Raw genomic sequence first — 1,153,433 nt, forward strand, 5'->3', positions numbered from 1 at the left:
GCAGTTTTGAAACACTGTTTTTGTAAAATCTGCAAGTGAATATTTGGAGTGATTGAGACCTCTGCTGGAAAATCATATAACTTCAAATAAGAACGGGACAGAAGTATTCTCAGAAACATCTCTGTGATGTCTGCATTCAACTCGCGGAGTTGAAACTTCCTTTTGGTAGAGCAGTTTTGAAACTGTCTTTTTGTGGAAGCTACAAGTGGATATTTGGAAGGCTTTGAGGCTTATGCTGGAAAAGCTAATAACTTCACATAAAAAGTAGAGAGAAGCATTCTCAGAAACTTCTTTGTGATGAGTGCATTCAAGTGTACATTTGGAGTGCTTTGAGGCCTTTGCTGGAAAAGGAAATCACTTCACATAAAAATTAGACAGAAGCATTCTCAGAAACTTCTTTGTGATGTGTGCATTCAACTCACAGAGTTGGATCTTCCTTTTCTTAGAGCGGTTTTGAAACAATATTTTTGTAGAATATTCAAGTGGACATTTGGAGGGCTTTGAGGCCTATGCTGGAAAAGGAAATAACTTCACATAAAAACTAGACAGAAGCATTCTCAGAAACGTATTTGTTATGAGTCCATTCAACTCACAGAGTTGAACCTTCGTTTTGATAGGGCAGTTTTGAAACACTCTTTTTGTAGAATCTTCAAGTGGACATTTTTAGTGCTTTGACGATATGCTGGAAAAGGAAATATCTTCACATAAAAACTACACAGAAGCATTCTCAGAAACTTCTTTGTGATGTGTGCTTTCAACTCACAGATGTAAACATTTCTTTTGATAGAGTAGTTTTGAAACACTCTTTTTGTAGAATCTGCAAGTGGATATATGGAGCGCTTTGAAGCCTATGCTGGAAAAGGAAATATCTTCACATAAAAACTATACAGAAGCATTCTCAGCAACTTCCTTGCGATTTGTGCATTCAACTCGGAGAGTTGAACCGTCCTTTTGTGAGAGCAGTTTGGGAACACTCTTTTTGTAGAATCTGCAAGTGGATATTTGGAGCACTTTGAAGCCTAAGCTGGAAAAGGAAACAACTTCACATAAAAACTAGAAGGAAGCATTCTCACAAACTTTTTTGTGATGTGTGCATTCAACTCAGCGAGTTTAACCTTACTTTTGATAGAGCAGTTTTGAAACACTCTTTTTGTAGAATGTGCAAGTAGACATTTGGAGCTCTTTCAGGCCTGTGCTGGAATAGAAAAGATCTTCACACGAAAACTAGACAGAAGCATTCTCGGAAACTTCTTTGTGATGTGTGCATTCCACTCACAGAGTTGAACCTTCCTTTTGATAGAGCAATTCTGAAACACTCTTTTTGTAGAATCCGCAAGTGGATATTTGGAGCGCTTTGAGGCCTATGCTGGAAAAGGAAATATTTTCACGTAAAAACAAGACCGAAGCACTCTATCAAACTTCTTTGTGATGTTTACATTCAACTCACAGAGTTGAACCTTCCCTTGAATAGAGCGGTTTTGAAAGAATCTTTTTGTAGTATATGCAACTAGATATTTGGAGCGCTTTGAGTCCTATGAGGGAAATGGAAATATTTTTAGATGAAAAGTAGACACAGGCATTCTCAGAAACATATTTGTTACGAGTGAATTCAAGTCACAGAGTTGAACCTTCCTTTTGGCAGAGCGGTTTTGAAACCCTCTTTTTATTGAATCTTCCATTGGAGATTTAGAGCGCTTTGACGCAATGCTGGAAAAGGAAATATCTTCACATAAAAACTAGACAGATGCATTCCCAGAAACTTCTTTTTGATGTGTGCTTTCAACTCACAGAGTTGAACCTTTCTGTTGATAGAGCAGTTTTGAAACCCTCTCTTTGAAGAATCTTCATGTGGACATTTGGATATCTTTGAGGCCTATGCTGGAAAAGGAAATATCTTCACATAAAAACAAGACAGAAGCATTCTCAGAAACTACTTGGCAATGTGTGCGTTCAACACACAGACTTTAAACTTACTTTTGGCGAAGCAGTTCTGAAACAGTCTTTTTGTACAGTCTGCAAGTGGATATTTGGAGCGCTTTAAGGCCTACGCTGAAAAAAGAAATAACTTCAATCAAAAAGTAGAAAGAAGCATTCTCAGAAACCTCTTTGTGATGTGTGTATTGAACTCACAGAGTTGAACCTTCCTTTTGATAGAGGAGTTTTGAAATACTTTTTTTGTAGGATCTGCAAGTGAATAGTTGGAATGAATTGAGGCCTATGATGGTAAAGGAAATATCTTCACATAAAAACGATAGAGAAGCATTCTCGGAAACTTCCTCGTGATGTGTGCATTCAACTCACAGAGTTGAACCTTCCTTCTGATAGTGCAGTTTTGAAACACTCGTTTTGTATCATCTGCAAGTGGATACTTGGAGCGCTTTGAAGCCTATACTGGAAAAGTAAATGTCTTCTCATAAAAACTATACAGAAGCAATCTCCGAAACCACCTTGTGATGTGTGTATTCAACTCAGAGAGTTGAACCTTCCTTTTTTTAGAGCAGTTTTGAAACACTCTTTTAGCAAAATCTGCAAGTGAATACTTGGATCGCTTTGAAGCCTCTGCAGGGTAAAGGAAATATCTTCACATAAAAACAAAACAGAAGCATCGTCAGAAACTTCTTTATGATGTGTGCATTCAATTCACAGTGTTGAACCTTCCTTTTGATAGAGCAGTTTTGAAACACTCCTTTTGTAGTGTGTGCAAGTAGACATTTGGAGCTCTTTCAGGCCTGTGCTGGAAAAGGAAATATCTTCACACAAAAACTAGACAGAAGTATTCTCAGAAACGTCTTTGTGATGCATGCATTCAAAACACGGAGTTGAACCTTCCTTTTGATAGAACAGTTTTGAAACACTCTTATTGTAGAATCTGCATGTGGATATTTGGAGCGCTTTGAGGCCTATGCTAGAAAAGAAAATATCTTCGCATAAAAATGAGACAGAAGCATTCTCAGAAACTTTTCTGTGATGTGTGCATTAAACTCACAGTGTTGAACCTGCCTTTTGACAGAGCGGTTTTGAAACACTCTTTTTGTAGAATCTGCAGGTGGATATTTGGAGTGCTTTGAGGACAATGCTATATAAGGAAATGTCTTCACATAAAACCTAGACAGAAACATTATCAGAAACTTCTTTGTGATGTGTGCTTCCAAATCACAGAGTTGAACCTTCCTTTTGATATAGCAGGTTTGGAACACACTTTTTGTGGAATCTGCAAGTGAATTTTGGGAGCGCTTTGAGGACTCTGCTGGAAAAGGAAATATATTCACATAAAAACTAGAAAGAGGCATTCTCAAAAACTTCTCTGTGATGTGTGCGCTAAACTCACAAAGTTGAACATCCCTTTTGCTAGAGCAGTTTTGAAACACTGTTTTTGTAAAATCTGCAAGTGAATATTTGGAGTGATTGAGACCTCTGCTGGAAAATCATATAACTTCAAATAAGAACGGGACAGAAGTATTCTCAGAAACATCGTTGTGATGTCTGCATTCAACTCGCGGAGTTGAAACTTCCTTTTGGTAGAGCAGTTTTGAAACTGTCTTTTTGTGGAAGCTACAAGTGGATATTTGGAACGCTTTGAGGCTTATGCTGGAAAAGCTAATAACTTCACATAAAAAGTAGAGAGAAGCATTCTCAGAAACTTCTTTGTGATGAGTGCATTCAAGTGTACATTTGGAGTGCTTTGAGGCCTTTGCTGGAAAAGGAAATAACTTCACATAAAAATTAGACAGAAGCATGCTCAGAAACTTCTTTGTGATGTGTGCATTCAACTCACAGAGTTGGATCTTCCTTTTCTTAGAGCGGTTTTGAAACAAGATTTTTGTAGAATATTCAAGTGGACATTTGGAGGGCTTTGAGGCCTATGCTGGAAAAGGAAATAACTTCACATAAAAACTAGACAGAAGCATTCTCAGAAACGTATTTGTTATGAGTCCATTCAACTCACAGAGTTGAACCTTCGTTTTGATAGGGCAGTTTTGAAACACTCTTTTTGTAAAATCTTCAAGTGGACATTTTTAGTGCTTTGACGATATGCTGGAAAAGGAAATATCTTCACATAAAAACTACACAGAAGCATTCTCAGAAACTTCTTTGTGATGTGTGCTTTCAACTCACAGATGTAAACATTTCTTTTGATCGAGTAGTTTTGAAACACTCTTTTTGTAGAATCTGCAAGTGGATATATGGAGCGCTTTGAAGCCTATGCTGGAAAAGGAAATATCTTCACATAAAAACTATACAGAAGCATTCTCAGCAACTTCCTTGTGATTTGTGCATTCAACTCGGAGAGTTGAACCGTCCTTTTGTGAGAGCAGTTTGGGAACACTCTTTTTGTAGAATCTGCAAGTGGATATTTGGAGCACTTTGAAGCCTAAGCTGGAAAAGGAAACAACTTCACATAAAAACTAGAAGGAAGCATTCTCACAAACTTTTTTGTGATGTGTGCATTCAACTCAGCGAGTTTAACCTTACTTTTGATAGAGCAGTTTTGAAACACTCTTTTTGTAGAATGTGCAAGTAGACATTTGGAGCTCTTTCAGGCCTGTGCTGGAATAGAAAAGATCTTCACACGAAAACTAGACAGAAGCATTCTCAGAAACTTCTTTGTGATGTGTGCATTCCACTCACAGAGTTGAACCTTCCTTTTGATAGAGCAATTCTGAAACACTCTTTTTGTAGAATCCGCAAGTGGATATTTGGAGCGCTTTGAGGCCTATGCTGGAAAAGGAAATATTTTCACGTAAAAACAAGACGGAAGCACTCTATCAAACTTCTTTGTGATGTTTACATTCAACTCACAGAGTTGAACCTTCCCTTGAATAGAGCGGTTTTGAAAGAATCTTTTTGTAGTATATGCAACTAGATATTTGGAGCGCTTTGAGTCCTATGAGGGAAATGGAAATATTTTTAGATGAAAACTAGACAGAGGCATTCTCAGAAACATATTTGTTACGAGTGAATTCAAGTCACAGAGTTGAACCTTCCTTTTGGCAGAGCGGTTTTGAAACCCTCTTTTTATTGAATCTTCCATTGGAGATTTAGAGCGCTTTGACGCAATGCTGGAAAAGGAAATATCTTCACATAAAAACTAGACAGATGCATTCCCAGAAACTTCTTTTTGATGTGTGCTTTCAACTCACAGAGTTGAACCTTTCTTTTGATAGAGCAGTTTTGAAACCCTCTCTTTGAAGAATCTTCATGTGGACATTTGGATATCTTTGAGGCCTATGCTGGAAAAGGAAATATCTTCACATAAAAACAAGACAGAAGCATTCTCAGAAACTACTTGGCAATGTGTGCGTTCAACACACAGACTTTAAACTTACTTTTGGCGGAGCAGTTCTGAAACAGTCTTTTTGTACAGTCTGCAAGTGGATATTTGGAGCGCTTTAAGGCCTACGCTGAAAAAAGAAATAACTTCAATCAAAAAGTAGAAAGAAGCATTCTCAGAAACCTCTTTGTGATGTGTGTATTGAACTCACAGAGTTGAACCTTCCTTTTGATAGAGGAGTTTTGAAATACTCTTTTTGGAGGATCTGCAAGTGAATAGTTGGAATGATTTGAGGCCTATGATGGTAAAGGAAATATCTTCACATAAAAACGATAGAGAAGCATTCTCGGAAACTTCCTCGTGATGTGTGCATTCAACTCACAGAGTTGAACCTTCCTTCTGATAGTGCAGTTTTGAAACACTCGTTTTGTATCATCTGCAAGTGGATACTTGGAGCGCTTTGAAGCCTATACTGGAAAAGTAAATGTCTTCTCATAAAAACTATACAGAAGCAATCTCCGAAACCACCTTGTGATGTGTGTATTCAACTCAGAGAGTTGAACCTTCCTTTTTTTAGAGCAGTTTTGAAACACTCTTTTTGCAAAATCTGCAAGTGAATACTTGGATCGCTTTGAAGCCTCTGCAGGGTAAAGGAAACATCTTCACATAAAAACAAAACAGAAGCATCGTCAGAAACTTCTTTATGATGTGTGCATTCAATTCACAGAGTTGAACCTTCCTTTTGATAGAGCAGTTTTGAAACACTCCTTTTGTAGTGTGTGCAAGTAGACATTTGGAGCTCTTTCAGGCCTGTGCTGGAAAAGGAAATATCTTCACACAAAAACTAGACAGAAGTATTCTCAGAAACGTCTTTGTGATGCATGCATTCAAAACACGGAGTTGAACCTTCCTTTTGATAGAACAGTTTTGAAACACTCTTATTGTAGAATCTGCATGTGGATATTTGGAGCGCTTTGAGGCCTATGCTAGAAAAGAAAATATCTTCGCATAAAAATGAGACAGAAGCATTCTCAGAAACTTTTCTGTGATGTGTGCATTAAACTCACAGTGTTGAACCTGCCTTTTGACAGAGCGGTTTTGAAACACTCTTTTTGTAGAATCTGCAGGTGGATATTTGGAGTGCTTTGAGGACAATGCTATATAAGGAAATGTCTTCACATCAAACCTAGACAGAAACATTATCAGAAACTTCTTTGTGATGTGTGCTTCCAAATCACAGAGTTGAACCTTCCTTTTGATATAGCAGGTTTGGAACACACTTTTTGTGGAATCTGCAAGTGAATTTTGGGAGCGCTTTGAGGACTCTGCTGGAAAAGGAAATATATTCACATAAAAACTAGAAAGAGGCATTCTCAAAAACTTCTCTGTGATGTGTGCGCTAAACTCACAAAGTTGAACATCCCTTTTGCTAGAGCAGTTTTGAAACACTGTTTTTGTAAAATCTGCAAGTGAATATTTGGAGTGATTGAGACCTCTGCTGGAAAATCATATAACTTCAAATAAGAACGGGACAGAAGTATTCTCAGAAACATCTCTGTGATGTCTGCATTCAACTCGCGGAGTTGAAACTTCCTTTTGGTAGAGCAGTTTTGAAACTGTCTTTTTGTGGAAGCTACAAGTGGATATTTGGAAGGCTTTGAGGCTTATGCTGGAAAAGCTAATAACTTCACATAAAAAGTAGAGAGAAGCATTCTCAGAAACTTCTTTGTGATGAGTGCATTCAAGTGTACATTTGGAGTGCTTTGAGGCCTTTGCTGGAAAAGGAAATCACTTCACATAAAAATTAGACAGAAGCATTCTCAGAAACTTCTTTGTGATGTGTGCATTCAACTCACAGAGTTGGATCTTCCTTTTCTTAGAGCGGTTTTGAAACAATATTTTTGTAGAATATTCAAGTGGACATTTGGAGGGCTTTGAGGCCTATGCTGGAAAAGGAAATAACTTCACATAAAAACTAGACAGAAGCATTCTCAGAAACGTATTTGTTATGAGTCCATTCAACTCACAGAGTTGAACCTTCGTTTTGATAGGGCAGTTTTGAAACACTCTTTTTGTAGAATCTTCAAGTGGACATTTTTAGTGCTTTGACGATATGCTGGAAAAGGAAATATCTTCACATAAAAACTACACAGAAGCATTCTCAGAAACTTCTTTGTGATGTGTGCTTTCAACTCACAGATGTAAACATTTCTTTTGATAGAGTAGTTTTGAAACACTCTTTTTGTAGAATCTGCAAGTGGATATATGGAGCGCTTTGAAGCCTATGCTGGAAAAGGAAATATCTTCACATAAAAACTATACAGAAGCATTCTCAGCAACTTCCTTGCGATTTGTGCATTCAACTCGGAGAGTTGAACCGTCCTTTTGTGAGAGCAGTTTGGGAACACTCTTTTTGTAGAATCTGCAAGTGGATATTTGGAGCACTTTGAAGCCTAAGCTGGAAAAGGAAACAACTTCACATAAAAACTAGAAGGAAGCATTCTCACAAACTTTTTTGTGATGTGTGCATTCAACTCAGCGAGTTTAACCTTACTTTTGATAGAGCAGTTTTGAAACACTCTTTTTGTAGAATGTGCAAGTAGACATTTGGAGCTCTTTCAGGCCTGTGCTGGAATAGAAAAGATCTTCACACGAAAACTAGACAGAAGCATTCTCGGAAACTTCTTTGTGATGTGTGCATTCCACTCACAGAGTTGAACCTTCCTTTTGATAGAGCAATTCTGAAACACTCTTTTTGTAGAATCCGCAAGTGGATATTTGGAGCGCTTTGAGGCCTATGCTGGAAAAGGAAATATTTTCACGTAAAAACAAGACCGAAGCACTCTATCAAACTTCTTTGTGATGTTTACATTCAACTCACAGAGTTGAACCTTCCCTTGAATAGAGCGGTTTTGAAAGAATCTTTTTGTAGTATATGCAACTAGATATTTGGAGCGCTTTGAGTCCTATGAGGGAAATGGAAATATTTTTAGATGAAAAGTAGACACAGGCATTCTCAGAAACATATTTGTTACGAGTGAATTCAAGTCACAGAGTTGAACCTTCCTTTTGGCAGAGCGGTTTTGAAACCCTCTTTTTATTGAATCTTCCATTGGAGATTTAGAGCGCTTTGACGCAATGCTGGAAAAGGAAATATCTTCACATAAAAACTAGACAGATGCATTCCCAGAAACTTCTTTTTGATGTGTGCTTTCAACTCACAGAGTTGAACCTTTCTTTTGATAGAGCAGTTTTGAAACCCTCTCTTTGAAGAATCTTCATGTGGACATTTGGATATCTTTGAGGCCTATGCTGGAAAAGGAAATATCTTCACATAAAAACAAGACAGAAGCATTCTCAGAAACTACTTGGCAATGTGTGCGTTCAACACACAGACTTTAAACTTACTTTTGGCGGAGCAGTTCTGAAACAGTCTTTTTGTACAGTCTGCAAGTGGATATTTGGAGCGCTTTAAGGCCTACGCTGAAAAAAGAAATAACTTCAATCAAAAAGTAGAAAGAAGCATTCTCAGAAACCTCTTTGTGATGTGTGTATTGAACTCACAGAGTTGAACCTTCCTTTTGATAGAGGAGTTTTGAAATACTCTTTTTGGAGGATCTGCAAGTGAATAGTTGGAATGATTTGAGGCCTATGATGGTAAAGGAAATATCTTCACATAAAAACGATAGAGAAGCATTCTCGGAAACTTCCTCGTGATGTGTGCATTCAACTCACAGAGTTGAACCTTCCTTCTGATAGTGCAGTTTTGAAACACTCGTTTTGTATCATCTGCAAGTGGATACTTGGAGCGCTTTGAAGCCTATACTGGAAAAGTAAATGTCTTCTCATAAAAACTATACAGAAGCAATCTCCGAAACCACCTTGTGATGTGTGTATTCAACTCAGAGAGTTGAACCTTCCTTTTTTTAGAGCAGTTTTGAAACACTCTTTTTGCAAAATCTGCAAGTGAATACTTGGATCGCTTTGAAGCCTCTGCAGGGTAAAGGAAACATCTTCACATAAAAACAAAACAGAAGCATCGTCAGAAACTTCTTTATGATGTGTGCATTCAATTCACAGAGTTGAACCTTCCTTTTGATAGAGCAGTTTTGAAACACTCCTTTTGTAGTGTGTGCAAGTAGACATTTGGAGCTCTTTCAGGCCTGTGCTGGAAAAGGAAATATCTTCACACAAAAACTAGACAGAAGTATTCTCAGAAACGTCTTTGTGATGCATGCATTCAAAACACGGAGTTGAACCTTCCTTTTGATAGAACAGTTTTGAAACACTCTTATTGTAGAATCTGCATGTGGATATTTGGAGCGCTTTGAGGCCTATGCTAGAAAAGAAAATATCTTCGCATAAAAATGAGACAGAAGCATTCTCAGAAACTTTTCTGTGATGTGTGCATTAAACTCACAGTGTTGAACCTGCCTTTTGACAGAGCGGTTTTGAAACACTCTTTTTGTAGAATCTGCAGGTGGATATTTGGAGTGCTTTGAGGACAATGCTATATAAGGAAATGTCTTCACATAAAACCTAGACAGAAACATTATCAGAAACTTCTTTGTGATGTGTGCTTCCAAATCACAGAGTTGAACCTTCCTTTTGATATAGCAGGTTTGGAACACACTTTTTGTGGAATCTGCAAGTGAATTTTGGGAGCGCTTTGAGGACTCTGCTGGAAAAGGAAATATATTCACATAAAAACTAGAAAGAGGCATTCTCAAAAACTTCTCTGTGATGTGTGCGCTAAACTCACAAAGTTGAACATCCCTTTTGCTAGAGCAGTTTTGAAACACTGTTTTTGTAAAATCTGCAAGTGAATATTTGGAGTGATTGAGACCTCTGCTGGAAAATCATATAACTTCAAATAAGAACGGGACAGAAGTATTCTCAGAAACATCTCTGTGATGTCTGCATTCAACTCGCGGAGTTGAAACTTCCTTTTGGTAGAGCAGTTTTGAAACTGTCTTTTTGTGGAAGCTACAAGTGGATATTTGGAAGGCTTTGAGGCTTATGCTGGAAAAGCTAATAACTTCACATAAAAAGTAGAGAGAAGCATTCTCAGAAACTTCTTTGTGATGAGTGCATTCAAGTGTACATTTGGAGTGCTTTGAGGCCTTTGCTGGAAAAGGAAATCACTTCACATAAAAATTAGACAGAAGCATTCTCAGAAACTTCTTTGTGATGTGTGCATTCAACTCACAGAGTTGGATCTTCCTTTTCTTAGAGCGGTTTTGAAACAATATTTTTGTAGAATATTCAAGTGGACATTTGGAGGGCTTTGAGGCCTATGCTGGAAAAGGAAATAACTTCACATAAAAACTAGACAGAAGCATTCTCAGAAACGTATTTGTTATGAGTCCATTCAACTCACAGAGTTGAACCTTCGTTTTGATAGGGCAGTTTTGAAACACTCTTTTTGTAGAATCTTCAAGTGGACATTTTTAGTGCTTTGACGATATGCTGGAAAAGGAAATATCTTCACATAAAAACTACACAGAAGCATTCTCAGAAACTTCTTTGTGATGTGTGCTTTCAACTCACAGATGTAAACATTTCTTTTGATAGAGTAGTTTTGAAACACTCTTTTTGTAGAATCTGCAAGTGGATATATGGAGCGCTTTGAAGCCTATGCTGGAAAAGGAAATATCTTCACATAAAAACTATACAGAAGCATTCTCAGCAACTTCCTTGCGATTTGTGCATTCAACTCGGAGAGTTGAACCGTCCTTTTGTGAGAGCAGTTTGGGAACACTCTTTTTGTAGAATCTGCAAGTGGATATTTGGAGCACTTTGAAGCCTAAGCTGGAAAAGGAAACAACTTCACATAAAAACTAGAAGGAAGCATTCTCACAAACTTTTTTGTGATGTGTGCATTCAACTCAGCGAGTTTAACCTTACTTTTGATAGAGCAGTTTTGAAACACTCTTTTTGTAGAATGTGCAAGTAGACATTTGGAGCTCTTTCAGGCCTGTGCTGGAATAGAAAAGATCTTCACACGAAAACTAGACAGAAGCATTCTCGGAAACTTCTTTGTGATGTGTGCATTCCACTCACAGAGTTGAACCTTCCTTTTGATAGAGCAATTCTGAAACACTCTTTTTGTAGAATCCGCAAGTGGATATTTGGAGCGCTTTGAGGCCTATGCTGGAAAAGGAAATATTTTCACGTAAAAACAAGACCGAAGCACTCTATCAAACTTCTTTGTGATGTTTACATTCAACTCACAGAGTTGAACCTTCCCTTGAATAGAGCGGTTTTGAAAGAATCTTTTTGTAGTATATGCAACTAGATATTTGGAGCGCTTTGAGTCCTATGAGGGAAATGGAAATATTTTTAGATGAAAAGTAGACACAGGCATTCTCAGAAACATATTTGTTACGAGTGAATTCAAGTCACAGAGTTGAACCTTCCTTTTGGCAGAGCGGTTTTGAAACCCTCTTTTTATTGAATCTTCCATTGGAGATTTAGAGCGCTTTGACGCAATGCTGGAAAAGGAAATATCTTCACATAAAAACTAGACAGATGCATTCCCAGAAACTTCTTTTTGATGTGTGCTTTCAACTCACAGAGTTGAACCTTTCTGTTGATAGAGCAGTTTTGAAACCCTCTCTTTGAAGAATCTTCATGTGGACATTTGGATATCTTTGAGGCCTATGCTGGAAAAGGAAATATCTTCACATAAAAACAAGACAGAAGCATTCTCAGAAACTACTTGGCAATGTGTGCGTTCAACACACAGACTTTAAACTTACTTTTGGCGGAGCAGTTCTGAAACAGTCTTTTTGTACAGTCTGCAAGTGGATATTTGGAGCGCTTTAAGGCCTACGCTGAAAAAAGAAATAACTTCAATCAAAAAGTAGAAAGAAGCATTCTCAGAAACCTCTTTGTGATGTGTGTATTGAACTCACAGAGTTGAACCTTCCTTTTGATAGAGGAGTTTTGAAATACTCTTTTTGGAGGATCTGCAAGTGAATAGTTGGAATGATTTGAGGCCTATGATGGTAAAGGAAATATCTTCACATAAAAACGATAGAGAAGCATTCTCGGAAACTTCCTCGTGATGTGTGCATTCAACTCACAGAGTTGAACCTTCCTTCTGATAGTGCAGTTTTGAAACACTCGTTTTGTATCATCTGCAAGTGGATACTTGGAGCGCTTTGAAGCCTATACTGGAAAAGTAAATGTCTTCTCATAAAAACTATACAGAAGCAATCTCCGAAACCACCTTGTGATGTGTGTATTCAACTCAGAGAGTTGAACCTTCCTTTTTTTAGAGCAGTTTTGAAACACTCTTTTAGCAAAATCTGCAAGTGAATACTTGGATCGCTTTGAAGCCTCTGCAGGGTAAAGGAAATATCTTCACATAAAAACAAAACAGAAGCATCGTCAGAAACTTCTTTATGATGTGTGCATTCAATTCACAGTGTTGAACCTTCCTTTTGATAGAGCAGTTTTGAAACACTCCTTTTGTAGTGTGTGCAAGTAGACATTTGGAGCTCTTTCAGGCCTGTGCTGGAAAAGGAAATATCTTCACACAAAAACTAGACAGAAGTATTCTCAGAAACGTCTTTGTGATGCATGCATTCAAAACACGGAGTTGAACCTTCCTTTTGATAGAACAGTTTTGAAACACTCTTATTGTAGAATCTGCATGTGGATATTTGGAGCGCTTTGAGGCCTATGCTAGAAAAGAAAATATCTTCGCATAAAAATGAGACAGAAGCATTCTCAGAAACTTTTCTGTGATGTGTGCATTAAACTCACAGTGTTGAACCTGCCTTTTGACAGAGCGGTTTTGAAACACTCTTTTTGTAGAATCTGCAGGTGGATATTTGGAGTGCTTTGAGGACAATGCTATATAAGGAAATGTCTTCACATAAAACCTAGACAGAAACATTATCAGAAACTTCTTTGTGATGTGTGCTTCCAAATCACAGAGTTGAACCTTCCTTTTGATATAGCAGGTTTGGAACACACTTTTTGTGGAATCTGCAAGTGAATTTTGGGAGCGCTTTGAGGACTCTGCTGGAAAAGGAAATATATTCACATAAAAACTAGAAAGAGGCATTCTCAAAAACTTCTCTGTGATGTGTGCGCTAAACTCACAAAGTTGAACATCCCTTTTGCTAGAGCAGTTTTGAAACACTGTTTTTGTAAAATCTGCAAGTGAATATTTGGAGTGATTGAGACCTCTGCTGGAAAATCATATAACTTCAAATAAGAACGGGACAGAAGTATTCTCAGAAACATCGTTGTGATGTCTGCATTCAACTCGCGGAGTTGAAACTTCCTTTTGGTAGAGCAGTTTTGAAACTGTCTTTTTGTGGAAGCTACAAGTGGATATTTGGAACGCTTTGAGGCTTATGCTGGAAAAGCTAATAACTTCACATAAAAAGTAGAGAGAAGCATTCTCAGAAACTTCTTTGTGATGAGTGCATTCAAGTGTACATTTGGAGTGCTTTGAGGCCTTTGCTGGAAAAGGAAATAACTTCACATAAAAATTAGACAGAAGCATGCTCAGAAACTTCTTTGTGATGTGTGCATTCAACTCACAGAGTTGGATCTTCCTTTTCTTAGAGCGGTTTTGAAACAAGATTTTTGTAGAATATTCAAGTGGACATTTGGAGGGCTTTGAGGCCTATGCTGGAAAAGGAAATAACTTCACATAAAAACTAGACAGAAGCATTCTCAGAAACGTATTTGTTATGAGTCCATTCAACTCACAGAGTTGAACCTTCGTTTTGATAGGGCAGTTTTGAAACACTCTTTTTGTAGAATCTTCAAGTGGACATTTTTAGTGCTTTGACGATATGCTGGAAAAGGAAATATCTTCACATAAAAACTACACAGAAGCATTCTCAGAAACTTCTTTGTGATGTGTGCTTTCAACTCACAGATGTAAACATTTCTTTTGATCGAGTAGTTTTGAAACACTCTTTTTGTAGAATCTGCAAGTGGATATATGGAGCGCTTTGAAGCCTATGCTGGAAAAGGAAATATCTTCACATAAAAACTATACAGAAGCATTCTCAGCAACTTCCTTGTGATTTGTGCATTCAACTCGGAGAGTTGAACCGTCCTTTTGTGAGAGCAGTTTGGGAACACTCTTTTTGTAGAATCTGCAAGTGGATATTTGGAGCACTTTGAAGCCTAAGCTGGAAAAGGAAACAACTTCACATAAAAACTAGAAGGAAGCATTCTCACAAACTTTTTTGTGATGTGTGCATTCAACTCAGCGAGTTTAACCTTACTTTTGATAGAGCAGTTTTGAAACACTCTTTTTGTAGAATGTGCAAGTAGACATTTGGAGCTCTTTCAGGCCTGTGCTGGAATAGAAAAGATCTTCACACGAAAACTAGACAGAAGCATTCTCAGAAACTTCTTTGTGATGTGTGCATTCCACTCACAGAGTTGAACCTTCCTTTTGATAGAGCAATTCTGAAACACTCTTTTTGTAGAATCCGCAAGTGGATATTTGGAGCGCTTTGAGGCCTATGCTGGAAAAGGAAATATTTTCACGTAAAAACAAGACGGAAGCACTCTATCAAACTTCTTTGTGATGTTTACATTCAACTCACAGAGTTGAACCTTCCCTTGAATAGAGCGGTTTTGAAAGAATCTTTTTGTAGTATATGCAACTAGATATTTGGAGCGCTTTGAGTCCTATGAGGGAAATGGAAATATTTTTAGATGAAAACTAGACAGAGGCATTCTCAGAAACATATTTGTTACGAGTGAATTCAAGTCACAGAGTTGAACCTTCCTTTTGGCAGAGCGGTTTTGAAACCCTCTTTTTATTGAATCTTCCATTGGAGATTTAGAGCGCTTTGACGCAATGCTGGAAAAGGAAATATCTTCACATAAAAACTAGACAGATGCATTCCCAGAAACTTCTTTTTGATGTGTGCTTTCAACTCACAGAGTTGAACCTTTCTTTTGATAGAGCAGTTTTGAAACCCTCTCTTTGAAGAATCTTCATGTGGACATTTGGATATCTTTGAGGCCTATGCTGGAAAAGGAAATATCTTCACATAAAAACAAGACAGAAGCATTCTCAGAAACTACTTGGCAATGTGTGCGTTCAACACACAGACTTTAAACTTACTTTTGGCGGAGCAGTTCTGAAACAGTCTTTTTGTACAGTCTGCAAGTGGATATTTGGAGCGCTTTAAGGCCTACGCTGAAAAAAGAAATAACTTCAATCAAAAAGTAGAAAGAAGCATTCTCAGAAACCTCTTTGTGATGTGTGTATTGAACTCACAGAGTTGAACCTTCCTTTTGATAGAGGAGTTTTGAAATACTCTTTTTGGAGGATCTGCAAGTGAATAGTTGGAATGATTTGAGGCCTATGATGGTAAAGGAAATATCTTCACATAAAAACGATAGAGAAGCATTCTCGGAAACTTCCTCGTGATGTGTGCATTCAACTCACAGAGTTGAACCTTCCTTCTGATAGTGCAGTTTTGAAACACTCGTTTTGTATCATCTGCAAGTGGATACTTGGAGCGCTTTGAAGCCTATACTGGAAAAGTAAATGTCTTCTCATAAAAACTATACAGAAGCAATCTCCGAAACCACCTTGTGATGTGTGTATTCAACTCAGAGAGTTGAACCTTCCTTTTTTTAGAGCAGTTTTGAAACACTCTTTTTGCAAAATCTGCAAGTGAATACTTGGATCGCTTTGAAGCCTCTGCAGGGTAAAGGAAACATCTTCACATAAAAACAAAACAGAAGCATCGTCAGAAACTTCTTTATGATGTGTGCATTCAATTCACAGAGTTGAACCTTCCTTTTGATAGAGCAGTTTTGAAACACTCCTTTTGTAGTGTGTGCAAGTAGACATTTGGAGCTCTTTCAGGCCTGTGCTGGAAAAGGAAATATCTTCACACAAAAACTAGACAGAAGTATTCTCAGAAACGTCTTTGTGATGCATGCATTCAAAACACGGAGTTGAACCTTCCTTTTGATAGAACAGTTTTGAAACACTCTTATTGTAGAATCTGCATGTGGATATTTGGAGCGCTTTGAGGCCTATGCTAGAAAAGAAAATATCTTCGCATAAAAATGAGACAGAAGCATTCTCAGAAACTTTTCTGTGATGTGTGCATTAAACTCACAGTGTTGAACCTGCCTTTTGACAGAGCGGTTTTGAAACACTCTTTTTGTAGAATCTGCAGGTGGATATTTGGAGTGCTTTGAGGACAATGCTATATAAGGAAATGTCTTCACATAAAACCTAGACAGAAACATTATCAGAAACTTCTTTGTGATGTGTGCTTCCAAATCACAGAGTTGAACCTTCCTTTTGATATAGCAGGTTTGGAACACACTTTTTGTGGAATCTGCAAGTGAATTTTGGGAGCGCTTTGAGGACTCTGCTGGAAAAGGAAATATATTCACATAAAAACTAGAAAGAGGCATTCTCAAAAACTTCTCTGTGATGTGTGCGCTAAACTCACAAAGTTGAACATCCCTTTTGCTAGAGCAGTTTTGAAACACTGTTTTTGTAAAATCTGCAAGTGAATATTTGGAGTGATTGAGACCTCTGCTGGAAAATCATATAACTTCAAATAAGAACGGGACAGAAGTATTCTCAGAAACATCGTTGTGATGTCTGCATTCAACTCGCGGAGTTGAAACTTCCTTTTGGTAGAGCAGTTTTGAAACTGTCTTTTTGTGGAAGCTACAAGTGGATATTTGGAACGCTTTGAGGCTTATGCTGGAAAAGCTAATAACTTCACATAAAAAGTAGAGAGAAGCATTCTCAGAAACTTCTTTGTGATGAGTGCATTCAAGTGTACATTTGGAGTGCTTTGAGGCCTTTGCTGGAAAAGGAAATAACTTCACATAAAAATTAGACAGAAGCATGCTCAGAAACTTCTTTGTGATGTGTGCATTCAACTCACAGAGTTGGATCTTCCTTTTCTTAGAGCGGTTTTGAAACAAGATTTTTGTAGAATATTCAAGTGGACATTTGGAGGGCTTTGAGGCCTATGCTGGAAAAGGAAATAACTTCACATAAAAACTAGACAGAAGCATTCTCAGAAACGTATTTGTTATGAGTCCATTCAACTCACAGAGTTGAACCTTCGTTTTGATAGGGCAGTTTTGAAACACTCTTTTTGTAGAATCTTCAAGTGGACATTTTTAGTGCTTTGACGATATGCTGGAAAAGGAAATATCTTCACATAAAAACTACACAGAAGCATTCTCAGAAACTTCTTTGTGATGTGTGCTTTCAACTCACAGATGTAAACATTTCTTTTGATCGAGTAGTTTTGAAACACTCTTTTTGTAGAATCTGCAAGTGGATATATGGAGCGCTTTGAAGCCTATGCTGGAAAAGGAAATATCTTCACATAAAAACTATACAGAAGCATTCTCAGCAACTTCCTTGTGATTTGTGCATTCAACTCGGAGAGTTGAACCGTCCTTTTGTGAGAGCAGTTTGGGAACACTCTTTTTGTAGAATCTGCAAGTGGATATTTGGAGCACTTTGAAGCCTAAGCTGGAAAAGGAAACAACTTCACATAAAAACTAGAAGGAAGCATTCTCACAAACTTTTTTGTGATGTGTGCATTCAACTCAGCGAGTTTAACCTTACTTTTGATAGAGCAGTTTTGAAACACTCTTTTTGTAGAATGTGCAAGTAGACATTTGGAGCTCTTTCAGGCCTGTGCTGGAATAGAAAAGATCTTCACACGAAAACTAGACAGAAGCATTCTCAGAAACTTCTTTGTGATGTGTGCATTCCACTCACAGAGTTGAACCTTCCTTTTGATAGAGCAATTCTGAAACACTCTTTTTGTAGAATCCGCAAGTGGATATTTGGAGCGCTTTGAGGCCTATGCTGGAAAAGGAAATATTTTCACGTAAAAACAAGACGGAAGCACTCTATCAAACTTCTTTGTGATGTTTACATTCAACTCACAGAGTTGAACCTTCCCTTGAATAGAGCGGTTTTGAAAGAATCTTTTTGTAGTATATGCAACTAGATATTTGGAGCGCTTTGAGTCCTATGAGGGAAATGGAAATATTTTTAGATGAAAACTAGACAGAGGCATTCTCAGAAACATATTTGTTACGAGTGAATTCAAGTCACAGAGTTGAACCTTCCTTTTGGCAGAGCGGTTTTGAAACCCTCTTTTTATTGAATCTTCCATTGGAGATTTAGAGCGCTTTGACGCAATGCTGGAAAAGGAAATATCTTCACATAAAAACTAGACAGATGCATTCCCAGAAACTTCTTTTTGATGTGTGCTTTCAACTCACAGAGTTGAACCTTTCTTTTGATAGAGCAGTTTTGAAACCCTCTCTTTGAAGAATCTTCATGTGGACATTTGGATATCTTTGAGGCCTATGCTGGAAAAGGAAATATCTTCACATAAAAACAAGACAGAAGCATTCTCAGAAACTACTTGGCAATGTGTGCGTTCAACACACAGACTTTAAACTTACTTTTGGCGGAGCAGTTCTGAAACAGTCTTTTTGTACAGTCTGCAAGTGGATATTTGGAGCGCTTTAAGGCCTACGCTGAAAAAAGAAATAACTTCAATCAAAAAGTAGAAAGAAGCATTCTCAGAAACCTCTTTGTGATGTGTGTATTGAACTCACAGAGTTGAACCTTCCTTTTGATAGAGGAGTTTTGAAATACTCTTTTTGGAGGATCTGCAAGTGAATAGTTGGAATGATTTGAGGCCTATGATGGTAAAGGAAATATCTTCACATAAAAACGATAGAGAAGCATTCTCGGAAACTTCCTCGTGATGTGTGCATTCAACTCACAGAGTTGAACCTTCCTTCTGATAGTGCAGTTTTGAAACACTCGTTTTGTATCATCTGCAAGTGGATACTTGGAGCGCTTTGAAGCCTATACTGGAAAAGTAAATGTCTTCTCATAAAAACTATACAGAAGCAATCTCCGAAACCACCTTGTGATGTGTGTATTCAACTCAGAGAGTTGAACCTTCCTTTTTTTAGAGCAGTTTTGAAACACTCTTTTTGCAAAATCTGCAAGTGAATACTTGGATCGCTTTGAAGCCTCTGCAGGGTAAAGGAAACATCTTCACATAAAAACAAAACAGAAGCATCGTCAGAAACTTCTTTATGATGTGTGCATTCAATTCACAGAGTTGAACCTTCCTTTTGATAGAGCAGTTTTGAAACACTCCTTTTGTAGTGTGTGCAAGTAGACATTTGGAGCTCTTTCAGGCCTGTGCTGGAAAAGGAAATATCTTCACACAAAAACTAGACAGAAGTATTCTCAGAAACGTCTTTGTGATGCATGCATTCAAAACACGGAGTTGAACCTTCCTTTTGATAGAACAGTTTTGAAACACTCTTATTGTAGAATCTGCATGTGGATATTTGGAGCGCTTTGAGGCCTATGCTAGAAAAGAAAATATCTTCGCATAAAAATGAGACAGAAGCATTCTCAGAAACTTTTCTGTGATGTGTGCATTAAACTCACAGTGTTGAACCTGCCTTTTGACAGAGCGGTTTTGAAACACTCTTTTTGTAGAATCTGCAGGTGGATATTTGGAGTGCTTTGAGGACAATGCTATATAAGGAAATGTCTTCACATCAAACCTAGACAGAAACATTATCAGAAACTTCTTTGTGATGTGTGCTTCCAAATCACAGAGTTGAACCTTCCTTTTGATATAGCAGGTTTGGAACACACTTTTTGTGGAATCTGCAAGTGAATTTTGGGAGCGCTTTGAGGACTCTGCTGGAGAAGGAAATATATTCACATAAAAACTAGAAAGAGGCATTCTCAAAAACTTCTCTGTGATGTGTGCGCTAAACTCACAAAGTTGAACATCCCTTTTGCTAGAGCAGTTTTGAAACACTGTTTTTGTAAAATCTGCAAGTGAATATTTGGAGTGATTGAGACCTCTGCTGGAAAATCATATAACTTCAAATAAGAACGGGACAGAAGTATTCTCAGAAACATCTCTGTGATGTCTGCATTCAACTCGCGGAGTTGAAACTTCCTTTTGGTAGAGCAGTTTTGAAACTGTCTTTTTGTGGAAGCTACAAGTGGATATTTGGAAGGCTTTGAGGCTTATGCTGGAAAAGCTAATAACTTCACATAAAAAGTAGAGAGAAGCATTCTCAGAAACTTCTTTGTGATGAGTGCATTCAAGTGTACATTTGGAGTGCTTTGAGGCCTTTGCTGGAAAAGGAAATCACTTCACATAAAAATTAGACAGAAGCATTCTCAGAAACTTCTTTGTGATGTGTGCATTCAACTCACAGAGTTGGATCTTCCTTTTCTTAGAGCGGTTTTGAAACAATATTTTTGTAGAATATTCAAGTGGACATTTGGAGGGCTTTGAGGCCTATGCTGGAAAAGGAAATAACTTCACATAAAAACTAGACAGAAGCATTCTCAGAAACGTATTTGTTATGAGTCCATTCAACTCACAGAGTTGAACCTTCGTTTTGATAGGGCAGTTTTGAAACACTCTTTTTGTAGAATCTTCAAGTGGACATTTTTAGTGCTTTGACGATATGCTGGAAAAGGAAATATCTTCACATAAAAACTACACAGAAGCATTCTCAGAAACTTCTTTGTGATGTGTGCTTTCAACTCACAGATGTAAACATTTCTTTTGATAGAGTAGTTTTGAAACACTCTTTTTGTAGAATCTGCAAGTGGATATATGGAGCGCTTTGAAGCCTATGCTGGAAAAGGAAATATCTTCACATAAAAACTATACAGAAGCATTCTCAGCAACTTCCTTGCGATTTGTGCATTCAACTCGGAGAGTTGAACCGTCCTTTTGTGAGAGCAGTTTGGGAACACTCTTTTTGTAGAATCTGCAAGTGGATATTTGGAGCACTTTGAAGCCTAAGCTGGAAAAGGAAACAACTTCACATAAAAACTAGAAGGAAGCATTCTCACAAACTTTTTTGTGATGTGTGCATTCAACTCAGCGAGTTTAACCTTACTTTTGATAGAGCAGTTTTGAAACACTCTTTTTGTAGAATGTGCAAGTAGACATTTGGAGCTCTTTCAGGCCTGTGCTGGAATAGAAAAGATCTTCACACGAAAACTAGACAGAAGCATTCTCGGAAACTTCTTTGTGATGTGTGCATTCCACTCACAGAGTTGAACCTTCCTTTTGATAGAGCAATTCTGAAACACTCTTTTTGTAGAATCCGCAAGTGGATATTTGGAGCGCTTTGAGGCCTATGCTGGAAAAGGAAATATTTTCACGTAAAAACAAGACCGAAGCACTCTATCAAACTTCTTTGTGATGTTTACATTCAACTCACAGAGTTGAACCTTCCCTTGAATAGAGCGGTTTTGAAAGAATCTTTTTGTAGTATATGCAACTAGATATTTGGAGCGCTTTGAGTCCTATGAGGGAAATGGAAATATTTTTAGATGAAAAGTAGACACAGGCATTCTCAGAAACATATTTGTTACGAGTGAATTCAAGTCACAGAGTTGAACCTTCCTTTTGGCAGAGCGGTTTTGAAACCCTCTTTTTATTGAATCTTCCATTGGAGATTTAGAGCGCTTTGACGCAATGCTGGAAAAGGAAATATCTTCACATAAAAACTAGACAGATGCATTCCCAGAAACTTCTTTTTGATGTGTGCTTTCAACTCACAGAGTTGAACCTTTCTGTTGATAGAGCAGTTTTGAAACCCTCTCTTTGAAGAATCTTCATGTGGACATTTGGATATCTTTGAGGCCTATGCTGGAAAAGGAAATATCTTCACATAAAAACAAGACAGAAGCATTCTCAGAAACTACTTGGCAATGTGTGCGTTCAACACACAGACTTTAAACTTACTTTTGGCGAAGCAGTTCTGAAACAGTCTTTTTGTACAGTCTGCAAGTGGATATTTGGAGCGCTTTAAGGCCTACGCTGAAAAAAGAAATAACTTCAATCAAAAAGTAGAAAGAAGCATTCTCAGAAACCTCTTTGTGATGTGTGTATTGAACTCACAGAGTTGAACCTTCCTTTTGACAGAGGAGTTTTGAAATACTTTTTTTGTAGGATCTGCAAGTGAATAGTTGGAATGATTTGAGGCCTATGATGGTAAAGGAAATATCTTCACATAAAAACGATAGAGAAGCATTCTCGGAAACTTCCTCGTGATGTGTGCATTCAACTCACAGAGTTGAACCTTCCTTCTGATAGTGCAGTTTTGAAACACTCGTTTTGTATCATCTGCAAGTGGATACTTGGAGCGCTTTGAAGCCTATACTGGAAAAGTAAATGTCTTCTCATAAAAACTATACAGAAGCAATCTCCGAAACCACCTTGTGATGTGTGTATTCAACTCAGAGAGTTGAACCTTCCTTTTTTTAGAGCAGTTTTGAAACACTCTTTTTGCAAAATCTGCAAGTGAATACTTGGATCGCTTTGAAGCCTCTGCAGGGTAAAGGAAATATCTTCACATAAAAACAAAACAGAAGCATCGTCAGAAACTTCTTTATGATGTGTGCATTCAATTCACAGTGTTGAACCTTCCTTTTGATAGAGCAGTTTTGAAACACTCCTTTTGTAGTGTGTGCAAGTAGACATTTGGAGCTCTTTCAGGCCTGTGCTGGAAAAGGAAATATCTTCACACAAAAACTAGACAGAAGTATTCTCAGAAACGTCTTTGTGATGCATGCATTCAAAACACGGAGTTGAACCTTCCTTTTGATAGAACAGTTTTGAAACACTCTTATTGTAGAATCTGCATGTGGATATTTGGAGCGCTTTGAGGCCTATGCTAGAAAAGAAAATATCTTCGCATAAAAATGAGACAGAAGCATTCTCAGAAACTTTTCTGTGATGTGTGCATTAAACTCACAGTGTTGAACCTGCCTTTTGACAGAGCGGTTTTGAAACACTCTTTTTGTAGAATCTGCAGGTGGATATTTGGAGTGCTTTGAGGACAATGCTATATAAGGAAATGTCTTCACATAAAACCTAGACAGAAACATTATCAGAAACTTCTTTGTGATGTGTGCTTCCAAATCACAGAGTTGAACCTTCCTTTTGATATAGCAGGTTTGGAACACACTTTTTGTGGAATCTGCAAGTGAATTTTGGGAGCGCTTTGAGGACTCTGCTGGAAAAGGAAATATATTCACATAAAAACTAGAAAGAGGCATTCTCAAAAACTTCTCTGTGATGTGTGCGCTAAACTCACAAAGTTGAACATCCCTTTTGCTAGAGCAGTTTTGAAACACTGTTTTTGTAAAATCTGCAAGTGAATATTTGGAGTGATTGAGACCTCTGCTGGAAAATCATATAACTTCAAATAAGAACGGGACAGAAGTATTCTCAGAAACATCGTTGTGATGTCTGCATTCAACTCGCGGAGTTGAAACTTCCTTTTGGTAGAGCAGTTTTGAAACTGTCTTTTTGTGGAAGCTACAAGTGGATATTTGGAACGCTTTGAGGCTTATGCTGGAAAAGCTAATAACTTCACATAAAAAGTAGAGAGAAGCATTCTCAGAAACTTCTTTGTGATGAGTGCATTCAAGTGTACATTTGGAGTGCTTTGAGGCCTTTGCTGGAAAAGGAAATCACTTCACATAAAAATTAGACAGAAGCATGCTCAGAAACTTCTTTGTGATGTGTGCATTCAACTCACAGAGTTGGATCTTCCTTTTCTTAGAGCGGTTTTGAAACAAGATTTTTGTAGAATATTCAAGTGGACATTTGGAGGGCTTTGAGGCCTATGCTGGAAAAGGAAATAACTTCACATAAAAACTAGACAGAAGCATTCTCAGAAACGTATTTGTTATGAGTCCATTCAACTCACAGAGTTGAACCTTCGTTTTGATAGGGCAGTTTTGAAACACTCTTTTTGTAGAATCTTCAAGTGGACATTTTTAGTGCTTTGACGATATGCTGGAAAAGGAAATATCTTCACATAAAAACTACACAGAAGCATTCTCAGAAACTTCTTTGTGATGTGTGCTTTCAACTCACAGATGTAAACATTTCTTTTGATAGAGTAGTTTTGAAACACTCTTTTTGTAGAATCTGCAAGTGGATATATGGAGCGCTTTGAAGCCTATGCTGGAAAAGGAAATATCTTCACATAAAAACTATACAGAAGCATTCTCAGCAACTTCCTTGTGATTTGTGCATTCAACTCGGAGAGTTGAACCGTCCTTTTGTGAGAGCAGTTTGGGAACACTCTTTTTGTAGAATCTGCAAGTGGATATTTGGAGCACTTTGAAGCCTAAGCTGGAAAAGGAAACAACTTCACATAAAAACTAGAAGGAAGCATTCTCACAAACTTTTTTGTGATGTGTGCATTCAACTCAGCGAGTTTAACCTTACTTTTGATAGAGCAGTTTTGAAACACTCTTTTTGTAGAATGTGCAAGTAGACATTTGGAGCTCTTTCAGGCCTGTGCTGGAATAGAAAAGATCTTCACACGAAAACTAGACAGAAGCATTCTCAGAAACTTCTTTGTGATGTGTGCATTCCACTCACAGAGTTGAACCTTCCTTTTGATAGAGCAATTCTGAAACACTCTTTTTGTAGAATCCGCAAGTGGATATTTGGAGCGCTTTGAGGCCTATGCTGGAAAAGGAAATATTTTCACGTAAAAACAAGACGGAAGCACTCTATCAAACTTCTTTGTGATGTTTACATTCAACTCACAGAGTTGAACCTTCCCTTGAATAGAGCGGTTTTGAAAGAATCTTTTTGTAGTATACGCAACTAGATATTTGGAGCGCTTTGAGTCCTATGAGGGAAATGGAAATATTTTTAGATGAAAACTAGACAGAGGCATTCTCAGAAACATATTTGTTACGAGTGAATTCAAGTCACAGAGTTGAACCTTCCTTTTGGCAGAGCGGTTTTGAAACCCTCTTTTTATTGAATCTTCCATTGGAGATTTAGAGCGCTTTGACGCAATGCTGGAAAAGGAAATATCTTCACATAAAAACTAGACAGATGCATTCCCAGAAACTTCTTTTTGATGTGTGCTTTCAACTCACAGAGTTGAACCTTTCTTTTGATAGAGCAGTTTTGAAACCCTCTCTTTGAAGAATCTTCATGTGGACATTTGGATATCTTTGAGGCCTATGCTGGAAAAGGAAATATCTTCACATAAAAACAAGACAGAAGCATTCTCAGAAACTACTTGGCAATGTGTGCGTTCAACACACAGACTTTAAACTTACTTTTGGCGGAGCAGTTCTGAAACAGTCTTTTTGTACAGTCTGCAAGTGGATATTTGGAGCGCTTTAAGGCCTACGCTGAAAAAAGAAATAACTTCAATCAAAAAGTAGAAAGAAGCATTCTCAGAAACCTCTTTGTGATGTGTGTATTGAACTCACAGAGTTGAACCTTCCTTTTGATAGAGGAGTTTTGAAATACTCTTTTTGGAGGATCTGCAAGTGAATAGTTGGAATGATTTGAGGCCTATGATGGTAAAGGAAATATCTTCACATAAAAACGATAGAGAAGCATTCTCGGAAACTTCCTCGTGATGTGTGCATTCAACTCACAGAGTTGAACCTTCCTTCTGATAGTGCAGTTTTGAAACACTCGTTTTGTATCATCTGCAAGTGGATACTTGGAGCGCTTTGAAGCCTATACTGGAAAAGTAAATGTCTTCTCATAAAAACTATACAGAAGCAATCTCCGAAACCACCTTGTGATGTGTGTATTCAACTCAGAGAGTTGAACCTTCCTTTTTTTAGAGCAGTTTTGAAACACTCTTTTTGCAAAATCTGCAAGTGAATACTTGGATCGCTTTGAAGCCTCTGCAGGGTAAAGGAAACATCTTCACATAAAAACAAAACAGAAGCATCGTCAGAAACTTCTTTATGATGTGTGCATTCAATTCACAGAGTTGAACCTTCCTTTTGATAGAGCAGTTTTGAAACACTCCTTTTGTAGTGTGTGCAAGTAGACATTTGGAGCTCTTTCAGGCCTGTGCTGGAAAAGGAAATATCTTCACACAAAAACTAGACAGAAGTATTCTCAGAAACGTCTTTGTGATGCATGCATTCAAAACACGGAGTTGAACCTTCCTTTTGATAGAACAGTTTTGAAACACTCTTATTGTAGAATCTGCATGTGGATATTTGGAGCGCTTTGAGGCCTATGCTAGAAAAGAAAATATCTTCGCATAAAAATGAGACAGAAGCATTCTCAGAAACTTTTCTGTGATGTGTGCATTAAACTCACAGTGTTGAACCTGCCTTTTGACAGAGCGGTTTTGAAACACTCTTTTTGTAGAATCTGCAGGTGGATATTTGGAGTGCTTTGAGGACAATGCTATATAAGGAAATGTCTTCACATAAAACCTAGACAGAAACATTATCAGAAACTTCTTTGTGATGTGTGCTTCCAAATCACAGAGTTGAACCTTCCTTTTGATATAGCAGGTTTGGAACACACTTTTTGTGGAATCTGCAAGTGAATTTTGGGAGCGCTTTGAGGACTCTGCTGGAAAAGGAAATATATTCACATAAAAACTAGAAAGAGGCATTCTCAAAAACTTCTCTGTGATGTGTGCGCTAAACTCACAAAGTTGAACATCCCTTTTGCTAGAGCAGTTTTGAAACACTGTTTTTGTAAAATCTGCAAGTGAATATTTGGAGTGATTGAGACCTCTGCTGGAAAATCATATAACTTCAAATAAGAACGGGACAGAAGTATTCTCAGAAACATCTCTGTGATGTCTGCATTCAACTCGCGGAGTTGAAACTTCCTTTTGGTAGAGCAGTTTTGAAACTGTCTTTTTGTGGAAGCTACAAGTGGATATTTGGAAGGCTTTGAGGCTTATGCTGGAAAAGCTAATAACTTCACATAAAAAGTAGAGAGAAGCATTCTCAGAAACTTCTTTGTGATGAGTGCATTCAAGTGTACATTTGGAGTGCTTTGAGGCCTTTGCTGGAAAAGGAAATCACTTCACATAAAAATTAGACAGAAGCATTCTCAGAAACTTCTTTGTGATGTGTGCATTCAACTCACAGAGTTGGATCTTCCTTTTCTTAGAGCGGTTTTGAAACAATATTTTTGTAGAATATTCAAGTGGACATTTGGAGGGCTTTGAGGCCTATGCTGGAAAAGGAAATAACTTCACATAAAAACTAGACAGAAGCATTCTCAGAAACGTATTTGTTATGAGTCCATTCAACTCACAGAGTTGAACCTTCGTTTTGATAGGGCAGTTTTGAAACACTCTTTTTGTAGAATCTTCAAGTGGACATTTTTAGTGCTTTGACGATATGCTGGAAAAGGAAATATCTTCACATAAAAACTACACAGAAGCATTCTCAGAAACTTCTTTGTGATGTGTGCTTTCAACTCACAGATGTAAACATTTCTTTTGATAGAGTAGTTTTGAAACACTCTTTTTGTAGAATCTGCAAGTGGATATATGGAGCGCTTTGAAGCCTATGCTGGAAAAGGAAATATCTTCACATAAAAACTATACAGAAGCATTCTCAGCAACTTCCTTGCGATTTGTGCATTCAACTCGGAGAGTTGAACCGTCCTTTTGTGAGAGCAGTTTGGGAACACTCTTTTTGTAGAATCTGCAAGTGGATATTTGGAGCACTTTGAAGCCTAAGCTGGAAAAGGAAACAACTTCACATAAAAACTAGAAGGAAGCATTCTCACAAACTTTTTTGTGATGTGTGCATTCAACTCAGCGAGTTTAACCTTACTTTTGATAGAGCAGTTTTGAAACACTCTTTTTGTAGAATGTGCAAGTAGACATTTGGAGCTCTTTCAGGCCTGTGCTGGAATAGAAAAGATCTTCACACGAAAACTAGACAGAAGCATTCTCGGAAACTTCTTTGTGATGTGTGCATTCCACTCACAGAGTTGAACCTTCCTTTTGATAGAGCAATTCTGAAACACTCTTTTTGTAGAATCCGCAAGTGGATATTTGGAGCGCTTTGAGGCCTATGCTGGAAAAGGAAATATTTTCACGTAAAAACAAGACCGAAGCACTCTATCAAACTTCTTTGTGATGTTTACATTCAACTCACAGAGTTGAACCTTCCCTTGAATAGAGCGGTTTTGAAAGAATCTTTTTGTAGTATATGCAACTAGATATTTGGAGCGCTTTGAGTCCTATGAGGGAAATGGAAATATTTTTAGATGAAAAGTAGACACAGGCATTCTCAGAAACATATTTGTTACGAGTGAATTCAAGTCACAGAGTTGAACCTTCCTTTTGGCAGAGCGGTTTTGAAACCCTCTTTTTATTGAATCTTCCATTGGAGATTTAGAGCGCTTTGACGCAATGCTGGAAAAGGAAATATCTTCACATAAAAACTAGACAGATGCATTCCCAGAAACTTCTTTTTGATGTGTGCTTTCAACTCACAGAGTTGAACCTTTCTGTTGATAGAGCAGTTTTGAAACCCTCTCTTTGAAGAATCTTCATGTGGACATTTGGATATCTTTGAGGCCTATGCTGGAAAAGGAAATATCTTCACATAAAAACAAGACAGAAGCATTCTCAGAAACTACTTGGCAATGTGTGCGTTCAACACACAGACTTTAAACTTACTTTTGGCGAAGCAGTTCTGAAACAGTCTTTTTGTACAGTCTGCAAGTGGATATTTGGAGCGCTTTAAGGCCTACGCTGAAAAAAGAAATAACTTCAATCAAAAAGTAGAAAGAAGCATTCTCAGAAACCTCTTTGTGATGTGTGTATTGAACTCACAGAGTTGAACCTTCCTTTTGATAGAGGAGTTTTGAAATACTTTTTTTGTAGGATCTGCAAGTGAATAGTTGGAATGATTTGAGGCCTATGATGGTAAAGGAAATATCTTCACATAAAAACGATAGAGAAGCATTCTCGGAAACTTCCTCGTGATGTGTGCATTCAACTCACAGAGTTGAACCTTCCTTCTGATAGTGCAGTTTTGAAACACTCGTTTTGTATCATCTGCAAGTGGATACTTGGAGCGCTTTGAAGCCTATACTGGAAAAGTAAATGTCTTCTCATAAAAACTATACAGAAGCAATCTCCGAAACCACCTTGTGATGTGTGTATTCAACTCAGAGAGTTGAACCTTCCTTTTTTTAGAGCAGTTTTGAAACACTCTTTTTGCAAAATCTGCAAGTGAATACTTGGATCGCTTTGAAGCCTCTGCAGGGTAAAGGAAATATCTTCACATAAAAACAAAACAGAAGCATCGTCAGAAACTTCTTTATGATGTGTGCATTCAATTCACAGTGTTGAACCTTCCTTTTGATAGAGCAGTTTTGAAACACTCCTTTTGTAGTGTGTGCAAGTAGACATTTGGAGCTCTTTCAGGCCTGTGCTGGAAAAGGAAATATCTTCACACAAAAACTAGACAGAAGTATTCTCAGAAACGTCTTTGTGATGCATGCATTCAAAACACGGAGTTGAACCTTCCTTTTGATAGAACAGTTTTGAAACACTCTTATTGTAGAATCTGCATGTGGATATTTGGAGCGCTTTGAGGCCTATGCTAGAAAAGAAAATATCTTCGCATAAAAATGAGACAGAAGCATTCTCAGAAACTTTTCTGTGATGTGTGCATTAAACTCACAGTGTTGAACCTGCCTTTTGACAGAGCGGTTTTGAAACACTCTTTTTGTAGAATCTGCAGGTGGATATTTGGAGTGCTTTGAGGACAATGCTATATAAGGAAATGTCTTCACATAAAACCTAGACAGAAACATTATCAGAAACTTCTTTGTGATGTGTGCTTCCAAATCACAGAGTTGAACCTTCCTTTTGATATAGCAGGTTTGGAACACACTTTTTGTGGAATCTGCAAGTGAATTTTGGGAGCGCTTTGAGGACTCTGCTGGAAAAGGAAATATATTCACATAAAAACTAGAAAGAGGCATTCTCAAAAACTTTTCTGTGATGTGTGCGCTAAACTCACAAAGTTGAACATCCCTTTTGCTAGAGCAGTTTTGAAACACTGTTTTTGTAAAATCTGCAAGTGAATATTTGGAGTGATTGAGACCTCTGCTGGAAAATCATATAACTTCAAATAAGAACGGGACAGAAGTATTCTCAGAAACATCGTTGTGATGTCTGCATTCAACTCGCGGAGTTGAAACTTCCTTTTGGTAGAGCAGTTTTGAAACTGTCTTTTTGTGGAAGCTACAAGTGGATATTTGGAACGCTTTGAGGCTTATGCTGGAAAAGCTAATAACTTCACATAAAAAGTAGAGAGAAGCATTCTCAGAAACTTCTTTGTGATGAGTGCATTCAAGTGTACATTTGGAGTGCTTTGAGGCCTTTGCTGGAAAAGGAAATAACTTCACATAAAAATTAGACAGAAGCATGCTCAGAAACTTCTTTGTGATGTGTGCATTCAACTCACAGAGTTGGATCTTCCTTTTCTTAGAGCGGTTTTGAAACAAGATTTTTGTAGAATATTCAAGTGGACATTTGGAGGGCTTTGAGGCCTATGCTGGAAAAGGAAATAACTTCACATAAAAACTAGACAGAAGCATTCTCAGAAACGTATTTGTTATGAGTCCATTCAACTCACAGAGTTGAACCTTCGTTTTGATAGGGCAGTTTTGAAACACTCTTTTTGTAGAATCTTCAAGTGGACATTTTTAGTGCTTTGACGATATGCTGGAAAAGGAAATATCTTCACATAAAAACTACACAGAAGCATTCTCAGAAACTTCTTTGTGATGTGTGCTTTCAACTCACAGATGTAAACATTTCTTTTGATCGAGTAGTTTTGAAACACTCTTTTTGTAGAATCTGCAAGTGGATATATGGAGCGCTTTGAAGCCTATGCTGGAAAAGGAAATATCTTCACATAAAAACTATACAGAAGCATTCTCAGCAACTTCCTTGTGATTTGTGCATTCAACTCGGAGAGTTGAACCGTCCTTTTGTGAGAGCAGTTTGGGAACACTCTTTTTGTAGAATCTGCAAGTGGATATTTGGAGCACTTTGAAGCCTAAGCTGGAAAAGGAAACAACTTCACATAAAAACTAGAAGGAAGCATTCTCACAAACTTTTTTGTGATGTGTGCATTCAACTCAGCGAGTTTAACCTTACTTTTGATAGAGCAGTTTTGAAACACTCTTTTTGTAGAATGTGCAAGTAGACATTTGGAGCTCTTTCAGGCCTGTGCTGGAATAGAAAAGATCTTCACACGAAAACTAGACAGAAGCATTCTCAGAAACTTCTTTGTGATGTGTGCATTCCACTCACAGAGTTGAACCTTCCTTTTGATAGAGCAATTCTGAAACACTCTTTTTGTAGAATCCGCAAGTGGATATTTGGAGCGCTTTGAGGCCTATGCTGGAAAAGGAAATATTTTCACGTAAAAACAAGACGGAAGCACTCTATCAAACTTCTTTGTGATGTTTACATTCAACTCACAGAGTTGAACCTTCCCTTGAATAGAGCGGTTTTGAAAGAATCTTTTTGTAGTATATGCAACTAGATATTTGGAGCGCTTTGAGTCCTATGAGGGAAATGGAAATATTTTTAGATGAAAACTAGACAGAGGCATTCTCAGAAACATATTTGTTACGAGTGAATTCAAGTCACAGAGTTGAACCTTCCTTTTGGCAGAGCGGTTTTGAAACCCTCTTTTTATTGAATCTTCCATTGGAGATTTAGAGCGCTTTGACGCAATGCTGGAAAAGGAAATATCTTCACATAAAAACTAGACAGATGCATTCCCAGAAACTTCTTTTTGATGTGTGCTTTCAACTCACAGAGTTGAACCTTTCTTTTGATAGAGCAGTTTTGAAACCCTCTCTTTGAAGAATCTTCATGTGGACATTTGGATATCTTTGAGGCCTATGCTGGAAAAGGAAATATCTTCACATAAAAACAAGACAGAAGCATTCTCAGAAACTACTTGGCAATGTGTGCGTTCAACACACAGACTTTAAACTTACTTTTGGCGGAGCAGTTCTGAAACAGTCTTTTTGTACAGTCTGCAAGTGGATATTTGGAGCGCTTTAAGGCCTACGCTGAAAAAAGAAATAACTTCAATCAAAAAGTAGAAAGAAGCATTCTCAGAAACCTCTTTGTGATGTGTGTATTGAACTCACAGAGTTGAACCTTCCTTTTGATAGAGGAGTTTTGAAATACTCTTTTTGTAGGATCTGCAAGTGAATAGTTGGAATGATTTGAGGCCTATGATGGTAAAGGAAATATCTTCACATAAAAACGATAGAGAAGCATTCTCGGAAACTTCCTCGTGATGTGTGCATTCAACTCACAGAGTTGAACCTTCCTTCTGATAGTGCAGTTTTGAAACACTCGTTTTGTATCATCTGCAAGTGGATACTTGGAGCGCTTTGAAGCCTATACTGGAAAAGTAAATGTCTTCTCATAAAAACTATACAGAAGCAATCTCCGAAACCACCTTGTGATGTGTGTATTCAACTCAGAGAGTTGAACCTTCCTTTTTTTAGAGCAGTTTTGAAACACTCTTTTTGCAAAATCTGCAAGTGAATACTTGGATCGCTTTGAAGCCTCTGCAGGGTAAAGGAAATATCTTCACATAAAAACAAAACAGAAGCATCGTCAGAAACTTCTTTATGATGTGTGCATTCAATTCACAGAGTTGAACCTTCCTTTTGATAGAGCAGTTTTGAAACACTCCTTTTGTAGTGTGTGCAAGTAGACATTTGGAGCTCTTTCAGGCCTGTGCTGGAAAAGGAAATATCTTCACACAAAAACTAGACAGAAGTATTCTCAGAAACGTCTTTGTGATGCATGCATTCAAAACACGGAGTTGAACCTTCCTTTTGATAGAACAGTTTTGAAACACTCTTATTGTAGAATCTGCATGTGGATATTTGGAGCGCTTTGAGGCCTATGCTAGAAAAGAAAATATCTTCGCATAAAAATGAGACAGAAGCATTCTCAGAAACTTTTTTGTGATGTGTGCATTAAACTCACAGTGTTGAACCTGCCTTTTGACAGAGCGGTTTTGAAACACTCTTTTTGTAGAATCTGCAGGTGGATATTTGGAGTGCTTTGAGGACAATGCTATATAAGGAAATGTCTTCACATAAAACCTAGACAGAAACATTATCAGAAACTTCTTTGTGATGTGTGCTTCCAAATCACAGAGTTGAACCTTCCTTTTGATATAGCAGGTTTGGAACACACTTTTTGTGGAATCTGCAAGTGAATTTTGGGAGCGCTTTGAGGACTCTGCTGGAAAAGGAAATATATTCACATAAAAACTAGAAAGAGGCATTCTCAAAAACTTCTCTGTGATGTGTGCGCTAAACTCACAAAGTTGAACATCCCTTTTGCTAGAGCAGTTTTGAAACACTGTTTTTGTAAAATCTGCAAGTGAATATTTGGAGTGATTGAGACCTCTGCTGGAAAATCATATAACTTCAAATAAGAACGGGACAGAAGTATTCTCAGAAACATCTCTGTGATGTCTGCATTCAACTCGCGGAGTTGAAACTTCCTTTTGGTAGAGCAGTTTTGAAACTGTCTTTTTGTGGAAGCTACAAGTGGATATTTGGAAGGCTTTGAGGCTTATGCTGGAAAAGCTAATAACTTCACATAAAAAGTAGAGAGAAGCATTCTCAGAAACTTCTTTGTGATGAGTGCATTCAAGTGTACATTTGGAGTGCTTTGAGGCCTTTGCTGGAAAAGGAAATCACTTCACATAAAAATTAGACAGAAGCATTCTCAGAAACTTCTTTGTGATGTGTGCATTCAACTCACAGAGTTGGATCTTCCTTTTCTTAGAGCGGTTTTGAAACAATATTTTTGTAGAATATTCAAGTGGACATTTGGAGGGCTTTGAGGCCTATGCTGGAAAAGGAAATAACTTCACATAAAAACTAGACAGAAGCATTCTCAGAAACGTATTTGTTATGAGTCCATTCAACTCACAGAGTTGAACCTTCGTTTTGATAGGGCAGTTTTGAAACACTCTTTTTGTAGAATCTTCAAGTGGACATTTTTAGTGCTTTGACGATATGCTGGAAAAGGAAATATCTTCACATAAAAACTACACAGAAGCATTCTCAGAAACTTCTTTGTGATGTGTGCTTTCAACTCACAGATGTAAACATTTCTTTTGATAGAGTAGTTTTGAAACACTCTTTTTGTAGAATCTGCAAGTGGATATATGGAGCGCTTTGAAGCCTATGCTGGAAAAGGAAATATCTTCACATAAAAACTATACAGAAGCATTCTCAGCAACTTCCTTGCGATTTGTGCATTCAACTCGGAGAGTTGAACCGTCCTTTTGTGAGAGCAGTTTGGGAACACTCTTTTTGTAGAATCTGCAAGTGGATATTTGGAGCACTTTGAAGCCTAAGCTGGAAAAGGAAACAACTTCACATAAAAACTAGAAGGAAGCATTCTCACAAACTTTTTTGTGATGTGTGCATTCAACTCAGCGAGTTTAACCTTACTTTTGATAGAGCAGTTTTGAAACACTCTTTTTGTAGAATGTGCAAGTAGACATTTGGAGCTCTTTCAGGCCTGTGCTGGAATAGAAAAGATCTTCACACGAAAACTAGACAGAAGCATTCTCGGAAACTTCTTTGTGATGTGTGCATTCCACTCACAGAGTTGAACCTTCCTTTTGATAGAGCAATTCTGAAACACTCTTTTTGTAGAATCCGCAAGTGGATATTTGGAGCGCTTTGAGGCCTATGCTGGAAAAGGAAATATTTTCACGTAAAAACAAGACCGAAGCACTCTATCAAACTTCTTTGTGATGTTTACATTCAACTCACAGAGTTGAACCTTCCCTTGAATAGAGCGGTTTTGAAAGAATCTTTTTGTAGTATATGCAACTAGATATTTGGAGCGCTTTGAGTCCTATGAGGGAAATGGAAATATTTTTAGATGAAAAGTAGACACAGGCATTCTCAGAAACATATTTGTTACGAGTGAATTCAAGTCACAGAGTTGAACCTTCCTTTTGGCAGAGCGGTTTTGAAACCCTCTTTTTATTGAATCTTCCATTGGAGATTTAGAGCGCTTTGACGCAATGCTGGAAAAGGAAATATCTTCACATAAAAACTAGACAGATGCATTCCCAGAAACTTCTTTTTGATGTGTGCTTTCAACTCACAGAGTTGAACCTTTCTGTTGATAGAGCAGTTTTGAAACCCTCTCTTTGAAGAATCTTCATGTGGACATTTGGATATCTTTGAGGCCTATGCTGGAAAAGGAAATATCTTCACATAAAAACAAGACAGAAGCATTCTCAGAAACTACTTGGCAATGTGTGCGTTCAACACACAGACTTTAAACTTACTTTTGGCGAAGCAGTTCTGAAACAGTCTTTTTGTACAGTCTGCAAGTGGATATTTGGAGCGCTTTAAGGCCTACGCTGAAAAAAGAAATAACTTCAATCAAAAAGTAGAAAGAAGCATTCTCAGAAACCTCTTTGTGATGTGTGTATTGAACTCACAGAGTTGAACCTTCCTTTTGATAGAGGAGTTTTGAAATACTTTTTTTGTAGGATCTGCAAGTGAATAGTTGGAATGATTTGAGGCCTATGATGGTAAAGGAAATATCTTCACATAAAAACGATAGAGAAGCATTCTCGGAAACTTCCTCGTGATGTGTGCATTCAACTCACAGAGTTGAACCTTCCTTCTGATAGTGCAGTTTTGAAACACTCGTTTTGTATCATCTGCAAGTGGATACTTGGAGCGCTTTGAAGCCTATACTGGAAAAGTAAATGTCTTCTCATAAAAACTATACAGAAGCAATCTCCGAAACCACCTTGTGATGTGTGTATTCAACTCAGAGAGTTGAACCTTCCTTTTTTTAGAGCAGTTTTGAAACACTCTTTTTGCAAAATCTGCAAGTGAATACTTGGATCGCTTTGAAGCCTCTGCAGGGTAAAGGAAATATCTTCACATAAAAACAAAACAGAAGCATCGTCAGAAACTTCTTTATGATGTGTGCATTCAATTCACAGTGTTGAACCTTCCTTTTGATAGAGCAGTTTTGAAACACTCCTTTTGTAGTGTGTGCAAGTAGACATTTGGAGCTCTTTCAGGCCTGTGCTGGAAAAGGAAATATCTTCACACAAAAACTAGACAGAAGTATTCTCAGAAACGTCTTTGTGATGCATGCATTCAAAACACGGAGTTGAACCTTCCTTTTGATAGAACAGTTTTGAAACACTCTTATTGTAGAATCTGCATGTGGATATTTGGAGCGCTTTGAGGCCTATGCTAGAAAAGAAAATATCTTCGCATAAAAATGAGACAGAAGCATTCTCAGAAACTTTTCTGTGATGTGTGCATTAAACTCACAGTGTTGAACCTGCCTTTTGACAGAGCGGTTTTGAAACACTCTTTTTGTAGAATCTGCAGGTGGATATTTGGAGTGCTTTGAGGACAATGCTATATAAGGAAATGTCTTCACATAAAACCTAGACAGAAACATTATCAGAAACTTCTTTGTGATGTGTGCTTCCAAATCACAGAGTTGAACCTTCCTTTTGATATAGCAGGTTTGGAACACACTTTTTGTGGAATCTGCAAGTGAATTTTGGGAGCGCTTTGAGGACTCTGCTGGAAAAGGAAATATATTCACATAAAAACTAGAAAGAGGCATTCTCAAAAACTTCTCTGTGATGTGTGCGCTAAACTCACAAAGTTGAACATCCCTTTTGCTAGAGCAGTTTTGAAACACTGTTTTTGTAAAATCTGCAAGTGAATATTTGGAGTGATTGAGACCTCTGCTGGAAAATCATATAACTTCAAATAAGAACGGGACAGAAGTATTCTCAGAAACATCGTTGTGATGTCTGCATTCAACTCGCGGAGTTGAAACTTCCTTTTGGTAGAGCAGTTTTGAAACTGTCTTTTTGTGGAAGCTACAAGTGGATATTTGGAACGCTTTGAGGCTTATGCTGGAAAAGCTAATAACTTCACATAAAAAGTAGAGAGAAGCATTCTCAGAAACTTCTTTGTGATGAGTGCATTCAAGTGTACATTTGGAGTGCTTTGAGGCCTTTGCTGGAAAAGGAAATAACTTCACATAAAAATTAGACAGAAGCATGCTCAGAAACTTCTTTGTGATGTGTGCATTCAACTCACAGAGTTGGATCTTCCTTTTCTTAGAGCGGTTTTGAAACAAGATTTTTGTAGAATATTCAAGTGGACATTTGGAGGGCTTTGAGGCCTATGCTGGAAAAGGAAATAACTTCACATAAAAACTAGACAGAAGCATTCTCAGAAACGTATTTGTTATGAGTCCATTCAACTCACAGAGTTGAACCTTCGTTTTGATAGGGCAGTTTTGAAACACTCTTTTTGTAGAATCTTCAAGTGGACATTTTTAGTGCTTTGACGATATGCTGGAAAAGGAAATATCTTCACATAAAAACTACACAGAAGCATTCTCAGAAACTTCTTTGTGATGTGTGCTTTCAACTCACAGATGTAAACATTTCTTTTGATCGAGTAGTTTTGAAACACTCTTTTTGTAGAATCTGCAAGTGGATATATGGAGCGCTTTGAAGCCTATGCTGGAAAAGGAAATATCTTCACATAAAAACTATACAGAAGCATTCTCAGCAACTTCCTTGTGATTTGTGCATTCAACTCGGAGAGTTGAACCGTCCTTTTGTGAGAGCAGTTTGGGAACACTCTTTTTGTAGAATCTGCAAGTGGATATTTGGAGCACTTTGAAGCCTAAGCTGGAAAAGGAAACAACTTCACATAAAAACTAGAAGGAAGCATTCTCACAAACTTTTTTGTGATGTGTGCATTCAACTCAGCGAGTTTAACCTTACTTTTGATAGAGCAGTTTTGAAACACTCTTTTTGTAGAATGTGCAAGTAGACATTTGGAGCTCTTTCAGGCCTGTGCTGGAATAGAAAAGATCTTCACACGAAAACTAGACAGAAGCATTCTCAGAAACTTCTTTGTGATGTGTGCATTCCACTCACAGAGTTGAACCTTCCTTTTGATAGAGCAATTCTGAAACACTCTTTTTGTAGAATCCGCAAGTGGATATTTGGAGCGCTTTGAGGCCTATGCTGGAAAAGGAAATATTTTCACGTAAAAACAAGACGGAAGCACTCTATCAAACTTCTTTGTGATGTTTACATTCAACTCACAGAGTTGAACCTTCCCTTGAATAGAGCGGTTTTGAAAGAATCTTTTTGTAGTATATGCAACTAGATATTTGGAGCGCTTTGAGTCCTATGAGGGAAATGGAAATATTTTTAGATGAAAACTAGACAGAGGCATTCTCAGAAACATATTTGTTACGAGTGAATTCAAGTCACAGAGTTGAACCTTCCTTTTGGCAGAGCGGTTTTGAAACCCTCTTTTTATTGAATCTTCCATTGGAGATTTAGAGCGCTTTGACGCAATGCTGGAAAAGGAAATATCTTCACATAAAAACTAGACAGATGCATTCCCAGAAACTTCTTTTTGATGTGTGCTTTCAACTCACAGAGTTGAACCTTTCTTTTGATAGAGCAGTTTTGAAACCCTCTCTTTGAAGAATCTTCATGTGGACATTTGGATATCTTTGAGGCCTATGCTGGAAAAGGAAATATCTTCACATAAAAACAAGACAGAAGCATTCTCAGAAACTACTTGGCAATGTGTGCGTTCAACACACAGACTTTAAACTTACTTTTGGCGGAGCAGTTCTGAAACAGTCTTTTTGTACAGTCTGCAAGTGGATATTTGGAGCGCTTTAAGGCCTACGCTGAAAAAAGAAATAACTTCAATCAAAAAGTAGAAAGAAGCATTCTCAGAAACCTCTTTGTGATGTGTGTATTGAACTCACAGAGTTGAACCTTCCTTTTGATAGAGGAGTTTTGAAATACTCTTTTTGGAGGATCTGCAAGTGAATAGTTGGAATGATTTGAGGCCTATGATGGTAAAGGAAATATCTTCACATAAAAACGATAGAGAAGCATTCTCGGAAACTTCCTCGTGATGTGTGCATTCAACTCACAGAGTTGAACCTTCCTTCTGATAGTGCAGTTTTGAAACACTCGTTTTGTATCATCTGCAAGTGGATACTTGGAGCGCTTTGAAGCCTATACTGGAAAAGTAAATGTCTTCTCATAAAAACTATACAGAAGCAATCTCCGAAACCACCTTGTGATGTGTGTATTCAACTCAGAGAGTTGAACCTTCCTTTTTTTAGAGCAGTTTTGAAACACTCTTTTTGCAAAATCTGCAAGTGAATACTTGGATCGCTTTGAAGCCTCTGCAGGGTAAAGGAAACATCTTCACATAAAAACAAAACAGAAGCATCGTCAGAAACTTCTTTATGATGTGTGCATTCAATTCACAGAGTTGAACCTTCCTTTTGATAGAGCAGTTTTGAAACACTCCTTTTGTAGTGTGTGCAAGTAGACATTTGGAGCTCTTTCAGGCCTGTGCTGGAAAAGGAAATATCTTCACACAAAAACTAGACAGAAGTATTCTCAGAAACGTCTTTGTGATGCATGCATTCAAAACACGGAGTTGAACCTTCCTTTTGATAGAACAGTTTTGAAACACTCTTATTGTAGAATCTGCATGTGGATATTTGGAGCGCTTTGAGGCCTATGCTAGAAAAGAAAATATCTTCGCATAAAAATGAGACAGAAGCATTCTCAGAAACTTTTCTGTGATGTGTGCATTAAACTCACAGTGTTGAACCTGCCTTTTGACAGAGCGGTTTTGAAACACTCTTTTTGTAGAATCTGCAGGTGGATATTTGGAGTGCTTTGAGGACAATGCTATATAAGGAAATGTCTTCACATAAAACCTAGACAGAAACATTATCAGAAACTTCTTTGTGATGTGTGCTTCCAAATCACAGAGTTGAACCTTCCTTTTGATATAGCAGGTTTGGAACACACTTTTTGTGGAATCTGCAAGTGAATTTTGGGAGCGCTTTGAGGACTCTGCTGGAAAAGGAAATATATTCACATAAAAACTAGAAAGAGGCATTCTCAAAAACTTCTCTGTGATGTGTGCGCTAAACTCACAAAGTTGAACATCCCTTTTGCTAGAGCAGTTTTGAAACACTGTTTTTGCAAAATCTGCAAGTGAATATTTGGAGTGATTGAGACCTCTGCTGGAAAATCATATAACTTCAAATAAGAACGGGACAGAAGTATTCTCAGAAACATCTCTGTGATGTCTGCATTCAACTCGCGGAGTTGAAACTTCCTTTTGGTAGAGCAGTTTTGAAACTGTCTTTTTGTGGAAGCTACAAGTGGATATTTGGAAGGCTTTGAGGCTTATGCTGGAAAAGCTAATAACTTCACATAAAAAGTAGAGAGAAGCATTCTCAGAAACTTCTTTGTGATGAGTGCATTCAAGTGTACATTTGGAGTGCTTTGAGGCCTTTGCTGGAAAAGGAAATCACTTCACATAAAAATTAGACAGAAGCATTCTCAGAAACTTCTTTGTGATGTGTGCATTCAACTCACAGAGTTGGATCTTCCTTTTCTTAGAGCGGTTTTGAAACAATATTTTTGTAGAATATTCAAGTGGACATTTGGAGGGCTTTGAGGCCTATGCTGGAAAAGGAAATAACTTCACATAAAAACTAGACAGAAGCATTCTCAGAAACGTATTTGTTATGAGTCCATTCAACTCACAGAGTTGAACCTTCGTTTTGATAGGGCAGTTTTGAAACACTCTTTTTGTAGAATCTTCAAGTGGACATTTTTAGTGCTTTGACGATATGCTGGAAAAGGAAATATCTTCACATAAAAACTACACAGAAGCATTCTCAGAAACTTCTTTGTGATGTGTGCTTTCAACTCACAGATGTAAACATTTCTTTTGATCGAGTAGTTTTGAAACACTCTTTTTGTAGAATCTGCAAGTGGATATATGGAGCGCTTTGAAGCCTATGCTGGAAAAGGAAATATCTTCACATAAAAACTATACAGAAGCATTCTCAGCAACTTCCTTGCGATTTGTGCATTCAACTCGGAGAGTTGAACCGTCCTTTTGTGAGAGCAGTTTGGGAACACTCTTTTTGTAGAATCTGCAAGTGGATATTTGGAGCACTTTGAAGCCTAAGCTGGAAAAGGAAACAACTTCACATAAAAACTAGAAGGAAGCATTCTCACAAACTTTTTTGTGATGTGTGCATTCAACTCAGCGAGTTTAACCTTACTTTTGATAGAGCAGTTTTGAAACACTCTTTTTGTAGAATGTGCAAGTAGACATTTGGAGCTCTTTCAGGCCTGTGCTGGAATAGAAAAGATCTTCACACGAAAACTAGACAGAAGCATTCTCGGAAACTTCTTTGTGATGTGTGCATTCCACTCACAGAGTTGAACCTTCCTTTTGATAGAGCAATTCTGAAACACTCTTTTTGTAGAATCCGCAAGTGGATATTTGGAGCGCTTTGAGGCCTATGCTGGAAAAGGAAATATTTTCACGTAAAAACAAGACCGAAGCACTCTATCAAACTTCTTTGTGATGTTTACATTCAACTCACAGAGTTGAACCTTCCCTTGAATAGAGCGGTTTTGAAAGAATCTTTTTGTAGTATATGCAACTAGATATTTGGAGCGCTTTGAGTCCTATGAGGGAAATGGAAATATTTTTAGATGAAAAGTAGACACAGGCATTCTCAGAAACATATTTGTTACGAGTGAATTCAAGTCACAGAGTTGAACCTTCCTTTTGGCAGAGCGGTTTTGAAACCCTCTTTTTATTGAATCTTCCATTGGAGATTTAGAGCGCTTTGACGCAATGCTGGAAAAGGAAATATCTTCACATAAAAACTAGACAGATGCATTCCCAGAAACTTCTTTTTGATGTGTGCTTTCAACTCACAGAGTTGAACCTTTCTGTTGATAGAGCAGTTTTGAAACCCTCTCTTTGAAGAATCTTCATGTGGACATTTGGATATCTTTGAGGCCTATGCTGGAAAAGGAAATATCTTCACATAAAAACAAGACAGAAGCATTCTCAGAAACTACTTGGCAATGTGTGCGTTCAACACACAGACTTTAAACTTACTTTTGGCGAAGCAGTTCTGAAACAGTCTTTTTGTACAGTCTGCAAGTGGATATTTGGAGCGCTTTAAGGCCTACGCTGAAAAAAGAAATAACTTCAATCAAAAAGTAGAAAGAAGCATTCTCAGAAACCTCTTTGTGATGTGTGTATTGAACTCACAGAGTTGAACCTTCCTTTTGATAGAGGAGTTTTGAAATACTTTTTTTGTAGGATCTGCAAGTGAATAGTTGGAATGATTTGAGGCCTATGATGGTAAAGGAAATATCTTCACATAAAAACGATAGAGAAGCATTCTCGGAAACTTCCTCGTGATGTGTGCATTCAACTCACAGAGTTGAACCTTCCTTCTGATAGTGCAGTTTTGAAACACTCGTTTTGTATCATCTGCAAGTGGATACTTGGAGCGCTTTGAAGCCTATACTGGAAAAGTAAATGTCTTCTCATAAAAACTATACAGAAGCAATCTCCGAAACCACCTTGTGATGTGTGTATTCAACTCAGAGAGTTGAACCTTCCTTTTTTTAGAGCAGTTTTGAAACACTCTTTTTGCAAAATCTGCAAGTGAATACTTGGATCGCTTTGAAGCCTCTGCAGGGTAAAGGAAATATCTTCACATAAAAACAAAACAGAAGCATCGTCAGAAACTTCTTTATGATGTGTGCATTCAATTCACAGTGTTGAACCTTCCTTTTGATAGAGCAGTTTTGAAACACTCCTTTTGTAGTGTGTGCAAGTAGACATTTGGAGCTCTTTCAGGCCTGTGCTGGAAAAGGAAATATCTTCACACAAAAACTAGACAGAAGTATTCTCAGAAACGTCTTTGTGATGCATGCATTCAAAACACGGAGTTGAACCTTCCCTTTGATAGAACAGTTTTGAAACACTCTTATTGTAGAATCTGCATGTGGATATTTGGAGCGCTTTGAGGCCTATGCTAGAAAAGAAAATATCTTCGCATAAAAATGAGACAGAAGCATTCTCAGAAACTTTTCTGTGATGTGTGCATTAAACTCACAGTGTTGAACCTGCCTTTTGACAGAGCGGTTTTGAAACACTCTTTTTGTAGAATCTGCAGGTGGATATTTGGAGTGCTTTGAGGACAATGCTATATAAGGAAATGTCTTCACATAAAACCTAGACAGAAACATTATCAGAAACTTCTTTGTGATGTGTGCTTCCAAATCACAGAGTTGAACCTTCCTTTTGATATAGCAGGTTTGGAACACACTTTTTGTGGAATCTGCAAGTGAATTTTGGGAGCGCTTTGAGGACTCTGCTGGAAAAGGAAATATATTCACATAAAAACTAGAAAGAGGCATTCTCAAAAACTTTTCTGTGATGTGTGCGCTAAACTCACAAAGTTGAACATCCCTTTTGCTAGAGCAGTTTTGAAACACTGTTTTTGTAAAATCTGCAAGTGAATATTTGGAGTGATTGAGACCTCTGCTGGAAAATCATATAACTTCAAATAAGAACGGGACAGAAGTATTCTCAGAAACATCGTTGTGATGTCTGCATTCAACTCGCGGAGTTGAAACTTCCTTTTGGTAGAGCAGTTTTGAAACTGTCTTTTTGTGGAAGCTACAAGTGGATATTTGGAACGCTTTGAGGCTTATGCTGGAAAAGCTAATAACTTCACATAAAAAGTAGAGAGAAGCATTCTCAGAAACTTCTTTGTGATGAGTGCATTCAAGTGTACATTTGGAGTGCTTTGAGGCCTTTGCTGGAAAAGGAAATAACTTCACATAAAAATTAGACAGAAGCATGCTCAGAAACTTCTTTGTGATGTGTGCATTCAACTCACAGAGTTGGATCTTCCTTTTCTTAGAGCGGTTTTGAAACAAGATTTTTGTAGAATATTCAAGTGGACATTTGGAGGGCTTTGAGGCCTATGCTGGAAAAGGAAATAACTTCACATAAAAACTAGACAGAAGCATTCTCAGAAACGTATTTGTTATGAGTCCATTCAACTCACAGAGTTGAACCTTCGTTTTGATAGGGCAGTTTTGAAACACTCTTTTTGTAGAATCTTCAAGTGGACATTTTTAGTGCTTTGACGATATGCTGGAAAAGGAAATATCTTCACATAAAAACTACACAGAAGCATTCTCAGAAACTTCTTTGTGATGTGTGCTTTCAACTCACAGATGTAAACATTTCTTTTGATCGAGTAGTTTTGAAACACTCTTTTTGTAGAATCTGCAAGTGGATATATGGAGCGCTTTGAAGCCTATGCTGGAAAAGGAAATATCTTCACATAAAAACTATACAGAAGCATTCTCAGCAACTTCCTTGTGATTTGTGCATTCAACTCGGAGAGTTGAACCGTCCTTTTGTGAGAGCAGTTTGGGAACACTCTTTTTGTAGAATCTGCAAGTGGATATTTGGAGCACTTTGAAGCCTAAGCTGGAAAAGGAAACAACTTCACATAAAAACTAGAAGGAAGCATTCTCACAAACTTTTTTGTGATGTGTGCATTCAACTCAGCGAGTTTAACCTTACTTTTGATAGAGCAGTTTTGAAACACTCTTTTTGTAGAATGTGCAAGTAGACATTTGGAGCTCTTTCAGGCCTGTGCTGGAATAGAAAAGATCTTCACACGAAAACTAGACAGAAGCATTCTCAGAAACTTCTTTGTGATGTGTGCATTCCACTCACAGAGTTGAACCTTCCTTTTGATAGAGCAATTCTGAAACACTCTTTTTGTAGAATCCGCAAGTGGATATTTGGAGCGCTTTGAGGCCTATGCTGGAAAAGGAAATATTTTCACGTAAAAACAAGACGGAAGCACTCTATCAAACTTCTTTGTGATGTTTACATTCAACTCACAGAGTTGAACCTTCCCTTGAATAGAGCGGTTTTGAAAGAATCTTTTTGTAGTATATGCAACTAGATATTTGGAGCGCTTTGAGTCCTATGAGGGAAATGGAAATATTTTTAGATGAAAACTAGACAGAGGCATTCTCAGAAACATATTTGTTACGAGTGAATTCAAGTCACAGAGTTGAACCTTCCTTTTGGCAGAGCGGTTTTGAAACCCTCTTTTTATTGAATCTTCCATTGGAGATTTAGAGCGCTTTGACGCAATGCTGGAAAAGGAAATATCTTCACATAAAAACTAGACAGATGCATTCCCAGAAACTTCTTTTTGATGTGTGCTTTCAACTCACAGAGTTGAACCTTTCTTTTGATAGAGCAGTTTTGAAACCCTCTCTTTGAAGAATCTTCATGTGGACATTTGGATATCTTTGAGGCCTATGCTGGAAAAGGAAATATCTTCACATAAAAACAAGACAGAAGCATTCTCAGAAACTACTTGGCAATGTGTGCGTTCAACACACAGACTTTAAACTTACTTTTGGCGGAGCAGTTCTGAAACAGTCTTTTTGTACAGTCTGCAAGTGGATATTTGGAGCGCTTTAAGGCCTACGCTGAAAAAAGAAATAACTTCAATCAAAAAGTAGAAAGAAGCATTCTCAGAAACCTCTTTGTGATGTGTGTATTGAACTCACAGAGTTGAACCTTCCTTTTGATAGAGGAGTTTTGAAATACTCTTTTTGGAGGATCTGCAAGTGAATAGTTGGAATGATTTGAGGCCTATGATGGTAAAGGAAATATCTTCACATAAAAACGATAGAGAAGCATTCTCGGAAACTTCCTCGTGATGTGTGCATTCAACTCACAGAGTTGAACCTTCCTTCTGATAGTGCAGTTTTGAAACACTCGTTTTGTATCATCTGCAAGTGGATACTTGGAGCGCTTTGAAGCCTATACTGGAAAAGTAAATGTCTTCTCATAAAAACTATACAGAAGCAATCTCCGAAACCACCTTGTGATGTGTGTATTCAACTCAGAGAGTTGAACCTTCCTTTTTTTAGAGCAGTTTAGAAACACTCTTTTTGCAAAATCTGCAAGTGAATACTTGGATCGCTTTGAAGCCTCTGCAGGGTAAAGGAAATATCTTCACATAAAAACAAAACAGAAGCATCGTCAGAAACTTCTTTATGATGTGTGCATTCAATTCACAGAGTTGAACCTTCCTTTTGATAGAGCAGTTTTGAAACACTCCTTTTGTAGTGTGTGCAAGTAGACATTTGGAGCTCTTTCAGGCCTGTGCTGGAAAAGGAAATATCTTCACACAAAAACTAGACAGAAGTATTCTCAGAAACGTCTTTGTGATGCATGCATTCAAAACACGGAGTTGAACCTTCCTTTTGATAGAACAGTTTTGAAACACTCTTATTGTAGAATCTGCATGTGGATATTTGGAGCGCTTTGAGGCCTATGCTAGAAAAGAAAATATCTTCGCATAAAAATGAGACAGAAGCATTCTCAGAAACTTTTTTGTGATGTGTGCATTAAACTCACAGTGTTGAACCTGCCTTTTGACAGAGCGGTTTTGAAACACACTTTTTGTAGAATCTGCAGGTGGATATTTGGAGTGCTTTGAGGACAATGCTATATAAGGAAATGTCTTCACATAAAACCTAGACAGAAACATTATCAGAAACCTCTTTGTGATGTGTGCTTCCAAATCACAGAGTTGAACCTTCCTTTTGATATAGCAGGTTTGGAACACACTTTTTGTGGAATCTGCAAGTGAATTTTGGGAGCGCTTTGAGGACTCTGCTGGAAAAGGAAATATATTCACATAAAAACTAGAAAGAGGCATTCTCAAAAACTTCTCTGTGATGTGTGCGCTAAACTCACAAAGTTGAACATCCCTTTTGCTAGAGCAGTTTTGAAACACTGTTTTTGTAAAATCTGCAAGTGAATATTTGGAGTGATTGAGACCTCTGCTGGAAAATCATATAACTTCAAATAAGAACGGGACAGAAGTATTCTCAGAAACATCTCTGTGATGTCTGCATTCAACTCGCGGAGTTGAAACTTCCTTTTGGTAGAGCAGTTTTGAAACTGTCTTTTTGTGGAAGCTACAAGTGGATATTTGGAAGGCTTTGAGGCTTATGCTGGAAAAGCTAATAACTTCACATATAAAGTAGAGAGAAGCATTCTCAGAAACTTCTTTGTGATGAGTGCATTCAAGTGTACATTTGGAGTGCTTTGAGGCCTTTGCTGGAAAAGGAAATAACTTCACATAAAAATTAGACAGAAGCATTCTCAGAAACTTCTTTGTGATGTGTGCATTCAACTCACAGAGTTGGATCTTCCTTTTCTTAGAGCGGTTTTGAAACAATATTTTTGTAGAATATTCAAGTGGACATTTGGAGGGCTTTGAGGCCTATGCTGGAAAAGGAAATAACTTCACATAAAAACTAGACAGAAGCATTCTCAGAAACGTATTTGTTATGAGTCCATTCAACTCACAGAGTTGAACCTTCGTTTTGATAGGGCAGTTTTGAAACACTCTTTTTGTAGAATCTTCAAGTGGACATTTTTAGTGCTTTGACGATATGCTGGAAAAGGAAATATCTTCACATAAAAACTACACAGAAGCATTCTCAGAAACTTCTTTGTGATGTGTGCTTTCAACTCACAGATGTAAACATTTCTTTTGATAGAGTAGTTTTGAAACACTCTTTTTGTAGAATCTGCAAGTGGATATATGGAGCGCTTTGAAGCCTATGCTGGAAAAGGAAATATCTTCACATAAAAACTATACAGAAGCATTCTCAGCAACTTCCTTGTGATTTGTGCATTCAACTCGGAGAGTTGAACCGTCCTTTTGTGAGAGCAGTTTGGGAACACTCTTTTTGTAGAATCTGCAAGTGGATATTTGGAGCATTTTGAAGCCTAAGCTGGAAAAGGAAACAACTTCACATAAAAACTAGAAGGAAGCATTCTCACAAACTTTTTTGTGATGTGTGCATTCAACTCAGCGAGTTTAACCTTACTTTTGATAGAGCAGTTTTGAAACACTCTTTTTGTAGAATGTGCAAGTAGACATTTGGAGCTCTTTCAGGCCTGTGCTGGAATAGAAAAGATCTTCACACGAAAACTAGACAGAAGCATTCTCAGAAACTTCTTTGTGATGTGTGCATTCCACTCACAGAGTTGAACCTTCCTTTTGATAGAGCAATTCTGAAACACTCTTTTTGTAGAATCCGCAAGTGGATATTTGGAGCGCTTTGAGGCCTATGCTGGAAAAGGAAATATTTTCACGTAAAAACAAGACGGAAGCACTCTATCAAACTTCTTTGTGATGTTTACATTCAACTCACAGAGTTGAACCTTCCCTTGAATAGAGCGGTTTTGAAAGAATCTTTTTGTAGTATATGCAACTAGATATTTGGAGCGCTTTGAGTCCTATGATGGAAATGGAAATATTTTTAGATGAAAACTAGACAGAGGCATTCTCAGAAACATATTTGTTACGAGTGAATTCAAGTCACAGAGTTGAACCTTCCTTTTGGCAGAGCGGTTTTGAAACCCTCTTTTTATTGAATCTTCCATTGGAGATTTAGAGCGCTTTGACGCAATGCTGGAAAAGGAAATATCTTCACATAAAAACTAGACAGATGCATTCCCAGAAACTTCTTTTTGATGTGTGCTTTCAACTCACAGAGTTGAACCTTTCTTTTGATAGAGCAGTTTTGAAACCCTCTCTTTGAAGAATCTTCATGTGGACATTTGGATATCTTTGAGGCCTATGCTGGAAAAGGAAATATCTTCACATAAAAACAAGACAGAAGCATTCTCAGAAACTACTTGGCAATGTGTGCGTTCAACACACAGACTTTAAACTTACTTTTGGCGGAGCAGTTCTGAAACAGTCTTTTTGTACAGTCTGCAAGTGGATATTTGGAGCGCTTTAAGGCCTACGCTGAAAAAAGAAATAACTTCAATCAAAAAGTAGAAAGAAGCATTCTCAGAAACCTCTTTGTGATGTGTGTATTGAACTCACAGAGTTGAACCTTCCTTTTGATAGAGGAGTTTTGAAATACTCTTTTTGTAGGATCTGCAAGTGAATAGTTGGAATGATTTGAGGCCTATGATGGTAAAGGAAATATCTTCACATAAAAACGATAGAGAAGCATTCTCGGAAACTTCCTCGTGATGTGTGCATTCAACTCACAGAGTTGAACCTTCCTTCTGATAGTGCAGTTTTGAAACACTCGTTTTGTATCATCTGCAAGTGGATACTTGGAGCGCTTTGAAGCCTATACTGGAAAAGTAAATGTCTTCTCATAAAAACTATACAGAAGCAATCTCCGAAACCACCTTGTGATGTGTGTATTCAACTCAGAGAGTTGAACCTTCCTTTTTTTAGAGCAGTTTTGAAACACTCTTTTTGCAAAATCTGCAAGTGAATACTTGGATCGCTTTGAAGCCTCTGCAGGGTAAAGGAAATATCTTCACATAAAAACAAAACAGAAGCATCGTCAGAAACTTCTTTATGATGTGTGCATTCAATTCACAGAGTTGAACCTTCCTTTTGATAGAGCAGTTTTGAAACACTCCTTTTGTAGTGTGTGCAAGTAGACATTTGGAGCTCTTTCAGGCCTGTGCTGGAAAAGGAAATATCTTCACACAAAAACTAGACAGAAGTATTCTCAGAAACGTCTTTGTGATGCATGCATTCAAAACACGGAGTTGAACCTTCCTTTTGATAGAACAGTTTTGAAACACTCTTATTGTAGAATCTGCATGTGGATATTTGGAGCGCTTTGAGGCCTATGCTAGAAAAGAAAATATCTTCGCATAAAAATGAGACAGAAGCATTCTCAGAAACTTTTTTGTGATGTGTGCATTAAACTCACAGTGTTGAACCTGCCTTTTGACAGAGCGGTTTTGAAACACTCTTTTTGTAGAATCTGCAGGTGGATATTTGGAGTGCTTTGAGGACAATGCTATATAAGGAAATGTCTTCACATAAAACCTAGACAGAAACATTATCAGAAACTTCTTTGTGATGTGTGCTTCCAAATCACAGAGTTGAACCTTCCTTTTGATATAGCAGGTTTGGAACACACTTTTTGTGGAATCTGCAAGTGAATTTTGGGAGCGCTTTGAGGACTCTGCTGGAAAAGGAAATATATTCACATAAAAACTAGAAAGAGGCATTCTCAAAAACTTCTCTGTGATGTGTGCGCTAAACTCACAAAGTTGAACATCCCTTTTGCTAGAGCAGTTTTGAAACACTGTTTTTGTAAAATCTGCAAGTGAATATTTGGAGTGATTGAGACCTCTGCTGGAAAATCATATAACTTCAAATAAGAACGGGACAGAAGTATTCTCAGAAACATCTCTGTGATGTCTGCATTCAACTCGCGGAGTTGAAACTTCCTTTTGGTAGAGCAGTTTTGAAACTGTCTTTTTGTGGAAGCTACAAGTGGATATTTAGAAGGCTTTGAGGCTTATGCTGGAAAAGCTAATAACTTCACATATAAAGTAGAGAGAAGCATTCTCAGAAACTTCTTTGTGATGAGTGCATTCAAGTGTACATTTGGAGTGCTTTGAGGCCTTTGCTGGAAAAGGAAATCACTTCACATAAAAATTAGACAGAAGCATTCTCAGAAACTTCTTTGTGATGTGTGCATTCAACTCACAGAGTTGGATCTTCCTTTTCTTAGAGCGGTTTTGAAACAATATTTTTGTAGAATATTCAAGTGGACATTTGGAGGGCTTTGAGGCCTATGCTGGAAAAGGAAATAACTTCACATAAAAACTAGACAGAAGCATTCTCAGAAACGTATTTGTTATGAGTCCATTCAACTCACAGAGTTGAACCTTCGTTTTGATAGGGCAGTTTTGAAACACTCTTTTTGTAGAATCTTCAAGTGGACATTTTTAGTGCTTTGACGATATGCTGGAAAAGGAAATATCTTCACATAAAAACTACACAGAAGCATTCTCAGAAACTTCTTTGTGATGTGTGCTTTCAACTCACAGATGTAAACATTTCTTTTGATAGAGTAGTTTTGAAACACTCTTTTTGTAGAATCTGCAAGTGGATATATGGAGCGCTTTGAAGCCTATGCTGGAAAAGGAAATATCTTCACATAAAAACTATACAGAAGCATTCTCAGCAACTTCCTTGTGATTTGTGCATTCAACTCGGAGAGTTGAACCGTCCTTTTGTGAGAGTAGTTTGGGAACACTCTTTTTGTAGAATCTGCAAGTGGATATTTGGAGCACTTTGAAGCCTAAGCTGGAAAAGGAAACAACTTCACATAAAAACTAGAAGGAAGCATTCTCACAAACTTTTTTGTGATGTGTGCATTCAACTCAGCGAGTTTAACCTTACTTTTGATAGAGCAGTTTTGAAACACTCTTTTTGTAGAATGTGCAAGTAGACATTTGGAGCTCTTTCAGGCCTGTGCTGGAATAGAAAAGATCTTCACACGAAAACTAGACAGAAGCATTCTCAGAAACTTCTTTGTGATGTGTGCATTCCACTCACAGAGTTGAACCTTCCTTTTGATAGAGCAATTCTGAAACACTCTTTTTGTAGAATCCGCAAGTGGATATTTGGAGCGCTTTGAGGCCTATGCTGGAAAAGGAAATATTTTCACGTAAAAACAAGACGGAAGCACTCTATCAAACTTCTTTGTGATGTTTACATTCAACTCACAGAGTTGAACCTTCCCTTGAATAGAGCGGTTTTGAAAGAATCTTTTTGTAGTATATGCAACTAGATATTTGGAGCGCTTTGAGTCCTATGATGGAAATGGAAATATTTTTAGATGAAAACTAGACAGAGGCATTCTCAGAAACATATTTGTTACGAGTGAATTCAAGTCACAGAGTTGAACCTTCCTTTTGGCAGAGCGGTTTTGAAACCCTCTTTTTATTGAATCTTCCATTGGAGATTTAGAGCGCTTTGACGCAATGCTGGAAAAGGAAATATCTTCACATAAAAACTAGACAGATGCATTCCCAGAAACTTCTTTTTGATGTGTGCTTTCAACTCACAGAGTTGAACCTTTCTTTTGATAGAGCAGTTTTGAAACCCTCTCTTTGAAGAATCTTCATGTGGACATTTGGATATCTTTGAGGCCTATGCTGGAAAAGGAAATATCTTCACATAAAAACAAGACAGAAGCATTCTCAGAAACTACTTTGCAATGTGTGCGTTCAACACACAGACTTTAAACTTACTTTTGGCGGAGCAGTTCTGAAACAGTCTTTTTGTACAGTCTGCAAGTGCATATTTGGAGCGCTTTAAGGCCTACGCTGAAAAAAGAAATAACTTCAATCAAAAAGTAGAAAGAAGCATTCTCAGAAACCTCTTTGTGATGTGTGTATTGAACTCACAGAGTTGAACCTTCCTTTTGATAGAGGAGTTTTGAAATACTCTTTTTGTAGGATCTGCAAGTGAATAGTTGGAATGATTTGAGGCCTATGATGGTAAAGGAAATATCTTCACATAAAAACGATAGAGAAGCATTCTCGGAAACTTCCTCGTGATGTGTGCATTCAACTCACAGAGTTGAACCTTCCTTCTGATAGTGCAGTTTTGAAACACTCGTTTTGTGTCATCTGCAAGTGGATACTTGGAGCGCTTTGAAGCCTATACTGGAAAAGTAAATGTCTTCTCATAAAAACTATACAGAAGCAATCTCCGAAACCACCTTGTGATGTGTGTATTCAACTCAGAGAGTTGAACCTTCCTTTTTTTAGAGCAGTTTTGAAACACTCTTTTTGCAAAATCTGCAAGTGAATACTTGGATCGCTTTGAAGCCTCTGCAGGGTAAAGGGAATATCTTCACATAAAAACAAAACAGAAGCATCGTCAGAAACTTCTTTATGATGTGTGCATTCAATTCACAGAGTTGAACCTTCCTTTTGATAGAGCAGTTTTGAAACACTCCTTTTGTAGTGTGTGCAAGTAGACATTTGGAGCTCTTTCAGGCCTGTGCTGGAAAAGGAAATATCTTCACACAAAAACTAGACAGAAGTATTCTCAGAAACGTCTTTGTGATGCATGCATTCAAAACACGGAGTTGAACCTTCCTTTTGATAGAACAGTTTTGAAACACTCTTATTGTAGAATCTGCATGTGGATATTTGGAGCGCTTTGAGGCCTATGCTAGAAAAGAAAATATCTTCGCATAAAAATGAGACAGAAGCATTCTCAGAAGCTTTTTGGTGATGTGTGCATTAAACTCACAGTGTTGAACCGGCCTTTTGACAGAGCGGTTTTGAAACACTCTTTTTGTAGGATCTGCAGGTGGATATTTGGAGTGCTTTGAGGACAATGCTATATAAGGAAATGTCTTCACATAAAACCTAGACAGAAACATTATCAGAAACTTCTTTGTGATGTGTGCTTCCAAATCACAGAGTTGAACCTTCCTTTTGATATAGCAGGTTTGGAACACACTTTTTGTGGAATCTGCAAGTGAATTTTGGGAGCGCTTTGAGGACTCTGCTGGAAAAGGAAATATATTCACATAAAAACTAGAAAGAGGCATTCTCAAAAACTTCTCTGTGATGTGTGCGCTAAACTCACAAAGTTGAACATCCCTTTTGCTAGAGCAGTTTTGAAACACTGTTTTTGTAAAATCTGCAAGTGAATATTTGGAGTGATTGAGACCTCTGCTGGAAAATCATATAACTTCAAATAAGAACGGGACAGAAGTATTCTCAGAAACATCGTTGTGATGTCTGCATTCAACTCGCGGAGTTGAAACTTCCTTTTGGTAGAGCAGTTTTGAAACTGTCTTTTTGTGGAAGCTACAAGTGGATATTTGGAAGGCTTTGAGGCTTATGCTGGAAAAGCTAATAACTTCACATAAAAAGTAGAGAGAAGCATTCTCAGAAACTTCTTTGTGATGAGTGCATTCAAGTGTACATTTGGAGTGCTTTGAGGCCTTTGCTGGAAAAGGAAATAACTTCACATAAAAATTAGACAGAAGCATGCTCAGAACCTTCTTTGTGATGTGTGCATTCAACTCACAGAGTTGGATCTTCCTTTTCTTAGAGCGGTTTTGAAACAAGATTTTTGTAGAATATTCAAGTGGACATTTGGAGGGCTTTGAGGCCTATGCTGGAAAAGGAAATAACTTCACATAAAAACTAGACAGAAGCATTCTCAGAAACGTATTTGTTATGAGTCCATTCAACTCACAGAGTTGAACCTTCGTTTTGATAGGGCAGTTTTGAAACACTCTTTTTGTAGAATCTTCAAGTGGACATTTTTAGTGCTTTGACGATATGCTGGAAAAGGAAATATCTTCACATAAAAACTACACAGAAGCATTCTCAGAAACTTCTTTGTGATGTGTGCTTTCAACTCACAGATGTAAACATTTCTTTTGATAGAGTAGTTTTGAAACACTCTTTTTGTAGAATCTGCAAGTGGATATATGGAGCGCTTTGAAGCCTATGCTGGAAAAGGAAATATCTTCACATAAAAACTATACAGAAGCATTCTCAGCAACTTCCTTGGGATTTGTGCATTCAACTCGGAGAGTTGAACCGTCCTTTTGTGAGAGCAGTTTGGGAACACTCTTTTTGTAGAATCTGCAAGTGGATATTTGGAGCACTTTGAAGCCTAAGCTGGAAAAGGAAACAACTTCACATAAAAACTAGAAGGAAGCATTCTCACAAACTTTTTTGTGATGTGTGCATTCAACTCAGCGAGTTTAACCTTACTTTTGATAGAGCAGTTTTGAAACACTCTTTTTGTAGAATGTGCAAGTAGACATTTGGAGCTCTTTCAGGCCTGTGCTGGAATAGAAAAGATCTTCACACGAAAACTAGACAGAAGCATTCTCAGAAACTTCTTTGTGATGTGTGCATTCCACTCACAGAGTTGAACCTTCCTTTTGATAGAGCAATTCTGAAACACTCTTTTTGTAGAATCCGCAAGTGGATATTTGGAGCGCTTTGAGGCCTATGCTGGAAAAGGAAATATTTTCACGTAAAAACAAGGCGGAAGCACTCTATCAAACTTCTTTGTGATGTTTACATTCAACTCACAGAGTTGAACCTTCCCTTGAATAGAGCGGTTTTGAAAGAATCTTTTTGTAGTATATGCAACTAGATATTTGGAGCGCTTTGAGTCCTATGAGGGAAATGGAAATATTTTTAGATGAAAACTAGACAGAGGCATTCTCAGAAACATATTTGTTACGAGTGAATTCAAGTCACAGAGTTGAACCTTCCTTTTGGCAGAGCGGTTTTGAAACCCTCTTTTTATTGAATCTTCCATTGGAGATTTAGAGCGCTTTGACGCAATGCTGGAAAAGGAAATATCTTCACATAAAAACTAGACAGATGCATTCCCAGAAACTTCTTTTTGATGTGTGCTTTCAACTCACAGAGTTGAACCTTTCTTTTGATAGAGCAGTTTTGAAACCCTCTCTTTGAAGAATCTTCATGTGGACATTTGGATATCTTTGAGGCCTATGCTGGAAAAGGAAATATCTTCACATAAAAACAAGACAGAAGCATTCTCAGAAACTACTTGGCAATGTGTGCGTTCAACACACAGACTTTAAACTTACTTTTGGCGGAGCAGTTCTGAAACAGTCTTTTTGTACAGTCTGCAAGTGGATATTTGGAGCGCTTTAAGGCCTACGCTGAAAAAAGAAATAACTTCAATCAAAAAGTAGAAAGAAGCATTCTCAGAAACCTCTTTGTGACGTGTGTATTGAACTCACAGAGTTGAACCTTCCTTTTGATAGAGGAGTTTTGAAATACTCTTTTTGGAGGATCTGCAAGTGAATAGTTGGAATGATTTGAGGCCTATGATGGTAAAGGAAATATCTTCACATAAAAACGATAGAGAAGCATTCTCGGAAACTTCCTCGTGATGTGTGCATTCAACTCACAGAGTTGAACCTTCCTTCTGATAGTGCAGTTTTGAAACACTCGTTTTGCGTCATCTGCAAGTGGATACTTGGAGCGCTTTGAAGCCTATACTGGAAAAGTAAATGTCTTCTCATAAAAACTATACAGAAGCAATCTCCGAAACCACCTTGTGATGTGTGTATTCAACTCAGAGAGTTGAACCTTCCTTTTTTTAGAGCAGTTTTGAAACACTCTTTTTGCAAAATCTGCAAGTGAATACTTGGATCGCTTTGAAGCCTCTGCAGGGTAAAGGAAATATCTTCACATAAAAACAAAACAGAAGCATCGTCAGAAACTTCTTTATGATGTGTGCATTCAATTCACAGAGTTGAACCTTCCTTTTGATAGAGCAGTTTTGAAACACTCCTTTTGTAGTGTGTGCAAGTAGACATTTGGAGCTCTTTCAGGCCTGTGCTGGAAAAGGAAATATCTTCACACAAAAACTAGACAGAAGTATTCTCAGAAACTTCTTTGTGATGCATGCATTCAAAACACGGAGTTGAACCTTCCTTTTGATAGAACAGTTTTGAAACACTCTTATTGTAGAATCTGCATGTGGATATTTGGAGCGCTTTGAGGCCTATGCTAGAAAAGAAAATATCTTCGCATAAAAATGAGACAGAAGCATTCTCAGAAGCTTTTTGGTGATGTGTGCATTAAACTCACAGTGTTGAACCGGCCTTTTGACAGAGCGGTTTTGAAACACTCTTTTTGTAGGATCTGCAGGTGGATATTTGGAGTGATTTGAGGACAATGCTATATAAGGAAATGTCTTCACATAAAACCTAGACAGAAACATTATCAGAAACTTCTTTGTGATGTGTGCTTCCAAATCACAGAGTTGAACCTTCCTTTTGATATAGCAGGTTTGGAACACACTTTTTGTGGAATCTGCAAGTGAATTTTGGGAGCGCTTTGAGGACTCTGCTGGAAAAGGAAATATATTCACATAAAAACTAGAAAGAGGCATTCTCAAAAACTTCTCTGTGATGTGTGCGCTAAACTCACAAAGTTGAACATCCCTTTTGCTAGAGCAGTTTTGAAACACTGTTTTTGTAAAATCTGCAAGTGAATATTTGGAGTGATTGAGACCTCTGCTGGAAAATCATATAACTTCAAATAAGAACGGGACAGAAGTATTCTCAGAAACATCGTTGTGATGTCTGCATTCAACTCGCGGAGTTGAAACTTCCTTTTGGTAGAGCAGTTTTGAAACTGTCTTTTTGTGGAAGCTACAAGTGGATATTTGGAAGGCTTTGAGGCTTATGCTGGAAAAGCTAATAACTTCACATAAAAAGTAGAGAGAAGCATTCTCAGAAACTTCTTTGTGATGAGTGCATTCAAGTGTACATTTGGAGTGCTTTGAGGCCTTTGCTGGAAAAGGAAATAACTTCACATAAAAATTAGACAGAAGCATGCTCAGAACCTTCTTTGTGATGTGTGCATTCAACTCACAGAGTTGGATCTTCCTTTTCTTAGAGCGGTTTTGAAACAAGATTTTTGTAGAATATTCAAGTGGACATTTGGAGGGCTTTGAGGCCTATGCTGGAAAAGGAAATAACTTCACATAAAAACTAGACAGAAGCATTCTCAGAAACGTATTTGTTATGAGTCCATTCAACTCACAGAGTTGAACCTTCGTTTTGATAGGGCAGTTTTGAAACACTCTTTTTGTAGAATCTTCAAGTGGACATTTTTAGTGCTTTGACGATATGCTGGAAAAGGAAATATCTTCACATAAAAACTACACAGAAGCATTCTCAGAAACTTCTTTGTGATGTGTGCTTTCAACTCACAGATGTAAACATTTCTTTTGATAGAGTAGTTTTGAAACACTCTTTTTGTAGAATCTGCAAGTGGATATATGGAGCGCTTTGAAGCCTATGCTGGAAAAGGAAATATCTTCACATAAAAACTATACAGAAGCATTCTCAGCAACTTCCTTGGGATTTGTGCATTCAACTCGGAGAGTTGAACCGTCCTTTTGTGAGAGCAGTTTGGGAACACTCTTTTTGTAGAATCTGCAAGTGGATATTTGGAGCACTTTGAAGCCTAAGCTGGAAAAGGAAACAACTTCACATAAAAACTAGAAGGAAGCATTCTCACAAACTTTTTTGTGATGTGTGCATTCAACTCAGCGAGTTTAACCTTACTTTTGATAGAGCAGTTTTGAAACACTCTTTTTGTAGAATGTGCAAGTAGACATTTGGAGCTCTTTCAGGCCTGTGCTGGAATAGAAAATATCTTCACACGAAAACTAGACAGAAGCATTCTCAGAAACTTCTTTGTGATGTGTGCATTCCACTCACAGAGTTGAACCTTCCTTTTGATAGAGCAATTCTGAAACACTCTTTTTGTAGAATCCGCAAGTGGATATTTGGAGCGCTTTGAGGCCTATGCTGGAAAAGGAAATATTTTCACGTAAAAACAAGGCGGAAGCACTCTATCAAACTTCTTTGTGATGTTTACATTCAACTCACAGAGTTGAACCTTCCCTTGAATAGAGCGGTTTTGAAAGAATCTTTTTGTAGTATATGCAACTAGATATTTGGAGCGCTTTGAGTCCTATGAGGGAAATGGAAATATTTTTAGATGAAAACTAGACAGAGGCATTCTCAGAAACATATTTGTTACGAGTGAATTCAAGTCACAGAGTTGAACCTTCCTTTTGGCAGAGCGGTTTTGAAACCCTCTTTTTATTGAATCTTCCATTGGAGATTTAGAGCGCTTTGACGCAATGCTGGAAAAGGAAATATCTTCACATAAAAACTAGACAGATGCATTCCCAGAAACTTCTTTTTGATGTGTGCTTTCAACTCACAGAGTTGAACCTTTCTTTTGATAGAGCAGTTTTGAAACCCTCTCTTTGAAGAATCTTCATGTGGACATTTGGATATCTTTGAGGCCTATGCTGGAAAAGGAAATATCTTCACATAAAAACAAGACAGAAGCATTCTCAGAAACTACTTGGCAATGTGTGCGTTCAACACACAGACTTTAAACTTACTTTTGGCGGAGCAGTTCTGAAACAGTCTTTTTGTACAGTCTGCAAGTGGATATTTGGAGCGCTTTAAGGCCTACGCTGAAAAAAGAAATAACTTCAATCAAAAAGTAGAAAGAAGCATTCTCAGAAACCTCTTTGTGACGTGTGTATTGAACTCACAGTGTTGAACCTTCCTTTTGATAGAGGAGTTTTGAAATACTCTTTTTGTAGGATCTGCAAGTGAATAGTTGCAATGATTTGAGGCCTATGATGGTAAAGGAAATATCTTCACATAAAAACGATAGAGAAGCATTCTCGGAAACTTCCTCGTGATGTGTGCATTCAACTCACAGAGTTGAACCTTCCTTCTGATAGTGCAGTTTTGAAACACTCGTTTTGCATCATCTGCAAGTGGATACTTGGAGCGCTTTGAAGCCTATACTGGAAAAGTAAATGTCTTCTCATAAAAACTATACAGAAGCAATCTCCGAAACCACCTTGTGATGTGTGTATTCAACTCAGAGAGTTGAACCTTCCTTTTTTTAGAGCAGTTTTGAAACACTCTTTTTGCAAAATCTGCAAGTGAATACTTGGATCGCTTTGAAGCCTCTGCTGGGTAAAGGAAACATCTTCACATAAAAACAAAACAGAAGCATCGTCAGAAACTTCTTTATGATGTGTGCATTCAATTCACAGAGTTGAACCTTCCTTTTGATAGAGCAGTTTTGAAACACTCCTTTTGTAGTGTGTGCAAGTAGACATTTGGAGCTCTTTCAGGCCTGTGCTGGAAAAGGAAATATCTTCACACAAAAACTAGACAGAAGTATTCTCAGAAACGTCTTTGTGATGCATGCATTCAAAACACGGAGTTGAACCTTCCTTTTGATAGAACAGTTTTGAAACACTCTTATTGTAGAATCTGCATGTGGATATTTGGAGCGCTTTGAGGCCTATGCTAGAAAAGAAAATATCTTCGCATAAAAATGAGACAGAAGCATTCTCAGAAACTTTTTTGTGATGTGTGCATTAAACTCACAGTGTTGAACCTGCCTTTTGACAGAGCGGTTTTGAAACACTCTTTTTGTAGAATCTGCAGGTGGATATTTGGAGTGCTTTGAGGACAATGCTATATAAGGAAATGTCTTCATATAAAACCTATACAGAAACATTATCAGAAACTTCTTTGTGATGTGTGCTTCCAAATCACAGAGTTGAACCTTCCTTTTGATATAGCAGGTTTGGAACACACTTTTTGTGGAATCTGCAAGTGAATTTTGGGAGCGCTTTGAGGACTCTGCTGGAAAAGGAAATATATTCACATAAAAACTAGAAAGAGGCATTCTCAAAAACTTCTCTGTGATGTGTGCGCTAAACTCACAAAGTTGAACATCCCTTTTGCTAGAGCAGTTTTGAAACACTGTTTTTGTAAAATCTGCAAGTGAATATTTGGAGTGATTGAGACCTCTGCTGGAAAATCATATAACTTCAAATAAGAACGGGACAGAAGTATTCTCAGAAACATCTCTGTGATGTCTGCATTCAACTCGCGGAGTTGAAACTTCCTTTTGGTAGAGCAGTTTTGAAACTGTCTTTTTGTGGAAGCTACAAGTGGATATTTGGAAGGCTTTGAGGCTTATGCTGGAAAAGCTAATAACTTCACGTATAAAGTAGAGAGAAGCATTCTCAGAAACTTCTTTGTGATGAGTGCATTCAAGTGTACATTTGGAGTGCTTTGAGGCCTTTGCTGGAAAAGGAAATCACTTCACATAAAAATTAGACAGAAGCATGCTCAGAAACTTCTTTGTGATGTGTGCATTCAACTCACAGAGTTGGATCTTCCTTTTCTTAGAGCGGTTTTGAAACAATATTTTTGTAGAATATTCAAGTGGACATTTGGAGGGCTTTGAGGCCTATGCTGGAAAAGGAAATAACTTCACATAAAAACTAGACAGAAGCATTCTCAGAAACGTATTTGTTATGAGTCCATTCAACTCACAGAGTTGAACCTTCGTTTTGATAGGGCAGTTTTGAAACACTCTTTTTGTAGAATCTTCAAGTGGACATTTTTAGTGCTTTGACGATATGCTGGAAAAGGAAATATCTTCACATAAAAACTACACAGAAGCATTCTCAGAAACTTCTTTGTGATGTGTGCTTTCAACTCACAGATGTAAACATTTCTTTTGATAGAGTAGTTTTGAAACACTCTTTTTGTAGAATCTGCAAGTGGATATATGGAGCGCTTTGAAGCCTATGCTGGAAAAGGAAATATCTTCACATAAAAACTATACAGAAGCATTCTCAGCAACTTCCTTGGGATTTGTGCATTCAACTCGGAGAGTTGAACCGTCCTTTTGTGAGAGCAGTTTGGGAACACTCTTTTTGTAGAATCTGCAAGTGGATATTTGGAGCACTTTGAAGCCTAAGCTGGAAAAGGAAACAACTTCACATAAAAACTAGAAGGAAGCATTCTCACAAACTTTTTTGTGATGTGTGCATTCAACTCAGCGAGTTTAACCTTACTTTTGATAGAGCAGTTTTGAAACACTCTTTTTGTAGAATGTGCAAGTAGACATTTGGAGCTCTTTCAGGCCTGTGCTGGAATAGAAAAGATCTTCACACGAAAACTAGACAGAAGCATTCTCGGAAACTTCTTTGTGATGTGTGCATTCCACTCACAGAGTTGAACCTTCCTTTTGATAGAGCAATTCTGAAACACTCTTTTTGTAGAATCCGCAAGTGGATATTTGGAGCGCTTTGAGGCCTATGCTGGAAAAGGAAATATTTTCACGTAAAAACAAGACGGAAGCACTCTATCAAACTTCTTTGTGATGTTTACATTCAACTCACAGAGTTGAACCTTCCCTTGAATAGAGCGGTTTTGAAAGAATCTTTTTGTAGTATATGCAACTAGATATTTGGAGCGCTTTGAGTCCTATGAGGGAAATGGAAATATTTTTAGATGAAAACTAGACAGAGGCATTCTCAGAAACATATTTGTTACGAGTGAATTCAAGTCACAGAGTTGAACCTTCCTTTTGGCAGAGCGGTTTTGAAACCCTCTTTTTATTGAATCTTCCATTGGAGATTTAGAGCGCTTTGACGCAATGCTGGAAAAGGAAATATCTTCACATAAAAACTAGACAGATGCATTCCCAGAAACTTCTTTTTGATGTGTGCTTTCAACTCACAGAGTTGAACCTTTCTTTTGATAGAGCAGTTTTGAAACCCTCTCTTTGAAGAATCTTCATGTGGACATTTGGATATCTTTGAGGCCTATGCTGGAAAAGGAAATATCTTCACATAAAAACAAGACAGAAGCATTCTCAGAAACTACTTGGCAATGTGTGCGTTCAACACACAGACTTTAAACTTACTTTTGGCGGAGCAGTTCTGAAACAGTCTTTTTGTACAGTCTGCAAGTGGATATTTGGAGCGCTTTAAGGCCTACGCTGAAAAAAGAAATAACTTCAATCAAAAAGTAGAAAGAAGCATTCTCAGAAACCTCTTTGTGACGTGTGTATTGAACTCACAGAGTTGAACCTTCCTTTTGATAGAGGAGTTTTGAAATACTCTTTTTGGAGGATCTGCAAGTGAATAGTTGGAATGATTTGAGGCCTATGATGGTAAAGGAAATATCTTCACATAAAAACGATAGAGAAGCATTCTCGGAAACTTCCTCGTGATGTGTGCATTCAACTCACAGAGTTGAACCTTCCTTCTGATAGTGCAGTTTTGAAACACTCGTTTTGCATCATCTGCAAGTGGATACTTGGAGCGCTTTGAAGCCTATACTGGAAAAGTAAATGTCTTCTCATAAAAACTATACAGAAGCAATCTCCGAAACCACCTTGTGATGTGTGTATTCAACTCAGAGAGTTGAACCTTCCTTTTTTTAGAGCAGTTTTGAAACACTCTTTTTGCAAAATCTGCAAGTGAATACTTGGATCGCTTTGAAGCCTCTGCTGGGTAAAGGAAATATCTTCACATAAAAACAAAACAGAAGCATCGTCAGAAACTTCTTTATGATGTGTGCATTCAATTCACAGAGTTGAACCTTCCTTTTGATAGAGCAGTTTTGAAACACTCCTTTTGTAGTGTGTGCAAGTAGACATTTGGAGCTCTTTCAGGCCTGTGCTGGAAAAGGAAATATCTTCACACAAAAACTAGACAGAAGTATTCTCAGAAACGTCTTTGTGATGCATGCATTCAAAACACGGAGTTGAACCTTCCTTTTGATAGAACAGTTTTGAAACACTCTTATTGTAGAATCTGCATGTGGATATTTGGAGCGCTTTGAGGCCTATGCTAGAAAAGAAAATATCTTCGCATAAAAATGAGACAGAAGCATTCTCAGAAACTTTTTCGTGATGTGTGCATTAAACTCACAGTGTTGAACCTGCCTTTTGACAGAGCGGTTTTGAAACACTCTTTTTGTAGGATCTGCAGGTGGATATTTGGAGTGCTTTGAGGACAATGCTATATAAGGAAATGTCTTCACATAAAACCTAGACAGAAACATTATCAGAAACTTCTTTGTGATGTGTGCTTCCAAATCACAGAGTTGAACCTTCCTTTTGATATAGCAGGTTTGGAACACACTTTTTGTGGAATCTGCAAGTGAATTTTGGGAGCGCTTTGAGGACTCTGCTGGAAAAGGAAATATATTCACATAAAAACTAGAAAGAGGCATTCTCAAAAACTTCTCTGTGATGTGTGCGCTAAACTCACAAAGTTGAACATCCCTTTTGCTAGAGCAGTTTTGAAACACTGTTTTTGTAAAATCTGCAAGTGAATATTTGGAGTGATTGAGACCTCTGCTGGAAAATCATATAACTTCAAATAAGAACGGGACAGAAGTATTCTCAGAAACATCTCTGTGATGTCTGCATTCAACTCGCGGAGTTGAAACTTCCTTTTGGTAGAGCAGTTTTGAAACTGTCTTTTTGTGGAAGCTACAAGTGGATATTTGGAAGGCTTTGAGGCTTATGCTGGAAAAGCTAATAACTTCACATATAAAGTAGAGAGAAGCATTCTCAGAAACTTCTTTGTGATGAGTGCATTCAAGTGTACATTTGGAGTGCTTTGAGGCCTTTGCTGGAAAAGGAAATCACTTCACATAAAAATTAGACAGAAGCATGCTCAGAAACTTCTTTGTGATGTGTGCATTCAACTCACAGAGTTGGATCTTCCTTTTCTTAGAGCGGTTTTGAAACAATATTTTTGTAGAATATTCAAGTGGACATTTGGAGGGCTTTGAGGCCTATGCTGGAAAAGGAAATAACTTCACATAAAAACTAGACAGAAGCATTCTCAGAAACGTATTTGTTATGAGTCCATTCAACTCACAGAGTTGAACCTTCGTTTTGATAGGGCAGTTTTGAAACACTCTTTTTGTAGAATCTTCAAGTGGACATTTTTAGTGCTTTGACGATATGCTGGAAAAGGAAATATCTTCACATAAAAACTACACAGAAGCATTCTCAGAAACTTCTTTGTGATGTGTGCTTTCAACTCACAGATGTAAACATTTCTTTTGATAGAGTAGTTTTGAAACACTCTTTTTGTAGAATCTGCAAGTGGATATATGGAGCGCTTTGAAGCCTATGCTGGAAAAGGAAATATCTTCACATAAAAACTATACAGAAGCATTCTCAGCAACTTCCTTGTGATTTGTGCATTCAACTCGGAGAGTTGAACCGTCCTTTTGTGAGAGCAGTTTGGGAACACTCTTTTTGTAGAATCTGCAAGTGGATATTTGGAGCACTTTGAAGCCTAAGCTGGAAAAGGAAACAACTTCACATAAAAACTAGAAGGAAGCATTCTCACAAACTTTTTTGTGATGTGTGCATTCAACTCAGCGAGTTTAACCTTACTTTTGATAGAGCAGTTTTGAAACACTCTTTTTGTAGAATGTGCAAGTAGACATTTGGAGCTCTTTCAGGCCTGTGCTGGAATAGAAAAGATCTTCACACGAAAACTAGACAGAAGCATTCTCAGAAACTTCTTTGTGATGTGTGCATTCCACTCACAGAGTTGAACCTTCCTTTTGATAGAGCAATTCTGAAACACTCTTTTTGTAGAATCCGCAAGTGGATATTTGGAGCGCTTTGAGGCCTATGCTGGAAAAGGAAATATTTTCACGTAAAAACAAGACGGAAGCACTCTATCAAACTTCTTTGTGATGTTTACATTCAACTCACAGAGTTGAACCTTCCCTTGAATAGAGCGGTTTTGAAAGAATCTTTTTGTAGTATATGCAACTAGATATTTGGAGCGCTTTGAGTCCTATGAGGGAAATGGAAATATTTTTAGATGAAAACTAGACAGAGGCATTCTCAGAAACATATTTGTTACGAGTGAATTCAAGTCACAGAGTTGAACCTTCCTTTTGGCAGAGCGGTTTTGAAACCCTCTTTTTATTGAATCTTCCATTGGAGATTTAGAGCGCTTTGACGCAATGCTGGAAAAGGAAATATCTTCACATAAAAACTAGACAGATGCATTCCCAGAAACTTCTTTTTGATGTGTGCTTTCAACTCACAGAGTTGAACCTTTCTTTTGATAGAGCAGTTTTGAAACCCTCTCTTTGAAGAATCTTCATGTGGACATTTGGATATCTTTGAGGCCTATGCTGGAAAAGGAAATATCTTCACATAAAAACAAGACAGAAGCATTCTCAGAAACTACTTGGCAATGTGTGCGTTCAACACACAGACTTTAAACTTACTTTTGGCGGAGCAGTTCTGAAACAGTCTTTTTGTACAGTCTGCAAGTGGATATTTGGAGCGCTTTAAGGCCTACGCTGAAAAAAGAAATAACTTCAATCAAAAAGTAGAAAGAAGCATTCTCAGAAACCTCTTTGTGATGTGTGTATTGAACTCACAGAGTTGAACCTTCCTTTTGATAGAGGAGTTTTGAAATACTCTTTTTGTAGGATCTGCAAGTGAATAGTTGGAATGATTTGAGGCCTATGATGGTAAAGGAAATATCTTCACATAAAAACGATAGAGAAGCATTCTCGGAAACTTCCTCGTGATGTGTGCATTCAACTCACAGAGTTGAACCTTCCTTCTGATAGTGCAGTTTTGAAACACTCGTTTTGTGTCATCTGCAAGTGGATACTTGGAGCGCTTTGAAGCCTATACTGGAAAAGTAAATGTCTTCTCATAAAAACTATACAGAAGCAATCTCCGAAACCACCTTGTGATGTGTGTATTCAACTCAGAGAGTTGAACCTTCCTTTTTTTAGAGCAGTTTTGAAACACTCTTTTTGCAAAATCTGCAAGTGAATACTTGGATCGCTTTGAAGCCTCTGCAGGGTAAAGGAAATATCTTCACATAAAAACAAAACAGAAGCATCGTCAGAAACTTCTTTATGATGTGTGCATTCAATTCACAGAGTTGAACCTTCCTTTTGATAGAGCAGTTTTGAAACACTCCTTTTGTAGTGTGTGCAAGTAGACATTTGGAGCTCTTTCAGGCCTGTGCTGGAAAAGGAAATATCTTCACACAAAAACTCGACAGAAGTATTCTCAGAAACGTCTTTGTGATGCATGCATTCAAAACACGGAGTTGAACCTTCCTTTTGATAGAACAGTTTTGAAACACTCTTATTGTAGAATCTGCATGTGGATATTTGGAGCGCTTTGAGGCCTATGCTAGAAAAGAAAATATCTTCGCATAAAAATGAGACAGAAGCATTCTCAGAAACTTTTTTGTGATGTGTGCATTAAACTCACAGTGTTGAACCTGCCTTTTGACAGAGCGGTTTTGAAACACTCTTTTTGTAGAATCTGCAGGTGGATATTTGGAGTGCTTTGAGGACAATGCTATATAAGGAAATGTCTTCACATAAAACCTAGACAGAAACATTATCAGAAACTTCTTTGTGATGTGTGCTTCCAAATCACAGAGTTGAACCTTCCTTTTGATATAGCAGGTTTGGAACACACTTTTTGTGGAATCTGCAAGTGAATTTTGGGAGCGCTTTGAGGACTCTGCTGGAAAAGGAAATATATTCACATAAAAACTAGAAAGAGGCATTCTCAAAAACTTCTCTGTGATGTGTGCGCTAAACTCACAAAGTTGAACATCCCTTTTGCTAGAGCAGTTTTGAAACACTGTTTTTGTAAAATCTGCAAGTGAATATTTGGAGTGATTGAGACCTCTGCTGGAAAATCATATAACTTCAAATAAGAACGGGACAGAAGTATTCTCAGAAACATCTCTGTGATGTCTGCATTCAACTCGCGGAGTTGAAACTTCCTTTTGGTAGAGCAGTTTTGAAACTGTCTTTTTGTGGAAGCTACAAGTGGATATTTGGAAGGCTTTGAGGCTTATGCTGGAAAAGCTAATAACTTCACATATAAAGTAGAGAGAAGCATTCTCAGAAACTTCTTTGTGATGAGTGCATTCAAGTGTACATTTGGAGTGCTTTGAGGCCTTTGCTGGAAAAGGAAATCACTTCACATAAAAATTAGACAGAAGCATGCTCAGAAACTTCTTTGTGATGTGTGCATTCAACTCACAGAGTTGGATCTTCCTTTTCTTAGAGCGGTTTTGAAACAAGATTTTTGTAGAATATTCAAGTGGACATTTGGAGGGCTTTGAGGCCTATGCTGGAAAAGGAAATAACTTCACATAAAAACTAGACAGAAGCATTCTCAGAAACGTATTTGTTATGAGTCCATTCAACTCACAGAGTTGAACCTTCGTTTTGATAGGGCAGTTTTGAAACACTCTTTTTGTAGAATCTTCAAGTGGACATTTTTAGTGCTTTGACGATATGCTGGAAAAGGAAATATCTTCACATAAAAACTACACAGAAGCATTCTCAGAAACTTCTTTGTGATGTGTGCTTTCAACTCACAGATGTAAACATTTCTTTTGATAGAGTAGTTTTGAAACACTCTTTTTGTAGAATCTGCAAGTGGATATATGGAGCGCTTTGAAGCCTATGCTGGAAAAGGAAATATCTTCACATAAAAACTATACAGAAGCATTCTCAGCAACTTCCTTGTGATTTGTGCATTCAACTCGGAGAGTTGAACCGTCCTTTTGTGAGAGCAGTTTGGGAACACTCTTTTTGTAGAATCTGCAAGTGGATATTTGGAGCACTTTGAAGCCTAAGCTGGAAAAGGAAACAACTTCACATAAAAACTAGAAGGAAGCATTCTCACAAACTTTTTTGTGATGTGTGCATTCAACTCAGCGAGTTTAACCTTACTTTTGATAGAGCAGTTTTGAAACACTCTTTTTGTAGAATGTGCAAGTAGACATTTGGAGCTCTTTCAGGCCTGTGCTGGAATAGAAAAGATCTTCACACGAAAACTAGACAGAAGCATTCTCGGAAACTTCTTTGTGATGTGTGCATTCCACTCACAGAGTTGAACCTTCCTTTTGATAGAGCAATTCTGAAACACTCTTTTTGTAGAATCCGCAAGTGGATATTTGGAGCGCTTTGAGGCCTATGCTGGAAAAGGAAATATTTTCACGTAAAAACAAGACGGAAGCACTCTATCAAACTTCTTTGTGATGTTTACATTCAACTCACAGAGTTGAACCTTCCCTTGAATAGAGCGGTTTTGAAAGAATCTTTTTGTAGTATATGCAACTAGATATTTGGAGCGCTTTGAGTCCTATGAGGGAAATGGAAATATTTTTAGATGAAAACTAGACAGAGGCATTCTCAGAAACATATTTGTTACGAGTGAATTCAAGTCACAGAGTTGAACCTTCCTTTTGGCAGAGCGGTTTTGAAACCCTCTTTTTATTGAATCTTCCATTGGAGATTTAGAGCGCTTTGACGCAATGCTGGAAAAGGAAATATCTTCACATAAAAACTAGACAGATGCATTCCCAGAAACTTCTTTTTGATGTGTGCTTTCAACTCACAGAGTTGAACCTTTCTTTTGATAGAGCAGTTTTGAAACCCTCTCTTTGAAGAATCTTCATGTGGACATTTGGATATCTTTGAGGCCTATGCTGGAAAAGGAAATATCTTCACATAAAAACAAGACAGAAGCATTCTCAGAAACTACTTTGCAATGTGTGCGTTCAACACACAGACTTTAAACTTACTTTTGGCGGAGCAGTTCTGAAACAGTCTTTTTGTACAGTCTGCAAGTGGATATTTGGAGCGCTTTAAGGCCTACGCTGAAAAAAGAAATAACTTCAATCAAAAAGTAGAAAGAAGCATTCTCAGAAACCTCTTTGTGATGTGTGTATTGAACTCACAGAGTTGAACCTTCCTTTTGATAGAGGAGTTTTGAAATACTCTTTTTGTAGGATCTGCAAGTGAATAGTTGGAATGATTTGAGGCCTATGATGGTAAAGGAAATATCTTCACATAAAAACGATAGAGAAGCATTCTCGGAAACTTCCTCGTGATGTGTGCATTCAACTCACAGAGTTGAACCTTCCTTCTGATAGTGCAGTTTTGAAACACTCGTTTTGTGTCATCTGCAAGTGGATACTTGGAGCGCTTTGAAGCCTATACTGGAAAAGTAAATGTCTTCTCATAAAAACTATACAGAAGCAATCTCCGAAACCACCTTGTGATGTGTGTATTCAACTCAGAGAGTTGAACCTTCCTTTTTTTAGAGCAGTTTTGAAACACTCTTTTTGCAAAATCTGCAAGTGAATACTTGGATCGCTTTGAAGCCTCTGCAGGGTAAAGGAAATATCTTCACATAAAAACAAAACAGAAGCATCGTCAGAAACTTCTTTATGATGTGTGCATTCAATTCACAGAGTTGAACCTTCCTTTTGATAGAGCAGTTTTGAAACACTCCTTTTGTAGTGTGTGCAAGTAGACATTTGGAGCTCTTTCAGGCCTGTGCTGGAAAAGGAAATATCTTCACACAAAAACTAGACAGAAGTATTCTCAGAAACGTCTTTGTGATGCATGCATTCAAAACACGGAGTTGAACCTTCCTTTTGATAGAACAGTTTTGAAACACTCTTATTGTAGAATCTGCATGTGGATATTTGGAGCGCTTTGAGGCCTATGCTAGAAAAGAAAATATCTTCGCATAAAAATGAGACAGAAGCATTCTCAGAAACTTTTTCGTGATGTGTGCATTAAACTCACAGTGTTGAACCTGCCTTTTGACAGAGCGGTTTTGAAACACTCTTTTTGTAGAATCTGCAGGTGGATATTTGGAGTGCTTTGAGGACAATGCTATATAAGGAAATGTCTTCACATAAAACCTAGACAGAAACATTATCAGAAACTTCTTTGTGATGTGTGCTTCCAAATCACAGAGTTGAACCTTCCTTTTGATATAGCAGGTTTGGAACACACTTTTTGTGGAATCTGCAAGTGAATTTTGGGAGCGCTTTGAGGACTCTGCTGGAAAAGGAAATATATTCACATAAAAACTAGAAAGAGGCATTCTCAAAAACTTCTCTGTGATGTGTGCGCTAAACTCACAAAGTTGAACATCCCTTTTGCTAGAGCAGTTTTGAAACACTGTTTTTGTAAAATCTGCAAGTGAATATTTGGAGTGATTGAGACCTCTGCTGGAAAATCATATAACTTCAAATAAGAACGGGACAGAAGTATTCTCAGAAACATCTCTGTGATGTCTGCATTCAACTCGCGGAGTTGAAACTTCCTTTTGGTAGAGCAGTTTTGAAACTGTCTTTTTGTGGAAGCTACAAGTGGATATTTGGAAGGCTTTGAGGCTTATGCTGGAAAAGCTAATAACTTCACATATAAAGTAGAGAGAAGCATTCTCAGAAACTTCTTTGTGATGAGTGCATTCAAGTGTACATTTGGAGTGCTTTGAGGCCTTTGCTGGAAAAGGAAATCACTTCACATAAAAATTAGACAGAAGCATGCTCAGAAACTTCTTTGTGATGTGTGCATTCAACTCACAGAGTTGGATCTTCCTTTTCTTAGAGCGGTTTTGAAACAATATTTTTGTAGAATATTCAAGTGGACATTTGGAGGGCTTTGAGGCCTATGCTGGAAAAGGAAATAACTTCACATAAAAACTAGACAGAAGCATTCTCAGAGACGTATTTGTTATGAGTCCATTCAACTCACAGAGTTGAACCTTCGTTTTGATAGGGCAGTTTTGAAACACTCTTTTTGTAGAATCTTCAAGTGGACATTTTTAGTGCTTTGACGATATGCTGGAAAAGGAAATATCTTCACATAAAAACTACACAGAAGCATTCTCAGAAACTTCTTTGTGATGTGTGCTTTCAACTCACAGATGTAAACATTTCTTTTGATAGAGTAGTTTTGAAACACTCTTTTTGTAGAATCTGCAAGTGGATATATGGAGCGCTTTGAAGCCTATGCTGGAAAAGGAAATATCTTCACATAAAAACTATACAGAAGCATTCTCAGCAACTTCCTTGTGATTTGTGCATTCAACTCGGAGAGTTGAACCGTCCTTTTGTGAGAGCAGTTTGGGAACACTCTTTTTGTAGAATCTGCAAGTGGATATTTGGAGCACTTTGAAGCCTAAGCTGGAAAAGGAAACAACTTCACATAAAAACTAGAAGGAAGCATTCTCACAAACTTTTTTGTGATGTGTGCATTCAACTCAGCGAGTTTAACCTTACTTTTGATAGAGCAGTTTTGAAACACTCTTTTTGTAGAATGTGCAAGTAGACATTTGGAGCTCTTTCAGGCCTGTGCTGGAATAGAAAAGATCTTCACACGAAAACTAGACAGAAGCATTCTCGGAAACTTCTTTGTGATGTGTGCATTCCACTCACAGAGTTGAACCTTCCTTTTGATAGAGCAATTCTGAAACACTCTTTTTGTAGAATCCGCAAGTGGATATTTGGAGCGCTTTGAGGCCTATGCTGGAAAAGGAAATATTTTCACGTAAAAACAAGACGGAAGCACTCTATCAAACTTCTTTGTGATGTTTACATTCAACTCACAGAGTTGAACCTTCCCTTGAATAGAGCGGTTTTGAAAGAATCTTTTTGTAGTATATGCAACTAGATATTTGGAGCGCTTTGAGTCCTATGAGGGAAATGGAAATATTTTTAGATGAAAACTAGACAGAGGCATTCTCAGAAACATATTTGTTACGAGTGAATTCAAGTCACAGAGTTGAACCTTCCTTTTGGCAGAGCGGTTTTGAAACCCTCTTTTTATTGAATCTTCCATTGGAGATTTAGAGCGCTTTGACGCAATGCTGGAAAAGGAAATATCTTCACATAAAAACTAGACAGATGCATTCCCAGAAACTTCTTTTTGATGTGTGCTTTCAACTCACAGAGTTGAACCTTTCTTTTGATAGAGCAGTTTTGAAACCCTCTCTTTGAAGAATCTTCATGTGGACATTTGGATATCTTTGAGGCCTATGCTGGAAAAGGAAATATCTTCACATAAAAACAAGACAGAAGCATTCTCAGAAACTACTTTGCAATGTGTGCGTTCAACACACAGACTTTAAACTTACTTTTGGCGGAGCAGTTCTGAAACAGTCTTTTTGTACAGTCTGCAAGTGGATATTTGGAGCGCTTTAAGGCCTACGCTGAAAAAAGAAATAACTTCAATCAAAAAGTAGAAAGAAGCATTCTCAGAAACCTCTTTGTGATGTGTGTATTGAACTCACAGAGTTGAACCTTCCTTTTGATAGAGGAGTTTTGAAATACTCTTTTTGGAGGATCTGCAAGTGAATAGTTGGAATGATTTGAGGCCTATGATGGTAAAGGAAATATCTTCACATAAAAACGATAGAGAAGCATTCTCGGAAACTTCCTCGTGATGTGTGCATTCAACTCACAGAGTTGAACCTTCCTTCTGATAGTGCAGTTTTGAAACACTCGTTTTGTGTCATCTGCAAGTGGATACTTGGAGCGCTTTGAAGCCTATACTGGAAAAGTAAATGTCTTCTCATAAAAACTATACAGAAGCAATCTCCGAAACCACCTTGTGATGTGTGTATTCAACTCAGAGAGTTGAACCTTCCTTTTTTTAGAGCAGTTTTGAAACACTCTTTTTGCAAAATCTGCAAGTGAATACTTGGATCGCTTTGAAGCCTCTGCAGGGTAAAGGAAATATCTTCACATAAAAACAAAACAGAAGCATCGTCAGAAACTTCTTTATGATGTGTGCATTCAATTCACAGAGTTGAACCTTCCTTTTGATAGAGCAGTTTTGAAACACTCCTTTTGTAGTGTGTGCAAGTAGACATTTGGAGCTCTTTCAGGCCTGTGCTGGAAAAGGAAATATCTTCACACAAAAACTAGACAGAAGTATTCTCAGAAACGTCTTTGTGATGCATGCATTCAAAACACGGAGTTGAACCTTCCTTTTGATAGAACAGTTTTGAAACACTCTTATTGTAGAATCTGCATGTGGATATTTGGAGCGCTTTGAGGCCTATGCTAGAAAAGAAAATATCTTCGCATAAAAATGAGACAGAAGCATTCTCAGAAACTTTTTCGTGATGTGTGCATTAAACTCACAGTGTTGAACCTGCCTTTTGACAGAGCGGTTTTGAAACACTCTTTTTGTAGAATCTGCAGGTGGATATTTGGAGTGCTTTGAGGACAATGCTATATAAGGAAATGTCTTCACATAAAACCTAGACAGAAACATTATCAGAAACTTCTTTGTGATGTGTGCTTCCAAATCACAGAGTTGAACCTTCCTTTTGATATAGCAGGTTTGGAACACACTTTTTGTGGAATCTGCAAGTGAATTTTGGGAGCGCTTTGAGGACTCTGCTGGAAAAGGAAATATATTCACATAAAAACTAGAAAGAGGCATTCTCAAAAACTTCTCTGTGATGTGTGCGCTAAACTCACAAAGTTGAACATCCCTTTTGCTAGAGCAGTTTTGAAACACTGTTTTTGTAAAATCTGCAAGTGAATATTTGGAGTGATTGAGACCTCTGCTGGAAAATCATATAACTTCAAATAAGAACGGGACAGAAGTATTCTCAGAAACATCTCTGTGATGTCTGCATTCAACTCGCGGAGTTGAAACTTCCTTTTGGTAGAGCAGTTTTGAAACTGTCTTTTTGTGGAAGCTACAAGTGGATATTTGGAAGGCTTTGAGGCTTATGCTGGAAAAGCTAATAACTTCACATATAAAGTAGAGAGAAGCATTCTCAGAAACTTCTTTGTGATGAGTGCATTCAAGTGTACATTTGGAGTGCTTTGAGGCCTTTGCTGGAAAAGGAAATCACTTCACATAAAAATTAGACAGAAGCATGCTCAGAAACTTCTTTGTGATGTGTGCATTCAACTCACAGAGTTGGATCTTCCTTTTCTTAGAGCGGTTTTGAAACAATATTTTTGTAGAATATTCAAGTGGACATTTGGAGGGCTTTGAGGCCTATGCTGGAAAAGGAAATAACTTCACATAAAAACTAGACAGAAGCATTCTCAGAGACGTATTTGTTATGAGTCCATTCAACTCACAGAGTTGAACCTTCGTTTTGATAGGGCAGTTTTGAAACACTCTTTTTGTAGAATCTTCAAGTGGACATTTTTAGTGCTTTGACGATATGCTGGAAAAGGAAATATCTTCACATAAAAACTACACAGAAGCATTCTCAGAAACTTCTTTGTGATGTGTGCTTTCAACTCACAGATGTAAACATTTCTTTTGATAGAGTAGTTTTGAAACACTCTTTTTGTAGAATCTGCAAGTGGATATATGGAGCGCTTTGAAGCCTATGCTGGAAAAGGAAATATCTTCACATAAAAACTATACAGAAGCATTCTCAGCAACTTCCTTGTGATTTGTGCATTCAACTCGGAGAGTTGAACCGTCCTTTTGTGAGAGCAGTTTGGGAACACTCTTTTTGTAGAATCTGCAAGTGGATATTTGGAGCACTTTGAAGCCTAAGCTGGAAAAGGAAACAACTTCACATAAAAACTAGAAGGAAGCATTCTCACAAACTTTTTTGTGATGTGTGCATTCAACTCAGCGAGTTTAACCTTACTTTTGATAGAGCAGTTTTGAAACACTCTTTTTGTAGAATGTGCAAGTAGACATTTGGAGCTCTTTCAGGCCTGTGCTGGAATAGAAAAGATCTTCACACGAAAACTAGACAGAAGCATTCTCGGAAACTTCTTTGTGATGTGTGCATTCCACTCACAGAGTTGAACCTTCCTTTTGATAGAGCAATTCTGAAACACTCTTTTTGTAGAATCCGCAAGTGGATATTTGGAGCGCTTTGAGGCCTATGCTGGAAAAGGAAATATTTTCACGTAAAAACAAGACGGAAGCACTCTATCAAACTTCTTTGTGATGTTTACATTCAACTCACAGAGTTGAACCTTCCCTTGAATAGAGCGGTTTTGAAAGAATCTTTTTGTAGTATATGCAACTAGATATTTGGAGCGCTTTGAGTCCTATGAGGGAAATGGAAATATTTTTAGATGAAAACTAGACAGAGGCATTCTCAGAAACATATTTGTTACGAGTGAATTCAAGTCACAGAGTTGAACCTTCCTTTTGGCAGAGCGGTTTTGAAACCCTCTTTTTATTGAATCTTCCATTGGAGATTTAGAGCGCTTTGACGCAATGCTGGAAAAGGAAATATCTTCACATAAAAACTAGACAGATGCATTCCCAGAAACTTCTTTTTGATGTGTGCTTTCAACTCACAGAGTTGAACCTTTCTTTTGATAGAGCAGTTTTGAAACCCTCTCTTTGAAGAATCTTCATGTGGACATTTGGATATCTTTGAGGCCTATGCTGGAAAAGGAAATATCTTCACATAAAAACAAGACAGAAGCATTCTCAGAAACTACTTTGCAATGTGTGCGTTCAACACACAGACTTTAAACTTACTTTTGGCGGAGCAGTTCTGAAACAGTCTTTTTGTACAGTCTGCAAGTGGATATTTGGAGCGCTTTAAGGCCTACGCTGAAAAAAGAAATAACTTCAATCAAAAAGTAGAAAGAAGCATTCTCAGAAACCTCTTTGTGATGTGTGTATTGAACTCACAGAGTTGAACCTTCCTTTTGATAGAGGAGTTTTGAAATACTCTTTTTGGAGGATCTGCAAGTGAATAGTTGGAATGATTTGAGGCCTATGATGGTAAAGGAAATATCTTCACATAAAAACGATAGAGAAGCATTCTCGGAAACTTCCTCGTGATGTGTGCATTCAACTCACAGAGTTGAACCTTCCTTCTGATAGTGCAGTTTTGAAACACTCGTTTTGTGTCATCTGCAAGTGGATACTTGGAGCGCTTTGAAGCCTATACTGGAAAAGTAAATGTCTTCTCATAAAAACTATACAGAAGCAATCTCCGAAACCACCTTGTGATGTGTGTATTCAACTCAGAGAGTTGAACCTTCCTTTTTTTAGAGCAGTTTTGAAACACTCTTTTTGCAAAATCTGCAAGTGAATACTTGGATCGCTTTGAAGCCTCTGCAGGGTAAAGGAAATATCTTCACATAAAAACAAAACAGAAGCATCGTCAGAAACTTCTTTATGATGTGTGCATTCAATTCACAGAGTTGAACCTTCCTTTTGATAGAGCAGTTTTGAAACACTCCTTTTGTAGTGTGTGCAAGTAGACATTTGGAGCTCTTTCAGGCCTGTGCTGGAAAAGGAAATATCTTCACACAAAAACTAGACAGAAGTATTCTCAGAAACGTCTTTGTGATGCATGCATTCAAAACACGGAGTTGAACCTTCCTTTTGATAGAACAGTTTTGAAACACTCTTATTGTAGAATCTGCATGTGGATATTTGGAGCGCTTTGAGGCCTATGCTAGAAAAGAAAATATCTTCGCATAAAAATGAGACAGAAGCATTCTCAGAAACTTTTTCGTGATGTGTGCATTAAACTCACAGTGTTGAACCTGCCTTTTGACAGAGCGGTTTTGAAACACTCTTTTTGTAGGATCTGCAGGTGGATATTTGGAGTGCTTTGAGGACAATGCTATATAAGGAAATGTCTTCACATAAAACCTAGACAGAAACATTATCAGAAACTTCTTTGTGATGTGTGCTTCCAAATCACAGAGTTGAATCTTCCTTTTGATATAGCAGGTTTGGAACACACTTTTTGTGGAATCTGCAAGTGAATTTTGGGAGCGCTTTGAGGACTATGCTGGAAAAGGGAATATATTCACATAAAAACTAGAAAGAGGCATTCTCAAAAACTTCTCTGTGATGTGTGCGCTAAACTCACAAAGTTGAACATCCCTTTTTCTAGAGCAGTTTTGAAACACTGTTTTTGTAAAATCTGCAAGTGAATATTTGGAGTGATTGAGACCTCTGCTGGAAAATCATATAACTTCAAATAAGAACGGGACAGAAGTATTCTCAGAAACATCTTTGTGATGTCTGCATTCAACTCGCGGAGTTGAAACTTCCTTTTGGTAGAGCAGTTTTGAAACTGTCTTTTTGTGGAAGCTACAAGTGGATATTTGGAACGCTTTGAGGCTTATGCTGGAAAAGCTAATAACTTCACATAAAAAGTAGAGAGAAGCATTCTCAGAAACTTCTTTGTGATGAGTGCATTCAAGTGTACATTTGGAGTGCTTTGAGGCCTTTGCTGGAAAAGGAAATAACTTCACATAAAAATTAGACAGAAGCATGCTCAGAAACTTCTTTGTGATGTGTGCATTCAACTCACAGAGTTGGATTTTCCTTTTCTTAGAGCGGTTTTGAAACAAAATTTTTGTAGAATATTCAAGTGGACATTTGGAGGGCTTTGAGGCCTATGCTGGAAAAGGAAATAACTTCACATAAAAACTAGACAGAAGCATTCTCAGAAACGTATTTGTTATGAGTCCATTCAACTCACAGAGTTGAACCTTCGTTTTGATAGGGCAGTTTTGAAACACTCTTTTTGTAGAATCTTCAAGTGGACATTTTTAGTGCTTTGACGATATGCTGGAAAAGGAAATATCTTCACATAAAAACTACACAGAAGCATTCTCAGAAACTTCTTTGTGATGTGTGCTTTCAACTCACAAATGTAAACATTTCTTTTGATAGAGCAGTTTTGAAACACTCTTTTTGTAGAATCTGCAAGTGGATATATGGAGCGCTTTGAAGCCTATGCTGGAAAAGGAAATATCTTCACATAAAAACTATACAGAAGCATTCTCAGCAACTTCCTTGTGATTTGTGCATTCAACTCGGAGAGTTGAACCGTCCTTTTGTGAGAGCAGTTTGGGAACACTCTTTTTGTAGAATCTGCAAGTGGATATTTGGAGCACTTTGAAGCCTAAGCTGGAAAAGGAAACAACTTCACATAAAAACTAGAAGGAAGCATTCTCACAAACTTTTTTGTGATGTGTGCATTCAACTCAGCGAGTTTAACCTTACTTTTGATAGAGCAGTTTTGAAACACTCTTTTTGTAGAATGTGCAAGTAGACATTTGGAGCTCTTTCAGGCCTGTGCTGGAATAGAAAAGATCTTCACACGAAAACTAGACAGAAGCATTCTCGGAAACTTCTTTGTGATGTGTGCATTCCACTCACAGAGTTGAACCTTCCTTTTGATAGAGTAATTCTGAAACACTCTTTTTGTAGAATCCGCAAGTGGATATTTGGAGCGCTTTGAGGCCTATGCTGGAAAAGGAAATATTTTCACGTAAAAACAAGACGGAAGCACTCTATCAAACTTCTTTGTGATGTTTACATTCAACTCACAGAGTTGAACCTTCCCTTGAATAGAGCGGTTTTGAAAGAATCTTTTTGTAGTATATGCAACTAGATATTTGGAGCGCTTTGAGTCCTATGAGGGAAATGGAAATATTTTTAGATGAAAACTAGACAGAGGCATTCTCAGAAACATATTTGTTACGAGTGAATTCAAGTCACAGAGTTGAACCTTCCTTTTGGCAGAGCGGTTTTGAAACCCTCTTTTTATTGAATCTTCCATTGGAGATTTAGAGCGCTTTGACGCAATGCTGGAAAAGGAAATATCTTCACATAAAAACTAGACAGATGCATTCCCAGAAACTTCTTTTTGATGTGTGCTTTCAACTCACAGAGTTGAACCTTTCTTTTGATAGAGCAGTTTTGAAACCCTCTCTTTGAAGAATCTTCATGTGGACATTTGGATATCTTTGAGGCCTATGCTGGAAAAGGAAATATCTTCACATAAAAACAAGACAGAAGCATTCTCAGAAACTACTTTGCAATGTGTGCGTTCAACACACAGACTTTAAACTTACTTTTGGCGGAGCAGTTCTGAAACAGTCTTTTTGTACAGTCTGCAAGTGGATATTTGGAGCGCTTTAAGGCCTACGCTGAAAAAAGAAATAACTTCAATCAAAAAGTAGAAAGAAGCATTCTCAGAAACCTCTTTGTGATGTGTGTATTGAACTCACAGAGTTGAACCTTCCTTTTGATAGAGGAGTTTTGAAATACTCTTTTTGTAGGATCTGCAAGTGAATAGTTGGAATGATTTGAGGCCTATGATGGTAAAGGAAATATCTTCACATAAAAACGATAGAGAAGCATTCTCGGAAACTTCCTCGTGATGTGTGCATTCAACTCACAGAGTTGAACCTTCCTTCTGATAGTGCAGTTTTGAAACACTCGTTTTGTGTCATCTGCAAGTGGATACTTGGAGCGCTTTGAAGCCTATACTGGAAAAGTAAATGTCTTCTCATAAAAACTATACAGAAGCAATCTCCGAAACCACCTTGTGATGTGTGTATTCAACTCAGAGAGTTGAACCTTCCTTTTTTTAGAGCAGTTTTGAAACACTCTTTTTGCAAAATCTGCAAGTGAATACTTGGATCGCTTTGAAGCCTCTGCAGGGTAAAGGAAATATCTTCACATAAAAACAAAACAGAAGCATCGTCAGAAACTTCTTTATGATGTGTGCATTCAATTCACAGAGTTGAACCTTCCTTTTGATAGAGCAGTTTTGAAACACTCCTTTTGTAGTGTGTGCAAGTAGACATTTGGAGCTCTTTCAGGCCTGTGCTGGAAAAGGAAATATCTTCACACAAAAACTAGACAGAAGTATTCTCAGAAACGTCTTTGTGATGCATGCATTCAAAACACGGAGTTGAACCTTCCTTTTGATAGAACAGTTTTGAAACACTCTTATTGTAGAATCTGCATGTGGATATTTGGAGCGCTTTGAGGCCTATGCTAGAAAAGAAAATATCTTCGCATAAAAATGAGACAGAAGCATTCTCAGAAACTATTTCGTGATGTGTGCATTAAACTCACAGTGTTGAACCTGCCTTTTGACAGAGCGGTTTTGAAACACTCTTTTTGTAGGATCTGCAGGTGGATATTTGGAGTGCTTTGAGGACAATGCTATATAAGGAAATGTCTTCACATAAAACCTAGACAGAAACATTATCAGAAACTTCTTTGTGATGTGTGCTTCCAAATCACAGAGTTGAATCTTCCTTTTGATATAGCAGGTTTGGAACACACTTTTTGTGGAATCTGCAAGTGAATTTTGGGAGCGCTTTGAGGACTATGCTGGAAAAGGGAATATATTCACATAAAAACTAGAAAGAGGCATTCTCAAAAACTTCTCTGTGATGTGTGCGCTAAACTCACAAAGTTGAACATCCCTTTTTCTAGAGCAGTTTTGAAACACTGTTTTTGTAAAATCTGCAAGTGAATATTTGGAGTGATTGAGACCTCTGCTGGAAAATCATATAACTTCAAATAAGAACGGGACAGAAGTATTCTCAGAAACATCTTTGTGATGTCTGCATTCAACTCGCGGAGTTGAAACTTCCTTTTGGTAGAGCAGTTTTGAAACTGTCTTTTTGTGGAAGCTACAAGTGGATATTTGGAACGCTTTGAGGCTTATGCTGGAAAAGCTAATAACTTCACATAAAAAGTAGAGAGAAGCATTCTCAGAAACTTCTTTGTGATGAGTGCATTCAAGTGTACATTTGGAGTGCTTTGAGGCCTTTGCTGGAAAAGGAAATAACTTCACATAAAAATTAGACAGAAGCATGCTCAGAAACTTCTTTGTGATGTGTGCATTCAACTCACAGAGTTGGATTTTCCTTTTCTTAGAGCGGTTTTGAAACAAAATTTTTGTAGAATATTCAAGTGGACATTTGGAGGGCTTTGAGGCCTATGCTGGAAAAGGAAATAACTTCACATAAAAACTAGACAGAAGCATTCTCAGAAACGTATTTGTTATGAGTCCATTCAACTCACAGAGTTGAACCTTCGTTTTGATAGGGCAGTTTTGAAACACTCTTTTTGTAGAATCTTCAAGTGGACATTTTTAGTGCTTTGACGATATGCTGGAAAAGGAAATATCTTCACATAAAAACTACACAGAAGCATTCTCAGAAACTTCTTTGTGATGTGTGCTTTCAACTCACAAATGTAAACATTTCTTTTGATAGAGCAGTTTTGAAACACTCTTTTTGTAGAATCTGCAAGTGGATATATGGAGCGCTTTGAAGCCTATGCTGGAAAAGGAAATATCTTCACATAAAAACTATACAGAAGCATTCTCAGCAACTTCCTTGGGATTTGTGCATTCAACTCGGAGAGTTGAACCGTCCTTTTGTGAGAGCAGTTTGGGAACACTCTTTTTGTAGGATCTGCAAGTGGATATTTGGAGCACTTTGAAGCCTAAGCTGGAAAAGGAAACAACTTCACATAAAAACTAGAAGGAAGCATTCTCACAAACTATTTTGTGATGTGTGCATTCAACTCAGCGAGTTTAACCTTACTTTTGATAGAGCAGTTTTGAAACACTCTTTTTGTAGAATGTGCAAGTAGACATTTGGAGCTCTTTCAGGCCTGTGCTGGAATAGAAAAGATCTTCACACGAAAACTAGACGGAAGCATTCTCGGAAACTTCTTTGTGATGTGTGCATTCCACTCACAGAGTTGAACCTTCCTTTTGAGAGAGCAATTCTGAAACACTCTTTTTGTAGAATCCGCAAGTGGATATTTGGAGCGCTTTGAGGCCTATGCTGGAAAAGGAAATATTTTCACGTAAAAACAAGACGGAAGCACTCTATCAAACTTCTTTGTGATGTTTACATTCAACTCACAGAGTTGAACCTTCCCTTGAATAGAGCGGTTTTGAAAGAATCTTTTTGTAGTATATGCAACTAGATATTTGGAGCGCTTTGAGTCCTATGAGGGAAATGGAAATATTTTTAGATGAAAACTAGACAGAGGCATTCTCAGAAACATATTTGTTACGAGTGAATTCAAGTCACAGAGTTGAACCTTCCTTTTGGCAGAGCGGTTTTGAAACCCTCTTTTTATTGAATCTTCCATTGGAGATTTAGAGCGCTTTGACGCAATGCTGGAAAAGGAAATATCTTCACATAAAAACTAGACAGATGCATTCCCAGAAACTTCTTTTTGATGTGTGCTTTCAACTCACAGAGTTGAACCTTTCTTTTGATAGAGCAGTTTTGAAACCCTCTCTTTGAAGAATCTTCATGTGGACATTTGGATATCTTTGAGGCCTATGCTGGAAAAGGAAATATCTTCGCATAAAAACAAGACAGAAGCATTCTCAGAAACTACTTAGCAATGTGTGCGTTCAACACACAGACTTTAAACTTACTTTTGGCGGAGCAGTTCTGAAACAGTCTTTTTGTACAGTCTGCAAGTGGATATTTGGAGCGCTTTAAGGCCTACGCTGAAAAAAGAAATAACTTCAATCAAAAAGTAGAAAGAAGCATTCTCAGAAACCTCTTTGTGATGTGTGTATTGAACTCACAGAGTTGAACCTTCCTTTTGATAGAGGAGTTTTGAAATACTCTTTTTGGAGGATCTGCAAGTGAATAGTTGGAATGATTTGAGGCCTATGATGGTAAAGGAAATATCTTCACATAAAAACGATAGAGAAGCATTCTCGGAAACTTCCTCGTGATGTGTGCATTCAACTCACAGAGTTGAACCTTCCTTCTGATAGTGCAGTTTTGAAACACTCGTTTTGTGTCATCTGCAAGTGGATACTTGGAGCGGTTTGAAGCCTATACTGGAAAAGTAAATGTCTTCTCATAAAAACTATACAGAAGCAATCTCCGAAACCACCTTGTGATGTGTGTATTCAACTCAGAGAGTTGAACCTTCCTTTTTTTAGAGCAGTTTTGAAACACTCTTTCTGCAAAATCTGCAAGTGAATACTTGGATCGCTTTGAAGCCTCTGCAGGGTAAAGGAAATATCTTCACATAAAAACAAAACAGAAGCATCGTCAGAAACTTCTTTATGATGTGTGCATTCAATTCACAGAGTTGAACCTTCCTTTTGATAGAGCAGTTTTGAAACACTCCTTTTGTAGTGTGTTCAAGTAGACATTTGGAGCTCTTTCAGGCCTGTGCTGGAAAAGGAAATATCTTCACACAAAAACTAGACAGAAGTATTCTCAGAGACTTCTTTGTGATGCATGCATTCAAAACACGGAGTTGAACCTTCCTTTTGATAGAACAGTTTTTAAACACTCTTATTGTAGAATCTGCATGTGGATATTTGGAGCGCTTTGAGGCCTATGCTAGAAAAGAAAATATCTTCGCATAAAACTGAGACAGAAGCATTCTCAGAAACATTTTTGTGATGTGTGCATTAAACTCACAGTGTTGAACCTGCCTTTTGACAGAGCAGTTTTGAAACACTCTTTTTGTAGAATCTGCAGGTGGATATTTGGAGTGCTTTGAGGACAATGCTATATAAGGAAATGTCTTCACATAAAACCTAGACAGAAACATTATCAGAAACTTCTTTGTGATGTGTGCTTCCAAATCACAGAGTTGAACTTTCCTTTTGATATAGCAGGTTTGGAACACACTTTTTGTGGAATCTGCAAGTGAATTTTGGGAGCGCTTTGAGGAATCTGCTGGAAAAGGAAATATATTCACATAAAAACCAGAAAGAGGCATTCTCAAAAACTTCTCTGTGATGTGTGCGCTAAACTCACAAAGTTGAACATCCCTTTTGCTAGAGCAGTTTTGAAACACTGTTTTTGTAAAATCTGCAAGTGAATATTTGGAGTGATTGAGACCTCTGCTGGAAAATCATATAACTTCAAATAAGAACGGGACAGAAGTATTCTCAGAAACTTCTTTATGATGTGTGCATTCAATTCACAGAGTTGAACCTTCCTTTTGATAGAGCAGTTTTGAAACACTCCTTTTGTAGTGTGTGCAAGTAGACATTTGGAGCTCTTTCAGGCCTGTGCTGGAAAAGGAAATATCTTCACACAAAAACTAGACAGAAGTATTCTCAGAGACTTCTTTGTGATGCATGCATTCAAAACACGGAGTTGAACCTTCCTTTTGATAGAACAGTTTTGAAACACTCTTATTGTAGAATCTGCATGTGGATATTTGGAGCGCTTTGAGGCCTATGCTAGAAAAGAAAATATCTTCGCATAAAACTGAGACAGAAGCATTCTCAGAAACTTTTTTGTGATGTGTGCATTAAACTCACAGTGTTGAACCTGCCTTTTGACAGAGCAGTTTTGAAACACTCTTTTTGTAGAATCTGCAGGTGGATATTTGGAGTGCTTTGAGGACAATGCTATATAAGGAAATGTCTTCACATAAAACCTAGACAGAAACATTATCAGAAACTTCTTTGTGATGTGTGCTTCCAAATCACGGAGTTGAACCTTCCTTTTGATATAGCAGGTTTGGAACACACTTTTTGTGGAATCTGCAAGTGAATTTTGGGAGCGCTTTGAGGACTCTGCTGGAAAAGGAAATATATTCACATAAAAACTAGAAAGAGGCATTCTCAAAAATTTCTCTGTGATGTGTGCGCTAAACTCACAAAGTTGAACATCCCTTTTGCTAGAGCAGTTTTGAAACACTGTTTTTGTAAAATCTGCAAGTGAATATTTGGAGTGATTGAGACCTCTGCTGGAAAATCATATAACTTCAAATAAGAACGGGACAGAAGTATTCTCAGAAACATCTTTGTGATGTCTGCATTCAACTCGCGGAGTTGAAACTTCCTTTTGGTAGAGCAGTTTTGAAACTGTCTTTTTGTGGAAGCTACAAGTGGATATTTGGAAGGCTTTGAGGCTTATGCTGGAAAAGCTAATAACTTCACATAAAAAGTAGAGAGAAGCATTCTCAGAAACTTCTTTGTGATGAGTGCATTCAAGTGTACATTTGGAGTGCTTTGAGGCCTTTGCTGGAAAAGGAAATAACTTCACATAAAAATTAGACAGAAGCATGCTCAGAAACTTCTTTGTGATGTGTGCATTCAACTCACAGAGTTGGATCTTCCTTTTCTTAGAGCGGTTTTGAAACAAGATTTTTGTAGAATATTCAAGTGGACATTTGGAGGGCTTTGAGGCCTATGTTGGAAAAGGAAATAACTTCATATCAAAACTAGACAGAAGCATTCTCAGAAACGTATTTGTTATGAGTCCATTCAACTCACAGAGTTGAACCTTCGTTTTGATAGGGCAGTTTTGAAACACTCTTTTTGTAGAATCTTCAAGTGGACATTTTTAGTGCTATGACGATATGCTGGAAAAGGAAATATCTTCACATAAAAACTACACAGAAGCATTCTCAGAAACTTCTTTGTGATGTGTGCTTTCAACTCACAGATGTAAACATTTCTATTGATAGAGCAGTTTTGAAACACTCTTTTTGTAGAATCTGCAAGTGGATATATGGAGCGCTTTGAAGCCTATGCTGGAAAAGGAAATATCTTCACATAAAAATTATACAGAAGCATTCTCAGCAACTTCCTTGTGATTTGTGCATTCAACTCGGAGAGTTGAACCGTCCTTTTGTGAGAGCAGTTTGGGAACACTCTTTTTGTAGGATCTGCAAGTGAATATTTGGAGCACTTTGAAGCCTAAGCTGGAAAAGGAAACAACTTCACATAAAAACTAGAAGGAAGCATTCTCACAAACTTTTTTGTGATGTGTGCATTCAACTCAGCGAGTTTAACCTTACTTTTGATAGAGCAGTTTTGAAACACTCTTTTTGTAGAATGTGCAAGTAGACATTTGGAGCTCTTTCAGGCCTGTGCTGGAATAGAAAAGATCTTCACACGAAAACTAGACGGAAGCATTCTCGGAAACTTCTTTGTGATGTGTGCATTCCACTCACAGAGTTGAACCTTCCTTTTGATAGAGCAATTCTGAAACACTCTTTTTGTAGAATCCGCAAGTGGATATTTGGAGCGCTTTGAGGCCTATGCTGGAAAAGGAAATATTTTCACGTAAAAACAAGACGGAAGCACTCTATCAAACTTCTTTGTGATGTTTACATTCAACTCACAGAGTTGAACCTTCCCTTGAATAGAGCGGTTTTGAAAGAATCTTTTTGTAGTATATGCAACTAGATATTTGGAGCGCTTTGAGTCCTATGAGGGAAATGGAAATATTTTTAGATGAAAACTAGACAGAGGCATTCTCAGAAACATATTTGTTCCGAGTGAATTCAAGTCACAGAGCTGAACCTTCCTTTTGGCAGAGCGGTTTTGAAACCCTCTTTTTATTGAATCTTCCATTGGAGATTAAGAGCGCTTTGACGCAATGCTGGAAAAGGAAATATCTTCACATAAAAACTAGACAGATGCATTCCCAGAAACTTCTTTTTGATGTATGCTTTCAACTCACAGAGTTGAACCTTTCTTTTGATAGAGCAGTTTTGAAACCCTCTCTTTGAAGAATCTTCATGTGGACATTTGGATATCTTTGAGGCCTATGCTGGAAAAGGAAATATCTTCACATAAAAACAAGACAGAAGCATTCTCAGAAACTACTTAGCAATGTGTGCGTTCAACACACAGACTTTAAACTTACTTTTGGCGGAGCAGTTCTGAAACAGTCTTTTTGTACAGTCTGCAAGTGGATATTTGGAGCGCTTTAAGGCCTACGCTGAAAAAAGAAATAACTTCAATCAAAAAGTAGAAAGAAGCATTCTCAGAAACCTCTTTGTGATGTGTGTATTGAACTCACAGAGTTGAACCTTCCTTTTGATAGAGGAGTTTTGAAATACTCTTTTTGTAGGATCTGCAAGTGAATAGTTGCAATGATTTGAGGCCTATGATGGTAAAGGAAATATCTTCACATAAAAACGATAGAGAAGCATTCTCGGAAACTTCCTCGTGATGTGTGCATTCAACTCACAGAGTTGAACCTTCCTTCTGATAGTGCAGTTTTGAAACACTCGTTTTGTGTCATCTGCAAGTGGATACTTGGAGCGCTTTGAAGGCTATACTGGAAAAGTAAATGTCTTCTCTTAAAAACTATACAGAAGCAATCTCCGAAACCACCTTGTGATGTGTGTATTCAACTCAGAGAGTTGAACCTTCCTTTTTTTAGAGCAGTTTTGAAACACTCTTTTTGCAAAATCTGCAAGTGAATACTTGGATCGCTTTGAAGCCTCTGCAGGGTAAAGGAAATATCTTCACATAAAAACAAAACAGAAGCATCGTCAGAAACTTCTTTATGATGTGTGCATTCAATTCACAGAGTTGAACCTTCCTTTTGATAGAGCAGTTTTGGAACACTCCTTTTGCAGTGTGTGCAAGTAGACATTTGGAGCTCTTTCAGGCCTGTGCTGGAAAAGGAAATATCTTCACACAAAAACTAGACAGAAGTATTCTCAGAAACTTCTTTGTGATGCATGCATTCAAAACACGGAGTTGAACCTTCCCTTTGATAGAACAGTTTTGAAACACTCTTATTGTAGAATCTGCATGTGGATATTTGGAGCGCTTTGAGGCCTATGCTAGAAAAGAAAATATCTTCGCATAAAAATGAGACAGAAGCATTCTCAGAAACTATTTTGTGATGTGTGCATTAAACTCACAGTGTTGAACCTGCCTTTTGACAGAGCAGTTTTGAAACACTCTTTTTGTAGAATCTGCAGGTGGATATTTGCAGTGCTTTGAGGACAATGCTATATAAGGAAATGTCTTCACATAAAACCTAGACAGAAACATTATCAGAAACTTCTTTGTGATGTGTGCTTCCAAATCACAGAGTTGAACCTTCCTTTTGATATAGCAGGTTTGGAACACACTTTTTGTGGAATCTGCAAGTGAATTTTGGGAGCGCTTTGAGGACTATGCTGGAAAAGGAAATATATTCACATAAAAACTGGAAAGAGGCATTCTCGAAAACTTCTCTGTGATGTGTGCGCTGAACTCACAAAGTTGAACATCCCTTTTGCTAGAGCAGTTTTGAAACACTGTTTTTGTAAAATCTGCAAGTGAATATTTGGAGTGATTGAGACCTCTGCTGGAAAATCATATAACTTCAAATAAGAACGGGACAGAAGCATTCTCAGAAACATCTTTGTGATGTCTGCATTCAACTCGCGGAGTTGAAACTTCCTTTTGGTAGAGCAGTTTTGAAACTGTCTTTTTGTGGAAGCTACAAGTGGATATTTGGAACGCTTTGAGGCTTATGCTGGAAAAGCTAATAACTTCACATAAAAAGTAGAGAGAAGCATTCTCAGAAACTTCTTTGTGATGAGTGCATTCAAGTGTACATTTGGAGTGCTTTGAGGCCTTTGCTGCAAAAGGAAATAACTTCACATAAAAATTAGACAGAAGCATGCTCAGAAACTTCTTTGTGATGTGTGCATTCAACTCACAGAGTTGGATCTTCCTTTTCTTAGAGCGGTTTTGAAACAAGATTTTTGTAGAATATTCAAGTGGACATTTGGAGGGCTTTGAGGCCTACGCTGGAAAAGGAAATAACTTCACATAAAAACTAGACAGAAGCATTCTCAGAAACGTATTTGTTATGAGTCCATTCAACTCACAGAGTTGAACCTTCGTTTTGATAGGGCAGTTTTGAAACACTCTTTTTGTAGAATCTTCAAGTGGACATTTTTAGTGCTTTGACGATATGCTGGAAAAGGAAATATCTTCACATAAAAACTACACAGAAGCATTCTCAGAAACTTCTTTGTGATGTGTGCTTTCAACTCACAGATGTAAACATTTCTTTTGATCGAGTAGTTTTGAAACACTCTTTTTGTAGAATCTGCAAGTGGATATATGGAGCGCTTTGAAGCCTATGCTGGAAAAGGAAATATCTTCACATAAAAACTATACAGAAGCATTCTCAGCAACTTCCTTGGGATTTGTGCATTCAACTCGGAGAGTTGAACCGTCCTTTTGTGAGAGCAGTTTGGGAACACTCTTTTTGTAGAATCTGCAAGTGGATATTTGGAGCACTTTGAAGCCTAAGCTGGAAAAGGAAACAACTTCACATAAAAACTAGAAGGAAGCATTCTCACAAACTTTTTTGTGATGTGTGCATTCAACTCAGCGAGTTTAACCTTACTTTTGATAGAGCAGTTTTGAAACACTCTTTTTGTAGAATGTGCAAGTAGACATTTGGAGCTCTTTCAGGCCTGTGCTGGAATAGAAAAGATCTTCACACGAAAACTAGACAGAAGCATTCTCAGAAACTTCTTTGTGATGTGTGCATTCCACTCACAGAGTTGAACCTTCCTTTTGATAGAGCAATTCTGAAACACTCTTTTTGTAGAATCCGCAAGTGGATATTCGGAGCGCTTTGAGGCCTATGCTGGAAAAGCAAATATTTTCACGTAAAAACAAGGCGGAAGCACTCTATCAAACTTCTTTGTGATGTTTACATTCAACTCACAGAGTTGAACCTTCCCTTGAATAGAGCGGTTTTGAAAGAATCTTTTTGTAGTATATGCAACTAGACATTTGGAGCGCTTTGAGTCCTATGAGGGAAATGGAATTATTTTTAGATGAAAACTAGACAGAGGCATTCTCAGAAACATATTTGTTACGAGTGAATTCAAGTCACAGAGTTGAACCTTCCTTTTGGCAGAGCGGTTTTGAAACCCTCTTTTTATTGACTCTTCCATTGGAGATTTAGGGCGCTTTGACGCGATGCTGGAAAAGGAAATATCTTCACATAAAAACTAGACAGATGCATTCCCAGAAACTTCTTTTTGATGTGTGCTTTCAACTCACAGAGTTGAACCTTTCTCTTGATAGAGCAGTTTTGAAACCCTCTCTTTGAAGAATCTTCATGTGGACATTTGGATATCTTTGAGGCCTATGCTGGAAAAGGAAATATCTTCACATAAAAACAAGACAGAAGCATTCTCAGAAACTACTTTGCAATGTGTGCGTTCAACACACAGACTTTAAACTTACTTTTGGCGGAGCAGTTCTGAAACAGTCTTTTTGTACAGTCTGCAAGTGGATATTTGGAGCGCTTTAAGGCCTACGCTGAAAAAAGAAATAACTTCAATCAAAAAGTAGAAAGAAGCATTCTCAGAAACCTCTTTGTGATGTGTGTATTGAACTCACAGAGTTGAACCTTCCTTTTGATAGAGGAGTTTTGAAATACTCTTTTTGTAGGATCTGCAAGTGAATAGTTGGAATGATTTGAGGCCTATGATGGTAAAGGAAATATCTTCACATAAAAACGATAGAGAAGCATTCTCGGAAACTTCCTTGTGATGTGTGCATTCAACTCACAGAGTTGAACCTTCCTTCTGATAGTGCAGTTTTGAAACACTCGTTTTGTATCATCTGCAAGTGGATACTTGGAGCGCTTTGAAGCCTATACTGGAAAAGTAAATGTCTTCTCATAAAAACTATACAGAAGCAATCTCCGAAACCACCTTGTGATGTGTGTATTCAACTCAGAGAGTTGAACCTTCCTTTTTTTAGAGCAGTTTTGAAACACTCTTTTTGCAAAATCTGCAAGTGAATACTTGGATCGCTTTGAAGCCTCTGCAGGGTAAAGGAAATATCTTCACATAAAAACAAAACAGAAGCATCGTCAGAAACTTCTTTATGATGTGTGCATTCAATTCACAGAGTTGAACCTTCCTTTTGATAGAGCAGTTTTGGAACACTCCTTTTGCAGTGTGTGCAAGTAGACATTTGGAGCTCTTTCAGGCCTGTGCTGGAAAAGGAAATATCTTCACACAAAAACTAGACAGAAGTATTCTCAGAAACTTCTTTGTGATGCATGCATTCAAAACACGGAGTTGAACCTTCCCTTTGATAGAACAGTTTTGAAACACTCTTATTGTAGAATCTGCATGTGGATATTTGGAGCGCTTTGAGGCCTATGCTAGAAAAGAAAATATCTTCGCATAAAAATGAGACAGAAGCATTCTCAGAAACTATTTTGTGATGTGTGCATTAAACTCACAGTGTTGAACCTGCCTTTTGACAGAGCAGTTTTGAAACACTCTTTTTGTAGAATCTGCAGGTGGATATTTGCAGTGCTTTGAGGACAATGCTATATAAGGAAATGTCTTCACATAAAACCTAGACAGAAACATTATCAGAAACTTCTTTGTGATGTGTGCTTCCAAATCACAGAGTTGAACTTTCCTTTTGATATAGCAGGTTTGGAACACACTTTTTGTGGAATCTGCAAGTGAATTTTGGGAGCGCTTTGAGGACTATGCTGGAAAAGGAAATATATTCACATAAAAACTGGAAAGAGGCATTCTCGAAAACTTCTCTGTGATGTGTGCGCTGAACTCACAAAGTTGAACATCCCTTTTGCTAGAGCAGTTTTGAAACACTGTTTTTGTAAAATCTGCAAGTGAATATTTGGAGTGATTGAGACCTCTGCTGGAAAATCATATAACTTCAAATAAGAACGGGACAGAAGCATTCTCAGAAACATCTTTGTGATGTCTGCATTCAACTCGCGGAGTTGAAACTTCCTTTTGGTAGAGCAGTTTTGAAACTGTCTTTTTGTGGAAGCTACAAGTGGATATTTGGAACGCTTTGAGGCTTATGCTGGAAAAGCTAATAACTTCACATAAAAAGTAGAGAGAAGCATTCTCAGAAACTTCTTTGTGATGAGTGCATTCAAGTGTACATTTGGAGTGCTTTGAGGCCTTTGCTGGAAAAGGAAATAACTTCACATAAAAATTAGACAGAAGCATGCTCAGAAACTTCTTTGTGATGTGTGCATTCAACTCACAGAGTTGGATCTTCCTTTTCTTAGAGCGGTTTTGAAACAAGATTTTTGTAGAATATTCAAGTGGACATTTGGAGGGCTTTGAGGCCTACGCTGGAAAAGGAAATAACTTCACATAAAAACTAGACAGAAGCATTCTCAGAAACGTATTTGTTATGAGTCCATTCAACTCACAGAGTTGAACCTTCGTTTTGATAGGGCAGTTTTGAAACACTCTTTTTGTAGAATCTTCAAGTGGACATTTTTAGTGCTTTGACGATATGCTGGAAAAGGAAATATCTTCACATAAAAACTACACAGAAGCATTCTCAGAAACTTCTTTGTGATGTGTGCTTTCAACTCACAGATGTAAACATTTCTTTTGATCGAGTAGTTTTGAAACACTCTTTTTGTAGAATCTGCAAGTGGATATATGGAGCGCTTTGAAGCCTATGCTGGAAAAGGAAATATCTTCACATAAAAACTATACAGAAGCATTCTCAGCAACTTCCTTGGGATTTGTGCATTCAACTCGGAGAGTTGAACCGTCCTTTTGTGAGAGCAGTTTGGGAACACTCTTTTTGTAGAATCTGCAAGTGGATATTTGGAGCACTTTGAAGCCTAAGCTGGAAAAGGAAACAACTTCACATAAAAACTAGAAGGAAGCATTCTCACAAACTTTTTTGTGATGTGTGCATTCAACTCAGCGAGTTTAACCTTACTTTTGATAGAGCAGTTTTGAAACACTCTTTTTGTAGAATGTGCAAGTAGACATTTGGAGCTCTTTCAGGCCTGTGCTGGAATAGAAAAGATCTTCACACGAAAACTAGACAGAAGCATTCTCAGAAACTTCTTTGTGATGTGTGCATTCCACTCACAGAGTTGAACCTTCCTTTTGATAGAGCAATTCTGAAACACTCTTTTTGTAGAATCCGCAAGTGGATATTCGGAGCGCTTTGAGGCCTATGCTGGAAAAGCAAATATTTTCACGTAAAAACAAGGCGGAAGCACTCTATCAAACTTCTTTGTGATGTTTACATTCAACTCACAGAGTTGAACCTTCCCTTGAATAGAGCGGTTTTGAAAGAATCTTTTTGTAGTATATGCAACTAGACATTTGGAGCGCTTTGAGTCCTATGAGGGAAATGGAATTATTTTTAGATGAAAACTAGACAGAGGCATTCTCAGAAACATATTTGTTACGAGCGAATTCAAGTCACAGAGTTGAACCTTCCTTTTGGCAGAGCGGTTTTGAAACCCTCTTTTTATTGACTCTTCCATTGGAGATTTAGGGCGCTTTGACGCGATGCTGGAAAAGGAAATATCTTCACATAAAAACTAGACAGATGCATTCCCAGAAACTTCTTTTTGATGTGTGCTTTCAACTCACAGAGTTGAACCTTTCTCTTGATAGAGCAGTTTTGAAACCCTCTCTTTGAAGAATCTTCATGTGGACATTTGGATATCTTTGAGGCCTATGCTGGAAAAGGAAATATCTTCACATAAAAACAAGACAGAAGCATTCTCAGAAACTACTTTGCAATGTGTGCGTTCAACACACAGACTTTAAACTTACTTTTGGCGGAGCAGTTCTGAAACAGTCTTTTTGTACAGTCTGCAAGTGGATATTTGGAGCGCTTTAAGGCCTACGCTGAAAAAAGAAATAACTTCAATCAAAAAGTAGAAAGAAGCATTCTCAGAAACCTCTTTGTGATGTGTGTATTGAACTCACAGAGTTGAACCTTCCTTTTGATAGAGGAGTTTTGAAATACTCTTTTTGTAGGATCTGCAAGTGAATAGTTGGAATGATTTGAGGCCTATGATGGTAAAGGAAATATCTTCACATAAAAACGATAGAGAAGCATTCTCGGAAACTTCCTTGTGATGTGTGCATTCAACTCACAGAGTTGAACCTTCCTTCTGATAGTGCAGTTTTGAAACACTCGTTTTGTATCATCTGCAAGTGGATACTTGGAGCGCTTTGAAGCCTATACTGGAAAAGTAAATGTCTTCTCATAAAAACTATACAGAAGCAATCTCCGAAACCACCTTGTGATGTGTGTATTCAACTCAGAGAGTTGAACCTTCCTTTTTTTAGAGCAGTTTTGAAACACTCTTTTTGCAAAATCTGCAAGTGAATACTTGGATCGCTTTGAAGCCTCTGCAGGGTAAAGGAAATATCTTCACATAAAAACAAAACAGAAGCATCGTCAGAAACTTCTTTATGATGTGTGCATTCAATTCACAGAGTTGAACCTTCCTTTTGATAGAGCAGTATTGAAACACTCCTTTTGCAGTGTGTGCAAGTAGACATTTGGAGCTCTTTCAGGCCTGTGCTGGAAAAGGAAATATCTTCACACAAAAACTAGACAGAAGTATTCTCAGAAACTTCTTTGTGATGCATGCATTCAAAACACGGAGTTGAACCTTCCCTTTGATAGAACAGTTTTGAAACACTCTTATTGTAGAATCTGCATGTGGATATTTGGAGCGCTTTGAGGCCTATGCTAGAAAAGAAAATATCTTCGCATAAAAATGAGACAGAAGCATTCTCAGAAACTTTTTTGTGATGTGTGCATTAAACTCACAGTGTTGAACCTGCCTCTTGACAGAGCAGTTTTGAAACACTCTTTTTGTAGAATCTGCAGGTGGATATTTGGAGTGCTTTGAGGACAATGCTATATAAGGAAATGTCTTCACATAAAACCTAGACAGAAACATTATCAGAAACTTCTTTGTGATGTGTGCTTCCAAATCACAGAGTTGAACCTTCCTTTTGATATAGCAGGTTTGGAACACACTTTTTGTGGAATCTGCAAGTGAATTTTGGGAGCGCTTTGAGGACTATGCTGGAAAAGGAAATATATTCACATAAAAACTGGAAAGAGGCATTCTCAAAAACTTCTCTGTGATGTGTGCGCTGAACTCACAAAGTTGAACATCCCTTTTGCTAGAGCAGTTTTGAAACACTGTTTTTGTAAAATCTGCAAGTGAATATTTGGAGTGATTGAGACCTCTGCTGGAAAATCATATAACTTCAAATAAGAACGGGACAGAAGCATTCTCAGAAACATCTTTGTGATGTCTGCATTCAACTCGCGGAGTTGAAACTTCCTTTTGGTAGAGCAGTTTTGAAACTGTCTTTTTGTGGAAGCTAGAAGTGGATATTTGGAACGCTTTGAGGCTTATGCTGGAAAAGCTAATAACTTCACATAAAAAGTAGAGAGAAGCATTCTCAGAAACTTCTTTGTGATGAGTGCATTCAAGTGTACATTTGGAGTGCTTTGAGGCCTTTGCTGGAAAAGGAAATAACTTCACATAAAAATTAGACAGAAGCATGCTCAGAAACTTCTTTGTGATGTGTGCATTCAACTCACAGAGTTGGATCTTCCTTTTCTTAGAGCGGTTTTGAAACAAGATTTTTGTAGAATATTCAAGTGGACATTTGGAGGGCTTTGAGGCCTACGCTGGAAAAGGAAATAACTTCACATAAAAACTAGACAGAAGCATTCTCAGAAACGTATTTGTTATGAGTCCATTCAACTCACAGAGTTGAACCTTCGTTTTGATAGGGCAGTTTTGAAACACTCTTTTTGTAGAATCTTCAAGTGGACATTTTTAGTGCTTTGACGATATGCTGGAAAAGGAAATATCTTCACATAAAAACTACACAGAAGCATTCTCAGAAACTTCTTTGTGATGTGTGCTTTCAACTCACAGATGTAAACATTTCTTTTGATCGAGTAGTTTTGAAACACTCTTTTTGTAGAATCTGCAAGTGGATATATGGAGCGCTTTGAAGCCTATGCTGGAAAAGGAAATATCTTCACATAAAAACTATACAGAAGCATTCTCAGCAACTTCCTTGGGATTTGTGCATTCAACTCGGAGAGTTGAACCGTCCTTTTGTGAGAGCAGTTTGGGAACACTCTTTTTGTAGAATCTGCAAGTGGATATTTGGAGCACTTTGAAGCCTAAGCTGGAAAAGGAAACAACTTCACATAAAAACTAGAAGGAAGCATTCTCACAAACATTTTTGTGATGTGTGCATTCAACTCAGCGAGTTTAACCTTACTTTTGATAGAGCAGTTTTGAAACACTCTTTTTGTAGAATGTGCAAGTAGACATTTGGAGCTCTTTCAGGCCTGTGCTGGAATAGAAAAGATCTTCACACGAAAACTAGACAGAAGCATTCTCAGAAACTTCTTTGTGATGTGTGCATTCCACTCACAGAGTTGAACCTTCCTTTTGATAGAGCAATTCTGAAACACTCTTTTTGTAGAATCCGCAAGTGGATATTCGGAGCGCTTTGAGGCCTATGCTGGAAAAGCAAATATTTTCACGTAAAAACAAGGCGGAAGCACTCTATCAAACTTCTTTGTGATGTTTACATTCAACTCACAGAGTTGAACCTTCCCTTGAATAGAGCGGTTTTGAAAGAATCTTTTTGTAGTATATGCAACTAGACATTTGGAGCGCTTTGAGTCCTATGAGGGAAATGGAATTATTTTTAGATGAAAACTAGACAGAGGCATTCTCAGAAACATATTTGTTACGAGCGAATTCAAGTCACAGAGTTGAACCTTCCTTTTGGCAGAGCGGTTTTGAAACCCTCTTTTTATTGACTCTTCCATTGGAGATTTAGGGCGCTTTGACGCGATGCTGGAAAAGGAAATATCTTCACATAAAAACTAGACAGATGCATTCCCAGAAACTTCTTTTTGATGTGTGCTTTCAACTCACAGAGTTGAACCTTTCTCTTGATAGAGCAGTTTTGAAACCCTCTCTTTGAAGAATCTTCATGTGGACATTTGGATATCTTTGAGGCCTATGCTGGAAAAGGAAATATCTTCACATAAAAACAAGACAGAAGCATTCTCAGAAACTACTTTGCAATGTGTGCGTTCAACACACAGACTTTAAACTTACTTTTGGCGGAGCAGTTCTGAAACAGTCTTTTTGTACAGTCTGCAAGTGGATATTTGGAGCGCTTTAAGGCCTACGCTGAAAAAAGAAATAACTTCAATCAAAAAGTAGAAAGAAGCATTCTCAGAAACCTCTTTGTGATGTGTGTATTGAACTCACAGAGTTGAACCTTCCTTTTGATAGAGGAGTTTTGAAATACTCTTTTTGTAGGATCTGCAAGTGAATAGTTGGAATGATTTGAGGCCTATGATGGTAAAGGAAATATCTTCACATAAAAACGATAGAGAAGCATTCTCGGAAACTTCCTTGTGATGTGTGCATTCAACTCACAGAGTTGAACCTTCCTTCTGATAGTGCAGTTTTGAAACACTCGTTTTGTATCATCTGCAAGTGGATACTTGGAGCGCTTTGAAGCCTATACTGGAAAAGTAAATGTCTTCTCATAAAAACTATACAGAAGCAATCTCCGAAACCACCTTGTGATGTGTGTATTCAACTCAGAGAGTTGAACCTTCCTTTTTTTAGAGCAGTTTTGAAACACTCTTTTTGCAAAATCTGCAAGTGAATACTTGGATCGCTTTGAAGCCTCTGCAGGGTAAAGGAAATATCTTCACATAAAAACAAAACAGAAGCATCGTCAGAAACTTCTTTATGATGTGTGCATTCAATTCACAGAGTTGAACCTTCCTTTTGATAGAGCAGTATTGAAACACTCCTTTTGCAGTGTGTGCAAGTAGACATTTGGAGCTCTTTCAGGCCTGTGCTGGAAAAGGAAATATCTTCACACAAAAACTAGACAGAAGTATTCTCAGAAACTTCTTTGTGATGCATGCATTCAAAACACGGAGTTGAACCTTCCCTTTGATAGAACAGTTTTGAAACACTCTTATTGTAGAATCTGCATGTGGATATTTGGAGCGCTTTGAGGCCTATGCTAGAAAAGAAAATATCTTCGCATAAAAATGAGACAGAAGCATTCTCAGAAACTTTTTTGTGATGTGTGCATTAAACTCACAGTGTTGAACCTGCCTCTTGACAGAGCAGTTTTGAAACACTCTTTTTGTAGAATCTGCAGGTGGATATTTGGAGTGCTTTGAGGACAATGCTATATAAGGAAATGTCTTCACATAAAACCTAGACAGAAACATTATCAGAAACTTCTTTGTGATGTGTGCTTCCAAATCACAGAGTTGAACCTTCCTTTTGATATAGCAGGTTTGGAACACACTTTTTGTGGAATCTGCAAGTGAATTTTGGGAGCGCTTTGAGGACTATGCTGGAAAAGGAAATATATTCACATAAAAACTGGAAAGAGGCATTCTCAAAAACTTCTCTGTGATGTGTGCGCTGAACTCACAAAGTTGAACATCCCTTTTGCTAGAGCAGTTTTGAAACACTGTTTTTGTAAAATCTGCAAGTGAATATTTGGAGTGATTGAGACCTCTGCTGGAAAATCATATAACTTCAAATAAGAACGGGACAGAAGCATTCTCAGAAACATCTTTGTGATGTCTGCATTCAACTCGCGGAGTTGAAACTTCCTTTTGGTAGAGCAGTTTTGAAACTGTCTTTTTGTGGAAGCTAGAAGTGGATATTTGGAACGCTTTGAGGCTTATGCTGGAAAAGCTAATAACTTCACATAAAAAGTAGAGAGAAGCATTCTCAGAAACTTCTTTGTGATGAGTGCATTCAAGTGTACATTTGGAGTGCTTTGAGGCCTTTGCTGGAAAAGGAAATAACTTCACATAAAAATTAGACAGAAGCATGCTCAGAAACTTCTTTGTGATGTGTGCATTCAACTCACAGAGTTGGATCTTCCTTTTCTTAGAGCGGTTTTGAAACAAGATTTTTGTAGAATATTCAAGTGGACATTTGGAGGGCTTTGAGGCCTATGCTGGAAAAGGAAATAACTTCACATAAAAACTAGACAGAAGCATTCTCAGAAACGTATTTGTTATGAGTCCATTCAACTCACAGAGTTGAACCTTCGTTTTGATAGGGCAGTTTTGAAACACTCTTTTTGTAGAATCTTCAAGTGGACATTTTTAGTGCTTTGACGATATGCTGGAAAAGGAAATATCTTCACATAAAAACTACACAGAAGCATTCTCAGAAACTTCTTTGTGATGTGTGCTTTCAACTCACAGATGTAAACATTTCTTTTGATCGAGTAGTTTTGAAACACTCTTTTTGTAGAATCTGCAAGTGGATATATGGAGCGCTTTGAAGCCTATGCTGGAAAAGGAAATATCTTCACATAAAAACTATACAGAAGCATTCTCAGCAACTTCCTTGGGATTTGTGCATTCAACTCGGAGAGTTGAACCGTCCTTTTGTGAGAGCAGTTTGGGAACACTCTTTTTGTAGAATCTGCAAGTGGATATTTGGAGCACTTTGAAGCCTAAGCTGGAAAAGGAAACAACTTCACATAAAAACTAGAAGGAAGCATTCTCACAAACTTTTTTGTGATGTGTGCATTCAACTCAGCGAGTTTAACCTTACTTTTGATAGAGCAGTTTTGAAACACTCTTTTTGTAGAATGTGCAAGTAGACATTTGGAGCTCTTTCAGGCCTGTGCTGGAATAGAAAAGATCTTCACACGAAAACTAGACAGAAGCATTCTCAGAAACTTCTTTGTGATGTGTGCATTCCACTCACAGAGTTGAACCTTCCTTTTGATAGAGCAATTCTGAAACACTCTTTTTGTAGAATCCGCAAGTGGATATTCGGAGCGCTTTGAGGCCTATGCTGGAAAAGCAAATATTTTCACGTAAAAACAAGGCGGAAGCACTCTATCAAACTTCTTTGTGATGTTTACATTCAACTCACAGAGTTGAACCTTCCCTTGAATAGAGCGGTTTTGAAAGAATCTTTTTGTAGTATATGCAACTAGACATTTGGAGCGCTTTGAGTCCTATGAGGGAAATGGAATTATTTTTAGATGAAAACTAGACAGAGGCATTCTCAGAAACATATTTGTTACGAGCGAATTCAAGTCACAGAGTTGAACCTTCCTTTTGGCAGAGCGGTTTTGAAACCCTCTTTTTATTGACTCTTCCATTGGAGATTTAGGGCGCTTTGACGCGATGCTGGAAAAGGAAATATCTTCACATAAAAACTAGACAGATGCATTCCCAGAAACTTCTTTTTGATGTGTGCTTTCAACTCACAGAGTTGAACCTTTCTCTTGATAGAGCAGTTTTGAAACCCTCTCTTTGAAGAATCTTCATGTGGACATTTGGATATCTTTGAGGCCTATGCTGGAAAAGGAAATATCTTCACATAAAAACAAGACAGAAGCATTCTCAGAAACTACTTTGCAATGTGTGCGTTCAACACACAGACTTTAAACTTACTTTTGGCGGAGCAGTTCTGAAACAGTCTTTTTGTACAGTCTGCAAGTGGATATTTGGAGCGCTTTAAGGCCTACGCTGAAAAAAGAAATAACTTCAATCAAAAAGTAGAAAGAAGCATTCTCAGAAACCTCTTTGTGATGTGTGTATTGAACTCACAGAGTTGAACCTTCCTTTTGATAGAGGAGTTTTGAAATACTCTTTTTGTAGGATCTGCAAGTGAATAGTTGGAATGATTTGAGGCCTATGATGGTAAAGGAAATATCTTCACATAAAAACGATAGAGAAGCATTCTCGGAAACTTCCTTGTGATGTGTGCATTCAACTCACAGAGTTGAACCTTCCTTCTGATAGTGCAGTTTTGAAACACTCGTTTTGTATCATCTGCAAGTGGATACTTGGAGCGCTTTGAAGCCTATACTGGAAAAGTAAATGTCTTCTCATAAAAACTATACAGAAGCAATCTCCGAAACCACCTTGTGATGTGTGTATTCAACTCAGAGAGTTGAACCTTCCTTTTTTTAGAGCAGTTTTGAAACACTCTTTTTGCAAAATCTGCAAGTGAATACTTGGATCGCTTTGAAGCCTCTGCAGGGTAAAGGAAATATCTTCACATAAAAACAAAACAGAAGCATCGTCAGAAACTTCTTTATGATGTGTGCATTCAATTCACAGAGTTGAACCTTCCTTTTGATAGAGCAGTTTTGGAACACTCCTTTTGCAGTGTGTGCAAGTAGACATTTGGAGCTCTTTCAGGCCTGTGCTGGAAAAGGAAATATCTTCACACAAAAACTAGACAGAAGTATTCTCAGAAACTTCTTTGTGATGCATGCATTCAAAACACGGAGTTGAACCTTCCCTTTGATAGAACAGTTTTGAAACACTCTTATTGTAGAATCTGCATGTGGATATTTGGAGCGCTTTGAGGCCTATGCTAGAAAAGAAAATATCTTCGCATAAAAATGAGACAGAAGCATTCTCAGAAACTTTTTTGTGATGTGTGCATTAAACTCACAGTGTTGAACCTGCCTTTTGACAGAGCAGTTTTGAAACACTCTTTTTGTAGAATCTGCAGGTGCATATTTGGAGTGCTTTGAGGACAATGCTATATAAGGAAATGTCTTCACATAAAACCTAGACAGAAACATTATCAGAAACTTCTCTGTGATGTGTGCTTCCAAATCACAGAGTTGAACCTTCCTTTTGATATAGCAGGTTTGGAACACACTTTTTGTGGAATCTGCAAGTGAATTTTGGGAGCGCTTTGAGGACTATGCTGGAAAAGGAAATATACTCACATAAAAACTGGAAAGAGGCATTCTCAAAAACTTCTCTGTGATGTGTGCGCTGAACTCACAAAGTTGAACATCCCTTTTGCTAGAGCGGTTTTGAAACACGGTTTTTGTAAAATCTGCAAGTGAATATTTGGAGTGATTGAGACCTCTGCTGGAAAATCATATAACTTCAAATAAGAACGGGACAGAAGCATTCTCAGAAACATCTTTGTGATGTCTGCATTCAACTCGCGGAGTTGAAACTTCCTTTTGGTAGAGCAGTTTTGAAACTGTCTTTTTGTGGAAGCTACAAGTGGATATTTGGAAGGCTTTGAGGCTTATGCTGGAAAAGCTAATAACTTCACATAAAAAGTAGAGAGAAGCATTCTCAGAAACTTCTTTGTGATGAGTGCATTCAAGTGTACATTTGGAGTGCTTTGAGGCCTTTGCTGGAAAAGGAAATAACTTCACATAAAAATTAGACAGAAGCATGCTCAGAAACTTCTTTGTGATGTGTGCATTCAACTCACAGAGTTGGATCTTCCGTTTCTGAGAGCGGTTTTGAAACAAGATTTTTGTAGAATATTCAAGTGGACATTTGGAGGGCTTTGAGGCCTATGCTGGAAAAGGAAATAACTTCACATAAAAACTTGACAGAAGCATTCTCAGAAACGTATTTGTTATGAGTCCATTCAACTCACAGAGTTGAACCTTCGTTTTGATAGGGCAGTTTTGAAACACTCTTTTTGTAGAATCTTCAAGTGGACATTTTTAGTGCTTTGACGATATGCTGGAAAAGGAAATATCTTCACATAAAAACTACACAGAAGCATTCTCAGAAACTTCTTTGTGATGTGTGCTTTCAACTCACAGATGTAAACATTTCTTTTGATCGAGTAGTTTTGAAACACTCTTTTTGTAGAATCTGCAAGTGGATATATGGAGCGCTTTGAAGCCTATGCTGGAAAAGGAAATATCTTCACATAAAAACTATACAGAAGCATTCTCAGCAACTTCCTTGGGATTTGTGCATTCAACTCGGAGAGTTGAACCGTCCTTTTGTGAGAGCAGTTTGGGAACACTCTTTTTGTAGAATCTGCAAGTGGATATTTGGAGCACTTTGAAGCCTAAGCTGGAAAAGGAAACAACTTCACATAAAAACTAGAAGGAAGCATTCTCACAAACTTTTTTGTGATGTGTGCATTCAACTCAGCGAGTTTAACCTTACTTTTGATAGAGCAGTTTTGAAACACTCTTTTTGTAGAATGTGCAAGTAGACATTTGGAGCTCTTTCAGGCCTGTGCTGGAATAGAAAAGATCTTCACACGAAAACTAGACAGAAGCATTCTCAGAAACTTCTTTGTGATGTGTGCATTCCACTCACAGAGTTGAACCTTCCTTTTGATAGAGCAATTCTGAAACACTCTTTTTGTAGAATCCGCAAGTGGATATTTGGAGCGCTTTGAGGCCTATGCTGGAAAAGCAAATATTTTCACGTAAAAACAAGGCGGAAGCACTCTATCAAACTTCTTTGTGATGTTTACATTCAACTCACAGAGTTGAACCTTCCCTTGAATAGAGCGGTTTTGAAAGAATCTTTTTGTAGTATATGCAACTAGACATTTGGAGCGCTTTGAGTCCTATGAGGGAAATGGAATTATTTTTAGATGAAAACTAGACAGAGGCATTCTCAGAAACATATTTGTTACGAGTGAATTCAAGTCACAGAGTTGAACCTTCCTTTTGGCAGAGCGGTTTTGAAACCCTCTTTTTATTGACTCTTCCATTGGAGATTTAGGGCGCTTTGACGCGATGCTGGAAAAGGAAATATCTTCACATAAAAACTAGACAGATGCATTCCCAGAAACTTCTTTTTGATGTGTGCTTTCAACTCACAGAGTTGAACCTTTCTCTTGATAGAGCAGTTTTGAAACCCTCTCTTTGAAGAATCTTCATGTGGACATTTGGATATCTTTGAGGCCTATGCTGGAAAAGGAAATATCTTCACATAAAACCAAGACAGAAGCATTCTCAGAAACTACTTTGCAATGTGTGCGTTCAACACACAGACTTTAAACTTACTTTTGGCGGAGCAGTTCTGAAACAGTCTTTTTGTACAGTCTGCAAGTGGATATTTGGAGCGCTTTAAGGCCTACGCTGAAAAAAGAAATAACTTCAATCAAAAAGTAGAAAGAAGCATTCTCAGAAACCTCTTTGTGATGTGTGTATTGAACTCACAGAGTTGAACCTTCCTTTTGATAGAGGAGTTTTGAAATACTCTTTTTGTAGGATCTGCAAGTGAATAGTTGGAATGATTTGAGGCCTATGATGGTAAAGGAAATATCTTCACATAAAAACGATAGAGAAGCATTCTCGGAAACTTCCTTGTGATGTGTGCATTCAACTCACAGAGTTGAACCTTCCTTCTGATAGTGCAGTTTTGAAACACTCGTTTTGTATCATCTGCAAGTGGATACTTGGAGCGCTTTGAAGCCTATACTGGAAAAGTAAATGTCTTCTCATAAAAACTATACAGAAGCAATCTCCGAAACCACCTTGTGATGTGTGTATTCAACTCAGAGAGTTGAACCTTCCTTTTTTTAGAGCAGTTTTGAAACACTCTTTTTGCAAAATCTGCAAGTGAATACTTGGATCGCTTTGAAGCCTCTGCAGGGTAAAGGAAATATCTTCACATAAAAACAAAACAGAAGCATCGTCAGAAACTTCTTTATGATGTGTGCATTCAATTCACAGAGTTGAACCTTCCTTTTGATAGAGCAGTTTTGAAACACTCTTATTGTAGAATCTGCATGTGGATATTTGGAGCGCTTTGAGGCCTATGCTAGAAAAGAAAATATCTTCGCATAAAAATGAGACAGAAGCATTCTCAGAAACTATTTTGTGATGTGTGCATTAAACTCACAGTGTTGAACCTGCCTTTTGACAGAGCAGTTTTGAAACACTCTTTTTGTAGAATCTGCAGGTGGATATTTGGAGTGCTTTGAGGACAATGCTATATAAGGAAATGTCTTCACATAAAACCTAGACAGAAACATTATCAGAAACTTCTTTGTGATGTGTGCTTCCAAATCACAGAGTTGAACCTTCCTTTTGATATAGCAGGTTTGAAAGACACTTTTTGTGGAATCTGCAAGTGAATTTTAGGAGCGCTTTGAGGACTATGCTGGAAAAGGAAATATATTCACATAAAAACTAGAAAGAGGCATTCTCAAAAACTTCTCTGTGATGTGTGCGCTAAACTCACAAAGTTGAACATCCCTTTTGCTAGAGCAGTTTTGAAACACTGTTTTTGTAAAATCTGCAAGTGAATATTTGGAGTGATTGAGACCTCTGCTGGAAAATCATATAACTTCAAATAAGAACGGGACAGAAGTATTCTCAGAAACATCTTTGTGATGTCTGCATTCAACTCGCGGAGTTGAAACTTCCTTTTGGTAGAGCAGTTTTGAAACTGTCTTTTTGTGGAAGCTACAAGTGGATATTTGGAACGCTTTGAGGCTTATGCTGGAAAAGCTAATAACTTCACATAAAAAGTAGAGAGAAGCATTCTCAGAAACTTCTTTGTGATGAGTGCATTCAAGTGTACATTTGGAGTGCTTTGAGGCCTTTGCTGGAAAAGGAAATAACTTCACATAAAAATTAGACAGAAGCATGCTCAGAAACTTCTTTGTGATGTGTGCATTCAACTCACAGAGTTGGATCTTCCTTTTCTTAGAGCGGTTTTGAAACAAGATTTTTGTAGAATATTCAAGTGGACATTTGGAGGGCTTTGAGGCCTATGCTGGAAAAGGAAATAACTTCACATAAAAACTAGACAGAAGCATTCTCAGAAACGTATTTGTTATGAGTCCATTCAACTCACAGAGTTGAACCTTCGTTTTGATAGGGCAGTTTTGAAACACTCTTTTTGTAGAATCTTCAAGTGGACATTTTTAGTGCTTTGACGATATGCTGGAAAAGGAAATATCTTCACATAAAAACTACACAGAAGCATTCTCAGAAACTTCTTTGTGATGTGTGCTTTCAACTCACAGATGTAAACATTTCTTTTGATAGAGTAGTTTTGAAACACTCTTTTTGTAGAATCTGCAAGTGGATATATGGAGCGCTTTGAAGCCTATGCTGGAAAAGGAAATATCTTCACATAAAAACTATACAGAAGCATTCTCAGCAACTTCCTTGGGATTTGTGCATTCAACTCGGAGAGTTGAACCGTCCTTTTGTGAGAGCAGTTTGGGAACACTCTTTTTGTAGAATCTGCAAGTGGATATTTGGAGCACTTTGAAGCCTAAGCTGGAAAAGGAAACAACTTCACATAAAAACTAGAAGGAAGCATTCTCACAAACTTTTTTGTGATGTGTGCATTCAACTCAGCGAGTTTAACCTTACTTTTGATAGAGCAGTTTTGAAACACTCTTTTTGTAGAATGTGCAAGTAGACATTTGGAGCTCTTTCAGGCCTGTGCTGGAATAGAAAAGATCTTCACACGAAAACTAGACAGAAGCATTCTCAGAAACTTCTTTGTGATGTGTGCATTCCACTCACAGAGTTGAACCTTCCTTTTGATAGAGTAATTCTGAACACTCTTTTTGTAGAATCCGCAAGTGGATATTCGGAGCGCTTTGAGGCCTATGCTGGAAAAGCAAATATTTTCACGTAAAAACAAGGCGGAAGCACTCTATCAAACTTCTTTGTGATGTTTACATTCAACTCACAGAGTTGAACCTTCCCTTGAATAGAGCGGTTTTGAAAGAATCTTTTTGTAGTATATGCAACTAGATATTTGGAGCGCTTTGAGTCCTATGATTGAAATGGAATTATTTTTAGATGAAAACTAGACAGAGGCATTCTCAGAAACATATTTGTTACGAGTGAATTCAAGTCACAGAGTTGAACCTTCCTTTTGGCAGAGCGGTTTTGAAACCCTCTTTTTATTGACTCTTCCATTGGAGATTTAGGGCGCTTTGACGCGATGCTGGAAAAGGAAATATCTTCACATAAAAACTAGACAGATGCATTCCCAGAAACTTCTTTTTGATGTGTGCTTTCAACTCACAGAGTTGAACCTTTCTCTTGATAGAGCAGTTTTGAAACCCTCTCTTTGAAGAATCTTCATGTGGACATTTGGATATCTTTGAGGCCTATGCTGGAAAAGGAAATATCTTCACATAAAAACAAGACAGAAGCATTCTCAGAAACTACTTTGCAATGTGTGCGTTCAACACACAGACTTTAAACTTACTTTTGGCGGAGCAGTTCTGAAACAGTCTTTTTGTACAGTCTGCAAGTGGATATTTGGAGCGCTTTAAGGCCTACGCTGAAAAAAGAAATAACTTCAATCAAAAAGTAGAAAGAAGCATTCTCAGAAACCTCTTTGTGATGTGTGTATTGAACTCACAGAGTTGAACCTTCCTTTTGATAGAGGAGTTTTGAAATACTCTTTTTGTAGGATCTGCAAGTGAATAGTTGGAATGATTTGAGGCCTATGATGGTAAAGGAAATATCTTCACATAAAAACGATAGAGAAGCATTCTCGGAAACTTCCTTGTGATGTGTGCATTCAACTCACAGAGTTGAACCTTCCTTCTGATAGTGCAGTTTTGAAACACTCGTTTTGTATCATCTGCAAGTGGATACTTGGAGCGCTTTGAAGCCTATACTGGAAAAGTAAATGTCTTCTCATAAAAACTATACAGAAGCAATCTCCGAAACCACCTTGTGATGTGTGTATTCAACTCAGAGAGTTGAACCTTCCTTTTTTTAGAGCAGTTTTGAAACACTCTTTTTGCAAAATCTGCAAGTGAATACTTGGATCGCTTTGAAGCCTCTGCAGGGTAAAGGAAATATCTTCACATAAAAACAAAACAGAAGCATCGTCAGAAACTTCTTTATGATGTGTGCATTCAATTCACAGAGTTGAACCTTCCTTTTGATAGAGCAGTATTGAAACACTCCTTTTGCAGTGTGTGCAAGTAGACATTTGGAGCTCTTTCAGGCCTGTGCTGGAAAAGGAAATATCTTCACACAAAAACTAGACAGAAGTATTCTCAGAAACTTCTTTGTGATGCATGCATTCAAAACACGGAGTTGAACCTTCCCTTTGATAGAACAGTTTTGAAACACTCTTATTGTAGAATCTGCATGTGGATATTTGGAGCGCTTTGAGGCCTATGCTAGAAAAGAAAATATCTTCGCATAAAAATGAGACAGAAGCATTCTCAGAAACTTTTTTGTGATGTGTGCATTAAACTCACAGTGTTGAACCTGCCTTTTGACAGAGCAGTTTTGAAACACTCTTTTTGTAGAATCTGCAGGTGGATATTTGGTGTGCTTTGAGGACAATGCTATATAAGGAAATGTCTTCACATAAAACCTAGACAGAAACATTATCAGAAACTTCTCTGTGATGTGTGCTTCCAAATCACAGAGTTGAACCTTCCTTTTGATATAGCAGGTTTGGAACACACTTTTTGTGGAATCTGCAAGTGAATTTTGGGAGCGCTTTGAGGACTATGCTGGAAAAGGAAATATATTCACATAAAAACTGGAAAGAGGCATTCTCAAAAACTTCTCTGTGATGTGTGCGCTGAACTCACAAAGTTGAACATCCCTTTTGCTAGAGCAGTTTTGAAACACTGTTTTTGTAAAATCTGCAAGTGAATATTTGGAGTGATTGAGACCTCTGCTGGAAAATCATATAACTTCAAATAAGAACGGGACAGAAGCATTCTCAGAAACATCTTTGTGATGTCTGCATTCAACTCGCGGAGTTGAAACTTCCTTTTGGTAGAGCAGTTTTGAAACTGTCTTTTTGTGGAAGCTACAAGTGGATATTTGGAACGCTTTGAGGCTTATGCTGGAAAAGCTAATAACTTCACATAAAAAGTAGAGAGAAGCATTCTCAGAAACTTCTTTGTGATGAGTGCATTCAAGTGTACATTTGGAGTGCTTTGAGGCCTTTGCTGGAAAAGGAAATAACTTCACATAAAAATTAGACAGAAGCATGCTCAGAAACTTCTTTGTGATGTGTGCATTCAACTCACAGAGTTGGATCTTCCTTTTCTTAGAGCGGTTTTGAAACAAGATTTTTGTAGAATATTCAAGTGGACATTTGGAGGGCTTTGAGGCCTATGCTGGAAAAGGAAATAACTTCACATAAAAACTTGACAGAAGCATTCTCAGAAACGTATTTGTTATGAGTCCATTCAACTCACAGAGTTGAACCTTCGTTTTGATAGGGCAGTTTTGAAACACTCTTTTTGTAGAATCTTCAAGTGGACATTTTTAGTGCTTTGACGATATGCTGGAAAAGGAAATATCTTCACATAAAAACTACACAGAAGCATTCTCAGAAACTTCTTTGTGATGTGTGCTTTCAACTCACAGATGTAAACATTTCTTTTGATCGAGTAGTTTTGAAACACTCTTTTTGTAGAATCTGCAAGTGGATATATGGAGCGCTTTGAAGCCTATGCTGGAAAAGGAAATATCTTCACATAAAAACTATACAGAAGCATTCTCAGCAACTTCCTTGGGATTTGTGCATTCAACTCGGAGAGTTGAACCGTCCTTTTGTGAGAGCAGTTTGGGAACACTCTTTTTGTAGAATCTGCAAGTGGATATTTGGAGCACTTTGAAGCCTAAGCTGGAAAAGGAAACAACTTCACATAAAAACTAGAAGGAAGCATTCTCACAAACTTTTTTGTGATGTGTGCATTCAACTCAGCGAGTTTAACCTTACTTTTGATAGAGCAGTTTTGAAACACTCTTTTTGTAGAATGTGCAAGTAGACATTTGGAGCTCTTTCAGGCCTGTGCTGGAATAGAAAAGATCTTCACACGAAAACTAGACAGAAGCATTCTCAGAAACTTCTTTGTGATGTGTGCATTCCACTCACAGAGTTGAACCTTCCTTTTGATAGAGTAATTCTGAAACACTCTTTTTGTAGAATCCGCAAGTGGATATTCGGAGCGCTTTGAGGCCTATGCTGGAAAAGCAAATATTTTCACGTAAAAACAAGGCGGAAGCACTCTATCAAACTTCTTTGTGATGTTTACATTCAACTCACAGAGTTGAACCTTCCCTTGAATAGAGCGGTTTTGAAAGAATCTTTTTGTAGTATATGCAACTAGACATTTGGAGCGCTTTGAGTCCTATGAGGGAAATGGAATTATTTTTAGATGAAAACTAGACAGAGGCATTCTCAGAAACATATTTGTTACGAGTGAATTCAAGTCACAGAGTTGAACCTTCCTTTTGGCAGAGCGGTTTTGAAACCCTCTTTTTATTGACTCTTCCATTGGAGATTTAGGGCGCTTTGACGCGATGCTGGAAAAGGAAATATCTTCACATAAAAACTAGACAGATGCATTCCCAGAAACTTCTTTTTGATGTGTGCTTTCAACTCACAGAGTTGAACCTTTCTCTTGATAGAGCAGTTTTGAAACCCTCTCTTTGAAGAATCTTCATGTGGACATTTGGATATCTTTGAGGCCTATGCTGGAAAAGGAAATATCTTCACATAAAAACAAGACAGAAGCATTCTCAGAAACTACTTTGCAATGTGTGCGTTCAACACACAGACTTTAAACTTACTTTTGGCGGAGCAGTTCTGAAACAGTCTTTTTGTACAGTCTGCAAGTGGATATTTGGAGCGCTTTAAGGCCTACGCTGAAAAAAGAAATAACTTCAATCAAAAAGTAGAAAGAAGCATTCTCAGAAACCTCTTTGTGATGTGTGTATTGAACTCACAGAGTTGAACCTTCCTTTTGATAGAGGAGTTTTGAAATACTCTTTTTGTAGGATCTGCAAGTGAATAGTTGGAATGATTTGAGGCCTATGATGGTAAAGGAAATATCTTCACATAAAAACGATAGAGAAGCATTCTCGGAAACTTCCTTGTGATGTGTGCATTCAACTCACAGAGTTGAACCTTCCTTCTGATAGTGCAGTTTTGAAACACTCGTTTTGTATCATCTGCAAGTGGATACTTGGAGCGCTTTGAAGCCTATACTGGAAAAGTAAATGTCTTCTCATAAAAACTATACAGAAGCAATCTCCGAAACCACCTTGTGATGTGTGTATTCAACTCAGAGAGTTGAACCTTCCTTTTTTTAGAGCAGTTTTGAAACACTCTTTTTGCAAAATCTGCAAGTGAATACTTGGATCGCTTTGAAGCCTCTGCAGGGTAAAGGAAACATCTTCACATAAAAACAAAACAGAGGCATCGTCAGAAACTTCTCTATGATGTGTGCATTCAATTCACAGAGTTGAACCTTCCTTTTGATAGAGCAGTTTTGAAACACTCCTTTTGCAGTGTGTGCAAGTAGACATTTGGAGCTCTTTCAGGCCTGTGCTGGAAAAGGAAATATCTTCACACAAAAACTAGACAGAAGTATTCTCAGAAACTTCTTTGTGATGCATGCATTCAAAACACGGAGTTGAACCTTCCCTTTGATAGAACAGTTTTGAAACACTCTTATTGTAGAATCTGCATGTGGATATTTGGAGCGCTTTGAGGCCTATGCTAGAAAAGAAAATATCTTCGCATAAAAATGAGACAGAAGCATTCTCAGAAACTTTTTTGTGATGTGTGCATTAAACTCACAGTGTTGAACCTGCCTTTTGACAGAGCAGTTTTGAAACACTCTTTTTGTAGAATCTGCAGGTGGATATTTGGAGTGCTTTGAGGACAATGCTATATAAGGAAATGTCTTCACATAAAACCTAGACAGAAACATTATCAGAAACTTCTTTGTGATGTGTGCTTCCAAATCACAGAGTTGAACCTTCCTTTTGATATAGCAGGTTTGGAACACACTTTTTGTGGAATCTGCAAGTGAATTTTGGGAGCGCTTTGAGGACTATGCTGGAAAAGGAAATATATTCACATAAAAACTGGAAAGAGGCATTCTCAAAAACTTCTCTGTGATGTGTGCGCTGAACTCACAAAGTTGAACATCCCTTTTGCTAGAGCAGTTTTGAAACACTGTTTTTGTAAAATCTGCAAGTGAATATTTGGAGTGATTGAGACCTCTGCTGGAAAATCATATAACTTCAAATAAGAACGGGACAGAAGCATTCTCAGAAACATCTTTGTGATGTCTGCATTCAACTCGCGGAGTTGAAACTTCCTTTTGGTAGAGCAGTTTTGAAACTGTCTTTTTGTGGAAGCTACAAGTGGATATTTGGAACGCTTTGAGGCTTATGCTGGAAAAGCTAATAACTTCACATAAAAAGTAGAGAGAAGCATTCTCAGAAACTTCTTTGTGATGAGTGCATTCAAGTGTACATTTGGAGTGCTTTGAGGCCTTTGCTGGAAAAGGAAATAACTTCACATAAAAATTAGACAGAAGCATGCTCAGAAACTTCTTTGTGATGTGTGCATTCAACTCACAGAGTTGGATCTTCCTTTTCTTAGAGCGGTTTTGAAACAAGATTTTTGTAGAATATTCAAGTGGACATTTGGAGGGCTTTGAGGCCTACGCTGGAAAAGGAAATAACTTCACATAAAAACTAGACAGAAGCATTCTCAGAAACGTATTTGTTATGAGTCCATTCAACTCACAGAGTTGAACCTTCGTTTTGATAGGGCAGTTTTGAAACACTCTTTTTGTAGAATCTTCAAGTGGACATTTTTAGTGCTTTGACGATATGCTGGAAAAGGAAATATCTTCACATAAAAACTACACAGAAGCATTCTCAGAAACTTCTTTGTGATGTGTGCTTTCAACTCACAGATGTAAACATTTCTTTTGATAGAGTAGTTTTGAAACACTCTTTTTGTAGAATCTGCAAGTGGATATATGGAGCGCTTTGAAGCCTATGCTGGAAAAGGAAATATCTTCACATAAAAACTATACAGAAGCATTCTCAGCAACTTCCTTGGGATTTGTGCATTCAACTCGGAGAGTTGAACCGTCCTTTTGTGAGAGCAGTTTGGGAACACTCTTTTTGTAGAATCTGCAAGTGGATATTTGGAGCACTTTGAAGCCTAAGCTGGAAAAGGAAACAACTTCACATAAAAACTAGAAGGAAGCATTCTCACAAACTTTTTTGTGATGTGTGCATTCAACTCAGCGAGTTTAACCTTACTTTTGATAGAGCAGTTTTGAAACACTCTTTTTGTAGAATGTGCAAGTAGACATTTGGAGCTCTTTCAGGCCTGTGCTGGAATAGAAAAGATCTTCACACGAAAACTAGACAGAAGCATTCTCAGAAACTTCTTTGTGATGTGTGCATTCCACTCACAGAGTTGAACCTTCCTTTTGATAGAGTAATTCTGAAACACTCTTTTTGTAGAATCCGCAAGTGGATATTCGGAGCGCTTTGAGGCCTATGCTGGAAAAGCAAATATTTTCACGTAAAAACAAGGCGGAAGCACTCTATCAAACTTCTTTGTGATGTTTACATTCAACTCACAGAGTTGAACCTTCCCTTGAATAGAGCGGTTTTGAAAGAATCTTTTTGTAGTATATGCAACTAGACATTTGGAGCGCTTTGAGTCCTATGAGGGAAATGGAATTATTTTTAGATGAAAACTAGACAGAGGCATTCTCAGAAACATATTTGTTACGAGTGAATTCAAGTCACAGAGTTGAACCTTCCTTTTGGCAGAGCGGTTTTGAAACCCTCTTTTTATTGACTCTTCCATTGGAGATTTAGGGCGCTTTGACGCGATGCTGGAAAAGGAAATATCTTCACATAAAAACTAGACAGATGCATTCCCAGAAACTTCTTTTTGATGTGTGCTTTCAACTCACAGAGTTGAACCTTTCTCTTGATAGAGCAGTTTTGAAACCCTCTCTTTGAAGAATCTTCATGTGGACATTTGGATATCTTTGAGGCCTATGCTGGAAAAGGAAATATCTTCACATAAAAACAAGACAGAAGCATTCTCAGAAACTACTTTGCAATGTGTGCGTTCAACACACAGACTTTAAACTTACTTTTGGCGGAGCAGTTCTGAAACAGTCTTTTTGTACAGTCTGCAAGTGGATATTTGGAGCGCTTTAAGGCCTACGCTGAAAAAAGAAATAACTTCAATCAAAAAGTAGAAAGAAGCATTCTCAGAAACCTCTTTGTGATGTGTGTATTGAACTCACAGAGTTGAACCTTCCTTTTGATAGAGGAGTTTTGAAATACTCTTTTTGTAGGATCTGCAAGTGAATAGTTGGAATGATTTGAGGCCTATGATGGTAAAGGAAATATCTTCACATAAAAACGATAGAGAAGCATTCTCGGAAACTTCCTTGTGATGTGTGCATTCAACTCACAGAGTTGAACCTTCCTTCTGATAGTGCAGTTTTGAAACACTCGTTTTGTATCATCTGCAAGTGGATACTTGGAGCGCTTTGAAGCCTATACTGGAAAAGTAAATGTCTTCTCATAAAAACTATACAGAAGCAATCTCCGAAACCACCTTGTGATGTGTGTATTCAACTCAGAGAGTTGAACCTTCCTTTTTTTAGAGCAGTTTTGAAACACTCTTTTTGCAAAATCTGCAAGTGAATACTTGGATCGCTTTGAAGCCTCTGCAGGGTAAAGGAAACATCTTCACATAAAAACAAAACAGAGGCATCGTCAGAAACTTCTCTATGATGTGTGCATTCAATTCACAGAGTTGAACCTTCCTTTTGATAGAGCAGTTTTGAAACACTCCTTTTGCAGTGTGTGCAAGTAGACATTTGGAGCTCTTTCAGGCCTGTGCTGGAAAAGGAAATATCTTCACACAAAAACTAGACAGAAGTATTCTCAGAAACTTCTTTGTGATGCATGCATTCAAAACACGGAGTTGAACCTTCCCTTTGATAGAACAGTTTTGAAACACTCTTATTGTAGAATCTGCATGTGGATATTTGGAGCGCTTTGAGGCCTATGCTAGAAAAGAAAATATCTTCGCATAAAAATGAGACAGAAGCATTCTCAGAAACTTTTTTGTGATGTGTGCATTAAACTCACAGTGTTGAACCTGCCTTTTGACAGAGCAGTTTTGAAACACTCTTTTTGTAGAATCTGCAGGTGGATATTTGGAGTGCTTTGAGGACAATGCTATATAAGGAAATGTCTTCACATAAAACCTAGACAGAAACATTATCAGAAACTTCTTTGTGATGTGTGCTTCCAAATCACAGAGTTGAACCTTCCTTTTGATATAGCAGGTTTGGAACACACTTTTTGTGGAATCTGCAAGTGAATTTTGGGAGCGCTTTGAGGACTATGCTGGAAAAGGAAATATATTCACATAAAAACTGGAAAGAGGCATTCTCAAAAACTTCTCTGTGATGTGTGCGCTGAACTCACAAAGTTGAACATCCCTTTTGCTAGAGCAGTTTTGAAACACTGTTTTTGTAAAATCTGCAAGTGAATATTTGGAGTGATTGAGACCTCTGCTGGAAAATCATATAACTTCAAATAACAACGGGACAGAAGCATTCTCAGAAACATCTTTGTGATGTCTGCATTCAACTCGCGGAGTTGAAACTTCCTTTTGGTAGAGCAGTTTTGAAACTGTCTTTTTGTGGAAGCTACAAGTGGATATTTGGAACGCTTTGAGGCTTATGCTGGAAAAGCTAATAACTTCACATAAAAAGTAGAGAGAAGCATTCTCAGAAACTTCTTTGTGATGAGTGCATTCAAGTGTACATTTGGAGTGCTTTGAGGCCTTTGCTGGAAAAGGAAATAACTTCACATAAAAATTAGACAGAAGCATGCTCAGAAACTTCTTTGTGATGTGTGCATTCAACTCACAGAGTTGGATCTTCCTTTTCTTAGAGCGGTTTTGAAACAAGATTTTTGTAGAATATTCAAGTGGACATTTGGAGGGCTTTGAGGCCTACGCTGGAAAAGAAAATAACTTCACATAAAAACTAGACAGAAGCATTCTCAGAAACGTATTTGTTATGAGTCCATTCAACTCACAGAGTTGAACCTTCGTTTTGATAGGGCAGTTTTGAAACACTCTTTTTGTAGAATCTTCAAGTGGACATTTTTAGTGCTTTGACGATATGCTGGAAAAGGAAATATCTTCACATAAAAACTACACAGAAGCATTCTCAGAAACTTCTTTGTGATGTGTGCTTTCAACTGACAGATGTAAACATTTCTTTTGATCGAGTAGTTTTGAAACACTCTTTTTGTAGAATCTGCAAGTGGATATATGGAGCGCTTTGAAGCCTATGCTGGAAAAGGAAATATCTTCACATAAAAACTATACAGAAGCATTCTCAGCAACTTCCTTGGGATTTGTGCATTCAACTCGGAGAGTTGAACCGTCCTTTTGTGAGAGCAGTTTGGGAACACTCTTTTTGTAGAATCTGCAAGTGGATATTTGGAGCACTTTGAAGCCTAAGCTGGAAAAGGAAACAACTTCACATAAAAACTAGAAGGAAGCATTCTCACAAACTTTTTTGTGATGTGTGCATTCAACTCAGCGAGTTTAACCTTACTTTTGATAGAGCAGTTTTGAAACACTCTTTTTGTAGAATGTGCAAGTAGACATTTGGAGCTCTTTCAGGCCTGTGCTGGAATAGAAAAGATCTTCACACGAAAACTAGACAGAAGCATTCTCAGAAACTTCTTTGTGATGTGTGCATTCCACTCACAGAGTTGAACCTTCCTTTTGATAGAGCAATTCTGAAACACTCTTTTTGTAGAATCCGCAAGTGGATATTCGGAGCGCTTTGAGGCCTATGCTGGAAAAGCAAATATTTTCACGTAAAAACAAGGCGGAAGCACTCTATCAAACTTCTTTGTGATGTTTACATTCAACTCACAGAGTTGAACCTTCCCTTGAATAGAGCGGTTTTGAAAGAATCTTTTTGTAGTATATGCAACTAGACATTTGGAGCGCTTTGAGTCCTATGAGGGAAATGGAATTATTTTTAGATGAAAACTAGACAGAGGCATTCTCAGAAACATATTTGTTACGAGTGAATTCAAGTCACAGAGTTGAACCTTCCTTTTGGCAGAGCGGTTTTGAAACCCTCTTTTTATTGACTCTTCCATTGGAGATTTAGGGCGCTTTGACGCGATGCTGGAAAAGGAAATATCTTCACATAAAAACTAGACAGATGCATTCCCAGAAACTTCTTTTTGATGTGTGCTTTCAACTCACAGAGTTGAACCTTTCTCTTGATAGAGCAGTTTTGAAACCCTCTCTTTGAAGAATCTTCATGTGGACATTTGGATATCTTTGAGGCCTATGCTGGAAAAGGAAATATCTTCACATAAAAACAAGACAGAAGCATTCTCAGAAACTACTTTGCAATGTGTGCGTTCAACACACAGACTTTAAACTTACTTTTGGCGGAGCAGTTCTGAAACAGTCTTTTTGTACAGTCTGCAAGTGGATATTTGGAGCGCTTTAAGGCCTACGCTGAAAAAAGAAATAACTTCAATCAAAAAGTAGAAAGAAGCATTCTCAGAAACCTCTTTGTGATGTGTGTATTGAACTCACAGAGTTGAACCTTCCTTTTGATAGAGGAGTTTTGAAATACTCTTTTTGTAGGATCTGCAAGTGAATAGTTGGAATGATTTGAGGCCTATGATGGTAAAGGAAATATCTTCACATAAAAACGATAGAGAAGCATTCTCGGAAACTTCCTTGTGATGTGTGCATTCAACTCACAGAGTTGAACCTTCCTTCTGATAGTGCAGTTTTGAAACACTCGTTTTGTATCATCTGCAAGTGGATACTTGGAGCGCTTTGAAGCCTATACTGGAAAAGTAAATGTCTTCTCATAAAAACTATACAGAAGCAATCTCCGAAACCACCTTGTGATGTGTGTATTCAACTCAGAGAGTTGAACCTTCCTTTTTTTAGAGCAGTTTTGAAACACTCTTTTTGCAAAATCTGCAAGTGAATACTTGGATCGCTTTGAAGCCTCTGCAGGGTAAAGGAAATATCTTCACATAAAAACAAAACAGAAGCATCGTCAGAAACTTCTTTATGATGTGTGCATTCAATTCACAGAGTTGAACCTTCCTTTTGATAGAGCAGTTTTGAAACACTCCTTTTGCAGTGTGTGCAAGTAGACATTTGGAGCTCTTTCACGCCTGTGCTGGAAAAGGAAATATCTTCACACAAAAACTAGACAGAAGTATTCTCAGAAACTTCTTTGTGATGCATGCATTCAAAACACGGAGTTGAACCTTCCCTTTGATAGAACAGTTTTGAAACACTCTTATTGTAGAATCTGCATGTGGATATTTGGAGCGCTTTGAGGCCTATGCTAGAAAAGAAAATATCTTCGCATAAAAATGAGACAGAAGCATTCTCAGAAACTATTTTGTGATGTGTGCATTAAACTCACAGTGTTGAACCTGCCTTTTGACAGAGCAGTTTTGAAACACTCTTTTTGTAGAATCTGCAGGTGGATATTTGGAGTGCTTTGAGGACAATGCTATATAAGGAAATGTCTTCACATAAAACCTAGACAGAAACATTATCAGAAACTTCTTTGTGATGTGTGCTTCCAAATCACAGAGTTGAACCTTCCTTTTGATATAGCAGGTTTGGAACACACTTTTTGTGGAATCTGCAAGTGAATTTTGGGAGCGCTTTGAGGACTATGCTGGAAAAGGAAATATATTCACATAAAAACTGGAAAGAGGCATTCTCAAAAACTTCTCTGTGATGTGTGCGCTGAACTCACAAAGTTGAACATCCCTTTTGCTAGAGCAGTTTTGAAACACTGTTTTTGTAAAATCTGCAAGTGAATATTTGGAGTGATTGAGACCTCTGCTGGAAAATCATATAACTTCAAATAAGAACGGGACAGAAGCATTCTCAGAAACATCTTTGTGATGTCTGCATTCAACTCGCGGAGTTGAAACTTCCTTTTGGTAGAGCAGTTTTGAAACTGTCTTTTTGTGGAAGCTACAAGTGGATATTTGGAACGCTTTGAGGCTTATGCTGGAAAAGCTAATAACTTCACATAAAAAGTAGAGAGAAGCATTCTCAGAAACTTCTTTGTGATGAGTGCATTCAAGTGTACATTTGGAGTGCTTTGAGGCCTTTGCTGGAAAAGGAAATAACTTCACATAAAAATTAGACAGAAGCATGCTCAGAAACTTCTTTGTGATGTGTGCATTCAACTCACAGAGTTGGATCTTCCTTTTCTTAGAGCGGTTTTGAAACAAGATTTTTGTAGAATATTCAAGTGGACATTTGGAGGGCTTTGAGGCCTATGCTGGAAAAGGAAATAACTTCACATAAAAACTAGACAGAAGCATTCTCAGAAACGTATTTGTTATGAGTCCATTCAACTCACAGAGTTGAACCTTCGTTTTGATAGGGCAGTTTTGAAACACTCTTTTTGTAGAATCTTCAAGTGGACATTTTTAGTGCTTTGACGATATGCTGGAAAAGGAAATATCTTCACATAAAAACTACACAGAAGCATTCTCAGAAACTTCTTTGTGATGTGTGCTTTCAACTCACAGATGTAAACATTTCTTTTGATCGAGTAGTTTTGAAACACTCTTTTTGTAGAATCTGCAAGTGGATATATGGAGCGCTTTGAAGCCTATGCTGGAAAAGGAAATATCTTCACATAAAAACTATACAGAAGCATTCTCAGCAACTTCCTTGGGATTTGTGCATTCAACTCGGAGAGTTGAACCGTCCTTTTGTGAGAGCAGTTTGGGAACACTCTTTTTGTAGAATCTGCAAGTGGATATTTGGAGCACTTTGAAGCCTAAGCTGGAAAAGGAAACAACTTCACATAAAAACTAGAAGGAAGCATTCTCACAAACTTTTTTGTGATGTGTGCATTCAACTCAGCGAGTTTAACCTTACTTTTGATAGAGCAGTTTTGAAACACTCTTTTTGTAGAATGTGCAAGTAGACATTTGGAGCTCTTTCAGGCCTGTGCTGGAATAGAAAAGATCTTCACACGAAAACTAGACAGAAGCATTCTCAGAAACTTCTTTGTGATGTGTGCATTCCACTCACAGAGTTGAACCTTCCTTTTGATAGAGCAATTCTGAAACACTCTTTTTGTAGAATCCGCAAGTGGATATTCGGAGCGCTTTGAGGCCTATGCTGGAAAAGCAAATATTTTCACGTAAAAACAAGGCGGAAGCACTCTATCAAACTTCTTTGTGATGTTTACATTCAACTCACAGAGTTGAACCTTCCCTTGAATAGAGCGGTTTTGAAAGAATCTTTTTGTAGTATATGCAACTAGACATTTGGAGCGCTTTGAGTCCTATGAGGGAAATGGAATTATTTTTAGATGAAAACTAGACAGAGGCATTCTCAGAAACATATTTGTTACGAGTGAATTCAAGTCACAGAGTTGAACCTTCCTTTTGGCAGAGCGGTTTTGAAACCCTCTTTTTATTGACTCTTCCATTGGAGATTTAGGGCGCTTTGACGCGATGCTGGAAAAGGAAATATCTTCACATAAAAACTAGACAGATGCATTCCCAGAAACTTCTTTTTGATGTGTGCTTTCAACTCACAGAGTTGAACCTTTCTCTTGATAGAGCAGTTTTGAAACCCTCTCTTTGAAGAATCTTCATGTGGACATTTGGATATCTTTGAGGCCTATGCTGGAAAAGGAAATATCTTCACATAAAAACAAGACAGAAGCATTCTCAGAAACTACTTTGCAATGTGTGCGTTCAACACACAGACTTTAAACTTACTTTTGGCGGAGCAGTTCTGAAACAGTCTTTTTGTACAGTCTGCAAGTGGATATTTGGAGCGCTTTAAGGCCTACGCTGAAAAAAGAAATAACTTCAATCAAAAAGTAGAAAGAAGCATTCTCAGAAACCTCTTTGTGATGTGTGTATTGAACTCACAGAGTTGAACCTTCCTTTTGATAGAGGAGTTTTGAAATACTCTTTTTGTAGGATCTGCAAGTGAATAGTTGGAATGATTTGAGGCCTATGATGGTAAAGGAAATATCTTCACATAAAAACGATAGAGAAGCATTCTCGGAAACTTCCTTGTGATGTGTGCATTCAACTCACAGAGTTGAACCTTCCTTCTGATAGTGCAGTTTTGAAACACTCGTTTTGTATCATCTGCAAGTGGATACTTGGAGCGCTTTGAAGCCTATACTGGAAAAGTAAATGTCTTCTCATAAAAACTATACAGAAGCAATCTCCGAAACCACCTTGTGATATGTGTATTCAACTCAGAGAGTTGAACCTTCCTTTTTTTAGAGCAGTTTTGAAACACTCTTTTTGCAAAATCTGCAAGTGAATACTTGGATCGCTTTGAAGCCTCTGCAGGGTAAAGGAAATATCTTCACATAAAAACAAAACAGAAGCATCGTCAGAAACTTCTTTATGATGTGTGCATTCAATTCACAGAGTTGAACCTTCCTTTTGATAGAGCAGTTTTGAAACACTCCTTTTGCAGTGTGTGCAAGTAGACATTTGGAGCTCTTTCAGGCCTGTGCTGGAAAAGGAAATATCTTCACACAAAAACTAGACAGAAGTATTCTCAGAAACTTCTTTGTGATGCATGCATTCAAAACACGGAGTTGAACCTTCCCTTTGATAGAACAGTTTTGAAACACTCTTATTGTAGAATCTGCATGTGGATATTTGGAGCGCTTTGAGGCCTATGCTAGAAAAGAAAATATCTTCGCATAAAAATGAGACAGAAGCATTCTCAGAAACTATTTTGTGATGTGTGCATTAAACTCACAGTGTTGAACCTGCCTCTTGACAGAGCAGTTTTGAAACACTCTTTTTGTAGAATCTGCAGGTGGATATTTGGAGTGCTTTGAGGACAATGCTATATAAGGAAATGTCTTCACATAAAACCTAGACAGAAACATTATCAGAAACTTCTTTGTGATGTGTGCTTCCAAATCACAGAGTTGAACCTTCCTTTTGATATAGCAGGTTTGGAACACACTTTTTGTGGAATCTGCAAGTGAATTTTGGGAGCGCTTTGAGGACTATGCTGGAAAAGGAAATATATTCACATAAAAACTGGAAAGAGGCATTCTCAAAAACTTCTCTGTGATGTGTGCGCTGAACTCACAAAGTTGAACATCCCTTTTGCTAGAGCAGTTTTGAAACACTGTTTTTGTAAAATCTGCAAGTGAATATTTGGAGTGATTGAGACCTCTGCTGGAAAATCATATAACTTCAAATAAGAACGGGACAGAAGCATTCTCAGAAACATCTTTGTGATGTCTGCATTCAACTCGCGGAGTTGAAACTTCCTTTTGGTAGAGCAGTTTTGAAACTGTCTTTTTGTGGAAGCTACAAGTGGATATTTGGAACGCTTTGAGGCTTATGCTGGAAAAGCTAATAACTTCACATAAAAAGTAGAGAGAAGCATTCTCAGAAACTTCTTTGTGATGAGTGCATTCAAGTGTACATTTGGAGTGCTTTGAGGCCTTTGCTGGAAAAGGAAATAACTTCACATAAAAATTAGACAGAAGCATGCTCAGAAACTTCTTTGTGATGTGTGCATTCAACTCACATAGTTGGATCTTCCTTTTCTTAGAGCGGTTTTGAAACAAGATTTTTGTAGAATATTCAAGTGGACATTTGGAGGGCTTTGAGGCCTACGCTGGAAAAGGAAATAACTTCACATAAAAACTAGACAGAAGCATTCTCAGAAACGTATTTGTTATGAGTCCATTCAACTCACAGAGTTGAACCTTCGTTTTGATAGGGCAGTTTTGAAACACTCTTTTTGTAGAATCTTCAAGTGGACATTTTTAGTGCTTTGACGATATGCTGGAAAAGGAAATGTCTTCACATAAAAACTACACAGAAGCATTCTCAGAAACTTCTTTGTGATGTGTGCTTTCAACTCACAGATGTAAACATTTCTTTTGATCGAGTAGTTTTGAAACACTCTTTTTGTAGAATCTGCAAGTGGATATATGGAGCGCTTTGAAGCCTATGCTGGAAAAGGAAATATCTTCACATAAAACTATACAGAAGCATTCTCAGCAACTTCCTTGGGATTTGTGCATTCAACTCGGAGAGTTGAACCGTCCTTTTGTGAGAGCAGTTTGGGAACACTCTTTTTGTAGAATCTGCAAGTGGATATTTGGAGCACTTTGAAGCCTAAGCTGGAAAAGGAAACAACTTCACATAAAAACTAGAAGGAAGCATTCTCACAAACTTTTTTGTGATGTGTGCATTCAACTCAGCGAGTTTAACCTTACTTTTGATAGAGCAGTTTTGAAACACTCTTTTTGTAGAATGTGCAAGTAGACATTTGGAGCTCTTTCAGGCCTGTGCTGGAATAGAAAAGATCTTCACACGAAAACTAGACAGAAGCATTCTCAGAAACTTCTTTGTGATGTGTGCATTCCACTCACAGAGTTGAACCTTCCTTTTGATAGAGCAATTCTGAAACACTCTTTTTGTAGAATCCGCAAGTGGATATTCGGAGCGCTTTGAGGCCTATGCTGGAAAAGCAAATATTTTCACGTAAAAACAAGGCGGAAGCACTCTATCAAACTTCTTTGTGATGTTTACATTCAACTCACAGAGTTGAACCTTCCCTTGAATAGAGCGGTTTTGAAAGAATCTTTTTGTAGTATATGCAACTAGACATTTGGAGCGCTTTGAGTCCTATGAGGGAAATGGAATTATTTTTAGATGAAAACTAGACAGAGGCATTCTCAGAAACATATTTGTTACGAGTGAATTCAAGTCACAGAGTTGAACCTTCCTTTTGGCAGAGCGGTTTTGAAACCCTCTTTTTATTGACTCTTCCATTGGAGATTTAGGGCGCTTTGACGCGATGCTGGAAAAGGAAATATCTTCACATAAAAACTAGACAGATGCATTCCCAGAAACTTCTTTTTGATGTGTGCTTTCAACTCACAGAGTTGAACCTTTCTCTTGATAGAGCAGTTTTGAAACCCTCTCTTTGAAGAATCTTCATGTGGACATTTGGATATCTTTGAGGCCTATGCTGGAAAAGGAAATATCTTCACATAAAAACAAGACAGAAGCATTCTCAGAAACTACTTTGCAATGTGTGCGTTCAACACACAGACTTTAAACTTACTTTTGGCGGAGCAGTTCTGAAACAGTCTTTTTGTACAGTCTGCAAGTGGATATTTGGAGCGCTTTAAGGCCTACGCTGAAAAAAGAAATAACTTCAATCAAAAAGTAGAAAGAAGCATTCTCAGAAACCTCTTTGTGATGTGTGTATTGAACTCACAGAGTTGAACCTTCCTTTTGATAGAGGAGTTTTGAAATACTCTTTTTGTAGGATCTGCAAGTGAATAGTTGGAATGATTTGAGGCCTATGATGGTAAAGGAAATATCTTCACATAAAAACGATAGAGAAGCATTCTCGGAAACTTCCTTGTGATGTGTGCATTCAACTCACAGAGTTGAACCTTCCTTCTGATAGTGCAGTTTTGAAACACTCGTTTTGTATCATCTGCAAGTGGATACTTGGAGCGCTTTGAAGCCTATACTGGAAAAGTAAATGTCTTCTCATAAAAACTATACAGAAGCAATCTCCGAAACCACCTTGTGATGTGTGTATTCAACTCAGAGAGTTGAACCTTCCTTTTTTTAGAGCAGTTTTGAAACACTCTTTTTGCAAAATCTGCAAGTGAATACTTGGATCGCTTTGAAGCCTCTGCAGGGTAAAGGAAATATCTTCACATAAAAACAAAACAGAAGCATCGTCAGAAACTTCTTTATGATGTGTGCATTCAATTCACAGAGTTGAACCTTCCTTTTGATAGAGCAGTTTTGGAACACTCCTTTTGCAGTGTGTGCAAGTAGACATTTGGAGCTCTTTCAGGCCTGTGCTGGAAAAGGAAATATCTTCACACAAAAACTAGACAGAAGTATTCTCAGAAACTTCTTTGTGATGCATGCATTCAAAACACGGAGTTGAACCTTCCCTTTGATAGAACAGTTTTGAAACACTCTTATTGTAGAATCTGCATGTGGATATTTGGAGCGCTTTGAGGCCTATGCTAGAAAAGAAAATATCTTCGCATAAAAATGAGACAGAAGCATTCTCAGAAACTATTTTGTGATGTGTGCATTAAACTCACAGTGTTGAACCTGCCTTTTGACAGAGCAGTTTTGAAACACTCTTTTTGTAGAATCTGCAGGTGGATATTTGGAGTGCTTTGAGGACAATGCTATATAAGGAAATGTCTTCACATAAAACCTAGACAGAAACATTATCAGAAACTTCTTTGTGATGTGTGCTTCCAAATCACAGAGTTGAACCTTCCTTTTGATATAGCAGGTTTGGAACACACTTTTTGTGGAATCTGCAAGTGAATTTTGGGAGCGCTTTGAGGACTATGCTGGAAAAGGAAATATATTCACATAAAAACTGGAAAGAGGCATTCTCAAAAACTTCTCTGTGATGTGTGCGCTGAACTCACAAAGTTGAACATCCCTTTTGCTAGAGCAGTTTTGAAACACTGTTTTTGTAAAATCTGCAAGTGAATATTTGGAGTGATTGAGACCTCTGCTGGAAAATCATATAACTTCAAATAAGAACGGGACAGAAGCATTCTCAGAAACATCTTTGTGATGTCTGCATTCAACTCGCGGAGTTGAAACTTCCTTTTGGTAGAGCAGTTTTGAAACTGTCTTTTTGTGGAAGCTACAAGTGGATATTTGGAACGCTTTGAGGCTTATGCTGGAAAAGCTAATAACTTCACATAAAAAGTAGAGAGAAGCATTCTCAGAAACTTCTTTGTGATGAGTGCATTCAAGTGTACATTTGGAGTGCTTTGAGGCCTTTGCTGGAAAAGGAAATAACTTCACATAAAAATTAGACAGAAGCATGCTCAGAAACTTCTTTGTGATGTGTGCATTCAACTCACAGAGTTGGATCTTCCTTTTCTTAGAGCGGTTTTGAAACAAGATTTTTGTAGAATATTCAAGTGGACATTTGGAGGGCTTTGAGGCCTACGCTGGAAAAGGAAATAACTTCACATAAAAACTAGACAGAAGCATTCTCAGAAACGTATTTGTTATGAGTCCATTCAACTCACAGAGTTGAACCTTCGTTTTGATAGGGCAGTTTTGAAACACTCTTTTTGTAGAATCTTCAAGTGGACATTTTTAGTGCTTTGACGATATGCTGGAAAAGGAAATATCTTCACATAAAAACTACACAGAAGCATTCTCAGAAACTTCTTTGTGATGTGTGCTTTCAACTCACAGATGTAAACATTTCTTTTGATCGAGTAGTTTTGAAACACTCTTTTTGTAGAATCTGCAAGTGGATATATGGAGCGCTATGAAGCCTATGCTGGAAAAGGAAATATCTTCACATAAAAACTATACAGAAGCATTCTCAGCAACTTCCTTGGGATTTGTGCATTCAACTCGGAGAGTTGAACCGTCCTTTTGTGAGAGCAGTTTGGGAACACTCTTTTTGTAGAATCTGCAAGTGGATATTTGGAGCACTTTGAAGCCTAAGCTGGAAAAGGAAACAACTTCACATAAAAACTAGAAGGAAGCATTCTCACAAACTTTTTTGTGATGTGTGCATTCAACTCAGCGAGTTTAACCTTACTTTTGATAGAGCAGTTTTGAAACACTCTTTTTGTAGAATGTGCAAGTAGACATTTGGAGCTCTTTCAGGCCTGTGCTGGAATAGAAAAGATCTTCACACGAAAACTAGACAGAAGCATTCTCAGAAACTTCTTTGTGATGTGTGCATTCCACTCACAGAGTTGAACCTTCCTTTTGATAGAGCAATTCTGAAACACTCTTTTTGTAGAATCCGCAAGTGGATATTCGGAGCACTTTGAGGCCTATGCTGGAAAAGCAAATATTTTCACGTAAAAACAAGGCGGAAGCACTCTATCAAACTTCTTTGTGATGTTTACATTCAACTCACAGAGTTGAACCTTCCCTTGAATAGAGCGGTTTTGAAAGAATCTTTTTGTAGTATATGCAACTAGACATTTGGAGCGCTTTGAGTCCTATGAGGGAAATGGAATTATTTTTAGATGAAAACTAGACAGAGGCATTCTCAGAAACATATTTGTTACGAGTGAATTCAAGTCACAGAGTTGAACCTTCCTTTTGGCAGAGCGGTTTTGAAACCCTCTTTTTATTGACTCTTCCATTGGAGATTTAGGGCGCTTTGACGCGATGCTGGAAAAGGAAATATCTTCACATAAAAACTAGACAGATGCATTCCCAGAAACTTCTTTTTGATGTGTGCTTTCAACTCACAGAGTTGAACCTTTCTCTTGATAGAGCAGTTTTGAAACCCTCTCTTTGAAGAATCTTCATGTGGACATTTGGATATCTTTGAGGCCTATGCTGGAAAAGGAAATATCTTCACATAAAAACAAGACAGAAGCATTCTCAGAAACTACTTTGCAATGTGTGCGTTCAACACACAGACTTTAAACTTACTTTTGGCGGAGCAGTTCTGAAACAGTCTTTTTGTACAGTCTGCAAGTGGATATTTGGAGCGCTTTAAGGCCTACGCTGAAAAAAGAAATAACTTCAATCAAAAAGTAGAAAGAAGCATTCTCAGAAACCTCTTTGTGATGTGTGTATTGAACTCACAGAGTTGAACCTTCCTTTTGATAGAGGAGTTTTGAAATACTCTTTTTGTAGGATCTGCAAGTGAATAGTTGGAATGATTTGAGGCCTATGATGGTAAAGGAAATATCTTCACATAAAAACGATAGAGAAGCATTCTCGGAAACTTCCTTGTGATGTGTGCATTCAACTCACAGAGTTGAACCTTCCTTCTGATAGTGCAGTTTTGAAACACTCGTTTTGTATCATCTGCAAGTGGATACTTGGAGCGCTTTGAAGCCTATACTGGAAAAGTAAATGTCTTCTCATAAAAACTATACAGAAGCAATCTCCGAAACCACCTTGTGATGTGTGTATTCAACTCAGAGAGTTGAACCTTCCTTTTTTTAGAGCAGTTTTGAAACACTCTTTTTGCAAAATCTGCAAGTGAATACTTGGATCGCTTTGAAGCCTCTGCAGGGTAAAGGAAATATCTTCACATAAAAACAAAACAGAAGCATCGTCAGAAACTTCTTTATGATGTGTGCATTCAATTCACAGAGTTGAACCTTCCTTTTGATAGAGCAGTTTTGAAACACTCCTTTTGCAGTGTGTGCAAGTAGACATTTGGAGCTCTTTCAGGCCTGTGCTGGAAAAGGAAATATCTTCACACAAAAACTAGACAGAAGTATTCTCAGAAACTTCTTTGTGATGCATGCATTCAAAACACGGAGTTGAACCTTCCCTTTGATAGAACAGTTTTGAAACACTCTTATTGTAGAATCTGCATGTGGATATTTGGAGCGCTTTGAGGCCTATGCTAGAAAAGAAAATATCTTCGCATAAAAATGAGACAGAAGCATTCTCAGAAACTATTTTGTGATGTGTGCATTAAACTCACAGTGTTGAACCTGCCTCTTGACAGAGCAGTTTTGAAACACTCTTTTTGTAGAATCTGCAGGTGGATATTTGGAGTGCTTTGAGGACAATGCTATATAAGGAAATGTCTTCACATAAAACCTAGACAGAAACATTATCAGAAACTTCTTTGTGATGTGTGCTTCCAAATCACAGAGTTGAACCTTCCTTTTGATATAGCAGGTTTGGAACACACTTTTTGTGGAATCTGCAAGTGAATTTTGGGAGCGCTTTGAGGACTATGCTGGAAAAGGAAATATATTCACATAAAAACTGGAAAGAGGCATTCTCAAAAACTTCTCTGTGATGTGTGCGCTGAACTCACAAAGTTGAACATCCCTTTTGCTAGAGCAGTTTTGAAACACTGTTTTTGTAAAATCTGCAAGTGAATATTTGGAGTGATTGAGACCTCTGCTGGAAAATCATATAACTTCAAATAAGAACGGGACAGAAGCATTCTCAGAAACATCTTTGTGATGTCTGCATTCAACTCGCGGAGTTGAAACTTCCTTTTGGTAGAGCAGTTTTGAAACTGTCTTTTTGTGGAAGCTACAAGTGGATATTTGGAACGCTTTGAGGCTTATGCTGGAAAAGCTAATAACTTCACATAAAAAGTAGAGAGAAGCATTCTCAGAAACTTCTTTGTGATGAGTGCATTCAAGTGTACATTTGGAGTGCTTTGAGGCCTTTGCTGGAAAAGGAAATAACTTCACATAAAAATTAGACAGAAGCATGCTCAGAAACTTCTTTGTGATGTGTGCATTCAACTCACAGAGTTGGATCTTCCTTTTCTTAGAGCGGTTTTGAAACAAGATTTTTGTAGAATATTCAAGTGGACATTTGGAGGGCTTTGAGGCCTATGCTGGAAAAGGAAATAACTTCACATAAAAACTTGACAGAAGCATTCTCAGAAACGTATTTGTTATGAGTCCATTCAACTCACAGAGTTGAACCTTCGTTTTGATAGGGCAGTTTTGAAACACTCTTTTTGTAGAATCTTCAAGTGGACATTTTTAGTGCTTTGACGATATGCTGGAAAAGGAAATATCTTCACATAAAAACTACACAGAAGCATTCTCAGAAACTTCTTTGTGATGTGTGCTTTCAACTCACAGATGTAAACATTTCTTTTGATCGAGTAGTTTTGAAACACTCTTTTTGTAGAATCTGCAAGTGGATATATGGAGCGCTTTGAAGCCTATGCTGGAAAAGGAAATATCTTCACATAAAAACTATACAGAAGCATTCTCAGCAACTTCCTTGGGATTTGTGCATTCAACTCGGAGAGTTGAACCGTCCTTTTGTGAGAGCAGTTTGGGAACACTCTTTTTGTAGAATCTGCAAGTGGATATTTGGAGCACTTTGAAGCCTAAGCTGGAAAAGGAAACAACTTCACATAAAAACTAGAAGGAAGCATTCTCACAAACTTTTTTGTGATGTGTGCATTCAACTCAGCGAGTTTAACCTTACTTTTGATAGAGCAGTTTTGAAACACTCTTTTTGTAGAATGTGCAAGTAGACATTTGGAGCTCTTTCAGGCCTGTGCTGGAATAGAAAAGATCTTCACACGAAAACTAGACAGAAGCATTCTCAGAAACTTCTTTGTGATGTGTGCATTCCACTCACAGAGTTGAACCTTCCTTTTGATAGAGCAATTCTGAAACACTCTTTTTGTAGAATCCGCAAGTGGATATTCGGAGCGCTTTGAGGCCTATGCTGGAAAAGCAAATATTTTCACGTAAAAACAAGGCGGAAGCACTCTATCAAACTTCTTTGTGATGTTTACATTCAACTCACAGAGTTGAACCTTCCCTTGAATAGAGCGGTTTTGAAAGAATCTTTTTGTAGTATATGCAACTAGACATTTGGAGCGCTTTGAGTCCTATGAGGGAAATGGAATTATTTTTAGATGAAAACTAGACAGAGGCATTCTCAGAAACATATTTGTTACGAGCGAATTCAAGTCACAGAGTTGAACCTTCCTTTTGGCAGAGCGGTTTTGAAACCCTCTTTTTATTGACTCTTCCATTGGAGATTTAGGGCGCTTTGACGCGATGCTGGAAAAGGAAATATCTTCACATAAAAACTAGACAGATGCATTCCCAGAAACTTCTTTTTGATGTGTGCTTTCAACTCACAGAGTTGAACCTTTCTCTTGATAGAGCAGTTTTGAAACCCTCTCTTTGAAGAATCTTCATGTGGACATTTGGATATCTTTGAGGCCTATGCTGGAAAAGGAAATATCTTCACATAAAAACAAGACAGAAGCATTCTCAGAAACTACTTTGCAATGTGTGCGTTCAACACACAGACTTTAAACTTACTTTTGGCGGAGCAGTTCTGAAACAGTCTTTTTGTACAGTCTGCAAGTGGATATTTGGAGCGCTTTAAGGCCTACGCTGAAAAAAGAAATAACTTCAATCAAAAAGTAGAAAGAAGCATTCTCAGAAACCTCTTTGTGATGTGTGTATTGAACTCACAGAGTTGAACCTTCCTTTTGATAGAGGAGTTTTGAAATACTCTTTTTGTAGGATCTGCAAGTGAATAGTTGGAATGATTTGAGGCCTATGATGGTAAAGGAAATATCTTCACATAAAAACGATAGAGAAGCATTCTCGGAAACTTCCTTGTGATGTGTGCATTCAACTCACAGAGTTGAACCTTCCTTCTGATAGTGCAGTTTTGAAACACTCGTTTTGTATCATCTGCAAGTGGATACTTGGAGCGCTTTGAAGCCTATACTGGAAAAGTAAATGTCTTCTCATAAAAACTATACAGAAGCAATCTCCGAAACCACCTTGTGATGTGTGTATTCAACTCAGAGAGTTGAACCTTCCTTTTTTTAGAGCAGTTTTGAAACACTCTTTTTGCAAAATCTGCAAGTGAATACTTGGATCGCTTTGAAGCCTCTGCAGGGTAAAGGAAATATCTTCACATAAAAACAAAACAGAAGCATCGTCAGAAACTTCTTTATGATGTGTGCATTCAATTCACAGAGTTGAACCTTCCTTTTGATAGAGCAGTTTTGGAACACTCCTTTTGCAGTGTGTGCAAGTAGACATTTGGAGCTCTTTCAGGCCTGTGCTGGAAAAGGAAATATCTTCACACAAAAACTAGACAGAAGTATTCTCAGAAACTTCTTTGTGATGCATGCATTCAAAACACGGAGTTGAACCTTCCCTTTCATAGAACAGTTTTGAAACACTCTTATTGTAGAATCTGCATGTGGATATTTGGAGCGCTTTGAGGCCTATGCTAGAAAAGAAAATATCTTCGCATAAAAATGAGACAGAAGCATTCTCAGAAACTTTTTTGTGATGTGTGCATTAAACTCACAGTGTTGAACCTGCCTTTTGACAGAGCAGTTTTGAAACACTCTTTTCGTAGAATCTGCAGGTGGATATTTGGAGTGCTTTGAGGACAATGCTATATAAGGAAATGTCTTCACATAAAACCTAGACAGAAACATTATCAGAAACTTCTCTGTGATGTGTGCTTCCAAATCACAGAGTTGAACCTTCCTTTTGATATAGCAGGTTTGGAACACACTTTTTGTGGAATCTGCAAGTGAATTTTGGGAGCGCTTTGAGGACTATGCTGGAAAAGGAAATATATTCACATAAAAACTGGAAAGAGGCATTCTCAAAAACTTCTCTGTGATGTGTGCGCTGAACTCACAAAGTTGAACATCCCTTTTGCTAGAGCAGTTTTGAAACACTGTTTTTGTAAAATCTGCAAGTGAATATTTGGAGTGATTGAGACCTCTGCTGGAAAATCATATAACTTCAAATAAGAACGGGACAGAAGCATTCTCAGAAACATCTTTGTGATGTCTGCATTCAACTCGCGGAGTTGAAACTTCCTTTTGGTAGAGCAGTTTTGAAACTGTCTTTTTGTGGAAGCTACAAGTGCATATTTGGAACGCTTTGAGGCTTATGCTGGAAAAGCTAATAACTTCACATAAAAAGTAGAGAGAAGCATTCTCAGAAACTTCTTTGTGATGAGTGCATTCAAGTGTACATTTGGAGTGCTTTGAGGCCTTTGCTGGAAAAGGAAATAACTTCACATAAAAATTAGACAGAAGCATGCTCAGAAACTTCTTTGTGATGTGTGCATTCAACTCACAGAGTTGGATCTTCCGTTTCTTAGAGCGGTTTTGAAACAAGATTTTTGTAGAATATTCAAGTGGACATTTGGAGGGCTTTGAGGCCTATGCTGGAAAAGGAAATAACTTCACATAAAAACTTGACAGAAGCATTCTCAGAAACGTATTTGTTATGAGTCCATTCAACTCACAGAGTTGAACCTTCGTTTTGATAGGGCAGTTTTGAAACACTCTTTTTGTAGAATCTTCAAGTGGACATTTTTAGTGCTTTGACGATATGCTGGAAAAGGAAATATCTTCACATAAAAACTACACAGAAGCATTCTCAGAAACTTCTTTGTGATGTGTGCTTTCAACTCACAGATGTAAACATTTCTTTTGATCGAGTAGTTTTGAAACACTCTTTTTGTAGAATCTGCAAGTGGATATATGGAGCGCTTTGAAGCCTATGCTGGAAAAGGAAATATCTTCACATAAAAACTATACAGAAGCATTCTCAGCAACTTCCTTGGGATTTGTGCATTCAACTCGGAGAGTTGAACCGTCCTTTTGTGAGAGCAGTTTGGGAACACTCTTTTTGTAGAATCTGCAAGTGGATATTTGGAGCACTTTGAAGCCTAAGCTGGAAAAGGAAACAACTTCACATAAAAACTAGAAGGAAGCATTCTCACCAACTTTTTTGTGATGTGTGCATTCAACTCAGCGAGTTTAACCTTACTTTTGATAGAGCAGTTTTGAAACACTCTTTTTGTAGAATGTGCAAGTAGACATTTGGAGCTCTTTCAGGCCTGTGCTGGAATAGAAAAGATCTTCACACGAAAACTAGACAGAAGCATTCTCAGAAACTTCTTTGTGATGTGTGCATTCCACTCACAGAGTTGAACCTTCCTTTTGATAGAGCAATTCTGAAACACTCTTTTTGTAGAATCCGCAAGTGGATATTCGGAGCGCTTTGAGGCCTATGCTGGAAAAGCAAATATTTTCACGTAAAAACAAGGCGGAAGCACTCTATCAAACTTCTTTGTGATGTTTACATTCAACTCACAGAGTTGAACCTTCCCTTGAATAGAGCGGTTTTGAAAGAATCTTTTTGTAGTATATGCAACTAGACATTTGGAGCGCTTTGAGTCCTATGAGGGAAATGGAATTATTTTTAGATGAAAACTAGACAGAGGCATTCTCAGAAACATATTTGTTACGAGTGAATTCAAGTCACAGAGTTGAACCTTCCTTTTGGCAGAGCGGTTTTGAAACCCTCTTTTTATTGACTCTTCCATTGGAGATTTAGGGCGCTTTGACGCGATGCTGGAAAAGGAAATATCTTCACATAAAAACTAGACAGATGCATTCCCAGAAACTTCTTTTTGATGTGTGCTTTCAACTCACAGAGTTGAACCTTTCTCTTGATAGAGCAGTTTTGAAACCCTCTCTTTGAAGAATCTTCATGTGGACATTTGGATATCTTTGAGGCCTATGCTGGAAAAGGAAATATCTTCACATAAAAACAAGACAGAAGCATTCTCAGAAACTACTTTGCAATGTGTGCGTTCAACACACAGACTTTAAACTTACTTTTGGCGGAGCAGTTCTGAAACAGTCTTTTTGTACAGTCTGCAAGTGGATATTTGGAGCGCTTTAAGGCCTACGCTGAAAAAAGAAATAACTTCAATCAAAAAGTAGAAAGAAGCATTCTCAGAAACCTCTTTGTGATGTGTGTATTGAACTCACAGAGTTGAACCTTCCTTTTGATAGAGGAGTTTTGAAATACTCTTTTTGTAGGATCTGCAAGTGAATAGTTGGAATGATTTGAGGCCTATGATGGTAAAGGAAATATCTTCACATAAAAACGATAGAGAAGCATTCTCGGAAACTTCCTTGTGATGTGTGCATTCAACTCACAGAGTTGAACCTTCCTTCTGATAGTGCAGTTTTGAAACACTCGTTTTGTATCATCTGCAAGTGGATACTTGGAGCGCTTTGAAGCCTATACTGGAAAAGTAAATGTCTTCTCATAAAAACTATACAGAAGCAATCTCCGAAACCACCTTGTGATGTGTGTATTCAACTCAGAGAGTTGAACCTTCCTTTTTTTAGAGCAGTTTTGAAACACTCTTTTTGCAAAATCTGCAAGTGAATACTTGGATCGCTTTGAAGCCTCTGCAGGGTAAAGGAAATATCTTCACATAAAAACAAAACAGAAGCATCGTCAGAAACTTCTTTATGATGTGTGCATTCAATTCACAGAGTTGAACCTTCCTTTTGATAGAGCAGTTTTGGAACACTCCTTTTGCAGTGTGTGCAAGTAGACATTTGGAGCTCTTTCAGGCCTGTGCTGGAAAAGGAAATATCTTCACACAAAAACTAGACAGAAGTATTCTCAGAAACTTCTTTGTGATGCATGCATTCAAAACACGGAGTTGAACCTTCCCTTTGATAGAACAGTTTTGAAACACTCTTATTGTAGAATCTGCATGTGGATATTTGGAGCGCTTTGAGGCCTATGCTAGAAAAGAAAATATCTTCGCATAAAAATGAGACAGAAGCATTCTCAGAAACTATTTTGTGATGTGTGCATTAAACTCACAGTGTTGAACCTGCCTTTTGACAGAGCAGTTTTGAAACACTCTTTTTGTAGAATCTGCAGGTGGATATTTGGAGTGCTTTGAGGACAATGCTATATAAGGAAATGTCTTCACATAAAACCTAGACAGAAACATTATCAGAAACTTCTTTGTGATGTGTGCTTCCAAATCACAGAGTTGAACCTTCCTTTTGATATAGCAGGTTTGGAACACACTTTTTGTGGAATCTGCAAGTGAATTTTGGGAGCGCTTTGAGGACTATGCTGGAAAAGGAAATATATTCACATAAAAACTGGAAAGAGGCATTCTCAAAAACTTCTCTGTGATGTGTGCGCTGAACTCACAAAGTTGAACATCCCTTTTGCTAGAGCAGTTTTGAAACACTGTTTTTGTAAAATCTGCAAGTGAATATTTGGAGTGATTGAGACCTCTGCTGGAAAATCATATAACTTCAAATAAGAACGGGACAGAAGCATTCTCAGAAACATCTTTGTGATGTCTGCATTCAACTCGCGGAGTTGAAACTTCCTTTTGGTAGAGCAGTTTTGAAACTGTCTTTTTGTGGAAGCTACAAGTGCATATTTGGAACGCTTTGAGGCTTATGCTGGAAAAGCTAATAACTTCACATAAAAAGTAGAGAGAAGCATTCTCAGAAACTTCTTTGTGATGAGTGCATTCAAGTGTACATTTGGAGTGCTTTGAGGCCTTTGCTGGAAAAGGAAATAACTTCACATAAAAATTAGACAGAAGCATGCTCAGAAACTTCTTTGTGATGTGTGCATTCAACTCACAGAGTTGGATCTTCCTTTTCTTAGAGCGGTTTTGAAACAAGATTTTTGTAGAATATTCAAGTGGACATTTGGAGGGCTTTGAGGCCTATGCTGGAAAAGGAAATAACTTCACATAAAAACTAGACAGAAGCATTCTCAGAAACGTATTTGTTATGAGTCCATTCAACTCACAGAGTTGAACCTTCGTTTTGATAGGGCAGTTTTGAAACACTCTTTTTGTAGAATCTTCAAGTGGACATTTTTAGTGCTTTGACGATATGCTGGAAAAGGAAATATCTTCACATAAAAACTACACAGAAGCATTCTCAGAAACTTCTTTGTGATGTGTGCTTTCAACTCACAGATGTAAACATTTCTTTTGATCGAGTAGTTTTGAAACACTCTTTTTGTAGAATCTGCAAGTGGATATATGGAGCGCTTTGAAGCCTATGCTGGAAAAGGAAATATCTTCACATAAAAACTATACAGAAGCATTCTCAGCAACTTCCTTGGGATTTGTGCATTCAACTCGGAGAGTTGAACCGTCCTTTTGTGAGAGCAGTTTGGGAACACTCTTTTTGTAGAATCTGCAAGTGGATATTTGGAGCACTTTGAAGCCTAAGCTGGAAAAGGAAACAACTTCACATAAAAACTAGAAGGAAGCATTCTCACAAACTTTTTTGTGATGTGTGCATTCAACTCAGCGAGTTTAACCTTACTTTTGATAGAGCAGTTTTGAAACACTCTTTTTGTAGAATGTGCAAGTAGACATTTGGAGCTCTTTCAGGCCTGTGCTGGAATAGAAAAGATCTTCACACGAAAACTAGACAGAAGCATTCTCAGAAACTTCTTTGTGATGTGTGCATTCCACTCACAGAGTTGAACCTTCCTTTTGATAGAGCAATTCTGAAACACTCTTTTTGTAGAATCCGCAAGTGGATATTCGGAGCGCTTTGAGGCCTATGCTGGAAAAGCAAATATTTTCACGTAAAAACAAGGCGGAAGCACTCTATCAAACTTCTTTGTGATGTTTACATTCAACTCACAGAGTTGAACCTTCCCTTGAATAGAGCGGTTTTGAAAGAATCTTTTTGTAGTATATGCAACTAGACATTTGGAGCGCTTTGAGTCCTATGAGGGAAATGGAATTATTTTTAGATGAAAACTAGACAGAGGCATTCTCAGAAACATATTTGTTACGAGTGAATTCAAGTCACAGAGTTGAACCTTCCTTTTGGCAGAGCGGTTTTGAAACCCTCTTTTTATTGACTCTTCCATTGGAGATTTAGGGCGCTTTGACGCGATGCTGGAAAAGGAAATATCTTCACATAAAAACTAGACAGATGCATTCCCAGAAACTTCTTTTTGATGTGTGCTTTCAACTCACAGAGTTGAACCTTTCTCTTGATAGAGCAGTTTTGAAACCCTCTCTTTGAAGAATCTTCATGTGGACATTTGGATATCTTTGAGGCCTATGCTGGAAAAGGAAATATCTTCACATAAAAACAAGACAGAAGCATTCTCAGAAACTACTTTGCAATGTGTGCGTTCAACACACAGACTTTAAACTTACTTTTGGCGGAGCAGTTCTGAAACAGTCTTTTTGTACAGTCTGCAAGTGGATATTTGGAGCGCTTTAAGGCCTACGCTGAAAAAAGAAATAACTTCAATCAAAAAGTAGAAAGAAGCATTCTCAGAAACCTCTTTGTGATGTGTGTATTGAACTCACAGAGTTGAACCTTCCTTTTGATAGAGGAGTTTTGAAATACTCTTTTTGTAGGATCTGCAAGTGAATAGTTGGAATGATTTGAGGCCTATGATGGTAAAGGAAATATCTTCACATAAAAACGATAGAGAAGCATTCTCGGAAACTTCCTTGTGATGTGTGCATTCAACTCACAGAGTTGAACCTTCCTTCTGATAGTGCAGTTTTGAAACACTCGTTTTGTATCATCTGCAAGTGGATACTTGGAGCGCTTTGAAGCCTATACTGGAAAAGTAAATGTCTTCTCATAAAAACTATACAGAAGCAATCTCCGAAACCACCTTGTGATGTGTGTATTCAACTCAGAGAGTTGAACCTTCCTTTTTTTAGAGCAGTTTTGAAACACTCTTTTTGCAAAATCTGCAAGTGAATACTTGGATCGCTTTGAAGCCTCTGCAGGGTAAAGGAAACATCTTCACATAAAAACAAAACAGAGGCATCGTCAGAAACTTCTCTATGATGTGTGCATTCAATTCACAGAGTTGAACCTTCCTTTTGATAGAGCAGTTTTGAAACACTCCTTTTGCAGTGTGTGCAAGTAGACATTTGGAGCTCTTTCAGGCCTGTGCTGGAAAAGGAAATATCTTCACACAAAAACTAGACAGAAGTATTCTCAGAAACTTCTTTGTGATGCATGCATTCAAAACACGGAGTTGAACCTTCCCTTTGATAGAACAGTTTTGAAACACTCTTATTGTAGAATCTGCATGTGGATATTTGGAGCGCTTTGAGGCCTATGCTAGAAAAGAAAATATCTTCGCATAAAAATGAGACAGAAGCATTCTCAGAAACTTTTTTGTGATGTGTGCATTAAACTCACAGTGTTGAACCTGCCTTTTGACAGAGCAGTTTTGAAACACTCTTTTTGTAGAATCTGCAGGTGGATATTTGGAGTGCTTTGAGGACAATGCTATATAAGGAAATGTCTTCACATAAAACCTAGACAGAAACATTATCAGAAACTTCTTTGTGATGTGTGCTTCCAAATCACAGAGTTGAACCTTCCTTTTGATATAGCAGGTTTGGAACACACTTTTTGTGGAATCTGCAAGTGAATTTTGGGAGCGCTTTGAGGACTATGCTGGAAAAGGAAATATATTCACATAAAAACTGGAAAGAGGCATTCTCAAAAACTTCTCTGTGATGTGTGCGCTGAACTCACAAAGTTGAACATCCCTTTTGCTAGAGCAGTTTTGAAACACTGTTTTTGTAAAATCTGCAAGTGAATATTTGGAGTGATTGAGACCTCTGCTGGAAAATCATATAACTTCAAATAAGAACGGGACAGAAGCATTCTCAGAAACATCTTTGTGATGTCTGCATTCAACTCGCGGAGTTGAAACTTCCTTTTGGTAGAGCAGTTTTGAAACTGTCTTTTTGTGGAAGCTACAAGTGGATATTTGGAACGCTTTGAGGCTTATGCTGGAAAAGCTAATAACTTCACATAAAAAGTAGAGAGAAGCATTCTCAGAAACTTCTTTGTGATGAGTGCATTCAAGTGTACATTTGGAGTGCTTTGAGGCCTTTGCTGGAAAAGGAAATAACTTCACATAAAAATTAGACAGAAGCATGCTCAGAAACTTCTTTGTGATGTGTGCATTCAACTCACAGAGTTGGATCTTCCTTTTCTTAGAGCGGTTTTGAAACAAGATTTTTGTAGAATATTCAAGTGGACATTTGGAGGGCTTTGAGGCCTACGCTGGAAAAGGAAATAACTTCACATAAAAACTAGACAGAAGCATTCTCAGAAACGTATTTGTTATGAGTCCATTCAACTCACAGAGTTGAACCTTCGTTTTGATAGGGCAGTTTTGAAACACTCTTTTTGTAGAATCTTCAAGTGGACATTTTTAGTGCTTTGACGATATGCTGGAAAAGGAAATATCTTCACATAAAAACTACACAGAAGCATTCTCAGAAACTTCTTTGTGATGTGTGCTTTCAACTCACAGATGTAAACATTTCTTTTGATAGAGTAGTTTTGAAACACTCTTTTTGTAGAATCTGCAAGTGGATATATGGAGCGCTTTGAAGCCTATGCTGGAAAAGGAAATATCTTCACATAAAAACTATACAGAAGCATTCTCAGCAACTTCCTTGGGATTTGTGCATTCAACTCGGAGAGTTGAACCGTCCTTTTGTGAGAGCAGTTTGGGAACACTCTTTTTGTAGAATCTGCAAGTGGATATTTGGAGCACTTTGAAGCCTAAGCTGGAAAAGGAAACAACTTCACATAAAAACTAGAAGGAAGCATTCTCACAAACTTTTTTGTGATGTGTGCATTCAACTCAGCGAGTTTAACCTTACTTTTGATAGAGCAGTTTTGAAACACTCTTTTTGTAGAATGTGCAAGTAGACATTTGGAGCTCTTTCAGGCCTGTGCTGGAATAGAAAAGATCTTCACACGAAAACTAGACAGAAGCATTCTCAGAAACTTCTTTGTGATGTGTGCATTCCACTCACAGAGTTGAACCTTCCTTTTGATAGAGTAATTCTGAAACACTCTTTTTGTAGAATCCGCAAGTGGATATTCGGAGCGCTTTGAGGCCTATGCTGGAAAAGCAAATATTTTCACGTAAAAACAAGGCGGAAGCACTCTATCAAACTTCTTTGTGATGTTTAAATTCAACTCACAGAGTTGAACCTTCCCTTGAATAGAGCGGTTTTGAAAGAATCTTTTTGTAGTATATGCAACTAGATATTTTGAGCGCTTTGAGTCCTATGAGGGAAATGGAATTATTTTTAGATGAAAACTAGACAGAGGCATTCTCAGAAACATATTTGTTACGAGTGAATTCAAGTCACAGAGTTGAACCTTCCTTTTGGCAGAGCGGTTTTGAAACCCTCTTTTTATTGACTCTTCCATTGGAGATTTAGGGCGCTTTGACGCGATGCTGGAAAAGGAAATATCTTCACATAAAAACTAGACAGATGCATTCCCAGAAACTTCTTTTTGATGTGTGCTTTCAACTCACAGAGTTGAACCTTTCTCTTGATAGAGCAGTTTTGAAACCCTCTCTTTGAAGAATCTTCATGTGGACATTTGGATATCTTTGAGGCCTATGCTGGAAAAGGAAATATCTTCACATAAAAACAAGACAGAAGCATTCTCAGAAACTACTTTGCAATGTGTGCGTTCAACACACAGACTTTAAACTTACTTTTGGCGGAGCAGTTCTGAAACAGTCTTTTTGTACAGTCTGCAAGTGGATATTTGGAGCGCTTTAAGGCCTACGCTGAAAAAAGAAATAACTTCAATCAAAAAGTAGAAAGAAGCATTCTCAGAAACCTCTTTGTGATGTGTGTATTGAACTCACAGAGTTGAACCTTCCTTTTGATAGAGGAGTTTTGAAATACTCTTTTTGTAGGATCTGCAAGTGAATAGTTGGAATGATTTGAGGCCTATGATGGTAAAGGAAATATCTTCACATAAAAACGATAGAGAAGCATTCTCGGAAACTTCCTTGTGATGTGTGCATTCAACTCACAGAGTTGAACCTTCCTTCTGATAGTGCAGTTTTGAAACACTCGTTTTGTATCATCTGCAAGTGGATACTTGGAGCGCTTTGAAGCCTATACTGGAAAAGTAAATGTCTTCTCATAAAAACTATACAGAAGCAATCTCCGAAACCACCTTGTGATGTGTGTATTCAACTCAGAGAGTTGAACCTTCCTTTTTTTAGAGCAGTTTTGAAACACTCTTTTTGCAAAATCTGCAAGTGAATACTTGGATCGCTTTGAAGCCTCTGCAGGGTAAAGGAAATATCTTCACATAAAAACAAAACAGAAGCATCGTCAGAAACTTCTTTATGATGTGTGCATTCAATTCACAGAGTTGAACCTTCCTTTTGATAGAGCAGTTTTGAAACACTCCTTTTGCAGTGTGTGCAAGTAGACATTTGGAGCTCTTTCACGCCTGTGCTGGAAAAGGAAATATCTTCACACAAAAACTAGACAGAAGTACTCTCAGAAACTTCTTTGTGATGCCTGCATTCTAAACACGGAGTTGAACCTTCCCTTTCATAGAACAGTTTTGAAACACTCTTATTGTAGAATCTGCATGTGGATATTTGGAGCGCTTTGAGGCCTATGCTAGAAAAGAAAATATCTTCGCATAAAAATGAGACAGAAGCATTCTCAGAAACTATTTTGTGATGTGTGCATTAAACTCACAGTGTTGAACCTGCCTTTTGACAGAGCAGTTTTGAAACACTCTTTTCGTAGAATCTGCAGGTGGATATTTGGAGTGCTTTGAGGACAATGCTATATAAGGAAATGTCTTCACATAAAACCTAGACAGAAACATTATCAGAAACTTCTCTGTGATGTGTGCTTCCAAATCACAGAGTTGAACCTTCCTTTTGATATAGCAGGTTTGGAACACACTTTTTGTGGAATCTGCAAGTGAATTTTGGGAGCGCTTTGAGGACTATGCTGGAAAAGGAAATATATTCACATAAAAACTGGAAAGAGGCATTCTCAAAAACTTCTCTGTGATGTGTGCGCTGAACTCACAAAGTTGAACATCCCTTTTGCTAGAGCAGTTTTGAAACACTGTTTTTGTAAAATCTGCAAGTGAATATTTGGAGTGATTGAGACCTCTGCTGGAAAATCATATAACTTCAAATAAGAACGGGACAGAAGCATTCTCAGAAACATCTTTGTGATGTCTGCATTCAACTCGCGGAGTTGAAACTTCCTTTTGGTAGAGCAGTTTTGAAACTGTCTTTTTGTGGAAGCTACAAGTGCATATTTGGAACGCTTTGAGGCTTATGCTGGAAAAGCTAATAACTTCACATAAAAAGTAGAGAGAAGCATTCTCAGAAACTTCTTTGTGATGAGTGCATTCAAGTGTACATTTGGAGTGCTTTGAGGCCTTTGCTGGAAAAGGAAATAACTTCACATAAAAATTAGACAGAAGCATGCTCAGAAACTTCTTTGTGATGTGTGCATTCAACTCACAGAGTTGGATCTTCCGTTTCTTAGAGCGGTTTTGAAACAAGATTTTTGTAGAATATTCAAGTGGACATTTGGAGGGCTTTGAGGCCTATGCTGGAAAAGGAAATAACTTCACATAAAAACTTGACAGAAGCATTCTCAGAAACGTATTTGTTATGAGTCCATTCAACTCACAGAGTTGAACCTTCGTTTTGATAGGGCAGTTTTGAAACACTCTTTTTGTAGAATCTTCAAGTGGACATTTTTAGTGCTTTGACGATATGCTGGAAAAGGAAATATCTTCACATAAAAACTACACAGAAGCATTCTCAGAAACTTCTTTGTGATGTGTGCTTTCAACTCACAGATGTAAACATTTCTTTTGATCGAGTAGTTTTGAAACACTCTTTTTGTAGAATCTGCAAGTGGATATATGGAGCGCTTTGAAGCCTATGCTGGAAAAGGAAATATCTTCACATAAAAACTATACAGAAGCATTCTCAGCAACTTCCTTGGGATTTGTGCATTCAACTCGGAGAGTTGAACCGTCCTTTTGTGAGAGCAGTTTGGGAACACTCTTTTTGTAGAATCTGCAAGTGGATATTTGGAGCACTTTGAAGCCTAAGCTGGAAAAGGAAACAACTTCACATAAAAACTAGAAGGAAGCATTCTCACCAACTTTTTTGTGATGTGTGCATTCAACTCAGCGAGTTTAACCTTACTTTTGATAGAGCAGTTTTGAAACACTCTTTTTGTAGAATGTGCAAGTAGACATTTGGAGCTCTTTCAGGCCTGTGCTGGAATAGAAAAGATCTTCACACGAAAACTAGACAGAAGCATTCTCAGAAACTTCTTTGTGATGTGTGCATTCCACTCACAGAGTTGAACCTTCCTTTTGATAGAGCAATTCTGAAACACTCTTTTTGTAGAATCCGCAAGTGGATATTCGGAGCGCTTTGAGGCCTATGCTGGAAAAGCAAATATTTTCACGTAAAAACAAGGCGGAAGCACTCTATCAAACTTCTTTGTGATGTTTACATTCAACTCACAGAGTTGAACCTTCCCTTGAATAGAGCGGTTTTGAAAGAATCTTTTTGTAGTATATGCAACTAGACATTTGGAGCGCTTTGAGTCCTATGAGGGAAATGGAATTATTTTTAGATGAAAACTAGACAGAGGCATTCTCAGAAACATATTTGTTACGAGTGAATTCAAGTCACAGAGTTGAACCTTCCTTTTGGCAGAGCGGTTTTGAAACCCTCTTTTTATTGACTCTTCCATTGGAGATTTAGGGCGCTTTGACGCGATGCTGGAAAAGGAAATATCTTCACATAAAAACTAGACAGATGCATTCCCAGAAACTTCTTTTTGATGTGTGCTTTCAACTCACAGAGTTGAACCTTTCTCTTGATAGAGCAGTTTTGAAACCCTCTCTTTGAAGAATCTTCATGTGGACATTTGGATATCTTTGAGGCCTATGCTGGAAAAGGAAATATCTTCACATAAAAACAAGACAGAAGCATTCTCAGAAACTACTTTGCAATGTGTGCGTTCAACACACAGACTTTAAACTTACTTTTGGCGGAGCAGTTCTGAAACAGTCTTTTTGTACAGTCTGCAAGTGGATATTTGGAGCGCTTTAAGGCCTACGCTGAAAAAAGAAATAACTTCAATCAAAAAGTAGAAAGAAGCATTCTCAGAAACCTCTTTGTGATGTGTGTATTGAACTCACAGAGTTGAACCTTCCTTTTGATAGAGGAGTTTTGAAATACTCTTTTTGTAGGATCTGCAAGTGAATAGTTGGAATGATTTGAGGCCTATGATGGTAAAGGAAATATCTTCACATAAAAACGATAGAGAAGCATTCTCGGAAACTTCCTTGTGATGTGTGCATTCAACTCACAGAGTTGAACCTTCCTTCTGATAGTGCAGTTTTGAAACACTCGTTTTGTATCATCTGCAAGTGGATACTTGGAGCGCTTTGAAGCCTATACTGGAAAAGTAAATGTCTTCTCATAAAAACTATACAGAAGCAATCTCCGAAACCACCTTGTGATGTGTGTATTCAACTCAGAGAGTTGAACCTTCCTTTTTTTAGAGCAGTTTTGAAACACTCTTTTTGCAAAATCTGCAAGTGAATACTTGGATCGCTTTGAAGCCTCTGCAGGGTAAAGGAAATATCTTCACATAAAAACAAAACAGAAGCATCGTCAGAAACTTCTTTATGATGTGTGCATTCAATTCACAGAGTTGAACCTTCCTTTTGATAGAGCAGTTTTGGAACACTCCTTTTGCAGTGTGTGCAAGTAGACATTTGGAGCTCTTTCAGGCCTGTGCTGGAAAAGGAAATATCTTCACACAAAAACTAGACAGAAGTATTCTCAGAAACTTCTTTGTGATGCATGCATTCAAAACACGGAGTTGAACCTTCCCTTTGATAGAACAGTTTTGAAACACTCTTATTGTAGAATCTGCATGTGGCTATTTGGAGCGCTTTGAGGCCTATGCTAGAAAAGAAAATATCTTCGCATAAAAATGAGACAGAAGCATTCTCAGAAACTATTTTGTGATGTGTGCATTAAACTCACAGTGTTGAACCTGCCTTTTGACAGAGCAGTTTTGAAACACTCTTTTTGTAGAATCTGCAGGTGGATATTTGGAGTGCTTTGAGGACAATGCTATATAAGGAAATGTCTTCACATAAAACCTAGACAGAAACATTATCAGAAACTTCTCTGTGATGTGTGCTTCCAAATCACAGAGTTGAACCTTCCTTTTGATATAGCAGGTTTGGAACACACTTTTTGTGGAATCTGCAAGTGAATTTTGGGAGCGCTTTGAGGACTATGCTGGAAAAGGAAATATATTCACATAAAAACTGGAAAGAGGCATTCTCAAAAACTTCTCTGTGATGTGTGCGCTGAACTCACAAAGTTGAACATCCCTTTTGCTAGAGCAGTTTTGAAACACTGTTTTTGTAAAATCTGCAAGTGAATATTTGGAGTGATTGAGACCTCTGCTGGAAAATCATATAACTTCAAATAAGAACGGGACAGAAGCATTCTCAGAAACATCTTTGTGATGTCTGCATTCAACTCGCGGAGTTGAAACTTCCTTTTGGTAGAGCAGTTTTGAAACTGTCTTTTTGTGGAAGCTACAAGTGGATATTTGGAACGCTTTGAGGCTTATGCTGGAAAAGCTAATAACTTCACATAAAAAGTAGAGAGAAGCATTCTCAGAAACTTCTTTGTGATGAGTGCATTCAAGTGTACATTTGGAGTGCTTTGAGGCCTTTGCTGGAAAAGGAAATAACTTCACATAAAAATTAGACAGAAGCATGCTCAGAAACTTCTTTGTGATGTGTGCATTCAACTCACAGAGTTGGATCTTCCTTTTCTTAGAGCGGTTTTGAAACAAGATTTTTGTAGAATATTCAAGTGGACATTTGGAGGGCTTTGAGGCCTATGCTGGAAAAGGAAATAACTTCACATAAAAACTAGACAGAAGCATTCTCAGAAACGTATTTGTTATGAGTCCATTCAACTCACAGAGTTGAACCTTCGTTTTGATAGGGCAGTTTTGAAACACTCTTTTTGTAGAATCTTCAAGTGGACATTTTTAGTGCTTTGACGATATGCTGGAAAAGGAAATATCTTCACATAAAAACTACACAGAAGCATTCTCAGAAACTTCTTTGTGATGTGTGCTTTCAACTCACAGATGTAAACATTTCTTTTGATCGAGTAGTTTTGAAACACTCTTTTTGTAGAATCTGCAAGTGGATATATGGAGCGCTTTGAAGCCTATGCTGGAAAAGGAAATATCTTCACATAAAAACTATACAGAAGCATTCTCAGCAACTTCCTTGGGATTTGTGCATTCAACTCGGAGAGTTGAACCGTCCTTTTGTGAGAGCAGTTTGGGAACACTCTTTTTGTAGAATCTGCAAGTGGATATTTGGAGCACTTTGAAGCCTAAGCTGGAAAAGGAAACAACTTCACATAAAAACTAGAAGGAAGCATTCTCACAAACATTTTTGTGATGTGTGCATTCAACTCAGCGAGTTTAACCTTACTTTTGATAGAGCAGTTTTGAAACACTCTTTTTGTAGAATGTGCAAGTAGACATTTGGAGCTCTTTCAGGCCTGTGCTGGAATAGAAAAGATCTTCACACGAAAACTAGACAGAAGCATTCTCAGAAACTTCTTTGTGATGTGTGCATTCCACTCACAGAGTTGAACCTTCCTTTTGATAGAGCAATTCTGAAACACTCTTTTTGTAGAATCCGCAAGTGGATATTCGGAGCGCTTTGAGGCCTATGCTGGAAAAGCAAATATTTTCACGTAAAAACAAGGCGGAAGCACTCTATCAAACTTCTTTGTGATGTTTACATTCAACTCACAGAGTTGAACCTTCCCTTGAATAGAGCGGTTTTGAAAGAATCTTTTTGTAGTATATGCAACTAGACATTTGGAGCGCTTTGAGTCCTATGAGGGAAATGGAATTATTTTTAGATGAAAACTAGACAGAGGCATTCTCAGAAACATATTTGTTACGAGCGAATTCAAGTCACAGAGTTGAACCTTCCTTTTGGCAGAGCGGTTTTGAAACCCTCTTTTTATTGACTCTTCCATTGGAGATTTAGTGCGCTTTGACGCGATGCTGGAAAAGGAAATATCTTCACATAAAAACTAGACAGATGCATTCCCAGAAACTTCTTTTTGATGTGTGCTTTCAACTCACAGAGTTGAACCTTTCTCTTGATAGAGCAGTTTTGAAACCCTCTCTTTGAAGAATCTTCATGTGGACATTTGGATATCTTTGAGGCCTATGCTGGAAAAGGAAATATCTTCACATAAAAACAAGACAGAAGCATTCTCAGAAACTACTTTGCAATGTGTGCGTTCAACACACAGACTTTAAACTTACTTTTGGCGGAGCAGTTCTGAAACAGTCTTTTTGTACAGTCTGCAAGTGGATATTTGGAGCGCTTTAAGGCCTACGCTGAAAAAAGAAATAACTTCAAGCAAAAAGTAGAAAGAAGCATTCTCAGAAACCTCTTTGTGATGTGTGTATTGAACTCACAGAGTTGAACCTTCCTTTTGATAGAGGAGTTTTGAAATACTCTTTTTGTAGGATCTGCAAGTGAATAGTTGGAATGATTTGAGGCCTATGATGGTAAAGGAAATATCTTCACATAAAAACGATAGAGAAGCATTCTCGGAAACTTCCTTGTGATGTGTGCATTCAACTCACAGAGTTGAACCTTCCTTCTGATAGTGCAGTTTTGAAACACTCGTTTTGTATCATCTGCAAGTGGATACTTGGAGCGCTTTGAAGCCTATACTGGAAAAGTAAATGTCTTCTCATAAAAACTATACAGAAGCAATCTCCGAAACCACCTTGTGATGTGTGTATTCAACTCAGAGAGTTGAACCTTCCTTTTTTTAGAGCAGTTTTGAAACACTCTTTTTGCAAAATCTGCAAGTGAATACTTGGATCGCTTTGAAGCCTCTGCAGGGTAAAGGAAATATCTTCACATAAAAACAAAACAGAAGCATCGTCAGAAACTTCTTTATGATGTGTGCATTCAATTCACAGAGTTGAACCTTCCTTTTGATAGAGCAGTTTTGGAACACTCCTTTTGCAGTGTGTGCAAGTAGACATTTGGAGCTCTTTCAGGCCTGTGCTGGAAAAGGAAATATCTTCACACAAAAACTAGACAGAAGTATTCTCAGAAACTTCTTTGTGATGCATGCATTCAAAACACGGAGTTGAACCTTCCCTTTGATAGAACAGTTTTGAAACACTCTTATTGTAGAATCTGCATGTGGATATTTGGAGCGCTTTGAGGCCTATGCTAGAAAAGAAAATATCTTCGCATAAAAATGAGACAGAAGCATTCTCAGAAACTTTTTTGTGATGTGTGCATTAAACTCACAGTGTTGAACCTGCCTTTTGACAGAGCAGTTTTGAAACACTCTTTTTGTAGAATCTGCAGGTGGATATTTGGAGTGCTTTGAGGACAATGCTATATAAGGAAATGTCTTCACATAAAACCTAGACAGAAACATTATCAGAAACTTCTCTGTGATGTGTGCTCCCAAATCACAGAGTTGAACCTTCCTTTTGATATAGCAGGTTTGGAACACACTTTTTGTGGAATCTGCAAGTGAATTTTGGGAGCGCTTTGAGGACTATGCTGGAAAAGGAAATATATTCACATAAAAACTGGAAAGAGGCATTCTCAAAAACTTCTCTGTGATGTGTGCGCTGAACTCACAAAGTTGAACATCCCTTTTGCTAGAGCAGTTTTGAAACACGGTTTTTGTAAAATCTGCAAGTGAATATTTGGAGTGATTGAGACCTCTGCTGGAAAATCATATAACTTCAAATAAGAACGGGACAGAAGCATTCTCAGAAACATCTTTGTGATGTCTGCATTCAACTCGCGGAGTTGAAACTTCCTTTTGGTAGAGCAGTTTTGAAACTGTCTTTTTGTGGAAGCTACAAGTGGATATTTGGAACGCTTTGAGGCTTATGCTGGAAAAGCTAATAACTTCACATAAAAAGTAGAGAGAAGCATTCTCAGAAACTTCTTTGTGATGAGTGCATTCAAGTGTACATTTGGAGTGCTTTGAGGCCTTTGCTGGAAAAGGAAATAACTTCACATAAAAATTAGACAGAAGCATGCTCAGAAACTTCTTTGTGATGTGTGCATTCAACTCACAGAGTTGGATCTTCCGTTTCTTAGAGCGGTTTTGAAACAAGATTTTTGTAGAATATTCAAGTGGACATTTGGAGGGCTTTGAGGCCTATGCTGGAAAAGGAAATAACTTCACATAAAAACTTGACAGAAGCATTCTCAGAAACGTATTTGTTATGAGTCCATTCAACTCACAGAGTTGAACCTTCGTTTTGATAGGGCAGTTTTGAAACACTCTTTTTGTAGAATCTTCAAGTGGACATTTTTAGTGCTTTGACGATATGCTGGAAAAGGAAATATCTTCACATAAAAACTACACAGAAGCATTCTCAGAAACTTCTTTGTGATGTGTGCTTTCAACTCACAGATGTAAACATTTCTTTTGATCGAGTAGTTTTGAAACACTCTTTTTGTAGAATCTGCAAGTGGATATATGGAGCGCTTTGAAGCCTATGCTGGAAAAGGAAATATCTTCACATAAAAACTATACAGAAGCATTCTCAGCAACTTCCTTGGGATTTGTGCATTCAACTCGGAGAGTTGAACCGTCCTTTTGTGAGAGCAGTTTGGGAACACTCTTTTTGTAGAATCTGCAAGTGGATATTTGGAGCACTTTGAAGCCTAAGCTGGAAAAGGAAACAACTTCACATAAAAACTAGAAGGAAGCATTCTCACAAACTTTTTTGTGATGTGTGCATTCAACTCAGCGAGTTTAACCTTACTTTTGATAGAGCAGTTTTGAAACACTCTTTTTGTAGAATGTGCAAGTAGACATTTGGAGCTCTTTCAGGCCTGTGCTGGAATAGAAAAGATCTTCACACGAAAACTAGACAGAAGCATTCTCAGAAACTTCTTTGTGATGTGTGCATTCCACTCACAGAGTTGAACCTTCCTTTTGATAGAGCAATTCTGAAACACTCTTTTTGTAGAATCCGCAAGTGGATATTCGGAGCGCTTTGAGGCCTATGCTGGAAAAGCAAATATTTTCACGTAAAAACAAGGCGGAAGCACTCTATCAAACTTCTTTGTGATGTTTACATTCAACTCACAGAGTTGAACCTTCCCTTGAATAGAGCGGTTTTGAAAGAATCTTTTTGTAGTATATGCAACTAGACATTTGGAGCGCTTTGAGTCCTATGAGGGAAATGGAATTATTTTTAGATGAAAACTAGACAGAGGCATTCTCAGAAACATATTTGTTACGAGTGAATTCAAGTCACAGAGTTGAACCTTCCTTTTGGCAGAGCGGTTTTGAAACCCTCTTTTTATTGACTCTTCCATTGGAGATTTAGGGCGCTTTGACGCGATGCTGGAAAAGGAAATATCTTCACATAAAAACTAGACAGATGCATTCCCAGAAACTTCTTTTTGATGTGTGCTTTCAACTCACAGAGTTGAACCTTTCTCTTGATAGAGCAGTTTTGAAACCCTCTCTTTGAAGAATCTTCATGTGGACATTTGGATATCTTTGAGGCCTATGCTGGAAAAGGAAATATCTTCACATAAAACCAAGACAGAAGCATTCTCAGAAACTACTTTGCAATGTGTGCGTTCAACACACAGACTTTAAACTTACTTTTGGCGGAGCAGTTCTGAAACAGTCTTTTTGTACAGTCTGCAAGTGGATATTTGGAGCGCTTTAAGGCCTACGCTGAAAAAAGAAATAACTTCAATCAAAAAGTAGAAAGAAGCATTCTCAGAAACCTCTTTGTGATGTGTGTATTGAACTCACAGAGTTGAACCTTCCTTTTGATAGAGGAGTTTTGAAATACTCTTTTTGTAGGATCTGCAAGTGAATAGTTGGAATGATTTGAGGCCTATGATGGTAAAGGAAATATCTTCACATAAAAACGATAGAGAAGCATTCTCGGAAACTTCCTTGTGATGTGTGCATTCAACTCACAGAGTTGAACCTTCCTTCTGATAGTGCAGTTTTGAAACACTCGTTTTGTATCATCTGCAAGTGGATACTTGGAGCGCTTTGAAGCCTATACTGGAAAAGTAAATGTCTTCTCATAAAAACTATACAGAAGCAATCTCCGAAACCACCTTGTGATGTGTGTATTCAACTCAGAGAGTTGAACCTTCCTTTTTTTAGAGCAGTTTTGAAACACTCTTTTTGCAAAATCTGCAAGTGAATACTTGGATCGCTTTGAAGCCTCTGCAGGGTAAAGGAAATATCTTCACATAAAAACAAAACAGAAGCATCGTCAGAAACTTCTTTATGATGTGTGCATTCAATTCACAGAGTTGAACCTTCCTTTTGATAGAGCAGTTTTGGAACACTCCTTTTGCAGTGTGTGCAAGTAGACATTTGGAGCTCTTTCAGGCCTGTGCTGGAAAAGGAAATATCTTCACACAAAAACTAGACAGAAGTATTCTCAGAAACTTCTTTGTGATGCATGCATTCAAAACACGGAGTTGAACCTTCCCTTTGATAGAACAGTTTTGAAACACTCTTATTGTAGAATCTGCATGTGGATATTTGGAGCGCTTTGAGGCCTATGCTAGAAAAGAAAATATCTTCGCATAAAAATGAGACAGAAGCATTCTCAGAAACTATTTTGTGATGTGTGCATTAAACTCACAGTGTTGAACCTGCCTTTTGACAGAGCAGTTTTGAAACACTCTTTTTGTAGAATCTGCAGGTGGATATTTGGAGTGCTTTGAGGACAATGCTATATAAGGAAATGTCTTCACATAAAACCTAGACAGAAACATTATCAGAAACTTCTTTGTGATGTGTGCTTCCAAATCACAGAGTTGAACCTTCCTTTTGATATAGCAGGTTTGGAACACACTTTTTGTGGAATCTGCAAGTGAATTTTGGGAGCGCTTTGAGGACTATGCTGGAAAAGGAAATATATTCACATAAAAACTGGAAAGAGGCATTCTCAAAAACTTCTCTGTGATGTGTGCGCTGAACTCACAAAGTTGAACATCCCTTTTGCTAGAGCAGTTTTGAAACACTGTTTTTGTAAAATCTGCAAGTGAATATTTGGAGTGATTGAGACCTCTGCTGGAAAATCATATAACTTCAAATAAGAACGGGACAGAAGCATTCTCAGAAACATCTTTGTGATGTCTGCATTCAACTCGCGGAGTTGAAACTTCCTTTTGGTAGAGCAGTTTTGAAACTGTCTTTTTGTGGAAGCTACAAGTGGATATTTGGAACGCTTTGAGGCTTATGCTGGAAAAGCTAATAACTTCACATAAAAAGTAGAGAGAAGCATTCTCAGAAACTTCTTTGTGATGAGTGCATTCAAGTGTACATTTGGAGTGCTTTGAGGCCTTTGCTGGAAAAGGAAATAACTTCACATAAAAATTAGACAGAAGCATGCTCAGAAACTTCTTTGTGATGTGTGCATTCAACTCACAGAGTTGGATCTTCCTTTTCTTAGAGCGGTTTTGAAACAAGATTTTTGTAGAATATTCAAGTGGACATTTGGAGGGCTTTGAGGCCTATGCTGGAAAAGGAAATAACTTCACATAAAAACTAGACAGAAGCATTCTCAGAAACGTATTTGTTATGAGTCCATTCAACTCACAGAGTTGAACCTTCGTTTTGATAGGGCAGTTTTGAAACACTCTTTTTGTAGAATCTTCAAGTGGACATTTTTAGTGCTTTGACGATATGCTGGAAAAGGAAATATCTTCACATAAAAACTACACAGAAGCATTCTCAGAAACTTCTTTGTGATGTGTGCTTTCAACTCACAGATGTAAACATTTCTTTTGATCGAGTAGTTTTGAAACACTCTTTTTGTAGAATCTGCAAGTGGATATATGGAGCGCTTTGAAGCCTATGCTGGAAAAGGAAATATCTTCACATAAAAACTATACAGAAGCATTCTCAGCAACTTCCTTGGGATTTGTGCATTCAACTCGGAGAGTTGAACCGTCCTTTTGTGAGAGCAGTTTGGGAACACTCTTTTTGTAGAATCTGCAAGTGGATATTTGGAGCACTTTGAAGCCTAAGCTGGAAAAGGAAACAACTTCACATAAAAACTAGAAGGAAGCATTCTCACAAACTTTTTTGTGATGTGTGCATTCAACTCAGCGAGTTTAACCTTACTTTTGATAGAGCAGTTTTGAAACACTCTTTTTGTAGAATGTGCAAGTAGACATTTGGAGCTCTTTCAGGCCTGTGCTGGAATAGAAAAGATCTTCACACGAAAACTAGACAGAAGCATTCTCAGAAACTTCTTTGTGATGTGTGCATTCCACTCACAGAGTTGAACCTTCCTTTTGATAGAGCAATTCTGAAACACTCTTTTTGTAGAATCCGCAAGTGGATATTCGGAGCGCTTTGAGGCCTATGCTGGAAAAGCAAATATTTTCACGTAAAAACAAGGCGGAAGCACTCTATCAAACTTCTTTGTGATGTTTACATTCAACTCACAGAGTTGAACCTTCCCTTGAATAGAGCGGTTTTGAAAGAATCTTTTTGTAGTATATGCAACTAGACATTTGGAGCGCTTTGAGTCCTATGAGGGAAATGGAATTATTTTTAGATGAAAACTAGACAGAGGCATTCTCAGAAACATATTTGTTACGAGTGAATTCAAGTCACAGAGTTGAACCTTCCTTTTGGCAGAGCGGTTTTGAAACCCTCTTTTTATTGACTCTTCCATTGGAGATTTAGGGCGCTTTGACGCGATGCTGGAAAAGGAAATATCTTCACATAAAAACTAGACAGATGCATTCCCAGAAACTTCTTTTTGATGTGTGCTTTCAACTCACAGAGTTGAACCTTTCTCTTGATAGAGCAGTTTTGAAACCCTCTCTTTGAAGAATCTTCATGTGGACATTTGGATATCTTTGAGGCCTATGCTGGAAAAGGAAATATCTTCACATAAAAACAAGACAGAAGCATTCTCAGAAACTACTTTGCAATGTGTGCGTTCAACACACAGACTTTAAACTTACTTTTGGCGGAGCAGTTCTGAAACAGTCTTTTTGTACAGTCTGCAAGTGGATATTTGGAGCGCTTTAAGGCCTACGCTGAAAAAAGAAATAACTTCAATCAAAAAGTAGAAAGAAGCATTCTCAGAAACCTCTTTGTGATGTGTGTATTGAACTCACAGAGTTGAACCTTCCTTTTGATAGAGGAGTTTTGAAATACTCTTTTTGTAGGATCTGCAAGTGAATAGTTGGAATGATTTGAGGCCTATGATGGTAAAGGAAATATCTTCACATAAAAACGATAGAGAAGCATTCTCGGAAACTTCCTTGTGATGTGTGCATTCAACTCACAGAGTTGAACCTTCCTTCTGATAGTGCAGTTTTGAAACACTCGTTTTGTATCATCTGCAAGTGGATACTTGGAGCGCTTTGAAGCCTATACTGGAAAAGTAAATGTCTTCTCATAAAAACTATACAGAAGCAATCTCCGAAACCACCTTGTGATGTGTGTATTCAACTCAGAGAGTTGAACCTTCCTTTTTTTAGAGCAGTTTTGAAACACTCTTTTTGCAAAATCTGCAAGTGAATACTTGGATCGCTTTGAAGCCTCTGCAGGGTAAAGGAAATATCTTCACATAAAAACAAAACAGAAGCATCGTCAGAAACTTCTTTATGATGTGTGCATTCAATTCACAGAGTTGAACCTTCCTTTTGATAGAGCAGTTTTGGAACACTCCTTTTGCAGTGTGTGCAAGTAGACATTTGGAGCTCTTTCAGGCCTGTGCTGGAAAAGGAAATATCTTCACACAAAAACTAGACAGAAGTATTCTCAGAAACTTCTTTGTGATGCATGCATTCAAAACACGGAGTTGAACCTTCCCTTTGATAGAACAGTTTTGAAACACTCTTATTGTAGAATCTGCATGTGGATATTTGGAGCGCTTTGAGGCCTATGCTAGAAAAGAAAATATCTTCGCATAAAAATGAGACAGAAGCATTCTCAGAAACTATTTTGTGATGTGTGCATTAAACTCACAGTGTTGAACCTGCCTTTTGACAGAGCAGTTTTGAAACACTCTTTTTGTAGAATCTGCAGGTGGATATTTGGAGTGCTTTGAGGACAATGCTATATAAGGAAATGTCTTCACATAAAACCTAGACAGAAACATTATCAGAAACTTCTTTGTGATGTGTGCTTCCAAATCACAGAGTTGAACCTTCCTTTTGATATAGCAGGTTTGGAACACACTTTTTGTGGAATCTGCAAGTGAATTTTGGGAGCGCTTTGAGGACTATGCTGGAAAAGGAAATATATTCACATAAAAACTGGAAAGAGGCATTCTCAAAAACTTCTCTGTGATGTGTGGGCTGAACTCACAAAGTTGAACATCCCTTTTGCTAGAGCAGTTTTGAAACACTGTTTTTGTAAAATCTGCAAGTGAATATTTGGAGTGATTGAGACCTCTGCTGGAAAATCATATAACTTCAAATAAGAACGGGACAGAAGCATTCTCAGAAACATCTTTGTGATGTCTGCATTCAACTCGCGGAGTTGAAACTTCCTTTTGGTAGAGCAGTTTTGAAACTGTCTTTTTGTGGAAGCTACAAGTGGATATTTGGAACGCTTTGAGGCTTATGCTGGAAAAGCTAATAACTTCACATAAAAAGTAGAGAGAAGCATTCTCAGAAACTTCTTTGTGATGAGTGCATTCAAGTGTACATTTGGAGTGCTTTGAGGCCTTTGCTGGAAAAGGAAATAACTTCACATAAAAATTAGACAGAAGCATGCTCAGAAACTTCTTTGTGATGTGTGCATTCAACTCACAGAGTTGGATCTTCCGTTTCTTAGAGCGGTTTTGAAACAAGATTTTTGTAGAATATTCAAGTGGACATTTGGAGGGCTTTGAGGCCTATGCTGGAAAAGGAAATAACTTCACATAAAAACTTGACAGAAGCATTCTCAGAAACGTATTTGTTATGAGTCCATTCAACTCACAGAGTTGAACCTTCGTTTTGATAGGGCAGTTTTGAAACACTCTTTTTGTAGAATCTTCAAGTGGACATTTTTAGTGCTTTGACGATATGCTGGAAAAGGAAATATCTTCACATAAAAACTACACAGAAGCATTCTCAGAAACTTCTTTGTGATGTGTGCTTTCAACTCACAGATGTAAACATTTCTTTTGATCGAGTAGTTTTGAAACACTCTTTTTGTAGAATCTGCAAGTGGATATATGGAGCGCTTTGAAGCCTATGCTGGAAAAGGAAATATCTTCACATAAAAACTATACAGAAGCATTCTCAGCAACTTCCTTGGGATTTGTGCATTCAACTCGGAGAGTTGAACCGTCCTTTTGTGAGAGCAGTTTGGGAACACTCTTTTTGTAGAATCTGCAAGTGGATATTTGGAGCACTTTGAAGCCTAAGCTGGAAAAGGAAACAACTTCACATAAAAACTAGAAGGAAGCATTCTCACAAACTTTTTTGTGATGTGTGCATTCAACTCAGCGAGTTTAACCTTACTTTTGATAGAGCAGTTTTGAAACACTCTTTTTGTAGAATGTGCAAGTAGACATTTGGAGCTCTTTCAGGCCTGTGCTGGAATAGAAAAGATCTTCACACGAAAACTAGACAGAAGCATTCTCAGAAACTTCTTTGTGATGTGTGCATTCCACTCACAGAGTTGAACCTTCCTTTTGATAGAGCAATTCTGAAACACTCTTTTTGTAGAATCCGCAAGTGGATATTCGGAGCGCTTTGAGGCCTATGCTGGAAAAGCAAATATTTTCACGTAAAAACAAGGCGGAAGCACTCTATCAAACTTCTTTGTGATGTTTACATTCAGCTCACAGAGTTGAACCTTCCCTTGAATAGAGCGGTTTTGAAAGAATCTTTTTGTAGTATATGCAACTAGACATTTGGAGCGCTTTGAGTCCTATGAGGGAAATGGAATTATTTTTAGATGAAAACTAGACAGAGGCATTCTCAGAAACATATTTGTTACGAGTGAATTCAAGTCACAGAGTTGAACCTTCCTTTTGGCAGAGCGGTTTTGAAACCCTCTTTTTATTGACTCTTCCATTGGAGATTTAGGGCGCTTTGACGCGATGCTGGAAAAGGAAATATCTTCACATAAAAACTAGACAGATGCATTCCCAGAAACTTCTTTTTGATGTGTGCTTTCAACTCACAGAGTTGAACCTTTCTCTTGATAGAGCAGTTTTGAAACCCTCTCTTTGAAGAATCTTCATGTGGACATTTGGATATCTTTGAGGCCTATGCTGGAAAAGGAAATATCTTCACATAAAACCAAGACAGAAGCATTCTCAGAAACTACTTTGCAATGTGTGCGTTCAACACACAGACTTTAAACTTACTTTTGGCGGAGCAGTTCTGAAACAGTCTTTTTGTACAGTCTGCAAGTGGATATTTGGAGCGCTTTAAGGCCTACGCTGAAAAAAGAAATAACTTCAATCAAAAAGTAGAAAGAAGCATTCTCAGAAACCTCTTTGTGATGTGTGTATTGAACTCACAGAGTTGAACCTTCCTTTTGATAGAGGAGTTTTGAAATACTCTTTTTGTAGGATCTGCAAGTGAATAGTTGGAATGATTTGAGGCCTATGATGGTAAAGGAAATATCTTCACATAAAAACGATAGAGAAGCATTCTCGGAAACTTCCTTGTGATGTGTGCATTCAACTCACAGAGTTGAACCTTCCTTCTGATAGTGCAGTTTTGAAACACTCGTTTTGTATCATCTGCAAGTGGATACTTGGAGCGCTTTGAAGCCTATACTGGAAAAGTAAATGTCTTCTCATAAAAACTATACAGAAGCAATCTCCGAAACCACCTTGTGATGTGTGTATTCAACTCAGAGAGTTGAACCTTCCTTTTTTTAGAGCAGTTTTGAAACACTCTTTTTGCAAAATCTGCAAGTGAATACTTGGATCGCTTTGAAGCCTCTGCAGGGTAAAGGAAATATCTTCACATAAAAACAAAACAGAAGCATCGTCAGAAACTTCTTTATGATGTGTGCATTCAATTCACAGAGTTGAACCTTCCTTTTGATAGAGCAGTATTGAAACACTCCTTTTGCAGTGTGTGCAAGTAGACATTTGGAGCTCTTTCAGGCCTGTGCTGGAAAAGGAAATATCTTCACACAAAAACTAGACAGAAGTATTCTCAGAAACTTCTTTGTGATGCATGCATTCAAAACACGGAGTTGAACCTTCCCTTTGATAGAACAGTTTTGAAACACTCTTATTGTAGAATCTGCATGTGGATATTTGGAGCGCTTTGAGGCCTATGCTAGAAAAGAAAATATCTTCGCATAAAAATGAGACAGAAGCATTCTCAGAAACTTTTTTGTGATGTGTGCATTAAACTCACAGTGTTGAACCTGCCTTTTGACAGAGCAGTTTTGAAACACTCTTTTTGTAGAATCTGCAGGTGGATATTTGGAGTGCTTTGAGGACAATGCTATATAAGGAAATGTCTTCACATAAAACCTAGACAGAAACATTATCAGAAACTTCTTTGTGATGTGTGCTTCCAAATCACAGAGTTGAACCTTCCTTTTGATATAGCAGGTTTGGAACACACTTTTTGTGGAATCTGCAAGTGAATTTTGGGAGCGCTTTGAGGACTATGCTGGAAAAGGAAATATATTCACATAAAAACTGGAAAGAGGCATTCTCAAAAACTTCTCTGTGATGTGTGCGCTGAACTCACAAAGTTGAACATCCCTTTTGCTAGAGCAGTTTTGAAACACTGTTTTTGTAAAATCTGCAAGTGAATATTTGGAGTGATTGAGACCTCTGCTGGAAAATCATATAACTTCAAATAAGAACGGGACAGAAGCATTCTCAGAAACATCTTTGTGATGTCTGCATTCAACTCGCGGAGTTGAAACTTCCTTTTGGTAGAGCAGTTTTGAAACTGTCTTTTTGTGGAAGCTACAAGTGGATATTTGGAACGCTTTGAGGCTTATGCTGGAAAAGCTAATAACTTCACATAAAAAGTAGAGAGAAGCATTCTCAGAAACTTCTTTGTGATGAGTGTATTCAAGTGTACATTTGGAGTGCTTTGAGGCCTTTGCTGGAAAAGGAAATAACTTCACATAAAAATTAGACAGAAGCATGCTTAGAAACTACTTTGTGATGTGTGCATTCAACTCACAGAGTTGGATCTTCCTTTTCTTAGAGCGGTTTTGAAACAATATTTTTGTAGAATATTCAAGTGGACATTTGGAGGGCTTTGAGGCCTATGCTGGAAAAGGAAATAACTTCACATAAAAACTAGACAGAAGCATTCTCAGAAACGTATTTGTTATGAGTCCATTCAACTCACAGAGTTGAACCTTCGTTTTGATAGGGCAGTTTTGAAACACTCTTTTTGTAGAATCTTCAAGTGGACATTTTTAGTGCTTTGACGATATGCTGGAAAAGGAAATATCTTCACATAAAAACTACACAGAAGCATTCTCAGAAACTTCTTTGTGATGTGTGCTTTCAACTCACAGATGTAAACATTTCTTTTGATCGAGTAGTTTTGAAACACTCTTTTTGTAGAATCTGCAAGTGGATATATGGAGCGCTTTGAAGCCTATGCTGGAAAAGGAAATATCTTCACATAAAAACTATACAGAAGCATTCTCAGCAACTTCCTTGGGATTTGTGCATTCAACTCGGAGAGTTGAACCGTCCTTTTGTGAGAGCAGTTTGGGAACACTCTTTTTGTAGAATCTGCAAGTGGATATTTGGAGCACTTTGAAGCCTAAGCTGGAAAAGGAAACAACTTCACATAAAAACTAGAAGGAAGCATTCTCACAAACTTTTTTGTGATGTGTGCATTCAACTCAGCGAGTTTAACCTTACTTTTGATAGAGCAGTTTTGAAACACTCTTTTTGTAGAATGTGCAAGTAGACATTTGGAGCTCTTTCAGGCCTGTGCTGGAATAGAAAAGATCTTCACACGAAAACTAGACAGAAGCATTCTCAGAAACTTCTTTGTGATGTGTGCATTCCACTCACAGAGTTAAACCTTCCTTTTGATAGAGCAATTCTGAAACACTCTTTTTGTAGAATCCGCAAGTGGATATTCGGAGCGCTTTGAGGCCTATGCTGGAAAAGCAAATATTTTCACGTAAAAACAAGGCGGAAGCACTCTATCAAACTTCTTTGTGATGTTTACATTCAACTCACAGAGTTGAACCTTCCCTTGAATAGAGCGGTTTTGAAAGAATCTTTTTGTAGTATATGCAACTAGACATTTGGAGCGCTTTGAGTCCTATGAGGGAAATGGAATTATTTTTAGATGAAAACTAGACAGAGGCATTCTCAGAAACATATTTGTTACGAGCGAATTCAAGTCACAGAGTTGAACCTTCCTTTTGGCAGAGCGGTTTTGAAACCCTCTTTTTATTGACTCTTCCATTGGAGATTTAGTGCGCTTTGACGCGATGCTGGAAAAGGAAATATCTTCACATAAAAACTAGACAGATGCATTCCCAGAAACTTCTTTTTGATGTGTGCTTTCAACTCACAGAGTTGAACCTTTCTCTTGATAGAGCAGTTTTGAAACCCTCTCTTTGAAGAATCTTCATGTGGACATTTGGATATCTTTGAGGCCTATGCTGGAAAAGGAAATATCTTCACATAAAAACAAGACAGAAGCATTCTCAGAAACTACTTTGCAATGTGTGCGTTCAACACACAGACTTTAAACTTACTTTTGGCGGAGCAGTTCTGAAACAGTCTTTTTGTACAGTCTGCAAGTGGATATTTGGAGCGCTTTAAGGCCTACGCTGAAAAAAGAAATAACTTCAAGCAAAAAGTAGAAAGAAGCATTCTCAGAAACCTCTTTGTGATGTGTGTATTGAACTCACAGAGTTGAACCTTCCTTTTGATAGAGGAGTTTTGAAATACTCTTTTTGTAGGATCTGCAAGTGAATAGTTGGAATGATTTGAGGCCTATGATGGTAAAGGAAATATCTTCACATAAAAACGATAGAGAAGCATTCTCGGAAACTTCCTTGTGATGTGTGCATTCAACTCACAGAGTTGAACCTTCCTTCTGATAGTGCAGTTTTGAAACACTCGTTTTGTATCATCTGCAAGTGGATACTTGGAGCGCTTTGAAGCCTATACTGGAAAAGTAAATGTCTTCTCATAAAAACTATACAGAAGCAATCTCCGAAACCACCTTGTGATGTGTGTATTCAACTCAGAGAGTTGAACCTTCCTTTTTTTAGAGCAGTTTTGAAACACTCTTTTTGCAAAATCTGCAAGTGAATACTTGGATCGCTTTGAAGCCTCTGCAGGGTAAAGGAAATATCTTCACATAAAAACAAAACAGAAGCATCGTCAGAAACTTCTTTATGATGTGTGCATTCAATTCACAGAGTTGAACCTTCCTTTTGATAGAGCAGTATTGAAACACTCCTTTTGCAGTGTGTGCAAGTAGACATTTGGAGCTCTTTCAGGCCTGTGCTGGAAAAGGAAATATCTTCACACAAAAACTAGACAGAAGTATTCTCAGAAACTTCTTTGTGATGCATGCATTCAAAACACGGAGTTGAACCTTCCCTTTGATAGAACAGTTTTGAAACACTCTTATTGTAGAATCTGCATGTGGATATTTGGAGCGCTTTGAGGCCTATGCTAGAAAAGAAAATATCTTCGCATAAAAATGAGACAGAAGCATTCTCAGAAACTTTTTTGTGATGTGTGCATTAAACTCACAGTGTTGAACCTGCCTTTTGACAGAGCAGTTTTGAAACACTCTTTTTGTAGAATCTGCAGGTGGATATTTGGAGTGCTTTGAGGACAATGCTATATAAGGAAATGTCTTCACATAAAACCTAGACAGAAACATTATCAGAAACTTCTTTGTGATGTGTGCTTCCAAATCACAGAGTTGAACCTTCCTTTTGATATAGCAGGTTTGGAACACACTTTTTGTGGAATCTGCAAGTGAATTTTGGGAGCGCTTTGAGGACTATGCTGGAAAAGGAAATATATTCACATAAAAACTGGAAAGAGGCATTCTCAAAAACTTCTCTGTGATGTGTGCGCTGAACTCACAAAGTTGAACATCCCTTTTGCTAGAGCAGTTTTGAAACACTGTTTTTGTAAAATCTGCAAGTGAATATTTGGAGTGATTGAGACCTCTGCTGGAAAATCATATAACTTCAAATAAGAACGGGACAGAAGCATTCTCAGAAACATCTTTGTGATGTCTGCATTCAACTCGCGGAGTTGAAACTTCCTTTTGGTAGAGCAGTTTTGAAACTGTCTTTTTGTGGAAGCTACAAGTGGATATTTGGAACGCTTTGAGGCTTATGCTGGAAAAGCTAATAACTTCACATAAAAAGTAGAGAGAAGCATTCTCAGAAACTTCTTTGTGATGAGTGTATTCAAGTGTACATTTGGAGTGCTTTGAGGCCTTTGCTGGAAAAGGAAATAACTTCACATAAAAATTAGACAGAAGCATGCTTAGAAACTACTTTGTGATGTGTGCATTCAACTCACAGAGTTGGATCTTCCTTTTCTTAGAGCGGTTTTGAAACAATATTTTTGTAGAATATTCAAGTGGACATTTGGAGGGCTTTGAGGCCTATGCTGGAAAAGGAAATAACTTCACATAAAAACTAGACAGAAGCATTCTCAGAAACGTATTTGTTATGAGTCCATTCAACTCACAGAGTTGAACCTTCGTTTTGATAGGGCAGTTTTGAAACACTCTTTTTGTAGAATCTTCAAGTGGACATTTTTAGTGCTTTGACGATATGCTGGAAAAGGAAATATCTTCACATAAAAACTACACAGAAGCATTCTCAGAAACTTCTTTGTGATGTGTGCTTTCAACTCACAGATGTAAACATTTCTTTTGATCGAGTAGTTTTGAAACACTCTTTTTGTAGAATCTGCAAGTGGATATATGGAGCGCTTTGAAGCCTATGCTGGAAAAGGAAATATCTTCACATAAAAACTATACAGAAGCATTCTCAGCAACTTCCTTGGGATTTGTGCATTCAACTCGGAGAGTTGAACCGTCCTTTTGTGAGAGCAGTTTGGGAACACTCTTTTTGTAGAATCTGCAAGTGGATATTTGGAGCACTTTGAAGCCTAAGCTGGAAAAGGAAACAACTTCACATAAAAACTAGAAGGAAGCATTCTCACAAACTTTTTTGTGATGTGTGCATTCAACTCAGCGAGTTTAACCTTACTTTTGATAGAGCAGTTTTGAAACACTCTTTTTGTAGAATGTGCAAGTAGACATTTGGAGCTCTTTCAGGCCTGTGCTGGAATAGAAAAGATCTTCACACGAAAACTAGACAGAAGCATTCTCAGAAACTTCTTTGTGATGTGTGCATTCCACTCACAGAGTTAAACCTTCCTTTTGATAGAGCAATTCTGAAACACTCTTTTTGTAGAATCCGCAAGTGGATATTCGGAGCGCTTTGAGGCCTATGCTGGAAAAGCAAATATTTTCACGTAAAAACAAGGCGGAAGCACTCTATCAAACTTCTTTGTGATGTTTACATTCAACTCACAGAGTTGAACCTTCCCTTGAATAGAGCGGTTTTGAAAGAATCTTTTTGTAGTATATGCAACTAGACATTTGGAGCGCTTTGAGTCCTATGAGGGAAATGGAATTATTTTTAGATGAAAACTAGACAGAGGCATTCTCAGAAACATATTTGTTACGAGCGAATTCAAGTCACAGAGTTGAACCTTCCTTTTGGCAGAGCGGTTTTGAAACCCTCTTTTTATTGACTCTTCCATTGGAGATTTAGTGCGCTTTGACGCGATGCTGGAAAAGGAAATATCTTCACATAAAAACTAGACAGATGCATTCCCAGAAACTTCTTTTTGATGTGTGCTTTCAACTCACAGAGTTGAACCTTTCTCTTGATAGAGCAGTTTTGAAACCCTCTCTTTGAAGAATCTTCATGTGGACATTTGGATATCTTTGAGGCCTATGCTGGAAAAGGAAATATCTTCACATAAAAACAAGACAGAAGCATTCTCAGAAACTACTTTGCAATGTGTGCGTTCAACACACAGACTTTAAACTTACTTTTGGCGGAGCAGTTCTGAAACAGTCTTTTTGTACAGTCTGCAAGTGGATATTTGGAGCGCTTTAAGGCCTACGCTGAAAAAAGAAATAACTTCAAGCAAAAAGTAGAAAGAAGCATTCTCAGAAACCTCTTTGTGATGTGTGTATTGAACTCACAGAGTTGAACCTTCCTTTTGATAGAGGAGTTTTGAAATACTCTTTTTGTAGGATCTGCAAGTGAATAGTTGGAATGATTTGAGGCCTATGATGGTAAAGGAAATATCTTCACATAAAAACGATAGAGAAGCATTCTCGGAAACTTCCTTGTGATGTGTGCATTCAACTCACAGAGTTGAACCTTCCTTCTGATAGTGCAGTTTTGAAACACTCGTTTTGTATCATCTGCAAGTGGATACTTGGAGCGCTTTGAAGCCTATACTGGAAAAGTAAATGTCTTCTCATAAAAACTATACAGAAGCAATCTCCGAAACCACCTTGTGATGTGTGTATTCAACTCAGAGAGTTGAACCTTCCTTTTTTTAGAGCAGTTTTGAAACACTCTTTTTGCAAAATCTGCAAGTGAATACTTGGATCGCTTTGAAGCCTCTGCAGGGTAAAGGAAATATCTTCACATAAAAACAAAACAGAAGCATCGCCAGAAACTTCTTTATGATGTGTGCATTCAATTCACAGAGTTGAACCTTCCTTTTGATAGAGCAGTTTTGGAACACTCCTTTTGCAGTGTGTGCAAGTAGACATTTGGAGCTCTTTCAGGCCTGTGCTGGAAAAGGAAATATCTTCACACAAAAACTAGACAGAAGTATTCTCAGAAACTTCTTTGTGATGCATGCATTCAAAACACGGAGTTGAACCTTCCCTTTGATAGAACAGTTTTGAAACACTCTTATTGTAGAATCTGCATGTGGATATTTGGAGCGCTTTGAGGCCTATGCTAGAAAAGAAAATATCTTCGCATAAAAATGAGACAGAAGCATTCTCAGAAACTTTTTTGTGATGTGTGCATTAAACTCACAGTGTTGAACCTGCCTTTTGACAGAGCAGTTTTGAAACACTCTTTTTGTAGAATCTGCAGGTGGATATTTGGAGTGCTTTGAGGACAATGCTATATAAGGAAATGTCTTCACATAAAACCTAGACAGAAACATTATCAGAAACTTCTCTGTGATGTGTGCTTCCAAATCACAGAGTTGAACCTTCCTTTTGATATAGCAGGTTTGGAACACACTTTTTGTGGAATCTGCAAGTGAATTTTGGGAGCGCTTTGAGGACTATGCTGGAAAAGGAAATATATTCACATAAAAACTGGAAAGAGGCATTCTCAAAAACTTCTCTGTGATGTGTGCGCTGAACTCACAAAGTTGAACATCCCTTTTGCTAGAGCAGTTTTGAAACACGGTTTTTGTAAAATCTGCAAGTGAATATTTGGAGTGATTGAGACCTCTGCTGGAAAATCATATAACTTCAAATAAGAACGGGACAGAAGCATTCTCAGAAACATCTTTGTGATGTCTGCATTCAACTCGCGGAGTTGAAACTTCCTTTTGGTAGAGCAGTTTTGAAACTGTCTTTTTGTGGAAGCTACAAGTGGATATTTGGAACGCTTTGAGGCTTATGCTGGAAAAGCTAATAACTTCACATAAAAAGTAGAGAGAAGCATTCTCAGAAACTTCTTTGTGATGAGTGCATTCAAGTGTACATTTGGAGTGCTTTGAGGCCTTTGCTGGAAAAGGAAATAACTTCACATAAAAATTAGACAGAAGCATGCTCAGAAACTTCTTTGTGATGTGTGCATTCAACTCACAGAGTTGGATCTTCCTTTTCTTAGAGCGGTTTTGAAACAAGATTTTTGTAGAATATTCAAGTGGACATTTGGAGGGCTTTGAGGCCTATGCTGGAAAAGGAAATAACTTCACATAAAAACTTGACAGAAGCATTCTCAGAAACGTATTTGTTATGAGTCCATTCAACTCACAGAGTTGAACCTTCGTTTTGATAGGGCAGTTTTGAAACACTCTTTTTGTAGAATCTTCAAGTGGACATTTTTAGTGCTTTGACGATATGCTGGAAAAGGAAATATCTTCACATAAAAACTACACAGAAGCATTCTCAGAAACTTCTTTGTGATGTGTGCTTTCAACTCACAGATGTAAACATTTCTTTTGATCGAGTAGTTTTGAAACACTCTTTTTGTAGAATCTGCAAGTGGATATATGGAGCGCTTTGAAGCCTATGCTGGAAAAGGAAATATCTTCACATAAAAACTATACAGAAGCATTCTCAGCAACTTCCTTGGGATTTGTGCATTCAACTCGGAGAGTTGAACCGTCCTTTTGTGAGAGCAGTTTGGGAACACTCTTTTTGTAGAATCTGCAAGTGGATATTTGGAGCACTTTGAAGCCTAAGCTGGAAAAGGAAACAACTTCACATAAAAACTAGAAGGAAGCATTCTCACAAACTTTTTTGTGATGTGTGCATTCAACTCAGCGAGTTTAACCTTACTTTTGATAGAGCAGTTTTGAAACACTCTTTTTGTAGAATGTGCAAGTAGACATTTGGAGCTCTTTCAGGCCTGTGCTGGAATAGAAAAGATCTTCACACGAAAACTAGACAGAAGCATTCTCAGAAACTTCTTTGTGATGTGTGCATTCCACTCACAGAGTTGAACCTTCCTTTTGATAGAGCAATTCTGAAACACTCTTTTTGTAGAATCCGCAAGTGGATATTCGGAGCGCTTTGAGGCCTATGCTGGAAAAGCAAATATTTTCACGTAAAAACAAGGCGGAAGCACTCTATCAAACTTCTTTGTGATGTTTACATTCAGCTCACAGAGTTGAACCTTCCCTTGAATAGAGCGGTTTTGAAAGAATCTTTTTGTAGTATATGCAACTAGACATTTGGAGCGCTTTGAGTCCTATGAGGGAAATGGAATTATTTTTAGATGAAAACTAGACAGAGGCATTCTCAGAAACATATTTGTTACGAGTGAATTCAAGTCACAGAGTTGAACCTTCCTTTTGGCAGAGCGGTTTTGAAACCCTCTTTTTATTGACTCTTCCATTGGAGATTTAGGGCGCTTTGACGCGATGCTGGAAAAGGAAATATCTTCACATAAAAACTAGACAGATGCATTCCCAGAAACTTCTTTTTGATGTGTGCTTTCAACTCACAGAGTTGAACCTTTCTCTTGATAGAGCAGTTTTGAAACCCTCTCTTTGAAGAATCTTCATGTGGACATTTGGATATCTTTGAGGCCTATGCTGGAAAAGGAAATATCTTCACATAAAACCAAGACAGAAGCATTCTCAGAAACTACTTTGCAATGTGTGCGTTCAACACACAGACTTTAAACTTACTTTTGGCGGAGCAGTTCTGAAACAGTCTTTTTGTACAGTCTGCAAGTGGATATTTGGAGCGCTTTAAGGCCTACGCTGAAAAAAGAAATAACTTCAATCAAAAAGTAGAAAGAAGCATTCTCAGAAACCTCTTTGTGATGTGTGTATTGAACTCACAGAGTTGAACCTTCCTTTTGATAGAGGAGTTTTGAAATACTCTTTTTGTAGGATCTGCAAGTGAATAGTTGGAATGATTTGAGGCCTATGATGGTAAAGGAAATATCTTCACATAAAAACGATAGAGAAGCATTCTCGGAAACTTCCTTGTGATGTGTGCATTCAACTCACAGAGTTGAACCTTCCTTCTGATAGTGCAGTTTTGAAACACTCGTTTTGTATCATCTGCAAGTGGATACTTGGAGCGCTTTGAAGCCTATACTGGAAAAGTAAATGTCTTCTCATAAAAACTATACAGAAGCAATCTCCGAAACCACCTTGTGATGTGTGTATTCAACTCAGAGAGTTGAACCTTCCTTTTTTTAGAGCAGTTTTGAAACACTCTTTTTGCAAAATCTGCAAGTGAATACTTGGATCGCTTTGAAGCCTCTGCAGGGTAAAGGAAATATCTTCACATAAAAACAAAACAGAAGCATCGTCAGAAACTTCTTTATGATGTGTGCATTCAATTCACAGAGTTGAACCTTCCTTTTGATAGAGCAGTTTTGAAACACTCCTTTTGCAGTGTGTGCAAGTAGACATTTGGAGCTCTTTCAGGCCTGTGCTGGAAAAGGAAATATCTTCACACAAAAACTAGACAGAAGTATTCTCAGAAACTTCTTTGTGATGCATGCATTCAAAACACGGAGTTGAACCTTCCCTTTGATAGAACAGTTTTGAAACACTCTTATTGTAGAATCTGCATGTGGATATTTGGAGCGCTTTGAGGCCTATGCTAGAAAAGAAAATATCTTCGCATAAAAATGAGACAGAAGCATTCTCAGAAACTTTTTTGTGATGTGTGCATTAAACTCACAGTGTTGAACCTGCCTTTTGACAGAGCAGTTTTGAAACACTCTTTTTGTAGAATCTGCAGGTGGATATTTGGAGTGCTTTGAGGACAATGCTATATAAGGAAATGTCTTCACATAAAACCTAGACAGAAACATTATCAGAAACTTCTTTGTGATGTGTGCTTCCAAATCACAGAGTTGAACCTTCCTTTTGATATAGCAGGTTTGGAACACACTTTTTGTGGAATCTGCAAGTGAATTTTGGGAGCGCTTTGAGGACTATGCTGGAAAAGGAAATATATTCACATAAAAACTGGAAAGAGGCATTCTCAAAAACTTCTCTGTGATGTGTGCGCTGAACTCACAAAGTTGAACATCCCTTTTGCTAGAGCAGTTTTGAAACACTGTTTTTGTAAAATCTGCAAGTGAATATTTGGAGTGATTGAGACCTCTGCTGGAAAATCATATAACTTCAAATAAGAACGGGACAGAAGCATTCTCAGAAACATCTTTGTGATGTCTGCATTCAACTCGCGGAGTTGAAACTTCCTTTTGGTAGAGCAGTTTTGAAACTGTCTTTTTGTGGAAGCTACAAGTGGATATTTGGAACGCTTTGAGGCTTATGCTGGAAAAGCTAATAACTTCACATAAAAAGTAGAGAGAAGCATTCTCAGAAACTTCTTTGTGATGAGTGCATTCAAGTGTACATTTGGAGTGCTTTGAGGCCTTTGCTGGAAAAGGAAATAACTTCACATAAAAATTAGACAGAAGCATGCTCAGAAACTTCTTTGTGATGTGTGCATTCAACTCACAGAGTTGGATCTTCCTTTTCTTAGAGCGGTTTTGAAACAAGATTTTTGTAGAATATTCAAGTGGACATTTGGAGGGCTTTGAGGCCTATGCTGGAAAAGGAAATAACTTCACATAAAAACTAGACAGAAGCATTCTCAGAAACGTATTTGTTATGAGTCCATTCAACTCACAGAGTTGAACCTTCGTTTTGATAGGGCAGTTTTGAAACACTCTTTTTGTAGAATCTTCAAGTGGACATTTTTAGTGCTTTGACGATATGCTGGAAAAGGAAATATCTTCACATAAAAACTACACAGAAGCATTCTCAGAAACTTCTTTGTGATGTGTGCTTTCAACTCACAGATGTAAACATTTCTTTTGATCGAGTAGTTTTGAAACACTCTTTTTGTAGAATCTGCAAGTGGATATATGGAGCGCTTTGAAGCCTATGCTGGAAAAGGAAATATCTTCACATAAAAACTATACAGAAGCATTCTCAGCAACTTCCTTGGGATTTGTGCATTCAACTCGGAGAGTTGAACCGTCCTTTTGTGAGAGCAGTTTGGGAACACTCTTTTTGTAGAATCTGCAAGTGGATATTTGGAGCACTTTGAAGCCTAAGCTGGAAAAGGAAACAACTTCACATAAAAACTAGAAGGAAGCATTCTCACAAACTTTTTTGTGATGTGTGCATTCAACTCAGCGAGTTCAACCTTACTTTTGATAGAGCAGTTTTGAAACACTCTTTTTGTAGAATGTACAAGTAGACATTTGGAGCTCTTTCAGGCCTGTGCTGGAATAGAAAAGATCTTCACACGAAAACTAGACAGAAGCATTCTCAGAAACTTCTTTGTGATGTGTGCATTCCACTCACAGAGTTGAACCTTCCTTTTGATAGAGCAATTCTGAAACACTCTTTTTGTAGAATCCGCAAGTGGATATTTGGAGCGCTTTGAGGCCTATGCTGGAAAAGCAAATATTTTCACGTAAAAACAAGGCGGAAGCACTCTATCAAACTTCTTTGTGATGTTTACATTCAACTCACAGAGTTGAACCTTCCCTTGAATAGAGCGGTTTTGAAAGAATCTTTTTGTAGTATATGCAACTAGATATTTGGAGCGCTTTGAGTCCTATGAGGGAAATGGAATTATTTTTAGATGAAAACTAGACAGAGGCATTCTCAGAAACATATTTGATACGAGTGAATTCAAGTCACAGAGTTGAACCTTCCTTTTGGCAGAGCGGTTTTGAAACCCTCTTTTTATTGAATCTTCCATTGGAGATTTAGAGCGCTTTGACGCAATGCTGGAAAAGGAAATATCTTCACATAAAAACTAGACAGATGCATTCCCAGAAACTTCTTTTTGATGTGTGCTTTCAACTCACAGAGTTGAACCTTTCTTTTGATAGAGCAGTTTTGAAACCCTCTCTTTGAAGAATCTTCATGTGGACATTTGGATATCTTTGAGGCCTATGCTGGAAAAGGAAATATCTTCACATAAAAACAAGACAGAAGCATTCTCAGAAACTACTTTGCAATGTGTGCGTTCAACACACAGACTTTAAACTTACTTTTGGCGGAGCAGTTCTGAAACAGTCTTTTTGTACAGTCTGCAAGTGGATATTTGGAGCGCTTTAAGGCCTACGCTGAAAAAAGAAATAACTTCAATCAAAAAGTAGAAAGAAGCATTCTCAGAAACCTCTTTGTGATGTGTGTATTGAACTCACAGAGTTGAACCTTCCTTTTGATAGAGGAGTTTTGAAATACTCTTTTTGTAGGATCTGCAAGTGAATAGTTGGAATGATTTGAGGCCTATGATGGTAAAGGAAATATCTTCACATAAAAACGATAGAGAAGCATTCTCGGAAACTTCCTTGTGATGTGTGCATTCAACTCACAGAGTTGAACCTTCCTTCTGATAGTGCAGTTTTGAAACACTCGTTTTGTATCATCTGCAAGTGGATACTTGGAGCGCTTTGAAGCCTATACTGGAAAAGTAAATGTCTTCTCATAAAAACTATACAGAAGCAATCTCCGAAACCACCTTGTGATGTGTGTATTCAACTCAGAGAGTTGAACCTTCCTTTTTTTAGAGCAGTTTTGAAACACTCTTTTTGCAAAATCTGCAAGTGAATACTTGGATCGCTTTGAAGCCTCTGCAGGGTAAAGGAAACATCTTCACATAAAAACAAAACAGAAGCATCGTCAGAAACTTCTTTATGATGTGTGCATTCAATTCACAGAGTTGAACCTTCCTTTTGATAGAGCAGTTTTGAAACACTCCTTTTGCAGTGTGTGCAAGTAGACATTTGGAGCTCTTTCAGGCCTGTGCTGGAAAAGGAAATATCTTCACACAAAAACTAGACAGAAGTATTCTCAGAAACTTCTTTGTGATGCATGCATTCAAAACACGGAGTTGAACCTTCCCTTTGATAGAACAGTTTTGAAACACTCTTATTGTAGAATCTGCATGTGGATATTTGGAGCGCTTTGAGGCCTATGCTAGAAAAGAAAATATCTTCGCATAAAAATGAGACAGAAGCATTCTCAGAAACTTTTTTGTGATGTGTGCATTAAACTCACAGTGTTGAACCTGCCTTTTGACAGAGCAGTTTTGAAACACTCTTTTTGTAGAATCTGCAGGTGGATATTTGGAGTGCTTTGAGGACAATGCTATATAAGGAAATGTCTTCACATAAAACCTAGACAGAAACATTATCAGAAACTTCTTTGTGATGTGTGCTTCCAAATCACAGAGTTGAACCTTCCTTTTGATATAGCAGGTTTGGAACACACTTTTTGTGGAATCTGCAAGTGAATTTTGGGAGCGCTTTGAGGACTATGCTGGAAAAGGAAATATATTCACATAAAAACTGGAAAGAGGCATTCTCAAAAACTTCTCTGTGATGTGTGCGCTGAACTCACAAAGTTGAACATCCCTTTTGCTAGAGCAGTTTTGAAACACTGTTTTTGTAAAATCTGCAAGTGAATATTTGGAGTGATTGAGACCTCTGCTGGAAAATCATATAACTTCAAATAAGAACGGGACAGAAGCATTCTCAGAAACATCTTTGTGATGTCTGCATTCAACTCGCGGAGTTGAAACTTCCTTTTGGTAGAGCAGTTTTGAAACTGTCTTTTTGTGGAAGCTACAAGTGGATATTTGGAACGCTTTGAGGCTTATGCTGGAAAAGCTAATAACTTCACATAAAAAGTAGAGAGAAGCATTCTCAGAAACTTCTTTGTGATGAGTGCATTCAAGTGTACATTTGGAGTGCTTTGAGGCCTTTGCTGGAAAAGGAAATAACTTCACATAAAAATTAGACAGAAGCATGCTCAGAAACTTCTTTGTGATGTGTGCATTCAACTCACAGAGTTGGATCTTCCTTTTCTTAGAGCGGTTTTGAAACAATATTTTTGTAGAATATTCAAGTGGACATTTGGAGGGCTTTGAGGCCTATGCTGGAAAAGGAAATAACTTCACATAAAAACTAGACAGAAGCATTCTCAGAAACGTATTTGTTATGAGTCCATTCAACTCACAGAGTTGAACCTTCGTTTTGATAGGGCAGTTTTGAAACACTCTTTTTGTAGAATCTTCAAGTGGACATTTTTAGTGCTTTGACGATATGCTGGAAAAGGAAATATCTTCACATAAAAACTACACAGAAGCATTCTCAGAAACTTCTTTGTGATGTGTGCTTTCAACTCACAGATGTAAACATTTCTTTTGATCGAGTAGTTTTGAAACACTCTTTTTGTAGAATCTGCAAGTGGATATATGGAGCGCTTTGAAGCCTATGCTGGAAAAGGAAATATCTTCACATAAAAACTATACAGAAGCATTCTCAGCAACTTCCTTGTGATTTGTGCATTCAACTCGGAGAGTTGAACCGTCCTTTTGTGAGAGCAGTTTGGGAACACTCTTTTTGTAGAATCTGCAAGTGGATATTTGGAGCACTTTGAAGCCTAAGCTGGAAAAGGAAACAACTTCACATAAAAACTAGAAGGAAGCATTCACACAGACTTTTTTGTGATGTGTGCATTCAACTCAGCGAGTTTAACCTTACTTTTGATAGAGCAGTTTTGAAACACTCTTTTTGTAGAATGTGCAAGTAGACATTTGGAGCTCTTTCAGGCCTGTGCTGGAATAGAAAAGATCTTCACACGAAAACTAGACAGAAGCATTCTCAGAAACTTCTTTGTGATGTGTGCATTCCACTCACAGAGTTGAACCTTCCTTTTGATAGAGCAATTCTGAAACACCCTTTTTGTAGAATCCGCAAGTGGATATTTGGAGCGCTTTGAGGCCTATGCTGGAAAAGCAAATATTTTCACGTAAAAACAAGGCGGAAGCACTCTATCAAACTTCTTTGTGATGTTTACATTCAACTCACAGAGTTGAACCTTCCCTTGAATAGAGCGGTTTTGAAAGAATCTTTTTGTAGTATATGCAACTAGATATTTGGAGCGCTTTGAGTCCTATGAGGGAAATGGAATTATTTTTAGATGAAAACTAGACAGAGGCATTCTCAGAAACATATTTGTTACGAGTGAATTCAAGTCACAGAGTTGAGCCTTCCTTTTGGCAGAGCGGTTTTGAAACCCTCTTTTTATTGACTCTTCCATTGGAGATTTAGTGCGCTTTGACGCAATGCTGGAAAAGGAAATATCTTCACATAAAAACTAGACAGATGCATTCCCAGAAACTTCTTTTTGATGTGTGCTTTCAACTCACAGAGTTGAACCTTTCTCTTGATAGAGCAGTTTTGAAACCCTCTCTTTGAAGAATCTTCATGTGGACATTTGGATATCTTTGAGGCCTATGCTGGAAAAGGAAATATCTTCACATAAAAACAAGACAGAAGCATTCTCAGAAACTACTTTGCAATGTGTGCGTTCAACACACAGACTTTAAACTTACTTTTGGCGGAGCAGTTCTGAAACAGTCTTTTTGTACAGTCTGCAAGTGGATATTTGGAGCGCTTTAAGGCCTACGCTGAAAAAAGAAATAACTTCAATCAAAAAGTAGAAAGAAGCATTCTCAGAAACCTCTTTGTGATGTGTGTATTGAACTCACAGAGTTGAACCTTCCTTTTGATAGAGGAGTTTTGAAATACTCTTTTTGTAGGATCTGCAAGTGAATAGTTGGAATGATTTGAGGCCTATGATGGTAAAGGAAATATCTTCACATAAAAACGATAGAGAAGCATTCTCGGAAACTTCCTTGTGATGTGTGCATTCAACTCACAGAGTTGAACCTTCCTTCTGATAGTGCAGTTTTGAAACACTCGTTTTGTATCATCTGCAAGTGGATACTTGGAGCGCTTTGAAGCCTATACTGGAAAAGTAAATGTCTTCTCATAAAAACTATACAGAAGCAATCTCCGAAACCACCTTGTGATGTGTGTATTCAACTCAGAGAGTTGAACCTTCCTTTTTTTAGAGCAGTTTTGAAACACTCTTTTTGCAAAATCTGCAAGTGAACACTTGGATCGCTTTGAAGCCTCTGCAGGGTAAAGGAAATATCTTCACATAAAAACAAAACAGAAGCATCGTCAGAAACTTCTTTATGATGTGTGCATTCAATTCACAGAGTTGAACCTTCCTTTTGATAGAGCAGTTTTGAAACACTCCTTTTGCAGTGTGTGCAAGTAGACATTTGGAGCTCTTTCAGGCCTGTGCTGGAAAAGGAAATATCTTCACACAAAAACTAGACAGAAGTATTCTCAGAAACTTCTTTGTGATGCATGCATTCAAAACACGGAGTTGAACCTTCCCTTTGATAGAACAGTTTTGAAACACTCTTATTGTAGAATCTGCATGTGGATATTTGGAGTGCTTTGAGGCCTATGCTAGAAAAGAAAATATCTTCGCATAAAAATGAGACAGAAGCATTCTCAGAAACTATTTTGTGATGTGTGCATTAAACTCACAGTGTTGAACCTGCCTTTTGACAGAGCAGTTTTGAAACACTCTTTTTGTAGAATCTGCAGGTGGATATTTGGAGTGCTTTGAGGACAATGCTATATAAGGAAATGTCTTCACATAAAACCTAGACAGAAACATTATCAGAAACTTCTTTGTGATGTGTGCTTCCAAATCACAGAGTTGAACCTTCCTTTTGATATAGCAGGTTTGGAACACACTTTTTGTGGAATCTGCAAGTGAATTTTGGGAGCGCTTTGAGGACTATGCTGGAAAAGGAAATATATTCACATAAAAACTAGAAAGAGGCATTCTCAAAAACTTCTCTGTGATGTGTGCGCTAAACTCACAAAGTTGAACATCCCTTTTGCTAGAGCAGTTTTGAAACACTGTTTTTGTAAAATCTGCAAGTGAATATTTGGAGTGATTGAGACCTCTGCTGGAAAATCATATAACTTCAAATAAGAACGGGACAGAAGCATTCTCAGAAACATCTTTGTGATGTCTGCATTCAACTCGCGGAGTTGAAACTTCCTTTTGGTAGAGCAGTTTTGAAACTGTCTTTTTGTGGAAGCTACAAGTGGATATTTGGAACGCTTTGAGGCTTATGCTGGAAAAGCTAATAACTTCACATAAAAAGTAGAGAGAAGCATTCTCAGAAACTTCTTTGTGATGAGTGCATTCAAGTGTACATTTGGAGTGCTTTGAGGCCTTTGCTGGAAAAGGAAATAACTTCACATAAAAATTAGACAGAAGCATGCTCAGAAACTTCTTTGTGATGTGTGCATTCAACTCACAGAGTTGGATCTTCCTTTTCTTAGAGCGGTTTTGAAACAATATTTTTGTAGAATATTCAAGTGGACATTTGGAGGGCTTTGAGGCCTATGCTGGAAAAGGAAATAACTTCACATAAAAACTAGACAGAAGCATTCTCAGAAACGTATTTGTTATGAGTCCATTCAACTCACAGAGTTGAACCTTCGTTTTGATAGGGCAGTTTTGAAACACTCTTTTTGTAGAATCTTCAAGTGGACATTTTTAGTGCTTTGACGATATGCTGGAAAAGGAAATATCTTCACATAAAAACTACACAGAAGCATTCTCAGAAACTTCTTTGTGATGTGTGCTTTCAACTCACAGATGTAAACATTTCTTTTGATCGAGTAGTTTTGAAACACTCTTTTTGTAGAATCTGCAAGTGGATATATGGAGCGCTTTGAAGCCTATGCTGGAAAAGGAAATATCTTCACATAAAAACTATACAGAAGCATTCTCAGCAACTTCCTTGTGATTTGTGCATTCAACTCGGAGAGTTGAACCGTCCTTTTGTGAGAGCAGTTTGGGAACACTCTTTTTGTAGAATCTGCAAGTGGATATTTGGAGCACTTTGAAGCCTAAGCTGGAAAAGGAAACAACTTCACATAAAAACTAGAAGGAAGCATTCTCACAGACTTTTTTGTGATGTGTGCATTCAACTCAGCGAGTTTAACCTTACTTTTGATAGAGCAGTTTTGAAACACTCTTTTTGTAGAATGTGCAAGTAGACATTTGGAGCTCTTTCAGGCCTGTGCTGGAATAGAAAAGATCTTCACACGAAAACTAGACAGAAGCATTCTCAGAAACTTCTTTGTGATGTGTGCATTCCACTCACAGAGTTGAACCTTCCTTTTGATAGAGCAATTCTGAAACACTCTTTTTGTAGAATCCGCAAGTGGATATTTGGAGCGCTTTGAGGCCTATGCTGGAAAAGCAAATATTTTCACGTAAAAACAAGGCGGAAGCACTCTATCAAACTTCTTTGTGATGTTTACATTCAACTCACAGAGTTGAACCTTCCCTTGAATAGAGCGGTTTTGAAAGAATCTTTTTGTAGTATATGCAACTAGATATTTGGAGCGCTTTGAGTCCTATGAGGGAAATGGAAATATTTTTAGATGAAAACTAGACAGAGGCATTCTCAGAAACACATTTGTTACGAGTGAATTCAAGTCACAGAGTTGAACCTTCCTTTTGGCAGAGCGGTTTTGAAACCCTCTATTTATTGACTCTTCCATTGGAGATTTAGAGCGCTTTGACGCAATGCTGGAAAAGGAAATATCTTCACATAAAAACTAGACAGATGCATTCCCAGAAACTTCTTTTTGATGTGTGCTTTCAACTCACAGAGTTGAACCTTTCTCTTGATAGAGCAGTTTTGAAACCCTCTCTTTGAAGAATCTTCATGTGGACATTTGGATATCTTTGAGGCCTATGCTGGAAAAGGAAATATCTTCACATAAAAACAAGACAGAAGCATTCTCAGAAACTACTTTGCAATGTGTGCGTTCAACACACAGACTTTAAACTTACTTTTGGCGGAGCAGTTCTGAAACAGTCTTTTTGTACAGTCTGCAAGTGGATATTTGGAGCGCTTTAAGGCCTACGCTGAAAAAAGAAATAACTTCAATCAAAAAGTAGAAAGAAGCATTCTCAGAAACCTCTTTGTGATGTGTGTATTGAACTCACAGAGTTGAACCTTCCTTTTGATAGAGGAGTTTTGAAATACTCTTTTTGTAGGATCTGCAAGTGAATAGTTGCAATGATTTGAGGCCTATGATGGTAAAGGAAATATCTTCACATAAAAACGATAGAGAAGCACTCTCGGAAACTTCCTTGTGATGTGTGCATTCAACTCACAGAGTTGAACCTTCCTTCTGATAGTGCAGTTTTGAAACACTCGTTTTGTATCATCTGCAAGTGGATACTTGGAGCGCTTTGAAGCCTATACTGGAAAAGTAAATGTCTTCTCATAAAAACTATACAGAAGCAATCTCCGAAACCACCTTGTGATGTGTGTATTCAACTCAGAGAGTTGAACCTTCCTTTTTTTAGAGCAGTTTTGAAACACTCTTTTTGCAAATTCTGCAAGTGAATACTTGGATCGCTTTGAAGCCTCTGCAGGGTAAAGGAAATATCTTCACATAAAAACAAAACAGAAGCATCGTCAGAAACTTCTTTATGATGTGTGCATTCAATTCACAGAGTTGAACCTTCCTTTTGATAGAGCAGTTTTGAAACACTCCTTTTGCAGTGTGTGCAAGTAGACATTTGCAGCTCTTTCAGGCCTGTGCTGGAAAAGGAAATATCTTCACACAAAAACTAGACAGAAGTATTCTCAGAAACTTCTTTGTGATGCATGCATTCAAAACACGGAGTTGAACCTTCCTTTTGATAGAACAGTTTTGAAACACTCTTATTGTAGAATCTGCATGTGGATATTTGGAGCGCTTTGAGGCCTATGCTAGAAAAGAAAATATCTTCGCATAAAAATGAGACAGAAGCATTCTCAGAAACTTTTCTGTGATGTGTGCATTAAACTCACAGTGTTGAACCTGCCTTTTGACAGAGCAGTTTTGAAACACTCTTTTTGTAGAATCTGCAGGTGGATATTTGGAGTGCTTTGAGGACAATGCTATATAAGGAAATGTCTTCACATAAAACCTAGACAGAAACATTATCAGAAACTTCTTTGTGATGTGTGCTTCCAAATCACAGAGTTGAACCTTCCTTTTGATATAGCAGGTTTGGAACACACTTTTTGTGGAATCTGCAAGTGAATTTTGGGAGCGCTTTGAGGACTATGCTGGAAAAGGAAATATATTCACATAAAAACTAGAAAGAGGCATTCTCAAAAACTTCTCTGTGATGTGAGCGCTAAACTCACAAAGTTGAACATCCCTTTTGCTAGAGCAGTTTTGAAACACTGTTTTTGTAAAATCTGCAAGTGAATATTTGGAGTGATTGAGACCTCTGCTGGAAAATCATATAACTTCAAATAAGAACGGGACAGAAGTATGCTCAGAAACATCTTTGTGATGTCTGCATTCAACTCGCGGAGTTGAAACTTCCTTTTGGTAGAGCAGTTTTGAAACTGTCTTTTTGTGGAAGCTACAAGTGGATATTTGGAACGCTTTGAGGCTTATGTTGGAAAAGCTAATAACTTCACATAAAAAGTAGAGAGAAGCATTCTCAGAAACTTCTTTGTGATGAGTGCATTCAAGTTTACATTTGGAGTGCTTTGAGGCCTTTGCTGGAAAAGGAAATAACTTCACATAAAAATTAGACAGAAGCATGCTCAGAAACTTCTTTGTGATGTGTGCATTCAACTCACACAGTTGGATCTTCCTTTTCTTAGAGCGGTTTTGAAACAGTATTTTTGTAGAATATTCAAGTGGACATTTGGAGGGCTTTGAGGCCTATGCTGGAAAAGGAAATAACTTCACATAAAAACTAGACAGAAGCATTCTCAGAAACGTATTTGTTATGAGTCCATTCAACTCACAGAGTTGAACCTTCGTTTTGATAGGGCAGTTTTGAAACACTCTTTTTGTAGAATCTTCAAGTGGACATTTTTAGTGCTTTGACGATATGCTGGAAAAGGAAATATCTTCACATAAAAACTACACAGAAGCATTCTCAGAAACTTCTTTGTGATGTGTGCTTTCAACTCACAGATGTAAACATTTCTTTTGATCGAGTAGTTTTGAAACACTCTTTTTGTAGAATCTGCAAGTGGATATATGGAGCGCTTTGAAGCCTATGCTGGAAAAGGAAATATCTTCACATAAAAACTATACAGAAGCATTCTCAGCAACTTCCTTGTGATTTGTGCATTCAACTCGGAGAGTTGAACCGTCCTTTTGTGAGAGCAGTTTGGGAACACTCTTTTTGTAGAATCTGCAAGTGGATATTTGGAGCACTTTGAAGCCTAAGCTGGAAAAGGAAACAACTTCACATAAAAACTAGAAGGAAGAATTCTCACAGACTTTTTTGTGATGTGTGCATTCAACTCAGCGAGTTTAACCTTACTTTTGATAGAGCAGTTTTGAAACACTCTTTTTGTAGAATGTGCAAGTAGACATTTGGAACTCTTTTAGGCCTGTGCTGGAATAGAAAAGATCTTCACACGAAAACTAGACAGAAGCATTCTCAGAAACTTCTTTGTGATGTGTGCATTCCACTCACAGAGTTGAACCTTCCTTTTGATAGAGCAATTCTGAAACACTCTTTTTGTAGAATCCGCAAGTGGATATTTGGAGCGCTTTGAGGCCTATGCTGGAAAAGCAAATATTTTCACGTAAAAACAAGGCGGAAGCACTCTATCAAACTTCTTTGTGATGTTTACATTCAACTCACAGAGTTGAACCTTCCCTTGAATAGAGCAGTTTTGAAAGAATCTTTTTGTAGTATATGCAACTAGATATTTGGAGCGCTTTGAGTCCTATGAGGGAAATGGAAATATTTTTAGATGAAAGCTAGACAGAGGCATTCTCAGAAACACATTTGTTACGAGTGAATTCAAGTCACAGAGTTGAACCTTCCTTTTGGCAGAGCGGTTTTGAAACCCTCTTTTTATTGACTCTTCCATTGGAGATTTAGAGCGCTTTGACGCAATGCTGGAAAAGGAAATATCTTCACATAAAAACTAGACAGATGCATTCCCAGAAACTTCTTTTTGATGTGTGCTTTCAACTCACAGAGTTGAACCTTTCTCTTGATAGAGCAGTTTTGAAACCCTCTCTTTGAAGAATCTTCATGTGGACATTTGGATATCTTTGAGGCCTATGCTGGAAAAGGAAATATCTTCACATAAAAACAAGACAGAAGCATTCTCAGAAACTACTTTGCAATGTGTGCGTTCAACACACAGACTTTAAACTTACTTTTGGCGGAGCAGTTCTGAAACAGTCTTTTTGTACAGTCTGCAAGTGGATATTTGGAGCGCTTTAAGACCTACGCTGAATAAAGAAATAACTTCAATCAAAAAGTAGAAACAAGCATTCTCAGAAACCTCTTTGTGATGTGTGTATTGAACTCACAGAGTTGAACCTTCCTTTTGATAGAGGAGTTTTGAAATACTCTTTTTGTAGGATCTGCAAGTGAATAGTTGCAATGATTTGAGGCCTATGATGGTAAAGGAAATATCTTCACATAAAAACGATAGAGAAGCACTCTCGGAAACTTCCTTGTGATGTGTGCATTCAACTCACAGAGTTGAACCTTCCTTCTGATAGTGCAGTTTTGAAACACTCGTTTTGTATCATCTGCAAGTGGATACTTGGAGCGCTTTGAAGCCTATACTGGAAAAGTAAATGTCTTCTCATAAAAACTATACAGAAGCAATCTCCGAAACCACCTTGTGATGTGTGTATTCAACTCAGAGAGTTGAACCTTCCTTTTTTTAGAGCAGTTTTGAAACACTCTTTTTGCAAAATCTGCAAGTGAATACTTGGATCGCTTTGAAGCCTCTGCAGGGTAAAGGAAATATCTTCACATAAAAACAAAACAGAAGCATTGTCAGAAACTTCTTTATGATGTGTGCATTCAATTCACAGAGTTGAACCTTCCTTTTGATAGAGCAGTTTTGAAACACTCCTTTTGCAGTGTGTGCAAGTAGACATTTGGAGCTCTTTCAGGCCTGTGCTGGAAAAGGAAATATCTTCACACAAAAACTAGACAGAAGTATTCTCAGAAACTTCTTTGTGATGCATGCATTCAAAACACGGAGTTGAACCTTCCCTTTGATAGAACAGTTTTGAAACACTCTTATTGTAGAATCTGCATGTGGATATTTGGAGCGCTTTGAGGCCTATGCTAGAAAAGAAAATATCTTCGCATAAAAATGAGACAGAAGCATTCTCAGAAACTTTTTTGTGATGTGTGCATTAAACTCACAGTGTTGAACCTGCCTTTTGACAGAGCAGTTTTGAAACACTCTTTTTGTAGAATCTGCAGGTGGATATTTGGAGTGCTTTGAGGACAATGCTATATAAGGAAATGTCTTCACATAAAACCTAGACAGAAACATTATCAGAAACTTCTTTGTGATGTGTGCTTCCAAATCACAGAGTTGAACCTTCCTTTTGATATAGCAGGTTTGGAACACACTTTTTGTGGAATCTGCAAGTGAATTTTGGGAGCGCTTTGAGGACTATGCTGGAAAAGGAAATATATTCACATAAAAACTGGAAAGAGGCATTCTCAAAAACTTCTCTGTGATGTGTGCGCTGAACTCACAAAGTTGAACATCCCTTTTGCTAGAGCAGTTTTGAAACACTGTTTTTGTAAAATCTGCAAGTGAATATTTGGAGTGATTGAGACCTCTGCTGGAAAATCATATAACTTCAAATAAGAACGGGACAGAAGCATTCTCAGAAACATCTTTGTGATGTCTGCATTCAACTCGCGGAGTTGAAACTTCCTTTTGGTAGAGCAGTTTTGAAACTGTCTTTTTGTGGAAGCTACAAGTGGATATTTGGAACGCTTTGAGGCTTATGCTGGAAAAGCTAATAACTTCACATAAAAAGTAGAGAGAAGCATTCTCAGAAACTTCTTTGTGATGAGTGCATTCAAGTGTACATTTGGAGTGCTTTGAGGCCTTTGCTGGAAAAGGAAATAACTTCACATAAAAATTAGACAGAAGCATGCTCAGAAACTTCTTTGTGATGTGTGCATTCAACTCACAGAGTTGGATCTTCCTTTTCTTAGAGCGGTTTTGAAACAAGATTTTTGTAGAATATTCAAGTGGACATTTGGAGGGCTTTGAGGCCTATGCTGGAAAAGGAAATAACTTCACATAAAAACTAGACAGAAGCATTCTCAGAAACGTATTTGTTATGAGTCCATTCAACTCACAGAGTTGAACCTTCGTTTTGATAGGGCAGTTTTGAAACACTCTTTTTGTAGAATCTTCAAGTGGACATTTTTAGTGCTTTGACGATATGCTGGAAAAGGAAATATCTTCACATAAAAACTACACAGAAGCATTCTCAGAAACTTCTTTGTGATGTGTGCTTTCAACTCACAGATGTAAACATTTCTTTTGATCGAGTAGTTTTGAAACAGTCTTTTTGTAGAATCTGCAAGTGGATATATGGAGCGCTTTGAAGCCTATGCTGGAAAAGGAAATATCTTCACATAAAAACTATACAGAAGCATTCTCAGCAACTTCCTTGGGATTTGTGCATTCAACTCGGAGAGTTGAACCGTCCTTTTGTGAGAGCAGTTTGGGAACACTCTTTTTGTAGAATCTGCAAGTGGATATTTGGAGCACTTTGAAGCCTAAGCTGGAAAAGGAAACAACTTCACATAAAAACTAGAAGGAAGCATTCTCACAGACTTTTTTGTGATGTGTGCATTCAACTCAGCGAGTTTAACCTTACTTTTGATAGAGCAGTTTTGAAACACTCTTTTTGTAGAATGTGCAAGTAGACATTTGGAGCTCTTTCAGGCCTGTGCTGGAATAGAAAAGATCTTCACACGAAAACTAGACAGAAGCATTCTCAGAAACTTCTTTGTGATGTGTGCATTCCACTCACAGAGTTGAACCTTCCTTTTGATAGAGCAATTCTGAAACACAATTTTTGTAGAATCCGCAAGTGGATATTTGGAGCGCTTTGAGGCCTATGCTGGAAAAGCAAATATTTTCACGTAAAAACAAGGCGGAAGCACTCTATCAAACTTCTTTGTGATGTTTACATTCAACTCACAGAGTTGAACCTTCCCTTGAATAGAGCGGTTTTGAAAGAATCTTTTTGTAGTATATGCAACTAGATATTTGGAGTGCTTTGAGTCCTATGAGGGAAATGGAAATATTTTTAGATGAAAACTAGACAGAGGCATTCTCAGAAACATATTTGTTACGAGTGAATTCAAGTCACAGAGTTGAACCTTCCTTTTGGCAGAGCGGTTTTGAAACCGTCTTTTTATTGACTCTTCCATTGGAGATTTAGAGCGCTTTGACGCAATGCTGGAAAAGGAAATATCTTCACATAAAAACTAGACAGATGCATTCCCAGAAACTTCTTTTTGATGTGTGCTTTCAACTCACAGAGTTGAACCTTTCTTTTGATAGAGCAGTTTTGAAACCCTCTCTTTGAAGAATCTTCATGTGGACATTTGGATATCTTTGAGGCCTATGCTGGAAAAGGAAATATCTTCACATAAAAACAAGACAGAAGCATTCTCAGAAACTACTTTGCAATGTGTGCGTTCAACACACAGACTTTAAACTTACTTTTGGCGGAGCAGTTCTGAAACAGTCTTTTTGTACAGTCTGCAAGTGGATATTTGGAGCGCTTTAAGGCCTACGCTGAAAAAAGAAATAACTTCAATCAAAAAGTACAAAGAAGCATTCTCAGAAACCTCTTTGTGATGTGTGTATTGAACTCACAGAGTTGAACCTTCCTTTTGATAGAGGAGTTTTGAAATACTCTTTTTGTAGGATCTGCAAGTGAATAGTTGGAATGATTTGAGGCCTATGATGGTAAAGGAAATATCTTCACATAAAAACGATAGAGAAGCATTCTCGGAAACTTCCTTGTGATGTGTGCATTCAACTCACAGAGTTGAACCTTCCTTCTGATAGTGCAGTTTTGAAACACTCGTTTTGTGTCATCTGCAAGGGGATACTTGGAGCGCTTTGAAGCCTATACTGGAAAAGTAAATGTCTTCTCATAAAAACTATACAGAAGCAATCTCCGAAACCACCTTGTGATGTGTGTATTCAACTCAGAGAGTTGAACCTTCCTTTTTTTAGAGCAGTTTTGAAACACTCTTTTTGCAAAATCTGCAAGTGAATACTTGGAACGCTTTGAAGCCTCTGCAGGGTAAAGGAAATATCTTCACATAAAAACAAAACAGAAGCATTGTCAGAAACTTCTTTATGATGTGTGCATTCAATTCACAGAGTTGAACCTTCCTTTTGATAGAGCAGTTTTGAAACACTCCTTTTGCAGTGTGTGCAAGTAGACATTTGGAGCTCTTTCAGGCCTGTGCTGGAAAAGGAAATATCTTCACACAAAAACTAGACAGAAGTATTCTCAGAAACTTCTTTGTGATGCATGCATTCAAAACACGGAGTTGAACCTTCCTTTTGATAGAACAGTTTTGAAACACTCTTATTGTAGAATCTGCATGTGGATATTTGGAGCGCTTTGAGGCCTATGCTAGAAAAGAAAATATCTTCGCATAAAAATCAGACAGAAGCATTCTCAGAAACTTTTTTGTGATGTGTGCATTAAACTCACAGTGTTGAACCTGCCTTTTGACAGAGCAGTTTTGAAACACTCTTTTTGTAGAATCTGCAGGTGGATATTTGGAGTGCTTTGAGGACAATGCTATATAAGGAAATGTCTTCACATAAAACCTAGACAGAAACATTATGAGAAACTTCTTTGTGATGTGTGCTTCCAAATCACAGAGTTGAACCTTCCTTTTGATATAGCAGGTTTGGAACACACTTTTTGTGGAATCTGCAAGTGAATTTTGGGAGCGCTTTGAGGACTATGCTGGAAAAGGAAATATATTCACATAAAAACTAGAAAGAGGCATTCTCAAAAACTTCTCTGTGATGTGTGCGCTAAACTCACAAAGTTGAACACCCCTTTTGCTAGAGCAGTTTTGAAACACTGTTTTTGTAAAATCTGCAAGTGAATATTTGGAGTGATTGAGACCTCTGCTGGAAAATCATATAACTTCAAATAAGAACGGGACAGAAGTATTCTCAGAAACATCTTTGTGATGTCTGCATTCAACTCGCGGAGTTGAAACTTCCTTTTGGTAGAGCAGTTTTGAAACTGTCTTTTTGTGGAAGCTACAAGTGGATATTTGGAACGCTTTGAGGCTTATGCTGGAAAAGCTAATAACTTCACATAAAAAGTAGAGAGAAGCATTCTCAGAAACTTCTTTGTGATGAGTGCATTCAAGTGTACATGTGGAGTGCTTTGAGGCCTTTGCTGGAAAAGGAAATAACTTCACATAAAAATTAGACAGAAGCATGCTCAGAAACTTCTTTGTGATGTGTGCATTCAACTCACAGAGTTGGATCTTCCTTTTCTTAGAGCGGTTTTGAAACAATATTTTTGTAGAATATTCAAGTGGACATTTGGAGGGCTTTGAGGCCTATGCTGGAAAAGGAAATAACTTCACATAAAAACTAGACCGAAGCATTCTCAGAAACGTATTTGTTATGAGTCCATTCAACTCACAGAGTTGAACCTTCGTTTTGATAGGGCAGTTTTGAAACACTCTTTTTGTAGAATCTTCAAGTGGACATTTTTAGTGCTTTGACGATATGCTGGAAAAGGAAATATCTTCACATAAAAACTACACAGAAGCATTCTCAGAAACTTCTTTGTGATGTGTGCTTTCAACTCACAGATGTAAACATTTCTTTTGATAGAGTAGTTTTGAAACACTCTTCTTGTAGAATCTGCAAGTGGATATATGGAGCGCTTTGAAGCCTATGCTGGAAAAGGAAATATCTTCACATAAAAAGTATACAGAAGCATTCTCAGCAACTTCCTTGTGATTTGTGCATTCAACTCGGAGAGTTGAACCGTCCTTTTGTGAGAGCAGTTTGGGAACACTCTTTTTGTAGAATCTGCAAGTGGATATTTGGAGCACTTTGAAGCCTAAGCTGGAAAAGGAAACAACTTCACATAAAAACTAGAAGGAAGCATTCCCACAAACTTTTTTGTGATGTGTGCATTCAACTCAGCGAGTTTATCCTTACTTTTGATAGAGCAGTTTTGAAACACTCTTTTTGTAGAATGTGCAAGTAGACTTTTGGAGCTCTTTCAGGCCTGTGCTGGAATAGAAAAGATCTTCACACGAAAACTAGACAGAAGCATTCTCAGAAACTTCTTTGTGATGTGTGCATTCCACTCACAGAGTTGAACCTTCCTTTTGATAGAGCAATTCTGAAACACTCTTTTTGTAGAATCCGCAAGTGGATATTTGGAGCGCTTTGAGGCCTATGCTGGAAAAGGAAATATTTTCACGTAAAAACAAGACCGAAGCACTCTATCAAACTTCTTTGTGATCTTTACATTCAACTCACAGAGTTGAACCTTCCCTTGAATAGAGCGGTTTTGAAAGAATCTTTTTGTAGTATATGCAACTAGATATTTGGAGCGCTTTGAGTCCTATGATGGAAATGGAAATATTTTTAGATGAAAACTAGACAGAGGCATTCTCAGAAACATATTTGTTACGAGTGAATTCAAGTCACAGAGTTGAACCTTCCTTTTGGCAGAGCGGTTTTGAAACCCTCTTTTTATTGACTCTTCCATTGGAGATTTAGAGCGCTTTGACGCAATGCTGGAAAAGGAAATATCTTCACATAAAAACTAGACAGATGCATTCCCAGAAACTTCTTTTTGATGTGTGCTTTCAACTCACAGAGTTGAACCTTTCTTTTGATAGAGCAGTTTTGAAACCCTCTCTTTGAAGAATCTTCATGTGGACATTTGGATATCTTTGAGGCCTATGCTGGAAAAGGAAATATCTTCACATAAAAACAAGACAGAAGCATTCTCAGAAACTACTTTGCAATGTGTGCGTTCAACACACAGACTTTAAACTTACTTTTGGCGGAGCAGTTCTGAAACAGTCTTTTTGTACAGTCTGCGAGTGGATATTTGGAGCGCTTTAAGGCCTACGCTGAAAAAAGAAATAACTTCAATCAAAAAGTAGAAAGAAGCATTCTCAGAAACCTCTTTGTGATGTGTGTATTGAACTCACAGAGTTGAACCTTCCTTTTGATAGAGGAGTTTTGAAATACTCTTTTTGTAGGATCTGCAAGTGAATAGTTGCAATGATTTGAGGCCTATGATGGTAAAGGAAATATCTTCACATAAAAACGATAGAGAAGCATTCTCGGAAACTTATTTGTGATGTGTGCATTCAACTCACAGAGTTGAACCTTCCTTCTGATAGTGCAGTTTTGAAACACTCGTTTTGTATCATCTGCAAGTGGATACTTGGAGCGCTTTGAAGCCTATACTGGAAAAGTAAATGTCTTCTCATAAAAACTATACAGAAGCAATCTCCGAAACCACCTTGTGATGTGTGTATTCAACTCAGAGAGTTGAACCTTCCTTTTTTTAGAGCAGTTTTGAAACACACTTTTTGCAAAATCTGCAAGTCAATACTTGGATCGCTTTGAAGCCTCTGCAGGGTAAAGGAAATATCTTCACATAAAAACAAAACAGAAGCATTGTCAGAAACTTCTTTATGATGTGTGCATTCAATTCACAGAGTTGAACCTTCCTTTTGATAGAGCGGTTTTGAAACACTCCTTTTGCAGTGTGTGCAAGTAGACATTTGGAGCTCTTTCAGGCCTGTGCTGGAAAAGGAAATATCTTCACACAAAAACTAGACAGAAGTATTCTCAGAAACGTCTTTGTGATGCATGCATTCAAAACACGGAGTTGAACCTTCCTTTTGATGGAACAGTTTTGAAACACTCTTATTGTAGAATCTGCATGTGGATATTTGGAGCGCTTTGAGGCCTATGCTAGAAAAGAAAATATCTTCGCATAAAAATCAGACAGAAGCATTCTCAGAAACTTTTTTGTGATGTGTGCATTAAACTCACAGTGTTGAACCTGCCTTTTGACAGAGCAGTTTTGAAACACTCTTTTTGTAGAATCTGCAGGTGGATATTTGGAGTGCTTTGAGGACAATGCTATATAAGGAAATGTCTTCACATAAAACCTAGACAGAAACATTATGAGAAACTTCTTTGTGATGTGTGCTTCCAAATCAGAGAGTTGAACCTTCCTTTTGATATAGCAGGTTTGGAACACACTTTTTGTGGAATCTGCAAGTGAATTTTGGGAGCGCTTTGAGGACTATGCTGGAAAAGGAAATATATTCACATAAAAACTAGAAAGAGGCATTCTCAAAAACTTCTCTGTGATGTGTGCGCTAAACTCACAAAGTTGAACATCCCTTTTGCTAGAGCAGTTTTGAAACACTGTTTTTGTAAAATCTGCAAGTGAATATTTGGAGTGATTGAGACCTCTGCTGGAAAATCATATAACTTCAAAGAAGAACGGGACAGAAGTATTCTCAGAAACATCTTTGTGATGTCTGCATTCAACTCGCGGAGTTGAAACTTCCTTTTGGTAGAGCAGTTTTGAAACTGTCTTTTTGTGGAAGCTACAAGTGGATATTTGGAACGCTTTGAGGCTTATGCTGGAAAAGCTAATAACTTCACATAAAAAGTAGAGAGAAGCATTCTCAGAAACTTCTTTGTGATGAGTGCATTCAAGTGTACATTTGGAGTGCTTTGAGGCCTTTGCTGGAAAAGGAAATAACTTCACATAAAAATTAGACAGAAGCATGCTCAGAAACTTCTTTGTGATGTGTGCATTCAACTCACAGAGTTGGATCTTCCTTTTCTTAGAGCGGTTTTGAAACAGTATTTTTGTAGAATATTCAAGTGGACATTTGGAGGGCTTTGAGGCCTATGCTGGAAAAGGAAATAACTTCACATAAAAACTAGACAGAAGCATTCTCAGAAACGTATTTGTTATGAGTCCATTCAACTCACAGAGTTGAACCTTCGTTTTGATAGGGCAGTTTTGAAACACTCTTTTTGTAGAATCTTCAAGTGGACATTTTTAGTGCTTTGACGATATGCTGGAAAAGGAAATATCTTCACATAAAAACTACACAGAAGCATTCTCAGAAACTTCTTTGTGATGTGTGCTTTCAACTCACAGATGTAAACATTTCTTTTGATCGAGTAGTTTTGAAACAGTCTTTTTGTAGAATCTGCAAGTGGATATATGGAGCGCTTTGAAGCCTATGCTGGAAAAGGAAATATCTTCACATAAAAACTATACAGAAGCATTCTCAGCAACTTCCTTGGGATTTGTGCATTCAACTCGGAGAGTTGAACCGTCCTTTTGTGAGAGCAGTTTGGGAACACTCTTTTTGTAGAATCTGCAAGTGGATATTTGGAGCACTTTGAAGCCTAAGCTGGAAAAGGAAACAACTTCACATAAAAACTAGAAGGAAGCATTCTCACAAACTTTTTGTGATGTGTGCATTCAACTCAGCGAGTTTAACCTTACTTTTGATAGAGCAGTTTTGAAACACTCTTTTTGTAGAATGTGCAAGTAGACATTTGGAGCTCTTTCAGGCCTGTGCTGGAATAGAAAAGATCTTCACACGAAAACTAGACAGAAGCATTCTCAGAAACTTCTTTGTGATGTGTGCATTCCACTCACAGAGTTGAACCTTCCTTTTGATAGAGCAATTCTGAAACACTCTTTTTGTAGAATCCGCAAGTGGATATTTGGAGCGCTTTGAGGCCTATGCTGGAAAAGCAAATATTTTCACGTAAAAACAAGGCGGAAGCACTCTATCAAACTTCTTTGTGATGTTTACATTCAACTCACAGAGTTGAACCTTCCCTTGAATAGAGCGGTTTTGAAAGAATCTTTTTGTAGTATATGCAACTAGATATTTGGAGCGCTTTGAGTCCTATGAGGGAAATGGAAATATTTTTAGATGAAAACTAGACAGAGGCATTCTCAGAAACATATTTGTTACGAGTGAATTCAAGTCACAGAGTTGAACCTTCCTTTTGGCAGAGCGGTTTTGAAACCCTCTTTTTATTGACTCTTCCATTGGAGATTTAGAGCGCTTTGACGCAATGCTGGAAAAGGAAATATCTTCACATAAAAACTAGACAGATGCATTCCCAGAAACTTCTTTTTGATGTGTGCTTTCAACTCACAGAGTTGAACCTTTCTTTTGATAGAGCAGTTTTGAAACCCTCTCTTTGAAGAATCTTCATGTGGACATTTGGATATCTTTGAGGCCTATGCTGGAAAAGGAAATATCTTCACATAAAAACAAGACAGAAGCATTCTCAGAAACTACTTTGCAATGTGTGCGTTCAACACACAGACTTTAAACTTACTTTTGGCGGAGCAGTTCTGAAACAGTCTTTTTGTACAGTCTGCAAGTGGATATTTGGAGCGCTTTAAGGCCTACGCTGAAAAAAGAAATAACTTCAATCAAAAAGTAGAAACAAGCATTCTCAGAAACCTCTTTGTGATGTGTGTATTGAACTCACAGAGTTGAACCTTCCTTTTGATAGAGGAGTTTTGAAATACTCTTTTTGTAGGATCTGCAAGTGAATAGTTGCAATGATTTGAGGCCTATGATGGTAAAGGAAATATCTTCACATAAAAACGATAGAGAAGCATTCTCGGAAACTTCCTTGTGATGTGTGCATTCAACTCACAGAGTTGAACCTTCCTTCTGATAGTGCAGTTTTGAAACACTCGTTTTGTATCATCTGCAAGTGGATACTTGGAGCGCTTTGAAGCCTATACTGGAAAAGTAAATGTCTTCTCATAAAAACTATACAGAAGCAATCTCCGAAACCACCTTGTGATGTGTGTATTCAACTCAGAGAGTTGAACCTTCCTTTTTTTAGAGCAGTTTTGAAACACACTTTTTGCAAAATCTGCAAGTCAATACTTGGATCGCTTTGAAGCCTCTGCAGGGTAAAGGAAATATCTTCACATAAAAACAAAACAGAAGCATTGTCAGAAACTTCTTTATGATGTGTGCATTCAATTCACAGAGTTGAACCTTCCTTTTAATAGAGCAGTTTTGAAACACTCCTTTTGCAGTGTGTGCAAGTAGACATTTGGAGCTCTTTCAGGCCTGTGCTGGAAAAGGAAATATCTTCACACAAAAACTAGACAGAAGTATTCTCAGAAACTTCTTTGTGATGCATGCATTCAAAACACGGAGTTGAACCTTCCTTTTGATAGAACAGTTTTGAAACACTCTTATTGTAGAATCTGCATGTGGATATTTGGAGCGCTTTGAGGCCTATGCTAGAAAAGAAAATATCTTCGCATAAAAATCAGACAGAAGCATTCTCAGAAACTTTTTTGTGATGTGTGCATTAAACTCACAGTGTTGAACCTGCCTTTTGACAGAGCAGTTTTGAAACACTCTTTTTGTAGAATCTGCAGGTGGATATTTGGAGTGCTTTGAGGACAATGCTATATAAGGAAATGTCTTCACATAAAACCTAGACAGAAACATTATGAGAAACTTCTTTGTGATGTGTGCTTCCAAATCACAGAGTTGAACCTTCCTTTTGATATAGCAGGTTTGGAACACACTTTTTGTGGAATCTGCAAGTGAATTTTGGGAGCGCTTTGAGGACTATGCTGGAAAAGGAAATATATTCACATAAAAACTAGAAAGAGGCATTCTCAAAAACTTCTCTGTGATGTGTGCGCTAAACTCACAAAGTTGAACATCCCTTTTGCTAGAGCAGTTTTGAAACACTGTTTTTGTAAAATCTGCAAGTGAATATTTGGAGTGATTGAGACCTCTGCTGGAAAATCATATAACTTCAAATAAGAACGGGACAGAAGTATTCTCAGAAACATCTTTGTGATGTCTGCATTCAACTCGCGGAGTTGAAACTTCCTTTTGGTAGAGCAGTTTTGAAACTGTCTTTTTGTGGAAGCTACAAGTGGATATTTGGAACGCTTTGAGGCTTATGCTGGAAAAGCTAATAACTTCACATAAAAAGTAGAGAGAAGCATTCTCAGAAACTTCTTTGTGATGAGTGCATTCAAGTGTACATTTGGAGTGCTTTGAGGCCTTTGCTGGAAAAGGAAATAACTTCACATAAAAATTAGACAGAAGCATGCTCAGAAACTTCTTTGTGATGTGTGCATTCAACTCACAGAGTTGGATCTTCCTTTTCTTAGAGCGGTTTTGAAACAGTATTTTTGTAGAATATTCAAGTGGACATTTGGAGGGCTTTGAGGCCTATGCTGGAAAAGGAAATAACTTCACATAAAAACTAGACAGAAGCATTCTCAGAAACGTATTTGTTATGAGTCCATTCAACTCACAGAGTTGAACCTTCGTTTTGATAGGGCAGTTTTGAAACACTCTTTTTGTAGAATCTTCAAGTGGACATTTTTAGTGCTTTGACGATATGCTGGAAAAGGAAATATCTTCACATAAAAACTACACAGAAGCATTCTCAGAAACTTCTTTGTGATGTGTGCTTTCAACTCACAGATGTAAACATTTCTTTTGATCGAGTAGTTTTGAAACACTCTTCTTGTAGAATCTGCAAGTGGATATATGGAGCGCTTTGAAGCCTATGCTGGAAAAGGAAATATCTTCACATAAAAACTATACAGAAGCATTCTCAGCAACTTCCTTGGGATTTGTGCATTCAACTCGGAGAGTTGAACCGTCCTTTTGTGAGAGCAGTTTGGGAACACTCTTTTTGTAGAATCTGCAAGTGGATATTTGGAGCACTTTGAAGCCTAAGCTGGAAAAGGAAACAACTTCACATAAAAACTAGAAGGAAGCATTCTCACAAACTTTTTGTGATGTGTGCATTCAACTCAGCGAGTTTAACCTTACTTTTGATAGAGCAGTTTTGAAACACTCTTTTTGTAGAATGTGCAAGTAGACATTTGGAGCTCTTTCAGGCCTGTGCTGGAATAGAAAAGATCTTCACACGAAAACTAGACAGAAGCATTCTCAGAAACTTCTTTGTGATGTGTGCATTCCACTCACAGAGTTGAACCTTCCTTTTGATAGAGCAATTCTGAAACACTCTTTTTGTAGAATCCGCAAGTGGATATTTGGAGCGCTTTGAGGCCTATGCTGGAAAAGCAAATATTTTCACGTAAAAACAAGGCGGAAGCACTCTATCAAACTTCTTTGTGATGTTTACATTCAACTCACAGAGTTGAACCTTCCCTTGAATAGAGCGGTTTTGAAAGAATCTTTTTGTAGTATATGCAACTAGATATTTGGAGCGCTTTGAGTCCTATGAGGGAAATGGAAATATTTTTAGATGAAAACTAGACAGAGGCATTCTCAGAAACATATTTGTTACGAGTGAATTCAAGTCACAGAGTTGAACCTTCCTTTTGGCAGAGCGGTTTTGAAACCCTCTTTTTATTGACTCTTCCATTGGAGATTTAGAGCGCTTTGACGCAATGCTGGAAAAGGAAATATCTTCACATAAAAACTAGACAGATGCATTCCCAGAAACTTCTTTTTGATGTGTGCTTTCAACTCACAGAGTTGAACCTTTCTTTTGATAGAGCAGTTTTGAAACCCTCTCTTTGAAGAATCTTCATGTGGACATTTGGATATCTTTGAGGCCTATGCTGGAAAAGGAAATATCTTCAAATAAAAACAAGACAGAAGCATTCTCAGAAACTACTTTGCAATGTGTGCGTTCAACACACAGACTTTAAACTTACTTTTGGCGGAGCAGTTCTGAAACAGTCTTTTTGTACAGTCTGCAAGTGGATATTTGGAGCGCTTTAAGGCCTACGCTGAAAAAAGAAATAACTTCAATCAAAAAGTAGAAAGAAGCATTCTCAGAAACCTCTTTGTGATGTGTGTATTGAACTCACAGAGTTGAACCTTCCTTTTGATAGAGGAGTTTTGAAATACTCTTTTTGTAGGATCTGCAAGTGAATAGTTGGAATGATTTGAGGCCTATGATGGTAAAGGAAATATCTTCACATAAAAACGATAGAGAAGCATTCTCGGAAACTTCCTTGTGATGTGTGCATTCAACTCACAGAGTTGAACCTTCCTTCTGATAGTGCAGTTTTGAAACACTCGTTTTGTATCATCTGCAAGTGGATACTTGGAGCGCTTTGAAGCCTATACTGGAAAAGTAAATGTCTTCTCATAAAAACTATACAGAAGCAATCTCCGAAACCACCTTGTGATGTGTGTATTCAACTCAGAGAGTTGAACCTTCCTTTTTTTAGAGCAGTTTTGAAACACACTTTTTGCAAAATCTGCAAGTCAATACTTGGATCGCTTTGAAGCCTCTGCAGGGTAAAGGAAATATCTTCACATAAAAACAAAACAGAAGCATTGTCAGAAACTTCTTTATGATGTGTGCATTCAATTCACAGAGTTGAACCTTCCTTTTGATAGAGCAGTTTTGAAACACTCCTTTTGCAGTGTGTGCAAGTAGACATTTGGAGCTCTTTCAGGCCTGTGCTGGAAAAGGAAATATCTTCACACAAAAACTAGACAGAAGTATTCTCAGAAACTTCTTTGTGATGCATGCATTCAAAACACGGAGTTGAACCTTCCTTTTGATAGAACAGTTTTGAAACACTCTTATTGTAGAATCTGCATGTGGATATTTGGAGCGCTTTGAGGCCTATGCTAGAAAAGAAAATATCTTCGCATAAAAATCAGACAGAAGCATTCTCAGAAACTTTTTTGTGATGTGTGCATTAAACTCACAGTGTTGAACCTGCCTTTTGACAGAGCAGTTTTGAAACACTCTTTTTGTAGAATCTGCAGGTGGATATTTGGAGTGCTTTGAGGACAATGCTATATAAGGAAATGTCTTCACATAAAACCTAGACAGAAACATTATGAGAAACTTCTTTGTGATGTGTGCTTCCAAATCACAGAGTTGAACCTTCCTTTTGATATAGCAGGTTTGGAACACACTTTTTGTGGAATCTGCAAGTGAATTTTGGGAGCGCTTTGAGGACTATGCTGGAAAAGGAAATATATTCACATAAAAACTAGAAAGAGGCATTCTCAAAAACTTCTCTGTGATGTGTGCGCTAAACTCACAAAGTTGAACATCCCTTTTGCTAGAGCAGTTTTGAAACACTGTTTTTGTAAAATCTGCAAGTGAATATTTGGAGTGATTGAGACCTCTGCTGGAAAATCATATAACTTCAAATAAGAACGGGACAGAAGTATTCTCAGAAACATCTTTGTGATGTCTGCATTCAACTCGCGGATTTGAAACTTCCTTTTGGTAGAGCAGTTTTGAAACTGTCTTTTTGTGGAAGCTACAAGTGGATATTTGGAACGCTTTGAGGCTTATGCTGGAAAAGCTAATAACTTCACATAAAAAGTAGAGAGAAGCATTCTCAGAAACTTCTTTGTGATGAGTGCATTCAAGTGTACATTTGGAGTGCTTTGAGGCCTTTGCTGGAAAAGGAAATAACTTCACATAAAAATTAGACAGAAGCATGCTCAGAAACTTCTTTGTGATGTGTGCATTCAACTCACAGAGTTGGATCTTCCTTTTCTTAGAGCGGTTTTGAAACAGTATTTTTGCAGAATATTCAAGTGGACATTTGGAGGGCTTTGAGGCCTATGCTGGAAAAGGAAATAACTTCACATAAAAACTAGACAGAAGCATTCTCAGAAACGTATTTGTTATGAGTCCATTCAACACACAGAGTTGAACCTTCGTTTTGATAGGGCAGTTTTGAAACACTCTTTTTGTAGAATCTTCAAGTGGACATTTTTAGTGCTTTGACGATATGCTGGAAAAGGAAATATCTTCACATAAAAACTACACAGAAGCATTCTCAGAAACTTCTTTGTGATGTGTGCTTTCAACTCACAGATGTAAACATTTCTTTTGATAGGGTAGTTTTGAAACACTCTTCTTGTAGAATCTGCAAGTGGATATATGGAGCGCTTTGAAGCCTATGCTGGAAAAGGAAATATCTTCACATAAAAACTATACAGAAGCATTCTCAGCAACTTCCTTGGGATTTGTGCATTCAACTCGGAGAGTTGAACCGTCCTTTTGTGAGAGCAGTTTGGGAACACTCTTTTTGTAGAATCTGCAAGTGGATATTTGGAGCACTTTGAAGCCTAAGCTGGAAAAGGAAACAACTTCACATAAAAACTAGAAGGAAGCATTCTCACAAACTTTTTGTGATGTGTGCATTCAACTCAGCGAGTTTAACCTTACTTTTGATAGAGCAGTTTTGAAACACTCTTTTTGTAGAATGTGCAAGTAGACATTTGGAGCTCTTTCAGGCCTGTGCTGGAATAGAAAAGATCTTCACACGAAAACTAGACAGAAGCATTCTCAGAAACTTCTTTGTGATGTGTGCATTCCACTCACAGAGTTGAACCTTCCTTTTGATAGAGCAATTCTGAAACACTCTTTTTGTAGAATCCGCAAGTGGATATTTGGAGCGCTTTGAGGCCTATGCTGGAAAAGCAAATATTTTCACGTAAAAACAAGGCGGAAGCACTCTATCAAACTTCTTTGTGATGTTTACATTCAACTCACAGAGTTGAACCTTCCCTTGAATAGAGCGGTTTTGAAAGAATCTTTTTGTAGTATATGCAACTAGATATTTGGAGCGCTTTGAGTCCTATGAGGGAAATGGAAATATTTTTAGATGAAAACTAGACAGAGGCATTCTCAGAAACATATTTGTTACGAGTGAATTCAAGTCACAGAGTTGAACCTTCCTTTTGGCAGAGCGGTTTTGAAACCCTCTTTTTATTGACTCTTCCATTGGAGATTTAGAGCGCTTTGACGCAATGCTGGAAAAGGAAATATCTTCACATAAAAACTAGACAGATGCATTCCCAGAAACTTCTTTTTGATGTGTGCTTTCAACTCACAGAGTTGAACCTTTCTTTTGATAGAGCAGTTTTGAAACCCTCTCTTTGAAGAATCTTCATGTGGACATTTGGATATCTTTGAGGCCTATGCTGGAAAAGGAAATATCTTCACATAAAAACAAGACAGAAGCATTCTCAGAAACTACTTTGCAATGTGTGCGTTCAACACACAGACTTTAAACTTACTTTTGGCGGAGCAGTTCTGAAACAGTCTTTTTGTACAGTCTGCAAGTGGATATTTGGAGCGCTTTAAGGCCTACGCTGAAAAAAGAAATAACTTCAATCAAAAAGTAGAAAGAAGCATTCTCAGAAACCTCTTTGTGATGTGTGTATTGAACTCACAGAGTTGAACCTTCCTTTTGATAGAGGAGTTTTGAAATACTCTTTTTGTAGGATCTGCAAGTGAATAGTTGCAATGATTTGAGGCCTATGATGGTAAAGGAAATATCTTCACATAAAAACGATAGAGAAGCATTCTCGGAAACTTCCTCGTGATGTGTGCATTCAACTCACAGAGTTGAACCTTCCTTCTGATAGTGCAGTTTTGAAACACTCGTTTTGTATCATCTGCAAGTGGATACTTGGAGCGCTTTGAAGCCTATACTGGAAAAGTAAATGTCTTCTCATAAAAACTATACAGAAGCAATCTCCGAAACCACCTTGTGATGTGTGTATTCAACTCAGAGAGTTGAACCTTCCTTTTTTTAGAGCAGTTTTGAAACACACTTTTTGCAAAATCTGCAAGTCAATACTTGGATCGCTTTGAAGCCTCTGCAGGGTAAAGGAAATATCTTCACATAAAAACAAAACAGAAGCATTGTCAGAAACTTCTTTATGATGTGTGCATTCAATTCACAGAGTTGAACCTTCCTTTTGATAGAGCAGTTTTGAAACACTCCTTTTGCAGTGTGTGCAAGTAGACATTTGGAGCTCTTTCAGGCCTGTGCTGGAAAAGGAAATATCTTCACACAAAAACTAGACAGAAGTATTCTCAGAAACTTCTTTGTGATGCATGCATTCAAAACACGGAGTTGAACCTTCCTTTTGATAGAACAGTTTTGAAACACTCTTATTGTAGAATCTGCATGTGGATATTTGGAGCGCTTTGAGGCCTATGCTAGAAAAGAAAATATCTTCGCATAAAAATCAGACAGAAGCATTCTCAGAAACTTTTTTGTGATGTGTGCATTAAACTCACAGTGTTGAACCTGCCTTTTGACAGAGCAGTTTTGAAACACTCTTTTTGTAGAATCTGCAGGTGGGTATTTGGAGTGCTTTGAGGACAATGCTATATAAGGAAATGTCTTCACATAAAACCTAGACAGAAACATTATGAGAAACTTCTTTGTGATGTGTGCTTCCAAATCACAGAGTTGAACCTTCCTTTTGATATAGCAGGTTTGGAACACACTTTTTGTGGAATCTGCAAGTGAATTTTGGGAGCGCTTTGAGGACTATGCTGGAAAAGGAAATATATTCACATAAAAACTAGAAAGAGGCATTCTCAAAAACTTCTCTGTGATGTGTGCGCTAAACTCACAAAGTTGAACATCCCTTTTGCTAGAGCAGTTTTGAAACACTGTTTTTGTAAAATCTGCAAGTGAATATTTGGAGTGATTGAGACCTCTGCTGGAAAATCATATAACTTCAAATAAGAACGGGACAGAAGTATTCTCAGAAACATCTTTGTGATGTCTGCATTCAACTCGCGGAGTTGAAACTTCCTTTTGGTAGAGCAGTTTTGAAACTGTCTTTTTGTGGAAGCTACAAGTGGATATTTGGAACGCTTTGAGGCTTATGCTGGAAAAGCTAATAACTTCACATAAAAAGTAGAGAGAAGCATTCTCAGAAACTTCTTTGTGATGAGTGCATTCAAGTGTACATTTGGAGTGCTTTGAGGCCTTTGCTGGAAAAGGAAATAACTTCACATAAAAATTAGACAGAAGCATGCTCAGAAACTTCTTTGTGATGTGTGCATTCAACTCACAGAGTTGGATCTTCCTTTTCTTAGAGCGGTTTTGAAACAGTATTTTTGTAGAATATTCAAGTGGACATTTGGAGGGCTTTGAGGCCTATGCTGGAAAAGGAAATAACTTCACATAAAAACTAGACAGAAGCATTCTCAGAAACGTATTTGTTATGAGTCCATTCAACTCACAGAGTTGAACCTTCGTTTTGATAGGGCAGTTTTGAAACACTCTTTTTGTAGAATCTTCAAGTGGACATTTTTAGTGCTTTGACGATATGCTGGAAAAGGAAATATCTTCACATAAAAACTACACAGAAGCATTCTCAGAAACTTCTTTGTGATGTGTGCTTTCAACTCACAGATGTAAACATTTCTTTTGATCGAGTAGTTTTGAAACAGTCTTTTTGTAGAATCTGCAAGTGGATATATGGAGCGCTTTGAAGCCTATGCTGGAAAAGGAAATATCTTCACATAAAAACTATACAGAAGCATTCTCAGCAACTTCCTTGGGATCTGTGCATTCAACTCGGAGAGTTGAACCGTCCTTTTGTGAGAGCAGTTTGGGAACACTCTTTTTGTAGAATCTGCAAGTGGATATTTGGAGCACTTTGAAGCCTAAGCTGGAAAAGGAAACAACTTCACATAAAAACTAGAAGGAAGCATTCTCACAAACTTTTTGTGATGTGTGCATTCAACTCAGCGAGTTTAACCTTACTTTTGATAGAGCAGTTTTGAAACACTCTTTTTGTAGAATGTGCAAGTAGACATTTGGAGCTCTTTCAGGCCTGTGCTGGAATAGAAAAGATCTTCACACGAAAACTAGACAGAAGCATTCTCAGAAACTTCTTTGTGATGTGTGCATTCCACTCACAGAGTTGAACCTTCCTTTTGATAGAGCAATTCTGAAACACTCTTTTTGTAGAATCCGCAAGTGGATATTTGGAGCGCTTTGAGGCCTATGCTGGAAAAGCAAATATTTTCACGTAAAAACAAGGCGGAAGCACTCTATCAAACTTCTTTGTGATGTTTACATTCAACTCACAGAGTTGAACCTTCCCTTGAATAGAGCGGTTTTGAAAGAATCTTTTTGTAGTATATGCAACTAGATATTTGGAGCGCTTTGAGTCCTATGAGGGAAATGGAAATATTTTTAGATGAAAACTAGACAGAGGCATTCTCAGAAACATATTTGTTACGAGTGAATTCAAGTCACAGAGTTGAACCTTCCTTTTGGCAGAGCGGTTTTGAAACCCTCTTTTTATTGACTCTTCCATTGGAGATTTAGAGCGCTTTGACGCAATGCTGGAAAAGGAAATATCTTCACATAAAAACTAGACAGATGCATTCCCAGAAACTTCTTTTTGATGTGTGCTTTCAACTCACAGAGTTGAACCTTTCTTTTGATAGAGCAGTTTTGAAACCCTCTCTTTGAAGAATCTTCATGTGGACATTTGGATATCTTTGAGGCCTATGCTGGAAAAGGAAATATCTTCAAATAAAAACAAGACAGAAGCATTCTCAGAAACTACTTTGCAATGTGTGCGTTCAACACACAGACTTTAAACTTACTTTTGGCGGAGCAGTTCTGAAACAGTCTTTTTGTACAGTCTGCAAGTGGATATTTGGAGCGCTTTAAGGCCTACGCTGAAAAAAGAAATAACTTCAATCAAAAAGTAGAAAGAAGCATTCTCAGAAACCTCTTTGTGATGTGTGTATTGAACTCACAGAGTTGAACCTTCCTTTTGATAGAGGAGTTTTGAAATACTCTTTTTGTAGGATCTGCAAGTGAATAGTTGCAATGATTTGAGGCCTATGATGGTAAAGGAAATATCTTCACATAAAAACGATAGAGAAGCATTCTCGGAAACTTCCTTGTGATGTGTGCATTCAACTCACAGAGTTGAACCTTCCTTCTGATAGTGCAGTTTTGAAACACTCGTTTTGTATCATCTGCAAGTGGATACTTGGAGCGCTTTGAAGCCTATACTGGAAAAGTAAATGTCTTCTCATAAAAACTATACAGAAGCAATCTCCGAAACCACCTTGTGATGTGTGTATTCAACTCAGAGAGTTGAACCTTCCTTTTTTTAGAGCAGTTTTGAAACACACTTTTTGCAAAATCTGCAAGTCAATACTTGGATCGCTTTGAAGCCTCTGCAGGGTAAAGGAAATATCTTCACATAAAAACAAAACAGAAGCATTGTCAGAAACTTCTTTATGATGTGTGCATTCAATTCACAGAGTTGAACCTTCCTTTTGATAGAGCAGTTTTGAAACACTCCTTTTGCAGTGTGTGCAAGTAGACATTTGGAGCTCTTTCAGGCCTGTGCTGGAAAAGGAAATATCTTCACACAAAAACTAGACAGAAGTATTCTCAGAAACTTCTTTGTGATGCATGCATTCAAAACACGGAGTTGAACCTTCCTTTTGATAGAACAGTTTTGAAACACTCTTATTGTAGAATCTGCATGTGGATATTTGGAGCGCTTTGAGGCCTATGCTAGAAAAGAAAATATCTTCGCATAAAAATCAGACAGAAGCATTCTCAGAAACTTTTTTGTGATGTGTGCATTAAACTCACAGTGTTGAACCTGCCTTTTGACAGAGCAGTTTTGAAACACTCTTTTTGTAGAATCTGCAGGTGGATATTTGGAGTGCTTTGAGGACAATGCTATATAAGGAAATGTCTTCACATAAAACCTAGACAGAAACATTATGAGAAACTTCTTTGTGATGTGTGCTTCCAAATCACAGAGTTGAACCTTCCTTTTGATATAGCAGGTTTGGAACACACTTTTTGTGGAATCTGCAAGTGAATTTTGGGAGCGCTTTGAGGACTATGCTGGAAAAGGAAATATATTCACATAAAAACTAGAAAGAGGCATTCTCAAAAACTTCTCTGTGATGTGTGCGCTAAACTCACAAAGTTGAACATCCCTTTTGCTAGAGCAGTTTTGAAACACTGTTTTTGTAAAATCTGCAAGTGAATATTTGGAGTGATTGAGACCTCTGCTGGAAAATCATATAACTTCAAATAAGAACGGGACAGAAGTATTCTCAGAAACATCTTTGTGATGTCTGCATTCAACTCGCGGAGTTGAAACTTCCTTTTGGTAGAGCAGTTTTGAAACTGTCTTTTTGTGGAAGCTACAAGTGGATATTTGGAACGCTTTGAGGCTTATGCTGGAAAAGCTAATAACTTCACATAAAAAGTAGAGAGAAGCATTCTCAGAAACTTCTTTGTGATGAGTGCATTCAAGTGTACATTTGGAGTGCTTTGAGGCCTTTGCTGGAAAAGGAAATAACTTCACATAAAAATTAGACAGAAGCATGCTCAGAAACTTCTTTGTGATGTGTGCATTCAACTCACAGAGTTGGATCTTCCTTTTCTTAGAGCGGTTTTGAAACAGTATTTTTGTAGAATATTCAAGTGGACATTTGGAGGGCTTTGAGGCCTATGCTGGAAAAGGAAATAACTTCACATAAAAACTAGACAGAAGCATTCTCAGAAACGTATTTGTTATGAGTCCATTCAACTCACAGAGTTGAACCTTCGTTTTGATAGGGCAGTTTTGAAACACTCTTTTTGTAGAATCTTCAAGTGGACATTTTTAGTGCTTTGACGATATGCTGGAAAAGGAAATATCTTCACATAAAAACTACACAGAAGCATTCTCAGAAACTTCTTTGTGATGTGTGCTTTCAACTCACAGATGTAAACATTTCTTTTGATCGAGTAGTTTTGAAACAGTCTTTTTGTAGAATCTGCAAGTGGATATATGGAGCGCTTTGAAGCCTATGCTGGAAAAGGAAATATCTTCACATAAAAACTATACAGAAGCATTCTCAGCAACTTCCTTGGGATTTGTGCATTCAACTCGGAGAGTTGAACCGTCCTTTTGTGAGAGCAGTTTGGGAACACTCTTTTTGTAGAATCTGCAAGTGGATATTTGGAGCACTTTGAAGCCTAAGCTGGAAAAGGAAACAACTTCACATAAAAACTAGAAGGAAGCATTCTCACAAACTTTTTGTGATGTGTGCATTCAACTCAGCGAGTTTAACCTTACTTTTGATAGAGCAGTTTTGAAACACTCTTTTTGTAGAATGTGCAAGTAGACATTTGGAGCTCTTTCAGGCCTGTGCTGGAATAGAAAAGATCTTCACACGAAAACTAGACAGAAGCATTCTCAGAAACTTCTTTGTGATGTGTGCATTCCACTCACAGAGTTGAACCTTCCTTTTGATAGAGCAATTCTGAAACACTCTTTTTGTAGAATCCGCAAGTGGATATTTGGAGCGCTTTGAGGCCTATGCTGGAAAAGCAAATATTTTCACGTAAAAACAAGGCGGAAGCACTCTATCAAACTTCTTTGTGATGTTTACATTCAACTCACAGAGTTGAACCTTCCCTTGAATAGAGCGGTTTTGAAAGAATCTTTTTGTAGTATATGCAACTAGATATTTGGAGCGCTTTGAGTCCTATGAGGGAAATGGAAATATTTTTAGATGAAAACTAGACAGAGGCATTCTCAGAAACATATTTGCTACGAGTGAATTCAAGTCACAGAGTTGAACCTTCCTTTTGGCAGAGCGGTTTTGAAACCCTCTTTTTATTGACTCTTCCATTGGAGATTTAGAGCGCTTTGACGCAATGCTGGAAAAGGAAATATCTTCACATAAAAACTAGACAGATGCATTCCCAGAAACTTCTTTTTGATGTGTGCTTTCAACTCCCAGAGTTGAACCTTTCTTTTGATAGAGCAGTTTTGAAACCCTCTCTTTGAAGAATCTTCATGTGGACATTTGGATATCTTTGAGGCCTATGCTGGAAAAGGAAATATCTTCAAATAAAAACAAGACAGAAGCATTCTCAGAAACTACTTTGCAATGTGTGCGTTCAACACACAGACTTTAAACTTACTTTTGGCGGAGCAGTTCTGAAACAGTCTTTTTGTACAGTCTGCAAGTGGATATTTGGAGCGCTTTAAGGCCTACGCTGAAAAAAGAAATAACTTCAATCAAAAAGTAGAAAGAAGCATTCTCAGAAACCTCTTTGTGATGTGTGTATTGAACTCACAGAGTTGAACCTTCCTTTTGATAGAGGAGTTTTGAAATACTCTTTTTGTAGGATCTGCAAGTGAATAGTTGGAATGATTTGAGGCCTATGATGGTAAAGGAAATATCTTCACATAAAAACGATAGAGAAGCATTCTCGGAAACTTCCTTGTGATGTGTGCATTCAACTCACAGAGTTGAACCTTCCTTCTGATAGTGCAGTTTTGAAACACTCGTTTTGTATCATCTGCAAGTGGATACTTGGAGCGCTTTGAAGCCTATACTGGAAAAGTAAATGTCTTCTCATAAAAACTATACAGAAGCAATCTCCGAAACCACGTTGTGATGTGTGTATTCAACTCAGAGAGTTGAACCTTCCTTTTTTTAGAGCAGTTTTGAAACACACTTTTTGCAAAATCTGCAAGTCAATACTTGGATCGCTTTGAAGCCTCTGCAGGGTAAAGGAAATATCTTCACATAAAAACAAAACAGAAGCATTGTCAGAAACTTCTTTATGATGTGTGCATTCAATTCACAGAGTTGAACCTTCCTTTTGATAGAGCAGTTTTGAAACACTCCTTTTGCAGTGTGTGCAAGTAGACATTTGGAGCTCTTTCAGGCCTGTGCTGGAAAAGGAAATATCTTCACACAAAAACTAGACAGAAGTATTCTCAGAAACTTCTTTGTGATGCATGCATTCAAAACACGGAGTTGAACCTTCCTTTTGATAGAACAGTTTTGAAACACTCTTATTGTAGAATCTGCATGTGGATATTTGGAGGGCTTTGAGGCCTATGCTAGAAAAGAAAATATCTTCGCATAAAAATCAGACAGAAGCATTCTCAGAAACTTTTTTGTGATGTGTGCATTAAACTCACAGTGTTGAACCTGCCTTTTGACAGAGCAGTTTTGAAACACTCTTTTTGTAGAATCTGCAGGTGGGTATTTGGAGTGCTTTGAGGACAATGCTATATAAGGAAATGTCTTCACATAAAACCTAGACAGAAACATTATGAGAAACTTCTTTGTGATGTGTGCTTCCAAATCACAGAGTTGAACCTTCCTTTTGATATAGCAGGTTTGGAACACACTTTTTGTGGAATCTGCAAGTGAATTTTGGGAGCGCTTTGAGGACTATGCTGGAAAAGGAAATATATTCACATAAAAACTAGAAAGAGGCATTCTCAAAAACTTCTCTGTGATGTGTGCGCTAAACTCACAAAGTTGAACATCCCTTTTGCTAGAGCAGTTTTGAAACACTGTTTTTGTAAAATCTGCAAGTGAATATTTGGAGTGATTGAGACCTCTGCTGGAAAATCATATAACTTCAAATAAGAACGGGACAGAAGTATTCTCAGAAACATCTTTGTGATGTCTGCATTCAACTCGCGGAGTTGAAACTTCCTTTTGGTAGAGCAGTTTTGAAACTGTCTTTTTGTGGAAGCTACAAGTAGATATTTGGAACGCTTTGAGGCTTATGCTGGAAAAGCTAATAACTTCACATAAAAAGTAGAGAGAAGCATTCTCAGAAACTTCTTTGTGATGAGTGCATTCAAGTGTACATTTGGAGTGCTTTGAGGCCTTTGCTGGAAAAGGAAATAACTTCACATAAAAATTAGACAGAAGCATGCTCAGAAACTTCTTTGTGATGTGTGCATTCAACTCACAGAGTTGGATCTTCCTTTTCTTAGAGCGGTTTTGAAACAGTATTTTTGTAGAATATTCAAGTGGACATTTGGAGGGCTTTGAGGCCTATGCTGGAAAAGGAAATAACTTCACATAAAAACTAGACAGAAGCATTCTCAGAAACGTATTTGTTATGAGTCCATTCAACTCACAGAGTTGAACCTTCGTTTTGATAGGGCAGTTTTGAAACACTCTTTTTGTAGAATCTTCAAGTGGACATTTTTAGTGCTTTGACGATATGCTGGAAAAGGAAATATCTTCACATAAAAACTACACAGAAGCATTCTCAGAAACTTCTTTGTGATGTGTGCTTTCAACTCACAGATGTAAACATTTCTTTTGATCGAGTAGTTTTGAAACAGTCTTTTTGTAGAATCTGCAAGTGGATATATGGAGCGCTTTGAAGCCTATGCTGGAAAAGGAAATATCTTCACATAAAAACTATACAGAAGCATTCTCAGCAACTTCCTTGGGATTTGTGCATTCAACTCGGAGAGTTGAACCGTCCTTTTGTGAGAGTAGTTTGGGAACACTCTTTTTGTAGAATCTGCAAGTGGATATTTGGAGCACTTTGAAGCCTAAGCTGGAAAAGGAAACAACTTCACATAAAAACTAGAAGGAAGCATTCTCACAAACTTTTTGTGATGTGTGCATTCAACTCAGCGAGTTTAACCTTACTTTTGATAGAGCAGTTTTGAAACACTCTTTTTGTAGAATGTGCAAGTAGACATTTGGAGCTCTTTCAGGCCTGTGCTGGAATAGAAAAGATCTTCACACGAAAACTAGACAGAAGCATTCTCAGAAACTTCTTTGTGATGTGTGCATTCCACTCACAGAGTTGAACCTTCCTTTTGATAGAGCAATTCTGAAACACTCTTTTTGTAGAATCCGCAAGTGGATATTTGGAGCGCTTTGAGGCCTATGCTGGAAAAGCAAATATTTTCACGTAAAAACAAGGCGGAAGCACTCTATCAAACTTCTTTGTGATCTTTACATTCAACTCACAGAGTTGAACCTTCCCTTGAATAGAGCGGTTTTGAAAGAATCTTTTTGTAGTATATGCAACTAGATATTTGGAGCGCTTTGAGTCCTATGAGGGAAATGGAAATATTTTTAGATGAAAACTAGACAGAGGCATTCTCAGAAACATATTTGTTACGAGTGAATTCAAGTCACAGAGTTGAACCTTCCTTTTGGCAGAGCGGTTTTGAAACCCTCTTTTTATTGACTCTTCCATTGGAGATTTAGAGCGCTTTGACGCAATGCTGGAAAAGGAAATATCTTCACATAAAAACTAGACAGATGCATTCCCAGAAACTTCTTTTTGATGTGTGCTTTCAACTCACAGAGTTGAACCTTTCTTTTGATAGAGCAGTTTTGAAACCCTCTCTTTGAAGAATCTTCATGTGGACATTTGGATATCTTTGAGGCCTATGCTGGAAAAGGAAATATCTTCAAATAAAAACAAGACAGAAGCATTCTCAGAAACTACTTTGCAATGTGTGCGTTCAACACACAGACTTTAAACTTACTTTTGGCGGAGCAGTTCTGAAACAGTCTTTTTGTACAGTCTGCAAGTGGATATTTGGAGCGCTTTAAGGCCTACGCTGAAAAAAGAAATAACTTCAATCAAAAAGTACAAAGAAGCATTCTCAGAAACCTCTTTGTGATGTGTGTATTGAACTCACAGAGTTGAACCTTCCTTTTGATAGAGGAGTTTTGAAATACTCTTTTTGTAGGATCTGCAAGTGAATAGTTGGAATGATTTGAGGCCTATGATGGTAAAGGAAATATCTTCACATAAAAACGATAGAGAAGCATTCTCGGAAACTTCCTTGTGATGTGTGCATTCAACTCACAGAGTTGAACCTTCCTTCTGATAGTGCAGTTTTGAAACACTCGTTTTGTGTCATCTGCAAGGGGATACTTGGAGCGCTTTGAAGCCTATACTGGAAAAGTAAACGTCTTCTCATAAAAACTATACAGAAGCAATCTCCGAAACCACCTTGTGATGTGTGTATTCAACTCAGAGAGTTGAACCTTCCTTTTTTTAGAGCAGTTTTGAAACACTCTTTTTGCAAAATCTGCAAGTGAATACTTGGAACGCTTTGAAGCCTCTGCAGGGTAAAGGAAATATCTTCACATAAAAACAAAACAGAAGCATTGTCAGAAACTTCTTTATGATGTGTGCATTCAATTCACAGAGTTGAACCTTCCTTTTGATAGAGCAGTTTTGAAACACTCCTTTTGCAGTGTGTGCAAGTAGACATTTGGAGCTCTTTCAGGCCTGTGCTGGAAAAGGAAATATCTTCACACAAAAACTAGACAGAAGTATTCTCAGAAACTTCTTTGTGATGCATGCATTCAAAACACGGAGTTGAACCTTCCTTTTGATAGAACAGTTTTGAAACACTCTTATTGTAGAATCTGCATGTGGATATTTGGAGCGCTTTGAGGCCTATGCTAGAAAAGAAAATATCTTCGCATAAAAATCAGACAGAAGCATTCTCAGAAACTTTTTTGTGATGTGTGCATTAAACTCACAGTGTTGAACCTGCCTTTTGACAGAGCAGTTTCGAAACACTCTTTTTGTAGAATCTGCAGGTGGATATTTGGAGTGCTTTGAGGACAATGCTATATAAGGAAATGTCTTCACATAAAACCTAGACAGAAACATTATGAGAAACTTCTTTGTGATGTGTGCTTCCAAATCACAGAGTTGAACCTTCCTTTTGATATAGCAGGTTTGGAACACACTTTTTGTGGAATCTGCAAGTGAATTTTGGGAGCGCTTTGAGGACTATGCTGGAAAAGGAAATATATTCACATAAAAACTGGAAAGAGGCATTCTCGAAAACTTCTCTGTGATGTGTGCGCTGAACTCACAAAGTTGAACATCCCTTTTGCTAGAGCAGTTTTGAAACACTGTTTTTGTAAAATCTGCAAGTGAATATTTGGAGTGATTGAGACCTCTGCTGGAAAATCATATAACTTCAAATAAGAACGGGACAGAAGTATTCTCAGAAACATCTTTGTGATGTCTGCATTCAACTCGCGGAGTTGAAACTTCCTTTTGGTAGAGCAGTTTTGAAACTGTCTGTTTGTGGAAGCTACAAGTGGATATTTGGAACGCTTTGAGGCTTATGCTGGAAAAGCTAATAACTTCACATAAAAAGTAGAGAGAAGCATTCTCAGAAACTTCTTTGTGATGAGTGCATTCAAGTGTACATTTGGAGTGCTTTGAGGCCTTTGCTGGAAAAGGAAATCACTTCACATAAAAATTAGACAGAAGCATGCTCAGAAACTTCTTTGTGATGTGTGCATTCAACTCACAGAGTTGGATCTTCCTTTTCTTAGAGCGGTTTTGAAACAGTATTTTTGTAGAATATTCAAGTGGACATTTGGAGGGCTTTGAGGCCTATGCTGGAAAAGGAAATAACTTCACATAAAAACTAGACAGAAGCATTCTCAGAAACGTATTTGTTATGAGTCCATTCAACTCACAGAGTTGAACCTTCGTTTTGATAGGGCAGTTTTGAAACACTCTTTTTGTAGAATCTTCAAGTGGACATTTTTAGTGCTTTGACGATATGCTGGAAAAGGAAATATCTTCACATAAAAACTACACAGAAGCATTCTCAGAAACTTCTTTGTGATGTGTGCTTTCAACTCACAGATGTAAACATTTCTTTTGATCGAGTAGTTTTGAAACACTCTGTTTGTAGAATCTGCAAGTGGATATATGGAGCGCTTTGAAGCCTATGCTGGAAAAGGAAATATCTTCACATAAAAACTATACAGAAGCATTCTCAGCAACTTCCTTGGGATTTGTGCATTCAACTCGGAGAGTTGAACCGTCCTTTTGTGAGAGTAGTTTGGGAACACTCTTTTTGTAGAATCTGCAAGTGGATATTTGGAGCACTTTGAAGCCTAAGCTGGAAAAGGAAACAACTTCACATAAAAACTAGAAGGAAGCATTCTCACAAACTTTTTGTGATGTGTGCATTCAACTCAGCGAGTTTAACCTTACTTTTGATAGAGCAGTTTTGAAACACTCTTTTTGTAGAATGTGCAAGTAGACATTTGGAGCTCTTTCAGGCCTGTGCTGGAATAGAAAAGATCTTCACACGAAAACTAGACAGAAGCATTCTCAGAAACTTCTTTGTGATGTGTGCATTCCACTCACAGAGTTGAACCTTCCTTTTGATAGAGCAATTCTGAAACACTCTTTTTGTAGAATCCGCAAGTGGATATTTGGAGCGCTTTGAGGCCTATGCTGGAAAAGCAAATATTTTCACGTAAAAACAAGGCGGAAGCACTCTATCAAACTTCTTTGTGATCTTTACATTCAACTCACAGAGTTGAACCTTCCCTTGAATAGAGCGGTTTTGAAAGAATCTTTTTGTAGTATATGCAACTAGATATTTGGAGCGCTTTGAGTCCTATGAGGGAAATGGAAATATTTTTAGATGAAAACTAGACAGAGGCATTCTCAGAAACATATTTGTTACGAGTGAATTCAAGTCACAGAGTTGAACCTTCCTTTTGGCAGAGCGGTTTTGAAACCCTCTTTTTATTGACTCTTCCATTGGAGATTTAGAGCGCTTTGACGCAATGCTGGAAAAGGAAATATCTTCACATAAAAACTAGACAGATGCATTCCCAGAAACTTCTTTTTGATGTGTGCTTTCAACTCACAGAGTTGAACCTTTCTTTTGATAGAGCAGTTTTGAAACCCTCTCTTTGAAGAATCTTCATGTGGACATTTGGATATCTTTGAGGCCTATGCTGGAAAAGGAAATATCTTCAAATAAAAACAAGACAGAAGCATTCTCAGAAACTACTTTGCAATGTGTGCGTTCAACACACAGACTTTAAACTTACTTTTGGCGGAGCAGTTCTGAAACAGTCTTTTTGTACAGTCTGCAAGTGGATATTTGGAGCGCTTTAAGGCCTACGCTGAAAAAAGAAATAACTTCAATCAAAAAGTACAAAGAAGCATTCTCAGAAACCTCTTTGTGATGTGTGTATTGAACTCACAGAGTTGAACCTTCCTTTTGATAGAGGAGTTTTGAAATACTCTTTTTGTAGGATCTGCAAGTGAATAGTTGGAATGATTTGAGGCCTATGATGGTAAAGGAAATATCTTCACATAAAAACGATAGAGAAGCATTCTCGGAAACTTCCTTGTGATGTGTGCATTCAACTCACAGAGTTGAACCTTCCTTCTGATAGTGCAGTTTTGAAACACTCGTTTTGTGTCATCTGCAAGGGGATACTTGGAGCGCTTTGAAGCCTATACTGGAAAAGTAAACGTCTTCTCATAAAAACTATACAGAAGCAATCTCCGAAACCACCTTGTGATGTGTGTATTCAACTCAGAGAGTTGAACCTTCCTTTTTTTAGAGCAGTTTTGAAACACTCTTTTTGCAAAATCTGCAAGTGAATACTTGGAACGCTTTGAAGCCTCTGCAGGGTAAAGGAAATATCTTCACATAAAAACAAAACAGAAGCATTGTCAGAAACTTCTTTATGATGTGTGCATTCAATTCACAGAGTTGAACCTTCCTTTTGATAGAGCAGTTTTGAAACACTCCTTTTGCAGTGTGTGCAAGTAGACATTTGGAGCTCTTTCAGGCCTGTGCTGGAAAAGGAAATATCTTCACACAAAAACTAGACAGAAGTATTCTCAGAAACTTCTTTGTGATGCATGCATTCAAAACACGGAGTTGAACCTTCCTTTTGATAGAACAGTTTTGAAACACTCTTATTGTAGAATCTGCATGTGGATATTTGGAGCGCTTTGAGGCCTATGCTAGAAAAGAAAATATCTTCGCATAAAAATCAGACAGAAGCATTCTCAGAAACTTTTTTGTGATGTGTGCATTAAACTCACAGTGTTGAACCTGCCTTTTGACAGAGCAGTTTCGAAACACTCTTTTTGTAGAATCTGCAGGTGGATATTTGGAGTGCTTTGAGGACAATGCTATATAAGGAAATGTCTTCACATAAAACCTAGACAGAAACATTATCAGAAACTTCTTTGTGATGTGTGCTTCCAAATCACAGAGTTGAACCTTCCTTTTGATATAGCAGGTTTGGAACACACTTTTTGTGGAATCTGCAAGTGAATTTTGGGAGCGCTTTGAGGACTATGCTGGAAAAGGAAACATATTCACATAAAAACTAGAAAGAGGCATTCTCAAAAACTTCTCTGTGATGTGTGCGCTAAACTCACAAAGTTGAACATCCCTTTTGCTAGAGCAGTTTTGAAACACTGTTTTTGTAAAATCTGCAAGTGAATATTTGGAGTGATTGAGACCTCTGCTGGAAAATCATATAACTTCAAATAAGAACGGGACAGAAGTATTCTCAGAAACATCTTTGTGATGTCTGCATTCAACTCGCGGAGTTGAAACTTCCTTTTGGTAGAGCAGTTTTGAAACTGTCTGTTTGTGGAAGCTACAAGTGGATATTTGGAACGCTTTGAGGCTTATGCTGGAAAAGCTAATAACTTCACATAAAAAGTAGAGAGAAGCATTCTCAGAAACTTCTTTGTGATGAGTGCATTCAAGTGTACATTTGGAGTGCTTTGAGGCCTTTGCTGGAAAAGGAAATCACTTCACATAAAAATTAGACAGAAGCATGCTCAGAAACTTCTTTGTGATGTGTGCATTCAACTCACAGAGTTGGATCTTCCTTTTCTTAGAGCGGTTTTGAAACAAGATTTTTGTAGAATATTCAAGTGGACATTTGGAGGGCTTTGAGGCCTATGCTGGAAAAGGAAATAACTTCACATAAAAACTAGACAGAAGCATTCTCAGAAACGTATTTGTTATGAGTCCATTCAACTCACAGAGTTGAACCTTCGTTTTGATAGGGCAGTTTTGAAACACTCTTTTTGTAGAATCTTCAAGTGGACATTTTTAGTGCTTTGACGATATGCTGGAAAAGGAAATATCTTCACATAAAAACTACACAGAAGCATTCTCAGAAACTTCTTTGTGATGTGTGCTTTCAACTCACAGATGTAAACATTTCTTTTGATAGAGTAGTTTTGAAACACTCTGTTTGTAGAATCTGCAAGTGGATATATGGAGCGCTTTGAAGCCTATGCTGGAAAAGGAAATATCTTCACATAAAAAGTATACAGAAGCATTCTCAGCAACTTCCTTGGGATTTGTGCATTCAACTCGGAGAGTTGAACCGTCCTTTTGTGAGAGCAGTTTGGGAACACTCTTTTTGTAGAATCTGCAAGTGGATATTTGGAGCACTTTGAAGCCTAAGCTGGAAAAGGAAACAACTTCACATAAAAACTAGAAGGAAGCATTCTCACAAACTTTTTTGTGATGTGTGCATTCAACTCAGCGAGTTTAACCTTACTTTTGATAGAGCAGTTTTGAAACACTCTTTTTGTAGAATGTGCAAGTAGACTTTTGGAGCTCTTTCAGGCCTGTGCTGGAATAGAAAAGATCTTCACACGAAAACTAGACAGAAGCATTCTCAGAAACTTCTTTGTGATGTGTGCATTCCACTGACAGAGTTGAACCTTCCTTTTGATAGAGCAATTCTGAAACACTCTTTTTGTAGAATCCGCAAGTGGATATTTGGAGCGCTTTGAGGCCTATGCTGGAAAAGCAAATATTTTCACGTAAAAACAAGGCGGAAGCACTCTATCAAACTTCTTTGTGATGTTTACATTCAACTCACAGAGTTGAACCTTCCCTTGAATAGAGCGGTTTTGAAAGAATCTTTTTGTAGTATATGCAACTAGATATTTGGAGCGCTTTGAGTCCTATGAGGGAAATGGAAATATTTTTAGATAAAAACTTGACAGAGGCATTCTCAGAAACATATTTGTTACGAGTGAATTCAAGTCACAGAGTTGAACCTTCCTTTTGGCAGAGCGGTTTTGAAACCCTCTTTTTATTGACTCTTCCATTGGAGATTTAGAGCGCTTTGACGCAATGCTGGAAAAGGAAATATCTTCACATAAAAACTAGACAGATGCATTCCCAGAAACTTCTTTTTGATGTGTGCTTTCAACTCACAGAGTTGAACCTTTCTTTTGATAGAGCAGTTTTGAAACCCTCTCTTTGAAGAATCTTCATGTGGACATTTGGATATCTTTGAGGCCTATGCTGGAAAAGGAAATATCTTCACATAAAAACAAGACAGAAGCATTCTCAGAAACTACTTTGCAATGTGTGCGTTCAACACACAGACTTTAAACTTAATTTGGCGGAGCAGTTCTGAAACAGTCTTTTTGTACAGTCTGCAAGTGGATATTTGGAGCGCTTTAAGGCCTACGCTGAAAAAAGAAATAACTTCAATCAAAAAGTAGAAAGAAGCATTCTCAGAAACCTCTTTGTGATGTGTGTATTGATCTCACAGAGTTGAACCTTCCTTTTGATAGAGGAGTTTTGAAATACTCTTTTTGTAGGATCTGCAAGTGAATAGTTGGAATGATTTGAGGCCTATGATGGTAAAGGAAATATCTTCACATAAAAACGATAGAGAAGCATTTTCGGAAACTTATTTGTGATGTGTGCATTCAACTCACAGAGTTGAACCTTCCTTCTGATAGTGCAGTTTTGAAACACTCGTTTTGTATCATCTGCAAGTGGATACTTGGAGCGCTTTGAAGCCTATACTGGAAAAGTAAATGTCTTCTCATAAAAACTATACAGAAGCAATCTCCGAAACCACCTTGTGATGTGTGTATTCAACTCAGAGAGTTGAACCTTCCTTTTTTTAGAGCAGTTTTGAAACACACTTTTTGCAAAATCTGCAAGTCAATACTTGGATCGCTTTGAAGCCTCTGCAGGGTAAAGGAAATATCTTCACATAAAAACAAAACAGAAGCATTGTCAGAAACTTCTTTATAATGTGTGCATTCAATTCACAGAGTTGAACCTTCCTTTTGATAGAGCAGTTTTGAAACACTCCTTTTGTAGTGTGTGCAAGTAGACATTTGGAGCTCTTTCAGGCCTGTGCTGGAAAAGGAAATATCTTCACACAAAAACTAGACAGAAGTATTCTCAGAAACGTCTTTGTGATGCATGCATTCAAAACACGGAGTTGAACCTTCCCTTTGATAGAACAGTTTTGAAACACTCTTATTGTAGAATCTGCATGTGGATATTTGGAGCGCTTTGAGGCCTATGCTAGAAAAGAAAATATCTTCGCATAAAAATCAGACAGAAGCATTCTCAGAAACTTTTTTGTGATGTGTGCATTAAACTCACAGTGTTGAACCTGCCTTTTGACAGAGCAGTTTTGAAACACTCTTTTTGTAGAATCTGCAGGTGGATATTTGGAGTGCTTTGAGGACAATGCTATATAAGGAAATGTCTTCACATCAAACCTAGACAGAAACATTATGAGAAACTTCTTTGTGATGTGTGCTTCCAAATCACAGAGTTGAACCTTCCTTTTGATATAGCAGGTTTGGAACACACTTTTTGTGGAATCTGCAAGTGAATTTTGGGAGCGCTTTGAGGACTATGCTGGAAAAGGAAATATATTCACATAAAAACTGGAAAGAGGCATTCTCAAAAACTTCTCTGTGATGTGTGCGCTGAACTCACAAAGTTGAACATCCCTTTTGCTAGAGCAGTTTTGAAACACTGTTTTTGTAAAATCTGCAAGTGAATATTTGGAGTGATTGAGACCTCTGCTGGAAAATCATATAACTTCAAATAAGAACGGGACAGAAGCATTCTCAGAAACATCTTTGTGATGTCTGCATTCAACTCGCGGAGTTGAAACTTCCTTTTGGTAGAGCAGTTTTGAAACTGTCTTTTTGTGGAAGCTACAAGTGGATATTTGGAACGCTTTGAGTCTTATGCTGGAAAAGCTTATAACTTCACATAAAAAGTAGAGAGAAGCATTCTCAGAAACTTCTTTGTGATGAGTGCATTCAAGTGTACATTTGGAGTGCTTTGAGGCCTTTGCTGGAAAAGGAAATAACTTCACATAAAAATTAGACAGAAGCATGCTCAGAAACTTCTTTGTGATGTGTGCATTCAACTCACAGAGTTGGATCTTCCTTTTCTTAGAGCGGTTTTGAAACAAGATTTTTGTAGAATATTCAAGTGGACATTTGGAGGGCTTTGAGGCCTATGCTGGAAAAGGAAATAACTTCACATAAAAACTAGACAGAAGCATTCTCAGAAACGTATTTGTTATGAGTCCATTCAACTCACAGAGTTGAACCTTCGTTTTGATAGGGCAGTTTTGAAACACTCTTTTTGTAGAATCTTCAAGTGGACATTTTTAGTGCTTTGACGATATGCTGGAAAAGGAAATATCTTCACATAAAAACTACACAGAAGCATTCTCAGAAACTTCTTTGTGATGTGTGCTTTCAACTCACAGATGTAAACATTTCTTTTGATCGAGTAGTTTTGAAACACTCTTTTTGTAGAATCTGCAAGTGGATATATGGAGCGCTTTGAAGCCTATGCTGGAAAAGGAAATATCTTCACATAAAAACTATACAGAAGCATTCTCAGCAACTTCCTTGGGATTTGTGCATTCAACTCGGAGAGTTGAACCGTCCTTTTGTGAGAGCAGTTTGGGAACACTCTTTTTGTAGAATCTGCAAGTGGATATTTGGAGCACTTTGAAGCCTAAGCTGGAAAAGGAAACAACTTCACATAAAAACTAGAAGGAAGCATTCTCACAAACTTTTTTGTGATGTGTGCATTCAACTCAGCGAGTTTAACCTTACTTTTGATAGAGCAGTTTTGAAACACTCTTTTTGTAGAATGTACAAGTAGACATTTGGAGCTCTTTCAGGCCTGTGCTGGAATAGAAAAGATCTTCACACGAAAACTAGACAGAAGCATTCTCAGAAACTTCTTTGTGATGTGTGCATTCCACTCACAGAGTTGAACCTTCCTTTTGATAGAGCAATTCTGAAACACTCTTTTTGTAGAATCCGCAAGTGGATATTTGGAGCGCTTTGAGGCCTATGCTGGAAAAGGAAATATTTTCACGTAAAAACAAGACCGAAGAACTCTATCAAACTTCTTTGTGATCTTTACATTCAACTCACAGAGTTGAACCTTCCCTTGAATAGAGCGGTTTTGAAAGAATCTTTTTGTAGTATATGCAACTAGATATTTGGAGCGCTTTGAGTCCTATGATGGAAATGGAAATATTTTTAGATGAAAACTAGACAGAGGCATTCTCAGAAACATATTTGTTAGGAGTGAATTCAAGTCACAGAGTTGAACCTTCCTTTTGGCAGAGCGGTTTTGAAACCCTCTTTTTATTGACTCTTCCATTGGAGATTTAGAGCGCTTTGACGCAATGCTGGAAAAGGAAATATCTTCACATAAAAACTAGACAGATGCATTCCCAGAAACTTCTTTTTGATGTGTGCTTTCAACTCACAGAGTTGAACCTTTCTTTTGATAGAGCAGTTTTGAAACCCTCTCTTTGAAGAATCTTCATGTGGACATTTGGATATCTTTGAGGCCTATGCTGGAAAAGGAAATATCTTCACATAAAAACAAGACAGAAGCATTCTCAGAAACTACTTTGCAATGTGTGCGTTCAACACACAGACTTTAAACTTAATTTGGCGGAGCAGTTCTGAAACAGTCTTTTTGTACAGTCTCCAAGTGGATATTTGGAGCGCTTTAAGGCCTACGCTGAAAAAAGAAATAACTTCAATCAAAAAGTAGAAAGAAGCATTCTCAGAAACCTCTTTGTGATGTGTGTATTGAACTCACAGAGTTGAACCTTCCTTTTGATAGAGGAGTTTTGAAATACTCTTTTTGTAGGATCTGCAAGTGAATAGTTGAAATGATTTGAGGCCTATGATGGTAAAGGAAATATCTTCACATAAAAACGATAGAGAAGCATTTTCGGAAACTTATTTGTGATGTGTGCATTCAACTCACAGAGTTGAACCTTCCTTCTGATAGTGCAGTTTTGAAACACTCGTTTTGTATCATCTGCAAGTGGATACTTGGAGCGCTTTGAAGCCTATCCTGGAAAAATAAATGTCTTCTCATAAAAACTATACAGAAGCAATCTCCGAAACCACCTTGTGATGTGTGTATTCAACTCAGAGAGTTGAACCTTCCTTTTTTTAGAGCAGTTTTGAAACACAATTTTTGCAAAATCTGCAAGTCAATACTTGGATCGCTTTGAAGCCTCTGCAGGGTAAAGGAAATATCTTCACATAAAAACAAAACAGAAGCATTGTCAGAAACTTCTTTATGATGTGTGCATTCAATTCACAGAGTTGAACCTTCCTTTTGATAGAGCAGTTTTGAAACACTCCTTTTGTAGTGTGTGCAAGTAGACATTTGGAGCTCTTTCAGGCCTGTGCTGGAAAAGGAAATATCTTCACACAAAAACTAGACAGAAGTATTCTCAGAAACGTCTTTGTGATGCATGCATTCAAAACACGGAGTTGAACCTTCCCTTTGATAGAACAGTTTTGAAACACTCTTATTGTAGAATCTGCATGTGGATATTTGGAGCGCTTTGAGGCCTATGCTAGAAAAGAAAATATCTTCGCATAAAAATCAGACAGAAGCATTCTCAGAAACTTTTTTGTGATGTGTGCATTAAACTCACAGTGTTGAACCTGCCTTTTGACAGAGCAGTTTTGAAACACTCTTTTTGTAGAATCTGCAGGTGGATATTTGGAGTGCTTTGAGGACAATGCTATATAAGGAAATGTCTTCACATCAAACCTAGACAGAAACATTATCAGAAACTTCTTTGTGATGTTTGCTTCCAAATCACAGAGTTGAACCTTCCTTTTGATATAGCAGGTTTGGAACACACTTTTTGTGGAATCTGCAAGTGAATTTTGGGAGCGCTTTGAGGACTATGCTGGAAAAGGAAATATATTCACATAAAAACTAGAAAGAGGCATTCTCAAAAACTTCTCTGTGATGTGTGCGCTAAACTCACAAAGTTGAACATCCCTTTTGCTAGAGCAGTTTTGAAACACTGTTTTTGTAAAATCTGCAAGTGAATATTTGGAGGGATTGAGACCTCTGCTGGAAAATCATATAACTTCAAAGAAGAACGGGACAGAAGTATTCTCAGAAACATCTTTGTGATGTCTGCATTCAACTCGTGGAGTTGAAACTTCCTTTTGGTAGAGCAGTTTTGAAACTGTCTTTTTGTGGAAGCTACAAGTGGATATTTGGAACGCTTTGAGGCTTATGCTGGAAAAGCTAATAACTTCACATAAAAAGTAGAGAGAAGCATTCTCAGAAACTTCTTTGTGATGAGTGCATTCAAGTGTACATTTGGAGTGCTTTGAGGCCTTTGCTGGAAAAGGAAATTACTTCACATAAAAATTAGACAGAAGCATGCTCAGAAACTTCTTTGTGATGTGTGCATTCAACTCACAGAGTTGGATCTTCCTTTTCTTAGAGCGGTTTTGAAACAATATTTTTGTAGAATATTCAAGTGGACATTTGGAGGGCTTTGAGGCCTATGCTGGAAAAGGAAATAACTTCACATAAAAACTAGACAGAAGCATTCTCAGAAACGTATTTGTTATGAGTCCATTCAACTCACAGAGTTGAACCTTCGTTTTGATAGGGCAGTTTTGAAACACTCTTTTTGTAGAATCTTCAAGTGGACATTTTTAGTGCTTTGACGATATGCTGGAAAAGGAAATATCTTCACATAAAAACTACACAGAAGCATTCTCAGAAACTTCTTTGTGATGTGTGCTTTCAACTCACAGATGTAAACATTTCTTTTGATAGAGTAGTTTTGAAACACTCTTTTTGTAGAATCTGCAAGTGGATATATGGAGCGCTTTGAAGCCTATGCTGGAAAAGGAAATATCTTCACATAAAAAGTATACAGAAGCATTCTCAGCAACTTCCTTGTGATTTGTGCATTCAACTCGGAGAGTTGAACCGTCCTTTTGTGAGAGCAGTTTGGGAACACTCTTTTTGTAGAATCTGCAAGTGGATATTTGGAGCACTTTGAAGCCTAAGCTGGAAAAGGAAACAAATTCACATAAAAACTAGAAGGAAGCATTCTCACAAACTTTTTTGTGATGTGTGCATTCAACTCAGCGAGTTTAACCTTACTTTTGATAGAGCAGTTTTGAAACACTCTTTTTGTAGAATGTGCAAGTAGACTTTTGGAGCTCTTTCAGGCCTGTGCTGGAATAGAAAAGATCTTCACACGAAAACTAGACAGAAGCATTCTCAGAAACTTCTTTGTGATGTGTGCATTCCACTCACAGAGTTGAACCTTCCTTTTGATAGAGCAATTCTGAAACACTCTTTTTGTAGAATCCGCAAGTGGATATTTGGAGCGCTTTGAGGCCTATGCTGGAAAAGCAAATATTTTCACGTAAAAACAAGGCGGAAGCACTCTATCAAACTTCTTTGTGATGTTTACATTCAACTCACAGAGTTGAACCTTCCCTTGAATAGAGCGGTTTTGAAAGAATCTTTTTGTAGTATATGCAACTAGATATTTGGAGCGCTTTGAGTCCTATGAGGGAAATGGAAATATTTTTAGATGAAAACTAGACAGAGGCATTCTCAGAAACATATTTGTTACGAGTGAATTCAAGTCACAGAGTTGAACCTTCCTTTTGGCAGAGCGGTTTTGAAACCCTCTTTTTATTGACTCTTCCATTGGAGATTTAGAGCGCTTTGACGCAATGCTGGAAAAGGAAATATCTTCACATAAAAACTAGACAGATGCATTCCCAGAAACTTCTTTTTGATGTGTGCTTTCAACTCACAGAGTTGAACCTTTCTTTTGATAGAGCAGTTTTGAAACCCTCTCTTTGAAGAATCTTCATGTGGACATTTGGATATCTTTGAGGCCTATGCTGGAAAAGGAAATATCTTCAAATAAAAACAAGACAGAAGCATTCTCAGAAACTACTTTGCAATGTGTGCGTTCAACACACAGACTTTAAACTTACTTTTGGCGGAGCAGTTCTGAAACAGTCTTTTTGTACAGTCTGCAAGTGGATATTTGGAGCGCTTTAAGGCCTACGCTGAAAAAAGAAATAACTTCAATCAAAAAGTAGAAAGAAGCATTCTCAGAAACCTCTTTGTGATGTGTGTATTGAACTCACAGAGTTGAACCTTCCTTTTGATAGAGGAGTTTTGAAATACTCTTTTTGTAGGATCTGCAAGTGAATAGTTGGAATGATTTGAGGCCTATGATGGTAAAGGAAATATCTTCACATAAAAACGATAGAGAAGCATTCTCGGAAACTTCCTTGTGATGTGTGCATTCAACTCACAGAGTTGAACCTTCCTTCTGATAGTGCAGTTTTGAAACACTCGTTTTGTATCATCTGCAAGTGGATACTTGGAGCGCTTTGAAGCCTATACTGGAAAAGTAAATGTCTTCTCATAAAAACTATACAGAAGCAATCTCCGAAACCACCTTGTGATGTGTGTATTCAACTCAGAGAGTTGAACCTTCCTTTTTTTAGAGCAGTTTTGAAACACTCTTTTTGCAAAATCTGCAAGTGAATACTTGGATCGCTTTGAAGCCTCTGCAGGGTAAAGGAAATATCTTCACATAAAAACAAAACAGAAGCATTGTCAGAAACTTCTTTATGATGTGTGCATTCAATTCACAGAGTTGAACCTTCCTTTTGATAGAGCAGTTTTGAAACACTCCTTTTGCAGTGTGTGCAAGTAGACATTTGGAGCTCTTTCAGGCCTGTGCTGGAAAAGGAAATATCTTCACACAAAAACTAGACAGAAGTATTCTCAGAAACTTCTTTGTGATGCATGCATTCAAAACACGGAGTTGAACCTTCCTTTTGATAGAACAGTTTTGAAACACTCTTATTGTAGAATCTGCATGTGGATATTTGGAGCGCTTTGAGGCCTATGCTAGAAAAGAAAATATCTTCGCATAAAAATCAGACAGAAGCATTCTCAGAAACTTTTTTGTGATGTGTGCATTAAACTCACAGTGTTGAACCTGCCTTTTGACAGAGCAGTTTTGAAACACTCTTTTTGTAGAATCTGCAGGTGGATATTTGGAGTGCTTTGAGGACAATGCTATATAAGGAAATGTCTTCACATAAAACCTAGACAGAAACATTATCAGAAACTTCTTTGTGATGTGTGCTTCCAAATCACAGAGTTGAACCTTCCTTTTGATATAGCAGGTTTGGAACACACTTTTTGTGGAATCTGCAAGTGAATTTTGGGAGCGCTTTGAGGACTATGCTGGAAAAGGAAATATATTCACATAAAAACTAGAAAGAGGCATTCTCAAAAACTTCTCTGTGATGTGTGCGCTAAACTCACAAAGTTGAACATCCCTTTTGCTAGAGCAGTTTTGAAACACTGTTTTTGTAAAATCTGCAAGTGAATATTTGGAGTGATTGAGACCTCTGCTGGAAAATCATATAACTTCAAATAAGAACGGGACAGAAGTATTCTCAGAAACATCTTTGTGATGTCTGCATTCAACTCGCGGAGTTGAAACTTCCTTTTGGTAGAGCAGTTTTGAAACTGTCTTTTTGTGGAAGCTACAAGTGGATATTTGGAACGCTTTGAGGCTTATGCTGGAAAAGCTAATAACTTCACATAAAAAGTAGAGAGAAGCATTCTCAGAAACTTCTTTGTGATGAGTGCATTCAAGTGTACATTTGGAGTGCTTTGAGGCCTTTGCTGGAAAAGGAAATAACTTCACATAAAAATTAGACAGAAGCATGCTCAGAAACTTCTTTGTGATGTGTGCATTCAACTCACAGAGTTGGATCTTCCTTTTCTTAGAGCGGTTTTGAAACAGTATTTTTGTAGAATATTCAAGTGGACATTTGGAGGGCTTTGAGGCCTATGCTGGAAAAGGAAATAACTTCACATAAAAACTAGACAGAAGCATTCTCAGAAACGTATTTGTTATGAGTCCATTCAACTCACAGAGTTGAACCTTCGTTTTGATAGGGCAGTTTTGAAACACTCTTTTTGTAGAATCTTCAAGTGGACATTTTTAGTGCTTTGACGATATGCTGGAAAAGGAAATATCTTCACATAAAAACTACACAGAAGCATTCTCAGAAACTTCTTTGTGATGTGTGCTTTCAACTCACAGATGTAAACATTTCTTTTGATCGAGTAGTTTTGAAACAGTCTTTTTGTAGAATCTGCAAGTGGATATATGGAGCGCTTTGAAGCCTATGCTGGAAAAGGAAATATCTTCACATAAAAACTATACAGAAGCATTCTCAGCAACTTCCTTGGGATTTGTGCATTCAACTCGGAGAGTTGAACCGTCCTTTTGTGAGAGCAGTTTGGGAACACTCTTTTTGTAGAATCTGCAAGTGGATATTTGGAGCACTTTGAAGCCTAAGCTGGAAAAGGAAACAACTTCACATAAAAACTAGAAGGAAGCATTCTCACAAACTTTTTGTGATGTGTGCATTCAACTCAGCGAGTTTAACCTTACTTTTGATAGAGCAGTTTTGAAACACTCTTTTTGTAGAATGTGCAAGTAGACATTTGGAGCTCTTTCAGGCCTGTGCTGGAATAGAAAAGATCTTCACACGAAAACTAGACAGAAGCATTCTCAGAAACTTCTTTGTGATGTGTGCATTCCACTCACAGAGTTGAACCTTCCTTTTGATAGAGCAATTCTGAAACACTCTTTTTGTAGAATCCGCAAGTGGATATTTGGAGCGCTTTGAGGCCTATGCTGGAAAAGCAAATATTTTCACGTAAAAACAAGGCGGAAGCACTCTATCAAACTTCTTTGTGATCTTTACATTCAACTCACAGAGTTGAACCTTCCCTTGAATAGAGCGGTTTTGAAAGAATCTTTTTGTAGTATATGCAACTAGATATTTGGAGCGCTTTGAGTCCTATGAGGGAAATGGAAATATTTTTAGATGAAAACTAGACAGAGGCATTCTCAGAAACATATTTGTTACGAGTGAATTCAAGTCACAGAGTTGAACCTTCCTTTTGGCAGAGCGGTTTTGAAACCCTCTTTTTATTGACTCTTCCATTGGAGATTTAGAGCGCTTTGACGCAATGCTGGAAAAGGAAATATCTTCACATAAAAACTAGACAGATGCATTCCCAGAAACTTCTTTTTGATGTGTGCTTTCAACTCACAGAGTTGAACCTTTCTTTTGATAGAGCAGTTTTGAAACCCTCTCTTTGAAGAATCTTCATGTGGACATTTGGATATCTTTGAGGCCTATGCTGGAAAAGGAAATATCTTCAAATAAAAACAAGACAGAAGCATTCTCAGAAACTACTTTGCAATGTGTGCGTTCAACACACAGACTTTAAACTTACTTTTGGCGGAGCAGTTCTGAAACAGTCTTTTTGTACAGTCTGCAAGTGGATATTTGGAGCGCTTTAAGGCCTACGCTGAAAAAAGAAATAACTTCAATCAAAAAGTAGAAAGAAGCATTCTCAGAAACCTCTTTGTGATGTGTGTATTGAACTCACAGAGTTGAACCTTCCTTTTGATAGAGGAGTTTTGAAATACTCTTTTTGTAGGATCTGCAAGTGAATAGTTGCAATGATTTGAGGCCTATGATGGTAAAGGAAATATCTTCACATAAAAACGATAGAGAAGCATTCTCGGAAACTTCCTTGTGATGTGTGCATTCAACTCACAGAGTTGAACCTTCCTTCTGATAGTGCAGTTTTGAAACACTCGTTTTGTATCATCTGCAAGTGGATACTTGGAGCGCTTTGAAGCCTATACTGGAAAAGTAAATGTCTTCTCATAAAAACTATACAGAAGCAATCTCCGAAACCACCTTGTGATGTGTGTATTCAACTCAGAGAGTTGAACCTTCCTTTTTTTAGAGCAGTTTTGAAACACACTTTTTGCAAAATCTGCAAGTCAATACTTGGATCGCTTTGAAGCCTCTGCAGGGTAAAGGAAATATCTTCACATAAAAACAAAACAGAAGCATTGTCAGAAACTTCTTTATGATGTGTGCATTCAATTCACAGAGTTGAACCTTCCTTTTGATAGAGCAGTTTTGAAACACTCCTTTTGCAGTGTGTGCAAGTAGACATTTGGAGCTCTTTCAGGCCTGTGCTGGAAAAGGAAATATCTTCACACAAAAACTAGACAGAAGTATTCTCAGAAACTTCTTTGTGATGCATGCATTCAAAACACGGAGTTGAACCTTCCTTTTGATAGAACAGTTTTGAAACACTCTTATTGTAGAATCTGCATGTGGATATTTGGAGCGCTTTGAGGCCTATGCTAGAAAAGAAAATATCTTCGCATAAAAATCAGACAGAAGCATTCTCAGAAACTTTTTTGTGATGTGTGCATTAAACTCACAGTGTTGAACCTGCCTTTTGACAGAGCAGTTTTGAAACACTCTTTTTGTAGAATCTGCAGGTGGATATTTGGAGTGCTTTGAGGACAATGCTATATAAGGAAATGTCTTCACATAAAACCTAGACAGAAACATTATGAGAAACTTCTTTGTGATGTGTGCTTCCAAATCACAGAGTTGAACCTTCCTTTTGATATAGCAGGTTTGGAACACACTTTTTGTGGAATCTGCAAGTGAATTTTGGGAGCGCTTTGAGGACTATGCTGGAAAAGGAAATATATTCACATAAAAACTAGAAAGAGGCATTCTCAAAAACTTCTCTGTGATGTGTGCGCTAAACTCACAAAGTTGAACATCCCTTTTGCTAGAGCAGTTTTGAAACACTGTTTTTGTAAAATCTGCAAGTGAATATTTGGAGTGATTGAGACCTCTGCTGGAAAATCATATAACTTCAAATAAGAACGGGACAGAAGTATTCTCAGAAACATCTTTGTGATGTCTGCATTCAACTCGCGGAGTTGAAACTTCCTTTTGGTAGAGCAGTTTTGAAACTGTCTTTTTGTGGAAGCTACAAGTGGATATTTGGAACGCTTTGAGGCTTATGCTGGAAAAGCTAATAACTTCACATAAAAAGTAGAGAGAAGCATTCTCAGAAACTTCTTTGTGATGAGTGCATTCAAGTGTACATTTGGAGTGCTTTGAGGCCTTTGCTGGAAAAGGAAATAACTTCACATAAAAATTAGACAGAAGCATGCTCAGAAACTTCTTTGTGATGTGTGCATTCAACTCACAGAGTTGGATCTTCCTTTTCTTAGAGCGGTTTTGAAACAGTATTTTTGTAGAATATTCAAGTGGACATTTGGAGGGCTTTGAGGCCTATGCTGGAAAAGGAAATAACTTCACATAAAAACTAGACAGAAGCATTCTCAGAAACGTATTTGTTATGAGTCCATTTAACTCACAGAGTTGAACCTTCGTTTTGATAGGGCAGTTTTGAAACACTCTTTTTGTAGAATCTTCAAGTGGACATTTTTAGTGCTTTGACGATATGCTGGAAAAGGAAATATCTTCACATAAAAACTACACAGAAGCATTCTCAGAAACTTCTTTGTGATGTGTGCTTTCAACTCACAGATGTAAACATTTCTTTTGATCGAGTAGTTTTGAAACAGTCTTTTTGTAGAATCTGCAAGTGGATATATGGAGCGCTTTGAAGCCTATGCTGGAAAAGGAAATATCTTCACATAAAAACTATACAGAAGCATTCTCAGCAACTTCCTTGGGATCTGTGCATTCAACTCGGAGAGTTGAACCGTCCTTTTGTGAGAGCAGTTTGGGAACACTCTTTTTGTAGAATCTGCAAGTGGATATTTGGAGCACTTTGAAGCCTAAGCTGGAAAAGGAAACAACTTCACATAAAAACTAGAAGGAAGCATTCTCACAAACTTTTTGTGATGTGTGCATTCAACTCAGCGAGTTTAACCTTACTTTTGATAGAGCAGTTTTGAAACACTCTTTTTGTAGAATGTGCAAGTAGACATTTGGAGCTCTTTCAGGCCTGTGCTGGAATAGAAAAGATCTTCACACGAAAACTAGACAGAAGCATTCTCAGAAACTTCTTTGTGATGTGTGCATTCCACTCACAGAGTTGAACCTTCCTTTTGATAGAGCAATTCTGAAACACTCTTTTTGTAGAATCCGCAAGTGGATATTTGGAGCGCTTTGAGGCCTATGCTGGAAAAGCAAATATTTTCACGTAAAAACAAGGCGGAAGCACTCTATCAAACTTCTTTGTGATCTTTACATTCAACTCACAGAGTTGAACCTTCCCTTGAATAGAGCGGTTTTGAAAGAATCTTTTTGTAGTATATGCAACTAGATATTTGGAGCGCTTTGAGTCCTATGAGGGAAATGGAAATATTTTTAGATGAAAACTAGACAGAGGCATTCTCAGAAACATATTTGTTACGAGTGAATTCAAGTCACAGAGTTGAACCTTCCTTTTGGCAGAGCGGTTTTGAAACCCTCTTTTTATTGACTCTTCCATTGGAGATTTAGAGCGCTTTGACGCAATGCTGGAAAAGGAAATATCTTCACATAAAAACTAGACAGATGCATTCCCAGAAACTTCTTTTTGATGTGTGCTTTCAACTCACAGAGTTGAACCTTTCTTTTGATAGAGCAGTTTTGAAACCCTCTCTTTGAAGAATCTTCATGTGGACATTTGGATATCTTTGAGGCCTATGCTGGAAAAGGAAATATCTTCAAATAAAAACAAGACAGAAGCATTCTCAGAAACTACTTTGCAATGTGTGCGTTCAACACACAGACTTTAAACTTACTTTTGGCGGAGCAGTTCTGAAACAGTCTTTTTGTACAGTCTGCAAGTGGATATTTGGAGCGCTTTAAGGCCTACGCTGAAAAAAGAAATAACTTCAATCAAAAAGTAGAAAGAAGCATTCTCAGAAACCTCTTTGTGATGTGTGTATTGAACTCACAGAGTTGAACCTTCCTTTTGATAGAGGAGTTTTGAAATACTCTTTTTGTAGGATCTGCAAGTGAATAGTTGCAATGATTTGAGGCCTATGATGGTAAAGGAAATATCTTCACATAAAAACGATAGAGAAGCATTCTCGGAAACTTCCTTGTGATGTGTGCATTCAACTCACAGAGTTGAACCTTCCTTCTGATAGTGCAGTTTTGAAACACTCGTTTTGTATCATCTGCAAGTGGATACTTGGAGCGCTTTGAAGCCTATACTGGAAAAGTAAATGTCTTCTCATAAAAACTATACAGAAGCAATCTCCGAAACCACCTTGTGATGTGTGTATTCAACTCAGAGAGTTGAACCTTCCTTTTTTTAGAGCAGTTTTGAAACACACTTTTTGCAAAATCTGCAAGTCAATACTTGGATCGCTTTGAAGCCTCTGCAGGGTAAAGGAAATATCTTCACATAAAAACAAAACAGAAGCATTGTCAGAAACTTCTTTATGATGTGTGCATTCAATTCACAGAGTTGAACCTTCCTTTTGATAGAGCAGTTTTGAAACACTCCTTTTGCAGTGTGTGCAAGTAGACATTTGGAGCTCTTTCAGGCCTGTGCTGGAAAAGGAAATATCTTCACACAAAAACTAGACAGAAGTATTCTCAGAAACTTCTTTGTGATGCATGCATTCAAAACACGGAGTTGAACCTTCCTTTTGATAGAACAGTTTTGAAACACTCTTATTGTAGAATCTGCATGTGGATATTTGGAGCGCTTTGAGGCCTATGCTAGAAAAGAAAATATCTTCGCATAAAAATCAGACAGAAGCATTCTCAGAAACTTTTTTGTGATGTGTGCATTAAACTCACAGTGTTGAACCTGCCTTTTGACAGAGCAGTTTTGAAACACTCTTTTTGTAGAATCTGCAGGTGGATATTTGGAGTGCTTTGAGGACAATGCTATATAAGGAAATGTCTTCACATAAAACCTAGACAGAAACATTATGAGAAACTTCTTTGTGATGTGTGCTTCCAAATCACAGAGTTGAACCTTCCTTTTGATATAGCAGGTTTGGAACACACTTTTTGTGGAATCTGCAAGTGAATTTTGGGAGCGCTTTGAGGACTATGCTGGAAAAGGAAATATATTCACATAAAAACTAGAAAGAGGCATTCTCAAAAACTTCTCTGTGATGTGTGCGCTAAACTCACAAAGTTGAACATCCCTTTTGCTAGAGCAGTTTTGAAACACTGTTTTTGTAAAATCTGCAAGTGAATATTTGGAGTGATTGAGACCTCTGCTGGAAAATCATATAACTTCAAATAAGAACGGGACAGAAGTATTCTCAGAAACATCTTTGTGATGTCTGCATTCAACTCGCGGAGTTGAAACTTCCTTTTGGTAGAGCAGTTTTGAAACTGTCTTTTTGTGGAAGCTACAAGTGGATATTTGGAACGCTTTGAGGCTTATGCTGGAAAAGCTAATAACTTCACATAAAAAGTAGAGAGAAGCATTCTCAGAAACTTCTTTGTGATGAGTGCATTCAAGTGTACATTTGGAGTGCTTTGAGGCCTTTGCTGGAAAAGGAAATAACTTCACATAAAAATTAGACAGAAGCATGCTCAGAAACTTCTTTGTGATGTGTGCATTCAACTCACAGAGTTGGATCTTCCTTTTCTTAGAGCGGTTTTGAAACAGTATTTTTGTAGAATATTCAAGTGGACATTTGGAGGGCTTTGAGGCCTATGCTGGAAAAGGAAATAACTTCACATAAAAACTAGACAGAAGCATTCTCAGAAACGTATTTGTTATGAGTCCATTCAACTCACAGAGTTGAACCTTCGTTTTGATAGGGCAGTTTTGAAACACTCTTTTTGTAGAATCTTCAAGTGGACATTTTTAGTGCTTTGACGATATGCTGGAAAAGGAAATATCTTCACATAAAAACTACACAGAAGCATTCTCAGAAACTTCTTTGTGATGTGTGCTTTCAACTCACAGATGTAAACATTTCTTTTGATCGAGTAGTTTTGAAACAGTCTTTTTGTAGAATCTGCAAGTGGATATATGGAGCGCTTTGAAGCCTATGCTGGAAAAGGAAATATCTTCACATAAAAACTATACAGAAGCATTCTCAGCAACTTCCTTGGGATTTGTGCATTCAACTCGGAGAGTTGAACCGTCCTTTTGTGAGAGCAGTTTGGGAACACTCTTTTTGTAGAATCTGCAAGTGGATATTTGGAGCACTTTGAAGCCTAAGCTGGAAAAGGAAACAACTTCACATAAAAACTAGAAGGAAGCATTCTCACAAACTTTTTGTGATGTGTGCATTCAACTCAGCGAGTTTAACCTTACTTTTGATAGAGCAGTTTTGAAACACTCTTTTTGTAGAATGTGCAAGTAGACATTTGGAGCTCTTTCAGGCCTGTGCTGGAATAGAAAAGATCTTCACACGAAAACTAGACAGAAGCATTCTCAGAAACTTCTTTGTGATGTGTGCATTCCACTCACAGAGTTGAACCTTCCTTTTGATAGAGCAATTCTGAAACACTCTTTTTGTAGAATCCGCAAGTGGATATTTGGAGCGCTTTGAGGCCTATGCTGGAAAAGCAAATATTTTCACGTAAAAACAAGGCGGAAGCACTCTATCAAACTTCTTTGTGATGTTTACATTCAACTCACAGAGTTGAACCTTCCCTTGAATAGAGCGGTTTTGAAAGAATCTTTTTGTAGTATATGCAACTAGATATTTGGAGCGCTTTGAGTCCTATGAGGGAAATGGAAATATTTTTAGATGAAAACTAGACAGAGGCATTCTCAGAAACATATTTGCTACGAGTGAATTCAAGTCACAGAGTTGAACCTTCCTTTTGGCAGAGCGGTTTTGAAACCCTCTTTTTATTGACTCTTCCATTGGAGATTTAGAGCGCTTTGACGCAATGCTGGAAAAGGAAATATCTTCACATAAAAACTAGACAGATGCATTCCCAGAAACTTCTTTTTGATGTGTGCTTTCAACTCCCAGAGTTGAACCTTTCTTTTGATAGAGCAGTTTTGAAACCCTCTCTTTGAAGAATCTTCATGTGGACATTTGGATATCTTTGAGGCCTATGCTGGAAAAGGAAATATCTTCAAATAAAAACAAGACAGAAGCATTCTCAGAAACTACTTTGCAATGTGTGCGTTCAACACACAGACTTTAAACTTACTTTTGGCGGAGCAGTTCTGAAACAGTCTTTTTGTACAGTCTGCAAGTGGATATTTGGAGCGCTTTAAGGCCTACGCTGAAAAAAGAAATAACTTCAATCAAAAAGTAGAAAGAAGCATTCTCAGAAACCTCTTTGTGATGTGTGTATTGAACTCACAGAGTTGAACCTTCCTTTTGATAGAGGAGTTTTGAAATACTCTTTTTGTAGGATCTGCAAGTGAATAGTTGGAATGATTTGAGGCCTATGATGGTAAAGGAAATATCTTCACATAAAAACGATAGAGAAGCATTCTCGGAAACTTCCTTGTGATGTGTGCATTCAACTCACAGAGTTGAACCTTCCTTCTGATAGTGCAGTTTTGAAACACTCGTTTTGTATCATCTGCAAGTGGATACTTGGAGCGCTTTGAAGCCTATACTGGAAAAGTAAATGTCTTCTCATAAAAACTATACAGAAGCAATCTCCGAAACCACGTTGTGATGTGTGTATTCAACTCAGAGAGTTGAACCTTCCTTTTTTTAGAGCAGTTTTGAAACACACTTTTTGCAAAATCTGCAAGTCAATACTTGGATCGCTTTGAAGCCTCTGCAGGGTAAAGGAAATATCTTCACATAAAAACAAAACAGAAGCATTGTCAGAAACTTCTTTATGATGTGTGCATTCAATTCACAGAGTTGAACCTTCCTTTTGATAGAGCAGTTTTGAAACACTCCTTTTGCAGTGTGTGCAAGTAGACATTTGGAGCTCTTTCAGGCCTGTGCTGGAAAAGGAAATATCTTCACACAAAAACTAGACAGAAGTATTCTCAGAAACTTCTTTGTGATGCATGCATTCAAAACACGGAGTTGAACCTTCCTTTTGATAGAACAGTTTTGAAACACTCTTATTGTAGAATCTGCATGTGGATATTTGGAGGGCTTTGAGGCCTATGCTAGAAAAGAAAATATCTTCGCATAAAAATCAGACAGAAGCATTCTCAGAAACTTTTTTGTGATGTGTGCATTAAACTCACAGTGTTGAACCTGCCTTTTGACAGAGCAGTTTTGAAACACTCTTTTTGTAGAATCTGCAGGTGGGTATTTGGAGTGCTTTGAGGACAATGCTATATAAGGAAATGTCTTCACATAAAACCTAGACAGAAACATTATGAGAAACTTCTTTGTGATGTGTGCTTCCAAATCACAGAGTTGAACCTTCCTTTTGATATAGCAGGTTTGGAACACACTTTTTGTGGAATCTGCAAGTGAATTTTGGGAGCGCTTTGAGGACTATGCTGGAAAAGGAAATATATTCACATAAAAACTAGAAAGAGGCATTCTCAAAAACTTCTCTGTGATGTGTGCGCTAAACTCACAAAGTTGAACATCCCTTTTGCTAGAGCAGTTTTGAAACACTGTTTTTGTAAAATCTGCAAGTGAATATTTGGAGTGATTGAGACCTCTGCTGGAAAATCATATAACTTCAAATAAGAACGGGACAGAAGTATTCTCAGAAACATCTTTGTGATGTCTGCATTCAACTCGCGGAGTTGAAACTTCCTTTTGGTAGAGCAGTTTTGAAACTGTCTTTTTGTGGAAGCTACAAGTAGATATTTGGAACGCTTTGAGGCTTATGCTGGAAAAGCTAATAACTTCACATAAAAAGTAGAGAGAAGCATTCTCAGAAACTTCTTTGTGATGAGTGCATTCAAGTGTACATTTGGAGTGCTTTGAGGCCTTTGCTGGAAAAGGAAATAACTTCACATAAAAATTAGACAGAAGCATGCTCAGAAACTTCTTTGTGATGTGTGCATTCAACTCACAGAGTTGGATCTTCCTTTTCTTAGAGCGGTTTTGAAACAGTATTTTTGTAGAATATTCAAGTGGACATTTGGAGGGCTTTGAGGCCTATGCTGGAAAAGGAAATAACTTCACATAAAAACTAGACAGAAGCATTCTCAGAAACGTATTTGTTATGAGTCCATTCAACTCACAGAGTTGAACCTTCGTTTTGATAGGGCAGTTTTGAAACACTCTTTTTGTAGAATCTTCAAGTGGACATTTTTAGTGCTTTGACGATATGCTGGAAAAGGAAATATCTTCACATAAAAACTACACAGAAGCATTCTCAGAAACTTCTTTGTGATGTGTGCTTTCAACTCACAGATGTAAACATTTCTTTTGATCGAGTAGTTTTGAAACAGTCTTTTTGTAGAATCTGCAAGTGGATATATGGAGCGCTTTGAAGCCTATGCTGGAAAAGGAAATATCTTCACATAAAAACTATACAGAAGCATTCTCAGCAACTTCCTTGGGATTTGTGCATTCAACTCGGAGAGTTGAACCGTCCTTTTGTGAGAGTAGTTTGGGAACACTCTTTTTGTAGAATCTGCAAGTGGATATTTGGAGCACTTTGAAGCCTAAGCTGGAAAAGGAAACAACTTCACATAAAAACTAGAAGGAAGCATTCTCACAAACTTTTTGTGATGTGTGCATTCAACTCAGCGAGTTTAACCTTACTTTTGATAGAGCAGTTTTGAAACACTCTTTTTGTAGAATGTGCAAGTAGACATTTGGAGCTCTTTCAGGCCTGTGCTGGAATAGAAAAGATCTTCACACGAAAACTAGACAGAAGCATTCTCAGAAACTTCTTTGTGATGTGTGCATTCCACTCACAGAGTTGAACCTTCCTTTTGATAGAGCAATTCTGAAACACTCTTTTTGTAGAATCCGCAAGTGGATATTTGGAGCGCTTTGAGGCCTATGCTGGAAAAGCAAATATTTTCACGTAAAAACAAGGCGGAAGCACTCTATCAAACTTCTTTGTGATCTTTACATTCAACTCACAGAGTTGAACCTTCCCTTGAATAGAGCGGTTTTGAAAGAATCTTTTTGTAGTATATGCAACTAGATATTTGGAGCGCTTTGAGTCCTATGAGGGAAATGGAAATATTTTTAGATGAAAACTAGACAGAGGCATTCTCAGAAACATATTTGTTACGAGTGAATTCAAGTCACAGAGTTGAACCTTCCTTTTGGCAGAGCGGTTTTGAAACCCTCTTTTTATTGACTCTTCCATTGGAGATTTAGAGCGCTTTGACGCAATGCTGGAAAAGGAAATATCTTCACATAAAAACTAGACAGATGCATTCCCAGAAACTTCTTTTTGATGTGTGCTTTCAACTCACAGAGTTGAACCTTTCTTTTGATAGAGCAGTTTTGAAACCCTCTCTTTGAAGAATCTTCATGTGGACATTTGGATATCTTTGAGGCCTATGCTGGAAAAGGAAATATCTTCAAATAAAAACAAGACAGAAGCATTCTCAGAAACTACTTTGCAATGTGTGCGTTCAACACACAGACTTTAAACTTACTTTTGGCGGAGCAGTTCTGAAACAGTCTTTTTGTACAGTCTGCAAGTGGATATTTGGAGCGCTTTAAGGCCTACGCTGAAAAAAGAAATAACTTCAATCAAAAAGTACAAAGAAGCATTCTCAGAAACCTCTTTGTGATGTGTGTATTGAACTCACAGAGTTGAACCTTCCTTTTGATAGAGGAGTTTTGAAATACTCTTTTTGTAGGATCTGCAAGTGAATAGTTGGAATGATTTGAGGCCTATGATGGTAAAGGAAATATCTTCACATAAAAACGATAGAGAAGCATTCTCGGAAACTTCCTTGTGATGTGTGCATTCAACTCACAGAGTTGAACCTTCCTTCTGATAGTGCAGTTTTGAAACACTCGTTTTGTGTCATCTGCAAGGGGATACTTGGAGCGCTTTGAAGCCTATACTGGAAAAGTAAACGTCTTCTCATAAAAACTATACAGAAGCAATCTCCGAAACCACCTTGTGATGTGTGTATTCAACTCAGAGAGTTGAACCTTCCTTTTTTTAGAGCAGTTTTGAAACACTCTTTTTGCAAAATCTGCAAGTGAATACTTGGAACGCTTTGAAGCCTCTGCAGGGTAAAGGAAATATCTTCACATAAAAACAAAACAGAAGCATTGTCAGAAACTTCTTTATGATGTGTGCATTCAATTCACAGAGTTGAACCTTCCTTTTGATAGAGCAGTTTTGAAACACTCCTTTTGCAGTGTGTGCAAGTAGACATTTGGAGCTCTTTCAGGCCTGTGCTGGAAAAGGAAATATCTTCACACAAAAACTAGACAGAAGTATTCTCAGAAACTTCTTTGTGATGCATGCATTCAAAACACGGAGTTGAACCTTCCTTTTGATAGAACAGTTTTGAAACACTCTTATTGTAGAATCTGCATGTGGATATTTGGAGCGCTTTGAGGCCTATGCTAGAAAAGAAAATATCTTCGCATAAAAATCAGACAGAAGCATTCTCAGAAACTTTTTTGTGATGTGTGCATTAAACTCACAGTGTTGAACCTGCCTTTTGACAGAGCAGTTTCGAAACACTCTTTTTGTAGAATCTGCAGGTGGATATTTGGAGTGCTTTGAGGACAATGCTATATAAGGAAATGTCTTCACATAAAACCTAGACAGAAACATTATGAGAAACTTCTTTGTGATGTGTGCTTCCAAATCACAGAGTTGAACCTTCCTTTTGATATAGCAGGTTTGGAACACACTTTTTGTGGAATCTGCAAGTGAATTTTGGGAGCGCTTTGAGGACTATGCTGGAAAAGGAAATATATTCACATAAAAACTGGAAAGAGGCATTCTCGAAAACTTCTCTGTGATGTGTGCGCTGAACTCACAAAGTTGAACATCCCTTTTGCTAGAGCAGTTTTGAAACACTGTTTTTGTAAAATCTGCAAGTGAATATTTGGAGTGATTGAGACCTCTGCTGGAAAATCATATAACTTCAAATAAGAACGGGACAGAAGTATTCTCAGAAACATCTTTGTGATGTCTGCATTCAACTCGCGGAGTTGAAACTTCCTTTTGGTAGAGCAGTTTTGAAACTGTCTGTTTGTGGAAGCTACAAGTGGATATTTGGAACGCTTTGAGGCTTATGCTGGAAAAGCTAATAACTTCACATAAAAAGTAGAGAGAAGCATTCTCAGAAACTTCTTTGTGATGAGTGCATTCAAGTGTACATTTGGAGTGCTTTGAGGCCTTTGCTGGAAAAGGAAATAACTTCACATAAAAATTAGACAGAAGCATGCTCAGAAACTTCTTTGTGATGTGTGCATTCAACTCACAGAGTTGGATCTTCCTTTTCTTAGAGCGGTTTTGAAACAGTATTTTTGCAGAATATTCAAGTGGACATTTGGAGGGCTTTGAGGCCTATGCTGGAAAAGGAAATAACTTCACATAAAAACTAGACAGAAGCATTCTCAGAAACGTATTTGTTATGAGTCCATTCAACACACAGAGTTGAACCTTCGTTTTGATAGGGCAGTTTTGAAACACTCTTTTTGTAGAATCTTCAAGTGGACATTTTTAGTGCTTTGACGATATGCTGGAAAAGGAAATATCTTCACATAAAAACTACACAGAAGCATTCTCAGAAACTTCTTTGTGATGTGTGCTTTCAACTCACAGATGTAAACATTTCTTTTGATAGGGTAGTTTTGAAACACTCTTCTTGTAGAATCTGCAAGTGGATATATGGAGCGCTTTGAAGCCTATGCTGGAAAAGGAAATATCTTCACATAAAAACTATACAGAAGCATTCTCAGCAACTTCCTTGGGATTTGTGCATTCAACTCGGAGAGTTGAACCGTCCTTTTGTGAGAGCAGTTTGGGAACACTCTTTTTGTAGAATCTGCAAGTGGATATTTGGAGCACTTTGAAGCCTAAGCTGGAAAAGGAAACAACTTCACATAAAAACTAGAAGGAAGCATTCTCACAAACTTTTTGTGATGTGTGCATTCAACTCAGCGAGTTTAACCTTACTTTTGATAGAGCAGTTTTGAAACACTCTTTTTGTAGAATGTGCAAGTAGACATTTGGAGCTCTTTCAGGCCTGTGCTGGAATAGAAAAGATCTTCACACGAAAACTAGACAGAAGCATTCTCAGAAACTTCTTTGTGATGTGTGCATTCCACTCACAGAGTTGAACCTTCCTTTTGATAGAGCAATTCTGAAACACTCTTTTTGTAGAATCCGCAAGTGGATATTTGGAGCGCTTTGAGGCCTATGCTGGAAAAGCAAATATTTTCACGTAAAAACAAGGCGGAAGCACTCTATCAAACTTCTTTGTGATGTTTACATTCAACTCACAGAGTTGAACCTTCCCTTGAATAGAGCGGTTTTGAAAGAATCTTTTTGTAGTATATGCAACTAGATATTTGGAGCGCTTTGAGTCCTATGAGGGAAATGGAAATATTTTTAGATGAAAACTAGACAGAGGCATTCTCAGAAACATATTTGTTACGAGTGAATTCAAGTCACAGAGTTGAACCTTCCTTTTGGCAGAGCGGTTTTGAAACCCTCTTTTTATTGACTCTTCCATTGGAGATTTAGAGCGCTTTGACGCAATGCTGGAAAAGGAAATATCTTCACATAAAAACTAGACAGATGCATTCCCAGAAACTTCTTTTTGATGTGTGCTTTCAACTCACAGAGTTGAACCTTTCTTTTGATAGAGCAGTTTTGAAACCCTCTCTTTGAAGAATCTTCATGTGGACATTTGGATATCTTTGAGGCCTATGCTGGAAAAGGAAATATCTTCACATAAAAACAAGACAGAAGCATTCTCAGAAACTACTTTGCAATGTGTGCGTTCAACACACAGACTTTAAACTTACTTTTGGCGGAGCAGTTCTGAAACAGTCTTTTTGTACAGTCTGCAAGTGGATATTTGGAGCGCTTTAAGGCCTACGCTGAAAAAAGAAATAACTTCAATCAAAAAGTAGAAAGAAGCATTCTCAGAAACCTCTTTGTGATGTGTGTATTGAACTCACAGAGTTGAACCTTCCTTTTGATAGAGGAGTTTTGAAATACTCTTTTTGTAGGATCTGCAAGTGAATAGTTGCAATGATTTGAGGCCTATGATGGTAAAGGAAATATCTTCACATAAAAACGATAGAGAAGCATTCTCGGAAACTTCCTCGTGATGTGTGCATTCAACTCACAGAGTTGAACCTTCCTTCTGATAGTGCAGTTTTGAAACACTCGTTTTGTATCATCTGCAAGTGGATACTTGGAGCGCTTTGAAGCCTATACTGGAAAAGTAAATGTCTTCTCATAAAAACTATACAGAAGCAATCTCCGAAACCACCTTGTGATGTGTGTATTCAACTCAGAGAGTTGAACCTTCCTTTTTTTAGAGCAGTTTTGAAACACACTTTTTGCAAAATCTGCAAGTCAATACTTGGATCGCTTTGAAGCCTCTGCAGGGTAAAGGAAATATCTTCACATAAAAACAAAACAGAAGCATTGTCAGAAACTTCTTTATGATGTGTGCATTCAATTCACAGAGTTGAACCTTCCTTTTGATAGAGCAGTTTTGAAACACTCCTTTTGCAGTGTGTGCAAGTAGACATTTGGAGCTCTTTCAGGCCTGTGCTGGAAAAGGAAATATCTTCACACAAAAACTAGACAGAAGTATTCTCAGAAACTTCTTTGTGATGCATGCATTCAAAACACGGAGTTGAACCTTCCTTTTGATAGAACAGTTTTGAAACACTCTTATTGTAGAATCTGCATGTGGATATTTGGAGCGCTTTGAGGCCTATGCTAGAAAAGAAAATATCTTCGCATAAAAATCAGACAGAAGCATTCTCAGAAACTTTTTTGTGATGTGTGCATTAAACTCACAGTGTTGAACCTGCCTTTTGACAGAGCAGTTTTGAAACACTCTTTTTGTAGAATCTGCAGGTGGGTATTTGGAGTGCTTTGAGGACAATGCTATATAAGGAAATGTCTTCACATAAAACCTAGACAGAAACATTATGAGAAACTTCTTTGTGATGTGTGCTTCCAAATCACAGAGTTGAACCTTCCTTTTGATATAGCAGGTTTGGAACACACTTTTTGTGGAATCTGCAAGTGAATTTTGGGAGCGCTTTGAGGACTATGCTGGAAAAGGAAATATATTCACATAAAAACTAGAAAGAGGCATTCTCAAAAACTTCTCTGTGATGTGTGCGCTAAACTCACAAAGTTGAACATCCCTTTTGCTAGAGCAGTTTTGAAACACTGTTTTTGTAAAATCTGCAAGTGAATATTTGGAGTGATTGAGACCTCTGCTGGAAAATCATATAACTTCAAAGAAGAACGGGACAGAAGTATTCTCAGAAACATCTTTGTGATGTCTGCATTCAACTCGCGGAGTTGAAACTTCCTTTTGGTAGAGCAGTTTTGAAACTGTCTTTTTGTGGAAGCTACAAGTGGATATTTGGAACGCTTTGAGGCTTATGCTGGAAAAGCTAATAACTTCACATAAAAAGTAGAGAGAAGCATTCTCAGAAACTTCTTTGTGATGAGTGCATTCAAGTGTACATTTGGAGTGCTTTGAGGCCTTTGCTGGAAAAGGAAATAACTTCACATAAAAATTAGACAGAAGCATGCTCAGAAACTTCTTTGTGATGTGTGCATTCAACTCACAGAGTTGGATCTTCCTTTTCTTAGAGCGGTTTTGAAACAGTATTTTTGTAGAATATTCAAGTGGACATTTGGAGGGCTTTGAGGCCTATGCTGGAAAAGGAAATAACTTCACATAAAAACTAGACAGAAGCATTCTCAGAAACGTATTTGTTATGAGTCCATTCAACTCACAGAGTTGAACCTTCGTTTTGATAGGGCAGTTTTGAAACACTCTTTTTGTAGAATCTTCAAGTGGACATTTTTAGTGCTTTGACGATATGCTGGAAAAGGAAATATCTTCACATAAAAACTACACAGAAGCATTCTCAGAAACTTCTTTGTGATGTGTGCTTTCAACTCACAGATGTAAACATTTCTTTTGATCGAGTAGTTTTGAAACAGTCTTTTTGTAGAATCTGCAAGTGGATATATGGAGCGCTTTGAAGCCTATGCTGGAAAAGGAAATATCTTCACATAAAAACTATACAGAAGCATTCTCAGCAACTTCCTTGGGATCTGTGCATTCAACTCGGAGAGTTGAACCGTCCTTTTGTGAGAGCAGTTTGGGAACACTCTTTTTGTAGAATCTGCAAGTGGATATTTGGAGCACTTTGAAGCCTAAGCTGGAAAAGGAAACAACTTCACATAAAAACTAGAAGGAAGCATTCTCACAAACTTTTTGTGATGTGTGCATTCAACTCAGCGAGTTTAACCTTACTTTTGATAGAGCAGTTTTGAAACACTCTTTTTGTAGAATGTGCAAGTAGACATTTGGAGCTCTTTCAGGCCTGTGCTGGAATAGAAAAGATCTTCACACGAAAACTAGACAGAAGCATTCTCAGAAACTTCTTTGTGATGTGTGCATTCCACTCACAGAGTTGAACCTTCCTTTTGATAGAGCAATTCTGAAACACTCTTTTTGTAGAATCCGCAAGTGGATATTTGGAGCGCTTTGAGGCCTATGCTGGAAAAGCAAATATTTTCACGTAAAAACAAGGCGGAAGCACTCTATCAAACTTCTTTGTGATGTTTACATTCAACTCACAGAGTTGAACCTTCCCTTGAATAGAGCGGTTTTGAAAGAATCTTTTTGTAGTATATGCAACTAGATATTTGGAGCGCTTTGAGTCCTATGAGGGAAATGGAAATATTTTTAGATGAAAACTAGACAGAGGCATTCTCAGAAACATATTTGTTACGAGTGAATTCAAGTCACAGAGTTGAACCTTCCTTTTGGCAGAGCGGTTTTGAAACCCTCTTTTTATTGACTCTTCCATTGGAGATTTAGAGCGCTTTGACGCAATGCTGGAAAAGGAAATATCTTCACATAAAAACTAGACAGATGCATTCCCAGAAACTTCTTTTTGATGTGTGCTTTCAACTCACAGAGTTGAACCTTTCTTTTGATAGAGCAGTTTTGAAACCCTCTCTTTGAAGAATCTTCATGTGGACATTTGGATATCTTTGAGGCCTATGCTGGAAAAGGAAATATCTTCAAATAAAAACAAGACAGAAGCATTCTCAGAAACTACTTTGCAATGTGTGCGTTCAACACACAGACTTTAAACTTACTTTTGGCGGAGCAGTTCTGAAACAGTCTTTTTGTACAGTCTGCAAGTGGATATTTGGAGCGCTTTAAGGCCTACGCTGAAAAAAGAAATAACTTCAATCAAAAAGTAGAAAGAAGCATTCTCAGAAACCTCTTTGTGATGTGTGTATTGAACTCACAGAGTTGAACCTTCCTTTTGATAGAGGAGTTTTGAAATACTCTTTTTGTAGGATCTGCAAGTGAATAGTTGCAATGATTTGAGGCCTATGATGGTAAAGGAAATATCTTCACATAAAAACGATAGAGAAGCATTCTCGGAAACTTCCTTGTGATGTGTGCATTCAACTCACAGAGTTGAACCTTCCTTCTGATAGTGCAGTTTTGAAACACTCGTTTTGTATCATCTGCAAGTGGATACTTGGAGCGCTTTGAAGCCTATACTGGAAAAGTAAATGTCTTCTCATAAAAACTATACAGAAGCAATCTCCGAAACCACCTTGTGATGTGTGTATTCAACTCAGAGAGTTGAACCTTCCTTTTTTTAGAGCAGTTTTGAAACACACTTTTTGCAAAATCTGCAAGTCAATACTTGGATCGCTTTGAAGCCTCTGCAGGGTAAAGGAAATATCTTCACATAAAAACAAAACAGAAGCATTGTCAGAAACTTCTTTATGATGTGTGCATTCAATTCACAGAGTTGAACCTTCCTTTTGATAGAGCAGTTTTGAAACACTCCTTTTGCAGTGTGTGCAAGTAGACATTTGGAGCTCTTTCAGGCCTGTGCTGGAAAAGGAAATATCTTCACACAAAAACTAGACAGAAGTATTCTCAGAAACTTCTTTGTGATGCATGCATTCAAAACACGGAGTTGAACCTTCCTTTTGATAGAACAGTTTTGAAACACTCTTATTGTAGAATCTGCATGTGGATATTTGGAGCGCTTTGAGGCCTATGCTAGAAAAGAAAATATCTTCGCATAAAAATCAGACAGAAGCATTCTCAGAAACTTTTTTGTGATGTGTGCATTAAACTCACAGTGTTGAACCTGCCTTTTGACAGAGCAGTTTTGAAACACTCTTTTTGTAGAATCTGCAGGTGGATATTTGGAGTGCTTTGAGGACAATGCTATATAAGGAAATGTCTTCACATAAAACCTAGACAGAAACATTATGAGAAACTTCTTTGTGATGTGTGCTTCCAAATCACAGAGTTGAACCTTCCTTTTGATATAGCAGGTTTGGAACACACTTTTTGTGGAATCTGCAAGTGAATTTTGGGAGCGCTTTGAGGACTATGCTGGAAAAGGAAATATATTCACATAAAAACTAGAAAGAGGCATTCTCAAAAACTTCTCTGTGATGTGTGCGCTAAACTCACAAAGTTGAACATCCCTTTTGCTAGAGCAGTTTTGAAACACTGTTTTTGTAAAATCTGCAAGTGAATATTTGGAGTGATTGAGACCTCTGCTGGAAAATCATATAACTTCAAATAAGAACGGGACAGAAGTATTCTCAGAAACATCTTTGTGATGTCTGCATTCAACTCGCGGAGTTGAAACTTCCTTTTGGTAGAGCAGTTTTGAAACTGTCTTTTTGTGGAAGCTACAAGTGGATATTTGGAACGCTTTGAGGCTTATGCTGGAAAAGCTAATAACTTCACATAAAAAGTAGAGAGAAGCATTCTCAGAAACTTCTTTGTGATGAGTGCATTCAAGTGTACATTTGGAGTGCTTTGAGGCCTTTGCTGGAAAAGGAAATAACTTCACATAAAAATTAGACAGAAGCATGCTCAGAAACTTCTTTGTGATGTGTGCATTCAACTCACAGAGTTGGATCTTCCTTTTCTTAGAGCGGTTTTGAAACAGTATTTTTGTAGAATATTCAAGTGGACATTTGGAGGGCTTTGAGGCCTATGCTGGAAAAGGAAATAACTTCACATAAAAACTAGACAGAAGCATTCTCAGAAACGTATTTGTTATGAGTCCATTCAACTCACAGAGTTGAACCTTCGTTTTGATAGGGCAGTTTTGAAACACTCTTTTTGTAGAATCTTCAAGTGGACATTTTTAGTGCTTTGACGATATGCTGGAAAAGGAAATATCTTCACATAAAAACTACACAGAAGCATTCTCAGAAACTTCTTTGTGATGTGTGCTTTCAACTCACAGATGTAAACATTTCTTTTGATCGAGTAGTTTTGAAACAGTCTTTTTGTAGAATCTGCAAGTGGATATATGGAGCGCTTTGAAGCCTATGCTGGAAAAGGAAATATCTTCACATAAAAACTATACAGAAGCATTCTCAGCAACTTCCTTGGGATTTGTGCATTCAACTCGGAGAGTTGAACCGTCCTTTTGTGAGAGCAGTTTGGGAACACTCTTTTTGTAGAATCTGCAAGTGGATATTTGGAGCACTTTGAAGCCTAAGCTGGAAAAGGAAACAACTTCACATAAAAACTAGAAGGAAGCATTCTCACAAACTTTTTGTGATGTGTGCATTCAACTCAGCGAGTTTAACCTTACTTTTGATAGAGCAGTTTTGAAACACTCTTTTTGTAGAATGTGCAAGTAGACATTTGGAGCTCTTTCAGGCCTGTGCTGGAATAGAAAAGATCTTCACACGAAAACTAGACAGAAGCATTCTCAGAAACTTCTTTGTGATGTGTGCATTCCACTCACAGAGTTGAACCTTCCTTTTGATAGAGCAATTCTGAAACACTCTTTTTGTAGAATCCGCAAGTGGATATTTGGAGCGCTTTGAGGCCTATGCTGGAAAAGCAAATATTTTCACGTAAAAACAAGGCGGAAGCACTCTATCAAACTTCTTTGTGATGTTTACATTCAACTCACAGAGTTGAACCTTCCCTTGAATAGAGCGGTTTTGAAAGAATCTTTTTGTAGTATATGCAACTAGATATTTGGAGCGCTTTGAGTCCTATGAGGGAAATGGAAATATTTTTAGATGAAAACTAGACAGAGGCATTCTCAGAAACATATTTGCTACGAGTGAATTCAAGTCACAGAGTTGAACCTTCCTTTTGGCAGAGCGGTTTTGAAACCCTCTTTTTATTGACTCTTCCATTGGAGATTTAGAGCGCTTTGACGCAATGCTGGAAAAGGAAATATCTTCACATAAAAACTAGACAGATGCATTCCCAGAAACTTCTTTTTGATGTGTGCTTTCAACTCCCAGAGTTGAACCTTTCTTTTGATAGAGCAGTTTTGAAACCCTCTCTTTGAAGAATCTTCATGTGGACATTTGGATATCTTTGAGGCCTATGCTGGAAAAGGAAATATCTTCAAATAAAAACAAGACAGAAGCATTCTCAGAAACTACTTTGCAATGTGTGCGTTCAACACACAGACTTTAAACTTACTTTTGGCGGAGCAGTTCTGAAACAGTCTTTTTGTACAGTCTGCAAGTGGATATTTGGAGCGCTTTAAGGCCTACGCTGAAAAAAGAAATAACTTCAATCAAAAAGTAGAAAGAAGCATTCTCAGAAACCTCTTTGTGATGTGTGTATTGAACTCACAGAGTTGAACCTTCCTTTTGATAGAGGAGTTTTGAAATACTCTTTTTGTAGGATCTGCAAGTGAATAGTTGGAATGATTTGAGGCCTATGATGGTAAAGGAAATATCTTCACATAAAAACGATAGAGAAGCATTCTCGGAAACTTCCTTGTGATGTGTGCATTCAACTCACAGAGTTGAACCTTCCTTCTGATAGTGCAGTTTTGAAACACTCGTTTTGTATCATCTGCAAGTGGATACTTGGAGCGCTTTGAAGCCTATACTGGAAAAGTAAATGTCTTCTCATAAAAACTATACAGAAGCAATCTCCGAAACCACGTTGTGATGTGTGTATTCAACTCAGAGAGTTGAACCTTCCTTTTTTTAGAGCAGTTTTGAAACACACTTTTTGCAAAATCTGCAAGTCAATACTTGGATCGCTTTGAAGCCTCTGCAGGGTAAAGGAAATATCTTCACATAAAAACAAAACAGAAGCATTGTCAGAAACTTCTTTATGATGTGTGCATTCAATTCACAGAGTTGAACCTTCCTTTTGATAGAGCAGTTTTGAAACACTCCTTTTGCAGTGTGTGCAAGTAGACATTTGGAGCTCTTTCAGGCCTGTGCTGGAAAAGGAAATATCTTCACACAAAAACTAGACAGAAGTATTCTCAGAAACTTCTTTGTGATGCATGCATTCAAAACACGGAGTTGAACCTTCCTTTTGATAGAACAGTTTTGAAACACTCTTATTGTAGAATCTGCATGTGGATATTTGGAGGGCTTTGAGGCCTATGCTAGAAAAGAAAATATCTTCGCATAAAAATCAGACAGAAGCATTCTCAGAAACTTTTTTGTGATGTGTGCATTAAACTCACAGTGTTGAACCTGCCTTTTGACAGAGCAGTTTTGAAACACTCTTTTTGTAGAATCTGCAGGTGGGTATTTGGAGTGCTTTGAGGACAATGCTATATAAGGAAATGTCTTCACATAAAACCTAGACAGAAACATTATGAGAAACTTCTTTGTGATGTGTGCTTCCAAATCACAGAGTTGAACCTTCCTTTTGATATAGCAGGTTTGGAACACACTTTTTGTGGAATCTGCAAGTGAATTTTGGGAGCGCTTTGAGGACTATGCTGGAAAAGGAAATATATTCACATAAAAACTAGAAAGAGGCATTCTCAAAAACTTCTCTGTGATGTGTGCGCTAAACTCACAAAGTTGAACATCCCTTTTGCTAGAGCAGTTTTGAAACACTGTTTTTGTAAAATCTGCAAGTGAATATTTGGAGTGATTGAGACCTCTGCTGGAAAATCATATAACTTCAAATAAGAACGGGACAGAAGTATTCTCAGAAACATCTTTGTGATGTCTGCATTCAACTCGCGGAGTTGAAACTTCCTTTTGGTAGAGCAGTTTTGAAACTGTCTTTTTGTGGAAGCTACAAGTAGATATTTGGAACGCTTTGAGGCTTATGCTGGAAAAGCTAATAACTTCACATAAAAAGTAGAGAGAAGCATTCTCAGAAACTTCTTTGTGATGAGTGCATTCAAGTGTACATTTGGAGTGCTTTGAGGCCTTTGCTGGAAAAGGAAATAACTTCACATAAAAATTAGACAGAAGCATGCTCAGAAACTTCTTTGTGATGTGTGCATTCAACTCACAGAGTTGGATCTTCCTTTTCTTAGAGCGGTTTTGAAACAGTATTTTTGTAGAATATTCAAGTGGACATTTGGAGGGCTTTGAGGCCTATGCTGGAAAAGGAAATAACTTCACATAAAAACTAGACAGAAGCATTCTCAGAAACGTATTTGTTATGAGTCCATTCAACTCACAGAGTTGAACCTTCGTTTTGATAGGGCAGTTTTGAAACACTCTTTTTGTAGAATCTTCAAGTGGACATTTTTAGTGCTTTGACGATATGCTGGAAAAGGAAATATCTTCACATAAAAACTACACAGAAGCATTCTCAGAAACTTCTTTGTGATGTGTGCTTTCAACTCACAGATGTAAACATTTCTTTTGATCGAGTAGTTTTGAAACAGTCTTTTTGTAGAATCTGCAAGTGGATATATGGAGCGCTTTGAAGCCTATGCTGGAAAAGGAAATATCTTCACATAAAAACTATACAGAAGCATTCTCAGCAACTTCCTTGGGATTTGTGCATTCAACTCGGAGAGTTGAACCGTCCTTTTGTGAGAGTAGTTTGGGAACACTCTTTTTGTAGAATCTGCAAGTGGATATTTGGAGCACTTTGAAGCCTAAGCTGGAAAAGGAAACAACTTCACATAAAAACTAGAAGGAAGCATTCTCACAAACTTTTTGTGATGTGTGCATTCAACTCAGCGAGTTTAACCTTACTTTTGATAGAGCAGTTTTGAAACACTCTTTTTGTAGAATGTGCAAGTAGACATTTGGAGCTCTTTCAGGCCTGTGCTGGAATAGAAAAGATCTTCACACGAAAACTAGACAGAAGCATTCTCAGAAACTTCTTTGTGATGTGTGCATTCCACTCACAGAGTTGAACCTTCCTTTTGATAGAGCAATTCTGAAACACTCTTTTTGTAGAATCCGCAAGTGGATATTTGGAGCGCTTTGAGGCCTATGCTGGAAAAGCAAATATTTTCACGTAAAAACAAGGCGGAAGCACTCTATCAAACTTCTTTGTGATCTTTACATTCAACTCACAGAGTTGAACCTTCCCTTGAATAGAGCGGTTTTGAAAGAATCTTTTTGTAGTATATGCAACTAGATATTTGGAGCGCTTTGAGTCCTATGAGGGAAATGGAAATATTTTTAGATGAAAACTAGACAGAGGCATTCTCAGAAACATATTTGTTACGAGTGAATTCAAGTCACAGAGTTGAACCTTCCTTTTGGCAGAGCGGTTTTGAAACCCTCTTTTTATTGACTCTTCCATTGGAGATTTAGAGCGCTTTGACGCAATGCTGGAAAAGGAAATATCTTCACATAAAAACTAGACAGATGCATTCCCAGAAACTTCTTTTTGATGTGTGCTTTCAACTCACAGAGTTGAACCTTTCTTTTGATAGAGCAGTTTTGAAACCCTCTCTTTGAAGAATCTTCATGTGGACATTTGGATATCTTTGAGGCCTATGCTGGAAAAGGAAATATCTTCAAATAAAAACAAGACAGAAGCATTCTCAGAAACTACTTTGCAATGTGTGCGTTCAACACACAGACTTTAAACTTACTTTTGGCGGAGCAGTTCTGAAACAGTCTTTTTGTACAGTCTGCAAGTGGATATTTGGAGCGCTTTAAGGCCTACGCTGAAAAAAGAAATAACTTCAATCAAAAAGTACAAAGAAGCATTCTCAGAAACCTCTTTGTGATGTGTGTATTGAACTCACAGAGTTGAACCTTCCTTTTGATAGAGGAGTTTTGAAATACTCTTTTTGTAGGATCTGCAAGTGAATAGTTGGAATGATTTGAGGCCTATGATGGTAAAGGAAATATCTTCACATAAAAACGATAGAGAAGCATTCTCGGAAACTTCCTTGTGATGTGTGCATTCAACTCACAGAGTTGAACCTTCCTTCTGATAGTGCAGTTTTGAAACACTCGTTTTGTGTCATCTGCAAGGGGATACTTGGAGCGCTTTGAAGCCTATACTGGAAAAGTAAACGTCTTCTCATAAAAACTATACAGAAGCAATCTCCGAAACCACCTTGTGATGTGTGTATTCAACTCAGAGAGTTGAACCTTCCTTTTTTTAGAGCAGTTTTGAAACACTCTTTTTGCAAAATCTGCAAGTGAATACTTGGAACGCTTTGAAGCCTCTGCAGGGTAAAGGAAATATCTTCACATAAAAACAAAACAGAAGCATTGTCAGAAACTTCTTTATGATGTGTGCATTCAATTCACAGAGTTGAACCTTCCTTTTGATAGAGCAGTTTTGAAACACTCCTTTTGCAGTGTGTGCAAGTAGACATTTGGAGCTCTTTCAGGCCTGTGCTGGAAAAGGAAATATCTTCACACAAAAACTAGACAGAAGTATTCTCAGAAACTTCTTTGTGATGCATGCATTCAAAACACGGAGTTGAACCTTCCTTTTGATAGAACAGTTTTGAAACACTCTTATTGTAGAATCTGCATGTGGATATTTGGAGCGCTTTGAGGCCTATGCTAGAAAAGAAAATATCTTCGCATAAAAATCAGACAGAAGCATTCTCAGAAACTTTTTTGTGATGTGTGCATTAAACTCACAGTGTTGAACCTGCCTTTTGACAGAGCAGTTTCGAAACACTCTTTTTGTAGAATCTGCAGGTGGATATTTGGAGTGCTTTGAGGACAATGCTATATAAGGAAATGTCTTCACATAAAACCTAGACAGAAACATTATGAGAAACTTCTTTGTGATGTGTGCTTCCAAATCACAGAGTTGAACCTTCCTTTTGATATAGCAGGTTTGGAACACACTTTTTGTGGAATCTGCAAGTGAATTTTGGGAGCGCTTTGAGGACTATGCTGGAAAAGGAAATATATTCACATAAAAACTGGAAAGAGGCATTCTCGAAAACTTCTCTGTGATGTGTGCGCTGAACTCACAAAGTTGAACATCCCTTTTGCTAGAGCAGTTTTGAAACACTGTTTTTGTAAAATCTGCAAGTGAATATTTGGAGTGATTGAGACCTCTGCTGGAAAATCATATAACTTCAAATAAGAACGGGACAGAAGTATTCTCAGAAACATCTTTGTGATGTCTGCATTCAACTCGCGGAGTTGAAACTTCCTTTTGGTAGAGCAGTTTTGAAACTGTCTGTTTGTGGAAGCTACAAGTGGATATTTGGAACGCTTTGAGGCTTATGCTGGAAAAGCTAATAACTTCACATAAAAAGTAGAGAGAAGCATTCTCAGAAACTTCTTTGTGATGAGTGCATTCAAGTGTACATTTGGAGTGCTTTGAGGCCTTTGCTGGAAAAGGAAATCACTTCACATAAAAATTAGACAGAAGCATGCTCAGAAACTTCTTTGTGATGTGTGCATTCAACTCACAGAGTTGGATCTTCCTTTTCTTAGAGCGGTTTTGAAACAGTATTTTTGTAGAATATTCAAGTGGACATTTGGAGGGCTTTGAGGCCTATGCTGGAAAAGGAAATAACTTCACATAAAAACTAGACAGAAGCATTCTCAGAAACGTATTTGTTATGAGTCCATTCAACTCACAGAGTTGAACCTTCGTTTTGATAGGGCAGTTTTGAAACACTCTTTTTGTAGAATCTTCAAGTGGACATTTTTAGTGCTTTGACGATATGCTGGAAAAGGAAATATCTTCACATAAAAACTACACAGAAGCATTCTCAGAAACTTCTTTGTGATGTGTGCTTTCAACTCACAGATGTAAACATTTCTTTTGATCGAGTAGTTTTGAAACACTCTGTTTGTAGAATCTGCAAGTGGATATATGGAGCGCTTTGAAGCCTATGCTGGAAAAGGAAATATCTTCACATAAAAACTATACAGAAGCATTCTCAGCAACTTCCTTGGGATTTGTGCATTCAACTCGGAGAGTTGAACCGTCCTTTTGTGAGAGTAGTTTGGGAACACTCTTTTTGTAGAATCTGCAAGTGGATATTTGGAGCACTTTGAAGCCTAAGCTGGAAAAGGAAACAACTTCACATAAAAACTAGAAGGAAGCATTCTCACAAACTTTTTGTGATGTGTGCATTCAACTCAGCGAGTTTAACCTTACTTTTGATAGAGCAGTTTTGAAACACTCTTTTTGTAGAATGTGCAAGTAGACATTTGGAGCTCTTTCAGGCCTGTGCTGGAATAGAAAAGATCTTCACACGAAAACTAGACAGAAGCATTCTCAGAAACTTCTTTGTGATGTGTGCATTCCACTCACAGAGTTGAACCTTCCTTTTGATAGAGCAATTCTGAAACACTCTTTTTGTAGAATCCGCAAGTGGATATTTGGAGCGCTTTGAGGCCTATGCTGGAAAAGCAAATATTTTCACGTAAAAACAAGGCGGAAGCACTCTATCAAACTTCTTTGTGATCTTTACATTCAACTCACAGAGTTGAACCTTCCCTTGAATAGAGCGGTTTTGAAAGAATCTTTTTGTAGTATATGCAACTAGATATTTGGAGCGCTTTGAGTCCTATGAGGGAAATGGAAATATTTTTAGATGAAAACTAGACAGAGGCATTCTCAGAAACATATTTGTTACGAGTGAATTCAAGTCACAGAGTTGAACCTTCCTTTTGGCAGAGCGGTTTTGAAACCCTCTTTTTATTGACTCTTCCATTGGAGATTTAGAGCGCTTTGACGCAATGCTGGAAAAGGAAATATCTTCACATAAAAACTAGACAGATGCATTCCCAGAAACTTCTTTTTGATGTGTGCTTTCAACTCACAGAGTTGAACCTTTCTTTTGATAGAGCAGTTTTGAAACCCTCTCTTTGAAGAATCTTCATGTGGACATTTGGATATCTTTGAGGCCTATGCTGGAAAAGGAAATATCTTCAAATAAAAACAAGACAGAAGCATTCTCAGAAACTACTTTGCAATGTGTGCGTTCAACACACAGACTTTAAACTTACTTTTGGCGGAGCAGTTCTGAAACAGTCTTTTTGTACAGTCTGCAAGTGGATATTTGGAGCGCTTTAAGGCCTACGCTGAAAAAAGAAATAACTTCAATCAAAAAGTACAAAGAAGCATTCTCAGAAACCTCTTTGTGATGTGTGTATTGAACTCACAGAGTTGAACCTTCCTTTTGATAGAGGAGTTTTGAAATACTCTTTTTGTAGGATCTGCAAGTGAATAGTTGGAATGATTTGAGGCCTATGATGGTAAAGGAAATATCTTCACATAAAAACGATAGAGAAGCATTCTCGGAAACTTCCTTGTGATGTGTGCATTCAACTCACAGAGTTGAACCTTCCTTCTGATAGTGCAGTTTTGAAACACTCGTTTTGTGTCATCTGCAAGGGGATACTTGGAGCGCTTTGAAGCCTATACTGGAAAAGTAAACGTCTTCTCATAAAAACTATACAGAAGCAATCTCCGAAACCACCTTGTGATGTGTGTATTCAACTCAGAGAGTTGAACCTTCCTTTTTTTAGAGCAGTTTTGAAACACTCTTTTTGCAAAATCTGCAAGTGAATACTTGGAACGCTTTGAAGCCTCTGCAGGGTAAAGGAAATATCTTCACATAAAAACAAAACAGAAGCATTGTCAGAAACTTCTTTATGATGTGTGCATTCAATTCACAGAGTTGAACCTTCCTTTTGATAGAGCAGTTTTGAAACACTCCTTTTGCAGTGTGTGCAAGTAGACATTTGGAGCTCTTTCAGGCCTGTGCTGGAAAAGGAAATATCTTCACACAAAAACTAGACAGAAGTATTCTCAGAAACTTCTTTGTGATGCATGCATTCAAAACACGGAGTTGAACCTTCCTTTTGATAGAACAGTTTTGAAACACTCTTATTGTAGAATCTGCATGTGGATATTTGGAGCGCTTTGAGGCCTATGCTAGAAAAGAAAATATCTTCGCATAAAAATCAGACAGAAGCATTCTCAGAAACTTTTTTGTGATGTGTGCATTAAACTCACAGTGTTGAACCTGCCTTTTGACAGAGCAGTTTCGAAACACTCTTTTTGTAGAATCTGCAGGTGGATATTTGGAGTGCTTTGAGGACAATGCTATATAAGGAAATGTCTTCACATAAAACCTAGACAGAAACATTATCAGAAACTTCTTTGTGATGTGTGCTTCCAAATCACAGAGTTGAACCTTCCTTTTGATATAGCAGGTTTGGAACACACTTTTTGTGGAATCTGCAAGTGAATTTTGGGAGCGCTTTGAGGACTATGCTGGAAAAGGAAACATATTCACATAAAAACTAGAAAGAGGCATTCTCAAAAACTTCTCTGTGATGTGTGCGCTAAACTCACAAAGTTGAACATCCCTTTTGCTAGAGCAGTTTTGAAACACTGTTTTTGTAAAATCTGCAAGTGAATATTTGGAGTGATTGAGACCTCTGCTGGAAAATCATATAACTTCAAATAAGAACGGGACAGAAGTATTCTCAGAAACATCTTTGTGATGTCTGCATTCAACTCGCGGAGTTGAAACTTCCTTTTGGTAGAGCAGTTTTGAAACTGTCTGTTTGTGGAAGCTACAAGTGGATATTTGGAACGCTTTGAGGCTTATGCTGGAAAAGCTAATAACTTCACATAAAAAGTAGAGAGAAGCATTCTCAGAAACTTCTTTGTGATGAGTGCATTCAAGTGTACATTTGGAGTGCTTTGAGGCCTTTGCTGGAAAAGGAAATCACTTCACATAAAAATTAGACAGAAGCATGCTCAGAAACTTCTTTGTGATGTGTGCATTCAACTCACAGAGTTGGATCTTCCTTTTCTTAGAGCGGTTTTGAAACAAGATTTTTGTAGAATATTCAAGTGGACATTTGGAGGGCTTTGAGGCCTATGCTGGAAAAGGAAATAACTTCACATAAAAACTAGACAGAAGCATTCTCAGAAACGTATTTGTTATGAGTCCATTCAACTCACAGAGTTGAACCTTCGTTTTGATAGGGCAGTTTTGAAACACTCTTTTTGTAGAATCTTCAAGTGGACATTTTTAGTGCTTTGACGATATGCTGGAAAAGGAAATATCTTCACATAAAAACTACACAGAAGCATTCTCAGAAACTTCTTTGTGATGTGTGCTTTCAACTCACAGATGTAAACATTTCTTTTGATAGAGTAGTTTTGAAACACTCTGTTTGTAGAATCTGCAAGTGGATATATGGAGCGCTTTGAAGCCTATGCTGGAAAAGGAAATATCTTCACATAAAAAGTATACAGAAGCATTCTCAGCAACTTCCTTGGGATTTGTGCATTCAACTCGGAGAGTTGAACCGTCCTTTTGTGAGAGCAGTTTGGGAACACTCTTTTTGTAGAATCTGCAAGTGGATATTTGGAGCACTTTGAAGCCTAAGCTGGAAAAGGAAACAACTTCACATAAAAACTAGAAGGAAGCATTCTCACAAACTTTTTTGTGATGTGTGCATTCAACTCAGCGAGTTTAACCTTACTTTTGATAGAGCAGTTTTGAAACACTCTTTTTGTAGAATGTGCAAGTAGACTTTTGGAGCTCTTTCAGGCCTGTGCTGGAATAGAAAAGATCTTCACACGAAAACTAGACAGAAGCATTCTCAGAAACTTCTTTGTGATGTGTGCATTCCACTGACAGAGTTGAACCTTCCTTTTGATAGAGCAATTCTGAAACACTCTTTTTGTAGAATCCGCAAGTGGATATTTGGAGCGCTTTGAGGCCTATGCTGGAAAAGCAAATATTTTCACGTAAAAACAAGGCGGAAGCACTCTATCAAACTTCTTTGTGATGTTTACATTCAACTCACAGAGTTGAACCTTCCCTTGAATAGAGCGGTTTTGAAAGAATCTTTTTGTAGTATATGCAACTAGATATTTGGAGCGCTTTGAGTCCTATGAGGGAAATGGAAATATTTTTAGATAAAAACTTGACAGAGGCATTCTCAGAAACATATTTGTTACGAGTGAATTCAAGTCACAGAGTTGAACCTTCCTTTTGGCAGAGCGGTTTTGAAACCCTCTTTTTATTGACTCTTCCATTGGAGATTTAGAGCGCTTTGACGCAATGCTGGAAAAGGAAATATCTTCACATAAAAACTAGACAGATGCATTCCCAGAAACTTCTTTTTGATGTGTGCTTTCAACTCACAGAGTTGAACCTTTCTTTTGATAGAGCAGTTTTGAAACCCTCTCTTTGAAGAATCTTCATGTGGACATTTGGATATCTTTGAGGCCTATGCTGGAAAAGGAAATATCTTCACATAAAAACAAGACAGAAGCATTCTCAGAAACTACTTTGCAATGTGTGCGTTCAACACACAGACTTTAAACTTAATTTGGCGGAGCAGTTCTGAAACAGTCTTTTTGTACAGTCTGCAAGTGGATATTTGGAGCGCTTTAAGGCCTACGCTGAAAAAAGAAATAACTTCAATCAAAAAGTAGAAAGAAGCATTCTCAGAAACCTCTTTGTGATGTGTGTATTGATCTCACAGAGTTGAACCTTCCTTTTGATAGAGGAGTTTTGAAATACTCTTTTTGTAGGATCTGCAAGTGAATAGTTGGAATGATTTGAGGCCTATGATGGTAAAGGAAATATCTTCACATAAAAACGATAGAGAAGCATTTTCGGAAACTTATTTGTGATGTGTGCATTCAACTCACAGAGTTGAACCTTCCTTCTGATAGTGCAGTTTTGAAACACTCGTTTTGTATCATCTGCAAGTGGATACTTGGAGCGCTTTGAAGCCTATACTGGAAAAGTAAATGTCTTCTCATAAAAACTATACAGAAGCAATCTCCGAAACCACCTTGTGATGTGTGTATTCAACTCAGAGAGTTGAACCTTCCTTTTTTTAGAGCAGTTTTGAAACACACTTTTTGCAAAATCTGCAAGTCAATACTTGGATCGCTTTGAAGCCTCTGCAGGGTAAAGGAAATATCTTCACATAAAAACAAAACAGAAGCATTGTCAGAAACTTCTTTATAATGTGTGCATTCAATTCACAGAGTTGAACCTTCCTTTTGATAGAGCAGTTTTGAAACACTCCTTTTGTAGTGTGTGCAAGTAGACATTTGGAGCTCTTTCAGGCCTGTGCTGGAAAAGGAAATATCTTCACACAAAAACTAGACAGAAGTATTCTCAGAAACGTCTTTGTGATGCATGCATTCAAAACACGGAGTTGAACCTTCCCTTTGATAGAACAGTTTTGAAACACTCTTATTGTAGAATCTGCATGTGGATATTTGGAGCGCTTTGAGGCCTATGCTAGAAAAGAAAATATCTTCGCATAAAAATCAGACAGAAGCATTCTCAGAAACTTTTTTGTGATGTGTGCATTAAACTCACAGTGTTGAACCTGCCTTTTGACAGAGCAGTTTTGAAACACTCTTTTTGTAGAATCTGCAGGTGGATATTTGGAGTGCTTTGAGGACAATGCTATATAAGGAAATGTCTTCACATCAAACCTAGACAGAAACATTATGAGAAACTTCTTTGTGATGTGTGCTTCCAAATCACAGAGTTGAACCTTCCTTTTGATATAGCAGGTTTGGAACACACTTTTTGTGGAATCTGCAAGTGAATTTTGGGAGCGCTTTGAGGACTATGCTGGAAAAGGAAATATATTCACATAAAAACTGGAAAGAGGCATTCTCAAAAACTTCTCTGTGATGTGTGCGCTGAACTCACAAAGTTGAACATCCCTTTTGCTAGAGCAGTTTTGAAACACTGTTTTTGTAAAATCTGCAAGTGAATATTTGGAGTGATTGAGACCTCTGCTGGAAAATCATATAACTTCAAATAAGAACGGGACAGAAGCATTCTCAGAAACATCTTTGTGATGTCTGCATTCAACTCGCGGAGTTGAAACTTCCTTTTGGTAGAGCAGTTTTGAAACTGTCTTTTTGTGGAAGCTACAAGTGGATATTTGGAACGCTTTGAGTCTTATGCTGGAAAAGCTTATAACTTCACATAAAAAGTAGAGAGAAGCATTCTCAGAAACTTCTTTGTGATGAGTGCATTCAAGTGTACATTTGGAGTGCTTTGAGGCCTTTGCTGGAAAAGGAAATAACTTCACATAAAAATTAGACAGAAGCATGCTCAGAAACTTCTTTGTGATGTGTGCATTCAACTCACAGAGTTGGATCTTCCTTTTCTTAGAGCGGTTTTGAAACAAGATTTTTGTAGAATATTCAAGTGGACATTTGGAGGGCTTTGAGGCCTATGCTGGAAAAGGAAATAACTTCACATAAAAACTAGACAGAAGCATTCTCAGAAACGTATTTGTTATGAGTCCATTCAACTCACAGAGTTGAACCTTCGTTTTGATAGGGCAGTTTTGAAACACTCTTTTTGTAGAATCTTCAAGTGGACATTTTTAGTGCTTTGACGATATGCTGGAAAAGGAAATATCTTCACATAAAAACTACACAGAAGCATTCTCAGAAACTTCTTTGTGATGTGTGCTTTCAACTCACAGATGTAAACATTTCTTTTGATCGAGTAGTTTTGAAACACTCTTTTTGTAGAATCTGCAAGTGGATATATGGAGCGCTTTGAAGCCTATGCTGGAAAAGGAAATATCTTCACATAAAAACTATACAGAAGCATTCTCAGCAACTTCCTTGGGATTTGTGCATTCAACTCGGAGAGTTGAACCGTCCTTTTGTGAGAGCAGTTTGGGAACACTCTTTTTGTAGAATCTGCAAGTGGATATTTGGAGCACTTTGAAGCCTAAGCTGGAAAAGGAAACAACTTCACATAAAAACTAGAAGGAAGCATTCTCACAAACTTTTTTGTGATGTGTGCATTCAACTCAGCGAGTTTAACCTTACTTTTGATAGAGCAGTTTTGAAACACTCTTTTTGTAGAATGTACAAGTAGACATTTGGAGCTCTTTCAGGCCTGTGCTGGAATAGAAAAGATCTTCACACGAAAACTAGACAGAAGCATTCTCAGAAACTTCTTTGTGATGTGTGCATTCCACTCACAGAGTTGAACCTTCCTTTTGATAGAGCAATTCTGAAACACTCTTTTTGTAGAATCCGCAAGTGGATATTTGGAGCGCTTTGAGGCCTATGCTGGAAAAGGAAATATTTTCACGTAAAAACAAGACCGAAGAACTCTATCAAACTTCTTTGTGATCTTTACATTCAACTCACAGAGTTGAACCTTCCCTTGAATAGAGCGGTTTTGAAAGAATCTTTTTGTAGTATATGCAACTAGATATTTGGAGCGCTTTGAGTCCTATGATGGAAATGGAAATATTTTTAGATGAAAACTAGACAGAGGCATTCTCAGAAACATATTTGTTAGGAGTGAATTCAAGTCACAGAGTTGAACCTTCCTTTTGGCAGAGCGGTTTTGAAACCCTCTTTTTATTGACTCTTCCATTGGAGATTTAGAGCGCTTTGACGCAATGCTGGAAAAGGAAATATCTTCACATAAAAACTAGACAGATGCATTCCCAGAAACTTCTTTTTGATGTGTGCTTTCAACTCACAGAGTTGAACCTTTCTTTTGATAGAGCAGTTTTGAAACCCTCTCTTTGAAGAATCTTCATGTGGACATTTGGATATCTTTGAGGCCTATGCTGGAAAAGGAAATATCTTCACATAAAAACAAGACAGAAGCATTCTCAGAAACTACTTTGCAATGTGTGCGTTCAACACACAGACTTTAAACTTAATTTGGCGGAGCAGTTCTGAAACAGTCTTTTTGTACAGTCTCCAAGTGGATATTTGGAGCGCTTTAAGGCCTACGCTGAAAAAAGAAATAACTTCAATCAAAAAGTAGAAAGAAGCATTCTCAGAAACCTCTTTGTGATGTGTGTATTGAACTCACAGAGTTGAACCTTCCTTTTGATAGAGGAGTTTTGAAATACTCTTTTTGTAGGATCTGCAAGTGAATAGTTGAAATGATTTGAGGCCTATGATGGTAAAGGAAATATCTTCACATAAAAACGATAGAGAAGCATTTTCGGAAACTTATTTGTGATGTGTGCATTCAACTCACAGAGTTGAACCTTCCTTCTGATAGTGCAGTTTTGAAACACTCGTTTTGTATCATCTGCAAGTGGATACTTGGAGCGCTTTGAAGCCTATCCTGGAAAAATAAATGTCTTCTCATAAAAACTATACAGAAGCAATCTCCGAAACCACCTTGTGATGTGTGTATTCAACTCAGAGAGTTGAACCTTCCTTTTTTTAGAGCAGTTTTGAAACACAATTTTTGCAAAATCTGCAAGTCAATACTTGGATCGCTTTGAAGCCTCTGCAGGGTAAAGGAAATATCTTCACATAAAAACAAAACAGAAGCATTGTCAGAAACTTCTTTATGATGTGTGCATTCAATTCACAGAGTTGAACCTTCCTTTTGATAGAGCAGTTTTGAAACACTCCTTTTGTAGTGTGTGCAAGTAGACATTTGGAGCTCTTTCAGGCCTGTGCTGGAAAAGGAAATATCTTCACACAAAAACTAGACAGAAGTATTCTCAGAAACGTCTTTGTGATGCATGCATTCAAAACACGGAGTTGAACCTTCCCTTTGATAGAACAGTTTTGAAACACTCTTATTGTAGAATCTGCATGTGGATATTTGGAGCGCTTTGAGGCCTATGCTAGAAAAGAAAATATCTTCGCATAAAAATCAGACAGAAGCATTCTCAGAAACTTTTTTGTGATGTGTGCATTAAACTCACAGTGTTGAACCTGCCTTTTGACAGAGCAGTTTTGAAACACTCTTTTTGTAGAATCTGCAGGTGGATATTTGGAGTGCTTTGAGGACAATGCTATATAAGGAAATGTCTTCACATCAAACCTAGACAGAAACATTATCAGAAACTTCTTTGTGATGTTTGCTTCCAAATCACAGAGTTGAACCTTCCTTTTGATATAGCAGGTTTGGAACACACTTTTTGTGGAATCTGCAAGTGAATTTTGGGAGCGCTTTGAGGACTATGCTGGAAAAGGAAATATATTCACATAAAAACTAGAAAGAGGCATTCTCAAAAACTTCTCTGTGATGTGTGCGCTAAACTCACAAAGTTGAACATCCCTTTTGCTAGAGCAGTTTTGAAACACTGTTTTTGTAAAATCTGCAAGTGAATATTTGGAGGGATTGAGACCTCTGCTGGAAAATCATATAACTTCAAAGAAGAACGGGACAGAAGTATTCTCAGAAACATCTTTGTGATGTCTGCATTCAACTCGTGGAGTTGAAACTTCCTTTTGGTAGAGCAGTTTTGAAACTGTCTTTTTGTGGAAGCTACAAGTGGATATTTGGAACGCTTTGAGGCTTATGCTGGAAAAGCTAATAACTTCACATAAAAAGTAGAGAGAAGCATTCTCAGAAACTTCTTTGTGATGAGTGCATTCAAGTGTACATTTGGAGTGCTTTGAGGCCTTTGCTGGAAAAGGAAATTACTTCACATAAAAATTAGACAGAAGCATGCTCAGAAACTTCTTTGTGATGTGTGCATTCAACTCACAGAGTTGGATCTTCCTTTTCTTAGAGCGGTTTTGAAACAATATTTTTGTAGAATATTCAAGTGGACATTTGGAGGGCTTTGAGGCCTATGCTGGAAAAGGAAATAACTTCACATAAAAACTAGACAGAAGCATTCTCAGAAACGTATTTGTTATGAGTCCATTCAACTCACAGAGTTGAACCTTCGTTTTGATAGGGCAGTTTTGAAACACTCTTTTTGTAGAATCTTCAAGTGGACATTTTTAGTGCTTTGACGATATGCTGGAAAAGGAAATATCTTCACATAAAAACTACACAGAAGCATTCTCAGAAACTTCTTTGTGATGTGTGCTTTCAACTCACAGATGTAAACATTTCTTTTGATAGAGTAGTTTTGAAACACTCTTTTTGTAGAATCTGCAAGTGGATATATGGAGCGCTTTGAAGCCTATGCTGGAAAAGGAAATATCTTCACATAAAAAGTATACAGAAGCATTCTCAGCAACTTCCTTGTGATTTGTGCATTCAACTCGGAGAGTTGAACCGTCCTTTTGTGAGAGCAGTTTGGGAACACTCTTTTTGTAGAATCTGCAAGTGGATATTTGGAGCACTTTGAAGCCTAAGCTGGAAAAGGAAACAAATTCACATAAAAACTAGAAGGAAGCATTCTCACAAACTTTTTTGTGATGTGTGCATTCAACTCAGCGAGTTTAACCTTACTTTTGATAGAGCAGTTTTGAAACACTCTTTTTGTAGAATGTGCAAGTAGACTTTTGGAGCTCTTTCAGGCCTGTGCTGGAATAGAAAAGATCTTCACACGAAAACTAGACAGAAGCATTCTCAGAAACTTCTTTGTGATGTGTGCATTCCACTCACAGAGTTGAACCTTCCTTTTGATAGAGCAATTCTGAAACACTCTTTTTGTAGAATCCGCAAGTGGATATTTGGAGCGCTTTGAGGCCTATGCTGGAAAAGCAAATATTTTCACGTAAAAACAAGGCGGAAGCACTCTATCAAACTTCTTTGTGATGTTTACATTCAACTCACAGAGTTGAACCTTCCCTTGAATAGAGCGGTTTTGAAAGAATCTTTTTGTAGTATATGCAACTAGATATTTGGAGCGCTTTGAGTCCTATGAGGGAAATGGAAATATTTTTAGATGAAAACTAGACAGAGGCATTCTCAGAAACATATTTGTTACGAGTGAATTCAAGTCACAGAGTTGAACCTTCCTTTTGGCAGAGCGGTTTTGAAACCCTCTTTTTATTGACTCTTCCATTGGAGATTTAGAGCGCTTTGACGCAATGCTGGAAAAGGAAATATCTTCACATAAAAACTAGACAGATGCATTCCCAGAAACTTCTTTTTGATGTGTGCTTTCAACTCACAGAGTTGAACCTTTCTTTTGATAGAGCAGTTTTGAAACCCTCTCTTTGAAGAATCTTCATGTGGACATTTGGATATCTTTGAGGCCTATGCTGGAAAAGGAAATATCTTCAAATAAAAACAAGACAGAAGCATTCTCAGAAACTACTTTGCAATGTGTGCGTTCAACACACAGACTTTAAACTTACTTTTGGCGGAGCAGTTCTGAAACAGTCTTTTTGTACAGTCTGCAAGTGGATATTTGGAGCGCTTTAAGGCCTACGCTGAAAAAAGAAATAACTTCAATCAAAAAGTAGAAAGAAGCATTCTCAGAAACCTCTTTGTGATGTGTGTATTGAACTCACAGAGTTGAACCTTCCTTTTGATAGAGGAGTTTTGAAATACTCTTTTTGTAGGATCTGCAAGTGAATAGTTGGAATGATTTGAGGCCTATGATGGTAAAGGAAATATCTTCACATAAAAACGATAGAGAAGCATTCTCGGAAACTTCCTTGTGATGTGTGCATTCAACTCACAGAGTTGAACCTTCCTTCTGATAGTGCAGTTTTGAAACACTCGTTTTGTATCATCTGCAAGTGGATACTTGGAGCGCTTTGAAGCCTATACTGGAAAAGTAAATGTCTTCTCATAAAAACTATACAGAAGCAATCTCCGAAACCACCTTGTGATGTGTGTATTCAACTCAGAGAGTTGAACCTTCCTTTTTTTAGAGCAGTTTTGAAACACTCTTTTTGCAAAATCTGCAAGTGAATACTTGGATCGCTTTGAAGCCTCTGCAGGGTAAAGGAAATATCTTCACATAAAAACAAAACAGAAGCATTGTCAGAAACTTCTTTATGATGTGTGCATTCAATTCACAGAGTTGAACCTTCCTTTTGATAGAGCAGTTTTGAAACACTCCTTTTGCAGTGTGTGCAAGTAGACATTTGGAGCTCTTTCAGGCCTGTGCTGGAAAAGGAAATATCTTCACACAAAAACTAGACAGAAGTATTCTCAGAAACTTCTTTGTGATGCATGCATTCAAAACACGGAGTTGAACCTTCCTTTTGATAGAACAGTTTTGAAACACTCTTATTGTAGAATCTGCATGTGGATATTTGGAGCGCTTTGAGGCCTATGCTAGAAAAGAAAATATCTTCGCATAAAAATCAGACAGAAGCATTCTCAGAAACTTTTTTGTGATGTGTGCATTAAACTCACAGTGTTGAACCTGCCTTTTGACAGAGCAGTTTTGAAACACTCTTTTTGTAGAATCTGCAGGTGGATATTTGGAGTGCTTTGAGGACAATGCTATATAAGGAAATGTCTTCACATAAAACCTAGACAGAAACATTATCAGAAACTTCTTTGTGATGTGTGCTTCCAAATCACAGAGTTGAACCTTCCTTTTGATATAGCAGGTTTGGAACACACTTTTTGTGGAATCTGCAAGTGAATTTTGGGAGCGCTTTGAGGACTATGCTGGAAAAGGAAATATATTCACATAAAAACTAGAAAGAGGCATTCTCAAAAACTTCTCTGTGATGTGTGCGCTAAACTCACAAAGTTGAACATCCCTTTTGCTAGAGCAGTTTTGAAACACTGTTTTTGTAAAATCTGCAAGTGAATATTTGGAGTGATTGAGACCTCTGCTGGAAAATCATATAACTTCAAATAAGAACGGGACAGAAGTATTCTCAGAAACATCTTTGTGATGTCTGCATTCAACTCGCGGAGTTGAAACTTCCTTTTGGTAGAGCAGTTTTGAAACTGTCTTTTTGTGGAAGCTACAAGTGGATATTTGGAACGCTTTGAGGCTTATGCTGGAAAAGCTAATAACTTCACATAAAAAGTAGAGAGAAGCATTCTCAGAAACTTCTTTGTGATGAGTGCATTCAAGTGTACATTTGGAGTGCTTTGAGGCCTTTGCTGGAAAAGGAAATAACTTCACATAAAAATTAGACAGAAGCATGCTCAGAAACTTCTTTGTGATGTGTGCATTCAACTCACAGAGTTGGATCTTCCTTTTCTTAGAGCGGTTTTGAAACAGTATTTTTGTAGAATATTCAAGTGGACATTTGGAGGGCTTTGAGGCCTATGCTGGAAAAGGAAATAACTTCACATAAAAACTAGACAGAAGCATTCTCAGAAACGTATTTGTTATGAGTCCATTCAACTCACAGAGTTGAACCTTCGTTTTGATAGGGCAGTTTTGAAACACTCTTTTTGTAGAATCTTCAAGTGGACATTTTTAGTGCTTTGACGATATGCTGGAAAAGGAAATATCTTCACATAAAAACTACACAGAAGCATTCTCAGAAACTTCTTTGTGATGTGTGCTTTCAACTCACAGATGTAAACATTTCTTTTGATCGAGTAGTTTTGAAACAGTCTTTTTGTAGAATCTGCAAGTGGATATATGGAGCGCTTTGAAGCCTATGCTGGAAAAGGAAATATCTTCACATAAAAACTATACAGAAGCATTCTCAGCAACTTCCTTGGGATTTGTGCATTCAACTCGGAGAGTTGAACCGTCCTTTTGTGAGAGCAGTTTGGGAACACTCTTTTTGTAGAATCTGCAAGTGGATATTTGGAGCACTTTGAAGCCTAAGCTGGAAAAGGAAACAACTTCACATAAAAACTAGAAGGAAGCATTCTCACAAACTTTTTGTGATGTGTGCATTCAACTCAGCGAGTTTAACCTTACTTTTGATAGAGCAGTTTTGAAACACTCTTTTTGTAGAATGTGCAAGTAGACATTTGGAGCTCTTTCAGGCCTGTGCTGGAATAGAAAAGATCTTCACACGAAAACTAGACAGAAGCATTCTCAGAAACTTCTTTGTGATGTGTGCATTCCACTCACAGAGTTGAACCTTCCTTTTGATAGAGCAATTCTGAAACACTCTTTTTGTAGAATCCGCAAGTGGATATTTGGAGCGCTTTGAGGCCTATGCTGGAAAAGCAAATATTTTCACGTAAAAACAAGGCGGAAGCACTCTATCAAACTTCTTTGTGATCTTTACATTCAACTCACAGAGTTGAACCTTCCCTTGAATAGAGCGGTTTTGAAAGAATCTTTTTGTAGTATATGCAACTAGATATTTGGAGCGCTTTGAGTCCTATGAGGGAAATGGAAATATTTTTAGATGAAAACTAGACAGAGGCATTCTCAGAAACATATTTGTTACGAGTGAATTCAAGTCACAGAGTTGAACCTTCCTTTTGGCAGAGCGGTTTTGAAACCCTCTTTTTATTGACTCTTCCATTGGAGATTTAGAGCGCTTTGACGCAATGCTGGAAAAGGAAATATCTTCACATAAAAACTAGACAGATGCATTCCCAGAAACTTCTTTTTGATGTGTGCTTTCAACTCACAGAGTTGAACCTTTCTTTTGATAGAGCAGTTTTGAAACCCTCTCTTTGAAGAATCTTCATGTGGACATTTGGATATCTTTGAGGCCTATGCTGGAAAAGGAAATATCTTCAAATAAAAACAAGACAGAAGCATTCTCAGAAACTACTTTGCAATGTGTGCGTTCAACACACAGACTTTAAACTTACTTTTGGCGGAGCAGTTCTGAAACAGTCTTTTTGTACAGTCTGCAAGTGGATATTTGGAGCGCTTTAAGGCCTACGCTGAAAAAAGAAATAACTTCAATCAAAAAGTAGAAAGAAGCATTCTCAGAAACCTCTTTGTGATGTGTGTATTGAACTCACAGAGTTGAACCTTCCTTTTGATAGAGGAGTTTTGAAATACTCTTTTTGTAGGATCTGCAAGTGAATAGTTGCAATGATTTGAGGCCTATGATGGTAAAGGAAATATCTTCACATAAAAACGATAGAGAAGCATTCTCGGAAACTTCCTTGTGATGTGTGCATTCAACTCACAGAGTTGAACCTTCCTTCTGATAGTGCAGTTTTGAAACACTCGTTTTGTATCATCTGCAAGTGGATACTTGGAGCGCTTTGAAGCCTATACTGGAAAAGTAAATGTCTTCTCATAAAAACTATACAGAAGCAATCTCCGAAACCACCTTGTGATGTGTGTATTCAACTCAGAGAGTTGAACCTTCCTTTTTTTAGAGCAGTTTTGAAACACACTTTTTGCAAAATCTGCAAGTCAATACTTGGATCGCTTTGAAGCCTCTGCAGGGTAAAGGAAATATCTTCACATAAAAACAAAACAGAAGCATTGTCAGAAACTTCTTTATGATGTGTGCATTCAATTCACAGAGTTGAACCTTCCTTTTGATAGAGCAGTTTTGAAACACTCCTTTTGCAGTGTGTGCAAGTAGACATTTGGAGCTCTTTCAGGCCTGTGCTGGAAAAGGAAATATCTTCACACAAAAACTAGACAGAAGTATTCTCAGAAACTTCTTTGTGATGCATGCATTCAAAACACGGAGTTGAACCTTCCTTTTGATAGAACAGTTTTGAAACACTCTTATTGTAGAATCTGCATGTGGATATTTGGAGCGCTTTGAGGCCTATGCTAGAAAAGAAAATATCTTCGCATAAAAATCAGACAGAAGCATTCTCAGAAACTTTTTTGTGATGTGTGCATTAAACTCACAGTGTTGAACCTGCCTTTTGACAGAGCAGTTTTGAAACACTCTTTTTGTAGAATCTGCAGGTGGATATTTGGAGTGCTTTGAGGACAATGCTATATAAGGAAATGTCTTCACATAAAACCTAGACAGAAACATTATGAGAAACTTCTTTGTGATGTGTGCTTCCAAATCACAGAGTTGAACCTTCCTTTTGATATAGCAGGTTTGGAACACACTTTTTGTGGAATCTGCAAGTGAATTTTGGGAGCGCTTTGAGGACTATGCTGGAAAAGGAAATATATTCACATAAAAACTAGAAAGAGGCATTCTCAAAAACTTCTCTGTGATGTGTGCGCTAAACTCACAAAGTTGAACATCCCTTTTGCTAGAGCAGTTTTGAAACACTGTTTTTGTAAAATCTGCAAGTGAATATTTGGAGTGATTGAGACCTCTGCTGGAAAATCATATAACTTCAAATAAGAACGGGACAGAAGTATTCTCAGAAACATCTTTGTGATGTCTGCATTCAACTCGCGGAGTTGAAACTTCCTTTTGGTAGAGCAGTTTTGAAACTGTCTTTTTGTGGAAGCTACAAGTGGATATTTGGAACGCTTTGAGGCTTATGCTGGAAAAGCTAATAACTTCACATAAAAAGTAGAGAGAAGCATTCTCAGAAACTTCTTTGTGATGAGTGCATTCAAGTGTACATTTGGAGTGCTTTGAGGCCTTTGCTGGAAAAGGAAATAACTTCACATAAAAATTAGACAGAAGCATGCTCAGAAACTTCTTTGTGATGTGTGCATTCAACTCACAGAGTTGGATCTTCCTTTTCTTAGAGCGGTTTTGAAACAGTATTTTTGTAGAATATTCAAGTGGACATTTGGAGGGCTTTGAGGCCTATGCTGGAAAAGGAAATAACTTCACATAAAAACTAGACAGAAGCATTCTCAGAAACGTATTTGTTATGAGTCCATTTAACTCACAGAGTTGAACCTTCGTTTTGATAGGGCAGTTTTGAAACACTCTTTTTGTAGAATCTTCAAGTGGACATTTTTAGTGCTTTGACGATATGCTGGAAAAGGAAATATCTTCACATAAAAACTACACAGAAGCATTCTCAGAAACTTCTTTGTGATGTGTGCTTTCAACTCACAGATGTAAACATTTCTTTTGATCGAGTAGTTTTGAAACAGTCTTTTTGTAGAATCTGCAAGTGGATATATGGAGCGCTTTGAAGCCTATGCTGGAAAAGGAAATATCTTCACATAAAAACTATACAGAAGCATTCTCAGCAACTTCCTTGGGATCTGTGCATTCAACTCGGAGAGTTGAACCGTCCTTTTGTGAGAGCAGTTTGGGAACACTCTTTTTGTAGAATCTGCAAGTGGATATTTGGAGCACTTTGAAGCCTAAGCTGGAAAAGGAAACAACTTCACATAAAAACTAGAAGGAAGCATTCTCACAAACTTTTTGTGATGTGTGCATTCAACTCAGCGAGTTTAACCTTACTTTTGATAGAGCAGTTTTGAAACACTCTTTTTGTAGAATGTGCAAGTAGACATTTGGAGCTCTTTCAGGCCTGTGCTGGAATAGAAAAGATCTTCACACGAAAACTAGACAGAAGCATTCTCAGAAACTTCTTTGTGATGTGTGCATTCCACTCACAGAGTTGAACCTTCCTTTTGATAGAGCAATTCTGAAACACTCTTTTTGTAGAATCCGCAAGTGGATATTTGGAGCGCTTTGAGGCCTATGCTGGAAAAGCAAATATTTTCACGTAAAAACAAGGCGGAAGCACTCTATCAAACTTCTTTGTGATCTTTACATTCAACTCACAGAGTTGAACCTTCCCTTGAATAGAGCGGTTTTGAAAGAATCTTTTTGTAGTATATGCAACTAGATATTTGGAGCGCTTTGAGTCCTATGAGGGAAATGGAAATATTTTTAGATGAAAACTAGACAGAGGCATTCTCAGAAACATATTTGTTACGAGTGAATTCAAGTCACAGAGTTGAACCTTCCTTTTGGCAGAGCGGTTTTGAAACCCTCTTTTTATTGACTCTTCCATTGGAGATTTAGAGCGCTTTGACGCAATGCTGGAAAAGGAAATATCTTCACATAAAAACTAGACAGATGCATTCCCAGAAACTTCTTTTTGATGTGTGCTTTCAACTCACAGAGTTGAACCTTTCTTTTGATAGAGCAGTTTTGAAACCCTCTCTTTGAAGAATCTTCATGTGGACATTTGGATATCTTTGAGGCCTATGCTGGAAAAGGAAATATCTTCAAATAAAAACAAGACAGAAGCATTCTCAGAAACTACTTTGCAATGTGTGCGTTCAACACACAGACTTTAAACTTACTTTTGGCGGAGCAGTTCTGAAACAGTCTTTTTGTACAGTCTGCAAGTGGATATTTGGAGCGCTTTAAGGCCTACGCTGAAAAAAGAAATAACTTCAATCAAAAAGTAGAAAGAAGCATTCTCAGAAACCTCTTTGTGATGTGTGTATTGAACTCACAGAGTTGAACCTTCCTTTTGATAGAGGAGTTTTGAAATACTCTTTTTGTAGGATCTGCAAGTGAATAGTTGCAATGATTTGAGGCCTATGATGGTAAAGGAAATATCTTCACATAAAAACGATAGAGAAGCATTCTCGGAAACTTCCTTGTGATGTGTGCATTCAACTCACAGAGTTGAACCTTCCTTCTGATAGTGCAGTTTTGAAACACTCGTTTTGTATCATCTGCAAGTGGATACTTGGAGCGCTTTGAAGCCTATACTGGAAAAGTAAATGTCTTCTCATAAAAACTATACAGAAGCAATCTCCGAAACCACCTTGTGATGTGTGTATTCAACTCAGAGAGTTGAACCTTCCTTTTTTTAGAGCAGTTTTGAAACACACTTTTTGCAAAATCTGCAAGTCAATACTTGGATCGCTTTGAAGCCTCTGCAGGGTAAAGGAAATATCTTCACATAAAAACAAAACAGAAGCATTGTCAGAAACTTCTTTATGATGTGTGCATTCAATTCACAGAGTTGAACCTTCCTTTTGATAGAGCAGTTTTGAAACACTCCTTTTGCAGTGTGTGCAAGTAGACATTTGGAGCTCTTTCAGGCCTGTGCTGGAAAAGGAAATATCTTCACACAAAAACTAGACAGAAGTATTCTCAGAAACTTCTTTGTGATGCATGCATTCAAAACACGGAGTTGAACCTTCCTTTTGATAGAACAGTTTTGAAACACTCTTATTGTAGAATCTGCATGTGGATATTTGGAGCGCTTTGAGGCCTATGCTAGAAAAGAAAATATCTTCGCATAAAAATCAGACAGAAGCATTCTCAGAAACTTTTTTGTGATGTGTGCATTAAACTCACAGTGTTGAACCTGCCTTTTGACAGAGCAGTTTTGAAACACTCTTTTTGTAGAATCTGCAGGTGGATATTTGGAGTGCTTTGAGGACAATGCTATATAAGGAAATGTCTTCACATAAAACCTAGACAGAAACATTATGAGAAACTTCTTTGTGATGTGTGCTTCCAAATCACAGAGTTGAACCTTCCTTTTGATATAGCAGGTTTGGAACACACTTTTTGTGGAATCTGCAAGTGAATTTTGGGAGCGCTTTGAGGACTATGCTGGAAAAGGAAATATATTCACATAAAAACTAGAAAGAGGCATTCTCAAAAACTTCTCTGTGATGTGTGCGCTAAACTCACAAAGTTGAACATCCCTTTTGCTAGAGCAGTTTTGAAACACTGTTTTTGTAAAATCTGCAAGTGAATATTTGGAGTGATTGAGACCTCTGCTGGAAAATCATATAACTTCAAATAAGAACGGGACAGAAGTATTCTCAGAAACATCTTTGTGATGTCTGCATTCAACTCGCGGAGTTGAAACTTCCTTTTGGTAGAGCAGTTTTGAAACTGTCTTTTTGTGGAAGCTACAAGTGGATATTTGGAACGCTTTGAGGCTTATGCTGGAAAAGCTAATAACTTCACATAAAAAGTAGAGAGAAGCATTCTCAGAAACTTCTTTGTGATGAGTGCATTCAAGTGTACATTTGGAGTGCTTTGAGGCCTTTGCTGGAAAAGGAAATAACTTCACATAAAAATTAGACAGAAGCATGCTCAGAAACTTCTTTGTGATGTGTGCATTCAACTCACAGAGTTGGATCTTCCTTTTCTTAGAGCGGTTTTGAAACAGTATTTTTGTAGAATATTCAAGTGGACATTTGGAGGGCTTTGAGGCCTATGCTGGAAAAGGAAATAACTTCACATAAAAACTAGACAGAAGCATTCTCAGAAACGTATTTGTTATGAGTCCATTCAACTCACAGAGTTGAACCTTCGTTTTGATAGGGCAGTTTTGAAACACTCTTTTTGTAGAATCTTCAAGTGGACATTTTTAGTGCTTTGACGATATGCTGGAAAAGGAAATATCTTCACATAAAAACTACACAGAAGCATTCTCAGAAACTTCTTTGTGATGTGTGCTTTCAACTCACAGATGTAAACATTTCTTTTGATCGAGTAGTTTTGAAACAGTCTTTTTGTAGAATCTGCAAGTGGATATATGGAGCGCTTTGAAGCCTATGCTGGAAAAGGAAATATCTTCACATAAAAACTATACAGAAGCATTCTCAGCAACTTCCTTGGGATTTGTGCATTCAACTCGGAGAGTCGAACCGTCCTTTTGTGAGAGCAGTTTGGGAACACTCTTTTTGTAGAATCTGCAAGTGGATATTTGGAGCACTTTGAAGCCTAAGCTGGAAAAGGAAACAACTTCACATAAAAACTAGAAGGAAGCATTCTCACAAACTTTTTGTGATGTGTGCATTCAACTCAGCGAGTTTAACCTTACTTTTGATAGAGCAGTTTTGAAACACTCTTTTTGTAGAATGTGCAAGTAGACTTTTGGAGCTCTTTCAGGCCTGTGCTGGAATAGAAAAGATCTTCACACGAAAACTAGACAGAAGCATTCTCAGAAACTTCTTTGTGATGTGTGCATTCCACTCACAGAGTTGAACCTTCCTTTTGATAGAGCAATTCTGAAACACTCTTTTTGTAGAATCCGCAAGTGGATATTTGGAGCGCTTTGAGGCCTATGCTGGAAAAGCAAATATTTTCACGTAAAAACAAGGCGGAAGCACTCTATCAAACTTCTTTGTGATGTTTACATTCAACTCACAGAGTTGAACCTTCCCTTGAATAGAGCGGTTTTGAAAGAATCTTTTTGTAGTATATGCAACTAGATATTTGGAGCGCTTTGAGTCCTATGAGGGAAATGGAAATATTTTTAGATGAAAACTAGACAGAGGCATTCTCAGAAACATATTTGCTACGAGTGAATTCAAGTCACAGAGTTGAACCTTCCTTTTGGCAGAGCGGTTTTGAAACCCTCTTTTTATTGACTCTTCCATTGGAGATTTAGAGCGCTTTGACGCAATGCTGGAAAAGGAAATATCTTCACATAAAAACTAGACAGATGCATTCCCAGAAACTTCTTTTTGATGTGTGCTTTCAACTCCCAGAGTTGAACCTTTCTTTTGATAGAGCAGTTTTGAAACCCTCTCTTTGAAGAATCTTCATGTGGACATTTGGATATCTTTGAGGCCTATGCTGGAAAAGGAAATATCTTCAAATAAAAACAAGACAGAAGCATTCTCAGAAACTACTTTGCAATGTGTGCGTTCAACACACAGACTTTAAACTTACTTTTGGCGGAGCAGTTCTGAAACAGTCTTTTTGTACAGTCTGCAAGTGGATATTTGGAGCGCTTTAAGGCCTACGCTGAAAAAAGAAATAACTTCAATCAAAAAGTAGAAAGAAGCATTCTCAGAAACCTCTTTGTGATGTGTGTATTGAACTCACAGAGTTGAACCTTCCTTTTGATAGAGGAGTTTTGAAATACTCTTTTTGTAGGATCTGCAAGTGAATAGTTGGAATGATTTGAGGCCTATGATGGTAAAGGAAATATCTTCACATAAAAACGATAGAGAAGCATTCTCGGAAACTTCCTTGTGATGTGTGCATTCAACTCACAGAGTTGAACCTTCCTTCTGATAGTGCAGTTTTGAAACACTCGTTTTGTATCATCTGCAAGTGGATACTTGGAGCGCTTTGAAGCCTATACTGGAAAAGTAAATGTCTTCTCATAAAAACTATACAGAAGCAATCTCCGAAACCACGTTGTGATGTGTGTATTCAACTCAGAGAGTTGAACCTTCCTTTTTTTAGAGCAGTTTTGAAACACACTTTTTGCAAAATCTGCAAGTCAATACTTGGATCGCTTTGAAGCCTCTGCAGGGTAAAGGAAATATCTTCACATAAAAACAAAACAGAAGCATTGTCAGAAACTTCTTTATGATGTGTGCATTCAATTCACAGAGTTGAACCTTCCTTTTGATAGAGCAGTTTTGAAACACTCCTTTTGCAGTGTGTGCAAGTAGACATTTGGAGCTCTTTCAGGCCTGTGCTGGAAAAGGAAATATCTTCACACAAAAACTAGACAGAAGTATTCTCAGAAACTTCTTTGTGATGCATGCATTCAAAACACGGAGTTGAACCTTCCTTTTGATAGAACAGTTTTGAAACACTCTTATTGTAGAATCTGCATGTGGATATTTGGAGGGCTTTGAGGCCTATGCTAGAAAAGAAAATATCTTCGCATAAAAATCAGACAGAAGCATTCTCAGAAACTTTTTTGTGATGTGTGCATTAAACTCACAGTGTTGAACCTGCCTTTTGACAGAGCAGTTTTGAAACACTCTTTTTGTAGAATCTGCAGGTGGGTATTTGGAGTGCTTTGAGGACAATGCTATATAAGGAAATGTCTTCACATAAAACCTAGACAGAAACATTATGAGAAACTTCTTTGTGATGTGTGCTTCCAAATCACAGAGTTGAACCTTCCTTTTGATATAGCAGGTTTGGAACACACTTTTTGTGGAATCTGCAAGTGAATTTTGGGAGCGCTTTGAGGACTATGCTGGAAAAGGAAATATATTCACATAAAAACTAGAAAGAGGCATTCTCAAAAACTTCTCTGTGATGTGTGCGCTAAACTCACAAAGTTGAACATCCCTTTTGCTAGAGCAGTTTTGAAACACTGTTTTTGTAAAATCTGCAAGTGAATATTTGGAGTGATTGAGACCTCTGCTGGAAAATCATATAACTTCAAATAAGAACGGGACAGAAGTATTCTCAGAAACATCTTTGTGATGTCTGCATTCAACTCGCGGAGTTGAAACTTCCTTTTGGTAGAGCAGTTTTGAAACTGTCTTTTTGTGGAAGCTACAAGTAGATATTTGGAACGCTTTGAGGCTTATGCTGGAAAAGCTAATAACTTCACATAAAAAGTAGAGAGAAGCATTCTCAGAAACTTCTTTGTGATGAGTGCATTCAAGTGTACATTTGGAGTGCTTTGAGGCCTTTGCTGGAAAAGGAAATAACTTCACATAAAAATTAGACAGAAGCATGCTCAGAAACTTCTTTGTGATGTGTGCATTCAACTCACAGAGTTGGATCTTCCTTTTCTTAGAGCGGTTTTGAAACAGTATTTTTGTAGAATATTCAAGTGGACATTTGGAGGGCTTTGAGGCCTATGCTGGAAAAGGAAATAACTTCACATAAAAACTAGACAGAAGCATTCTCAGAAACGTATTTGTTATGAGTCCATTCAACTCACAGAGTTGAACCTTCGTTTTGATAGGGCAGTTTTGAAACACTCTTTTTGTAGAATCTTCAAGTGGACATTTTTAGTGCTTTGACGATATGCTGGAAAAGGAAATATCTTCACATAAAAACTACACAGAAGCATTCTCAGAAACTTCTTTGTGATGTGTGCTTTCAACTCACAGATGTAAACATTTCTTTTGATCGAGTAGTTTTGAAACAGTCTTTTTGTAGAATCTGCAAGTGGATATATGGAGCGCTTTGAAGCCTATGCTGGAAAAGGAAATATCTTCACATAAAAACTATACAGAAGCATTCTCAGCAACTTCCTTGGGATTTGTGCATTCAACTCGGAGAGTTGAACCGTCCTTTTGTGAGAGTAGTTTGGGAACACTCTTTTTGTAGAATCTGCAAGTGGATATTTGGAGCACTTTGAAGCCTAAGCTGGAAAAGGAAACAACTTCACATAAAAACTAGAAGGAAGCATTCTCACAAACTTTTTGTGATGTGTGCATTCAACTCAGCGAGTTTAACCTTACTTTTGATAGAGCAGTTTTGAAACACTCTTTTTGTAGAATGTGCAAGTAGACATTTGGAGCTCTTTCAGGCCTGTGCTGGAATAGAAAAGATCTTCACACGAAAACTAGACAGAAGCATTCTCAGAAACTTCTTTGTGATGTGTGCATTCCACTCACAGAGTTGAACCTTCCTTTTGATAGAGCAATTCTGAAACACTCTTTTTGTAGAATCCGCAAGTGGATATTTGGAGCGCTTTGAGGCCTATGCTGGAAAAGCAAATATTTTCACGTAAAAACAAGGCGGAAGCACTCTATCAAACTTCTTTGTGATCTTTACATTCAACTCACAGAGTTGAACCTTCCCTTGAATAGAGCGGTTTTGAAAGAATCTTTTTGTAGTATATGCAACTAGATATTTGGAGCGCTTTGAGTCCTATGAGGGAAATGGAAATATTTTTAGATGAAAACTAGACAGAGGCATTCTCAGAAACATATTTGTTACGAGTGAATTCAAGTCACAGAGTTGAACCTTCCTTTTGGCAGAGCGGTTTTGAAACCCTCTTTTTATTGACTCTTCCATTGGAGATTTAGAGCGCTTTGACGCAATGCTGGAAAAGGAAATATCTTCACATAAAAACTAGACAGATGCATTCCCAGAAACTTCTTTTTGATGTGTGCTTTCAACTCACAGAGTTGAACCTTTCTTTTGATAGAGCAGTTTTGAAACCCTCTCTTTGAAGAATCTTCATGTGGACATTTGGATATCTTTGAGGCCTATGCTGGAAAAGGAAATATCTTCAAATAAAAACAAGACAGAAGCATTCTCAGAAACTACTTTGCAATGTGTGCGTTCAACACACAGACTTTAAACTTACTTTTGGCGGAGCAGTTCTGAAACAGTCTTTTTGTACAGTCTGCAAGTGGATATTTGGAGCGCTTTAAGGCCTACGCTGAAAAAAGAAATAACTTCAATCAAAAAGTACAAAGAAGCATTCTCAGAAACCTCTTTGTGATGTGTGTATTGAACTCACAGAGTTGAACCTTCCTTTTGATAGAGGAGTTTTGAAATACTCTTTTTGTAGGATCTGCAAGTGAATAGTTGGAATGATTTGAGGCCTATGATGGTAAAGGAAATATCTTCACATAAAAACGATAGAGAAGCATTCTCGGAAACTTCCTTGTGATGTGTGCATTCAACTCACAGAGTTGAACCTTCCTTCTGATAGTGCAGTTTTGAAACACTCGTTTTGTGTCATCTGCAAGGGGATACTTGGAGCGCTTTGAAGCCTATACTGGAAAAGTAAACGTCTTCTCATAAAAACTATACAGAAGCAATCTCCGAAACCACCTTGTGATGTGTGTATTCAACTCAGAGAGTTGAACCTTCCTTTTTTTAGAGCAGTTTTGAAACACTCTTTTTGCAAAATCTGCAAGTGAATACTTGGAACGCTTTGAAGCCTCTGCAGGGTAAAGGAAATATCTTCACATAAAAACAAAACAGAAGCATTGTCAGAAACTTCTTTATGATGTGTGCATTCAATTCACAGAGTTGAACCTTCCTTTTGATAGAGCAGTTTTGAAACACTCCTTTTGCAGTGTGTGCAAGTAGACATTTGGAGCTCTTTCAGGCCTGTGCTGGAAAAGGAAATATCTTCACACAAAAACTAGACAGAAGTATTCTCAGAAACTTCTTTGTGATGCATGCATTCAAAACACGGAGTTGAACCTTCCTTTTGATAGAACAGTTTTGAAACACTCTTATTGTAGAATCTGCATGTGGATATTTGGAGCGCTTTGAGGCCTATGCTAGAAAAGAAAATATCTTCGCATAAAAATCAGACAGAAGCATTCTCAGAAACTTTTTTGTGATGTGTGCATTAAACTCACAGTGTTGAACCTGCCTTTTGACAGAGCAGTTTCGAAACACTCTTTTTGTAGAATCTGCAGGTGGATATTTGGAGTGCTTTGAGGACAATGCTATATAAGGAAATGTCTTCACATAAAACCTAGACAGAAACATTATGAGAAACTTCTTTGTGATGTGTGCTTCCAAATCACAGAGTTGAACCTTCCTTTTGATATAGCAGGTTTGGAACACACTTTTTGTGGAATCTGCAAGTGAATTTTGGGAGCGCTTTGAGGACTATGCTGGAAAAGGAAATATATTCACATAAAAACTGGAAAGAGGCATTCTCGAAAACTTCTCTGTGATGTGTGCGCTGAACTCACAAAGTTGAACATCCCTTTTGCTAGAGCAGTTTTGAAACACTGTTTTTGTAAAATCTGCAAGTGAATATTTGGAGTGATTGAGACCTCTGCTGGAAAATCATATAACTTCAAATAAGAACGGGACAGAAGTATTCTCAGAAACATCTTTGTGATGTCTGCATTCAACTCGCGGAGTTGAAACTTCCTTTTGGTAGAGCAGTTTTGAAACTGTCTGTTTGTGGAAGCTACAAGTGGATATTTGGAACGCTTTGAGGCTTATGCTGGAAAAGCTAATAACTTCACATAAAAAGTAGAGAGAAGCATTCTCAGAAACTTCTTTGTGATGAGTGCATTCAAGTGTACATTTGGAGTGCTTTGAGGCCTTTGCTGGAAAAGGAAATCACTTCACATAAAAATTAGACAGAAGCATGCTCAGAAACTTCTTTGTGATGTGTGCATTCAACTCACAGAGTTGGATCTTCCTTTTCTTAGAGCGGTTTTGAAACAGTATTTTTGTAGAATATTCAAGTGGACATTTGGAGGGCTTTGAGGCCTATGCTGGAAAAGGAAATAACTTCACATAAAAACTAGACAGAAGCATTCTCAGAAACGTATTTGTTATGAGTCCATTCAACTCACAGAGTTGAACCTTCGTTTTGATAGGGCAGTTTTGAAACACTCTTTTTGTAGAATCTTCAAGTGGACATTTTTAGTGCTTTGACGATATGCTGGAAAAGGAAATATCTTCACATAAAAACTACACAGAAGCATTCTCAGAAACTTCTTTGTGATGTGTGCTTTCAACTCACAGATGTAAACATTTCTTTTGATCGAGTAGTTTTGAAACACTCTGTTTGTAGAATCTGCAAGTGGATATATGGAGCGCTTTGAAGCCTATGCTGGAAAAGGAAATATCTTCACATAAAAACTATACAGAAGCATTCTCAGCAACTTCCTTGGGATTTGTGCATTCAACTCGGAGAGTTGAACCGTCCTTTTGTGAGAGTAGTTTGGGAACACTCTTTTTGTAGAATCTGCAAGTGGATATTTGGAGCACTTTGAAGCCTAAGCTGGAAAAGGAAACAACTTCACATAAAAACTAGAAGGAAGCATTCTCACAAACTTTTTGTGATGTGTGCATTCAACTCAGCGAGTTTAACCTTACTTTTGATAGAGCAGTTTTGAAACACTCTTTTTGTAGAATGTGCAAGTAGACATTTGGAGCTCTTTCAGGCCTGTGCTGGAATAGAAAAGATCTTCACACGAAAACTAGACAGAAGCATTCTCAGAAACTTCTTTGTGATGTGTGCATTCCACTCACAGAGTTGAACCTTCCTTTTGATAGAGCAATTCTGAAACACTCTTTTTGTAGAATCCGCAAGTGGATATTTGGAGCGCTTTGAGGCCTATGCTGGAAAAGCAAATATTTTCACGTAAAAACAAGGCGGAAGCACTCTATCAAACTTCTTTGTGATCTTTACATTCAACTCACAGAGTTGAACCTTCCCTTGAATAGAGCGGTTTTGAAAGAATCTTTTTGTAGTATATGCAACTAGATATTTGGAGCGCTTTGAGTCCTATGAGGGAAATGGAAATATTTTTAGATGAAAACTAGACAGAGGCATTCTCAGAAACATATTTGTTACGAGTGAATTCAAGTCACAGAGTTGAACCTTCCTTTTGGCAGAGCGGTTTTGAAACCCTCTTTTTATTGACTCTTCCATTGGAGATTTAGAGCGCTTTGACGCAATGCTGGAAAAGGAAATATCTTCACATAAAAACTAGACAGATGCATTCCCAGAAACTTCTTTTTGATGTGTGCTTTCAACTCACAGAGTTGAACCTTTCTTTTGATAGAGCAGTTTTGAAACCCTCTCTTTGAAGAATCTTCATGTGGACATTTGGATATCTTTGAGGCCTATGCTGGAAAAGGAAATATCTTCAAATAAAAACAAGACAGAAGCATTCTCAGAAACTACTTTGCAATGTGTGCGTTCAACACACAGACTTTAAACTTACTTTTGGCGGAGCAGTTCTGAAACAGTCTTTTTGTACAGTCTGCAAGTGGATATTTGGAGCGCTTTAAGGCCTACGCTGAAAAAAGAAATAACTTCAATCAAAAAGTACAAAGAAGCATTCTCAGAAACCTCTTTGTGATGTGTGTATTGAACTCACAGAGTTGAACCTTCCTTTTGATAGAGGAGTTTTGAAATACTCTTTTTGTAGGATCTGCAAGTGAATAGTTGGAATGATTTGAGGCCTATGATGGTAAAGGAAATATCTTCACATAAAAACGATAGAGAAGCATTCTCGGAAACTTCCTTGTGATGTGTGCATTCAACTCACAGAGTTGAACCTTCCTTCTGATAGTGCAGTTTTGAAACACTCGTTTTGTGTCATCTGCAAGGGGATACTTGGAGCGCTTTGAAGCCTATACTGGAAAAGTAAACGTCTTCTCATAAAAACTATACAGAAGCAATCTCCGAAACCACCTTGTGATGTGTGTATTCAACTCAGAGAGTTGAACCTTCCTTTTTTTAGAGCAGTTTTGAAACACTCTTTTTGCAAAATCTGCAAGTGAATACTTGGAACGCTTTGAAGCCTCTGCAGGGTAAAGGAAATATCTTCACATAAAAACAAAACAGAAGCATTGTCAGAAACTTCTTTATGATGTGTGCATTCAATTCACAGAGTTGAACCTTCCTTTTGATAGAGCAGTTTTGAAACACTCCTTTTGCAGTGTGTGCAAGTAGACATTTGGAGCTCTTTCAGGCCTGTGCTGGAAAAGGAAATATCTTCACACAAAAACTAGACAGAAGTATTCTCAGAAACTTCTTTGTGATGCATGCATTCAAAACACGGAGTTGAACCTTCCTTTTGATAGAACAGTTTTGAAACACTCTTATTGTAGAATCTGCATGTGGATATTTGGAGCGCTTTGAGGCCTATGCTAGAAAAGAAAATATCTTCGCATAAAAATCAGACAGAAGCATTCTCAGAAACTTTTTTGTGATGTGTGCATTAAACTCACAGTGTTGAACCTGCCTTTTGACAGAGCAGTTTCGAAACACTCTTTTTGTAGAATCTGCAGGTGGATATTTGGAGTGCTTTGAGGACAATGCTATATAAGGAAATGTCTTCACATAAAACCTAGACAGAAACATTATCAGAAACTTCTTTGTGATGTGTGCTTCCAAATCACAGAGTTGAACCTTCCTTTTGATATAGCAGGTTTGGAACACACTTTTTGTGGAATCTGCAAGTGAATTTTGGGAGCGCTTTGAGGACTATGCTGGAAAAGGAAACATATTCACATAAAAACTAGAAAGAGGCATTCTCAAAAACTTCTCTGTGATGTGTGCGCTAAACTCACAAAGTTGAACATCCCTTTTGCTAGAGCAGTTTTGAAACACTGTTTTTGTAAAATCTGCAAGTGAATATTTGGAGTGATTGAGACCTCTGCTGGAAAATCATATAACTTCAAATAAGAACGGGACAGAAGTATTCTCAGAAACATCTTTGTGATGTCTGCATTCAACTCGCGGAGTTGAAACTTCCTTTTGGTAGAGCAGTTTTGAAACTGTCTGTTTGTGGAAGCTACAAGTGGATATTTGGAACGCTTTGAGGCTTATGCTGGAAAAGCTAATAACTTCACATAAAAAGTAGAGAGAAGCATTCTCAGAAACTTCTTTGTGATGAGTGCATTCAAGTGTACATTTGGAGTGCTTTGAGGCCTTTGCTGGAAAAGGAAATCACTTCACATAAAAATTAGACAGAAGCATGCTCAGAAACTTCTTTGTGATGTGTGCATTCAACTCACAGAGTTGGATCTTCCTTTTCTTAGAGCGGTTTTGAAACAAGATTTTTGTAGAATATTCAAGTGGACATTTGGAGGGCTTTGAGGCCTATGCTGGAAAAGGAAATAACTTCACATAAAAACTAGACAGAAGCATTCTCAGAAACGTATTTGTTATGAGTCCATTCAACTCACAGAGTTGAACCTTCGTTTTGATAGGGCAGTTTTGAAACACTCTTTTTGTAGAATCTTCAAGTGGACATTTTTAGTGCTTTGACGATATGCTGGAAAAGGAAATATCTTCACATAAAAACTACACAGAAGCATTCTCAGAAACTTCTTTGTGATGTGTGCTTTCAACTCACAGATGTAAACATTTCTTTTGATAGAGTAGTTTTGAAACACTCTGTTTGTAGAATCTGCAAGTGGATATATGGAGCGCTTTGAAGCCTATGCTGGAAAAGGAAATATCTTCACATAAAAAGTATACAGAAGCATTCTCAGCAACTTCCTTGGGATTTGTGCATTCAACTCGGAGAGTTGAACCGTCCTTTTGTGAGAGCAGTTTGGGAACACTCTTTTTGTAGAATCTGCAAGTGGATATTTGGAGCACTTTGAAGCCTAAGCTGGAAAAGGAAACAACTTCACATAAAAACTAGAAGGAAGCATTCTCACAAACTTTTTTGTGATGTGTGCATTCAACTCAGCGAGTTTAACCTTACTTTTGATAGAGCAGTTTTGAAACACTCTTTTTGTAGAATGTGCAAGTAGACTTTTGGAGCTCTTTCAGGCCTGTGCTGGAATAGAAAAGATCTTCACACGAAAACTAGACAGAAGCATTCTCAGAAACTTCTTTGTGATGTGTGCATTCCACTGACAGAGTTGAACCTTCCTTTTGATAGAGCAATTCTGAAACACTCTTTTTGTAGAATCCGCAAGTGGATATTTGGAGCGCTTTGAGGCCTATGCTGGAAAAGCAAATATTTTCACGTAAAAACAAGGCGGAAGCACTCTATCAAACTTCTTTGTGATGTTTACATTCAACTCACAGAGTTGAACCTTCCCTTGAATAGAGCGGTTTTGAAAGAATCTTTTTGTAGTATATGCAACTAGATATTTGGAGCGCTTTGAGTCCTATGAGGGAAATGGAAATATTTTTAGATAAAAACTTGACAGAGGCATTCTCAGAAACATATTTGTTACGAGTGAATTCAAGTCACAGAGTTGAACCTTCCTTTTGGCAGAGCGGTTTTGAAACCCTCTTTTTATTGACTCTTCCATTGGAGATTTAGAGCGCTTTGACGCAATGCTGGAAAAGGAAATATCTTCACATAAAAACTAGACAGATGCATTCCCAGAAACTTCTTTTTGATGTGTGCTTTCAACTCACAGAGTTGAACCTTTCTTTTGATAGAGCAGTTTTGAAACCCTCTCTTTGAAGAATCTTCATGTGGACATTTGGATATCTTTGAGGCCTATGCTGGAAAAGGAAATATCTTCACATAAAAACAAGACAGAAGCATTCTCAGAAACTACTTTGCAATGTGTGCGTTCAACACACAGACTTTAAACTTAATTTGGCGGAGCAGTTCTGAAACAGTCTTTTTGTACAGTCTGCAAGTGGATATTTGGAGCGCTTTAAGGCCTACGCTGAAAAAAGAAATAACTTCAATCAAAAAGTAGAAAGAAGCATTCTCAGAAACCTCTTTGTGATGTGTGTATTGATCTCACAGAGTTGAACCTTCCTTTTGATAGAGGAGTTTTGAAATACTCTTTTTGTAGGATCTGCAAGTGAATAGTTGGAATGATTTGAGGCCTATGATGGTAAAGGAAATATCTTCACATAAAAACGATAGAGAAGCATTTTCGGAAACTTATTTGTGATGTGTGCATTCAACTCACAGAGTTGAACCTTCCTTCTGATAGTGCAGTTTTGAAACACTCGTTTTGTATCATCTGCAAGTGGATACTTGGAGCGCTTTGAAGCCTATACTGGAAAAGTAAATGTCTTCTCATAAAAACTATACAGAAGCAATCTCCGAAACCACCTTGTGATGTGTGTATTCAACTCAGAGAGTTGAACCTTCCTTTTTTTAGAGCAGTTTTGAAACACACTTTTTGCAAAATCTGCAAGTCAATACTTGGATCGCTTTGAAGCCTCTGCAGGGTAAAGGAAATATCTTCACATAAAAACAAAACAGAAGCATTGTCAGAAACTTCTTTATAATGTGTGCATTCAATTCACAGAGTTGAACCTTCCTTTTGATAGAGCAGTTTTGAAACACTCCTTTTGTAGTGTGTGCAAGTAGACATTTGGAGCTCTTTCAGGCCTGTGCTGGAAAAGGAAATATCTTCACACAAAAACTAGACAGAAGTATTCTCAGAAACGTCTTTGTGATGCATGCATTCAAAACACGGAGTTGAACCTTCCCTTTGATAGAACAGTTTTGAAACACTCTTATTGTAGAATCTGCATGTGGATATTTGGAGCGCTTTGAGGCCTATGCTAGAAAAGAAAATATCTTCGCATAAAAATCAGACAGAAGCATTCTCAGAAACTTTTTTGTGATGTGTGCATTAAACTCACAGTGTTGAACCTGCCTTTTGACAGAGCAGTTTTGAAACACTCTTTTTGTAGAATCTGCAGGTGGATATTTGGAGTGCTTTGAGGACAATGCTATATAAGGAAATGTCTTCACATCAAACCTAGACAGAAACATTATGAGAAACTTCTTTGTGATGTGTGCTTCCAAATCACAGAGTTGAACCTTCCTTTTGATATAGCAGGTTTGGAACACACTTTTTGTGGAATCTGCAAGTGAATTTTGGGAGCGCTTTGAGGACTATGCTGGAAAAGGAAATATATTCACATAAAAACTGGAAAGAGGCATTCTCAAAAACTTCTCTGTGATGTGTGCGCTGAACTCACAAAGTTGAACATCCCTTTTGCTAGAGCAGTTTTGAAACACTGTTTTTGTAAAATCTGCAAGTGAATATTTGGAGTGATTGAGACCTCTGCTGGAAAATCATATAACTTCAAATAAGAACGGGACAGAAGCATTCTCAGAAACATCTTTGTGATGTCTGCATTCAACTCGCGGAGTTGAAACTTCCTTTTGGTAGAGCAGTTTTGAAACTGTCTTTTTGTGGAAGCTACAAGTGGATATTTGGAACGCTTTGAGTCTTATGCTGGAAAAGCTTATAACTTCACATAAAAAGTAGAGAGAAGCATTCTCAGAAACTTCTTTGTGATGAGTGCATTCAAGTGTACATTTGGAGTGCTTTGAGGCCTTTGCTGGAAAAGGAAATAACTTCACATAAAAATTAGACAGAAGCATGCTCAGAAACTTCTTTGTGATGTGTGCATTCAACTCACAGAGTTGGATCTTCCTTTTCTTAGAGCGGTTTTGAAACAAGATTTTTGTAGAATATTCAAGTGGACATTTGGAGGGCTTTGAGGCCTATGCTGGAAAAGGAAATAACTTCACATAAAAACTAGACAGAAGCATTCTCAGAAACGTATTTGTTATGAGTCCATTCAACTCACAGAGTTGAACCTTCGTTTTGATAGGGCAGTTTTGAAACACTCTTTTTGTAGAATCTTCAAGTGGACATTTTTAGTGCTTTGACGATATGCTGGAAAAGGAAATATCTTCACATAAAAACTACACAGAAGCATTCTCAGAAACTTCTTTGTGATGTGTGCTTTCAACTCACAGATGTAAACATTTCTTTTGATCGAGTAGTTTTGAAACACTCTTTTTGTAGAATCTGCAAGTGGATATATGGAGCGCTTTGAAGCCTATGCTGGAAAAGGAAATATCTTCACATAAAAACTATACAGAAGCATTCTCAGCAACTTCCTTGGGATTTGTGCATTCAACTCGGAGAGTTGAACCGTCCTTTTGTGAGAGCAGTTTGGGAACACTCTTTTTGTAGAATCTGCAAGTGGATATTTGGAGCACTTTGAAGCCTAAGCTGGAAAAGGAAACAACTTCACATAAAAACTAGAAGGAAGCATTCTCACAAACTTTTTTGTGATGTGTGCATTCAACTCAGCGAGTTTAACCTTACTTTTGATAGAGCAGTTTTGAAACACTCTTTTTGTAGAATGTACAAGTAGACATTTGGAGCTCTTTCAGGCCTGTGCTGGAATAGAAAAGATCTTCACACGAAAACTAGACAGAAGCATTCTCAGAAACTTCTTTGTGATGTGTGCATTCCACTCACAGAGTTGAACCTTCCTTTTGATAGAGCAATTCTGAAACACTCTTTTTGTAGAATCCGCAAGTGGATATTTGGAGCGCTTTGAGGCCTATGCTGGAAAAGGAAATATTTTCACGTAAAAACAAGACCGAAGAACTCTATCAAACTTCTTTGTGATCTTTACATTCAACTCACAGAGTTGAACCTTCCCTTGAATAGAGCGGTTTTGAAAGAATCTTTTTGTAGTATATGCAACTAGATATTTGGAGCGCTTTGAGTCCTATGATGGAAATGGAAATATTTTTAGATGAAAACTAGACAGAGGCATTCTCAGAAACATATTTGTTAGGAGTGAATTCAAGTCACAGAGTTGAACCTTCCTTTTGGCAGAGCGGTTTTGAAACCCTCTTTTTATTGACTCTTCCATTGGAGATTTAGAGCGCTTTGACGCAATGCTGGAAAAGGAAATATCTTCACATAAAAACTAGACAGATGCATTCCCAGAAACTTCTTTTTGATGTGTGCTTTCAACTCACAGAGTTGAACCTTTCTTTTGATAGAGCAGTTTTGAAACCCTCTCTTTGAAGAATCTTCATGTGGACATTTGGATATCTTTGAGGCCTATGCTGGAAAAGGAAATATCTTCACATAAAAACAAGACAGAAGCATTCTCAGAAACTACTTTGCAATGTGTGCGTTCAACACACAGACTTTAAACTTAATTTGGCGGAGCAGTTCTGAAACAGTCTTTTTGTACAGTCTCCAAGTGGATATTTGGAGCGCTTTAAGGCCTACGCTGAAAAAAGAAATAACTTCAATCAAAAAGTAGAAAGAAGCATTCTCAGAAACCTCTTTGTGATGTGTGTATTGAACTCACAGAGTTGAACCTTCCTTTTGATAGAGGAGTTTTGAAATACTCTTTTTGTAGGATCTGCAAGTGAATAGTTGAAATGATTTGAGGCCTATGATGGTAAAGGAAATATCTTCACATAAAAACGATAGAGAAGCATTTTCGGAAACTTATTTGTGATGTGTGCATTCAACTCACAGAGTTGAACCTTCCTTCTGATAGTGCAGTTTTGAAACACTCGTTTTGTATCATCTGCAAGTGGATACTTGGAGCGCTTTGAAGCCTATCCTGGAAAAATAAATGTCTTCTCATAAAAACTATACAGAAGCAATCTCCGAAACCACCTTGTGATGTGTGTATTCAACTCAGAGAGTTGAACCTTCCTTTTTTTAGAGCAGTTTTGAAACACAATTTTTGCAAAATCTGCAAGTCAATACTTGGATCGCTTTGAAGCCTCTGCAGGGTAAAGGAAATATCTTCACATAAAAACAAAACAGAAGCATTGTCAGAAACTTCTTTATGATGTGTGCATTCAATTCACAGAGTTGAACCTTCCTTTTGATAGAGCAGTTTTGAAACACTCCTTTTGTAGTGTGTGCAAGTAGACATTTGGAGCTCTTTCAGGCCTGTGCTGGAAAAGGAAATATCTTCACACAAAAACTAGACAGAAGTATTCTCAGAAACGTCTTTGTGATGCATGCATTCAAAACACGGAGTTGAACCTTCCCTTTGATAGAACAGTTTTGAAACACTCTTATTGTAGAATCTGCATGTGGATATTTGGAGCGCTTTGAGGCCTATGCTAGAAAAGAAAATATCTTCGCATAAAAATCAGACAGAAGCATTCTCAGAAACTTTTTTGTGATGTGTGCATTAAACTCACAGTGTTGAACCTGCCTTTTGACAGAGCAGTTTTGAAACACTCTTTTTGTAGAATCTGCAGGTGGATATTTGGAGTGCTTTGAGGACAATGCTATATAAGGAAATGTCTTCACATCAAACCTAGACAGAAACATTATCAGAAACTTCTTTGTGATGTTTGCTTCCAAATCACAGAGTTGAACCTTCCTTTTGATATAGCAGGTTTGGAACACACTTTTTGTGGAATCTGCAAGTGAATTTTGGGAGCGCTTTGAGGACTATGCTGGAAAAGGAAATATATTCACATAAAAACTAGAAAGAGGCATTCTCAAAAACTTCTCTGTGATGTGTGCGCTAAACTCACAAAGTTGAACATCCCTTTTGCTAGAGCAGTTTTGAAACACTGTTTTTGTAAAATCTGCAAGTGAATATTTGGAGGGATTGAGACCTCTGCTGGAAAATCATATAACTTCAAAGAAGAACGGGACAGAAGTATTCTCAGAAACATCTTTGTGATGTCTGCATTCAACTCGTGGAGTTGAAACTTCCTTTTGGTAGAGCAGTTTTGAAACTGTCTTTTTGTGGAAGCTACAAGTGGATATTTGGAACGCTTTGAGGCTTATGCTGGAAAAGCTAATAACTTCACATAAAAAGTAGAGAGAAGCATTCTCAGAAACTTCTTTGTGATGAGTGCATTCAAGTGTACATTTGGAGTGCTTTGAGGCCTTTGCTGGAAAAGGAAATTACTTCACATAAAAATTAGACAGAAGCATGCTCAGAAACTTCTTTGTGATGTGTGCATTCAACTCACAGAGTTGGATCTTCCTTTTCTTAGAGCGGTTTTGAAACAATATTTTTGTAGAATATTCAAGTGGACATTTGGAGGGCTTTGAGGCCTATGCTGGAAAAGGAAATAACTTCACATAAAAACTAGACAGAAGCATTCTCAGAAACGTATTTGTTATGAGTCCATTCAACTCACAGAGTTGAACCTTCGTTTTGATAGGGCAGTTTTGAAACACTCTTTTTGTAGAATCTTCAAGTGGACATTTTTAGTGCTTTGACGATATGCTGGAAAAGGAAATATCTTCACATAAAAACTACACAGAAGCATTCTCAGAAACTTCTTTGTGATGTGTGCTTTCAACTCACAGATGTAAACATTTCTTTTGATAGAGTAGTTTTGAAACACTCTTTTTGTAGAATCTGCAAGTGGATATATGGAGCGCTTTGAAGCCTATGCTGGAAAAGGAAATATCTTCACATAAAAAGTATACAGAAGCATTCTCAGCAACTTCCTTGTGATTTGTGCATTCAACTCGGAGAGTTGAACCGTCCTTTTGTGAGAGCAGTTTGGGAACACTCTTTTTGTAGAATCTGCAAGTGGATATTTGGAGCACTTTGAAGCCTAAGCTGGAAAAGGAAACAAATTCACATAAAAACTAGAAGGAAGCATTCTCACAAACTTTTTTGTGATGTGTGCATTCAACTCAGCGAGTTTAACCTTACTTTTGATAGAGCAGTTTTGAAACACTCTTTTTGTAGAATGTGCAAGTAGACTTTTGGAGCTCTTTCAGGCCTGTGCTGGAATAGAAAAGATCTTCACACGAAAACTAGACAGAAGCATTCTCAGAAACTTCTTTGTGATGTGTGCATTCCACTCACAGAGTTGAACCTTCCTTTTGATAGAGCAATTCTGAAACACTCTTTTTGTAGAATCCGCAAGTGGATATTTGGAGCGCTTTGAGGCCTATGCTGGAAAAGCAAATATTTTCACGTAAAAACAAGGCGGAAGCACTCTATCAAACTTCTTTGTGATGTTTACATTCAACTCACAGAGTTGAACCTTCCCTTGAATAGAGCGGTTTTGAAAGAATCTTTTTGTAGTATATGCAACTAGATATTTGGAGCGCTTTGAGTCCTATGAGGGAAATGGAAATATTTTTAGATGAAAACTAGACAGAGGCATTCTCAGAAACATATTTGTTACGAGTGAATTCAAGTCACAGAGTTGAACCTTCCTTTTGGCAGAGTGGTTTTGAAACCCTCTTTTTATTGACTCTTCCATTGGAGATTTAGAGCGCTTTGACGCAATGCTGGAAAAGGAAATATCTTCACATAAAAACTAGACAGATGCATTCCCAGAAACTTCTTTTTGATGTGTGCTTTCAACTCACAGAGTTGAACCTTTCTTTTGATAGAGCAGTTTTGAAACCCTCTCTTTGAAGAATCTTCATGTGGACATTTGGATATCTTTGAGGCCTATGCTGGAAAAGGAAATATCTTCAAATAAAAACAAGACAGAAGCATTCTCAGAAACTACTTTGCAATGTGTGCGTTCAACACACAGACTTTAAACTTACTTTTGGCGGAGCAGTTCTGAAACAGTCTTTTTGTACAGTCTGCAAGTGGATATTTGGAGCGCTTTAAGGCCTACGCTGAAAAAAGAAATAACTTCAATCAAAAAGTAGAAAGAAGCATTCTCAGAAACCTCTTTGTGATGTGTGTATTGAACTCACAGAGTTGAACCTTCCTTTTGATAGAGGAGTTTTGAAATACTCTTTTTGTAGGATCTGCAAGTGAATAGTTGGAATGATTTGAGGCCTATGATGGTAAAGGAAATATCTTCACATAAAAACGATAGAGAAGCATTCTCGGAAACTTCCTTGTGATGTGTGCATTCAACTCACAGAGTTGAACCTTCCTTCTGATAGTGCAGTTTTGAAACACTCGTTTTGTATCATCTGCAAGTGGATACTTGGAGCGCTTTGAAGCCTATACTGGAAAAGTAAATGTCTTCTCATAAAAACTATACAGAAGCAATCTCCGAAACCACCTTGTGATGTGTGTATTCAACTCAGAGAGTTGAACCTTCCTTTTTTTAGAGCAGTTTTGAAACACTCTTTTTGCAAAATCTGCAAGTGAATACTTGGATCGCTTTGAAGCCTCTGCAGGGTAAAGGAAATATCTTCACATAAAAACAAAACAGAAGCATTGTCAGAAACTTCTTTATGATGTGTGCATTCAATTCACAGAGTTGAACCTTCCTTTTGATAGAGCAGTTTTGAAACACTCCTTTTGCAGTGTGTGCAAGTAGACATTTGGAGCTCTTTCAGGCCTGTGCTGGAAAAGGAAATATCTTCACACAAAAACTAGACAGAAGTATTCTCAGAAACTTCTTTGTGATGCATGCATTCAAAACACGGAGTTGAACCTTCCTTTTGATAGAACAGTTTTGAAACACTCTTATTGTAGAATCTGCATGTGGATATTTGGAGCGCTTTGAGGCCTATGCTAGAAAAGAAAATATCTTCGCATAAAAATCAGACAGAAGCATTCTCAGAAACTTTTTTGTGATGTGTGCATTAAACTCACAGTGTTGAACCTGCCTTTTGACAGAGCAGTTTTGAAACACTCTTTTTGTAGAATCTGCAGGTGGATATTTGGAGTGCTTTGAGGACAATGCTATATAAGGAAATGTCTTCACATAAAACCTAGACAGAAACATTATCAGAAACTTCTTTGTGATGTGTGCTTCCAAATCACAGAGTTGAACCTTCCTTTTGATATAGCAGGTTTGGAACACACTTTTTGTGGAATCTGCAAGTGAATTTTGGGAGCGCTTTGAGGACTATGCTGGAAAAGGAAATATATTCACATAAAAACTAGAAAGAGGCATTCTCAAAAACTTCTCTGTGATGTGTGCGCTAAACTCACAAAGTTGAACATCCCTTTTGCTAGAGCAGTTTTGAAACACTGTTTTTGTAAAATCTGCAAGTGAATATTTGGAGTGATTGAGACCTCTGCTGGAAAATCATATAACTTCAAATAAGAACGGGACAGAAGTATTCTCAGAAACATCTTTGTGATGTCTGCATTCAACTCGCGGAGTTGAAACTTCCTTTTGGTAGAGCAGTTTTGAAACTGTCTTTTTGTGGAAGCTACAAGTGGATATTTGGAACGCTTTGAGGCTTATGCTGGAAAAGCTAATAACTTCACATAAAAAGTAGAGAGACGCATTCTCAGAAACTTCTTTGTGATGAGTGCATTCAAGTGTACATTTGGAGTGCTTTGAGGCCTTTGCTGGAAAAGGAAATAACTTCACATAAAAATTAGACAGAAGCATGCTCAGAAACTTCTTTGTGATGTGTGCATTCAACTCACAGAGTTGGATCTTCCTTTTCTTAGAGCGGTTTTGAAACAGTATTTTTGTAGAATATTCAAGTGGACATTTGGAGGGCTTTGAGGCCTATGCTGGAAAAGGAAATAACTTCACATAAAAACTAGACAGAAGCATTCTCAGAAACGTATTTGTTATGAGTCCATTCAACTCACAGAGTTGAACCTTCGTTTTGATAGGGCAGTTTTGAAACACTCTTTTTGTAGAATCTTCAAGTGGACATTTTTAGTGCTTTGACGATATGCTGGAAAAGGAAATATCTTCACATAAAAACTACACAGAAGCATTCTCAGAAACTTCTTTGTGATGTGTGCTTTCAACTCACAGATGTAAACATTTCTTTTGATCGAGTAGTTTTGAAACAGTCTTTTTGTAGAATCTGCAAGTGGATATATGGAGCGCTTTGAAGCCTATGCTGGAAAAGGAAATATCTTCACATAAAAACTATACAGAAGCATTCTCAGCAACTTCCTTGGGATTTGTGCATTCAACTCGGAGAGTTGAACCGTCCTTTTGTGAGAGCAGTTTGGGAACACTCTTTTTGTAGAATCTGCAAGTGGATATTTGGAGCACTTTGAAGCCTAAGCTGGAAAAGGAAACAACTTCACATAAAAACTAGAAGGAAGCATTCTCACAAACTTTTTGTGATGTGTGCATTCAACTCAGCGAGTTTAACCTTACTTTTGATAGAGCAGTTTTGAAACACTCTTTTTGTAGAATGTGCAAGTAGACATTTGGAGCTCTTTCAGGCCTGTGCTGGAATAGAAAAGATCTTCACACGAAAACTAGACAGAAGCATTCTCAGAAACTTCTTTGTGATGTGTGCATTCCACTCACAGAGTTGAACCTTCCTTTTGATAGAGCAATTCTGAAACACTCTTTTTGTAGAATCCGCAAGTGGATATTTGGAGCGCTTTGAGGCCTATGCTGGAAAAGCAAATATTTTCACGTAAAAACAAGGCGGAAGCACTCTATCAAACTTCTTTGTGATCTTTACATTCAACTCACAGAGTTGAACCTTCCCTTGAATAGAGCGGTTTTGAAAGAATCTTTTTGTAGTATATGCAACTAGATATTTGGAGCGCTTTGAGTCCTATGAGGGAAATGGAAATATTTTTAGATGAAAACTAGACAGAGGCATTCTCAGAAACATATTTGTTACGAGTGAATTCAAGTCACAGAGTTGAACCTTCCTTTTGGCAGAGCGGTTTTGAAACCCTCTTTTTATTGACTCTTCCATTGGAGATTTAGAGCGCTTTGACGCAATGCTGGAAAAGGAAATATCTTCACATAAAAACTAGACAGATGCATTCCCAGAAACTTCTTTTTGATGTGTGCTTTCAACTCACAGAGTTGAACCTTTCTTTTGATAGAGCAGTTTTGAAACCCTCTCTTTGAAGAATCTTCATGTGGACATTTGGATATCTTTGAGGCCTATGCTGGAAAAGGAAATATCTTCAAATAAAAACAAGACAGAAGCATTCTCAGAAACTACTTTGCAATGTGTGCGTTCAACACACAGACTTTAAACTTACTTTTGGCGGAGCAGTTCTGAAACAGTCTTTTTGTACAGTCTGCAAGTGGATATTTGGAGCGCTTTAAGGCCTACGCTGAAAAAAGAAATAACTTCAATCAAAAAGTAGAAAGAAGCATTCTCAGAAACCTCTTTGTGATGTGTGTATTGAACTCACAGAGTTGAACCTTCCTTTTGATAGAGGAGTTTTGAAATACTCTTTTTGTAGGATCTGCAAGTGAATAGTTGCAATGATTTGAGGCCTATGATGGTAAAGGAAATATCTTCACATAAAAACGATAGAGAAGCATTCTCGGAAACTTCCTTGTGATGTGTGCATTCAACTCACAGAGTTGAACCTTCCTTCTGATAGTGCAGTTTTGAAACACTCGTTTTGTATCATCTGCAAGTGGATACTTGGAGCGCTTTGAAGCCTATACTGGAAAAGTAAATGTCTTCTCATAAAAACTATACAGAAGCAATCTCCGAAACCACCTTGTGATGTGTGTATTCAACTCAGAGAGTTGAACCTTCCTTTTTTTAGAGCAGTTTTGAAACACACTTTTTGCAAAATCTGCAAGTCAATACTTGGATCGCTTTGAAGCCTCTGCAGGGTAAAGGAAATATCTTCACATAAAAACAAAACAGAAGCATTGTCAGAAACTTCTTTATGATGTGTGCATTCAATTCACAGAGTTGAACCTTCCTTTTGATAGAGCAGTTTTGAAACACTCCTTTTGCAGTGTGTGCAAGTAGACATTTGGAGCTCTTTCAGGCCTGTGCTGGAAAAGGAAATATCTTCACACAAAAACTAGACAGAAGTATTCTCAGAAACTTCTTTGTGATGCATGCATTCAAAACACGGAGTTGAACCTTCCTTTTGATAGAACAGTTTTGAAACACTCTTATTGTAGAATCTGCATGTGGATATTTGGAGCGCTTTGAGGCCTATGCTAGAAAAGAAAATATCTTCGCATAAAAATCAGACAGAAGCATTCTCAGAAACTTTTTTGTGATGTGTGCATTAAACTCACAGTGTTGAACCTGCCTTTTGACAGAGCAGTTTTGAAACACTCTTTTTGTAGAATCTGCAGGTGGATATTTGGAGTGCTTTGAGGACAATGCTATATAAGGAAATGTCTTCACATAAAACCTAGACAGAAACATTATGAGAAACTTCTTTGTGATGTGTGCTTCCAAATCACAGAGTTGAACCTTCCTTTTGATATAGCAGGTTTGGAACACACTTTTTGTGGAATCTGCAAGTGAATTTTGGGAGCGCTTTGAGGACTATGCTGGAAAAGGAAATATATTCACATAAAAACTAGAAAGAGGCATTCTCAAAAACTTCTCTGTGATGTGTGCGCTAAACTCACAAAGTTGAACATCCCTTTTGCTAGAGCAGTTTTGAAACACTGTTTTTGTAAAATCTGCAAGTGAATATTTGGAGTGATTGAGACCTCTGCTGGAAAATCATATAACTTCAAATAAGAACGGGACAGAAGTATTCTCAGAAACATCTTTGTGATGTCTGCATTCAACTCGCGGAGTTGAAACTTCCTTTTGGTAGAGCAGTTTTGAAACTGTCTTTTTGTGGAAGCTACAAGTGGATATTTGGAACGCTTTGAGGCTTATGCTGGAAAAGCTAATAACTTCACATAAAAAGTAGAGAGAAGCATTCTCAGAAACTTCTTTGTGATGAGTGCATTCAAGTGTACATTTGGAGTGCTTTGAGGCCTTTGCTGGAAAAGGAAATAACTTCACATAAAAATTAGACAGAAGCATGCTCAGAAACTTCTTTGTGATGTGTGCATTCAACTCACAGAGTTGGATCTTCCTTTTCTTAGAGCGGTTTTGAAACAGTATTTTTGTAGAATATTCAAGTGGACATTTGGAGGGCTTTGAGGCCTATGCTGGAAAAGGAAATAACTTCACATAAAAACTAGACAGAAGCATTCTCAGAAACGTATTTGTTATGAGTCCATTTAACTCACAGAGTTGAACCTTCGTTTTGATAGGGCAGTTTTGAAACACTCTTTTTGTAGAATCTTCAAGTGGACATTTTTAGTGCTTTGACGATATGCTGGAAAAGGAAATATCTTCACATAAAAACTACACAGAAGCATTCTCAGAAACTTCTTTGTGATGTGTGCTTTCAACTCACAGATGTAAACATTTCTTTTGATCGAGTAGTTTTGAAACAGTCTTTTTGTAGAATCTGCAAGTGGATATATGGAGCGCTTTGAAGCCTATGCTGGAAAAGGAAATATCTTCACATAAAAACTATACAGAAGCATTCTCAGCAACTTCCTTGGGATCTGTGCATTCAACTCGGAGAGTTGAACCGTCCTTTTGTGAGAGCAGTTTGGGAACACTCTTTTTGTAGAATCTGCAAGTGGATATTTGGAGCACTTTGAAGCCTAAGCTGGAAAAGGAAACAACTTCACATAAAAACTAGAAGGAAGCATTCTCACAAACTTTTTGTGATGTGTGCATTCAACTCAGCGAGTTTAACCTTACTTTTGATAGAGCAGTTTTGAAACACTCTTTTTGTAGAATGTGCAAGTAGACATTTGGAGCTCTTTCAGGCCTGTGCTGGAATAGAAAAGATCTTCACACGAAAACTAGACAGAAGCATTCTCAGAAACTTCTTTGTGATGTGTGCATTCCACTCACAGAGTTGAACCTTCCTTTTGATAGAGCAATTCTGAAACACTCTTTTTGTAGAATCCGCAAGTGGATATTTGGAGCGCTTTGAGGCCTATGCTGGAAAAGCAAATATTTTCACGTAAAAACAAGGCGGAAGCACTCTATCAAACTTCTTTGTGATCTTTACATTCAACTCACAGAGTTGAACCTTCCCTTGAATAGAGCGGTTTTGAAAGAATCTTTTTGTAGTATATGCAACTAGATATTTGGAGCGCTTTGAGTCCTATGAGGGAAATGGAAATATTTTTAGATGAAAACTAGACAGAGGCATTCTCAGAAACATATTTGTTACGAGTGAATTCAAGTCACAGAGTTGAACCTTCCTTTTGGCAGAGCGGTTTTGAAACCCTCTTTTTATTGACTCTTCCATTGGAGATTTAGAGCGCTTTGACGCAATGCTGGAAAAGGAAATATCTTCACATAAAAACTAGACAGATGCATTCCCAGAAACTTCTTTTTGATGTGTGCTTTCAACTCACAGAGTTGAACCTTTCTTTTGATAGAGCAGTTTTGAAACCCTCTCTTTGAAGAATCTTCATGTGGACATTTGGATATCTTTGAGGCCTATGCTGGAAAAGGAAATATCTTCAAATAAAAACAAGACAGAAGCATTCTCAGAAACTACTTTGCAATGTGTGCGTTCAACACACAGACTTTAAACTTACTTTTGGCGGAGCAGTTCTGAAACAGTCTTTTTGTACAGTCTGCAAGTGGATATTTGGAGCGCTTTAAGGCCTACGCTGAAAAAAGAAATAACTTCAATCAAAAAGTAGAAAGAAGCATTCTCAGAAACCTCTTTGTGATGTGTGTATTGAACTCACAGAGTTGAACCTTCCTTTTGATAGAGGAGTTTTGAAATACTCTTTTTGTAGGATCTGCAAGTGAATAGTTGCAATGATTTGAGGCCTATGATGGTAAAGGAAATATCTTCACATAAAAACGATAGAGAAGCATTCTCGGAAACTTCCTTGTGATGTGTGCATTCAACTCACAGAGTTGAACCTTCCTTCTGATAGTGCAGTTTTGAAACACTCGTTTTGTATCATCTGCAAGTGGATACTTGGAGCGCTTTGAAGCCTATACTGGAAAAGTAAATGTCTTCTCATAAAAACTATACAGAAGCAATCTCCGAAACCACCTTGTGATGTGTGTATTCAACTCAGAGAGTTGAACCTTCCTTTTTTTAGAGCAGTTTTGAAACACACTTTTTGCAAAATCTGCAAGTCAATACTTGGATCGCTTTGAAGCCTCTGCAGGGTAAAGGAAATATCTTCACATAAAAACAAAACAGAAGCATTGTCAGAAACTTCTTTATGATGTGTGCATTCAATTCACAGAGTTGAACCTTCCTTTTGATAGAGCAGTTTTGAAACACTCCTTTTGCAGTGTGTGCAAGTAGACATTTGGAGCTCTTTCAGGCCTGTGCTGGAAAAGGAAATATCTTCACACAAAAACTAGACAGAAGTATTCTCAGAAACTTCTTTGTGATGCATGCATTCAAAACACGGAGTTGAACCTTCCTTTTGATAGAACAGTTTTGAAACACTCTTATTGTAGAATCTGCATGTGGATATTTGGAGCGCTTTGAGGCCTATGCTAGAAAAGAAAATATCTTCGCATAAAAATCAGACAGAAGCATTCTCAGAAACTTTTTTGTGATGTGTGCATTAAACTCACAGTGTTGAACCTGCCTTTTGACAGAGCAGTTTTGAAACACTCTTTTTGTAGAATCTGCAGGTGGATATTTGGAGTGCTTTGAGGACAATGCTATATAAGGAAATGTCTTCACATAAAACCTAGACAGAAACATTATGAGAAACTTCTTTGTGATGTGTGCTTCCAAATCACAGAGTTGAACCTTCCTTTTGATATAGCAGGTTTGGAACACACTTTTTGTGGAATCTGCAAGTGAATTTTGGGAGCGCTTTGAGGACTATGCTGGAAAAGGAAATATATTCACATAAAAACTAGAAAGAGGCATTCTCAAAAACTTCTCTGTGATGTGTGCGCTAAACTCACAAAGTTGAACATCCCTTTTGCTAGAGCAGTTTTGAAACACTGTTTTTGTAAAATCTGCAAGTGAATATTTGGAGTGATTGAGACCTCTGCTGGAAAATCATATAACTTCAAATAAGAACGGGACAGAAGTATTCTCAGAAACATCTTTGTGATGTCTGCATTCAACTCGCGGAGTTGAAACTTCCTTTTGGTAGAGCAGTTTTGAAACTGTCTTTTTGTGGAAGCTACAAGTGGATATTTGGAACGCTTTGAGGCTTATGCTGGAAAAGCTAATAACTTCACATAAAAAGTAGAGAGAAGCATTCTCAGAAACTTCTTTGTGATGAGTGCATTCAAGTGTACATTTGGAGTGCTTTGAGGCCTTTGCTGGAAAAGGAAATAACTTCACATAAAAATTAGACAGAAGCATGCTCAGAAACTTCTTTGTGATGTGTGCATTCAACTCACAGAGTTGGATCTTCCTTTTCTTAGAGCGGTTTTGAAACAGTATTTTTGTAGAATATTCAAGTGGACATTTGGAGGGCTTTGAGGCCTATGCTGGAAAAGGAAATAACTTCACATAAAAACTAGACAGAAGCATTCTCAGAAACGTATTTGTTATGAGTCCATTCAACTCACAGAGTTGAACCTTCGTTTTGATAGGGCAGTTTTGAAACACTCTTTTTGTAGAATCTTCAAGTGGACATTTTTAGTGCTTTGACGATATGCTGGAAAAGGAAATATCTTCACATAAAAACTACACAGAAGCATTCTCAGAAACTTCTTTGTGATGTGTGCTTTCAACTCACAGATGTAAACATTTCTTTTGATCGAGTAGTTTTGAAACAGTCTTTTTGTAGAATCTGCAAGTGGATATATGGAGCGCTTTGAAGCCTATGCTGGAAAAGGAAATATCTTCACATAAAAACTATACAGAAGCATTCTCAGCAACTTCCTTGGGATTTGTGCATTCAACTCGGAGAGTTGAACCGTCCTTTTGTGAGAGCAGTTTGGGAACACTCTTTTTGTAGAATCTGCAAGTGGATATTTGGAGCACTTTGAAGCCTAAGCTGGAAAAGGAAACAACTTCACATAAAAACTAGAAGGAAGCATTCTCACAAACTTTTTGTGATGTGTGCATTCAACTCAGCGAGTTTAACCTTACTTTTGATAGAGCAGTTTTGAAACACTCTTTTTGTAGAATGTGCAAGTAGACATTTGGAGCTCTTTCAGGCCTGTGCTGGAATAGAAAAGATCTTCACACGAAAACTAGACAGAAGCATTCTCAGAAACTTCTTTGTGATGTGTGCATTCCACTCACAGAGTTGAACCTTCCTTTTGATAGAGCAATTCTGAAACACTCTTTTTGTAGAATCCGCAAGTGGATATTTGGAGCGCTTTGAGGCCTATGCTGGAAAAGCAAATATTTTCACGTAAAAACAAGGCGGAAGCACTCTATCAAACTTCTTTGTGATCTTTACATTCAACTCACAGAGTTGAACCTTCCCTTGAATAGAGCGGTTTTGAAAGAATCTTTTTGTAGTATATGCAACTAGATATTTGGAGCGCTTTGAGTCCTATGAGGGAAATGGAAATATTTTTAGATGAAAACTAGACAGAGGCATTCTCAGAAACATATTTGTTACGAGTGAATTCAAGTCACAGAGTTGAACCTTCCTTTTGGCAGAGCGGTTTTGAAACCCTCTTTTTATTGACTCTTCCATTGGAGATTTAGAGCGCTTTGACGCAATGCTGGAAAAGGAAATATCTTCACATAAAAACTAGACAGATGCATTCCCAGAAACTTCTTTTTGATGTGTGCTTTCAACTCACAGAGTTGAACCTTTCTTTTGATAGAGCAGTTTTGAAACCCTCTCTTTGAAGAATCTTCATGTGGACATTTGGATATCTTTGAGGCCTATGCTGGAAAAGGAAATATCTTCAAATAAAAACAAGACAGAAGCATTCTCAGAAACTACTTTGCAATGTGTGCGTTCAACACACAGACTTTAAACTTACTTTTGGCGGAGCAGTTCTGAAACAGTCTTTTTGTACAGTCTGCAAGTGGATATTTGGAGCGCTTTAAGGCCTACGCTGAAAAAAGAAATAACTTCAATCAAAAAGTAGAAAGAAGCATTCTCAGAAACCTCTTTGTGATGTGTGTATTGAACTCACAGAGTTGAACCTTCCTTTTGATAGAGGAGTTTTGAAATACTCTTTTTGTAGGATCTGCAAGTGAATAGTTGCAATGATTTGAGGCCTATGATGGTAAAGGAAATATCTTCACATAAAAACGATAGAGAAGCATTCTCGGAAACTTCCTTGTGATGTGTGCATTCAACTCACAGAGTTGAACCTTCCTTCTGATAGTGCAGTTTTGAAACACTCGTTTTGTATCATCTGCAAGTGGATACTTGGAGCGCTTTGAAGCCTATACTGGAAAAGTAAATGTCTTCTCATAAAAACTATACAGAAGCAATCTCCGAAACCACCTTGTGATGTGTGTATTCAACTCAGAGAGTTGAACCTTCCTTTTTTTAGAGCAGTTTTGAAACACACTTTTTGCAAAATCTGCAAGTCAATACTTGGATCGCTTTGAAGCCTCTGCAGGGTAAAGGAAATATCTTCACATAAAAACAAAACAGAAGCATTGTCAGAAACTTCTTTATGATGTGTGCATTCAATTCACAGAGTTGAACCTTCCTTTTGATAGAGCAGTTTTGAAACACTCCTTTTGCAGTGTGTGCAAGTAGACATTTGGAGCTCTTTCAGGCCTGTGCTGGAAAAGGAAATATCTTCACACAAAAACTAGACAGAAGTATTCTCAGAAACTTCTTTGTGATGCATGCATTCAAAACACGGAGTTGAACCTTCCTTTTGATAGAACAGTTTTGAAACACTCTTATTGTAGAATCTGCATGTGGATATTTGGAGCGCTTTGAGGCCTATGCTAGAAAAGAAAATATCTTCGCATAAAAATCAGACAGAAGCATTCTCAGAAACTTTTTTGTGATGTGTGCATTAAACTCACAGTGTTGAACCTGCCTTTTGACAGAGCAGTTTTGAAACACTCTTTTTGTAGAATCTGCAGGTGGATATTTGGAGTGCTTTGAGGACAATGCTATATAAGGAAATGTCTTCACATAAAACCTAGACAGAAACATTATGAGAAACTTCTTTGTGATGTGTGCTTCCAAATCACAGAGTTGAACCTTCCTTTTGATATAGCAGGTTTGGAACACACTTTTTGTGGAATCTGCAAGTGAATTTTGGGAGCGCTTTGAGGACTATGCTGGAAAAGGAAATATATTCACATAAAAACTAGAAAGAGGCATTCTCAAAAACTTCTCTGTGATGTGTGCGCTAAACTCACAAAGTTGAACATCCCTTTTGCTAGAGCAGTTTTGAAACACTGTTTTTGTAAAATCTGCAAGTGAATATTTGGAGTGATTGAGACCTCTGCTGGAAAATCATATAACTTCAAATAAGAACGGGACAGAAGTATTCTCAGAAACATCTTTGTGATGTCTGCATTCAACTCGCGGAGTTGAAACTTCCTTTTGGTAGAGCAGTTTTGAAACTGTCTTTTTGTGGAAGCTACAAGTGGATATTTGGAACGCTTTGAGGCTTATGCTGGAAAAGCTAATAACTTCACATAAAAAGTAGAGAGAAGCATTCTCAGAAACTTCTTTGTGATGAGTGCATTCAAGTGTACATTTGGAGTGCTTTGAGGCCTTTGCTGGAAAAGGAAATAACTTCACATAAAAATTAGACAGAAGCATGCTCAGAAACTTCTTTGTGATGTGTGCATTCAACTCACAGAGTTGGATCTTCCTTTTCTTAGAGCGGTTTTGAAACAGTATTTTTGTAGAATATTCAAGTGGACATTTGGAGGGCTTTGAGGCCTATGCTGGAAAAGGAAATAACTTCACATAAAAACTAGACAGAAGCATTCTCAGAAACGTATTTGTTATGAGTCCATTTAACTCACAGAGTTGAACCTTCGTTTTGATAGGGCAGTTTTGAAACACTCTTTTTGTAGAATCTTCAAGTGGACATTTTTAGTGCTTTGACGATATGCTGGAAAAGGAAATATCTTCACATAAAAACTACACAGAAGCATTCTCAGAAACTTCTTTGTGATGTGTGCTTTCAACTCACAGATGTAAACATTTCTTTTGATCGAGTAGTTTTGAAACAGTCTTTTTGTAGAATCTGCAAGTGGATATATGGAGCGCTTTGAAGCCTATGCTGGAAAAGGAAATATCTTCACATAAAAACTATACAGAAGCATTCTCAGCAACTTCCTTGGGATCTGTGCATTCAACTCGGAGAGTTGAACCGTCCTTTTGTGAGAGCAGTTTGGGAACACTCTTTTTGTAGAATCTGCAAGTGGATATTTGGAGCACTTTGAAGCCTAAGCTGGAAAAGGAAACAACTTCACATAAAAACTAGAAGGAAGCATTCTCACAAACTTTTTGTGATGTGTGCATTCAACTCAGCGAGTTTAACCTTACTTTTGATAGAGCAGTTTTGAAACACTCTTTTTGTAGAATGTGCAAGTAGACATTTGGAGCTCTTTCAGGCCTGTGCTGGAATAGAAAAGATCTTCACACGAAAACTAGACAGAAGCATTCTCAGAAACTTCTTTGTGATGTGTGCATTCCACTCACAGAGTTGAACCTTCCTTTTGATAGAGCAATTCTGAAACACTCTTTTTGTAGAATCCGCAAGTGGATATTTGGAGCGCTTTGAGGCCTATGCTGGAAAAGCAAATATTTTCACGTAAAAACAAGGCGGAAGCACTCTATCAAACTTCTTTGTGATCTTTACATTCAACTCACAGAGTTGAACCTTCCCTTGAATAGAGCGGTTTTGAAAGAATCTTTTTGTAGTATATGCAACTAGATATTTGGAGCGCTTTGAGTCCTATGAGGGAAATGGAAATATTTTTAGATGAAAACTAGACAGAGGCATTCTCAGAAACATATTTGTTACGAGTGAATTCAAGTCACAGAGTTGAACCTTCCTTTTGGCAGAGCGGTTTTGAAACCCTCTTTTTATTGACTCTTCCATTGGAGATTTAGAGCGCTTTGACGCAATGCTGGAAAAGGAAATATCTTCACATAAAAACTAGACAGATGCATTCCCAGAAACTTCTTTTTGATGTGTGCTTTCAACTCACAGAGTTGAACCTTTCTTTTGATAGAGCAGTTTTGAAACCCTCTCTTTGAAGAATCTTCATGTGGACATTTGGATATCTTTGAGGCCTATGCTGGAAAAGGAAATATCTTCAAATAAAAACAAGACAGAAGCATTCTCAGAAACTACTTTGCAATGTGTGCGTTCAACACACAGACTTTAAACTTACTTTTGGCGGAGCAGTTCTGAAACAGTCTTTTTGTACAGTCTGCAAGTGGATATTTGGAGCGCTTTAAGGCCTACGCTGAAAAAAGAAATAACTTCAATCAAAAAGTAGAAAGAAGCATTCTCAGAAACCTCTTTGTGATGTGTGTATTGAACTCACAGAGTTGAACCTTCCTTTTGATAGAGGAGTTTTGAAATACTCTTTTTGTAGGATCTGCAAGTGAATAGTTGCAATGATTTGAGGCCTATGATGGTAAAGGAAATATCTTCACATAAAAACGATAGAGAAGCATTCTCGGAAACTTCCTTGTGATGTGTGCATTCAACTCACAGAGTTGAACCTTCCTTCTGATAGTGCAGTTTTGAAACACTCGTTTTGTATCATCTGCAAGTGGATACTTGGAGCGCTTTGAAGCCTATACTGGAAAAGTAAATGTCTTCTCATAAAAACTATACAGAAGCAATCTCCGAAACCACCTTGTGATGTGTGTATTCAACTCAGAGAGTTGAACCTTCCTTTTTTTAGAGCAGTTTTGAAACACACTTTTTGCAAAATCTGCAAGTCAATACTTGGATCGCTTTGAAGCCTCTGCAGGGTAAAGGAAATATCTTCACATAAAAACAAAACAGAAGCATTGTCAGAAACTTCTTTATGATGTGTGCATTCAATTCACAGAGTTGAACCTTCCTTTTGATAGAGCAGTTTTGAAACACTCCTTTTGCAGTGTGTGCAAGTAGACATTTGGAGCTCTTTCAGGCCTGTGCTGGAAAAGGAAATATCTTCACACAAAAACTAGACAGAAGTATTCTCAGAAACTTCTTTGTGATGCATGCATTCAAAACACGGAGTTGAACCTTCCTTTTGATAGAACAGTTTTGAAACACTCTTATTGTAGAATCTGCATGTGGATATTTGGAGCGCTTTGAGGCCTATGCTAGAAAAGAAAATATCTTCGCATAAAAATCAGACAGAAGCATTCTCAGAAACTTTTTTGTGATGTGTGCATTAAACTCACAGTGTTGAACCTGCCTTTTGACAGAGCAGTTTTGAAACACTCTTTTTGTAGAATCTGCAGGTGGATATTTGGAGTGCTTTGAGGACAATGCTATATAAGGAAATGTCTTCACATAAAACCTAGACAGAAACATTATGAGAAACTTCTTTGTGATGTGTGCTTCCAAATCACAGAGTTGAACCTTCCTTTTGATATAGCAGGTTTGGAACACACTTTTTGTGGAATCTGCAAGTGAATTTTGGGAGCGCTTTGAGGACTATGCTGGAAAAGGAAATATATTCACATAAAAACTAGAAAGAGGCATTCTCAAAAACTTCTCTGTGATGTGTGCGCTAAACTCACAAAGTTGAACATCCCTTTTGCTAGAGCAGTTTTGAAACACTGTTTTTGTAAAATCTGCAAGTGAATATTTGGAGTGATTGAGACCTCTGCTGGAAAATCATATAACTTCAAATAAGAACGGGACAGAAGTATTCTCAGAAACATCTTTGTGATGTCTGCATTCAACTCGCGGAGTTGAAACTTCCTTTTGGTAGAGCAGTTTTGAAACTGTCTTTTTGTGGAAGCTACAAGTGGATATTTGGAACGCTTTGAGGCTTATGCTGGAAAAGCTAATAACTTCACATAAAAAGTAGAGAGAAGCATTCTCAGAAACTTCTTTGTGATGAGTGCATTCAAGTGTACATTTGGAGTGCTTTGAGGCCTTTGCTGGAAAAGGAAATAACTTCACATAAAAATTAGACAGAAGCATGCTCAGAAACTTCTTTGTGATGTGTGCATTCAACTCACAGAGTTGGATCTTCCTTTTCTTAGAGCGGTTTTGAAACAGTATTTTTGTAGAATATTCAAGTGGACATTTGGAGGGCTTTGAGGCCTATGCTGGAAAAGGAAATAACTTCACATAAAAACTAGACAGAAGCATTCTCAGAAACGTATTTGTTATGAGTCCATTCAACTCACAGAGTTGAACCTTCGTTTTGATAGGGCAGTTTTGAAACACTCTTTTTGTAGAATCTTCAAGTGGACATTTTTAGTGCTTTGACGATATGCTGGAAAAGGAAATATCTTCACATAAAAACTACACAGAAGCATTCTCAGAAACTTCTTTGTGATGTGTGCTTTCAACTCACAGATGTAAACATTTCTTTTGATCGAGTAGTTTTGAAACAGTCTTTTTGTAGAATCTGCAAGTGGATATATGGAGCGCTTTGAAGCCTATGCTGGAAAAGGAAATATCTTCACATAAAAACTATACAGAAGCATTCTCAGCAACTTCCTTGGGATTTGTGCATTCAACTCGGAGAGTTGAACCGTCCTTTTGTGAGAGCAGTTTGGGAACACTCTTTTTGTAGAATCTGCAAGTGGATATTTGGAGCACTTTGAAGCCTAAGCTGGAAAAGGAAACAACTTCACATAAAAACTAGAAGGAAGCATTCTCACAAACTTTTTGTGATGTGTGCATTCAACTCAGCGAGTTTAACCTTACTTTTGATAGAGCAGTTTTGAAACACTCTTTTTGTAGAATGTGCAAGTAGACATTTGGAGCTCTTTCAGGCCTGTGCTGGAATAGAAAAGATCTTCACACGAAAACTAGACAGAAGCATTCTCAGAAACTTCTTTGTGATGTGTGCATTCCACTCACAGAGTTGAACCTTCCTTTTGATAGAGCAATTCTGAAACACTCTTTTTGTAGAATCCGCAAGTGGATATTTGGAGCGCTTTGAGGCCTATGCTGGAAAAGCAAATATTTTCACGTAAAAACAAGGCGGAAGCACTCTATCAAACTTCTTTGTGATGTTTACATTCAACTCACAGAGTTGAACCTTCCCTTGAATAGAGCGGTTTTGAAAGAATCTTTTTGTAGTATATGCAACTAGATATTTGGAGCGCTTTGAGTCCTATGAGGGAAATGGAAATATTTTTAGATGAAAACTAGACAGAGGCATTCTCAGAAACATATTTGTTACGAGTGAATTCAAGTCACAGAGTTGAACCTTCCTTTTGGCAGAGCGGTTTTGAAACCCTCTTTTTATTGACTCTTCCATTGGAGATTTAGAGCGCTTTGACGCAATGCTGGAAAAGGAAATATCTTCACATAAAAACTAGACAGATGCATTCCCAGAAACTTCTTTTTGATGTGTGCTTTCAACTCACAGAGTTGAACCTTTCTTTTGATAGAGCAGTTTTGAAACCCTCTCTTTGAAGAATCTTCATGTGGACATTTGGATATCTTTGAGGCCTATGCTGGAAAAGGAAATATCTTCAAATAAAAACAAGACAGAAGCATTCTCAGAAACTACTTTGCAATGTGTGCGTTCAACACACAGACTTTAAACTTACTTTTGGCGGAGCAGTTCTGAAACAGTCTTTTTGTACAGTCTGCAAGTGGATATTTGGAGCGCTTTAAGGCCTACGCTGAAAAAAGAAATAACTTCAATCAAAAAGTAGAAAGAAGCATTCTCAGAAACCTCTTTGTGATGTGTGTATTGAACTCACAGAGTTGAACCTTCCTTTTGATAGAGGAGTTTTGAAATACTCTTTTTGTAGGATCTGCAAGTGAATAGTTGCAATGATTTGAGGCCTATGATGGTAAAGGAAATATCTTCACATAAAAACGATAGAGAAGCATTCTCGGAAACTTCCTTGTGATGTGTGCATTCAACTCACAGAGTTGAACCTTCCTTCTGATAGTGCAGTTTTGAAACACTCGTTTTGTATCATCTGCAAGTGGATACTTGGAGCGCTTTGAAGCCTATACTGGAAAAGTAAATGTCTTCTCATAAAAACTATACAGAAGCAATCTCCGAAACCACCTTGTGATGTGTGTATTCAACTCAGAGAGTTGAACCTTCCTTTTTTTAGAGCAGTTTTGAAACACACTTTTTGCAAAATCTGCAAGTCAATACTTGGATCGCTTTGAAGCCTCTGCAGGGTAAAGGAAATATCTTCACATAAAAACAAAACAGAAGCATTGTCAGAAACTTCTTTATGATGTGTGCATTCAATTCACAGAGTTGAACCTTCCTTTTGATAGAGCAGTTTTGAAACACTCCTTTTGCAGTGTGTGCAAGTAGACATTTGGAGCTCTTTCAGGCCTGTGCTGGAAAAGGAAATATCTTCACACAAAAACTAGACAGAAGTATTCTCAGAAACTTCTTTGTGATGCATGCATTCAAAACACGGAGTTGAACCTTCCTTTTGATAGAACAGTTTTGAAACACTCTTATTGTAGAATCTGCATGTGGATATTTGGAGCGCTTTGAGGCCTATGCTAGAAAAGAAAATATCTTCGCATAAAAATCAGACAGAAGCATTCTCAGAAACTTTTTTGTGATGTGTGCATTAAACTCACAGTGTTGAACCTGCCTTTTGACAGAGCAGTTTTGAAACACTCTTTTTGTAGAATCTGCAGGTGGATATTTGGAGTGCTTTGAGGACAATGCTATATAAGGAAATGTCTTCACATAAAACCTAGACAGAAACATTATGAGAAACTTCTTTGTGATGTGTGCTTCCAAATCACAGAGTTGAACCTTCCTTTTGATATAGCAGGTTTGGAACACACTTTTTGTGGAATCTGCAAGTGAATTTTGGGAGCGCTTTGAGGACTATGCTGGAAAAGGAAATATATTCACATAAAAACTAGAAAGAGGCATTCTCAAAAACTTCTCTGTGATGTGTGCGCTAAACTCACAAAGTTGAACATCCCTTTTGCTAGAGCAGTTTTGAAACACTGTTTTTGTAAAATCTGCAAGTGAATATTTGGAGTGATTGAGACCTCTGCTGGAAAATCATATAACTTCAAATAAGAACGGGACAGAAGTATTCTCAGAAACATCTTTGTGATGTCTGCATTCAACTCGCGGAGTTGAAACTTCCTTTTGGTAGAGCAGTTTTGAAACTGTCTTTTTGTGGAAGCTACAAGTGGATATTTGGAACGCTTTGAGGCTTATGCTGGAAAAGCTAATAACTTCACATAAAAAGTAGAGAGAAGCATTCTCAGAAACTTCTTTGTGATGAGTGCATTCAAGTGTACATTTGGAGTGCTTTGAGGCCTTTGCTGGAAAAGGAAATAACTTCACATAAAAATTAGACAGAAGCATGCTCAGAAACTTCTTTGTGATGTGTGCATTCAACTCACAGAGTTGGATCTTCCTTTTCTTAGAGCGGTTTTGAAACAGTATTTTTGTAGAATATTCAAGTGGACATTTGGAGGGCTTTGAGGCCTATGCTGGAAAAGGAAATAACTTCACATAAAAACTAGACAGAAGCATTCTCAGAAACGTATTTGTTATGAGTCCATTCAACTCACAGAGTTGAACCTTCGTTTTGATAGGGCAGTTTTGAAACACTCTTTTTGTAGAATCTTCAAGTGGACATTTTTAGTGCTTTGACGATATGCTGGAAAAGGAAATATCTTCACATAAAAACTACACAGAAGCATTCTCAGAAACTTCTTTGTGATGTGTGCTTTCAACTCACAGATGTAAACATTTCTTTTGATCGAGTAGTTTTGAAACAGTCTTTTTGTAGAATCTGCAAGTGGATATATGGAGCGCTTTGAAGCCTATGCTGGAAAAGGAAATATCTTCACATAAAAACTATACAGAAGCATTCTCAGCAACTTCCTTGGGATTTGTGCATTCAACTCGGAGAGTTGAACCGTCCTTTTGTGAGAGCAGTTTGGGAACACTCTTTTTGTAGAATCTGCAAGTGGATATTTGGAGCACTTTGAAGCCTAAGCTGGAAAAGGAAACAACTTCACATAAAAACTAGAAGGAAGCATTCTCACAAACTTTTTGTGATGTGTGCATTCAACTCAGCGAGTTTAACCTTACTTTTGATAGAGCAGTTTTGAAACACTCTTTTTGTAGAATGTGCAAGTAGACATTTGGAGCTCTTTCAGGCCTGTGCTGGAATAGAAAAGATCTTCACACGAAAACTAGACAGAAGCATTCTCAGAAACTTCTTTGTGATGTGTGCATTCCACTCACAGAGTTGAACCTTCCTTTTGATAGAGCAATTCTGAAACACTCTTTTTGTAGAATCCGCAAGTGGATATTTGGAGCGCTTTGAGGCCTATGCTGGAAAAGCAAATATTTTCACGTAAAAACAAGGCGGAAGCACTCTATCAAACTTCTTTGTGATCTTTACATTCAACTCACAGAGTTGAACCTTCCCTTGAATAGAGCGGTTTTGAAAGAATCTTTTTGTAGTATATGCAACTAGATATTTGGAGCGCTTTGAGTCCTATGAGGGAAATGGAAATATTTTTAGATGAAAACTAGACAGAGGCATTCTCAGAAACATATTTGTTACGAGTGAATTCAAGTCACAGAGTTGAACCTTCCTTTTGGCAGAGCGGTTTTGAAACCCTCTTTTTATTGACTCTTCCATTGGAGATTTAGAGCGCTTTGACGCAATGCTGGAAAAGGAAATATCTTCACATAAAAACTAGACAGATGCATTCCCAGAAACTTCTTTTTGATGTGTGCTTTCAACTCACAGAGTTGAACCTTTCTTTTGATAGAGCAGTTTTGAAACCCTCTCTTTGAAGAATCTTCATGTGGACATTTGGATATCTTTGAGGCCTATGCTGGAAAAGGAAATATCTTCAAATAAAAACAAGACAGAAGCAGTCTCAGAAACTACTTTGCAATGTGTGCGTTCAACACACAGACTTTAAACTTACTTTTGGCGGAGCAGTTCTGAAACAGTCTTTTTGTACAGTCTGCAAGTGGATATTTGGAGCGCTTTAAGGCCTACGCTGAAAAAAGAAATAACTTCAATCAAAAAGTAGAAAGAAGCATTCTCAGAAACCTCTTTGTGATGTGTGTATTGAACTCACAGAGTTGAACCTTCCTTTTGATAGAGGAGTTTTGAAATACTCTTTTTGTAGGATCTGCAAGTGAATAGTTGCAATGATTTGAGGCCTATGATGGTAAAGGAAATATCTTCACATAAAAACGATAGAGAAGCATTCTCGGAAACTTCCTTGTGATGTGTGCATTCAACTCACAGAGTTGAACCTTCCTTCTGATAGTGCAGTTTTGAAACACTCGTTTTGTATCATCTGCAAGTGGATACTTGGAGCGCTTTGAAGCCTATACTGGAAAAGTAAATGTCTTCTCATAAAAACTATACAGAAGCAATCTCCGAAACCACCTTGTGATGTGTGTATTCAACTCAGAGAGTTGAACCTTCCTTTTTTTAGAGCAGTTTTGAAACACACTTTTTGCAAAATCTGCAAGTCAATACTTGGATCGCTTTGAAGCCTCTGCAGGGTAAAGGAAATATCTTCACATAAAAACAAAACAGAAGCATTGTCAGAAACTTCTTTATGATGTGTGCATTCAATTCACAGAGTTGAACCTTCCTTTTGATAGAGCAGTTTTGAAACACTCCTTTTGCAGTGTGTGCAAGTAGACATTTGGAGCTCTTTCAGGCCTGTGCTGGAAAAGGAAATATCTTCACACAAAAACTAGACAGAAGTATTCTCAGAAACTTCTTTGTGATGCATGCATTCAAAACACGGAGTTGAACCTTCCTTTTGATAGAACAGTTTTGAAACACTCTTATTGTAGAATCTGCATGTGGATATTTGGAGCGCTTTGAGGCCTATGCTAGAAAAGAAAATATCTTCGCATAAAAATCAGACAGAAGCATTCTCAGAAACTTTTTTGTGATGTGTGCATTAAACTCACAGTGTTGAACCTGCCTTTTGACAGAGCAGTTTTGAAACACTCTTTTTGTAGAATCTGCAGGTGGATATTTGGAGTGCTTTGAGGACAATGCTATATAAGGAAATGTCTTCACATAAAACCTAGACAGAAACATTATGAGAAACTTCTTTGTGATGTGTGCTTCCAAATCACAGAGTTGAACCTTCCTTTTGATATAGCAGGTTTGGAACACACTTTTTGTGGAATCTGCAAGTGAATTTTGGGAGCGCTTTGAGGACTATGCTGGAAAAGGAAATATATTCACATAAAAATTAGAAAGAGGCATTCTCAAAAACTTCTCTGTGATGTGTGCGCTAAACTCACAAAGTTGAACATCCCTTTTGCTAGAGCAGTTTTGAAACACTGTTTTTCTAAAATCTGCAAGTGAATATTTGGAGTGATTGAGACCTCTGCTGGAAAATCATATAACTTCAAATAAGAACGGGACAGAAGTATTCTCAGAAACATCTTTGTGATGTCTGCATTCAACTCGCGGAGTTGAAACTTCCTTTTGGTAGAGCAGTTTTGAAACTGTCTGTTTGTGGAAGCTACAAGTGGATATTTGGAACGCTTTGAGGCTTATGCTGGAAAAGCTAATAACTTCACATAAAAAGTAGAGAGAAGCATTCTCAGAAACTTCTTTGTGATGAGTGCATTCAAGTGTACATTTGGAGTGCTTTGAGGCCTTTGCTGGAAAAGGAAATCACTTCACATAAAAATTAGACAGAAGCATGCTCAGAAACTTCTTTGTGATGTGTGCATTCAACTCACAGAGTTGGATCTTCCTTTTCTTAGAGCGGTTTTGAAACAGTATTTTTGTAGAATATTCAAGTGGACATTTGGAGGGCTTTGAGGCCTATGCTGGAAAAGGAAATAACTTCACATAAAAACTAGACAGAAGCATTCTCAGAAACGTATTTGTTATGAGTCCATTCAACTCACAGAGTTGAACCTTCGTTTTGATAGGGCAGTTTTGAAACACTCTTTTTGTAGAATCTTCAAGTGGACATTTTTAGTGCTTTGACGATATGCTGGAAAAGGAAATATCTTCACATAAAAACTACACAGAAGCATTCTCAGAAACTTCTTTGTGATGTGTGCTTTCAACTCACAGATGTAAACATTTCTTTTGATCGAGTAGTTTTGAAACACTCTGTTTGTAGAATCTGCAAGTGGATATATGGAGCGCTTTGAAGCCTATGCTGGAAAAGGAAATATCTTCACATAAAAACTATACAGAAGCATTCTCAGCAACTTCCTTGGGATTTGTGCATTCAACTCGGAGAGTTGAACCGTCCTTTTGTGAGAGTAGTTTGGGAACACTCTTTTTGTAGAATCTGCAAGTGGATATTTGGAGCACTTTGAAGCCTAAGCTGGAAAAGGAAACAACTTCACATAAAAACTAGAAGGAAGCATTCTCACAAACTTTTTGTGATGTGTGCATTCAACTCAGCGAGTTTAACCTTACTTTTGATAGAGCAGTTTTGAAACACTCTTTTTGTAGAATGTGCAAGTAGACATTTGGAGCTCTTTCAGGCCTGTGCTGGAATAGAAAAGATCTTCACACGAAAACTAGACAGAAGCATTCTCAGAAACTTCTTTGTGATGTGTGCATTCCACTCACAGAGTTGAACCTTCCTTTTGATAGAGCAATTCTGAAACACTCTTTTTGTAGAATCCGCAAGTGGATATTTGGAGCGCTTTGAGGCCTATGCTGGAAAAGCAAATATTTTCACGTAAAAACAAGGCGGAAGCACTCTATCAAACTTCTTTGTGATCTTTACATTCAACTCACAGAGTTGAACCTTCCCTTGAATAGAGCGGTTTTGAAAGAATCTTTTTGTAGTATATGCAACTAGATATTTGGAGCGCTTTGAGTCCTATGAGGGAAATGGAAATATTTTTAGATGAAAACTAGACAGAGGCATTCTCAGAAACATATTTGTTACGAGTGAATTCAAGTCACAGAGTTGAACCTTCCTTTTGGCAGAGCGGTTTTGAAACCCTCTTTTTATTGACTCTTCCATTGGAGATTTAGAGCGCTTTGACGCAATGCTGGAAAAGGAAATATCTTCACATAAAAACTAGACAGATGCATTCCCAGAAACTTCTTTTTGATGTGTGCTTTCAACTCACAGAGTTGAACCTTTCTTTTGATAGAGCAGTTTTGAAACCCTCTCTTTGAAGAATCTTCATGTGGACATTTGGATATCTTTGAGGCCTATGCTGGAAAAGGAAATATCTTCAAATAAAAACAAGACAGAAGCATTCTCAGAAACTAATTTGCAATGTGTGCGTTCAACACACAGACTTTAAACTTACTTTTGGCGGAGCAGTTCTGAAACAGTCTTTTTGTACAGTCTGCGAGTGGATATTTGGAGCGCTTTAAGGCCTACGCTGAAAAAAGAAATAACTTCAATCAAAAAGTACAAAGAAGCATTCTCAGAAACCTCTTTGTGATGTGTGTATTGAACTCACAGAGTTGAACCTTCCTTTTGATAGAGGAGTTTTGAAATACTCTTTTTGTAGGATCTGCAAGTGAATAGTTGGAATGATTTGAGGCCTATGATGGTAAAGGAAATATCTTCACATAAAAACGATAGAGAAGCATTCTCGGAAACTTCCTTGTGATGTGTGCATTCAACTCACAGAGTTGAACCTTCCTTCTGATAGTGCAGTTTTGAAACACTCGTTTTGTGTCATCTGCAAGGGGATACTTGGAGCGCTTTGAAGCCTATACTGGAAAAGTAAACGTCTTCTCATAAAAACTATACAGAAGCAATCTCCGAAACCACCTTGTGATGTGTGTATTCAACTCAGAGAGTTGAACCTTCCTTTTTTTAGAGCAGTTTTGAAACACTCTTTTTGCAAAATCTGCAAGTGAATACTTGGAACGCTTTGAAGCCTCTGCAGGGTAAAGGAAATATCTTCACATAAAAACAAAACAGAAGCATTGTCAGAAACTTCTTTATGATGTGTGCATTCAATTCACAGAGTTGAACCTTCCTTTTGATAGAGCAGTTTTGAAACACTCCTTTTGCAGTGTGTGCAAGTAGACATTTGGAGCTCTTTCAGGCCTGTGCTGGAAAAGGAAATATCTTCACACAAAAACTAGACAGAAGTATTCTCAGAAACTTCTTTGTGATGCATGCATTCAAAACACGGAGTTGAACCTTCCTTTTGATAGAACAGTTTTGAAACACTCTTATTGTAGAATCTGCATGTGGATATTTGGAGCGCTTTGAGGCCTATGCTAGAAAAGAAAATATCTTCGCATAAAAATCAGACAGAAGCATTCTCAGAAACTTTTTTGTGATGTGTGCATTAAACTCACAGTGTTGAACCTGCCTTTTGACAGAGCAGTTTCGAAACACTCTTTTTGTAGAATCTGCAGGTGGATATTTGGAGTGCTTTGAGGACAATGCTATATAAGGAAATGTCTTCACATAAAACCTAGACAGAAACATTATCAGAAACTTCTTTGTGATGTGTGCTTCCAAATCACAGAGTTGAACCTTCCTTTTGATATAGCAGGTTTGGAACACACTTTTTGTGGAATCTGCAAGTGAATTTTGGGAGCGCTTTGAGGACTATGCTGGAAAAGGAAACATATTCACATAAAAACTAGAAAGAGGCATTCTCAAAAACTTCTCTGTGATGTGTGCGCTAAACTCACAAAGTTGAACATCCCCTTTGCTAGAGCAGTTTTGAAACACTGTTTTTGTAAAATCTGCAAGTGAATATTTGGAGTGATTGAGACCTCTGCTGGAAAATCATATAACTTCAAATAAGAACGGGACAGAAGTATTCTCAGAAACATCTTTGTGATGTCTGCATTCAACTCGCGGAGTTGAAACTTCCTTTTGGTAGAGCAGTTTTGAAACTGTCTGTTTGTGGAAGCTACAAGTGGATATTTGGAACGCTTTGAGGCTTATGCTGGAAAAGCTAATAACTTCACATAAAAAGTAGAGAGAAGCATTCTCAGAAACTTCTTTGTGATGAGTGCATTCAAGTGTACATTTGGAGTGCTTTGAGGCCTTTGCTGGAAAAGGAAATCACTTCACATAAAAATTAGACAGAAGCATGCTCAGAAACTTCTTTGTGATGTGTGCATTCAACTCACAGAGTTGGATCTTCCTTTTCTTAGAGCGGTTTTGAAACAGTATTTTTGTAGAATATTCAAGTGGACATTTGGAGGGCTTTGAGGCCTATGCTGGAAAAGGAAATAACTTCACATAAAAACTAGACAGAAGCATTCTCAGAAACGTATTTGTTATGAGTCCATTCAACTCACAGAGTTGAACCTTCGTTTTGATAGGGCAGTTTTGAAACACTCTTTTTGTAGAATCTTCAAGTGGACATTTTTAGTGCTTTGACGATATGCTGGAAAAGGAAATATCTTCACATAAAAACTACACAGAAGCATTCTCAGAAACTTCTTTGTGATGTGTGCTTTCAACTCACAGATGTAAACATTTCTTTTGATGGAGTAGTTTTGAAACACTCTGTTTGTAGAATCTGCAAGTGGATATATGGAGCGCTTTGAAGCCTATGCTGGAAAAGGAAATATCTTCACATAAAAACTATACAGAAGCATTCTCAGCAACTTCCTTGGGATTTGTGCATTCAACTCGGAGAGTTGAACCGTCCTTTTGTGAGAGTAGTTTGGGAACACTCTTTTTGTAGAATCTGCAAGTGGATATTTGGAGCACTTTGAAGCCTAAGCTGGAAAAGGAAACAACTTCACATAAAAACTAGAAGGAAGCATTCTCACAAACTTTTTGTGATGTGTGCATTCAACTCAGCGAGTTTAACCTTACTTTTGATAGAGCAGTTTTGAAACACTCTTTTTGTAGAATGTGCAAGTAGACATTTGGAGCTCTTTCAGGCCTGTGCTGGAATAGAAAAGATCTTCACACGAAAACTAGACAGAAGCATTCTCAGAAACTTCTTTGTGATGTGTGCATTCCACTCACAGAGTTGAACCTTCCTTTTGATAGAGCAATTCTGAAACACTCTTTTTGTAGAATCCGCAAGTGGATATTTGGAGCGCTTTGAGGCCTATGCTGGAAAAGCAAATATTTTCACGTAAAAACAAGGCGGAAGCACTCTATCAAACTTCTTTGTGATCTTTACATTCAACTCACAGAGTTGAACCTTCCCTTGAATAGAGCGGTTTTGAAAGAATCTTTTTGTAGTATATGCAACTAGATATTTGGAGCGCTTTGAGTCCTATGAGGGAAATGGAAATATTTTTAGATGAAAACTAGACAGAGGCATTCTCAGAAACATATTTGTTACGAGTGAATTCAAGTCACAGAGTTGAACCTTCCTTTTGGCAGAGCGGTTTTGAAACCCTCTTTTTATTGACTCTTCCATTGGAGATTTAGAGCGCTTTGACGCAATGCTGGAAAAGGAAATATCTTCACATAAAAACTAGACAGATGCATTCCCAGAAACTTCTTTTTGATGTGTGCTTTCAACTCACAGAGTTGAACCTTTCTTTTGATAGAGCAGTTTTGAAACCCTCTCTTTGAAGAATCTTCATGTGGACATTTGGATATCTTTGAGGCCTATGCTGGAAAAGGAAATATCTTCAAATAAAAACAAGACAGAAGCATTCTCAGAAACTACTTTGCAATGTGTGCGTTCAACACACAGACTTTAAACTTACTTTTGGCGGAGCAGTTCTGAAACAGTCTTTTTGTACAGTCTGCAAGTGGATATTTGGAGCGCTTTAAGGCCTACGCTGAAAAAAGAAATAACTTCAATCAAAAAGTACAAAGAAGCATTCTCAGAAACCTCTTTGTGATGTGTGTATTGAACTCACAGAGTTGAACCTTCCTTTTGATAGAGGAGTTTTGAAATACTCTTTTTGTAGGATCTGCAAGTGAATAGTTGGAATGATTTGAGGCCTATGATGGTAAAGGAAATATCTTCACATAAAAACGATAGAGAAGCATTCTCGGAAACTTCCTTGTGATGTGTGCATTCAACTCACAGAGTTGAACCTTCCTTCTGATAGTGCAGTTTTGAAACACTCGTTTTGTGTCATCTGCAAGGGGATACTTGGAGCGCTTTGAAGCCTATACTGGAAAAGTAAACGTCTTCTCATAAAAACTATACAGAAGCAATCTCCGAAACCACCTTGTGATGTGTGTATTCAACTCAGAGAGTTGAACCTTCCTTTTTTTAGAGCAGTTTTGAAACACTCTTTTTGCAAAATCTGCAAGTGAATACTTGGAACGCTTTGAAGCCTCTGCAGGGTAAAGGAAATATCTTCACATAAAAACAAAACAGAAGCATTGTCAGAAACTTCTTTATGATGTGTGCATTCAATTCACAGAGTTGAACCTTCCTTTTGATAGAGCAGTTTTGAAACACTCCTTTTGCAGTGTGTGCAAGTAGACATTTGGAGCTCTTTCAGGCCTGTGCTGGAAAAGGAAATATCTTCACACAAAAACTAGACAGAAGTATTCTCAGAAACTTCTTTGTGATGCATGCATTCAAAACACGGAGTTGAACCTTCCTTTTGATAGAACAGTTTTGAAACACTCTTATTGTAGAATCTGCATGTGGATATTTGGAGCGCTTTGAGGCCTATGCTAGAAAAGAAAATATCTTCGCATAAAAATCAGACAGAAGCATTCTCAGAAACTTTTTTGTGATGTGTGCATTAAACTCACAGTGTTGAACCTGCCTTTTGACAGAGCAGTTTCGAAACACTCTTTTTGTAGAATCTGCAGGTGGATATTTGGAGTGCTTTGAGGACAATGCTATATAAGGAAATGTCTTCACATAAAACCTAGACAGAAACATTATCAGAAACTTCTTTGTGATGTGTGCTTCCAAATCACAGAGTTGAACCTTCCTTTTGATATAGCAGGTTTGGAACACACTTTTTGTGGAATCTGCAAGTGAATTTTGGGAGCGCTTTGAGGACTATGCTGGAAAAGGAAACATATTCACATAAAAACTAGAAAGAGGCATTCTCAAAAACTTCTCTGTGATGTGTGCGCTAAACTCACAAAGTTGAACATCCCCTTTGCTAGAGCAGTTTTGAAACACTGTTTTTGTAAAATCTGCAAGTGAATATTTGGAGTGATTGAGACCTCTGCTGGAAAATCATATAACTTCAAATAAGAACGGGACAGAAGTATTCTCAGAAACATCTTTGTGATGTCTGCATTCAACTCGCGGAGTTGAAACTTCCTTTTGGTAGAGCAGTTTTGAAACTGTCTGTTTGTGGAAGCTACAAGTGGATATTTGGAACGCTTTGAGGCTTATGCTGGAAAAGCTAATAACTTCACATAAAAAGTAGAGAGAAGCATTCTCAGAAACTTCTTTGTGATGAGTGCATTCAAGTGTACATTTGGAGTGCTTTGAGGCCTTTGCTGGAAAAGGAAATCACTTCACATAAAAATTAGACAGAAGCATGCTCAGAAACTTCTTTGTGATGTGTGCATTCAACTCACAGAGTTGGATCTTCCTTTTCTTAGAGCGGTTTTGAAACAGTATTTTTGTAGAATATTCAAGTGGACATTTGGAGGGCTTTGAGGCCTATGCTGGAAAAGGAAATAACTTCACATAAAAACTAGACAGAAGCATTCTCAGAAACGTATTTGTTATGAGTCCATTCAACTCACAGAGTTGAACCTTCGTTTTGATAGGGCAGTTTTGAAACACTCTTTTTGTAGAATCTTCAAGTGGACATTTTTAGTGCTTTGACGATATGCTGGAAAAGGAAATATCTTCACATAAAAACTACACAGAAGCATTCTCAGAAACTTCTTTGTGATGTGTGCTTTCAACTCACAGATGTAAACATTTCTTTTGATCGAGTAGTTTTGAAACACTCTGTTTGTAGAATCTGCAAGTGGATATATGGAGCGCTTTGAAGCCTATGCTGGAAAAGGAAATATCTTCACATAAAAACTATACAGAAGCATTCTCAGCAACTTCCTTGGGATTTGTGCATTCAACTCGGAGAGTTGAACCGTCCTTTTGTGAGAGTAGTTTGGGAACACTCTTTTTGTAGAATCTGCAAGTGGATATTTGGAGCACTTTGAAGCCTAAGCTGGAAAAGGAAACAACTTCACATAAAAACTAGAAGGAAGCATTCTCACAAACTTTTTGTGATGTGTGCATTCAACTCAGCGAGTTTAACCTTACTTTTGATAGAGCAGTTTTGAAACACTCTTTTTGTAGAATGTGCAAGTAGACATTTGGAGCTCTTTCAGGCCTGTGCTGGAATAGAAAAGATCTTCACACGAAAACTAGACAGAAGCATTCTCAGAAACTTCTTTGTGATGTGTGCATTCCACTCACAGAGTTGAACCTTCCTTTTGATAGAGCAATTCTGAAACACTCTTTTTGTAGAATCCGCAAGTGGATATTTGGAGCGCTTTGAGGCCTATGCTGGAAAAGCAAATATTTTCACGTAAAAACAAGGCGGAAGCACTCTATCAAACTTCTTTGTGATCTTTACATTCAACTCACAGAGTTGAACCTTCCCTTGAATAGAGCGGTTTTGAAAGAATCTTTTTGTAGTATATGCAACTAGATATTTGGAGCGCTTTGAGTCCTATGAGGGAAATGGAAATATTTTTAGATGAAAACTAGACAGAGGCATTCTCAGAAACATATTTGTTACGAGTGAATTCAAGTCACAGAGTTGAACCTTCCTTTTGGCAGAGCGGTTTTGAAACCCTCTTTTTATTGACTCTTCCATTGGAGATTTAGAGCGCTTTGACGCAATGCTGGAAAAGGAAATATCTTCACATAAAAACTAGACAGATGCATTCCCAGAAACTTCTTTTTGATGTGTGCTTTCAACTCACAGAGTTGAACCTTTCTTTTGATAGAGCAGTTTTGAAACCCTCTCTTTGAAGAATCTTCATGTGGACATTTGGATATCTTTGAGGCCTATGCTGGAAAAGGAAATATCTTCAAATAAAAACAAGACAGAAGCATTCTCAGAAACTACTTTGCAATGTGTGCGTTCAACACACAGACTTTAAACTTACTTTTGGCGGAGCAGTTCTGAAACAGTCTTTTTGTACAGTCTGCAAGTGGATATTTGGAGCGCTTTAAGGCCTACGCTGAAAAAAGAAATAACTTCAATCAAAAAGTACAAAGAAGCATTCTCAGAAACCTCTTTGTGATGTGTGTATTGAACTCACAGAGTTGAACCTTCCTTTTGATAGAGGAGTTTTGAAATACTCTTTTTGTAGGATCTGCAAGTGAATAGTTGGAATGATTTGAGGCCTATGATGGTAAAGGAAATATCTTCACATAAAAACGATAGAGAAGCATTCTCGGAAACTTCCTTGTGATGTGTGCATTCAACTCACAGAGTTGAACCTTCCTTCTGATAGTGCAGTTTTGAAACACTCGTTTTGTGTCATCTGCAAGGGGATACTTGGAGCGCTTTGAAGCCTATACTGGAAAAGTAAACGTCTTCTCATAAAAACTATACAGAAGCAATCTCCGAAACCACCTTGTGATGTGTGTATTCAACTCAGAGAGTTGAACCTTCCTTTTTTTAGAGCAGTTTTGAAACACTCTTTTTGCAAAATCTGCAAGTGAATACTTGGAACGCTTTGAAGCCTCTGCAGGGTAAAGGAAATATCTTCACATAAAAACAAAACAGAAGCATTGTCAGAAACTTCTTTATGATGTGTGCATTCAATTCACAGAGTTGAACCTTCCTTTTGATAGAGCAGTTTTGAAACACTCCTTTTGCAGTGTGTGCAAGTAGACATTTGGAGCTCTTTCAGGCCTGTGCTGGAAAAGGAAATATCTTCACACAAAAACTAGACAGAAGTATTCTCAGAAACTTCTTTGTGATGCATGCATTCAAAACACGGAGTTGAACCTTCCTTTTGATAGAACAGTTTTGAAACACTCTTATTGTAGAATCTGCATGTGGATATTTGGAGCGCTTTGAGGCCTATGCTAGAAAAGAAAATATCTTCGCATAAAAATCAGACAGAAGCATTCTCAGAAACTTTTTTGTGATGTGTGCATTAAACTCACAGTGTTGAACCTGCCTTTTGACAGAGCAGTTTCGAAACACTCTTTTTGTAGAATCTGCAGGTGGATATTTGGAGTGCTTTGAGGACAATGCTATATAAGGAAATGTCTTCACATAAAACCTAGACAGAAACATTATCAGAAACTTCTTTGTGATGTGTGCTTCCAAATCACAGAGTTGAACCTTCCTTTTGATATAGCAGGTTTGGAACACACTTTTTGTGGAATCTGCAAGTGAATTTTGGGAGCGCTTTGAGGACTATGCTGGAAAAGGAAACATATTCACATAAAAACTAGAAAGAGGCATTCTCAAAAACTTCTCTGTGATGTGTGCGCTAAACTCACAAAGTTGAACATCCCTTTTGCTAGAGCAGTTTTGAAACACTGTTTTTGTAAAATCTGCAAGTGAATATTTGGAGTGATTGAGACCTCTGCTGGAAAATCATATAACTTCAAATAAGAACGGGACAGAAGTATTCTCAGAAACATCTTTGTGATGTCTGCATTCAACTCGCGGAGTTGAAACTTCCTTTTGGTAGAGCAGTTTTGAAACTGTCTGTTTGTGGAAGCTACAAGTGGATATTTGGAACGCTTTGAGGCTTATGCTGGAAAAGCTAATAACTTCACATAAAAAGTAGAGAGAAGCATTCTCAGAAACTTCTTTGTGATGAGTGCATTCAAGTGTACATTTGGAGTGCTTTGAGGCCTTTGCTGGAAAAGGAAATCACTTCACATAAAAATTAGACAGAAGCATGCTCAGAAACTTCTTTGTGATGTGTGCATTCAACTCACAGAGTTGGATCTTCCTTTTCTTAGAGCGGTTTTGAAACAAGATTTTTGTAGAATATTCAAGTGGACATTTGGAGGGCTTTGAGGCCTATGCTGGAAAAGGAAATAACTTCACATAAAAACTAGACAGAAGCATTCTCAGAAACGTATTTGTTATGAGTCCATTCAACTCACAGAGTTGAACCTTCGTTTTGATAGGGCAGTTTTGAAACACTCTTTTTGTAGAATCTTCAAGTGGACATTTTTAGTGCTTTGACGATATGCTGGAAAAGGAAATATCTTCACATAAAAACTACACAGAAGCATTCTCAGAAACTTCTTTGTGATGTGTGCTTTCAACTCACAGATGTAAACATTTCTTTTGATAGAGTAGTTTTGAAACACTCTGTTTGTAGAATCTGCAAGTGGATATATGGAGCGCTTTGAAGCCTATGCTGGAAAAGGAAATATCTTCACATAAAAAGTATACAGAAGCATTCTCAGCAACTTCCTTGGGATTTGTGCATTCAACTCGGAGAGTTGAACCCTCCTTTTGTGAGAGCAGTTTGGGAACACTCTTTTTGTAGAATCTGCAAGTGGATATTTGGAGCACTTTGAAGCCTAAGCTGGAAAAGGAAACAACTTCACATAAAAACTAGAAGGAAGCATTCTCACAAACTTTTTTGTGATGTGTGCATTCAACTCAGCGAGTTTAACCTTACTTTTGATAGAGCAGTTTTGAAACACTCTTTTTGTAGAATGTGCAAGTAGACTTTTGGAGCTCTTTCAGGCCTGTGCTGGAATAGAAAAGATCTTCACACGAAAACTAGACAGAAGCATTCTCAGAAACTTCTTTGTGATGTGTGCATTCCACTCACAGAGTTGAACCTTCCTTTTGATAGAGCAATTCTGAAACACTCTTTTTGTAGAATCCGCAAGTGGATATTTGGAGCGCTTTGAGGCCTATGCTGGAAAAGCAAATATTTTCACGTAAAAACAAGGCGGAAGCACTCTATCAAACTTCTTTGTGATGTTTACATTCAACTCACAGAGTTGAACCTTCCCTTGAATAGAGCGGTTTTGAAAGAATCTTTTTGTAGTATATGCAACTAGATATTTGGAGCGCTTTGAGTCCTATGAGGGAAATGGAAATATTTTTAGATGAAAACTAGACAGAGGCATTCTCAGAAACATATTTGTTACGAGTGAATTCAAGTCACAGAGTTGAACCTTCCTTTTGGCAGAGCGGTTTTGAAACCCTCTTTTTATTGACTCTTCCATTGGAGATTTAGAGCGCTTTGACGCAATGCTGGAAAAGGAAATATCTTCACATAAAAACTAGACAGATGCATTCCCAGAAACTTCTTTTTGATGTGTGCTTTCAACTCACAGAGTTGAACCTTTCTTTTGATAGAGCAGTTTTGAAACCCTCTCTTTGAAGAATCTTCATGTGGACATTTGGATATCTTTGAGGCCTATGCTGGAAAAGGAAATATCTTCAAATAAAAACAAGACAGAAGCATTCTCAGAAACTACTTTGCAATGTGTGCGTTCAACACACAGACTTTAAACTTACTTTTGGCGGAGCAGTTCTGAAACAGTCTTTTTGTACAGTCTGCAAGTGGATATTTGGAGCGCTTTAAGGCCTACGCTGAAAAAAGAAATAACTTCAATCAAAAAGTAGAAAGAAGCATTCTCAGAAACCTCTTTGTGATGTGTGTATTGAACTCACAGAGTTGAACCTTCCTTTTGATAGAGGAGTTTTGAAATACTCTTTTTGTAGGATCTGCAAGTGAATAGTTGGAATGATTTGAGGCCTATGATGGTAAAGGAAATATCTTCACATAAAAACGATAGAGAAGCATTCTCGGAAACTTCCTTGTGATGTGTGCATTCAACTCACAGAGTTGAACCTTCCTTCTGATAGTGCAGTTTTGAAACACTCGTTTTGTGTCATCTGCAAGGGGATACTTGGAGCGCTTTGAAGCCTATACTGGAAAAGTAAACGTCTTCTCATAAAAACTATACAGAAGCAATCTCCGAAACCACCTTGTGATGTGTGTATTCAACTCAGAGAGTTGAACCTTCCTTTTTTTAGAGCAGTTTTGAAACACTCTTTTTGCAAAATCTGCAAGTGAATACTTGGAACGCTTTGAAGCCTCTGCAGGGTAAAGGAAATATCTTCACATAAAAACAAAACAGAAGCATTGTCAGAAACTTCTTTATGATGTGTGCATTCAATTCACAGAGTTGAACCTTCCTTTTGATAGAGCAGTTTTGAAACACTCCTTTTGCAGTGTGTGCAAGTAGACATTTGGAGCTCTTTCAGGCCTGTGCTGGAAAAGGAAATATCTTCACACAAAAACTAGACAGAAGTATTCTCAGAAACTTCTTTGTGATGCATGCATTCAAAACACGGAGTTGAACCTTCCTTTTGATAGAACAGTTTTGAAACACTCTTATTGTAGAATCTGCATGTGGATATTTGGAGCGCTTTGAGGCCTATGCTAGAAAAGAAAATATCTTCGCATAAAAATCAGACAGAAGCATTCTCAGAAACTTTTTTGTGATGTGTGCATTAAACTCACAGTGTTGAACCTGCCTTTTGACAGAGCAGTTTCGAAACACTCTTTTTGTAGAATCTGCAGGTGGATATTTGGAGTGCTTTGAGGACAATGCTATATAAGGAAATGTCTTCACATAAAACCTAGACAGAAACATTATCAGAAACTTCTTTGTGATGTGTGCTTCCAAATCACAGAGTTGAACCTTCCTTTTGATATAGCAGGTTTGGAACACACTTTTTGTGGAATCTGCAAGTGAATTTTGGGAGCGCTTTGAGGACTATGCTGGAAAAGGAAACATATTCACATAAAAACTAGAAAGAGGCATTCTCAAAAACTTCTCTGTGATGTGTGCGCTAAACTCACAAAGTTGAACATCCCCTTTGCTAGAGCAGTTTTGAAACACAGTTTTTGTAAAATCTGCAAGTGAATATTTGGAGTGATTGAGACCTCTGCTGGAAAATCATATAACTTCAAATAAGAACGGGACAGAAGTATTCTCAGAAACATCTTTGTGATGTCTGCATTCAACTCGCGGAGTTGAAACTTCCTTTTGGTAGAGCAGTTTTGAAACTGTCTGTTTGTGGAAGCTACAAGTGGATATTTGGAACGCTTTGAGGCTTATGCTGGAAAAGCTAATAACTTCACATAAAAAGTAGAGAGAAGCATTCTCAGAAACTTCTTTGTGATGAGTGCATTCAAGTGTACATTTGGAGTGCTTTGAGGCCTTTGCTGGAAAAGGAAATCACTTCACATAAAAATTAGACAGAAGCATGCTCAGAAACTTCTTTGTGATGTGTGCATTCAACTCACAGAGTTGGATCTTCCTTTTCTTAGAGCGGTTTTGAAACAGTATTTTTGTAGAATATTCAAGTGGACATTTGGAGGGCTTTGAGGCCTATGCTGGAAAAGGAAATAACTTCACATAAAAACTAGACAGAAGCATTCTCAGAAACGTATTTGTTATGAGTCCATTCAACTCACAGAGTTGAACCTTCGTTTTGATAGGGCAGTTTTGAAACACTCTTTTTGTAGAATCTTCAAGTGGACATTTTTAGTGCTTTGACGATATGCTGGAAAAGGAAATATCTTCACATAAAAACTACACAGAAGCATTCTCAGAAACTTCTTTGTGATGTGTGCTTTCAACTCACAGATGTAAACATTTCTTTTGATCGAGTAGTTTTGAAACACTCTGTTTGTAGAATCTGCAAGTGGATATATGGAGCGCTTTGAAGCCTATGCTGGAAAAGGAAATATCTTCACATAAAAACTATACAGAAGCATTCTCAGCAACTTCCTTGGGATTTGTGCATTCAACTCGGAGAGTTGAACCGTCCTTTTGTGAGAGTAGTTTGGGAACACTCTTTTTGTAGAATCTGCAAGTGGATATTTGGAGCACTTTGAAGCCTAAGCTGGAAAAGGAAACAACTTCACATAAAAACTAGAAGGAAGCATTCTCACAAACTTTTTGTGATGTGTGCATTCAACTCAGCGAGTTTAACCTTACTTTTGATAGAGCAGTTTTGAAACACTCTTTTTGTAGAATGTGCAAGTAGACATTTGGAGCTCTTTCAGGCCTGTGCTGGAATAGAAAAGATCTTCACACGAAAACTAGACAGAAGCATTCTCAGAAACTTCTTTGTGATGTGTGCATTCCACTCACAGAGTTGAACCTTCCTTTTGATAGAGCAATTCTGAAACACTCTTTTTGTAGAATCCGCAAGTGGATATTTGGAGCGCTTTGAGGCCTATGCTGGAAAAGCAAATATTTTCACGTAAAAACAAGGCGGAAGCACTCTATCAAACTTCTTTGTGATCTTTACATTCAACTCACAGAGTTGAACCTTCCCTTGAATAGAGCGGTTTTGAAAGAATCTTTTTGTAGTATATGCAACTAGATATTTGGAGCGCTTTGAGTCCTATGAGGGAAATGGAAATATTTTTAGATGAAAACTAGACAGAGGCATTCTCAGAAACATATTTGTTACGAGTGAATTCAAGTCACAGAGTTGAACCTTCCTTTTGGCAGAGCGGTTTTGAAACCCTCTTTTTATTGACTCTTCCATTGGAGATTTAGAGCGCTTTGACGCAATGCTGGAAAAGGAAATATCTTCACATAAAAACTAGACAGATGCATTCCCAGAAACTTCTTTTTGATGTGTGCTTTCAACTCACAGAGTTGAACCTTTCTTTTGATAGAGCAGTTTTGAAACCCTCTCTTTGAAGAATCTTCATGTGGACATTTGGATATCTTTGAGGCCTATGCTGGAAAAGGAAATATCTTCAAATAAAAACAAGACAGAAGCATTCTCAGAAACTACTTTGCAATGTGTGCGTTCAACACACAGACTTTAAACTTACTTTTGGCGGAGCAGTTCTGAAACAGTCTTTTTGTACAGTCTGCAAGTGGATATTTGGAGCGCTTTAAGGCCTACGCTGAAAAAAGAAATAACTTCAATCAAAAAGTAGAAAGAAGCATTCTCAGAAACCTCTTTGTGATGTGTGTATTGAACTCACAGAGTTGAACCTTCCTTTTGATAGAGGAGTTTTGAAATACTCTTTTTGTAGGATCTGCAAGTGAATAGTTGGAATGATTTGAGGCCTATGATGGTAAAGGAAATATCTTCACATAAAAACGATAGAGAAGCATTCTCGGAAACTTCCTTGTGATGTGTGCATTCAACTCACAGAGTTGAACCTTCCTTCTGATAGTGCAGTTTTGAAACACTCGTTTTGTGTCATCTGCAAGGGGATACTTGGAGCGCTTTGAAGCCTATACTGGAAAAGTAAACGTCTTCTCATAAAAACTATACAGAAGCAATCTCCGAAACCACCTTGTGATGTGTGTATTCAACTCAGAGAGTTGAACCTTCCTTTTTTTAGAGCAGTTTTGAAACACTCTTTTTGCAAAATCTGCAAGTGAATACTTGGAACGCTTTGAAGCCTCTGCAGGGTAAAGGAAATATCTTCACATAAAAACAAAACAGAAGCATTGTCAGAAACTTCTTTATGATGTGTGCATTCAATTCACAGAGTTGAACCTTCCTTTTGATAGAGCAGTTTTGAAACACTCCTTTTGCAGTGTGTGCAAGTAGACATTTGGAGCTCTTTCAGGCCTGTGCTGGAAAAGGAAATATCTTCACACAAAAACTAGACAGAAGTATTCTCAGAAACTTCTTTGTGATGCATGCATTCAAAACACGGAGTTGAACCTTCCTTTTGATAGAACAGTTTTGAAACACTCTTATTGTAGAATCTGCATGTGGATATTTGGAGCGCTTTGAGGCCTATGCTAGAAAAGAAAATATCTTCGCATAAAAATCAGACAGAAGCATTCTCAGAAACTTTTTTGTGATGTGTGCATTAAACTCACAGTGTTGAACCTGCCTTTTGACAGAGCAGTTTCGAAACACTCTTTTTGTAGAATCTGCAGGTGGATATTTGGAGTGCTTTGAGGACAATGCTATATAAGGAAATGTCTTCACATAAAACCTAGACAGAAACATTATCAGAAACTTCTTTGTGATGTGTGCTTCCAAATCACAGAGTTGAACCTTCCTTTTGATATAGCAGGTTTGGAACACACTTTTTGTGGAATCTGCAAGTGAATTTTGGGAGCGCTTTGAGGACTATGCTGGAAAAGGAAACATATTCACATAAAAACTAGAAAGAGGCATTCTCAAAAACTTCTCTGTGATGTGTGCGCTAAACTCACAAAGTTGAACATCCCTTTTGCTAGAGCAGTTTTGAAACACTGTTTTTGTAAAATCTGCAAGTGAATATTTGGAGTGATTGAGACCTCTGCTGGAAAATCATATAACTTCAAATAAGAACGGGACAGAAGTATTCTCAGAAACATCTTTGTGATGTCTGCATTCAACTCGCGGAGTTGAAACTTCCTTTTGGTAGAGCAGTTTTGAAACTGTCTGTTTGTGGAAGCTACAAGTGGATATTTGGAACGCTTTGAGGCTTATGCTGGAAAAGCTAATAACTTCACATAAAAAGTAGAGAGAAGCATTCTCAGAAACTTCTTTGTGATGAGTGCATTCAAGTGTACATTTGGAGTGCTTTGAGGCCTTTGCTGGAAAAGGAAATCACTTCACATAAAAATTAGACAGAAGCATGCTCAGAAACTTCTTTGTGATGTGTGCATTCAACTCACAGAGTTGGATCTTCCTTTTCTTAGAGCGGTTTTGAAACAGTATTTTTGTAGAATATTCAAGTGGACATTTGGAGGGCTTTGAGGCCTATGCTGGAAAAGGAAATAACTTCACATAAAAACTAGACAGAAGCATTCTCAGAAACGTATTTGTTATGAGTCCATTCAACTCACAGAGTTGAACCTTCGTTTTGATAGGGCAGTTTTGAAACACTCTTTTTGTAGAATCTTCAAGTGGACATTTTTAGTGCTTTGACGATATGCTGGAAAAGGAAATATCTTCACATAAAAACTACACAGAAGCATTCTCAGAAACTTCTTTGTGATGTGTGCTTTCAACTCACAGATGTAAACATTTCTTTTGATCGAGTAGTTTTGAAACAGTCTTTTTGTAGAATCTGCAAGTGGATATATGGAGCGCTTTGAAGCCTATGCTGGAAAAGGAAATATCTTCACATAAAAACTATACAGAAGCATTCTCAGCAACTTCCTTGGGATTTGTGCATTCAACTCGGAGAGTTGAACCGTCCTTTTGTGAGAGTAGTTTGGGAACACTCTTTTTGTAGAATCTGCAAGTGGATATTTGGAGCACTTTGAAGCCTAAGCTGGAAAAGGAAACAACTTCACATAAAAACTAGAAGGAAGCATTCTCACAAACTTTTTGTGATGTGTGCATTCAACTCAGCGAGTTTAACCTTACTTTTGATAGAGCAGTTTTGAAACACTCTTTTTGTAGAATGTGCAAGTAGACATTTGGAGCTCTTTCAGGCCTGTGCTGGAATAGAAAAGATCTTCACACGAAAACTAGACAGAAGCATTCTCAGAAACTTCTTTGTGATGTGTGCATTCCACTCACAGAGTTGAACCTTCCTTTTGATAGAGCAATTCTGAAACACTCTTTTTGTAGAATCCGCAAGTGGATATTTGGAGCGCTTTGAGGCCTATGCTGGAAAAGCAAATATTTTCACGTAAAAACAAGGCGGAAGCACTCTATCAAACTTCTTTGTGATGTTTACATTCAACTCACAGAGTTGAACCTTCCCTTGAATAGAGCGGTTTTGAAAGAATCTTTTTGTAGTATATGCAACTAGATATTTGGAGCGCTTTGAGTCCTATGAGGGAAATGGAAATATTTTTAGATGAAAACTAGACAGAGGCATTCTCAGAAACATATTTGTTACGAGTGAATTCAAGTCACAGAGTTGAACCTTCCTTTTGGCAGAGCGGTTTTGAAACCCTCTTTTTATTGACTCTTCCATTGGAGATTTAGAGCGCTTTGACGCAATGCTGGAAAAGGAAATATCTTCACATAAAAACTAGACAGATGCATTCCCAGAAACTTCTTTTTGATGTGTGCTTTCAACTCACAGAGTTGAACCTTTCTTTTGATAGAGCAGTTTTGAAACCCTCTCTTTGAAGAATCTTCATGTGGACATTTGGATATCTTTGAGGCCTATGCTGGAAAAGGAAATATCTTCAAATAAAAACAAGACAGAAGCATTCTCAGAAACTACTTTGCAATGTGTGCGTTCAACACACAGACTTTAAACTTACTTTTGGCGGAGCAGTTCTGAAACAGTCTTTTTGTACAGTCTGCAAGTGGATATTTGGAGCGCTTTAAGGCCTACGCTGAAAAAAGAAATAACTTCAATCAAAAAGTAGAAAGAAGCATTCTCAGAAACCTCTTTGTGATGTGTGTATTGAACTCACAGAGTTGAACCTTCCTTTTGATAGAGGAGTTTTGAAATACTCTTTTTGTAGGATCTGCAAGTGAATAGTTGGAATGATTTGAGGCCTATGATGGTAAAGGAAATATCTTCACATAAAAACGATAGAGAAGCATTCTCGGAAACTTCCTTGTGATGTGTGCATTCAACTCACAGAGTTGAACCTTCCTTCTGATAGTGCAGTTTTGAAACACTCGTTTTGTATCATCTGCAAGTGGATACTTGGAGCGCTTTGAAGCCTATACTGGAAAAGTAAATGTCTTCTCATAAAAACTATACAGAAGCAATCTCCGAAACCACCTTGTGATGTGTGTATTCAACTCAGAGAGTTGAACCTTCCTTTTTTTAGAGCAGTTTTGAAACACACTTTTTGCAAAATCTGCAAGTCAATACTTGGATCGCTTTGAAGCCTCTGCAGGGTAAAGGAAATATCTTCACATAAAAACAAAACAGAAGCATTGTCAGAAACTTCTTTATGATGTGTGCATTCAATTCACAGAGTTGAACCTTCCTTTTGATAGAGCAGTTTTGAAACACTCCTTTTGCAGTGTGTGCAAGTAGACATTTGGAGCTCTTTCAGGCCTGTGCTGGAAAAGGAAATATCTTCACACAAAAACTAGACAGAAGTATTCTCAGAAACTTCTTTGTGATGCATGCATTCAAAACACGGAGTTGAACCTTCCTTTTGATAGAACAGTTTTGAAACACTCTTATTGTAGAATCTGCATGTGGATATTTGGAGCGCTTTGAGGCCTATGCTAGAAAAGAAAATATCTTCGCATAAAAATCAGACAGAAGCATTCTCAGAAACTTTTTTGTGATGTGTGCATTAAACTCACAGTGTTGAACCTGCCTTTTGACAGAGCAGTTTTGAAACACTCTTTTTGTAGAATCTGCAGGTGGATATTTGGAGTGCTTTGAGGACAATGCTATATAAGGAAATGTCTTCACATAAAACCTAGACAGAAACATTATGAGAAACTTCTTTGTGATGTGTGCTTCCAAATCACAGAGTTGAACCTTCCTTTTGATATAGCAGGTTTGGAACACACTTTTTGTGGAATCTGCAAGTGAATTTTGGGAGCGCTTTGAGGACTATGCTGGAAAAGGAAATATATTCACATAAAAACTAGAAAGAGGCATTCTCAAAAACTTCTCTGTGATGTGTGCGCTAAACTCACAAAGTTGAACATCCCTTTTGCTAGAGCAGTTTTGAAACACTGTTTTTGTAAAATCTGCAAGTGAATATTTGGAGTGATTGAGACCTCTGCTGGAAAATCATATAACTTCAAATAAGAACGGGACAGAAGTATTCTCAGAAACATCTTTGTGATGTCTGCATTCAACTCGCGGAGTTGAAACTTCCTTTTGGTAGAGCAGTTTTGAAACTGTCTTTTTGTGGAAGCTACAAGTGGATATTTGGAACGCTTTGAGGCTTATGCTGGAAAAGCTAATAACTTCACATAAAAAGTAGAGAGAAGCATTCTCAGAAACTTCTTTGTGATGAGTGCATTCAAGTGTACATTTGGAGTGCTTTGAGGCCTTTGCTGGAAAAGGAAATAACTTCACATAAAAATTAGACAGAAGCATGCTCAGAAACTTCTTTGTGATGTGTGCATTCAACTCACAGAGTTGGATCTTCCTTTTCTTAGAGCGGTTTTGAAACAGTATTTTTGTAGAATATTCAAGTGGACATTTGGAGGGCTTTGAGGCCTATGCTGGAAAAGGAAATAACTTCACATAAAAACTAGACAGAAGCATTCTCAGAAACGTATTTGTTATGAGTCCATTCAACTCACAGAGTTGAACCTTCGTTTTGATAGGGCAGTTTTGAAACACTCTTTTTGTAGAATCTTCAAGTGGACATTTTTAGTGCTTTGACGATATGCTGGAAAAGGAAATATCTTCACATAAAAACTACACAGAAGCATTCTCAGAAACTTCTTTGTGATGTGTGCTTTCAACTCACAGATGTAAACATTTCTTTTGATCGAGTAGTTTTGAAACAGTCTTTTTGTAGAATCTGCAAGTGGATATATGGAGCGCTTTGAAGCCTATGCTGGAAAAGGAAATATCTTCACATAAAAACTATACAGAAGCATTCTCAGCAACTTCCTTGGGATCTGTGCATTCAACTCGGAGAGTTGAACCGTCCTTTTGTGAGAGCAGTTTGGGAACACTCTTTTTGTAGAATCTGCAAGTGGATATTTGGAGCACTTTGAAGCCTAAGCTGGAAAAGGAAACAACTTCACATAAAAACTAGAAGGAAGCATTCTCACAAACTTTTTGTGATGTGTGCATTCAACTCAGCGAGTTTAACCTTACTTTTGATAGAGCAGTTTTGAAACACTCTTTTTGTAGAATGTGCAAGTAGACATTTGGAGCTCTTTCAGGCCTGTGCTGGAATAGAAAAGATCTTCACACGAAAACTAGACAGAAGCATTCTCAGAAACTTCTTTGTGATGTGTGCATTCCACTCACAGAGTTGAACCTTCCTTTTGATAGAGCAATTCTGAAACACTCTTTTTGTAGAATCCGCAAGTGGATATTTGGAGCGCTTTGAGGCCTATGCTGGAAAAGCAAATATTTTCACGTAAAAACAAGGCGGAAGCACTCTATCAAACTTCTTTGTGATCTTTACATTCAACTCACAGAGTTGAATCTTCCCTTGAATAGAGCGGTTTTGAAAGAATCTTTTTGTAGTATATGCAACTAGATATTTGGAGCGCTTTGAGTCCTATGAGGGAAATGGAAATATTTTTAGATGAAAACTAGACAGAGGCATTCTCAGAAACATATTTGTTACGAGTGAATTCAAGTCACAGAGTTGAACCTTCCTTTTGGCAGAGCGGTTTTGAAACCCTCTTTTTATTGACTCTTCCATTGGAGATTTAGAGCGCTTTGACGCAATGCTGGAAAAGGAAATATCTTCACATAAAAACTAGACAGATGCATTCCCAGAAACTTCTTTTTGATGTGTGCTTTCAACTCACAGAGTTGAACCTTTCTTTTGATAGAGCAGTTTTGAAACCCTCTCTTTGAAGAATCTTCATGTGGACATTTGGATATCTTTGAGGCCTATGCTGGAAAAGGAAATATCTTCAAATAAAAACAAGACAGAAGCATTCTCAGAAACTACTTTGCAATGTGTGCGTTCAACACACAGACTTTAAACTTACTTTTGGCGGAGCAGTTCTGAAACAGTCTTTTTGTACAGTCTGCAAGTGGATATTTGGAGCGCTTTAAGGCCTACGCTGAAAAAAGAAATAACTTCAATCAAAAAGTAGAAAGAAGCATTCTCAGAAACCTCTTTGTGATGTGTGTATTGAACTCACAGAGTTGAACCTTCCTTTTGATAGAGGAGTTTTCAAATACTCTTTTTGTAGGATCTGCAAGTGAATAGTTGGAATGATTTGAGGCCTATGATGGTAAAGGAAATATCTTCACATAAAAACGATAGAGAAGCATTCTCGGAAACTTCCTTGTGATGTGTGCATTCAACTCACAGAGTTGAACCTTCCTTCTGATAGTGCAGTTTTGAAACACTCGTTTTGTATCATCTGCAAGTGGATACTTGGAGCGCTTTGAAGCCTATACTGGAAAAGTAAATGTCTTCTCATAAAAACTATACAGAAGCAATCTCCGAAACCACCTTGTGATGTGTGTATTCAACTCAGAGAGTTGAACCTTCCTTTTTTTAGAGCAGTTTTGAAACACACTTTTTGCAAAATCTGCAAGTCAATACTTGGATCGCTTTGAAGCCTCTGCAGGGTAAAGGAAATATCTTCACATAAAAACAAAACAGAAGCATTGTCAGAAACTTCTTTATGATGTGTGCATTCAATTCACAGAGTTGAACCTTCCTTTTGATAGAGCAGTTTTGAAACACTCCTTTTGCAGTGTGTGCAAGTAGACATTTGGAGCTCTTTCAGGCCTGTGCTGGAAAAGGAAATATCTTCACACAAAAACTAGACAGAAGTATTCTCAGAAACTTCTTTGTGATGCATGCATTCAAAACACGGAGTTGAACCTTCCTTTTGATAGAACAGTTTTGAAACACTCTTATTGTAGAATCTGCATGTGGATATTTGGAGGGCTTTGAGGCCTATGCTAGAAAAGAAAATATCTTCGCATAAAAATCAGACAGAAGCATTCTCAGAAACTTTTTTGTGATGTGTGCATTAAACTCACAGTGTTGAACCTGCCTTTTGACAGAGCAGTTTTGAAACACTCTTTTTGTAGAATCTGCAGGTGGGTATTTGGAGTGCTTTGAGGACAATGCTATATAAGGAAATGTCTTCACATAAAACCTAGACAGAAACATTATGAGAAACTTCTTTGTGATGTGTGCTTCCAAATCACAGAGTTGAACCTTCCTTTTGATATAGCAGGTTTGGAACACACTTTTTGTGGAATCTGCAAGTGAATTTTGGGAGCGCTTTGAGGACTATGCTGGAAAAGGAAATATATTCACATAAAAACTAGAAAGAGGCATTCTCAAAATCTTCTCTGTGATGTGTGCGCTAAACTCACAAAGTTGAACATCCCTTTTGCTAGAGCAGTTTTGAAACACTGTTTTTCTAAAATCTGCAAGTGAATATTTGGAGTGATTGAGACCTCTGCTGGAAAATCATATAACTTCAAATAAGAACGGGACAGAAGTATTCTCAGAAACATCTTTGTGATGTCTGCATTCAACTCGCGGAGTTGAAACTTCCTTTTGGTAGAGCAGTTTTGAAACTGTCTTTTTGTGGAAGCTACAAGTGGATATTTGGAACGCTTTGAGGCTTATGCTGGAAAAGCTAATAACTTCACATAAAAAGTAGAGAGAAGCATTCTCAGAAACTTCTTTGTGATGAGTGCATTCAAGTGTACATTTGGAGTGCTTTGAGGCCTTTGCTGGAAAAGGAAATCACTTCACATAAAAATTAGACAGAAGCATGCTCAGAAACTTCTTTGTGATGTGTGCATTCAACTCACAGAGTTGGATCTTCCTTTTCTTAGAGCGGTTTTGAAACAGTATTTTTGTAGAATATTCAAGTGGACATTTGGAGGGCTTTGAGGCCTATGCTGGAAAAGGAAATAACTTCACATAAAAACTAGACAGAAGCATTCTCAGAAACGTATTTGTTATGAGTCCATTCAACTCACAGAGTTGAACCTTCGTTTTGATAGGGCAGTTTTGAAACACTCTTTTTGTAGAATCTTCAAGTGGACATTTTTAGTGCTTTGACGATATGCTGGAAAAGGAAATATCTTCACATAAAAACTACACAGAAGCATTCTCAGAAACTTCTTTGTGATGTGTGCTTTCAACTCACAGATGTAAACATTTCTTTTGATCGAGTAGTTTTGAAACACTCTGTTTGTAGAATCTGCAAGTGGATATATGGAGCGCTTTGAAGCCTATGCTGGAAAAGGAAATATCTTCACATAAAAACTATACAGAAGCATTCTCAGCAACTTCCTTGGGATTTGTGCATTCAACTCGGAGAGTTGAACCGTCCTTTTGTGAGAGTAGTTTGGGAACACTCTTTTTGTAGAATCTGCAAGTGGATATTTGGAGCACTTTGAAGCCTAAGCTGGAAAAGGAAACAACTTCACATAAAAACTAGAAGGAAGCATTCTCACAAACTTTTTGTGATGTGTGCATTCAACTCAGCGAGTTTAACCTTACTTTTGATAGAGCAGTTTTGAAACACTCTTTTTGTAGAATGTGCAAGTAGACATTTGGAGCTCTTTCAGGCCTGTGCTGGAATAGAAAAGATCTTCACACGAAAACTAGACAGAAGCATTCTCAGAAACTTCTTTGTGATGTGTGCATTCCACTCACAGAGTTGAACCTTCCTTTTGATAGAGCAATTCTGAAACACTCTTTTTGTAGAATCCGCAAGTGGATATTTGGAGCGCTTTGAGGCCTATGCTGGAAAAGCAAATATTTTCACGTAAAAACAAGGCGGAAGCACTCTATCAAACTTCTTTGTGATCTTTACATTCAACTCACAGAGTTGAACCTTCCCTTGAATAGAGCGGTTTTGAAAGAATCTTTTTGTAGTATATGCAACTAGATATTTGGAGCACTTTGAGTCCTATGAGGGAAATGGAAATATTTTTAGATGAAAACTAGACAGAGGCATTCTCAGAAACATATTTGTTACGAGTGAATTCAAGTCACAGAGTTGAACCTTCCTTTTGGCAGAGCGGTTTTGAAACCCTCTTTTTATTGACTCTTCCATTGGAGATTTAGAGCGCTTTGACGCAATGCTGGAAAAGGAAATATCTTCACATAAAAACTAGACAGATGCATTCCCAGAAACTTCTTTTTGATGTGTGCTTTCAACTCACAGAGTTGAACCTTTCTTTTGATAGAGCAGTTTTGAAACCCTCTCTTTGAAGAATCTTCATGTGGACATTTGGATATCTTTGAGGCCTATGCTGGAAAAGGAAATATCTTCAAATAAAAACAAGACAGAAGCATTCTCAGAAACTACTTTGCAATGTGTGCGTTCAACACACAGACTTTAAACTTACTTTTGGCGGAGCAGTTCTGAAACAGTCTTTTTGTACAGTCTGCAAGTGGATATTTGGAGCGCTTTAAGGCCTACGCTGAAAAAAGAAATAACTTCAATCAAAAAGTACAAAGAAGCATTCTCAGAAACCTCTTTGTGATGTGTGTATTGAACTCACAGAGTTGAACCTTCCTTTTGATAGAGGAGTTTTGAAATACTCTTTTTGTAGGATCTGCAAGTGAATAGTTGGAATGATTTGAGGCCTATGATGGTAAAGGAAATATCTTCACATAAAAACGATAGAGAAGCATTCTCGGAAACTTCCTTGTGATGTGTGCATTCAACTCACAGAGTTGAACCTTCCTTCTGATAGTGCAGTTTTGAAACACTCGTTTTGTGTCATCTGCAAGGGGATACTTGGAGCGCTTTGAAGCCTATACTGGAAAAGTAAACGTCTTCTCATAAAAACTATACAGAAGCAATCTCCGAAACCACCTTGTGATGTGTGTATTCAACTCAGAGAGTTGAACCTTCCTTTTTTTAGAGCAGTTTTGAAACACTCTTTTTGCAAAATCTGCAAGTGAATACTTGGAACGCTTTGAAGCCTCTGCAGGGTAAAGGAAATATCTTCACATAAAAACAAAACAGAAGCATTGTCAGAAACTTCTTTATGATGTGTGCATTCAATTCACAGAGTTGAACCTTCCTTTTGATAGAGCAGTTTTGAAACACTCCTTTTGCAGTGTGTGCAAGTAGACATTTGGAGCTCTTTCAGGCCTGTGCTGGAAAAGGAAATATCTTCACACAAAAACTAGACAGAAGTATTCTCAGAAACTTCTTTGTGATGCATGCATTCAAAACACGGAGTTGAACCTTCCTTTTGATAGAACAGTTTTGAAACACTCTTATTGTAGAATCTGCATGTGGATATTTGGAGCGCTTTGAGGCCTATGCTAGAAAAGAAAATATCTTCGCATAAAAATCAGACAGAAGCATTCTCAGAAACTTTTTTGTGATGTGTGCATTAAACTCACAGTGTTGAACCTGCCTTTTGACAGAGCAGTTTCGAAACACTCTTTTTGTAGAATCTGCAGGTGGATATTTGGAGTGCTTTGAGGACAATGCTATATAAGGAAATGTCTTCACATAAAACCTAGACAGAAACATTATCAGAAACTTCTTTGTGATGTGTGCTTCCAAATCACAGAGTTGAACCTTCCTTTTGATATAGCAGGTTTGGAACACACTTTTTGTGGAATCTGCAAGTGAATTTTGGGAGCGCTTTGAGGACTATGCTGGAAAAGGAAACATATTCACATAAAAACTAGAAAGAGGCATTCTCAAAAACTTCTCTGTGATGTGTGCGCTAAACTCACAAAGTTGAACATCCCCTTTGCTAGAGCAGTTTTGAAACACTGTTTTTGTAAAATCTGCAAGTGAATATTTGGAGTGATTGAGACCTCTGCTGGAAAATCATATAACTTCAAATAAGAACGGGACAGAAGTATTCTCAGAAACATCTTTGTGATGTCTGCATTCAACTCGCGGAGTTGAAACTTCCTTTTGGTAGAGCAGTTTTGAAACTGTCTGTTTGTGGAAGCTACAAGTGGATATTTGGAACGCTTTGAGGCTTATGCTGGAAAAGCTAATAACTTCACATAAAAAGTAGAGAGAAGCATTCTCAGAAACTTCTTTGTGATGAGTGCATTCAAGTGTACATTTGGAGTGCTTTGAGGCCTTTGCTGGAAAAGGAAATCACTTCACATAAAAATTAGACAGAAGCATGCTCAGAAACTTCTTTGTGATGTGTGCATTCAACTCACAGAGTTGGATCTTCCTTTTCTTAGAGCGGTTTTGAAACAGTATTTTTGTAGAATATTCAAGTGGACATTTGGAGGGCTTTGAGGCCTATGCTGGAAAAGGAAATAACTTCACATAAAAACTAGACAGAAGCATTCTCAGAAACGTATTTGTTATGAGTCCATTCAACTCACAGAGTTGAACCTTCGTTTTGATAGGGCAGTTTTGAAACACTCTTTTTGTAGAATCTTCAAGTGGACATTTTTAGTGCTTTGACGATATGCTGGAAAAGGAAATATCTTCACATAAAAACTACACAGAAGCATTCTCAGAAACTTCTTTGTGATGTGTGCTTTCAACTCACAGATGTAAACATTTCTTTTGATCGAGTAGTTTTGAAACACTCTGTTTGTAGAATCTGCAAGTGGATATATGGAGCGCTTTGAAGCCTATGCTGGAAAAGGAAATATCTTCACATAAAAACTATACAGAAGCATTCTCAGCAACTTCCTTGGGATTTGTGCATTCAACTCGGAGAGTTGAACCGTCCTTTTGTGAGAGTAGTTTGGGAACACTCTTTTTGTAGAATCTGCAAGTGGATATTTGGAGCACTTTGAAGCCTAAGCTGGAAAAGGAAACAACTTCACATAAAAACTAGAAGGAAGCATTCTCACAAACTTTTTGTGATGTGTGCATTCAACTCAGCGAGTTTAACCTTACTTTTGATAGAGCAGTTTTGAAACACTCTTTTTGTAGAATGTGCAAGTAGACATTTGGAGCTCTTTCAGGCCTGTGCTGGAATAGAAAAGATCTTCACACGAAAACTAGACAGAAGCATTCTCAGAAACTTCTTTGTGATGTGTGCATTCCACTCACAGAGTTGAACCTTCCTTTTGATAGAGCAATTCTGAAACACTCTTTTTGTAGAATCCGCAAGTGGATATTTGGAGCGCTTTGAGGCCTATGCTGGAAAAGCAAATATTTTCACGTAAAAACAAGGCGGAAGCACTCTATCAAACTTCTTTGTGATCTTTACATTCAACTCACAGAGTTGAACCTTCCCTTGAATAGAGCGGTTTTGAAAGAATCTTTTTGTAGTATATGCAACTAGATATTTGGAGCGCTTTGAGTCCTATGAGGGAAATGGAAATATTTTTAGATGAAAACTAGACAGAGGCATTCTCAGAAACATATTTGTTACGAGTGAATTCAAGTCACAGAGTTGAACCTTCCTTTTGGCAGAGCGGTTTTGAAACCCTCTTTTTATTGACTCTTCCATTGGAGATTTAGAGCGCTTTGACGCAATGCTGGAAAAGGAAATATCTTCACATAAAAACTAGACAGATGCATTCCCAGAAACTTCTTTTTGATGTGTGCTTTCAACTCACAGAGTTGAACCTTTCTTTTGATAGAGCAGTTTTGAAACCCTCTCTTTGAAGAATCTTCATGTGGACATTTGGATATCTTTGAGGCCTATGCTGGAAAAGGAAATATCTTCAAATAAAAACAAGACAGAAGCATTCTCAGAAACTACTTTGCAATGTGTGCGTTCAACACACAGACTTTAAACTTACTTTTGGCGGAGCAGTTCTGAAACAGTCTTTTTGTACAGTCTGCAAGTGGATATTTGGAGCGCTTTAAGGCCTACGCTGAAAAAAGAAATAACTTCAATCAAAAAGTACAAAGAAGCATTCTCAGAAACCTCTTTGTGATGTGTGTATTGAACTCACAGAGTTGAACCTTCCTTTTGATAGAGGAGTTTTGAAATACTCTTTTTGTAGGATCTGCAAGTGAATAGTTGGAATGATTTGAGGCCTATGATGGTAAAGGAAATATCTTCACATAAAAACGATAGAGAAGCATTCTCGGAAACTTCCTTGTGATGTGTGCATTCAACTCACAGAGTTGAACCTTCCTTCTGATAGTGCAGTTTTGAAACACTCGTTTTGTGTCATCTGCAAGGGGATACTTGGAGCGCTTTGAAGCCTATACTGGAAAAGTAAACGTCTTCTCATAAAAACTATACAGAAGCAATCTCCGAAACCACCTTGTGATGTGTGTATTCAACTCAGAGAGTTGAACCTTCCTTTTTTTAGAGCAGTTTTGAAACACTCTTTTTGCAAAATCTGCAAGTGAATACTTGGAACGCTTTGAAGCCTCTGCAGGGTAAAGGAAATATCTTCACATAAAAACAAAACAGAAGCATTGTCAGAAACTTCTTTATGATGTGTGCATTCAATTCACAGAGTTGAACCTTCCTTTTGATAGAGCAGTTTTGAAACACTCCTTTTGCAGTGTGTGCAAGTAGACATTTGGAGCTCTTTCAGGCCTGTGCTGGAAAAGGAAATATCTTCACACAAAAACTAGACAGAAGTATTCTCAGAAACTTCTTTGTGATGCATGCATTCAAAACACGGAGTTGAACCTTCCTTTTGATAGAACAGTTTTGAAACACTCTTATTGTAGAATCTGCATGTGGATATTTGGAGCGCTTTGAGGCCTATGCTAGAAAAGAAAATATCTTCGCATAAAAATCAGACAGAAGCATTCTCAGAAACTTTTTTGTGATGTGTGCATTAAACTCACAGTGTTGAACCTGCCTTTTGACAGAGCAGTTTCGAAACACTCTTTTTGTAGAATCTGCAGGTGGATATTTGGAGTGCTTTGAGGACAATGCTATATAAGGAAATGTCTTCACATAAAACCTAGACAGAAACATTATCAGAAACTTCTTTGTGATGTGTGCTTCCAAATCACAGAGTTGAACCTTCCTTTTGATATAGCAGGTTTGGAACACACTTTTTGTGGAATCTGCAAGTGAATTTTGGGAGCGCTTTGAGGACTATGCTGGAAAAGGAAACATATTCACATAAAAACTAGAAAGAGGCATTCTCAAAAACTTCTCTGTGATGTGTGCGCTAAACTCACAAAGTTGAACATCCCCTTTGCTAGAGCAGTTTTGAAACACTGTTTTTGTAAAATCTGCAAGTGAATATTTGGAGTGATTGAGACCTCTGCTGGAAAATCATATAACTTCAAATAAGAACGGGACAGAAGTATTCTCAGAAACATCTTTGTGATGTCTGCATTCAACTCGCGGAGTTGAAACTTCCTTTTGGTAGAGCAGTTTTGAAACTGTCTGTTTGTGGAAGCTACAAGTGGATATTTGGAACGCTTTGAGGCTTATGCTGGAAAAGCTAATAACTTCACATAAAAAGTAGAGAGAAGCATTCTCAGAAACTTCTTTGTGATGAGTGCATTCAAGTGTACATTTGGAGTGCTTTGAGGCCTTTGCTGGAAAAGGAAATCACTTCACATAAAAATTAGACAGAAGCATGCTCAGAAACTTCTTTGTGATGTGTGCATTCAACTCACAGAGTTGGATCTTCCTTTTCTTAGAGCGGTTTTGAAACAGTATTTTTGTAGAATATTCAAGTGGACATTTGGAGGGCTTTGAGGCCTATGCTGGAAAAGGAAATAACTTCACATAAAAACTAGACAGAAGCATTCTCAGAAACGTATTTGTTATGAGTCCATTCAACTCACAGAGTTGAACCTTCGTTTTGATAGGGCAGTTTTGAAACACTCTTTTTGTAGAATCTTCAAGTGGACATTTTTAGTGCTTTGACGATATGCTGGAAAAGGAAATATCTTCACATAAAAACTACACAGAAGCATTCTCAGAAACTTCTTTGTGATGTGTGCTTTCAACTCACAGATGTAAACATTTCTTTTGATCGAGTAGTTTTGAAACACTCTGTTTGTAGAATCTGCAAGTGGATATATGGAGCGCTTTGAAGCCTATGCTGGAAAAGGAAATATCTTCACATAAAAACTATACAGAAGCATTCTCAGCAACTTCCTTGGGATTTGTGCATTCAACTCGGAGAGTTGAACCGTCCTTTTGTGAGAGTAGTTTGGGAACACTCTTTTTGTAGAATCTGCAAGTGGATATTTGGAGCACTTTGAAGCCTAAGCTGGAAAAGGAAACAACTTCACATAAAAACTAGAAGGAAGCATTCTCACAAACTTTTTGTGATGTGTGCATTCAACTCAGCGAGTTTAACCTTACTTTTGATAGAGCAGTTTTGGAACACTCTTTTTGTAGAATGTGCAAGTAGACATTTGGAGCTCTTTCAGGCCTGTGCTGGAATAGAAAAGATCTTCACACGAAAACTAGACAGAAGCATTCTCAGAAACTTCTTTGTGATGTGTGCATTCCACTCACAGAGTTGAACCTTCCTTTTGATAGAGCAATTCTGAAACACTCTTTTTGTAGAATCCGCAAGTGGATATTTGGAGCGCTTTGAGGCCTATGCTGGAAAAGCAAATATTTTCACGTAAAAACAAGGCGGAAGCACTCTATCAAACTTCTTTGTGATCTTTACATTCAACTCACAGAGTTGAACCTTCCCTTGAATAGAGCGGTTTTGAAAGAATCTTTTTGTAGTATATGCAACTAGATATTTGGAGCGCTTTGAGTCCTATGAGGGAAATGGAAATATTTTTAGATGAAAACTAGACAGAGGCATTCTCAGAAACATATTTGTTACGAGTGAATTCAAGTCACAGAGTTGAACCTTCCTTTTGGCAGAGCGGTTTTGAAACCCTCTTTTTATTGACTCTTCCATTGGAGATTTAGAGCGCTTTGACGCAATGCTGGAAAAGGAAATATCTTCACATAAAAACTAGACAGATGCATTCCCAGAAACTTCTTTTTGATGTGTGCTTTCAACTCACAGAGTTGAACCTTTCTTTTGATAGAGCAGTTTTGAAACCCTCTCTTTGAAGAATCTTCATGTGGACATTTGGATATCTTTGAGGCCTATGCTGGAAAAGGAAATATCTTCACATAAAAACAAGACAGAAGCATTCTCAGAAACTACTTTGCAATGTGTGCGTTCAACACACAGACTTTAAACTTACTTTTGGCGGAGCAGTTCTGAAACAGTCTTTTTGTACAGTCTGCAAGTGGATATTTGGAGCGCTTTAAGGCCTACGCTGAAAAAAGAAATAACTTCAATCAAAAAGTACAAAGAAGCATTCTCAGAAACCTCTTTGTGATGTGTGTATTGAACTCACAGAGTTGAACCTTCCTTTTGATAGAGGAGTTTTGAAATACTCTTTTTGTAGGATCTGCAAGTGAATAGTTGGAATGATTTGAGGCCTATGATGGTAAAGGAAATATCTTCACATAAAAACGATAGAGAAGCATTCTCGGAAACTTCCTTGTGATGTGTGCATTCAACTCACAGAGTTGAACCTTCCTTCTGATAGTGCAGTTTTGAAACACTCGTTTTGTGTCATCTGCAAGGGGATACTTGGAGCGCTTTGAAGCCTATACTGGAAAAGTAAACGTCTTCTCATAAAAACTATACAGAAGCAATCTCCGAAACCACCTTGTGATGTGTGTATTCAACTCAGAGAGTTGAACCTTCCTTTTTTTAGAGCAGTTTTGAAACACTCTTTTTGCAAAATCTGCAAGTGAATACTTGGAACGCTTTGAAGCCTCTGCAGGGTAAAGGAAATATCTTCACATAAAAACAAAACAGAAGCATTGTCAGAAACTTCTTTATGATGTGTGCATTCAATTCACAGAGTTGAACCTTCCTTTTGATAGAGCAGTTTTGAAACACTCCTTTTGCAGTGTGTGCAAGTAGACATTTGGAGCTCTTTCAGGCCTGTGCTGGAAAAGGAAATATCTTCACACAAAAACTAGACAGAAGTATTCTCAGAAACTTCTTTGTGATGCATGCATTCAAAACACGGAGTTGAACCTTCCTTTTGATAGAACAGTTTTGAAACACTCTTATTGTAGAATCTGCATGTGGATATTTGGAGCGCTTTGAGGCCTATGCTAGAAAAGAAAATATCTTCGCATAAAAATCAGACAGAAGCATTCTCAGAAACTTTTTTGTGATGTGTGCATTAAACTCACAGTGTTGAACCTGCCTTTTGACAGAGCAGTTTCGAAACACTCTTTTTGTAGAATCTGCAGGTGGATATTTGGAGTGCTTTGAGGACAATGCTATATAAGGAAATGTCTTCACATAAAACCTAGACAGAAACATTATCAGAAACTTCTTTGTGATGTGTGCTTCCAAATCACAGAGTTGAACCTTCCTTTTGATATAGCAGGTTTGGAACACACTTTTTGTGGAATCTGCAAGTGAATTTTGGGAGCGCTTTGAGGACTATGCTGGAAAAGGAAACATATTCACATAAAAACTAGAAAGAGGCATTCTCAAAAACTTCTCTGTGATGTGTGCGCTAAACTCACAAAGTTGAACATCCCTTTTGCTAGAGCAGTTTTGAAACACTGTTTTTGTAAAATCTGCAAGTGAATATTTGGAGTGATTGAGACCTCTGCTGGAAAATCATATAACTTCAAATAAGAACGGGACAGAAGTATTCTCAGAAACATCTTTGTGATGTCTGCATTCAACTCGCGGAGTTGAAACTTCCTTTTGGTAGAGCAGTTTTGAAACTGTCTGTTTGTGGAAGCTACAAGTGGATATTTGGAACGCTTTGAGGCTTATGCTGGAAAAGCTAATAACTTCACATAAAAAGTAGAGAGAAGCATTCTCAGAAACTTCTTTGTGATGAGTGCATTCAAGTGTACATTTGGAGTGCTTTGAGGCCTTTGCTGGAAAAGGAAATCACTTCACATAAAAATTAGACAGAAGCATGCTCAGAAACTTCTTTGTGATGTGTGCATTCAACTCACAGAGTTGGATCTTCCTTTTCTTAGAGCGGTTTTGAAACAAGATTTTTGTAGAATATTCAAGTGGACATTTGGAGGGCTTTGAGGCCTATGCTGGAAAAGGAAATAACTTCACATAAAAACTAGACAGAAGCATTCTCAGAAACGTATTTGTTATGAGTCCATTCAACTCACAGAGTTGAACCTTCGTTTTGATAGGGCAGTTTTGAAACACTCTTTTTGTAGAATCTTCAAGTGGACATTTTTAGTGCTTTGACGATATGCTGGAAAAGGAAATATCTTCACATAAAAACTACACAGAAGCATTCTCAGAAACTTCTTTGTGATGTGTGCTTTCAACTCACAGATGTAAACATTTCTTTTGATAGAGTAGTTTTGAAACACTCTGTTTGTAGAATCTGCAAGTGGATATATGGAGCGCTTTGAAGCCTATGCTGGAAAAGGAAATATCTTCACATAAAAAGTATACAGAAGCATTCTCAGCAACTTCCTTGGGATTTGTGCATTCAACTCGGAGAGTTGAACCCTCCTTTTGTGAGAGCAGTTTGGGAACACTCTTTTTGTAGAATCTGCAAGTGGATATTTGGAGCACTTTGAAGCCTAAGCTGGAAAAGGAAACAACTTCACATAAAAACTAGAAGGAAGCATTCTCACAAACTTTTTTGTGATGTGTGCATTCAACTCAGCGAGTTTAACCTTACTTTTGATAGAGCAGTTTTGAAACACTCTTTTTGTAGAATGTGCAAGTAGACTTTTGGAGCTCTTTCAGGCCTGTGCTGGAATAGAAAAGATCTTCACACGAAAACTAGACAGAAGCATTCTCAGAAACTTCTTTGTGATGTGTGCATTCCACTGACAGAGTTGAACCTTCCTTTTGATAGAGCAATTCTGAAACACTCTTTTTGTAGAATCCGCAAGTGGATATTTGGAGCGCTTTGAGGCCTATGCTGGAAAAGCAAATATTTTCACGTAAAAACAAGGCGGAAGCACTCTATCAAACTTCTTTGTGATGTTTACATTCAACTCACAGAGTTGAACCTTCCCTTGAATAGAGCGGTTTTGAAAGAATCTTTTTGTAGTATATGCAACTAGATATTTGGAGCGCTTTGAGTCCTATGAGGGAAATGGAAATATTTTTAGATAAAAACTTGACAGAGGCATTCTCAGAAACATATTTGTTACGAGTGAATTCAAGTCACAGAGTTGAACCTTCCTTTTGGCAGAGCGGTTTTGAAACCCTCTTTTTATTGACTCTTCCATTGGAGATTTAGAGCGCTTTGACGCAATGCTGGAAAAGGAAATATCTTCACATAAAAACTAGACAGATGCATTCCCAGAAACTTCTTTTTGATGTGTGCTTTCAACTCACAGAGTTGAACCTTTCTTTTGATAGAGCAGTTTTGAAACCCTCTCTTTGAAGAATCTTCATGTGGACATTTGGATATCTTTGAGGCCTATGCTGGAAAAGGAAATATCTTCAAATAAAAACAAGACAGAAGCATTCTCAGAAACTACTTTGCAATGTGTGCGTTCAACACACAGACTTTAAACTTACTTTTGGCGGAGCAGTTCTGAAACAGTCTTTTTGTACAGTCTGCAAGTGGATATTTGGAGCGCTTTAAGGCCTACGCTGAAAAAAGAAATAACTTCAATCAAAAAGTACAAAGAAGCATTCTCAGAAACCTCTTTGTGATGTGTGTATTGAACTCACAGAGTTGAACCTTCCTTTTGATAGAGGAGTTTTGAAATACTCTTTTTGTAGGATCTGCAAGTGAATAGTTGGAATGATTTGAGGCCTATGATGGTAAAGGAAATATCTTCACATAAAAACGATAGAGAAGCATTCTCGGAAACTTCCTTGTGATGTGTGCATTCAACTCACAGAGTTGAACCTTCCTTCTGATAGTGCAGTTTTGAAACACTCGTTTTGTGTCATCTGCAAGGGGATACTTGGAGCGCTTTGAAGCCTATACTGGAAAAGTAAACGTCTTCTCATAAAAACTATACAGAAGCAATCTCCGAAACCACCTTGTGATGTGTGTATTCAACTCAGAGAGTTGAACCTTCCTTTTTTTAGAGCAGTTTTGAAACACTCTTTTTGCAAAATCTGCAAGTGAATACTTGGAACGCTTTGAAGCCTCTGCAGGGTAAAGGAAATATCTTCACATAAAAACAAAACAGAAGCATTGTCAGAAACTTCTTTATGATGTGTGCATTCAATTCACAGAGTTGAACCTTCCTTTTGATAGAGCAGTTTTGAAACACTCCTTTTGCAGTGTGTGCAAGTAGACATTTGGAGCTCTTTCAGGCCTGTGCTGGAAAAGGAAATATCTTCACACAAAAACTAGACAGAAGTATTCTCAGAAACTTCTTTGTGATGCATGCATTCAAAACACGGAGTTGAACCTTCCTTTTGATAGAACAGTTTTGAAACACTCTTATTGTAGAATCTGCATGTGGATATTTGGAGCGCTTTGAGGCCTATGCTAGAAAAGAAAATATCTTCGCATAAAAATCAGACAGAAGCATTCTCAGAAACTTTTTTGTGATGTGTGCATTAAACTCACAGTGTTGAACCTGCCTTTTGACAGAGCAGTTTCGAAACACTCTTTTTGTAGAATCTGCAGGTGGATATTTGGAGTGCTTTGAGGACAATGCTATATAAGGAAATGTCTTCACATAAAACCTAGACAGAAACATTATCAGAAACTTCTTTGTGATGTGTGCTTCCAAATCACAGAGTTGAACCTTCCTTTTGATATAGCAGGTTTGGAACACACTTTTTGTGGAATCTGCAAGTGAATTTTGGGAGCGCTTTGAGGACTATGCTGGAAAAGGAAACATATTCACATAAAAACTAGAAAGAGGCATTCTCAAAAACTTCTCTGTGATGTGTGCGCTAAACTCACAAAGTTGAACATCCCTTTTGCTAGAGCAGTTTTGAAACACTGTTTTTGTAAAATCTGCAAGTGAATATTTGGAGTGATTGAGACCTCTGCTGGAAAATCATATAACTTCAAATAAGAACGGGACAGAAGTATTCTCAGAAACATCTTTGTGATGTCTGCATTCAACTCGCGGAGTTGAAACTTCCTTTTGGTAGAGCAGTTTTGAAACTGTCTGTTTGTGGAAGCTACAAGTGGATATTTGGAACGCTTTGAGGCTTATGCTGGAAAAGCTAATAACTTCACATAAAAAGTAGAGAGAAGCATTCTCAGAAACTTCTTTGTGATGAGTGCATTCAAGTGTACATTTGGAGTGCTTTGAGGCCTTTGCTGGAAAAGGAAATCACTTCACATAAAAATTAGACAGAAGCATGCTCAGAAACTTCTTTGTGATGTGTGCATTCAACTCACAGAGTTGGATCTTCCTTTTCTTAGAGCGGTTTTGAAACAGTATTTTTGTAGAATATTCAAGTGGACATTTGGAGGGCTTTGAGGCCTATGCTGGAAAAGGAAATAACTTCACATAAAAACTAGACAGAAGCATTCTCAGAAACGTATTTGTTATGAGTCCATTCAACTCACAGAGTTGAACCTTCGTTTTGATAGGGCAGTTTTGAAACACTCTTTTTGTAGAATCTTCAAGTGGACATTTTTAGTGCTTTGACGATATGCTGGAAAAGGAAATATCTTCACATAAAAACTACACAGAAGCATTCTCAGAAACTTCTTTGTGATGTGTGCTTTCAACTCACAGATGTAAACATTTCTTTTGATCGAGTAGTTTTGAAACACTCTGTTTGTAGAATCTGCAAGTGGATATATGGAGCGCTTTGAAGCCTATGCTGGAAAAGGAAATATCTTCACATAAAAACTATACAGAAGCATTCTCAGCAACTTCCTTGGGATTTGTGCATTCAACTCGGAGAGTTGAACCGTCCTTTTGTGAGAGTAGTTTGGGAACACTCTTTTTGTAGAATCTGCAAGTGGATATTTGGAGCACTTTGAAGCCTAAGCTGGAAAAGGAAACAACTTCACATAAAAACTAGAAGGAAGCATTCTCACAAACTTTTTGTGATGTGTGCATTCAACTCAGCGAGTTTAACCTTACTTTTGATAGAGCAGTTTTGAAACACTCTTTTTGTAGAATGTGCAAGTAGACATTTGGAGCTCTTTCAGGCCTGTGCTGGAATAGAAAAGATCTTCACACGAAAACTAGACAGAAGCATTCTCAGAAACTTCTTTGTGATGTGTGCATTCCACTCACAGAGTTGAACCTTCCTTTTGATAGAGCAATTCTGAAACACTCTTTTTGTAGAATCCGCAAGTGGATATTTGGAGCGCTTTGAGGCCTATGCTGGAAAAGCAAATATTTTCACGTAAAAACAAGGCGGAAGCACTCTATCAAACTTCTTTGTGATCTTTACATTCAACTCACAGAGTTGAACCTTCCCTTGAATAGAGCGGTTTTGAAAGAATCTTTTTGTAGTATATGCAACTAGATATTTGGAGCGCTTTGAGTCCTATGAGGGAAATGGAAATATTTTTAGATGAAAACTAGACAGAGGCATTCTCAGAAACATATTTGTTACGAGTGAATTCAAGTCACAGAGTTGAACCTTCCTTTTGGCAGAGCGGTTTTGAAACCCTCTTTTTATTGACTCTTCCATTGGAGATTTAGAGCGCTTTGACGCAATGCTGGAAAAGGAAATATCTTCACATAAAAACTAGACAGATGCATTCCCAGAAACTTCTTTTTGATGTGTGCTTTCAACTCACAGAGTTGAACCTTTCTTTTGATAGAGCAGTTTTGAAACCCTCTCTTTGAAGAATCTTCATGTGGACATTTGGATATCTTTGAGGCCTATGCTGGAAAAGGAAATATCTTCAAATAAAAACAAGACAGAAGCATTCTCAGAAACTACTTTGCAATGTGTGCGTTCAACACACAGACTTTAAACTTACTTTTGGCGGAGCAGTTCTGAAACAGTCTTTTTGTACAGTCTGCAAGTGGATATTTGGAGCGCTTTAAGGCCTACGCTGAAAAAAGAAATAACTTCAATCAAAAAGTACAAAGAAGCATTCTCAGAAACCTCTTTGTGATGTGTGTATTGAACTCACAGAGTTGAACCTTCCTTTTGATAGAGGAGTTTTGAAATACTCTTTTTGTAGGATCTGCAAGTGAATAGTTGGAATGATTTGAGGCCTATGATGGTAAAGGAAATATCTTCACATAAAAACGATAGAGAAGCATTCTCGGAAACTTCCTTGTGATGTGTGCATTCAACTCACAGAGTTGAACCTTCCTTCTGATAGTGCAGTTTTGAAACACTCGTTTTGTGTCATCTGCAAGGGGATACTTGGAGCGCTTTGAAGCCTATACTGGAAAAGTAAACGTCTTCTCATAAAAACTATACAGAAGCAATCTCCGAAACCACCTTGTGATGTGTGTATTCAACTCAGAGAGTTGAACCTTCCTTTTTTTAGAGCAGTTTTGAAACACTCTTTTTGCAAAATCTGCAAGTGAATACTTGGAACGCTTTGAAGCCTCTGCAGGGTAAAGGAAATATCTTCACATAAAAACAAAACAGAAGCATTGTCAGAAACTTCTTTATGATGTGTGCATTCAATTCACAGAGTTGAACCTTCCTTTTGATAGAGCAGTTTTGAAACACTCCTTTTGCAGTGTGTGCAAGTAGACATTTGGAGCTCTTTCAGGCCTGTGCTGGAAAAGGAAATATCTTCACACAAAAACTAGACAGAAGTATTCTCAGAAACTTCTTTGTGATGCATGCATTCAAAACACGGAGTTGAACCTTCCTTTTGATAGAACAGTTTTGAAACACTCTTATTGTAGAATCTGCATGTGGATATTTGGAGCGCTTTGAGGCCTATGCTAGAAAAGAAAATATCTTCGCATAAAAATCAGACAGAAGCATTCTCAGAAACTTTTTTGTGATGTGTGCATTAAACTCACAGTGTTGAACCTGCCTTTTGACAGAGCAGTTTCGAAACACTCTTTTTGTAGAATCTGCAGGTGGATATTTGGAGTGCTTTGAGGACAATGCTATATAAGGAAATGTCTTCACATAAAACCTAGACAGAAACATTATCAGAAACTTCTTTGTGATGTGTGCTTCCAAATCACAGAGTTGAACCTTCCTTTTGATATAGCAGGTTTGGAACACACTTTTTGTGGAATCTGCAAGTGAATTTTGGGAGCGCTTTGAGGACTATGCTGGAAAAGGAAACATATTCACATAAAAACTAGAAAGAGGCATTCTCAAAAACTTCTCTGTGATGTGTGCGCTAAACTCACAAAGTTGAACATCCCTTTTGCTAGAGCAGTTTTGAAACACTGTTTTTGTAAAATCTGCAAGTGAATATTTGGAGTGATTGAGACCTCTGCTGGAAAATCATATAACTTCAAATAAGAACGGGACAGAAGTATTCTCAGAAACATCTTTGTGATGTCTGCATTCAACTCGCGGAGTTGAAACTTCCTTTTGGTAGAGCAGTTTTGAAACTGTCTGTTTGTGGAAGCTACAAGTGGATATTTGGAACGCTTTGAGGCTTATGCTGGAAAAGCTAATAACTTCACATAAAAAGTAGAGAGAAGCATTCTCAGAAACTTCTTTGTGATGAGTGCATTCAAGTGTACATTTGGAGTGCTTTGAGGCCTTTGCTGGAAAAGGAAATCACTTCACATAAAAATTAGACAGAAGCATGCTCAGAAACTTCTTTGTGATGTGTGCATTCAACTCACAGAGTTGGATCTTCCTTTTCTTAGAGCGGTTTTGAAACAGTATTTTTGTAGAATATTCAAGTGGACATTTGGAGGGCTTTGAGGCCTATGCTGGAAAAGGAAATAACTTCACATAAAAACTAGACAGAAGCATTCTCAGAAACGTATTTGTTATGAGTCCATTCAACTCACAGAGTTGAACCTTCGTTTTGATAGGGCAGTTTTGAAACACTCTTTTTGTAGAATCTTCAAGTGGACATTTTTAGTGCTTTGACGATATGCTGGAAAAGGAAATATCTTCACATAAAAACTACACAGAAGCATTCTCAGAAACTTCTTTGTGATGTGTGCTTTCAACTCACAGATGTAAACATTTCTTTTGATCGAGTAGTTTTGAAACACTCTGTTTGTAGAATCTGCAAGTGGATATATGGAGCGCTTTGAAGCCTATGCTGGAAAAGGAAATATCTTCACATAAAAACTATACAGAAGCATTCTCAGCAACTTCCTTGGGATTTGTGCATTCAACTCGGAGAGTTGAACCGTCCTTTTGTGAGAGTAGTTTGGGAACACTCTTTTTGTAGAATCTGCAAGTGGATATTTGGAGCACTTTGAAGCCTAAGCTGGAAAAGGAAACAACTTCACATAAAAACTAGAAGGAAGCATTCTCACAAACTTTTTGTGATGTGTGCATTCAACTCAGCGAGTTTAACCTTACTTTTGATAGAGCAGTTTTGAAACACTCTTTTTGTAGAATGTGCAAGTAGACATTTGGAGCTCTTTCAGGCCTGTGCTGGAATAGAAAAGATCTTCACACGAAAACTAGACAGAAGCATTCTCAGAAACTTCTTTGTGATGTGTGCATTCCACTCACAGAGTTGAACCTTCCTTTTGATAGAGCAATTCTGAAACACTCTTTTTGTAGAATCCGCAAGTGGATATTTGGAGCGCTTTGAGGCCTATGCTGGAAAAGCAAATATTTTCACGTAAAAACAAGGCGGAAGCACTCTATCAAACTTCTTTGTGATCTTTACATTCAACTCACAGAGTTGAACCTTCCCTTGAATAGAGCGGTTTTGAAAGAATCTTTTTGTAGTATATGCAACTAGATATTTGGAGCGCTTTGAGTCCTATGAGGGAAATGGAAATATTTTTAGATAAAAACTTGACAGAGGCATTCTCAGAAACATATTTGTTACGAGTGAATTCAAGTCACAGAGTTGAACCTTCCTTTTGGCAGAGCGGTTTTGAAACCCTCTTTTTATTGACTCTTCCATTGGAGATTTAGAGCGCTTTGACGCAATGCTGGAAAAGGAAATATCTTCACATAAAAACTAGACAGATGCATTCCCAGAAACTTCTTTTTGATGTGTGCTTTCAACTCACAGAGTTGAACCTTTCTTTTGATAGAGCAGTTTTGAAACCCTCTCTTTGAAGAATCTTCATGTGGACATTTGGATATCTTTGAGGCCTATGCTGGAAAAGGAAATATCTTCACATAAAAACAAGACAGAAGCATTCTCAGAAACTACTTTGCAATGTGTGCGTTCAACACACAGACTTTAAACTTACTTTTGGCGGAGCAGTTCTGAAACAGTCTTTTTGTACAGTCTGCGAGTGGATATTTGGAGCGCTTTAAGGCCTACGCTGAAAAAAGAAATAACTTCAATCAAAAAGTAGAAAGAAGCATTCTCAGAAACCTCTTTGTGATGTGTGTATTGAACTCACAGAGTTGAACCTTCCTTTTGATAGAGGAGTTTTGAAATACTCTTTTTGTAGGATCTGCAAGTGAATAGTTGCAATGATTTGAGGCCTATGATGGTAAAGGAAATATCTTCACATAAAAACGATAGAGAAGCATTCTCGGAAACTTATTTGTGATGTGTGCATTCAACTCACAGAGTTGAACCTTCCTTCTGATAGTGCAGTTTTGAAACACTCGTTTTGTATCATCTGCAAGTGGATACTTGGAGCGCTTTGAAGCCTATACTGGAAAAGTAAATGTCTTCTCATAAAAACTATACAGAAGCAATCTCCGAAACCACCTTGTGATGTGTGTATTCAACTCAGAGAGTTGAACCTTCCTTTTTTTAGAGCAGTTTTGAAACACACTTTTTGCAAAATCTGCAAGTCAATACTTGGATCGCTTTGAAGCCTCTGCAGGGTAAAGGAAATATCTTCACATAAAAACAAAACAGAAGCATTGTCAGAAACTTCTTTATGATGTGTGCATTCAATTCAGAGAGTTGAACCTTCCTTTTGATAGAGCAGTTTTGAAACACTCCTTTTGCAGTGTGTGCAAGTAGACATTTGGAGCTCTTTCAGGCCTGTGCTGGAAAAGGAAATATCTTCACACAAAAACTAGACAGAAGTATTCTCAGAAACGTCTTTGTGATGCATGCATTCAAAACACGGAGTTGAACCTTCCCTTTGATAGAACAGTTTTGAAACACTCTTATTGTAGAATCTGCATGTGGATATTTGGAGCGCTTTGAGGCCTATGCTAGAAAAGAAAATATCTTCGCATAAAAATCAGACAGAAGCATTCTCAGAAACTTTTTTGTGATGTGTGCATTAAACTCACAGTGTTGAACCTGCCTTTTGACAGAGCAGTTTTGAAACACTCTTTTTGTAGAATCTGCAGGTGGATATTTGGAGTGCTTTGAGGACAATGCTATATAAGGAAATGTCTTCACATAAAACCTAGACAGAAACATTATGAGAAACTTCTTTGTGATGTGTGCTTCCAAATCACAGAGTTGAACCTTCCTTTTGATATAGCAGGTTTGGAACACACTTTTTGTGGAATCTGCAAGTGAATTTTGGGAGCGCTTTGAGGACTATGCTGGAAAAGGAAATATATTCACATAAAAACTAGAAAGAGGCATTCTCAAAAACTTCTCTGTGATGTGTGCGCTAAACTCACAAAGTTGAACATCCCTTTTGCTAGAGCAGTTTTGAAACACTGTTTTTGTAAAATCTGCAAGTGAATATTTGGAGGGATTGAGACCTCTGCTGGAAAATCATATAACTTCAAAGAAGAACGGGACAGAAGTATTCTCAGAAACATCTTTGTGATGTCTGCATTCAACTCGCGGAGTTGAAACTTCCTTTTGGTAGAGCAGTTTTGAAACTGTCTTTTTGTGGAAGCTACAAGTGGATATTTGGAACGCTTTGAGGCTTATGCTGGAAAAGCTAATAACTTCACATAAAAAGTAGAGAGAAGCATTCTCAGAAACTTCTTTGTGATGAGTGCATTCAAGTGTACATTTGGAGTGCTTTGAGGCCTTTGCTGGAAAAGGAAATAACTTCACATAAAAATTAGACAGAAGCATGCTCAGAAACTTCTTTGTGATGTGTGCATTCAACTCACAGAGTTGGATCTTCCTTTTCTTAGAGCGGTTTTGAAACAATATTTTTGTAGAATATTCAAGTGGACATTTGGAGGGCTTTGAGGCCTATGCTGCAAAAGGAAATAACTTCACATAAAAACTAGACAGAAGCATTCTCAGAAACGTATTTGTTATGAGTCCATTCAACTCACAGAGTTGAACCTTCGTTTTGATAGGGCAGTTTTGAAACACTCTTTTTGTAGAATCTTCAAGTGGACATTTTTAGTGCTTTGACGATATGCTGGAAAAGGAAATATCTTCACATAAAAACTACACAGAAGCATTCTCAGAAACTTCTTTGTGATGTGTGCTTTCAACTCACAGATGTAAACATTTCTTTTGATAGAGTAGTTTTGAAACACTCTTTTTGTAGAATCTGCAAGTGGATATATGGAGCGCTTTGAAGCCTATGCTGGAAAAGGAAATATCTTCACATAAAAAGTATACAGAAGCATTCTCAGCAACTTCCTTGTGATTTGTGCATTCAACTCGGAGAGTTGAACCGTCCTTTTGTGAGAGCAGTTTGGGAACACTCTTTTTGTAGAATCTGCAAGTGGATATTTGGAGCACTTTGAAGCCTAAGCTGGAAAAGGAAACAACTTCACATAAAAACTAGAAGGAAGCATTCTCACAAACTTTTTTGTGATGTGTGCATTCAACTCAGCGAGTTTAACCTTACTTTTGATAGAGCAGTTTTGAAACACTCTTTTTGTAGAATGTGCAAGTAGACTTTTGGAGCTCTTTCAGGCCTGTGCTGGAATAGAAAAGATCTTCACACGAAAACTAGACAGAAGCATTCTCAGAAACTTCTTTGTGATGTGTGCATTCCACTCACAGAGTTGAACCTTCCTTTTGATAGAGCAATTCTGAAACACTCTTTTTGTAGAATCCGCAAGTGGATATTTGGAGCGCTTTGAGGCCTATGCTGGAAAAGCAAATATTTTCACGTAAAAACAAGGCGGAAGCACTCTATCAAACTTCTTTGTGATCTTTACATTCAACTCACAGAGTTGAACCTTCCCTTGAATAGAGCGGTTTTGAAAGAATCTTTTTGTAGTATATGCAACTAGATATTTGGAGCGCTTTGAGTCCTATGATGGAAATGGAAATATTTTTAGATGAAAACTAGACAGAGGCATTCTCAGAAACATATTTGTTACGAGTGAATTCAAGTCACAGAGTTGAACCTTCCTTTTGGCAGAGCGGTTTTGAAACCCTCTTTTTATTGACTCTTCCATTGGAGATTTAGAGCGCTTTGACACAATGCTGGAAAAGGAAATATCTTCACATAAAAACTAGACAGATGCATTCCCAGAAACTTCTTTTTGATGTGTGCTTTCAACTCACAGAGTTGAACCTTTCTTTTGATAGAGCAGTTTTGAAACCCTCTCTTTGAAGAATCTTCATGTGAACATTTGGATATCTTTGAGGCCTATGCTGGAAAAGGAAATATCTTCACATAAAAACAAGACAGAAGCATTCTCAGAAACTACTTTGCAATGTGTGCGTTCAACACACAGACTTTAAACTTAATTTGGCGGAGCAGTTCTGAAACAGTCTTTTTGTACAGTCTGCAAGTGGATATTTGGAGCGCTTTAAGGCCTACGCTGAAAAAAGAAATAACTTCAATCAAAAAGTAGAAAGAAGCATTCTCAGAAACCTCTTTGTGATGTGTGTATTGAACTCACAGAGTTGAACCTTCCTTTTGATAGAGGAGTTTTGAAATACTCTTTTTGTAGGATCTGCAAGTGAATAGTTGCAATGATTTGAGGCCTATGATGGTAAAGGAAATATCTTCACATAAAAACGATAGAGAAGCATTCTCGGAAACTTATTTGTGATGTGTGCATTCAACTCACAGAGTTGAACCTTCCTTCTGATAGTGCAGTTTTGAAACACTCGTTTTGTATCATCTGCAAGTGGATACTTGGAGCGCTTTGAAGCCTATACTGGAAAAGTAAATGTCTTCTCATAAAAACTATACAGAAGCAATCTCCGAAACCACCTTGTGATGTGTGTATTCAACTCAGAGAGTTGAACCTTCCTTTTTTTAGAGCAGTTTTGAAACACACTTTTTGCAAAATCTGCAAGTCAATACTTGGATCGCTTTGAAGCCTCTGCAGGGTAAAGGAAATATCTTCACATAAAAACAAAACAGAAGCATTGTCAGAAACTTCTTTATGATGTGTGCATTCAATTCACAGAGTTGAACCTTCCTTTTGATAGAGCAGTTTTGAAACACTCCTTTTGTAGTGTGTGCAAGTAGACATTTGGAGCTCTTTCAGGCCTGTGCTGGAAAAGGAAATATCTTCACACAAAAACTAGACAGAAGTATTCTCAGAAACGTCTTTGTGATGCATGCATTCAAAACACGGAGTTGAACCTTCCCTTTGATAGAACAGTTTTGAAACACTCTTATTGTAGAATCTGCATGTGGATATTTGGAGCGCTTTGAGGCCTATGCTAGAAAAGAAAATATCTTCGCATAAAAATCAGACAGAAGCATTCTCAGAAACTTTTTTGTGATGTGTGCATTAAACTCACAGTGTTGAACCTGCCTTTTGACAGAGCAGTTTTGAAACACTCTTTTTGTAGAATCTGCAGGTGGATATTTGGAGTGCTTTGAGGACAATGCTATATAAGGAAATGTCTTCACATAAAACCCAGACAGAAACATTATCAGAAACTTCTTTGTGATGTGTGCTTCCAAATCACAGAGTTGAACCTTCCTTTTGATATAGCAGGTTTGGAACACACTTTTTGTGGAATCTGCAAGTGAATTTTGGGAGCGCTTTGAGGACTATGCTGGAAAAGGAAATATATTCACATAAAAACTAGAAAGAGGCATTCTCAAAAACTTCTCTGTGATGTGTGCGCTAAACTCACAAAGTTGAACATCCCTTTTGCTAGAGCAGTTTTGAAACACTGTTTTCGTAAAATCTGCAAGTGAATATTTGGAGTGATTGAGACCTCTGCTGGAAAATCATATAACTTCAAAGAAGAACGGGACAGAAGTATTCTCAGAAACATCTTTGTGATGTCTGCATTCAACTCGCGGAGTTGAAACTTCCTTTTGGTAGAGCAGTTTTGAAACTGTCTTTTTGTGGAAGCTACAAGTGGATATTTGGAACGCTTTGAGGCTTATGCTGGAAAAGCTAATAACTTCACATAAAAAGTAGAGAGAAGCATTCTCAGAAACTTCTTTGTGATGAGTGCATTCAAGTGTACATTTGGAGTGCTTTGAGGCCTTTGCTGGAAAAGGAAATAACTTCACATAAAAATTAGACAGAAGCATGCTCAGAAACTTCTTTGTGATGTGTGCATTCAACTCACAGAGTTGGATCTTCCTTTTCTTAGAGCGGTTTTGAAACAATATTTTTGTAGAATATTCAAGTGGACATTTGGAGGGCTTTGAGGCCTATGCTGGAAAAGGAAATAACTTCACATAAAAACTAGACAGAAGCATTCTCAGAAACGTATTTGTTATGAGTCCATTCAACTCACAGAGTTGAACCTTCGTTTTGATAGGGCAGTTTTGAAACACTCTTTTTGTAGAATCTTCAAGTGGACATTTTTAGTGCTTTGACGATATGCTGGAAAAGGAAATATCTTCACATAAAAACTACACAGAAGCATTCTCAGAAACTTCTTTGTGATGTGTGCTTTCAACTCACAGATGTAAACATTTCTTTTGATAGAGTAGTTTTGAAACACTCTTTTTGTAGAATCTGCAAGTGGATATATGGAGCGCTTTGAAGCCTATGCTGGAAAAGGAAATATCTTCACATAAAAACTATACAGAAGCATTCTCAGCAACTTCCTTGTGATTTGTGCATTCAACTCGGAGAGTTGAACCGTCCTTTTGTGAGAGCAGTTTGGGAACACTCTTTTTGTAGAATCTGCAAGTGGATATTTGGAGCACTTTGAAGCCTAAGCTGGAAAAGGAAACAACTTCACATAAAAACTAGAAGGAAGCATTCTCACAAACTTTTTTGTGATGTGTGCATTCAACTCAGCGAGTTTAACCTTACTTTTGATAGAGCAGTTTTGAAACACTCTTTTTGTAGAATGTGCAAGTAGACTTTTGGAGCTCTTTCAGGCCTGTGCTGGAATAGAAAAGATCTTCACACGAAAACTAGACAGAAGCATTCTCAGAAACTTCTTTGTGATGTGTGCATTCCACTCACAGAGTTGAACCTTCCTTTTGATAGAGCAATTCTGAAACACTCTTTTTGTAGAATCCGCAAGTGGATATTTGGAGCGCTTTGAGGTCTATGCTGGAAAAGGAAATATTTTCACGTAAAAACAAGACCGAAGCACTCTATCAAACTTCTTTGTGATCTTTACATTCAACTCACAGAGTTGAACCTTCCCTTGAATAGAGCGGTTTTGAAAGAATCTTTTTGTAGTATATGCAACTAGATATTTGGAGCGCTTTGAGTCCTATGATGGAAATGGAAATATTTTTAGATGAAAACTAGACAGAGGCATTCTCAGAAACATATTTGTTGCGAGTGAATTCAAGTCACAGAGTTGAACCTTCCTTTTGGCAGAGCGGTTTTGAAACCCTCTTTTTATTGACTCTTCCATTGGAGATTTAGAGCGCTTTGACGCAATGCTGGAAAAGGAAATATCTTCACATAAAAACTAGACAGATGCATTCCCAGAAACTTCTTTTTGATGTGTGCTTTCAACTCACAGAGTTGAACCTTTCTTTTGATAGAGCAGTTTTGAAACCCTCTCTTTGAAGAATCTTCATGTGGACATTTGGATATCTTTGAGGCCTATGCTGGAAAAGGAAATATCTTCACATAAAAACAAGACAGAAGCATTCTCAGAAACTACTTTGCAATGTGTGCGTTCAACACACAGACTTTAAACTTACTTTTGGCGGAGCAGTTCTGAAACAGTCTTTTTGTACAGTCTGCGAGTGGATATTTGGAGCGCTTTAATGCCTACGCTGAAAAAAGAAATAACTTCAATCAAAAAGTAGAAAGAAGCATTCTCAGAAACCTCTTTGTGATGTGTGTATTGAACTCACAGAGGTGAACCTTCCTTTTGATAGAGGAGTTTTGAAATACTCTTTTTGTAGGATCTGCAAGTGAATAGTTGCAATGATTTGAGGCCTATGATGGTAAAGGAAATATCTTCACATAAAAACGATAGAGAAGCATTCTCGGAAACTTATTTGTGATGTGTGCATTCAACTCACAGAGTTGAACCTTCCTTCTGATAGTGCAGTTTTGAAACACTCGTTTTGTATCATCTGCAAGTGGATACTTGGAGCGCTTTGAAGCCTATACTGGAAAAGTAAATGTCTTCTCATAAAAACTATACAGAAGCAATCTCCGAAACCACCTTGTGATGTGTGTATTCAACTCAGAGAGTTGAACCTTCCTTTTTTTAGAGCAGTTTTGAAACACACTTTTTGCAAATCTGCAAGTCAATACTTGGATCGCTTTGAAGCCTCTGCAGGGTAAAGGAAATATCTTCACATAAAAACAAAACAGAAGCATTGTCAGAAACTTCTTTATGATGTGTGCATTCAATTCACAGAGTTGAACCTTCCTTTTGATAGAGCGGTTTTGAAACACTCCTTTTGCAGTGTGTGCAAGTAGACATTTGGAGCTCTTTCAGGCCTGTGCTGGAAAAGGAAATATCTTCACACAAAAACTAGACAGAAGTATTCTCAGAAACGTCTTTGTGATGCATGCATTCAAAACACGGAGTTGAACCTTCCTTTTGATAGAACAGTTTTGAAACACTCTTATTGTAGAATCTGCATGTGGATATTTGGAGCGCTTTGAGGCCTATGCTAGAAAAGAAAATATCTTCGCATAAAAATCAGACAGAAGCATTCTCAGAAACTTTTTTGTGATGTGTGCATTAAACTCACAGTGTTGAACCTGCCTTTTGACAGAGCAGTTTTGAAACACTCTTTTTGTAGAATCTGCAGGTGGATATTTGGAGTGCTTTGAGGACAATGCTATATAAGGAAATGTCTTCACATCAAACCTAGACAGAAACATTATGAGAAACTTCTTTGTGATGTGTGCTTCCAAATCACAGAGTTGAACCTTCCTTTTGATATAGCAGGTTTGGAACACACTTTTTGTGGAATCTGCAAGTGAATTTTGGGAGCGCTTTGAGGACTATGCTGGAAAAGGAAATATATTCACATAAAAACTAGAAAGAGGCATTCTCAAAAACTTCTCTGTGATGTGTGCGCTAAACTCACAAAGTTGAACATCCCTTTTGCTAGAGCAGTTTTGAAACACTGTTTTTGTAAAATCTGCAAGTGAATATTTGGAGTGATTGAGACCTCTGCTGGAAAATCATATAACTTCAAAGAAGAACGGGACAGAAGTATTCTCAGAAACATTTTTGTGATGTCTGCATTCAACTCGCGGAGTTGAAACTTCCTTTTGGTAGAGCAGTTTTGAAACTGTCTTTTTGTGGAAGCTACAAGTGGATATTTGGAACGCTTTGAGGCTTATGCTGGAAAATCTAATAACTTCACATAAAAAGTAGAGAGAAGCATTCTCAGAAACTTCTTTGTGATGAGTGCATTCAAGTGTACATTTGGAGTGCTTTGAGGCCTTTGCTGGAAAAGGAAATAACTTCACATAAAAATTAGACAGAAGCATGCTCAGAAACTTCTTTGTGATGTGTGCATTCAACTCACAGAGTTGGATCTTCCTTTTCTTAGAGCGGTTTTGAAACAAGATTTTTGTAGAATATTCAAGTGGACATTTGGAGGGCTTTGAGGCCTATGCTGGAAAAGGAAATAACTTCACATAAAAACTAGACAGAAGCATTCTCAGAAACGTATTTGTTATGAGTCCATTCAACTCACAGAGTTGAACCTTCGTTTTGATAGGGCAGTTTTGAAACACTCTTTTTGTAGAATCTTCAAGTGGACATTTTTAGTGCTTTGACGATATGCTGGAAAAGGAAATATCTTCACATAAAAACTACACAGAAGCATTCTCAGAAACTTCTTTGTGATGTGTGCTTTCAACTCACAGATGTAAACATTTCTTTTGATAGAGTAGTTTTGAAACACTCTTTTTGTAGAATCTGCAAGTGGATATATGGAGCGCTTTGAAGCCTATGCTGGAAAAGGAAATATCTTCACATAAAAAGTATACAGAAGCATTCTCAGCAACTTCCTTGTGATTTGTGCATTCAACTCGGAGAGTTGAACCGTCCTTTTGTGAGAGCAGTTTGCGAACACTCTTTTTGTAGAATCTGCAAGTGGATATTTGGAGCACTTTGAAGCCTAAGCTGGAAAAGGAAACAACTTCACATAAAAACTAGAAGGAAGCATTCTCACAAACTTTTTGTGATGTGTGCATTCAACTCAGCGAGTTTAACCTTACTTTTGATAGAGCAGTTTTGAAACACTCTTTTTGTAGAATGTGCAAGTAGACTTTTGGAGCTCTTTCAGGCCTGTGCTGGAATAGAAAAGATCTTCACACGAAAACTAGACAGAAGCATTCTCAGAAACTTCTTTGTGATGTGTGCATTCCACTCACAGAGTTGAACCTTCCTTTTGATAGAGCAATTCTGAAACACTCTTTTTGTAGAATCCGCAAGTGGATATTTGGAGCGCTTTGAGGCCTATGCTGGAAAAGCAAATATTTTCACGTAAAAACAAGGCGGAAGCACTCTATCAAACTTCTTTGTGATCTTTACATTCAACTCACAGAGTTGAACCTTCCCTTGAATAGAGCGGTTTTGAAAGAATCTTTTTGTAGTATATGCAACTAGATATTTGGAGCGCTTTGAGTCCTATGAGGGAAATGGAAATATTTTTAGATAAAAACTTGACAGAGGCATTCTCAGAAACATATTTGTTACGAGTGAATTCAAGTCACAGAGTTGAACCTTCCTTTTGGCAGAGCGGTTTTGAAACCCTCTTTTTATTGACTCTTCCATTGGAGATTTAGAGCGCTTTGACGCAATGCTGGAAAAGGAAATATCTTCACATAAAAACTAGACAGATGCATTCCCAGAAACTTCTTTTTGATGTGTGCTTTCAACTCACAGAGTTGAACCTTTCTTTTGATAGAGCAGTTTTGAAACCCTCTCTTTGAAGAATCTTCATGTGGACATTTGGATATCTTTGAGGCCTATGCTGGAAAAGGAAATATCTTCACATAAAAACAAGACAGAAGCATTCTCAGAAACTACTTTGCAATGTGTGCGTTCAACACACAGACTTTAAACTTACTTTTGGCGGAGCAGTTCTGAAACAGTATTTTTGTACAGTCTGCGAGTGGATATTTGGAGCGCTTTAATGCCTACGCTGAAAAAAGAAATAACTTCAATCAAAAAGTAGAAAGAAGCATTCTCAGAAACCTCTTTGTGATGTGTGTATTGAACTCACAGAGGTGAACCTTCCTTTTGATAGAGGAGTTTTGAAATACTCTTTTTGTAGGATCTGCAAGTGAATAGTTGCAATGATTTGAGGCCTATGATGGTAAAGGAAATATCTTCACATAAAAACGATAGAGAAGCATTCTCGGAAACTTATTTGTGATGTGTGCATTCAACTCACAGAGTTGAACCTTCCTTCTGATAGTGCAGTTTTGAAACACTCGTTTTGTATCATCTGCAAGTGGATACTTGGAGCGCTTTGAAGCCTATACTGGAAAAGTAAATGTCTTCTCATAAAAACTATACAGAAGCAATCTCCGAAACCACCTTGTGATGTGTGTATTCAACTCAGAGAGTTGAACCTTCCTTTTTTTAGAGCAGTTTTGAAACACACTTTTTGCAAATCTGCAAGTCAATACTTGGATCGCTTTGAAGCCTCTGCAGGGTAAAGGAAATATCTTCACATAAAAACAAAACAGAAGCATTGTCAGAAACTTCTTTATGATGTGTGCATTCAATTCACAGAGTTGAACCTTCCTTTTGATAGAGCGGTTTTGAAACACTCCTTTTGCAGTGTGTGCAAGTAGACATTTGGAGCTCTTTCAGGCCTGTGCTGGAAAAGGAAATATCTTCACACAAAAACTAGACAGAAGTATTCTCAGAAACGTCTTTGTGATGCATGCATTCAAAACACGGAGTTGAACCTTCCTTTTGATAGAACAGTTTTGAAACACTCTTATTGTAGAATCTGCATGTGGATATTTGGAGCGCTTTGAGGCCTATGCTAGAAAAGAAAATATCTTCGCATAAAAATCAGACAGAAGCATTCTCAGAAACTTTTTTGTGATGTGTGCATTAAACTCACAGTGTTGAACCTGCCTTTTGACAGAGCAGTTTTGAAACACTCTTTTTGTAGAATCTGCAGGTGGATATTTGGAGTGCTTTGAGGACAATGCTATATAAGGAAATGTCTTCACATAAAACCTAGACAGAAACATTATGAGAAACTTCTTTGTGATGTGTGCTTCCAAATCACAGAGTTGAACCTTCCTTTTGATATAGCAGGTTTGGAACACACTTTTTGTGGAATCTGCAAGTGAATTTTGGGAGCGCTTTGAGGACTATGCTGGAAAAGGAAATATATTCACATAAAAACTAGAAAGAGGCATTCTCAAAAACTTCTCTGTGATGTGTGCGCTAAACTCACAAAGTTGAACATCCCTTTTGCTAGAGCAGTTTTGAAACACTGTTTTTCTAAAATCTGCAAGTGAATATTTGGAGTGATTGAGACCTCTGCTGGAAAATCATATAACTTCAAAGAAGAACGGGACAGAAGTATTCTCAGAAACATCTTTGTGATGTCTGCATTCAACTCGCGGAGTTGAAACTTCCTTTTGGTAGAGCAGTTTTGAAACTGTCTTTTTGTGGAAGCTACAAGTGGATATTTGGAACGCTTTGAGGCTTATGCTGGAAAAGCTAATAACTTCACATAAAAAGTAGAGAGAAGCATTCTCAGAAACTTCTTTGTGATGAGTGCATTCAAGTGTACATTTGGAGTGCTTTGAGGCCTTTGCTGGAAAAGGAAATAACTTCACATAAAAATTAGACAGAAGCATGCTCAGAAACTTCTTTGTGATGTGTGCATTCAACTCACAGAGTTGGATCTTCCTTTTCTTAGAGCGGTTTTGAAACAATATTTTTGTAGAATATTCAAGTGGACATTTGGAGGGCTTTGAGGCCTATGCTGGAAAAGGAAATAACTTCACATAAAAACTAGACAGAAGCATTCTCAGAAACGTATTTGTTATGAGTCCATTCAACTCACAGAGTTGAACCTTCGTTTTGATAGGGCAGTTTTGAAACACTCTTTTTGTAGAATCTTCAAGTGGACATTTTTAGTGCTTTGACGATATGCTGGAAAAGGAAATATCTTCACATAAAAACTACACAGAAGCATTCTCAGAAACTTCTTTGTGATGTGTGCTTTCAACTCACAGATGTAAACATTTCTTTTGATAGAGTAGTTTTGAAACACTCTTTTTGTAGAATCTGCAAGTGGATATATGGAGCGCTTTGAAGCCTATGCTGGAAAAGGAAATATCTTCACATAAAAAGTATACAGAAGCATTCTCAGCAACTTCCTTGTGATTTGTGCATTCAACTCGGAGAGTTGAACCGTCCTTTTGTGAGAGCAGTTTGCGAACACTCTTTTTGTAGAATCTGCAAGTGGATATTTGGAGCACTTTGAAGCCTAAGCTGGAAAAGGAAACAACTTCACATAAAAACTAGAAGGAAGCATTCTCACAAACTTTTTTGTGATGTGTGCATTCAACTCAGCGAGTTTAACCTTACTTTTGATAGAGCAGTTTTGAAACACTCTTTTTGTAGAATGTGCAAGTAGACTTTTGGAGCTCTTTCAGGCCTGTGCTGGAATAGAAAAGATCTTCACACGAAAACTAGACAGAAGCATTCTCAGAAACTTCTTTGTGATGTGTGCATTCCACTCACAGAGTTGAACCTTCCTTTTGATAGAGCAATTCTGAAACACTCTTTTTGTAGAATCCGCAAGTGGATATTTGGAGCGCTTTGAGGCCTATGCTGGAAAAGCAAATATTTTCACGTAAAAACAAGGCGGAAGCACTCTATCAAACTTCTTTGTGATCTTTACATTCAACTCACAGAGTTGAACCTTCCCTTGAATAGAGCGGTTTTGAAAGAATCTTTTTGTAGTATATGCAACTAGATATTTGGAGCGCTTTGAGTCCTATGAGGGAAATGGAAATATTTTTAGATAAAAACTTGACAGAGGCATTCTCAGAAACATATTTGTTACGAGTGAATTCAAGTCACAGAGTTGAACCTTCCTTTTGGCAGAGCGGTTTTGAAACCCTCTTTTTATTGACTCTTCCATTGGAGATTTAGAGCGCTTTGACGCAATGCTGGAAAAGGAAATATCTTCACATAAAAACTAGACAGATGCATTCCCAGAAACTTCTTTTTGATGTGTGCTTTCAACTCACAGAGTTGAACCTTTCTTTTGATAGAGCAGTTTTGAAACCCTCTCTTTGAAGAATCTTCATGTGGACATTTGGATATCTTTGAGGCCTATGCTGGAAAAGGAAATATCTTCACATAAAAACAAGACAGAAGCATTCTCAGAAACTACTTTGCAATGTGTGCGTTCAACCCACAGACTTTAAACTTACTTTTGGCGGAGCAGTTCTGAAACAGTCTTTTTGTACAGTCTGCGAGTGGATATTTGGAGCGCTTTAAGGCCTACGCTGAAAAAAGAAATAACTTCAATCAAAAAGTAGAAAGAAGCATTCTCAGAAACCTCTTTGTGATGTGTGTATTGAACTCACAGAGGTGAACCTTCCTTTTGATAGAGGAGTTTTGAAATACTCTTTTTGTAGGATCTGCAAGTGAATAGTTGCAATGATTTGAGGCCTATGATGGTAAAGGAAATATCTTCACATAAAAACGATAGAGAAGCATTCTCGGAAACTTATTTGTGATGTGTGCATTCAACTCACAGAGTTGAACCTTCCTTCTGATAGTGCAGTTTTGAAACACTCGTTTTGTATCATCTGCAAGTGGATACTTGGAGCGCTTTGAAGCCTATACTGGAAAAGTAAATGTCTTCTCATAAAAACTATACAGAAGCAATCTCCGAAACCACCTTGTGATGTGTGTATTCAACTCAGAGAGTTGAACCTTCCTTTTTTTAGAGCAGTTTTGAAACACACTTTTTGCAAAATCTGCAAGTCAATACTTGGATCGCTTTGAAGCCTCTGCAGGGTAAAGGAAATATCTTCACATAAAAACAAAACAGAAGCATTGTCAGAAACTTCTTTATGATGTGTGCATTCAATTCAGAGAGTTGAACCTTCCTTTTGATAGAGCAGTTTTGAAACACTCCTTTTGCAGTGTGTGCAAGTAGACATTTGGAGCTCTTTCAGGCCTGTGCTGGAAAAGGAAATATCTTCACACAAAAACTAGACAGAAGTATTCTCAGAAACGTCTTTGTGATGCATGCATTCAAAACACGGAGTTGAACCTTCCCTTTGATAGAACAGTTTTGAAACACTCTTATTGTAGAATCTGCATGTGGATATTTGGAGCGCTTTGAGGCCTATGCTAGAAAAGAAAATATCTTCGCATAAAAATCAGACAGAAGCATTCTCAGAAACTTTTTTGTGATGTGTGCATTAAACTCACAGTGTTGAACCTGCCTTTTGACAGAGCAGTTTTGAAACACTCTTTTTGTAGAATCTGCAGGTGGATATTTGGAGTGCTTTGAGGACAATGCTATATAAGGAAATGTCTTCACATAAAACCTAGACAGAAACATTATGAGAAACTTCTTTGTGATGTGTGCTTCCAAATCACAGAGTTGAACCTTCCTTTTGATATAGCAGGTTTGGAACACACTTTTTGTGGAATCTGCAAGTGAATTTTGGGAGCGCTTTGAGGACTATGCTGGAAAAGGAAATATATTCACATAAAAACTAGAAAGAGGCATTCTCAAAAACTTCTCTGTGATGTGTGCGCTAAACTCACAAAGTTGAACATCCCTTTTGCTAGAGCAGTTTTGAAACACTGTTTTTGTAAAATCTGCAAGTGAATATTTGGAGGGATTGAGACCTCTGCTGGAAAATCATATAACTTCAAATAAGAACGGGACAGAAGTATTCTCAGAAACATCTTTGTGATGTCTGCATTCAACTCGCGGAGTTGAAACTTCCTTTTGGTAGAGCAGTTTTGAAACTGTCTTTTTGTGGAAGCTACAAGTGGATATTTGGAACGCTTTGAGGCTTATGCTGGAAAAGCTAATAACTTCACATAAAAAGTAGAGAGAAGCATTCTCAGAAACTTCTTTGTGATGAGTGCATTCAAGTGTACATTTGGAGTGCTTTGAGGCCTTTGCTGGAAAAGGAAATAACTTCACATAAAAATTAGACAGAAGCATGCTCAGAAACTTCTTTGTGATGTGTGCATTCAACTCACAGAGTTGGATCTTCCTTTTCTTAGAGCGGTTTTGAAACAATATTTTTGTAGAATATTCAAGTGGACATTTGGAGGGCTTTGAGGCCTATGCTGCAAAAGGAAATAACTTCACATAAAAACTAGACAGAAGCATTCTCAGAAACGTATTTGTTATGAGTCCATTCAACTCACAGAGTTGAACCTTCGTTTTGATAGGGCAGTTTTGAAACACTCTTTTTGTAGAATCTTCAAGTGGACATTTTTAGTGCTTTGACGATATGCTGGAAAAGGAAATATCTTCACATAAAAACTACACAGAAGCATTCTCAGAAACTTCTTTGTGATGTGTGCTTTCAACTCACAGATGTAAACATTTCTTTTGATCGAGTAGTTTTGAAACACTCTTTTTGTAGAATCTGCAAGTGGATATATGGAGCGCTTTGAAGCCTATGCTGGAAAAGGAAATATCTTCACATAAAAAGTATACAGAAGCATTCTCAGCAACTTCCTTGTGATTTGTGCATTCAACTCGGAGAGTTGAACCGTCCTTTTGTGAGAGCAGTTTGGGAACACTCTTTTTGTAGAATCTGCAAGTGGATATTTGGAGCACTTTGAAGCCTAAGCTGGAAAAGGAAACAACTTCACATAAAAACTAGAAGGAAGCATTCTCACAAACTTTTTTGTGATGTGTGCATTCAACTCAGCGAGTTTAACCTTACTTTTGATAGAGCAGTTTTGAAACACTCTTTTTGTAGAATGTGCAAGTAGACTTTTGGAGCTCTTTCAGGCCTGTGCTGGAATAGAAAAGATCTTCACACGAAAACTAGACAGAAGCATTCTCAGAAACTTCTTTGTGATGTGTGCATTCCACTCACAGAGTTGAACCTTCCTTTTGATAGAGCAATTCTGAAACACTCTTTTTGTAGAATCCGCAAGTGGATATTTGGAGCGCTTTGAGGCCTATGCTGGAAAAGCAAATATTTTCACGTAAAAACAAGGCGGAAGCACTCTATCAAACTTCTTTGTGATCTTTACATTCAACTCACAGAGTTGAACCTTCCCTTGAATAGAGCGGTTTTGAAAGAATCTTTTTGTAGTATATGCAACTAGATATTTGGAGCGCTTTGAGTCCTATGATGGAAATGGAAATATTTTTAGATGAAAACTAGACAGAGGCATTCTCAGAAACATATTTGTTACGAGTGAATTCAAGTCACAGAGTTGAACCTTCCTTTTGGCAGAGCGGTTTTGAAACCCTCTTTTTATTGACTCTTCCATTGGAGATTTAGAGCGCTTTGACACAATGCTGGAAAAGGAAATATCTTCACATAAAAACTAGACAGATGCATTCCCAGAAACTTCTTTTTGATGTGTGCTTTCAACTCACAGAGTTGAACCTTTCTTTTGATAGAGCAGTTTTGAAACCCTCTCTTTGAAGAATCTTCATGTGAACATTTGGATATCTTTGAGGCCTATGCTGGAAAAGGAAATATCTTCACATAAAAACAAGACAGAAGCATTCTCAGAAACTACTTTGCAATGTGTGCGTTCAACACACAGACTTTAAACTTAATTTGGCGGAGCAGTTCTGAAACAGTCTTTTTGTACAGTCTGCAAGTGGATATTTGGAGCGCTTTAAGGCCTACGCTGAAAAAAGAAATAACTTCAATCAAAAAGTAGAAAGAAGCATTCTCAGAAACCTCTTTGTGATGTGTGTATTGAACTCACAGAGTTGAACCTTCCTTTTGATAGAGGAGTTTTGAAATACTCTTTTTGTAGGATCTGCAAGTGAATAGTTGCAATGATTTGAGGCCTATGATGGTAAAGGAAATATCTTCACATAAAAACGATAGAGAAGCATTCTCGGAAACTTATTTGTGATGTGTGCATTCAACTCACAGAGTTGAACCTTCCTTCTGATAGTGCAGTTTTGAAACACTCGTTTTGTATCATCTGCAAGTGGATACTTGGAGCGCTTTGAAGCCTATACTGGAAAAGTAAATGTCTTCTCATAAAAACTATACAGAAGCAATCTCCGAAACCACCTTGTGATGTGTGTATTCAACTCAGAGAGTTGAACCTTCCTTTTTTTAGAGCAGTTTTGAAACACACTTTTTGCAAAATCTGCAAGTCAATACTTGGATCGCTTTGAAGCCTCTGCAGGGTAAAGGAAATATCTTCACATAAAAACAAAACAGAAGCATTGTCAGAAACTTCTTTATGATGTGTGCATTCAATTCACAGAGTTGAACCTTCCTTTTGATAGAGCAGTTTTGAAACACTCCTTTTGTAGTGTGTGCAAGTAGACATTTGGAGCTCTTTCAGGCCTGTGCTGGAAAAGGAAATATCTTCACACAAAAACTAGACAGAAGTATTCTCAGAAACGTCTTTGTGATGCATGCATTCAAAACACGGAGTTGAACCTTCCCTTTGATAGAACAGTTTTGAAACACTCTTATTGTAGAATCTGCATGTGGATATTTGGAGCGCTTTGAGGCCTATGCTAGAAAAGAAAATATCTTCGCATAAAAATCAGACAGAAGCATTCTCAGAAACTTTTTTGTGATGTGTGCATTAAACTCACAGTGTTGAACCTGCCTTTTGACAGAGCAGTTTTGAAACACTCTTTTTGTAGAATCTGCAGGTGGATATTTGGAGTGCTTTGAGGACAATGCTATATAAGGAAATGTCTTCACATAAAACCCAGACAGAAACATTATCAGAAACTTCTTTGTGATGTGTGCTTCCAAATCACAGAGTTGAACCTTCCTTTTGATATAGCAGGTTTGGAACACACTTTTTGTGGAATCTGCAAGTGAATTTTGGGAGCGCTTTGAGGACTATGCTGGAAAAGGAAATATATTCACATAAAAACTAGAAAGAGGCATTCTCAAAAACTTCTCTGTGATGTGTGCGCTAAACTCACAAAGTTGAACATCCCTTTTGCTAGAGCAGTTTTGAAACACTGTTTTCGTAAAATCTGCAAGTGAATATTTGGAGTGATTGAGACCTCTGCTGGAAAATCATATAACTTCAAAGAAGAACGGGACAGAAGTATTCTCAGAAACATCTTTGTGATGTCTGCATTCAACTCGCGGAGTTGAAACTTCCTTTTGGTAGAGCAGTTTTGAAACTGTCTTTTTGTGGAAGCTACAAGTGGATATTTGGAACGCTTTGAGGCTTATGCTGGAAAAGCTAATAACTTCACATAAAAAGTAGAGAGAAGCATTCTCAGAAACTTCTTTGTGATGAGTGCATTCAAGTGTACATTTGGAGTGCTTTGAGGCCTTTGCTGGAAAAGGAAATAACTTCACATAAAAATTAGACAGAAGCATGCTCAGAAACTTCTTTGTGATGTGTGCATTCAACTCACAGAGTTGGATCTTCCTTTTCTTAGAGCGGTTTTGAAACAATATTTTTGTAGAATATTCAAGTGGACATTTGGAGGGCTTTGAGGCCTATGCTGGAAAAGGAAATAACTTCACATAAAAACTAGACAGAAGCATTCTCAGAAACGTATTTGTTATGAGTCCATTCAACTCACAGAGTTGAACCTTCGTTTTGATAGGGCAGTTTTGAAACACTCTTTTTGTAGAATCTTCAAGTGGACATTTTTAGTGCTTTGACGATATGCTGGAAAAGGAAATATCTTCACATAAAAACTACACAGAAGCATTCTCAGAAACTTCTTTGTGATGTGTGCTTTCAACTCACAGATGTAAACATTTCTTTTGATAGAGTAGTTTTGAAACACTCTTTTTGTAGAATCTGCAAGTGGATATATGGAGCGCTTTGAAGCCTATGCTGGAAAAGGAAATATCTTCACATAAAAACTATACAGAAGCATTCTCAGCAACTTCCTTGTGATTTGTGCATTCAACTCGGAGAGTTGAACCGTCCTTTTGTGAGAGCAGTTTGGGAACACTCTTTTTGTAGAATCTGCAAGTGGATATTTGGAGCACTTTGAAGCCTAAGCTGGAAAAGGAAACAACTTCACATAAAAACTAGAAGGAAGCATTCTCACAAACTTTTTTGTGATGTGTGCATTCAACTCAGCGAGTTTAACCTTACTTTTGATAGAGCAGTTTTGAAACACTCTTTTTGTAGAATGTGCAAGTAGACTTTTGGAGCTCTTTCAGGCCTGTGCTGGAATAGAAAAGATCTTCACACGAAAACTAGACAGAAGCATTCTCAGAAACTTCTTTGTGATGTGTGCATTCCACTCACAGAGTTGAACCTTCCTTTTGATAGAGCAATTCTGAAACACTCTTTTTGTAGAATCCGCAAGTGGATATTTGGAGCGCTTTGAGGTCTATGCTGGAAAAGGAAATATTTTCACGTAAAAACAAGACCGAAGCACTCTATCAAACTTCTTTGTGATCTTTACATTCAACTCACAGAGTTGAACCTTCCCTTGAATAGAGCGGTTTTGAAAGAATCTTTTTGTAGTATATGCAACTAGATATTTGGAGCGCTTTGAGTCCTATGATGGAAATGGAAATATTTTTAGATGAAAACTAGACAGAGGCATTCTCAGAAACATATTTGTTGCGAGTGAATTCAAGTCACAGAGTTGAACCTTCCTTTTGGCAGAGCGGTTTTGAAACCCTCTTTTTATTGACTCTTCCATTGGAGATTTAGAGCGCTTTGACGCAATGCTGGAAAAGGAAATATCTTCACATAAAAACTAGACAGATGCATTCCCAGAAACTTCTTTTTGATGTGTGCTTTCAACTCACAGAGTTGAACCTTTCTTTTGATAGAGCAGTTTTGAAACCCTCTCTTTGAAGAATCTTCATGTGGACATTTGGATATCTTTGAGGCCTATGCTGGAAAAGGAAATATCTTCACATAAAAACAAGACAGAAGCATTCTCAGAAACTACTTTGCAATGTGTGCGTTCAACACACAGACTTTAAACTTACTTTTGGCGGAGCAGTTCTGAAACAGTCTTTTTGTACAGTCTGCGAGTGGATATTTGGAGCGCTTTAATGCCTACGCTGAAAAAAGAAATAACTTCAATCAAAAAGTAGAAAGAAGCATTCTCAGAAACCTCTTTGTGATGTGTGTATTGAACTCACAGAGGTGAACCTTCCTTTTGATAGAGGAGTTTTGAAATACTCTTTTTGTAGGATCTGCAAGTGAATAGTTGCAATGATTTGAGGCCTATGATGGTAAAGGAAATATCTTCACATAAAAACGATAGAGAAGCATTCTCGGAAACTTATTTGTGATGTGTGCATTCAACTCACAGAGTTGAACCTTCCTTCTGATAGTGCAGTTTTGAAACACTCGTTTTGTATCATCTGCAAGTGGATACTTGGAGCGCTTTGAAGCCTATACTGGAAAAGTAAATGTCTTCTCATAAAAACTATACAGAAGCAATCTCCGAAACCACCTTGTGATGTGTGTATTCAACTCAGAGAGTTGAACCTTCCTTTTTTTAGAGCAGTTTTGAAACACACTTTTTGCAAATCTGCAAGTCAATACTTGGATCGCTTTGAAGCCTCTGCAGGGTAAAGGAAATATCTTCACATAAAAACAAAACAGAAGCATTGTCAGAAACTTCTTTATGATGTGTGCATTCAATTCACAGAGTTGAACCTTCCTTTTGATAGAGCGGTTTTGAAACACTCCTTTTGCAGTGTGTGCAAGTAGACATTTGGAGCTCTTTCAGGCCTGTGCTGGAAAAGGAAATATCTTCACACAAAAACTAGACAGAAGTATTCTCAGAAACGTCTTTGTGATGCATGCATTCAAAACACGGAGTTGAACCTTCCTTTTGATAGAACAGTTTTGAAACACTCTTATTGTAGAATCTGCATGTGGATATTTGGAGCGCTTTGAGGCCTATGCTAGAAAAGAAAATATCTTCGCATAAAAATCAGACAGAAGCATTCTCAGAAACTTTTTTGTGATGTGTGCATTAAACTCACAGTGTTGAACCTGCCTTTTGACAGAGCAGTTTTGAAACACTCTTTTTGTAGAATCTGCAGGTGGATATTTGGAGTGCTTTGAGGACAATGCTATATAAGGAAATGTCTTCACATCAAACCTAGACAGAAACATTATGAGAAACTTCTTTGTGATGTGTGCTTCCAAATCACAGAGTTGAACCTTCCTTTTGATATAGCAGGTTTGGAACACACTTTTTGTGGAATCTGCAAGTGAATTTTGGGAGCGCTTTGAGGACTATGCTGGAAAAGGAAATATATTCACATAAAAACTAGAAAGAGGCATTCTCAAAAACTTCTCTGTGATGTGTGCGCTAAACTCACAAAGTTGAACATCCCTTTTGCTAGAGCAGTTTTGAAACACTGTTTTTGTAAAATCTGCAAGTGAATATTTGGAGTGATTGAGACCTCTGCTGGAAAATCATATAACTTCAAAGAAGAACGGGACAGAAGTATTCTCAGAAACATTTTTGTGATGTCTGCATTCAACTCGCGGAGTTGAAACTTCCTTTTGGTAGAGCAGTTTTGAAACTGTCTTTTTGTGGAAGCTACAAGTGGATATTTGGAACGCTTTGAGGCTTATGCTGGAAAATCTAATAACTTCACATAAAAAGTAGAGAGAAGCATTCTCAGAAACTTCTTTGTGATGAGTGCATTCAAGTGTACATTTGGAGTGCTTTGAGGCCTTTGCTGGAAAAGGAAATAACTTCACATAAAAATTAGACAGAAGCATGCTCAGAAACTTCTTTGTGATGTGTGCATTCAACTCACAGAGTTGGATCTTCCTTTTCTTAGAGCGGTTTTGAAACAAGATTTTTGTAGAATATTCAAGTGGACATTTGGAGGGCTTTGAGGCCTATGCTGGAAAAGGAAATAACTTCACATAAAAACTAGACAGAAGCATTCTCAGAAACGTATTTGTTATGAGTCCATTCAACTCACAGAGTTGAACCTTCGTTTTGATAGGGCAGTTTTGAAACACTCTTTTTGTAGAATCTTCAAGTGGACATTTTTAGTGCTTTGACGATATGCTGGAAAAGGAAATATCTTCACATAAAAACTACACAGAAGCATTCTCAGAAACTTCTTTGTGATGTGTGCTTTCAACTCACAGATGTAAACATTTCTTTTGATAGAGTAGTTTTGAAACACTCTTTTTGTAGAATCTGCAAGTGGATATATGGAGCGCTTTGAAGCCTATGCTGGAAAAGGAAATATCTTCACATAAAAAGTATACAGAAGCATTCTCAGCAACTTCCTTGTGATTTGTGCATTCAACTCGGAGAGTTGAACCGTCCTTTTGTGAGAGCAGTTTGCGAACACTCTTTTTGTAGAATCTGCAAGTGGATATTTGGAGCACTTTGAAGCCTAAGCTGGAAAAGGAAACAACTTCACATAAAAACTAGAAGGAAGCATTCTCACAAACTTTTTGTGATGTGTGCATTCAACTCAGCGAGTTTAACCTTACTTTTGATAGAGCAGTTTTGAAACACTCTTTTTGTAGAATGTGCAAGTAGACTTTTGGAGCTCTTTCAGGCCTGTGCTGGAATAGAAAAGATCTTCACACGAAAACTAGACAGAAGCATTCTCAGAAACTTCTTTGTGATGTGTGCATTCCACTCACAGAGTTGAACCTTCCTTTTGATAGAGCAATTCTGAAACACTCTTTTTGTAGAATCCGCAAGTGGATATTTGGAGCGCTTTGAGGCCTATGCTGGAAAAGCAAATATTTTCACGTAAAAACAAGGCGGAAGCACTCTATCAAACTTCTTTGTGATCTTTACATTCAACTCACAGAGTTGAACCTTCCCTTGAATAGAGCGGTTTTGAAAGAATCTTTTTGTAGTATATGCAACTAGATATTTGGAGCGCTTTGAGTCCTATGAGGGAAATGGAAATATTTTTAGATAAAAACTTGACAGAGGCATTCTCAGAAACATATTTGTTACGAGTGAATTCAAGTCACAGAGTTGAACCTTCCTTTTGGCAGAGCGGTTTTGAAACCCTCTTTTTATTGACTCTTCCATTGGAGATTTAGAGCGCTTTGACGCAATGCTGGAAAAGGAAATATCTTCACATAAAAACTAGACAGATGCATTCCCAGAAACTTCTTTTTGATGTGTGCTTTCAACTCACAGAGTTGAACCTTTCTTTTGATAGAGCAGTTTTGAAACCCTCTCTTTGAAGAATCTTCATGTGGACATTTGGATATCTTTGAGGCCTATGCTGGAAAAGGAAATATCTTCACATAAAAACAAGACAGAAGCATTCTCAGAAACTACTTTGCAATGTGTGCGTTCAACACACAGACTTTAAACTTACTTTTGGCGGAGCAGTTCTGAAACAGTATTTTTGTACAGTCTGCGAGTGGATATTTGGAGCGCTTTAATGCCTACGCTGAAAAAAGAAATAACTTCAATCAAAAAGTAGAAAGAAGCATTCTCAGAAACCTCTTTGTGATGTGTGTATTGAACTCACAGAGGTGAACCTTCCTTTTGATAGAGGAGTTTTGAAATACTCTTTTTGTAGGATCTGCAAGTGAATAGTTGCAATGATTTGAGGCCTATGATGGTAAAGGAAATATCTTCACATAAAAACGATAGAGAAGCATTCTCGGAAACTTATTTGTGATGTGTGCATTCAACTCACAGAGTTGAACCTTCCTTCTGATAGTGCAGTTTTGAAACACTCGTTTTGTATCATCTGCAAGTGGATACTTGGAGCGCTTTGAAGCCTATACTGGAAAAGTAAATGTCTTCTCATAAAAACTATACAGAAGCAATCTCCGAAACCACCTTGTGATGTGTGTATTCAACTCAGAGAGTTGAACCTTCCTTTTTTTAGAGCAGTTTTGAAACACACTTTTTGCAAATCTGCAAGTCAATACTTGGATCGCTTTGAAGCCTCTGCAGGGTAAAGGAAATATCTTCACATAAAAACAAAACAGAAGCATTGTCAGAAACTTCTTTATGATGTGTGCATTCAATTCACAGAGTTGAACCTTCCTTTTGATAGAGCGGTTTTGAAACACTCCTTTTGCAGTGTGTGCAAGTAGACATTTGGAGCTCTTTCAGGCCTGTGCTGGAAAAGGAAATATCTTCACACAAAAACTAGACAGAAGTATTCTCAGAAACGTCTTTGTGATGCATGCATTCAAAACACGGAGTTGAACCTTCCTTTTGATAGAACAGTTTTGAAACACTCTTATTGTAGAATCTGCATGTGGATATTTGGAGCGCTTTGAGGCCTATGCTAGAAAAGAAAATATCTTCGCATAAAAATCAGACAGAAGCATTCTCAGAAACTTTTTTGTGATGTGTGCATTAAACTCACAGTGTTGAACCTGCCTTTTGACAGAGCAGTTTTGAAACACTCTTTTTGTAGAATCTGCAGGTGGATATTTGGAGTGCTTTGAGGACAATGCTATATAAGGAAATGTCTTCACATCAAACCTAGACAGAAACATTATGAGAAACTTCTTTGTGATGTGTGCTTCCAAATCACAGAGTTGAACCTTCCTTTTGATATAGCAGGTTTGGAACACACTTTTTGTGGAATCTGCAAGTGAATTTTGGGAGCGCTTTGAGGACTATGCTGGAAAAGGAAATATATTCACATAAAAACTAGAAAGAGGCATTCTCAAAAACTTCTCTGTGATGTGTGCGCTAAACTCACAAAGTTGAACATCCCTTTTGCTAGAGCAGTTTTGAAACACTGTTTTTCTAAAATCTGCAAGTGAATATTTGGAGTGATTGAGACCTCTGCTGGAAAATCATATAACTTCAAAGAAGAACGGGACAGAAGTATTCTCAGAAACATCTTTGTGATGTCTGCATTCAACTCGCGGAGTTGAAACTTCCTTTTGGTAGAGCAGTTTTGAAACTGTCTTTTTGTGGAAGCTACAAGTGGATATTTGGAACGCTTTGAGGCTTATGCTGGAAAAGCTAATAACTTCACATAAAAAGTAGAGAGAAGCATTCTCAGAAACTTCTTTGTGATGAGTGCATTCAAGTGTACATTTGGAGTGCTTTGAGGCCTTTGCTGGAAAAGGAAATAACTTCACATAAAAATTAGACAGAAGCATGCTCAGAAACTTCTTTGTGATGTGTGCATTCAACTCACAGAGTTGGATCTTCCTTTTCTTAGAGCGGTTTTGAAACAAGATTTTTGTAGAATATTCAAGTGGACATTTGGAGGGCTTTGAGGCCTATGCTGGAAAAGGAAATAACTTCACATAAAAACTAGACAGAAGCATTCTCAGAAACGTATTTGTTATGAGTCCATTCAACTCACAGAGTTGAACCTTCGTTTTGATAGGGCAGTTTTGAAACACTCTTTTTGTAGAATCTTCAAGTGGACATTTTTAGTGCTTTGACGATATGCTGGAAAAGGAAATATCTTCACATAAAAACTACACAGAAGCATTCTCAGAAACTTCTTTGTGATGTGTGCTTTCAACTCACAGATGTAAACATTTCTTTTGATAGAGTAGTTTTGAAACACTCTTTTTGTAGAATCTGCAAGTGGATATATGGAGCGCTTTGAAGCCTATGCTGGAAAAGGAAATATCTTCACATAAAAAGTATACAGAAGCATTCTCAGCAACTTCCTTGTGATTTGTGCATTCAACTCGGAGAGTTGAACCGTCCTTTTGTGAGAGCAGTTTGCGAACACTCTTTTTGTAGAATCTGCAAGTGGATATTTGGAGCACTTTGAAGCCTAAGCTGGAAAAGGAAACAACTTCACATAAAAACTAGAAGGAAGCATTCTCACAAACTTTTTTGTGATGTGTGCATTCAACTCAGCGAGTTTAACCTTACTTTTGATAGAGCAGTTTTGAAACACTCTTTTTGTAGAATGTGCAAGTAGACTTTTGGAGCTCTTTCAGGCCTGTGCTGGAATAGAAAAGATCTTCACACGAAAACTAGACAGAAGCATTCTCAGAAACTTCTTTGTGATGTGTGCATTCCACTCACAGAGTTGAACCTTCCTTTTGATAGAGCAATTCTGAAACACTCTTTTTGTAGAATCCGCAAGTGGATATTTGGAGCGCTTTGAGGCCTATGCTGGAAAAGCAAATATTTTCACGTAAAAACAAGGCGGAAGCACTCTATCAAACTTCTTTGTGATCTTTACATTCAACTCACAGAGTTGAACCTTCCCTTGAATAGAGCGGTTTTGAAAGAATCTTTTTGTAGTATATGCAACTAGATATTTGGAGCGCTTTGAGTCCTATGAGGGAAATGGAAATATTTTTAGATAAAAACTTGACAGAGGCATTCTCAGAAACATATTTGTTACGAGTGAATTCAAGTCACAGAGTTGAACCTTCCTTTTGGCAGAGCGGTTTTGAAACCCTCTTTTTATTGACTCTTCCATTGGAGATTTAGAGCGCTTTGACGCAATGCTGGAAAAGGAAATATCTTCACATAAAAACTAGACAGATGCATTCCCAGAAACTTCTTTTTGATGTGTGCTTTCAACTCACAGAGTTGAACCTTTCTTTTGATAGAGCAGTTTTGAAACCCTCTCTTTGAAGAATCTTCATGTGGACATTTGGATATCTTTGAGGCCTATGCTGGAAAAGGAAATATCTTCACATAAAAACAAGACAGAAGCATTCTCAGAAACTACTTTGCAATGTGTGCGTTCAACACACAGACTTTAAACTTACTTTTGGCGGAGCAGTTCTGAAACAGTATTTTTGTACAGTCTGCGAGTGGATATTTGGAGCGCTTTAATGCCTACGCTGAAAAAAGAAATAACTTCAATCAAAAAGTAGAAAGAAGCATTCTCAGAAACCTCTTTGTGATGTGTGTATTGAACTCACAGAGGTGAACCTTCCTTTTGATAGAGGAGTTTTGAAATACTCTTTTTGTAGGATCTGCAAGTGAATAGTTGCAATGATTTGAGGCCTATGATGGTAAAGGAAATATCTTCACATAAAAACGATAGAGAAGCATTCTCGGAAACTTATTTGTGATGTGTGCATTCAACTCACAGAGTTGAACCTTCCTTCTGATAGTGCAGTTTTGAAACACTCGTTTTGTATCATCTGCAAGTGGATACTTGGAGCGCTTTGAAGCCTATACTGGAAAAGTAAATGTCTTCTCATAAAAACTATACAGAAGCAATCTCCGAAACCACCTTGTGATGTGTGTATTCAACTCAGAGAGTTGAACCTTCCTTTTTTTAGAGCAGTTTTGAAACACACTTTTTGCAAATCTGCAAGTCAATACTTGGATCGCTTTGAAGCCTCTGCAGGGTAAAGGAAATATCTTCACATAAAAACAAAACAGAAGCATTGTCAGAAACTTCTTTATGATGTGTGCATTCAATTCACAGAGTTGAACCTTCCTTTTGATAGAGCGGTTTTGAAACACTCCTTTTGCAGTGTGTGCAAGTAGACATTTGGAGCTCTTTCAGGCCTGTGCTGGAAAAGGAAATATCTTCACACAAAAACTAGACAGAAGTATTCTCAGAAACGTCTTTGTGATGCATGCATTCAAAACACGGAGTTGAACCTTCCTTTTGATAGAACAGTTTTGAAACACTCTTATTGTAGAATCTGCATGTGGATATTTGGAGCGCTTTGAGGCCTATGCTAGAAAAGAAAATATCTTCGCATAAAAATCAGACAGAAGCATTCTCAGAAACTTTTTTGTGATGTGTGCATTAAACTCACAGTGTTGAACCTGCCTTTTGACAGAGCAGTTTTGAAACACTCTTTTTGTAGAATCTGCAGGTGGATATTTGGAGTGCTTTGAGGACAATGCTATATAAGGAAATGTCTTCACATCAAACCTAGACAGAAACATTATGAGAAACTTCTTTGTGATGTGTGCTTCCAAATCACAGAGTTGAACCTTCCTTTTGATATAGCAGGTTTGGAACACACTTTTTGTGGAATCTGCAAGTGAATTTTGGGAGCGCTTTGAGGACTATGCTGGAAAAGGAAATATATTCACATAAAAACTAGAAAGAGGCATTCTCAAAAACTTCTCTGTGATGTGTGCGCTAAACTCACAAAGTTGAACATCCCTTTTGCTAGAGCAGTTTTGAAACACTGTTTTTCTAAAATCTGCAAGTGAATATTTGGAGTGATTGAGACCTCTGCTGGAAAATCATATAACTTCAAAGAAGAACGGGACAGAAGTATTCTCAGAAACATCTTTGTGATGTCTGCATTCAACTCGCGGAGTTGAAACTTCCTTTTGGTAGAGCAGTTTTGAAACTGTCTTTTTGTGGAAGCTACAAGTGGATATTTGGAACGCTTTGAGGCTTATGCTGGAAAAGCTAATAACTTCACATAAAAAGTAGAGAGAAGCATTCTCAGAAACTTCTTTGTGATGAGTGCATTCAAGTGTACATTTGGAGTGCTTTGAGGCCTTTGCTGGAAAAGGAAATAACTTCACATAAAAATTAGACAGAAGCATGCTCAGAAACTTCTTTGTGATGTGTGCATTCAACTCACAGAGTTGGATCTTCCTTTTCTTAGAGCGGTTTTGAAACAGTATTTTTGTAGAATATTCAAGTGGACATTTGGAGGGCTTTGAGGCCTATGCTGGAAAAGGAAATAACTTCACATAAAAACTAGACAGAAGCATTCTCAGAAACGTATTTGTTATGAGTCCATTCAACTCACAGAGTTGAACCTTCGTTTTGATAGGGCAGTTTTGAAACACTCTTTTTGTAGAATCTTCAAGTGGACATTTTTAGTGCTTTGACGATATGCTGGAAAAGGAAATATCTTCACATAAAAACTACACAGAAGCATTCTCAGAAACTTCTTTGTGATGTGTGCTTTCAACTCACAGATGTAAACATTTCTTTTGATAGAGTAGTTTTGAAACACTCTTTTTGTAGAATCTGCAAGTGGATATATGGAGCGCTTTGAAGCCTATGCTGGAAAAGGAAATATCTTCACATAAAAAGTATACAGAAGCATTCTCAGCAACTTCCTTGTGATTTGTGCATTCAACTCGGAGAGTTGAACCGTCCTTTTGTGAGAGCAGTTTGCGAACACTCTTTTTGTAGAATCTGCAAGTGGATATTTGGAGCACTTTGAAGCCTAAGCTGGAAAAGGAAACAACTTCACATAAAAACTAGAAGGAAGCATTCTCACAAACTTTTTTGTGATGTGTGCATTCAACTCAGCGAGTTTAACCTTACTTTTGATAGAGCAGTTTTGAAACACTCTTTTTGTAGAATGTGCAAGTAGACTTTTGGAGCTCTTTCAGGCCTGTGCTGGAATAGAAAAGATCTTCACACGAAAACTAGACAGAAGCATTCTCAGAAACTTCTTTGTGATGTGTGCATTCCACTCACAGAGTTGAACCTTCCTTTTGATAGAGCAATTCTGAAACACTCTTTTTGTAGAATCCGCAAGTGGATATTTGGAGCGCTTTGAGGCCTATGCTGGAAAAGCAAATATTTTCACGTAAAAACAAGGCGGAAGCACTCTATCAAACTTCTTTGTGATCTTTACATTCAACTCACAGAGTTGAACCTTCCCTTGAATAGAGCGGTTTTGAAAGAATCTTTTTGTAGTATATGCAACTAGATATTTGGAGCGCTTTGAGTCCTATGAGGGAAATGGAAATATTTTTAGATAAAAACTTGACAGAGGCATTCTCAGAAACATATTTGTTACGAGTGAATTCAAGTCACAGAGTTGAACCTTCCTTTTGGCAGAGCGGTTTTGAAACCCTCTTTTTATTGACTCTTCCATTGGAGATTTAGAGCGCTTTGACGCAATGCTGGAAAAGGAAATATCTTCACATAAAAACTAGACAGATGCATTCCCAGAAACTTCTTTTTGATGTGTGCTTTCAACTCACAGAGTTGAACCTTTCTTTTGATAGAGCAGTTTTGAAACCCTCTCTTTGAAGAATCTTCATGTGGACATTTGGATATCTTTGAGGCCTATGCTGGAAAAGGAAATATCTTCACATAAAAACAAGACAGAAGCATTCTCAGAAACTACTTTGCAATGTGTGCGTTCAACACACAGACTTTAAACTTACTTTTGGCGGAGCAGTTCTGAAACAGTATTTTTGTACAGTCTGCGAGTGGATATTTGGAGCGCTTTAATGCCTACGCTGAAAAAAGAAATAACTTCAATCAAAAAGTAGAAAGAAGCATTCTCAGAAACCTCTTTGTGATGTGTGTATTGAACTCACAGAGGTGAACCTTCCTTTTGATAGAGGAGTTTTGAAATACTCTTTTTGTAGGATCTGCAAGTGAATAGTTGCAATGATTTGAGGCCTATGATGGTAAAGGAAATATCTTCACATAAAAACGATAGAGAAGCATTCTCGGAAACTTATTTGTGATGTGTGCATTCAACTCACAGAGTTGAACCTTCCTTCTGATAGTGCAGTTTTGAAACACTCGTTTTGTATCATCTGCAAGTGGATACTTGGAGCGCTTTGAAGCCTATACTGGAAAAGTAAATGTCTTCTCATAAAAACTATACAGAAGCAATCTCCGAAACCACCTTGTGATGTGTGTATTCAACTCAGAGAGTTGAACCTTCCTTTTTTTAGAGCAGTTTTGAAACACACTTTTTGCAAATCTGCAAGTCAATACTTGGATCGCTTTGAAGCCTCTGCAGGGTAAAGGAAATATCTTCACATAAAAACAAAACAGAAGCATTGTCAGAAACTTCTTTATGATGTGTGCATTCAATTCACAGAGTTGAACCTTCCTTTTGATAGAGCGGTTTTGAAACACTCCTTTTGCAGTGTGTGCAAGTAGACATTTGGAGCTCTTTCAGGCCTGTGCTGGAAAAGGAAATATCTTCACACAAAAACTAGACAGAAGTATTCTCAGAAACGTCTTTGTGATGCATGCATTCAAAACACGGAGTTGAACCTTCCTTTTGATAGAACAGTTTTGAAACACTCTTATTGTAGAATCTGCATGTGGATATTTGGAGCGCTTTGAGGCCTATGCTAGAAAAGAAAATATCTTCGCATAAAAATCAGACAGAAGCATTCTCAGAAACTTTTTTGTGATGTGTGCATTAAACTCACAGTGTTGAACCTGCCTTTTGACAGAGCAGTTTTGAAACACTCTTTTTGTAGAATCTGCAGGTGGATATTTGGAGTGCTTTGAGGACAATGCTATATAAGGAAATGTCTTCACATCAAACCTAGACAGAAACATTATGAGAAACTTCTTTGTGATGTGTGCTTCCAAATCACAGAGTTGAACCTTCCTTTTGATATAGCAGGTTTGGAACACACTTTTTGTGGAATCTGCAAGTGAATTTTGGGAGCGCTTTGAGGACTATGCTGGAAAAGGAAATATATTCACATAAAAACTAGAAAGAGGCATTCTCAAAAACTTCTCTGTGATGTGTGCGCTAAACTCACAAAGTTGAACATCCCTTTTGCTAGAGCAGTTTTGAAACACTGTTTTTCTAAAATCTGCAAGTGAATATTTGGAGTGATTGAGACCTCTGCTGGAAAATCATATAACTTCAAAGAAGAACGGGACAGAAGTATTCTCAGAAACATCTTTGTGATGTCTGCATTCAACTCGCGGAGTTGAAACTTCCTTTTGGTAGAGCAGTTTTGAAACTGTCTTTTTGTGGAAGCTACAAGTGGATATTTGGAACGCTTTGAGGCTTATGCTGGAAAAGCTAATAACTTCACATAAAAAGTAGAGAGAAGCATTCTCAGAAACTTCTTTGTGATGAGTGCATTCAAGTGTACATTTGGAGTGCTTTGAGGCCTTTGCTGGAAAAGGAAATAACTTCACATAAAAATTAGACAGAAGCATGCTCAGAAACTTCTTTGTGATGTGTGCATTCAACTCACAGAGTTGGATCTTCCTTTTCTTAGAGCGGTTTTGAAACAGTATTTTTGTAGAATATTCAAGTGGACATTTGGAGGGCTTTGAGGCCTATGCTGGAAAAGGAAATAACTTCACATAAAAACTAGACAGAAGCATTCTCAGAAACGTATTTGTTATGAGTCCATTCAACTCACAGAGTTGAACCTTCGTTTTGATAGGGCAGTTTTGAAACACTCTTTTTGTAGAATCTTCAAGTGGACATTTTTAGTGCTTTGACGATATGCTGGAAAAGGAAATATCTTCACATAAAAACTACACAGAAGCATTCTCAGAAACTTCTTTGTGATGTGTGCTTTCAACTCACAGATGTAAACATTTCTTTTGATCGAGTAGTTTTGAAACAGTCTTTTTGTAGAATCTGCAAGTGGATATATGGAGCGCTTTGAAGCCTATGCTGGAAAAGGAAATATCTTCACATAAAAAGTATACAGAAGCATTCTCAGCAACTTCCTTGTGATTTGTGCATTCAACTCGGAGAGTTGAACCGTCCTTTTGTGAGAGCAGTTTGCGAACACTCTTTTTGTAGAATCTGCAAGCGGATATTTGGAGCACTTTGAAGCCTAAGCTGGAAAAGGAAACAACTTCACATAAAAACTAGAAGGAAGCATTCTCACAAACTTTTTTGTGATGTGTGCATTCAACTCAGCGAGTTTAACCTTACTTTTGATAGAGCAGTTTTGAAACACTCTTTTTGTAGAATGTGCAAGTAGACTTTTGGAGCTCTTTCAGGCCTGTGCTGGAATAGAAAAGATCTTCACACGAAAACTAGACAGAAGCATTCTCAGAAACTTCTTTGTGATGTGTGCATTCCACTCACAGAGTTGAACCTTCCTTTTGATAGAGCAATTCTGAAACACTCTTTTTGTAGAATCCGCAAGTGGATATTTGGAGCGCTTTGAGGCCTATGCTGGAAAAGCAAATATTTTCACGTAAAAACAAGGCGGAAGCACTCTATCAAACTTCTTTGTGATCTTTACATTCAACTCACAGAGTTGAACCTTCCCTTGAATAGAGCGGTTTTGAAAGAATCTTTTTGTAGTATATGCAACTAGATATTTGGAGCGCTTTGAGTCCTATGAGGGAAATGGAAATATTTTTAGATAAAAACTTGACAGAGGCATTCTCAGAAACATATTTGTTACGAGTGAATTCAAGTCACAGAGTTGAACCTTCCTTTTGGCAGAGCGGTTTTGAAACCCTCTTTTTATTGACTCTTCCATTGGAGATTTAGAGCGCTTTGACGCAATGCTGGAAAAGGAAATATCTTCACATAAAAACTAGACAGATGCATTCCCAGAAACTTCTTTTTGATGTGTGCTTTCAACTCACAGAGTTGAACCTTTCTTTTGATAGAGCAGTTTTGAAACCCTCTCTTTGAAGAATCTTCATGTGGACATTTGGATATCTTTGAGGCCTATGCTGGAAAAGGAAATATCTTCACATAAAAACAAGACAGAAGCATTCTCAGAAACTACATTGCAATGTGTGCGTTCAACCCACAGACTTTAAACTTACTTTTGGCGGAGCAGTTCTGAAACAGTCTTTTTGTACAGTCTGCGAGTGGATATTTGGAGCGCTTTAAGGCCTACGCTGAAAAAAGAAATAACTTCAATCAAAAAGTAGAAAGAAGCATTCTCAGAAACCTCTTTGTGATGTGTGTATTGAACTCACAGAGGTGAACCTTCCTTTTGATAGAGGAGTTTTGAAATACTCTTTTTGTAGGATCTGCAAGTGAATAGTTGCAATGATTTGAGGCCTATGATGGTAAAGGAAATATCTTCACATAAAAACGATAGAGAAGCATTCTCGGAAACTTATTTGTGATGTGTGCATTCAACTCACAGAGTTGAACCTTCCTTCTGATAGTGCAGTTTTGAAACACTCGTTTTGTATCATCTGCAAGTGGATACTTGGAGCGCTTTGAAGCCTATACTGGAAAAGTAAATGTCTTCTCATAAAAACTATACAGAAGCAATCTCCGAAACCACCTTGTGATGTGTGTATTCAACTCAGAGAGTTGAACCTTCCTTTTTTTAGAGCAGTTTTGAAACACACTTTTTGCAAAATCTGCAAGTCAATACTTGGATCGCTTTGAAGCCTCTGCAGGGTAAAGGAAATATCTTCACATAAAAACAAAACAGAAGCATTGTCAGAAACTTCTTTATGATGTGTGCATTCAATTCACAGAGTTGAACCTTCCTTTTGATAGAGCGGTTTTGAAACACTCCTTTTGCAGTGTGTGCAAGTAGACATTTGGAGCTCTTTCAGGCCTGTGCTGGAAAAGGAAATATCTTCACACAAAAACTAGACAGAAGTATTCTCAGAAACGTCTTTGTGATGCATGCATTCAAAACACGGAGTTGAACCTTCCTTTTGATAGAACAGTTTTGAAACACTCTTATTGTAGAATCTGCATGTGGATATTTGGAGCGCTTTGAGGCCTATGCTAGAAAAGAAAATATCTTCGCATAAAAATCAGACAGAAGCATTCTCAGAAACTTTTTTGTGATGTGTGCATTAAACTCACAGTGTTGAACCTGCCTTTTGACAGAGCAGTTTTGAAACACTCTTTTTGTAGAATCTGCAGGTGGATATTTGGAGTGCTTTGAGGACAATGCTATATAAGGAAATGTCTTCACATCAAACCTAGACAGAAACATTATGAGAAACTTCTTTGTGATGTGTGCTTCCAAATCACAGAGTTGAACCTTCCTTTTGATATAGCAGGTTTGGAACACACTTTTTGTGGAATCTGCAAGTGAATTTTGGGAGCGCTTTGAGGACTATGCTGGAAAAGGAAATATATTCACATAAAAACTAGAAAGAGGCATTCTCAAAAACTTCTCTGTGATGTGTGCGCTAAACTCACAAAGTTGAACATCCCTTTTGCTAGAGCAGTTTTGAAACACTGTTTTTGTAAAATCTGCAAGTGAATATTTGGAGTGATTGAGACCTCTGCTGGAAAATCATATAACTTCAAAGAAGAACGGGACAGAAGTATTCTCAGAAACATCTTTGTGATGTCTGCATTCAACTCGCGGAGTTGAAACTTCCTTTTGGTAGAGCAGTTTTGAAACTGTCTTTTTGTGGAAGCTACAAGTGGATATTTGGAACGCTTTGAGGCTTATGCTGGAAAAGCTAATAACTTCACATAAAAAGTAGAGAGAAGCATTCTCAGAAACTTCTTTGTGATGAGTGCATTCAAGTGTACATTTGGAGTGCTTTGAGGCCTTTGCTGGAAAAGGAAATAACTTCACATAAAAATTAGACAGAAGCATGCTCAGAAACTTCTTTGTGATGTGTGCATTCAACTCACAGAGTTGGATCTTCCTTTTCTTAGAGCGGTTTTGAAACAAGATTTTTGTAGAATATTCAAGTGGACATTTGGAGGGCTTTGAGGCCTATGCTGGAAAAGGAAATAACTTCACATAAAAACTAGACAGAAGCATTCTCAGAAACGTATTTGTTATGAGTCCATTCAACTCACAGAGTTGAACCTTCGTTTTGATAGGGCAGTTTTGAAACACTCTTTTTGTAGAATCTTCAAGTGGACATTTTTAGTGCTTTGACGATATGCTGGAAAAGGAAATATCTTCACATAAAAACTACACAGAAGCATTCTCAGAAACTTCTTTGTGATGTGTGCTTTCAACTCACAGATGTAAACATTTCTTTTGATAGAGTAGTTTTGAAACACTCTTTTTGTAGAATCTGCAAGTGGATATATGGAGCGCTTTGAAGCCTATGCTGGAAAAGGAAATATCTTCACATAAAAACTATACAGAAGCATTCTCAGCAACTTCCTTGGGATCTGTGCATTCAACTCGGAGAGTTGAACCGTCCTTTTGTGAGAGCAGTTTGGGAACACTCTTTTTGTAGAATCTGCAAGTGGATATTTGGAGCACTTTGAAGCCTAAGCTGGAAAAGGAAACAACTTCACATAAAAACTAGAAGGAAGCATTCTCACAAACTTTTTGTGATGTGTGCATTCAACTCAGCGAGTTTAACCTTACTTTTGATAGAGCAGTTTTGAAACACTCTTTTTGTAGAATGTGCAAGTAGACATTTGGAGCTCTTTCAGGCCTGTGCTGGAATAGAAAAGATCTTCACACGAAAACTAGACAGAAGCATTCTCAGAAACTTCTTTGTGATGTGTGCATTCCACTCACAGAGTTGAACCTTCCTTTTGATAGAGCAATTCTGAAACACTCTTTTTGTAGAATCCGCAAGTGGATATTTGGAGCGCTTTGAGGCCTATGCTGGAAAAGCAAATATTTTCACGTAAAAACAAGGCGGAAGCACTCTATCAAACTTCTTTGTGATCTTTACATTCAACTCACAGAGTTGAACCTTCCCTTGAATAGAGCGGTTTTGAAAGAATCTTTTTGTAGTATATGCAACTAGATATTTGGAGCGCTTTGAGTCCTATGAGGGAAATGGAAATATTTTTAGATAAAAACTTGACAGAGGCATTCTCAGAAACATATTTGTTACGAGTGAATTCAAGTCACAGAGTTGAACCTTCCTTTTGGCAGAGCGGTTTTGAAACCCTCTTTTTATTGACTCTTCCATTGGAGATTTAGAGCGCTTTGACGCAATGCTGGAAAAGGAAATATCTTCACATAAAAACTAGACAGATGCATTCCCAGAAACTTCTTTTTGATGTGTGCTTTCAACTCACAGAGTTGAACCTTTCTTTTGATAGAGCAGTTTTGAAACCCTCTCTTTGAAGAATCTTCATGTGGACATTTGGATATCTTTGAGGCCTATGCTGGAAAAGGAAATATCTTCACATAAAAACAAGACAGAAGCATTCTCAGAAACTACTTTGCAATGTGTGCGTTCAACACACAGACTTTAAACTTACTTTTGGCGGAGCAGTTCTGAAACAGTATTTTTGTACAGTCTGCGAGTGGATATTTGGAGCGCTTTAATGCCTACGCTGAAAAAAGAAATAACTTCAATCAAAAAGTAGAAAGAAGCATTCTCAGAAACCTCTTTGTGATGTGTGTATTGAACTCACAGAGGTGAACCTTCCTTTTGATAGAGGAGTTTTGAAATACTCTTTTTGTAGGATCTGCAAGTGAATAGTTGCAATGATTTGAGGCCTATGATGGTAAAGGAAATATCTTCACATAAAAACGATAGAGAAGCATTCTCGGAAACTTATTTGTGATGTGTGCATTCAACTCACAGAGTTGAACCTTCCTTCTGATAGTGCAGTTTTGAAACACTCGTTTTGTATCATCTGCAAGTGGATACTTGGAGCGCTTTGAAGCCTATACTGGAAAAGTAAATGTCTTCTCATAAAAACTATACAGAAGCAATCTCCGAAACCACCTTGTGATGTGTATATTCAACTCAGAGAGTTGAACCTTCCTTTTTTTAGAGCAGTTTTGAAACACACTTTTTGCAAATCTGCAAGTCAATACTTGGATCGCTTTGAAGCCTCTGCAGGGTAAAGGAAATATCTTCACATAAAAACAAAACAGAAGCATTGTCAGAAACTTCTTTATGATGTGTGCATTCAATTCACAGAGTTGAACCTTCCTTTTGATAGAGCGGTTTTGAAACACTCCTTTTGCAGTGTGTGCAAGTAGACATTTGGAGCTCTTTCAGGCCTGTGCTGGAAAAGGAAATATCTTCACACAAAAACTAGACAGAAGTATTCTCAGAAACGTCTTTGTGATGCATGCATTCAAAACACGGAGTTGAACCTTCCTTTTGATAGAACAGTTTTGAAACACTCTTATTGTAGAATCTGCATGTGGATATTTGGAGCGCTTTGAGGCCTATGCTAGAAAAGAAAATATCTTCGCATAAAAATCAGACAGAAGCATTCTCAGAAACTTTTTTGTGATGTGTGCATTAAACTCACAGTGTTGAACCTGCCTTTTGACAGAGCAGTTTTGAAACACTCTTTTTGTAGAATCTGCAGGTGGATATTTGGAGTGCTTTGAGGACAATGCTATATAAGGAAATGTCTTCACATCAAACCTAGACAGAAACATTATGAGAAACTTCTTTGTGATGTGTGCTTCCAAATCACAGAGTTGAACCTTCCTTTTGATATAGCAGGTTTGGAACACACTTTTTGTGGAATCTGCAAGTGAATTTTGGGAGCGCTTTGAGGACTATGCTGGAAAAGGAAATATATTCACATAAAAACTAGAAAGAGGCATTCTCAAAAACTTCTCTGTGATGTGTGCGCTAAACTCACAAAGTTGAACATCCCTTTTGCTAGAGCAGTTTTGAAACACTGTTTTTGTAAAATCTGCAAGTGAATATTTGGAGTGATTGAGACCTCTGCTGGAAAATCATATAACTTCAAAGAAGAACGGGACAGAAGTATTCTCAGAAACATCTTTGTGATGTCTGCATTCAACTCGCGGAGTTGAAACTTCCTTTTGGTAGAGCAGTTTTGAAACTGTCTTTTTGTGGAAGCTACAAGTGGATATTTGGAACGCTTTGAGGCTTATGCTGGAAAAGCTAATAACTTCACATAAAAAGTAGAGAGAAGCATTCTCAGAAACTTCTTTGTGATGAGTGCATTCAAGTGTACATTTGGAGTGCTTTGAGGCCTTTGCTGGAAAAGGAAATCACTTCACATAAAAATTAGACAGAAGCATGCTCAGAAACTTCTTTGTGATGTGTGCATTCAACTCACAGAGTTGGATCTTCCTTTTCTTAGAGCGGTTTTGAAACAGTATTTTTGTAGAATATTCAAGTGGACATTTGGAGGGCTTTGAGGCCTATGCTGGAAAAGGAAATAACTTCACATAAAAACTAGACAGAAGCATTCTCAGAAACGTATTTGTTATGAGTCCATTCAACTCACAGAGTTGAACCTTCGTTTTGATAGGGCAGTTTTGAAACACTCTTTTTGTAGAATCTTCAAGTGGACATTTTTAGTGCTTTGACGATATGCTGGAAAAGGAAATATCTTCACATAAAAACTACACAGAAGCATTCTCAGAAACTTCTTTGTGATGTGTGCTTTCAACTCACAGATGTAAACATTTCTTTTGATAGAGTAGTTTTGAAACACTCTTTTTGTAGAATCTGCAAGTGGATATATGGAGCGCTTTGAAGCCTATGCTGGAAAAGGAAATATCTTCACATAAAAACTATACAGAAGCATTCTCAGCAACTTCCTTGTGATTTGTGCATTCAACTCGGAGAGTTGAACCGTCCTTTTGTGAGAGCAGTTTGCGAACACTCTTTTTGTAGAATCTGCAAGTGGATATTTGGAGCACTTTGAAGCCTAAGCTGGAAAAGGAAACAACTTCACATAAAAACTAGAAGGAAGCATTCTCACAAACTTTTTTGTGATGTGTGCATTCAACTCAGCGAGTTTAACCTTACTTTTGATAGAGCAGTTTTGAAACACTCTTTTTGTAGAATGTGCAAGTAGACTTTTGGAGCTCTTTCAGGCCTGTGCTGGAATAGAAAAGATCTTCACACGAAAACTAGACAGAAGCATTCTCAGAAACTTCTTTGTGATGTGTGCATTCCACTCACAGAGTTGAACCTTCCTTTTGATAGAGCAATTCTGAAACACTCTTTTTGTAGAATCCGCAAGTGGATATTTGGAGCGCTTTGAGGCCTATGCTGGAAAAGCAAATATTTTCACGTAAAAACAAGGCGGAAGCACTCTATCAAACTTCTTTGTGATCTTTACATTCAACTCACAGAGTTGAACCTTCCCTTGAATAGAGCGGTTTTGAAAGAATCTTTTTGTAGTATATGCAACTAGATATTTGGAGCGCTTTGAGTCCTATGAGGGAAATGGAAATATTTTTAGATAAAAACTTGACAGAGGCATTCTCAGAAACATATTTGTTACGAGTGAATTCAAGTCACAGAGTTGAACCTTCCTTTTGGCAGAGCGGTTTTGAAACCCTCTTTTTATTGACTCTTCCATTGGAGATTTAGAGCGCTTTGACGCAATGCTGGAAAAGGAAATATCTTCACATAAAAACTAGACAGATGCATTCCCAGAAACTTCTTTTTGATGTGTGCTTTCAACTCACAGAGTTGAACCTTTCTTTTGATAGAGCAGTTTTGAAACCCTCTCTTTGAAGAATCTTCATGTGGACATTTGGATATCTTTGAGGCCTATGCTGGAAAAGGAAATATCTTCACATAAAAACAAGACAGAAGCATTCTCAGAAACTACTTTGCAATGTGTGCGTTCAACACACAGACTTTAAACTTACTTTTGGCGGAGCAGTTCTGAAACAGTATTTTTGTACAGTCTGCGAGTGGATATTTGGAGCGCTTTAATGCCTACGCTGAAAAAAGAAATAACTTCAATCAAAAAGTAGAAAGAAGCATTCTCAGAAACCTCTTTGTGATGTGTGTATTGAACTCACAGAGGTGAACCTTCCTTTTGATAGAGGAGTTTTGAAATACTCTTTTTGTAGGATCTGCAAGTGAATAGTTGCAATGATTTGAGGCCTATGATGGTAAAGGAAATATCTTCACATAAAAACGATAGAGAAGCATTCTCGGAAACTTATTTGTGATGTGTGCATTCAACTCACAGAGTTGAACCTTCCTTCTGATAGTGCAGTTTTGAAACACTCGTTTTGTATCATCTGCAAGTGGATACTTGGAGCGCTTTGAAGCCTATACTGGAAAAGTAAATGTCTTCTCATAAAAACTATACAGAAGCAATCTCCGAAACCACCTTGTGATGTGTGTATTCAACTCAGAGAGTTGAACCTTCCTTTTTTTAGAGCAGTTTTGAAACACACTTTTTGCAAATCTGCAAGTCAATACTTGGATCGCTTTGAAGCCTCTGCAGGGTAAAGGAAATATCTTCACATAAAAACAAAACAGAAGCATTGTCAGAAACTTCTTTATGATGTGTGCATTCAATTCACAGAGTTGAACCTTCCTTTTGATAGAGCGGTTTTGAAACACTCCTTTTGCAGTGTGTGCAAGTAGACATTTGGAGCTCTTTCAGGCCTGTGCTGGAAAAGGAAATATCTTCACACAAAAACTAGACAGAAGTATTCTCAGAAACGTCTTTGTGATGCATGCATTCAAAACACGGAGTTGAACCTTCCTTTTGATAGAACAGTTTTGAAACACTCTTATTGTAGAATCTGCATGTGGATATTTGGAGCGCTTTGAGGCCTATGCTAGAAAAGAAAATATCTTCGCATAAAAATCAGACAGAAGCATTCTCAGAAACTTTTTTGTGATGTGTGCATTAAACTCACAGTGTTGAACCTGCCTTTTGACAGAGCAGTTTTGAAACACTCTTTTTGTAGAATCTGCAGGTGGATATTTGGAGTGCTTTGAGGACAATGCTATATAAGGAAATGTCTTCACATCAAACCTAGACAGAAACATTATGAGAAACTTCTTTGTGATGTGTGCTTCCAAATCACAGAGTTGAACCTTCCTTTTGATATAGCAGGTTTGGAACACACTTTTTGTGGAATCTGCAAGTGAATTTTGGGAGCGCTTTGAGGACTATGCTGGAAAAGGAAATATATTCACATAAAAACTAGAAAGAGGCATTCTCAAAAACTTCTCTGTGATGTGTGCGCTAAACTCACAAAGTTGAACATCCCTTTTGCTAGAGCAGTTTTGAAACACTGTTTTTCTAAAATCTGCAAGTGAATATTTGGAGTGATTGAGACCTCTGCTGGAAAATCATATAACTTCAAAGAAGAACGGGACAGAAGTATTCTCAGAAACATCTTTGTGATGTCTGCATTCAACTCGCGGAGTTGAAACTTCCTTTTGGTAGAGCAGTTTTGAAACTGTCTTTTTGTGGAAGCTACAAGTGGATATTTGGAACGCTTTGAGGCTTATGCTGGAAAAGCTAATAACTTCACATAAAAAGTAGAGAGAAGCATTCTCAGAAACTTCTTTGTGATGAGTGCATTCAAGTGTACATTTGGAGTGCTTTGAGGCCTTTGCTGGAAAAGGAAATAACTTCACATAAAAATTAGACAGAAGCATGCTCAGAAACTTCTTTGTGATGTGTGCATTCAACTCACAGAGTTGGATCTTCCTTTTCTTAGAGCGGTTTTGAAACAGTATTTTTGTAGAATATTCAAGTGGACATTTGGAGGGCTTTGAGGCCTATGCTGGAAAAGGAAATAACTTCACATAAAAACTAGACAGAAGCATTCTCAGAAACGTATTTGTTATGAGTCCATTCAACTCACAGAGTTGAACCTTCGTTTTGATAGGGCAGTTTTGAAACACTCTTTTTGTAGAATCTTCAAGTGGACATTTTTAGTGCTTTGACGATATGCTGGAAAAGGAAATATCTTCACATAAAAACTACACAGAAGCATTCTCAGAAACTTCTTTGTGATGTGTGCTTTCAACTCACAGATGTAAACATTTCTTTTGATAGAGTAGTTTTGAAACACTCTTTTTGTAGAATCTGCAAGTGGATATATGGAGCGCTTTGAAGCCTATGCTGGAAAAGGAAATATCTTCACATAAAAAGTATACAGAAGCATTCTCAGCAACTTCCTTGTGATTTGTGCATTCAACTCGGAGAGTTGAACCGTCCTTTTGTGAGAGCAGTTTGCGAACACTCTTTTTGTAGAATCTGCAAGTGGATATTTGGAGCACTTTGAAGCCTAAGCTGGAAAAGGAAACAACTTCACATAAAAACTAGAAGGAAGCATTCTCACAAACTTTTTTGTGATGTGTGCATTCAACTCAGCGAGTTTAACCTTACTTTTGATAGAGCAGTTTTGAAACACTCTTTTTGTAGAATGTGCAAGTAGACTTTTGGAGCTCTTTCAGGCCTGTGCTGGAATAGAAAAGATCTTCACACGAAAACTAGACAGAAGCATTCTCAGAAACTTCTTTGTGATGTGTGCATTCCACTCACAGAGTTGAACCTTCCTTTTGATAGAGCAATTCTGAAACACTCTTTTTGTAGAATCCGCAAGTGGATATTTGGAGCGCTTTGAGGCCTATGCTGGAAAAGCAAATATTTTCACGTAAAAACAAGGCGGAAGCACTCTATCAAACTTCTTTGTGATCTTTACATTCAACTCACAGAGTTGAACCTTCCCTTGAATAGAGCGGTTTTGAAAGAATCTTTTTGTAGTATATGCAACTAGATATTTGGAGCGCTTTGAGTCCTATGAGGGAAATGGAAATATTTTTAGATAAAAACTTGACAGAGGCATTCTCAGAAACATATTTGTTACGAGTGAATTCAAGTCACAGAGTTGAACCTTCCTTTTGGCAGAGCGGTTTTGAAACCCTCTTTTTATTGACTCTTCCATTGGAGATTTAGAGCGCTTTGACGCAATGCTGGAAAAGGAAATATCTTCACATAAAAACTAGACAGATGCATTCCCAGAAACTTCTTTTTGATGTGTGCTTTCAACTCACAGAGTTGAACCTTTCTTTTGATAGAGCAGTTTTGAAACCCTCTCTTTGAAGAATCTTCATGTGGACATTTGGATATCTTTGAGGCCTATGCTGGAAAAGGAAATATCTTCACATAAAAACAAGACAGAAGCATTCTCAGAAACTACATTGCAATGTGTGCGTTCAACCCACAGACTTTAAACTTACTTTTGGCGGAGCAGTTCTGAAACAGTCTTTTTGTACAGTCTGCGAGTGGATATTTGGAGCGCTTTAAGGCCTACGCTGAAAAAAGAAATAACTTCAATCAAAAAGTAGAAAGAAGCATTCTCAGAAACCTCTTTGTGATGTGTGTATTGAACTCACAGAGGTGAACCTTCCTTTTGATAGAGGAGTTTTGAAATACTCTTTTTGTAGGATCTGCAAGTGAATAGTTGCAATGATTTGAGGCCTATGATGGTAAAGGAAATATCTTCACATAAAAACGATAGAGAAGCATTCTCGGAAACTTATTTGTGATGTGTGCATTCAACTCACAGAGTTGAACCTTCCTTCTGATAGTGCAGTTTTGAAACACTCGTTTTGTATCATCTGCAAGTGGATACTTGGAGCGCTTTGAAGCCTATACTGGAAAAGTAAATGTCTTCTCATAAAAACTATACAGAAGCAATCTCCGAAACCACCTTGTGATGTGTGTATTCAACTCAGAGAGTTGAACCTTCCTTTTTTTAGAGCAGTTTTGAAACACACTTTTTGCAAAATCTGCAAGTCAATACTTGGATCGCTTTGAAGCCTCTGCAGGGTAAAGGAAATATCTTCACATAAAAACAAAACAGAAGCATTGTCAGAAACTTCTTTATGATGTGTGCATTCAATTCACAGAGTTGAACCTTCCTTTTGATAGAGCGGTTTTGAAACACTCCTTTTGCAGTGTGTGCAAGTAGACATTTGGAGCTCTTTCAGGCCTGTGCTGGAAAAGGAAATATCTTCACACAAAAACTAGACAGAAGTATTCTCAGAAACGTCTTTGTGATGCATGCATTCAAAACACGGAGTTGAACCTTCCTTTTGATAGAACAGTTTTGAAACACTCTTATTGTAGAATCTGCATGTGGATATTTGGAGCGCTTTGAGGCCTATGCTAGAAAAGAAAATATCTTCGCATAAAAATCAGACAGAAGCATTCTCAGAAACTTTTTTGTGATGTGTGCATTAAACTCACAGTGTTGAACCTGCCTTTTGACAGAGCAGTTTTGAAACACTCTTTTTGTAGAATCTGCAGGTGGATATTTGGAGTGCTTTGAGGACAATGCTATATAAGGAAATGTCTTCACATCAAACCTAGACAGAAACATTATGAGAAACTTCTTTGTGATGTGTGCTTCCAAATCACAGAGTTGAACCTTCCTTTTGATATAGCAGGTTTGGAACACACTTTTTGTGGAATCTGCAAGTGAATTTTGGGAGCGCTTTGAGGACTATGCTGGAAAAGGAAATATATTCACATAAAAACTAGAAAGAGGCATTCTCAAAAACTTCTCTGTGATGTGTGCGCTAAACTCACAAAGTTGAACATCCCTTTTGCTAGAGCAGTTTTGAAACACTGTTTTTGTAAAATCTGCAAGTGAATATTTGGAGTGATTGAGACCTCTGCTGGAAAATCATATAACTTCAAAGAAGAACGGGACAGAAGTATTCTCAGAAACATCTTTGTGATGTCTGCATTCAACTCGCGGAGTTGAAACTTCCTTTTGGTAGAGCAGTTTTGAAACTGTCTTTTTGTGGAAGCTACAAGTGGATATTTGGAACGCTTTGAGGCTTATGCTGGAAAAGCTAATAACTTCACATAAAAAGTAGAGAGAAGCATTCTCAGAAACTTCTTTGTGATGAGTGCATTCAAGTGTACATTTGGAGTGCTTTGAGGCCTTTGCTGGAAAAGGAAATAACTTCACATAAAAATTAGACAGAAGCATGCTCAGAAACTTCTTTGTGATGTGTGCATTCAACTCACAGAGTTGGATCTTCCTTTTCTTAGAGCGGTTTTGAAACAGTATTTTTGTAGAATATTCAAGTGGACATTTGGAGGGCTTTGAGGCCTATGCTGGAAAAGGAAATAACTTCACATAAAAACTAGACAGAAGCATTCTCAGAAACGTATTTGTTATGAGTCCATTCAACTCACAGAGTTGAACCTTCGTTTTGATAGGGCAGTTTTGAAACACTCTTTTTGTAGAATCTTCAAGTGGACATTTTTAGTGCTTTGACGATATGCTGGAAAAGGAAATATCTTCACATAAAAACTACACAGAAGCATTCTCAGAAACTTCTTTGTGATGTGTGCTTTCAACTCACAGATGTAAACATTTCTTTTGATCGAGTAGTTTTGAAACAGTCTTTTTGTAGAATCTGCAAGTGGATATATGGAGCGCTTTGAAGCCTATGCTGGAAAAGGAAATATCTTCACATAAAAAGTATACAGAAGCATTCTCAGCAACTTCCTTGTGATTTGTGCATTCAACTCGGAGAGTTGAACCGTCCTTTTGTGAGAGCAGTTTGCGAACACTCTTTTTGTAGAATCTGCAAGTGGATATTTGGAGCACTTTGAAGCCTAAGCTGGAAAAGGAAACAACTTCACATAAAAACTAGAAGGAAGCATTCTCACAAACTTTTTTGTGATGTGTGCATTCAACTCAGCGAGTTTAACCTTACTTTTGATAGAGCAGTTTTGAAACACTCTTTTTGTAGAATGTGCAAGTAGACTTTTGGAGCTCTTTCAGGCCTGTGCTGGAATAGAAAAGATCTTCACACGAAAACTAGACAGAAGCATTCTCAGAAACTTCTTTGTGATGTGTGCATTCCACTCACAGAGTTGAACCTTCCTTTTGATAGAGCAATTCTGAAACACTCTTTTTGTAGAATCCGCAAGTGGATATTTGGAGCGCTTTGAGGCCTATGCTGGAAAAGCAAATATTTTCACGTAAAAACAAGGCGGAAGCACTCTATCAAACTTCTTTGTGATCTTTACATTCAACTCACAGAGTTGAACCTTCCCTTGAATAGAGCGGTTTTGAAAGAATCTTTTTGTAGTATATGCAACTAGATATTTGGAGCGCTTTGAGTCCTATGAGGGAAATGGAAATATTTTTAGATAAAAACTTGACAGAGGCATTCTCAGAAACATATTTGTTACGAGTGAATTCAAGTCACAGAGTTGAACCTTCCTTTTGGCAGAGCGGTTTTGAAACCCTCTTTTTATTGACTCTTCCATTGGAGATTTAGAGCGCTTTGACGCAATGCTGGAAAAGGAAATATCTTCACATAAAAACTAGACAGATGCATTCCCAGAAACTTCTTTTTGATGTGTGCTTTCAACTCACAGAGTTGAACCTTTCTTTTGATAGAGCAGTTTTGAAACCCTCTCTTTGAAGAATCTTCATGTGGACATTTGGATATCTTTGAGGCCTATGCTGGAAAAGGAAATATCTTCACATAAAAACAAGACAGAAGCATTCTCAGAAACTACATTGCAATGTGTGCGTTCAACCCACAGACTTTAAACTTACTTTTGGCGGAGCAGTTCTGAAACAGTCTTTTTGTACAGTCTGCGAGTGGATATTTGGAGCGCTTTAAGGCCTACGCTGAAAAAAGAAATAACTTCAATCAAAAAGTAGAAAGAAGCATTCTCAGAAACCTCTTTGTGATGTGTGTATTGAACTCACAGAGGTGAACCTTCCTTTTGATAGAGGAGTTTTGAAATACTCTTTTTGTAGGATCTGCAAGTGAATAGTTGCAATGATTTGAGGCCTATGATGGTAAAGGAAATATCTTCACATAAAAACGATAGAGAAGCATTCTCGGAAACTTATTTGTGATGTGTGCATTCAACTCACAGAGTTGAACCTTCCTTCTGATAGTGCAGTTTTGAAACACTCGTTTTGTATCATCTGCAAGTGGATACTTGGAGCGCTTTGAAGCCTATACTGGAAAAGTAAATGTCTTCTCATAAAAACTATACAGAAGCAATCTCCGAAACCACCTTGTGATGTGTGTATTCAACTCAGAGAGTTGAACCTTCCTTTTTTTAGAGCAGTTTTGAAACACACTTTTTGCAAAATCTGCAAGTCAATACTTGGATCGCTTTGAAGCCTCTGCAGGGTAAAGGAAATATCTTCACATAAAAACAAAACAGAAGCATTGTCAGAAACTTCTTTATGATGTGTGCATTCAATTCACAGAGTTGAACCTTCCTTTTGATAGAGCGGTTTTGAAACACTCCTTTTGCAGTGTGTGCAAGTAGACATTTGGAGCTCTTTCAGGCCTGTGCTGGAAAAGGAAATATCTTCACACAAAAACTAGACAGAAGTATTCTCAGAAACGTCTTTGTGATGCATGCATTCAAAACACGGAGTTGAACCTTCCTTTTGATAGAACAGTTTTGAAACACTCTTATTGTAGAATCTGCATGTGGATATTTGGAGCGCTTTGAGGCCTATGCTAGAAAAGAAAATATCTTCGCATAAAAATCAGACAGAAGCATTCTCAGAAACTTTTTTGTGATGTGTGCATTAAACTCACAGTGTTGAACCTGCCTTTTGACAGAGCAGTTTTGAAACACTCTTTTTGTAGAATCTGCAGGTGGATATTTGGAGTGCTTTGAGGACAATGCTATATAAGGAAATGTCTTCACATCAAACCTAGACAGAAACATTATGAGAAACTTCTTTGTGATGTGTGCTTCCAAATCACAGAGTTGAACCTTCCTTTTGATATAGCAGGTTTGGAACACACTTTTTGTGGAATCTGCAAGTGAATTTTGGGAGCGCTTTGAGGACTATGCTGGAAAAGGAAATATATTCACATAAAAACTAGAAAGAGGCATTCTCAAAAACTTCTCTGTGATGTGTGCGCTAAACTCACAAAGTTGAACATCCCTTTTGCTAGAGCAGTTTTGAAACACTGTTTTTGTAAAATCTGCAAGTGAATATTTGGAGTGATTGAGACCTCTGCTGGAAAATCATATAACTTCAAAGAAGAACGGGACAGAAGTATTCTCAGAAACATCTTTGTGATGTCTGCATTCAACTCGCGGAGTTGAAACTTCCTTTTGGTAGAGCAGTTTTGAAACTGTCTTTTTGTGGAAGCTACAAGTGGATATTTGGAACGCTTTGAGGCTTATGCTGGAAAAGCTAATAACTTCACATAAAAAGTAGAGAGAAGCATTCTCAGAAACTTCTTTGTGATGAGTGCATTCAAGTGTACATTTGGAGTGCTTTGAGGCCTTTGCTGGAAAAGGAAATCACTTCACATAAAAATTAGACAGAAGCATGCTCAGAAACTTCTTTGTGATGTGTGCATTCAACTCACAGAGTTGGATCTTCCTTTTCTTAGAGCGGTTTTGAAACAAGATTTTTGTAGAATATTCAAGTGGACATTTGGAGGGCTTTGAGGCCTATGCTGGAAAAGGAAATAACTTCACATAAAAACTAGACAGAAGCATTCTCAGAAACGTATTTGTTATGAGTCCATTCAACTCACAGAGTTGAACCTTCGTTTTGATAGGGCAGTTTTGAAACACTCTTTTTGTAGAATCTTCAAGTGGACATTTTTAGTGCTTTGACGATATGCTGGAAAAGGAAATATCTTCACATAAAAACTACACAGAAGCATTCTCAGAAACTTCTTTGTGATGTGTGCTTTCAACTCACAGATGTAAACATTTCTTTTGATAGAGTAGTTTTGAAACACTCTTTTTGTAGAATCTGCAAGTGGATATATGGAGCGCTTTGAAGCCTATGCTGGAAAAGGAAATATCTTCACATAAAAAGTATACAGAAGCATTCTCAGCAACTTCCTTGTGATCTGTGCATTCAACTCGGAGAGTTGAACCGTCCTTTTGTGAGAGCAGTTTGCGAACACTCTTTTTGTAGAATCTGCAAGTGGATATTTGGAGCACTTTGAAGCCTAAGCTGGAAAAGGAAACAACTTCACATAAAAACTAGAAGGAAGCATTCTCACAAACTTTTTTGTGATGTGTGCATTCAACTCAGCGAGTTTAACCTTACTTTTGATAGAGCAGTTTTGAAACACTCTTTTTGTAGAATGTGCAAGTAGACTTTTGGAGCTCTTTCAGGCCTGTGCTGGAATAGAAAAGATCTTCACACGAAAACTAGACAGAAGCATTCTCAGAAACTTCTTTGTGATGTGTGCATTCCACTCACAGAGTTGAACCTTCCTTTTGATAGAGCAATTCTGAAACACTCTTTTTGTAGAATCCGCAAGTGGATATTTGGAGCGCTTTGAGGCCTATGCTGGAAAAGCAAATATTTTCACGTAAAAACAAGGCGGAAGCACTCTATCAAACTTCTTTGTGATCTTTACATTCAACTCACAGAGTTGAACCTTCCCTTGAATAGAGCGGTTTTGAAAGAATCTTTTTGTAGTATATGCAACTAGATATTTGGAGCGCTTTGAGTCCTATGAGGGAAATGGAAATATTTTTAGATAAAAACTTGACAGAGGCATTCTCAGAAACATATTTGTTACGAGTGAATTCAAGTCACAGAGTTGAACCTTCCTTTTGGCAGAGCGGTTTTGAAACCCTCTTTTTATTGACTCTTCCATTGGAGATTTAGAGCGCTTTGACGCAATGCTGGAAAAGGAAATATCTTCACATAAAAACTAGACAGATGCATTCCCAGAAACTTCTTTTTGATGTGTGCTTTCAACTCACAGAGTTGAACCTTTCTTTTGATAGAGCAGTTTTGAAACCCTCTCTTTGAAGAATCTTCATGTGGACATTTGGATATCTTTGAGGCCTATGCTGGAAAAGGAAATATCTTCACATAAAAACAAGACAGAAGCATTCTCAGAAACTACTTTGCAATGTGTGCGTTCAACACACAGACTTTAAACTTACTTTTGGCGGAGCAGTTCTGAAACAGTATTTTTGTACAGTCTGCGAGTGGATATTTGGAGCGCTTTAATGCCTACGCTGAAAAAAGAAATAACTTCAATCAAAAAGTAGAAAGAAGCATTCTCAGAAACCTCTTTGTGATGTGTGTATTGAACTCACAGAGGTGAACCTTCCTTTTGATAGAGGAGTTTTGAAATACTCTTTTTGTAGGATCTGCAAGTGAATAGTTGCAATGATTTGAGGCCTATGATGGTAAAGGAAATATCTTCACATAAAAACGATAGAGAAGCATTCTCGGAAACTTATTTGTGATGTGTGCATTCAACTCACAGAGTTGAACCTTCCTTCTGATAGTGCAGTTTTGAAACACTCGTTTTGTATCATCTGCAAGTGGATACTTGGAGCGCTTTGAAGCCTATACTGGAAAAGTAAATGTCTTCTCATAAAAACTATACAGAAGCAATCTCCGAAACCACCTTGTGATGTGTGTATTCAACTCAGAGAGTTGAACCTTCCTTTTTTTAGAGCAGTTTTGAAACACACTTTTTGCAAATCTGCAAGTCAATACTTGGATCGCTTTGAAGCCTCTGCAGGGTAAAGGAAATATCTTCACATAAAAACAAAACAGAAGCATTGTCAGAAACTTCTTTATGATGTGTGCATTCAATTCACAGAGTTGAACCTTCCTTTTGATAGAGCGGTTTTGAAACACTCCTTTTGCAGTGTGTGCAAGTAGACATTTGGAGCTCTTTCAGGCCTGTGCTGGAAAAGGAAATATCTTCACACAAAAACTAGACAGAAGTATTCTCAGAAACGTCTTTGTGATGCATGCATTCAAAACACGGAGTTGAACCTTCCTTTTGATAGAACAGTTTTGAAACACTCTTATTGTAGAATCTGCATGTGGATATTTGGAGCGCTTTGAGGCCTATGCTAGAAAAGAAAATATCTTCGCATAAAAATCAGACAGAAGCATTCTCAGAAACTTTTTTGTGATGTGTGCATTAAACTCACAGTGTTGAACCTGCCTTTTGACAGAGCAGTTTTGAAACACTCTTTTTGTAGAATCTGCAGGTGGATATTTGGAGTGCTTTGAGGACAATGCTATATAAGGAAATGTCTTCACATCAAACCTAGACAGAAACATTATGAGAAACTTCTTTGTGATGTGTGCTTCCAAATCACAGAGTTGAACCTTCCTTTTGATATAGCAGGTTTGGAACACACTTTTTGTGGAATCTGCAAGTGAATTTTGGGAGCGCTTTGAGGACTATGCTGGAAAAGGAAATATATTCACATAAAAACTAGAAAGAGGCATTCTCAAAAACTTCTCTGTGATGTGTGCGCTAAACTCACAAAGTTGAACATCCCTTTTGCTAGAGCAGTTTTGAAACACTGTTTTTCTAAAATCTGCAAGTGAATATTTGGAGTGATTGAGACCTCTGCTGGAAAATCATATAACTTCAAAGAAGAACGGGACAGAAGTATTCTCAGAAACATCTTTGTGATGTCTGCATTCAACTCGCGGAGTTGAAACTTCCTTTTGGTAGAGCAGTTTTGAAACTGTCTTTTTGTGGAAGCTACAAGTGGATATTTGGAACGCTTTGAGGCTTATGCTGGAAAAGCTAATAACTTCACATAAAAAGTAGAGAGAAGCATTCTCAGAAACTTCTTTGTGATGAGTGCATTCAAGTGTACATTTGGAGTGCTTTGAGGCCTTTGCTGGAAAAGGAAATAACTTCACATAAAAATTAGACAGAAGCATGCTCAGAAACTTCTTTGTGATGTGTGCATTCAACTCACAGAGTTGGATCTTCCTTTTCTTAGAGCGGTTTTGAAACAGTATTTTTGTAGAATATTCAAGTGGACATTTGGAGGGCTTTGAGGCCTATGCTGGAAAAGGAAATAACTTCACATAAAAACTAGACAGAAGCATTCTCAGAAACGTATTTGTTATGAGTCCATTCAACTCACAGAGTTGAACCTTCGTTTTGATAGGGCAGTTTTGAAACACTCTTTTTGTAGAATCTTCAAGTGGACATTTTTAGTGCTTTGACGATATGCTGGAAAAGGAAATATCTTCACATAAAAACTACACAGAAGCATTCTCAGAAACTTCTTTGTGATGTGTGCTTTCAACTCACAGATGTAAACATTTCTTTTGATAGAGTAGTTTTGAAACACTCTTTTTGTAGAATCTGCAAGTGGATATATGGAGCGCTTTGAAGCCTATGCTGGAAAAGGAAATATCTTCACATAAAAAGTATACAGAAGCATTCTCAGCAACTTCCTTGTGATTTGTGCATTCAACTCGGAGAGTTGAACCGTCCTTTTGTGAGAGCAGTTTGCGAACACTCTTTTTGTAGAATCTGCAAGTGGATATTTGGAGCACTTTGAAGCCTAAGCTGGAAAAGGAAACAACTTCACATAAAAACTAGAAGGAAGCATTCTCACAAACTTTTTTGTGATGTGTGCATTCAACTCAGCGAGTTTAACCTTACTTTTGATAGAGCAGTTTTGAAACACTCTTTTTGTAGAATGTGCAAGTAGACTTTTGGAGCTCTTTCAGGCCTGTGCTGGAATAGAAAAGATCTTCACACGAAAACTAGACAGAAGCATTCTCAGAAACTTCTTTGTGATGTGTGCATTCCACTCACAGAGTTGAACCTTCCTTTTGATAGAGCAATTCTGAAACACTCTTTTTGTAGAATCCGCAAGTGGATATTTGGAGCGCTTTGAGGCCTATGCTGGAAAAGCAAATATTTTCACGTAAAAACAAGGCGGAAGCACTCTATCAAACTTCTTTGTGATCTTTACATTCAACTCACAGAGTTGAACCTTCCCTTGAATAGAGCGGTTTTGAAAGAATCTTTTTGTAGTATATGCAACTAGATATTTGGAGCGCTTTGAGTCCTATGAGGGAAATGGAAATATTTTTAGATAAAAACTTGACAGAGGCATTCTCAGAAACATATTTGTTACGAGTGAATTCAAGTCACAGAGTTGAACCTTCCTTTTGGCAGAGCGGTTTTGAAACCCTCTTTTTATTGACTCTTCCATTGGAGATTTAGAGCGCTTTGACGCAATGCTGGAAAAGGAAATATCTTCACATAAAAACTAGACAGATGCATTCCCAGAAACTTCTTTTTGATGTGTGCTTTCAACTCACAGAGTTGAACCTTTCTTTTGATAGAGCAGTTTTGAAACCCTCTCTTTGAAGAATCTTCATGTGGACATTTGGATATCTTTGAGGCCTATGCTGGAAAAGGAAATATCTTCACATAAAAACAAGACAGAAGCATTCTCAGAAACTACATTGCAATGTGTGCGTTCAACCCACAGACTTTAAACTTACTTTTGGCGGAGCAGTTCTGAAACAGTCTTTTTGTACAGTCTGCGAGTGGATATTTGGAGCGCTTTAAGGCCTACGCTGAAAAAAGAAATAACTTCAATCAAAAAGTAGAAAGAAGCATTCTCAGAAACCTCTTTGTGATGTGTGTATTGAACTCACAGAGGTGAACCTTCCTTTTGATAGAGGAGTTTTGAAATACTCTTTTTGTAGGATCTGCAAGTGAATAGTTGCAATGATTTGAGGCCTATGATGGTAAAGGAAATATCTTCACATAAAAACGATAGAGAAGCATTCTCGGAAACTTATTTGTGATGTGTGCATTCAACTCACAGAGTTGAACCTTCCTTCTGATAGTGCAGTTTTGAAACACTCGTTTTGTATCATCTGCAAGTGGATACTTGGAGCGCTTTGAAGCCTATACTGGAAAAGTAAATGTCTTCTCATAAAAACTATACAGAAGCAATCTCCGAAACCACCTTGTGATGTGTGTATTCAACTCAGAGAGTTGAACCTTCCTTTTTTTAGAGCAGTTTTGAAACACACTTTTTGCAAAATCTGCAAGTCAATACTTGGATCGCTTTGAAGCCTCTGCAGGGTAAAGGAAATATCTTCACATAAAAACAAAACAGAAGCATTGTCAGAAACTTCTTTATGATGTGTGCATTCAATTCACAGAGTTGAACCTTCCTTTTGATAGAGCGGTTTTGAAACACTCCTTTTGCAGTGTGTGCAAGTAGACATTTGGAGCTCTTTCAGGCCTGTGCTGGAAAAGGAAATATCTTCACACAAAAACTAGACAGAAGTATTCTCAGAAACGTCTTTGTGATGCATGCATTCAAAACACGGAGTTGAACCTTCCTTTTGATAGAACAGTTTTGAAACACTCTTATTGTAGAATCTGCATGTGGATATTTGGAGCGCTTTGAGGCCTATGCTAGAAAAGAAAATATCTTCGCATAAAAATCAGACAGAAGCATTCTCAGAAACTTTTTTGTGATGTGTGCATTAAACTCACAGTGTTGAACCTGCCTTTTGACAGAGCAGTTTTGAAACACTCTTTTTGTAGAATCTGCAGGTGGATATTTGGAGTGCTTTGAGGACAATGCTATATAAGGAAATGTCTTCACATCAAACCTAGACAGAAACATTATGAGAAACTTCTTTGTGATGTGTGCTTCCAAATCACAGAGTTGAACCTTCCTTTTGATATAGCAGGTTTGGAACACACTTTTTGTGGAATCTGCAAGTGAATTTTGGGAGCGCTTTGAGGACTATGCTGGAAAAGGAAATATATTCACATAAAAACTAGAAAGAGGCATTCTCAAAAACTTCTCTGTGATGTGTGCGCTAAACTCACAAAGTTGAACATCCCTTTTGCTAGAGCAGTTTTGAAACACTGTTTTTCTAAAATCTGCAAGTGAATATTTGGAGTGATTGAGACCTCTGCTGGAAAATCATATAACTTCAAAGAAGAACGGGACAGAAGTATTCTCAGAAACATCTTTGTGATGTCTGCATTCAACTCGCGGAGTTGAAACTTCCTTTTGGTAGAGCAGTTTTGAAACTGTCTTTTTGTGGAAGCTACAAGTGGATATTTGGAACGCTTTGAGGCTTATGCTGGAAAAGCTAATAACTTCACATAAAAAGTAGAGAGAAGCATTCTCAGAAACTTCTTTGTGATGAGTGCATTCAAGTGTACATTTGGAGTGCTTTGAGGCCTTTGCTGGAAAAGGAAATAACTTCACATAAAAATTAGACAGAAGCATGCTCAGAAACTTCTTTGTGATGTGTGCATTCAACTCACAGAGTTGGATCTTCCTTTTCTTAGAGCGGTTTTGAAACAAGATTTTTGTAGAATATTCAAGTGGACATTTGGAGGGCTTTGAGGCCTATGCTGGAAAAGGAAATAACTTCACATAAAAACTAGACAGAAGCATTCTCAGAAACGTATTTGTTATGAGTCCATTCAACTCACAGAGTTGAACCTTCGTTTTGATAGGGCAGTTTTGAAACACTCTTTTTGTAGAATCTTCAAGTGGACATTTTTAGTGCTTTGACGATATGCTGGAAAAGGAAATATCTTCACATAAAAACTACACAGAAGCATTCTCAGAAACTTCTTTGTGATGTGTGCTTTCAACTCACAGATGTAAACATTTCTTTTGATAGAGTAGTTTTGAAACACTCTTTTTGTAGAATCTGCAAGTGGATATATGGAGCGCTTTGAAGCCTATGCTGGAAAAGGAAATATCTTCACATAAAAAGTATACAGAAGCATTCTCAGCAACTTCCTTGTGATTTGTGCATTCAACTCGGAGAGTTGAACCGTCCTTTTGTGAGAGCAGTTTGCGAACACTCTTTTTGTAGAATCTGCAAGTGGATATTTGGAGCACTTTGAAGCCTAAGCTGGAAAAGGAAACAACTTCACATAAAAACTAGAAGGAAGCATTCTCACAAACTTTTTTGTGATGTGTGCATTCAACTCAGCGAGTTTAACCTTACTTTTGATAGAGCAGTTTTGAAACACTCTTTTTGTAGAATGTGCAAGTAGACTTTTGGAGCTCTTTCAGGCCTGTGCTGGAATAGAAAAGATCTTCACACGAAAACTAGACAGAAGCATTCTCAGAAACTTCTTTGTGATGTGTGCATTCCACTCACAGAGTTGAACCTTCCTTTTGATAGAGCAATTCTGAAACACTCTTTTTGTAGAATCCGCAAGTGGATATTTGGAGCGCTTTGAGGCCTATGCTGGAAAAGCAAATATTTTCACGTAAAAACAAGGCGGAAGCACTCTATCAAACTTCTTTGTGATCTTTACATTCAACTCACAGAGTTGAACCTTCCCTTGAATAGAGCGGTTTTGAAAGAATCTTTTTGTAGTATATGCAACTAGATATTTGGAGCGCTTTGAGTCCTATGAGGGAAATGGAAATATTTTTAGATAAAAACTTGACAGAGGCATTCTCAGAAACATATTTGTTACGAGTGAATTCAAGTCACAGAGTTGAACCTTCCTTTTGGCAGAGCGGTTTTGAAACCCTCTTTTTATTGACTCTTCCATTGGAGATTTAGAGCGCTTTGACGCAATGCTGGAAAAGGAAATATCTTCACATAAAAACTAGACAGATGCATTCCCAGAAACTTCTTTTTGATGTGTGCTTTCAACTCACAGAGTTGAACCTTTCTTTTGATAGAGCAGTTTTGAAACCCTCTCTTTGAAGAATCTTCATGTGGACATTTGGATATCTTTGAGGCCTATGCTGGAAAAGGAAATATCTTCACATAAAAACAAGACAGAAGCATTCTCAGAAACTACATTGCAATGTGTGCGTTCAACCCACAGACTTTAAACTTACTTTTGGCGGAGCAGTTCTGAAACAGTCTTTTTGTACAGTCTGCGAGTGGATATTTGGAGCGCTTTAAGGCCTACGCTGAAAAAAGAAATAACTTCAATCAAAAAGTAGAAAGAAGCATTCTCAGAAACCTCTTTGTGATGTGTGTATTGAACTCACAGAGGTGAACCTTCCTTTTGATAGAGGAGTTTTGAAATACTCTTTTTGTAGGATCTGCAAGTGAATAGTTGCAATGATTTGAGGCCTATGATGGTAAAGGAAATATCTTCACATAAAAACGATAGAGAAGCATTCTCGGAAACTTATTTGTGATGTGTGCATTCAACTCACAGAGTTGAACCTTCCTTCTGATAGTGCAGTTTTGAAACACTCGTTTTGTATCATCTGCAAGTGGATACTTGGAGCGCTTTGAAGCCTATACTGGAAAAGTAAATGTCTTCTCATAAAAACTATACAGAAGCAATCTCCGAAACCACCTTGTGATGTGTGTATTCAACTCAGAGAGTTGAACCTTCCTTTTTTTAGAGCAGTTTTGAAACACACTTTTTGCAAAATCTGCAAGTCAATACTTGGATCGCTTTGAAGCCTCTGCAGGGTAAAGGAAATATCTTCACATAAAAACAAAACAGAAGCATTGTCAGAAACTTCTTTATGATGTGTGCATTCAATTCACAGAGTTGAACCTTCCTTTTGATAGAGCGGTTTTGAAACACTCCTTTTGCAGTGTGTGCAAGTAGACATTTGGAGCTCTTTCAGGCCTGTGCTGGAAAAGGAAATATCTTCACACAAAAACTAGACAGAAGTATTCTCAGAAACGTCTTTGTGATGCATGCATTCAAAACACGGAGTTGAACCTTCCTTTTGATAGAACAGTTTTGAAACACTCTTATTGTAGAATCTGCATGTGGATATTTGGAGCGCTTTGAGGCCTATGCTAGAAAAGAAAATATCTTCGCATAAAAATCAGACAGAAGCATTCTCAGAAACTTTTTTGTGATGTGTGCATTAAACTCACAGTGTTGAACCTGCCTTTTGACAGAGCAGTTTTGAAACACTCTTTTTGTAGAATCTGCAGGTGGATATTTGGAGTGCTTTGAGGACAATGCTATATAAGGAAATGTCTTCACATCAAACCTAGACAGAAACATTATGAGAAACTTCTTTGTGATGTGTGCTTCCAAATCACAGAGTTGAACCTTCCTTTTGATATAGCAGGTTTGGAACACACTTTTTGTGGAATCTGCAAGTGAATTTTGGGAGCGCTTTGAGGACTATGCTGGAAAAGGAAATATATTCACATAAAAACTAGAAAGAGGCATTCTCAAAAACTTCTCTGTGATGTGTGCGCTAAACTCACAAAGTTGAACATCCCTTTTGCTAGAGCAGTTTTGAAACACTGTTTTTGTAAAATCTGCAAGTGAATATTTGGAGTGATTGAGACCTCTGCTGGAAAATCATATAACTTCAAAGAAGAACGGGACAGAAGTATTCTCAGAAACATCTTTGTGATGTCTGCATTCAACTCGCGGAGTTGAAACTTCCTTTTGGTAGAGCAGTTTTGAAACTGTCTTTTTGTGGAAGCTACAAGTGGATATTTGGAACGCTTTGAGGCTTATGCTGGAAAAGCTAATAACTTCACATAAAAAGTAGAGAGAAGCATTCTCAGAAACTTCTTTGTGATGAGTGCATTCAAGTGTACATTTGGAGTGCTTTGAGGCCTTTGCTGGAAAAGGAAATAACTTCACATAAAAATTAGACAGAAGCATGCTCAGAAACTTCTTTGTGATGTGTGCATTCAACTCACAGAGTTGGATCTTCCTTTTCTTAGAGCGGTTTTGAAACAATATTTTTGTAGAATATTCAAGTGGACATTTGGAGGGCTTTGAGGCCTATGCTGGAAAAGGAAATAACTTCACATAAAAACTAGACAGAAGCACTCTCAGGAACTTCTTTATAATGTGTGCATAAAACTCACACAGTTGAATCTTCCTTTTGATAGAGGAGTTTTGAAACACTATTTTTCTAGAATATTCAAGTGGACATTTGGTGGGCTTTGAGGCCTATTCTGGAAAAGGAAATATCTTCACATAAAAACTAGACAGAAGTACTCTCAGGAACTTCTTTATGATGTGTGCATTCAACTCACAGAGTTGAACCTTTCTTTTGATAGAGCAGTTTTGAAATACTCTTTTTGTAGAATACGCAAGCGGGGGTTTGGAGCGCTTAAGTCCTATGCTGGAAATGGAGACATTTTCAGATAAAAACTAGACAGAAGCATTCTCTCAAGCTTCTCTGTGATGTTAGCATTCAACTCGCAGAGTTGAACCTTGCTTTTGATAGAGCAGTTTTGAAACACTCTTTTTGTAGGGTCTGCAACGATATATTTGGAGCGATTTGAGGCCTATGATGGAAAAGGAAATATCTTCACATAAAAACTAGACAGAAGCATTCTCAGAAACGTATTTGTTATGAGTCCATTCAACTCACAGAGTTGAACCTTCGTTTTGATAGGGCAGTTTTGAAACACTCTTTTTGTAGAATCTTCAAGTGGACATTTTTAGTGCTTTGACGATATGCTGGAAAAGGAAATATCTTCACATAAAAACTAGACAGAAGCATTCTCAGAAACTTCTTTGTGATGTGTGCTTTCAACTCACAGATGTAAACATTTCTTTTGATAGAGTAGTTTTGAAACACTCTTTTTGTAGAATCTGCAAGTGGATATATGGAGCGCTTTGAAGCCTATGCTGGAAAAGGAAATATCTTGACATAAAAACTATACAGAACCATTGTCAGCAACTTCCTTGTGATTTGTGCATTCAACTCGGAGAGTTGAACCGTCCTTTTGTTAGAGCAGTTTGGGAACACTCTTTTTGTTGAATCTGCAAGTGGATATTTGGAGCACTTTGAAGCCAAGATGGAAAAGGAAACAATTTCACATAAAAACTAGAAGGAAGCAGTCTCACAAACTTTTTTGTGATGTGTGCATTCAACTCAGCGAGTTTAACCTTACTTTTGATAGAGCAGTTTTGAAACACTCTTTTTGTAGAATGTGCAAGTAGACATTTGGAGCTCTTTCAGGCCTGTGCTGGAATAGAAAAGATCTTCACACAAAAACTAGACAGAAGCATTCTCAGAAACTTCTTTATGATGTGTGCATTCAACTCACAGACTTGAACCTTCCTTTTCATGGAGAGGTTTGGAAAGAGTCTTTTTGCAGCATCTGCAAGTGGTTATATGGAGCTCTTTCAGGCCTTTGTTAGAAACGGGAATATCTTCCCATAAAAACTGGACAGAAGCATTCTCACAAACTGCTTTGTGTTGTGTGTGTTTAACTCACATAGTTCAACCTTTCCTTTGCTAGATCAGTTATGAAACACTCTTTTTGTAGAATTTGCAAGTGTTCATTTGGAGCGCTTTGAGGCCTATGGTGGAAAAAGAAATATCTTCACATAAAACCTAGACAGAAGCATTCTTTGAAACTTCTTTATGATGTGTGCCTTCACCTCACAGAGTTGAACCTTCCTTTTCATGGAGCAGTTTGGAAAGAGTCTCTTTGCAGCATCTGCAAGTGGATATTTGGAGCCCTTTCAGGCCTTCGTTGGAAACGGGAATATCTTCCCATAAAAACTAAACAGAAGCGTTCTGTGAAACTGCTTTGTGTAGTATGAATCCAACTCACAGAGTTGAACACTTCTTTTGAAAGAGCAGTTTTGAAACACTCTTTTTGTAGAATCTGCAAGTGTTCATTTGGAGCGCTTTGAGGCCTATGGTGGAAAAGGAAATATCTTCACTTGTAAACCAGGCAGAAGCATTCTCAGAAACCTCTTTATGATGTGTGCTTCCAACTCGGAGAGAGAAGCCTTCCTTTTGATAGAGCAGTTTTGAAACTCTGTTTTTGCAGCATCTGCAAGTGGATATTTGGAGCCCCTTCAGGCCTTCGTTGGAAACGGGAATATCTTCCCATAAAAACTAAACAGAAGCGTTCTGTGAAACTGCTTTGTGTAGTATGACTCCAACTCACAGAGTTGAACACTTCTTTTGAAAGAGCAGTTTTGAAACACTCTTTTTGTAGAATCTGCAAGTTTTCATTTGGAGTGCTTTGAAGCCTATGGTGGAAAAGGAAATATCTTCACATAAAACCTAGACAGAAGCATTCTTTGAAACTTCTTTATGATGTGTGCATTCAACTCACAGAGTTGAAGCTTCCTTTTCATGGAGAGGTTTGGAAAGAGTCTTTTTGCAGCATCTGCAAGTGGATATTTGGAGCTCTTTCAGGCCTTCGTTAGAAACGGGAATATCTTCCCATAAAAACTGGACAGAAGCATTCTCACAAACTGCTTTGTGATGTGTGTGTTTAACTCACATAGTTGAACCTTTCCTTTGCTAGAGCAGTTTTGAAACACTCTTTTTGTAGAATCTGCAAGTGTTCATTTGGAGCGCTTTGAGGCCTATGGTGGAAAAGGAAATATCTTCACTTGTAAATCAGGCAGAAGCATTCTCAGAAACCTCTTTATGATGTGTGCATTCAACTCGGAGAGAGAAGCCTTCTTTTTGATAGAGCAGTTTTGAAACTCTGTTTTTGCAGCATCTGCAAGTGGATATTTGCAGCCCCTTCAGGCCTTCGTTGGAAACGGGAATATCTTCCCATAAAAACTAAACAGAAGCGTTCTGTGAAACTGCTTTGTGTAGTATGAATCCAACTCACAGAGTTGAACACCTCTTTTCAAAGAGCAGTTTTGAAACACTCTTTTTGTGGAATCTGCAAGTGTTCATTTGGAGCGTTTTGAGGCCTATGGTGGAAAAGGAAATATCTTCACATAAAACCTAGACAGAAGCATTCTTTGAAACTTCTTTATGATGTGTGCATTCAACTTACAGAGTTGAACCTTCCTTTTCATGGAGAGGTTTGGAAAGAGTCTTTTTGCAGCATCTGCAAGTGGATATTTGGAGCTCTTTCAGGCCTTCGTTAGAAACGGGAATATCTTCCCATAAAAACCGGACAGAAGCATTCTCAAAAACTGCTTTGTGTGTGTGTGTTTAACTCACATAGTTGAACCTTTCCTTTGCTAGAGCAGTTATGAAACACTCTTTTTGTAGAATTTGCAAGTGTTCATTTGCAGCTCTTTCAGGCCTATGGTGGAAAAGGAAATATCTTCACTTGTAAACCAGGCAGAAGCATTCTCAGAAAACTCTTTATGATGTGGGCATTCAACTCAGAGAGATAAGCCTTCCTTTTGATAGAGCAGTTTTGAAACTCTGTTTTTGCAGAATCTGCAAGTGGATATTTGGAGCCCTTTTAGGCCTTCGTTGGAAACGGGAATATCTTCCCATAAAAACTAAACAGAAGCGTTCTGTGAAACTGCTTTGTGTAGTATGAATCCAACTCACAGAGCTGAACACTTCTTTTCAAAGAGCAGTTTTGAAACACTCTTTTTGCAAAATCTGCAAGTTTTCATTTGGAGTGCTTTGAGGCCTATGGCGGAAAAGGAAATATCTTCACATAAAACCTAGACAGAAGCATTCTTTGAAACTTCTTTATGATGTGTGCCTTCACCTCACCGAGTTGAACCTTCCTTTTCATGGAGCAGTTTGGAAAGAGTCTCTTTGCAGCATCTGGAAGTGGATATTTGGAGCCCTTTCAGGCCTTCGTTGGAAACGGGAATATCTTCCCATAAAAACTAAACAGAAGCGTTCTGTGAAACTGCTTTGTGTAGTATGAATCCAACTCACAGAGTTGAACACTTCTTTTCAAAGAGCAGTTTTGAAACACTCTTTTTGTAGAATCTGCAAGTGTTCATTTGGAGCGCTTTGAGGCCTATGGTGGAAAATGAAATATCTTCACTTGTAAACCAGGCAGAAGCATTCTCAGAAACCTCTTTATGATGTGTGCATTCAACTCGGAGAGAGAAGCCTTCCTTTTGATAGAGCAGATTTGAAACTCTGTTTTTGCAGCATCTGCAAGTGGATATTTGGAGCCCTTTCAGGCCTTCGTTGGAAACGGGAATATCTTCCCATAAAAACTAAACAGAAGCGTTCTGTGAAACGGCTTTGTGTAGTATGAATCCAACTCACAGAGTTGAACACTTCTTTTGAAAGAGCAGTTTTGAAACACTCTCTTTGTAGAATCTGCAAGTGTTCATTTGGAGCGCTTTGAGGCCTATGGTGGAAAAGGAAATATCTTCACATAAAACCTAGACAGAAGCATTCTTTGAAACTTCTTTATGATGAGTGCCTTCACCTCACAGAGTTGAACCTTCCTTTTCATGGAGCAGTTTGGAAAGAGTCTCTTTCCAGCATCTGCAAGTGGATATTTGGAGCCCTTTCAGGCCTTCGTTGGAAACGGGAATATCTTCCCATAAAAACTAAACAGAAGCGTACTGTGAAACTGCTTTGTGTAGTATGAATCCACCTCACAGAGTTGAACACTTCTTTTGAAAGAGCAGTTTTGAAACACTCTTTTTGTAGATTCTGCAAGTGTTCATTTGGAGCGCTTTGAGGCCTATGGTGGAAAAGGAAATATCTTCACTTGTAAACCAGGCAGAAGCATTCTCAGAAACCTCTTTATGATGTGTTCATTCAACTCGGAGAGAGAAGCCTTCCTTTTGATAGAGCAGTTTTGAAACTCTGTTTTTGCAGCATCTGCAAGTGGATATTTGGAGCCCCTTCAGGCCTTCGTTGGAAACGGGAATATCTTCCCATAAAAACTAAACAGAAGCGTTCTGTGAAACTGCTTTGTGTAGTATGAATCCAACTCACAGAGTGGAACACTTCTTTTCAAAGAGCAGTTTTGAAACACTCTTTTTGTAGAATCTGCAAGTGTTCATTTGGAGCGTTTTGAGGCCTATGGTGGAAAAGGAAATATCTTCACATAAAACCTAGACAGAAGCATTCTTTGAAACTTCTTTATGATGTGTGCATTCAACTCACAGAGTTGAACCTTCCTTTTCATGGAGAGGTTTGGAAAGAGTCTTTTTGCAGCATCTGCAAGTGGATATTTGGAGCTCTTTCAGGCCTTCGTTAGAAACGGGATTATCTTCCCATAAAAACCGGACAGAAGCATTCTCAAAAACTGCTTTGTGTGTGTGTGTTTAACTCACATAGTTGAACCTTTCCTTTGCTAGAGCAGTTATGAAACACTCTTTTTGTAGAATTTGCAAGTGTTCATTTGGAGCTCTTTCAGGCCTATGGTGGAAAAGGAAATATCTTCACTTGTAAACCAGGCAGAAGCATTCTCAGAAAACTCTTTATGATGTGTGCATTCAACTCAGAGAGATAAGCCTTCCTTTTGATAGAGCAGTTTTGAAACTCTGTTTTTGCAGAATCTGCAAGTGGATATTTGGAGCCCTTTTAGGCCTTCGTTGGAAACGGGAATATCTTCCCATAAAAACTAAACAGAAGCGTTCTGTGAAACTGCTTTGTGTAGTATGAATCCAACTCACAGAGTTGAACACTTCTTTTCAAAGAGCAGTTTTGAAACACTCTCTTTGTAGAATCTGCAAGTGTTCATTTGGAGCGCTTTGAGGCCTATGGTGGAAAAGGAAATATCTTCACATAAAACCTAGACAGAAGCATTCTTTGAAACTTCTTTATGATGTGTGCCTTCACCTCACAGAGTTGAACCTTCCTTTTCATGGAGCAGTTTGGAAAGAGTCTCTTTGCAGCATCTGCAAGTGGATATTTGGAGCCCTTTCAGGCCTTCGTTGGAAACGGGAATATCTTCCCATAAAAACTAAACAGAAGCGTTCTGTGAAACTGCTTTGTGTAGTATGAATCCAACACAGAGAGGTGAACACTTCTTTTGAAAGAGCAGTTTTGAAACACTCTTTTTGTAGAATCTGCAAGTGTTCATTTGGAGCGCTTTGAGGCCTATGGTGGAAAAAGAAATATCTTCACTTGTAAACCAGGCAGAAGCATTCTCAGAAACCACTTTATGATGTGTGCATTCAACTCGGAGAGAGAAGCCTTCCTTTTGATAGAGCAGTTTTGAAACTCTGTTTTTGCAGCATCTGCAAGTGGATATTTGGAGCCCTTTCAGGCCTTCGTTGGAAACGGGAATATCTTCCCATAAAAACTAAACAGAAACGTTCTGTGAAACTGCTTTGTGTAGTATGAATCCAACACACAGAGTTGAACACTTCTTTTCAAAGAGCAGTTTTGAAACACTCTTTTTGTAGAATCTGCAAGTGTTCATTTGGAGCGTTTTGAGGCCTATGGTGGAAAAGGAAATATCTTCACATGAAATCTAGACAGAAGCATTCTTTGAAACTTCTTTATGATGTGTGCCTTCACCTCACAGAGTTGAACCTTCCTTTTCATGGAGCAGTTTGGAAAGAGTCTTTTTGCACCATCTGCAGGTGGATATTTGGAGCCCTTTCAGGACTTCGTTGAAAACGGGAATATCTTCCCATAAAAACTAAACAGAAGCGTTCTGTGAAACTGCTTTGTGTAGCATGAATCCAACTCAGAGAGGTGAACACTTCTTTTGAAAGAGCAGTTTTGAAACACTCTTTTTGTAGAATCTGCAAGTGTTCATTTGGAGCGCTTTGAGGCCTATGGTGGAAAAGGAAATATCATCACTTGTAAACCAGGCAGAAGCATTCTCAGAAACCTCTTTATGATGTGTGCATTCAACTCGGAGAGAGAAGCCTTCCTTTTGATAGAGCAGTTTTGAAACTCTGTTTTTGCAGCATCTGCAAGTGGATATTTGGAGCCCCTTCAGGCCTTCGTTGGAAACGGGAATATCTTCCCATAAAAACTAAACAGAAGCGTTCTGTGAAACTGCTTTGTGCAGTATGAATCCAACTCACAGAGTTGAACACTTCTTTTCAAAGAGCAGTTTTGAAACACTCTTTTTGTAGAATCTGCAAGTGTTCATTTGGAGCGTTTTGAGGCCTATGGTGGAAAAGGAAATATCTTCACATGAAACCTAGACAGAAGCATTCTTTGAAATTTCTTTATGATGTGTGCCTTCACCTCACAGAGTTGAACCTTCCTTTTCATGGAGCAGTTTGGAAAGAGTCTTTTTGCAGCATCTGCAAGTGGATATTTGGAGCCCTTTCAGGCCTTCGTTGGAAACGGGAATATCTTCCCATAAAAACTAAACAGAAGCGTTCTGTGAAACTGCTTTGTGTAGTATGAATCCAACTCACAGAGTTGAACACTTCTTTTGAAAGAGCAGTTTTGAAACACTCTTTTTCTAGAATCCGCAATTGTTCATTTGGAGCGCTTTGAGGCCTATGTTGGAAAAGGAAATATCTTCACTTGTAAACCAGGCAGAAGCATTCTCAGAAACCTCTTTATGATGTGTGCATTCAACTCGGAGAGATAAGCCTTCCTTTTGATAGAGCAGATTTCAAACTCTGTTTTTGCAGAATCTGCAAGTGGATATTTGGAGACCTTTTAGGCCTTCGTTGGAAACGGGAATATCTTCCCATAAAAACTAAACAGAAGCGTTCTGTGAAACTGCTTTGTGTAGTATGAATCCAACTCACAGAGTTGAACACTTCTTTTCAAAGAGCAGTTTTGAAACACTCTTTTTGTAGAATCTGCAAGTGTTCATTTGGAGCGTTTTGAGGCCTATGGTGGAAAAGGAAATATCTTCACATAAAACCTAGACAGAAGCATTCTTTGAAACTTCTTTATGATGTGTGCCTTCACCTCACAGAGTTGAACCTTCCTTTTCATGGAGCCGTTTGGAGAGAGTCTCTTTGCAGCATCTGCAAGTGGATATTTGGAGCCCCTACAGGCCTTCGATGGAAACGGGAATATCTTCCCATAAAAACTAAACAGAAGCGTTCTGTGAAACTGCTTTGTGTAGTATGACTCCAACTCACAGAGTTGAACACTTCTTTTGAAAGAGCAGTTTTGAAACACTCTTTTTGTAGAATCTGCAAGTTTTCATTTGGAGTGCTTTGAAGCCTATGGTGGAAAAGGAAATATCTTCACAAAAAACCTAGACAGAAGCATTCTTTGAAACTTCTTTATGATGTGTGCATTCAACTCACAGAGTTGAACCTTCCTTTTCATGGAGAGGTTTGGAAAGAGTCTTTTTGCAGCATCTGCAAGTGGATATTTGGAGCTCTTTCAGGCCTTCGTTAGAAACGGGAATATCTTCCCATAAAAACTGGACAGAAGCATTCTCACAAACTGCTTTGTGATGTGTGTGTTTAACTCACATAGTTGAACCTTTCCTTTGCTAGAGCAGTTTTGAAACACTCTTTTTGTAGAATCTGCAAGTGTTCATTTGGAGCGCTTTGAGGCCTATGGTGGAAAAGGAAATATCTTCACTTGTAAATCAGGCAGAAGCATTCTCAGAAACCTCTTTATGATGTGTGCATTCAACTCGGAGAGAGAAGCCTTCCTTTTGATAGAGCAGTTTTGAAACTCTGTTTTTGCAGCATCTGCAAGTGGATATTTGGAGCCCTTTCTGGCCTTCGTTGGAAACGGGAATATCTTCCCATAAAAACTAAACAGAAGCGTTCTGTGAAACTGCTTTGTGTAGTATGAATCCAACTCACAGAGTTGAACACTTCTTTTCAAAGAGCAGTTTTGAAACACTCTTTTTGTAGAATCTGCAAGTTTTCATTTGGAGCGTTTTGAGGCCTATGGTGGAAAAGGAAATATCTTCACATAAAACCTAGACAGAAGCATTCTTTGAAACTTCTTTATGATGTGTGCATTCAACTCATAGAGTTGAACCTTCCTTTTCATGGAGAGGTTTGGAAAGAGTCTTTTTGCAGCATCTGCAAGTGGATATTTGGAGCTCTTTCAGGCCTTCGTTAGAAACGGGAATATCTTCCCATAAAAACCGGACAGAAGCATTCTCAAAAACTGCTTTGTGTGTGTGTGTTTAACTCACATAGTTGAACCTTTCCTTTGCTAGAGCAGTTATGAAACACTCTTTTTGTAGAATTTGCAAGTGTTCATTTGCAGCTCTTTCAGGCCTATGGTGGAAAAGGAAATATCTTCACTTGTAAACCAGGCAGAAGCATTCTCAGAAAACTCTTTATGATGTGGGCATTCAACTCAGAGAGATAAGCCTTCCTTTTGATAGAGCAGTTTTGAAACTCTGTTTTTGCAGAATCTGCAAGTGGATATTTGGAGCCCCTTCAGGCCTTCGTTGGAAACGGGAATATCTTCCCATAAAAACTAAACAGAAGCGTTCTGTGAAACTGCTTTGTGTAGTATGAATCCAACTCACAGAGCTGAACACTTCTTTTCAAAGAGCAGTTTTGAAACACTCTTTTTGCAGAATCTGCAAGTTTTCATTTGGAGTGCTTTGAGGCCTATGGCGGAAAAGGAAATATCTTCACATAAAACCTAGGCAGAAGCATTCTTTGAAACTTCTTTATGATGTGTGCCTTCACCTCACCGAGTTGAACCTTCCTTTTCATGGAGCAGTTTGGAAAGAGTCTCTTTGCAGCATCTGCAAGTGGATATTTGGAGCCCTTTCAGGCCTTCGTTGGAAACGGGAATATCTTCCCATAAAAACTAAACAGAAGCGTTCTGTGAAACTGCTTTGTGTAGTATGAATCCAACTCACAGAGTTGAACACTTCTTTTCAAAGAGCAGTTTTGAAACACTCTTTTTGTAGAATCTGCAAGTGTTCATTTGGAGCGCTTTGAGGCCTATGGTGGAAAAGGAAATATCTTCACTTGTAAACCAGGCAGAAGCATTCTCAGAAACCTCTTTATGATGTGTGCATTCAACTCGGAGAGAGAAGCCTTCCTTTTGATAGAGCAGATTTGAAACTCTGTTTTTGCAGCTTCTGCAAGTGGATATTTGGAGCCCTTTCAGGCCTTCGTTGGAAACGGGAATATCTTCCCATAAAAACTAAACAGAAGCGTTCTGTGAAACTGCTTTGTGTAGTATGAATCCAACTCACAGAGTTGAACACTTCTTTTGAAGGAGCAGTTTTGAAACACTCTCTTTGTAGAATCTGCAAGTGTTCATTTGGAGCGCTTTGAGGCCTATGGTGGAAAAGGAAATATCTTCACATAAAACCTAGACAGAAGCATTCTTTGAAACTTCTTTATGATGTGTGCCTTCACCTCACAGAGTTGAACCTTCCTTTTCATGGAGCAGTTTGGAAAGAGTCTCTTTGCAGCATCTGCAAGTGGATATTTGGAGCCCTTTCAGGCCTTCGTTGGAAACGGGAATATCTTCCCATAAAAACTAAACAGAAGCGTTCTGTGAAACTGCTTTGTGTAGTATGAATCCAACTCACAGAGTTGAACACTTCTTTTGAAAGAGCAGTTTTGAAACACTCTTTTTGTAGAATCTGCAAGTATTCATTTGGAGTGCTTTGAGGACTATGGTGGAAAAGGAAATATCTTCAAATAAAACATAGACAGAAGCATTCTTTGAAACTTCTTTATGATGTGTGCATTCAACTCACAGAGTGGAACCTTCCTTTTCATGGAGAGGTTTGGAAAGAGTCTTTTTGCAGCATCTGCAAGTGGATATTTGGAGCTCTTTCAGGCCTTCATTAGAAACGGGAATATCTTAACATAAAAACTGGACAGAAGCATTCTCACAAACTGCTTTGTGATGTGTGTGTTTCACTCACATAGTTGAACCTTTCCTTTGCTAGAGCAGTTATGAAACACTCTTTTTGTAGAATCTGCAAGTGTTCATTTGGAGCGCTTTGAGGCCTATGGTGGAAAAGGAAATATCTTCACTTGTAAACCAGGCAGAAGCATTCTCAGAAACCTCTTTATGATGTGTGCATTCAACTCGGAGAGAGAAGCCTTCCTTTTGATAGAGCAGGTTTGAAAATCTGTTTTTGCAGTATCTGCAAGTGGATATTTGGAGCCCCTTCAGGCCTTCGTTGGAAACGGGAAAATCTTCCCATAAAAAATAACAGAAGCGTTCTGTGAAACTGCTTTGTGTAGTATGAATCCAACTCACAGAGTTGAACACTTCTTTTCAAAGAGCAGTTTTGAAACACTCTTTTTGTAGAATCTGCAAGTGTTCATTTGGAGCGCTTTGAGGCCTATGGTGGAAAAGGAAATATCTTCACTTGTAAATCAGGCAGAAGCATTCTGAGAAACCTCTTTATGATGTGTGCATTCAACTCGGAGAGAGAAGCCTTCCTTTTGATAGAGCAGTTTTGAAACTCTGTTTTTGCAGCATCTGCAAGTGGATATTTGGAGCCCCTTCAGGCCTTCGTTGGAAACGGGAATATCTTCCCATAAAAACTAAACAGAAGCGTTCTGTGAAACTGCTTTGTGTAGTATGAATCCAACTCACAGAGTTGAACACTTCTTTTCAAAGAGCAGTTTTGAAACACTCTTTTTGTAGAATCTGCAAGTGTTCATTTGGAGCGTTTTGAGGCCTATGGTGGAAAAGGAAATATCTTCACATAAAACCTAGACAGAAGCATTCTTTGAAACTTCTTTATGATGTGTGCCTTCACCGCACAGAGTTGAACCTTCCTTTTCATGGAGCAGTTTGGAAAGAGTCTCTTTGCACCATCTGCAAGTGGATATTTGGAGCCCTTTCAGGCCTTCGTTGGAAACGGGAATATCTTCCCGAAAAAACTAAACAGAAGCGTTCTGTGAAACTGCTTTGTGTAGTATGAATCCAACTCACAGAGTTGAACACTTCTTTTGAAAGAGCAGTTTTGAAACACTCTTTTTGTAGAATCTGCAAGTTTTCATTTGGAGTGCTTTGAGGCCTATGGTGGAAAAGGAAATATCTTCACATAAAACCTAGACAGAGGCATTCTTTGAAACTTCTTTATGATGTGTGCCTTCACCTCACAGAGTTCAACCTTCCTTTTCACGGAGCAGTTTGGAAAGAGTCTCTTTGCAGCATTTGCAAGTGGATATTTGGAGCCATTTCAGGCCTTCGTTGGAAACGGTAATATCTTCCCATAAAAACTGGACAGAAGCATTCTCACAAACTGCTTTGTGATGTGTGTGTTTAACTCACATAGTTGAACCTTTCCTTTGCTAGAGCAGTTATGAAACACTCTTTTTGTAGAATTTGCAAGTGTTCATTTGGAGCGCTTTCAGGCCTATGGTGGAAAAGGAAATATCTTCACATATGAACCAGGCAGAAGCATTCTCAGAAAACTCTTTATGATGTGTGCATTCAACTCAGAGAGAGAAGCCTTCCTTTTGATAGAGCAGTTTTGAAACTCTGTTTTTGCAGCATCTGCAAGTGGATATTTGGAGCCATTTCAGGCCTTCGTCGGAAACGGGAATATCTTCCCATAAAAACTAAACAGAAGCGTTCTGTGAAACTGCTTTGTGTAGTATGAATCCAACTCACAGAGTTGAACACTTCTTTTCAAAGAGCAGTTTTGAAACACTCTTTTTGTAGAATCTGCAAGTGTTCATTTGGAGCGTTTTGAGGCCTGTGGTGGAAAAGGAAATGTCTTCACATGAAACCTAGACAGAAGCATTCTTTGAAACTTCTTTATGATGTGTGCCTTCACCTCACAGAGTTGAACCTTCCTTTTCATGGAGCAGTTTGGAAAGAGTCTCTTTGCAGCATCTGCAAGTGGATATTTGGAGCCCTACCAGGCCTTCGTTGGAAACGGGAATGTCTTCCCATAAAAACTAAACAGAAGCGTTCTGTGAAACTGCTTTGTGTAGTATGAATCCAACTCACAGAGTTGAACACTTCTTTTGAAAGAGCAGTTTTGAAACACTCTTTTTGTAGAATCCGCAAGTGTTCATTTGGAGCGCTTTGAGGCCTATTGTGGAAAAGGAAATATCTTCACTTGTATACCAGGCAGAAGAATTCTCAGAAACCTCTTTATGATGTGTGCATTCAACTCGGAGAGAGAAGCCTTCCTTTTCATAGAGCAGTTTCGAAACTCTGTTTTTGCAGCATCTGCAAGTGGATATTTGGAGCCCCTTCAGGCCTTCGTTGGAAACGGGAATATCTTCCCATAAAAACTAAACAGAAGCGTTCTGTGAAACTGCTTTCGGTAGTATGAATCCAACTCACAGAGTTGAACACTTCTTTTCAAAGAGCAGTTTTGAAACACTCTCTTTGTAGAATCTGCAAGTGTTCATTTGGAGCGCTTTGAGGCCTATGGTGGAAAAGGAAATATCTTCACATAAAACCTAGACAGAAGCATTCTTTGAAAGTTTTTTATGATGTGTTCCTTCAACTCACAGAGTTGAACCTTCCTTTTCATGGAGCAGTTTGGAAAGAGTCTTTTTGCAGCATCTGCAAGTGGATATTTGGAGCCATTTCAGGCCTTCGTTGGAAACGGGAATATCTTCCCATAAAAACTAAACAGAAGCGTTCTGTGAAACTGCTTTGTGTAGTATGAATCCAACTCACAGAGTTGAACACTTCTTTTGAAAGAGCAGTTTTGAAACACTCTTTTTGTAGAATCTGCAAGTATTCATTTGGAGTGCTTTGAGGACTATGGTGGAAAAGGAAATATCTTCAAATAAAACATAGACAGAAGCATTCTTTGAAACTTCTTTATGATGTGTGCATTCAACTCACAGAGTGGAACCTTCCTTTTCATGGAGAGGTTTGGAAAGAGTCTTTTTGCAGCATCTGCAAGTGGATATTTGGAGCTCTTTCAGGCCTTCATTAGAAACGGGAATATCTTAACATAAAAACTGGACAGAAGCATTCTCACAAACTGCTTTGTGATGTGTGTGTTTCACTCACATAGTTGAACCTTTCCTTTGCTAGAGCAGTTATGAAACACTCTTTTTGTAGAATCTGCAAGTGTTCATTTGGAGCGCTTTGAGGCCTATGGTGGAAAAGGAAATATCTTCACTTGTAAACCAGGCAGAAGCATTCTCAGAAACCTCTTTATGATGTGTGCATTCAACTCGGAGAGAGAAGCCTTCCTTTTGATAGAGCAGTTTTGAAACTCTGTTTTTGCAGTATCTGCAAGTGGATATTTGGAGCCCCTTCAGGCCTTCGTTGGAAACGGGAAAATCTTCCCATAAAAAATAAGAGAAGCGTTCTGTGAAACTGCTTTGTGTAGTATGAATCCAACTCACAGAGTTGAACACTTCTTTTCAAAGAGCAGTTTTGAAACACTCTTTTTGTAGAATCTGCAAGTGTTCATTTGGAGCGCTTTGAGGCCTATGGTGGAAAAGGAAATATCTTCACTTGTAAATCAGGCAGAAGCATTCTCAGAAACCTCTTTATGATGTGTGCATTCAACTCGGAGAGAGAAGCCTTCCTTTTGATAGAGCAGTTTTGAAACTCTGTTTTTGCAGCATCTGCAAGTGGATATTTGGAGCCCCTTCAGGCCTTCGTTGGAAACGGGAATATCTTCCCATAAAAACTAAACAGAAGCGTTCTGTGAAACTGCTTTGTGTAGTATGAATCCAACTCACAGAGTTGAACACTTCTTTTCAAAGAGCAGTTTTGAAACACTCTTTTTGTAGAATCTGCAAGTGTTCATTTGGAGCGTTTTGAGGCCTATGGTGGAAAAGGAAATATCTTCACATAAAACCTAGACAGAAGCATTCTTTGAAACTTCTTTATGATGTGTGCCTTCACCTCACAGAGTTGAACCTTCCTTTACATGGAGCAGTTTGGAAAGAGTCTCTTTGCACCATCTGCAAGTGGATATTTGGAGCCCTTTCAGGCCTTCGTTGGAAACGGGAATATCTTCCCGAAAAAACTAAACAGAAGCGTTCTGTGAAACTGCTTTGTGTAGTATGAATCCAACTCACAGAGTTGAACACTTCTTTTGAAAGAGCAGTTTTGAAACACTCTTTTTGTAGAATCTGCAAGTGTTCATTTGGAGCGCTTTGAGGCCTATGGTGGAAAAGGAAATATCTTCACTTGTAAACCAGGCAGAAGCATTCTCAGAAACCTCTTTATGATGTGTGCATTCAACTCGGAGAGAGAAGCCTTCCTTTTGATAGAGCAGTTTTGAAACTCTGTTTTTGCAGCATCTGCAAGTGGATATTTGGAGCCCCTTCAGGCCTTCGTTGGAAACGGGAATATCTTCCCATAAAAACTAAACAGAAGCGTTCTGTGAAACTGCTTTGTGTAGTATGAATCCAACTCACAGAGTTGAACACTTCTTTTCAAAGAGCAGTTTTGAAACACTCTTTTTGTAGAATCTGCAAGTGTTCATTTGGAGCGTTTTGAGGCCTGTGGTGGAAAAGGAAATGTCTTCACATGAAACCTAGACAGAAGCATTCTTTGAAACTTCTTTATGATGTGTGCCTTCACCTCACAGAGTTGAACCTTCCTTTTCATGGAGCAGTTTGGAAAGAGTCTCTTTGCAGCATCTGCAAGTGGATATTTGGAGCCCTACCAGGCCTTCGTTGGAAACGGGAATGTCTTCCCATAAAAACTAAACAGAAGCGTTCTGTGAAACTGCTTTGTGTAGTATGAATCCAACTCACAGAGTTGAACACTTCTTTTCAAAGAGCAGTTTTGAAACACTCTTTTTGTAGAATCTGCAAGTGTTCATTTGGAGCGTTTTGAGGCCTGTGGTGGAAAAGGAAATGTCTTCACATGAAACCTAGACAGAAGCATTCTTTGAAACTTCTTTATGATGTGTGCCTTCACCTCACAGAGTTGAACCTTCCTTTTCATGGAGCAGTTTGGAAAGAGTCTCTTTGCAGCATCTGCAAGTGGATATTTGGAGCCCTACCAGGCCTTCGTTGGAAACGGGAATGTCTTCCCATAAAAACTAAACAGAAGCGTTCTGTGAAACTGCTTTGTGTAGTATGAATCCAACTCACAGAGTTGAACACTTCTTTCGAAAGAGCAGTTGTGAAACACTCTTTTTGTAGAATCTGCAAGTGTTCATTTGGAGCGCTTTGAGGCCTATGGTGGAAAAGGAAATATCTTCACATAAAACCTAGACAGAAGCATTCTTTGAAACTTCTTTATGAAGTGTGCATTCAACTCACAGAGTTGAACCTTCCTTTTCATGGAGCAGTTTGGAAAGAGTCTTTTTGCAGCATCTGCAAGTGGATATTTGGAGCCATTTCAGACCTTCGTTGGAAACGGGAATATCTTCCCATAAAAACTAAACAGAAGCGTTCTGTGAAACTGCTTTGTGTAGTATGAATCCAACACTTCTTTTCAAAGAGCAGTTTTGAAACACTCTTTTTGTAGAATCTGCAAGTGTTCATTTGGAGCGCTTTGAGGCCTATGGTGGAAAAGGAAATATCTTCACTTGTAAACCAGGCAGAAGCATTCTCAGAAACCTCTTTATGATGTGTGCATTCAACTCGGAGAGAGAAGCCTTCCTTTTGATAGAGCAGTTTTGAAACTCTGTTTTTGCAGCATCTGCAAGTGGATATTTGGAGCCCTTTCAGGCCTTCGTTGGAAACGCGAATATCTTCCCATAAAAACTAAACAGAAGCGTTCTGTGAAACTGCTTTGTGTAGTATGAATCCAACTCACAGAGTTGAACACTTCTTTTGGAAGAGCAGTTTTGAAACACTCTTTTTGTAGAATCTGCAAGTTTTCATTTGGAGTGCTTTGAGGGCTATGGTGGAAAAGGAAATATCTTCACATAAAACCTAGACAGAAGCATTCTTTGAAACTTCTTTATGATGTGTGCATTCAACTCACAGAGTTGAACCTTCCTTTTCATGGAGAGGTTTGGAAAGAGTCTTTTTGCAGCATCTGCAAGTGGATATTTGGAGCTCTTTCAGGCCTTTGTTCGAAAAGAGAATATCTTCCCATAAAAACTGGACAGAAGCATTCTCACAAACTGCTTTGTGATGTGTGTGTTTATCTCACGTAGTTGAACCTTTCCTTTGCTAGAGCAGTTATGAAACACTCTTTTTGTAGAATTTGCAAGTGTTCATTTGGAGCGCTTTGAGGCCTGTGGTGGAAAAGGAAATATCTTCATATATGAACCAGGCAGAAGCATTCTCAGAAACCTCTTTATGATGTGTGCATTCAACTCAGAGAGATAAGCCTTCCTTCTGATAGAGCAGTTTTGAAACTCTGTTTTTGCAGCATCTGCAAGTGGATATTTGGAGCCCTTTCAGGCCTTCGTTGGAAACGGGAATATCTTCCCATAAAAACTAAACAGAAGCGTTCTGTGAAACTGCTTTGTATAGTGTGAATCCAACTCACAGAGTTGAACACTTCTTTTGAAAGAGCAGTTTTGAAACACTCTTTTTGTAGAATCTGCAAGTGTTCATTTGGAGCGCTTTGAGGCCAATGGTGGAAAAGGAAATATCTTCACATAAAACCTAGACAGAAGCATTCTTTGAAACTTCTTTATGAAGTGTGCATTCAACTCACAGAGTTGAACCTTCCTTTTCATATAGCAGTTAGGAAAGAGTCTTTTTGCAGCATCTGCAAGTGGATATTTGGAGCTCTTTCAGGCCTTTGTTTGAAACGGGAATATCTTCCCATAAAAACTGGACAGAAGCATTCTCACAAACTGCTTTGTGATGTGTGTGTTTAACTCACATAGTTGAACCTTTCCTTTGCTACAGCAGTTATGAAACACTCTTTTTGTAGAATCTGCAAGTGTTCATTTTGAGCGCTTTGAGGCCTACGGTGGAAAAGGAAATATCTTCACATATGAACCGGGCAGAAGCATTCTCAGAAACCTCTTTATGATGTGTGCATTCAACTCGGAGAGAGAAGCCTTCCTTTTGATAGAGCAGTTTTGAAACTCTGTTTTTGCAGCATCTGCAAGTGGATATTTGGAGCCCTTTCAGGCCTACGTTGGAAACGGGAATATCTTCCCATAAAAACTAAACAGAAGCGTTCTGTGAAACTGCTTTGTGTAGTATGAATCCAACTCACAGAGTTGAACACTTCTTTTGAAAGAGCAGTTTTGAAACGCTCTTTTTGTAGAATATGCAAGTGTTCATTTGGAGCGCTTTGAGGCCAATTGTGGAAAAGGAAATATCTTCACATAAAACCTAGACAGAAGCATTCTTTCAAACTTCTTTATGATGTGTGCATTCAACTCACAGAGGTGAATCTTTCTTTTCATGGAGCAGTTTGGAAAGAGTCTTTTTGCAGCATCTGCAAGTGGATATTTGGAGCTCTTTCAGGCCTTTGTTAGAAACGGGAATATCTTCCCATAAAAACTGGACAGAAGCATTCTCACAAACTGCTTTGTGATGTGTGTGTTTAACTCACATAGTTGAACCTTTCCTTTGCTAGAGCAGTTAGAAACACTCTTTTTGTAGAATTTGCAAGTGTTCATTTGGAGCGCTTTCAGGCCTATGGTGGAAAAGGAAATATCTTCACATATGAACCAGGCAGAAGCATTCTCAGAAAACTCTTTATGATGTGTGCATTCAACTCAGAGAGATAAGCCTTCCTTTTGATAGAGCAGTTTTGAAACTCTGTGTTTGCAGAATCTGCAAGTGGATATTTGGAGCCCTTATAGGCCTTCGTTGGAAACGGGAATATCTTCCCATAAAAACTAAACAGAAGCGTTCTGTGAAACTGCTTTGTGTAGTATGAATCCAACTCACAGAGTTGAACACTTCTTTTCAAAGAGCAGTTTTGAAACACTCTTTTTGTAGAATCTGCAAGTGTTCATTTGGAGCGTTTTGAGGCCTATGGTCGAAAAGGAAATATCTTCACATAAAACCTAGACAGAAGCATTCTTTGAAACTTCTTTATGATGCATGCCTTCACCTCACAGAGTTGAACCTTCCTTTTCATGGAGCAGTTTGGAAAGAGTCTCTTTGCAGCATCTGCAAGTGGATATTTGGAGCCCTTTCAAGCCTTCGTTGGAAACGGGAATATCTTCCCATAAAAACTAAACAGAAGCGTTCTGTGAAACTGCTTTGTGTAGTATGAATCCAACTCACAGAGTTGAACACTTCTTTTGAAAGAGCAGTTTTGAAAAACTCTTTTTGTAGAATCTGCAAGTGTTCATTTGGAGCGCTTTGTGGCCTATGTTGGAAAAGGAAATATCTTCACATGAAACCTAGACAGAAGCATTCTTTGAAACTTCTTTATGATGTGTGCCTTCACCTCACAGAGTTCAACCTTCCTTTTCACGGAGCCGTTTGGAAAGAGTCTTTTTGCAGCATCTGCAAGTGGATATTTGGAGCCCTTTCAGGCCTTCGTTGGAAACGGGAATATCTTCCCCAAAAAACTAAACAGAAGCGTTCTGTGAAACCGCTTTGTGTAGTATGAATCCAACTCACAGAGTTGAACACTTCTTTTGAAAGAACAGTTTTGAAACACTCTTTTTGTAGAATGTGCAAGTGTTCATTTGGAGCGCTTTGAGGCCTATGGTGGAAAAGGAAATATCTTCACTTGTAAACCAGGCAGAAGCATTCTCAGAAACCTCTTTATGATGTGTGCATTCAACACGGAGAGAGAAGCCTTCCTTTTGATAGAGCAGTTTGGAAACTCTGTTTTTGCAGCATCTGCAAGTGGATATTTGGAGCCCTTTTAGGCCTTCGTTGGAAACGGGAATATCTTCCCATAAAAACTAAACAGAAGCGTTCTGTGAAACTGCTTTGTGTAGTATGAATCCAACTCACAGAGTTGAACACTTCTTTCGAAAGAGCAGTTGTGAAACACTCTTTTTGTAGAATCTGCAAGTGTTCATTTGGAGCGCTTTGAGGCCTATGGTGGAAAAGGAAATATCTTCATATAAAACCTAGACAGAAGCATTCTTTGAAACTACTTTATGAAGTGTGCATTCAACTCACAGAGTTGAACCTTCCTTTTCATGGAGCAGTTTGGAAAGAGTCTTTTTGCAGCATCTGCAAGTGGATATTTGGAGCCATTTCAGGCCTTCGTTGGAAACGGGAATATCTTCCCATAAAAACTAAACAGAAGCGTTCTGTGAAACTGCTTTGTGTAGTATGAATCCAACTCACAGAGTTGAACACTTCTTTTCAAAGAGCAGTTTTGAAATACTCTTTTTGTAGAATCTGCAAGAGTTCATTTGGAGCGGTTTGAGGCCTTTGGTGGAAAAGGAAATATCTTCACATAAAACCTAGACAGAAGAATTCTTTGAAACTTCTTTATGATGTGTGCCTTCAACTCACAGAGTTGAACCTTCCTTTTCATGGAGCAGTTTGGAAAGAGTCTTTTTGCAGCATCTGCAAGTGGATATTTTAAGCCCTTTCAGGCCTTCGTTGGAAACGGGAATATCTTCCCGAAAACAATAAACAGAAGAGTTCTGTGAAACTGCTTTGTGTAGTATGAATCCACATCACAGAGTTGAACACTTCTTTTGAAAGAGCAGTTTTGAAACACTCTTTTTGTAGAATCTGCAAGTGTTCATTTGGAGCGCTTTGAGGCCTATGGTGGAAAAGGAAATATCTTCACTTGTAAACCAGGCAGAAGCATTCTCAGAAACCTCTTTATGATGTGTGCATTCAACTCGGAGAGAGAAGCCTTCCTTTTGATAGAGCAGTTTTGAAACTCTGTTTTTGCAGCATCTGCAAGTGGATATTTGGAGCCCCTTCAGGCCTTCGTTGGAAACGGAAATATCTTCCCATAAAAACTAAACAGAAGCGTTCTGTGAAACTGCTTTGTGTAGTATGAATCCAACTCACTGAGTTGAACACTTCTTTTGAAAGAGCAGTTTTCAAACACTCTTTTTGTAGAATCTGCAAGTGTTCATTTGGAGCGCTTTGAGGCCTATGGTGGAAAAGGAAATATCTTCACATAAAACCTAGACAGAAGCATTCTTTGAAACTTCTTTATGATGTGTGCCTTCAACTCACAGAGTTGAACATTTCTTTTCATAGAGCAGTTTGGAAAGAATCTTTTTGCAGCATCTGCAAGTGGATATATGGAGCCCTTTCAGGCCTTCGTTGGAAACGGGAATATCTTCCCATAAAAACTAAACAGAAGCGTTCTGTGAAACTGCTTTGTGTAGTATGAATCCAACTCACAGAGTTGAACACTTCTTTTCAAAGAGCAGTTTTGAAACACTCTTTTTGTAGAATCAGCAAGTGTTCATTTGGAGCGCTTTGAGGCCTATGGTGGAAAAGGAAATATCTTCACTTGTAAATCAGGCAGAAGCATTCTCAGAAACCTCTTTATGATGTGTGCATTCAACTCGGAGAGAGAAGCCTTCCTTTTGATAGAGCAGTTTTGAAACTCTGTTTTTGCAGCATCTGCAAGTGGATATTTGGAGCCCTTTCAGGCCTTCGTTGGAAACGGGAATATTTTCCCATAAAAACTAAACAGAAGCGTTCTGTGAAACTGCTTTGTGTAGTATGAATCCAACTCACAGAGTTGAACACTTCTTTTGAAAGAGCAGTTTTGAAACACTCTTTTTGTAGAATCTGCAAGTTTTTATTTGGAGTGCTTTGAGGCCTATGGTGGAAAAGGAAATATCTTCACATAAAACCTAGACAGAAGCATTCTTTGAAACTTCTTTATGATGTGTGCATTCAACTCACAGTGTTGAACCTTCCTTTTCATGGAGAGGTTTGGAAAGAGTCTTTTTGCAGCATCTGCAAGTGGATATTTGGAGCTCTTTAAGGCCTTCGTTAGAAACGGGAATATCTTCCCATAAAAACTGGACAAAAGCATTCTCACAAACTGCTTTGTGATGTGTGTGTTTAACTCACATAGTTGAACCTTTCCTTTGCTAGAGCATTTATGAAACACTCTTTTTGTAGAATTTGCAAGTGTTCATTTGGAGCGCTTTGAGGCCTATGGTGGAAAAGGAAATATCTTCACATATGAACCAGGCAGAAGCATTCTCAGAAACCTCTTTATGATGTGTGCATTCAACTCAGAGAGATAAGCCTTCCTTTTCATAGAGCAGTTTTGAAACTCTGTTTTTGCAGAATCTGCAAGTGGATATTTGGAGCCATTTCAGGCCTTCGTTGGAAACGGGAATATCTTCCCATAAAAACTAAACAGAAGCGTTCTGTGAAACTGCTTTGTATAGTATGAATCCAACTCACAGAGTTGAACACTTCTTTTGAAAGAGCAGTTTTGAAACACTCTTTTTGTAGAATCTGCAAGTGTTCATTTGGAGCGCTTTGAGGCCAATGGTGGAAAAGGAAATATCTTCACATAAAACCTAGACAGAAGCATTCTTTGAAACTTCTTTATGATGTGTGCATTCAACTCACAGAGTTGAACCTTCCTTTTCATGTAGCAGTTTGGAAAGAGTCTTTTTGCAGCATCTGCAAGTGGATATTTGGAGCTCTTTCAGGCCTTTGTTAGAAACGGGAATATCTTCTCCTTAAAACTGGACAGAAGCATTCTCACAAACTGCTTTGTGATGTGTGTGTTTAACTCACTTAGTTGAACCTTTCCTTTGCTAGAGCAGGTATGAAACACTCTTTTTGTAGAATTTGCAAGTGTTCATTTGGAGCGCTTTCAGGCCTATGGTGGAAAAGGAAATATCTTCACATATGAACCAGGCAGAAGCATTCTCAGAAACCTCTTTATGATGTGTGCATTCAACTCAGAGAGATAAGCCTTCCTTTTGATAGAGCAGTTTTGAAACTCTGTTTTTGCAGAATCTGCAAGTGGATATTTGGAGCCCTTTTAGGCCTTCGTTGGAAACGGGAATATCTTCCCATAAACACAAAACAGAAGCGTTCTGTGAAACTGCTTTGTGTAGTATGAATCCAACTCACAGAGTTGAACACTTCTTTTCAAAGAGCAGTTTTGAAACACTCTTTTTGTAGAATCTGCAAGTGTTCATTTGGAGCGTTTTGAGGCCTATGGTGGAAAAGGAAGTATCTTCACATAAAACCTAGACAGAAGCATTCTTTGAAACTTCTTTATGATGTGTGCCTTCACCTCACAGAGTTGAACCTTCCTTTTCATGGAGCAGTTTGGAAAGAGTCTCTTTGCAGCATCTGCAAGTGGATATTTGGAGCCCTTCCAGGCCTTCGTTGGAAACGGGAATATCTTCCCATAAAAACTAAACAGAAGCGTTCTGTGAAACTGCTTTGTGTAGTATGAATCCAACTCACAGAGCTGAACACTTCTTTTCAAAGAGCAGTTTTGAAACACTCTTTTTGCAGAATCTGCAAGTTTTCATTTGGAGTGCTTTGAGGCCTATGGTGGAAAAGGAAATATCTTCACATAAAACCTAGACAGAAGCATTCTTTGAAACTTCTTTATGATGTGTGCCTTCACCTCACCGAGTTGAACCTTCCTTTTCATGGAGCAGTTTGGAAAGAGTCTCTTTGCAGCATCTGCAAGTGGATATTTGGAGCCCTTTCAGGCCTTCGTTGGAAACGGGAATATCTTCCCATAAATACTAAACAGAAGCGTTCTGTGAAACTGCTTTGTGTAGTATGAATCCAACTCACAGAGTTGAACACTTCTTTTCAAAGAGCAGTTTTGAAACACTCTTTTTGTAGAATCTGCAAGTGTACATTTGGAGCGCTTTGAGGCCTATGGTGGAAAAGGAAATATCTTCACTTGTAAACCAGGCAGAAGCATTCTCAGAAACCTCTTTATGATGTGTGCATTCAACTCGGAGAGAGAAGCCTTCCTTTTGATAGAGCAGATTTGAAACTCTGTTTTTGCAGCATCTGCAAGTGGATATTTGGAGCCCTATCAGGCCTTCGTTGGAAACGGGAATATCTTCCCATAAAAACTAAAAAGAAGCGTTCTGTGAAACTGCTTTGTGTAGTATGAATCCAACTCACAGAGTTGAACACTTCTTTTGAAAGAGCAGTTTTGAAACACTCTCTTTGTAGAATCTGCAAGTGTTCATTTGGAGCGCTTTGAGGCCTATGGTGGAAAAGGAAATATCTTCACATAAAACCTAGAAAGAAGCATTCTTTGAAACTTCTTTATGATGTGTGCCTTCACCTCACAGAGTTCAACCTCCCTTTTCACGGAGCAGTTTGGAAAGAGTCTTTTTGCAGCATCTGCAAGTGGATATTTGGAGCCCTTTCAGGCCTTCGTTGGAAACGGGAATGTCTTCCCGAAAAAACTAAACAGAAGCGTTCTGTGAAACCGCTTTGTGTAGTATGAATCCAACTCACAGACTTGAACACTTCTTTTGAAAGAGCAGTTTTGAAACACTCTTTTTGTAGAAACTGCAAGTGTTCATTTGGAGCGCTTTGAGGCCTATGGTCGAAAAGGAAATATCTTCACTTGTAAACCAGGCAGAAGCATTCTCAGAAACCTCTTTATGATGTGTGCATTCAACTCGGAGAGATAAGCCTTCCTTTTGATAGAGCAGTTTTGAAACTCTGTTTTTGCAGAATCTGCAAGTGGATATTTGGAGACCTTTTAGGCCTTCGTTGGAAACGGGAATATCTTCCCATAAAAACTAAACAGAAGCGTTCTGTGAAACTGCTTTGTGTAGTATGAATCCAACTCACAGAGTTGAACACTTCTTTTCAAAGAGCAGTTTTGAAACACTCTTTTTGTAGAATCTGCAAGTCTTCATTTGGAGCGTTTTGAGGCCTATGGTGGAAAAGGAAATATCTTCAAATAAAACCTAGACAGAAGCATTCTTTGAAACTTCTTTATGATGTGTGCCTTCACCTCACAGAGTTGAACCTTCCTTTTCATGGAGCAGTTTGGAGAGAGTCTCTTTGCAGCATCTGCAAGTGGATATTTGGAGCCCCTTCAGGCCTTCGTTGGAAACGGGAATATCTTCCCATAAAAACTAAACAGAAGCGTTCTGTGAAACTGCTTTGTGTAGTATGACTCCAACTCACAGAGTTGAACACTTCTTTTGAAAGAGCAGTTTTGAAACACACTTTTTGTAGAATCTGCATGTTTTCATTTGGAGTGCTTTGAAGCCTATGGTGGAAAAGGAAATATCTTCACATAAAACCTAGACAGAAGCACTCTTTGAAACTTCTTTATGATGTGTGCATTCAACTCACAGAGTTGAACCTTCCTTTTCATGGAGAGGTTTGGAAAGAGTCTTTTTGCAGCATCTGCAAGTGGATATTTGGAGCTCTTTCAGTCCTTCGTTAGAAACGGGAATATCTTCCCATAAAAACTGGACAGAAGCATTCTCACAAACTGCTTTGTGATGTGTGTGTTTAACTCACATAGTTGAACCTTTCCTTTGCTAGAGCAGTTTTGAAACACTCTTTTTGTAGAATCTGCAAGTGTTCATTTGGAGCGCTTTGAGGCCTATGGTGGAAAAGGAAATATCTTCACTTGTAAATCAGGCAGAAGCATTCTCAGAAACCTCTTTATGATGTGTGCATTCAACTCGGAGAGAGAAGCCTTCTTTTTGATAGAGCAGTTTTGAAACTCTGTTTTTGCAGCATCTACAAGTGGATATTTGGAGCCCTTTCAGGCCTTCGTTGGAAACGGGAATATCTTCCCATAAAAACTAAACAGAAGCCTTCTGTGAAACTGCTTTGTGTAGTATGAATCCAACTCACAGCGTTGAACACTTCTTTTCAAAGAGCAGTTTTGAAACACTCTTTTTGTAGAATCTGCAAGTGTTCATTTGGAGCGTTTTGAGGCCTATGGTGGAAAAGGAAATATCTTCACATAAAACCTAGACAGAAGCATTCTTTGAAACTTCTTTATGATGTGTGCATTCAACTCACAGAGTTGAACCTTCCTTTTCATGGAGAGGTTTGGAAAGAGTCTTTTTGCAGCATCTGCAAGTGGATATTTGGAGCTCTTTCAGGCCTTCGTTAGAAACGGGAATATCTTCCCATAAAAACCGGACAGAAGCATTCTCAAAAACTGCTTTGTGTGTGTGTGTTTAACTCACATAGTTGAACCTTTCCTTTGCTAGAGCAGTTATGAAACACTCTTTTTGTAGAATTTGCAAGTGTTCATTTGGAGCTCTTTCAGGCCTATGGTGGAAAAGGAAATATCTTCACTTGTAAACCAGGCAGAAGCATTCTCAGAAAACTCTTTATGATGTGTGCATTCAACTCAGAGAGATAAGCCTTCCTTTTGATGGAGGAGTTTTGAAACTCTGTTTTTGCAGAATCTGCAGGTGGATATTTGGAGCCCTTTTAGGCCTTCGTTGGAAACGGGAATATCTTCCCATAAAAACTAAACAGAAGCGTTCTGTGAAACTGCTTTGTGTAGTATGAATCCAACTCACAGAGCTGAACACTTCTTTTCAAAGAGCAGTTTTGAAACACTCTTTTTGCAGAATCTGCAAGTTTTCATTTGGAGTGCTTTGAGGCCTATGGTGGAAAAGGAAATATCTTCACATAAAACCTAGACAGAAGCATTCTTTGAAACTTCTTTATGATGTGTGCCTTCACCTCACCGAGTTGAACCTTCCTTTTCATGGAGCAGTTTGGAAAGAGTCTCTTTGCAGCATCTGCAAGTGGATATTTGGAGCCCTTTCAGGCCTTCGTTGGAAACGGGAATATCTTCCCATAAATACTAAACAGAAGCGTTCTGTGAAACTGCTTTGTGTAGTATGAATCCAACTCACAGAGTTGAACACTTCTTTTCAAAGAGCAGTTTTGAAACACTCTTTTTGTAGAATCTGCAAGTGTACATTTGGAGCGCTTTGAGGCCTATGGTGGAAAAGGAAATATCTTCACTTGTAAACCAGGCAGAAGCATTCTCAGAAACCTCTTTATGATGTGTGCATTCAACTCGGAGAGAGAAGCCTTCCTTTTGATAGAGCAGATTTGAAACTCTGTTTTTGCAGCATCTGCAAGTGGATATTTGGAGCCCTATCAGGCCTTCGTTGGAAACGGGAATATCTTCCCATAAAAACTAAAAAGAAGCGTTCTGTGAAACTGCTTTGTGTAGTATGAATCCAACTCACAGAGTTGAACACTTCTTTTGAAAGAGCAGTTTTGAAACACTCTCTTTGTAGAATCTGCAAGTGTTCATTTGGAGCGCTTTGAGGCCTATGGTGGAAAAGGAAATATCTTCACATAAAACCTAGACAGAAGCATTCTTTGAAACTTCTTTATGATGTGTGCCTTCACCTCACAGAGTTCAACCTCCCTTTTCACGGAGCAGTTTGGAAAGAGTCTTTTTGCAGCATCTGCAAGTGGATATTTGGAGCCCTTTCAGGCCTTCGTTGGAAACGGGAATGTCTTCCCGAAAAAACTAAACAGAAGCGTTCTGTGAAACCGCTTTGTGTAGTATGAATCCAACTCACAGACTTGAACACCTCTTTTGAAAGAGCAGTTTTGAAACACTCTTTTTGTAGAAACTGCAAGTGTTCATTTGGAGCGCTTTGAGGCCTATGGTCGAAAAGGAAATATCTTCACTTGTAAACCAGGCAGAAGCATTCTCAGAAACCTCTTTATGATGTGTGCATTCAACTCGGAGAGATAAGCCTTCCTTTTGATAGAGCAGTTTTGAAACTCTGTTTTTGCAGAATCTGCAAGTGGATATTTGGAGACCTTTTAGGCCTTCGTTGGAAACGGGAATATCTTCCCATAAAAACTAAACAGAAGCGTTCTGTGAAACTGCTTTGTGTAGTATGAATCCAACTCACAGAGTTGAACACTTCTTTTCAAAGAGCAGTTTTGAAACACTCTTTTTGTAGAATCTGCAAGTGTTCATTTGGAGCGTTTTGAGGCCTATGGTGGAAAAGGAAATATCTTCAAATAAAACCTAGACAGAAGCATTCTTTGAAACTTCTTTATGATGTGTGCCTTCACCTCACAGAGTTGAACCTTCCTTTTCATGGAGCAGTTTGGAGAGAGTCTCTTTGCAGCATCTGCAAGTGGATATTTGGAGCCCCTTCAGGCCTTCGTTGGAAACGGGAATATCTTCCCATAAAAACTAAACAGAAGCGTTCTGTGAAACTGCTTTGTGTAGTATGACTCCAACTCACAGAGTTGAACACTTCTTTTGAAAGAGCAGTTTTGAAACACACTTTTTGTAGAATCTGCATGTTTTCATTTGGAGTGCTTTGAAGCCTATGGTGGAAAAGGAAATATCTTCACATAAAACCTAGACAGAAGCACTCTTTGAAACTTCTTTATGATGTGTGCATTCAACTCACAGAGTTGAACCTTCCTTTTCATGGAGAGGTTTGGAAAGAGTCTTTTTGCAGCATCTGCAAGTGGATATTTGGAGCTCTTTCAGTCCTTCGTTAGAAACGGGAATATCTTCCCATAAAAACTGGACAGAAGCATTCTCACAAACTGCTTTGTGATGTGTGTGTTTAACTCACATAGTTGAACCTTTCCTTTGCTAGAGCAGTTTTGAAACACTCTTTTTGTAGAATCTGCAAGTGTTCATTTGGAGCGCTTTGAGGCCTATGGTGGAAAAGGAAATATCTTCACTTGTAAATCAGGCAGAAGCATTCTCAGAAACCTCTTTATGATGTGTGCATTCAACTCGGAGAGAGAAGCCTTCTTTTTGATAGAGCAGTTTTGAAACTCTGTTTTTGCAGCATCTGCAAGTGGATATTTGGAGCCCTTTCAGGCCTTCGTTGGAAACGGGAATATCTTCCCATAAAAACTAAACAGAAGCCTTCTGTGAAACTGCTTTGTGTAGTATGAATCCAACTCACAGCGTTGAACACTTCTTTTCAAAGAGCAGTTTTGAAACACTCTTTTTGTAGAATCTGCAAGTGTTCATTTGGAGCGTTTTGAGGCCTATGGTGGAAAAGGAAATATCTTCACATAAAACCTAGACAGAAGCATTCTTTGAAACTTCTTTATGATGTGTGCATTCAACTCACAGAGTTGAACCTTCCTTTTCATGGAGAGGTTTGGAAAGAGTCTTTTTGCAGCATCTGCAAGTGGATATTTGGAGCTCTTTCAGGCCTTCGTTAGAAACGGGAATATCTTCCCATAAAAACCGGACAGAAGCATTCTCAAAAACTGCTTTGTGTGTGTGTGTTTAACTCACATAGTTGAACCTTTCCTTTGCTAGAGCAGTTATGAAACACTCTTTTTGTAGAATTTGCAAGTGTTCATTTGGAGCTCTTTCAGGCCTATGGTGGAAAAGGAAATATCTTCACTTGTAAACCAGGCAGAAGCATTCTCAGAAAACTCTTTATGATGTGTGCATTCAACTCAGAGAGATAAGCCTTCCTTTTGATAGAGGAGTTTTGAAACTCTGTTTTTGCAGAATCTGCAGGTGGATATTTGGAGCCCTTTTAGGCCTTCGTTGGAAACGGGAATATCTTCCCATAAAAACTAAACAGAAGCGTTCTGTGAAACTGCTTTGTGTAGTATGAATCCAACTCACAGAGCTGAACACTTCTTTTCAAAGAGCAGTTTTGAAACACTCTTTTTGCAGAATCTGCAAGTTTTCATTTGGAGTGCTTTGAGGCCTATGGTGGAAAAGGAAATATCTTCACATAAAACCTAGACAGAAGCATTCTTTGAAACTTCTTTATGATGTGTGCCTTCACCTCACCGAGTTGAACCTTCCTTTTCATGGAGCAGTTTGGAAAGAGTCTCTTTGCAGCATCTGCAAGTGGATATTTGGAGCCCTTTCAGGCCTTCGTTGGAAACGGGAATATCTTCCCATAAATACTAAACAGAAGCGTTCTGTGAAACTGCTTTGTGTAGTATGAATCCAACTCACAGAGTTGAACACTTCTTTTCAAAGAGCAGTTTTGAAACACTCTTTTTGTAGAATCTGCAAGTGTACATTTGGAGCGCTTTGAGGCCTATGGTGGAAAAGGAAATATCTTCACTTGTAAACCAGGCAGAAGCATTCTCAGAAACCTCTTTATGATGTGTGCATTCAACTCGGAGAGAGAAGCCTTCCTTTTGATAGAGCAGATTTGAAACTCTGTTTTTGCAGCATCTGCAAGTGGATATTTGGAGCCCTATCAGGCCTTCGTTGGAAACGGGAATATCTTCCCATAAAAACTAAAAAGAAGCGTTCTGTGAAACTGCTTTGTGTAGTATGAATCCAACTCACAGAGTTGAACACTTCTTTTGAAAGAGCAGTTTTGAAACACTCTCTTTGTAGAATCTGCAAGTGTTCATTTGGAGCGCTTTGAGGCCTATGGTGGAAAAGGAAATATCTTCACATAAAACCTAGACAGAAGCATTCTTTGAAACTTCTTTATGATGTGTGCCTTCAACTCACAGAGTTGAACCTTCCTTTTCATGGAGCAGTTTGGAAAGAGTCTCTTTGCAGCATCGGCAAGTGGATATTTGGAGCCCTTTCAGGCCTTCGTTGGAAACGGGAATATCTTCCCATAAAAACTAAACAGAAGCGTTCTGTGAAACTGCTTTGTGTAGTATGAATCCAACTCACAGAGTTGAACACTTCTTTTGAAAGAGCAGTTTTGAAACACTCTTTTTGTAGAATCTGCAAGTGTTCATTTGGAGCGCTTTGAGGCCTATGTTGGAAAAGGAAATATCTTCACTTGTAAACCAGGCAGAAGCATTCTCAGAAACCTCTTTATGATATGTGCATTCAACTCGGAGAGAGAAGCCTTCCTATTGATAGAGCAGTTTTGAAACTCTGTTTTGCAGCATCTGCAAGTGGATATTTGGAGCCCCTTCAGGCCTTCGTTGGAAACGGGAATATCTTCCCATAAAAACTAAACAGAAGCGTTCTGTTAAACTGCTTTGTGTAGTATGACTCCAACTCACAGAGTTGAACACTTCTTTTGAAAGAGCAGTTTTGAAACACTCTTTTTGTAGAATCTGCAAGTTTTCATTTGGAGTGCTTTGAAGCCTATGGTGGAAAAGGAAATATCTTCACATAAAACCTAGACAGAAGCATTCTTTGAAACTTCTTTACGATGTGTGCCTTCACCTCACAGAGTTGAACCTTCCTTTTCATGGAGCAGTTTGGAAAGAGTCTCTTTGCAGCATCTGCAAGTGGATATTTGGAGCCCTTTCAGGCCTTCGTTGGAAACGGGAATATCTTCCCATAAAAACCAAACAGAAGCGTTCTATGAAACTGCTTTGTGTAGTATGAATCCAACTCACAGAGTTGAACACTTCTTTTGAAAGAGCAGTTTTGAAACACTCTTTTTGTAGAATCTGCAAGTTTTCATTTGGAGCGCTTTGAGGCCAATTGTGGAAAAGGAAATATCTTCACTTGTAAACCAGGCAGAAGCATTCTCAGAAACCTCTTTATGATGTGTGCATCAACTCGGAGAGAGAAGCCTTCCTTTTGATAGGGCAGTTTTGAAACTCTGTTTTTGCAGCATCTGCAAGTGGATATTTGGAGCCCCTTCAGGCCTTCGTTGGAAACGGGAATATCTTCCCATAAAAACTAAACAGAAGCGTTCTGTGAAACTGCTTTGTGTAGTATGAATCCAACTCACAGAGTTGAACCCTTCTTTTGAAAGAGCAGTTTTGAAACACTCTCTTTGTAGAATCTGCAAGTGTTCATTTGGAGCGCTTTAAGGCCTATGGTGGAAAAGGAAATATCTTCACATAAAACCTAGACAGAAGCATTCTTTGAAACTTCTTTATGATGTGTGCATTCAACTCACAGAGTTGAACCTTGCTTTTCATGGAGAGGTTTGGAAAGAGTCTTTTTGCAGCATCTGCAAGTGGATATTTGGAGCTCTTTCAGGCCTTCGTTAGAAACGGAAATATCTTCCCATAAAAACTGGACAGAAGCATTCTCACAAACTGCTTTGTGATGTGCGTGTTTAACTCACATAGTTGAACCTTTCCTTTGCTAGAGCAGTTATGAAACACTCTTTTTGTAGAATTTGCAAGAGTTCATTTGGAGCGCTTTCAGGCCTACGGTGGAAAAGGAAATATCTTCACATATGAACCAGGCAGAAGCATTCTCAGAAAACTCTTTATGATGTGTGCATTCAACTCAGAGAGATAAGCCTTCCTTTTGATAGAGCAGTTTTGAAACTCTGTTTTTGCAGAATCTGCAAGTGGATATTTGGAGCCCTTTTAGGCCTTCGTTGGAAACGGGAATATCTTCCCATAAAAACTAAACAGAAGCGTTCTGTGAAACTGCTTTGTGTAGTATGAATCCAACTCACAGAGTTGAACACTTCTTTTCAAAGAGCAGTTTTGAAACACTCTTTTTGTAGAATCTGCAAGTGTTCATTTGGAGCGTTTTGAGGCCTATGGTGGAAAAAGAAATATCTTCACATAAAACCTAGACAGAAGCATTCTTTGAAACTTCTTTATGATGTGTGCCTTCACCTCACAGAGTTGAACCTTCCTTTTCATGGAGCAGTTTGGAAAGAGTCTCTTTGCAGCATCTGCAAGTGGATATTTGGAGCCCTTTCAGGCCTTCGTTGGAAACGGGAATATCTTCCCATAAAAACTAAACAGAAGCGTTCTGTGAAACTGCTTTGTGTAGTATGAATCCAACTCACAGAGTTGAACACTTCTTTTGAAAGAGCAGTTTTGAAACACTCTTTTTGTAGAATCTGCAAGTGTTCATTTGGAGCGCTTTGAGGCCTATGGTGGAAAAGGAAATATCTTCACTTGTAAACCAGGCAGAAGCATTCTCAGAAACCTCTTTATGATGTGTGCTTCCAACTCGGAGAGAGAAGCCTTCCTTTTGATAGAGCAGTTTTGAAACTCTGTTTTTGCAGCATCTGCAAGTGGATATTTGGAGCCCCTTCAGGCCTTCGTTGGAAACGGGAATATCTTCCCATAAAAACTAAACAGAAGCGTTCTGTGAAACTGCTTTGTGTAGTATGACTCCAACTCACAGAGTTGAACACTTCTTTTGAAAGAGCAGTTTTGAAACACTCTTTTTGTAGAATCTGCAAGTTTTCATTTGGAGTGCTTTGAAGCCTATGGTGGAAAAGGAAATATCTTCACATATAACCTAGACAGAAGCATTCTTTGAAACTTCTTTATGATGTGTGCATTCAACTCACAGAGTTGAAGCTTCCTTTTCATGGAGAGGTTTGGAAAGAGTCTTTTTGCAGCATCTGCAAGTGGATATTTGGAGCTCTTTCAGGCCTTCGTTAGAAACGGGAATATCTTCCCATAAAAACTGGACAGAAGCATTCTCACAAACTGCTTTGTGATGTGTGTGTTTAACTCACATAGTTGAACCTTTCCTTTGCTAGAGCAGTTTTGAAACACTCTTTTTGTAGAATCTGCAAGTGTTCATTTGGAGCGCTTTGAGGCCTATGGTGGAAAAGGAAATATCTTCACTTGTAAATCAGGCAGAAGCATTCTCAGAAACCTCTTTATGATGTGTGCATTCAACTCGGAGAGAGAAGCCTTCTTTTTGATAGAGCAGTTTTGAAACTCTGTTTTTGCAGCATCTGCAAGTGGATATTTGCAGCCCCTTCAGGCCTTCGTTGGAAACGGGAATATCTTCCCATAAACACAAAACAGAAGCGTTCTGTGAAACTGCTTTGTGTAGTATGAATCCAACTCACAGAGCTGAACACTTCTTTTCAAAGAGCAGTTTTGAAACACTCTTTTTGCAAAATCTGCAAGTTTTCATTTGGAGTGCTTTGAGGCCTATGGCGGAAAAGGAAATATCTTCACATAAAACCTAGACAGAAGCATTCTTTGAAACTTCTTTATGATGTGTGCCTTCACCTCACCGAGTTGAACCTTCCTTTTCATGGAGCAGTTTGGAAAGAGTCTCTTTGCAGCATCTGGAAGTGGATATTTGGAGCCCTTTCAGGCCTTCGTTGGAAACGGGAATATCTTCCCATAAAAACTAAACAGAAGCGTTCTGTGAAACTGCTTTGTGTAGTATGAATCCAACTCACAGAGTTGAACACTTCTTTTCAAAGAGCAGTTTTGAAACACTCTTTTTGTAGAATCTGCAAGTGTTCATTTGGAGCGCTTTGAGGCCTATGGTGGAAAATGAAATATCTTCACTTGTAAACCAGGCAGAAGCATTCTCAGAAACCTCTTTATGATGTGTGCATTCAACTCGGAGAGAGAAGCCTTCCTTTTGATAGAGCAGATTTGAAACTCTGTTTTTGCAGCATCTGCAAGTGGATATTTGGAGCCCTTTCAGGCCTTCGTTGGAAACGGGAATATCTTCCCATAAAAACTAAACAGAAGCGTTCTGTGAAACGGCTTTGTGTAGTATGAATCCAACTCACAGAGTTGAACACTTCTTTTGAAAGAGCAGTTTTGAAACACTCTCTTTGTAGAATCTGCAAGTGTTCATTTGGAGCGCTTTGAGGCCTATGGTGGAAAAGGAAATATCTTCACATAAAACCTAGACAGAAGCATTCTTTGAAACTTCTTTATGATGAGTGCCTTCACCTCACAGAGTTGAACCTTCCTTTTCATGGAGCAGTTTGGAAAGAGTCTCTTTCCAGCATCTGCAAGTGGATATTTGGAGCCCTTTCAGGCCTTCGTTGGAAACGGGAATATCTTCCCATAAAAACTAAACAGAAGCGTACTGTGAAACTGCTTTGTGTAGTATGAATCCACCTCACAGAGTTGAACACTTCTTTTGAAAGAGCAGTTTTGAAACACTCTTTTTGTAGATTCTGCAAGTGTTCATTTGGAGCGCTTTGAGGCCTATGGTGGAAAAGGAAATATCTTCACTTGTAAACCAGGCAGAAGCATTCTCAGAAACCTCTTTATGATGTGTTCATTCAACTCGGAGAGAGAAGCCTTCCTTTTGATAGAGCAGTTTTGAAACTCTGTTTTTGCAGCATCTGCAAGTGGATATTTGGAGCCCCTTCAGGCCTTCGTTGGAAACGGGAATATCTTCCCATAAAAACTAAACAGAAGCGTTCTGTGAAACTGCTTTGTGTAGTATGAATCCAACTCACAGAGTGGAACACTTCTTTTCAAAGAGCAGTTTTGAAACACTCTTTTTGTAGAATCTGCAAGTGTTCATTTGGAGCGTTTTGAGGCCTATGGTGGAAAAGGAAATATCTTCACATAAAACCTAGACAGAAGCATTCTTTGAAACTTCTTTATGATGTGTGCATTCAACTCACAGAGTTGAACCTTCCTTTTCATGGAGAGGTTTGGAAAGAGTCTTTTTGCAGCATCTGCAAGTGGATATTTGGAGCTCTTTCAGGCCTTCGTTAGAAACGGGATTATCTTCCCATAAAAACCGGACAGAAGCATTCTCAAAAACTGCTTTGTGTGTGTGTGTTTAACTCACATAGTTGAACCTTTCCTTTGCTAGAGCAGTTATGAAACACTCTTTTTGTAGAATTTGCAAGTGTTCATTTGGAGCTCTTTCAGGCCTATGGTGGAAAAGGAAATATCTTCACTTGTAAACCAGGCAGAAGCATTCTCAGAAAACTCTTTATGATGTGTGCATTCAACTCAGAGAGATAAGCCTTCCTTTTGATAGAGCAGTTTTGAAACTCTGTTTTTGCAGAATCTGCAAGTGGATATTTGGAGCCCTTTTAGGCCTTCGTTGGAAACGGGAATATCTTCCCATAAAAACTAAACAGAAGCGTTCTGTGAAACTGCTTTGTGTAGTATGAATCCAACTCACAGAGTTGAACACTTCTTTTCAAAGAGCAGTTTTGAAACACTCTCTTTGTAGAATCTGCAAGTGTTCATTTGGAGCGCTTTGAGGCCTATGGTGGAAAAGGAAATATCTTCACATAAAACCTAGACAGAAGCATTCTTTGAAACTTCTTTATGATGTGTGCCTTCACCTCACAGAGTTGAACCTTCCTTTTCATGGAGCAGTTTGGAAAGAGTCTCTTTGCAGCATCTGCAAGTGGATATTTGGAGCCCTTTCAGGCCTTCGTTGGAAACGGGAATATCTTCCCATAAAAACTAAACAGAAGCGTTCTGTGAAACTGCTTTGTGTAGTATGAATCCAACACAGAGAGGTGAACACTTCTTTTGAAAGAGCAGTTTTGAAACACTCTTTTTGTAGAATCTCCAAGTGTTCATTTGGAGCGCTTTGAGGCCTATGGTGGAAAAAGAAATATCTTCACTTGTAAACCAGGCAGAAGCATTCTCAGAAACCACTTTATGATGTGTGCATTCAACTCGGAGAGAGAAGCCTTCCTTTTGATAGAGCAGTTTTGAAACTCTGTTTTTGCAGCATCTGCAAGTGGATATTTGGAGCCCCTTCAGGCCTTCGTTGGAAACGGGAATATCTTCCCATAGAAACTAAACAGAAGCGTTCTGTGAAACTGCTTTGTGTAGTATGAATCCAACACACAGAGTTGAACACTTCTTTTCAAAGAGCAGTTTTGAAACACTCTTTTTGTAGAATCTGCAAGTGTTCATTTGGAGCGTTTTGAGGCCTATGGTGGAAAAGGAAATATCTTCACATGAAATCTAGACAGAAGCATTCTTTGAAACTTCTTTATGATGTGTGCCTTCACCTCACAGAGTTGAACCTTCCTTTTCATGGAGCAGTTTGGAAAGAGTCTTTTTGCACCATCTGCAGGTGGATATTTGGAGCCCTTTCAGGCCTTCGTTGGAAACGGGAATATCTTCCCATAAAAACTAAACAGAAGCGTTCTGTGAAACTGCTTTGTGTAGCATGAATCCACCTCAGAGAGGTGAACACTTCTTTTGAAAGAGCAGTTTTGAAACACTCTTTTTGTAGAATCTGCAAGTGTTCATTTGGAGCGCTTTGAGGCCTATTGTGGAAAAGGAAATATCTTCACTTGTAAACCAGGCAGAAGCATTCTCAGAAACCTCTTTATGATGTGTGCATTCAACTCGGAGAGAGAAGCCTTCCTTTTGATAGAGCAGATTTGAAACTCTGTTTTTGCAGCTTCTGCAAGTGGATATTTGGAGCCCTTTCAGGCCTTCGTTGGAAACGGGAATATCTTCCCATAAAAACTAAACAGAAGCGTTCTGTGAAACTGCTTTGTGTAGTATGAATCCAACTCACAGAGTTGAACACTTCTTTTGAAGGAGCAGTTTTGAAACACTCTCTTTGTAGAATCTGCAAGTGTTCATTTGGAGCGCTTTGAGGCCTATGGTGGAAAAGGAAATATCTTCACATAAAACCTAGACAGAAGCATTCTTTGAAACTTCTTTATGATGTGTGCCTTCACCTCACAGAGTTGAACCTTCCTTTTCATGGAGCAGTTTGGAAAGAGTCTCTTTGCAGCATCTGCAAGTGGATATTTGGAGCCCTTTCAGGCCTTCGTTGGAAACGGGAATATCTTCCCATAAAAACTAAACAGAAGCGTTCTGTGAAACTGCTTTGTGTAGTATGAATCCAACTCACAGAGTTGAACACTTCTTTTGAAAGAGCAGTTTTGAAACACTCTTTTTGTAGAATCTGCAAGTATTCATTTGGAGTGCTTTGAGGACTATGGTGGAAAAGGAAATATCTTCAAATAAAACATAGACAGAAGCATTCTTTGAAACTTCTTTATGATGTGTGCATTCAACTCACAGAGTGGAACCTTCCTTTTCATGGAGAGGTTTGGAAAGAGTCTTTTTGCAGCATCTGCAAGTGGATATTTGGAGCTCTTTCAGGCCTTCATTAGAAACGGGAATATCTTAACATAAAAACTGGACAGAAGCATTCTCACAAACTGCTTTGTGATGTGTGTGTTTCACTCACATAGTTGAACCTTTCCTTTGCTAGAGCAGTTATGAAACACTCTTTTTGTAGAATCTGCAAGTGTTCATTTGGAGCGCTTTGAGGCCTATGGTGGAAAAGGAAATATCTTCACTTGTAAACCAGGCAGAAGCATTCTCAGAAACCTCTTTATGATGTGTGCATTCAACTCGGAGAGAGAAGCCTTCCTTTTGATAGAGCAGTTTTGAAACTCTGTTTTTGCAGTATCTGCAAGTGGATATTTGGAGCCCCTTCAGGCCTTCGTTGGAAACGGGAAAATCTTCCCATAAAAAATAAGAGAAGCGTTCTGTGAAACTGCTTTGTGTAGTATGAATCCAACTCACAGAGTTGAACACTTCTTTTCAAAGAGCAGTTTTGAAACACTCTTTTTGTAGAATCTGCAAGTGTTCATTTGGAGCGCTTTGAGGCCTATGGTGGAAAAGGAAATATCTTCACTTGTAAATCAGGCAGAAGCATTCTCAGAAACCTCTTTATGATGTGTGCATTCAACTCGGAGAGAGAAGCCTTCCTTTTGATAGAGCAGTTTTGAAACTCTGTTTTTGCAGCATCTGCAAGTGGATATTTGGAGCCCCTTCAGGCCTTCGTTGGAAACGGGAATATCTTCCCATAAAAACTAAACAGAAGCGTTCTGTGAAACTGCTTTGTGTAGTATGAATCCAACTCACAGAGTTGAACACTTCTTTTCAAAGAGCAGTTTTGAAACACTCTTTTTGTAGAATCTGCAAGTGTTCATTTGGAGCGTTTTGAGGCCTATGGTGGAAAAGGAAATATCTTCACATAAAACCTAGACAGAAGCATTCTTTGAAACTTCTTTATGATGTGTGCCTTCACCTCACAGAGTTGAACCTTCCTTTACATGGAGCAGTTTGGAAAGAGTCTCTTTGCACCATCTGCAAGTGGATATTTGGAGCCCTTTCAGGCCTTCGTTGGAAACGGGAATATCTTCCCGAAAAAACTAAACAGAAGCGTTCTGTGAAACTGCTTTGTGTAGTATGAATCCAACTCACAGAGTTGAACACTTCTTTTGAAAGAGCAGTTTTGAAACACTCTTTTTGTAGAATCTGCAAGTGTTCATTTGGAGCGCTTTGAGGCCTATGGTGGAAAAGGAAATATCTTCACTTGTAAACCAGGCAGAAGCATTCTCAGAAACCTCTTTATGATGTGTGCATTCAACTCGGAGAGAGAAGCCTTCCTTTTGATAGAGCAGTTTTGAAACTCTGTTTTTGCAGCATCTGCAAGTGGATATTTGGAGCCCCTTCAGGCCTTCGTTGGAAACGGGAATATCTTCCCATAAAAACTAAACAGAAGCGTTCTGTGAAACTGCTTTGTGTAGTATGAATCCAACTCACAGAGTTGAACACTTCTTTTCAAAGAGCAGTTTTGAAACACTCTTTTTGTAGAATCTGCAAGTGTTCATTTGGAGCGCTTTGAGGCCTATGGTGGAAAAGGAAATATCTTCACATAAAACCTAGACAGAAGCATTCTTTGAAACTTTTTTATGATGTGTGCCTTCAACTCACAGAGTTGAACCTTCCTTTTCATGGAGCAGTTTGGAAAGAGTCTTTTTGCAGCATCTGCAAGTGGATATTTGGAGCCATTTCAGGCCTTCGTTGGAAACGGGAATATCTTCCCATAAAAACTAAACAGAAGCGTTCTGTGAAACTGCTTTGTGTAGTATGAATCCAACTCACAGAGTTGAACACTTCTTTTCAAAGAGCAGTTTTGAAACACTCTTTTTGTAGAATCTGCAAGTTTTCATTTGGAGTGCTTTGAGGCCTATGGTGGAAAAGGAAATATCTTCACATAAAACCTAGACAGAAGCATTCTTTGAAACTTCTTTATGATGTGTGCCTTCACCTCACAGAGTTCAACCTTCCTTTTCACGGAGCAGTTTGGAAAGAGTCTCTTTGCAGCATCTGCAAGTGGATATTTGGAGCCATTTCAGGCCTTCGTTGGAAACGGTAATATCTTCCCATAAAAACTGGACAGAAGCATTCTCACAAACTGCTTTGTGATGTGTGTGTTTAACTCACATAGTTGAACCTTTCCTTTGCTAGAGCAGTTATGAAACACTCTTTTTGTAGAATTTGCAAGTGTTCATTTGGAGCGCTTTCAGGCCTATGGTGGAAAAGGAAATATCTTCACATATGAACCAGGCAGAAGCATTCTCAGAAAACTCTTTATGATGTGTGCATTCAACTCAGAGAGAGAAGCCTTCCTTTTGATAGAGCAGTTTTGAAACTCTGTTTTTGCAGCATCTGCAAGGGGATATTTGGAGCCATTTCAGGCCTTCGTCGGAAACGGGAATATCTTCCCATAAAAACTAAACAGAAGCGTTCTGTGAAACTGCTTTGTGTAGTATGAATCCAACTCACAGAGTTGAACACTTCTTTTCAAAGAGCAGTTTTGAAACACTCTTTTTGTAGAATCTGCAAGTGTTCATTTGGAGCGTTTTGAGGCCTGTGGTGGAAAAGGAAATGTCTTCACATGAAACCTAGACAGAAGCATTCTTTGAAACTTCTTTATGATGTGTGCCTTCACCTCACAGAGTTGAACCTTCCTTTTCATGGAGCAGTTTGGAAAGAGTCTCTTTGCAGCATCTGCAAGTGGATATTTGGAGCCCTACCAGGCCTTCGTTGGAAACGGGAATGTCTTCCCATAAAAACTAAACAGAAGCGTTCTGTGAAACTGCTTTGTGTAGTATGAATCCAACTCACAGAGTTGAACACTTCTTTTCAAAGAGCAGTTTTGAAACACTCTTTTTGTAGAATCTGCAAGTGTTCATTTGGAGCGTTTTGAGGCCTGTGGTGGAAAAGGAAATGTCTTCACATGAAACCTAGACAGAAGCATTCTTTGAAACTTCTTTATGATGTGTGCCTTCACCTCACAGAGTTGAACCTTCCTTTTCATGGAGCAGTTTGGAAAGAGTCTCTTTGCAGCATCTGCAAGTGGATATTTGGAGCCCTACCAGGCCTTCGTTGGAAACGGGAATGTCTTCCCATAAAAACTAAACAGAAGCGTTCTGTGAAACTGCTTTGTGTAGTATGAATCCAACTCACAGAGTTGAACACTTCTTTTGAAAGAGCAGTTTTGAAACACTCTTTTTGTAGAATCCGCAAGTGTTCATTTGGAGCGCTTTGAGGCCTATGGTGGAAAAGGAAATATCTTCACTTGTATACCAGGCAGAAGAATTCTCAGAAACCTCTTTATGATGTGTGCATTCAACTCGGAGAGAGAAGCCTTCCTTTTCATAGAGCAGTTTCGAAACTCTGTTTTTGCAGCATCTGCAAGTGGATATTTGGAGCCCCTTCAGGCCTTCGTTGGAAACGGGAATATCTTCCCATAAAAACTAAACAGAAGCGTTCTGTGAAACTGCTTTCGGTAGTATGAATCCAACTCACAGAGTTGAACACTTCTTTTCAAAGAGCAGTTTTGAAACACACTCTTTGTAGAATCTGCAAGTGTTCATTTGGAGCGCTTTGAGGCCTATGGTGGAAAAGGAAATATCTTCACATAAAACCTAGACAGAAGCATTCTTTGAAACTTTTTTATGATGTGTGCCTTCAACTCACAGAGTTGAACCTTCCTTTTCATGGAGCAGTTTGGAAAGAGTCTTGTTGCAGCATCTGCAAGTGGATATTTGGAGCCATTTCAGGCCTTCGTTGGAAACGGGAATATCTTCCCATAAAAACTAAACAGAAGCGTTCTGTGAAACTGCTTTGTGTAGTATGAATCCAACTCACAGAGTTGAACACTTCTTTTGAAAGAGCAGTTTTGAAACACTCTTTTTGTAGAATCTGCAAGTATTCATTTGGAGTGCTTTGAGGACTATGGTGGAAAAGGAAATATCTTCAAATAAAACATAGACAGAAGCATTCTTTGAAACTTCTTTATGATGTGTGCATTCAACTCACAGAGTGGAACCTTCCTTTTCATGGAGAGGTTTGGAAAGAGTCTTTTTGCAGCATCTGCAAGTGGATATTTGGAGCTCTTTCAGGCCTTCATTAGAAACGGGAATATCTTAACATAAAAACTGGACAGAAGCATTCTCACAAACTGCTTTGTGATGTGTGTGTTTCACTCACATAGTTGAACCTTTCCTTTGTTAGAGCAGTTATGAAACACTCTTTTTGTAGAATCTGCAAGTGTTCATTTGGAGCGATTTGAGGCCTATGGTGGAAAAGGAAATATCTTCACTTGTAAACCAGGCAGAAGCATTCTCAGAAACCTCTTTATGATGTGTGCATTCAACTCGGAGAGAGAAGCCTTCCTTTTGATAGAGCAGTTTTGAAACTCTGTTTTTGCAGTATCTGCAAGTGGATATTTGGAGCCCCTTCAGGCCTTCGTTGGAAACGGGAAAATCTTCCCATAAAAAATAACAGAAGCGTTCTGTGAAACTGCTTTGTGTAGTATGAATCCAACTCACAGAGTTGAACACTTCTTTTCAAAGAGCAGTTTTGAAACACTCTTTTTGTAGAATCTGCAAGTGTTCATTTGGAGCGCTTTGAGGCCTATGGTGGAAAAGGAAATATCTTCACTTGTAAATCAGGCAGAAGCATTCTCAGAAACCTCTTTATGATGTGTGCATTCAACTCGGAGAGAGAAGCCTTCCTTTTGATAGAGCAGTTTTGAAACTCTGTTTTTGCAGCATCTGCAAGTGGATATTTGGAGCCCCTTCAGGCCTTCGTTGGAAACGGGAATATCTTCCCATAAAAACTAAACAGAAGCGTTCTGTGAAACTGCTTTGTGTAGTATGAATCCAACTCACAGAGTTGAACACTTCTTTTCAAAGAGCAGTTTTGAAACACTCTTTTTGTAGAATCTGCAAGTGTTCATTTGGAGCGTTTTGAGGCCTATGGTGGAAAAGGAAATATCTTCACATAAAACCTAGACAGAAGCATTCTTTGAAACTTCTTTATGATGTGTGCCTTCACCTCACAGAGTTGAACCTTCCTTTTCATGGAGCAGTTTGGAAAGAGTCTCTTTGCACCATCTGCAAGTGGATATTTGGAGCCCTTTCAGGCCTTCGTTGGAAACGGGAATATCTTCCCGAAAAAACTAAACAGAAGCGTTCTGTGAAACTGCTTTGTGTAGTATGAATCCAACTCACAGAGTTGAACACTTCTTTTGAAAGAGCAGTTTTGAAACACTCTTTTTGTAGAATCTGCAAGTGTTCATTTGGAGCGCTTTGAGGCCTATGGTGGAAAAGGAAATATCTTCACTTGTAAACCAGGCAGAAGCATTCTCAGAAACCTCTTTATGATGTGTGCATTCAACTCGGAGAGAGAAGCCTTCCTTTTGATAGAGCAGTTTTGAAACTCTGTTTTTGCAGCATCTGCAAGTGGATATTTGGAGCCCCTTCAGGCCTTCGTTGGAAACGGGAATATCTTCCCATAAAAACTAAACAGAAGCGTTCTGTGAAACTGCTTTGTGTAGTATGAATCCAACTCACAGAGTTGAACACTTCTTTTCAAAGAGCAGTTTTGAAACACTCTTTTTGTAGAATCTGCAAGTGTTCATTTGGAGCACTTTGAGGCCTATGGTGGAAAAGGAAATATCTTCACATAAAACCTAGACAGAAGCATTCTTTGAAACTTCTTTATGATGTCTGCATTCAACTCACAGTGTTGAACCTTCCTTTTCATGGAGAGGTTTGGAAAGAGTCTTTTTGCAGCATCTGCAAGTGGATATTTGGAGCTATTTAAGGCCTTCGTTAGAGACGGGAATATCTTCCCATAAAAACTGGACAGAAGCATTCTCACAAACTGCTTTGTGATGTGTGTGTTTAACTCACATAGTTGAACCTTTCCTTTGCTAGAGCATTTATGAAACACTCTTTTTGTAGAATTTGCCAGTGTTCATTTGGAGCGCTTTCAGGCCTATGGTGGAAAAGGAAATATCTTCACATATGAACCAGGCAGAAGCATTCTCAGAAAACACTTTATAATGTGTGCATTCAACTCAGAGACATAAGCCTTCCTTTTGATAGAGCAGTTATGAAACTCTGTTTTTGCAGAATCTGCAAGTGGATATTTAGAGCCCTTTTAGGCCTTCGTTGGAAACGGGAATATCTTCCCATAAAAACTAAACAGAAGCGTTCTGTGAAACTGCTTTGAGTAGTATGAATCCAACTCACAGAGTTGAACACTTCTTTTCAAAGAGCAGTTTTGAAACACTCTTTTTGTAGAATCTGCAAGTGTTCATTTGGAGCGTTTTGAGGCCTATGGTGGAAAAGGAAATATCTTCACATAAAACCTAGACAGAAGCATTCTTTGAAACTTCTTTATGATTTGTGCCTTCACCTCACAGAGTTGAACCTTCCTTTTCATGGAGCAGTTTGGAAAGAGTCTCTTTGCAGCATCTGCAAGTGCATATTTGGAGCCCTTTCAGGCCTTCGTTGGAAACGGGAATATCTTCCCATAAAAATTAACAGAAGCGTTCTGTGAAACTGCTCTGTGTAGTATGAATCCAACTCACAGAGTTGAACATTCTTTTGAAAGAGCAGTTTTGAAACACTCTTTTTGTAGAATCTGCAAGTGTTCATTTGGAGCGCTTTGAGGCCTATGGTGGAAAAGGAAATATCTTCACATAAAACCTAGACAGAAGCATTCTTTGAAACTTCTTTATGATGTGTGCCTTCACCTCACAGAGTTGAACCTTCCTTTTCATGGAGCAGTTTGGAAAGAGTCTCTTTGCAGCATCTGCAAGTGGATATTTGGATCCCTTTCAGGCCTTCGTTGGAAACGGGAATATCTTCCCATAAAAACTAAACAGAAGCGTTCTGTGAAACTGCTTTGTGTAGTATGAATCCAACTCACAGAGTTGAACACTTCTTTTGAAAGAGCAGTTTTGAAACACTCTTTTTGTAAATTCTGCAAGTGTTCATTTGGAGCGCTTTGAGGTCTATGGTGGAAAAGGAAATATCTTCACTTGTAAACCAGGCAGAAGCATTCTCAGAAACCTCTTTATGATGTGTTCATTCAACACGGAGAGAGAAGCCTTCCTTTTGATAGAGCAGTTTTGAAACTCTGTTTTTGCAGCATCTGCAAGTGGATATTTGGAGCCCTTTCAGGCCTTCGTTGGAAACGGGAATATTTTCCCATAAAAACTAAACAGAAGCGTGCTGTGAAACTGCTTTGTGTAGTATGAATCCAACTCACAGAGTTGAACACTTCTTTTGATAGAGCAGTTTTGAAACACTCTTTTTGTAGAATCTGCAAGTTTTTATTTGGAGCGCTTTGAGGCCTATGGTGGAAAAGGAAATATCTTCACATAAAACCTAGACAGAAGCATTTTTTGAAACTTCTTTATGATGTGTGCATTCAACTCACAGAGTTGAACCTTCCTTTTCATGGAGAGGTTTGGAAAGAGTCTTTTTGCAGCATCTGCAAGTGGATATTTGGAGCTCTTTAAGGCCTTCGTTAGAAAGGGGAATATCTTCCCATAAAAACTGGACAAAAGCATTCTCACAAACTGCTTTGTGATGTGTGTGTTTAACTCACATAGTTGAACCTTTCCTTTGCTAGAGCATTTATGAAACACTCTTTTTGTAGAATTTGCCAGTGTTCATTTGGAGCGCTTTCAGGCATATGGTGGAAAAGGAAATATCTTCACATATGAACCAGGCAGAAGCATTCTCAGAAAACTCTTTATACTGTGTGCATTCAACTCAGAGACATAAGCCTTCCTTTTGATAGAGCAGTTATGAGACTCTGTTTTTGCAGAATCTGCAAGTGGATATTTGGAGCCCTTTTAGGCCTTCGTTGGAAACGGGAATATCTTCCCATAAAAACTAAACAGAAGCGTTCTGTGAAACTGCTTTGTGTAGTATGAATCCAACTCACAGAGTTGAACACTTCTTTTCAAAGAGCAGTTTTGAAACACTCTTTTTGTAGAATCTGCAAGTGTTCATTTGGAGCGTTTTGAGGCCTATGGTGGAAAAGGAAATATCTTCACATAAAACCTAGACAGAAGCATTCTTTGAAACTTCTTTATGATGTGTGCCTTCACCTCACAGAGTTGAACCTTCCTTTTCATGGAGCAGCTTGGAAAGAGTCTCTTTGCAGCATCTGCAAGTGGATATTTGGAGCCCATTCAGGCCTTCGTTGGAAACGGGAATATCTTCCCATAAAAACTAAACAGAAGCGTTCTGTGAATCTGTTCTGTGTAGTATGAATCCAACTCACAGAGTTGAATATTCTTTTGAAAGAGCAGTTTTGAAACACTCTTTTTGTAGAATCTGCAAGTGTTCATTTGGAGCGCTTTGAGGCCTATGGTGGAAAAGGAAATATCTTCACATAAAACCTAGACAGAAGCATTCTTTGAAACTTCTTTATGATGTGTGCCTTCACCTCACAGAGTTGAACCTTCCTTTTCATGGAGCAGTTTGGAAAGAGTCTCTTTGCAGCATCTGCAAGTGGATATTTGGATCCCTTTCAGGCCTTCGTTGGAAACGGGAATATCTTCCCATAAAAACTAAACAGAAGCGTTCTGTGAAACTGCTTTGTGTAGTATGAATCCAACACACAGAGTTGAACACTTCTTTTGAAAGAGCAGTTTTGAAACACTCTTTTTGTAGATTCTGCAAGTGTTCATTTGGAGCGCTGTGAGGCCTATGGTGGAAAAGGAAATATCTTCACTTGTAAACCAGGCAGAAGCATTCTCAGAAACCTCTTTATGATGTGTTCATTCAACTCAGAGAGAGATGCCTTCCTTTTGATAGAGCTGTTTTGAAACTCTGTTTTTGCAGCATCTGCAAGTGGATATTTGGAGCCCCTTCAGGCCTTTGTTGGAAACGGGAATATCTTCCCATAAAAACTAAACAGAAGCGTTCTGTGAAACTGCTTTGTGTAGTATGAATCCAACTCACAGAGTTGAACACTTCATTTCAAAGAGCAGTTTTGAAACACTCTTTTTGTAGAATCTGCAAGTGTTCATTTGGAGCGTTTTCAGGCCTATGGTGGAAAAGGAAATATCTTCACATAAAACCTAGACAGAAGCATTCTTTGAAACTTCTTTATGATGTGTGCCTTCACCTCACAGAGTTGAACCTTCCTTTTCATGGAGCAGTTTGGAAAGAGTCTCTTTGCACCATCTGCAAGTGGATATTTGGAGCCCTTTCAGGCCTTCGTTGGAAACGGGAATATCTTCCCGAAAAAACTAAACAGAAGCGTTCTGTGAAACTGCTTTGTGTAGTATGAATCCAACTCACAGAGTTGAACACTTCTTTTGAAAGAGCAGTTTTGAAACACTCTTTTTGTAGAATCTGCAAGTGTTCATTTGGAGCGCTTTGAGGCCTATGGTGGAAAAGGAAATATCTTCACTTGTAAACCAGGCAGAAGCATTCTCAGAAACCTCTTTATGATGTGTGCATTCAACTCGGAGAGAGAAGCCTTCCTTTTGATAGAGCAGTTTTGAAACTCTGTTTTTGCAGCATCTGCAAGTGGATATTTGGAGCCCCTTCAGGCCTTCGTTGGAAACGGGAATATCTTCCCATAAAAACTAAACAGAAGCGTTCTGTGAAACTGCTTTGTGTAGTATGAATCCAACTCACAGAGTTGAACACTTCTTTTCAAAGAGCAGTTTTGAAACACTCTTTTTGTAGAATCTGCAAGTGTTCATTTGGAGCACTTTGAGGCCTATGGTGGAAAAGGAAATATCTTCACATAAAACCTAGACAGAAGCATTCTTTGAAACTTCTTTATGATGTCTGCATTCAACTCACAGTGTTGAACCTTCCTTTTCATGGAGAGGTTTGGAAAGAGTCTTTTTGCAGCATCTGCAAGTGGATATTTGGAGCTATTTAAGGCCTTCGTTAGAGACGGGAATATCTTCCCATAAAAACTGGACAGAAGCATTCTCACAAACTGCTTTGTGATGTGTGTGTTTAACTCACATAGTTGAACCTTTCCTTTGCTAGAGCATTTATGAAACACTCTTTTTGTAGAATTTGCCAGTGTTCATTTGGAGCGCTTTCAGGCCTATGGTGGAAAAGGAAATATCTTCACATATGAACCAGGCAGAAGCATTCTCAGAAAACACTTTATAATGTGTGCATTCAACTCAGAGACATAAGCCTTCCTTTTGATAGAGCAGTTATGAAACTCTGTTTTTGCAGAATCTGCAAGTGGATATTTAGAGCCCTTTTAGGCCTTCGTTGGAAACGGGAATATCTTCCCATAAAAACTAAACAGAAGCGTTCTGTGAAACTGCTTTGAGTAGTATGAATCCAACTCACAGAGTTGAACACTTCTTTTCAAAGAGCAGTTTTGAAACACTCTTTTTGTAGAATCTGCAAGTGTTCATTTGGAGCGTTTTGAGGCCTATGGTGGAAAAGGAAATATCTTCACATAAAACCTAGACAGAAGCATTCTTTGAAACTTCTTTATGATTTGTGCCTTCACCTCACAGAGTTGAACCTTCCTTTTCATGGAGCAGTTTGGAAAGAGTCTCTTTGCACCATCTGCAAGTGGATATTTGGAGCCTTTTCAGGCCTTCGTTGGAAACGGGAATATCTTCCCGAAAAAACTAAACAGAAGCGTTCTGTGAAACTGCTTTGTGTAGTATGAATCCAACTCACAGAGTTGAACACTTCTTTTGAAAGAGCAGTTTTGAAACACTCTTTTTGTAGAATCTGCAAGTGTTCATTTGGAGCGCTTTGAGGCCTATGGTGGAAAAGGAAATATCTTCACTTGTAAACCAGGCAGAAGCATTCTCAGAAACCTCTTTATGATGTGTGCATTCAACTCGGAGAGAGAAGCCTTCCTTTTGATAGAGCAGTTTTGAAACTCTGTTTTTGCAGCATCTGCAAGTGGATATTTGGAGCCCCTTCAGGCCTTCGTTGGAAACGGGAATATCTTCCCATAAAAACTAAACAGAAGCGTTCTGTGAAACTGCTTTGTGTAGTATGAATCCAACTCACAGAGTTGAACACTTCTTTTCAAAGAGCAGTTTTGAAACACTCTTTTTGTAGAATCTGCAAGTGTTCATTTGGAGCGCTTTGAGGCCTACGGTGGAAAAGGAAATATCTTCACATAAAACCTAGACAGAAGCATTCTTTGAAACTTTTTTATGATGTGTGCCTTCAACTCACAGAGTTGAACCTTCCTTTTCATGGAGCAGTTTGGAAAGAGTCTTTTTGCAGCATCTGCAAGTGGATATTTGGAGCCATTTCAGGCCTTCGTTGGAAACGGGAATATCTTCCCATAAAAACTAAACAGAAGCGTTCTGTGAAACTGCTTTGTGTAGTATGAATCCAACTCACAGAGTTGAACACTTCTTTTGAAAGAGCAGTTTTGAAACACTCTTTTTGTAGAATCTGCAAGTTTTCATTTGGAGTGCTTTGAGGCCTATGGTGGAAAAGGAAATATCTTCACATAAAACCTAGACAGAAGCATTCTTTGAAACTTCTTTATGATGTGTGCCTTCACCTCACAGAGTTCAACCTTCCTTTTCACGGAGCAGTTTGGAAAGAGTCTCTTTGCAGCATTTGCAAGTGGATATTTGGAGCCATTTCAGGCCTTCGTTGGAAACGGTAATATCTTCCCATAAAAACTGGACAGAAGCATTCTCACAAACTGCTTTGTGATGTGTGTGTTTAACTCACATAGTTGAACCTTTCCTTTGCTAGAGCAGTTATGAAACACTCTTTTTGTAGAATTTGCAAGTGTTCATTTGGAGCGCTTTCAGGCCTATGGTGGAAAAGGAAATATCTTCACATATGAACCAGGCAGAAGCATTCTCAGAAAACTCTTTATGATGTGTGCATTCAACTCAGAGAGAGAAGCCTTCCTTTTGATAGAGCAGTTTTGAAACTCTGTTTTTGCAGCATCTGCAAGTGGATATTTGGAGCCATTTCAGGCCTTCGTCGGAAACGGGAATATCTTCCCATAAAAACTAAACAGAAGCGTTCTGTGAAACTGCTTTGTGTAGTATGAATCCAACTCACAGAGTTGAACACTTCTTTTCAAAGAGCAGTTTTGAAACACTCTTTTTGTAGAATCTGCAAGTGTTCATTTGGAGCGTTTTGAGGCCTGTGGTGGAAAAGGAAATGTCTTCACATGAAACCTAGACAGAAGCATTCTTTGAAACTTCTTTATGATGTGTGCCTTCACCTCACAGAGTTGAACCTTCCTTTTCATGGAGCAGTTTGGAAAGAGTCTCTTTGCAGCATCTGCAAGTGGATATTTGGAGCCCTACCAGGCCTTCGTTGGAAACGGGAATGTCTTCCCATAAAAACTAAACAGAAGCGTTCTGTGAAACTGCTTTGTGTAGTATGAATCCAACTCACAGAGTTGAACACTTCTTTTGAAAGAGCAGTTTTGAAACACTCTTTTTGTAGAATCCGCAAGTGTTCATTTGGAGCGCTTTGAGGCCTATGGTGGAAAAGGAAATATCTTCACTTGTATACCAGGCAGAAGAATTCTCAGAAACCTCTTTATGATGTGTGCATTCAACTCGGAGAGAGAAGCCTTCCTTTTCATAGAGCAGTTTCGAAACTCTGTTTTTGCAGCATCTGCAAGTGGATATTTGGAGCCCCTTCAGGCCTTCGTTGGAAACGGGAATATCTTCCCATAAAAACTAAACAGAAGCGTTCTGTGAAACTGCTTTCGGTAGTATGAATCCAACTCACAGAGTTGAACACTTCTTTTCAAAGAGCAGTTTTGAAACACTCTCTTTGTAGAATCTGCAAGTGTTCATTTGGAGCGCTTTGAGGCCTATGGTGGAAAAGGAAATATCTTCACATAAAACCTAGACAGAAGCATTCTTTGAAACTTTTTTATGATGTGTGCCTTCAACTCACAGAGTTGAACCTTCCTTTTCATGGAGCAGTTTGGAAAGAGTCTTGTTGCAGCATCTGCAAGTGGATATTTGGAGCCATTTCCGGCCTTCGTTGGAAACGGGAATATCTTCCCATAAAAACTAAACAGAAGCGTTCTGTGAAACTGCTTTGTGTAGTATGAATCCAACTCACAGAGTTGAACACTTCTTTTGAAAGAGCAGTTTTGAAACACTCTTTTTGTAGAATCTGCAAGTATTCATTTGGAGTGCTTTGAGGACTATGGTGGAAAAGGAAATATCTTCAAATAAAACATAGACAGAAGCATTCTTTGAAACTTCTTTATGATGTGTGCATTCAACTCACAGAGTGGAACCTTCCTTTTCATGGAGAGGTTTGGAAAGAGTCTTTTTGCAGCATCTGCAAGTGGATATTTGGAGCTCTTTCAGGCCTTCATTAGAAACGGGAATATCTTAACATAAAAACTGGACAGAAGCATTCTCACAAACTGCTTTGTGATGTGTGTGTTTCACTCACATAGTTGAACCTTTCCTTTGCTAGAGCAGTTATGAAACACTCTTTTTGTAGAATCTGCAAGTGTTCATTTGGAGCGCTTTGAGGCCTATGGTGGAAAAGGAAATATCTTCACTTGTAAACCAGGCAGAAGCATTCTCAGAAACCTCTTTATGATGTGTGCATTCAACTCGGAGAGAGAAGCCTTCCTTTTGATAGAGCAGTTTTGAAACTCTGTTTTTGCAGTATCTGCAAGAGGATATTTGGAGCCCCTTCAGGCCTTCGTTGGAAACGGGAAAATCTTCCCATAAAAAATAACAGAAGCGTTCTGTGAAACTGCTTTGTGTAGTATGAATCCAACTCACAGAGTTGAACACTTCTTTTCAAAGAGCAGTTTTGAAACACTCTTTTTGTAGAATCTGCAAGTGTTCATTTGGAGCGCTTTGAGGCCTATGGTGGAAAAGGAAATATCTTCACTTGTAAATCAGGCAGAAGCATTCTCAGAAACCTCTTTATGATGTGTGCATTCAACTCGGAGAGAGAAGCCTTCCTTTTGATAGAGCAGTTTTGAAACTCTGTTTTTGCAGCATCTGCAAGTGGATATTTGGAGCCCCTTCAGGCCTTCGTTGGAAACGGGAATATCTTCCCATAAAAACTAAACAGAAGCGTTCTGTGAAACTGCTTTGTGTAGTATGAATCCAACTCACAGAGTTGAACACTTCTTTTCAAAGAGCAGTTTTGAAACACTCTTTTTGTAGAATCTGCAAGTGTTCATTTGGAGCGTTTTGAGGCCTATGGTGGAAAAGGAAATATCTTCACATAAAACCTAGACAGAAGCATTCTTTGAAACTTCTTTATGATGTGTGCCTTCACCTCACAGAGTTGAACCTTCCTTTTCATGGAGCAGTTTGGAAAGAGTCTCTTTGCACCATCTGCAAGTGGATATTTGGAGCCCTTTCAGGCCTTCGTTGGAAACGGGAATATCTTCCCATAAAAACTAAACAGAAGCGTTCTGTGAAACTGCTTTGTGTAGTATGAATCCAACTCACAGAGTTGAACACTTCTTTTGAAAGAGCAGTTTTGAAACACTCTTTTTGTAGAATCTGCAAGTGTTCATTTGGAGCGCTTTGAGGCCTATGGTGGAAAAGGAAATATCTTCACTTGTAAACCAGGCAGAAGCATTCTCAGAAACCTCTTTATGATGTGTGCATTCAACTCGGAGAGAGAAGCCTTCCTTTTGATAGAGCAGTTTTGAAACTCTGTTTTTGCAGCATCTGCAAGTGGATATTTGGAGCCCCTTCAGGCCTTCGTTGGAAACGGGAATATCTTCCCATAAAAACTAAACAGAAGCGTTCTGTGAAACTGCTTTGTGTAGTATGAATCCAACTCACAGAGTTGAACACTTCTTCTCAAAGAGCAGTTTTGAAACACTCTTTTTGTAGAATCTGCAAGTGTTCATTTGGAGCGTTTTGAGGCCTATGGTGGAAAAGGAAATATCTTCACATAAAACCTAGACAGAAGCATTCTTTGAAACTTCTTTATGACGTGTGCCTTCACCTCACAGAGTTGAACCTTCCTTTTCATGGAGCAGTTTGGAAAGAGTCTCTTTGCAGCATCTGCAAGTGGGTATTTGGAGCCCTTTCAGGCCTTCGTTGGAAACGGGAATATCTTCCCATAAAAACTAAACAGAAGCGTTCTGTGAAACTGCTTTGTGTAGTATGAATCCAACTCACAGAGTTGAACAATTCTTTTGAAAGAGCAGTTTTGAAACACTCTCTTTGTAGAATCTGCAAGTGTTCATTTGGAGCGCTTTGAGGCCTATGGTGGAAAAGGAAATATCTTCACTTGTAAACCAGGCAGAAGCATTCTCAGAAACCTCTTTATGATGTGTGCATTCAACTCGGAGAGAGAAGCCTTCCTTTTGATAGAGCAGTTTTGAAACTCTGTTTTTGCAGCATCTGCAAGTGGATATTTGGAGCCCCTTCAGGCCTTCGTTGGAAACGGGAATATCTTCCCATAAAAACTAAACAGAAGCGTTCTGTGAAACTGCTTTGTGTAGTATGAATCCAACTCACAGAGTTGAACACTTCTTTTCAAAGAGCAGTTTTGAAACACTCTTTTTGTAGAATCTGCAAGTGTTCACTTGGAGCGTTTTGAGGCCTATGGTGGAAAAGGAAATATCTTCACATAAAACCTAGACAGAAGCATTCTTTGAAACTTCTTTATGATGTGTGCCTTCACCTCACAGAGTTGAACCTTCCTTTTCATGGAGCAGTTTGGAAAGAGTCTCTTTGCAGCAACTGCAAGTGGATATTTGGAGCCATTTCAGGCCTTCGTTGGAAACGGGAATATCTTTCCATAAAAACTAAACAGAAGCGTTCTGTGAAACTGCTTTGTGTAGTATGAATCCAACTCACAGAGTTGAACACTTCTTTTGAAAGAGCAGTTTTGAAACACTCTTTTTGTAGAATCTGCAAGTGTTCATTTGGAGCGCTTTGAGGCCTATGGTGGTAAAGGAAATATCTTCACTTGTAAATCAGGCAGAAGCATTCTCAGAAACCTCTTTATGATGTGTGCATTCAACTCGGAGAGAGAAGCCTTCCTTTTGATAGAGCAGCTTTGACACTCTGTTTTTGCAGCATCTGTAAGTGGATATTTGGAGCCCTTTCAGGCCTTCGTTGGAAACGGGAATATCTTCCCATAAAAACTAAACAGAAGCGTTCTGTGAAACTGCTTTGTGTAGTATGAATCCAACTCACAGAGTTGAACACTTCTTTTGAAAGAGCAGTTTTGAAACACTCTTTTTGTAGAATCTGCAAGTGTTCATTTGGAGCGCTTTGAGGCCTATGGTGGAAAAGGAAATATCTTCGCTTGTAAACCAGGCAGAAGCATTCTCAGAAACCTCTTTATGATGTGTGCATTCAACTCGGAGAGAGAAGCCTTCCTTTTGATAGAGCAGTTTTGAAACTCTGTTTTTGCAGCATCTGCAAGTGGATATTTGGAGCCCCTTCAGGCCTTCGTTGGAAACGGGAATATCTTCCCATAAAAACTAAACAGAAGCGTTCTGTGAAACTGCTTTGTGTAGTATGAATCCAACTCACAGAGTTCAACACTTCTTTTCAAAGAGCAGTTTTGAAACACTCTTTTTGTAGAATCTGCAAGTGTTCATTTGGAGCGTTTTGAGGCCTATGGTGGAAAAGGAAATATCTTCACATAAAACCTAGACAGAAGCATTCTTTGAAACTTCTTTATGTTGTGTGCCTTCACCTCACAGAGTTGAACCTTCCTTTTCATGGAGCAGTTTGGAAAGAGTCTCTTTGCAGCATCTGCAAGTGGATATTTGGAGCCCTTTCAGGCCTTCGTTGGAAACGGGAATATCTTCCCATAAAAACTAAACAGAAGCGTTCTGTGAAACTGCTTTGTGTAGTATGAATCCAACTCACAGAGTTGAACACTTCTTTTGAAAGAGCAGTTTTGAAACACACTTTTTGTAGAATCTGCAAGTGTTCATTTGGAGCGCTTTGAGGCCTATGGTGGAAAAGGAAATATCTTCACTTGTAAACCAGGCAGAAGCATTCTCAGAAACCTCTTTATGATGTGTGCATTCAACTCGGAGAGAGAAGCCTTCCTTTTGATAGAGCAGTTTTGAAACTCTGTTTTTGCAGCATCTGCAAGTGGATATTTGGAGCCCCTTCAGGCCTTCGTTGGAAACGGGAATATCTTCCCATAAAAACTAAACAGAAGCGTTCTGTGAAACTGCTTTGTGTAGTATGAATCCAACTCACAGAGTTGAACACTTCTTCTCAAAGAGCAGTTTTGAAACACTCTTTTTGTAGAATCTGCAAGTGTTCATTTGGAGCGTTTTGAGGCCTATGGTGGAAAAGGAAATATCTTCACATAAAACCTAGACAGAAGCATTCTTTGAAACTTCTTTATGATGTGTGCCTTCACCTCACAGAGTTGAACCTTCCTTTTTATGGAGCAGTTTGGAAAGAGTCTCTTTGCAGCATCTGCAAGTGGATATTTGGAGCCCTTTCAGGCCTTCGTTGGAAACGGGATTATCTTCCCATAAAAATTAAACAGAAGCGTTCTGTGAAACTGCTTTGTGTAGTATGAATCCAACTCACAGAGTTCAACACTTCTTTTCAAAGAGCAGTTTTGAAACACTCTCTTTGTAGAATCTGCAAGTGTTCATTTGGAGCGCTTTGAGGCCTATGGTGGAAAAGGAAATATCTTCACTTGTAAACCAGGCAGAAGCATTCTCAGAAACCTCTTTATGATGTGTGCATTCAACTCGGAGAGAGAAGCCTTCCTTTTGATAGAGCAGTTTTGAAACTCTGTTTTTGCAGCATCTGCAAGTGGATATTTGGAGCCCCTTCAGGCCTTCGTTGGAAACGGGAATATCTTCCCATAAAAACTAAACAGAAGCGTTCTGTGAAACTGCTTTGTGTAGTATGAATCCAACTCACAGAGGTGAACACTTCTTTTCAAAGAGCAGTTTTGAAACACTCTTTTTGTAGAATCTGCAAGTTTTCATTTGGAGCGTTTTGAGGCCTATGGTGGAAAAGGAAATATCTTCACATAAAACCTAGACAGAAGCATTCTTTGAAACTTCTTTATGATGTGGGCCTTCACCTCACAGAGTTGAACCTTCCTTTACATGGAGCAGTTTGGAAAGAGTCTCTTTGCAGCATCTGCAAGTGGATATTTGGAGCCCTTTCAGGCCTTCGTTGGAAACGGGAATATCTTCCCATAAATACTAAACAGAAGCGTTCTGTGAAACTGCTTTGTGTAGTATGAATCCAACTTACAGAGTTGAACACTTCTTTTGAAAGAGCAGTTTTGAAACACTCTTTTTGTAGAATCTGCAAGTGTTCATTTGGAGCACTTTGAGGCCTATGGTGGAAAAGGAAACATCTTCACTTGTAAAACAGGCAGAAGCATTCTCAGAAACCTCTTTATGATGTGTGCATTCAACTCGGAGAGAGAAGCCTTCCTTTTGATAGAGCAGTTTTGAAACTCTGTTTTTGCAGCATCTGCAAGTGGATATTTGGAGCCCCTTCAGGCCTTCGTTGGAAACGGGAATATCTTCCCATAAAAACTAAACAGAAGCGTTCTGTGAAACTGCTTTGTGTAGTATGAATCCAACTCACAGAGTTGAACACTTCTTTTCAAAGAGCAGTTTTGAAACACTCTTTTTGTAGAATCTGCAAGTGTTCATTTGGAGCGTTTTGAGGCCTATGGTGGAAAAGGAAATATCTTCACATAAAACCTAGACAGAAGCATTCTTTGAAACTTCTTTATGATGTGTGCCTTCACCTCACAGAGTTGAACCTTCCTTTTCATGGAGCAGTTTGGAAAGAGTCTCTTTGCAGCATCTGCAAGTGGATATTTGGAGCCCTTTCAGGCCTTCGTTGGAAACGGGAATATCTTCCCATGAAAACTAAACAGAAGCGTTCTGTGAAACTGCTTTGTGTAGTATGAATCCAACTCACAGAGTTCAACACTTCTTTTCAAAGAGCAGTTTTGAAACACTCTTTTTGTAGAATCTGCAAGTGTTCATTTGGAGCGCTTTGAGGCCTATGGTGGAAAAGGAAATATCTTCACTTGTAAACCAGGCAGAAGCATTCTCAGAAACCTCTTTATGATGTGTGCATTCAACTCGGAGAGAGAAGCCTTCCTTTTGATAGAGCAGTTTTGAAACTCTGTTTTTGCAGCATCTGCAAGTGGATATTTGGAGCCCCTTCAGGCCTTCGTTGGAAACGGGAATATCTTCCCATAAAAACTAAACAGAAGCGTTCTGTGAAACTGCTTTGTGTAGTATGAATCCAACTCACAGAGTTGAACACTTCTTTTCAAAGAGCAGTTTTGAAACACTCTTTTTGTAGAATCTGCAAGTGTTCATTTGGAGCGTTTTGAGGCCTATGGTGGAAAAGGAAATATCTTCACATAAAACCTAGACAGAAGCATTCTTTGAAACTTCTTTATGATGTGTGCCTTCACCTCACAGAGTTGAACCTTCCTTTTCATGGAGCAGTTTGGAAAGAGTCTCTTTGCAGCATCTGCAAGTGGATATTTGGAGCCCTTTCAGGCCTTCGTTGGAAACGGGAATATCTTAACATAAAAACTAAACAGAAGCGTTCTGTGAAACTGCTTTGTGTAGTATGAATCCAACTCACAAAGTTCAACACTTCTTTTCAAAGAGCAGTTTTGAAACACTCTCTTTGTGGAATCTGCAAGTATTCATTTGGAGCGCTTTGAGGCCTATGGTGGAAAAGGAAATATCTTCACTTGTAAACCAGGCAGAAGCATTCTCAGAAACCTCTTTATGATGTGTGCATTCAACTCGGAGAGAGAAGCCTTCCTTTTGATAGAGCAGTTTTGAAACTCTGTTTTTGCAGCATCTGCAAGTGGATATTTGGAGCCCCTTCAGGCCTTCGTTGGAAACAGGAATATCTTCCCATAAAAACTAAACAGAAGCGTTCTGTGAAACTGCTTTGTGTAGTATGAATCCAACTCACAGAGTTGAACACTTCTTTTCAAAGAGCAGTTTTGAAACACTCTTTTTGTAGAATCTGCAAGTGTTCATTTGGAGCGCTTTGAGGCCTATGGTGGAAAAGGAAATATCTTCACTTGTAAATCAGGCAGAAGCATTCTCAGAAACCTCTTTATGATGTGGAGCATTCAACTCGGAGAGAGAAGCCTTCCTTTTGATAGAGCAGTTTTGAAACTCTGTTTTTGCAGCATCTGCAAGTGGATATTTGGAGCCCCTTCAGGCCTTCGTTGGAAACGGGAATATCTTCCCATAAAAACTAAACAGAAGCGTTCTGTGAAACTGCTTTGTGTAGTATGAATCCAACTCACAGAGTTGAACACTTCTTTTCAAAGAGCAGTTTTGAAACATTCTTTTTGTAGAATCTGCAAGTGTTCATTTGGAGCGTTTTGAGGCCTATGGTGGAAAAGGAAATATCTTCACATAAAACCTAGACAGAAGCATTCTTTGAAACTTCTTTATGATGTGTGCCTTCACCTCACAAAGTTGAACCTTCCTTTTCATGGAGCAGTTTGGAAAGAGTCTCTTTGCAGCATCTGCAAGTGGATATTTGGAGCCCTTTCAGGCCTTCGTTGGAAACGGGAATATCTTCCCATAAATACTAAACAGAAGGGTTCTGTGAAACTGCTTTGTGTAGTATGAATCCAACTCACAGAGTTGAACACTTCTTTTCAAAGAGCAGTTTTGAAACACTCTTTTTGTAGAATCTGCAAGTGTTCATTTGGAGCACGTTGAGGCCTATGGTGGAAAAGGAAACATCTTCACTTGTAAACCAGGCAGAAGCATTCTCAGAAACCACTTTATGATGTGTGCATTCAACTCGGAGAGAGAAGACTTCCTTTTGATAGTGCAGTTTTGAAACTCTGTTTTTCCAGCATCTGCAAGTGGATATTTGGAGCCCCTTCAGGCCTTCGTTGGAAACGGGAATATCTTCCCATAAAAACTAAACAGAAGCGTTCTGTGAAACTGCTTTGTGTAGTATGAATCCAACTCACAGAGTTGAACACTTCTTTTCAAAGAGCAGTTTTGAAACACTCTTTTTGTAGAATCTGCAAGTGTTCATTTGGAGCGTTTTGAGGCCTATGGTGGAAAAGGAAATATCTTCACATAAAACCTAGACAGAAGCATTCTTTGAAACTTCTTTATGAAGTGGGCCTTCACCTCACAGAGTTGAACCTTCCTTTTCATGGAGCAGTTTGGAAAGAGTCTCTTTGCAGCATCTGCAAGTGGATATTTGGAGCCCTTTCAGGCCTTCGTTGGAAACGGGAATATCTTCCCATAAATACTAAACAGAAGCGTTCTGTGAAACTGCTTTGTGTAGTATGAATCCAACTTAAAGAGTTGAACACTTCTTTTCAAAGAGCAGTTTTGAAACACTCTTTTTGTAGAATCTGCAAGTGTTCATTTGGAGCACTTTGAGGCCTATGGTGGAAAAGGAAACATCTTCACTTGTAAACCAGGCAGAAGCATTCTCAGAAACCTCTTTATGATGTGTGCATTCAACTCGGAGAGAGAAGCCTTCCTTTTGATAGTGCAATTTTGAAACTCTGTTTTTCCAGCATCTGCAAGTGGATATTTGGAGCCCCTTCAGGCCTTCGTTGGAAACGGGAATATCTTCCCATAAAAACTAAACAGAAGCGTTCTGTGAAACTGCTTTGTGTAGTATGAATCCAACTCACAGAGTTGAACACTTCTTTTCAAAGAGCAGTTTTGAAACACTCTTTTTGTAGAATCTGCAAGTGTTCATTTGGAGCGTTTTGAGGCCTATGGTGGAAAAGGAAATATCTTCACATAAAACCTAGACAGAAGCATTCTTTGAAACTTCTTTATGATGTGGGCCTTCACCTCACAGAGTTGAACCTTCCTTTTCATGGAGCAGTTTGGAAAGAGTCTCTTTGCAGCATCTGCAAGTGGATATTTGGAGCCCTTTCAGGCCTTCGTTGGAAACGGGAATATCTTCCCATAAAAATTAAACAGAAGCGTTCTGTGAAACTGCTTTGTATAGTATGAATCCAACTCACAGAGTTCAACACTTCTTTTCAAAGAGCAGTTTTGAAACACTCTCTTTGTAGAATCTGCAAGTGTTCATTTGGAGCGCTTTGAGGCCTATGGTGGAAAAGGAAATATCTTCACTTGTAAACCAGGCAGAAGCATTCTCAGAAACCTCTTTATGATGTGTGCATTCAACTCGGAGAGAGAAGCCTTCCTTTTGATAGAGCAGTTTTGAAACTCTGTTTTTGCAGCATCTGCAAGTGGATATTTGGAGCCCCTTCAGGCCTTCGTTGGAAACGGGAATTTCTTCCCATAAAAACTAAACAGAAGCGTTCTGTGAAACTGCTTTGTGTAGTATGAATCCAACTCACAGAGTTGAACACTTCTTTTCAAAGAGCATTTTTGAAACACTCTTTTTGTAGAATCTGCAAGTGTTCATTTGGAGCGTTTTGAGGCCTATGGTGGAAAAGGAAATATCTTCACATAAAACCTAGACAGAAGCATTCTTTGAAACTTCTTTATGATGTGGGCCTTCACCTCACAGAGTTGAACCTTCCTTTTCATGGAGCAGTTTGGAAAGAGTCTCTTTGCAGCATCTGCAAGTGGATATTTGGAGCCCTTTCAGGCCTTCGTTGGAAACGGGAATATCTTCCCATAAAAATTAAACAGAAGCGTTCTGTGAAACTGCTTTGTGTAGTATGAATCCAACTCACAGAGTTGAACACTTCTTTTGAAAGAGCAGTTTTGAAACACTCTCTTTGTAGAATCTGCAAGTGTTCATTTGGAGCGCTTTGAGGCCTATGGTGGAAAAGGAAATATCTTCACTTGTAAACCAGGAAGAAGCATTCTCAGAAACCTCTTTATGATGTGTGCATTCAACTCGGAGAGAGAAGCCTTCCTTTTGATAGAGCAGTTTTGAAACTCTGTTTTTGCAGCATCTGCAAGTGGATATTTGGAGCCCCTTCAGGCCTTCGTGGGAAACGGGAATATCTTCCCATAAAAACTAAACAGAAGCGTTCTGTGAAACTGCTTTGTGTAGTATGAATCCAACTCACAGAGTTGAACACTTCTTTTCAAAGAGCAGTTTTGAAACACTCATTTTGTAGAATCTGCAAGTGTTCATTTGGAGCGTTTTGAGGCCTATGGTGGAAAAGGAAATATCTTCACATAAAACCTAGACAGAAGCATTCTTTGAAACTTCTTTATGAAGTGGGCCTTCACCTCACAGAGTTGAACCTTCCTTTTCATGGAGCAGTTTGGAAAGAGTCTCTTTGCAGCATCTGCAAGTGGATATTTGGAGCCCTTTCAGGCCTTCGTTGGAAACGGGAATATCTTCCCATAAATACTAAACAGAAGCGTTCTGTGAAACTGCTTTGTGTAGTATGAATCCAACTTAAAGAGTTGAACAGTTCTTTTCAAAGAGCAGTTTTGAAACACTCTTTTTGTAGAATCTGCAAGTGTTCATTTGGAGCACTTTGAGGCCTATGGTGGAAAAGGAAACATCTTCACTTGTAAACCAGGCAGAAGCATTCTCAGAAACCTCTTTATGATGTGTGCATTCAACTCGGAGAGAGAAGCCTTCCTTTTGATAGTGCAGTTTTGAAACTCTGTTTTTCCAGCATCTGCAAGTGGATATTTGGAGCCCCTTCAGGCCTTCGTTGGAAACGGGAATATCTTCCCATAAAAACTAAACAGAAGCGTTCTGTGAAACTGCTTTGTGTAGTATGAATCCAACTCACAGAGTTGAACACTTCTTTTCAAAGAGCAGTTTTGAAACACTCTTTTTGTAGAATCTGCAAGTGTTCATTTGGAGCGTTTTGAGGCCTATGGTGGAAAAGGAAATATCTTCACATAAAACCTAGACAGAAGCATTCTTTGAAACTTCTTTATGATGTGTGCCTTCACCTCACAGAGTTGAACCTTCCTTTTCATGGAGCAGTTTGGAAAGAGTCTCTTTGCAGCATCTGCAAGTGGATATTTGGAGCCCTTTCAGGCCTTCGTTGGAAACGGGAATATCTTCCCATAAAAATTAAACAGAAGCGTTCTGTGAAACTGCTTTGTATAGTATGAATCCAACTCACAGAGTTCAACACTTCTTTTCAAAGAGCAGTTTTGAAACCCTCTCTTTGTAGAATCTGCAAGTGTTCATTTGGAGCGCTTTGAGGCCTATGGTGGAAAAGGAAATATCTTCACTTGTAAACCAGGCAGAAGCATTCTCAGAAACCTCTTTATGATGTGTGCATTCAACTCGGAGAGAGAAGCCTTCCTTTTGATAGAGCAGTTTTGAAACTCTGTTTTTGCAGCATCTGCATGTGGATATTTGGAGCCCCTTCAGGCCTTCGTTGGAAACGGGAATTTCTTCCCATAAAAACTAAACAGAAGCGTTCTGTGAAACTGCTTTGTGTAGTATGAATCCAACTCACAGAGTTGAACACTTCTTTTCAAAGAGCAGTTTTGAAACACTCTTTTTGTAGAATCTGCAAGTGTTCATTTGGAGCGTTTTGAGGCCTATGGTGGAAAAGGAAATATCTTCACATAAAACCTAGACAGAAGCATTCTTTGAAACTTCTTTATGATGTGGGCCTTCACCTCACAGAGTTGAACCTTCCTTTTCATGGAGCAGTTTGGAAAGAGTCTCTTTGCAGCATCTGCAAGTGGATATTTGGAGCCCTTTCAGGCCTTCGTTGGAAACGGGAATATCTTCCCATAAAAATTAAACAGAAGCGTTCTGTGAAACTGCTTTGTGTAGTATGAATCCAACTCACAGAGTTGAACACTTCTTTTGAAAGAGCAGTTTTGAAACACTCTCTTTGTAGAATCTGCAAGTGTTCATTTGGAGCGCTTTGAGGCCTATGGTGGAAAAGGAAATATCTTCACTTGTAAACCAGGAAGAAGCATTCTCAGAAACCTCTTTATGATGTGTGCATTCAACTCGGAGAGAGAAGCCTTCCGTTTGATAGAGCAGTTTTGAAACTCTGTTTTTGCAGCATCTGCAAGTGGATATTTGGAGCCCCTTCAGGCCTTCGTTGGAAACGGGAATATCTTCCCATAAAAACTAAACAGAAGCGTTCTGTGAAACCGCTTTGTGTAGTATGAATCCAACTCACAGAGTTGAACACTTCTTTTCAAAGAGCAGTTTTGAAACACTCATTTTGTAGAATCTGCAAGTGTTCATTTGGAGCGTTTTGAGGCCTATGGTGGAAAAGGAAATATCTTCACATAAAACCTAGACAGAAGCATTCTTTGAAACTTCTTTATGATGTGTGCCTTCACCTCACAGAGTTGAACCTTCCTTTTCATGGAGCAGTTTGGAAAGAGTCTCTTTGCAGCATCTGCAAGTGGATATTTGGAGCCCTTTCAGGCCTTCGTTGGAAACGGGAATATCTTCCCATAAAAACTAAACAGAAGCGTTCTGTGAAACTGCTTTGTGTAGTATGAATCCAACTCACAGAGTTGAACACTTCTTTTGAAAGAGCAGTTTTGAAACACTCTTTTTGTAGAATCTGCAAGTGTTCATTTGGAGCGCTTTGAGGCCTATGGTGGAAAAGGAAATATCTTCACTTGTAAACCAGGCAGAAGCATTCTCAGAAACCTCTTTATGATGCGTGCATTCAACTCGGAGAGAGAAGCCTTCCTTTTGATAGAGCAGTTTTGAAACTCTGTTTTTGCAGCATCTGCAAGTGGATATTTGGAGCCCCTTCAGGCCTTCGTTGGAAACGGGAATATCTTCCCATAAAAACTAAACAGAAGCGTTCTGTGAAACTGCTTTGTGTAGTATGAATCCAACTCACAGAGTTGAACACTTCTTTTCAAAGAGCAGTTTTGAAACACTCTTTTTGTAGAATCTGCAAGTGTTCATTTGGAGCGTTTTGAGGCCTATGGTGGAAAAGGAAATATCTTCACATAAAACCTAGACAGAAGCATTCTTTGAAACTTCTTTATGATGTGGGCCTTCACCTCACAGAGTTGAACCTTCCTTTTCATGGAGCAGTTTGGAAAGAGTCTCTTTGCAGCATCTGCAAGTGGATATTTGGAGCCCTTTCAGGCCTTCGTTGGAAACGGGAATATCTTCCCATAAAAATTAAACAGAAGCGTTCTGTGAAACTGCTTTGTGTAGTATGAATCCAACTCACAGAGTTGAACACTTCTTTTGAAAGAGCAGTTTTGAAACACTCTCTTTGTAGAATCTGCAAGTGTTCATTTGGAGCGCTTTGAGGCCTATGGTGGAAAAGGAAATATCTTCACTTGTAAACCAGGCAGAAGCATTCTCAGAAACCTCTTTATGATGTGTGCATTCAACTCGGAGAGAGAAGCCTTCCTTTTGATAGAGCAGTTTTGAAACTCTGTTTTTGCAGCATCTGCAAGTGGATATTTGGAGCCCCTTCAGGCCTTCGTTGGAAACGGGAATATCTTCCCATAAAAACTAAACAGAAGCGTTCTGTGAAACTGCTTTGTGTAGTATGAATCCAACTCACAGAGTTGAACACTTCTTTTCAAAGAGCAGTTTTGAAACACTCTTTTTGTAGAATCTGCAAGTTTTCATTTGGAGCGTTTTGAGGCCTATGCTGGAAAAGGAAATATCTTCACATAAAACCTAGACAGAAGCATTCTTTGAAACTGCTTTATGATGTGGGCCTTCACCTCACAGAGTTGAACCTTCCTTTTCATGGAGCAGTTTGGAAAGAGTCTCTTTGCAGCATCTGCAAGTGGATATTTGGAGCCCTTTCAGGCCTTCGTTGGAAACGGGAATATCTTCCCATAAATACTAAACAGAAGCGTTCTGTGAAACTGCTTTGTGTAGTATGAATCCAACTTACAGAGTTGAACACTTCTTTTGAAAGAGCAGTTTTGAAACACTCTTTTTGTAGAATCTGCAAGTGTTCATTTGGAGCACTTTGAGGCCTATGGTGGAAAAGGAAACATCTTCACTTGTAAACCAGGCAGAAGCATTCTCAGAAAACTCTTTATGATGTGTGCATTCAACTCGGAGAGAGAAGCCTTCCGTTTGATAGAGCAGTTTTGAAACTCTGTTTTTGCAGCATCTGCAAGTGGATATTTGGAGCCCCTTCAGGCCTTCGTTGGAAACGGGAATATCTTCCCATAAAAACTAAACAGAAGCGTTCTGTGAAACCGCTTTGTGTAGTATGAATCCAACTCACAGAGTTGAACACTTCTTTTCAAAGAGCAGTTTTGAAACACTCTTTTTGTAGAATCTGCAAGTGTTCATTTGGAGCACTTTGAGGCCTATGGTGGAAAAGGAAATATCTTCACATAAAACCTAGACAGAAGCATTCTTTGAAACTTCTTTATGATGTCTGCATTCAACTCACAGTGTTGAACCTTCCTTTTCATGGAGAGGTTTGGAAAGAGTCTTTTTGCAGCATCTGCAAGTGGATATTTGGAGCTATTTAAGGCCTTCGTTAGAGACGGGAATATCTTCCCATAAAAACTGGACAGAAGCATTCTCACAAACTGCTTTGTGATGTGTGTGTTTAACTCACATAGTTGAACCTTTCCTTTGCTAGAGCATTTATGAAACACTCTTTTTGTAGAATTTGCCAGTGTTCATTTGGAGCGCTTTCAGGCCTATGGTGGAAAAGGAAATATCTTCACATATGAACCAGGCAGAAGCATTCTCAGAAAACACTTTATAATGTGTGCATTCAACTCAGAGACATAAGCCTTCCTTTTGATAGAGCAGTTATGAAACTCTGTTTTTGCAGAATCTGCAAGTGGATATTTAGAGCCCTTTTAGGCCTTCGTTGGAAACGGGAATATCTTCCCATAAAAACTAAACAGAAGCGTTCTGTGAAACTGCTTTGAGTAGTATGAATCCAACTCACAGAGTTGAACACTTCTTTTCAAAGAGCAGTTTTGAAACACTCTTTTTGTAGAATCTGCAAGTGTTCATTTGGAGCGTTTTGAGGCCTATGGTGGAAAAGGAAATATCTTCACATAAAACCTAGACAGAAGCATTCTTTGAAACTTCTTTATGATTTGTGCCTTCACCTCACAGAGTTGAACCTTCCTTTTCATGGAGCAGTTTGGAAAGAGTCTCTTTGCACCATCTGCAAGTGGATATTTGGAGCCCTTTCAGGCCTTCGTTGGAAACGGGAATATCTTCCCGAAAAAACTAAACAGAAGCGTTCTGTGAAACTGCTTTGTGTAGTATGAATCCAACTCACAGAGTTGAACACTTCTTTTGAAAGAGCAGTTTTGAAACACTCTTTTTGTAGAATCTGCAAGTGTTCATTTGGAGCGCTTTGAGGCCTATGGTGGAAAAGGAAATATCTTCACTTGTAAACCAGGCAGAAGCATTCTCAGAAACCTCTTTATGATGTGTGCATTCAACTCGGAGAGAGAAGCCTTCCTTTTGATAGAGCAGTTTTGAAACTCTGTTTTTGCAGCATCTGCAAGTGGATATTTGGAGCCCCTTCAGGCCTTCGTTGGAAACGGGAATATCTTCCCATAAAAACTAAACAGAAGCGTTCTGTGAAACTGCTTTGTGTAGTATGAATCCAACTCACAGAGTTGAACACTTCTTTTCAAAGAGCAGTTTTGAAACACTCTTTTTGTAGAATCTGCAAGTGTTCATTTGGAGCGCTTTGAGGCCTACGGTGGAAAAGGAAATATCTTCACATAAAACCTAGACAGAAGCATTCTTTGAAACTTTTTTATGATGTGTGCCTTCAACTCACAGAGTTGAACCTTCCTTTTCATGGAGCAGTTTGGAAAGAGTCTTTTTGCAGCATCTGCAAGTGGATATTTGGAGCCATTTCAGGCCTTCGTTGGAAACGGGAATATCTTCCCATAAAAACTAAACAGAAGCGTTCTGTGAAACTGCTTTGTGTAGTATGAATCCAACTCACAGAGTTGAACACTTCTTTTGAAAGAGCAGTTTTGAAACACTCTTTTTGTAGAATCTGCAAGTTTTCATTTGGAGTGCTTTGAGGCCTATGGTGGAAAAGGAAATATCTTCACATAAAACCTAGACAGAAGCATTCTTTGAAACTTCTTTATGATGTGTGCCTTCACCTCACAGAGTTCAACCTTCCTTTTCACGGAGCAGTTTGGAAAGAGTCTCTTTGCAGCATTTGCAAGTGGATATTTGGAGCCATTTCAGGCCTTCGTTGGAAACGGTAATATCTTCCCATAAAAACTGGACAGAAGCATTCTCACAAACTGCTTTGTGATGTGTGTGTTTAACTCACATAGTTGAACCTTTCCTTTGCTAGAGCAGTTATGAAACACTCTTTTTGTAGAATTTGCAAGTGTTCATTTGGAGCGCTTTCAGGCCTATGGTGGAAAAGGAAATATCTTCACATATGAACCAGGCAGAAGCATTCTCAGAAAACTCTTTATGATGTGTGCATTCAACTCAGAGAGAGAAGCCTTCCTTTTGATAGAGCAGTTTTGAAACTCTGTTTTTGCAGCATCTGCAAGTGGATATTTGGAGCCATTTCAGGCCTTCGTCGGAAACGGGAATATCTTCCCATAAAAACTAAACAGAAGCGTTCTGTGAAACTGCTTTGTGTAGTATGAATCCAACTCACAGAGTTGAACACTTCTTTTCAAAGAGCAGTTTTGAAACACTCTTTTTGTAGAATCTGCAAGTGTTCATTTGGAGCGTTTTGAGGCCTGTGGTGGAAAAGGAAATGTCTTCACATGAAACCTAGACAGAAGCATTCTTTGAAACTTCTTTATGATGTGTGCCTTCACCTCACAGAGTTGAACCTTCCTTTTCATGGAGCAGTTTGGAAAGAGTCTCTTTGCAGCATCTGCAAGTGGATATTTGGAGCCCTACCAGGCCTTCGTTGGAAACGGGAATGTCTTCCCATAAAAACTAAACAGAAGCGTTCTGTGAAACTGCTTTGTGTAGTATGAATCCAACTCACAGAGTTGAACACTTCTTTTGAAAGAGCAGTTTTGAAACACTCTTTTTGTAGAATCCGCAAGTGTTCATTTGGAGCGCTTTGAGGCCTATGGTGGAAAAGGAAATATCTTCACTTGTATACCAGGCAGAAGAATTCTCAGAAACCTCTTTATGATGTGTGCATTCAACTCGGAGAGAGAAGCCTTCCTTTTCATAGAGCAGTTTCGAAACTCTGTTTTTGCAGCATCTGCAAGTGGATATTTGGAGCCCCTTCAGGCCTTCGTTGGAAACGGGAATATCTTCCCATAAAAACTAAACAGAAGCGTTCTGTGAAACTGCTTTCGGTAGTATGAATCCAACTCACAGAGTTGAACACTTCTTTTCAAAGAGCAGTTTTGAAACACTCTCTTTGTAGAATCTGCAAGTGTTCATTTGGAGCGCTTTGAGGCCTATGGTGGAAAAGGAAATATCTTCACATAAAACCTAGACAGAAGCATTCTTTGAAACTTTTTTATGATGTGTGCCTTCAACTCACAGAGTTGAACCTTCCTTTTCATGGAGCAGTTTGGAAAGAGTCTTGTTGCAGCATCTGCAAGTGGATATTTGGAGCCATTTCCGGCCTTCGTTGGAAACGGGAATATCTTCCCATAAAAACTAAACAGAAGCGTTCTGTGAAACTGCTTTGTGTAGTATGAATCCAACTCACAGAGTTGAACACTTCTTTTGAAAGAGCAGTTTTGAAACACTCTTTTTGTAGAATCTGCAAGTATTCATTTGGAGTGCTTTGAGGACTATGGTGGAAAAGGAAATATCTTCAAATAAAACATAGACAGAAGCATTCTTTGAAACTTCTTTATGATGTGTGCATTCAACTCACAGAGTGGAACCTTCCTTTTCATGGAGAGGTTTGGAAAGAGTCTTTTTGCAGCATCTGCAAGTGGATATTTGGAGCTCTTTCAGGCCTTCATTAGAAACGGGAATATCTTAACATAAAAACTGGACAGAAGCATTCTCACAAACTGCTTTGTGATGTGTGTGTTTCACTCACATAGTTGAACCTTTCCTTTGCTAGAGCAGTTATGAAACACTCTTTTTGTAGAATCTGCAAGTGTTCATTTGGAGCGCTTTGAGGCCTATGGTGGAAAAGGAAATATCTTCACTTGTAAACCAGGCAGAAGCATTCTCAGAAACCTCTTTATGATGTGTGCATTCAACTCGGAGAGAGAAGCCTTCCTTTTGATAGAGCAGTTTTGAAACTCTGTTTTTGCAGTATCTGCAAGAGGATATTTGGAGCCCCTTCAGGCCTTCGTTGGAAACGGGAAAATCTTCCCATAAAAAATAACAGAAGCGTTCTGTGAAACTGCTTTGTGTAGTATGAATCCAACTCACAGAGTTGAACACTTCTTTTCAAAGAGCAGTTTTGAAACACTCTTTTTGTAGAATCTGCAAGTGTTCATTTGGAGCGCTTTGAGGCCTATGGTGGAAAAGGAAATATCTTCACTTGTAAATCAGGCAGAAGCATTCTCAGAAACCTCTTTATGATGTGTGCATTCAACTCGGAGAGAGAAGCCTTCCTTTTGATAGAGCAGTTTTGAAACTCTGTTTTTGCAGCATCTGCAAGTGGATATTTGGAGCCCCTTCAGGCCTTCGTTGGAAACGGGAATATCTTCCCATAAAAACTAAACAGAAGCGTTCTGTGAAACTGCTTTGTGTAGTATGAATCCAACTCACAGAGTTGAACACTTCTTTTCAAAGAGCAGTTTTGAAACACTCTTTTTGTAGAATCTGCAAGTGTTCATTTGGAGCGTTTTGAGGCCTATGGTGGAAAAGGAAATATCTTCACATAAAACCTAGACAGAAGCATTCTTTGAAACTTCTTTATGATGTGTGCCTTCACCTCACAGAGTTGAACCTTCCTTTTCATGGAGCAGTTTGGAAAGAGTCTCTTTGCACCATCTGCAAGTGGATATTTGGAGCCCTTTCAGGCCTTCGTTGGAAACGGGAATATCTTCCCATAAAAACTAAACAGAAGCGTTCTGTGAAACTGCTTTGTGTAGTATGAATCCAACTCACAGAGTTGAACACTTCTTTTGAAAGAGCAGTTTTGAAACACTCTTTTTGTAGAATCTGCAAGTGTTCATTTGGAGCGCTTTGAGGCCTATGGTGGAAAAGGAAATATCTTCACTTGTAAACCAGGCAGAAGCATTCTCAGAAACCTCTTTATGATGTGTGCATTCAACTCGGAGAGAGAAGCCTTCCTTTTGATAGAGCAGTTTTGAAACTCTGTTTTTGCAGCATCTGCAAGTGGATATTTGGAGCCCCTTCAGGCCTTCGTTGGAAACGGGAATATCTTCCCATAAAAACTAAACAGAAGCGTTCTGTGAAACTGCTTTGTGTAGTATGAATCCAACTCACAGAGTTGAACACTTCTTCTCAAAGAGCAGTTTTGAAACACTCTTTTTGTAGAATCTGCAAGTGTTCATTTGGAGCGTTTTGAGGCCTATGGTGGAAAAGGAAATATCTTCACATAAAACCTAGACAGAAGCATTCTTTGAAACTTCTTTATGACGTGTGCCTTCACCTCACAGAGTTGAACCTTCCTTTTCATGGAGCAGTTTGGAAAGAGTCTCTTTGCAGCATCTGCAAGTGGGTATTTGGAGCCCTTTCAGGCCTTCGTTGGAAACGGGAATATCTTCCCATAAAAACTAAACAGAAGCGTTCTGTGAAACTGCTTTGTGTAGTATGAATCCAACTCACAGAGTTGAACAATTCTTTTGAAAGAGCAGTTTTGAAACACTCTCTTTGTAGAATCTGCAAGTGTTCATTTGGAGCGCTTTGAGGCCTATGGTGGAAAAGGAAATATCTTCACTTGTAAACCAGGCAGAAGCATTCTCAGAAACCTCTTTATGATGTGTGCATTCAACTCGGAGAGAGAAGCCTTCCTTTTGATAGAGCAGTTTTGAAACTCTGTTTTTGCAGCATCTGCAAGTGGATATTTGGAGCCCCTTCAGGCCTTCGTTGGAAACGGGAATATCTTCCCATAAAAACTAAACAGAAGCGTTCTGTGAAACTGCTTTGTGTAGTATGAATCCAACTCACAGAGTTGAACACTTCTTTTCAAAGAGCAGTTTTGAAACACTCTTTTTGTAGAATCTGCAAGTGTTCACTTGGAGCGTTTTGAGGCCTATGGTGGAAAAGGAAATATCTTCACATAAAACCTAGACAGAAGCATTCTTTGAAACTTCTTTATGATGTGTGCCTTCACCTCACAGAGTTGAACCTTCCTTTTCATGGAGCAGTTTGGAAAGAGTCTCTTTGCAGCAACTGCAAGTGGATATTTGGAGCCATTTCAGGCCTTCGTTGGAAACGGGAATATCTTTCCATAAAAACTAAACAGAAGCGTTCTGTGAAACTGCTTTGTGTAGTATGAATCCAACTCACAGAGTTGAACACTTCTTTTGAAAGAGCAGTTTTGAAACACTCTTTTTGTAGAATCTGCAAGTGTTCATTTGGAGCGCTTTGAGGCCTATGGTGGTAAAGGAAATATCTTCACTTGTAAATCAGGCAGAAGCATTCTCAGAAACCTCTTTATGATGTGTGCATTCAACTCGGAGAGAGAAGCCTTCCTTTTGATAGAGCAGCTTTGACACTCTGTTTTTGCAGCATCTGTAAGTGGATATTTGGAGCCCTTTCAGGCCTTCGTTGGAAACGGGAATATCTTCCCATAAAAACTAAACAGAAGCGTTCTGTGAAACTGCTTTGTGTAGTATGAATCCAACTCACAGAGTTGAACACTTCTTTTGAAAGAGCAGTTTTGAAACACTCTTTTTGTAGAATCTGCAAGTGTTCATTTGGAGCGCTTTGAGGCCTATGGTGGAAAAGGAAATATCTTCGCTTGTAAACCAGGCAGAAGCATTCTCAGAAACCTCTTTATGATGTGTGCATTCAACTCGGAGAGAGAAGCCTTCCTTTTGATAGAGCAGTTTTGAAACTCTGTTTTTGCAGCATCTGCAAGTGGATATTTGGAGCCCCTTCAGGCCTTCGTTGGAAACGGGAATATCTTCCCATAAAAACTAAACAGAAGCGTTCTGTGAAACTGCTTTGTGTAGTATGAATCCAACTCACAGAGTTCAACACTTCTTTTCAAAGAGCAGTTTTGAAACACTCTTTTTGTAGAATCTGCAAGTGTTCATTTGGAGCGTTTTGAGGCCTATGGTGGAAAAGGAAATATCTTCACATAAAACCTAGACAGAAGCATTCTTTGAAACTTCTTTATGTTGTGTGCCTTCACCTCACAGAGTTGAACCTTCCTTTTCATGGAGCAGTTTGGAAAGAGTCTCTTTGCAGCATCTGCAAGTGGATATTTGGAGCCCTTTCAGGCCTTCGTTGGAAACGGGAATATCTTCCCATAAAAACTAAACAGAAGCGTTCTGTGAAACTGCTTTGTGTAGTATGAATCCAACTCACAGAGTTGAACACTTCTTTTGAAAGAGCAGTTTTGAAACACACTTTTTGTAGAATCTGCAAGTGTTCATTTGGAGCGCTTTGAGGCCTATGGTGGAAAAGGAAATATCTTCACTTGTAAACCAGGCAGAAGCATTCTCAGAAACCTCTTTATGATGTGTGCATTCAACTCGGAGAGAGAAGCCTTCCTTTTGATAGAGCAGTTTTGAAACTCTGTTTTTGCAGCATCTGCAAGTGGATATTTGGAGCCCCTTCAGGCCTTCGTTGGAAACGGGAATATCTTCCCATAAAAACTAAACAGAAGCGTTCTGTGAAACTGCTTTGTGTAGTATGAATCCAACTCACAGAGGTGAACACTTCTTTTCAAAGAGCAGTTTTGAAACACTCTTTTTGTAGAATCTGCAAGTTTTCATTTGGAGCGTTTTGAGGCCTATGGTGGAAAAGGAAATATCTTCACATAAAACCTAGACAGAAGCATTCTTTGAAACTTCTTTATGATGTGGGCCTTCACCTCACAGAGTTGAACCTTCCTTTACATGGAGCAGTTTGGAAAGAGTCTCTTTGCAGCATCTGCAAGTGGATATTTGGAGCCCTTTCAGGCCTTCGTTGGAAACGGGAATATCTTCCCATAAATACTAAACAGAAGCGTTCTGTGAAACTGCTTTGTGTAGTATGAATCCAACTTACAGAGTTGAACACTTCTTTTGAAAGAGCAGTTTTGAAACACTCTTTTTGTAGAATCTGCAAGTGTTCATTTGGAGCACTTTGAGGCCTATGGTGGAAAAGGAAACATCTTCACTTGTAAAACAGGCAGAAGCATTCTCAGAAACCTCTTTATGATGTGTGCATTCAACTCGGAGAGAGAAGCCTTCCTTTTGATAGAGCAGTTTTGAAACTCTGTTTTTGCAGCATCTGCAAGTGGATATTTGGAGCCCCTTCAGGCCTTCGTTGGAAACGGGAATATCTTCCCATAAAAACTAAACAGAAGCGTTCTGTGAAACTGCTTTGTGTAGTATGAATCCAACTCACAGAGTTGAACACTTCTTTTCAAAGAGCAGTTTTGAAACACTCTTTTTGTAGAATCTGCAAGTGTTCATTTGGAGCGTTTTGAGGCCTATGGTGGAAAAGGAAATATCTTCACATAAAACCTAGACAGAAGCATTCTTTGAAACTTCTTTATGATGTGTGCCTTCACCTCACAGAGTTGAACCTTCCTTTTCATGGAGCAGTTTGGAAAGAGTCTCTTTGCAGCATCTGCAAGTGGATATTTGGAGCCCTTTCAGGCCTTCGTTGGAAACGGGAATATCTTCCCATGAAAACTAAACAGAAGCGTTCTGTGAAACTGCTTTGTGTAGTATGAATCCAACTCACAGAGTTCAACACTTCTTTTCAAAGAGCAGTTTTGAAACACTCTTTTTGTAGAATCTGCAAGTGTTCATTTGGAGCGCTTTGAGGCCTATGGTGGAAAAGGAAATATCTTCACTTGTAAACCAGGCAGAAGCATTCTCAGAAACCTCTTTATGATGTGTGCATTCAACTCGGAGAGAGAAGCCTTCCTTTTGATAGAGCAGTTTTGAAACTCTGTTTTTGCAGCATCTGCAAGTGGATATTTGGAGCCCCTTCAGGCCTTCGTTGGAAACGGGAATATCTTCCCATAAAAACTAAACAGAAGCGTTCTGTGAAACTGCTTTGTGTAGTATGAATCCAACTCACAGAGTTGAACACTTCTTTTCAAAGAGCAGTTTTGAAACACTCTTTTTGTAGAATCTGCAAGTGTTCATTTGGAGCGTTTTGAGGCCTATGGTGGAAAAGGAAATATCTTCACATAAAACCTAGACAGAAGCATTCTTTGAAACTTCTTTATGATGTGTGCCTTCACCTCACAGAGTTGAACCTTCCTTTTCATGGAGCAGTTTGGAAAGAGTCTCTTTGCAGCATCTGCAAGTGGATATTTGGAGCCCTTTCAGGCCTTCGTTGGAAACGGGAATATCTTAACATAAAAACTAAACAGAAGCGTTCTGTGAAACTGCTTTGTGTAGTATGAATCCAACTCACAAAGTTCAACACTTCTTTTCAAAGAGCAGTTTTGAAACACTCTCTTTGTGGAATCTGCAAGTATTCATTTGGAGCGCTTTGAGGCCTATGGTGGAAAAGGAAATATCTTCACTTGTAAACCAGGCAGAAGCATTCTCAGAAACCTCTTTATGATGTGTGCATTCAACTCGGAGAGAGAAGCCTTCCTTTTGATAGAGCAGTTTTGAAACTCTGTTTTTGCAGCATCTGCAAGTGGATATTTGGAGCCCCTTCAGGCCTTCGTTGGAAACAGGAATATCTTCCCATAAAAACTAAACAGAAGCGTTCTGTGAAACTGCTTTGTGTAGTATGAATCCAACTCACAGAGTTGAACACTTCTTTTCAAAGAGCAGTTTTGAAACACTCTTTTTGTAGAATCTGCAAGTGTTCATTTGGAGCGCTTTGAGGCCTATGGTGGAAAAGGAAATATCTTCACTTGTAAATCAGGCAGAAGCATTCTCAGAAACCTCTTTATGATGTGGAGCATTCAACTCGGAGAGAGAAGCCTTCCTTTTGATAGAGCAGTTTTGAAACTCTGTTTTTGCAGCATCTGCAAGTGGATATTTGGAGCCCCTTCAGGCCTTCGTTGGAAACGGGAATATCTTCCCATAAAAACTAAACAGAAGCGTTCTGTGAAACTGCTTTGTGTAGTATGAATCCAACTCACAGAGTTGAACACTTCTTTTCAAAGAGCAGTTTTGAAACATTCTTTTTGTAGAATCTGCAAGTGTTCATTTGGAGCGTTTTGAGGCCTATGGTGGAAAAGGAAATATCTTCACATAAAACCTAGACAGAAGCATTCTTTGAAACTTCTTTATGATGTGTGCCTTCACCTCACAAAGTTGAACCTTCCTTTTCATGGAGCAGTTTGGAAAGAGTCTCTTTGCAGCATCTGCAAGTGGATATTTGGAGCCCTTTCAGGCCTTCGTTGGAAACGGGAATATCTTCCCATAAATACTAAACAGAAGGGTTCTGTGAAACTGCTTTGTGTAGTATGAATCCAACTCACAGAGTTGAACACTTCTTTTCAAAGAGCAGTTTTGAAACACTCTTTTTGTAGAATCTGCAAGTGTTCATTTGGAGCACGTTGAGGCCTATGGTGGAAAAGGAAACATCTTCACTTGTAAACCAGGCAGAAGCATTCTCAGAAACCACTTTATGATGTGTGCATTCAACTCGGAGAGAGAAGACTTCCTTTTGATAGTGCAGTTTTGAAACTCTGTTTTTCCAGCATCTGCAAGTGGATATTTGGAGCCCCTTCAGGCCTTCGTTGGAAACGGGAATATCTTCCCATAAAAACTAAACAGAAGCGTTCTGTGAAACTGCTTTGTGTAGTATGAATCCAACTCACAGAGTTGAACACTTCTTTTCAAAGAGCAGTTTTGAAACACTCTTTTTGTAGAATCTGCAAGTGTTCATTTGGAGCGTTTTGAGGCCTATGGTGGAAAAGGAAATATCTTCACATAAAACCTAGACAGAAGCATTCTTTGAAACTTCTTTATGAAGTGGGCCTTCACCTCACAGAGTTGAACCTTCCTTTTCATGGAGCAGTTTGGAAAGAGTCTCTTTGCAGCATCTGCAAGTGGATATTTGGAGCCCTTTCAGGCCTTCGTTGGAAACGGGAATATCTTCCCATAAATACTAAACAGAAGCGTTCTGTGAAACTGCTTTGTGTAGTATGAATCCAACTTAAAGAGTTGAACACTTCTTTTCAAAGAGCAGTTTTGAAACACTCTTTTTGTAGAATCTGCAAGTGTTCATTTGGAGCACTTTGAGGCCTATGGTGGAAAAGGAAACATCTTCACTTGTAAACCAGGCAGAAGCATTCTCAGAAACCTCTTTATGATGTGTGCATTCAACTCGGAGAGAGAAGCCTTCCTTTTGATAGTGCAATTTTGAAACTCTGTTTTTCCAGCATCTGCAAGTGGATATTTGGAGCCCCTTCAGGCCTTCGTTGGAAACGGGAATATCTTCCCATAAAAACTAAACAGAAGCGTTCTGTGAAACTGCTTTGTGTAGTATGAATCCAACTCACAGAGTTGAACACTTCTTTTCAAAGAGCAGTTTTGAAACACTCTTTTTGTAGAATCTGCAAGTGTTCATTTGGAGCGTTTTGAGGCCTATGGTGGAAAAGGAAATATCTTCACATAAAACCTAGACAGAAGCATTCTTTGAAACTTCTTTATGATGTGGGCCTTCACCTCACAGAGTTGAACCTTCCTTTTCATGGAGCAGTTTGGAAAGAGTCTCTTTGCAGCATCTGCAAGTGGATATTTGGAGCCCTTTCAGGCCTTCGTTGGAAACGGGAATATCTTCCCATAAAAATTAAACAGAAGCGTTCTGTGAAACTGCTTTGTATAGTATGAATCCAACTCACAGAGTTCAACACTTCTTTTCAAAGAGCAGTTTTGAAACACTCTCTTTGTAGAATCTGCAAGTGTTCATTTGGAGCGCTTTGAGGCCTATGGTGGAAAAGGAAATATCTTCACTTGTAAACCAGGCAGAAGCATTCTCAGAAACCTCTTTATGATGTGTGCATTCAACTCGGAGAGAGAAGCCTTCCTTTTGATAGAGCAGTTTTGAAACTCTGTTTTTGCAGCATCTGCAAGTGGATATTTGGAGCCCCTTCAGGCCTTCGTTGGAAACGGGAATTTCTTCCCATAAAAACTAAACAGAAGCGTTCTGTGAAACTGCTTTGTGTAGTATGAATCCAACTCACAGAGTTGAACACTTCTTTTCAAAGAGCATTTTTGAAACACTCTTTTTGTAGAATCTGCAAGTGTTCATTTGGAGCGTTTTGAGGCCTATGGTGGAAAAGGAAATATCTTCACATAAAACCTAGACAGAAGCATTCTTTGAAACTTCTTTATGATGTGGGCCTTCACCTCACAGAGTTGAACCTTCCTTTTCATGGAGCAGTTTGGAAAGAGTCTCTTTGCAGCATCTGCAAGTGGATATTTGGAGCCCTTTCAGGCCTTCGTTGGAAACGGGAATATCTTCCCATAAAAATTAAACAGAAGCGTTCTGTGAAACTGCTTTGTGTAGTATGAATCCAACTCACAGAGTTGAACACTTCTTTTGAAAGAGCAGTTTTGAAACACTCTCTTTGTAGAATCTGCAAGTGTTCATTTGGAGCGCTTTGAGGCCTATGGTGGAAAAGGAAATATCTTCACTTGTAAACCAGGAAGAAGCATTCTCAGAAACCTCTTTATGATGTGTGCATTCAACTCGGAGAGAGAAGCCTTCCTTTTGATAGAGCAGTTTTGAAACTCTGTTTTTGCAGCATCTGCAAGTGGATATTTGGAGCCCCTTCAGGCCTTCGTGGGAAACGGGAATATCTTCCCATAAAAACTAAACAGAAGCGTTCTGTGAAACTGCTTTGTGTAGTATGAATCCAACTCACAGAGTTGAACACTTCTTTTCAAAGAGCAGTTTTGAAACACTCATTTTGTAGAATCTGCAAGTGTTCATTTGGAGCGTTTTGAGGCCTATGGTGGAAAAGGAAATATCTTCACATAAAACCTAGACAGAAGCATTCTTTGAAACTTCTTTATGAAGTGGGCCTTCACCTCACAGAGTTGAACCTTCCTTTTCATGGAGCAGTTTGGAAAGAGTCTCTTTGCAGCATCTGCAAGTGGATATTTGGAGCCCTTTCAGGCCTTCGTTGGAAACGGGAATATCTTCCCATAAATACTAAACAGAAGCGTTCTGTGAAACTGCTTTGTGTAGTATGAATCCAACTTAAAGAGTTGAACAGTTCTTTTCAAAGAGCAGTTTTGAAACACTCTTTTTGTAGAATCTGCAAGTGTTCATTTGGAGCACTTTGAGGCCTATGGTGGAAAAGGAAACATCTTCACTTGTAAACCAGGCAGAAGCATTCTCAGAAACCTCTTTATGATGTGTGCATTCAACTCGGAGAGAGAAGCCTTCCTTTTGATAGTGCAGTTTTGAAACTCTGTTTTTCCAGCATCTGCAAGTGGATATTTGGAGCCCCTTCAGGCCTTCGTTGGAAACGGGAATATCTTCCCATAAAAACTAAACAGAAGCGTTCTGTGAAACTGCTTTGTGTAGTATGAATCCAACTCACAGAGTTGAACACTTCTTTTCAAAGAGCAGTTTTGAAACACTCTTTTTGTAGAATCTGCAAGTGTTCATTTGGAGCGTTTTGAGGCCTATGGTGGAAAAGGAAATATCTTCACATAAAACCTAGACAGAAGCATTCTTTGAAACTTCTTTATGATGTGTGCCTTCACCTCACAGAGTTGAACCTTCCTTTTCATGGAGCAGTTTGGAAAGAGTCTCTTTGCAGCATCTGCAAGTGGATATTTGGAGCCCTTTCAGGCCTTCGTTGGAAACGGGAATATCTTCCCATAAAAATTAAACAGAAGCGTTCTGTGAAACTGCTTTGTATAGTATGAATCCAACTCACAGAGTTCAACACTTCTTTTCAAAGAGCAGTTTTGAAACCCTCTCTTTGTAGAATCTGCAAGTGTTCATTTGGAGCGCTTTGAGGCCTATGGTGGAAAAGGAAATATCTTCACTTGTAAACCAGGCAGAAGCATTCTCAGAAACCTCTTTATGATGTGTGCATTCAACTCGGAGAGAGAAGCCTTCCTTTTGATAGAGCAGTTTTGAAACTCTGTTTTTGCAGCATCTGCAAGTGGATATTTGGAGCCCCTTCAGGCCTTCGTTGGAAACGGGAATTTCTTCCCATAAAAACTAAACAGAAGCGTTCTGTGAAACTGCTTTGTGTAGTATGAATCCAACTCACAGAGTTGAACACTTCTTTTCAAAGAGCAGTTTTGAAACACTCTTTTTGTAGAATCTGCAAGTGTTCATTTGGAGCGTTTTGAGGCCTATGGTGGAAAAGGAAATATCTTCACATAAAACCTAGACAGAAGCATTCTTTGAAACTTCTTTATGATGTGGGCCTTCACCTCACAGAGTTGAACCTTCCTTTTCATGGAGCAGTTTGGAAAGAGTCTCTTTGCAGCATCTGCAAGTGGATATTTGGAGCCCTTTCAGGCCTTCGTTGGAAACGGGAATATCTTCCCATAAAAATTAAACAGAAGCGTTCTGTGAAACTGCTTTGTGTAGTATGAATCCAACTCACAGAGTTGAACACTTCTTTTGAAAGAGCAGTTTTGAAACACTCTCTTTGTAGAATCTGCAAGTGTTCATTTGGAGCGCTTTGAGGCCTATGGTGGAAAAGGAAATATCTTCACTTGTAAACCAGGAAGAAGCATTCTCAGAAACCTCTTTATGATGTGTGCATTCAACTCGGAGAGAGAAGCCTTCCGTTTGATAGAGCAGTTTTGAAACTCTGTTTTTGCAGCATCTGCAAGTGGATATTTGGAGCCCCTTCAGGCCTTCGTTGGAAACGGGAATATCTTCCCATAAAAACTAAACAGAAGCGTTCTGTGAAACCGCTTTGTGTAGTATGAATCCAACTCACAGAGTTGAACACTTCTTTTCAAAGAGCAGTTTTGAAACACTCATTTTGTAGAATCTGCAAGTGTTCATTTGGAGCGTTTTGAGGCCTATGGTGGAAAAGGAAATATCTTCACATAAAACCTAGACAGAAGCATTCTTTGAAACTTCTTTATGATGTGTGCCTTCACCTCACAGAGTTGAACCTTCCTTTTCATGGAGCAGTTTGGAAAGAGTCTCTTTGCAGCATCTGCAAGTGGATATTTGGAGCCCTTTCAGGCCTTCGTTGGAAACGGGAATATCTTCCCATAAAAACTAAACAGAAGCGTTCTGTGAAACTGCTTTGTGTAGTATGAATCCAACTCACAGAGTTGAACACTTCTTTTGAAAGAGCAGTTTTGAAACACTCTTTTTGTAGAATCTGCAAGTGTTCATTTGGAGCGCTTTGAGGCCTATGGTGGAAAAGGAAATATCTTCACTTGTAAACCAGGCAGAAGCATTCTCAGAAACCTCTTTATGATGCGTGCATTCAACTCGGAGAGAGAAGCCTTCCTTTTGATAGAGCAGTTTTGAAACTCTGTTTTTGCAGCATCTGCAAGTGGATATTTGGAGCCCCTTCAGGCCTTCGTTGGAAACGGGAATATCTTCCCATAAAAACTAAACAGAAGCGTTCTGTGAAACTGCTTTGTGTAGTATGAATCCAACTCACAGAGTTGAACACTTCTTTTCAAAGAGCAGTTTTGAAACACTCTTTTTGTAGAATCTGCAAGTGTTCATTTGGAGCGTTTTGAGGCCTATGGTGGAAAAGGAAATATCTTCACATAAAACCTAGACAGAAGCATTCTTTGAAACTTCTTTATGATGTGGGCCTTCACCTCACAGAGTTGAACCTTCCTTTTCATGGAGCAGTTTGGAAAGAGTCTCTTTGCAGCATCTGCAAGTGGATATTTGGAGCCCTTTCAGGCCTTCGTTGGAAACGGGAATATCTTCCCATAAAAATTAAACAGAAGCGTTCTGTGAAACTGCTTTGTGTAGTATGAATCCAACTCACAGAGTTGAACACTTCTTTTGAAAGAGCAGTTTTGAAACACTCTCTTTGTAGAATCTGCAAGTGTTCATTTGGAGCGCTTTGAGGCCTATGGTGGAAAAGGAAATATCTTCACTTGTAAACCAGGCAGAAGCATTCTCAGAAACCTCTTTATGATGTGTGCATTCAACTCGGAGAGAGAAGCCTTCCTTTTGATAGAGCAGTTTTGAAACTCTGTTTTTGCAGCATCTGCAAGTGGATATTTGGAGCCCCTTCAGGCCTTCGTTGGAAACGGGAATATCTTCCCATAAAAACTAAACAGAAGCGTTCTGTGAAACTGCTTTGTGTAGTATGAATCCAACTCACAGAGTTGAACACTTCTTTTCAAAGAGCAGTTTTGAAACACTCTTTTTGTAGAATCTGCAAGTTTTCATTTGGAGCGTTTTGAGGCCTATGGTGGAAAAGGAAATATCTTCACATAAAACCTAGACAGAAGCATTCTTTGAAACTGCTTTATGATGTGGGCCTTCACCTCACAGAGTTGAACCTTCCTTTTCATGGAGCAGTTTGGAAAGAGTCTCTTTGCAGCATCTGCAAGTGGATATTTGGAGCCCTTTCAGGCCTTCGTTGGAAACGGGAATATCTTCCCATAAATACTAAACAGAAGCGTTCTGTGAAACTGCTTTGTGTAGTATGAATCCAACTTACAGAGTTGAACACTTCTTTTGAAAGAGCAGTTTTGAAACACTCTTTTTGTAGAATCTGCAAGTGTTCATTTGGAGCACTTTGAGGCCTATGGTGGAAAAGGAAACATCTTCACTTGTAAACCAGGCAGAAGCATTCTCAGAAAACTCTTTATGATGTGTGCATTCAACTCGGAGAGAGAAGCCTTCCTTTTGATAGTGCAGTTTTGAAACTCTGTTTTTCCAGCATCTGCAAGTGGATATTTGGAGCCCCTTCAGGCCTTCGTTGGAAACGGGAATATCTTCCCATAAAAACTAAACAGAAGCGTTCTGTGAAACTGCTTTGTGTAGTATGAATCCAACTCACAGAGTTGAACACTTCTTTTCAAAGAGCAGTTTTGAAACACTCTTTTTGTAGAATCTGCAAGTGTTCATTTGGAGCGTTTTGAGGCCTATGGTGGAAAAGGAAATATCTTCACATAAAACCTAGACAGAAGCATTCTTTGAAACTTCTTTATGATGTGTGCCTTCACCTCACAGAGTTGAACCTTCCTTTTCATGGAGCAGTTTGGAAAGAGTCTCTTTGCAGCATCTGCAAGTGGATATTTGGAGCCCTTTCAGGCCTTCGTTGGAAACGGGAATATCTTCCCATAAAAATTAAACAGAAGCGTTCTGTGAAACTGCTTTGTGTAGTATGAATCCAACTCACAGAGTTCAACACTTCTTTTCAAAGAGCAGTTTTGAAACACTCTCTTTGTAGAATCTGCAAGTGTTCATTTGGAGCGCTTTGAGGCCTATGGTGGAAAAGGAAATATCTTCACTTGTAAACCAGGCAGAAGCATTCTCAGAAACCTCTTTATGATGTGTGCATTCAACTCGGAGAGAGAAGCCTTCCTTTTGATAGAGCAGTTTTGAAACTCTGTTTTTGCAGCATCTGCAAGTGGATATTTGGAGCCCCTTCAGGCCTTCGTTGGAAACGGGAATATCTTCCTATAAAAACTAAACAGAAGCGTTCTGTGAAACTGCTTTGTGTAGTATGAATCCAACTCACAGAGTTGAACACTTCTTTTCAAAGAGCAGTTTTGAAACACTCTTTTTGTAGAATCTGCAAGTGTTCATTTGGAGCGTTTTGAGGCCTACGGTGGAAAAGGAAATATCTTCACATAAAACCTAGACAGAAGCATTCTTTGAAACTTCTTTATGATGTGTGCCTTCACCTCACAGAGTTGAACCTTCCTTTTCATGGAGCAGTTTGGAAAGAGTCTCTTTGCAGCAACTGCAAGTGGATATTTGGAGCCATTTCAGGCCTTCGTTGGAAACGGGAATATCTTTCCATAAAAACTAAACAGAAGCGTTCTGTGAAACTGCTTTGTGTAGTATGAATCCAACTCACAGAGTTGAACACTTCTTTTGAAAGAGCAGTTTTGAAACACTCTTTTTGTAGAATCTGCAAGTGTTCATTTGGAGCGCTTTGAGGCCTATGGTGGAAAAGGAAATATCTTCACTTGTAAATCAGGCAGAAGCATTCTCAGAAACCTCTTTATGATGTGTGCATTCAACTCGGAGAGAGAAGCCTTCCTTTTGATAGAGCAGCTTTGAAACTCTGTTTTTGCAGCATCTGTAAGTGGATATTTGGAGCCCTTTCAGGCCTTCGTTGGAAACGGGAATATCTTCCCATAAAAACTAAACAGAAGCGTTCTGTGAAACTGCTTTGTGTAGTATGAATCCAACTCACAGAGTTGAACACTTCTTTTGAAAGAGCAGTTTTGAAACACTCTTTTTGTAGAATCTGCAAGTGTTCATTTGGAGCGCTTTGAGGCCTATGGTGGAAAAGGAAATATCTTCGCTTGTAAACCAGGCAGAAGCATTCTCAGAAACCTCTTTATGATGTGTGCATTCAACTCGGAGAGAGAAGCCTTCCTTTTGATAGAGCAGTTTTGAAACTCTGTTTTTGCAGCATCTGCAAGTGGATATTTGGAGCCCCTTCAGGCCTTCGTTGGAAACGGGAATATCTTCCCATAAAAACTAAACAGAAGCGTTCTGTGAAACTGCTTTGTGTAGTATGAATCCAACTCACAGAGTTGAACACTTCTTTTCAAAGAGCAGTTTTGAAACACTCTTTTTGTAGAATCTGCAAGTGTTCATTTGGAGCGTTTTGAGGCCTATGGTGGAAAAGGAAATATCTTCACATAAAACCTAGACAGAAGCATTCTTTGAAACTTCTTTATGATGTGTGCCTTCACCTCACAGAGTTGAACCTTCCTTTTCATGGAGCATTTTGGAAAGAGTCTCTTTGCAGCATCTGCAAGTGGATATTTGGAGCCCTTTCAGGCCTTCGTTGGAAACGGGAATATCTTCCCATAAAAACTAAACAGAAGCGTTCTGTGAAACTGCTTTGTGTAGTATGAATCCAACTCACAGAGTTCAACACTTCTTTTCAAAGAGCAGTTTTGAAACACTCTTTTTGTAGAATCTGCAAGTGTTCATTTGGAGCGCTTTGAGGCCTATGGTGGAAAAGGAAATATCTTCACTTGTAAACCAGGCAGAAGCATTCTCAGAAACCTCTTTATGATGTGTGCATTCAACTCGGAGAGAGAAGCCTTCCTTTTGATAGAGCAGTTTTGAAACTCTGTTTTTGCAGCATCTGCAAGTGGATATTTGGAGCCCCTTCAGGCCTTCGTTGGAAACGGGAATATCTTCCCATAAAAACTAAACAGAAGCGTTCTGTGAAACTGCTTTGTGTAGTATGAATCCAACTCACAGAGTTGAACACTTCTTTTCAAAGAGCAGTTTTGAAACACTCTTTTTGTAGAATCTGCAAGTGTTCATTTGGAGCGTTTTGAGGCCTATGGTGGAGAAGGAAATATCTTCACATAAAACCTAGACAGAAGCATTCTTTGAAACTTCTTTATGATGTGTGCCTTCACCTCACAGAGTTGAACCTTCCTTTTCATGGAGCAGTTTGGAAAGAGTCTCTTTGCAGCATCTGCAAGTGGATATTTGGAGCCCTTTCAGGCCTTCGTTGGAAACGGGAATATCTTAACATAAAAACTAAACAGAAGCGTTCTGTGAAACTGCTTTGTGTAGTATGAATCCAACTCACAAAGTTCAACACTTCTTTTCAAAGAGCAGTTTTGAAACACTCTCTTTGTGGAATCTGCAAGTATTCATTTGGAGCGCTTTGAGGCCTATGGTGGAAAAGGAAATATCTTCACTTGTAAACCAGGCAGAAGCATTCTCAGAAACCTCTTTATGATGTGTGCATTCAACTCGGAGAGAGAAGCGTTCCTTTTGATAGAGCAGTTTTGAAACTCTGTTTTTGCAGCATCTGCAAGTGGATATTTGGAACCCCTTCAGGCCTTCGTTGGAAACAGGAATATCTTCCCATAAAAACTAAACAGAAGCGTTCTGTGAAACTGCTTTGTGTAGTATGAATCCAACTCACAGAGTTGAACACTTCTTTTCAAAGAGCAGTTTTGAAACACTCTTTTTGTAGAATCTGCAAGTGTTCATTTGGAGCGCTTAGAGGCCTATGGTGGAAAAGGAAATATCTTCGCTTGTAAACCAGGCAGAAGCATTCTCAGAAACCTCTTTATGATGTGTGCATTCAACTCGGAGAGAGAAGCCTTCCTTTTGATAGAGCAGTTTTGAAACTCTGTTTTTGCAGCATCTGCAAGTGGATATTTGGAGCCCCTTCAGGCCTTCGTTGGAAACGGGAATATCTTCCCATAAAAACTAAACAGAAGCGTTCTGTGAAACTGCTTTGTGTAGTATGAATCCAACTCACAGAGTTGAACACTTCTTTTCAAAGAGCAGTTTTGAAACACTCTTTTTGTAGAATCTGCAAGTGTTCATTTGGAGCGCTTTGAGGCCTATGGTGGAAAAGGAAATATCTTCACTTGTAAATCAGGCAGAAGCATTCTCAGAAACCTCTTTATGATGTGTGCATTCAACTCGGAGAGAGAAGCCTTCCTTTTGATAGAGCAGCTTTGAAACTCTGTTTTTGCAGCATCTGTAAGTGGATATTTGGAGCCCTTTCAGGCCTTCGTTGGAAACGGGAATATCTTCCCATAAAAACTAAACAGAAGCGTTCTGTGAAACTGCTTTGTGTAGTATGAATCCAACTCACAGAGTTGAACACTTCTTTTGAAAGAGCAGTTTTGAAACACTCTTTTTGTAGAATCTGCAAGTGTTCATTTGGAGCGCTTTGAGGCCTATGGTGGAAAAGGAAATATCTTCGCTTGTAAACCAGGCAGAAGCATTCTCAGAAACCTCTTTATGATGTGTGCATTCAACTCGGAGAGAGAAGCCTTCCTTTTGATAGAGCAGTTTTGAAACTCTGTTTTTGCAGCATCTGCAAGTGGATATTTGGAGCCCCTTCAGGCCTTCGTTGGAAACGGGAATATCTTCCCATAAAAACTAAACAGAAGCGTTCTGTGAAACTGCTTTGTGTAGTATGAATCCAACTCACAGAGTTGAACACTTCTTTTCAAAGAGCAGTTTTGAAACACTCTTTTTGTAGAATCTGCAAGTGTTCATTTGGAGCGTTTTGAGGCCTATGGTGGAAAAGGAAATATCTTCACATAAAACCTAGACAGAAGCATTCTTTGAAACTTCTTTATGATGTGTGCCTTCACCTCACAGAGTTGAACCTTCCTTTTCATGGAGCAGTTTGGAAAGAGTCTCTTTGCAGCATCTGCAAGTGGATATTTGGAGCCCTTTCAGGCCTTCGTTGGAAACGGGAATATCTTCCCATAAAAACTAAACAGAAGCGTTCTGTGAAACTGCTTTGTGTAGTATGAATCCAACTCACAGAGTTCAACACTTCTTTTCAAAGAGCAGTTTTGAAACACTCTTTTTGTAGAATCTGCAAGTGTTCATTTGGAGCGCTTTGAGGCCTATGGTGGAAAAGGAAATATCTTCACTTGTAAACCAGGCAGAAGCATTCTCAGAAACCTCTTTATGATGTGTGCATTCAACTCGGAGAGAGAAGCCTTCCTTTTGATAGAGCAGTTTTGAAACTCTGTTTTTGCAGCATCTGCAAGTGGATATTTGGAGCCCCTTCAGGCCTTCGTTGGAAACGGGAATATCTTCCCATAAAAACTAAACAGAAGCGTTCTGTGAAACTGCTTTGTGTAGTATGAATCCAACTCACAGAGTTGAACACTTCTTTTCAAAGAGCAGTTTTGAAACACTCTTTTTGTAGAATCTGCAAGTGTTCATTTGGAGCGTTTTGAGGCCTATGGTGGAGAAGGAAATATCTTCACATAAAACCTAGACAGAAGCATTCTTTGAAACTTCTTTATGATGTGTGCCTTCACCTCACAGAGTTGAACCTTCCTTTTCATGGAGCAGTTTGGAAAGAGTCTCTTTGCAGCATCTGCAAGTGGATATTTGGAGCCCTTTCAGGCCTTCGTTGGAAACGGGAATATCTTAACATAAAAACTAAACAGAAGCGTTCTGTGAAACTGCTTTGTGTAGTATGAATCCAACTCACAAAGTTCAACACTTCTTTTCAAAGAGCAGTTTTGAAAAACTCTCTTTGTGGAATCTGCAAGTATTCATTTGGAGCGCTTTGAGGCCTATGGTGGAAAAGGAAATATCTTCACTTGTAAACCAGGCAGAAGCATTCTCAGAAACCTCTTTACGATGTGTGCATTCAACTCGGAGAGAGAAGCCTTCCTTTTGATAGAGCAGTTTTGAAACTCTGTTTTTGCAGCATCTGCAAGTGGATATTTGGAACCCCTTCAGGCCTTCGTTGGAAACAGGAATATCTTCCCATAAAAACTAAACAGAAGCGTTCTGTGAAACTGCTTTGTGTAGTATGAATCCAACTCACAGAGTTGAACACTTCTTTTCAAAGAGCAGTTTTGAAACACTCTTTTTGTAGAATCTGCAAGTGTTCATTTGGAGCGCTTTGAGGCCTATGGTGGAAAAGGAAATATCTTCACTTGTAAATCAGGCAGAAGCATTCTCAGAAACCTCTTTATGATGTGGAGCATTCAACTCGGAGAGAGAAGCCTTCCTTTTGATAGAGCAGTTTTGAAACTCTGTTTTTGCAGCATCTGCAAGTGGATATTTGGAGCCCCTTCAGGCCTTCGTTGGAAACGGGAATATCTTCCCATAAAAACTAAACAGAAGCGTTCTGTGAAACTGCTTTGTGTAGTATGAATCCAACTCACAGAGTTGAACACTTCTTTTCAAAGAGCAGTTTTGAAACACTCTTTTTGTAGAATCTGCAAGTGTTCATTTGGAGCGTTTTGAGGCCTATGGTGGAAAAGGAAATATCTTCACATAAAACCTAGACAGAAGCATTCTTTGAAACTTCTTTATGATGTGTGCCTTCACCTCACAAAGTTGAACCTTCCTTTTCATGGAGCAGTTTGGAAAGAGTCTCTTTGCAGCATCTGCAAGTGGATATTTGGAGCCCTTTCAGGCCTTCGTTGGAAACGGGAATATCTTCCCATAAAAATTAAACAGAAGCGTTCTGTGAAACTGCTTTGTGTAGTATGAATCCAACTCACAGAGTTCAACACTTCTTTTCAAAGAGCAGTTTTGAAACACTCTCTTTGTAGAATCTGCAAGTGTTCATTTGGAGCGCTTTGAGGCCTATGGTGGAAAAGGAAATATCTTCACTTGTAAAACAGGCAGAAGCATTCTCAGAAACCTCTTTATGATGTGTGCATTCAACTCGGAGAGAGAAGCCTTCCTTTTGATAGAGCAGTTTTGAAACTCTGTTTTTGCAGCATCTGCAAGTGGATATTTGGAGCCCCTTCAGGCCTTCGTTGGAAACGGGAATATCTTCCCACAAAAACTAAAGAGAAGCGTTCTGTGAAACTGCTTTGTGTAGTATGAATCCAACTCACAGAGTTGAACACTTCTTTTCAAAGAGCAGTTTTGAAACACTCTTTTTGTAGAATCTGCAAGTGTTCATTTGGAGCGTTTTGAGGCCTATGGTGGAAAAGGAAATATCTTCACATAAAACCTAGGCAGAAGCATTCTTTGAAACTTCTTTATGATGTGTGCCTTCACCTCACAGAGTTGAACCTTCCTTTTCATGGAGCAGTTTGGAAAGAGTCTCTTTGCAGCATCTGCAAGTGGATATTTGGAGCCCTTTCAGGCCTTCGTTGGAAACGGGAATATCTTCCCATAAAAACTAAACAGAAGCGTTCTGTGAAACTGCTTTGTGTAGTATGAATCCAACTCACAGAGTTGAACACTTCTTTTCAAAGAGCAGTTTTGAAACACTCTTTTTGTAGAATCTGCAAGTGTTCATTTGGAGCGTTTTGAGGCCTATGGTGGAAAAGGAAATATCTTCACATAAAACCTAGACAGAAGCATTCTTTGAAACTTCTTTATGATGTGGGCCTTCACCTCACAGAGTTGAACCTTCCTTTTCATGGAGCAGTTTGGAAAGAGTCTCTTTGCAGCATCTGCAAGTGGATATTTGGAGCCCTTTCAGGCCTTCGTTGGAAACGGGAATATCTTCCCATAAATACTAAACAGAAGCGTTCTGTGAAACTGCTTTGTGTAGTATGAATCCAACTTACAGAGTTGAACACTTCTTTTGAAAGAGCAGTTTTGAAACACTCTTTTTGTAGAATCTGCAAGTGTTCATTTGGAGCACTTTGAGGCCTATGGTGGAAAAGGAAACATCTTCACTTGTAAACCAGGCAGAAGCATTCTCAGAAACCTCTTTATGATGTGTGCATTCAACTCGGAGAGAGAAGCCTTCCTTTTGATAGTGCAGTTTTGAAACTCTGTTTTTCCAGCATCTGCAAGTGGATATTTGGAGCCCCTTCAGGCCTTCGTTGGAAACGGGAATATCTTCCCATAAAAACTAAACAGAAGCGTTCTGTGAAACTGCTTTGTGTAGTATGAATCCAACTCACAGAGTTGAACACTTCTTTTCAAAGAGCAGTTTTGAAACACTCTTTTTGTAGAATCTGCAAGTGTTCATTTGGAGCGTTTTGAGGCCTATGGTGGAAAAGGAAATATCTTCACATAAAACCTAGACAGAAGCATTCTTTGAAACTTCTTTATGATGTGTGCCTTCACCTCACAGAGTTGAACCTTCCTTTTCATGGAGCAGTTTGGAAAGAGTCTCTTTGCAGCATCTGCAAGTGGATATTTGGAACCCTTTCAGGCCTTCGTTGGAAACGGGAATATCTTCCCATAAAAACTAAACAAAAGCGTTCTGTGAAACTGCTTTGTGTAGTATGAATCCAACTCACAGAGTTGAACACTTCTTTTGAAAGAGCAGTTTTGAAACACTCTTTTTGTAGAATCTGCAAGTGTTCATTTGGAGCGCTTTGAGGCCTATGGTGGAAAAGGAAATATCTTCACTTGTAAACCAGGCAGAAGTATTCTCAGAATCCTCTTTATGATGTGTGCATTCAACTCGGAGAGAGAAGCCTTCCTTTTGATAGGGCAGTTTTGAAACTCTGTTTTTGCAGCATCTGCAAGTGGATATTTGGAGCCCCTTCAGGCCTTCGTTGGAAACGGGAATATCTTCCCATAAAAACTAAACAGAAGCGTTCTGTGAAACTGCTTTGTGTAGTATGAATCCAACTCACAGAGTTGAACACTTCTTTTCAAAGAGCAGTTTTGAAACACTCTTTTTGTAGAATCTGCAAGTGTTCATTTGGAGCGTTTTGAGGCCTATGGTGGAAAAGGAAATATCTTCACATAAAACCTAGACAGAAGCATTCTTTGAAACTTCATTATGATTTGTGCCTTCACCTCACAGAGTTGAACCTTCCTTTTCATGGAGCAGTTTGGAAAGAGTCTCTTTGCAGCATCTGCAAGTGGATATTTGGAGCCCTTTCAGGCCTTCGTTGGAAACGGGAATATCTTTCCATAAAAACTAAACAGAAGCGTTCTGTGAAACTGCTTTGTGTAGTATGAATCCAACTCACAGAGTTGAACACTTCTTTTGAAAGAGCAGTTTTGAAACACTCTTTTTGTAGAATCTGCAAGTGTTCATTTGGAGCGCTTTGAGGCCTATGGTGGAAAAGGAAATATCTTCACTTGTAAATCAGGCAGAAGCATTCTCAGAAACCTCTTTATGATGTGTGCATTCAACTCGGAGAGAGAAGCCTTCCTTTTGATAGAGCAGTTTTGAAACTCTGTTTTTGCAGCATCTGTAAGTGGATATTTGGAGCCCTTTCAGGCCTTCATTGGAAACGGGAACATCGTCCCATAAAAACTAAACAGAAGCCTTCTGTGAAACTGCTTTGTGTAGTATGAATCCAACTCACAGAGTTGAACACTTCTTTTGAAAGAGCAGTTTTGAAACACTCTTTTTGTAGAATTTGCAAGTGTTCATTTGGAGCGCTTTGAGGCCTATGGTGGAAAAGGAAATATCTTCACTTGTAAACCAGGCAGAAGCATTCTCAGAAACCTCTTTATGATGTGTGCATTCAACTCGGAGAGAGAAGCCTTCCTTTTGATAGGGCAGTTTTGAAACTCTGTTTTTGCAGCATCTGCAAGTGGATATTTGGGGCCCCTTCAGGCCTTCGTTGGAAACGGGAATATCTTCCCATAAAAACTAAACAGAAGCGTTCTGTGAAACTGCTTTGTGTAGTATGAATCCAACTCACAGAGTTGAACACTTCTTTTCAAAGAGCAGTTTTGAAACACTCTTTTCGTAGAATCTGCAAGTGTTCATTTGGAGCGTTTTGAGGCCTATGGTGGAAAAGGAAATATCTTCACATAAAACCTAGACAGAAGCATTCTTTGAAACTTCTTTATGATGTGTGCCTTCACCTCACAGAGTTGAACCTTCCTTTTCATGGAGCAGTTTGGAAAGAGTCTCTTTGCAGCATCTGCAAGTGGATATTTGGAGCCCTTTCAGGCCTTCGTTGGAAACGGGAATATCTTCCCATAAAAACTAAACAAAAGCGTTCTGTGAAACTGCTTTGTGTAGTATGAATCCAACTCACAGAGTTGAACACTTCTTTTGAAAGAGCAGTTTTGAAAAACTCTTTTTGTAGAATCTGCAAGTGTTCATTTGGAGCGCTTTGAGGCCTATGGTGGAAAAGGAAATATCTTCACTTGTAAACCAGGCAGAAGTATTCTCAGAATCCTCTTTATGATGTGTGCATTCAACTCGGAGAGAGAAGCCTTCCTTTTGATAGGGCAGTTTTGAAACTCTGTTTTTGCAGCATCTGCAAGTGGATATTTGGAGCCCCTTCAGGCCTTCGTTGGAAACGGGAATATCTTCCCATAAAAACTAAACAGAAGCGTTCTGTGAAACTGCTTTGTGTAGTATGAATCCAACTCACAGAGTTGAACACTTCTTTTCAAAGAGCAGTTTTGAAACACTCTTTTTGTAGAATCTGCAAGTGTTCATTTGGAGCGTTTTGAGGCCTATGGTGGAAAAGGAAATATCTTCACATAAAACCTAGACAGAAGCATTCTTTGAAACTTCTTTATGATTTGTGCCTTCACCTCACAGAGTTGAACCTTCCTTTTCATGGAGCAGTTTGGAAAGAGTCTCTTTGCAGCATCTGCAAGTGGATATTTGGAGCCCTTTCAGGCCTTCGTTGGAAACGGGAATATCTTTCCATAAAAACTAAACAGAAGCGTTCTGTGAAACTGCTTTGTGTAGTATGAATCCAACTCACAGAGTTGAACACTTCTTTTGAAAGAGCAGTTTTGAAACACTCTTTTTGTAGAATCTGCAAGTGTTCATTTGGAGCGCTTTGAGGCCTATGGTGGAAAAGGAAATATCTTCACTTGTAAATCAGGCAGAAGCATTCTCAGAAACCTCTTTATGATGTGTGCATTCAACTCGGAGAGAGAAGCCTTCCTTTTGATAGAGCAGTTTTGAAACTCTGTTTTTGCAGCATCTGTAAGTGGATATTTGGAGCCCTTTCAGGCCTTCGTTGGAAACGGGAACATCGTCCCATAAAAACTAAACAGAAGCCTTCTGTGAAACTGCTTTGTGTAGTATGAATCCAACTCACAGAGTTGAACACTTATTTTGAAAGAGCAGTTTTGAAACACTCTTTTTGTAGAATTTGCAAGTGTTCATTTGGAGCGCTTTGAGGCCTACGGTGGAAAAGGAAATATCTTCACTTGTAAACCAGGCAGAAGCATTCTCAGAAACCTCTTTATGATGTGTGCATTCAACTCGGAGAGAGAAGCCTTCCTTTTGATAGGGCAGTTTTGAAACTCTGTTTTTGCAGCATCTGCAAGTGGATATTTGGAGCCCCTTCAGGCCTTCGTTGGAAACGGGAATATCTTCCCATAAAAACTAAACAGAAGCGTTCTGTGAAACTGCTTTGTGTAGTATGAATCCAACTCACAGAGTTGAACACTTCTTTTCAAAGAGCAGTTTTGAAACACTCTTTTTGTAGAATCTGCAAGTGTTCATTTGGAGCGTTTTGAGGCCTATGGTGGAAAAGGAAATATCTTCACATAAAACCTAGACAGAAGCATTCTTTGAAACTTCTTTATGATGTGTGCCTTCACCTCACAGAGTTGAACCTTCCTTTTCATGGAGCAGTTTGGAAAGAGTCTCTTTGCAGCATCTGCAAGTGGATATTTGGAGCCCTTTCAGGCCTTCGTTGGAAACGGGAATATCTTCCCATAAAAACTAAACAGAAGCGTTCTGTGAAACTGCTTTGTGTAGTATGAATCCAACTCACAGAGTTGAACAATTCTTTTCAAAGAGCAGTTTTGAAACACTCTTTTTGTAGAATCTGCAAGTGTTCATTTGGAGCGCTTTGAGGCCTATGGTGGAAAAGGAAATATCTTCACTTGTAAACCAGGCGGAAGCATTCTCAGAAACCTCTTTATGATGTGTGCATTCAACTCGGAGAGAGAAGCCTTCCTTTTGATAGGGCAGTTTTGAAACTCTGTTTTTTCAGCATCTGCAAGTGGATATTTGGAGACCTTTCAGGCCTTCGTTGGAAACGGGAATATCTTCCCATAAAAACTAAACAGAAGCGTTCTGTGAAACTGCTTTGTGTAGTATGAATCCAACTCACAGAGTTGAACACTTCTTTTCAAAGAGCAGTTTTGAAACACTCTTTTTGTAGAATCTGCAAGTGTTCATTTGGAGCGTTTTGAGGCCTATGGTGGAAAAGGAAATATCTTCACATAAAACCTAGACAGAAGCATTCTTTGAAACTTCTTTATGATTTGTGCCTTCACCTCACAGAGTTGAACCTTCCTTTTCATGGAGCAGTTTGGAAAGAGTCTCTTTGCAGCATCTGCAAGTGGATATTTGGAGCCCATTCAGGCCTTCGTTGGAAACGGGAATATCTTTCCATAAAAACTAAACAGAAGCGTTCTGTGAAACTGCTTTGTGTAGTATGAATCCAACTCACAGAGTTGAACACTTCTTTTGAAAGAGCAGTTTTGAAACACTGTTTTTGTAGAATCTGCAAGTGTTCATTTGGAGCACTTTGAGGCCTATGGTGGAAAAGGAAATATCTTCACTTGTAAATCAGGCAGAAGCATTCTCAGAAACCTCTTTATGATGTGTGCATTCAACTCGGAGAGAGAAGCCTTCCTTTTGATAGAGCAGTTTTGAAACTCTGTTTTTGCAGCATCTGTAAGTGGATATTTGGAGCCCTTTCAGGCCTTCGTTGGAAACGGGAACATCGTCCCATAAAAACTAAACAGAAGCGTTCTGTGAAACTGCTTTGTGTAGTATGAATCCAACTCACAGAGTTGAACAATTCTTTTGAAAGAGCAGTTTTGAAACACTCTTTTTGTAGAATCTGCAAGTGTTCATTTGGAGCACGTTGAGGCCTATGGTGGAAAAGGAAACATCTTCACTTGTAAACCAGGCAGAAGCATTCTCAGAAACCTCTTTATGATGTGTGCATTCAACTCGGAGAGAGAAGCCTTCCTTTTGATAGAGCAGTTTTGAAACTCTGTTTTTGCAGCATCTGCAAGTGGATATTTGGAGCCCCTTCAGGCCTTCTTTGGAAACGGGAATATCTTCCCATAAAAACTAAACAGAAGCGTTCTGTGAACCTGCTTTGTGTAGTATGAATCCAACTCACAGAGTTGAACACTTCTTTTGAAAGAGCAGTTTTGAAACACTCTTTTTGTAGAATCTGCAAGTTTTCATTTGGAGCGTTTTGAGGCCTATGGTGGAAAAGGAAATATCTTCACATAAAACCTAGACAGAAGCATTCTTTGAAACTTCTTTATGATGTGTGCCTTCACCTCACAGAGTTGAACCTTCCTTTTTATGGAGCAGTTTGGAAAGAGTCTCTTTGCAGCATCTGCAAGTGGATATTTGGAGCCCTTTCAGGCCTTCGTTGGAAACGGGAATATCTTCCCATAAAAACTAAACAGAAGCGTTCTGTGAAACTGCTTTGTGTAGTATGAATCCAACTCACAGAGTTGAACACTTCTTTTGAAAGAGCAGTTTTGAAACACTCTTTTTGTAGAATCTGCAAGTGTTCATTTGGAGCGCTTTGAGGCCTATGGTGGAAAAGGAAATATCTTCACTTGTAAACCAGGCAGAAGCATTCTCAGAAACCTCTTTATGATGTGTGCATTCAACTGGGAGAGAGAAGCCTTCCTTTTGATAGAGCAGTTTTGAAACTCTGTTTTTGCAGCATCTGCAAGTGGATATTTGGAGCCCCTTCAGGCCTTCGTTGGAAACGGGAATATCTTCCCATAAAAACTAAACAGAAGCGTTCTGTGAAACTGCTTTGTGTAGTATGAATCCAACTCACAGAGTTCAACACTTCTTTTCAAAGAGCAGTTTTGAAACACTCTCTTTGTAGAATCTGCAAGTGTTCATTTGGAGCGCTTTGAGGCCTATGGTGGAAAAGGAAATATCTTCACTTGTAAACCAGGCAGAAGCATTCTCAGAAACCTCTTTATGATGTGTGCATTCAACTCGGAGAGAGAAGCCTTCCTTTTGATAGAGCAGTTTTGAAACTCTGTTTTTGCAGCATCTGCAAGTGGATATTTGGAGCCCCTTCAGGCCTTCGTTGGAAACGGGAATATCTTCCCATAAAAACTAAACAGAAGCGTTCTGTGAAACTGCTTTGTGTAGTATGAATCCAACTCACAGAGTTGAACACTTCTTTTCAAAGAGCAGTTTTGAAACACTCTTTTTGTAGAATCTGCAAGTGTTCATTTGGAGCGTTTTGAGGCCTATGGTGGAAAAGGAAATATCTTCACATAAAACCAAACAGAAGCATTCTTTGAAACTTCTTTATGATGTGTGCCTTCACCTCACAGAGTTGAACCTTCCTTTTCATGGAGCAGTTTGGAAAGAGTCTCTTTGCAGCATCTGCAAGTGGATATTTGGAGCCCTTTCAGGCCTTCCTTGGAAACGGGAATATCTTCCCATAAAAACTAAACAGAAGCCTTCTGTGAAACTGCTTTGTGTAGTATGAATCCAACTCACAGAGTTGAACACTTCTTTTGAAAGAGCAGTTTTGAAACACTCTTTTTGTAGAATCTTCAAGTGTTCATTTGGAGCGCTTTGAGGCCTATGGTGGAAAAGGAAATATCTTCACTTGTAAACCAGGCAGAAGCATTCTCAGAAACCTCTTTATGATGTGTGCATTCAACTCGGAGAGAGAAGCCTTCCTTTTGATAGGGCAGTTTTGAAACTCTGTTTTTGCAGCATCTGCAAGTGGATATTTTGAGCCCCTTCAGGCCTTCGTTGGAAACGGGAATATCTTCCCATAAAAACTAAACAGAAGCGTTCTGTGAAACTGCTTTGTGTAGTATGAATCCAACTCACAGAGTTGAACACTTCTTTTCAAAGAGCAGTTTTGAAACACTCTTTTTGTAGAATCTGCAAGTGTTCATTTGGAGCGTTTTGAGGCCTATGGTGGAAAAGGAAATATCTTCACATAAAACCAGGCATAAGCATTCTCAGAAACCTCTTTATGATGTGTGCCTTCACCTCACAAAGTTGAACCTTCCTTTTCATGGAGCAGTTTGGAAAGAGTCTCTTTGCAGCATCTGCAAGTGGATATTTGGAGCCCTTTCAGGCCTTCGTTGGAAACGGGAATATCTTCCCATAAAAATTAAACAGAAGCGTTCTGTGAAACTGCTGTGTGTAGTATGAATCCAACTCACAGAGTTCAACACTTCTTTTCAAAGAGCAGTTTTGAAACATTCTCTTTGTAGAATCTGCAAGTGTTCATTTGGAGCGCTTTGAGGCCTATGGTGGAAAAGGAAATATCTTCACTTGTAAACCAGGCAGAAGCATTCTCAGAAACCTCTTTATGATGTGTGCATTCAACTCGGAGAGAGAAGCCTTCCTTTTGATAGAGCAGTTTTGAAACTCTGTTTTTGCAGCATCTGCAAGTGGATATTTGGAGCCCCTTCAAGCCTTCGTTGGAAACGGGAATATCTTCCCATAAAAACTAAACAGAAGCGTTCTGTGAAACTGCTTTGTGTAGTATGAATCCAACTCACAGAGTTGAACACTTCTTTTCAAAGAGCAGTTTTGAAACCCTCTTTTTGTAGAATCTGCAAGTTTTCATTTGGAGCGTTTTGAGGCCTATGGTGGAAAAGGAAATATCTTCACATAAAACCTAGACAGAAGCATTCTTTGAAACTTCTTTATGATGTGGGCCTTCACCTCACAGAGTTGAACCTTCCTTTTCATGGAGCAGTTTGGAAAGAGTCTCTTTGCAGCATCTGCAAGTGGATATTTGGAGCCCTTTCAGGCCTTCGTTGGAAACGGGAATATCTTCCCATAAATACTAAACAGAAGCGTTCTGTGAAACTGCTTTGTGTAGTATGAATCCAACTTACAGAGTTGAACACTTCTTTTGAAAGAGCAGTTTTGAAACACTCTTTTTGTAGAATCTGCAAGTGTTCATTTGGAGCACTTTGAGGCCTATGGTGGAAAAGGAAACATCTTCAATTGTAAACCAGGCAGAAGCATTCTCAGAAACCTCTTTATGATGTGTGCATTCAACTCGGAGAGAGAAGCCTTCCTTTTGATAGAGCAGTTTTGAATCTCTGTTTTTGCAGCATCTGCAAGTGGATATTTGGAGCCCCATCAGGCCTTCGTTGGAAACGGGAATATCTTCCCATAAAAACTAAACAGAAGCGTTCTGTGAAACTGCTTTGTGTAGTATGAATCCAACTCACAGAGTTGAACACTTCTTTTCAAAGAGCAGTTTTGAAACACTCTTTTTGTAGAATCTGCAAGTGTTCATTTGGAGCGTTTTGAGGCCTATGGTGGAAAAGGAAATATCTTCACATAAAACCTAGACAGAAGCATTCTTTGAAACTTCTTTATGATGTGTGCCTTCACCTCACAGAGTTGAACCTTCCTTTTCATGGAGCAGTTTGGAAAGAGTCTCTTTGCAGCATCTGCAAGTGGATATTTGGAGCCCTTTCAGGCCTTCGTTGGAAACGGGAATATCTTCCCATAAAAACTAAACAGAAGCGTTCTGTGAAACTGCTTTGTGTAGTATGAATCCAACTCACAGAGTTGAACAATTCTTTTGAAAGAGCAGTTTTGAAACACTCTTTTTGTAGAATCTGCAAGTGTTCATTTGGAGCACGTTGAGGCCTATGGTGGAAAAGGAAACATCTTCACTTTAAACCAGGCAGAAGCATTCTCAGAAACCTCTTTATGATGTGTGCATTCAACTCGGAGAGAGAAGCCTTCCTTTTGATAGAGCAGTTTTGAAACTCTGTTTTTGCAGCATCTGCAAGTGGATATTTGGAGCCCCTTCAGGCCGTCTTTGGAAACGGGAATATCTTCCCATAAAAACTAAACAGAAGCGTTCTGTGAAACTGCTTTGTGTAGTATGAATCCAACTCACAGAGTTGAACACTTCTTTTGAAAGAGCAGTTTTGAAACACTCTTTTTGTAGAATCTGCAAGTTTTCATTTGGAGCGTTTTGAGGCCTATGGTGGAAAACGAAATATCTTCACATAAAACCTAGACAGAAGCATTCTTTGAAACTTCTTTATGATGGGGGCCTTCACCTCACAGAGTTGAACCTTCCTTTTCATGGAGCAGTTTGGAAAGAGTCTCTTTGCAGCATCTGCAAGTGGATATTTGGAGCCCTTTCAGGCCCTCGTTGGAAACGGGAATATCTTCCCATAAATACTAAACAGAAGCGTTCTGTGAAACTGCTTTGTGTAGTATGAATCCAACTCACAGAGTTGAACACTTCTTTTCAAAGAGCAGTTTTGAAACACTCTTTTTGTAGAATCTGCAAGTGTTCATTTGGAGCACGTTGAGGCCTATGGTGGAAAAGGAAACATCTTCACTTGTAAACCAGGCAGAAGCATTCTCAGAAACCTCTTTATGATGTGTGCATTCAACTCGGAGAGAGAAGCCTTCCTTTTGATAGAGCAGTTTTGAAACTCTGTTTTTGCAGAATCTGCAAGTGGATATTTGGAGCCCCTTCAGGCCTTCGTTGGAAACGGGAATATCTTCCCACAAAAACTAAACAGAAGCGTTCTGTGAAACTGCTTTGTGTAGTATGAATCCAACTCACAGAGTTGAACACTTCTTTTCAAAGAGCAGTTTTGAAACACTCTTTTTGTAGAATCTGCAAGTGTTCATTTGGAGCGTTTTGAGGCCTATGGTGGAAAAGGAAATATCTTCACATAAAACCAGGCATAAGCATTCTCAGAAACCTCTTTATGATGTGTGCCTTCACCTCACAAAGTTGAACCTTCCTTTTCATGGAGCAGTTTGGAAAGAGTCTCTTTGCAGCATCTGCAAGTGGATATTTGGAGCCCTTTCAGGCCTTCGTTGGAAACGGGAATATCTTCCCATAAAAACTAAACAGAAGCGTTCTGTGAAACTGCTTTGTGTAGTATGAATCCAACTCACAGAGTTGAACAATTCTTTTGAAAGAGCAGTTTTGAAACACTCTTTTTGTAGAATCTGCAAGTGTTCATTTGGAGCACGTTGAGGCCTATGGTGGAAAAGGAAACATCTTCACTTGTAAACCAGGCAGAAGCATTCTCAGAAACCTCTTTATGATGTGTGCATTCAACTCGGAGAGAGAAGCCTTCCTTTTGATAGAGCAGTTTTGAAACTCTGTTTTTGCAGCATCTGCAAGTGGATATTTGGAGCCCCTTCAGGCCTTCTTTGGAAACGGGAATATCTTCCCATAAAAACTAAACAGAAGCGTTCTGTGAAACTGCTTTGTGTAGTATGAATCCAACTCACAGAGTTGAACACTTCTTTTGAAAGAGCAGTTTTGAAACACTCTTTTTGTAGAATCTGCAAGTTTTCATTTGGAGCGTTTTGAGGCCTATGGTGGAAAAGGAAATATCTTCACATAAAACCTAGACAGAAGCATTCTTTGAAACTTCTTTATGATGGGGGCCTTCACCTCACAGAGTTGAACCTTCCTTTTCATGGAGCAGTTTGGAAAGAGTCTCTTTGCAGCATCTGCAAGTGGATATTTGGAGCCCTTTCAGGCCTTCGTTGAAAACGGGAATATCTTCCCATAAATACTAAACAGAAGCGTTCTGTGAAACTGCTTTGTGTAGTATGAATCCAACTTACAGAGTTGAACACTTCTTTTGAAAGAGCAGTTTTGAAACACTCTTTTTGTAGAATCTGCAAGTGTTCATTTGGAGCACTTTGAGGCCTATGGTGGAAAAGGAAACATCTTCACTTGTAAACCAGGCAGAAGCATTCTCAGAAACCTCTTTATGATGTGTGCATTCAACTCGGAGAGAGAAGCCTTCCTTTTGATAGAGCAGTTTTGAAACTCTGTTTGTGCAGCATCTGCAAGTGGATATTTGGAGCCCCTTCAGGCCTTCGTTGGAAACGGGAATATCTTCCCATAAAAACTAAACAGAAGCGTTCTGTGAAACTGCTTTGTGTAGTATGAATCCAACTCACAGAGTTGAACACTTCTTTTCAAAGAGCAGTTTTGAAACACTCTTTTTGTAGAATCTGCAAGTGTTCATTTGGAGCGTTTTGAGGCCTATGGTGGAAAAGGAAATATCTTCACATAAAACCTAGACAGAAGCATTCTTTGAAACTTCTTTATGATTTGTGCCTTCACCTCACAGAGTTGAACCTTCCTTTTCATGGAGCAGTTTGGAAAGAGTCTCTTTGCAGCATCTGCAAGTGGATATTTGGAGCCCTTTCAGGCCTTCGTTGGAAAGGGGAATATCTTTCCATAAAAACTAAACAGAAGCGTTCTGTGAAACTGCTTTGTGTAGTATGAATCCAACTCACAGAGTTGAACACTTCTTTTGAAAGAGCAGTTTTGAAACACTGTTTTTGTAGAATCTGCAAGTGTTCATTTGGAGCGCTTTGAGGCCTATGGTGGAAAAGGAAATATCTTCACTTGTAAATCAGGCAGAAGCATTCTCAGAAACCTCTTTATGATGTGTGCATTCAACTCGGAGAGAGAAGCCTTCCTTTTGATAGAGCAGTTTTGAAACTCTGTTTTTGCAGCATCTGTAAGTGGATATTTGGAGCCCTTTCAGGCCTTCGTTGGAAACGGGAACATCGTCCCATAAAACCTAAACAGAAGCGTTCTGTGAAACTGCTTTGTGTAGTATGAATCCAACTCACAGAGTTGAACACTTCTTTTGAAAAAGCAGTTTTGAAACACTCTTTTTGTAGAATCTGCAAGTGTTCATTTGGAGCGCTTTGAGGCCTATGGTGGAAAAGGAAATATCTTCGCTTTTAAACCAGGCAGAAGCATTCTCAGAAACCTCTTTATGATGCGTGCATTCAACTCGGAGAGAGAAGCCTTCCTTTTGATAGAGCAGTTTTGAAACTCTGTTTTTGCAGCATCTGCAAGTGGATATTTGGAGCCCCTTCAGGCCTTCGTTGGAAACGGGAATATCTTCCCATAAAAACTAAACAGAAGCGTTCTGTGAAACTGCTTTGTGTAGTATGAATCCAACTCACAGAGTTGAACACTTCTTTTCAAAGAGCAGTTTTGAAACACTCTTTTTGCAGAATCTGCAAGTGTTCATTTGGAGCGTTTTGAGGCCTATGGTGGAAAAGGAAATATCTTCACATAAAACCTAGACAGAAGCATTCTTTGAAACTTCTTTATGATGTGTGCCTTCACCTCACAGAGTTGAACCTTCCTTTTCATGGAGCAGTTTGGAAAGAGTCTCTTTGCAGCATCTGCAAGTGGATATTTGGAGCCCTTTCAGGCCTTCGTTGGAAACGGGAATATCTTCCCATAAAAACTAAACAGAAGCGTTCTGTGAAACTGCTTTGTGTAGTATGAATCCAACTCACAGAGTTGAACAATTCTTTTGAAAGAGCAGTTTTGAAACACTCTTTTTGTAGAATCTGCAAGTGTTCATTTGGAGCGCTTTGAGGCCTATGGTGGAAAAGGAAATATCTTCACTTGTAAACCAGGCGGAAGCATTCTCAGAAACCTCTTTACGATGTGTGCATTCAACTCGGAGAGAGAAGCCTTCCTTTTGATAGGGCAGTTTTGAAACTCTGTTCTTGCAGCTTCTGCAAGTGGATATTTGGAGACCTTTCAGGCCTTCGTTGGAAACGGGAATATCTTCCCATAAAAACTAAACAGAAGCGTTCTGTGAAACTGCTTTGTGTAGTATGAATCCAACTCACAGAGTTGAACACTTCTTTTCAAAGAGCAGTTTTGAAACACTCTTTTTGTAGAATCTGCAAGTGTTCATTTGGAGCGTTTTGAGGCCTATGGTGGAAAAGGAAATATCTTCACATAAAACCTAGACAGAAGCATTCTTTGAAACTTCTTTATGATTTGTGCCTTCACCTCACAGAGTTGAACCTTCCTTTTCATGGAGCAGTTTGGAAAGAGTCTCTTTGCAGCATCTGCAAGTGGATATTTGGAGCCCTTTCAGGCCTTCGTTGGAAAGGGGAATATCTTTCCATAAAAACTAAACAGAAGCGTTCTGTGAAACTGCTTTGTGTAGTATGAATCCAACTCACAGAGTTGAACACTTCTTTTGAAAGAGCAGTTTTGAAACACTGTTTTTGTAGAATCTGCAAGTGTTCATTTGGAGCGCTTTGAGGCCTATGGTGGAAAAGGAAATATCTTCACTTGTAAATCAGGCAGAAGCATTCTCAGAAACCTCTTTATGATGTGTGCATTCAACTCGGAGAGAGAAGCCTTCCTTTTGATAGAGCAGTTTTGAAACTCTGTTTTTGCAGCATCTGTAAGTGGATATTTGGAGCCCTTTCAGGCCTTCGTTGGAAACGGGAACATCGTCCCATAAAACCTAAACAGAAGCGTTCTGTGAAACTGCTTTGTGTAGTATGAATCCAACTCACAGAGTTGAACACTTCTTTTGAAAAAGCAGTTTTGAAACACTCTTTTTGTAGAATCTGCAAGTGTTCATTTGGAGCGCTTTGAGGCCTATGGTGGAAAAGGAAATATCTTCGCTTTTAAACCAGGCAGAAGCATTCTCAGAAACCTCTTTATGATGCGTGCATTCAACTCGGAGAGAGAAGCCTTCCTTTTGATAGAGCAGTTTTGAAACTCTGTTTTTGCAGCATCTGCAAGTGGATATTTGGAGCCCCTTCAGGCCTTCGTTGGAAACGGGAATATCTTCCCATAAAAACTAAACAGAAGCGTTCTGTGAAACTGCTTTGTGTAGTATGAATCCAACTCACAGAGTTGAACACTTCTTTTCAAAGAGCAGTTTTGAAACACTCTTTTTGCAGAATCTGCAAGTGTTCATTTGGAGCGTTTTGAGGCCTATGGTGGAAAAGGAAATATCTTCACATAAAACCTAGACAGAAGCATTCTTTGAAACTTCTTTATGATGTGTGCCTTCACCTCACAGAGTTGAACCTTCCTTTTCATGGAGCAGTTTGGAAAGAGTCTCTTTGCAGCATCTGCAAGTGGATATTTGGAGCCCTTTCAGGCCTTCGTTGGAAACGGGAATATCTTCCCATAAAAACTAAACAGAAGCGTTCTGTGAAACTGCTTTGTGTAGTATGAATCCAACTCACAGAGTTGAACAATTCTTTTGAAAGAGCAGTTTTGAAACACTCTTTTTGTAGAATCTGCAAGTGTTCATTTGGAGCGCTTTGAGGCCTATGGTGGAAAAGGAAATATCTTCACTTGTAAACCAGGCGGAAGCATTCTCAGAAACCTCTTTACGATGTGTGCATTCAACTCGGAGAGAGAAGCCTTCCTTTTGATAGGGCAGTTTTGAAACTCTGTTCTTGCAGCTTCTGCAAGTGGATATTTGGAGACCTTTCAGGCCTTCGTTGGAAACGGGAATATCTTCCCATAAAAACTAAACAGAAGCGTTCTGTGAAACTGCTTTGTGTAGTATGAATCCAACTCACAGAGTTGAACACTTCTTTTCAAAGAGCAGTTTTGAAACACTCTTTTTGTAGAATCTGCAAGTGTTCATTTGGAGCGTTTAGAGGCCTATGGTGGAAAAGGAAATATCTTCACATAAAACCTAGACAGAAGCATTCTTTGAAACTTCTTTATGATTTGTGCCTTCACCTCACAGAGTTGAACCTTCCTTTTCATGGAGCAGTTTGGAAAGAGTCTCTTTGCAGCATCTGCAAGTGGATATTTGGAGCCCATTCAGGCCTTCGTTGGAAACGGGAATATCTTTCCATAAAAACTAAACAGAAGCGTTCTGTGAAACTGCTTTGTGTAGTATGAATCCAACTCACAGAGTTGAACACTTCTTTTGAAAGAGCAGTTTTGAAACACTGTTTTTGTAGAATCTGCAAGTGTTCATTTGGAGCACTTTGAGGCCTATGGTGGAAAAGGAAATATCTTCACTTGTAAATCAGGAAGAAGCATTCTCAGAAACCTCTTTATGATGTGTGCATTCAACTCGGAGAGAGAAGCCTTCCTTTTGATAGAGCAGTTTTGAAACTCTGTTTTTGCAGCATCTGTAAGTGGATATTTGGAGCCCTTTCAGGCCTTCGTTGGAAACGGGAACATCGTCCCATAAAAACTAAACAGAAGCGTTCTGTGAAACTGCTTTGTGTAGTATGAATCCAACTCACAGAGTTGAACACTTCTTTTGAAAAAGCAGTTTTGAAACACTCTTTTTGTAGAATCTGCAAGTGTTCATTTGGAGCGCTTTGAGGCCTATGGTGGAAAAGGAAATATCTTCGCTTGTAAACCAGGCAGAAGCATTCTCAGAAACCTCTTTATTATGTGTGCATTCAACTCGGAGAGAGAAGCCTTCCTTTTGATAGAGCAGTTTTGTAACTCTGTTTTTGCAGCGTCTGCAAGTGGATATTTGGAGCCCCTTCAGGCCCTCGTTGGAAACGGGTATATCTTCCCATAAAAACTAAACAGAAGCGTTCTGTGAAACTGCTTTGTGTAGTATGAATCCAACTCACAGAGTTGAACACTTCTTTTCAAAGAGCAGTTTTGAAACACTCTTTTTGTAGAATCTGCAAGTGTTCATTTGGAGCGTTTTGAGGCCTATGGTGGAAAAGGAAATATCTTCACATAAAACCTACACAGAAGCATTCTTTGAAACTTCTTTATGATGTGTGCCTTCACCTCACAGAGTTGAACCTTCCCTTTCATGGAGCAGTTTGGAAAGAGTCTCTTTGCAGCATCTGCAAGTGGATATTTGGAGCCCTTTCAGGACTTCGTTGGAAACGGGAATATCTTCCCATAAAAACTAAACAGAAGCGTTCTGTGAAACTGCTTTGTGTAGTATGAATCCAACTCACAGAGTTGAACAATTCTTTTGAAAGAGCAGTTTTGAAACACTCTTTTTGTAGAATCTGCAAGTGTTCATTTGGAGCACGATGAGGCCTATGGTGGAAAAGGAAACATCTTCACTTGTAAACCAGGCAGAAGCATTCTCAGAAACCTCTTTATGATGTGTGCATTCAACTCGGAGAGAGAAGCCTTCCTTTTGATAGAGCAGTTTTGAAACTCTGTTTTTGCAGCATCTGCAAGTGGATATTTGGAGCCCCTTCAGGCCTTCGTTGGAAACGGGAATATCTTCCCATAAAAACTAAACAGAAGCGTTCTGTGAAACTGCTTTGTGTAGTATGAATCCAACTCACAGAGTTGAACACTTCTTCTCAAAGAGCAGTTTTGAAACACTCTTTTTGTAGAATCTGCAAGTGTTCATTTGGAGCGTTTTGAGGCCTATGGTGGAAAAGGAAATATCTTCACATAAAACCTAGACAGAAGCATTCTTTGAAACTTCTTTATGATGTGTGCCTTCACCTCACAGAGTTGAACCTTCCTTTTTATGGAGCAGTTTGGAAAGAGTCTCTTTGCAGCATCTGCAAGTGGATATTTAGAGCCCTTTCAGGCCTTCGTTGGAAACGGGATTATCTTCCCATAAAAATTAAACAGAAGCGTTCTGTGAAACTGCTTTGTGTAGTATGAATCCAACTCACAGAGTTCAACACTTCTTTTCAAAGAGCAGTTTTGAAACACTCTCTTTGTAGAATCTGCAAGTGTTCATTTGGAGCGCTTTGAGGCCTATGGTGGAAAAGGAAATATCTTCACTTGTAAACCAGGCAGAAGCATTCTCAGAAACCTCTTTATGATGTGTGCATTCAACTCGGAGAGAGAAGCCTTCCTTTTGATAGAGCAGTTTTGAAACTCTGTTTTTGCAGCATCTGCAAGTGGATATTTGGAGCCCCTTCAGGCCTTCGTTGGAAACGGGAATATCTTCCCATAAAAACTAAACAGAAGCGTTCTGTGAAACTGCTTTGTGTAGTATGAATCCAACTCACAGAGTTGAACACTTCTTTTCAAAGTGCAGTTTTGAAACACTCTTTTTGTAGAATCTGCAAGTGTTCATTTGGAGCGTTTTGAGGCCTATGGTGGAAAAGGAAATATCTTCACATAAAACCTAGACAGAAGCATTCTTTGAAACTTCTTTATGATGTGTGCCTTCACCTCACAGAGTTGAACCTTCCTTTTTATGGAGCAGTTTGGAAAGAGTCTCTTTGCAGCATCTGCAAGTGGATATTTGGAGCCCTTTCAGGCCTTCGTTGGAAACGGGATTATCTTCCCATAAAAATTAAACAGAAGCGTTCTGTGAAACTGCTTTGTGTAGTATGAATCCAACTCACAGAGTTCAACACTTCTTTTCAAAGAGCAGTTTTGAAACACTCTCTTTGTAGAATCTGCAAGTGTTCATTTGGAGCGCTTTGAGGCCTATGGTGGAAAAGGAAATATCTTCACTTGTAAACCAGGCAGAAGCATTCTCAGAAACCTCTTTATGATGTGTGCATTCAACTCGGAGAGAGAAGCCTTCCTTTTGATAGAGCAGTTTTGAAACTCTGTTTTTGCAGCATCTGCAAGTGGATATTTGGAGCCCCTTCAGGCCTTCGTTGGAAACGGGAATATCTTCCCATAAAAACTAAACAGAAGCGTTCTGTGAAACTGCTTTGTGTAGTATGAATCCAACTCACAGAGTTGAACAATTCTTTTGAAAGAGCAGTTTTGAAACACTCTTTTTGTGGAATCTGCAAGTGTTCATTTGGAGCGCTTTGAGGCCTATGGTGGAAAAGGAAATATCTTCACTTGTAAACCAGGCGGAAGCATTCTCAGAAACCTCTTTACGATGTGTGCATTCAACTCGGAGAGAGAAGCCTTCCTTTTGATAGGCCAGTTTTGAAACTCTGTTCTTGCAGCTTCTGCAAGTGGATATTTGGAGACCTTTCAGGCCTTCGTTGGAAACGGGAATATCTTCCCATAAAAACTAAACAGAAGCGTTCTGTGAAACTGCTTTGTGTAGTATGAATCCAACTCACAGAGTTGAACACTTCTTTTCAAAGAGCAGTTTTGAAACACTCTTTTTGTAGAATCTGCAAGTGTTCATTTGGAGCGTTTAGAGGCCTATGGTGGAAAAGGAAATATCTTCACATAAAACCTAGACAGAAGCATTCTTTGAAACTTCTTTATGATTTGTGCCTTCACCTCACAGAGTTGAACCTTCCTTTTCATGGAGCAGTTTGGAAAGAGTCTCTTTGCAGCATCTGCAAGTGGATATTTGGAGCCCATTCAGGCCTTCGTTGGAAACGGGAATATCTTTCCATAAAAACTAAACAGAAGCGTTCTGTGAAACTGCTTTGTGTAGTATGAATCCAACTCGCAGAGTTGAACACTTCTTTTGAAAGAGCAGTTTTGAAACACTGTTTTTGTAGAATCTGCAAGTGTTCATTTGGAGCACTTTGAGGCCTATGGTGGAAAAGGAAATATCTTCACTTGTAAATCAGGCAGAAGCATTCTCAGAAACCTCTTTATGATGTGTGCATTCAACTCGGAGAGAGAAGCCTTCCTTTTGATAGAGCAGTTTTGAAACTCTGTTTTTGCAGCATCTGTAAGTGGATATTTGGAGCCCTTTCAGGCCTTCGTTGGAAACGGGAACATCGTCCCATAAAAACTAAACAGAAGCGTTCTGTGAAACTGCTTTGTGTAGTATGAATCCAACTCACAGAGTTGAACACTTCTTTTGAAAAAGCAGTTTTGAAACACTCTTTTTGTAGAATCTGCAAGTGTTCATTTGGAGCGCTTTGAGGCCTATGGTGGAAAAGGAAATATCTTCGCTTGTAAACCAGGCAGAAGCATTCTCAGAAACCTCTTTATGATGTGTGCATTCAACTCGGAGAGAGAAGCCTTCCTTTTGATAGAGCAGTTTTGTAACTCTGTTTTTGCAGCATCTGCAAGTGGATATTTGGAGCCCCTTCAGGCCTTCGTTGGAAACGGGAATGTGTTCCCACAAAAACTAAACAGAAGCGTTCTGTGAAACTGCTTTGTGTAGTATGAATCCAACTCACAGAGTTGAACACTTCTTTTCAAAGAGCAGTTTTGAAACACTCTTTTTGTAGAATCTGCAAGTGTTCATTTGGAGCGTTTTGAGGCCTATGGTGGAAAAGGAAATATCTTCACATAAAACCTAGACAGAAGCATTCTTTGAGACTTCTTTATGATGTGTGCCTTCACCTCACAGAGTTGAACCTTCGTTTTCATGGAGGAGTTTGGAAAGAGTCTCTTTGCAGCATCTGCAAGTGGATATTTGGAGCCCTTTCAGGCCTTCGTTGGAAACGGTAATATCTTCCCATAAAAACTAAACAGAAGCGTTCTGTGAAACTGCTTTGTGTAGTATGAATCCAACTCACAGAGTTGAACACTTCTTTTGAAAGAGCAGTTTTGAAACACTCTTTTTGTAGAATCTGCAAGTGTTCATTTGGAGCGCTTTGAGGCCTATGGTGGAAAAGGAAATATCTTCACTTGTAAACCAGGCAGAAGCATTCTCAGAAACCACTTTATGATGTGTGCATTCAACTCGGAGAGACAAGTCTTCCTTTTGATAGAGCAGTTTTGAAACTCTGTTTTTGCAGCATCTGCAAGTGGATATTTGGAGCCCCTTCAGGCCTTCGTTGGAAACGGGAATATCTTCCCATAAAAACTAAACAGAAGCGTTCTGTGAAACTGCTTTGTGTAGTATGAATCCAACTCACAGAGTTGAACACTTCTTCTCAAAGAGCAGTTTTGAAACACTCTTTTTGTAGAATCTGCAAGTGTTCATTTGGAGCGTTTTGAGGCCTATGGTGGAAAAGGAAATATCTTCACATAAAACCTAGACAGAAGCATTCTTTGAAACTTCTTTATGATGTGTGCCTTCACCTCACAGAGTTGAACCTTCCTTTTTATGGAGCAGTTTGGAAAGAGTCTCTTTGCAGCATCTGCAAGTGGATATTTAGAGCCCTTTCAGGCCTTCGTTGGAAACGGGATTATCTTCCCATAAAAATTAAACAGAAGCATTCTGTGAAACTGCTTTGTGTAGTATGAATCCAACTCACAGAGTTCAACACTTCTTTTCAAAGAGCAGTTTTGAAACACTCTCTTTGTAGAATCTGCAAGTGTTCATTTGGAGCGCTTTGAGGCCTATGGTGGAAAAGGAAATATCTTCACTTGTAAACCAGGCAGAAGCATTCTCAGAAACCTCTTTATGATGTGTGCATTCAACTCGGAGAGAGAAGCCTTCCTTTTGATAGAGCAGTTTTGAAACTCTGTTTTTGCAGCATCTGCAAGTGGATATTTGGAGCCCCTTCAGGCCTTCGTTGGAAACGGGAATATCTTCCCATAAAAACTAAACAGAAGCGTTCTGTGAAACTGCTTTGTGTAGTATGAATCCAACTCACAGAGTTGAACACTTCTTTTCAAAGTGCAGTTTTGAAACACTCTTTTTGTAGAATCTGCAAGTTTTCATTTGGAGCGTTTTGAGGCCTATGGTGGAAAAGGAAATATCTTCACATAAAACCTAGACAGAAGCATTCTTTGAAACTTCTTTATGATGTGGGCCTTCACATCACAGAGTTGAACCTTCCTTTTCATGGAGCAGTTTGGAAAGAGTCTCTTTGCAGCATCTGCAAGTGGATATTTGGAGCCCTTTCAGGCCTTCGTTGGAAACGGGAATATCTTCCCATAAATACTAAACAGAAGCGTTCTGTGAAACTGCTTTGTGTAGTATGAATCCAACTCACAGAGTTGAACACTTCTTTTGAAAGAGCAGTTTTGAAACACTCTTTTTGTAGAATCTGCAAGTGTTCATTTGGAGCACTTTGAGGCCTATGGTGGAAAAGGAAACATCTTCACTTGTAAACCAGGCAGAAGCATTCTCAGAAACCTCTTTATGATGTGTGCATTCAACTCGGAGAGAGAAGCCTTCCTTTTGATAGAGCAGTTTTGAAACTCTGTTTTTGCAGCATCTGCAAGTGGATATTTGGAGCCCCTTCAGGCCTTCGTTGGAAACGGGAATATCTTCCCATAAAAACTAAACAGAAGCGTTCTGTGAAACTGCTTTGTGTAGTATGAATCCAACTCACAGAGTTGAACACTTCTTTTCAAAGAGCAGTTTTGAAACACTCTTTTTGTAGAATCTGCAAGTGTTCATTTGGAGCGTTTTGAGGCCTATGGTGGAAAAGGAAATATCTTCACATAAAACCTAGACAGAAGCATTCTTTGAAACTTCTTTATGACGTGTGCCTTCACCTCACAGAGTTGAACCTTCCTTTTCATGGAGCAGTTTGGAAAGAGTCTCTTTGCAGCATCTGCAAGTGGGTATTTGGAGCCCTTTCAGGCCTTCGTTGGAAACGGGAATATCTTCCCATAAAAACTAAACAGAAGCGTTCTGTGAAACTGCTTTGTGTAGTATGAATCCAACTCACAGAGTTGAACAATTCTTTTGAAAGAGCAGTTTTGAAACACTCTTTTTGTAGAATCTGCAAGTGTTCATTTGGAGCGCTTTGAGGCCTATGGTGGAAAAGGAAATATCTTCACTTGTAAACCAGGCGGAAGCATTCTCAGAAACCTCTTTATGATGTGTGCATTCAACTCGGAGAGAGAAACCTTCCTTTTGATAGGGCAGTTTTGAAACTCTGTTTTTGCAGCATCTGCAAGTGGATATTTGGAGACCCTTCAGGCCTTCGTTGGAAACGGGAATATCTTCCCATAAAAACTAAACAGAAGCGTTCTGTGAAACTGCTTTGTGTAGTATGAATCCAACTCACAGAGTTGAACACTTCTTTTCAAAGAGCAGTTTTGAAACACTCTTTTTGTAGAATCTGCAAGTGTTCATTTGGAGCGTTTTGAGGCCTATGGTGGAAAAGGAAAAATCTTCACATAAAACCTAGACAGAAGCATTCTTTGAAACTTCTTTATGATTTGTGCCTTCACCTCACAGAGTTGAACCTTCCTTTTCATGGAGCAGTTTGGAAAGAGTCTCTTTGCAGCATCTGCAAGTGGATATTTGGAGCCCTTTCAGGCCTTCGTTGGAAACGGGAATATCTTTCCATAAAAACTAAACAGAAGCGTTCTGTGAAACTGCTTTGTGTAGTATGAATCCAACTCACAGAGTTGAACACTTCTTTTGAAAGAGCAGTTTTGAAACACTGTTTTTGTAGAATCTGCAAGTGTTCATTTGGAGCGCTTTGAGGCCTATGGTGGAAAAGGAAATATCTTCACTTGTAAATCAGGCAGAAGCATTCTCAGAAACCTCTTTATGATGTGTGCATTCAACTCGGAGAGAGAAGCCTTCCTTTTGATAGAGCAGTTTTGAAACTCTGTTTTTGCAGCATCTGTAAGTGGATATTTGGAGCCCTTTCAGGCCTTCGTTGGAAACGGGAACATCGTCCCATAAAAACTAAACAGAAGCGTTCTGTGAAACTGCTTTGTGTAGTATGAATCCAACTCACAGAGTTGAACACTTCTTTTGAAAAAGCAGTTTTGAAACACTCTTTTTGTAGAATCTGCAAGTGTTCATTTGGAGCGCTTTGAGGCCTATGGTGGAAAAGGAAATATCTTCGCTTTTAAACCAGGCAGAAGCATTCTCAGAAACCTCTTTATGATGTGTGCATTCAACTCGGAGAGAGAAGCCTTCCTTTTGATAGAGCAGTTTTGAAACTCTGTTTTTGCAGCATCTGCAAGTGGATATTTGGAGCCCCTTCAGGCCTTCTTTGGAAACGGGAATATCTTCCCATAAAAACTAAACAGAAGCGTTCTGTGAAACTGCTTTGTGTAGTATGAATCCAACTCACAGAGTTGAACACTTCTTTTGAAAGAGCAGTTTTGAAACACTCTTTTTGTAGAATCTGCAAGTTTTCATTTGGAGCGTTTTGAGGCCTATGGTGGAAAAGGAAATATCTTCACATAAAACCTAGACAGAAGCATTCTTTGAAACTTCTTTATGATGGGGGCCTTCACCTCACAGAGTTGAACCTTCCTTTTCATGGAGCAGTTTGGAAAGAGTCTCTTTGCAGCATCTGCAAGTGGATATTTGGAGCCCTTTCAGGCCTTCGTTGGAAACGGGAATATCTTCCCATAAAAACTAAACAGAAGCGTTCTGTGAAACTGCTTTGTGTAGTATGAATCCAACTCACAGAGTTGAACACTTCTTTTGAAAGAGCAGTTTTGAAACACTCTTTTTGTAGAATCTGCAAGTGTTCATTTGGAGCGCTTTGAGGCCTATGGTGGAAAAGGAAATATCTTCACTTGTAAACCAGGCAGAAGCATTCTCAGAAACCTCTTTATGATGTGTGCATTCAACTCGGAGAGAGAAGCCTTCCTTTTGATAGAGCAGTTTTGAAACTCTGTTTTTGCAGCATCTGCAGGTGGATATTTGGAGCCCCTTCAGGCCTTCGTTGGAAACGGGAATATCTTCCCATAAAAACTAAACAGAAGCGTTCTGTGAAACTGCTTTGTGTAGTATGAATCCAACTCACAGAGTTGAACACTTCTTTTCAAAGAGCAGTTTTGAAACACTCTTTTTGTATAATCTGCAAGTTTTCATTTGGAGCGTTTTGAGGCCTATGGTGGAAAAGGAAATATCTTCACATAAAACCTAGACAGAAGCATTCTTTGAAACTTCTTTATGATGTGGGCCTTCACCTCACAGAGTTGAACCTTCCTTTTCATGGAGCAGTTTGGAAAGAGTCTCTTTGCAGCATCTGCAAGTGGATATTTGGAGCCCTTTCAGGCCTTCGTTGGAAACGGGAATATCTTCCCATAAATACTAAACAGAAGCGTTCTGTGAAACTGCTTTGTGTAGTATGAATCCAACTTACAGAGTTGAACACTTCTTTTGAAAGAGCAGTTTTGAAACACTCTTTTTGTAGAATCTGCAAGTGTTCATTTGGAGCACTTTGAGGCCTATGGTGGAAAAGGAAACATCTTCACTTGTAAACCAGGCAGAAGCATTCTCAGAAACCTCTTTATGATGTGTGCATTCAACTCGGAGAGAGAAGCCTTCCTTTTGATAGAGCAGTTTTGAAACTCTGTTTTTGCAGCATCTGTAAGTGGATATTTGGAGCCCTTTCAGGCCTTCGTTGGAAACGGGAACATCGTCCCATAAAAACTAAACAGAAGCGTTCTGTGAAACTGCTTTGTGTAGTATGAATCCAACTCACAGAGTTGAACACTTCTTTTGAAAAAGCAGTTTTGAAACACTCTTTTTGTAGAATCTGCAAGTGTTCATTTGGAGCGCTTTGAGGCCTATGGTGGAAAAGGAAATATCTTCGCTTTTAAACCAGGCAGAAGCATTCTCAGAAACCTCTTTATGATGTGTGCATTCAACTCGGAGAGAGAAGCCTTCCTTTTGATAGAGCAGTTTTGAAACTCTGTTTTTGCAGCATCTGCAAGTGGATATTTGGAGCCCCTTCAGGCCTTCGTTGGAAACGGGAATATCTTCCCATAAAAACGAAACAGAAGCGTTCTGTGAAACTGCTTTGTGTAGTATGAATCCAACTCACAGAGTTGAACACTTCTCTTCAAAGAGCAGTTTTGAAACACTCTTTTTGTAGAATCTGCAAGTGTTCATTTGGAGCGTTTTGAGGCCTATGGTGGAAAAGGAAATATCTTCACATAAAACCAAACAGAAGCATTCTTTGAAACTTCTTTATGATGTGTGCCTTCACCTCACAGAGTTGAACCTTCCTTTTCATGGAGCAGTTTGGAAAGAGTCTCTTTGCAGCATCTGCAAGTGGATATTTGGAGCCCTTTCAGGCCTTCCTTGGAAACGGGAATATCTTCCCATAAAAACTAAACAGAAGCCTTCTGTGAAACTGCTTTGTGTAGTATGAATCCAACTCACAGAGTTGAACACTTCTTTTGAAAGAGCAGTTTTGAAACACTCTTTTTGTAGAATCTTCAAGTGTTCATTTGGAGCGCTTTGAGGCCTATGGTGGAAAAGGAAATATCTTCACTTGTAAACCAGGCAGAAGCATTCTCAGAAACCTCTTTATGATGTGTGCATTCAACTCGGAGAGAGAAGCCTTCCTTTTGATAGGGCAGTTTTGAAACTCTGTTTTTGCAGCATCTGCAAGTGGATATTTGGAGCCCCTTCAGGCCTTCTTTGGAAACGGGAATATCTTCCCATAAAAACTAAACAGAAGCGTTCTGTGAAACTGCTTTGTGTAGTATGAATCCAACTCACAGAGTTGAACACTTCTTTTGAAAGAGCAGTTTTGAAACACTCTTTTTGTAGAATCTGCAAGTTTTCATTTGGAGCGTTTTGAGGCCTATGGTGGAAAAGGAAATATCTTCACATAAAACCTAGACAGAAGCATTCTTTGAAACTTCTTTATGATGGGGGCCTTCACCTCACAGAGTTGAACCTTCCTTTTCATGGAGCAGTTTGGAAAGAGTCTCTTTGCAGCATCTGCAAGTGGATATTTGGAGCCCTTTCAGGCCCTCGTTGGAAACGGGAATATCTTCCCATAAATACTAAACAGAAGCGTTCTGTGAAACTGCTTTGTGTAGTATGAATCCAACTCACAGAGTTGAACACTTCTTTTCAAAGAGCAGTTTTGAAACACTCTTTTTGTAGAATCTGCAAGTGTTCATTTGGAGCGTTTTGAGGCCTATGGTGGAAAAGGAAACATCTTCACTTGTAAACCAGGCAGAAGCATTCTCAGAAACCTCTTTATGATGTGTGCATTCAACTCGGAGAGAGAAGCCTTCCTTTTGATAGAGCAGTTTTGAAACTCTGTTTTTGCAGCATCTGCAAGTGGATATTTGGAGCCCTTTCAGGCCTTCGTTGGAAACGGGATTATCTTCCCATAAAAATTAAACAGAAGCGTTCTGTGAAACTGCTTTGTGTAGTATGAATCCAACTCACAGAGTTCAACACTTCTTTTCAAAGAGCAGTTTTGAAACACTCTCTTTGTAGAATCTGCAAGTGTTCATTTGGAGCGCTTTGAGGCCTATGGTGGAAAAGGAAATATCTTCACTTGTAAACCAGGCAGAAGCATTCTCAGAAACCTCTTTATGATGTGTGCATTCAACTCGGAGAGAGAAGCCTTCCTTTTGATAGAGCAGTTTTGAAACTCTGTTTTTGCAGCATCTGCAAGTGGATATTTGGAGCCCCTTCAGGCCTTCGTTGGAAACGGGAATATCTTCCCATAAAAACTAAACAGAAGCGTTCTGTGAAACTGCTTTGTGTAGTATGAATCCAACTCACAGAGTTGAACACTTCTTTTCAAAGAGCAGTTTTGAAACACTCTTTTTGTAGAATCTGCAAGTTTTCATTTGGAGCGTTTTGAGGCCTATGGTGGAAAAGGAAATATCTTCACATAAAACCTAGACAGAAGCATTCTTTGCAACTTCTTTATGATGTGTGCCTTCACCTCACAGAGTTGAACCTTCCTTTTCATGGAGCAGTTTGGAAAGAGTCTCTTTGCAGCATCTGCAAGTGGATATTTGGAGCCCTTTCAGGCCTTCGTTGGAAACGGGAATATCTTCCCATAAAAACTAAACAGAAGCGTTCTGTGAAACTGCTTTGTGTAGTATGAATCCAACTCACAGAGTTGAACAATTCTTTTGAAAGAGCAGTTTTGAAACACTCTTTTTGTAGAATCTGCAAGTGTTCATTTGGAGCGCTTTGAGGCCTATGGTGGAAAAGGAAATATCTTCACTTGTAAACCAGGCGGAAGCATTCTCAGAAACCTCTTTACGATGTGTGCATTCAACTCGGAGAGAGAAGCCTTCCTTTTGATAGGGCAGTTTTGAAACTCTGTTCTTGCAGCTTCTGCAAGTGGATATTTGGAGACCTTTCAGGCCTTCGTTGGAAACGGGAATATCTTCCCATAAAAACTAAACAGAAGCGTTCTGTGAAACTGCTTTGTGTAGTATGAATCCAACTCACAGAGTTGAACACTTCTTTTCAAAGAGCAGTTTTGAAACACTCTTTTTGTAGAATCTGCAAGTGTTCATTTGGAGCGTTTAGAGGCCTATGGTGGAAAAGGAAATATCTTCACATAAAACCTAGACAGAAGCATTCTTTGAAACTTCTTTATGATTTGTGCCTTCACCTCACAGAGTTGAACCTTCCTTTTCATGGAGCAGTTTGGAAAGAGTCTCTTTGCAGCATCTGCAAGTGGATATTTGGAGCCCATTCAGGCCTTCGTTGGAAACGGGAATATCTTTCCATAAAAACTAAACAGAAGCGTTCTGTGAAACTGCTTTGTGTAGTATGAATCCAACTCACAGAGTTGAACACTTCTTTTGAAAGAGCAGTTTTGAAACACTGTTTTTGTAGAATCTGCAAGTGTTCATTTGGAGCACTTTGAGGCCTATGGTGGAAAAGGAAATATCTTCACTTGTAAATCAGGCAGAAGCATTCTCAGAAACCTCTTTATGATGTGTGCATTCAACTCGGAGAGAGAAGCCTTCCTTTTGATAGAGCAGTTTTGAAACTCTGTTTTTGCAGCATCTGTAAGTGGATATTTGGAGCCCTTTCAGGCCTTCGTTGGAAACGGGAACATCGTCCCATAAAAACTAAACAGAAGCGTTCTGTGAAACTGCTTTGTGTAGTATGAATCCAACTCACAGAGTTGAACACTACTTTTGAAAAGGCAGTTTTGAAACACTCTTTTTGTAGAATCTGCAAGTGTTCATTTGGAGCGCTTTGAGGCCTATGGTGGAAAAGGAAATATCTTCGCTTGTAAACCAGGCAGAAGCATTCTCAGAAACCTCTTTATGATGTGTGCATTCAACTCGGAGAGAGAAGCCTTCCTTTTGATAGAGCAGTTTTGTAACTCTGTTTTTGCAGCATCTGCAAGTGGATATTTGGAGCCCCTTCAGGCCTTCGTTGGAAACGGGAATATCTTCCCATAAAAACTAAACAGAAGCGTTCTGTGAAACTGCTTTGTGTAGTATGAATCCAACTCACAGAGTTGAACACTTCTTTTCAAAGAGCAGTTTTGAAACACTCTTTTTGTAGAATCTGCAAGTGTTCATTTGGAGCGTTTTGAGGCCTATGGTGGAAAAGGAAATATCTTCACATAAAACCTAGACAGAAGCATTCTTTGAAACTTCTTTATGATGTGTGCCTTCACCTCACAGAGTTGAACCTTCCCTTTCATGGAGCAGTTTGGAAAGAGTCTCTTTGCAGCATCTGCAAGTGGATATTTGGAGCCCTTTCAGGCCTTCGTTGGAAACGGGAATATCTTCCCATAAAAACTAAACAGAAGCGTTCTGTGAAACTGCTTTGTGTAGTATGAATCCAACTCACAGAGTTGAACAATTCTTTTGAAAGAGCAGTTTTGAAACACTCTTTTTGTAGAATCTGCAAGTGTTCATTTGGAGCACGATGAGGCCTATGGTGGAAAAGGAAACATCTTCACTTGTAAACCAGGCAGAAGCATTCTCAGAAACCTCTTTATGATGTGTGCATTCAACTCGGAGAGAGAAGCCTTCCTTTTGATAGAGCAGTTTTGAAACTCTGTTTTTGCAGCATCTGCAAGTGGATATTTGGAGCCCCTTCAGGCCTTCGTTGGAAACGGGAATATCTTCCCATAAAAACTAAACAGAAGCGTTCTGTGAAACTGCTTTGTGTAGTATGAATCCAACTCACAGAGTTGAACACTTCTTTTGAAAGAGCAGTTTTGAAACCCTCTTTTTGTAGAATCTGCAAGTTTTCATTTGGAGCGTTTTGAGGCCTATGGTGGAAAAGGAAATATCTTCACATAAAACATAGACAGAAGCATTCTTTGAAACTTCTTTATGATGGGGGCCTTCACCTCACAGAGTTGAACCTTCCTTTTCATGGAGCAGTTTGGAAAGAGTCTCTTTGCAGCATCTGCAAGTGGATATTTGGAGCCCTTTCAGGCCTTCGTTGGAAACGGGAATATCTTCCCATAAATACTAAACAGAAGCGTTCTGTGAAACTGATTTGTGTAGTATGAATCCAACTCACAGAGTTGAACACTTCTTTTCAAAGAGCAGTTTTGAAACACTCTTTTTGTAGAATCTGCAAGTGTTCATTTGGAGCACGTTGAGGCCTATGGTGGAAAAGGAAACATCTTCACTTGTAAACCAGGCAGAAGCATTCTCAGAAACCTCTTTATGATGTGTGCATTCAACTCGGAGAGAGAAGCCTTCCTTTTGATAGAGCAGTTTTGAAACTCTGTTTTTGCAGCATCTGCAAGTGGATATTTGGAGCCCCTTCAGGCCTTCGTTGGAAACGGGAATATCTTCCCACAAAAACTAAACAGAAGCGTTCTGTGAAACTGCTTTGTGTAGTATGAATCCAACTCACAGAGTTGAACACTTCTTTTCAAAGTGTAGTTTTGAAACACTCTTTTTGTAGAATCTGCAAGTTTTCATTTGGAGCGTTTTGAGGCCTATGGTGGAAAAGGAAATATCTTCACATAAAACCTAGACAGAAGCATTCTTTGAAACTTCTTTATGATGTGGGCCTTCACATCACAGAGTTGAACCTTCCTTTTCATGGAGCAGTTTGGAAAGAGTCTCTTTGCAGCATCTGCAATTGGATATTTGGAGCCCTTTCAGGCCTTCGTTGGAAACGGGAATATCTTCCCATAAATACTAAACAGAAGCGTTCTGTGAAACTGCTTTGTGTAGTATGAATCCAACTTACAGAGTTGAACACTTCTTTTGAAAGAGCAGTTTTGAAACACTCTTTTTGTAGAATCTGCAAGTGTTCATTTGGAGCACTTTGAGGCCTATGGTGGAAAAGGAAACATCTTCACTTGTAAACCAGGCAGAAGCATTCTCAGAAACCTCTTTATGATGTGTGCATTCAACTCGGAGAGAGAAGCCTTCCTTTTGATAGAGCAGTTTTGAAACTCTGTTTTTGCAGCATCTGCAAGTGGATATTTGGAGCCCCTTCAGGCCTTCTTTGGAAACGGGAATATCTTCCCATAAAAACTAAACAGAAGCGTTCTGTGAAACTGCTTTGTGTAGTATGAATCCAACTCACAGAGTTGAACACTTCTTTTGAAAGAGCAGTTTTGAAACACTCTTTTTGTAGAATCTGCAAGTTTTCATTTGGAGCGTTTTGAGGCCTATGGTGGAAAAGGAAATATCTTCACATAAAACCTAGACAGAAGCATTCTTTGAAACTTCTTTATGATGGGAGCCTTCACCTCACAGAGTTGAACCTTCCTTTTCATGGAGCAGTTTGGAAAGAGTCTCTTTGCAGCATCTGCAAGTGGATATTTGGAGCCCTTTCAGGCCTTCGTTGGAAACGGGAATATCTTCCCATAAAAACTAAACAGAAGCGTTCTGTGAAACTGCTTTGTGTAGTATGAATCCAACTCACAGAGTTGAACACTTCTTTTGAAAGAGCAGTTTTGAAACACTCTTTTTGTAGAATCTGCAAGTGTTCATTTGGAGCGCTTTGAGGCCTATGGTGGAAAAGGAAATATCTTCACTTGTAAACCAGGCAGAAGCATTCTCAGAAACCTCTTTATGATGTGTGCATTCAACTCGGAGAGAGAAGCCTTCCTTTTGATAGAGCAGTTTTGAAACTCTGTTTTTGCAGCATCTGCAAGTGGATATTTGGAGCCCCTTCAGGCCTTCGTTGGAAACGGAAATATATTCCCATAAAAACTAAACAGAAGCGTTCTGTGAAACTGCTTTGTGTAGTATGAATCCAACTCACAGAGTTGAACACTTCTTTTCAAAGAGCAGTTTTGAAACACTCTTTTTGTAGAATCTGCAAGTGTTCATTTGGAGCGTTTTGAGGCCTATGGTGGAAAAGGAAATATCTTCACATAAAACCTAGACAGAAGCATTCTTTGAAACTTCTTTATGATTTGTGCCTTCACCTCACAGAGTTGAACCTTCCTTTTCATGGAGCAGTTTGGAAAGAGTCTCTTTGCAGCATCTGCAAGTGGATATTTGGAGCCATTTCAGGCCTTCGTTGGAAAGGGGAATATCTTTCCATAAAAACTAAACAGAAGCGTTCTGTGAAACTGCTTTGTGTAGTATGAATCCAACTCACAGATTTGAACACTTCTTTTGAAAGAGCAGTTTTGAAACACTCTTTTTGTAGAATCTTCAAGTGTTCATTTGGAGCGCTTTGAGGCCTATGGTGGAAAAGGAAATATCTTCACTTGTAAACCAGGCAGAAGCATTCTCAGAAACCTCTTTATGATGTGTGCATTCAACTCGGAGAGAGAAGCCTTCCTTTTGATAGGGCAGTTTTGAAACTCTGTTTTTGCAGCATCTGCAAGTGGATATTTGGAGCCCCTTCAGGCCTTCGTTGGAAACGGGAATATCTTCCCATAAAAACTAAACAGAAGCGTTCTGTGAAACTGCTTTGTGTAGTATGAATCCAACTCACAGAGTTGAACACTTCTTTTCAAAGAGCAGTTTTGAAACACTCTTTTTGTAGAATATGCAAGTGTTCATTTGGAGCGTTTTGAGGCCTATGGTGGAAAAGGAAATATCTTCAAATAAAACCAGGCATAAGCATTCTCAGAAACCTCTTTATGATGTGTGCCTTCACCTCACAAAGTTGAACCTTCCTTTTCATGGAGCAGTTTGGAAAGAGTCTCTTTGCAGCATCTGCAAGTGGATATTTGGAGCCCTTTCAGGCCTTCGTTGGAAACGGGAATATCTTCCCATAAAAACTAAACAGAAGCGTTCTGTGAAACTGCTTTGTGTAGTATGAATCCAACTCACAGAGTTGAACAATTCTTTTGAAAGAGCAGTTTTGAAACACTCTTTTTGTAGAATCTGCAAGTGTTCATTTGGAGCACGTTGAGGCCTATGGTGGAAAAGGAAACATCTTCACTTGTAAACCAGGCAGAAGCATTCTCAGAAACCTCTTTATGATGTGTGCATTCAACTCGGAGAGAGAAGCCTTCCTTTTGATAGAGCAGTTTTGAAACTCTGTTTTTGCAGCATCTGCAAGTGGATATTTGGAGCCCCTTCAGGCCTTCTTTTGAAACGGGAATATCTTCCCATAAAAACTAAACAGAAGCGTTCTGTGAAACTGCTTTGTGTAGTATGAATCCAACTCACAGAGTTGAACACTTCTTTTGAAAGAGCAGTTTTGAAACACTCTTTTTGTAGAATCTGCAAGTTTTCATTTGGAGCGTTTTGAGGCCTATGGTGGAAAAGGAAATATCTTCACATAAAACCTAGACAGAAGCATTCTTTGAAACTTCTTTATGATGGGGGCCTTCACCTCACAGAGTTGAACCTTCCTTTTCATGGAGCAGTTTGGAAAGAGTCTCTTTGCAGCATCTGCAAGTGGATATTTGGAGCCCTTTCAGGCCCTCGTTGGAAACGGGAATATCTTCCCATAAATACTAAACAGAAGCGTTCTGTGAAACTGCTTTGTGTAGTATGAATCCAACTCACAGAGTTGAACACTTCTTTTCAAAGAGCAGTTTTGAAACACTCTTTTTGTAGAATCTGCAAGTGTTCATTTGGAGCACGTTGAGGGCTATGGTGGAAAAGGAAACATCTTCACTTGTAAACCAGGCAGAAGCATTCTCAGAAACCTCTTTATGATGTGTGCATTCAACTCGGAGAGAGAAGCCTTCCTTTTGATAGAGCAGTTTTGAAACTCTGTTTTTGCAGCATCTGCAAGTGGATATTTGGAGCCCTTTCAGGCCTTCGTTGGAAACGGGATTATCTTCCCATAAAAATTAAACAGAAGCGTTCTGTGAAACTGCTTTGTGTAGTATGAATCCAACTCACAGAGTTCAACACTTCTTTTCAAAGAGCAGTTTTGAAACACTCTCTTTGTAGAATCTGCAAGTGTTCATTTGGAGCGCTTTGAGGCCTATGGTGGAAAAGGAAATATCTTCACTTGTAAACCAGGCAGAAGCATTCTCAGAAACCTCTTTATGATGTGTGCATTCAACTCGGAGAGAGAAGCCTTCCTTTTGATAGAGCAGTTTTGAAACTCTGTTTTTGCAGCATCTGCAAGTGGATATTTGGAGCCCCTTCAGGCCTTCGTTGGAAACGGGAATATCTTCCCATAAAAACTAAACAGAAGCGTTCTGTGAAACTTCTTTGTGTAGTATGAATCCAACTCACAGAGTTGAACACTTCTTTTCAAAGAGCAGTTTTGAAACACTCTTTTTGTAGAATCTGCAAGTTTTCATTTGGAGCGTTTTGAGGCCTATGGTGGAAAAGGAAATATCTTCACATAAAACCTAGACAGAAGCATTCTTTGAAACTTCTTTATGATGTGTGCCTTCACCTCACAGAGTTGAACCTTCCTTTTCATGGAGCAGTTTGGAAAGAGTCTCTTTGCAGCATCTGCAAGTGGATATTTGGAGCCCTTTCAGGCCTTCGTTGGAAACGGGAATATCTTCCCATAAAAACTAAACAGAAGCGTTCTGTGAAACTGCTTTGTGTAGTATGAATCCAACTCACAGAGTTGAACAATTCTTTTGAAAGAGCAGTTTTGAAACACTCTTTTTGTAGAATCTGCAAGTGTTCATTTGGAGCGCTTTGAGGCCTATGGTGGAAAAGGAAATATCTTCACTTGTAAACCAGGCGGAAGCATTCTCAGAAACCTCTTTACGATGTGTGCATTCAACTCGGAGAGAGAAGCCTTCCTTTTGATAGGGCAGTTTTGAAACTCTGTTCTTGCAGCTTCTGCAAGTGGATATTTGGAGACCTTTCAGGCCTTCGTTGGAAACGGGAATATCTTCCCATAAAAACTAAACAGAAGCGTTCTGTGAAACTGCTTTGTGTAGTATGAATCCAACTCACAGAGTTGAACAGTTCTTTTCAAAGAGCAGTTTTGAAACACTCTTTTTGTAGAATCTGCAAGTGTTCATTTGGAGCGTTTAGAGGCCTATGGTGGAAAAGGAAATATCTTCACATAAAACCTAGACAGAAGCATTCTTTGAAACTTCTTTATGATTTGTGCCTTCACCTCACAGAGTTGAACCTTCCTTTTCATGGAGCAGTTTGGAAAGAGTTTCTTTGCAGCATCTGCAAGTGGATATTTGGAGCCCATTCAGGCCTTCGTTGGAAACGGGAATATCTTTCCATAAAAACTAAACAGAAGCGTTCTGTGAAACTGCTTTGTGTAGTATGAATCCAACTCACAGAGTTGAACACTTCTTTTGAAAGAGCAGTTTTGAAACACTGTTTTTGTAGAATCTGCAAGTGTTCATTTGGAGCACTTTGAGGCCTATGGTGGAAAAGGAAATATCTTCACTTGTAAATCAGGCAGAAGCATTCTCAGAAACCTCTTTATGATGTGTGCATTCAACTCGGAGAGAGAAGCCTTCCTTTTGATAGAGCAGTTTTGAAACTCTGTTTTTGCAGCATCTGTAAGTGGATATTTGGAGCCCTTTCAGGCCTTCGTTGGAAACGGGAACATCGTCCCATAAAAACTAAACAGAAGCGTTCTGTGAAACTGCTTTGTGTAGTATGAATCCAACTCACAGAGTTGAACACTTCTTTTGAAAAAGCAGTTTTGAAACACTCTTTTTGTAGAATCTGCAAGTGTTCATTTGGAGCGCTTTGAGGCCTATGGTGGAAAAGGAAATATCTTCGCTTGTAAACCAGGCAGAAGCATTCTCAGAAACCTCTTTATGATGTGTGCATTCAACTCGGAGAGAGAAGCCTTCCTTTTGATAGAGCAGTTTTGTAACTCTGTTTTTGCAGCATCTGCAAGTGGATATTTGGAGCCCCTTCAGGCCTTCGTTGGAAACGGGAATATCTTCCCATAAAAACTAAACAGAAGCGTTCTGTGAAACTGCTTTGTGTAGTATGAATCCAACTCACAGAGTTGAACACTTCTTTTCAAAGAGCAGTTTTGAAACACTCTTTTTGTAGAATCTGCAAGTGTTCATTTGGAGCGTTTTGAGGCCTATGGTGGAAAAGGAAATATCTTCACATAAAACCTAGACAGAAGCATTCTTTGAAACTTCTTTATGATGTGTGCCTTCACCTCACAGAGTTGAACCTTCCCTTTCATGGAGCAGTTTGGAAGAGTCTCTTTGCAGCATCTGCAAGTGGATATTTGGAGCCCTTTCAGGCCTTCGTTGGAAACGGGAATATCTTCCCATAAAAACTAAACAGAAGCGTTCTGTGAAACTGCTTTGTGTAGTATGAATCCAACTCACAGAGTTGAACAATTCTTTTGAAAGAGCAGTTTTGAAACACTCTTTTTGTAGAATCTGCAAGTGTTCATTTGGAGCACGATGAGGCCTATGGTGGAAAAGGAAACATCTTCACTTGTAAACCAGGCAGAAGCATTCTCAGAAACCTCTTTATGATGTGTGCATTCAACTCGGAGAGAGAAGCCTTCCTTTTGATAGAGCAGTTTTGAAACTCTGTTTTTGCAGCATCTGCAAGTGGATATTTGGAGCCCCTTCAGGCCTTCGTTGGAAACGGGAATATCTTCCCATAAAAACTAAACAGAAGCGTTCTGTGAAACTGCTTTGTGTAGTATGAATCCAACTCACAGAGTTGAACACTTCTTTTGAAAGAGCAGTTTTGAAACCCTCTTTTTGTAGAATCTGCAAGTTTTCATTTGGAGCGTTTTGAGGCCTATGGTGGAAAAGGAAATATCTTCACATAAAACCTAGACAGAAGCATTCTTTGAAACTTCTTTATGATGGGGGCCTTCACCTCACAGAGTTGAACCTTCCTTTTCATGGAGCAGTTTGGAAAGAGTCTCTTTGCAGCATCTGGAAGTGGATATTTGGAGCCCTTTCAGGCCTTCGTTGGAAACGGGAATATCTTCCCATAAATACTAAACAGAAGCGTTCTGTGAAACTGATTTGTGTAGTATGAATCCAACTCACAGAGTTGAACACTTCTTTTCAAAGAGCAGTTTTGAAACACTCTTTTTGTAGAATCTGCAAGTGTTCATTTGGAGCACGTTGAGGCCTATGGTGGAAAAGGAAACATCTTCACTTGTAAACCAGGCAGAAGCATTCTCAGAAACCTCTTTATGATGTGTGCATTCAACTCGGAGAGAGAAGCCTTCCTTTTGATAGAGCAGTTTTGAAACTCTGTTTTTGCAGCACCTGCAAGTGGATATTTGGAGCCCCTTCAGGCCTTCGTTGGAAACGGGAATATCTTCCCACAAAAACTAAACAGAAGCGTTCTGTGAAACTGCTTTGTGTAGTATGAATCCAACTCACAGAGTTGAACACTTCTTTTCAAAGAGCAGTTTTGAAACACTCTTTTTGTAGAATCTGCAAGTGTTCATTTGGAGCGTTTTGAGGCCTATGGTGGAAAAGGAAATATCTTCACATAAAACCTAGACAGAAGCATTCTTTGAGACTTCTTTATGATGTGTGCCTTCACCTCACAGAGTTGAACCTTCCTTTTCATGGAGCAGTTTGGAAAGAGTCTCTTTGCAGCATCTGCAAGTGGATATTTGGAGCCCTTTCAGGCCTTCGTTGGAAACGGGAATATCTTCCCATAAAAACTAAACAGAAGCGTTCTGTGAAACTGCTTTGTGTAGTATGAATCCAACTCACAGAGTTGAACACTTCTTTTGAAAGAGCAGTTTTGAAACACTCTTTTTGTAGAATCTGCAAGTGTTCATTTGGAGCGCTTTGAGGCCTATGGTGGAAAAGGAAATATCTTCACTTGTAAACCAGGCAGAAGCATTCTCAGAAACCACTTTATGATGTGTGCATTCAACTCGGAGAGACAAGTCTTCCTTTTGATAGAGCAGTTTTGAAACTCTGTTTTTGCAGCATCTGCAAGTGGATATTTGGAGCCCCTTCAGGCCTTCGTTGGAAACGGGAATATCTTCCCATAAAAACTAAACAGAAGCGTTCTGTGAAACTGCTTTGTGTAGTATGAATCCAACTCACAGAGTTGAACACTTCTTCTCAAAGAGCAGTTTTGAAACACTCTTTTTGTAGAATCTGCAAGTGTTCATTTGGAGCGTTTTGAGGCCTATGGTGGAAAAGGAAATATCTTCACATAAAACCTAGACAGAAGCATTCTTTGAAACTTCTTTATGATGTGTGCCTTCACCTCACAGAGTTGAACCTTCCTTTTTATGGAGCAGTTTGGAAAGAGTCTCTTTGCAGCATCTGCAAGTGGATATTTAGAGCCCTTTCAGGCCTTCGTTGGAAACGGGATTATCTTCCTATAAAAATTAAACAGAAGCGTTCTGTGAAACTGCTTTGTGTAGTATGAATCCAACTCACAGAGTTGAACACTTCTTTTGAAAGAGCAGTTTTGAAACACTGTTTTTGTAGAATCTGCAAGTGTTCATTTGGAGCGCTTTGAGGCCTATGGTGGAAAAGGAAATATCTTCACTTGTAAATCAGGCAGAAGCATTCTCGGAAACCTCTTTATGATGTGTGCATTCAACTCGGAGAGAGAAGCCTTCCTTTTGATAGAGCAGTTTTGAAACTCTGTTTTTGCAGCATCTGTAAGTGGATATTTGGAGCCCTTTCAGGCCTTCGTTGGAAACGGGAACATCGTCCCATAAAAACTAAACAGAAGCGTTCTGTGAAACTGCTTTGTGTAGTATGAATCCAACTCACAGATTTGAACACTTCTTTTGAAAAAGCAGTTTTGAAACACTCTTTTTGTAGAATCTGCAAGTGTTCATTTGGAGCGCTTTGAGGCCTATGGTGGAAAAGGAAATATCTTTGCTTTTAAACCAGGCAGAAGCATTCTCAGAAACCTCTTTATGATGTGTGCATTCAACTCGGAGAGAGAAGCCTTCCTTTTGATAGAGCAGTTTTGAAACTCTGTTTTTGCAGCATCTGCAAGTGGATATTTGGAGCCCCTTCAGGCCTTCGTTGGAAACGGGAATATCTTCCCATAAAAACTAAACAGAAGCGTTCTGTGAAACTGCTTTGTGTAGTATGAATCCAACTCACAGAGTTGAACACTTCTTTTCAAAGAGCAGTTTTGAAACACTCTTTTTGTAGAATCTGCAAGTGTTCATTTGGAGCGTTTTGAGGCCTATGGTGGAAAAGGAAATATCTTCACATAAAACCAAACAGAAGCATTCTTTGAAACTTCTTTATGATGTGTGCCTTCACCTCACAGAGTTGAACCTTCCTTTTCATGGAGCAGTTTGGAAAGAGTCTCTTTGCAGCATCTGCAAGTGGATATTTGGAGCCCTTTCAGGCCTTCCTTGGAAACGGGAATATCTTCCCATAAAAACTAAACAGAAGCCTTCTGTGAAACTGCTTTGTGTAGTATGAATCCAACTCACAGAGTTGAACACTTCTTTTGAAAGAGCAGTTTTGAAACACTCTTTTTGTAGAATCTTCAAGTGTTCATTTGGAGCGCTTTGAGGCCTATGGTGGAAAAGGAAATATCTTCACTTGTAAACCAGGCAGAAGCATTCTCAGAAACCTCTTTATGATGTGTGCATTCAACTCGGAGAGAGAAGCCTTCCTTTTGATAGGGCAGTTTTGAAACTCTGTTTTTGCAGCATCTGCAAGTGGATATTTGGAGCCCCTTCAGGCCTTCGTTGGAAACGGGAATATCTTCCCATAAAAACTAAACAGAAGCGTTCTGTGAAACTGCTTTGTGTAGTATGAATCCAACTCACAGAGTTGAACACTTCTTTTCAAAGAGCAGTTTTGAAACACTCTTTTTGTAGAATCTGCAAGTGTTCATTTGGAGCGTTTTGAGGCCTATGGTGGAAAAGGAAATATCTTCATATAAAACCAGGCATAAGCATTCTCAGAAACGTCTTTATGATGTGTGCCCTCACCTCACAAAGTTGAACCTTCCTTTTCATGGAGCAGTTTGGAAAGAGTCTCTTTGCAGCATCTGCAAGTGGATATTTGGAGCCCTTTCAGGCCTTCGTTGGAAACGGGAATATCTTCCCATAAAAATTAAACAGAAGCGTTCTGTGAAACTGCTGTGTGTAGTATGAATCCAACTCACAGAGTTCAACACTTCTTTTCAAAGAGCAGTTTTGAAACACTCTCTTTGTAGAATCTGCAAGTGTTCATTTGGAGCGCTTTGAGGCCTATGGTGGAAAAGGAAATATCTTCACTTGTAAACCAGGCAGAAGCATTCTCAGAAACCTCTTTATGATGTGTGCATTCAACTCAGAGAGAGAAGCCTTCCTTTTGATAGAGCAGTTTTGAAACTCTGTTTTTGCAGCATCTGCAAGTGGATATTTGGAGCCCCTTCAGGCCTTTGTTGGAAACGGGAATATCTTCCCATAAAAACTAAACAGAAGCGTTCTGTGAAACTGCTTTGTGTAGTATGAATCCAACTCACAGAGTTGAACACTTCTTTTGAAAGAGCAGTTTTGAAACACTCTTTTTGTAGAATCTGCAAGTTTTCATTTGGAGCGTTTTGAGGCCTATGATGGAAAAGGAAATATCTTCACATAAAACCTAGACAGAAGCATTCTTTGAAACTTCTTTATGATGTGGGCCTTCACCTCACAGAGTTGAACCTTCCTTTTCATGGAGCAGTTTGGAAAGAGTCTCTTTGCAGCATCTGCAAGTGGATATTTGGAGCCCTTTCAGGCCTTCGTTGGAAACGGGAATATCTTCCCATAAATACTAAACAGAAGCGTTCTGTGAAACTGCTTTGTGTAGTATGAATCCAACTCACAGAGTTGAACACTTCTTTTCAAAGAGCAGTTTTGAAACACTCTTTTTGTAGAATCTGCAAGTGTTCATTTGGAGCACGTTGAGGCCTATGGTGGAAAAGGAAACATCTTCACTTGTAAACCAGGCAGAAGCATTCTCAGAAACCTCTTTATGATGTGTGCATTCAACTCCGAGAGAGAAGCCTTCCTTTTGATAGAGAAGTTTTGAAACTCTGTTTTTGCAGCATCTGCAAGTGGATATTTGGAGCCCCTTCAGGCCTTCGTTGGAAACGGGAATATCTTCCCACAAAAACTAAACAGAAGAGTTCTGTGAAACTGCTTTGTGTAGTATGAATCCAACTCACAGAGTTGAACACTTCTTTTCAAAGAGCAGTTTTGAAACACTCTTTTTGTAGAATCTGCAAGTGTTCATTTGGAGCGTTTTGAGGCCTATGGTGGAAAAGGAAATATCTTCACATAAAACCTAGACAGAAGCATTCTTTGAAACTTCTTTATGATGTGTGCCTTCACCTCACAGAGTTGAACCTTCCTTTTCATGGAGCAGTTTGGAAAGAGTCTCTTTGCAGCATCTGCAAGTGGATATTTGCAGCCCTTTCAGGCCTTCATTGGAAACGGGAATATCTTCCCATAAAAACTAAACAGAAGCGTTCTGTGAAACTGCTTTGTGTAGTATGAATCCAACTCACAGAGTTGAACACTTCTTTTCAAAGAGCAGTTTTGAAACACTCTTTTTGTAGAATCTGCAAGTGTTCATTTGGAGCGCTTTGAGGCCTATGGTGGAAAAGGAAATATCTTCACTTGTAAACCAGGCAGAAGCATTCTCAGAAACCTCTTTATGATGTGTGCATTCAACTCGGAGAGAGAAGCCTTCCTTTTGATAGAGCAGTTTTGAAACTCTGTTTTTGCAGCATCTGCAAGTGGATATTTGGAGCCCCTTCAGGCCTTCGTTGGAAACGGGAATATCTTCCCATAAAAACTAAACAGAAGCGTTCTGTGAAACTGCTTTGTGTAGTATGAATCCAACTCACAGAGTTGAACACTTCTTTTCAAAGAGCAGTTTTGAAACACTCTTTTTGTAGAATCTGCAAGTGTTCATTTGGAGCGTTTTGAGGCCTATGGTGGAAAAGGAAATATCTTCACATAAAACCTAGACAGAAGCATTCTTTGAAACTTCTTTATGATGTGTGCCTTCACCTCACAGAGTTGAACCTTCCTTTTTATGGAGCAGTTTGGAAAGAGTCTCTTTGCAGCATCTGCAAGTGGATATTTGGAGCCCTTTCAGGCCTTCGTTGGAAACGGGATTATCTTCCCATAAAAATTAAACAGAAGCGTTCTGTGAAACTGCTTTGTGTAGTATGAATCCAACTCACAGAGTTCAACACTTCTTTTCAAAGAGCAGTTTTCAAACACTCTCTTTGTAGAATCTGCAAGTGTTCATTTGGAGCGCTTTGAGGCCTATGGTGTAAAAGGAAATATCTTCACTTGTAAACCAGGCAGAAGCATTCTCAGAAACCTCTTTATGATGTGTGCATTCAACTCGGAGAGAGAAGCCTTCCTTTTGATAGAGCAGTTTTGAAACTCTGTTTTTGCAGCATCTGCAAGTGGATATTTGGAGCCCCTTCAGGCCTTCGTTGGAAACGGGAATATCTTCCCATAAAAACTAAACAGAAGCGTTCTGTGAAACTGCTTTGTGTAGTATGAATCCAACTCACAGAGTTGAACACTTCTTTTCAAAGAGCAGTTTTGAAACACTCTTTTTGTAGAATCTGCAAGTTTTCATTTGGAGCGTTTTGAGGCCTATGGTGGAAAAGGAAATATCTTCACATAAAACCTAGACAGAAGCATTCTTTGAAACTTCTTTATGATGTGTGCCTTCACCTCACAGAGATGAACCTTCCTTTTCATGGAGCAGTTTGGAAAGAGTCTCTTTGCAGCATCTGCAAGTGGATATTTGGAGCCCTTTCAGGCCTTCGTTGGAAACGGGAATATCTTCCCATAAAAACTAAACAGAAGCGTTCTGTCAAACTGCTTTGTGTAGTATGAATCCAACTCACAGAGTTGAACAATTCTTTTGAAAGAGCAGTTTTGAAACACTCTTTTTGTAGGATCTGCAAGTGTTCATTTGGAGCGCTTTGAGGCCTATGGTGGAAAAGGAAATATCTTCACTTGTAAACCAGGCGGAAGCATTCTCAGAAACCTCTTTATGATGTGTGCATTCAACTCGGAGAGAGTAGCCTTCCTTTTGATAGGGCAGTTTTGAAACTCTGTTTTTGCAGCATCTGCAAGTGGATATTTGCAGACCCTTCAGGCCTTCGTTGGAAACGGGAATATCTTCCCATAAAAACTAAACAGAAGCGTTCTGTGAAACTGCTTTGTGTAGTATGAATCCAACTCACAGAGTTGAACACTTCTTTTCAAAGAGCAGTTTTGAAACACTCTTTTTGTAGAATCTGCAAGTGTTCATTTGGAGCGTTTTGAGGCCTATGGTGGAAAAGGAAATATCTTCACATAAAACCTAGACAGAAGCATTCTTTGAAACTTCTTTATGATTTGTGCCTTCACCTCACAGAGTTGAACCTTCCTTTTCATGGAGCAGTTTGGAAAGAGTCTCTTTGCAGCATCTGCAAGTGGATATTTGGAGCCCATTCAGGCCTTCGTTGGAAACGGGAATATCTTTCCATAAAAACTAAACAGAAGCGTTCTGTGAAACTACTTTGTTTAGTATGAATCCAACTCACAGAGTTAAACACTTCTTTTGAAAGAGCAGTTTTGAAACACTGTTTTTGTAGAATCTGCAAGTGTTCATTTGGAGCGCTTTGAGGCCTATGGTGGAAAAGGAAATATCTTCACTTGTAAATCAGGCAGAAGCATTCTCAGAAACCTCTTTATGATGTGTGCATTCAACTCGGAGAGAGAAGCCTTCCTTTTGATAGAGTAGTTTTGAAACTCTGTTTTTGCAGCATCTGTAAGTGGATATTTGGAGCCCTTTCAGGCCTTCGTTGGAAACGGGAACATCGTCCCATAAAAACTAAACAGAAGCGTTCTGTGAAACTGCTTTGTGTAGTATGAATCCAACTCACAGAGTTGAACACTTCTTTTGAAAAAGCAGTTTTGAAACACTCTTTTTGTAGAATCTGCAAGTGTTCATTTGGAGCGCTTTGAGGCCTATGGTGGAAAAGGAAATATCTTCGCTTGTAAACCAGGCAGAAGCATTCTCAGAAACCTCTTTATGATGTGTGCATTCAACTCGGAGAGAGAAGCCTTCCTTTTGATAGAGCAGTTTTGAAACTCTGTTTTTGCAGCATCTGCAAGTGGATATTTGGAGCCCCTTCAGGCCTTCGTTGGAAACGGGAATATCTTCCCATAAAAACTAAACAGAAGCGTTCTGTGAAACTGCTTTGTGTAGTATGAATCCAACTCACAGAGTTGAACACTTCTTTTCAAAGAGCAGTATTGAAACACTCTTTTTGTAGAATCTGCAAGTGTTCATTTGGAGCGTTTTGAGGCCTATGGTGGAAAAGGAAATATCTTCACATAAAACCTAGACAGAAGCATTCTTTGAAACTTCTTTATGATATGTGCCTTCACCTCACAGAGTTGAACCTTCCTTTTCATGGAGCAGTTTGGAAAGAGTCTCTTTGCAGCATCTGCAAGTGGATATTTGGAGCCCTTTCAGGCCTTCGTTGGAAACGGGAATATCTTCCCATAAAAACTAAACAGAAGCGTTCTGTGAAACTGCTTTGTGTAGTATGAATCCAACTCACAGAGTTGAACAATTCTTTTGAAAGAGCAGTTTTGAAACACTCTTTTTGTAGAATCTGCAAGTGTTCATTTGGAGCACGTTGAGGCCTATGGTGGAAAAGGAAACATCTTCACTTGTAAACCAGGCAGAAGCATTCTCAGAAACCTCTTTATGATGTGTGCATTCAACTCGGAGAGAGAAGCCTTCCTTTTGATAGAGCAGTTTTGAAACTCTGTTTTTGCAGCATCTGCAAGTGGATATTTGGAGCCCCTTCAGGCCTTCTTTGGAAACGGGAATATCTTCCCATAAAAACTAAACAGAAGCGTTCTGTGAAACTGCTTTGTGTAGTATGAATCCACCTCACAGAGTTGAACACTTCTTTTGAAAGAGCAGTTTTGAAACACTCTTTTTGTAGAATCTGCAAGTTTTCATTTGGAGCGTTTTGAGGCCTATGGTGGAAAAGGAAATATCTTCACATAAAACCTAGACAGAAGCATTCTTTGAAACTTCTTTATGACGTGTGCCTTCACCTCACAGAGTTGAACCTTCTTTTTCATGGAGCAGTTTGGAAAGAGTCTCTTTGCAGCATCTGCAAGTGGATATTTGGAGCCCTTTCAGGCCTTCGTTGGAAACGGGAATATCTTCCCATAAAAACTAAACAGAAGCGTTCTGTGAAACTGCTTTGTGTAGTATGAATCCAACTCACAGAGTTGAACAATTCTTTTGAAAGAGCAGTTTTGAAACACTCTTTTTGTAGAATCTGCAAGTGTTCATTTGGAGCGCTTTGAGGCCTATGGTGGAAAAGGAAATATCTTCACTTGTAAACCAGGCGGAAGCATTCTCAGAAACCTCTTTATGATGTGTGCATTCAACTCGGAGAGAGAAACCTTCCTTTTGATAGGGCAGTTTTGAAACTCTGTTTTTGCAGCATCTGCAAGTGGATATTTGGAGACCCTTCAGGCCTTCGTTGGAAACGGGAATATCTTCCCATAAAAACTAAACAGAAGCGTTCTGTGAAACTGCTTTGTGTAGTATGAATCCAACTCACAGAGTTGAACACTTCTTTTCAAAGAGCAGTTTTGAAACACTCTTTTTGTAGAATCTGCAAGTGTTCATTTGGAGCGTTTTGAGGCCTATGGTGGAAAAGGAAATATCTTCACATAAAACCTAGACAGAAGCATTCTTTGAAACTTCTTTATGATTTGTGCCTTCACCTCACAGAGTTGAACCTTCCTTTTCATGGAGCAGTTTGGAAAGAGTCTCTTTGCAGCATCTGCAAGTGGATATTTGGAGCCCTTTCAGGCCTTCGTTGGAAACGGGAATATCTTTCCATAAAAACTAAACAGAAGCGTTCTGTGAAACTGCTTTGTGTAGTATGAATCCAACTCACAGAGTTGAACACTTCTTTTGAAAGAGCAGTTTTGAAACACTCTTTTTGTAGAATCTGCAAGTGTTCATTTGGAGCGCTTTGAGGCCTATGGTGGAAAAGGAAATATCTTCACTTGTAAATCAGGCAGAAGCATTCTCAGAAACCTCTTTATGATGTGTGCATTCAACTCGGAGAGAGAAGCCTTCCTTTTGATAGAGCAGTTTTGAAACTCTGTTTTTGCAGCATCTGTAAGTGGATATTTGGAGCCCTTTCAGGCCTTCGTTGGAAACGGGAACATCGTCCCATAAAAACTAAACAGAAGCGTTCTGTGAAACTGCTTTGTGTAGTATGAATCCAACTCACAGAGTTGAACACTTCTTTTGAAAAAGCAGTTTGGAAACACTCTTTTTGTAGAATCTGCAAGAGTTCATTTGGAGCGCTTTGAGGCCTATGGTGGAAAAGGAAATATCTTCGCTTTTAAACCAGGCAGAAGCATTCTCAGAAACCTCTTTATGATGTGTGCATTCAACTCGGAGAGAGAAGCCTTCCTTTTGATAGAGCAGTTTTGAAACTCTGTTTTTGCAGCATCTGCAAGTGGATATTTTGAGCCCCTTCAGGCCTTCGTTGGAAACGGGAATATCTTCCCATAAAAACTAAACAGAAGCGTTCTGTGAAACTGCTTTGTGTAGTATGAATCCAACTCACAGAGTTGAACACTTCTTTTCAAAGAGCAGTTTTGAAACACTCTTTTTGTAGAATCTGCAAGTGTTCATTTGGAGCGTTTTGAGGCCTATGGTGGAAAAGGAAATATCTTCACATAAAACCAAACAGAAGCATTCTTTGAAACTTCTTTATGACGTGTGACTTCACCTCACAGAGTTGAACCTTCCTTTTCATGGAGCAGTTTGAAAGAGTCTCTTTGCAGCATCTGCAAGTGGATATTTGGAGCTCTTTCAGGCCTTCGTTGGAAACGGGAATATCTTCCCATAAAAACTAAACAGAAGCCTTCTGTGAAACTGCTTTGTGTAGTATGAATCCAACTCACAGAGTTGAACACTTCTTTTGAAAGAGCAGTTTTGAAACACTCTTTTTGTAGAATCTTCAAGTGTTCATTTGGAGCGCTTTGAGGCCTATGGTGGAAAAGGAAATATCTTCACTTGTAAACCAGGCAGAAGCATTCTCAGAAACCTCTTTATGATGTGTGCATTCAACTCGGAGAGAGAAGCCTTCCTTTTGATAGGGCAGTTTTGAAACTCTGTTTTTGCAGCATCTGCAAGTGGATATTTGGAGCCCCTTCAGGCCTTCGTTGGAAACGGGAATATCTTCCCATAAAAACTAAACAGAAGCGTTCTGTGAAACTGCTTTGTGTAGTATGAATCCAACTCACAGAGTTGAACACTTCTTTTCAAAGAGCAGTTTTGAAACACTCTTTTTGTGGAATCTGCAAGTGTTCATTTGGAGCGTTTTGAGGCCTATGGTGGAAAAGGAAATATCTTCATATAAAACCAGGCATAAGCATTCTCAGAAACCTCTTTATGATGTGTGCCTTCACCTCACAAAGTTGAACCTTCCTTTTCATGGAGCAGTTTGGAAAGAGTCTCTTTGCAGCATCTGCAAGTGGATATTTGGAGCCCTTTCAGGCCTTCGTTGGAAACGGGAATATCTTCCCATAAAAATTAAACAGAAGCGTTCTGTGAAACTGCTGTGTGTAGTATGAATCCAACTCACAGAGTTCAACACTTCTTTTCAAAGAGCAGTTTTGAAACACTCTCTTTGTAGAATCTGCAAGTGTTCATTTGGAGCGCTTTGAGGCCTATGGTGGAAAAGGAAATATCTTCACTTGTAAACCAGGCAGAAGCATTCTCAGAAACCTCTTTATGATGTGTGCATTCAACTCGGAGAGAGAAGCCTTCCTTTTGATAGAGCAGTTTTGAAAATCTGTTTTTGCAGCATCTGCAAGTGGATATTTGGAGCCCCTTCAGGCCTTTGTTGGAAACGGGAATATCTTCCCATAAAAACTAAACAGAAGCGTTCTGTGAAACTGCTTTGTGTAGTATGAATCCAACTCACAGAGTTGAACACTTCTTTTGAAAGAGCAGTTTTGAAACACTCTTTTTGTAGAATCTGCAAGTTTTCATTTGGAGCGTTTTGAGGCCTATGATGGAAAAGGAAATATCTTCACATAAAACCTAGACAGAAGCATTCTTTGAAACTTCTTTATGATGTGGGCCTTCACCTCACAGAGTTGAACCTTCCTTTTCATGGAGCAGTTTGGAAAGAGTCTCTTTGCAGCATCTGCAAGTGGATATTTGGAGCCCTTTCAGGCCTTCGTTGGAAACGGGAATATCTTCCCATAAATACTAAACAGAAGCGTTCTGTGAAACTGCTTTGTGTAGTATGAATCCAACTCACAGATTTGAACACTTCTTTTCAAAGAGCAGTTTTGAAACACTCTTTTTGTAGAATCTGCAAGTGTTCATTTGCAGCACGTTGAGGCCTATGGTGGAAAAGGAAACATCTTCACTTGTAAACCAGGCAGAAGCATTCTCAGAAACCTCTTTATGATGTGTGCATTCAACTCGGAGAGAGAAGCCTTCCTTTTGATAGAGCAGTTTTGAAACTCTGTTTTTGCAGCATCTGCAAGTGGATATTTGGAGCCCCTTCAGGCCTTCGTTGGAAACGGGAATATCTTCCCACAAAAACTAAACAGAAGCGTTCTGTGAAACTGCTTTGTGTAGTATGAATCCAACTCACAGAGTTGAACACTTCTTTTCAAAGAGCAGTTTTGAAACACTCTTTTTGTAGAATCTGCAAGTGTTCATTTGGAGCGTTTTGAGGCCTATGGTGGAAAAGGAAATATCTTCACATAAAACCTAGACAGAAGCATTCTTTGAAACTTCTTTATGATGTGTGCCTTCACCTCACAGAGTTGAACCTTCCTTTTCATGGAGCAGTTTGGAAAGAGTCTCTTTGCAGCATCTGCAAGTGGATATTTGGAGCCCTTTCAGGCCTTCGTTGGAAACGGGAATATCTTCCCATAAAAACTAAACAGAAGCGTTCTGTGAAACTGCTTTGTGTAGTATGAATCCAACTCACAGAGTTGAACACTTCTTTTGAAAGAGCAGTTTTGAAACACTCTTTTTGTAGAATCTGCAAGTGTTCATTTGGAGCGCTTTGAGGCCTATGGTGGAAAAGGAAATATCTTCACTTGTAAACCAGGCAGAAGCATTCTCAGAAACCTCTTTATGATGTGTGCATTCAACTCGGAGAGAGAAGCCTTCCTTTTGATAGAGCAGTTTTGAAACTCTGTTTTTGCAGCATCTGCAAGTGGATATTTGGAGCCCCTTCAGGCCTTCGTTGGAAACGGGAATATCTTCCCATAAAAACTAAACAGAAGCGTTCTGTGAAACTGCTTTGTGTAGTATGAATCCAACTCACAGAGTTGAACACTTCTTTTCAAAGAGCAGTTTTGAAACACTCTTTTTGTAGAATCTGCAAGTGTTCATTTGGAGCGTTTTGAGGCCTATGGTGGAAAAGGAAATATCTTCACATAAAACCTAGACAGAAGCATTCTTTGAAACTTCTTTATGATGTGTGCCTTCACCTCACAGAGTTGAACCTTCCTTTTTATGGAGCAGTTTGGAAAGAGTCTCTTTGCAGCATCTGCAAGTGGATATTTGGAGCCCTTTCAGGCCTTCGTTGGAAACGGGATTATCTTCCCATAAAAATTAAACAGAAGCGTTCTGTGAAACTGCTTTGTGTAGTATGAATCCAACTCACAGAGTTCAACACTTGTTTTCAAAGAGCAGTTTTGAAACACTCTCTTTGTAGAATCTGCAAGTGTTCATTTGGAGCGCTTTGAGGCCTATGGTGGAAAAGGAAATATCTTCGCTTGTAAACCAGGCAGAAGCATTCTCAGAAACCTCTTTATGATGTGTGCATTCAACTCGGAGAGAGAAGCCTTCCTTTTGATAGAGCAGTTTTGAAACTCTGTTTTTGCAGCATCTGCAAGTGGATATTTGGAGCCCCTTCAGGCCTTCGTTGGAAACGGGAATATCTTCCCATAAAAACTAAACAGAAGCGTTCTGTGAAACTGCTTTGTGTAGTATGAATCCAACTCACAGAGTTGAACACTTCTTTTCAAAGAGCAGTTTTGAAACACTCTTTTTGTAGAATCTGCAAGTGTTCATTTGGAGCGTTTTGAGGCCTATGGTGGAAAAGGAAATATCTTCACATAAAACCTAGACAGAAGCATTCTTTGAAACTTCTTTATGATATGTGCCTTCACCTCACAGAGTTGAACCTTCCTTTTCATGGAGCAGTTTGGAAAGAGTCTCTTTGCAGCATCTGCAAGTGGATATTTGGAGCCTTTTCAGGCCTTCGTTGGAAACGGGAATATCTTCCCATAAAAACTAAACAGAAGCGTTCTGTGAAACTGCTTTGTGTAGTATGAATCCAACTCACAGAGTTGAACAATTCTTTTGAAAGAGCAGTTTTGAAACACTCTTTTTGTAGAATCTGCAAGTGTTCATTTGGAGCACGTTGAGGCCTATGGTGGAAAAGGAAACATCTTCACTTGTAAACCAGGCAGAAGCATTCTCAGAAACCTCTTTATGATGTGTGCATTCAACTCGGAGAGAGAAGCCTTCCTTTTGATAGAGCAGTTTTGAAACTCTGTTTTTGCAGCATCTGCAAGTGGATATTTGGAGCCCCTTCAGGCCTTCTTTGGAAACGGGAATATCTTCCCATAAAAACTAAACAGAAGCGTTCTGTGAAACTGCTTTGTGTAGTATGAATCCACCTCACAGAGTTGAACACTTCTTTTGAAAGAGCAGTTTTGAAACACTCTTTTTGTAGAATCTGCAAGTTTTCATTTGGAGCGTTTTGAGGCCTATGGTGGAAAAGGAAATATCTTCACATAAAACCTAGACAGAAGCATTCTTTGAAACTTCTTTATGATGGGGGCCTTCACCTCACAGAGTTGAACCTTCCTTTTCATGGAGCAGTTTGGAAAGAGTCTCTTTGCAGCATCTGCAAGTGGATATTTGGAGCCCTTTCAGGCCTTCGTTGGAAACGGGAATATCTTCCCATAAATACTAAACAGAAGCGTTCTGTGAAACTGCTTTGTGTAGTATGAATCCAACTCACAGAGTTGAACACTTCTTTTCAAAGAGCAGTTTTGAAAAACTCTTTTTGTAGAATCTGCAAGTGTTCATTTGGAGCACGTTGAGGCCTATGGTGGAAAAGGAAACATCTTCACTTGTAAACCAGGCAGAAGCATTCTCAGAAACCTCTTTATGATGTGTGCATTCAACTCGGAGAGAGAAGCCTTCCTTTTGATAGAGCAGTTTTGAAACTCTGTTTTTGCAGCATCTGCAAGTGGATATTTGGAGCCCCTTCAGGCCTTCATTGGAAACGGGAATATCTTCCCACAAAAACTAAACAGAAGCGTTCTGTGAAACTGCTTTGTGTAGTATGAATCCAACTCACAGAGTTGAACACTTCTTTTCAAAGAGCAGTTTTGAAACACTCTTTTTGTAGAATCTGCAAGTGTTCATTTGGAGCGTTTTGAGGCCTATGGTGGAAAAGGAAATATCTTCACATAAAACCTAGACAGAAGCATTCTTTGAAACTTCTTTATGATGTGTGCCTTCACCTCACAGAGTTGAACCTTCCTTTTCATGGAGCAGTTTGGAAAGAGTCTCTTTGCAGCATCTGCAAGTGGATATTTGGAGCCCTTTCAGGCCTTCGTTGGAAACGGGAATATCTTTCCATAAAAACTAAACAGAAGCGTTCTGTGAAACTGCTTTGTGTAGTATGAATCCAACTCACAGAGTTGAACACTTCTTTTCAAAGAGCAGTTTTGAAACACTCTCTTTGTAGAATCTGCAAGTGTTCATTTGGAGCGCTTTGAGGCCTATGGTGGAAAAGGAAATATCTTCACTTGTAAACCAGGCAGAAGCATTCTCAGAAACCTCTTTATGATGTGTGCATTCAACTCGGAGAGAGAAGCCTTCCTTTTGATAGAGCAGTTTTGAAACTCTGTTTTTGCAGCATCTGCAAGTGGATATTTGAAGCCCTTTCAGGCCTTCGTTGGAAACGGGAATATCTTCCCATAAAAACTAAACAGAAGCGTTCTGTGAAACTGCTTTGTGTAGTATGAATCCAACTCACAGAGTTGAACACTTCTTTTGAAAGAGCAGTTTTGAAACACTCTTTTTGTAGAATCTGCAAGTGTTCATTTGGAGCGCTTTGAGGCCTATGGTGGAAAAGGAAATATCTTCACTTGTAAACCAGGCAGAAGCATTCTCAGAAACCTCTTTATGATGTGTGCATTCAACTCGGAGAGAGAAGCCTTCCTTTTGATAGAGCAGTTTTGAAACTCTGTTTTTGCAGCATCTGCAAGTGGATATTTGGAGCCCCTTCAGGCCTTCGTTGGAAACGGGAATATCTTCCCATAAAAACTAAACAGAAGCGTTCTGTAAAACTGCTTTGTGTAGTATGAATCCAACTCACAGAGTTGAACACTTCTTTTGAAAGAGCAGTTTTGAAACACTCTTTTTGTAGAATCTGCAAGTGTTCATTTGGAGCGTTTTGAGGCCTATGGTGGAAAAGGAAATATCTTCACATAAAACCTAGACAGAAGCATTCTTTGAAACTTCTTTATGACGTGTGCCTTCACCTCACAGAGTTCAACCTTTCTTTTCATGGAGCAGTTTGGAAAGAGTCTCTTTGCAACATCTGCAAGTGGATATTTGGAGCCCTTTCAGGCCTTCGTTGGAAACGGGAATATCTTCCCATAAAAACTAAACAGAAGCGTTCTGTGAAACTGCTTTGTGTAGTATGAATCCAACTCACAGAGTTGAACAATTCTTTTGAAAGAGCAGTTTTGAAACACTCTTTTTGTAGAATCTGCAAGTGTTCATTTGGAGCACGTTGAGGCCTATGGTGGAAAAGGAAACATCTTCACTTGTAAACCAGGCAGAAGCATTCTCAGAAACCTCTTTATGATGTGTGCATTCAACTCGGAGAGAGAAGCCTTCCTTTTGATAGAGCAGTTTTGAAACTCTGTTTTTGCAGCATCTGCAAGTGGATATTTGGAGCCCCTTCAGGCCTTCTTTGGAAACGGGAATATCTTCCCATAAAAACTAAACAGAAGCGTTCTGTGAAACTGCTTTGTGTAGTATGAATCCAACTCACAGAGTTGAACACTTCTTTTGAAAGAGCAGTTTTGAAACACTCTTTTTGTAGAATCTGCAAGTTTTCATTTGGAGCGTTTTGAGGCCTATGGTGGAAAAGGAAATATCTTCACATAAAACCTAGACAGAAGCATTCTTTGAAACTTCTTTATGATGGGGGCCTTCACCTCACAGAGTTGAACCTTCCTTTTCATGGAGCAGTTTGGAAAGAGTCTCTTTGCAGCATCTGCAAGTGGATATTTGGAGCCCTTTCAGGCCTTCGTTGGAAACGGGAATATCTTCCCATAAATACTAAACAGAAGCGTTCTGTGAAACTGCTTTGTGTAGTATGAATCCAACTTACAGAGTTGAACACTTCTTTTGAAAGAGCAGTTTTGAAACACTCTTTTTGTAGAATCTGCAAGTGTTCATTTGGAGCACTTTGAGGCCTATGGTGGAAAAGGAAACATCTTCACTTGTAAACCAGGCAGAAGCATTCTCAGAAACCTCTTTATGATGTGTGCATTCAACTCGGAGAGAGAAGCCTTCCTTTTGATAGAGCAGTTTTGAAACTCTGTTTTTGCAGCATCTGCAAGTGGATATTTGGAGCCCCTTCAGGCCTTCGTTGGAAACGGGAATATCTTCCCATAAAAACTAAACAGAAGCGTTCTGTGAAACTGCTTTGTGTAGTATGAATCCAACTCACAGAGTTGAACACTTCTTTTCAAAGAGCAGTTTTGAAACACTCTTTTTGTAGAATCTGCAAGTGTTCATTTGGAGCGTTTTGAGGCCTATGGTGGAAAAGGAAATATCTTCACATAAAACCTAGACAGAAGCATTCTTTGAAACTTCTTTATGACGTGTGCCTTCACCTCACAGAGTTGAACCTTCCTTTTCATGGAGCAGTTTGGAAAGAGTCTCTTTGCAGCATCTGCAAGTGGATATTTGGAGCCCTTTCAGGCCTTCGTTGGAAACGGGAATATCTTCCCATAAAAACTAAACAGAAGCGTTCTGTGAAACTGCTTTGTGTAGTATGAATCCAACTCACAGAGTTGAACAATTCTTTTGAAAGAGCAGTTTTGAAACACTCTTTTTGTAGAATCTGCAAGTGTTCATTTGGAGCGCTTTGAGGCCTATGGTGGAAAAGGAAATATCTTCACTTGTAAACCAGGCGGAAGCATTCTCAGAAACCTCTTTATGATGTGTGCATTCAACTCGGAGAGAGAAACCTTCCTTTTGATAGGGCAGTTTTGAAACTCTGTTTTTGCAGCATCTGCAAGTGGATATTTGGAGACCCTTCAGGCCTTCGTTGGAAACGGGAATATCTTCCCATAAAAACTAAACAGAAGCGTTCTGTGAAACTGCTTTGTGTAGTATGAATCCAACTCACAGAGTTGAACACTTCTTTTCCAAGAGCAGTTTTGAAACACTCTTTTTGTAGAATCTGCAAGTGTTCATTTGGAGCGTTTTGAGGCCTATGGTGGAAAAGGAAATATCTTCACATAAAACCTAGACAGAAGCATTCTTTGAAACTTCTTTATGATTTGTGCCTTCACCTCACAGAGTTGAACCTTCCTTTTCATGCAGCAGTTTGGAAAGAGTCTCTTTGCAGCATCTGCAAGTGGATATTTGGAGCCCTTTCAGGCCTTCGTTGGAAACGGGAATATCTTTCCATAAAAACTAAACAGAAGCGTTCTGTGAAACTGCTTTGTGTAGTATGAATCCAACTCACAGAGTTGAACACTTCTTTTGAAAGAGCAGTTTTGAAACACTGTTTTTGTAGAATCTGCAAGTGTTCATTTGGAGCGCTTTGAGGCCTATGGTGGAAAAGGAAATATCTTCACTTGTAAATCAGGCAGAAGCATTCTCAGAAACCTCTTTATGATGTGTGCATTCAACTCGGAGAGAGAAGCCTTCCTTTTGATAGAGCAGTTTTGAAACTCTGTTTTTGCAGCATCTGTAAGTGGATATTTGGAGCCCTTTCAGGCCTTCGTTGGAAACGGGAACATCGTCCCATAAAAACTAAACAGAAGCGTTCTGTGAAACTGCTTTGTGTAGTATGAATCCAACTCACAGAGTTGAACACTTCTTTTGAAAAAGCAGTTTGGAAACACTCTTTTTGTAGAATCTGCAAGAGTTCATTTGGAGCGCTTTGAGGCCTATGGTGGAAAAGGAAATATCTTCGCTTTTAAACCAGGCAGAAGCATTCTCAGAAACCTCTTTATGATGTGTGCATTCAACTCGGAGAGAGAAGCCTTCCTTTTGATAGAGCAGTTTTGAAACTCTGTTTTTGCAGCATCTGCAAGTGGATATTTTGAGCCCCTTCAGGCCTTCGTTGGAAACGGGAATATCTTCCCATAAAAACTAAACAGAAGCGTTCTGTGAAACTGCTTTGTGTAGTATGAATCCAACTCACAGAGTTGAACACTTCTTTTCAAAGAGCAGTTTTGAAACACTCTTTTTGTAGAATCTACAAGTGTTCATTTGGAGCGTTTTGAGGCCTATGGTGGAAAAGGAAATATCTTCACATAAAACCAAACAGAAGCATTCTTTGAAACTTCTTTATGACGTGTGACTTCACCTCACAGAGTTGAACCTTCCTTTTCATGGAGCAGTTTGAAAGAGTCTCTTTGCAGCATCTGCAAGTGGATATTTGGAGCTCTTTCAGGCCTTCGTTGGAAACGGGAATATCTTCCCATAAAAACTAAACAGAAGCCTTCTGTGAAACTGCTTTGTGTAGTATGAATCCAACTCACAGAGTTGAACACTTCTTTTGAAAGAGCAGTTTTGAAACACTCTTTTTGTAGAATCTTCAAGTGTTCATTTGGAGCGCTTTGAGGCCTATGGTGGAAAAGGAAATATCTTCACTTGTAAACCAGTCAGAAGCATTCTCAGAAACCTCTTTATGATGTGTGCATTCAACTCGGAGAGAGAAGCCTTCCTTTTGATAGGGCAGTTTTGAAACTCTGTTTTTGCAGCATCTGCAAGTGGATATTTGGAGCCCCTTCAGGCCTTCGTTGGAAACGGGAATATCTTCCCATAAAAACTAAACAGAAGCGTTCTGTGAAACTGCTTTGTGTAGTATGAATCCAACTCACAGAGTTGAACACTTCTTTTCAAAGAGCAGTTTTGAAACACTCTTTTTGTAGAATCTGCAAGTGTTCATTTGGAGCGTTTTGAGGCCTATGGTGGAAAAGGAGATATCTTCATATAAAACCAGGCATAAGCATTCTCAGAAACCTCTTTATGATGTGTGCCTTCACCTCACAAAGTTGAACCTTCCTTTTCATGGAGCAGTTTGGAAAGAGTCTCTTTGCAGCATCTGCAAGTGGATATTTGGAGCCCTTTCAGGCCTTCGTTGGAAACGGGAATATCTTCCCATAAAAATTAAACAGAAGCGTTCTGTGAAACTGCTGTGTGTAGTATGAATCCAACTCACAGAGTTCAACACTTCTTTTCAAAGAGCAGTTTTGAAACACTCTCTTTGTAGAATCTGCAAGTGTTCATTTGGAGCGCTTTGAGGCCTATGGTGGAAAAGGAAATATCTTCACTTGTAAACCAGGCAGAAGCATTCTCAGAAACCTCTTTATGATGTGTGCATTCAACTCGGAGAGAGAAGCCTTCCTTTTGATAGAGCAGTTTTGAAACTCTGTTTTTGCAGCATCTGCAAGTGGATATTTGGAGCCCCTTCAGGCCTTTGTTGGAAACGGGAATATCTTCCCATAAAAACTAAACAGAAGCGTTCTGTGAAACTGCTTTGTGTAGTATGAATCCAACTCACAGAGTTGAACACTTCTTTTGAAAGAGCAGTTTTGAAACACTCTTTTTGTAGAATCTGCAAGTTTTCATTTGGAGCGTTTTGAGGCCTATGATGGAAAAGGAAATATCTTCACATAAAACCTAGACAGAAGCATTCTTTGAAACTTCTTTATGATGTGGGCCTTCACCTCACAGAGTTGAACCTTCCTTTTCATGGAGCAGTTTGGAAAGAGTCTCTTTGCAGCATCTGCAAGTGGATATTTGGAGCCCTTTCAGGCCTTCGTTGGAAACGGGAATATCTTCCCATAAATACTAAACAGAAGCGTTCTGTGAAACTGCTTTGTGTAGTATGAATCCAACTCACAGAGTTGAACACTTCTTTTCAAAGAGCAGTTTTGAAACACTCTTTTTGTAGAATCTGCAAGTGTTCATTTGCAGCACGTTGAGGCCTATGGTGGAAAAGGAAACATCTTCACTTGTAAACCAGGCAGAAGCATTCTCAGAAACCTCTTTATGATGTGTGCATTCAACTCGGAGAGAGAAGCCTTCCTTTTGATAGAGCAGTTTTGAAACTCTGTTTTTGCAGCATCTGCAAGTGGATATTTGGAGCCCCTTCAGGCCTTCGTTGGAAACGGGAATATCTTCCCACAAAAACTAAACAGAAGCGTTCTGTGAAACTGCTTTGTGTAGTATGAATCCAACTCACAGAGTTGAACACTTCTTTTCAAAGAGCAGTTTTGAAACACTCTTTTTGTAGAATCTGCAAGTGTTCATTTGGAGCGTTTTGAGGCCTATGGTGGAAAAGGAAATATCTTCACATAAAACCTAGACAGAAGCATTCTTTGAAACTTCTTTATGATGTGTGCCTTCACCTCACAGAGTTGAACCTTCCTTTTCATGGAGCAGTTTGGAAAGAGTCTCTTTGCAGCATCTGCAAGTGGATATTTGGAGCCCTTTCAGGCCTTCGTTGGAAACGGGAATATCTTCCCATAAAAACTAAACAGAAGCGTTCTGTGAAACTGCTTTGTGTAGTATGAATCCAACTCACAGAGTTGAACACTTCTTTTGAAAGAGCAGTTTTGAAACACTCTTTTTGTAGAATCTGCAAGTGTTCATTTGGAGCGCTTTGAGGCCTATGGTGGAAAAGGAAATATCTTCACTTGTAAACCAGGCAGAAGCATTCTCAGAAACCTCTTTATGATGTGTGCATTCAACTCGGAGAGAGAAGCCTTCCTTTTGATAGAGCAGTTTTGAAACTCTGTTTTTGCAGCATCTGCAAGTGGATATTTGGAGCCCCTTCAGGCCTTCGTTGGAAACGGGAATATCTTCCCATAAAAACTAAACAGAAGCGTTCTGTGAAACTGCTTTGTGTAGTATGAATCCAACTCACAGAGTTGAACACTTCTTTTCAAAGAGCAGTTTTGAAACACTCTTTTTGTAGAATCTGCAAGTGTTCATTTGGAGCGTTTTGAGGCCTATGGTGGAAAAGGAAATATCTTCACATAAAACCTAGACAGAAGCATTCTTTGAAACTTCTTTATGATGTGTGCCTTCACCTCACAGAGTTGAACCTTCCTTTTTATGGAGCAGTTTGGAAAGAGTCTCTTTGCAGCATCTGCAAGTGGATATTTGGAGCCCTTTCAGGCCTTCGTTGGAAACGGGATTATCTTCCCATAAAAATTAAACAGAAGCGTTCTGTGAAACTGCTTTGTGTAGTATGAATCCAACTCACAGAGTTCAACACTTCTTTTCAAAGAGCAGTTTTGAAACACTCTCTTTGTAGAATCTGCAAGTGTTCATTTGGAGCGCTTTGAGGCCTATGGTGGAAAAGGAAATATCTTCGCTTGTAAACCAGGCAGAAGCATTCTCAGAAACCTCTTTATGATGTGTGCATTCAACTCGGAGAGAGAAGCCTTCCTTTTGATAGAGCAGTTTTGAAACTCTGTTTTTGCAGCATCTGCAAGTGGATATTTGGAGCCCCTTCAGGCCTTCGTTGGAAACGGGAATATCTTCCCATAAAAACTAAACAGAAGCGTTCTGTGAAACTGCTTTGTGTAGTATGAATCCAACTCACAGAGTTGAACACTTCTTTTCAAAGAGCAGTTTTGAAACACTCTTTTTGTAGAATCTGCAAGTTTTCATTTGGAGCGTTTTGAGGCCTATGGTGGAAAAGGAAATATCTTCACATAAAACCTAGACAGAAGCATTCTTTGAAACTTCTTTATGATGGGGGCCTTCACCTCACAGAGTTGAACCTTCCTTTTCATGGAGCAGTTTGGAAAGAGTCTCTTTGCAGCATCTGCAAGTGGATATTTGGAGCCCTTTCAGGCCTTCGTTGGAAACGGGAATATCTTCCCATAAATACTAAACAGAAGCGTTCTGTGAAACTGCTTTGTGTAGTATGAATCCAACTCACAGAGTTGAACACTTCTTTTCAAAGAGCAGTTTTGAAAAACTCTTTTTGTAGAATCTGCAAGTGTTCATTTGGAGCACGTTGAGGCCTATGGTGGAAAAGGAAACATCTTCACTTGTAAACCAGGCAGAAGCATTCTCAGAAACCTCTTTATGATGTGTGCATTCAACTCGGAGAGAGAAGCCTTCCTTTTGATAGAGCAGTTTTGAAACTCTGTTTTTGCAGCATCTGCAAGTGGATATTTGGAGCCCCTTCAGGCCTTCGTTGGAAACGGGAATATCTTCCCACAAAAACTAAACAGAAGCGTTCTGTGAAACTGCTTTGTGTAGTATGAATCCAACTCACAGAGTTGAACACTTCTTTTCAAAGAGCAGTTTTGAAACACTCTTTTTGTAGAATCTGCAAGTGTTCATTTGGAGCGTTTTGAGGCCTATGGTGGAAAAGGAAATATCTTCACATAAAACCTAGACAGAAGCATTCTTTGAAACTTCTTTATGATGTGTGCCTTCACCTCACAGAGTTGAACCTTCCTTTTCATGGAGCAGTTTGGAAAGAGTCTCTTTGCAGCATCTGCAAGTGGATATTTGGAGCCCTTTCAGGCCTTCGTTGGAAACGGGAATATCTTTCCATAAAAACTAAACAGAAGCGTTCTGTGAAACTGCTTTGTGTAGTATGAATCCAACTCACAGAGTTGAACACTTCTTTTCAAAGAGCAGTTTTGAAACACTCTCTTTGTAGAATCTGCAAGTGTTCATTTGGAGCGCTTTGAGGCCTATGGTGGAAAAGGAAATATCTTCACTTGTAAACCAGGCAGAAGCATTCTCAGAAACCTCTTTATGATGTGTGCATTCAACTCGGAGAGAGAAGCCTTCCTTTTGATAGAGCAGTTTTGAAACTCTGTTTTTGCAGCATCTGCAAGTGGATATTTGAAGCCCCTTCAGGCCTTCGTTGGAAACGGGAATATCTTCCCATAAAAACTAAACAGAAGCGTTCTGTGAAACTGCTTTGTGTAGTATGAATCCAACTCACAGAGTTGAACACTTCTTTTGAAAGAGCAGTTTTGAAACACTCTTTTTGTAGAATCTGCAAGTTTTCATTTGGAGCGTTTTGAGGCCTATGGTGGAAAAGGAAATATCTTCACATAAAACCTAGACAGAAGCATTCTTTGAAACTTCTTTATGATGGGGGCCTTCACCTCACAGAGTTGAACCTTCCTTTTCATGGAGCAGTTTGGAAAGAGTCTCTTTGCAGCATCTGCAAGTGGATATTTGGAGCCCTTTCAGGCCTTCGTTGGAAACGGGAATATCTTCCCATAAATACTAAACAGAAGCGTTCTGTGAAACTGCTTTGTGTAGTATGAATCCAACTTACAGAGTTGAACACTTCTTTTGAAAGAGCAGTTTTGAAACACTCTTTTTGTAGAATCTGCAAGTGTTCATTTGGAGCACTTTGAGGCCTATGGTGGAAAAGGAAACATCTTCACTTGTAAACCAGGCAGAAGCATTCTCAGAAACCTCTTTATGATGTGTGCATTCAACTCGGAGAGAGAAGCCTTCCTTTTGATAGAGCAGTTTTGAAACTCTGTTTTTGCAGCATCTGCAAGTGGATATTTGGAGCCCCTTCAGGCCTTCGTTGGAAACGGGAATATCTTCCCATAAAAACTAAACAGAAGCGTTCTGTGAAACTGCTTTGTGTAGTATGAATCCAACTCACAGAGTTGAACACTTCTTTTCAAAGAGCAGTTTTGAAACACTCTTTTTGTAGAATCTGCAAGTGTTCATTTGGAGCGTTTTGAGGCCTATGGTGGAAAAGGAAATATCTTCACATAAAACCTAGACAGAAGCATTCTTTGAAACTTCTTTATGACGTGTGCCTTCACCTCACAGAGTTGAACCTTCCTTTTCATGGAGCAGTTTGGAAAGAGTCTCTTTGCAGCATCTGCAAGTGGATATTTGGAGCCCTTTCAGGCCTTCGTTGGAAACGGGAATATCTTCCCATAAAAACTAAACAGAAGCGTTCTGTGAAACTGCTTTGTGTAGTATGAATCCAACTCACAGAGTTGAACAATTCTTTTGAAAGAGCAGTTTTGAAACACTCTTTTTGTAGAATCTGCAAGTGTTCATTTGGAGCGCTTTGAGGCCTATGGTGGAAAAGGAAATATCTTCACTTGTAAACCAGGCGGAAGCATTCTCAGAAACCTCTTTATGATGTGTGCATTCAACTCGGAGAGAGAAACCTTCCTTTTGATAGGGCAGTTTTGAAACTCTGTTTTTGCAGCATCTGCAAGTGGATATTTGGAGACCCTTCAGGCCTTCGTTGGAAACGGGAATATCTTCCCATAAAAACTAAACAGAAGCGTTCTGTGAAACTGCTTTGTGTAGTATGAATCCAACTCACAGAGTTGAACACTTCTTTTCCAAGAGCAGTTTTGAAACACTCTTTTTGTAGAATCTGCAAGTGTTCATTTGGAGCGTTTTGAGGCCTATGGTGGAAAAGGAAATATCTTCACATAAAACCTAGACAGAAGCATTCTTTGAAACTTCTTTATGATTTGTGCCTTCACCTCACAGAGTTGAACCTTCCTTTTCATGGAGCAGTTTGGAAAGAGTCTCTTTGCAGCATCTGCATGTGGATATTTGGAGCCCTTTCAGGCCTTCGTTGGAAACGGGAATATCTTTCCATAAAAACTAAACAGAAGCGTTCTGTGAAACTGCTTTGTGTAGTATGAATCCAACTCACAGAGTTGAACACTTCTTTTGAAAGAGCAGTTTTGAAACACTGTTTTTGTAGAATCTGCAAGTGTTCATTTGGAGCGCTTTGAGGCCTATGGTGGAAAAGGAAATATCTTCACTTGTAAATCAGGCAGAAGCATTCTCAGAAACCTCTTTATGATGTGTGCATTCAACTCGGAGAGAGAAGCCTTCCTTTTGATAGAGCAGTTTTGAAACTCTGTTTTTGCAGCATCTGTAAGTGGATATTTGGAGCCCTTTCAGGCCTTCGTTGGAAACGGGAACATCGTCCCATAAAAACTAAACAGAAGCGTTCTGTGAAACTGCTTTGTGTAGTATGAATCCAACTCACAGAGTTGAACACTTCTTTTGAAAAAGCAGTTTGGAAACACTCTTTTTGTAGAATCTGCAAGAGTTCATTTGGAGCGCTTTGAGGCCTATGGTGGAAAAGGAAATATCTTCGCTTTTAAACCAGGCAGAAGCATTCTCAGAAACCTCTTTATGATGTGTGCATTCAACTCGGAGAGAGAAGCCTTCCTTTTGATAGAGCAGTTTTGAAACTCTGTTTTTGCAGCATCTGCAAGTGGATATTTTGAGCCCCTTCAGGCCTTCGTTGGAAACGGGAATATCTTCCCATAAAAACTAAACAGAAGCGTTCTGTGAAACTGCTTTGTGTAGTATGAATCCAACTCACAGAGTTGAACACTTCTTTTCAAAGAGCAGTTTTGAAACACTCTTTTTGTAGAATCTACAAGTGTTCATTTGGAGCGTTTTGAGGCCTATGGTGGAAAAGGAAATATCTTCACATAAAACCAAACAGAAGCATTCTTTGAAACTTCTTTATGACGTGTGACTTCACCTCACAGAGTTGAACCTTCCTTTTCATGGAGCAGTTTGAAAGAGTCTCTTTGCAGCATCTGCAAGTGGATATTTGGAGCTCTTTCAGGCCTTCGTTGGAAACGGGAATATCTTCCCATAAAAACTAAACAGAAGCCTTCTGTGAAACTGCTTTGTGTAGTATGAATCCAACTCACAGAGTTGAACACTTCTTTTGAAAGAGCAGTTTTGAAACACTCTTTTTGTAGAATCTTCAAGTGTTCATTTGGAGCGCTTTGAGGCCTATGGTGGAAAAGGAAATATCTTCACTTGTAAACCAGTCAGAAGCATTCTCAGAAACCTCTTTATGATGTGTGCATTCAACTCGGAGAGAGAAGCCTTCCTTTTGATAGGGCAGTTTTGAAACTCTGTTTTTGCAGCATCTGCAAGTGGATATTTGGAGCCCCTTCAGGCCTTCGTTGGAAACGGGAATATCTTCCCATAAAAACTAAACAGAAGCGTTCTGTGAAACTGCTTTGTGTAGTATGAATCCAACTCACAGAGTTGAACACTTCTTTTCAAAGAGCAGTTTTGAAACACTCTTTTTGTAGAATCTGCAAGTGTTCATTTGGAGCGTTTTGAGGCCTATGGTGGAAAAGGAGATATCTTCATATAAAACCAGGCATAAGCATTCTCAGAAACCTCTTTATGATGTGTGCCTTCACCTCACAAAGTTGAACCTTCCTTTTCATGGAGCAGTTTGGAAAGAGTCTCTTTGCAGCATCTGCAAGTGGATATTTGGAGCCCTTTCAGGCCTTCGTTGGAAACGGGAATATCTTCCCATAAAAATTAAACAGAAGCGTTCTGTGAAACTGCTGTGTGTAGTATGAATCCAACTCACAGAGTTCAACACTTCTTTTCAAAGAGCAGTTTTGAAACACTCTCTTTGTAGAATCTGCAAGTGTTCATTTGGAGCGCTTTGAGGCCTATGGTGGAAAAGGAAATATCTTCACTTGTAAACCAGGCAGAAGCATTCTCAGAAACCTCTTTATGATGTGTGCATTCAACTCGGAGAGAGAAGCCTTCCTTTTGATAGAGCAGTTTTGAAACTCTGTTTTTGCAGCATCTGCAAGTGGATATTTGGAGCCCCTTCAGGCCTTTGTTGGAAACGGGAATATCTTCCCATAAAAACTAAACAGAAGCGTTCTGTGAAACTGCTTTGTGTAGTATGAATCCAACTCACAGAGTTGAACACTTCTTTTGAAAGAGCAGTTTTGAAACACTCTTTTTGTAGAATCTGCAAGTTTTCATTTGGAGCGTTTTGAGGCCTATGATGGAAAAGGAAATATCTTCACATAAAACCTAGACAGAAGCATTCTTTGAAACTTCTTTATGATGTGGGCCTTCACCTCACAGAGTTGAACCTTCCTTTTCATGGAGCAGTTTGGAAAGAGTCTCTTTGCAGCATCTGCAAGTGGATATTTGGAGCCCTTTCAGGCCTTCGTTGGAAACGGGAATATCTTCCCATAAATACTAAACAGAAGCGTTCTGTGAAACTGCTTTGTGTAGTATGAATCCAACTCACAGAGTTGAACACTTCTTTTCAAAGAGCAGTTTTGAAACACTCTTTTTGTAGAATCTGCAAGTGTTCATTTGCAGCACGTTGAGGCCTATGGTGGAAAAGGAAACATCTTCACTTGTAAACCAGGCAGAAGCATTCTCAGAAACCTCTTTATGATGTGTGCATTCAACTCGGAGAGAGAAGCCTTCCTTTTGATAGAGCAGTTTTGAAACTCTGTTTTTGCAGCATCTGCAAGTGGATATTTGGAGCCCCTTCAGGCCTTCGTTGGAAACGGGAATATCTTCCCACAAAAACTAAACAGAAGCGTTCTGTGAAACTGCTTTGTGTAGTATGAATCCAACTCACAGAGTTGAACACTTCTTTTCAAAGAGCAGTTTTGAAACACTCTTTTTGTAGAATCTGCAAGTGTTCATTTGGAGCGTTTTGAGGCCTATGGTGGAAAAGGAAATATCTTCACATAAAACCTAGACAGAAGCATTCTTTGAAACTTCTTTATGATGTGTGCCTTCACCTCACAGAGTTGAACCTTCCTTTTTATGGAGCAGTTTGGAAAGAGTCTCTTTGCAGCATCTGCAAGTGGATATTTGGAGCCCTTTCAGGCCTTCGTTGGAAACGGGATTATCTTCCCATAAAAATTAAACAGAAGCGTTCTGTGAAACTGCTTTGTGTAGTATGAATCCAACTCACAGAGTTCAACACTTCTTTTCAAAGAGCAGTTTTGAAACACTCTCTTTGTAGAATCTGCAAGTGTTCATTTGGAGCGCTTTGAGGCCTATGGTGGAAAAGGAAATATCTTCGCTTGTAAACCAGGCAGAAGCATTCTCAGAAACCTCTTTATGATGTGTGCATTCAACTCGGAGAGAGAAGCCTTCCTTTTGATAGAGCAGTTTTGAAACTCTGTTTTTGCAGCATCTGCAAGTGGATATTTGGAGCCCCTTCAGGCCTTCGTTGGAAACGGGAATATCTTCCCATAAAAACTAAACAGAAGCGTTCTGTGAAACTGCTTTGTGTAGTATGAATCCAACTCACAGAGTTGAACACTTCTTTTCAAAGAGCAGTTTTGAAACACTCTTTTTGTAGAATCTGCAAGTTTTCATTTGGAGCGTTTTGAGGCCTATGGTGGAAAAGGAAATATCTTCACATAAAACCTAGACAGAAGCATTCTTTGAAACTTCTTTATGATGGGGGCCTTCACCTCACAGAGTTGAACCTTCCTTTTCATGGAGCAGTTTGGAAAGAGTCTCTTTGCAGCATCTGCAAGTGGATATTTGGAGCCCTTTCAGGCCTTCGTTGGAAACGGGAATATCTTCCCATAAATACTAAACAGAAGCGTTCTGTGAAACTGCTTTGTGTAGTATGAATCCAACTCACAGAGTTGAACACTTCTTTTCAAAGAGCAGTTTTGAAAAACTCTTTTTGTAGAATCTGCAAGTGTTCATTTGGAGCACGTTGAGGCCTATGGTGGAAAAGGAAACATCTTCACTTGTAAACCAGGCAGAAGCATTCTCAGAAACCTCTTTATGATGTGTGCATTCAACTCGGAGAGAGAAGCCTTCCTTTTGATAGAGCAGTTTTGAAACTCTGTTTTTGCAGCATCTGCAAGTGGATATTTGGAGCCCCTTCAGGCCTTCGTTGGAAACGGGAATATCTTCCCACAAAAACTAAACAGAAGCGTTCTGTGAAACTGCTTTGTGTAGTATGAATCCAACTCACAGAGTTGAACACTTCTTTTCAAAGAGCAGTTTTGAAACACTCTTTTTGTAGAATCTGCAAGTGTTCATTTGGAGCGTTTTGAGGCCTATGGTGGAAAAGGAAATATCTTCACATAAAACCTAGACAGAAGCATTCTTTGAAACTTCTTTATGATGTGTGCCTTCACCTCACAGAGTTGAACCTTCCTTTTCATGGAGCAGTTTGGAAAGAGTCTCTTTGCAGCATCTGCAAGTGGATATTTGGAGCCCTTTCAGGCCTTCGTTGGAAACGGGAATATCTTTCCATAAAAACTAAACAGAAGCGTTCTGTGAAACTGCTTTGTGTAGTATGAATCCAACTCACAGAGTTGAACACTTCTTTTCAAAGAGCAGTTTTGAAACACTCTCTTTGTAGAATCTGCAAGTGTTCATTTGGAGCGCTTTGAGGCCTATGGTGGAAAAGGAAATATCTTCACTTGTAAACCAGGCAGAAGCATTCTCAGAAACCTCTTTATGATGTGTGCATTCAACTCGGAGAGAGAAGCCTTCCTTTTGATAGAGCAGTTTTGAAACTCTGTTTTTGCAGCATCTGCAAGTGGATATTTGAAGCCCCTTCAGGCCTTCGTTGGAAACGGGAATATCTTCCCATAAAAACTAAACAGAAGCGTTCTGTGAAACTGCTTTGTGTAGTATGAATCCAACTCACAGAGTTGAACACTTCTTTTGAAAGAGCAGTTTTGAAACACTCTTTTTGTAGAATCTGCAAGTGTTCATTTGGAGCGCTTTGAGGCCTATGGTGGAAAAGGAAATATCTTCACTTGTAAACCAGGCAGAAGCATTCTCAGAAACCTCTTTATGATGTGTGCATTCAACTCGGAGAGAGAAGCCTTCCTTTTGATAGAGCAGTTTTGAAACTCTGTTTTTGCAGCATCTGCAAGTGGATATTTGGAGCCCCTTCAGGCCTTCGTTGGAAACGGGAATATCTTCCCATAAAAACTAAACAGAAGCGTTCTGTAAAACTGCTTTGTGTAGTATGAATCCAACTCACAGAGTTGAACACTTCTTTTGAAAGAGCAGTTTTGAAACACTCTTTTTGTAGAATCTGCAAGTGTTCATTTGGAGCGTTTTGAGGCCTATGGTGGAAAAGGAAATATCTTCACATAAAACCTAGACAGAAGCATTCTTTGAAACTTCTTTATGACGTGTGCCTTCACCTCACAGAGTTCAACCTTTCTTTTCATGGAGCAGTTTGGAAAGAGTCTCTTTGCAACATCTGCAAGTGGATATTTGGAGCCCTTTCAGGCCTTCGTTGGAAACGGGAATATCTTCCCATAAAAACTAAACAGAAGCGTTCTGTGAAACTGCTTTGTGTAGTATGAATCCAACTCACAGAGTTGAACAATTCTTTTGAAAGAGCAGTTTTGAAACACTCTTTTTGTAGAATCTGCAAGTGTTCATTTGGAGCACGTTGAGGCCTATGGTGGAAAAGGAAACATCTTCACTTGTAAACCAGGCAGAAGCATTCTCAGAAACCTCTTTATGATGTGTGCATTCAACTCGGAGAGAGAAGCCTTCCTTTTGATAGAGCAGTTTTGAAACTCTGTTTTTGCAGCATCTGCAAGTGGATATTTGGAGCCCCTTCAGGCCTTCTTTGGAAACGGGAATATCTTCCCATAAAAACTAAACAGAAGCGTTCTGTGAAACTGCTTTGTGTAGTATGAATCCAACTCACAGAGTTGAACACTTCTTTTCAAAGAGCAGTTTTGAAACACTCTTTTTGTAGAATCTGCAAGTATTCATTTGGAGCGTTTTGAGGCCTATGGTGGAAAAGGAAATATCTTCACATAAAACCTAGACAGAAGCATTCGTTGAAACTTCTTTATGATGGGGGCCTTCACCTCACAGAGTTGAACCTTCCTTTTCATGGAGCAGTTTGGAAAGAGTCTCTTTGCGGCATCTGCAAGTGGATATTTGGAGCCCTTTCAGGCCTTCGTTGGAAACGGGAATATCTTCCCATAAATACTAAACAGAAGCGTTCTGTGAAACTGCTTTGTGTAGTATGAATCCAACTCACAGAGTTGAACACTTCTTTTCAAAGAGCAGTTTTGAAACACTCTTTTTGTAGAATCTGCAAGTGTTCATTTGGAGCACGTTGAGGCCTATGGTGGAAAAGGAAACATCTTCACTTGTAAACCAGGCAGAAGCATTCTCAGAAACCTCTTTATGATGTGTGCATTCAACTCGGAGAGAGAAGCCTTCCTTTTGATAGAGCAGTTTTGAAACTCTGTTTTTGCAGCATCTGCAAGTGGATATTTGGAGCCCCTTCAGGCCTTCGTTGGAAACGGGAATATCTTCCCACAAAAACTAAACAGAAGCGTTCTGTGAAACTGCTTTGTGTAGTATGAATCCAACTCACAGAGTTGAACACTTCTTTTCAAAGAGCAGTTTTGAAACACTCTTTTTGTAGAATCTGCAAGTGTTCATTTGGAGCGTTTTGAGGCCTATGGTGGAAAAGGAAATATCTTCACATAAAACCTAGACAGAAGCATTCTTTGAAACTTCTTTATGATGTGTGCCTTCACCTCACAGAGTTGAACCTTCCTTTTCATGGAGCAGTTTGGAAAGAGTCTCTTTGCACCATCTGCAAGTGGATATTTGGAGCCCTTTCAGGCCTTCGTTGGAAACGGGAATATCTTCCCATAAAAACTAAACAGAAGCGTTCTGTGAAACCGCTTTGTGTAGTATGAATCCAACTCACAGAGTTGAACACTTCTTTTGAAAGAGCAGTTTTGAAACACTCTTTTTGTAGAATCTGCAAGTGTTCATTTGGAGCGCTTTGAGGCCTATGGTGGAAAAGGAAATATCTTCACTTGTAAACCAGGCAGAAGCATTCTCAGAAACCTCTTTATGAGGTGTGCATTCAACTCGGAGAGAGAAGCCTTCCTTTTGATAGAGCAGTTTTGAAACTCTGTTTTTGCAGCATCTGTAAGTGGATATTTGGAGCCCTTTCAGGCCTTCGTTGGAAACGGGAACATCGTCCCATAAAAACTAAACAGAAGCGTTCTGTGAAACTGCTTTGTGTAGTATGAATCCAACTCACAGAGTTGAACACTTCTTTTGAAAAAGCAGTTTTGAAACACTCTTTTTGTAGAATCTGCAAGTGTTCATTTGGAGCGCTTTGAGGCCTATGGTGGAAAAGGAAATATCTTCGCTTTTAAACCAAGCAGAAGCATTCTCAGAAACCTCTTTATGATGTGTGCATTCAACTCGGAGAGAGAAGCCTTCCTTTTGATAGAGCAGTTTTGAAACTCTGTTTTTGCAGCATCTGCAAGTGGATATTTGGAGCCCCTTCAGGCCTTCGTTGGAAACGGGAATATCATCCCATAAAAACTAAACAGAAGCGTTCTGTGAAACTGCTTTGTGTAGTATGAATCCAACTCACAGAGTTGAACACTTCTTTTCAAAGAGCAGTTTTGAAACACTCTTTTTGTAGAATCTGCAAGTGTTCATTTGGAGCGTTTTGAGGCCTATGGTGGAAAAGGAAATATCTTCACATAAAACCAAACAGAAGCATTCTTTGAAACTTCTTTATGATGTGTGCCTTCACCTCACAGAGTTGAACCTTCCTTTTCATGGAGCAGTTTGGAAAGAGTCTCTTTGCAGCATCTGCAAGTGGATATTTGGAGCCCTTTCAGGCCTTCCTTGGAAACGGGAATATCTTCCCATAAAAACTAAACAGAAGCCTTCTGTGAAACTGCTTTGTGTAGTATGAATCCAACTCACAGAGTTGAACACTTCTTTTGAAAGAGCAGTTTTGAAACACTCTTTTTGTAGAATCTTCAAGTGTTCATTTGGAGCGCTTTGAGGCCTATGGTGGAAAAGGAAATATCTTCACTTGTAAACCAGGCAGAAGCATTCTCAGAAACCTCTTTATGATGTGTGCATTCAACTCGGAGAGAGAAGCCTTCCTTTTGATAGGGCAGTTTTGAAACTCTGTTTTTGCAGCATCTGCAAGTGGATATTTGGAGCCCCTTCAGGCCTTCGTTGGAAACGGGAATATCTTCCCATAAAAACTAAACAGAAGCGTTCTGTGAAACTGCTTTGTGTAGTATGAATCCAACTCAAAGAGTTGAACACTTCTTTTCAAAGAGCAGTTTTGAAACACTCTTTTTGTAGAATCTGCAAGTTTTCATTTGGAGCGTTTTGAGGCCTATGGTGGAAAAGGAAATATCTTCACATAAAACCAGGCATAAGCATTCTCAGAAACCTCTTTATGATGTGTGCCTTCACCTCACAAAGTTGAACCTTCCTTTTCATGGAGCAGTTTGGAAAGAGTCTCTTTGCAGCATCTGCAAGTGGATATTTGGAGCCCTTTCAGGCCTTCGTTTGAAACGGGAATATCTTCCCATAAAAATTAAACAGAAGCGTTCTGTGAAACTGCTGTGTGTAGTATGAATCCAACTCACAGAGTTCAACACTTCTTTTCAAAGAGCAGTTTTGAAACACTCTCTTTGTAGAATCTGCAAGTGTTCATTTGGAGCGCTTTGAGGCCTATGGTGGAAAAGGAAATATCTTCACTTGTAAACCAGGCAGAAGCATTCTCAGAAACCTCTTTATGATGTGTGCATTCAACTCGGAGAGAGAAGCCTTCCTTTTGATAGAGCAGTTTTGAAACTCTGTTTTTGCAGCATCTGCAAGTGGATATTTGGAGCCCCTTCAGGCCTTTGTTGGAAACGGGAATATCTTCCCATAAAAACTAAACAGAAGCGTTCTGTGAAACTGCTTTGTGTAGTATGAATCCAACTCACAGAGTTGAACACTTCTTTTGAAAGAGCAGTTTTGAAACACTCTTTTTGTAGAATCTGCAAGTGTTCATTTGGAGCGTTTTGAGGCCTATGATGGAAAAGGAAATATCTTCACATAAAACCTAGACAGAAGCATTCTTTGAAACTTCTTTATGATGTGGGCCTTCACCTCACAGAGTTGAACCTTCCTTTTCATGGAGCAGTTTGGAAAGAGTCTCTTTGCAGCATCTGCAAGTGGATATTTGGAGCCCTTTCAGGCCTTCGTTGGAAACGGGAATATCTTCCCATAAATACTAAACAGAAGCGTTCTGTGAAACTGCTTTGTGTAGTATGAATCCAACTCACAGAGTTCAACACTTCTTTTCAAAGCGCAGTTTTGAAACACTCTCTTTGTAGAATCTGCAAGTGTTCATTTGGAGCGCTTTGAGGCCTATGGTGGAAAAGGAAATATCTTCACTTGTAAACCAGGCAGAAGCATTCTCAGAAACCTCTTTATGATGTGTGCATTCAACTCGGAGAGAGAAGCCTTCCTTTTGATAGAGCAGTTTTGAAACTCTGTTTTTGCAGCATCTGCAAGTGGATATTTGGAGCCCCTTCAGGCCTTCGTTGGAAACGGGAATATCTTCCCACAAAAACTAAACAGAAGCGTTCTGTGAAACTGCTTTGTGTAGTATGAATCCAACTCACAGAGTTGAACACTTCTTTTGAAAGAGCAGTTTTGAAACACTCTTTTTGTAGAATCTGCAAGTTTTCATTTGGAGCGTTTTGAGGCCTATGGTGGAAAAGGAAATATCTTCACATAAAACCTAGACAGAAGCATTCTTTGAAACTTCTTTATGATGGGGGCCTTCACCTCACAGAGTTGAACCTTCCTTTTCATGGAGCAGTTTGGAAAGAGTCTCTTTGCAGCATCTGCAAGTGGATATTTGGAGCCTTTTCAGGCCCTCGTTGGAAACGGGAATATCTTCCCATAAATACTAAACAGAAGCGTTCTGTGAAACTGCTTTGTGTAGTATGAATCCAACTCACAGAGTTGAACACTTCTTTTCAAAGAGCAGTTTTGAAACACTCTTTTTGTAGAATCTGCAAGTGTTCATTTGGAGCACGTTGAGGCCTATGGTGGAAAAGGAAACATCTTCACTTGTAAACCAGGCAGAAGCATTCTCAGAAACCTCTTTATGATGTGTGCATTCAACTCGGAGAGAGAAGCCTTCCTTTTGATAGAGCAGTTTTGAAACTCTGTTTTTGCAGCATCTGCAAGTGGATATTTGGAGCCCCTTCAGGCCTTCGTTGGAAACGGGAATATCTTCCCACAAAAACTAAACAGAAGCGTTCTGTGAAACTGCTTTGTGTAGTATGAATCCAACTCACAGAGTTGAACACTTCTTTTCAAAGAGCAGTTTTGAAACACTCTTTTTGTAGAATCTGCAAGTGTTCATTTGGAGCGTTTTGAGGCCTATGATGGAAAAGGAAATATCTTCACATAAAACCTAGACAGAAGCATTCTTTGAAACTTCTTTATGATGTGGGCCTTCACCTCACAGAGTTGAACCTTCCTTTTCATGGAGCAGTTTGGAAAGAGTCTCTTTGCAGCATCTGCAAGTGGATATTTGGAGCCCTTTCAGGCCTTCGTTGGAAACGGGAATATCTTCCCATAAAAATTAAACAGAAGCGTTCTGTGAAACTGCTGTGTGTAGTATGAATCCAACTCGCAGAGTTCAACACTTCTTTTCAAAGAGCAGTTTTGAAACACTCTCTTTGTAGAATCTGCAAGTGTTCATTTGGAGCGCTTTGAGGCCTATGGTGGAAAAGGAAATATCTTCACTTGTAAACCAGGCAGAAGCATTCTCAGAAACCTCTTTATGATGTGTGCATTCAACTCGGAGAGAGAAGCCTTCCTTTTGATAGAGCAGTTTTGAAACTCTGTTTTTGCAGCATCTGCAAGTGGATATTTGGAGCCCCTTCAGGCCTTCGTTGGAAACGGGAATATCTTCCCATAAAAACTAAACAGAAGCGTTCTGTGAAACTGCTTTGTGTAGTATGAATCCAACTCACAGAGTTGAACACTTCTTTTGAAAGAGCAGTTTTGAAACACTCTTTTTGTAGAATCTGCAAGTTTTCATTTGGAGCGTTTTGAGGCCTATGCTGGAAAAGGAAATATCTTCACATAAAACCTAGACAGAAGCATTCTTTGAAACTTCTTTATGATGGGGGCCTTCACCTCACAGAGTTGAACCTTCCTTTTCATGGAGCAGTTTGGAAAGAGTCTCTTTGCAGCATCTGCAAGTGGATATTTGGAGCCTTTTCAGGCCCTCGTTGGAAACGGGAATATCTTCCCATAAATACTAAACAGAAGCGTTCTGTGAAACTGCTTTGTGTAGTATGAATCCAACTCACAGAGTTGAACACTTCTTTTCAAAGAGCAGTTTTGAAACACTCTTTTTGTAGAATCTGCAAGTGTTCATTTGGAGCACGTTGAGGCCTATGGTGGAAAAGGAAACATCTTCACTTGTAAACCAGGCAGAAGCATTCTCAGAAACCTCTTTATGATGTGTGCATTCGACTCGGAGAGAGAAGCCTTCCTTTTGATAGAGCAGTTTTGAAACTCTGTTTTTGCAGCATCTGCAAGTGGATATTTGGAGCCCCTTCAGGCCTTCGTTGGAAACGGGAATATCTTCCCACAAAAACTAAACAGAAGCGTTCTGTGAAACTGCTTTGTGTAGTATGAATCCAACTCACAGAGTTGAACACTTCTTTTCAAAGAGCAGTTTTGAAACACTCTTTTTGTAGAATCTGCAAGTGTTCATTTGGAGCGTTTTGAGGCCTATGGTGGAAAAGGAAATATCTTCACATAAAACCTAGACAGAAGCATTCTTTGAAACTTCTTTATGATGTGTGCCTTCACCTCACAGAGTTGAACCTTCCTTTTCATGGAGCAGTTTGGAAAGAGTCTCTTTGCAGCATCTGCAAGTGGATATTTGGAGCCCTTTCAGGCCTTCGTTGGAAACGGGAATATCTTCCCATAAAAACTAAACAGAAGCGTTCTGTGAAACTGCTTTGTGTAGTATGAATCCAACTCACAGAGTTGAACACTTCTTTTCAAAGAGCAGTTTTGAAACACTCTTTTTGTAGAATCTGCAAGTGTTCATTTGGAGCGCTTTGAGGCCTATGGTGGAAAAGGAAATATCTTCACTTGTAAACCAGGCAGAAGCATTCTCAGAAACCTCTTTATGATGTGTGCATTCAACTCGGAGAGAGAAGCCTTCCTTTTGATAGAGCAGTTTTGAAACTCTGTTTTTGCAGCATCTGCAAGTGGATATTTGGAGCCCCTTCAGGCCTTCGTTGGAAACGGGAATATCTTCCCACAAAAACTAAACAGAAGCGTTCTGTGAAACTGCTTTGTGTAGTATGAATCCAACTCACAGAGTTGAACACTTCTTTTCAAAGAGCAGTTTTGAAACACTCTTTTTGTAGAATCTGCAAGTGTTCATTTGGAGCGCTTTGAGGCCTATGGTGGAAAAGGAAATATCTTCACTTGTAAACCAGGCAGAAGCATTCTCAGAAACCTCTTTATGATGTGTGCATTCAACTCGGAGAGAGAAGCCTTCCTTTTGATAGAGCAGTTTTGAAACTCTGTTTTTGCAGCATCTGCAAGTGGATATTTGGAGCCCCTTCAGGCCTTCGTTGGAAACGGGAATATCTTCCCACAAAAACTAAACAGAAGCGTTCTGTGAAACTGCTTTGTGTAGTATGAATCCAACTCACAGAGTTGAACACTTCTTTTCAAAGAGCAGTTTTGAAACACTCTTTTTGTAGAATCTGCAAGTGTTCATTTGGAGCGTTTTGAGGCCTATGGTGGAAAAGGAAATATCTTCACATAAAACCTAGACAGAAGCATTCTTTGAAACTTCTTTATGATGTGTGCCTTCACCTCACAGAGTTGAACCTTCCTTTTCATGGAGCAGTTTGGAAAGAGTCTCTTTGCAGCATCTGCAAGTGGATATTTGGAGCCCTTTCAGGCCTTCGTTGGAAACGGGAATATCTTCCCATAAAAACTAAACAGAAGCGTTCTGTGAAACTGCTTTGTGTAGTATGAATCCAACTCACAGAGTTGAACACTTCTTTTGAAAGAGCAGTTTTGAAACACTCTTTTTGTAGAATCTGCAAGTGTTCATTTGGAGCGCTTTGAGGCCTATGGTGGAAAAGGAAACATCTTCACTTGTAAACCAGGCAGAAGCATTCTCAGAAACCTCTTTATGATGTGTGCATTCAACTCGGAGAGAGAAGCCTTCCTTTTGATAGAGCAGTTTTGAAACTCTGTTTTTGCAGCATCTGCAAGTGGATATTTGGAGCCCCTTCAGGCCTTCGTTGGAAACGGGAATATCTTCCCATAAAAACTAAACAGAAGCGTTCTGTGAAACTGCTTTGTGTAGTATGAATCCAACTCACAGAGTTGAACACTTCTTCTCAAAGAGCAGTTTTGAAACACTCTTTTTGTAGAATCTGCAAGTGTTCATTTGGAGCGTTTTGAGGCCTATGGTGGAAAAGGAAATATCTTCACATAAAACCTAGACAGAAGCATTCTTTGAAACTTCTTTATGATGTGTGCCTTCACCTCACAGAGTTGAACCTTCCTTTTCATGGAGCAGTTTGGAAAGAGTCTCTTTGCAGCATCTGCAAGTGGATATTTGGAGCCCTTTCAGGCCTTCGTTGGAAACGGGAATATCTTCCCATAAAAACTAAACAGAAGCGTTCTGTGAAACTGCTTTGTGTAGTATGAATCCAACTCACAGAGTTGAACACTTCTTTTGAAAGAGCAGTTTTGAAACACTCTTTTTGTAGAATCTGCAAGTGTTCATTTGGAGCGCTTTGAGGCCTATGGTGGAAAAGGAAATATCTTCACTTGTAAATCAGGCAGAAGCATTCTCAGAAACCTCTTTATGATGTGTGCATTCAACTCGGAGAGAGAAGCCTTCCTTTTGATAGAGCAGTTTTGAAACTCTGTTTTTGCAGCATCTGTAAGTGGATATTTGGAGCCCTTTCAGGCCTTCGTTGGAAACGGGAACATCGTCCCATAAAAACTAAACAGAAGCGTTCTGTGAAACTGCTTTGTGTAGTATGAATCCAACTCACAGAGTTGAACACTTCTTTTGAAAAAGCAGTTTTGAAACACTCTTTTTGTAGAATCTGCAAGTGTTCATTTGGAGCGCTTTGAGGCCTATGGTGGAAAAGGAAATATCTTCGCTTTTAAACCAGGCAGAAGCATTCTCAGAAACCTCTTTATGATGTGTGCATTCAACTCGGAGAGAGAAGCCTTCCTTTTGATAGAGCAGTTTTGAAACTCTGTTTTTGCAGCATCTGCAAGTGGATATTTGGAGCCCCTTCAGGCCTTCGTTGGAAACGGGAATATCTTCCCATAAAAACTAAACAGAAGCGTTCTGTGAAACTGCTTTGTGTAGTATGAATCCAACTCACAGAGTTGAACACTTCTTTTCAAAGAGCAGTTTTGAAACACTCTTTTTGTAGAATCTGCAAGTGTTCATTTGGAGCGTTTTGAGGCCTATGGTGGAAAAGGAAATATCTTCACATAAAACAAAACAGAAGCATTCTTTGAAACTTCTTTATGATGTGTGCCTTCACCTCACAGAGTTGAACCTTCCTTTTCATGGAGCAGTTTGGAAAGAGTCTCTTTGCAGCATCTGCAAGTGGATATTTGGAGCCCTTTCAGGCCTTCCTTGGAAACGGGAATATCTTCCCATAAAAACTAAACAGAAGCCTTCTGTGAAACTGCTTTGTGTAGTATGAATCCAACTCACAGAGTTGAACACTTCTTTTGAAAGAGCAGTTTTGAAACACTCTTTTTGTAGAATCTTCAAGTGTTCATTTGGAGCGCTTTGAGGCCTATGGTGGAAAAGGAAATATCTTCACTTGTAAACCAGGCAGAAGCATTCTCAGAAACCTCTTTATGATGTGTGCATTCAACTCGGAGAGAGAAGCCTTCCTTTTGATAGGGCAGTTTTGAAACTCTGTTTTTGCAGCATCTGCAAGTGGATATTTGGAGCCCCTTCAGGCCTTCGTTGGAAACGGGAATATCTTCCCATAAAAACTAAACAGAAGCGTTCTGTGAAACTGCTTTGTGTAGTATGAATCCAACTCAAAGAGTTGAACACTTCTTTTCAAAGAGCAGTTTTGAAACACTCTTTTTGTAGAATCTGCAAGTGTTCATTTGGAGCGTTTTGAGGCCTATGGTGGAAAAGGAAATATCTTCACATAAAACCAGGCATAAGCATTCTCAGAAACCTCTTTATGATGTGTGCCTTCACCTCACAAAGTTGAACCTTCCTTTTCATGGAGCAGTTTGGAAAGAGTCTCTTTGCAGCATCTGCAAGTGGATATTTGGAGCCCTTTCAGGCCTTCGTTTGAAACGGGAATATCTTCCCATAAAAATTAAACAGAAGCGTTCTGTGAAACTGCTGTGTGTAGTATGAATCCAACTCACAGAGTTCAACACTTCTTTTCAAAGAGCAGTTTTGAAACACTCTCTTTGTAGAATCTGCAAGTGTTCATTTGGAGCGCTTTGAGGCCTATGGTGGAAAAGGAAATATCTTCACTTGTAAACCAGGCAGAAGCATTCTCAGAAACCTCTTTATGATGTGTGCATTCAACTCGGAGAGAGAAGCCTTCCTTTTGATAGAGCAGTTTTGAAACTCTGTTTTTGCAGCATCTGCAAGTGGATATTTGGAGCCCCTTCAGGCCTTTGTTGGAAACGGGAATATCTTCCCATAAAAACTAAACAGAAGCGTTCTGTGAAACTGCTTTGTGTAGTATGAATCCAACTCACAGAGTTGAACACTTCTTTTGAAAGAGCAGTTTTGAAACACTCTTTTTGTAGAATCTGCAAGTGTTCATTTGGAGCGTTTTGAGGCCTATGATGGAAAAGGAAATATCTTCACATAAAACCTAGACAGAAGCATTCTTTGAAACTTCTTTATGATGTGGGCCTTCACCTCACAGAGTTGAACCTTCCTTTTCATGGAGCAGTTTGCAAAGAGTCTCTTTGCAGCATCTGCAAGTGGATATTTGGAGCCCTTTCAGGCCTTCGTTGGAAACGGGAATATCTTCCCATAAATACTAAACAGAAGCGTTCTGTGAAACTGCTTTGTGTAGTATGAATCCAACTCACAGAGTTGAACACTTCTTTTCAAAGAGCAGTTTTGAAACACTCTTTTTGTAGAATCTGCAAGTGTTCATTTGGAGCACGTTGAGGCCTATGGTGGAAAAGGAAACATCTTCACTTGTAAACCAGGCAGAAGCATTCTCAGAAACCTCTTTATGATGTGTGCATTCAACTCGGAGAGAGAAGCCTTCCTTTTGATAGAGCAGTTTTGAAACTCTGTTTTTGCAGCATCTGCAAGTGGATATTTGGAGCCCCTTCAGGCCTTCGTTGGAAACGGGAATATCTTCCCACAAAAACTAAACAGAAGCGTTCTGTGAAACTGCTTTGTGTAGTATGAATCCAACTCACAGAGTTGAACACTTCTTTTCAAAGAGCAGTTTTGAAACACTCTTTTTGTAGAATCTGCAAGTGTTCATTTGGAGCGTTTTGAGGCCTATGGTGGAAAAGGAAATATCTTCACATAAAACCTAGACAGAAGCATTCTTTGAAACTTCTTTATGATGTGTGCCTTCACCTCACAGAGTTGAACCTTCATTTTCATGGAGCAGTTTGGAAAGAGTCTCTTTGCAGCATCTGCAAGTGGATATTTGGAGCCCTTTCAGGCCTTCGTTGGAAACGGGAATATCTTCCCATAAATACTAAACAGAAGCGTTCTGTGAAACTGCTTTGTGTAGTATGAATCCAACTCACAGAGTTAAACACTTCTTTTGAAAGAGTAGTTTTGAAACACTCTTTTTGTAGAATCTGCAAGTGTTCATTTGGAGCGCTTTGAGGCCTATGGTGGAAAAGGAAATATCTTCACTTGTAAACCAGGCAGAAGCATTCTCAGAAACCTCTTTATGATGTGTGCATTCAACTCGGAGAGAGAAGCCTTCCTTTTGATAGAGCAGTTTTGAAACTCTGTTTTTGCAGCATCTGCAAGTGGATATTTGGAGCCCCTTCAGACCTTCGTTGGAAACGGGAATATCTTCCCATAAAAACTAAACAGAAGCGTTCTGTGAAACTGCTTTGTGTAGTATGAATCCAACTCACAGAGTTGAACACTTCTTTTCAAAGAGCAGTTTTGAAACACTCTTTTTGTAGATTCTGCAAGTGTTCATTTGGAGCGTTTTGAGGCCTATGGTGGAAAAGGAAATATCTTCACATAAAACCTAGACAGAAGCATTCTTTGAAACTTCTTTATGATGTGTGCCGTCACCTCACAGAGTTGAACCTTCCTTTTCATGGAGCAGTTTGGAAAGAGTCTCTTTGCAGCATCTGCAAGTGGATATTTGGAGCCCTTTCAGGCCTTCGTTGGAAACGGGAATATCCTCCCATAAAAACTAAACAGAAGCGTTCTGTGAAACTGCTTTGTGTAGTATGAATCCGACTCACAAATTTCAACACTTCTTTTCAAAGAGCAGTTTTGAAACACTCTCTTTGTAGAATCTGCAAGTGTTCATTTGGAGCGCTTTGAGGCCTATGGTGGAAAAGGAAATATCTTCACTTGTAAATCAGGCAGAAGCATTCTCAGAAACCTCGTTATGATGTGAGCATTCAACTCGGAGAGAGAAGCCTTCCTTTTGATAGAGCAGATTTGAAACTCTGTTTTTGCAGCATCTGCAAGTGGATATTTGGAGCCCCTTCAGGCCTTCGTTGGAAACGGGAATATCTTCCCATAAAAACTAAACAGAAGCGTTCTGTGAAACTGCTTTGTGTAGTATGAATCCAACTCACAGAGTTGAACACTTCTTTTCAAAGAGCAGTTTTGAAACACTCTTTTTGTAGAATCTGCAAGTGTTCATTTGGAGCGTTTTGAGGCCTATGGTGGAAAAGGAAATATCTTCACATAAAACCAGGCATAAGCATTCTCAGAAACCTCTTTATGATGTGTGCCTTCACCTCACAAAGTTGAACCTTCCTTTTCATGGAGCAGTTTGGAAAGAGTCTCTTTGCAGCATCTGCAAGTGGATATTTGGATCCCTTTCAGGCCTTCGTTGGAAACGGGAATATCTTCCCATAAAAATTAAACAGAAGCGTTCTGTGAAACTGCTTTGTGTAGTATGAATCCAACTCACAGAGTTCAACACTTCTTTTCAAAGAGCAGTTTTGAAACACTCTCTTTGTAGAATCTGCAAGTGTTCATTTGGAGCGCTTTGAGGCCTATGGTGGAAAAGGAAATATCTTCACTTGTAAACCAGGCAGAAGCATTCTCAGAAACCACTTTATGATGTGTGCATTCAACTCGGAGAGAGAAGCCTTCCTTTTGATAGAGCAGTTTTGAAACTCTGTTTTTGCAGCATCTGCAAGTGGATATTTGGAGCCCCTTCAGGCCTTCGTTGGAAACGGGAATATCTTCCCATAAAAACTAAACAGAAGCGTTCTGTGAAACTGCTTTGTGTAGTATGAATCCAACTCACAGAGTTGAACACTTCTTTTGAAAGAGCAGTTTTGAAACACTCTTTTTGTAGAATCTGCAAGTTTTCATTTGGAGCGTTTTGAGGCCTATGGTGGAAAAGGAAATATCTTCACATAAAACCTAGACAGAAGCATTCTTTGAAACTTCTTTATGATGTGGGCCTTCACCTCACAGAGTTGAACCTTCCTTTTCATGGAGCAGTTTGGAAAGAGTCTCTTTGCGGCATCTGCAAGTGGATATTTGGAGCCCTTTCAGGCCTTCGTTGGAAACGGGAATATCTTCCCATAAATACTAAACAGAAGCGTTCTGTGAAACTGCTTTGTGTAGTATGAATCCAACTCACAGAGTTGAACACTTCTTTTCAAAGAGCAGTTTTGAAACACTCTTTTTGTAGAATGTGCAAGTGTTCATTTGGAGCACGTTGAGGCCTATGGTGGAAAAGGAAACATCTTCACTTGTAAACCAGGCAGAAGCATTCTCAGAAACCTCTTTATGATGTGTGCATTCAACTCGGAGAGAGAAGCCTTCCTTTTGATAGAGCAGTTTTGAAACTCTGTTTTTGCAGCATCTGCAAGTAGATATTTGGAGCCCCTTCAGGCCTTCGTTGGAAACGGGAATATCTTCCCACAAAAACTAAACAGAAGCGTTCTGTGAAACTGCTTTGTGTAGTATGAATCCAACTCACAGAGTTGAACACTTCTTTTCAAAGAGCAGTTTTGAAACACTCTTTTTGTAGAATCTGCAAGTGTTCATTTGGAGCGTTTTGAGGCCTATGGTGGAAAAGGAAATATCTTCACATAAAACCAGGCATAAGCATTCTCAGAAACCTCTTTATGATGTGTGCCTTCACCTCACAAAGTTGAACCTTCCTTTTCATGGAGCAGTTTGGAAAGAGTCTCTTTGCAGCATCTGCAAGTGGATATTTGGAGCCCTTTCAGGCCTTCGTTGGAAACGGGAATATCTTCCCATAAAAATTAAACAGAAGCGTTCTGTGAAACTGCTGTGTGTAGTATGAATCCAACTCACAGAGTTCAACACTTCTTTTCAAAGAGCAGTTTTGAAACACTCTCTTTGTAGAATCTGCAAGTGTTCATTTGGAGTGCTTTGAGGCCTATGGTGGAAAAGGAAATATCTTCACTTGTAAACCAGGCAGAAGCATTCTCAGAAACCTCTTTATGATGTGTGCATTCAACTCGGAGAGAGAAGCCTTCCTTTTGATAGAGCAGTTTTGAAACTCTCTTTTTGCAGCATCTGCAAGTGGATATTTGGAGCCCCTTCAGGCCTTCGTTGGAAACGGGAATATCTTCCCATAAAAACTAAACAGAAGCGTTCTGTGAAACTGCTATGTGTAGTATGAATCCAACTCACAGAGTTGAACACTTCTTTTGAAAGAGCAGTTTTGAAACACTCTTTTTGTAGAATCTGCAAGTTTTCATTTGGAGCGTTTTGAGGCCTATGGTGGAAAAGGAAATATCTTCACATAAAACCTAGACAGAAGCATTCTTTGAAACTTCTTTATGATGGGGGCCTTCACCTCACAGAGTTGAACCTTCCTTTTCATGGAGCAGTTTGGAAAGAGTCTCTTTGCAGCATCTGCAAGTGGATATTTGGAGCCTTTTCAGGCCCTCGTTGGAAACGGGAATATCTTCCCATAAATACTAAACAGAAGCGTTCTGTGAAACTGCTTTGTGTAGTATGAATCCAACTCACAGAGTTGAACACTTCTTTTCAAAGAGCAGTTTTGAAACACTCTTTTTGTAGAATCTGCAAGTGTTCATTTGGAGCACGTTGAGGCCTATGGTGGAAAAGGAAACATCTTCACTTGTAAACCAGGCAGAAGCATTCTCAGAAACCTCTTTATGATGTGTGCATTCAACTCGGAGAGAGAAGCCTTCCTTTTGATAGAGCAGTTTTGAAACTCTGTTTTTGCAGCATCTGCAAGTGGATATTTGGAGCCCCTTCAGGCCTTCGTTGGAAACGGGAATATCTTCCCACAAAAACTAAACAGAAGCGTTCTGTGAAACTGCTTTGTGTAGTATGAATCCAACTCACAGAGTTGAACACTTCTTTTGAAAGAGCAGTTTTGAAACACTCTTTTTGTAGAATCTGCAAGTGTTCATTTGGAGCTTTTTGAGGCCTATGGTGGAAAAGGAAATATCTTCACATAAAACCTAGACAGAAGCATTCTTTGAAACTTCTTTATGATGTGTGCCTTCACCTCACAGAGTTGAACCTTCCTTTTCATGGAGCAGTTTGGAAAGAGTCTCTTTGCAGCATCTGCAAGTGGATATTTGGAGCCCTTTCAGGCCTTCGTTGGAAACGGGAATATCTTCCCATAAAAACTAAACAGAAGCGTTCTGTGAAACTGCTTTGTGTAGTATGAATCCAACTCACAGAGTTGAACACTTCTTTTCAAAGAGCAGTTTTGAAACACTCTTTTTGTAGAATCTGCAAGTGTTCATTTGGAGCGCTTTGAGGCCTATGGTGGAAAAGGAAATATCTTCACTTGTAAACCAGGCAGAAGCATTCTCAGAAACCTCTTTATGATGTGTGCATTCAACTCGGAGAGAGAAGCCTTCCTTTTGATAGAGCAGTTTTGAAACTCTGTTTTTGCAGCATCTGCAAGTGGATATTTGGAGCCCCTTCAGGCCTTCGTTGGAAACGGGAATATCTTCCCATAAAAACTAAACAGAAGCGTTCTGTGAAACTGCTTTGTGTAGTATGAATCCAACTCACGGAGTTGAACACTTCTTTTCAAAGAGCAGTTTTGAAACACTCTTTTTGTAGAATCTGCAAGTGTTCATTTGGAGCGTTTTGAGGCCTATGGTGGAAAAGGAAATATCTTCACATAAAACCTAGACAGAAGCATTCTTTGAAACTTCTTTATGATGTGTGCCTTCACCTCACAGAGTTGAACCTTCCTTTTTATGGAGCAGTTTGGAAAGAGTCTCTTTGCAGCATCTGCAAGTGGATATTTGGAGCCCTTTCAGGCCTTCGTTGGAAACGGGATTATCTTCCCATAAAAATTAAACAGAAGCGTTCTGTGAAACTGCTTTGTGTAGTATGAATCCAACTCACAGAGTTCAACACTTCTTTTCAAAGAGCAGTTTTGAAACACTCTCTTTGTAGAATCTGCAAGTGTTCATTTGGAGCGCTTTGGGGCCTATGGTGGAAAAGGAAATATCTTCACTTGTAAACCAGGCAGAAGCATTCTCAGAAACCTCTTTATGATGTGTGCATTCAACTCGGAGAGAGAAGCCTTCCTTTTGATAGAGCAGTTTTGAAACTCTGTTTTTGCAGCATCTGCAAGTGGATATTTGGAGCCCCTTCAGGCCTTCGTTGGAAACGGGAATATCTTCCCATAAAAACTAAACAGAAGCGTTCTGTGAAACTGCTTTGTGTAGTATGAATCCAACTCACAGAGTTGAACACTTCTTTTCAAAGAGCAGTTTTGAAACACTCTTTTTGTAGAATCTGCAAGTTTTCATTTGGAGCGTTTTGAGGCCTATGGTGGAAAAGGAAATATCTTCACATAAAACCTAGACAGAAGCATTCTTTGAAACTTCTTTATGATGTGTGCCTTCACCTCACAGAGTTGAACCTTCCTTTTCATGGAGCAGTTTGGAAAGAGTCTCTTTGCAGCATCTGCAAGTGGATATTTGGAGCCCTTTCAGGCCTTCGTTGGAAACGGGAATATCTTCCCATAAAAACTAAACAGAAGCGTTCTGTGAAACTGCTTTGTGTAGTATGAATCCAACTCACAGAGTTGAACAATTCTTTTGAAAGAGCAGTTTTGAAACACTCTTTTTGTAGAATCTGCAAGTGTTCATTTGGAGCGCTTTGAGGCCTATGGTGGAAAAGGAAATATCTTCACTTGTAAACCAGGCGGAAGCATTCTAAGAAACCACTTTATGATGTGTGCATTCAACTCGGAGAGAGAAGCCTTCCTTTTGATAGGGCAGTTTTGAAACTCTGTTTTTGCAGCATCTGCAAGTGGATATTTGGAGACCCTTCAGGCCTTCGTTGGAAACGGGAATATCTTCCCATAAAAACTAAACAGAAGCGTTCTGTGAAACTGCTTTGTGTAGTATGAATCCAACTCACAGAGTTGAACACTTCTTTTCAAAGAGCAGTTTTGAAACACTCTTTTTGTAGAATCTGCAAGTGTTCATTTGGAGCGTTTTGAGGCCTATGGTTGAAAAGGAAATATCTTCACATAAAACCTAGACAGAAGCATTCTTTGAAACTTCTTTATGATTTGTGCCTTCACCTCACAGAGTTGAACCTTCCTTTTCATGGAGCAGTTTGGAAAGAGTCTCTTTGCAGCATCTGCAAGTGGATATTTGGAGCCCATTCAGGCCTTCGTTGGAAACGGGAATATCTTTCCATAAAAACTAAACAGAAGCGTTCTGTGAAACTGCTTTGTGTAGTATGAATCCAACTCACAGAGTTGAACACTTCTTTTGAAAGAGCAGTTTTGAAACACTGTTTTTGTAGAATCTGCAAGTGTTCATTTGGAGCGCTTTGAGGCCTATGGTGGAAAAGGAAATATCTTCACTTGTAAATCAGGCAGAAGCATTCTCAGAAACCTCTTTATGATGTGTGCATTCAACTCGGAGAGAGAAGCCTTCCTTTTGATAGAGCAGTTTTGAAACTCTGTTTTTGCAGCATCTGTAAGTGGATATTTGGAGCCCTTTCAGGCCTTCGTTGGAAACGGGAACATCGTCCCATAAAAACTAAACAGAAGCGTTCTGTGAAACTGCTTTGTCTAGTATGAATCCAACTCACAGAGTTGAACACTTCTTCTCAAAGAGCAGTTTTGAAACACTCTTTTTGTAGAATCTGCAAGTGTTCATTTGGAGCGCTTTGAGGCCTATGGTGGAAAAGGAAATATCTTCGCTTGTAAACCAGGCAGAAGCATTCTCAGAAACCTCTTTATGATGTGTGCATTCAACTCGGAGAGAGAAGCCTTCCTTTTGATAGAGCAGTTTTGAAACTCTGTTTTTGCAGCATCTGCAAGTGGATATTTGGAGCCCCTTCAGGCCTTCGTTGGAAACGGGAATATCTTCCCATAAAAACTAAACAGAAGCGTTCTGTGAAACTGCTTTGTGTAGTATGAATCCAACTCACAGAGTTGAACACTTCTTTTCAAAGAGCAGTTTTGAAACACTCTTTTTGTAGAATCTGCAAGTGTTCATTTGGAGCGTTTTGAGGCCTATGGTGGAAAAGGAAATATCTTCACATAAAACCTAGACAGAAGGATTCTTTGAAACTTCTTTATGATGGGGGCCTTCACCTCACAGAGTTGAACCTTCCCTTTCATGGAGCAGTTTGGAAAGAGTCTCTTTGCAGCATCTGCAAGTGGATATTTGGAGCCCTTTCAGGCCTTCGTTGGAAACGGGAATATCTTCCCATAAATACTAAACAGAAGCGTTCTGTGAAACTGCTTTGTGTAGTATGAATCCAACTCACAGAGTTGAACACTTCTTTTCAAAGAGCAGTTTTGAAACACTCTTTTTGTAGAATCTGCAAGTGTTCATTTGGAGCACGTTGAGGCCTATGGTGGAAAAGGAAACATCTTCACTTGTAAACCAGGCAGAAGCATTCTCAGAAACCTCTTTATGATGTGTGCATTCAACTCGGAGAGAGAAGCCTTCCTTTTGATAGAGCAGTTTTGAAACTCTGTTTTTGCAGCATCTGCAAGTGGATATTTGGAGCCCCTTCAGGCCTTCGTTGGAAACGGGAATATCTTCCCACAAAAACTAAACAGAAGCGTTCTGTGAAACTGCTTTGTGTAGTATGAATCCAACTCACAGAGTTGAACACTTCTTTTCAAAGAGCAGTTTTGAAACACTCTTTTTGTAGAATCTGCAAGTGTTCATTTGGAGCGTTTTGAGGCCTATGGTGGAAAAGGAAATATCTTCACATAAAACCTAGACAGAAGCATTCTTTGAAACTTCTTTATGATGTGTGCCTTCACCTCACAGAGTTGAACCTTCCTTTTCATGGAGCAGTTTGGAAAGAGTCTCTTTGCAGCATCTGCAAGTGGATATTTTCAGCCCTTTCAGGCCTTCGTTGGAAACGGGAATATCTTCCCATAAAAACTAAACAGAAGCGTTCTGTGAAACTGCTTTGTGTAGTATGAATCCAACTCACAGAGTTGAACACTTCTTTTGAAAGAGCAGTTTTGAAACACTCTTTTTGTAGAATCTGCAAGTGTTCATTTGGAGCGCTTTGAGGCCTATGGTGGAAAAGGAAATATCTTCACTTGCAAACCAGGCAGAAGCATTCTCAGAAACCTCTTTATGATGTGTGCATTCAACTCGGAGAGAGAAGCCTTCCTTTTGATAGAGCAGTTTTGAAACTCTGTTTTTGCAGCATCTGCAAGTGGATATTTGGAGCCTCTTCAGGCCTTCGTTGGAAACGGGAATATCTTCCCATAAAAACTAAACAGAAGCGTTCTGTGAAACTGCTTTGTGTAGTATGAATCCAACTCACAGAGTTGAACACTTCTTCTCAAAGAGCAGTTTTGAAACACTCTTTTTGTAGAATCTGCAAGTGTTCATTTGGAGCGTTTTGAGGCCTATGGTGGAAAAGGAAATATCTTCACATAAAACCTAGACAGAAGCATTCTTTGAAACTTCTTTATGATGTGTGCCTTCACCTCACAGAGTTGAACCTTCCTTTTTATGGAGCAGTTTGGAAAGAGTCTCTTTGCAGCATCTGCAAGTGGATATTTGGAGCCCTTTCAGGCCTTCGTTGGAAACGGGAATATCTTCCCATAAAAACTAAACAGAAGCGTTCTGTGAAACTGCTTTGTGTAGTATGAATCCAACTCACAGAGTTCAACACTTCTTTTCAAAGAGCAGTTTTGAAACACTCTCTTTGTAGAATCTGCAAGTGTTCATTTGGAGTGCTTTGAGGCCTATGGTGGAAAAGGAAATATCTTCACTTGTAAACCAGGCAGAAGCATTCTCAGAAACCTCTTTATGATGTGTGCATTCAACTCGGAGAGAGAAGCCTTCCTTTTGATAGAGCAGTTTTGAAACTCTGTTTTTGCAGCATCTGCAAGTGGATATTTGGAGCCCCTTCAGGCCTTCGTTGGAAACGGGAATATCTTCCCATAAAAACTAAACAGAAGCGTTCTGTGAAACTGCTTTGTGTAGTATGAATCCAACTCACAGAGTTGAACACTTCTTTTCAAAGAGCAGTTTTGAAACACTCTTTTTGTAGAATCTGCAAGTTTTCATTTGGAGCGTTTTGAGGCCTATGGTGGAAAAGGAAATATCTTCACATAAAACCTAGACAGAAGCATTCTTTGAAACTTCTTTATGATGTGGCCCTTCACCTCACAGAGTTGAACCTTCCTTTTCATGGAGCAGTTTGGAAAGAGTCTCTTTGCAGCATCTGCAAGTGGATATTTGGAGCCCTTTCAGGCCTTCGTTGGAAACGGGAATATCTTCCCATAAATACTAAACAGAAGCGTTCTGTGAAACTGCTTTGTGTAGTATGAATCCAACTTACAGAGTTGAACACTTCTTTTGAAAGAGCAGTTTTGAAACACTCTTTTTGTAGAATCTGCAAGTGTTCATTTGGAGCACTTTGAGGCCTATGGTGGAAAAGGAAACATCTTCACTTGTAAACCAGGCAGAAGCATTCTCAGAAACCTCTTTATGATGTGTGCATTCAACTCGGAGAGAGAAGCCTTCCTTTTGATAGAGCAGTTTTGAAACTCTGTTTTTGCAGCATCTGCAAGTGGATATTTGGAGCCCCTTCAGGCCTTCGTTGGAAACGGGAATATCTTCCCATAAAAACTAAACAGAAGCGTTCTGTGAAACTGCTTTGTGTAGTATGAATCCAACTCACAGAGTTGAACACTTCTTTTCAAAGAGCAGTTTTGAAACACTCTTTTTGTAGAATCTGCAAGTGTTCATTTGGAGCGTTTTGAGGCCTATGGTGGAAAAGGAAATATCTTCACATAAAACCTAGACAGAAGCATTCTTTGAAACTTCTTTATGACGTGTGCCTTCACCTCACAGAGTTGAACCTTCCTTTTCATGGAGCAGTTTGGAAAGAGTCTCTTTGCAGCATCTGCAAGTGGGTATTTGGAGCCCTTTCAGGCCTTCGTTGGAAACGGGAATATCTTCCCATAAAAACTAAACAGAAGCGTTCTGTGAAACTGCTTTGTGTAGTATGAATCCAACTCACAGAGTTGAACAATTCTTTTGAAAGAGCAGTTTTGAAACACTCTTTTTGTAGAATCTGCAAGTGTTCATTTGGAGCGCTTTGAGGCCTATGGTGGAAAAGGAAATATCTTCACTTGTAAACCAGGCGGAAGCATTCTCAGAAACCTCTTTATGATGTGTGCATTCAACTCGGAGAGAGAAACCTTCCTTTTGATAGGGCAGTTTTGAAACTCTGTTTTTGCAGCATCTGCAAGTGGATATTTGGAGACCCTTCAGGCCTTCGTTGGAAACGGGAATATCTTCCCATAAAAACTAAACAGAAGCGTTCTGTGAAACTGCTTTGTGTAGTATGAATCCAACTCACAGAGTTGAACACTTCTTTTCAAAGAGCAGTTTTGAAACACTCTTTTTGTAGAATCTGCAAGTGTTCATTTGGAGCGTTTTGAGGCCTATGGTGGAAAAGGAAATATCTTCACATAAAACCTAGACAGAAGCATTCTTTGAAACTTCTTTATGATTTGTGCCTTCACCTCACAGAGTTGAACCTTCCTTTTCATGGAGCAGTTTGGAAAGAGTCTCTTTGCAGCATCTGCAAGTGGATATTTGGAGCCCTTTCAGGCCTTCGTTGGAAACGGGAATATCTTTCCATAAAAACTAAACAGAAGCGTTCTGTGAAACTGCTTTGTGTAGTATGAATCCAACTCACAGAGTTGAACACTTCTTTTCAAAGAGCAGTTTTGAAACACTCTTTTTGTAGAATCTGCAAGTGTTCATTTGGAGCGCTTTGAGGCCTATGGTGGAAAAGGAAATATCTTCACTTGTAAATCAGGCAGAAGCATTCTCAGAAACCTCGTTATGATGTGAGCATTCAACTCGGAGAGAGAAGCCTTCCTTTTGATAGAGCAGATTTGAAACTCTGTTTTTGCAGCATCTGCAAGTGGATATTTGGAGCCACTTCAGGCCTTCGTTGGAAACGGGAATATCTTCCCATAAAAACTAAACAGAAGCGTTCTGTGAAACTGCTTTGTGTAGTATGAATCCAACTCACAGAGTTGAACACTTCTTTTGAAAGAGCAGTTTTGAAACACTCTTTTTGTAGAATCTGCAAGTTTTCATTTGGAGCGTTTTGAGGCCTATGGTGGAAAAGGAAATATCTTCACATAAAACCTAGACAGAAGCATTCTTTGAAACTTCTTTATGATGTGGGCCTTCACCTCACAGAGTTGAACCTTCCTTTTCATGGAGCAGTTTGGAAAGAGTCTCTTTGCGGCATCTGCAAGTGGATATTTGGAGCCCTTTCAGGCCTTCGTTGGAAACGGGAATATCTTCCCATAAATACTAAACAGAAGCGTTCTGTGAAACTGCTTTGTGTAGTATGAATCCAACTTAAAGAGTTGAACACTTCTTTTCAAAGAGCAGTTTTGAAACACTCTTTTTGTAGAATGTGCAAGTGTTCATTTGGAGCACGTTGAGGCCTATGGTGGAAAAGGAAACATCTTCACTTGTAAACCAGGCAGAAGCATTCTCAGAAACCTCTTTATGATGTGTGCATTCAACTCGGAGAGAGAAGCCTTCCTTTTGATAGAGCAGTTTTGAAACTCTGTTTTTGCAGCATCTGCAAGTAGATATTTGGAGCCCCTTCAGGCCTTCGTTGGAAACGGGAATATCTTCCCACAAAAACTAAACAGAAGCGTTCTGTGAAACTGCTTTGTGTAGTATGAATCCAACTCACAGAGTTGAACACTTCTTTTCAAAGAGCAGTTTTGAAACACTCTTTTTGTAGAATCTGCAAGTGTTCATTTGGAGCGTTTTGAGGCCTATGGTGGAAAAGGAAATATCTTCACATAAAACCAGGCATAAGCATTCTCAGAAACCTCTTTATGATGTGTGCCTTCACCTCACAAAGTTGAACCTTCCTTTTCATGGAGCAGTTTGGAAAGAGTCTCTTTGCAGCATCTGCAAGTGGATATTTGGAGCCCTTTCAGGCCTTCGTTGGAAACGGGAATATCTTCCCATAAAAATTAAACAGAAGCGTTCTGTGAAACTGCTGTGTGTAGTATGAATCCAACTCACAGAGTTCAACACTTCTTTTCAAAGAGCAGTTTTGAAACACTCTCTTTGTAGAATCTGCAAGTGTTCATTTGGAGCGCTTTGAGGCCTATGGTGGAAAAGGAAATATCTTCACTTGTAAACCAGGCAGAAGCATTCTCAGAAACCTCTTTATGATGTGTGCATTCAACTCGGAGAGAGAAGCCTTCCTTTTGATAGAGCAGTTTTGAAACTCTGTTTTTGCAGCATCTGCAAGTGGATATTTGGAGCCCCTTCAGGCCTTCGTTGGAAACGGGAATATCTTCCCATAAAAACTAAACAGAAGCGTTCTGTGAAACTGCTTTGTGTAGTATGAATCCAACTCACAGAGTTGAACACTTCTTTTGAAAGAGCAGTTTTGAAACACTCTTTTTGTAGAATCTGCAAGTTTTCATTTGGAGCGTTTTGAGGCCTATGGTGGAAAAGGAAATATCTTCACATAAAACCTAGACAGAAGCATTCTTTGAAACTTCTTTATGATGGGGGCCTTCACCTCACAGAGTTGAACCTTCCTTTTCATGGAGCAGTTTGGAAAGAGTCTCTTTGCAGCATCTGCAAGTGGATATTTGGAGCCTTTTCAGGCCCTCGTTGGAAACGGGAATATCTTCCCATAAATACTAAACAGAAGCGTTCTGTGAAACTGCTTTGTGTAGTATGAATCCAACTCACAGAGTTGAACACTTCTTTTCAAAGAGCAGTTTTGAAACACTCTTTTTGTAGAATCTGCAAGTGTTCATTTGGAGCACGTTGAGGCCTATGGTGGAAAAGGAAACATCTTCACTTGTAAACCAGGCAGAAGCATTCTCAGAAACCTCTTTATGATGTGTGCATTCAACTCGGAGAGAGAAGCCTTCCTTTTGATAGAGCAGTTTTGAAACTCTGTTTTTGCAGCATCTGCAAGTGGATATTTGGAGCCCCTTCAGGCCTTCGTTGGAAACGGGAATATCTTCCCACAAAAACTAAACAGAAGCGTTCTGTGAAACTGCTTTGTGTAGTATGAATCCAACTCACAGAGTTGAACACTTCTTTTCAAAGAGCAGTTTTGAAACACTCTTTTTGTAGAATCTGCAAGTGTTCATTTGGAGCGTTTTGAGGCCTATGGTGGAAAAGGAAATATCTTCACATAAAACCTAGACAGAAGCATTCTTTGAAACTTCTTTATGATGTGTGCCTTCACCTCACAGAGTTGAACCTTCCTTTTCATGGAGCAGTTTGGAAAGAGTCTCTTTGCAGCATCTGCAAGTGGATATTTGGAGCCCTTTCAGGCCTTCGTTGGAAACGGGAATATCTTCCCATAAAAACTAAACAGAAGCGTTCTGTGAAACTGCTTTGTGTAGTATGAATCCAACTCACAGAGTTGAACACTTCTTTTCAAAGAGCAGTTTTGAAACACTCTTTTTGTAGAATCTGCAAGTGTTCATTTGGAGCGCTTTGAGGCCTATGGTGGAAAAGGAAATATCTTCACTTGTAAACCAGGCAGAAGCATTCTCAGAAACCTCTTTATGATGTGTGCATTCAACTCGGAGAGAGAAGCCTTCCTTTTGATAGAGCAGTTTTGAAACTCTGTTTTTGCAGCATCTGCAAGTGGATATTTGGAGCCTCTTCAGGCCTTCGTTGGAAACGGGAATATCTTCCCATAAAAACTAAACAGAAGCGTTCTGTGGAACTGCTTTGTGTAGTATGAATCCAACTCACAGAGTTGAACACTTCTTCTCAAAGAGCAGTTTTGAAACACTCTTTTTGTAGAATCTGCAAGTGTTCATTTGGAGCGTTTTGAGGCCTATGGTGGAAAAGGAAATATCTTCACATAAAACCTAGACAGAAGCATTCTTTGAAACTTCTTTATGATGTGTGCCTTCACCTCACAGAGTTGAACCTTCCTTTTTATGGAGCAGTTTGGAAAGAGTCTCTTTGCAGCATCTGCAAGTGGATATTTGGAGCCCTTTCAGGCCTTCGTTGGAAACGGGAATATCTTCCCATAAAAACTAAACAGAAGCGTTCTGTGAAACTGCTTTGTGTAGTATGAATCCAACTCACAGAGTTCAACACTTCTTTTCAAAGAGCAGTTTTGAAACACTCTCTTTGTAGAATCTGCAAGTGTTCATTTGGAGTGCTTTGAGGCCTATGGTGGAAAAGGAAATATCTTCACTTGTAAACCAGGCAGAAGCATTCTCAGAAACCTCTTTATGATGTGTGCATTCAACTCGGAGAGAGAAGCCTTCCTTTTGATAGAGCAGTTTTGAAACTCTGTTTTTGCAGCATCTGCAAGTGGATATTTGGAGCCCCTTCAGGCCTTCGTTGGAAACGGGAATATCTTCCCATAAAAACTAAACAGAAGCGTTCTGTGAAACTGCTTTGTGTAGTATGAATCCAACTCACAGAGTTGAACACTTCTTTTCAAAGAGCAGTTTTGAAACACTCTTTTTGTAGAATCTGCAAGTTTTCATTTGGAGCGTTTTGAGGCCTATGGTGGAAAAGGAAATATCTTCACATAAAACCTAGACAGAAGCATTCTTTGAAACTTCTTTATGATGTGGCCCTTCACCTCACAGAGTTGAACCTTCCTTTTCATGGAGCAGTTTGGAAAGAGTCTCTTTGCAGCATCTGCAAGTGGATATTTGGAGCCCTTTCAGGCCTTCGTTGGAAACGGGAATATCTTCCCATAAATACTAAACAGAAGCGTTCTGTGAAACTGCTTTGTGTAGTATGAATCCAACTTACAGAGTTGAACACTTCTTTTGAAAGAGCAGTTTTGAAACACTCTTTTTGTAGAATCTGCAAGTGTTCATTTGGAGCACTTTGAGGCCTATGGTGGAAAAGGAAACATCTTCACTTGTAAACCAGGCAGAAGCATTCTCAGAAACCTCTTTATGATGTGTGCATTCAACTCGGAGAGAGAAGCCTTCCTTTTGATAGAGCAGTTTTGAAACTCTGTTTTTGCAGCATCTGCAAGTGGATATTTGGAGCCCCTTCAGGCCTTCGTTGGAAACGGGAATATCTTCCCATAAAAACTAAACAGAAGCGTTCTGTGAAACTGCTTTGTGTAGTATGAATCCAACTCACAGAGTTGAACACTTCTTTTCAAAGAGCAGTTTTGAAACACTCTTTTTGTAGAATCTGCAAGTGTTCATTTGGAGCGTTTTGAGGCCTATGGTGGAAAAGGAAATATCTTCACATAAAACCTAGACAGAAGCATTCTTTGAAACTTCTTTATGACGTGTGCCTTCACCTCACAGAGTTGAACCTTCCTTTTCATGGAGCAGTTTGGAAAGAGTCTCTTTGCAGCATCTGCAAGTGGGTATTTGGAGCCCTTTCAGGCCTTCGTTGGAAACGGGAATATCTTCCCATAAAAACTAAACAGAAGCGTTCTGTGAAACTGCTTTGTGTAGTATGAATCCAACTCACAGAGTTGAACAATTCTTTTGAAAGAGCAGTTTTGAAACACTCTTTTTGTAGAATCTGCAAGTGTTCATTTGGAGCGCTTTGAGGCCTATGGTGGAAAAGGAAATATCTTCACTTGTAAACCAGGCGGAAGCATTCTCAGAAACCTCTTTATGATGTGTGCATTCAACTCGGAGAGAGAAACCTTCCTTTTGATAGGGCAGTTTTGAAACTCTGTTTTTGCAGCATCTGCAAGTGGATATTTGGAGACCCTTCAGGCCTTCGTTGGAAACGGGAATATCTTCCCATAAAAACTAAACAGAAGCGTTCTGTGAAACTGCTTTGTGTAGTATGAATCCAACTCACAGAGTTGAACACTTCTTTTCAAAGAGCAGTTTTGAAACACTCTTTTTGTAGAATCTGCAAGTGTTCATTTGGAGCGCTTTGAGGCCTATGGTGGAAAAGGAAATATCTTCACTTGTAAATCAGGCAGAAGCATTCTCAGAAACCTCGTTATGATGTGAGCATTCAACTCGGAGAGAGAAGCCTTCCTTTTGATAGAGCAGATTTGAAACTCTGTTTTTGCAGCATCTGCAAGTGGATATTTGGAGCCCCTTCAGGCCTTCGTTGGAAACGGGAATATCTTCCCATAAAAACTAAACAGAAGCGTTCTGTGAAACTGCTTTGTGTAGTATGAATCCAACTCACAGAGTTGAACACTTCTTTTCAAAGAGCAGTTTTGAAACACTCTTTTTGTAGAATCTGCAAGTGTTCATTTGGAGCGTTTTGAGGCCTATGGTGGAAAAGGAAATATCTTCACATAAAACCAGGCATAAGCATTCTCAGAAACCTCTTTATGATGTGTGCCTTCACCTCACAAAGTTGAACCTTCCTTTTCATGGAGCAGTTTGGAAAGAGTCTCTTTGCAGCATCTGCAAGTGGATATTTGGATCCCTTTCAGGCCTTCGTTGGAAACGGGAATATCTTCCCATAAAAATTAAACAGAAGCGTTCTGTGAAACTGCTTTGTGTAGTATGAATCCAACTCACAGAGTTCAACACTTCTTTTCAAAGAGCAGTTTTGAAACACTCTCTTTGTAGAATCTGCAAGTGTTCATTTGGAGCGCTTTGAGGCCTATGGTGGAAAAGGAAATATCTTCACTTGTAAACCAGGCAGAAGCATTCTCAGAAACCACTTTATGATGTGTGCATTCAACTCGGAGAGAGAAGCCTTCCTTTTGATAGAGCAGTTTTGAAACTCTGTTTTTGCAGCATCTGCAAGTGGATATTTGGAGCCCCTTCAGGCCTTCGTTGGAAACGGGAATATCTTCCCATAAAAACTAAACAGAAGCGTTCTGTGAAACTGCTTTGTGTAGTATGAATCCAACTCACAGAGTTGAACACTTCTTTTGAAAGAGCAGTTTTGAAACACTCTTTTTGTAGAATCTGCAAGTTTTCATTTGGAGCGTTTTGAGGCCTATGGTGGAAAAGGAAATATCTTCACATAAAACCTAGACAGAAGCATTCTTTGAAACTTCTTTATGATGTGGGCCTTCACCTCACAGAGTTGAACCTTCCTTTTCATGGAGCAGTTTGGAAAGAGTCTCTTTGCGGCATCTGCAAGTGGATATTTGGAGCCCTTTCAGGCCTTCGTTGGAAACGGGAATATCTTCCCATAAATACTAAACAGAAGCGTTCTGTGAAACTGCTTTGTGTAGTATGAATCCAACTTAAAGAGTTGAACACTTCTTTTCAAAGAGCAGTTTTGAAACACTCTTTTTGTAGAATGTGCAAGTGTTCATTTGGAGCACGTTGAGGCCTATGGTGGAAAAGGAAACATCTTCACTTGTAAACCAGGCAGAAGCATTCTCAGAAACCTCTTTATGATGTGTGCATTCAACTCGGAGAGAGAAGCCTTCCTTTTGATAGAGCAGTTTTGAAACTCTGTTTTTGCAGCATCTGCAAGTAGATATTTGGAGCCCCTTCAGGCCTTCGTTGGAAACGGGAATATCTTCCCACAAAAACTAAACAGAAGCGTTCTGTGAAACTGCTTTGTGTAGTATGAATCCAACTCACAGAGTTGAACACTTCTTTTCAAAGAGCAGTTTTGAAACACTCTTTTTGTAGAATCTGCAAGTGTTCATTTGGAGCGTTTTGAGGCCTATGGTGGAAAAGGAAATATCTTCACATAAAACCAGGCATAAGCATTCTCAGAAACCTCTTTATGATGTGTGCCTTCACCTCACAAAGTTGAACCTTCCTTTTCATGGAGCAGTTTGGAAAGAGTCTCTTTGCAGCATCTGCAAGTGGATATTTGGAGCCCTTTCAGGCCTTCGTTGGAAACGGGAATATCTTCCCATAAAAATTAAACAGAAGCGTTCTGTGAAACTGCTGTGTGTAGTATGAATCCAACTCACAGAGTTCAACACTTCTTTTCAAAGAGCAGTTTTGAAACACTCTCTTTGTAGAATCTGCAAGTGTTCATTTGGAGCGCTTTGAGGCCTATGTTGGAAAAGGAAATATCTTCACTTGTAAACCAGGCAGAAGCATTCTCAGAAACCTCTTTATGATGTGTGCATTCAACTCGGAGAGAGAAGCCTTCCTTTTGATAGAGCAGTTTTGAAACTCTGTTTTTGCAGCATCTGCAAGTGGATATTTGGAGCCCCTTCAGGCCTTCGTTGGAAACGGGAATATCTTCCCATAAAAACTAAACAGAAGCGTTCTGTGAAACTGCTTTGTGTAGTATGAATCCAACTCACAGAGTTGAACACTTCTTTTGAAAGAGCAGTTTTGAAACACTCTTTTTGTAGAATCTGCAAGTTTTCATTTGGAGCGTTTTGAGGCCTATGGTGGAAAAGGAAATATCTTCACATAAAACCTAGACAGAAGCATTCTTTGAAACTTCTTTATGATGGGGGCCTTCACCTCACAGAGTTGAACCTTCCTTTTCATGGAGCAGTTTGGAAAGAGTCTCTTTGCAGCATCTGCAAGTGGATATTTGGAGCCTTTTCAGGCCCTCGTTGGAAACGGGAATATCTTCCCATAAATACTAAACAGAAGCGTTCTGTGAAACTGCTTTGTGTAGTATGAATCCAACTCACAGAGTTGAACACTTCTTTTCAAAGAGCAGTTTTGAAACACTCTTTTTGTAGAATCTGCAAGTGTTCATTTGGAGCACGTTGAGGCCTATGGTGGAAAAGGAAACATCTTCACTTGTAAACCAGGCAGAAGCATTCTCAGAAACCTCTTTATGATGTGTGCATTCAACTCGGAGAGAGAAGCCTTCCTTTTGATAGAGCAGTTTTGAAACTCTGTTTTTGCAGCATCTGCAAGTGGATATTTGGAGCCCCTTCAGGCCTTCGTTGGAAACGGGAATATCTTCCCACAAAAACTAAACAGAAGCGTTCTGTGAAACTGCTTTGTGTAGTATGAATCCAACTCACAGAGTTGAACACTTCTTTTCAAAGAGCAGTTTTGAAACACTCTTTTTGTAGAATCTGCAAGTGTTCATTTGGAGCGTTTTGAGGCCTATGGTGGAAAAGGAAATATCTTCACATAAAACCTAGACAGAAGCATTCTTTGAAACTTCTTTATGATGTGTGCCTTCACCTCACAGAGTTGAACCTTCCTTTTCATGGAGCAGTTTGGAAAGAGTCTCTTTGCAGCATCTGCAAGTGGATATTTGGAGCCCTTTCAGGCCTTCGTTGGAAACGGGAATATCTTCCCATAAAAACTAAACAGAAGCGTTCTGTGAAACTGCTTTGTGTAGTATGAATCCAACTCACAGAGTTGAACACTTCTTTTCAAAGAGCAGTTTTGAAACACTCTTTTTGTAGAATCTGCAAGTGTTCATTTGGAGCGCTTTGAGGCCTATGGTGGAAAAGGAAATATCTTCACTTGTAAACCAGGCAGAAGCATTCTCAGAAACCTCTTTATGATGTGTGCATTCAACTCGGAGAGAGAAGCCTTCCTTTTGATAGAGCAGTTTTGAAACTCTGTTTTTGCAGCATCTGCAAGTGGATATTTGGAGCCCCTTCAGGCCTTCGTTGGAAACGGGAATATCTTCCCATAAAAACTAAACAGAAGCGTTCTGTGAAACTGCTTTGTGTAGTATGAATCCAACTCACAGAGTTGAACACTTCTTTTCAAAGAGCAGTTTTGAAACACTCTTTTTGTAGAATCTGCAAGTGTTCATTTGGAGCGTTTTGAGGCCTATGGTGGAAAAGGAAATATCTTCACATAAAACCTAGACAGAAGCATTCTTTGAAACTTCTTTATGATGTGTGCCTTCACCTCACAGAGTTGAACCTTCCTTTTTATGGAGCAGTTTGGAAAGAGTCTCTTTGCAGCATCTGCAAGTGGATATTTGGAGCCCTTTCAGGCCTTCGTTGGAAACGGGATTATCTTCCCATAAAAATTAAACAGAAGCGTTCTGTGAAACTGCTTTGTGTAGTATGAATCCAACTCACAGAGTTCAACACTTCTTTTCAAAGAGCAGTTTTGAAACACTCTCTTTGTAGAATCTGCAAGTGTTCATTTGGAGCGCTTTGGGGCCTATGGTGGAAAAGGAAATATCTTCACTTGTAAACCAGGCAGAAGCATTCTCAGAAACCTCTTTATGATGTGTGCATTCAACTCGGAGAGAGAAGCCTTCCTTTTGATAGAGCAGTTTTGAAACTCTGTTTTTGCAGCATCTGCAAGTGGATATTTGGAGCCCCTTCAGGCCTTCGTTGGAAACGGGAATATCTTCCCATAAAAACTAAACAGAAGCGTTCTGTGAAACTGCTTTGTGTAGTATGAATCCAACTCACAGAGTTGAACACTTCTTTTCAAAGAGCAGTTTTGAAACACTCTTTTTGTAGAATCTGCAAGTTTTCATTTGGAGCGTTTTGAGGCCTATGGTGGAAAAGGAAATATCTTCACATAAAACCTAGACAGAAGCATTCTTTGAAACTTCTTTATGATGTGTGCCTTCACCTCACAGAGTTGAACCTTCCTTTTCATGGAGCAGTTTGGAAAGAGTCTCTTTGCAGCATCTGCAAGTGGATATTTGGAGCCCTTTCAGGCCTTCGTTGGAAACGGGAATATCTTCCCATAAAAACTAAACAGAAGCGTTCTGTGAAACTGCTTTGTGTAGTATGAATCCAACTCACAGAGTTGAACAATTCTTTTGAAAGAGCAGTTTTGAAACACTCTTTTTGTAGAATCTGCAAGTGTTCATTTGGAGCGCTTTGAGGCCTATGGTGGAAAAGGAAATATCTTCACTTGTAAACCAGGCGGAAGCATTCTAAGAAACCACTTTATGATGTGTGCATTCAACTCGGAGAGAGAAGCCTTCCTTTTGATAGGGCAGTTTTGAAACTCTGTTTTTGCAGCATCTGCAAGTGGATATTTGGAGACCCTTCAGGCCTTCGTTGGAAACGGGAATATCTTCCCATAAAAACTAAACAGAAGCGTTCTGTGAAACTGCTTTGTGTAGTATGAATCCAACTCACAGAGTTGAACACTTCTTTTCAAAGAGCAGTTTTGAAACACTCTTTTTGTAGAATCTGCAAGTGTTCATTTGGAGCGTTTTGAGGCCTATGGTGGAAAAGGAAATATCTTCACATAAAACCTAGACAGAAGCATTCTTTGAAACTTCTTTATGATTTGTGCCTTCACCTCACAGAGTTGAACCTTCCTTTTCATGGAGCAGTTTGGAAAGAGTCTCTTTGCAGCATCTGCAAGTGGATATTTGGAGCCCATTCAGGCCTTCGTTGGAAACGGGAATATCTTTCCATAAAAACTAAACAGAAGCGTTCTGTGAAACTGCTTTGTGTAGTATGAATCCAACTCACAGAGTTGAACACTTCTTTTGAAAGAGCAGTTTTGAAACACTGTTTTTGTAGAATCTGCAAGTGTTCATTTGGAGCGCTTTGAGGCCTATGGTGGAAAAGGAAATATCTTCACTTGTAAATCAGGCAGAAGCATTCTCAGAAACCTCTTTATGATGTGTGCATTCAACTCGGAGAGAGAAGCCTTCCTTTTGATAGAGCAGTTTTGAAACTCTGTTTTTGCAGCATCTGTAAGTGGATATTTGGAGCCCTTTCAGGCCTTCGTTGGAAACGGGAACATCGTCCCATAAAAACTAAACAGAAGCGTTCTGTGAAACTGCTTTGTGTAGTATGAATCCAACTCACAGAGTTGAACACTTCTTTTGAAAAAGCAGTTTTGAAACACTCTTTTTGTAGAATCTGCAAGTGTTCATTTGGAGCGCTTTGAGGCCTATGGTGGAAAAGGAAATATCTTCGCTTGTAAACCAGGCAGAAGCATTCTCAGAAACCTCTTTATGATGTGTGCATTCAACTCGGAGAGAGAAGTCTTCCTTTTGATAGAGCAGTTTTGAAACTCTGTTTTTGCAGCATCTGCAAGTGGATATTTGGAGCCCCTTCAGGCCTTCGTTGGAAACGGGAATATCTTCCCATAAAAACTAAACAGAAGCGTTCTGTGAAACTGCTTTGTGTAGTATGAATCCAACTCACAGAGTTGAACACTTCTTTTCAAAGAGCAGTTTTGAAACACTCTTTTTGTAGAATCTGCAAGTGTTCATTTGGAGCGTTTTGAGGCATATGGTGGAAAAGGAAATATCTTCACATAAAACCTAGACAGAAGGATTCTTTGAAACTTCTTTATGATGGGGGCCTTCACCTCACAGAGTTGAACCTTCCCTTTCATGGAGCAGTTTGGAAAGAGTCTCTTTGCAGCATCTGCAAGTGGATATTTGGAGCCCTTTCAGGCCTTCGTTGGAAACGGGAATATCTTCCCATAAATACTAAACAGAAGCGTTCTGTGAAACTGCTTTGTGTAGTATGAATCCAACTCACAGAGTTGAACACTTCTTTTCAAAGAGCAGTTTTGAAACACTCTTTTTGTAGAATCTGCAAGTGTTCATTTGGAGCACGTTGAGGCCTATGGTGGAAAAGGAAACATCTTCACTTGTAAACCAGGCAGAAGCATTCTCAGAAACCTCTTTATGATGTGTGCATTCAACTCGGAGAGAGAAGCCTTCCTTTTGATAGAGCAGTTTTGAAACTCTGTTTTTGCAGCATCTGCAAGTGGATATTTGGAGCCCCTTCAGGCCTTCGTTGGAAACGGGAATATCTTCCCACAAAAACTAAACAGAAGCGTTCTGTGAAACTGCTTTGTGTAGTATGAATCCAACTCACAGAGTTGAACACTTCTTTTCAAAGAGCAGTTTTGAAACACTCTTTTTGTAGAATCTGCAAGTGTTCATTTGGAGCGTTTTGAGGCCTATGGTGGAAAAGGAAATATCTTCACATAAAACCTAGACAGAAGCATTCTTTGAAACTTCTTTATGATGTGTGCCTTCACCTCACAGAGTTGAACCTTCCTTTTCATGGAGCAGTTTGGAAAGAGTCTCTTTGCAGCATCTGCAAGTGGATATTTTCAGCCCTTTCAGGCCTTCGTTGGAAACGGGAATATCTTCCCATAAAAACTAAACAGAAGCGTTCTGTGAAACTGCTTTGTGTAGTATGAATCCAACTCACAGAGTTGAACACTTCTTTTGAAAGAGCAGTTTTGAAACACTCTTTTTGTAGAATCTGCAAGTGTTCATTTGGAGCGCTTTGAGGCCTATGGTGGAAAAGGAAATATCTTCACTTGCAAACCAGGCAGAAGCATTCTCAGAAACCTCTTTATGATGTGTGCATTCAACTCGGAGAGAGAAGCCTTCCTTTTGATAGAGCAGTTTTGAAACTCTGTTTTTGCAGCATCTGCAAGTGGATATTTGGAGCCTCTTCAGGCCTTCGTTGGAAACGGGAATATCTTCCCATAAAAACTAAACAGAAGCGTTCTGTGAAACTGCTTTGTCTAGTATGAATCCAACTCACAGAGTTGAACACTTCTTCTCAAAGAGCAGTTTTGAAACACTCTTTTTGTAGAATCTGCAAGTGTTCATTTGGAGCGTTTTGAGGCCTATGGTGGAAAAGGAAATATCTTCACTTGTAAACCAGGCGGAAGCATTCTCAGAAACCTCTTTATGATGTGTGCATTCAACTCGGAGAGAGAAGCCTTCCTTTTGATAGAGCAGTTTTGAAACTCTGTTTTTGCAGCATCTGCAAGTGGATATTTGGAGCCTCTTCAGGCCTTCGTTGGAAACGGGAATATCTTCCCATAAAAACTAAACAGAAGCGTTCTGTGAAACTGCTTTGTGTAGTATGAATCCAACTCACAGAGTTGAACACTTCTTCTCAAAGAGCAGTTTTGAAACACTCTTTTTGTAGAATCTGCAAGTGTTCATTTGGAGCGTTTTGAGGCCTATGGTGGAAAAGGAAATATCTTCACATAAAACCTAGACAGAAGCATTCTTTGAAACTTCTTTATGACGTGTGCCTTCACCTCACAGAGTTGAACCTTCCTTTTCATGGAGCAGTTTGGAAAGAGTCTCTTTGCAGCATCTGCAAGTGGGTATTTGGAGCCCTTTCAGGCCTTCGTTGGAAACGGGAATATCTTCCCATAAAAACTAAACAGAAGCGTTCTGTGAAACTGCTTTGTGTAGTATGAATCCAACTCACAGAGTTGAACAATTCTTTTGAAAGAGCAGTTTTGAAACACTCTTTTTGTAGAATCTGCAAGTGTTCATTTGGAGCGCTTTGAGGCCTATGGTGGAAAAGGAAATATCTTCACTTGTAAACCAGGCGGAAGCATTCTCAGAAACCTCTTTATGATGTGTGCATTCAACTCGGAGAGAGAAACCTTCCTTTTGATAGGGCAGTTTTGAAACTCTGTTTTTGCAGCATCTGCAAGTGGATATTTGGAGACCCTTCAGGCCTTCGTTGGAAACGGGAATATCTTCCCATAAAAACTAAACAGAAGCGTTCTGTGAAACTGCTTTGTGTAGTATGAATCCAACTCACAGAGTTGAACACTTCTTTTCAAAGAGCAGTTTTGAAACACTCTTTTTGTAGAATCTGCAAGTGTTCATTTGGAGCGTTTTGAGGCCTATGGTGGAAAAGGAAATATCTTCACATAAAACCTAGACAGAAGCATTCTTTGAAACTTCTTTATGATTTGTGCCTTCACCTCACAGAGTTGAACCTTCCTTTTCATGGAGCAGTTTGGAAAGAGTCTCTTTGCAGCATCTGCAAGTGGATATTTGGAGCCCTTTCAGGCCTTCGTTGGAAACGGGAATATCTTTCCATAAAAACTAAACAGAAGCGTTCTGTGAAACTGCTTTGTGTAGTATGAATCCAACTCACAGAGTTGAACACTTCTTTTCAAAGAGCAGTTTTGAAACACTCTTTTTGTAGAATCTGCAAGTGTTCATTTGGAGCGCTTTGAGGCCTATGGTGGAAAAGGAAATATCTTCACTTGTAAATCAGGCAGAAGCATTCTCAGAAACCTCGTTATGATGTGAGCATTCAACTCGGAGAGAGAAGCCTTCCTTTTGATAGAGCAGATTTGAAACTCTGTTTTTGCAGCATCTGCAAGTGGATATTTGGAGCCACTTCAGGCCTTCGTTGGAAACGGGAATATCTTCCCATAAAAACTAAACAGAAGCGTTCTGTGAAACTGCTTTGTGTAGTATGAATCCAACTCACAGAGTTGAACACTTCTTTTGAAAGAGCAGTTTTGAAACACTCTTTTTGTAGAATCTGCAAGTTTTCATTTGGAGCGTTTTGAGGCCTATGGTGGAAAAGGAAATATCTTCACATAAAACCTAGACAGAAGCATTCTTTGAAACTTCTTTATGATGTGGGCCTTCACCTCACAGAGTTGAACCTTCCTTTTCATGGAGCAGTTTGGAAAGAGTCTCTTTGCGGCATCTGCAAGTGGATATTTGGAGCCCTTTCAGGCCTTCGTTGGAAACGGGAATATCTTCCCATAAATACTAAACAGAAGCGTTCTGTGAAACTGCTTTGTGTAGTATGAATCCAACTTAAAGAGTTGAACACTTCTTTTCAAAGAGCAGTTTTGAAACACTCTTTTTGTAGAATGTGCAAGTGTTCATTTGGAGCACGTTGAGGCCTATGGTGGAAAAGGAAACATCTTCACTTGTAAACCAGGCAGAAGCATTCTCAGAAACCTCTTTATGATGTGTGCATTCAACTCGGAGAGAGAAGCCTTCCTTTTGATAGAGCAGTTTTGAAACTCTGTTTTTGCAGCATCTGCAAGTAGATATTTGGAGCCCCTTCAGGCCTTCGTTGGAAACGGGAATATCTTCCCACAAAAACTAAACAGAAGCGTTCTGTGAAACTGCTTTGTGTAGTATGAATCCAACTCACAGAGTTGAACACTTCTTTTCAAAGAGCAGTTTTGAAACACTCTTTTTGTAGAATCTGCAAGTGTTCATTTGGAGCGTTTTGAGGCCTATGGTGGAAAAGGAAATATCTTCACATAAAACCAGGCATAAGCATTCTCAGAAACCTCTTTATGATGTGTGCCTTCACCTCACAAAGTTGAACCTTCCTTTTCATGGAGCAGTTTGGAAAGAGTCTCTTTGCAGCATCTGCAAGTGGATATTTGGAGCCCTTTCAGGCCTTCGTTGGAAACGGGAATATCTTCCCATAAAAATTAAACAGAAGCGTTCTGTGAAACTGCTGTGTGTAGTATGAATCCAACTCACAGAGTTCAACACTTCTTTTCAAAGAGCAGTTTTGAAACACTCTCTTTGTAGAATCTGCAAGTGTTCATTTGGAGCGCTTTGAGGCCTATGGTGGAAAAGGAAATATCTTCACTTGTAAACCAGGCAGAAGCATTCTCAGAAACCTCTTTATGATGTGTGCATTCAACTCGGAGAGAGAAGCCTTCCTTTTGATAGAGCAGTTTTGAAACTCTGTTTTTGCAGCATCTGCAAGTGGATATTTGGAGCCCCTTCAGGCCTTCGTTGGAAACGGGAATATCTTCCCATAAAAACTAAACAGAAGCGTTCTGTGAAACTGCTTTGTGTAGTATGAATCCAACTCACAGAGTTGAACACTTCTTTTGAAAGAGCAGTTTTGAAACACTCTTTTTGTAGAATCTGCAAGTTTTCATTTGGAGCGTTTTGAGGCCTATGGTGGAAAAGGAAATATCTTCACATAAAACCTAGACAGAAGCATTCTTTGAAACTTCTTTATGATGGGGGCCTTCACCTCACAGAGTTGAACCTTCCTTTTCATGGAGCAGTTTGGAAAGAGTCTCTTTGCAGCATCTGCAAGTGGATATTTGGAGCCTTTTCAGGCCCTCGTTGGAAACGGGAATATCTTCCCATAAATACTAAACAGAAGCGTTCTGTGAAACTGCTTTGTGTAGTATGAATCCAACTCACAGAGTTGAACACTTCTTTTCAAAGAGCAGTTTTGAAACACTCTTTTTGTAGAATCTGCAAGTGTTCATTTGGAGCACGTTGAGGCCTATGGTGGAAAAGGAAACATCTTCACTTGTAAACCAGGCAGAAGCATTCTCAGAAACCTCTTTATGATGTGTGCATTCAACTCGGAGAGAGAAGCCTTCCTTTTGATAGAGCAGTTTTGAAACTCTGTTTTTGCAGCATCTGCAAGTGGATATTTGGAGCCCCTTCAGGCCTTCGTTGGAAACGGGAATATCTTCCCACAAAAACTAAACAGAAGCGTTCTGTGAAACTGCTTTGTGTAGTATGAATCCAACTCACAGAGTTGAACACTTCTTTTCAAAGAGCAGTTTTGAAACACTCTTTTTGTAGAATCTGCAAGTGTTCATTTGGAGCGTTTTGAGGCCTATGGTGGAAAAGGAAATATCTTCACATAAAACCTAGACAGAAGCATTCTTTGAAACTTCTTTATGATGTGTGCCTTCACCTCACAGAGTTGAACCTTCCTTTTCATGGAGCAGTTTGGAAAGAGTCTCTTTGCAGCATCTGCAAGTGGATATTTGGAGCCCTTTCAGGCCTTCGTTGGAAACGGGAATATCTTCCCATAAAAACTAAACAGAAGCGTTCTGTGAAACTGCTTTGTGTAGTATGAATCCAACTCACAGAGTTGAACACTTCTTTTCAAAGAGCAGTTTTGAAACACTCTTTTTGTAGAATCTGCAAGTGTTCATTTGGAGCGCTTTGAGGCCTATGGTGGAAAAGGAAATATCTTCACTTGTAAACCAGGCAGAAGCATTCTCAGAAACCTCTTTATGATGTGTGCATTCAACTCGGAGAGAGAAGCCTTCCTTTTGATAGAGCAGTTTTGAAACTCTGTTTTTGCAGCATCTGCAAGTGGATATTTGGAGCCTCTTCAGGCCTTCGTTGGAAACGGGAATATCTTCCCATAAAAACTAAACAGAAGCGTTCTGTGGAACTGCTTTGTGTAGTATGAATCCAACTCACAGAGTTGAACACTTCTTCTCAAAGAGCAGTTTTGAAACACTCTTTTTGTAGAATCTGCAAGTGTTCATTTGGAGCGTTTTGAGGCCTATGGTGGAAAAGGAAATATCTTCACATAAAACCTAGACAGAAGCATTCTTTGAAACTTCTTTATGATGTGTGCCTTCACCTCACAGAGTTGAACCTTCCTTTTTATGGAGCAGTTTGGAAAGAGTCTCTTTGCAGCATCTGCAAGTGGATATTTGGAGCCCTTTCAGGCCTTCGTTGGAAACGGGAATATCTTCCCATAAAAACTAAACAGAAGCGTTCTGTGAAACTGCTTTGTGTAGTATGAATCCAACTCACAGAGTTCAACACTTCTTTTCAAAGAGCAGTTTTGAAACACTCTCTTTGTAGAATCTGCAAGTGTTCATTTGGAGTGCTTTGAGGCCTATGGTGGAAAAGGAAATATCTTCACTTGTAAACCAGGCAGAAGCATTCTCAGAAACCTCTTTATGATGTGTGCATTCAACTCGGAGAGAGAAGCCTTCCTTTTGATAGAGCAGTTTTGAAACTCTGTTTTTGCAGCATCTGCAAGTGGATATTTGGAGCCCCTTCAGGCCTTCGTTGGAAACGGGAATATCTTCCCATAAAAACTAAACAGAAGCGTTCTGTGAAACTGCTTTGTGTAGTATGAATCCAACTCACAGAGTTGAACACTTCTTTTCAAAGAGCAGTTTTGAAACACTCTTTTTGTAGAATCTGCAAGTTTTCATTTGGAGCGTTTTGAGGCCTATGGTGGAAAAGGAAATATCTTCACATAAAACCTAGACAGAAGCATTCTTTGAAACTTCTTTATGATGTGGCCCTTCACCTCACAGAGTTGAACCTTCCTTTTCATGGAGCAGTTTGGAAAGAGTCTCTTTGCAGCATCTGCAAGTGGATATTTGGAGCCCTTTCAGGCCTTCGTTGGAAACGGGAATATCTTCCCATAAATACTAAACAGAAGCGTTCTGTGAAACTGCTTTGTGTAGTATGAATCCAACTTACAGAGTTGAACACTTCTTTTGAAAGAGCAGTTTTGAAACACTCTTTTTGTAGAATCTGCAAGTGTTCATTTGGAGCACTTTGAGGCCTATGGTGGAAAAGGAAACATCTTCACTTGTAAACCAGGCAGAAGCATTCTCAGAAACCTCTTTATGATGTGTGCATTCAACTCGGAGAGAGAAGCCTTCCTTTTGATAGAGCAGTTTTGAAACTCTGTTTTTGCAGCATCTGCAAGTGGATATTTGGAGCCCCTTCAGGCCTTCGTTGGAAACGGGAATATCTTCCCATAAAAACTAAACAGAAGCGTTCTGTGAAACTGCTTTGTGTAGTATGAATCCAACTCACAGAGTTGAACACTTCTTTTCAAAGAGCAGTTTTGAAACACTCTTTTTGTAGAATCTGCAAGTGTTCATTTGGAGCGTTTTGAGGCCTATGGTGGAAAAGGAAATATCTTCACATAAAACCTAGACAGAAGCATTCTTTGAAACTTCTTTATGACGTGTGCCTTCACCTCACAGAGTTGAACCTTCCTTTTCATGGAGCAGTTTGGAAAGAGTCTCTTTGCAGCATCTGCAAGTGGGTATTTGGAGCCCTTTCAGGCCTTCGTTGGAAACGGGAATATCTTCCCATAAAAACTAAACAGAAGCGTTCTGTGAAACTGCTTTGTGTAGTATGAATCCAACTCACAGAGTTGAACAATTCTTTTGAAAGAGCAGTTTTGAAACACTCTTTTTGTAGAATCTGCAAGTGTTCATTTGGAGCGCTTTGAGGCCTATGGTGGAAAAGGAAATATCTTCACTTGTAAACCAGGCGGAAGCATTCTCAGAAACCTCTTTATGATGTGTGCATTCAACTCGGAGAGAGAAACCTTCCTTTTGATAGGGCAGTTTTGAAACTCTGTTTTTGCAGCATCTGCAAGTGGATATTTGGAGACCCTTCAGGCCTTCGTTGGAAACGGGAATATCTTCCCATAAAAACTAAACAGAAGCGTTCTGTGAAACTGCTTTGTGTAGTATGAATCCAACTCACAGAGTTGAACACTTCTTTTCAAAGAGCAGTTTTGAAACACTCTTTTTGTAGAATCTGCAAGTGTTCATTTGGAGCGCTTTGAGGCCTATGGTGGAAAAGGAAATATCTTCACTTGTAAATCAGGCAGAAGCATTCTCAGAAACCTCGTTATGATGTGAGCATTCAACTCGGAGAGAGAAGCCTTCCTTTTGATAGAGCAGATTTGAAACTCTGTTTTTGCAGCATCTGCAAGTGGATATTTGGAGCCCCTTCAGGCCTTCGTTGGAAACGGGAATATCTTCCCATAAAAACTAAACAGAAGCGTTCTGTGAAACTGCTTTGTGTAGTATGAATCCAACTCACAGAGTTGAACACTTCTTTTCAAAGAGCAGTTTTGAAACACTCTTTTTGTAGAATCTGCAAGTGTTCATTTGGAGCGTTTTGAGGCCTATGGTGGAAAAGGAAATATCTTCACATAAAACCAGGCATAAGCATTCTCAGAAACCTCTTTATGATGTGTGCCTTCACCTCACAAAGTTGAACCTTCCTTTTCATGGAGCAGTTTGGAAAGAGTCTCTTTGCAGCATCTGCAAGTGGATATTTGGATCCCTTTCAGGCCTTCGTTGGAAACGGGAATATCTTCCCATAAAAATTAAACAGAAGCGTTCTGTGAAACTGCTTTGTGTAGTATGAATCCAACTCACAGAGTTCAACACTTCTTTTCAAAGAGCAGTTTTGAAACACTCTCTTTGTAGAATCTGCAAGTGTTCATTTGGAGCGCTTTGAGGCCTATGGTGGAAAAGGAAATATCTTCACTTGTAAACCAGGCAGAAGCATTCTCAGAAACCACTTTATGATGTGTGCATTCAACTCGGAGAGAGAAGCCTTCCTTTTGATAGAGCAGTTTTGAAACTCTGTTTTTGCAGCATCTGCAAGTGGATATTTGGAGCCCCTTCAGGCCTTCGTTGGAAACGGGAATATCTTCCCATAAAAACTAAACAGAAGCGTTCTGTGAAACTGCTTTGTGTAGTATGAATCCAACTCACAGAGTTGAACACTTCTTTTGAAAGAGCAGTTTTGAAACACTCTTTTTGTAGAATCTGCAAGTTTTCATTTGGAGCGTTTTGAGGCCTATGGTGGAAAAGGAAATATCTTCACATAAAACCTAGACAGAAGCATTCTTTGAAACTTCTTTATGATGTGGGCCTTCACCTCACAGAGTTGAACCTTCCTTTTCATGGAGCAGTTTGGAAAGAGTCTCTTTGCGGCATCTGCAAGTGGATATTTGGAGCCCTTTCAGGCCTTCGTTGGAAACGGGAATATCTTCCCATAAATACTAAACAGAAGCGTTCTGTGAAACTGCTTTGTGTAGTATGAATCCAACTTAAAGAGTTGAACACTTCTTTTCAAAGAGCAGTTTTGAAACACTCTTTTTGTAGAATGTGCAAGTGTTCATTTGGAGCACGTTGAGGCCTATGGTGGAAAAGGAAACATCTTCACTTGTAAACCAGGCAGAAGCATTCTCAGAAACCTCTTTATGATGTGTGCATTCAACTCGGAGAGAGAAGCCTTCCTTTTGATAGAGCAGTTTTGAAACTCTGTTTTTGCAGCATCTGCAAGTAGATATTTGGAGCCCCTTCAGGCCTTCGTTGGAAACGGGAATATCTTCCCACAAAAACTAAACAGAAGCGTTCTGTGAAACTGCTTTGTGTAGTATGAATCCAACTCACAGAGTTGAACACTTCTTTTCAAAGAGCAGTTTTGAAACACTCTTTTTGTAGAATCTGCAAGTGTTCATTTGGAGCGTTTTGAGGCCTATGGTGGAAAAGGAAATATCTTCACATAAAACCAGGCATAAGCATTCTCAGAAACCTCTTTATGATGTGTGCCTTCACCTCACAAAGTTGAACCTTCCTTTTCATGGAGCAGTTTGGAAAGAGTCTCTTTGCAGCATCTGCAAGTGGATATTTGGAGCCCTTTCAGGCCTTCGTTGGAAACGGGAATATCTTCCCATAAAAATTAAACAGAAGCGTTCTGTGAAACTGCTGTGTGTAGTATGAATCCAACTCACAGAGTTCAACACTTCTTTTCAAAGAGCAGTTTTGAAACACTCTCTTTGTAGAATCTGCAAGTGTTCATTTGGAGCGCTTTGAGGCCTATGTTGGAAAAGGAAATATCTTCACTTGTAAACCAGGCAGAAGCATTCTCAGAAACCTCTTTATGATGTGTGCATTCAACTCGGAGAGAGAAGCCTTCCTTTTGATAGAGCAGTTTTGAAACTCTGTTTTTGCAGCATCTGCAAGTGGATATTTGGAGCCCCTTCAGGCCTTCGTTGGAAACGGGAATATCTTCCCATAAAAACTAAACAGAAGCGTTCTGTGAAACTGCTTTGTGTAGTATGAATCCAACTCACAGAGTTGAACACTTCTTTTGAAAGAGCAGTTTTGAAACACTCTTTTTGTAGAATCTGCAAGTTTTCATTTGGAGCGTTTTGAGGCCTATGGTGGAAAAGGAAATATCTTCACATAAAACCTAGACAGAAGCATTCTTTGAAACTTCTTTATGATGGGGGCCTTCACCTCACAGAGTTGAACCTTCCTTTTCATGGAGCAGTTTGGAAAGAGTCTCTTTGCAGCATCTGCAAGTGGATATTTGGAGCCTTTTCAGGCCCTCGTTGGAAACGGGAATATCTTCCCATAAATACTAAACAGAAGCGTTCTGTGAAACTGCTTTGTGTAGTATGAATCCAACTCACAGAGTTGAACACTTCTTTTCAAAGAGCAGTTTTGAAACACTCTTTTTGTAGAATCTGCAAGTGTTCATTTGGAGCACGTTGAGGCCTATGGTGGAAAAGGAAACATCTTCACTTGTAAACCAGGCAGAAGCATTCTCAGAAACCTCTTTATGATGTGTGCATTCAACTCGGAGAGAGAAGCCTTCCTTTTGATAGAGCAGTTTTGAAACTCTGTTTTTGCAGCATCTGCAAGTGGATATTTGGAGCCCCTTCAGGCCTTCGTTGGAAACGGGAATATCTTCCCACAAAAACTAAACAGAAGCGTTCTGTGAAACTGCTTTGTGTAGTATGAATCCAACTCACAGAGTTGAACACTTCTTTTCAAAGAGCAGTTTTGAAACACTCTTTTTGTAGAATCTGCAAGTGTTCATTTGGAGCGTTTTGAGGCCTATGGTGGAAAAGGAAATATCTTCACATAAAACCTAGACAGAAGCATTCTTTGAAACTTCTTTATGATGTGTGCCTTCACCTCACAGAGTTGAACCTTCCTTTTCATGGAGCAGTTTGGAAAGAGTCTCTTTGCAGCATCTGCAAGTGGATATTTGGAGCCCTTTCAGGCCTTCGTTGGAAACGGGAATATCTTCCCATAAAAACTAAACAGAAGCGTTCTGTGAAACTGCTTTGTGTAGTATGAATCCAACTCACAGAGTTGAACACTTCTTTTCAAAGAGCAGTTTTGAAACACTCTTTTTGTAGAATCTGCAAGTGTTCATTTGGAGCGCTTTGAGGCCTATGGTGGAAAAGGAAATATCTTCACTTGTAAACCAGGCAGAAGCATTCTCAGAAACCTCTTTATGATGTGTGCATTCAACTCGGAGAGAGAAGCCTTCCTTTTGATAGAGCAGTTTTGAAACTCTGTTTTTGCAGCATCTGCAAGTGGATATTTGGAGCCCCTTCAGGCCTTCGTTGGAAACGGGAATATCTTCCCATAAAAACTAAACAGAAGCGTTCTGTGAAACTGCTTTGTGTAGTATGAATCCAACTCACAGAGTTGAACACTTCTTTTCAAAGAGCAGTTTTGAAACACTCTTTTTGTAGAATCTGCAAGTGTTCATTTGGAGCGTTTTGAGGCCTATGGTGGAAAAGGAAATATCTTCACATAAAACCTAGACAGAAGCATTCTTTGAAACTTCTTTATGATGTGTGCCTTCACCTCACAGAGTTGAACCTTCCTTTTTATGGAGCAGTTTGGAAAGAGTCTCTTTGCAGCATCTGCAAGTGGATATTTGGAGCCCTTTCAGGCCTTCGTTGGAAACGGGATTATCTTCCCATAAAAATTAAACAGAAGCGTTCTGTGAAACTGCTTTGTGTAGTATGAATCCAACTCACAGAGTTCAACACTTCTTTTCAAAGAGCAGTTTTGAAACACTCTCTTTGTAGAATCTGCAAGTGTTCATTTGGAGCGCTTTGGGGCCTATGGTGGAAAAGGAAATATCTTCACTTGTAAACCAGGCAGAAGCATTCTCAGAAACCTCTTTATGATGTGTGCATTCAACTCGGAGAGAGAAGCCTTCCTTTTGATAGAGCAGTTTTGAAACTCTGTTTTTGCAGCATCTGCAAGTGGATATTTGGAGCCCCTTCAGGCCTTCGTTGGAAACGGGAATATCTTCCCATAAAAACTAAACAGAAGCGTTCTGTGAAACTGCTTTGTGTAGTATGAATCCAACTCACAGAGTTGAACACTTCTTTTCAAAGAGCAGTTTTGAAACACTCTTTTTGTAGAATCTGCAAGTTTTCATTTGGAGCGTTTTGAGGCCTATGGTGGAAAAGGAAATATCTTCACATAAAACCTAGACAGAAGCATTCTTTGAAACTTCTTTATGATGTGTGCCTTCACCTCACAGAGTTGAACCTTCCTTTTCATGGAGCAGTTTGGAAAGAGTCTCTTTGCAGCATCTGCAAGTGGATATTTGGAGCCCTTTCAGGCCTTCGTTGGAAACGGGAATATCTTCCCATAAAAACTAAACAGAAGCGTTCTGTGAAACTGCTTTGTGTAGTATGAATCCAACTCACAGAGTTGAACAATTCTTTTGAAAGAGCAGTTTTGAAACACTCTTTTTGTAGAATCTGCAAGTGTTCATTTGGAGCGCTTTGAGGCCTATGGTGGAAAAGGAAATATCTTCACTTGTAAACCAGGCGGAAGCATTCTAAGAAACCACTTTATGATGTGTGCATTCAACTCGGAGAGAGAAGCCTTCCTTTTGATAGGGCAGTTTTGAAACTCTGTTTTTGCAGCATCTGCAAGTGGATATTTGGAGACCCTTCAGGCCTTCGTTGGAAACGGGAATATCTTCCCATAAAAACTAAACAGAAGCGTTCTGTGAAACTGCTTTGTGTAGTATGAATCCAACTCACAGAGTTGAACACTTCTTTTCAAAGAGCAGTTTTGAAACACTCTTTTTGTAGAATCTGCAAGTGTTCATTTGGAGCGTTTTGAGGCCTATGGTGGAAAAGGAAATATCTTCACATAAAACCTAGACAGAAGCATTCTTTGAAACTTCTTTATGATTTGTGCCTTCACCTCACAGAGTTGAACCTTCCTTTTCATGGAGCAGTTTGGAAAGAGTCTCTTTGCAGCATCTGCAAGTGGATATTTGGAGCCCATTCAGGCCTTCGTTGGAAACGGGAATATCTTTCCATAAAAACTAAACAGAAGCGTTCTGTGAAACTGCTTTGTGTAGTATGAATCCAACTCACAGAGTTGAACACTTCTTTTGAAAGAGCAGTTTTGAAACACTGTTTTTGTAGAATCTGCAAGTGTTCATTTGGAGCGCTTTGAGGCCTATGGTGGAAAAGGAAATATCTTCACTTGTAAATCAGGCAGAAGCATTCTCAGAAACCTCTTTATGATGTGTGCATTCAACTCGGAGAGAGAAGCCTTCCTTTTGATAGAGCAGTTTTGAAACTCTGTTTTTGCAGCATCTGTAAGTGGATATTTGGAGCCCTTTCAGGCCTTCGTTGGAAACGGGAACATCGTCCCATAAAAACTAAACAGAAGCGTTCTGTGAAACTGCTTTGTGTAGTATGAATCCAACTCACAGAGTTGAACACTTCTTTTGAAAAAGCAGTTTTGAAACACTCTTTTTGTAGAATCTGCAAGTGTTCATTTGGAGCGCTTTGAGGCCTATGGTGGAAAAGGAAATATCTTCGCTTGTAAACCAGGCAGAAGCATTCTCAGAAACCTCTTTATGATGTGTGCATTCAACTCGGAGAGAGAAGTCTTCCTTTTGATAGAGCAGTTTTGAAACTCTGTTTTTGCAGCATCTGCAAGTGGATATTTGGAGCCCCTTCAGGCCTTCGTTGGAAACGGGAATATCTTCCCATAAAAACTAAACAGAAGCGTTCTGTGAAACTGCTTTGTGTAGTATGAATCCAACTCACAGAGTTGAACACTTCTTTTCAAAGAGCAGTTTTGAAACACTCTTTTTGTAGAATCTGCAAGTGTTCATTTGGAGCGTTTTGAGGCATATGGTGGAAAAGGAAATATCTTCACATAAAACCTAGACAGAAGGATTCTTTGAAACTTCTTTATGATGGGGGCCTTCACCTCACAGAGTTGAACCTTCCCTTTCATGGAGCAGTTTGGAAAGAGTCTCTTTGCAGCATCTGCAAGTGGATATTTGGAGCCCTTTCAGGCCTTCGTTGGAAACGGGAATATCTTCCCATAAATACTAAACAGAAGCGTTCTGTGAAACTGCTTTGTGTAGTATGAATCCAACTCACAGAGTTGAACACTTCTTTTCAAAGAGCAGTTTTGAAACACTCTTTTTGTAGAATCTGCAAGTGTTCATTTGGAGCACGTTGAGGCCTATGGTGGAAAAGGAAACATCTTCACTTGTAAACCAGGCAGAAGCATTCTCAGAAACCTCTTTATGATGTGTGCATTCAACTCGGAGAGAGAAGCCTTCCTTTTGATAGAGCAGTTTTGAAACTCTGTTTTTGCAGCATCTGCAAGTGGATATTTGGAGCCCCTTCAGGCCTTCGTTGGAAACGGGAATATCTTCCCACAAAAACTAAACAGAAGCGTTCTGTGAAACTGCTTTGTGTAGTATGAATCCAACTCACAGAGTTGAACACTTCTTTTCAAAGAGCAGTTTTGAAACACTCTTTTTGTAGAATCTGCAAGTGTTCATTTGGAGCGTTTTGAGGCCTATGGTGGAAAAGGAAATATCTTCACATAAAACCTAGACAGAAGCATTCTTTGAAACTTCTTTATGATGTGTGCCTTCACCTCACAGAGTTGAACCTTCCTTTTCATGGAGCAGTTTGGAAAGAGTCTCTTTGCAGCATCTGCAAGTGGATATTTTCAGCCCTTTCAGGCCTTCGTTGGAAACGGGAATATCTTCCCATAAAAACTAAACAGAAGCGTTCTGTGAAACTGCTTTGTGTAGTATGAATCCAACTCACAGAGTTGAACACTTCTTTTGAAAGAGCAGTTTTGAAACACTCTTTTTGTAGAATCTGCAAGTGTTCATTTGGAGCGCTTTGAGGCCTATGGTGGAAAAGGAAATATCTTCACTTGCAAACCAGGCAGAAGCATTCTCAGAAACCTCTTTATGATGTGTGCATTCAACTCGGAGAGAGAAGCCTTCCTTTTGATAGAGCAGTTTTGAAACTCTGTTTTTGCAGCATCTGCAAGTGGATATTTGGAGCCTCTTCAGGCCTTCGTTGGAAACGGGAATATCTTCCCATAAAAACTAAACAGAAGCGTTCTGTGAAACTGCTTTGTCTAGTATGAATCCAACTCACAGAGTTGAACACTTCTTCTCAAAGAGCAGTTTTGAAACACTCTTTTTGTAGAATCTGCAAGTGTTCATTTGGAGCGTTTTGAGGCCTATGGTGGAAAAGGAAATATCTTCACTTGTAAACCAGGCGGAAGCATTCTCAGAAACCTCTTTATGATGTGTGCATTCAACTCGGAGAGAGAAGCCTTCCTTTTGATAGAGCAGTTTTGAAACTCTGTTTTTGCAGCATCTGCAAGTGGATATTTGGAGCCTCTTCAGGCCTTCGTTGGAAACGGGAATATCTTCCCATAAAAACTAAACAGAAGCGTTCTGTGAAACTGCTTTGTGTAGTATGAATCCAACTCACAGAGTTGAACACTTCTTCTCAAAGAGCAGTTTTGAAACACTCTTTTTGTAGAATCTGCAAGTGTTCATTTGGAGCGTTTTGAGGCCTATGGTGGAAAAGGAAATATCTTCACATAAAACCTAGACAGAAGCATTCTTTGAAACTTCTTTATGACGTGTGCCTTCACCTCACAGAGTTGAACCTTCCTTTTCATGGAGCAGTTTGGAAAGAGTCTCTTTGCAGCATCTGCAAGTGGGTATTTGGAGCCCTTTCAGGCCTTCGTTGGAAACGGGAATATCTTCCCATAAAAACTAAACAGAAGCGTTCTGTGAAACTGCTTTGTGTAGTATGAATCCAACTCACAGAGTTGAACAATTCTTTTGAAAGAGCAGGTTTGAAACACTCTTTTTGTAGAATCTGCAAGTGTTCATTTGGAGCGCTTTGAGGCCTATGGTGGAAAAGGAAATATCTTCACTTGTAAACCAGGCGGAAGCATTCTCAGAAACCTCTTTATGATGTGTGCATTCAACTCGGAGAGAGAAACCTTCCTTTTGATAGGGCAGTTTTGAAACTCTGTTTTTGCAGCATCTGCAAGTGGATATTTGGAGACCCTTCAGGCCTTCGTTGGAAACGGGAATATCTTCCCATAAAAACTAAACAGAAGCGTTCTGTGAAACTGCTTTGTGTAGTATGAATCCAACTCACAGAGTTGAACACTTCTTTTCAAAGAGCAGTTTTGAAACACTCTTTTTGTAGAATCTGCAAGTGTTCATTTGGAGCGTTTTGAGGCCTATGGTGGAAAAGGAAATATCTTCACATAAAACCTAGACAGAAGCATTCTTTGAAACTTCTTTATGATGTGGCCCTTCACCTCACAGAGTTGAACCTTCCTTTTCATGGAGCAGTTTGGAAAGAGTCTCTTTGCAGCATCTGCAAGTGGATATTTGGAGCCCTTTCAGGCCTTCGTTGGAAACGGGAATATCTTCCCATAAATACTAAACAGAAGCGTTCTGTGAAACTGCTTTGTGTAGTATGAATCCAACTTACAGAGTTGAACACTTCTTTTGAAAGAGCAGTTTTGAAACACTCTTTTTGTAGAATCTGCAAGTGTTCATTTGGAGCACTTTGAGGCCTATGGTGGAAAAGGAAACATCTTCACTTGTAAACCAGGCAGAAGCATTCTCAGAAACCTCTTTATGATGTGTGCATTCAACTCGGAGAGAGAAGCCTTCCTTTTGATAGAGCAGTTTTGAAACTCTGTTTTTGCAGCATCTGCAAGTGGATATTTGGAGCCCCTTCAGGCCTTCGTTGGAAACGGGAATATCTTCCCATAAAAACTAAACAGAAGCGTTCTGTGAAACTGCTTTGTGTAGTATGAATCCAACTCACAGAGTTGAACACTTCTTTTCAAAGAGCAGTTTTGAAACACTCTTTTTGTAGAATCTGCAAGTGTTCATTTGGAGCGTTTTGAGGCCTATGGTGGAAAAGGAAATATCTTCACATAAAACCTAGACAGAAGCATTCTTTGAAACTTCTTTATGACGTGTGCCTTCACCTCACAGAGTTGAACCTTCCTTTTCATGGAGCAGTTTGGAAAGAGTCTCTTTGCAGCATCTGCAAGTGGGTATTTGGAGCCCTTTCAGGCCTTCGTTGGAAACGGGAATATCTTCCCATAAAAACTAAACAGAAGCGTTCTGTGAAACTGCTTTGTGTAGTATGAATCCAACTCACAGAGTTGAACAATTCTTTTGAAAGAGCAGTTTTGAAACACTCTTTTTGTAGAATCTGCAAGTGTTCATTTGGAGCGCTTTGAGGCCTATGGTGGAAAAGGAAATATCTTCACTTGTAAACCAGGCGGAAGCATTCTCAGAAACCTCTTTATGATGTGTGCATTCAACTCGGAGAGAGAAACCTTCCTTTTGATAGGGCAGTTTTGAAACTCTGTTTTTGCAGCATCTGCAAGTGGATATTTGGAGACCCTTCAGGCCTTCGTTGGAAACGGGAATATCTTCCCATAAAAACTAAACAGAAGCGTTCTGTGAAACTGCTTTGTGTAGTATGAATCCAACTCACAGAGTTGAACACTTCTTTTCAAAGAGCAGTTTTGAAACACTCTTTTTGTAGAATCTGCAAGTGTTCATTTGGAGCGTTTTGAGGCCTATGGTGGAAAAGGAAATATCTTCACATAAAACCTAGACAGAAGCATTCTTTGAAACTTCTTTATGATTTGTGCCTTCACCTCACAGAGTTGAACCTTCCTTTTCATGGAGCAGTTTGGAAAGAGTCTCTTTGCAGCATCTGCAAGTGGATATTTGGAGCCCTTTCAGGCCTTCGTTGGAAACGGGAATATCTTTCCATAAAAACTAAACAGAAGCGTTCTGTGAAACTGCTTTGTGTAGTATGAATCCAACTCACAGAGTTGAACACTTCTTTTCAAAGAGCAGTTTTGAAACACTGTTTTTGTAGAATCTGCAAGTGTTCATTTGGAGCGCTTTGAGGCCTATGGTGGAAAAGGAAATATCTTCACTTGTAAATCAGGCAGAAGCATTCTCAGAAACCTCTTTATGATGTGTGCATTCAACTCGGAGAGAGAAGCCTTCCTTTTGATAGAGCAGTTTTGAAACTCTGTTTTTGCAGCATCTGTAAGTGGATATTTGGAGCCCTTTCAGGCCTTCGTTGGAAACGGGAACATCGTCCCATAAAAACTAAACAGAAGCGTTCTGTGAAACTGCTTTGTGTAGTATGAATCCAACTCACAGAGTTGAACACTTCTTTTGAAAAAGCAGTTTTGAAACACTCTTTTTGTAGAATCTGCAAGTGTTCATTTGGAGCGCTTTGAGGCCTATGGTGGAAAAGGAAATATCTTCGCTTGTAAACCAGGCAGAAGCATTCTCAGAAACCTCTTTATGATGTGTGCATTCAACTCGGAGAGAGAAGCCTTCCTTTTGATAGAGCAGTTTTGAAACTCTGTTTTTGCAGCATCTGCAAGTGGATATTTGGAGCCCCTTCAGGCCTTCGTTGGAAACGGGAATATCTTCCCATAAAAACTAAACAGAAGCGTTCTGTGAAACTGCTTTGTGTAGTATGAATCCAACTCACAGAGTTGAACACTTCTTTTCAAAGAGCAGTTTTGAAACACTCTTTTTGTAGAATCTGCAAGTGTTCATTTGGAGCGTTTTGAGGCATATGGTGGAAAAGGAAATATCTTCACATAAAACCTAGACAGAAGGATTCTTTGAAACTTCTTTATGATGGGGGCCTTCACCTCACAGAGTTGAACTTTCCCTTTCATGGAGCAGTTTGGAAAGAGTCTCTTTGCAGCATCTGCAAGTGGATATTTGGAGCCCTTTCAGGCCTTCGTTGGAAACGGGAATATCTTCCCATAAATACTAAACAGAAGCGTTCTGTGAAACTGCTTTGTGTAGTATGAATCCAACTCACAGAGTTGAACACTTCTTTTCAAAGAGCAGTTTTGAAACACTCTTTTTGTAGAATCTGCAAGTGTTCATTTGGAGCACGTTGAGGCCTATGGTGGAAAAGGAAACATCTTCACTTGTAAACCAGGCAGAAGCATTCTCAGAAACCTCTTTATGATGTGTGCATTCAACTCGGAGAGAGAAGCCTTCCTTTTGATAGAGCAGTTTTGAAACTCTGTTTTTGCAGCATCTGCAAGTGGATATTTGGAGCCCCTTCAGGCCTTCGTTGGAAACGGGAATATCTTCCCACAAAAACTAAACAGAAGCGTTCTGTGAAACTGCTTTGTGTAGTATGAATCCAACTCACAGAGTTGAACACTTCTTTTCAAAGAGCAGTTTTGAAACACTCTTTTTGTAGAATCTGCAAGTGTTCATTTGGAGCGTTTTGAGGCCTATGGTGGAAAAGGAAATATCTTCACATAAAACCTAGACAGAAGCATTCTTTGAAACTTCTTTATGATGTGTGCCTTCACCTCACAGAGTTGAACCTTCCTTTTCATGGAGCAGTTTGGAAAGAGTCTCTTTGCAGCATCTGCAAGTGGATATTTTCAGCCCTTTCAGGCCTTCGTTGGAAACGGGAATATCTTCCCATAAAAACTAAACAGAAGCGTTCTGTGAAACTGCTTTGTGTAGTATGAATCCAACTCACAGAGTTGAACACTTCTTTTGAAAGAGCAGTTTTGAAACACTCTTTTTGTAGAATCTGCAAGTGTTCATTTGGAGCGCTTTGAGGCCTATGGTGGAAAAGGAAATATCTTCACTTGCAAACCAGGCAGAAGCATTCTCAGAAACCTCTTTATGATGTGTGCATTCAACTCGGAGAGAGAAGCCTTCCTTTTGATAGAGCAGTTTTGAAACTCTGTTTTTGCAGCATCTGCAAGTGGATATTTGGAGCCTCTTCAGGCCTTCGTTGGAAACGGGAATATCTTCCCATAAAAACTAAACAGAAGCGTTCTGTGAAACTGCTTTGTGTAGTATGAATCCAACTCACAGAGTTGAACACTTCTTCTCAAAGAGCAGTTTTGAAACACTCTTTTTGTAGAATCTGCAAGTGTTCATTTGGAGCGTTTTGAGGCCTATGGTGGAAAAGGAAATATCTTCACATAAAACCTAGACAGAAGCATTCTTTGAAACTTCTTTATGATGTGTGCCTTCACCTCACAGAGTTGAACCTTCCTTTTTATGGAGCAGTTTGGAAAGAGTCTCTTTGCAGCATCTGCAAGTGGATATTTGGAGCCCTTTCAGGCCTTCGTTGGAAACGGGAATATCTTCCCATAAAAACTAAACAGAAGCGTTCTGTGAAACTGCTTTGTGTAGTATGAATCCAACTCACAGAGTTCAACACTTCTTTTCAAAGAGCAGTTTTGAAACACTCTCTTTGTAGAATCTGCAAGTGTTCATTTGGAGTGCTTTGAGGCCTATGGTGGAAAAGGAAATATCTTCACTTGTAAACCAGGCAGAAGCATTCTCAGAAACCTCTTTATGATGTGTGCATTCAACTCGGAGAGAGAAGCCTTCCTTTTGATAGAGCAGTTTTGAAACTCTGTTTTTGCAGCATCTGCAAGTGGATATTTGGAGCCCCTTCAGGCCTTCGTTGGAAACGGGAATATCTTCCCATAAAAACTAAACAGAAGCGTTCTGTGAAACTGCTTTGTGTAGTATGAATCCAACTCACAGAGTTGAACACTTCTTTTCAAAGAGCAGTTTTGAAACACTCTTTTTGTAGAATCTGCAAGTTTTCATTTGGAGCGTTTTGAGGCCTATGGTGGAAAAGGAAATATCTTCACATAAAACCTAGACAGAAGCATTCTTTGAAACTTCTTTATGATGTGGCCCTTCACCTCACAGAGTTGAACCTTCCTTTTCATGGAGCAGTTTGGAAAGAGTCTCTTTGCAGCATCTGCAAGTGGATATTTGGAGCCCTTTCAGGCCTTCGTTGGAAACGGGAATATCTTCCCATAAATACTAAACAGAAGCGTTCTGTGAAACTGCTTTGTGTAGTATGAATCCAACTTACAGAGTTGAACACTTCTTTTGAAAGAGCAGTTTTGAAACACTCTTTTTGTAGAATCTGCAAGTGTTCATTTGGAGCACTTTGAGGCCTATGGTGGAAAAGGAAACATCTTCACTTGTAAACCAGGCAGAAGCATTCTCAGAAACCTCTTTATGATGTGTGCATTCAACTCGGAGAGAGAAGCCTTCCTTTTGATAGAGCAGTTTTGAAACTCTGTTTTTGCAGCATTTGCAAGTGGATATTTGGAGCCCCTTCAGGCCTTCGTTGGAAACGGGAATATCTTCCCATAAAAACTAAACAGAAGCGTTCTGTGAAACTGCTTTGTGTAGTATGAATCCAACTCACAGAGTTGAACACTTCTTTTCAAAGAGCAGTTTTGAAACACTCTTTTTGTAGAATCTGCAAGTGTTCATTTGGAGCGTTTTGAGGCCTATGGTGGAAAAGGAAATATCTTCACATAAAACCTAGACAGAAGCATTCTTTGAAACTTCTTTATGACGTGTGCCTTCACCTCACAGAGTTGAACCTTCCTTTTCATGGAGCAGTTTGGAAAGAGTCTCTTTGCAGCATCTGCAAGTGGGTATTTGGAGCCCTTTCAGGCCTTCGTTGGAAACGGGAATATCTTCCCATAAAAACTAAACAGAAGCGTTCTGTGAAACTGCTTTGTGTAGTATGAATCCAACTCACAGAGTTGAACAATTCTTTTGAAAGAGCAGTTCTGAAACACTCTTTTTGTAGAATCTGCAAGTGTTCATTTGGAGCGCTTTGAGGCCTATGGTGGAAAAGGAAATATCTTCACTTGTAAACCAGGCGGAAGCATTCTCAGAAACCTCTTTATGATGTGTGCATTCAACTCGGAGAGAGAAACCTTCCTTTTGATAGGGCAGTTTTGAAACTCTGTTTTTGCAGCATCTGCAAGTGGATATTTGGAGACCCTTCAGGCCTTCGTTGGAAACGGGAATATCTTCCCATAAAAACTAAACAGAAGCGTTCTGTGAAACTGCTTTGTGTAGTATGAATCCAACTCACAGAGTTGAACACTTCTTTTCAAAGAGCAGTTTTGAAACACTCTTTTTGTAGAATCTGCAAGTGTTCATTTGGAGCGTTTTGAGGCCTATGGTGGAAAAGGAAATATCTTCATATAAAACCTAGACAGAAGCATTCTTTGAAACTTCTTTATGATTTGTGCCTTCACCTCACAGAGTTGAACCTTCCTTTTCATGGAGCAGTTTGGAAAGAGTCTCTTTGCGGCATCTGCAAGTGGATATTTGGAGCCCTTTCAGGCCTTCGTTGGAAACGGGAATATCTTTCCATAAAAACTAAACAGAAGCGTTCTGTGAAACTGCTTTGTGTAGTATGAATCCAACTCACAGAGTTGAACACTTCTTTTCAAAGAGCAGTTTTGAAACACTCTTTTTGTAGAATCTGCAAGTGTTCATTTGGAGCACGTTGAGGCCTATGGTGGAAAAGGAAACATCTTCACTTGTAAACCAGGCAGAAGCATTCTCAGAAACCTCTTTATGATGTGTGCATTCAACTCGGAGAGAGAAGCCTTCCTTTTGATAGAGCAGTTTTGAAACTCTGTTTTTGCAGCATCTGCAAGTGGATATTTGGAGCCCCTTCAGGCCTTCGTTGGAAACGGGAATATCTTCCCACAAAAACTAAACAGAAGCGTTCTGTGAAACTGCTTTGTGTAGTATGAATCCAACTCACAGAGTTGAACACTTCTTTTCAAAGAGCAGTTTTGAAACACTCTTTTTGTAGAATCTGCAAGTGTTCATTTGGAGCGTTTTGAGGCCTATGGTGGAAAAGGAAATATCTTCACATAAAACCTAGACAGAAGCATTCTTTGAAACTTCTTTATGATGTGTGCCTTCACCTCACAGAGTTGAACCTTCCTTTTCATGGAGCAGTTTGGAAAGAGTCTCTTTGCAGCATCTGCAAGTGGATATTTGGAGCCCTTTCAGGCCTTCGTTGGAAACGGGAATATCTTCCCATAAATACTAAACAGAAGCGTTCTGTGAAACTGCTTTGTGTAGTATGAATCCAACTCACAGAGTTAAACACTTCTTTTGAAAGAGCAGTTTTGAAACGCTCTTTTTGTAGAATCTGCAAGTGTTCATTTGGAGCGCTTTGAGGCCTATGGTGGAAAAGGAAATATCTTCACTTGTAAACCAGGCAGAAGCATTCTCAGAAACCTCTTTATGATGTGTGCATTCAACTCGGAGAGAGAAGCCTTCCTTTTGATAGAGCAGTTTTGAAACTCTGTTTTTGCAGCATCTGCAAGTGGATATTTGGAGCCCCTTCAGGCCTTCGTTGGAAACGGGAATATCTTCCCATAAAAACTAAACAGAAGCGTTCTGTGAAACTGCTTTGTGTAGTATGAATCCAACTCACAGAGTTGAACACTTGTTTTCAAAGAGCAGTTTTGAAACACTCTTTTTGTAGATTCTGCAAGTGTTCATTTGGAGCGTTTTGAGGCCTATGGTGGAAAAGGAAATATCTTCACATAAAACCTAGACAGAAGCATTCTTTGAAACTTCTTTATGATGTGTGCCGTCACCTCACAGAGTTGAACCTTCCTTTTCATGGAGCAGTTTGGAAAGAGTCTCTTTGCAGCATCTGCAAGTGGATATTTGGAGCCCTTTCAGGCCTTCGTTGGAAACGGGAATATCTTCCCATAAAAACTAAACAGAAGCGTTCTGTGAAACTGCTTTGTGTAGTATAAATCCGACTCACAAATTTCAACACTTCTTTTCAAAGAGCAGTTTTGAAACACTCTCTTTGTAGAATCTGCAAGTGTTCATTTGGAGCGCTTTGAGGCCTATGGTGGAAAAGGAAATATCTTCACTTGTAAATCAGGCAGAAGCATTCTCAGAAACCTCGTTATGATGTGAGCATTCAACTCGGAGAGAGAAGCCTTCCTTTTGATAGAGCAGATTTGAAACTCTGTTTTTGCAGCATCTGCAAGTGGATATTTGGAGCCCCTTCAGGCCTTCGTTGGAAACGGGAATATCTTCCCATAAAAACTAAACAGAAGCGTTCTGTGAAACTGCTTTGTGTAGTATGAATCCAACTCACAGAGTTGAACACTTCTTTTCAAAGAGCAGTTTTGAAACACTCTTTTTGTAGAATCTGCAAGTGTTCATTTGGAGCGTTTTGAGGCCTATGGTGGAAAAGGAAATATCTTCACATAAAACCAGGCATAAGCATTCTCAGAAACCTCTTTATGATGTGTGCCTTCACCTCACAAAGTTGAACCTTCCTTTTCATGGAGCAGTTTGGAAAGAGTCTCTTTGCAGCATCTGCAAGTGGATATTTGGATCCCTTTCAGGCCTTCGTTGGAAACGGGAATATCTTCCCATAAAAAATAAACAGAAGCGTTCTGTGAAACTGCTTTGTGTAGTATGAATCCAACTCACAGAGTTCAACACTTCTTTTCAAAGAGCAGTTTTGAAACACTCTCTTTGTAGAATCTGCAAGTGTTCATTTGGAGCGCTTTGAGGCCTATGGTGGAAAAGGAAATATCTTCACTTGTAAACCAGGCAGAAGCATTCTCAGAAACCACTTTATGATGTGTGCATTCAACTCGGAGAGAGAAGCCTTCCTTTTGATAGAGCAGTTTTGAAACTCTGTTTTTGCAGCATCTGCAAGTGGATATTTGGAGCCCCTTCAGGCCTTCGTTGGAAACGGGAATATCTTCCCATAAAAACTGAACAGAAGCGTTCTGTGAAACTGCTTTGTGTAGTATGAATCCAACTCACAGAGTTGAACACTTCTTTTGAAAGAGCAGTTTTGAAACACTCTTTTTGTAGAATCTGCAAGTTTTCATTTGGAGCGTTTTGAGGCCTATGGTGGAAAAGGAAATATCTTCACATAAAACCTAGACAGAAGCATTCTTTGAAACTTCTTTATGATGTGGGCCTTCACCTCACAGAGTTGAACCTTCCTTTTCATGGAGCAGTTTGGAAAGAGTCTCTTTGCGGCATCTGCAAGTGGATATTTGGAGCCCTTTCAGGCCTTCGTTGGAAACGGGAATATCTTCCCATAAATACTAAACAGAAGCGTTCTGTGAAACTGCTTTGTGTAGTATGAATCCAACTCACAGAGTTGAACACTTCTTTTCAAAGAGCAGTTTTGAAACACTCTTTTTGTAGAATGTGCAAGTGTTCATTTGGAGCACGTTGAGGCCTATGGTGGAAAAGGAAACATCTTCACTTGTAAACCAGGCAGAAGCATTCTCAGAAACCTCTTTATGATGTGTGCATTCAACTCGGAGAGAGAAGCCTTCCTTTTGATAGAGCAGTTTTGAAACTCTGTTTTTGCAGCATCTGCAAGTGGATATTTGGAGCCCCTTCAGGCCTTCGTTGGAAACGGGAATATCTTCCCACAAAAACTAAACAGAAGCGTTCTGTGAAACTGCTTTGTGTAGTATGAATCCAACTCACAGAGTTGAACACTTCTTTTCAAAGAGCAGTTTTGAAACACTCTTTTTGTAGAATCTGCAAGTGTTCATTTGGAGCGTTTTGAGGCCTATGGTGGAAAAGGATATATCTTCACATAAAACCAGGCATAAGCATTCTCAGAAACCTCTTTATGATGTGTGCCTTCACCTCACAAAGTTGAACCTTCCTTTTCATGGAGCAGTTTGGAAAGAGTCTCTTTGCAGCATCTGCAAGTGGATATTTGGAGCCCTTTCAGGCCTTCGTTGGAAACGGGAATATCTTCCCATAAAAATTAAACAGAAGCGTTCTGTGAAACTGCTGTGTATAGTATGAATCCAACTCACAGAGTTCAACACTTCTTTTCAAAGAGCAGTTTTGAAACACTCTCTTTGTAGAATCTGCAAGTGTTCATTTGGAGCGCTTTGAGGCCTATGGTGGAAAAGGAAATATCTTCACTTGTAAACCAGGCAGAAGCATTCTCAGAAACCTCTTTATGATGTGTGCATTCAACTCGGAGAGAGAAGCCTTCCTTTTGATAGAGCAGTTTTGAAACTCTGTTTTTGCAGCATCTGCAAGTGGATATTTGGAGCCCCTTCAGGCCTTCGTTGGAAACGGGAATATCTTCCCATAAAAACTAAACAGAAGCGTTCTGTGAAACTGCTTTGTGTAGTATGAATCCAACTCACAGAGTTGAACACTTCTTTTCAAAGAGCAGTTTTGAAACACTCTTTTTGTAGAATCTGCAAGTTTTCATTTGGAGCGTTTTGAGGCCTATGGTGGAAAAGGAAATATCTTCACATAAAACCTAGACAGAAGCATTCTTTGAAACTTCTTTATGATGTGGGCCTTCACCTCACAGAGTTGAACCTTCCTTTTCATGGAGCAGTTTGGAAAGAGTCTCTTTGCGGCATCTGCAAGTGGATATTTGGAGCCCTTTCAGGCCTTCGTTGGAAACGGGAATATCTTCCCATAAATACTAAACAGAAGCGTTCTGTGAAACTGCTTTGTGTAGTATGAATCCAACTCACAGAGTTGAACACTTCTTTTCAAAGAGCAGTTTTGAAACACTCTTTTTGTAGAATGTGCAAGTGTTCATTTGGAGCACGTTGAGGCCTATGGTGGAAAAGGAAACATCTTCACTTGTAAACCAGGCAGAAGCATTCTCAGAAACCTCTTTATGATGTGTGCATTCAACTCGGAGAGAGAAGCCTTCCTTTTGATAGAGCAGTTTTGAAACTCTGTTTTTGCAGCATCTGCAAGTGGATATTTGGAGCCCCTTCAGGCCTTCGTTGGAAACGGGAATATCTTCCCACAAAAACTAAACAGAAGCGTTCTGTGAAACTGCTTTGTGTAGTATGAATCCAACTCACAGAGTTGAACACTTCTTTTCAAAGAGCAGTTTTGAAACACTCTTTTTGTAGAATCTGCAAGTGTTCATTTGGAGCGTTTTGAGGCCTATGGTGGAAAAGGATATATCTTCACATAAAACCAGGCATAAGCATTCTCAGAAACCTCTTTATGATGTGTGCCTTCACCTCACAAAGTTGAACCTTCCTTTTCATGGAGCAGTTTGGAAAGAGTCTCTTTGCAGCATCTGCAAGTGGATATTTGGAGCCCTTTCAGGCCTTCGTTGGAAACGGGAATATCTTCCCATAAAAATTAAACAGAAGCGTTCTGTGAAACTGCTGTGTATAGTATGAATCCAACTCACAGAGTTCAACACTTCTTTTCAAAGAGCAGTTTTGAAACACTCTCTTTGTAGAATCTGCAAGTGTTCATTTGGAGCGCTTTGAGGCCTATGGTGGAAAAGGAAATATCTTCACTTGTAAACCAGGCAGAAGCATTCTCAGAAACCTCTTTATGATGTGTGCATTCAACTCGGAGAGAGAAGCCTTCCTTTTGATAGAGCAGTTTTGAAACTCTGTTTTTGCAGCATCTGCAAGTGGATATTTGGAGCCCCTTCAGGCCTTCGTTGGAAACGGGAATATCTTCCCATAAAAACTAAACAGAAGCGTTCTGTGAAACTGCTTTGTGTAGTATGAATCCAACTCACAGAGTTGAACACTTCTTTTGAAAGAGCAGTTTTGAAACACTCTTTTTGTAGAATCTGCAAGTGTTCATTTGGAGCGTTTTGAGGCCTATGGTGGAAAAGGAAATATCTTCACATAAAACCTAGACAGAAGCATTCTTTGAAACTTCTTTATGATTTGTGCCTTCACCTCACAGAGTTGAACCTTCCTTTTCATGGAGCAGTTTGGAAAGAGTCTCTTTGCAGCATCTGCAAGTGGATATTTGGAGCCCTTTCAGGCCTTCGTTGGAAACGGGAATATCTTTCCATAAAAACTAAACAGAAGCGTTCTGTGAAACTGCTTTGTGTAGTATGAATCCAACTCACAGAGTTGAACACTTCTTTTCAAAGAGCAGTTTTGAAACACTCTTTTTGTAGAATCTGCAAGTGTTCATTTGGAGCACGTTGAGGCCTATGGTGGAAAAGGAAACATCTTCACTTGTAAACCAGGCAGAAGCATTCTCAGAAACCTCTTTATGATGTGTGCATTCAACTCGGAGAGAGAAGCCTTCCTTTTGATAGAGCAGTTTTGAAACTCTGTTTTTGCAGCATCTGCAAGTGGATATTTGGAGCCCCTTCAGGCCTTCGTTGGAAACGGGAATATCTTCCCACAAAAACTAAACAGAAGCGTTCTGTGAAACTGCTTTGTGTAGTATGAATCCAACTCACAGAGTTGAACACTTCTTTTCAAAGAGCAGTTTTGAAACACTCTTTTTGTAGAATCTGCAAGTGTTCATTTGGAGCGTTTTGAGGCCTATGGTGGAAAAGGAAATATCTTCACATAAAACCTAGACAGAAGCATTCTTTGAAACTTCTTTATGATGTGTGCCTTCACCTCACAGAGTTGAACCTTCCTTTTCATGGAGCAGTTTGGAAAGAGTCTCTTTGCAGCATCTGCAAGTGGATATTTGGAGCCCTTTCAGGCCTTCGTTGGAAACGGGAATATCTTCCCATAAATACTAAACAGAAGCGTTCTGTGAAACTGCTTTGTGTAGTATGAATCCAACTCACAGAGTTAAACACTTCTTTTGAAAGAGCAGTTTTGAAACACTCTTTTTGTAGAATCTGCAAGTGTTCATTTGGAGCGCTTTGAGGCCTATGGTGGAAAAGGAAATATCTTCACTTGTAAACCAGGCAGAAGCATTCTCAGAAACCTCTTTATGATGTGTGCATTCAACTCGGAGAGAGAAGCCTTCCTTTTGATAGAGCAGTTTTGAAACTCTGTTTTTGCAGCATCTGCAAGTGGATATTTGGAGCCCCTTCAGGCCTTCGTTGGAAACGGGAATATCTTCCCATAAAAACTAAACAGAAGCGTTCTGTGAAACTGCTTTGTGTAGTATGAATCCAACTCACAGAGTTGAACACTTCTTTTCAAAGAGCAGTTTTGAAACACTCTTTTTGTAGATTCTGCAAGTGTTCATTTGGAGCGTTTTGAGGCCTATGGTGGAAAAGGAAATATCTTCACATAAAACCTAGACAGAAGCATTCTTTGAAACTTCTTTATGATGTGTGCCGTCACCTCACAGAGTTGAACCTTCCTTTTCATGGAGCAGTTTGGAAAGAGTCTCTTTGCAGCATCTGCAAGTGGATATTTGGAGCCCTTTCAGGCCTTCGTTGGAAACGGGAATATCTTCCCATAAAAACTAAACAGAAGCGTTCTGTGAAACTGCTTTGTGTAGTATGAATCCGACTCACAAATTTCAACACTTCTTTTCAAAGAGCAGTTTTGAAACACTCTCTTTGTAGAATCTGCAAGTGTTCATTTGGAGCGCTTTGAGGCCTATGGTGGAAAAGGAAATATCTTCACTTGTAAATCAGGCAGAAGCATTCTCAGAAACCTCGTTATGATGTGAGCATTCAACTCGGAGAGAGAAGCCTTCCTTTTGATAGAGCAGATTTGAAACTCTGTTTTTGCAGCATCTGCAAGTGGATATTTGGAGCCCCTTCAGGCCTTCGTTGGAAACGGGAATATCTTCCCATAAAAACTAAACAGAAGCGTTCTGTGAAACTGCTTTGTGTAGTATGAATCCAACTCACAGAGTTGAACACTTCTTTTCAAAGAGCAGTTTTGAAACACTCTTTTTGTAGAATCTGCAAGTGTTCATTTGGAGCGTTTTGAGGCCTATGGTGGAAAAGGAAATATCTTCACATAAAACCAGGCATAAGCATTCTCAGAAACCTCTTTATGATGTGTGCCTTCACCTCACAAAGTTGAACCTTCCTTTTCATGGAGCAGTTTGGAAAGAGTCTCTTTGCAGCATCTGCAAGTGGATATTTGGATCCCTTTCAGGCCTTCGTTGGAAACGGGAATATCTTCCCATAAAAATTAAACAGAAGCGTTCTGTGAAACTGCTTTGTGTAGTATGAATCCAACTCACAGAGTTCAACACTTCTTTTCAAAGAGCAGTTTTGAAACACTCTCTTTGTAGAATCTGCAAGTGTTCATTTGGAGCGCTTTGAGGCCTATGGTGGAAAAGGAAATATCTTCACTTGTAAACCAGGCAGAAGCATTCTCAGAAACCACTTTATGATGTGTGCATTCAACTCGGAGAGAGAAGCCTTCCTTTTGATAGAGCAGTTTTGAAACTCTGTTTTTGCAGCATCTGCAAGTGGATATTTGGAGCCCCTTCAGGCCTTCGTTGGAAACGGGAATATCTTCCCATAAAAACTAAACAGAAGCGTTCTGTGAAACTGCTTTGTGTAGTATGAATCCAACTCACAGAGTTGAACACTTCTTTTGAAAGAGCAGTTTTGAAACACTCTTTTTGTAGAATCTGCAAGTTTTCATTTGGAGCGTTTTGAGGCCTATGGTGGAAAAGGAAATATCTTCACATAAAACCTAGACAGAAGCATTCTTTGAAACTTCTTTATGATGTGGGCCTTCACCTCACAGAGTTGAACCTTCCTTTTCATGGAGCAGTTTGGAAAGAGTCTCTTTGCGGCATCTGCAAGTGGATATTTGGAGCCCTTTCAGGCCTTCGTTGGAAACGGGAATATCTTCCCATAAATACTAAACAGAAGCGTTCTGTGAAACTGCTTGGTGTAGTATGAATCCAACTCACAGAGTTGAACACTTCTTTTCAAAGAGCAGTTTTGAAACACTCTTTTTGTAGAATGTGCAAGTGTTCATTTGGAGCACGTTGAGGCCTATGGTGGAAAAGGAAACATCTTCACTTGTAAACCAGGCAGAAGCATTCTCAGAAACCTCTTTATGATGTGTGCATTCAACTCGGAGAGAGAAGCCTTCCTTTTGATAGAGCAGTTTTGAAACTCTGTTTTTGCAGCATCTGCAAGTGGATATTTGGAGCCCCTTCAGGCCTTCGTTGGAAACGGGAATATCTTCCCACAAAAACTAAACAGAAGCGTTCTGTGAAACTGCTTTGTGTAGTATGAATCCAACTCACAGAGTTGAACACTTCTTTTCAAAGAGCAGTTTTGAAACACTCTTTTTGTAGAATCTGCAAGTGTTCATTTGGAGCGTTTTGAGGCCTATGGTGGAAAAGGATATATCTTCACATAAAACCAGGCATAAGCATTCTCAGAAACCTCTTTATGATGTGTGCCTTCACCTCACAAAGTTGAACCTTCCTTTTCATGGAGCAGTTTGGAAAGAGTCTCTTTGCAGCATCTGCAAGTGGATATTTGGAGCCCTTTCAGGCCTTCGTTGGAAACGGGAATATCTTCCCATAAAAATTAAACAGAAGCGTTCTGTGAAACTGCTGTGTATAGTATGAATCCAACTCACAGAGTTCAACACTTCTTTTCAAAGAGCAGTTTTGAAACACTCTCTTTGTAGAATCTGCAAGTGTTCATTTGGAGCGCTTTGAGGCCTATGGTGGAAAAGGAAATATCTTCACTTGTAAACCAGGCAGAAGCATTCTCAGAAACCTCTTTATGATGTGTGCATTCAACTCGGAGAGAGAAGCCTTCCTTTTGATAGAGCAGTTTTGAAACTCTGTTTTTGCAGCATCTGCAAGTGGATATTTGGAGCCCCTTCAGGCCTTCGTTGGAAACGGGAATATCTTCCCATAAAAACTAAACAGAAGCGTTCTGTGAAACTGCTTTGTGTAGTATGAATCCAACTCACAGAGTTGAACACTTCTTTTGAAAGAGCAGTTTTGAAACACTCTTTTTGTAGAATCTGCAAGTTTTCATTTGGAGCGTTTTGAGGCCTATGGTGGAAAAGGAAATATCTTCACATAAAACCTAGACAGAAGCATTCTTTGAAACTTCTTTATGATGGGGGCCTTCACCTCACAGAGTTGAACCTTCCTTTTCATGGAGCAGTTTGGAAAGAGACTCTTTGCAGCATCTGCAAGTGGATATTTGGAGCCTTTTCAGGCCCTCGTTGGAAACGGGAATATCTTCCCATAAATACTAAACAGAAGCGTTCTGTGAAACTGCTTTGTGTAGTATGAATCCAACTCACAGAGTTGAACACTTCTTTTCAAAGAGCAGTTTTGAAACACTCTTTTTGTAGAATCTGCAAGTGTTCATTTGGAGCACGTTGAGGCCTATGGTGGAAAAGGAAACATCTTCACTTGTAAACCAGGCAGAAGCATTCTCAGAAACCTCTTTATGATGTGTGCATTCAACTCGGAGAGAGAAGCCTTCCTTTTGATAGAGCAGTTTTGAAACTCTGTTTTTGCAGCATCTGCAAGTGGATATTTGGAGCCGCTTCAGGCCTTCGTTGGAAACGGGAATATCTTCCCACAAAAACTAAACAGAAGCGTTCTGTGAAACTGCTTTGTGTAGTATGAATCCAACTCACAGAGTTGAACACTTCTTTTCAAAGAGCAGTTTTGAAACACTCTTTTTGTAGAATCTGCAAGTGTTCATTTGGAGCGTTTTGAGGCCTATGGTGGAAAAGGAAATATCTTCACATAAAACCTAGACAGAAGCATTCTTTGAAACTTCTTTATGATGTGTGCCTTCACCTCACAGAGTTGAACCTTCCTTTTCATGGAGCAGTTTGGAAAGAGTCTCTTTGCAGCATCTGCAAGTGGATATTTGGAGCCCTTTCAGGCCTTCGTTGGAAACGGGAATATCTTCCCATAAAAACTAAACAGAAGCGTTCTGTGAAACTGCTTTGTGTAGTATGAATCCAACTCACAGAGTTGAACACTTCTTTTCAAAGAGCAGTTTTGAAACACTCTTTTTGTAGAATCTGCAAGTGTTCATTTGGAGCGCTTTGAGGCCTATGGTGGAAAAGGAAATATCTTCACTTGTAAACCAGGCAGAAGCATTCTCAGAAACCACTTTATGATGTGTGCATTCAACTCGGAGAGAGAAGCCTTCCTTTTGATAGAGCAGTTTTGAAACTCTGTTTTTGCAGCATCTGCAAGTGGATATTTGGAGCCCCTTCAGGCCTTCGTTGGAAACGGGAATATCTTCCCATAAAAACTAAACAGAAGCGTTCTGTGAAACTGCTTTGTGTAGTATGAATCCAACTCACAGAGTTGAACACTTCTTTTCAAAGAGCAGTTTTGAAACACTCTTTTTGTAGAATCTGCAAGTTTTCATTTGGAGCGTTTTGAGGCCTTTGGTGGAAAAGGAAATATCTTCACATAAAACCTAGACAGAAGCATTCTTTGAAACTTCTTTATGATGTGTGCCTTCACCTCACAGAGTTGAACCTTCCTTTTCATGGAGCAGTTTGGAAAGAGTCTCTTTGCAGCATCTGCAAGTGGATATTTGGAGCCCTTTCAGGCCTTCGTTGGAAACGGGAATATCTTCCCATAAAAACTAAACAGAAGCGTTCTGTGAAACTGCTTTGTGTAGTATGAATCCAACTCACAGAGTTGAACAATTCTTTTGAAAGAGCAGTTTTGAAACACTCTTTTTGTAGAATCTGCAAGTGTTCATTTGGAGCGCTTTGAGGCCTATGGTGGAAAAGGAAATATCTTCACTTGTAAACCAGGCGGAAGCATTCTAAGAAACCTCTGTATGATGTGTGCATTCAACTCGGAGAGAGAAGCCTTCCTTTTGATAGGGCAGTTTTGAAACTCTGTTTTTGCAGCATCTGCAAGTGGATATTTGGAGACCCTTCAGGCCTTCGTTGGAAACGGGAATATCTTCCCATAAAAACTAAACAGAAGCGTTCTGTGAAACTGCTTTGTGTAGTATGAATCCAACTCACAGAGTTGAACACTTCTTTTCAAAGAGCAGTTTTGAAACACTCTTTTTGTAGAATCTGCAAGTGTTCATTTGGAGCGTTTTGAGGCCTATGGTGGAAAAGGAAATATCTTCACATAAAACCTAGACAGAAGCATTCTTTGAAACTTCTTTATGATTTGTGCCTTCACCTCACAGAGTTGAACCTTCCTTTTCATGGAGCAGTTTGGAAAGAGTCTCTTTGCAGCATCTGCAAGTGGATATTTGGAGCCCATTCAGGCCTTCGTTGGAAACGGGAATATCTTTCCATAAAAACTAAACAGAAGCGTTCTGTGAAACTGCTTTGTGTAGTATGAATCCAACTCACAGAGTTGAACACTTCTTTTGAAAGAGCAGTTTTGAAACACTGTTTTTGTAGAATCTGCAAGTGTTCATTTGGAGCGCTTTGAGGCCTATGGTGGAAAAGGAAATATCTTCACTTGTAAATCAGGCAGAAGCATTCTCAGAAACCTCTTTATGATGTGTGCATTCAACTCGGAGAGAGAAGCCTTCCTTTTGATAGAGCAGTTTTGAAACTCTGTTTTTGCAGCATCTGTAAGTGGATATTTGGAGCCCTTTCAGGCCTTCGTTGGAAACGGGAACATCGTCCCATAAAAACTAAACAGAAGCGTTCTGTGAAACTGCTTTGTGTAGTATGAATCCAACTCACAGAGTTGAACACTTCTTTTGAAAAAGCAGTTTTGAAACACTCTTTTTGTAGAATCTGCAAGTGTTCATTTGGAGCGCTTTGAGGCCTATGGTGGAAAAGGAAATATCTTCGCTTGTAAACCAGGCAGAAGCATTCTCAGAAACCTCTTTATGATGTGTGCATTCAACTCGGAGAGAGAAGCCTTCCTTTTGATAGAGCAGTTTTGAAACTCTGTTTTTGCAGCATCTGCAAGTGGATATTTGGAGCCCCTTCAGGCCTTCGTTGGAAACGGGAATATCTTCCCATAAAAACTAAACAGAAGCGTTCTGTGAAACTGCTTTGTGTAGTATGAATCCAACTCACAGAGTTGAACACTTCTTTTCAAAGAGCAGTTTTGAAACACTCTTTTTGTAGAATCTGCAAGTGTTCATTTGGAGCGTTTTGAGGCCTATGGTGGAAAAGGAAATATCTTCACATAAAACCTAGACAGAAGCATTCTTTGAAACTTCTTTATGATGTGTGCCTTCACCTCACAGAGTTGAACCTTCCTTTTCATGGAGCAGTTTGGAAAGAGTCTCTTTGCAGCATCTGCAAGTGGATATTTGGAGCCCTTTCAGGCCTTCGTTGGAAACGGGAATATCTTCCCATAAATACTAAACAGAAGCGTTCTGTGAAACTGCTTTGTGTAGTATGAATCCAACTCACAGAGTTAAACACTTCTTTTGAAAGAGCAGTTTTGAAACACTCTTTTTGTAGAATCTGCAAGTGTTCATTTGGAGCGCTTTGAGGCCTATGGTGGAAAAGGAAATATCTTCACTTGTAAACCAGGCAGAAGCATTCTCAGAAACCTCTTTATGATGTGTGCATTCAACTCGGAGAGAGAAGCCTTCCTTTTGATAGAGCAGTTTTGAAACTCTGTTTTTGCAGCATCTGCAAGTGGATATTTGGAGCCCCTTCAGGCCTTCGTTGGAAACGGGAATATCTTCCCATAAAAACTAAACAGAAGCGTTCTGTGAAACTGCTTTGTGTAGTATGAATCCAACTCACAGAGTTGAACACTTCTTTTCAAAGAGCAGTTTTGAAACACTCTTTTTGTAGATTCTGCAAGTGTTCATTTGGAGCGTTTTGAGGCCTATGGTGGAAAAGGAAATATCTTCACATAAAACCTAGACAGAAGCATTCTTTGAAACTTCTTTATGATGTGTGCCGTCACCTCACAGAGTTGAACCTTCCTTTTCATGGAGCAGTTTGGAAAGAGTCTCTTTGCAGCATCTGCAAGTGGATATTTGGAGCCCTTTCAGGCCTTCGTTGGAAACGGGAATATCTTCCCATAAAAACTAAACAGAAGCGTTCTGTGAAACTGCTTTGTGTAGTATGAATCCGACTCACAAATTTCAACACTTCTTTTCAAAGAGCAGTTTTGAAACACTCTCTTTGTAGAATCTGCAAGTGTTCATTTGGAGCGCTTTGAGGCCTATGGTGGAAAAGGAAATATCTTCACTTGTAAATCAGGCAGAAGCATTCTCAGAAACCTCGTTATGATGTGAGCATTCAACTCGGAGAGAGAAGCCTTCCTTTTGATAGAGCAGATTTGAAACTCTGTTTTTGCAGCATCTGCAAGTGGATATTTGGAGCCCCTTCAGGCCTTCGTTGGAAACGGGAATATCTTCCCATAAAAACTAAACAGAAGCGTTCTGTGAAACTGCTTTGTGTAGTATGAATCCAACTCACAGAGTTGAACACTTCTTTTCAAAGAGCAGTTTTGAAACACTCTTTTTGTAGAATCTGCAAGTGTTCATTTGGAGCGTTTTGAGGCCTATGGTGGAAAAGGAAATATCTTCACATAAAACCAGGCATAAGCATTCTCAGAAACCTCTTTATGATGTGTGCCTTCACCTCACAAAGTTGAACCTTCCTTTTCATGGAGCAGTTTGGAAAGAGTCTCTTTGCAGCATCTGCAAGTGGATATTTGGATCCCTTTCAGGCCTTCGTTGGAAACGGGAATATCTTCCCATAAAAATTAAACAGAAGCGTTCTGTGAAACTGCTTTGTGTAGTATGAATCCAACTCACAGAGTTCAACACTTCTTTTCAAAGAGCAGTTTTGAAACACTCTCTTTGTAGAATCTGCAAGTGTTCATTTGGAGCGCTTTGAGGCCTATGGTGGAAAAGGAAATATCTTCACTTGTAAACCAGGCAGAAGCATTCTCAGAAACCACTTTATGATGTGTGCATTCAACTCGGAGAGAGAAGCCTTCCTTTTGATAGAGCAGTTTTGAAACTCTGTTTTTGCAGCATCTGCAAGTGGATATTTGGAGCCCCTTCAGGCCTTCGTTGGAAACGGGAATATCTTCCCATAAAAACTAAACAGAAGCGTTCTGTGAAACTGCTTTGTGTAGTATGAATCCAACTCACAGAGTTGAACACTTCTTTTGAAAGAGCAGTTTTGAAACACTCTTTTTGTAGAATCTGCAAGTTTTCATTTGGAGCGTTTTGAGGCCTATGGTGGAAAAGGAAATATCTTCACATAAAACCTAGACAGAAGCATTCTTTGAAACTTCTTTATGATGTGGGCCTTCACCTCACAGAGTTGAACCTTCCTTTTCATGGAGCAGTTTGGAAAGAGTCTCTTTGCGGCATCTGCAAGTGGATATTTGGAGCCCTTTCAGGCCTTCGTTGGAAACGGGAATATCTTCCCATAAATACTAAACAGAAGCGTTCTGTGAAACTGCTTGGTGTAGTATGAATCCAACTCACAGAGTTGAACACTTCTTTTCAAAGAGCAGTTTTGAAACACTCTTTTTGTAGAATGTGCAAGTGTTCATTTGGAGCACGTTGAGGCCTATGGTGGAAAAGGAAACATCTTCACTTGTAAACCAGGCAGAAGCATTCTCAGAAACCTCTTTATGATGTGTGCATTCAACTCGGAGAGAGAAGCCTTCCTTTTGATAGAGCAGTTTTGAAACTCTGTTTTTGCAGCATCTGCAAGTGGATATTTGGAGCCCCTTCAGGCCTTCGTTGGAAACGGGAATATCTTCCCACAAAAACTAAACAGAAGCGTTCTGTGAAACTGCTTTGTGTAGTATGAATCCAACTCACAGAGTTGAACACTTCTTTTCAAAGAGCAGTTTTGAAACACTCTTTTTGTAGAATCTGCAAGTGTTCATTTGGAGCGTTTTGAGGCCTATGGTGGAAAAGGATATATCTTCACATAAAACCAGGCATAAGCATTCTCAGAAACCTCTTTATGATGTGTGCCTTCACCTCACAAAGTTGAACCTTCCTTTTCATGGAGCAGTTTGGAAAGAGTCTCTTTGCAGCATCTGCAAGTGGATATTTGGAGCCCTTTCAGGCCTTCGTTGGAAACGGGAATATCTTCCCATAAAAATTAAACAGAAGCGTTCTGTGAAACTGCTGTGTATAGTATGAATCCAACTCACAGAGTTCAACACTTCTTTTCAAAGAGCAGTTTTGAAACACTCTCTTTGTAGAATCTGCAAGTGTTCATTTGGAGCGCTTTGAGGCCTATGGTGGAAAAGGAAATATCTTCACTTGTAAACCAGGCAGAAGCATTCTCAGAAACCTCTTTATGATGTGTGCATTCAACTCGGAGAGAGAAGCCTTCCTTTTGATAGAGCAGTTTTGAAACTCTGTTTTTGCAGCATCTGCAAGTGGATATTTGGAGCCCCTTCAGGCCTTCGTTGGAAACGGGAATATCTTCCCATAAAAACTAAACAGAAGCGTTCTGTGAAACTGCTTTGTGTAGTATGAATCCAACTCACAGAGTTGAACACTTCTTTTGAAAGAGCAGTTTTGAAACACTCTTTTTGTAGAATCTGCAAGTTTTCATTTGGAGCGTTTTGAGGCCTATGGTGGAAAAGGAAATATCTTCACATAAAACCTAGACAGAAGCATTCTTTGAAACTTCTTTATGATGGGGGCCTTCACCTCACAGAGTTGAACCTTCCTTTTCATGGAGCAGTTTGGAAAGAGACTCTTTGCAGCATCTGCAAGTGGATATTTGGAGCCTTTTCAGGCCCTCGTTGGAAACGGGAATATCTTCCCATAAATACTAAACAGAAGCGTTCTGTGAAACTGCTTTGTGTAGTATGAATCCAACTCACAGAGTTGAACACTTCTTTTCAAAGAGCAGTTTTGAAACACTCTTTTTGTAGAATCTGCAAGTGTTCATTTGGAGCACGTTGAGGCCTATGGTGGAAAAGGAAACATCTTCACTTGTAAACCAGGCAGAAGCATTCTCAGAAACCTCTTTATGATGTGTGCATTCAACTCGGAGAGAGAAGCCTTCCTTTTGATAGAGCAGTTTTGAAACTCTGTTTTTGCAGCATCTGCAAGTGGATATTTGGAGCCGCTTCAGGCCTTCGTTGGAAACGGGAATATCTTCCCACAAAAACTAAACAGAAGCGTTCTGTGAAACTGCTTTGTGTAGTATGAATCCAACTCACAGAGTTGAACACTTCTTTTCAAAGAGCAGTTTTGAAACACTCTTTTTGTAGAATCTGCAAGTGTTCATTTGGAGCGTTTTGAGGCCTATGGTGGAAAAGGAAATATCTTCACATAAAACCTAGACAGAAGCATTCTTTGAAACTTCTTTATGATGTGTGCCTTCACCTCACAGAGTTGAACCTTCCTTTTCATGGAGCAGTTTGGAAAGAGTCTCTTTGCAGCATCTGCAAGTGGATATTTGGAGCCCTTTCAGGCCTTCGTTGGAAACGGGAATATCTTCCCATAAAAACTAAACAGAAGCGTTCTGTGAAACTGCTTTGTGTAGTATGAATCCAACTCACAGAGTTGAACACTTCTTTTCAAAGAGCAGTTTTGAAACACTCTTTTTGTAGAATCTGCAAGTGTTCATTTGGAGCGCTTTGAGGCCTATGGTGGAAAAGGAAATATCTTCACTTGTAAACCAGGCAGAAGCATTCTCAGAAACCACTTTATGATGTGTGCATTCAACTCGGAGAGAGAAGCCTTCCTTTTGATAGAGCAGTTTTGAAACTCTGTTTTTGCAGCATCTGCAAGTGGATATTTGGAGCCCCTTCAGGCCTTCGTTGGAAACGGGAATATCTTCCCATAAAAACTAAACAGAAGCGTTCTGTGAAACTGCTTTGTGTAGTATGAATCCAACTCACAGAGTTGAACACTTCTTTTCAAAGAGCAGTTTTGAAACACTCTTTTTGTAGAATCTGCAAGTTTTCATTTGGAGCGTTTTGAGGCCTTTGGTGGAAAAGGAAATATCTTCACATAAAACCTAGACAGAAGCATTCTTTGAAACTTCTTTATGATGTGTGCCTTCACCTCACAGAGTTGAACCTTCCTTTTCATGGAGCAGTTTGGAAAGAGTCTCTTTGCAGCATCTGCAAGTGGATATTTGGAGCCCTTTCAGGCCTTCGTTGGAAACGGGAATATCTTCCCATAAAAACTAAACAGAAGCGTTCTGTGAAACTGCTTTGTGTAGTATGAATCCAACTCACAGAGTTGAACAATTCTTTTGAAAGAGCAGTTTTGAAACACTCTTTTTGTAGAATCTGCAAGTGTTCATTTGGAGCGCTTTGAGGCCTATGGTGGAAAAGGAAATATCTTCACTTGTAAACCAGGCGGAAGCATTCTAAGAAACCTCTGTATGATGTGTGCATTCAACTCGGAGAGAGAAGCCTTCCTTTTGATAGGGCAGTTTTGAAACTCTGTTTTTGCAGCATCTGCAAGTGGATATTTGGAGACCCTTCAGGCCTTCGTTGGAAACGGGAATATCTTCCCATAAAAACTAAACAGAAGCGTTCTGTGAAACTGCTTTGTGTAGTATGAATCCAACTCACAGAGTTGAACACTTCTTTTCAAAGAGCAGTTTTGAAACACTCTTTTTGTAGAATCTGCAAGTGTTCATTTGGAGCGTTTTGAGGCCTATGGTGGAAAAGGAAATATCTTCACATAAAACCTAGACAGAAGCATTCTTTGAAACTTCTTTATGATTTGTGCCTTCACCTCACAGAGTTGAACCTTCCTTTTCATGGAGCAGTTTGGAAAGAGTCTCTTTGCAGCATCTGCAAGTGGATATTTGGAGCCCATTCAGGCCTTCGTTGGAAACGGGAATATCTTTCCATAAAAACTAAACAGAAGCGTTCTGTGAAACTGCTTTGTGTAGTATGAATCCAACTCACAGAGTTGAACACTTCTTTTGAAAGAGCAGTTTTGAAACACTGTTTTTGTAGAATCTGCAAGTGTTCATTTGGAGCGCTTTGAGGCCTATGGTGGAAAAGGAAATATCTTCACTTGTAAATCAGGCAGAAGCATTCTCAGAAACCTCTTTATGATGTGTGCATTCAACTCGGAGAGAGAAGCCTTCCTTTTGATAGAGCAGTTTTGAAACTCTGTTTTTGCAGCATCTGTAAGTGGATATTTGGAGCCCTTTCAGGCCTTCGTTGGAAACGGGAACATCGTCCCATAAAAACTAAACAGAAGCGTTCTGTGAAACTGCTTTGTGTAGTATGAATCCAACTCACAGAGTTGAACACTTCTTTTGAAAAAGCAGTTTTGAAACACTCTTTTTGTAGAATCTGCAAGTGTTCATTTGGAGCGCTTTGAGGCCTATGGTGGAAAAGGAAATATCTTCGCTTGTAAACCAGGCAGAAGCATTCTCAGAAACCTCTTTATGATGTGTGCATTCAACTCGGAGAGAGAAGCCTTCCTTTTGATAGAGCAGTTTTGAAACTCTGTTTTTGCAGCATCTGCAAGTGGATATTTGGAGCCCCTTCAGGCCTTCGTTGGAAACGGGAATATCTTCCCATAAAAACTAAACAGAAGCGTTCTGTGAAACTGCTTTGTGTAGTATGAATCCAACTCACAGAGTTGAACACTTCTTTTCAAAGAGCAGTTTTGAAACACTCTTTTTGTAGAATCTGCAAGTGTTCATTTGGAGCGTTTTGAGGCATATGGTGGAAAAGGAAATATCTTCACATAAAACCTAGACAGAAGCATTCTTTGAAACTTCTTTATGATGTGGGCCTTCACCTCACAGAGTTGAACCTTCCTTTTCATGGCGCAGTTTGGAAAGAGTCTCTTTGCAGCATCTGCAAGTGGATATTTGGAGCCCTTTCAGGCCTTCGTTGGAAACGGGAATATCTTCCCATAAATACTAAACAGAAGCGTTCTGTGAAACTGCTTTGTGTAGTATGAATCCAACTTACAGAGTTGAACACTTCTTTTGAAAGAGCAGTTTTGAAACAGTCTTTATGTAGAACCTGCAAGTGTTCATTTGGAGCACTTTGAGGCCTATGGTGGAAAAGGAAACATCTTCACTTGTAAACCAGGCAGAAGCATTCTCAGAAACCTCTTTATGATGTGTGCATTCAACTCGGAGAGAGAAGCCTTCCTTTTGATAGAGCAGTTTTGAATCTCTGTTTTTGCAGCATCTGCAAGTGGATATTTGGAGCCCCTTCAGGCCTTCGTTGGAAACGGGAATATCTTCCCATAAAAACTAAACAGAAGCGTTCTGTGAAACTGCTTTGTGTAGTATGAATCCAAGTCACGGAGTTGAACACTTCTTTTCAAAGAGCAGTTTTGAAACACTCTTTTTGTAGAATCTGCAAGTGTTCATTTGGAGCGTTTTGAGGCCTATGGTGGAAAAGGAAATATCTTCACATAAAACCTAGACAGAAGCATTCTTTGAAACTTCTTTATGATGTGTGCCTTCACCTCACAGAGTTGAACCTTCCTTTTCATGGAGCAGTTTGGAAAGAGTCTCTTTGCAGCATCTGCAAGTGGATATTTGGAGCCTTTTCAGGCCTTCGTTGGAAACGGGAATATCTTCCCATAAAAACTAAACAGAAGCGTTCTGTGAAACTGCTTTGTGTAGTATGAATCCAACTCACAGAGTTGAACAATTCTTTTGAAAGAGCAGTTTTGAAACACTCTTTTTGTAGAATCTGCAAGTGTTCATTTGGAGCACGTTGAGGCCTATGGTGGAAACGGAAACATCTTCACTTGTAAACCAGGCAGAAGCATTCTCAGAAACCTCTTTATGATGTGTGCATTCAACTCGGAGAGAGAAGCCTTCCTTTTGATAGAGCAGTTTTGAAACTCTGTTTTTGCAGCATCTGCAAGTGGATATTTGGAGCCCCTTCAGGCCTTCGTTGGAAACGGGAATATCTTCCCATAAAAACTAAACAGAAGCGTTCTGTGAAACTGCTTTGTGTAGTATGAATCCAACTCACAGAGTTGAACACTTCTTTTGAAAGAGCAGTTTTGAAACACTCTTTTTGTAGAATCTGCAAGTTTTCATTTGGAGCGTTTTGAGGCCTATGGTGGAAAAGGAAATATCTTCACATAAAACCTAGACAGAAGCATTCTTTGAAACTTCTTTATGATGGGGGCCTTCACCTCACAGAGTTGAACCTTCCTTTTCATGGAGCAGTTTGGAAAGAGTCTCTTTGCAGCATCTGCAAGTGGATATTTGGAGCCTTTTCAGGCCCTCGTTGGAAACGGGAATATCTTCCCATAAATACTAAACAGAAGCGTTCTGTGAAACTGCTTTGTGTAGTATGAATCCAACTCACAGAGTTGAACACTTCTTTTCAAAGAGCAGTTTTGAAACACTCTTTTTGTAGAATCTGCAAGTGTTCATTTGGAGCACGTTGAGGCCTATGGTGGAAAAGGAAACATCTTCACTTGTAAACCAGGCAGAAGCATTCTCAGAAACCTCTTTATGATGTGTGCATTCAACTCGGAGAGAGAAGCCTTCCTTTTGATAGAGCAGTTTTGAAACTCTGTTTTTGCAGCATCTGCAAGTGGATATTTGGAGCCGCTTCAGGCCTTCGTTGGAAACGGGAATATCTTCCCACAAAAACTAAACAGAAGCGTTCTGTGAAACTGCTTTGTGTAGTATGAATCCAACTCACAGAGTTGAACACTTCTTTTCAAAGAGCAGTTTTGAAACACTCTTTTTGTAGAATCTGCAAGTGTTCATTTGGAGCGTTTTGAGGCCTATGGTGGAAAAGGAAATATCTTCACATAAAACCTAGACAGAAGCATTCTTTGAAACTTCTTTATGATGTGTGCCTTCACCTCACAGAGTTGAACCTTCCTTTTCATGGAGCAGTTTGGAAAGAGTCTCTTTGCAGCATCTGCAAGTGGATATTTGGAGCCCTTTCAGGCCTTCGTTGGAAACGGGAATATCTTCCCATAAAAACTAAACAGAAGCGTTCTGTGAAACTGCTTTGTGTAGTATGAATCCAACTCACAGAGTTGAACACTTCTTTTCAAAGAGCAGTTTTGAAACACTCTTTTTGTAGAATCTGCAAGTGTTCATTTGGAGCGCTTTGAGGCCTATGGTGGAAAAGGAAATATCTTCACTTGTAAACCAGGCAGAAGCATTCTCAGAAACCACTTTATGATGTGTGCATTCAACTCGGAGAGAGAAGCCTTCCTTTTGATAGAGCAGTTTTGAAACTCTGTTTTTGCAGCATCTGCAAGTGGATATTTGGAGCCCCTTCAGGCCTTCGTTGGAAACGGGAATATCTTCCCATAAAAACTAAACAGAAGCGTTCTGTGAAACTGCTTTGTGTAGTATGAATCCAACTCACAGAGTTGAACACTTCTTTTCAAAGAGCAGTTTTGAAACACTCTTTTTGTAGAATCTGCAAGTTTTCATTTGGAGCGTTTTGAGGCCTTTGGTGGAAAAGGAAATATCTTCACATAAAACCTAGACAGAAGCATTCTTTGAAACTTCTTTATGATGTGTGCCTTCACCTCACAGAGTTGAACCTTCCTTTTCATGGAGCAGTTTGGAAAGAGTCTCTTTGCAGCATCTGCAAGTGGATATTTGGAGCCCTTTCAGGCCTTCGTTGGAAACGGGAATATCTTCCCATAAAAACTAAACAGAAGCGTTCTGTGAAACTGCTTTGTGTAGTATGAATCCAACTCACAGAGTTGAACAATTCTTTTGAAAGAGCAGTTTTGAAACACTCTTTTTGTAGAATCTGCAAGTGTTCATTTGGAGCGCTTTGAGGCCTATGGTGGAAAAGGAAATATCTTCACTTGTAAACCAGGCGGAAGCATTCTAAGAAACCTCTGTATGATGTGTGCATTCAACTCGGAGAGAGAAGCCTTCCTTTTGATAGGGCAGTTTTGAAACTCTGTTTTTGCAGCATCTGCAAGTGGATATTTGGAGACCCTTCAGGCCTTCGTTGGAAACGGGAATATCTTCCCATAAAAACTAAACAGAAGCGTTCTGTGAAACTGCTTTGTGTAGTATGAATCCAACTCACAGAGTTGAACACTTCTTTTCAAAGAGCAGTTTTGAAACACTCTTTTTGTAGAATCTGCAAGTGTTCATTTGGAGCGTTTTGAGGCCTATGGTGGAAAAGGAAATATCTTCACATAAAACCTAGACAGAAGCATTCTTTGAAACTTCTTTATGATTTGTGCCTTCACCTCACAGAGTTGAACCTTCCTTTTCATGGAGCAGTTTGGAAAGAGTCTCTTTGCAGCATCTGCAAGTGGATATTTGGAGCCCATTCAGGCCTTCGTTGGAAACGGGAATATCTTTCCATAAAAACTAAACAGAAGCGTTCTGTGAAACTGCTTTGTGTAGTATGAATCCAACTCACAGAGTTGAACACTTCTTTTGAAAGAGCAGTTTTGAAACACTGTTTTTGTAGAATCTGCAAGTGTTCATTTGGAGCGCTTTGAGGCCTATGGTGGAAAAGGAAATATCTTCACTTGTAAATCAGGCAGAAGCATTCTCAGAAACCTCTTTATGATGTGTGCATTCAACTCGGAGAGAGAAGCCTTCCTTTTGATAGAGCAGTTTTGAAACTCTGTTTTTGCAGCATCTGTAAGTGGATATTTGGAGCCCTTTCAGGCCTTCGTTGGAAACGGGAACATCGTCCCATAAAAACTAAACAGAAGCGTTCTGTGAAACTGCTTTGTGTAGTATGAATCCAACTCACAGAGTTGAACACTTCTTTTGAAAAAGCAGTTTTGAAACACTCTTTTTGTAGAATCTGCAAGTGTTCATTTGGAGCGCTTTGAGGCCTATGGTGGAAAAGGAAATATCTTCGCTTGTAAACCAGGCAGAAGCATTCTCAGAAACCTCTTTATGATGTGTGCATTCAACTCGGAGAGAGAAGCCTTCCTTTTGATAGAGCAGTTTTGAAACTCTGTTTTTGCAGCATCTGCAAGTGGATATTTGGAGCCCCTTCAGGCCTTCGTTGGAAACGGGAATATCTTCCCATAAAAACTAAACAGAAGCGTTCTGTGAAACTGCTTTGTGTAGTATGAATCCAACTCACAGAGTTGAACACTTCTTTTCAAAGAGCAGTTTTGAAACACTCTTTTTGTAGAATCTGCAAGTGTTCATTTGGAGCGTTTTGAGGCCTATGGTGGAAAAGGAAATATCTTCACATAAAACCTAGACAGAAGCATTCTTTGAAACTTCTTTATGATGTGTGCCTTCACCTCACAGAGTTGAACCTTCCTTTTCATGGAGCAGTTTGGAAAGAGTCTCTTTGCAGCATCTGCAAGTGGATATTTGGAGCCCTTTCAGGCCTTCGTTGGAAACGGGAATATCTTCCCATAAATACTAAACAGAAGCGTTCTGTGAAACTGCTTTGTGTAGTATGAATCCAACTCACAGAGTTAAACACTTCTTTTGAAAGAGCAGTTTTGAAACACTCTTTTTGTAGAATCTGCAAGTGTTCATTTGGAGCGCTTTGAGGCCTATGGTGGAAAAGGAAATATCTTCACTTGTAAACCAGGCAGAAGCATTCTCAGAAACCTCTTTATGATGTGTGCATTCAACTCGGAGAGAGAAGCCTTCCTTTTGATAGAGCAGTTTTGAAACTCTGTTTTTGCAGCATCTGCAAGTGGATATTTGGAGCCCCTTCAGGCCTTCGTTGGAAACGGGAATATCTTCCCATAAAAACTAAACAGAAGCGTTCTGTGAAACTGCTTTGTGTAGTATGAATCCAACTCACAGAGTTGAACACTTCTTTTCAAAGAGCAGTTTTGAAACACTCTTTTTGTAGATTCTGCAAGTGTTCATTTGGAGCGTTTTGAGGCCTATGGTGGAAAAGGAAATATCTTCACATAAAACCTAGACAGAAGCATTCTTTGAAACTTCTTTATGATGTGTGCCGTCACCTCACAGAGTTGAACCTTCCTTTTCATGGAGCAGTTTGGAAAGAGTCTCTTTGCAGCATCTGCAAGTGGATATTTGGAGCCCTTTCAGGCCTTCGTTGGAAACGGGAATATCTTCCCATAAAAACTAAACAGAAGCGTTCTGTGAAACTGCTTTGTGTAGTATGAATCCGACTCACAAATTTCAACACTTCTTTTCAAAGAGCAGTTTTGAAACACTCTCTTTGTAGAATCTGCAAGTGTTCATTTGGAGCGCTTTGAGGCCTATGGTGGAAAAGGAAATATCTTCACTTGTAAATCAGGCAGAAGCATTCTCAGAAACCTCGTTATGATGTGAGCATTCAACTCGGAGAGAGAAGCCTTCCTTTTGATAGAGCAGATTTGAAACTCTGTTTTTGCAGCATCTGCAAGTGGATATTTGGAGCCCCTTCAGGCCTTCGTTGGAAACGGGAATATCTTCCCATAAAAACTAAACAGAAGCGTTCTGTGAAACTGCTTTGTGTAGTATGAATCCAACTCACAGAGTTGAACACTTCTTTTCAAAGAGCAGTTTTGAAACACTCTTTTTGTAGAATCTGCAAGTGTTCATTTGGAGCGTTTTGAGGCCTATGGTGGAAAAGGAAATATCTTCACATAAAACCAGGCATAAGCATTCTCAGAAACCTCTTTATGATGTGTGCCTTCACCTCACAAAGTTGAACCTTCCTTTTCATGGAGCAGTTTGGAAAGAGTCTCTTTGCAGCATCTGCAAGTGGATATTTGGATCCCTTTCAGGCCTTCGTTGGAAACGGGAATATCTTCCCATAAAAATTAAACAGAAGCGTTCTGTGAAACTGCTTTGTGTAGTATGAATCCAACTCACAGAGTTCAACACTTCTTTTCAAAGAGCAGTTTTGAAACACTCTCTTTGTAGAATCTGCAAGTGTTCATTTGGAGCGCTTTGAGGCCTATGGTGGAAAAGGAAATATCTTCACTTGTAAACCAGGCAGAAGCATTCTCAGAAACCACTTTATGATGTGTGCATTCAACTCGGAGAGAGAAGCCTTCCTTTTGATAGAGCAGTTTTGAAACTCTGTTTTTGCAGCATCTGCAAGTGGATATTTGGAGCCCCTTCAGGCCTTCGTTGGAAACGGGAATATCTTCCCATAAAAACTAAACAGAAGCGTTCTGTGAAACTGCTTTGTGTAGTATGAATCCAACTCACAGAGTTGAACACTTCTTTTGAAAGAGCAGTTTTGAAACACTCTTTTTGTAGAATCTGCAAGTTTTCATTTGGAGCGTTTTGAGGCCTATGGTGGAAAAGGAAATATCTTCACATAAAACCTAGACAGAAGCATTCTTTGAAACTTCTTTATGATGTGGGCCTTCACCTCACAGAGTTGAACCTTCCTTTTCATGGAGCAGTTTGGAAAGAGTCTCTTTGCGGCATCTGCAAGTGGATATTTGGAGCCCTTTCAGGCCTTCGTTGGAAACGGGAATATCTTCCCATAAATACTAAACAGAAGCGTTCTGTGAAACTGCTTGGTGTAGTATGAATCCAACTCACAGAGTTGAACACTTCTTTTCAAAGAGCAGTTTTGAAACACTCTTTTTGTAGAATGTGCAAGTGTTCATTTGGAGCACGTTGAGGCCTATGGTGGAAAAGGAAACATCTTCACTTGTAAACCAGGCAGAAGCATTCTCAGAAACCTCTTTATGATGTGTGCATTCAACTCGGAGAGAGAAGCCTTCCTTTTGATAGAGCAGTTTTGAAACTCTGTTTTTGCAGCATCTGCAAGTGGATATTTGGAGCCCCTTCAGGCCTTCGTTGGAAACGGGAATATCTTCCCACAAAAACTAAACAGAAGCGTTCTGTGAAACTGCTTTGTGTAGTATGAATCCAACTCACAGAGTTGAACACTTCTTTTCAAAGAGCAGTTTTGAAACACTCTTTTTGTAGAATCTGCAAGTGTTCATTTGGAGCGTTTTGAGGCCTATGGTGGAAAAGGATATATCTTCACATAAAACCAGGCATAAGCATTCTCAGAAACCTCTTTATGATGTGTGCCTTCACCTCACAAAGTTGAACCTTCCTTTTCATGGAGCAGTTTGGAAAGAGTCTCTTTGCAGCATCTGCAAGTGGATATTTGGAGCCCTTTCAGGCCTTCGTTGGAAACGGGAATATCTTCCCATAAAAATTAAACAGAAGCGTTCTGTGAAACTGCTGTGTATAGTATGAATCCAACTCACAGAGTTCAACACTTCTTTTCAAAGAGCAGTTTTGAAACACTCTCTTTGTAGAATCTGCAAGTGTTCATTTGGAGCGCTTTGAGGCCTATGGTGGAAAAGGAAATATCTTCACTTGTAAACCAGGCAGAAGCATTCTCAGAAACCTCTTTATGATGTGTGCATTCAACTCGGAGAGAGAAGCCTTCCTTTTGATAGAGCAGTTTTGAAACTCTGTTTTTGCAGCATCTGCAAGTGGATATTTGGAGCCCCTTCAGGCCTTCGTTGGAAACGGGAATATCTTCCCATAAAAACTAAACAGAAGCGTTCTGTGAAACTGCTTTGTGTAGTATGAATCCAACTCACAGAGTTGAACACTTCTTTTGAAAGAGCAGTTTTGAAACACTCTTTTTGTAGAATCTGCAAGTTTTCATTTGGAGCGTTTTGAGGCCTATGGTGGAAAAGGAAATATCTTCACATAAAACCTAGACAGAAGCATTCTTTGAAACTTCTTTATGATGGGGGCCTTCACCTCACAGAGTTGAACCTTCCTTTTCATGGAGCAGTTTGGAAAGAGACTCTTTGCAGCATCTGCAAGTGGATATTTGGAGCCTTTTCAGGCCCTCGTTGGAAACGGGAATATCTTCCCATAAATACTAAACAGAAGCGTTCTGTGAAACTGCTTTGTGTAGTATGAATCCAACTCACAGAGTTGAACACTTCTTTTCAAAGAGCAGTTTTGAAACACTCTTTTTGTAGAATCTGCAAGTGTTCATTTGGAGCACGTTGAGGCCTATGGTGGAAAAGGAAACATCTTCACTTGTAAACCAGGCAGAAGCATTCTCAGAAACCTCTTTATGATGTGTGCATTCAACTCGGAGAGAGAAGCCTTCCTTTTGATAGAGCAGTTTTGAAACTCTGTTTTTGCAGCATCTGCAAGTGGATATTTGGAGCCGCTTCAGGCCTTCGTTGGAAACGGGAATATCTTCCCACAAAAACTAAACAGAAGCGTTCTGTGAAACTGCTTTGTGTAGTATGAATCCAACTCACAGAGTTGAACACTTCTTTTCAAAGAGCAGTTTTGAAACACTCTTTTTGTAGAATCTGCAAGTGTTCATTTGGAGCGTTTTGAGGCCTATGGTGGAAAAGGAAATATCTTCACATAAAACCTAGACAGAAGCATTCTTTGAAACTTCTTTATGATGTGTGCCTTCACCTCACAGAGTTGAACCTTCCTTTTCATGGAGCAGTTTGGAAAGAGTCTCTTTGCAGCATCTGCAAGTGGATATTTGGAGCCCTTTCAGGCCTTCGTTGGAAACGGGAATATCTTCCCATAAAAACTAAACAGAAGCGTTCTGTGAAACTGCTTTGTGTAGTATGAATCCAACTCACAGAGTTGAACACTTCTTTTCAAAGAGCAGTTTTGAAACACTCTTTTTGTAGAATCTGCAAGTGTTCATTTGGAGCGCTTTGAGGCCTATGGTGGAAAAGGAAATATCTTCACTTGTAAACCAGGCAGAAGCATTCTCAGAAACCACTTTATGATGTGTGCATTCAACTCGGAGAGAGAAGCCTTCCTTTTGATAGAGCAGTTTTGAAACTCTGTTTTTGCAGCATCTGCAAGTGGATATTTGGAGCCCCTTCAGGCCTTCGTTGGAAACGGGAATATCTTCCCATAAAAACTAAACAGAAGCGTTCTGTGAAACTGCTTTGTGTAGTATGAATCCAACTCACAGAGTTGAACACTTCTTTTCAAAGAGCAGTTTTGAAACACTCTTTTTGTAGAATCTGCAAGTTTTCATTTGGAGCGTTTTGAGGCCTTTGGTGGAAAAGGAAATATCTTCACATAAAACCTAGACAGAAGCATTCTTTGAAACTTCTTTATGATGTGTGCCTTCACCTCACAGAGTTGAACCTTCCTTTTCATGGAGCAGTTTGGAAAGAGTCTCTTTGCAGCATCTGCAAGTGGATATTTGGAGCCCTTTCAGGCCTTCGTTGGAAACGGGAATATCTTCCCATAAAAACTAAACAGAAGCGTTCTGTGAAACTGCTTTGTGTAGTATGAATCCAACTCACAGAGTTGAACAATTCTTTTGAAAGAGCAGTTTTGAAACACTCTTTTTGTAGAATCTGCAAGTGTTCATTTGGAGCGCTTTGAGGCCTATGGTGGAAAAGGAAATATCTTCACTTGTAAACCAGGCGGAAGCATTCTAAGAAACCTCTGTATGATGTGTGCATTCAACTCGGAGAGAGAAGCCTTCCTTTTGATAGGGCAGTTTTGAAACTCTGTTTTTGCAGCATCTGCAAGTGGATATTTGGAGACCCTTCAGGCCTTCGTTGGAAACGGGAATATCTTCCCATAAAAACTAAACAGAAGCGTTCTGTGAAACTGCTTTGTGTAGTATGAATCCAACTCACAGAGTTGAACACTTCTTTTCAAAGAGCAGTTTTGAAACACTCTTTTTGTAGAATCTGCAAGTGTTCATTTGGAGCGTTTTGAGGCCTATGGTGGAAAAGGAAATATCTTCACATAAAACCTAGACAGAAGCATTCTTTGAAACTTCTTTATGATTTGTGCCTTCACCTCACAGAGTTGAACCTTCCTTTTCATGGAGCAGTTTGGAAAGAGTCTCTTTGCAGCATCTGCAAGTGGATATTTGGAGCCCATTCAGGCCTTCGTTGGAAACGGGAATATCTTTCCATAAAAACTAAACAGAAGCGTTCTGTGAAACTGCTTTGTGTAGTATGAATCCAACTCACAGAGTTGAACACTTCTTTTGAAAGAGCAGTTTTGAAACACTGTTTTTGTAGAATCTGCAAGTGTTCATTTGGAGCGCTTTGAGGCCTATGGTGGAAAAGGAAATATCTTCACTTGTAAATCAGGCAGAAGCATTCTCAGAAACCTCTTTATGATGTGTGCATTCAACTCGGAGAGAGAAGCCTTCCTTTTGATAGAGCAGTTTTGAAACTCTGTTTTTGCAGCATCTGTAAGTGGATATTTGGAGCCCTTTCAGGCCTTCGTTGGAAACGGGAACATCGTCCCATAAAAACTAAACAGAAGCGTTCTGTGAAACTGCTTTGTGTAGTATGAATCCAACTCACAGAGTTGAACACTTCTTTTGAAAAAGCAGTTTTGAAACACTCTTTTTGTAGAATCTGCAAGTGTTCATTTGGAGCGCTTTGAGGCCTATGGTGGAAAAGGAAATATCTTCGCTTGTAATCCAGGCAGAATCTTCACAGAAACCTCTTTATGATGTGTGCATTCAACTCGGAGAGAGAAGCCTTCCTTTTGATAGAGCAGTTTTGAAACTCTGTTTTTGCAGCATCTGCAAGTGGATATTTGGAGCCCCTTCAGGCCTTCGTTGGAAACGGGAATATCTTCCCATAAAAACTAAACAGAAGCGTTCTGTGAAACTGCTTTGTGTAGTATGAATCCAACTCACAGAGTTGAACACTTCTTTTGAAAGAGCAGTTTTGAAACACTCTTTTTGTAGAATCTGCAAGTTTTCATTTGGAGCGTTTTGAGGCCTATGGTGGAAAAGGAAATATCTTCACATAAAACCTAGACAGAAGCATTCTTTGAAACTTCTTTATGATGGGGGCCTTCACCTCACAGAGTTGAACCTTCCTTTTCATGGAGCAGTTTGGAAAGAGTCTCTTTGCAGCATCTGCAAGTGGATATTTGGAGCCTTTTCAGGCCCTCGTTGGAAACGGGAATATCTTCCTATAAATACTAAACAGAAGCGTTCTGTGAAACTGCTTTGTGTAGTATGAATCCAACTCACAGAGTTGAACACTTCTTTTCAAAGAGCAGTTTTGAAACACTCTTTTTGTAGAATCTGCAAGTGTTCATTTGGAGCACGTTGAGGCCTATGGTGGAAAAGGAAACATCTTCACTTGTAAACCAGGCAGAAGCATTCTCAGAAACCTCTTTATGATGTGTGCATTCAACTCGGAGAGAGAAGCCTTCCTTTTGATAGAGCAGTTTTGAAACTCTGTTTTTGCAGCATCTGCAAGTGGATATTTGGAGCCCCTTCAGGCCTTCGTTGGAAACGGGAATATCTTCCCACAAAAACTAAACAGAAGCGTTCTGTGAAACTGCTTTGTGTAATATGAATCCAACTCACAGAGTTGAACACTTCTTTTCAAAGAGCAGTTTTGAAACACTCTTTTTGTAGAATCTGCAAGTGTTCATTTGGAGCGTTTTGAGGCCTATGGTGGAAAAGGAAATATCTTCACATAAAACCTAGACAGAAGCATTCTTTGAAACTTCTTTATGATGTGTGCCTTCACCTCACAGAGTTGAACCTTCCTTTTCATGGAGCAGTTTGGAAAGAGTCTCTTTGCAGCATCTGCAAGTGGATATTTGGAGCCCTTTCAGGCCTTCGTTGGAAACGGGAATATCTTCCCATAAAAACTAAACAGAAGCGTTCTGTGAAACTGCTTTGTGTAGTATGAATCCAACTCACAGAGTTGAACACTTCTTTTCAAAGAGCAGTTTTGAAACACTCTTTTTGTAGAATCTGCAAGTGTTCATTTGGAGCGCTTTGAGGCCTATGGTGGAAAAGGAAATATCTTCACTTGTAAACCAGGCAGAAGCATTCTCAGAAACCTCTTTATGATGTGTGCATTCAACTCGGAGAGAGAAGCCTTCCTTTTGATAGAGCAGTTTTGAAACTCTGTTTTTGCAGCATCTGCAAGTGGATATTTGGAGCCCCTTCAGGCCTTCGTTGGAAACGGGAATATCTTCCCATAAAAACTAAACAGAAGCGTTCTGTGAAACTGCTTTGTGTAGTATGAATCCAACTCACAGAGTTGAACACTTCTTTTCAAAGAGCAGTTTTGAAACACTCTTTTTGTAGAATCTGCAAGTGTTCATTTGGAGCGTTTTGAGGCCTATGGTGGAAAAGGAAATATCTTCACATAAAACCTAGACAGAAGCATTCTTTGAAACTTCTTTATGATGTGTGCCTTCACCTCACAGAGTTGAACCTTCCTTTTTATGGAGCAGTTTGGAAAGAGTCTCTTTGCAGCATCTGCAAGTGGATATTTGGAGCCCTTTCAGGCCTTCGTTGGAAACGGGATTATCTTCCCATAAAAATTAAACAGAAGCGTTCTGTGAAACTGCTTTGTGTAGTATGAATCCAACTCACAGAGTTCAACACTTCTTTTCAAAGAGCAGTTTTGAAATACTCTCTTTGTAGAATCTGCAAGTGTTCATTTGGAGCGCTTTGAGGCCTATGGTGGAAAAGGAAATATCTTCACTTGTAAACCAGGCAGAAGCATTCTCAGAAACCTCTTTATGATGTGTGCATTCAACTCGGAGAGAGAAGCCTTCCTTTTGATAGAGCAGTTTTGAAACTCTGTTTTTGCAGCATCTGCAAGTGGATATTTGGAGCCCCTTCAGGCCTTCGTTGGAAACGGGAATATCTTCCCATAAAAACTAAACAGAAGCGTTCTGTGAAACTGCTTTGTGTAGTATGAATCCAACTCACAGAGTTGAACACTTCTTTTCAAAGAGCAGTTTTGAAACACTCTTTTTGTAGAATCTGCAAGTGTTCATTTGGAGCGTTTTGAGGCCTATGGTGGAAAAGGAAATATCTTCACATAAAACCTAGACAGAAGCATTCTTTGAAACTTCTTTATGATTTGTGCCTTCACCTCACAGAGTTGAACCTTCCTTTTCATGGAGCAGTTTGGAAAGAGTCTCTTTGCAGCATCTGCAAGTGGATATTTGGAGCCCTTTCAGGCCTTCGTTGGAAACGGGAATATCTTTCCATAAAAACTAAACAGAAGCGTTCTGTGAAACTGCTTTGTGTAGTATGAATCCAACTCACAGAGTTGAACACTTCTTTTCAAAGAGCAGTTTTGAAACACTCTTTTTGTAGAATCTGCAAGTGTTCATTTGGAGCGCTTTGAGGCCTATGGTGGAAAAGGAAATATCTTCACTTGTAAACCAGGCAGAAGCATTCTCAGAAACCTCTTTATGATGTGTGCATTCAACTCGGAGAGAGAAGCCTTCCTTTTGATAGAGCAGTTTTGAAACTCTGTTTTTGCAGCATCTGCAAGTGGATATTTGGAGCCCCTTCAGGCCTTCGTTGGAAACGGGAATATCTTCCCATAAAAACTAAACAGAAGCGTTCTGTGAAACTGCTTTGTGTAGTATGAATCCAACTCACAGAGTTGAACACTTCTTTTCAAAGAGCAGTTTTGAAACACTCTTTTTGTAGATTCTGCAAGTGTTCATTTGGAGCGTTTTGAGGCCTATGGTGGAAAAGGAAATATCTTCACATAAAACCTAGACAGAAGCATTCTTTGAAACTTCTTTATGATGTGTGCCGTCACCTCACAGAGTTGAACCTTCCTTTTCATGGAGCAGTTTGGAAAGAGTCTCTTTGCAGCATCTGCAAGTGGATATTTGGAGCCCTTTCAGGCCTTCGTTGGAAACGGGAATATCTTCCCATAAAAACTAAACAGAAGCGTTCTGTGAAACTGCTTTGTGTAGTATGAATCCGACTCACAAATTTCAACACTTCTTTTCAAAGAGCAGTTTTGAAACACTCTCTTTGTAGAATCTGCAAGTGTTCATTTGGAGCGCTTTGAGGCCTATGGTGGAAAAGGAAATATCTTCACTTGTAAATCAGGCAGAAGCATTCTCAGAAACCTCGTTATGATGTGAGCATTCAACTCGGAGAGAGAAGCCTTCCTTTTGATAGAGCAGATTTGAAACTCTGTTTTTGCAGCATCTGCAAGTGGATATTTGGAGCCCCTTCAGGCCTTCGTTGGAAACGGGAATATCTTCCCATAAAAACTAAACAGAAGCGTTCTGTGAAACTGCTTTGTGTAGTATGAATCCAACTCACAGAGTTGAACACTTCTTTTCAAAGAGCAGTTTTGAAACACTCTTTTTGTAGAATCTGCAAGTGTTCATTTGGAGCGTTTTGAGGCCTATGGTGGAAAAGGAAATATCTTCACATAAAACCAGGCATAAGCATTCTCAGAAACCTCTTTATGATGTGTGCCTTCACCTCACAAAGTTGAACCTTCCTTTTCATGGAGCAGTTTGGAAAGAGTCTCTTTGCAGCATCTGCAAGTGGATATTTGGATCCCTTTCAGGCCTTCGTTGGAAACGGGAATATCTTCCCATAAAAATTAAACAGAAGCGTTCTGTGAAACTGCTTTGTGTAGTATGAATCCAACTCACAGAGTTCAACACTTCTTTTCAAAGAGCAGTTTTGAAACACTCTCTTTGTAGAATCTGCAAGTGTTCATTTGGAGCGCTTTGAGGCCTATGGTGGAAAAGGAAATATCTTCACTTGTAAACCAGGCAGAAGCATTCTCAGAAACCACTTTATGATGTGTGCATTCAACTCGGAGAGAGAAGCCTTCCTTTTGATAGAGCAGTTTTGAAACTCTGTTTTTGCAGCATCTGCAAGTGGATATTTGGAGCCCCTTCAGGCCTTCGTTGGAAACGGGAATATCTTCCCATAAAAACTAAACAGAAGCGTTCTGTGAAACTGCTTTGTGTAGTATGAATCCAACTCACAGAGTTGAACACTTCTTTTGAAAGAGCAGTTTTGAAACACTCTTTTTGTAGAATCTGCAAGTTTTCATTTGGAGCGTTTTGAGGCCTATGGTGGAAAAGGAAATATCTTCACATAAAACCTAGACAGAAGCATTCTTTGAAACTTCTTTATGATGTGGGCCTTCACCTCACAGAGTTGAACCTTCCTTTTCATGGAGCAGTTTGGAAAGAGTCTCTTTGCGGCATCTGCAAGTGGATATTTGGAGCCCTTTCAGGCCTTCGTTGGAAACGGGAATATCTTCCCATAAATACTAAACAGAAGCGTTCTGTGAAACTGCTTGGTGTAGTATGAATCCAACTCACAGAGTTGAACACTTCTTTTCAAAGAGCAGTTTTGAAACACTCTTTTTGTAGAATGTGCAAGTGTTCATTTGGAGCACGTTGAGGCCTATGGTGGAAAAGGAAACATCTTCACTTGTAAACCAGGCAGAAGCATTCTCAGAAACCTCTTTATGATGTGTGCATTCAACTCGGAGAGAGAAGCCTTCCTTTTGATAGAGCAGTTTTGAAACTCTGTTTTTGCAGCATCTGCAAGTGGATATTTGGAGCCCCTTCAGGCCTTCGTTGGAAACGGGAATATCTTCCCACAAAAACTAAACAGAAGCGTTCTGTGAAACTGCTTTGTGTAGTATGAATCCAACTCACAGAGTTGAACACTTCTTTTCAAAGAGCAGTTTTGAAACACTCTTTTTGTAGAATCTGCAAGTGTTCATTTGGAGCGTTTTGAGGCCTATGGTGGAAAAGGATATATCTTCACATAAAACCAGGCATAAGCATTCTCAGAAACCTCTTTATGATGTGTGCCTTCACCTCACAAAGTTGAACCTTCCTTTTCATGGAGCAGTTTGGAAAGAGTCTCTTTGCAGCATCTGCAAGTGGATATTTGGAGCCCTTTCAGGCCTTCGTTGGAAACGGGAATATCTTCCCATAAAAATTAAACAGAAGCGTTCTGTGAAACTGCTGTGTATAGTATGAATCCAACTCACAGAGTTCAACACTTCTTTTCAAAGAGCAGTTTTGAAACACTCTCTTTGTAGAATCTGCAAGTGTTCATTTGGAGCGCTTTGAGGCCTATGGTGGAAAAGGAAATATCTTCACTTGTAAACCAGGCAGAAGCATTCTCAGAAACCTCTTTATGATGTGTGCATTCAACTCGGAGAGAGAAGCCTTCCTTTTGATAGAGCAGTTTTGAAACTCTGTTTTTGCAGCATCTGCAAGTGGATATTTGGAGCCCCTTCAGGCCTTCGTTGGAAACGGGAATATCTTCCCATAAAAACTAAACAGAAGCGTTCTGTGAAACTGCTTTGTGTAGTATGAATCCAACTCACAGAGTTGAACACTTCTTTTGAAAGAGCAGTTTTGAAACACTCTTTTTGTAGAATCTGCAAGTTTTCATTTGGAGCGTTTTGAGGCCTATGGTGGAAAAGGAAATATCTTCACATAAAACCTAGACAGAAGCATTCTTTGAAACTTCTTTATGATGGGGGCCTTCACCTCACAGAGTTGAACCTTCCTTTTCATGGAGCAGTTTGGAAAGAGACTCTTTGCAGCATCTGCAAGTGGATATTTGGAGCCTTTTCAGGCCCTCGTTGGAAACGGGAATATCTTCCCATAAATACTAAACAGAAGCGTTCTGTGAAACTGCTTTGTGTAGTATGAATCCAACTCACAGAGTTGAACACTTCTTTTCAAAGAGCAGTTTTGAAACACTCTTTTTGTAGAATCTGCAAGTGTTCATTTGGAGCACGTTGAGGCCTATGGTGGAAAAGGAAACATCTTCACTTGTAAACCAGGCAGAAGCATTCTCAGAAACCTCTTTATGATGTGTGCATTCAACTCGGAGAGAGAAGCCTTCCTTTTGATAGAGCAGTTTTGAAACTCTGTTTTTGCAGCATCTGCAAGTGGATATTTGGAGCCGCTTCAGGCCTTCGTTGGAAACGGGAATATCTTCCCACAAAAACTAAACAGAAGCGTTCTGTGAAACTGCTTTGTGTAGTATGAATCCAACTCACAGAGTTGAACACTTCTTTTCAAAGAGCAGTTTTGAAACACTCTTTTTGTAGAATCTGCAAGTGTTCATTTGGAGCGTTTTGAGGCCTATGGTGGAAAAGGAAATATCTTCACATAAAACCTAGACAGAAGCATTCTTTGAAACTTCTTTATGATGTGTGCCTTCACCTCACAGAGTTGAACCTTCCTTTTCATGGAGCAGTTTGGAAAGAGTCTCTTTGCAGCATCTGCAAGTGGATATTTGGAGCCCTTTCAGGCCTTCGTTGGAAACGGGAATATCTTCCCATAAAAACTAAACAGAAGCGTTCTGTGAAACTGCTTTGTGTAGTATGAATCCAACTCACAGAGTTGAACACTTCTTTTCAAAGAGCAGTTTTGAAACACTCTTTTTGTAGAATCTGCAAGTGTTCATTTGGAGCGCTTTGAGGCCTATGGTGGAAAAGGAAATATCTTCACTTGTAAACCAGGCAGAAGCATTCTCAGAAACCACTTTATGATGTGTGCATTCAACTCGGAGAGAGAAGCCTTCCTTTTGATAGAGCAGTTTTGAAACTCTGTTTTTGCAGCATCTGCAAGTGGATATTTGGAGCCCCTTCAGGCCTTCGTTGGAAACGGGAATATCTTCCCATAAAAACTAAACAGAAGCGTTCTGTGAAACTGCTTTGTGTAGTATGAATCCAACTCACAGAGTTGAACACTTCTTTTCAAAGAGCAGTTTTGAAACACTCTTTTTGTAGAATCTGCAAGTTTTCATTTGGAGCGTTTTGAGGCCTTTGGTGGAAAAGGAAATATCTTCACATAAAACCTAGACAGAAGCATTCTTTGAAACTTCTTTATGATGTGTGCCTTCACCTCACAGAGTTGAACCTTCCTTTTCATGGAGCAGTTTGGAAAGAGTCTCTTTGCAGCATCTGCAAGTGGATATTTGGAGCCCTTTCAGGCCTTCGTTGGAAACGGGAATATCTTCCCATAAAAACTAAACAGAAGCGTTCTGTGAAACTGCTTTGTGTAGTATGAATCCAACTCACAGAGTTGAACAATTCTTTTGAAAGAGCAGTTTTGAAACACTCTTTTTGTAGAATCTGCAAGTGTTCATTTGGAGCGCTTTGAGGCCTATGGTGGAAAAGGAAATATCTTCACTTGTAAACCAGGCGGAAGCATTCTAAGAAACCTCTGTATGATGTGTGCATTCAACTCGGAGAGAGAAGCCTTCCTTTTGATAGGGCAGTTTTGAAACTCTGTTTTTGCAGCATCTGCAAGTGGATATTTGGAGACCCTTCAGGCCTTCGTTGGAAACGGGAATATCTTCCCATAAAAACTAAACAGAAGCGTTCTGTGAAACTGCTTTGTGTAGTATGAATCCAACTCACAGAGTTGAACACTTCTTTTCAAAGAGCAGTTTTGAAACACTCTTTTTGTAGAATCTGCAAGTGTTCATTTGGAGCGTTTTGAGGCCTATGGTGGAAAAGGAAATATCTTCACATAAAACCTAGACAGAAGCATTCTTTGAAACTTCTTTATGATTTGTGCCTTCACCTCACAGAGTTGAACCTTCCTTTTCATGGAGCAGTTTGGAAAGAGTCTCTTTGCAGCATCTGCAAGTGGATATTTGGAGCCCATTCAGGCCTTCGTTGGAAACGGGAATATCTTTCCATAAAAACTAAACAGAAGCGTTCTGTGAAACTGCTTTGTGTAGTATGAATCCAACTCACAGAGTTGAACACTTCTTTTGAAAGAGCAGTTTTGAAACACTGTTTTTGTAGAATCTGCAAGTGTTCATTTGGAGCGCTTTGAGGCCTATGGTGGAAAAGGAAATATCTTCACTTGTAAATCAGGCAGAAGCATTCTCAGAAACCTCTTTATGATGTGTGCATTCAACTCGGAGAGAGAAGCCTTCCTTTTGATAGAGCAGTTTTGAAACTCTGTTTTTGCAGCATCTGTAAGTGGATATTTGGAGCCCTTTCAGGCCTTCGTTGGAAACGGGAACATCGTCCCATAAAAACTAAACAGAAGCGTTCTGTGAAACTGCTTTGTGTAGTATGAATCCAACTCACAGAGTTGAACACTTCTTTTGAAAAAGCAGTTTTGAAACACTCTTTTTGTAGAATCTGCAAGTGTTCATTTGGAGCGCTTTGAGGCCTATGGTGGAAAAGGAAATATCTTCGCTTGTAAACCAGGCAGAAGCATTCTCAGAAACCTCTTTATGATGTGTGCATTCAACTCGGAGAGAGAAGCCTTCCTTTTGATAGAGCAGTTTTGAAACTCTGTTTTTGCAGCATCTGCAAGTGGATATTTGGAGCCCCTTCAGGCCTTCGTTGGAAACGGGAATATCTTCCCATAAAAACTAAACAGAAGCGTTCTGTGAAACTGCTTTGTGTAGTATGAATCCAACTCACAGAGTTGAACACTTCTTTTCAAAGAGCAGTTTTGAAACACTCTTTTTGTAGAATCTGCAAGTGTTCATTTGGAGCGTTTTGAGGCCTATGGTGGAAAAGGAAATATCTTCACATAAAACCTAGACAGAAGCATTCTTTGAAACTTCTTTATGATGTGTGCCTTCACCTCACAGAGTTGAACCTTCCTTTTCATGGAGCAGTTTGGAAAGAGTCTCTTTGCAGCATCTGCAAGTGGATATTTGGAGCCCTTTCAGGCCTTCGTTGGAAACGGGAATATCTTCCCATAAATACTAAACAGAAGCGTTCTGTGAAACTGCTTTGTGTAGTATGAATCCAACTCACAGAGTTAAACACTTCTTTTGAAAGAGCAGTTTTGAAACACTCTTTTTGTAGAATCTGCAAGTGTTCATTTGGAGCGCTTTGAGGCCTATGGTGGAAAAGGAAATATCTTCACTTGTAAACCAGGCAGAAGCATTCTCAGAAACCTCTTTATGATGTGTGCATTCAACTCGGAGAGAGAAGCCTTCCTTTTGATAGAGCAGTTTTGAAACTCTGTTTTTGCAGCATCTGCAAGTGGATATTTGGAGCCCCTTCAGGCCTTCGTTGGAAACGGGAATATCTTCCCATAAAAACTAAACAGAAGCGTTCTGTGAAACTGCTTTGTGTAGTATGAATCCAACTCACAGAGTTGAACACTTCTTTTCAAAGAGCAGTTTTGAAACACTCTTTTTGTAGATTCTGCAAGTGTTCATTTGGAGCGTTTTGAGGCCTATGGTGGAAAAGGAAATATCTTCACATAAAACCTAGACAGAAGCATTCTTTGAAACTTCTTTATGATGTGTGCCGTCACCTCACAGAGTTGAACCTTCCTTTTCATGGAGCAGTTTGGAAAGAGTCTCTTTGCAGCATCTGCAAGTGGATATTTGGAGCCCTTTCAGGCCTTCGTTGGAAACGGGAATATCTTCCCATAAAAACTAAACAGAAGCGTTCTGTGAAACTGCTTTGTGTAGTATGAATCCGACTCACAAATTTCAACACTTCTTTTCAAAGAGCAGTTTTGAAACACTCTCTTTGTAGAATCTGCAAGTGTTCATTTGGAGCGCTTTGAGGCCTATGGTGGAAAAGGAAATATCTTCACTTGTAAATCAGGCAGAAGCATTCTCAGAAACCTCGTTATGATGTGAGCATTCAACTCGGAGAGAGAAGCCTTCCTTTTGATAGAGCAGATTTGAAACTCTGTTTTTGCAGCATCTGCAAGTGGATATTTGGAGCCCCTTCAGGCCTTCGTTGGAAACGGGAATATCTTCCCATAAAAACTAAACAGAAGCGTTCTGTGAAACTGCTTTGTGTAGTATGAATCCAACTCACAGAGTTGAACACTTCTTTTCAAAGAGCAGTTTTGAAACACTCTTTTTGTAGAATCTGCAAGTGTTCATTTGGAGCGTTTTGAGGCCTATGGTGGAAAAGGAAATATCTTCACATAAAACCAGGCATAAGCATTCTCAGAAACCTCTTTATGATGTGTGCCTTCACCTCACAAAGTTGAACCTTCCTTTTCATGGAGCAGTTTGGAAAGAGTCTCTTTGCAGCATCTGCAAGTGGATATTTGGATCCCTTTCAGGCCTTCGTTGGAAACGGGAATATCTTCCCATAAAAATTAAACAGAAGCGTTCTGTGAAACTGCTTTGTGTAGTATGAATCCAACTCACAGAGTTCAACACTTCTTTTCAAAGAGCAGTTTTGAAACACTCTCTTTGTAGAATCTGCAAGTGTTCATTTGGAGCGCTTTGAGGCCTATGGTGGAAAAGGAAATATCTTCACTTGTAAACCAGGCAGAAGCATTCTCAGAAACCACTTTATGATGTGTGCATTCAACTCGGAGAGAGAAGCCTTCCTTTTGATAGAGCAGTTTTGAAACTCTGTTTTTGCAGCATCTGCAAGTGGATATTTGGAGCCCCTTCAGGCCTTCGTTGGAAACGGGAATATCTTCCCATAAAAACTAAACAGAAGCGTTCTGTGAAACTGCTTTGTGTAGTATGAATCCAACTCACAGAGTTGAACACTTCTTTTGAAAGAGCAGTTTTGAAACACTCTTTTTGTAGAATCTGCAAGTTTTCATTTGGAGCGTTTTGAGGCCTATGGTGGAAAAGGAAATATCTTCACATAAAACCTAGACAGAAGCATTCTTTGAAACTTCTTTATGATGTGGGCCTTCACCTCACAGAGTTGAACCTTCCTTTTCATGGAGCAGTTTGGAAAGAGTCTCTTTGCGGCATCTGCAAGTGGATATTTGGAGCCCTTTCAGGCCTTCGTTGGAAACGGGAATATCTTCCCATAAATACTAAACAGAAGCGTTCTGTGAAACTGCTTGGTGTAGTATGAATCCAACTCACAGAGTTGAACACTTCTTTTCAAAGAGCAGTTTTGAAACACTCTTTTTGTAGAATGTGCAAGTGTTCATTTGGAGCACGTTGAGGCCTATGGTGGAAAAGGAAACATCTTCACTTGTAAACCAGGCAGAAGCATTCTCAGAAACCTCTTTATGATGTGTGCATTCAACTCGGAGAGAGAAGCCTTCCTTTTGATAGAGCAGTTTTGAAACTCTGTTTTTGCAGCATCTGCAAGTGGATATTTGGAGCCCCTTCAGGCCTTCGTTGGAAACGGGAATATCTTCCCACAAAAACTAAACAGAAGCGTTCTGTGAAACTGCTTTGTGTAGTATGAATCCAACTCACAGAGTTGAACACTTCTTTTCAAAGAGCAGTTTTGAAACACTCTTTTTGTAGAATCTGCAGGTGTTCATTTGGAGCGTTTTGAGGCCTATGGTGGAAAAGGATATATCTTCACATAAAACCAGGCATAAGCATTCTCAGAAACCTCTTTATGATGTGTGCCTTCACCTCACAAAGTTGAACCTTCCTTTTCATGGAGCAGTTTGGAAAGAGTCTCTTTGCAGCATCTGCAAGTGGATATTTGGAGCCCTTTCAGGCCTTCGTTGGAAACGGGAATATCTTCCCATAAAAATTAAACAGAAGCGTTCTGTGAAACTGCTGTGTATAGTATGAATCCAACTCACAGAGTTCAACACTTCTTTTCAAAGAGCAGTTTTGAAACACTCTCTTTGTAGAATCTGCAAGTGTTCATTTGGAGCGCTTTGAGGCCTATGGTGGAAAAGGAAATATCTTCACTTGTAAACCAGGCAGAAGCATTCTCAGAAACCTCTTTATGATGTGTGCATTCAACTCGGAGAGAGAAGCCTTCCTTTTGATAGAGCAGTTTTGAAACTCTGTTTTTGCAGCATCTGCAAGTGGATATTTGGAGCCCCTTCAGGCCTTCGTTGGAAACGGGAATATCTTCCCATAAAAACTAAACAGAAGCGTTCTGTGAAACTGCTTTGTGTAGTATGAATCCAACTCACAGAGTTGAACACTTCTTTTGAAAGAGCAGTTTTGAAACACTCTTTTTGTAGAATCTGCAAGTTTTCATTTGGAGCGTTTTGAGGCCTATGGTGGAAAAGGAAATATCTTCACATAAAACCTAGACAGAAGCATTCTTTGAAACTTCTTTATGATGGGGGCCTTCACCTCACAGAGTTGAACCTTCCTTTTCATGGAGCAGTTTGGAAAGAGACTCTTTGCAGCATCTGCAAGTGGATATTTGGAGCCTTTTCAGGCCCTCGTTGGAAACGGGAATATCTTCCCATAAATACTAAACAGAAGCGTTCTGTGAAACTGCTTTGTGTAGTATGAATCCAACTCACAGAGTTGAACACTTCTTTTCAAAGAGCAGTTTTGAAACACTCTTTTTGTAGAATCTGCAAGTGTTCATTTGGAGCACGTTGAGGCCTATGGTGGAAAAGGAAACATCTTCACTTGTAAACCAGGCAGAAGCATTCTCAGAAACCTCTTTATGATGTGTGCATTCAACTCGGAGAGAGAAGCCTTCCTTTTGATAGAGCAGTTTTGAAACTCTGTTTTTGCAGCATCTGCAAGTGGATATTTGGAGCCGCTTCAGGCCTTCGTTGGAAACGGGAATATCTTCCCACAAAAACTAAACAGAAGCGTTCTGTGAAACTGCTTTGTGTAGTATGAATCCAACTCACAGAGTTGAACACTTCTTTTCAAAGAGCAGTTTTGAAACACTCTTTTTGTAGAATCTGCAAGTGTTCATTTGGAGCGTTTTGAGGCCTATGGTGGAAAAGGAAATATCTTCACATAAAACCTAGACAGAAGCATTCTTTGAAACTTCTTTATGATGTGTGCCTTCACCTCACAGAGTTGAACCTTCCTTTTCATGGAGCAGTTTGGAAAGAGTCTCTTTGCAGCATCTGCAAGTGGATATTTGGAGCCCTTTCAGGCCTTCGTTGGAAACGGGAATATCTTCCCATAAAAACTAAACAGAAGCGTTCTGTGAAACTGCTTTGTGTAGTATGAATCCAACTCACAGAGTTGAACACTTCTTTTCAAAGAGCAGTTTTGAAACACTCTTTTTGTAGAATCTGCAAGTGTTCATTTGGAGCGCTTTGAGGCCTATGGTGGAAAAGGAAATATCTTCACTTGTAAACCAGGCAGAAGCATTCTCAGAAACCACTTTATGATGTGTGCATTCAACTCGGAGAGAGAAGCCTTCCTTTTGATAGAGCAGTTTTGAAACTCTGTTTTTGCAGCATCTGCAAGTGGATATTTGGAGCCCCTTCAGGCCTTCGTTGGAAACGGGAATATCTTCCCATAAAAACTAAACAGAAGCGTTCTGTGAAACTGCTTTGTGTAGTATGAATCCAACTCACAGAGTTGAACACTTCTTTTCAAAGAGCAGTTTTGAAACACTCTTTTTGTAGAATCTGCAAGTTTTCATTTGGAGCGTTTTGAGGCCTTTGGTGGAAAAGGAAATATCTTCACATAAAACCTAGACAGAAGCATTCTTTGAAACTTCTTTATGATGTGTGCCTTCACCTCACAGAGTTGAACCTTCCTTTTCATGGAGCAGTTTGGAAAGAGTCTCTTTGCAGCATCTGCAAGTGGATATTTGGAGCCCTTTCAGGCCTTCGTTGGAAACGGGAATATCTTCCCATAAAAACTAAACAGAAGCGTTCTGTGAAACTGCTTTGTGTAGTATGAATCCAACTCACAGAGTTGAACAATTCTTTTGAAAGAGCAGTTTTGAAACACTCTTTTTGTAGAATCTGCAAGTGTTCATTTGGAGCGCTTTGAGGCCTATGGTGGAAAAGGAAATATCTTCACTTGTAAACCAGGCGGAAGCATTCTAAGAAACCTCTGTATGATGTGTGCATTCAACTCGGAGAGAGAAGCCTTCCTTTTGATAGGGCAGTTTTGAAACTCTGTTTTTGCAGCATCTGCAAGTGGATATTTGGAGACCCTTCAGGCCTTCGTTGGAAACGGGAATATCTTCCCATAAAAACTAAACAGAAGCGTTCTGTGAAACTGCTTTGTGTAGTATGAATCCAACTCACAGAGTTGAACACTTCTTTTCAAAGAGCAGTTTTGAAACACTCTTTTTGTAGAATCTGCAAGTGTTCATTTGGAGCGTTTTGAGGCCTATGGTGGAAAAGGAAATATCTTCACATAAAACCTAGACAGAAGCATTCTTTGAAACTTCTTTATGATTTGTGCCTTCACCTCACAGAGTTGAACCTTCCTTTTCATGGAGCAGTTTGGAAAGAGTCTCTTTGCAGCATCTGCAAGTGGATATTTGGAGCCCATTCAGGCCTTCGTTGGAAACGGGAATATCTTTCCATAAAAACTAAACAGAAGCGTTCTGTGAAACTGCTTTGTGTAGTATGAATCCAACTCACAGAGTTGAACACTTCTTTTGAAAGAGCAGTTTTGAAACACTGTTTTTGTAGAATCTGCAAGTGTTCATTTGGAGCGCTTTGAGGCCTATGGTGGAAAAGGAAATATCTTCACTTGTAAATCAGGCAGAAGCATTCTCAGAAACCTCTTTATGATGTGTGCATTCAACTCGGAGAGAGAAGCCTTCCTTTTGATAGAGCAGTTTTGAAACTCTGTTTTTGCAGCATCTGTAAGTGGATATTTGGAGCCCTTTCAGGCCTTCGTTGGAAACGGGAACATCGTCCCATAAAAACTAAACAGAAGCGTTCTGTGAAACTGCTTTGTGTAGTATGAATCCAACTCACAGAGTTGAACACTTCTTTTGAAAAAGCAGTTTTGAAACACTCTTTTTGTAGAATCTGCAAGTGTTCATTTGGAGCGCTTTGAGGCCTATGGTGGAAAAGGAAATATCTTCGCTTGTAAACCAGGCAGAAGCATTCTCAGAAACCTCTTTATGATGTGTGCATTCAACTCGGAGAGAGAAGCCTTCCTTTTGATAGAGCAGTTTTGAAACTCTGTTTTTGCAGCATCTGCAAGTGGATATTTGGAGCCCCTTCAGGCCTTCGTTGGAAACGGGAATATCTTCCCATAAAAACTAAACAGAAGCGTTCTGTGAAACTGCTTTGTGTAGTATGAATCCAACTCACAGAGTTGAACACTTCTTTTCAAAGAGCAGTTTTGAAACACTCTTTTTGTAGAATCTGCAAGTGTTCATTTGGAGCGTTTTGAGGCATATGGTGGAAAAGGAAATATCTTCACATAAAACCTAGACAGAAGCATTCTTTGAAACTTCTTTATGATGTGGGCCTTCACCTCACAGAGTTGAACCTTCCTTTTCATGGCGCAGTTTGGAAAGAGTCTCTTTGCAGCATCTGCAAGTGGATATTTGGAGCCCTTTCAGGCCTTCGTTGGAAACGGGAATATCTTCCCATAAATACTAAACAGAAGCGTTCTGTGAAACTGCTTTGTGTAGTATGAATCCAACTTACAGAGTTGAACACTTCTTTTGAAAGAGCAGTTTTGAAACAGTCTTTATGTAGAACCTGCAAGTGTTCATTTGGAGCACTTTGAGGCCTATGGTGGAAAAGGAAACATCTTCACTTGTAAACCAGGCAGAAGCATTCTCAGAAACCTCTTTATGATGTGTGCATTCAACTCGGAGAGAGAAGCCTTCCTTTTGATAGAGCAGTTTTGAATCTCTGTTTTTGCAGCATCTGCAAGTGGATATTTGGAGCCCCTTCAGGCCTTCGTTGGAAACGGGAATATCTTCCCATAAAAACTAAACAGAAGCGTTCTGTGAAACTGCTTTGTGTAGTATGAATCCAAGTCACGGAGTTGAACACTTCTTTTCAAAGAGCAGTTTTGAAACACTCTTTTTGTAGAATCTGCAAGTGTTCATTTGGAGCGTTTTGAGGCCTATGGTGGAAAAGGAAATATCTTCACATAAAACCTAGACAGAAGCATTCTTTGAAACTTCTTTATGATGTGTGCCTTCACCTCACAGAGTTGAACCTTCCTTTTCATGGAGCAGTTTGGAAAGAGTCTCTTTGCAGCATCTGCAAGTGGATATTTGGAGCCTTTTCAGGCCTTCGTTGGAAACGGGAATATCTTCCCATAAAAACTAAACAGAAGCGTTCTGTGAAACTGCTTTGTGTAGTATGAATCCAACTCACAGAGTTGAACAATTCTTTTGAAAGAGCAGTTTTGAAACACTCTTTTTGTAGAATCTGCAAGTGTTCATTTGGAGCACGTTGAGGCCTATGGTGGAAACGGAAACATCTTCACTTGTAAACCAGGCAGAAGCATTCTCAGAAACCTCTTTATGATGTGTGCATTCAACTCGGAGAGAGAAGCCTTCCTTTTGATAGAGCAGTTTTGAAACTCTGTTTTTGCAGCATCTGCAAGTGGATATTTGGAGCCCCTTCAGGCCTTCGTTGGAAACGGGAATATCTTCCCATAAAAACTAAACAGAAGCGTTCTGTGAAACTGCTTTGTGTAGTATGAATCCAACTCACAGAGTTGAACACTTCTTTTGAAAGAGCAGTTTTGAAACACTCTTTTTGTAGAATCTGCAAGTTTTCATTTGGAGCGTTTTGAGGCCTATGGTGGAAAAGGAAATATCTTCACATAAAACCTAGACAGAAGCATTCTTTGAAACTTCTTTATGATGGGGGCCTTCACCTCACAGAGTTGAACCTTCCTTTTCATGGAGCAGTTTGGAAAGAGTCTCTTTGCAGCATCTGCAAGTGGATATTTGGAGCCTTTTCAGGCCCTCGTTGGAAACGGGAATATCTTCCTATAAATACTAAACAGAAGCGTTCTGTGAAACTGCTTTGTGTAGTATGAATCCAACTCACAGAGTTGAACACTTCTTTTCAAAGAGCAGTTTTGAAACACTCTTTTTGTAGAATCTGCAAGTGTTCATTTGGAGCACGTTGAGGCCTATGGTGGAAAAGGAAACATCTTCACTTGTAAACCAGGCAGAAGCATTCTCAGAAACCTCTTTATGATGTGTGCATTCAACTCGGAGAGAGAAGCCTTCCTTTTGATAGAGCAGTTTTGAAACTCTGTTTTTGCAGCATCTGCAAGTGGATATTTGGAGCCCCTTCAGGCCTTCGTTGGAAACGGGAATATCTTCCCACAAAAACTAAACAGAAGCGTTCTGTGAAACTGCTTTGTGTAATATGAATCCAACTCACAGAGTTGAACACTTCTTTTCAAAGAGCAGTTTTGAAACACTCTTTTTGTAGAATCTGCAAGTGTTCATTTGGAGCGTTTTGAGGCCTATGGTGGAAAAGGAAATATCTTCACATAAAACCTAGACAGAAGCATTCTTTGAAACTTCTTTATGATGTGTGCCTTCACCTCACAGAGTTGAACCTTCCTTTTCATGGAGCAGTTTGGAAAGAGTCTCTTTGCAGCATCTGCAAGTGGATATTTGGAGCCCTTTCAGGCCTTCGTTGGAAACGGGAATATCTTCCCATAAAAACTAAACAGAAGCGTTCTGTGAAACTGCTTTGTGTAGTATGAATCCAACTCACAGAGTTGAACACTTCTTTTCAAAGAGCAGTTTTGAAACACTCTTTTTGTAGAATCTGCAAGTGTTCATTTGGAGCGCTTTGAGGCCTATGGTGGAAAAGGAAATATCTTCACTTGTAAACCAGGCAGAAGCATTCTCAGAAACCTCTTTATGATGTGTGCATTCAACTCGGAGAGAGAAGCCTTCCTTTTGATAGAGCAGTTTTGAAACTCTGTTTTTGCAGCATCTGCAAGTGGATATTTGGAGCCCCTTCAGGCCTTCGTTGGAAACGGGAATATCTTCCCATAAAAACTAAACAGAAGCGTTCTGTGAAACTGCTTTGTGTAGTATGAATCCAACTCACAGAGTTGAACACTTCTTTTCAAAGAGCAGTTTTGAAACACTCTTTTTGTAGAATCTGCAAGTGTTCATTTGGAGCGTTTTGAGGCCTATGGTGGAAAAGGAAATATCTTCACATAAAACCTAGACAGAAGCATTCTTTGAAACTTCTTTATGATGTGTGCCTTCACCTCACAGAGTTGAACCTTCCTTTTTATGGAGCAGTTTGGAAAGAGTCTCTTTGCAGCATCTGCAAGTGGATATTTGGAGCCCTTTCAGGCCTTCGTTGGAAACGGGATTATCTTCCCATAAAAATTAAACAGAAGCGTTCTGTGAAACTGCTTTGTGTAGTATGAATCCAACTCACAGAGTTCAACACTTCTTTTCAAAGAGCAGTTTTGAAATACTCTCTTTGTAGAATCTGCAAGTGTTCATTTGGAGCGCTTTGAGGCCTATGGTGGAAAAGGAAATATCTTCACTTGTAAACCAGGCAGAAGCATTCTCAGAAACCTCTTTATGATGTGTGCATTCAACTCGGAGAGAGAAGCCTTCCTTTTGATAGAGCAGTTTTGAAACTCTGTTTTTGCAGCATCTGCAAGTGGATATTTGGAGCCCCTTCAGGCCTTCGTTGGAAACGGGAATATCTTCCCATAAAAACTAAACAGAAGCGTTCTGTGAAACTGCTTTGTGTAGTATGAATCCAACTCACAGAGTTGAACACTTCTTTTCAAAGAGCAGTTTTGAAACACTCTTTTTGTAGAATCTGCAAGTGTTCATTTGGAGCGTTTTGAGGCCTATGGTGGAAAAGGAAATATCTTCACATAAAACCTAGACAGAAGCATTCTTTGAAACTTCTTTATGATTTGTGCCTTCACCTCACAGAGTTGAACCTTCCTTTTCATGGAGCAGTTTGGAAAGAGTCTCTTTGCAGCATCTGCAAGTGGATATTTGGAGCCCTTTCAGGCCTTCGTTGGAAACGGGAATATCTTTCCATAAAAACTAAACAGAAGCGTTCTGTGAAACTGCTTTGTGTAGTATGAATCCAACTCACAGAGTTGAACACTTCTTTTCAAAGAGCAGTTTTGAAACACTCTTTTTGTAGAATCTGCAAGTGTTCATTTGGAGCGCTTTGAGGCCTATGGTGGAAAAGGAAATATCTTCACTTGTAAACCAGGCAGAAGCATTCTCAGAAACCTCTTTATGATGTGTGCATTCAACTCGGAGAGAGAAGCCTTCCTTTTGATAGAGCAGTTTTGAAACTCTGTTTTTGCAGCATCTGCAAGTGGATATTTGGAGCCCCTTCAGGCCTTCGTTGGAAACGGGAATATCTTCCCATAAAAACTAAACAGAAGCGTTCTGTGAAACTGCTTTGTGTAGTATGAATCCAACTCACAGAGTTGAACACTTCTTTTCAAAGAGCAGTTTTGAAACACTCTTTTTGTAGATTCTGCAAGTGTTCATTTGGAGCGTTTTGAGGCCTATGGTGGAAAAGGAAATATCTTCACATAAAACCTAGACAGAAGCATTCTTTGAAACTTCTTTATGATGTGTGCCGTCACCTCACAGAGTTGAACCTTCCTTTTCATGGAGCAGTTTGGAAAGAGTCTCTTTGCAGCATCTGCAAGTGGATATTTGGAGCCCTTTCAGGCCTTCGTTGGAAACGGGAATATCTTCCCATAAAAACTAAACAGAAGCGTTCTGTGAAACTGCTTTGTGTAGTATGAATCCGACTCACAAATTTCAACACTTCTTTTCAAAGAGCAGTTTTGAAACACTCTCTTTGTAGAATCTGCAAGTGTTCATTTGGAGCGCTTTGAGGCCTATGGTGGAAAAGGAAATATCTTCACTTGTAAATCAGGCAGAAGCATTCTCAGAAACCTCGTTATGATGTGAGCATTCAACTGGGAGAGAGAAGCCTTCCTTTTGATAGAGCAGATTTGAAACTCTGTTTTTGCAGCATCTGCAAGTGGATATTTGGAGCCCCTTCAGGCCTTCGTTGGAAACGGGAATATCTTCCCATAAAAACTAAACAGAAGCGTTCTGTGAAACTGCTTTGTGTAGTATGAATCCAACTCACAGAGTTGAACACTTCTTTTCAAAGAGCAGTTTTGAAACACTCTTTTTGTAGAATCTGCAAGTGTTCATTTGGAGCGTTTTGAGGCCTATGGTGGAAAAGGAAATATCTTCACATAAAACCAGGCATAAGCATTCTCAGAAACCTCTTTATGATGTGTGCCTTCACCTCACAAAGTTGAACCTTCCTTTTCATGGAGCAGTTTGGAAAGAGTCTCTTTGCAGCATCTGCAAGTGGATATTTGGATCCCTTTCAGGCCTTCGTTGGAAACGGGAATATCTTCCCATAAAAATTAAACAGAAGCGTTCTGTGAAACTGCTTTGTGTAGTATGAATCCAACTCACAGAGTTCAACACTTCTTTTCAAAGAGCAGTTTTGAAACACTCTCTTTGTAGAATCTGCAAGTGTTCATTTGGAGCGCTTTGAGGCCTATGGTGGAAAAGGAAATATCTTCACTTGTAAACCAGGCAGAAGCATTCTCAGAAACCACTTTATGATGTGTGCATTCAACTCGGAGAGAGAAGCCTTCCTTTTGATAGAGCAGTTTTGAAACTCTGTTTTTGCAGCATCTGCAAGTGGATATTTGGAGCCCCTTCAGGCCTTCGTTGGAAACGGGAATATCTTCCCATAAAAACTAAACAGAAGCGTTCTGTGAAACTGCTTTGTGTAGTATGAATCCAACTCACAGAGTTGAACACTTCTTTTGAAAGAGCAGTTTTGAAACACTCTTTTTGTAGAATCTGCAAGTTTTCATTTGGAGCGTTTTGAGGCCTATGGTGGAAAAGGAAATATCTTCACATAAAACCTAGACAGAAGCATTCTTTGAAACTTCTTTATGATGTGGGCCTTCACCTCACAGAGTTGAACCTTCCTTTTCATGGAGCAGTTTGGAAAGAGTCTCTTTGCGGCATCTGCAAGTGGATATTTGGAGCCCTTTCAGGCCTTCGTTGGAAACGGGAATATCTTCCCATAAATACTAAACAGAAGCGTTCTGTGAAACTGCTTTGTGTAGTATGAATCCAACTCACAGAGTTGAACACTTCTTTTCAAAGAGCAGTTTTGAAACACTCTTTTTGTAGAATGTGCAAGTGTTCATTTGGAGCACGTTGAGGCCTATGGTGGAAAAGGAAACATCTTCACTTGTAAACCAGGCAGAAGCATTCTCAGAAACCTCTTTATGATGTGTGCATTCAACTCGGAGAGAGAAGCCTTCCTTTTGATAGAGCAGTTTTGAAACTCTGTTTTTGCAGCATCTGCAAGTGGATATTTGGAGCCCCTTCAGGCCTTCGTTGGAAACGGGAATATCTTCCCACAAAAACTAAACAGAAGCGTTCTGTGAAACTGCTTTGTGTAGTATGAATCCAACTCACAGAGTTGAACACTTCTTTTCAAAGAGCAGTTTTGAAACACTCTTTTTGTAGAATCTGCAAGTGTTCATTTGGAGCGTTTTGAGGCCTATGGTGGAAAAGGATATATCTTCACATAAAACCAGGCATAAGCATTCTCAGAAACCTCTTTATGATGTGTGCCTTCACCTCACAAAGTTGAACCTTCCTTTTCATGGAGCAGTTTGGAAAGAGTCTCTTTGCAGCATCTGCAAGTGGATATTTGGAGCCCTTTCAGGCCTTCGTTGGAAACGGGAATATCTTCCCATAAAAATTAAACAGAAGCGTTCTGTGAAACTGCTGTGTATAGTATGAATCCAACTCACAGAGTTCAACACTTCTTTTCAAAGAGCAGTTTTGAAACACTCTCTTTGTAGAATCTGCAAGTGTTCATTTGGAGCGCTTTGAGGCCTATGGTGGAAAAGGAAATATCTTCACTTGTAAACCAGGCAGAAGCATTCTCAGAAACCTCTTTATGATGTGTGCATTCAACTCGGAGAGAGAAGCCTTCCTTTTGATAGAGCAGTTTTGAAACTCTGTTTTTGCAGCATCTGCAAGTGGATATTTGGAGCCCCTTCAGGCCTTCGTTGGAAACGGGAATATCTTCCCATAAAAACTAAACAGAAGCGTTCTGTGAAACTGCTTTGTGTAGTATGAATCCAACTCACAGAGTTGAACACTTCTTTTGAAAGAGCAGTTTTGAAACACTCTTTTTGTAGAATCTGCAAGTTTTCATTTGGAGCGTTTTGAGGCCTATGGTGGAAAAGGAAATATCTTCACATAAAACCTAGACAGAAGCATTCTTTGAAACTTCTTTATGATGGGGGCCTTCACCTCACAGAGTTGAACCTTCCTTTTCATGGAGCAGTTTGGAAAGAGTCTCTTTGCAGCATCTGCAAGTGGATATTTGGAGCCTTTTCAGGCCCTCGTTGGAAACGGGAATATCTTCCCATAAATACTAAACAGAAGCGTTCTGTGAAACTGCTTTGTGTAGTATGAATCCAACTCACAGAGTTGAACACTTCTTTTCAAAGAGCAGTTTTGAAACACTCTTTTTGTAGAATCTGCAAGTGTTCATTTGGAGCGTTTTGAGGCCTATGGTGGAAAAGGAAATATCTTCACATAAAACCTAGACAGAAGCATTCTTTGAAACTTCTTTATGATGTGTGCCTTCACCTCACAGAGTTGAACCTTCCTTTTTATGGAGCAGTTTGGAAAGAGTCTCTTTGCAGCATCTGCAAGTGGATATTTGGAGCCCTTTCAGGCCTTCGTTGGAAACGGGATTATCTTCCCATAAAAATTAAACAGAAGCGTTCTGTGAAACTGCTTTGTGTAGTATGAATCCAACTCACAGAGTTCAACACTTCTTTTCAAAGAGCAGTTTTGAAATACTCTCTTTGTAGAATCTGCAAGTGTTCATTTGGAGCGCTTTGAGGCCTATGGTGGAAAAGGAAATATCTTCACTTGTAAACCAGGCAGAAGCATTCTCAGAAACCTCTTTATGATGTGTGCATTCAACTCGGAGAGAGAAGCCTTCCTTTTGATAGAGCAGTTTTGAAACTCTGTTTTTGCAGCATCTGCAAGTGGATATTTGGAGCCCCTTCAGGCCTTCGTTGGAAACGGGAATATCTTCCCATAAAAACTAAACAGAAGCGTTCTGTGAAACTGCTTTGTGTAGTATGAATCCAACTCACAGAGTTGAACACTTCTTTTCAAAGAGCAGTTTTGAAACACTCTTTTTGTAGAATCTGCAAGTTTTCATTTGGAGCGTTTTGAGGCCTATGGTGGAAAAGGAAATATCTTCACATAAAACCTAGACAGAAGCATTCTTTGAAACTTCTTTATGATGTGTGCCTTCACCTCACAGAGTTGAACCTTCCTTTTCATGGAGCAGTTTGGAAAGAGTCTCTTTGCAGCATCTGCAAGTGGATATTTGGAGCCCTTTCAGGCCTTCGTTGGAAACGGGAATATCTTCCCATAAAAACTAAACAGAAGCGTTCTGTGAAACTGCTTTGTGTAGTATGAATCCAACTCACAGAGTTGAACAATTCTTTTGAAAGAGCAGTTTTGAAACACTCTTTTTGTAGAATCTGCAAGTGTTCATTTGGAGCGCTTTGAGGCCTATGGTGGAAAAGGAAATATCTTCACTTGTAAACCAGGCGGAAGCATTCTAAGAAACCTCTGTATGATGTGTGCATTCAACTCGGAGAGAGAAGCCTTCCTTTTGATAGGGCAGTTTTGAAACTCTGTTTTTGCAGCATCTGCAAGTGGATATTTGGAGACCCTTCAGGCCTTCGTTGGAAACGGGAATATCTTCCCATAAAAACTAAACAGAAGCGTTCTGTGAAACTGCTTTGTGTAGTATGAATCCAACTCACAGAGTTGAACACTTCTTTTCAAAGAGCAGTTTTGAAACACTCTTTTTGTAGATTCTGCAAGTGTTCATTTGGAGCGTTTTGAGGCCTATGGTGGAAAAGGAAATATCTTCACATAAAACCTAGACAGAAGCATTCTTTGAAACTTCTTTATGATGTGTGCCGTCACCTCACAGAGTTGAACCTTCCTTTTCATGGAGCAGTTTGGAAAGAGTCTCTTTGCAGCATCTGCAAGTGGATATTTGGAGCCCTTTCAGGCCTTCGTTGGAAACGGGAATATCTTCCCATAAAAACTAAACAGAAGCGTTCTGTGAAACTGCTTTGTGTAGTATGAATCCGACTCACAAATTTCAACACTTCTTTTCAAAGAGCAGTTTTGAAACACTCTCTTTGTAGAATCTGCAAGTGTTCATTTGGAGCGCTTTGAGGCCTATGGTGGAAAAGGAAATATCTTCACTTGTAAATCAGGCAGAAGCATTCTCAGAAACCTCGTTATGATGTGAGCATTCAACTCGGAGAGAGAAGCCTTCCTTTTGATAGAGCAGATTTGAAACTCTGTTTTTGCAGCATCTGCAAGTGGATATTTGGAGCCCCTTCAGGCCTTCGTTGGAAACGGGAATATCTTCCCATAAAAACTAAACAGAAGCGTTCTGTGAAACTGCTTTGTGTAGTATGAATCCAACTCACAGAGTTGAACACTTCTTTTCAAAGAGCAGTTTTGAAACACTCTTTTTGTAGAATCTGCAAGTGTTCATTTGGAGCGTTTTGAGGCCTATGGTGGAAAAGGAAATATCTTCACATAAAACCAGGCATAAGCATTCTCAGAAACCTCTTTATGATGTGTGCCTTCACCTCACAAAGTTGAACCTTCCTTTTCATGGAGCAGTTTGGAAAGAGTCTCTTTGCAGCATCTGCAAGTGGATATTTGGATCCCTTTCAGGCCTTCGTTGGAAACGGGAATATCTTCCCATAAAAATTAAACAGAAGCGTTCTGTGAAACTGCTTTGTGTAGTATGAATCCAACTCACAGAGTTCAACACTTCTTTTCAAAGAGCAGTTTTGAAACACTCTCTTTGTAGAATCTGCAAGTGTTCATTTGGAGCGCTTTGAGGCCTATGGTGGAAAAGGAAATATCTTCACTTGTAAACCAGGCAGAAGCATTCTCAGAAACCACTTTATGATGTGTGCATTCAACTCGGAGAGAGAAGCCTTCCTTTTGATAGAGCAGTTTTGAAACTCTGTTTTTGCAGCATCTGCAAGTGGATATTTGGAGCCCCTTCAGGCCTTCGTTGGAAACGGGAATATCTTCCCATAAAAACTAAACAGAAGCGTTCTGTGAAACTGCTTTGTGTAGTATGAATCCAACTCACAGAGTTGAACACTTCTTTTGAAAGAGCAGTTTTGAAACACTCTTTTTGTAGAATCTGCAAGTTTTCATTTGGAGCGTTTTGAGGCCTATGGTGGAAAAGGAAATATCTTCACATAAAACCTAGACAGAAGCATTCTTTGAAACTTCTTTATGATGTGGGCCTTCACCTCACAGAGTTGAACCTTCCTTTTCATGGAGCAGTTTGGAAAGAGTCTCTTTGCGGCATCTGCAAGTGGATATTTGGAGCCCTTTCAGGCCTTCGTTGGAAACGGGAATATCTTCCCATAAATACTAAACAGAAGCGTTCTGTGAAACTGCTTTGTGTAGTATGAATCCAACTCACAGAGTTGAACACTTCTTTTCAAAGAGCAGTTTTGAAACACTCTTTTTGTAGAATGTGCAAGTGTTCATTTGGAGCACGTTGAGGCCTATGGTGGAAAAGGAAACATCTTCACTTGTAAACCAGGCAGAAGCATTCTCAGAAACCTCTTTATGATGTGTGCATTCAACTCGGAGAGAGAAGCCTTCCTTTTGATAGAGCAGTTTTGAAACTCTGTTTTTGCAGCATCTGCAAGTGGATATTTGGAGCCCCTTCAGGCCTTCGTTGGAAACGGGAATATCTTCCCACAAAAACTAAACAGAAGCGTTCTGTGAAACTGCTTTGTGTAGTATGAATCCAACTCACAGAGTTGAACACTTCTTTTCAAAGAGCAGTTTTGAAACACTCTTTTTGTAGAATCTGCAAGTGTTCATTTGGAGCGTTTTGAGGCCTATGGTGGAAAAGGATATATCTTCACATAAAACCAGGCATAAGCATTCTCAGAAACCTCTTTATGATGTGTGCCTTCACCTCACAAAGTTGAACCTTCCTTTTCATGGAGCAGTTTGGAAAGAGTCTCTTTGCAGCATCTGCAAGTGGATATTTGGAGCCCTTTCAGGCCTTCGTTGGAAACGGGAATATCTTCCCATAAAAATTAAACAGAAGCGTTCTGTGAAACTGCTGTGTATAGTATGAATCCAACTCACAGAGTTCAACACTTCTTTTCAAAGAGCAGTTTTGAAACACTCTCTTTGTAGAATCTGCAAGTGTTCATTTGGAGCGCTTTGAGGCCTATGGTGGAAAAGGAAATATCTTCACTTGTAAACCAGGCAGAAGCATTCTCAGAAACCTCTTTATGATGTGTGCATTCAACTCGGAGAGAGAAGCCTTCCTTTTGATAGAGCAGTTTTGAAACTCTGTTTTTGCAGCATCTGCAAGTGGATATTTGGAGCCCCTTCAGGCCTTCGTTGGAAACGGGAATATCTTCCCATAAAAACTAAACAGAAGCGTTCTGTGAAACTGCTTTGTGTAGTATGAATCCAACTCACAGAGTTGAACACTTCTTTTGAAAGAGCAGTTTTGAAACACTCTTTTTGTAGAATCTGCAAGTTTTCATTTGGAGCGTTTTGAGGCCTATGGTGGAAAAGGAAATATCTTCACATAAAACCTAGACAGAAGCATTCTTTGAAACTTCTTTATGATGGGGGCCTTCACCTCACAGAGTTGAACCTTCCTTTTCATGGAGCAGTTTGGAAAGAGTCTCTTTGCAGCATCTGCAAGTGGATATTTGGAGCCTTTTCAGGCCCTCGTTGGAAACGGGAATATCTTCCCATAAATACTAAACAGAAGCGTTCTGTGAAACTGCTTTGTGTAGTATGAATCCAACTCACAGAGTTGAACACTTCTTTTCAAAGAGCAGTTTTGAAACACTCTTTTTGTAGAATCTGCAAGTGTTCATTTGGAGCACGTTGAGGCCTATGGTGGAAAAGGAAACATCTTCACTTGTAAACCAGGCAGAAGCATTCTCAGAAACCTCTTTATGATGTGTGCATTCAACTCGGAGAGAGAAGCCTTCCTTTTGATAGAGCAGTTTTGAAACTCTGTTTTTGCAGCATCTGCAAGTGGATATTTGGAGCCCCTTCAGGCCTTCGTTGGAAACGGGAATATCTTCCCACAAAAACTAAACAGAAGCGTTCTGTGAAACTGCTTTGTGTAGTATGAATCCAACTCACAGAGTTGAACACTTCTTTTCAAAGAGCAGTTTTGAAACACTCTTTTTGTAGAATCTGCAAGTGTTCATTTGGAGCGTTTTGAGGCCTATGGTGGAAAAGGAAATATCTTCACATAAAACCTAGACAGAAGCATTCTTTGAAACTTCTTTATGATGTGTGCCTTCACCTCACAGAGTTGAACCTTCCTTTTCATGGAGCAGTTTGGAAAGAGTCTCTTTGCAGCATCTGCAAGTGGATATTTGGAGCCCTTTCAGGCCTTCGTTGGAAACGGGAATATCTTCCCATAAAAACTAAACAGAAGCGTTCTGTGAAACTGCTTTGTGTAGTATGAATCCAACTCACAGAGTTGAACACTTCTTTTCAAAGAGCAGTTTTGAAACACTCTTTTTGTAGAATCTGCAAGTGTTCATTTGGAGCGCTTTGAGGCCTATGGTGGAAAAGGAAATATCTTCACTTGTAAACCAGGCAGAAGCATTCTCAGAAACCACTTTATGATGTGTGCATTCAACTCGGAGAGAGAAGCCTTCCTTTTGATAGAGCAGTTTTGAAACTCTGTTTTTGCAGCATCTGCAAGTGGATATTTGGAGCCCCTTCAGGCCTTCGTTGGAAACGGGAATATCTTCCCATAAAAACTAAACAGAAGCGTTCTGTGAAACTGCTTTGTGTAGTATGAATCCAACTCACAGAGTTGAACACTTCTTTTCAAAGAGCAGTTTTGAAACACTCTTTTTGTAGAATCTGCAAGTGTTCATTTGGAGCGTTTTGAGGCCTATGGTGGAAAAGGAAATATCTTCACATAAAACCTAGACAGAAGCATTCTTTGAAACTTCTTTATGATGTGTGCCTTCACCTCACAGAGTTGAACCTTCCTTTTTATGGAGCAGTTTGGAAAGAGTCTCTTTGCAGCATCTGCAAGTGGATATTTGGAGCCCTTTCAGGCCTTCGTTGGAAACGGGATTATCTTCCCATAAAAATTAAACAGAAGCGTTCTGTGAAACTGCTTTGTGTAGTATGAATCCAACTCACAGAGTTCAACACTTCTTTTCAAAGAGCAGTTTTGAAATACTCTCTTTGTAGAATCTGCAAGTGTTCATTTGGAGCGCTTTGAGGCCTATGGTGGAAAAGGAAATATCTTCACTTGTAAACCAGGCAGAAGCATTCTCAGAAACCTCTTTATGATGTGTGCATTCAACTCGGAGAGAGAAGCCTTCCTTTTGATAGAGCAGTTTTGAAACTCTGTTTTTGCAGCATCTGCAAGTGGATATTTGGAGCCCCTTCAGGCCTTCGTTGGAAACGGGAATATCTTCCCATAAAAACTAAACAGAAGCGTTCTGTGAAACTGCTTTGTGTAGTATGAATCCAACTCACAGAGTTGAACACTTCTTTTCAAAGAGCAGTTTTGAAACACTCTTTTTGTAGAATCTGCAAGTTTTCATTTGGAGCGTTTTGAGGCCTATGGTGGAAAAGGAAATATCTTCACATAAAACCTAGACAGAAGCATTCTTTGAAACTTCTTTATGATGTGTGCCTTCACCTCACAGAGTTGAACCTTCCTTTTCATGGAGCAGTTTGGAAAGAGTCTCTTTGCAGCATCTGCAAGTGGATATTTGGAGCCCTTTCAGGCCTTCGTTGGAAACGGGAATATCTTCCCATAAAAACTAAACAGAAGCGTTCTGTGAAACTGCTTTGTGTAGTATGAATCCAACTCACAGAGTTGAACAATTCTTTTGAAAGAGCAGTTTTGAAACACTCTTTTTGTAGAATCTGCAAGTGTTCATTTGGAGCGCTTTGAGGCCTATGGTGGAAAAGGAAATATCTTCACTTGTAAACCAGGCGGAAGCATTCTAAGAAACCTCTGTATGATGTGTGCATTCAACTCGGAGAGAGAAGCCTTCCTTTTGATAGGGCAGTTTTGAAACTCTGTTTTTGCAGCATCTGCAAGTGGATATTTGGAGACCCTTCAGGCCTTCGTTGGAAACGGGAATATCTTCCCATAAAAACTAAACAGAAGCGTTCTGTGAAACTGCTTTGTGTAGTATGAATCCAACTCACAGAGTTGAACACTTCTTTTCAAAGAGCAGTTTTGAAACACTCTTTTTGTAGAATCTGCAAGTGTTCATTTGGAGCGTTTTGAGGCCTATGGTGGAAAAGGAAATATCTTCACATAAAACCTAGACAGAAGCATTCTTTGAAACTTCTTTATGATTTGTGCCTTCACCTCACAGAGTTGAACCTTCCTTTTCATGGAGCAGTTTGGAAAGAGTCTCTTTGCAGCATCTGCAAGTGGATATTTGGAGCCCTTTCAGGCCTTCGTTGGAAACGGGAATATCTTTCCATAAAAACTAAACAGAAGCGTTCTGTGAAACTGCTTTGTGTAGTATGAATCCAACTCACAGAGTTGAACACTTCTTTTCAAAGAGCAGTTTTGAAACACTCTTTTTGTAGAATCTGCAAGTGTTCATTTGGAGCACGTTGAGGCCTATGGTGGAAAAGGAAACATCTTCACTTGTAAACCAGGCAGAAGCATTCTCAGAAACCTCTTTATGATGTGTGCATTCAACTCGGAGAGAGAAGCCTTCCTTTTGATAGAGCAGTTTTGAAACTCTGTTTTTGCAGCATCTGCAAGTGGATATTTGGAGCCCCTTCAGGCCTTCGTTGGAAACGGGAATATCTTCCCACAAAAACTAAACAGAAGCGTTCTGTGAAACTGCTTTGTGTAGTATGAATCCAACTCACAGAGTTGAACACTTCTTTTCAAAGAGCAGTTTTGAAACACTCTTTTTGTAGAATCTGCAAGTGTTCATTTGGAGCGTTTTGAGGCCTATGGTGGAAAAGGAAATATCTTCACATAAAACCTAGACAAAAGCATTCTTTGAAACTTCTTTATGATGTGTGCCTTCACCTCACAGAGTTGAACCTTCCTTTTCATGGAGCAGTTTGGAAAGAGTCTCTTTGCAGCATCTGCAAGTGGATATTTGGAGCCCTTTCAGGCCTTCGTTGGAAACGGGAATATCTTCCCATAAATACTAAACAGAAGCGTTCTGTGAAACTGCTTTGTGTAGTATGAATCCAACTCACAGAGTTAAACACTTCTTTTGAAAGAGCAGTTTTGAAACACTCTTTTTGTAGAATCTGCAAGTGTTCATTTGGAGCGCTTTGAGGCCTATGGTGGAAAAGGAAATATCTTCACTTGTAAACCAGGCAGAAGCATTCTCAGAAACCTCTTTATGATGTGTGCATTCAACTCGGAGAGAGAAGCCTTCCTTTTGATAGAGCAGTTTTGAAACTCTGTTTTTGCAGCATCTGCAAGTGGATATTTGGAGCCCCTTCAGGCCTTCGTTGGAAACGGGAATATCTTCCCATAAAAACTAAACAGAAGCGTTCTGTGAAACTGCTTTGTGTAGTATGAATCCAACTCACAGAGTTGAACACTTCTTTTCAAAGAGCAGTTTTGAAACACTCTTTTTGTAGATTCTGCAAGTGTTCATTTGGAGCGTTTTGAGGCCTATGGTGGAAAAGGAAATATCTTCACATAAAACCTAGACAGAAGCATTCTTTGAAACTTCTTTATGATGTGTGCCGTCACCTCACAGAGTTGAACCTTCCTTTTCATGGAGCAGTTTGGAAAGAGTCTCTTTGCAGCATCTGCAAGTGGATATTTGGAGCCCTTTCAGGCCTTCGTTGGAAACGGGAATATCTTCCCATAAAAACTAAACAGAAGCGTTCTGTGAAACTGCTTTGTGTAGTATGAATCCGACTCACAAATTTCAACACTTCTTTTCAAAGAGCAGTTTTGAAACACTCTCTTTGTAGAATCTGCAAGTGTTCATTTGGAGCGCTTTGAGGCCTATGGTGGAAAAGGAAATATCTTCACTTGTAAATCAGGCAGAAGCATTCTCAGAAACCTCGTTATGATGTGAGCATTCAACTCGGAGAGAGAAGCCTTCCTTTTGATAGAGCAGATTTGAAACTCTGTTTTTGCAGCATCTGCAAGTGGATATTTGGAGCCCCTTCAGGCCTTCGTTGGAAACGGGAATATCTTCCCATAAAAACTAAACAGAAGCGTTCTGTGAAACTGCTTTGTGTAGTATGAATCCAACTCACAGAGTTGAACACTTCTTTTCAAAGAGCAGTTTTGAAACACTCTTTTTGTAGAATCTGCAAGTGTTCATTTGGAGCGTTTTGAGGCCTATGGTGGAAAAGGAAATATCTTCACATAAAACCAGGCATAAGCATTCTCAGAAACCTCTTTATGATGTGTGCCTTCACCTCACAAAGTTGAACCTTCGTTTTCATGGAGGAGTTTGGAAAGAGTCTCTTTGCAGCATCTGCAAGTGGATATTTGGAGCCCTTTCAGGCCTTCGTTGGAAACGGTAATATCTTCCCATAAAAACTAAACAGAAGCGTTCTGTGAAACTGCTTTGTGTAGTATGAATCCAACTCACAGAGTTGAACACTTCTTTTGAAAGAGCAGTTTTGAAACACTCTTTTTGTAGAATCTGCAAGTGTTCATTTGGAGCGCTTTGAGGCCTATGGTGGAAAAGGAAATATCTTCACTTGTAAACCAGGCAGAAGCATTCTCAGAAACCACTTTATGATGTGTGCATTCAACTCGGAGAGAGAAGCCTTCCTTTTGATAGAGCAGTTTTGAAACTCTGTTTTTGCAGCATCTGCAAGTGGATATTTGGAGCCCCTTCAGGCCTTCGTTGGAAACGGGAATATCTTCCCATAAAAACTAAACAGAAGCGTTCTGTGAAACTGCTTTGTGTAGTATGAATCCAACTCACAGAGTTGAACACTTCTTTTCAAAGAGCAGTTTTGAAACACTCTTTTTGTAGAATCTGCAAGTTTTCATTTGGAGCGTTTTGAGGCCTATGGTGGAAAAGGAAATATCTTCACATAAAACCTAGACAGAAGCATTCTTTGAAACTTCTTTATGATGTGTGCCTTCACCTCACAGAGTTGAACCTTCCTTTTCATGGAGCAGTTTGGAAAGAGTCTCTTTGCAGCATCTGCAAGTGGATATTTGGAGCCCTTTCAGGCCTTCGTTGGAAACGGGAATATCTTCCCATAAAAACTAAACAGAAGCGTTCTGTGAAACTGCTTTGTGTAGTATGAATCCAACTCACAGAGTTGAACAATTCTTTTGAAAGAGCAGTTTTGAAACACTCTTTTTGTAGAATCTGCAAGTGTTCATTTGGAGCGCTTTGAGGCCTATGGTGGAAAAGGAAATATCTTCACTTGTAAACCAGGCGGAAGCATTCTAAGAAACCTCTGTATGATGTGTGCATTCAACTCGGAGAGAGAAGCCTTCCTTTTGATAGGGCAGTTTTGAAACTCTGTTTTTGCAGCATCTGCAAGTGGATATTTGGAGACCCTTCAGGCCTTCGTTGGAAACGGGAATATCTTCCCATAAAAACTAAACAGAAGCGTTCTGTGAAACTGCTTTGTGTAGTATGAATCCAACTCACAGAGTTGAACACTTCTTTTCAAAGAGCAGTTTTGAAACACTCTTTTTGTAGATTCTGCAAGTGTTCATTTGGAGCGTTTTGAGGCCTATGGTGGAAAAGGAAATATCTTCACATAAAACCTAGACAGAAGCATTCTTTGAAACTTCTTTATGATGTGTGCCGTCACCTCACAGAGTTGAACCTTCCTTTTCATGGAGCAGTTTGGAAAGAGTCTCTTTGCAGCATCTGCAAGTGGATATTTGGAGCCCTTTCAGGCCTTCGTTGGAAACGGGAATATCTTCCCATAAAAACTAAACAGAAGCGTTCTGTGAAACTGCTTTGTGTAGTATGAATCCGACTCACAAATTTCAACACTTCTTTTCAAAGAGCAGTTTTGAAACACTCTCTTTGTAGAATCTGCAAGTGTTCATTTGGAGCGCTTTGAGGCCTATGGTGGAAAAGGAAATATCTTCACTTGTAAATCAGGCAGAAGCATTCTCAGAAACCTCGTTATGATGTGAGCATTCAACTAGGAGAGAGAAGCCTTCCTTTTGATAGAGCAGATTTGAAACTCTGTTTTTGCAGCATCTGCAAGTGGATATTTGGAGCCCCTTCAGGCCTTCGTTGGAAACGGGAATATCTTCCCATAAAAACTAAACAGAAGCGTTCTGTGAAACTGCTTTGTGTAGTATGAATCCAACTCACAGAGTTGAACACTTCTTTTCAAAGAGCAGTTTTGAAACACTCTTTTTGTAGAATCTGCAAGTGTTCATTTGGAGCGTTTTGAGGCCTATGGTGGAAAAGGAAATATCTTCACATAAAACCAGGCATAAGCATTCTCAGAAACCTCTTTATGATGTGTGCCTTCACCTCACAAAGTTGAACCTTCCTTTTCATGGAGCAGTTTGGAAAGAGTCTCTTTGCAGCATCTGCAAGTGGATATTTGGATCCCTTTCAGGCCTTCGTTGGAAACGGGAATATCTTCCCATAAAAATTAAACAGAAGCGTTCTGTGAAACTGCTTTGTGTAGTATGAATCCAACTCACAGAGTTCAACACTTCTTTTCAAAGAGCAGTTTTGAAACACTCTCTTTGTAGAATCTGCAAGTGTTCATTTGGAGCGCTTTGAGGCCTATGGTGGAAAAGGAAATATCTTCACTTGTAAACCAGGCAGAAGCATTCTCAGAAACCACTTTATGATGTGTGCATTCAACTCGGAGAGAGAAGCCTTCCTTTTGATAGAGCAGTTTTGAAACTCTGTTTTTGCAGCATCTGCAAGTGGATATTTGGAGCCCCTTCAGGCCTTCGTTGGAAACGGGAATATCTTCCCATAAAAACTAAACAGAAGCGTTCTGTGAAACTGCTTTGTGTAGTATGAATCCAACTCACAGAGTTGAACACTTCTTTTGAAAGAGCAGTTTTGAAACACTCTTTTTGTAGAATCTGCAAGTTTTCATTTGGAGCGTTTTGAGGCCTATGGTGGAAAAGGAAATATCTTCACATAAAACCTAGACAGAAGCATTCTTTGAAACTTCTTTATGATGTGGGCCTTCACCTCACAGAGTTGAACCTTCCTTTTCATGGAGCAGTTTGGAAAGAGTCTCTTTGCGGCATCTGCAAGTGGATATTTGGAGCCCTTTCAGGCCTTCGTTGGAAACGGGAATATCTTCCCATAAATACTAAACAGAAGCGTTCTGTGAAACTGCTTTGTGTAGTATGAATCCAACTCACAGAGTTGAACACTTCTTTTCAAAGAGCAGTTTTGAAACACTCTTTTTGTAGAATGTGCAAGTGTTCATTTGGAGCACGTTGAGGCCTATGGTGGAAAAGGAAACATCTTCACTTGTAAACCAGGCAGAAGCATTCTCAGAAACCTCTTTATGATGTGTGCATTCAACTCGGAGAGAGAAGCCTTCCTTTTGATAGAGCAGTTTTGAAACTCTGTTTTTGCAGCATCTGCAAGTGGATATTTGGAGCCCCTTCAGGCCTTCGTTGGAAACGGGAATATCTTCCCACAAAAACTAAACAGAAGCGTTCTGTGAAACTGCTTTGTGTAGTATGAATCCAACTCACAGAGTTGAACACTTCTTTTCAAAGAGCAGTTTTGAAACACTCTTTTTGTAGAATCTGCAAGTGTTCATTTGGAGCGTTTTGAGGCCTATGGTGGAAAAGGATATATCTTCACATAAAACCAGGCATAAGCATTCTCAGAAACCTCTTTATGATGTGTGCCTTCACCTCACAAAGTTGAACCTTCCTTTTCATGGAGCAGTTTGGAAAGAGTCTCTTTGCAGCATCTGCAAGTGGATATTTGGAGCCCTTTCAGGCCTTCGTTGGAAACGGGAATATCTTCCCATAAAAATTAAACAGAAGCGTTCTGTGAAACTGCTGTGTATAGTATGAATCCAACTCACAGAGTTCAACACTTCTTTTCAAAGAGCAGTTTTGAAACACTCTCTTTGTAGAATCTGCAAGTGTTCATTTGGAGCGCTTTGAGGCCTATGGTGGAAAAGGAAATATCTTCACTTGTAAACCAGGCAGAAGCATTCTCAGAAACCTCTTTATGATGTGTGCATTCAACTCGGAGAGAGAAGCCTTCCTTTTGATAGAGCAGTTTTGAAACTCTGTTTTTGCAGCATCTGCAAGTGGATATTTGGAGCCCCTTCAGGCCTTCGTTGGAAACGGGAATATCTTCCCATAAAAACTAAACAGAAGCGTTCTGTGAAACTGCTTTGTGTAGTATGAATCCAACTCACAGAGTTGAACACTTCTTTTGAAAGAGCAGTTTTGAAACACTCTTTTTGTAGAATCTGCAAGTTTTCATTTGGAGCGTTTTGAGGCCTATGGTGGAAAAGGAAATATCTTCACATAAAACCTAGACAGAAGCATTCTTTGAAACTTCTTTATGATGGGGGCCTTCACCTCACAGAGTTGAACCTTCCTTTTCATGGAGCAGTTTGGAAAGAGTCTCTTTGCAGCATCTGCAAGTGGATATTTGGAGCCTTTTCAGGCCCTCGTTGGAAACGGGAATATCTTCCCATAAATACTAAACAGAAGCGTTCTGTGAAACTGCTTTGTGTAGTATGAATCCAACTCACAGAGTTGAACACTTCTTTTCAAAGAGCAGTTTTGAAACACTCTTTTTGTAGAATCTGCAAGTGTTCATTTGGAGCACGTTGAGGCCTATGGTGGAAAAGGAAACATCTTCACTTGTAAACCAGGCAGAAGCATTCTCAGAAACCTCTTTATGATGTGTGCATTCAACTCGGAGAGAGAAGCCTTCCTTTTGATAGAGCAGTTTTGAAACTCTGTTTTTGCAGCATCTGCAAGTGGATATTTGGAGCCCCTTCAGGCCTTCGTTGGAAACGGGAATATCTTCCCACAAAAACTAAACAGAAGCGTTCTGTGAAACTGCTTTGTGTAGTATGAATCCAACTCACAGAGTTGAACACTTCTTTTCAAAGAGCAGTTTTGAAACACTCTTTTTGTAGAATCTGCAAGTGTTCATTTGGAGCGTTTTGAGGCCTATGGTGGAAAAGGAAATATCTTCACATAAAACCTAGACAGAAGCATTCTTTGAAACTTCTTTATGATGTGTGCCTTCACCTCACAGAGTTGAACCTTCCTTTTCATGGAGCAGTTTGGAAAGAGTCTCTTTGCAGCATCTGCAAGTGGATATTTGGAGCCCTTTCAGGCCTTCGTTGGAAACGGGAATATCTTCCCATAAAAACTAAACAGAAGCGTTCTGTGAAACTGCTTTGTGTAGTATGAATCCAACTCACAGAGTTGAACACTTCTTTTCAAAGAGCAGTTTTGAAACACTCTTTTTGTAGAATCTGCAAGTGTTCATTTGGAGCGCTTTGAGGCCTATGGTGGAAAAGGAAATATCTTCACTTGTAAACCAGGCAGAAGCATTCTCAGAAACCACTTTATGATGTGTGCATTCAACTCGGAGAGAGAAGCCTTCCTTTTGATAGAGCAGTTTTGAAACTCTGTTTTTGCAGCATCTGCAAGTGGATATTTGGAGCCCCTTCAGGCCTTCGTTGGAAACGGGAATATCTTCCCATAAAAACTAAACAGAAGCGTTCTGTGAAACTGCTTTGTGTAGTATGAATCCAACTCACAGAGTTGAACACTTCTTTTCAAAGAGCAGTTTTGAAACACTCTTTTTGTAGAATCTGCAAGTGTTCATTTGGAGCGTTTTGAGGCCTATGGTGGAAAAGGAAATATCTTCACATAAAACCTAGACAGAAGCATTCTTTGAAACTTCTTTATGATGTGTGCCTTCACCTCACAGAGTTGAACCTTCCTTTTTATGGAGCAGTTTGGAAAGAGTCTCTTTGCAGCATCTGCAAGTGGATATTTGGAGCCCTTTCAGGCCTTCGTTGGAAACGGGATTATCTTCCCATAAAAATTAAACAGAAGCGTTCTGTGAAACTGCTTTGTGTAGTATGAATCCAACTCACAGAGTTCAACACTTCTTTTCAAAGAGCAGTTTTGAAATACTCTCTTTGTAGAATCTGCAAGTGTTCATTTGGAGCGCTTTGAGGCCTATGGTGGAAAAGGAAGTATCTTCACTTGTAAACCAGGCAGAAGCATTCTCAGAAACCTCTTTATGATGTGTGCATTCAACTCGGAGAGAGAAGCCTTCCTTTTGATAGAGCAGTTTTGAAACTCTGTTTTTGCAGCATCTGCAAGTGGATATTTGGAGCCCCTTCTGGTCTTCGTTGGAAACGGGAATATCTTCCCATAAAAACTAAACAGAAGCGTTCTGTGAAACTGCTTTGTGTAGTATGAATCCAACTCACAGAGTTGAACACTTCTTTTCAAAGAGCAGTTTTGAAACACTCTTTTTGTAGAATCTGCAAGTTTTCATTTGGAGCGTTTTGAGGCCTATGGTGGAAAAGGAAATATCTTCACATAAAACCTAGACAGAAGCATTCTTTGAAACTTCTTTATGATGTGTGCCTTCACCTCACAGAGTTGAACCTTCCTTTTCATGGAGCAGTTTGGAAAGAGTCTCTTTGCAGCATCTGCAAGTGGATATTTGGAGCCCTTTCAGGCCTTCGTTGGAAACGGGAATATCTTCCCATAAAAACTAAACAGAAGCGTTCTGTGAAACTGCTTTGTGTAGTATGAATCCAACTCACAGAGTTGAACAATTCTTTTGAAAGAGCAGTTTTGAAACACTCTTTTTGTAGAATCTGCAAGTGTTCATTTGGAGCGCTTTGAGGCCTATGGTGGAAAAGGAAATATCTTCACTTGTAAACCAGGCGGAAGCATTCTAAGAAACCTCTGTATGATGTGTGCATTCAACTCGGAGAGAGAAGCCTTCCTTTTGATAGGGCAGTTTTGAAACTCTGTTTTTGCAGCATCTGCAAGTGGATATTTGGAGACCCTTCAGGCCTTCGTTGGAAACGGGAATATCTTCCCATAAAAACTAAACAGAAGCGTTCTGTGAAACTGCTTTGTGTAGTATGAATCCAACTCACAGAGTTGAACACTTCTTTTCAAAGAGCAGTTTTGAAACACTCTTTTTGTAGAATCTGCAAGTGTTCATTTGGAGCGTTTTGAGGCCTATGGTGGAAAAGGAAATATCTTCACATAAAACCTAGACAGAAGCATTCTTTGAAACTTCTTTATGATGTGTGCCTTCACCTCACAGAGTTGAACCTTCCTTTTCATGGAGCAGTTTGGAAAGAGTCTCTTTGCAGCATCTGCAAGTGGATATTTGGAGCCCTTTCAGGCCTTCGTTGGAAACGGGATTATCTTCCCATAAAAATTAAACAGAAGCGTTCTGTGAAACTGCTTTGTGTAGTATGAATCCAACTCACAGAGTTCAACACTTCTTTTCAAAGAGCAGTTTTGAAATACTCTCTTTGTAGAATCTGCAAGTGTTCATTTGGAGCGCTTTGAGGCCTATGGTGGAAAAGGAAATATCTTCACTTGTAAACCAGGCAGAAGCATTCTCAGAAACCTCTTTATGATGTGTGCATTCAACTCGGAGAGAGAAGCCTTCCTTTTGATAGAGCAGTTTTGAAACTCTGTTTTTGCAGCATCTGCAAGTGGATATTTGGAGCCCCTTCAGGCCTTCGTTGGAAACGGGAATATCTTCCCATAAAAACTAAACAGAAGCGTTCTGTGAAACTGCTTTGTGTAGTATGAATCCAACTCACAGAGTTGAACACTTCTTTTCAAAGAGCAGTTTTGAAACACTCTTTTTGTAGAATCTGCAAGTTTTCATTTGGAGCGTTTTGAGGCCTATGGTGGAAAAGGAAATATCTTCACATAAAACCTAGACAGAAGCATTCTTTGAAACTTCTTTATGATGTGTGCCTTCACCTCACAGAGTTGAACCTTCCTTTTCATGGAGCAGTTTGGAAAGAGTCTCTTTGCAGCATCTGCAAGTGGATATTTGGAGCCCTTTCAGGCCTTCGTTGGAAACGGGAATATCTTCCCATAAAAACTAAACAGAAGCGTTCTGTGAAACTGCTTTGTGTAGTATGAATCCAACTCACAGAGTTGAACAATTCTTTTGAAAGAGCAGTTTTGAAACACTCTTTTTGTAGAATCTGCAAGTGTTCATTTGGAGCGCTTTGAGGCCTATGGTGGAAAAGGAAATATCTTCACTTGTAAACCAGGCGGAAGCATTCTAAGAAACCTCTGTATGATGTGTGCATTCAACTCGGAGAGAGAAGCCTTCCTTTTGATAGGGCAGTTTTGAAACTCTGTTTTTGCAGCATCTGCAAGTGGATATTTGGAGACCCTTCAGGCCTTCGTTGGAAACGGGAATATCTTCCCATAAAAACTAAACAGAAGCGTTCTGTGAAACTGCTTTGTGTAGTATGAATCCAACTCACAGAGTTGAACACTTCTTTTCAAAGAGCAGTTTTGAAACACTCTTTTTGTAGAATCTGCAAGTGTTCATTTGGAGCGTTTTGAGGCCTATGGTGGAAAAGGAAATATCTTCACATAAAACCTAGACAGAAGCATTCTTTGAAACTTCTTTATGATTTGTGCCTTCACCTCACAGAGTTGAACCTTCCTTTTCATGGAGCAGTTTGGAAAGAGTCTCTTTGCAGCATCTGCAAGTGGATATTTGGAGCCCTTTCAGGCCTTCGTTGGAAACGGGAATATCTTTCCATAAAAACTAAACAGAAGCGTTCTGTGAAACTGCTTTGTGTAGTATGAATCCAACTCACAGAGTTGAACACTTCTTTTCAAAGAGCAGTTTTGAAACACTCTTTTTGTAGAATCTGCAAGTGTTCATTTGGAGCACGTTGAGGCCTATGGTGGAAAAGGAAACATCTTCACTTGTAAACCAGGCAGAAGCATTCTCAGAAACCTCTTTATGATGTGTGCATTCAACTCGGAGAGAGAAGCCTTCCTTTTGATAGAGCAGTTTTGAAACTCTGTTTTTGCAGCATCTGCAAGTGGATATTTGGAGCCCCTTCAGGCCTTCGTTGGAAACGGGAATATCTTCCCACAAAAACTAAACAGAAGCGTTCTGTGAAACTGCTTTGTGTAGTATGAATCCAACTCACAGAGTTGAACACTTCTTTTCAAAGAGCAGTTTTGAAACACTCTTTTTGTAGAATCTGCAAGTGTTCATTTGGAGCGTTTTGAGGCCTATGGTGGAAAAGGAAATATCTTCACATAAAACCTAGACAGAAGCATTCTTTGAAACTTCTTTATGATGTGTGCCTTCACCTCACAGAGTTGAACCTTCCTTTTCATGGAGCAGTTTGGAAAGAGTCTCTTTGCAGCATCTGCAAGTGGATATTTGGAGCCCTTTCAGGCCTTCGTTGGAAACGGGAATATCTTCCCATAAATACTAAACAGAAGCGTTCTGTGAAACTGCTTTGTGTAGTATGAATCCAACTCACAGAGTTAAACACTTCTTTTGAAAGAGCAGTTTTGAAACACTCTTTTTGTAGAATCTGCAAGTGTTCATTTGGAGCGCTTTGAGGCCTATGGTGGAAAAGGAAATATCTTCACTTGTAAACCAGGCAGAAGCATTCTCAGAAACCTCTTTATGATGTGTGCATTCAACTCGGAGAGAGAAGCCTTCCTTTTGATAGAGCAGTTTTGAAACTCTGTTTTTGCAGCATCTGCAAGTGGATATTTGGAGCCCCTTCAGGCCTTCGTTGGAAACGGGAATATCTTCCCATAAAAACTAAACAGAAGCGTTCTGTGAAACTGCTTTGTGTAGTATGAATCCAACTCACAGAGTTGAACACTTCTTTTGAAAGAGCAGTTTTGAAACACTCTTTTTGTAGAATCTGCAAGTGTTCATTTGGAGCGCTTTGAGGCCTATGGTGGAAAAGGAAATATCTTCACTTGTAAACCAGGCGGAAGCATTCTCAGAAACCTCTTTATGATGTGTGCATTCAACTCGGAGAGAGAAACCTTCCTTTTGATAGGGCAGTTTTGAAACTCTGTTTTTGCAGCATCTGCAAGTGGATATTTGGAGACCCTTCAGGCCTTCGTTGGAAACGGGAATATCTTCCCATAAAAACTAAACAGAAGCGTTCTGTGAAACTGCTTTGTGTAGTATGAATCCAACTCACAGAGTTGTACACTTCCTTTCAAAGAGCAGTTTTGAAACACTCTTTTTGTAGAATCTGCAAGTGTTCATTTGGAGCGTTTTGAGGCCTATGGTGGAAAAGGAAATATCTTCACATAAAACCTAGACAGAAGCATTCTTTGAAACTTCTTTATGATTTGTGCCTTCACCTCACAGAGTTGAACCTCCCTTTTCATGGAGCAGTTTGGAAAGAGTCTCTTTGCAGCATCTGCAAGTGGATATTTGGAGCCCCTTCAGGCCTTCGTTGGAAACGGGAATATCTTTCCATAAAAACTAAACAGAAGCGTTCTGTGAAACTGCTTTGTGTAGTATGAATCCAACTCACAGAGTTGAACACTTCTTTTGAAAGAGCAGTTTTGAAACACTGTTTTTGTAGAATCTGCAAGTGTTCATTTGGAGCGCTTTGAGGCCTATGGTGGAAAAGGAAATATCTTCACTTGTAAATCAGGCAGAAGCATTTTCAGAAACCTCTTTATGATGTGTGCATTCAACTCGGAGAGAGAAGCCTTCCTTTTGATAGAGCAGTTTTGAAACTCTGTTTTTGCAGCATCTGTAAGTGGATATTTGGAGCCCTTTCAGGCCTTCGTTGGAAACGGGAACATCGTCCCATAAAAACTAAACAGAAGCGTTCTGTGAAACTGCTTTGTGTAGTATGAATCCAACTCACAGAGTTGAACACTTCTTTTGAAAAAGCAGTTTTGAAACACTCTTTTTGTAGAATCTGCAAGTGTTCATTTGGAGCGCTTTGAGGCCTATGGTGGAAAAGGAAATATCTTCGCTTTTAAACCAGGCAGAAGCATTCTCAGAAACCTCTTTATGATGTGTGCATTCAACTCGGAGAGAGAAGCCTTCCTTTTGATAGAGCAGTTTTGAAACTCTGTTTTTGCAGCATCTGCAAGTGGATATTTGGAGCCCCTTCAGGCCTTCGTTGGAAACGGGAATATCTTCCCATAAAAACTAAACAGAAGCGTTCTGTGAAACTGCTTTGTGTAGTATGAATCCAACTCACAGAGTTGAACACTTCTTTTCAAAGAGCAGTTTTGAAACACTCTTTTTGTAGAATCTGCAAGTGTTCATTTGGAGCGTTTTGAGGCCTATGGTGGAAAAGGAAATATCTTCACATAAAACCAAACAGAAGCATTCTTTGAAACTTCTTTATGATGTGTGCCTTCACCTCACAGAGTTGAACCTTCCTTTTCATGGAGCAGTTTGGAAAGAGTCTCTTTGCAGCATCTGCAAGTGGATATTTGGAGCCCTTTCAGGCCTTCCTTGGAAACGGGAATATCTTCCCATAAAAACTAAACAGAAGCCTTCTGTGAAACTGCTTTGTGTAGTATGAATCCAACTCACAGAGTTGAACACTTCTTTTGAAAGAGCAGTTTTGAAACACTCTTTTTGTAGAATCTTCAAGTGTTCATTTGGAGCGCTTTGAGGCCTATGGTGGAAAAGGAAATATCTTCACTTGTAAACCAGGCAGAAGCATTCTCAGAAACCTCTTTATGATGTGTGCATTCAACTCGGAGAGAGAAGCCTTCCTTTTGATAGGGCAGTTTTGAAACTCTGTTTTTGCAGCATCTGCAAGTGGATAATTGGAGCCCCTTCAGGCCTTCGTTGGAAACGGGAATATCTTCCCATAAAAACTAAACAGAAGCGTTCTGTGAAACTGCTTTGTGTAGTATGAATCCAACTCACAGAGTTGAACACTTCTTTTCAAAGAGCAGTTTTGAAACACTCTTTTTGTAGAATCTGCAAGTGTTCATTTGGAGCGTTTTGAGGCCTAAGGTGGAAAAGGAAATATCTTCACATAAAACCAGGCATAAGCATTCTCAGAAACCTCTTTATGATGTGTGCCTTCACCTCACAAAGTTGAACCTTCCTTTTCATGGAGCAGTTTGGAAAGAGTCTCTTTGCAGCATCTGCAAGTGGATATTTGGAGCCCTTTCAGGCCTTCGTTGGAAACGGGAATATCTTCCCATAAAAACTAAACAGAAGCGTTCTGTGAAACTGCTTTGTGTAGTATGAATCCAACCCACAGAGTTGAACAATTCTTTTGAAAGAGCAGTTTTGAAACACTCTTTTTGTAGAATCTGCAAGTGTTCATTTGGAGCACGTTGAGGCCTATGGTGGAAAAGGAAACATCTTCACTTGTAAACCAGGCAGAAGCATTCTCAGAAACCTCTTTATGATGTGTGCATTCAACTCGGAGAGAGAAGCCTTCCTTTTGATAGAGCAGTTTTGAAACTCTGTTTTTGCAGCATCTGCAAGTGGATATTTGGAGCCCCTTCAGGCCTTCTTTCGAAACGGGAATATCTTCCCATAAAAACTAAACAGAAGCGTTCTGTGAAACTGCTTTGTGTAGTATGAATCCAACTCACAGAGTTGAACACTTCTTTTGAAAGAGCAGTTTTGAAACACTCTTTTTGTAGAATCTGCAAGTGTTCATTTGGAGCGTTTTGAGGCCTATGGTGGAAAAGGAAATATCTTCACATAAAACCAAACAGAAGCATTCTTTGAAACTTCTTTATGATGTCTGCCTTCACCTCACAGAGTTGAACCTTCCTTTTCATGGAGCAGTTTGGAAAGAGTCTCTTTGCAGCATCTGCAAGTGGATATTTGGAGCCCTTTCAGGCCTTCCTTGGAAACGGGAATATCTTCCCATAAAAACTAAACAGAAGCCTTCTGTGAAACTGCTTTGTGTAGTATGAATCCAACTCACAGAGTTGAACACTTCTTTTGAAAGAGCAGTTTTGAAACACTCTTTTTGTAGAATCTGCAAGTGTTCATTTGGAGCGCTTTGAGGCCTATGGTGGAAAAGGAAATATCTTCACTTGTAAACCAGGCAGAAGCATTCTCAGAAACCTCTTTATGATGTGTGCATTCAACTCGGAGAGAGAAGCCTTCCTTTTGATAGGGCAGTTTTGAAACTCTGTTTTTGCAGCATCTGCAAGTGGATATTTGGAGCCCCTTCAGGCCTTCGTTGGAAACGGGAATATCTTCCCATAAAAACTAAACAGAAGCGTTCTGTGAAACTGCTTTGTGTAGTATGAATCCAACTCACAGAGTTGAACACTTCTTTTCAAAGAGCAGTTTTGAAACACTCTTTTTGTAGAATCTGCAAGTGTTCATTTGGAGCGTTTTGAGGCCTATGGTGGAAAAGGAAATATCTTCACATAAAACCAGGCATAAGCATTCTCAGAAACCTCTTTATGATGTGTGCCTTCACCTCACAGAGTTGAACCTTCCTTTTCATGGAGCAGTTTGGAAAGAGTCTCTTTGCAGCATCTGCAAGTGGATATTTGGAGCCCTTTCAGGCCTTCCTTGGAAACGGGAATATCTTCCCATAAAAACTAAACAGAAGCTTTCTGTGAAACTGCTTTGTGTAGTATGAATCCAACTCACAGAGTTGAACACTTCTTTTCAAAGAGCAGTTTTGAAACACTCTTTTTGTAGAATCTGCAAGTGTTCATTTGGAGCACGTTGAGGCCTGTGGTGGAAAAGGAAACATCTTCACTTGTAAACCAGGCAGAAGCATTCTCAGAAACCTCTTTATGATGTGTGCATTCAACTCGGAGAGAGAAGCCTTCCTTTTGATAGAGCAGTTTTGAAACTCTGTTTTTGCAGCATCTGCAAGTGGATATTTGGAGCCCCTTCAGGCCTTCGTTGGAAACGGGAATATCTTCCCACAAAAACTAAACAGAAGCGTCCTGTGAAACTGCTTTGTGTAGTATGAATCCAACTCACAGAGTTGAACACTTCTTTTCAAAGAGCAGTTTTGAAACACTCTTTTTGTAGAATCTGCAAGTGTTCATTTGGAGCGTTTTGAGGCCTATGGTGGAAAAGGAAATATCTTCACATAAAACCTAGACAGAAGCATTCTTTGAAACTTCTTTATGATGTGTGCCTTCACCTCACAGAGTTGAACCTTCCTTTTCATGGAGCAGTTTGGAAAGAGTCTCTTTGCAGCATCTGCAAGTGGATATTTGGAGCCCTTTCAGGCCTTCGTTGGAAACGGGAATATCTTCCCATAAAAACTAAACAGAAGCGTTCTGTGAAACTGCTTTGTGTAGTATGAATCCAACTCACAGAGTTGAACACTTCTTTTGAAAGAGCAGTTTTGAAACACTCTTTTTGTAGAATCTGCAAGTGTTCATTTGGAGCGCTTTGAGGCCTATGGTGGAAAAGGAAATATCTTCACTTGTAAACCAGGCAGAAGCATTCTCAGAAACCTCTTTATGATGTGTGCATTCAACTCGGAGAGAGAAGCCTTCCTTTTGATAGAGCAGTTTTGAAACTCAGTTTTTGCAGCATCTGCAAGTGGATATTTGGAGCCCCTTCAGGCCTTCGTTGGAAACGGGAATATCTTTCCATAAAAACTAAACAGAAGCGTTCTGAGAAACTGCTTTGTGTAGTATGAATCCAACTCACAGAGTTGAACACTTCTTCTCAAAGAGCAGTTTTGAAACACTCTTTTTGTAGAATCTGCAAGTGTTCATTTGGAGCGTTTTGAGGCCTATGGTGGAAAAGGAAATATCTTCACATAAAACCTAGACAGAAGCATTCTTTGAAACTTCTTTATGATGTGTGCCTTCACCTAACAGAGTTGAACCTTCCTTTTTATGGAGCAGTTTGGAAAGAGTCTCTTTGCAGCATCTGCAGGTGGATATTTGGAGCCCTTTCAGGCCTTCGTTGGAAACGGGATTATCTTCCCATAAAAATTAAACAGAAGCGTTCTGTGAAACTGCTTTGTGTAGTATGAATCCAACTCACAGAGCTCAACACTTCTTTTCAAAGAGCATTTTTGAAACACTCTCTTTGTAGAATCTGCAAGTGTTCATTTGGAGCGCTTTGAGGCCTATGGTGGAAAAGGAAATATCTTCACTTGTAAACCAGGCAGAAGCATTCTCAGAAACCTCTTTATGATGTGTGCATTCAACTCGGAGAGAGAAGCCTTCCTTTTGATAGACCAGTTTTGAAACTCTGTTTTTGCAGCATCTGCAAGTGGATATTTGGAGCCCCTTCAGGCCTTCGTTGGAAACGGGAATATCTTCCCATAAAAACCAAACAGAAGCGTTCTGTGAAACTGCTTTGTGTAGTATGAATCCAACTCACAGAGTTGAACACTTCTTTTCAAAGAGCAGTTTTGAAACACTCTTTTTGTAGAATCTGCAAGTTTTCATTTGGAGCGTTTTGAGGCCTATGGTGGAAAAGGAAATATCTTCACATAAAACCTAGACAGAAGCATTCTTTGAAACTTCTTTATGATGTGGGCCTTCACCACACAGAGTTGAACCTTCCTTTTCATGGAGCAGTTTGGAAAGAGTCTCTTTGCAGCATCTGCCAGTGGATATTTGGAGCCCTTTCAGGCCTTCGTTGGAAATGGGAATATCTTCCCATAAATACTAAACAGAAGCGTTCTGTGAAACTGCTTTGTGTAGTATGAATCCAACTTACAGAGTTGAACACTTCTTTTGAAAGAGCAGTTTTGAAACACTCTTTTTGTAGAATCTGCAAGTGTTCATTTGGAGCGCTTTGAGGCCTATGGTGGAAAAGGAAATATCTTCACTTGTAAACCAGGCAGAAGCATTCTCAGAAACCTCTTTATGATGTGTGCATTCAACTCGGAGAGAGAAGCCTTCCTTTTGATAGAGCAGTTTTGAAACTCTGTTTTTGCAGCATCTGCAAGTGGATATTTGGAGCCCCTTCAGGCCTTCGTTGGAAACGGGAATATCTTCCCATAAAAACTAAACAGAAGCGTTCTGTGAAACTGCTTTGTGTAGTATGAATCCAACTCACAGAGTTGAACACTTCTTTTCAAAGAGCAGTTTTGAAACACTCTTTTTGTAGATTCTGCAAGTGTTCATTTGGAGCGTTTTGAGGCCTATGGTGGAAAAGGAAATATCTTCACATAAAACCTAGACAGAAGCATTCTTTGAAACTTCTTTATGATGTGTGCCTTCACCTCACAGAGTTGAACCTTCCTTTTCATGGAGCAGTTTGGAAAGAGTCTCTTTGCAGCATCTGCAAGTGGATATTTGGAGCCCTTTCAGGCCTTCGTTGGAAACGGGAATATCTTCCCATAAAAACTAAACAGAAGCGTTCTGTGAAACTGCTTTGTGTAGTATGAATCCGACTCACAAATTTCAACACTTCTTTTCAAAGAGCAGTTTTGAAACACTCTCTTTGTAGAATCTGCAAGTGTTCATTTGGAGCGCTTTGAGGCCTATGGTGGAAAAGGAAATATCTTCACTTGTAAATCAGGCAGAAGCATTCTCAGAAACCTCGTTATGATGTGAGCATTCAACTCGGAGAGAGAAGCCTTCCTTTTGATAGAGCAGATTTGAAACTCTGTTTTTGCAGCATCTGCAAGTGGATATTTGGAGCCCCTTCAGGCCTTCGTTGGAAACGGGAATATCTTCCCATAAAAACTAAACAGAAGCGTTCTGTGAAACTGCTTTGTGTAGTATGAATCCAACTCACAGAGTTGAACACTTCTTTTCAAAGAGCAGTTTTGAAACACTCTTTTTGTAGAATCTGCAAGTGTTCATTTGGAGCGTTTTGAGGCCTATGGTGGAAAAGGAAATATCTTCACATAAAACCAGGCATAAGCATTCTCAGAAACCTCTTTATGATGTGTGCCTTCACCTCACAAAGTTGAACCTTCGTTTTCATGGAGGAGTTTGGAAAGAGTCTCTTTGCAGCATCTGCAAGTGGATATTTGGAGCCCTTTCAGGCCTTCGTTGGAAACGGTAATATCTTCCCATAAAAACTAAACAGAAGCGTTCTGTGAAACTGCTTTGTGTAGTATGAATCCAACTCACAGAGTTGAACACTTCTTTTGAAAGAGCAGTTTTGAAACACTCTTTTTGTAGAATCTGCAAGTGTTCATTTGGAGCGCTTTGAGGCCTATGGTGGAAAAGGAAATATCTTCACTTGTAAACCAGGCAGAAGCATTCTCAGAAACCACTTTATGATGTGTGCATTCAACTCGGAGAGAGAAGCCTTCCTTTTGATAGAGCAGTTTTGAAACTCTGTTTTTGCAGCATCTGCAAGTGGATATTTGGAGCCCCTTCAGGCCTTCGTTGGAAACGGGAATATCTTCCCATAAAAACTAAACAGAAGCGTTCTGTGAAACTGCTTTGTGTAGTATGAATCCAACTCACAGAGTTGAACACTTCTTTTGAAAGAGCAGTTTTGAAACACTCTTTTTGTAGAATCTGCAAGTTTTCATTTGGAGCGTTTTGAGGCCTATGGTGGAAAAGGAAATATCTTCACATAAAACCTAGACAGAAGCATTCTTTGAAACTTCTTTATGATGTGGGCCTTCACCTCACAGAGTTGAACCTTCCTTTTCATGGAGCAGTTTGGAAAGAGTCTCTTTGCGGCATCTGCAAGTGGATATTTGGAGCCCTTTCAGGCCTTCGTTGGAAACGGGAATATCTTCCCATAAATACTAAACAGAAGCGTTCTGTGAAACTGCTTTGTGTAGTATGAATCCAACTCACAGAGTTGAACACTTCTTTTCAAAGAGCAGTTTTGAAACACTCTTTTTGTAGAATGTGCAAGTGTTCATTTGGAGCACGTTGAGGCCTATGGTGGAAAAGGAAACATCTTCACTTGTAAACCAGGCAGAAGCATTCTCAGAAACCTCTTTATGATGTGTGCATTCAACTCGGAGAGAGAAGCCTTCCTTTTGATAGAGCAGTTTTGAAACTCTGTTTTTGCAGCATCTGCAAGTGGATATTTGGAGCCCCTTCAGGCCTTCGTTGGAAACGGGAATATCTTCCCACAAAAACTAAACAGAAGCGTTCTGTGAAACTGCTTTGTGTAGTATGAATCCAACTCACAGAGTTGAACACTTCTTTTCAAAGAGCAGTTTTGAAACACTCTTTTTGTAGAATCTGCAAGTGTTCATTTGGAGCGTTTTGAGGCCTATGGTGGAAAAGGATATATCTTCACATAAAACCAGGCATAAGCATTCTCAGAAACCTCTTTATGATGTGTGCCTTCACCTCACAAAGTTGAACCTTCCTTTTCATGGAGCAGTTTGGAAAGAGTCTCTTTGCAGCATCTGCAAGTGGATATTTGGAGCCCTTTCAGGCCTTCGTTGGAAACGGGAATATCTTCCCATAAAAATTAAACAGAAGCGTTCTGTGAAACTGCTGTGTATAGTATGAATCCAACTCACAGAGTTCAACACTTCTTTTCAAAGAGCAGTTTTGAAACACTCTCTTTGTAGAATCTGCAAGTGTTCATTTGGAGCGCTTTGAGGCCTATGGTGGAAAAGGAAATATCTTCACTTGTAAACCAGGCAGAAGCATTCTCAGAAACCTCTTTATGATGTGTGCATTCAACTCGGAGAGAGAAGCCTTCCTTTTGATAGAGCAGTTTTGAAACTCTGTTTTTGCAGCATCTGCAAGTGGATATTTGGAGCCCCTTCAGGCCTTCGTTGGAAACGGGAATATCTTCCCATAAAAACTAAACAGAAGCGTTCTGTGAAACTGCTTTGTGTAGTATGAATCCAACTCACAGAGTTGAACACTTCTTTTGAAAGAGCAGTTTTGAAACACTCTTTTTGTAGAATCTGCAAGTTTTCATTTGGAGCGTTTTGAGGCCTATGGTGGAAAAGGAAATATCTTCACATAAAACCTAGACAGAAGCATTCTTTGAAACTTCTTTATGATGGGGGCCTTCACCTCACAGAGTTGAACCTTCCTTTTCATGGAGCAGTTTGGAAAGAGTCTCTTTGCAGCATCTGCAAGTGGATATTTGGAGCCTTTTCAGGCCCTCGTTGGAAACGGGAATATCTTCCCATAAATACTAAACAGAAGCGTTCTGTGAAACTGCTTTGTGTAGTATGAATCCAACTCACAGAGTTGAACACTTCTTTTCAAAGAGCAGTTTTGAAACACTCTTTTTGTAGAATCTGCAAGTGTTCATTTGGAGCACGTTGAGGCCTATGGTGGAAAAGGAAACATCTTCACTTGTAAACCAGGCAGAAGCATTCTCAGAAACCTCTTTATGATGTGTGCATTCAACTCGGAGAGAGAAGCCTTCCTTTTGATAGAGCAGTTTTGAAACTCTGTTTTTGCAGCATCTGCAAGTGGATATTTGGAGCCCCTTCAGGCCTTCGTTGGAAACGGGAATATCTTCCCACAAAAACTAAACAGAAGCGTTCTGTGAAACTGCTTTGTGTAGTATGAATCCAACTCACAGAGTTGAACACTTCTTTTCAAAGAGCAGTTTTGAAACACTCTTTTTGTAGAATCTGCAAGTGTTCATTTGGAGCGTTTTGAGGCCTATGGTGGAAAAGGAAATATCTTCACATAAAACCTAGACAGAAGCATTCTTTGAAACTTCTTTATGATGTGTGCCTTCACCTCACAGAGTTGAACCTTCCTTTTCATGGAGCAGTTTGGAAAGAGTCTCTTTGCAGCATCTGCAAGTGGATATTTGGAGCCCTTTCAGGCCTTCGTTGGAAAAGGGAATATCTTCCCATAAAAACTAAACAGAAGCGTTCTGTGAAACTGCTTTGTGTAGTATGAATCCAACTCACAGAGTTGAACACTTCTTTTCAAAGAGCAGTTTTGAAACACTCTTTTTGTAGAATCTGCAAGTGTTCATTTGGAGCGCTTTGAGGCCTATGGTGGAAAAGGAAATATCTTCACTTGTAAACCAGGCAGAAGCATTCTCAGAAACCACTTTATGATGTGTGCATTCAACTCGGAGAGAGAAGCCTTCCTTTTGATAGAGCAGTTTTGAAACTCTGTTTTTGCAGCATCTGCAAGTGGATATTTGGAGCCCCTTCAGGCCTTCGTTGGAAACGGGAATATCTTCCCATAAAAACTAAACAGAAGCGTTCTGTGAAACTGCTTTGTGTAGTATGAATCCAACTCACAGAGTTGAACACTTCTTTTCAAAGAGCAGTTTTGAAACACTCTTTTTGTAGAATCTGCAAGTGTTCATTTGGAGCGTTTTGAGGCCTATGGTGGAAAAGGAAATATCTTCACATAAAACCTAGACAGAAGCATTCTTTGAAACTTCTTTATGATGTGTGCCTTCACCTCACAGAGTTGAACCTTCCTTTTTATGGAGCAGTTTGGAAAGAGTCTCTTTGCAGCATCTGCAAGTGGATATTTGGAGCCCTTTCAGGCCTTCGTTGGAAACGGGATTATCTTCCCATAAAAATTAAACAGAAGCGTTCTGTGAAACTGCTTTGTGTAGTATGAATCCAACTCACAGAGTTCAACACTTCTTTTCAAAGAGCAGTTTTGAAATACTCTCTTTGTAGAATCTGCAAGTGTTCATTTGGAGCGCTTTGAGGCCTATGGTGGAAAAGGAAATATCTTCACTTGTAAACCAGGCAGAAGCATTCTCAGAAACCTCTTTATGATGTGTGCATTCAACTCGGAGAGAGAAGCCTTCCTTTTGATAGAGCAGTTTTGAAACTCTGTTTTTGCAGCATCTGCAAGTGGATATTTGGAGCCCCTTCAGGCCTTCGTTGGAAACGGGAATATCTTCCCATAAAAACTAAACAGAAGCGTTCTGTGAAACTGCTTTGTGTAGTATGAATCCAACTCACAGAGTTGAACACTTCTTTTCAAAGAGCAGTTTTGAAACACTCTTTTTGTAGAATCTGCAAGTTTTCATTTGGAGCGTTTTGAGGCCTATGGTGGAAAAGGAAATATCTTCACATAAAACCTAGACAGAAGCATTCTTTGAAACTTCTTTATGATGTGTGCCTTCACCTCACAGAGTTGAACCTTCCTTTTCATGGAGCAGTTTGGAAAGAGTCTCTTTGCAGCATCTGCAAGTGGATATTTGGAGCCCTTTCAGGCCTTCGTTGGAAACGGGAATATCTTCCCATAAAAACTAAACAGAAGCGTTCTGTGAAACTGCTTTGTGTAGTATGAATCCAACTCACAGAGTTGAACAATTCTTTTGAAAGAGCAGTTTTGAAACACTCTTTTTGTAGAATCTGCAAGTGTTCATTTGGAGCGCTTTGAGGCCTATGGTGGAAAAGGAAATATCTTCACTTGTAAACCAGGCGGAAGCATTCTAAGAAACCTCTGTATGATGTGTGCATTCAACTCGGAGAGAGAAGCCTTCCTTTTGATAGGGCAGTTTTGAAACTCTGTTTTTGCAGCATCTGCAAGTGGATATTTGGAGACCCTTCAGGCCTTCGTTGGAAACGGGAATATCTTCCCATAAAAACTAAACAGAAGCGTTCTGTGAAACTGCTTTGTGTAGTATGAATCCAACTCACAGAGTTGAACACTTCTTTTCAAAGAGCAGTTTTGAAACACTCTTTTTGTAGAATCTGCAAGTGTTCATTTGGAGCGTTTTGAGGCCTATGGTGGAAAAGGAAATATCTTCACATAAAACCTAGACAGAAGCATTCTTTGAAACTTCTTTATGATTTGTGCCTTCACCTCACAGAGTTGAACCTTCCTTTTCATGGAGCAGTTTGGAAAGAGTCTCTTTGCGGCATCTGCAAGTGGATATTTGGAGCCCTTTCAGGCCTTCGTTGGAAACGGGAATATCTTCCCATAAATACTAAACAGAAGCGTTCTGTGAAACTGCTTTGTGTAGTATGAATCCAACTCACAGAGTTGAACACTTCTTTTCAAAGAGCAGTTTTGAAACACTCTTTTTGTAGAATGTGCAAGTGTTCATTTGGAGCACGTTGAGGCCTATGGTGGAAAAGGAAACATCTTCACTTGTAAACCAGGCAGAAGCATTCTCAGAAACCTCTTTATGATGTGTGCATTCAACTCGGAGAGAGAAGCCTTCCTTTTGATAGAGCAGTTTTGAAACTCTGTTTTTGCAGCATCTGCAAGTGGATATTTGGAGCCCCTTCAGGCCTTCGTTGGAAACGGGAATATCTTCCCACAAAAACTAAACAGAAGCGTTCTGTGAAACTGCTTTGTGTAGTATGAATCCAACTCACAGAGTTGAACACTTCTTTTCAAAGAGCAGTTTTGAAACACTCTTTTTGTAGAATCTGCAAGTGTTCATTTGGAGCGTTTTGAGGCCTATGGTGGAAAAGGATATATCTTCACATAAAACCAGGCATAAGCATTCTCAGAAACCTCTTTATGATGTGTGCCTTCACCTCACAAAGTTGAACCTTCCTTTTCATGGAGCAGTTTGGAAAGAGTCTCTTTGCAGCATCTGCAAGTGGATATTTGGAGCCCTTTCAGGCCTTCGTTGGAAACGGGAATATCTTCCCATAAAAATTAAACAGAAGCGTTCTGTGAAACTGCTGTGTATAGTATGAATCCAACTCACAGAGTTCAACACTTCTTTTCAAAGAGCAGTTTTGAAACACTCTCTTTGTAGAATCTGCAAGTGTTCATTTGGAGCGCTTTGAGGCCTATGGTGGAAAAGGAAATATCTTCACTTGTAAACCAGGCAGAAGCATTCTCAGAAACCTCTTTATGATGTGTGCATTCAACTCGGAGAGAGAAGCCTTCCTTTTGATAGAGCAGTTTTGAAACTCTGTTTTTGCAGCATCTGCAAGTGGATATTTGGAGCCCCTTCAGGCCTTCGTTGGAAACGGGAATATCTTCCCATAAAAACTAAACAGAAGCGTTCTGTGAAACTGCTTTGTGTAGTATGAATCCAACTCACAGAGTTGAACACTTCTTTTGAAAGAGCAGTTTTGAAACACTCTTTTTGTAGAATCTGCAAGTTTTCATTTGGAGCGTTTTGAGGCCTATGGTGGAAAAGGAAATATCTTCACATAAAACCTAGACAGAAGCATTCTTTGAAACTTCTTTATGATGGGGGCCTTCACCTCACAGAGTTGAACCTTCCTTTTCATGGAGCAGTTTGGAAAGAGTCTCTTTGCAGCATCTGCAAGTGGATATTTGGAGCCTTTTCAGGCCCTCGTTGGAAACGGGAATATCTTCCCATAAATACTAAACAGAAGCGTTCTGTGAAACTGCTTTGTGTAGTATGAATCCAACTCACAGAGTTGAACACTTCTTTTCAAAGAGCAGTTTTGAAACACTCTTTTTGTAGAATCTGCAAGTGTTCATTTGGAGCACGTTGAGGCCTATGGTGGAAAAGGAAACATCTTCACTTGTAAACCAGGCAGAAGCATTCTCAGAAACCTCTTTATGATGTGTGCATTCAACTCGGAGAGAGAAGCCTTCCTTTTGATAGAGCAGTTTTGAAACTCTGTTTTTGCAGCATCTGCAAGTGGATATTTGGAGCCCCTTCAGGCCTTCGTTGGAAACGGGAATATCTTCCCACAAAAACTAAACAGAAGCGTTCTGTGAAACTGCTTTGTGTAGTATGAATCCAACTCACAGAGTTGAACACTTCTTTTCAAAGAGCAGTTTTGAAACACTCTTTTTGTAGAATCTGCAAGTGTTCATTTGGAGCGTTTTGAGGCCTATGGTGGAAAAGGAAATATCTTCACATAAAACCTAGACAGAAGCATTCTTTGAAACTTCTTTATGATGTGTGCCTTCACCTCACAGAGTTGAACCTTCCTTTTCATGGAGCAGTTTGGAAAGAGTCTCTTTGCAGCATCTGCAAGTGGATATTTGGAGCCCTTTCAGGCCTTCGTTGGAAAAGGGAATATCTTCCCATAAAAACTAAACAGAAGCGTTCTGTGAAACTGCTTTGTGTAGTATGAATCCAACTCACAGAGTTGAACACTTCTTTTCAAAGAGCAGTTTTGAAACACTCTTTTTGTAGAATCTGCAAGTGTTCATTTGGAGCGCTTTGAGGCCTATGGTGGAAAAGGAAATATCTTCACTTGTAAACCAGGCAGAAGCATTCTCAGAAACCACTTTATGATGTGTGCATTCAACTCGGAGAGAGAAGCCTTCCTTTTGATAGAGCAGTTTTGAAACTCTGTTTTTGCAGCATCTGCAAGTGGATATTTGGAGCCCCTTCAGGCCTTCGTTGGAAACGGGAATATCTTCCCATAAAAACTAAACAGAAGCGTTCTGTGAAACTGCTTTGTGTAGTATGAATCCAACTCACAGAGTTGAACACTTCTTTTCAAAGAGCAGTTTTGAAACACTCTTTTTGTAGAATCTGCAAGTGTTCATTTGGAGCGTTTTGAGGCCTATGGTGGAAAAGGAAATATCTTCACATAAAACCTAGACAGAAGCATTCTTTGAAACTTCTTTATGATGTGTGCCTTCACCTCACAGAGTTGAACCTTCCTTTTTATGGAGCAGTTTGGAAAGAGTCTCTTTGCAGCATCTGCAAGTGGATATTTGGAGCCCTTTCAGGCCTTCGTTGGAAACGGGATTATCTTCCCATAAAAATTAAACAGAAGCGTTCTGTGAAACTGCTTTGTGTAGTATGAATCCAACTCACAGAGTTCAACACTTCTTTTCAAAGAGCAGTTTTGAAATACTCTCTTTGTAGAATCTGCAAGTGTTCATTTGGAGCGCTTTGAGGCCTATGGTGGAAAAGGAAATATCTTCACTTGTAAACCAGGCAGAAGCATTCTCAGAAACCTCTTTATGATGTGTGCATTCAACTCGGAGAGAGAAGCCTTCCTTTTGATAGAGCAGTTTTGAAACTCTGTTTTTGCAGCATCTGCAAGTGGATATTTGGAGCCCCTTCAGGCCTTCGTTGGAAACGGGAATATCTTCCCATAAAAACTAAACAGAAGCGTTCTGTGAAACTGCTTTGTGTAGTATGAATCCAACTCACAGAGTTGAACACTTCTTTTCAAAGAGCAGTTTTGAAACACTCTTTTTGTAGAATCTGCAAGTTTTCATTTGGAGCGTTTTGAGGCCTATGGTGGAAAAGGAAATATCTTCACATAAAACCTAGACAGAAGCATTCTTTGAAACTTCTTTATGATGTGTGCCTTCACCTCACAGAGTTGAACCTTCCTTTTCATGGAGCAGTTTGGAAAGAGTCTCTTTGCAGCATCTGCAAGTGGATATTTGGAGCCCTTTCAGGCCTTCGTTGGAAACGGGAATATCTTCCCATAAAAACTAAACAGAAGCGTTCTGTGAAACTGCTTTGTGTAGTATGAATCCAACTCACAGAGTTGAACAATTCTTTTGAAAGAGCAGTTTTGAAACACTCTTTTTGTAGAATCTGCAAGTGTTCATTTGGAGCGCTTTGAGGCCTATGGTGGAAAAGGAAATATCTTCACTTGTAAACCAGGCGGAAGCATTCTAAGAAACCTCTGTATGATGTGTGCATTCAACTCGGAGAGAGAAGCCTTCCTTTTGATAGGGCAGTTTTGAAACTCTGTTTTTGCAGCATCTGCAAGTGGATATTTGGAGACCCTTCAGGCCTTCGTTGGAAACGGGAATATCTTCCCATAAAAACTAAACAGAAGCGTTCTGTGAAACTGCTTTGTGTAGTATGAATCCAACTCACAGAGTTGAACACTTCTTTTCAAAGAGCAGTTTTGAAACACTCTTTTTGTAGAATCTGCAAGTGTTCATTTGGAGCGTTTTGAGGCCTATGGTGGAAAAGGAAATATCTTCACATAAAACCTAGACAGAAGCATTCTTTGAAACTTCTTTATGATTTGTGCCTTCACCTCACAGAGTTGAACCTTCCTTTTCATGGAGCAGTTTGGAAAGAGTCTCTTTGCAGCATCTGCAAGTGGATATTTGGAGCCCATTCAGGCCTTCGTTGGAAACGGGAATATCTTTCCATAAAAACTAAACAGAAGCGTTCTGTGAAACTGCTTTGTGTAGTATGAATCCAACTCACAGAGTTGAACACTTCTTTTGAAAGAGCAGTTTTGAAACACTGTTTTTGTAGAATCTGCAAGTGTTCATTTGGAGCGCTTTGAGGCCTATGGTGGAAAAGGAAATATCTTCACTTGTAAATCAGGCAGAAGCATTCTCAGAAACCTCTTTATGATGTGTGCATTCAACTCGGAGAGAGAAGCCTTCCTTTTGATAGAGCAGTTTTGAAACTCTGTTTTTGCAGCATCTGTAAGTGGATATTTGGAGCCCTTTCAGGCCTTCGTTGGAAACGGGAACATCGTCCCATAAAAACTAAACAGAAGCGTTCTGTGAAACTGCTTTGTGTAGTATGAATCCAACTCACAGAGTTGAACACTTCTTTTGAAAAAGCAGTTTTGAAACACTCTTTTTGTAGAATCTGCAAGTGTTCATTTGGAGCGCTTTGAGGCCTATGGTGGAAAAGGAAATATCTTCGCTTGTAAACCAGGCAGAAGCATTCTCAGAAACCTCTTTATGATGTGTGCATTCAACTCGGAGAGAGAAGCCTTCCTTTTGATAGAGCAGTTTTGAAACTCTGTTTTTGCAGCATCTGCAAGTGGATATTTGGAGCCCCTTCAGGCCTTCGTTGGAAACGGGAATATCTTCCCATAAAAACTAAACAGAAGCGTTCTGTGAAACTGCTTTGTGTAGTATGAATCCAACTCACAGAGTTGAACACTTCTTTTCAAAGAGCAGTTTTGAAACACTCTTTTTGTAGAATCTGCAAGTGTTCATTTGGAGCGTTTTGAGGCATATGGTGGAAAAGGAAATATCTTCACATAAAACCTAGACAGAAGCATTCTTTGAAACTTCTTTATGATGTGGGCCTTCACCTCACAGAGTTGAACCTTCCTTTTCATGGAGCAGTTTGGAAAGAGTCTCTTTGCAGCATCTGCAAGTGGATATTTGGAGCCCTTTCAGGCCTTCGTTGGAAACGGGAATATCTTCCCATAAATACTAAACAGAAGCGTTCTGTGAAACTGCTTTGTGTAGTATGAATCCAACTTACAGAGTTGAACACTTCTTTTGAAAGAGCAGTTTTGAAACACTCTTTATGTAGAATCTGCAAGTGTTCATTTGGAGCACTTTGAGGCCTATGGTGGAAAAGGAAACATCTTCACTTGTAAACCAGGCAGAAGAATTCTCAGAAACCTCTTTATGATGTGTGCATTCAACTCGGAGAGAGAAGCCTTCCTTTTGATAGAGCAGTTTTGAATCTCTGTTTTTGCAGCATCTGCAAGTGGATATTTGGAGCCCCTTCAGGCCTTCTTTGGAAACGGGAATATCTTCCCATAAAAACTAAACAGAAGCGTTCTGTGAAACTGCTTTGTGTAGTATGAATCCAACTCACAGAGTTGAACACTTCTTTTCAAAGAGCAGTTTTGAAACACTCTTTTTGTAGAATCTGCAAGTGTTCATTTGGAGCGTTTTGAGGCCTATGGTGGAAAAGGAAATATCTTCACATAAAACCTAGACAGAAGCATTCTTTGAAACTTCTTTATGATGTGTGCCTTCACCTCACAGAGTTGAACCTTCCTTTTCATGGAGCAGTTTGGAAAGAGTCTCTTTGCAGCATCTGCAAGTGGATATTTGGAGCCTTTTCAGGCCTTCGTTGGAAACGGGAATATCTTCCCATAAAAACTAAACAGAAGCGTTCTGTGAAACTGCTTTGTGTAGTATGAATCCAACTCACAGAGTTGAACAATTCTTTTGAAAGAGCAGTTTTGAAACACTCTTTTTGTAGAATCTGCAAGTGTTCATTTGGAGCACGTTGAGGCCTATGGTGGAAAAGGAAACATCTTCACTTGTAAACCAGGCAGAAGCATTCTCAGAAACCTCTTTATGATGTGTGCATTCAACTCGGAGAGAGAAGCCTTCCTTTTGATAGAGCAGTTTTGAAACTCTGTTTTTGCAGCATCTGCAAGTGGATATTTGGAGCCCCTTCAGGCCTTCGTTGGAAACGGGAATATCTTCCCATAAAAACTAAACAGAAGCGTTCTGTGAAACTGCTTTGTGTAGTATGAATCCAACTCACAGAGTTGAACACTTCTTTTGAAAGAGCAGTTTTGAAACACTCTTTTTGTAGAATCTGCAAGTTTTCATTTGGAGCGTTTTGAGGCCTATGGTGGAAAAGGAAATATCTTCACATAAAACCTAGACAGAAGCATTCTTTGAAACTTCTTTATGATGGGGGCCTTCACCTCACAGAGTTGAACCTTCCTTTTCATGGAGCAGTTTGGAAAGAGTCTCTTTGCAGCATCTGCAAGTGGATATTTGGAGCCTTTTCAGGCCCTCGTTGGAAACGGGAATATCTTCCCATAAATACTAAACAGAAGCGTTCTGTGAAACTGCTTTGTGTAGTATGAATCCAACTCACAGAGTTGAACACTTCTTTTCAAAGAGCAGTTTTGAAACACTCTTTTTGTAGAATCTGCAAGTGTTCATTTGGAGCACGTTGAGGCCTATGGTGGAAAAGGAAACATCTTCACTTGTAAACCAGGCAGAAGCATTCTCAGAAACCTCTTTATGATGTGTGCATTCAACTCGGAGAGAGAAGCCTTCCTTTTGATAGAGCAGTTTTGAAACTCTGTTTTTGCAGCATCTGCAAGTGGATATTTGGAGCCCCTTCAGGCCTTCGTTGGAAACGGGAATATCTTCCCACAAAAACTAAACAGAAGCGTTCTGTGAAACTGCTTTGTGTAGTATGAATCCAACTCACAGAGTTGAACACTTCTTTTCAAAGAGCAGTTTTGAAACACTCTTTTTGTAGAATCTGCAAGTGTTCATTTGGAGCGTTTTGAGGCCTATGGTGGAAAAGGAAATATCTTCACATAAAACCTAGACAGAAGCATTCTTTGAAACTTCTTTATGATGTGTGCCTTCACCTCACAGAGTTGAACCTTCCTTTTCATGGAGCAGTTTGGAAAGAGTCTCTTTGCAGCATCTGCAAGTGGATATTTGGAGCCCTTTCAGGCCTTCGTTGGAAACGGGAATATCTTCCCATAAAAACTAAACAGAAGCGTTCTGTGAAACTGCTTTGTGTAGTATGAATCCAACTCACAGAGTTGAACACTTCTTTTCAAAGAGCAGTTTTGAAACACTCTTTTTGTAGAATCTGCAAGTGTTCATTTGGAGCGCTTTGAGGCCTATGGTGGAAAAGGAAATATCTTCACTTGTAAACCAGGCAGAAGCATTCTCAGAAACCTCTTTATGATGTGTGCATTCAACTCGGAGAGAGAAGCCTTCCTTTTGATAGAGCAGTTTTGAAACTCTGTTTTTGCAGCATCTGCAAGTGGATATTTGGAGCCCCTTCAGGCCTTCGTTGGAAACGGGAATATCTTCCCATAAAAACTAAACAGAAGCGTTCTGTGAAACTGCTTTGTGTAGTATGAATCCAACTCACAGAGTTGAACACTTCTTTTCAAAGAGCAGTTTTGAAACACTCTTTTTGTAGAATCTGCAAGTGTTCATTTGGAGCGCTTTGAGGCCTATGGTGGAAAAGGAAATATCTTCACATAAAACCTAGACAGAAGCATTCTTTGAAACTTCTTTATGATGTGTGCCTTCACCTCACAGAGTTGAACCTTCCTTTTTATGGAGCAGTTTGGAAAGAGTCTCTTTGCAGCATCTGCAAGTGGATATTTGGAGCCCTTTCAGGCCTTCGTTGGAAACGGGATTATCTTCCCATAAAAATTAAACAGAAGCGTTCTGTGAAACTGCTTTGTGTAGTATGAATCCAACTCACAGAGTTCAACACTTCTTTTCAAAGAGCAGTTTTGAAATACTCTCTTTGTAGAATCTGCAAGTGTTCATTTGGAGCGCTTTGAGGCCTATGGTGGAAAAGGAAATATCTTCACTTGTAAACCAGGCAGAAGCATTCTCAGAAACCTCTTTATGATGTGTGCATTCAACTCGGAGAGAGAAGCCTTCCTTTTGATAGAGCAGTTTTGAAACTCTGTTTTTGCAGCATCTGCAAGTGGATATTTGGAGCCCCTTCAGGCCTTCGTTGGAAACGGGAATATCTTCCCATAAAAACTAAACAGAAGCGTTCTGTGAAACTGCTTTGTGTAGTATGAATCCAACTCACAGAGTTGAACACTTCTTTTCAAAGAGCAGTTTTGAAACACTCTTTTTGTAGAATCTGCAAGTTTTCATTTGGAGCGTTTTGAGGCCTATGGTGGAAAAGGAAATATCTTCACATAAAACCTAGACAGAAGCATTCTTTGAAACTTCTTTATGATGTGTGCCTTCACCTCACAGAGTTGAACCTTCCTTTTCATGGAGCAGTTTGGAAAGAGTCTCTTTGCAGCATCTGCAAGTGGATATTTGGAGCCCTTTCAGGCCTTCGTTGGAAACGGGAATATCTTCCCATAAAAACTAAACAGAAGCGTTCTGTGAAACTGCTTTGTGTAGTATGAATCCAACTCACAGAGTTGAACAATTCTTTTGAAAGAGCAGTTTTGAAACACTCTTTTTGTAGAATCTGCAAGTGTTCATTTGGAGCGCTTTGAGGCCTATGGTGGAAAAGGAAATATCTTCACTTGTAAACCAGGCGGAAGCATTCTAAGAAACCTCTGTATGATGTGTGCATTCAACTCGGAGAGAGAAGCCTTCCTTTTGATAGGGCAGTTTTGAAACTCTGTTTTTGCAGCATCTGCAAGTGGATATTTGGAGACCCTTCAGGCCTTCGTTGGAAACGGGAATATCTTCCCATAAAAACTAAACAGAAGCGTTCTGTGAAACTGCTTTGTGTAGTATGAATCCAACTCACAGAGTTGAACACTTCTTTTCAAAGAGCAGTTTTGAAACACTCTTTTTGTAGAATCTGCAAGTGTTCATTTGGAGCGTTTTGAGGCCTATGGTGGAAAAGGAAATATCTTCACATAAAACCTAGACAGAAGCATTCTTTGAAACTTCTTTATGATTTGTGCCTTCACCTCACAGAGTTGAACCTTCCTTTTCATGGAGCAGTTTGGAAAGAGTCTCTTTGCAGCATCTGCAAGTGGATATTTGGAGCCCATTCAGGCCTTCGTTGGAAACGGGAATATCTTTCCATAAAAACTAAACAGAAGCGTTCTGTGAAACTGCTTTGTGTAGTATGAATCCAACTCACAGAGTTGAACACTTCTTTTGAAAGAGCAGTTTTGAAACACTGTTTTTGTAGAATCTGCAAGTGTTCATTTGGAGCGCTTTGAGGCCTATGGTGGAAAAGGAAATATCTTCACTTGTAAATCAGGCAGAAGCATTCTCAGAAACCTCTTTATGATGTGTGCATTCAACTCGGAGAGAGAAGCCTTCCTTTTGATAGAGCAGTTTTGAAACTCTGTTTTTGCAGCATCTGTAAGTGGATATTTGGAGCCCTTTCAGGCCTTCGTTGGAAACGGGAACATCGTCCCATAAAAACTAAACAGAAGCGTTCTGTGAAACTGCTTTGTGTAGTATGAATCCAACTCACAGAGTTGAACACTTCTTTTGAAAAAGCAGTTTTGAAACACTCTTTTTGTAGAATCTGCAAGTGTTCATTTGGAGCGCTTTGAGGCCTATGGTGGAAAAGGAAATATCTTCGCTTGTAAACCAGGCAGAAGCATTCTCAGAAACCTCTTTATGATGTGTGCATTCAACTCGGAGAGAGAAGCCTTCCTTTTGATAGAGCAGTTTTGAAACTCTGTTTTTGCAGCATCTGCAAGTGGATATTTGGAGCCCCTTCAGGCCTTCGTTGGAAACGGGAATATCTTCCCATAAAAACTAAACAGAAGCGTTCTGTGAAACTGCTTTGTGTAGTATGAATCCAACTCACAGAGTTGAACACTTCTTTTCAAAGAGCAGTTTTGAAACACTCTTTTTGTAGAATCTGCAAGTGTTCATTTGGAGCGTTTTGAGGCATATGGTGGAAAAGGAAATATCTTCACATAAAACCTAGACAGAAGCATTCTTTGAAACTTCTTTATGATGTGGGCCTTCACCTCACAGAGTTGAACCTTCCTTTTCATGGAGCAGTTTGGAAAGAGTCTCTTTGCAGCATCTGCAAGTGGATATTTGGAGCCCTTTCAGGCCTTCGTTGGAAACGGGAATATCTTCCCATAAATACTAAACAGAAGCGTTCTGTGAAACTGCTTTGTGTAGTATGAATCCAACTTACAGAGTTGAACACTTCTTTTGAAAGAGCAGTTTTGAAACACTCTTTATGTAGAATCTGCAAGTGTTCATTTGGAGCACTTTGAGGCCTATGGTGGAAAAGGAAACATCTTCACTTGTAAACCAGGCAGAAGCATTCTCAGAAACCTCTTTATGATGTGTGCATTCAACTCGGAGAGAGAAGCCTTCCTTTTGATAGAGCAGTTTTGAAACTCTGTTTTTGCAGCATCTGCAAGTGGATATTTGGAGCCCCTTCAGGCCTTCGTTGGAAACGGGAATATCTTCCCATAAAAACTAAACAGAAGCGTTCTGTGAAACTGCTTTGTGTAGTATGAATCCAACTCACAGAGTTGAACACTTCTTTTCAAAGAGCAGTTTTGAAACACTCTTTTTGTAGAATCTGCAAGTGTTCATTTGGAGCGTTTTGAGGCCTATGGTGGAAAAGGAAATATCTTCACATAAAACCTAGACAGAAGCATTCTTTGAAACTTCTTTATGATGTGTGCCTTCACCTCACAGAGTTGAACCTTCCTTTTTATGGAGCAGTTTGGAAAGAGTCTCTTTGCAGCATCTGCAAGTGGATATTTGGAGCCCTTTCAGGCCTTCGTTGGAAACGGGATTATCTTCCCATAAAAATTAAACAGAAGCGTTCTGTGAAACTGCTTTGTGTAGTATGAATCCAACTCACAGAGTTCAACACTTCTTTTCAAAGAGCAGTTTTGAAATACTCTCTTTGTAGAATCTGCAAGTGTTCATTTGGAGCGCTTTGAGGCCTATGGTGGAAAAGGAAATATCTTCACTTGTAAACCAGGCAGAAGCATTCTCAGAAACCTCTTTATGATGTGTGCATTCAACTCGGAGAGAGAAGCCTTCCTTTTGATAGAGCAGTTTTGAAACTCTGTTTTTGCAGCATCTGCAAGTGGATATTTGGAGCCCCTTCAGGCCTTCGTTGGAAACGGGAATATCTTCCCATAAAAACTAAACAGAAGCGTTCTGTGAAACTGCTTTGTGTAGTATGAATCCAACTCACAGAGTTGAACACTTCTTTTCAAAGAGCAGTTTTGAAACACTCTTTTTGTAGAATCTGCAAGTTTTCATTTGGAGCGTTTTGAGGCCTATGGTGGAAAAGGAAATATCTTCACATAAAACCTAGACAGAAGCATTCTTTGAAACTTCTTTATGATGTGTGCCTTCACCTCACAGAGTTGAACCTTCCTTTTCATGGAGCAGTTTGGAAAGAGTCTCTTTGCAGCATCTGCAAGTGGATATTTGGAGCCCTTTCAGGCCTTCGTTGGAAACGGGAATATCTTCCCATAAAAACTAAACAGAAGCGTTCTGTGAAACTGCTTTGTGTAGTATGAATCCAACTCACAGAGTTGAACAATTCTTTTGAAAGAGCAGTTTTGAAACACTCTTTTTGTAGAATCTGCAAGTGTTCATTTGGAGCGCTTTGAGGCCTATGGTGGAAAAGGAAATATCTTCACTTGTAAACCAGGCGGAAGCATTCTAAGAAACCTCTGTATGATGTGTGCATTCAACTCGGAGAGAGAAGCCTTCCTTTTGATAGGGCAGTTTTGAAACTCTGTTTTTGCAGCATCTGCAAGTGGATATTTGGAGACCCTTCAGGCCTTCGTTGGAAACGGGAATATCTTCCCATAAAAACTAAACAGAAGCGTTCTGTGAAACTGCTTTGTGTAGTATGAATCCAACTCACAGAGTTGAACACTTCTTTTCAAAGAGCAGTTTTGAAACACTCTTTTTGTAGAATCTGCAAGTGTTCATTTGGAGCGTTTTGAGGCCTATGGTGGAAAAGGAAATATCTTCACATAAAACCTAGACAGAAGCATTCTTTGAAACTTCTTTATGATGTGTGCCTTCACCTCACAGAGTTGAACCTTCCTTTTCATGGAGCAGTTTGGAAAGAGTCTCTTTGCAGCATCTGCAAGTGGATATTTGGAGCCCATTCAGGCCTTCGTTGGAAACGGGAATATCTTTCCATAAAAACTAAACAGAAGCGTTCTGTGAAACTGCTTTGTGTAGTATGAATCCAACTCACAGAGTTGAACACTTCTTTTGAAAGAGCAGTTTTGAAACACTGTTTTTGTAGAATCTGCAAGTGTTCATTTGGAGCGCTTTGAGGCCTATGGTGGAAAAGGAAATATCTTCACTTGTAAATCAGGCAGAAGCATTCTCAGAAACCTCTTTATGATGTGTGCATTCAACTCGGAGAGAGAAGCCTTCCTTTTGATAGAGCAGTTTTGAAACTCTGGTTTTGCAGCATCTGTAAGTGGATATTTGGAGCCCTTTCAGGCCTTCGTTGGAAACGGGAACATCGTCCCATAAAAACTAAACAGAAGCGTTCTGTGAAACTGCTTTGTGTAGTATGAATCCAACTCACAGAGTTGAACACTTCTTTTGAAAATGCAGTTTTGAAACACTCTTTTTGTAGAATCTGCAAGTGTTCATTTGGAGCGCTTTGAGGCCTATGGTGGAAAAGGAAATATCTTCGCTTGTAAACCAGGCAGAAGCATTCTCAGAAACCTCTTTATGATGTGTGCATTCAACTCGGAGAGAGAAGCCTTCCTTTTGATAGAGCAGTTTTGAAACTCTGTTTTTGCAGCATCTGCAAGTGGATATTTGGAGCCCTTTCAGGCCTTCGTTGGAAACGGGAATATCTTCCCATAAAAACTAAACAGAAGCGTTCTGTGAAACTGCTTTGTGTAGTATGAATCCAACTCACAGAGTTGAACACTTCTTTTCAAAGAGCAGTTTTGAAACACTCTTTTTGTAGAATCTGCAAGTGTTCATTTGGAGCGTTTTGAGGCATATGGTGGAAAAGGAAATATCTTCACATAAAACCTAGACAGAAGCATTCTTTGAAACTTCTTTATGATGTGGGCCTTCACCTCACAGAGTTGAACCTTCCTTTTCATGGAGCAGTTTGGAAAGAGTCTCTTTGCAGCATCTGCAAGTGGATATTTGGAGCCCTTTCAGGCCTTCGTTGGAAACGGGAATATCTTCCCATAAATACTAAACAGAAGCGTTCTGTGAAACTGCTTTGTGTAGTATGAATCCAACTTACAGAGTTGAACACTTCTTTTGAAAGAGCAGTTTTGAAACACTCTTTATGTAGAATCTGCAAGTGTTCATTTGGAGCACTTTGAGGCCTATGGTGGAAAAGGAAACATCTTCACTTGTAAACCAGGCAGAAGCATTCTCAGAAACCACTTTATGATGTGTGCATTCAACTCGGAGAGAGAAGCCTTCCTTTTGATAGAGCAGTTTTGAAACTCTGTTTTTGCAGCATCTGCAAGTGGATATTTGGAGCCCCTTCAGGCCTTCGTTGGAAACGGGAATATCTTCCCATAAAAACTAAACAGAAGCGTTCTGTGAAACTGCTTTGTGTAGTATGAATCCAACTCACAGAGTTGAACACTTCTTTTCAAAGAGCAGTTTTGAAACACTCTTTTTGTAGAATCTGCAAGTGTTCATTTGGAGCGTTTTGAGGCCTATGGTGGAAAAGGAAATATCTTCACATAAAACCTAGACAGAAGCATTCTTTGAAACTTCTTTATGATGTGTGCCTTCACCTCACAGAGTTGAACCTTCCTTTTTATGGAGCAGTTTGGAAAGAGTCTCTTTGCAGCATCTGCAAGTGGATATTTGGAGCCCTTTCAGGCCTTCGTTGGAAACGGGATTATCTTCCCATAAAAATTAAACAGAAGCGTTCTGTGAAACTGCTTTGTGTAGTATGAATCCAACTCACAGAGTTCAACACTTCTTTTCAAAGAGCAGTTTTGAAATACTCTCTTTGTAGAATCTGCAAGTGTTCATTTGGAGCGCTTTGAGGCCTATGGTGGAAAAGGAAATATCTTCACTTGTAAACCAGGCAGAAGCATTCTCAGAAACCTCTTTATGATGTGTGCATTCAACTCGGAGAGAGAAGCCTTCCTTTTGATAGAGCAGTTTTGAAACTCTGTTTTTGCAGCATCTGCAAGTGGATATTTGGAGCCCCTTCAGGCCTTCGTTGGAAACGGGAATATCTTCCCATAAAAACTAAACAGAAGCGTTCTGTGAAACTGCTTTGTGTAGTATGAATCCAACTCACAGAGTTGAACACTTCTTTTCAAAGAGCAGTTTTGAAACACTCTTTTTGTAGAATCTGCAAGTTTTCATTTGGAGCGTTTTGAGGCCTATGGTGGAAAAGGAAATATCTTCACATAAAACCTAGACAGAAGCATTCTTTGAAACTTCTTTATGATGTGTGCCTTCACCTCACAGAGTTGAACCTTCCTTTTCATGGAGCAGTTTGGAAAGAGTCTCTTTGCAGCATCTGCAAGTGGATATTTGGAGCCCTTTCAGGCCTTCGTTGGAAACGGGAATATCTTCCCATAAAAACTAAACAGAAGCGTTCTGTGAAACTGCTTTGTGTAGTATGAATCCAACTCACAGAGTTGAACAATTCTTTTGAAAGAGCAGTTTTGAAACACTCTTTTTGTAGAATCTGCAAGTGTTCATTTGGAGCGCTTTGAGGCCTATGGTGGAAAAGGAAATATCTTCACTTGTAAACCAGGCGGAAGCATTCTAAGAAACCTCTGTATGATGTGTGCATTCAACTCGGAGAGAGAAGCCTTCCTTTTGATAGGGCAGTTTTGAAACTCTGTTTTTGCAGCATCTGCAAGTGGATATTTGGAGACCCTTCAGGCCTTCGTTGGAAACGGGAATATCTTCCCATAAAAACTAAACAGAAGCGTTCTGTGAAACTGCTTTGTGTAGTATGAATCCAACTCACAGAGTTGAACACTTCTTTTCAAAGAGCAGTTTTGAAACACTCTTTTTGTAGAATCTGCAAGTGTTCATTTGGAGCGTTTTGAGGCCTATGGTGGAAAAGGAAATATCTTCACATAAAACCTAGACAGAAGCATTCTTTGAAACTTCTTTATGATGTGTGCCTTCACCTCACAGAGTTGAACCTTCCTTTTCATGGAGCAGTTTGGAAAGAGTCTCTTTGCAGCATCTGCAAGTGGATATTTGGAGCCCATTCAGGCCTTCGTTGGAAACGGGAATATCTTTCCATAAAAACTAAACAGAAGCGTTCTGTGAAACTGCTTTGTGTAGTATGAATCCAACTCACAGAGTTGAACACTTCTTTTGAAAGAGCAGTTTTGAAACACTGTTTTTGTAGAATCTGCAAGTGTTCATTTGGAGCGCTTTGAGGCCTATGGTGGAAAAGGAAATATCTTCACTTGTAAATCAGGCAGAAGCATTCTCAGAAACCTCTTTATGATGTGTGCATTCAACTCGGAGAGAGAAGCCTTCCTTTTGATAGAGCAGTTTTGAAACTCTGTTTTTGCAGCATCTGTAAGTGGATATTTGGAGCCCTTTCAGGCCTTCGTTGGAAACGGGAACATCGTCCCATAAAAACTAAACAGAAGCGTTCTGTGAAACTGCTTTGTGTAGTATGAATCCAACTCACAGAGTTGAACACTTCTTTTGAAAAAGCAGTTTTGAAACACTCTTTTTGTAGAATCTGCAAGTGTTCATTTGGAGCGCTTTGAGGCCTATGGTGGAAAAGGAAATATCTTCGCTTGTAAACCAGGCAGAAGCATTCTCAGAAACCTCTTTATGATGTGTGCATTCAACTCGGAGAGAGAAGCCTTCCTTTTGATAGAGCAGTTTTGAAACTCTGTTTTTGCAGCATCTGCAAGTGGATATTTGGAGCCCTTTCAGGCCTTCGTTGGAAACGGGAATATCTTCCCATAAAAACTAAACAGAAGCGTTCTGTGAAACTGCTTTGTGTAGTATGAATCCAACTCACAGAGTTGAACACTTCTTTTCAAAGAGCAGTTTTGAAACACTCTTTTTGTAGAATCTGCAAGTGTTCATTTGGAGCGTTTTGAGGCATATGGTGGAAAAGGAAATATCTTCACATAAAACCTAGACAGAAGCATTCTTTGAAACTTCTTTATGATGTGGGCCTTCACCTCACAGAGTTGAACCTTCCTTTTCATGGAGCAGTTTGGAAAGAGTCTCTTTGCAGCATCTGCAAGTGGATATTTGGAGCCCTTTCAGGCCTTCGTTGGAAACGGGAATATCTTCCCATAAATACTAAACAGAAGCGTTCTGTGAAACTGCTTTGTGTAGTATGAATCCAACTTACAGAGTTGAACACTTCTTTTGAAAGAGCAGTTTTGAAACACTCTTTATGTAGAATCTGCAAGTGTTCATTTGGAGCACTTTGAGGCCTATGGTGGAAAAGGAAACATCTTCACTTGTAAACCAGGCAGAAGCATTCTCAGAAACCACTTTATGATGTGTGCATTCAACTCGGAGAGAGAAGCCTTCCTTTTGATAGAGCAGTTTTGAAACTCTGTTTTTGCAGCATCTGCAAGTGGATATTTGGAGCCCCTTCAGGCCTTCGTTGGAAACGGGAATATCTTCCCATAAAAACTAAACAGAAGCGTTCTGTGAAACTGCTTTGTGTAGTATGAATCCAACTCACAGAGTTGAACACTTCTTTTCAAAGAGCAGTTTTGAAACACTCTTTTTGTAGAATCTGCAAGTGTTCATTTGGAGCGTTTTGAGGCCTATGGTGGAAAAGGAAATATCTTCACATAAAACCTAGACAGAAGCATTCTTTGAAACTTCTTTATGATGTGTGCCTTCACCTCACAGAGTTGAACCTTCCTTTTTATGGAGCAGTTTGGAAAGAGTCTCTTTGCAGCATCTGCAAGTGGATATTTGGAGCCCTTTCAGGCCTTCGTTGGAAACGGGATTATCTTCCCATAAAAATTAAACAGAAGCGTTCTGTGAAACTGCTTTGTGTAGTATGAATCCAACTCACAGAGTTCAACACTTCTTTTCAAAGAGCAGTTTTGAAATACTCTCTTTGTAGAATCTGCAAGTGTTCATTTGGAGCGCTTTGAGGCCTATGGTGGAAAAGGAAATATCTTCACTTGTAAACCAGGCAGAAGCATTCTCAGAAACCTCTTTATGATGTGTGCATTCAACTCGGAGAGAGAAGCCTTCCTTTTGATAGAGCAGTTTTGAAACTCTGTTTTTGCAGCATCTGCAAGTGGATATTTGGAGCCCCTTCAGGCCTTCGTTGGAAACGGGAATATCTTCCCATAAAAACTAAACAGAAGCGTTCTGTGAAACTGCTTTGTGTAGTATGAATCCAACTCACAGAGTTGAACACTTCTTTTCAAAGAGCAGTTTTGAAACACTCTTTTTGTAGAATCTGCAAGTTTTCATTTGGAGCGTTTTGAGGCCTATGGTGGAAAAGGAAATATCTTCACATAAAACCTAGACAGAAGCATTCTTTGAAACTTCTTTATGATGTGTGCCTTCACCTCACAGAGTTGAACCTTCCTTTTCATGGAGCAGTTTGGAAAGAGTCTCTTTGCAGCATCTGCAAGTGGATATTTGGAGCCCTTTCAGGCCTTCGTTGGAAACGGGAATATCTTCCCATAAAAACTAAACAGAAGCGTTCTGTGAAACTGCTTTGTGTAGTATGAATCCAACTCACAGAGTTGAACAATTCTTTTGAAAGAGCAGTTTTGAAACACTCTTTTTGTAGAATCTGCAAGTGTTCATTTGGAGCGCTTTGAGGCCTATGGTGGAAAAGGAAATATCTTCACTTGTAAACCAGGCGGAAGCATTCTAAGAAACCTCTGTATGATGTGTGCATTCAACTCGGAGAGAGAAGCCTTCCTTTTGATAGGGCAGTTTTGAAACTCTGTTTTTGCAGCATCTGCAAGTGGATATTTGGAGACCCTTCAGGCCTTCGTTGGAAACGGGAATATCTTCCCATAAAAACTAAACAGAAGCGTTCTGTGAAACTGCTTTGTGTAGTATGAATCCAACTCACAGAGTTGAACACTTCTTTTCAAAGAGCAGTTTTGAAACACTCTTTTTGTAGAATCTGCAAGTGTTCATTTGGAGCGTTTTGAGGCCTATGGTGGAAAAGGAAATATCTTCACATAAAACCTAGACAGAAGCATTCTTTGAAACTTCTTTATGATGTGTGCCTTCACCTCACAGAGTTGAACCTTCCTTTTCATGGAGCAGTTTGGAAAGAGTCTCTTTGCAGCATCTGCAAGTGGATATTTGGAGCCCATTCAGGCCTTCGTTGGAAACGGGAATATCTTTCCATAAAAACTAAACAGAAGCGTTCTGTGAAACTGCTTTGTGTAGTATGAATCCAACTCACAGAGTTGAACACTTCTTTTGAAAGAGCAGTTTTGAAACACTGTTTTTGTAGAATCTGCAAGTGTTCATTTGGAGCGCTTTGAGGCCTATGGTGGAAAAGGAAATATCTTCACTTGTAAATCAGGCAGAAGCATTCTCAGAAACCTCTTTATGATGTGTGCATTCAACTCGGAGAGAGAAGCCTTCCTTTTGATAGAGCAGTTTTGAAACTCTGTTTTTGCAGCATCTGTAAGTGGATATTTGGAGCCCTTTCAGGCCTTCGTTGGAAACGGGAACATCGTCCCATAAAAACTAAACAGAAGCGTTCTGTGAAACTGCTTTGTGTAGTATGAATCCAACTCACAGAGTTGAACACTTCTTTTGAAAAAGCAGTTTTGAAACACTCTTTTTGTAGAATCTGCAAGTGTTCATTTGGAGCGCTTTGAGGCCTATGGTGGAAAAGGAAATATCTTCGCTTGTAAACCAGGCAGAAGCATTCTCAGAAACCTCTTTATGATGTGTGCATTCAACTCGGAGAGAGAAGCCTTCCTTTTGATAGAGCAGTTTTGAAACTCTGTTTTTGCAGCATCTGCAAGTGGATATTTGGAGCCCCTTCAGGCCTTCGTTGGAAACGGGAATATCTTCCCATAAAAACTAAACAGAAGCGTTCTGTGAAACTGCTTTGTGTAGTATGAATCCAACTCACAGAGTTGAACACTTCTTTTCAAAGAGCAGTTTTGAAACACTCTTTTTGTAGAATCTGCAAGTGTTCATTTGGAGCGTTTTGAGGCATATGGTGGAAAAGGAAATATCTTCACATAAAACCTAGACAGAAGCATTCTTTGAAACTTCTTTATGATGTGGGCCTTCACCTCACAGAGTTGAACCTTCCTTTTCATGGAGCAGTTTGGAAAGAGTCTCTTTGCAGCATCTGCAAGTGGATATTTGGAGCCCTTTCAGGCCTTCGTTGGAAACGGGAATATCTTCCCATAAATACTAAACAGAAGCGTTCTGTGAAACTGCTTTGTGTAGTATGAATCCAACTTACAGAGTTGAACACTTCTTTTGAAAGAGCAGTTTTGAAACACTCTTTATGTAGAATCTGCAAGTGTTCATTTGGAGCACTTTGAGGCCTATGGTGGAAAAGGAAACATCTTCACTTGTAAACCAGGCAGAAGCATTCTCAGAAACCTCTTTATGATGTGTGCATTCAACTCGGAGAGAGAAGCCTTCCTTTTGATAGAGCAGTTTTGAATCTCTGTTTTTGCAGCATCTGCAAGTGGATATTTGGAGCCCCTTCAGGCCTTCGTTGGAAACGGGAATATCTTCCCATAAAAACTAAACAGAAGCGTTCTGTGAAACTGCTTTGTGTAGTATGAATCCAACTCACAGAGTTGAACACTTCTTTTCAAAGAGCAGTTTTGAAACACTCTTTTTGTAGAATCTGCAAGTGTTCATTTGGAGCGTTTTGAGGCCTATGGTGGAAAAGGAAATATCTTCACATAAAACCTAGACAGAAGCATTCTTTGAAACTTCTTTATGATGTGTGCCTTCACCTCACAGAGTTGAACCTTCCTTTTCATGGAGCAGTTTGGAAAGAGTCTCTTTGCAGCATCTGCAAGTGGATATTTGGAGCCTTTTCAGGCCTTCGTTGGAAACGGGAATATCTTCCCATAAAAACTAAACAGAAGCGTTCTGTGAAACTGCATTGTGTAGTATGAATCCAACTCACAGAGTTGAACAATTCTTTTGAAAGAGCAGTTTTGAAACACTCTTTTTGTAGAATCTGCAAGTGTTCATTTGGAGCACGTTGAGGCCTATGGTGGAAAAGGAAACATCTTCACTTGTAAACCAGGCAGAAGCATTCTCAGAAACCTCTTTATGATGTGTGCATTCAACTCGGAGAGAGAAGCCTTCCTTTTGATAGAGCAGTTTTGAAACTCTGTTTTTGCAGCATCTGCAAGTGGATATTTGGAGCCCCTTCAGGCCTTCGTTGGAAACGGGAATATCTTCCCATAAAAACTAAACAGAAGCGTTCTGTGAAACTGCTTTGTGTAGTATGAATCCAACTCACAGAGTTGAACACTTCTTTTGAAAGAGCAGTTTTGAAACACTCTTTTTGTAGAATCTGCAAGTTTTCATTTGGAGCGTTTTGAGGCCTATGGTGGAAAAGGAAATATCTTCACATAAAACCTAGACAGAAGCATTCTTTGAAACTTCTTTATGATGGGGGCCTTCACCTCACAGAGTTGAACCTTCCTTTTCATGGAGCAGTTTGGAAAGAGTCTCTTTGCAGCATCTGCAAGTGGATATTTGGAGCCCTTTCAGGCCCTCGTTGGAAACGGGAATATCTTCCCATAAATACTAAACAGAAGCGTTCTGTGAAACTGCTTTGTGTAGTATGAATCCAACTCACAGAGTTGAACACTTCTTTTCAAAGAGCAGTTTTGAAACACTCTTTTTGTAGAATCTGCAAGTGTTCATTTGGAGCACGTTGAGGCCTATGGTGGAAAAGGAAACATCTTCACTTGTAAACCAGGCAGAAGCATTCTCAGAAACCTCTTTATGATGTGTGCATTCAACTCGGAGAGAGAAGCCTTCCTTTTGATAGAGCAGTTTTGAAACTCTGTTTTTGCAGCATCTGCAAGTGGATATTTGGAGCCCCTTCAGGCCTTCATTGGAAACGGGAATATCTTCCCACAAAAACTAAACAGAAGCGTTCTGTGAAACTGCTTTGTGTAGTATGAATCCAACTCACAGAGTTGAACACTTCTTTTCAAAGAGCAGTTTTGAAACACTCTTTTTGTAGAATCTGCAAGTGTTCATTTGGAGCGTTTTGAGGCCTATGGTGGAAAAGGAAATATCTTCACATAAAACCTAGACAGAAGCATTCTTTGAAACTTCTTTATGATGTGTGCCTTCACCTCACAGAGTTGAACCTTCCTTTTCATGGAGCAGTTTGGAAAGAGTCTCTTTGCAGCATCTGCAAGTGGATATTTGGAGCCCTTTCAGGCCTTCGTTGGAAACGGGAATATCTTCCCATAAAAACTAAACAGAAGCGTTCTGTGAAACTGCTTTGTGTAGTATGAATCCAACTCACAGAGTTGAACAATTCTTTTGAAAGAGCAGTTTTGAAACACTCTTTTGTAGAATCTGCAAGTGTTCATTTGGAGCGCTTTGAGGCCTATAGTGGAAAAGGAAATATCTTCACTTGTAAACCAGGCGGAAGCATTCTCAGAAACCTCTTTATGATGTGTGCATTCAACTCGGAGAGAGAAGCCTTCCTTTTGATAGGGCAGTTTTGAAACTCTGTTTTTGCAGCATCTGCAAGTGGATATTTGGAGACCCTTCAGGCCTTCGTTGGAAACGGGAATATCTTCCCATAAAAACTAAACAGAAGCGTTCTGTGAAACTGCTTTGTGTAGTATGAATCCAACTCACAGAGTTGAACACTTCTTTTCAAAGAGCAGTTTTGAAACACTCTTTTTGTAGAATCTGCAAGTGTTCATTTGGAGCGTTTTGAGGCCTATGGTGGAAAAGGAAATATCTTCACATAAAACCTAGACAGAAGCATTCTTTGAAACTTCTTTATGATTTGTGCCTTCACCTCACAGAGTTGAACCTTCCTTTTCATGGAGCAGTTTGGAAAGAGTCTCTTTGCAGCATCTGCAAGTGGATATTTGGAGCCCATTCAGGCCTTCGTTGGAAACGGGAATATCTTTCCATAAAAACTAAACAGAAGCGTTCTGTGAAACTGCTTTGTGTAGTATGAATCCAACTCACAGAGTTGAACACTTCTTTTGAAGGAGCAGTTTTGAAAAACTGTTTTTGTAGAATCTGCAAGTGTTCATTTGGAGCGCTTTGAGGCCTATGGTGGAAAAGGAAATATCTTCACTTGTAAATCAGGCAGAAGCATTCTCAGAAACCCCTTTATGATGTGTGCATTCAACTCGGAGAGAGAAGCCTTCCTTTTGATAGAGCAGTTTTGAAACTCTGTTTTTGCAGCATCTGTAAGTGGATATTTGGAGCCCTTTCAGGCCTTCGTTGGAAACGGGAACATCGTCCCATAAAAACTAAACAGAAGCGTTCTGTGAAACTGCTTTGTGTAGTATGAATCCAACTCACAGAGTTGAACACTTCTTTTGAAAAAGCAGTTTGGAAACACTCTTTTTGTAGAATCTGCAAGTGTTCATTTGGAGCGCTTTGAGGCCTATGGTGGAAAAGGAAATATCTTCGCTTGTAAACCAGGCAGAAGCATTCTCAGAAACCTCTTTATGATGTGTGCATTCAACTCGGAGAGAAAAGCCTTCCTTTTGATAGAGCAGTTTTGAAACTCTGTTTTTGCAGCATCTGCAAGTGGATATTTGGAGCCCCTTCAGGCCTTCGTTGGAAACGGGAATATCTTCCCATAAAAACTAAACAGAAGCGTTCTGTGAAACTGCTTTGTGTAGTATGAATCCAACTCACAGAGTTGAACACTTCTTTTCAAAGAGCAGTTTTGAAACACTCTTTTTGTAGAATCTGCAAGTGTTCATTTGGAGCGTTTTGAGGCATATGGTGGAAAAGGAAATATCTTCACATAAAACCTAGACAGAAGCATTCTTTGAAACTTCTTTATGATGTGGGCCTTCACCTCACAGAGTTGAACCTTCCTTTTCATGGAGCAGTTTGGAAAGAGTCTCTTTGCAGCATCTGCAAGTGGATATTTGGAGCCCTTTCAGGCCTTCGTTGGAAACGGGAATATCTTCCCATAAATACTAAACAGAAGCGTTCTGTGAAACTGATTTGTGTAGTATGAATCCAACTTACAGAGTTGAACACTTCTTTTGAAAGAGCAGTTTTGAAACACTCTTTATGTAGAATCTGCAAGTGTTCATTTGGAGCACTTTGAGGCCTATGGTGGAAAAGGAAACATCTTCACTTGTAAACCAGGCAGAAGCATTCTCAGAAACCTCTTTATGATGTGTGCATTCAACTCGGAGAGAGAAGCCTTCCTTTTGATAGAGCAGTTTTGAATCTCTGTTTTTGCAGCATCTGCAAGTGGATATTTGGAGCCCCTTCAGGCCTTCGTTGGAAACGGGAATATCTTCCCATAAAAACTAAACAGAAGCGTTCTGTGAAACTGCTTTGTGTAGTATGAATCCAACTCACAGAGTTGAACACTTCTTTTCAAAGAGCAGTTTTGAAACACTCTTTTTGTAGAATCTGCAAGTGTTCATTTGGAGCGTTTTGAGGCCTATGGTGGAAAAGGAAATATCTTCACATAAAACCTAGACAGAAGCATTCTTTGAAACTTCTTTATGATGTGTGCCTTCACCTCACAGAGTTGAACCTTCCTTTTCATGGAGCAGTTTGGAAAGAGTCTCTTTGCAGCATCTGCAAGTGGATATTTGGAGCCCTTTCAGGCCTTCGTTGGAAACGGGAATATCTTCCCATAAAAACTAAACAGAAGCGTTCTGTGAAACTGCTTTGTGTAGTATGAATCCAACTCACAGAGTTGAACACTTCTTTTCAAAGAGCAGTTTTGAAACACTCTTTTTGTAGAATCTGCAAGTGTTCATTTGGAGCGCTTTGAGGCCTATGGTGGAAAAGGAAATATCTTCACTTGTAAACCAGGCAGAAGCATTCTCAGAAACCTCTTTATGATGTGTGCATTCAACTCGGAGAGAGAAGCCTTCCTTTTGATAGAGCAGTTTTGAAACTCTGTTTTTGCAGCATCTGCAAGTGGATATTTGGAGCCCCTTCAGGCCTTCGTTGGAAACGGGAATATCTTCCCATAAAAACTAAACAGAAGCGTTCTGTGAAACTGCTTTGTGTAGTATGAATCCAACTCACAGAGTTGAACACTTCTTTTCAAAGAGCAGTTTTGAAACACTCTTTTTGTAGAATCTGCAAGTGTTCATTTGGAGCGCTTTGAGGCCTATGGTGGAAAAGGAAATATCTTCACATAAAACCTAGACAGAAGCATTCTTTGAAACTTCTTTATGATGTGTGCCTTCACCTCACAGAGTTGAACCTTCCTTTTTATGGAGCAGTTTGGAAAGAGTCTCTTTGCAGCATCTGCAAGTGGATATTTGGAGCCCTTTCAGGCCTTCGTTGGAAACGGGATTATCTTCCCATAAAAATTAAACAGAAGCGTTCTGTGAAACTGCTTTGTGTAGTATGAATCCAACTCACAGAGTTCAACACTTCTTTTCAAAGAGCAGTTTTGAAATACTCTCTTTGTAGAATCTGCAAGTGTTCATTTGGAGCGCTTTGAGGCCTATGGTGGAAAAGGAAATATCTTCACTTGTAAACCAGGCAGAAGCATTCTCAGAAACCTCTTTATGATGTGTGCATTCAACTCGGAGAGAGAAGCCTTCCTTTTGATAGAGCAGTTTTGAAACTCTGTTTTTGCAGCATCTGCAAGTGGATATTTGGAGCCCCTTCAGGCCTTCGTTGGAAACGGGAATATCTTCCCATAAAAACTAAACAGAAGCGTTCTGTGAAACTGCTTTGTGTAGTATGAATCCAACTCACAGAGTTGAACACTTCTTTTCAAAGAGCAGTTTTGAAACACTCTTTTTGTAGAATCTGCAAGTTTTCATTTGGAGCGTTTTGAGGCCTATGGTGGAAAAGGAAATATCTTCACATAAAACCTAGACAGAAGCATTCTTTGAAACTTCTTTATGATGTGTGCCTTCACCTCACAGAGTTGAACCTTCCTTTTCATGGAGCAGTTTGGAAAGAGTCTCTTTGCAGCATCTGCAAGTGGATATTTGGAGCCCTTTCAGGCCTTCGTTGGAAACGGGAATATCTTCCCATAAAAACTAAACAGAAGCGTTCTGTGAAACTGCTTTGTGTAGTATGAATCCAACTCACAGAGTTGAACAATTCTTTTGAAAGAGCAGTTTTGAAACACTCTTTTTGTAGAATCTGCAAGTGTTCATTTGGAGCGCTTTGAGGCCTATGGTGGAAAAGGAAATATCTTCACTTGTAAACCAGGCGGAAGCATTCTAAGAAACCTCTGTATGATGTGTGCATTCAACTCGGAGAGAGAAGCCTTCCTTTTGATAGGGCAGTTTTGAAACTCTGTTTTTGCAGCATCTGCAAGTGGATATTTGGAGACCCTTCAGGCCTTCGTTGGAAACGGGAATATCTTCCCATAAAAACTAAACAGAAGCGTTCTGTGAAACTGCTTTGTGTAGTATGAATCCAACTCACAGAGTTGAACACTTCTTTTCAAAGAGCAGTTTTGAAACACTCTTTTTGTAGAATCTGCAAGTGTTCATTTGGAGCGTTTTGAGGCCTATGGTGGAAAAGGAAATATCTTCACATAAAACCTAGACAGAAGCATTCTTTGAAACTTCTTTATGATGTGTGCCTTCACCTCACAGAGTTGAACCTTCCTTTTCATGGAGCAGTTTGGAAAGAGTCTCTTTGCAGCATCTGCAAGTGGATATTTGGAGCCCATTCAGGCCTTCGTTGGAAACGGGAATATCTTTCCATAAAAACTAAACAGAAGCGTTCTGTGAAACTGCTTTGTGTAGTATGAATCCAACTCACAGAGTTGAACACTTCTTTTGAAAGAGCAGTTTTGAAACACTGTTTTTGTAGAATCTGCAAGTGTTCATTTGGAGCGCTTTGAGGCCTATGGTGGAAAAGGAAATATCTTCGCTTGTAAACCAGGCAGAAGCATTCTCAGAAACCTCTTTATGATGTGTGCATTCAACTCGGAGAGAGAAGCCTTCCTTTTGATAGAGCAGTTTTGAAACTCTGTTTTTGCAGCATCTGCAAGTGGATATTTGGAGCCCCTTCAGGCCTTCGTTGGAAACGGGAATATCTTCCCATAAAAACTAAACAGAAGCGTTCTGTGAAACTGCTTTGTGTAGTATGAATCCAACTCACAGAGTTGAACACTTCTTTTCAAAGAGCAGTTTTGAAACACTCTTTTTGTAGAATCTGCAAGTGTTCATTTGGAGCGTTTTGAGGCATATGGTGGAAAAGGAAATATCTTCACATAAAACCTAGACAGAAGCATTCTTTGAAACTTCTTTATGATGTGGGCCTTCACCTCACAGAGTTGAACCTTCCTTTTCATGGAGCAGTTTGGAAAGAGTCTCTTTGCAGCATCTGCAAGTGGATATTTGGAGCCCTTTCAGGCCTTCGTTGGAAACGGGAATATCTTCCCATAAATACTAAACAGAAGCGTTCTGTGAAACTGCTTTGTGTAGTATGAATCCAACTTACAGAGTTGAACACTTCTTTTGAAAGAGCAGTTTTGAAACACTCTTTATGTAGAATCTGCAAGTGTTCATTTGGAGCGCTTTGAGGCCTATGGTGGAAAAGGAAACATCTTCACTTGTAAACCAGGCAGAAGCATTCTCAGAAACCTCTTTATGATGTGTGCATTCAACTCGGAGAGAGAAGCCTTCCTTTTGATAGAGCAGTTTTGAAACTCTGTTTTTGCAGCATCTGCAAGTGGATATTTGGAGCCCCTTCAGGCCTTCGTTGGAAACGGGAATATCTTCCCATAAAAACTAAACAGAAGCGTTCTGTGAAACTGCTTTGTGTAGTATGAATCCAACTCACAGAGTTGAACACTTCTTTTCAAAGAGCAGTTTTGAAACACTCTTTTTGTAGAATCTGCAAGTGTTCATTTGGAGCGTTTTGAGGCCTATGGTGGAAAAGGAAATATCTTCACATAAAACCTAGACAGAAGCATTCTTTGAAACTTCTTTATGATGTGTGCCTTCACCTCACAGAGTTGAACCTTCCTTTTTATGGAGCAGTTTGGAAAGAGTCTCTTTGCAGCATCTGCAAGTGGATATTTGGAGCCCTTTCAGGCCTTCGTTGGAAACGGGATTATCTTCCCATAAAAATTAAACAGAAGCGTTCTGTGAAACTGCTTTGTGTAGTATGAATCCAACTCACAGAGTTCAACACTTCTTTTCAAAGAGCAGTTTTGAAATACTCTCTTTGTAGAATCTGCAAGTGTTCATTTGGAGCGCTTTGAGGCCTATGGTGGAAAAGGAAATATCTTCACTTGTAAACCAGGCAGAAGCATTCTCAGAAACCTCTTTATGATGTGTGCATTCAACTCGGAGAGAGAAGCCTTCCTTTTGATAGAGCAGTTTTGAAACTCTGTTTTTGCAGCATCTGCAAGTGGATATTTGGAGCCCCTTCAGGCCTTCGTTGGAAACGGGAATATCTTCCCATAAAAACTAAACAGAAGCGTTCTGTGAAACTGCTTTGTGTAGTATGAATCCAACTCACAGAGTTGAACACTTCTTTTCAAAGAGCAGTTTTGAAACACTCTTTTTGTAGAATCTGCAAGTGTTCATTTGGAGCGTTTTGAGGCCTATGGTGGAAAAGGAAATATCTTCACATAAAACCTAGACAGAAGCATTCTTTGAAACTTCTTTATGATGTGTGCCTTCACCTCACAGAGTTGAACCTTCCTTTTCATGGAGCAGTTTGGAAAGAGTCTCTTTGCAGCATCTGCAAGTGGATATTTGGAGCCCTTTCAGGCCTTCGTTGGAAACGGGAATATCTTCCCATAAAAACTAAACAGAAGCGTTCTGTGAAACTGCTTTGTGTAGTATGAATCCAACTCACAGAGTTGAACAATTCTTTTGAAAGAGCAGTTTTGAAACACTCTTTTTGTAGAATCTGCAAGTGTTCATTTGGAGCGCTTTGAGGCCTATGGTGGAAAAGGAAATATCTTCACTTGTAAACCAGGCGGAAGCATTCTAAGAAACCTCTGTATGATGTGTGCATTCAACTCGGAGAGAGAAGCCTTCCTTTTGATAGGGCAGTTTTGAAACTCTGTTTTTGCAGCATCTGCAAGTGGATATTTGGAGACCCTTCAGGCCTTCGTTGGAAACGGGAATATCTTCCCATAAAAACTAAACAGAAGCGTTCTGTGAAACTGCTTTGTGTAGTATGAATCCAACTCACAGAGTTGAACACTTCTTTTCAAAGAGCAGTTTTGAAACACTCTTTTTGTAGAATCTGCAAGTGTTCATTTGGAGCGTTTTGAGGCCTATGGTGGAAAAGGAAATATCTTCACATAAAACCTAGACAGAAGCATTCTTTGAAACTTCTTTATGATTTGTGCCTTCACCTCACAGAGTTGAACCTTCCTTTTCATGGAGCAGTTTGGAAAGAGTCTCTTTGCAGCATCTGCAAGTGGATATTTGGAGCCCATTCAGGCCTTCGTTGGAAACGGGAATATCTTTCCATAAAAACTAAACAGAAGCGTTCTGTGAAACTGCTTTGTGTAGTATGAATCCAACTCACAGAGTTGAACACTTCTTTTGAAAGAGCAGTTTTGAAACACTGTTTTTGTAGAATCTGCAAGTGTTCATTTGGAGCGCTTTGAGGCCTATGGTGGAAAAGGAAATATCTTCACTTGTAAATCAGGCAGAAGCATTCTCAGAAACCTCTTTATGATGTGTGCATTCAACTCGGAGAGAGAAGCCTTCCTTTTGATAGAGCAGTTTTGAAACTCTGTTTTTGCAGCATCTGTAAGTGGATATTTGGAGCCCTTTCAGGCCTTCGTTGGAAACGGGAACATCGTCCCATAAAAACTAAACAGAAGCGTTCTGTGAAACTGCTTTGTGTAGTATGAATCCAACTCACAGAGTTGAACACTTCTTTTGAAAATGCAGTTTTGAAACACTCTTTTTGTAGAATCTGCAAGTGTTCATTTGGAGCGCTTTGAGGCCTATGGTGCAAAAGGAAATATCTTCGCTTGTAAACCAGGCAGAAGCATTCTCAGAAACCTCTTTATGATGTGTGCATTCAACTCGGAGAGAGAAGCCTTCCTTTTGATAGAGCAGTTTTGAAACTGTTTTTGCAGCATCTGCAAGTGGATATTTGGAGCCCCTTCAGGCCTTCGTTGGAAACGGGAATATCTTCCCATAAAAACTAAACAGAAGCGTTCTGTGAAACTGCTTTGTGTAGTATGAATCCAACTCACAGAGTTGAACACTTCTTTTCAAAGAGCAGTTTTGAAACACTCTTTTTGTAGAATCTGCAAGTGTTCATTTGGAGCGTTTTGAGGCATATGGTGGAAAAGGAAATATCTTCACATAAAACCTAGACAGAAGCATTCTTTGAAACTTCTTTATGATGTGGGCCTTCACCTCACAGAGTTGAACCTTCCTTTTCATGGAGCAGTTTGGAAAGAGTCTCTTTGCAGCATCTGCAAGTGGATATTTGGAGCCCTTTCAGGCCTTCGTTGGAAACGGGAATATCTTCCCATAAATACTAAACAGAAGCGTTCTGTGAAACTGCTTTGTGTAGTATGAATCCAACTTACAGAGTTGAACACTTCTTTTGAAAGAGCAGTTTTGAAACACTCTTTATGTAGAATCTGCAAGTGTTCATTTGGAGCACTTTGAGGCCTATGGTGGAAAAGGAAACATCTTCACTTGTAAACCAGGCAGAAGCATTCTCAGAAACCTCTTTATGATGTGTGCATTCAACTCGGAGAGAGAAGCCTTCCTTTTGATAGAGCAGTTTTGAAACTCTGTTTTTGCAGCATCTGCAAGTGGATATTTGGAGCCCCTTCAGGCCTTCGTTGGAAACGGGAATATCTTCCCATAAAAACTAAACAGAAGCGTTCTGTGAAACTGCTTTGTGTAGTATGAATCCAACTCACAGAGTTGAACACTTCTTTTCAAAGAGCAGTTTTGAAACACTCTTTTTGTAGAATCTGCAAGTGTTCATTTGGAGCGTTTTGAGGCCTATGGTGGAAAAGGAAATATCTTCACATAAAACCTAGACAGAAGCATTCTTTGAAACTTCTTTATGATGTGTGCCTTCACCTCACAGAGTTGAACCTTCCTTTTTATGGAGCAGTTTGGAAAGAGTCTCTTTGCAGCATCTGCAAGTGGATATTTGGAGCCCTTTCAGGCCTTCGTTGGAAACGGGATTATCTTCCCATAAAAATTAAACAGAAGCGTTCTGTGAAACTGCTTTGTGTAGTATGAATCCAACTCACAGAGTTCAACACTTCTTTTCAAAGAGCAGTTTTGAAATACTCTCTTTGTAGAATCTGCAAGTGTTCATTTGGAGCGCTTTGAGGCCTATGGTGGAAAAGGAAATATCTTCACTTGTAAACCAGGCAGAAGCATTCTCAGAAACCTCTTTATGATGTGTGCATTCAACTCGGAGAGAGAAGCCTTCCTTTTGATAGAGCAGTTTTGAAACTCTGTTTTTGCAGCATCTGCAAGTGGATATTTGGAGCCCCTTCAGGCCTTCGTTGGAAACGGGAATATCTTCCCATAAAAACTAAACAGAAGCGTTCTGTGAAACTGCTTTGTGTAGTATGAATCCAACTCACAGAGTTGAACACTTCTTTTCAAAGAGCAGTTTTGAAACACTCTTTTTGTAGAATCTGCAAGTTTTCATTTGGAGCGTTTTGAGGCCTATGGTGGAAAAGGAAATATCTTCACATAAAACCTAGACAGAAGCATTCTTTGAAACTTCTTTATGATGTGTGCCTTCACCTCACAGAGTTGAACCTTCCTTTTCATGGAGCAGTTTGGAAAGAGTCTCTTTGCAGCATCTGCAAGTGGATATTTGGAGCCCTTTCAGGCCTTCGTTGGAAACGGGAATATCTTCCCATAAAAACTAAACAGAAGCGTTCTGTGAAACTGCTTTGTGTAGTATGAATCCAACTCACAGAGTTGAACAATTCTTTTGAAAGAGCAGTTTTGAAACACTCTTTTTGTAGAATCTGCAAGTGTTCATTTGGAGCGCTTTGAGGCCTATGGTGGAAAAGGAAATATCTTCACTTGTAAACCAGGCGGAAGCATTCTAAGAAACCTCTGTATGATGTGTGCATTCAACTCGGAGAGAGAAGCCTTCCTTTTGATAGGGCAGTTTTGAAACTCTGTTTTTGCAGCATCTGCAAGTGGATATTTGGAGACCCTTCAGGCCTTCGTTGGAAACGGGAATATCTTCCCATAAAAACTAAACAGAAGCGTTCTGTGAAACTGCTTTGTGTAGTATGAATCCAACTCACAGAGTTGAACACTTCTTTTCAAAGAGCAGTTTTGAAACACTCTTTTTGTAGAATCTGCAAGTGTTCATTTGGAGCGTTTTGAGGCCTATGGTGGAAAAGGAAATATCTTCACATAAAACCTAGACAGAAGCATTCTTTGAAACTTCTTTATGATGTGTGCCTTCACCTCACAGAGTTGAACCTTCCTTTTCATGGAGCAGTTTGGAAAGAGTCTCTTTGCAGCATCTGCAAGTGGATATTTGGAGCCCATTCAGGCCTTCGTTGGAAACGGGAATATCTTTCCATAAAAACTAAACAGAAGCGTTCTGTGAAACTGCTTTGTGTAGTATGAATCCAACTCACAGAGTTGAACACTTCTTTTGAAAGAGCAGTTTTGAAACACTGTTTTTGTAGAATCTGCAAGTGTTCATTTGGAGCGCTTTGAGGCCTATGGTGGAAAAGGAAATATCTTCGCTTGTAAACCAGGCAGAAGCATTCTCAGAAACCTCTTTATGATGTGTGCATTCAACTCGGAGAGAGAAGCCTTCCTTTTGATAGAGCAGTTTTGAAACTCTGTTTTTGCAGCATCTGCAAGTGGATATTTGGAGCCCCTTCAGGCCTTCGTTGGAAACGGGAATATCTTCCCATAAAAACTAAACAGAAGCGTTCTGTGAAACTGCTTTGTGTAGTATGAATCCAACTCACAGAGTTGAACACTTCTTTTCAAAGAGCAGTTTTGAAACACTCTTTTTGTAGAATCTGCAAGTGTTCATTTGGAGCGTTTTGAGGCATATGGTGGAAAAGGAAATATCTTCACATAAAACCTAGACAGAAGCATTCTTTGAAACTTCTTTATGATGTGGGCCTTCACCTCACAGAGTTGAACCTTCCTTTTCATGGAGCAGTTTGGAAAGAGTCTCTTTGCAGCATCTGCAAGTGGATATTTGGAGCCCTTTCAGGCCTTCGTTGGAAACGGGAATATCTTCCCATAAATACTAAACAGAAGCGTTCTGTGAAACTGCTTTGTGTAGTATGAATCCAACTTACAGAGTTGAACACTTCTTTTGAAAGAGCAGTTTTGAAACACTCTTTATGTAGAATCTGCAAGTGTTCATTTGGAGCGCTTTGAGGCCTATGGTGGAAAAGGAAACATCTTCACTTGTAAACCAGGCAGAAGCATTCTCAGAAACCTCTTTATGATGTGTGCATTCAACTCGGAGAGAGAAGCCTTCCTTTTGATAGAGCAGTTTTGAAACTCTGTTTTTGCAGCATCTGCAAGTGGATATTTGGAGCCCCTTCAGGCCTTCGTTGGAAACGGGAATATCTTCCCATAAAAACTAAACAGAAGCGTTCTGTGAAACTGCTTTGTGTAGTATGAATCCAACTCACAGAGTTGAACACTTCTTTTCAAAGAGCAGTTTTGAAACACTCTTTTTGTAGAATCTGCAAGTGTTCATTTGGAGCGTTTTGAGGCCTATGGTGGAAAAGGAAATATCTTCACATAAAACCTAGACAGAAGCATTCTTTGAAACTTCTTTATGATGTGTGCCTTCACCTCACAGAGTTGAACCTTCCTTTTTATGGAGCAGTTTGGAAAGAGTCTCTTTGCAGCATCTGCAAGTGGATATTTGGAGCCCTTTCAGGCCTTCGTTGGAAACGGGATTATCTTCCCATAAAAATTAAACAGAAGCGTTCTGTGAAACTGCTTTGTGTAGTATGAATCCAACTCACAGAGTTCAACACTTCTTTTCAAAGAGCAGTTTTGAAATACTCTCTTTGTAGAATCTGCAAGTGTTCATTTGGAGCGCTTTGAGGCCTATGGTGGAAAAGGAAATATCTTCACTTGTAAACCAGGCAGAAGCATTCTCAGAAACCTCTTTATGATGTGTGCATTCAACTCGGAGAGAGAAGCCTTCCTTTTGATAGAGCAGTTTTGAAACTCTGTTTTTGCAGCATCTGCAAGTGGATATTTGGAGCCCCTTCAGGCCTTCGTTGGAAACGGGAATATCTTCCCATAAAAACTAAACAGAAGCGTTCTGTGAAACTGCTTTGTGTAGTATGAATCCAACTCACAGAGTTGAACACTTCTTTTCAAAGAGCAGTTTTGAAACACTCTTTTTGTAGAATCTGCAAGTGTTCATTTGGAGCGTTTTGAGGCCTATGGTGGAAAAGGAAATATCTTCACATAAAACCTAGACAGAAGCATTCTTTGAAACTTCTTTATGATGTGTGCCTTCACCTCACAGAGTTGAACCTTCCTTTTCATGGAGCAGTTTGGAAAGAGTCTCTTTGCAGCATCTGCAAGTGGATATTTGGAGCCCTTTCAGGCCTTCGTTGGAAACGGGAATATCTTCCCATAAAAACTAAACAGAAGCGTTCTGTGAAACTGCTTTGTGTAGTATGAATCCAACTCACAGAGTTGAACAATTCTTTTGAAAGAGCAGTTTTGAAACACTCTTTTTGTAGAATCTGCAAGTGTTCATTTGGAGCGCTTTGAGGCCTATGGTGGAAAAGGAAATATCTTCACTTGTAAACCAGGCGGAAGCATTCTAAGAAACCTCTGTATGATGTGTGCATTCAACTCGGAGAGAGAAGCCTTCCTTTTGATAGGGCAGTTTTGAAACTCTGTTTTTGCAGCATCTGCAAGTGGATATTTGGAGACCCTTCAGGCCTTCGTTGGAAACGGGAATATCTTCCCATAAAAACTAAACAGAAGCGTTCTGTGAAACTGCTTTGTGTAGTATGAATCCAACTCACAGAGTTGAACACTTCTTTTCAAAGAGCAGTTTTGAAACACTCTTTTTGTAGAATCTGCAAGTGTTCATTTGGAGCGTTTTGAGGCCTATGGTGGAAAAGGAAATATCTTCACATAAAACCTAGACAGAAGCATTCTTTGAAACTTCTTTATGATTTGTGCCTTCACCTCACAGAGTTGAACCTTCCTTTTCATGGAGCAGTTTGGAAAGAGTCTCTTTGCAGCATCTGCAAGTGGATATTTGGAGCCCATTCAGGCCTTCGTTGGAAACGGGAATATCTTTCCATAAAAACTAAACAGAAGCGTTCTGTGAAACTGCTTTGTGTAGTATGAATCCAACTCACAGAGTTGAACACTTCTTTTGAAAGAGCAGTTTTGAAACACTGTTTTTGTAGAATCTGCAAGTGTTCATTTGGAGCGCTTTGAGGCCTATGGTGGAAAAGGAAATATCTTCACTTGTAAATCAGGCAGAAGCATTCTCAGAAACCTCTTTATGATGTGTGCATTCAACTCGGAGAGAGAAGCCTTCCTTTTGATAGAGCAGTTTTGAAACTCTGTTTTTGCAGCATCTGTAAGTGGATATTTGGAGCCCTTTCAGGCCTTCGTTGGAAACGGGAACATCGTCCCATAAAAACTAAACAGAAGCGTTCTGTGAAACTGCTTTGTGTAGTATGAATCCAACTCACAGAGTTGAACACTTCTTTTGAAAATGCAGTTTTGAAACACTCTTTTTGTAGAATCTGCAAGTGTTCATTTGGAGCGCTTTGAGGCCTATGGTGCAAAAGGAAATATCTTCGCTTGTAAACCAGGCAGAAGCATTCTCAGAAACCTCTTTATGATGTGTGCATTCAACTCGGAGAGAGAAGCCTTCCTTTTGATAGAGCAGTTTTGAAACTGTTTTTGCAGCATCTGCAAGTGGATATTTGGAGCCCCTTCAGGCCTTCGTTGGAAACGGGAATATCTTCCCATAAAAACTAAACAGAAGCGTTCTGTGAAACTGCTTTGTGTAGTATGAATCCAACTCACAGAGTTGAACACTTCTTTTCAAAGAGCAGTTTTGAAACACTCTTTTTGTAGAATCTGCAAGTGTTCATTTGGAGCGTTTTGAGGCATATGGTGGAAAAGGAAATATCTTCACATAAAACCTAGACAGAAGCATTCTTTGAAACTTCTTTATGATGTGGGCCTTCACCTCACAGAGTTGAACCTTCCTTTTCATGGAGCAGTTTGGAAAGAGTCTCTTTGCAGCATCTGCAAGTGGATATTTGGAGCCCTTTCAGGCCTTCGTTGGAAACGGGAATATCTTCCCATAAATACTAAACAGAAGCGTTCTGTGAAACTGCTTTGTGTAGTATGAATCCAACTTACAGAGTTGAACACTTCTTTTGAAAGAGCAGTTTTGAAACACTCTTTATGTAGAATCTGCAAGTGTTCATTTGGAGCACTTTGAGGCCTATGGTGGAAAAGGAAACATCTTCACTTGTAAACCAGGCAGAAGCATTCTCAGAAACCTCTTTATGATGTGTGCATTCAACTCGGAGAGAGAAGCCTTCCTTTTGATAGAGCAGTTTTGAAACTCTGTTTTTGCAGCATCTGCAAGTGGATATTTGGAGCCCCTTCAGGCCTTCGTTGGAAACGGGAATATCTTCCCATAAAAACTAAACAGAAGCGTTCTGTGAAACTGCTTTGTGTAGTATGAATCCAACTCACAGAGTTGAACACTTCTTTTCAAAGAGCAGTTTTGAAACACTCTTTTTGTAGAATCTGCAAGTGTTCATTTGGAGCGTTTTGAGGCCTATGGTGGAAAAGGAAATATCTTCACATAAAACCTAGACAGAAGCATTCTTTGAAACTTCTTTATGATGTGTGCCTTCACCTCACAGAGTTGAACCTTCCTTTTTATGGAGCAGTTTGGAAAGAGTCTCTTTGCAGCATCTGCAAGTGGATATTTGGAGCCCTTTCAGGCCTTCGTTGGAAACGGGATTATCTTCCCATAAAAATTAAACAGAAGCGTTCTGTGAAACTGCTTTGTGTAGTATGAATCCAACTCACAGAGTTCAACACTTCTTTTCAAAGAGCAGTTTTGAAATACTCTCTTTGTAGAATCTGCAAGTGTTCATTTGGAGCGCTTTGAGGCCTATGGTGGAAAAGGAAATATCTTCACTTGTAAACCAGGCAGAAGCATTCTCAGAAACCTCTTTATGATGTGTGCATTCAACTCGGAGAGAGAAGCCTTCCTTTTGATAGAGCAGTTTTGAAACTCTGTTTTTGCAGCATCTGCAAGTGGATATTTGGAGCCCCTTCAGGCCTTCGTTGGAAACGGGAATATCTTCCCATAAAAACTAAACAGAAGCGTTCTGTGAAACTGCTTTGTGTAGTATGAATCCAACTCACAGAGTTGAACACTTCTTTTCAAAGAGCAGTTTTGAAACACTCTTTTTGTAGAATCTGCAAGTTTTCATTTGGAGCGTTTTGAGGCCTATGGTGGAAAAGGAAATATCTTCACATAAAACCTAGACAGAAGCATTCTTTGAAACTTCTTTATGATGTGTGCCTTCACCTCACAGAGTTGAACCTTCCTTTTCATGGAGCAGTTTGGAAAGAGTCTCTTTGCAGCATCTGCAAGTGGATATTTGGAGCCCTTTCAGGCCTTCGTTGGAAACGGGAATATCTTCCCATAAAAACTAAACAGAAGCGTTCTGTGAAACTGCTTTGTGTAGTATGAATCCAACTCACAGAGTTGAACAATTCTTTTGAAAGAGCAGTTTTGAAACACTCTTTTTGTAGAATCTGCAAGTGTTCATTTGGAGCGCTTTGAGGCCTATGGTGGAAAAGGAAATATCTTCACTTGTAAACCAGGCGGAAGCATTCTAAGAAACCTCTGTATGATGTGTGCATTCAACTCGGAGAGAGAAGCCTTCCTTTTGATAGGGCAGTTTTGAAACTCTGTTTTTGCAGCATCTGCAAGTGGATATTTGGAGACCCTTCAGGCCTTCGTTGGAAACGGGAATATCTTCCCATAAAAACTAAACAGAAGCGTTCTGTGAAACTGCTTTGTGTAGTATGAATCCAACTCACAGAGTTGAACACTTCTTTTCAAAGAGCAGTTTTGAAACACTCTTTTTGTAGAATCTGCAAGTGTTCATTTGGAGCGTTTTGAGGCCTATGGTGGAAAAGGAAATATCTTCACATAAAACCTAGACAGAAGCATTCTTTGAAACTTCTTTATGATGTGTGCCTTCACCTCACAGAGTTGAACCTTCCTTTTCATGGAGCAGTTTGGAAAGAGTCTCTTTGCAGCATCTGCAAGTGGATATTTGGAGCCCATTCAGGCCTTCGTTGGAAACGGGAATATCTTTCCATAAAAACTAAACAGAAGCGTTCTGTGAAACTGCTTTGTGTAGTATGAATCCAACTCACAGAGTTGAACACTTCTTTTGAAAGAGCAGTTTTGAAACACTGTTTTTGTAGAATCTGCAAGTGTTCATTTGGAGCGCTTTGAGGCCTATGGTGGAAAAGGAAATATCTTCACTTGTAAATCAGGCAGAAGCATTCTCAGAAACCTCTTTATGATGTGTGCATTCAACTCGGAGAGAGAAGCCTTCCTTTTGATAGAGCAGTTTTGAAACTCTGTTTTTGCAGCATCTGTAAGTGGATATTTGGAGCCCTTTCAGGCCTTCGTTGGAAACGGGAACATCGTCCCATAAAAACTAAACAGAAGCGTTCTGTGAAACTGCTTTGTGTAGTATGAATCCAACTCACAGAGTTGAACACTTCTTTTGAAAAAGCAGTTTTGAAACACTCTTTTTGTAGAATCTGCAAGTGTTCATTTGGAGCGCTTTGAGGCCTATGGTGGAAAAGGAAATATCTTCGCTTGTAAACCAGGCAGAAGCATTCTCAGAAACCTCTTTATGATGTGTGCATTCAACTCGGAGAGAGAAGCCTTCCTTTTGATAGAGCAGTTTTGAAACTCTGTTTTTGCAGCATCTGCAAGTGGATATTTGGAGCCCCTTCAGGCCTTCGTTGGAAACGGGAATATCTTCCCATAAAAACTAAACAGAAGCGTTCTGTGAAACTGCTTTGTGTAGTATGAATCCAACTCACAGAGTTGAACACTTCTTTTCAAAGAGCAGTTTTGAAACACTCTTTTTGTAGAATCTGCAAGTGTTCATTTGGAGCGTTTTGAGGCATATGGTGGAAAAGGAAATATCTTCACATAAAACCTAGACAGAAGCATTCTTTGAAACTTCTTTATGATGTGGGCCTTCACCTCACAGAGTTGAACCTTCCTTTTCATGGAGCAGTTTGGAAAGAGTCTCTTTGCAGCATCTGCAAGTGGATATTTGGAGCCCTTTCAGGCCTTCGTTGGAAACGGGAATATCTTCCCATAAATACTAAACAGAAGCGTTCTGTGAAACTGCTTTGTGTAGTATGAATCCAACTTACAGAGTTGAACACTTCTTTTGAAAGAGCAGTTTTGAAACACTCTTTATGTAGAATCTGCAAGTGTTCATTTGGAGCACTTTGAGGCCTATGGTGGAAAAGGAAACATCTTCACTTGTAAACCAGGCAGAAGCATTCTCAGAAACCTCTTTATGATGTGTGCATTCAACTCGGAGAGAGAAGCCTTCCTTTTGATAGAGCAGTTTTGAATCTCTGTTTTTGCAGCATCTGCAAGTGGATATTTGGAGCCCCTTCAGGCCTTCGTTGGAAACGGGAATATCTTCCCATAAAAACTAAACAGAAGCGTTCTGTGAAACTGCTTTGTGTAGTATGAATCCAACTCACAGAGTTGAACACTTCTTTTCAAAGAGCAGTTTTGAAACACTCTTTTTGTAGAATCTGCAAGTGTTCATTTGGAGCGTTTTGAGGCCTATGGTGGAAAAGGAAATATCTTCACATAAAACCTAGACAGAAGCATTCTTTGAAACTTCTTTATGATTTGTGCCTTCACCTCACAGAGGTGAACCTTCCTTTTCATGGAGCAGTTTGGAAAGAGTCTCTTTGCAGCATCTGCAAGTGGATATTTGGAGCCCATTCAGGCCTTCGTTGGAAACGGGAATATCTTTCCATAAAAACTAAACAGAAGCGTTCTGTGAAACTGCTTTGTGTAGTATGAATCCAACTCACAGAGTTGAACACTTCTTTTGAAGGAGCAGTTTTGAAAAACTGTTTTTGTAGAATCTGCAAGTGTTCATTTGGAGCGCTTTGAGGCCTATGGTGGAAAAGGAAATATCTTCACTTGTAAATCAGGCAGAAGCATTCTCAGAAACCCCTTTATGATGTGTGCATTCAACTCGGAGAGAGAAGCCTTCCTTTTGATAGAGCAGTTTTGAAACTCTGTTTTTGCAGCATCTGTAAGTGGATATTTGGAGCCCTTTCAGGCCTTCGTTGGAAACGGGAACATCGTCCCATAAAAACTAAACAGAAGCGTTCTGTGAAACTGCTTTGTGTAGTATGAATCCAACTCACAGAGTTGAACACTTCTTTTGAAAAAGCAGTTTGGAAACACTCTTTTTGTAGAATCTGCAAGTGTTCATTTGGAGCGCTTTGAGGCCTATGGTGGAAAAGGAAATATCTTCGCTTGTAAACCAGGCAGAAGCATTCTCAGAAACCTCTTTATGATGTGTGCATTCAACTCGGAGAGAAAAGCCTTCCTTTTGATAGAGCAGTTTTGAAACTCTGTTTTTGCAGCATCTGCAAGTGGATATTTGGAGCCCCTTCAGGCCTTCGTTGGAAACGGGAATATCTTCCCATAAAAACTAAACAGAAGCGTTCTGTGAAACTGCTTTGTGTAGTATGAATCCAACTCACAGAGTTGAACACTTCTTTTCAAAGAGCAGTTTTGAAACACTCTTTTTGTAGAATCTGCAAGTGTTCATTTGGAGCGTTTTGAGGCATATGGTGGAAAAGGAAATATCTTCACATAAAACCTAGACAGAAGCATTCTTTGAAACTTCTTTATGATGTGGGCCTTCACCTCACAGAGTTGAACCTTCCTTTTCATGGAGCAGTTTGGAAAGAGTCTCTTTGCAGCATCTGCAAGTGGATATTTGGAGCCCTTTCAGGCCTTCGTTGGAAACGGGAATATCTTCCCATAAATACTAAACAGAAGCGTTCTGTGAAACTGATTTGTGTAGTATGAATCCAACTTACAGAGTTGAACACTTCTTTTGAAAGAGCAGTTTTGAAACACTCTTTATGTAGAATCTGCAAGTGTTCATTTGGAGCACTTTGAGGCCTATGGTGGAAAAGGAAACATCTTCACTTGTAAACCAGGCAGAAGCATTCTCAGAAACCTCTTTATGATGTGTGCATTCAACTCGGAGAGAGAAGCCTTCCTTTTGATAGAGCAGTTTTGAATCTCTGTTTTTGCAGCATCTGCAAGTGGATATTTGGAGCCCCTTCAGGCCTTCGTTGGAAACGGGAATATCTTCCCATAAAAACTAAACAGAAGCGTTCTGTGAAACTGCTTTGTGTAGTATGAATCCAACTCACAGAGTTGAACACTTCTTTTCAAAGAGCAGTTTTGAAACACTCTTTTTGTAGAATCTGCAAGTGTTCATTTGGAGCGTTTTGAGGCCTATGGTGGAAAAGGAAATATCTTCACATAAAACCTAGACAGAAGCATTCTTTGAAACTTCTTTATGATGTGTGCCTTCACCTCACAGAGTTGAACCTTCCTTTTCATGGAGCAGTTTGGAAAGAGTCTCTTTGCAGCATCTGCAAGTGGATATTTGGAGCCCTTTCAGGCCTTCGTTGGAAACGGGAATATCTTCCCATAAAAACTAAACAGAAGCGTTCTGTGAAACTGCTTTGTGTAGTATGAATCCAACTCACAGAGTTGAACACTTCTTTTCAAAGAGCAGTTTTGAAACACTCTTTTTGTAGAATCTGCAAGTGTTCATTTGGAGCGCTTTGAGGCCTATGGTGGAAAAGGAAATATCTTCACTTGTAAACCAGGCAGAAGCATTCTCAGAAACCTCTTTATGATGTGTGCATTCAACTCGGAGAGAGAAGCCTTCCTTTTGATAGAGCAGTTTTGAAACTCTGTTTTTGCAGCATCTGCAAGTGGATATTTGGAGCCCCTTCAGGCCTTCGTTGGAAACGGGAATATCTTCCCATAAAAACTAAACAGAAGCGTTCTGTGAAACTGCTTTGTGTAGTATGAATCCAACTCACAGAGTTGAACACTTCTTTTCAAAGAGCAGTTTTGAAACACTCTTTTTGTAGAATCTGCAAGTGTTCATTTGGAGCGCTTTGAGGCCTATGGTGGAAAAGGAAATATCTTCACATAAAACCTAGACAGAAGCATTCTTTGAAACTTCTTTATGATGTGTGCCTTCACCTCACAGAGTTGAACCTTCCTTTTTATGGAGCAGTTTGGAAAGAGTCTCTTTGCAGCATCTGCAAGTGGATATTTGGAGCCCTTTCAGGCCTTCGTTGGAAACGGGATTATCTTCCCATAAAAATTAAACAGAAGCGTTCTGTGAAACTGCTTTGTGTAGTATGAATCCAACTCACAGAGTTCAACACTTCTTTTCAAAGAGCAGTTTTGAAATACTCTCTTTGTAGAATCTGCAAGTGTTCATTTGGAGCGCTTTGAGGCCTATGGTGGAAAAGGAAATATCTTCACTTGTAAACCAGGCAGAAGCATTCTCAGAAACCTCTTTATGATGTGTGCATTCAACTCGGAGAGAGAAGCCTTCCTTTTGATAGAGCAGTTTTGAAACTCTGTTTTTGCAGCATCTGCAAGTGGATATTTGGAGCCCCTTCAGGCCTTCGTTGGAAACGGGAATATCTTCCCATAAAAACTAAACAGAAGCGTTCTGTGAAACTGCTTTGTGTAGTATGAATCCAACTCACAGAGTTGAACACTTCTTTTCAAAGAGCAGTTTTGAAACACTCTTTTTGTAGAATCTGCAAGTTTTCATTTGGAGCGTTTTGAGGCCTATGGTGGAAAAGGAAATATCTTCACATAAAACCTAGACAGAAGCATTCTTTGAAACTTCTTTATGATGTGTGCCTTCACCTCACAGAGTTGAACCTTCCTTTTCATGGAGCAGTTTGGAAAGAGTCTCTTTGCAGCATCTGCAAGTGGATATTTGGAGCCCTTTCAGGCCTTCGTTGGAAACGGGAATATCTTCCCATAAAAACTAAACAGAAGCGTTCTGTGAAACTGCTTTGTGTAGTATGAATCCAACTCACAGAGTTGAACAATTCTTTTGAAAGAGCAGTTTTGAAACACTCTTTTTGTAGAATCTGCAAGTGTTCATTTGGAGCGCTTTGAGGCCTATGGTGGAAAAGGAAATATCTTCACTTGTAAACCAGGCGGAAGCATTCTAAGAAACCTCTGTATGATGTGTGCATTCAACTCGGAGAGAGAAGCCTTCCTTTTGATAGGGCAGTTTTGAAACTCTGTTTTTGCAGCATCTGCAAGTGGATATTTGGAGACCCTTCAGGCCTTCGTTGGAAACGGGAATATCTTCCCATAAAAACTAAACAGAAGCGTTCTGTGAAACTGCTTTGTGTAGTATGAATCCAACTCACAGAGTTGAACACTTCTTTTCAAAGAGCAGTTTTGAAACACTCTTTTTGTAGAATCTGCAAGTGTTCATTTGGAGCGTTTTGAGGCCTATGGTGGAAAAGGAAATATCTTCACATAAAACCTAGACAGAAGCATTCTTTGAAACTTCTTTATGATGTGTGCCTTCACCTCACAGAGTTGAACCTTCCTTTTCATGGAGCAGTTTGGAAAGAGTCTCTTTGCAGCATCTGCAAGTGGATATTTGGAGCCCATTCAGGCCTTCGTTGGAAACGGGAATATCTTTCCATAAAAACTAAACAGAAGCGTTCTGTGAAACTGCTTTGTGTAGTATGAATCCAACTCACAGAGTTGAACACTTCTTTTGAAAGAGCAGTTTTGAAACACTGTTTTTGTAGAATCTGCAAGTGTTCATTTGGAGCGCTTTGAGGCCTATGGTGGAAAAGGAAATATCTTCGCTTGTAAACCAGGCAGAAGCATTCTCAGAAACCTCTTTATGATGTGTGCATTCAACTCGGAGAGAGAAGCCTTCCTTTTGATAGAGCAGTTTTGAAACTCTGTTTTTGCAGCATCTGCAAGTGGATATTTGGAGCCCCTTCAGGCCTTCGTTGGAAACGGGAATATCTTCCCATAAAAACTAAACAGAAGCGTTCTGTGAAACTGCTTTGTGTAGTATGAATCCAACTCACAGAGTTGAACACTTCTTTTCAAAGAGCAGTTTTGAAACACTCTTTTTGTAGAATCTGCAAGTGTTCATTTGGAGCGTTTTGAGGCATATGGTGGAAAAGGAAATATCTTCACATAAAACCTAGACAGAAGCATTCTTTGAAACTTCTTTATGATGTGGGCCTTCACCTCACAGAGTTGAACCTTCCTTTTCATGGAGCAGTTTGGAAAGAGTCTCTTTGCAGCATCTGCAAGTGGATATTTGGAGCCCTTTCAGGCCTTCGTTGGAAACGGGAATATCTTCCCATAAATACTAAACAGAAGCGTTCTGTGAAACTGCTTTGTGTAGTATGAATCCAACTTACAGAGTTGAACACTTCTTTTGAAAGAGCAGTTTTGAAACACTCTTTATGTAGAATCTGCAAGTGTTCATTTGGAGCACTTTGAGGCCTATGGTGGAAAAGGAAACATCTTCACTTGTAAACCAGGCAGAAGCATTCTCAGAAACCTCTTTATGATGTGTGCATTCAACTCGGAGAGAGAAGCCTTCCTTTTGATAGAGCAGTTTTGAAACTCTGTTTTTGCAGCATCTGCAAGTGGATATTTGGAGCCCCTTCAGGCCTTCGTTGGAAACGGGAATATCTTCCCATAAAAACTAAACAGAAGCGTTCTGTGAAACTGCTTTGTGTAGTATGAATCCAACTCACAGAGTTGAACACTTCTTTTCAAAGAGCAGTTTTGAAACACTCTTTTTGTAGAATCTGCAAGTGTTCATTTGGAGCGTTTTGAGGCCTATGGTGGAAAAGGAAATATCTTCACATAAAACCTAGACAGAAGCATTCTTTGAAACTTCTTTATGATGTGTGCCTTCACCTCACAGAGTTGAACCTTCCTTTTTATGGAGCAGTTTGGAAAGAGTCTCTTTGCAGCATCTGCAAGTGGATATTTGGAGCCCTTTCAGGCCTTCGTTGGAAACGGGATTATCTTCCCATAAAAATTAAACAGAAGCGTTCTGTGAAACTGCTTTGTGTAGTATGAATCCAACTCACAGAGTTCAACACTTCTTTTCAAAGAGCAGTTTTGAAATACTCTCTTTGTAGAATCTGCAAGTGTTCATTTGGAGCGCTTTGAGGCCTATGGTGGAAAAGGAAATATCTTCACTTGTAAACCAGGCAGAAGCATTCTCAGAAACCTCTTTATGATGTGTGCATTCAACTCGGAGAGAGAAGCCTTCCTTTTGATAGAGCAGTTTTGAAACTCTGTTTTTGCAGCATCTGCAAGTGGATATTTGGAGCCCCTTCAGGCCTTCGTTGGAAACGGGAATATCTTCCCATAAAAACTAAACAGAAGCGTTCTGTGAAACTGCTTTGTGTAGTATGAATCCAACTCACAGAGTTGAACACTTCTTTTCAAAGAGCAGTTTTGAAACACTCTTTTTGTAGAATCTGCAAGTTTTCATTTGGAGCGTTTTGAGGCCTATGGTGGAAAAGGAAATATCTTCACATAAAACCTAGACAGAAGCATTCTTTGAAACTTCTTTATGATGTGTGCCTTCACCTCACAGAGTTGAACCTTCCTTTTCATGGAGCAGTTTGGAAAGAGTCTCTTTGCAGCATCTGCAAGTGGATATTTGGAGCCCTTTCAGGCCTTCGTTGGAAACGGGAATATCTTCCCATAAAAACTAAACAGAAGCGTTCTGTGAAACTGCTTTGTGTAGTATGAATCCAACTCACAGAGTTGAACAATTCTTTTGAAAGAGCAGTTTTGAAACACTCTTTTTGTAGAATCTGCAAGTGTTCATTTGGAGCGCTTTGAGGCCTATGGTGGAAAAGGAAATATCTTCACTTGTAAACCAGGCGGAAGCATTCTAAGAAACCTCTGTATGATGTGTGCATTCAACTCGGAGAGAGAAGCCTTCCTTTTGATAGGGCAGTTTTGAAACTCTGTTTTTGCAGCATCTGCAAGTGGATATTTGGAGACCCTTCAGGCCTTCGTTGGAAACGGGAATATCTTCCCATAAAAACTAAACAGAAGCGTTCTGTGAAACTGCTTTGTGTAGTATGAATCCAACTCACAGAGTTGAACACTTCTTTTCAAAGAGCAGTTTTGAAACACTCTTTTTGTAGAATCTGCAAGTGTTCATTTGGAGCGTTTTGAGGCCTATGGTGGAAAAGGAAATATCTTCACATAAAACCTAGACAGAAGCATTCTTTGAAACTTCTTTATGATTTGTGCCTTCACCTCACAGAGTTGAACCTTCCTTTTCATGGAGCAGTTTGGAAAGAGTCTCTTTGCAGCATCTGCAAGTGGATATTTGGAGCCCATTCAGGCCTTCGTTGGAAACGGGAATATCTTTCCATAAAAACTAAACAGAAGCGTTCTGTGAAACTGCTTTGTGTAGTATGAATCCAACTCACAGAGTTGAACACTTCTTTTGAAAGAGCAGTTTTGAAACACTGTTTTTGTAGAATCTGCAAGTGTTCATTTGGAGCGCTTTGAGGCCTATGGTGGAAAAGGAAATATCTTCACTTGTAAATCAGGCAGAAGCATTCTCAGAAACCTCTTTATGATGTGTGCATTCAACTCGGAGAGAGAAGCCTTCCTTTTGATAGAGCAGTTTTGAAACTCTGTTTTTGCAGCATCTGTAAGTGGATATTTGGAGCCCTTTCAGGCCTTCGTTGGAAACGGGAACATCGTCCCATAAAAACTAAACAGAAGCGTTCTGTGAAACTGCTTTGTGTAGTATGAATCCAACTCACAGAGTTGAACACTTCTTTTGAAAATGCAGTTTTGAAACACTCTTTTTGTAGAATCTGCAAGTGTTCATTTGGAGCGCTTTGAGGCCTATGGTGCAAAAGGAAATATCTTCGCTTGTAAACCAGGCAGAAGCATTCTCAGAAACCTCTTTATGATGTGTGCATTCAACTCGGAGAGAGAAGCCTTCCTTTTGATAGAGCAGTTTTGAAACTGTTTTTGCAGCATCTGCAAGTGGATATTTGGAGCCCCTTCAGGCCTTCGTTGGAAACGGGAATATCTTCCCATAAAAACTAAACAGAAGCGTTCTGTGAAACTGCTTTGTGTAGTATGAATCCAACTCACAGAGTTGAACACTTCTTTTCAAAGAGCAGTTTTGAAACACTCTTTTTGTAGAATCTGCAAGTGTTCATTTGGAGCGTTTTGAGGCATATGGTGGAAAAGGAAATATCTTCACATAAAACCTAGACAGAAGCATTCTTTGAAACTTCTTTATGATGTGGGCCTTCACCTCACAGAGTTGAACCTTCCTTTTCATGGAGCAGTTTGGAAAGAGTCTCTTTGCAGCATCTGCAAGTGGATATTTGGAGCCCTTTCAGGCCTTCGTTGGAAACGGGAATATCTTCCCATAAATACTAAACAGAAGCGTTCTGTGAAACTGCTTTGTGTAGTATGAATCCAACTTACAGAGTTGAACACTTCTTTTGAAAGAGCAGTTTTGAAACACTCTTTATGTAGAATCTGCAAGTGTTCATTTGGAGCACTTTGAGGCCTATGGTGGAAAAGGAAACATCTTCACTTGTAAACCAGGCAGAAGCATTCTCAGAAACCTCTTTATGATGTGTGCATTCAACTCGGAGAGAGAAGCCTTCCTTTTGATAGAGCAGTTTTGAAACTCTGTTTTTGCAGCATCTGCAAGTGGATATTTGGAGCCCCTTCAGGCCTTCGTTGGAAACGGGAATATCTTCCCATAAAAACTAAACAGAAGCGTTCTGTGAAACTGCTTTGTGTAGTATGAATCCAACTCACAGAGTTGAACACTTCTTTTCAAAGAGCAGTTTTGAAACACTCTTTTTGTAGAATCTGCAAGTGTTCATTTGGAGCGTTTTGAGGCCTATGGTGGAAAAGGAAATATCTTCACATAAAACCTAGACAGAAGCATTCTTTGAAACTTCTTTATGATGTGTGCCTTCACCTCACAGAGTTGAACCTTCCTTTTTATGGAGCAGTTTGGAAAGAGTCTCTTTGCAGCATCTGCAAGTGGATATTTGGAGCCCTTTCAGGCCTTCGTTGGAAACGGGATTATCTTCCCATAAAAATTAAACAGAAGCGTTCTGTGAAACTGCTTTGTGTAGTATGAATCCAACTCACAGAGTTCAACACTTCTTTTCAAAGAGCAGTTTTGAAATACTCTCTTTGTAGAATCTGCAAGTGTTCATTTGGAGCGCTTTGAGGCCTATGGTGGAAAAGGAAATATCTTCACTTGTAAACCAGGCAGAAGCATTCTCAGAAACCTCTTTATGATGTGTGCATTCAACTCGGAGAGAGAAGCCTTCCTTTTGATAGAGCAGTTTTGAAACTCTGTTTTTGCAGCATCTGCAAGTGGATATTTGGAGCCCCTTCAGGCCTTCGTTGGAAACGGGAATATCTTCCCATAAAAACTAAACAGAAGCGTTCTGTGAAACTGCTTTGTGTAGTATGAATCCAACTCACAGAGTTGAACACTTCTTTTCAAAGAGCAGTTTTGAAACACTCTTTTTGTAGAATCTGCAAGTTTTCATTTGGAGCGTTTTGAGGCCTATGGTGGAAAAGGAAATATCTTCACATAAAACCTAGACAGAAGCATTCTTTGAAACTTCTTTATGATGTGTGCCTTCACCTCACAGAGTTGAACCTTCCTTTTCATGGAGCAGTTTGGAAAGAGTCTCTTTGCAGCATCTGCAAGTGGATATTTGGAGCCCTTTCAGGCCTTCGTTGGAAACGGGAATATCTTCCCATAAAAACTAAACAGAAGCGTTCTGTGAAACTGCTTTGTGTAGTATGAATCCAACTCACAGAGTTGAACAATTCTTTTGAAAGAGCAGTTTTGAAACACTCTTTTTGTAGAATCTGCAAGTGTTCATTTGGAGCGCTTTGAGGCCTATGGTGGAAAAGGAAATATCTTCACTTGTAAACCAGGCGGAAGCATTCTAAGAAACCTCTGTATGATGTGTGCATTCAACTCGGAGAGAGAAGCCTTCCTTTTGATAGGGCAGTTTTGAAACTCTGTTTTTGCAGCATCTGCAAGTGGATATTTGGAGACCCTTCAGGCCTTCGTTGGAAACGGGAATATCTTCCCATAAAAACTAAACAGAAGCGTTCTGTGAAACTGCTTTGTGTAGTATGAATCCAACTCACAGAGTTGAACACTTCTTTTCAAAGAGCAGTTTTGAAACACTCTTTTTGTAGAATCTGCAAGTGTTCATTTGGAGCGTTTTGAGGCCTATGGTGGAAAAGGAAATATCTTCACATAAAACCTAGACAGAAGCATTCTTTGAAACTTCTTTATGATGTGTGCCTTCACCTCACAGAGTTGAACCTTCCTTTTCATGGAGCAGTTTGGAAAGAGTCTCTTTGCAGCATCTGCAAGTGGATATTTGGAGCCCATTCAGGCCTTCGTTGGAAACGGGAATATCTTTCCATAAAAACTAAACAGAAGCGTTCTGTGAAACTGCTTTGTGTAGTATGAATCCAACTCACAGAGTTGAACACTTCTTTTGAAAGAGCAGTTTTGAAACACTGTTTTTGTAGAATCTGCAAGTGTTCATTTGGAGCGCTTTGAGGCCTATGGTGGAAAAGGAAATATCTTCACTTGTAAATCAGGCAGAAGCATTCTCAGAAACCTCTTTATGATGTGTGCATTCAACTCGGAGAGAGAAGCCTTCCTTTTGATAGAGCAGTTTTGAAACTCTGTTTTTGCAGCATCTGTAAGTGGATATTTGGAGCCCTTTCAGGCCTTCGTTGGAAACGGGAACATCGTCCCATAAAAACTAAACAGAAGCGTTCTGTGAAACTGCTTTGTGTAGTATGAATCCAACTCACAGAGTTGAACACTTCTTTTGAAAAAGCAGTTTTGAAACACTCTTTTTGTAGAATCTGCAAGTGTTCATTTGGAGCGCTTTGAGGCCTATGGTGGAAAAGGAAATATCTTCGCTTGTAAACCAGGCAGAAGCATTCTCAGAAACCTCTTTATGATGTGTGCATTCAACTCGGAGAGAGAAGCCTTCCTTTTGATAGAGCAGTTTTGAAACTCTGTTTTTGCAGCATCTGCAAGTGGATATTTGGAGCCCCTTCAGGCCTTCGTTGGAAACGGGAATATCTTCCCATAAAAACTAAACAGAAGCGTTCTGTGAAACTGCTTTGTGTAGTATGAATCCAACTCACAGAGTTGAACACTTCTTTTCAAAGAGCAGTTTTGAAACACTCTTTTTGTAGAATCTGCAAGTGTTCATTTGGAGCGTTTTGAGGCATATGGTGGAAAAGGAAATATCTTCACATAAAACCTAGACAGAAGCATTCTTTGAAACTTCTTTATGATGTGGGCCTTCACCTCACAGAGTTGAACCTTCCTTTTCATGGAGCAGTTTGGAAAGAGTCTCTTTGCAGCATCTGCAAGTGGATATTTGGAGCCCTTTCAGGCCTTCGTTGGAAACGGGAATATCTTCCCATAAATACTAAACAGAAGCGTTCTGTGAAACTGCTTTGTGTAGTATGAATCCAACTTACAGAGTTGAACACTTCTTTTGAAAGAGCAGTTTTGAAACACTCTTTATGTAGAATCTGCAAGTGTTCATTTGGAGCACTTTGAGGCCTATGGTGGAAAAGGAAACATCTTCACTTGTAAACCAGGCAGAAGCATTCTCAGAAACCTCTTTATGATGTGTGCATTCAACTCGGAGAGAGAAGCCTTCCTTTTGATAGAGCAGTTTTGAATCTCTGTTTTTGCAGCATCTGCAAGTGGATATTTGGAGCCCCTTCAGGCCTTCGTTGGAAACGGGAATATCTTCCCATAAAAACTAAACAGAAGCGTTCTGTGAAACTGCTTTGTGTAGTATGAATCCAACTCACAGAGTTGAACACTTCTTTTCAAAGAGCAGTTTTGAAACACTCTTTTTGTAGAATCTGCAAGTGTTCATTTGGAGCGTTTTGAGGCCTATGGTGGAAAAGGAAATATCTTCACATAAAACCTAGACAGAAGCATTCTTTGAAACTTCTTTATGATGTGTGCCTTCACCTCACAGAGTTGAACCTTCCTTTTCATGGAGCAGTTTGGAAAGAGTCTCTTTGCAGCATCTGCAAGTGGATATTTGGAGCCTTTTCAGGCCTTCGTTGGAAACGGGAATATCTTCCCATAAAAACTAAACAGAAGCGTTCTGTGAAACTGCTTTGTGTAGTATGAATCCAACTCACAGATTTGAACAATTCTTTTGAAAGAGCAGTTTTGAAACACTCTTTTTGTAGAATCTGCAAGTGTTCATTTGGAGCACGTTGAGGCCTATGGTGGAAAAGGAAACATCTTCACTTGTAAACCAGGCAGAAGCATTCTCAGAAACCTCTTTATGATGTGTGCATTCAACTCGGAGAGAGAAGCCTTCCTTTTGATAGAGCAGTTTTGAAACTCTGTTTTTGCAGCATCTGCAAGTGGATATTTGGAGCCCCTTCAGGCCTTCGTTGGAAACGGGAATATCTTCCCATAAAAACTAAACAGAAGCGTTCTGTGAAACTGCTTTGTGTAGTATGAATCCAACTCACAGAGTTGAACACTTCTTTTGAAAGAGCAGTTTTGAAACACTCTTTTTGTAGAATCTGCAAGTTTTCATTTGGAGCGTTTTGAGGCCTATGGTGGAAAAGGAAATATCTTCACATAAAACCTAGACAGAAGCATTCTTTGAAACTTCTTTATGATGGGGGCCTTCACCTCACAGAGTTGAACCTTCCTTTTCATGGAGCAGTTTGGAAAGAGTCTGTTTGCAGCATCTGCAAGTGGATATTTGGAGCCCTTTCAGGCCTTCGTTGGAAACGGGAATATCTTCCCATAAATACTAAACAGAAGCGTTCTGTGCAACTGCTTTGTGTAGTATGAATCCAACTCACAGAGTTGAACACTTCTTTTGAAAGAGCAGTTTTGAAACACTCTTTTTGTAGAATCTGCAAGTGTTCATTTGGAGCGCTTTGAGGCCTATGGTGGAAAAGGAAATATCTTCACTTGTAAACCAGGCAGAAGCATTCTCAGAAACCTCTTTATGATGTGTGCATTCAACTCGGAGAGAGAAGCCTTCCTTTTTATAGAGCAGTTTTGAAACTCTGTTTTTGCAGCATCTGCAAGTGGATATTTGGAGCCCCTTCAGGCCTTCGTTGGAAACGGGAATATCTTCCCATAAAAACTAAACAGAAGCGTTCTGTGAAACTGCTTTGTGTAGTATGAATCCAACTCACAGAGTTGAACACTTCTTTTCAAAGAGCAGTTTTGAAACACTCTTTTTGTAGAATCTGCAAGTGTTCATTTGGAGCGTTTTGAGGCCTATGGTGGAAAAGGAAATATCTTCACATAAAACCTAGACAGAAGCATTCTTTGAAACTTCTTTATGATGTGTGCCTTCACCTCACAGAGTTGAACCTTCCTTTTTATGGAGCAGTTTGGAAAGAGTCTCTTTGCAGCATCTGCAAGTGGATATTTGGAGCCCTTTCAGGCCTTCGTTGGAAACGGGATTATCTTCCCATAAAAATTAAACAGAAGCGTTCTGTGAAACTGCTTTGTGTAGTATGAATCCAACTCACAGAGTTCAACACTTCTTTTCAAAGAGCAGTTTTGAAACACTCTCTTTGTAGAATCTGCAAGTGTTCATTTGGAGCGCTTTGAGGCCTATGGTGGAAAAGGAAATATCTTCACTTGTAAACCAGGCAGAAGCATTCTCAGAAACCTCTTTATGATGTGTGCATTCAACTCGGAGAGAGAAGCCTTCCTTTTGATAGAGCAGTTTTGAAACTCTGTTTTTGCAGCATCTGCAAGTGGATATTTGGAGCCCCTTCAGGCCTTCGTTGGAAACGGGAATATCTTCCCATAAAAACTAAACAGAAGCGTTCTGTGAAACTGCTTTGTGTAGTATGAATCCAACTCACAGAGTTGAACACTTCTTTTCAAAGAGCAGTTTTGAAACACTCTTTTTGTAGAATCTGCAAGTGTTCATTTGGAGCGTTTTGAGGCCTATGGTGGAAAAGGAAATATCTTCACATAAAACCTAGACAGAAGCATTCTTTGAAACTTCTTTATGATGTGTGCCTTCACCTCACAGAGTTGAACCTTCCTTTTCATGGAGCAGTTTGGAAAGAGTCTCTTTGCAGCATCTGCAAGTGGATATTTGGAGCCCTTTCAGGCCTTCGTTGGAAACGGGAATATCTTCCCATAAAAACTAAACAGAAGCGTTCTGTGAAACTGCTTTGTGTAGTATGAATCCAACTCACAGAGTTGAACAATTCTTTTGAAAGAGCAGTTTTGAAACACTCTTTTGTAGAATCTGCAAGTGTTCATTTGGAGCGCTTTGAGGCCTATAGTGGAAAAGGAAATATCTTCACTTGTAAACCAGGCGGAAGCATTCTCAGAAACCTCTTTATGATGTGTGCATTCAACTCGGAGAGAGAAGCCTTCCTTTTGATAGGGCAGTTTTGAAACTCTGTTTTTGCAGCATCTGCAAGTGGATATTTGGAGACCCTTCAGGCCTTCGTTGGAAACGGGAATATCTTCCCATAAAAACTAAACAGAAGCGTTCTGTGAAACTGCTTTGTGTAGTATGAATCCAACTCACAGAGTTGAACACTTCTTTTCAAAGAGCAGTTTTGAAACACTCTTTTTGTAGAATCTGCAAGTGTTCATTTGGAGCGTTTTGAGGCCTATGGTGGAAAAGGAAATATCTTCACATAAAACCTAGACAGAAGCATTCTTTGAAACTTCTTTATGATTTGTGCCTTCACCTCACAGAGTTGAACCTTCCTTTTCATGGAGCAGTTTGGAAAGAGTCTCTTTGCAGCATCTGCAAGTGGATATTTGCAGCCCATTCAGGCCTTCGTTGGAAACGGGAATATCTTTCCATAAAAACTAAACAGAAGCGTTCTGTGAAACTGCTTTGTGTAGTATGAATCCAACTCACAGAGTTGAACACTTCTTTTGAAGGAGCAGTTTTGAAAAACTGTTTTTGTAGAATCTGCAAGTGTTCATTTGGAGCGCTTTGAGGCCTATGGTGGAAAAGGAAATATCTTCACTTGTAAATCAGGCAGAAGCATTCTCAGAAACCCCTTTATGATGTGTGCATTCAACTCGGAGAGAGAAGCCTTCCTTTTGATAGAGCAGTTTTGAAACTCTGTTTTTGCAGCATCTGTAAGTGGATATTTGGAGCCCTTTCAGGCCTTCGTTGGAAACGGGAACATCGTCCCATAAAAACTAAACAGAAGCGTTCTGTGAAACTGCTTTGTGTAGTATGAATCCAACTCACAGAGTTGAACACTTCTTTTGAAAAAGCAGTTTGGAAACACTCTTTTTGTAGAATCTGCAAGTGTTCATTTGGAGCGCTTTGAGGCCTATGGTGGAAAAGGAAATATCTTCGCTTGTAAACCAGGCAGAAGCATTCTCAGAAACCTCTTTATGATGTGTGCATTCAACTCGGAGAGAAAAGCCTTCCTTTTGATAGAGCAGTTTTGAAACTCTGTTTTTGCAGCATCTGCAAGTGGATATTTGGAGCCCCTTCAGGCCTTCGTTGGAAACGGGAATATCTTCCCATAAAAACTAAACAGAAGCGTTCTGTGAAACTGCTTTGTGTAGTATGAATCCAACTCACAGAGTTGAACACTTCTTTTCAAAGAGCAGTTTTGAAACACTCTTTTTGTAGAATCTGCAAGTGTTCATTTGGAGCGTTTTGAGGCATATGGTGGAAAAGGAAATATCTTCACATAAAACCTAGACAGAAGCATTCTTTGAAACTTCTTTATGATGTGGGCCTTCACCTCACAGAGTTGAACCTTCCTTTTCATGGAGCAGTTTGGAAAGAGTCTCTTTGCAGCATCTGCAAGTGGATATTTGGAGCCCTTTCAGGCCTTCGTTGGAAACGGGAATATCTTCCCATAAATACTAAACAGAAGCGTTCTGTGAAACTGCTTTGTGTAGTATGAATCCAACTTACAGAGTTGAACACTTCTTTTGAAAGAGCAGTTTTGAAACACTCTTTATGTAGAATCTGCAAGTGTTCATTTGGAGCACTTTGAGGCCTATGGTGGAAAAGGAAACATCTTCACTTGTAAACCAGGCAGAAGCATTCTCAGAAACCTCTTTATGATGTGTGCATTCAACTCGGAGAGAGAAGCCTTCCTTTTGATAGAGCAGTTTTGAATCTCTGTTTTTGCAGCATCTGCAAGTGGATATTTGGAGCCCCTTCAGGCCTTCGTTGGAAACGGGAATATCTTCCCATAAAAACTAAACAGAAGCGTTCTGTGAAACTGCTTTGTGTAGTATGAATCCAACTCACAGAGTTGAACACTTCTTTTCAAAGAGCAGTTTTGAAACACTCTTTTTGTAGAATCTGCAAGTGTTCATTTGGAGCGTTTTGAGGCCTATGGTGGAAAAGGAAATATCTTCACATAAAACCTAGACAGAAGCATTCTTTGAAACTTCTTTATGATGTGTGCCTTCACCTCACAGAGTTGAACCTTCCTTTTCATGGAGCAGTTTGGAAAGAGTCTCTTTGCAGCATCTGCAAGTGGATATTTGGAGCCTTTTCAGGCCTTCGTTGGAAACGGGAATATCTTCCCATAAAAACTAAACAGAAGCGTTCTGTGAAACTGCTTTGTGTAGTATGAATCCAACTCACAGAGTTGAACAATTCTTTTGAAAGAGCAGTTTTGAAACACTCTTTTTGTAGAATCTGCAAGTGTTCATTTGGAGCACGTTGAGGCCTATGGTGGAAAAGGAAACATCTTCACTTGTAAACCAGGCAGAAGCATTCTCAGAAACCCCTTTATGATGTGTGCATTCAACTCGGAGAGAGAAGCCTTCCTTTTGATAGAGCAGTTTTGAAACTCTGTTTTTGCAGCATCTGCAAGTGGATATTTGGAGCCCCTTCAGGCCTTCGTTGGAAACGGGAATATCTTCCCATAAAAACTAAACAGAAGCGTTCTGTGAAACTGCTTTGTGTAGTATGAATCCAACTCACAGAGTTGAACACTTCTTTTGAAAGAGCAGTTTTGAAACACTCTTTTTGTAGAATCTGCAAGTTTTCATTTGGAGCGTTTTGAGGCCTATGGTGGAAAAGGAAATATCGTCACATAAAACCTAGACAGAAGCATTCTTTGAAACTTCTTTATGATGGGGGCCTTCACCTCACAGAGTTGAACCTTCCTTTTCATGGAGCAGTTTGGAAAGAGTCTCTTTGCAGCATCTGCAAGTGGATATTTGGAGCCCTTTCAGGCCCTCGTTGGAAACGGGAATATCTTCCCATAAATACTAAACAGAAGCGTTCTGTGAAACTGCTTTGTGTAGTATGAATCCAACTCACAGAGTTGAACACTTCTTTTCAAAGAGCAGTTTTGAAACACTCTTTTTGTAGAATCTGCAAGTGTTCATTTGGAGCACGTTGAGGCCTATGGTGGAAAAGGAAATATCTTCACTTGTAAACCAGGCAGAAGCATTCTCAGAAACCTCTTTATGATGTGTGCATTCAACTCGGAGAGAGAAGCCTTCCTTTTGATAGAGCAGTTTTGAAACTCTGTTTTTGCAGCATCTGCAAGTGGATATTTGGAGCCCCTTCAGGCCTTCATTGGAAACGGGAATATCTTCCCACAAAAACTAAACAGAAGCGTTCTGTGAAACTGCTTTGTGTAGTATGAATCCAACTCACAGAGTTGAACACTTCTTTTCAAAGAGCAGTTTTGAAACACTCTTTTTGTAGAATCTGCAAGTGTTCATTTGGAGCGTTTTGAGGCCTATGGTGGAAAAGGAAATATCTTCACATAAAACCTAGACAGAAGCATTCTTTGAAACTTCTTTATGATGTGTGCCTTCACCTCACAGAGTTGAACCTTCCTTTTCATGGAGCAGTTTGGAAAGAGTCTCTTTGCAGCATCTGCAAGTGGATATTTGGAGCCCTTTCAGGCCTTCGTTGGAAACGGGAATATCTTCCCATAAAAACTAAACAGAAGTGTTCTGTGAAACTGCTTTGTGTAGTATGAATCCAACTCACAGAGTTGAACAATTCTTTTGAAAGAGCAGTTTTGAAACACTCTTTTGTAGAATCTGCAAGTGTTCATTTGGAGCGCTTTGAGGCCTATAGTGGAAAAGGAAATATCTTCACTTGTAAACCAGGCGGAAGCATTCTCAGAAACCTCTTTATGATGTGTGCATTCAACTCGGAGAGAGAAGCCTTCCTTTTGATAGGGCAGTTTTGAAACTCTGTTTTTGCAGCATCTGCAAGTGGATATTTGGAGACCCTTCAGGCCTTCGTTGGAAACGGGAATATCTTCCCATAAAAACTAAACAGAAGCGTTCTGTGAAACTGCTTTGTGTAGTATGAATCCAACTCACAGAGTTGAACACTTCTTTTCAAAGAGCAGTTTTGAAACACTCTTTTTGTAGAATCTGCAAGTCTTCATTTGGAGCGTTTTGAGGCCTATGGTGGAAAAGGAAATATCTTCACATAAAACCTAGACAGAAGCATTCTTTGAAACTTCTTTATGATGTGTGCCTTCACCTCACAGAGTTGAACCTTCCTTTTCATGGAGCAGTTTGGAAAGAGTCTCTTTGCAGCATCTGCAAGTGGATATTTGGAGCCCTTTCAGGCCTTCTTTGGAAACGGGAATATCTTCCCATAAATACTAAACAGAAGCGTTCTGTGAAACTGCTTTGTGTAGTATGAATCCAACTCACAGAGTTGAACACTTCTTTTGAAAGAGCAGTTTTAAAACACTCTTTTTGTAGAATCTGCAAGTGTTCATTTGGAGCACGTTGAGGCCTATGGTGGAAAAGGAAACATCTTCACTTGTAAACCAGGCAGAAGCATTCTCAGAAACCTCTTTATGATGTGTGCATTCAACTCGGAGAGAGAAGCCTTCCTTTTGATAGAGCAGTTTTGAAACTCTGTTTTTGCAGCATCTGCAAGTGGATATTTGGAGCCCCTTCAGGCCTTCGTTGGAAACGGGAATATCTTCCCACAAAAACTAAACAGAAGCGTTCTGTGAAACTGCTTTGTGTAGTATGAATCCAACTCACAGAGTTGAACACTTCTTTTCAAAGAGCAGTTTTGAAACAATCTTTTTGAAGAATCTGCAAGTGTTCATTTGGAGCGTTTTGAGGCCTATGGTGGAAAAGGAAATATCTTCACATAAAACCTAGACAGAAGCATTCTTTGAAACTTCTTTATGATGTGTGCCTTCACGTCACAGAGTTGAACCTTCCTTTTTATGGAGCAGTTTGGAAAGAGTCTCTTTGCAGCATCTGCAAGTGGATATTTGGAGCCCCTTCAGGCCTTCGTTGGAAACGGGATTATCTTCCCATAAAAATTAAACAGAAGCGTTCTGTGAAACTGCTTTGTGTAGTATGAATCCAACTCACAGAGTTCAACACTTCTTTTCAAAGAGCAGTTTTGAAACACTCTCTTTGTAGAATCTGCAAGTGTTCATTTGGAGCGCTTTGAGGCCTATGGTGGAAAAGGAAATATCTTCACTTGTAAACCAGGCAGAAGCATTCTCAGAAACCTCTTTATGATGTGTGCATTCAACTCGGAGAGAGAAGCCTTCCTTTTGATAGAGCAGTTTTGAAACTCTGTTTTTGCAGCATCTGCAAGTGGATATTTTGAGCCCCTTCAGGCCTTCGTTGGAAACGGGAATATCTTCCCATAAAAACTAAACAGAAGCGTTCTGTGAAACTGCTTTGTGTAGTATGAATCCAACTCACAGAGTTGAACACTTCTTTTCAAAGAGCAGTTTTGAAACACTCTTTTTGTAGAATCTGCAAGTCTTCATTTGGAGCGTTTTGAGGCCTATGTTGGAAAAGGAAATATCTTCACATAAAACCTAGACAGAAGCATTCTTTGAAACTTCTTAATGATGTGTGCCTTCACCTCACAGAGTTGAACCTTCCTTTTCATGGAGCAGTTTGGAAAGAGTCTCTTTGCAGCATCTGCAAGTGGATATTTGGAGCCCTTTCAGGCCTTCGTTGGAAACGGGAATATCTTCCCATAAAAACTAAACAGAAGCGTTCTGTGAAACTGCTTTGTGTAGTATGAATCCAACTCACAGAGTTGAACAATTCTTTTGAAAGAGCAGTTTTGAAACACTCTTTTTGTAGAATCTGCAAGTGTTCATTTGGAGCGCTTTGAGGCCTATGGTGGAAAAGGAAATATCTTCACTTGTAAACCAGGCGGAAGCATTCTCAGAAACCTCTTTATGATGTGTGCATTCAACTCGGAGAGAGAAGCCTTCCTTTTGATAGGGCAGTTTTGAAACTCTGTTTTTGCAGCATCTGCAAGTGGATATTTGGAGCCCCTTCAGGCCTTCGTTGGAAACGGGAATATCTTCCCATAAAAACTAAACAGAAGCGTTCTGTGAAACTGCTTTGTGTAGTATGAATCCAACTCACAGAGTTGAACACTTCTTTTCAAAGAGCAGTTTTGAAACACTCTTTTTGTAGAATCTGCAAGTGTTCATTTGGAGCGTTTTGAGGCCTATGGTGGAAAAGGAAATATCTTCACATAAAACCTAGACAGAAGCATTCTTTGAAACTTCTTTATGATGTGTGCCTTCACCTCACAGAGTTGAACCTTCCTTTTTATGGAGCAGTTTGGAAAGAGTCTCTTTGCAGCATCTGCAAGTGGATATTTGGAGCCCTTTCAGGCCTTCGTTGGAAACGGGATTATCTTCCCATAAAAATTAAACAGAAGCGTTCTGTGAAACTGCTTTGTGTAGTATGAATCCAACTCACAGAGTTCAACACTTCTTTTCAAAGAGCAGTTTTGAAACACTCTCTTTGTAGAATCTGCAAGTGTTCATTTGGAGCGCTTTGAGGCCTATGGTGGAAAAGGAAATATCTTCACTTGTAAACCAGGGAGAAGCATTCTCAGAAACCTCTTTATGATGTGTGCATTCAACTCGGAGAGAGAAGCCTTCCTTTTGATAGAGCAGTTTTGAAACTCTGTTTTTGCAGCATCTGCAAGTGGATATTTGGAGCCCCTTCAGGCCTTCGTTGGAAACGGGAATATCTTCCCATAAAAACTAAACAGAAGCGTTCTGTGAAACTGCTTTGTGTAGTATGAATCCAACTCACAGAGTTGAACACTTCTTTTCAAAGAGCAGTTTTGAAACACTCTTTTTGTAGAATCTGCAAGTGTTCATTTGGAGCGTTTTGAGGCCTATGGTGGAAAAGGAAATATCTTCACATAAAACCTAGACAGAAGCATTCTTTGAAACTTCTTTATGATGTGTGCCTTCACCTCACAGAGTTGAACCTTCCTTTTCATGGAGCAGTTTGGAAAGAGTCTCTTTGCAGCATCTGCAAGTGGATATTTGGAGCCTTTTCAGGCCTTCGTTGGAAACGGGAATATCTTCCCATAAAAACTAAACAGAAGCGTTCTGTGAAACTGCTTTGTGTAGTATGAATCCAACTCACAGAGTTGAACAATTCTTTTGAAAGAGCAGTTTTGAAACACTCTTTTTGTAGAATCTGCAAGTGTTCATTTGGAGCACGTTGAGGCCTATGGTGGAAAAGGAAACATCTTCACTTGTAAACCAGGCAGAAGCATTCTCAGAAACCCCTTTATGATGTGTGCATTCAACTCGGAGAGAGAAGCCTTCCTTTTGATAGAGCAGTTTTGAAACTCTGTTTTTGCAGCATCTGCAAGTGGATATTTGGAGCCCCTTCAGGCCTTCGTTGGAAACGGGAATATCTTCCCATAAAAACTAAACAGAAGCGTTCTGTGAAACTGCTTTGTGTAGTATGAATCCAACTCACAGAGTTGAACACTTCTTTTGAAAGAGCAGTTTTGAAACACTCTTTTTGTAGAATCTGCAAGTTTTCATTTGGAGCGTTTTGAGGCCTATGGTGGAAAAGGAAATATCGTCACATAAAACCTAGACAGAAGCATTCTTTGAAACTTCTTTATGATGGGGGCCTTCACCTCACAGAGTTGAACCTTCCTTTTCATGGAGCAGTTTGGAAAGAGTCTCTTTGCAGCATCTGCAAGTGGATATTTGGAGCCCTTTCAGGCCCTCGTTGGAAACGGGAATATCTTCCCATAAATACTAAACAGAAGCGTTCTGTGAAACTGCTTTGTGTAGTATGAATCCAACTCACAGAGTTGAACACTTCTTTTCAAAGAGCAGTTTTGAAACACTCTTTTTGTAGAATCTGCAAGTGTTCATTTGGAGCACGTTGAGGCCTATGGTGGAAAAGGAAATATCTTCACTTGTAAACCAGGCAGAAGCATTCTCAGAAACCTCTTTATGATGTGTGCATTCAACTCGGAGAGAGAAGCCTTCCTTTTGATAGAGCAGTTTTGAAACTCTGTTTTTGCAGCATCTGCAAGTGGATATTTGGAGCCCCTTCAGGCCTTCATTGGAAACGGGAATATCTTCCCACAAAAACTAAACAGAAGCGTTCTGTGAAACTGCTTTGTGTAGTATGAATCCAACTCACAGAGTTGAACACTTCTTTTCAAAGAGCAGTTTTGAAACACTCTTTTTGTAGAATCTGCAAGTGTTCATTTGGAGCGTTTTGAGGCCTATGGTGGAAAAGGAAATATCTTCACATAAAACCTAGACAGAAGCATTCTTTGAAACTTCTTTATGATGTGTGCCTTCACCTCACAGAGTTGAACCTTCCTTTTCATGGAGCAGTTTGGAAAGAGTCTCTTTGCAGCATCTGCAAGTGGATATTTGGAGCCCTTTCAGGCCTTCGTTGGAAACGGGAATATCTTCCCATAAAAACTAAACAGAAGTGTTCTGTGAAACTGCTTTGTGTAGTATGAATCCAACTCACAGAGTTGAACAATTCTTTTGAAAGAGCAGTTTTGAAACACTCTTTTGTAGAATCTGCAAGTGTTCATTTGGAGCGCTTTGAGGCCTATAGTGGAAAAGGAAATATCTTCACTTGTAAACCAGGCGGAAGCATTCTCAGAAACCTCTTTATGATGTGTGCATTCAACTCGGAGAGAGAAGCCTTCCTTTTGATAGGGCAGTTTTGAAACTCTGTTTTTGCAGCATCTGCAAGTGGATATTTGGAGACCCTTCAGGCCTTCGTTGGAAACGGGAATATCTTCCCATAAAAACTAAACAGAAGCGTTCTGTGAAACTGCTTTGTGTAGTATGAATCCAACTCACAGAGTTGAACACTTCTTTTCAAAGAGCAGTTTTGAAACACTCTTTTTGTAGAATCTGCAAGTCTTCATTTGGAGCGTTTTGAGGCCTATGGTGGAAAAGGAAATATCTTCACATAAAACCTAGACAGAAGCATTCTTTGAAACTTCTTTATGATGTGTGCCTTCACCTCACAGAGTTGAACCTTCCTTTTCATGGAGCAGTTTGGAAAGAGTCTCTTTGCAGCATCTGCAAGTGGATATTTGGAGCCCTTTCAGGCCTTCTTTGGAAACGGGAATATCTTCCCATAAATACTAAACAGAAGCGTTCTGTGAAACTGCTTTGTGTAGTATGAATCCAACTCACAGAGTTGAACACTTCTTTTGAAAGAGCAGTTTTAAAACACTCTTTTTGTAGAATCTGCAAGTGTTCATTTGGAGCACGTTGAGGCCTATGGTGGAAAAGGAAACATCTTCACTTGTAAACCAGGCAGAAGCATTCTCAGAAACCTCTTTATGATGTGTGCATTCAACTCGGAGAGAGAAGCCTTCCTTTTGATAGAGCAGTTTTGAAACTCTGTTTTTGCAGCATCTGCAAGTGGATATTTGGAGCCCCTTCAGGCCTTCGTTGGAAACGGGAATATCTTCCCACAAAAACTAAACAGAAGCGTTCTGTGAAACTGCTTTGTGTAGTATGAATCCAACTCACAGAGTTGAACACTTCTTTTCAAAGAGCAGTTTTGAAACAATCTTTTTGAAGAATCTGCAAGTGTTCATTTGGAGCGTTTTGAGGCCTATGGTGGAAAAGGAAATATCTTCACATAAAACCTAGACAGAAGCATTCTTTGAAACTTCTTTATGATGTGTGCCTTCACGTCACAGAGTTGAACCTTCCTTTTTATGGAGCAGTTTGGAAAGAGTCTCTTTGCAGCATCTGCAAGTGGATATTTGGAGCCCCTTCAGGCCTTCGTTGGAAACGGGATTATCTTCCCATAAAAATTAAACAGAAGCGTTCTGTGAAACTGCTTTGTGTAGTATGAATCCAACTCACAGAGTTCAACACTTCTTTTCAAAGAGCAGTTTTGAAACACTCTCTTTGTAGAATCTGCAAGTGTTCATTTGGAGCGCTTTGAGGCCTATGGTGGAAAAGGAAATATCTTCACTTGTAAACCAGGCAGAAGCATTCTCAGAAACCTCTTTATGATGTGTGCATTCAACTCGGAGAGAGAAGCCTTCCTTTTGATAGAGCAGTTTTGAAACTCTGTTTTTGCAGCATCTGCAAGTGGATATTTTGAGCCCCTTCAGGCCTTCGTTGGAAACGGGAATATCTTCCCATAAAAACTAAACAGAAGCGTTCTGTGAAACTGCTTTGTGTAGTATGAATCCAACTCACAGAGTTGAACACTTCTTTTCAAAGAGCAGTTTTGAAACACTCTTTTTGTAGAATCTGCAAGTCTTCATTTGGAGCGTTTTGAGGCCTATGTTGGAAAAGGAAATATCTTCACATAAAACCTAGACAGAAGCATTCTTTGAAACTTCTTAATGATGTGTGCCTTCACCTCACAGAGTTGAACCTTCCTTTTCATGGAGCAGTTTGGAAAGAGTCTCTTTGCAGCATCTGCAAGTGGATATTTGGAGCCCTTTCAGGCCTTCGTTGGAAACGGGAATATCTTCCCATAAAAACTAAACAGAAGCGTTCTGTGAAACTGCTTTGTGTAGTATGAATCCAACTCACAGAGTTGAACAATTCTTTTGAAAGAGCAGTTTTGAAACACTCTTTTTGTAGAATCTGCAAGTGTTCATTTGGAGCGCTTTGAGGCCTATGGTGGAAAAGGAAATATCTTCACTTGTAAACCAGGCGGAAGCATTCTCAGAAACCTCTTTATGATGTGTGCATTCAACTCGGAGAGAGAAGCCTTCCTTTTGATAGGGCAGTTTTGAAACTCTGTTTTTGCAGCATCTGCAAGTGGATATTTGGAGACCCTTCAGGCCTTCGTTGGAAACGGGAATATCTTCCCATAAAAACTAAACAGAAGCGTTCTGTTAAACTGCTTTGTGTAGTATGAATCCAACTCACAGAGTTGAACACTTCTTTTCAAAGAGCAGTTTTGAAACACTCTTTTTGTAGAATCTGCAAGTGTTCATTTGGAGCGTTTTGAGGCCTATGGTGGAAAAGGAAATATCTTCACATAAAACCTAGACAGAAGCATTCTTTGAAACTTCTTTATGATGTGTGCCTTCACCTCACAGAGTTGAACCTTCCTTTTTATGGAGCAGTTTGGAAAGAGTCTCTTTGCAGCATCTGCAAGTGGATATTTGGAGCCCTTTCAGGCCTTCGTTGGAAACGGGATTATCTTCCCATAAAAATTAAACAGAAGCGTTCTGTGAAACTGCTTTGTGTAGTATGAATCCAACTCACAGAGTTCAACACTTCTTTTCAAAGAGCAGTTTTGAAACACTCTCTTTGTAGAATCTGCAAGTGTTCATTTGGAGCGCTTTGAGGCCTATGGTGGAAAAGGAAATATCTTCACTTGTAAACCAGGGAGAAGCATTCTCAGAAACCTCTTTATGATGTGTGCATTCAACTCGGAGAGAGAAGCCTTCCTTTTGATAGAGCAGTTTTGAAACTCTGTTTTTGCAGCATCTGCAAGTGGATATTTGGAGCCCCTTCAGGCCTTCGTTGGAAACGGGAATATCTTCCCATAAAAACTAAACAGAAGCGTTCTGTGAAACTGCTTTGTGTAGTATGAATCCAACTCACAGAGTTGAACACTTCTTTTCAAAGAGCAGTTTTGAAACACTCTTTTTGTAGAATCTGCAAGTGTTCATTTGGAGCGTTTTGAGGCCTATGGTGGAAAAGGAAATATCTTCACATAAAACCTAGACAGAAGCATTCTTTGAAACTTCTTTATGATGTGTGCCTTCACCTCACAGAGTTGAACCTTCCTTTTTATGGAGCAGTTTGGAAAGAGTCTCTTTGCAGCATCTGCAAGTGGATATTTGGAGCCCTTTCAGGCCTTCGTTGGAAACGGGATTATCTTCCCATAAAAATTAAACAGAAGCGTTCTGTGAAACTGCTTTGTGTAGTATGAATCCAACTCACAGAGTTCAACACTTCTTTTCAAAGAGCAGTTTTGAAATACTCTCTTTGTAGAATCTGCAAGTGTTCATTTGGAGCGTTTTGAGGCCTATGGTGGAAAAGGAAATATCTTCACATAAAACCAGGCATAAGCATTCTCAGAAACCTCTTTATGATGTGTGCCTTCACCTCACAAAGTTGAACCTTCCTTTTCATGGAGCAGTTTGGAAAGAGTCTCTTTGCAGCATCTGCAAGTGGATATTTGGATCCCTTTCAGGCCTTCGTTGGAAACGGGAATATCTTCCCATAAAAATTAAACAGAAGCGTTCTGTGAAACTGCTTTGTGTAGTATGAATCCAACTCACAGAGTTAAACACTTCTTTTGAAAGAGCAGTTTTGAAACACTCTTTTTGTAGAATCTGCAAGTGTTCATTTGGAGCGCTTTGAGGCCTATGGTGGAAAAGGAAATATCTTCACTTGTAAACCAGGCAGAAGCATTCTCAGAAACCTCTTTATGATGTGTGCATTCAACTCGGAGAGAGAAGCCTTCCTTTTGATAGAGCAGTTTTGAAACTCTGTTTTTGCAGCATCTGCAAGTGGATATTTGGAGCCCCTTCAGGCCTTCGTTGGAATCGGGAATATCTTCCCATAAAAACTAAACAGAAGCGTTCTGTGAAACTGCTTTGTGTAGTATGAATCCAACTCACAGAGTTGAACACTTCTTTTCAAAGAGCAGTTTTGAAACACTCTTTTTGTAGATTCTGCAAGTGTTCATTTGGAGCGTTTTGAGGCCTATGGTGGAAAAGGAAATATCTTCACATAAAACCTAGACAGAAGCATTCTTTGAAACTTCTTTATGATGTGTGCCGTCACCTCACAGAGTTGAACCTTCCTTTTCATGGAGCAGTTTGGAAAGAGTCTCTTTGCAGCATCTGCAAGTGGATATTTGGAGCCCTTTCAGGCCTTCGTTGGAAACGGGAATATCTTCCCATAAAAACTAAACAGAAGCGTTCTGTGAAACTGCTTTGTGTAGTATGAATCCGACTCACAAATTTCAACACTTCTTTTCAAAGAGCAGTTTTGAAACACTCTCTTTGTAGAATCTGCAAGTGTTCATTTGGAGCGCTTTGAGGCCTATGGTGGAAAAGGAAATATCTTCACTTGTAAATCAGGCAGAAGCATTCTCAGAAACCTCGTTATGATGTGAGCATTCAACTCGGAGAGAGAAGCCTTCCTTTTGATAGAGCAGATTTGAAACTCTGTTTTTGCAGCATCTGCAAGTGGATATTTGGAGCCCCTTCAGGCCTTCGTTGGAAACGGGAATATCTTCCCATAAAAACTAAACAGAAGCGTTCTGTGAAACTGCTTTGTGTAGTATGAATCCAACTCACAGAGTTGAACACTTCTTTTCAAAGAGCAGTTTTGAAACACTCTTTTTGTAGAATCTGCAAGTGTTCATTTGGAGCGTTTTGAGGCCTATGGTGGAAAAGGAAATATCTTCACATAAAACCAGGCATAAGCATTCTCAGAAACCTCTTTATGATGTGTGCCTTCACCTCACAAAGTTGAACCTTCCTTTTCATGGAGCAGTTTGGAAAGAGTCTCTTTGCAGCATCTGCAAGTGGATATTTGGATCCCTTTCAGGCCTTCGTTGGAAACGGGAATATCTTCCCATAAAAATTAAACAGAAGCGTTCTGTGAAACTGCTTTGTGTAGTATGAATCCAACTCACAGAGTTCAACACTTCTTTTCAAAGAGCAGTTTTGAAACACTCTCTTTGTAGAATCTGCAAGTGTTCATTTGGAGCGCTTTGAGGCCTATGGTGGAAAAGGAAATATCTTCACTTGTAAACCAGGCAGAAGCATTCTCAGAAACCACTTTATGATGTGTGCATTCAACTCGGAGAGAGAAGCCTTCCTTTTGATAGAGCAGTTTTGAAACTCTGTTTTTGCAGCATCTGCAAGTGGATATTTGGAGCCCCTTCAGGCCTTCGTTGGAAACGGGAATATCTTCCCATAAAAACTAAACAGAAGCGTTCTGTGAAACTGCTTTGTGTAGTATGAATCCAACTCACAGACTTGAACACTTCTTTTCAAAGAGCAGTTTTGAAACACTCTTTTTGTAGAATCTGCAAGTGTTCATTTGGAGCGTTTTGAGGCCTATGGTGGAAAAGGAAATATCTTCACATAAAACCTAGACAGAAGCATTCTTTGAAACTTCTTTATGATGTGTGCCTTCACCTCACAGAGTTGAACCTTCCTTTTTATGGAGCAGTTTGGAAAGAGTCTCTTTGCAGCATCTGCAAGTGGATATTTGGAGCCCTTTCAGGCCTTCGTTGGAAACGGGATTATCTTCCCATAAAAATTAAACAGAAGCGTTCTGTGAAACTGCTTTGTGTAGTATGAATCCAACTCACAGAGTTCAACACTTCTTTTCAAAGAGCAGTTTTGAAATACTCTCTTTGTAGAATCTGCAAGTGTTCATTTGGAGCGCTTTGAGGCCTATGGTGGAAAAGGAAATATCTTCACTTGTAAACCAGGCAGAAGCATTCTCAGAAACCTCTTTATGATGTGTGCATTCAACTCGGAGAGAGAAGCCTTCCTTTTGATAGAGCAGTTTTGAAACTCTGTTTTTGCAGCATCTGCAAGTGGATATTTGGAGCCCCTTCAGGCCTTCGTTGGAAACGGGAATATCTTCCCATAAAAACTAAACAGAAGCGTTCTGTGAAACTGCTTTGTGTAGTATGAATCCAACTCACAGAGTTGAACACTTCTTTTCAAAGAGCAGTTTTGAAACACTCTTTTTGTAGAATCTGCAAGTGTTCATTTGGAGCGTTTTGAGGCCTATGGTGGAAAAGGAAATATCTTCACATAAAACCTAGACAGAAGCATTCTTTGAAACTTCTTTATGATTTGTGCCTTCACCTCACAGAGTTGAACCTTCCTTTTCATGGAGCAGTTTGGAAAGAGTCTCTTTGCAGCATCTGCAAGTGGATAATTGGAGCCCTTTCAGGCCTTCGTTGGAAACGGGAATATCTTTCCATAAAAACTAAACAGAAGCGTTCTGTGAAACTGCTTTGTGTAGTATGAATCCAACTCACAGAGTTGAACACTTCTTTTCAAAGAGCAGTTTTGAAACACTCTTTTTGTAGAATCTGCAAGTGTTCATTTTGAGCACGTTGAGGCCTATGGTGGAAAAGGAAACATCTTCACTTGTAAACCAGGCAGAAGCATTCTCAGAAACCTCTTTATGATGTGTGCATTCAACTCGGAGAGAGAAGCCTTCCTTTTGATAGAGCAGTTTTGAAACTCTGTTTTTGCAGCATCTGCAAGTGGATATTTGGAGCCCCTTCAGGCCTTCGTTGGAAACGGGAATATCTTCCCACAAAAACTAAACAGAAGCGTTCTGTGAAACTGCTTTGTGTAGTATGAATCCAACTCACAGAGTTGAACACTTCTTTTCAAAGAGCAGTTTTGAAACACTCTTTTTGTAGAATCTGCAAGTGTTCATTTGGAGCGTTTTGAGGCCTATGGTGGAAAAGGAAATATCTTCACATAAAACCTAGACAGAAGCATTCTTTGAAACTTCTTTATGATGTGTGCCTTCACCTCACAGAGTTGAACCTTCCTTTTCATGGAGCAGTTTGGAAAGAGTCTCTTTGCAGCATCTGCAAGTGGATATTTGGAGCCCTTTCAGGCCTTCGTTGGAAACGGGAATATCTTCCCATAAATACTAAACAGAAGCGTTCTGTGAAACTGCTTTGTGTAGTATGAATCCAACTCACAGAGTTAAACACTTCTTTTGAAAGAGCAGTTTTGAAACACTCTTTTTGTAGAATCTGCAAGTGTTCATTTGGAGCGCTTTGAGGCCTATGGTGGAAAAGGAAATATCTTCACTTGTAAACCAGGCAGAAGCATTCTCAGAAACCTCTTTATGATGTGTGCATTCAACTCGGAGAGAGAAGCCTTCCTTTTGATAGAGCAGTTTTGAAACTCTGTTTTTGCAGCATCTGCAAGTGGATATTTGGAGCCCCTTCAGGCCTTCGTTGGAAACGGGAATATCTTCCCATAAAAACTAAACAGAAGCGTTCTGTGAAACTGCTTTGTGTAGTATGAATCCAACTCACAGAGTTGAACACTTCTTTTCAAAGAGCAGTTTTGAAACACTCTTTTTGTAGATTCTGCAAGTGTTCATTTGGAGCGTTTTGAGGCCTATGGTGGAAAAGGAAATATCTTCACATAAAACCTAGACAGAAGCATTCTTTGAAACTTCTTTATGATGTGTGCCGTCACCTCACAGAGTTGAACCTTCCTTTTCATGGAGCAGTTTGGAAAGAGTCTCTTTGCAGCATCTGCAAGTGGATATTTGGAGCCCTTTCAGGCCTTCGTTGGAAACGGGAATATCTTCCCATAAAAACTAAACAGAAGCGTTCTGTGAAACTGCTTTGTGTAGTATGAATCCGACTCACAAATTTCAACACTTCTTTTCAAAGAGCAGTTTTGAAACACTCTCTTTGTAGAATCTGCAAGTGTTCATTTGGAGCGCTTTGAGGCCTATGGTGGAAAAGGAAATATCTTCACTTGTAAATCAGGCAGAAGCATTCTCAGAAACCTCGTTATGATGTGAGCATTCAACTCGGAGAGAGAAGCCTTCCTTTTGATAGAGCAGATTTGAAACTCTGCTTTTGCAGCATCTGCAAGTGGATATTTGGAGCCCCTTCAGGCCTTCGTTGGAAACGGGAATATCTTCCCATAAAAACTAAACAGAAGCGTTCTGTGAAACTGCTTTGTGTAGTATGAATCCAACTCACAGAGTTGAACACTTCTTTTCAAAGAGCAGTTTTGAAACACTCTTTTTGTAGAATCTGCAAGTGTTCATTTGGAGCGTTTTGAGGCCTATGGTGGAAAAGGAAATATCTTCACATAAAACCAGGCATAAGCATTCTCAGAAACCTCTTTATGATGTGTGCCTTCACCTCACAAAGTTGAACCTTCCTTTTCATGGAGCAGTTTGGAAAGAGTCTCTTTGCAGCATCTGCAAGTGGATATTTGGATCCCTTTCAGGCCTTCGTTGGAAACGGGAATATCTTCCCATAAAAATTAAACAGAAGCGTTCTGTGAAACTGCTTTGTGTAGTATGAATCCAACTCACAGAGTTCAACACTTCTTTTCAAAGAGCAGTTTTGAAACACTCTCTTTGTAGAATCTGCAAGTGTTCATTTGGAGCGCTTTGAGGCCTATGGTGGAAAAGGAAATATCTTCACTTGTAAACCAGGCAGAAGCATTCTCAGAAACCACTTTATGATGTGTGCATTCAACTCGGAGAGAGAAGCCTTCCTTTTGATAGAGCAGTTTTGAAACTCTGTTTTTGCAGCATCTGCAAGTGGATATTTGGAGCCCCTTCAGGCCTTCGTTGGAAACGGGAATATCTTCCCATAAAAACTAAACAGAAGCGTTCTGTGAAACTGCTTTGTGTAGTATGAATCCAACTCACAGAGTTGAACACTTCTTTTCAAAGAGCAGTTTTGAAACACTCTTTTTGTAGAATCTGCAAGTGTTCATTTGGAGCGTTTTGAGGCCTATGGTGGAAAAGGAAATATCTTCACATAAAACCTAGACAGAAGCATTCTTTGAAACTTCTTTATGATGTGTGCCTTCACCTCACAGAGTTGAACCTTCCTTTTTATGGAGCAGTTTGGAAAGAGTCTCTTTGCAGCATCTGCAAGTGGATATTTGGAGCCCTTTCAGGCCTTCGTTGGAAACGGGATTATCTTCCCATAAAAATTAAACAGAAGCGTTCTGTGAAACTGCTTTGTGTAGTATGAATCCAACTCACAGAGTTCAACACTTCTTTTCAAAGAGCAGTTTTGAAATACTCTCTTTGTAGAATCTGCAAGTGTTCATTTGGAGCGCTTTGAGGCCTATGGTGGAAAAGGAAATATCTTCACTTGTAAACCAGGCAGAAGCATTCTCAGAAACCTCTTTATGATGTGTGCATTCAACTCGGAGAGAGAAGCCTTCCTTTTGATAGAGCAGTTTTGAAACTCTGTTTTTGCAGCATCTGCAAGTGGATATTTGGAGCCCCTTCAGGCCTTCGTTGGAAACGGGAATATCTTCCCATAAAAACTAAACAGAAGCGTTCTGTGAAACTGCTTTGTGTAGTATGAATCCAACTCACAGAGTTGAACACTTCTTTTCAAAGAGCAGTTTTGAAACACTCTTTTTGTAGAATCTGCAAGTGTTCATTTGGAGCGTTTTGAGGCCTATGGTGGAAAAGGAAATATCTTCACATAAAACCTAGACAGAAGCATTCTTTGAAACTTCTTTATGATTTGTGCCTTCACCTCACAGAGTTGAACCTTCCTTTTCATGGAGCAGTTTGGAAAGAGTCTCTTTGCAGCATCTGCAAGTGGATATTTGGAGCCCTTTCAGGCCTTCGTTGGAAACGGGAATATCTTTCCATAAAAACTAAACAGAAGCGTTCTGTGAAACTGCTTTGTGTAGTATGAATCCAACTCACAGAGTTGAACACTTCTTTTCAAAGAGCAGTTTTGAAACACTCTTTTTGTAGAATCTGCAAGTGTTCATTTTGAGCACGTTGAGGCCTATGGTGGAAAAGGAAACATCTTCACTTGTAAACCAGGCAGAAGCATTCTCAGAAACCTCTTTATGATGTGTGCATTCAACTCGGAGAGAGAAGCCTTCCTTTTGATAGAGCAGTTTTGAAACTCTGTTTTTGCAGCATCTGCAAGTGGATATTTGGAGCCCCTTCAGGCCTTCGTTGGAAACGGGAATATCTTCCCACAAAAACTAAACAGAAGCGTTCTGTGAAACTGCTTTGTGTAGTATGAATCCAACTCACAGAGTTGAACACTTCTTTTCAAAGAGCAGTTTTGAAACACTCTTTTTGTAGAATCTGCAAGTGTTCATTTGGAGCGTTTTGAGGCCTATGGTGGAAAAGGAAATATCTTCACATAAAACCTAGACAGAAGCATTCTTTGAAACTTCTTTATGATGTGTGCCTTCACCTCACAGAGTTGAACCTTCCTTTTCATGGAGCAGTTTGGAAAGAGTCTCTTTGCAGCATCTGCAAGTGGATATTTGGAGCCCTTTCAGGCCTTCGTTGGAAACGGGAATATCTTCCCATAAATACTAAACAGAAGCGTTCTGTGAAACTGCTTTGTGTAGTATGAATCCAACTCACAGAGTTAAACACTTCTTTTGAAAGAGCAGTTTTGAAACACTCTTTTTGTAGAATCTGCAAGTGTTCATTTGGAGCGCTTTGAGGCCTATGGTGGAAAAGGAAATATCTTCACTTGTAAACCAGGCAGAAGCATTCTCAGAAACCTCTTTATGATGTGTGCATTCAACTCGGAGAGAGAAGCCTTCCTTTTGATAGAGCAGTTTTGAAACTCTGTTTTTGCAGCATCTGCAAGTGGATATTTGGAGCCCCTTCAGGCCTTCGTTGGAAACGGGAATATCTTCCCATAAAAACTAAACAGAAGCGTTCTGTGAAACTGCTTTGTGTAGTATGAATCCAACTCACAGAGTTGAACACTTCTTTTCAAAGAGCAGTTTTGAAACACTCTTTTTGTAGATTCTGCAAGTGTTCATTTGGAGCGTTTTGAGGCCTATGGTGGAAAAGGAAATATCTTCACATAAAACCTAGACAGAAGCATTCTTTGAAACTTCTTTATGATGTGTGCCGTCACCTCACAGAGTTGAACCTTCCTTTTCATGGAGCAGTTTGGAAAGAGTCTCTTTGCAGCATCTGCAAGTGGATATTTGGAGCCCTTTCAGGCCTTCGTTGGAAACGGGAATATCTTCCCATAAAAACTAAACAGAAGCGTTCTGTGAAACTGCTTTGTGTAGTATGAATCCGACTCACAAATTTCAACACTTCTTTTCAAAGAGCAGTTTTGAAACACTCTCTTTGTAGAATCTGCAAGTGTTCATTTGGAGCGCTTTGAGGCCTATGGTGGAAAAGGAAATATCTTCACTTGTAAATCAGGCAGAAGCATTCTCAGAAACCTCGTTATGATGTGAGCATTCAACTCGGAGAGAGAAGCCTTCCTTTTGATAGAGCAGATTTGAAACTCTGTTTTTGCAGCATCTGCAAGTGGATATTTGGAGCCCCTTCAGGCCTTCGTTGGAAACGGGAATATCTTCCCATAAAAACTAAACAGAAGCGTTCTGTGAAACTGCTTTGTGTAGTATGAATCCAACTCACAGAGTTGAACACTTCTTTTCAAAGAGCAGTTTTGAAACACTCTTTTTGTAGAATCTGCAAGTGTTCATTTGGAGCGTTTTGAGGCCTATGGTGGAAAAGGAAATATCTTCACATAAAACCAGGCATAAGCATTCTCAGAAACCTCTTTATGATGTGTGCCTTCACCTCACAAAGTTGAACCTTCCTTTTCATGGAGCAGTTTGGAAAGAGTCTCTTTGCAGCATCTGCAAGTGGATATTTGGATCCCTTTCAGGCCTTCGTTGGAAACGGGAATATCTTCCCATAAAAATTAAACAGAAGCGTTCTGTGAAACTGCTTTGTGTAGTATGAATCCAACTCACAGAGTTCAACACTTCTTTTCAAAGAGCAGTTTTGAAACACTCTCTTTGTAGAATCTGCAAGTGTTCATTTGGAGCGCTTTGAGGCCTATGGTGGAAAAGGAAATATCTTCACTTGTAAACCAGGCAGAAGCATTCTCAGAAACCACTTTATGATGTGTGCATTCAACTCGGAGAGAGAAGCCTTCCTTTTGATAGAGCAGTTTTGAAACTCTGTTTTTGCAGCATCTGCAAGTGGATATTTGGAGCCCCTTCAGGCCTTCGTTGGAAACGGGAATATCTTCCCATAAAAACTAAACAGAAGCGTTCTGTGAAACTGCTTTGTGTAGTATGAATCCAACTCACAGAGTTGAACACTTCTTTTGAAAGAGCAGTTTTGAAACACTCTTTTTGTAGAATCTGCAAGTTTTCATTTGGAGCGTTTTGAGGCCTATGGTGGAAAAGGAAATATCTTCACATAAAACCTAGACAGAAGCATTCTTTGAAACTTCTTTATGATGTGGGCCTTCACCTCACAGAGTTGAACCTTCCTTTTCATGGAGCAGTTTGGAAAGAGTCTCTTTGCGGCATCTGCAAGTGGATATTTGGAGCCCTTTCAGGCCTTCGTTGGAAACGGGAATATCTTCCCATAAATACTAAACAGAAGCGTTCTGTGAAACTGCTTTGTGTAGTATGAATCCAACTCACAGAGTTGAACACTTCTTTTCAAAGAGCAGTTTTGAAACACTCTTTTTGTAGAATGTGCAAGTGTTCATTTGGAGCACGTTGAGGCCTATGGTGGAAAAGGAAACATCTTCACTTGTAAACCAGGCAGAAGCATTCTCAGAAACCTCTTTATGATGTGTGCATTCAACTCGGAGAGAGAAGCCTTCCTTTTGATAGAGCAGTTTTGAAACTCTGTTTTTGCAGCATCTGCAAGTGGATATTTGGAGCCCCTTCAGGCCTTCGTTGGAAACGGGAATATCTTCCCACAAAAACTAAACAGAAGCGTTCTGTGAAACTGCTTTGTGTAGTATGAATCCAACTCACAGAGTTGAACACTTCTTTTCAAAGAGCAGTTTTGAAACACTCTTTTTGTAGAATCTGCAAGTGTTCATTTGGAGCGTTTTGAGGCCTATGGTGGAAAAGGATATATCTTCACATAAAACCAGGCATAAGCATTCTCAGAAACCACTTTATGATGTGTGCCTTCACCTCACAAAGTTGAACCTTCCTTTTCATGGAGCAGTTTGGAAAGAGTCTCTTTGCAGCATCTGCAAGTGGATATTTGGAGCCCATTCAGGCCTTCGTTGGAAACGGGAATATCTTCCCATAAAAATTAAACAGAAGCGTTCTGTGAAACTGCTGTGTATAGTATGAATCCAACTCACAGAGTTCAACACTTCTTTTCAAAGAGCAGTTTTGAAACACTCTCTTTGTAGAATCTGCAAGTGTTCATTTGGAGCGCTTTGAGGCCTATGGTGGAAAAGGAAATATCTTCACTTGTAAACCAGGCAGAAGCATTCTCAGAAACCTCTTTATGATGTGTGCATTCAACTCGGAGAGAGAAGCCTTCCTTTTGATAGAGCAGTTTTGAAACTCTGTTTTTGCAGCATCTGCAAGTGGATATTTGGAGCCCCTTCAGGCCTTCGTTGGAAACGGGAATATCTTCCCATAAAAACTAAACAGAAGCGTTCTGTGAAACTGCTTTGTGTAGTATGAATCCAACTCACAGAGTTGAACACTTCTTTTGAAAGAGCAGTTTTGAAACACTCTTTTTGTAGAATCTGCAAGTTTTCATTTGGAGCGTTTTGAGGCCTATGGTGGAAAAGGAAATATCTTCACATAAAACCTAGACAGAAGCATTCTTTGAAACTTCTTTATGATGGGGGCCTTCACCTCACAGAGTTGAACCTTCCTTTTCATGGAGCAGTTTGGAAAGAGTCTCTTTGCAGCATCTGCAAGTGGATATTTGGAGCCTTTTCAGGCCCTCGTTGGAAACGGGAATATCTTCCCATAAATACTAAACAGAAGCGTTCTGTGAAACTGCTTTGTGTAGTATGAATCCAACTCACAGAGTTGAACACTTCTTTTCAAAGAGCAGTTTTGAAACACTCTTTTTGTAGAATCTGCAAGTGTTCATTTGGAGCACGTTGAGGCCTATGGTGGAAAAGGAAACATCTTCACTTGTAAACCAGGCAGAAGCATTCTCAGAAACCTCTTTATGATGTGTGCATTCAACTCGGAGAGAGAAGCCTTCCTTTTGATAGAGCAGTTTTGAAACTCTGTTTTTGCAGCATCTGCAAGTGGATATTTGGAGCCCCTTCAGGCCTTCGTTGGAAACGGGAATATCTTCCCACAAAAACTAAACAGAAGCGTTCTGTGAAACTGCTTTGTGTAGTATGAATCCAACTCACAGAGTTGAACACTTCTTTTCAAAGAGCAGTTTTGAAACACTCTTTTTGTAGAATCTGCAAGTGTTCATTTGGAGCGTTTTGAGGCCTATGGTGGAAAAGGAAATATCTTCACATAAAACCTAGACAGAAGCATTCTTTGAAACTTCTTTATGATGTGTGCCTTCACCTCACAGAGTTGAACCTTCCTTTTCATGGAGCAGTTTGGAAAGAGTCTCTTTGCAGCATCTGCAAGTGGATATTTGGAGCCATTTCAGGCCTTCGTTGGAAACGGGAATATCTTCCCATAAAAACTAAACAGAAGCGTTCTGTGAAACTGCTTTGTGTAGTATGAATCCAACTCACAGAGTTGAACAATTCTTTTGAAAGAGCAGTTTTGAAACACTCTTTTTGTAGAATCTGCAAGTGTTCATTTGGAGCGCTTTGAGGCCTATGGTGGAAAAGGAAATATCTTCACTTGTAAACCAGGCGGAAGCATTCTAAGAAACCTCTGTATGATGTGTGCATTCAACTCGGAGAGAGAAGCCTTCCTTTTGATAGGGCAGTTTTGAAACTCTGTTTTTGCAGCATCTGCAAGTGGATATTTGGAGACCCTTCAGGCCTTCGTTGGAAACGGGAATATCTTCCCATAAAAACTAAACAGAAGCGTTCTGTGAAACTGCTTTGTGTAGTATGAATCCAACTCACAGAGTTGAACACTTCTTTTCAAAGAGCAGTTTTGAAACACTCTTTTTGTAGAATCTGCAAGTGTTCATTTGGAGCGTTTTGAGGCCTATGGTGGAAAAGGAAATATCTTCACATAAAACCTAGACAGAAGCATTCTTTGAAACTTCTTTATGATTTGTGCCTTCACCTCACAGAGTTGAACCTTCCTTTTCATGGAGCAGTTTGGAAAGAGTCTCTTTGCAGCATCTGCAAGTGGATATTTGGAGCCCTTTCAGGCCTTCGTTGGAAACGGGAATATCTTTCCATAAAAACTAAACAGAAGCGTTCTGTGAAACTGCTTTGTGTAGTATGAATCCAACTCACAGAGTTGAACACTTCTTTTCAAAGAGCAGTTTTGAAACACTCTTTTTGTAGAATCTGCAAGTGTTCATTTGGAGCACGTTGAGGCCTATGGTGGAAAAGGAAACATCTTCACTTGTAAACCAGGCAGAAGCATTCTCAGAAACCTCTTTATGATGTGTGCATTCAACTCGGAGAGAGAAGCCTTCCTTTTGATAGAGCAGTTTTGAAACTCTGTTTTTGCAGCATCTGCAAGTGGATATTTGGAGCCCCTTCAGGCCTTCGTTGGAAACGGGAATATCTTCCCATAAAAACTAAACAGAAGCGTTCTGTGAAACTGCTTTGTGTAGTATGAATCCAACTCACAGAGTTGAACACTTCTTTTCAAAGAGCAGTTTTGAAACACTCTTTTTGTAGAATCTGCAAGTGTTCATTTGGAGCGTTTTGAGGCCTATGGTGGAAAAGGAAATATCTTCACATAAAACCAGGCATAAGCATTCTCAGAAACCTCTTTATGATGTGTGCCTTCACCTCACAAAGTTGAACCTTCCTTTTCATGGAGCAGTTTGGAAAGAGTCTCTTTGCAGCATCTGCAAGTGGATATTTGGATCCCTTTCAGGCCTTCGTTGGAAACGGGAATATCTTCCCATAAAAATTAAACAGAAGCGTTCTGTGAAACTGCTTTGTGTAGTATGAATCCAACTCACAGAGTTCAACACTTCTTTTCAAAGAGCAGTTTTGAAACACTCTCTTTGTAGAATCTGCAAGTGTTCATTTGGAGCGCTTTGAGGCCTATGGTGGAAAAGGAAATATCTTCACTTGTAAACCAGGCAGAAGCATTCTCAGAAACCACTTTATGATGTGTGCATTCAACTCGGAGAGAGAAGCCTTCCTTTTGATAGAGCAGTTTTGAAACTCTGTTTTTGCAGCATCTGCAAGTGGATATTTGGAGCCCCTTCAGGCCTTCGTTGGAAACGGGAATATCTTCCCATAAAAACTAAACAGAAGCGTTCTGTGAAACTGCTTTGTGTAGTATGAATCCAACTCACAGAGTTGAACACTTCTTTTGAAAGAGCAGTTTTGAAACACTCTTTTTGTAGAATCTGCAAGTTTTCATTTGGAGCGTTTTGAGGCCTATGGTGGAAAAGGAAATATCTTCACATAAAACCTAGACAGAAGCATTCTTTGAAACTTCTTTATGATGTGGGCCTTCACCTCACAGAGTTGAACCTTCCTTTTCATGGAGCAGTTTGGAAAGAGTCTCTTTGCGGCATCTGCAAGTGGATATTTGGAGCCCTTTCAGGCCTTCGTTGGAAACGGGAATATCTTCCCATAAATACTAAACAGAAGCGTTCTGTGAAACTGCTTTGTGTAGTATGAATCCAACTCACAGAGTTGAACACTTCTTTTCAAAGAGCAGTTTTGAAACACTCTTTTTGTAGAATGTGCAAGTGTTCATTTGGAGCACGTTGAGGCCTATGGTGGAAAAGGAAACATCTTCACTTGTAAACCAGGCAGAAGCATTCTCAGAAACCTCTTTATGATGTGTGCATTCAACTCGGAGAGAGAAGCCTTCCTTTTGATAGAGCAGTTTTGGAACTCTGTTTTTGCAGCATCTGCAAGTGGATATTTGGAGCCCCTTCAGGCCTTCGTTGGAAACGGGAATATCTTCCCACAAAAACTAAACAGAAGCGTTCTGTGAAACTGCTTTGTGTAGTATGAATCCAACTCACAGAGTTGAACACTTCTTTTCAAAGAGCAGTTTTGAAACACTCTTTTTGTAGAATCTGCAAGTGTTCATTTGGAGCGTTTTGAGGCCTATGGTGGAAAAGGATATATCTTCACATAAAACCAGGCATAAGCATTCTCAGAAACCTCTTTATGATGTGTGCCTTCACCTCACAAAGTTGAACCTTCCTTTTCATGGAGCAGTTTGGAAAGAGTCTCTTTGCAGCATCTGCAAGTGGATATTTGGAGCCCTTTCAGGCCTTCGTTGGAAACGGGAATATCTTCCCATAAAAATTAAACAGAAGCGTTCTGTGAAACTGCTGTGTATAGTATGAATCCAACTCACAGAGTTCAACACTTCTTTTCAAAGAGCAGTTTTGAAACACTCTCTTTGTAGAATCTGCAAGTGTTCATTTGGAGCGCTTTGAGGCCTATGGTGGAAAAGGAAATATCTTCACTTGTAAACCAGGCAGAAGCATTCTCAGAAACCTCTTTATGATGTGTGCATTCAACTCGGAGAGAGAAGCCTTCCTTTTGATAGAGCAGTTTTGAAACTCTGTTTTTGCAGCATCTGCAAGTGGATATTTGGAGCCCCTTCAGGCCTTCGTTGGAAACGGGAATATCTTCCCATAAAAACTAAACAGAAGCGTTCTGTGAAACTGCTTTGTGTAGTATGAATCCAACTCACAGAGTTGAACACTTCTTTTGAAAGAGCAGTTTTGAAACACTCTTTTTGTAGAATCTGCAAGTTTTCATTTGGAGCGTTTTGAGGCCTATGGTGGAAAAGGAAATATCTTCACATAAAACCTAGACAGAAGCATTCTTTGAAACTTCTTTATGATGGGGGCCTTCACCTCACAGAGTTGAACCTTCCTTTTCATGGAGCAGTTTGGAAAGAGTCTCTTTGCAGCATCTGCAAGTGGATATTTGGAGCCTTTTCAGGCCCTCGTTGGAAACGGGAATATCTTCCCATAAATACTAAACAGAAGCGTTCTGTGAAACTGCTTTGTGTAGTATGAATCCAACTCACAGAGTTGAACACTTCTTTTCAAAGAGCAGTTTTGAAACACTCTTTTTGTAGAATCTGCAAGTGTTCATTTGGAGCACGTTGAGGCCTATGGTGGAAAAGGAAACATCTTCACTTGTAAACCAGGCAGAAGCATTCTCAGAAACCTCTTTATGATGTGTGCATTCAACTCGGAGAGAGAAGCCTTCCTTTTGATAGAGCAGTTTTGAAACTCTGTTTTTGCAGCATCTGCAAGTGGATATTTGGAGCCCCTTCAGGCCTTCGTTGGAAACGGGAATATCTTCCCACAAAAACTAAACAGAAGCGTTCTGTGAAACTGCTTTGTGTAGTATGAATCCAACTCACAGAGTTGAACACTTCTTTTCAAAGAGCAGTTTTGAAACACTCTTTTTGTAGAATCTGCAAGTGTTCATTTGGAGCGTTTTGAGGCCTATGGTGGAAAAGGAAATATCTTCACATAAAACCTAGACAGAAGCATTCTTTGAAACTTCTTTATGATGTGTGCCTTCACCTCACAGAGTTGAACCTTCCTTTTCATGGAGCAGTTTGGAAAGAGTCTCTTTGCAGCATCTGCAAGTGGATATTTGGAGCCCTTTCAGGCCTTCGTTGGAAACGGGAATATCTTCCCATAAAAACTAAACAGAAGCGTTCTGTGAAACTGCTTTGTGTAGTATGAATCCAACTCACAGAGTTGAACACTTCTTTTCAAAGAGCAGTTTTGAAACACTCTTTTTGTAGAATCTGCAAGTGTTCATTTGGAGCCCTTTGAGGCCTATGGTGGAAAAGGAAATATCTTCACTTGTAAACCAGGCAGAAGCATTCTCAGAAACCACTTTATGATGTGTGCATTCAACTCGGAGAGAGAAGCCTTCCTTTTGATAGAGCAGTTTTGAAACTCTGTTTTTGCAGCATCTGCAAGTGGATATTTGGAGCCCCTTCAGGCCTTCGTTGGAAACGGGAATATCTTCCCATAAAAACTAAACAGAAGCGTTCTGTGAAACTGCTTTGTGTAGTATGAATCCAACTCACAGAGTTGAACACTTCTTTTCAAAGAGCAGTTTTGAAACACTCTTTTTGTAGAATCTGCAAGTGTTCATTTGGAGCGTTTTGAGGCCTATGGTGGAAAAGGAAATATCTTCACATAAAACCTAGACAGAAGCATTCTTTGAAACTTCTTTATGATGTGTGCCTTCACCTCACAGAGTTGAACCTTCCTTTTTATGGAGCAGTTTGGAAAGAGTCTCTTTGCAGCATCTGCAAGTGGATATTTGGAGCCCTTTCAGGCCTTCGTTGGAAACGGGATTATCTTCCCATAAAAATTAAACAGAAGCGTTCTGTGAAACTGCTTTGTGTAGTATGAATCCAACTCACAGAGTTCAACACTTCTTTTCAAAGAGCAGTTTTGAAATACTCTCTTTGTAGAATCTGCAAGTGTTCATTTGGAGCGCTTTGAGGCCTATGGTGGAAAAGGAAATATCTTCACTTGTAAACCAGGCAGAAGCATTCTCAGAAACCTCTTTATGATGTGTGCATTCAACTCGGAGAGAGAAGCCTTCCTTTTGATAGAGCAGTTTTGAAACTCTGTTTTTGCAGCATCTGCAAGTGGATATTTGGAGCCCCTTCAGGCCTTCGTTGGAAACGGGAATATCTTCCCATAAAAACTAAACAGAAGCGTTCTGTGAAACTGCTTTGTGTAGTATGAATCCAACTCACAGAGTTGAACACTTCTTTTCAAAGAGCAGTTTTGAAACACTCTTTTTGTAGAATCTGCAAGTTTTCATTTGGAGCGTTTTGAGGCCTATGGTGGAAAAGGAAATATCTTCACATAAAACCTAGACAGAAGCATTCTTTGAAACTTCTTTATGATGTGTGCCCTCACCTCAGAGAGTTGAACCTTCCTTTTCATGGAGCAGTTTGGAAAGAGTCTCTTTGCAGCATCTGCAAGTGGATATTTGGAGCCCTTTCAGGCCTTCGTTGGAAACGGGAATATCTTCCCATAAAAACTAAACAGAAGCGTTCTGTGAAACTGCTTTGTGTAGTATGAATCCAACTCACAGAGTTGAACAATTCTTTTGACAGAGCAGTTTTGAAACACTCTTTTTGTAGAATCTGCAAGTGTTCATTTGGAGCGCTTTGAGGCCTATGGTGGAAAAGGAAATATCTTCACTTGTAAACCAGGCGGAAGCATTCTAAGAAACCTCTGTATGATGTGTGCATTCAACTCGGAGAGAGAAGCCTTCCTTTTGATAGGGCAGTTTTGAAACTCTGTTTTTGCAGCATCTGCAAGTGGATATTTGGAGACCCTTCAGGCCTTCGTTGGAAACGGGAATATCTTCCCATAAAAACTAAACAGAAGCGTTCTGTGAAACTGCTTTGTGTAGTATGAATCCAACTCACAGAGTTGAACACTTCTTTTCAAAGAGCAGTTTTGAAACACTCTTTTTGTAGAATCTGCAAGTGTTCATTTGGAGCGTTTTGAGGCCTATGGTGGAAAAGGAAATATCTTCACATAAAACCTAGACAGAAGCATTCTTTGAAACTTCTTTATGATTTGTGCCTTCACCTCACAGAGTTGAACCTTCCTTTTCATGGAGCAGTTTGGAAAGAGTCTCTTTGCAGCATCTGCAAGTGGATATTTGGAGCCCATTCAGGCCTTCGTTGGAAACGGGAATATCTTTCCATAAAAACTAAACAGAAGCGTTCTGTGAAACTGCTTTGTGTAGTATGAATCCAACTCACAGAGTTGAACACTTCTTTTGAAAGAGCAGTTTTGAAACACTGTTTTTGTAGAATCTGCAAGTGTTCATTTGGAGCGCTTTGAGGCCTATGGTGGAAAAGGAAATATCTTCACTTGTAAATCAGGCAGAAGCATTCTCAGAAACCTCTTTATGATGTGTGCATTCAACTCGGAGAGAGAAGCCTTCCTTTTGATAGAGCAGTTTTGAAACTCTGTTTTTGCAGCATCTGTAAGTGGATATTTGGAGCCCTTTCAGGCCTTCGTTGGAAACGGGAACATCGTCCCATAAAAACTAAACAGAAGCGTTCTGTGAAACTGCTTTGTGTAGTATGAATCCAACTCACAGAGTTGAACACTTCTTTTGAAAAAGCAGTTTTGAAACACTCTTTTTGTAGAATCTGCAAGTGTTCATTTGGAGCGCTTTGAGGCCTATGGTGGAAAAGGAAATATCTTCGCTTGTAAACCAGGCAGAAGCATTCTCAGAAACCTCTTTATGATGTGTGCATTCAACTCGGAGAGAGAAGCCTTCCTTTTGATAGAGCAGTTTTGAAACTCTGTTTTTGCAGCATCTGCAAGTGGATATTTGGAGCCCCTTCAGGCCTTCGTTGGAAACGGGAATATCTTCCCATAAAAACTAAACAGAAGCGTTCTGTGAAACTGCTTTGTGTAGTATGAATCCAACTCACAGAGTTGAACACTTCTTTTCAAAGAGCAGTTTTGAAACACTCTTTTTGTAGAATCTGCAAGTGTTCATTTGGAGCGTTTTGAGGCATATGGTGGAAAAGGAAATATCTTCACATAAAACCTAGACAGAAGCATTCTTTGAAACTTCTTTATGATGTGGGCCTTCACCTCACAGAGTTGAACCTTCCTTTTCATGGAGCAGTTTGGAAAGAGTCTCTTTGCAGCATCTGCAAGTGGATATTTGGAGCCCTTTCAGGCCTTCGTTGGAAACGGGAATATCTTCCCATAAATACTAAACAGAAGCGTTCTGTGAAACTGCTTTGTGTAGTATGAATCCAACTTACAGAGTTGAACACTTCTTTTGAAAGAGCAGTTTTGAAACACTCTTTATGTAGAATCTGCAAGTGTTCATTTGGAGCACTTTGAGGCCTATGGTGGAAAAGGAAACATCTTCACTTGTAAACCAGGCAGAAGCATTCTCAGAAACCTCTTTATGATGTGTGCATTCAACTCGGAGAGAGAAGCCTTCCTTTTGATAGAGCAGTTTTGAATCTCTGTTTTTGCAGCATCTGCAAGTGGATATTTGGAGCCCCTTCAGGCCTTCGTTGGAAACGGGAATATCTTCCCATAAAAACTAAACAGAAGCGTTCTGTGAAACTGCTTTGTGTAGTATGAATCCAACTCACAGAGTTGAACACTTCTTTTCAAAGAGCAGTTTTGAAACACTCTTTTTGTAGAATCTGCAAGTGTTCATTTGGAGCGTTTTGAGGCCTATGGTGGAAAAGGAAATATCTTCACATAAAACCAGGCATAAGCATTCTCAGAAACCTCTTTATGATGTGTGCCTTCACCTCACAAAGTTGAACCTTCCTTTTCATGGAGCAGTTTGGAAAGAGTCTCTTTGCAGCATCTGCAAGTGGATATTTGGATCCCTTTCAGGCCTTCGTTGGAAACGGGAATATCTTCCCATAAAAATTAAACAGAAGCGTTCTGTGAAACTGCTTTGTGTAGTATGAATCCAACTCACAGAGTTCAACACTTCTTTTCAAAGAGCAGTTTTGAAACACTCTCTTTGTAGAATCTGCAAGTGTTCATTTGGAGCGCTTTGAGGCCTATGGTGGAAAAGGAAATATCTTCACTTGTAAACCAGGCAGAAGCATTCTCAGAAACCACTTTATGATGTGTGCATTCAACTCGGAGAGAGAAGCCTTCCTTTTGATAGAGCAGTTTTGAAACTCTGTTTTTGCAGCATCTGCAAGTGGATATTTGGAGCCCCTTCAGGCCTTCGTTGGAAACGGGAATATCTTCCCATAAAAACTAAACAGAAGCGTTCTGTGAAACTGCTTTGTGTAGTATGAATCCAACTCACAGAGTTGAACACTTCTTTTGAAAGAGCAGTTTTGAAACACTCTTTTTGTAGAATCTGCAAGTTTTCATTTGGAGCGTTTTGAGGCCTATGGTGGAAAAGGAAATATCTTCACATAAAACCTAGACAGAAGCATTCTTTGAAACTTCTTTATGATGGGGGCCTTCACCTCACAGAGTTGAACCTTCCTTTTCATGGAGCAGTTTGGAAAGAGTCTCTTTGCAGCATCTGCAAGTGGATATTTGGAGCCTTTTCAGGCCCTCGTTGGAAACGGGAATATCTTCCCATAAATACTAAACAGAAGCGTTCTGTGAAACTGCTTTGTGTAGTATGAATCCAACTCACAGAGTTGAACACTTCTTTTCAAAGAGCAGTTTTGAAACACTGTTTTTGTAGAATCTGCAAGTGTTCATTTGGAGCGCTTTGAGGCCTATGGTGGAAAAGGAAATATCTTCACCTGTAAATCAGGCAGAAGCATTCTCAGAAACCTCTTTATGATGTGTGCATTCAACTCGGAGAGAGAAGCCTTCCTTTTGATAGAGCAGTTTTGAAACTCTGTTTTTGCAGCATCTGTAAGTGGATATTTGGAGCCCTTTCAGGCCTTCGTTGGAAACGGGAACATCGTCCCATAAAAACTAAACAGAAGCGTTCTGTGAAACTGCTTTGTGTAGTATGAATCCAACTCACAGAGTTGAACACTTCTTTTGAAAAAGCAGTTTTGAAACACTCTTTTTGTAGAATCTGCAAGTGTTCATTTGGAGCGCTTTGAGGCCTATGGTGGAAAAGGAAATATCTTCGCTTGTAAACCAGGCAGAAGCATTCTCAGAAACCTCTTTATGATGTGTGCATTCAACTCGGAGAGAGAAGCCTTCCTTTTGATAGAGCAGTTTTGAAACTCTGTTTTTGCAGCATCTGCAAGTGGATATTTGGAGCCCCTTCAGGCCTTCGTTGGAAACGGGAATATCTTCCCATAAAAACTAAACAGAAGCGTTCTGTGAAACTGCTTTGTGTAGTATGAATCCAACTCACAGAGTTGAACACTTCTTTTCAAAGAGCAGTTTTGAAACACTCTTTTTGTAGAATCTGCAAGTGTTCATTTGGAGCGTTTTGAGGCATATGGTGGAAAAGGAAATATCTTCACATAAAACCTAGACAGAAGCATTCTTTGAAACTTCTTTATGATGTGGGCCTTCACCTCACAGAGTTGAACCTTCCTTTTCATGGAGCAGTTTGGAAAGAGTCTCTTTGCAGCATCTGCAAGTGGATATTTGGAGCCCTTTCAGGCCTTCGTTGGAAACGGGAATATCTTCCCATAAATACTAAACAGAAGCGTTCTGTGAAACTGCTTTGTGTAGTATGAATCCAACTTACAGAGTTGAACACTTCTTTTGAAAGAGCAGTTTTGAAACACTCTTTATGTAGAATCTGCAAGTGTTCATTTGGAGCACTTTGAGGCCTATGGTGGAAAAGGAAACATCTTCACTTGTAAACCAGGCAGAAGCATTCTCAGAAACCTCTTTATGATGTGTGCATTCAACTCGGAGAGAGAAGCCTTCCTTTTGATAGAGCAGTTTTGAATCTCTGTTTTTGCAGCATCTGCAAGTGGATATTTGGAGCCCCTTCAGGCCTTCGTTGGAAACGGGAATATCTTCCCATAAAAACTAAACAGAAGCGTTCTGTGAAACTGCTTTGTGTAGTATGAATCCAACTCACAGAGTTGAACACTTCTTTTCAAAGAGCAGTTTTGAAACACTCTTTTTGTAGAATCTGCAAGTGTTCATTTGGAGCGTTTTGAGGCCTATGGTGGAAAAGGAAATATCTTCACATAAAACCTAGACAGAAGCATTCTTTGAAACTTCTTTATGATGTGTGCCTTCACCTCACAGAGTTGAACCTTCCTTTTCATGGAGCAGTTTGGAAAGAGTCTCTTTGCAGCATCTGCAAGTGGATATTTGGAGCCTTTTCAGGCCTTCGTTGGAAACGGGAATATCTTCCCATAAAAACTAAACAGAAGCGTTCTGTGAAACTGCTTTGTGTAGTATGAATCCAACTCACAGAGTTGAACAATTCTTTTGAAAGAGCAGTTTTGAAACACTCTTTTTGTAGAATCTGCAAGTGTTCATTTGGAGCACGTTGAGGCCTATGGTGGAAAAGGAAACATCTTCACTTGTAAACCAGGCAGAAGCATTCTCAGAAACCTCTTTATGATGTGTGCATTCAACTCGGAGAGAGAAGCCTTCCTTTTGATAGAGCAGTTTTGAAACTCTGTTTTTGCAGCATCTGCAAGTGGATATTTGGAGCCCCTTCAGGCCTTCGTTGGAAACGGGAATATCTTCCCATAAAAACTAAACAGAAGCGTTCTGTGAAACTGCTTTGTGTAGTATGAATCCAACTCACAGAGTTGAACACTTCTTTTGAAAGAGCAGTTTTGAAACACTCTTTTTGTAGAATCTGCAAGTTTTCATTTGGAGCGTTTTGAGGCCTATGGTGGAAAAGGAAATATCTTCACATAAAACCTAGACAGAAGCATTCTTTGAAACTTCTTTATGATGGGGGCCTTCACCTCACAGAGTTGAACCTTCCTTTTCATGGAGCAGTTTGGAAAGAGTCTCTTTGCAGCATCTGCAAGTGGATATTTGGAGCCCTTTCAGGCCCTCGTTGGAAACGGGAATATCTTCCCATAAATACTAAACAGAAGCGTTCTGTGAAACTGCTTTGTGTAGTATGAATCCAACTCACAGAGTTGAACACTTCTTTTCAAAGAGCAGTTTTGAAACACTCTTTTTGTAGAATCTGCAAGTGTTCATTTGGAGCACGTTGAGGCCTATGGTGGAAAAGGAAACATCTTCACTTGTAAACCAGGCAGAAGCATTCTCAGAAACCTCTTTATGATGTGTGCATTCAACTCGGAGAGAGAAGCCTTCCTTTTGATAGAGCAGTTTTGAAACTCTGTTTTTGCAGCATCTGCAAGTGGATATTTGGAGCCCCTTCAGGCCTTCGTTGGAAACGGGAATATCTTCCCACAAAAACTAAACAGAAGCGTTCTGTGAAACTGCTTTGTGTAGTATGAATCCAACTCACAGAGTTGAACACTTCTTTTCAAAGAGCAGTTTTGAAACACTCTTTTTGTAGAATCTGCAAGTGTTCATTTGGAGCGTTTTGAGGCCTATGGTGGAAAAGGAAATATCTTCACATAAAACCTAGACAGAAGCATTCTTTGAAACTTCTTTATGATGTGTGCCTTCACCTCACAGAGTTGAACCTTCCTTTTCATGGAGCAGTTTGGAAAGAGTCTCTTTGCAGCATCTGCAAGTGGATATTTGGAGCCCTTTCAGGCCTTCGTTGGAAACGGGAATATCTTCCCATAAAAACTAAACAGAAGCGTTCTGTGAAACTGCTTTGTGTAGTATGAATCCAACTCACAGAGTTGAACACTTCTTTTCAAAGAGCAGTTTTGAAACACTCTTTTTGTAGAATCTGCAAGTGTTCATTTGGAGCGCTTTGAGGCCTATGGTGGAAAAGGAAATATCTTCACTTGTAAACCAGGAAGAAGCATTCTCAGAAACCTCTTTATGATGTGTGCATTCAACTCGGAGAGAGAAGCCTTCCTTTTGATAGAGCAGTTTTGAAACTCTGTTTTTGCAGCATCTGCAAGTGGATATTTGGAGCCCCTTCAGGCCTTCGTTGGAAACGGGAATATCTTCCCATAAAAACTAAACAGAAGCGTTCTGTGAAACTGCTTTGTGTAGTATGAATCCAACTCACAGAGTTGAACACTTCTTTTCAAAGAGCAGTTTTGAAACACTCTTTTTGTAGAATCTGCAAGTGTTCATTTGGAGCGTTTTGAGGCCTATGGTGGAAAAGGAAATATCTTCACATAAAACCTAGACAGAAGCATTCTTTGAAACTTCTTTATGATGTGTGCCTTCACCTCACAGAGTTAAACCTTCCTTTTTATGGAGCAGTTTGGAAAGAGTCTCTTTGCAGCATCTGCAAGTGGATATTTGGAGCCCTTTCAGGCCTTCGTTGGAAACGGGATTATCTTCCCATAAAAATTAAACAGAAGCGTTCTGTGAAACTGCTTTGTGTAGTATGAATCCAACTCACAGAGTTCAACACTTCTTTTCAAAGAGCAGTTTTGAAATACTCTCTTTGTAGAATCTGCAAGTGTTCATTTCGAGCGCTTTGAGGCCTATGGTGGAAAAGGAAATATCTTCACTTGTAAACCAGGCAGAAGCATTCTCAGAAACCTCTTTATGATGTGTGCATTCAACTCGGAGAGAGAAGCCTTCCTTTTGATAGAGCAGTTTTGAAACTCTGTTTTTGCAGCATCTGCAAGTGGATATTTGGAGCCCCTTCAGGCCTTCGTTGGAAACGGGAATATCTTCCCATAAAAACTAAACAGAAGCGTTCTGTGAAACTGCTTTGTGTAGTATGAATCCAACTCACAGAGTTGAACACTTCTTTTCAAAGAGCAGTTTTGAAACACTCTTTTTGTAGAATCTGCAAGTTTTCATTTGGAGCGTTTTGAGGCCTATGGTGGAAAAGGAAATATCTTCACATAAAACCTAGACAGAAGCATTCTTTGAAACTTCTTTATGATGTGTGCCTTCACCTCACAGAGTTGAACCTTCCTTTTCATGGAGCAGTTTGGAAAGAGTCTCTTTGCAGCATCTGCAAGTGGATATTTGGAGCCCTTTCAGGCCTTCGTTGGAAACGGGAATATCTTCCCATAAAAACTAAACAGAAGCGTTCTGTGAAACTGCTTTGTGTAGTATGAATCCAACTCACAGAGTTGAACAATTCTTTTGAAAGAGCAGTTTTGAAACACTCTTTTTGTAGAATCTGCAAGTGTTCATTTGGAGCGCTTTGAGGCCTATGGTGGAAAAGGAAATATCTTCACTTGTAAACCAGGCGGAAGCATTCTAAGAAACCTCTGTATGATGTGTGCATTCAACTCGGAGAGAGAAGCCTTCCTTTTGATAGGGCAGTTTTGAAACTCTGTTTTTGCAGCATCTGCAAGTGGATATTTGGAGACCCTTCAGGCCTTCGTTGGAAACGGGAATATCTTCCCATAAAAACTAAACAGAAGCGTTCTGTGAAACTGCTTTGTGTAGTATGAATCCAACTCACAGAGTTGAACACTTCTTTTCAAAGAGCAGTTTTGAAACACTCTTTTTGTAGAATCTGCAAGTGTTCATTTGGAGCGTTTTGAGGCCTATGGTGGAAAAGGAAATATCTTCACATAAAACCTAGACAGAAGCATTCTTTGAAACTTCTTTATGATTTGTGCCTTCACCTCACAGAGTTGAAACTTCCTTTTCATGGAGCAGTTTGGAAAGAGTCTCTTTGCAGCATCTGCAAGTGGATATTTGGAGCCCATTCAGGCCTTCGTTGGAAACGGGAATATCTTTCCATAAAAACTAAACAGAAGCGTTCTGTGAAACTGCTTTGTGTAGTATGAATCCAACTCACAGAGTTGAACACTTCTTTTGAAGGAGCAGTTTTGAAACACTGTTTTTGTAGAATCTGCAAGTGTTCATTTGGAGCGCTTTGAGGCCTATGGTGGAAAAGGAAATATCTTCACTTGTAAATCAGGCAGAAGCATTCTCAGAAACCCCTTTATGATGTGTGCATTCAACTCGGAGAGAGAAGCCTTCCTTTTGATAGAGCAGTTTTGAAACTCTGTTTTTGCAGCATCTGTAATTGGATATTTGGAGCCCTTTCAGGCCTTCGTTGGAAACGGGAACATCGTCCCATAAAAACTAAACAGAAGCGTTCTGTGAAACTGCTTTGTGTAGTATGAATCCAACTCACAGAGTTGAACACTTCTTTTGAAAAAGCAGTTTGGAAACACTCTTTTTGTAGAATCTGCAAGTGTTCATTTGGAGCGCTTTGAGGCCTATGGTGGAAAAGGAAATATCTTCGCTTGTAAACCAGGCAGAAGCATTCTCAGAAACCTCTTTATGATGTGTGCATTCAACTCGGAGAGAAAAGCCTTCCTTTTGATAGAGCAGTTTTGAAACTCTGTTTTTGCAGCATCTGCAAGTGGATATTTGGAGCCCCTTCAGGCCTTCGTTGGAAACGGGAATATCTTCCCATAAAAACTAAACAGAAGCGTTCTGTGAAACTGCTTTGTGTAGTATGAATCCAACTCACAGAGTTGAACACTTCTTTTCAAAGAGCAGTTTTGAAACACTCTTTTTGTAGAATCTGCAAGTGTTCATTTGGAGCGTTTTGAGGCATATGGTGGAAAAGGAAATATCTTCACATAAAACCTAGACAGAAGCATTCTTTGAAACTTCTTTATGATGTGGGCCTTCACCTCACAGAGTTGAACCTTCCTTTTCATGGAGCAGTTTGGAAAGAGTCTCTTTGCAGCATCTGCAAGTGGATATTTGGAGCCCTTTCAGGCCTTCGTTGGAAACGGGAATATCTTCCCATAAATACTAAACAGAAGCGTTCTGTGAAACTGCTTTGTGTAGTATGAATCCAACTTACAGAGTTGAACACTTCTTTTGAAAGAGCAGTTTTGAAACACTCTTTATGTAGAATCTGCAAGTGTTCATTTGGAGCACTTTGAGGCCTATGGTGGAAAAGGAAACATCTTCACTTGTAAACCAGGCAGAAGCATTCTCAGAAACCTCTTTATGATGTGTGCATTCAACTCGGAGAGAGAAGCCTTCCTTTTGATAGAGCAGTTTTGAATCTCTGTTTTTGCAGCATCTGCAAGTGGATATTTGGAGCCCCTTCAGGCCTTCGTTGGAAACGGGAATATCTTCCCATAAAAACTAAACAGAAGCGTTCTGTGAAACTGCTTTGTGTAGTATGAATCCAACTCACAGAGTTGAACACTTCTTTTCAAAGAGCAGTTTTGAAACACTCTTTTTGTAGAATCTGCAAGTGTTCATTTGGAGCGTTTTGAGGCCTATGGTGGAAAAGGAAATATCTTCACATAAAACCTAGACAGAAGCATTCTTTGAAACTTCTTTATGATGTGTGCCTTCACCTCACAGAGTTGAACCTTCCTTTTCATGGAGCAGTTTGGAAAGAGTCTCTTTGCAGCATCTGCAAGTGGATATTTGGAGCCTTTTCAGGCCTTCGTTGGAAACGGGAATATCTTCCCATAAAAACTAAACAGAAGCGTTCTGTGAAACTGCTTTGTGTAGTATGAATCCAACTCACAGAGTTGAACAATTCTTTTGAAAGAGCAGTTTTGAAACACTCTTTTTGTAGAATCTGCAAGTGTTCATTTGGAGCACGTTGAGGCCTATGGTGGAAAAGGAAACATCTTCACTTGTAAACCAGGCAGAAGCATTCTCAGAAACCTCTTTATGATGTGTGCATTCAACTCGGAGAGAGAAGCCTTCCTTTTGATAGAGCAGTTTTGAAACTCTGTTTTTGCAGCATCTGCAAGTGGATATTTGGAGCCCCTTCAGGCCTTCGTTGGAAACGGGAATATCTTCCCATAAAAACTAAACAGAAGCGTTCTGTGAAACTGCTTTGTGTAGTATGAATCCAACTCACAGAGTTGAACACTTCTTTTGAAAGAGCAGTTTTGAAACACTCTTTTTGTAGAATCTGCAAGTTTTCATTTGGAGCGTTTTGAGGCCTATGGTGGAAAAGGAAATATCTTCACATAAAACCTAGACAGAAGCATTCTTTGAAACTTCTTTATGATGGGGGCCTTCACCTCACAGAGTTGAACCTTCCTTTTCATGGAGCAGTTTGGAAAGAGTCTCTTTGCAGCATCTGCAAGTGGATATTTGGAGCCCTTTCAGGCCCTCGTTGGAAACGGGAATATCTTCCCATAAATACTAAACAGAAGCGTTCTGTGAAACTGCTTTGTGTAGTATGAATCCAACTCACAGAGTTGAACACTTCTTTTCAAAGAGCAGTTTTGAAACACTCTTTTTGTAGAATCTGCAAGTGTTCATTTGGAGCGCTTTGAGGCCTATGGTGGAAAAGGAAATATCTTCACTTGTAAACCAGGCAGAAGCATTCTCAGAAACCTCTTTATGATGTGTGCATTCAACTCGGAGAGAGAAGCCTTCCTTTTGATAGAGCAGTTTTGAAACTCTGTTTTTGCAGCATCTGCAAGTGGATATTTGGAGCCCCTTCAGGCCTTCGTTGGAAACGGGAATATCTTCCCATAAAAACTAAACAGAAGCGTTCTGTGAAACTGCTTTGTGTAGTATGAATCCAACTCACAGAGTTGAACACTTCTTTTCAAAGAGCAGTTTTGAAACACTCTTTTTGTAGAATCTGCAAGTGTTCATTTGGAGCGTTTTGAGGCCTATGGTGGAAAAGGAAATATCTTCACATAAAACCTAGACAGAAGCATTCTTTGAAACTTCTTTATGACGTGTGCCTTCACCTCACAGAGTTGAACCTTCCTTTTCATGGAGCAGTTTGGAAAGAGTCTCTTTGCAGCATCTGCAAGTGGGTATTTGGAGCCCTTTCAGGCCTTCGTTGGAAACGGGAATATCTTCCCATAAAAACTAAACAGAAGCGTTCTGTGAAACTGCTTTGTGTAGTATGAATCCAACTCACAGAGTTGAACAATTCTTTTGAAAGAGCAGTTTTGAAACACTCTTTTTGTAGAATCTGCAAGTGTTCATTTGGAGCGCTTTGAGGCCTATGGTGGAAAAGGAAATATCTTCACTTGTAAACCAGGCGGAAGCATTCTAAGAAACCTCTGTATGATGTGTGCATTCAACTCGGAGAGAGAAGCCTTCCTTTTGATAGGGCAGTTTTGAAACTCTGTTTTTGCAGCATCTGCAAGTGGATATTTGGAGACCCTTCAGGCCTTCGTTGGAAACGGGAATATCTTCCCATAAAAACTAAACAGAAGCGTTCTGTGAAACTGCTTTGTGTAGTATGAATCCAACTCACAGAGTTGAACACTTCTTTTCAAAGAGCAGTTTTGAAACACTCTTTTTGTAGAATCTGCAAGTGTTCATTTGGAGCGTTTTGAGGCCTATGGTGGAAAAGGAAATATCTTCACATAAAACCTAGACAGAAGCATTCTTTGAAACTTCTTTATGATTTGTGCCTTCACCTCACAGAGTTGAACCTTCCTTTTCATGGAGCAGTTTGGAAAGAGTCTCTTTGCAGCATCTGCAAGTGGATATTTGGAGCCCATTCAGGCCTTCGTTGGAAACGGGAATATCTTTCCATAAAAACTAAACAGAAGCGTTCTGTGAAACTGCTTTGTGTAGTATGAATCCAACTCACAGAGTTGAACACTTCTTTTGAAGGAGCAGTTTTGAAACACTGTTTTTGTAGAATCTGCAAGTGTTCATTTGGAGCGCTTTGAGGCCTATGGTGGAAAAGGAAATATCTTCACTTGTAAATCAGGCAGAAGCATTCTCAGAAACCCCTTTATGATGTGTGCATTCAACTCGGAGAGAGAAGCCTTCCTTTTGATAGAGCAGTTTTGAAACTCTGTTTTTGCAGCATCTGTAAGTGGATATTTGGAGCCCTTTCAGGCCTTCGTTGGAAACGGGAACATCGTCCCATAAAAACTAAACAGAAGCGTTCTGTGAAACTGCTTTGTGTAGTATGAATCCAACTCACAGAGTTGAACACTTCTTTTGAAAAAGCAGTTTGGAAACACTCTTTTTGTAGAATCTGCAGGTGTTCATTTGGAGCGCTTTGAGGCCTATGGTGGAAAAGGAAATATCTTCGCTTGTAAACCAGGCAGAAGCATTCTCAGAAACCTCTTTATGATGTGTGCATTCAACTCGGAGAGAAAAGCCTTCCTTTTGATAGAGCAGTTTTGAAACTCTGTTTTTGCAGCATCTGCAAGTGGATATTTGGAGCCCCTTCAGGCCTTCGTTGGAAACGGGAATATCTTCCCATAAAAACTAAACAGAAGCGTTCTGTGAAACTGCTTTGTGTAGTATGAATCCAACTCACAGATTTGAACACTTCTTTTCAAAGAGCAGTTTTGAAACACTCTTTTTGTAGAATCTGCAAGTGTTCATTTGGAGCGTTTTGAGGCATATGGTGGAAAAGGAAATATCTTCACATAAAACCTAGACAGAAGCATTCTTTGAAACTTATTTATGATGTGGGCCTTCACCTCACAGAGATGAACCTTCCTTTTCATGGAGCAGTTTGGAAAGAGTCTCTTTGCAGCATCTGCAAGTGGATATTTGGAGCCCTTTCAGGCCTTCGTTGGAAACGGGAATATCTTCCCATAAATACTAAACAGAAGCGTTCTGTGAAACTGCTTTGTGTAGTATGAATCCAACTTACAGAGTTGAACACTTCTTTTGAAAGAGCAGTTTTGAAACACTCTTTATGTAGAATCTGCAAGTGTTCATTTGGAGCACTTTGAGGCCTATGGTGGAAAAGGAAACATCTTCACTTGTAAACCAGGCAGAAGCATTCTCAGAAACCTCTTTATGATGTGTGCATTCAACTCGGAGAGAGAAGCCTTCCTTTTGATAGAGCAGTTTTGAATCTCTGTTTTTGCAGCATCTGCAAGTGGATATTTGGAGCCCCTTCAGGCCTTCGTTGGAAACGGGAATATCTTCCCATAAAAACTAAACAGAAGCGTTCTGTGAAACTGCTTTGTGTAGTATGAATCCAACTCACAGAGTTGAACACTTCTTTTCAAAGAGCAGTTTTGAAACACTCTTTTTGTAGAATCTGCAAGTGTTCATTTGGAGCGTTTTGAGGCCTATGGTGGAAAAGGAAATATCTTCACATAAAACCTAGACAGAAGCATTCTTTGAAACTTCTTTATGATGTGTGCCTTCACCTCACAGAGTTGAACCTTCCTTTTCATGGAGCAGTTTGGAAAGAGTCTCTTTGCAGCATCTGCAAGTGGATATTTGGAGCCTTTTCAGGCCTTCGTTGGAAACGGGAATATCTTCCCATAAAAACTAAACAGAAGCGTTCTGTGAAACTGCTTTGTGTAGTATGAATCCAACTCACAGAGTTGAACAATTCTTTTGAAAGAGCAGTTTTGAAACACTCTTTTTGTAGAATCTGCAAGTGTTCATTTGGAGCACGTTGAGGCCTATGGTGGAAAAGGAAACATCTTCACTTGTAAACCAGGCAGAAGCATTCTCAGAAACCTCTTTATGATGTGTGCATTCAACTCGGAGAGAGAAGCCTTCCTTTTGATAGAGCAGTTTTGAAACTCTGTTTTTGCAGCATCTGCAAGTGGATATTTGGAGCCCCTTCAGGCCTTCGTTGGAAACGGGAATATCTTCCCATAAAAACTAAACAGAAGCGTTCTGTGAAACTGCTTTGTGTAGTATGAATCCAACTCACAGAGTTGAACACTTCTTTTGAAAGAGCAGTTTTGAAACACTCTTTTTGTAGAATCTGCAAGTTTTCATTTGGAGCGTTTTGAGGCCTATGGTGGAAAAGGAAATATCTTCACATAAAACCTAGACAGAAGCATTCTTTGAAACTTCTTTATGATGGGGGCCTTCACCTCACAGAGTTGAACCTTCCTTTTCATGGAGCAGTTTGGAAAGAGTCTCTTTGCAGCATCTGCAAGTGGATATTTGGAGCCCTTTCAGGCCCTCGTTGGAAACGGGAATATCTTCCCATAAATACTAAACAGAAGCGTTCTGTGAAACTGCTTTGTGTAGTATGAATCCAACTCACAGAGTTGAACACTTCTTTTCAAAGAGCAGTTTTGAAACACTCTTTTTGTAGAATCTGCAAGTGTTCATTTGGAGCACGTTGAGGCCTATGGTGGAAAAGGAAACATCTTCACTTGTAAACCAGGCAGAAGCATTCTCAGAAACCTCTTTATGATGTGTGCATTCAACTCGGAGAGAGAAGCCTTCCTTTTGATAGAGCAGTTTTGAAACTCTGTTTTTGCAGCATCTGCAAGTGGATATTTGGAGCCCCTTCAGGCCTTCGTTGGAAACGGGAATATCTTCCCACAAAAACTAAACAGAAGCGTTCTGTGAAACTGCTTTGTGTAGTATGAATCCAACTCACAGAGTTGAACACTTCTTTTCAAAGAGCAGTTTTGAAACACTCTTTTTGTAGAATCTGCAAGTGTTCATTTGGAGCGTTTTGAGGCCTATGGTGGAAAAGGAAATATCTTCACATAAAACCTAGACAGAAGCATTCTTTGAAACTTCTTTATGATGTGTGCCTTCACCTCACAGAGTTGAACCTTCCTTTTCATGGAGCAGTTTGGAAAGAGTCTCTTTGCAGCATCTGCAAGTGGATATTTGGAGCCCTTTCAGGCCTTCGTTGGAAACGGGAATATCTTCCCATAAAAACTAAACAGAAGCGTTCTGTGAAACTGCTTTGTGTAGTATGAATCCAACTCACAGAGTTGAACACTTCTTTTCAAAGAGCAGTTTTGAAACACTCTTTTTGTAGAATCTGCAAGTGTTCATTTGGAGCGCTTTGAGGCCTATGGTGGAAAAGGAAATATCTTCACTTGTAAACCAGGCAGAAGCATTCTCAGAAACCTCTTTATGATGTGTGCATTCAACTCGGAGAGAGAAGCCTTCCTTTTGATAGAGCAGTTTTGAAACTCTGTTTTTGCAGCATCTGCAAGTGGATATTTGGAGCCCCTTCAGGCCTTCGTTGGAAACGGGAATATCTTCCCATAAAAACTAAACAGAAGCGTTCTGTGAAACTGCTTTGTGTAGTATGAATCCAACTCACAGAGTTGAACACTTCTTTTCAAAGAGCAGTTTTGAAACACTCTTTTTGTAGAATCTGCAAGTGTTCATTTGGAGCGCTTTGAGGCCTATGGTGGAAAAGGAAATATCTTCACTTGTAAACCAGGCGGAAGCATTCTAAGAAACCTCTGTATGATGTGTGCATTCAACTCGGAGAGAGAAGCCTTCCTTTTGATAGGGCAGTTTTGAAACTCTGTTTTTGCAGCATCTGCAAGTGGATATTTGGAGACCCTTCAGGCCTTCGTTGGAAACGGGAATATCTTCCCATAAAAACTAAACAGAAGCGTTCTGTGAAACTGCTTTGTGTAGTATGAATCCAACTCACAGAGTTGAACACTTCTTTTCAAAGAGCAGTTTTGAAACACTCTTTTTGTAGAATCTGCAAGTGTTCATTTGGAGCGTTTTGAGGCCTATGGTGGAAAAGGAAATATCTTCACATAAAACCTAGACAGAAGCATTCTTTGAAACTTCTTTATGATTTGTGCCTTCACCTCACAGAGTTGAACCTTCCTTTTCATGGAGCAGTTTGGAAAGAGTCTCTTTGCAGCATCTGCAAGTGGATATTTGGAGCCCATTCAGGCCTTCGTTGGAAACGGGAATATCTTTCCATAAAAACTAAACAGAAGCGTTCTGTGAAACTGCTTTGTGTAGTATGAATCCAACTCACAGAGTTGAACACTTCTTTTGAAGGAGCAGTTTTGAAACACTGTTTTTGTAGAATCTGCAAGTGTTCATTTGGAGCGCTTTGAGGCCTATGGTGGAAAAGGAAATATCTTCACTTGTAAATCAGGCAGAAGCATTCTCAGAAACCCTTTTATGATGTGTGCATTCAACTCGGAGAGAGAAGCCTTCCTTTTGATAGAGCAGTTTTGAAACTCTGTTTTTGCAGCATCTGTAATTGGATATTTGGAGCCCTTTCAGGCCTTCGTTGGAAACGGGAACCTCGTCCCATAAAAACTAAACAGAAGCGTTCTGTGAAACTGCTTTGTGTAGTATGAATCCAACTCACAGAGTTGAACACTTCTTTTGAAAAAGCAGTTTGGAAACACTCTTTTTGTAGAATCTGCAAGTGTTCATTTGGAGCGCTTTGAGGCCTATGGTGGAAAAGGAAATATCTTCGCTTGTAAACCAGGCAGAAGCATTCTCAGAAACCTCTTTATGATGTGTGCATTCAACTCGGAGAGAAAAGCCTTCCTTTTGATAGAGCAGTTTTGAAACTCTGTTTTTGCAGCATCTGCAAGTGGATATTTGGAGCCCCTTCAGGCCTTCGTTGGAAACGGGAATATCTTCCCATAAAAACTAAACAGAAGCGTTCTGTGAAACTGCTTTGTGTAGTATGAATCCAACTCACAGAGTTGAACACTTCTTTTCAAAGAGCAGTTTTGAAACACTCTTTTTGTAGAATCTGCAAGTGTTCATTTGGAGCGTTTTGAGGCATATGGTGGAAAAGGAAATATCTTCACATAAAACCTAGACAGAAGCATTCTTTGAAACTTCTTTATGATGTGGGCCTTCACCTCACAGAGGTGAACCTTCCTTTTCATGGAGCAGTTTGGAAAGAGTCTCTTTGCAGCATCTGCAAGTGGATATTTGGAGCCCTTTCAGGCCTTCGTTGGAAACGGGAATATCTTCCCATAAATACTAAACAGAAGCGTTCTGTGAAACTGCTTTGTGTAGTATGAATCCAACTTACAGAGTTGAACACTTCTTTTGAAAGAGCAGTTTTGAAACACTCTTTATGTAGAATCTGCAAGTGTTCATTTGGAGCACTTTGAGGCCTATGGTGGAAAAGGAAACATCTTCACTTGTAAACCAGGCAGAAGCATTCTCAGAAACCTCTTTATGATGTGTGCATTCAACTCGGAGAGAGAAGCCTTCCTTTTGATAGAGCAGTTTTGAATCTCTGTTTTTGCAGCATCTGCAAGTGGATATTTGGAGCCCCTTCAGGCCTTCGTTGGAAACGGGAATATCTTCCCATAAAAACTAAACAGAAGCGTTCTGTGAAACTGCTTTGTGTAGTATGAATCCAACTCACAGAGTTGAACACTTCTTTTCAAAGAGCAGTTTTGAAACACTCTTTTTGTAGAATCTGCAAGTGTTCATTTGGAGCGTTTTGAGGCCTATGGTGGAAAAGGAAATATCTTCACATAAAACCTAGACAGAAGCATTCTTTGAAACTTCTTTATGATGTGTGCCTTCACCTCACAGAGTTGAACCTTCCTTTTCATGGAGCAGTTTGGAAAGAGTCTCTTTGCAGCATCTGCAAGTGGATATTTGGAGCCTTTTCAGGCCTTCGTTGGAAACGGGAATATCTTCCCATAAAAACTAAACAGAAGCGTTCTGTGAAACTGCTTTGTGTAGTATGAATCCAACTCACAGAGTTGAACAATTCTTTTGAAAGAGCAGTTTTGAAACACTCTTTTTGTAGAATCTGCAAGTGTTCATTTGGAGCACGTTGAGGCCTATGGTGGAAAAGGAAACATCTTCACTTGTAAACCAGGCAGAAGCATTCTCAGAAACCTCTTTATGATGTGTGCATTCAACTCGGAGAGAGAAGCCTTCCTTTTGATAGAGCAGTTTTGAAACTCTGTTTTTGCAGCATCTGCAAGTGGATATTTGGAGCCCCTTCAGGCCTTCGTTGGAAACGGGAATATCTTCCCATAAAAACTAAACAGAAGCGTTCTGTGAAACTGCTTTGTGTAGTATGAATCCAACTCACAGAGTTGAACACTTCTTTTGAAAGAGCAGTTTTGAAACACTCTTTTTGTAGAATCTGCAAGTTTTCATTTGGAGCGTTTTGAGGCCTATGGTGGAAAAGGAAATATCTTCACATAAAACCTAGACAGAAGCATTCTTTGAAACTTCTTTATGATGGGGGCCTTCACCTCACAGAGTTGAACCTTCCTTTTCATGGAGCAGTTTGGAAAGAGTCTCTATGCAGCATCTGCAAGTGGATATTTGGAGCCCTTTCAGGCCCTCGTTGGAAACGGGAATATCTTCCCATAAATACTAAACAGAAGCGTTCTGTGAAACTGCTTTGTGTAGTATGAATCCAACTCACAGAGTTGAACACTTCTTTTCAAAGAGCAGTTTTGAAACACTCTTTTTGTAGAATCTGCAAGTGTTCATTTGGAGCACGTTGAGGCCTATGGTGGAAAAGGAAACATCTTCACTTGTAAACCAGGCAGAAGCATTCTCAGAAACCTCTTTATGATGTGTGCATTCAACTCGGAGAGAGAAGCCTTCCTTTTGATAGAGCAGTTTTGAAACTCTGTTTTTGCAGCATCTGCAAGTGGATATTTGGAGCCCCTTCAGGCCTTCGTTGGAAACGGGAATATCTTCCCACAAAAACTAAACAGAAGCGTTCTGTGAAACTGCTTTGTGTAGTATGAATCCAACTCACAGAGTTGAACACTTCTTTTCAAAGAGCAGTTTTGAAACACTCTTTTTGTAGAATCTGCAAGTGTTCATTTGGAGCGTTTTGAGGCCTATGGTGGAAAAGGAAATATCTTCACATAAAACCTAGACAGAAGCATTCTTTGAAACTTCTTTATGATGTGTGCCTTCACCTCACAGAGTTGAACCTTCCTTTTCATGGAGCAGTTTGGAAAGAGTCTCTTTGCAGCATCTGCAAGTGGATATTTGGAGCCCTTTCAGGCCTTCGTTGGAAACGGGAATATCTTCCCATAAAAACTAAACAGAAGCGTTCTGTGAAACTGCTTTGTGTAGTATGAATCCAACTCACAGAGTTGAACACTTCTTTTCAAAGAGCAGTTTTGAAACACTCTTTTTGTAGAATCTGCAAGTGTTCATTTGGAGCGCTTTGAGGCCTATGGTGGAAAAGGAAATATCTTCACTTGTAAACCAGGCAGAAGCATTCTCAGAAACCTCTTTATGATGTGTGCATTCAACTCGGAGAGAGAAGCCTTCCTTTTGATAGAGCAGTTTTGAAACTCTGTTTTTGCAGCATCTGCAAGTGGATATTTGGAGCCCCTTCAGGCCTTCGTTGGAAACGGGAATATCTTCCCATAAAAACTAAACAGAAGCGTTCTGTGAAACTGCTTTGTGTAGTATGAATCCAACTCACAGAGTTGAACACTTCTTTTCAAAGAGCAGTTTTGAAACACTCTTTTTGTAGAATCTGCAAGTGTTCATTTGGAGCGTTTTGAGGCCTATGGTGGAAAAGGAAATATCTTCACATAAAACCTAGACAGAAGCATTCTTTGAAACTTCTTTATGACGTGTGCCTTCACCTCACAGAGTTGAACCTTCCTTTTCATGGAGCAGTTTGGAAAGAGTCTCTTTGCAGCATCTGCAAGTGGGTATTTGGAGCCCTTTCAGGCCTTCGTTGGAAACGGGAATATCTTCCCATAAAAACTAAACAGAAGCGTTCTGTGAAACTGCTTTGTGTAGTATGAATCCAACTCACAGAGTTGAACAATTCTTTTGAAAGAGCAGTTTTGAAACACTCTTTTTGTAGAATCTGCAAGTGTTCATTTGGAGCGCTTTGAGGCCTATGGTGGAAAAGGAAATATCTTCACTTGTAAACCAGGCGGAAGCATTCTAAGAAACCTCTGTATGATGTGTGCATTCAACTCGGAGAGAGAAGCCTTCCTTTTGATAGGGCAGTTTTGAAACTCTGTTTTTGCAGCATCTGCAAGTGGATATTTGGAGACCCTTCAGGCCTTCGTTGGAAACGGGAATATCTTCCCATAAAAACTAAACAGAAGCGTTCTGTGAAACTGCTTTGTGTAGTATGAATCCAACTCACAGAGTTGAACACTTCTTTTCAAAGAGCAGTTTTGAAACACTCTTTTTGTAGAATCTGCAAGTGTTCATTTGGAGCGTTTTGAGGCCTATGGTGGAAAAGGAAATATCTTCACATAAAACCTAGACAGAAGCATTCTTTGAAACTTCTTTATGATTTGTGCCTTCACCTCACAGAGTTGAACCTTCCTTTTCATGGAGCAGTTTGGAAAGAGTCTCTTTGCAGCATCTGCAAGTGGATATTTGGAGCCCATTCAGGCCTTCGTTGGAAACGGGAATATCTTTCCATAAAAACTAAACAGAAGCGTTCTGTGAAACTGCTTTGTGTAGTATGAATCCAACTCACAGAGTTGAACACTTCTTTTGAAGGAGCAGTTTTGAAACACTGTTTTTGTAGAATCTGCAAGTGTTCATTTGGAGCGCTTTGAGGCCTATGGTGGAAAAGGAAATATCTTCACTTGTAAATCAGGCAGAAGCATTCTCAGAAACCCCTTTATGATGTGTGCATTCAACTCGGAGAGAGAAGCCTTCCTTTTGATAGAGCAGTTTTGAAACTCTGTTTTTGCAGCATCTGTAAGTGGATATTTGGAGCCCTTTCAGGCCTTCGTTGGAAACGGGAACATCGTCCCATAAAAACTAAACAGAAGCGTTCTGTGAAACTGCTTTGTGTAGTATGAATCCAACTCACAGAGTTGAACACTTCTTTTGAAAAAGCAGTTTGGAAACACTCTTTTTGTAGAATCTGCAAGTGTTCATTTGGAGCGCTTTGAGGCCTATGGTGGAAAAGGAAATATCTTCGCTTGTAAACCAGGCAGAAGCATTCTCAGAAACCTCTTTATGATGTGTGCATTCAACTCGGAGAGAAAAGCCTTCCTTTTGATAGAGCAGTTTTGAAACTCTGTTTTTGCAGCATCTGCAAGTGGATATTTGGAGCCCCTTCAGGCCTTCGTTGGAAACGGGAATATCTTCCCATAAAAACTAAACAGAAGCGTTCTGTGAAACTGCTTTGTGTAGTATGAATCCAACTCACAGATTTGAACACTTCTTTTCAAAGAGCAGTTTTGAAACACTCTTTTTGTAGAATCTGCAAGTGTTCATTTGGAGCGTTTTGAGGCATATGGTGGAAAAGGAAATATCTTCACATAAAACCTAGACAGAAGCATTCTTTGAAACTTATTTATGATGTGGGCCTTCACCTCACAGAGATGAACCTTCCTTTTCATGGAGCAGTTTGGAAAGAGTCTCTTTGCAGCATCTGCAAGTGGATATTTGGAGCCCTTTCAGGCCTTCGTTGGAAACGGGAATATCTTCCCATAAATACTAAACAGAAGCGTTCTGTGAAACTGCTTTGTGTAGTATGAATCCAACTTACAGAGTTGAACACTTCTTTTGAAAGAGCAGTTTTGAAACACTCTTTATGTAGAATCTGCAAGTGTTCATTTGGAGCACTTTGAGGCCTATGGTGGAAAAGGAAACATCTTCACTTGTAAACCAGGCAGAAGCATTCTCAGAAACCTCTTTATGATGTGTGCATTCAACTCGGAGAGAGAAGCCTTCCTTTTGATAGAGCAGTTTTGAATCTCTGTTTTTGCAGCATCTGCAAGTGGATATTTGGAGCCCCTTCAGGCCTTCGTTGGAAACGGGAATATCTTCCCATAAAAACTAAACAGAAGCGTTCTGTGAAACTGCTTTGTGTAGTATGAATCCAACTCACAGAGTTGAACACTTCTTTTCAAAGAGCAGTTTTGAAACACTCTTTTTGTAGAATCTGCAAGTGTTCATTTGGAGCGTTTTGAGGCCTATGGTGGAAAAGGAAATATCTTCACATAAAACCTAGACAGAAGCATTCTTTGAAACTTCTTTATGATGTGTGCCTTCACCTCACAGAGTTGAACCTTCCTTTTCATGGAGCAGTTTGGAAAGAGTCTCTTTGCAGCATCTGCAAGTGGATATTTGGAGCCTTTTCAGGCCTTCGTTGGAAACGGGAATATCTTCCCATAAAAACTAAACAGAAGCGTTCTGTGAAACTGCTTTGTGTAGTATGAATCCAACTCACAGAGTTGAACAATTCTTTTGAAAGAGCAGTTTTGAAACACTCTTTTTGTAGAATCTGCAAGTGTTCATTTGGAGCACGTTGAGGCCTATGGTGGAAAAGGAAACATCTTCACTTGTAAACCAGGCAGAAGCATTCTCAGAAACCTCTTTATGATGTGTGCATTCAACTCGGAGAGAGAAGCCTTCCTTTTGATAGAGCAGTTTTGAAACTCTGTTTTTGCAGCATCTGCAAGTGGATATTTGGAGCCCCTTCAGGCCTTCGTTGGAAACGGGAATATCTTCCCATAAAAACTAAACAGAAGCGTTCTGTGAAACTGCTTTGTGTAGTATGAATCCAACTCACAGAGTTGAACACTTCTTTTGAAAGAGCAGTTTTGAAACACTCTTTTTGTAGAATCTGCAAGTTTTCATTTGGAGCGTTTTGAGGCCTATGGTGGAAAAGGAAATATCTTCACATAAAACCTAGACAGAAGCATTCTTTGAAACTTCTTTATGATGGGGGCCTTCACCTCACAGAGTTGAACCTTCCTTTTCATGGAGCAGTTTGGAAAGAGTCTCTTTGCAGCATCTGCAAGTGGATATTTGGAGCCCTTTCAGGCCCTCGTTGGAAACGGGAATATCTTCCCATAAATACTAAACAGAAGCGTTCTGTGAAACTGCTTTGTGTAGTATGAATCCAACTCACAGAGTTGAACACTTCTTTTCAAAGAGCAGTTTTGAAACACTCTTTTTGTAGAATCTGCAAGTGTTCATTTGGAGCACGTTGAGGCCTATGGTGGAAAAGGAAACATCTTCACTTGTAAACCAGGCAGAAGCATTCTCAGAAACCTCTTTATGATGTGTGCATTCAACTCGGAGAGAGAAGCCTTCCTTTTGATAGAGCAGTTTTGAAACTCTGTTTTTGCAGCATCTGCAAGTGGATATTTGGAGCCCCTTCAGGCCTTCGTTGGAAACGGGAATATCTTCCCACAAAAACTAAACAGAAGCGTTCTGTGAAACTGCTTTGTGTAGTATGAATCCAACTCACAGAGTTGAACACTTCTTTTCAAAGAGCAGTTTTGAAACACTCTTTTTGTAGAATCTGCAAGTGTTCATTTGGAGCGTTTTGAGGCCTATGGTGGAAAAGGAAATATCTTCACATAAAACCTAGACAGAAGCATTCTTTGAAACTTATTTATGATGTGGGCCTTCACCTCACAGAGATGAACCTTCCTTTTCATGGAGCAGTTTGGAAAGAGTCTCTTTGCAGCATCTGCAAGTGGATATTTGGAGCCCTTTCAGGCCTTCGTTGGAAACGGGAATATCTTCCCATAAATACTAAACAGAAGCGTTCTGTGAAACTGCTTTGTGTAGTATGAATCCAACTTACAGAGTTGAACACTTCTTTTGAAAGAGCAGTTTTGAAACACTCTTTATGTAGAATCTGCAAGTGTTCATTTGGAGCACTTTGAGGCCTATGGTGGAAAAGGAAACATCTTCACTTGTAAACCAGGCAGAAGCATTCTCAGAAACCTCTTTATGATGTGTGCATTCAACTCGGAGAGAGAAGCCTTCCTTTTGATAGAGCAGTTTTGAATCTCTGTTTTTGCAGCATCTGCAAGTGGATATTTGGAGCCCCTTCAGGCCTTCGTTGGAAACGGGAATATCTTCCCATAAAAACTAAACAGAAGCGTTCTGTGAAACTGCTTTGTGTAGTATGAATCCAACTCACAGAGTTGAACACTTCTTTTCAAAGAGCAGTTTTGAAACACTCTTTTTGTAGAATCTGCAAGTGTTCATTTGGAGCGTTTTGAGGCCTATGGTGGAAAAGGAAATATCTTCACATAAAACCTAGACAGAAGCATTCTTTGAAACTTCTTTATGATGTGTGCCTTCACCTCACAGAGTTGAACCTTCCTTTTCATGGAGCAGTTTGGAAAGAGTCTCTTTGCAGCATCTGCAAGTGGATATTTGGAGCCTTTTCAGGCCTTCGTTGGAAACGGGAATATCTTCCCATAAAAACTAAACAGAAGCGTTCTGTGAAACTGCTTTGTGTAGTATGAATCCAACTCACAGAGTTGAACAATTCTTTTGAAAGAGCAGTTTTGAAACACTCTTTTTGTAGAATCTGCAAGTGTTCATTTGGAGCACGTTGAGGCCTATGGTGGAAAAGGAAACATCTTCACTTGTAAACCAGGCAGAAGCATTCTCAGAAACCTCTTTATGATGTGTGCATTCAACTCGGAGAGAGAAGCCTTCCTTTTGATAGAGCAGTTTTGAAACTCTGTTTTTGCAGCATCTGCAAGTGGATATTTGGAGCCCCTTCAGGCCTTCGTTGGAAACGGGAATATCTTCCCATAAAAACTAAACAGAAGCGTTCTGTGAAACTGCTTTGTGTAGTATGAATCCAACTCACAGAGTTGAACACTTCTTTTGAAAGAGCAGTTTTGAAACACTCTTTTTGTAGAATCTGCAAGTTTTCATTGGGAGCGTTTTGAGGCCTATGGTGGAAAAGGAAATATCTTCACATAAAACCTAGACAGAAGCATTCTTTGAAACTTCTTTATGATGGGGGCCTTCACCTCACAGAGTTGAACCTTCCTTTTCATGGAGCAGTTTGGAAAGAGTCTCTTTGCAGCATCTGCAAGTGGATATTTGGAGCCCTTTCAGGCCCTCGTTGGAAACGGGAATATCTTCCCATAAATACTAAACAGAAGCGTTCTGTGAAACTGCTTTGTGTAGTATGAATCCAACTCACAGAGTTGAACACTTCTTTTCAAAGAGCAGTTTTGAAACACTCTTTTTGTAGAATCTGCAAGTGTTCATTTGGAGCACGTTGAGGCCTATGGTGGAAAAGGAAACATCTTCACTTGTAAACCAGGCAGAAGCATTCTCAGAAACCTCTTTATGATGTGTGCATTCAACTCGGAGAGAGAAGCCTTCCTTTTGATAGAGCAGTTTTGAAACTCTGTTTTTGCAGCATCTGCAAGTGGATATTTGGAGCCCCTTCAGGCCTTCGTTGGAAACGGGAATATCTTCCCACAAAAACTAAACAGAAGCGTTCTGTGAAACTGCTTTGTGTAGTATGAATCCAACTCACAGAGTTGAACACTTCTTTTCAAAGAGCAGTTTTGAAACACTCTTTTTGTAGAATCTGCAAGTGTTCATTTGGAGCGTTTTGAGGCCTATGGTGGAAAAGGAAATATCTTCACATAAAACCTAGACAGAAGCATTCTTTGAAACTTCTTTATGATGTGTGCCTTCACCTCACAGAGTTGAACCTTCCTTTTCATGGAGCAGTTTGGAAAGAGTCTCTTTGCAGCATCTGCAAGTGGATATTTGGAGCCCTTTCAGGCCTTCGTTGGAAACGGGAATATCTTCCCATAAAAACTAAACAGAAGCGTTCTGTGAAACTGCTTTGTGTAGTATGAATCCAACTCACAGAGTTGAACACTTCTTTTCAAAGAGCAGTTTTGAAACACTCTTTTTGTAGAATCTGCAAGTGTTCATTTGGAGCGCTTTGAGGCCTATGGTGGAAAAGGAAATATCTTCACTTGTAAACCAGGCAGAAGCATTCTCAGAAACCTCTTTATGATGTGTGCATTCAACTCGGAGAGAGAAGCCTTCCTTTTGATAGAGCAGTTTTGAAACTCTGTTTTTGCAGCATCTGCAAGTGGATATTTGGAGCCCCTTCAGGCCTTCGTTGGAAACGGGAATATCTTCCCATAAAAACTAAACAGAAGCGTTCTGTGAAACTGCTTTGTGTAGTATGAATCCAACTCACAGAGTTGAACACTTCTTTTCAAAGAGCAGTTTTGAAACACTCTTTTTGTAGAATCTGCAAGTGTTCATTTGGAGCGTTTTGAGGCCTATGGTGGAAAAGGAAATATCTTCACATAAAACCTAGACAGAAGCATTCTTTGAAACTTCTTTATGATGTGTGCCTTCACCTCACAGAGTTGAACCTTCCTTTTCATGGAGCAGTTTGGAAAGAGTCTCTTTGCAGCATCTGCAAGTGGATATTTGGAGCCTTTTCAGGCCTTCGTTGGAAACGGGAATATCTTCCCATAAAAACTAAACAGAAGCGTTCTGTGAAACTGCTTTGTGTAGTATGAATCCAACTCACAGAGTTGAACAATTCTTTTGAAAGAGCAGTTTTGAAACACTCTTTTTGTAGAATCTGCAAGTGTTCATTTGGAGCACGTTGAGGCCTATGGTGGAAAAGGAAACATCTTCACTTGTAAACCAGGCAGAAGCATTCTCAGAAACCTCTTTATGATGTGTGCATTCAACTCGGAGAGAGAAGCCTTCCTTTTGATAGAGCAGTTTTGAAACTCTGTTTTTGCAGCATCTGCAAGTGGATATTTGGAGCCCCTTCAGGCCTTCGTTGGAAACGGGAATATCTTCCCATAAAAACTAAACAGAAGCGTTCTGTGAAACTGCTTTGTGTAGTATGAATCCAACTCACAGAGTTGAACACTTCTTTTGAAAGAGCAGTTTTGAAACACTCTTTTTGTAGAATCTGCAAGTTTTCATTTGGAGCGTTTTGAGGCCTATGGTGGAAAAGGAAATATCTTCACATAAAACCTAGACAGAAGCATTCTTTGAAACTTCTTTATGATGGGGGCCTTCACCTCACAGAGTTGAACCTTCCTTTTCATGGAGCAGTTTGGAAAGAGTCTCTTTGCAGCATCTGCAAGTGGATATTTGGAGCCCTTTCAGGCCCTCGTTGGAAACGGGAATATCTTCCCATAAATACTAAACAGAAGCGTTCTGTGAAACTGCTTTGTGTAGTATGAATCCAACTCACAGAGTTGAACACTTCTTTTCAAAGAGCAGTTTTGAAACACTCTTTTTGTAGAATCTGCAAGTGTTCATTTGGAGCACGTTGAGGCCTATGGTGGAAAAGGAAACATCTTCACTTGTAAACCAGGCAGAAGCATTCTCAGAAACCTCTTTATGTTGTGTGCATTCAACTCGGAGAGAGAAGCCTTCCTTTTGATAGAGCAGTTTTGAAACTCTGTTTTTGCAGCATCTGCAAGTGGATATTTGGAGCCCCTTCAGGCCTTCATTGGAAACGGGAATATCTTCCCACAAAAACTAAACAGAAGCGTTCTGTGAATCTGCTTTGTGTAGTATGAATCCAACTCACAGAGTTGAACACTTCTTTTCAGAGAGCAGTTTTGAAACACTCTTTTTGTAGAATCTGCAAGTGTTCATTTGGAGCGTTTTGAGGCCTATGGTGGAAAAGGAAATATCTTCACATAAAACCTAGACAGAAGCATTCTTTGAAACTTCTTTATGATGTGTGCCTTCACCTCACAGAGTTGAACCTTCCTTTTCATGGAGCAGTTTGGAAAGAGTCTCTTTGCAGCATCTGCAAGTGGATATTTGGAGCCCTTTCAGGCCTTCGTTGGAAACGGGAATATCTTCCCATAAAAACTAAACAGAAGCGTTCTGTGCAACTGCTTTGTGTAGTATGAATCCAACTCACAGAGTTGAACACTTCTTTTGAAAGAGCAGTTTTGAAACACTCTTTTTGTAGAATCTGCAAGTGTTCATTTGGAGCGCTTTGAGGCCTATGGTGGAAAAGGAAATATCTTCACTTGTAAACCAGGCAGAAGCATTCTCAGAAACCTCTTTATGATGTGTGCATTCAACTCGGAGAGAGAAGCCTTCCTTTTTATAGAGCAGTTTTGAAACTCTGTTTTTGCAGCATCTGCAAGTGGATATTTGGAGCCCCTTCAGGCCTTCGTTGGAAACGGGAATATCTTCCTATAAAAACTAAACAGAAGCGTTCTGTGAAACTGCTTTGTGTAGTATGAATCCAACTCACAGAGTTGAACACTTCTTTTCAAAGAGCAGTTTTGAAACACTCTTTTTGTAGAATCTGCAAGTGTTCATTTGGAGCGTTTTGAGGCCTATGGTGGAAAAGGAAATATCTTCACATAAAACCTAGACAGAAGCATTCTTTGAAACTTCTTTATGATGTGTGCCTTCACCTCACAGAGTTGAACCTTCCTTTTTATGGAGCAGTTTGGAAAGAGTCTCTTTGCAGCATCTGCAAGTGGATATTTGGAGCCCTTTCAGGCCTTCGTTGGAAACGGGATTATCTTCCCATAAAAATTAAACAGAAGCGTTCTGTGAAACTGCTTTGTGTAGTATGAATCCAACTCACAGAGTTCAACACTTCTTTTCAAAGAGCAGTTTTGAAACACTCTCTTTGTAGAATCTGCAAGTGTTCATTTGGAGCGCTTTGAGGCCTATGGTGGAAAAGGAAATATCTTCACTTGTAAACCAGGCAGAAGCATTCTCAGAAACCTCTTTATGATGTGTGCATTCAACTCGGAGAGAGAAGCCTTCCTTTTGATAGAGCAGTTTTGAAACTCTGTTTTTGCAGCATCTGCAAGTGGATATTTGGAGCCCCTTCAGGCCTTCGTTGGAAACGGGAATATCTTCCCATAAAAACTAAACAGAAGCGTTCTGTGAAACTGCTTTGTGTAGTATGAATCCAACTCACAGAGTTGAACACTTCTTTTCAAAGAGCAGTTTTGAAACACTCTTTTTGTAGAATCTGCAAGTTTTCATTTGGAGCGTTTTGAGGCCTATGGTGGAAAAGGAAATATCTTCACATAAAACCTAGACAGAAGCATTCTTTGAAACTTCTTTATGATGTGTGCCTTCACCTCACAGAGTTGAACCTTCCTTTTCATGGAGCAGTTTGGAAAGAGTCTCTTTGCAGCATCTGCAAGTGGATATTTGGAGCCCTTTCAGGCCTTCGTTGGAAACGGGAATATCTTCCCATAAAAACTAAACAGAAGTGTTCTGTGAAACTGCTTTGTGTAGTATGAATCCAACTCACAGAGTTGAACAATTCTTTTGAAAGAGCAGTTTTGAAACACTCTTTTGTAGAATCTGCAAGTGTTCATTTGGAGCGCTTTGAGGCCTATAGTGGAAAAGGAAATATCTTCACTTGTAAACCAGGCGGAAGCATTCTCAGAAACCTCTTTATGATGTGTGCATTCAACTCGGAGAGAGAAGACTTCCTTTTGATAGGGCAGTTTTGAAACTCTGTTTTTGCAGCATCTGCAAGTGGATATTTGGAGACCCTTCAGGCCTTCGTTGGAAACGGGAATATCTTCCCATAAAAACTAAACAGAAGCGTTCTGTGAAACTGCTTTGTGTAGTATGAATCCAACTCACAGAGTTGAACACTTCTTTTCAAAGAGCAGTTTTGAAACACTCTTTTTGTAGAATCTGCAAGTGTTCATTTGGAGCGTTTTGAGGCCTATGGTGGAAAAGGAAATAACTTCACATAAAACCTAGACAGAAGCATTCTTTGAAACTTCTTTATGATTTGTGCCTTCACCTCACAGAGTTGAACCTTCCTTTTCATGGAGCAGTTTGGAAAGAGTCTCTTTGCAGCATCTGCAAGTGGATATTTGGAGCCCATTCAGGCCTTCGTTGGAAACGGGAATATCTTTCCATAAAAACTAAACAGAAGCGTTCTGTGAAACTGCTTTGTGTAGTATGAATCCAACTCACAGAGTTGAACACTTCTTTTGAAGGAGCAGTTTTGAAACACTGTTTTTGTAGAATCTGCAAGTGTTCATTTGGAGCGCTTTGAGGCCTATGGTGGAAAAGGAAATATCTTCACTTGTAAATCAGGCAGAAGCATTCTCAGAAACCCCTTTATGATGTGTGCATTCAACTCGGAGAGAGAAGCCTTCCTTTTGATAGAGCAGTTTTGAAACTCTGTTTTTGCAGCATCTGTAAGTGGATATTTGGAGCCCTTTCAGGCCTTCGTTGGAAACGGGAACATCGTCCCATAAAAACTAAACAGAAGCGTTCTGTGAAACTGCTTTGTGTAGTATGAATCCAACTCACAGAGTTGAACACTTCTTTTGAAAGAGCAGTTTTGAAACACTCTTTTTGTAGAATCTGCAAGTGTTCATTTGGAGCGCTTTGAGGCCTATGGTGGAAAAGGAAATATCTTCACTTGCAAACCAGGCAGAAGCATTCTCAGAAACCTCTTTATGATGTGTGCATTCAACTCGGAGAGAGAAGCCTTCCTTTTGATAGAGCAGTTTTGAAACTCTGTTTTTGCAGCATCTGCAAGTGGATATTTGGAGCCTCTTCAGGCCTTCGTTGGAAACGGGAATATCTTCCCATAAAAACTAAACAGAAGCGTTCTGTGAAACTGCTTTGTGTAGTATGAATCCAACTCACAGAGTTGAACACTTCTTTTCAAAGAGCAGTTTTGAAACACTCTTTTTGTAGAATCTACAAGTTTTCATTTGGAGCGTTTTGAGGCCTATGGTGGAAAAGGAAATATCTTCACATAAAACCTAGACAGAAGCATTCTTTGAAACTTCTTTATGATGTGGCCCTTCACCTCACAGAGTTGAACCTTCCTTTTCATGGAGCAGTTTGGAAAGAGTCTCTTTGCAGCATCTGCAAGTGGGTATTTGGAGCCTTTTCAGGCCTTCGTTGGAAACGGGAATATCTTCCCATAAAAACTAAACAGAAGCGTTCTGTGAAACTGCTTTGTGTAGTATGAATCCAACTCACAGAGTTGAACAATTCTTTTGAAAGAGCAGTTTTGAAACACTCTTTTTGTAGAATCTGCAAGTGTTCATTTGGAGCGCTTTGAGGCCTATGGTGGAAAAGGAAATATCTTCACTTGTAAACCAGGCGGAAGCATTCTCAGAAATCTCTTTATGATGTGTGCATTCAACTCGGAGAGAGAAACCTTCCTTTTGATAGGGCAGTTTTGAAACTCTGTTTTTGCAGCATCTGCAAGTGGATATTTGGAGCCCCTTCAGGCCTTCGTTGGAAACGGGAATATCTTCCCATAAAAACTAAACAGAAGCGTTCTGTGAAACTGCTTTGTGTAGTATGAATCCAACTCACAGAGTTGAACACTTCTTTTCAAAGAGCAGTTTTGAAACACTCTTTTTGTAGAATCTGCAAGTGTTCATTTGGAGCGTTTTGAGGCCTATGGTGGAAAAGGAAATATCTTCACATAAAACCTAGACAGAAGCATTCTTTGAAACTTCTTTATGATTTGTGCCTTCACCTCACAGAGTTGAACCTTCCTTTTCATGGAGCAGTTTGGAAAGAGTCTCTTTGCAGCATCTGCAAGTGGATATTTGGAGCCCTTTCAGGCCTTCGTTGGAAACGGGAATATCTTTCCATAAAAACTAAACAGAAGCGTTCTGTGAAACTGCTTTGTGTAGTATGAATCCAACTCACAGAGTTGAACACTTCTTTTGAAAGAGCAGTTTTGAAACACTCTTTTTGTAGAATCTGCAAGTGTTCATTTGGAGCACGTTGAGGCCTGTGGTGGAAAAGGAAACATCTTCACTTGTAAACCAGGCAGAAGCATTCTCAGAAACCTCTTTATGATGTGTGCATTCAACTCGGAGAGAGAAGCCTTCCTTTTGATAGAGCAGTTTTGAAACTCTGTTTTTGCAGCATCTGCAAGTGGATATTTGGAGCCCCTTCAGGCCTTCGTTGGAAACGGGAATATCTTCCCACAAAAACTAAACAGAAGCGTTCTGTGAAACTGCTTTGTGTAGTATGAATCCAACTCACAGAGTTGAACACTTCTTTTCAAAGAGCAGTTTTGAAACACTCTTTTTGTAGAATCTGCAAGTGTTCATTTGGAGCGTTTTGAGGCCTATGGTGGAAAAGGAAATATCTTCACATAAAACCTAGACAGAAGCATTCTTTGAAACTTCTTTATGATGTGTGCCTTCACCTCACAGAGTTGAAACTTCCTTTTCATGGAGCAGTTTGGAAAGAGTCTCTTTGCAGCATCTGCAAGTGGATATTTTCAGCCCTTTCAGGCCTTCGTTGGAAACGGGAATATCTTCCCATAAAAACTAAACAGAAGCGTTCTGTGAAACTGCTTTGTGTAGTATGAATCCAACTCACAGAGTTGAACACTTCTTTTGAAAGAGCAGTTTTGAAACACTCTTTTTGTAGAATCTGCAAGTGTTCCTTTGGAGCGCTTTGAGGCCTATGGTGGAAAAGGAAATATCTTCACTTGCAAACCAGGCAGAAGCATTCTCAGAAACCTCTTTATGATGTGTGCATTCAACTCGGAGAGAGAAGCCTTCCTTTTGATAGAGCAGTTTTGAAACTCTGTTTTTGCAGCATCTGCAAGTGGATATTTGGAGCCTCTTCAGGCCTTCGTTGGAAACGGGAATATCTTCCCATAAAAACTAAACAGAAGCGTTCTGTGAAACTGCTTTGTGTAGTATGAATCCAACTCACAGAGTTGAACACTTCTTCTCAAAGAGCAGTTTTGAAACACTCTTTTTGTAGAATCTGCAAGTGTTCATTTGGAGCGTTTTGAGGCCTATGGTGGAAAAGGAAATATCTTCACATAAAACCTAGACAGAAGCATTCTTTGAAACTTCTTTATGATGTGTGCCTTCACCTCACAGAGTTGAACCTTCCTTTTTATGGAGCAGTTTGGAAAGAGTCTCTTTGCAGCATCTGCAAGTGGATATTTGGAGCCCTTTCAGGCCTTCTTTGGAAACGGGATTATCTTCCCATAAAAATTAAACAGAAGCGTTCTGTGAAACTGCTTTGTGTAGTATGAATCCAACTCACAGAGTTCAACACTTCTTTTCAAAGAGCAGTTTTGAAACACTCTCTTTGTAGAATCTGCAAGTGTTCATTTGGAGCGCTTTGAGGCCTATGGTGGAAAAGGAAATATCTTCACTTGTAAACCAGGCAGAAGCATTCTCAGAAACCTCTTTATGATGTGTGCATTCAACTCGGAGAGAGAAGCCTTCCTTTTGATAGAGCAGTTTTGAAACTCTGTTTTTGCAGCATCTGCAAGTGGATATTTGGAGCCCCTTCAGGCCTTCGTTGGAAACGGGAATATCTTCCCATAAAAACTAAACAGAAGCGTTCTGTGAAACTGCTTTGTGTAGTATGAATCCAACTCACAGAGTTGAACACTTCTTTTCAAAGAGCAGTTTTGAAACACTCTTTTTGTAGAATCTACAAGTTTTCATTTGGAGCGTTTTGAGGCCTATGGTGGAAAAGGAAATATCTTCACATAAAACCTAGACAGAAGCATTCTTTGAAACTTCTTTATGATGTGGCCCTTCACCTCACAGAGTTGAACGTTCCTTTTCATGGAGCAGTTTGGAAAGAGTCTCTTTGCAGCATCTGCAAGTGGATATTTGGAGCCCTTTCAGGCCTTCGTTGGAAACGGGAATATCTTCCCATAAATACTAAACAGAAGCGTTCTGTGAAACTGCTTTGTGTAGTATGAATCCAACTTACAGATTTGAACACTTCTTTTGAAAGAGCAGTTTTGAAACACTCTTTTTGTAGAATCTGCAAGTGTTCATTTGGAGCACTTTGAGGCCTATGGTGGAAAAGGAAACATCTTCACTTGTAAACCAGGCAGAAGCATTCTCAGAAACCTCTTTATGATGTGTGCATTCAACTCGGAGAGAGAAGCCTTCCTTTTGATAGAGCAGTTTTGAAACTCTGTTTTTGCAGCATCTGCAAGTGGATATTTGGAGCCCCTTCAGGCCTTCGTTGGAAACGGGAATATCTTCCCATAAAAACTAAACAGAAGCGTTCTGTGAAACTGCTTTGTGTAGTATGAATCCAACTCACAGAGTTGAACACTTCTTTTCAAAGAGCAGTTTTGAAACACTCTTTTTGTAGAATCTGCAAGTGTTCATTTGGAGCGTTTTGAGGCCTATGGTGGAAAAGGAAATATCTTCACATAAAACCTAGACAGAAGCATTCTTTGAAACTTCTTTATGACGTGTGCCTTCACCTCACAGAGTTGAACCTTCCTTTTCATGGAGCAGTTTGGAAAGAGTCTCTTTGCAGCATCTGCAAGTGGGTATTTGGAGCCCTTTCAGGCCTTCGTTGGAAACGGGAATATCTTCCCATAAAAACTAAACAGAAGCGTTCTGTGAAACTGCTTTGTGTAGTATGAATCCAACTCACAGAGTTGAACAATTCTTTTGAAAGAGCAGTTTTGAAACACTCTTTTTGTAGAATCTGCAAGTGTTCATTTGGAGCGCTTTGAGGCCTATGGTGGAAAAGGAAATATCTTCACTTGTAAACCAGGCGGAAGCATTCTCAGAAACCTCTTTATGATGTGTGCATTCAACTCGGAGAGAGAAACCTTCCTTTTGATAGGGCAGTTTTGAAACTCTGTTTTTGCAGCATCTGCAAGTGGATATTTGGAGACCCTTCAGGCCTTCGTTGGAAACGGGAATATCTTCCCATAAAAACTAAACAGAAGCGTTCTGTGAAACTGCTTTGTGTAGTATGAATCCAACTCACAGAGTTGAACATTTCTTTTCAAAGAGCAGTTTTGAAACACTCTTTTTGTAGAATCTGCAAGTGTTCATTTGGAGCGTTTTGAGGCCTATGGTGGAAAAGGAAATATCTTCACATAAAACCTAGACAGAAGCATTCTTTGAAACTTCTTTATGATTTGTGCCTTCACCTCACAGAGTTGAACCTTCCTTTTCATGGAGCAGTTTGGAAAGAGTCTCTTTGCAGCATCTGCAAGTGGATATTTGGAGCCCTTTCAGGCCTTCGTTGGAAACGGGAATATCTTTCCATAAAAACTAAACAGAAGCGTTCTGTGAAACTGCTTTGTGTAGTATGAATCCAACTCACAGAGTTGAACACTTCTTTTGAAAGAGCAGTTTTGAAACACTCTTTTTGTAGAATCTGCAAGTGTTCATTTGGAGCACGTTGAGGCCTGTGGTGGAAAAGGAAACATCTTCACTTGTAAACCAGGCAGAAGCATTCTCAGAAACCTCTTTATGATGTGTGCATTCAACTCGGAGAGAGAAGCCTTCCTTTTGATAGAGCAGTTTTGAAACTCTGTTTTTGCAGCATCTGCAAGTGGATATTTGGAGCCCCTTCAGGCCTTCGTTGGAAACAGGAATATCTTCCCACAAAAACTAAACAGAAGCGTCCTGTGAAACTGCTTTGTGTAGTATGAATCCAACTCACAGAGTTGAACACTTCTTTTCAAAGAGCAGTTTTGAAACACTCTTTTTGTAGAATCTGCAAGTGTTCATTTGGAGCGTTTTGAGGCCTATGGTGGAAAAGGAAATATCTTCACATAAAACCTAGACAGAAGCATTCTTTGAAACTTCTTTATGATGTGTGCCTTCACCTCACAGAGTTGAACCTTCCTTTTCATGGAGCAGTTTGGAAAGAGTCTCTTTGCAGCATCTGCAAGTGGATATTTGGAGCCCTTTCAGGCCTTCTTTGGAAACGGGAATATCTTCCCATAAATACTAAACAGAAGCGTTCTGTGAAACTGCTTTGTGTAGTATGAATCCAACTCACAGAGTTGAACACTTCTTTTGAAAGAGCAGTTTTAAAACACTCTTTTTGTAGAATCTGCAAGTGTTCATTTGGAGCACGTTGAGGCCTATGGTGGAAAAGGAAACATCTTCACTTGTAAACCAGGCAGAAGCATTCTCAGAAACCTCTTTATGATGTGTGCATTCAACTCGGAGAGAGAAGCCTTCCTTTTGATAGAGCAGTTTTGAAACTCTGTTTTTGCAGCATCTGCAAGTGGATATTTGGAGCCCCTTCAGGCCTTCGTTGGAAACGGGAATATCTTCCCACAAAAACTAAACAGAAGCGTTCTGTGAAACTGCTTTGTGTAGTATGAATCCAACTCACAGAGTTGAACACTTCTTTTCAAAGAGCAGTTTTGAAACAATCTTTTTGAAGAATCTGCAAGTGTTCATTTGGAGCGTTTTGAGGCCTATGGTGGAAAAGGAAATATCTTCACATAAAACCTAGACAGAAGCATTCTTTGAAACTTCTTTATGATGTGTGCCTTCACGTCACAGAGTTGAACCTTCCTTTTTATGGAGCAGTTTGGAAAGAGTCTCTTTGCAGCATCTGCAAGTGGATATTTGGAGCCCCTTCAGGCCTTCGTTGGAAACGGGATTATCTTCCCATAAAAATTAAACAGAAGCGTTCTGTGAAACTGCTTTGTGTAGTATGAATCCAACTCACAGAGTTCAACACTTCTTTTCAAAGAGCAGTTTTGAAACACTCTCTTTGTAGAATCTGCAAGTGTTCATTTGGAGCGCTTTGAGGCCTATGGTGGAAAAGGAAATATCTTCACTTGTAAACCAGGCAGAAGCATTCTCAGAAACCTCTTTATGATGTGTGCATTCAACTCGGAGAGAGAAGCCTTCCTTTTGATAGAGCAGTTTTGAAACTCTGTTTTTGCAGCATCTGCAAGTGGATATTTTGAGCCCCTTCAGGCCTTCGTTGGAAACGGGAATATCTTCCCATAAAAACTAAACAGAAGCGTTCTGTGAAACTGCTTTGTGTAGTATGAATCCAACTCACAGAGTTGAACACTTCTTTTCAAAGAGCAGTTTTGAAACACTCTTTTTGTAGAATCTGCAAGTCTTCATTTGGAGCGTTTTGAGGCCTATGGTGGAAAAGGAAATATCTTCACATAAAACCTAGACAGAAGCATTCTTTGAAACTTCTTTATGATGTGTGCCTTCACCTCACAGAGTTGAACCTTCCTTTTCATGGAGCAGTTTGGAAAGAGTCTCTTTGCAGCATCTGCAAGTGGATATTTGGAGCCCTTTCAGGCCTTCGTTGGAAACGGGAATATCTTCCCATAAAAACTAAACAGAAGCGTTCTGTGAAACTGCTTTGTGTAGTATGAATCCAACTCACAGAGTTGAACAATTCTTTTGAAAGAGCAGTTTTGAAACACTCTTTTTGTAGAATCTGCAAGTGTTCATTTGGAGCGCTTTGAGGCCTATGGTGGAAAAGGAAATATCTTCACTTGTAAACCAGGCGGAAGCATTCTCAGAAACCTCTTTATGATGTGTGCATTCAACTCGGAGAGAGAAGCCTTCCTTTTGATAGGGCAGTTTTGAAACTCTGTTTTTGCAGCATCTGCAAGTGGATATTTGGAGACCCTTCAGGCCTTCGTTGGAAACGGGAATATCTTCCCATAAAAACTAAACAGAAGCGTTCTGTTAAACTGCTTTGTGTAGTATGAATCCAACTCACAGAGTTGAACACTTCTTTTCAAAGAGCAGTTTTGAAACACTCTTTTTGTAGAATCTGCAAGTGTTCATTTGGAGCGTTTTGAGGCCTATGGTGGAAAAGGAAATATCTTCACATAAAACCTAGACAGAAGCATTCTTTGAAACTTCTTTATGATGTGTGCCTTCACCTCACAGAGTTGAACCTTCCTTTTTATGGAGCAGTTTGGAAAGAGTCTCTTTGCAGCATCTGCAAGTGGATATTTGGAGCCCTTTCAGGCCTTCGTTGGAAACGGGATTATCTTCCCATAAAAATTAAACAGAAGCGTTCTGTGAAACTGCTTTTTGTAGTATGAATCCAACTCACAGAGTTCAACACTTCTTTTCAAAGAGCAGTTTTGAAACACTCTCTTTGTAGAATCTGCAAGTGTTCATTTGGAGCGTTTTGAGGCCTATGGTGGAAAAGGAAATATCTTCACTTGTAAACCAGGCAGAAGCATTCTCAGAAACCTCTTTATGATGTGTGCATTCAACTCGGAGAGAGAAGCCTTCCTTTTGATAGAGCAGTTTTGAAACTCTGTTTTTGCAGCATCTGCAAGTGGATATTTGGAGCCCCTTCAGGCCTTCGTTGGAAACGGGAATATCTTCCCATAAAAACTAAACAGAAGCGTTCTGTGAAACTGCTTTGTGTAGTATGAATCCAACTCACAGAGTTGAACACTTCTTTTCAAAGAGCAGTTTTGAAACACTCTTTTTGTAGAATCTGCAAGTTTTCATTTGGAGCGTTTTGAGGCCTATGGTGGAAAAGGAAATATCTTCACATAAAACCTAGACAGAAGCATTCTTTGAAACTTCTTTATGATGTGGGCCTTCACCTCACAGAGTTGAACCTTCCTTTTCATGGAGCAGTTTGGAAAGAGTCTCTTTGCAGCATCTGCAAGTGGATATTTGGAGCCCTTTCAGGCCTTCGTTGGAAACGGGAATATCTTCCCATAAATACTAAACAGAAGCGTTCTGTGAAACTGCTTTGTGTAGTATGAATCCAACTTACAGAGTTGAACACTTCTTTTGAAAGAGCAGTTTTGAAACACTCTTTTTGTAGAATCTGCAAGTGTTCATTTGGAGCACTTTGAGGCCTATGGTGGAAAAGGAAACATCTTCACTTGTAAACCAGGCAGAAGCATTCTCAGAAACCTCTTTATGATGTGTGCATTCAACTCGGAGAGAGAAGCCTTCCTTTTGATAGAGCAGTTTTGAAACTCTGTTTTTGCAGCATCTGCAAGTGGATATTTGGAGCCCCTTCAGGCCTTCGTTGGAAACGGGAATATCTTCCCATAAAAACTAAACAGAAGCGTTCTGTGAAACTGCTTTGTGTAGTATGAATCCAACTCACAGAGTTGAACACTTCTTTTCAAAGAGCAGTTTTGAAACACTCTTTTTGTAGAATCTGCAAGTGTTCATTTGGAGCGTTTTGAGGCCTATGGTGGAAAAGGAAATATCTTCACATAAAACCTAGACAGAAGCATTCTTTGAAACTTCTTTATGACGTGTGCCTTCACCTCACAGAGTTGAACCTTCCTTTTCATGGAGCAGTTTGGAAAGAGTCTCTTTGCAGCATCTGCAAGTGGATATTTGGAGCCCTTTCAGGCCTTCGTTGGAAACGGGAATATCTTCCCATAAAAACTAAACAGAAGCGTTCTGTGAAACTGCTTTGTGTAGTATGAATCCAACTCACAGAGTTGAACAATTCTTTTGAAAGAGCAGTTTTGAAACACTCTTTTTGTAGAATCTGCAAGTGTTCATTTGGAGCGCTTTGAGGCCTATGGTGGAAAAGGAAATATCTTCACTTGTAAACCAGGCGGAAGCATTCTCAGAAACCTCTTTATGATGTGTGCATTCAACTCGGAGAGAGAAACCTTCCTTTTGATAGGGCAGTTTTGAAACTCTGTTTTTGCAGCATCTGCAAGTGGATATTTGGAGACCCTTCAGGCCTTCGTTGGAAACGGGAATAACTTCCCATAAAAACTAAACAGAAGCGTTCTGTGAAACTGCTTTGTGTAGTATGAATCCAACTCACAGAGTTGAACACTTCTTTTCAAAGAGCAGTTTTGAAACACTCTTTTTGTAGAATCTGCAAGTGTTCATTTGGAGCGTTTTGAGGCCTATGGTGGAAAAGGAAATATCTTCACATAAAACCTAGACAGAAGCATTCTTTGAAACTTCTTTATGATTTGTGCCTCCACCTCACAGAGTTGAACCTTCCTTTTCATGGAGCAGTTTGGAAAGAGTCTCTTTGCAGCATCTGCAAGTGGATATTTGGAGCCCTTTCAGGCCTTCGTTGGAAACGGGAATATCTTTCCATAAAAACTAAACAGAAGCGTTCTGTGAAACTGCTTTGTGTAGTATGAATCCAACTCACAGAGTTGAACACTTCTTTTGAAAGAGCAGTTTTGAAACACTGTTTTTGTAGAATCTGCAAGTGTTCATTTGGAGCGCTTTGAGGCCTATGGTGGAAAAGGAAATATCTTCACTTGTAAATCAGGCAGAAGCATTCTCAGAAACCTCTTTATGATGTGTGCATTCAACTCGGAGAGAGAAGCCTTCCTTTTGATAGAGCAGTTTTGAAACTCTGTTTTTGCAGCATCTGTAAGTGGATATTTGGAGCCCTTTCAGGCCTTCGTTGGAAACGGGAACATCGTCCCATAAAAACTAAACAGAAGCGTTCTGTGAAACTGCTTTGTGTAGTATGAATCCAACTCACAGAGTTGAACACTTCTTTTGAAAAAGCAGTTTTGAAACACTCTTTTTGTAGAATCTGCAAGTGTTCATTTGGAGCGCTTTGAGGCCTATGGTGGAAAAGGAAATATCTTCGCTTTTAAACCAGGCAGAAGCATTCTCAGAAACCTCTTTATGATGTGTGCATTCAACTCGGAGAGAGAAGCCTTCCTTTTGATAGAGCAGTTTTGAAACTCTGTTTTTGCAGCATCTGCAAGTGGATATTTGGAGCCCCTTCAGGCCTTCGTTGGAAACGGGAATATCTTCCCATAAAAACTAAACAGAAGCGTTCTGTGAAACTGCTTTGTGTAGTATGAATCCAACTCACAGAGTTGAACACTTCTTTTCAAAGAGCAGTTTCGAAACACTCTTTTTGTAGAATCTGCAAGTGTTCATTTGGAGCGTTTTGAGGCCTATGGTGGAAAAGGAAATATCTTCACATAAAACCAAACAGAAGCATTCTTTGAAACTTCTTTATGATGTGTGCCTTCACCTCACAGAGTTGAACCTTCCTTTTCATGGAGCAGTTTGGAAAGAGTCTCTTTGCAGCATCTGCAAGTGGATATTTGGAGCCCTTTCAGGCCTTCCTTGGAAACGGGAATATCTTCCCATAAAAACTAAACAGAAGCCTTCTGTGAAACTGCTTTGTGTAGTATGAATCCAACTCACAGAGTTGAACACTTCTTTTCAAAGAGCAGTTTTGAAACACTCTTTTTGTAGAATCTGCAAGTGTTCATTTGGAGCACGTTGAGGCCTGTGGTGGAAAAGGAAACATCTTCACTTGTAAACCAGGCAGAAGCATTCTCAGAAACCTCTTTATGATGTGTGCATTCAACTCGGAGAGAGAAGCCTTCCTTTTGATAGAGCAGTTTTGAAACTCTGTTTTTGCAGCATCTGCAAGTGGATATTTGGAGCCCCTTCAGGCCTTCGTTGGAAACGGGAATATCTTCCCATAAAAACTAAACAGAAGCGTTCTGTGAAACTGCTTTGTGTAGTATGAATCCAACTCACAGAGTTGAACACTTCTTTTCAAAGAGCAGTTTTGAAACACTCTTTTTGTAGAATCTGCAAGTGTTCATTTGGAGCGTTTTGAGGCCTATGGTGGAAAAGGAAATATCTTCACATAAAACCTAGACAGAAGCATTCTTTGAAACTTCTTTATGACGTGTGCCTTCACCTCACAGAGTTGAACCTTCCTTTTCATGGAGCAGTTTGGAAAGAGTCTCTTTGCAGCATCTGCAAGTGGATATTTGGAGCCCTTTCAGGCCTTCGTTGGAAACGGGAATATCTTCCCATAAAAACTAAACAGAAGTGTTCTGTGAAACTGCTTTGTGTAGTATGAATCCAACTCACAGAGTTGAACAATTCTTTTGAAAGAGCAGTTTTGAAACACTCTTTTTGTAGAATCTGCAAGTGTTCATTTGGAGCGCTTTGAGGCCTATGGTGGAAAAGGAAATATCTTCACTTGTAAACCAGGCGGAAGCATTCTCAGAAACCTCTTTATGATGTGTGCATTCAACTCGGAGAGAGAAACCTTCCTTTTGATAGGGCAGTTTTGAAACTCTGTTTTTGCAGCATCTGCAAGTGGATATTTGGAGACCCTTCAGGCCTTCGTTGGAAACGGGAATAACTTCCCATAAAAACTAAATAGAAGCGTTCTGTGAAACTGCTTTGTGTAGTATGAATCCAACTCACAGAGTTGAACACTTCTTTTCAAAGAGCAGTTTTGAAACACTCTTTTTGTAGAATCTGCAAGTGTTCATTTGGAGCGTTTTGAGGCCTATGGTGGAAAAGGAAATATCTTCACATAAAACCTAGACAGAAGCATTCTTTGAAACTTCTTTATGATTTGTGCCTTCACCTCACAGAGTTGAACCTTCCTTTTCATGGAGCAGTTTGGAAAGAGTCTCTTTGCAGCATCTGCAAGTGGATATTTGGAGCCCTTTCAGGCCTTCGTTGGAAACGGGAATATCTTTCCATAAAAACTAAACAGAAGCGTTCTGTGAAACTGCTTTGTGTAGTATGAATCCAACTCACAGAGTTGAACACTTCTTTTGAAAGAGCAGTTTTGAAACACTGTTTTTGTAGAATCTGCAAGTGTTCATTTGGAGCGCTTTGAGGCCTATGGTGGAAAAGGAAATATCTTCACTTGTAAATCAGGCAGAAGCATTCTCAGAAACCTCTTTATGATGTGTGCATTCAACTCGGAGAGAGAAGCCTTCCTTTTGATAGAGCAGTTTTGAAACTCTGTTTTTGCAGCATCTGTAAGTGGATATTTGGAGCCCTTTCAGGCCTTCGTTGGAAACGGGAACATCGTCCCATAAAAACTAAACAGAAGCGTTCTGTGAAACTGCTTTGTGTAGTATGAATCCAACTCACAGAGTTGAACACTTCTTTTGAAAAAGCAGTTTTGAAACACTCTTTTTGTAGAATCTGCAAGTGTTCATTTGGAGCGCTTTGAGGCCTATGGTGGAAAAGGAAATATCTTCGCTTTTAAACCAGGCAGAAGCATTCTCAGAAACCTCTTTATGATGTGTGCATTCAACTCGGAGAGAGAAGCCTTCCTTTTGATAGAGCAGTTTTGAAACTCTGTTTTTGCAGCATCTGCAAGTGGATATTTGGAGCCCCTTCAGGCCTTCGTTGGAAACGGGAATATCTTCCCATAAAAACTAAACAGAAGCGTTCTGTGAAACTGCTTTGTGTAGTATGAATCCAACTCACAGAGTTGAACACTTCTTTTCAAAGAGCAGTTTCGAAACACTCTTTTTGTAGAATCTGCAAGTGTTCATTTGGAGCGTTTTGAGGCCTATGGTGGAAAAGGAAATATCTTCACATAAAACCAAACAGAAGCATTCTTTGAAACTTCTTTATGATGTGTGCCTTCACCTCACAGAGTTGAACCTTCCTTTTCATGGAGCAGTTTGGAAAGAGTCTCTTTGCAGCATCTGCAAGTGGATATTTGGAGCCCTTTCAGGCCTTCCTTGGAAACGGGAATATCTTCCCATAAAAACTAAACAGAAGCCTTCTGTGAAACTGCTTTGTGTAGTATGAATCCAACTCACAGAGTTGAACACTTCTTTTCAAAGAGCAGTTTTGAAACACTCTTTTTGTAGAATCTGCAAGTGTTCATTTGGAGCACGTTGAGGCCTGTGGTGGAAAAGGAAACATCTTCACTTGTAAACCAGGCAGAAGCATTCTCAGAAACCTCTTTATGATGTGTGCATTCAACTCGGAGAGAGAAGCCTTCCTTTTGATAGAGCAGTTTTGAAACTCTGTTTTTGCAGCATCTGCAAGTGGATATTTGGAGCCCCTTCAGGCCTTCGTTGGAAACGGGAATATCTTCCCACAAAAACTAAACAGAAGCGTCCTGTGAAACTGCTTTGTGTAGTATGAATCCAACTCACAGAGTTGAACACTTCTTTTCAAAGAGCAGTTTTGAAACACTCTTTTTGTAGAATCTGCAAGTGTTCATTTGGAGCGTTTTGAGGCCTATGGTGGAAAAGGAAATATCTTCACATAAAACCTAGACAGAAGCATTCTTTGAAACTTCTTTATGATGTGTGCCTTCACCTCACAGAGTTGAACCTTCCTTTTCATGGAGCAGTTTGGAAAGAGTCTCTTTGCAGCATCTGCAAGTGGATATTTGGAGCCCTTTCAGGCCTTCGTTGGAAACGGGAATATCTTCCCATAAAAACTAAACAGAAGCGTTCTGTGAAACTGCTTTGTGTAGTATGAATCCAACTCACAGAGTTGAACACTTCTTTTGAAAGAGCAGTTTTGAAACACTCTTTTTGTAGAATCTGCAAGTGTTCATTTGGAGCGCTTTGAGGCCTATGGTGGAAAAGGAAATATCTTCACTTGTAAACCAGGCAGAAGCATTCTCAGAAACCTCTTTATGATGTGTGCATTCAACTCGGAGAGAGAAGCCTTCCTTTTGATAGAGCAGTTTTGAAACTCTGTTTTTGCAGCATCTGCAAGTGGATATTTGGAGCCCCTTCAGGCCTTCGTTGGAAACGGGAATATCTTTCCATAAAAACTAAACAGAAGCGTTCTGAGAAACTGCTTTGTGTAGTATGAATCCAACTCACAGAGTTGAACACTTCTTCTCAAAGAGCAGTTTTGAAACACTCTTTTTGTAGAATCTGCAAGTGTTCATTTGGAGCGTTTTGAGGCCTATGGTGGAAAAGGAAATATCTTCACATAAAACCTAGACAGAAGCATTCTTTGAAACTTCTTTATGATGTGTGCCTTCACCTCACAGAGTTGAACCTTCCTTTTTATGGAGCAGTTTGGAAAGAGTCTCTTTGCAGCATCTGCAGGTGGATATTTGGAGCCCTTTCAGGCCTTCGTTGGAAACGGGATTATCTTCCCATAAAAATTAAACAGAAGCGTTCTGTGAAACTGCTTTGTGTAGTATGAATCCAACTCACAGAGCTCAACACTTCTTTTCAAAGAGCAGTTTTGAAACACTCTCTTTGTAGAATCTGCAAGTGTTCATTTGGAGCGCTTTGAGGCCTATGGTGGAAAAGGAAATATCTTCACTTGTAAACCAGGCAGAAGCATTCTCAGAAACCTCTTTATGATGTGTGCATTCAACTCGGAGAGAGAAGCCTTCCTTTTGATAGAGCAGTTTTGAAACTCTGTTTTTGCAGCATCTGCAAGTGGATATTTGGAGCCCCTTCAGGCCTTCGTTGGAAACGGGAATATCTTCCCATAAAAACCAAACAGAAGCGTTCTGTGAAACTGCTTTGTGTAGTATGAATCCAACTCACAGAGTTGAACACTTCTTTTCAAAGAGCAGTTTTGAAACACTCTTTTTGTAGAATCTGCAAGTTTTCATTTGGAGCGTTTTGAGGCCTATGGTGGAAAAGGAAATATCTTCACATAAAACCTAGACGGAAGCATTCTTTGAAACTTCTTTATGATGTGGGCCTTCACCACACAGAGTTGAACCTTCCTTTTCATGGAGCAGTTTGGAAAGAGTCTCTTTGCAGCATCTGCCAGTGGATATTTGGAGCCCTTTCAGGCCTTCGTTGGAAATGGGAATATCTTCCCATAAATACTAAACAGAAGCGTTCTGTGAAACTGCTTTGTGTAGTATGAATCCAACTTACAGAGTTGAACACTTCTTTTGAAAGAGCAGTTTTGAAACACTCTTTTTGTAGAATCTGCAAGTGTTCATTTGGAGCACTTTGAGGCCTATGGTGGAAAAGGAATCATCTTCACTTGTAAACCAGGCAGAAGCATTCTCAGAAACCTCTTTATGATGTGTGCATTCAACTCGGAGAGAGAAGCCTTCCTTTTGATAGAGCAGTTTTGAAACTCTGTTTTTGCAGCATCTGCAAGTGGATATTTGGAGCCCCTTCAGGCCTTCGTTGGAAACGGGAATATCTTCCCATAAAAACTAAACAGAAGCGTTCTGTGAAACTGCTTTGTGTAGTATGAATCCAACTCACAGAGTTGAACACTTCTTTTCAAAGAGCAGTTTTGAAACACTCTTTTTGTAGAATCTGCAAGTGTTCATTTGGAGCGTTTTGAGGCCTATGGTGGAAAAGGAAATATCTTCACATAAAACCTAGACAGAAGCATTCTTTGAAACTTCTTTATGACGTGTGCCTTCACCTCACAGAGTTGAACCTTCCTTTTCATGGAGCAGTTTGGAAAGAGTCTCTTTGCAGCATCTGCAAGTGGATATTTGGAGCCCTTTCAGGCCTTCGTTGGAAACGGGAATATCTTCACATAAAAACTAAACAGAAGCGTTCTGTGAAACTGCTTTGTGTAGTATGAATCCAACTCACAGATTTGAACAATTCTTTTGAAAGAGCAGTTTTGAAACACTCTTTTTGTAGAATCTGCAAGTGTTCATTTGGAGCGCTTTGAGGCCTATGGTGGAAAAGGAAATATCTTCACTTGTAAACCAGGCGGAAGCATTCTCAGAAACCTCTTTATGATGTGTGCATTCAACTCGGAGAGAGAAACCTTCCTTTTGATAGGGCAGTTTTGAAACTCTGTTTTTGCAGCATCTGCAAGTGGATATTTGGAGACCCATCAGGCCTTCGTTGGAAACGGGAATATCTTCCCATAAAAACTAAACAGAAGCGTTCTGTGAAACTGCTTTGTGTAGTATGAATCCAACTCACAGAGTTGAACACTTCTTTTCAAAGAGCAGTTTTGAAACACTCTTTTTGTAGAATCTGCAAGTGTTCATTTGGAGCGTTTTGAGGCCTATGGTGGAAAAGGAAATATCTTCACATAAAACCTAGACAGAAGCATTCTTTGAAACTTCTTTATGATTTGTGCCTTCACCTCACAGAGTTGAACCTTCCTTTTCATGGAGCAGTTTGGAAAGAGTCTCTTTGCAGCATCTGCAAGTGGATATTTGGAGCCCTTTCAGGCCTTCGTTGGAAACGGGAATATCTTTCCATAAAAACTAAACAGAAGCGTTCTGTGAAACTGCTTTGTGTAGTATGAATCCAACTCACAGAGTTGAACACTTCTTTTGAAAGAGCAGTTTTGAAACACTGTTTTTGTAGAATCTGCAAGTGTTCATTTGGAGCGCTTTGAGGCCTATGGTGGAAAAGGAAATATCTTCACTTGTAAATCAGGCAGAAGCATTCTCAGAAACCTCTTTATGATGTGTGCATTCAACTCGGAGAGAGAAGCCTTCCTTTTGATAGAGCAGTTTTGAAACTCTGTTTTTGCAGCATCTGTAAGTGGATATTTGGAGCCCTTTCAGGCCTTCGTTGGAAACGGGAACATCGTCCCATAAAAACTAAACAGAAGCGTTCTGTGAAACTGCTTTGTGTAGTATGAATCCAACTCACAGAGTTGAACACTTCTTTTGAAAAAGCAGTTTTGAAACACTCTTTTTGTAGAATCTGCAAGTGTTCATTTGGAGCGCTTTGAGGCCTATGGTGGAAAAGGAAATATCTTCGCTTTTAAACCAGGCAGAAGCATTCTCAGAAACCTCTTTATGATGTGTGCATTCAACTCGGAGAGAGAAGCCTTCCTTTTGATAGAGCAGTTTTGAAACTCTGTTTTTGCAGCATCTGCAAGTGGATATTTGGAGCCCCTTCAGGCCTTCGTTGGAAACGGGAATATCTTCCCACAAAAACTAAACAGAAGCGTCCTGTGAAACTGCTTTGTGTAGTATGAATCCAACTCACAGAGTTGAACACTTCTTTTCAAAGAGCAGTTTTGAAACACTCTTTTTGTAGAATCTGCAAGTGTTCATTTGGAGCACGTTGAGGCCTGTGGTGGAAAAGGAAACATCTTCACTTGTAAACCAGGCAGAAGCATTCTCAGAAACCTCTTTATGATGTGTGCATTCAACTCGGAGAGAGAAGCCTTCCTTTTGATAGAGCAGTTTTGAAACTCTGTTTTTGCAGCATCTGCAAGTGGATATTTGGAGCCCCTTCAGGCCTTCGTTGGAAACGGGAATATCTTCCCACAAAAACTAAACAGAAGCGTCCTGTGAAACTGCTTTGTGTAGTATGAATCCAACTCACAGAGTTGAACACTTCTTTTCAAAGAGCAGTTTTGAAACACTCTTTTTGTAGAATCTGCAAGTGTTCATTTGGAGCGTTTTGAGGCCTATGGTGGAAAAGGAAATATCTTCACATAAAACCTAGACAGAAGCATTCTTTGAAACTTCTTTATGATGTGTGCCTTCACCTCACAGAGTTGAACCTTCCTTTTCATGGAGCAGTTTGGAAAGAGTCTCTTTGCAGCATCTGCAAGTGGATATTTGGAGCCCTTTCAGGCCTTCGTTGGAAACGGGAATATCTTCCCATAAAAACTAAACAGAAGCGTTCTGTGAAACTGCTTTGTGTAGTATGAATCCAACTCACAGAGTTGAACACTTCTTTTGAAAGAGCAGTTTTGAAACACTCTTTTTGTAGAATCTGCAAGTGTTCATTTGGAGCGCTTTGAGGCCTATGGTGGAAAAGGAAATATCTTCACTTGTAAACCAGGCAGAAGCATTCTCAGAAACCTCTTTATGATGTGTGCATTCAACTCGGAGAGAGAAGCCTTCCTTTTGATAGAGCAGTTTTGAAAATCTGTTTTTGCAGCATCTGCAAGTGGATATTTGGAGCCCCTTCAGGCCTTCGTTGGAAACGGGAATATCTTCCCATAAAAACTAAACAGAAGCGTTCTGTGAAACTGCTTTGTGTAGTATGAATCCAACTCACAGAGTTGAACACTTCTTCTCAAAGAGCAGTTTTGAAACACTCTTTTTGTAGAATCTGCAAGTGTTCATTTGGAGCGTTTTCAGGCCTATGGTGGAAAAGGAAATATCTTCACATAAAACCTAGACAGAAGCATTCTTTGAAACTTCTTTATGATGTGTGCCTTCACCTCACAGAGTTGAACCTTCCTTTTTATGGAGCAGTTTGGAAAGAGTCTCTTTGCAGCATCTGCAGGTTGATATTTGGAGCCCTTTCAGGCCTTCGTTGGAAACGGGATTATCTTCCCATAAAAATTGAACAGAAGCGTTCTGTGAAACTGCTTTGTGTAGTATGAATCCAACTCACAGAGCTCAACACTTCTTTTCAAAGAGCAGTTTTGAAACACTCTCTTTGTAGAATCCGCAAGTGTTCATTTGGAGCGCTTTGAGGCCTATGGTGGAAAAGGAAATATCTTCACTTGTAAACCAGGCAGAAGCATTCTCAGAAACCTCTTTATGATGTGTGCATTCAACTCGGAGAGAGAAGCCTTCCTTTTGATAGAGCAGTTTTGAAACTCTGTTTTTGCAGCATCTGCAAGTGGATATTTGGAGCCCCTTCAGGCCTTCGTTGGAAACGGGAATATCTTCCCATAAAAACCAAACAGAAGCGTTCTGTGAAACTGCTTTGTGTAGTATGAATCCAACTCACAGAGTTGAACACTTCTTTTCAAAGAGCAGTTTTGAAACACTCTTTTTGTAGAATCTGCAAGTGTTCATTTGGAGCGTTTTGAGGCCTATGGTGGAAAAGGAAATATCTTCACATAAAACCTAGACAGAAGCATTCTTTGAAACTTCTTTATGACGTGTGCCTTCACCTCACAGAGTTGAACCTTCCTTTTCATGGAGCAGTTTGGAAAGAGTCTCTTTGCAGCATCTGCAAGTGGATATTTGGAGCCCTTTCAGGCCTTCGTTGGAAACGGGAATATCTTCCCATAAAAACTAAACAGAAGCGTTCTGTGAAACTGCTTTGTGTAGTATGAATCCAACTCACAGAGTTGAACAATTCTTTTGAAAGAGCAGTTTTGAAACACTCTTTTTGTAGAATCTGCAAGTGTTCATTTGGAGCGCTTTGAGGCCTATGGTGGAAAAGGAAATATCTTCACTTGTAAACCAGGCGGAAGCATTCTCAGAAACCTCTTTATGATGTGTGCATTCAACTCGGAGAGAGAAACCTTCCTTTTGATAGGGCAGTTTTGAAACTCTGTTTTTGCAGCATCTGCAAGTGGATATTTGGAGACCCATCAGGCCTTCGTTGGAAACGGGAATATCTTCCCATAAAAACTAAACAGAAGCGTTCTGTGAAACTGCTTTGTGTAGTATGAATCCAACTCACAGAGTTGAACACTTCTTTTCAAAGAGCAGTTTTGAAACACTCTTTTTGTAGAATCTGCAAGTGTTCATTTGGAGCGTTTTGAGGCCTATGGTGGAAAAGGAAATATCTTCACATAAAACCTAGACAGAAGCATTCTTTGAAACTTCTTTATGATTTGTGCCTTCACCTCACAGAGTTGAACCTTCCTTTTCATGGAGCAGTTTGGAAAGAGTCTCTTTGCAGCATCTGCAAGTGGATATTTGGAGCCCTTTCAGGCCTTCGTTGGAAACGGGAATATCTTTCCATAAAAACTAAACAGAAGCGTTCTGTGAAACTGCTTTGTGTAGTATGAATCCAACTCACAGAGTTGAACACTTCTTTTGAAAGAGCAGTTTTGAAACACTGTTTTTGTAGAATCTGCAAGTGTTCATTTGGAGCGCTTTGAGGCCTATGGTGGAAAAGGAAATATCTTCACTTGTAAATCAGGCAGAAGCATTCTCAGAAACCTCTTTATGATGTGTGCATTCAACTCGGAGAGAGAAGCCTTCCTTTTGATAGAGCAGTTTTGAAACTCTGTTTTTGCAGCATCTGTAAGTGGATATTTGGAGCCGTTTCAGGCCTTCGTTGGAAACGGGAACATCGTCCCATAAAAACTAAACAGAAGCGTTCTGTGAAACTGCTTTGTGTAGTATGAATCCAACTCACAGAGTTGAACACTTCTTTTGAAAAAGCAGTTTTGAAACACTCTTTTTGTAGAATCTGCAAGTGTTCATTTGGAGCGCTTTGAGGCCTATGGTGGAAAAGGAAATATCTTCGCTTTTAAACCAGGCAGAAGCATTCTCAGAAACCTCTTTATGATGTGTGCATTCAACTCGGAGAGAGAAGCCTTCCTTTTGATAGAGCAGTTTTGAAACTCTGTTTTTGCAGCATCTGCAAGTGGATATTTGGAGCCCTTTCAGGCCTTCGTTGGAAACGGGAATATCTTCCCATAAAAACTAAACAGAAGCGTTCTGTGAAACTGCTTTGTGTAGTATGAATCCAACTCACAGAGTTGAACACTTCTTTTCAAAGAGCAGTTTTGAAACACTCTTTTTGTAGAATCTGCAAGTGTTCATTTGGAGCGTTTTGAGGCCTAAGGTGGAAAAGGAAATATCTTCACATAAAACCAGGCATAAGCATTCTCAGAAACCTCTTTATGATGTGTGCCTTCACCTCACAGAGTTGAACCTTCCTTTTCATGGAGCAGTTTGGAAAGAGTCTCTTTGCAGCATCTGCAAGTGGATATTTGGAGCCCTTTCAGGCCTTCGTTGGAAACGGGAATATCTTCCCATAAAAACTAAACAGAAGCGTTCTGTGAAACTGCTTTGTGTAGTATGAATCCAACTCACAGCGTTGAACAATTCTTTTGAAAGAGCAGTTTTGAAACACTCTTTTTGTAGAATCTGCAAGTGTTCATTTGGAGCACGTTGAGGCCTATGGTGGAAAAGGAAACATCTTCACTTGTAAACCAGGCAGAAGCATTCTCAGAAACCTCTTTATGATGTGTGCATTCAACTCGGAGAGAGAAGCCTTCCTTTTGATAGAGCAGTTTTGAAACTCTGTTTTTGCAGCATCTGCAAGTGGATATTTGGAGCCCCTTCAGGCCTTCTTTGGAAACGGGAATATCTTCCCATAAAAACTAAACAGAAGCGTTCTGTGAAACTGCTTTGTGTAGTATGAATCCAACTCACAGAGTTGAACACTTCTTTTGAAAGAGCAGTTTTGAAACACTCTTTTTGTAGAATCTGCAAGTGTTCATTTGGAGCGTTTTGAGGCCTATGGTGGAAAAGGAAATATCTTCACATAAAACCTAGACAGAAGCATTCTTTGAAACTTCTTTATGATGTGTGCCTTCACCTCACAGAGTTGAACCTTCCTTTTTATGGAGCAGTTTGGAAAGAGTCTCTTTGCAGCATCTGCAAGTGGATATTTGGAGCCCTTTCAGGCCTTCGTTGGAAACGGGATTATCTTCCCATAAAAATTAAACAGAAGCGTTCTGCGAAACTGCTTTGTGTAGTATGAATCCAACTCACAGAGTTCAACACTTCTTTTCAAAGAGCAGTTTTGAAACACTCTCTTTGTAGAATCTGCAAGTGTTCATTTGGAGCGCTTTGAGGCCTATGGTGGATAAGGAAATATCTTCACTTGTAAACCAGGCAGAAGCATTCTCAGAAACCTCTTTATGATGTGTGCATTCAACTCGGAGAGAGAAGCCTTCCTTTTGATAGAGCAGTTTTGAAACTCTGTTTTTGCAGCATCTGCAAGTGGATATTTGGAGCCCCTTCAGGCCTTCGTTGGAAACGGGAATATATTCCCATAAAAACTAAACAGAAGCGTTCTGTGAAACTGCTTTGTGTAGTATGAATCCAACTCACAGAGTTGAACACTTCTTTTCAAAGAGCAGTTTTGAAACACTCTTTTTGTAGAATCTGCAAGTTTTCATTTGGAGCGTTTTGAGGCCTATGGTGGAAAAGGAAATATCTTCACATAAAACATAGACAGAAGCATTCTTTGAAACTTCTTTATGATGTGGGCCTTCACCTCACAGAGTTGAACCTTCCTTTTCATGGAGCAGTTTGGAAAGAGTCTCTTTGCAGCATCTGCAAGTGGATATTTGGAGCCCTTTCAGGCCTTCGTTGGAAACGGGAATATCTTCCCATAAATACTAAACAGAAGCGTTCTGTGAAACTGCTTTGTGTAGTATGAATCCAACTTACAGAGTTGAACACTTCTTTTGAAAGAGCAGTTTTGAAACACTCTTTTTGTAGAATCTGCAAGTGTTCATTTGGAGCACTTTGAGGCCTATGGTGGAAAAGGAAACATCTTCACTTGTAAACCAGGCAGAAGCATTCTCAGAAACCTCTTTATGATGTGTGCATTCAACTCGGAGAGAGAAGCCTTCCTTTTGATAGAGCAGTTTTGAAACTCTGTTTTTGCAGCTTCTGCAAGTGGATATTTGGAGCCCCTTCAGGCCTTCGTTGGAAACGGGAATATCTTCCCATAAAAACTAAACAGAAGCGTTCTGTGAAGCTGCTTTGTGTAGTATGAATCCAACTCACAGAGTTGAACAATTCTTTTGAAAGAGCAGTTTTGAAACACTCTTTTTGTAGAATCTGCAAGTGTTCATTTGGAGCGTTTTGAGGCCTATGGTGGAAAAGGAAATATCTTCACATAAAACCTAGACAGAAGCATTCTTTGAAACTTCTTTATGACGTGTGCCTTCACCTCACAGAGTTGAACCTTCCTTTTCATGGAGCAGTTTGGAAAGAGTCTCTTTGCAGCATCTGCAAGTGGATATTTGGAGCCCTTTCAGGCCTTCGTTGGAAACGGGAATATCTTCCCATAAAAACTAAACAGAAGCGTTCTGTGAAACTGCTTTGTGTAGTATGAATCCAACTCACAGAGTTGAACAATTCTTTTGAAAGAGCAGTTTTGAAACACTCTTTTTGTAGAATCTGCAAGTGTTCATTTGGAGCGCTTTGAGGCCTATGGTGGAAAAGGAAATATCTTCACTTGTAAACCAGGCGGAAGCATTCTCAGAAACCTCTTTATGATGTGTGCATTCAACTCGGAGAGAGAAACCTTCCTTTTGATAGGGCAGTTTTGAAACTCTGTTTTTGCAGCATCTGCAAGTGGATATTTGGAGACCCTTCAGGCCTTCGTTGGAAACGGGAATATCTTCCCATAAAAACTAAACAGAAGCGTTCTGTGAAACTGCTTTGTGTAGTATGAATCCAACTCACAGAGTTGTACACTTCCTTTCAAAGAGCAGTTTTGAAACACTCTTTTTGTAGAATCTGCAAGTGTTCATTTGGAGCGTTTTGAGGCCTATGGTGGAAAAGGAAATATCTTCACATAAAACCTAGACAGAAGCATTCTTTGAAACTTCTTTATGATTTGTGCCTTCACCTCACAGAGTTGAACCTCCCTTTTCATGGAGCAGTTTGGAAAGAGTCTCTTTGCAGCATCTGCAAGTGGATATTTGGAGCCCCTTCAGGCCTTCGTTGGAAACGGGAATATCTTTCCATAAAAACTAAACAGAAGCGTTCTGTGAAACTGCTTTGTGTAGTATGAATCCAACTCACAGAGTTGAACACTTCTTTTGAAAGAGCAGTTTTGAAACACTGTTTTTGTAGAATCTGCAAGTGTTCATTTGGAGCGCTTTGAGGCCTATGGTGGAAAAGGAAATATCTTCACTTGTAAATCAGGCAGAAGCATTTTCAGAAACCTCTTTATGATGTGTGCATTCAACTCGGAGAGAGAAGCCTTCCTTTTGATAGAGCAGTTTTGAAACTCTGTTTTTGCAGCATCTGTAAGTGGATATTTGGAGCCCTTTCAGGCCTTCGTTGGAAACGGGAACATCGTCCCATAAAAACTAAACAGAAGCGTTCTGTGAAACTGCTTTGTGTAGTATGAATCCAACTCACAGAGTTGAACACTTCTTTTGAAAAAGCAGTTTTGAAACACTCTTTTTGTAGAATCTGCAAGTGTTCATTTGGAGCGCTTTGAGGCCTATGGTGGAAAAGGAAATATCTTCGCTTTTAAACCAGGCAGAAGCATTCTCAGAAACCTCTTTATGATGTGTGCATTCAACTCGGAGAGAGAAGCCTTCCTTTTGATAGAGCAGTTTTGAAACTCTGTTTTTGCAGCATCTGCAAGTGGATATTTGGAGCCCCTTCAGGCCTTCGTTGGAAACGGGAATATCTTCCCATAAAAACTAAACAGAAGCGTTCTGTGAAACTGCTTTGTGTAGTATGAATCCAACTCACAGAGTTGAACACTTCTTTTCAAAGAGCAGTTTTGAAACACTCTTTTTGTAGAATCTGCAAGTGTTCATTTGGAGCGTTTTGAGGCCTATGGTGGAAAAGGAAATATCTTCACATAAAACCAAACAGAAGCATTCTTTGAAACTTCTTTATGATGTGTGCCTTCACCTCACAGAGTTGAACCTTCCTTTTCATGGAGCAGTTTGGAAAGAGTCTCTTTGCAGCATCTGCAAGTGGATATTTGGAGCCCTTTCAGGCCTTCCTTGGAAACGGGAATATCTTCCCATAAAAACTAAACAGAAGCCTTCTGTGAAACTGCTTTGTGTAGTATGAATCCAACTCACAGAGTTGAACACTTCTTTTGAAAGAGCAGTTTTGAAACACTCTTTTTGTAGAATCTTCAAGTGTTCATTTGGAGCGCTTTGAGGCCTATGGTGGAAAAGGAAATATCTTCACTTGTAAACCAGGCAGAAGCATTCTCAGAAACCTCTTTATGATGTGTGCATTCAACTCGGAGAGAGAAGCCTTCCTTTTGATAGGGCAGTTTTGAAACTCTGTTTTTGCAGCATCTGCAAGTGGATAATTGGAGCCCCTTCAGGCCTTCGTTGGAAACGGGAATATCTTCCCATAAAAACTAAACAGAAGCGTTCTGTGAAACTGCTTTGTGTAGTATGAATCCAACTCACAGAGTTGAACACTTCTTTTCAAAGAGCAGTTTTGAAACACTCTTTTTGTAGAATCTGCAAGTGTTCATTTGGAGCGTTTTGAGGCCTAAGGTGGAAAAGGAAATATCTTCACATAAAACCAGGCATAAGCATTCTCAGAAACCTCTTTATGATGTGTGCCTTCACCTCACAAAGTTGAACCTTCCTTTTCATGGAGCAGTTTGGAAAGAGTCTCTTTGCAGCATCTGCAAGTGGATATTTGGAGCCCTTTCAGGCCTTCGTTGGAAACGGGAATATCTTCCCATAAAAACTAAACAGAAGCGTTCTGTGAAACTGCTTTGTGTAGTATGAATCCAACCCACAGAGTTGAACAATTCTTTTGAAAGAGCAGTTTTGAAACACTCTTTTTGTAGAATCTGCAAGTGTTCATTTGGAGCACGTTGAGGCCTATGGTGGAAAAGGAAACATCTTCACTTGTAAACCAGGCAGAAGCATTCTCAGAAACCTCTTTATGATGTGTGCATTCAACTCGGAGAGAGAAGCCTTCCTTTTGATAGAGCAGTTTTGAAACTCTGTTTTTGCAGCATCTGCAAGTGGATATTTGGAGCCCCTTCAGGCCTTCTTTCGAAACGGGAATATCTTCCCATAAAAACTAAACAGAAGCGTTCTGTGAAACTGCTTTGTGTAGTATGAATCCAACTCACAGAGTTGAACACTTCTTTTGAAAGAGCAGTTTTGAAACACTCTTTTTGTAGAATCTGCAAGTGTTCATTTGGAGCGTTTTGAGGCCTATGGTGGAAAAGGAAATATCTTCACATAAAACCAAACAGAAGCATTCTTTGAAACTTCTTTATGATGTCTGCCTTCACCTCACAGAGTTGAACCTTCCTTTTCATGGAGCAGTTTGGAAAGAGTCTCTTTGCAGCATCTGCAAGTGGATATTTGGAGCCCTTTCAGGCCTTCCTTGGAAACGGGAATATCTTCCCATAAAAACTAAACAGAAGCCTTCTGTGAAACTGCTTTGTGTAGTATGAATCCAACTCACAGAGTTGAACACTTCTTTTGAAAGAGCAGTTTTGAAACACTCTTTTTGTAGAATCTGCAAGTGTTCATTTGGAGCGCTTTGAGGCCTATGGTGGAAAAGGAAATATCTTCACTTGTAAACCAGGCAGAAGCATTCTCAGAAACCTCTTTATGATGTGTGCATTCAACTCGGAGAGAGAAGCCTTCCTTTTGATAGGGCAGTTTTGAAACTCTGTTTTTGCAGCATCTGCAAGTGGATATTTGGAGCCCCTTCAGGCCTTCGTTGGAAACGGGAATATCTTCCCATAAAAACTAAACAGAAGCGTTCTGTGAAACTGCTTTGTGTAGTATGAATCCAACTCACAGAGTTGAACACTTCTTTTCAAAGAGCAGTTTTGAAACACTCTTTTTGTAGAATCTGCAAGTGTTCATTTGGAGCGTTTTGAGGCCTATGGTGGAAAAGGAAATATCTTCACATAAAACCAGGCATAAGCATTCTCAGAAACCTCTTTATGATGTGTGCCTTCACCTCACAGAGTTGAACCTTCCTTTTCATGGAGCAGTTTGGAAAGAGTCTCTTTGCAGCATCTGCAAGTGGATATTTGGAGCCCTTTCAGGCCTTCCTTGGAAACGGGAATATCTTCCCATAAAAACTAAACAGAAGCTTTCTGTGAAACTGCTTTGTGTAGTATGAATCCAACTCACAGAGTTGAACACTTCTTTTCAAAGAGCAGTTTTGAAACACTCTTTTTGTAGAATCTGCAAGTGTTCATTTGGAGCACGTTGAGGCCTGTGGTGGAAAAGGAAACATCTTCACTTGTAAACCAGGCAGAAGCATTCTCAGAAACCTCTTTATGATGTGTGCATTCAACTCGGAGAGAGAAGCCTTCCTTTTGATAGAGCAGTTTTGAAACTCTGTTTTTGCAGCATCTGCAAGTGGATATTTGGAGCCCCTTCAGGCCTTCGTTGGAAACGGGAATATCTTCCCACAAAAACTAAACAGAAGCGTCCTGTGAAACTGCTTTGTGTAGTATGAATCCAACTCACAGAGTTGAACACTTCTTTTCAAAGAGCAGTTTTGAAACACTCTTTTTGTAGAATCTGCAAGTGTTCATTTGGAGCGTTTTGAGGCCTATGGTGGAAAAGGAAATATCTTCACATAAAACCTAGACAGAAGCATTCTTTGAAACTTCTTTATGATGTGTGCCTTCACCTCACAGAGTTGAACCTTCCTTTTCATGGAGCAGTTTGGAAAGAGTCTCTTTGCAGCATCTGCAAGTGGATATTTGGAGCCCTTTCAGGCCTTCGTTGGAAACGGGAATATCTTCCCATAAAAACTAAACAGAAGCGTTCTGTGAAACTGCTTTGTGTAGTATGAATCCAACTCACAGAGTTGAACACTTCTTTTGAAAGAGCAGTTTTGAAACACTCTTTTTGTAGAATCTGCAAGTGTTCATTTGGAGCGCTTTGAGGCCTATGGTGGAAAAGGAAATATCTTCACTTGTAAACCAGGCAGAAGCATTCTCAGAAACCTCTTTATGATGTGTGCATTCAACTCGGAGAGAGAAGCCTTCCTTTTGATAGAGCAGTTTTGAAACTCAGTTTTTGCAGCATCTGCAAGTGGATATTTGGAGCCCCTTCAGGCCTTCGTTGGAAACGGGAATATCTTTCCATAAAAACTAAACAGAAGCGTTCTGAGAAACTGCTTTGTGTAGTATGAATCCAACTCACAGAGTTGAACACTTCTTCTCAAAGAGCAGTTTTGAAACACTCTTTTTGTAGAATCTGCAAGTGTTCATTTGGAGCGTTTTGAGGCCTATGGTGGAAAAGGAAATATCTTCACATAAAACCTAGACAGAAGCATTCTTTGAAACTTCTTTATGATGTGTGCCTTCACCTAACAGAGTTGAACCTTCCTTTTTATGGAGCAGTTTGGAAAGAGTCTCTTTGCAGCATCTGCAGGTGGATATTTGGAGCCCTTTCAGGCCTTCGTTGGAAACGGGATTATCTTCCCATAAAAATTAAACAGAAGCGTTCTGTGAAACTGCTTTGTGTAGTATGAATCCAACTCACAGAGCTCAACACTTCTTTTCAAAGAGCATTTTTGAAACACTCTCTTTGTAGAATCTGCAAGTGTTCATTTGGAGCGCTTTGAGGCCTATGGTGGAAAAGGAAATATCTTCACTTGTAAACCAGGCAGAAGCATTCTCAGAAACCTCTTTATGATGTGTGCATTCAACTCGGAGAGAGAAGCCTTCCTTTTGATAGACCAGTTTTGAAACTCTGTTTTTGCAGCATCTGCAAGTGGATATTTGGAGCCCCTTCAGGCCTTCGTTGGAAACGGGAATATCTTCCCATAAAAACCAAACAGAAGCGTTCTGTGAAACTGCTTTGTGTAGTATGAATCCAACTCACAGAGTTGAACACTTCTTTTCAAAGAGCAGTTTTGAAACACTCTTTTTGTAGAATCTGCAAGTTTTCATTTGGAGCGTTTTGAGGCCTATGGTGGAAAAGGAAATATCTTCACATAAAACCTAGACAGAAGCATTCTTTGAAACTTCTTTATGATGTGGGCCTTCACCACACAGAGTTGAACCTTCCTTTTCATGGAGCAGTTTGGAAAGAGTCTCTTTGCAGCATCTGCCAGTGGATATTTGGAGCCCTTTCAGGCCTTCGTTGGAAATGGGAATATCTTCCCATAAATACTAAACAGAAGCGTTCTGTGAAACTGCTTTGTGTAGTATGAATCCAACTTACAGAGTTGAACACTTCTTTTGAAAGAGCAGTTTTGAAACACTCTTTTTGTAGAATCTGCAAGTGTTCATTTGGAGCACTTTGAGGCCTATGGTGGAAAAGGAAACATCTTCACTTGTAAACCAGGCAGAAGCATTCTCAGAAACCTCTTTATGATGTGTGCATTCAACTCGGAGAGAGAAGCCTTCCTTTTGATAGAGCAGTTTTGAAACTCTGTTTTTGCAGCATCTGCAAGTGGATATTTGGAGCCCCTTCAGGCCTTCGTTGGAAACGGGAATATCTTCCCATAAAAACTAAACAGAAGCGTTCTGTGAAACTGCTTTGTGTAGTATGAATCCAACTCACAGAGTTGAACACTTCTTTTCAAAGAGCAGTTTTGAAACACTCTTTTTGTAGAATCTGCAAGTGTTCATTTGGAGCGTTTTGAGGCCTATGGTGGAAAAGGAAATATCTTCACATAAAACCTAGACAGAAGCATTCTTTGAAACTTCTTTATGACGTGTGCCTTCACCTCACAGAGTTGAACCTTCCTTTTCATGGAGCAGTTTGGAAAGAGTCTCTTTGCAGCATCTGCAAGTGGATATTTGGAGCCCTTTCAGGCCTTCGTTGGAAACGGGAATATCTTCCCATAAAAACTAAACAGAAGCGTTCTGTGAAACTGCTTTGTGTAGTATGAATCCAACTCACAGAGTTGAACACTTCTTTTCAAAGAGCAGTTTTGAAACACTCTTTTTGTAGAATCTGCAAGTGTTCATTTGGAGCGTTTTGAGGCCTAAGGTGGAAAAGGAAATATCTTCACATAAAACCAGGCATAAGCATTCTCAGAAACCTCTTTATGATGTGTGCCTTCACCTCACAAAGTTGAACCTTCCTTTTCATGGAGCAGTTTGGAAAGAGTCTCTTTGCAGCATCTGCAAGTGGATATTTGGAGCCCTTTCAGGCCTTCGTTGGAAACGGGAATATCTTCCCATAAAAACTAAACAGAAGCGTTCTGTGAAACTGCTTTGTGTAGTATGAATCCAACTCACAGAGTTGAACAATTCTTTTGAAAGAGCAGTTTTGAAACACTCTTTTTGTAGAATCTGCAAGTGTTCATTTGGAGCACGTTGAGGCCTATGGTGGAAAAGGAAACATCTTCACTTGTAAACCAGGCAGAAGCATTCTCAGAAACCTCTTTATGATGTGTGCATTCAACTCGGAGAGAGAAGCCTTCCTTTTGATAGAGCAGTTTTGAAACTCTGTTTTTGCAGCATCTGCAAGTGGATATTTGGAGCCCCTTCAGGCCTTCTTTGGAAACGGGAATATCTTCCCATAAAAACTAAACAGAAGCGTTCTGTGAAACTGCTTTGTGTAGTATGAATCCAACTCACAGAGTTGAACACTTCTTTTGAAAGAGCAGTTTTGAAACACTCTTTTTGTAGAATCTGCAAGTGTTCATTTGGAGCGTTTTGAGGCCTATGGTGGAAAAGGAAATATCTTCACATAAAACCTAGACAGAAGCATTCTTTGAAACTTCTTTATGATGTGTGCCTTCACCTCACAGAGTTGAACCTTCCTTTTTATGGAGCAGTTTGGAAAGAGTCTCTTTGCAGCATCTGCAAGTGGATATTTGGAGCCCTTTCAGGCCTTCGTTGGAAACGGGATTATCTTCCCATAAAAATTAAACAGAAGCGTTCTGCGAAACTGCTTTGTGTAGTATGAATCCAACTCACAGAGTTCAACACTTCTTTTCAAAGAGCAGTTTTGAAACACTCTCTTTGTAGAATCTGCAAGTGTTCATTTGGAGCGCTTTGAGGCCTATGGTGGAAAAGGAAATATCTTCACTTGTAAACCAGGCAGAAGCATTCTCAGAAACCTCTTTATGATGTGTGCATTCAACTCGGAGAGAGAAGCCTTCCTTTTGATAGAGCAGTTTTGAAACTCTGTTTTTGCAGCATCTGCAAGTGGATATTTGGAGCCCCTTCAGGCCTTCGTTGGAAACGGGAATATCTTCCCATAAAAACTAAACAGAAGCGTTCTGTGAAACTGCTTTGTGTAGTATGAATCCAACTCACAGAGTTGAACACTTCTTTTCAAAGAGCAGTTTTGAAACACTCTTTTTGTAGAATCTGCAAGTTTTCATTTGGAGCGTTTTGAGGCCTATGGTGGAAAAGGAAATATCTTCACATAAAACACAGACAGAAGCATTCTTTGAAACTTTTTTATGATGTGGGCCTTCACCTCACAGAGTTGAACCTTCCTTTTCATGGAGCAGTTTGGAAAGAGTCTCTTTGCAGCATCTGCAAGTGGATATTTGGAGCCCTTTCAGGCCTTCGTTGGAAACGGGAATATCTTCCCATAAATACTAAACAGAAGCGTTCTGTGAAACTGCTTTGTGTAGTATGAATCCAACTTACAGAGTTGAACACTTCTTTTGAAAGAGCAGTTTTGAAACACTCTTTTTGTAGAATCTGCAAGTGTTCATTTGGAGCACTTTGAGGCCTATGGTGGAAAAGGAAACATCTTCACTTGTAAACCAGGCAGAAGCATTCTCAGAAACCTCTTTATGATATGTGCATTCAACTCGGAGAGAGAAGCCTTCCTTTTGATAGAGCAGTTTTGAAACTCTGTTTTTGCAGCTTCTGCAAGTGGATATTTGGAGCCCCTTCAGGCCTTCGTTGGAAACGGGAATATCTTCCCATAAAAACTAAACAGAAGCGTTCTGTGAAGCTGCTTTGTGTAGTATGAATCCAACTCACAGAGTTGAACACTTCTATTCAAAGAGCAGTTTTGAAACACTCTTTTTGTAGAATCTGCAAGTGTTCATTTGGAGCGTTTTGAGGCCTATGGTGGAAAAGGAAATATCTTCACATAAAACCTAGACAGAAGCATTCTTTGAAACTTCTTTATGACGTGTGCCTTCACCTCACAGAGTTGAACCTTCCTTTTCATGGAGCAGTTTGGAAAGAGTCTCTTTGCAGCATTTGCAAGTGGATATTTGGAGCCCTTTCAGGCCTTCGTTGGAAACGGGAATATCTTCCCATAAAAACTAAACAGAAGCGTTCTGTGAAACTGCTTTGTGTAGTATGAATCTAACTCACAGAGTTGAACAATTCTTTTGAAAGAGCAGTTTTGAAACACTCTTTTTGTAGAATCTGCAAGTGTTCATTTGGAGCGCTTTGAGGCCTATGGTGGAAAAGGAAATATCTTCACTTGTAAACCAGGCGGAAGCATTCTCAGAAACCTCTTTATGATGTGTGCATTCAACTCGGAGAGAGAAACCTTCCTTTTGATAGGGCAGTTTTGAAACTCTGTTTTTGCAGCATCTGCAAGTGGATATTTGGAGACCCTTCAGGCCTTCGTTGGAAACTTGAATATCTTCCCATAAAAACTAAACAGAAGCGTTCTGTGAAACTGCTTTGTGTAGTATGAATCCAACTCACAGAGTTGAACACTTCTTTTCAAAGAGCAGTTTTGAAACACTCTTTTTGTAGAATCTGCAAGTGTTCATTTGGAGCGTTTTGAGGCCTATGGTGGAAAAGGAAATATCTTCACATAAAACCTAGACAGAAGCATTCTTTGAAACTTCTTTATGATTTGTGCCTTCACCTCACAGAGTTGAACCTCCCTTTTCATGGAGCAGTTTGGAAAGAGTCTCTTTGCAGCATCTGCAAGTGGATATTTGGAGCCCCTTCAGGCCTTCGTTGGAAACGGGAATATCTTTCCATAAAAACTAAACAGAAGCGTTCTGTGAAACTGCTTTGTGTAGTATGAATCCAACTCACAGAGTTGAACACTTCTTTTGAAAGAGCAGTTTTGAAACACTGTTTTTGTAGAATCTGCAAGTGTTCATTTGGAGCGCTTTGAGGCCTATGCTGGAAAAGGAAATATCTTCACTTGTAAATCAGGCAGAAGCATTTTCAGAAACCTCTTTATGATGTGTGCATTCAACTCGGAGAGAGAAGCCTTCCTTTTGATAGAGCAGTTTTGAAACTCTGTTTTTGCAGCATCTGTAAGTGGATATTTGGAGCCCTTTCAGGCCTTCGTTGGAAACGGGAACATCGTCCCATAAAAACTAAACAGAAGCGTTCTGTGAAACTGCTTTGTGTAGTATGAATCCAACTCACAGAGTTGAACACTTCTTTTGAAAAAGCAGTTTTGAAACACTCTTTTTGTAGAATCTGCAAGTGTTCATTTGGAGCGCTTTGAGGCCTATGGTGGAAAAGGAAATATCTTCGCTTTTAAACCAGGCAGAAGCATTCTCAGAAACCTCTTTATGATGTGTGCATTCAACTCGGAGAGAGAAGCCTTCCTTTTGATAGAGCAGTTTTGAAACTCTGTTTTTGCAGCATCTGCAAGTGGATATTTGGAGCCCCTTCAGGCCTTCGTTGGAAACGGGAATATCTTCCCATAAAAACTAAACAGAAGCGTTCTGTGAAACTGCTTTGTGTAGTATGAATCCAACTCACAGAGTTGAACACTTCTTTTCAAAGAGCAGTTTTGAAACACTCTTTTTGTAGAATCTGCAAGTGTTCATTTGGAGCGTTTTGAGGCCTATGGTGGAAAAGGAAATATCTTCACATAAAACCAAACAGAAGCATTCTTTGAAACTTCTTTATGATGTGTGCCTTCACCTCACAGAGTTGAACCTTCCTTTTCATGGAGCAGTTTGGAAAGAGTCTCTTTGCAGCATCTGCAAGTGGATATTTGGAGCCCTTTCAGGCCTTCCTTGGAAACGGGAATATCTTCCCATAAAAACTAAACAGAAGCCTTCTGTGAAACTGCTTTGTGTAGTATGAATCCAACTCACAGAGTTGAACACTTCTTTTGAAAGAGCAGTTTTGAAACACTCTTTTTGTAGAATCTTCAAGTGTTCATTTTGAGCGCTTTGAGGCCTATGGTGGAAAAGGAAATATCTTCACTTGTAAACCAGGCAGAAGCATTCTCAGAAACCTCTTTATGATGTGTGCATTCAACTCGGAGAGAGAAGCCTTCCTTTTGATAGGGCAGTTTTGAAACTCTGTTTTTGCAGCATCTGCAAGTGGATATTTGGAGCCCCTTCAGGCCTTCGTTGGAAACGGGAATATCTTCCCATAAAAACTAAACAGAAGCGTTCTGTGAAACTGCTTTGTGTAGTATGAATCCAACTCACAGAGTTGAACACTTCTTTTCAAAGAGCAGTTTTGAAACACTCTTTTTGTAGAATCTGCAAGTGTTCATTTGGAGCGTTTTGAGGCCTAAGGTGGAAAAGGAAATATCTTCACATAAAACCAGGCATAAGCATTCTCAGAAACCTCTTTATGATGTGTGCCTTCACCTCACAAAGTTGAACCTTCCTTTTCATGGAGCAGTTTGGAAAGAGTCTCTTTGCAGCATCTGCAAGTGGATATTTGGAGCCCTTTCAGGCCTTCGTTGGAAACGGGAATATCTTCCCATAAAAACTAAACAGAAGCGTTCTGTGAAACTGCTTTGTGTAGTATGAATCCAACTCACAGAGTTGAACAATTCTTTTGAAAGAGCAGTTTTGAAACACTCTTTTTGTAGAATCTGCAAGTGTTCATTTGGAGCACGTTGAGGCCTATGGTGTAAAAGGAAACATCTTCACTTGTAAACCAGGCAGAAGCATTCTCAGAAACCTCTTTATGATGTGTGCATTCAACTCGGAGAGAGAAGCCTTCCTTTTGATAGAGCAGTTTTGATACTCTGTTTTTGCAGCATCTGCAAGTGGATATTTGGAGCCCCTTCAGGCCTTCTTTCGAAACGGGAATATCTTCCCATAAAAACTAAACAGAAGCGTTCTGTGAAACTGCTTTGTGTAGTATGAATCCAACTCACAGAGTTGAACACTTCTTTTGAAAGAGCAGTTTTGAAACACTCTTTTTGTAGAATCTGCAAGTGTTCATTTGGAGCGTTTTGAGGCCTATGGTGGAAAAGGAAATATCTTCACATAAAACCAAACAGAAGCATTCTTTGAAACTTCTTTATGATGTCTGCCTTCACCTCACAGAGTTGAACCTTCCTTTTCATGGAGCAGTTTGGAAAGAGTCTCTTTGCAGCATCTGCAAGTGGATATTTGGAGCCCTTTCAGGCCTTCCTTGGAAACGGGAATATCTTCCCATAAAAACTAAACAGAAGCGTTCTGTGAAACTGCTTTGTGTAGTATGAATCCAACTCACAGAGTTGAACACTTCTTTTCAAAGAGCAGTTTTGAAACACTCTTTTTGTAGAATCTGCAAGTGTTCATTTGGAGCGTTTTGAGGCCTAAGGTGGAAAAGGAAATATCTTCACATAAAACCAGGCATAAGCATTCTCAGAAACCTCTTTATGATGTGTGCCTTCACCTCACAAAGTTGAACCTTCCTTTTCATGGAGCAGTTTGGAAAGTGTCTCTTTGCAGCATCTGCAAGTGGATATTTGGAGCCCTTTCAGGCCTTCGTTGGAAACGGGAATATCTTCCCATAAAAACTAAACAGAAGCGTTCTGTGAAACTGCTTTGTGTAGTATGAATCCAACTCACAGAGTTGAACAATTCTTTTGAAAGAGCAGTTTTGAAACACTCTTTTTGTAGAATCTGCAAGTGTTCATTTGGAGCACGTTGAGGCCTATGGTGTAAAAGGAAACATCTTCACTTGTAAACCAGGCAGAAGCATTCTCAGAAACCTCTTTATGATGTGTGCATTCAACTCGGAGAGAGAAGCCTTCCTTTTGATAGAGCAGTTTTGATACTCTGTTTTTGCAGCATCTGCAAGTGGATATTTGGAGCCCCTTCAGGCCTTCTTTCGAAACGGGAATATCTTCCCATAAAAACTAAACAGAAGCGTTCTGTGAAACTGCTTTGTGTAGTATGAATCCAACTCACAGAGTTGAACACTTCTTTTGAAAGAGCAGTTTTGAAACACTCTTTTTGTAGAATCTGCAAGTGTTCATTTGGAGCGTTTTGAGGCCTATGGTGGAAAAGGAAATATCTTCACATAAAACCAAACAGAAGCATTCTTTGAAACTTCTTTATGATGTCTGCCTTCACCTCACAGAGTTGAACCTTCCTTTTCATGGAGCAGTTTGGAAAGAGTCTCTTTGCAGCATCTGCAAGTGGATATTTGGAGCCCTTTCAGGCCTTCCTTGGAAACGGGAATATCTTCCCATAAAAACTAAACAGAAGCCTTCTGTGAAACTGCTTTGTGTAGTATGAATCCAACTCACAGAGTTGAACACTTCTTTTGAAGGAGCAGTTTTGAAACACTCTTTTTGTAGAATCTGCAAGTGTTCATTTGGAGCGCTTTGAGGCCTATGGTGGAAAAGGAAATATCTTCACTTGTAAACCAGGCAGAAGCATTCTCAGAAACCTCTTTATGATGTGTGCATTCAACTCGGAGAGAGAAGCCTTCCTTTTGATAGGGCAGTTTTGAAACTCTGTTTTTGCAGCATCTGCAAGTGGATATTTGGAGCCCCTTCAGGCCTTCGTTGGAAACGGGAATATCTTCCCATAAAAACTAAACAGAAGCGTTCTGTGAAACTGCTTTGTGTAGTATGAATCCAACTCACAGAGTTGAACACTTCTTTTCAAAGAGCAGTTTTGAAACACTCTTTTTGTAGAATCTGCAAGTGTCCATTTGGAGCGTTTTGAGGCCTATGGTGGAAAAGGAAATATCTTCACATAAAACCAGGCATAAGCATTCTCAGAAACCTCTTTATGATGTGTGCCTTCACCTCACAAAGTTGAACCTTCCTTTTCATGGAGCAGTTTGGAAAGAGTCTCTTTGCAGCATCTGCAAGTGGATATTTGGAGCCCTTTCAGGCCTTCGTTGGAAACGGGAATATCTTCCCATAAAAACTAAACAGAAGCGTTCTGTGAAACTGCTTTGTGTAGTATGAATCCAACTCACAGAGTTGAACAATTCTTTTGAAAGAGCAGTTTTGAAACACTCTTTTTGTAGAATCTGCAAGTGTTCATTTGGAGCACGTTGAGGCCTATGGTGGAAAAGGAAACATCTTCACTTGTAAACCAGGCAGAAGCATTCTCAGAAACCTCTTTATGATGTGTGCATTCAACTCGGAGAGAGAAGCCTTCCTTTTGATAGAGCAGTTTTGAAACTCTGTTTTTGCAGCATCTGCAAGTGGATATTTGGAGCCCCTTCAGGCCTTCGTTGGAAACGGGAATATCTTCCCATAAAAACTAAACAGAAGCGTTCTGTGAAACTGCTTTGTGTAGTATGAATCCAACTCACAGAGTTGAACACTTCTTTTCAAAGAGCAGTTTTGAAACACTCTTTTTGTAGAATCTGCAAGTGTTCATTTGGAGCGTTTTGAGGCCTATGGTGGAAAAGGAAATATCTTCACATAAAACCTAGACAGAAGCATTCTTTGAAACTTCTTTATGATGTGTGCCTTCACCTCACAGAGTTGAACCTTCCTTTTTATGGAGCAGTTTGGAAAGAGTCTCTTTGCAGCATCTGCAAGTGGATATTTGGAGCCCTTTCAGGCCTTCGTTGGAAACGGGATTATCTTCCCATAAAAATTAAACAGAAGCGTTCTGTGAAACTGCTTTGTGTAGTATGAATCCAACTCACAGAGTTCAACACTTCTTTTCAAAGAGCAGTTTTGAAACACTCTCTTTGTAGAATCTGCAAGTGTTCATTTGGAGCGCTTTGAGGCCTATGGTGGAAAAGGAAATATCTTCACTTGTAAACCAGGCAGAAGCATTCTCAGAAACCTCTTTATGATGTGTGCATTCAACTCGGAGAGAGAAGCCTTCCTTTTGATAGGGCAGTTTTGAAACTCTGTTTTTGCAGCATCTGCAAGTGGATATTTGGAGCCCCTTCAGGCCTTCGTTGGAAACGGGAATATCTTCCCATAAAAACTAAACAGAAGCGTTCTGTGAAACTGCTTTGTGTAGTATGAATCCAACTCACAGAGTTGAACACTTCTTTTCAAAGAGCAGTTTTGAAACACTCTTTTTGTAGAATCTGCAAGTTTTCATTTGGAGCGTTTTGAGGCCTATGGTGGAAAAGGAAATATCTTCACATAAAACCTAGACAGAAGCATTCTTTGAAACTTCTTTATGATGTGTGCCTTCACCTCACAGAGTTGAACCTTCCTTTTCATGGAGCAGTTTGGAAAGAGTCTCTTTGCAGCATCTGCAAGTGGATATTTGGAGCCCTTTCAGGCCTTCGTTGGAAACGGGAATATCTTCCCATAAAAACTAAACAGAAGCGTTCTGTGAAACTGCTTTGTGTAGTATGAATCCAACTCACAGAGTTGAACAATTCTTTTGAAAGAGCAGTTTTGAAACACTCTTTTTGTAGAATCTGCAAGTGTTCATTTGGAGCGCTTTGAGGCCTATGGTGGAAAAGGAAATATCTTCACTTGTAAACCAGGCGGAAGCATTCTCAGAAACCTCTTTATGATGTGTGCATTCAACTCGGAGAGAGAAGCCTTCCTTTTGATAGGGCAGTTTTGAAACTCTGTTTTTGCAGCATCTGCAAGTGGATATTTGGAGACCTTTCAGGCCTTCGTTGGAAACGGGAATATCTTCCCATAAAAACTAAACAGAAGCGTTCTGTGAAACTGCTTTGTGTAGTATGAATCCAACTCACAGAGTTGAACACTTCTTTTCAAAGAGCAGTTTTGAAACACTCTTTTTGTAGAATCTGCAAGTGTTCATTTGGAGCGTTTAGAGGCCTATGGTGGAAAAGGAAATATCTTCACATAAAACCTAGACAGAAGCATTCTTTGAAACTTCTTTATGATTTGTGCCTTCACCTCACAGAGTTGAACCTTCCTTTTCATGGAGCAGTTTGGAAAGAGTCTCTTTGCAGCATCTGCAAGTGGATATTTGGAGCCCATTCAGGCCTTCGTTGGAAACGGGAATATCTTTCCATAAAAACTAAAGAGAAGCGTTCTGTGAAACTGCTTTGTGTAGTATGAATCCAACTCACAGAGTTGAACACTTCTTTTGAAAGAGCAGTTTTGAAACACTGTTTTTGTAGAATCTGCAAGTGTTCATTTGGAGCACTTTGAGGCCTATGGTGGAAAAGGAAATATCTTCACTTGTAAATCAGGCAGAAGCATTCTCAGAAACCTCTTTATGATGTGTGCATTCAACTCGGAGAGAGAAGCCTTCCTTTTGATAGAGCAGTTTTGAAACTCTGTTTTTGCAGCATCTGTAAGTGGATATTTGGAGCCCTTTCAGGCCTTCGTTGGAAACGGGAACATCGTCCCATAAAAACTAAACAGAAGCGTTCTGTGAAACTGCTTTGTGTAGTATGAATCCAACTCACAGAGTTGAACACTTCTTTTGAAAACGCAGTTTTGAAACACTCTTTTTGTAGAATCTGCAAGTGTTCATTTGGAGCGCTTTGAGGCCTATGGTGGAAAAGGAAATATCTTCACTTGTAAACCAGGCAGCAGCATTCTCAGAAACCTCTTTATGATGTGTGCATTCAACTCGGAGAGAGAAGCCTTCCTTTTGATAGAGCAGTTTTGAAACTCTGTTTTTGCAGCATCTGCAAGTGGATATTTGGAGCCCCTTCAGGCCTTCGTTGGAAACGGGAATATCTTCCCATAAAAACTAAACAGAAGCGTTCTGTGAAACTGCTTTGTGTAGTATGAATCCAACTCACAGAGTTGAACACTTCTTTTCAAAGAGCAGTTTTGAAACACTCTTTTTGTAGAATCTGCAAGTTTTCATTTGGAGCGTTTTGAGGCCTATGGTGGAAAAGGAAATATCTTCACATAAAACATAGACAGAAGCATTCTTTGAAACTTCTTTATGATGTGGGCCTTCACCTCACAGAGTTGAACCTTCCTTTTCATGGAGCAGTTTGGAAAGAGTCTCTTTGCAGCATCTGCAAGTGGATATTTGGAGCCCTTTCAGGCCTTCGTTGGAAACGGGAATATCTTCCCATAAATACTAAACAGAAGCGTTCTGTGAAACTGCTTTGTGTAGTATGAATCCAACTTACAGAGTTGAACACTTCTTTTGAAAGAGCAGTTTTGAAACACTCTTTTTGTAGAATCTGCAAGTGTTCATTTGGAGCACTTTGAGGCCTATGGTGGAAAAGGAAACATCTTCACTTGTAAACCAGGCAGAAGCATTCTCAGAAACCTCTTTATGATGTGTGCATTCAACTCGGAGAGAGAAGCCTTCCTTTTGATAGAGCAGTTTTGAAACTCTGTTTTTGCAGCTTCTGCAAGTGGATATTTGGAGCCCCTTCAGGCCTTCGTTGGAAACGGGAATATCTTCCCATAAAAACTAAACAGAAGCGTTCTGTGAAGCTGCTTTGTGTAGTATGAATCCAACTCACAGAGTTGAACACTTCTATTCAAAGAGCAGTTTTGAAACACTCTTTTTGTAGAATCTGCAAGTGTTCATTTGGAGCGTTTTGAGGCCTATGGTGGAAAAGGAAATATCTTCACATAAAACCTAGACAGAAGCATTCTTTGAAACTTCTTTATGACGTGTGCCTTCACCTCACAGAGTTGAACCTTCCTTTTCATGGAGCAGTTTGGAAAGAGTCTCTTTGCAGCATTTGCAAGTGGATATTTGGAGCCCTTTCAGGCCTTCGTTGGAAACGGGAATATCTTCCCATAAAAACTAAACAGAAGCGTTCTGTGAAACTGCTTTGTGTAGTATGAATCCAACTCACAGAGTTGAACACTTCTTTTGAAAGAGCAGTTTTGAAACACTCTTTTTGTAGAATCTGCAAGTGTTCATTTGGAGCGTTTTGAGGCCTATGGTGGAAAAGGAAATATCTTCACATAAAACCTAGACAGAAGCATTCTTTGAAACTTCTTTATGATGGGGGCCTTCACCTCACAGAGTTGAACCTTCCTTTTCATGGAGCAGTTTGGAAAGAGTCTCTTTGAAGCATCTGCAAGTGGATATTTGGAGCCCTTTCAGGCCTTCGTTGGAAACGGGAATATATTCCCATAAATACTAAACAGAAGCGTTCTGTGAAACTGCTTTGTGTAGTATGAATCCAACTCACAGAGTTGAACACTTCTTTTGAAAGAGCAGTTTTGAAACACTCTTTTTGTAGAATCTGCAAGTGTTCATTTGGAGCACGTTGAGGCCTATGGTGGAAAAGGAAACATCTTCACTTGTAAACCAGGCAGAAGCATTCTCAGAAACCTCTTTATGATGTGTGCATTCAACTCGGAGAGAGAAGCCTTCCTTTTGATAGAGCAGTTTTGAAACTCTGTTTTTGCAGCATCTGCAAGTGGATATTTGGAGCCCCTTCAGGCCTTCGTTGGAAACGGGAATATCTTCCCATAAAAACTAAACAGAAGCGTTCTGTGAAACTGCTTTGTGTAGTATGAATCCAACTCACAGAGTTGAACACTTCTTTTCAAAGAGCAGTTTTGAAACACTCTTTTTGTAGAATCTGCAAGTGTTCATTTGGAGCGTTTAGAGGCCTATGGTGGAAAAGGAAATATCTTCACATAAAACCAAACAGAAGCATTCTTTGAAACTTCTTTATGATGTGTGCCTTCACCTCACAGAGTTGAACCTTCCTTTTTATGGAGCAGTTTGGAAAGAGTCTCTTTGCAGCATCTGCAAGTGGATATTTGGAGCCCTTTCAGGCCTTCCTTGGAAACGGGAATATCTTCCCATAAAAACTAAACAGAAGCCTTCTGTGAAACTGCTTTGTGTAGTATGAATCCAACTCACAGAGTTGAACACTTCTTTTGAAAGAGCAGTTTTGAAACACTCTTTTTGTAGAATCTGCAAGTGTTCATTTGGAGCGCTTTGAGGCCTATGGTGGAAAAGGAAATATCTTCACTTGTAAACCAGGCAGAAGCATTCTCAGAAACCTCTTTATGATGTGTGCATTCAACTCGGAGAGAGAAGCCTTCCTTTTGATAGGGCAGTTTTGAAACTCTGTTTTTGCAGCATCTGCAAGTGGATATTTGGAGCCCCTTCAGGCCTTCGTTGGAAACGGGAATATCTTCCCATAAAAACTAAGCAGAAGCGTTCTGTGAAACTGCTTTGTGTAGTATGAATCCAACTCACAGAGTTGAACACTTCTTTTCAAAGAGCAGTTTTGAAACACTCTTTTTGTAGAATCTGCAAGTGTTCATTTGGAGCGTTTTGAGGCCTAAGGTGGAAAAGGAAATATCTTCACATAAAACCAGGCATAAGCATTCTCAGAAACCTCTTTATGATGTGTGCCTTCACCTCACAAAGTTGAACCTTCCTTTTCATGGAGCAGTTTGGAAAGAGTCTCTTTGCAGCATCTGCAAGTGGATATTTGGAGCCCTTTCAGGCCTTCGTTGGAAACGGGAATATCTTCCCATAAAAACTAAACAGAAGCGTTCTGTGAAACTGCTTTGTGTAGTATGAATCCAACTCACAGAGTTGAACAATTCTTTTGAAAGAGCAGTTTTGAAACACTCTTTTTGTAGAATCTGCAAGTGTTCATTTGGAGCACTTTGAGGCCTATGGTGGAAAAGGAAACATCTTCACTTGTAAACCAGGCAGAAGCATTCTCAGAAACCTCTTTATGATGTGTGCATTCAACTCGGAGAGAGAAGCCTTCCTTTTGATAGAGCAGTTTTGATACTCTGTTTTTGCAGCATCTGCAAGTGGATATTTGGAGCCCCTTCAGGCCTTCTTTCGAAACGGGAATATCTTCCCATAAAAACTAAACAGAAGCGTTCTGTGAAACTGCTTTGTGTAGTATGAATCCAACTCACAGAGTTGAACACTTCTTTTGAAAGAGCAGTTTTGAAACACTCTTTTTGTAGAATCTGCAAGTGTTCATTTGGAGCGTTTTGAGGCCTATGGTGGAAAAGGAAATATCTTCACATAAAACCAAACAGAAGCATTCTTTGAAACTTCTTTATGATGTCTGCCTTCACCTCACAGAGTTGAACCTTCCTTTTCATGGGGCAGTTTGGAAAGAGTCTCTTTGCAGCATCTGCAAGTGGATATTTGGAGCCCTTTCAGGCCTTCCTTGGAAACGGGAATATCTTCCCATAAAAACTAAACAGAAGCCTTCTGTGAAACTGCTTTGTGTAGTATGAATCCAACTCACAGAGTTGAACACTTCTTTTGAAAGAGCAGTTTTGAAACACTCTTTTTGTAGAATCTGCAAGTGTTCATTTGGAGCGCTTTGAGGCCTATGGTGGAAAAGGAAATATCTTCACTTGTAAACCAGGCAGAAGCATTCTCAGAAACCTCTTTATGATGTGTGCATTCAACTCGGAGAGAGAAGCCTTCCTTTTGATAGGGCAGTTTTGAAACTCTGTTTTTGCAGCATCTGCAAGTGGATATTTGGAGCCCCTTCAGGCCTTCGTTGGAAACGGGAATATCTTCCCATAAAAACTAAACAGAAGCGTTCTGTGAAACTGCTTTGTGTAGTATGAATCCAACTCACAGAGTTGAACACTTCTTTTCAAAGAGCAGTTTTGAAACACTCTTTTTGTAGAATCTGCAAGTGTCCATTTGGAGCGTTTTGAGGCCTATGGTGGAAAAGGAAATATCTTCACATAAAACCAGGCATAAGCATTCTCAGAAACCTCTTAATGATGTGTGCCTTCACCTCACAAAGTTGAACCTTCCTTTTCATGGAGCAGTTTGGAAAGAGTCTCTTTGCAGCATCTGCAAGTGGATATTTGGAGCCCTTTCAGGCCTTCGTTGGAAACGGGAATATCTTCCCATAAAAACTAAACAGAAGCGTTCTGTGAAACTGCTTTGTGTAGTATGAATCCAACTCACAGAGTTGAACAATTCTTTTGAAAGAGCAGTTTTGAAACACTCTTTTTGTAGAATCTGCAAGTGTTCATTTGGAGCACGTTGAGGCCTATGGTGGAAAAGGAAACATCTTCACTTGTAAACCAGGCAGAAGCATTCTCAGAAACCTCTTTATGATGTGTGCATTCAACTCGGAGAGAGAAGCCTTCCTTTTGATAGAGCAGTTTTGAAACTCTGTTTTTGCAGCATCTGCAAGTGGATATTTGGAGCCCCTTCAGGCCTTCGTTGGAAACGGGAATATCTTCCCACAAAAACTAAACAGAAGCGTTCTGTGAAACTGCTTTGTGTAGTATGAATCCAACTAACAGAGTTGAACACTTCTTTTCAAAGAGCAGTTTTGAAACACTCTTTTTGTAGAATCTGCAAGTGTTCATTTGGAGCGTTTTGAGGCCTATGGTGGAAAAGGAAATATCTTCACATAAAACCTAGACAGAAGCATTCTTTGAAACTTCTTTATGATGGGGGCCTTCACCTCACAGAGTTGAACCTTCCTTTTCATGGAGCAGTTTGGAAAGAGTCTCTTTGCAGCATCTGCAAGTGGATATTTGGAGCCCTTTCAGGCCTTCTTTGGAAACGGGAATATCTTCCCATAAAAACTAAACAGAAGCGTTCTGTGAAACTGCTTTGTGTAGTATGAATCCAACTCACAGAGTTCAACACTTCTTTTCAAAGAGCAGTTTTGAAACACTCTTTTTGTAGAATCTGCAAGTGTTCATTTGGAGCACGTTGAGGCCTATGGTGGAAAAGGAAATATCTTCACTTGTAAACCAGGCGGAAGCATTCTCAGAAACCTCTTTATGATGTGTGCATTCAACTCGGAGAGAGAAGCCTTCCTTTTGATAGGGCAGTTTTGAAACTCTGTTTTTGCAGCATCTGCAAGTGGATATTTGGAGACCTTTCAGGCCTTCGTTGGAAACGGGAATATCTTCCCATAAAAACTAAACAGAAGCGTTCTGTGAAACTGCTTTGTGTAGTATGAATCCAACTCACAGAGTTGAACACTTCTTTTCAAAGAGCAGTTTTGAAACACTCTTTTTGTAGAATCTGCAAGTGTTCATTTGGAGCGTTTAGAGGCCTATGGTGGAAAAGGAAATATCTTCACATAAAACCTAGACAGAAGCATTCTTTGAAACTTCTTTATGATTTGTGCCTTCACCTCACAGAGTTGAACCTTCCTTTTCATGGAGCAGTTTGGAAAGAGTCTCTTTGCAGCATCTGCAAGTGGATATTTGGAGCCCATTCAGGCCTTCGTTGGAAACGGGAATATCTTTCCATAAAAACTAAACAGAAGCGTTCTGTGAAACTGCTTTGTGTAGTATGAATCCAACTCACAGAGTTGAACACTTCTTTTGAAAGAGCAGTTTTGAAACACTGTTTTTGTAGAATCTGCAAGTGTTCATTTGGAGCACTTTGAGGCCTATGGTGGAAAAGGAAATATCTTCACTTGTAAATCAGGCAGAAGCATTCTCAGAAACCTCTTTATGATGTGTGCATTCAACTCGGAGAGAGAAGCCTTCCTTTTGATAGAGCAGTTTTGAAACTCTGTTTTTGCAGCATCTGCAAGTGGATATTTGGAGCCCCTTCAGGCCTTCGTTGGAAACGGGAATATCTTCCCACAAAAACTAAACAGAAGCGTTCTGTGAAACTGCTTTGTGTAGTATGAATCCAACTCACAGAGTTGAACACTTCTTTTCAAAGAGCAGTTTTGAAACACTCTTTTTGTAGAATCTGCAAGTGTTCATTTGGAGCGCTTTGTGGCCTATGGTGGAAAAGGAAATATCTTCACTTGTAAACCAGGCAGAAGCATTCTCAGAAACCTCTTTATGATGTGTGCATTCAACTCGGAGAGAGAAGCCTTCCTTTTGATAGAGCAGTTTTGAAACTCTGTTTTTGCAGCATCTGCAAGTGGATATTTGGAGCCCCTTCAGGCCTTCGTTGGAAACGGGAATATCTTCCCATAAAAACTAAACAGAAGCGTTCTGTGAAACTGCTTTGTGTAGTATGAATCCAACTCACAGAGTTGAACACTTCTTTTCAAAGAGCAGTTTTGAAACACTCTTTTTGTAGAATCTGCAAGTGTTCATTTGGAGCGTTTTGAGGCCTATGGTGGAAAAGGAAATATCTTCACATAAAACCTAGACAGAAGCATTCTTTGAAACTTCTTTATGATGTGTGCCTTCACCTCACAGAGTTGAACCTTCCTTTTTATGGAGCAGTTTGGAAAGAGTCTCTTTGCAGCATCTGCAAGTGGATATTTGGAGCCCTTTCAGGCCTTCGTTGGAAACGGGATTATCTTCCCATAAAAATTAAACAGAAGCGTTCTGTGAAACTGCTTTGTGTAGTATGAATCCAACTCACAGAGTTCAACACTTCTTTTCAATGAGCAGTTTTGAAACACTCTCTTTGTAGAATCTGCAAGTGTTCATTTGGAGCGCTTTGAGGCCTATGGTGGAAAAGGAAATATCTTCACTTGTAAACCAGGCAGAAGCATTCTCAGAAACCTCTTTATGATGTGTGCATTCAACTCGGAGAGAGAAGCCTTCCTTTTGATAGAGCAGTTTTGAAACTCTGTTTTTGCAGCATCTGCAAGTGGATATTTGGAGCCCCTTCAGGCCTTCGTTGGAAACGGGAATATCTTCCCATAAAAACTAAACAGAAGCGTTCTGTGAAACTGCTTTGTGTAGTATGAATCCAACTCACAGAGTTGAACACTTCTTTTCAAAGAGCAGTTTTGAAACACTCTTTTTGTAGAATCTGCAAGTGTTCATTTGGAGCGTTTTGAGGCCTATGGTGGAAAAGGAAATATCTTCACATAAAACCTAGACAGAAGCATTCTTTGAAACTTCTTTATGATGTGTGCCTTCACCTCACAGAGTTGAACCTTCCTTTTCATGGAGCAGTTTGGAAAGAGTCTCTTTGCAGCATCTGCAAGTGGATATTTGGAGCCCTTTCAGGCCTTCGTTGGAAACGGGAATATCTTCCCATAAAAACTAAACAGAAGCGTTCTGTGAAACTGCTTTGTGTAGTATGAATCCAACTCACAGAGTTGAACAATTCTTTTGAAAGAGCAGTTTTGAAACACTCTTTTTGTAGAATCTGCAAGTGTTCATTTGGAGCGCTTTGAGGCCTATGGTGGAAAAGGAAATATCTTCACTTGTAAACCAGGCGGAAGCATTCTCAGAAACCTCTTCATGATGTGTGCATTCAACTCGGAGAGAGAAGCCTTCCTTTTGATAGGGCAGTTTTGAAACTCTGTTTTTGCAGCATCTGCAAGTGGATATTTGGAGACCCTTCAGGCCTTCGTTGGAAACGGGAATATCTTCCCATAAAAACTAAACAGAAGCGTTCTGTGAAACTGCTTTGTGTAGTATGAATCCAACTCACAGAGTTGAACACTTCTTTTCAAAGAGCAGTTTTGAAACACTCTTTTTGTAGAATCTGCAAGTGTTCATTTGGAGCGTTTTGAGGCCTATGGTGGAAAAGGAAATATCTTCACATAAAACCTAGACAGAAGCATTCTTTGAAACTTCTTTATGATTTGTGCCTTCACCTCACAGAGTTGAACCTTCCTTTTCATGGAGCAGTTTGGAAAGAGTCTCTTTGCAGCATCTGCAAGTGGATATTTGGAGCCCATTCAGGCCTTCATTGGAAACGGGAATATCTTTCCATAAAAACTAAACAGAAGCGTTCTGTGAAACTGCTTTGTGTAGTATGAATCCAACTCACAGAGTTGAACACTTCTTTTGAAAGAGCAGTTTTGAAACACTCTTTTTGTAGAATCTGCAAGTGTTCATTTGGAGCGCTTTGAGGCCTATGGTGGAAAAGGAAATATCTTCACTTGTAAATCAGGCAGAAGCATTCTCAGAAACCTCTTTATGATGTGTGCATTCAACTCGGAGAGAGAAGCCTTCCTTTTGATAGAGCAGTTTTGAAACTCTGTTTTTGCAGCATCTGTAAGTGGATATTTGGAGCCCTTTCAGTCCTTCGTTGGAAACGGGAACATCGTCCCATAAAAACTAAACAGAAGCGTTCTGTGAAACTGCTTTGTGTAGTATGAATCCAACTCACAGAGTTGAACAATTCTTTTGAAAGAGCAGTTTTGAAACACTCTTTTTGTAGAATCTGCAAGTGTTCATTTGGAGCACGTTGAGGCCTATGGTGGAAAAGGAAACATCTTCACTTGTAAACCAGGCAGAAGCATTCTCAGAAACCTCTTTATGATGTGTGCATTCAACTCGGAGAGAGAAGCCTTCCTTTTGATAGAGCAGTTTTGAAACTCTGTTTTTGCAGCATCTGCAAGTGGATATTTGGAGCCCCTTCAGGCCTTCTTTGGAAACGGGAATATCTTCCCATAAAAACTAAACAGAAGCGTTCTGTGAAACTGCTTTGTGTAGTATGAATCCAACTCACAGAGTTGAACACTTCTTTTCAAAGAGCAGTTTTGAAACACTCTTTTTGTAGTATCTGCAAGTGTTCATTTGGAGCGTTTTGAGGCCTATGGTGGAAAAGGAAATATCTTCACATAAAACCTAGACAGAAGCATTCTTTGAAACTTCTTTATGATGGGGGCCTTCACCTCACAGAGTTGAACCTTCCTTTTCATGGAGCAGTTTGGAAAGAGTCTCTTTGCAGCATCTGCAAGTGGATATTTGGAGCCCTTTCAGGCCTTCGTTGGAAACGGGAATATCTTCCCATAAATACTAAACAGAAGCGTTCTGTGAAACTGCTTTGTGTAGTATGAATCCAACTCACAGAGTTGAACACTTCTTTTCAAAGAGCAGTTTTGAAACACTCTTTTTGTAGAATCTGCAAGTGTTCATTTGGAGCACGTTGAGGCCTATGGTGGAAAAGGAAACATCTTCACTTGTAAACCAGGCAGAAGCATTCTCAGAAACCTCTTTATGATGTGTGCATTCAACTCGGAGAGAGAAGCCTTCCTTTTGATAGAGCAGTTTTGAAACTCTGTTTTTGCAGCATCTGCAAGTGGATATTTGGAGCCCCTTCAGGCCTTCGTTGGAAACGGGAATATCTTCCCACAAAAACTAAACAGAAGCGTTCTGTGAAACTGCTTTGTGTAGTATGAATCCAACTCACAGAGTTGAACACTTCTTTTCAAACAGCAGTTTTGAAACACTCTTTTTGTAGAATCTGCAAGTGTTCATTTGGAGCGCTTTGAGGCCTATGGTGGAAAAGGAAATATCTTCACTTGTAAACCAGGCAGAAGCATTCTCAGAAACCTCTTTATGATGTGTGCATTCAACTCGGAGAGAGAAGCCTTCCTTTTGATAGAGCAGTTTTGAAACTCTGTTTTTGCAGCATCTGCAAGTGGATATTTGGAGCCCCTTCAGGCCTTCGTTGGAAACGGGAATATCTTCCCATAAAAACTAAACAGAAGCGTTCTGTGAAACTGCTTTGTGTAGTATGAATCCAACTCACAGAGTTGAACACTTCTTTTCAAAGAGCAGTTTTGAAACACTCTTTTTGTAGAATCTGCAAGTGTTCATTTGGAGCGTTTTGAGGCCTATGGTGGAAAAGGAAATATCTTCACATAAAACCTAGACAGAAGCATTCTTTGAAACTTCTTTATGATGTGTGCCTTCACCTCACAGAGTTGAACCTTCCTTTTTATGGAGCAGTTTGGAAAGAGTCTCTTTGCAGCATCTGCAAGTGGATATTTGGAGCCCTTTCAGGCCTTCGCTGGAAACGGGATTATCTTCCCATAAAAATTAAACAGAAGCGTTCTGTGAAACTGCTTTGTGTAGTATGAATCCAACTCACAGAGTTCAACACTTCTTTTCAAAGAGCAGTTTTGAAATACTCTCTTTGTAGAATCTTCAAGTGTTCATTTGGAGCGCTTTGAGGCCTATGGTGGAAAAGGAAATATCTTCACTTGTAAACCAGGCAGAAGCATTCTCAGAAACCTCTTTATGATGTGTGCATTCAACTCGGAGAGAGAAGCCTTCCTTTTGATAGAGCAGTTTTGAAACTCTGTTTTTGCAGCATCTGCAAGTGGATATTTGGAGCCCCTTCAGGCCTTCGTTGGAAACGGGAATATCTTCCCATAAAAACTAAACAGAAGCGTTCTGTGAAACTGCTTTGTGTAGTATGAATCCAACTCACAGAGTTGAACACTTCTTTTCAAAGAGCAGTTTTGAAACACTCTTTTTGTAGAATCTGCAAGTGTTCATTTGGAGCGTTTTGAGGCCTATGGTGGAAAAGGAAATATCTTCACATAAAACCTAGACAGAAGCATTCTTTGAAACTTCTTTATGATGTGTGCCTTCACCTCACAGAGTTGAACCTTCCTTTTCATGGAGCAGTTTGGAAAGAGTCTCTTTGCAGCATCTGCAAGTGGATATTTGGAGCCCTTTCAGGCCTTCGTTGGAAACGGGAATATCTTCCCATAAAAACTAAACAGAAGCGTTCTGTGAAACTGCTTTGTGTAGTATGAATCCAACTCACAGAGTTGAACAATTCTTTTGAAAGAGCAGTTTTGAAACACTCTTTTTGTAGAATCTGCAAGTGTTCATTTGGAGCGCTTTGAGGCCTATGGTGGAAAAGGAAATATCTTCACTTGTAAACCAGGCGGAAGCATTCTCAGAAACCTCTTTATGATGTGTGCATTCAACTCGGAGAGAGAAGCCTTCCTTTTGATAGGGCAGTTTTGAAACTCTGTTTTTGCAGCATCTGCAAGTGGATATTTGGAGACCCTTCAGGCCTTCGTTGGAAACGGGAATATCTTCCCATAAAAACTAAACAGAAGCGTTCTGTGAAACTGCTTTGTGTAGTATGAATCCAACTCACAGAGTTGAACACTTCTTTTCAAAGAGCAGTTTTGAAACACTCTTTTTGTAGAATCTGCAAGTGTTCATTTGGAGCGTTTTGAGGCCTATGGTGGAAAAGGAAATATCTTCACATAAAACCTAGACAGAAGCATTCTTTGAAACTTCTTTATGATTTGTGCCTTCACCTCACAGAGTTGAACCTTCCTTTTCATGGAGCAGTTTGGAAAGAGTCTCTTTGCAGCATCTGCAAGTGGATATTTGGAGCCCATTCAGGCCTTCGTTGGAAACGGGAATATCTTTCCATAAAAACTAAACAGAAGCGTTCTGTGAAACTGCTTTGTGTAGTATGAATCCAACTCACAGAGTTGAACACTTCTTTTGAAAGAGCAGTTTTGAAACACTGTTTTTGTAGAATCTGCAAGTGTTCATTTGGAGCGCTTTGAGGCCTATGGTGGAAAAGGAAATATCTTCACTTGTAAATCAGGCAGAAGCATTCTCAGAAACCTCTTTATGATGTGTGCATTCAGCTCGGAGAGAGAAGCCTTCCTTTTGATAGAGCAGTTTTGAAACTCTGTTTTTGCAGCATCTGTAAGTGGATATTTGGAGCCCTTTCAGGCCTTCGTTGGAAACGGGAACATCGTCCCATAAAAACTAAACAGAAGCGTTCTGTGAAACTGCTTTGTGTAGTATGAATCCAACTCACAGAGTTGAACAATTCTTTTGAAAGAGCAGTTTTGAAACACTCTTTTTGTAGAATCTGCAAGTGTTCATTTGGAGCACGTTGAGGCCTATGGTGGAAAAGGAAACATCTTCACTTGTAAACCAGGCAGAAGCATTCTCAGAAACCTCTTTATGATGTGTGCATTCAACTCGGAGAGAGAAGCCTTCCTTTTGATAGAGCAGTTTTGAAACTCTGTTTTTGCAGCATCTGCAAGTGGATATTTGGAGCCCCTTCAGGCCTTCTTTGGAAACGGGAATATCTTCCCATAAAAACTAAACAGAAGCGTTCTGTGAAACTGCTTTGTGTAGTATGAATCCAACTCACAGAGTTGAACACTTCTTTTCAAATAGCAGTTTTGAAACACTCTTTTTGTAGAATCTGCAAGTGTTCATTTGGAGCGTTTTGAGGCCTATGGTGGAAAAGGAAATATCTTCACATAAAACCTAGACAGAAGCATTCTTTGAAACTTCTTTATGATGGGGGCCTTCACCTCACAGAGTTGAACCTTCCTTTTCATGGAGCAGTTTGGAAAGAGTCTCTTTGCAGCATCTGCAAGTGGATATTTGGAGCCCTTTCAGGCCTTCGTTGGAAACGGGAATATCTTCCCAGAAATACTAAACAGAATCGTTCTGTGAAACTGCTTTGTGTAGTATGAATCCAACTCACAGAGTTGAACACTTCTTTTCAAAGAGCAGTTTTGAAACACTCTTTTTGTAGAATCTGCAAGTGTTCATTTGGAGCACGTTGAGGCCTATGGTGGAAAAGGAAACATCTTCACTTGTAAACCAGGCAGAAGCATTCTCAGAAACCTCTTTATGATGTGTGCATTCAACTCGGAGAGAGAAGCCTTCCTTTTGATAGAGCAGTTTTGAAACTCTGTTTTTGCAGCATCTGCAAGTGGATATTTGGAGCCCCTTCAGGCCTTCGTTGGAAACGGGAATATCTTCCCACAAAAACTAAACAGAAGCGTTCTGTGAAACTGCTTTGTGTAGTATGAATCCAACTCACAGAGATGAACACTTCTTTTCAAAGAGCAGTTTTGAAACACTCTTTTTGTAGAATCTGCAAGTGTTCATTTGGAGCGTTTTGAGGCCTATGGTGGAAAAGGAAATATCTTCACATAAAACCTAGACAGAAGCATTCTTTGAGACTTCTTTATGATGTGTGCCTTCACCTCACAGAGTTGAACCTTCCTTTTCATGGAGCAGTTTGGAAAGAGTCTCTTTGCAGCATCTGCAAGTGGATATTTGGAGCCCTTTCAGGCCTTCGTTGGAAACGGGAATATCTTCCCATAAAAACTAAACAGAAGCGTTCTGTGAAACTGCTTTGTGTAGTATGAATCCAACTCACAGAGTTGAACACTTCTTTTGAAAGTGCAGTTTTGAAACACTCTTTTTGTAGAATCTGCAAGTGTTCATTTGGACCGTTTTGAGGCCTATGGTGGAAAAGGAAATATCTTCACATAAAACCTAGACAGAAGCATTCTTTGAAACTTCTTTATGATGTGTGCCTTCACCTCACAGAGTTGAACCTTCCTTTTTATGGAGCAGTTTGGAAAGAGTCTCTTTGCAGCATCTGCAAGTGGATATTTGGAGCCCTTTCAGGCCTTCGTTGGAAACGGGATTATCTTCCCATAAAAATTAAACAGAAGCGTTCTGTGAAACTGCTTTGTGTAGTATGAATCCAACTCACAGAGTTCAACACTTCTTTTCAAAGAGCAGTTTTGAAACACTCTCTTTGTAGAATCTGCAAGTGTTCATTTGGAGCGCTTTGAGGCCTATGGTGGAAAAGGAAATATCTTCACTTGTAAACCAGGCAGAAGCATTCTCAGAAACCTCTTTATGATGTGTGCATTCAACTCGGAGAGAGAAGCCTTCCTTTTGATAGAGCAGTTTTGAAACTCTGTTTTTGCAGCATCTGCAAGTGGATATTTGGAGCCCCTTCAGGCCTTCGTTGGAAACGGGAATATCTTCCCATAAAAACTAAACAGAAGCGTTCTGTGAAACTGCTTTGTGTAGTATGAATCCAACTCACAGAGTTGAACACTTCTTTTCAAAGAGCAGTTTTGAAACACTCTTTTTGTAGAATCTGCAAGTGTTCATTTGGAGCGCTTTGAGGCCTATGGTGGAAAAGGAAACATCTTCACTTGTAAACCAGGCAGAAGCATTCTCAGAAACCTCTTTATGATGTGTGCATTCAACTCGGAGAGAGAAGCCTTCCTTTTGATAGAGCAGTTTTGAAACTCTGTTTTTGCAGCATCTGCAAGTGGATATTTGGAGCCCCTTCAGGCCTTCGTTGGAAACGGGAATATCTTCCCATAAAAACTAAACAGAAGCGTTCTGTGAAACTGCTTTGTGTAGTATGAATCCAACTCACAGAGTTGAACACTTCTTTTCAAAGAGCAGTTTTGAAACACTCTTTTTGTAGAATCTGCAAGTGTTCATTTGGAGCGTTTTGAGGCCTATGGTGGAAAAGGAAATATCTTCACATAAAACCTAGACAGAAGCATTCTTTGAAACTTCTTTATGATGTGTGCCTTCACCTCACAGAGTTGAACCTTCCTTTTCATGGAGCAGTTTAGAAAGAGTCTCTTTGCAGCATCTGCAAGTGGATATTTGGAGCCCTTTCAGGCCTTCGTTGGAAACGGGAATATCTTCCCATAAAAACTAAACAGAAGCGTTCTGTGAAACTGCTTTGTGTAGTATGAATCCAACTCACAGAGTTGAACACTTCTTTTGAAAGAGCAGTTTTGAAACACTCTTTTTGTAGAATCTGCAAGTGTTCATTTGGAGCGCTTTGAGGCCTATGGTGGAAAAGGAAACATCTTCACTTGTAAACCAGGCAGAAGCATTCTCAGAAACCTCTTTATGATGTGTGCATTCAACTCGGAGAGAGAAGCCTTCCTTTTGATAGAGCAGTTTTGAAACTCTGTTTTTGCAGCATCTGCAAGTGGATATTTGGAGCCCCTTCAGGCCTTCGTTGGAAACGAGAATATCTTCCCATAAAAACTAAACAGAAGCGTTCTGTGAAACTGCTTTGTGTAGTATGAATCCAACTCACAGAGTTGAACACTTCTTTTCAAAGAGCAGTTTTGAAACACTCTTTTTGTAGAATCTGCAAGTTTTCATTTGGAGCGTTTTGAGGCCTATGGTGGAAAAGGAAATATCTTCACATAAAACCTAGACAGAAGCATTCTTTGAAACTTCTTTATGATGTGTGCCTTCACCTCACAGAGTTGAACCTTCCTTATCATGGAGCAGTTTGGAAAGAGTCTCTTTGAAGCATCTGCAAGTGGATATTTGGAGCCCTTTCAGGCCTTCGTTGGAAACGGGAATATGTTCCCATAAAAACTGGACAGAAGCATTCTCACAAACAGCTTTGTGATGTGTGTGTTTAAATCACATAGTTGAACCTTTCCTTGCTAGAGCAGTTATGAAACACTCTTTTTGTAGAATTTGCAAGTGTTCATTTGGAGCTCTTTCAGGCCTATGGTGGAAAAGGAAATATCCTCACATATGAACCAGGCAGAAGCATTCTCAGAAAACTCTTTATGATGTGTGCATTCAACTCAGAGAGATAAGCCTTCCTTTTGATAGAGCAGTTTTGAAACTCTGTTTTTGCAGAATCTGCAAGTGGATATTTGGAGCCCCTTCAGGCCTTCGTTGGAAACGGGAATATCTTCCCATAAAAACTAAACAGAAGCGTTCTGTGAAACTGCTTTGTGTAGTCTGAATCCAACTCACAGAGTTGAACACTTCTTTTCAAACAGCAGTTTTGAAACACTCTTTTTGTAGAATCTGCAAGTGTTCATTTGGAGCGTTTTGAGGCCTATGGTGGAAAAGGAAATATCTTCACATAAAACCTAGACAGAAGCATTCTTTGAAACTTCTTTATGATGTGTGCCTTCACCTCACAGAGTTGAACCTTCCTTTTCATGGAGCAGTTTGGAAAGAGTCTCTTTGCAGCATCTGCAAGTGGATATTTGGAGCCCTTTCAGGCCCTCGTTGGAAACGGGAATATCTTCCCATAAATACTAAACAGAAGCGTTCTGTGAAACTGCTTTGTGTAGTATGAATCCAACTCACAGAGTTGAACACTTCTTTTCAAAGAGCAGTTTTGAAACACTCTTTTTGTAGAATCTGCAAGTGTTCATTTGGAGCACGTTGAGGCCTATGGTGGAAAAGGAAACATCTTCACTTGTAAACCAGGCAGAAGCATTCTCAGAAACCTCTTTATGATGTGTGCATTCAACTCGGAGAGAGAAGCCTTCCTTTTGATAGAGCAGTTTTGAAACTCTGTTTTTGCAGCATCTGCAAGTGGATATTTGGAGCCCCTTCAGGCCTTCGTTGGAAACGGGAATATCTTCCCACAAAAACTAAACAGAAGCGTTCTGTGAAACTGCTTTGTGTAGTATGAATCCAACTCACAGAGTTGAACACTTCTTTTCAAAGAGCAGTTTTGAAACTCTCTTTTTGTAGAATCTGCAAGTGTTCATTTGGAGCGCTTTGAGGCCTATGGTGGAAAAGGAAATATCTTCACTTGTAAACGAGGCAGAAGCATTCTCAGAAACCTCTTTATGATGTGTGCATTCAACTCGGAGAGAGAAGCCTTCCTTTTGATAGAGCAGTTTTGAAACTCTGTTTTTGCAGCATCTGCAAGTGGATATTTGGAGCCCCTTCAGGCCTTCGTTGGAAACGGGAATATCTTCCCATAAAAACTAAACAGAAGCGTTCTGTGAAACTGCTTTGTGTAGTATGAATCCAACTCACAGAGTTGAACACTTCTTTTCAAAGAGCAGTTTTGAAACACTCTTTTTGTAGAATCTGCAAGTGTTCATTTGGAGCGTTTTGAGGCCTATGGTGGAAAAGGAAATATCTTCACATAAAACCTAGACAGAAGCATTCTTTGAAACTTCTTTATGATGTGTGCCTTCACCTCACAGAGTTGAACCTTCCTTTTTATGGAGCAGTTTGGAAAGAGTCTCTTTGCAGCATCTGCAAGTGGATATTTGGAGCCCTTTCAGGCCTTCGTTGGAAACGGGATTATCTTCCCATAAAAATTAAACAGAAGCGTTCTGTGAAACTGCTTTGTGTAGTATGAATCCACCTCACAGAGTTCAACACTTCTTTTCAAAGAGCAGTTTTGAAACACTCTCTTTGTAGAATCTGCAAGTGTTCATTTGGAGCGCTTTGAGGCCTATGGTGGAAAAGGAAATATCTTCACTTGTAAACCAGGCAGAAGCATTCTCAGAAACCTCTTTATGATGTGTGCATTCAACTCGGAGAGAGAAGCCTTCCTTTTGATAGAGCAGTTTTGAAACTCTGTTTTTGCAGCATCTGCAAGTGGATATTTGGAGCCCCTTCAGGCCTTCGTTGGAAACAGGAATATCTTCCCATAAAAACTAAACAGAAGCGTTCTGTGAAACTGCTTTGTGTAGTATGAATCCAACTCACAGAGTTGAACACTTCTTTTCAAAGAGCAGTTTTGAAACACTCTTTTTGTAGAATCTGCAAGTGTTCATTTGGAGCGTTTTGAGGCCTATGGTGGAAAAGGAAATATCTTCACATAAAACCTAGACAGAAGCATTCTTTGAAACTTCTTTATGATGTGTGCCTTCACCTCACAGAGTTGAACCTTCCTTTTCATAGAGCAGTTTGGAAAGAGTCTCTTTGCAGCATCTGCAAGTGGATATTTGGAGCCCTTTCAGGCCTTCGTTGGAAACGGGAATATCTTCCCATAAAAACTAAACAGAAGCGTTCTGTGAAACTGCTTTGTGTAGTATGAATCCAACTCACAGAGTTGAACAATTCTTTTGAAAGAGCAGTTTTGAAACACTCTTTTTGTAGAATCTGCAAGTGTTCATTTGGAGCGCTTTGAGGCCTATGGTGGAAAAGGAAATATCTTCACTTGTAAACCAGGCGGAAGCATTCTCAGAAACCTCTTTATGATGTGTGCATTCAACTCGGAGAGAGAAGCCTTCCTTTTGATAGGGCAGTTTTGAAATTCTGTTTTTGCAGCATCTGCAAGTGGATATTTTGAGACCCTTCAGGCCTTCGTTGGAAACGGGAATATCTTCCCATAAAAACTAAACAGAAGCGTTCTGTGAAACTGCTTTGTGTAGTATGAATCCAACTCACAGAGTTGAACACTTCTTTTCAAAGAGCAGTTTTGAAACACTCTTTTTGTAGAATCTGCAAGTGTTCATTTGGAGCGTTTTGAGGCCTATGGTGGAAAAGGAAATATCTTCACATAAAACCTAGACAGAAGCATTCTTTGAAACTTCTTTATGATTTGTGCCTTCACCTCACAGAGTTGAACCTTCCTTTTCATGGAGCAGTTTGGAAAGAGTCTCTTTGCAGCATCTGCAAGTGGATATTTGGAGCCCATTCAGGCCTTCGTTGGAAACGGGAATATCTTTCCATAAAAACTAAACAGAAGCGTTCTGTGAAACTGCTTTGTGTAGTATGAATCCAACTCACAGAGTTGAACACTTCTTTTGAAAGAGCAGTTTTGAAACACTGTTTTTGTAGAATCTGCAAGTGTTCATTTGGAGCGCTTTGAGGCCTATGGTGGAAAAGGAAATATCTTCACTTGTAAATCAGGCAGAAGCATTCTCAGAAACCACTTTATGATGTGTGCATTCAACTCGGAGAGAGAAGCCTTCCTTTTGATAGAGCAGTTTTGAAACTCTGTTTTTGCAGCATCTGTAAGTGGATATTTGGAGCCCTTTCAGGCCTTCGTTGGAAACGGGAACATCGTCCCATAAAAACTAAACAGAAGCGTTCTGTGAAACTGCTTTGTGTAGTATGAATCCAACTCACAGAGTTGAACAATTCTTTTGAAAGAGCAGTTTTGAAACACTCTTTTTGTAGAATCTGCAAGTGTTCATTTGGAGCACGTTGAGGCCTATGGTGGAAAAGGAAACATCTTCACTTGTAAACCAGGCAGAAGCATTCTCAGAAACCTCTTTATGATGTGTGCATTCAACTCGGAGAGAGAAGCCTTCCTTTTGATAGAGCAGTTTTGAAACTCTGTTTTTGCAGCATCTGCAAGTGGATATTTGGAGCCCCTTCAGGCCTTCTTTGGAAACGGGAATATCTTCCCATAAAAACTAAACAGAAGCGTTCTGTGAAACTGCTTTGTGTAGTATGAATCCAACTCACAGAGTTGAACACTTCTTTTCAAAGAGCAGTTTTGAAACCCTCTTTTTGTAGAATCTGCAAGTGTTCATTTGGAGCGTTTTGAGGCCTATGGTGGAAAAGGAAATATCTTCACATAAAACCTAGACAGAAGCATTCTTTGAAACTTCTTTATGATGGGGGCCTTCACCTCACAGAGTTGAACCTTCCTTTTCATGGAGCAGTTTGGAAAGAGTCTCTTTGCAGCATCTGCAAGTGGATATTTGGAGCCCTTTCAGGCCTTCGTTGGAAAAGGGAATATCTTCCCATAAATACTAAACAGAAGCGTTCTGTGAAACTGCTTTGTGTAGTATGAATCCAACTCACAGAGTTGAACACTTCTTTTCAAAGAGCAGTTTTGAAACACTCTTTTTGTAGAATCTGCAAGTGTTCATTTGGAGCACGTTGAGGCCTACGGTGGAAAAGGAAACATCTTCACTTGTAAACCAGGCAGAAGCATTCTCAGAAACCTCTTTATGATGTGTGCATTCAACTCGGAGAGAGAAGCCTTCCTTTTGATAGAGCAGTTTTGAAACCCTGTTTTTGCAGCATCTGCAAGTGGATATTTGGAGCCCCTTCAGGCCTTCGTTGGAAACGGGAATATCTTCCCACAAAAACTAAACAGAAGCGTTCTGTGAAACTGCTTTGTGTAGTATGAATCCAACTCACAGAGTTGAACACTTCTTTTCAAAGAGCAGTTTTGAAACACTCTTTTTGTAGAATCTGCAAGTGTTCATTTGGAGCGTTTTGAGGCCTATGGTGGAAAAGGAAATATCTTCACATAAAACCTAGACAGAAGCATTCTTTGAAACTTCTTTATGATGTGTGCCTTCACCTCACAGAGTTGAACCTTCCTTTTCATGGAGCAGTTTGGAAAGAGTCTCTTTGCAGCATCTGCAAGTGGATATTTGGAGCCCTTTCAGGCCTTCGTTGGAAACGGGAATATCTTCCCATAAATACTAAACAGAAGCGTTCTGTGAAACTGCTTTGTGTAGTATGAATCCAACTCACAGAGTTGAACACTTCTTTTCAAAGAGCAGTTTTGAAACACTCTTTTTGTAGAATCTGCAAGTGTTCATTTGGAGCACGTTGAGGCCTATGGTGGAAAAGGAAACATCTTCACTTGTAAACCAGGCAGAAGCATTCTCAGAAACCTCTTTATGATGTGTGCATTCAACTCGGAGAGAGAAGCCTTCCTTTTGATAGAGCAGTTTTGAAACTCTGTTTTTGCAGCATCTGCAAGTGGATATTTGGAGCCCCTTCAGGCCTTCGTTGGAAACGGGAATATCTTCCCACAAAAACTAAACAGAAGCGTTCTGTGAAACTGCTTTGTGTAGTATGAATCCAACTCACAGAGTTGAACACTTCTTTTCAAAGAGCAGTTTTGAAACACTCTTTTTGTAGAATCTGCAAGTGTTCATTTGGAGCGTTTTGAGGCCTATGGTGGAAAAGGAAATATCTTCACATAAAACCTAGACAGAAGCATTCTTTGAGACTTCTTTATGATGTGTGCCTTCACCTCACAGAGTTGAACCTTCCTTTTCATGGAGCAGTTTGGAAAGAGTCTCTTTGCAGCATCTGCAAGTGGATATTTGGAGCCCTTTCAGGCCTTCGTTGGAAACGGGAATATCTTCCCATAAAAACTAAACAGAAGCGTTCTGTGAAACTGCTTTGTGTAGTATGAATCCAACTCACAGAGTTGAACACTTCTTTTGAAAGAGCAGTTTTGAAACACTCTTTTTGTAGAATCTGCAAGTGTTCATTTGGACCGTTTTGAGGCCTATGGTGGAAAAGGAAATATCTTCACATAAAACCTAGACAGAAGCATTCTTTGAAACTTCTTTATGATGTGTGCCTTCACCTCACAGAGTTGAACCTTCCTTTTTATGGAGCAGTTTGGAAAGAGTCTCTTTGCAGCATCTGCAAGTGGATATTTGGAGCCCTTTCAGGCCTTCGTTGGAAACGGGATTATCTTCCCATAAAAATTAAACAGAAGCGTTCTGTGAAACTGCTTTGTGTAGTATGAATCCAACTCACAGAGTTCAACACTTCTTTTCAAAGAGCAGTTTTGAAACACTCTCTTTGTAGAATCTGCAAGTGTTCATTTGGAGCGCTTTGAGGCCTATGGTGGAAAAGGAAATATCTTCACTTGTAAACCAGGCAGAAGCATTCTCAGAAACCTCTTTATGATGTGTGCATTCAACTCGGAGAGAGAAGCCTTCCTTTTGATAGAGCAGTTTTGAAACTCTGTTTTTGCAGCATCTGCAAGTGGATATTTGGAGCCCCTTCAGGCCTTCGTTGGAAACGGGAATATCTTCCCATAAAAACTAAACAGAAGCGTTCTGTGAAACTGCTTTGTGTAGTATGAATCCAACTCACAGAGTTGAACACTTCTTTTCAAAGAGCAGTTTTGAAACACTCTTTTTGTAGAATCTGCAAGTGTTCATTTGGAGCGTTTTGAGGCCTATGGTGGAAAAGGAAATATCTTCACATAAAACCTAGACAGAAGCATTCTTTGAAACTTCTTTATGATATGTGCCTTCACCTCACAGAGTTGAACCTTCCTTTTCATGGAGCAGTTTGGAAAGAGTCTCTTTGCAGCATCTGCAAGTGGATATTTGGAGCCGTTTCAGGCCTTCGTTGGAAACGGGAATATCTTCCCATAAAAACTAAACAGAAGCGTTCTGTGAAACTTCTTTGTGTAGTATGAATCCAACTCACAGAGTTGAACACTTCTTTTGAAAGAGCAGTTTTGAAACACTCTTTTTGTAGAATCTGCAAGTGTTCATTTGGAGCGCTTTGAGGCCTATGGTGGAAAAGGAAACATCTTCACTTGTAAACCAGGCAGAAGCATTCTCAGAAACCTCTTTATGATGTGTGCATTCAACTCGGAGAGAGAAGCCTTCCTTTTGATAGAGCAGTTTTGAAACTCTGTTTTTGCAGCATCTGCAAGTGGATATTTGGAGCCCCTTCAGGCCTTCGTTGGAAACGGGAATATCTTCCCATAAAAACTAAACAGAAGCGTTCTGTGAAACTGCTTTGTGTAGTATGAATCCAACTCACAGAGTTGAACACTTCTTTTCAAAGAGCAGTTTTGAAACACTCTTTTTGTAGAATCTGCAAGTGTTCATTTGGAGCGTTTTGAGGCCTATGGTGGAAAAGGAAATATCTTCACATAAAACCTAGACAGAAGCATTCTTTGAAACTTCTTTATGATGTGTGCCTTCACCTCACAGAGTTGAACCTTCCTTTTCATGGAGCAGTTTAGAAAGAGTCTCTTTGCAGCATCTGCAAGTGGATATTTGGAGCCCTTTCAGGCCTTCGTTGGAAACGGGAATATCTTCCCATAAAAACTAAACAGAAGCGTTCTGTGAAACTGCTTTGTGTAGTATGAATCCAACTCACAGAGTTGAACACTTCTTTTGAAAGAGCAGTTTTGAAACACTCTTTTTGTAGAATCTGCAAGTGTTCATTTGGAGCGCTTTGAGGCCTATGGTGGAAAAGGAAACATCTTCACTTGTAAACCAGGCAGAAGCATTCTCAGAAACCTCTTTATGATGTGTGCATTCAACTCGGAGAGAGAAGCCTTCCTTTTGATAGAGCAGTTTTGAAACTCTGTTTTTGCAGCATCTGCAAGTGGATATTTGGAGCCCCTTCAGGCCTTCGTTGGAAACGAGAATATCTTCCCATAAAAACTAAACAGAAGCGTTCTGTGAAACTGCTTTGTGTAGTATGAATCCAACTCACAGAGTTGAACACTTCTTTTCAAAGAGCAGTTTTGAAACACTCTTTTTGTAGAATCTGCAAGTTTTCATTTGGAGCGTTTTGAGGCCTATGGTGGAAAAGGAAATATCTTCACATAAAACCTAGACAGAAGCATTCTTTGAAACTTCTTTATGATGTGTGCCTTCACCTCACAGAGTTGAACCTTCCTTTTCATGGAGCAGTTTGGAAAGAGTCTCTTTGAAGCATCTGCAAGTGGATATTTGGAGCCCTTTCAGGCCTTCGTTGGAAACGGGAATATGTTCCCATAAAAACTGGACAGAAGCATTCTCACAAACAGCTTTGTGATGTGTGTGTTTAAATCACATAGTTGAACCTTTCCTTGCTAGAGCAGTTATGAAACACTCTTTTTGTAGAATTTGCAAGTGTTCATTTGGAGCTCTTTCAGGCCTATGGTGGAAAAGGAAATATCCTCACATATGAACCAGGCAGAAGCATTCTCAGAAAACTCTTTATGATGTGTGCATTCAACTCAGAGAGATAAGCCTTCCTTTTGATAGAGCAGTTTTGAAACTCTGTTTTTGCAGAATCTGCAAGTGGATATTTGGAGCCCCTTCAGGCCTTCGTTGGAAACGGGAATATCTTCCCATAAAAACTAAACAGAAGCGTTCTGTGAAACTGCTTTGTGTAGTCTGAATCCAACTCACAGAGTTGAACACTTCTTTTCAAACAGCAGTTTTGAAACACTCTTTTTGTAGAATCTGCAAGTGTTCATTTGGAGCGTTTTGAGGCCTATGGTGGAAAAGGAAATATCTTCACATAAAACCTAGACAGAAGCATTCTTTGAAACTTCTTTATGATGTGTGCCTTCACCTCACAGAGTTGAACCTTCCTTTTCATGGAGCAGTTTGGAAAGAGTCTCTTTGCAGCATCTGCAAGTGGATATTTGGAGCCCTTTCAGGCCCTCGTTGGAAACGGGAATATCTTCCCATAAATACTAAACAGAAGCGTTCTGTGAAACTGCTTTGTGTAGTATGAATCCAACTCACAGAGTTGAACACTTCTTTTCAAAGAGCAGTTTTGAAACACTCTTTTTGTAGAATCTGCAAGTGTTCATTTGGAGCGTTTTGAGGCCTATGGTGGAAAAGGAAATATCTTCACATAAAACCTAGACAGAAGCATTCTTTGAGACTTCTTTATGATGTGTGCCTTCACCTCACAGAGTTGAACCTTCCTTTTCATGGAGCAGTTTGGAAAGAGTCTCTTTGCAGCATCTGCAAGTGGATATTTGGAGCCCTTTCAGGCCTTCGTTGGAAACGGGAATATCTTCCCATAAATACTAAACAGAAGCGTTCTGTGAAACTGCTTTGTGTAGTATGAATCCAACTCACAGAGTTGAACACTTCTTTTCAAAGAGCAGTTTTGAAACACTCTTTTTGTAGAATCTGCAAGTGTTCATTTGGAGCACGTTGAGGCCTATGGTGGAAAAGGAAACATCTTCACTTGTAAACCAGGCAGAAGCATTCTCAGAAACCTCTTTATGATGTGTGCATTCAACTCGGAGAGAGAAGCCTTCCTTTTGATAGAGCAGTTTTGAAACTCTGTTTTTGCAGCATCTGCAAGTGGATATTTGGAGCCCCTTCAGGCCTTCGTTGGAAACGGGAATATCTTCCCACAAAAACTAAACAGAAGCGTTCTGTGAAACTGCTTTGTGTAGTATGAATCCAACTCACAGAGTTGAACACTTCTTTTCAAAGAGCAGTTTTGAAACACTCTTTTTGTAGAATCTGCAAGTGTTCATTTGGAGCGTTTTGAGGCCTATGGTGGAAAAGGAAATATCTTCACATAAAACCTAGACAGAAGCATTCTTTGAGACTTCTTTATGATGTGTGCCTTCACCTCACAGAGTTGAACCTTCCTTTTCATGGAGCAGTTTGGAAAGAGTCTCTTTGCAGCATCTGCAAGTGGATATTTGGAGCCCTTTCAGGCCTTCGTTGGAAACGGGATTATCTTCCCATAAAAATTAAACAGAAGCGTTCTGTGAAACTGCTTTGTGTAGTATGAATCCACCTCACAGAGTTCAACACTTCTTTTCAAAGAGCAGTTTTGAAACACTCTCTTTGTAGAATCTGCAAGTGTTCATTTGGAGCGCTTTGAGGCCTATGGTGGAAAAGGAAATATCTTCACTTGTAAACCAGGCAGAAGCATTCTCAGAAACCTCTTTATGACGTGTGCATTCAACTCGGAGAGAGAAGCCTTCCTTTTGATAGAGCAGTTTTGAAACTCTGTTTTTGCAGCATCTGCATGTGGATATTTGGAGCCCCTTCAGGCCTTCGTTGGAAACGGGAATATCTTCCCATAAAAACTAAACAGAAGCGTTCTGTGAAACTGCTTTGTGTAGTATGAATCCAACTCACAGAGTTGAACACTTCTTTTCAAAGAGCAGTTTTGAAACACTCTTTTTGTAGAATCTGCAAGTGTTCATTTGGAGCGTTTTGAGGCCTATGGTGGAAAAGGAAATATCTTCACATAAAACCTAGACAGAAGCATTCTTTGAAACTTCTTTATGATGTGTGCCTTCACCTCACAGAGTTGAACCTTCCTTTTCATAGAGCAGTTTGGAAAGAGTCTCTTTGCAGCATCTGCAAGTGGATATTTGGAGCCCTTTCAGGCCTTCGTTGGAAACGGGAATATCTTCCCATAAAAACTAAACAGAAGCGTTCTGTGAAACTGCTTTGTGTAGTATGAATCCAACTCACAGAGTTGAACAATTCTTTTGAAAGAGCAGTTTTGAAACACTCTTTTTGTAGAATCTGCAAGTGTTCATTTGGAGCGCTTTGAGGCCTATGGTGGAAAAGGAAATATCTTCACTTGTAAACCAGGCGGAAGCATTCTCAGAAACCTCTTTATGATGTGTGCATTCAACTCGGAGAGAGAAGCCTTCCTTTTGATAGGGCAGTTTTGAAACTCTGTTTTTGCAGCATCTGCAAGTGGATATTTTGAGACCCTTCAGGCCTTCGTTGGAAACGGGAATATCTTCCCATAAAAACTAAACAGAAGCGTTCTGTGAAACTGCTTTGTGTAGTATGAATCCAACTCACAGAGTTGAACACTTCTTTTCAAAGAGCAGTTTTGAAACACTCTTTTTGTAGAATCTGCAAGTGTTCATTTGGAGCGTTTTGAGGCCTATGGTGGAAAAGGAAATATCTTCACATAAAACCTAGACAGAAGCATTCTTTGAAACTTCTTTATGATTTGTGCCTTCACCTCACAGAGTTGAACCTTCCTTTTCATGGAGCAGTTTGGAAAGAGTCTCTTTGCAGCATCTGCAAGTGGATATTTGGAGCCCATTCAGGCCTTCGTTGGAAACGGGAATATCTTTCCATAAAAACTAAACAGAAGCGTTCTGTGAAACTGCTTTGTGTAGTATGAATCCAACTCACAGAGTTGAACACTTCTTTTGAAAGAGCAGTTTTGAAACACTGTTTTTGTAGAATCTGCAAGTGTTCATTTGGAGCGCTTTGAGGCCTATGGTGGAAAAGGAAATATCTTCACTTGTAAATCAGGCAGAAGCATTCTCAGAAACCTCTTTATGATGTGTGCATTCAACTCGGAGAGAGAAGCCTTCCTTTTGATAGAGCAGTTTTGAAACTCTGTTTTTGCAGCATCTGTAAGTGGATATTTGGAGCCCTTTCAGGCCTTCGTTGGAAACGGGAACATCGTCCCATAAAAACTAAACAGAAGCGTTCTGTGAAACTGCTTTGTGTAGTATGAATCCAACTCACAGAGTTGAACAATTCTTTTGAAAGAGCAGTTTTGAAACACTCTTTTTGTAGAATCTGCAAGTGTTCATTTGGAGCACGTTGAGGCCTATGGTGGAAAAGGAAACATCTTCACTTGTAAACCAGGCAGAAGCATTCTCAGAAACCTCTTTATGATGTGTGCATTCAACTCGGAGAGAGAAGCCTTCCTTTTGATAGAGCAGTTTTGAAACTCTGTTTTTGCAGCATCTGCAAGTGGATATTTGGAGCCCCTTCAGGCCTTCTTTGGAAACGGGAATATCTTCCCATAAAAACTAAACAGAAGCGTTCTGTGAAACTGCTTTGTGTAGTATGAATCCAACTCACAGAGTTGAACACTTCTTTTCAAAGAGCAGTTTTGAAACACTCTTTTTGTAGAATCTGCAAGTGTTCATTTGGAGCGTTTTGAGGCCTATGGTGGAAAAGGAAATATCTTCACATAAAACCTAGACAGAAGCATTCTTTGAAACTTCTTTATGATGGGGGCCTTCACCTCACAGAGTTGAACCTTCCTTTTCATGGAGCAGTTTGGAAAGAGTCTCTTTGCAGCATCTGCAAGTGGATATTTGGAGCCCTTTCAGGCCTTCGTTGGAAAAGGGAATATCTTCCCATAAATACTAAACAGAAGCGTTCTGTGAAACTGCTTTGTGTAGTATGAATCCAACTCACAGAGTTGAACACTTCTTTTGAAAGAGCAGTTTTGAAACACTCTTTTTGTAGAATCTGCAAGTGTTCATTTGGAGCGCTTTGAGGCCTATGGTGGAAAAGGAAACATCTTCACTTGTAAACCAGGCAGAAGCATTCTCAGAAACCTCTTTATGATGTGTGCATTCAACTCGGAGAGAGAAGCCTTCCTTTTGATAGAGCAGTTTTGAAACTCTGTTTTTGCAGCATCTGCAAGTGGATATTTGGAGCCCCTTCAGGCCTTCGTTGGAAACGGGAATATCTTCCCACAAAAACTAAACAGAAGCGTTCTGTGAAACTGCTTTGTGTAGTATGAATCCAACTCACAGAGTTGAACACTTCTTTTCAAAGAGCAGTTTTGAAACACTCTTTTTGTAGAATCTGCAAGTGTTCATTTGGAGCGTTTTGAGGCCTATGGTGGAAAAGGAAATATCTTCACATAAAACCTAGACAGAAGCATTCTTTGAAACTTCTTTATGATGTGTGCCTTCACCTCACAGAGTTGAACCTTCCTTTTCATGGAGCAGTTTAGAAAGAGTCTCTTTGCAGCATCTGCAAGTGGATATTTGGAGCCCTTTCAGGCCTTCGTTGGAAACGGGAATATCTTCCCATAAAAACTAAACAGAAGCGTTCTGTGAAACTGCTTTGTGTAGTATGAATCCAACTCACAGAGTTGAACACTTCTTTTGAAAGAGCAGTTTTGAAACACTCTTTTTGTAGAATCTGCAAGTGTTCATTTGGAGCACGTTGAGGCCTATGGTGGAAAAGGAAACATCTTCACTTGTAAACCAGGCAGAAGCATTCTCAGAAACCTCTTTATGATGTGTGCATTCAACTCGGAGAGAGAAGCCTTCCTTTTGATAGAGCAGTTTTGAAACTCTGTTTTTGCAGCATCTGCAAGTGGATATTTGGAGCCCCTTCAGGCCTTCGTTGGAAACGGGAATATCTTCCCACAAAAACTAAACAGAAGCGTTTTGTGAAACTGCTTTGTGTAGTATGAATCCAACTCACAGAGTTGAACACTTCTTTTCAAAGAGCAGTTTTGAAACACTCTTTTTGTAGAATCTGCAAGTGTTCATTTGGAGCGTTTTGAGGCCTATGGTGGAAAAGGAAATATCTTCACATAAAACCTAGACAGAAGCATTCTTTGAGACTTCTTTATGATGTGTGCCTTCACCTCACAGAGTTGAACCTTCCTTTTCATGGAGCAGTTTGGAAAGAGTCTCTTTGCAGCATCTGCAAGTGGATATTTGGAGCCCTTTCAGGCCTTCGTTGGAAACGGGAATATCTTCCCATAAAAACTAAACAGAAGCGTTCTGTGAAACTGCTTTGTGTAGTATGAATCCAACTCACAGAGTTGAACACTTCTTTTGAAAGAGCAGTTTTGAAACACTCTTTTTGTAGAATCTGCAAGTGTTCATTTGGACCGTTTTGAGGCCTATGGTGGAAAAGGAAATATCTTCACATAAAACCTAGACAGAAGCATTCTTTGAAACTTCTTTATGATGTGTGCCTTCACCTCACAGAGTTGAACCTTCCTTTTTATGGAGCAGTTTGGAAAGAGTCTCTTTGCAGCATCTGCAAGTGGATATTTGGAGCCCTTTCAGGCCTTCGTTGGAAACGGGATTATCTTCCCATAAAAATTAAACAGAAGCGTTCTGTGAAACTGCTTTGTGTAGTATGAATCCAACTCACAGAGTTCAACACTTCTTTTCAAAGAGCAGTTTTGAAACACTCTCTTTGTAGAATCTGCAAGTGTTCATTTGGAGCGCTTTGAGGCCTATGGTGGAAAAGGAAATATCTTCACATAAAACCTAGACAGAAGCATTCTTTGAAACTTCTTTATGATTTGTGCCTTCACCTCACAGAGTTGAACCTTCCTTTTCATGGAGCAGTTTGGAAAGAGTCTCTTTGCAGCATCTGCAAGTGGATATTTGGAGCCCATTCAGGCCTTCGTTGGAAACGGGAATATCTTTCCATAAAAACTAAACAGAAGCGTTCTGTGAAACTGCTTTGTGTAGTATGAATCCAACTCACAGAGTTGAACACTTCTTTTGAAAGAGCAGTTTTGAAACACTGTTTTTGTAGAATCTGCAAGTGTTCATTTGGAGCGCTTTGAGGCCTATGGTGGAAAAGGAAATATCTTCACTTGTAAATCAGGCAGAAGCATTCTCAGAAACCTCTTTATGATGTGTGCATTCAACTCGGAGAGAGAAGCCTTCCTTTTGATAGAGCAGTTTTGAAACTCTGTTTTTGCAGCATCTGTAAGTGGATATTTGGAGCCCTTTCAGGCCTTCGTTGGAAACGGGAACATCGCCCCATAAAAACTAAACAGAAGCGTTCTGTGAAACTGCTTTGTGTAGTATGAATCCAACTCACAGAGTTGAACAATTCTTTTGAAAGAGCAGTTTTGAAACAATCTTTTTGTAGAATCTGCAAGTGTTCATTTGGAGCACGTTGAGGCCTATGGTGGAAAAGGAAACATCTTCACTTGTAAACCAGGCAGAAGCATTCTCAGAAACCTCTTTATGATGTGTGCATTCAACTCGGAGAGAGAAGCCTTCCTTTTGATAGAGCAGTTTTGAAACTCTGTTTTTGCAGCATCTGCAAGTGGATATTTGGAGCCCCTTCAGGCCTTCTTTGGAAACGGGAATATCTTCCCATAAAAACTAAACAGAAGCGTTCTGTGAAACTGCTTTGTGTAGTATGAATCCAACACACAGAGTTGAACACTTCTTTTCAAAGAGCAGTTTTGAAACACTCTTTTTGTAGAATCTGCAAGTGTTCATTTGGAGCGTTTTGAGGCCTATGGTGGAAAAGGAAATATCTTCACATAAAACCTAGACAGAAGCATTCTTTGAAACTTCTTTATGATGGGGGCCTTCACCTCACAGAGTTGAACCTTCCTTTTCATGGAGCAGTTTGGAAAGAGTCTCTTTGCAGCATCTGCAAGTGGATATTTGGAGCCCTTTCAGGCCTTCGTTGGAAAAGGGAATATCTTCCCATAAATACTAAACAGAAGCGTTCTGTGAAACTGCTTTGTGTAGTATGAATCCAACTCACAGAGTTGAACACTTCTTTTCAAAGAGCAGTTTTGAAACACTCTTTTTGTAGAATCTGCAAGTGTTCATTTGGAGCACGTTGCGGCCTATGGTGGAAAAGGAATCATCTTCACTTGTAAACCAGGCAGAAGCATTCTCAGAAACCTCTTTATGATGTGTGCATTCAACTCGGAGAGAGAAGCCTTCCTTTTGATAGAGCAGTTTTGAAACTCTGTTTTTGCAGCATCTGCAAGTGGATATTTGGAGCCCCTTCAGGCCTTCGTTGGAAACGGGAATATCTTCCCACAAAAACTAAACAGAAGCGTTCTGTGAAACTGCTTTGTGTAGTATGAATCCAACTCACAGAGTTGAACACTTCTTTTCAAAGAGCAGTTTTGAAACACTCTTTTTGTAGAATCTGCAAGTGTTCATTTGGAGCGTTTTGAGGCCTATGGTGGAAAAGGAAATATCTTCACATAAAACCTAGACAGAAGCATTCTTTGAGACTTCTTTATGATGTGTGCCTTCACCTCACAGAGTTGAACCTTCCTTTTCATGGAGCAGTTTGGAAAGAGTCTCTTTGCAGCATCTGCAAGTGGATATTTGGAGCCCTTTCAGGCCTTCGTTGGAAACGGGAATATCTTCCCATAAATAATAAACAGAAGCGTTCTGTGAAACTGCTTTGTGTAGTATGAATCCAACTCACAGAGTTGAACACTTCTTTTCAAAGAGCAGTTTTGAAACACTCTTTTTGTAGAATCTGCAAGTGTTCATTTGGAGCACGTTGAGGCCTATGGTGGAAAAGGAAACATCTTCACTTGTAAACCAGGCAGAAGCATTCTCAGAAACCTCTTTATGATGTGTGCATTCAACTCGGAGAGAGAAGCCTTCCTTTTGATAGAGCAGTTTTGAAACTCTGTTTTTGCAGCATCTGCAAGTGGATATTTGGAGCCCCTTCAGGCCTTCGTTGGAAACGGGAATATCTTCCCACAAAAACTAAACAGAAGCGTTCTGTGAAACTGCTTTGTGTAGTATGAATCCAACTCACAGAGTTGAACACTTCTTTTCAAAGAGCAGTTTTGAAACACTCTTTTTGTAGAATCTGCAAGTGTTCATTTGGAGCGTTTTGAGGCCTATGGTGGAAAAGGAAATATCTTCACATAAAACCTAGACAGAAGCATTCTTTGAGACTTCTTTATGATGTGTGCCTTCACCTCACAGAGTTGAACCTTCCTTTTCATGGAGCAGTTTGGAAAGAGTCTCTTTGCAGCATCTGCAAGTGGATATTTGGAGCCCTTTCAGGCCTTCGTTGGAAACGGGAATATCTTCCCATAAAAACTAAACAGAAGCGTTCTGTGAAACTGCTTTGTGTAGTATGAATCCAACTCACAGAGTTGAACACTTCTTTTGAAAGAGCAGTTTTGAAACACTCTTTTTGTAGAATCTGCAAGTGTTCATTTGGACCGTTTTGAGGCCTATGGTGGAAAAGGAAATATCTTCACATAAAACCTAGGCAGAAGCATTCTTTGAAACTTCTTTATGATGTGTGCCTTCACCTCACAGAGTTGAACCTTCCTTTTTATGGAGCAGTTTGGAAAGAGTCTCTTTGCAGCATCTGCAAGTGGATATTTGGAGCCCTTTCAGGCCTTCGTTGGAAACGGGATTATCTTCCCATAAAAATTAAACAGAAGCGTTCTGTGAAACTGCTTTGTGTAGTATGAATCCAACTCACAGAGTTCAACACTTCTTTTCAAAGAGCAGTTTTGAAACACTCTCTTTGTAGAATCTGCAAGTGTTCATTTGGAGCGCTTTGAGGCCTATGGTGGAAAAGGAAATATCTTCACTTGTAAACCAGGCAGAAGCATTCTCAGAAACCTCTTTATGATGTGTGCATTCAACTCGGAGAGAGAAGCCTTCCTTTTGATAGAGCAGTTTTGAAACTCTGTTTTTGCAGCATCTGCAAGTGGATATTTGGAGCCCCTTCAGGCCTTCGTTGGAAACGGGAATATCTTCCCATAAAAACTAAACAGAAGCGTTCTGTGAAACTGCTTTGTGTAGTATGAATCCAACTCACAGAGTTGAACACTTCTTTTCAAAGAGCAGTTTTGAAACACTCTTTTTGTAGAATCTGCAAGTGTTCATTTGGAGCGTTTTGAGGCCTATGGTGGAAAAGGAAATATCTTCACATAAAACCTAGACAGAAGCATTCTTTGAAACTTCTTTATGATATGTGCCTTCACCTCACAGAGTTGAACCTTCCTTTTCATGGAGCAGTTTGGAAAGAGTCTCTTTGCAGCATCTGCAAGTGGATATTTGGAGCCGTTTCAGGCCTTCGTTGGAAACGGGAATATCTTCCCATAAAAACTAAACAGAAGCGTTCTGTGAAACTTCTTTGTGTAGTATGAATCCAACTCACAGAGTTGAACACTTCTTTTGAAAGAGCAGTTTTGAAACACTCTTTTTGTAGAATCTGCAAGTGTTCATTTGGAGCGCTTTGAGGCCTATGGTGGAAAAGGAAACATCTTCACTTGTAAACCAGGCAGAAGCATTCTCAGAAACCTCTTTATGATGTGTGCATTCAACTCGGAGAGAGAAGCCTTCCTTTTGATAGAGCAGTTTTGAAACTCTGTTTTTGCAGCATCTGCAAGTGGATATTTGGAGCCCCTTCAGGCCTTCGTTGGAAACGGGAATATCTTCCCATAAAAACTAAACAGAAGCGTTCTGTGAAACTGCTTTGTGTAGTATGAATCCAACTCACAGAGTTGAACACTTCTTTTCAAAGAGCAGTTTTGAAACACTCTTTTTGTAGAATCTGCAAGTGTTCATTTGGAGCGTTTTGAGGCCTATGGTGGAAAAGGAAATATCTTCACATAAAACCTAGACAGAAGCATTCTTTGAAACTTCTTTATGATGTGTGCCTTCACCTCACAGAGTTGAACCTTCCTTTTCATGGAGCAGTTTAGAAAGAGTCTCTTTGCAGCATCTGCAAGTGGATATTTGGAACCCTTTCAGGCCTTCGTTGGAAACGGGAATATCTTCCCATAAAAACTAAACAGAAGCGTTCTGTGAAACTGCTTTGTGTAGTATGAATCCAACTCACAGAGTTGAACACTTCTTTTGAAAGAGCAGTTTTGAAACACTCTTTTTGTAGAATCTGCAAGTGTTCATTTGGAGCGCTTTGAGGCCTATGGTGGAAAAGGAAACATCTTCACTTGTAAACCAGGCAGAAGCATTCTCAGAAACCTCTTTATGATGTGTGCATTCAACTCGGAGAGAGAAGCCTTCCTTTTGATAGAGCAGTTTTGAAACTCTGTTTTTGCAGCATCTGCAAGTGGATATTTGGAGCCCCTTCAGGCCTTCGTTGGAAACGAGAATATCTTCCCATAAAAACTAAACAGAAGCGTTCTGTGAAACTGCTTTGTGTAGTATGAATCCAACTCACAGAGTTGAACACTTCTTTTCAAAGAGCAGTTTTGAAACACTCTTTTTGTAGAATCTGCAAGTGTTCATTTGGAGCACGTTGAGGCCTATGGTGGAAAAGGAAACATCTTCACTTGTAAACCAGGCAGAAGCATTCTCAGAAACCTCTTTATGATGTGTGCATTCAACTCGGAGAGAGAAGCCTTCCTTTTGATAGAGCAGTTTTGAAACTCTGTTTTTGCAGCATCTGCAAGTGGATATTTGGAGCCCCTTCAGGCCTTCGTTGGAAACGGGAATATCTTCCCACAAAAACTAAACAGAAGCGTTCTGTGAAACTGCTTTGTGTAGTATGAATCCAACTCACAGAGTTGAACACTTCTTTTCAAAGAGCAGTTTTGAAACACTCTTTTTGTAGAATCTGCAAGTGTTCATTTGGAGCGTTTTGAGGCCTATGGTGGAAAAGGAAATATCTTCACATAAAACCTAGACAGAAGCATTCTTTGAGACTTCTTTATGATGTGTGCCTTCACCTCACAGAGTTGAACCTTCCTTTTCATGGAGCAGTTTGGAAAGAGTCTCTTTGCAGCATCTGCAAGTGGATATTTGGAGCCCTTTCAGGCCTTCGTTGGAAACGGGAATATCTTCCCATAAAAACTAAACAGAAGCGTTCTGTGAAACTGCTTTGTGTAGTATGAATCCAACTCACAGAGTTGAACACTTCTTTTCAAAGAGCAGTTTTGAAACACTCTTTTTGTAGAATCTGCAAGTGTTCATTTGGAGCACGTTGAGGCCTATGGTGGAAAAGGAAACATCTTCACTTGTAAACCAGGCAGAAGCATTCTCAGAAACCTCTTTATGATGTGTGCATTCAACTCGGAGAGAGAAGCCTTCCTTTTGATAGAGCAGTTTTGAAACTCTGTTTTTGCAGCATCTGCAAGTGGATATTTGGAGCCCCTTCAGGCCTTCGTTGGAAACGGGAATATCTTCCCACAAAAACTAAACAGAAGCGTTCTGTGAAACTGCTTTGTGTAGTATGAATCCAACTCACAGAGTTGAACACTTCTTTTCAAAGAGCAGTTTTGAAACACTCTTTTTGTAGAATCTGCAAGTGTTCATTTGGAGCGTTTTGAGGCCTATGGTGGAAAAGGAAATATCTTCACATAAAACCTAGACAGAAGCATTCTTTGAGACTTCTTTATGATGTGTGCCTTCACCTCACAGAGTTGAACCTTCCTTTTCATGGAGCAGTTTGGAAAGAGTCTCTTTGCAGCATCTGCAAGTGGATATTTGGAGCCCTTTCAGGCCTTCGTTGGAAACGGGAATATCTTCCCATAAAAACTAAACAGAAGCGTTCTGTGAAACTGCTTTGTGTAGTATGAATCCAACTCACAGAGTTGAACACTTCTTTTGAAAGAGCAGTTTTGAAACACTCTTTTTGTAGAATCTGCAAGTGTTCATTTGGACCGTTTTGAGGCCTATGGTGGAAAAGGAAATATCTTCACATAAAACCTAGACAGAAGCATTCTTTGAAACTTCTTTATGATGTGTGCCTTCACCTCACAGAGTTGAACCTTCCTTTTTATGGAGCAGTTTGGAAAGAGTCTCTTTGCAGCATCTGCAAGTGGATATTTGGAGCCCTTTCAGGCCTTCGTTGGAAACGGGATTATCTTCCCATAAAAATTAAACAGAAGCGTTCTGTGAAACTGCTTTGTGTAGTATGAATCCAACTCACAGAGTTCAACACTTCTTTTCAAAGAGCAGTTTTGAAACACTCTCTTTGTAGAATCTGCAAGTGTTCATTTGGAGCGCTTTGAGGCCTATGGTGGGAAAGGAAATATCTTCACATAAAACCTAGACAGAAGCATTCTTTGAAACTTCTTTATGATTTGTGCCTTCACCTCACAGAGTTGAACCTTCCTTTTCATGGAGCAGTTTGGAAAGAGTCTCTTTGCAGCATCTGCAAGTGGATATTTGGAGCCCATTCAGGCCTTCGTTGGAAACGGGAATATCTTTCCATAAAAACTAAACAGAAGCGTTCTGTGAAACTGCTTTGTGTAGTATGAATCCAACTCACAGAGTTGAACACTTCTTTTGAAAGAGCAGTTTTGAAACACTGTTTTTGTAGAATCTGCAAGTGTTCATTTGGAGCGCTTTGAGGCCTATGGTGGAAAAGGAAATATCTTCACTTGTAAATCAGGCAGAAGCATTCTCAGAAACCTCTTTATGATGTGTGCATTCAACTCGGAGAGAGAAGCCTTCCTTTTGATAGAGCAGTTTTGAAACTCTGTTTTTGCAGCATCTGTAAGTGGATATTTGGAGCCCTTTCAGGCCTTCGTTGGAAACGGGAACATCGCCCCATAAAAACTAAACAGAAGCGTTCTGTGAAACTGCTTTGTGTAGTATGAATCCAACTCACAGAGTTGAACAATTCTTTTGAAAGAGCAGTTTTGAAACACTCTTTTTGTAGAATCTGCAAGTGTTCATTTGGAGCACGTTGAGGCCTATGGTGGAAAAGGAAACATCTTCACTTGTAAACCAGGCAGAAGCATTCTCAGAAACCTCTTTATGATGTGTGCATTCAACTCGGAGAGAGAAGCCTTCCTTTTGATAGAGCAGTTTTGAAACTCTGTTTTTGCAGCATCTGCAAGTGGATATTTGGAGCCCCTTCAGGCCTTCTTTGGAAACGGGAATATCTTCCCATAAAAACTAAACAGAAGCGTTCTGTGAAACTGCTTTGTGTAGTATGAATCCAACTCACAGAGTTGAACACTTCTTTTCAAAGAGCAGTTTTGAAACACTCTTTTTGTAGAATCTGCAAGTGTTCATTTGGAGCGTTTTGAGGCCTATGGTGGAAAAGGAAATATCTTCACATAAAACCTAGACAGAAGCATTCTTTGAAACTTCTTTATGATGGGGGCCTTCACCTCACAGAGTTGAACCTTCCTTTTCATGGAGCAGTTTGGAAAGAGTCTCTTTGCAGCATCTGCAAGTGGATATTTGGAGCCCTTTCAGGCCTTCGTTGGAAAAGGGAATATCTTCCCATAAATACTAAACAGAAGCGTTCTGTGAAACTGCTTTGTGTAGTATGAATCCAACTCACAGAGTTGAACACTTCTTTTCAAAGAGCAGTTTTGAAACACTCTTTTTGTAGAATCTGCAAGTGTTCATTTGGAGCACGTTGAGGCCTATGGTGGAAAAGGAAACATCTTCACTTGTAAACCAGGCAGAAGCATTCTCAGAAACCTCTTTATGATGTGTGCATTCAACTCGGAGAGAGAAGCCTTCCTTTTGATAGAGCAGTTTTGAAACTCTGTTTTTGCAGCATCTGCAAGTGGATATTTGGAGCCCCTTCAGGCCTTCGTTGGAAACGGGAATATCTTCCCACAAAAACTAAACAGAAGCGTTCTGTGAAACTGCTTTGTGTAGTATGAATCCAACTCACAGAGTTGAACACTTCTTTTCAAAGAGCAGTTTTGAAACACTCTTTTTGTAGAATCTGCAAGTGTTCATTTGGAGCGTTTTGAGGCCTATGGTGGAAAAGGAAATATCTTCACATAAAACCTAGACAGAAGCATTCTTTGAGACTTCTTTATGATGTGTGCCTTCACCTCACAGAGTTGAACCTTCCTTTTCATGGAGCAGTTTGGAAAGAGTCTCTTTGCAGCATCTGCAAGTGGATATTTGGAGCCCTTTCAGGCCTTCGTTGGAAACGGGAATATCTTCCCATAAATACTAAACAGAAGCGTTCTGTGAAACTGCTTTGTGTAGTATGAATCCAACTCACAGAGTTGAACACTTCTTTTCAAAGAGCAGTTTTGAAACACTCTTTTTGTAGAATCTGCAAGTGTTCATTTGGAGCACGTTGAGGCCTATGGTGGAAAAGGAAACATCTTCACTTGTAAACCAGGCAGAAGCATTCTCAGAAACCTCTTTATGATGTGTGCATTCAACTCGGAGAGAGAAGCCTTCCTTTTGATAGAGCAGTTTTGAAACTCTGTTTTTGCAGCATCTGCAAGTGGATATTTGGAGCCCCTTCAGGCCTTCGTTGGAAACGGGAATATCTTCCCACAAAAACTAAACAGAAGCGTTCTGTGAAACTGCTTTGTGTAGTATGAATCCAACTCACAGAGTTGAACACTTCTTTTCAAAGAGCAGTTTTGAAACACTCTTTTTGTAGAATCTGCAAGTGTTCATTTGGAGCGTTTTGAGGCCTATGGTGGAAAAGGAAATATCTTCACATAAAACCTAGACAGAAGCATTCTTTGAGACTTCTTTATGATGTGTGCCTTCACCTCACAGAGTTGAACCTTCCTTTTCATGGAGCAGTTTGGAAAGAGTCTCTTTGCAGCATCTGCAAGTGGATATTTGGAGCCCTTTCAGGCCTTCGTTGGAAACGGGAATATCTTCCCATAAAAACTAAACAGAAGCGTTCTGTGAAACTGCTTTGTGTAGTATGAATCCAACTCACAGAGTTGAACACTTCTTTTGAAAGAGCAGTTTTGAAACACTCTTTTTGTAGAATCTGCAAGTGTTCATTTGGACCGTTTTGAGGCCTATGGTGGAAAAGGAAATATCTTCACATAAAACCTAGACAGAAGCATTCTTTGAAACTTCTTTATGATGTGTGCCTTCACCTCACAGAGTTGAACCTTCCTTTTTATGGAGCAGTTTGGAAAGAGTCTCTTTGCAGCATCTGCAAGTGGATATTTGGAGCCCTTTCAGGCCTTCGTTGGAAACGGGATTATCTTCCCATAAAAATTAAACAGAAGCGTTCTGTGAAACTGCTTTGTGTAGTATGAATCCAACTCACAGAGTTCAACACTTCTTTTCAAAGAGCAGTTTTGAAACACTCTCTTTGTAGAATCTGCAAGTGTTCATTTGGAGCGCTTTGAGGCCTATGGTGGAAAAGGAAATATCTTCACTTGTAAACCAGGCAGAAGCATTCTCAGAAACCTCTTTATGATGTGTGCATTCAACTCGGAGAGAGAAGCCTTCCTTTTGATAGAGCAGTTTTGAAACTCTGTTTTTGCAGCATGTGCAAGTGGATATTTGGAGCCCCTTCAGGCCTTCGTTGGAAACGGGAATATCTTCCCATAAAAACTAAACAGAAGCGTTCTGTGAAACTGCTTTGTGTAGTATGAATCCAACTCACAGAGTTGAACACTTCTTTTCAAAGAGCAGTTTTGAAACACTCTTTTTGTAGAATCTGCAAGTGTTCATTTGGAGCGTTTTGAGGCCTATGGTGGAAAAGGAAATATCTTCACATAAAACCTAGACAGAAGCATTCTTTGAAACTTCTTTATGATATGTGCCTTCACCTCACAGAGTTGAACCTTCCTTTTCATGGAGCAGTTTGGAAAGAGTCTCTTTGCAGCATCTGCAAGTGGATATTTGGAGCCGTTTCAGGCCTTCGTTGGAAACGGGAATATCTTCCCATAAAAACTAAACAGAAGCGTTCTGTGAAACTTCTTTGTGTAGTATGAATCCAACTCACAGAGTTGAACACTTCTTTTGAAAGAGCAGTTTTGAAACACTCTTTTTGTAGAATCTGCAAGTGTTCATTTGGAGCGCTTTGAGGCCTATGGTGGAAAAGGAAACATCTTCACTTGTAAACCAGGCAGAAGCATTCTCAGAAACCTCTTTATGATGTGTGCATTCAACTCGGAGAGAGAAGCCTTCCTTTTGATAGAGCAGTTTTGAAACTCTGTTTTTGCAGCATCTGCAAGTGGATATTTGGAGCCCCTTCAGGCCTTCGTTGGAAACGGGAATATCTTCCCATAAAAACTAAACAGAAGCGTTCTGTGAAACTGCTTTGTGTAGTATGAATCCAACTCACAGAGTTGAACACTTCTTTTCAAAGAGCAGTTTTGAAACACTCTTTTTGTAGAATCTGCAAGTGTTCATTTGGAGCGTTTTGAGGCCTATGGTGGAAAAGGAAATATCTTCACATAAAACCTAGACAGAAGCATTCTTTGAAACTTCTTTATGATGTGTGCCTTCACCTCACAGAGTTGAACCTTCCTTTTCATGGAGCAGTTTAGAAAGAGTCTCTTTGCAGCATCTGCAAGTGGATATTTGGAGCCCTTTCAGGCCTTCGTTGGAAACGGGATTATCTTCCCATAAAAATTAAACAGAAGCGTTCTGTGAAACTGCTTTGTGTAGTATGAATCCAACTCACAGAGTTCAACACTTCTTTTCAAAGAGCAGTTTTGAAACACTCTCTTTGTAGAATCTGCAAGTGTTCATTTGGAGCGCTTTGAGGCCTATGGTGGAAAAGGAAATATCTTCACTTGTAAACCAGGCAGAAGCATTCTCAGAAACCTCTTTATGATGTGTGCATTCAACTCGGAGAGAGAAGCCTTCCTTTTGATAGAGCAGTTTTGAAACTCTGTTTTTGCAGCATCTGCAAGTGGATATTTGGAGCCCCTTCAGGCCTTCGTTGGAAACGGGAATATCTTCCCATAAAAACTAAACAGAAGCGTTCTGTGAAACTGCTTTGTGTAGTATGAATCCAACTCACAGAGTTGAACACTTCTTTTCAAAGAGCAGTTTTGAAACACTCTTTTTGTAGAATCTGCAAGTGTTCATTTGGAGCGTTTTGAGGCCTATGGTGGAAAAGGAAATATCTTCACATAAAACCTAGACAGAAGCATTCTTTGAAACTTCTTTATGATATGTGCCTTCACCTCACACAGTTGAACCTTCCTTTTCATGGAGCAGTTTGGAAAGAGTCTCTTTGCAGCATCTGCAAGTGGATATTTGGAGCCGTTTCAGGCCTTCGTTGGAAACGGGAATATCTTCCCATAAAAACTAAACAGAAGCGTTCTGTGAAACTTCTTTGTGTAGTATGAATCCAACTCACAGAGTTGAACACTTCTTTTGAAAGAGCAGTTTTGAAACACTCTTTTTGTAGAATCTGCAAGTGTTCATTTGGAGCGCTTTGAGGCCTATGGTGGAAAAGGAAACATCTTCACTTGTAAACCAGGCAGAAGCATTCTCAGAAACCTCTTTATGATGTGTGCATTCAACTCGGAGAGAGAAGCCTTCCTTTTGATAGAGCAGTTTTGAAACTCTGTTTTTGCAGCATCTGCAAGTGGATATTTGGAGCCCCTTCAGGCCTTCGTTGGAAACGGGAATATCTTCCCATAAAAACTAAACAGAAGCGTTCTGTGAAACTGCTTTGTGTAGTATGAATCCAACTCACAGAGTTGAACACTTCTTTTCAAAGAGCAGTTTTGAAACACTCTTTTTGTAGAATCTGCAAGTGTTCATTTGGAGCGTTTTGAGGCCTATGGTGGAAAAGGAAATATCTTCACATAAAACCTAGACAGAAGCATTCTTTGAAACTTCTTTATGATGTGTGCCTTCACCTCACAGAGTTGAACCTTCCTTTTCATGGAGCAGTTTAGAAAGAGTCTCTTTGCAGCATCTGCAAGTGGATATTTGGAGCCCTTTCAGGCCTTCGTTGGAAACGGGAATATCTTCCCATAAAAACTAAACAGAAGCGTTCTGTGAAACTGCTTTGTGTAGTATGAATCCAACTCACAGAGTTGAACACTTCTTTTGAAAGAGCAGTTTTGAAACACTCTTTTTGTAGAATCTGCAAGTGTTCATTTGGAGCGCTTTGAGGCCTATGGTGGAAAAGGAAACATCTTCACTTGTAAACCAGGCAGAAGCATTCTCAGAAACCTCTTTATGATGTGTGCATTCAACTCGGAGAGAGAAGCCTTCCTTTTGATAGAGCAGTTTTGAAACTCTGTTTTTGCAGCATCTGCAAGTGGATATTTGGAGCCCCTTCAGGCCTTCGTTGGAAACGAGAATATCTTCCCATAAAAACTAAACAGAAGCGTTCTGTGAAACTGCTTTGTGTAGTATGAATCCAACTCACAGAGTTGAACACTTCTTTTCAAAGAGCAGTTTTGAAACACTCTTTTTGTAGAATCTGCAAGTGTTCATTTGGAGCACGTTGAGGCCTATGGTGGAAAAGGAAACATCTTCACTTGTAAACCAGGCAGAAGCATTCTCAGAAACCTCTTTATGATGTGTGCATTCAACTCGGAGAGAGAAGCCTTCCTTTTGATAGAGCAGTTTTGAAACTCTGTTTTTGCAGCATCTGCAAGTGGATATTTGGAGCCCCTTCAGGCCTTCGTTGGAAACGGGAATATCTTCCCACAAAAACTAAACAGAAGCGTTCTGTGAAACTGCTTTGTGTAGTATGAATCCAACTCACAGAGTTGAACACTTCTTTTCAAAGAGCAGTTTTGAAACACTCTTTTTGTAGAATCTGCAAGTGTTCATTTGGAGCGTTTTGAGGCCTATGGTGGAAAAGGAAATATCTTCACATAAAACCTAGACAGAAGCATTCTTTGAGACTTCTTTATGATGTGTGCCTTCACCTCACAGAGTTGAACCTTCCTTTTCATGGAGCAGTTTGGAAAGAGTCTCTTTGCAGCATCTGCAAGTGGATATTTGGAGCCCTTTCAGGCCTTCGTTGGAAACGGGAATATCTTCCCATAAATACTAAACAGAAGCGTTCTGTGAAACTGCTTTGTGTAGTATGAATCCAACTCACAGAGTTGAACACTTCTTTTCAAAGAGCAGTTTTGAAACACTCTTTTTGTAGAATCTGCAAGTGTTCATTTGGAGCACGTTGAGGCCTATGGTGGAAAAGGAAACATCTTCACTTGTAAACCAGGCAGAAGCATTCTCAGAAACCTCTTTATGATGTGTGCATTCAACTCGGAGAGAGAAGCCTTCCTTTTGATAGAGCAGTTTTGAAACTCTGTTTTTGCAGCATCTGCAAGTGGATATTTGGAGCCCCTTCAGGCCTTCGTTGGAAACGGGAATATCTTCCCACAAAAACTAAACAGAAGCGTTCTGTGAAACTGCTTTGTGTAGTATGAATCCAACTCACAGAGTTGAACACTTCTTTTCAAAGAGCAGTTTTGAAACACTCTTTTTGTAGAATCTGCAAGTGTTCATTTGGAGCGTTTTGAGGCCTATGGTGGAAAAGGAAATATCTTCACATAAAACCTAGACAGAAGCATTCTTTGAGACTTCTTTATGATGTGTGCCTTCACCTCACAGAGTTGAACCTTCCTTTTCATGGAGCAGTTTGGAAAGAGTCTCTTTGCAGCATCTGCAAGTGGATATTTGGAGCCCTTTCAGGCCTTCGTTGGAAACGGGAATATCTTCCCATAAAAACTAAACAGAAGCGTTCTGTGAAACTGCTTTGTGTAGTATGAATCCAACTCACAGAGTTGAACACTTCTTTTGAAAGAGCAGTTTTGAAACACTCTTTTTGTAGAATCTGCAAGTGTTCATTTGGACCGTTTTGAGGCCTATGGTGGAAAAGGAAATATCTTCACATAAAACCTAGACAGAAGCATTCTTTGAAACTTCTTTATGATGTGTGCCTTCACCTCACAGAGTTGAACCTTCCTTTTTATGGAGCAGTTTGGAAAGAGTCTCTTTGCAGCATCTGCAAGTGGATATTTGGAGCCCTTTCAGGCCTTCGTTGGAAACGGGATTATCTTCCCATAAAAATTAAACAGAAGCGTTCTGTGAAACTGCTTTGTGTAGTATGAATCCAACTCACAGAGTTCAACACTTCTTTTCAAAGAGCAGTTTTGAAACACTCTCTTTGTAGAATCTGCAAGTGTTCATTTGGAGCGCTTTGAGGCCTATGGTGGAAAAGGAAATATCTTCACTTGTAAACCAGGCAGAAGCATTCTCAGAAACCTCTTTATGATGTGTGCATTCAACTCGGAGAGAGAAGCCTTCCTTTTGATAGAGCAGTTTTGAAACTCTGTTTTTGCAGCATCTGCAAGTGGATATTTGGAGCCCCTTCAGGCCTTCGTTGGAAACGGGAATATCTTCCCATAAAAACTAAACAGAAGCGTTCTGTGAAACTGCTTTGTGTAGTATGAATCCAACTCACAGAGTTGAACACTTCTTTTCAAAGAGCAGTTTTGAAACACTCTTTTTGTAGAATCTGCAAGTGTTCATTTGGAGCGTTTTGAGGCCTATGGTGGAAAAGGAAATATCTTCACATAAAACCTAGACAGAAGCATTCTTTGAAACTTCTTTATGATGTGTGCCTTCACCTCACAGAGTTGAACCTTCCTTTTCATGGAGCAGTTTAGAAAGAGTCTCTTTGCAGCATCTGCAAGTGGATATTTGGAGCCCTTTCAGGCCTTCGTTGGAAACGGGAATATCTTCCCATAAAAACTAAACAGAAGCGTTCTGTGAAACTGCTTTGTGTAGTATGAATCCAACTCACAGAGTTGAACACTTCTTTTGAAAGAGCAGTTTTGAAACACTCTTTTTGTAGAATCTGCAAGTGTTCATTTGGAGCGCTTTGAGGCCTATGGTGGAAAAGGAAACATCTTCACTTGTAAACCAGGCAGAAGCATTCTCAGAAACCTCTTTATGATGTGTGCATTCAACTCGGAGAGAGAAGCCTTCCTTTTGATAGAGCAGTTTTGAAACTCTGTTTTTGCAGCATCTGCAAGTGGATATTTGGAGCCCCTTCAGGCCTTCGTTGGAAACGAGAATATCTTCCCATAAAAACTAAACAGAAGCGTTCTGTGAAACTGCTTTGTGTAGTATGAATCCAACTCACAGAGTTGAACACTTCTTTTCAAAGAGCAGTTTTGAAACACTCTTTTTGTAGAATCTGCAAGTGTTCATTTGGAGCACGTTGAGGCCTATGGTGGAAAAGGAAACATCTTCACTTGTAAACCAGGCAGAAGCATTCTCAGAAACCTCTTTATGATGTGTGCATTCAACTCGGAGAGAGAAGCCTTCCTTTTGATAGAGCAGTTTTGAAACTCTGTTTTTGCAGCATCTGCAAGTGGATATTTGGAGCCCCTTCAGGCCTTCGTTGGAAACGGGAATATCTTCCCACAAAAACTAAACAGAAGCGTTCTGTGAAACTGCTTTGTGTAGTATGAATCCAACTCACAGAGTTGAACACTTCTTTTCAAAGAGCAGTTTTGAAACACTCTTTTTGTAGAATCTGCAAGTGTTCATTTGGAGCGTTTTGAGGCCTATGGTGGAAAAGGAAATATCTTCACATAAAACCTAGACAGAAGCATTCTTTGAGACTTCTTTATGATGTGTGCCTTCACCTCACAGAGTTGAACCTTCCTTTTCATGGAGCAGTTTGGAAAGAGTCTCTTTGCAGCATCTGCAAGTGGATATTTGGAGCCCTTTCAGGCCTTCGTTGGAAACGGGAATATCTTCCCATAAATACTAAACAGAAGCGTTCTGTGAAACTGCTTTGTGTAGTATGAATCCAACTCACAGAGTTGAACACTTCTTTTCAAAGAGCAGTTTTGAAACACTCTTTTTGTAGAATCTGCAAGTGTTCATTTGGAGCACGTTGAGGCCTATGGTGGAAAAGGAAACATCTTCACTTGTAAACCAGGCAGAAGCATTCTCAGAAACCTCTTTATGATGTGTGCATTCAACTCGGAGAGAGAAGCCTTCCTTTTGATAGAGCAGTTTTGAAACTCTGTTTTTGCAGCATCTGCAAGTGGATATTTGGAGCCCCTTCAGGCCTTCGTTGGAAACGGGAATATCTTCCCACAAAAACTAAACAGAAGCGTTCTGTGAAACTGCTTTGTGTAGTATGAATCCAACTCACAGAGTTGAACACTTCTTTTCAAAGAGCAGTTTTGAAACACTCTTTTTGTAGAATCTGCAAGTGTTCATTTGGAGCGTTTTGAGGCCTATGGTGGAAAAGGAAATATCTTCACATAAAACCTAGACAGAAGCATTCTTTGAGACTTCTTTATGATGTGTGCCTTCACCTCACAGAGTTGAACCTTCCTTTTCATGGAGCAGTTTGGAAAGAGTCTCTTTGCAGCATCTGCAAGTGGATATTTGGAGCCCTTTCAGGCCTTCGTTGGAAACGGGAATATCTTCCCATAAAAACTAAACAGAAGCGTTCTGTGAAACTGCTTTGTGTAGTATGAATCCAACTCACAGAGTTGAACACTTCTTTTGAAAGAGCAGTTTTGAAACACTCTTTTTGTAGAATCTGCAAGTGTTCATTTGGACCGTTTTGAGGCCTATGGTGGAAAAGGAAATATCTTCACATAAAACCTAGACAGAAGCATTCTTTGAAACTTCTTTATGATGTGTGCCTTCACCTCACAGAGTTGAACCTTCCTTTTTATGGAGCAGTTTGGAAAGAGTCTCTTTGCAGCATCTGCAAGTGGATATTTGGAGCCCTTTCAGGCCTTCGTTGGAAACGGGATTATCTTCCCATAAAAATTAAACAGAAGCGTTCTGTGAAACTGCTTTGTGTAGTATGAATCCAACTCACAGAGTTCAACACTTCTTTTCAAAGAGCAGTTTTGAAACACTCTCTTTGTAGAATCTGCAAGTGTTCATTTGGAGCGCTTTGAGGCCTATGGTGGAAAAGGAAATATCTTCACATAAAACCTAGACAGAAGCATTCTTTGAAACTTCTTTATGATTTGTGCCTTCACCTCACAGAGTTGAACCTTCCTTTTCATGGAGCAGTTTGGAAAGAGTCTCTTTGCAGCATCTGCAAGTGGATATTTGGAGCCCATTCAGGCCTTCGTTGGAAACGGGAATATCTTTCCATAAAAACTAAACAGAAGCGTTCTGTGAAACTGCTTTGTGTAGTATGAATCCAACTCACAGAGTTGAACACTTCTTTTGAAAGAGCAGTTTTGAAACACTGTTTTTGTAGAATCTGCAAGTGTTCATTTGGAGCGCTTTGAGGCCTATGGTGGAAAAGGAAATATCTTCACTTGTAAATCAGGCAGAAGCATTCTCAGAAACCTCTTTATGATGTGTGCATTCAACTCGGAGAGAGAAGCCTTCCTTTTGATAGAGCAGTTTTGAAACTCTGTTTTTGCAGCATCTGTAAGTGGATATTTGGAGCCCTTTCAGGCCTTCGTTGGAAACGGGAACATCGCCCCATAAAAACTAAACAGAAGCGTTCTGTGAAACTGCTTTGTGTAGTATGAATCCAACTCACAGAGTTGAACAATTCTTTTGAAAGAGCAGTTTTGAAACACTCTTTTTGTAGAATCTGCAAGTGTTCATTTGGAGCACGTTGAGGCCTATGGTGGAAAAGGAAACATCTTCACTTGTAAACCAGGCAGAAGCATTCTCAGAAACCTCTTTATGATGTGTGCATTCAACTCGGAGAGAGAAGCCTTCCTTTTGATAGAGCAGTTTTGAAACTCTGTTTTTGCAGCATCTGCAAGTGGATATTTGGAGCCCCTTCAGGCCTTCTTTGGAAACGGGAATATCTTCCCATAAAAACTAAACAGAAGCGTTCTGTGAAACTGCTTTGTGTAGTATGAATCCAACTCACAGAGTTGAACACTTCTTTTCAAAGAGCAGTTTTGAAACACTCTTTTTGTAGAATCTGCAAGTGTTCATTTGGAGCGTTTTGAGGCCTATGGTGGAAAAGGAAATATCTTCACATAAAACCTAGACAGAAGCATTCTTTGAAACTTCTTTATGATGGGGGCCTTCACCTCACAGAGTTGAACCTTCCTTTTCATGGAGCAGTTTGGAAAGAGTCTCTTTGCAGCATCTGCAAGTGGATATTTGGAGCCCTTTCAGGCCTTCGTTGGAAAAGGGAATATCTTCCCATAAATACTAAACAGAAGCGTTCTGTGAAACTGCTTTGTGTAGTATGAATCCAACTCACAGAGTTGAACACTTCTTTTCAAAGAGCAGTTTTGAAACACTCTTTTTGTAGAATCTGCAAGTGTTCATTTGGAGCACGTTGAGGCCTATGGTGGAAAAGGAAACATCTTCACTTGTAAACCAGGCAGAAGCATTCTCAGAAACCTCTTTATGATGTGTGCATTCAACTCGGAGAGAGAAGCCTTCCTTTTGATAGAGCAGTTTTGAAACTCTGTTTTTGCAGCATCTGCAAGTGGATATTTGGAGCCCCTTCAGGCCTTCGTTGGAAACGGGAATATCTTCCCACAAAAACTAAACAGAAGCGTTCTGTGAAACTGCTTTGTGTAGTATGAATCCAACTCACAGAGTTGAACACTTCTTTTCAAAGAGCAGTTTTGAAACACTCTTTTTGTAGAATCTGCAAGTGTTCATTTGGAGCGTTTTGAGGCCTATGGTGGAAAAGGAAATATCTTCACATAAAACCTAGACAGAAGCATTCTTTGAGACTTCTTTATGATGTGTGCCTTCACCTCACAGAGTTGAACCTTCCTTTTCATGGAGCAGTTTGGAAAGAGTCTCTTTGCAGCATCTGCAAGTGGATATTTGGAGCCCTTTCAGGCCTTCGTTGGAAACGGGAATATCTTCCCATAAATACTAAACAGAAGCGTTCTGTGAAACTGCTTTGTGTAGTATGAATCCAACTCACAGAGTTGAACACTTCTTTTCAAAGAGCAGTTTTGAAACACTCTTTTTGTAGAATCTGCAAGTGTTCATTTGGAGCACGTTGAGGCCTATGGTGGAAAAGGAAACATCTTCACTTGTAAACCAGGCAGAAGCATTCTCAGAAACCTCTTTATGATGTGTGCATTCAACTCGGAGAGAGAAGCCTTCCTTTTGATAGAGCAGTTTTGAAACTCTGTTTTTGCAGCATCTGCAAGTGGATATTTGGAGCCCCTTCAGGCCTTCGTTGGAAACGGGAATATCTTCCCACAAAAACTAAACAGAAGCGTTCTGTGAAACTGCTTTGTGTAGTATGAATCCAACTCACAGAGTTGAACACTTCTTTTCAAAGAGCAGTTTTGAAACACTCTTTTTGTAGAATCTGCAAGTGTTCATTTGGAGCGTTTTGAGGCCTATGGTGGAAAAGGAAATATCTTCACATAAAACCTAGACAGAAGCATTCTTTGAGACTTCTTTATGATGTGTGCCTTCACCTCACAGAGTTGAACCTTCCTTTTCATGGAGCAGTTTGGAAAGAGTCTCTTTGCAGCATCTGCAAGTGGATATTTGGAGCCCCTTCAGGCCTTCGTTGGAAACGGGAATATCTTCCCATAAAAACTAAACAGAAGCGTTCTGTGAAACTGCTTTGTGTAGTATGAATCCAACTCACAGAGTTGAACACTTCTTTTCAAAGAGCAGTTTTGAAACACTCTTTTTGTAGAATCTGCAAGTGTTCATTTGGACCGTTTTGAGGCCTATGGTGGAAAAGGAAATATCTTCACATAAAACCTAGACAGAAGCATTCTTTGAAACTTCTTTATGATGTGTGCCTTCACCTCACAGAGTTGAACCTTCCTTTTCATGGAGCAGTTTGGAAAGAGTCTCTTTGCAGCATCTGCAAGTGGATATTTGGAGCCCTTTCAGGCCTTCGTTGGAAACGGGAATATCTTCCCATAAAAACTAAACAGAAGCGTTCTGTGAAACTGCTTTGTGTAGTATGAATCCAACTCACAGAGTTGAACAATTCTTTTGAAAGAGCAGTTTTGAAACACTCTTTTTGTAGAATCTGCAAGTGTTCATTTGGAGCACGTTGAGGCCTATGGTGGAAAAGGAAACATCTTCAATTGTAAACCAGGCAGAAGCATTCTCAGAAACCTCTTTATGATGTGTGCATTCAACTCGGAGAGAGAAGCCTTCCTTTTGATAGAGCAGTTTTGAAACTCTGTTTTTGCAGCATCTGCAAGTGGATATTTGGAGCCCCTTCTGGCCTTCGTTGGAAACGGGAATATCTTCCCACAAAAACTAAACAGAAGAGTTCTGTGAAACTGCTTTGTGTAGTATGAATCCAACTCACAGAGTTGAACACTTCTTTTCAAAGAGCAGTTTTGAAACACTCTTTTTGTAGAATCTGCAAGTGTTCATTTGGAGCGCTTTGAGGCCTATGGTGGAAAAGGAAATATCTTCACTTGTAAACCAGGCAGAAGCATTCTCAGAAACCTCTTTATGATGTGTGCATTCAACTCGGAGAGAGAAGCCTTCCTTTTGATAGAGCAGTTTTGAAACTCTGTTTTTGCAGCATCTGCAAGTGGATATTTGGAGCCCCTTCAGGTCTTCGTTGGAAACGGGAATATCTTCCCATAAAAACTAAACAGAAGCGTTCTGTGAAACTGCTTTGTGTAGTATGAATCCAACTCACAGAGTTGAACACTTCTTTTCAAAGAGCAGTTTTGAAACACTCTTTTTGTAGAATCTGCAAGTGTTCATTTGGAGCGTTTTGAGGCCTATGGTGGAAAAGGAAATATCTTCACATAAAACCTAGACAGAAGCATTCTTTGAAACTTCTTTATGATGTGTGCCTTCACCTCACAGAGTTGAACCTTCCTTTTTATGGAGCAGTTTGGAAAGAGTCTCTTTGCAGCATCTGCAAGTGGATATTTGGAGCCCATTCAGGCCTTCGTTGGAAACGGGATTATCTTCCCATAAAAATTAAACAGAAGTGTTCTGTGAAACTGCTTTGTGTAGTATGAATCCAACTCACAGAGTTCAACACTTCTTTTCAAAGAGCAGTTTTGAAACACTCTCTTTGTAGAATCTGCAAGTGTTCATTTGGAGCGCTTTGAGGCCTATGGTGGAAAAGGAAATATCTTCACTTGTAAACCAGGCAGAAGCATTCTCAGAAACCTCTTTATGATGTGTGCATTCATCTCGGAGAGAGAAGCCTTCCTTTTGATAGAGCAGTTTTGAAACTCTGTTTTTGCAGCATCTGCAAGTGGATATTTGGAGCCCCTTCAGGCCTTCGTTGGAAACGGGAATATCTTCCCATAAAAACTAAACAGAAGCGTTCTGTGAAACTGCTTTGTGTAGTATGAATCCAACTCACAGAGTTGAACACTTCTTTTCAAAGAGCAGTTTTGAAACACTCTTTTTGTAGAATCTGCAAGTTTTCATTTGGAGCGTTTTGAGGCCTATGGTGGAAAAGGAAATATCTTCACATAAAACCTAGACAGAAGCATTCTTTGAAACTTCTTTATGATGTGGGCCTTCACCTCACAGAGTTGAACCTTCCTTTTCATGGAGCAGTTTGGAAAGAGTCTCTTTGCAGCATCTGCAAGTGGATATTTGGAGCCCTTTCAGGCCTTCGTTGGAAACGGGAATATCTTCCCATAAATACTAAACAGAAGCGTTCTGTGAAACTGCTTTGTGTAGTATGAATCCAACTTACAGAGTTGAACACTTCTTTTGAAAGGGCAGTTTTGAAACACTCTTTTTGTAGAATCTGCAAGTGTTCATTTGGAGCACTTTGAGGCCTATGGTGGAAAAGGAAACATCTTCACTTGTAAACCAGGCAGAAGCATTCTCAGAAACCTCTTTATGATGTGTGCATTCAACTCGGAGAGAGAAGCCTTCCTTTTGATAGAGCAGTTTTGAATCTCTGTTTTTGCAGCATCTGCAAGTGGATATTTGGAGCCCCTTCAGGCCTTCGTTGGAAACGGGAATATCTTCCCATAAAAACTAAACAGAAGCGTTCTGTGAAACTGCTTTGTGTAGTATGAATCCAACTCACAGAGTTGAACACTTCTTTTCAAAGAGCAGTTTTGAAACACTCTTTTTGTAGAATCTGCAAGTGTTCATTTGGAGCGTTTTGAGGCCTATGGTGGAAAAGGAAATATCTTCACATAAAACCTAGACAGAAGCATTCTTTGAAACTTCTTTATGATGTGTGCCTTCACCTCACAGAGTTGAACCTTCCTTTTCATGGAGCAGTTTGGAAAGAGTCTCTTTGCAGCATCTGCAAGTGGATATTTGGAGCCCTTTCAGGCCTTCGTTGGAAACGGGAATATCTTCCCATAAAAACTAAACAGAAGCGTTCTGTGAAACTGCTTTGTGTAGTATGAATCCAACTCACAGAGTTGAACAATTCTTTTGAAAGAGCAGTTTTGAAACACTCTTTTTGTAGAATCTGCAAGTGTTCATTTGGAGCACGTTGAGGCCTATGGTGGAAAAGGAAACATCTTCACTTGTAAACCAGGCAGAAGCATTCTCAGAAACCTCTTTATGATGTGTGCATTCAACTCGGAGAGAGAAGCCTTCCTTTTGATAGAGCAGTTTTGAAACTCTGTTTTTGCAGCATCTGCAAGTGGATATTTGGAGCCCCTTCAGGCCTTCTTTGGAAACGGGAATATCTTCCCATAAAAACTAAACAGAAGCGTTCTGTGAAACTGCTTTGTGTAGTATGAATCCAACTCACAGAGTTGAACACTTCTTTTGAAAGAGCAGTTTTGAAACACTCTTTTTGTAGAATCTGCAAGTGTTCATTTGGAGCCTTTTGAGGCCTATGGTGGAAAAGGAAATATCTTCACATAAAACCTAGACAGAAGCATTCTTTGAAACTTCTTTATGATGGGGGCCTTCACCTCACAGAGTTGAACCTTCCTTTTCATGGAGCAGTTTGGAAAGAGTCTCTTTGCAGCATCTGCAAGTGGATATTTGGAGCCCTTTCAGGCCCTCGTTGGAAACGGGAATATCTTCCCATAAATACTAAACAGAAGCGTTCTGTGAAACTGCTTTGTGTAGTATGAATCCAACTCACAGAGTTGAACACTTCTTTTCAAAGAGCAGTTTTGAAACACTCTTTTTGTAGAATCTGCAACTGTTCATTTGGAGCACGTTGAGGCCTATGGTGGAAAAGGAAACATCTTCACTTGTAAACCAGGCAGAAGCATTCTCAGAAACCCCTTTATGATGTGTGCATTCAACTCGGAGAGAGAAGCCTTCCTTTTGATAGAGCAGTTTTGAAACTCTGTTTTTGCAGCATCTGCAAGTGGATATTTGGAGCCCCTTCTGGCCTTCGTTGGAAACGGGAATATCTTCCCACAAAAACTAAACAGAAGAGTTCTGTGAAACTGCTTTGTGTAGTATGAATCCAACTCACAGAGTTGAACACTTCTTTTCAAAGAGCAGTTTTGAAACACTCTTTTTGTAGAATCTGCAAGTGTTCATTTGGAGCGCTTTGAGGCCTATGGTGGAAAAGGAAATATCTTCACTTGTAAACCAGGCAGAAGCATTCTCAGAAACCTCTTTATGATGTGTGCATTCAACTCGGAGAGAGAAGCCTTCCTTTTGATAGAGCAGTTTTGAAACTCTGTTTTTGCAGCATCTGCAAGTGGATATTTGGAGCCCCTTCAGGCCTTCGTTGGAAACGGGAATATCTTCCCATAAAAACTAAACAGAAGCGTTCTGTGAAACTGCTTTGTGTAGTATGAATCCAACTCACAGAGTTGAACACTTCTTTTCAAAGAGCAGTTTTGAAACACTCTTTTTGTAGAATCTGCAAGTGTTCATTTGGAGCGTTTTGAGGCCTATGGTGGAAAAGGAAATATCTTCACATAAAACCTAGACAGAAGCATTCTTTGAAACTTCTTTATGATGTGTGCCTTCACCTCACAGAGTTGAACCTTCCTTTTTATGGAGCAGTTTGGAAAGAGTCTCTTTGCAGCATCTGCAAGTGGATATTTGGAGCCCTTTCTGGCCTTCGTTGGAAACGGGATTATCTTCCCATAAAAATTAAACAGAAGCGTTCTGTGAAACTGCTTTGTGTAGTATGAATCCAACTCACAGAGTTCAACACTTCTTTTCAAAGAGCAGTTTTGAAACACTCTCTTTGTAGAATCTGCAAGTGTTCATTTGGAGCGCTTTGAGGCCTATGGTGGAAAAGGAAATATCTTCACTTGTAAACCAGGCAGAAGCATTCTCAGAAACCTCTTTATGATGGGTGCATTCAACTCGGAGAGAGAAGCCTTCCTTTTGATAGAGCAGTTTTGAAACTCTGTTTTTGCAGCATCTGCAAGTGGATATTTGGAGCCCCTTCAGGCCTTCGTTGGAAACGGGAATATCTTCCCATAAAAACTAAACAGAAGCGTTCTGTGAAACTGCTTTGTGTAGTATGAATCCAACTCACAGAGTTGAACACTTCTTTTCAAAGAGCAGTTTTGAAACACTCTTTTTGTAGAATCTGCAAGTTTTCATTTGGAGCGTTTTGAGGCCTATGGTGGAAAAGGAAATATCTTCACATAAAACCTAGACAGAAGCATTCTTTGAAACTTCTTTATGATGTGTGCCTTCACCTCACAGAGTTGAACCTTCCTTTTCATGGAGCAGTTTGGAAAGAGTCTCTTTGCAGCATCTGCAAGTGGATATTTGGAGCCCTTTCAGGCCTTCGTTGGAAACGGGAATATCTTCCCATAAAAACTAAACAGAAGCGTTCTGTGAAACTGCTTTGTGTAGTATGAATCCAACTCACAGAGTTGAACAATTCTTTTGAAAGAGCAGTTTTGAAACACTCTTTTTGTAGAATCTGCAAGTGTTCATTTGGAGCGCTTTGAGGCCTATGGTGGAAAAGGAAATATCTTCACTTGTAAACCAGGCGGAAGCATTCTCAGAAACCTCTTTATGATGTGTGCATTCAACTCGGAGAGAGAAGCCTTCCTTTTGATAGGGCAGTTTTGAAACTCTGTTTTTGCAGCATCTGCAAGTGGATATTTGGAGACCCTTCAGGCCTTCGTTGGAAACGGGAATATCTTCCCATAAAAACTAAACAGAAGCGTTCTGTGAAACTGCTTTGTGTAGTATGAATCCAACTCACAGAGTTGAACACTTCTTTTCAAAGAGCAGTTTTGAAACACTCTTTTTGTAGAATCTGCAAGTGTTCATTTGGAGCGTTTTGAGGCCTATGGTGGAAAAGGAAATATCTTCACATAAAACCTAGACAGAAGCATTCTTTGAAACTTCTTTATGATTTGTGCCTTCACCTCACAGAGTTGAACCTTCCTTTTCATGGAGCAGTTTGGAAAGAGTCTCTTTGCAGCATCTGCAAGTGGATATTTGGAGCCCATTCAGGAGTTCGTTGGAAACGGGAATATCTTTCCATAAAAACTAAACAGAAGCGTTCTGTGAAACTGCTTTGTGTAGTATGAATCCAACTCACAGAGTTGAACACTTCTTTTGAAAGAGCAGTTTTGAAACACTGTTTTTGTAGAATCTGCAAGTGTTCATTTGGAGCGCTTTGAGGCCTATGGTGGAAAAGGAAATATCTTCACTTGTAAATCAGGCAGAAGCATTCTCAGAAACCTCTTTATGATGTGTGCATTCAACTCGGAGAGAGAAGCCTTCCTTTTGATAGAGCAGTTTTGAAACTCTGTTTTTGCAGCATCTGTAAGTGGATATTTGGAGCCCTTTCAGGCCTTCGTTGGAAACGGGAACATCGTCCCATAAAAACTAAACAGAAGCGTTCTGTGAAACTGCTTTGTGTAGTATGAATCCAACTCACAGAGTTGAACAATTCTTTTGAAAGAGCAGTTTTGAAACACTCTTTTTGTAGAATCTGCAAGTGTTCATTTGGAGCACGTTGAGGCCTATGGTGGAAAAGGAAACATCTTCACTTGTAAACCAGGCAGAAGCATTCTCAGAAACCTCTTTATGATGTGTGCATTCAACTCGGAGAGAGAAGCCTTCCTTTTGATAGAGCAGTTTTGAAACTCTGTTTTTGCAGCATCTGCAAGTGGATATTTGGAGCCCCTTCAGGCCTTCTTTGGAAACGGGAATATCTTCCCATAAAAACTAAACAGAAGCGTTCTGTGAAACTGCTTTGTGTAGTATGAATCCAACTCACAGAGTTGAACACTTCTTTTCAAAGAGCAGTTTTGAAACACTCTTTTTGTAGAATCTGCAAGTGTTCATTTGGAGCGTTTTGAGGCCTATGGTGGAAAAGGAAATATCTTCACATAAAACCTAGACAGAAGCATTCTTTGAAACTTCTTTATGATGGGGGCCTTCACCTCACAGAGTTGAACCTTCCTTTTCATGGAGCAGTTTGGAAAGAGTCTCTTTGCAGCATCTGCAAGTGGATATTTGGAGCCCTTTCAGGCCTTCGTTGGAAACGGGAATATCTTCCCATAAATACTAAACAGAAGCGTTCTGTGAAACTGCTTTGTGTAGTATGAATCCAACTCACAGAGTTGAACACTTCTTTTCAAAGAGCAGTTTTGAAACACTCTTTTTGTAGAATCTGCAAGTGTTCATTTGGAGCACGTTGAGGCCTATGGTGGAAAAGGAAACATCTTCACTTGTAAACCAGGCAGAAGCATTCTCAGAAACCTCTTTATGATGTGTGCATTCAACTCGGAGAGAGAAGCCTTCCTTTTGATAGAGCAGTTTTGAAACTCTGTTTTTGCAGCATCTGCAAGTGGATATTTGGAGCCCCTTCAGGCCTTCGTTGGAAACGGGAATATCTTCCCATAAAAACTAAACAGAAGCGTTCTGTGAAACTGCTTTGTGTAGTATGAATCCAACTCACAGAGTTGAACACTTCTTTTCAAAGAGCAGTTTTGAAACACTCTTTTTGTAGAATCTGCAAGTGTTCATTTGGAGCGTTTTGAGGCCTATGGTGGAAAAGGAAATATCATCACATAAAACCTAGACAGAAGCATTCTTTGAAACTTCTTTATGATGTGTGCCTTCACCTCACAGAGTTGAACCTTCCTTTTCATGGAGCAGTTTGGAAAGAGTCTCTTTGCAGCATCTGCAAGTGGATATTTGGAGCCCTTTCAGGCCTTCGTTGGAAACGGGAATATCTTCCCATAAAAACTAAACAGAAGCGTTCTGTGAAACTGCTTTGTGTAGTATGAATCCAACTCACAGAGTTGAACACTTCTTTTGAAAGAGCAGTTTTGAAACACTCTTTTTGTAGAATCTGCAAGTGTTCATTTGGAGCGCTTTGAGGCCTATGGTGGAAAAGGAAACATCTTCACTTGTAAACCAGGCAGAAGCATTCTCAGAAACCTCTTTATGATGTGTGCATTCAACTCGGAGAGAGAAGCCTTCCTTTTGATAGAGCAGTTTTGAAACTCTGTTTTTGCAGCATCTGCAAGTGGATATTTGGAGCCCCTTCAGGCCTTCGTTGGAAACGAGAATATCTTCCCATAAAAACTAAACAGAAGCGTTCTGTGAAACTGCTTTGTGTAGTATGAATCCAACTCACAGAGTTGAACACTTCTTTTCAAAGAGCAGTTTTGAAACACTCTTTTTGTAGAATCTGCAAGTTTTCATTTGGAGCGTTTTGAGGCCTATGGTGGAAAAGGAAATATCTTCACATAAAACCTAGACAGAAGCATTCTTTGAAACTTCTTTATGATGTGTGCCTTCACCTCACAGAGTTGAACCTTCCTTTTCATGGAGCAGTTTGGAAAGAGTCTCTTTGAAGCATCTGCAAGTGGATATTTGGAGCCCTTTCAGGCCTTCGTTGGAAACGGGAATATGTTCCCATAAAAACCGGACAGAAGCATTCTCACAAACAGCTTTGTGATGTGTGTGTTTAAATCACATAGTTGAACCTTTCCTTTGCTAGAGCAGTTATGAAACACTCTTTTTGTAGAATTTGCAAGTGTTCATTTGGAGCTCTTTCAGGCCTATGGTGGAAAAGGAAATATCCTCACATATGAACCAGGCAGAAGCATTCTCAGAAAACACTTTATGATGTGTGCATTCAACTCAGAGAGATAAGCCTTCCTTTTGATAGAGCAGTTTTGAAACTCTGTTTTTGCAGAATCTGCAAGTGGATATTTGGAGCCCCTTCAGGCCTTCGTTGGAAACGGGAATATCTTCCCATAAAAACTAAACAGAAGCGTTCTGTGAAACTGCTTTGTGTAGTCTGAATCCAACTCACAGAGTTGAACACTTCTTTTCAAACAGCAGTTTTGAAACACTCTTTTTGTAGAATCTGCAAGTGTTCATTTGGAGCGTTTTGAGGCCTATGGTGGAAAAGGAAATATCTTCACATAAAACCTAGACAGAAGCATTCTTTGAAACTTCTTTATGATGTGTGCCTTCACCTCACAGAGTTGAACCTTCCTTTTCATGGAGCAGTTTGGAAAGAGTCTCTTTGCAGCATCTGCAAGTGGATATTTGGAGCCCTTTCAGGCCTTCGTTGGAAACGGGAATATCTTCCCATAAAAACTAAACAGAAGCGTTCTGTGAAACTGCTTTGTGTAGTATGAATCCAACTCACAGAGTTGAACACTTCTTTTCAAAGAGCAGTTTTGAAACACTCTTTTTGTAGAATCTGCAAGTGTTCATTTGGAGTGCTTTGAGGCCTATGGTGGAAAAGGAAATATCTTCACAGAAAACCTAGACAGAAGCATTCTTTGAAACTTCTTTATGATGTGTGCATTCAACTCACAGAGTTGAACCTTCCTTTTCATGGAGAGGTTTGGAAAGAGTCTTTTTGCAGCATCTGCAAGTGGATATTTGGAGCTCTTTCAGGCCTTCGTTAGAAACGGGAATATCTTCCCATAAAAACTGGACAGAAGCATTCTCACAAACTGCTTTGTGATGTGTGTGTTTAACTCACATAGTTGAACCTTTCCTTTGCTAGAGCAGTTATGAAACACTCTTTTTGTAGAATCTGCAAGTGTTCATTTGGAGCGCTTTGAGGCCTATGGTGGAAAAGGAAATATCTTCACTTGTAAACCAGGCAGAAGCATTCTCAGAAACCTCTTTATGATGTGTGCATTCAACTCGGAGAGAGAAGCCTTCCTTTTGATAGAGCAGTTTTGAAACTCTGTTTTTGCAGCATCTGCAAGTGGATATTTGGAGCCCCTTCAGGCCTTCGTTGGAAACGGGAATATCTTCCCATAAAAACTAAACAGAAGCGTTCTGTGAAACTGCTTTGTGTAGTATGAATCCAACTCACAGAGTTGAACACTTCTTTTCAAAGAGCAGTTTTGAAACACTCTTTTTGTAGAATCTGCAAGTGTTCATTTGGAGCGTTTTGAGGCCTATGGTGGAAAAGGAAATATCTTCACATAAAACCTAGACAGAGGCATTCTTTGAAACTTCTTTATGATATGTGCCTTCACCTCACAGAGTTGAACGTTCCTTTTCATGGAGCAGTTTGGAAAGAGTCTCTTTGCAGCATCTGCAAGTGGATATTTGGAGCCGTTTCAGGCCTTCGTTGGAAACGGGAATATCTTCCCATAAAAACTAAACAGAAGCGTTCTGTGAAACTGCTTTGTGTAGTATGAATCCAACTCACAGAGTTGAACACTTCTTTTGAAAGAGCAGTTTTGAAACACTCTTTTTGTAGAATCTGCAAGTGTTCATTTGGAGCGCTTTGAGGCCTATGGTGGAAAAGGAAACATCTTCACTTGTAAACCAGGCAGAAGCATTCTCAGAAACCTCTTTATGATGTGTGCATTCAACTCGGAGAGAGAAGCCTTCCTTTTGATAGAGCAGTTTTGAAACTCTGTTTTTGCAGCATCTGCAAGTGGATATTTGGAGCCCCTTCAGGCCTTCGTTGGAAACGGGAATATCTTCCCATAAAAACTAAACAGAAGCGTTCTGTGAAACTGCTTTGTGTAGTCTGAATCCAACTCACAGAGTTGAACACTTCTTTTCAAACAGCAGTTTTGAAACACTCTTTTTGTAGAATCTGCAAGTGTTCATTTGGAGCGTTTTGAGGCCTATGGTGGAAAAGGAAATATCATCACATAAAACCTAGACAGAAGCATTCTTTGAAACTTCTTTATGATGTGTGCCTTCACCTCACAGAGTTGAACCTTCCTTTTCATGGAGCAGTTTGGAAAGAGTCTCTTTGCAGCATCTGCAAGTGGATATTTGGAGCCCTTTCAGGCCTTCGTTGGAAACGGGAATATCTTCCCATAAAAACTATACAGAAGCGTTCTGTGAAACTGCTTTGTGTAGTATGAATCCAACTCACAGAATTGAACAGTTCTTTTCAAAGAGCAGTTTTGAAACACTCTTTTTGTAGAATCTGCAAGTGTTCATTTGGAGTGCTTTGAGGCCTATGGTGGAAAAGGAAATATCTTCACAGAAAACCTAGACAGAAGCATTCTTTGAAACTTCTTTATGATGTGTGCATTCAACTCACAGAGTTGAACCTTCCTTTTCATGGAGAGGTTTGGAAAGAGTCTTTTTGCAGCCTCTGCAAGTGGATATTTGGAGCTCTTTCAGGCCTTCGTTAGAAACGGGAATATCTTCCCATAAAAACTGGACAGAAGCATTCTCACAAACTGCTTTGTGATGTGTGTGTTTAACTCACATAGTTGAACCTTTCCTTTGCTAGAGCAGTTATGAAACACTCTTTTTGTAGAATCTGCAAGTGTTCATTTGGAGCGCTTTGAGGCCTATGGTGGAAAAGGAAATATCTTCACTTGTAAACCAGGCAGAAGCATTCTCAGAAACCTCTTTATGATGTGTGCATTCAACTCGGAGAGAGAAGCCTTCCTTTTGATAGAGCAGTTTTGAAACTCTGTTTTTGCAGCATCTGCAAGTGGATATTTGGAGCCCCTTCAGGCCTTCGTTGGAAACGGGAATATCTTCCCATAAAAACTAAACAGAAGCGTTCTGTGAAACTGCTTTGTGTAGTACCAATCCAACTCACAGAGTTGAACACTTCTTTTCAAAGAGCAGTTTTGAAACACTCTTTTTGTAGAATCTGCAAGTGTTCATTTGGAGCGTTTTGAGGCCTATGGTGGAAAAGGAAATATCTTCACATAAAACCTAGACAGAAGCATTCTTTGAAACTTCTTTATGATATGTGCCTTCACCTCACAGAGTTGAACCTTCCTTTTCATGGAGCAGTTTGGAAAGAGTCTCTTTGCAGCATCTGCAAGTGGATATTTGGAGCCGTTTCAGGCCTTCGTTGGAAACGGGAATATCTTCCCATAAAAACTAAACAGAAGCGTTCTGTGAAACTGCTTTGTGTAGTATGAATCCAACTCACAGAGTTGAACACTTCTTTTGAAAGAGCAGTTTTGAAACACTCTTTTTGTAGAATCTGCAAGTGTTCATTTGGAGCGCTTTGAGGCCTATGGTGGAAAAGGAAACATCTTCACTTGTAAACCAGGCAGAAGCATTCTCAGAAACCTCTTTATGATGTGTGCATTCAACTCGGAGAGAGAAGCCTTCCTTTTGATAGAGCAGTTTTGAAACTCTGTTTTTGCAGCATCTGCAAGTGGATATTTGGAGCCCCTTCAGGCCTTCGTTGGAAACGGGAATATCTTCCCATAAAAACTAAACAGAAGCGTTCTGTGAAACTGCTTTGTGTAGTATGAATCCAACTCACAGAGTTGAACACTTCTTTTCAAAGAGCAGTTTTGAAACACTCTTTTTGTAGAATCTGCAAGTGTTCATTTGGAGCGTTTTGAGTCCTATGGTGGAAAAGGAAATATCTTCACATAAAACCTAGACAGAAGCATTCTTTGAAACTTCTTTATGATGTGTGCCTTCACCTCACAGAGTTGAACCTTCCTTTTCATGGAGCAGTTTGGAAAGAGTCTCTTTGCAGCATCTGCAAGTGGATATTTGGAGCCCTTTCAGGCCTTCGTTGGAAACGGGAATATCTTCCCATAAAAACCGGACAGAAGCATTCTCACAAACAGCTTTGTGATGTGTGTGTTTAAATCACATAGTTGAACCTTTCCTTTGCTAGAGAAGTTATGAAACACTCTTTTTGTAGAATTTGCAAGTGTTCATTTGGAGCTCTTTCAGGCCTATGGTGGAAAAGGAAATATCCTCACATATGAACCAGGCAGAAGCATTCTCAGAAAACTCTTTATGATGTGTGCATTCAACTCAGAGAGATAAGCCTTCCTTTTGATAGAGCAGTTTTGAAACTCTGTTTATGCAGAATCTGCAAGTGGATATTTGGAGCCCTTTTAGGCCTTCGTTGGAAACGGGAATATCTTCCCATAAAAACTAAACAGAAGCGTTCTGTGAAACTGCTTTGTGTAGTATGAATCCAACTCACAGAGTTGAACACTTCTTTTGAAAGAGCAGTTTTGAAACACTCTTTTTGTAGAATCTGCAAGTGTTCATTTGGAGCGCTTTGAGGCCTATGGTGGAAAAGGAAACATCTTCACTTGTAAACCAGGCAGAAGCATTCTCAGAAACCTCTTTATGATGTGTGCATTCAACTCGGAGAGAGAAGCCTTCCTTTTGATAGAGCAGTTTTGAAACTCTGTTTTTGCAGCATCTGCAAGTGGATATTTGGAGCCCCTTCAGGCCTTCGTTGGAAACGGGAATATCTTCCCATAAAAACTAAACAGAAGCGTTCTGTGAAACTGCTTTGTGTAGTCTGAATCCAACTCACAGAGTTGAACACTTCTTTTCAAACAGCAGTTTTGAAACACTCTTTTTGTAGAATCTGCAAGTGTTCATTTGGAGCGTTTTGAGGCCTATGGTGGAAAAGGAAATATCTTCACATAAAACCTAGACAGAAGCATTCTTTGAAACTTCTTTATGATGTGTGCCTTCACCTCACAGAGTTGAACCTTCCTTTTCATGGAGCAGTTTGGAAAGAGTCTCTTTGCAGCATCTGCAAGTGGATATTTGGAGCCCTATCAGGCCTTCGTTGGAAACGGGAATATCTTCCCATAAAAACTAAACAGAAGCGTTCTGTGAAACTGCTTTGTGTAGTATGAATCCAACTCACAGTGTTGAACACTTCTTTTCAAAGAGCAGTTTTGAAACACTCTTTTTGTAGAATCTGCAAGTGTTCATTTGGAGTGCTTTGAGGCCTATGGTGGAAAAGGAAATATCTTCACAGAAAACCTAGACAGAAGCATTCTTTGAAACTTCTTTATGATGTGTGCATTCAACTCACAGAGTTGAACCTTCCTTTTCATGGAGAGGTTTGGAAAGAGTCTTTTTGCAGCATCTGCAAGTGGATATTTGGAGCTCTTTCAGGCCTTCGTTAGAAACGGGAATATCTTCCCATAAAAACTGGACAGAAGCATTCTCACAAACTGCTTTGTGATGTGTGTGTTTAACTCACATAGTTGAACCTTTCCTTTGCTAGAGCAGTTATGAAACACTCTTTTTGTAGAATCTGCAAGTGTTCATTTGGAGCGCTTTGAGGCCTATGGTGGAAAAGGAAATATCTTCACTTGTAAACCAGGCAGAAGCATTCTCAGAAACCTCTTTATGATGTGTGCATTCAACTCGGAGAGAGAAGCCTTCCTTTTGATAGAGCAGTTTTGAAACTCTGTTTTTGCAGCATCTGCAAGTGGATATTTGGAGCCCCTTCAGGCCTTCGTTGGAAACGGGAATATCTTCCCATAAAAACTAAACAGAAGCGTTCTGTGAAACTGCTTTGTGTAGTATGAATCCAACTCACAGAGTTGAACACTTCTTTTCAAAGAGCAGTTTTGAAACACTCTTTTTGTAGAATCTGCAAGTGTTCATTTGGAGCGTTTTGAGGCCTATGGTGGAAAAGGAAATATCTTCACATAAAACCTAGACAGAGGCATTCTTTGAAACTTCTTTATGATATGTGCCTTCACCTCACAGAGTTGAACGTTCCTTTTCATGGAGCAGTTTGGAAAGAGTCTCTTTGCAGCATCTGCAAGTGGATATTTGGAGCCGTTTCAGGCCTTCGATGGAAACGGGAATATCTTCCCATAAAAACTAAACAGAAGCGTTCTGTGAAACTGCTTTGTGTAGTATGAATCCAACTCACAGAGTTGAACACTTCTTTTGAAAGAGCAGTTTTGAAACACTCTTTTTGTAGAATCTGCAAGTGTTCATTTGGAGCGCTTTGAGGCCTATGGTGGAAAAGGAAACATCTTCACTTGTAAACCAGGCAGAAGCATTCTCAGAAACCTCTTTATGATGTGTGCATTCAACTCGGAGAGAGAAGCCTTCCTTTTGATAGAGCAGTTTTGAAACTCTGTTTTTGCAGCATCTGCAAGTGGATATTTGGAGCCCCTTCAGGCCTTCGTTGGAAACGGGAATATCTTCCCATAAAAACTAAACAGAAGCGTTCTGTGAAACTGCTTTGTGTAGTCTGAATCCAACTCACAGAGTTGAACACTTCTTTTCAAACAGCAGTTTTGAAACACTCTTTTTGTAGAATCTGCAAGTGTTCATTTGGAGCGTTTTGAGGCCTATGGTGGAAAAGGAAATATCATCACATAAAACCTAGACAGAAGCATTCTTTGAAACTTCTTTATGATGTGTGCCTTCACCTCACAGAGTTGAACCTTCCTTTTCATGGAGCAGTTTGGAAAGAGTCTCTTTGCAGCATCTGCAAGTGGATATTTGGAGCCCTTTCAGGCCTTCGTTGGAAACGGGAATATCTTCCCATAAAAACCGGACAGAAGCATTCTCACAAACAGCTTTGTGATGTGTGTGTTTAAATCACATAGTTGAACCTTTCCTTTGCTAGAGAAGTTATGAAACACTCTTTTTGTAGAATTTGCAAGTGTTCATTTGGAGCTCTTTCAGGCCTATGGTGGAAAAGGAAATATCCTCACATATGAACCAGGCAGAAGCATTCTCAGAAAACTCTTTATGATGTGTGCATTCAACTCAGAGAGATAAGCCTTCCTGTTGATAGAGCAGTTTTGAAACTCTGTTTATGCAGAATCTGCAAGTGGATATTTGGAGCCCTTTTAGGCCTTCGTTGGAAACGGGAATATCTTCCCATAAAAACTAAACAGAAGCGTTCTGTGAAACTGCTTTGTGTAGTATGAATCCAACTCACAGAGTTGAACACTTCTTTTGAAAGAGCAGTTTTGAAACACTCTTTTTGTAGAATCTGCAAGTGTTCATTTGGAGCGCTTTGAGGCCTATGGTGGAAAAGGAAACATCTTCACTTGTAAACCAGGCAGAAGCATTCTCAGAATCCTCTTTATGATGTGTGCATTCAACTCGGAGAGAGAAGCCTTCCTTTTGATAGAGCAGTTTTGAAACTCTGTTTTTGCAGCATCTGCAAGTGGATATTTGGAGCCCCTTCAGGCCTTCGTTGGAAACGGGAATATCTTCCCATAAAAACTAAACAGAAGCGTTCTGTGAAACTGCTTTGTGTAGTATGAATCCAACTCACAGAGTTGAACACTTCTTTACAAAGAGCAGTTTTGAAACACTCTTTTTGTAGAATCTGCAAGTTTTCATTTGGAGCGTTTTGAGGCCTATGGTGGAAAAGGAAATATCTTCACATAAAACCTAGACAGAAGCATTCTTTGAAACTTCTTTGTGATGTGTGCCTTCACCTCACAGAGTTGAACCTTCCTTTTCATGGAGCAGTTTGGAAAGAGTCTCTTTGAAGCATCTGCAAGTGGATATTTGGAGCCCTTTCAGGCCTTCGTTGGAAACGGGAATATCTTCCCATAAAAACCGGACAGAAGCATTCTCACAAACAGCTTTGTGATGTGTGTGTTTAAATCACATAGTTGAACCTTTCCTTTGCTAGAGCAGTTATGAAACACTCTTTTTGTAGAATTTGCAAGTGTTCATTTGGAGCTCTTTCATTCCTATGGTGGAAAAGGAAATATCCTCACATATGAACCAGGCAGAAGCATTCTCAGAAAACTCTTTATGATGTGTGCATTCAACTCAGAGAGATAAGCCTTCCTTTTGATAGAGCAGTTTTGAAACTGTGTTTTTGCAGAATCTGCACGTGGATATTTGGAGCCCCTTCAGGCCTTCGTTGGAAACGGGAATATCTGCCCATAAAAACTAAACAGAAGCGTTCTGTGAAACTCCTTTGTGTAGTCTGAATCCAACTCACAGAGTTGAACACTTCTTTTCAAACAGCAGTTTTGAAACACTCTTTTTGTAGAATCTGCAAGTGTTCATTTGGAGCGTTTTGAGGCCTATGGTGGAAAAGGAAATATCTTCACATAAAACCTAGACAGAAGCATTCTTTGAAACTTCTTTATGATGTGTGCCTTCACCTCACAGAGTTGAACCTTCCTTTTCATGGAGCAGTTTGGAAAGAGTCTCTTTGCAGCATCTGCAAGTGGATATTTGGAGCCCTTTCAGGCCTTCGTTGGAAACGGGAATATCTTCCCATAAAAACTAAACAGAAGCGTTCTGTGAAACTGCTTTGTGTAGTATGAATCCAACTCACAGAGTTGAACACTTCTTTTCAAAGAGCAGTTTTGAAACACTCTTTTTGTAGAATCTGCAAGTGTTCATTTGGAGTGCTTTGAGGCCTATGGTGGAAAAGGAAATATCTTCACAGAAAACCTAGACAGAAGCATTCTTTGAAACTTCTTTATGATGTGTGCATTCAACTCACAGAGTTGAACCTTCCTTTTCATGGAGAGGTTTGGAAAGAGTCTTTTTGCAGCATCTGCAAGTGGATATTTGGAGCTCTTTCAGGCCTTCGTTAGAAACGGGAATATCTTCCCATAAAAACTGGACAGAAGCATTCTCACAAACTGCTTTGTGATGTGTGTGTTTAACTCACATAGTTGAACCTTTCCTTTGCTAGAGCAGTTATGAAACACTCTTTTTGTAGAATCTGCAAGTGTTCATTTGGAGCGCTTTGAGGCCTATGGTGGAAAAGGAAATATCTTCACTTGTAAACCAGGCAGAAGCATTCTCAGAAACCTCTTTATGATGTGTGCATTCAACTCGGAGAGAGAAGCCTTCCTTTTGATAGAGCAGTTTTGAAACTCTGTTTTTGCAGCATCTGCAAGTGGATATTTGGAGCCCCTTCAGGCCTTCGTTGGAAACGGGAATATCTTCCCATAAAAACTAAACAGAAGCGTTCTGTGAAACTGCTTTGTGTAGTATGAATCCAACTCACAGAGTTGAACACTTCTTTTCAAAGAGCAGTTTTGAAACACTCTTTTTGTAGAATCTGCAAGTGTTCATTTGGAGCGTTTTGAGGCCTATGTTGGAAAAGGAAATATCTTCACATAAAACCTAGACAGAGGCATTCTTTGAAACTTCTTTATGATATGTGCCTTCACCTCACAGAGTTGAACGTTCCTTTTCATGGAGCAGTTTGGAAAGAGTCTCTTTGCAGCATCTGCAAGTGGATATTTGGAGCCGTTTCAGGCCTTCGTTGGAAACGGGAATATCTTCCCATAAAAACTAAACAGAAGCGTTCTGTGAAACTGCTTTGTGTAGTATGAATCCAACTCACAGAGTTGAACACTTCTTTTGAAAGAGCAGTTTTGAAACACTCTTTTTGTAGAATCTGCAAGTGTTCATTTGGAGCGCTTTGAGGCCTATGGTGGAAAAGGAAACATCTTCACTTGTAAACCAGGCAGAAGCATTCTCAGAAACCTCTTTATGATGTGTGCATTCAACTCGGAGAGAGAAGCCTTCCTTTTGATAGAGCAGTTTTGAAACTCTGTTTTTGCAGCATCTGCAAGTGGATATTTGGAGCCCCTTCAGGCCTTCGTTGGAAACGGGAATATCTTCCCATAAAAACTAAACAGAAGCGTTCTGTGAAACTGCTTTGTGTAGTCTGAATCCAACTCACAGAGTTGAACACTTCTTTTCAAACAGCAGTTTTGAAACACTCTTTTTGTAGAATCTGCAAGTGTTCATTTGGAGCGTTTTGAGGCCTATGGTGGAAAAGGAAATATCATCACATAAAACCTAGACAGAAGCATTCTTTGAAACTTCTTTATGATGTGTGCCTTCACCTCACAGAGTTGAACCTTCCTTTTCATGGAGCAGTTTGGAAAGAGTCTCTTTGCAGCATCTGCAAGTGGATATTTGGAGCCCTTTCAGGCCTTCGTTGGAAACGGGAATATCTTCCCATAAAAACTAAACAGAAGCGTTCTGTGAAACTGCTTTGTGTAGTATGAATCCAACTCACAGAGTTGAACACTTCTTTTCAAAGAGCAGTTTTGAAACACTCTTTTTGTAGAATCTGCAAGTGTTCATTTGGAGTGCTTTGAGGCCTATGGTGGAAAAGGAAATATCTTCACAGAAAACCTAGACAGAAGCATTCTTTGAAACTTCTTTATGATGTGTGCATTCAACTCACAGAGTTGAACCTTCCTTTTCATGGAGAGGTTTGGAAAGAGTCTTTTTGCAGCCTCTGCAAGTGGATATTTGGAGCTCTTTCAGGCCTTCGTTAGAAACGGGAATATCTTCCCATAAAAACTGGACAGAAGCATTCTCACAAACTGCTTTGTGATGTGTGTGTTTAACTCACATAGTTGAACCTTTCCTTTGCTAGAGCAGTTATGAAACACTCTTTTTGTAGAATCTGCAAGTGTTCATTTGGAGCGCTTTGAGGCCTATGGTGGAAAAGGAAATATCTTCACTTGTAAACCAGGCAGAAGCATTCTCAGAAACCTCTTTATGATGTGTGCATTCAACTCGGAGAGAGAAGCCTTCCTTTTGATAGAGCAGTTTTGAAACTCTGTTTTTGCAGCATCTGCAAGTGGATATTTGGAGCCCCTTCAGGCCTTCGTTGGAAACGGGAATATCTTCCCATAAAAACTAAACAGAAGCGTTCTGTGAAACTGCTTTGTGTAGTATGAATCCAACTCACAGAGTTGAACACTTCTTTTCAAAGAGCAGTTTTGAAACACTCTTTTTGTAGAATCTGCAAGTGTTCATTTGGAGCGTTTTGAGGCCTATGGTGGAAAAGGAAATATCTTCACATAAAACCTAGACAGAAGCATTCTTTGAAACTTCTTTATGATATGTGCCTTCACCTCACAGAGTTGAACCTTCCTTTTCATGGAGCAGTTAGGAAAGAGTCTCTTTGCAGCATCTGCAAGTGGATATTTGGAGCCGTTTCAGGCCTTCGTTGGAAACGGGAATATCTTCCCATAAAAACTAAACAGAAGCGTTCTGTGAAACTGCTTTGTGTAGTATGAATCCAACTCACAGAGTTGAACACTTCTTTTGAAAGAGCAGTTTTGAAACACTCTTTTTGTAGAATCTGCAAGTGTTCATTTGGAGCGCTTTGAGGCCTATGGTGGAAAAGGAAACATCTTCACTTGTAAACTAGGCAGAAGCATTCTCAGAAACCTCTTTATGATGTGTGCATTCAACTCGGAGAGAGAAGCCTTCCTTTTGATAGAGCAGTTTTGAAACTCTGTTTTTGCAGCATCTGCAAGTGGATATTTGGAGCCCCTTCAGGCCTTCGTTGGAAACGGGAATATCTTCCCATAAAAACTAAACAGAAGCGTTCTGTGAAACTGCTTTGTGTAGTATGAATCCAACTCACAGAGTTGAACACTTCTTTTCAAAGAGCAGTTTTGAAACACTCTTTTTGTAGAATCTGCAAGTGTTCATTTGGAGCGTTTTGAGTCCTAAGGTGGAAAAGGAAATATCTTCACATAAAACCTAGACAGAAGCATTCTTTGAAACTTCTTTATGATGTGTGCCTTCACCTCACAGAGTTGAACCTTCCTTTTCATGGAGCAGTTTGGAAAGAGTCTCTTTGCAGCATCTGCAAGTGGATATTTGGAGCCCTTTCAGGCCTTCGTTGGAAACGGGAATATCTTCCCATAAAAACCGGACAGAAGCATTCTCACAAACAGCTTTGTGATGTGTGTGTTTAAATCACATAGTTGAACCTTTCCTTTGCTAGAGAAGTTATGAAACACTCTTTTTGTAGAATTTGCAAGTGTTCATTTGGAGCTCTTTCAGGCCTATGGTGGAAAAGGAAATATCCTCACATATGAACCAGGCAGAAGCATTCTCAGAAAACTCTTTATGATGTGTGTATTCAACTCAGAGAGATAAGCCTTCCTTTTGATAGAGCAGTTTTGAAACTCTGTTTTTGCAGAATCTGCAAGTGGATATTTGGAGCCCTTTTAGGCCTTCGTTGGAAACGGGAATATCTTCCCATAAAAACTAAACAGAAGCGTTCTGTGAAACTGCTTTGTGTAGTATGAATCCAACTCACAGAGTTGAACACTTCTTTTGAAAGAGCAGTTTTGAAACACTCTCTTTGTAGAATCTGCAATGTTCATTTGGAGCGCTTTGAGGCCTATGGTGGAAAAGGAAATATCTTCACATAAAACCTAGACAGAAGCATTCTTTGAAAGTTTTTTATGATGTGTGCCTTCAACTCACAGAGTTGAACCTTCCTTTTCATGGAGCAGTTTGGAAAGAGTCTTTTTGCAGCATCTGCAAGTGGATATTTGGAGCCCTTTCAGGCCTTCGTTGGAAACGGGAATATCTTCCCATAAAAACTAAACAGAAGCGTTCTGTGAAACTGCTTTGTGTAGTATGAATCCAACTCACAGAGTTGAACACTTCTTTTGAAAGAGCAGTTTTGAAACACTCTTTTTGTAGAATCTGCAAGTTTTCATTTGGAGTGCTTTGAGGCCTATGGTGGAAAAGGAAATATCTTCACATAAAACCTAGACAGAAGCATTCTTTGAAACTTTTTATGATGTGTGCATTCAACTCACAGAGTTGAACCTTCCTTTTCATGGAGAGGTTTGGAAAGAGTCTTTTTGCAGCATCTGCAAGTGGATATTTGGAGCTCTTTCAGGCCTTCGTTAGAAACGGGAATATCTTCCCATAAAAACTGGACAGAAGCATTCTCACAAACTGCTTTGTGATGTGTGTGTTTAACTCACATAGTTGAACCTTTACTTTGCTAGAGCAGTTATGAAACACTCTTTTTGTAGAATCTGCAAGTGTTCATTTGGAGCGCTTTGAGGCCTATGGTGGAAAAGGAAATATCTTCACTTGTAAACCAGGCAGAAGCATTCTCAGAAACCTCTTTATGATGTGTGCATTCAACTCGGAGAGAGAAGCCTTCCTTTTGATAGAGCAGTTTTGAAACTCTGTTTTTGCAGCATCTGCAAGTGGATATTTGGAGCCCCTTCAGGCCTTCGTTGGAAACGGGAATATCTTCCCATAAAAACTAAACAGAAGCGTTCTGTGAAACTGCTTTGTGTAGTATGAATCCAACTCACAGAGTTGAACACTTCTTTTCAAAGAGCAGTTTTGAAACACTCTTTTTGTAGAATCTGCAAGTGTTCATTTGGAGCGTTTTGAGGCCTATGGTGGAAAAGGAAATATCTTCACATAAAACCTAGACAGAAGCATTCTTTGAAACTTCTTTATGATATGTGCCTTCACCTCACAGAGTTGAACCTTCCTTTTCATGGAGCAGTTTGGAAAGAGTCTCTTTGCAGCATCTGCAAGTGGATATTTGGAGCCCTTTCAGGCCTTCGTTGGAAACGGGAATATCTTCCCATAAAAACTAAACAGAAGCGTTCTGTGAAACTGCTTTGTGTAGTATGAATCCAACTCACAGAGTAGAACACTTCTTTTGAAAGAGCAGTTTTGAAACACTCTTTTTGTAGAATCTGCAAGTGTTCATTTGGAGCGCTTTGAGGCCTATGGTGGAAAAGGAAACATCTTCACTTGTAAACCAGGCAGAAGCATTCTCAGAAACCTCTTTATGATGTGTGCATTCAACTCGGAGAGAGAAGCCTTCCTTTTGATAGAGCAGTTTTGAAACTCTGTTTTTGCAGCATCTGCAAGTGGATATTTGGAGCCCCTTCAGGCCTTCGTTGGAAACGGGAATATCTTCCCATAAAAACTAAACAGAAGCGTTCTGTGAAACTGCTTTGTGTAGTATGAATCCAACTCACAGAGTTGAACACTTCTTTTCAAAGAGCAGTTTTGAAACACTCTTTTTGTAGAATCTGCAAGTTTTCATTTGGAGTGCTTTGAGGCCTATGGTGGAAAAGGAAATATCTTCACATAAAACCTAGACAGAAGCATTCTTTGAAACTTTTTATGATGTGTGCATTCAACTCACAGAGTTGAACCTTCCTTTTCATGGAGAGGTTTGGAAAGAGTCTTTTTGCAGCATCTGCAAGTGGATATTTGGAGCTCTTTCAGGCCTTCGTTAGAAACGGGAATATCTTCCCATAAAAACTGGACAGAAGCATTCTCACAAACTGCTTTGTGATGTGTGTGTTTAACTCACATAGTTGAACCTTTCCTTTGCTAGAGCAGTTATGAAACACTCTTTTTGTAGAATCTGCAAGTGTTCATTTGGAGCGGTTTGAGGCCTATGGTGGAAAAGGAAATATCTTCACTTGTAAACCAGGCAGAAGCATTCTCAGAAACCTCTTTATGATGTGTGCATTCAACTCGGAGAGAGAAGCCTTCCTTTTGATAGAGCAGTTTTGAAACTCTGTTTTTGCAGCATCTGCAAGTGGATATTTGGAGCCCCTTCAGGCCTTCGTTGGAAACGGGAATATCTTCCCATAAAAACTAAACAGAAGCGTTCTGTGAAACTGCTTTGTGTAGTATGAATCCAACTCACAGAGTTGAACACTTCTTTTCAAAGAGCAGTTTTGAAACACTCTTTTTGTAGAATCTGCAAGTGTTCATTTGGAGCGTTTTGAGGCCTATGGTGGAAAAGGAAATATCTTCACATAAAACCTAGACAGAGGCATTCTTTGAAACTTCTTTATGATATGTGCCTTCACCTCACAGAGTTGAACGTTCCTTTTCATGGAGCAGTTTGGAAAGAGTCTCTTTGCAGCATCTGCAAGTGGATATTTGGAGCCGTTTCAGGCCTTCGTTGGAAACGGGAATATCTTCCCATAAAAACTAAACAGAAGCGTTCTGTGAAACTGCTTTGTGTAGTATGAATCCAACTCACAGAGTTCAACACTTCTTTTGAAAGAGCAGTTTTGAAACACTCTTTTTGTAGAATCTGCAAGTGTTCATTTGGAGCGCTTTGAGGCCTATGGTGGAAAAGGAAACATCTTCACTTGTAAACCAGGCAGAAGCATTCTCAGAAACCTCTTTATGATGTGTGCATTCAACTCGGAGAGAGAAGCCTTCCTTTTGATAGAGCAGTTTTGAAACTCTGTTTTTGCAGCATCTGCAAGTGGATATTTGGAGCCCCTTCAGGCCTTCGTTGGAAACGGGAATATCTTCCCATAAAAACTAAACAGAAGCGTTCTGTGAAACTGCTTTGTGTAGTCTGAATCCAACTCACAGAGTTGAACACTTCTTTTCAAACAGCAGTTTTGAAACACTCTTTTTGTAGAATCTACAAGTGTTCATTTGGAGCGTTTTGAGGCCTATGGTGGAAAAGGAAATATCATCACATAAAACCTAGACAGAAGCATTCTTTGAAACTTCTTTATGATGTGTGCCTTCACCTCACAGAGTTGAACCTTCCTTTTCATGGAGCAGTTTGGAAAGAGTCTCTTTGCAGCATCTGCAAGTGGATATTTGGAGCCCTTTCAGGCCTTCGTTGGAAACGGGAATATCTTCCCATAAAAACTAAACAGAAGCGTTCTGTGAAACTGCTTTGTGTAGTATGAATCCAACTCACAGAGTTGAACACTTCTTTTCAAAGAGCAGTTTTGAAACACTCTTTTTGTAGAATCTGCAAGTGTTCATTTGGAGTGCTTTGAGGCCTATGGTGGAAAAGGAAATATCTTCACAGAAAACCTAGACAGAAGCATTCTTTGAAACTTCTTTATGATGTGTGCATTCAACTCACAGAGTTGAACCTTCCTTTTCATGGAGAGGTTTGGAAAGAGTCTTTTTGCAGCCTCTGCAAGTGGATATTTGGAGCTCTTTCAGGCCTTCGTTAGAAACGGGAATATCTTCCCATAAAAACTGGACAGAAGCATTCTCACAAACTGCTTTGTGATGTGTGTGTTTAACTCACATAGTTGAACCTTTCCTTTGCTAGAGTAGTTATGAAACACTCTTTTTGTAGAATCTGCAAGTGTTCATTTGGAGCGCTTTGAGGCCTATGGTGGAAAAGGAAATATCTTCACTTGTAAACCAGGCAGAAGCATTCTCAGAAACCTCTTTATGATGTGTGCATTCAACTCGGAGAGAGAAGCCTTCCTTTTGATAGAGCAGTTTTGAAACTCTGTTTTTGCAGCATCTGCAAGTGGATATTTGGAGCCCCTTCAGGCCTTCGTTGGAAACGGGAATATCTTCCCATAAAAACTAAACAGAAGCGTTCTGTGAAACTGCTTTGTGTAGTATGAATCCAACTCACAGAGTTGAACACTTCTTTTCAAAGAGCAGTTTTGAAACACTCTTTTTGTAGAATCTGCAAGTGTTCATTTGGAGCGTTTTGAGGCCTATGGTGGAAAAGGAAATATCTTCACATAAAACCAAGACAGAAGCATTCTTTGAAACTTCTTTATGATATGTGCCTTCACCTCACAGAGTTGAACCTTCCTTTTCATGGAGCAGTTTGGAAAGAGTCTCTTTGCAGCATCTGCAAGTGGATATTTGGAGCCGTTTCAGGCCTTCGTTGGAAACGGGAATATCTTCCCATAAAAACTAAACAGAAGCGTTCTGTGAAACTGCTTTGTGTAGTATGAATCCAACTCACAGAGTTGAACACTTCTTTTGAAAGAGCAGTTTTGAAACACTCTTTTTGTAGAATCTGCAAGTGTTCATTTGGAGCGCTTTGAGGCCTATGGTGGAAAAGGAAACATCTTCACTTGTAAACTAGGCAGAAGCATTCTCAGAAACCTCTTTATGATGTGTGCATTCAACTCGGAGAGAGAAGCCTTCCTTTTGATAGAGCAGTTTTGAAACTCTGTTTTTGCAGCATCTGCAAGTGGATATTTGGAGCCCCTTCAGGCCTTCGTTGGAAACGGGAATATCTTCCCATAAAAACTAAACAGAAGCGTTCTGTGAAACTGCTTTGTGTAGTATGAATCCAACTCACAGAGTTGAACACTTCTTTTCAAAGAGCAGTTTTGAAACACTCTTTTTGTAGAATCTGCAAGTGTTCATTTGGAGCGTTTTGAGTCCTAAGGTGGAAAAGGAAATATCTTCACATAAAACCTAGACAGAAGCATTCTTTGAAACTTCTTTATGATGTGTGCCTTCACCTCACAGAGTTGAACCTTCCTTTTCATGGAGCAGTTTGGAAAGAGTCTCTTTGCAGCATCTGCAAGTGGATATTTGGAGCCCTTTCAGGCCTTCGTTGGAAACGGGAATATCTTCCCATAAAAACCGGACAGAAGCATTCTCACAAACAGCTTTGTGATGTGTGTGTTTAAATCACATAGTTGAACCTTTCCTTTGCTAGAGAAGTTATGAAACACTCTTTTTGTAGAATTTGCAAGTGTTCATTTGGAGCTCTTTCAGGCCTATGGTGGAAAAGGAAATATCCTCACATATGAACCAGGCAGAAGCATTCTCAGAAAACTCTTTATGATGTGTGTATTCAACTCAGAGAGATAAGCCTTCCTTTTGATAGAGCAGTTTTGAAACTCTGTTTTTGCAGAATCTGCAAGTGGATATTTGGAGCCCTTTTAGGCCTTCGTTGGAAACGGGAATATCTTCCCATAAAAACTAAACAGAAGCGTTCTGTGAAACTGCTTTGTGTAGTATGAATCCAACTCACAGAGTTGAACACTTCTTTTGAAAGAGCAGTTTTGAAACACTCTCTTTGTAGAATCTGCAATGTTCATTTGGAGCGCTTTGAGGCCTATGGTGGAAAAGGAAATATCTTCACATAAAACCTAGACAGAAGCATTCTTTGAAAGTTTTTTATGATGTGTGCCTTCAACTCACAGAGTTGAACCTTCCTTTTCATGGAGCAGTTTGGAAAGAGTCTTTTTGCAGCATCTGCAAGTGGATATTTGGAGCCCTTTCAGGCCTTCGTTGGAAACGGGAATATCTTCCCATAAAAACTAAACAGAAGCGTTCTGTGAAACTGCTTTGTGTAGTATGAATCCAACTCACAGAGTTGAACACTTCTTTTGAAAGAGCAGTTTTGAAACACTCTTTTTGTAGAATCTGCAAGTTTTCATTTGGAGTGCTTTGAGGCCTATGGTGGAAAAGGAAATATCTTCACATAAAACCTAGACAGAAGCATTCTTTGAAACTTTTTATGATGTGTGCATTCAACTCACAGAGTTGAACCTTCCTTTTCATGGAGAGGTTTGGAAAGAGTCTTTTTGCAGCATCTGCAAGTGGATATTTGGAGCTCTTTCAGGCCTTCGTTAGAAACGGGAATATCTTCCCATAAAAACTGGACAGAAGCATTCTCACAAACTGCTTTGTGATGTGTGTGTTTAACTCACATAGTTGAACCTTTACTTTGCTAGAGCAGTTATGAAACACTCTTTTTGTAGAATCTGCAAGTGTTCATTTGGAGCGCTTTGAGGCCTATGGTGGAAAAGGAAATATCTTCACTTGTAAACCAGGCAGAAGCATTCTCAGAAACCTCTTTATGATGTGTGCATTCAACTCGGAGAGAGAAGCCTTCCTTTTGATAGAGCAGTTTTGAAACTCTGTTTTTGCAGCATCTGCAAGTGGATATTTGGAGCCCCTTCAGGCCTTCGTTGGAAACGGGAATATCTTCCCATAAAAACTAAACAGAAGCGTTCTGTGAAACTGCTTTGTGTAGTATGAATCCAACTCACAGAGTTGAACACTTCTTTTCAAAGAGCAGTTTTGAAACACTCTTTTTGTAGAATCTGCAAGTGTTCATTTGGAGCGTTTTGAGGCCTATGGTGGAAAAGGAAATATCTTCACATAAAACCTAGACAGAAGCATTCTTTGAAACTTCTTTATGATATGTGCCTTCACCTCACAGAGTTGAACCTTCCTTTTCATGGAGCAGTTTGGAAAGAGTCTCTTTGCAGCATCTGCAAGTGGATATTTGGAGCCCTTTCAGGCCTTCGTTGGAAACGGGAATATCTTCCCATAAAAACTAAACAGAAGCGTTCTGTGAAACTGCTTTGTGTAGTATGAATCCAACTCACAGAGTAGAACACTTCTTTTGAAAGAGCAGTTTTGAAACACTCTTTTTGTAGAATCTGCAAGTGTTCATTTGGAGCGCTTTGAGGCCTATGGTGGAAAAGGAAACATCTTCACTTGTAAACCAGGCAGAAGCATTCTCAGAAACCTCTTTATGATGTGTGCATTCAACTCGGAGAGAGAAGCCTTCCTTTTGATAGAGCAGTTTTGAAACTCTGTTTTTGCAGCATCTGCAAGTGGATATTTGGAGCCCCTTCAGGCCTTCGTTGGAAACGGGAATATCTTCCCATAAAAACTAAACAGAAGCGTTCTGTGAAACTGCTTTGTGTAGTATGAATCCAACTCACAGAGTTGAACACTTCTTTTCAAAGAGCAGTTTTGAAACACTCTTTTTGTAGAATCTGCAAGTTTTCATTTGGAGTGCTTTGAGGCCTATGGTGGAAAAGGAAATATCTTCACATAAAACCTAGACAGAAGCATTCTTTGAAACTTTTTATGATGTGTGCATTCAACTCACAGAGTTGAACCTTCCTTTTCATGGAGAGGTTTGGAAAGAGTCTTTTTGCAGCATCTGCAAGTGGATATTTGGAGCTCTTTCAGGCCTTCGTTAGAAACGGGAATATCTTCCCATAAAAACTGGACAGAAGCATTCTCACAAACTGCTTTGTGATGTGTGTGTTTAACTCACATAGTTGAACCTTTCCTTTGCTAGAGCAGTTATGAAACACTCTTTTTGTAGAATCTGCAAGTGTTCATTTGGAGCGGTTTGAGGCCTATGGTGGAAAAGGAAATATCTTCACTTGTAAACCAGGCAGAAGCATTCTCAGAAACCTCTTTATGATGTGTGCATTCAACTCGGAGAGAGAAGCCTTCCTTTTGATAGAGCAGTTTTGAAACTCTGTTTTTGCAGCATCTGCAAGTGGATATTTGGAGCCCCTTCAGGCCTTCGTTGGAAACGGGAATATCTTCCCATAAAAACTAAACAGAAGCGTTCTGTGAAACTGCTTTGTGTAGTATGAATCCAACTCACAGAGTTGAACACTTCTTTTCAAAGAGCAGTTTTGAAACACTCTTTTTGTAGAATCTGCAAGTGTTCATTTGGAGCGTTTTGAGGCCTATGGTGGAAAAGGAAATATCTTCACATAAAACCTAGACAGAGGCATTCTTTGAAACTTCTTTATGATATGTGCCTTCACCTCACAGAGTTGAACGTTCCTTTTCATGGAGCAGTTTGGAAAGAGTCTCTTTGCAGCATCTGCAAGTGGATATTTGGAGCCGTTTCAGGCCTTCGTTGGAAACGGGAATATCTTCCCATAAAAACTAAACAGAAGCGTTCTGTGAAACTGCTTTGTGTAGTATGAATCCAACTCACAGAGTTCAACACTTCTTTTGAAAGAGCAGTTTTGAAACACTCTTTTTGTAGAATCTGCAAGTGTTCATTTGGAGCGCTTTGAGGCCTATGGTGGAAAAGGAAACATCTTCACTTGTAAACCAGGCAGAAGCATTCTCAGAAACCTCTTTATGATGTGTGCATTCAACTCGGAGAGAGAAGCCTTCCTTTTGATAGAGCAGTTTTGAAACTCTGTTTTTGCAGCATCTGCAAGTGGATATTTGGAGCCCCTTCAGGCCTTCGTTGGAAACGGGAATATCTTCCCATAAAAACTAAACAGAAGCGTTCTGTGAAACTGCTTTGTGTAGTCTGAATCCAACTCACAGAGTTGAACACTTCTTTTCAAACAGCAGTTTTGAAACACTCTTTTTGTAGAATCTACAAGTGTTCATTTGGAGCGTTTTGAGGCCTATGGTGGAAAAGGAAATATCATCACATAAAACCTAGACAGAAGCATTCTTTGAAACTTCTTTATGATGTGTGCCTTCACCTCACAGAGTTGAACCTTCCTTTTCATGGAGCAGTTTGGAAAGAGTCTCTTTGCAGCATCTGCAAGTGGATATTTGGAGCCCTTTCAGGCCTTCGTTGGAAACGGGAATATCTTCCCATAAAAACTAAACAGAAGCGTTCTGTGAAACTGCTTTGTGTAGTATGAATCCAACTCACAGAGTTGAACACTTCTTTTCAAAGAGCAGTTTTGAAACACTCTTTTTGTAGAATCTGCAAGTGTTCATTTGGAGTGCTTTGAGGCCTATGGTGGAAAAGGAAATATCTTCACAGAAAACCTAGACAGAAGCATTCTTTGAAACTTCTTTATGATGTGTGCATTCAACTCACAGAGTTGAACCTTCCTTTTCATGGAGAGGTTTGGAAAGAGTCTTTTTGCAGCCTCTGCAAGTGGATATTTGGAGCTCTTTCAGGCCTTCGTTAGAAACGGGAATATCTTCCCATAAAAACTGGACAGAAGCATTCTCACAAACTGCTTTGTGATGTGTGTGTTTAACTCACATAGTTGAACCTTTCCTTTGCTAGAGTAGTTATGAAACACTCTTTTTGTAGAATCTGCAAGTGTTCATTTGGAGCGCTTTGAGGCCTATGGTGGAAAAGGAAATATCTTCACTTGTAAACCAGGCAGAAGCATTCTCAGAAACCTCTTTATGATGTGTGCATTCAACTCGGAGAGAGAAGCCTTCCTTTTGATAGAGCAGTTTTGAAACTCTGTTTTTGCAGCATCTGCAAGTGGATATTTGGAGCCCCTTCAGGCCTTCGTTGGAAACGGGAATATCTTCCCATAAAAACTAAACAGAAGCGTTCTGTGAAACTGCTTTGTGTAGTATGAATCCAACTCACAGAGTTGAACACTTCTTTTCAAAGAGCAGTTTTGAAACACTCTTTTTGTAGAATCTGCAAGTGTTCATTTGGAGCGTTTTGAGGCCTATGGTGGAAAAGGAAATATCTTCACATAAAACCAAGACAGAAGCATTCTTTGAAACTTCTTTATGATATGTGCCTTCACCTCACAGAGTTGAACCTTCCTTTTCATGGAGCAGTTTGGAAAGAGTCTCTTTGCAGCATCTGCAAGTGGATATTTGGAGCCGTTTCAGGCCTTCGTTGGAAACGGGAATATCTTCCCATAAAAACTAAACAGAAGCGTTCTGTGAAACTGCTTTGTGTAGTATGAATCCAACTCACAGAGTTGAACACTTCTTTTGAAAGAGCAGTTTTGAAACACTCTTTTTGTAGAATCTGCAAGTGTTCATTTGGAGCGCTTTGAGGCCTATGGTGGAAAAGGAAACATCTTCACTTGTAAACTAGGCAGAAGCATTCTCAGAAACCTCTTTATGATGTGTGCATTCAACTCGGAGAGAGAAGCCTTCCTTTTGATAGAGCAGTTTTGAAACTCTGTTTTTGCAGCATCTGCAAGTGGATATTTGGAGCCCCTTCAGGCCTTCGTTGGAAACGGGAATATCTTCCCATAAAAACTAAACAGAAGCGTTCTGTGAAACTGCTTTGTGTAGTATGAATCCAACTCACAGAGTTGAACACTTCTTTTCAAAGAGCAGTTTTGAAACACTCTTTTTGTAGAATCTGCAAGTGTTCATTTGGAGCGTTTTGAGTCCTATGGTGGAAAAGGAAATATCTTCACATAAAACCTAGACAGAAGCATTCTTGGAAACTTCTTTATGATGTGTGCCTTCACCTCACAGAGTTGAACCTTCCTTTTCATGGAGCAGTTTGGAAAGAGTCTCTTTGCAGCATCTGCAAGTGGATATTTGGAGCCCTTTCAGGCCTTCGTTGGAAACGGGAATATCTTCCCATAAAAACCGGACAGAAGCATTCTCACAAACAGCTTTGTGATGTGTGTGTTTAAATCACATAGTTGAACCTTTCCTTTGCTAGAGAAGTTATGAAACACTCTTTTTGTAGAATTTGCAAGTGTTCATTTGGAGCTCTTTCAGGCCTATGGTGGAAAAGGAAATATCCTCACATATGAACCAGGCAGAAGCATTCTCAGAAAACTCTTTATGATGTGTGTATTCAACTCAGAGAGATAAGCCTTCCTTTTGATAGAGCAGTTTTGAAACTCTGTTTTTGCAGAATCTGCAAGTGGATATTTGGAGCCCTTTTAGGCCTTCGTTGGAAACGGGAATATCTTCCCATAAAAACTAAACAGAAGCGTTCTGTGAAACTGCTTTGTGTAGTATGAATCCAACTCACAGAGTTGAACACTTCTTTTGAAAGAGCAGTTTTGAAACACTCTCTTTGTAGAATCTGCAAGTGTTCATTTGGAGCGCTTTGAGGCCTATGGTGGAAAAGGAAATATCTTCACATAAAACCTAGACAGAAGCATTCTTTGAAAGTTTTTTATGATGTGTGCCTTCAACTCACAGAGTTGAACCTTCCTTTTCATGGAGCAGTATGGAAAGAGTCTTTTTGCAGCATCTGCAAGTGGATATTTGGAGCCCTTTCAGGCCTTCGCTGGAAACGGGAATATCTTCCCATAAAAACTAAACAGAAGCGTTCTGTGAAACTGCTTTGTGTAGTATGAATCCAACTCACAGAGTTGAACACTTCTTTTGAAAGAGCAGTTTTGAAACACTCTTTTTGTAGAATCTGCAAGTTTTCATTTGGAGTGCTTTGAGGCCTATGGTGGAAAAGGAAATATCTTCACATAAAACCTAGACAGAAGCATTCTTTGAAACTTTTTATGATGTGTGCATTCAACTCACAGAGTTGAACCTTCCTTTTCATGGAGAGGTTTGGAAAGAGTCTTTTTGCTGCATCTGCAAGTGGATATTTGGAGCTCTTTCAGGCCTTCGTTAGAAACGGGAATATCTTCCCATAAAAACTGGACAGAAGCATTCTCACAAACTGCTTTGTGATGTGTGTGTTTAACTCACATAGTTGAACCTTTCCTTTGCTAGAGCAGTTATGAAACACTCTTTTTGTAGAATCTGCAAGTGTTCATTTGGAGCGCTTTGAGGCCTATGGTGGAAAAGGAAATATCTTCACTTGTAAACCAGGCAGAAGCATTCTCAGAAACCTCTTTATGATGTGTGCATTCAACTCGGAGAGAGAAGCCTTCCTTTTGATAGAGCAGTTTTGAAACTCTGTTTTTGCAGCATCTGCAAGTGGATATTTGGAGCCCCTTCAGGCCTTCGTTGGAAACGGGAATATCTTCCCATAAAAACTAAACAGAAGCGTTCTGTGAAACTGCTTTGTGTAGTATGAATCCAACTCACAGAGTTGAACACTTCTTTTCAAAGAGCAGTTTTGAAACACTCTTTTTGTAGAATCTGCAAGTGTTCATTTGGAGCGTTTTGAGGCCTATGGTGGAAAAGGAAATATCTTCACATAAAACCTAGACAGAAGCATTCTTTGAAACTTCTTTATGATATGTGCCTTCACCTCACAGAGTTGAACCTTCCTTTTCATGGAGCAGTTTGGAAAGAGTCTCTTTGCAGCATCTGCAAGTGGATATTTGGAGCCCTTTCAGGCCTTCGTTGGAAACGGGAATATCTTCCCATAAAAACTAAACAGAAGCGTTCTGTGAAACTGCTTTGTGTAGTATGAATCCAACTCACAGAGTAGAACACTTCTTTTGAAAGAGCAGTTTTGAAACACTCTTTTTGTAGAATCTGCAAGTGTTCATTTGGAGCGCTTTGAGGCCTATGGTGGAAAAGGAAACATCTTCACTTGTAAACCAGGCAGAAGCATTCTCAGAAACCTCTTTATGATGTGTGCATTCAACTCGGAGAGAGAAGCCTTCCTTTTGATAGAGCAGTTTTGAAACTCTGTTTTTGCAGCATCTGCAAGTGGATATTTGGAGCCCCTTCAGGCCTTCGTTGGAAACGGGAATATCTTCCCATAAAAACTAAACAGAAGCGTTCTGTGAAACTGCTTTGTGTAGTATGAATCCAACTCACAGAGTTGAACACTTCTTTTCAAAGAGCAGTTTTGAAACACTCTTTTTGTAGAATCTGCAAGTTTTCATTTGGAGTGCTTTGAGGCCTATGGTGGAAAAGGAAATATCTTCACATAAAACCTAGACAGAAGCATTCTTTGAAACTTTTTATGATGTGTGCATTCAACTCACAGAGTTGAACCTTCCTTTTCATGGAGAGGTTTGGAAAGAGTCTTTTTGCAGCATCTGCAAGTGGATATTTGGAGCTCTTTCAGGCCTTCGTTAGAAACGGGAATATCTTCCCATAAAAACTGGACAGAAGCATTCTCACAAACTGCTTTGTGATGTGTGTGTTTAACTCACATAGTTGAACCTTTCCTTTGCTAGAGCAGTTATGAAACACTCTTTTTGTAGAATCTGCAAGTGTTCATTTGGAGCGGTTTGAGGCCTATGGTGGAAAAGGAAATATCTTCACTTGTAAACCAGGCAGAAGCATTCTCAGAAACCTCTTTATGATGTGTGCATTCAACTCGGAGAGAGAAGCCTTCCTTTTGATAGAGCAGTTTTGAAACTCTGTTTTTGCAGCATCTGCAAGTGGATATTTGGAGCCCCTTCAGGCCTTCGTTGGAAACGGGAATATCTTCCCATAAAAACTAAACAGAAGCGTTCTGTGAAACTGCTTTGTGTAGTATGAATCCAACTCACAGAGTTGAACACTTCTTTTCAAAGAGCAGTTTTGAAACACTCTTTTTGTAGAATCTGCAAGTGTTCATTTGGAGCGTTTTGAGGCCTATGGTGGAAAAGGAAATATCTTCACATAAAACCTAGACAGAGGCATTCTTTGAAACTTCTTTATGATATGTGCCTTCACCTCACAGAGTTGAACGTTCCTTTTCATGGAGCAGTTTGGAAAGAGTCTCTTTGCAGCATCTGCAAGTGGATATTTGGAGCCGTTTCAGGCCTTCGTTGGAAACGGGAATATCTTCCCATAAAAACTAAACAGAAGCGTTCTGTGAAACTGCTTTGTGTAGTGTGAATCCAACTCACAGAGTTCAACACTTCTTTTGAAAGAGCAGTTTTGAAACACTCTTTTTGTAGAATCTGCAAGTGTTCATTTGGAGCGCTTTGAGGCCTATGGTGGAAAAGGAAACATCTTCACTTGTAAACCAGGCAGAAGCATTCTCAGAAACCTCTTTATGATGTGTGCATTCAACTCGGAGAGAGAAGCCTTCCTTTTGATAGAGCAGTTTTGAAACTCTGTTTTTGCAGCATCTGCAAGTGGATATTTGGAGCCCCTTCAGGCCTTCGTTGGAAACGGGAATATCTTCCCATAAAAACTAAACAGAAGCGTTCTGTGAAACTGCTTTGTGTAGTCTGAATCCAACTCACAGAGTTGAACACTTCTTTTCAAACAGCAGTTTTGAAACACTCTTTTTGTAGAATCCACAAGTGTTCATTTGGAGCGTTTTGAGGCCTATGGTGGAAAAGGAAATATCATCACATAAAACCTAGACAGAAGCATTCTTTGAAACTTCTTTATGATGTGTGCCTTCACCTCACAGAGTTGAACCTTCCTTTTCATGGAGCAGTTTGGAAAGAGTCTCTTTGCAGCATCTGCAAGTGGATATTTGGAGCCCTTTCAGGCCTTCGTTGGAAACGGGAATATCTTCCCATAAAAACTAAACAGAAGCGTTCTGTGAAACTGCTTTGTGTAGTATGAATCCAACTCACAGAGTTGAACACTTCTTTTCAAAGAGCAGTTTTGAAACACTCTTTTTGTAGAATCTGCAAGTGTTCATTTGGAGTGCTTTGAGGCCTATGGTGGAAAAGGAAATATCTTCACAGAAAACCTAGACAGAAGCATTCTTTGAAACTTCTTTATGATGTGTGCATTCAACTCACAGAGTTGAACCTTCCTTTTCATGGAGAGGTTTGGAAAGAGTCTTTTTGCAGCCTCTGCAAGTGGATATTTGGAGCTCTTTCAGGCCTTCGTTAGAAACGGGAATATCTTCCCATAAAAACTGGACAGAAGCATTCTCACAAACTGCTTTGTGATGTGTGTGTTTAACTCACATAGTTGAACCTTTCCTTTGCTAGAGTAGTTATGAAACACTCTTTTTGTAGAATCTGCAAGTGTTCATTTGGAGCGCTTTGAGGCCTATGGTGGAAAAGGAAATATCTTCACTTGTAAACCAGGCAGAAGCATTCTCAGAAACCTCTTTATGATGTGTGCATTCAACTCGGGGAGAGAAGCCTTCCTTTTGATAGAGCAGTTTTGAAACTCTGTTTTTGCAGCATCTGCAAGTGGATATTTGGAGCCCCTTCAGGCCTTCGTTGGAAACGGGAATATCTTCCCATAAAAACTAAACAGAAGCGTTCTGTGAAACTGCTTTGTGTAGTATGAATCCAACTCACAGAGTTGAACACTTCTTTTCAAAGAGCAGTTTTGAAACACTCTTTTTGTAGAATCTGCAAGTGTTCATTTGGAGCGTTTTGAGGCCTATGGTGGAAAAGGAAATATCTTCACATAAAACCTAGACAGAAGCATTCTTTGAAACTTCTTTATGATATGTGCCTTCACCTCACAGAGTTGAACCTTCCTTTTCATGGAGCAGTTTGGAAAGAGTCTCTTTGCAGCATCTGCAAGTGGATATTTGGAGCCGTTTCAGGCCTTCGTTGGAAACGGGAATATCTTCCCATAAAAACTAAACAGAAGCGTTCTGTGAAACTGCTTTGTGTAGTATGAATCCAACTCACAGAGTTGAACACTTCTTTTGAAAGAGCAGTTTTGAAACACTCTTTTTGTAGAATCTGCAAGTGTTCATTTGGAGCGCTTTGAGGCCTATGGTGGAAAAGGAAACATCTTCACTTGTAAACTAGGCAGAAGCATTCTCAGAAACCTCTTTATGATGTGTGCATTCAACTCGGAGAGAGAAGCCTTCCTTTTGATAGAGCAGTTTTGAAACTCTGTTTTTGCAGCATCTGCAAGTGGATATTTGGAGCCCCTTCAGGCCTTCGTTGGAAACGGGAATATCTTCCCATAAAAACTAAACAGAAGCGTTCTGTGAAACTGCTTTGTGTAGTATGAATCCAACTCACAGAGTTGAACACTTCTTTTCAAAGAGCAGTTTTGAAACACTCTTTTTGTAGAATCTGCAAGTGTTCATTTGGAGCGTTTTGAGTCCTATGGTGGAAAAGGAAATATCTTCACATAAAACCTAGACAGAAGCATTCTTTGAAACTTCTTTATGATGTGTGCCTTCACCTCACAGAGTTGAACCTTCCTTTTCATGGAGCAGTTTGGAAAGAGTCTCTTTGCAGCATCTGCAAGTGGATATTTGGAGCCCTTTCAGGCCTTCGTTGGAAACGGGAATATCTTCCCATAAAAACCGGACAGAAGCATTCTCACAAACAGCTTTGTGATGTGTGTGTTTAAATCACATAGTTGAACCTTTCCTTTGCTAGAGAAGTTATGAAACACTCTTTTTGTAGAATTTGCAAGTGTTCATTTGGAGCTCTTTCAGGCCTATGGTGGAAAAGGAAATATCCTCACATATGAACCAGGCAGAAGCATTCTCAGAAAACTCTTTATGATGTGTGTATTCAACTCAGAGAGATAAGCCTTCCTTTTGATAGAGCAGTTTTGAAACTCTGTTTTTGCAGAATCTGCAAGTGGATATTTGGAGCCCTTTTAGGCCTTCGTTGGAAACGGGAATATCTTCCCATAAAAACTAAACAGAAGCGTTCTGTGAAACTGCTTTGTGTAGTATGAATCCAACTCACAGAGTTGAACACTTCTTTTGAAAGAGCAGTTTTGAAACACTCTCTTTGTAGAATCTGCAAGTGTTCATTTGGAGCGCTTTGAGGCCTATGGTGGAAAAGGAAATATCTTCACATAAAACCTAGACAGAAGCATTCTTTGAAAGTTTTTTATGATGTGTGCCTTCAACTCACAGAGTTGAACCTTCCTTTTCATGGAGCAGTATGGAAAGAGTCTTTTTGCAGCATCTGCAAGTGGATATTTGGAGCCCTTTCAGGCCTTCGTTGGAAACGGGAATATCTTCCCATAAAAACTAAACAGAAGCGTTCTGTGAAACTGCTTTGTGTAGTATGAATCCAACTCACAGAGTTGAACACTTCTTTTGAAAGAGCAGTTTTGAAACACTCTTTTTGTAGAATCTGCAAGTTTTCATTTGGAGTGCTTTGAGGCCTATGGTGGAAAAGGAAATATCTTCACATAAAACCTAGACAGAAGCATTCTTTGAAACTTTTTATGATGTGTGCATTCAACTCACAGAGTTGAACCTTCCTTTTCATGGAGAGGTTTGGAAAGAGTCTTTTTGCAGCATCTGCAAGTGGATATTTGGAGCTCTTTCAGGCCTTCGTTAGAAACGGGAATATCTTCCCATAAAAACTGGACAGAAGCATTCTCACAAACTGCTTTGTGATGTGTGTGTTTAACTCACATAGTTGAACCTTTCCTTTGCTAGAGCAGTTATGAAACACTCTTTTTGTAGAATCTGCAAGTGTTCATTTGGAGCGCTTTGAGGCCTATGGTGGAAAAGGAAATATCTTCACTTGTAAACCAGGCAGAAGCATTCTCAGAAACCTCTTTATGATGTGTGCATTCAACTCGGAGAGAGAAGCCTTCCTTTTGATAGAGCAGTTTTGAAACTCTGTTTTTGCAGCATCTGCAAGTGGATATTTGGAGCCCCTTCAGGCCTTCGTTGGAAACGGGAATATCTTCCCATAAAAACTAAACAGAAGCGTTCTGTGAAACTGCTTTGTGTAGTATGAATCCAACTCACAGAGTTGAAAACTTCTTTTCAAAGAGCAGTTTTGAAACACTCTTTTTGTAGAATCTGCAAGTGTTCATTTGGAGCGTTTTGAGGCCTATGGTGGAAAAGGAAATATCTTCACATAAAACCTAGACAGAAGCATTCTTTGAAACTTCTTTATGATATGTGCCTTCACCTCACAGAGTTGAACCTTCCTTTTCATGGAGCAGTTTGGAAAGAGTCTCTTTGCAGCATCTGCAAGTGGATATTTGGAGCCCTTTCAGGCCTTCGTTGGAAACGGGAATATCTTCCCATAAAAACTAAACAGAAGCGTTCTGTGAAACTGCTTTGTGTAGTATGAATCCAACTCACAGAGTAGAACACTTCTTTTGAAAGAGCACTTTTGAAACACTCTTTTTGTAGAATCTGCAAGTGTTCATTTGGAGCGCTTTGAGGCCTATGGTGGAAAAGGAAACATCTTCACTTGTAAACCAGGCAGAAGCATTCTCAGAAACCTCTTTATGATGTGTGCATTCAACTCGGAGAGAGAAGCCTTCCTTTTGATAGAGCAGTTTTGAAACTCTGTTTTTGCAGCATCTGCAAGTGGATATTTGGAGCCCCTTCAGGCCTTCGTTGGAAACGGGAATATCTTCCCATAAAAACTAAACAGAAGCGTTCTGTGAAACTGCTTTGTGTAGTATGAATCCAACTCACAGAGTTGAACACTTCTTTTCAAAGAGCAGTTTTGAAACACTCTTTTTGTAGAATCTGCAAGTGTTCATTTGGAGCGTTTTGAGGCCTATGGTGGAAAAGGAAATATCTTCACATAAAACCTAGACAGAAGCATTCTTTGAAACTTCTTTATGATGTGTGCCTTCACCTCACAGAGTTGAACCTTCCTTTTCATGGAGCAGTTTGGAAAGAGTCTCTTTGCAGCATCTGCAAGTGGATATTTGGAGCCCTTTCAGGCCTTCGTTGGAAACGGGAATATCTTCCCATAAAAACCGGACAGAAGCATTCTCACAAACAGCTTTGTGATGTGTGTGTTTAAATCACATAGTTAAACCTTTCCTTTGCTAGAGAAGTTATGAAACACTCTTTTTGTAGAATTTGCAAGTGTTCATTTGGAGCTCTTTCAGGCCTATGGTGGAAAAGGAAATATCCTCACATATGAACCAGGCAGAAGCATTCTCAGAAAACTCTTTATGAAGTGTGCATTCAACTCAGAGAGATAAGCGTTCCTTTTGATAGAGCAGTTTTGAAACTCTGTTTATGCAGAATCTGCAAGTGGATATTTGGAGCCCTTTTAGGCCTTCGTTGGAAACGGGAATATCTTCCCATAAAAACTAAACAGAAGCGTTCTGTGAAACTGCTTTGTGTAGTATGAATCCAACTCACAGAGTTGAACACTTCTTTTGAAAGAGCAGTTTTGAAACACTCTCTTTGTAGAATCTGCAAGTGTTCATTTGGAGTGCTTTGAGGCCTATGGTGGAAAAGGAAATATCTTCACATAAAACCTAGACAGAAGCATTCTTTGAAACTTTTTTATGATGTGTGCCTTCCACTCACAGAGTTGAACCTTCCTTTTCATGGAGCAGTTTGGAAAGAGTCTTTTTGCAGCATCTGCAAGTGGATATTTGGAGCCCTTTCAGGCCTTCGTTGGAAACGGGAATATCTTCCCATAAAAACTAAACAGAAGCGTTCTGTGAAACTGCTTTGTGTAGTATGAATCCAACTCACAGAGTTGAACACTTCTTTTGAAAGAGCAGTTTTGAAACACTCTTTTTGTAGAATCTGCAAGTGTTCATTTGGAGCGTTTTGAGGCCTATGGTGGAAAAGGAAATATCTTCACATAAAACCTAGACAGAAGCATTCTTTGAAACTTCTTTATGATATGTGCCTTCACCTCACAGAGTTGAACCTTCCTTTTCATGGAGCAGTTTGGAAAGAGTCTCTTTGCAGCATCTGCAAGTGGATATTTGGAGCCCTTTCAGGCCTTCGTTGGAAACGGGAATATCTTCCCATAAAAACTAAACAGAAGCGTTCTGTGAAACTGCTTTGTGTAGTATGAATCCAACACACAGAGTAGAACACTTCTTTTGAAAGAGCAGTTTTGAAACACTCTTTTTGTAGAATCTGCAAGTGTTCATTTGGAGCGCTTTGAGGCCTATGGTGGAAAAGGAAACATCTTCACTTGTAAACCAGGCAGAAGCATTCTCAGAAACCTCTTTATGATGTGTGCATTCAACTCGGAGAGAGAAGCCTTCCTTTTGATAGAGCAGTTTTGAAACTCTGTTTTTGCAGCATCTGCAAGTGGATATTTGGAGCCCCTTCAGGCCTTCGTTGGAAACGGGAATATCTTCCCATAAAAACTAAACAGAAGCGTTCTGTGAAACTGCTTTGTGTAGTATGAATCCAACTCACAGAGTTGAACACTTCTTTTCAAAGAGCAGTTTTGAAACACTCTTTTTGTAGAATCTGCAAGTGTTCATTTGGAGCGTTTTGAGGCCTATGGTGGAAAAGGAAATATCTTCACATAAAACCTAGACAGAAGCATTCTTTGAAACTTCTTTATGATGTGTGCCTTCACCTCACAGAGTTGAACCTTCCTTTTCATGGAGCAGTTTGGAAAGAGTCTCTTTGCAGCATCTGCAAGTGGATATTTGGAGCCGTTTCAGGCCTTCGTTGGAAACGGGAATATCTTCCCATAAAAACCGGACAGAAGCATTCTCACAAACAGCTTTGTGATGTGTGTGTTTAAATCATATAGTTGAACCTTTCCTTTGCTAGAGAAGTTATGAAACACTCTTTTTGTAGAATTTGCAAGTGTTCATTTGGAGCTCTTTCAGGCCTATGGTGGAAAAGGAAATATCCTCACATATGAACCAGGCAGAAGCATTCTCAGAAAACCCTTTATGATGTGTGCATTCAACTCAGAGAGATAAGCCTTCCTTTTGATAGAGCAGTTTTGAAACTCTGTTTATGCAGAATCTGCAAGTGGATATTTGGAGCCCCTTCAGGCCTTCGTTGGAAACGGGAATATCTTCCCATAAAAACTAAACAGAAGCGTTCTGTGAAACTGCTTTGTGTAGTATGAATCCAACTCACAGAGTTGAACACTTCTTTTGAAAGAGCAGTTTTGAAACACTCTCTTTGTAGAATCTGCAAGTGTTCATTTGGAGCGCTTTGAGGCCTATGGTGGAAAAGGAAATATCTTCACATAAAACCTAGACAGAAGCATTCTTTGAAACTTTTTTATGATGTGTGCCTTCCACGCACAGAGTTGAACCTTCCTTTTCATGGAGCAGTTTGGAAAGAGTCTTTTTGCAGCATCTGCAAGTGGATATTTGAAGCCCTTTCAGGCCTTCGTTGGAAACGGGAATATCTTCCCATAAAAACTAAACAGAAGCGTTCTGTGAAACTGCTTTGTGTAGTATGAATCCAACTCACAGAGTTGAACACTTCTTTTGAAAGAGCAGTTTTGAAACACTCTTTTTGTAGAATCTGCAAGTTTTCATTTGGAGTGCTTTGAGGCCTACGGTGGAAAAGGAAATATCTTCACATAAAACCTAGACAGAAGCATTCTTTGCAACTTTTTATGATGTGTGCATTCAACTCACAGAGTTGAACCTTCCTTTTCATGGAGAGGTTTGGAAAGAGTCTTTTTGCAGCATCTGCAAGTGGATATTTGGAGCTCTTTCAGGCCTTCGTTAGAAACGGGAATATCTTCCCATAAAAACTGGACAGAAGCATTCTCACAAACTGCTTTGTGATGTGTGTGTTTAACTCACATAGTTGAACCTTTCCTTTGCTAGAGCAGTTATGAAACACTCTTTTTGTAGAATCTGCAAGTGTTCATTTGGAGCGCTTTGAGGCCTATGGTGGAAAAGGAAATATCTTCACTTGTAAACCAGGCAGAAGCATTCTCAGAAACCTCTTTATGATGTGTGCATTCAACTCGGAGAGAGAAGCCTTCCTTTTGATAGAGCAGTTTTGAAACTCTGTTTTTGCAGCATCTGCAAGTGGATATTTGGAGCCCCTTCAGGCCTTCGTTGGAAACGGGAATATCTTCCCATAAAAACTAAACAGAAGCGTTCTGTGAAACTGCTTTGTGTAGTATGAATCCAACTCACAGAGTTGAACACTTCTTTTCAAAGAGCAGTTTTGAAACACTCTTTTTGTAGAATCTGCAAGTGTTCATTTGGAGCGTTTTGAGGCCTATGGTGGAAAAGGAAATATCTACACATAAAACCTAGACAGAAGCATTCTTTCAAACTTCTTTATGATATGTGCCTTCACCTCACAGAGTTGAACCTTCCTTTTCATGGAGCAGTTTGGAAAGAGTCTCTTTGCAGCATCTGCAAGTGGATATTTGGAGCCCTTTCAGGACTTCGTTGGAAACGGGAATATCTTCCCATAAAAACTAAACAGAAGCGTTCTGTGAAACTGCTTTGTGTAGTATGAATCCAACTCACAGAGTTGAACACTTCTTTTGAAAGAGCAGTTTTGAAACACTCTTTTTGTAGAATCTGCAAGTGTTCATTTGGAGCGCTTTGAGGCCTATGGTGGAAAAGGAAACATCTTCACTTGTAAACCAGGCAGAAGCATTCTCAGAAACCTCTTTATGATGTGTGCATTCAACTCGGAGAGAGAAGCCTTCCTTTTGATAGAGCAGTTTTGAAACTCTGTTTTTGCAGCATCTGCAAGTGGATATTTGGAGCCCCTTCAAGCCTTCGTTGGAAACGGGAATATCTTCCCATAAAAACTAAACAGAAGCGTTCTGTGAAACTGCTTTGTGTAGTATGAATCCAACTCACAGAGTTGAACACTTCTTTTCAAAGAGCAGTTTTGAAACACTCTTTTTGTAGAATCTGCAAGTGTTCATTTGGAGCGTTTTGAGGCCTATGGTGGAAAAGGAAATATCTTCACATAAAACCTAGACAGAAGCATTCTTTGAAACTTCTTTATGATGTGTGCCTTCACCTCACAGAGTTGAACCTTCCTTTTCATGGAGCAGTTTGGAAAGAGTCTCTTTGCAGCATCTGCAAGTGGATATTTGGAGCCCTTTCAGGCCTTCGTTGGAAACGGGAATATCTTCCCATAAAAACCGGACAGACGCATTCTCACAAACAGCTTTGTGATGTGTGTGTTTAAATCACATAGTTGAACCTTTCGTTTGCTAGAGAAGTTATGAAACACTCTTTTTGTAGAATTTGCAAGTGTTCATTTGGAGCTCTTTCAGGCCTATGGTGGAAAAGGAAATATCCTCACATATGAACCAGGCAGAAGCATTCTCAGAAAACTCTTTATGATGTGTGCATTCAACTCAGAGAGATAAGCCTTCCTTTTGATAGAGCAGTTTTGAAACTCTGTTTTTGCAGAATCTGCAAGTGGATATTTGGAGCCCTTTTAGGCCTTCGTTGGAAACGGGAATATCTTCCCATAAAAACTAAACAGAAGCGTTCTGTGAAACTGCTTTGTGTAGTATGAATCCAACTCACAGAGTTGAACACTTCTTTTGAAAGAGCAGTTTTGAAACACTCTCTTTGTAGAATCTGCAAGTGTTCATTTGGAGCGCTTTGAGGCCTATGGTGGAAAAGGAAATATCTTCACATAAAACCTAGACAGAAGCATTCTTTGAAACTTTTTTATGATGTGTGCCTTCAACTCACAGAGTTGAACCTTCCTTTTCATGGAGCAGTTTGGAAAGAGTCTTTTTGCAGCATCTGCAAGTGGATATTTGGAGACCTTTCAGGCCTTCGTTGGAAACGGGAATATCTTCCCATAAAAACTAAACAGAAGCGTTCTGTGAAACTGCTTTGTGTAGTATGAATCCAACTCACAGAGTTGAACAATTCTTTTGAAAGAGCAGTTTTGAAACACTCTTTTTGTAGAATCTGCAAGTGTTCATTTGGAGCGCTTTGAGGCCTATGGTGGAAAAGGAAATATCTTCACATAAAACCTAGACAGAAGCATTCTTTGAAACTTTTTATGATGTGTGCATTCAACTCACAGAGTTGAACCTTCCTTTTCATGGAGAGGTTTGGAAAGAGTCTTTTTGCAGCATCTGCAAGTGGATATTTGGAGCTCTTTCAGGCCTTCGTTAGAAACGGGAATATCTTCCCATAAAAACTGGACAGAAGCATTCTCACAAACTGCTTTGCGATGTGTGTGTTTAACTCACATAGTTGAACCTTTCCTTTGCTAGAGCAGTTATGAAACACTCTTTTTGTAGAATCTGCAAGTGTTCATTTGGAGCGCTTTGAGGCCTATGGTGGAAAAGGAAATATCTTCACTTGTAAACCAGGCAGAAGCATTCTCAGAAACCTCTTTATGATGTGTGCATTCAACTCGGAGAGAGAAGCCTTCCTTTTGATAGAGCAGTTTTGAAACTCTGTTTTTGCAGCATCTGCAAGTGGATATTTGGAGCCCCTTCAGGCCTTCGTTGGAAACGGGAATATCTTCCCATAAAAACTAAACAGAAGCGTTCTGTGAAACTGCTTTGTGTAGTATGAATCCAACTCACAGAGTTGAACACTTCTTTTCAAAGAGCAGTTTTGAAACACTCTTTTTGTAGAATCTGCAAGTGTTCATTTGGAGCGTTTTGAGGCCTATGGTGGAAAAGGAAATATCTTCACATAAAACCTAGACAGAAGCATTCTTTGAAACTTCTTTATGATGTGTGCCTTCACCTCACAGAGTTGAACCTTCCTTTTCATGGAGCAGTTTGGAAAGAGTCTCTTTGCAGCATCTGCAAGTGGATATTTGGAGCCCTTTCAGGCCTTCGTTGGAAACGGGAATATCTTCCCATAAAAACTAAACAGAAGCGTTCTGTGAAACTGCTTTGTGTAGTATGAATCCAACTCACAGAGTAGAACACTTCTTTTGAAAGAGCAGTTTTGAAACACTCTTTTTGTAGAATCTGCAAGTGTTCATTTGGAGCGCTTTGAGGCCTATGGTGGAAAAGGAAACATCTTCACTTGTAAACCAGGCAGAAGCATTCTCAGAAACCTCTTTATGATGTGTGCATTCAACTCGGAGAGAGAAGCCTTCCTTTTGATAGAGCAGTTTTGAAACTCTGTTTTTGCAGCATCTGCAAGTGGATATTTGGAGCCCCTTCAGGCCTTCGTTGGAAACGGGAATATCTTCCCATAAAAACTAAACAGAAGCGTTCTGTGAAACTGCTTTGTGTAGTATGAATCCAACTCACAGAGTTGAACACTTCTTTTCAAAGAGCAGTTTTGAAACACTCTTTTTGTAGAATCTGCAAGTGTTCATTTGGAGCGTTTTGAGGCCTATGGTGGAAAAGGAAATATCTTCACATAAAACCTAGACAGAAGCATTCTTTGAAACTTCTTTATGATGTGTGCCTTCACCTCACAGAGTTGAACCTTCCTTTTCATGGAGCAGTTTGGAAAGAGTCTCTTTGCAGCATCTGCAAGTGGATATTTGGAGCCCTTTCAGGCCTTCGTTGGAAACGGGAATATCTTCCCATAAAAACCGGACAGAAGCATTCTCACAAACAGCTTTGTGATGTGTGTGTTTAAATCACATAGTTGAACCTTTCCTTTGCTAGAGAAGTTATGAAACACTCTTTTTGTAGAATTTGCAAGTGTTCATTTGGAGCTCTTTCAGGCCTATGGTGGAAAAGGAAATATCCTCACATATGAACCAGGCAGAAGCATTCTCAGAAAACTCTTTATGATGTGTGCATTCAACTCAGAGAGATAAGCCTTCCTTTTGATAGAGCAGTTTTGAAACTCTGTTTATGCAGAATCTGCAAGTGGATATTTGGAGCCCTTTTAGGCCTTCGTTGGAAACGGGAATATCTTCCCATAAAAACTAAACAGAAGCGTTCTGTGAAACTGCTTTGTGTAGTATGAATCCAACTCACAGAGTTGAACACTTCTTTTGAAAGAGCAGTTTTGAAACACTCTCTTTGTAGAATCTGCAAGTGTTCATTTGGAGCGCTTTGAGGCCTATGTTGGAAAAGGAAATATCTTCACATAAAACCTAGACAGAAGCATTCTTTGAAACTTTTTATGATGTGTGCATTCAACTCACAGAGTTGAACCTTCCTTTTCATGGAGAGGTTTGGAAAGAGTCTTTTTGCAGCATCTGCAAGTGGATATTTGGAGCTCTTTCAGGCCTTCGTTAGAAACGGGAATATCTTCCCATAAAAACTGGACAGAAGCATTCTCACAAACTGCTTTGTGATGTGTGTGTTTAACTCACATAGTTGAACCTTTCCTTTGCTAGAGCAGTTATGAAACACTCTTTTTGTAGAATCTGCAAGTGTTCATTTGGAGCGCTTTGAGGCCTATGGTGGAAAAGGAAATATCTTCACTTGTAAACCAGGCAGAAGCATTCTCAGAAACCTCTTTATGATGTGTGCATTCAACTCGGAGAGAGAAGCCTTCCTTTTGATAGAGCAGTTTTGAAACTCTGTTTTTGCAGCATCTGCAAGTGGATATTTGGAGCCCCTTCAGGCCTTCGTTGGAAACGGGAATATCTTCCCATAAAAACTAAACAGAAGCGTTCTGTGAAACTGCTTTGTGTAGTATGAATCCAACTCACAGAGTTGAACACTTCTTTTCAAAGAGCAGTTTTGAAACACTCTTTTTGTAGAATCTGCAAGTGTTCATTTGGAGCGTTTTGAGGCCTATGGTGGAAAAGGAAATATCTTCACATAAAACCTAGACAGAAGCATTCTTTGAAACTTCTTTATGATGTGTGCCTTCACCTCACAGAGTTGAACCTTCCTTTTCATGGAGCAGTTTGGAAAGAGTCTCTTTGCAGCATCTGCAAGTGGATATTTGGAGCCCTTTCAGGCCTTCGTTGGAAACGGGAATATCTTCCCATAAAAACTAAACAGAAGCGTTCTGTGAAACTGCTTTGTGTAGTATGAATCCAACTCACAGAGTAGAACACTTCTTTTGAAAGAGCAGTTTTGAAACACTCTTTTTGTAGAATCTGCAAGTGTTCATTTGGAGCGCTTTGAGGCCTATGGTGGAAAAGGAAACATCTTCACTTGTAAACCAGGCAGAAGCATTCTCAGAAACCTCTTTATGATGTGTGCATTCAACTCGGAGAGAGAAGCCTTCCTTTTGATAGAGCAGTTTTGAAACTCTGTTTTTGCAGCATCTGCAAGTGGATATTTGGAGCCCCTTCAGGCCTTCGTTGGAAACGGGAATATCTTCCCATAAAAACTAAACAGAAGCGTTCTGTGAAACTGCTTTGTGTAGTATGAATCCAACTCACAGAGTTGAACACTTCTTTTCAAAGAGCAGTTTTGAAACACTCTTTTTGTAGAATCTGCAAGTGTTCATTTGGAGCGTTTTGAGGCCTATGGTGGAAAAGGAAATATCTTCACATAAAACCTAGACAGAAGCATTCTTTGAAACTTCTTTATGATGTGTGCCTTCACCTCACAGAGTTGAACCTTCCTTTTCATGGAGCAGTTTGGAAAGAGTCTCTTTGCAGCATCTGCAAGTGGATATTTGGAGCCCTTTCAGGCCTTCGTTGGAAACGGGAATATCTTCCCATAAAAACCGGACAGAAGCATTCTCACAAACAGCTTTGTGATGTGTGTGTTTAAATCACATAGTTGAACCTTTCCTTTGCTAGAGAAGTTATGAAACACTCTTTTTGTAGAATTTGCAAGTGTTCATTTGGAGCTCTTTCAGGCCTATGGTGGAAAAGGAAATATCCTCACATATGAACCAGGCAGAAGCATTCTCAGAAAACTCTTTATGATGTGTGCATTCAACTCAGAGAGATAAGCCTTCCTTTTGATAGAGCAGTTTTGAAACTCTGTTTATGCAGAATCTGCAAGTGGATATTTGGAGCCCTTTTAGGCCTTCGTTGGAAACGGGAATATCTTCCCATAAAAACTAAACAGAAGCGTTCTGTGAAACTGCTTTGTGTAGTATGAATCCAACTCACAGAGTTGAACACTTCTTTTGAAAGAGCAGTTTTGAAACACTCTCTTTGTAGAATCTGCAAGTGTTCATTTGGAGCGCTTTGAGGCCTATGGTGGAAAAGGAAATATCTTCACATAAAACCTAGACAGAAGCATTCTTTGAAACTTTTTTATGATGTGTGCCTTCAACTCACAGAGTTGAACCTTCCTTTACATGGAGCAGTTTGGAAAGAGTCTTTTTGCAGCATCTGCAAGTGGATATTTGGAGCCCTTTCAGGCCTTCGTTGGAAACGGGAATATCTTCCCATAAAAACTAAACAGAAGCGTTCTGTGAAACTGCTTTGTGTAGTATGAATCCAACTCACAGAGTTGAACACTTCTTTTGAAAGAGCAGTTTTGAAACACTCTTTTTGTAGAATCTGCAAGTTTTCATTTGGAGTGCTTTGAGGCCTATGGTGGAAAAGGAAATATCTTCACATAAGACCTAGACAGAAGCATTCTTTGAAACTTTTTATGATGTGTGCATTCAACTCACAGAGTTGAACCTACCTTTTCATGGAGAGGTTTGGAAAGAGTCTTTTTGCAGCATCTGCAAGTGGATATTTGGAGCTCTTTCAGGCCTTCGTTAGAAACGGGAATATCTTCCCATTAAAACTGGACAGAAGCATTCTCACAAACTGCTTTGTGATGTGTGTGTTTAACTCACATAGTTGAACCTTTCCTTTGCTAGAGCAGTTATGAAACACTCTTTTTGTAGAATCTGCAAGTGTTCATTTGGAGCGCTTTGAGGCCTATGGTGGAAAAGGAAATATCTTCACTTGTAAACCAGGCAGAAGCATTCTCAGAAACCTCTTTATGATGTGTGCATTCAACTCGGAGAGAGAATCCTTCCTTTTGATAGAGCAGTTTTGAAACTCTGTTTTTGCAGCATCTGCAAGTGGATATTTGGAGCCCTTTCAGGCCTTCGTTGGAAACGGGAATATCTTCCCATAAAAACTAAACAGAAGCGTTCTGTGAAACTGCTTTGTGTAGTATGAATCCAACTCACAGAGTTGAACACTTCTTTTCAAAGAGCAGTTTTGAAACACTCTGTTTGTAGAATCTGCAAGTGTTCATTTGGAGCGTTTTGAGGCCTATGGTGGAAAAGGAAATATCTTCACATAAAACCTAGACAGAAGCATTCTTTGAAACTTCTTTATGATGTGTGCCTTCACCTCACAGAGTTGAACCTTCCTTTTCATGGAGCAGTTTGGAAAGAGTCTCTTTGCAGCATCTGCAAGTGGATATTTGGAGCCCTTTCAGGCCTTCGTTGGAAACGGGAATATCTTCCCATAAAAACCGGACAGAAGCATTCTCACAAACAGCTTTGTGATGTGTGTGTTTAAATCACATAGTTGAACCTTTCCTTTGCTAGAGAAGTTATGAAACACTCTTTTTGTAGAATTTGCAAGTGTTCATTTGGAGCTCTTTCAGGCCTATGGTGGAAAAGGAAATATCCTCACATATGAACCAGGCAGAAGCATTCTCAGAAAACTCTTTATGATGTGTGCATTCAACTCAGAGAGATAAGCCTTCCTTTTGATAGAGCAGTTTTGAAACTCTGTTTTTGCAGAATCTGCAAGTGGATATTTGGAGCCCTTTTAGGCCTTCGTTGGAAACGGGAATATCTTCCCATAAAAACTAAACAGAAGCGTTCTGTGAAACTGCTTTGTGTAGTATGAATCCAACTCACAGAGTTGAACACTTCTTTTGAAAGAGCAGTTTTGAAACACTCTTTTTGTAGAATCTGCAAGTGTTCATTTGGAGCGCTTTGGGGCCTATGGTGGAAAAGGAAACATCTTCACTTGTAAACCAGGCAGAAGCATTCTCAGAAACCTCTTTATGATGTGTGCATTCAACTCGGAGAGAGAAGCCTTCCTTTTGATAGAGCAGTTTTGAAACTCTGTTTTTGCAGCATCTGCAAGTGGATATTTGGAGCCCCTTCAGGCCTTCGTTGGAAACGGGAATATCTTCCCATAAAAACTAAACAGAAGCGTTCTGTGAAACTGCTTTGTGTAGTATGAATCCAACTCACAGAGTTGAACACTTCTTTTCAAAGAGCAGTTTTGAAACACTCTTTTTGTAGAATCTGCAAGTGTTCATTTGGAGCGTTATGAGGCCTATGGTGGAAAAGGAAATATCATCACATAAAACCTAGACAGAAGCATTCTTTGAAACTTCTTTATGATGTGTGCCTTCACCTCACAGAGTTGAACCTTCCTTTTCATGGAGCAGTTTGGAAAGAGTCTCTTTGCAGCATCTGCAAGTGGATATTTGGAGCCCTTTCAGGCCTTCGTTGGAAACGGGAATATCTTCCCATAAAAACTAAACAGAAGCGTTCTGTGAAACTGCTTTGTGTAGTATGAATCCAACTCACGGAGTTGAACACTTCTTTTGAAAGAGCAGTTTTGAAACACTCTTTTTGTAGAATCTGCAAGTGTTCATTTGGAGTGCTTTGAGGCCTATGGTGGAAAAGGAAATATCTTCACAGAAAACCTAGACAGAAGCATTCTTTGAAACTTCTTTATGATGTGTGCATTCAACTCACAGAGTTGAACCTTCCTTTTCATGGAGAGGTTTGGAAAGAGTCTTTTTGCAGCATCCGCAAGTGGATACTTGGAGCTCTTTCAGGCCTTCGTTAGAAACGGGAATATCTTCCCATAAAAACTGGACAGAAGCATTCTCACAAACTGCTTTGTGATGTGTGTGTTTAACTCACATAGTTGAACCTTTCCTTTGCTAGAGCAGTTATGAAACACTCTTTTTGTAGAATCTGCAAGTGTTCATTTGGAGCGCTTTGAGGCCTATGGTGGAAAAGGAAATATCTTCACTTCTAAACCAGGCAGAAGCATTCTCAGAAACCTCTTTATGATGTGTGCATTCAACTCGGAGAGAGAAGCCTTCCTTTTGATAGAGCAGTTTTGAAACTCTGTTTTTGCAGCATCTGCAAGTGGATATTTTGAGCCCCTTTAGGCCTTCGTTGGAAACGGGAATATCTTCCCATAAAAACTAAACAGAAGCGTTCTGTGAAACTGCTTTGTGTAGTATGAATCCAACTCACAGAGTTGAACACTTCTTTTCAAAGAGCAGTTTTGAAACACTCTTTTTGTAGAATCTGCAAGTGTTCATTTGGAGCGTTTTGAGGCCTATGGTGGAAAAGGAAATATCTTCACATAAAACCTAGACAGAAGCATTCTTTGAAACTTCTTTATGATATGTGCCTTCACCTCACAGAGTTGAACCTTCCTTTTCATGGAGCAGTTTGGAAAGAGTCTCTTTGCAGCATCTGCAAGTGGATATTTGGAGCCGTTTCAGGCCTTCGTTGGAAACGGGAATATCTTCCCATAAAAACTAAACAGAAGCGTTCTGTGAAACTTCTTTGTGTAGTATGAATCCAACTCACAGAGTTGAACACTTCTTTTGAAAGAGCAGTTTTGAAACACTCTTTTTGTAGAATCTGCAAGTGTTCATTTGGAGCGCTTTGAGGCCTATGGTGGAAAAGGAAACATCTTCACTTGTAAACCAGGCAGAAGCATTCTCAGAAACCTCTTTATGATGTGTGCATTCAACTCGGAGAGAGAAGCCTTCCTTTTGATAGAGCAGTTTTGAAACTCTGTTTTTGCAGCATCTGCAAGTGGATATTTGGAGCCCCTTCAGGCCTTCGTTGGAAACGAGAATATCTTCCCATAAAAACTAAACAGAAGCGTTCTGTGAAACTGCTTTGTGTAGTATGAATCCAACTCACAGAGTTGAACACTTCTTTTCAAAGAGCAGTTTTGAAACACTCTTTTTGTAGAATCTGCAAGTTTTCATTTGGAGCGTTTTGAGGCCTATGGTGGAAAAGGAAATATCTTCACATAAAACCTAGACAGAAGCATTCTTTGAAACTTCTTTATGATGTGTGCCTTCACCTCACAGAGTTGAACCTTCCTTTTCATGGAGCAGTTTGGAAAGAGTCTCTTTGAAGCATCTGCAAGTGGATATTTGGAGCCCTTTCAGGCCTTCGTTGGAAACGGGAATATGTTCCCATAAAAACCGGACAGAAGCATTCTCACAAACAGCTTTGTGATGTGTGTGTTTAAATCACATAGTTGAACCTTTCCTTTGCTAGAGCAGTTATGAAACACTCTTTTTGTAGAATTTGCAAGTGTTCATTTGGAGCTCTTTCAGGCCTATGGTGGAAAAGGAAATATCCTCACATATGAACCAGGCAGAAGCATTCTCAGAAACCTCTTTATGATGTGTGCATTCAACTCGGAGAGAGAAGCCTTCCTTTTGATAGAGCAGTTTTGAAACTCTGTTTTTGCAGCATCTGCAAGTGGATATTTGGAGCCCCTTCAGGCCTTCGTTGGAAACGGGAATATCTTCCCATAAAAACTAAACAGAAGCGTTCTGTGAAACTGCTTTGTGTAGTATGAATCCAACTCACAGAGTTGAACACTTCTTTTCAAAGAGCAGTTTTGAAACACTCTTTTTGTAGAATCTGCAAGTGTTCATTTGGAGCGTTTTGAGGCCTACGGTGGAAAAGGAAATATCTTCACATAAAACCTAGACAGAGGCATTCTTTGAAACTTCTTTATGATATGTGCCTTCACCTCACAGAGTTGAACGTTCCTTTTCATGGAGCAGTTTGGAAAGAGTCTCTTTGCAGCATCTGCAAGTGGATATTTGGAGCCGTTTCAGGCCTTCGTTGGAAACGGGAATATCTTCCCATAAAAACTAAACAGAAGCGTTCTGTGAAACTGCTTTGTGTAGTATGAATCCAACTCACAGAGTTGAACACTTCTTTTGAAAGAGCAGTTTTGAAACACTCTTTTTGTAGAATCTGCAAGTGTTCATTTGGAGCGCTTTGAGGCCTATGGTGGAAAAGGAAACATCTTCACTTGTAAACCAGGCAGAAGCATTCTCAGAAACCTCTTTATGATGTGTGCATTCAACTCGGAGAGAGAAGCCTTCCTTTTGATAGAGCAGTTTTGAAACTCTGTTTTTGCAGCATCTGCAAGTGGATATTTGGAGCCCCTTCAGGCCTTCGTTGGAAACGGGAATATCTTCCCATAAAAACTAAACAGAAGCGTTCTGTGAAACTGCTTTGTGTAGTCTGAATCCAACTCACAGAGTTGAACACTTCTTTTCAAACAGCAGTTTTGAAACACTCTTTTTGTAGAATCTGCAAGTGTTCATTTGGAGCGTTTTGAGGCCTATGGTGGAAAAGGAAATATCATCACATAAAACCTAGACAGAAGCATTCTTTGAAACTTCTTTATGATGTGTGCCTTCACCTCACAGAGTTGAACCTTCCTTTTCATGGAGCAGTTTGGAAAGAGTCTCTTTGCAGCATCTGCAAGTGGATATTTGGAGCCCTTTCAGGCCTTCGTTGGAAACGGGAATATCTTCCCATAAAAACTAAACAGAAGCGTTCTGTGAAACTGCTTTGTGTAGTATGAATCCAACTCACAGAGTTGAACACTTCTTTTCAAAGAGCAGTTTTGAAACACTCTTTTTGTAGAATCTGCAAGTGTTCATTTGGAGTGCTTTGAGGCCTATGGTGGAAAAGGAAATATCTTCACAGAAAACCTAGACAGAAGCATTCTTTGAAACTTCTTTATGATGTGTGCATTCAACTCACAGAGTTGAACCTTCCTTTTCATGGAGAGGTTTGGAAAGAGTCTTTTTGCAGCCTCTGCAAGTGGATATTTGGAGCTCTTTCAGGCCTTCGTTAGAAACGGGAATATCTTCCCATAAAAACTGGACAGAAGCATTCTCACAAACTGCTTTGTGATGTGTGTGTTTAACTCACATAGTTGAACCTTTCCTTTGCTAGAGCAGTTATGAAACACTCTTTTTGTAGAATCTGCAAGTGTTCATTTGGAGCGCTTTGAGGCCTATGGTGGAAAAGGAAATATCTTCACTTGTAAACCAGGCAGAAGCATTCTCAGAAACCTCTTTATGATGTGTGCATTCAACTCGGAGAGAGAAGCCTTCCTTTTGATAGAGCAGTTTTGAAACTCTGTTTTTGCAGCATCTGCAAGTGGATATTTGGAGCCCCTTCAGGCCTTCGTTGGAAACGGGAATATCTTCCCATAAAAACTAAACAGAAGCGTTCTGTGAAACTGCTTTGTGTAGTATGAATCCAACTCACAGAGTTGAACACTTCTTTTCAAAGAGCAGTTTTGAAACACTCTTTTTGTAGAATCTGCAAGTGTTCATTTGGAGCGCTTTGAGGCCTATGGTGGAAAAGGAAATATCTTCACATAAAACCTAGACAGAAGCATTCTTTGAAACTTCTTTATGATATGTGCCTTCACCTCACAGAGTTGAACCTTCCTTTTCATGGAGCAGTTTGGAAAGAGTCTTTTTGCAGCATCTGCAAGTGGATATTTGGAGCCCTTTCAGGCCTTCGTTGGAAACGGGAATATCTTCCCATAAAAACTAAACAGAAGCGTTCTGTGAAACTGCTTTGTGTAGTATGAATCCAACTCACAGAGTTGAACACTTCTTTTGAAAGAGCAGTTTTGAAACACTCTTTTTGTAGAATCTGCAAGTTTTCATTTGGAGTGCTTTGAGGCCTATGGTGGAAAAGGAAATATCTTCACATAAAACCTAGACAGAAGCATTCCTTGAAACTTTTTATGATGTGTGCATTCAACTCACAGAGTTGAACCTTCCTTTTCATGGAGAGGTTTGGAAAGAGTCTTTTTGCAGCATCTGCAAGTGGATATTTGGAGCTCTTTCAGGCCTTCGTTAGAAACGGGAATATCTTCCCATAAAAACTGGACAGAAGCATTCTCACAAACTGCTTTGTGATGTGTGTGTTTAACTCACATAGTTGAACCTTTCCTTTGCTAGAGCAGTTATGAAACACTCTTTTTGTAGAATCTGCAAGTGTTCATTTGGAGCGCTTTGAGGCCTATGGTGGAAAAGGAAATATCTTCACTTGTAAACCAGGCAGAAGCATTCTCAGAAACCTCTTTATGATGTGTGCATTCAACTCGGAGAGAGAAGCCTTCCTTTTGATAGAGCAGTTTTGAAACTCTGTTTTTGCAGCATCTGCAAGTGGATATTTGGAGCCCCTTCAGGCCTTCGTTGGAAACGGGAATATCTTCCCATAAAAACTAAACAGAAGCGTTCTGTGAAACTGCTTTGTGTAGTATGAATCCAACTCACAGAGTTGAACACTTCTTTTCAAAGAGCAGTTTTGAAACACTCTTTTTGTAGAATCTGCAAGTGTTCATTTGGAGCGTTTTGAGGCCTATGGTGGAAAAGGAAATATCTTCACATAAAACCTAGACAGAAGCATTCTTTGAAACTTCTTTATGATATGTGCCTTCACCTCACAGAGTTGAACCTTCCTTTTCATGGAGCAGTTTGGAAAGAGTCTCTTTGCAGCATCTGCAAGTGGATATTTGGAGCCCTTTCAGGCCTTCGTTGGAAACGGGAATATCTTCCCATAAAAACTAAACAGAAGCGTTCTGTGAAACTGCTTTGTGTAGTATGAATCCAACTCACAGAGTAGAACACTTCTTTTGAAAGAGCAGTTTTGAAACACTCTTTTTGTAGAATCTGCAAGTGTTCATTTGGAGCGCTTTGAGGCCTATGGTGGAAAAGGAAACATCTTCACTTGTAAACCAGGCAGAAGCATTCTCAGAAACCTCTTTATGATGTGTGCATTCAACTCGGAGAGAGAAGCCTTCCTTTTGATAGAGCAGTTTTGAAACTCTGTTTTTGCAGCATCTGCAAGTGGATATTTGGAGCCCCTTCAGGCCTTCGTTGGAAACGGGAATATCTTCCCATAAAAACTAAACAGAAGCGTTCTGTGAAACTGCTTTGTGTAGTATGAATCCAACTCACAGAGTTGAACACTTCTTTTCAAAGAGCAGTTTTGAAACACTCTTTTTGTAGAATCTGCAAGTGTTCATTTGGAGCGTTTTGAGGCCTATGGTGGAAAAGGAAATATCTTCACATAAAACCTAGACAGAAGCATTCTTTGAAACTTCTTTATGATGTGTGCCTTCACCTCACAGAGTTGAACCTTCCTTTTCATGGAGCAGTTTGGAAAGAGTCTCTTTGCAGCATCTGCAAGTGGATATTTGGAGCCCTTTCAGGCCTTCGTTGGAAACGGGAATATCTTCCCATAAAAACCGGACAGAAGCATTCTCACAAACAGCTTTGTGATGTGTGTGTTTAAATCACATAGTTAAACCTTTCCTTTGCTAGAGAAGTTATGAAACACTCTTTTTGTAGAATTTGCAAGTGTTCATTTGGAGCTCTTTCAGGCCTATGGTGGAAAAGGAAATATCCTCACATATGAACCAGGCAGAAGCATTCTCAGAAAACTCTTTATGATGTGTGCATTCAACTCAGAGAGATAAGCCTTCCTTTTGATAGAGCAGTTTTGAAACTCTGTTTATGCAGAATCTGCAAGTGGATATTTGGAGCCCTTTTAGGCCTTCGTTGGAAACGGGAATATCTTCCCATAAAAACTAAACAGAAGCGTTCTGTGAAACTGCTTTGTGTAGTATGAATCCAACTCACAGAGTTGAACACTTCTTTTGAAAGAGCAGTTTTGAAACACTCTCTTTGTAGAATCTGCAATTGTTCATTTGGAGCGCTTTGAGGCCTATGGTGGAAAAGGAAATATCTTCACATAAAACCTAGACAGAAGCATTCTTTGAAACTTTTTTATGATGTGTGCCTTCCACTCACAGAGTTGAACCTTCCTTTTCATGGAGCAGTTTGGAAAGAGTCTTTTTGCAGCATCTGCAAGTGGATATTTGGAGCCCTTTCAGGCCTTCGTTGGAAACGGGAATATCTTCCCATAAAAACTAAACAGAAGCGTTCTGTGAAACTGCTTTGTGTAGTATGAATCCAACTCACAGAGTTGAACACTTCTTTTGAAAGAGCAGTTTTGAAACACTCTTTTTGTAGAATCTGCAAGTGTTCATTTGGAGCGTTTTGAGGCCTATGGTGGAAAAGGAAATATCTTCACATAAAACCTAGACAGAAGCATTCTTTGAAACTTCTTTATGATATGTGCCTTCACCTCACAGAGTTGAACCTTCCTTTTCATGGAGCAGTTTGGAAAGAGTCTCTTTGCAGCATCTGCAAGTGGATATTTGGAGCCGTTTCAGGCCTTCGTTGGAAACGGGAATATCTTCCCATAAAAACTAAACAGAAGCGTTCTGTGAAACTGCTTTGTGTAGTATGAATCCAACTCACAGAGTTGAACACTTCTTTTGAAAGAGCAGTTTTGAAACACTCTTTTTGTAGAATCTGCAAGTGTTCATTTGGAGCGCTTTGAGGCCTATGGTGGAAAAGGAAACATCTTCACTTGTAAACCAGGCAGAAGCATTCTCAGAAACCTCTTTATGATGTGTGCATTCAACTCGGAGAGAGAAGCCTTCCTTTTGATAGAGCAGTTTTGAAACTCTGTTTTTGCAGCATCTGCAAGTGGATATTTGGAGCCCCTTCAGGCCTTCGTTGGAAACGGGAATATCTTCCCATAAAAACTAAACAGAAGCGTTCTGTGAAACTGCTTTGTGTAGTATGAATCCAACTCACAGAGTTGAACACTTCTTTTCAAAGAGCAGTTTTGAAACACTCTTTTTGTAGAATCTGCAAGTGTTCATTTGGAGCGTTTTGAGTCCTATGGTGGAAAAGGAAATATCTTCACATAAAACCTAGACAGAAGCATTCTTTGAAACTTCTTTATGATGTGTGCCTTCACCTCACAGAGTTGAACCTTCCTTTTCATGGAGCAGTTTGGAAAGAGTCTCTTTGCAGCATCTGCAAGTGGATATTTGGAGCCCTTTCAGGCCTTCGTTGGAAACGGGAATATCTTCCCATAAAAACCGGACAGAAGCATTCTCACAAACAGCTTTGTGATGTGTGTGTTTAAATCACATAGTTGAACCTTTCCTTTGCTAGAGAAGTTATGAAACACTCTTTTTGTAGAATTTGCAAGTGTTCATTTGGAGCTCTTTCAGGCCTATGGTGGAAAAGGAAATATCCTCACATATGAACCAGGCAGAAGCATTCTCAGAAAACTCTTTATGATGTGTGCATTCAACTCAGAGAGATAAGCCTTCCTTTTGATAGAGCAGTTTTGAAACTCTGTTTATGCAGAATCTGCAAGTGGATATTTGGAGCCCCTTCAGGCCTTCGTTGGAAACGGGAATATCTTCCCATAAAAACTAAACAGAAGCGTTCTGTGAAACTGCTTTGTGTAGTATGAATCCAACTCACAGAGTTGAACACTTCTTTTGAAAGAGCAGTTTTGAAACACTCTCTTTGTAGAATCTGCAAGTGTTCATTTGGAGCACTTTGAGGCCTATGGTGGAAAAGGAAATATCTTCACATAAAACCTAGACAGAAGCATTCTTTGAAACTTTTTTATGATGTGTGCCTTCCACTCACAGAGTTGAACCTTCCTTTTCATGGAGCAGTTTGGAAAGAGTCTTTTTGCAGCATCTGCAAGTGGATATTTGGAGCCCTTTCAGGCCTTCGTTGGAAACGGGAATATCTTCCCATAAAAACTAAACAGAAGCGTTCTGTGAAACTGCTTTGTGTAGTATGAATCCAACTCACAGAGTTGAACACTTCTTTTGAAAGAGCAGTTTTGAAACACTCTTTTTGTAGAATCTGCAAGTGTTCATTTGGAGCGTTTTGAGGCCTATGGTGGAAAAGGAAATATCTTCACATAAAACCTAGACAGAAGCATTCTTTGAAACTTCTTTATGATATGTGCCTTCACCTCACAGAGTTGAACCTTCCTTTTCATGGAGCAGTTTGGAAAGAGTCTCTTTGCAGCATCTGCAAGTGGATATTTGGAGCCATTTCAGGCCTTCGTTGGAAACGGGAATATCTTCCCATAAAAACTAAACAGAAGCGTTCTGTGAAACTGCTTTGTGTAGTATGAATCCAACTCACAGAGTAGAACACTTCTTTTGAAAGAGCAGTTTTGAAACACTCTTTTTGTAGAATCTGCAAGTGTTCATTTGGAGCGCTTTGAGGCCTATGGTGGAAAAGGAAACATCTTCACTTGTAAACCAGGCAGAAGCATTCTCAGAAACCTCTTTATGATGTGTGCATTCAACTCGGAGAGAGAAGCCTTCCTTTTGATAGAGCAGTTTTGAAACTCTGTTTTTGCAGCATCTGCAAGTGGATATTTGGAGCCCCTTCAGGCCTTCGTTGGAAACGGGAATATCTTCCCATAAAAACTAAACAGAAGCGTTCTGTGAAACTGCTTTGTGTAGTATGAATCCAACTCACAGAGTTGAACACTTCTTTTCAAAGAGCAGTTTTGAAACACTCTTTTTGTAGAATCTGCAAGTGTTCATTTGGAGCGTTTTGAGGCCTATGGTGGAAAAGGAAATATCTTCACATAAAACCTAGACAGAAGCATTCTTTGAAACTTCTTTATGATGTGTGCCTTCACCTCACAGAGTTGAACCTTCCTTTTCATGGAGCAGTTTGGAAAGAGTCTCTTTGCAGCATCTGCAAGTGGATATTTGGAGCCCTTTCAGGCCTTCGTTGGAAACGGGAATATCTTCCCATAAAAACCGGACAGAAGCATTCTCACAAACAGCTTTGTGATGTGTGTGTTTAAATCACATAGTTGAACCTTTCCTTTGCTAGAGAAGTTATGAAACACTCTTTTTGTAGAATTTGCAAGTGTTCATTTGGAGCTCTTTCAGGCCTATGGTGGAAAAGGAAATATCCTCACATATGAACCAGGCAGAAGCATTCTCAGAAACCTCTTTATGATGTGTGCATTCAACTCAGAGAGATAAGCCTTCCTTTTGATAGAGCAGTTTTGAAACTCTGTTTATGCAGAATCTGCAAGTGGATATTTGGAGCCCCTTCAGGCCTTCGTTGGAAACGGGAATATCTTCCCATAAAAACTAAACAGAAGCGTTCTGTGAAACTGCTTTGTGTAGTATGAATCCAACTCACAGAGTTGAACACTTCTTTTGAAAGAGCAGTTTTGAAACACTCTCTTTGTAGAATCTGCAAGTGTTCATTTGGAGCGCTTTGAGGCCTATGGTGGAAAAGGAAATATCTTCACATAAAACCTAGACAGAAGCATTCTTTGAAACTTTTTTATGATGTGTGCCTTCCACTCACAGAGTTGAACCTTCCTTTTCATGGAGCAGTTTGGAAAGAGTCTTTTTGCAGCATCTGCAAGTGGATATTTGGAGCCCTTTCAGGCCTTCGTTGGAAACGGGAATATCTTCCCATAAAAACTAAACAGAAGCGTTCTGTGAAACTGCTTTGTGTAGTATGAATCCAACTCACAGAGTTGAACACTTCTTTTGAAAGAGCAGTTTTGAAACACTCTTTTTGTAGAATCTGCAAGTTTTCATTTGGAGTGCTTTGAGGCCTATGGTGGAAAAGGAAATATCTTCACATAAAACCTAGACAGAAGCATTCTTTGAAACATTTTATGATGTGTGCATTCAACTCACAGAGTTGAACCTTCCTTTTCATGGAGAGGTTTGGAAAGAGTCTTTTTGCAGCATCTGCAAGTGGATATTTGGAGCTCTTTCAGGCCTTCGTTAGAAACGGGAATATCTTCCCATAAAAACTGGACAGAAGCATTCTCACAAACTGCTTTGTGATGTGTGTGTTTAACTCACATAGTTGAACCTTTCCTTTGCTAGAGCAGTTATGAAACACTCTTTTTGTAGAATCTGCAAGTGTTCATTTGGAGCGCTTTGAGGCCTATGGTGGAAAAGGAAATATCTTCACTTGTAAACCAGGCAGAAGCATTCTCAGAAACCTCTTTATGATGTGTGCATTCAACTCGGAGAGAGAAGCCTTCCTTTTGATAGAGCAGTTTTGAAACTCTGTTTTTGCAGCATCTGCAAGTGGATATTTGGAGCCCCTTCAGGCCTTCGTTGGAAACGGGAATATCTTCCCATAAAAACTAAACAGAAGCGTTCTGTGAAACTGCTTTGTGTAGTATGAATCCAACTCACAGAGTTGAACACTTCTTTTCAAAGAGCAGTTTTGAAACACTCTTTTTGTAGAATCTGCAAGTGTTCATTTGGAGCGTTTTGAGGCCTATGGTGGAAAAGGAAATATCTTCACATAAAACCTAGACAGAAGCATTCTTTGAAACTTCTTTATGATGTGTGCCTTCACCTCACAGAGTTGAACCTTCCTTTTCATGGAGCAGTTTGGAAAGAGTCTCTTTGCAGCATCTGCAAGTGGATATTTGGAGCCCTTTCAGGCCTTCGTTGGAAACGGGAATATCTTCCCATAAAAACCGGACAGAAGCATTCTCACAAACAGCTTTGTGATGTGTGTGTTTAAATCACATAGTTGAACCTTTCCTTTGCTAGAGAAGTTATGAAACACTCTTTTTGTAGAATTTGCAAGTGTTCATTTGGAGCTCTTTCAGGCCTATGGTGGAAAAGGAAATATCCTCACATATGAACCAGGCAGAAGCATTCTCAGAAAACTCTTTATGATGTGTGCATTCAACTCAGAGAGATAAGCCTTCCTTTTGATAGAGCAGTTTTGAAACTCTGTTTATGCAGAATCTGCAAGTGGATATTTGGAGCCCCTTCAGGCCTTCGTTGGAAACGGGAATATCTTCCCATAAAAACTAAACAGAAGCGTTCTGTGAAACTGCTTTGTGTAGTATGAATCCAACTCACAGAGTTGAACACTTCTTTTGAAAGAGCAGTTTTGAAACACTCTCTTTGTAGAATCTGCAAGTGTTCATTTGGAGCGCTTTGAGGCCTATGGTGGAAAAGGAAATATCTTCACATAAAACCTAGACAGAAGCATTCTTTGAAACTTTTTTATGATGTGTGCCTTCCACTCACAGAGTTGAACCTTCCTTTTCATGGAGCAGTTTGGAAAGAGTCTTTTTGCAGCATCTGCAAGTGGATATTTGGAGCCCTTTCAGGCCTTCGTTGGAAACGGGAATATTTTCCCATAAAAACTAAACAGAAGCGTTCTGTGAAACTGCTTTGTGTAGTATGAATCCAACTCACAGAGTTGAACACTTCTTTTGAAAGAGCAGTTTTGAAACACTCTTTTTGTAGAATCTGCAAGTTTTCATTTGGAGTGCTTTGAGGCCTATGGTGGAAAAGGAAATATCTTCACATAAAACCTAGACAGAAGCATTCTTTGAAACTTTTTATGATGTGTGCATTCAACTCACAGAGTTGAACCTTCCTTTTCATGGAGAGGTTTGGAAAGAGTCTTTTTGCAGCATCTGCAAGTGGATATTTGGAGCTCTTTCAGGCCTTCGTTAGAAACGGGAATATCTTCCCATAAAAACTGGACAGAAGCATTCTCACAAACTGCTTTGTGATGTGTGTGTTTAACTCACATAGTTGAACCTTTCCTTTGCTAGAGCAGTTATGAAACACTCTTTTTGTAGAATCTGCAAGTGTTCATTTGGAGCGCTTTGAGGCCTATGGTGGAAAAGGAAATATCTTCACTTGTAAACCAGGCAGAAGCATTCTCAGAAACCTCTTTATGATGTGTGCATTCAACTCGGAGAGAGAAGCCTTCCTTTTGATAGAGCAGTTTTGAAACTCTGTTTTTGCAGCATCTGCAAGTGGATATTTGGAGCCCCTTCAGGCCTTCGTTGGAAACGGGAATATCTTCCCATAAAAACTAAACAGAAGCGTTCTGTGAAACTGCTTTGTGTAGTATGAATCCAACTCACAGAGTTGAACACTTCTTTTCAAAGAGCAGTTTTGAACCACTCTTTTTGTAGAATCTGCAAGTGTTCATTTGGAGCGTTTTGAGGCCTATGGTGGAAAAGGAAATATCTTCACATAAAACCTAGACAGAAGCATTCTTTGAAACTTCTTTATGATATGTGCCTTCACCTCACAGAGTTGAACCTTCCTTTTCATGGAGCAGTTTGGAAAGAGTCTCTTTGCAGCATCTGCAAGTGGATATTTGGAGCCCTTTCAGGCCTTCGTTGGAAACGGGAATATCTTCCCATAAAAACTAAACAGAAGCGTTCTGTGAAACTGCTTTGTGTAGTATGAATCCAACTCACAGAGTTGAACACTTCTTTTGAAAGAGCAGTTTTGAAACACTCTTTTTGTAGAATCTGCAAGTGTTCATTTGGAGCGCTTTGAGGCCTATGGTGGAAAAGGAAACATCTTCACTTGTAAACCAGGCAGAAGCATTCTCAGAAACCTCTTTATGATGTGTGCATTCAACTCGGAGAGAGAAGCCTTCCTTTTGGTAGAGCAGTTTTGAAACTCTGTTTTTGCAGCATCTGCAAGTGGATATTTGGAGCCCTTTCAGGCCTTCGTTGGAAACGGGAATATCTTCCCATAAAAACTAAACAGAAGCGTTCTGTGAAACTGCTTTGTGTAGTATGAATCCAACTCACAGAGTTGAACACTTCTTTTCAAAGAGCAGTTTTGAAACACTCTTTTTGTAGAATCTGCAAGTGTTCATTTGGAGCGTTTTGAGGCCTATGGTGGAAAAGGAAATATCTTCACATAAAACCTAGACAGAAGCATTCTTTGAAACTTCTTTATGATGTGTGCCTTCACCTCACAGAGTTGAACCTTCCTTTTCATGGAGCAGTTTGGAAAGAGTCTCTTTGCAGCATCTGCAAGTGGATATTTGGAGCCCTTTCAGGCCTTCGTTGGAAACGGGAATATCTTCCCATAAAAACCGGACAGAAGCATTCTCACAAACAGCTTTGTGATGTGTGTGTTTAAATCACATAGTTGAACCTTTCCTTTGCTAGAGAAGTTATGAAACACTCTTTTTGTAGAATTTGCAAGTGTTCATTTGGAGCTCTTTCAGGCCTATGGTGGAAAAGGAAATATCCTCACATATGAACCAGGCAGAAGCATTCTCAGAAAACTCTTTATGATGTGTGCATTCAACTCAGAGAGATAAGCCTTCCTTTTGATAGAGCAGTTTTGAAACTCTGTTTTTGCAGAATCTGCAAGTGGATATTTGGAGCCCTTTTAGGCCTTCGTTGGAAACGGGAATATCTTCCCATAAAAACTAAACAGAAGCGTTCTGTGAAACTGCTTTGTGTAGTATGAATCCAACTCACAGAGTTGAACACTTCTTTTGAAAGAGCAGTTTTGAAACACTCTCTTTGTAGAATCTGCAAGTGTTCATTTGGAGCGCTTTGAGGCCTATGGTGGAAAAGGAAATATCTTCACATAAAACCTAGACAGAAGCATTCTTTGAAACTTTTTTATGATGTGTGCCTTCCACTCACAGAGTTGAACCTTCCTTTTCATGGAGCAGTTTGGAAAGAGTCTTTTTGCAGCATCTGCAAGTGGATATTTGGAGCCCTTTCAGGCCTTCGTTGGAAACGGGAATATCTTCCCATAAAAACTAAACAGAAGCGTTCTGTGAAACTGCTTTGTGTAGTATGAATCCAACTCACAGAGTTGAACACTTCTTTTGAAAGAGCAGTTTTGAAACACTCTTTTTGTAGAATCTGCAAGTTTTCATTTGGAGTGCTTTGAGGCCTATGGTGGAAAAGGAAATATCTTCACATAAAACCTAGACAGAAGCATTCTTTGAAACATTTTATGATGTGTGCATTCAACTCACAGAGTTGAACCTTCCTTTTCATGGAGAGGTTTGGAAAGAGTCTTTTTGCAGCATCTGCAAGTGGATATTTGGAGCTCTTTCAGGCCTTCGTTAGAAACGGGAATATCTTCCCATAAAAACTGGACAGAAGCATTCTCACAAACTGCTTTGTGATGTGTGTGTTTAACTCACATAGTTGAACCTTTCCTTTGCTAGAGCAGTTATGAAACACTCTTTTTGTAGAATCTGCAAGTGTTCATTTGGAGCGCTTTGAGGCCTATGGTGGAAAAGGAAATATCTTCACTTGTAAACCAGGCAGAAGCATTCTCAGAAACCTCTTTATGATGTGTGCATTCAACTCGGAGAGAGAAGCCTTCCTTTTGATAGAGCAGTTTTGAAACTCTGTTTTTGCAGCATCTGCAAGTGGATATTTGGAGCCCCTTCAGGCCTTCGTTGGAAACGGGAATATCTTCCCATAAAAACTAAACAGAAGCGTTCTGTGAAACTGCTTTGTGTAGTATGAATCCAACTCACAGAGTTGAACACTTCTTTTCAAAGAGCAGTTTTGAAACACTCTTTTTGTAGAATCTGCAAGTGTTCATTTGGAGCGTTTTGAGGCCTATGGTGGAAAAGGAAATATCTTCACATAAAACCTAGACAGAAGCATTCTTTGAAACTTCTTTATGATGTGTGCCTTCACCTCACAGAGTTGAACCTTCCTTTTCATGGAGCAGTTTGGAAAGAGTCTCTTTGCAGCATCTGCAAGTGGATATTTGGAGCCCTTTCAGGCCTTCGTTGGAAACGGGAATATCTTCCCATAAAAACCGGACAGAAGCATTCTCACAAACAGCTTTGTGATGTGTGTGTTTAAATCACATAGTTGAACCTTTCCTTTGCTAGAGAAGTTATGAAACACTCTTTTTGTAGAATTTGCAAGTGTTCATTTGGAGCTCTTTCAGGCCTATGGTGGAAAAGGAAATATCCTCACATATGAACCATGCAGAAGCATTCTCAGAAAACTCTTTATGATGTGTGCATTCAACTCAGAGAGATATGCCTTCCTTTTGATAGAGCAGTTTTGAAACTCTGTTTATGCAGAATCTGCAAGTGGATATTTGGAGCCCCTTCAGGCCTTCGTTGGAAACGGGAATATCTTCCCATAAAAACTAAACAGAAGCGTTCTGTGAAACTGCTTTGTGTAGTATGAATCCAACTCACAGAGTTGAACACTTCTTTTGAAAGAGCAGTTTTGAAACACTCTCTTTGTAGAATCTGCAAGTGTTCATTTGGAGCGCTTTGAGGCCTATGGTGGAAAAGGAAATATCTTCACATAAAACCTAGACAGAAGCATTCTTTGAAACTTTTTTATGATGTGTGCCTTCCACTCACAGAGTTGAACCTTCCTTTTCATGGAGCAGTTTGGAAAGAGTCTTTTTGCAGCATCTGCAAGTGGATATTTGGAGCCCTTTCAGGCCTTCGTTGGAAACGGGAATATCTTCCCATAAAAACTAAACAGAAGCGTTCTGTGAAACTGCTTTGTGTAGTATGAATCCAACTCACAGAGTTGAACACTTCTTTTGAAAGAGCAGTTTTGAAACACTCTCTTTGTAGAATCTGCAAGTGTTCATTTGGAGCGCTTTGAGGCCTATGGTGGAAAAGGAAATATCTTCACATAAAACCTAGACAGAAGCATTCTTTGAAACTTTTTTATGATGTGTGCCTTCCACTCACAGAGTTGAACCTTCCTTTTCATGGAGCAGTTTGGAAAGAGTCTTTTTGCAGCATCTGCAAGTGGATATTTGGAGCCCTTTCAGGCCTTCGTTGGAAACGGGAATATCTTCCCATAAAAACTAAACAGAAGCGTTCTGTGAAACTGCTTTGTGTAGTATGAATCCAACTCACAGAGTTGAACACTTCTTTTGAAAGAGCAGTTTTGAAACACTCTTTTTGTAGAATCTGCAAGTTTTCATTAGGAGTGCTTTGAGGCCTATGGTGGAAAAGGAAATATCTTCACATAAAACCTAGACAGAAGCATTCTTTGAAACTTTTTATGATGTGTGCATTCAACTCACAGAGTTGAACCTTCCTTTTCATGGAGAGGTTTGGAAAGAGTCTTTTTGCAGCATCTGCAAGTGGATATTTGGAGCTCTTTCAGGCCTTCGTTAGAAACGGGAATATCTTCCCATAAAAACTGGACAGAAGCATTCTCACAAACTGCTTTGTGATGTGTGTGTTTAACTCACATAGTTGAACCTTTCCTTTGCTAGAGCAGTTATGAAACACTCTTTTTGTAGAATCTGCAAGTGTTCATTTGGAGCGCTTTGAGGCCTATGGTGGAAAAGGAAATATCTTCACTTGTAAACCAGGCAGAAGCATTCTCAGAAACCTCTTTATGATGTGTGCATTCAACTCGGAGAGAGAAGCCTTCCTTTTGATAGAGCAGTTTTGAAACTCTGTTTTTGCAGCATCTGCAAGTGGATATTTGGAGCCCCTTCAGGCCTTCGTTGGAAACGGGAATATCTTCCCATAAAAACTAAACAGAAGCGTTCTGTGAAACTGCTTTGTGTAGTATGAATCCAACTCACAGAGTTGAACACTTCTTTTCAAAGAGCAGTTTTGAAACACTCTTTTTGTAGAATCTGCAAGTGTTCATTTGGAGCGTTTTGAAGCCTATGGTGGAAAAGGAAATATCTTCACATAAAACCTAGACAGAAGCATTCTTTGAAACTTCTTTATGATATGTGCCTTCACCTCACAGAGTTGAACCTTCCTTTTCATGGAGCAGTTTGGAAAGAGTCTCTTTGCAGCATCTGCAAGTGGATATTTGGAGCCCTTTCAGGCCTTCGTTGGAAACGGGAATATCTTCCCATAAAAACTAAACAGAAGCGTTCTGTGAAACTGCTTTGTGTAGTATGAATCCAACTCACAGAGTTGAACACTTCTTTTGAAAGAGCAGTTTTGAAACACTCTTTTTGTAGAATCTGCAAGTGTTCATTTGGAGCGCTTTGAGGCCTATGGTGGAAAAGGAAACATCTTCACTTGTAAACCAGGCAGAAGCATTCTCAGAAACCTCTTTATGATGTGTGCATTCAACTCGGAGAGAGAAGCCTTCCTTTTGATAGAGCAGTTTTGAAACTCTGTTTTTGCAGCATCTGCAAGTGGATATTTGGAGCCCCTTCAGGCCTTCGTTGGAAACGGGAATATCTTCCCATAAAAACTAAACAGAAGCGTTCTGTGAAACTGCTTTGTGTAGTATGAATCCAACTCACAGAGTTGAACACTTCTTTTCAAAGAGCAGTTTTGAAACACTCTTTTTGTAGAATCTGCAAGTGTTCATTTGGAGCGTTTTGAGGCCTATGGTGGAAAAGGAAATATCTTCACATAAAACCTAGACAGAAGCATTCTTTGAAACTTCTTTATGATGTGTGCCTTCACCTCACAGAGTTGAACCTTCCTTTTCATGGAGCAGTTTTTAAAGAGTCTCTTTGCAGCATCTGCAAGTGGATATTTGGAGCCCTTTCAGGCCTTCGTTGGAAACGGGAATATCTTCCCATAAAAACCGGACAGAAGCATTCTCACAAACAGCTTTGTAATGTGTGTGTTTAAATCACATAGTTGAACCTTTCCTTTGCTAGAGAAGTTATGAAACACTCTTTTTGTAGAATTTGCAAGTGTTCATTTGGAGCTCTTTCAGGCCTATGGTGGAAAAGGAAATATCCTCACATATGAACCAGGCAGAAGCATTCTCAGAAAACTCTTTATGATGTGTGCATTCAACTCAGAGAGATAAGCCTTCCTTTTGATAGAGCAGTTTTGAAACTCTGTTTTTGCAGAATCTGCAAGTGGATATTTGGAGCCCTTTTAGGCCTTCGTTGGAAACGGGAATATCTTCCCATAAAAACTAAACAGAAGCGTTCTGTGAAACTGCTTTGTGTAGTATGAATCCAACTCACAGAGTTGAACACTTCTTTTGAAAGAGCAGTTTTGAAACACTCTCTTTGTAGAATCTGCAAGTGTTCATTTGGAGCGCTTTGAGGCCTATGGTGGAAAAGGAAATATCTTCACATAAAACCTAGACAGAAGCATTCTTTGAAACTTTTTTATGATGTGTGCCTTCAACTCACAGAGTTGAACCTTCCTTTACATGGAGCAGTTTGGAAAGAGTCTTTTTGCAGCATCTGCAAGTGGATATTTGGAGCCCTTTCAGGCCTTCGTTGGAAACGGGAATATCTTCCCATGAAAACTAAACAGAAGCGTTCTGTGAAACTGCTTTGTGTAGTATGAATCCAACTCACAGAGTTAAACACTTCTTTTGAAAGAGCAGTTTTGAAACACTCTTTTTGTAGAATCTGCAAGTTTTCATTTGGAGTGCTTTGAGGCCTATGGTGGAAAAGGAAATATCTTCACATAAGACCTAGACAGAAGCATTCTTTGAAACTTTTTATGATGTGTGCATTCAACTCACAGAGTTGAACCTACCTTTTCATGGAGAGGTTTGGAAAGGGTCTTTTTGCAGCATCTGCAAGTGGATATTTGGAGCTCTTTCAGGCCTTCGTTAGAAACGGGAATATCTTCCCATAAAAACTGGACAGAAGCATTCTCACAAACTGCTTTGTGATGTGTGTGTTTAACTCACATAGTTGAACCTTTCCTTTGCTAGAGCAGTTATGAAACACTCTTTTTGTAGAATCTGCAAGTGTTCATTTGGAGCGCTTTGAGGCCTATGGTGGAAAAGGAAATATCTTCACTTGTAAACCAGGCAGAAGCATTCTCAGAAACCTCTTTATGATGTGTGCATTCAACTCGGAGAGAGAAGCCTTCCTTTTGATAGAGCAGTTTTGAAACTCTGTTTTTGCAGCATCTGCAAGTGGATATTTGGAGCCCCTTCAGGCCTTCGTTGGAAACGGGAATATCTTCCCATAAAAACTAAACAGAAGCGTTCTGTGAAACTGCTTTGTGTAGTATGAATCCAACTCACAGAGTTGAACACTTCTTTTCAAAGAGCAGTTTTGAAACACTCTTTTTGTAGAATCTGCAAGTGTTCATTTGGAGCGTTTTGAGGCCTATGGTGGAAAAGGAAATATCTTCACATAAAACCTAGACAGAAGCATTCTTTGAAACTTCTTTATGATGTGTGCCTTCACCTCACAGAGTTGAACCTTCCTTTTCATGGAGCAGTTTGGAAAGAGTCTCTTTGCAGCATCTGCAAGTGGATATTTGGAGCCCTTTCAGGCCTTCGTTGGAAACGGGAATATCTTCCCATAAAAACCGGACAGAAGCATTCTCACAAACAGCTTTGTGATGTGTGTGTTTAAATCACATAGTTGAACCTTTCCTTTGCTAGAGAAGTTATGAAACACTCTTTTTGTAGAATTTGCAAGTGTTCATTTGGAGCTCTTTCAGGCCTATGGTGGAAAAGGAAATATCCTCACATATGAACCAGGCAGAAGCATTCTCAGAAAACTCTTTATGATGTGTGCATTCAACTCAGAGAGATAAGCCTTCCTTTTGATAGAGCAGTTTTGAAACTCTGCTTTGCAGAATCTGCAAGTGGATATTTGGAGCCCTTTTAGGCCTTCGTTGGAAACGGGAATATCTTCCCATAAAAACTAAACAGAAGCGTTCTGTGAAACTGCTTTGTGTAGTATGAATCCAACTCACAGAGTTGAACACTTCTTTTGAAAGAGCAGTTTTGAAACACTCTCTTTGTAGAATCTGCAAGTGTTCATTTGGAGCTTTTTGAGGCCTATGGTGGAAAAGGAAATATCTTCACATAAAACCTAGACAGAAGCATTCTTTGAAACTTTTTTATGATGTGTGCCTTCAACTCACAGAGTTGAACCTTCCTTTTCATGGAGCAGTTTGGAAAGAGTCTTTTTGCAGCATCTGCAAGTGGATATTTGGAGCCCTTTCAGGCCTTCGTTGGAAACGGGAATATCTTCCCATAAAAACTAAACAGAAGCGTTCTGTGAAACTGCTTTGTGTAGAATGAATCCAACTCACAGAGTTGAACACTTCTTTTGAAAGAGCAGTTTTGAAACACTCTTTTTGTAGAATCTGCAAGTTTTCATTTGGAGTGCTTTGAGGCCTATGGTGGAAAAGGAAATATCTTCACATAAAACCTAGACAGAAGCATTCTTTGAAACTTTTTATGATGTGTGCATTCAACTCACAGAGTTGAACCTTCCTTTTCATGGAGAGGTTTGGAAAGAGTCTTTTTGCAGCATCTGCAAGTGGATATTTGGAGCTCTTTCAGGCCTTCGTTAGAAACGGGAATATCTTCCATTAAAAACTGGACAGAAGCATTCTCACAAACTGCTTTGTGATGTGTGTGTTTAACTCACATAGTTGAACCTTTCCTTTGCTAGAGCAGTTATGAAACACTCTTTTTGTAGAATCTGCAAGTGTTCATTTGGAGCGCTTTGAGGCCTATGGTGGAAAAGGAAATATCTTCACTTGTAAACCAGGCAGAAGCATTCTCAGAAACCTCTTTATGATGTGTGCATTCAACTCGGAGAGAGAAGCCTTCCTTTTGATAGAGCAGTTTTGAAACTCTGTTTTTGCAGCATCTGCAAGTGGATATTTGGAGCCCCTTCAGGCCTTCGTTGGAAACGGGAATATCTTCCCATAAAAACTAAACAGAAGCGTTCTGTGAAACTGCTTTGTGTAGTATGAATCCAACTCACAGAGTTGAACACTTCTTTTCAAAGAGCAGTTTTGAAACACTCTTTTTGTAGAATCTGCAAGTGTTCATTTGGAGCGTTTTGAGGCCTATGGTGGAAAAGGAAATATCTTCACATAAAACCTAGACAGAAGCATTCTTTGAAACTTCTTTATGATGTGTGCCTTCACCTCACGGAGTTGAACCTTCCTTTTCATGGAGCAGTTTGGAAAGAGTCTCTTTGCAGCATCTGCAAGTGGATATTTGGAGCCCTTTCAGGCCTTCGTTGGAAACGGGAATATCTTCCCATAAAAATTAAACAGAAGCGTTCTGTGAAACTGCTTTGTGTAGTATGAATCCAACTCACAGAGTTCAACACTTCTTTTGAAAGAGCAGTTTTGAAACACTCTCTTTGTAGAATCTGCAAGTGTTCATTTGGAGCGCTTTGAGGCCTATGGTGGAAAAGGAAATATCTTCACTTGTAAACCAGGCAGAAGCATTCTCAGAAACCTCTTTATGATGTGTGCATTCAACTCGGAGAGAGAAGCCTTCCTTTTGATAGAGCAGTTTTGAAACTCTGTTTTTGCAGCATCTGCAAGTGGATATTTGGAGCCCCTTCAGGCCTTCGTTGGAAACGGGAATATCTTCCCATAAAAACTAAACAGAAGCGTTCTGTGAAACTGCTTTGTGTAGTATGAATCCAACTCACAGAGTTGAACACTTCTTTTCAAAGAGCAGTTTTGAAACACTCTTTTTGTAGAATCTGCAAGTTTTCATTTGGAGCGTTTTGAGGCCTATGGTGGAAAAGGAAGTATCTTCATATAAAACCTAGACAGAAGCATTCTTTGAAACTTCTTTATGATGTGTGCCTTCACCTCACAGAGTTGAACCTTCCTTTTCATGGAGCAGTTTGGAAAGAGTCTCTTTGCAGCATCTGCAAGTGGATATTTGGAGCTCTTTCAGGCCTTCGTTGGAAACGGGAATATCTTCCCATAAAAACTAAACAGAAGCGTTCTGTGAAACTGCTTTGTGTAGTATGAATCCAACTCACAGAGTTGAACACTTCTTTTGAAAGAGCAGTTTTGAAACACTCTTTTTGTAGAATCTGCAAGTGTTCATTTGGAGCGCTTTGAGGCCTATGGTGGAAAAGGAAATATCTTCACTTGTAAACCAGGCAGAAGCATTCTCAGAAACCTCTTTATGATGTTTGCATTCAACTCGGAGAGAGAAGCCTTCCTTTTGATAGAGCAGTTTTGAAACTCTGTTTTTGCAGCATCTGCAAGTGGATATTTGGAGCCCCTTCAGGCCTTCGTTGGAAACGGGAATATCTTCCCATAAAAACTAAACAGAAGCGTTCTGTGAACCTGCCTTGTGTAGTATGAATCCAACTCACAGAGTTGAACACTTCTTTTCAAAGAGCAGTTTTGAAACACTCTTTTTGTAGAATCTGCAAGTGTTCATTTGGAGCGTTTTGAGGCCTATGGTGGAAAAGGAAATATCTTCACATAAAACCTAGACAGAAGCATTCTTTGAAACTTCTTTATGATGTGTGCCTTCACCTCACAGAGTTGAACCTTCCTTTTTATGGAGCAGTTTGGAAAGAGTCTCTTTGCAGCATCTGCAAGTGGATATTTGGAGCCCTTTCAGGCCTTCGTTGGAAACGGGAATATCTTCCCATAAAAATTAAACAGAAGCGTTCTGTGAAACTGCTTTGTGTAGTATGAATCCAACTCACAGAGTTCAACACTTCTTTTCAAAGAGCAGTTTTGAAACACTCTCTTTGCAGAATCTGCAAGTGTTCATTTGGAGCGCTTTGAGGCCTATGGTGGAAAAGGAAATATCTTCACTTGTAAACCAGGCAGAAGCATTCTCAGAAACCTCTTTATGATGTGTGCATTCAACTCGGAGAGAGAAGCCTTCCTTTTGATAGAGCAGTTTTGAAACTCTGTTTTTGCAGCATCTGCAAGTGGATATTTGGAGCCCCTTCAGGCCTTCGTTGGAAACGGGAATATCTTCCCATAAAAACTAAACAGAAGCGTTCTGTGAAACTGCTTTGTGTAGTATGAATCCAACTCACAGAGTTGAACACTTCTTTTCAAAGAGCAGTTTTGAAACACTCTTTTTGTAGAATCTGCAAGTGTTCATTTGGAGCGTTTTGAGGCCTATGGTGGAAAAGGAAATATCTTCACATAAAACCTAGACAGAAGCATTCTTTGAAACTTCTTTATGATTTGTGCCTTCACTTCACAGAGTTGAACCTTCCTTTTCATGGAGCAGTTTGGAAAGAGTCTCTTTGCAGCAACTGCAAGTGGATATTTGGAGCCATTTCAGGCCTTCGTTGGAAACGGGAATATCTTTCCATAAAAACTAAACAGAAGCGTTCTGTGAAACTGCTTTGTGTAGTATGAATCCAACTCACAGAGTTGAACACTTCTTTTGAAAGAGCAGTTTTGAAACACTCTTTTTGTAGAATCTGCAAGTGTTCATTTGGAGCGCTTTGAGGCCTATGGTGGAAAAGGAAATATCTTCACTTGTAAATCAGGCAGAAGCATTCTCAGAAACCTCTTTATGATGTGTGCATTCACCTCGGAGAGAGAAGCCTTCCTTTTGATAGAGCAGTTTTGAAACTCTGTTTTTGCAGCATCTGTAAGTGGATATTTGGAGCCCTTTCAGGCCTTCGTTGGAAACGGGAATATCTTCCCATAAAAACTAAACAGAAGCGTTCTGTGAAACTGCTTTGTGTAGTATGAATCCAACTCACAGAGTTCAACACTTCTTTTGAAAGAGCAGTTTTGAAACACTCTTTTTGTAGAATCTGCAAGTGTTCATTTGGAGCGCTTTGAGGCCTATGGTGGAAAAGGAAATATCTTCACTTGTAAACCAGGCAGAAGCATTCTCAGAAACGTCTTTATGATGTGTGCATTCAACTCGGAGAGAGAAGCCTTCCTTTTGATAGAGCAGTTTTGAAACTCTGTTTTTGCAGCATCTGCAAGTGGATATTTGGAGCCCCTTCAGGCCTTCGTTGGAAACGGGAATATCTTCCCATAAAAACTAAACAGAAGCGTTCTGTGAAACTGCTTTGTGTAGTATGAATCCAACTCACAGAGTTGAACACTTCTTTTCAAAGAGCAGTTTTGAAACACTCTTTTTGTAGAATCTGCAAGTGTTCATTTGGAGCGTTTTGAGGCCTATGGTGGAAAAGGAAATATCTTCACATAAAACCTAGACAGAAGCATTCTTTGAAACTTCTTTATGATGTGTGCCTTCACCTCACAGAGTTGAACCTTCCTTTTCATGGAGCAGTTTGGAAAGAGTCTCTTTGCAGCATCTGCAAGTGGATATTTGGAGCCCTTTCAGGCCTTCGTTGGAAACGGGAATATCTTCCCATAAAAACTAAACAGAAGCGTTCTGTGAAACTGCTTTGTGTAGTATGAATCCAACTCACAGAGTTCAACACTTCTTTTCAAAGAGCAGTTTTGAAACACTCTTTTTGTAGAATCTGCAAGTGTTCATTTGGAGCGCTTTGAGGCCTATGGTGGAAAAGGAAATATCTTCACTTGTAAACCAGGCAGAAGCATTCTCAGAAACCTCTTTATGATGTGTGCATTCAACTCGGAGAGGGAAGCCTTCCTTTTGATAGAGCAGTTTTGAAACTCTGTTTTTGCAGCATCTGCAAGTGGATATTTGGAGCCCCTTCAGGCCTTCGTTGGAAACGGGAATATCTTCCCATAAAAACTAAACAGAAGCGTTCTGTGAAACTGCTTTGTGTAGTATGAATCCAACTCACAGAGTTGAACACTTCTTTTCAAAGAGCAGTTTTGAAACACTCTTTTTGTAGAATCTGCAAGTGTTCATTTGGAGCGTTTTGAGGCCTATGGTGGAAAAGGAAATATCTTCACATAAAACCTAGACAGAAGCATTCTTTGAAACTTCTTTATGATGTGTGCCTTCACCTCACAGAGTTGAACCTTCCTTTTCATGGAGCAGTTTGGAAAGAGTCTCTTTGCAGCATCTGCAAGTGGATATTTGGAGCCCTTTCAGGCCTTCGTTGGAAACGGGAATATCTTAACATAAAAACTAAACAGAAGCTTTCTGTGAAACTGCTTTGTGTAGTATGAATCCAACTCACAAAGTTCAACACTTCTTTTCAAAGAGCAGTTTTGAAACACTCTCTTTGTGGAATCTGCAAGTATTCATTTGGAGCGCTTTGAGGCCTATGGTGGAAAAGGAAATATCTTCACTTGTAAACCAGGCAGAAGCATTCTCAGAAACCTCTTTATGATGTGTGCATTCAACTCGGAGAGAGAAGCCTTCCTTTTGATAGAGCAGTTTTGAAACTCTGTTTTTGCAGCATCTGCAAGTGGATATTTGGAACCCCTTCAGGCCTTCGTTGGAAACAGGAATATCTTCCCATAAAAACTAAACAGAAGCGTTCTGTGAAACTGCTTTGTGTAATATGAATCCAACTCACAGAGTTGAACACTTCTTTTCAAAGAGCAGTTTTGAAACACTCTTTTTGTAGAATCTGCAAGTGTTCATTTGGAGCGCTTTGAGGCCTATGGTGGAAAAGGAAATATCTTCACTTGTAAATCAGGCAGAAGCATTCTCAGAAACCTCTTTATGATGTGAGCATTCAACTCGGAGAGAGAAGCCTTCCTTTTGATAGAGCAGTTTTGAAACTCTGTTTTTGCAGCATCTGCAAGTGGTATTTGGAGCCCCTTCAGGCCTTCGTTGGAAACGGGAATATCTTCCCATAAAAACTAAACAGAAGCGTTCTGTGAAACTGCTTTGTGTAGTATGAATCCAACTCACAGAGTTGAACACTTCTTTTCAAAGAGCAGTTTTGAAACACTCTTTTTGTAGAATCTGCAAGTGTTCATTTGGAGCGTTTTGAGGCCTATGGTGGAAAAGGAAATATCTTCACATAAAACCTAGACAGAAGCATTCTTTGAAACTTCTTTATGATGTGTGCCTTCACCTCACAAAGTTGAACCTTCCTTTTCATGGAGCAGTTTGGAAAGAGTCTCTTTGCAGCATCTGCAAGTGGATATTTGGAGCCCTTTCAGGCCTTCGTTGGAAACGGGAATATCTTCCCATAAAAACTAAACAGAAGCGTTCTGTGAAACTGCTTTGTGTAGTATGAATCCAACTCACAGAGTTGAACACTTCTTTTGAAAGAGCACTTTTGAAACACTCTTTTTGTAGAATCTGCAAGTGTTCATTTGGAGCACGTTGAGGCCTATGGTGGAAAAGGAAATATCTTCACTTGTAAACCAGGCAGAAGCATTCTCAGAAACCTCTTTATGATGTGTGCATTCAACTCGGAGAGAGAAGCCTTCCTTTTGATAGAGCAGTTTTGAAACTCTGTTTTTGCAGCATCTGCAAGTGGATATTTGGAGCCCCTTCAGGCCTTCGTTGGAAACGGGAATATCTTCCCATAAAAACTAAACAGAAGCGTTCTGTGAAACTGCTTTGTGTAGTATGAATCCAACTCACAGAGTTGAACACTTCTTTTCAAAGAGCAGTTTTGAAACACTCTTTTTGTAGAATCTGAAAGTGTTCATTTGGAGCGTTTTGAGGCCTATGGTGGAAAAGGAAATATCTTCACATAAAACCTAGACAGAAGCATTCTTTGAAACTTCTTTATGATGTGTGCCTTCACCTCACAGAGTTGAACCTTCCTTTTTATGGAGCAGTTTGGAAAGAGTCTCTTTGCAGCATCTGCAAGTGGATATTTGGAGCCCTTTCAGGCCTTCGTTGGAAACGGGAATATCTTCCCATAAAAATTAAACAGAAGCGTTCTGTGAAACTGCTTTGTGTAGTATGAATCCAACTCACAGAGTTCAACACTTCTTTTCAAAGAGCAGTTTTGAAACACTCTCTTTGTAGAATCTGCAAGTGTTCATTTGGAGCGCTTTGAGGCCTATGGTGGAAAAGGAAATATCTTCACTTGTAAACCAGGCAGAAGCATTCTCAGAAACGTCTTTATGATGTGTGCATTCAACTCGGAGAGAGAAGCCTTCCTTTTGATAGAGCAGTTTTGAAACTCTGTTTTTGCAGCATCTGCAAGTGGATATTTGGAGCCCCTTCAGGCCTTCGTTGGAAACGGGAATATCTTCCCATAAAAACTAAACAGAAGCGTTCTGTGAAACTGCTTTGTGTAGTATGAATCCAACTCACAGAGTTGAACACTTCTTTTCAAAGAGCAGTTTTGAAACACTCTTTTTGTAGAATCTGCAAGTGTTCATTTGGAGCGTTTTGAGGCCTATGGTGGAAAAGGAAATATCTTCACATAAAACCTAGACAGAAGCATTCTTTGAAACTTCTTTATGATGTGTGCCTTCACCTCACAGAGTTGAACCTTCCTTTTCATGGAGCAGTTTGGAAAGAGTCTCTTTGCAGCATCTGCAAGTGGATATTTGGAGCCCTTTCAGGCCTTCGTTGGAAACGGGAATATCTTCCCATAAAAACTAAACAGAAGCGTTCTGTGAAACTGCTTTGTGTAGTATGAATCCAACTCACAGGGTTCAACACTTCTTTTCAAAGAGCAGTTTTGAAACACTCTTTTTGTAGAATCTGCAAGTGTTCATTTGGAGCGCTTTGAGGCCTATGGTGGAAAAGGAAATATCTTCACTTGTAAACCAGGCAGAAGCATTCTCAGAAACCTCTTTATGATGTGTGCATTCAACTCGGAGAGAGAAGCCTTCCTTTTGATAGAGCAGTTTTGAAACTCTGTTTTTGCAGCATCTGCAAGTGGATATTTGGAGCCCCTTCAGGCCTTCGTTGGAAACGGGAATATCTTCCCATAAAAACTAAACAGAAGCGTTCTGTGAAACTGCTTTGTGTAGTATGAATCCAACTCACAGAGTTGAACACTTCTTTTCAAAGAGCAGTTTTGAAACACTCTTTTTGTAGAATCTGCAAGTGTTCATTTGGAGCGTTTTGAGGCCTATGGTGGAAAAGGAAATATCTTCACATAAAACCTAGACAGAAGCATTCTTTGAAACTTCTTTATGATGTGTGCCTTCACCTCACAGAGTTGAACCTTCCTTTTCATGGAGCAGTTTGGAAAGAGTCTCTTTGCAGCATCTGCAAGTGGATATTTGGAGCCCTTTCAGGCCTTCGTTGGAAACGGGAATATCTTAACATAAAAACTAAACAGAAGCTTTCTGTGAAACTGCTTTGTGTAGTATGAATCCAACTCACAAAGTTCAACACTTCTTTTCAAAGAGCAGTTTTGAAACACTCTCTTTGTGGAATCTGCAAGTATTCATTTGGAGCGCTTTGAGGCCTATGGTGGAAAAGGAAATATCTTCACTTGTAAACCAGGCAGAAGCATTCTCAGAAACCTCTTTATGATGTGTGCATTCAACTCGGAGAGAGAAGCCTTCCTTTTGATAGAGCAGTTTTGAAACTCTGTTTTTGCAGCATCTGCAAGTGGATATTTGGAACCCCTTCAGGCCTTCGTTGGAAACAGGAATATCTTCCCATAAAAACTAAACAGAAGCGTTCTGTGAAACTGCTTTGTGTAATATGAATCCAACTCACAGAGTTGAACACTTCTTTTCAAAGAGCAGTTTTGAAACACTCTTTTTGTAGAATCTGCAAGTGTTCATTTGGAGCGCTTTGAGGCCTATGGTGGAAAAGGAAATATCTTCACTTGTAAATCAGGCAGAAGCATTCTCAGAAACCTCTTTATGATGTGAGCATTCAACTCGGAGAGAGAAGCCTTCCTTTTGATAGAGCAGTTTTGAAACTCTGTTTTTGCAGCATCTGCAAGTGGTATTTGGAGCCCCTTCAGGCCTTCGTTGGAAACGGGAATATCTTCCCATAAAAACTAAACAGAAGCGTTCTGTGAAACTGCTTTGTGTAGTATGAATCCAACTCACAGAGTTGAACACTTCTTTTCAAAGAGCAGTTTTGAAACACTCTTTTTGTAGAATCTGCAAGTGTTCATTTGGAGCGTTTTGAGGCCTATGGTGGAAAAGGAAATATCTTCACATAAAACCTAGACAGAAGCATTCTTTGAAACTTCTTTATGATGTGTGCCTTCACCTCACAAAGTTGAACCTTCCTTTTCATGGAGCAGTTTGGAAAGAGTCTCTTTGCAGCATCTGCAAGTGGATATTTGGAGCCCTTTCAGGCCTTCGTTGGAAACGGGAATATCTTCCCATAAAAACTAAACAGAAGCATTCTGTGAAACTGCTTTGTGTAGTATGAATCCAACTCACAGAGTTGAACACTTCTTTTGAAAGAGCACTTTTGAAACACTCTTTTTGTAGAATCTGCAAGTGTTCATTTGGAGCACGTTGAGGCCTATGGTGGAAAAGGAAATATCTTCACTTGTAAACCAGGCAGAAGCATTCTCAGAAACCTCTTTATGATGTGTGCATTCAACTCGGAGAGAGAAGCCTTCCTTTTGATAGAGCAGTTTTGAAACTCTGTTTTTGCAGCATCTGCAAGTGGATATTTGGAGCCCCTTCAGGCCTTCGTTGGAAACGGGAATATCTTCCCATAAAAACTAAACAGAAGCGTTCTGTGAAACTGCTTTGTGTAGTATGAATCCAACTCACAGAGTTGAACACTTCTTTTCAAAGAGCAGTTTTGAAACACTCTTTTTGTAGAATCTGAAAGTGTTCATTTGGAGCGTTTTGAGGCCTATGGTGGAAAAGGAAATATCTTCACATAAAACCTAGACAGAAGCATTCTTTGAAACTTCTTTATGATGTGTGCCTTCACCTCACAGAGTTGAACCTTCCTTTTTATGGAGCAGTTTGGAAAGAGTCTCTTTGCAGCATCTGCAAGTGGATATTTGGAGCCCTTTCAGGCCTTCGTTGGAAACGGGAATATCTTCCCATAAAAATTAAACAGAAGCGTTCTGTGAAACTGCTTTGTGTAGTATGAATCCAACTCACAGAGTTCAACACTTCTTTTCAAAGAGCAGTTTTGAAACACTCTCTTTGTAGAATCTGCAAGTGTTCATTTGGAGCGCTTTGAGGCCTATGGTGGAAAAGGAAATATCTTCACTTGTAAACCAGGCAGAAGCATTCTCAGAAACCTCTTTATGATGTGTGCATTCAACTCGGAGAGAGAAGCCTTCCTTTTGATAGAGCAGTTTTGAAACTCTGTTTTTGCAGCATCTGCAAGTGGATATTTGGAGCCCCTTCAGGCCTTCGTTGGAAACGGGAATATCTTCCCATAAAAACTAAACAGAAGCGTTCTGTGAAACTGCTTTGTGTAGTATGAATCCAACTCACAGAGTTGAACACTTCTTTTCAAAGAGCAGTTTTGAAACACTCTTTTTGTAGAATCTGCAAGTGTTCATTTGGAGCGTTTTGAGGCCTATGGTGGAAAAGGAAATATCTTCACATAAAACCTAGACAGAAGCATTCTTTGAAACTTCTTTATGATTTGTGCCTTCACCTCACAGAGTTGAACCTTCCTTTTCATGGAGCAGTTTGGAAAGAGTCTCTTTGCAGCAAATGCAAGTGGATATTTGGAGCCATTTCAGGCCTTCGTTGGAAACGGGAATATCTTTCCATAAAAACTAAACAGAAGCGTTCTGTGAAACTGCTTTGTGTAGTATGAATCCAACTCACAGAGTTGAACACTTCTTTTGAAAGAGCAGTTTTGAAACACTCTTTTTGTAGAATCTGCAAGTGTTCATTTGGAGCGCTTTGAGGCCTATGGTGGAAAAGGAAATATCTTCACTTGTAAATCAGGCAGAAGCATTCTCAGAAACCTCTTTATGATGTGTGCATTCAACTCGGAGAGAGAAGCCTTCCTTTTGATAGAGCAGTTTTGAAACTCTGTTTTTGCAGCATCTGTAAGTGGATATTTGGAGCCCTTTCAGGCCTTCGTTGGAAACGGGAATATCTTCCCATAAAAACTAAACAGAAGCGTTCTGTGAAACTGCTTTGTGTAGTATGAATCCAAATCACAGAGTTGAACACTTCTTTTGAAAGAGCAGTTTTGAAACACTCTTTTTGTAGAATCTGCAAGTGTTCATTTGGAGCGCTTTGAGGCCTATGGTGGAAAAGGAAATATCTTCACTTGTAAACCAGGCAGAAGCATTCTCAGAAACCTCTTTATGATGTGTGCATTCAACTCGGAGAGAGAAGCCTTCCTTTTGATAGAGCAGTTTTGAAACTCTGTTTTTGCAGCATCTGCAAGTGGATATTTGGAGCCCCTTCAGGCCTTCGTTGGAAACGGGAATATCTTCCCATAAAAACTAAACAGAAGCGTTCTGTGAAACTGCTTTGTGTAGTATGAATCCAACTCACAGAGTTGAACACTTCTTTTCAAAGAGCAGTTTTGAAACACTCTTTTTGTAGAATCTGCAAGTGTTCATTTGGAGCGTTTTGAGGCCTATGGTGGAAAAGGAAATATCTTCACATAAAACCTAGACAGAAGCATTCTTTGAAACTTCTTTATGATGTGTGCCTTCACCTCACAGAGTTGAACCTTCCTTTTCATGGAGCAGTTTGGAAAGAGTCTCTTTGCAGCATCTGCAAGTGGATATTTGGAGCCCTTTCAGGCCTTCGTTGGAAACGGGAATATCTTCCAATAAAAACTAAACAGAAGCGTTCTGTGAAACTGCTTTGTGTAGTATGAATCCAACTCACAGAGTTCAACACTTCTTTTCAAAGAGCAGTTTTGAAACACTCTTTTTGTAGAATCTGCAAGTGTTCATTTGGAGCGCTTTGAGGCCTATGGTGGAAAAGGAAATATCTTCACTTGTAAACCAGGCAGAAGCATTGTCAGAAACCTCTTTATGATGTGTGCATTCAACTCGGAGAGAGAAGCCTTCCTTTTGATAGAGCAGTTTTGAAACTCTGTTTTTGCAGCATCTGCAAGTGGATATTTGGAGCCCCTTCAGGCCTTCGTTGGAAACGGGAATATCTTCCCATAAAAACTAAACAGAAGCGTTCTGTGAAACTGCTTTGTGTAGTATGAATCCAACTCACAGAGTTGAACACTTCTTTTCAAAGAGCAGTTTTGAAACACTCTTTTTGTAGAATCTGCAAGTGTTCATTTGGAGCGTTTTGAGGCCTATGGTGGAAAAGGAAATATCTTCACATAAAACCTAGACAGAAGCATTCTTTGAAACTTCTTTATGATGTGTGCCTTCACCTCACAGAGTTGAACCTTCCTTTTCATGGAGCTGTTTGGAAAGAGTCTCTTTGCAGCATCTGCAAGTGGATATTTGGAGCCCTTTCAGGCCTTCGTTGGAAAAGGGATTATCTTAACATAAAAACTAAACAGAAGCGTTCTGTGAAACTGCTTTGTGTAGTATGAATCCAACTCACAAAGTTCAACACTTCTTTTCAAAGAGCAGTTTTGAAACACTCTCTTTGTGGAATCTGCAAGTATTCATTTGGAGCGCATTGAGGCCTATGGTGGAAAAGGAAATATCTTCACTTGTAAACCAGGCAGAAGCATTCTCAGAAACCTCTTTATGATGTGTGCATTCAACTCCGAGAGAGAAGCCTTCCTTTTGATAGAGCAGTTTTGAAACTCTGTTTTTGCAGCATCTGCAAGTGGATATTTGGAACCCCTTCAGGCCTTCGTTGGAAACAGGAATATCTTCCCATAAAAACTAAACAGAAGCGTTCTGTGAAACTGCTTTGTGTAATATGAATCCAACTCACAGAGTTGAACACTTCGTTTCAAAGAGCAGTTTTGAAACACTCTTTTTGTAGAATCTGCAAGTGTTCATTTGGAGCGTTTTGAGGCCTATGGTGGAAAAGGAAATATCTTCACATAAAACCTAGACAGAAGCATTCTTTGAAACTTCTTTATGATATGTGCCTTCACCTCACAGAGTTGAACCTTCCTTTTCATGGAGCAGTTTGGAAAGAGTCTCTTGGCAGCATCTGCAAGTGGATATTTGGAGCCGTTTCAGGCCTTCGTTGGAAATGGGAATATCTTCCCATAAAAACTAAACAGAAGCGTTCTGTGAAACTGCTTTGTGTAGTATGAATCCAACTCACAGAGTTGAACACTTCTTTTGAAAGAGCAGTTTTGAAACACTCTTTTTGTAGAATCTGCAAGTGTTCATTTGGAGCGCTTTGAGGCCTATGGTGGAAAAGGAAATATCTTCACTTGTAAATCAGGCAGAAGCATTCTCAGAAACCTCTTTATGATGTGTGCATTCACCTCGGAGAGAGAAGCCTTCCTTTTGATAGAGCAGTTTTGAAACTCTGTTTTTGCAGCATCTGTAAGTGGATATTTGGAGCCCTTTCAGGCCTTCGTTGGAAACGGGAATATCTTCCCATAAAAACTAAACAGAAGCGTTCTGTGAAACTGCTTTGTGTAGTATGAATCCAACTCACAGAGTTCAACACTTCTTTTGAAAGAGCAGTTTTGAGACACTCTTTTTGTAGAATCTGCAAGTGTTCATTTGGAGCGCTTTGAGGCCTATGGTGGAAAAGGAAATATCTTCACTTGTAAACCAGGCAGAAGCATTCTCAGAAACGTCTTTATGATGTGTGCATTCAACTCGGAGAGAGAAGCCTTCCTTTTGATAGAGCAGTTTTGAAACTCTGTTTTTGCAGCATCTGCAAGTGGATATTTGGAGCCCCTTCAGGCCTTCGTTGGAAACGGGAATATCTTCCCATAAAAACTAAACAGAAGCGTTCTGTGAAACTGCTTTGTGTAGTATGAATCCAACTCACAGAGTTGAACACTTCTTTTCAAAGAGCAGTTTTGAAACACTCTTTTTGTAGAATCTGCAAGTGTTCATTTGGAGCGTTTTGAGGCCTATGGTGGAAAAGGAAATATCTTCACATAAAACCTAGACAGAAGCATTCTTTGAAACTTCTTTATGATGTGTGCCTTCACCTCACAGAGTTGAACCTTCCTTTTCATGGAGCAGTTTGGAAAGAGTCTCTTTGCAGCATCTGCAAGTGGATATTTGGAGCCCTTTCAGGCCTTCGTTGGAAACGGGAATATCTTCCCATAAAAACTAAACAGAAGCGTTCTGTGAAACTGCTTTGTGTAGTATGAATCCAACTCACAGAGTTCAACACTTCTTTTGAAAGAGCAGTTTTGAAACACTCTTTTTGTAGAATCTGCAAGTGTTCATTTGGAGCGCTTTGAGGCCTATGGTGGAAAAGGAAATATCTTCACTTGTAAACCAGGCAGAAGCATTCTCAGAAACCTCTTTATGATGTGTGCATTCAACTCGGAGAGAGAAGCCTTCCTTTTGATAGAGCAGTTTTGAAACTCTGTTTTTGCAGCATCTGCAAGTGGATATTTGGAGCCCCTTCAGGCCTTCGTTGGAAACGGGAATATCTTCCCATAAAAACTAAACAGAAGCGTTCTGTGAAACTGCTTTGTGTAGTATGAATCCAACTCACAGAGTTGAACACTTCTTTTCAAAGAGCAGTTTTGAAACACTCTTTTTGTAGAATCTGCAAGTGTTCATTTGGAGCGTTTTGAGGCCTATGGTGGAAAAGGAAATATCTTCACATAAAACCTAGACAGAAGCATTCTTTGAAACTTCTTTATGATGTGTGCCTTCACCTCACAGAGTTGAACCTTCCTTTTCATGGAGCAGTTTGGAAAGAGTCTCTTTGCAGCATCTGCAAGTGGATATTTGGAGCCCTTTCAGGCCTTCGTTGGAAACGGGAATATCTTAACATAAAAACTAAACAGAAGCTTTCTGTGAAACTGCTTTGTGTAGTATGAATCCAACTCACAAAGTTCAACACTTCTTTTCAAAGAGCAGTTTTGAAACACTCTCTTTGTGGAATCTGCAAGTATTCATTTGGAGCGCTTTGAGGCCTATGGTGGAAAAGGAAATATCTTCACTTGTAAACCAGGCAGAAGCATTCTCAGAAACCTCTTTATGATGTGTGCATTCAACTCGGAGAGAGAAGCCTTCCTTTTGATAGAGCAGTTTTGAAACTCTGTTTTTGCAGCATCTGCAAGTGGATATTTGGAACCCCTTCAGGCCTTCGTTGGAAACAGGAATATCTTCCCATAAAAACTAAACAGAAGCGTTCTGTGAAACTGCTTTGTGTAATATGAATCCAACTCACAGAGTTGAACACTTCTTTTCAAAGAGCAGTTTTGAAACACTCTTTTTGTAGAATCTGCAAGTGTTCATTTGGAGCGCTTTGAGGCCTATGGTGGAAAAGGAAATATCTTCACTTGTAAATCAGGCAGAAGCATTCTCAGAAACCTCTTTATGATGTGAGCATTCAACTCGGAGAGAGAAGCCTTCCTTTTGATAGAGCAGTTTTGAAACTCTGTTTTTGCAGCATCTGCAAGTGGTATTTGGAGCCCCTTCAGGCCTTCGTTGGAAACGGGAATATCTTCCCATAAAAACTAAACAGAAGCGTTCTGTGAAACTGCTTTGTGTAGTATGAATCCAACTCACAGAGTTGAACACTTCTTTTCAAAGAGCAGTTTTGAAACACTCTTTTTGTAGAATCTGCAAGTGTTCATTTGGAGCGTTTTGAGGCCTATGGTGGAAAAGGAAATATCTTCACATAAAACCTAGACAGAAGCATTCTTTGAAACTTCTTTATGATGTGTGCCTTCACCTCACAAAGTTGAACCTTCCTTTTCATGGAGCAGTTTGGAAAGAGTCTCTTTGCAGCATCTGCAAGTGGATATTTGGAGCCCTTTCAGGCCTTCGTTGGAAACGGGAATATCTTCCCATAAAAACTAAACAGAAGCGTTCTGTGAAACTGCTTTGTGTAGTATGAATCCAACTCACAGAGTTGAACACTTCTTTTGAAAGAGCACTTTTGAAACACTCTTTTTGTAGAATCTGCAAGTGTTCATTTGGAGCACGTTGAGGCCTATGGTGGAAAAGGAAATATCTTCACTTGTAAACCAGGCAGAAGCATTCTCAGAAACCTCTTTATGATGTGTGCATTCAACTCGGAGAGAGAAGCCTTCCTTTTGATAGAGCAGTTTTGAAACTCTGTTTTTGCAGCATCTGCAAGTGGATATTTGGAGCCCCTTCAGGCCTTCGTTGGAAACGGGAATATCTTCCCATAAAAACTAAACAGAAGCGTTCTGTGAAACTGCTTTGTGTAGTATGAATCCAACTCACAGAGTTGAACACTTCTTTTCAAAGAGCAGTTTTGAAACACTCTTTTTGTAGAATCTGAAAGTGTTCATTTGGAGCGTTTTGAGGCCTATGGTGGAAAAGGAAATATCTTCACATAAAACCTAGACAGAAGCATTCTTTGAAACTTCTTTATGATGTGTGCCTTCACCTCACAGAGTTGAACCTTCCTTTTTATGGAGCAGTTTGGAAAGAGTCTCTTTGCAGCATCTGCAAGTGGATATTTGGAGCCCTTTCAGGCCTTCGTTGGAAACGGGAATATCTTCCCATAAAAATTAAACAGAAGCGTTCTGTGAAACTGCTTTGTGTAGTATGAATCCAACTCACAGAGTTCAACACTTCTTTTCAAAGAGCAGTTTTGAAACACTCTCTTTGTAGAATCTGCAAGTGTTCATTTGGAGCGCTTTGAGGCCTATGGTGGAAAAGGAAATATCTTCACTTGTAAACCAGGCAGAAGCATTCTCAGAAACCTCTTTATGATGTGTGCATTCAACTCGGAGAGAGAAGCCTTCCTTTTGATAGAGCAGTTTTGAAACTCTGTTTTTGCAGCATCTGCAAGTGGATATTTGGAGCCCCTTCAGGCCTTCGTTGGAAACGGGAATATCTTCCCATAAAAACTAAACAGAAGCGTTCTGTGAAACTGCTTTGTGTAGTATGAATCCAACTCACAGAGTTGAACACTTCTTTTCAAAGAGCAGTTTTGAAACACTCTTTTTGTAGAATCTGCAAGTGTTCATTTGGAGCGTTTTGAGGCCTATGGTGGAAAAGGAAATATCTTCACATAAAACCTAGACAGAAGCATTCTTTGAAACTTCTTTATGATTTGTGCCTTCACCTCACAGAGTTGAACCTTCCTTTTCATGGAGCAGTTTGGAAAGAGTCTCTTTGCAGCAAATGCAAGTGGATATTTGGAGCCATTTCAGGCCTTCGTTGGAAACGGGAATATCTTTCCATAAAAACTAAACAGAAGCGTTCTGTGAAACTGCTTTGTGTAGTATGAATCCAACTCACAGAGTTGAACACTTCTTTTGAAAGAGCAGTTTTGAAACACTCTTTTTGTAGAATCTGCAAGTGTTCATTTGGAGCGCTTTGAGGCCTATGGTGGAAAAGGAAATATCTTCACTTGTAAATCAGGCAGAAGCATTCTCAGAAACCTCTTTATGATGTGTGCATTCAACTCGGAGAGAGAAGCCTTCCTTTTGATAGAGCAGTTTTGAAACTCTGTTTTTGCAGCATCTGTAAGTGGATATTTGGAGCCCTTTCAGGCCTTCGTTGGAAACGGGAATATCTTCCCATAAAAACTAAACAGAAGCGTTCTGTGAAACTGCTTTGTGTAGTATGAATCCAAATCACAGAGTTGAACACTTCTTTTGAAAGAGCAGTTTTGAAACACTCTTTTTGTAGAATCTGCAAGTGTTCATTTGGAGCGCTTTGAGGCCTATGGTGGAAAAGGAAATATCTTCACTTGTAAACCAGGCAGAAGCATTCTCAGAAACCTCTTTATGATGTGTGCATTCAACTCGGAGAGAGAAGCCTTCCTTTTGATAGAGCAGTTTTGAAACTCTGTTTTTGCAGCATCTGCAAGTGGATATTTGGAGCCCCTTCAGGCCTTCGTTGGAAACGGGAATATCTTCCCATAAAAACTAAACAGAAGCGTTCTGTGAAACTGCTTTGTGTAGTATGAATCCAACTCACAGAGTTGAACACTTCTTTTCAAAGAGCAGTTTTGAAACACTCTTTTTGTAGAATCTGCAAGTGTTCATTTGGAGCGTTTTGAGGCCTATGGTGGAAAAGGAAATATCTTCACATAAAACCTAGACAGAAGCATTCTTTGAAACTTCTTTATGATGTGTGCCTTCACCTCACAGAGTTGAACCTTCCTTTTCATGGAGCAGTTTGGAAAGAGTCTCTTTGCAGCATCTGCAAGTGGATATTTGGAGCCCTTTCAGGCCTTCGTTGGAAACGGGAATATCTTCCAATAAAAACTAAACAGAAGCGTTCTGTGAAACTGCTTTGTGTAGTATGAATCCAACTCACAGAGTTCAACACTTCTTTTCAAAGAGCAGTTTTGAAACACTCTTTTTGTAGAATCTGCAAGTGTTCATTTGGAGCGCTTTGAGGCCTATGGTGGAAAAGGAAATATCTTCACTTGTAAACCAGGCAGAAGCATTGTCAGAAACCTCTTTATGATGTGTGCATTCAACTCGGAGAGAGAAGCCTTCCTTTTGATAGAGCAGTTTTGAAACTCTGTTTTTGCAGCATCTGCAAGTGGATATTTGGAGCCCCTTCAGGCCTTCGTTGGAAACGGGAATATCTTCCCATAAAAACTAAACAGAAGCGTTCTGTGAAACTGCTTTGTGTAGTATGAATCCAACTCACAGAGTTGAACACTTCTTTTCAAAGAGCAGTTTTGAAACACTCTTTTTGTAGAATCTGCAAGTGTTCATTTGGAGCGTTTTGAGGCCTATGGTGGAAAAGGAAATATCTTCACATAAAACCTAGACAGAAGCATTCTTTGAAACTTCTTTATGATGTGTGCCTTCACCTCACAGAGTTGAACCTTCCTTTTCATGGAGCTGTTTGGAAAGAGTCTCTTTGCAGCATCTGCAAGTGGATATTTGGAGCCCTTTCAGGCCTTCGTTGGAAAAGGGATTATCTTAACATAAAAACTAAACAGAAGCGTTCTGTGAAACTGCTTTGTGTAGTATGAATCCAACTCACAAAGTTCAACACTTCTTTTCAAAGAGCAGTTTTGAAACACTCTCTTTGTGGAATCTGCAAGTATTCATTTGGAGCGCATTGAGGCCTATGGTGGAAAAGGAAATATCTTCACTTGTAAACCAGGCAGAAGCATTCTCAGAAACCCCTTTATGATGTGTGCATTCAACTCCGAGAGAGAAGCCTTCCTTTTGATAGAGCAGTTTTGAAACTCTGTTTTTGCAGCATCTGCAAGTGGATATTTGGAACCCCTTCAGGCCTTCGTTGGAAACAGGAATATCTTCCCATAAAAACTAAACAGAAGCGTTCTGTGAAACTGCTTTGTGTAATATGAATCCAACTCACAGAGTTGAACACTTCGTTTCAAAGAGCAGTTTTGAAACACTCTTTTTGTAGAATCTGCAAGTGTTCATTTGGAGCGTTTTGAGGCCTATGGTGGAAAAGGAAATATCTTCACATAAAACCTAGACAGAAGCATTCTTTGAAACTTCTTTATGATATGTGCCTTCACCTCACAGAGTTGAACCTTCCTTTTCATGGAGCAGTTTGGAAAGAGTCTCTTGGCAGCATCTGCAAGTGGATATTTGGAGCCGTTTCAGGCCTTCGTTGGAAACGGGAATATCTTCCCATAAAAACTAAACAGAAGCGTTCTGTGAAACTGCTTTGTGTAGTATGAATCCAACTCACAGAGTTGAACACTTCTTTTGAAAGAGCAGTTTTGAAACACTCTTTTTGTAGAATCTGCAAGTGTTCATTTGGAGCGCTTTGAGGCCTATGGTGGAAAAGGAAACATCTTCACTTGTAAACTAGGCAGAAGCATTCTCAGAAACCTCTTTATGATGTGTGCATTCAACTCGGAGAGAGAAGCCTTCCTTTTGATAGAGCAGTTTTGAAACTCTGTTTTTGCAGCATCTGCAAGTGGATATTTGGAGCCCCTTCAGGCCTTCGTTGGAAACGGGAATATCTTCCCATAAAAACTAAACAGAAGCGTTCTGTGAAACTGCTTTGTGTAGTATGAATCCAACTCACAGAGTTGAACACTTCTTTTGAAAGAGCAGTTTTGAAACACTCTTTTTGTAGAATCTGCAAGTGTTCATTTGGAGCACTTTGAGGCCTATGGTGGAAAAGGAAATATCTTCACATAAAACCTAGACAGAAGCATTCTTTGAAACTTCTTTATGATATGTGCCTTCACCTCACAGAGTTGAACCTTCCTTTTCATGGAGCAGTTTGGAAAGAGTCTCTTGGCAGCATCTGCAAGTGGATATTTGGAGCCGTTTCAGGCCTTCGTTGGAAACGGGAATATCTTCCCATAAAAACTAAACAGAAGCGTTCTGTGAAACTGCTTTGTGTAGTATGAATCCAACTCACAGAGTTGAACACTTCTTTTCAAAGAGCAGTTTTGAAACACTCTTTTTGTAGAATCTGCAAGTGTTCATTTGGAGCGTTTTGAGGCCAATGGTGGAAAAGGAAATATCTTCACATAAAACCTAGACAGAAGCATTCTTTGAAACTTCTTTATGATGTGTGCCTTCACCTCACAGAGTTGAACCTTCCTTTTCATGGAGCAGTTTGGAAAGAGTCTCTTTGCAGCATCTGCAAGTGGATATTTGGAGCCCTTTCAGGCCTTCGTTGGAAACGGGAATATCTTCCCATAAAAACCGGACAGAAGCATTCTCACAAACAGCTTTGTGATGTGTGTGTTTAAATCACATAGTTAAACCTTTCCTTTGCTAGAGAAGTTATGAAACACTCTTTTTGTAGAATTTGCAAGTGTTCATTTGGAGCTCTTTCAGGCCTATGGTGGAAAAGGAAATATCCTCACATATGAACCAGGCAGAAGCATTCTCAGAAAACTCTTTATGATGTGTGCATTCAACTCAGAGAGATAAGCCTTCCTTTTGATAGAGCAGTTTTGAAACTCTGTTTATGCAGAATCTGAAAGTGGATATTTGGAGCCCTTTTAGGCCTTCGTTGGAAACGGGAATATCTTCCCATAAAAACTAAACAGAAGCGTTCTGTGAAACTGCTTTGTGTAGTATGAATCCAACTCACAGAGTTGAACACTTCTTTTGAAAGAGCAGTTTTGAAACACTCTCTTTGTAGAATCTGCAAGTGTTCATTTGGAGCGCTTTGAGGCCTATGGTGGAAAAGGAAATATCTTCACATAAAACCTAGACAGAAGCATTCTTTGAAACTTTTTTATGATGTGTGCCTTCCACTCACAGAGTTGAACCTTCCTTTTCATGGAGCAGTTTGGAAAGAGTCTTTTTGCAGCATCTGCAAGTGGATATTTGGAGCCCTTTCAGGCCTTCGTTGGAAACGGGAATATCTTCCCATAAAAACTAAACAGAAGCGTTCTGTGAAACTGCTTTGTGTAGTATGAATCCAACTCACAGAGTTGAACACTTCTTTTGAAAGAGCAGTTTTGAAACACTCTTTTTGTAGAATCTGCAAGTGTTCATTTGGAGCGTTTTGAGGCCTATGGTGGAAAAGGAAATATCTTCACATAAAACCTAGACAGAAGCATTCTTTGAAACTTCTTTATGATATGTGCCTTCACCTCACAGAGTTTAACCTTCCTTTTCATGGAGCAGTTTGGAAAGAGTCTCTTTGCAGCATCTGCAAGTGGATATTTGGAGCCATTTCAGGCCTTCGTTGGAAACGGGAATATCTTCCCATAAAAACTAAACAGAAGCGTTCTGTGAAACTGCTTTGTGTAGTATGAATCCAACTCACAGAGTAGAACACTTCTTTTGAAAGAGCAGTTTTGAAACACTCTTTTTGTAGAATCTGCAAGTGTTCATTTGGAGCGCTTTGAGGCCTATGGTGGAAAAGGAAACATCTTCACTTGTAAACCAGGCAGAAGCATTCTCAGTAACCTCTTTATGATGTGTGCATTCAACTCGGAGAGAGAAGCCTTCCTTTTGATAGAGCAGTTTTGAAACTCTGTTTTTGCAGCATCTGCAAGTGGATATTTGGAGCCCCTTCAGGCCTTCGTTGGAAACGGGAATATCTTCCCATAAAAACTAAACAGAAGCGTTCTGTGAAACTGCTTTGTGTAGTATGAATCCAACTCACAGAGTTGAACACTTCTTTTCAAAGAGCAGTTTTGAAACACTCTTTTTGTAGAATCTGCAAGTGTTCATTTGGAGCGTTTTGAGGCCTATGGTGGAAAAGGAAATATCTTCACATAAAACCTAGACAGAAGCATTCTTTGAAACTTCTTTATGATGTGTGCCTTCACCTCACAGAGTTGAACCTTCCTTTTCATGGAGCAGTTTGGAAAGAGTCTCTTTGCAGCATCTGCAAGTGGATATTTGGAGCCCTTTCAGGCCTTCGTTGGAAACGGGAATATCTTCCCATAAAAACCGGACAGAAGCATTCTCACAAACAGCTTTGTGATGTGTGTGTTTAAATCACATAGTTGAACCTTTCCTTTGCTAGAGAAGTTATGAAACACTCTTTTTGTAGAATTTGCAAGTGTTCATTTGGAGCTCTTTCAGGCCTATGGTGGAAAAGGAAATATCCTCACATATGAACCAGGCAGAAGCATTCTCAGAAAACTCTTTATGATGTGTGCATTGAACTCAGAGAGATAAGCCTTCCTTTTGATAGAGCAGTTTTGAAACTCTGTTTATGCAGAATCTGCAAGTGGATATTTGGAGCCCCTTCAGGCCTTCGTTGGAAACGGGAATATCTTCCCATAAAAACTAAACAGAAGCGTTCTGTGAAACTGCTTTGTGTAGTATGAATCCAACTCACAGAGTTGAACACTTCTTTTGAAAGAGCAGTTTTGAAACACTCTCTTTGTAGAATCTGCAAGTGTTCATTTGGAGCGCTTTGAGGCCTATGGTGGAAAAGGAAATATCTTCACATAAAACCTAGACAGAAGCATTCTTTGAAACTTTTTTATGATGTGTGCCTTCCACTCACAGAGTTGAACCTTCCTTTTCATGGAGCACTTTGGAAAGAGTCTTTTTGCAGCATCTGCAAGTGGATATTTGGAGCCCTTTCAGGCCTTCGTTGGAAACGGGAATATCTTCCCATAAAAACTAAACAGAAGCGTTCTGTGAAACTGCTTTGTGTAGTATGAATCCAACTCACAGAGTTGAACACTTCTTTTGAAAGAGCAGTTTTGAAACACTCTTTTTGTAGAATCTGCAAGTTTTCATTTGGAGTGCTTTGAGGCCTATGGTGGAAAAGGAAATATCTTCACATAAAACCTAGACAGAAGCATTCTTTGAAACTTTTTATGATGTGTGCATTCAACTCACAGAGTTGAACCTTCCTTTTCATGGAGAGGTTTGGAAAGAGTCTTTTTGCAGCATCTGCAAGTGGATATTTGGAGCTCTTTCAGGCCTTCGTTAGAAACGGGAATATCTTCCCATAAAAACTGGACAGAAGCATTCTCACAAACTGCTTTGTGATGTGTGTGTTTAACTCACATAGTTGAACCTTTCCTTTGCTAGAGCAGTTATGAAACACTCTTTTTGTAGAAACTGCAAGTGTTCATTTGGAGCGCTTTGAGGCCTATGGTGGAAAAGGAAACATCTTCACTTGTAAACCAGGCAGAAGCATTCTCAGAAACCTCTTTATGATGTGTGCATTCAACTCGGAGAGAGAAGCCTTCCTTTTGATAGAGCAGTTTTGAAACTCTGTTTTTGCAGCATCTGCAAGTGGATATTTGGAGCCCCTTCAGGCCTTCGTTGGAAACGGGAATATCTTCCCATAAAAACTAAACAGAAGCGTTCTGTGAAACTGCTTTGTGTAGTATGAATCCAACTCACAGAGTTGAACACTTCTTTTCAAAGAGCAGTTTTGAAACACTCTTTTTGTAGAATCTGCAAGTGTTCATTTGGAGCGTTTTGAGGCCTATGGTGGAAAAGGAAATATCTTCACATAAAACCTAGACAGAAGCATTCTTTGAAACTTCTTTATGATGTGTGCCTTCACCTCACAGAGTTGAACCTTCCTTTTCATGGAGCAGTTTGGAAAGAGTCTCTTTGCAGCATCTGCAAGTGGATATTTGGAGCCCTTTCAGGCCTTCGTTGGAAACGGGAATATCTTCCCATAAAAACCGGACAGAAGCATTCTCACAAACAGCTTTGTGATGTGTGTGTTTAAATCACATAGTTGAACCTTTCCTTTGCTAGAGAAGTTATGAAACACTCTTTTTGTAGAATTTGCAAGTGTTCATTTGGAGCTCTTTCAGGCCTATGGTGGAAAAGGAAATATCCTCACATATGAACCAGGCAGAAGCATTCTCAGAAAACTCTTTATGATGTGTGCATTCAACTCAGAGAGATAAGCCTTCCTTTTGATAGAGCAGTTTTGAAACTCTGTTTATGCAGAATCTGCAAGTGGATATTTGGAGCCCCTTCAGGCCTTCGTTGGAAACGGGAATATCTTCCCATAAAAACTAAACAGAAGCGTTCTGTGAAACTGCTTTGTGTAGTATGAATCCAACTCACAGAGTTGAACACTTCTTTTGAAAGAGCAGTTTTGAAACACTCTCTTTGTAGAATCTGCAAGTGTTCATTTGGAGCGCTTTGAGGCCTATGGTGGAAAAGGAAATATCTTCACATAAAACCTAGACAGAAGCATTCTTTGAAACTTTTTTATGATGTGTGCCTTCCACTCACAGACTTGAACCTTCCTTTTCATGGAGCAGTTTGGAAAGAGTCTTTTTGCAGCATCTGCAAGTGGATATTTGGAGCCCTTTCAGGCCTTCGTTGGAAACGGGAATATCTTCCCATAAAAACTAAACAGAAGCGTTCTGTGAAACTGCTTTGTGTAGTATGAATCCAACTCACAGAGTTGAACACTTCTTTTGAAAGAGCAGTTTTGAAACACTCTTTTTGTAGAATCTGCAAGTTTTCATTTGGAGTGCTTTGAGGCCTATGGTGGAAAAGGAAATATCTTCACATAAAACCTAGACAGAAGCATTCTTTGAAACTTTTTATGATGTGTGCATTCAACTCACAGAGTTGAACCTTCCTTTTCATGGAGAGGTTTGGAAAGAGTCTTTTTGCAGCATCTGCAAGTGGATATTTGGAGCTCTTTCAGGCCTTCGTTAGAAACGGGAATATCTTCCCATAAAAACTGGACAGAAGCATTCTCACAAACTGCTTTGTGATGTGTGTGTTTAACTCACATAGTTGAACCTTTCCTTTGCTAGAGCAGTTATGAAACACTCTTTTTGTAGAATCTGCAAGTGTTCATTTGGAGCGCTTTGAGGCCTATGGTGGAAAAGGAAATATCTTCACTTGTAAACCAGGCAGAAGCATTCTCAGAAACCTCTTTATGATGTGTGCATTCAACTCGGAGAGAGAAGCCTTCCTTTTGATAGAGCAGTTTTGAAACTCTGTTTTTGCAGCATCTGCAAGTGGATATTTGGAGCCCCTTCAGGCCTTCGTTGGAAACGGGAATATCTTCCCATAAAAACTAAACAGAAGCGTTCTGTGAAACTGCTTTGTGTAGTATGAATCCAACTCACAGAGTTGAACACTTCTTTTCAAAGAGCAGTTTTGAACCACTCTTTTTGTAGAATCTGCAAGTGTTCATTTGGAGCGTTTTGAGGCCTATGGTGGAAAAGGAAATATCTTCACATAAAACCTAGACAGAAGCATTCTTTGAAACTTCTTTATGATATGTGCCTTCACCTCACAGAGTTGAACCTTCCTTTTCATGGAGCAGTTTGGAAAGAGTCTCTTTGCAGCATCTGCAAGTGGATATTTGGAGCCCTTTCAGGCCTTCGTTGGAAACGGGAATATCTTCCCATAAAAACTAAACAGAAGCGTTCTGTGAAACTGCTTTGTGTAGTATGAATCCAACTCACAGAGTTGAACACTTCTTTTGAAAGAGCAGTTTTGAAACACTCTTTTTGTAGAATCTGCAAGTGTTCATTTGGAGCGCTTTGAGGCCTATGGTGGAAAAGGAAACATCTTCACTTGTAAACCAGGCAGAAGCATTCTCAGAAACCTCTTTATGATGTGTGCATTCAACTCGGAGAGAGAAGCCTTCCTTTTGATAGAGCAGTTTTGAAACTCTGTTTTTGCAGCATCTGCAAGTGGATATTTGGAGCCCCTTCAGGCCTTCGTTGGAAACGGGAATATCTTCCCATAAAAACTAAACAGAAGCGTTCTGTGAAACTGCTTTGTGTAGTATGAATCCAACTCACAGAGTTGAACACTTCTTTTCAAAGAGCAGTTTTGAAACACTCTTTTTGTAGAATCTGCAAGTGTTCATTTGGAGCGTTTTGAGGCCTATGGTGGAAAAGGAAATATCTTCACATAAAACCTAGACAGAAGCATTCTTTGAAACTTCTTTATGATGTGTGCCTTCACCTCACAGAGTTGAACCTTCCTTTTCATGGAGCAGTTTGGAAAGAGTCTCTTTGCAGCATCTGCAAGTGGATATTTGGAGCCCTTTCAGGCCTTCGTTGGAAACGGGAATATCTTCCCATAAAAACCGGACAGAAGCATTCTCACAAACAGCTTTGTGATGTGTGTGTTTAAATCACATAGTTGAACCTTTCCTTTGCTAGAGAAGTTATGAAACACTCTTTTTGTAGAATTTGCAAGTGTTCATTTGGAGCTCTTTCAGGCCTATGGTGGAAAAGGAAATATCCTCACATATGAACCAGGCAGAAGCATTCTCAGAAAACTCTTTATGATGTGTGCATTCAACTCAGAGAGATAAGCCTTCCTTTTGATAGAGCAGTTTTGAAACTCTGTTTATGCAGAATCTGCAAGTGGATATTTGGAGCCCCTTCAGGCCTTCGTTGGAAACGGGAATATCTTCCCATAAAAACTAAACAGAAGCGTTCTGTGAAACTGCTTTGTGTAGTATGAATCCAACTCACAGAGTTGAACACTTCTTTTGAAAGAGCAGTTTTGAAACACTCTCTTTGTAGAATCTGCAAGTGTTCATTTGGAGCGCTTTGAGGCCTATGGTGGAAAAGGAAATATCTTCACATAAAACCTAGACAGAAGCATTCTTTGAAACTTTTTTATGATGTGTGCCTTCCACTCACAGAGTTGAACCTTCCTTTTCATGGAGCAGTTTGGAAAGAGTCTTTTTGCAGCATCTGCAAGTGGATATTTGGAGCCCTTTCAGGCCTTCGTTGGAAACGGGAATATCTTCCCATAAAAACTAAACAGAAGCGTTCTGTGAAACTGCTTTGTGTAGTATGAATCCAACTCACAGAGTTGAACACTTCTTTTGAAAGAGCAGTTTTGAAACACTCTTTTTGTAGAATCTGCAAGTTTTCATTTGGAGTGCTTTGAGGCCTATGGTGGAAAAGGAAATATCTTCACATAAAACCTAGACAGAAGCATTCTTTGAAACTTTTTATGATGTGTGCATTCAACTCACAGAGTTGAACCTTCCTTTTCATGGAGAGGTTTGGAAAGAGTCTTTTTGCAGCATCTGCAAGTGGATATTTGGAGCTCCTTCAGGCCTTCGTTAGAAACGGGAATATCTTCCCATAAAAACTGGACAGAAGCATTCTCACAAACTGCTTTGTGATGTGTGTGTTTAACTCACATAGTTGAACCTTTCCTTTGCTAGAGCAGTTATGAAACACTCTTTTTGTAGAATCTGCAAGTGTTCATTTGGAGCGCTTTGAGGCCTATGGTGGAAAAGGAAACATCTTCACTTGTAAACCAGGCAGAAGCATTCTCAGAAACCTCTTTATGATGTGTGCATTCAACTCGGAGAGAGAAGCCTTCCTTTTGATAGAGCAGTTTTGAAACTCTGTTTTTGCAGCATCTGCAAGTGGATATTTGGAGCCCCTTCAGGCCTTCGTTGGAAACGGGAATATCTTCCCATAAAAACTAAACAGAAGCGTTCTGTGAAACTGCTTTGTGTAGTATGAATCCAACTCACAGAGTTGAACACTTCTTTTCAAAGAGCAGTTTTGAAACACTCTTTTTGTAGAATCTGCAAGTGTTCATTTGGAGCGTTTTGAGGCCTATGGTGGAAAAGGAAATATCTTCACATAAAACCTAGACAGAAGCATTCTTTGAAACTTCTTTATGATGTGTGCCTTCACCTCACAGAGTTGAACCTTCCTTTTCATGGAGCAGTTTGGAAAGAGTCTCTTTGCAGCATCTGCAAGTGGATATTTGGAGCCCTTTCAGGCCTTCGTTGGAAACGGGAATATCTTCCCATAAAAACCGGACAGAAGCATTCTCACAAACAGCTTTGTGATGTGTGTGTTTAAATCACATAGTTGAACCTTTCCTTTGCTAGAGAAGTTATGAAACACTCTTTTTGTAGAATTTGCAAGTGTTCATTTGGAGCTCTTTCAGGCCTATGGTGGAAAAGGAAATATCCTCACATATGAACCAGGCAGAAGCATTCTCAGAAACCTCTTTATGATGTGTGCATTCAACTCAGAGAGATAAGCCTTCCTTTTGATAGAGCAGTTTTGAAACTCTGTTTATGCAGAATCTGCAAGTGGATATTTGGAGCCCCTTCAGGCCTTCGTTGGAAACGGGAATATCTTCCCATAAAAACTAAACAGAAGCGTTCTGTGAAACTGCTTTGTGTAGTATGAATCCAACTCACAGAGTTGAACACTTCTTTTGAAAGAGCAGTTTTGAAACACTCTCTTTGTAGAATCTGCAAGTGTTCATTTGGAGCGCTTTGAGGCCTATGGTGGAAAAGGAAATATCTTCACATAAAACCTAGACAGAAGCATTCTTTGAAACTTTTTTATGATGTGTGCCTTCCACTCACAGAGTTGAACCTTCCTTTTCATGGAGCAGTTTGGAAAGAGTCTTTTTGCAGCATCTGCAAGTGGATATTTGGAGCCCTTTCAGGCCTTCGTTGGAAACGGGAATATCTTCCCATAAAAACTAAACAGAAGCGTTCTGTGAAACTGCTTTGTGTAGTATGAATCCAACTCACAGAGTTGAACACTTCTTTTGAAAGAGCAGTTTTGAAACACTCTTTTTGAAGAATCTGCAAGTTTTCATTTGGAGTGCTTTGAGGCCTATGGTGGAAAAGGAAATATCTTCACATAAAACCTAGACAGAAGCATTCTTTGAAACTTTTTATGATGTGTGCATTCAACTCACAGAGTTGAACCTTCCTTTTCATGGAGAGGTTTGGAAAGAGTCTTTTTGCAGCATCTGCAAGTGGATATTTGGAGCTCTTTCAGGCCTTCGTTAGAAACGGGAATATCTTCCCATAAAAACTGGACAGAAGCATTCTCACAAACTGCTTTGTGATGTGTGTGTTTAACTCACATAGTTGAACCTTTCCTTTGCTAGAGCAGTTATGAAACACTCTTTTTGTAGAATCTGCAAGTGTTCATTTGGAGCGCTTTGAGGCCTATGGTGGAAAAGGAAATATCTTCACTTGTAAACCAGGCAGAAGCATTCTCAGAAACCTCTTTATGATGTGTGCATTCAACTCGGAGAGAGAAGCCTTCCTTTTGATAGAGCAGTTTTGAAACTCTGTTTTTGCAGCATCTGCAAGTGGATATTTGGAGCCCCTTCAGGCCTTCGTTGGAAACGGGAATATCTTCCCATAAAAACTAAACAGAAGCGTTCTGTGAAACTGCTTTGTGTAGTATGAATCCAACTCACAGAGTTGAACACTTCTTTTCAAAGAGCAGTTTTGAAACACTCTTTTTGTAGAATCTGCAAGTGTTCATTTGGAGCGTTTTGAGGCCTATGGTGGAAAAGGAAATATCTTCACATAAAACCTAGACAGAAGCATTCTTTGAAACTTCTTTATGATGTGTGCCTTCACCTCACAGAGTTGAACCTTCCTTTTCATGGAGCAGTTTGGAAAGAGTCTCTTTGCAGCATCTGCAAGTGGATATTTGGAGCCCTTTCAGGCCTTCGTTGGAAACGGGAATATCTTCCCATAAAAACCGGACAGAAGCATTCTCACAAACAGCTTTGTGATGTGTGTGTTTAAATCACATAGTTGAACCTTTCCTTTGCTAGAGAAGTTATGAAACACTCTTTTTGTAGAATTTGCAAGTGTTCATTTGGAGCTCTTTCAGGCCTATGGTGGAAAAGGAAATATCCTCACATATGAACCAGGCAGAAGCATTCTCAGAAAAATCTTTATGATGTGTGCATTCAACTCAGAGAGATAAGCCTTCCTTTTGATAGAGCAGTTTTGAAACTCTGTTTATGCAGAATCTGCAAGTGGATATTTGGAGCCCCTTCAGGCCTTCGTTGGAAACGGGAATATCTTCCCATAAAAACTAAACAGAAGCGTTCTGTGAAACTGCTTTGTGTAGTATGAATCCAACTCACAGAGTTGAACACTTCTTTTGAAAGAGCAGTTTTGAAACACTCTCTTTGTAGAATCTGCAAGTGTTCATTTGGAGCGCTTTGAGGCCTATGGTGGAAAAGGAAATATCTTCACATAAAACCTAGACAGAAGCATTCTTTGAAACTTTTTTATGATGTGTGCCTTCCACTCACAGAGTTGAACCTTCCTTTTCATGGAGCAGTTTGGAATGAGTCTTTTTGCAGCATCTGCAAGTGGATATTTGGAGCCCTTTCAGGCCTTCGTTGGAAACGGGAATATCTTCCCATAAAAACTAAACAGAAGCGTTCTGTGAAACTGCTTTGTGTAGTATGAATCCAACTCACAGAGTTGAACACTTCTTTTGAAAGAGCAGTTTTGAAACACTCTTTTTGTAGAATCTGCAAGTTTTCATTTGGAGTGCTTTGAGGCCTATGGTGGAAAAGGAAATATCTTCACATAAAACCTAGACAGAAGCATTCTTTGAAACTTTTTATGATGTGTGCATTCAACTCACAGAGTTGAACCTTCCTTTTCATGGAGAGGTTTGGAAAGAGTCTTTTTGCAGCATCTGCAAGTGGATATTTGGAGCTCTTTCAGGCCTTCGTTAGAAACGGGAATATCTTCCCATAAAAACTGGACAGAAGCATTCTCACAAACTGCTTTGTGATGTGTGTGTTTAACTCACATAGTTGAACCTTTCCTTTGCTAGAGCAGTTATGAAACACTCTTTTTGTAGAATCTGCAAGTGTTCATTTGGAGCGCTTTGAGGCCTATGGTGGAAAAGGAAATATCTTCACTTGTAAACCAGGCAGAAGCATTCTCAGAAACCTCTTTATGATGTGTGCATTCAACTCGGAGAGAGAAGCCTTCCTTTTGATAGAGCAGTTTTGAAACTCTGTTTTTGCAGCATCTGCAAGTGGATATTTGGAGCCCCTTCAGGCCTTCGTTGGAAACGGGAATATCTTCCCATAAAAACTAAACAGAAGCGTTCTGTGAAACTGCTTTGTGTAGTATGAATCCAACTCACAGAGTTGAACACTTCTTTTCAAAGAGCAGTTTTGAAACACTCTTTTTGTAGAATCTGCAAGTGTTCATTTGGAGCGTTTTGAGGCCTATGGTGGAAAAGGAAATATCTTCACATAAAACCTAGACAGAAGCATTCTTTGAAACTTCTTTATGATGTGTGCCTTCACCTCACAGAGTTGAACCTTCCTTTTCATGGAGCAGTTTGGAAAGAGTCTCTTTGCAGCATCTGCAAGTGGATATTTGGAGCCCTTTCAGGCCTTCGTTGGAAACGGGAATATCTTCCCATAAAAACCGGACAGAAGCATTCTCACAAACAGCTTTGTGATGTGTGTGTTTAAATCACATAGTTGAACCTTTCCTTTGCTAGAGAAGTTATGAAACACTCTTTTTGTAGAATTTGCAAGTGTTCATTTGGAGCTCTTTCAGGCCTATGGTGGAAAAGGAAATATCCTCACATATGAACCAGGCAGAAGCATTCTCAGAAAAATCTTTATGATGTGTGCATTCAACTCAGAGAGATAAGCCTTCCTTTTGATAGAGCAGTTTTGAAACTCTGTTTATGCAGAATCTGCAAGTGGATATTTGGAGCCCCTTCAGGCCTTCGTTGGAAACGGGAATATCTTCCCATAAAAACTAAACAGAAGCGTTCTGTGAAACTGCTTTGTGTAGTATGAATCCAACTCACAGAGTTGAACACTTCTTTTGAAAGAGCAGTTTTGAAACACTCTCTTTGTAGAATCTGCAAGTGTTCATTTGGAGCGCTTTGAGGCCTATGGTGGAAAAGGAAATATCTTCACATAAAACCTAGACAGAAGCATTCTTTGAAACTTTTTTATGATGTGTGCCTTCCACTCACAGAGTTGAACCTTCCTTTTCATGGAGCAGTTTGGAATGAGTCTTTTTGCAGCATCTGCAAGTGGATATTTGGAGCCCTTTCAGGCCTTCGTTGGAAACGGGAATATCTTCCCATAAAAACTAAACAGAAGCGTTCTGTGAAACTGCTTTGTGTAGTATGAATCCAACTCACAGAGTTGAACACTTCTTTTGAAAGAGCAGTTTTGAAACACTCTTTTTGTAGAATCTGCAAGTTTTCATTTGGAGTGCTTTGAGGCCTATGGTGGAAAAGGAAATATCTTCACATAAAACCTAGACAGAAGCATTCTTTGAAACTTTTTATGATGTGTGCATTCAACTCACAGAGTTGAACCTTCCTTTTCATGGAGAGGTTTGGAAAGAGTCTTTTTGCAGCATCTGCAAGTGGATATTTGGAGCTCTTTCAGGCCTTCGTTAGAAACGGGAATATCTTCCCATAAAAACTGGACAGAAGCATTCTCACAAACTGCTTTGTGATGTGTGTGTTTAACTCACATAGTTGAACCTTTCCTTTGCTAGAGCAGTTATGAAACACTCTTTTTGTAGAATCTGCAAGTGTTCATTTGGAGCGCTTTGAGGCCTATGGTGGAAAAGGAAATATCTTCACTTGTAAACCAGGCAGAAGCATTCTCAGAAACCTCTTTATGATGTGTGCATTCAACTCGGAGAGAGAAGCCTTCCTTTTGATAGAGCAGTTTTGAAACTCTGTTTTTGCAGCATCTGCAAGTGGATATTTGGAGCCCCTTCAGGCCTTCGTTGGAAACGGGAATATCTTCCCATAAAAACTAAACAGAAGCGTTCTGTGAAACTGCTTTGTGTAGTATGAATCCAACTCACAGAGTTGAACACTTCTTTTCAAAGAGCAGTTTTGAACCACTCTTTTCGTAGAATCTGCAAGTGTTCATTTGGAGCGTTTTGAGGCCTATGGTGGAAAAGGAAATATCTTCACATAAAACCTAGACAGAAGCATTCTTTGAAACTTCTTTATGATATGTGCCTTCACCTCACAGAGTTGAACCTTCCTTTTCATGGAGCAGTTTGGAAAGAGTCTCTTTGCAGCATCTGCAAGTGGATATTTGGAGCCCTTTCAGGCCTTCGTTGGAAACGGGAATATCTTCCCATAAAAACCGGACAGAAGCATTCTCACAAACAGCTTTGTGATGTGTGTGTTTAAATCACATAGTTGAACCTTTCCTTTGCTAGAGAAGTTATGAAACACTCTTTTTGTAGAATTTGCAAGTGTTCATTTGGAGCTCTTTCAGGCCTATGGTGGAAAAGGAAATATCCTCACATATGAACCATGCAGAAGCATTCTCAGAAAACTCTTTATGATGTGTGCATTCAACTCAGAGAGATATGCCTTCCTTTTGATAGAGCAGTTTTGAAACTCTGTTTATGCAGAATCTGCAAGTGGATATTTGGAGCCCCTTCAGGCCTTCGTTGGAAACGGGAATATCTTCCCATAAAAACTAAACAGAAGCGTTCTGTGAAACTGCTTTGTGTAGTATGAATCCAACTCACAGAGTTGAACACTTCTTTTGAAAGAGCAGTTTTGAAACACTCTCTTTGTAGAATCTGCAAGTGTTCATTTGGAGCGCTTTGAGGCCTATGGTGGAAAAGGAAATATCTTCACATAAAACCTAGACAGAAGCATTCTTTGAAACTTTTTTATGATGTGTGCCTTCCACTCACAGAGTTGAACCTTCCTTTTCATGGAGCAGTTTGGAAAGAGTCTTTTTGCAGCATCTGCAAGTGGATATTTGGAGCCCTTTCAGGCCTTCGTTGGAAACGGGAATATCTTCCCATAAAAACTAAACAGAAGCGTTCTGTGAAACTGCTTTGTGTAGTATGAATCCAACTCACAGAGTTGAACACTTCTTTTGAAAGAGCAGTTTTGAAACACTCTCTTTGTAGAATCTGCAAGTGTTCATTTGGAGCGCTTTGAGGCCTATGGTGGAAAAGGAAATATCTTCACATAAAACCTAGACAGAAGCATTCTTTGAAACTTTTTTATGATGTGTGCCTTCCACTCACAGAGTTGAACCTTCCTTTTCATGGAGCAGTTTGGAAAGAGTCTTTTTGCAGCATCTGCAAGTGGATATTTGGAGCCCTTTCAGGCCTTCGTTGGAAACGGGAATATCTTCCCATAAAAACTAAACAGAAGCGTTCTGTGAAACTGCTTTGTGTAGTATGAATCCAACTCACAGAGTTGAACACTTCTTTTGAAAGAGCAGTTTTGAAACACTCTTTTTGTAGAATCTGCAAGTTTTCATTAGGAGTGCTTTGAGGCCTATGGTGGAAAAGGAAATATCTTCACATAAAACCTAGACAGAAGCATTCTTTGAAACTTTTTATGATGTGTGCATTCAACTCACAGAGTTGAACCTTCCTTTTCATGTAGAGGTTTGGAAAGAGTCTTTTTGCAGCATCTGCAAGTGGATATTTGGAGCTCTTTCAGGCCTTCGTTAGAAACGGGAATATCTTCCCATAAAAACTGGACAGAAGCATTCTCACAAACTGCTTTGTGATGTGTGTGTTTAACTCACATAGTTGAACCTTTCCTTTGCTAGAGCAGTTATGAAACACTCTTTTTGTAGAATCTGCAAGTGTTCATTTGGAGCGCTTTGAGGCCTATGGTGGAAAAGGAAATATCTTCACTTGTAAACCAGGCAGAAGCATTCTCAGAAACCTCTTTATGATGTGTGCATTCAACTCGGAGAGAGAAGCCTTCCTTTTGATAGAGCAGTTTTGAAACTCTGTTTTTGCAGCATCTGCAAGTGGATATTTGGAGCCCCTTCAGGCCTTCGTTGGAAACGGGAATATCTTCCCATAAAAACTAAACAGAAGCGTTCTGTGAAACTGCTTTGTGTAGTATGAATCCAACTCACAGAGTTGAACACTTCTTTTCAAAGAGCAGTTTTGAAACACTCTTTTTGTAGAATCTGCAAGTGTTCATTTGGAGCGTTTTGAGGCCTATGGTGGAAAAGGAAATATCTTCACATAAAACCTAGACAGAAGCATTCTTTGAAACTTCTTTATGATATGTGCCTTCACCTCACAGAGTTGAACCTTCCTTTTCATGGAGCAGTTTGGAAAGAGTCTCTTTGCAGCATCTGCAAGTGGATATTTGGAGCCCTTTCAGGCCTTCGTTGGAAACGGGAATATCTTCCCATAAAAACTAAACAGAAGCGTTCTGTGAAACTGCTTTGTGTAGTATGAATCCAACTCACAGAGTTGAACACTTCTTTTGAAAGAGCAGTTTTGAAACACTCTTTTTGTAGAATCTGCAAGTTTTCATTTGGAGTGCTTTGAGGCCTATGGTGGAAAAGGAAATATCTTCACATAAAACCTAGACAGAAGCATTCTTTGAAACTTTTTATGATGTGTGCATTCAACTCACAGAGTTGAACCTTCCTTTTCATGGAGAGGTTTGGAAAGAGTCTTTTTGCAGCATCTGCAAGTGGATATTTGGAGCTCTTTCAGGCCTTCGTTAGAAACGGGAATATCTTCCCATAAAAACTGGACAGAAGCATTCTCACAAACTGCTTTGTGATGTGTGTGTTTAACTCACATAGTTGAACCTTTCCTTTGCTAGAGCAGTTATGAAACACTCTTTTTGTAGAATCTGCAAGTGTTCATTTGGAGCGCTTTGAGGCCTATGGTGGAAAAGGAAATATCTTCACTTGTAAACCAGGCAGAAGCATTCTCAGAAACCTCTTTATGATGTGTGCATTCAACTCGGAGAGAGAAGCCTTCCTTTTGATAGAGCAGTTTTGAAACTCTGTTTTTGCAGCATCTGCAAGTGGATATTTGGAGCCCCTTCAGGCCTTCGTTGGAAACGGGAATATCTTCCCATAAAAACTAAACAGAAGCGTTCTGTGAAACTGCTTTGTGTAGTATGAATCCAACTCACAGAGTTGAACACTTCTTTTCAAAGAGCAGTTTTGAAACACTCTTTTTGTAGAATCTGCAAGTGTTCATTTGGAGCGTTTTGAGGCCTATGGTGGAAAAGGAAATATCTTCACATAAAACCTAGACAGAAGCATTCTTTGAAACTTCTTTATGATGTGTGCCTTCACCTCACAGAGTTGAACCTTCCTTTTCATGGAGCAGTTTGGAAAGAGTCTCTTTGCAGCATCTGCAAGTGGATATTTGGAGCCCTTTCAGGCCTTCGTTGGAAACGGGAATATCTTCCCATAAAAACCGGACAGAAGCATTCTCACAAACAGCTTTGTGATGTGTGTGTTTAAATCACATAGTTGAACCTTTCCTTTGCTAGAGAAGTTATGAAACACTCTTTTTGTAGAATTTGCAAGTGTTCATTTGGAGCTCTTTCAGGCCTATGGTGGAAAAGGAAATATCCTCACATATGAACCAGGCAGAAGCATTCTCAGAAAACTCTTTATGATGTGTGCATTCAACTCAGAGAGATAAGCCTTCCTTTTGATAGAGCAGTTTTGAAACTCTGTTTATGCAGAATCTGCAAGTGGATATTTGGAGCCCCTTCAGGCCTTCGTTGGAAACGGGAATATCTTCCCATAAAAACTAAACAGAAGCGTTCTGTGAAACTGCTTTGTGTAGTATGAATCCAACTCACAGAGTTGAACACTTCTTTTGAAAGAGCAGTTTTGAAACACTCTCTTTGTAGAATCTGCAAGTGTTCATTTGGAGCGCTTTGAGGCCTATGGTGGAAAAGGAAATATCTTCACATAAAACCTAGACAGAAGCATTCTTTGAAACTTTTTTATGATGTGTGCCTTCCACTCACAGAGTTGAACCTTCCTTTTCATGGAGCAGTTTGGAAAGAGTCTTTTTGCAGCATCTGCAAGTGGATATTTGGAGCCCTTTCAGGCCTTCGTTGGAAACGGGAATATCTTCCCATAAAAACTAAACAGAAGCGTTCTGTGAAACTGCTTTGTGTAGTATGAATCCAACTCACAGAGTTGAACACTTCTTTTGAAAGAGCAGTTTTGAAACACTCTTTTTGTAGAATCTGCAAGTTTTCATTTGGAGTGCTTTGAGGCCTATGGTGGAAAAGGAAATATCTTCACATAAAACCTAGACAGAAGCATTCTTTGAAACTTTTTATGATGTGTGCATTCAACTCACAGAGTTGAACCTTCCTTTTCATGGAGAGGTTTGGAAAGAGTCTTTTTGCAGCATCTGCAAGTGGATATTTGGAGCTCTTTCAGGCCTTCGTTAGAAACGGGAATATCTTCCCATAAAAACTGGACAGAAGCATTCTCACAAACTGCTTTGTGATGTGTGTGTTTAACTCACATAGTTGAACCTTTCCTTTGCTAGAGCAGTTATGAAACACTCTTTTTGTAGAATCTGCAAGTGTTCATTTGGAGCGCTTTGAGGCCTATGGTGGAAAAGGAAATATCTTCACTTGTAAACCAGGCAGAAGCATTCTCAGAAACCTCTTTATGATGTGTGCATTCAACTCGGAGAGAGAAGCCTTCCTTTTGATAGAGCAGTTTTGAAACTCTGTTTTTGCAGCATCTGCAAGTGGATATTTGGAGCCCCTTCAGGCCTTCGTTGGAAACGGGAATATCTTCCCATAAAAACTAAACAGAAGCGTTCTGTGAAACTGCTTTGTGTAGTATGAATCCAACTCACAGAGTTGAACACTTCTTTTCAAAGAGCAGTTTTGAACCACTCTTTTCGTAGAATCTGCAAGTGTTCATTTGGAGCGTTTTGAGGCCTATGGTGGAAAAGGAAATATCTTCACATAAAACCTAGACAGAAGCATTCTTTGAAACTTCTTTATGATATGTGCCTTCACCTCACAGAGTTGAACCTTCCTTTTCATGGAGCAGTTTGGAAAGAGTCTCTTTGCAGCATCTGCAAGTGGATATTTGGAGCCCTTTCAGGCCTTCGTTGGAAACGGGAATATCTTCCCATAAAAACCGGACAGAAGCATTCTCACAAACAGCTTTGTGATGTGTGTGTTTAAATCACATAGTTGAACCTTTCCTTTGCTAGAGAAGTTATGAAACACTCTTTTTGTAGAATTTGCAAGTGTTCATTTGGAGCTCTTTCAGGCCTATGGTGGAAAAGGAAATATCCTCACATATGAACCATGCAGAAGCATTCTCAGAAAACTCTTTATGATGTGTGCATTCAACTCAGAGAGATATGCCTTCCTTTTGATAGAGCAGTTTTGAAACTCTGTTTATGCAGAATCTGCAAGTGGATATTTGGAGCCCCTTCAGGCCTTCGTTGGAAACGGGAATATCTTCCCATAAAAACTAAACAGAAGCGTTCTGTGAAACTGCTTTGTGTAGTATGAATCAAACTCACAGAGTTGAACACTTCTTTTGAAAGAGCAGTTTTGAAACACTCTCTTTGTAGAATCTGCAAGTGTTCATTTGGAGCGCTTTGAGGCCTATGGTGGAAAAGGAAATATCTTCACATAAAACCTAGACAGAAGCATTCTTTGAAACTTTTTTATGATGTGTGCCTTCCACTCACAGAGTTGAACCTTCCTTTTCATGGAGCAGTTTGGAAAGAGTCTTTTTGCAGCATCTGCAAGTGGATATTTGGAGCCCTTTCAGGCCTTCGTTGGAAACGGGAATATCTTCCCATAAAAACTAAACAGAAGCGTTCTGTGAAACTGCTTTGTGTAGTATGAATCCAACTCACAGAGTTGAACACTTCTTTTGAAAGAGCAGTTTTGAAACACTCTCTTTGTAGAATCTGCAAGTGTTCATTTGGAGCGCTTTGAGGCCTATGGTGGAAAAGGAAATATCTTCACATAAAACCTAGACAGAAGCATTCTTTGAAACTTTTTTATGATGTGTGCCTTCCACTCACAGAGTTGAACCTTCCTTTTCATGGAGCAGTTTGGAAAGAGTCTTTTTGCAGCATCTGCAAGTGGATATTTGGAGCCCTTTCAGGCCTTCGTTGGAAACGGGAATATCTTCCCATAAAAACTAAACAGAAGCGTTCTGTGAAACTGCTTTGTGTAGTATGAATCCAACTCACAGAGTTGAACACTTCTTTTGAAAGAGCAGTTTTGAAACACTCTTTTTGTAGAATCTGCAAGTTTTCATTAGGAGTGCTTTGAGGCCTATGGTGGAAAAGGAAATATCTTCACATAAAACCTAGACAGAAGCATTCTTTGAAACTTTTTATGATGTGTGCATTCAACTCACAGAGTTGAACCTTCCTTTTCATGGAGAGGTTTGGAAAGAGTCTTTTTGCAGCATCTGCAAGTGGATATTTGGAGCTCTTTCAGGCCTTCGTTAGAAACGGGAATATCTTCCCATAAAAACTGGACAGAAGCATTCTCACAAACTGCTTTGTGATGTGTGTGTTTAACTCACATAGTTGAACCTTTCCTTTGCTAGAGCAGTTATGAAACACTCTTTTTGTAGAATCTGCAAGTGTTCATTTGGAGCGCTTTGAGGCCTATGCTGGAAAAGGAAATATCTTCACTTGTAAACCAGGCAGAAGCATTCTCAGAAACCTCTTTATGATGTGTGCATTCAACTCGGAGAGAGAAGCCTTCCTTTTGATAGAGCAGTTTTGAAACTCTGTTTTTGCAGCATCTGCAAGTGGATATTTGGAGCCCCTTCAGGCCTTCGTTGGAAACGGGAATATCTTCCCATAAAAACTAAACAGAAGCGTTCTGTGAAACTGCTTTGTGTAGTATGAATCCAACTCACAGAGTTGAACACTTCTTTTCAAAGAGCAGTTTTGAAACACTCTTTTTGTAGAATCTGCAAGTGTTCATTTGGAGCGTTTTGAGGCCTATGGTGGAAAAGGAAATATCTTCACATAAAACCTAGACAGAAGCATTCTTTGAAACTTCTTTATGATATGTGCCTTCACCTCACAGAGTTGAACCTTCCTTTTCATGGAGCAGTTTGGAAAGAGTCTCTTTGCAGCATCTGCAAGTGGATATTTGGAGCCCTTTCAGGCCTTCGTTGGAAACGGGAATATCTTCCCATAAAAACTAAACAGAAGCGTTCTGTGAAACTGCTTTGTGTAGTATGAATCCAACTCACAGAGTTGAACACTTCTTTTGAAAGAGCAGTTTTGAAACACTCTTTTGTAGAATCTGCAAGTGTTCATTTGGAGCGCTTTGAGGCCTATGGTGGAAAAGGAAACATCTTCACTTGTAAACCAGGCAGAAGCATTCTCAGAAACCTCTTTATGATGTGTGCATTCAACTCGGAGAGAGAAGCCTTCCTTTTGATAGAGCAGTTTTGAAACTCTGTTTTTGCAGCATCTGCAAGTGGATATTTGGAGCCCCTTCAGGCCTTCGTTGGAAACGGGAATATCTTCCCATAAAAACTAAACAGAAGCGTTCTGTGAAACTGCTTTGTGTAGTATGAATCCAACTCACAGAGTTGAACACTTCTTTTCAAAGAGCAGTTTTGAAACACTCTTTTTGTAGAATCTGCAAGTGTTCATTTGGAGCGTTTTGAGGCCTATGGTGGAAAAGGAAATATCTTCACATAAAACCTAGACAGAAGCATTCTTTGAAACTTCTTTATGATGTGTGCCTTCACCTCACAGAGTTGAACCTTCCTTTTCATGGAGCAGTTTGGAAAGAGTCTCTTTGCAGCATCTGCAAGTGGATATTTGGAGCCCTTTCAGGCCTTCGTTGGAAACGGGAATATCTTCCCATAAAAACCGGACAGAAGCATTCTCACAAACAGCTTTGTGATGTGTGTGTTTAAATCACATAGTTGAACCTTTCCTTTGCTAGAGAAGTTATGAAACACTCTTTTTGTAGAATTTGCAAGTGTTCATTTGGAGCTCTTTCAGGCCTATGGTGGAAAAGGAAATATCCTCACATATGAACCAGGCAGAAGCATTCTCAGAAAACTCTTTATGATGTGTGCATTCAACTCAGAGAGATAAGCCTTCCTTTTGATAGAGCAGTTTTGAAACTCTGTTTTTGCAGAATCTGCAAGTGGATATTTGGAGCCCTTTTAGGCCTTCGTTGGAAACGGGAATATCTTCCCATAAAAACTAAACAGAAGCGTTCTGTGAAACTGCTTTGTGTAGTATGAATCCAACTCACAGAGTTGAACACTTCTTTTGAAAGAGCAGTTTTGAAACACTCTCTTTGTAGAATCTGCAAGTGTTCATTTGGAGCGCTTTGAGGCCTATGGTGGAAAAGGAAATATCTTCACATAAAACCTAGACAGAAGCATTCTTTGAAACTTTTTTATGATGTGTGCCTTCAACTCACAGAGTTGAACCTTCCTTTACATGGAGCAGTTTGGAAAGAGTCTTTTTGCAGCATCTGCAAGTGGATATTTGGAGCCCTTTCAGGCCTTCGTTGGAAACGGGAATATCTTCCCATAAAAACTAAACAGAAGCGTTCTGTGAAACTGCTTTGTGTAGTATGAATCCAACTCACAGAGTTAAACACTTCTTTTGAAAGAGCAGTTTTGAAACACTCTTTTTGTAGAATCTGCAAGTTTTCATTTGGAGTGCTTTGAGGCCTATGGTGGAAAAGGAAATATCTTCACATAAGACCTAGACAGAAGCATTCTTTGAAACTTTTTATGATGTGTGCATTCAACTCACAGAGTTGAACCTACCTTTTCATGGAGAGGTTTGGAAAGGGTCTTTTTGCAGCATCTGCAAGTGGATATTTGGAGCTCTTTCAGGCCTTCGTTAGAAACGGGAATATCTTCCCATAAAAACTGGACAGAAGCATTCTCACAAACTGCTTTGTGATGTGTGTGTTTAACTCACATAGTTGAACCTTTCCTTTGCTAGAGCAGTTATGAAACACTCTTTTTGTAGAATCTGCAAGTGTTCATTTGGAGCGCTTTGAGGCCTATGGTGGAAAAGGAAATATCTTCACTTGTAAACCAGGCAGAAGCATTCTCAGAAACCTCTTTATGATGTGTGCATTCAACTCGGAGAGAGAAGCCTTCCTTTTGATAGAGCAGTTTTGAAACTCTGTTTTTGCAGCATCTGCAAGTGGATATTTGGAGCCCCTTCAGGCCTTCGTTGGAAACGGGAATATCTTCCCATAAAAACTAAACAGAAGCGTTCTGTGAAACTGCTTTGTGTAGTATGAATCCAACTCACAGAGTTGAACACTTCTTTTCAAAGAGCAGTTTTGAAACACTCTTTTTGTAGAATCTGCAAGTGTTCATTTGGAGCGTTTTGAGGCCTATGGTGGAAAAGGAAATATCTTCACATAAAACCTAGACAGAAGCATTCTTTGAAACTTCTTTATGATGTGTGCCTTCACCTCACAGAGTTGAACCTTCCTTTTCATGGAGCAGTTTGGAAAGAGTCTCTTTGCAGCATCTGCAAGTGGATATTTGGAGCCCTTTCAGGCCTTCGTTGGAAACGGGAATATCTTCCCATAAAAACCGGACAGAAGCATTCTCACAAACAGCTTTGTGATGTGTGTGTTTAAATCACATAGTTGAACCTTTCCTTTGCCAGAGAAGTTATGAAACACTCTTTTTGTAGAATTTGCAAGTGTTCATTTGGAGCTCTTTCAGGCCTATGGTGGAAAAGGAAATATCCTCACATATGAACCAGGCAGAAGCATTCTCAGAAAACTCTTTATGATGTGTGCATTCAACTCAGAGAGATAAGCCTTCCTTTTGATAGAGCAGTTTTGAAACTCTGTTTTTGCAGAATCTGCAAGTGGATATTTGGAGCCCTTTTAGGCCTTCGTTGGAAACGGGAATATCTTCCCATAAAAACTAAACAGAAGCGTTCTGTGAAACTGCTTTGTGTAGTATGAATCCAACTCACAGAGTTGAACACTTCTTTTGAAAGAGCAGTTTTGAAACACTCTCTTTGTAGAATCTGCAAGTGTTCATTTGGAGCGCTTTGAGGCCTATGGTGGAAAAGGAAATATCTTCACATAAAACCTAGACAGAAGCATTCTTTGAAACTTTTTTATGATGTGTGCCTTCAACTCACAGAGTTGAACCTTCCTTTTCATGGAGCAGTTTGGAAAGAGTCTTTTTGCAGCATCTGCAAGTGGATATTTGGAGCCCTTTCAGGCCTTCGTTGGAAACGGGAATATCTTCCCATAAAAACTAAACAGAAGCGTTCTGTGAAACTGCTTTGTGTAGAATGAATCCAACTCACAGAGTTGAACACTTCTTTTGAAAGAGCAGTTTTGAAACACTCTTTTTGTAGAATCTGCAAGTTTTCATTTGGAGTGCTTTGAGGCCTATGGTGGAAAAGGAAATATCTTCACATAAAACCTAGACAGAAGCATTCTTTGAAACTTTTTATGATGTGTGCATTCAACTCACAGAGTTGAACCTTCCTTTTCATGGAGAGGTTTGGAAAGAGTCTTTTTGCAGCATCTGCAAGTGGATATTTGGAGCTCTTTCAGGCCTTCGTTAGAAACGGGAATATCTTCCATTAAAAACTGGACAGAAGCATTCTCACAAACTGCTTTGTGATGTGTGTGTTTAACTCACATAGTTGAACCTTTCCTTTGCTAGAGCAGTTATGAAACACTCTTTTTGTAGAATCTGCAAGTGTTCATTTGGAGCGCTTTGAGGCCTATGGTGGAAAAGGAAATATCTTCACTTGTAAACCAGGCAGAAGCATTCTCAGAAACCTCTTTATGATGTGTGCATTCAACTCGGAGAGAGAAGCCTTCCTTTTGATAGAGCAGTTTTGAAACTCTGTTTTTGCAGCATCTGCAAGTGGATATTTGGAGCCCCTTCAGGCCTTCGTTGGAAACGGGAATATCTTCCCATAAAAACTAAACAGAAGCGTTCTGTGAAACTGCTTTGTGTAGTATGAATCCAACTCACAGAGTTGAACACTTCTTTTCAAAGAGCAGTTTTGAAACACTCTTTTTGTAGAATCTGCAAGTGTTCATTTGGAGCGTTTTGAGGCCTATGGTGGAAAAGGAAATATCTTCACATAAAACCTAGACAGAAGCATTCTTTGAAACTTCTTTATGATGTGTGCCTTCACCTCACAGAGTTGAACCTTCCTTTTCATGGAGCAGTTTGGAAAGAGTCTCTTTGCAGCATCTGCAAGTGGATATTTGGAGCCCTTTCAGGCCTTCGTTGGAAACGGGAATATCTTCCCATAAAAATTAAACAGAAGCGTTCTGTGAAACTGCTTTGTGTAGTATGAATCCAACTCACAGAGTTCAACACTTCTTTTGAAAGAGCAGTTTTGAAACACTCTCTTTGTAGAATCTGCAAGTGTTCATTTGGAGCGCTTTGAGGCCTATGGTGGAAAAGGAAATATCTTCACTTGTAAACCAGGCAGAAGCATTCTCAGAAACCTCTTTATGATGTGTGCATTCAACTCGGAGAGAGAAGCCTTCCTTTTGATAGAGCAGTTTTGAAACTCTGTTTTTGCAGCATCTGCAAGTGGATATTTGGAGCCCCTTCAGGCCTTCGTTGGAAACGGGAATATCTTCCCATAAAAACTAAACAGAAGCGTTCTGTGAAACTGCTTTGTGTAGTATGAATCCAACTCACAGAGTTGAACACTTCTTTTCAAAGAGCAGTTTTGAAACACTCTTTTTGTAGAATCTGCAAGTTTTCATTTGGAGCGTTTTGAGGCCTATGGTGGAAAAGGAAGTATCTTCATATAAAACCTAGACAGAAGCATTCTTTGAAACTTCTTTATGATGTGTGCCTTCACCTCACAGAGTTGAACCTTCCTTTTCATGGAGCAGTTTGGAAAGAGTCTCTTTGCAGCATCTGCAAGTGGATATTTGGAGCTCTTTCAGGCCTTCGTTGGAAACGGGAATATCTTCCCATAAAAACTAAACAGAAGCGTTCTGTGAAACTGCTTTGTGTAGTATGAATCCAACTCACAGAGTTGAACACTTCTTTTGAAAGAGCAGTTTTGAAACACTCTTTTTGTAGAATCTGCAAGTGTTCATTTGGAGCGCTTTGAGGCCTATGGTGGAAAAGGAAATATCTTCACTTGTAAACCAGGCAGAAGCATTCTCAGAAACCTCTTTATGATGTTTGCATTCAACTCGGAGAGAGAAGCCTTCCTTTTGATAGAGCAGTTTTGAAACTCTGTTTTTGCAGCATCTGCAAGTGGATATTTGGAGCCCCTTCAGGCCTTCGTTGGAAACGGGAATATCTTCCCATAAAAACTAAACAGAAGCGTTCTGTGAAACTGCCTTGTGTAGTATGAATCCAACTCACAGAGTTGAACACTTCTTTTCAAAGAGCAGTTTTGAAACACTCTTTTTGTAGAATCTGCAAGTGTTCATTTGGAGCGTTTTGAGGCCTATGGTGGAAAAGGAAATATCTTCACATAAAACCTAGACAGAAGCATTCTTTGAAACTTCTTTATGATGTGTGCCTTCACCTCACAGAGTTGAACCTTCCTTTTTATGGAGCAGTTTGGAAAGAGTCTCTTTGCAGCATCTGCAAGTGGATATTTGGAGCCCTTTCAGGCCTTCGTTGGAAACGGGAATATCTTCCCATAAAAATTAAACAGAAGCGTTCTGTGAAACTGCTTTGTGTAGTATGAATCCAACTCACAGAGTTCAACACTTCTTTTCAAAGAGCAGTTTTGAAACACTCTCTTTGCAGAATCTGCAAGTGTTCATTTGGAGCGCTTTGAGGCCTATGGTGGAAAAGGAAATATCTTCACTTGTAAACCAGGCAGAAGCATTCTCAGAAACCTCTTTATGATGTGTGCATTCAACTCGGAGAGAGAAGCCTTCCTTTTGATAGAGCAGTTTTGAAACTCTGTTTTTGCAGCATCTGCAAGTGGATATTTGGAGCCCCTTCAGGCCTTCGTTGGAAACGGGAATATCTTCCCATAAAAACTAAACAGAAGCGTTCTGTGAAACTGCTTTGTGTAGTATGAATCCAACTCACAGAGTTGAACACTTCTTTTCAAAGAGCAGTTTTGAAACACTCTTTTTGTAGAATCTGCAAGTGTTCATTTGGAGCGTTTTGAGGCCTATGGTGGAAAAGGAAATATCTTCACATAAAACCTAGACAGAAGCATTCTTTGAAACTTCTTTATGATTTGTGCCTTCACCTCACAGAGTTGAACCTTCCTTTTCATGGAGCAGTTTGGAAAGAGTCTCTTTGCAGCAACTGCAAGTGGATATTTGGAGCCATTTCAGGCCTTCGTTGGAAACGGGAATATCTTTCCATAAAAACTAAACAGAAGCGTTCTGTGAAACTGCTTTGTGTAGTATGAATCCAACTCACAGAGTTGAACACTTCTTTTGAAAGAGCAGTTTTGAAACACTCTTTTTGTAGAATCTGCAAGTGTTCATTTGGGGCGCTTTGAGGCCTATGGTGGAAAAGGAAATATCTTCACTTGTAAATCAGGCAGAAGCATTCTCAGAAACCTCTTTATGATGTGTGCATTCAACTCGGAGAGAGAAGCCTTCCTTTTGATAGAGCAGTTTTGAAACTCTGTTTTTGCAGCATCTGCAAGTGGATATTTGGAGCCCCTTCAGGCCTTCGTTGGAAACGGGAATATCTTCCCATAAAAACTAAACAGAAGCGTTCTGTGAAACTGCTTTGTGTAGTATGAATCCAACTCACAGAGTTGAACACTTCTTTTCAAAGAGCAGTTTTGAAACACTCTTTTTGTAGAATCTGCAAGTGTTCATTTGGAGCGTTTTGAGGCCTATGGTGGAAAAGGAAATATCTTCACATAAAACCTAGACAGAAGCATTCTTTGAAACTTCTTTATGATGTGTGCCTTCACCTCACAGAGTTGAACCTTCCTTTTCATGGAGCAGTTTGGAAAGAGTCTCTTTGCAGCATCTGCAAGTGGATATTTGGAGCCCTTTCAGGCCTTCGTTGGAAACGGGAATATCTTCCCATAAAAACTAAACAGAAGCGTTCTGTGAAACTGCTTTGTGTAGTATGAATCCAACTCACAGAGTTCAACACTTCTTTTCAAAGAGCAGTTTTGAAACACTCTTTTTGTAGAATCTGCAAGTGTTCATTTGGAGCGCTTTGAGGCCTATGGTGGAAAAGGAAATATCTTCACTTGTAAACCAGGCAGAAGCATTGTCAGAAACCTCTTTATGATGTGTGCATTCAACTCGGAGAGAGAAGCCTTCCTTTTGATAGAGCAGTTTTGAAACTCTGTTTTTGCAGCATCTGCAAGTGGATATTTGGAGCCCCTTCAGGCCTTCGTTGGAAACGGGAATATCTTCCCATAAAAACTAAACAGAAGCGTTCTGTGAAACTGCTTTGTGTAGTATGAATCCAACTCACAGAGTTGAACACTTCTTTTCAAAGAGCAGTTTTGAAACACTCTTTTTGTAGAATCTGCAAGTGTTCATTTGGAGCGTTTTGAGGCCTATGGTGGAAAAGGAAATATCTTCACATAAAACCTAGACAGAAGCATTCTTTGAAACTTCTTTATGATGTGTGCCTTCACCTCACAGAGTTGAACCTTCCTTTTCATGGAGCAGTTTGGAAAGAGTCTCTTTGCAGCATCTGCAAGTGGATATTTGGAGCCCTTTCAGGCCTTCGTTGGAAAAGGGAATATCTTAACATAAAAACTAAACAGAAGCGTTCTGTGAAACTGCTTTGTGTAGTAGGAATCCAACTCACAAAGTTCAACACTTCTTTTCAAAGAGCAGTTTTGAAACACTCTCTTTGTGGAATCTGCAAGTATTCATTTGGAGCGCATTGAGGCCTATGGTGGAAAAGGAAATATCTTCACTTGTAAACCAGGCAGAAGCATTCTCAGAAACCTCTTTATGATGTGTGCATTCAACTCGGAGAGAGAAGCCTTCCTTTTGATAGAGCAGTTTTGAAACTCTGTTTTTGCAGCATCTGCAAGTGGATATTTGGAACCCCTTCAGGCCTTCGTTGGAAACAGGAATATCTTCCCATAAAAACTAAACAGAAGCGTTCTGTGAAACTGCTTTGTGTAATATGAATCCAACTCACAGAGTTGAACACTTCGTTTCAAAGAGCAGTTTTGAAACACTCTTTTTGTAGAATCTGCAAGTGTTCATTTGGAGCGCTTTGAGGCCTATGGTGGAAAAGGAAATATCTTCACTTGTAAATCAGGCAGAAGCATTCTCAGAAACCTCTTTATGATGTGAGCATTCAACTCGGAGAGAGAAGCCTTCCTTTTGATAGAGCAGTTTTGAAACTCTGTTTTGGCAGCATCTGCAAGTGGATATTTGGAGCCCCTTCAGGCCTTCGTTGGAAACGGGAATATCTTCCCATAAAAACTAAACAGAAGCGTTCTGTGAAACTGCTTTGTGTAGTATGAATCCAGCTCACAGAGTTGAACACTTCTTTTCAAAGAGCAGTTTTGAAACACTCTTTTTCTAGAATCTGCAAGTGTTCATTTGGAGCGTTTTGAGGCCTATGGTGGAAAAGGAAATATCTTCACATAAAACCTAGACAGAAGCATTCTTTGAAACTTCTTTATGATGTGTGCCTTCACCTCACAAAGTTGAACCTTCCTTTTCATGGAGCAGTTTGGAAAGAGTCTCTTTGCAGCATCTGCAAGTGGATATTTGGAGCCCTTTCAGGCCTTCGTTGGAAACGGGAATATCTTCCCATAAAAACTAAACAGAAGCGTTCTGTGAAACTGCTTTGTGTAGTATGAATCCAACTCACAGAGTTGAACACTTCTTTTGAAAGAGCACTTTTGAAACACTCTTTTTGTAGAATCTGCAAGTGTTCATTTGGAGCACTTTGAGGCCTATTGTGGAAAAGGAAATATCTTCACTTGTAAACCAGGCAGAAGCATTCTCAGAAACGTCTTTATGATGTGTGCATTCAACTCGGAGAGAGAAGCCTTCCTTTTGATAGAGCAGTTTTGAAACTCTGTTTTTGCAGCATCTGCAAGTGGATATTTGGAGCCCCTTCAGGCCTTCGTTGGAAACGGGAATATCTTCCCATAAAAACTAAACAGAAGCGTTCTGTGAAACTGCTTTGTGTAGTATGAATCCAACTCACAGAGTTGAACACTTCTTTTCAAAGAGCAGTTTTGAAACACTCTTTTTGTAGAATCTGAAAGTGTTCATTTGGAGCGTTTTGAGGCCTATGGTGGAAAAGGAAATATCTTCACATAAAACCTAGACAGAAGCATTCTTTGAAACTTCTTTATGATGTGTGCCTTCACCTCACAGAGTTGAACCTTCCTTTTTATGGAGCAGTTTGGAAAGAGTCTCTTTGCAGCATCTGCAAGTGGATATTTGGAGCCCTTTCAGGCCTTCGTTGGAAACGGGAATATCTTCCCATAAAAATTAAAAAGAAGCGTTCTGTGAAACTGCTTTGTGTAGTATGAATCCAACTCACAGAGTTCAACACTTCTTTTCAAAGAGCAGTTTTGAAACACTCTCTTTGTAGAATCTGCAAGTGTTCATTTGGAGCGCTTTGAGGCCTATGGTTTAAAAGGAAATATCTTCACTTGTAAACCAGACAGAAGCATTCTCAGAAACCTCTTTATGATGTGTGCATTCAACTCGGAGAGAGAAGCCTTCCTTTTGATAGAGCAGTTTTGAAACTCTGTTTTTGCAGCATCTGCAAGTGGATATTTGGAGCCCCTTCAGGCCTTCGTTGGAAACGGGAATATCTTCCCATAAAAACTAAACAGAAGCGTTCTGTGAAACTGCTTTGTGTAGTATGAATCCAACTCACAGAGTTGAACACTTCTTTTCAAAGAGCAGTTTTGAAACACTCTTTTTGTAGAATCTGCAAGTGTTCATTTGGAGCGTTTTGAGGCCTATGGTGGAAAAGGAAATATCTTCACATAAAACCTAGACAGAAGCATTCTTTGAAACTTCTTTATGATTTGTGCCTTCACCTCACAGAGTTGAACCTTCCTTTTCATCTAGCAGTTTGGAAAGAGTCTCTTTGCAGCAACTGCAAGTGGATATTTGGAGCCATTTCAGGCCTTCGTTGGAAACGGGAATATCTTTCCATAAAAACTAAACAGAAGCGTTCTGTGAAACTGCTTTGTGTAGTATGAATCCAACTCACAGAGTTGAACACTTCTTTTGAAAGAGCAGTTTTGAAACACTCTTTTTGTAGAATCTGCAAGTGTTCATTTGGAGCGCTTTGAGGCCTATGGTGGAAAAGGAAATATCTTCACTTGTAAATCAGGCAGAAGCATTCTCAGAAACCTCTTTATGATGTGTGCATTCAACTCGGAGAGAGAAGCCTTCCTTTTGATAGAGCAGTTTTGAAACTCTGTTTTTGCAGCATCTGTAAGTGGATATTTGGAGCCCTTTCAGGCCTTCGTTGGAAACGGGAATATCTTCCCATAAAAACTAAACAGAAGCGTTCTGTGAAACTGCTTTGTGTAGTATGAATCCAAATCACAGAGTTGAACACTTCTTTTGAAAGAGCAGTTTTGAAACACTCTTTTTGTAGAATCTGCAAGTGTTCATTTGGAGCGCTTTGAGGCCTATGGTGGAAAAGGAAATATCTTCACTTGTAAACCAGGCAGAAGCATTCTCAGAAACCTCTTTATGATGTGTGCATTCAACTCGGAGAGAGAAGCCTTCCTTTTGATAGAGCAGTTTTGAAACTCTGTTTTTGCAGCATCTGTAAGTGGATATTTGGAGCCCTTTCAGGCCTTCGTTGGAAACGGGAATATCTTCCCATAAAAACTAAACAGAAGCGTTCTGTGAAACTGCTTTGTGTAGTATGAATCCAAATCACAGAGTTGAACACTTCTTTTGAAAGAGCAGTTTTGAAACACTCTTTTTGTAGAATCTGCAAGTGTTCATTTGGAGCGCTTTGAGGCCTATGGTGGAAAAGGAAATATCTTCACTTGTAAACCAGGCAGAAGCATTCTCAGAAACCTCTTTATGATGTGTGCATTCAACTCGGAGAGAGAAGCCTTCCTTTTGATAGAGCAGTTTTGAAACTCTGTTTTTGCAGCATCTGCAAGTGGATATTTGGAGCCCCTTCAGGCCTTCGTTGGAAACGGGAATATCTTCCCATAAAAACTAAACAGAAGCGTTCTGTGAAACTGCTTTGTGTAGTATGAATCCAACTCACAGAGTTGAACACTTCTTTTCAAAGAGCAGTTTTGAAACACTCTTTTTGTAGAATCTGCAAGTATTCATTTGGAGCGTTTTGAGGCCTATGGTGGAAAAGGAAATATCTTCACATAAAACCTAGACAGAAGCATTCTTTGAAACTTCTTTATGATGTGTGCCTTCACCTCACAGAGTTGAACCTTCCTTTTCATGGAGCAGTTTGGAAAGAGTCTCTTTGCAGCATCTGCAAGTGGATATTTGGAGCCCTTTCAGGCCTTCGTTGGAAACGGGAATATCTTCCCATAAAAACTAAACAGAAGCGTTCTGTGAAACTGCTTTGTGTAGTATGAATCCAACTCACAGAGTTCAACACTTCTTTTCAAAGAGCAGTTTTGAAACACTCTTTTTGTAGAATCTGCAAGTGTTCATTTGGAGCGCTTTGAGGCCTATGGTGGAAAAGGAAATATCTTCACTTGTAAACCAGGCAGAAGCATTCTCAGAAACCTCTTTATGATGTGTGCATTCAACTCGGAGAGAGAAGCCTTCCTTTTGATAGAGCAGTTTTGAAACACTGTTTTTGCAGCATCTGCAAGTGGATATTTGGAGCCCCTTCAGGCCTTCGTTGGAAACGGGAATATCTTCCCATAAAAACTAAACAGAAGCGTTCTGTGAAACTGCTTTGTGTAGTATGAATCCAACTCACAGAGTTGAACACTTCTTTTCAAAGAGCAGTTTTGAAACACTCTTTTTGTAGAATCTGCAAGTGTTCATTTGGAGCGTTTTGAGGCCTATTGTGGAAAAGGAAATATCTTCACATAAAACCTAGACAGAAGCATTCTTTGAAACTTCTTTATGATGTGTGCCTTCACCTCACAGAGTTGAACCTTCCTTTTCATGGAGCAGTTTGGAAAGAGTCTCTTTGCAGCATCTGCAAGTGGATATTTGGAGCCCTTTCAGGCCTTCGTTGGAAACGGGAATATCTTAACATAAAAACTAAACAGAAGCGTTCTGTGAAACTGCTTTGTGTAGTATGAATCCAACTCACAAAGTTCAACACTTCTTTTCAAAGAGCAGTTTTGAAACACTCTCTTTGTGGAATCTGCAAGTATTCATTTGGAGCGCATTGAGGCCTATGGTGGAAAAGGAAATATCTTCACTTGTAAACCAGGCAGAAGCATTCTCAGAAACCTCTTTATGATGTGTGCATTCAACTCGGAGAGAGAAGCCTTCCTTTTGATAGAGCAGTTTTGAAACTCTGTTTTTGCAGCATCTGCAAGTGGATATTTGGAACCCCTTCAGGCCTTCGTTGGAAACAGGAATATCTTCCCATAAAAACTAAACAGAAGCGTTCTGTGAAACTGCTTTGTGTAATATGAATCCAACTCACAGAGTTGAACACTTCTTTTCAAAGAGCAGTTTTGAAACACTCTCTTTGTAGAATCTGCAAGTGTTCATTTGGAGCGCTTTGAGGCCTATGGTGGAAAAGGAAATATCTTCACTTGTAAATCAGGCAGAAGCATTCTCAGAAACCTCTTTATGATGTGAGCATTCAACTCGGAGAGAGAAGCCTTCCTTTTGATAGAGCAGTTTTGAAACTCTGCTTTTGCAGCATCTGCAAGTGGATATTTGGAGCCCCTTCAGGCCTTCGTTGGAAACGGGAATATCTTCCCATAAAAACTAAACAGAAGCGTTCTGTGAAACTGCTTTGTGTAGTATGAATCCAACTCACAGAGTTGAACACTTCTTTTCAAAGAGCAGTTTTGAAACACTCTTTTTGTAGAATCTGCAAGTGTTCATTTGGAGCGTTTTGAGGCCTATGGTGGAAAAGGAAATATCTTCACATAAAACCTAGACAGAAGCATTCTTTGAAACTTCTTTATGATGTGTGCCTTCACCTCACAAAGTTGAACCTTCCTTTTCATGGAGCAGTTTGGAAAGAGTCTCTTTGCAGCATCTGCAAGTGGATATTTGGAGCCGTTTCAGGCCTTCGTTGGAAACGGGAATATCTTCCCATAAATACTAAACAGAAGCGTTCTGTGAAACTGCTTTGTGTAGTATGAATCCAACTCACAGAGTTGAACACTTCTTTTCAAAGAGCAGTTTTGAAACACTCTTTTTGTAGAATCTGCAAGTGTTCATTTGGAGCACGTTGAGAGCTATGGTGGAAAAGGAAACATCTTCACTTGTAAACCAGGCAGAAGCATTCTCAGAAGCCTCTTTATGATGTGTGCATTCAACTCGGAGAGAGAAGCCTTCCTTTTGATAGAGCAGTTTTGAAACTCTGTTTTTGCAGCATCTGCAAGTGGATATTTGGAGCCCCTTCAGGCCTTCGTTGGAAACGGGAATATCTTCCCACAAAAACTAAAGAGAAGCGTTCTGTGAAACTGCTTTGTGTAGTATGAATCCAACTCACAGAGTTGAACACTTCTTTTCAAAGAGCAGTTTTGAAACACTCTTTTTGTAGAATCTGCAAGTGTTCATTTGGAGCGTTTTGAGGCCTATGGTGGAAAAGGAAATATCTTCACATAAAACCTAGACAGAAGCATTCTTTGAAACTTCTTTCTGATGTGTGCCTTCACCTCACAGAGTTGAACCTTCCTTTTCATGGAGCAGTTTGGAAAGAGTCTCTTTGCAGCATCTGCAAGTGGATATTTGGAGCCCTTTCAGGCCTTCGTTGGAAACGGGAATATCTTCCCATAAAAACTAAACAGAAGCGTTCTGTGAAACTGCTTTGTGTAGTATGAATCCAACTCACAGAGTTGAACACTTCTTTTGAAAGAGCAGCTTTGAAACACTCTTTTTGTAGAATCTGCAAGTGTTCATTTGGAGCGCTTTGAGGCCTATGGTGGAAAAGGAAATATCTTCACTTGTAAACCAGGCAGAAGCATTCTCAGAAACCTCTTTATGATGTGTGCATTCAACTCGGAGAGAGAAGCCTTCCTTTTGATAGAGCAGTTTTGAAACTCTGTTTTTGCAGCATCTGCAAGTGGATATTTGGAGCCCCTTCAGGCCTTCGTTGGAAACGGGAATATCTTCCCATAAAAACTAAACAGAAGCGTTCTGTGAAACTGCTTTGTGTAGTATGAATCCAACTCACAGAGTTGAACACTTCTTTTCAAAGAGCAGTTTTGAAACACTCTTTTTGTAGAATCTGCAAGTGTTCATTTGGAGCGTTTTGAGGCCTATGGTGGAAAAGGAAATATCTTCACATAAAACCTAGACAGAAGCATTCTTTGAAACTTCTTTATGATGTGTGCCTTCACCTCACAGAGTTGAACCTTCCTTTTTATGGAGCAGTTTGGAAAGAGTCTCTTTGCAGCATCTGCAAGTGGATATTTGGAGCCCTTTCAGGCCTTCGTTGGAAACGGGATTATCTTCCCATAAAAATTAAACAGAAGCGTTCTGTGAAACTGCTTTGTGTAGTATGAATCCAACTCACAGAGTTCAACACTTCTTTTCAAAGAGCAGTTTTGAAACACTCTCTTTGTAGAATCTGCAAGTGTTCATTTGGAGCGCTTTGAGGCCTATGGTGGAAAAGGAAATATCTTCACTTGTAAACCAGGCAGAAGCATTCTCAGAAACCTCTTTATGATGTGTGCATTCAACTCGGAGAGAGAAGCCTTCCTTTTGATAGAGCAGTTTTGAAACTCTGTTTTTGCAGCATCTGCAAGTGGATATTTGGAGCCCCTTCAGGCCTTCGTTGGAAACGGGAATATCTTCCCATAAAAACTAAACAGAAGCGTTCTGTGAAACTGCTTTGTGTAGTATGAATCCAACTCACAGAGTTGAACACTTCTTTTCAAAGAGCAGTTTTGAAACACTCTTTTTGTAGAATCTGCAAGTGTTCATTTGGAGCGTTTTGAGGAATATGGTGGAAAAGGAAATATCTTCACATAAAACCTAGACAGAAGCATTCTTTGAAACTTCTTTATGATGTGTGCCTTCACCTCACAGAGTTGAACCTTCCTTTTTATGGAGCAGTTTGGAAAGAGTCTCTTTGCAGCATCTGCATGTGGATATTTGGAGCCCTTTCAGGCCTTCGTTGGAAACGGGAATATCTTCCCATAAAAATTAAACAGAAGCGTTCTGTGAAACTGCTTTGTATAGTATGAATCCAACTCACAGAGTTCAACACTTCTTTTCAAAGAGCAGTTTTGAAACACTCTCTTTGTAGAATCTGCAAGTGTTCATTTGGAGCGCTTTGAGGCCTATGGTGGAAAAGGAAATATCTTCACTTGTAAACCAGGCAGAAGCATTCTCAGAAACCTCTTTATGATGTGTGCATTCAACTCGGAGAGAGAAGCCTTCCTTTTGATAGAGCAGTTTTGAAACTCTGTTTTTGCAGCATCTGCAAGTGGATATTTGGAGCCCCTTCAGGCCTTCGTTGGAAACGGGAATATCTTCCCATAAAAACTAAACAGAAGCGTTCTGTGAAACTGCTTTGTGTAGTATGAATCCAACTCACAGAGTTGAACACTTCTTTTCAAAGAGCAGTTTTGAAACACTCTTTTTGTAGAATCTGCAAGTGTTCATTTGGAGCGTTTTGAGGCCTATGGTGGAAAAGGAAATATCTTCACATAAAACCTAGACAGAAGCATTCTTTGAAACTTCTTTATGATGTGTGCCTTCACCTCACAGAGTTGAACCTTCCTTTTTATGGAGCAGTTTGGAAAGAGTCTCTTTGCAGCATCTGCAAGTGGATATTTGGAGCCCTTTCAGGCCTTCGTTGGAAACGGGATTATCTTCCCATAAAAATTAAACAGAAGCGTTCTGTGAAACTGCTTTGTGTAGTATGAATCCAACTCACAGAGTTCAACACTTCTTTTCAAAGAGCAGTTTTGAAACACTCTCTTTGTAGAATCTGCAAGTGTTCATTTGGAGCGCTTTGAGGCCTATGGTGGAAAAGGAAATATCTTCACTTGTAAACCAGGCAGAAGCATTCTCAGAAACCTCTTTATGATGTGTGCATTCAACTCGGAGAGAGAAGCCTTCCTTTTGATAGAGCAGTTTTGAAACTCTGTTTTTGCAGCATCTGCAAGTGGATATTTGGAGCCCCTTCAGGCCTTCGTTGGAAACGGGAATATCTTCCCATAAAAACTAAACAGAAGCGTTCTGTGAAACTGCTTTGTGTAGTATGAATCCAACTCACAGAGTTGAACACTTCTTTTCAAAGAGCAGTTTTGAAACACTCTTTTTGTAGAATCTGCAAGTGATCATTTGGAGCGTTTTGAGGAATATGGTGGAAAAGGAAATATCTTCACATAAAACCTAGACAGAAGCATTCTTTGAAACTTCTTTATGATGTGTGCCTTCACCTCACAGAGTTGAACCTTCCTTTTTATGGAGCAGTTTGGAAAGAGTCTCTTTGCAGCATCTGCATGTGGATATTTGGAGCCCTTTCAGGCCTTCGTTGGAAACGGGAATATCTTCCCATAAAAATTAAACAGAAGCGTTCTGTGAAACTGCTTTGTATAGTATGAATCCAACTCACAGAGTTCAACACTTCTTTTCAAAGAGCAGTTTTGAAACACTCTCTTTGTAGAATCTGCAAGTGTTCATTTGGAGCGCTTTGAGGCCTATGGTGGAAAAGGAAATATCTTCACTTGTAAACCAGGCAGAAGCATTCTCAGAAACCTCTTTATGATGTGTGCATTCAACTCGGAGAGAGAAGCCTTTCTTTTGATAGAGCAGTTTTGAAACTCTGTTTTTGCAGCATCTGCAAGTGGATATTTGGAGCCCCTTCAGGCCTTCGTTGGAAACGGGAATATCTTCCCATAAAAACTAAACAGAAGCGTTCTGTGAAACTGCTTTGTGTAGTATGAATCCAACTCACAGAGTTGAACACTTCTTTTCAAAGAGCAGTTTTGAAACACTCTTTTTGTAGAATCTGCAAGTGTTCATTTGGAGCGTTTTGAGGCCTATGGTGGAAAAGGAAATATCTTCACATAAAACCTAGACAGAAGCATTCTTTGAAACTTCTTTATGATGTGTGCCTTCACCTCACAGAGTTGAACCTTCCTTTTTATGGAGCAGTTTGGAAAGAGTCTCTTTGCAGCATCTGCAAGTGGATATTTGGAGCCCTTTCAGGCCTTCGTTGGAAACGGGATTATCTTCCCATAAAAATTAAACAGAAGCGTTCTGTGAAACTGCTTTGTGTAGTATGAATCCAACTCACAGAGTTCAACACTTCTTTTCAAAGAGCAGTTTTGAAACACTCTCTTTGTAGAATCTGCAAGTGTTCATTTGGAGCGCTTTGAGGCCTATGGTGGAAAAGGAAATATCTTCACTTGTAAACCAGGCAGAAGCATTCTCAGAAACCTCTTTATGATGTGTGCATTCAACTCGGAGAGAGAAGCCTTCCTTTTGATAGAGCAGTTTTGAAACTCTGTTTTTGCAGCATCTGCAAGTGGATATTTGGAGCCCCTTCAGGCCTTCGTTGGAAACGGGAATATCTTCCCATAAAAACTAAACAGAAGCGTTCTGTGAAACTGCTTTGTGTAGTATGAATCCAACTCACAGAGTTGAACACTTCTTTTCAAAGAGCAGTTTTGAAACACTCTTTTTGTAGAATCTGCAAGTGTTCATTTGGAGCGTTTTGAGGAATATGGTGGAAAAGGAAATATCTTCACATAAAACCTAGACAGAAGCATTCTTTGAAACTTCTTTATGATGTGTGCCTTCACCTCACAGAGTTGAACCTTCCTTTTTATGGAGCAGTTTGGAAAGAGTCTCTTTGCAGCATCTGCATGTGGATATTTGGAGCCCTTTCAGGCCTTCGTTGGAAACGGGAATATCTTCCCATAAAAATTAAACAGAAGCGTTCTGTGAAACTGCTTTGTATAGTATGAATCCAACTCACAGAGTTCAACACTTCTTTTCAAAGAGCAGTTTTGAAACACTCTCTTTGTAGAATCTGCAAGTGTTCATTTGGAGCGCTTTGAGGCCTATGGTGGAAAAGGAAATATCTTCACTTGTAAACCAGGCAGAAGCATTCTCAGAAAGCTCTTTATGATGTGTGCATTCAACTCGGAGAGAGAAGCCTTCCTTTTGATAGAGCAGTTTTGAAACTCTGTTTTTGCAGCATCTGCAAGTGGATATTTGGAGCCCCTTCAGGCCTTCGTTGGAAACGGGAATATCTTCCCATAAAAACTAAACAGAAGCGTTCTGTGAAACTGCTTTGTGTAGTATGAATCCAACTCACAGAGTTGAACACTTCTTTTCAAAGAGCAGTTTTGAAACACTCTTTTTGTAGAATCTGCAAGTGTTCATTTGGAGCGTTTTGAGGCCTATGGTGGAAAAGGAAATATCTTCACATAAAACCTAGACAGAAGCATTCTTTGAAACTTCTTTATGATGTGTGCCTTCACCTCACAGAGTTGAACCTTCCTTTTTATGGAGCAGTTTGGAAAGAGTCTCTTTGCAGCATCTGCAAGTGGATATTTGGAGCCCTTTCAGGCCTTCGTTGGAAACGGGATTATCTTCCCATAAAAATTAAACAGAAGCGTTCTGTGAAACTGCTTTGTGTAGTATGAATCCAACTCACAGAGTTCAACACTTCTTTTCAAAGAGCAGTTTTGAAACACTCTCTTTGTAGAATCTGCAAGTGTTCATTTGGAGCGCTTTGAGGCCTATGGTGGAAAAGGAAATATCTTCACTTGTAAACCAGGCAGAAGCATTCTCAGAAACCTCTTTATGATGTGTGCATTCAACTCGGAGAGAGAAGCCTTCCTTTTGATAGAGCAGTTTTGAAACTCTGTTTTTGCAGCATCTGCAAGTGGATATTTGGAGCCCCTTCAGGCCTTCGTTGGAAACGGGAATATCTTCCCATAAAAACTAAACAGAAGCGTTCTGTGAAACTGCTTTGTGTAGTATGAATCCAACTCACAGAGTTGAACACTTCTTTTCAAAGAGCAGTTTTGAAACACTCTTTTTGTAGAATCTGCAAGTGATCATTTGGAGCGTTTTGAGGAATATGGTGGAAAAGGAAATATCTTCACATAAAACCTAGACAGAAGCATTCTTTGAAACTTCTTTATGATGTGTGCCTTCACCTCACAGAGTTGAACCTTCCTTTTTATGGAGCAGTTTGGAAAGAGTCTCTTTGCAGCATCTGCATGTGGATATTTGGAGCCCTTTCAGGCCTTCGTTGGAAACGGGAATATCTTCCCATAAAAATTAAACAGAAGCGTTCTGTGAAACTGCTTTGTATAGTATGAATCCAACTCACAGAGTTCAACACTTCTTTTCAAAGAGCAGTTTTGAAACACTCTCTTTGTAGAATCTGCAAGTGTTCATTTGGAGCGCTTTGAGGCCTATGGTGGAAAAGGAAATATCTTCACTTGTAAACCAGGCAGAAGCATTCTCAGAAACCTCTTTATGATGTGTGCATTCAACTCGGAGAGAGAAGCCTTTCTTTTGATAGAGCAGTTTTGAAACTCTGTTTTTGCAGCATCTGCAAGTGGATATTTGGAGCCCCTTCAGGCCTTCGTTGGAAACGGGAATATCTTCCCATAAAAACTAAACAGAAGCGTTCTGTGAAACTGCTTTGTGTAGTATGAATCCAACTCACAGAGTTGAACACTTCTTTTCAAAGAGCAGTTTTGAAACACTCTTTTTGTAGAATCTGCAAGTGTTCATTTGGAGCGTTTTGAGGCCTATGGTGGAAAAGGAAATATCTTCACATAAAACCTAGACAGAAGCATTCTTTGAAACTTCTTTAAGATGTGTGCCTTCACCTCACAGAGTTGAACCTTCCTTTTTATGGAGCAGTTTGGAAAGAGTCTCTTTGCAGCATCTGCAAGTGGATATTTGGAGCCCTTTCAGGCCTTCGTTGGAAACGGGAATATCTTCCCATAAAAATTAAACAGAAGCGTTCTGTGAAACTGCTTTGTGTAGTATGAATCCAACTCACAGAGTTCAACACTTCTTTTCAAAGAGCAGTTTTGAAACACTCTCTTTGTAGAATCTGCAAGTGTTCATTTGGAGCGCTTTGAGGCCTATGGTGGAAAAGGAAATATCTTCACTTGTAAACCAGGCAGAAGCATTCTCAGAAACCTCTTTATGATGTGTGCATTCAACTCGGAGAGAGAAGCCTTCCTTTTGATAGAGCAGTTTTGAAACTCTGTTTTTGCAGCATCTGCAAGTGGATATTTGGAGCCCCTTCAGGCCTTCGTTGGAAACGGGAATATCTTCCCATAAAAACTAAACAGAAGCGTTCTGTGAAACTGCTTTGTGTAGTATGAATCCAACTCACAGAGTTGAACACTTCTTTTCAAAGAGCAGTTTTGAAACACTCTTTTTGTAGAATCTGCAAGTTTTCATTTGGAGGGTTTTGAGGCCTATGGTGGAAAAGGAAATATCTTCACATAAAACCTAGACAGAAGCATTCTTTGAAACTTCTTTATGATGTGTGCCTTCACCTCACAGAGTTGAACCTTCCTTTTCATGGAGCAGTTTGGAAAGAGTCTCTTTGCAGCATCTGCAAGTGGATATTTGGAGCCCTTTCAGGCCTTCGCTGGAAACGGGAATATCTTCCCATAAAAACTAAACAGAAGCGTTCTGTGAAACTGCTTTGTGTAGTATGAATCCAACTCACAGAGTTGAACACTTCTTTTGAAAGAGCAGTTTTGAAACACTCTTTTTGTAGAATCTGCAAGTGTTCATTTGGAGCGCTTTGAGGCCTATGGTGGAAAAGGAAATATCTTCACTTGTAAACCAGGCAGAAGCATTCTCAGAAACCTCTTTATGATGTGTGCATTCAACTCGGAGAGAGAAGCCTTCCTTTTGATAGAGCAGTTTTGAAACTCTGTTTTTGCAGCATCTGCAAGTGGATATTTGGAGCCCCTTCAGGCCTTCGTTGGAAACGGGAATATCTTCCCATAAAAACTAAACAGAAGCGTTCTGTGAAACTGCTTTGTGTAGTATGAATCCAACTCACAGAGTTGAACACTTCTTTTGAAAGAGCAGTTTTGAAACACTCTTTTTGTAGAATCTGCAAGTGTTCATTTGGAGCGTTTTGAGGCCTATGGTGGAAAAGGAAATATCTTCACATAAAACCTAGACAGAAGCATTCTTTGAAACTTCTTTATGATGTGTGCCTTCACCTCACAGAGTTGAACCTTCCTTTTTATGGAGCAGTTTGGAAAGAGTCTCTTTGCAGCATCTGCAAGTGGATATTTTGAGCCCTTTCAGGCCTTCGTTGGAAACGGGAATATCTTCCCATAAAAATTAAACAGAAGCGTTCTGTGAAACTGCTTTGTGTAGTATGAATCCAACTCACAGAGTTCAACACTTCTTTTCAAAGAGCAGTTTTGAAACACTCTCTTTGTAGAATCTGCAAGTGTTCATTTGGAGCGCTTTGAGGCCTATGGTGGAAAAGGAAATATCTTCACTTGTAAACCAGGCAGAAGCATTCTCAGAAACCTCTTTATGATGTGTGCATTCAATTCGGAGAGAGAAGCCTTCCTTTTGATAGAGCAGTTTTGAAACTCTGTTTTTGCAGCATCTGCAAGTGGATATTTGGAGCCCCTTCAGGCCTTCGTTGGAAACGGGAATATCTTCCCATAAAAACTAAACAGAAGCGTTCTGTGAAACTGCTTTGTGTAGTATGAATCCAACTCACAGAGTTGAACACTTCTTTTCAAAGAGCAGTTTTGAAACACTCTTTTTGTAGAATCTGCAAGTGTTCATTTGGAGCGTTTTGAGGCCTATGGTGGAAAAGGAAATATCTTCACATAAAACCTAGACAGAAGCATTCTTTGAAACTTCTTTAAGATGTGTGCCTTCACCTCACAAAGTTGAACCTTCCTTTTCATGGAGCAGTTTGGAAAGAGTCTCTTTGCAGCATCTGCAAGTGGATATTTGGAGCCCTTTCAGGCCTTCCTTGGAAACGGGAATATCTTCCCATAAATACTAAACAGAAGCGTTCTGTGAAACTGCTTTGTGTAGTATGAATCCAACTCACAGAGTTGAACACTTCTTTTCAAAGAGCAATTTTGAAACACTCTTTTTGTAGAATCTGCAAGTGTTCATTTGGAGCACGTTGAGGCCTATGGTGGAAAAGGAAACATCTTCACTTGTAAACCAGGCAGAAGCATTCTCAGAAACCTCTTTATGATGTGTGCATTCAACTCGGAGAGAGAAGCCTTCCTTTTGATAGAGCAGTTTTGAAACTCTGTTTTTGCAGCATCTGCAAGTGGATATTTGGAGCCCCTTCAGGCCTTCGTTGGAAACGGGAATATCTTCCCACAAAAACTAAAGAGAAGCGTTCTGTGAAACTGCTTTGTGTAGTATGAATCCAACTCACAGAGTTGAACACTTCTTTTCAAAGAGCAGTTTTGAAACACTCTTTTTGTAGAATCTGCAAGTGTTCATTTGGAGCGTTTTGAGGCCTATGGTGGAAAAGGAAATATCTTCACATAAAACCTAGACAGAAGCATTCTTTGAAACTTCTTTATGATGTGTGCCTTCACCTCACAGAGTTGAACCTTCCTTTTCATGGAGCAGTTTGGAAAGAGTCTCTTTGCAGCATCTGCAAGTGGATATTTGGAGCCCTTTCAGGCCTTCGTTGGAAACGGGAATATCTTAACATAAAAACTAAACAGAAGCGTTCTGTGAAACTGCTTTGTGTAGTATGAATCCAACTCACAAAGTTCAACACTTCTTTTCAAAGAGCAGTTTTGAAACACTCTCTTTGTGGAATCTGCAAGTATTCATTTGGAGCGCTTTGAGGCCTATGGTGGAAAAGGAAATATCTTCACTTGTAAACCAGGCAGAAGCATTCTCAGAAACCTCTTTATGATGTGTGCATTCAACTCGGAGAGAGAAGCCTTCCTTTTGATAGAGCAGTTTTGAAACTCTGTTTTTGCAGCATCTGCAAGTGGATATTTGGAACCCCTTCAGGCCTTCGTTGGAAACAGGAATATCTTCCCATAAAAACTAAACAGAAGCGTTCTGTGAAACTGCTTTGTGTAATATGAATCCAACTCACAGAGTTGAACACTTCTTTTCAAAGATCAGTTTTGAAACACTCTTTTTGTAGAATCTGCAAGTGTTCATTTGGAGCGCTTTGAGGCCTATGGTGGAAAAGGAAATATCTTCACTTGTAAATCAGGCAGAAGCATTCTCAGAAACCTCTTTATGATGTGAGCATTCAACTCGGAGAGAGAAGCCTTCCTTTTGATAGAGCAGTTTTGAAACTCTGTTTTTGCAGCATCTGCAAGTGGATATTTGGAGCCCCTTCAGGCCTTCGTTGGAAACGGGAATATCTTCCCATAAAAACTAAACAGAAGCGTTCTGTGAAACTGCTTTGTGTAGTATGAATCCAACTCACAGAGTTGAACACTTCTTTTCAAAGAGCAGTTTTGAAACACTCTTTTTGTAGAATCTGCAAGTGTTCATTTGGAGCGTTTTGAGGCCTATGGTGGAAAAGGAAATATCTTCACATAAAACCTAGACAGAAGCATTCTTTGAAACTTCTTTATGATGTGTGCCTTCACCTCACAAAGTTGAACCTTCCTTTTCATGGAGCAGTTTGGAAAGAGTCTCTTTGCATCATCTGCAAGTGGATATTTGGAGCCCTTACAGGCCTTCGTTGGAAACGGGAATATCTTCCCATAAATACTAAACAGAAGCGTTCTGTGAAACTGCTTTGTGTAGTATGAATCCAACTCACAGAGTTGAACACTTCTTTTCAAAGAGCAGTTTTGAAACACTCTTTTTGTAGAATCTGCAAGTGTTCATTTGGAGCACGTTGAGGCCTATGGTGGAAAAGGAAACATCTTCACTTGTAAACCAGGCAGAAGCATTCTCAGAAACCTCTTTATGATGTGTGCATTCAACTCGGAGAGAGAAGCCTTCCTTTTGATAGAGCAGTTTTGAAACTCTGTTTTTGCAGCATCTGCAAGTGGATATTTGGAGCCCCTTCAGGCCTTCGTTGGAAACGGGAATATCTTCCCACAAAAACTAAAGAGAAGCGTTCTGTGAAACTGCTTTGTGTAGTATGAATCCAACTCACAGAGTTGAACACTTCTTTTCAAAGAGCAGTTTTGAAACACTCTTTTTGTAGAATCTGCAAGTGTTCATTTGGAGCGTTTTGAGGCCTATGGTGGAAAAGGAAATATCTTCACATAAAACCTAGACAGAAGCATTTTTTGAAACTTCTTTACGATGTGTGCCTTCACCTCACAGAGTTGAACCTTCCTTTTCATGGAGCAGTTTGGAAAGAGTCTCTTTGCAGCATCTGCAAGTGGATATTTGGAGCCCTTTCAGGCCTTCGTTGGAAACGGGAATATCTTCCCATAAAAACGTAACAGAAGCGTTCTGTGAAACTGCTTTGTGTAGTATGAATCCAACTCACAGAGTTGAACACTTCTTTTGAAAGAGCAGTTTTGAAACACTCTTTTTGTAGAATCTGCAAGTGTTCATTTGGAGCGCTTTGAGGCCTATGGTGGAAAAGGAAATATCTTCACTTGTAAACCAGGCAGAAGCATTCTCAGAAACCTCTTTATGATGTGTGCATTCAACTCGGAGAGAGAAGCCTTCCTTTTGATAGAGCAGTTTTGAAACTCTGTTTTTGCAGCATCTGCAAGTGGATATTTGGAGCCCCTTCAGGCCTTCGTTGGAAACGGGAATATCTTCCCATAAAAACTAAACAGAAGCGTTCTGTGAAACTGCTTTGTGTAGTATGAATCCAACTCACAGAGTTGAACACTTCTTTTCAAAGAGCAGTTTTGAAACACTCTTTTTGTAGAATCTGCAAGTGTTCATTTGGAGCGTTTTGAGGCCTATGGTGGAAAAGGAAATATCTTCACATAAAACCTAGACAGAAGCATTCTTTGAAACTTCTTTATGATTTGTGCCTTCACCTCACAGAGTTGAACCTTCCTTTTCATGGAGCAGTTTGGAAAGAGTCTCTTTGCAGCATCTGCAAGTGGATATTTGGAGCCCTTTCAGGCCTTCGTTGGAAACGGGAATATCTTTCCATAAAAACTAAACAGAAGCGTTCTGTGAAACTGCTTTGTGTAGTATGAATCCAACTCACAGAGTTGAACACTTCTTTTGAAAGAGCAGTTTTGAAACACTCTTTTTGTAGAATCTGCAAGTGTTCATTTGGAGCGCTTTGAGGCCTATGGTGGAAAAGGAAATATCTTCACTTGTAAATCAGGCAGAAGCATTCTCAGAAACCTCTTTATGATGTGCGCATTCAACTCGGAGAGAGAAGCCTTCCTTTTGATAGAGCAGTTTTGAAACTCTGTTTTTGCAGCATCTGTAAGTGGATATTTGGAGCCCTTTCAGGCCTTCGTTGGAAACGGGAACATCGTCCCATAAAAACTAAACAGAAGCGTTCTGTGAAACTGCTTTGTGTAGTATGAATCCAACTCACAGAGTTGAACACTTGTTTTGAAAGAGCAGTTTTGAAACACTCTTTTTGTAGAATTTGCAAGTGTTCATTTGAAGCGCTTTGTGGCCTATGGTGGAAAAGGAAATATCTTCACTTGTAAACCAGGCAGAAGCATTCTCAGAAACCTCTTTATGATGTGTGCATTCAACTCGGAGAGAGAAGCCTTCCTTTTGATAGGGCAGTTTTGAAACTCTGTTTTTGCAGCATCTGCAAGTGGATATTTGGAGCCCCTTCAGGCCTTCGTTGGAAACGGGAATATCTTCCCATAAAAACTAAACAGAAGCGTTCTGTGAAACTGCTTTGTGTAGTATGAATCCAACTCACAGAGTTGAACACTTCTTTTCAAAGAGCAGTTTTGAAACACTCTTTTTGTAGAATCTGCAAGTGTTCATTTGGAGCGTTTTGAGGCCTATGGTGGAAAAGGAAATATCTTCACATAAAACCTAGACAGAAGCATTCTTTGAAACTTCTTTAAGATGTGTGCCTTCACCTCACAGAGTTGAACCTTCCTTTTTATGGAGCAGTTTGGAAAGAGTCTCTTTGCAGCATCTGCAAGTGGATATTTGGAGCCCTTTCAGGCCTTCGTTGGAAACGGGAATATCTTCCCATAAAAATTAAACAGAAGCGTTCTGTGAAACTGCTTTGTGTAGTATGAATCCAACTCACAGAGTTCAACACTTCTTTTCAAAGAGCAGTTTTGAAACACTCTCTTTGTAGAATCTGCAAGTGTTCATTTGGAGCGCTTTGAGGCCTATGGTGGAAAAGGAAATATCTTCACTTGTAAACCAGGCAGAAGCATTCTCAGAAACCTCTTTATGATGTGTGCATTCAACTCGGAGAGAGAAGCCTTCCTTTTGATAGAGCAGTTTTGAAACTCCGTTTTTGCAGCATCTGCAAGTGGATATTTGGAGCCCCTTCAGGCCTTCGTTGGAAACGGGAATATCTTCCCATAAAAACAAAACAGAAGCGTTCTGTGAAACTGCTTTGTGTAGTATGAATCCAACTCACAGAGTTGAACACTTCTTTTCAAAGAGCAGTTTTGAAACACTCTTTTTGTAGAATCTGCAAGTTTTCATTTGGAGCGTTTTGAGGCCTATGGTGGAAAAGGAAATATCTTCACATAAAACCTAGACAGAAGCATTCTTTGAAACTTCTTTATGATGTGTGCCTTCACCTCACAGAGTTGAACCTTCCTTTTCATGGAGCAGTTTGGAAAGAGTCTCTTTGCAGCATCTGCAAGTGGATATTTGGAGCCCTTTCAGGCCTTCGTTGGAAACGGGAATATCTTCCCATAAAAACTAAACAGAAGCGTTCTGTGAAACTGCTTTGTGTAGTATGAATCCAACTCACAGAGTTGAACACTTCTTTTGAAAGAGCAGTTTTGAAACACTCTTTTTGTAGAATCTGCAAGTGTTCATTTGGAGCGCTTTGAGGCCTATGGTGGAAAAGGAAATATCTTCACTTGTAAACCAGGCAGAAGCATTCTCAGAAACCTCTTTATGATGTGTGCATTCAACTCGGAGAGAGAAGCCTTCCTTTTGATAGAGCAGTTTTGAAACTCTGTTTTTGCAGCATCTGCAAGTGGATATTTGGAGCCCCTTCAGGCCTTCGTTGGAAACGGGAATATCTTCCCATATAAACTAAACAGAAGCGTTCTGTGAAACTGCTTTGTGTAGTATGAATCCAACTCACAGAGTTGAACACTTCTTTTCAAAGAGCAGTTTTGAAACACTCTTTTTGTAGAATCTGCAAGTGTTCATTTGGAGCGTTTTGAGGCCTATGGTGGAAAAGGAAATATCTTCACATAAAACCTAGACAGAAGCATTCTTTGAAACTTCTTTATGATGTGTGCCTTCACCTCACAGAGTTGAACCTTCCTTTTCATGGAGCAGTTTGGAAAGAGTCTCTTTGCAGCATCTGCAAGTGGATATTTGGAGCCCTTTCAGGCCTTCGTTGGAAACGGGAATATCTTCCCATAAAAACTAAACAGAAGCGTTCTGTGAAACTGCTTTGTGTAGTATGAATCCAACTCACAGAGTTGAACACTTCTTTTCAAAGAGCAGTTTTGAAACACTCTTTTTGTAGAATCTGCAAGTGTTCATTTGGAGCGCTTTGAGGCCTATGGTGGAAAAGGAAATATCTTCACTTGTAAACCAGGCAGAAGAATTCTCAGAAACCTCTTTATGATGTGTGCATTCAACTCGGAGAGAGAAGCCTTCCTTTTGATAGAGCAGTTTTGAAACTCTGTTTTTGCAGCATCTGCAAGTGGATATTTGGAGCCCCTTCAGGCCTTCGTTGGAAACGGGAATATCTTCCCATAAAAACTAAACAGAAGCGTTCTGTGAAACTGCTTTGTGTAGTATGAATCCAACTCACAGAGTTGAACACTTCTTTTCAAAGAGCAGTTTTGAAACACTCTTTTTGTAGAATCTGCAAGTGTTCATTTGGAGCGTTTTGAGGCCTATGGTGGAAAAGGAAATATCTTCACATAAAACCTAGACAGAAGCATTCTTTGAAACTTCTTTATGATGTGTGCCTTCATCTCACAGAGTTGAACCTTCCTTTTTATGGAGCAGTTTGGAAAGAGTCTCTTTGCAGCATCTGCAAGTGGATATTTGGAGCCCTTTCAGGCCTTCGTTGGAAACGGGATTATCTTCCCATAAAAATTAAACAGAAGCGTTCTGTGAAACTGCTTTGTGTAGTATGAATCCAACTCACAGAGTTCAACACTTCTTTTCAAAGAGCAGTTTTGAAACACTCTCTTTGTAGAATCTGCAAGTGTTCATTTGGAGCGCTTTGAGGCCTATGGTGGAAAAGGAAATATCTTCACTTGTAAACCAGGCAGAAGCATTCTCAGAAACCTCTTTATGATGTGTGCATTCAACTCGGAGAGAGAAGCCTTCCTTTTGATAGAGCAGTTTTGAAACTCTGTTTTTGCAGCATCTGCAAGTGGATATTTGGAGCCCCTTCAGGCCTTCGTTGGAAACGGGAATATCTTCCCATAAAAACTAAACAGAAGCGTTCTGTGAAACTGCTTTGTGTAGTATGAATCCAACTCACAGAGTTGAACACTTCTTTTCAAAGAGCAGTTTTGAAACACTCTTTTTGTAGAATCTGCAAGTGTTCATTTGGAGCGTTTTGAGGCCTATGGTGGAAAAGGAAATATCTTCACATAAAACCTAGACAGAAGCATTCTTTGAAACTTCTTTATGATGTGTGCCTTCACCTCACAGAGTTGAACCTTCCTTTTCATGGAGCAGTTTGGAAAGAGTCTCTTTGCAGCATCTGCAAGTGGATATTTGGAGCCCTTTCAGGCCTTCGTTGGAAACGGGAATATCTTCCCATAAAAACTAAACAGAAGCGTTCTGTGAAACTGTTTTGTGTAGTATGAATCCAACTCACAGAGTTCAACACTTCTTTTCAAAGAGCAGTTTTGAAACACTCTTTTTGTAGAATCTGCAAGTGTTCATTTGGAGCGCTTTGAGGCCTATGGTGGAAAAGGAAATATCTTCACTTGTAAACCAGGCAGAAGCATTCTCAGAAACCTCTTTATGATGCGTGCATTCAACTCGGAGAGAGAAGCCTTCCTTTTGATAGAGCAGTTTTGAAACTCTGTTTTTGCAGCATCTGCAAGTGGATATTTGGAGCCCCTTCAGGCCTTCGTTGGAAACGGAAATATCTTCCCATAAAAACTAAACAGAAGCGTTCTGTGAAACTGCTTTGTGTAGTATGAATCCAACTCACAGAGTTGAACACTTCTTTTCAAAGAGCAGTTTTGAAACACTCTTTTTGTAGAATCTGCAAGTGTTCATTTGGAGCGTTTTGAGGCCTATGGTGGAAAAGGAAATATCTTCACATAAAACCTAGACAGAAGCATTCTTTGAAACTTCTTTATGATGTGTGCCTTCACCTCACAGAGTTGAACCTTCCTTTTCATGGAGCAGTTTGGAAAGAGTCTCTTTGCAGCATCTGCAAGTGGATATTTGGAGCCCTTTCAGGCCTTCGTTGGAAACGGGAATATCTTAACATAAAAACTAAACAGAAGCGTTCTGTGAAACTGCTTTGTGTAGTATGAATCCAACTCACAAAGTTCAACACTTCTTTTCAAAGAGCAGTTTTGAAACACTCTCTTTGTGGAATCTGCAAGTATTCATTTGGAGCGCTTTGAGGCCTATGGTGGAAAAGGAAATATCTTCACTTGTAAACCAGGCAGAAGCATTCTCAGAAACCTCTTTATGATGTGTGCATTCAACTCGGAGAGAGAAGCCTTCCTTTTGATAGAGCAGTTTTGAAACTCTGTTTTTGCAGCATCTGCAAGTGGATATTTGGAACCCCTTCAGGCCTTCGTTGGAAACAGGAATATCTTCCCATAAAAACTAAACAGAAGCGTTCTGTGAAACTGCTTTGTGTAATATGAATCCAACTCACAGAGTTGAACACTTCTTTTCAAAGAGCAGTTTTGAAACACTCTTTTTGTAGAATCTGCAAGTGTTCATTTGGAGCGCTTTGAGGCCTATGGTGGAAAAGGAAATATCTTCACTTGTAAATCAGGCAGAAGCATTCTCAGAAACCTCTTTATGATGTGAGCATTCAACTCGGAGAGAGAAGCCTTCCTTTTGATAGAGCAGTTTTGAAACTCTGTTTTTGCAGCATCTGCAAGTGGATATTTGGAGCCCCTTCAGGCCTTCGTTGGAAACGGGAATATCTTCCCATAAAAACTAAACAGAAGCGTTCTGTGAAACTGCTTTGTGTAGTATGAATCCAACTCACAGAGTTGAACACTTCTTTTCAAAGAGCAGTTTTGAAACACTCTTTTTGTAGAATCTGCAAGTGTTCATTTGGAGCGTTTTGAGGCCTATGGTGGAAAAGGAAATATCTTCACATAAAACCTAGACAGAAGCATTCTTTGAAACTTCTTTATGATGTGTGCCTTCACCTCACAAAGTTGAACCTTCCTTTTCATGGAGCAGTTTGGAAAGAGTCTCTTTGCAGCATCTGCAAGTGGATATTTGGAGCCCTTTCAGGCCTTCGTTGGAAACGGGAATATCTTCCCATAAATACTAAACAGAAGCGTTCTGTGAAACTGCTTTGTGTAGTATGAATCCAACTCACAGAGTTGAACACTTCTTTTCAAAGAGCAGTTTTGAAACACTCTTTTTGTAGAATCTGCATGTGTTCATTTGGAGCACGTTGAGAGCTATGGTGGAAAAGGAAACATCTTCACTTGTAAACCAGGCAGAAGCATTCTCAGAAACCTCTTTATGATGTGTGCATTCAACTCGGAGAGAGAAGCCTTCCTTTTGATAGAGCAGTTTTGAAACTCTGTTTTTGCAGCATCTGCAAGTGGATATTTGGAGCCCCTTCAGGCCTTCGTTGGAAACGGTAATATCTTCCCACAAAAACTAAAGAGAAGCGTTCTGTGAAACTGCTTTGTGTAGTATGAATCCAACTCACAGAGTTGAACACTTCTTTTCAAAGAGCAGTTTTGAAACACTCTTTTTGTAGAATCTGCAAGTGTTCATTTGGAGCGTTTTGAGGCCTATGGTGGAAAAGGAAATATCTTCACATAAAACCTAGACAGAAGCATTCTTTGAAACTTCTTTATGATGTGTGCCTTCACCTCACAGAGTTGAACCTTCCTTTTCATGGAGCAGTTTGGAAAGAGTCTCTTTGCAGCATCTGCAAGTGGATATTTGGAGCCCTTTCAGGCCTTCGTTGGAAACGGGAATATCTTCCCATAAAAACTAAACAGAAGCGTTCTGTGAAACTGCTTTGTGTAGTATGAATCCAACTCACAGAGTTGAACACTTCTTTTCAAAGAGCAGTTTTGAAACACTCTTTTTGTAGAATCTGCAAGTGTTCATTTGGAGCGCTTTGAGGCCTATGGTGGAAAAGGAAATATCTTCACTTGTAAACCAGGCAGAAGAATTCTCAGAAACCTCTTTATGATGTGTGCATTCAACTCGGAGAGAGAAGCCTTCCTTTTGATAGAGCAGTTTTGAAACTCTGTTTTTGCAGCATCTGCAAGTGGATATTTGGAGCCCCTTCAGGCCTTTCTTTGGAAACGGGAATATCTTCCCATAAAAACTAAACAGAAGCGTTCTGTGAAACTGCTTTGTGTAGTATGAGTCCAACTCACAGAGTTGAACACTTCTTTTCAAAGAGCAGTTTTGAAACACTCTTTTTGTAGAATCTGCAAGTGTTCATTTGGAGCGTTTTGAGGAATATGGTGGAAAAGGAAATATCTTCACATAAAACCTAGACAGAAGCATTCTTTGAAACTTCTTTATGATTTGTGCCTTCACCTCACAGAGTTGAACCTTCCTTTTCATGGAGCAGTTTGGAAAGAGTCTCTTTGCAGCATCTGCAAGTGGATATTTGGAGCCATATCAGGCCTTCGTTGGAAACGGGAATATCTTCCCACAAAAATTAAACAGAAGCGTTCTGTGAAACTGGTTTGTATAGTATGAATCCAACACACAGAGTTCAACACTTCTTTTCAAAGAGCAGTTTTGAAACACTCTCTTTGTAGAATCTGCAAGTGTTCATTTGGAGCGCTTTGAGGCCTATGGTGGAAAAGGAAATATCTTCACTTGTAAACCAGGCAGAAGCATTCTCAGAAACCTCTTTATGATGTGTGCATTCAACTCGGAGAGAGAAGCCTTCCTTTTGATAGAGCAGTTTTGAAACTCTGTTTTTGCAGCATCTGCAAGTGGATATTTGGAGCCCCTTCAGGCCTTCGTTGGAAACGGGAATATCTTCCCATAAAAACTAAACAGAAGGGTTCTGTGAAACTGCTTTGTGTAGTATGAATCCAACTCACAGAGTTGAACACTTCTTTTCAAAGAGCAGTTTTGAAACACTCTTTTTGTAGAATCTGCAAGTGTTCATTTGGAGCGTTTTGAGGCCTATGGTGGAAAAGGAAATATCTTCACATAAAACCTAGACAGAAGCATTCTTTGAAACTTCTTTAAGATGTGTGCCTTCACCTCACAGAGTTGAACCTTCCTTTTTATGGAGCAGTTTGGAAAGAGTCTCTTTGCAGCATCTGCAAGTGGATATTTGGAGCCCTTTCAGGCCTTCGTTGGAAACGGGAATATCTTCCCATAAAAATTAAACAGAAGCGTTCTGTGAAACTGCTTTGTGTAGTATGAATCCAACTCACAGAGTTCAACACTTCTTTTCAAAGAGCAGTTTTGAAACACTCTCTTTGTAGAATCTGCAAGTGTTCATTTGGAGCGCTTTGAGGCCTATGGTGGAAAAGGAAATATCTTCACTTGTAAACCAGGCAGAAGCATTCTCAGAAACCTCTTTATGATGTGTGCATTCAACTCGGAGAGAGAAGCCTTCCTTTTGATAGAGCAGTTTTGAAACTCTGTTTTTGCAGCATCTGCAAGTGGATATTTGGAGCCCCTTCAGGCCTTCGTTGGAAACGGGAATATCTTCCCATAAAAACTAAACAGAAGCGTTCTGTGAAACTGCTTTGTGTAGTATGAATCCAACTCACAGAGTTGAACACTTCTTTTCAAAGAGCAGTTTTGAAACACTCTTTTTGTAGAATCTGCAAGTGTTCATTTGGAGCGTTTTGAGGCCTATGGTGGAAAAGGAAATATCTTCACATAAAACCTAGACAGAAGCATTCTTTGAAACTTCTTTATGATGTGTGCCTTCACCTCACAAAGTTGAACCTTCCTTTTCATGGAGCAGTTTGGAAAGAGTCTCTTTGCAGCATCTGCAAGTGGATATTTGGAGCCCCTTCAGGCCTTCGTTGGAAACGGGAATATCTTCCCACAAAAACTAAAGAGAAGCGTTCTGTGAAACTGCTTTGTGTAGTCTGAATCCAACTCACAGAGTTGAACACTTCTTTTCAAAGAGCAGTTTTGAAACACTCTTTTTGTAGAATCTGCAAGTGTTCATTTGGAGCGTTTTGAGGCCTATGGTGGAAAAGGAAATATCTTCACATAAAACCTAGACAGAAGCATTCTTTGAAACTTCTTTATGATGTGTGCCTTCACCTCACAGAGTTGAACCTTCCTTTTCATGGAGCAGTTTGGAAAGAGTCTCTTTGCAGCATCTGCAAGTGGATATTTGGAGCCCTTTCAGGCCTTCGTTGGAAACGGGAATATCTTCCCATAAAAACTAAACAGAAGCATTCTGTGAAACTGCTTTGTGTAGTATGAATCCAACTCACAGAGTTGAACACTTCTTTTCAAAGAGCAGTTTTGAAACACTCTTTTTGTAGAATCTGCAAGTGTTCATTTGGAGCGTTTTGAGGAATATGGTGGAAAAGGAAATATCTTCACATAAAACCTAGACAGAAGCATTCTTTGAAACTTCTTTATGATTTGTGCCTTCACCTCACAGAGTTGAACCTTCCTTTTCATGGAGCAGTTTGGAAAGAGTCTCTTTGCAGCATCTGCAAGTGGATATTTGGAGCCATATCAGGCCTTCGTTGGAAACGGGAATATCTTCCCATAAAAATTAAACAGAAGCGTTCTGTGAAACTGCTTTGTGTAGTATGAATCCAACATACAGAGTTCAACACTTCTTTTCAAAGAGCAGTTTTGAAACACTCTCTTTGTAGAATCTGCAAGTGTTCATTTGGAGCGCTTTGAGGCCTATGGTGGAAAAGGAAATATCTTCACTTGTAAACCAGGCAGAAGCATTCTCAGAAACCTCTTTATGATGTGTGCATTCAACTCGGAGAGAGAAGCCTTCCTTTTGATAGAGCAGTTTTGAAACTCTGTTTTTGCAGCATCTGCAAGTGGATATTTGGAGCCCCTTCAGGCCTTCGTTGGAAACGGGAATATCTTCCCATAAAAACTAAACAGAAGCGTTCTGTGAAACTGCTTTGTGTAGTATGAATCCAACTCACAGAGTTGAACACTTCTTTTCAAAGAGCAGTTTTGAAACACTCTTTTTGTAGAATCTGCAAGTGTTCATTTGGAGCGCTTTGAGGCCTATGGTGGAAAAGGAAATATCTTCACTTGTAAATCAGGCAGAAGCATTCTCAGAAACCTCTTTATGATGTGTGCATTCAACTCGGAGAGAGAAGCCTTCCTTTTGATAGAGCAGTTTTGAAACTCTGTTTTTGCAGCATCTGTAAGTGGATATTTGGAGCCCTTTCAGGCCTTCGTTGGAAACGGGAATATCTTCCCATAAAAACTAAACAGAAGCGTTCTGTGAAACTGCTTTGTGTAGTATGAATCCAACTCACAGAGTTGAACACTTCTTTTGAAAGAGCAGTTTTGAAACACTCTTTTTGTAGAATCTGCAAGTGTTCATTTGGAGCGCTTTGAGGCCTATGGTGGAAAAGGAAATATCTTCACTTGTAAACCAGGCAGAAGCATTCTCAGAAACCTCTTTATGATGTGTGCATTCAACTCGGAGAGAGAAGCCTTCCTTTTGATAGAGCAGTTTTGAAACTCTGTTTTTGCAGCATCTGCAAGTGGATATTTGGAGCCCCTTCAGGCCTTCGTTGGAAACGGGAATATCTTCCCATAAAAACTAAACAGAAGCGTTCTGTGAAACTGCTTTGTGTAGTATGAATCCAACTCACAGAGTTGAACACTTCTTTTCAAAGAGCAGTTTTGAAACACTCTTTTTTTAGAATCTGCAAGTGTTCATTTGGAGCGTTTTGAGGCCTATGGTGGAAAAGGAAATATCTTCACATAAAACCTAGACAGAAGCATTCTTTGAAACTTCTTTATGATGTGTGCCTTCACCTCACAGGGTTGAACCTTCCTTTTCATGGAGCAGTTTGGAAAGAGTCTCTTTGCAGCATCTGCAAGTGGATAATTGGAGCCCTTTCAGGCCTTCGTTGGAAACGGGAATATCTTCCCATAAAAACTAAACAGAAGCGTTCTGTGAAACTGCTTTGTGTAGTATGAATCCAACTCACAGAGTTGAACACTTCTTTTGAAAGAGCAGTTTTGATACACTCTTTTTGTAGAATCTGCAAGTGTTCATTTGGAGCGCTTTGAGGCCTATGGTGGAAAAGGAAATATCTTCACTTGTAAACCAGGCAGAAGCATTCTCAGAAACCTCTTTATGATGTGTGCATTCAACTCGGAGAGAGAAGCCTTCCTTTTGATAGAGCAGTTTTGAAACTCTGTTTTTGCAGCATCTGCAAGTGGATATTTGGAGCCCTTTCAGGCCTTCGTTGGAAACGGGAATATCTTCCCATAAAAACTAAACAGAAGCGTTCTGTGAAACTGCTTTGTGTAGTATGAATCCAACTCACAGAGTTGAACACTTCTTTTCAAAGAGCAGTTTTGAAACACTCTTTTTGTAGAATCTGCAAGTGTTCATTTGGAGCGCTTTGAGGCCTATGATGGAAAAGGAAATATCTTCACATAAAACATAGACAGAAGCATTCTTTGAAACTTTTTTATGATGTGTGCCTTCAACTCACAGAGTTGAACCTTCCTTTTCATGGAGCAGTTTGGAAAGAGTCTCTTTGCAGCATCTGCAAGTGGATATTTGGAGCCCTTTCAGGCCTTCGTTGGAAACGGGAATATCTTCCCATAAAAACTAAACAGAAGCGTTCTGTGAAACTGCTTTGTGTAGTATGAATCCAACTCACAGAGTTGAACACTTCTTTTGAAAGAGCAGTTTTGAAACACTCTTTTTGTAGAATCTGCAAGTGTTCATTTGGAGCGCTTTGAGGCCTATGGTGGAAAAGGAAATATCTTCACTTGTAAACCAGGCAGAAGCATTCTCAGAAACCTCTTTATGATGTGTGCATTCAACTCGGAGAGAGAAGCCTTCCTTTTGATAGAGCAGTTTTGAAACTCTGTTTTTGCAGCATCTGCAAGTGGATATTTGGAGCCCCTTCAGGCCTTCGTTGGAAACGGGAATATCTTCCCATAAAAACTAAACAGAAGCGTTCTGTGAAACTGCTTTGTGTAGTATGAATCCAACTCACAGAGTTGAACACTTCTTTTCAAAGAGCAGTTTTGAAACACTCTTTTTGTAGAATCTGCAAGTGTTCATTTGGAGCGTTTTGAGGCCTATGGTGGAAAAGGAAATATCTTCACATAAAACCTAGACAGAAGCATTCTTTGAAACTTCTTTATGATGTGTGCCTTCACCTCACAGAGTTGAACCTTCCTTTTTATGGAGCAGTTTGGAAAGAGTCTCTTTGCAACATCTGCAAGTGGATATTTGGAGCCCTTTCAGGCCTTCGTTGGAAACGGGAATATCTTCCCATAAAAATTAAACAGAAGCGTTCTGTGAAACTGCTTTGTGTAGTATGAATCCAACTCACAGAGTTCAACACTTCTTTTCAAAGAGCAGTTTTGAAACACTCTCTTTGTAGAATCTGCAAGTGTTCATTTGGAGCGCTTTGAGGCCTATTGTGGAAAAGGAAATATCTTCACTTGTAAACCAGGCAGAAGCATTCTCAGGAACCTCTTTATGATGTGTGCATTCAACTCGGAGAGAGAAGCCTTCCTTTTGATAGAGCAGTTTTGAAACTCTGTTTTTGCAGCATCTGCAAGTGGATATTTGGAGCCCCTTCAGGCCTTCGTTGGAAACGGGAATATCTTCCCATAAAAACTAAACAGAAGCGTTCTGTGAAACTGCTTTGTGTAGTATGAATCCAAATCACAGAGTTGAACACTTCTTTTCAAAGAGCAGTTTTGAAACACTCTTTTTGTAGAATCTGCAAGTGTTCATTTGGAGCGTTTTGAGGCCTATGGTGGAAAAGGAAATATCTTCATATAAAACCTAGACAGAAGCATTCTTTGAAACTTCTTTATGATTTGTGCCTTCACCTCACAGAGTTGAACCTTCCTTTTCATGGAGCAGTTTGGAAAGAGTCTCTTTGCAGCAACTGCAAGTGGATATTTGGAGCCATTTCAGGCCTTCGTTGGAAACGGGAATATCTTTCCATAAAAACTAAACAGAAGCGTTCTGTGAAACTGCTTTGTGTAGTATGAATCCAACTCACAGAGTTGAACACTTCTTTTGAAAGAGCAGTTTTGAAACACTCTTTTTGTAGAATCTGCAAGTGTTCATTTGGAGCGCTTTGAGGCCTATGGTGGAAAAGGAAATATCTTCACTTGTAAATCAGGCAGAAGCATTCTCAGAAACCTCTTTATGATGTGTGCATTCAACTCGGAGAGAGAAGCCTTCCTTTTGATAGAGCAGTTTTGAAACTCTGTTTTTGCAGCATCTGTAAGTGGATATTTGGAGCCCTTTCAGGCCTTCGTTGGACACGGGAATATCTTCCCATAAAAACTAAACAGAAGCGTTCTGTGAAACTGCTTTGTGTAGTATGAATCCAACTCACAGAGTTGAACACTTCTTTTGAAAGAGCAGTTTTGAAACACTCTTTTTGTAGAATCTGCAAGTGTTCATTTGGAGCGCTTTGAGGCCTATGGTGGAAAAGGAAATATCTTCACTTGTAAACCAGGCAGAAGCATTCTCAGAAACCTCTTTATGATGTGTGCATTCAACTCGGAGAGAGAAGCCTTCCTTTTGATAGAGCAGTTTTGAAACTGTTTTTGCAGCATCTGCAAGTGGATATTTGGAGCCCCTTCAGGCCTTCGTTGGAAACGGGAATATCTTCCCATAAAAACTAAACAGAAGCGTTCTGTGAAACTGCTTTGTGTAGTATGAATCCAACTCACAGAGTTGAACACTTCTTTTCAAAGAGCAGTTTTGAAACACTCTTTTTTTAGAATCTGCAAGTGTTCATTTGGAGCGTTTTGAGGCCTATGGTGGAAAAGGAAATATCTTCACATAAAACCTAGACAGAAGCATTCTTTGAAACTTCTTTATGATGTGTGCCTTCACCTCACAGAGTTGAACCTTCCTTTTCATGGAGCAGTTTGGAAAGAGTCTCTTTGCAGCATCTGCAAGTGGATATTTGGAGCACTTTCAGGCCTTCGTTGGAAACGGGAATATCTTCCCATAAAAACTAAACAGAAGCGTTCTGTGAAACTGCTTTGTGTAGTATGAATCCAACTCACAGAGTTGAACACTTCTTTTCAAAGAGCAGTTTTGAAACACTCTTTTTGTAGAATCTGCAAGTGTTCATTTGGAGCGTTTTGAGGCCTATGGTGGAAAAGGAAATATCTTCACATAAAACCTAGACAGAAGCATTCTTTGAAACTTCTTTATGATGTGTGCCTTCACCTCACAGAGTTGAACCTTCCTTTTCATGGAGCAGTTTGGAAAGAGTCTCTTTGCAGCATCTGCAAGTGGATATTTGGAGCCCTTTCAGGCCTTCGTTGGAAACGGGAATATCTTCCCATAAAAACTAAACAGAAGCGTTCTGTGAAACTGCTTTGTGTAGTATGAATCCAACTCACAGAGTTCAACACTTCTTTTCAAAGAGCAGTTTTGAAACACTCTTTTTGTAGAATCTGCAAGTGTTCATTTGGAGCGCTTTGAGGCCTATGGTGGAAAAGGAAATATCTTCACTTGTAAACCAGGCAGAAGCATTCTCAGAAACCTCTTTATGATGTGTGCATTCAACTCGGAGAGAGAAGCCTTCCTTTTGATAGAGCAGTTTTGAAACTCTGTTTTTGCAGCATCTGCAAGTGGATATTTGGAGCCCCTTCAGGCCTTCGTTGGAAACGGGAATACCTTCCCATAAAAACTAAACAGAAGCGTTCTGTGAAACTGCTTTGTGTAGTATGAATCCAACTCACAGAGTTGAACACTTCTTTTCAAAGAGCAGTTTTGAAACACTCTTTTTGTAGAATCTGCAAGTGTTCATTTGGAGCGTTTTGAGGCCTATGGTGGAAAAGGAAATATCTTCACATAAAACCTAGACAGAAGCATTCTTTGAAACTTCTTTATGATGTGTGCCTTCACCTCACAGAGTTGAACCTTCCTTTTCATGGAGCAGTTTGGAAAGAGTCTCTTTGCAGCATCTGCAAGTGGATATTTGGAGCCCTTTCAGGCCTTCGTTGGAAACGGGAATATCTTAACATAAAAACTAAACAGAAGCGTTCTGTGAAACTGCTTTGTGTAGTATGAATCCAACTCACAAAGTTCAACACTTCTTTTCAAAGAGCAGTTTTGAAACACTCTCTTTGTGGAATCTGCAAGTATTCATTTGGAGCGCTTTGAGGCCTATGGTGGAAAAGGAAATATCTTCACTTGTAAACCAGGCAGAAGCATTCTCAGAAACCTCTTTATGATGTGTGCATTCAACTCGGAGAGAGAAGCCTTCCTTTTGATAGAGCAGTTTTGAAACTCTGTTTTTGCAGCATCTGCAAGTGGATATTTGGAACCCCTTCAGGCCTTCGTTGGAAACAGGAATATCTTCCCATAAAAACTAAACAGAAGCGTTCTGTGAAACTGCTTTGTGCAATATGAATCCAACTCACAGAGTTGAACACTTCTTTTCAAAGAGCAGTTTTGAAACACTCTTTTTGTAGAATCTGCAAGTGTTCATTTGGAGCGCTTTGAGGCCTATGGTGGAAAAGGAAATATCTTCACTTGTAAATCAGGCAGAAGCATTCTCAGAAACCTCTTTATGATGTGAGCAGTCAACTCGGAGAGAGAAGCCTTCCTTTTGATAGAGCAGTTTTGAAACTCTGTTTTTGCAGCATCTGCAAGTGGATATTTGGAGCCCCTTCAGGCCTTCGTTGGAAACGGGAATATCTTCCCATAAAAACTAAACAGAAGCGTTCTGTGAAACTGCTTTGTGTAGTATGAATCCAACTCACAGAGTTGAACACTTCTTTTGAAAGAGCAGTTTTGAAACACTCTTTTTGTAGAATCTGCAAGTGTTCATTTGGAGCGTTTTGAGGCCTATGGTGGAAAAGGAAATATCTTCACATAAAACCTAGACAGAAGCATTCTTTGAAACTTCTTTATGATGTGTGCCTTCACCTCACAAAGTTGAACCTTCCTTTTCATGGAGCAGTTTGGAAAGAGTCTCTTTGCAGCATCTGCAAGTGGATATTTGGAGCCCTTTCAGGCCTTCGTTGGAAACGGGAATATCTTCCCATAAATATTAAACAGAAGCGTTCTGCGAAACTGCTTTGTGTAGTATGAATCCAACTCACAGAGTTGAACACTTCTTTTCAAAGAGCAGTTTTGAAACACTCTTTTTGTAGAATCTGCAAGTGTTCATTTGGAGCACGTTGAGGCCTATGGTGGAAAAGGAAACATCTTCACTTGTAAACCAGGCAGAAGCATTCTCAGAAACCTCTTTATGATGTGTGCATTCAACTCGGAGAGAGAAGCCTTCCTTTTGATAGAGCAGTTTTGAAACTCTGTTTTTGCAGCATCTGCAAGTGGATATTTGGAGCCCCTTCAGGCCTTCGTTGGAAACGGGAATATCTTCCCACAAAAACTAAAGAGAAGCGTTCTGTGAAACTGCTTTGTGTAGTATGAATCCAACTCACAGAGTTGAACACTTCTTTTCAAAGAGCAGTTTTGAAACACTCTTTTTGTAGAATCTGCAAGTGTTCATTTGGAGCGTTTTGAGGCCTATGGTGGAAAAGGAAATATCTTCACATAAAACCTAGACAGAAGCATTTTTTGAAACTTCTTTATGATGTGTGCCTTCACCTCACAGAGTTGAACCTTCCTTTTCATGGAGCAGTTTGGAAAGAGTCTCTTTGCAGCATCTGCAAGTGGATATTTGGAGCCCTTTCAGGCCTTCGTTGGAAACGGGAATATCTTCCCATAAAAACTAAACAGAAGCGTTCTGTGAAACTGCTTTGTGTAGTATGAATCCAACTCACAGAGTTGAACACTTCTTTTGAAAGAGCAGTTTTGAAACACTCTTTTTGTAGAATCTGCAAGTGTTCATTTGGAGCGCTTTGAGGCCTATGGTGGAAAAGGAAATATCTTCACTTGTAAACCAGGCAGAAGAATTCTCAGAAACCTCTTTATGATGTGTGCATTCAACTCGGAGAGAGAAGCCTTCCTTTTGATAGAGCAGTTTTGAAACTCTGTTTTTGCAGCATCTGCAAGTGGATATTTGGAGCCCCTTCAGGCCTTCGTTGGAAACGGGAATATCTTCCCATAAAAACTAAACAGAAGCGTTCTGTGAAACTGCTTTGTGTAGTATGAATCCAACTCACAGAGTTGAACACTTCTTTTCAAAGAGCAGTTTTGAAACACTCTTTTTGTAGAATCTGCAAGTGTTCATTTGGAGCGTTTTGAGGCCTATGGTGGAAAAGGAAATATCTTCACATAAAACCTAGACAGAAGCATTCTTTGAAACTTCTTTATGATGTGTGCCTTCACCTCACAGAGTTGAACCTTCCTTTTTATGGAGCAGTTTGGAAAGAGTCTCTTTGCAGCATCTGCAAGTGGATATTTGGAGCCCTTTCAGGCCTTCGTTGGAAACGGGATTATCTTCCCATAAAAATTAAACAGAAGCGTTCTGTGAAACTGCTTTGTGTAGTATGAATCCAACTCACAGAGTTCAACACTTCTTTTCAAAGAGCAGTTTTGAAACACTCTCTTTGTAGAATCTGCAAGTGTTCATTTGGAGCGCTTTGAGGCCTATGGTGGAAAAGGAAATATCTTCACTTGTAAACCAGGCAGAAGCATTCTCAGAAACCTCTTTATGATGGGTGCATTCAACTCGGAGAGAGAAGCCTTCCTTTTGATAGAGCAGTTTTGAAACTCTGTTTTTGCAGCATCTGCAAGTGGATATTTGGAGCCCCTTCAGGCCTTCGTTGGAAACGGGAATATCTTCCCATAAAAACTAAACAGAAGCGTTCTGTGAAACTGCTTTGTGTAGTATGAATCCAACTCACAGAGTTGAACACTTCTTTTCAAAGAGCAGTTTTGAAACACTCTTTTTGTAGAATCTGCAAGTTTTCATTTGGAGCGTTTTGAGGCCTATGGTGGAAAAGGAAATATCTTCACATAAAACCTAGACAGAAGCATTCTTTGAAACTTCTTTATGATGTGTGCCTTCAACTCACAGAGTTGAACCTTCCTTTTCATGGAGCAGTTTGGAAAGAGTCTCTTTGCAGCATCTGCAAGTGGATATTTGGAGCCCTTTCAGGCCTTCGTTGGAAACGGGAATATCTTCCCATAAAAACTAAACAGAAGGGTTCCGTGAAACTGCTTTGTGTAGTATGAATCCAACTCACAGAGTTGAACACTTCTTTTGAAAGAGCAGTTTTGAAACACTCTTTTTGTAGAATCTGCAAGTGTTCATTTGGAGCGCTTTGAGGCCTATGGTGGAAAAGGAAATATCTTCACTTGTAAATCAGGCAGAAGCATTCTCAGAAACCTCTTTATGATGTGTGCATTCAACTCGGAGAGAGAAGCCTTCCTTTTGATAGAGCAGTTTTGAAACTCTGTTTTTGCAGCATCTGCAAGTGGATATTTGGAGCCCCTTCAGGCCTTCGTTGGAAACGGGAATATCTTCCCACAAAAACTAAACAGAAGCGTTCTGTGAAACTGCTTTGTGTAGTATGAATCCAACTCACAAAGTTCAACACTTCTTTTCAAAGAGCAGTTTTGAAACACTCTCTTTGTGGAATCTGCAAGTATTCATTTGGAGCGCTTTGAGGCCTATGGTGGAAAAGGAAATATCTTCACTTGTAAACCAGGCAGAAGCATTCTCAGAAACCTCTTTATGATGTGTGCATTCAACTCGGAGAGAGAAGCCTTCCTTTTGATAGAGCAGTTTTGAAACTCTGTTTTTGCAGCATCTGCAAGTGGATATTTGGAACCCCTTCAGGCCTTCGTTGGAAACAGGAATATCTTCCCATAAAAACTAAACAGAAGCGTTCTGTGAAACTGCTTTGTGTAATATGAATCCAACTCACAGAGTTGAACACTTCTTTTCAAAGAGCAGTTTTGAAACACTCTTTTTGTAGAATCTGCAAGTGTTCATTTGGAGCGCTTTGAGGCCTATGGTGGAAAAGGAAATATCTTCACTTGTAAATCAGGCAGAAGCATTCTCAGAAACCTCTTTATGATGTGAGCAGTCAACTCGGAGAGAGAAGCCTTCCTTTTGATAGAGCAGTTTTGAAACTCTGTTTTTGCAGCATCTGCAAGTGGATATTTGGAGCCCCTTCAGGCCTTCGTTGGAAACGGGAATATCTTCCCATAAAAACTAAACAGAAGCGTTCTGTGAAACTGCTTTGTGTAGTATGAATCCAACTCACAGAGTTGAACACTTCTTTTGAAAGAGCAGTTTTGAAACACTCTTTTTGTAGAATCTGCAAGTGTTCATTTGGAGCGTTTTGAGGCCTATGGTGGAAAAGGAAATATCTTCACATAAAACCTAGACAGAAGCATTCTTTGAAACTTCTTTATGATGTGTGCCTTCACCTCACAAAGTTGAACCTTCCTTTTCATGGAGCAGTTTGGAAAGAGTCTCTTTGCAGCATCTGCAAGTGGATATTTGGAGCCCTTTCAGGCCTTCGTTGGAAACGGGAATATCTTCCCATAAATATTAAACAGAAGCGTTCTGCGAAACTGCTTTGTGTAGTATGAATCCAACTCACAGAGTTGAACACTTCTTTTCAAAGAGCAGTTTTGAAACACTCTTTTTGTAGAATCTGCAAGTGTTCATTTGGAGCACGTTGAGGCCTATGGTGGAAAAGGAAACATCTTCACTTGTAAACCAGGCAGAAGCATTCTCAGAAACCTCTTTATGATGTGTGCATTCAACTCGGAGAGAGAAGCCTTCCTTTTGATAGAGCAGTTTTGAAACTCTGTTTTTGCAGCATCTGCAAGTGGATATTTGGAGCCCCTTCAGGCCTTCGTTGGAAACGGGAATATCTTCCCATAAAAACTAAACAGAAGCGTTCTGTGAAACTGCTTTGTGTAGTATGAATCCAACTCACAGAGTTGAACACTTCTTTTGAAAGAGCAGTTTTGAAACACTCTTTTTGTAGAATCTGCAAGTGTTCATTTGGAGCGCTTTGAGGCCTATGGTGGAAAAGGAAATATCTTCACTTGTAAACCAGGCAGAAGCATTCTCAGAAACCTCTTTATGATGTGTGCATTCAACTCGGAGAGAGAAGCCTTCCTTTTGATAGAGCAGTTTTGAAACTCTGTTTTTGCAGCATCTGCAAGTGGATATTTGGAGCCCCTTCAGGCCTTCGTTGGAAACGGGAATATCTTCCCATAAAAACTAAACAGAAGCGTTCTGTGAAACTGCTTTGTGTAGTATGAATCCAACTCACAGAGTTGAACACTTCTTTTCAAAGAGCAGTTTTGAAACACTCTTTTTGTAGAATCTGCAAGTGTTCATTTGGAGCGTTTTGAGGCCTATGGTGGAAAAGGAAATATCTTCACATAAAACCTAGACAGAAGCATTCTTTGAAACTTCTTTATGATGTGTGCCTTCACCTCACAGAGTTGAACCTTCCTTTTTATGGAGCAGTTTGGAAAGAGTCTCTTTGCAACATCTGCAAGTGGATATTTGGAGCCCTTTCAGGCCTTCGTTGGAAACGGGAATATCTTCCCATAAAAATTAAACAGAAGCGTTCTGTGAAACTGCTTTGTGTAGTATGAATCCAACTCACAGAGTTCAACACTTCTTTTCAAAGAGCAGTTTTGAAACACTCTCTTTGTAGAATCTGCAAGTGTTCATTTGGAGCGCTTTGAGGCCTATTGTGGAAAAGGAAATATCTTCACTTGTAAACCAGGCAGAAGCATTCTCAGGAACCTCTTTATGATGTGTGCATTCAACTCGGAGAGAGAAGCCTTCCTTTTGATAGAGCAGTTTTGAAACTCTGTTTTTGCAGCATCTGCAAGTGGATATTTGGAGCCCCTTCAGGCCTTCGTTGGAAACGGGAATATCTTCCCATAAAAACTAAACAGAAGCGTTCTGTGAAACTGCTTTGTGTAGTATGAATCCAAATCACAGAGTTGAACACTTCTTTTCAAAGAGCAGTTTTGAAACACTCTTTTTGTAGAATCTGCAAGTGTTCATTTGGAGCGTTTTGAGGCCTATGGTGGAAAAGGAAATATCTTCATATAAAACCTAGACAGAAGCATTCTTTGAAACTTCTTTATGATTTGTGCCTTCACCTCACAGAGTTGAACCTTCCTTTTCATGGAGCAGTTTGGAAAGAGTCTCTTTGCAGCAACTGCAAGTGGATATTTGGAGCCATTTCAGGCCTTCGTTGGAAACGGGAATATCTTTCCATAAAAACTAAACAGAAGCGTTCTGTGAAACTGCTTTGTGTAGTATGAATCCAACTCACAGAGTTGAACACTTCTTTTGAAAGAGCAGTTTTGAAACACTCTTTTTGTAGAATCTGCAAGTGTTCATTTGGAGCGCTTTGAGGCCTATGGTGGAAAAGGAAATATCTTCACTTGTAAATCAGGCAGAAGCATTCTCAGAAACCTCTTTATGATGTGTGCATTCAACTCGGAGAGAGAAGCCTTCCTTTTGATAGAGCAGTTTTGAAACTCTGTTTTTGCAGCATCTGTAAGTGGATATTTGGAGCCCTTTCAGGCCTTCGTTGGACACGGGAATATCTTCCCATAAAAACTAAACAGAAGCGTTCTGTGAAACTGCTTTGTGTAGTATGAATCCAACTCACAGAGTTGAACACTTCTTTTGAAAGAGCAGTTTTGAAACACTCTTTTTGTAGAATCTGCAGGTGTTCATTTGGAGCGCTTTGAGGCCTATGGTGGAAAAGGAAATATCTTCACTTGTAAACCAGGCAGAAGCATTCTCAGAAACCTCTTTATGATGTGTGCATTCAACTCGGAGAGAGAAGCCTTCCTTTTGATAGAGCAGTTTTGAAACTGTTTTTGCAGCATCTGCAAGTGGATATTTGGAGCCCCTTCAGGCCTTCGTTGGAAACGGGAATATCTTCCCATAAAAACTAAACAGAAGCGTTCTGTGAAACTGCTTTGTGTAGTATGAATCCAACTCACAGAGTTGAACACTTCTTTTCAAAGAGCAGTTTTGAAACACTCTTTTTTTAGAATCTGCAAGTGTTCATTTGGAGCGTTTTGAGGCCTATGGTGGAAAAGGAAATATCTTCACATAAAACCTAGACAGAAGCATTCTTTGAAACTTCTTTATGATGTGTGCCTTCACCTCACAGAGTTGAACCTTCCTTTTCATGGAGCAGTTTGGAAAGAGTCTCTTTGCAGCATCTGCAAGTGGATATTTGGAGCACTTTCAGGCCTTCGTTGGAAACGGGAATATCTTCCCATAAAAACTAAACAGAAGCGTTCTGTGAAACTGCTTTGTGTAGTATGAATCCAACTCACAGAGTTGAACACTTCTTTTCAAAGAGCAGTTTTGAAACACTCTTTTTGTAGAATCTGCAAGTGTTCATTTGGAGCGTTTTGAGGCCTATGGTGGAAAAGGAAATATCTTCACATAAAACCTAGACAGAAGCATTCTTTGAAACTTCTTTATGATGTGTGCCTTCACCTCACAGAGTTGAACCTTCCTTTTCATGGAGCAGTTTGGAAAGAGTCTCTTTGCAGCATCTGCAAGTGGATATTTGGAGCCCTTTCAGGCCTTCGTTGGAAACGGGAATATCTTCCCATAAAAACTAAACAGAAGCGTTCTGTGAAACTGCTTTGTGTAGTATGAATCCAACTCACAGAGTTCAACACTTCTTTTCAAAGAGCAGTTTTGAAACACTCTTTTTGTAGAATCTGCAAGTGTTCATTTGGAGCGCTTTGAGGCCTATGGTGGAAAAGGAAATATCTTCACTTGTAAACCAGGCAGAAGCATTCTCAGAAACCTCTTTATGATGTGTGCATTCAACTCGGAGAGAGAAGCCTTCCTTTTGATAGAGCAGTTTTGAAACTCTGTTTTTGCAGCATCTGCAAGTGGATATTTGGAGCCCCTTCAGGCCTTCGTTGGAAACGGGAATACCTTCCCATAAAAACTAAACAGAAGCGTTCTGTGAAACTGCTTTGTGTAGTATGAATCCAACTCACAGAGTTGAACACTTCTTTTCAAAGAGCAGTTTTGAAACACTCTTTTTGTAGAATCTGCAAGTGTTCATTTGGAGCGTTTTGAGGCCTATGGTGGAAAAGGAAATATCTTCACATAAAACCTAGACAGAAGCATTCTTTGAAACTTCTTTATGATGTGTGCCTTCACCTCACAGAGTTGAACCTTCCTTTTCATGGAGCAGTTTGGAAAGAGTCTCTTTGCAGCATCTGCAAGTGGATATTTGGAGCCCTTTCAGGCCTTCGTTGGAAACGGGAATATCTTAACATAAAAACTAAACAGAAGCGTTCTGTGAAACTGCTTTGTGTAGTATGAATCCAACTCACAAAGTTCAACACTTCTTTTCAAAGAGCAGTTTTGAAACACTCTCTTTGTGGAATCTGCAAGTATTCATTTGGAGCGCTTTGAGGCCTATGGTGGAAAAGGAAATATCTTCACTTGTAAACCAGGCAGAAGCATTCTCAGAAACCTCTTTATGATGTGTGCATTCAACTCGGAGAGAGAAGCCTTCCTTTTGATAGAGCAGTTTTGAAACTCTGTTTTTGCAGCATCTGCAAGTGGATATTTGGAACCCCTTCAGGCCTTCGTTGGAAACAGGAATATCTTCCCATAAAAACTAAACAGAAGCGTTCTGTGAAACTGCTTTGTGCAATATGAATCCAACTCACAGAGTTGAACACTTCTTTTCAAAGAGCAGTTTTGAAACACTCTTTTTGTAGAATCTGCAAGTGTTCATTTGGAGCGCTTTGAGGCCTATGGTGGAAAAGGAAATATCTTCACTTGTAAATCAGGCAGAAGCATTCTCAGAAACCTCTTTATGATGTGAGCAGTCAACTCGGAGAGAGAAGCCTTCCTTTTGATAGAGCAGTTTTGAAACTCTGTTTTTGCAGCATCTGCAAGTGGATATTTGGAGCCCCTTCAGGCCTTCGTTGGAAACGGGAATATCTTCCCATAAAAACTAAACAGAAGCGTTCTGTGAAACTGCTTTGTGTAGTATGAATCCAACTCACAGAGTTGAACACTTCTTTTGAAAGAGCAGTTTTGAAACACTCTTTTTGTAGAATCTGCAAGTGTTCATTTGGAGCGTTTTGAGGCCTATGGTGGAAAAGGAAATATCTTCACATAAAACCTAGACAGAAGCATTCTTTGAAACTTCTTTATGATGTGTGCCTTCACCTCACAAAGTTGAACCTTCCTTTTCATGGAGCAGTTTGGAAAGAGTCTCTTTGCAGCATCTGCAAGTGGATATTTGGAGCCCTTTCAGGCCTTCGTTGGAAACGGGAATATCTTCCCATAAATATTAAACAGAAGCGTTCTGCGAAACTGCTTTGTGTAGTATGAATCCAACTCACAGAGTTGAACACTTCTTTTCAAAGAGCAGTTTTGAAACACTCTTTTTGTAGAATCTGCAAGTGTTCATTTGGAGCACGTTGAGGCCTATGGTGGAAAAGGAAACATCTTCACTTGTAAACCAGGCAGAAGCATTCTCAGAAACCTCTTTATGATGTGTGCATTCAACTCGGAGAGAGAAGCCTTCCTTTTGATAGAGCAGTTTTGAAACTCTGTTTTTGCAGCATCTGCAAGTGGATATTTGGAGCCCCTTCAGGCCTTCGTTGGAAACGGGAATATCTTCCCACAAAAACTAAAGAGAAGCGTTCTGTGAAACTGCTTTGTGTAGTATGAATCCAACTCACAGAGTTGAACACTTCTTTTCAAAGAGCAGTTTTGAAACACTCTTTTTGTAGAATCTGCAAGTGTTCATTTGGAGCGTTTTGAGGCCTATGGTGGAAAAGGAAATATCTTCACATAAAACCTAGACAGAAGCATTTTTTGAAACTTCTTTATGATGTGTGCCTTCACCTCACAGAGTTGAACCTTCCTTTTCATGGAGCAGTTTGGAAAGAGTCTCTTTGCAGCATCTGCAAGTGGATATTTGGAGCCCTTTCAGGCCTTCGTTGGAAACGGGAATATCTTCCCATAAAAACTAAACAGAAGCGTTCTGTGAAACTGCTTTGTGTAGTATGAATCCAACTCACAGAGTTGAACACTTCTTTTGAAAGAGCAGTTTTGAAACACTCTTTTTGTAGAATCTGCAAGTGTTCATTTGGAGCGCTTTGAGGCCTATGGTGGAAAAGGAAATATCTTCACTTGTAAACCAGGCAGAAGAATTCTCAGAAACCTCTTTATGATGTGTGCATTCAACTCGGAGAGAGAAGCCTTCCTTTTGATAGAGCAGTTTTGAAACTCTGTTTTTGCAGCATCTGCAAGTGGATATTTGGAGCCCCTTCAGGCCTTCGTTGGAAACGGGAATATCTTCCCATAAAAACTAAACAGAAGCGTTCTGTGAAACTGCTTTGTGTAGTATGAATCCAACTCACAGAGTTGAACACTTCTTTTCAAAGAGCAGTTTTGAAACACTCTTTTTGTAGAATCTGCAAGTGTTCATTTGGAGCGTTTTGAGGCCTATGGTGGAAAAGGAAATATCTTCACATAAAACCTAGACAGAAGCATTCTTTGAAACTTCTTTATGATGTGTGCCTTCACCTCACAGAGTTGAACCTTCCTTTTTATGGAGCAGTTTGGAAAGAGTCTCTTTGCAGCATCTGCAAGTGGATATTTGGAGCCCTTTCAGGCCTTCGTTGGAAACGGGATTATCTTCCCATAAAAATTAAACAGAAGCGTTCTGTGAAACTGCTTTGTGTAGTATGAATCCAACTCACAGAGTTCAACACTTCTTTTCAAAGAGCAGTTTTGAAACACTCTCTTTGTAGAATCTGCAAGTGTTCATTTGGAGCGCTTTGAGGCCTATGGTGGAAAAGGAAATATCTTCACTTGTAAACCAGGCAGAAGCATTCTCAGAAACCTCTTTATGATGGGTGCATTCAACTCGGAGAGAGAAGCCTTCCTTTTGATAGAGCAGTTTTGAAACTCTGTTTTTGCAGCATCTGCAAGTGGATATTTGGAGCCCCTTCAGGCCTTCGTTGGAAACGGGAATATCTTCCCATAAAAACTAAACAGAAGCGTTCTGTGAAACTGCTTTGTGTAGTATGAATCCAACTCACAGAGTTGAACACTTCTTTTCAAAGAGCAGTTTTGAAACACTCTTTTTGTAGAATCTGCAAGTTTTCATTTGGAGCGTTCTGAGGCCTATGGTGGAAAAGGAAATATCTTCACATAAAACCTAGACAGAAGCATTCTTTGAAACTTCTTTATGATGTGTGCCTTCAACTCACAGAGTTGAACCTTCCTTTTCATGGAGCAGTTTGGAAAGAGTCTCTTTGCAGCATCTGCAAGTGGATATTTGGAGCCCTTTCAGGCCTTCGTTGGAAACGGGAATATCTTCCCATAAAAACTAAACAGAAGGGTTCCGTGAAACTGCTTTGTGTAGTATGAATCCAACTCACAGAGTTGAACACTTCTTTTGAAAGAGCAGTTTTGAAACACTCTTTTTGTAGAATCTGCAAGTGTTCATTTGGAGCGCTTTGAGGCCTATGGTGGAAAAGGAAATATCTTCACTTGTAAATCAGGCAGAAGCATTCTCAGAAACCTCTTTATGATGTGTGCATTCAACTCGGAGAGAGAAGCCTTCCTTTTGATAGAGCAGTTTTGAAACTCTGTTTTTGCAGCATCTGCAAGTGGATATTTGGAGCCCCTTCAGGCCTTCGTTGGAAACGGGAATATCTTCCCACAAAAACTAAACAGAAGCGTTCTGTGAAACTGCTTTGTGTAGTATGAATCCAACTCACAAAGTTCAACACTTCTTTTCAAAGAGCAGTTTTGAAACACTCTCTTTGTGGAATCTGCAAGTATTCATTTGGAGCGCTTTGAGGCCTATGGTGGAAAAGGAAATATCTTCACTTGTAAACCAGGCAGAAGCATTCTCAGAAACCTCTTTATGATGTGTGCATTCAACTCGGAGAGAGAAGCCTTCCTTTTGATAGAGCAGTTTTGAAACTCTGTTTTTGCAGCATCTGCAAGTGGATATTTGGAACCCCTTCAGGCCTTCGTTGGAAACAGGAATATCTTCCCATAAAAACTAAACAGAAGCGTTCTGTGAAACTGCTTTGTGTAATATGAATCCAACTCACAGAGTTGAACACTTCTTTTCAAAGAGCAGTTTTGAAACACTCTTTTTGTAGAATCTGCAAGTGTTCATTTGGAGCGCTTTGAGGCCTATGGTGGAAAAGGAAATATCTTCACTTGTAAATCAGGCAGAAGCATTCTCAGAAACCTCTTTATGATGTGAGCAGTCAACTCGGAGAGAGAAGCCTTCCTTTTGATAGAGCAGTTTTGAAACTCTGTTTTTGCAGCATCTGCAAGTGGATATTTGGAGCCCCTTCAGGCCTTCGTTGGAAACGGGAATATCTTCCCATAAAAACTAAACAGAAGCGTTCTGTGAAACTGCTTTGTGTAGTATGAATCCAACTCACAGAGTTGAACACTTCTTTTGAAAGAGCAGTTTTGAAACACTCTTTTTGTAGAATCTGCAAGTGTTCATTTGGAGCGTTTTGAGGCCTATGGTGGAAAAGGAAATATCTTCACATAAAACCTAGACAGAAGCATTCTTTGAAACTTCTTTATGATGTGTGCCTTCACCTCACAAAGTTGAACCTTCCTTTTCATGGAGCAGTTTGGAAAGAGTCTCTTTGCAGCATCTGCAAGTGGATATTTGGAGCCCTTTCAGGCCTTCGTTGGAAACGGGAATATCTTCCCATAAATATTAAACAGAAGCGTTCTGCGAAACTGCTTTGTGTAGTATGAATCCAACTCACAGAGTTGAACACTTCTTTTCAAAGAGCAGTTTTGAAACACTCTTTTTGTAGAATCTGCAAGTGTTCATTTGGAGCACGTTGAGGCCTATGGTGGAAAAGGAAACATCTTCACTTGTAAACCAGGCAGAAGCATTCTCAGAAACCTCTTTATGATGTGTGCATTCAACTCGGAGAGAGAAGCCTTCCTTTTGATAGAGCAGTTTTGAAACTCTGTTTTTGCAGCATCTGCAAGTGGATATTTGGAGCCCCTTCAGGCCTTCGTTGGAAACGGGAATATCTTCCCACAAAAACTAAAGAGAAGCGTTCTGTGAAACTGCTTTGTGTAGTATGAATCCAACTCACAGAGTTGAACACTTCTTTTCAAAGAGCAGTTTTGAAACACTCTTTTTGTAGAATCTGCAAGTGTTCATTTGGAGCGTTTTGAGGCCTATGGTGGAAAAGGAAATATCTTCACATAAAACCTAGACAGAAGCATTTTTTGAAACTTCTTTATGATGTGTGCCTTCACCTCACAGAGTTGAACCTTCCTTTTCATGGAGCAGTTTGGAAAGAGTCTCTTTGCAGCATCTGCAAGTGGATATTTGGAGCCCTTTCAGGCCTTCGTTGGAAACGGGAATATCTTCCCATAAAAACTAAACAGAAGCGTTCTGTGAAACTGCTTTGTGTAGTATGAATCCAACTCACAGAGTTGAACACTTCTTTTGAAAGAGCAGTTTTGAAACACTCTTTTTGTAGAATCTGCAAGTGTTCATTTGGAGCGCTTTGAGGCCTATGGTGGAAAAGGAAATATCTTCACTTGTAAACCAGGCAGAAGAATTCTCAGAAACCTCTTTATGATGTGTGCATTCAACTCGGAGAGAGAAGCCTTCCTTTTGATAGAGCAGTTTTGAAACTCTGTTTTTGCAGCATCTGCAAGTGGATATTTGGAGCCCCTTCAGGCCTTCGTTGGAAACGGGAATATCTTCCCATAAAAACTAAACAGAAGCGTTCTGTGAAACTGCTTTGTGTAGTATTAATCCAACTCACAGAGTTGAACACTTCTTTTCAAAGAGCAGTTTTGAAACACTCTTTTTGTAGAATCTGCAAGTGTTCATTTGGAGCGTTTTGAGGCCTATGGTGGAAAAGGAAATATCTTCACATAAAACCTAGACAGAAGCATTCTTTGAAACTTCTTTATGATGTGTGCCTTCACCTCACAGAGTTGAACCTTCCTTTTTATGGAGCAGTTTGGAAAGAGTCTCTTTGCAGCATCTGCAAGTGGATATTTGGAGCCCTTTCAGGCCTTCGTTGGAAACGGGATTATCTTCCCATAAAAATTAAACAGAAGCGTTCTGTGAAACTGCTTTGTGTAGTATGAATCCAACTCACAGAGTTCAACACTTCTTTTCAAAGAGCAGTTTTGAAACACTCTCTTTGTAGAATCTGCAAGTGTTCATTTGGAGCGCTTTGAGGCCTATGGTGGAAAAGGAAATATCTTCACTTGTAAACCAGGCAGAAGCATTCTCAGAAACCTCTTTATGATGGGTGCATTCAACTCGGAGAGAGAAGCCTTCCTTTTGATAGAGCAGTTTTGAAACTCTGTTTTTGCAGCATCTGCAAGTGGATATTTGGAGCCCCTTCAGGCCTTCGTTGGAAACGGGAATATCTTCCCATAAAAACTAAACAGAAGCGTTCTGTGAAACTGCTTTGTGTAGTATGAATCCAACTCACAGAGTTGAACACTTCTTTTCAAAGAGCAGTTTTGAAACACTCTTTTTGTAGAATCTGCAAGTTTTCATTTGGAGCGTTTTGAGGCCTATGGTGGAAAAGGAAATATCTTCACATAAAACCTAGACAGAAGCATTCTTTGAAACTTCTTTATGATGTGTGCCTTCAACTCACAGAGTTGAACCTTCCTTTTCATGGAGCAGTTTGGAAAGAGTCTCTTTGCAGCATCTGCAAGTGGATATTTGGAGCCCTTTCAGGCCTTCGTTGGAAACGGGAATATCTTCCCATAAAAACTAAACAGAAGCGTTCTGTGAAACTGCTTTGTGTAGTATGAATCCAACTCACAGAGTTGAACACTTCTTTTGAAAGAGCAGTTTTGAAACACTCTTTTTGTAGAATCTGCAAGTGTTCATTTGGAGCGCTTTGAGGCCTATGGTGGAAAAGGAAATATCTTCACTTGTAAACCAGGCAGAAGCATTCTCAGAAACCTCTTTATGATGTGTGCATTCAACTCGGAGAGAGAAGCCTTCCTTTTGATAGAGCAGTTTTGAAACTCTGTTTTTGCAGCATCTGCAAGTGGATATTTGGAGCCCCTTCAGGCCTTCGTTGGAAACGGGAATATCTTCCCATAAAAACTAAACAGAAGCGTTCTGTGAAACTGCTTTGTGTAGTATGAATCCAACTCACAGAGTTGAACACTTCTTTTCAAAGAGCAGTTTTGAAACACTCTTTTTGTAGAATCTGCAAGTGTTCATTTGGAGCGTTTTGAGGCCTATGGTGGAAAAGGAAATATCTTCACATAAAACCTAGACAGAAGCATTCTTTGAAACTTCTTTATGATGTGTGCCTTCACCTCACAGAGTTGAACCTTCCTTTTTATGGAGCAGTTTGGAAAGAGTCTCTTTGCAGCATCTGCAAGTGGATATTTGGAGCCCTTTCAGGCCTTCGTTGGAAACGGGAATATCTTCCCATAAAAATTAAACAGAAGCGTTCTGTGAAACTGCTTTGTGTAGTATGAATCCAACTCACAGAGTTGAACACTTCTTTTCAAAGAGCAGTTTTGAAACACTCTTTTTGTAGAATCTGCAAGTGTTCATTTGGAGCACGTTGAGGCCTATGGTGGAAAAGGAAACATCTTCACTTGTAAACCAGGCAGAAGCATTCTCAGAAACCTCTTTATGATGTGTGCATTCAACTCGGAGAGAGAAGCCTTCCTTTTGATAGAGCAGTTTTGAAACTCTGTTTTTGCAGCATCTGCAAGTGGATATTTGGAGCCCCTTCAGGCCTTCGTTGGAAACGGGAATATCTTCCCACAAAAACTAAAGAGAAGCGTTCTGTGAAACTGCTTTGTGTAGTATGAATCCAACTCACAGAGTTGAACACTTCTTTTCAAAGAGCAGTTTTGAAACACTCTTTTTGTAGAATCTGCAAGTGTTCATTTGGAGCGTTTTGAGGCCTATGGTGGAAAAGGAAATATCTTCACATAAAACCTAGACAGAAGCATTTTTTGAAACTTCTTTATGATGTGTGCCTTCACCTCACAGAGTTGAACCTTCCTTTTCATGGAGCAGTTTGGAAAGAGTCTCTTTGCAGCATCTGCAAGTGGATATTTGGAGCCCTTTCAGGCCTTCGTTGGAAACGGGAATATCTTCCCATAAAAACTAAACAGAAGCGTTCTGTGAAACTGCTTTGTGTAGTATGAATCCAACTCACAGAGTTGAACACTTCTTTTGAAAGAGCAGTTTTGAAACACTCTTTTTGTAGAATCTGCAAGTGTTCATTTGGAGCGCTTTGAGGCCTATGGTGGAAAAGGAAATATCTTCACTTGTAAACCAGGCAGAAGAATTCTCAGAAACCTCTTTATGATGTGTGCATTCAACTCGGAGAGAGAAGCCTTCCTTTTGATAGAGCAGTTTTGAAACTCTGTTTTTGCAGCATCTGCAAGTGGATATTTGGAGCCCCTTCAGGCCTTCGTTGGAAACGGGAATATCTTCCCATAAAAACTAAACAGAAGCGTTCTGTGAAACTGCTTTGTGTAGTATGAATCCAACTCACAGAGTTGAACACTTCTTTTCAAAGAGCAGTTTTGAAACACTCTTTTTGTAGAATCTGCAAGTGTTCATTTGGAGCGTTTTGAGGCCTATGGTGGAAAAGGAAATATCTTCACATAAAACCTAGACAGAAGCATTCTTTGAAACTTCTTTATGATGTGTGCCTTCACCTCACAGAGTTGAACCTTCCTTTTTATGGAGCAGTTTGGAAAGAGTCTCTTTGCAGCATCTGCAAGTGGATATTTGGAGCCCTTTCAGGCCTTCGTTGGAAACGGGATTATCTTCCCATAAAAATTAAACAGAAGCGTTCTGTGAAACTGCTTTGTGTAGTATGAATCCAACTCACAGAGTTCAACACTTCTTTTCAAAGAGCAGTTTTGAAACACTCTCTTTGTAGAATCTGCAAGTGTTCATTTGGAGCGCTTTGAGGCCTATGGTGGAAAAGGAAATATCTTCACTTGTAAACCAGGCAGAAGCATTCTCAGAAACCTCTTTATGATGGGTGCATTCAACTCGGAGAGAGAAGCCTTCCTTTTGATAGAGCAGTTTTGAAACTCTGTTTTTGCAGCATCTGCAAGTGGATATTTGGAGCCCCTTCAGGCCTTCGTTGGAAACGGGAATATCTTCCCATAAAAACTAAACAGAAGCGTTCTGTGAAACTGCTTTGTGTAGTATGAATCCAACTCATAGAGTTGAACACTTCTTTTCAAAGAGCAGTTTTGAAACACTCTTTTTGTAGAATCTGCAAGTTTTCATTTGGAGCGTTTTGAGGCCTATGGTGGAAAAGGAAATATCTTCACATAAAACCTAGACAGAAGCATTCTTTGAAACTTCTTTATGATGTGTGCCTTCAACTCACAGAGTTGAACCTTCCTTTTCATGGAGCAGTTTGGAAAGAGTCTCTTTGCAGCATCTGCAAGTGGATATTTGGAGCCCTTTCAGGCCTTCGTTGGAAACGGGAATATCTTCCCATAAAAACTAAACAGAAGCGTTCTGTGAAACTGCTTTGTGTAGTATGAATCCAACTCACAGAGTTGAACACTTCTTTTGAAAGAGCAGTTTTGAAACACTCTTTTTGTAGAATCTGCAAGTGTTCATTTGGAGCGCTTTGAGGCCTATGGTGGAAAAGGAAATATCTTCACTTGTAAACCAGGCAGAAGCATTCTCAGAAACCTCTTTATGATGTGTGCATTCAACTCGGAGAGAGAAGCCTTCCTTTTGATAGAGCAGTTTTGAAACTCTGTTTTTGCAGCATCTGCAAGTGGATATTTGGAGCCCCTTCAGGCCTTCGTTGGAAACGGGAATATCTTCCCATAAAAACTAAACAGAAGCGTTCTGTGAAACTGCTTTGTGTAGTATGAATCCAACTCACAGAGTTGAACACTTCTTTTCAAAGAGCAGTTTTGAAACACTCTTTTTGTAGAATCTGCAAGTGTTCATTTGGAGCGTTTTGAGGCCTATGGTGGAAAAGGAAATATCTTCACATAAAACCTAGACAGAAGCATTCTTTGAAACTTCTTTATGATGTGTGCCTTCACCTCACAGAGTTGAACCTTCCTTTTTATGGAGCAGTTTGGAAAGAGTCTCTTTGCAGCATCTGCAAGTGGATATTTGGAGCCCTTTCAGGCCTTCGTTGGAAACGGGAATATCTTCCCATAAAAATTAAACAGAAGCGTTCTGTGAAACTGCTTTGTGTAGTATGAATCCAACTCACAGAGTTGAACACTTCTTTTCAAAGAGCAGTTTTGAAACACTCTTTTTGTAGAATCTGCAAGTGTTCATTTGGAGCGCTTTGAGGCCTATGGTGGAAAAGGAAATATCTTCACTTGTAAACCAGGCAGAAGCATTCTCAGAAACCTCTTTATGATGTGTGCATTCAACTCGGAGAGAGAAGCCTTCCTTTTGATAGAGCAGTTTTGAAACTCTGTTTTTGCAGCATCTGCAAGTGGATATTTGGAGCCCCTTCAGGCCTTCGTTGGAAACGGGAATATCTTCCCATAAAAACTAAACAGAAGCGTTCTGTGAAACTGCTTTGTGTAGTATGAATCCAACTCACAGAGTTGAACACTTCTTTTCAAAGAGCAGTTTTGAAACACTCTTTTTGTAGAATCTGCAAGTGTTCATTTGGAGCGTTTTGAGGCCTATGGTGGAAAAGGAAATATCTTCACATAAAACCTAGACAGAAGCATTCTTTGAAACTTCTTTATGATGTGTGCCTTCACCTCACAGAGTTGAACCTTCCTTTTTATGGAGCAGTTTGGAAAGAGTCTCTTTGCAGCATCTGCAAGTGGATATTTGGAGCCCTTACAGGCCTTCGTTGGAAACGGGAATATCTTCCCATAAAAATTAAACAGAAGCGTTCTGTGAAACTGCTTTGTGTAGTATGAATCCAACTCACAGAGTTCAACACTTCTTTTCAAAGAGCAGTTTTGAAACACTCTTTTTGTAGAATCTGCAAGTGTTCATTTGGAGCACGTTGAGGCCTATGGTGGAAAAGGAAACATCTTCACTTGTAAACCAGGCAGAAGCATTCTCAGAAACCTCTTTATGATGTGTGCATTCAACTCGGAGAGAGAAGCCTTCCTTTTGATAGAGCAGTTTTGAAACTCTGTTTTTGCAGCATCTGCAAGTGGATATTTGGAGCCCCTTCAGGCCTTCGTTGGAAACGGGAATATCTTCCCACAAAAACTAAAGAGAAGCGTTCTGTGAAACTGCTTTGTGTAGTATGAATCCAACTCACAGAGTTGAACACTTCTTTTCAAAGAGCAGTTTTGAAACACTCTTTTTGTAGAATCTGCAAGTGTTCATTTGGAGCGTTTTGAGGCCTATGGTGGAAAAGGAAATATCTTCACATAAAACCTAGACAGAAGCATTTTTTGAAACTTCTTTATGATGTGTGCCTTCACCTCACAGAGTTGAACCTTCCTTTTCATGGAGCAGTTTGGAAAGAGTCTCTTTGCAGCATCTGCAAGTGGATATTTGGAGCCCTTTCAGGCCTTCGTTGGAAACGGGAATATCTTCCCATAAAAACTAAACAGAAGCGTTCTGTGAAACTGCTTTGTGTAGTATGAATCCAACTCACAGAGTTGAACACTTCTTTTGAAAGAGCAGTTTTGAAACACTCTTTTTGTAGAATCTGCAAGTGTTCATTTGGAGCGCTTTGAGGCCTATGGTGGAAAAGGAAATATCTTCACTTGTAAACCAGGCAGAAGAATTCTCAGAAACCTCTTTATGATGTGTGCATTCAACTCGGAGAGAGAAGCCTTCCTTTTGATAGAGCAGTTTTGAAACTCTGTTTTTGCAGCATCTGCAAGTGGATATTTGGAGCCCCTTCAGGCCTTCGTTGGAAACGGGAATATCTTCCCATAAAAACTAAACAGAAGCGTTCTGTGAAACTGCTTTGTGTAGTATGAATCCAACTCACAGAGTTGAACACTTCTTTTCAAAGAGCAGTTTTGAAACACTCTTTTTGTAGAATCTGCAAGTGTTCATTTGGAGCGTTTTGAGGCCTATGGTGGAAAAGGAAATATCTTCACATAAAACCTAGACAGAAGCATTCTTTGAAACTTCTTTATGATGTGTGCCTTCACCTCACAGAGTTGAACCTTCCTTTTTATGGAGCAGTTTGGAAAGAGTCTCTTTGCAGCATCTGCAAGTGGATATTTGGAGCCCTTTCAGGCCTTCGTTGGAAACGGGATTATCTTCCCATAAAAATTAAACAGAAGCGTTCTGTGAAACTGCTTTGTGTAGTATGAATCCAACTCACAGAGTTCAACACTTCTTTTCAAAGAGCAGTTTTGAAACACTCTCTTTGTAGAATCTGCAAGTGTTCATTTGGAGCGCTTTGAGGCCTATGGTGGAAAAGGAAATATCTTCACTTGTAAACCAGGCAGAAGCATTCTCAGAAACCTCTTTATGATGGGTGCATTCAACTCGGAGAGAGAAGCCTTCCTTTTGATAGAGCAGTTTTGAAACTCTGTTTTTGCAGCATCTGCAAGTGGATATTTGGAGCCCCTTCAGGCCTTCGTTGGAAACGGGAATATCTTCCCATAAAAACTAAACAGAAGCGTTCTGTGAAACTGCTTTGTGTAGTATGAATCCAACTCACAGAGTTGAACACTTCTTTTCAAAGAGCAGTTTTGAAACACTCTTTTTGTAGAATCTGCAAGTTTTCATTTGGAGCGTTTTGAGGCCTATGGTGGAAAAGGAAATATCTTCACATAAAACCTAGACAGAAGCATTCTTTGAAACTTCTTTATGATGTGTGCCTTCAACTCACAGAGTTGAACCTTCCTTTTCATGGAGCAGTTTGGAAAGAGTCTCTTTGCAGCATCTGCAAGTGGATATTTGGAGCCCTTTCAGGCCTTCGTTGGAAACGGGAATATCTTCCCATAAAAACTAAACAGAAGCGTTCTGTGAAACTGCTTTGTGTAGTATGAATCCAACTCACAGAGTTGAACACTTCTTTTGAAAGAGCAGTTTTGAAACACTCTTTTTGTAGAATCTGCAAGTGTTCATTTGGAGCGCTTTGAGGCCTATGGTGGAAAAGGAAATATCTTCACTTGTAAACCAGGCAGAAGCATTCTCAGAAACCTCTTTATGATGTGTGCATTCAACTCGGAGAGAGAAGCCTTCCTTTTGATAGAGCAGTTTTGAAACTCTGTTTTTGCAGCATCTGCAAGTGGATATTTGGAGCCCCTTCAGGCCTTCGTTGGAAACGGGAATATCTTCCCATAAAAACTAAACAGAAGCGTTCTGTGAAACTGCTTTGTGTAGTATGAATCCAACTCACAGAGTTGAACACTTCTTTTCAAAGAGCAGTTTTGAAACACTCTTTTTGTAGAATCTGCAAGTGTTCACTTGGAGCGTTTTGAGGCCTATGGTGGAAAAGGAAATATCTTCACATAAAACCTAGACAGAAGCATTCTTTGAAACTTCTTTATGATGTGTGCCTTCACCTCACAGAGTTGAACCTTCCTTTTCATGGAGCAGTTTGGAAAGAGTCTCTTTGCAGCATCTGCAAGTGGATATTTGGAGCCCTTTCAGGCCTTCGTTGGAAACGGGAATATCTTCCCATAAAAACTAAACAGAAGCGTTCTGTGAAACTGCTTTGTGTAGTATGAATCCAACTCACAGAGTTCAACACTTCTTTTCAAAGAGCAGTTTTGAAACACTCTTTTTGTAGAATCTGCAAGTGTTCATTTGGAGCGCTTTGAGGCCTATGGTGGAAAAGGAAATATCTTCACTTGTAAACCAGGCAGAAGCATTCTCAGAAACCTCTTTATGATGTGTGCATTCAACTCGGAGAGAGAAGCCTTCCTTTTGATAGAGCAGTTTTGAAACTCTGTTTTTGCAGCATCTGCAAGTGGATATTTGGAGCCCCTTCAGGCCTTCGTTGGAAACGGGAATACCTTCCCATAAAAACTAAACAGAAGCGTTCTGTGAAACTGCTTTGTGTAGTATGAATCCAACTCACAGAGTTGAACACTTCTTTTCAAAGAGCAGTTTTGAAACACTCTTTTTGTAGAATCTGCAAGTGTTCATTTGGAGCGTTTTGAGGCCTATGGTGGAAAAGGAAATATCTTCACATAAAACCTAGACAGAAGCATTCTTTGAAACTTCTTTATGATGTGTGCCTTCACCTCACAGAGTTGAACCTTCCTTTTCATGGAGCAGTTTGGAAAGAGTCTCTTTGCAGCATCTGCAAGTGGATATTTGGAGCCCTTTCTGGCCTTCGTTGGAAACGGGAATATCTTAACATAAAAACTAAACAGAAGCGTTCTGTGAAACTGCTTTGTGTAGTATGAATCCAACTCACAAAGTTCAACACTTCTTTTCAAAGAGCAGTTTTGAAACACTCTCTTTGTGGAATCTGCAAGTATTCATTTGGAGCGCTTTGAAGCCTATGGTGGAAAAGGAAATATCTTCACTTGTAAACCAGGCAGAAGCATTCTCAGAAACCTCTTTATGATGTGTGCATTCAACTCGGAGAGAGAAGCCTTCCTTTTGATAGAGCAGTTTTGAAACTCTGTTTTTGCAGCATCTGCCAGTGGATATTTGGAACCCCTTCAGGCCTTCGTTGGAAACAGGAATATCTTCCCATAAAAACTAAACAGAAGCGTTCTGTGAAACTGCTTTGTGTAATATGAATCCAACTCACAGAGTTGAACACTTCTTTTCAAAGAGCAGTTTTGAAACACTCTTTTTGTAGAATCTGCAAGTGTTCATTTGGAGCGCTTTGAGGCCTATGGTGGAAAGGGAAATATCTTCACTTGTAAATCAGGCAGAAGCATTCTCAGAAACCTCTTTATGATGTGAGCATTCAACTCGGAGAGAGAAACCTTCCTTTTGATAGAGCAGTTTTGAAACTCTGTTTTTGCAGCATCTGCAAGTGGATATTTGGAGCCCCTTCAGGCCTTCGTTGGAAACGGGAATATCTTCCCATAAAAACTAAACAGAATCGTTCTGTGAAACTGCTTTGTGTAGTATGAATCCAACTCACAGAGTTGAACACTTCTTTTCAAAGAGCAGTTTTGAAACACTCTTTTTGTAGAATCTGCAAGTGTTCATTTGGAGCGTTTTGAGGCCTATGGTGGAAAAGGAAATATCTTCACATAAAACCTAGACAGAAGCATTCTTTGAAACTTCTTTATGATGTGTGCCTTCACCTCACAAAGTTGAACCTTCCTTTTCATGGAGCAGTTTGGAAAGAGTCTCTTTGCAGCATCTGCAAGTGGATATTTGGAGCCCTTTCAGGCCTTCGTTGGAAACGGGAATATCTTCCCATAAATACTAAACAGAAGCGTTCTGTGAAACTGCTTTGTGTAGTATGAATCCAACTCACAGAGTTGAACACTTCTTTTCAAAGAGCAGTTTTGAAACACTCTTTTTGTAGAATCTGCAAGTGTTCATTTGGAGCACGTTGAGGCCTATGGTGGAAAAGGAAACATCTTCACTTGTAAACCAGGCAGAAGCATTCTCAGAAACCTCTTTATGATGTGTGCATTCAACTCGGAGAGAGAAGCCTTCCTTTTGATAGAGCAGTTTTGAAACTCTGTTTTTGCAGCATCTGCAAGTGGATATTTGGAGCCCCTTCAGGCCTTCGTTGGAAACGGGAATATCTTCCCACAAAAACTAAAGAGAAGCGTTCTGTGAAACTGCTTTGTGTAGTATGAATCCAACTCACAGAGTTGAACACTTCTTTTCAAAGAGCAGTTTTGAAACACTCTTTTTGTAGAATCTGCAAGTGTTAATTTGGAGCGTTTTGAGGCCTATGGTGGAAAAGGAAATATCTTCACATAAAACCTAGACAGAAGCATTTTTTGAAACTTCTTTATGATGTGTGCCTTCACCTCACAGAGTTGAACCTTCCTTTTCATGGAGCAGTTTGGAAAGAGTCTCTTTGCAGCATCTGCAAGTGGATATTTGGAGCCCTTTCAGGCCTTCGTTGGAAACGGGAATATCTTCCCATAAAAACTAAACAGAAGCGTTCTGTGAAACTGCTTTGTGTAGTATGAATCCAACTCACAGAGTTGAACACTTCTTTTGAAAGAGCAGTTTTGAAACACTCTTTTTGTAGAATCTGCAAGTGTTCATTTGGAGCGCTTTGAGGCCTATGGTGGAAAAGGAAATATCTTCACTTGTAAACCAGGCAGAAGAATTCTCAGAAACCTCTTTATGATGTGTGCATTCAACTCGGAGAGAGAAGCCTTCCTTTTGATAGAGCAGTTTTGAAACTCTGTTTTTGCAGCATCTGCAAGTGGATATTTGGAGCCCCTTCAGGCCTTCGTTGGAAACGGGAATATCTTCCCATAAAAACTAAACAGAAGCGTTCTGTGAAACTGCTTTGTGTAGTATGAATCCAACTCACAGAGTTGAACACTTCTTTTCAAAGAGCAGTTTTGAAACACTCTTTTTGTAGAATCTGCAAGTGTTCATTTGGAGCGTTTTGAGGCCTATGGTGGAAAAGGAAATATCTTCACATAAAACCTAGACAGAAGCATTCTTTGAAACTTCTTTATGATGTGTGCCTTCACCTCACAGAGTTGAACCTTCCTTTTTATGGAGCAGTTTGGAAAGAGTCTCTTTGCAGCATCTGCAAGTGGATATTTGGAGCCCTTTCAGGCCTTCGTTGGAAACGGGATTATCTTCCCATAAAAATTAAACAGAAGCGTTCTGTGAAACTGCTTTGTGTAGTATGAATCCAACTCACAGAGTTCAACACTTCTTTTCAAAGAGCAGTTTTGAAACACTCTCTTTGTAGAATCTGCAAGTGTTCATTTGGAGCGCTTTGAGGCCTATGGTGGAAAAGGAAATATCTTCACTTGTAAACCAGGCAGAAGCATTCTCAGAAACCTCTTTATGATGTGTGCATTCAACTCGGAGAGAGAAGCCTTCCTTTTGATAGAGCAGTTTTGAAACTCTGTTTTTGCAGCATCTGCAAGTGGATATTTGGAGCCCCTTCAGGCCTTCGTTGGAAACGGGAATATCTTCCCATAAAAACTAAACAGAAGCGTTCTGTGAAACTGCTTTGTGTAGTATGAATCCAACTCACAGAGTTGAACACTTCTTTTGAAAGAGCAGTTTTGAAACACTCTTTTTGTAGAATCTGCAAGTTTTCATTTGGAGCGTTTTGAGGCCTATGGTGGAAAAGGAAATATCTTCACATAAAACCTAGACAGAAGCATTCTTTGAAACTTCTTTATGATGTGTGCCTTCAACTCACAGAGTTGAACCTTCCTTTTCATGGAGCAGTTTGGAAAGAGTCTCTTTGCAGCATCTGCAAGTGGATATTTGGAGCCATTTCAGGCCTTCGTTGGAAACGGGAATATCTTCCCATAAAAACTAAACAGAAGCGTTCTGTGAAACTGCTTTGTGTAGTATGAATCCAACTCACAGAGTTGAACACTTCTTTTGAAAGAGCAGTTTTGAAACACTCTTTTTGTAGAATCTGCAAGTGTTCATTTGGAGCGCTTTGAGGCCTATGGTGGAAAAGGAAATATCTTCACTTGTAAACCAGGCAGAAGCATTCTCAGAAACCTCTTTATGATGTGTGCATTCAACTCGGAGAGAGAAGCCTTCCTTTTGATAGAGCAGTTTTGAAACTCTGTTTTTGCAGCATCTGCAAGTGGATATTTGGAGCCCCTTCAGGCCTTCGTTGGAAACGGGAATATCTTCCCATAAAAACTAAACAGAAGCGTTCTGTGAAACTGCTTTGTGTAGTATGAATCCAATTCACAGAGTTGAACACTTCTTTTCAAAGAGCAGTTTTGAAACACTCTTTTTGTAGAATCTGCAAGTGTTCATTTGGAGCGTTTTGAGGCCTATGGTGGAAAAGGAAATATCTTCACATAAAACCTAGACAGAAGCATTCTTTGAAACTTCTTTATGATGTGTGCCTTCACCTCACAGAGTTGAACCTTCCTTTTCATGGAGCAGTTTGGAAAGAGTCTCTTTGCAGCATCTGCAAGTGGATATTTGGAGCCCTTTCAGGCCTTCGTTGGAAACGGGAATATCTTCCCATAAAAATTAAACAGAAGCGTTCTGTGAAACTGCTTTGTGTAGTATGAATCCAACTCACAGAGTTCAACACTTCTTTTCAAAGAGCAGTTTTGAAACACTCTCTTTGTAGAATCTGCAAGTGTTCATTTGGAGCGCTTTGAGGCCTATGGTGGAAAAGGAAATATCTTCACTTGTAAACCAGGCAGAAGCATTCTCAGAAACCTCTTTATGATGTGTGCATTCAACTCGGAGAGAGAAGCCTTCCTTTTGATAGAGCAGTTTTGAAACTCTGTTTTTGCAGCATCTGCAAGTGGATATTTGGAGCCCCTTCAGGCCTTCGTTGGAAACGGGAATATCTTCCCATAAAAACTAAACAGAAGCGTTCTGTGAAACTGCTTTGTGTAGTATGAATCCAACTCACAGAGTTGAACACTTCTTTTGAAAGAGCAGTTTTGAAACACTCTTTTTGTAGAATCTGCAAGTTTTCATTTGGAGCGTTTTGAGGCCTATGGTGGAAAAGGAAATATCTTCACATAAAACCTAGACAGAAGCATTCTTTGAAACTTCTTTATGATGTGTGCCTTCAACTCACAGAGTTGAACCTTCCTTTTCATGGAGCAGTTTGGAAAGAGTCTCTTTGCAGCATCTGCAAGTGGATATTTGGAGCCCTTTCAGGCCTTCGTTGGAAACGGGAATATCTTCCCATAAAAACTAAACAGAAGCGTTCTGTGAAACTGCTTTGTGTAGTATGAATCCAACTCACAGAGTTGAACACTTCTTTTGAAAGAGCAGTTTTGAAACACTCTTTTTGTAGAATCTGCAAGTGTTCATTTGGAGCGCTTTGAGGCCTATGGTGGAAAAGGAAATATCTTCACTTGTAAACCAGGCAGAAGCATTCTCAGAAACCTCTTTATGATGTGTGCATTCAACTCGGAGAGAGAAGCCTTCCTTTTGATAGAGCAGTTTTGAAACTCTGTTTTTGCAGCATCTGCAAGTGGATATTTGGAGCCCCTTCAGGCCTTCGTTGGAAACGGGAATATCTTCCCATAAAAACTAAACAGAAGCGTTCTGTGAAACTGCTTTGTGTAGTATGAATCCAACTCACAGAGTTGAACACTTCTTTTCAAAGAGCAGTTTTGAAACACTCTTTTTGTAGAATCTGCAAGTGTTCATTTGGAGCGTTTTGAGGCCTATGGTGGAAAAGGAAATATCTTCACATAAAACCTAGACAGAAGCATTCTTTGAAACTTCTTTATGATGTGTGCCTTCACCTCACAGAGTTGAACCTTCCTTTTTATGGAGCAGTTTGGAAAGAGTCTCTTTGCAGCATCTGCAAGTGGATATTTGGAGCCCTTTCAGGCCTTCGTTGGAAACGGGAATATCTTCCCATAAAAATTAAACAGAAGCGTTCTGTGAAACTGCTTTGTGTAGTATGAATCCAACTCACAGAGTTCAACACTTCTTTTCAAAGAGCAGTTTTGAAACACTCTCTTTGTAGAATCTGCAAGTGTTCATTTGGAGCGCTTTGAGGCCTATGGTGGAAAAGGAAATATCTTCACTTGTAAACCAGGCAGAAGCATTCTCAGAAACCTCTTTATGATGTGTGCATTCAACTCGGAGAGAGAAGCCTTCCTTTTGATAGAGCAGTTTTGAAACTCTGTTTTTGCAGCATCTGCAAGTGGATATTTGGAGCCCCTTCAGGCCTTCGTTGGAAACGGGAATATCTTCCCATAAAAACTAAACAGAAGCGTTCTGTGAAACTGCTTTGTGTAGTATGAATCCAACTCACAGAGTTGAACACTTCTTTTGAAAGAGCAGTTTTGAAACACTCTTTTTGTAGAATCTGCAAGTGTTCATTTGGAGCGTTTTGAGGCCTATGGTGGAAAAGGAAATATCTTCACATAAAACCTAGACAGAAGCATTCTTTGAAACTTCTTTATGATGTGTGCCTTCACCTCACAGAGTTGAACCTTCCTTTTCATGGAGCAGTTTGGAAAGAGTCTCTTTGCAGCATCTGCAAGTGGATATTTGGAGCCCTTTCAGGCCTTCGTTGGAAACGGGAATATCTTCCCATAAAAACTAAACAGAAGCGTTCTGTGAAACTGCTTTGTGTAGTATGAATCCAACTCACAGAGTTGAACACTTCTTTTGAAAGAGCAGTTTTGAAACACTCTTTTTGTAGAATCTGCAAGTGTTCATTTGGAGCGCTTTGAGGCCTATGGTGGAAAAGGAAATATCTTCACTTGTAAACCAGGCAGAAGCATTCTCAGAAACCTCTTTATGATGTGTGCATTCAACTCGGAGAGAGAAGCCTTCCTTTTGATAGAGCAGTTTTGAAACTCTGTTTTTGCAGCATCTGCAAGTGGATATTTGGAGCCCCTTCAGGCCTTCGTTGGAAACGGGAATATCTTCCCATAAAAACTAAACAGAAGCGTTCTGTGAAACTGCTTTGTGTAGTATGAATCCAACTCACAGAGTTGAACACTTCTTTTCAAAGAGCAGTTTTGAAACACTCTTTTTGTAGAATCTGCAAGTGTTCATTTGGAGCGTTTTGAGGCCTATGGTGGAAAAGGAAATATCTTCACATAAAACCTAGACAGAAGCATTCTTTGAAACTTCTTTATGATGTGTGCCTTCACCTCACAGAGTTGAACCTTCCTTTTTATGGAGCAGTTTGGAAAGAGTCTCTTTGCAGCATCTGCAAGTGGATATTTGGAGCCCTTTCAGGCCTTCGTTGGAAACGGGAATATCTTCCCATAAAAATTAAACAGAAGCGTTCTGTGAAACTGCTTTGTGTAGTATGAATCCAACTCACAGAGTTCAACACTTCTTTTCAAAGAGCAGTTTTGAAACACTCTCTTTGTAGAATCTGCAAGTGTTCATTTGGAGCGCTTTGAGGCCTATGGTGGAAAAGGAAATATCTTCACTTGTAAACCAGGCAGAAGCATTCTCAGAAACCTCTTTATGATGTGTGCATTCAACTCGGAGAGAGAAGCCTTCCTTTTGATAGAGCAGTTTTGAAACTCTGTTTTTGCAGCATCTGCAAGTGGATATTTGGAGCCCCTTCAGGCCTTCGTTGGAAACGGGAATATCTTCCCATAAAAACTAAACAGAAGCGTTCTGTGAAACTGCTTTGTGTAGTATGAATCCAACTCACAGAGTTGAACACTTCTTTTCAAAGAGCAGTTTTGAAACACTCTTTTTGTAGAATCTGCAAGTGTTCATTTGGAGCGTTTTGAGGCCTATGGTGGAAAAGGAAATATCTTCACATAAAACCTAGACAGAAGCATTCTTTGAAACTTCTTTATGATTTGTGCCTTCACCTCACAGAGTTGAACCTTCCTTTTCATGGAGCAGTTTGGAAAGAGTCTCTTTGCAGCAACTGCAAGTGGATATTTGGAGCCATTTCAGGCCTTCGTTGGAAACGGGAATATCTTTCCATAAAAACTAAACAGAAGCGTTCTGTGAAACTGCTTTGTGTAGTATGAATCCAACTCACAGAGTTGAACACTTCTTTTGAAAGAGCAGTTTTGAAACACTCTTTTTGTAGAATCTGCAAGTGTTCATTTGGAGCGCTTTGAGGCCTATGGTGGAAAAGGAAATATCTTCACTTGTAAATCAGGCAGAAGCATTCTCAGAAACCTCTTTATGATGTGTGCATTCAACTCGGAGAGAGAAGCCTTCCTTTTGATAGAGCAGTTTTGAAACTCTGTTTTTGCAGCATCTGTAAGTGGATATTTGGAGCCCTTTCAGGCCTTCGTTGGAAACGGGAATATCTTCCCATAAAAACTAAACAGAAGCGTTCTGTGAAACTGCTTTGTGTAGTATGAATCCAACTCACAGAGTTGAACACTTCTTTTGAAAGAGCAGTTTTGAAACACTCTTTTTGTAGAATCTGCAAGTGTTCATTTGGAGCGTTTTGAGGCCTATGGTGGAAAAGGAAATATCTTCACATAAAACCTAGACAGAAGCATTCTTTGAAACTTCTTTATGATGTGTGCCTTCAACTCACAGAGTTGAACCTTCCTTTTCATGGAGCAGTTTGGAAAGAGTCTCTTTGCAGCATCTGCAAGTGGATATTTGGAGCCCTTTCAGGCCTTCGTTGGAAACGGGAATATCTTCCCATAAAAACTAAACAGAAGCGTTCTGTGAAACTGCTTTGTGTAGTATGAATCCAACTCACAGAGTTGAACACTTCTTTTGAAAGAGCAGTTTTGAAACTCTCTTTTTGTAGAATCTGCAAGTGTTCATTTGGAGCGCTTTGAGGCCTATGGTGGAAAAGGAAATATCTTCACTTGTAAACCAGGCAGAAGCATTCTCAGAAACCTCTTTATGATGTGTGCATTCAACTCGGAGAGAGAAGCCTTCCTTTTGATAGAGCAGTTTTGAAACTCTGTTTTTGCAGCATCTGCAAGTGGATATTTGGAGCCCCTTCAGGCCTTCGTTGGAAACGGGAATATCTTCCCATAAAAACTAAACAGAAGCGTTCTGTGAAACTGCTTTGTGTAGTATGAATCCAACTCACAGAGTTGAACACTTCTTTTCAAAGAGCAGTTTTGAAACACTCTTTTTGTAGAATCTGCAAGTGTTCATTTGGAGCGTTTTGAGGCCTATGGTGGAAAAGGAAATATCTTCACATAAAACCTAGACAGAAGCATTCTTTGAAACTTCTTTATGATGTGTGCCTTCACCTCACAGAGTTGAACCTTCCTTTTTATGGAGCAGTTTGGAAAGAGTCTCTTTGCAGCATCTGCAAGTGGATAATTGGAGCCCTTTCAGGCCTTCGTTGGAAACGGGAATATCTTCCCATAAAAATTAAACAGAAGCGTTCTGTGAAACTGCTTTGTGTAGTATGAATCCAACTCACAGAGTTCAACACTTCTTTTCAAAGAGCAGTTTTGAAACACTCTCTTTGTAGAATCTGCAAGTGTTCATTTGGAGCGCTTTGAGGCCTATGGTGGAAAAGGAAATATCTTCACTTGTAAACCAGGCAGAAGCATTCTCAGAAACCTCTTTATGATGTGTGCATTCAACTCGGAGAGAGAAGCCTTCCTTTTGATAGAGCAGTTTTGAAACTCTGTTTTTGCAGCATCTGCAAGTGGATATTTGGAGCCCCTTCAGGCCTTCGTTGGAAACGGGAATATCTTCCCATAAAAACTAAACAGAAGCGTTCTGTGAAACTGCTTTGTGTAGTATGAATCCAACTCATAGAGTTGAACACTTCTTTTGAAAGAGCAGTTTTGAAACACTCTTTTTGTAGAATCTGCAAGTTTTCATTTGGAGCGTTTTGAGGCCTATGGTGGAAAAGGAAATATCTTCACATAAAACCTAGACAGAAGCATTCTTTGAAACTTCTTTATGATGTGTGCCTTCAACTCACAGAGTTGAACCTTCCTTTTCATGGAGCAGTTTGGAAAGAGTCTCTTTGCAGCATCTGCAAGTGGATATTTGGAGCCCTTTCAGGCCTTCGTTGGAAACGGGAATATCTTCCCATAAAAACTAAACAGAAGCGTTCTGTGAAACTGCTTTGTGTAGTATGAATCCAACTCACAGAGTTGAACACTTCTTTTGAAAGAGCAGTTTTGAAACACTCTTTTTGTAGAATCTGCAAGTGTTCATTTGGAGCGCTTTGAGGCCTATGGTGGAAAAGGAAATATCTTCACTTGTAAACCAGGCAGAAGCATTCTCAGAAACCCCTTTATGATGTGTGCATTCAACTCGGAGAGAGAAGCCTTCCTTTTGATAGAGCAGTTTTGAAACTCTGTTTTTGCAGCATCTGCAAGTGGATATTTGGAGCCCCTTCAGGCCTTCGTTGGAAACGGGAATATCTTCCCATAAAAACTAAACAGAAGCGTTCTGTGAAACTGCTTTGTGTAGTATGAATCCAACTCACAGAGTTGAACACTTCTTTTCAAAGAGCAGTTTTGAAACACTCTTTTTGTAGAATCTGCAAGTGTTCATTTGGAGCGTTTTGAGGCCTATGGTGGAAAAGGAAATATCTTCACATAAAACCTAGACAGAAGCATTCTTTGAAACTTCTTTATGATGTGTGCCTTCACCTCACAGAGTTGAACCTTCCTTTTTATGGAGCAGTTTGGAAAGAGTCTCTTTGCAGCATCTGCAAGTGGATATTTGGAGCCCTTTCAGGCCTTCGTTGGAAACGGGAATATCTTCCCATAAAAATTAAACAGAAGCGTTCTGTGAAACTGCTTTGTGTAGTATGAATCCAACTCACAGAGTTCAACACTTCTTTTCAAAGAGCAGTTTTGAAACACTCTCTTTGTAGAATCTGCAAGTGTTCATTTGGAGCGCTTTGAGGCCTATGGTGGAAAAGGAAATATCTTCACTTGTAAACCAGGCAGAAGCATTCTCAGAAACCTCTTTATGATGTGTGCATTCATCTCGGAGAGAGAAGCCTTCCTTTTGATAGAGCAGTTTTGAAACTCTGTTTTTGCAGCATCTGCAAGTGGATATTTGGAGCCCCTTCAGGCCTTCGTTGGAAACGGGAATATCTTCCCATAAAAACTAAACAGAAGCGTTCTGTGAAACTGCTTTGTGTAGTATGAATCCAACTCACAGAGTTGAACACTTCTTTTCAAAGAGCAGTTTTGAAACACTCTTTTTGTAGAATCTGCAAGTGTTCATTTGGAGCGTTTTGAGGCCTATGGTGGAAAAGGAAATATCTTCACATAAAACCTAGACAGAAGCATTCTTTGAAACTTCTTTATGATGTGTGCCTTCACCTCACAGAGTTGAACCTTCCTTTTCATGGAGCAGTTTGGAAAGAGTCTCTTTGCAGCATCTGCAAGTGGATATTTGGAGCCCTTTCAGGCCTTCGTTGGAAACGGGAATATCTTCCCATAAAAACTAAATAGAAGCGTTCTGTGAAACTGCTTTGTGTAGTATGAATCCAACTCACAGAGTTCAACACTTCTTTTGAAAGAGCAGTTTTGAAACACTCTTTTTGTAGAATCTGCAAGTGTTCATTTGGAGCGCTTTGAGGCCTATGGTGGAAAAGGAAATATCTTCACTTGTAAACCAGGCAGAAGCATTCTCAGAAACCTCTTTATGATGTGTGCATTCAACTCGGAGAGAGAAGCCTTCCTTTTGATAGAGCAGTTTTGAAACTCTGTTTTTGCAGCATCTGCAAGTGGATATTTGGAGCCCCTTCAGGCCTTCGTTGGAAACGGGAATGTCTTCCCATAAAAACTAAACAGAAGCGTTCTGTGAAACTGCTTTGTGTAGTATGAATCCAACTCACAGAGTTGAACACTTCTTTTCAAAGAGCAGTTTTGAAACACTCTTTTTGTAGAATCTGCAAGTGTTCATTTGGAGCGTTTTGAGGCCTATGGTGGAAAAGGAAATATCTTCACATAAAACCTAGACAGAAGCATTCTTTGAAACTTCTTTATGATGTGTGCCTTCACCTCACAGAGTTGAACCTTCCTTTTTATGGAGCAGTTTGGAAAGAGTCTCTTTGCAGCATCTGCAAGTGGATATTTGGAGCCCTTTCAGGCCTTCGTTGGAAACGGGAATATCTTCCCATAAAAATTAAACAGAAGCGTTCTGTGAAACTGCTTTGTGTAGTATGAATCCAACTCACAGAGTTCAACACTTCTTTTCAAAGAGCAGTTTTGAAACACTCTCTTTGTAGAATCTGCAAGTGTTCATTTGGAGCACTTTGAGGCCTATGGTGGAAAAGGAAATATCTTCACTTGTAAACCAGGCAGAAGCATTCTCAGAAACCTCTTTATGATGTGTGCATTCAACTCGGAGAGAGAAGCCTTCCTTTTGATAGAGCAGTTTTGAAACTCTGTTTTTGCAGCATCTGCAAGTGGATATTTGGAGCCCCTTCAGGCCTTCGTTGGAAACGGGAATATCTTCCCATAAAAACTAAACAGAAGCGTTCTGTGAAACTGCTTTGTGTAGTATGAATCCAACTCACAGAGTTGAACACTTCTTTTCAAAGAGCAGTTTTGAAACACTCTTTTTGTAGAATCTGCAAGTGTTCCTTTGGAGCGTTTTGAGGCCTATGGTGGAAAAGGAAATATCTTCACATAAAACCTAGACAGAAGCATTCTTTGAAACTTATTTATGATTTGTGCCTTCACCTCACAGAGTTGAACCTTCCTTTTCATGGAGCAGTTTGGAAAGAGTCTCTTTGCAGCAACTGCAAGTGGATATTTGGAGCCATTTCAGGCCTTCGTTGGAAACGGGAATATCTTTCCATAAAAACTAAACAGAAGCGTTCTGTGAAACTGCTTTGTGTAGTATGAATCCAACTCACAGAGTTGAACACTTCTTTTCAAAGAGCAGTTTTGAAACACTCTTTTTGTAGAATCTGCAAGTGTTCATTTGGAGCGCTTTGAGGCCTATGGTGGAAAAGGAAATATCTTCACTTGTAAATCAGGCAGAAGCATTCTCAGAAACCTCTTTATGATGTGTGCATTCAACTCGGAGAGAGAAGCCTTCCTTTTGATAGAGCAGTTTTGAAACTCTGTTTTTGCAGCATCTGTAAGTGGATATTTGGAGCCCTTTCAGGCCTTCGTTGGAAACGGGAATATCTTCCCATAAAAACTAAACAGAAGCGTTCTGTGAAACTGCTTTGTGTAGTATGAATCCAACTCACAGAGTTGAACACTTCTTTTGAAAGAGCAGTTTTGAAACACTCTTTTTGTAGAATCTGCAAGTGTTCATTTGGAGCGCTTTGAGGCCTATGGTGGAAAAGGAAATATCTTCACTTGTAAACCAGGCAGAAGCATTCTCAGAAACCTCTTTATGATGTGTGCATTCAACTCGGAGAGAGAAGCCTTCCTTTTGATAGACCAGTTTTGAAACTCTGTTTTTGCAGCATCTGCAAGTGGATATTTGGAGCCCCTTCAGGCCTTCGTTGGAAACGGGAATATCTTCCCATAAAAACTAAACAGAAGCGTTCTGTGAAACTGCTTTGTGTAGTATGAATCCAACTCACAGAGTTGAACACTTCTTTTCAAAGAGCAGTTTTGAAACACTCTTTTTTTAGAATCTGCAAGTGTTCATTTGGAGCGTTTTGAGGCCTATGGTGGAAAAGGAAATATCTTCACATAAAACCTAGACAGAAGCATTCTTTGAAACTTCTTTATGATGTGTGCCTTCACCTCACAGAGTTGAACCTTCCTTTTCATGGAGCAGTTTGGAAAGAGTCTCTTTGCAGCATCTGCAAGTGGATATTTGGAGCCCTTTCAGGCCTTCGTTGGAAACGGGAATATCTTCCCATAAAAACTAAACAGAAGCGTTCTGTGAAACTGCTTTGTGTAGTATGAATCCAACTCACAGAGTTGAACACTTCTTTTCAAAGAGCAGTTTTGAAACACTCTTTTTGTAGAATCTGCAAGTGTTCATTTGGAGCTTTTTGAGGCCTATGGTGGAAAAGGAAATATCTTCACATAAAACCTAGACAGAAGCATTCTTTGAAACTTCTTTATGATGTGTGCCTTCACCTCACAGAGTTGAACCTTCCTTTTCATGGAGCAGTTTGGAAAGAGTCTCTTTGCAGCATCTGGAAGTGGATATTTGGAGCCCTTTCAGGCCTTCTTTGGAAACGGGAATATCTTCCCATAAAAACTAAACAGAAGCGTTCTGTGAAACTGCTTTGTGTAGTATGAATCCAACTCACAGAGTTTAACACTTCTTTTCAAAGAGCAGTTTTGAAACACTCTTTTTGTAGAATCTGCAAGTGTTCATTTGGAGCGCTTTGAGGCCTATGGTGGAAAAGGAAATATCTTCACTTGTAAACCAGGCAGAAGCATTCTCAGAAACCTCTTTATGATGTGTGCATTCAACTCGGAGAGAGAAGCCTTCCTTTTGATAGAGCAGTTTTGAAACTCTGTTTTTGCAGCATCTGCAAGTGGATATTTGGAGCCCCTTCAGGCCTTCGTTGGAAACGGGAATATCTTCCCATAAAAACTAAACAGAAGCGTTCTGTGAAACTGCTTTGTGTAGTATGAATCCAACTCACAGAGTTGAACACTTCTTTTCAAAGAGCAGTTTTGAAACACTCTTTTTGTAGAATCTGCAAGTGTTCATTTGGAGCGTTTTGAGGCCTATGGTGGAAAAGGAAATATCTTCACATAAAACCTAGACAGAAGCATTCTTTGAAACTTCTTTATGATGTGTGCCTTCACCTCACAGAGTTGAACCTTCCTTTTCATGGAGCAGTTTGGAAAGAGTCTCTTTGCAGCATCTGCAAGTGGATATTTGGAGCCCTTTCAGGCCTTCGTTGGAAACGGGAATATCTTCCCATAAAAACTAAACAGAAGCGTTCTGTGAAACTGCTTTGTGTAGTATGAATCCAACTCACAGAGTTCAACACTTCTTTTCAAAGAGCAGTTTTGAAACACTCTTTTTGTAGAATCTGCAAGTGTTCATTTGGAGCGCTTTGAGGCCTATGGTGGAAAAGGAAATATCTTCACTTGTAAACCAGGCAGAAGCATTCTCAGAAACCTCTTTATGATGTGTGCATTCAACTCGGAGAGAGAAGCCTTCCTTTTGATAGAGCAGTTTTGAAACTCTGTTTTTGCAGCATCTGCAAGTGGATATTTGGAGCCCCTTCAGGCCTTCGTTGGAAACGGGAATACCTTCCCATAAAAACTAAACAGAAGCGTTCTGTGAAACTGCTTTGTGTAGTATGAATCCAACTCACAGAGTTGAACACTTCTTTTCAAAGAGCAGTTTTGAAACACTCTTTTTGTAGAATCTGCAAGTGTTCATTTGGAGCGTTTTGAGGCCTATGGTGGAAAAGGAAATATCTTCACATAAAACCTAGACAGAAGCATTCTTTGAAACTTCTTTATGATGTGTGCCTTCACCTCACAGAGTTGAACCTTCCTTTTCATGGAGCAGTTTGGAAAGAGTCTCTTTGCAGCATCTGCAAGTGGATATTTGGAGCCCTTTCAGGCCTTCGTTGGAAACGGGAATATCTTAACATAAAAACTAAACAGAAGCGTTCTGTGAAACTGCTTTGTGTAGTATGAATCCAACTCACAAAGTTCAACACTTCTTTTCAAAGAGCAGTTTTGAAACACTCTCTTTGTGGAATCTGCAAGTATTCATTTGGAGCGCTTTGAGGCCTATGGTGGAAAAGGAAATATCTTCACTTGTAAACCAGGCAGAAGCATTCTCAGAAACCTCTTTATGATGTGTGCATTCAACTCGGAGAGAGAAGCCTTCCTTTTGATAGAGCAGTTTTGAAACTCTGTTTTTGCAGCATCTGCAAGTGGATATTTGGAACCCCTTCAGGCCTTCGTTGGAAACAGGAATATCTTCCCATAAAAACTAAACAGAAGCGTTCTGTGAAACTGCTTTGTGTAATATGAATCCAACTCACAGAGTTGAACACTTCTTTTCAAAGAGCAGTTTTGAAACACTCTTTTTGTAGAATCTGCAAGTGTTCATTTGGAGCGCTTTGAGGCCTATGGTGGAAAGGGAAATATCTTCACTTGTAAATCAGGCAGAAGCATTCTCAGAAACCTCTTTATGATGTGTGCATTCAACTCGGAGGGAGAAGCCTTCCTTTTGATAGAGCAGTTTTGAAACTCTGTTTTTGCAGCATCTGCAAGTGGATATTTGGAGCCCCTTCAGGCCTTCGTTGGAAACGGGAATATCTTCCCATAAAAACTAAACAGAAGCGTTCTGTGAAACTGCTTTGTGTAGTATGAATCCAACTCACAGAGTTGAACACTTCTTTTCAAAGAGCAGTTTTGAAACACTCTTTTTGTAGAATCTGCAAGTGTTCATTTGGAGCGTTTTGAGGCCTATGGTGGAAAAGGAAATATCTTCACATAAAACCTAGACAGAAGCATTCTTTGAAACTTCTTTATGATGTGTGCCTTCACCTCACAGAGTTGAACCTTCCTTTTGATGGAGCAGTTTGGAAAGAGTCTCTTTGCAGCATCTGCAAGTGGATATTTGGAGCCCTTTCAGGCCTTCGTTGGAAACGGGAATATCTTCCCATAAAAATTAAACAGAAGCGTTCTGTGAAACTGCTTTGTGTAGTATGAATCCAACTCACAGAGTTCAACACTTCTTTTCAAAGAGCAGTTTTGAAACACTCTCTTTGTAGAATCTGCAAGTGTTCATTTGGAGCGCTTTGAGGCCTATGGTGGAAAAGGAAATATCTTCACTTGTAAACCAGGCAGAAGCATTCTCAGAAACCTCTTTATGATGTGTGCATTCAACTCGGAGAGAGAAGCCTTCCTTTTGATAGAGCAGTTTTGAAACTCTGTTTTTGCAGCATCTGCAAGTGGATATTTGGAGCCCCTTCAGGCCTTCGTTGGAAACGGGAATATCTTCCCATAAAAACTAAACAGAAGCGTTCTGTGAAACTGCTTTGTGTAGTATGAATCCAACTCACAGAGTTGAACACTTCTTTTCAAAGAGCAGTTTTGAAACACTCTTTTTGTAGAATCTGCAAGTTTTCATTTGGAGCGTTTTGAGGCCTATGGTGGAAAAGGAAATATCTTCACATAAAACCTAGACAGAAGCATTCTTTGAAACTTCTTTATGATGTGTGCCTTCACCTCACAGAGTTGAACCTTCCTTTTCATGGAGCAGTTTGGAAAGAGTCTCTTTGCAGCATCTGCAAGTGGATATTTGGAGCCCTTTCAGGCCTTCGTTGGAAACGGGAATATCTTCCCATAAAAACTAAATAGAAGCGTTCTGTGAAACTGCTTTGTGTAGTATGAATCCAACTCACAGAGTTGAACACTTCTTTTGAAAGAGCAGTTTTGAAACACTCTTTTTGTAGAATCTGCAAGTGTTCATTTGGAGCGCTTTGAGGCCTATGGTGGAAAAGGAAATATCTTCACTTGTAAACCAGGCAGAAGCATTCTCAGAAACCTCTTTATGATGTGTGCATTCAACTCGGAGAGAGAAGCCTTCCTTTTGATAGAGCAGTTTTGAAACTCTGTTTTTGCAGCATCTGCAAGTGGATATTTGGAACCCCTTCAGGCCTTCGTTGGAAACAGGAATATCTTCCCATAAAAACTAAACAGAAGCGTTCTGTGAAACTGCTTTGTGTAATATGAATCCAACTCACAGAGTTGAACACTTCTTTTCAAAGAGCAGTTTTGAAACACTCTTTTTGTAGAATCTGCAAGTGTTCATTTGGAGCGCTTTGAGGCCTATGGTGGAAAGGGAAATATCTTCACTTGTAAATCAGGCAGAAGCATTCTCAGAAACCTCTTTATGATGTGAGCATTCAACTCGGAGAGAGAAGCCTTCCTTTTGATAGAGCAGTTTTGAAACTCTGTTTTTGCAGCATCTGCAAGTGGATATTTGGAGCCCCTTCAGGCCTTCGTTGGAAACGGGAATAACTTCCCATAAAAACTAAACAGAAGCGTTCTGTGAAACTGCTTTGTGTAGTATGAATCCAACTCACAGAGTTGAACACTTCTTTTCAAAGAGCAGTTTTGAAACACTCTTTTTGTAGAATCTGCAAGTGTTCATTTGGAGCGTTTTGAGGCCTATGGTGGAAAAGGAAATATCTTCACATAAAACCTAGACAGAAGCATTCTTTGAAACTTCGTTATGATGTGTGCCTTCACCTCACAAAGTTGAACCTTCCTTTTCATGGAGCAGTTTGGAAAGAGTCTCTTTGCAGCATCTGCAAGTGGATATTTGGAGCCCTTTCAGGCCTTCGTTGGAAACGGGAATATCTTCCCATAAATACTAAACAGAAGCGTTCTGTGAAACTGCTTTGTGTAGTATGAATCCAACTCACAGAGTTGAACACTTCTTTTCAAAGAGCAGTTTTGAAACACTCTTTTTGTAGAATCTGCAAGTGTTCATTTGGAGCACGTTGAGGCCTATGGTGGAAAAGGAAACATCTTCACTTGTAAACCAGGCAGAAGCATTCTCAGAAACCTCTTTATGATGTGTGCATTCAACTCGGAGAGAGAAGCCTTCCTTTTGATAGAGCAGTTTTGAAACTCTGTTTTTGCAGCATCTGCAAGTGGATATTTGGAGCCCCTTCAGGCCTTCGTTGGAAACGGGAATATCTTCCCACAAAAACTAAAGAGAAGCGTTCTGTGAAACTGCTTTGTGTAGTATGAATCCAACTCACAGAGTTGAACACTTCTTTTCAAAGAGCAGTTTTGAAACACTCTTTTTGTAGAATCTGCAAGTGTTCATTTGGAGCGTTTTGAGGCCTATGGTGGAAAAGGAAATATCTTCACATAAAACCTAGACAGAAGCATTTTTTGAAACTTCTTTATGATGTGTGCCTTCACCTCACAGAGTTGAACCTTCCTTTTCATGGAGCAGTTTGGAAAGAGTCTCTTTGCAGCATCTGCAAGTGGATATTTGGAGCCCTTTCAGGCCTTCGTTGGAAACGGGAATATCTTCCCATAAAAACTAAACAGAAGCGTTCTGTGAAACTGCTTTGTGTAGTATGAATCCAACTCACAGAGTTGAACACTTCTTTTGAAAGAGCAGTTTTGAAACACTCTTTTTGTAGAATCTGCAAGTGTTCATTTGGAGCGCTTTGAGGCCTATGGTGGAAAAGGAAATATCTTCACTTGTAAACCAGGCAGAAGAATTCTCAGAAACCTCTTTATGATGTGTGCATTCAACTCGGAGAGAGAAGCCTTCCTTTTGATAGAGCAGTTTTGAAACTCTGTTTTTGCAGCATCTGCAAGTGGATATTTGGAGCCCCTTCAGGCCTTCGTTGGAAACGGGAATATCTTCCCATAAAAACTAAACAGAAGCGTTCTGTGAAACTGCTTTGTGTAGTATGAATCCAACTCACAGAATTGAACACTTCTTTTCAAAGAGCAGTTTTGAAACACTCTTTTTGTAGAATCTGCAAGTGTTCATTTGGAGCGTTTTGAGGCCTATGGTGGAAAAGGAAATATCTTCACATAAAACCTAGACAGAAGCATTCTTTGAAACTTCTTTATGATGTGTGCCTTCACCTCACAGAGTTGAACCTTCCTTTTCATGGAGCAGTTTGGAAAGAGTCTCTTTGCAGCATCTGCAAGTGGATATTTGGAGCCCTTTCAGGCCTTCGTTGGAAACGGGAATATCTTCCCATAAAAATTAAACAGAAGCGTTCTGTGAAACTGCTTTGTGTAGTATGAATCCAACTCACAGAGTTCAACACTTCTTTTCAAAGAGCAGTTTTGAAACACTCTCTTTGTAGAATCTGCAAGTGTTCATTTGGAGCGCTTTGAGGCCTATGGTGGAAAAGGAAATATCTTCACTTGTAAACCAGGCAGAAGCATTCTCAGAAACCTCTTTATGATGTGTGCATTCAACTCGGAGAGAGAAGCCTTCCTTTTGATAGAGCAGTTTTGAAACTCTGTTTTTGCAGCATCTGCAAGTGGATATTTGGAGCCCCTTCAGGCCTTCGTTGGAAACGGGAATATCTTCCCATAAAAACTAAACAGAAGCGTTCTGTGAAACTGCTTTGTGTAGTATGAATCCAACTCACAGAGTTGAACACTTCTTTTCAAAGAGCAGTTTTGAAACACTCTTTTTGTAGAATCTGCAAGTTTTCATTTGGAGCGTTTTGAGGCCTATGGTGGAAAAGGAAATATCTTCACATAAAACCTAGACAGAAGCATTCTTTGAAACTTCTTTATGATGTGTGCCTTCACCTCACAGAGTTGAACCTTCCTTTTCATGGAGCAGTTTGGAAAGAGTCTCTTTGCAGCATCTGCAAGTGGATATTTGGAGCCCTTTCAGGCCTTCGTTGGAAACGGGAATATCTTCCCATAAAAACTAAATAGAAGCGTTCTGTGAAACTGCTTTGTGTAGTATGAATCCAACTCACAGAGTTGAACACTTCTTTTGAAAGAGCAGTTTTGAAACCCTCTTTTTGTAGAATCTGCAAGTGTTCATTTGGAGCGCTTTGAGGCCTATGGTGGAAAAGGAAATATCTTCACTTGTAAACCAGGCAGAAGCATTCTCAGAAACCTCTTTATGATGTGTGCATTCAACTCGGAGAGAGAAGCCTTCCTTTTGATAGAGCAGTTTTGAAACTCTGTTTTTGCAGCATCTGCAAGTGGATATTTGGAGCCCCTTCAGGCCTTCGTTGGAAACGGGAATATCATCCCATAAAAACTAAACAGAAGCGTTCTGTGAAACTGCTTTGTGTAGTATGAATCCAACTCACAGAGTTGAACACTTCTTTTCAAAGAGCAGTTTTGAAACACACTTTTTGTAGAATCTGCAAGTGTTCATTTGGAGCGTTTTGAGGCCTATGGTGGAAAAGGAAATATCTTCACATAAAACCTAGACAGAAGCATTCTTTGAAACTTCTTTATGATTTGTGCCTTCACCTCACAGAGTTGAACCTTCCTTTTCATGGAGCAGTTTGGAAAGAGTCTCTTTGCAGCAACTGCAAGTGGATATTTGGAGCCATTTCAGGCCTTCGTTGGAAACGGGAATATCTTTCCATAAAAACTAAACAGAAGCGTTCTGTGAAACTGCTTTGTGTAGTATGAATCCAACTCACAGAGTTGAACACTTCTTTTGAAAGAGCAGTTTTGAAACACTCTTTTTGTAGAATCTGCAAGTGTTCATTTGGAGCGCTTTGAGGCCTATGGTGGAAAAGGAAATATCTTCACTTGTAAATCAGGCAGAAGCATTCTCAGAAACCTGTTTATGATGTGTGCATTCAACTCGGAGAGAGAAGCCTTCCTTTTGATAGAGCAGTTTTGAAACTCTGTTTTTGCAGCATCTGTGAGTGGATATTTGGAGCCCTTTCAGGCCTTCGTTGGAAACGGGAATATCTTCCCATAAAAACTAAACAGAAGCGTTCTGTGAAACTGCTTTGTGTAGTATGAATCCAACTCACAGAGTTGAACACTTCTTTTGAAAGAGCAGTTTTGAAACACTCTTTTTGTAGAATCTGCAAGTGTTCATTTGGAGCGCTTTGAGGCCTATGGTGGAAAAGGAAATATCTTCACTTGTAAACCAGGCAGAAGCATTCTCAGAAACCTCTTTATGATGTGTGCATTCAACTCGGAGAGAGAAGCCTTCCTTTTGATAGAGCAGTTTTGAAACTCTGTTTTTGCAGCATCTGCAAGTGGATATTTGGAGCCCCTTCAGGCCTTCGTTGGAAACGGGAATATCTTCCCATAAAAACTAAACAGAAGCGTTCTGTGAAACTGCTTTGTGTAGTATGAATCCAACTCACAGAGTTGAACACTTCTTTTCAAAGAGCAGTTTTGAAACACTCTTTTTGTAGAATCTGCAAGTGTTCATTTGGAGCGTTTTGAGGCCTATGGTGGAAAAGGAAATATCTTCACATAAAACCTAGACAGAAGCATTCTTTGAAACTTCTTTATGATGTGTGCCTTCACCTCACAGAGTTGAACCTTCCTTTTCATGGAGCAGTTTGGAAAGAGTCTCTTTGCAGCATCTGCAAGTGGATATTTGGAGCCCTTTCAGGCCTTCGTTGGAAACGGGAATATCTTCCCATAAAAACTAAACAGAAGCGTTCTGTGAAACTGCTTTGTGTAGTATGAATCCAACTCACAGAGTTCAACACTTCTTTTCAAAGAGCAGTTTTGAAACACTCTTTTTGTAGAATCTGCAAGTGTTCATTTGGAGCGCTTTGAGGCCTATGGTGGAAAAGGAAATATCTTCACTTGTAAACCAGGCAGAAGCATTCTCAGAAACCTCTTTATGATGTGTGCATTCAACTCGGAGAGAGAAGCCTTCCTTTTGATAGAGCAGTTTTGAAACTCTGTTTTTGCAGCATCTGCAAGTGGATATTTGGAGCCCCTTCAGGCCTTCGTTGGAAACGGGAATACCTTCCCATAAAAACTAAACAGAAGCGTTCTGTGAAACTGCTTTGTGTAGTATGAATCCAACTCACAGAGTTGAACACTTCTTTTCAAAGAGCAGTTTTGAAACACTCTTTTTGTAGAATCTGCAAGTGTTCATTTGGAGCGTTTTGAGGCCTATGGTGGAAAAGGAAATATCTTCACATAAAACCTAGACAGAAGCATTCTTTGAAACTTCTTTATGATGTGTGCCTTCACCTCACAGAGTTGAACCTTCCTTTTCATGGAGCAGTTTGGAAAGAGTCTCTTTGCAGCATCTGCAAGTGGATATTTGGAGCCCTTTCAGGCCTTCGTTGGAAACGGGAATATCTTAACATAAAAACTAAACAGAAGCGTTCTGTGAAACTGCTTTGTGTAGTATGAATCCAACTCACAAAGTTCAACACTTCTTTTCAAAGAGCAGTTTTGAAACACTCTCTTTGTGGAATCTGCAAGTATTCATTTGGGGCGCTTTGAAGCCTATGGTGGAAAAGGAAATATCTTCACTTGTAAACCAGGCAGAAGCATTCTCAGAAACCTCTTTATGATGTGTGCATTCAACTCGGAGAGAGAAGCCTTCCTTTTGATAGAGCAGTTTTGAAACTCTGTTTTTGCAGCATCTGCAAGTGGATATTTGGAACCCCTTCAGGCCTTCGTTGGAAACAGGAATATCTTCCCATAAAAACTAAACAGAAGCGTTCTGTGAAACTGCTTTGTGTAATATGAATCCAACTCACAGAGTTGAACACTTCTTTTCAAAGAGCAGTTTTGAAACACTCTTTTTGTAGAATCTGCAAGTGTTCATTTGGAGCGCTTTGAGGCCTATGGTGGAAAGGGAAATATCTTCACTTGTAAATCAGGCAGAAGCATTCTCAGAAACCTCTTTATGATGTGAGCATTCAACTCGGAGAGAGAAACCTTCCTTTTGATAGAGCAGTTTTGAAACTCTGTTTTTGCAGCATCTGCAAGTGGATATTTGGAGCCCCTTCAGGCCTTCGTTGGAAACGGGAATATCTTCCCATAAAAACTAAACAGAAGCGTTCTGTGAAACTGCTTTGTGTAGTATGAATCCAACTCACAGAGTTGAACACTTCTTTTCAAAGAGCAGTTTTGAAACACTCTTTTTGTAGAATCTGCAAGTGTTCATTTGGAGGGTTTTGAGGCCTATGGTGGAAAAGGAAATATCTTCACATAAAACCTAGACAGAAGCATTCTTTGAAACTTCTTTATGATGTGTGCCTTCACCTCACAAAGTTGAACCTTCCTTTTCATGGAGCAGTTTGGAAAGAGTCTCTTTGCAGCATCTGCAAGTGGATATTTGGAGCCCTTTCAGGCCTTCGTTGGAAACGGGAATATCTTCCCATAAATACTAAACAGAAGCGTTCTGTGAAACTGCTTTGTGTAGTATGAATCCAACTCACAGAGTTGAACACTTCTTTTCAAAGAGCAGTTTTGAAACACTCTTTTTGTAGAATCTGCAAGTGTTCATTTGGAGCACGTTGAGGCCTATGGTGGAAAAGGAAACATCTTCACTTGTAAACCAGGCAGAAGCATTCTCAGAAACCTCTTTATGATGTGTGCATTCAACTCGGAGAGAGAAGCCTTCCTTTTGATAGAGCAGTTTTGAAACTCTGTTTTTGCAGCATCTGCAAGTGGATATTTGGAGCCCCTTCAGGCCTTCGTTGGAAACGGGAATATCTTCCCACAAAAACTAAAGAGAAGCGTTCTGTGAAACTGCTTTGTGTAGTATGAATCCAACTCACAGAGTTGAACACTTCTTTTCAAAGAGCAGTTTTGAAACACTCTTTTTGTAGAATCTGCAAGTGTTCATTTGGAGCGTTTTGAGGCCTATGGTGGAAAAGGAAATATCTTCACATAAAACCTAGACAGAAGCATTTTTTGAAACTTCTTTATGATGTGTGCCTTCACCTCACAGAGTTGAACCTTCCTTTTCATGGAGCAGTTTGGAAAGAGTCTCTTTGCAGCATCTGCAAGTGGATATTTGGAGCCCTTTCAGGCCTTCGTTGGAAACGGGAATATCTTCCCATAAAAACTAAACAGAAGCGTTCTGTGAAACTGCTTTGTGTAGTATGAATCCAACTCACAGAGTTGAACACTTCTTTTGAAAGAGCAGTTTTGAAACACTCTTTTTGTAGAATCTGCACGTGTTCATTTGGAGCGCTTTGAGGCCTATGGTGGAAAAGGAAATATCTTCACTTGTAAACCAGGCAGAAGAATTCTCAGAAACCTCTTTATGATGTGTGCATTCAACTCGGAGAGAGAAGCCTTCCTTTTGATAGAGCAGTTTTGAAACTCTGTTTTTGCAGCATCTGCAAGTGGATATTTGGAGCCCCTTCAGGCCTTCGTTGGAAACGGGAATATCTTCCCATAAAAACTAAACAGAAGCGTTCTGTGAAACTGCTTTGTGTAGTATGAATCCAACTCACAGAGTTGAACACTTCTTTTCAAAGAGCAGTTTTGAAACACTCTTTTTGTAGAATCTGCAAGTGTTCATTTGGAGCGTTTTGAGGCCTATGGTGGAAAAGGAAATATCTTCACATAAAACCTAGACAGAAGCATTCTTTGAAACTTCTTTATGATGTGTGCCTTCACCTCACAGAGTTGAACCTTCCTTTTGATGGAGCAGTTTGGAAAGAGTCTCTTTGCAGCATCTGCAAGTGGATATTTGGAGCCCTTTCAGGCCTTCGTTGGAAACGGGATTATCTTCCCATAAAAATTAAACAGAAGCGTTCTGTGAAACTGCTTTGTGTAGTATGAATCCAACTCACAGAGTTCAACACTTCTTTTCAAAGTGCAGTTTTGAAACACTCTCTTTGTAGAATCTGCAAGTGTTCATTTGGAGCGCTTTGAGGCCTATGGTGGAAAAGGAAATATCTTCACTTGTAAACCAGGCAGAAGCATTCTCAGAAACCTCTTTATGATGTGTGCATTCAACTCGGAGACAGAAGCCTTCCTTTTGATAGAGCAGTTTTGAAACTCTGTTTTTACAGCATCTGCAAGTGGATATTTGGAGCCCCTTCAGGCCTTCGTTGGAAACGGGAATATCTTCCCATAAAAACTAAACAGAAGCGTTCTGTGAAACTGCTTTGTGTAGTATGAATCCAACTCACAGAGTTGAACACTTCTTTTCAAAGAGCAGTTTTGAAACACTCTTTTTGTAGAATCTGCAAGTTTTCATTTGGAGCGTTTTGAGGCCTATGGTGGAAAAGGAAATATCTTCACATAAAACCTAGACAGAAGCATTCTTTGAAACTTCTTTATGATGTGTGCCTTCACCTCACAGAGTTGAACCTTCCTTTTCATGGAGCAGTTTGGAAAGAGTCTCTTTGCAGCATCTGCAAGTGGATATTTGGAGCCCTTTCAGGCCTTCGTTGGAAACGGGAATATCTTCCCATAAAAATTAAACAGAAGCGTTCTGTGAAACTGCTTTGTGTAGTATGAATCCAACTCACAGAGTTCAACACTTCTTTTCAAAGAGCAGTTTTGAAACACTCTCTTTGTAGAATCTGCAAGTGTTCATTTGGAGCGCTTTGAGGCCTATGGTGGAAAAGGAAATATCTTCACTTGTAAACCAGGCAGAAGCATTCTCAGAAACCTCTTTATGATGTGTGCATTCAACTCGGAGAGAGAAGCCTTCCTTTTGATAGAGCAGTTTTGAAACTCTGTTTTTGCAGCATCTGCAAGTGGATATTTGGAGCCCCTTCAGGCCTTCGTTGGAAACGGGAATATCTTCCCATAAAAACTAAACAGAAGCGTTCTGTGAAACTGCTTTGTGTAGTATGAATCCAACTCACAGAGTTGAACACTTCTTTTCAAAGAGCAGTTTTGAAACACTCTTTTTGTAGAATCTGCAAGTGTTCATTTGGAGCGTTTTGAGGCCTATGGTGGAAAAGGAAATATCTTCACATAAAACCTAGACAGAAGCATTCTTTGAAACTTCTTTATGATTTGTGCCTTCACCTCACAGAGTTGAACCTTCCTTTTCATGGAGCAGTTTGGAAAGAGTCTCTTTGCAGCAACTGCAAGTGGATATTTGGAGCCATTTCAGGCCTTCGTTGGAAACGGGAATATCTTTCCATAAAAACTAAACAGAAGCGTTCTGTGAAACTGCTTTGTGTAGTATGAATCCAACTCACAGAGTTGAACACTTCTTTTGAAAGAGCAGTTTTGAAACACTCTTTTTGTAGAATCTGCAAGTGTTCATTTGGAGCGCTTTGAGGCCTATGGTGGAAAAGGAAATATCTTCACTTGTAAATCAGGCAGAAGCATTCTCAGAAACCTCTTTATGATGTGTGCATTCAACTCGGAGAGAGAAGCCTTCCTTTTGATAGAGCAGTTTTGAAACTCTGTTTTTGCAGCATCTGTAAGTGGATATTTGGAGCCCTTTCAGGCCTTCGTTGGAAACGGGAATATCTTCCCATAAAAACTAAACAGAAGCGTTCTGTGAAACTGCTTTGTGTAGTATGAATCCAACTCACAGAGTTGAACACTTCTTTTCAAAGAGCAGTTTTGAAACACTCTTTTTTTAGAATCTGCAAGTGTTCATTTGGAGCGTTTTGAGGCCTATGGTGGAAAAGGAAATATCTTCACATAAAACCTAGACAGAAGCATTCTTTGAAACTTCTTTATGATGTGTGCCTTCACCTCACAGAGTTGAACCTTCCTTTTCATGGAGCAGTTTGGAAAGAGTCTCTTTGCAGCATCTGCAAGTGGATATTTGGAGCCCTTTCAGGCCTTCGTTGGAAACGGGAATATCTTCCCATAAAAACTAAACAGAAGCGTTCTGTGAAACTGCTTTGTGTAGTATGAATCCAACTCACAGAGTTGAACACTTCTTTTCAAAGAGCAGTTTTGAAACACACTTTTTGTAGAATCTGCAAGTGTTCATTTGGAGCGTTTTGAGGCCTATGGTGGAAAAGGAAATATCTTCACATAAAACCTAGACAGAAGCATTCTTTGAAACTTCTTTATGATGTGTGCCTTCACCTCACAGAGTTGAACCTTCCTTTTCATGGAGCAGTTTGGAAAGAGTCTCTTTGCAGCATCTGCAAGTGGATATTTGGAGCCCTTTCAGGCCTTCGTTGGAAACGGGAATATCTTCCCATAAAAACTAAACAGAAGCGTTCTGTGAAACTGCTTTGTGTAGTATGAATCCAACTCACAGAGTTCAACACTTCTTTTCAAAGAGCAGTTTTGAAACACTCTTTTTGTAGAATCTGCAAGTGTTCATTTGGAGCGCTTTGAGGCCTATGGTGGAAAAGGAAATATCTTCACTTGTAAACCAGGCAGAAGCATTCTCAGAAACCTCTTTATGATGTGTGCATTCAACTCGGAGAGAGAAGCCTTCCTTTTGATAGAGCAGTTTTGAAACTCTGTTTTTGCAGCATCTGCAAGTGGATATTTGGAGCCCCTTCAGGCCTTCGTTGGAAACGGGAATATCTTCCCATAAAAACTAAACAGAAGAGTTCTGTGAAACTGCTTTGTGTAGTATGAATCCAACTCACAGAGTTGAACACTTCTTTTCAAAGAGCAGTTTTGAAACACTCTTTTTGTAGAATCTGCAAGTGTTCATTTGGAGCGTTTTGAGGCCTATGGTGGAAAAGGAAATATCTTCACATAAAACCTAGACAGAAGCATTCTTTGAAACTTCTTTATGATGTGTGCCTTCACCTCACAGAGTTGAACCTTCCTTTTCATGGAGCAGTTTGGAAAGAGTCTCTTTGCAGCATCTGCAAGTGGATATTTGGAGCCCTTTCAGGCCTTCGTTGGAAACGGGAATATCTTAACATAAAAACTAAACAGAAGCGTTCTGTGAAACTGCTTTGTGTAGTATGAATCCAACTCACAAAGTTCAACACTTCTTTTCAAAGAGCAGTTTTGAAACACTCTCTTTGTGGAATCTGCAAGTATTCATTTGGAGCGCTTTGAGGCCTATGGTGGAAAAGGAAATATCTTCACTTGTAAACCAGGCAGAAGCATTCTCAGAAACCTCTTTATGATGTGTGCATTCAACTCGGAGAGAGAAGCCTTCCTTTTGATAGAGCAGTTTTGAAACTCTGTTTTTGCAGCATCTGCAAGTGGATATTTGGAACCCCTTCAGGCCTTCGTTGGAAACAGGAATATCTTCCCATAAAAACTAAACAGAAGCGTTCTGTGAAACTGCTTTGTGTAATATGAATCCAACTCACAGAGTTGAACACTTCTTTTCAAAGAGCAGTTTTGAAACACTCTTTTTGTAGAATCTGCAAGTGTTCATTTGGAGCGCTTTGAGGCCTATGGTGGAAAAGGAAATATCTTCACTTGTAAACCAGGCAGAAGCATTCTCAGAAACCTCTTTATGATGTGTGCATTCAACTCGGAGAGAGAAGCCTTCCTTTTGATAGACCAGTTTTGAAACTCTGTTTTTGCAGCATCTGCAAGTGGATATTTGGAGCCCCTTCAGGCCTTCGTTGGAAACGGGAATATCTTCCCATAAAAACTAAACAGAAGCGTTCTGTGAAACTGCTTTGTGTAGTATGAATCCAACTCACAGAGTTGAACACTTCTTTTCAAAGAGCAGTTTTGAAACACTCTTTTTTTAGAATCTGCAAGTGTTAATTTGGAGCGTTTTGAGGCCTATGGTGGAAAAGGAAATATCTTCACATAAAACCTAGACAGAAGCATTCTTTGAAACTTCTTTATGATGTGTGCCTTCACCTCACAGAGTTGAACCTTCCTTTTCATGGAGCAGTTTGGAAAGAGTCTCTTTGCATCATCTGCAAGTGGATATTTGGAGCCCTTTCAGGCCTTCGTTGGAAACGGGAATATCTTCCCATAAAAACTAAACAGAAGCGTTCTGTGAAACTGCTTTGTGTAGTATGAATCCAACTCACAGAGTTGAACACTTCTTTTCAAAGAGCAGTTTTGAAACACTCTTTTTGTAGAATCTGCAAGTGTTCATTTGGAGCTTTTTGAGGCCTATGGTGGAAAAGGAAATATCTTCACATAAAACCTAGACAGAAGCATTCTTTGAAACTTCTTTATGATGTGTGCCTTCACCTCACAGAGTTGAACCTTCCTTTTCATGGAGCAGTTTGGAAAGAGTCTCTTTGCAGCATCTGCAAGTGGATATTTGGAGCCCTTTCAGGCCTTTGTTGGAAACGGGAATATCTTCCCATAAAAACTAAACAGAAGCGTTCTGTGAAACTGCTTTGTGTAGTATGAATCCAACTCACAGAGTTCAACACTTCTTTTCAAAGAGCAGTTTTGAAACACTCTTTTTGTAGAATCTGCAAGTGTTCATTTGGAGCGCTTTGAGGCCTATGGTGGAAAAGGAAATATCTTCACTTGTAAACCAGGCAGAAGCATTCTCAGAAACCTCTTTATGATGTGTGCATTCAACTCGGAGAGAGAAGCCTTCCTTTTGATAGAGCAGTTTTGAAACTCTGTTTTTGCAGCATCTGCAAGTGGATATTTGGAGCCCCTTCAGGCCTTCGTTGGAAACGGGAATATCTTCCCATAAAAACTAAACAGAAGCGTTCTGTGAAACTGCTTTGTGTAGTATGAATCCAACTCACAGAGTTGAACACTTCTTTTCAAAGAGCAGTTTTGAAACACTCTTTTTGTAGAATCTGCAAGTGTTCATTTGGAGCGTTTTGAGGCCTATGGTGGAAAAGGAAATATCTTCACATAAAACCTAGACAGAAGCATTCTTTGAAACTTCTTTATGATGTGTGCCTTCACCTCACAGAGTTGAACCTTCCTTTTCATGGAGCAGTTTGGAAAGAGTCTCTTTGCAGCATCTGCAAGTGGATATTTGGAGCCCTTTCAGGCCTTCGTTGGAAACGGGAATATCTTAACATAAAAACTAAACAGAAGCGTTCTGTGAAACTGCTTTGTGTAGTATGAATCCAACTCACAAAGTTCAACACTTCTTTTCAAAGAGCAGTTTTGAAACACTCTCTTTGTGGAATCTGCAAGTATTCATTTGGAGCGCTTTGAGGCCTATGGTGGAAAAGGAAATATCTTCACTTGTAAACCAGGCAGAAGCATTCTCAGAAACCTCTTTATGATGTGTGCATTCAACTCGGAGAGAGAAGCCTTCCTTTTGATAGAGCAGTTTTGAAACTCTGTTTTTGCAGCATCTTCAAGTGGATATTTGGAACCCCTTCAGGCCTTCGTTGGAAACAGGAATATCTTCCCATAAAAACTAAACAGAAGCGTTCTGTGAAACTGCTTTGTGTAATATGAATCCAACTCACAGAGTTGAACACTTCTTTTCAAAGAGCAGTTTTGAAACACTCTTTTTGTAGAATCTGCAAGTGTTCATTTGGAGCGCTTTGAGGCCTATGGTGGAAAAGGAAATATCTTCACTTGTAAATCAGGCAGAAGCATTCTCAGAAACCTCTTTATGATGTGAGCATTCAACTCGGAGAGAGAAGCCTTCCTTTTGATAGAGCAGTTTTGAAACTCTGTTTTTGCAGCATCTGCAAGTGGATATTTGGAGCCCCTTCAGGCCTTCGTTGGAAACGGGAATATCTTCCCATAAAAACTAAACAGAAGCGTTCTGTGAAACTGCTTTGTGTAGTATGAATCCAACTCACAGAGTTGAACACTTCTTTTCAAAGAGCAGTTTTGAAACACTCTTTTTGTAGAATCTGCAAGTGTTCATTTGGAGCGTTTTGAGGCCTATGGTGGAAAAGGAAATATCTTCACATAAAACCTAGACAGAAGCATTTTTTGAAACTTCTTTATGATGTGTGCCTTCACCTCACAGAGTTGAACCTTCCTTTTCATGGAGCAGTTTGGAAAGAGTCTCTTTGCAGCATCTGCAAGTGGATATTTGGAGCCCTTTCAGGCCTTCGTTGGAAACGGGAATATCTTCCCATAAAAACTAAACAGAAGCGTTCTGTGAAACTGCTTTGTGTAGTATGAATCCAACTCACAGAGTTGAACACTTCTTTTGAAAGAGCAGTTTTGAAACACTCTTTTTGTAGAATCTGCAAGTGTTCATTTGGAGCGCTTTGAGGCCTATGGTGGAAAAGGAAATATCTTCACTTGTAAACCAGGCAGAAGAATTCTCAGAAACCTCTTTATGATGTGTGCATTCAACTCGGAGAGAGAAGCCTTCCTTTTGATAGAGCAGTTTTGAAACTCTGTTTTTGCAGCATCTGCAAGTGGATATTTGGAGCCCCTTCAGGCCTTCGTTGGAAACGGGAATATCTTCCCATAAAAACTAAACAGAAGCGTTCTGTGAAACTGCTTTGTGTAGTATGAATCCAACTCACAGAGTTGAACACTTCTTTTCAAAGAGCAGTTTTGAAACACTCTTTTTGTAGAATCTGCAAGTGTTCATTTGGAGCGTTTTGAGGCCTATGGTGGAAAAGGAAATATCTTCACATAAAACCTAGACAGAAGCATTCTTTGAAACTTCTTTATGATGTGTGCCTTCACCTCACAGAGTTGAACCTTCCTTTTTATGGAGCAGTTTGGAAAAAGTCTCTTTGCAGCATCTGCAAGTGGATATTTGGAGCCCTTTCAGGCCTTCGTTGGAAACGGGATTATCTTCCCATAAAAATTAAACAGAAGCGTTCTGTGAAACTGCTTTGTGTAGTATGAATCCAACTCACAGAGTTCAACACTTCTTTTCAAAGAGCAGTTTTGAAACACTCTCTTTGTAGAATCTGCAAGTGTTCATTTGGAGCGCTTTGAGGCCTATGGTGGAAAAGGAAATATCTTCACTTGTAAACCAGGCAGAAGCATTCTCAGAAACCTCTTTATGATGTGTGCATTCAACTCGGAGAGAGAAGCCTTCCTTTTGATAGAGCAGTTTTGAAACTCTGTTTTTGCAGCATCTGCAAGTGGATATTTGGAGCCCCTTCAGCCCTTCGTTGGAAACGGGAATATCTTCCCATAAAAACTAAACAGAAGCGTTCTGTGAAACTGCTTTGTGTAGTATGAATCCAACTCACAGAGTTGAACACTTCTTTTCAAAGAGCAGTTTTGAAACACTCTTTTTGTAGAATCTGCAAGTGTTCATTTGGAGCGTTTTGAGGAATATGGTGGAAAAGGAAATATCTTCACATAAAACCTAGACAGAAGCATTCTTTGAAACTTCTTTATGATGTGTGCCTTCACCTCACAGAGTTGAACCTTCCTTTTTATGGAGCAGTTTGGAAAGAGTCTCTTTGCAGCATCTGCAAGTGGATATTTGGAGCCCTTTCAGGCCTTCGTTGGAAACGGGAATATCTTCCCATAAAAATTAAACAGAAGCGTTCTGTGAAACTGCTTTGTATAGTATGAATCCAACTCACAGAGTTCAACACTTCTTTTCAAAGAGCAGTTTTGAAACACTCTCTTTGTAGAATCTGCAAGTGTTCATTTGGAGCGCTTTGAGGCCTATGGTGGAAAAGGAAATATCTTCACTTGTAAACCAGGCAGAAGCATTCTCAGAAACCTCTTTATGATGTGTGCATTCAACTCGGAGAGAGAAGCCTTCCTTTTGATAGAGCAGTTTTGAAACTCTGTTTTTGCAGCATCTGCAAGTGGATATTTGGAGCCCCTTCAGGCCTTCGTTGGAAACGGGAATATCTTCCCATAAAAACTAAACAGAAGCTTTCTGTGAAACTGCTTTGTGTAGTATGAATCCAACTCACAGAGTTGAACACTTCTTTTCAAAGAGCAGTTTTGAAACACTCTTTTTGTAGAATCTGCAAGTGTTCATTTGGAGCGTTTTGAGGCCTATGGTGGAAAAGGAAATATCTTCACATAAAACCTAGACAGAAGCATTCTTTGAAACTTCTTTATGATGTGTGCCTTCACCTCACAGAGTTGAACCTTCCTTTTTATGGAGCAGTTTGGAAAGAGTCTCTTTGCAGCATCTGCAAGTGGATATTTGGAGCCCTTTCAGGCCTTCGTTGGAAACGGGAATATCTTCCCATAAAAATTAAACAGAAGCGTTCTGTGAAACTGCTTTGTGTAGTATGAATCCAACTCACAGAGTTCAACACTTCTTTTCAAAGAGCAGTTTTGAAACACTCTCTTTGTAGAATCTGCAAGTGTTCATTTGGAGCGCTTTGAGGCCTATGGTGGAAAAGGAAATATCTTCACTTGTAAACCAGGCAGAAGCATTCTCAGAAACCTCTTTATGATGTGTGCATTCAACTCGGAGAGAGAAGCCTTCCTTTTGATAGAGCAGTTTTGAAACTCTGTTTTTGCAGCATCTGCAAGTGGATATTTGGAGCCCCTTCAGGCCTTCGTTGGAAACGGGAATATCTTCCCATAAAAACTAAACAGAAGCGTTCTGTGAAACTGCTTTGTGTAGTATGAATCCAACTCACAGAGTTGAACACTTCTTTTCAAAGAGCAGTTTTGAAACACTCTTTTTGTAGAATCTGCAAGTGTTCATTTGGAGCGTTTTGAGGCCTATGGTGGAAAAGGAAATATCTTCACATGAAACCTAGACAGAAGCATTCTTTGAAACTTCTTTATGATTTGTGCCTTCACCTCACAGAGTTGAACCTTCCTTTTCATGGAGCAGTTTGGAAAGAGTCTCTTTGCAGCAACTGCAAGTGGATATTTGGAGCCATTTCAGGCCTTCGTTGGAAACGGGAATATCTTTCCATAAAAACTAAACAGAAGCGTTCTGTGAAACTGCTTTGTGTAGTATGAATCCAACTCACAGAGTTGAACACTTCTTTTGAAAGAGCAGTTTTGAAACACTCTTTTTGTAGAATCTGCAAGTGTTCATTTGGAGCGCTTTGAGGCCTATGGTGGAAAAGGAAATATCTTCACTTGTAAATCAGGCAGAAGCATTCTCAGAAACCTCTTTATGATGTGTGCATTCAACTCGGAGAGAGAAGCCTTCCTTTTGATAGAGCAGTTTTGAAACTCTGTTTTTGCAGCATCTGTAAGTGGATATTTGGAGCCCTTTCAGGCCTTCGTTGGAAACGGGAATATCTTCCCATAAAAACTAAACAGAAGCGTTCTGTGAAACTGCTTTGTGTAGTATGAATCCAACTCACAGAGTTGAACACTTCTTTTGAAAGAGCAGTTTTGAAACACTCTTTTTGTAGAATCTGCAAGTGTTCATTTGGAGCGCTTTGAGGCCTATGGTGGAAAAGGAAATATCTTCACTTGTAAACCAGGCAGAAGCATTCTCAGAAACCTCTTTATGATGTGTGCATTCAACTCGGAGAGAGAAGCCTTCCTTTTGATAGAGCAGTTTTGAAACTCTGTTTTTGCAGCATCTGCAAGTGGATATTTGGAGCCCCTTCAGGCCTTCGTTGGAAACGGGAATATCTTCCCATAAAAATTAAACAGAAGCGTTCTGTGAAACTGCTTTGTGTAGTATGAATCCAACTCACAGAGTTGAACACTTCTTTTCAAAGAGCAGTTTTGAAACACTCTTTTTTTAGAATCTGCAAGTGTTCATTTGGAGCGTTTTGAGGCCTATGGTGGAAAAGGAAATATCTTCACATAAAACCTAGACAGAAGCATTCTTTGAAACTTCTTTATGATGTGTGCCTTCACCTCACAGAGTTGAACCTTCCTTTTCATGGAGCAGTTTGGAAAGAGTCTCTTTGCAGCATCTGCAAGTGGATATTTGGAGCCCTTTCAGGCCTTCGTTGGAAACGGGAATATCTTCCCATAAAAACTAAACAGAAGCGTTCTGTGAAACTGCTTTGTGTAATATGAATCCAACTCACAGAGTTCAACACTTCTTTTCAAAGAGCAGTTTTGAAACACTCTTTTTGTAGAATCTGCAAGTGTTCATTTGGAGCGCTTTGAGGCCTATGGTGGAAAAGGAAATATCTTCACTTGTAAACCAGGCAGAAGCATTCTCAGAAACCTCTTTATGATGTGTGCATTCAACTCGGAGAGAGAAGCCTTCCTTTTGATAGAGCAGTTTTGAAACTCTGTTTTTGCAGCATCTGCAAGTGGATATTTGGAGCCCCTTCAGGCCTTCGTTGGAAACGGGAATACCTTCCCATAAAAACTAAACAGAAGCGTTCTGTGAAACTGCTTTGTGTAGTATGAATCCAACTCACAGAGTTGAACACTTCTTTTCAAAGAGCAGTTTTGAAACACTCTTTTTGTAGAATCTGCAAGTGTTCGTTTGGAGCGTTTTGAGGCCTATGGTGGAAAAGGAAATATCTTCACATAAAACCTAGACAGAAGCATTCTTTGAAACTTCTTTATGATGTGTGCCTTCACCTCACAGAGTTGAACCTTCCTTTTTATGGAGCAGTTTGGAAAGAGTCTCTTTGCAGCATCTGCAAGTGGATATTTGGAGCCCTTTCAGGCCTTCGTTGGAAACGGGAATATCTTCCCATAAAAATTAAACAGAAGCGTTCTGTGAAACTGCTTTGTGTAGTATGAATCCAACTCACAGAGTTCAACACTTCTTTTCAAAGAGCAGTTTTGAAACACTCTCTTTGTAGAATCTGCAAGTGTTCATTTGGAGCGCTTTGAGGCCTATGGTGGAAAAGGAAATATCTTCACTTGTAAACCAGGCAGAAGCATTCTCAGAAACCTCTTTATGATGTGTGCATTCAACTCGGAGAGAGAAGCTTTCCTTTTGATAGAGCAGTTTTGAAACTCTGTTTTTGCAGCATCTGCAAGTGGATATTTGTAGCCCCTTCAGGCCTTCGTTGGAAACGGGAATATCTTCCCATAAAAACTAAACAGAAGCGTTCTGTGAAACTGCTTTGTGTAGTATGAATCCAACTCACAGAGTTGAACACTTCTTTTCAAAGAGCAGTTTTGAAACACTCTTTTTGTAGAATCTGCAAGTGTTCATTTGGAGCGTTTTGAGGCCTATGGTGGAAAAGGAAATATCTTCACATAAAACCTAGACAGAAGCATTCTTTGAAACTTCTTTATGATTTGTGCCTTCACCTCACAGAGTTGAACCTTCCTTTTCATGGAGCAGTTTGGAAAGAGTCTCTTTGCAGCAACTGCAAGTGGATATTTGGAGCCATTTCAGGCCTTCGTTGGAAACGGGAATATCTTTCCATAAAAACTAAACAGAAGCGTTCTGTGAAACTGCTTTGTGTAGTATGAATCCAACTCACAGAGTTGAACACTTCTTTTGAAAGAGCAGTTTTGAAACACTCTTTTTGTAGAATCTGCAAGTGTTCATTTGGAGCGCTTTGAGGCCTATGGTGGAAAAGGAAATATCTTCACTTGTAAATCAGGCAGAAGCATTCTCAGAAACCTCTTTATGATGTGTGCATTCAACTCGGAGAGAGAAGCCTTCCTTTTGATAGAGCAGTTTTGAAACTCTGTTTTTGCAGCATCTGCAAGTGGATATTTGGAGCCCCTTCAGGCCTTCGTTGGAAACGGGAATATCTTCCCATAAAAATTAAACAGAAGCGTTCTGTGAAACTGCTTTGTGTAGTATGAATCCAACTCACAGAGTTGAACACTTCTTTTCAAAGAGCAGTTTTGAAACACTCTTTTTTTAGAATCTGCAAGTGTTCATTTGGAGCGTTTTGAGGCCTATGGTGGAAAAGGAAATATCTTCACATAAAACCTAGACAGAAGCATTCTTTGAAACTTCTTTATGATGTGTGCCTTCACCTCACAGAGTTGAACCTTCCTTTTCATGGAGCAGTTTGGAAAGAGTCTCTTTGCAGCATCTGCAAGTGGATATTTGGAGCCCTTTCAGGCCTTCGTTGGAAACGGGAATATCTTCCCATAAAAACTAAACAGAAGCGTTCTGTGAAACTGCTTTGTGTAGTATGAATCCAACTCACAGAGTTCAACACTTCTTTTCAAAGAGCAGTTTTGAAACACTCTTTTTGTAGAATCTGCAAGTGTTCATTTGGAGCGCTTTGAGGCCTATGGTGGAAAAGGAAATATCTTCACTTGTAAACCAGGCAGAAGCATTCTCAGAAACCTCTTTATGATGTGTGCATTCAACTCGGAGAGAGAAGCCTTCCTTTTGATAGAGCAGTTTTGAAACTCTGTTTTTGCAGCATCTGCAAGTGGATATTTGGAGCCCCTTCAGGCCTTCGTTGGAAACGGGAATACCTTCCCATAAAAACTAAACAGAAGCGTTCTGTGAAACTGCTTTGTGTAGTATGAATCCAACTCACAGAGTTGAACACTTCTTTTCAAAGAGCAGTTTTGAAACACTCTTTTTGTAGAATCTGCAAGTGTTCGTTTGGAGCGTTTTGAGGCCTATGGTGGAAAAGGAAATATCTTCACATAAAACCTAGACAGAAGCATTCTTTGAAACTTCTTTATGATGTGTGCCTTCACCTCACAGAGTTGAACCTTCCTTTTTATGGAGCAGTTTGGAAAGAGTCTCTTTGCAGCATCTGCAAGTGGATATTTGGAGCCCTTTCAGGCCTTCGTTGGAAACGGGAATATCTTCCCATAAAAATTAAACAGAAGCGTTCTGTGAAACTGCTTTGTGTAGTATGAATCCAACTCACAGAGTTCAACACTTCTTTTCAAAGAGCAGTTTTGAAACACTCTCTTTGTAGAATCTGCAAGTGTTCATTTGGAGCGCTTTGAGGCCTATGGTGGAAAAGGAAATATCTTCACTTGTAAACCAGGCAGAAGCATTCTCAGAAACCTCTTTATGATGTGTGCATTCAACTCGGAGAGAGAAGCTTTCCTTTTGATAGAGCAGTTTTGAAACTCTGTTTTTGCAGCATCTGCAAGTGGATATTTGGAGCCCCTTCAGGCCTTCGTTGGAAACGGGAATATCTTCCCATAAAAACTAAACAGAAGCGTTCTGTGAAACTGCTTTGTGTAGTATGAATCCAACTCACAGAGTTGAACACTTCTTTTCAAAGAGCAGTTTTGAAACACTCTTTTTGTAGAATCTGCAAGTGTTCATTTGGAGCGTTTTGAGGCCTATGGTGGAAAAGGAAATATCTTCACATAAAACCTAGACAGAAGCATTCTTTGAAACTTCTTTATGATTTGTGCCTTCACCTCACAGAGTTGAACCTTCCTTTTCATGGAGCAGTTTGGAAAGAGTCTCTTTGCAGCAACTGCAAGTGGATATTTGGAGCCATTTCAGGCCTTCGTTGGAAACGGGAATATCTTTCCATAAAAACTAAACAGAAGCGTTCTGTGAAACTGCTTTGTGTAGTATGAATCCAACTCACAGAGTTGAACACTTCTTTTGAAAGAGCAGTTTTGAAACACTCTTTTTGTAGAATCTGCAAGTGTTCATTTGGAGCGCTTTGAGGCCTATGGTGGAAAAGGAAATATCTTCACTTGTAAATCAGGCAGAAGCATTCTCAGAAACCTCTTTATGATGTGTGCATTCAACTCGGAGAGAGAAGCCTTCCTTTTGATAGAGCAGTTTTGAAACTCTGTTTTTGCAGCATCTGTAAGTGGATATTTGGAGCCCTTTCAGGCCTTCGTTGGAAACGGGAATATCTTCCCATAAAAACTAAACAGAAGCGTTCTGTGAAACTGCTTTGTGTAGTATGAATCCAACTCACAGAGTTGAACACTTCTTTTGAAAGAGCAGCTTTGAAACACTCTTTTTGTAGAATCTGCAAGTGTTCATTTGGAGCGCTTTGAGGCCTATGGTGGAAAAGGAAATATCTTCACTTGTAAACCAGGCAGAAGCATTCTCAGAAACCTCTTTATGATGTGTGCATTCAACTCGGAGAGAGAAGCCTTCCTTTTGATAGAGCAGTTTTGAAACTCTGTTTTTGCAGCATCTGCAAGTGGATATTTGGAGCCCCTTCAGGCCTTCGTTGGAAACGGGAATATCTTCCCATAAAAACTAAACAGAAGCGTTCTGTGAAACTGCTTTGTGTAGTATGAATCCAACTCACAGAGTTGAACACTTCTTTTCAAAGAGCAGTTTTGAAACACTCTTTTTTTAGAATCTGCAAGTGTTCATTTGGAGCGTTTTGAGGCCTATGGTGGAAAAGGAAATATCTTCACATAAAACCTAGACAGAAGCATTCTTTGAAACTTCTTTATGATGTGTGCCTTCACCTCACAGAGTTGAACCTTCCTGTTCATGGAGCAGTTTGGAAAGAGTCTCTTTGCAGCATCTGCAAGTGGATATTTGGAGCCCTTTCAGGCCTTCGTTGGAAACGGGAATATCTTCCCATAAAAACTAAACAGAAGCGTTCTGTGAAACTGCTTTGTGTAGTATGAATCCAACTCACAGAGTTCAACACTTCTTTTCAAAGAGCAGTTTTGAAACACTCTTTTTGTAGAATCTGCAAGTGTTCATTTGGAGCGCTTTGAGGCCTATGGTGGAAAAGGAAATATCTTCACTTGTAAACCAGGCAGAAGCATTCTCAGAAACCTCTTTATGATGTGTGCATTCAACTCGGAGAGAGAAGCCTTCCTTTTGATAGAGCAGTTTTGAAACTCTGTTTTTGCAGCATCTGCAAGTGGATATTTGGAGCCCCTTCAGGCCTTCGTTGGAAACGGGAATACCTTCCCATAAAAACTAAACAGAAGCGTTCTGTGAAACTGCTTTGTGTAGTATGAATCCAACTCACAGAGTTGAACACTTCTTTTCAAAGAGCAGTTTTGAAACACTCTTTTTGTAGAATCTGCAAGTGTTCATTTGGAGCGTTTTGAGGCCTATGGTGGAAAAGGAAATATCTTCACATAAAACCTAGACAGAAGCATTCTTTGAAACTTCTTTATGATGTGTGCCTTCACCTCACAGAGTTGAACCTTCCTTTTTATGGAGCAGTTTGGAAAGAGTCTCTTTGCAGCATCTGCAAGTGGATATTTGGAGCCCTTTCAGGCCTTCGTTGGAAACGGGAATATCTTCCCATAAAAATTAAACAGAAGCGTTCTGTGAAACTGCTTTGTGTAGTATGAATCCAACTCACAGAGTTCAACACTTCTTTTCAAAGAGCAGTTTTGAAACACTCTCTTTGTAGAATCTGCAAGTGTTCATTTGGAGCGCTTTGAGGCCTATGGTGGAAAAGGAAATATCTTCACTTGTAAACCAGGCAGAAGCATTCTCAGAAACCTCTTTATGATGTGTGCATTCAACTCGGAGAGAGAAGCCTTCCTTTTGATAGAGCAGTTTTGAAACTCTGTTTTTGCAGCATCTGCAAGTGGATATTTGGAGCCCCTTCAGGCCTTCGTTGGAAACGGGAATATCTTCCCATAAAAACTAAACAGAAGCGTTCTGTGAAACTGCTTTGTGTAGTATGAATCCAACTCACAGAGTTGAACACTTCTTTTCAAAGAGCAGTTTTGAAACACTCTTTTTTAAGAATCTGCAAGTGTTCATTTGGAGCGTTTTGAGGCCTATGGTGGAAAAGGAAATATCTTCACATAAAACCTAGACAGAAGCATTCTTTGAAACTTCTTTATGATGTGTGCCTTCACCTCACAGAGTTGAACCTTCCTTTTCATGGAGCAGTTTGGAAAGAGTCTCTTTGCAGCATCTGCAAGTGGATATTTGGAGCCCTTTCAGGCCTTCGTTGGAAACGGGAATATCTTCCCATAAAAACTAAACAGAAGCGTTCTGTGAAACTGCTTTGTGTAGTATGAATCCAACTCACAGAGTTCAACACTTCTTTTCAAAGAGCAGTTTTGAAACACTCTTTTTGTAGAATCTGCAAGTGTTCATTTGGAGCGCTTTGGGGCCTATGGTGGAAAAGGAAATATCTTCACTTGTAAACCAGGCAGAAGCATTCTCAGAAACCTCTTTATGATGTGTGCATTCAACTCGGAGAGAGAAGCCTTCCTTTTGATAGAGCAGTTTTGAAACTCTGTTTTTGCAGCATCTGCAAGTGGATATTTGGAGCCCCTTCAGGCCTTCGTTGGAAACGGGAATACCTTCCCATAAAAACTAAACAGAAGCGTTCTGTGAAACTGCTTTGTGTAGTATGAATCCAACTCACAGAGTTGAACACTTCTTTTCAAAGAGCAGTTTTGAAACACTCTTTTTGTAGAATCTGCAAGTGTTCATTTGGAGCGTTTTGAGGCCTATGGTGGAAAAGGAAATATCTTCACATAAAACCTAGACAGAAGCATTCTTTGAAACTTCTTTATGATGTGTGCCTTCACCTCACAGAGTTGAACCTTCCTTTTTATGGAGCAGTTTGGAAAGAGTCTCTTTGCAGCATCTGCAAGTGGATATTTGGAGCCCTTTCAGGCCTTCGTTGGAAACGGGAATATCTTCCCATAAAAATTAAACAGAAGCGTTCTGTGAAACTGCTTTGTGTAGTATGAATCCAACTCACAGAGTTCAACACTTCTTTTCAAAGAGCAGTTTTGAAACACTCTCTTTGTAGAATCTGCAAGTGTTCATTTGGAGCGCTTTGAGGCCTATGGTGGAAAAGGAAATATCTTCACTTGTAAACCAGGCAGAAGCATTCTCAGAAACCTCTTTATGATGTGTGCATTCAACTCGGAGAGAGAAGCCTTCCTTTTGATAGAGCAGTTTTGAAACTCTGTTTTTGCAGCATCTGCAAGTGGATATTTGGAGCCCCTTCAGGCCTTCGTTGGAAACGGGAATATCTTCCCATAAAAACTAAACAGAAGCGTTCTGTGAAACTACTTTGTGTAGTATGAATCCAACTCACAGAGTTGAACACTTGTTTTCAAAGAGCAGTTTTGAAACACTCTTTTTGTAGAATCTGCAAGTGTTCATTTGGAGCGTTTTGAGGCCTATGGTGGAAAAGGAAATATCTTCACATAAAACCTAGACAGAAGCATTCTTTGAAACTTCTTTATGATGTGTGCCTTCACATCACAGAGTTGAACCTTCCTTTTCATGGAGCAGTTTGGAAAGAGTCTCTTTGCAGCAACTGCAAGTGGATATTTGGAGCCCTTTCAGGCCTTCGTTGGAAACGGGAATATCTTTCCATAAAAACTTAACAGAAGCGTTCTGTGAAACTGCTTTGTGTAGTATGAATCCAACTCACAGAGTTGAACACTTCTTTTGAAAGAGCAGTTTTGAAACACTCTTTTTGTAGAATCTGCAAGTGTTCATTTGGAGCGCTTTGAGGCCTATGGTGGAAAAGGAAATATCTTCACTTGTAAATCAGGCAGAAGCATTCTCAGAAACCTCTTTATGATGTGTGCATTCAACTCGGAGAGAGAAGCCTTCCTTTTGATAGAGCAGTTTTGAAACTCTGTTTTTGCAGCATCTGTAAGTGGATATTTGGAGCCCTTTCAGGCCTTCGTTGGAAACGGGAATATCTTCCCATAAAAACTAAACAGAAGCGTTCTGTGAAACTGCTTTGTGTAGTATGAATCCAACTCACAGAGTTGAACACTTCTTTTGAAAGAGCAGTTTTGAAACACTCTTTTTGTAGAATCTGCAAGTGTTCATTTGGAGCGCTTTGAGGCCTATGGTGGAAAAGGAAATATCTTCACTTGTAAACCAGGCAGAAGCATTCTCAGAAACCTCTTTATGATGTGTGCATTCAACTCGGGGAGAGAAGCCTTCCTTTTGATAGAGCAGTTTTGAAACTCTGTTTTTGCAGCATCTGCAAGTGGATATTTGGAGCCCCTTCAGGCCTTCGTTGGAAACGGGAATATCTTCCCATAAAAACTAAACAGAAGCGTTCTGTGAAACTGCTTTGTGTAGTATGAATCCAACTCACAGAGTTGAACACTTCTTTTCAAAGAGCAGTTTTGAAACACTCTTTTTTTAGAATCTGCAAGTGTTCATTTGGAGCGTTTTGAGGCCTATGGTGGAAAAGGAAATATCTTCACATAAAACCTAGACAGAAGCATTCTTTGAAACTTCTTTATGATGTGTGCCTTCACCTCACAGAGTTGAACCTTCCTTTTTATGGAGCAGTTTGGAAAGAGTCTCTTTGCAGCATCTGCAAGTGGATATTTGGAGCCCTTTCAGGCCTTCGTTGGAAACGGGAATATCTTCCCATAAAAATTAAACAGAAGCGTTCTGTGAAACTGCTTTGTGTAGTATGAATCCAACTCACAGAGTTCAACACTTCTTTTCAAAGAGCAGTTTTGAAACACTCTCTTTGTAGAATCTGCAAGTGTTCATTTGGAGCGCTTTGAGGCCTATGGTGGAAAAGGAAATATCTTCACTTGTAAACCAGGCAGAAGCATTCTCAGAAACCTCTTTATGATGTGTGCATTCAACTCGGAGAGAGAAGCCTTCCTTTTGATAGAGGAGTTTTGAAACTCTGTTTTTGCAGCATCTGCAAGTGGATATTTGGAGCCCCTTCAGGCCTTCGTTGTAAACGGGAATATCTTCCCATAAAAACTAAACAGAAGCGTTCTGTGAAACTGCTTTGTGTAGTGTGAATCCAACTCACAGAGTTGAACACTTCTTTTCAAAGAGCAGTTTTGAAACACTCTTTTTTTAGAATCTGCAAGTGTTCATTTGGAGCGTTTTGAGGCCTATGGTGGAAAAGGAAATATCTTCACATAAAACCTAGACAGAAGCATTCTTTGAAACTTCTTTATGATGTGTGCCTTCACCTCACAGAGATGAACCCTCCTTTTCATGGAGCAGTTTGGAAAGAGTCTCTTTGCAGCATCTGCAAGTGGATATTTGGAGCCCTTTCAGGCCTTCGTTGGAAACGGGAATATCTTCCCATAAAAACTAAACAGAAGCGTTCTGTGAAACTGCTTTGTGTAGTATGAATCCAACTCACAGAGTTGAACACTTCTTTTGAAAGAGCAGTTTTGAAACACTCTTTTTGTAGAATCTGCAAGTGTTCATTTGGAGCGCTTTGAGGCCTATGGTGGAAAAGGAAATATCTTCACTTGTAAACCAGGCAGAAGCATTCTCAGAAACCTCTTTATGATGTGTGCATTCAACTCGGAGAGAGAAGCCTTCCTTTTGATAGAGCAGTTTTGAAACTCTGTTTTTGCAGCATCTGCAAGTGGATATTTGGAGCCCCTTCAGGCCTTCGTTGGAAACGGGAATATCTTCCCATAAAAACTAAACAGAAGCGTTCTGTGAAACTGCTTTGTGTAGTATGAATCCAACTCACAGAGTTGAACACTTCTTTTCAAAGAGCAGTTTTGAAACACTCTTTTTGTAGAATCTGCAAGTGTTCATTTGGAGCGTTTTGAGGCCTATGGTGGAAAAGGAAATATCTTCACATAAAACCTAGACAGAAGCATTCTTTGAAACTTCTTTATGATGTGTGCCTTCACCTCACAGAGTTGAACCTTCCTTTTAATGGAGCAGTTTGGAAAGAGTCTCTTTGCAGCATCTGCAAGTGGATATTTGGAGCCCTTTCAGGCCTTCGTTGGAAACGGGAATATCTTCCCATAAAAATTAAACAGAAGCGTTCTGTGAAACTGCTTTGTGTAGTATGAATCCAACTCACAGAGTTCAACACTTCTTTTCAAAGAGCAGTTTTGAAACACTCTCTTTGTAGAATCTGCAAGTGTTCATTTGGAGCGCTTTAAGGCCTATGGTGGAAAAGGAAATATCTTCACTTGTAAACCAGGCAGAAGCATTCTCAGAAACCACTTTATGATGTGTGCATTCAACTCGGAGAGAGAAGCCTTCCTTTTGATAGAGCATTTTTGAAACTCTGTTTTTGCAGCATCTGCAAGTGGATATTTGGAGCCCCTTCAGGCCTTCGTTGGAAACGGGAATATCTTCCCATAAAAACTAAACAGAAGCGTTCTGTGAAACTGCTTTGTGTAGTATGAATCCAACTCACAGAGTTGAACACTTCTTTTCAAAGAGCAGTTTTGAAACACTCTTTTTGTAGAATCTGCAAGTGTTCATTTGGAGCGTTTTGAGGCCTATGGTGGAAAAGGAAATATCTTCACATAAAACCTAGACAGAAGCATTCTTTGAAACTTCTTTATGATTTGTGCCTTCACCTCACAGAGTTGAACCTTCCTTTTCATGGAGCAGTTTGGAAAGAGTGTCTTTGCAGCAACTGCAAGTGGATATTTGGAGCCATTTCAGGCCTTCGTTGGAAACGGGAATATCTTTCCATAAAAACTAAACAGAAGCGTTCTGTGAAACTGCTTTGTGTAGTATGAATCCAACTCACAGAGTTGAACACTTCTTTTGAAAGAGCAGTTTTGAAACACTCTTTTTGTAGAATCTGCAACTGTTCATTTGGAGCGCTTTGAGGCCTATGGTGGAAAAGGAAATATCTTCACTTGTAAATCAGGCAGAAGCATTCTCAGAAACCTCTTTATGATGTGTGCATTCAACTCGGAGAGAGAAGCCTTCCTTTCGATAGAGCAGTTTTGAAACTCTGTTTTTGCAGCATCTGTAAGTGGATATTTGGAGCCCTTTCAGGCCTTCGTTGGAAACGGGAATATCTTCCCATAAAAACTAAACAGAAGCGTTCTGTGAAACTGCTTTGTGTAGTATGAATCCAACTCACAGAGTTGAACACTTCTTTTGAAAGAGCAGTTTTGAAACACTCTTTTTGTAGAATCTGCAAGTGTTCATTTGGAGCGCTTTGAGGCCTATGGTGGAAAAGGAAATATCTTCACTTGTAAACCAGGCAGAAGCATTCTCAGAAACCTCTTTATGATGTGTGCATTCAACTCGGAGAGAGAAGCCTTCCTTTTGATAGAGCAGTTTTGAAACTCTGTTTTTGCAGCATCTGCAAGTGGATATTTGGAGCCCCTTCAGGCCTTCGTTGGAAACGGGAATATCTTCCCATAAAAACTAAACAGAAGCGTTCTGTGAAACTGCTTTGTGTAGTATGAATCCAACTCACAGAGTTGAACACTTCTTTTCAAAGAGCAGTTTTGAAACACTCTTTTTGTAGAATCTGCAAGTGTTCATTTGGAGCGTTTTGAGGCCTATGGTGGAAAAGGAAATATCTTCACATAAAACCTAGACAGAAGCATTCTTTGAAACTTCTTTATGATGTGTGCCTTCACCTCACAGAGTTGAACCTTCCTTTTTATGGAGCAGTTTGGAAAGAGTCTCTTTGCAGCATCTGCAAGTGGATATTTGGAGCCCTTTCAGGCCTTCGTTGGAAACGGGAATATCTTCCCATAAAAATTAAACAGAAGCGTTCTGTGAAACTGCTTTGTGTAGTATGAATCCAACTCACAGAGTTCAACACTTCTTTTCAAAGAGCAGTTTTGAAACACTCTCTTTGTAGAATCTGCAAGTGTTCATTTGGAGCGCTTTGAGGCCTATGGTGGAAAAGGAAATATCTTCACTTGTAAACCAGGCAGAAGCATTCTCAGAAACCTCTTTATGATGTGTGCATTCAACTCGGAGAGAGAAGCCTTCCTTTTGATAGAGCAGTTTTGAAACTCTGTTTTTGCAGCATCTGCAAGTGGATATTTGGAGCCCCTTCAGGCCTTCGTTGGAAACGGGAATATCTTCCCATAAAAACTAAACAGAAGCGTTCTGTGAAACTGCTTTGTGTAGTATGAATCCAACTCACAGAGTTGAACACTTCTTTTCAAAGAGCAGTTTTGAAACACTCTTTTTGTAGAATCTGCAAGTGTTCATTTGGAGCGTTTTGAGGCCTATGGTGGAAAAGGAAATATCTTCACATGAAACCTAGACAGAAGCATTCTTTGAAACTTCTTTATGATTTGTGCCTTCACCTCACAGAGTTGAACCTTCCTTTTCATGGAGCAGTTTGGAAAGAGTCTCTTTGCAGCAACTGCAAGTGGATATTTGGAGCCATTTCAGGCCTTCGTTGGAAACGGGAATATCTTTCCATAAAAACTAAACAGAAGCGTTCTGTGAAACTGCTTTGTGTAGTATGAATCCAACTCACAGAGTTGAACACTTCTTTTGAAAGAGCAGTTTTGAAACACTCTTTTTGTAGAATCTGCAAGTGTTCATTTGGAGCGCTTTGAGGCCTATGGTGGAAAAGGAAATATCTTCACTTGTAAATCAGGCAGAAGCATTCTCAGAAACCTCTTTATGATGTGTGCATTCAACTCGGAGAGAGAAGCCTTCCTTTTGATAGAGCAGTTTTGAAACTCTGTTTTTGCAGCATCTGTAAGTGGATATTTGGAGCCCTTTCAGGCCTTCGTTGGAAACGGGAATATCTTCCCATAAAAACTAAACAGAAGCGTTCTGTGAAACTGCTTTGTGTAGTATGAATCCAACTCACAGAGTTGAACACTTCTTTTGAAAGAGCAGTTTTGAAACACTCTTTTTGTAGAATCTGCAAGTGTTCATTTGGAGCGCTTTGAGGCCTATGGTGGAAAAGGAAATATCTTCACTTGTAAACCAGGCAGAAGCATTCTCAGAAACCTCTTTATGATGTGTGCATTCAACTCGGAGAGAGAAGCCTTCCTTTTGATAGAGCAGTTTTGAAACTCTGTTTTTGCAGCATCTGCAAGTGGATATTTGGAGCCCCTTCAGGCCTTCGTTGGAAACGGGAATATCTTCCCATAAAAACTAAACAGAAGCGTTCTGTGAAACTGCTTTGTGTAGTATGAATCCAACTCACAGAGTTGAACACTTCTTTTCAAAGAGCAGTTTTGAAACACTCTTTTTTTAGAATCTGCAAGTGTTCATTTGGAGCGTTTTGAGGCCTATGGTGGAAAAGGAAATATCTTCACATAAAACCTAGACAGAAGCATTCTTTGAAACTTCTTTATGATGTGTGCCTTCACCTCACAGAGTTGAACCTTCCTTTTCATGGAGCAGTTTGGAAAGAGTCTCTTTGCAGCATCTGCAAGTGGATATTTGGAGCCCTTTCAGGCCTTCGTTGGAAACGGGAATATCTTCCCATAAAAACTAAACAGAAGCGTTCTGTGAAACTGCTTTGTGTAGTATGAATCCAACTCACAGAGTTGAACACTTCTTTTCAAAGAGCAGTTTTGAAACACTCTTTTTGTAGAATCTGCAAGTGTTCATTTGGAGCGTTTTGAGGCCTATGGTGGAAAAGGAAATATCTTCACATAAAACCTAGACAGAAGCATTCTTTGAAACTTCTTTATGATGTGTGCCTTCACCTCACAGAGTTGAACCTTCCTTTTCATGGAGCAGTTTGGAAAGAGTCTCTTTGCAGCATCTGCAAGTGGATATTTGGAGCCCTTTCAGGCCTTCGTTGGAAACGGGAATATCTTCCCATAAAAACTAAACAGAAGCGTTCTGTGAAACTGCTTTGTGTAGTATGAATCCAACTCACAGAGTTCAACACTTCTTTTCAAAGAGCAGTTTTGAAACACTCTTTTTGTAGAATCTGCAAGTGTTCATTTGGAGCGCTTTGAGGCCTATGGTGGAAAAGGAAATATCTTCACTTGTAAACCAGGCAGAAGCATTCTCAGAAACCTCTTTATGATGTGTGCATTCAACTCGGAGAGAGAAGCCTTCCTTTTGATAGAGCAGTTTTGAAACTCTGTTTTTGCAGCATCTGCAAGTGGATATTTGGAGCCCCTTCAGGCCTTCGTTGGAAACGGGAATATCTTCCCATAAAAACGAAACAGAAGCGTTCTGTGAAACTGCTTTGTGTAGTATGAATCCAACTCACAGAGTTGAACACTTCTTTTCAAAGAGCAGTTTTGAAACACTCTTTTTGTAGAATCTGCAAGTGTTCATTTGGAGCGTTTTGAGGCCTATGGTGGAAAAGGAAATATCTTCACATAAAACCTAGACAGAAGCATTCTTTGAAACTTCTTTATGATGTGTGCCTTCACCTCACAGAGTTGAACCTTCCTTTTCATGGAGCAGTTTGGAAAGAGTCTCTTTGCAGCATCTGCAAGTGGATATTTGGAGCCCTTTCAGGCCTTCGTTGGAAACGGGAATATCTTAACATAAAAACTAAACAGAAGCGTTCTGTGAAACTGCTTTGTGTAGTATGAATCCAACTCACAAAGTTCAACACTTCTTTTCAAAGAGCAGTTTTGAAACACTCTCTTTGTGGAATCTGCAAGTATTCATTTGGAGCGCTTTGAGGCCTATGGTGGAAAAGGAAATATCTTCACTTGTAAACCAGGCAGAAGCATTCTCAGAAACCTCTTTATGATGTGTGCATTCAACTCGGAGAGAGAAGCCTTCCTTTTGATAGAGCAGTTTTGAAACTCTGTTTTTGCAGCATCTGCAAGTGGATATTTGGAACCCCTTCAGGCCTTCGTTGGAAACAGGAATATCTTCCCATAAAAACTAAACAGAAGCGTTCTGTGAAACTGCTTTGTGTAATATGAATCCAACTCACAGAGTTGAACACTTCTTTTCAAAGAGCAGTTTTGAAACACTCTTTTTGTAGAATCTGCAAGTGTTCATTTGGAGCGCTTTGAGGCCTATGGTGGAAAAGGAAATATCTTCACTTGTAAACCAGGCAGAAGAATTCTCAGAAACCTCTTTATGATGTGTGCATTCAACTCGGAGAGAGAAGCCTTCCTTTTGATAGAACAGTTTTGAAACTCTGTTTTTGCAGCATCTGCAAGTGGATATTTGGAGCCCCTTCAGGCCTTCGTTGGAAACGGGAATATCTTCCCATAAAAACTAAACAGAAGCGTTCTGTGAAACTGCTTTGTGTAGTATGAATCCAACTCACAGAGTTGAACACTTCTTTTCAAAGAGCAGTTTTGAAACACTCTTTTTGTAGAATCTGCAAGTGTTCATTTGGAGCGTTTTGAGGAATATGGTGGAAAAGGAAATATCTTCACATAAAACCTAGACAGAAGCATTCTTTGAAACTTCTTTATGATGTGTGCCTTCACCTCACAGAGTTGAACCTTCCTTTTTATGGAGCAGTTTGGAAAGAGTCTCTTTGCAGCATCTGCAAGTGGATATTTGGAGCCCTTTCAGGCCTTCGTTGGAAACGGGAATATCTTCCCATAAAAATTAAACAGAAGCGTTCTGTGAAACTGCTTTGTATAGTATGAATCCAACTCACAGAGTTCAACACTTCTTTTCAAAGAGCAGTTTTGAAACACTCTCTTTGTAGAATCTGCAAGTGTTCATTTGGAGCGCTTTGAGGCCTATGGTGGAAAAGGAAATATCTTCACTTGTAAACCAGGCAGAAGCATTCTCAGAAACCTCTTTATGATGTGTGCATTCAACTCGGAGAGAGAAGCCTTCCTTTTGATAGAGCAGTTTTGAAACTCTGTTTTTGCAGCATCTGCAAGTGGATATTTGGAGCCCCTTCAGGCCTTCGTTGGAAACGGGAATATCTTCCCATAAAAACTAAACAGAAGCGTTCTGTGAAACTGCTTTGTGTAGTATGAATCCAACTCACAGAGTTGAACACTTCTTTTCAAAGAGCAGTTTTGAAACACTTTTTGTAGAATCTGCAAGTGTTCATTTGGAGCGTTTTGAGGCCTATGGTGGAAAAGGAAATATCTTCACATAAAACCTAGACAGAAGCATTCTTTGAAACTTCTTTATGATGTGTGCCTTCACCTCACAGAGTTGAACCTTCCTTTTTATGGAGCAGTTTGGAAAGAGTCTCTTTGCAGCATCTGCAAGTGGATATTTGGAGCCCTTTCAGGCCTTCGTTGGAAACGGGAATATCTTCCCATAAAAATTAAACAGAAGCGTTCTGTGAAACTGCTTTGTGTAGTATGAATCCAACTCACAGAGTTCAACACTTCTTTTCAAAGAGCAGTTTTGAAACACTCTCTTTGTAGAATCTGCAAGTGTTCATTTGGAGCGCTTTGAGGCCTATGGTGGAAAAGGAAATATCTTCACTTGTAAACCAGGCAGAAGCATTCTCAGAAACCTCTTTATGATGTGTGCATTCAACTCGGAGAGAGAAGCCTTCCTTTTGATAGAGCAGTTTTGAAACTCTGTTTTTGCAGCATCTGCAAGTGGATATTTGGAGCCCCTTCAGGCCTTCGTTGGAAACGGGAATATCTTCCCATAAAAACTAAACAGAAGCGTTCTGTGAAACTGCTTTGTGTAGTATGAATCCAACTCACAGAGTTGAACACTTCTTTTCAAAGAGCAGTTTTGAAACACTCTTTTTGTAGAATCTGCAAGTGTTCATTTGGAGCGTTTTGAGGCCTATGGTGGAAAAGGAAATATCTTCACATAAAACCTAGACAGAAGCATTTTTTGAAACTTCTTTATGATGTGTGCCTTCACCTCACAGAGTTGAACCTTCCTTTTCATGGAGCAGTTTGGAAAGAGTCTCTTTGCAGCATCTGCAAGTGGAAATTTGGAGCCCTTTCAGGCCTTCGTTGGAAACGGGAATATCTTCCCATAAAAACTAAACAGAAGCGTTCTGTGAAACTGCTTTGTGTAGTATGAATCCAACTCACAGAGTTGAACACTTCTTTTGAAAGAGCAGTTTTGAAACACTCTTTTTGTAGAATCTGCAAGTGTTCATTTGGAGCGCTTTGAGGCCTATGGTGGAAAAGGAAATATCTTCACTTGTAAACCAGGCAGAAGCATTCTCAGAAACCTCTTTATGATGTGTGCATTCAACTCGGAGAGAGAAGCCTTCCTTTTGATAGAACAGTTTTGAAACTCTGTTTTTGCAGCATCTGCAAGTGGATATTTGGAGCCCCTTCAGGCCTTCGTTGGAAACGGGAATATCTTCCCATAAAAACTAAACAGAAGCGTTCTGTGAAACTGCTTTGTGTAGTATGAATCCAACTCACAGAGTTGAACACTTCTTTTCAAAGAGCAGTTTTGAAACACTCTTTTTGTAGAATCTGCAAGTGTTCATTTGGAGCGTTTTGAGGAATATGGTGGAAAAGGAAATATCTTCACATAAAACCTAGACAGAAGCATTCTTTGAAACTTCTTTATGATGTGTGCCTTCACCTCACAGAGTTGAACCTTCCTTTTTATGGAGCAGCTTGGAAAGAGTCTCTTTGCAGCATCTGCAAGTGGATATTTGGAGCCCTTTCAGGCCTTCGTTGGAAACGGGAATATCTTCCCATAAAAATTAAACAGAAGCGTTCTGTGAAACTGCTTTGTATAGTATGAATCCAACTCACAGAGTTCAACACTTCTTTTCAAAGAGCAGTTTTGAAACACTCTCTTTGTAGAATCTGCAAGTGTTCATTTGGAGCGCTTTGAGGCCTATGGTGGAAAAGGAAATATCTTCACTTGTAAACCAGGCAGAAGCATTCTCAGAAACCTCTTTATGATGTGTGCATTCAACTCGGAGAGAGAAGCCTTCCTTTTGATAGAGCAGTTTTGAAACTCTGTTTTTGCAGCATCTGCAAGTGGATATTTGGAGCCCCTTCAGGCCTTCGTTGGAAACGGGAATATCTTCCCATAAAAACTAAACAGAAGCGTTCTGTGAAACTGCTTTGTGTAGTATGAATCCAACTCACAGAGTTGAACACTTCTTTTGAAAGAGCAGTTTTGAAACACTCTTTTTGTAGAATCTGCAAGTGTTCATTTGGAGCGCTTTGAGGCCTATGGTGGAAAAGGAAATATCTTCACTTGTAAACCAGGCAGAAGAATTCTCAGAAACCTCTTTATGATGTGTGCATTCAACTCGGAGAGAGAAGCCTTCCTTTTGATAGAACAGTTTTGAAACTCTGTTTTTGCAGCATCTGCAAGTGGATATTTGGAGCCCCTTCAGGCCTTCGTTGGAAACGGGAATATCTTCCCATAAAAACTAAACAGAAGCGTTCTGTGAAACTGCTTTGTTTAGTATGAATCCAACTCACAGAGTTGAACACTTCTTTTCAAAGAGCAGTTTTGAAACACTCTTTTTGTAGAATCTGCAAGTGTTCATTTGGAGCGTTTTGAGGAATATGGTGGAAAAGGAAATATCTTCACATAAAACCTAGACAGAAGCATTCTTTGAAACTTCTTTATGATGTGTGCCTTCACCTCACAGAGTTGAAACTTCCTTTTTATGGAGCAGTTTGGAAAGAGTCTCTTTGCAGCATCTGCAAGTGGATATTTGGAGCCCTTTCAGGCCTTCGTTGGAAACGGGAATATCTTCCCATAAAAATTAAACAGAAGCGTTCTGTGAAACTGCTTTGTATAGTATGAATCCAACTCACAGAGTTCAACACTTCTTTTCAAAGAGCAGTTTTGAAACACTCTCTTTGTAGAATCTGCAAGTGTTCATTTGGAGCGCTTTGAGGCCTATGGTGGAAAAGGAAATATCTTCACTTGTAAACCAGGCAGAAGCATTCTCAGAAACCTCTTTATGATGTGTGCATTCAACTCGGAGAGAGAAGCCTTCCTTTTGATAGAGCAGTTTTGAAACTCTGTTTTTGCAGCATCTGCAAGTGGATATTTGGAGCCCCTTCAGGCCTTCGTTGGAAACGGGAATATCTTCCCATAAAAACTAAACAGAAGCGTTCTGTGAAACTGCTTTGTGTAGTATGAATCCAACTCACAGAGTTGAACACTTCTTTTCAAAGAGCAGTTTTGAAACACTCTTTTTGTAGAATCTGCAAGTGTTCATTTGGAGCGTTTTGAGGCCTATGGTGGAAAAGGAAATATCTTCATATAAAACCTAGACAGAAGCATTCTTTGAAACTTCTTTATGATGTGTGCCTTCACCTCACAGAGTTGAACCTTCCTTTTTATGGAGCAGTTTGGAAAGAGTCTCTTTGCAGCATCTGCAAGTGGATATTTGGAGCCCTTTCAGGCCTTCGTTGGAAACGGGAATATCTTCCCATAAAAATTAAACAGAAGCGTTCTGTGAAACTGCTTTGTGTAGTATGAATCCAACTCACAGAGTTCAACACTTCTTTTCAAAGAGCAGTTTTGAAACACTCTCTTTGTAGAATCTGCAAGTGTTCATTTGGAGCGCTTTGAGGCCTATGGTGGAAAAGGAAATATCTTCACTTGTAAACCAGGCAGAAGCATTCTCAGAAACCTCTTTATGATGTGTGCATTCAACTCGGAGAGAGAAGCCTTCGTTTTGATAGAGCAGTTTTGAAACTCTGTTTTTGCAGCATCTGCAAGTGGATATTTGGAGCCCCTTCAGGCCTTCGTTGGAAACGGGAATATCTTCCCATAAAAACTAAACAGAAGCGTTCTGTGAAACTGCTTTGTGTAGTATGAATCCAACTCACAGAGTTGAACACTTCTTTTCAAAGAGCAGTTTTGAAACACTCTTTTTGTAGAATCTGCAAGTGTTCATTTGGAGCGTTTTGAGGCCTATGGTGGAAAAGGAAATATCTTCACATAAAACCTAGACAGAAGCATTCTTTGAAACTTCTTTATGATTTGTGCCTTCACCTCACAGAGTTGAACCTTCCTTTTCATGGAGCAGTTTGGAAAGAGTCTCTTTGCAGCAACTGCAAGTGGATATTTGGAGCCATTTCAGGCCTTCGTTGGAAACGGGAATATCTTTCCATAAAAACTAAACAGAAGCGTTCTGTGAAACTGCTTTGTGTAGTATGAATCCAACTCACAGAGTTGAACACTTCTTTTGAAAGAGCAGTTTTGAAACACTCTTTTTGTAGAATCTGCAAGTGTTCATTTGGAGCGCTTTGAGGCCTATGGTGGAAAAGGAAATATCTTCACTTGTAAATCAGGCAGAAGCATTCTCAGAAACCTCTTTATGATGTGTGCATTCAACTCGGAGAGAGAAGCCTTCCTTTTGATAGAGCAGTTTTGAAACTCTGTTTTTGCAGCATCTGTAAGTGGATATTTGGAGCCCTTTCAGGCCTTCGTTGGAAACGGGAATATCTTCCCATAAAAACTAAACAGAAGCGTTCTGTGAAACTGCTTTGTGTAGTATGAATCCAACTCACAGAGTTGAACACTTCTTTTGAAAGAGCAGTTTTGAAACACTCTTTTTGTAGAATCTGCAAGTGTTCATTTGGAGCGCTTTGAGGCCTATGGTGGAAAAGGAAATATCTTCACTTGTAAACCAGGCAGAAGCATTCTCAGAAACCTCTTTATGATGTGTGCATTCAACTCGGAGAGAGAAGCCTTCCTTTTGATAGAGCAGTTTTGAAACTCTGTTTTTGCAGCATCTGCAAGTGGATATTTGGAGCCCCTTCAGCCCTTCGTTGGAAACGGGAATATCTTCCCATAAAAACTAAACAGAAGCGTTCTGTGAAACTGCTTTGTGTAGTATGAATCCAACTCACAGAGTTGAACACTTCTTTTCAAAGAGCAGTTTTGAAACACTCTTTTTGTAGAATCTGCAAGTGTTCATTTGGAGCGTTTTGAGGAATATGGTGGAAAAGGAAATATCTTCACATAAAACCTAGACAGAAGCATTCTTTGAAACTTCTTTATGATGTGTGCCTTCACCTCACAGAGTTGAACCTTCCTTTTTATGGAGCAGTTTGGAAAGAGTCTCTTTGCAGCATCTGCAAGTGGATATTTGGAGCCCTTTCAGGCCTTCGTTGGAAACGGGAATATCTTCCCATAAAAATTAAACAGAAGCGTTCTGTGAAACTGCTTTGTATAGTATGAATCCAACTCACAGAGTTCAACACTTCTTTTCAAAGAGCAGTTTTGAAACACTCTCTTTGTAGAATCTGCAAGTGTTCATTTGGAGCGCTTTGAGGCCTATGGTGGAAAAGGAAATATCTTCACTTGTAAACCAGGCAGAAGCATTCTCAGAAACCTCTTTATGATGTGTGCATTCAACTCGGAGAGAGAAGCCTTCCTTTTGATAGAGCAGTTTTGAAACTCTGTTTTTGCAGCATCTGCAAGTGGATATTTGGAGCCCCTTCAGGCCTTCGTTGGAAACGGGAATATCTTCCCATAAAAACTAAACAGAAGCTTTCTGTGAAACTGCTTTGTGTAGTATGAATCCAACTCACAGAGTTGAACACTTCTTTTCAAAGAGCAGTTTTGAAACACTCTTTTTGTAGAATCTGCAAGTGTTCATTTGGAGCGTTTTGAGGCCTATGGTGGAAAAGGAAATATCTTCACATAAAACCTAGACAGAAGCATTCTTTGAAACTTCTTTATGATGTGTGCCTTCACCTCACAGAGTTGAACCTTCCTTTTTATGGAGCAGTTTGGAAAGAGTCTCTTTGCAGCATCTGCAAGTGGATATTTGGAGCCCTTTCAGGCCTTCGTTGGAAACGGGAATATCTTCCCATAAAAATTAAACAGAAGCGTTCTGTGAAACTGCTTTGTGTAGTATGAATCCAACTCACAGAGTTCAACACTTCTTTTCAAAGAGCAGTTTTGAAACACTCTCTTTGTAGAATCTGCAAGTGTTCATTTGGAGCGCTTTGAGGCCTATGGTGGAAAAGGAAATATCTTCACTTGTAAACCAGGCAGAAGCATTCTCAGAAACCTCTTTATGATGTGTGCATTCAACTCGGAGAGAGAAGCCTTCCTTTTGATAGAGCAGTTTTGAAACTCTGTTTTTGCAGCATCTGCAAGTGGATATTTGGAGCCCCTTCAGGCCTTCGTTGGAAACGGGAATATCTTCCCATAAAAACTAAACAGAAGCGTTCTGTGAAACTGCTTTGTGTAGTATGAATCCAACTCACAGAGTTGAACACTTCTTTTCAAAGAGCAGTTTTGAAACACTCTTTTTGTAGAATCTGCAAGTGTTCATTTGGAGCGTTTTGAGGCCTATGGTGGAAAAGGAAATATCTTCACATGAAACCTAGACAGAAGCATTCTTTGAAACTTCTTTATGATTTGTGCCTTCACCTCACAGAGTTGAACCTTCCTTTTCATGGAGCAGTTTGGAAAGAGTCTCTTTGCAGCAACTGCAAGTGGATATTTGGAGCCATTTCAGGCCTTCGTTGGAAACGGGAATATCTTTCCATAAAAACTAAACAGAAGCGTTCTGTGAAACTGCTTTGTGTAGTATGAATCCAACTCACAGAGTTGAACACTTCTTTTGAAAGAGCAGTTTTGAAACACTCTTTTTGTAGAATCTGCAAGTGTTCATTTGGAGCGCTTTGAGGCCTATGGTGGAAAAGGAAATATCTTCACTTGTAAATCAGGCAGAAGCATTCTCAGAAACCTCTTTATGATGTGTGCATTCAACTCGGAGAGAGAAGCCTTCCTTTTGATAGAGCAGTTTTGAAACTCTGTTTTTGCAGCATCTGTAAGTGGATATTTGGAGCCCTTTCAGGCCTTCGTTGGAAACGGGAATATCTTCCCATAAAAACTAAACAGAAGCGTTCTGTGAAACTGCTTTGTGTAGTATGAATCCAACTCACAGAGTTGAACACTTCTTTTGAAAGAGCAGTTTTGAAACACTCTTTTTGTAGAATCTGCAAGTGTTCATTTGGAGCGCTTTGAGGCCTATGGTGGAAAAGGAAATATCTTCACTTGTAAACCAGGCAGAAGCATTCTCAGAAACCTCTTTATGATGTGTGCATTCAACTCGGAGAGAGAAGCCTTCCTTTTGATAGAGCAGTTTTGAAACTCTGTTTTTGCAGCATCTGCAAGTGGATATTTGGAGCCCCTTCAGGCCTTCGTTGGAAACGGGAATATCTTCCCATAAAAATTAAACAGAAGCGTTCTGTGAAACTGCTTTGTGTAGTATGAATCCAACTCACAGAGTTGAACACTTCTTTTCAAAGAGCAGTTTTGAAACACTCTTTTTTTAGAATCTGCAAGTGTTCATTTGGAGCGTTTTGAGGCCTATGGTGGAAAAGGAAATATCTTCACATAAAACCTAGACAGAAGCATTCTTTGAAACTTCTTTATGATGTGTGCCTTCACCTCACAGAGTTGAACCTTCCTTTTCATGGAGCAGTTTGGAAAGAGTCTCTTTGCAGCATCTGCAAGTGGATATTTGGAGCCCTTTCAGGCCTTCGTTGGAAACGGGAATATCTTCCCATAAAAACTAAACAGAAGCGTTCTGTGAAACTGCTTTGTGTAGTATGAATCCAACTCACAGAGTTCAACACTTCTTTTCAAAGAGCAGTTTTGAAACACTCTTTTTGTAGAATCTGCAAGTGTTCATTTGGAGCGCTTTGAGGCCTATGGTGGAAAAGGAAATATCTTCACTTGTAAACCAGGCAGAAGCATTCTCAGAAACCTCTTTATGATGTGTGCATTCAACTCGGAGAGAGAAGCCTTCCTTTTGATAGAGCAGTTTTGAAACTCTGTTTTTGCAGCATCTGCAAGTGGATATTTGGAGCCCCTTCAGGCCTTCGTTGGAAACGGGAATACCTTCCCATAAAAACTAAACAGAAGCGTTCTGTGAAACTGCTTTGTGTAGTATGAATCCAACTCACAGAGTTGAACACTTCTTTTCAAAGAGCAGTTTTGAAACACTCTTTTTGTAGAATCTGCAAGTGTTCGTTTGGAGCGTTTTGAGGCCTATGGTGGAAAAGGAAATATCTTCACATAAAACCTAGACAGAAGCATTCTTTGAAACTTCTTTATGATGTGTGCCTTCACCTCACAGAGTTGAACCTTCCTTTTTATGGAGCAGTTTGGAAAGAGTCTCTTTGCAGCATCTGCAAGTGGATATTTGGAGCCCTTTCAGGCCTTCGTTGGAAACGGGAATATCTTCCCATAAAAATTAAACAGAAGCGTTCTGTGAAACTGCTTTGTGTAGTATGAATCCAACTCACAGAGTTCAACACTTCTTTTCAAAGAGCAGTTTTGAAACACTCTCTTTGTAGAATCTGCAAGTGTTCATTTGGAGCGCTTTGAGGCCTATGGTGGAAAAGGAAATATCTTCACTTGTAAACCAGGCAGAAGCATTCTCAGAAACCTCTTTATGATGTGTGCATTCAACTCGGAGAGAGAAGCTTTCCTTTTGATAGAGCAGTTTTGAAACTCTGTTTTTGCAGCATCTGCAAGTGGATATTTGGAGCCCCTTCAGGCCTTCGTTGGAAACGGGAATATCTTCCCATAAAAACTAAACAGAAGCGTTCTGTGAAACTGCTTTGTGTAGTATGAATCCAACTCACAGAGTTGAACACTTCTTTTCAAAGAGCAGTTTTGAAACACTCTTTTTGTAGAATCTGCAAGTGTTCATTTGGAGCGTTTTGAGGCCTATGGTGGAAAAGGAAATATCTTCACATAAAACCTAGACAGAAGCATTCTTTGAAACTTCTTTATGATTTGTGCCTTCACCTCACAGAGTTGAACCTTCCTTTTCATGGAGCAGTTTGGAAAGAGTCTCTTTGCAGCAACTGCAAGTGGATATTTGGAGCCATTTCAGGCCTTCGTTGGAAACGGGAATATCTTTCCATAAAAACTAAACAGAAGCGTTCTGTGAAACTGCTTTGTGTAGTATGAATCCAACTCACAGAGTTGAACACTTCTTTTGAAAGAGCAGTTTTGAAACACTCTTTTTGTAGAATCTGCAAGTGTTCATTTGGAGCGCTTTGAGGCCTATGGTGGAAAAGGAAATATCTTCACTTGTAAATCAGGCAGAAGCATTCTCAGAAACCTCTTTATGATGTGTGCATTCAACTCGGAGAGAGAAGCCTTCCTTTTGATAGAGCAGTTTTGAAACTCTGTTTTTGCAGCATCTGTAAGTGGATATTTGGAGCCCTTTCAGGCCTTCGTTGGAAACGGGAATATCTTCCCATAAAAACTAAACAGAAGCGTTCTGTGAAACTGCTTTGTGTAGTATGAATCCAACTCACAGAGTTGAACACTTCTTTTGAAAGAGCAGCTTTGAAACACTCTTTTTGTAGAATCTGCAAGTGTTCATTTGGAGCGCTTTGAGGCCTATGGTGGAAAAGGAAATATCTTCACTTGTAAACCAGGCAGAAGCATTCTCAGAAACCTCTTTATGATGTGTGCATTCAACTCGGAGAGAGAAGCCTTCCTTTTGATAGAGCAGTTTTGAAACTCTGTTTTTGCAGCATCTGCAAGTGGATATTTGGAGCCCCTTCAGGCCTTCGTTGGAAACGGGAATATCTTCCCATAAAAACTAAACAGAAGCGTTCTGTGAAACTGCTTTGTGTAGTATGAATCCAACTCACAGAGTTGAACACTTCTTTTCAAAGAGCAGTTTTGAAACACTCTTTTTTTAGAATCTGCAAGTGTTCATTTGGAGCGTTTTGAGGCCTATGGTGGAAAAGGAAATATCTTCACATAAAACCTAGACAGAAGCATTCTTTGAAACTTCTTTATGATGTGTGCCTTCACCTCACAGAGTTGAACCTTCCTGTTCATGGAGCAGTTTGGAAAGAGTCTCTTTGCAGCATCTGCAAGTGGATATTTGGAGCCCTTTCAGGCCTTCGTTGGAAACGGGAATATCTTCCCATAAAAACTAAACAGAAGCGTTCTGTGAAACTGCTTTGTGTAGTATGAATCCAACTCACAGAGTTCAACACTTCTTTTCAAAGAGCAGTTTTGAAACACTCTTTTTGTAGAATCTGCAAGTGTTCATTTGGAGCGCTTTGAGGCCTATGGTGGAAAAGGAAATATCTTCACTTGTAAACCAGGCAGAAGCATTCTCAGAAACCTCTTTATGATGTGTGCATTCAACTCGGAGAGAGAAGCCTTCCTTTTGATAGAGCAGTTTTGAAACTCTGTTTTTGCAGCATCTGCAAGTGGATATTTGGAGCCCCTTCAGGCCTTCGTTGGAAACGGGAATACCTTCCCATAAAAACTAAACAGAAGCGTTCTGTGAAACTGCTTTGTGTAGTATGAATCCAACTCACAGAGTTGAACACTTCTTTTCAAAGAGCAGTTTTGAAACACTCTTTTTGTAGAATCTGCAAGTGTTCGTTTGGAGCGTTTTGAGGCCTATGGTGGAAAAGGAAATATCTTCACATAAAACCTAGACAGAAGCATTCTTTGAAACTTCTTTATGATGTGTGCCTTCACCTCACAGAGTTGAACCTTCCTTTTTATGGAGCAGTTTGGAAAGAGTCTCTTTGCAGCATCTGCAAGTGGATATTTGGAGCCCTTTCAGGCCTTCGTTGGAAACGGGAATATCTTCCCATAAAAATTAAACAGAAGCGTTCTGTGAAACTGCTTTGTGTAGTATGAATCCAACTCACAGAGTTCAACACTTCTTTTCAAAGAGCAGTTTTGAAACACTCTCTTTGTAGAATCTGCAAGTGTTCATTTGGAGCGCTTTGAGGCCTATGGTGGAAAAGGAAATATCTTCACTTGTAAACCAGGCAGAAGCATTCTCAGAAACCTCTTTATGATGTGTGCATTCAACTCGGAGAGAGAAGCTTTCCTTTTGATAGAGCAGTTTTGAAACTCTGTTTTTGCAGCATCTGCAAGTGGATATTTGGAGCCCCTTCAGGCCTTCGTTGGAAACGGGAATATCTTCCCATAAAAACTAAACAGAAGCGTTCTGTGAAACTGCTTTGTGTAGTATGAATCCAACTCACAGAGTTGAACACTTCTTTTCAAAGAGCAGTTTTGAAACACTCTTTTTGTAGAATCTGCAAGTGTTCATTTGGAGCGTTTTGAGGCCTATGGTGGAAAAGGAAATATCTTCACATAAAACCTAGACAGAAGCATTCTTTGAAACTTCTTTATGATTTGTGCCTTCACCTCACAGAGTTGAACCTTCCTTTTCATGGAGCAGTTTGGAAAGAGTCTCTTTGCAGCAACTGCAAGTGGATATTTGGAGCCATTTCAGGCCTTCGTTGGAAACGGGAATATCTTTCCATAAAAACTAAACAGAAGCGTTCTGTGAAACTGCTTTGTGTAGTATGAATCCAACTCACAGAGTTGAACACTTCTTTTGAAAGAGCAGTTTTGAAACACTCTTTTTGTAGAATCTGCAAGTGTTCATTTGGAGCGCTTTGAGGCCTATGGTGGAAAAGGAAATATCTTCACTTGTAAATCAGGCAGAAGCATTCTCAGAAACCTCTTTATGATGTGTGCATTCAACTCGGAGAGAGAAGCCTTCCTTTTGATAGAGCAGTTTTGAAACTCTGTTTTTGCAGCATCTGTAAGTGGATATTTGGAGCCCTTTCAGGCCTTCGTTGGAAACGGGAATATCTTCCCATAAAAACTAAACAGAAGCGTTCTGTGAAACTGCTTTGTGTAGTATGAATCCAACTCACAGAGTTGAACACTTCTTTTGAAAGAGCAGCTTTGAAACACTCTTTTTGTAGAATCTGCAAGTGTTCATTTGGAGCGCTTTGAGGCCTATGGTGGAAAAGGAAATATCTTCACTTGTAAACCAGGCAGAAGCATTCTCAGAAACCTCTTTATGATGTGTGCATTCAACTCGGAGAGAGAAGCCTTCCTTTTGATAGAGCAGTTTTGAAACTCTGTTTTTGCAGCATCTGCAAGTGGATATTTGGAGCCCCTTCAGGCCTTCGTTGGAAACGGGAATATCTTCCCATAAAAACTAAACAGAAGCGTTCTGTGAAACTGCTTTGTGTAGTATGAATCCAACTCACAGAGTTGAACACTTCTTTTCAAAGAGCAGTTTTGAAACACTCTTTTTTTAGAATCTGCAAGTGTTCATTTGGAGCGTTTTGAGGCCTATGGTGGAAAAGGAAATATCTTCACATAAAACCTAGACAGAAGCATTCTTTGAAACTTCTTTATGATGTGTGCCTTCACCTCACAGAGTTGAACCTTCCTGTTCATGGAGCAGTTTGGAAAGAGTCTCTTTGCAGCATCTGCAAGTGGATATTTGGAGCCCTTTCAGGCCTTCGTTGGAAACGGGAATATCTTCCCATAAAAACTAAACAGAAGCGTTCTGTGAAACTGCTTTGTGTAGTATGAATCCAACTCACAGAGTTCAACACTTCTTTTCAAAGAGCAGTTTTGAAACACTCTTTTTGTAGAATCTGCAAGTGTTCATTTGGAGCGCTTTGAGGCCTATGGTGGAAAAGGAAATATCTTCACTTGTAAACCAGGCAGAAGCATTCTCAGAAACCTCTTTATGATGTGTGCATTCAACTCGGAGAGAGAAGCCTTCCTTTTGATAGAGCAGTTTTGAAACTCTGTTTTTGCAGCATCTGCAAGTGGATATTTGGAGCCCCTTCAGGCCTTCGTTGGAAACGGGAATACCTTCCCATAAAAACTAAACAGAAGCGTTCTGTGAAACTGCTTTGTGTAGTATGAATCCAACTCACAGAGTTGAACACTTCTTTTCAAAGAGCAGTTTTGAAACACTCTTTTTGTAGAATCTGCAAGTGTTCATTTGGAGCGTTTTGAGGCCTATGGTGGAAAAGGAAATATCTTCACATAAAACCTAGACAGAAGCATTCTTTGAAACTTCTTTATGATGTGTGCCTTCACCTCACAGAGTTGAACCTTCCTTTTTATGGAGCAGTTTGGAAAGAGTCTCTTTGCAGCATCTGCAAGTGGATATTTGGAGCCCTTTCAGGCCTTCGTTGGAAACGGGAATATCTTCCCATAAAAATTAAACAGAAGCGTTCTGTGAAACTGCTTTGTGTAGTATGAATCCAACTCACAGAGTTCAACACTTCTTTTCAAAGAGCAGTTTTGAAACACTCTCTTTGTAGAATCTGCAAGTGTTCATTTGGAGCGCTTTGAGGCCTATGGTGGAAAAGGAAATATCTTCACTTGTAAACCAGGCAGAAGCATTCTCAGAAACCTCTTTATGATGTGTGCATTCAACTCGGAGAGAGAAGCCTTCCTTTTGATAGAGCAGTTTTGAAACTCTGTTTTTGCAGCATCTGCAAGTGGATATTTGGAGCCCCTTCAGGCCTTCGTTGGAAACGGGAATATCTTCCCATAAAAACTAAACAGAAGCGTTCTGTGAAACTGCTTTGTGTAGTATGAATCCAACTCACAGAGTTGAACACTTCTTTTCAAAGAGCAGTTTTGAAACACTCTTTTTTAAGAATCTGCAAGTGTTCATTTGGAGCGTTTTGAGGCCTATGGTGGAAAAGGAAATATCTTCACATAAAACCTAGACAGAAGCATTCTTTGAAACTTCTTTATGATGTGTGCCTTCACCTCACAGAGTTGAACCTTCCTTTTCATGGAGCAGTTTGGAAAGAGTCTCTTTGCAGCATCTGCAAGTGGATATTTGGAGCCCTTTCAGGCCTTCGTTGGAAACGGGAATATCTTCCCATAAAAACTAAACAGAAGCGTTCTGTGAAACTGCTTTGTGTAGTATGAATCCAACTCACAGAGTTCAACACTTCTTTTCAAAGAGCAGTTTTGAAACACTCTTTTTGTAGAATCTGCAAGTGTTCATTTGGAGCGCTTTGAGGCCTATGGTGGAAAAGGAAATATCTTCACTTGTAAACCAGGCAGAAGCATTCTCAGAAACCTCTTTATGATGTGTGCATTCAACTCGGAGAGAGAAGCCTTCCTTTTGATAGAGCAGTTTTGAAACTCTGTTTTTGCAGCATCTGCAAGTGGATATTTGGAGCCCCTTCAGGCCTTCGTTGGAAACGGGAATACCTTCCCATAAAAACTAAACAGAAGCGTTCTGTGAAACTGCTTTGTGTAGTATGAATCCAACTCACAGAGTTGAACACTTCTTTTCAAAGAGCAGTTTTGAAACACTCTTTTTGTAGAATCTGCAAGTGTTCATTTGGAGCGTTTTGAGGCCTATGGTGGAAAAGGAAATATCTTCACATAAAACCTAGACAGAAGCATTCTTTGAAACTTCTTTATGATGTGTGCCTTCACCTCACAGAGTTGAACCTTCCTTTTTATGGAGCAGTTTGGAAAGAGTCTCTTTGCAGCATCTGCAAGTGGATATTTGGAGCCCTTTCAGGCCTTCGTTGGAAACGGGAATATCTTCCCATAAAAATTAAACAGAAGCGTTCTGTGAAACTGCTTTGTGTAGTATGAATCCAACTCACAGAGTTCAACACTTCTTTTCAAAGAGCAGTTTTGAAACACTCTCTTTGTAGAATCTGCAAGTGTTCATTTGGAGCGCTTTGAGGCCTATGGTGGAAAAGGAAATATCTTCACTTGTAAACCAGGCAGAAGCATTCTCAGAAACCTCTTTATGATGTGTGCATTCAACTCGGAGAGAGAAGCTTTCCTTTTGATAGAGCAGTTTTGAAACTCTGTTTTTGCAGCATCTGCAAGTGGATATTTGGAGCCCCTTCAGGCCTTCGTTGGAAACGGGAATATCTTCCCATAAAAACTAAACAGAAGCGTTCTGTGAAACTGCTTTGTGTAGTATGAATCCAACTCACAGAGTTGAACACTTCTTTTCAAAGAGCAGTTTTGAAACACTCTTTTTGTAGAATCTGCAAGTGTTCATTTGGAGCGTTTTGAGGCCTATGGTGGAAAAGGAAATATCTTCACATAAAACCTAGACAGAAGCATTCTTTGAAACTTCTTTATGATTTGTGCCTTCACCTCACAGAGTTGAACCTTCCTTTTCATGGAGCAGTTTGGAAAGAGTCTCTTTGCAGCAACTGCAAGTGGATATTTGGAGCCATTTCAGGCCTTCGTTGGAAACGGGAATATCTTTCCATAAAAACTAAACAGAAGCGTTCTGTGAAACTGCTTTGTGTAGTATGAATCCAACTCACAGAGTTGAACACTTCTTTTGAAAGAGCAGTTTTGAAACACTCTTTTTGTAGAATCTGCAAGTGTTCATTTGGAGCGCTTTGAGGCCTATGGTGGAAAAGGAAATATCTTCACTTGTAAATCAGGCAGAAGCATTCTCAGAAACCTCTTTATGATGTGTGCATTCAACTCGGAGAGAGAAGCCTTCCTTTTGATAGAGCAGTTTTGAAACTCTGTTTTTGCAGCATCTGTAAGTGGATATTTGGAGCCCTTTCAGGCCTTCGTTGGAAACGGGAATATCTTCCCATAAAAACTAAACAGAAGCGTTCTGTGAAACTGCTTTGTGTAGTATGAATCCAACTCACAGAGTTGAACACTTCTTTTGAAAGAGCAGCTTTGAAACACTCTTTTTGTAGAATCTGCAAGTGTTCATTTGGAGCGCTTTGAGGCCTATGGTGGAAAAGGAAATATCTTCACTTGTAAACCAGGCAGAAGCATTCTCAGAAACCTCTTTATGATGTGTGCATTCAACTCGGAGAGAGAAGCCTTCCTTTTGATAGAGCAGTTTTGAAACTCTGTTTTTGCAGCATCTGCAAGTGGATATTTGGAGCCCCTTCAGGCCTTCGTTGGAAACGGGAATATCTTCCCATAAAAACTAAACAGAAGCGTTCTGTGAAACTGCTTTGTGTAGTATGAATCCAACTCACAGAGTTGAACACTTCTTTTCAAAGAGCAGTTTTGAAACACTCTTTTTTTAGAATCTGCAAGTGTTCATTTGGAGCGTTTTGAGGCCTATGGTGGAAAAGGAAATATCTTCACATAAAACCTAGACAGAAGCATTCTTTGAAACTTCTTTATGATGTGTGCCTTCACCTCACAGAGTTGAACCTTCCTGTTCATGGAGCAGTTTGGAAAGAGTCTCTTTGCAGCATCTGCAAGTGGATATTTGGAGCCCTTTCAGGCCTTCGTTGGAAACGGGAATATCTTCCCATAAAAACTAAACAGAAGCGTTCTGTGAAACTGCTTTGTGTAGTATGAATCCAACTCACAGAGTTCAACACTTCTTTTCAAAGAGCAGTTTTGAAACACTCTTTTTGTAGAATCTGCAAGTGTTCATTTGGAGCGCTTTGAGGCCTATGGTGGAAAAGGAAATATCTTCACTTGTAAACCAGGCAGAAGCATTCTCAGAAACCTCTTTATGATGTGTGCATTCAACTCGGAGAGAGAAGCCTTCCTTTTGATAGAGCAGTTTTGAAACTCTGTTTTTGCAGCATCTGCAAGTGGATATTTGGAGCCCCTTCAGGCCTTCGTTGGAAACGGGAATACCTTCCCATAAAAACTAAACAGAAGCGTTCTGTGAAACTGCTTTGTGTAGTATGAATCCAACTCACAGAGTTGAACACTTCTTTTCAAAGAGCAGTTTTGAAACACTCTTTTTGTAGAATCTGCAAGTGTTCGTTTGGAGCGTTTTGAGGCCTATGGTGGAAAAGGAAATATCTTCACATAAAACCTAGACAGAAGCATTCTTTGAAACTTCTTTATGATGTGTGCCTTCACCTCACAGAGTTGAACCTTCCTTTTTATGGAGCAGTTTGGAAAGAGTCTCTTTGCAGCATCTGCAAGTGGATATTTGGAGCCCTTTCAGGCCTTCGTTGGAAACGGGAATATCTTCCCATAAAAATTAAACAGAAGCGTTCTGTGAAACTGCTTTGTGTAGTATGAATCCAACTCACAGAGTTCAACACTTCTTTTCAAAGAGCAGTTTTGAAACACTCTCTTTGTAGAATCTGCAAGTGTTCATTTGGAGCGCTTTGAGGCCTATGGTGGAAAAGGAAATATCTTCACTTGTAAACCAGGCAGAAGCATTCTCAGAAACCTCTTTATGATGTGTGCATTCAACTCGGAGAGAGAAGCTTTCCTTTTGATAGAGCAGTTTTGAAACTCTGTTTTTGCAGCATCTGCAAGTGGATATTTGGAGCCCCTTCAGGCCTTCGTTGGAAACGGGAATATCTTCCCATAAAAACTAAACAGAAGCGTTCTGTGAAACTGCTTTGTGTAGTATGAATCCAACTCACAGAGTTGAACACTTCTTTTCAAAGAGCAGTTTTGAAACACTCTTTTTGTAGAATCTGCAAGTGTTCATTTGGAGCGTTTTGAGGCCTATGGTGGAAAAGGAAATATCTTCACATAAAACCTAGACAGAAGCATTCTTTGAAACTTCTTTATGATTTGTGCCTTCACCTCACAGAGTTGAACCTTCCTTTTCATGGAGCAGTTTGGAAAGAGTCTCTTTGCAGCAACTGCAAGTGGATATTTGGAGCCATTTCAGGCCTTCGTTGGAAACGGGAATATCTTTCCATAAAAACTAAACAGAAGCGTTCTGTGAAACTGCTTTGTGTAGTATGAATCCAACTCACAGAGTTGAACACTTCTTTTGAAAGAGCAGTTTTGAAACACTCTTTTTGTAGAATCTGCAAGTGTTCATTTGGAGCGCTTTGAGGCCTATGGTGGAAAAGGAAATATCTTCACTTGTAAATCAGGCAGAAGCATTCTCAGAAACCTCTTTATGATGTGTGCATTCAACTCGGAGAGAGAAGCCTTCCTTTTGATAGAGCAGTTTTGAAACTCTGTTTTTGCAGCATCTGTAAGTGGATATTTGGAGCCCTTTCAGGCCTTCGTTGGAAACGGGAATATCTTCCCATAAAAACTAAACAGAAGCGTTCTGTGAAACTGCTTTGTGTAGTATGAATCCAACTCACAGAGTTGAACACTTCTTTTGAAAGAGCAGCTTTGAAACACTCTTTTTGTAGAATCTGCAAGTGTTCATTTGGAGCGCTTTGAGGCCTATGGTGGAAAAGGAAATATCTTCACTTGTAAACCAGGCAGAAGCATTCTCAGAAACCTCTTTATGATGTGTGCATTCAACTCGGAGAGAGAAGCCTTCCTTTTGATAGAGCAGTTTTGAAACTCTGTTTTTGCAGCATCTGCAAGTGGATATTTGGAGCCCCTTCAGGCCTTCGTTGGAAACGGGAATATCTTCCCATAAAAACTAAACAGAAGCGTTCTGTGAAACTGCTTTGTGTAGTATGAATCCAACTCACAGAGTTGAACACTTCTTTTCAAAGAGCAGTTTTGAAACACTCTTTTTTTAGAATCTGCAAGTGTTCATTTGGAGCGTTTTGAGGCCTATGGTGGAAAAGGAAATATCTTCACATAAAACCTAGACAGAAGCATTCTTTGAAACTTCTTTATGATGTGTGCCTTCACCTCACAGAGTTGAACCTTCCTGTTCATGGAGCAGTTTGGAAAGAGTCTCTTTGCAGCATCTGCAAGTGGATATTTGGAGCCCTTTCAGGCCTTCGTTGGAAACGGGAATATCTTCCCATAAAAACTAAACAGAAGCGTTCTGTGAAACTGCTTTGTGTAGTATGAATCCAACTCACAGAGTTCAACACTTCTTTTCAAAGAGCAGTTTTGAAACACTCTTTTTGTAGAATCTGCAAGTGTTCATTTGGAGCGCTTTGAGGCCTATGGTGGAAAAGGAAATATCTTCACTTGTAAACCAGGCAGAAGCATTCTCAGAAACCTCTTTATGATGTGTGCATTCAACTCGGAGAGAGAAGCCTTCCTTTTGATAGAGCAGTTTTGAAACTCTGTTTTTGCAGCATCTGCAAGTGGATATTTGGAGCCCCTTCAGGCCTTCGTTGGAAACGGGAATACCTTCCCATAAAAACTAAACAGAAGCGTTCTGTGAAACTGCTTTGTGTAGTATGAATCCAACTCACAGAGTTGAACACTTCTTTTCAAAGAGCAGTTTTGAAACACTCTTTTTGTAGAATCTGCAAGTGTTCATTTGGAGCGTTTTGAGGCCTATGGTGGAAAAGGAAATATCTTCACATAAAACCTAGACAGAAGCATTCTTTGAAACTTCTTTATGATGTGTGCCTTCACCTCACAGAGTTGAACCTTCCTTTTTATGGAGCAGTTTGGAAAGAGTCTCTTTGCAGCATCTGCAAGTGGATATTTGGAGCCCTTTCAGGCCTTCGTTGGAAACGGGAATATCTTCCCATAAAAATTAAACAGAAGCGTTCTGTGAAACTGCTTTGTGTAGTATGAATCCAACTCACAGAGTTCAACACTTCTTTTCAAAGAGCAGTTTTGAAACACTCTCTTTGTAGAATCTGCAAGTGTTCATTTGGAGCGCTTTGAGGCCTATGGTGGAAAAGGAAATATCTTCACTTGTAAACCAGGCAGAAGCATTCTCAGAAACCTCTTTATGATGTGTGCATTCAACTCGGAGAGAGAAGCCTTCCTTTTGATAGAGCAGTTTTGAAACTCTGTTTTTGCAGCATCTGCAAGTGGATATTTGGAGCCCCTTCAGGCCTTCGTTGGAAACGGGAATATCTTCCCATAAAAACTAAACAGAAGCGTTCTGTGAAACTGCTTTGTGTAGTATGAATCCAACTCACAGAGTTGAACACTTCTTTTCAAAGAGCAGTTTTGAAACACTCTTTTTTAAGAATCTGCAAGTGTTCATTTGGAGCGTTTTGAGGCCTATGGTGGAAAAGGAAATATCTTCACATAAAACCTAGACAGAAGCATTCTTTGAAACTTCTTTATGATGTGTGCCTTCACCTCACAGAGTTGAACCTTCCTTTTCATGGAGCAGTTTGGAAAGAGTCTCTTTGCAGCATCTGCAAGTGGATATTTGGAGCCCTTTCAGGCCTTCGTTGGAAACGGGAATATCTTCCCATAAAAACTAAACAGAAGCGTTCTGTGAAACTGCTTTGTGTAGTATGAATCCAACTCACAGAGTTCAACACTTCTTTTCAAAGAGCAGTTTTGAAACACTCTTTTTGTAGAATCTGCAAGTGTTCATTTGGAGCGCTTTGAGGCCTATGGTGGAAAAGGAAATATCTTCACTTGTAAACCAGGCAGAAGCATTCTCAGAAACCTCTTTATGATGTGTGCATTCAACTCGGAGAGAGAAGCCTTCCTTTTGATAGAGCAGTTTTGAAACTCTGTTTTTGCAGCATCTGCAAGTGGATATTTGGAGCCCCTTCAGGCCTTCGTTGGAAACGGGAATACCTTCCCATAAAAACTAAACAGAAGCGTTCTGTGAAACTGCTTTGTGTAGTATGAATCCAACTCACAGAGTTGAACACTTCTTTTCAAAGAGCAGTTTTGAAACACTCTTTTTGTAGAATCTGCAAGTGTTCATTTGGAGCGTTTTGAGGCCTATGGTGGAAAAGGAAATATCTTCACATAAAACCTAGACAGAAGCATTCTTTGAAACTTCTTTATGATGTGTGCCTTCACCTCACAGAGTTGAACCTTCCTTTTTATGGAGCAGTTTGGAAAGAGTCTCTTTGCAGCATCTGCAAGTGGATATTTGGAGCCCTTTCAGGCCTTCGTTGGAAACGGGAATATCTTCCCATAAAAATTAAACAGAAGCGTTCTGTGAAACTGCTTTGTGTAGTATGAATCCAACTCACAGAGTTCAACACTTCTTTTCAAAGAGCAGTTTTGAAACACTCTCTTTGTAGAATCTGCAAGTGTTCATTTGGAGCGCTTTGAGGCCTATGGTGGAAAAGGAAATATCTTCACTTGTAAACCAGGCAGAAGCATTCTCAGAAACCTCTTTATGATGTGTGCATTCAACTCGGAGAGAGAAGCCTTCCTTTTGATAGAGCAGTTTTGAAACTCTGTTTTTGCAGCATCTGCAAGTGGATATTTGGAGCCCCTTCAGGCCTTCGTTGGAAACGGGAATATCTTCCCATAAAAACTAAACAGAAGCGTTCTGTGAAACTACTTTGTGTAGTATGAATCCAACTCACAGAGTTGAACACTTGTTTTCAAAGAGCAGTTTTGAAACACTCTTTTTGTAGAATCTGCAAGTGTTCATTTGGAGCGTTTTGAGGCCTATGGTGGAAAAGGAAATATCTTCACATAAAACCTAGACAGAAGCATTCTTTGAAACTTCTTTATGATGTGTGCCTTCACCTCACAGAGTTGAACCTTCCTTTTCATGGAGCAGTTTGGAAAGAGTCTCTTTGCAGCAACTGCAAGTGGATATTTGGAGCCCTTTCAGGCCTTCGTTGGAAACGGGAATATCTTTCCATAAAAACTTAACAGAAGCGTTCTGTGAAACTGCTTTGTGTAGTATGAATCCAACTCACAGAGTTGAACACTTCTTTTGAAAGAGCAGTTTTGAAACACTCTTTTTGTAGAATCTGCAAGTGTTCATTTGGAGCGCTTTGAGGCCTATGGTGGAAAAGGAAATATCTTCACTTGTAAATCAGGCAGAAGCATTCTCAGAAACCTCTTTATGATGTGTGCATTCAACTCGGAGAGAGAAGCCTTCCTTTTGATAGAGCAGTTTTGAAACTCTGTTTTTGCAGCATCTGTAAGTGGATATTTGGAGCCCTTTCAGGCCTTCGTTGGAAACGGGAATATCTTCCCATAAAAACTAAACAGAAGCGTTCTGTGAAACTGCTTTGTGTAGTATGAATCCAACTCACAGAGTTGAACACTTCTTTTGAAAGAGCAGTTTTGAAACACTCTTTTTGTAGAATCTGCAAGTGTTCATTTGGAGCGCTTTGAGGCCTATGGTGGAAAAGGAAATATCTTCACTTGTAAACCAGGCAGAAGCATTCTCAGAAACCTCTTTATGATGTGTGCATTCAACTCGGGGAGAGAAGCCTTCCTTTTGATAGAGCAGTTTTGAAACTCTGTTTTTGCAGCATCTGCAAGTGGATATTTGGAGCCCCTTCAGGCCTTCGTTGGAAACGGGAATATCTTCCCATAAAAACTAAACAGAAGCGTTCTGTGAAACTGCTTTGTGTAGTATGAATCCAACTCACAGAGTTGAACACTTCTTTTCAAAGAGCAGTTTTGAAACACTCTTTTTTTAGAATCTGCAAGTGTTCATTTGGAGCGTTTTGAGGCCTATGGTGGAAAAGGAAATATCTTCACATAAAACCTAGACAGAAGCATTCTTTGAAACTTCTTTATGATGTGTGCCTTCACCTCACAGAGTTGAACCTTCCTTTTTATGGAGCAGTTTGGAAAGAGTCTCTTTGCAGCATCTGCAAGTGGATATTTGGAGCCCTTTCAGGCCTTCGTTGGAAACGGGAATATCTTCCCATAAAAATTAAACAGAAGCGTTCTGTGAAACTGCTTTGTGTAGTATGAATCCAACTCACAGAGTTCAACACTTCTTTTCAAAGAGCAGTTTTGAAACACTCTCTTTGTAGAATCTGCAAGTGTTCATTTGGAGCGCTTTGAGGCCTATGGTGGAAAAGGAAATATCTTCACTTGTAAACCAGGCAGAAGCATTCTCAGAAACCTCTTTATGATGTGTGCATTCAACTCGGAGAGAGAAGCCTTCCTTTTGATAGAGGAGTTTTGAAACTCTGTTTTTGCAGCATCTGCAAGTGGATATTTGGAGCCCCTTCAGGCCTTCGTTGTAAACGGGAATATCTTCCCATAAAAACTAAACAGAAGCGTTCTGTGAAACTGCTTTGTGTAGTGTGAATCCAACTCACAGAGTTGAACACTTCTTTTCAAAGAGCAGTTTTGAAACACTCTTTTTTTAGAATCTGCAAGTGTTCATTTGGAGCGTTTTGAGGCCTATGGTGGAAAAGGAAATATCTTCACATAAAACCTAGACAGAAGCATTCTTTGAAACTTCTTTATGATGTGTGCCTTCACCTCACAGAGATGAACCCTCCTTTTCATGGAGCAGTTTGGAAAGAGTCTCTTTGCAGCATCTGCAAGTGGATATTTGGAGCCCTTTCAGGCCTTCGTTGGAAACGGGAATATCTTCCCATAAAAACTAAACAGAAGCGTTCTGTGAAACTGCTTTGTGTAGTATGAATCCAACTCACAGAGTTGAACACTTCTTTTGAAAGAGCAGTTTTGAAACACTCTTTTTGTAGAATCTGCAAGTGTTCATTTGGAGCGCTTTGAGGCCTATGGTGGAAAAGGAAATATCTTCACTTGTAAACCAGGCAGAAGCATTCTCAGAAACCTCTTTATGATGTGTGCATTCAACTCGGAGAGAGAAGCCTTCCTTTTGATAGAGCAGTTTTGAAACTCTGTTTTTGCAGCATCTGCAAGTGGATATTTGGAGCCCCTTCAGGCCTTCGTTGGAAACGGGAATATCTTCCCATAAAAACTAAACAGAAGCGTTCTGTGAAACTGCTTTGTGTAGTATGAATCCAACTCACAGAGTTGAACACTTCTTTTCAAAGAGCAGTTTTGAAACACTCTTTTTGTAGAATCTGCAAGTGTTCATTTGGAGCGTTTTGAGGCCTATGGTGGAAAAGGAAATATCTTCACATAAAACCTAGACAGAAGCATTCTTTGAAACTTCTTTATGATGTGTGCCTTCACCTCACAGAGTTGAACCTTCCTTTTTATGGAGCAGTTTGGAAAGAGTCTCTTTGCAGCATCTGCAAGTGGATATTTGGAGCCCTTTCAGGCCTTCGTTGGAAACGGGAATATCTTCCCATAAAAATTAAACAGAAGCGTTCTGTGAAACTGCTTTGTGTAGTATGAATCCAACTCACAGAGTTCAACACTTCTTTTCAAAGAGCAGTTTTGAAACACTCTCTTTGTAGAATCTGCAAGTGTTCATTTGGAGCGCTTTGAGGCCTATGGTGGAAAAGGAAATATCTTCACTTGTAAACCAGGCAGAAGCATTCTCAGAAACCACTTTATGATGTGTGCATTCAACTCGGAGAGAGAAGCCTTCCTTTTGATAGAGCATTTTTGAAACTCTGTTTTTGCAGCATCTGCAAGTGGATATTTGGAGCCCCTTCAGGCCTTCGTTGGAAACGGGAATATCTTCCCATAAAAACTAAACAGAAGCGTTCTGTGAAACTGCTTTGTGTAGTATGAATCCAACTCACAGAGTTGAACACTTCTTTTCAAAGAGCAGTTTTGAAACACTCTTTTTGTAGAATCTGCAAGTGTTCATTTGGAGCGTTTTGAGGCCTATGGTGGAAAAGGAAATATCTTCACATAAAACCTAGACAGAAGCATTCTTTGAAACTTCTTTATGATTTGTGCCTTCACCTCACAGAGTTGAACCTTCCTTTTCATGGAGCAGTTTGGAAAGAGTGTCTTTGCAGCAACTGCAAGTGGATATTTGGAGCCATTTCAGGCCTTCGTTGGAAACGGGAATATCTTTCCATAAAAACTAAACAGAAGCGTTCTGTGAAACTGCTTTGTGTAGTATGAATCCAACTCACAGAGTTGAACACTTCTTTTGAAAGAGCAGTTTTGAAACACTCTTTTTGTAGAATCTGCAAGTGTTCATTTGGAGCGCTTTGAGGCCTATGGTGGAAAAGGAAATATCTTCACTTGTAAATCAGGCAGAAGCATTCTCAGAAACCTCTTTATGATGTGTGCATTCAACTCGGAGAGAGAAGCCTTCCTTTCGATAGAGCAGTTTTGAAACTCTGTTTTTGCAGCATCTGTAAGTGGATATTTGGAGCCCTTTCAGGCCTTCGTTGGAAACGGGAATATCTTCCCATAAAAACTAAACAGAAGCGTTCTGTGAAACTGCTTTGTGTAGTATGAATCCAACTCACAGAGTTGAACACTTCTTTTGAAAGAGCAGTTTTGAAACACTCTTTTTGTAGAATCTGCAAGTGTTCATTTGGAGCGCTTTGAGGCCTATGGTGGAAAAGGAAATATCTTCACTTGTAAACCAGGCAGAAGCATTCTCAGAAACCTCTTTATGATGTGTGCATTCAACTCGGAGAGAGAAGCCTTCCTTTTGATAGAGCAGTTTTGAAACTCTGTTTTTGCAGCATCTGCAAGTGGATATTTGGAGCCCCTTCAGGCCTTCGTTGGAAACGGGAATATCTTCCCATAAAAACTAAACAGAAGCGTTCTGTGAAACTGCTTTGTGTAGTATGAATCCAACTCACAGAGTTGAACACTTCTTTTCAAAGAGCAGTTTTGAAACACTCTTTTTGTAGAATCTGCAAGTGTTCATTTGGAGCGTTTTGAGGCCTATGGTGGAAAAGGAAATATCTTCACATAAAACCTAGACAGAAGCATTCTTTGAAACTTCTTTATGATGTGTGCCTTCACCTCACAGAGTTGAACCTTCCTTTTTATGGAGCAGTTTGGAAAGAGTCTCTTTGCAGCATCTGCAAGTGGATATTTGGAGCCCTTTCAGGCCTTCGTTGGAAACGGGAATATCTTCCCATAAAAATTAAACAGAAGCGTTCTGTGAAACTGCTTTGTGTAGTATGAATCCAACTCACAGAGTTCAACACTTCTTTTCAAAGAGCAGTTTTGAAACACTCTCTTTGTAGAATCTGCAAGTGTTCATTTGGAGCGCTTTGAGGCCTATGGTGGAAAAGGAAATATCTTCACTTGTAAACCAGGCAGAAGCATTCTCAGAAACCTCTTTATGATGTGTGCATTCAACTCGGAGAGAGAAGCCTTCCTTTTGATAGAGCAGTTTTGAAACTCTGTTTTTGCAGCATCTGCAAGTGGATATTTGGAGCCCCTTCAGGCCTTCGTTGGAAACGGGAATATCTTCCCATAAAAACTAAACAGAAGCGTTCTGTGAAACTGCTTTGTGTAGTATGAATCCAACTCACAGAGTTGAACACTTCTTTTCAAAGAGCAGTTTTGAAACACTCTTTTTGTAGAATCTGCAAGTGTTCATTTGGAGCGTTTTGAGGCCTATGGTGGAAAAGGAAATATCTTCACATGAAACCTAGACAGAAGCATTCTTTGAAACTTCTTTATGATTTGTGCCTTCACCTCACAGAGTTGAACCTTCCTTTTCATGGAGCAGTTTGGAAAGAGTCTCTTTGCAGCAACTGCAAGTGGATATTTGGAGCCATTTCAGGCCTTCGTTGGAAACGGGAATATCTTTCCATAAAAACTAAACAGAAGCGTTCTGTGAAACTGCTTTGTGTAGTATGAATCCAACTCACAGAGTTGAACACTTCTTTTGAAAGAGCAGTTTTGAAACACTCTTTTTGTAGAATCTGCAAGTGTTCATTTGGAGCGCTTTGAGGCCTATGGTGGAAAAGGAAATATCTTCACTTGTAAATCAGGCAGAAGCATTCTCAGAAACCTCTTTATGATGTGTGCATTCAACTCGGAGAGAGAAGCCTTCCTTTTGATAGAGCAGTTTTGAAACTCTGTTTTTGCAGCATCTGTAAGTGGATATTTGGAGCCCTTTCAGGCCTTCGTTGGAAACGGGAATATCTTCCCATAAAAACTAAACAGAAGCGTTCTGTGAAACTGCTTTGTGTAGTATGAATCCAACTCACAGAGTTGAACACTTCTTTTGAAAGAGCAGTTTTGAAACACTCTTTTTGTAGAATCTGCAAGTGTTCATTTGGAGCGCTTTGAGGCCTATGGTGGAAAAGGAAATATCTTCACTTGTAAACCAGGCAGAAGCATTCTCAGAAACCTCTTTATGATGTGTGCATTCAACTCGGAGAGAGAAGCCTTCCTTTTGATAGAGCAGTTTTGAAACTCTGTTTTTGCAGCATCTGCAAGTGGATATTTGGAGCCCCTTCAGGCCTTCGTTGGAAACGGGAATATCTTCCCATAAAAACTAAACAGAAGCGTTCTGTGAAACTGCTTTGTGTAGTATGAATCCAACTCACAGAGTTGAACACTTCTTTTCAAAGAGCAGTTTTGAAACACTCTTTTTTTAGAATCTGCAAGTGTTCATTTGGAGCGTTTTGAGGCCTATGGTGGAAAAGGAAATATCTTCACATAAAACCTAGACAGAAGCATTCTTTGAAACTTCTTTATGATGTGTGCCTTCACCTCACAGAGTTGAACCTTCCTTTTCATGGAGCAGTTTGGAAAGAGTCTCTTTGCAGCATCTGCAAGTGGATATTTGGAGCCCTTTCAGGCCTTCGTTGGAAACGGGAATATCTTCCCATAAAAACTAAACAGAAGCGTTCTGTGAAACTGCTTTGTGTAGTATGAATCCAACTCACAGAGTTGAACACTTCTTTTCAAAGAGCAGTTTTGAAACACTCTTTTTGTAGAATCTGCAAGTGTTCATTTGGAGCGTTTTGAGGCCTATGGTGGAAAAGGAAATATCTTCACATAAAACCTAGACAGAAGCATTCTTTGAAACTTCTTTATGATGTGTGCCTTCACCTCACAGAGTTGAACCTTCCTTTTCATGGAGCAGTTTGGAAAGAGTCTCTTTGCAGCATCTGCAAGTGGATATTTGGAGCCCTTTCAGGCCTTCGTTGGAAACGGGAATATCTTCCCATAAAAACTAAACAGAAGCGTTCTGTGAAACTGCTTTGTGTAGTATGAATCCAACTCACAGAGTTCAACACTTCTTTTCAAAGAGCAGTTTTGAAACACTCTTTTTGTAGAATCTGCAAGTGTTCATTTGGAGCGCTTTGAGGCCTATGGTGGAAAAGGAAATATCTTCACTTGTAAACCAGGCAGAAGCATTCTCAGAAACCTCTTTATGATGTGTGCATTCAACTCGGAGAGAGAAGCCTTCCTTTTGATAGAGCAGTTTTGAAACTCTGTTTTTGCAGCATCTGCAAGTGGATATTTGGAGCCCCTTCAGGCCTTCGTTGGAAACGGGAATATCTTCCCATAAAAACTAAACAGAAGCGTTCTGTGAAACTGCTTTGTGTAGTATGAATCCAACTCACAGAGTTGAACACTTCTTTTCAAAGAGCAGTTTTGAAACACTCTTTTTGTAGAATCTGCAAGTGTTCATTTGGAGCGTTTTGAGGCCTCTGGTGGAAAAGGAAATATCTTCACATAAAACCTAGACAGAAGCATTCTTTGAAACTTCTTTATGATGTGTGCCTTCACCTCACAGAGTTGAACCTTCCTTTTCATGGAGCAGTTTGGAAAGAGTCTCTTTGCAGCATCTGCAAGTGGATATTTGGAGCCCTTTCAGGCCTTCGTTGGAAACGGGAATATCTTAACATAAAAACTAAACAGAAGCGTTCTGTGAAACTGCTTTGTGTAGTATGAATCCAACTCACAAAGTTCAACACTTCTTTTCAAAGAGCAGTTTTGAAACACTCTCTTTGTGGAATCTGCAAGTATTCATTTGGAGCGCTTTGAGGCCTATGGTGGAAAAGGAAATATCTTCACTTGTAAACCAGGCAGAAGCATTCTCAGAAACCTCTTTATGATGTGTGCATTCAACTCGGAGAGAGAAGCCTTCCTTTTGATAGAGCAGTTTTGAAACTCTGTTTTTGCAGCATCTGCAAGTGGATATTTGGAACCCCTTCAGGCCTTCGTTGGAAACAGGAATATCTTCCCATAAAAACTAAACAGAAGCGTTCTGTGAAACTGCTTTGTGTAATATGAATCCAACTCACAGAGTTGAACACTTCTTTTCAAAGAGCAGTTTTGAAACACTCTTTTTGTAGAATCTGCAAGTGTTCATTTGGAGCGCTTTGAGGCCTATGGTGGAAAAGGAAATATCTTCACTTGTAAACCAGGCAGAAGAATTCTCAGAAACCTCTTTATGATGTGTGCATTCAACTCGGAGAGAGAAGCCTTCCTTTTGATAGAACAGTTTTGAAACTCTGTTTTTGCAGCATCTGCAAGTGGATATTTGGAGCCCCTTCAGGCCTTCGTTGGAAACGGGAATATCTTCCCATAAAAACTAAACAGAAGCGTTCTGTGAAACTGCTTTGTGTAGTATGAATCCAACTCACAGAGTTGAACACTTCTTTTCAAAGAGCAGTTTTGAAACACTCTTTTTGTAGAATCTGCAAGTGTTCATTTGGAGCGTTTTGAGGAATATGGTGGAAAAGGAAATATCTTCACATAAAACCTAGACAGAAGCATTCTTTGAAACTTCTTTATGATGTGTGCCTTCACCTCACAGAGTTGAACCTTCCTTTTTATGGAGCAGTTTGGAAAGAGTCTCTTTGCAGCATCTGCAAGTGGATATTTGGAGCCCTTTCAGGCCTTCGTTGGAAACGGGAATATCTTCCCATAAAAATTAAACAGAAGCGTTCTGTGAAACTGCTTTGTATAGTATGAATCCAACTCACAGAGTTCAACACTTCTTTTCAAAGAGCAGTTTTGAAACACTCTCTTTGTAGAATCTGCAAGTGTTCATTTGGAGCGCTTTGAGGCCTATGGTGGAAAAGGAAATATCTTCACTTGTAAACCAGGCAGAAGCATTCTCAGAAACCTCTTTATGATGTGTGCATTCAACTCGGAGAGAGAAGCCTTCCTTTTGATAGAGCAGTTTTGAAACTCTGTTTTTGCAGCATCTGCAAGTGGATATTTGGAGCCCCTTCAGGCCTTCGTTGGAAACGGGAATATCTTCCCATAAAAACTAAACAGAAGCGTTCTGTGAAACTGCTTTGTGTAGTATGAATCCAACTCACAGAGTTGAACACTTCTTTTCAAAGAGCAGTTTTGAAACACTCTTTTTGTAGAATCTGCAAGTGTTCATTTGGAGCGTTTTGAGGCCTATGGTGGAAAAGGAAATATCTTCACATAAAACCTAGACAGAAGCATTCTTTGAAACTTCTTTATGATGTGTGCCTTCACCTCACAGAGTTGAACCTTCCTTTTTATGGAGCAGTTTGGAAAGAGTCTCTTTGCAGCATCTGCAAGTGGATATTTGGAGCCCTTTCAGGCCTTCGTTGGAAACGGGAATATCTTCCCATAAAAATTAAACAGAAGCGTTCTGTGAAACTGCTTTGTGTAGTATGAATCCAACTCACAGAGTTCAACACTTCTTTTCAAAGAGCAGTTTTGAAACACTCTCTTTGTAGAATCTGCAAGTGTTCATTTGGAGCGCTTTGAGGCCTATGGTGGAAAAGGAAATATCTTCACTTGTAAACCAGGCAGAAGCATTCTCAGAAACCTCTTTATGATGT

The sequence above is a fragment of the Pongo pygmaeus genome, chromosome 20 (genome assembly GCF_028885625.2).
Source record: "Pongo pygmaeus isolate AG05252 chromosome 20, NHGRI_mPonPyg2-v2.0_pri, whole genome shotgun sequence".
NCBI classification, from domain to species: domain Eukaryota; kingdom Metazoa; phylum Chordata; class Mammalia; order Primates; family Hominidae; genus Pongo; species Pongo pygmaeus.